General features: G+C 43.3%; 5 protein-coding genes and 1 non-coding gene across 28 annotated transcripts; 2 read left to right on the top strand and 4 right to left on the bottom strand.

The window, feature by feature from the left end:
* Positions 1-25,792: 25,792 nt before the first annotated feature.
* On the bottom strand, positions 25,793-25,988 carry LOC137379914 (U2 spliceosomal RNA). Its single transcript, XR_010976936.1, has one exon. It is a non-coding gene; the product is annotated as a U2 spliceosomal RNA (small nuclear RNA).
* A 37,197-nt stretch (positions 25,989-63,185) lies between these two features.
* ribc2 (RIB43A domain with coiled-coils 2) lies at positions 63,186-107,053 on the bottom strand. The gene is made up of 7 exons (XM_068051267.1): positions 106,731-107,053; positions 104,993-105,074; positions 90,405-90,749; positions 80,402-80,520; positions 77,910-78,137; positions 64,120-64,286; positions 63,186-63,490 (listed from the first exon to the last, which is right to left on the bottom strand). Exons 1-7 carry the CDS (start codon positions 106,845-106,847, stop codon positions 63,409-63,411), a joined length of 1,140 nt encoding a protein of 379 aa, XP_067907368.1. The 5' UTR covers positions 106,848-107,053; the 3' UTR covers positions 63,186-63,408.
* Positions 107,054-107,313: 260 nt separating this feature from the next.
* LOC137379655 (structural maintenance of chromosomes protein 1B-like) lies at positions 107,314-274,615 on the top strand. Of its 5 annotated transcripts, none has more exons than XM_068050805.1 (27): positions 107,314-107,422; positions 123,764-123,952; positions 126,120-126,232; positions 130,791-130,994; positions 140,038-140,276; positions 153,556-153,814; positions 167,285-167,425; positions 170,921-171,003; positions 173,911-174,118; positions 178,078-178,263; positions 179,007-179,186; positions 187,380-187,526; positions 187,731-187,868; positions 188,492-188,608; positions 189,682-189,788; positions 190,394-190,535; positions 192,328-192,473; positions 195,930-196,077; positions 204,802-204,819; positions 207,872-207,897; positions 212,316-212,394; positions 224,101-224,257; positions 224,975-225,129; positions 229,678-229,829; positions 250,250-250,319; positions 267,817-267,927; positions 272,370-274,615. In XM_068050805.1, exons 1-27 carry the CDS (start codon positions 107,314-107,316, stop codon positions 272,469-272,471), a joined length of 3,726 nt encoding a protein of 1,241 aa, XP_067906906.1. In that variant the 3' UTR covers positions 272,472-274,615. The 5 variants fall into 5 exon arrangements, with proteins under 5 accessions (XP_067906906.1, XP_067906907.1, XP_067906905.1 ...); XM_068050806.1 differs by lacking the exons at positions 204,802-204,819; positions 207,872-207,897 and adding exons at positions 196,944-196,963; positions 206,406-206,428 and having other exon boundaries at positions 212,324-212,394; XM_068050804.1 differs by lacking the exons at positions 204,802-204,819; positions 207,872-207,897 and adding exons at positions 196,944-196,963; positions 198,557-198,583.
* Positions 274,616-297,471: 22,856 nt separating this feature from the next.
* On the bottom strand, positions 297,472-415,119 carry LOC137379654 (protein FAM118A-like). Of its 5 annotated transcripts, none has more exons than XM_068050797.1 (10): positions 414,698-415,119; positions 398,165-398,212; positions 396,972-397,021; positions 390,140-390,392; positions 382,338-382,559; positions 378,476-378,604; positions 368,761-369,046; positions 335,312-335,347; positions 326,862-326,942; positions 297,472-301,497 (listed from the first exon to the last, which is right to left on the bottom strand). In XM_068050797.1, exons 3-10 carry the CDS (start codon positions 397,013-397,015, stop codon positions 301,475-301,477), a joined length of 1,074 nt encoding a protein of 357 aa, XP_067906898.1. In that variant the 5' UTR covers positions 397,016-397,021; positions 398,165-398,212; positions 414,698-415,119; the 3' UTR covers positions 297,472-301,474. The 5 variants fall into 5 exon arrangements, 4 of the variants coding, with proteins under 4 accessions (XP_067906898.1, XP_067906899.1, XP_067906902.1 ...); XR_010976878.1 differs by lacking the exon at positions 297,472-301,497 and adding an exon at positions 331,493-331,595 and having other exon boundaries at positions 326,878-326,942; XM_068050798.1 differs by lacking the exon at positions 335,312-335,347.
* A 22,065-nt stretch (positions 415,120-437,184) lies between these two features.
* LOC137379652 (ninjurin-2-like) lies at positions 437,185-792,102 on the bottom strand. Of its 5 annotated transcripts, none has more exons than XM_068050795.1 (4): positions 791,845-791,913; positions 664,924-664,978; positions 442,026-442,257; positions 437,185-441,053 (listed from the first exon to the last, which is right to left on the bottom strand). In XM_068050795.1, exons 3-4 carry the CDS (start codon positions 442,231-442,233, stop codon positions 440,917-440,919), a joined length of 345 nt encoding a protein of 114 aa, XP_067906896.1. In that variant the 5' UTR covers positions 442,234-442,257; positions 664,924-664,978; positions 791,845-791,913; the 3' UTR covers positions 437,185-440,916. The 5 variants fall into 5 exon arrangements, 4 of the variants coding, with proteins under 4 accessions (XP_067906896.1, XP_067906895.1, XP_067906894.1 ...); XM_068050794.1 differs by lacking the exon at positions 664,924-664,978 and adding an exon at positions 631,897-632,059 and having other exon boundaries at positions 791,845-791,901; XM_068050793.1 differs by lacking the exon at positions 664,924-664,978 and having other exon boundaries at positions 791,845-792,102.
* LOC137379651 (serine/threonine-protein kinase WNK1-like) lies at positions 683,441-958,756 on the top strand. Of its 11 annotated transcripts, none has more exons than XM_068050782.1 (30): positions 683,441-685,289; positions 745,766-745,938; positions 765,786-766,006; positions 767,133-767,290; positions 833,252-833,340; positions 834,569-834,788; positions 834,970-835,306; positions 841,845-842,014; positions 844,718-846,274; positions 846,715-846,819; positions 847,149-847,184; positions 848,851-848,997; positions 871,299-871,568; positions 874,212-874,276; positions 875,719-875,878; positions 876,024-876,140; positions 877,616-877,789; positions 881,863-881,920; positions 882,711-882,845; positions 889,557-890,962; positions 891,846-891,947; positions 917,580-917,675; positions 921,949-922,021; positions 922,921-923,078; positions 929,936-930,630; positions 935,885-936,087; positions 936,173-936,367; positions 948,641-948,682; positions 952,980-953,176; positions 957,024-958,756. In XM_068050782.1, the coding sequence occupies exons 1-30, from the start codon at positions 684,483-684,485 to the stop codon at positions 957,342-957,344; spliced, it is 8,487 nt and encodes a 2,828-aa protein (XP_067906883.1). In that variant the 5' UTR covers positions 683,441-684,482; the 3' UTR covers positions 957,345-958,756. The 11 variants fall into 11 exon arrangements, with proteins under 11 accessions (XP_067906883.1, XP_067906887.1, XP_067906882.1 ...); XM_068050786.1 differs by having other exon boundaries at positions 846,712-846,819; positions 936,239-936,367; XM_068050781.1 differs by having other exon boundaries at positions 846,712-846,819.
* Positions 958,757-980,169: the final 21,413 nt, after the last annotated feature.

The raw sequence follows: 980,169 nt of genomic DNA, 5'->3' as shown, positions 1-980,169 counted from the left end.
ATATTGAGAAAATATCGGTAAAAGTGGAGATGGTAGAGGTAATGTAAAAGCAAAATACTGCGGATGCTGGAAATCTGAAATAAAAAAAAGAAATGCTGGAACCCCTCAGCAGGTCTGGCAGCATCTGTGGAAAGAGAAGCAGAGTTAACGTTTCGGGTCAGTGACCCTTCTTCGGAACTAGCAAATATTAGAAATGTCAAAGGTTATGAGCAAGTGAGGCAGGGGTGGGGCAAGAGATAACAAAGGAGAAGGTGTAGATTGGACAAGGCCACATAGCTGACCAAAAGGTCATGGAGCAAAGGCAAACAATATGTTAATGGTGTGTTGAAAGACAAAGCATGAGTACAGATAGGGTGTTAACAGACTGAAGATTGAACAGCAGCAAGTACAAACATGAAAAAAACAGTGGGTAAGCAAACTGAACAAACTAAGATGAAATGAAATAAACAAAAAAAAAAAATTTTAATGTAAAAAAGAAAAAATAACTAAAAATAAAAGTAAAATGGGGGGCTGTCATGCTCTGAAATTATTGAACTCAATGTTCAGTCCGGCAGTCTGTAGTGTGCCTAATCGGTAAATGAGATGCTGTTCCTCGAGCTTGCGTTGATGTTCACTGGAACACTGCAGCAAGCCCAGGATAGAGATGTGAGCATGAGAGCGGGGGGAGTGTTGAAATGGCAAACAACCGGAAGCTCACGGTTCTGCTTGCGGACTGAGCGGAGGTGTTCCACAAAGCGGTCATCCAGTCTGCGCTTGGTCTCCCCAATGTAGAGGAGACCACATTGTGAGCAGCGAATACAGTATACTACATTGAAAGAAGTACAGGTAAATTGCTGCTTCACCTGAAAGGAGTGTTTGGGGCCTGGGATAGTGAGGAGAGAGGAGGTAAATGGGCAGGTATTACACCTCCAGCGATTGCAGGGAAAGGTGCCATGGGACGGGGACGAGATGGTGGGGGTAATGGAGGAGTGGACCAGGGTGTCGCGGAGGGAACGATCCCTTCGGAATGCTGACGGGGAAGGGAGGGCAAGATGCGTTTGGTAGTGGCATCACGCTGGAGGTGGTGTAAATGGCAGAGGATGATCATTTGGGTATGGAGGCTGATGGGGTGGAAAGTGAGGACAAGGGGAACCCTATCATGAATACGTTCAAGTTCCTAAAAGGCATACCTGGCTGGTAAAAAACCATGATCAGTGGCCTGTTCGGGTGATGGTGAAGGATAAGGATAAGGAAGGAGGTGCACCTGTTAACCGTACCTTCTTTAAGAAAATCCTTATTGATTGTTGTGGATTCCAAGCTGCAGACATCTTCTGCCTGCAGGACTTCCCCAGCAGTGAATATTTCAACGTGACGTTCAAGAACGTGGCAGGATGCATCAAGTTCCTGAAGGTGTTCAAGGAGAGGGGAAACCAGGCGCCGCTTTCGATCCTCACAATGGAGCCACTCTTCACGCTGCCGTCGCAACGTGACCGGGTGGTGACAATTCACCTCTAAAACCCCCATGTTCCTGTCGTGGATGAACTCACCTTCATCGCCAGGTACGTCGAGGTGGCCGGCAGCAGCACTGATGTCAAGGACCCATTTGGGATTTGGACCAGCAAGCGGCAGGTCAAGGTGACCTTGAAGGTCAATGCCAACGGAGCCATCATCCATCCTCCATCCAGCTTCGCTATCGGGGGAAGTCGAGGCTTCTTGGTCTATGAGTTGGCAAATCTGGTCACGTGGCAGCTAACTGAAGCACAGTCGTCTGCAAGAACAGCAAGAAGGAAGGCCATCAGACCAAGGACTGTAAACAGAATAAGTGCTGCAACATGTGTGGTGAGGCAGGCCACCTCTACAAAACCTGCCCCAAACGCTTCCTCAGTTAGGCTCAGGCAGCAAAGTCCAAGGAAAGGCCCGGAGAAGGAATGGTGAATGTGTCTGGTGCTGGGAGGGAGACAAGCAATCCTCTCTGCTGCGAGGAAAGTCTACCTGAGAAGGAGAAGACAGGGGAGGCAGCTGCAACAAGCGACCCAACACCTACCCCGTGCCCGGAAACCATTCTTCCACAGACAGAATCAATGGAGGAGGAGACAGCAGATGGACAAACTGGTCAGTGGCAAGTGGTACAAAGGAAAACCACAAAGAAAAAATCTTCAAAAAAGGAACAGGCCACCACCCAAACCAGTGGCAAGAGGAGGCTATCGTCTGAGACAGACTACAGCAGCTCCTCCTCATTGGATGAGGAAGGGCCGGACCGATGGCACCTGCAAAAGAAGCGGCAGTACTCAAAGGAGCTGGAAGATAAAGTCCCCCAGCTCCAGGGCACTGGAAGCTGTGATGGGCCCTGCACGCACCAAACCCAAAGCGCTGAACCCAGTGACATGCCCAGCGCACTCCAGCTCCAGGACACCGAGAGCAAAGAAGCATCTGGCACCCTCCAGCTCCGGGAAGCCAGGAGCAGTGATGTCTTCCAGGAGGAACAGAAGGGAAAGACACCAACAGCAGAGGACAGCCCAAGCCTTGCTGCCTACAAGAGCCCCCCTATGTCACGCCAGTGGAACAAACCCCCCATGAGAAACCAGGAGGGGTTTCTGAACCCAACGAATGTGAAACAGTTTGTGTACACTATGGGTATGCAGGAACATACCCAAGGACTGGGCCTAGCAAGGACAACTGGCGTGGGAAGCAACACCTAACTTTAAAATGGGTCGAAAGATTGCTTCGATTAACGTGCGTAGAATAAAATCCACTACGCGATGTGTTTCAACCTTGGACTACCTCGTCAAGGTCAAAGCCGACCTGCTGTTTCTGCAGGAGTGTGGAATACCGCACCTCAGCACCTTCAGGCAATGGTCGCGATGGTGGTCCCACGGGCCATCAATCTGGTCAGGGGGTAATGATTCCCATTCCTCTGGCCTGGGTATTCTGCTCCGGGGAGGCAACCTCATCATCTCCGAAGTTAAGGAGGTGGTAGGTGGCCGCATCCTCGTAACAGATGTAATGTACAACAATGCTCCGCTCTGGTTGATCAGTGTGTATGCCCCGGCTCAAGGCAGTGAGTGACTGACGGTCCTCCAGCAGCTCCCACTGCTACTGGCAACATCCAAACCGGTCATTCTAGGCGGTGACTTCAACTACATCATTAATGCAGCTGGACGATCCGGCAGGAACGACAGCAAAGCGGACACTACATCCAGATTCCTAATGGAAACAGTAAAAGGTGCTGAGCTGCACGACGTCTTCAGCAACCCTGCAGACGGAGCGCAGCGTAGATACACATGGTCAAGACCAGACGGGTCTGCCTGTTCCAGGATTGACTTCCTGTTTGTGTCCCGTTCTTTCACGGTCAGATCCACCAACGCCAAGCCAGTGTTCTTCTCCAACCATTGCCTCTTACTGGCCGACTGTCACTTTCAGGATGACCAGCGGGTTGGCAAGGGGACATGGAAGCTCAATGCTACACTGCTAACCCCAGAGAACGCTGAGGAACTCAAAAGGGATTACAAAAGTTGGAGAACCATGAAACCCCTCTTTGAGACACTGGTGGAAGGAAATCAAGGAGAACATCAAGAGGTTCTTTATCTTCAAAGGCATTCAGAGGGTGAGAGAGAGACAGAGAGAAATGTCCTGGCTCCAGAAAAGAATGCAAAATCTGCTCCGGCTGCAGTCAATGGGAGTCGAGGTCACGGAGGATCTCCAAGAGGTGAAGAGCCAGTAGGCCTCGCTGTTTGCCACGGAGGCCTGCAAGATCATCTTCTGATCCAGAGTCCGCTCCGTTGAGCAGGATGAGATGTGCTCGTATTACTTCTTCCAAAAGGTACACGGAGAGAGCTTTGTGATCAGCAGCCTGAAGGAAGAGGATGGCTCGGTAACGTCTTCGCAGTCCGACATACTAAGGATCAGCAAATCCTTTTATGCTGAGCTGTACAACGTGAAGCCCATGGACAGCACGGCTTCCCAGTCCTTCCTGTCATCTATCACGGAGGTCTTAGCATGAGGGAGAGACTGGACAAACAGCTAACTCTGGATGAGCTGACAAACGCCGTCAGGTCCTTCGAGACGAGCAAAACTCCCGGAAGCGATGGCTTACCGGTTGAGTTGTATTCGGCTCTGTGGGACTGGGTCGGCCCAGACCTGCAGGAAGTATACGAGAACATGCTTCTGGCCAGCAGCATGTCAGAATCCATGAGGAAAGGCATCATCACCCTCATCTACAAGCGGAAGGGGGAGAGGGCGGAAATCAGAAATTGGCGGCCCATCTCACTGCTTAATGTTGACTACAAGATTCTGTCCAAAGTCATGCCAGTCGGGTCAAGTCTCCTCTGGAGTTGGTGATTCACCCTGACCAGACCTGCACTGTACCCGGCAAAAAGATCTCCGATAGTCTCGTGCTATTCAGGGATACGATCACCTATGTATGCATCAGGAGGGTGGACATCTGCCTCATCAGCTTGGACCAGGAGAAGGCTTTTGACAGGATATCGCACACCTGCATGATGGACGTGCTTTCCAAAATGGGGTTTGGGAAGGGAATCTGCAATTGGATCAAACTGCTCTACATAAACGTCAGTAGCGCTGTCTCAATCAATGGGTGGGAATCAGAAAGTTTCCCGATCCAATCTGGAGTCAGACAGGGCTGTCCTCTCTCCCCTGTCTTGTTTGTTTGCTGTATCGAGCCTTTTGCCGAGTCCGTTAGGAAGGATGTGGGCATAAGAGGGGTGACAATCCCAGGCAGCGGAGGCACTCCGGTAAAAGCCTCCCTGTACATGGACGACGTCGCTGTCTTCTGCTCAGATCCACTGCCGTTCCCAGACTGATTGGCATCTGCGACCAGTTCCAACTGGCCTCGGGAGCCAAAGTTAACCACGGCAAGAGTGGGGCCAAGTTCTTTGGGAACTGTACGCAAACTCCAAGTGTCACGATGTGTTGAGGTTCTATCTGTCCCCGGTGTTGCGAAGGATGGGTCTGGTCACATTGCCGCGTAACGCTCTATCCTGTTGGACTGTGCCGTACCACCTATCCTTCGTGAAAAAGTTTCTGCGGGAAAACACCTTTGACTACCAATCCATCAGGCAGTGGACTGCACGGAATGTCCTCAAGACCCTACGGGAAAAGTCATTTGGCAGAATGCCTCATCACCAGAACTTTCAAACAAGCACCAAGACGTAGCTTGGCTGGTGGTGAGAAGGGCCCACCCCATCAGATCCTTCCTGCACACCTGGAGTCTCGCCCCCTCTGCATGCTGCCTTTGAGGTGGCTGTGGTGGGGAAGGGACAGTTGCCCACCTCCTTCTGGAATGTGTCTTTGCAAAGCAGGTGTGGAAAGAGATGCAGTGGTTTTTGCCGCGGTTCATCCCAAGCAGCTCTGTAACACAGGAGTCTGTGCTCTGTGGGCTGTTCCCAGGGACACGCACCGAGATAAACATCAACGGCTGTTGGAGGACCATCAATTTGGTGAAAGATGCTGTTTGGTCTGCTCGAAACATGCTGGTCTTCTCGTTGTCGACCGAGTATTGCAGACTGGCACATTCCAAGGTCCAGGACTACGTGTTGAGGGACACACTAAAGCTTGGGGTAGCTGCTGCAAAGGCTCAATGGGGAAAGACCACAGTGTTAGGTCCTCCCGCCAAAGTGAACTGAGGGGCTGGACCCATGGGAAACCCCTCGAGCTGTATACACCAAATATGGGTTTGATGTAAAATGTACATTGGATGTAAAATGGAACGTAAGGGTTGTGAGGCAACTCACTCCTGTATTGAAGAAAACTGATTTCCTTTGCACTTTTTGGAATGTCAACTTGGTGCTGCTTTGAACTGTGTTGTAATGTATATTTTTAACAGATTTTTATGAATAAAGTATATTTTTGGGAAAAAAATAGAGGTTTTCAAAATCATGAAAGGTTTTGATAGAGTAAATAAGGAGAAAATGTTTCCACTGGCAGGAGGGTTGGTAACCAGAATAAACAGATTCAATTGCCAGAAGAACCAGAGGGGAGATGAGGAGATTTTCTTTACACAGCGAATTGTTATGCACTACCTGAAAGGCTGGTGGATTCAATAGTAACTTTCAAAAAGGAGTTGAATGTGTTTGTACTTGAAAAGGAAAAAAGAATTGCAGGATTATGGGGGAAGAGGAGGGTAATGGAACTAATCGGATAGCTCTTTCAAAGAGCTGGCACAGACACAATGGGCTGAATGGCCTCCTTCAATAAAGATTCTATGATTCTAATAGACCAGAATACTTGTAAAGCCAAGAGTAAATTTAATGATTATGAAGAACAAGTGAGCTATTTCCCAGCTTTATTGTTCCTTGGTAAAATGCCAAGGCATTTAACCACTTTTCCGACTATGTAGTATGGTGCTGCCATGTCATTGATCACCACCTGTCCCATTCACTTAAGTACTGTCTGTTTTGACTCGATGGGGGAGAAATTCATTCACGTAACACCAGTCCTAGCAGTGCTAGACAGGCTTATGTTGATTCACTGGAGCAGGCAGCACCATAGGCCTGTGTAGCTTGTGAGGCATTCTTCAATGATATCAACATAAATCTGCAGAGTGCCAGAATGAATTTCTCCCCATCATCTCCTGAAGAATTACTTTCATCTATCGGCCAAAAGAGTAGAGTCCCCATGGCTGGAAATGAGCTGGGCTCACAGTATAAGGAAATGTTGAGCCCTTGAGAGTTTGTAGTACAATGGTAAAGTGTTTGTTGCATACAAATTGCTCACAGCTGTGAACAAACAGAATTATGACTGATTTCTCTTGCACCCCCAGAAGCAGGCTGGAGGTGGGAGGGTTGCATAAAATCAAGTGGGAGGCGGGGTGGGGGGTGCCGTTCCCATCACCTGCCTGCCACCACTGCCATTTTACCAGCAGCTGGGGAGGTAAATAACGGCCCACCCGCCCCAGCCCAATTGAGGCCCTTAAGTGGCCAATTAATGTCACTTTAGGGCCTCCTCCTCAGCCAGGCACTTCATCAGCTGAGATGACCACCTGTTAAAACCTGGCAGCCTCCTTGCAGTCCCAGGGAGGGGGGGGCGACCTGATGAGGTAACCTGTGAAGTGTGACCTACAGAGGCCCCCCAACCCCCACAGCAGCACAAGCTACCTCCACTTCAGCACCTCCCCTCATCCTTCTGATCAGCCCCCATCCCCCTCACCAGGGTCTAGCCAATTGTCCCCAGCAAGGCCCAAAGCCCCACTTACCTTTATCAGGACTGCAACAATGCTTCTGCTCATGGTGGGTCCAGTCCCAGCAGTGGCCACCACTCTCAGTGGCTCTGCTGGGACTGAAGAACTGCCAGCCCATTGATTGGCTGGCAGCTCTTGGAGGCAGGACTCCTACCTCAGAGGGGAAGATGTCCCACCCGAGGCCAAATAAGGGCATAGGCCACACAAAATTGCTGCCTGGCTTCCAGGCCCAGCAGATGCAGGCTCATCACCGACTTTTAAGCCAGCAGGCAGGGCCTCTGCTACCACGTAAAATTCCATCCCTTACCTCTAGAATAACTCACTGGGAATTTTCTTGTAGATTCTTCTGATAGGCTGTAGCTTTAGTGGACTACATGTGTATCCAGAGTTCTCACAGATCTAAAATGTTCCTCTCCAATGTTAAACAGATCCGAGCCAAATGGTGAAGAATAAAGCTAGATGTAGATCCTTTTCTTGATAGTCAGTTTATTCACAGAATGCAAAATTACATATCTCTGCCCCCACCACCACCACCCCTCCCCCTGCCCCCACCCCCACAGATTAAAGGTTTTGGGCAAGAGATGCAGGAGGGATTTGAGGAAGAACTTTTTTATGTGGTGTGTAGTAATGACCTGGAACTCACTGCCTACGAGGGTGGTGGAAGCAGAGATGATGAATGATTTCACAAGGCCAGGGGAAATAAACTTACAGGGCTATGGGGTTAAAACGAGGGAATGGGACTGATTGGATTGATCTACAGAGAGCTAGCATGGACTTGATGGGCCTAATGGCCTCCTTCTGTGTAGTAATGACTCTATGACCGCTCCAAAAAATTCAATCAATTTCGGCAGGCATAAACTGCCCTATACAAATCTATGCTGGCTCTCTCTGATTTATTGCAAGGGGAATGGAATATAAAAGTAGGGATGTTTTGCTGCAGTTGTGCAGGGTATTTGTGAGAACACATCTGGAGTACTGTGTACAATTTTGATCTCCTTACTTAAGAAAGGATATAATTGCATTGGAAACAGTTCAGAGAAGGTTCACGCGACTGATTTCTGGGATGAAGGGGTTATTTTATGAGGAAAGTTTGGACAGGTTGGGTCTGTATTCATTGGAGTGTAAAATGATGAGAGGCGATCTTATTGAAATATATAGGATCCTAAGGGGATTTGACAGGATGGATACTAAAAGGATGTTTCCCCTTATGGGACAGACTAGAAGCAGGGGACATAGTTTAAAAATAAGGAGTCTCCCATTTAAGACGGAGATGAGAAGAATTTTTTTCTCTGAGAGGGTTGTTAATCTGTGGAATTCTCTTCCATACAGAGCAGTGGAGGTATGATAATTGAATATTTTTAAGGCTGAGTAAGATAGATTCTTGATTGACAAGGGAGTCAAAGGTTATAGCAGGTAGATAGGAGAGTAGAGTTGAGGCCACATCAGATCAGCCATGATCTTATCCATTGGCGAAGCAGGCTCGAGGGACTGAATGGCCTACTCCTGCTCCTAATTTGTGTGCTTGTATGATCAGCTGAAAATTTTCAAAGTGATCAGTCACTCCACTCTTAATGATAGTTTCTAATAATTTCCCACCAAATGTGAGGCTAACTGATGTATAATTCCTGGTTTCCCTCTCTCACCTTTCTTCAATAGCAGAGTTACATGTGTACTTTTCAAATCTAAAGGAATGGTTCCTGACTCAAGAGAACTTTTGAAGATTATAGTTAGGGCATCTGCAATGTTCTCACCTACCTCCTTTAAAATCCTAGGATATAAACCAGCTGACCTAGGGACTTGTCACTCTTTAGTGCCATTATTCTTTTCATTACTGTTCTTCATGTAAATTTTGGTGAGTCCCCATCCCTGATTCAATATTAGTTTCCTTGGGGTATCCAGCATGCTGACCTTTTCCTCTACTTTAAATACTGACACCGAGTGATTCTTCAACGTGTTCACCATTTCCTTATTTTCATTGACAATGTCACCGTTATCTGTTGTCAAGGAGCCCATGTTGCTCCTGACCACCCTTTTTCCTAATGTAACTATTGTCATGCAGACCTCCAACTGCCAAGATGCGGCATATTAATTTTGTCATATGAACATTGATTTTAAACTGTTGCTGGAGTGAAGAAAGGACTTGTTAAAAAAAAATCACCAGACACTTGGCGGAAAAACATTTGCATACTAACAGATAGTTCTTGGAGAGACAAAGGACTATTCCCTGGTCCACTTAACCCAAAATGGACTGCGATCACCAGATATTGAAGGTGAGGAAGCTCAATTACAGGATGACTGCTAAGATGGCAGAATCCACAAACAGAAGTGGTCAAACCAGCTAGTCACATGACTAACCTGCTGAGCAACCTGGGGTTTTTTGAATTGTATCACAGAAAAAGGAGAAGGCTTATGAAAACTGAAGCTAGAGCAAGAAAGCATCTCTCTCTCTCTCTCGTTTACTCCCAAGCTACTGGACCCACGGAAGACACGTAAACCTCAAGAGAGGAAAGACTTCTACATCGGAACAAGTTGAAGCGTGAACTGGGCCCCAATTTATTGCAAGACTTACCAGCAACCAAAGAACCACTGAACTTAAAGGACTGTAACTACCAGATATTGCCTCAAACTTTTCCCCTTTATTCCTTCTACTTTTCTGTCTCTATCTGCGTGTGTGTTTATCGTGTATGCATGCTAGCGTGGTCGCATCACATATTCTTAGTCTTTAACCGGATTAGAGTTTAAGATTAATAAACTTCTACCTTGTTTAAATCTAAGAAAACCTGTCTGAATTGATTTATTTGCCTTACTATTGGAAAGTGGTGAACCCACTAAGTAGGAGCTAAATCACATTTTTTTAAAAATTAAACCCTGTTATGGTTAACCCAGACAAAGGCTGAGAGGAAACCCCTAGACCCCTCTCACCTAGTCGTAACAGAAATTTGGGTGCTTCCATCCTGGATTTGGCCCACAGACAAATGAGAAATTGGAAGTGGGAAGTCAAATTGATCCTAAACAAAAGAAAAATGATTTCAATACAGGTTTTCTTGTGGTTGTGTATGTTAGAATACTAACATGTCTGAGACTGAAGCTAGTAGCTCCCCAAGCCAGGGTGAAGTAACTAGGGACAAGTTAAAAGCACTGTCTATGGAGGAGTTGAGGAAAATGGCTGAGCAGTGTGGGATCACTGTACGTGGCAAAGCTAGGAAGTCTGAACTCCTAAGGCTAGTGGCCAACCATTTTTCCCTTAAATCTGAAGAAGCAGAAACAGGGTTAGAAGTAGACTCCGACAGGGTATTGCAAGCAAAGATACAAGTGAAAGCATGGCCAATGTGGAGGAGCGTAATAAAAACAAGAAATGCTGCAAACACTGAGCAGGTCTGGCAGCATCTGTGGAGAGAGAAGCAGAGTTAATGTTTCAGCTCAGTGACCCTTCTTCAGAAGGAGGAGGAGCGTAATTCAGGGCTGGGTACAGAATTGTTAAAACTTTCCCAACTGATCCCAAGATTCAATGAGGGAGACCTGGAAGCATTTTTTGTGTCTTTTGAAAAATTGGCAAGGCAGTTAAAGTGGCCAGCTGAGGCTTGGACTCTGTTGTTACAGAGTAAATTAGTAGGAAAGGCCCATGAGCTTTATTCCATGTTGTCAGATAAGAGTTCACCAAATTATGAACTGACAAAAAATGCTATCCTCGGGGCATATGAGTTAGTACCGGAAGCCTATCGTCAAATGTTTAGACCCCTCAAGAAGCAAGTTGATCAAACTTAGCTAGAATTTGAGAGAAATAAGCAGCTGAGGGTTCTTTAAGTACAGCTCAGCTATGTAAATCTCAGAGAAGTAATTTTGCTTGAGCAATTTAAAAACTCTCTCGCACTCTCCATAAAGACACATGCAGAGGAACAGAATGTTCATAGAGCCCGGCAAGCTGCAGTGCTGGCAGATGAGTTTGCTCTCATTTATAAGTCAGTTTCCCAGGGGAAAACCTTTCCCAATGACCCCCACAAATCCAAAAAGGACAGAGGGTGGGAAGGTGATAGAAGCCCAAGCAGTCCTGGGAGGAAAAGAAAAGCAGGAGACAAAGGGTGCCCTCCTCTAGCCAAAAAGGAAGGTGCTGTTAGTAGGAGTGAGACCCAGGGAACTGTGTGCTTCCATTGTAATAAAGCAGGGCATTTAAATGCTGACTGCTGGAAACTAAAGGGAAAATCTGTGGGGTTAATCAGGGCACACCCGCTCAGTGAAGAAGAGAACCTGATGGAAAGCACAGCAGAACAAGCTGTGGCTTTAACTGCAGTAAGATTGAGACCCATTTATGTAAAACAGAAGAATCAAAACAATTTCCTTTACAGGGTGGCTGGTTATTCCATGGAATTCTCTACCACAATGTGTTCTTGAAGTAGAGTCTATAAAATGTTTTAAGAGAGGATTATTTGCTTGCAAAAGAGGAATAGTAAGTGGTATGGGGTATAAGTAGGAATATAGAAATAGGCTAGGCAGAGGCTTATGTAACTTGTGGAGAATAACAGCAGTGTAAACTTGATGGGTTAAATGACCTGTTGCTGTTATGTAACATTTAATAACGGGCAATGGAATTACATCATGTGTAAATTTTGATCAGCACCATCAGCCTGTTGGCAATAATCTGGATCAATAATCAAATATAATGATAGAATGAATTCTGAACACTTTTCACTGATTAAATATAATGCTACCTTTGGTTTCAATTTTTAATGATGTCCTATTAGAATTAAAATCAGATCTTCATGGCTAGACTTTATTCTCCCGCCATCAAGAGGGCGGCAGGTGCACAAAATGGTGGCAGTCCCGCCTGTGATCCTAGCGACCACGATTATGTGGGGTGCAGCCATTTAGCGTAATGACAACGGCCGCACCACCCCCCCCCCCCCCAATCACATGGCAGGGGCGGCATTGGCGTGCTGTTAACAGCATTTCCTGATGTTGAATTGTAGAGTTCCACCTTCCTCCCCAACAGTCTCAACTTGCAGAGTTCCCTCCTTTCCACACAACAGTATCTACTTGCAGAGTTCCACCCTTCCTTGACAGCTGCAGATTGAGCTCAGTGGCAATACCTGTGTAATGAGTTCTTTATCTTGTCTGATGCAACATAAATGAGATGCGTGGAATCTAGTTCATTGAAAATCTCAAACAGGTTTATTAACAGCTAAACTAGTATGTACAGTACCGAGCAAACTATTTATAGAACCTTCCTCTAGGTGTTATAGTTGCAGAGTGACTCCTGCTTGTGGTTACATGACTACATCCTGGTACTTAGCTCATTAGCATACTGAGAACTTAAAGGGACATCACTCTTAAGGCAATCCTACAACATCCTCTTTCTTTCCAAACATTAGTCTTGTATGCTACAAGTAAAAACACATAAAATTAGATAACGTCAACATTCGTTATACGGGATATAGATTATAGCATTTACAAGTAAAGAGCTTAAGAGTCCATATATTGTTTTGGTGGTTTGACAACTCTTCCAGATCTGGTTATGGTATAATCTTCTGGAGAGGTGAATTTCACCCTTGGCTGTTTTGGGTTTGCAGACATGTTGTCAATGTGTTGGTTGTTGTCCTGTTGTTCCATCACACCCTCATCATCAGAGTATGTTCTTTTGAGGCCGCTGTGCGCAATTGGAGTATTGCACACTTATCTTAGTTGGCTTCAGTTCCTTCTCAACACCACTCTGCTAGATGTTGTAATCTCTTAGGACCTAGGCTCACTGCATACTTTGGATACCTCTGCAGGTAACCATGTTCTCATTGTGGGGTGTATGACCCTGACCTTTAGTCCTATGTGTAGCTGATGTAGTTCCACCCCTGTATGTCAGTCATACACCATCTTCATTCTTCCTTGTTTTTCGAGCAGTGTCTCCTGTATCTCAGAAAATTTGGACAGATGATGGCTTAGCAGAATCATTCTCACTTGTCTGCCGAACATGATCTCTGCTGGTGACCTGGTTATCATGCCAATACTGTTGGCTGCGCTTAGTGCTTGCTGGTGCTGTTGTCCAGCTACAATGACTTCATATTTCCTGCCATCTTCTAGCAGCGCATCAATACAGTGACCTTTCTTTTTCCCCAAGAGGTCTTTTTGAAATGCTTCAATGGGTTTTGAGACAATCACCAGCTCCATTAGTCACTCTGACAGCTCAGTCTCTGAAAAATCGCATTCATTGCCCTTGCTGTGGCATCTACTGATGAAATGATCTATTGATTCCTTTGGCTGTTGCCTGTAGGACATCAATTCCAGGCGGTGTAATTCTAAAATTTACTCTTAATCAGAGCTGATCTTCTAGCACTTTCCATATCTTTGTGGGATCTTTATAGTCCTCTTCAGATATGCCAGAGGTATTGATTCTGTATAATTCCTCATTTTGAACTGTTATTAGTATTTTCACAGCTGGTTTCTGTGGTTCTACAGTCGCTTGGTCTTTGAAGCATAACTGCATTCTTTGTTTGAAAAGTTTGAACACAGATAGGATATCAAAGGCCTTCCAGTTCATGCTGGGAAATCCATCTTTCTGCTGTTCTTTTGCTTTCGGCTCTATATTTAACCATGTTCAGTTCTGTGTGTGTCTGCAGCACTGTATTTATTATGGTTTTTCTATTTATAGTTTGAAAGTAGTTTTAAAACTTGTTCTATTCACTCTGCACTGTTTCCCCATGAAGAAATTCTCTGTTGTTTAGAAGAGTTGCGTGGATGGAGAGGGGCAGGTGTTTGACAGTGTTCTATGTTTATTTTGTTTTCAGCACTTAAGCCTGACTGTTTACACAGCTGTCCAATAGGCAGTTCAGTTGCCTTTTTTCCAGAGTTTGTTTATGTTCTACATGTTCGAGTGGTTTAATGATTTTTTTAAAACTTTGGCTGCGCGAATGGAGACTCTACTGTGATTGGGGGTTTTGTGCACTTTTGCTAATGGACGCCTCCTGTAATGGCGCAAACCTTGATCAGCCTGGGAGAGGAATTGGGTTTTCTCCATTTTTTGTTCTCTCCCACGGAGCCTTTGAAAATAAATCAATTTTTTAAGCACTTCAAAGCTTGTTTTTTAACTGGGGATTCCTCAACCATCGGCACAATGACTTACCCGATCGCAGGAATTTACTTGAAGCCTGTCATTCTGTGCTCTGTCTTCTACAGCTGGAAGTAAGTTATTTTTTCTTTCCACTGTTTGGGCCAGTATTTCTTTGGAACTTGCTCTCTTGCGGTTGTCGGCAGGGTCGTTTTCACATCTGTTTTACCCATGGTCTTCAAACTTAGACTTTGTCTTCTCACCACAGCTGCCATCATGTAATGAGTTCTTTATTTTATCTGAAGCAACATAACTGAGATGCGTGGAATCCAGTTCGTTGAAGATCTCAAATAGGTTTATTAACAGCTAAACTAGTATTTACATTTCAGAGCAAACTATTTACAAACCTTACGCGAGGTGTTACAGCTGCAGAGTAACTCTGGCTTGTGGTCACATGACTACATCCTGGTACTTAGCTCATTAGCATACTGAGATCTTAAAGGGACATCACTCTTAAGGTGATCACACAACGGTCTGATGTGAAAAGAAATTCCACAAGATAACAACAGATAAATTACCTAACCTTTGCTGGCACCAACGACTCTCACCTTGGTGGCACAGCTTTTCAAATATTGGAAAGTGAAGGCAAGTGAGTGTCGCACATCATGCACAAGATTGCGAACGCCTGATAGGATCACAGCAAATGAGATACAAATTCATGCAAGACAGTATGTAATAGATTTAAATCACATCACGGCGGAGGTGCCGCCACAGAACGTTAGCACCTCCAAGAAAATTGGAAACCACCATTATGGCGTCGGGTTCCATGGCAAATGACTCCACGTTGATTTTCTGGGCCCCTGCCAAAAACTTTCTAATGGAGCATAAAATCCAGCCCTTAATGTGACATAGCAAGGAAATGCTTTTCTACTTACTTTTGCATACAGAAGAGCAATCTCTTTGATAGCTGGTCTTTTGGATCAAGGCATTAATACACCATTCGTGGCATATCTGCAGTTTGTTTGATATTATATCTTGTTTCAAAATATGATAATTGTTAAATGAAAGGACAATTGTTAGAGGCCAGGAACTTTCTGGCTGTCTAATGTAGATTATACAAAGGTGGTAATGGTACAAAAGGTTTATCTGAGATTAACCAAATAGCTAATTGATCAACTCACTGGAGTGTTAAAACTCTAGAAAGGGGCTACCCCATTCCCAGGTGGTAAAGCCTTTATGTTACATTAACTTCACAGTGGCTCTTTCCAACAAAGATACAGGGCTGAATTTTCGTGTTGGGGCCAAATAACATGAGCCAGAATGATTTCCGGGTCACAAACCCACCCCCGGGGGGGAATGCAAACGATGCACAATATTCACAGGGGCAACACCTTATTTGAATGGTGACAGGTTTGATGTACAGTTAGCGGCTGCAAGGACGGGAACAACTGCAGGACTTCTAAAGAGCGAGCCTGATTTAAACAGACCACAGCAGCCATTACTGTGGCTGCTGTTTAAATGAACATTCTATCACTTTGACCATGTTCTGGAGAGCTGCAGGCCTGGAACATGGGGCAGGGCTGCTCTTACGTACATCGATGCAGAACTGGAGGCAATGTTGGAGGCCCTAAAGGAGAGGAGGGTGGTCCTGCTCCTGGAGGGTAGGAGGAGAAGACCACCCACACAAACAAAGCAGGCCTGGCAGGATATAACAGAGGTTGTGAGCGGCAGAAGCCTAACGTGTAGATCCTGGATCTGGTGCAGAAAACACTTTGATGACCTCATATGTTCTGGCAAGGTGAGGGTATGTCCTCCAAGTCCTTCTCATCCCTCTCCACTGCCCTCCTGATGCCCAGAGCTCTACCATTCCTGTGAAGGGTGTTGCCCCTCATTGCCACTGGGCCCAATATCTGAGAGCTATGCCCACATTGCAAGCTGCTGCCTACCTTGTGGTCAGCTGATCAAACAATTATTCTTAGCAGCCTTGTCCCCTGCTCTTCTGCGCTCGTGATGCCAGAAAGGCGATGACCCCTCCTCCTACACTGCCTGAACGCTGACTGCCCACTTTGCCCGACACCTGTGCAGCGCCAAGAACACCTGTCCATCAATGTCTGAGTTCCCCTCTGTGCCGTTGAAACTTTTATAGTTCCGGGGTAATTCTTTGGGATGGTCATGACTGGCCCCCCACTCAGTACCCATCTCCATTCACCTGGTCTGCCCCAAACAGCACGTGCAGCCCTTGCACCCCAGTAAGTCTCTCAACACCCCTCAACACCTCTCCCCACCCCTGTTCATGAGCTCCTAATAAGCTTTGCAAGCACTTTAATTGATGTTAATGGAGGATGTGGTGAGATTGCGATCCTGCCCTCCCCCCACCTGGTGAACATAGCAAGTGCTGGGAACGGCATCAGGAAACCAGCATGCCAGCCAGTGCCAGTAATTTCGGACCCTGTCCACCAAGTTCCTGAATTCAGCGGGGCCCAAAAATGAAGCCAACAGAGTCTAACAAATGTATCACGCATGTTGATGAAATTTGAATTTTCAGGTAGTGATACATTTGCTCTTACCTTTGTTGGAAAGAACTACTGTGTAGTTGATGTAACATAAGGCTTTGCCACTTGTGAATGGGGTAGCCCTTTTGTGGGGTTTTAACACTGCAGCTAATTAAGCAATTATCCATCCAGTTGGGATAGTCCAGGATAAACCTCTTGTACCATTACTTTATTTATATAAACCGCATTAGGTGCCTTCCTACAATGGTCTTTCCATCTAACGATAATCATGATTTGAATTAAGATAAAAAAAACTGTAGATAAGCCACTAATGGTATATTTTCCTTTAATGAAGAGTTCAGCTGAGGGATGAAAAAATAACATTTTGTTTTGATCCAAATGAACAGTTGGCAAATAGTTTGCTCATCTGTGTCCAAAAGTAAGTGGAAGATAATGTTTCCTTGCTTTGGCACATTAAAGATCTGACTATATTCTAATTTGTTATCGTTAAATATTGAAACCAAAGGTAACGTTATATTTAATCAGTGCAATCATTGTTTATTCTATCATAATATTAGCTTATTGATCTAAATTTTTGCAAATAGGCTGATTGTAAATTCTGACCAGCACAAAGGACGCAATTCCATTGCCCATCACTAAATGTTACATAACAGAAGCAGGTCATTCAACCCATCAAAGTTATGCTGCTGTTATTCTCCACAAGTTACACAAGACGCTGCCTAGTCACATGTTCCTACTCACACCCCATACCACTTAATATTCCTCTTTACAAGCAAATAATTCCCTTTTAAAACAAGAATTAGACTCTACTTCAAGAACACATTGTGGTAGAGAATTCCATGGTCTAACCAGTTCATCGATAAAGGAAATTATTTTAATTCTTCTGTTTTACGCAAACTTATAATGGAAGATGAACTAGCTACTCTTGTAACCCAAGTTGAAAGTTATTTGTTTTCCTTATGATTTGGTTTCTGGATAATGAGGACCGTCACAAACTTCAGTGATAATCAGTTGATCTTCATATTGCAGCTCATTCAAACAGAACAGAACTTAATTATTTTTTTCTGAAATGTCCAGCTGTTTGTACAGGGTTATTTGGCCAGATTGGAGCATAAAAAACCTAACTTAATTCAATGGCCTAACATGCTGGTGCTGCAGGAACTGTTGGTTATGCACAGATATTCCAGTCAAAGTTCTGCTCTTGAATGGGAAATGATCTGATACCCTGGAATTTTATGCTTTGACACGTGTGTATTTATCTGGACTAGACCGAATTAGTACAATTGCTTGGGAAACTATAGTGCAGAGCTAAAAGGTACAAATGATTAACCTTAAAGTTATTTTTCAAAATGCTGCAGATTAGTCAATGTTGTGAATATATATCCACAGTGAACTTTAAAAAATCAGTGCTACAGTATTACAATTCCATTGAACCACGCAACAAGAAGCGCCTAGTGAGGTACAAAACACTAATACACTTTTAGCAGCTAAATTTGATAATTGACTGGGAAAATGTGAAAGATAAAGAGAATAATTACATTTATTTTACCGGTATTCATTACTGGATTACTCACTATAGTATGGTATACACATTATCAAATGACTGAATTGCTGTATTTTTTTCCATGGAGGCTTATCTGTAGTATATTATTTGGACATAGGTAGATGCTGAGTTTTTTTTTTAGATGCTGAGTTGTTGAGTTAGACCATTTCCCACTCAAAGGTTCACAAGATGAATTAATATATTTTTAACTTTGTTGCAAGGGAATTTGGCTCCAGTCACCAGGTTTATGCATATCACAGTCAATGGCTTTAATCAACTCCTTATATATATATAATGTTGGGGCAGTCTTTCCTCCAAGTGGAGAACACTATAGGGTTAACAGTACACTGTTAACTTTCTGATGAAAGGTCACTGACCTGAAACGTTAACTCTGCTTCTCTCTCCACAGATGTTGCCAGACCTGCTGAGTATTTCCAGCATTTCTTGTTTTTATTAACTGTACAAGGTTCCACTAGCACAAATGCATATCAGGTTTTAACACACCAGGCCCAATTTAGTGTCCCAATCTTGCTTCTAGCAAATTGTAGCCATGCTCATTATTAGTATCAATACCAAAAAAAACAGACTAACTTGTCATTTATCTCATTGCTAGCCAGCAAAAACACAAAACTACTCCTTAGATGTCAATTCATTCCTTTACACAAATCTTCAATTTTATACACTTTAAAGCTATTTTATCTGTGCTGGAAGCTCTGCATCTCATCAATAATCCAGTGAGTCTAAATTTGTTTTCACAAGATCACATTGTAATTATAGGCGAGGAAAGCCATTTGCCCCATCTTAATTTATCTATCAAAAAACATCCTACAGTTGATGTATTCCAAAGGTTTTTCCTCTAAAACTCTATTCCATACACTGATCACCCTGTGTGAATGAATTCTTTCTGATATTAGTTCCCATTTGCCTTTTACTAGTTTGAACCCATGTTTCCTGGTTCCACTTTCAATTTAATATTCCAACTTTACTACTTTCCTTTAACGATATTATGCATCTCAAGATCACCACCATTTAAACATCTCTTTCTGGTCTGAAAAGTTCAGGTTTCTCCAGTCTTTCCCTGTAACGCTGATCTGTGACAGTGGGGATTGTGGCTATTCTCTGTGCTGCCTCCAGTACTGGAATGTCTGCTTTGTTTCTTGATGACCAGAGCTGGACACAGCAGTCAAGATATAATCATAACTTCCTCTCACTTACATTCCACTGTTTTGGTTGCATAGTTCTGCCTTGTGTTGACTTTGTTGATTGCTGCTTGGCAGTGGTTGGACATAAATCTATAACCCAGGTAACCCTTATATTCCATGCCATTATTAGCTAGATGCATAACTTCATACTTTCTTGCAATGCATGACAATTTTTCTTTCAAAAATATACTTTATTCACAGAATTTGTAAAGATACATTACAATACAATTCAAGTGTGGCAGTATATAAACTGCATTACAGAATAATTGGTTAAATACAGTACACTGCACACATTAGGGTGCCTCATTCCACCTAAAATGCAGATTGCATCTACATTTTCATTGCATTTAAACATTTTCGAATACATACAGCCCAAGGGATTTTACTATAGCTCCAGCCCCTCAGTGCACTATGGTGGGAGGACCCTAGACTGGGCTTTTTCCCATTGAGTGTTTCCTGGGGCTGCACAAAGATTCAATATGGCCCTCAGCACTTAATCCTGGATCTTGGAGTGCTCGTGGCTACATGGCCAGTCCCATCCTTCTCTACATATGGCAGGGTTGCTGAAGACATCATGCAGCTTTGTGTCTTTTTCTGCTTCAATCAGCTCCAGATCAAATTTGACCCAATTGGTGATGACCTTGGACAGAATTTTGTCATAGAATCAATTTCAATTGCCGGGGGGGGCGACACTTGATCTCGTCGCCTCTGGAGCGCAAGGCAGTTTTCAAAGAGAGGATGGGTGTGGGGGCAACAGGGATCCAGCTCACTTCCAATTAATGGCCCATTAAGCTCCTTGAGGAGCTTGTTAACGGGCCAGGGAAGGCGAGAGGCAATTTTCAAAGTTGAGATTGCTGAACCTGAACAGTCTAGTACACGTTAGTGCATAGCTGTCGGGTTCAAAGTGGGCAGAGATCAAAGTTTTTTTATTGATGATGAAAAATTTCTGAAGCTGGGGGATCTTGCACTGGATTGTGTGCTTTACCTTCCATTTGGCTGTTTGGCCACTTTTGTGTTTGTTGAGGCTGTTGGCCCTCTGAGGTGCTGCCTGCTCTCTTCTACAAGGCAGTGGCAGGCCCCATCATGGCTGCTGTCTGTCTGTCTTTGCCGCTCGCACTCTGCAGGCAGCTCTCGCCTCATGGTGATGCTCGGCGCCACTAACTGGGCACCGAACCCACCTCCAGCCCAATTAGTGCATTTACATTTTGTTACAAAAGTATTTCTGTTTTTTGTTAAATTTTGAGGACTTGTGCTTTAAAACTGAAAAAAGGATTCCCTAGATGGTGGACTTTGTGTTTTTTTAAAAAGGGGTCATCGTAAGGTCTTTTGGACTTGGTTGTAAATAACCCTTACTGGACGTCACCTGTCTTCAGATAATTACCCAGCAGGGGCTATTTGACTTATGGGAGATGTTTGCAGAGAAGTGACAGGTCAAGATTTATAGGGGTCAGGAGGTTTGACTCTTGAGATATTGTTTTGGTTTCACTTTGTACAGTGGGTTGGAATGTGGACAGTGTTTTGAAAAGAGTTGGAGAAAACCAGCCAAGAGAGCAGTCACCATCAGCACCCTCTTCCATCTCTGAGAATCAAGTGTAAGAAATAGAGAAACTGATTCTGCATTTCTCCTGAAAAGCCTGCCAGAAACCCCTAATGCCACATTTCTCCTGGAAAGCCTGCCAAACTGATCTTCAACATCATCTGAAAAGAACTGTTCTAGAAAGCTCCCAGTGAACAGCTATCTACGTGCATTTCGGACACCAAACCAAAAAGGGACAACTGACATCTTTCCATATCTTCTCTTTTATTCTTCAAGAATTAGCAAGTATTTGGCCAAAGTATTCTTTTTTGTCTTTTTTTTTGTAACAGAGCTCGAAAGAGAAAATTTCTATTTTTCTGTTAACAGGTGTGTGTGTGTCTTTGTGTGTGAGAGTCTCAGGTAAAAAGGGAACTTTCATATTTCAATCTGTGTGTTAATGCTTTGCTTCGTTACTGGTTAAGTCTTGTTTTATAATAAACTGATAATTTTGTTGTTTATTAAAGAAAGCTAATTGGTGTATTTTTTCTGGGGTAAAAATAGAGTCTATGATTGACCGTATAGGTTGTGACCTGTGGAGGAGTGGGACTGGAAAAAACAGTGCACTCCTCCCACCTCATTGGTAACAATTTAAAGTTAGCATTATGTGAGAGATGCATTTGCACAGGGTCAGGACCTGGAAATTATCTGAGCATTGGGTTCCCAACCCTGATTTGAAAATCCAGCCCATACAGTCATAACTGCAGAGACGGAAGCCATTCAGCTCATCAAGACCATGCCAACTCGTCTAAAACCTTTGAGATAGAGGATTGGAAGAAGTGGGAAATCCTACTGTCTGTAGCTTCATGACGTACAGCCCAGCATAAAAGGATCTGCTGCTAGGATGTTACCAAGCTGTCTTCTACCTTCAGGCTGCAGATCACAGAGCTGTCTCTGTTTACCTTTTGGAAGAAGAAATATGACCATGTCTCATTCTGCTGCACAGAGCAGACTGAATCAGAAGAGAATCTTGGAGGACTTTGAAGCAAAGAGTGATGCTTGCTGTCTCGTTACTTTCTAGAAATCCTCCCTGACATTGACCCTCCATCGACTGCAGCAAGAATAGATACTGCATTCTTTTCTGGAGTCGGGGCTTTTCCTGTTGTTTCTTTCTCACCTTCTGACCACCTTTGAAGATGAAGAACCTCTCAACGTCCACCTTGATCGCTTCCCACCAGTGCAGTGGGGAATCAAAGAAGGGTTTCATCAAACTTCGTAATTCCTTTTGAATTCCTAAATGTTTTCTGGAATCAATAGTTTCACCTTCAGCTTCCATATCCCCCTGCTTAACTTCTGGGCTTCCTGTAGGTGACAATCGGCCAGTAGGAGGCAGTAGTCAGAGAAGAACATAAGCATGACATTGGTGGATCTGATTGATTGTTTGGGCCACAAACAGGAAGTTTATCCTACAACAGACAGGTCCATCTGGTCTTTACCGGGTGTGTTTATGTGACGCTCTGTCCACAGGGTTGCTGAAAATGTCATGCAATGTGGCATCTTTTACCACTTCCATCAGGACTTTGGACATAGTGTTCAGTTTGCTGTCAGCTTTGCTGGAATGTCCAGCAGCATTGATAATGCAGTTGAAGTCACCACCTAGAATGACCAACCTGGATGTCGTCAGCAGCAGTAAGAGCTGCTGAAAGACAGCCAGTCACTCATTCTTTATAGCCACACATATGCATTGATCAGCTGGAGTGAAATGTTTTTGTACAGTACATCTGCTACAAGAAAGTAACCACCCTCATCTCCTTTACTTTGGTGATGATGAATTTACCTCTCCACAGCAGAATACCCATGCTGGAGGAACAGCAATTATTTTCTCCTGACCAGAATGATGATCTATGGCCTATGGGACCACATTGCAACCATTACCAGTATGTGCCTGGGGATGGTAGTCCGCACTCTAGCATGAAGAGCAGGTTGCCTTTGACCTGGGCAATGCATTCCAAGGTTGAAACACATTGCGTAATGGTTTTAATGTTACACACATTAATGAATGAAATCTTTAGAACCATTTAACTATGTGCCATTCAACAAAGAACTCAGTTTGTATATGCTGGTCCCAAACCTTGGGTCTATTCCTGCATACACGTAGTATGTGCGGACTGTTGTACTAACCAGATACCAGTCCTGGTCTCCCATGGGAGGGTTGTTCCACTGGGGTGACATCGGGGTAGCTTGTAAGAGTGGGGGGAGGCGTGGGCTCTCCTGAATTGGTGCTGATTTTTCCCTCTGTTCCTTGTCTAGGACTTCGCTGCTCCCGACTTCCCAGAGCTGCTGTGGGTTGGGTGCTTTGCTGCTTTTGGCTTCCCAGAGCGAGTAGATACTGGGTGCTTTGCTGCTCCCAGTGTTCTGTAGCTGGGTTACACTGGGCAGGCCGCTGCAGCTGCTGTTCTGGGAGCTGGCTTTCTGCGTCATTGTTTCGCTTGGTGTTTTGCCATTTATTTTGATGATGGTAGTGGCCCGTTTTGCCTCGTCCTTCATTGTCAGATATGCAGCAGTTGTTGCTGTCCTTCTGAAACAGAAACAATCTTTTGCCATTTGTCTCAGTACTGGTGGCAACTCTTACATTTCTCCAAGGTTTCCTCTTGTAAATTTTCTTCTTCACCACCTGCAAGTCCCCTGGTTGTCCCTCTGCTGGGCCTTCTTTTATTGATTTTATCTGCCTTGGGAGAGGCTCAGGGCTGAGTATTGGGGTTTGGCAGCTTGCTGCAACACCCTCTTCATGCTTCTTGTTCCTTTCTGTGTCCTCCTTTCTCATGTTTTTCTTCAAAGGGACTCTTGTGGGGAGATGACTGTTGGCCTTCTTTGAAATGCCTTGTTTCATTGTGCACCGCCTTGATCCTTGCCGCCTGCCCATAACTGAAGTTACGCTTTTGGGAGATCCTTTAGAGATGGCCAGCCTCACAACACAGGTTGTAGCACTTACTCTCCTTGTGCTAATTGGTCTGGTAACATTCCTGTTTGCAGTTGCCAGACATGCCAACTCACCGTCAAAATTCACTTCCTCTACCACTGGCTGTGTGTACCATCTACAAGAAGGACTGCAGCAACTGCCAAGGCTCCTTTGACAGCACTTTCCAAACCTACGGCCTTTACCACCTAGAAGAACGGGGCAGCAGATGCATGGAAACACCACCACCTGCAAGTTCCTCTCCAAGTCACGCACTATCCTGACTTGGAAATATATCACTGTTCTTTCACTGTTGCTGGGTGAAAATCCTGGAACTCCCTTCCTGACAGCACATTGGGTGTATCTGCACCACACAGACTGCAGCGGTTTAAGAAGGCGGCTCACTGCCACCTGTTCAAGGGCAATTAGGGATCGGCATTAAAAGCTGGCTTTGCCAACGATGCTCAAAAAAAACTCCTCAATGCAAAGCACTTTGAGATGTCTCCCCGCATAACGAATGCTGTGGAATTGCAAATTGTTGTTTATTGGTACTAAAAGAGCAATGCTACTGTACTGTTCATTATGTATCTATTTTTCTACTCATCCATTTGTTATATTAAATTATTTCAAGATATTACAAATAAAAATAATGATTAAAACTGATAATTGAATTCTTCACATTTTATGGGTGAGGAGAATATATATATAGTGATACACAAGGTATCACAATTGTGTGGGACAGGCTGGATGGACCAGAGGGTCTTTAGCTGTAGTTATTGTTCATATGTTTATATTAACTTAACTGCCATTATTACATTTTGAATAACTCAAGTTTGGAGGTGATAATAGTTACTCCACTGTAGATAAATGTATTTTAATGTATTAATACATTAAGCTTGGACATGTGAGTTAGGATTCATCCGATAAGGAGACAGCTGTTTAAACCAATAGTGCCTGTGGTGAGAGGACGGATCCTTCTTTAACATGTATGGGGATAACCAGTGAGATTTTAAAAAAAACTTTTGTAAAGTATTTTCAGATGCAGTAATATAGTTTTTGTAAAGAGCTCTGACCTGTTTGAGATTAAATAAGCCATTAATGAGGTTTATAAAATACCCATAATCTATATTGGCTTATGTTTGAAAAACTAACATCTCATGATTTTTATTCCAAATATCTTGATTCTTAAAAGCTTGTCTCTTGAGTTATGAGACAGCAGGGTTAGCATGTCTGCATTCCTGCAGAAGATTGCGCTGCAGTTGCCTACCACTTATCCAGAATTGCTGCAGATGCAACACACTTTGGGTTTCCCTGCCTACACTATGTACCATCAACTGCCTCTGGTAGCAAAGCTGGAAAGCTGGTTGAGGATGGGACCTTTGGCATCCACTTTTAGGGTCATGTTGATCTGCTACTTGCTGGCCCAAATTCTGAACAGATTGTTGACCTCAGTGCTGTTTTCAGCCACCGCCCGACCACCAATGTATCTGGCGAGGAAGGTCAGCACATCAATGACAGGAATGTGAAAGTTGTACACATGCACTGTGACTTCGCATGTGTAGAGTGAATTGAGGTTCCGCAGTCAGGATCAACAGTGGCGCTTCACTCACTTTTTCTTTAAATACCTGCAGAAACTTCAGACATCCAGTAACATTTTTAAATATTACATCAAAATATCCGCTGCTGGGGAAGTCCCACAAACAAATATCCACAGATTTGAATCTGCAACAGTCGAACTGAACCCTTTTCACAAAGAAGGTGAGGTCCACGGGTGTACCTTGTTCTGCATTCTCTATTGTCACCCTGACAGTTTTCCGCACCCCCTTCGCCTGGTGTACAGCTGTTGTTCTCTGCCATGCTGATGTGTTTCAGTTTGGTGTTAGGCAAAGCCAGCAGAGAGATCCACCAATCACAGAGAAGATACATGTCGTAAGGGCATTAGGCTGAAGCCAGCATTGAGATCCACCCAATTAGAAAAGAACAAAGACTCGGCACTCAAAACAAACTAATAAGAACAGATACTACTCTTGATCTTAGCCAAAAGACTGAGAAGTGAAGGACATTTGCCCATCTTGTGCCAATTCCCCAATCTATCTGAATCCAACTGCAATCGACTTCCATCCTCTAATGTCAGCAGGGCTTGAGTGGTCACAGAACAGAGTGTAACAGTTGGGAACTCAGTGCAGAGGGGAAAGGAAGTGCTGCTTTTTGCCTCCAGTACTTGTGGTGGTTTGTTTTGCAGGTAAATATTTAATTTAATCAAGTAAGTAGTTAGAAGACTAAAAACCATAATCGAATTCGATTAAATACATAGAGTAATTAAATATATAAATCAAACAGGGTTTTATTGGAATGGCAGAGGAGGTGGTATGCCACAACTGCAGCGTGTGAGAGTTCGTGGAGAGCAACGCAATCCCGGACAACCACATCTGCAGTAAGTGTCTGCATCTTGAGGAACAGCAGCTCAGAGTTATTGAGCTGGAGTCCAAGGTGCAGATACAGGGCATAAGGAAGGGGGAGTGTTACCTGGACACTTTGATCCAGGAGGCAGTCATACCCCTTAGGTCATGAAGTGGTGCAGGTCTGGTTAGTGATCAGGAACTAGATGGTGTGACTGCGAGCCAGGCAGGTAGGGCGACTCCAGGTGCAGTGCTGGAAGAGCCTTGGCCTTTGCCCTTATCCAACAGGTCTGTGATTTTTGCTGCCTTTGTGGATGAGGGCAAAATCTGCAGAGTGGATTAACAAAATGACCATGGCACAGTGATATAGAATGCTATTCAAGTGAATGGAGTGAAAAGGAATGTGTAGTAGTAGGAGACAGTACAATCGGGGGATAGATACTGTTCTCTGCAGCCATGACTGGGAGTTCAAATGTTGTGTTGCCTGTCCAATGTCTGGGTTTAGTACATCTCCTCACGGATGGAGAAGAACTTGGAGTGGAAGGGGAAGCATTCAGTTATTGTGGTCCATAAAGGAACTAACAAAATAGGAAGAGCTAGGAATGAGGTTCTGCTGAGAGAGTCTGAGGAGCTATGGTCCAAATTAAAACACAGAACCTCACAGATAATAATCACTGGATTGTTACCTGAGTTGCATGCAAATTGGCATAGAGATAAACAGTTTAGAAAGTTAAATAAAAGCAAAATACTGCGGATGCTGGAAATCTGAAATAGAAACAAGAAATGCTGGAATCACTCAGCAGGTCTGGCAGCATCTGTGGAAAGAGAAGCAGAGTTAACGTTCGGGTCAGTGACCCTTCATCGGTTCATCGGTTCCGATGAAGGGTCACTGACCCGAAACGTTAACTCTGCTTCTTTTTCCACAGATGCTGCCAGACCTGCTGAGTGATTCCAGCATTTCTTGTTTTTAGAAAGTTAAATGCTTGGCTGAAAGAGTGGTTTGGAAGGCAGGGGTTTCACTTGATGGGCCACTGACACCAGCAAGAGGCAGCTGTTCTGTTGGGATGGGCTTCACTTAAATCTCGTTGGGACCAGTGCCCTGGTGAAATAAATAACTAGGGTAGTAGACAGGGCTTTAAACTAATGAAGGGGAGATGAGAGGTTTCAGGAAAAGGTAAATTCAAAGACAATAAGAGAAATTGTCAACGTTGTGGAGCAGAGGGGCGATTTGGGTAAAATCAAGCAGAGTTGATCAGTAAGGGACAGAGAGCTTAACAAAGGTAATAGGGTCTTGGTGAGACCACAACTCGAGTACCCTGTACCGTTTTGGTCTCCTTACCTAATGAAGGATATACTTGCCTTGGTGGGAGTGCAACAAAGGTTCACTAAACTGATTCCTGGAAATGACAGAATTGTCCTATGAGGAGAGATGAGTAGATTAGGTTTATACTCCCTAGATTTTTGAAGAATGAGAGGTGATTTAATTGAAACAAGTAAAATTCTTAAAGGGCTTGACAGGGTAGATGTTGGAGGATGTTTCCCCTGTCTGGGGAATCTAGAAGTAGGGGTCACAGTCTCAGAATAAGGGGTTGGCCATTTAGGACTGAGATGAGGAGAAATATTTTCACTTAAAATGTTGTGATTTCTTTACCTCAGAGGTCCATGGATGCTCAGCTGTTGAGTATATTCAAGACAGTGATCGATAGATTTTTGGGAACTAAAGGAATTAAGAGCTACTGGAATAGTGTGGGAAAGTGAGGTTGAGGTATATAATCAGCCATGATCTTATTGAATGGCAGAGCTTGCTCGAAGGGCTAAATGGCCTACTCTTGCTCCTATTTCTTATGTTCCTGACTCTACCACACAATTTGGTTATATGTTGATGAATAAGAATAAAAATCAGAAGAGGTGTAAAACAGGCTATCACTCGTTTTACGTTATTATACAAAGTCAAAATTACCTCCAGAGAGAGATGGGTACCAAATTGAGAATTATTTAACTTTTTTGATGGGGTTATTATGTTATAAAGGTTATCTTTTCCAGTACATTTTCAAGTATATTAGATATTATTAATAATTCATCAAAACCCCCATATGAAAGGTCACAAACCTGAAATGTTGGGGGTTATTTTATGCTCTCTCCCGCGGTGGCATTGGGTAGTGGGGGGGAAGGGGTGGGGGGGCGGGCCTGGGTCTCAAATGGGTGCTCCACCGGCAGCAGCCACTGCCTCCACGGTGGCGCTGCTCAGTTAAAGAGCTGCTGATCTCTGACTGGCCGGCAGCTCTCAGAGGGCGGGACCTCCATCGCCAGGGTCCATGATCCTTTGGAGGACCCGCCACTGTCCAGTTAAGTGCCTAATTGTTACTTGATTCGGTGGGCCTCCCACAGAAGGGGCAAAGTGGGTTTCTCGGCGGAGCTTTAGCTGAAGGTCGAGACCCCTGTCGCCCAGATAAAATCCCGGCCGTTAACTCAGTTTCTCTCTCCACAGATGCTGCTAGACCTGCTGAGTGTTTCCAGTATTTTCTGTTTTTATTTCAGATTTCCAGTATCCACAGTATTTTGCTTTTGTATTGCAAACTGACACGTCATCAATACACGCACTGACCCACTATTACACTGTACCACCATACACATGCTGAAGCATCATTACATGCACTGTCTCATTATCATTAGACATGTTGACTTTTCACTACAAGTGCTGACCCACCATTCTACATACTAACTCATCAACATTAGACACTGGTAGCGATTTTTCAGGATTTACACAAATTCTCATTGCACTGCAGTGCAAGGAAGATCTACCTGCTACTTTCTCACAACAATGCCATTTTTCGATAAATTTCTCAGGTAACCACACTGAGAAATTTATTTTATTCTTAATTCAAATTCACTCCCTCATCCTGAACCTATGGTAACCACTTGCCATGGAATGCACTAAGTTCCCATGTGTCTCTTCCAAATTCTAACCTTGGTTTTCAGATATTGTAATGAAGTATGGAACTTTAGGGTTTAGAACTTTTTGTAAGTCAAGCAAACAGTTTAACCTGACTGTTATTTGTGTCAAAATATTTGAAAGACTTCTTTAAAACTAAGAGAAAAACATACAGAATACATGATTTACAAATACATGTTGCACTTACGGCAATTTATTTACTGCATTGTGGAATCCAGCTTGTTTATATCTCATGGCAGAAAAGAAAAAATAATAAGAGAAAACTCTAGAAATACACAACAGATTCATCAGTATCTGAAAAAAAAATTAACATTTTCTTTCGAGAAAAATTCTGGATAATAAAAAAATTGCAGTCACAACTGTCTTTTACTTGCAGTTATGACTTTGTGTCTGGCCCTTGTACTTTCAATAACTGGGGAAGGTCCATAGAAGTTGTTGAGTAAAGAATGCCTAGATTCTAACGACAGGCTGAGTTTGTTGTTCACCCCAGCCTCTGGCACAAATATTTGCTAACATGGCAGAGGGAGCTGCAGTCTCTAGTGAAGCGGGAAAAATATACCACTTTGGCTGGATCTTGCTGCTTTAATTTCCTATAGAAACATAGAAAATAGGAGCAGGAGTAGGCCATTCGGCCCTTCGAGCCTGCTCCGCCATTCATTATGATCATGGCTGATCATCCAACTCAGCATCCTGTTCCTGCTTTCGCCCCATACCCTTTGATCCCTTTAAACCCGAGAGCTATATCTAACTCCTTCTTGAAAACAATGTTTTGGCCTCAATTGCTTTCTGTGGTCACGAATTCCATAGGCTCACCACTCTCTGGGTGAAGAAATTTCTCCTCATCTCAATCCTGAAAGGTTTACCCCGTATCCTTAGACTATGGACTTCCCCACCATCGGGAACATACTTCCTGCATCTACCCTGTCAAGTCCTGTTAGAATTTTATAGGCTTCTATGAGATCCCCCCTCACTCTTCTGAACTCCAGCGAATATAATCCTAACCGACTCAATTTCTCCTCATACGTCAGTCCTGCCATTCTAGAAATCAGTCTGGTAAATTTCGCTGCACTCCCTCTATAGCAAGAACCTCCTTCCTCAAATAAGGAGACCAAAACTGCACACAATATTCCAGGTGTGGCCTCACCAAGGCCCTGTATAATTGCAGCAAGACATCCCTGCTCCTGTACTCGAATCCTCACACTATGAAGGTCAACATACCATTTGCCTTTTTTACCACCTGTTGGACCTGCATGCTTACCTTCAGCAACTGGCGTATGAGAACACCTAGGTCTCGCTGCATATTCCACGCTCTCAGTTTATAGCCGTTCAGATAATAATCTGCCTTCCTGTTTTTGCTACCCTCACATTTATCCACATTATACTGCATCTGCCCACTCACTCAACTTGTCCAAATCACCCTGAAGCCTCTCTGCATCCTCCTCACAACTCACCCTCCCACCTAGTTTTGTGTCATCTGCAAATTTGGAGATCTTGCATTTAGTTCCCTCAGCTAAATCATTAATATATATATTGTGAATAGCTGGGGTCCGAGCACCGATCCCTGCGGTATCCCATGAGTCACTGCCTGCCATTCGGAAAAAGAGCCATTTATCCCTACTCTTTGTTTCCTGTCTGCCAACCAATTTTCTATCCAATGCAATACACTACCCCCAATCCCATGCACTTTAATTTTACACGCTAATCTCTATGTGGGACTTTGTCGAAAGCCTTCTGAAAGTCCAAATAAACCACATCCACTGGCTCCCCCTCATCAACTCTGCTAGTTACATCCTCGAAGAATTCTAGTAAATTCGTCAAGCATGATTTCCCTTTTGTAAATCCATGTTGATTCTGCCTGATTCTACCACTGTTTTCCAAGTGCTCTGCTATAAAATCTTTGATAATGGACTCTAGAATTTTCTCCACTACCGACATCAGGCTGACTGGTCTAGAATTCCCTGCTTTCTCTCTACCTCCCTTTTTAAATAGTGAGGTTACATTAGCTTCCCTCCAATCTGTAGGAACTTTTCCAGAGTCAATAGAATCTTGGAAGATGACCACCAATGCATCCACTATTTCTAGGGCCACTTCCTTAAGTACTCTGGGATTATTACCATCAGGCCCTGGGGATTTATTGGCCTTCAATCCCATCAATTTCCCCAACACCATTTCTCTACTGAGACTGATTTCCTTCAGTTCCTCTCTCTCACTAAGCCCTGTGTTCCCCAACATTTCTGGTATGATATTTGTGTCCTCCTTTGTGAAGACAGAACCAAAGGATGCATTTAGTTGGTCAGCCATTTCTTTGTTCCCCATAATAAGTTCCCCTGTTCCTGACTGTAAGGGACCTAAATTTGTCTTCACCAATCTTTTTCTCTTCACATACCTATAGAAACTTTTACAGTCAGTTTTTATGTTCCCCGCAAGCTTGCTCTCGTACTCTATTTTCCCCTTCTTAATCAATCCCTTGGTCCTCCTTTGCTGAATTCTAAACTGCTCCCAATCCTCAGGTCTGTTATTTTTTCTGGTGAATTTATATGCTGCTTCCTTGGATTTAATGCTATCTCTAATTTCCCTTGTAAACCATGGTTTGGCTACCTTTCCCGTTTTACTTTTGCACCAGACAGGGATAAACAATTGTTGCAGTTCATCCATGCGCTCTTTAAATGTTTGCCATTGCCTATCCACCATCATCCCTTAAAGTAACGTTTCCCAATCTGTCATAGCCAACTCGCGCCTCATACCTTCGTAGTTTCCTTTACTAAGATTCAGGACCCTAGTCTCAGAATCATCTACGTCACTCTCCATATTGATGAAGAATTCTATCATATTATAGTCGCTCATCCCCAAGGGGTCTTGCACTACTCGATTGTCAATTATTCCTTTCTCATTACACAATACCCAGTCTAGGATGGCCTGTTCTCCAGTTGGTTCCTCAACGTATTGGTCCAGAAAACCATCCCATATACACTCCAAGAATTCCTCCTCTGCGGTATCGTGACTAATTTGATTTGCCCAATCTATATGCAGATTAAACTCACCCATAATTACAGATGTTCCTTTATCGCATGCGTCTCTAATTTCCTGTTTAATGCCATTCCCAACATCACCATTACAGTTTGGGGGTCTATATACAAACCCCACGAACGTATTTTGTCCCTTAGTGTTTTTCAGCTCTACCCATACAGATTCCACATTGTCAGAGCTAATATCTTTCTTCACTATTGCGTTAATTTCCTCTTTAACCAGCAATGCAACTCCACCGCCTTTTGCTTTTAGTCTGTCCTTTCTAAATACTGAATACCCCGGATGTTCATTTCCCATCCCTGGTCACCTTGCAGCCATGTCTCCGTAATCCCGACTATATCAGACCCGTTTACATCTATTTGAGCATTAATTCATAATTAATTCATATTGCGAATGCTCCATGCGTTAAGGCACAAAGCCTTAAGGCTTGTCTTTTTAACATTACTTGGCCCCTTCCCACTATTTTTCACTGTGGCCCTGTTTGATTCTGGCCCTAGATTTCTCTGCCTATCACTTTTCTTATTCCCCTTACTGTCTTTTGTTCTTGTCTTTGATCCCCCCTCCTCTGACTCCTTGCAAAGGTTCCCATCCCCCTGCCATTTTAGTTTAAACCTTCCCCAAGCACTCTAGCAAATACTCCCCCTCAGACATCAGTCCCGGTCCTGCCCAGGTGCAACCCATCCAGTTTGTACTAGTCCCACCTCCCCCAGAATCGGTCCCAATGTCCCAGGAATCTAAAACCCTCCCCTTCACACCATCTCTTCAGCCACGTATTTATCCGATATATCCTGCTATTTCTACTCTGACTAGCATGTGGCACTGGTAGTAATCCTGAGATCACTACCTTTGAGGTTCTACTTTTCAACTTACTTCCTAACTCACTATATTCTGCTTTTAGGACCTCAACCTTTTTTTTACCTACACCATTTGTACCAATGTGTACCACGACCACTGGCTGTTCACCCTCCCCCTTCAAAATGTCCTGTAACCACTCTGAGACATCCTTAACCTAGCACCAGGGAGGCAACATACCATCCTGGAGTCTCTTTTGCGGCCACAGAAACACCTATTTATTCCCCTTACAATTGAATTCCTGAATAACTATTGCATTCCCACACTTTTTACTCCTCCCCTGTGCAGCAGAGCCAACCGTAGTGCAACGAATTAGGCTGTTGCTGCTTTCACCTGAGAGGCCATTCGCCCCAACAGTATCCAACGCAGTTTATCTGTTTTGCAGGGGAATAGCCACAGGAGATTCCTGAACTGCCTGCCTAGTCCTCTTGCTGTGCATGGTGGTCACCCATTCCCTTCCTGCCTATGGAGTCTGAGCCTGTGGTGTGACCACCTCTCTATTCGTGCTATCCACGATACTCTCCGCCTTGTGGATGCTCCACAGTGTCCCCAGCTGCCGCTCCAGCTCCAAAACACAGGCTTCCAGGAACTGCAGCTGGAGACACTTCCTGCACACATGCTGGTCCCAGGCACTGGAAATGTTCCCAGCTTCCGACATGGAGCACGAGGGGCACACCATGGCTTTGAGCTCTCCTGCCATGACTTAACCCTTTAAATTGACCTTTTGCAAGATCTTAATGTAATCTTTTTTTTTCTTTTTGGGCCTCCTTATCTCGAGAGTGGAGGTGGTCAGTGGTTTGTGAAGCAGCGCCTGGAGTGGCTATAAAGGCCAATTCTGGACTGACAGGCTCTTCCACAGGTGCTGCAGAGAAATTTGTTTGTTGGGGCTGTTGCACAGTTGGCTCTCCCCTTGCGCCTCTGTCTTTTTTCCTGCCAACTACTAAGTCTCTTCGACTCGCCACAATTTAGCCCTGTCTTTATGGCTGCCCGCCAGCTCTGGCGAATGCTGGCAACTGACTCCCACGACTTGTGATCAATGTCACACGATTTCATGTCGCGTTTGCAGACGTCTTTATAACGGAGACATGGACGGCCGGTGGGTCTGATACCAGTGGCGAGCTCGCTGTACAATGTGTCTTTGGGGATCCTGCCATCTTCCATGCGGCTCACATGGCCAAGCCATCTCAAGCGCCGCTGACTCAGTAGTGTGTATAAGCTGGGGATGTTGGCCGCTTCAAGGACTTCTGTGTTGGAGATATAGTCCTGCCACCTGATGCCAAGTATTCTCCGAAGGCAGCGAAGATGGAATGAATTGAGATGTCGCTCTTGGCTGGCATACGTTGTCCAGGCCTCGCTGCCGTAGAGCAAGGTACTGAGGACACAGGCCTGATACACTCGGACTTTTGTGTTCCGTGTCAGTGCGCCATTTTCCCACACTCTCTTGGCCAGTCTGAACATAGCAGTGGAAGCCTTACCCATGCGCTTGTTGATTTCTGCATCTAGAGACAGGTTACTGGTGATAGTTGAGCCTAGGTAGGTGAACTCTTGAACCACTTCCAGAGCGTGGTCGCCAATATTGATGGATGGAGCATTTCTGACATCCTGCCCCATGATGTTCGTTTTCTTGAGGCTGATGGTTAGGCCAAATTCATTGCAGGCAGACGCAAACCTGTCGATGAGACTCTGCAGGCATTCTTCAGTAATGTAATAGCAATAGCGTAAAAGCAATTACGCTAGGGGCCTTCTTCCCTGGTCCTCATTACTACAGAACTCCCGAAAAAAACACTACTTACTATACATCCATCTGGTTCTCTAATGTCTTTTAGGGAAGGAAATCTGCTGTCCTTACCTGTTCTGGCCTACATGTGACTCCAGACCCACAGCAATGTGGTTGACTCTTACATGCCCTCTGAAATGGCCCAGCAAGCCGCACAGTTGTATCTAAACACTACGACGTCAATAAAAAGGAATTAAACTGGACGGACCACCCGGCATCGTCCTAGGCACTGGAAACGACAACTGCAAACCCAGCCCTGTCGACCCTGCAAAGTCCTCCCTACTAACATCTGGGGGCTTGTGCCAAAGTTGGGAGAGTTGTCCCACAGACTAGTCAAGCAACAGCCTGACATAGTCAAACTCACGGAATCATACCTGACAGACAATGTCCCAGACACTGCCATCACCATCCCTGGGTCTGTCCTGTCCCACCGGCAGGACAGACCCAGCAGAGGTGGCAGCACAGTGGTATACAGTAGGGAGGGAGTTGCCCTGGGAGTCCTCAACATCGACTCTGGACCCCATGAAGTCTCATGGCATCAGGTCAAACATGGACAAGGAAACCTCCTGTTGATTACCACCTATTGCCCTCCCTCAGCTGATGAGTCAGTACTCCTCCATGTTGAACAGCACTTAGAGGAAGCACTGAGGGTGGCAAGGGCACAGAATGTACTCTGGGTGGCTCACCAAGAGTGGCTCGGTAGCACCACTAATGACCGAGCTGGCCGAGTCCTAAAGGACATATCTGCTAGACTGGGTATGCGGCAGGTGGTGAGAGAACCAACAAGAGGGGAATACATACTTGACCTCGTCCTCACCAATCTGCCTGCCGCAGATGCATCTGTCCATGACAGTATTGGTAGAAGTGACCACCACACAGTCGTGGAGATGAAGTCCCGCCTTCACATTGAGGATACCTTCCTTCGTGTTGTGTGGCACTACCACCTTGCTAACTGGGATAGATTTCGAACAGATCTCGCAATGCAAAACTGGGTATCCATGAGGAGCTGTGGGCCATCAGCAGTAGCAGAATTGTACTCAACCACAATCTGTAACCTCATGGCCTGGCATATCCCCCACTCTACTGTTATCATCAAGCCAGGAGACCAACCCTGGTTCAATGAAGAGTGCAGGAGGGCATGCCAGGAGCAGCACCAGGCATACCTGAAAATGAGGTGTCAACCTGGTGAAGCTACAACACAGGATTATCTGCAAGCCAAACTGCGTAAGCAGCATGCAATAGACAGAGCTAAGCGATCCCATAACCAACGGATCAGATCTAAGCTCTGCAGTCCAGCCACATCCAGCCGTGAATGGTGGTGGACAATTAAACAATAACTGGAGGAGGTGGCTCCACAAATATCCCCATCCTCAATGATGGGGGAGCCCAGCAGATCAGTGCGAAAGATAAGGTTTAAGCATTTGCAACAATCTTCAGCCAGAAGTGCCGAGTTGATGATCCATCTCGGCCTCCTCCTGAAGGCCCGAGCATCACAGATGTCAGAACTTCAGCCAATTCGATTCACTCCGCGTGATATCAAGAAACGACTGAAGGCACTGGATACTGCAAAGGCTATGGACCCTGACAATATTCCAGCAACAGTACTGAAGACCTGTGCTCCAGAAGTCCAACCAGGCCAATTACCGCCCCATCAGCCTATTCTCAATCATTAGTAAAGTGATGGAAGGTGTCATCAACAGTGCCATCAAGCGGCACTTGCTTAGCAATAACCTGCTCAGTGACACTCAGTTTGGGTTCCGCCAGGGCCACTCAGCTCCTGACCTCATTACAGCCTTGGTTCAAACATGGACAAAAGAGCTGAACTCAAGAGGTGAGGTGAGACTGACGACCCTTGACATCAAGGCAGCATTTGACCGAGTATGGCATCAAGGAGCACTCGCAAAGCTGAGGTCAGTGGGAATCGGGGAAAACCCTCCGCTGGCTGGAGTCATACCTGGCGCAAAGGAAGATGGTTGTGGTTGTTGGAGGTCAATCATCTGAGCTCCAGGACATCACTGCAGGAGTTCCTCAGGGTACTGTCCTAGGCCCAACCATCGTCAGCTGCTTCATCAATGACCTTCCTTCAATCATAAGGTGAAAAGTGGGAATGTTCGCTGATGATTGCACAATGTTCAGCACCATTCGTGACTCCTCAGATACTGAAGCAGTCCGTGTAGAAATGCAGCAAGACTTGGACAATATCTAGGCTTGGGCTGATAAGTGGCAAGTAACATTCACGCCACACAGGTGCCAGGCAATGACCATCTCCAACAAGAGAGAATCTAACCATCTCCCCTTGACACTCAACTGCAATACCATCGCTGAATCCCCCACTATCAACATCCTAGGGGCTACCATTGACCAGAAACTGCACTGGAGTAGCCATATAAATGCCGTGGCTACAAGAGCAGGTCAGAGGTTAGGAATCCTGCGGCAAGAACTCACCTCCTGACTCCCCAAAGCCTGTCCATAAGGCACAAGTTAGGAGTGTGATTAAATACTCTCCACTTGCCTGGATGGGTGCAGCTCCAACAAGACTCAAGAAGGTCGACACCATCCAGGACAAAACAGCCGGCTTGATTGGCACCCCATCTACAAACATTCACTCCCTCCACCACCGACGCACAGTGGCAGTAGTGTGTACCATCTACAAGACACACTGCAGCAACGCACCAAGGCTCCTTAGACAGCACCTTCCAAACCCGTGACCTCTACCAACTAGAAAGACAAGGGCAGCAAATGCATGGGAAAACCACCACCTGCAAGTTCCCCTCCAAGTCACACACCATCCTGACCTGGAACTACATCGCCGTTCCTTCACTGTCGCTGGGTCAAAATCCTGGAACTCCCTTCCTAACAGCACTGTGGGTGTACCTACCCCACATGGACTGCAGCGGTTCAAGAAGGCAGCTCACCACCACCTTCTCAAGGGCAATTAGGAATGGGCAAAAAAGGCTGACCTGGCCAGCGACGCCCATATCCCATGAATGAATTTTTTAAAAATGAAAAAAAACTGTAAACCTTTCTTACCTTAGATATCTTCTTCTTCTTCTTCTTCTTCTTTGGCCTCGTTGTCTCGAGAGATAATGGGTCAGCGCCTGGAGGTGGTCAGTGGTTTGTGAAGCAGCGCCTGGAGTGGCTATAAAGGCCAATTCCAGAGTGACAGACGTTTCCACAGGTGCTGCAGATAAAATTGGTTGTTGGGGCTGTTCCACAGTTGGCTCTCCCCTTGCGCTTCTGTCTTTTTTCCTGCCAACTGCTAAGTCTCTTCAACGCACCACACTTAGGCCCCGCCTTTATGGCTGCCCGCCAGCTCTGGCAATCACTGGCAACTGACTCCCACGAATTGTGGTCAATGTCACAGGACTTCATGTCGCAATTGCGGACGTCTTTAAGGCGGAGACATGGATGGCTGGTTGGTCTGATACCAGTGACGAGCTCACTGTACAATGTGTCCTTGGGGATCCTGCCATCTTCCATGCGGCTCACATGGCCAAGCCATCTCAAGCACCGCTGGCTCAGTAGGGTGTATATGCTGGGGATGTTGGCCGCCTCCAGGACTTCTGTGTTGGAGATATGGTCCTGCCACCTGATGCCAAGGATTCTCCGGAGGCAGCGAAGATGGAATGAATTGAGACGTCACTCTTGGCTGACATGCATTGTCCAGGCCTCGCTGGCGTATAGCAAGGTACTGAGGACACAGGCTTGATACACTCGGACTTTTGTGTTCCGTGTCAGTGCGCCATTTTCCCACACTCTCTTGGCCAGTCTGGACATAGCAGTGGAAGACTTTCCCATGCGCTTGTTGATTTCTGCATTGAGAGACAGGTTACTGGTGATAGTTGAGCCTAGGTAGGTGAACTCTTAAACCGCTTCCAGAGCGTGGTTGCCGATATTGATGGATGGAGCATTTCTGACATCCTGTCCCAAGATGTTTGTTTTCGTGAGGCTGATGGTTAGGCCAAATTCATTGCAGGCAGCCGCAATCCTGTTGATGAGTCTCTGCAGACACTCTTCTGTGTGAGATGTTAATGCAGCATCGTCAGCAAAGAGGAGTTCCCTGATAAGGACTTTCCGTGCTTTGGTCTTCGCTCTTAGACGGGCAAGGTTGAACAACCTGCCACCTGATCTTGTGTGGAGGAAAATTCCTTCTTCTGAAGACTTGAACGCATGTGAAAGCAGCAGGGATAAGAAGATCCCAAACAGTGTAGATGAGAGAACACAGCCCTGTTTCACGCCACTCAGTATAGGAAAGGAGTCTGATGAGGCGCCGCTATGCTGAATTGTGCCTTTCATATTGTCATGGAATGAGGTGATGATATTTAGTAGCTTTGGTGGACATCCGATCTTTGCTAGTAGTCTGAAGAGACCACGTCTGCTGACAAGGTCAAAGGCTTTGGTGAGATCGATGAAAGCAACATAGAGGGGCATCTGTTGTTCATGGCATTTCTCCTGTAGCTGGTGAAGGGAGAACAGCATGTCAATGGTGGATCTCTCTGCTCGAAAGCCACACTGTGCCTCAGGATTGACACGCTCAACCAGCTTCTGCAGCCTGGTTAAAGCGACTCGAGCGAAGACTTTCCCCATTATGCTGAGCAGGAAGATTCCACGGTAGTTGTTGCAGTCACCGCGGTCACCCTTTTTCTTATAGAGGGTGATGATATTGGCATCGCGCATGTCCTGTGGTACTGCTCCCTCGTCCCAGCACAGGCAAAGCAGTTCGTAGAGTGCTGAAAGTATAGCAGGCTTAGCACTCTTGATTATTTCAGGGGTAATGCCGTCCTTCCCAGGGGCTTTTCTGCTGGCTAGAGAATCAATGGCATCACTGAGTTCCGATTTTGTTGGCTGTACGTCCAGCTCATCCATGACTGGCAGAGACTGGGCTTCATTGAAGGTAGTCTCAGTGACAAAATTTTCCCTGGAGTACAGTTCTAGGTAGTGCTCCACCCAGCGGTCCATTTGCTTGCGTTGGTCAGTGATTGTGTCCCCGATTTAGATTTGAGGGGGGCGATCTTCTTGATGGTTGGCCCAAAAGCTCTCTTAATGCCATCGTACATTTCTCTGATGTTTCCGGTGTCAGAGGCCAGCTGAATATGACTTCTTACCTTAGATACTTACCCAGTTATTCAGAGCTATTCCCCAACAGCAGTTCCTCACCAGCCAATCACCTTGCAGCTTTCCTGTGACCGTCACTGTTGTTTTTTTTTCTTTTTTTCAAAACTCCGACGTGCTGAGAGAGGTCCGACTGCTCTCCGCTACTGAAGGTATAGTTAGGGTCCTACCAAATTCACTGTCAAATTTATCAAATTTCACGATCACAGCATTTTACGAATCGGGAATTTCACAATTTCACATATTTATATTGTAAGTATCACGGTGTCACAACAAACCATGAAAATTATCTATTTAAAACATTAAAAAGTCAAGGGAAGTTTATGGTTTCAAATGATATTTATTGTGTACTCAAAAGCTATTGTAAAAAGCTGACAATAAATAGGTTACATTCTTTACTCACTAAAGTCAGTGTTAAAGTGAGCATGGAGCAACCATCAACTTTCTCTTTCTTCATTAACTGTCAGTAAGTGGCACTGAAGCATTGCCCTCTGTGTGAAACATTGCAACTTCTACAAAACAATATTTCACCATCGTCATGCAGAATTGGCTTCCAAATTCTTTCACTTGATGTGCTGCAGTAATGGTTGTGCCCATTTTTGATTTTCTCATTCTGGCATTCTCACTTATCTGCTAATACTTGAGATTGCTTCTCTCAAAACTGCACAGGAAACCCTCCCTCACCTACCAACCAGCGAGTTGACTCTTGTGTCAATCACTAAAACAAGTGATGTTCGCAACATGCCCAGCAAACAGTGAGGCGAGCCTTGTGAAAATGAATAAAATGCATGAAGTTTGCAAAATGGCTGATTTCACAGAGGACCTGAGATTTCACCGTCCGTGACACATTTTTCACGGCTGTAAATTTGGTAGGGCCCTACCTGTAGGCAGTGTCTGGCTTTTGATTACCACTTCCATTTGAAAATACAGAAGAAAATACAGAATTTATGGACTCATGCTTTCAAGCAAGTATCTTATCGTTCAGTGTCTGTATGCTGTTTTTAGAATATTTTCTAAAGATTCTCCTATGGCTGAGGGTTAACTGTAACATATGATGTGCAACCAGCCACACATCCGATGCAAATCCCAGGTTTGACCTCTGATTTGTGCTGGTTAGCTAGAGTGGTAATTGACTTCAGTGTCTCGAAATTGAGGAGGAGAATAAAAAACAGCCAACGTTTCTCTTCTTGAAAATCATCTTGTGAATGTCAAGTGAAGGCAATATCAGCCTCTGCTAAAACACTTCTGCACTGTTTTGTGTAGGCTAGTGGCATTCACTGCTCCCCCTCACACACAAGAAACAATGAGATACTTGTAGCATTGTACTCCAACATTAGCCTTCAAGAATGGAATTTATGTAGCATATTTCACACCTTCAATACATCCTGAAGGGCTTCACAGCCAAAGAAGTATTTTTGAAGTGTAGTCACTGTTGTAATGTAGGGAAATTCCATAGCCTATATTTCTTTCTTTCTTTTGGGCCTCCTTATCTCGAGAGACAATGGATACGCGCCTGGAGGTGGTCAGTGGTTTGTGAAGCAGCGCCTGGAGTGGCTATAAAGGCCAATTCTGGAGTGACAGGCTCTTCCACAGGTGCTGCAGAGAAATTTGTTTGTTGGGGCTGTTGCACAGTTGGCTCTCCCCTTGCGCCTCTGTCTTTTTTCCTGCCAACTACTAAGTCTCTTCGACTCGCCACAATTTAGCCCTGTCTTTATGGCTGCCCGCCAGCTCTGGCGAATGCTGGCAACTGACTCCCACGACTTGTGATCAATGTCACACGATTTCATGTCGCGTTTGCAGACGTCTTTATAACGGAGACATGGACGGCCGGTGGGTCTGATACCAGTGGCGAGCTTGCTGTACAATGTGTCTTTGGGGATCCTGCCATCTTCCATGCGGCTCACATGGCCAAGCCATCTCAAGCGCCGCTGACTCAGTAGTGTGTATAAGCTGGGGATGTTGGCCGCTTCAAGGACTTCTGTGTTGGAGATATAGTCCTGCCACCTGATGCCAAGTATTCTCCGAAGGCAGCGAAGATGGAATGAATTGAGACGTCGCTCTTGGCTGGCATACGTTGTCCAGGCCTCGCTGCCGTAGAGCAAGGTACTGAGGACACAGGCCTGATACACTCGGACTTTTGTGTTCCGTGTCAGTGCGCCATTTTCCCACACTCTCTTGGCCAGTCTGAACATAGCAGTGGAAGCCTTACCCATACGCTTGTTGATTTCTGCATCTAGAGACAGGTTACTGGTGATAGTTGAGCCTAGGTAGGTGAACTCTTGAACCACTTCCAGAGCGTGGTCGCCAATATTGATGGATGGAGCATTTCTGACATCCTGCCCCATGATGTTCGTTTTCTTGAGGCTGATGGTTAGGCCAAATTCATTGCACGCAGACGCAAACCTGTCGATGAGACTCTGCAGGCATTCTTCAGTGTGAGATGTTAAAGCAGCATCGTCAGCAAAGAGGAGTTCTCTGATGAGGACTTTCCGTACTTTGGACTTCGCTCTTAGACGGGCAAGGTTGAACAACCTGCCCCCTGATCTTGTGTGGAGGAAAATTCCTTCTTCAGAGGATTTGATCGCATGTGAAAGCAGCAGGGAGAAGAAAATCCCAAAAAGTGTGGGTGCGAGAACACAGCCCTGTTTCACACCACTCAGGATAGGAAAGGGCTCTGATGAGGAGCCACCATGTTGAATTGTGCCTTTCATATTGTCATGGAATGAGGTGATGATACTTAGTAGCTTTGGTGGACATCCGATCTTTTCTAGTAGTCTGAAGAGACCACGTCTGCTGACGAGGTCAAAGGCTTTGGTGAGATCAATGAAAGCAATGTAGAGGGGCATCTGTTGTTCACGGCATTTCTCCTGTATCTGACGAAGGGAGAACAGCATGTCAATAGTCGATCTCTCTGCACGAAAGCCACACTGTGCCTCAGGGTAGACGTAGAACATAGAACATAGAACATTACAGCGCAGTACAGGCCCTTCAGCCCTCGATGTTGCGCCGACCTATGAAACCATCTGACCTACACTATTCCATTTTCATCCATATGTCTATCCAATGACCACTTAAATGCCCTTAAAGTTGGCGAGTCTACTACTGTTGCAGGCAGGGCGTTCCACGCTCCTACTACTCTCTGTGTAAAGAAACTACCTCTGACATCTGTCCTATATCTATCACCCCTCAACTTAAAGCTATGTCCCCTCGTGTTTGCCATCACCATCCGAGGAAAAAGGCTCTCACTATCCACCCTGTCCAACCCTCTGATTATCTTATATGTCTCTATTAAGTCACCTCTTCTCCTCCTTCTCTCTAACGAAAACAACCTCAAGTCCCTCAGCCTTTCCTCGTAAGACCTTCCCTCCATACCAGGCAACATCCTAGTAAATCTCCTCTGCACCTTTTCCAAAGCTTCCACATCCTTCCTATAATGCGGTGACCAGAACTGCACGCAATACTCCAGGTGCGACCGCACCAGAGTTCTGTACAGCTGCAGCATGACCTCGTGGCTCCTAAACTCGATCCCCCTACTAATAAAAGCTAACACACCATATGCCTTCTTAACAGCTCTATTAACCTGGGTGGCAACTTTCAGGGATTTATGTACCCGGACACCAAGATCTCTCTGCTCATCTACACTACCAAGAATCTTCCCATTAGCCCAGTATTCTGCAATCCTGTTACTCCTTCCGAAGTGAATCACCTCACACTTCTCCGCATTAAACTCCATTTGCCATCTCTCAGCCCAGCTCTGCAGCCTATCTATGTCCCTCTGTAACCTACAACATCCTTCAGCACTATCCACAACTCCACCGACCTTCGTGTCATCCGCAAATTTACTTACCCACCCTTCTACACCCTCATCCAGGTCATTTATAAAAATGACAAACAGCAGTGGCCCCAAAACAGATCCTTGCGGTACACCACTAGAAACTATACTCCAGGATGAACATTAACCATCAACCACCACCCTCTGTCTTCTTTCAGCTAGCCAATTTCTGATCCAAAGCACGAATTCACCTCCAATCCCATACTTCTGTATTTTCTGCAATAGCCTACCATGGGGAACTTTATCAAACGCCTTACTGAAATCCATATAGACCACATCCACGGCTTTACCCTCATCCACCTGTTTGGTCACCTTGTCAAAAAACTCAATAAGGTTTGTGAGGCACGACCTACCCTTCACAAAACCGTGCTGACTATCTCTAATGAACTTATTCTTTTCAAGATGATTATAAATCCTATCTCTTATAACCTTTTCCAACATTTTACCCACAACCGAAGTAAGGCTCACAGGTCTATAATTACCAGGGCTGTCTCCACTCCCCTTCTTGAACAAGGGGACAACATTTGCTATCCTCCAGTCTTCCGGCACTATTCCTGTCGACAATGACGACATAAAAATCAAGGACAAAGGCTCTGCAATCTCCTCCCTGGCTTCCCAGAGAATCCTAGGATAAATCCCATCTGGCCCAGGGGACTTATCTATTTTCACACTTTCCAAAATTGCTAACACCTCCTCCTTGTGAACCTCAATCCCATCTAGCCTAGTAGTCTGTATCTCAGTATTCTCCTCGACAACATTTTCTTTCTCCACTGTAAATACTGACGAAAAATATTCATTTAACACTTCCCCTATCTCCTCCGATTCCACACACAACTTCCCACTACTATCCTTGATTGGCCCTAACCTATCTCTAGTCATTCTTTTATTCCTGATATACCTATAGAAAGCCTTAGGGTTTTCTTTGATCCTATCCGCCAATGACTTCTCGTGTCTTCTCCTTGCTCTTCTTATCTCTCCCTTTAGATCCTTCTTGGCTAGCTTGTAACTCTCAAGCGCCCTAACTGAGCCTTCACGTCTCATCCTAACATAAGCCTTCTTCTTCCTCTTGACAAGCTCTTCAACTTCTTTAGTAAACCACGGCTCCCTCGCTCAACAACTTCCTCCCTGCCTGACAGGTACATACTTATCAAGGACACGTAGTAGCTGCTCCTTGAATAAGCTCCACATTTCGATTGGGCCCATCCCCTGCAGTTTCCTTCCCCATCCTACGCATCCTAAATCTTGCCTAATCGCATCATAATTTCTTTTCCCCCAGCTATAATTCTTGCCCTGCTGTATATGCCTGTCCCTGCCCATCGCTAAGGTAAACCTAACCGAATTGTGATCACTATCACCAAAGTGCTCACCAACGTCTAAATCTAACACCTGGCCGGGTTCATTACCCAGTACCAAATCCAATGTGGCATCGCCCCTGGTTGGCCTGTCTACATACTGTGTCAGAAAACCCTCCTGCACACACTGGACAAAAACAGACCCATCTAAAGTACTCGAACTATAGTATTTCCAGTCAATATTTGGAAAGTTAAAGTCCACCATAACCACTACCCTGTTACTCTCGCTCCTGTCAAGAATCATCTTTGCTATCCTTTCCTCTACATCTCTGGAACTATTTGGAGGTCTATAGAAAACTCCCAACAGGGTGACCTCTCCTCTCCTGTTTCTAACCTCGGCCCAGACTACCTCAGTAGACGAGTCCTCAAACGTCCTTTCTGCCACTGTAATACTTTTCTTGATTAACAATGCCACACCCCCCCCTCTTTTACCATCTTCTCTGTTCTTACTGAAACATCTAAATCCCGGAACCCTCAACATCCATTCCTGTCCCTGCTCTACCCATGTCTCTGAAATGGCCACAACATCGAGATCCCAGGTACCAACCCATGCTGCAAGCTCACCCACCTTATTCCGGATGCTCCTGGCGTTGAAGTAGACACATTTTAAACCAAGCTCTTGCTTGCCAGTGCCCTCTTGTGTCCTTATAACCTTATCCCTGACCTCACTACTCTCAACATCCTGCACACTGGAACTACAATTTAGGTTCCCATCCCCCTGCTGAATTAGTTTAAACCCCCCCGAAGAGCACTAGCAAATCTCCCCCCCAGGATATTGGTACCCCTCTGGTTCAGGTGAAGACCATCCTGTTTGTAGAGGTCCCACCTACCCCAGAAAGAGCCCCAATTATCCAGGAAACCAAAACCCTCCCTCCTATACCATCCCTGCAGCCACGTGTTCAACTCCTCTCTCTCCCTATTCCTCACTTCGCTGGCACGTGGCACGGGCAACAACCCAGAGATAACAACTCTGTTTGTTCTCGCTCTGAGCTTCCACCCTAGCTCCCTGAATTTCTGCCTTAAATCCCCATCTGTCTTCCTACCTATGTCGTTGCACAGCAAGGTCTCACAAACAGCAATAGGTAAAGGACAATTAAGAATGGACAATAAATACTGGTCTTGCCAGTGGCACCTGCATCCCATGAATGAATAAAAAAATGACCAGGTGATTTCTTTTCGTGATGTTGGTTGACAGCTAAATTTTGAACAGGACACTGGAATAACTCATTCTAATAGTGCTATTGGATATTTTATGTCCGCCTTATAGGGCAGATAGGGACTTGGTTTAATGTCCCATCTGAAAAATGGCACCTCTGATGGTGCAAGCACTTCCTCAGTACTGGACTGAAATGTCAGGTTAGATGATGTGCTCAAGTCTTTGTCGTGGGACTTAAACCCATTTGTTTCATGTGAACTTTGTCAAGCATGGAATGCTTCACATACACCGCTGATTGCTCAATAGTCAATTTATTCCTTCAATGAAGATTAAAATCAATATTTAATACTTTGGAACTAGCCTAAACCTCCCGAGAACCTATCAAAGTTACAAATGATAATATCTTCTCAGCATGATGTGGCTGTTGGTGTCAATTTTTTATAGAGCTGTCTGCTCTGGACTCTTCAGACTTGAGCGCATGCATAATTACACAAAGATATACTCACAGATAATATTTGTGTTACTTTCTCTTCGTATTTTGAGTTGTTTGCATTCAACATAAATCAGCTTTCTCCAAATTTGGCTGGATCACTAAATCATTCTGGCAATAAGTAAATGAACTGAAAGAAGAAATTTGACTTGTTGAACCTGTTCAGTTGTACACTTCCTTTCCATGGAACTGAACACATGATGAAAAAGTAAAATCTGGGGTTGACTTAAGACAAAAGTGCTGGAGGATAGGGTGCCACAGGCGCCAGCTTGCTGGAGAGCACAACTACATACTAGTTCTGTTGTAGAGAGCTCAAATGCTCACTTCAAAGGCCCAGGCTACCGAAGAAGGCTGATGAGTACACACCAGGAAGTATTGGTGCACTGAGTTGCCTGACAGAGGCTTTGTGTGCAATGGTTCTTAGCATGGAGGAGTTCACCTCCAACCTGTGTTATGGCTTCGCTCAAAGCACGGAGACCATTCTGTCAATCATGGAGGGAGTGATCAGCTCCATGAAAACAGTGACACACTCGTAATGGAGTCCCTGCTCACAGTTCTGACCACTCACACAGCTGCCATGGAGGCCCAGATGGCTGTCACCTTGATTCTGGGGGCCAGTGTTGACAGGCTTTCAGAGCATTGCATCACTCCTGCACTATTATTATGCAGGGTCCTAGGCGTGCTGAGGCACATTCCCAGGAGCATGGACTTGGCTTTCTGAGAGAGATACCTGCTGTCCTCCTAGAAAGGAAGCATGCAAGCTTCCCCACCATCCCAGCTGCTAGTCCCCTTGTGATTGCCACAAAGCCAGCAGGGCCAGACTGCCCCAGCTCATGTCAAGATGCTGCAGGCTGCAGTCTGTCCTTCGAAGTCCAGTTTTACTCGAGGTCACCCACCATGGTCATCTGAAGTGTCCTCAATGGAAATCCAGCAACCTTCGACCTCTCAAGCTATAGCCATTAGTGACAGCACTTGTCGCCCAGTGGTCAGCTTGTGCCCTAATATCATGGTTGGAATAAAAGCAGAACAGAAGACTGGCACAGAATGAATGAATCATGACTGCTGCTAGGAAAGCAGGCACAGACCAGCATAATGTGCTGCCTGTAACTTGACTCGCACCAATTCCTGTTCACCCTGTGCTTGCTGGCCCTCCATTGGCTTCTGGTCAGCAATGCCTGAATTTCAAAATTCTCATCCTTATGTTCAAATCCCTTGCTATTTTTGTAACCTCCTCCAGCCCTACAATCCTCTGATAAAAATGGCACCTCTGATGGTGCAGCACTTCCTCAATATTGGACTGAAATGCTCCTGCAATTCTGGCCACTTGTGCATCCCTGATTTCCTTCACATGCTCCCCACACTAGCCCCACGTAATTGGCAGTCATGCCTTCAGCTGCCTAGGCCTTAATCTCTGGAATTACCTCACTTAACCTCTCTGCCTCTTTACCTCTCCTTCTTTAAGACGGTCCTTAAAACCTACTTCTTTAACTATGCTTTCGATTACCTGTCCTAATATATCCTTTTGTGTCTTGGTATTAAATTTTACCTGATAGTGCTCCTGTGGAGCTACTTGGCACACTTTTCAATGTTACAATCACTATATAAATACATGTTGTTGTTGCCTGTGGTCACAAACAAGCTTGACAGTGAGGAAGTGGAATCTCTTTCTGTTGAGAAAGATGCCAGGATGGCGATGTAAGTAAGCAAGGCAATGCGGGTGCAGTCTTTAGCACTTTCCTGTAAAATGAGCATGATGTCAACAAACCTTTAGGCCAATCAGTCCAACCCTATGCTGAATTCATACTATTTACAGCCACTCTGACTTCCCACTATGAATTACACATCGTCATTCTGACCTCATGCTGCCAGTTAGACACAACAAGGTTCCCCATGGACAGTTTAGATGTGTAAAATTAGCATGTTTCTTACGTTACAACAGTGACTACACTGTAGAAGTACTTCATTGGCTATAAAGCACCGTGTGATGTCATAGGGTAGTGAATGGCATTCGAGGTTTTTCTTTCTACTTCTAGATCTCTAGACAAGATGGCTCGTATTCTTGAACTTCATTCTTTGTTGACATCTTACTTTTTTATTTGAATGTCGCTCAATACAATTAAAAATAAAAATGCTTTCTTTTCCAGGAGCCAATAGTGCTGATTATCACACACGAAATGGCAGGAGTTTTGGCATCAACACCCAACATTCAGACACATCAAAGAGCATAGTGTCCTGGTTGGTTTATCTCAGCCGTCAATCATGGCAACAGTTTAGGAAGATGGTAGGTTGGACTTCTAGGCCTTACCTGTCAGTCATAAGGCCAGGGGAATAACCAAAGGACCCTAAGTATAGACTATTGTGTGGACATCCTGGATGGGACAAGACTTCAAACAACCTTCGAGGAACAACATTTAAAGTATCTCTAGATATTTGTAGTTTCAGCCTCAGGAAGATAAGAGGTTGCAGGTTTTCAATGAGAGGGAAAGAGGAGATATCTCTGAATGTCAGACAAGGACTTGAAGGATATAGGGCAGAATGTTAACCTATGGACCCACTCTTAGCAGGAGTGACCAGCAGCAGGTCAGGAACCCAAAGGATAGTGGAGCAGGATTTACCATGGCTCTTTAATTCAGCCACAGCATTAGCATCCCGTTTCCAGATTTTCAAACAATCGGTGGGGTGGATGTGATCGCAACGTGCACCTCGCCATTAAAGTTGCAATATTTAAAGGGACCTCAACAGGGGTCATAATTGATCTACTCTGTAATTGTCAGGACCACAGACAGGAGCATTACAGTGGGTTCTCAATCTGGGAATGCTGCCAATTGATTTTCATAGGCATCCCTGGAGGTAAAGCTTCAGCATTTAAGGGCCCGCAGAGAAATGTTACTTCTGGCGGATGAGAAGAGGTCAGCCTCTGAGAGCAAGCTGGCATGGCTGGAATTCACAGAGAAGGTCATAAGCAGGAGTGTGCTCCTGGGAACATGGATACAGTGCTGAGAGAGATTCAATGACCTCATCAGGGCAGGAAAGGTGGGTGGTATGCCACCTTCGTGTCAACTTCATCTCTCGGGCATACCCAGCCTTTTCCTGCACAACACTCCTCAGACCAACACACATTGCAGCTCCAGCCATTCCTCTCTCTCTTGGCACCTCCTCACATTCCCCATCTGAACAGCTGTCACGAACACTCACCCTCAGCTTGACATCTCACACCCATTCCTCACGGTCACTTTACCCAAATGTTGTCCTTCTATCCTCTCAACACATTTCTCACACTCATAACCCTCTTCTGTCTCTCCTTGCAGGAGAGAGTGCAGAACAGCAGGGATAGGCAGTGTTATATATTGTTACACAATCTGTAAAGTGCTAGAAAATAATAAGCTAGGAACGAATTGTTATGTGTAAGTGTTCCAGTGGGGCCACATTCATTGCTGCACTGGAGAAACATGTGACATGTAACAGGAAACCTGTCTCAAGCAGTCCCACACCAGGCAGCATGCTGGCTGAATGAATAAACAAAGACTTCAGCCTTTCCAAGTTTAAAGTGAGATTATTTCCAACATCTGGGAACCAGAAAACAACTAGAAGACATAACATGGTGGCAGTGAGTAAACCTAGAATGTTTTAAAAGAAATAGATGGGGGAATATTGACCCAATTAGTGCCAGAGAGAGAGAAAGAAAAACTGAGTGACTTGTACGAAAACGAAAAATGAAATGTCAAATGGGAACGGAATGAATGCACAGCTACAGCCCATAATGAATTGGGAAGCTGATGATGTCGTAGAGGCATTTGAGAAGTTTGAACAAAAGTGCAGATTGACATTCAGTAGTTTCCTAAAAGGCACTAGTGCAGAGGAGAGGGTCAGAGGGTCTCCTGTGGGGAGGAGATAAAGGATTACATTTATTTAACAGCTGGGACCTCAGTAAAGAGGACAGCAGAAACCCAGCCAAAATTTTTGAAAGTTTCAACACCCATCTCCGGTCAAAATCAAATAATCAGATATACAGATATGAATTTCAAGGCCTCAGACAGAAACTAGGTGAGCCGATTGACAACTTTGTAACAAAATTGAAAAATGCAGCTCGAAAATTTAAGTTAAAGGACACAGATGAAAGGCTGATAGATTAGCACATTTGGGGTGCTGCACATCCTGAAGTACAGAAAGCTCTAATTGGAAAGGACAAGCTCACAATATCGCAGGCTGTTGACACTGCCAGAGCACATGAAGCCACGAGCAGACAGATGAAAACACTGTCTACCCAAACAGCTGGCCTTCAGTTAAGCCGAGAGAAAGGCAGTAGGGTTGATGCAGTGAAACAACAATAAAAGAATGTACACCAAACAGAGGGAAAGGTGTGCAGGTGGTGTAGATGACCACATGAATTCCCAGACAGAATGAAATGTCCTGCATGTGGATCAATCTGCAGAGCTTGCGGAAAGACCAATCACTGGAAAAAGATGTGCAGAACAAGGCAAGAAGGTGGTGGACGAGGCACCAGAGCCAGAGTAACAGGGTAAATTAGTAGTGAAAGAAACCAAACGTCCATACCCTGGAAGAATACGATGGGTTTGAGAACATGATAGACATAGGAACAATTGCACGAAATGTCTGGATGTGACAGTTCCCAGAGAAAAGAAATTCACACGAACATTCAGATCAGAAAGAGGGTGAGCAATAAGCCCACAGTGATAAATCTGAAGGTGAAGATTGATACTGGAAGGCAGGGTAACATCATCCCGCTCAGACTTTGCCAGAAGACTGTTCCTGAAAATTTGGAGAAAAATGGTTATCCAAGGAAAGATGCTCTGAAACTGAACAACGTCATGCTAACAGCATATGGGGGAACTGAGATTTGACAGCTACCATATTCCAAATCAGAGGGACACACAAAGGAAAAGATGATAACTATATGTTCTACATTACTGAAACAGATGGTCCTGCTATCTTGGGATTGAGCAGTTGCGAAGAGGTGCAGATTATCTCAGTAAACCAAGAGGTGAAAGAAGCGACACAGAGGGTTGAAGACAGTGCACCCATTGAAAAGTGCCCTCTGATCAGAAGCAAAGAAAATCTGGTACGAATGTACCCAGAGTGTTTTGATGAGATGGTTGGATGCTTTGAAGATTGAGTATCACATCGCTATTGACCCAGCAATGAAACCAATGATTCATCCCCCATGTAAAGTACCAAAAGAACTAAAAGGAAAGCTTGAAAGAGAGCTCCAAGAAATGGAAGAAAAGAAGGTGATCGCCAGAGTCACAGAGCCTACAGATTGGGTAAATTCTATCGTGGTGAGAGAGAAGCCAAATGGACGGCTAAGAATTTGCCTAGATCCCAAAGATCTGAACCAAGCAATAAAGAGGGATCACTACCCTATTCCAACATTGGAAGAAATCACACTAGCACTGGCAGGGCAAAGGTTTCAGCAAGCTTGATGCCAGAAATGGCGACTGGAATGTGAAGCTAGCTGCAGAATCTTCACTGTTGACAACATTCTTGTCGTTTAAGAAGGGTAGCAAGGATAGTCCAGGAAATTATAGGCCGGTGAGCCTTACGTCAGTGGTAGGGAAATTATTAGAGAGGATTCTTCGGGACAGGATTTACTCCCATTTGGAAACAAATGAACTTATTAGCGAGAGGCAGCATGGTTTTGTGAAGGGGAGGTCGTGTCTCACTAACTTGAATGAGTTTTTTGAGGAAGTGCCGAAGATGATTGATGAAGGAAGGGCAGTGGATGTTGTCTATATGGACTTCAGTAAAGCCTTTGACAAAGTCCCTCATGACAGACTGGTAGAAAAGGTGAAGTGACACGGGATCAGAGGTGAGCTGGCAAGATGGATACAGAACTGGCTCAGTCATAGAAGACAGAGGGTAGCAGTGGAAGGGTGCTTTTCTGAATGGAGGGCTGTGACTAGTGGTGTTCCGCAGGGATCAGTGCTGGGACCTCTGCTGTTATAGTATATATAAATGATTTGTAGGAAAATGTAGCTGGTCTGATTAGTAAGTTTGCGGACAACACAAAGGTTGGTGGAGTTGCGGATAGTTTTTTTTTTGATTTTAGAGATACAGCACTGAAACAGGCCCTTCGGCCCACCGAGTCTGTGCCGACCATTAACCACCCATTTATACTAATCCTACACTAATCCCATATTCCTACCACATCCTCACCTGTCCCTATATTCCCCTACCACCTACCTATACTAGGGGCAATTGATATTGGCCAATTTACCTATCAACCCGCAAGTCTTTTGGCTGTGGGAGGAAACTGGAGCACCTGGAGGAAACCCACGCAGACACAGGGAGAACTTGCAAACTCCACACAGGCAGTACCCAGAATTGAACCCGGGTCGCTGGAGCTGTGAGGCTGCGGTGCTAACCACTGCGCCACTGTGCCGCCCGTAGTCATGAGGATTGTCAGAGGATACAGCAGGATATAGATCGGTTGGAGACTTGGGCGGAGAAATGGCAGATGGAGTTTAATCCGGACAAATGAGAGGTAATGCATTTTGGAAGATCTAATACAGGTGGGAAGTATACAGTAAATGGCAGAACCCTTAGGAGTATTGACAGGCGGAGAGATCTGGGCCTACAGGTCCACAGGTCACTGAAAGTGGCAACGCAGGTGGATAAGGTAGTCAAGAAGGCATACAGCATGCTTGCTTTCATCAGTCGGGGCATAGAGCATAAAAATTGGCATGTCATGCTGCAGCTGTACAGAACTTTAGTTAGGCCACACTTAGAATATTGCGTGCAATTCTGGTCGTCACAGTACCAGAAGGACGTGGAGGCTTTGGAGAGGGTACAGAAGAAGTTAATCAGGATGTTGCCTGGTCTGGAGGGCATTAGCTATGAGGAGAGGTTGGATAAACTCGGATTGTTTTCACTGGAACGACGGAGGTGGAGGGGCGACATGATAGAGGTTTGCAAAGTTATAAGCGGCATGGACAGAGTGGATAGTCAGAAGCTTTTTCCCAGGGTGGAACAGTCAGTAACTAGGGGACATAGGTTTAAGGTGTGAGGGGCAAAGTTTAGAGGGGATGTGCGAGGCAAGTTCTTTACACAGAGGGTGGTGAGTGCCTGGAACTTCTGCCGGGGGAGATGGTGGAAGCAGGTACGATAGCGACGTTTAGGAGGCATTTTGACAAATACATGAATAGGATGGGAATAGAGGGATATGGTCCCCAGAAGTGCAGAAGGTTTTAGTTTAGACAGGCATCAAGATCAGCGCAGGGTTGAAGGGCCAAATGGCCTGTTCCTGTGCTGTACTGTTCTTTGTTCTTTGTATTCAACGTGGATGGTACAAATTCCTCGTCTACCTTTTGGCCTCAAAGTGAACCAGGATGTGTTCCAACAGAAAGTAGACGAGACATACAGGGGATGCAAAGGAGCAGTTGGCATAGCAGATGATATCCAGATATATGGTGCAGATGGAAAAGATCATGACAACCATCTACATGAAGCCATGTAGAGAAACAGGAAAGCTGGGATTAAGCTAAAAGCAGACAAATGCATTGTGAAAGTGACAGAATGCCAGTTCTTTGAAATGGTCAACACACCTGACAGAGTCAAGCCGAGTCCTGAAAGAATCTCAGCCATCTCTGGGGATGGAAGCCCCAAGAGATAAGAGAGAGTTGAGAAGTTTCCTTGGCTTGATCCAATACATGAGCTCTTTCATTCCGCACATGTTGGAACATGCAGCAGATCTCTGGTAGCTGATGAAAGAAGATGAAGAGTACCAGTGGTCAGAGTCACATGACAGGAGTTTCAACATACTCAAAAAGGTAGTATGCAAGGAGACAAGTCTGTCATACTACAACAGAAAGAAACCTGTCACTCTGCAAGTAGATGCTTCCACAAAAGGACTGGGAGCAGCCCTGGTACAAGAGGGAAAGCCAATAGCATTTGCATCCAAAGCTCTAACATCAGCTGAGACAAGATATACCAACATAGAAAGGGAGCTTTTGGCAGTCATGTATGGATATCTCTATGGGAGAAAGTGCATAGCGGAGAGTGATCATCGTCCACTGGAGCAGATCTACAAGAAAAATCTATGTAAAGCACCAGCATGACTGCCGAGGTTACTCTTGAGGCTTCAGAGTTATGATTTCACTCTGAAATACAAGCCAGGAAGAGAAATGGTGCTGGCAGATACCCCATCTCGGCTGGCATCACAGGAGAAACACGAGATAGAAGATCTAAGTATAAAGATTCATCACCTATTGAATGTAACACCAACAAAACTTAGTCAAATTAGAGGTGAGACCAGCAAAGATGAGGAGTTACAGATGCTGTCTCAGCAAGTGATCCAGAGTTGGCCTGATAAGGTTCAGCAAACACAGCCAGCAAAACGTCAGTACTGGTCTATTAGGGATGACATCTCACTGGAAGATGGTGTTCTGCTGACCAGATCCAGAATAATCATACCCAAAACAATGCAGAAAGAACTTCTCCAAAAGATACATGAAGGCCGCATGGGAATGGAGAAGTGTAAACTCAGAGCCAGATCAGCTGTGTACTGGATAGACATATACAAAGACATTGAAAATATAGTGTCTACATGCAATCTGTGCCAGAAGTACAGAAACACATAGCGAAAAGAGATGATAGCTACTGAAGTACCACCCAGACCACTGCATACTGTAGGAGCCAATTTATATATACATAATCAAGAATGGTATCTCATAGTCGCAGACTACTAAAGTTCCCTTTTATCCGAAAGGTAAAAGACTTGAGAGCCACAACAATCATCTCAGTAATATGAGTTCTGTTCGCTGAGCAAGGGATTCCTGAAAGGTTAATATGTAACAATAGCACCCAATTCACATCCAGAGAATTTAAGGAATTCACTGACCAGATTCAACACCATCACCTCATCACCACACTACCCACGTGGACACGGGTTTATAGAAAGACACGTCCAGACGGTCAAAAGAACCCTAGTGAAATGCCAAGAGATGAAGGAAGACCCAAACATGACCTTGTCACTCCAATCTACACCTCTCAAGGCTGACATGAAATAACCAGCAGAGCTGTTGAATGGAAGAAGATATAAGACCACTCTGCCAAGCAAAATACATCCTTCAAGTGACCAGGAGGAAGCCAACAACTCACTGAAGCAAAGGTAAGAGGAGAGCAACACTTCAACAAGCATGCTAAATCCCTACCTGAGCTGTTGAAAGGACAAACTGTACATGTACAGGATCCAATCATGAAAACCTGGAGCCCAGCAAAAGTTGTTGGTGAAGTTGACACCCCAAGGTCACACATCCTTGAGACTGAAACCAGTAACCAAATGGGAAGGCGCAGAATCCATATTCAACCTGCACCTGAGCTGGAACAACAGAAAAGACCATCAACAACACTGGAAACATCACTATCCAGTGGGACAACATTAACAACATCACCAGCAAGTGATACAACATTGCCTGTGTAGAGTGCCAACTCACCACTGAGAGCAACAAATGGCAAATCTACAAGATGGTGGTGCAACATCTTACCACCCAAACGATACCATGAATATTTTTAGCAAAGAATACACGCTATAAAAGACTCTAAAAAGGGGTTCAGATTATTTCCAAAAGTCGGTTGATAATCTTCTTTAGTTTAAAGAAAAGTTAATGACTGGGACAGTTATATTGATATAGGGGCATTATGTTTTAAGGAAAGAGGGTTGTTATATATTGTTATACTATCTGTAAGGTGCTAGGAACCAATTAGCTAGGAACTAATTGTTATGTGTATGTGTTCTAGTGGGGCCACATTCCCGGCTGCACTGGAGAGTTATGTGATGTGTAACAGGAGACCAGTCTCAAGCAGTCCTACACCAGGCTGACTGAATGAACAAACAAAGACTCCAGCCTTTCCAAGTTTAAAGTGTGATTATTTCCAACATCTGGCAACCAGAAAACAACAGAACGTAACAGGCAGAGAACTGGACGTGGTCCTCCAGTCATCATTACCCTGACTGCTGTGGAGGAGGAGGTGATGGAGATCAGCAAAGTGGCAGAGTGCATGGCCATTGGAGATGGAAAGATGGAGATCACTCAGATATCGGGTGACAGAATTAGATATCACCGTCACATGGCACACAACAATCACTCATGTTAACGTGGTATCACCTGTAACTGAAATATGATCATCTGCTGACTTTGAATCCTTTCCCCTTGTCAGTTCTAATTCATGTCCTTCATGTCCTTCAACTGGAACATAACATGGTGCAAGAGGAGGCTGAGGAGTCTTCAGAGGAAGTCGCACACTCTGAGGAAGCACTGTCACTTGACTCATGCCCCCCCTCCATCAACGCAGATACACTCACCTTGGTGAGCAGAAGCAGGCCTGCAGACAGGAATTGCAGTAGACAGACCCCGTTGGAAGGCACAGGACATGCCAAGCTCTGCTCAGCTCGACATAGATGCTGAGCCTTAGGGTGGTCATCGATCAAGAGGATGATTCTGGAATATCAACAAAAAATGTGTGTGGTTCTGTCAGCATTTCCAGAGGCACTGTACATTATTGGAGAGAGATTGGAGGAGTTCATCTCGAGTATGAGTGCCATGATGTCTCAAGCCTTTGTGCTGACATCCACCTCCATGGAAAGAGTGGCCATCAAACGCAAAGGCAACCAAGTACATGCTGGCCCTCACCAGTGGTCTGCACACTCCTGGCTGGATTCTACGCTGAAGGCAGGGGTCCTGGCGATGGGTCAGAAGGCAGGGGGAAACCCCGCCCCAGCCCTATTTTGGCAACTTAAGGGCTTCAATTGGCCTCTGCGTGGGAAGGCTGTCTTTGGCCTTCCCCGCCCCAACAAAATTGAATGACATTGGGAAGGCAACAGGCACTCCCCCCACCCCCGCCTCACAGCCCGTCTCCCAAGGGCTGGGAAGCTTCAGCCCTCAGTCTCCAAGTTTAAATAGGATGGAGGACAGCCTCTGCTTGGCCATTCAGCTCCTCACTGACATGCAGCAACCGCTCTCCGGCTCTTAGCTGTCATGGAAATGCAGGTGGGCCATGTAAGGGAAGATGGAGGAAGAGCAGATGGATATGGGGATTCTGCTCAAGGCGCTCCCACTCCTCTCCCCTTGCCGCTGCCTACTCAGTCAGAGCCCCACCTGTTAACTCCTGTCCTGATGGCTGAGTCTGCCCTCATGGGCTCTAAAACACCACAGGATGTTACCCATGAGTATCTCAGTCATCAAAGCAGGGGAACGAGCAGCTTGCCTCTGCATCTGCTGAAGCCATGGGGATATCACACGTAGAAGTAATAGGAAAAAGATTTCATACTTTCATTAGGAAAATCATTTGGTGTATAAATGTGATCATAATGCCATTGAATGTCAAGCAGAAATGGTTAGATTCTCACTTGTTGTTGCTGGACATTGCCTGGTACTTGTGTGGCGCGAATGTTGCTTGCCACTTATCAGCCCAAGCCTGGATATTGTCCAGTTGTTGCTGCATTTCTACACGGACTGTTCAGTATCTGAGGAGTCGCGAATAGTGTTGAACATTGTGCATTCATCAGCGAACATCCCACTTCTGAACTTAGGATTCAGAGTGGTGCAGTGGTTAGCACTGCAGCCTCACAGCTCCAGCCACCCAGGTTCGGTTCTGGGTACTGCCTGTGTGGAGTTTGCAAGTTCTCCCTGTGACTGTGTGGGTTTCTGCCAGGTGCTCTGGTTTCCTTCCACAGCCAAAGACTTGCAGGTTGATAGGTAAATTGGCCATTGTAAATTGCCCCTAGTGTAGGTAGGTGGTAGGAGAATTGTGGGGATGTGGTAGGGAATATGGGATTAATGTAGGATTAATATAAATGGGTGGTTGATGATTGGCACAGACTCAGTGGGCTGAAGGGCCTGTTTCAGTGCTGTATCTCTCTATGATCGAAGAAAGGTCATTGATGAAGCAGCTGAAAATGGTTGGGCCTAGGACACTACCCTGAGGAACTCCTGCAGTGATGTCCTGGAGCTGAGATGATTGACCTCCAACAACCACAACCATCTTCCTTTGTGCTAGGTATGACTCTAACCAGTGGAGAGATTTCCCCCTAACTGCAGTTTTGCTAAGGCTCCTTGATGCCAAACTCAGGCTAATTCTGCCTTGATGTCAAGGGCAAACACTCTCACCCTACCTCTTGAGTTCAGCTCTTTTGTCCATGTTTGAACCAAGGCTGTAATGAGGTCTGGAGCTGAGTGGCTCTGGCGGAACCCAAACTGAGCGTCACTGAGCAGGTTATTGCTAAGCAAGTGCTGCTTGATAGCACTGTTGACGACACCTTCCGTCACTTTACTGATGATTGAGAATAGACTGATTGGGCGGTAATTGGCCAGGTTGGACTTGTCCTGCTTTTTGTGTACAGGACATTCCTGGGCAATTTTCCACATTGCCGCATAGATGCCTGTGTTGGAACAGCTTGGCTAGGGACGCAGCAAGTTCTGAAGCACAGGTCTTCAGTACTATTGCCAGAAGGTTGTCAGGGCCCATAGCTCTTGCAGTATCCAGTGCCTTCAGTCGTTTCTTGATATCACGCGGAGTGAATCGAATTGGCATCTGTGATGCTGGGGCCTTCAGGAGGAGGCCGAGAGGGATCATCATCTCAGCACTTCTGGCTGAATATTGTTGCAAATGCGTCAGCCTTATGTTTTGCGCAGATGTGCTGGGCTCCCCCATCATTGAGGATGGGGATATTTGTGGAGCCACCTCCTCCAGTTATTGTTTATGCACCATAAAATTTATTTCAAATCTCTATTGTCTAATCATCACCATTGTTGCCTCTTGCCTGAAAATCAGCCTTAAGGTAAATGGTATGACAGGAATAGAGTACTAGCAGTGGATGTTAGTGAAATGGAAGGATATTGACTGTGGGAATGTTTTGTGTTGGGGGTCAAGGACGGCGGAATCAACATTGGTAAGCTACATGGCTGCACTGCTTCTAGCTAGCTGAATCAAGCCTGTATGATGCCATCCCAGGCATCTCTGGCAGCTAGGTGTACAGCTGCAGGACCCTGGCCACATCAGGCTCCTCCTCCTCCTCTGAAGGTGCAGTGCAGTCATCACCTTTCTCCTTCTGCAGCTCCAGCCCTCTTTGCTGCTCCGTGTTGTTTAAGGCAGCACACACCACTCATTTGGGACATCCTTGCTGGTGCATACTGAAGGGTGCCCCCAGATCTGTCCAGGCACATAAATCACATCTTCACTAGCCCAAAAGCTTGTTCAATGATCATTCTTGTGCTCATGTGGCTTTTGTTGTATCTTTCTTATGCATCAGTGGTAGAGTTCCTTACAGGTGTCATCAGGCATGTCCTTAGAGCGCATCCCTTGTCTTTATGCAGCCGGCACTTTTTTCCTTCTTTAACACCCCCCCCCCCCTCGCTTCTGCGCCCCTTCAGGTTAAAATCCTCCCCATAGTGTCCCCTAAAAGGAGGGAAATCACTGCCGTGGTGTTTGGAATGTCACAATGATCAAAATAATCAGATTGAAGGGGATTAGCTTAACAGTCTGCTGTAGAGGAGCTCAGGCTGAACAGAGCAAAAGCCTAGAACTCAAAGAATATGAATCCCAGGTTGACTGAGGGTTCCCATGAGTCACAGGATGTAGAATGAAAACAAACAGCTGAAAATAACTAAGGGAGATGGGAGAGGTGCAGATGTGGTCCTTTGCAGACACAAAACAAGTAGAAGGTTCACTAGAAAGACAATACCTGGGCTTTGCATTCTTAGATTAAAGTTATACTGCACCAAGTGCTGCCGTGAGCACTTGCTAATGCTCTCAGTTGCAACTTTGACTGGCCTTCAGCATTTTTGTTGTTTCGAAGCAGAAAGTTGCTGGCTTGTACAAATTGCACTTACATTACTGTTGGTGCTACAAACGAGCTCACAAGACAGGAAAGGGTGGTGATTAACTGCATAAGGGAACCGATGAAGCAAACAGTAACATTCCTATCTAAGGAAGGAGTGTGAGAATACTGAGAAAATGTTCAGACTGCCTGAACATGTGTATAGGAACATAGGAACATTTAGTCCCTCAAGTCTGTTCCACCATTCAATGAGATCATGGCTGATCTGCGGCCTAATTCCATATGCCCCCCTTTGCCTATACCCCTTAATACCTTTGGCTAACAGAAATCTATCGATTTCAGTTTTAAACTCAACAACTTATTTATCAATTGCCCTTTGCAGAAAAGAGCTCCAAACTTTTACCACCCTTTCCGTGAAGGAATGTTTCCTAATTTCACTCCTGAAAGGCCTTGCTCTAATTTTTTGATTACGCCCTTAATCCTAGATTCCCCAACTAGCAGAAATAGTTTCTTCCAATCTACCCTATGTTCCCCTTAATATCTTAAAAAATTTGATCAAATCACTTAACCTTCTAAATTTCAGGGAATACAACCCTAGTTTGTTTAATCTCTCCTCGTAGCTTAACCCTTGGAATCCAGGTATCATTCTGATAAATTTGTGCTGCACTCTATCCAAGGCCAGTATATCCTTCCTAAGGTATGGTGCCCAGAACTGAACGCAGGTGTGGTTAACCAGGACTTTGTTTAGCTGAAGCATGACTTCTACCCCCCTTGTATTCTATTTCTCTAGATATAAAGGCCAGCATTCTATTAGCCTTTTTGATTATTTTAAGTACTTGTTCATGACATTTTAATGATGTGTACCTGGACCCCCAAGTCTCTTTGGACCTCCATTGTTTCTAGCATTTCATCATTCAGAAAGTACAGTTCTATTCATTTAAAGGTCCAAAATAGATGACCTCACATTTTCCCACACTGAAATCTATTTTCACCATTTTTCCCATTCACTTAATCTGTCAATATCTTTTTGCAATTTTACATTTCCACCTACACTGGTTACAATATTGCCTATCTTTGTGTTATTGGCAAATTTGGAAATGCAGCTTTCTATCCCAGCATCTAAGTTGTTAAAAATACAGTAAGTAGTTAAGGCCCCAACACAGATCCTTGCAGGGGCACCTCTACTCACATCCTGCCAATTACAGCACTTGCCCATTATCCCTACTGTCTCCTTCCGATCAACCTATTAATTAACCAAATCAATAATTTGCCTTTAATTCCATGAGCTTCAACTTTAGTTAACGAGGGACTTTATCAAATACCTTCTGGAAGTCCATATAAATAACATCCATAGGCATTCCCCTGTCCACTAATTTAGTCACCTCTTCAAAACATTCAATCAGATTCATCAGGTGTGACTGACCTTTTATAAATCCAAGCTGACTCTCTCTGATCAGCTGAAAATTTTCAATGTGTTCAGTTTCCTATCCTTAATTATAGACTCTAGCAATTTCCTGACAACACACTATGAGGACAAAATCTCTACTGGTACATTGCAACTTAAATTTGATGGGTGGAAACAGAGAGGAAGAAGGTCCTGTTACATATACAACAGATGTAGGCATTTGAAAAATACTGGTGAGACAAATGAAGGTGTGAATTTTGTATGTCGGAAGATGTTTGTCTTCTCTGACAAGAATCAGCTATTTTTTTCTTCCAGTTTATTAGATAAATATTGTATTGCTGGGTAATGGAATATGGGTGAATGGTCATCAATGTGTGTTATCTTAAGAAAGCAATCAAAGGAAAACTCTCAATTTTTAATACAATATTAAACAATTGAGTACTTTACTGATGGGTCATTCTCTTATTCTGAAGTGCAGTAGTGTTGCTTATACCTGTAACGTTCCAGACTTGGGGGACTTTTACACTCCTAAAATTTTCCACAGTGCACCACTACAGAAGAATTTCAGTATATGCCAGGCCCTCAATGGAAAATATGCAGACTGGCCACATGCCAGGGGTTTTATTACTCCTATGTATATTCCAAGATTCCTCAGTTTCTTGTTATTTTACAAGACTGATCACATTTTAAGAAGAAATTTCTTTTTTTTTTAAACCACAAAAATAGTGTGATGAAAAAATAAAAGATGTTATGATTGTTTCTGCTGGACTCATGATTAGTTTCATATCTTAGTGTACATCAACCATGTCAGGAACCAGTTAAAGCATTTTGATCCTAACCTGATGACCGCAGATTTCATTGTGAGGCAGTTAGTTGGAGGCAGCTGTTTATCATCATACAATCACTATGGTAAAATCACTGCCAACTTGCAGACCAGATTAGCAGTCTTTTTTTAAGGAGTTTTGATCCGCTGACACTTGTATCATGGAAAGTTTGATTTCCAAAAATGTAAGGGGATAGATGGATTTCTATTTTGCAGTATTAACAGTTTATTTTCAAACATTTTTAAAAGGACAAGTAAAAGAAAAAAAATTACAGTACCTCTTCAAATACTTTTCATTGCCTCTGTTTAATGACAGTGAAAAGCTGGAAAAAATTTTCAAAATCAAAGTGAAAATAAATTTAACACATAATAGTCTAGAAAACCATGTGAGTTTTCTTATGGTGGTTCTCTCAATAGGAAAGCATTATTCTTAATGAGAAAAAACCCCAAAGTATTTCCTTTAAACATATTGGGATCTGGCAAAAGATAACCTTGTCATCTATTTCAACGGCTGGTTGTGTTGAACTGATCAAAATATTTGCCAGTTGGTACATTCACGTAGACCTCATTTTTCAGAAACCTCTCCCTGTAAAAAAAAATGTATTAATCATTTCTTTCCATCATTGTGAGTCACTTATCTACTACACATACTTCTCCTCTTGCCCAAAGGGTTGATGGTTTGAACCAAGACTGGGATCAAAGCCACATTGTGATTGGTTGGTAACAGGGATGATTATAGTATGGCAAAACAGGCAATGTCATTTGTTTCTTTTCTCTCCATATCCAGATATGGCAGCCACAACTGGTCCACAGTTTTGAGATGGGGCAAATGCTTTTGTCAGGTTCTGTTTTGTTTACTTACTTTTATGTCAGTTTCTAAAAGTTATTTAGTTTCCTCTTTTTCCCACCCATGCCATGAATCTTCCCCAAAAGGTTGGAAATCTACTTGCACACAAGATGTTTGCAGATGTACCCAGCTATTCACCAATAAAATCTTTCCATCCTTGGTCTCTGTGGGAATGCCCTTGGCCTCCAAATGGAACTTTCCCAGGGCAGTATATTTCGATAAGGGAAATAAAAAAAGTAAACCCTTGTACTCTCACTACGTTAAGCAGCTTACTGAATTGTTGCCATTTACTTCCCTGTAAGTGGCAAATGTAAATTAAGTCAATATGTGGTTTCTCAAAATTTTAGGAGCAGATTTAAAGTACTCACCTTGCTTTATGATCCCTAGACAGCAGCATGTTCTGGCAGTCCATTTCCTTCCGGAGCTGCCGGTTTACTCGCTGCTGCTGTCGTTCAAGAAGCACAGCTGCCCGAGCATCATTGGCCCGTAGCCTTTCCCATTCTGCATTGCGCTGACGCTCTTCCTCCTCTAGTCTCTGTGTATAAACAAGGCAACATTTTTTTCAGTACTGTATTTCATAGTCATGCTCAGAACAGATCTTTGAATGTATTACAGTTTCTGGCATGGATAATCAACAGGGTTGAGCAAAATGAAAGACAGTAATTGGAACTCCCTTAGTTGTTCCGCATGTTGTATTTTGTGTGTATCAGCAAGCAGACTGTCAGCGTTAATAAGCTAAACTAGACAGCATTGAATCACAGGCACAAAAATATTGTTGTGTGCTTTTGGAGAACTCAGACCTGTTGAATTTCACAAATTATACAGCAGACATTGAATAAGATTAGTACCCTGAATGCATAAACATACACACACTGAGAGACACACACATGAGCCACCTCCAAGATGGAGTTTCACTGTTATAGTTCTAGGATTGTAGACGGTTTTATGTTGTTGTTTAAACTGCAGTTACTGTGAGTAGTCCTTGTCACCAACAATCTGGAAGTTGCATCTTTTTTGTACTCTGTCTCTGCAGAGTTGAACACTCAAAGGGCTAAGATACTGGATTTAACATATGAGCATACAAAAAAGACAGAAACAAAACAGCTGGTTCAATAAGTCTGTCCCATTCAGGCATGTTGTAACTGGTCAACCTGCCCCCAATTTCCCCCACCAAGTAGCAGCCATGCAATCTCCTAGGAGAGGAAAGAAAAAGAAAAAAAAAATCCAAGGCCAATTCAGGGAAAAAAATAAATTTTCAGAAATTGATCTCTGAACCCCAAAGGCTATCAAAACAATTCCCAGGGGATAATAATGAATTTGAGGTATTCAAGATTCATTATTCAAGATCCACTATATTTAGTATGCAGTGATATCAACTTCCTGCAAGAACTTTTCCAGCTCTCTTTTAAAAATGGGCAGCAAATATACATCCACTGCATGAGCTGGCAACCTATTTCAAAGCTCAATGACTCTTTGGGACAGAAAAATCTCCAGATGTGTAACCTAGTCCTATGCTTATGTAGTCTGTACACATGTTCTTTTATTCTCTCTAAATCATCTAATTCAAATATTCTGCCACATATGAACAATCAATTCCCTTTATCATTTAAACTACTTAAATTAAGTTTTCCCTACACTTTTCTAGAGTAAAAAGACACAGCTTCCTCAGCATATCATTATAGGCTTGGATTTTGAAAATGAGCACTAATCTAGTGGTCCTCCTCTGAACCTTTTCTAGGGCCACTATATCTCACACCATGGGAGGAATTTTATGGGGCCTGCAAGAGCAGAAATGATGGCAGATGGGGTGAGTTAATTAGGTGGGATGTGATATTTCAATTTCCCGACAGCAGGTTCCATTTTAGAGATTAAGTCAGCGGCAAGTTTGTGGCAGGTCAGGCCTCATGCCATCATGTGGTGGGTTCCAACTTTTCCTACATTTGCATACCATGAATACTCATTACATTATAATTATTTGAAATTAAGTCCTATCTGCCAGATTAAGTCAGCGGAGTATGGGAATTTTGTGGCCCCCGGTTCACATTTGTTTAAAGGTGGCGTGCACCGTCGGCTTTATGCAGTTGTGTCTGAGGTCAGTGGTTTTCTTTCTTGAACTCTTCGGCACAAGGAACGTTAACATTGGAATGGATGTATGGCACCAGGCTAGGGACTAGCAAGGACGATTCTTTTGGAGGGGGTTTGGAGAGGGTGGGGTCTTGGGTGCCTTGAGGTGCAGAGCAGGGAAGCCAGAGAGGGCAGAGATTTGGGTTTCAGGTGCCTCGAGGTGCGGTGGAGGGAATGGCCTAGCGTTCTGGGTGTGGAGTTGGCGGTGGTGGTTTTGGGGGAGAATCGATGTGGTTGGAACAGATAATGTAGGTGATGTGCATGATGGACCTATAAGAAGGGGTCACTTTGTCAATGTTGGGGTCCTGTGGGGCGAACTCAGAGTGCTGGTTGGCGGAGGAAACAGTCACAGTCTCAGCGGGCAGTGTGATGCAGTGGGGACAGGTACAGAGTCATGGTTGGGTATTGGAAGGAATCAGAGGGTGGGGCACAGGATTGGACAACTGCATTAAGTTGGAGGACTGGAGGATCTAGGGTGAAAGTGGTGATGGGTGTAGGCACAGGGGGGAAGAGATGGCATGTACACGTTGATAATGACACATTCCAGGATAATAGGGGAGGTTCACGGGTCATTAAGGGATGTTTCAAGGTAATGTTGGGTGGGTCAAGGGTGATGGGGGGAGGCAGGAAGATGGCAGGAGGAGGGTGGAAAGTGGAGGATCTTGCCTGGAATCTGATGCGCACCATTTTTCAAACTGAGATGATAAAACATGTGGGTATGCCAGGATTGCAGATCGAAGTGGGAAGAGGCCAGTGTTGGTTGGGTGGATTTGCGGTCGTGCACAATGTGGTCATTTGAGCTCCCTGGGACCAGCCTTCTGCATTTGTGAATCGCGAAGGCTTTCACTCTTTGAATGTTCAACTGGTTTGCAACCACAAGCGAAAAATCATGCAGGTCTGTGCTCGAAACCCAGGGAGCTATCATGATGCATACATTTGTGAAACTCACAATACCGGGGCCTTTTGATGCATCAGCCCAAGTTGACGGCTGGATCCTGGGTGACAAGGGTTATCCCCTTTGGACATGGTTGATGAGGGCGGCACAGTGGTTAGCACCGCAGCCTCACAGCTCCAGCGACCCGGGTTCAATTCTGATAACTGCCTGTGTGGAGTTTGCAAGTTCTCCCTGTGTCTGCGTGGGTTTCCTCCGGGTGCTCCGGTTTCCTCCCACATGCCAAAGACCTGCAGGATGATAGGTTTTTTGGCCATTATAAATTTCCCCTAGTATAGGTAGGTGGAAATATAGGGACAGGTGGGGATGTGGTAGGAATATGGAATTAGTGTAGGATTTAGTATAAATGGGTGGTTGATGGTCGGCACAGACTCGGTGGGCCGAAGGGCCTGTTTCAGTGCTGTACCTCTAAACTAAACTAAACTATGACACCAGTAAGGCATTCCCAAAGAGCAGCTGAAGAGCGATACAATCAAGCTCATGCCTCCACTAGAGCTATCACCAATCACACAATTGGCTTGCTGAAAATGTGCTTCAGCTGCCTTGCGGGGGGTGGGGGGGCTCTGCAGTACGGACCACAGAGGATCTCACAAATAGTTGCGTCTGCTGTGCACTACACAACCTGGCAATACAATGAGGACATATTTTGCTGGAAGAGGAACAGGAGGAGCAACATGCTTCCTCTGATGAGGATGATTTACATCAGCCTGAGGAAGAGGCCATCAATGTGAATGGATGTTAGGGCCATGGAGAGATGTGCATGGAACATGAGGGACAACCTTATATTTGGTTGTTTCAGCCAAGAGTGAGGCACCTACATGAATATCATTTCAACACCAGAACTATATTGCCTTCTTGGGATGTTGACCCACCTCTGCCAGCTTAACCAGTGCTCCAGTCTAAAAGCAGGCATCCTCTGCCATCTACAATTGCACAGGGAGTGGAGCTTTGTTGAACGCACTGGTTGTTGAATCTAGAATCTATGTCACACTTGGACATATGACTACCATCCAGCCATGATCACTCAATCAGAACCAGCTACACCATAATATCACTTTGAATGCACCTGCACCATCTAACATCTTCGAGTTGTGATTGAACTCGGACAAACTCCTTTGCAATGCATAGAATGGATGGCTTGTTGAGCCTACATATGAAGGCATGTCGCAACAACTGACGATTACAAAACTGCAAACTTCAACTAGCAATCAGTGAAGACCGAAGAGATGAAACTCAAAATTGAAACAAGAATGGCCATTTCCGTCACTCTTTTGTAAGCATCAAAGTGTGCCAACCATGAGGAGCTTCTTAACTGGGCAACTTTCAATGAATGATGAGAATGTATCAAATAAAAAGCAAATAAATGTATTGAGAAATATTTACATGTCTTCTAATGTCAATTTGATCACTTTCATGCTCATAATTCTTTAATTTTTCTCTTCCTACTACGATGTCTTGGTGCAACCCCGACATCAGCAGCTGAGGTAGAGGCAGTCTGTTCATTGCACTGCCCTGTTGCCCTGGATGACCATGGCGGGCGCCCTCTGGAGGTGTGGGACCTTGAGGGCTCCATCCTACTAGGGGTCTCCAGCACTGATGCAGGAGCATCCCCCTTGGGTTCACCTGCTGGAGATCATGGGGTCAATGTCATGGGGGACGAGGAGACACCACTTACCTGTCCTGAGAGGAAAGCCCCAGGGCAGCTGGCACGTGCTGTTCCTCCATCTGGGTGCACAATGGCACGTGATGGTAATGGGCACCCAGAGTGAGGTCCAGGTGCCTCGTGCCCCTCTCGCTTAGCCACTGCTGCACAGAGCCCATGGCTACGGCAAAGGAATGCAGGTCAGAGCGCATATGGGTCAAGTGCTCAACCTGATTCTCCATGGTGGTTGTCACCCACTCCAAGGAGGAAGCCATACACTCATATGCCTGGGACATGGCAGACGTCATGGCTTGCATGGACTCCTCCATCACTCGTGCAAAGCTACGCATGACCTCTTGCAATTCTGACATATGTTCTCCAAGCATTCGCTGCATTTCCAACAGACTTCTTGTGGCCTCGTCCAGAGGATCCTCATCATTGTGGAGCTCAGCAGGGGCCTGGTCCCCAGCAGACCTTCGACTGTTAGTGGACCTGGCTGAAACATGCTCACTCAGTTGCTGGGACGCGTCTGTGTCATGCCCACCAGATTAGGACCCTGACTCTACACACATATCTCCCACGGACCTTGTGGATGTAACTGCACTGGCAGAGGTTTCAGAAGAGGCAGGTGACGGTGCACCCTCTGGGGCACTGGCACCATCATTCCCAGAGGCAGTGTCAACATTTTGATGGTGTGCCATCATTGGGTTGTGGGCACCTGCAGTGGAGAACAGACAGAAGCACAAACAATATCATCACAGCATGAACTCATCATTTTTTCGTGCGATCATCCTGTGTGCGCATATGGCTTCAACAGTAAGGTTGGCACTACATTCTTACGCCTAGACGATCCAACCTTGCCATCCGCAATAGCTTGTCCTTCCTTCTCTCTGGCAATCTGGACTGCCTCCTCCTCTGCTGGGGTCAGGAGTTTCAGGTCAGGCACATCCCCCCCCTGTCTTTTTGCACTTACGTTCATTTGTGTGTGCTTGTCCTGCATGAGACAGTGCTTTAGTTAATGGCATGTCAAGTGACGCCGAACACCCCTTGGCTATATGCTTCGCCATCACTCATTCTGGCCTGTCAGTCGCATTCTGCATCCAAGTGCTACCAGACTTGCACATTCACTGGCCACAATTGCTATGTAGCACCAAGACTGATCATGCATTCACCCGCCTGGCATGAATGCCCACTGACAGGCATAAAGTTTAATGGACACCATGAGATACCATTTGTAAAGTTTCGGCCGCATCCCTTACCCTCACTAATCTGAGCAGGTCATTAACATGTTTCCGACACTGCACCCAGGTTCTCCGTTTCACCCCATGGTTTGACATCTCCTCTGCCACCTCTGTCCAGGCTGCCTTGGTCATGCATGAGGGTCTTCTGCTGCCATCTGCAGGGAAGAGGACCTCAAACCTTTCCCTGACAGCCTGGATGAGCACCTGCAGGGAGGCATCACTGAACCATGGGGCAGGTCTCTGCCTACTGCTGCCATTTTGATGGGAGTAATGGAACGTTGAGGACAAAAGCAAAGGGAGGTGGTGATGGTGTGGGAGAAGTGAAAAGATGGATGAGAGTGGATAAGAAATTAGAGTATTTTAGGTGAAAGAACCTAGAAATCTCTGCTTCCGAAAGACCATCTGCAGATGTTGATGATCCTCCATGAATGCAATGCAGACTGCTTTACAGCCCTGCTATAAATGGTGCTTAGTAGAATGAAGGCGGGTTCCACCAATGAAAAGTGTTCCCCACCACACAATCGCACATTTCTCCCGTGCCCGCTGCTGCAACTTTAATTTTAAATAATAATCGCGTGCGAGCCAGTAAAAAGGGAAGGAATTAAAGTGCCACCAGCTTCCAGTTCTGCAGTCAGTAAAGCTGCGAGATGGATAAAATCTTGCCCCATGTGAGGGGGACCAAAATTGGGCACAGTACTCTAGATGGGGCCTAACCTGTGTCTTGCACAATGACACTATGGTGCTCATAGTTTACTACTGGATTGTCCTAACTATACATTCTAATACGCGTGCAAAAGCAAAATACTGCCGAAACTGGAAATCTGAATTAAAAACAGAAAATATTGTATATACTCAGCAGCAATGTTTCCTCTAAGCTGCATGATTGCAAGGCCATGTAGCAACCCAAATGTTCCCCTGCAGGCTGCACACAAGTCAGCCCCTTAAAAGTTACCATGTGCGCACGGCTGCGCAGAAAAATTTAAAGGGGCTGAAATTTAAACAAATCGCTAGCGCAGTCCAAAATAACTTAGAGAGTAATTAGAGTGTGCAAGTTTGGCAGCATCTTTGAAGACAGCAACGGAGTTAACAAAACGTTAACCCTTATTAATAAATGCAAATCAGGACCCCATAGGAGCCTCACTAAAAAATATCAAATGGAATTAACTTTACAATTTTTCTCTGCACTCTCACCAGTACTACCTGCCTTTCTTGTTTTCTTGATAATCAAAATTGGACACAGCTTCCATGAGTGGTCTGACTGGAGAACTATAAAGTTTGATCATTACCTCTCCTGACTTCCACTTTACTATTTTCCCAACCAGTTCAACATCCTACACAAAAAGAAAATGCTGGAAATATTCAGCAGTTCTGGCAGCATCTGTGGAGACAGGAACAGTTAACGGGCTGAATTTTATTCAGCCGGTAGGGTTCCTGACTCGGCCTCGGCCATTTTGGGGAACCCTGGCTGCTTTTAATGGCGCTCAGGCAATTAACTGCCTGCACCAGGGTCGCCGTCCCTTTAAGGATGGGGATCCCGCTTCCAAAAGCTGGCGGCCAATCAGAGGGCCGGCAGCTCAGCAGCGTCACTGTGGGCATTGGCCACTACTGGTACTGCAGTAGGCTTGGGACCAGGAGCAGTTATGGAGCCTTGGAGAGGTGGTAAGTGGGGACAGGGACTCACCGGGACCAGTCAGGCAGGCCCCGGTGAGGAGTGGGGGGTTGTTGAGGGCAGGTGGGGGATGTTGGCACAGGGGTGGGGGTATGTTAGCACAGGGGTGGCCTTTGCCACCGGGGGCCCTTCGTGAGCCACAGATTGCTCAAACAGCATGGGTTACTGATCGGCCTCTTCACATGGTGGTGGCATCCCCCACCGCTATTAAATTGCCAGTGGTGGCAGGATGAGGTCCTTAAGTGGCAATTAATTGGCCACTGAAGGGCCTCAATTGGCCTCTAGATGGGAAGGCCATCCTCAGCCTTCCCTACTCTGACTAATTTGAATGGCGTTGGGAAGGCGACAAGCACTCCACCTGCCACATTCCCTCATAATTTTATGGCCCCCCCCGCCCCCCGCCACCCTGCCCATCCCTAGAGGGCTGATAAAATTCAGCCCATCATTTCAGGACTGCAAGTCAACAGTTCTGACAAATGATCATCAACCTGAAACATTAACTGTTTCGCTCTCCACAGATACAGACAGTTCAACATCCTGTTGACTGCTAACTGCTGCTCTGCATAATTTAGGCTGAATCTACTAAGTCTCCTAGGTCTCTCGGTTTCATTCAACTGCTAATTTTTCATATTATATCCAATTGATTCTATAACTTCTGAGCTACCATTTTCAATTCCACTGTCTCTCTTGATTCAGCATCATCTGTATAATTTGACCATTTTGCATTGATTTTCTGAGTTTAGGTTATTATGTAAATTAGAAACAGGATTGGTCCTCGTACTGAGGCTGGAGGCACCTCACTCAGTACTTCCAAAAAAGGAACAATCATGGTATCTTTAATTCTCTTAATCTTCCTACATATGGTAAAAGGCCCTCCTTAAGTTCAAATCTTACCAAGATAGAAATTACTTTGTGTATTTCCAATTGGTATAAATGCAACATATTTTAGATTATTTTATTGGATCATGAAGATTTTAAACCATAAATTAACATCACAGCACATTCAATTCAAAATTCTTGTTCCCTTTCTCATACTACAGTAATCTGGTAATTATATCACTGTGTACATAAGGTTCTCATTAGAATTCAACAGTTTTCACCCACTCTTCTGCATTCAGTTTTTCCACCTCTTCCTTTTACATTCCTCCCCTCTCCAAAAATAACAAAATTCACATACTGATTTAATTCAAATTATTGTGGTACAGGAAGGAGGGCACAAAGCTAAATCATAAATGTTTGTGGACACAATGTTGGTCAAAGACTTCAAAATGCAATCTGATGTAAATAAAAGATCAAAGATTTTTTTAAAGAAAAGACTCTTTATATTATATTGTTTAAGTGGATTTTTAACTAGTACAATGCCTAAAATGTTTTTTTTCCCAAAATGTTTACTGTGCGGCTGGCTGAAAGCAGCCTACCTCGGTGAGGGCTTGCAGCAAATCCACACCCTTGGCTAATGCAAATCTGTTACTCCAAATGTATTCGTCATACCTCTGTTTACATGGACTACTGTAAAGATTTTGAAGTCACAAATGCCATCCAGGTGATTGACAACTCAGTTATTTCTGACATTAAAATAAAAGCAAAATACTGTGGATGCTGGAAATCTGAAATAAAAACAGAAAGTGCTGGAAATACTCAGCAGGTCTGGCAGCATCTGTGGAGAGAGAAGCAGAGTTAACGTTTCTGTGACAGACCTGAAACGTTAACTCTGCTTCTCTCACCACAGATGCTGCCAGACCTGCTCAGTATTTCCAGCACTTTCTGTTTTTATTTCAGTTATTTCTATCACTTTTTTAAAAATCAGTCCATGGCCCTTAAAATTGTCCCATGAGGTACACACCAAGGAATAATCTCACAGTTGGTTGTGTCCTGAAGATGTGTCAGTTGCTTTTCTGATTTTGAGGATGCTGATATTTTTGAACCCCATTTTAATTGACAATATGATATAATTGCATTGAATGCCTTTTGATCTACTTTTGCATCAGTTTAACATCAAAAGGAAACAAAGGCATAGCTCAGAATGGTAGCATTTATTTTTAATTTCTCCTCTTCTTCTAGTTGTCCTGCTTCCCTATTTCTTGTCTTACTATATATGACTGTAAGCTAGCAAATGATTATAGGAGGTGTCAACTGTGCCTCTGTTGGTGGCACTCTTGCCTCTAAGTGAAAAGGTTGTGGGCTCAGGCCCTACTCCGGCACTTTAGCATCTACACCCGACTCTTCCAATGCTCTCCGTCACTTCAACAGTTTTCTGCCCCTCACTGTCTCTTATTCATCATGGATGCCCAATCCCTCTACACCTCCATCCCAAACCAGGATGGTCTGAGAGCACTCCGCTTCTTTCTTGAATGGAGGCCCAACCAGTCACCATCACCACCACCCTCCTCCACCTGGCTGAACTTATTCTTACATTGAACAACTTCTCCTTAAACTCCTAGCTAGGCCTGCTGTCGTGCCCAGTACAGACGTATCATATTCTTACTTTTAAGATACAAACTTTATTCAATGTGGACTCTTTGAAATTGACTTTCTCTTTAAGAAAGTGGGCAATGTATTGCAAGATGATTGCCAAAGGTCAGATGACCTGGCCTGTATATTCAAACTATCTTGAAAGGACAAAAGGATACATTCCAGACTAAGAGGTGCTGACTACACCCATCCTGAAACGATCAAGAGATACTCCTAAATTCAATGGATTTCTTCTGAGACGAAGAAGGTGTGAAGTGGGCACATCATAACAGAATGATACTCTTCCAGCAATTAATGGATGGCCATGGATTTCACATCCTGGCCAATTATGTGGTTACACCAGAAGAGACCATGTGTCAGGGACCCAGAAATGCTAATAAGATGAATTGTGACCTTAAAAGGTAACCCTCTGGAGAGAGAGAGATCAGAGCAACATCACAGAAAAGCAGTCGAGCCAGGGGCTGTGGAAAGATCAAGCCTAAACAAGAAGAAGTCCTGCTGCTAATTCTGCACTTCAGCTTGGTGCAGCAGAGAACTGAAAGTGACCACTAGTATAGACAGGGTGGATAGCAAGAAGCTTTTTCCCAGAGTGGGGGATTCAATTACTAGGGGTCACGAGTTCAAAGTGAGAGGGGAAAGTTTAGGGGGGATATGCGTGGAAAGTCCTTTACGCAGAGGGTGGTGGGTGCCTGGAACGCGTTGCCAGCGGAGGTGGTAGACGCGGGCACGATAGCGTCTTTTAAGATGTATCTAGACAGATACATGAATGGGCAGGAAGTAAAGAGATACAGACCCTTAGAAAATAGGCGACAGGTTTAGATGGAGGATCTGGATCGGCGCAGGCTTGGAGGGCCGAAGGGCCTGTTCCTGTGCTGTAATTTTCTTTGTTCTTTGTTCACCAGCTCCCGTTTGAAATCTTAACCGCCAGAAATCTAAACCGCCAGAAATCTACAACACCTCAATAAGTTTAAGACTACAAACACTCAGGCCTGCATCTTTAAAAGAGACTGTCCTACGTAGAAGATTCAATAGGTTTACCATAAACCACGAACACCTACCACCCCTTGAACTCTTACCCTTCACCTTCTAACTATCTTCTCTTGAGAGTGCATGCAAGAGTGAATGCGTACATGAGTAGTGTTGTGAACATTTCGGCGAATGAATATTGTTCAATAAATAGTTAATGTTCTGTTTTAAACCTACAAGAAAACCTATCTCTGTCTGTTTACTTGGCAAATAAAACACGCAGGAGCTAACTCATCATTATTAAACAAAACATGATTGCGGTCAGTTGGGAACCACCTACACCCCTTACCACCTGTCCGTAACACTGCCTTTTGTGAGATATGTGGAATATTCCTTGTTCCAGTCATACTCAGGCCCCCTCCCTCACCTCTTCTTCCAGTACATTGATGACTGTATCGGTTTCGCTTCATGCTCTTGCCCTGAACTGGTAAATTTCATTGACTTTGTTTCCAATTTCCACCCTTCTCTCACCTTCACATGGACCATCTCCAACCCTTCCTTTACCTTCCTTGGCTTCTCTGTCTTCATTTCTGGAGATAGACCATCAACTAATGTGCACTATATGCCCATGGATTCCCACAGCTACCTGGACTATACTTCCTCACCCCCCACTTCCTGCAAGGACTTGATTCTGTTCTCCCAGTTTCTCTGTCTCTGTCGTATCTGTTCAGACAATGCAATCTTCCATACTGGTGCTTCTGATATGTCCTCCTTTTCCCTCAACCAAGGATTCCTCCCCAAGGTGGTTGACAGGGCCCTTGACTGTGTCAGATTTATTTCATGCACTTCTGTTCTCACCTCTTCCCTTCCATCCCAGAACGATGATAGGGTTCCCCTTACCCTCATCTTCCACCCCATCAGCTTCTGTATTCAATGGATCATCCTCCACCACCTTCAGCATGATGCCACCACCAAACACATCTTCCCCTTCCCTTCCCTTTTCGCATTCCAAAGGGACCGTTCCCTTCACGACACCCTGGTTCACTCCTCAGTCACCACCAATACCTTCCCCCTCTCCTATGGCACCTTTCCATGCTAGTGCTGCAACACCTGCCCTTTTACCTCCTCACTTCTCACCATTCAGGATGTGAAACACTCCTTCCATGTGAAACAGTGATGTACTTCATTCAATTTAGCATACTGTTTTTGCCGCTCACAATATGGTCTCCTCTACATTGGGGAGACTTAATGCAGACTGGGTGACTGCTTTGTGCAACACCTCTGTTCAGTCCACAAGCGCGACCCCAAACTTCCTGTTGCTTGTCATTTCAGATCTCCACCTTGCTCCAACTTTGATCTTTCTGTCCATGGCCTGCTACAGTGTTCCAGTGAAGCTCAATGCAAGCTCCAGGAACAGCACCTTATTTTTCGACTGGGCACTTTGCAGCCTTCTGGACTCAACATTGAGTTAAATAATTTTCCACCGTAACCTCTGCCCCCAATTTTCCTTTCGTTGTGTTTTATTTGCTGGTTCATTTTTATTTCTCCCAATCTTGTTTCTTTCTTAATCCCTTTACCTTGTGTTTGGATGGCTGCTATTCTGCCTTTTACTTCTCATCTAGACATTTTTTTTTACTTGTCACACTACACTCCCCTTGGCTTTGTACCATGAAACCTTTTGTCATTTAATCTCTCCTGCCCTTCACCCTATCACAGACTTTCCCTTTTGTTCTTCTTTCCCCCATCCCCCTTTCACTTGCTCAAAACCTATGACATTTCTAATTTTTGCCAGTTCCAATGAAAGGTCATCGACCTGAAACTTTAACTCTGTTTTTCTCTCCACAGATGCTGCCTGACCTGCGGCGTATTTCCAGTATTTCCTGTTTTTGTCATAGAAACATTAAAGCTGACACTTCAGTGCACTACTGAGCGAATGCTGTGCTGTCGGAGGTGCTGTCTTTTGGATGAGATGTTAAACCAAGGCCCCATTTACCCTCTAAGATAGCTGTATAAAATCCTTGAGCACCATTTTGAAGAAAAACTGGTGGCCTAGCCAATATTTATATCTCAATCAAAATCACCAAAACACAATATCTGGTCATCATCACATTGCTCTTTGTGGGAACTTACTGTATGCAAATTAGCTGCTGCATTTCCTTCATTACAATAGCGGTAACACTTCAAAAGTACTTCTTCATTGCCTGTAAAGCACTTTGGGATGTCCAGTGGTTGTGAAAGGCGCTATATAAATGTAAGTCTTTCTTTTTTCTATATCAGTTTCATGTAAAATTTCTCATCACAGACACCTGTTCTAAATTAAAAGTATTACTACTGAGAACTGCAAGAGCTTTGAGCCTTTTTGAAAGGCACACTGTAATTTCCCAGTATGGTTAGGCTCCTCTTGATAGCAGATAGTCATAAAACAGGCCTGCATGCGGTAATGTATTTTCTGTCAGTTTTGGAGAGATCAAAATTGTATTGTGATGTTACATATTATTTACAGTGTATATATGAACGTAAATGGGGTTGTTGTTCACCCACTTCTAAGTTGATGCATAATATCATATTTTGGATTAAAGGGAGCCAGGGCTTGTCTACTGAAACACAATTTTGTGTTCAGCATGAACAGTATCTGGTGTGAGCTCAAATCATGACAATATTTTCTCAGAATATTTTACATCACAGAGATTCTAATAGCTCAGTGAATTAATACCATGTGGTACACCACTAAGCCATACATTCCAGAAAGGATATTGGTCCCCAATCTGTTCTAATTTAGCTGATCACAGCCAAGGTAATAGCGCAAACATGAGGATTGGTCTCAGTGACCTCAGGTTAGGGACGGTAGTAAAAATAATTAGAGGCCCCATTCCTAATCGCCATCCAGTGTTCATTGCTGTAAAGATTGCTTGTGTATATATAAGGATCAGGCAGAATTAGCTTCATAATCAAACAGCCTGTTGCCGCTATCTATCACACATGAAGAATGGTCAAGGCAATGGAAGGTTCCAATGCCAGTGGAAGTGTACAAAATATAAATATGTCAAGTTGTAGGGAACAGGGGCAAAATTGGAGACAGCTGATATTTGTACCTTTTTCTCCTGGACTTGTTGTTTCTGTTTGCGAGTGACTTCATCCAATTGATCTGGTGTCATTCCTTTCCAGCGATGAACAATGACTCGATTTGGTCCAAAAGCACTCATCGCCTGTTTTGGGTTTTCTGTTAATAAGTCACTGTGAAGCTGGTTTGCAATTTCAATTGAATTATCTTCCTGCTCTTGAAGTTTTTCAAGCTTACGTTTTGTAGTTGATTCAGTTGCCTGAACCACATCAAAATAAAATAATAAATTATTACCTCTCTAGAGTTTTTATCCCTCTGAGAAACATGGTAGAATCTAGAGGAAAAACGTCTTTTGATTTGTTGCCTCATTCTATCTACTGGAGGTACATTTAACTTTCAGCGATGTGAAATGGATATCAAATTAGCCAGCCATTATATACCAAGCCAGATATTCCTTTCCATTGAAGTCAATGGAAGGAAACATTGAAATAAAAGTAAAGTACTGCGGATGCTGGAAATCTGAAATAAAAACAGGAAGTGCTGGAAATACTGACAGGTCTGGCAGCATCTGCGGAGAGAGAAACAGAGTTAAGGTTTCAGGTCGATGACCTTTCATCAGTTCTGATGCTGCCAGACCTGCTGAGTATTTCCTGCACTTTCTGTTTTTATTTTAGGAAGGAAACATTGGACAGGATGTAAATTGGGTGACCAATTTGATCCACCCATTATACCTTTGCCAAAGTTAAAATTAGACCCTCTATTTAGGTCCTCTACTGTAAGGCAGATTTTCTCCTGCATGATTTCCAAGCCACCACCTCAAAACATGCTGGGGAAGAAATTGGTTCCTATCATACCTTTTTTTAAAACACAAAATTCACGTTTGAGGACACCAGTTCATGGTTGCAATCTCATTTGTCTGATTCACCCGGAAGTGAGTTCACCCCCAAATTGACCTCCAAGTTCCTGTGCTGCCCGCCTTAAACAGGCATTAGGCTGCTTCAATATGCTAATCTGGGATCTACTGCCTGTTCCAGGACGCTGCTGCTAAATTCAGCAGAAACTAGGGACTGCATGTGCTGCAGATGCTTCACTAACTTTTTCCCAGGTACCTTTAAAGGAACCACTGGAGCCACCTGCACAAACAGCAAGTTGTGTTTCTTAAACTCACCTTAATATGGAGCAGAAGAGCCGATTTTGAGAAGGCCCCTACCAGCGAATTGCTTTGGGATGTATAATTGACATATGAAGTTCTCTGGCATTATGAAGATAAAGCCCAACGCTCAATTTCAAGCAAGCCATTGAGTCAATGTCTGCAGGCCTGTGCACCAGACATGTGCACCTCACTTCACACAGATTTTTAGGTGCGAGGCCAATTTCCCAGCTGATTGTGGACTTGAAGTCCTCTATCTGGCAGTCTGCTCAAGAACTAACACTAGAAGCACCTGGTAAAATCAAGTTTAATCAAAATCGGGATTTAAATCTGAGAAACCATGGTGGCAATTTTAACTTTTCATAAAAGTGGAACGTGGGCAATATTGGATCGACAACCCATTGTTATACAGCTCTCCCAATCTTTCTTTCCATGGGTTGGAATCCAATACTTTGAGCAGTGCAGAAAAAATATTAGATTCAATTGTAGTAATTTAACAAACCTAATATCAGTTGAACAATATGAGCTCTATTTCCAAGTATTGGCCTGAGGTTTAAGTTTCAGTTCAGATGTGTGAGAATAAATAGGTATTCAGTCTGATACCTCAATCCCATGCACTTTAATCCCCTGCAATGCCAATTTTATTCTTAACTCTCTGGATTCCAATAATACCTTTGGTTCCAGTGGTATTCAACTGATTGTACTCAAAATGTGTGATTTTGAATATAATTCTATCCTATACTTTGTTTTCAGTCTATTTTCTTTTAGTCCATCTTTCCTTCCCTTATAGAATTTTGTTCATGTTCACTCCTATCTGAGAAAGACAATCCCTCATCCTTCAAACTACTACTCTATTTCTTCTACATTGGTAACTACTAAATTTATGAAAGCTCTTGCTAATGCTCAAAATTATCCGCCATTTTGTAAGCTCCGCCTTAATCCAAGGTTGCCAATATGACCACACACTGATCTTTCTTACAAATGTTATGCACTTATGGAACTTTGCCTTTGAATGTATGGGTGAATCATCTGACATTGACTTGACATCTCCAAAGCCTTTGTTAGGGTCTGGTATTGTGTACTTCTAAACAAAGTACAATCATATGAGCTCCCTCCAAAGTTACATTCATATCTAGGACCTTGCTTTCTCAAAATTAGAGTGAACCGGTGACTGATTGGACTATTAGCACTGAAGTGTAGTTGCAGCCACGTTTTCCCTTCCCTGTCAGCATGTGAAAGTGCATCTTATACAAGTGAGGTATTTTTATGAACAGGGAGGAGCATAGACATGTGAGTTATGCAAGACAAATGAGACTCTTACTGTTGATTTACTCTCTAACCAAAAGCAAATAGGGTGGGAATAAAAGTGAAACCTGTGCCCTATTAAAATCTTTTGTTGCGACATGAACAGCTCTCCTCGTGTCTTCTTCCATTTGTTGCAGTTCACAAGCTCTTTGATCCTGAGCTATCCTATACTTATCGTACAGTCTGTCTGAAAGAAGAACAGAGCAAAAATTATACAAAGTATGAACTTCGGAAGGCTTTTTTTTTAAAATTCAAGTTTTACTGTTTTATTTTCTGCTCAAGGGAACTGGTTACCAATGAATAAAAATAGCACATTTTTCTAATGTGGTGGCAGATCAGGTACATTACCCGTCATGGACGGAATAAAGCTCTTTGCTGTCCAAACAACATATCTTATATAAAACACAAGCACATGCCCTGTTACCTTGATGTAACAGTGCTTAATTTCTTAAATTCATTTCCATTCTTTGATAAGTCATAAAACTGAATCCACATCTCCTTGTCCAGGTAGGTGTGCAAAACACCATGGTACATCATGGGTCAGTTGTGGAATGCATACAGCAAGCAGGAAGCCTTGCCTGCTAGCCACACATATTGGGAAATCATGGGCAGGTTTCTCACAGGTTTTAATCTTTTGAAAGAAATGAACAAAAATCCTATGATTCTCTTCTGCAGTTCTCTAATTTGCGCAGCCAGTGGGTAAGACAGTCAATAGCATGCATTCAGAAAATCAACTCTACATGAAGAAGGGCAAGAAGTTATAAAGTTATAAAGCAAAGATATACTGGCATTGGAGGCAGTACAGTGATGGTTCGCTCGATTGCTTCCTAGGATGAGAGGGTTGATCTGTTATGAGAGGCTGAGTAAATTGGGCCAATTATCTTTGGAGTTTGGAAGAATGAGAGGTGATATCATTGAAACATACAAGATTCTGAAGGGGCTTGACAGGGTGGACACAGAGGTTATTTCCCCTGGCTGGGGAATCTAGAACATAGGGGCACAGTCTCAGGATAAGAGGCCTGATTTGAGATGGGGAGACATTTCTTAACTCAGAGGGTTGTGAATCTTTGGAATTATCCATTGCAGAGGATTGTGGATGCTCCACATTGAGTATATTTAAGTCTGAGATAGAAAGATTTTTGGTGTCTCAGGGAATCAAGGGATATGGGGAGCGGGTAGGAAGGTGGAGTTTGAACATGATTGAAATGACTTGGCGGAGCAGGCCCAAGCTGACGTATGGTCTACCCCCGCTCCTATTTTTTATGTTCTTAAGTTCCCCTGATGTCCTGGACCACATTTTCACCAAAAGCACATTCATTAGTCATTCATCTCATTGCTGTTTGTAGAATGGAACCAAAAACTGACAGGAAAAACTGTAATGGAACAATGGGTGGTCTTTAAGGAGGAGATGCTTCAGGTTCATGCTACGTACATTCCAACAAGAGTGAAAGGTCAGGGAACCAAAGCCAAGGCTCATTGGATGATGAGGGAGTTTCAGAATATGATGAAACAAAAAAGGTGTATACTGCATATCAGGAGAATTCTTTAACTGAGAATCAGGCCAACTACAACCAATTGAGAGGGGAAGTGAAGCGAAAAATAAGACTGGAAAAGAGAGAATATGAGAATAGAATGGTAGTCAACATAAAGGGAACCCAAAAACCTTCTACCAGCATGTAAATAATAAGCGGGTAGCAAGAGGTGGGTTTTATTAGAAACAAAGAGGGTGATATATGCTTGGAGGTACAGGGCAAGGCTAGAATAATAAATGAGTACTTTGCACTGATGTTTACTAAGTAAGAGAATTCTGAGAAAATATCAGTAGAAGTGAAGATGGTATAGGTAATGGATGGGGTGAAAATTGAGAGATTGGAGGTAATGGAAAGGCTGGTTAAGGTTTGAGTGGAAAGTCGCCTGGTCTGGATGGCTTGCATGCTGGGTGGAGATAGCTGAGGGGATTGCCATAATCTTCCAATCTTCCCTAGATATGGGGGAGGTGCCAGAGGATTGCAGAGTGGCAAATGTGACACCTTTATTCAAGAATGGGTGTAAGGACAGTCCTAGTAACTTACAGACTAGTCAGTTTAACATCAGTGGTGGGTAAGGTTTTAGAAACAATCAGCAAAAAAATCAACAGGCACTTGGAGAGGTTTGAGTTAATTAAGGAGAACCAGCATAGATTTGTAAAAGGCAGATCATGCTTGACTAATCTAATTGAATTTTTTGATGAAGTAACAGAAAAGCTTGATGAAGGGAATGCAATGGATGTTCCTTACATAGATTTTAAGAAAGTGTTTGAAAAAGTACCAAATAAAAGGCTGGTTAACAAAATTAAGGCTCCGGGAATAGAAGGGTTAGTATCAGCTTGGATAGAAAATTGGATAAAGGACAAAAGACAGCGAGTCGCAGTAAATGGTTATTTTTCTGACTGGAGGATGGTAGACAATGGTGTTCCCCAAGGGTTAATGCTAGGACCGCTGCATTTCAGATATGTGCAAATGATTGGGATATTGGAATACAGAGTAAAATTACAAAATTTGTCGATGATACCAACCTTGGAGGAGTGGCAAACAGTGAAAATTATACAAATCGACAACAGGGCATAGAGGGGCCAGCAGAATGGGCAGACAAGCGGCAAAAGGAATTTAATATAGAGAAGAGTGAGGTGATGCATTTTGGCAGCAGGGTTAGGGAGAGATAATATAGAGTTATAGGCACATTTCTAAAGAGTGTGCAGGGACAGAGGGTCGTGGGCGAGCATGTGCATAGACCTTTGAAGGTGGCAGGACACATTGAGAGAGAGGTTAATAAAGCATGTGCGATCTTGGACTTCATAAATAGAGGTATTGAGTACAAAAGCAGGGATGTAATGCAGAACTTTTATAAAGCTCTGATTAGGCCCCAACTACAGTATTGCATCCAGTTCTGTTCATCATACTTTAGGAAGGATGTGAGGGTCCTTGAAAGGGTACAGAGGCAATTTATCAGAATGGTTCCATACATGAGAATCAGCTATGAGAATCTCAGGGAAGTAGTTCTGTTAGAGGAATTTAAAAATTCTCTTCCACTTTCAATAAAGACCCATGTAAAGGAGCAGCAGGTCCAGAGAGCCAGGCAAATGGCTGTTCTGGCTGATGAGTTTGCTTTAATTTAGAAGTCAGTTTCCCAGGGGAGAACCTTTCCTAATCACCCCCACAAAGGGTGGGAAGGTGACATCTGCCCAGGCAGTTCTGGGAGAGAAAGGAAAGCAGGAGAGACAAGGGGCCCTCCTCCAGCCAAAAAGGAAGGTGCCGTGAGCAAGAGTGAGTCCCGGAGACCCGTGTGCTTCCATTGTAATAAAGCAGGGCAGTTAAAAGCTGACTGCTGGAAACTAAAGGGGAAACCAGTAGGGTTAATCAGGGCATACCGACTCAGTGAAGACAGGACCTTGATGGAAAGCACAGCAGAACAAGCTGTGGCTTTAACTGCAGCACGAGTGCAACCCAGGAAGCTTACTATGGCCAGTGCAGGAAAAGCTAATAGGAGTCCTAAAGTCTATCAGGGTTTTGTGTCTGAAGGAAAAGTAACCCCATGCCCCTCGAGTAGGGCCAGCAAGCACTTGGTAATTCTCAGGGCCACTAGATCCCTTTTACTGGGAAAAGGCCTGACCTTTCCCCAGAGAGTGCAGTGAACACCAAAATGGTGGTGAATGGTATTGGAGGGCAGTGTATGCCTGCATCTGGAGTGCGACCTAGTTTCGGGACCGGTGACAGTTGGGATTGTCCCTAATATGTCTGTGGATGGGGTTGACCTGCTCCTCGGTAATGATCTTGTGGGGGTGAAGGTGGTAGCCACCCGCCCCCCCCCCCCCCCCAGTAGTGAAATAAAGACCACAGGAGGTCAGAGTGACAGGGCATGGCAGGAGACGGTCTCCTGCAGTTTCCCTGAATTTGTAGTGGATCAGGCCATGATCAAATCAGCTCCTCCAGGGGAGACTGAATTAGCACTGCAGGCAGATGACCAGGTCTGTTTGGCTGAGACTTTCTTTGGAAAGTTAGGAGATCCAGGGAATTAATTAAATGGATTTTCCCTAGCTGAGTTTCAGCGAGCCGACCCAGTATTGCAAGAGTTAGCACACGCTGCCCAGTCTGAAAGTGAAGCAGAGGGAGTCCCTGATTGCTACTATTTAAAGAATGAGGTACTGATGAGGAAATTGAGTTCTCCTCAAAGACCTGAGAGCAAGGACTGAACAGTAGTTCACCAGTTAGTGGTGCCACAGAGGTACCGGAGAGAAATATTATCAAGGGCCCACGAGACAACAGTGGCTGTACATACTGGTATCCGAAAGACCAAAGCCCGCATAAGACAGCAGTTTGACTGGCCAAAATTCCACAAAGATGTGGTGGAGTACAGCAGGAGTTGTCACATGTGCCAGATTGAGGGGAAACCCCAACCTACAGTGAAACCTGCACCCCAAATCCATTACCGGTGTTAGGAGGACCCTCCAGCAGATGTCTGGTGAACTGTAAGGGACCCCCACCTAGAACAAAAGGGGACACAGGCAGGCACATGGCTGGCAAAAGTTTAGAAAGGGAAGGGGAAAAAGTGACCCAGAGGGCAGGTTAAAGGAAGTCTGGGAGGAATCCCGGATGAAAACCCTTGCTGTCCAGTCAGCCAACCCTGAAAAATTTGAAAAGTTAGACCCCACATCCTCCTATGTAAATGCAGACTCTAGAAGCACCCCACCAGAGTTGTTAACAGCATTTGCAGGAATGTGCAGAGAGAAAGAGAGACCTCTAGGGGGCACAGAAACCATGAGGGTGATGCCTCACCTAGTCAAAGTGCCACAGTGGAGTGAAGTAGAGTCTGCAAACATACCTGCAGGCAGGAATGTCGCAGAGAACAAAGGGGAAATTAACAAAGAATCTGCCCCCACTGTCAGAGGAAAAGGGAACCACCCATCCCCTGAAGTCAAAAACTTTTGCATGAATCAGCAAGGCACTGAAAGAGAGGTCAGGATAGACCTGCCCCCTACTAACTCTCCTGAAAAAAATGACCTCAACAGGAACAAAACCCTAAGCAGTCATGGCAATGGGTAAACTGAAGAAAAACTTCCCCAAAGAACCACATGGTTACTGGGATGCCAAAAAGGTGAAATTAAAGTAGCACTGGCACCCAGAAAAGACAATTTTAATTAGCTTTAAGATTTATGAATGAATGGGAATGAATGAGGGAAATGCATGGTTTTCTGTATGTCATATATTTTTCACTCAACTCTTTTAATGAAATGTGCCTCTTTTTTCAAATTGCATTTCATTCCCCTGGGTGGGGAGGTGTCATGCAGGCCTCCACCTGCCAAGAATGAGGCACTTCAATTTCGTCACATGGACACTAAATTTCAAATTGTTGCTGCAAAGAAGAGAAGGCCTGTTACAAGGAATTGCCAGGCCCCTGGCCGGAAAGACATTTTTGCATATCAACAGACAGTGTTGGAACAAAGGAGCTATCCCCTGCTCCCATACAATACACAGAAAAGACCTGGTCAAACCAGTCGGGCAAGTGACCACCCTGCTGGTCAACTTGGGGAGTTTTAAATTGTGGAGACAGTTTTTGAACTGACAGAAAGCTCTTGGCTCCTGGATTGAAAAAAGCCTCTCCTGTCAGCTCCCATCTCTTCCTCACCAGCTTCAGAATCCATTGAAGACACATGAACCCCAAGAGAGAAAAGTCTCCTACAGTGAACAAGGTTTAAGAAGAATACTGGGCCCCAACGAAAAGCAAGATCTACCTACAAGCAAGGACTCTATAGTGAGCTCGAAGACCTGTAACAAAAATACTCTTCAGATATTGCCTTAAACTTTTCCACTTCATTTCTTCTGCTCTTTTCTGTCCCTATCTGCATGTGTGTATGGCGTATGCATGCTAGCGTAAACGCATCGTGTATCCGTAGGTGTTAACCGAATTAGAGTTTAATTTTAAGTAAAATAAATATCACTTTTCTTCTTTAAACCTAAGAAAGCCTGTTTGTGCTTGTTTCTTTGCCTTATAATTGGAAAGCAGTGAACAAGGATTCACCAAGGGGGAGCTCAAAACACCATGTGTTTAAAAATAAAACCCAGTTACAGTAAGACCAGGTGAAGGCTGAGAGGGGCCTCTAGACACCTTTCTCACCTGGTTGTAATACCCACAAAAAGGCAGGCATAGCTAGTACCCATGTGGCTACACATAGCAACACCTTTTATTTGAAGGAAGTGAGTGGAGTTGAAGGAGAAGTTGTCGAATGTGAGAACAAGTTCAGCCAGATGGAGGAGGGTGTGGTGGATGGGAACCAGTTGGGCCTGCGTTCTAGGAAGAGGCGGGGTGCCCCCAGAGCATCTTGGTAGGGGATGAAGGTGTAGAGGGGTTGGACGTTCATGGTGAATTGGAGACAGTGAGGGCCAGGAAACTGGAAACCGTTGAACTGGCAGAGGGCATTGGAAGAGTCACGGATATAGGTGGGAGGAGACTGACATGGGAGTAAAAATAGAGTCAAGATAGAAAGAAATCAGTTCAGTGGGGCAAGAACAGGCTAAAACAATGGGTCTACCAGAGCAGTCTTGTTTGTGGATTTTGGGAAAGAGGTAGAAGTAGGCTGTTCAGTGTGTTACGAGAGTGTTTTCTATTTTTTGTAAAATATGTTTTTAAGGACTTATAGTTGAATTATGGACATTGATTCATTTGGAAGCTTGAAGAGATGCTGAACTTTGTGTCTTTTTAAAAGATGTCACCAGAAGGTTCCTGGACTTGGCTTGTAAGCAAGTGCTTACTGGAAGGCACCTGTTTTCAGCTAAAATAACCAGTAGGGAGCTTGTTGTTTTGACTTGGAGAAGATGCTTACAGACTAGTGACAGGTCAAGATTTACAGGGTTCAGGAGGCTTGGTCTTGTGACATTGTTTTGGTTTCGCTATGAACAGAGAGATGAAGTGTGAACTGTTTGGAAGACAGATGGTTTTTGCCTGTCAAGGAGACCCAGTCCATCTCTTTCTCTCCCTTTGAAAGATATCCTGTGTGTCCAGTTTGTCAGTCTCCTCTTTGCTCCTGTATTTGAAGAAACCCCACATATCAAACGTGTGGGAACTGAAACCCCTGTTGCTGCATTTCTCCTGTAAGGCCTATCTGAAGTCTCTGTAACTGCATTTCTTGGAAAGCCTACCCAAACTGATCTTTAACGTCATCTGAAAAGAACTGTTCTATGAAGATCCTAGTGACAGCCATCTATATGCACTTGGGGTGCCAAACTAAAACAAAGGACATCTTTCGATATCTTCTTTTTTTTCAAGAATTAGCAAGTATTTAATCCATGTGTTTTTTTTTGTCTTTTCTTTAATAATAGAGCTCTGAAACGCAAATCCCTTTATTTTTCCAGTTAACTGATGTATGTGTGTGTGAGTGTGAGGGGCTAAGGTAAAAAGGGAACTTTACTATTTCAAGCTGTGTGTCTATTCCTTACTTCATTACTGTTTAAGACTTGTTTTATAATAATCTGATAATTTTGTTGTTTATTAAAGAAACCTGGTTGGTGTGTTTTATTCTGGGGTAAAAATAGAGTCTATGATTGACCGTATCGGTAAGTGGGAAAAAAATTAAATATATGTTGTGACCCTAGAATGGAACTAGAATGAACAATGCACTCCTCCCGCCTCAGTCGTAACAAGTGTTGGGGAATTCTGAGGTGGGAGGTTGTGGAGGGAAGATCTCCAGAGGAAATGAGGTCAGTGACTGTCCTGGATACAAGGTCTTAATGTTCAGTAGTGGAGTCCTGGTCCAGGAAAAGTTAGGAGGAAGTGTCAGAGAGTCGGCGTTTGGCCTCTGCTAGTAGAGGTCGGTAACCCAGCCAACAATGACACCACCCATGCCAGCAGGTTTGATGATGATGTTAGGGTTGGAGCTGAGAGAACAGAGTGCTGAACGTTCAGAGGGAGATAGGTTAGAGCAAGTGAGGGGAGCAGAGAAATTGAAATGGCTGGTGCCATACTGGCAGTCCTCAATGAAAAGACTGAGGGCGGGTAAAAGGCCAGAGGGAGGGGTCCAGGTGGAAGGAGAATATTGGAGACAAGATGCTGCTGAGTGGGAGATGACTCCTGGCAAAGAAGTGGGTGCAGAGGCAGAGGCGACGAAAGAAGAGCTCAGGGTCATGCTGAGCTCGAAATTCATTGAGGTGGAGCGTAAGGGGATGAAGCTGAGGCCTTTGCGGAGGATAGATCATTCAGAGTCAAAAAGAGGAAGGACAGAGGGACAGAGGGCATCATGAATACATAGCAAGGGGTGAAATTCGAAGACGAGATAGGTCAGGGAGAAGGGGAAGAAGGATCCAGTGGGGTGTTGGTACACATGAGTTGTTGAAGCTTGCAATCCTTCACACCTGAAAGGAAGATAAAATGTTTTTGGTGAAAACACCAGATGAGGCAAAGGATGAAATGAAACAGTGGATCAGGACAGCTCTGAGAGAGGGTGAGTTGGTACTGCTCGAGAGAGAGGTCAAGAGTGTGCATGAGGCAGCGCATAGTGTTGAGAGTGGATTTTAGAATGCGGCGAGAACAACAGTTCGAGGAATGCTGAATGTCTAGGAGATATCTGTAATTGTGGATGGATCAGAAACACGAAGGGCAGAATTTTAGTTGGAATCCATGTGGAATAAGGTGGAGCCGGAGACAGTTGCTCAGGAAGGAGATGTGGCTGTGAAAGTGAGCTTTTGTAATAACCTGATCAACCACAAGAAGGGAGATAGCAAGCAATGAAGGTTAACAAGGTAGAAAAGGTAAATGGAAATTCCGTCAGAGAGAAGAGCAGAACTTCAAGGTGGGCATTCCTGGAAGAGAAGTGGCAGTGAATTAAACACAAATACAAAAGCAAATACTGCAGATGCTGGAAATCTGAAACAAAAACAGAAAATGCTGGAATTCCCCGGGTGGAGCAAAGCGTTACAAGGGGTCATAAATTTAAAGTGAAGGGTGGGAGATATAAGGGGGATGTCAGGGGAAGGTTCTTTACCCAGAGAGTGGTAGGGGCATGGAATGCCTTGCCTGGGGAAGTTGTTGAGTCAGAAACTTTAGGGACTTTCAAACGGCTTTTAGATAGGTATATGGATAAAGGAGAATGATGGGGTATAGATTAAATTGTCCTTGACAGAGGACAAAGGATCGGCACAACATCGTGGGCCGAAGGGCCTGTTCTGTGCTGTATTTTTCTATGTTCTATGTTCTATGTACTCAGCAGGTCAGGCAGCATCTATGGAGCGAAAAGCAGAGTTAACGTTTCAAGTTAGAAATGTAATACGTTTTGAGCAAGTGAAAGTGGCAAGGGAAGAAGAACAAAAGGAAAGGTCTAATAGGGCAGAGGGCAGGAGACATTAAATGACAAAAGGTTTTCATCAGTCTGGACTGGATTTGAAACCAGGACAGGTGCTAATCCATCTAATCTCCAAGCAATATTGTAATGCATTTGCAAGTGCAAGATAAAACAAAACACAAAGATGATTTCAGGACTGTTGGATGCAGGAAATTACTTGTTATGCATTGAGTTAGGTATATATCGTCTCCAAAACAATTTGTGCATATTCTCAATAATTCAAAGAAAATCTCGGTAGGCTGTGGATGTGTAGTTCAAATGCATTCTGTAAAAGTATTTTTAAATATTTACCTTTACTGATGTACTGGGCTGACAGTATAGCAAGACTTACGACATTCCCAAACTCAACAACTTGGAGGAGGATTGCAAAAGCAGAAAGTTGATCAATGACTAAAATCAATAATTTGGGAACCATTCTCTGCATGCTTTTCAACTGAGGAATTGTGTACATCTGGGAGTGAAGACTTAACAAATAGGAATGTGGGGGAAGGGAAATAATACTTTTTTTAAAAAGGGGGGCCAAGTAAATTATTAATTACTATGTGATAGTTTATTGTTGCAATATACTGGGATATAACTTTAAGTCTGTACAAGAGGCATTTCTCCACAGGAAGTGTCTAAGTAGCCTCTTGAACAATTAGTTATTTGTTACATGGCTGTCATATCTATCATGAGGTTGAGTTTTACTTTGTAATTCTACTCACTTGCAAACTTCTGGTCTTCTAAAGCATTCTTCAGGTCTTTTTGCTGGGCAAGTGACCACTCCCTGATTTGCTTCTGCTGACGTCTAATACGTTCTTCTTGTTGTAAGTCTTCCCCAGGAAGCTTTTGTATACTGGATACGGTGCAGCGAGGGTCAGTGTCTGAAATTCGGGCAGGAAAGTCCTTTTTTAAGGCCTGTGGATCATTCAGATCAAACTCACGATGCGTTTCAGGCTTCTGGTAGCATATACGGAATTCATCAATAGCCTTGTTTAAGTTTTTCACATCACGTTTGTGCCGTTCATCCAGGATGCACATTGCTTGGTCATGGCGAATCAAATCGTTAGCTGCAGCAAAATATGAAAGAAACATTGTGACATTGCATATACTTATTTTCTTTTTTGTCTGTTGCAGTGTGGAATAAAAGGGGAAGACACAGGACACAGATGGCACTTTTTGCCAATATGTTCAAAAAAATCTCCAATGGAAAATTTTAAAATTCAGTGATTTGATATCTGTACCATTTAAACAATCTTTAATTCAATACATTTCTTTTGGCCCGTATTAGTTTGAGGAGCTATATTAGTTTGAGGGACTATTAGTTTGAGGTGCTGTATTAATTCGTTTGAGGGCTGTATTGGTTTTGAGGGATGTATTACTTGAGATCTTGTATTAGTTTGATGTGCTGTATTAGTTTGATGTACTGCATTACAATTTGGATATTCTGAGCTAAATAGACTAGGAAGCACTTAGGTTCAATTACTAGCTTATACTAAATTAGTTAGGATCGTTCCCCCCGCGACACCCTGGTCCACTCCTCCATTACCCCCACCACCTCGTCCCCTTCCCATGGCACCTTCCCCTGCAATCGCAGGAGGTGTAATACCTGCCCATTTACCTCCTCTCTCCTCACTATCCCAGGCCCCAAACACTCCTTTCAGGTGAAGCAGCGATTTACTTGTACTTCTTTCAATGTAGTATACTGTATTTGCTGCTCACAATGTGGTCTCCTCTACATTGGGGAGACCAGACGCAGACTGGGTGACCGCTTTGCGGAACACCTCTGCTCAGCCCGTAAGCATGACCCCGAGCTTCCGGTTGCTTGCCATTTCAACACTCCTCCCTGCTCTCATGCTCACATCTCTGTCCTGGGATTGCTGCAGTGTTCCAGTGCACATCAACGCAAGCTCGAGGAACAGCATCTCATTTACCGATTAGGCACACTACAGCCTGCCGGACTGAACATTGAGTTCAATAATTTCAGAGTATGACAGGCCCCCCCATTCTACTTTTATTTTTAGTTCTTTTTTCTTTTTTTTGTGTTTATTTTATATTATTTCATTTCATCTTAGTTTGTTCAGTTTGCTTACCCATGGTTTTTTCATGTTTGTACTTGCAGCTGTTCAATTTTCAGTCCGTTAACACCCTATCTGTACAAAAGCTTTGTCTTTCAACACACCACTAACATATTGTTTGCCTTTGCTCCATGACCTTCTGGTCAGCTATTCTGTGACCTTGTCCAATCTACACCTTCTCCTTTGTTATCTCTTGCCCCACCCCCGCTTTACTTGCTTACAACCTTTCACATTTCTAATATTTGCCAGTTCTGAAGAAAGGTCATTAACCTGAAACGTTAACTCTGCTTCTCTCTCCACAGATGCTGCCAGACATGCTGAGTATTTCCAGCATTTCTTGTTTTTATTTCAGATTTCCAGCATCTGCAGTATTTTGCTTTTATTATACTAAATTAGTTACATTTGGCAGTTGGGTGCTACAATTAGCCTCATTGTTTATGGGCTACTGAGGGATCCCACATGGTAACTGACCAGTGGCTCTGCAGGAGCATATACATCAGCAGAAGTCAGATGGAGATTGGCTGTAATGACCCAAATTGAATAATCATTGAAACATTTTTTCTGGATTCAAATACAAAGGGCACTACTTGGTGAGGCATTACTAGATGAATGCTTGTGCGAGAAAACCTTTGTTCAATGTTACTGCTCAACTCCTCTACCCCTACTTATTTATAAACACTTCTGTGAACATTTTGGCTGTGAATTCCATCTCTGTAATGCTGCTACAGCCTGTCATGTCCTACAGCCAAGGTGGAGTGCCCTCCCAGCACTCTATTGCCTGCTTATCGTGTGGCATTGAATCTCTGATGTCCAATTATTTTGTTGCCTCTTTCAGACATTGTGAGCAGGTTTTTCCTGCAACAGGATTAACAGCATTGAGTGAAGGCAAATACTTGAAGGACATCCCCAGTTGGCAGCAAACAGCTGATCTAATAGCATTGTTCCAGTACTTCCTCTCTCTATCACAAGAGTATATGGAGTGTATGTAAAGGGTTGAATATGAGCAAGGCTTGTGTGGGGAGTTCCAAACAGAAGATCTAGATGGAAGAATTAAAGAAAATTGGACCATGATGGTTTTGTCACTTAATTGAGAAAGGCTGACCCCTTCCCTCCATTGCAACTGCAGCATAGAAGAGCTTGGAAGAATTTTAGGCCTTGATGATTATCCATATTGTCACAAATTAAGCACAATATTCAAAATTCATCAATGTGACAAAAAGTAATGAATCCAAATTCATTCTTCACAGGAAGTGTGATTGAATTGGCACTAACGACCACAAAAGGAAGCAGCTAAAGGTAGGGTTCTGTAAACCTTTCCTTGTCCTTGCATTGACATTTTATACAAGACACTTCAAAGTTTAGATGTGGTGCAACAATATTATTCACGTGGTGCCTACAGATAAGAAAGGCCATTTGACCCATCTTAAACTCATCCATCCATGGTTTTCTGACAGTTAAAGTAAGATGTGAATGAAGAGAAGCAGATAATGGGGGCCTTCAAAGAGGAGATGTTTGAGTACAGTCTAGGTACATTCCCACGATGGGTAAATAGAGGGCAACCAAAGCCAGAGCTCCCTGAATGACAATATGTTGGAAAGTTGGATGAACCAGAAAGAGTGGGCGTATGACAGGGGTCAGTTTGATGAACAGGGAATCAGGCCGAATATAAAAAGTACAGAGGCAAATTCAAAAAGTAAATAAGAGGGGGAAAGCAACAGTATGAGAATATGAGCAACAGGTAAAGCTAGCTGTTTCACGCTGCTACAATGCAGTAGTAACACGTGTGGTGTTCACCATTAACAGGATGCTGCCGTCAAGCCAAAAAGACATTCTGCCTATCAGACAAATGAGTAATGTGATATATGAATTTCAATGTCAGTGTCTTCTTCTTTTGGGCCTCCTTATCTCGAGAGACAATGGATACGCGCCTGGAGGTGGTCAGTGGTTTGTGAAGCAGCGCCTGGAGTGGCAATAAAGGCCAATTCCAGAGTGACAGGCTCTTCCACAGGTGCTGCAGAGAAATGTGTTTGTCGGGGCTGTTGCACAGTTGGCTCTCCCCTTGCGCCTCTGTCTTTTTTCCTGCCAACTACTAAGTCTCTTCGACTCGCCACATTTTTGCCCCGTCTTTATGGCTGCCCGCCAGCTCTGGCGAACGCTGGCAACTGACTCCCATGACTTGTGATCAATGTCACAGGATTTCATGTCGTGTTTGCAGACGTCTTTAAAGCGGAGCCATGGACGGCCGGTGGGTCTGATACCAGTGGCGAGCTCGCTGTACAATGTGTCTTTGGGGTTCCTGCCATCTTCCATGCGGCTCACATGACCAAGCCATCTCAAGCGCTGCTGACTCAGTAGTGTGTACAAGCTGGGGATGTTGGCCGCCTCGAGGACTTCTGTGTTGGAGATACGGTCCTGCCACCTGATGATAAGTATTCTACGGAGGCAGCGAAGATGGAATGAATTGAGACGTCGCTCTTGGCTGACATACGTTGTCCAGGCCTTGCTGCCATAGAGCAAGGTACTGAGGACACAGGCCTGATACACTCGGACTTTTGTGTTCCGTGTCAGTGCGCCATTTTCCCACACTCTCTTGGCCAGTCTGGACATAGCAGTGGAAGCCTTTCCCATGCGCTTGTTGATTTCTGCATCTAGAGACAGGTTACTGGTGATAGTTGAGCCTAGGTAGGTGAACTCTTGAACCACTTCCAGAGCGTGGTCGCCAATATTGATGGATGGAGCATTTCTGACATCCTGCCCCATGATGTTCGTTTTCTTGAGGCTGATGGTTAGGCCAAATTCATTGCAGGCAGCCGCAAACCTGTCGATGAGACTCTGCAGGCACTCTTCAGTGTGAGATGTTAAAGCAGCATCGTCAGCAAAGAGGAGTTCCCTGATGAGGATTTTCCGTACTTTGGACTTCGCTCTTAGACGGGCAAGGTTGAACAACCTGCCACCTGATCTTGTGTGGAGGAAAATTCCTTCTTCAGAGGACTTGAACGCATGTGAAAGCAGCAGGGAGAAGAAAATCCCAAACAGTGTGGGTGCAAGAACACAGCCCTGTTTTACACCACTCAGGATAGGAAAGGGCTCTGATGAGGAGCCACCATGTTGAATTGTGCCTTTCATATTGTCATAGAATGAGGTGATGATACTTAGTAGCTTTGGTGGGCATCCAATCTTTTCTAGTAGTCTGAAGAGACCACGTCTGCTGACGAGGTCAAAGGCTTTGGTGAGATCAATGAAAGCAATGTAGAGGGGCATCTGTTGTTCGCGGCATTTCTCCTGTATCTGACGAAGGGAGAACTGCATGTCAACAGTCGATCTCTCTGCACGAAAGCCACACTGTGCCTCAGGGTAGACGCGCTCGGCCAGCTTCTGGAGCCTGTTCAGAGCGACTCGAGCAAAGACTTTCCCCACTATGCTGAGCAGGGAGATTCCACGGTAGTTGTTGCAGTCACCGCGGTCACCTTTGTTTTTATAGAGGGTGATGATATTGGCATCGCACATGTCCTGGGGTACTGCTCCCTCGTCCCAGCACAGGCATAGCAGTTCATGTAGTGCTGAGAGTACAGCAGGCTTGGCACTCTTGATTATTTCAGGGGTAATGCTGTCCTTCCCAGGGGCTTTTCCGCTGGCTAGAGAATCAATGGCATCACTGAGTTCTGATTTGGTTGGCTGTATGTCCAGCTCATCCATGACTGGTAGAGGCTGGGCTGCATTGAGGGCAGTCTCAGTGACAGCATTCTCCCTGGAGTACAGTTCTAGGTAGTGCTCAACCCAGTGGTCCATTTGTTTGTGTTGGTCAGTGATTATGTCCCCTGATTTAAATTTGAGGGGGGCGATCTTCTTGATGGTTGGCCCAAGAGCTCTCTTCATGCCATCATACATTCCTCTGATGTTTCCGGTGTCTGAGGCCAGCTGAATATGACTGCATAGGTGTTGCCAGTAGTCGTTTGCGCAGCGCCTGGCTGTTCTTTGTGCAGTCCTTCTGGCTGCTTTAAGTGCTGCGGATGTTAAATCGCTGGGGGCTTTCTTGTAGTTCAACAGTGCAATGCGCTTAGCGGCTATGACAGGTTCCGGCTCTTCATTATGAGATTGAAACCAGTCTGCATTTCTCTTCGCACTTTTGCCGTAGGTGGTCAAAGCTGACTCATAGATGGCGTCTCTGATGTGGGCCCACTTGGTCTCAGCATCCCCTGTGGGAGTGTTTTGAAGGGCTGTTACAAGTGAATTTAGAAATTTTTGTAACAGCTGTGAGTGAGAAATTCTGCTAGTGTTGATGCACGGGTGGCCCTTCTGCTTGGAATGATGCAACTTCTTTAGTCTGAGTCTAACCTTGCTGCACACCAGGGAGTGGTCGGTGTCGCAGTCCGCACTGTGGAAGCTGCGTGTGATTTGAACACTGTTTAAGGCGGCTCGCCTTGTGACAATGAGGTCTAGCTGGTGCCAACGACGCGATCTTGGGTGCCTCTATGAAACCTGGTGACAGGGTTTAGTGTGAAAGAACGAGTTGGTGATGCAGAGGTTATGATAGGTACAGAACTCAAGCAGTCTCTGCCCGTTCTCATTCATCCTTCCAACGCCATAGCGCCCAAGGCAGGAGGGCCATGAGTCATGGTCGGCCCCAACCCTGGCATTAAAGTCCCCCAGCAGGAATAGGTGTTCGGTGTTGGGGATGCTGCTAATGATGTTATGGAGTTGCTCGTAGAACTGGTCTTTAGCTTCAGGTGGGGAGCAGAGTGTTGGAGCATAGATGCTGAGTAGGTGTACTGGACCAGAGGTGGTGAGCAGTCGGATGGACAGTATGCGTTCCGAGCCATTTGAGGGAGGCTCTATCATGCTGAGCAAGGAGTTTCTGATGGCGAAGCCCACTCCATGCTGTCTTGGTTCTTCAGGATCCCTGCCTTGCCAGAAGAAGGTGTAGTCTTGCTCTGCTGAAGATCCACTCGCGGGGAGGCGAGTCTCCTGAAGTGCTGCAATGTCTACATTGAGTCTACTGAGCTCGTTGTTAACGATGGCAGTCTTCCGAGAATCGTTGATTTGTGTAAGGTCTTCCGACAGGCCAGGACACATAGTTCTGACGTTCCAGCTTGCAAAGCGAAGGGCTGGTACCTTCTTTCCTTTCTTCGTGTTGTTTGGTGTGGTGCCTTTCGGGCAATGACCCTGAGCTCCAAGCACCCATTGAAGCAGGTGGACTGTGGCGGGACAGAACCTTATTGACTGGGGGCTGCCCGGTTTGAGGCGGGCGGTAGCTGTCCAGTGAGGTGCAATGACCTCTCCCACCGACAAAGGCAACCCGTGGCGCCCAGTTTCTACGCCAATTCATCTGGACTTATAACCCGTAACTGCTGCCTTCCGTGTTGTGTCAGGCGCTGTGAGGCAACTATGGAGTGACCTCTCCATGGCGTATGCCTGGGCAAGTTTATGGAGGTTGAGAGTTGCCCAGTCGTCAAAACCCCCCTCTCGGCCTTTCTGGTGGGGTCCAAAGGAGTGCAGTGCACGACGTTTGGCACCAGTATGGCTGCAGGAATTGCCGGAAACATGCCAAGGGTGACACATGACCGCCTACGGGGTTCCGCTCCGGATTTTCTGTTAGGGTTTACTCCCTTAGCCTTGGTCTCTCCCGAGATGCCCATAAGGCAGTGGGGTTGTTAGGGCCCCTACACAGGTGTAGGATGGTGCCGGTGGGAGGAGGAGATGCGAGGGGGAGGGGTGGAGGGGTGGAGGGAGGGGGGTGCGAGGGGGAGCTGGGAAGGGGACTGTAAGGGGGTGGGGGGGTGCAGGGGAAGGGGGTGCGGGGGGAAGATGGTGCGAGGGGGGGGGCGGGCTGGGACGGGGTTGTTGGGGGGTGAGCTGAGAGGGCGGAGCAGGGAAGGGGGGGGTGGGGGGGGAAGCGGGTGCAGGTAATAAGGTCCCTAGTGCCCACCATCGACGTCCGGAAAGCTCATCCACGTCCTTCGGGAGGTGAAGCATCTTTTGGCAGATTTACAGAGGTGATTACATTCGCTAAGGGTTTTTTTTTCAGTGGTTTAAATAAAGGCATGCAGCATTGCCGACAGTGCGCTACAGATGCTCTCCGAGCCATCTCCCGCGGGCGCTTTGAAGTTGCGGCCGGGGGGCCATTCGTGGATTTTTTGGGTGATCGGGGCACCTTTTCTCAAGACTTCTCTAGGGTCCTGCTGCTCCTTCTCAATGTCAGTGTAATGCTAGGTATATAGGCCGTACATACTGGTGGATCGTATCAAACAACATGTCCCTTCTGCTGTTCACAACAGGAAAGTTACGGGCCATACCCAACCAGCCCGTACCCGCAAAACTCAAAACACAGTGTCTGTGATTCTACGATTGGACAACATTTGCTAAACATTTCACAGCGTGCTAAGAATTATGCTGACAACCAATTTAAAATTGCCAGTAGGACATGCGCATTTGCGCATATTGGAAGCTACATATATTAATACACAGGGCCCTGCTCTTTGCAGACTTGTACAAATATTGTGCCTGTTTCAGCTGAACAAAATAAGTGACAGCCATTCATTGGTTCATTCCTCAGGGCAATGCTTTGAGCAATCAGAGTCAAGCTGCCTGGTTTAAATTTGAAACAAAACTTTGCAGTTAACTGTCAGTCACCGTAAACTGGTGTGTTCTCCATGGCAAAGCCTCTAACAATCAGAGTTCACTTGCCAACCAAGCAACACTCTCTTCTCATGCAGTATAAGTTGTTGTTTTCCCATACATTGGTTATTCTTGCGATTGTCCTGATGAGTGCAAGACGAAAAGCTTTGACATGTCTCTATTTTCAGCAATAATCTAGTTCTGTGCTACTAAACGACTATTAGTATGAGAATGGTATGGCAGATAACATAAAAGGGAATCCAGAGGACTCCTATAGGCATTTTAACAGTCAAAAAAACAGCTACAACACTGGCATCTATCAGGCAATGTGGAAAATTGCCCAAGTATGTCCTGTACACAAAAAGCAGGACAAACCCAACCCAGTCAACTACCGTCCTACCAGTCTACTCTCGATCATCAGCAAAGTGATGGAAAGGGTCATGAACAGTGCTATCAAGTGGCACTTGCTCAGAAATAACCTGCTCAGTGATGCTCAGTTTGGGTTCCGCAGGGCCACTCAGCTTCTGACCTCAATACAGCCTTGGTCTAAACATGGACAAAAGAGCTGAACTCCAGAGGTGAGGTGAGAGTGACTGCCCTTGACATCAAGGCAGCAGTTGACCAAGTATGACAACAAGGAGGCCTAGCAAAACTGGAGTCAATGGGAATTGAGGGAAAACTCTCCGCTGGTCGGAGTCATACCTAGCGCAAAGGAAGATGGTTGTGGTTGTTGGAGGTCAATCATCTCAGTCCAAGGATATCGCTACAGGTGTTCCTCAGGGTAGTGTCCTAGGCCCAACCGTCTTCAGCTGCTTCATCAACGACCTTCCCTCCATCATAAGGTCAGAAGTGGGGATGCTCGCTGATGTTGCACAACGTTCAGTACCATTTGCGACTCCTCAGATACTGAAGCAGCCCGTGTCCAGATGCAGCAAGACCTGAACATCCAGGCTTGGGTTGATAAGTGGCAAGTAACGTTCACGCCACACAAGTGCCAGGCAATGATCATCTCCAACAAGAGAAAATCTAACCATTTCCCCTTGATGTTCAATGGCATTACCATCGCTGAATCCCCCCCATTATCAACATCCTTGGGGTCATCATTGACAAACTGAACTAGACTAACCACATAAATTTTGTGGCTACAAGAGCAGGTCAGAGGCTGGAAATTCTGCAGTGAGTAACTAACCTCCTGACTCCCCAATACCTGTCCACCATCTACAAGGCACAAGTCAGGAACAAAAATGGAATACTCTCCACTTGCATGGATGGGTGCAGCTCCACCAACACTCAAGAAGCTTGACAGCATCGAGGACAAAGCAGCCCGCTTGATTGGCACCCCATCCACCACCTTCAATATTCACTCCCTTCACCACCGACGCACAGTGGTAGTAGTGTGTACCATCTACAAGATGCACTGCAGCAACTCACCAAGGTTCCTTCAACAGCACCTTCCAAACCTGCAACCTCTACCACCCAGAAGGACAAGGGCAGCAAATACATGGGAAAACCACCACCTGCAAGTTCCCCTCCAAGTCACACACCATCCTGCCTTGGAACTATATCGTCATTCCTTCATTGTTGCTGGGTCAAATCCTGTAACTCCCTTCCAACAGTACTGCTGGTGTACCTGCAGCCCAAGGACTGCAGCAGTTCAAGAAGGCAGCTCACCACTACCTTCTCAAGGGCAGTTAGGGATGGGCAATAAATGCTGGCCTAGCCAGCGATGCCCACATCCCATGAACGAATAAAAAAAGGGTTGTCAGAGGAGCAGTGGAGCTGATTAGGGATTAAAATGGAAATCTATTATATGGTGGCTGAAGTACTCAATGAGTACTTTGCATCTGTGTTTACCAGGGAAGACGACATTGCCAAAGCAACGGTAAACAAGGAGGTTATCAGGAAACTGAATGAGATAAAAATAGATGAAGAGAAGGTACTAAAATGACTGGTGATACTTAAAGTAGATCGATCAGCTCGTCTGGATCGGATCCAAATTAGGTTGCTGAGGAAAATAAGGGTAGAAATTGCAGAGGTGCTTGCCTCAATCTTCCAATCCTCGATACTGGGCTGGTGCCAAATGGCTGGAGAATTGCAAAGTTACACCCTTGTTCAAAAAAGTGGAGAAGGTTAAACCTGGCAATTGCTGTCAGTTTAACATTGATGGTGGGGAAGCTTTTCGAAACAAAAATCCAGGAAAAAATCAACAGCCGCTTGGAAAAAAAATGTGGGTGAATAAATGAAACTGGGAACAATTTGTTAAAGGCAAATCATAGATTAATCAAGAATAGTCAGCATGGATTTGTTAAGGGAAGATCGTGTCTGACTAATCTGATAGAATTTTTTGAAGAAGTAACAAGGAGGATTGATGAGGGTAGTGCAGTTGATGGGGTGTATGTGGATTTTAAGCAAGATTTTTGACAAGGTCCCACATGACAGACTGTTTAAATAAACAAAAGCCCATGGGATCCAGGGAAACGTAGCAAGCTGGATACAAAATTGGCTCAGTGGCAGGAAACAAAGGCTGTTTCCAGTGGCGTTCTGCAGGGCTCAGTACTGGGTCCCTTGCTTTTTGTGGTATATATTAATGATTTAGACGTAAATGTAGGGGGCACGATCAAGAAGTTTGCAGACAACACAAAAATTGGCTGTGTGGTTGATAGTGAGAAGGATAGCTGTAGACTGCAGGAAGATATCAATGGACTGGTCAGATGGGCAGAAAAGTGGCAAATGGAATTCAATTTGGAGAAGTGTGAGGTGATGCATTTGGGGAGGTCCAACAAGGCAAAGGAATTACACGATTAATGGGAGAATACTGAGAGGTGTAGAGGAAGTGAGGGACCTTGGAGTGAATGTCCACAGATCCCTGAAGATAGCAGGACAGGTCGATAAGGTGATTAAGAAGGCATATGGAATTCTTTCCTTTATTAGTCGAGGTATAGAATATAAGAGCAGAGAGGTTATACTGGAACTGTATAAAACATTAGTTAGGCCACAACTTGAGTACTGTGTGCATTTCTTGTTTTTATTTCAGATTTCCAGCATCTGGAGTATTTTGCTTTTATTTTAGTACTGTGTGCAGTTCTGGTCACCTCATTACATAAAGGATGTAATTGAACTGGAGAGGGTACAGAGGAGATTTATGAGGATGTTGCCAGGACTGGAAAAATGCAGCTATGAGGAAAGATTGGATAAGCTTGGGTTGTTCTTTTTGGAACGGAAGAGGCTGAGGGGAAATTTGATTGAGATGTACAAAATTGTGAGGGGCCTGGATAGAGTGGATAGGAAGGGCCTATTTACCTTAGCAGAGAGGTCAGTGACTAGGGGGCACAGATTTAAAGTGATTGGTAGAAAGATTAGCGGGGAGATGAAAAGATTTTTCACCCAGTAAGTGGTAGGGGTCTGCAACTCACTGCCTGTAAGGGTAGTAGAGGCAGAACCCCTCAACTCATTTGAAAGGTACCTGGATATGCATCTGAAGTGCTGTAACCTACAGGGCTGGTTTCCAAATGCTGGAAAGTGGGATTATGCTGGCTGGCTTGTTCTTCGGCCGGCGCAGACACGATGGGCGAAGTGGCCTCTTTCTGTGCCATTACCTTTCTATGATTAAAATCATATTTGACAACCTTGATTGAGATTTTTGATGAGGTAACAGAGAGGCTGGATGAGGGCAGTGCTGTTGATGTTAGGTACATGGACTTTCAAAAGATATTTGATAAAGTATCACATATTAAGCTTATTGAAAAAAATTGAAGCTCATGAGGTAAAAGGAACAGTAGCAGCATGGATAAAAAATTGGCTCAGGGACAGAAAATAGAGAAGTGTGGTGAATGGCAGTTCTTGAGATTGGAGAAAAGTAGACAGCGATGTTCCCCAGTGTTTAGTAATAGGACCACTGCTCTTTTTGACATGCATTAATGTTTTGGACTTACGGGTACAGGGCACAACTTCAAAATTTGTAGGTGACACGAAGAGGAAAATAGTAATAGACTTCAAGAGGACATAGACAGGCTGGTGGATTGGGCATGTCAGATGAAATTCAATGCAGAAAAGTATGAGGTGATACATTTTGGTAGGGAGAATGGGGAGAGACAATACAAGCTAAACGGTACAATTTTGTAGGGGGTACAAGAACAGAGAGACCTGGCACGTTTGTGCACAAATCTTTGAAGGCGGCAGGACAGGTTAACAAAGGAGTTGATAAAGCCTGTGGGATCCTGGGCTTTATTAGTAGAGGCATAGCATACAAAGTACAGGCAGTTATGCTAAACCTATATAAAACACTAGTTCGGACCCAGATGGGGTACCATGTTCCAATTATGGGCACCTCAATTTAGAAAGGACAAGAAGGTTATGGAGAGGGTACAGAAGAGATTTACTATAATGGTTCCAGGGATGAGGAATTATGAAGATAAACTGGAGAGGTTGGGGTTTAGTTTTAGTTTAGTTTAGAGATACAGCACTGAAACAGGCCCTTCGGCCCACCGAGTCTGTGCCGACCATCAACAACCCATTTATACTAATCCTACACTAATCCCATATTCCTATCACATCCCCACCTGTCCCTATATATTTCCCTACCACCTACCTATACTAGGGGCAATTTATAATGGCCAATTAACCTATCAACCTGCAAGTCTTTGGCATGTGGGAGGAAACCGGAGCACCCGGAGGAAACCCACGCAGACACAGGGAGAACTTGCAAACTCCGCACAGGCAGTACCCAGAATCGAACCCGGGTCCCTGGAGCTGTGAGGCTGTGGTGCTAACCACTGCGCCACTGTACCGCCCTTGTTGTTCTCCTTAGAGGGGCGAAGGCTAAGAGAAGATGTAATGGGGGCGTTTGAAATCATGACAGGTTTAGATTGAGTAAATGAAGGGAAATTGTTGCCAATTGCTGAAGAATCAATAACCACGAAGGCACAGACTTAGGTGATTGGCAAAAGAACCAGAGGTGACACAAGGAAAAGCTCTTTTACGCAACAAGTGATTAGGATTCGAAGTACATTGCCTGTTATGGTGGTGAATCTAGATTCAATACTAACCTCAGAAGAGAATTGGATAAATACTTGAAAGAGAAAAAATATGCAGGGAGATAGGGAAAGAGTAGGGGAGTGAGACTAACTGGATTTCTCTATGAAAGAATTGGTGCAGATTCGATGGTTCTCATAGCCTCCTTCTGTGCTGTACTATTCTATGATTCTATGAAATTCAACATGAACCACAGGTTGATAATGAGCTTCAAGATCCTAATTCCCTGTCTATGGCATACTCTATGCCCTCCTACCCTCCTAAGCCAGGATTTAAAAAGCTTCTTCCTCACAACAGAGTAACAGCTTGAAGATTTGGGGGATAGTTACCTGTTGCAACACTCCCTCATCTTATCGGTTGTCTTATCCTTTAAAAATTTACAGAAAGAATTACGTTTGGTTACCATGAGTTGTATTAAAACCCTGATGCCAGCTGTCAGACTATAATGAGTTTAATGATAACGATGCATGCACCAAAATTTTTTATTCTACACAAGGCATTTTGTGGGATAAAAGCATCTAAGGATGTGAGATTCAATAAGTGCAATTGTTTTGACCTGAATGATCTGTCTCATTATTTTTCTATAATTGAAGGACTAAGGCCTGAAATGCAGGAGCCTACAAATGTTGAACAAAGAACAAAGAGCAGTACAGCACAGGAACAGGCCATTCGGCCCTCCAAGCCTGCGCCGATCTTGATGCCTGCCGAAACTAACACCTTCGGCACTTCCGGGGCCCATATCCCTCTATTCCCTTCCTATTCATGTATTTGTCAAGATGTCTCTTAAACGTCACTATCGTATCTGCTTCCACCACCTCCCCTGGCAGCAAGAGTAGGGTAAATAAAATAGTAATTTTTAGGTGTTGCCATTTTAATGCCTATACAATGTATGAAGAAGGAAAACTGGGGAATCCAAGAGTTCCATAGTTTTGAAATCCTGTGAACCAATGTATTAGAGTAGGAAACAGTGAGGGGAATCTTGATTTCAACAGAATGGAGATGCAGGATTGCTGAGCATGTAGAATGGCATATTTGGAATTTAGAAGAAGTAAGAGAAGAAACCTAAAAGCAGGAATAGAATAGGATGGGTATAGAGGGATACGGACCCTGGAAGTGCAGAAGGTTTTAGTTTAGACAGGCATCAGGATCGGCGCAGGCTTGGAGGGCCGAATGGCCTGTTCCTGTGCTGTACTGTTCTTTGTTCTTTGAATGGCCATAGTAGTATTGATAAACTAAGATAGAAACAAAAATGTTTATGTCAGAGAAGTACGATGGAGAGAGACTGGAGGCTAACATTTAAAGAAGACTCTTTCTTATGTTCTAAGAAACTGATGCCAACCATACTTTGGATATTTTATCTGGATTCATCTCCTTTGGGAATTGTGTCTCAGAGATGATTTTTGTTTTACTTTAGGCTGTCAGCAACCATCAAAAAGAGGATCATTTCTGTACTTTATGGCCAGACACTTGCATGCATCTGAATAGAAAACTGATAGGAGGAGAAAGAAACAGAATTTTTGTGATCTAATCATCATTTTACTTACTGCCTTAAATCATTTTCCTATACATCAGGAGTTATTAGAACGTACCATAGGCTAAATGTTTTCTAGCCTCTGTCTCTTCCCGAATCTTCCTATCTTTGATTTGGCCATCCAATGCCTGTTGATCAATCTTTTAAAAAAACAGATGAGTATACATTTTAAAAATATTTATACAAAACAGATTAGTACACATTTTAAAGATATTTATACAAATTCCTTTCTGTCTGCTTGTCCAATGCTATCGTTCACATCCAATCGATACTTATAAAGCGATACTTAAATATATGTAATCAAATGCACTGTTTGCATTTATAATTTAAACTCCTGGAACTCCATCTCTAACAGCACAGTGGGTGTACTTACACCACATGGACTGCAGCAGTTAAGGCGGCTCACTACCACCTTCTCAAGGGCAAGTATGAATGGCCATTAAATACTAGGCTGCCATCAATGCCCACATCCCATGAACTAATAAAAAAACTATAATTTATGAACAAACATACAAATTAGGAACAGGAGTAGGCCACTTGGCCCTTCGACCCTGCTCCACCATTCAATAGGTTCATGGCTGAACTGATTACTCCACATTTCCACCTACCCCCGATAACTTTCCATCCCCTTTCTCATTGAGAATCTATCTACCTCTGCCTTAAAAATATTCAAAGACTCTGCTTCCACTGCCTTGTGAGGAAGAGAATTCCAAAGACTCATAACACTCTGAGAGAAAAAAATTCTCCTCATCTCTGTCTTAAATGGGTGACCCCTTATTTTTAAACAGTGACCCCTAGTTCTAGATTCTCCTGCAAGGGGAAACATCCTTTCCACATCAATCCTTTCAAGATCCCTCAGGATCTTATATGTTTCAATCAAGTCGCCTCTTACTCTTCTAAATTCCAGCGGATACAAGCCTAGCCTGTCCAATCTTTCCTTGTAAGACAGCCCGCCCATTCCAGGTATTAGTCTAGTAAACCTTCTCTGTACTGCCTCCCAAGTTTTTACATTATTCTTTAAATAAGGAGACCAGTACTGTACACAGTACTCCAGATGTGGTCTCACCAATGCCCTGTATAGCTGAAGCATAACCTCCCTACTTTCGTATTCAATTCCTCTCGCGATAAACGATAACATTCTATTAGTTTTCATAATTATGTGCTGCACCTGCATACTAACCTTTTGTGATTCATGCACTAGAACACCCAGATCCCTCTGCATCTCAGAGCTCTGCAATCTCTCACCATTTAGAGATAGTAAAGTAGAGGTAGTAAAGCCCAAAATACAACCCAAATCAGACCCAAAAAGAAGCATTTTGTTATTTTATCTTTTTAGTAGGATTTATTAATCCTTATGCAAGTTTTTCTTAAACTTATCTTAACCTTACACAGATCGATTTTGGCATTCTATTAAATGCCCGTTCTAATTTCAGAATGCTTGATGTACAATAAAACAGGTTTAACTAGTTACACTGATTATATTGTATTTGCAGCACATTTGGTCAGGAACATTTCTATTTCCTCAATATCCTGAGAATGGACAAAGTTTCAAATAGTTTGAGATGGAAACACATTTTCACATTCAAATATTAATTGGTGCTGACAATAAAAGTAGATTATGTTTTCTTTAATCTTCATATCACCATCTTCAAGTAAGTTATGTATATGCCTTATTTCCAAATGTCATTCCAAATTTCTTGTACCAAGTCACACACTAGTATAAACTCTGGATTAAAATCCACGATAAAATTATAGTATATGATATGAAGGAATACTGCTACACATTACACACTTACCCCAATTGTTCTGAGTCTAGCAGTAAAAATCCTATTCTGCCTCTGCAATTCCAAGTCTCTTCTCCACGCTATAACAGCAGCCTCTTTCAAATCAACCGGACCATCCAGCTTATGCATCTTTTAGAGTCTAGGTAGGTTTTGTTTCTTCTCACACATTCAAAGCGAACAAACCGCGATTTAATTTTATATAATTCAACATGAAAGAATGATCTTGAAATAGCAAACAAAACAGTGACAGGTAACCTGTCTGCAACAATATGAGTCGAGACAGTATTTGTCTATTTTACTCTCTTTCCCACTCCCCAGGTAAATTTTCCGGCCTCAAGAAGTAGATAAATAAAACAGTTGCTAGGCGACCAGTCAACAGACACGAGATCCCGGCGGTTATCGCGATATATCTATAGATATCGCGATATCTACTCTTGGCGGCAACTTGCGGCGCTGTCGCGAGTCTGGTGCCTGCCATCGTCGGTTGGAAGAGTCGCGTGAATAAGAAAGTTTGTGTGTTTTCACAGAAACATAGTTGTAATTGCTAACAAATATATAACAATAATAATCACCTCCGAAACACTAGACTTTCGGAATGGGCACCTTGCAGTTAATTGAAGTGGAAAATTTCAAGTCGTGGCGGGGTCGACAGTTGATCGGGCCCTTCATGCGGTTTAACTGCATCATCGGCCCGAATGGATCAGGTAAGAACCGACACACTCTCCCATATAACTCGTCCCTTTTCACTGATGCTTCCTGTGCCTCCTGCAATTGCAGTCATCGTACAGAGTATCACAGAATTCACAACTGTTAAAACACAGAAAGAGGCCATTCGGCCCGTCGTGACTGCCCCGCCTCTCCAGAAGAGCAATTTACCTCGTGCTATTCCCTCGCCTTCTCCTCGTAACCCTGCACATACTTCCTTTTCATATAACGATTCAATTCCGTCTGGTGTCAGCCTCGCAGGGAGAGATGCAACCGCATCCCCTGTCTTGCGGGCGATGAGGGATAAAATCTCCAGCTATCGGCCATGTAGCCAGAGCCGGAGAGCAGAGTTGAAGGGTCCACAGTATTTTAAGATTCGCTGTGCTGAGGCCAGTTACTGAATGATAAATGGCATTTTAGATTAAGATGGCTGAAACGAGGGGCACCTTGAGTAGATCTAGTAATCTGTTCCACGTTTTCCATCTGATGTGGCATTGATTAAATATCTCAAACAAGCCGATGTGCAAGGCCAAGACCAGCCTATCTGGGTCGGTAGAATCAGAGAAGGAGGCCATTCTACCCACCGTTCTGTGCCGGCTCTTTAAACAAGCTGTCCAATTTAACTCCACCAGATTATTCCTCATACTCTTATGGAATCTGATTTTTCGCATTCTCAGATATTGCATTTCAGATCCTAACAACCCACTTTGTGAACAAATGTCTCCTCATTTCCCATTCACTTATTTCGACTTTTTAAAATCTATGACCTTTGGTTACTGGCCCACTTGCAGAGGAAACAATTTCTCCCTACTTCCTGTTATCAAAACCTATTAAAATGTGGAATACACTTATTGGGTCTCCCTTTAGCCTTCTCTGCCCTAAGGTGAACAATGCCAACTTCCCCAATCTCTCCACATAACCAAAACCCCTCATCCCTGACATCAAGCCTCTGTACCCTTTCCAAGACCTTGACATCCTTCCTAAAGTGTGCTGCCCAGAATTGTACATAGTACCTCAGTTTGTGCCTAATCACAGATTTGTAAAGGTTTAGTGTGACTTTCTTGTTTTTGTATTCAAGGTCCCTATTTACAATACTAAGGTTCTTATATACATTCTTAACTGTCTTATCAACTTGCCCTGCCACCTTCAAAGATTTGTGAGATTGCACCCCCAGGTCCCTCTGCTCTTGCATCCCCCCTCAAAATACTACCATTTAGATTATACTGCCTCTCATGTTGTTCCTCTTGAAGTGCATCACTTTGCACCTACCTGCATTAAATTGCATCTGTCATGTGTCTGCCCATTTCACCAATCTGTCTGTGTCCTTCTGAATTCTGCTACTATCTTCATTATTTGCAATATTATCAAGTTGTGTATCATGTGCAAACATCAAAACGGTATGAACCTATGCCCGGGTCAAGGTCATTTATAGAAAAGCACTGGTTCTAGTAATACTGACACCTGGGGGAATACAGCATAGTTTTCTCCAGTCAGAAAAACATCTGTTTACTACTCTCTGCCCCCAATCCTGAGTGAATTATGTCCCCAATTTATTACTGCCCCTTTAATACAATGTGCTTCTATTTTTCAAATATGTCTGTTATGTCTCTACTTTATCAGATGCCTTCTGAAAGTCTGTATATATAACGTCTGCTGCACTACCTTCATTAACCATCTCGGGAAATGTCATCTGGAGGAAGGTGTCAGCTTTCGTATGCCTGCTGACAACACCCTTGACTTCACCATGCTATGACTAACAATGTGTGGAGTGTTTGATGAGACAGTTGAAGGAGCTTTATTCTATATCTGTTTCTATTTTCAGGTTTTATTAGGAGAAATTGTATAGCCAACATGCACCACTTTCCGGGGCTTTCCTAACATTCTTACTATTGTCTTGCTTTTGATCCTCAGCTAAAAGACTATTAAATCACACCTCTTCCATGGCCTTCACTCTTGGTATATGCTAACTTACTTCAACTCCAATCCAGAGAGTGGGTTTGATAACAAAATCTGTCCTTCCATGTGCAGTAGAGCAAGGATAGTTTTGAAACTGATCCATGTATCTAGAACTACACAAGGCTGTCTTTTATAATGACAGCCAGTACAGCATTGCTGATATGAACTGAGTTGTTAATGTTCTACCAATATCACTTGTTTCAACAGATTTGGCAAAATCACTCTTATAAAGTGGAGTCCTGAATATAAAATGGATTCTTTAATAAAAACGCTGCTCCTAGTGTTCCTAATAATTTGGAACATCTTGAGATTGTGAAAGGCTATATTCTTCGAGGCCTTGAGGTGGCTGTAGTGGGGAAGAGACTGTCGCCCACCTCCTGGAATGTACCTTCTGTAAAGAGGTGCAGTGGTTTTTGTTGAGCACCTCTGTGACGCAGAACTCGGTGCTGTATGGGCTGTTCCCAGTGATGCACAGCAAGGTAAACAACAACCACTGTTGGAGGACCATCAACCCGAAAGACGCACCTTAGTCTGCCCGAAACCTTTTTTTATTCATTTGTGGGATGTGGGCATTGCTGGCTAGGCCAACATTTATTGCCCATTTCTAATTGCCCTTGAAAAAGTGGTGGTGAGCTGCCTTCTTTAACAGCTGCAGTCCTTGGGGTTGTTACGAGGGTGCTGCTATTTTTTTGTAAAATATGTTTTTAAGGACATATAGTTGAATTATGGACATTGATTCGTCTGGAAGCTTGAAGAGATGCTGAACTTTGTTTTTTTTTAGAAGAAGTCACCAGAAGTTCCTGGCCTTGGCTTGTAAACAAGCCATTACTAGAAGGCACCTATTTTCAGATAAAATACAAACAGGGAGCTTGTTGTTTTGACATGGAGAAGATGTTTACAGAGAAGGACAGGACAAGATTTATAGAGGTCAGGAGGCTTGACTTCTGGAATGTTTTTGGTTTCACTTTGAATTAAAGGCCTGCTCAGGAAAAAGAACTTGACCCAAACCCAACAGAACCACATCGGACCCGAGCTCGACCCGGCCTGAGTCCCTCCATTTTAACCCGCGCCCAACCCGACCCGACCTACCTTCCCATTCTGAATCTGCAGGAAGCTGCAGCATGAGCGCGATGACATCATAGAGACGCTCACTGCACAGACTCAGTTTCCCTCCTTGACATCCCCGGACTTCCAGCTCAGGTAGGCCTTTCAACTTTTGACACTTACTAAACTCAATTTCACAGCAGAGCAAAATGTAATACTTACTGTGTGTGCCCGACCCGGACCCGGCCCAACCTGACCCGAGCCCGAAAGCTGGACCTGGAAGAGCAACCCGACTCAACATGAACCCGACACATGTCATTGGGTCCTGTCGAGTTTGGGTCGGGTAGCAGGCCTTTACTTCGAATTGTTAAAAAAGTTGGTTTTTGCCTGCCAAGGAATCCCAGCTCATCTCTTTCTCTTGGAAAAACATCCTGCATGTCCAGTGTGTCAGTCTCTTTCCTCCTGTATTTGAAGAAACTCTGTGTATCGAATATCTGGGAACTGAAACCCCTCTTGCCACATTTCTGTAAGATCTATCTGAAGCCCCTGTAGCTACATTTCTTGGAAACGCCTACCCATACTAATCTTCAACATCACTTGGAAAGAACAGTTCTAGGAAGAGCCCAGTGACAGCTGTCTATACGCAATTGGGATGCCAAACCAAAACAAAAGACAACTTTCCATATCATCTCTTTTTTTCTTCAAGAATGAGCAAGTATTCAGCCTCATTATTTTTGTCTTTCTAAGTAACAGAGCTCTAAAACAAAAAGTCCCTTTTATTTTTTCGGTTAATCGATGTATGTATGTATGTATTGTCAGAAAACCCTATATGCCAAAGGGGAAATATTAATTTCATCGGTTGTAACCTTACATTATACTTCTAATGGAAAAGTATTACAAGTAACTTTTTTTAAAAACTGGCAACTAAGATGGCCATTGCAATTTACATTTGAAACTGGAGCTGACAAGTCTCATTCCAGCCTAGCCAAAACAATGGGGTGCTCTCAGTGATTAAATTACCTAGAATGACCTTATCAACACAGTTGCCACAGCCATCTACACCCATTGACTTTGAAAGAGCCAACCCCCTCCAAGTGTGACTGGACAGCTTGAGGTGTAGCACCTTGAATCTCAGAGGAGATTGCAGAAAAACCTAATTAAAACAACAAAGAGGCTGATAGTGTCATGTGACTGCCTGCACAGCCCTGGAGAGATTGCAAGCTTTGTCACATAGAAAGCAGAGACAGTAACTGAAAAACCATCAACGAAGCAGGTCTCTCTGTCTCTACCCAGTAAATATCAAGAGAAGACCCGGCTGTAACTGGGAACCCCCCCCTCAAGCCTACGGACCGCCCAGCCAGGGGACAAGAATCAAACCCCTCCTTTGCTTTCAGGAGCCCAGAGAAAAGCAAGCCCACGATTGTGCATGTGGCCCAGCGAGGACTTCAGGACTACAATTTCAACTGAGGACTATGGGACTAATGTACCTTATTTAAATTCCATTTATTCCTGAATTTTATCTGACCACCAAATTTGTTTTCCGTGTTCAATCTATTTGTGTGTGTGAGAGTCTCGTGTGAATGTGTAACATATTTTTAGTAATTTTAACTGGGTTAGAGTGTTAAGAGTAATATACTTACCTCTTTCTTGTTTAAATTCAAGAAACCCTGTCTGGTTCTTTTGCAATTACATTAGAGGAACAGGAGCAAGTGCTCAGGGAGGTGGTAAGTTCAACCAGTGTGTTAAAAAAGGATAAACCCTGTTGTGGTCAAACCAGAGAAGGGATGGAAGGGGAGCCTGAGACCCCCTTTTTGCCTGGCCATAACAGTATATACGTGTGTGTGTGAAGGGCTAAGGTAAAAAGGGAACTGTTATACTTCAGTCAGTGTGTTTATGCTTTACTTCATTACTGGTTAAAACTTGTTTTATAATAAATTGATAATTTTGTTGCTTATTGAAGAAATCTGGTTGGTGTGTGTTTATTCTGGGATAAAAATAGAGTCTATGATTGACCACGTTGACTATATGTTGTGACCTGTGGAGAAGTGGAACTAGAATAAACAGTGCACTCCTTCTGCCTCGTCATAACATATAATTGGGGTCTCTTTGTGGGATAAATCCAACGCCAATGATGTACAATTGTAAGTTGGGTAATAATAATTGAAAAATAAAAATAAACAGGTTTTTTGTGCAGTAGATTAAAGTTTATTCTACCGGAATGTCTCTATTAGTTGCTGCGACGTTTCTGGGGATGGAGGATGTATCCCTGAGTGAATTGAGGAATTTAACCAAGGTTAAGCTAATAGCATTGGCAACAAAATTGGGGTTAGAGTTAAAACCAGGAGCCAAGAAAGCAGACATAATTGAAGTACTAACACAACATTTGCAATTGGAAGAAGAAGAAAGCACACCAGAGTGTAGTGCAGTTGAATTAGCTAAAATTCAGTTACAGATGAAGCAGCTTGAGCGAGAACAGGAAATGGAAAAACTTCAGCTTGACAAAGAAATAGAAATGAGAAAACTTGAGCAGGAAAAAGAACTGAAAAAACTTGAGCTTGAAAAAGAATTGAGAATGAAAAAACTTGAACTAGAATTTCAAAGAGAAAGAGAAGAAAGGGAATTTGTAGTTAAAAAGCTGGAACTAAGACAACAGGGTGGCCTTGACTTCAAGGCAAATTCTGGTGAGGAAAGATCTGACGCCAGCCCAGGATTCAGTGGAGAGCTGTTTAAACTTGTGCAAGCCCTCCCTAACTGTGAGGAAAGGGACATAGAGGTATTTTTCATTTCTTTTGTAAAGATAGCCAATCAGATGAAGTGGCTGAAGGAAAGCTGAACACCCCTTATGCAAAGCAGGTTGATAGACAGAGCTCACAAAGTTTATGCCATGCTTTCTGAGGAGGCTTCTGCAGATTGAGATTTCAAAAAAGGCTATTTTCGCTGCATATGAGTTAGTCCCTGAAGCGTACAGGCAGAAATTTCAGAATCTCTGGAGATTGTCTGGGCAGACTTATATAGAATTTGAGAGGGTGAAGCAAATTAATTTTGACCGTTGGATACGGGCACTAAAGACGGAAGCCACGTATGAGAACTTTAGGGAATTAATTCTTCTGGAAGAATTTAAAAATTCACTCTCTTCATTAGTAAGAACCCAGAGAGAACCAGAAGGTTTCAATGGCAAGACAGGCAGCAGAAATTGCTGATGATTATGAGCTTGTGTATAAGCCAAACCCTTTGTCCGTCACCCTCACAAATCCTAGAAGGATATAAGGTGGGAGGGTGAAAGGAAGGCGAGTAGCCGGGGACAAGAAGGGACAGCTGGGAACTTCCCGGGATAATCTCCTCAGGCCAGAAAGGAAGATGCTGAGGGTAGAAGTTAGTTTCACAAGCCTAAGTGTTACCATTGTCACAAGGTGGGACACCGTGCAGAATGCTGGAAGTTGCGGGGTAAACCCATGGGACTTATTGGGGTATACAAAACCAATGCAAAGAAAGGGGCCCTGACCAAGAGTACAGCTGATCAGGCTGTAGCTCTGACTGCAGCTGTAAGGCTAAGTACAAAAACCACTGTGAGTGCAGGGATTGTGAATAAGATACCTGAGAGTAATAGGGAATTTTCGTGAAAAGGAAAAGTAACTCCCTATCCCTCAAGTGAGGCAGGTAAACCTATAATTGTACTTAGGGATACAGGAATGACCCAAACTATTCTGCTGGGGAAAGGCACTACATTTCCACCTCTGCACACACTGAAGACTAAAGTTTTAGTGAATGGTATTGGCGGGGTATATATACCCGTACCTTTGCATCGGGTGCACTTGGAATGTGACCTAATGTCTGGAACGGTAACTTGGGGTTGTCCATGGTTTGCCAATAGACGGAGTTCACCTACTCCTGAAGAATGATTTGGCCATAGCGAAAGTAGTAGCTTCTCCAGTGGTCACAGGAAAACCAAGTGAAGTTAAAGAGAACAATTACAGGAAAAGGTTCCAGGAAATTTTCCTGCATGTGTAGTAACCCGAGCAATGGCTAAACAAGTTCTATTGTGAGAGGTAAAATTGGCACCACAGACAGGTAGTCAAATATCTGAAATTTTCTTTGGGGATTTGGATAATCTGAAGGAAACTTTATTTATTTATTTATTTAGAGATACAGCACTGAAACAGGCCCTTAGGCCAACCGAGTCTGTGCCGACCAACAACCACCCATTTATACTAATCCTACAGTAATCCCATATTCCTTACCACCTACCTACTCTAGGGGCAATTTACAACAGCCAATTTACCTATCACCTGCAAGTCTTTGGCAATGGGAGGAAACCGGAGCACCCGGCGAAAACCCACGCGGTCACAGAGAGAACTTGCAAACTCCGCACAGGCAGTACCCAGAATCGAACCCGGGTCGCTAACCACTGCGCCACTGTGCCGCCCTTTAATAATGTTTAATAAGTCTTCTCTGATCACGGCTCAGCAAGCTGATCCAGAGTTAATTCAAGTGGCACAATCAGCTCTAACAGAAGCTGAGGCAAAATGAGTTCCAGAAGGCTACTGTATTAAAGGTAGGATTCTGATGAGGAAGTGGAGACCTCCTCACAGACCTGCGGAGAAAGAATGGACAGTAGTTCATCAAATAGTGGTACCACCAAAATATCGCCGGGAACTATTCAGGATAGCGCATGAAATTCCTATGGTGGGACATGTGAGGATCCAGAAGACCAAATCATGTTTAAGTCGACATTTTTACTGGCCAGGTCTTTCCAAGGACGTGGTGCAGTTTTGTAAAACATGCCATACATGCCAGATTGTAGGAAAACTGCAACCTGCTATAAAACCGGCACCTCTAATTCCCACACTAGTTATTGGGGAACCATTTAGGAGGGTGTTGGTAAACAGTGTAGGACATTTACTGAAAACAAAAGCAGGGCACCAGTAGATTAGATTAGATTAGAGATACAGCACTGAAACAGGCCCTTCGGCCCACCGAGTCTGTGCCGAACATCAACCACCCATTTATACTAATCCTATATTCCTACCAAACATCCCCACCTGTCCCTACCACCGACCTATACTAGTGACAATTTATAATGGCCAATTTACCTATCAACCTGCAAGTCTTTTGGCTTGTGGGAGGAAACCGGAGCACCCGGAGAAAACCCACGCAGACACAGGGAGAACTTGCAAACTCCACACAGGCAGTACCCGGAATCGAACCCGGGTCCCTGGAGCTGTGAGGCTGCAGTGCTAACCACTGTGCCACTGTGCCGCCCTATATATATACTCACTATCATGGATACTCAGTTCCCAGAGGCAATTCCCTTGAGAACAATTTCTGCTAAGGTAGTGGCAGTGAAGTTAACCCAGTGCTTCACTAGATGTGGATTACCGATTGAGATTCAGTCGGATCAAGGTTCCAATTTTATGTCCAAAATATTTCAGAAAGTTATTGGTAATGTGGGTATAACAGTTAAAGTCTTCAGCATACCACCCACAGACACAAGGAGCTTTAGAAAGGCACCATCAGACCCTCAAAAGGATGATCAGGGAATATTGTCATGAATATCTCCATGATTGGGATAAAGGGATATAAAGAATTTAGAACAGAGGGATGAATCTTCTATGCTAGATAATGTATCTGTATTCCGGGAACCGCTTGCAAAGTGGCGCAGGAACACGTTAAAGCTTGCCACACAACTGAAGAAATGGGTAGACAAGCATGCTAAATACCCGAACATTTCAACCAGGGGATGAAGTATTGGTATTACTACCTTTACCGGGTGAACCGCTGAAAGCGTGGTTCAGTGGTCCGTATAAAGTGGTCAAGAGAATTGATAAGGTAAGTTACTTGATTTACACTCCAGATCGCCGATAAAAGAATCAGCTGTGCCACAACAATATTTTCGCCTGGAGGAGGATAAGCAAATACAGGTACGTCAGGTAGTAGGGACGGTGAAGAGTTAAAGGGATAGTGAGGATGAGGCAGAAGGTGGCCTAGACAATTCTCAGATTGAAGCTTCTACTATCCAGTTAGCTAATACTGAATTGCTAGGGAGATTGGACAATGTGCTTTCATATTTAGATGCAGAACAACGAGAAGACCTAACAAGGCTACTCACAGCATTTAAAAGAGTCTGTAGGGATAAGCCAGGACTTACAACCTTAGCCACACATGGTGTGGATGTAGGGGAATCCTTTCCTATAAAACAGTATCCTTACCACTTAATTCCAGAGAAACAGGCCCAGGTAAAAGCAGAAATCCAATACATGCTGGAAAACCACCTAGGAGAACCCAGTCAAAGCAGCTGGAGTTCGCCAGTAGTATTAGCACCTAAACTGGATGGTTCAAGTAGACTCTGTATTGACTACAGAAAAGGTAATGCAGTAACAAAGGCAGACCCCTACCCAATACGTTGCTTGGAAGACTGTATTGACAGAGCGCGCAGTGCCATGTTTCTTACAAAAATAGATTTGTTAAAGCGATACTGGCAAGTTCCTTTAGCACCCCGAGTTAAAGAAATAACGGCTTCTGTCACACTATACAATCTTTTCCAGTGTTGAGTAATGCTATTCAGGCTAGGGGATGCCCCAGCCACTTTTCAGAGATTAATGAACCAAGTGGTAGCCAGTGTTCATAACTCTGTGATTTACCTTGATGATGTGCTGGTCTATAGTGACACTTGGAAGAACCACTTGGAACAACTGGGGGGCTCTGTTTGGAAGGTTGCAGTCGATTGATTTGGTGATAAACCTTGTGGAAAAATTTAAAACCAGAATGCCAGACTGTTGCGATGGAGTTTACTATTACAACCTTATCACTTAAAGATTATTCACATTGCGGGCAAAAATAATGTTATTGCAGATGCTTTATCGAGAATCTAACCTTGTTTTGAGTTATCTAAATGCAACAATGGTACAAAGCAGAATTGTATTAACTACAGGTTAAAAAGTGAATGGGGCTGAGTGTGAAAATGTCTTTTGAAATGTTTTCATCTTCTGTTTTTTACACTTTGTAAGGAAACACATTTAAAAATGCGTTTCATTTCTCCAAAGGTGGAGTTTTTTTTATTCATTCATGGGATGTGTGTGTCGCTGGCTAGGCCAGCATTTATTACCCATCCCTAATTGCCCTTGAGAAGGTGGTGGTGAGCTGCCTTCTTGAACCACTGCAGTCCATTGGTAGGTACACCCACAGTGCTATTAGGAAGAGAGTTCCAGGATTTTGACCCAGCGATAGTGAAGGAATGGCGATATAGTTCCAAGTCAGGATGATGTGTGACTTGAAGGGGAACTTGTGGGTGGTAGTGTTCCCATGCATTTGCTGCCCTTGTCCTTCTAGTTGGTAGAGGTCGCGGGTTAGGAACGTGCTGTCTAAGGAGCATTGGTGCATTGCTGCAGTACATCTTCTAGATGGTACACACTGCTGCCACTGTGCGTCGGTGGTGGAGGAGGTGGATGTTTGTGGATGGGATGCCAATCAAGCGGGCTGCTTTATCTTGGATGGTGTTGAGCTTTTTGAGTGTTGTTGGAGCTGCACCCATCCAGGCAAGTGGAGAGTATTCCATCACACTCCTGACTTGTAGATGGTGGACAGGTATTGTGGAGTCAGGAGGTGAGTTACTCGCCACAGGATTCCTAGCCTCTGAACTGCTCTTGTAGCCACTGTATTTATATGGCTACTCCAGTTCAGTTTCTGGTCAGTGTTTCAGTTGTTAAGAGAGTGCTTCTATTTTTTGTAAAATACGTTTTTAAGGACTTATAGTTGAATAATGGACATTGATTCATTTGGAAGCTTGAAGAGATACTGAAATTTATTTTTTAAAAATTAGTCACCAGAAGGTTCCTGGACTTGGCTTACAAACAAGCACTTACTTCAAGACACCTGTTTTCAGATAAAATACCAGTAGGGAGCTTGTTGTTTTGACTTGGAGAAGATGTTTACAGAGAAGTGACAGGTAAAGAGTTGTAGAGGACAGGAGGCATGACTTCTGGAATGTTTTTGGTTTCACTTTGAATTGTTAAAAAAAGACAATTGGTTTTTCCCTGCCAAGAGGACCCAGCTCATCTATTTCTCTTGGAAAGAAACCCTACGTATCCAGTGTGTCAGTCTCCTCTTTCCTCCTGTGTTTGAAGAAACCCTGCGTATCGAATGTGTGGGAACCCCTGTTGCCGAATTTCTGCTGTAAGGCCTATTGAAGCCTCCAGCTGCATTTCTTGGAAATGCCTACCCACACTGATCTTCAACGTCTCCTGGAAAGAGCTGTTCTAGGAAGATCCCAGTGAGAGCCGTCGATACGCAATTGGGACACCAAACCAAAACAAAGGACATCTTTCCATATCTTCTCTTTTTTCCTTCAAAAATGAGCAAGTATTCAGCCTAAGATTCTTTTGTCTTTTTTTGAAACAGAGCTCTAAAACTAAAAATCACTTTTATTTTTCCGGTTAGCCGATGTATTTGTGTGTGTGTGAGGGGCTACGGTAAAAAGGGAACTGTTATAATTCAATCTGTGTGTTTATGCATGACTTCATTACTGGTTAAGACTTGTTTTGTAATAAAAACTTTTAATTTTGTTATTTATGAAAGAAACCTGGTTCGTGTGTTTTATTCAGGCATAGAAATAGAGTCGATGATTGACCGTATCGGTAAGTGGGAAAAATAATTAACTATATGTTGTGACCTGTGGAGAAAGGGTGTAGGTACACCAACAGTGCTGTTACGAAGGGAGTTCCAGGATTTTGACTCAGTGACAGTGAAGGAACGGCGATATAGTTCCAAGTCTGGATGGTGTGTGGATTGGAGAGAAATTTGCAGGTGGTGGTGCTCCCGCGCATCTGCTGCCCTTGTCCTTCTGGGTGGTAGAGGTGTCGGGTTTGGAAGGTGCTGTCTAAGGAACCTTGGTGAGTTGCTGCAGTGCATCTTGTAGATGGTACATACTGCTGCCACTGTGCATCAGTAGTGGAGGGAGTGAATGTTGATGGTGATGGATGTGGAACCAATCAAGCGGGCTGCTTTGTCTTGGATGGTTTCCAGCTTTTTGAGTGTTTTTTTTTATTTAGAGCTACAGCACTGAAACAGGCCCTTCGGCCCACCGAGTCTGTGCCGACCATCAACCACCCATTTATACTAATCCTACATTAATCCCATATTCCCTACCACATCCCCACAATTCTGCTACCACCTACCTACACTAGGGGCAATTTTTTTACAATGGCCAATTTACCTATCAGCCTGCAGGTCTTTGGCTGTTGTTGGAGCTGCAATGTCCAGGCATGTGAAGAGTATTCCATCACACTCGTGACTTGTACCTTGTAGATGGTGGATAGGTATTGGTGAGTCAGGAGGTGAGTTACCGCAGAATTTCCAGCCTCTGACTGACTCTTGTAGCCACAGCATTTATGTGGTCAGTCCAGTACAGTTTCTGGTCAATGGTAACCCCGAAGATGTTGCAAGTGGGGGATTCAGCGATGGTAATGCCATTAAACATCATGGGGAAATGGTTAGATTCTCTCTTGTTTAAGGTTGGCATTGCCTGGCACTTGTGTGGCATGAATGTTTCTTGCTGGTCTTCCAGCGCAAAGAGCTCTCAATGATTGAGTGTTGCAGACTGGCACATTCCAAGGTTCAGGACTAGGTGCTGGCGGATGCACTAAAGCTTGGGGCAGTCGCCACAGAGGCTCAATGGGGAAAGGCCACTGTGTAAGGCCCTCCCGCCATAGTATTTTGAGGGACTGGAACCTGTGTAAAACTTCTCGGGCTGTATGCACCAGAGAATATTTGATGTGAAACAGTGTACATTGTAAATATAAGCTGTAATGGCAAGTGTAGTGAGGCACCCCATGTACTGTATTGAAAGAAACTGATCTGTATGACACTTGTCAGGCAAACCCCCACCCCCCCCCCCCCCCCCACACCCCCCCGCACCTACCAAGACTGAGGCACACATTATTTTGCCACATGAACATTAAAACTTAAAATTGCAAGGCCTGACTGGAAGGCCATTTGTGTATTACTAGCAGTGTTGGAACAATGGGGACGCAATCGTTGCTTCCCCAATACACAGAAGAAGTGGTCAGACCAGTTTTAGTCACATGGCTATCTGGCTGTTGCAGCAAATTTGAACTTCCAACAAAAGATTTTTGAACTGAGACAAAGCTGTGTGCTCATGGAGTAAAGATCTCTCCTGGAACTGAAGCAAGAATTACCTCCTCTCGTGTCTGCCTGCTTCCATCTCTCCCATGGAACTGAATCTTGTGAAAACATGTGAAATGTAAAGAGATAAAAGTCTTCTACGTAAACAAGGTTTAAGTAGAACACTGGGCCCCGACGAAAGCAAGACTACTTACAAAAAGGACTAAACCTGAGCTCAAAAGCACCGTAACAAGATATTGCCTCAAACTGCTCCACCGTATCTTTTTTCTGTTCCTATCTGCATGTGTATATTGCATGGGCATGCTAGCATGGGTGTGTCGTATATCAATAGGCGTGAACCGTACTAGAGTTTAAGTTTCAAGTTTAATAACGTTTCATCTTCTTTAAACCTGAGAAAGCCTGTGTGAATTGATTTCTTTGTCTTATAATTGGAAAACTGAACAAGGATTCACAAATAGGGGAGCTCAAAACACTGTGTGTTTAAAGTTAAACCCTGTTACAATAAGACCAGGTGAAGACAGCAAAAGACACCTAGAAACATTTCTCACTGGTTGTTACAGAAATTTGGGTGCTTGCGTCCAGGATTTTACCCACAGACAAACGAGTGAAATTAGAAGTGGGAAGCCAACTTGTTCCCAATCAAAAAGAACAAATCAATACAGGTTTTCTTGTGGATATGTGTGATTGAATACTAACATGTCTGCAACTGAAGCTAGTAGCACTCCAAGCCAGGTTGAAGTAACTTTGGATAAGTTAAAAGCACTGTCTATGGAGGAGTTGAGGAAAATGGCTGAGCAGTGTGGGATCACTGTACGTGGCAAGACTAGGAAGTCTGAACTCCTAAGGCTAGTGGCCAACCATTTTTCCCTTGAATCTGAAGAAGCAGAAGCAGGGTTAGAAGCAGAGAAGGTACTGCTAGCAATGATACAATTGGAACAAAAGAAACTTGAATTAGAAGAGAGGGAGAAAGAAAAGGCCTTCTAAAAGGAACATGAAGAAAATGAAAGGTAGGAGAGAGAGAAAGAACATTTTTCTGGAAAGAATGCAAAGAAAAAGAGTTGAAGCAGCTTGAGTTAACTAGGAGGTGACAGAGTAACCCCAGTGAAAGCATGGCCAATATGGAGGAGCATGATTCAGGGTTGGGTACAAGATTACATAAACTCGCTCAATTAATTCCAAAATTCAATGAGGAAGATGTGGAAGAGTTTTTCATGTCCTTCGAGAAACTGGCAAGGCAGCTAAAATGGCCAGCTGAGACCTGGTCTCTTTTACTGCAAAGCAAGCTAGCCGGAAAAGCCCATGAGGTTTATTCCTTGTTGCCAGATGAGAGTTCATCAAATTATGAACTGACCAAAAATGCTATCCTTGGGGCATATAAATTAGTACCCTAAGTCTACCGCAAGGTTTAGAACCCTCAAAAAGCAAATTAATCAAACATCTGGAGCTTGAAAGAAGCAAGCAGCTGGCTTTTGACTAGTGGCTGAGGGCTTTAAAAATACAACTCAGCTATGAGACTCTCAGAGAAGTAATCCTGTTAGAGGAATTTATAAACTTTCTCCCATGCTCAATAAAAACCCATGTAGAGGAGCAGTGGGTCGGTTTCCCAGGGGAGGACCTTTCCTAATCACCCGCAGAAATCCGAAAAGGACAAAGGGTGGGAAGGTGATATCTTCCCAAGCAGTCCTGGAAGAGAAAGGAAAGCAGGAGACACGGGGCCCTCCTCCAACCAAAAAGGAAGGTGCTGTGAGCAAGAGTGAGACTCTGAGACCTGTGTGCTTCCATTGTAATAAAGCAGGGCATTTAAAAGCTGACTTCTGGAAACTAAAGGGGAAACCGGTAGGATTAATCGGGGCACACCCGCTCAGTGAAGACGAGGGCCCGATGGAAAACACGGAATGGGCTGTGGCTTTAACTGCAGTAAGGGTGAAACCCAGGAAGTTTACTACGGCCAGTGCAGGAAAAGTTAATAGGATTCCTGAAAGTTATCAGGGTTTTGTATTTGAAGAGAAAGTAACCACATATCCCTCGAGTGGGTCAAGAAAGCCAGTAGTGATTTTCAGAGACACGGGCCACCAGATCCCTTTTACTGGGAAAAGTCCTGACCTTCCCCCAGAGAGTGCAGTGAATGCCACAATGGTGGTAAATGGTATTGGAGGGCAGTATATGTCTGTACCTGTACACCGGGTGCACCTGGAGTGCGACCTAGTTTCGGGATTGGTGACTGTAGGGATTGTCACTAGTTTGCCTGTGGACGGGGTTGACCTCCTAGGTAATGATTTAGCAGGGGTGAAGGTGGTACCCCCCCCCCCCCAGTAGTGAAAGAAAGACCACATGTGGTCAGAGAGACAGGGCAGTGGCAGGAGACAGTCTCCTGCAGTTTCCCTGAATGTGTAATGGGTCAGGCAATGATTAGACCAGCTCCCCCAGAGGAGACTGCATTGGCACTGCAGGCAAATGACGATGAGGTCTGCCTGTCTGAGACTTTCTTTGGAAAGTTAGGAGACCCAGGGAGTGAATTAAATGGATTTTCCCTAGGTGAGGCTCAGCGTGCCGACCCAGTAAAACAAGAACAGACGGCCCAATCTGAAAGTGAAGCAGAGGGAGTCCCCAATTGCTACCTTTTAAAGAGTGGACTGTAGTTCAGTACGCGTGGGCGCGTCGTATATCCGTAGGCGTGAACTGTATTAGAGTTTAAATTTTAAAAATTTCATTTTTAAACCTGAGAAAGCCTGTGTGAATTCATTTCTTTGTCTTAAAATTAGAAAACTGTCAACAAGGATTCACAAAAAGGGGAGCTTAAAACAGTGTGTTTAAAATTAAACCCTGTTACAGTAAGACCAGTTGAAGACAGTAACAGACCCCTAGACACATTTCTCACCTGGTGGTAACACACTTTATATAATGTCAACTTGGAACTGTTATGTATTTTTACAAATTTTTTGAATAAACTATATTTTTGGAAAAAACGGCTATATCGATGCAAATTTTTATCGATCAAATTTCTAATAACCTTTTCAGTGGAAAGAGATAATTGAGTAATGATTTGCTTGCTGTCACAGTTGTATTTACTTTTAAAGATGTGCAAATAATGGCATATTCGATATGACCCTAAGGAGTATTGCTTTTGTGCTGTAATACCTGTCTTTTTAAAGTGAATATTTTAATAATTTACAAGATAGTTTTTTTTTCACTTTCACCAACAGGGAAATCCAATGTAATGGATGCTATCAGTTTTGTGATGGGCGAGAGAACTGCTAATCTCAGAGTGAAGCACATCAAGGATCTGATTCATGGTGCTCATATAGGGCATCCTGTGTCATCTACTGCAAGCGTCACCATGTTGTATGAAAAAGAAAATGGAGAGGAGCTATCATTTACCAGAGCTATTATTGGTAATGTTTGGGGGGGGGGGGGTGGGGGTGGTGGTGGTGGGTGGGATTCGTTATTTCTGATTGTAAGGCTTTCACATTACTGACTGTCGTATTGGTAGTATATCTTTTAGTTGCCAATTGTATTTCAGTAATTAGACCTGATGATGTTTATTGTATCAGTTGTATTTTTCGAGAGCCAACCCCTTTGGGTCAGCATGTTCCCCCTACTAATCAGCTATGTAGTGTAGGGGCTCCTGTTATTATTTTTGGGGTGTAAATGTATGCTGTAAAAAGACAGCGCAAAGCGAAGAAAATAAATTTCAAGTTAGAGCAATATATATCAAAACAGTGTGAGAGGATCAGTGTTTTTATAAATTTATGTTACTCCTCAAAATAACAGGGTTCAAAAACATTTATTGAAATTATAGAAATTAAGCAGTGATTATTGACAATTAAACATATACTTAACAGTGCACTTAGTGATAATTTGTGAATTCACTAGGAAATTCAAAACAGATCTCGAGTTCGCAGTTCTTTGTGGCCGGACCTGAAATGAATTGCAAAGTATCTCTTCTAACACTCGCTTTTTAAACTTTTTTTTCCCAATCTGCTTCTTAAGAATCCATGCATTTCTACTTTACCTAATCCACATTTATCATTCAACACTGATTTGATGGTCCTGGTTTGTTACCTGTCCTAATTTTCCAGATCTATAGAGCAGTGGCTCAGTTGGTAGCACTCACCTCTGGGTCAGAAGGTTGTAGATTTTAGATTTCGAGATACAGCACTGAAACCGGCCCTTCAGCCCACCGAGTCTGTGCCGACTATTAACCACCCATTTATACTAATCCTACACTAATCCCATATTCCTACCACATCCTCACCTGTCCCTATATTCCCCTACCACCTACCTATACTAGAGGCAATTTTTATAATGGCCAATTTACCTATCAACCTGCAAGTCTTTTGGCTGTGGGAGGAAACCGGAGCACCCGGAGGAAACCCACGCAGACACAGGGAGAACTTGCAAACTCCACACAGGCAGTACCCAGAATTGAACCCGGGTCGCTGGAGCTGTGAGGCTGCGGTGCTAACCACTGCGCCACTGTGCCGCCCCGGTGGGTTTACATTATACTTCAGAGATTGGAGCACAATAGATAGGCTCACAGTCAGCATACTACTGAGGGAGTGCTGCACTGTCACATGTGCCTTCTTTTGAAGATATTAAACCAAGGCATCATTTGCCCTCTTGGGTATAGGTAAAAGATCCCATGGCACTATTTCGAAGAGCAGGAGAATTTTGCCCAGTGTCTTGGCCAATATTTATCCATCAACCAACATCGCTAAAAAACAGATTATCTAGTCAATATCATGTTGCTGTTGTGGGAACTTGCTGTGGGCAAATTGGCTACCAAATTTCATACATTACAACAGTGACTACACTTCAAAGGTACTTCATTGATTGTAAAACACTTTGGGACATTCTGAAGTTGTGAAAGACTATGTAAATGCAAGTCTATCTCTCTTTTATAGTGTTTCTTAGGCAGATGCCTCTTCAAGGCTGGAGTTAACGAAGACAGCTTTCTTTAGCCACTATTGAATTCCTTGTCAGCTAAAGATTGCCTCCAGTCGTAAAGCTTTTAATTCCAACACACTAAATTGAACATTGAAACTCATTTAATAGGCAAAGCTAAAAGATAATATAAAGACACTTCAAGACAATTAACCCATTTCTTACAACACGACGTTAGCTTTTTGTTTCTGTCTACCTAAATAGATGCCAGCTGATTTTTTGCTAAAATATATAATGTACCTACATTGTCAGGCAGAGTAACAGTGAGGCCACTACAGTCGCACTAACATCCCTGCCATATGGAGAAAAGAAATTGACCTAGAAACCTGTGCTGGAAATGCTTGCATGTATTAGGCCAAGGACAGGATCAGTGTCAGGTACTGTGTTCCCATGGTAAAATAGCCTGTTGACATGGACTTTACATGCTTATACTTAGAGTATGGTACCAGTTTGGAAATGTGTGTCAAAACCAGAGTTGCCACTTTCAAGAAAGGAGCGAAGAAAAGCAGTTGGCAAAACTATCTTTGGGTTTCTTTGTATAGCAGGCCAGTATAATAGGCAAAATGAATTTATGAAAACTGAGCAGATGACAACTTCTTTTTCAATATTTGTCAGGGAATTCTTCGGAGTTTCGATTAAATGATCAAGTTATCAGTCGTGCGGAATACACAAATGAACTTGAGAAGATTGGCATTCTACTGAAAGGCAGAAACTGTCTGGTGTTTCAGGTAGTAAGGAAGAAAGTCTGTTTTTCATTTTTATGTTTGCTTATGGAATTCAAAGCAGACAAATGGCAACATAAGATAAAAGCAAAATACTGCAGATGCTGGAAATCTGAAATAAAAACAAAGTGCTGGAAATATTCAGCAGGTCTGGCAGCATTAGTGGAGAGAGAAACAGAGTTAACTTTTCAGGTCTATGATCTTTCATCAGAACTGGCAAAGGTTAGAGAAAGTAATAGGCTTTGAGCAAGTGAAAAGGGGGAAGGTGTGTGATAGGGCAGAGGGCAGGAGAGATTAAATGACAAAGATGTCATGGTCATAGAGTTATACAGCTCCTGTGTCCGCACCGGCCATCAAGCCCTATCTATTCTAATCCTATTTTCTAGCACTTGGCCCGTAGCCTTGTATGCAATGGTGTTTCAAGTGCTCATCTAAATACTACTTTAATGTTGTGAGGGTTCCTGCCTCTACCACCCCTTCAGACAGTATTTTGATTTAGATTTTTGATTTAGAGATACAGCACTGAAACAGGCCCTTCGGCCCACCGAGTCTGTGCCGACCATTATCCACCCATTCATACTAATCCTACACTAATCCCATATTCCTACCACATCCTCACCTGTCCCTATATTCCCCTACCAGCTACCTACACTAGGGGCAATTTATAATGGCCAATTTACCTATCAACCTGCAAGTCTTTTGGCTGTGGGAGGAAACCGGAGCACCTGGAGGAAACCCACGCAGACACAGGGAGAACTTGCAAACTCCACACAGGCAGTACCCAGAATTGAACCCGGGTCGCTGGGGCTGTGAGGCTGCGGTGCTAACCACTGCGCCACTGTGCCGTTCCAGATTTCCAGATTCCAACCACCCTCTGGGTGAAGCAAGTTTTCCTCAAATCCCCTCTAAACCTCCTGCCCCTTGCCTTAAATCTGTGCCCCTGGTTATTGACACCTCCACTGTGGGAAAAAGTTTCTTCCTATCTATACCCCTCATAATTTTGTATACCTCAATCAGGTCCCCCTTCAGCCTTCTCTGCTCTAAGGAAAACAACCCTAGCCTATCCGGTCTCTCTTCATAGCTGAAATGCTCCAGCCCAGGCAACATCCTGGTGAATCTCCTCTGCACCTTCTCCACTGCAATCACATCCTTCCTGTAGTGTGGCGACCAGAACTGTACACAGTACTCCAGCTGTGGCCTAACTAGCGTTTTATACTGCTCCATCATAACCTTCCTGCTCTTATATTCTATGTCTCGGCTAATAAATGCAAGTATCCCATATGCCTTTCAAACCACCTTATCTACCTGTGCTGCTGCCTTCAGTGATCTATGGACAAGTACACCAAGGTCCCTCTGACCCTCTATACTTCCTAGGGTCCTACCATCCATTGTATATTCCCTTGCCTTGTTAGTCCTCCCAAAATGCATTACCTCACACTTCACATGTCACGGAACAAAGGCAACGTGTGTGCTAATAATTGTATGAAAAGGCAGAGCATTAGTCCAGAGATAGTGTTAATGGCAGAATAATGAACAGCTCTGTCCAAAAGCAAAAACCTGAAAAACAAGTTTAAGACAGGCCCATGGTTTAAAAATGGAATAAAATAACATAAAATGAAAAAGGCAGTCATGTTTTGAAATTGTTGAACTCAATGTTGAATCCAGAAGGCTGTAGAGTACCAAATTGGATTTTGTAAATGGTGTGCGGCACTCGCGCGCCTTCAACTTTGCGACGGTTAAAAGCTGGCGGCACCGAGACGGGAGGCCTCAGTGCCACGACGGGGAGGTATCCGGACCATTGCAGCATAGAGTAAGTGGGGAGATGCTGCGACCATTGCTGTTCTGCTGCTGTGAGGTCTGCAAGGGATTGTGTGTATCGGGGGCTCTGCAGGAGTTTAGGTTGGATGGGGGTGGTACTAGTGGGTATCATAAATGCTGTGTTACTGTGTGTGGTGATTCACACTGCTGGCAAAGATGGTAGCCCCACAGTAACTTTTAGTCTTGAGGCACATCAGGCATTCTGCCAAGCAAATATTGATAAACATAGTTGCCAAGGCAGGCTCGTCTCTGCATCTGAAGCAATCCGAAGAGCCAGAACACCTTCCATGGGTCTCATACACTCTGTGTTTTTGGATCCCCGTGGCATGTTGAGGCACTTCTGATGGAGGCAGGCCCAAGAAACTGCTGTGCCTGACCCTGAAGCTCCACAATGAAAGAAGCAGCAGCCGGCCAGGCCCAGAAGGATCCACGTGCCAGAGTCTCTACGGGACTCGCATCACCTACCTCCAGATGTCCGAGCGATACTGTCAGTGAGGACTACGTCTCTCCAGGGAGGCCATCACCAACTTATGCAGTCTTCTGCAGGACGATTTGCGACCTCTGGGATTTGGGGGTCACCCTGTGTCAGTGGCCTTAAAGATTACCGTGACACTAAACTTCTACGCATCTGGATCTTTCCAGGGATCCACCAAGGGCATGTGTGGGGTCTCCCAGGCTGCAGCCCACCGCTACATCAAGGAGGTGACCGATGCCCTGATCAAGAGGGCTGGCGACTATTCGCGCTAACGGACTGACCCTTGCAGTCAAGCAGAGAGGGCCATCGGTTTCAGGGTTGTAGCTGGATTCTTACAGATGCAAGGTGTAATAGATTGCATGCATGTGACCATCAAGGCTCACACAGACCACCCAGCTGCATTCATCAACAGGAAGGGCTTCCATTCAATCAATGTTCAACTGGTCTGTAGCCGCCAAAAGTGGTTCCTGCAAGTGTGTGTCTGCTTCCCGGGAAGCAGCCACGATGCCTATGTACTTCGACAGTCTCAGGTGCCGCAGCTTTTCAGTCCCTCCGCTTGCCTCCAGGGATGGATTCTCGTGGACAAGGGCTACCCATTGAAGACATGGCCTCTGACACCTGTGAGGAGCGCTCGCAATACAATGAAGGAGAGGATCAACATTTGCCACGGCTCACCCGAGTGACCATGGAGCAAGCCATTGGGCCGCTGAAGATGAGGTTCTACTGCCTCGATTGATCTGGTGGAGTCCTGCAGTACGCCCTATCGAGGGTCCCGTGAATCATGGTGGTCTCCTGTGCTCTATCACGCTGGCAGCAGCACCCTCACCATATCGCACACCCTGTAGTGATGTTCAAACGCAGAATAGAGCATTGGAACATACCACTCTCCTTGGCTGAACGCAGGAGATCATTGACCCTTTTCCTGCACTGAACCCAGTTGCATCGGGTGACCTCACGGCTACTGATTTCCTCTGCAGTCTCCACCCAGGCTTATTTGTTTGGACGGGAGCACCTTTTCTTGCCATTGATGGGGAAGAGAACCTCCCGCCTTTCCCTTGCAGCCTGGAGGACAATCTGCAGGGAGGCATTACTGAAGCGTGGGGCCACCCTTGGTCTAACCTCTGCTATCGGCTCCACTCTTCCGAGGGGGATTGAGTGTTGTGGAAACAGTGCTGTGCCCCACAGTAAACTGACCTTCTATAGACTGCAAGGCAAGAGTGAATGTCGGGCTGGCAGGCTTTTAAAGATAGTGCCAGCACCTGATCAGCTGTTAGCTGACACCATAATTGGCGTCTTGCCTCCAGCCCCCGCCACATGATTGGGGGTGACTGGCGTCTCCATTATGTTAAATGGCCACCTGCCACGTAATCGCGGTGGCGCTGCTGCACACATGACACACGGAAACGATGCACTTGGGCTGATGTGCAGCTTTGGATAGCACATTATGGGCATACAATGTAAATTTACCATGGTTACGATGGAAAATATTGTTATGAGGAAAAGCTTGAGATACTAGGACAATTTCCATTGGAGCAGCGACTAAAAGAAAATTTAATCAAGGTTTTTAAATTACGAAGGGTTTTGATAGAGTTAATAGGAAACCTCTGGTTGAGAGGTTGTCAATTTATAATTGTCACTTGAGAGTGATAAGAGGTTGGAAAAGTTTTTGTATGTAATAGGTTATTGGAGCATGAAATCCTTTGCCACAGAAAGTAATTGAGTTGGATACCATTGCATCTTTTAAGAGAAATTTGGGGAAATATTTGAAGCAGAGAAAGATGCAGGGCTATGGGAAGGAAGTAGTATGATTAGTTTTGGATAGCTCTAACAAAGAACTGGCACAGCTACAGTAGGTGAATTGCCTCCTTCTGTGCTGTGGAAAAGAAACAATGTTAAGCCTTGAGATAATCAGGCCACTCTTGCTAGCTCAGTACACTCCAGCTTCTGGGAAAAAGTATAATGTAATGAAATAGTGAGTTAAAAACTAACCCAGGTGGTAAAGTGTAATAAGATTTCTGTGTTGGTATGGGGAAGGTATGCCACAGCAAAATATTTCACTAAAAGCAGTCATTGAAAGCATTTATTTTACAAGTCTGCTTCTCTTTTCACAGATGCTGCCAGACCTGCTGAGTGGTTCCAACATTTCTTGTTTTTATTTTAGATTTCCAGCATCCGCAGTATTTTGCTTTTATTTCACAAGTATTTTGTTGGATATTTGTATTATTCATTAATAGCCACAGTGAAGTTCTAACACAATATTTTATATTGTAGGGTGCTGTGGAAAACATAGCAATGAAGAAACCCAAAGAGAGAACTCAACTTTTTGAGCAAGTTAGCAACTCAGGGGAACTGTCCAATGAATATGACAAGAAGAAGAAAGAAATGATGAATGCAGAAGAAGAAGCTCGATTCAACTACAACAAAAAGAAAAATGTGGCAGTTGAGCGCAAACATGCAAAGCATGAGAAGGAAGAGGTAATTGAGAGTAACATTGACTATTTTTCTGTTTAAAAGTTAACAGCTTGTGCACAAATGTTCAGATATGGAAATAGTAACTTCCTGTTAGTTCAGAAGTTAATGTTGCATACAAAGCAGGAAGCTGCAGATTTAATTCCCAATCTGCTTAGTTAGCTGATCATAGCCAGGGTCATAGTAGGGGCATTGCAGTTGACTGAGGCGCCCTATGTAAGAGAATTGAAGATCAGCTGGATACTAGTTAGGCCACGGCTGGAGTATTGTGTGCAGTTCTGGTCACTGCACTATAGGAAAGATGGGATTGCACTAGAAAGGGTACAGAGAAGATTTATGAGGATATTGCCTGGACTGGAGAATTTTAGTTATGAAGAAAGATTGGATAGGCTAGGATTGTTTTCTTTGGAACAGAGGAGGCTGAGGGGAGACCTAATTGAAGTGTATAAAATTATGAGGGGTCTAGATAGAGTGGATAGGAAGACCCTAAGGCCCTATTCCCTTTGGTTGAGGGGTCCATACCCAGGGGACAAAGACTTATGGTAAGATGTAGGAGGTTTAGAGGGATTCGAGTGGAAATCTTATTACCCAGAGGCTGGTGGGGATCTGGAACTCACTGCCTGAAAGAATGGTAGAGGCAGAAACCCTCACAACCTGGGAACACCACCACCTGCAAGTTCCCCTTGACCTCGTCTTCACCAGTCTGCCTGCTGCAGATGCTTCTGTCCATGACTGTATTGTTAGGAGTGACCACCACACAGTCCTTGTGGAGACGAAGTCTCGCCTTCACATTGAGGATACCGTCCATCGTGTTGTGTGGCACTATCACCGTGTTAAATGGGATAGATTTCGAACAGATCTAGCAATGGGAAACTGGGCATCCATGAGGCGCTGTGGGCCATCAGCAGCAGCAGAATTGTACTCAACCACAATCTGTAACCTCATGGCCTGGCATATCCCCCACTCTACCATTACCATCAAGCCAGGAGACCAACCCTGGTTCAATGAAGAGTGCAGGAGGGCATGCCAGGAGCAGCACCAGACATACCTCAAAAAAATGAGGTGTCAACTTGGTGAAGCTACAACACAGGACTATCTGTGTGCCAAACTGCATAAGCAGCATGCAATAGACAGGGCTAAGCGATCCCATAACCAACGGATCAGACCTAAGCTCTGCGTTCCTGCCACATCCAGCCGTGAATGGTGGTGGACAATTAAACAACTAACTGGAGGAGGTGGCTCCACAAATATCCCCATCCTCAATGATGGCGGAGTCCAGCACATCAGTGCGAAAGATAAGGCTGAAGCATTTGCAACAATCTTCAGCCAGAAGTGCCGAGTTGATGATCCAACTCTGCCTCCTCCTGAAGTCCCCAGCATCACAGATGCCAGACTTCAGCCAATTCGATTCACTCCACGTGATATCAAGAAATGACTGAAGGCACTGAATACTGCAAAGGCTATGGACCCTGACAATATTCCAGCAACAGTACTGAAGACCTGTGCTCCAGAACGTGCTGCGCCCCTAGCCAAGCTGTTCCAGTACAGCTACAACACTGGCATCTACCCTGCAATGTGGAAAATTGCCCAGGTATGTCCTGTACACAAAAAGCAGGATAAGTCCAACCCAGCCAATTACCGCCCCATCAGCCTACTCTCAATCATTAGTCGAGTGATGGAAGGTGTCATCAACAGTGCCATCAAGCGACACTTGCTTAGCAATAACCTACTCAATGACGCTCAGTTTGGGTTCCGCCAGGGCCACTCAGCTCCTGCCCTCATTACAGCCTTGGTTCAAACATGGACAAAAGACCTGAACTCAAGAGGTGAGGTGAGAGTGACTGCCCTTGACATCAAGGCAGCATTTGACCGAGTATGGCATCAAGGAGCCCTAGCAAAACTGAGGTCAATGGGAATCAGGGGAAAAACCTTCTGCTGGCTGGAGTCATATCTAGTGCAAAGGAAGATGGTTGTGGTTGTTGGAGGTCAATCATCTGAGCTCCAAGGCATCACTGCAGGAGTTCCTCAGGGTAGTGTCCTCGGCTCAACCATCTTCAGCTGCTTCATCAATGACCTTCCTTCAATCATAAGGTCAGAAGTGGGGATGTTCGCGGATGATTGCACAATGTTCAGCACCATTCGTGATTCCTCAGATACTGAAGCAGTCCGTGTAGAAATGCAGCAAGACCTGGACTATATCCAGGCTTGGGCTGATAAGTGGCAAGTAACATTCACGCCACACAAGTGCCAGGCAATGACCATCTCCAACAAGAGAGAATTTAACCATCTCTCCTTGACATTCAACAGCATTACCATCGCTGAATGCCCCACTATCAACATCCTAGGGGTTACCATTGACCAGAAACTGAACTGGAGTCTTCTTCTTCTTTGACCTCCTTGTCTCGGGAGACAATGGGTAAGCGTCTAGAGGTGGTCAGTGGTTTGTGGAGCAGTGCCTGGAGTGGCTATAAAGGCCAATTCTAGAGTGACAGGCTCTTCCACAGGTGCTGCAGAAAAATTTGATTGTCGGGGCTGTTACACAGTTGGCTCTCCCCTTGCGCTTTTGTCTTTATTCCTGCCAACTGCTAAGTCTCTTCGACTCGCCGCACTTTAGCCCCGCCTTAATGACTGCCCGCCAGCTCTGGCGAACGCTGGCAACTGACTCCCACGACTTGTGATCAATGTCACAGGACTTCATGTCGCGTTTGCAGACGTCTTTGAAGCGGAGACATGGACGGCCGGTAGGTCTGATACCAGTGGCGAGCTCGCTGTACAATGTATCTTTGGGGATCCTGCCATCTTCCATGCGGCTCACATGGCCAAGCCATCTCAAGCGCCGCTGACTCAGTAGTGTGTATAAGCTGAGGATGTTGGCCGCCTCGAGGACTTCTGTGTTGGAGATATGGTCCTGCCACCTGATGCCAAGTATTTTCCGGAGGCAGCGAAGATGGAATGAATTGAGACGTCGCTCTTGGCTGACATACGTTGTCCAGGCCTCGCTGCCATAGAGCAAGGTACTGAGGACACAGGCTTGATACACTCGGACCTTTGTGTTCCGTGTCAGTGCGCCATTTTCCCACACTCTCTTGGCCAGTCTGGACATAGCAGTGGAAGCCTTTCCCATGCGCTTGTTGATTTCTGTATCTAGAGACAGGTTACTGGTGATAGTTGAGCCTAGGTAGGTGAACTCTTGAACCACTTCCAGAGCGTGGTCACCAATATTGATGGATGGAGCATTTCTGACGTCCTGCCCCATGATGTTCGTTTTCCTGAGGCTGATGGTTAGGCCAAATTCATTGCAGGCAGCCGCAAACCTGTCAATGAGACTCTGCAGGCACTCTTCTGTGTGAGATGTTAAAGCAGCATCGTCAGCAAAGAGGAGTTCCCTAATGAGGACTTTCCGTTCTTTGGACTTTGCTCTTAGACGTGCAAGGTTGAACAACCTGCCCCCAGGAAAACTCCTCCTTCAGAAGACCTGAACGCATGTGAAAGCAGCAACAAGAAGAAAATCCCAAAAAGTGTGGGTGCAAGAACACAGCCCTGTTTCACGCCACTCAGGATAGGAAAGGGGTCTGATGAGGTGCCGCCATGTTGAATTGTGCCTTTCATATTGTCATGGAATGAGGTGATGATACTTAGTAGCTTTGGTGGACATCCAATCTTTTCTAGTAGACTGAAGAGACCATGTCTGCTGACGAGGTCAAAGGCTTTGGTGAGGTCAATGAAAGCAATGTAGAGGGGCATCTGTTGTTCGCGGCATTTCTCCTGTATCTGACGAAGGGAGAACAGCATGTCAACGGTCGATCTCTCTGCACTGAAGCCACACTGTGCCTCAGGGTAGACGCGCTCAGCCAGCTTCTGGAGCCTGTTTAGAGCGACTCGAGCAAAGACTTTCCCCACTATGCTGAGTAGCCATATAAATACAGTGGAAACAAGAGCAGGTCAGAGGCTAGGAATCCTGAGGCGAGTAACTCACCTCCTGACTCCCCAAAGCCTGTCCACAATCTACAAGGCACAAGTCATGAGTGTGATGGAATACTCTCCACTTGCCTGGATGGGTGCAGCTCCAACAAGACTCAAGAAGGTCGACACCATCCAGGACAAAACAGCCGGCTTGATTGGCACCCCATTTACAAACATTCACTTCCTCCACTACCGACACACAGTGGCTGCAGTGTGTACCATCTCCAAGATGCACTGCAGCAATGCACCAAGGCTCCTTAGACAGCACCTTCCAAACCCGCGACCTCTACCAACTAGAAGGACAAGGGCAGCAAATACATGGGAACACCACCACCTGCAAGTTCCCCTCCAAGCCACACACCATCCTGACTTGGAACTATAACGTCGTTCCTTCACTGTCGCTGGGTCAAAATCCTGGAACTCCCTTCCTAACAGCACTGTGGGTATACCTTCCCCAAATGGACTGCAGCGGTTGAAGAAGGCAGCTCACCACCACCTTCTCAAGGTTAATTAGGGATGGGCAATAAATGCTGGTCTGGCCAGCACCGCCCACATCCCATGAATGAATAATAAAAAAAAAAGATATAGATCTGTTGTACTGAATGGCCCCTTTTTTGATGGAAATTCATTGTTGTCTGCTTCAAGCACAAAGATGATAATATGAGAGCATTCGGACCTTATCTAAATACTGTGCCAGCACCTGTCCTTTTGCAGCAACTAATTTCATGCCACCTACCTCACTAACAGTGACCTCAGATAAATGCTGGGGGAGAGAAGGCAGGAGAGAGGGAGGGAGTCAGTCGTGTCAGGAATCAACTGTTATGAATCTGCAGAGCTGGAATGAGCACACCCGCGGCTCCTAACTCTGGAGCAAGGTCTTTTAAATATATTTTTAATGCGCATTTAATTGGTAGCTGCTGAAGTATCCTGAGTGGGGAAGGCCCCAAAGCCTGCTCTGCTCATTGCAGACCAATTTCTGTAAAGGGACCTAAAACAGACGTTAGTCCTCTCTGTTAATATGTAAAGAACAAATGCCTGTTTTACATGGCCCCCAGGAATTCCTGTAAAATGGCCCGACCTAATCTGGGTCAGACATTTTTCAGGTGATTTTGGGGTGCAGGACTTTGATCCCTGAAATTGGGACAGTAATGTCCAATTCTACCCCACTGCATTATTTTAAAAGAAAAATCCAATCCTTTATGCTAAACTGACAGTTTAACATGAAATGAGCAATTACTTATACACATGCATTGCTCTCCAGAAACCCTGGCTGTTTTTAAACCATGTTCTTCTACCATGCTGGGTTCCTGACACACACTTCTTTTCTCCCATGTTGAGAGAATGCTTAAGCCCTGTTTTCCTCAGCTCCATGATAATAGCTTCTGCAATACTGGCTGCTTCTTATTTTCCTTGCTCAGATGAGTGCACTGACTTTTAATTTTGGGCCCCTGCGCTTTGAGAAGCAACGTTCTTGGCACTGCTCTGGCAAAGAAAGAGCAGCACAGAAAGGGCGGCACAGTGGCGCAGTGGTTAGCACCGCAGCCTCACAGCTCCAGCGACTTGGGTTCAATTCTGGGTACTGCCTGTGTGGAGTTTGCAAGTTTTCCCTGTGTTTGCGTGGGTTTCCTCCGGGTGCTCCGGTTTCCTCCCACATGCCAAAGACTTGCAGGTTGATAGGTAAATTGGCCATTATAAAATTGCCCCTAGTATAGGTAGGGAAATATAGGGACAGGTGGGGATGTGGTAGGAATATGGAATTAGTGTAGGATTAGTCTAAATGGGTGGTTGATGGTCGGCACAGACTCGGTGGGCCGAAGGGCCTGTTTCAGTGCTGTATCTCTAAATAAGTAACTAAAAAAATAAGAAATCGACTTCTCCAAGCCCGTGAAAGTTAAACAAATAAAACAAGCAGAGGAAAGAATGTAAGCAGCGATGATCAGAAGTGCTGCACTTTTCCTGATGGAAAGTGAATGCAAAATTATAATTATCCCTCCAGAAGACTTCCATAACCAACTGGGTAGATCCAGTTCAAATTTAAGGGGACCATAGATTTCTTCGCAAATTCCTGCATCTTTATAATCTTGAATGTACAGCAAGATGCCCACCCCTGTTTATGCGTGTGTGTGAAATGATCTCATGCATACTCCTGATGAGCATTTATTGTTTGCAATGGGAAAAAGTCATCTGGGCACCTTAGTCAAAGATGGTACAAGGCACAGAGAATAAGAATCAATATACTAAAAATGTGATTGAAAAATAATAGTGGAAGTTAAAAGATTTATTATATTGTTTTAAAACTACTTCAGCTACTGTTGAATGATGCCATTGAATCACAGAATAATACAGTGCAGAAGAGGCCCTTCGGCCCATCGAGTCTGCACCAATGCAATAAAGACACCTGACCTGTCTACCTAATCCCATTTGCCAGCACTTGGCCCATAGCCTTGAATGTTCTAACGTGCCAATGCTCATCCAGGTACTTCTCAAAGGGTGTGAGGCAACCCGCCTCTACCACCCTCCCAGGCAGTGCATTCCAGACGGTCACCACCCTCTGGGTAAAAAAGTTCTTCCTCAAATCCCCCTTAAACCTCCTGCCCCTCACCTTAAACTTGTGTCCCCTCATAACTGAATTGAGTTCCTGGTGTTAGTAACGCTGGACTTTATAATATGATCTTTTTAAAATTGTAATCTTTAATGCAGTATCCTCACACCAAGTCTGCCCGGAAACAAACCAGGGATCTTGGTTACCATACAAACAAGGAACCCACACCAAAGACCCTTTTGAAAGCAGAATGCAAGGTTGAAACACATGACAGACAATGGGTTTTGCTTTCTCAGACTCTCAGATCGTAAACAGGGAGCCAGGGACTCAATTTGCAAATGTGAGTTGCAATTGCTAACAACTAGAAACAAAGGAAGGCCCAGGTGGTTTTGAGATAGCCAGACCTATGGACTCTGAATATTGTAAAAGGAAAATGACTATTGACTTTTGATTCTGGATAAATTCGACAGACTTTCAGAAGTCTGAAGGTTGTAAGAAAGACCCATAGGCCAGCAGTGGCAGCCTCAAAAGAGACCGAGAGAAGACATCATCTCTCAAAACACTAATACAGCAAAAAGCTGCTGAAGCTTGAACCCATTTTGAAAGCTTAGGTTTGTGGAGGAAAAAGACCAACAGGGTCAGCAGAGATCGCCTTATTCACAGAAGTCCAGGTCAAAAGTGCTTGGAATAAGTGAGCGAAGAGGACATTGACTTTGAGAAGAACTGGGAGATCCAACCCATTGCAATTGGGAGAAGTTTGGGAACTTTAACTGCAAAAATATTGCCTCAATAAGGGCACTATAATGTATAAATGTGATGTGGGGTTTTCAAGTATTTTAATAAGTTAAAGATGTCATGCAGGCCCCCACCTGCCAAGAATGAGACACCTTAATTTCACCACATGAACATTGATTTTCAAACTGTTACTGGAGTAAAGATAGAACTTGTTTTTTTTTTAAAGAGAACACCAGACCCTTGACTGGAAAGACATTTGCAAAGTAACAGACAGTAGTTGGAGAGGACAAAGGGGCCACTCCCTGCTCCAATTTAATTCACAATGGACTTTTGATTACCAGACGTTGAGGGTGGGGAGGCTAGCATTCCAGGTTAACTGTTAAAGTAGCTGAATACACAAACAGACCTGGTCTGTTAGTCATGTGACTAACTGGCTGTTGGTGTTTTTAAAATTTGAACTTGCCACAGAGAATTTGAACTCAGAAAGCTGTTTGCTCCTGGACAGGAAAAGACCTCTCTCCTGTCTGCTCTCACCTCGCTCTCACCAACTTTGGAATTCATTGAAGACACAGGAACCCCTCTTACAGTGAACAAGGTTTAAGAAGAATACTGGGCCCCAACGAAAAGCAAGAATTACCTACAAGCAAGAACTACCTACAAAAGGACTACAGTGATCTCGAACCACAGTAACAAGGAACTCTTCTGATTGCCTCAAACCGCTCTCCTTATTTTTCTTCTCTTTTCTGTCTCTATTTGTATGTGCGTATCACGTACGTATGTTAGTGTGGGGCGCGGCGTGTATTCGTAGACGTTAACCGAATTAGAGTTTAAGTTTAATAAAATTTCACTTTTCTTCTTTAAACCTAAGAAAGCCCATTTATGCTCATTTCTTTGCCTTATAATTGGAAAGTGGTGAACAATGATTCACCAAGAGGGAGCTCAAAACACAGTGTGTTTAAAATGAAAACCCTGTTAAAATAAGACCAGGTGAAGGCTGAAAGAGTCCCCGAGTCACCTTTCTCACCAGGTCATAATAAAGGGAAATACCTTTCTCTATAATTTAGTATATTCGCTACTTCCAAAGTACAATTAAGTGAATGTTGAATTTTAGCTTAGTTTAGTTAAGTTTTAAAATGTGAATTCTTATTGTGTTTTTTTTTCAATTGGTCTGGTGAGTTCATATCTCGTGTTTTAATGCTAGCAGTTTCACTGAGGTCATAATACTGGATTTATTTGCTATTTTAATTGCCTACTGAGCAAGTGTGCTGTGAGTGCTCCACTCAGTAAAACCTTGTGGAACAGAAGAGGCTCGAAAAGATAAGTGCTTGCAGAAAAGTAATGTGGGCTCCTGCCAGCCTAGGCTCCAGCTGCTCTAAAATTGCAAACGTCCCCTCCCCAGTCCCAGACCAACATTTTACCCAGCCAGGTCAGCCTCAGAATCATCCCTTTTTGTGTTGGCCTGGAACCAGCATATCAGGAGGCTTGTTTGGTGCTGCAGACATTTGCATACGTTAATGAGACCCAGGCCTCCTGCTGGCACTGTTGGGCTTCCTGCTGGCACGCTCTGCTGGTCAGATGCTAGATAGTTAAAATCTACCCTCGTTATAAATGTTTGATGTCTAACCAAATGCATGACACTACATTACATAAAAATGTTTTGCTCTCATATGTCAGTTGTCTTGCTACTTTGCAGATATGTTTAGAGCTGAGTGTTAACATTGATGATTATTGTATTTTATTTTTGATATTTAATGGTGAATACATACAATCTTGCTAAATATTGCATTTTTCTTATGATTATACACTTAGGCAGATCGTTACCAAATGTTGATAGAAGAGCTGAAAGCAAGCAGGACTCAATTGCATCTCTTCCTTTTGTATTATAATGAGATGTTTATAGAAAATTTTAGCAATGATCTACAAGCAAACAATAAAGCTTTAAATAGTCAGAAAATAAGGCAGGCCACAGCAGAGGAAGAAGTGAGAGCCATGAAAAAAGAGTTGGGTAAACTGAACAGAGAGCTGCAGCAAATAGAGAAGGAGATAAAGTAAGTTGCTGTTGTACCTTAATGCAGTCAGAATATGCTTTTGAATATTGAGCTGCTAATCATAATTACTGCATGGATTTTTATAGAAAAAAATGGTTCTGAGATAGCAGACGCGTTTTTCATATGATAACTGACGATGTGACATTGGATCATGTGACTTCACCTGTTACTGGATTGACCTTATATAGGTTGGGTCCCTGTAGTTGAGATTCTTAGTTGTCGTTTTGCGCCAGTAGCTGTTATGTGAGGTTTCAAGAACCTGGAGGTCACCCATGAACAGGTGTAGAGGGGAAACCAAAGGCGGGGCTAAAGGGAAACTATTTTCTCCATCTCTCTCTGCAGCCGTCATATCCAGTCTCCATCTTTTCCCTGAGCCCTCGTTGCTTAGTGTCCCTCTCTCTTTGAGTACCCAGTTATCCCAACCCCCAACTCGTGAGTCTCCTGCAATTTTAGGCCCCTGACACCCACCTCCCGACCAGCAGTTCCTGACCCATGGAATGGGGAGTTCTTTGTTCAACATCCAAAGCAGCAAAGAAACCCTCTATCCTTGGGATAAAGCTGTGCAAACTGGCTAAAGAGCTCCATTCCAAAAACAGCCACTTCATGTTTATCTACAAGTCCCCTGTTTCAAGTTGCAAACGGATTCGCTGCATTGGAAGCTGTTTGTAATTAGCGAGTGTCCATGGTTTCAGGATACAACTTTCATTTATTACAAAATGTAAGTTATTTCAGACTGTCAATAAGTGTCATTTTTTTAGGGGTGTCCATTTGTACATCTTCATGTCAGTGCCACACCTATTGGAGACTGTACTATAACTCTCCTTGATAACTATCAAACAAAATGTTATTATTTACTTCGTCATGTTAATATTGTTGTAGCATTCTCAGTAACAACAAACTGCTTGTGATAAGTTTCCACCCTTTTTCTTCATTCCTTCTCCTTTCTCATGCATCAAGAATGAGACCACGTTTGGCAGCACATAAATGTAGTATAGCCATTTAAAGAGTATTTTGCTGACTAGCGAGCTTGGACCCATCAGCAAGAAACGTGGATAAGGAATTCAGGATATTGTGAGGGGAATTGGTTTTGTAGGAATCCTGCCCAATTTATAAACAACAGTCTTCAGTGCTCTCAGAAAATATATAAGAACTTAATTTACATATTAAAATTAACAAATTGGATGCTAGCATAATTTCACATTTTTTCACACCTAGTGTAATTTCACAAATTTTTCACTTGGAATGCTGTGAGGTTTCAGCAAATGAATTCTTAAAGGGATACCTGCTGAATTTTTCACAAGAACGTTATTGATCAACTTCAGAATGTTTGTTCCCTGCTAAGTCATGGGCTGGATTTTAAGAGATCGGTGGCGAGCTCAGGCGGGCAGCTTGCCAAAGAGCTGCCGTAATCCCCTGCGGAGCGGTTCATTTAAATAGCCGGGGTGGCCCGCTACCCCCAAACACACAAAGGGGGCGGGTTGTCTGTTGCCGGCAATGGCGTCAGCTGCCTATGCGCAGGCACTGGCGCCCTTTTTAAAGAGCCCTGCTGGCACATTTAAATTTTTAAAGAAGTAACCCCCTAAAATTAAATAAATAAAATTATAACTCCCCTTTCCCACCCCCCCCCCCCATAACAATTGCGTTAACTACTTTCCCTCCCCCCAAAAACACTTATCGTTTACATATAACCTCCCTCCCTCCCCAAACTGCACAAAGTTTAAGGTTCAACCCTTCCCACCATCCCCTACACCCAGGCGCTGTGTTTCCCCGGATGGGGATTTGAACGCCGCCAAGATCAGAGGTAAGTCTATTTAAATGTATTCATTTTATTAATTTGAATATGTTATTTGAGGTCCCGTCGCCCAGCAGTGGGGGTGTCTGCCACGGAGCTTCGCCACCGTTGGGAGGATCGGGCTGGGCCCTCCCGCCGTCTAGGTCCATGGCCAGCCTCATCCGGAGCCATCTTCAGGTCACCACCGCCCCCCCCCCCCCCCAGGCCCCGCCACCGCCACTGAACCCGACGCCTGTGGGTAAACAAAATCCGGCCCCATGACTGTTGTTTAATTATCACTCAGACAGTATCTTCGAATTCCCTACGTAGCACTATTGTGGGAGCAGAATGATCACAGCGACTGCAGTGCTTCAAGAGGAATGTCCACCATTACTTTGCTGGGCAATAAAGGATGGGCAATAATTACAGACTTGACTGTGTTGTCCACCTCTCCAGAACAAATCAAAGAAAAGCATGAGAAACTAATTAAGGTGCCTCTGGGAAAGTATACAACAATATGGTTAGTCATTCACATATCTTAGTAGTGCTCTTCAGGTTTGCTGTTTTGCATTCTTTTGGGGTAAAGGAGCCTTGGCTTGCACTAGTTACCTGCCAAAGCAAGGTCTGGTCACCTCTGTTTTTGGATGCGGGTGTATGCAGGTCCTAGTAGGTAGGCACAGAGCACCTTGTGTAGCCTGACATGCTTAGAATCTGCCTGTGGATCCTCCTTGTCTTCCAAACACATCAGAAAAACATTCCCTCCAAAAATTGAACAATTGGACCATGGCTATGGGAACCTGAGTTCCAGCAGAACAAATAACTGATTCTCTAGGAATGCTGAATGCTTTTAAACTGATGTCCTGAACACTGGAAAATAATGCATTGAGCATTCCCGCTACCAAATGAATATCAAAATGAAGTGATCTGTTTTAGCCAAGCATCTCATATGCCACTGGTTGCCAACCCTCGAATACTATACTGCAGTGTACAGTGGACATAGTTTCAATGTGTGGAATTCCTGCTCATTTCCACTATTGGCCATCAGATTTACACTGCTGAAATGGGCTGCTAACAGCCGAAAACCTAGCATGACATCTGGCAAAGATGGTCATTTATGTTTCCTGTATTTCTTTCATTCTTTCATTTCTTTCACTTCATTGCTCTTGACTATTTCAAGATCTGACTTTCTCATTTGGGGCTATGTTTTTTTTTCTCATCCTGTGACTAGAGAAAAATCTACTGCTTATAAATAGCACATCAGAATCCCAATTGTAACCTTCTGTTGGGAGTTGTGTGGGTGTGGGCTAGATATATAGACATCAGCGAGGCCCGTGAAATTTTAACTGCTGGGCCACATCCTCATAGACCCTATCAGTCTCCCATTGAACACAGCGGGAAACTGTAGCTGTCAGATAGTAGGAGGTCTTCACTGAGGACCCAAAGGGATGGTCCATGTCACTCAGGTGAGTGGTTTAGAGGGGGTCTCATGGTTAAAGTTAGAGAAGGGATGGCTTGGGCTTGGGCAGCTTGAGGTTTCTTTGAGGGTGGGGGGAAGCACTCCCACAAGGAAACTTAATTTTTCTTACAAAAATTAATTTACCTTTCTGGGCCTGTTTTGGGTCCAGCTCCTCTTGCCATCAGATTGGCCAGGAGAGGAAGTAACAATGCCTTCCTCTTGCAGATCTCCAGTTAAAACTGCAGTTAGGCCTTGATGATGTCCTCAGAGTTTGATCTGTATATTCGAAGAAGGATTCTATTGTCTTTTGATGGACCAGTTTCCACTGGCAGGGTTAAAATTGGCCCTTCGCGTCACACATATATGAATGTTATTCAGTGAGAATTCATTATTTTTGGAATCTTGTGTTTCCAGCTAAAGTTTAACATCAGGATTAGGCTGGGGCCTGGTGCATTTTAGAGCCCTTCCATCACACAGTGATTGCAATACTATATCAATAATAATATTCAGTTTTTGTCTGTTTAAGTTGTTCTGATTTGTTGGTGGGTAGATTGGGTCTGTGGTGCCTGCCTGCACCTGTGGGATGACGGTTGGTTAATTAGATATTTTAAAACTTGATTATGACATTCAGGTCCTGAATGTACCAAGTATAACAATTTATGCTGAATAGATGTAAATCTTGTTTGTCTTTGGGGAGAGTCAGCAACGGTGCAAACTACAGGGGATTAATGGTCTTTTCTGACAGCATATTCTGTCATGCAGCTACCAATTTTATAGGAAAGGCACACTTACTTGCTGAGTGCAAAAGCTGTAGAATTACTTCAGAGTAATGTGTATAACTGACAGAGGTGGAAAATGTTGTTTCAGTCTGCATTGTTTTGATTGGTCGGTGGGCTGATTTGGTGGGCGATGTCTGGTGCATGTGGGGCACGCGGAGGACTGGAGCACATGATACATGTGCAGCTGCCAACAGTTGGTGCTGTAGTATTGCGTCCAGTTCTGGGCGCCGCTCTTTAGGAAAGACGTGAGGGCATTGGAGAGAGTACCGAAAAGATTCATGAAAATGGTTCCGGGGTTGAGGAATTTCTGTTATGAAGATGGATTGGAGAAGTTAGGACTGTTTTCCTTGGAGAAGAGAAGGCTGAAATGTGATTTGAAATTATGAGGGGTCTGGACAGAGATAGAGAGAAACTGTTCCCCCTCATGGAAGGATGGAGAATGAGAGGTGACAGATTTAAAGTATTTGGTAGGTAAGATCTGGAATGCTCTGCCTGAGAGCGTAGTGGAGGCAGGTTCAATTGAAGCATTCAAAAGGGAATTAGACAGTTATATGAAAAGGAAGAATGTGCAGGGTTATGGGGAGAAGGCAGGAGACTGGAACTGTGGGAATTGTTCCTTTGGAGAGCCAGTGTGGACATGACCTCCCAGGGGAAAGCAGCAACAGCCAAGTTCGTGGCACTACAGAGGGCTCTGCTGCACAAAAGGGGAGGAAAAGGGGTGGAAGAGCTATAGTGATAGGAGATTCTATCGTAAGGGGTGCAGATAGGCGTTTCTGTGGCCACAAACGAGACTCCAGGATGGTGCTAGTGTCAAGGATGTCACGGAGTGGCTGCAGGACATTCTGAAGGGGGAGGGGGAGCAGTCAGAGGTCATGATACACATTGGTACCAATGACATAGATAGAAGGAGGGATGAGGTCCTGCAACTAGAATTTAGGGAGCTAGGTAGCAGATTAAAAAGGAGGACATCAGAGGTTGTAATCGCTGGATTACTCCCTCTGCCACATGCTAGCGAGTATAGGAATAATATCACTGGGTCTGTTTCTGGCTAAGGTGGGACCTGTACAAGTTGGACAGGTTGCACCTGAACCGGAATGGGACCAACATCCTTGCTGGGAGGCTTGCTAGTGCTTTTGGGGGAGTGGAGTGGGGGGGGGGGTGTTTAAACTAATTTGGCAGGGGGATGGGATACAGAGTGGAGGTACAGTAGGGGGTGATGCACAGCCAAATATAGAAGAGAAACTGAGTCAGTCTGGAAGGCACAGCAAATATAGACCTGTTAAGGCACAAGTGAAAAATGCAAGGCTGGTTTGTATATACTTTAATGCAAGGAATCTTACTAATAAGGCAGATGAATTGAGGGCATTGATTAACACTTGGGATTATGCTATTATTGCTATCACAGAGACATGGCTGAGGGAGGGGCAGGACTGGCAACTCAATATTCCAGGGTATAGAATCTTCAGGTGTGATAGGGGAGGGGATAAAAGAGGAGGTGGTATTGCACTGTTGATCAAAGAGTCAATTACTGCAGTAAGGAGGGATGATATCTTAGAAGGTTCCTCAAATGAGGCCATATGGGTAGAACTAAAGAACAAAAGGGGGCAAATCACTTGGCTGTGGCCTCCAAACAGTCAGGGAAAGATAGAGGAACAGATATGTAGGCAAATCGCAGAGAGGTGTAAAAATAATAGGGTAATAATAGTAGGAGATTGCAACTTACCTAATATCAACTGGGATAGTCTTAGTGCAAAAGACTTAAAGGGGGAAGAATTCTTAAAATGCATCCCGGAGAGCTTTTTGAGCCAGTATTTAGAAAGTCCTACAAGAGAAGGGGCAGTACTGGACCCAGTCGTAGGGAATGAAGCTGGACAAGTGGTAGAAGTATCAGTGAGGGAGCATTTCGGGGATAGTGACCATAACTCTGTAAGATTTAAGGTAGTTATGGAAAAGGACAAAGATGGGCCAGAAATAAAGGTACTGAATTGGGGGAAGGCCAATTTCAATTTGATAAAACAGGATCTGGCCAAAGTGGACTGGGAGCAGCTACTTGTAGGAAAATCTACATCAGGCCAGTGGGAGTCATTTAAAGAGGAAATAGTGAGGGTTCAGAGCCAGTATGTACCCGTTAAGGTGAAGGGTTGGACCAACAAGTCCGGGAACCCTGGATGTCAAGGGATATAGAGTATTGGATCAGGAAACAAAAAGGAGGCTTATGGCAGATTCAGAGCACTGAAAACAGCGGAGGCATTAGAGGAGTACAGAAAGTGTAGGGGGGTTACTTAAAAAAAGTAATTAGGAGAGCGAAGAGGGGACATGAAAAAACATTGGCGGTCAATATAAAGGAAAATCCTAAGGCGCTTTATAAGTATATTAAGGGCGAGGATAACCAGGGAAAGAGTAGGACCCATTAGGGACCAAAGTGGCAATCTGTGTGTGGAGCCGGAGGACATAGGTGATGTTTTAAATGATTACTTTTCATTTGTTTTCACTATGGAGAACGACGATATAGGTGTAGAGATCAGGGAGGGGATTTGCGATATACTTGAACATACTAACATTGAAAGGGAGGAAGTATTAGATGTTTTAGCGGGCTTAAAAGTGGATAAATCCCCAGGCCCAGATGAGATGTATCCCAGGCTGTTATGTGAGGCAAGGGAGGTGATAGCAGTGGCTCTGACACAAATTTTCAGATCTTTTCTGGCCACGGGAGAGGTGCCAGAGGACTGGAGGACAGTGAATGTGGTACCATTATTGAAGAAGGGTAGCAGGGATAGACCAGGTAATTACAGGCCGGTGAATCTAACATCAGTGGTTGGGAAACTATTGGAAAAAATTCTGAGGGACAGGATTAATCTCCACTTGGAGCGGCAGGGAATAATCAGGGATAGTCAGCACGGCTTTGTCAGGGGGAGATCGTGTCTAACTAACGATTGAATTTTTCGAGGAGGTGACTACATGTGTAGATGAGGGTAAGGCAGTTGATGTAGTCTATATGGACTTCAGTAAGGCTTTTGATAAGGTCCTGCATGGGAGATTGGTTAAGAAGGTAAGAGCCCATGGGATCCAGGGCAATTTGGCAAATTGGATCCAAAATTGGTTTAGTGGCAGGAAACAGAGGGTAATGGTCGAGGGTTGTTTTTGCGAGTGGAAGCCTGTGACCAGTGGTGTACCACAGGGATCGGTGCTGGGACCCCAGCGGTTTGTAGTGTACATTAATGATTTAGACGTGAATATAGGAGGTATGATAAGTAAGTTCGCAGATGACACAAAAATTGGTGTCGTTGTAAATAGTGAGGAGGAAAGCCTTAGATTACAGGACGATATAGATGGGCGGAGATGTGGCAAATGGAATTTAATCCTGAGAAGTGTGAGGTGATGCATTTTGGGAGGACTAACAAAGCAAGGGAATATACAATGGATGGTAGGGCCCTAGGAAGTACAGAAGGTCAGAGGGACCTTGGTGTACTTGTCCATACATCTCTGAAGGCAGCAGCACAGGTAGATAAGGTGGTTAGGAAGGCATATGGGATATTTGCCTTTATTAGCCGAGGTATAGAATATAAGAGCAGGGAGATTATGTTGGAGCAGTATAAAACGCTAGTTAGGCCACAGCTGGAGTACTGTTTACATTTCTGGGCATCACACTATAGGAAGGATGTGATTGCACTGGAGAGGGTGCAGAGGAGATTCACCAGGATGTTGCCAGGGCTGGAGCATTTCAGCTATGAAGAGAGACTGAAAAGTCTAGGGTTGTTTTCCTTCGAACAGAGAAGGATGAGGGGGGACATGATTGAGGTATACAAAATTATGAGGGGCATAGATAGGTTAGATAGGAAGAGACTTTTTCTCTAGCGGAGGGGTCAATAACCAGGGGGCATAGATTTAAGGTAAGGGTCAGGAGGTTTAGAGGGGATTTGAGGAAAAATTGTTTCACCCAGAGGGTGGTTAGAATCTGGAATACACTGCCTGAAGTGGTGGTAGAGGCAGGAACCCTCACAACATTTAAGTATTTAGATGAGCACTTGAAACGCCATAGCATACAAGGCTACGGGCCAAGTGCTGGAAAATGGGATTAGAATATATAGGTTCTTGTGGTCGGCACAGACACGATGGGTCGAAGGGCCTGTTTCTGTGCCGTATAACTCTATGACTCTATGATAGGCTGAATGACCTCCTTCTGCACTGTAAGGATTTTGTGATTCTGTGTATGCAAAGATGGATTCTATGTGCACGCGAAACGGTGTGGAATCTCCCTGACAGTTATAAGTGTTGATTGCTTTTTTTAAAGCTGGGGCAGAAATCCTCTCACCTCCCTCCGGTGGTCTTAATATACAATATCTAGGAGATGAGTATGTGCGGGCATGGGAGGGAGGCGATGGCATGGGAGGGGTAATTGAGATGATGGAATTAGTTACCCATACTAATTTGACTGAAACCTCAGGATCACTATGGTAATGGGGCAGGGTGGATATGGCATGAGAGGGTGCCATGGGAAGCCTGAAAAGGCATGGGAGGAGTGGCATACCAAAGGTGGAATGCCATGGGATGGGGATGACATAGGAAGGAGGAATGGCATGGGAGGATTGGAAGGGCGGTGATGGCATCCGAGGAGTAGAATGGCATGGGAGGAGTGGCATGCCAAGGGTAGAATGGCAAGGGATGGGGATGACATGGAAGGCTGGGGATGGCATGAGACGGGTGTAGGAGATGATTGAATTGGTTACGTATGCTAATTTGACTGAAATGTCAGGGTCAAAATTGGAAATGTGGTGGAATGGATATGGCATGAGAGTGATGCCATGGGAGGCATGGGGTGGCATGCCATGGGATGGGGATGACATAGGGAGGATATAGTATGGGTGGGCTGATATGGAATGGCATGGGATAAGTGGCATGCCAAGGTTGGAATGGCATGGGATAGAGATGGCATGGATGGGGTGGTATGGGAAGGTGGAATGGGATGGCATGGGAGGATGGGGATAGCATGGGTGGAGTGGCATGGAAGGAGGGAATGGGGAGGGAGGAGATGTCATCAGAATTGTGGCACAGGAAGGATGAAATCGCCAGGGATGGACAAGGCATGGGAAGGGTGGCATGGGAGGGAGAGGTGGCATGGGTAGGATGAAATGATAGAGGATGGTGGAGTCAGCGCATGGGGATGGCATTGGAGTATTGGCATCGAAAGGATGGAATGGCGTGAGATTGTGATAACATGGGAGGGGTGGCATAGGAAGAATGTGATGGAGTGGCATTGGAGGGAGGGCATGGCATGGGAAGGATGGAATGGGATCGGTATGGTGTGAGAGGAGTGGGAGTGAGGGGATGACCTCTAAGGGGTGGCATGGGAAGGATGGGATGGCATGAGAGGGATGGCATGGGGATAGCATCAGAGGGAGGGGTTGAGGGAATGATAGAATTGTTTAGGTATACTAATTTGACTGCAGGGTCAGCGTCAATATGGAAATGTGGGATTGGTATAGTGTTATGAAAGAGCCTCTGTTTGGTTAAATATATTTTTTGAGGATTAATTTTTGAAAGATTGGAGAAATGTTAAACTTTGGGGCTTTCAAAGAGGGTCATGTAAAGGCCACTTGACTTTGAAAAACTGTCCCTAGATAATACAAAGGAAATGTTTAATATGTCTTCTCTGATCACGGCTCAGTAAACTAATCCAGAGTTAAATAAAGTGGCACAATCAGCTCTAACAGAAGCTGAGGCAAAAGGAGTTCCAGAAGGCTATTATATTAAAAATGGGATTCTGGTGAGGAAGTGGAGACCTCCTCACAGACGAAGAATGGACAGTAGTTCATCAGATAGTGGTACTGCCAAAGTATCGCCGGGACTATTAATGATAGCATGTGAAATTCCTATAACGGGACATATGGGGATCCGGAAGACCAATTCACTTATAAGTCGACATTTTTACTGGCCAGGTCTTTTCAAGGACGTGGTGCAGTTTCATAAAACATGCCATACATGCCAGATTGTGGGAAAACCACCACCTGCCATAAAACCGGCACCTCTAATTCCCATACCAGTTTTTGGGGAACCATTTAGTAGGGTGTTGGTAGACTTTGTAGGCCCTTTACCGAAAACAAAAGAGGCTATGGCTACTTGTTTCCCAGAGGCCATTCCCTTGAGAACAATTTCTGCCAAGGTGGTAGGGAAGTTAACCCAGTTCTTCACTAGATATGGATTACCAATTGAGATTCAGTCAGATCAAGAATCCAATTTTATGTCTAAAATTTTTCAGAAAGTTATTGGTAATTTGGTTATAACACAGTTCAAGTCTTCAGCAAACCACCCACAGACACAAGGAGCTTTAGAAAGGTACCAACAGGCCCTCAAAATGATGATCAGGCATGCTGTCATGAATATCCCTATGTTTGGGATAAAGGGCTAGAATTTGTTTTGTTTGCTACTAAGGATTCACTTGATGAATCTACCAGATTTAGTCCTTTTGAATTAGTTTACGTACATGAGATAAGAGGTCCTCTAAAAATAATTTTTAAAAGGTTTTTAGAATAGAGGGACGAATCTTCTTTATTTATTTTAAGATACAGCACTGAAACAGGCCCTTTGGCCCACCAACAACCATCCATTTATACTAATCCTACATTAATCCCATATTCCCACCACATCCCCACCATTCTCCTACCACCTACCTACACTAGGGGCAATTTACAATGGCCAATTTACCTATTAACCTGCAAGTCTTTGGCTGTGGGAGGAAACCAGAGCACCCGGCAGAAACCCACGCAGTCACAGGGAGAACTTGCAAACTCCACACAGGCAGTACCCAAAACTGAACCCGGTCGCTGGAGCTGTGAGGCTGCGGTGCTAACCACTGCGCCACTATGCCGGATTATGTATCCGTGTTCCGGGAACAGCTCACAAGAGCTTGAAAAGTGGCTCAGGAACACCTTAAAGCTTGCAAAACAACTATGAAAAAATGGGCAGACAAGCATGCTAAGACCTGAACCTTTCAACCAGGGGGTGAAGTGTAAGTATTACTGTCTTTACAGGGTGAACCATTGAAAGCATCGTTCAGTAGTCCGTACAAAGTGGTCAAGAGAATTGGTAAGATAAATTATTTGACACCCCAGATTGCCGGAAAAAGAATTGGTTGTATGATATCAATATGTTCAAACAATATCATCGCCGGGAGGAGGATAAGCAAGCACAGATATGTCAGGCAGTAGGAACAGTGAAGGATGAAAGGGATAGTGAGGGGAGGCAGAAGGAGGCTTAGACAATTCTCAAATTGAACCTTCTCCTATCCGGTTAGCTAATACTGAATTGCTAGGGAGATTGGACACTATGCTTTCATATTTAGATGCAGAACAACAGGAAGATGTAGCAAGGCTACTCACAGCATTTAAAAGAGTCCATAGGGATAAGCCAGGATGTACAACCTTAGCCACACGTGATGTAGATACAGGAGAATCATTTCCTATAAAACAGCATCCTTATCACTTAAGTTCAGAGAAACGGTTCATCTAGACACTGTATAGACTACAGAAAAGGTAATGCTGTAACAAAGGCAGACTCCTACCCAATATCTCGCTTGGAAGACTGTATTGACAGAGTGGGCAATGCCACATTTCTTACAAATATAGATTTGTTAAAGCGATACTGGCAAGTTCCTTTAACACCCCAAGCTAAAGAAATATTGGCCTTTGTCACATCGGACGGTCTTTTCCGATGCTGAGTGATGCCATATGGGCTGGAGTATGCCCCAGCCACTTTTCAGAGACTAATGAACCAAGTGGTAGCCAGTGTTCCTAACTGTGTAGTTTATCTTGATGTGCTGGTCTACAGTGACCCTTGGAAGGAACACTTGGAACAACTGGGGTGGGGGGGGGGGGGGGTGCGCTCTCTGGAAGGTTGCAATCAGTTGATTTGGTGATAAACTTTGTGGAAAAATTCAAAAATCTGAATGCCAGACTATTATGATGGAGTTTACTATTACAACATTATCACTTAAAGATTATCCACATTACAGGACAAAATAATGTGATTGCAGATGCTTTATTTTCAAGCTAACTGCTTTGCGTTATCTAAGTGGTAGATGGTACAGAGCAGAACTGTGGCATGGGAAGGATGGAATGGCATGGGAGGGCTAGCCTGGGAAGGATGGAATGGCATGGGTGGAGTGGGAGAGATTGGATGGCATCAGAGGGGTGGCATTATATCAATGGAATGGCATGACATGGGGATGGCATGGGAGCTGTGGATAAGATGATGGCTAAGTATACTAAATTGACTGCAGGGTCAATATGGAAATGTGGGATCGGGATTGCATGGGAAGTTTGAATGGCATGGGAGGAATAGGTTGGCGTGGGAGGGAGGGGTGGCATTTTTTAAATTTGTTTGTGGGATGTGGGTGTTGCTGGATAGGCCAGCATTTATTGCCCATCCCTATTTGCCCTTGAACTGAGTGGCTTGCTAGGTCATTTCAGAGGGCATTTTAAAAGTCAATCACATTGCTGTGGGTCTGGAGTCACATGTAGGGCCAGACCAGGTAAGGACAGCAGATTTTATTCCCTAAAGGACATTTGTGAACGAGATGGGTTTTTACAACAATTAACAATGGTTTCATGGTTGCCAGCAGACTAGCTTTTTAATTCCCAGATTAATTGAATTCAAATTTCACCATCTGCCATGGTGGGAATCGAACCCATGTCCCTATAGCCTGGGTCTCTGAGTTACTAGTCCAGTGACATTACCACAATGCCACCACCTCCCCCATGGCATGTGAGGGGTGGATGAGATGATGGAATTGGTTAAGTATACCAATTTGACTAGGGTTAATATGTAAATGTGGGATGGGGATGGCCCAATCAGGGTGGAATTGCATGGGAGGGAGAAAATGGCATGGGAGGGGTGGCATGTGAATGCTGGAATGGGATGGGGACGGCATGGGAGAGTGGGGATGGTATCTTTGGTGGCATGCGTAGGATGGAATGGCTTGGGTGGGGTATCATGGGAAGGATGAAATGGCATGAGATGGAAATGGCATCTGGGGTGTCATGGTAAGGATGGAATGACATAGGGATGAGATGGCATGAGAGAGATGGGATTGCATGAGCGGAATGGCATGGGAAGGATGGAATGGGAGGGGTGGATGAGATGCAGGAATTGGTTAAATATACTAATTTGACTGCAAATGTTTTGCAGGTTTCTGTGAGTCACCAAGTAAAATTCAGTTTTTAGCCATGAAGTTATTAAATTAGCTAATTTTATTGACTTTTATTATCACATTACCAGAGTTCATGACTCTAATCTGAATGAAAAGCGACCCAGCTACATCAAAGCTAAGGAGAACACAAGGCACCACATGAAGAAGGTCGAAACAGCTAGGAAATCTCTGAAGAACAGTGAAAAGCAATACAGCGTCCACCAGCAAGAGGTCAAGGTCCTAGAGTCGGAGCTTGAAGATGTGAATAATGTGTGGAAAGCGTTTGAGGAAAAGGCACAAGCAGAACTTGGCAGCAGAGGTCATAGCATGGAACTGGAAGAGAGCCAGGTAAACAAAAAAAAGCGTCATTTGCCTTTCACTTTTTCTGTTATTTTCATTTTATGTTGTCAGTACCATTACTGTAACTTTTTCCATCAGACAGAATGGCCCTAACAGGCCTGCAGTATCAGGAATTGTGTCGGGATTGCACTTGCTGAGAACCTCGCCTGCTCACTGGTGAACTTTCTGGGGTCAAGTGGAGATTGGAGCTGCTCCATCAGGAATGCATCTTAGGCACCTGTCTTCCCCAATGTGCTGGAAAATCCAGTGACTGCTGTCGTGTCCAGGGGGTGGAGCGTTGTCTGAAATTAACATGGATATACCCCAATGACACCCTTTGCAAAAGGCTGGCACTTAAATCCTGTTTTTTAGGAGTCCAGGCCACAATCCTAGCCTGACGCCTCGGTGTGATCCACGAGTTATATTCAGCAGGCACACTAATCCTACAACTGCTAAATAAGAGGTTTGGAACATTGGAACTCCTAATGATAGGGGTTTCTGGCTTTGATGCTGCTAACTTTGCAAGGGAAAGTGGACTGTACAAGGCACAAGTCAGGAGTGTGATGAAATACTCTCCACTTGCCTGGATGAATGCAGTTCCAACAACACTCAAGAAGCTTGACATCATCCAGGACAAAGCAGCCCATTTGATTGGCACCCTATCCACCACCTTAAACATGCACTCCCTCCACCACTGGTGCACAGTGGCTGCAGTGTGTACCATCTACAAGATGCACTGCAGCAACTTGCCAAGCCGCCTTCGACAGTACTTTCCAAACCCGTGACCTCTACTACCTAGAAGGACAAGGGCAGCAGGCGCATGGGAACACCACTACCTCCAAGCCACACATATTCCTGACTTGGAACTATATCGCCATTCCTTCACTGTCACCAAGTCAAAAACCTGGAACTCCCTTCCTAACAGCACTGTGGGTATACCTACACCACATGGACTTCAGTGGTTCAAGATGGTAGCTCACCACCACCTTCTTGAGCATTTAGGGATGGGTAATAAATGCTGCTCTAGCTAGCAACGCCCACATCCCATAAACAAATAATTTTTTTTAAAGTCTCCAAAATGGCCTAGTTTCCTGCTGTTTAACCATACTTCTACCAGAGTGGCACTACTGTGCATTAGAAGAGAAGGGAATGAAGACTCTGTCTTCAGCCACTCCTAACTTATATTTCTTTTTGGTTCAAAAAACATGCCTTCAGAGATCTGTATCCTTGCCTTTGTCAGATAACTAAGTGGGGCAAATTACTCACCTATTACTGTTAGTCCTGAGGCAATCCATAATAGTTGCCTTCAGTGCACAATATGAAACTTAGTATGTGTATATATATGTTTGTATTTATATATATATATATATATATATATATATATTACATAAATGTATTTATATATTACTTATATAAAGTGTGTATACGTATAAAATATGTATATATGCATGTTTATATAGATCACACACATCATTACCTAAAATACCCACTAGTAGATTTCCCACAGCATTGGTCAAAATGAGTTAGAACGGGGGTGTTGTGCCACATGGGCTTATCAGGGACTCTGATTTATCCGCTTTGGGTGCAGTCTAGGTCTGACAGTAAATGGATTAAGTTTTAAGGTCTGTCACTACTCTGGAAAGGAGTACCAAAGTCTTGGAGCACTGAGAGAGTGGTCTGGGAACACTTGAGTTGCAACTGTTAGAAGAGTTTTGTTTTTTTTAATTGCAAGTTAGGAATTCTGTGTATTTTTGAAAGCTGGGAAAAGGGATTTTCTTTGAATACTGAATGCTGACACTTGGTGTTTGAAGTGTGCAGACTGCAAGACCTGTTTCCAAGCAACCATGAAGATTTATGACTGTCTAATATCTTGACTGTTGAAGCATTTAGTTTCACTTTTGGGTTGAGTTCAGTTGCTGCTAGAGACTTGCCAGGAAGACAGCCCAGACTCACTCTCTCTTGAAAATAATTCCTGTATCAAGTGAAATTCTAATTTCTTCATGAAGTTAAAAGAACTTTGAAGGATTTGCAAATCAAATGTATGGAAGCTAAATCCTTGTTGCTGTGTCTGCCTGGAGCGAGGAAGCCTTGTATTTTGGGTGTGACAGATTACTGTTGCCTCAGGTTTCTGAAGAATCTTTGCATTAAGCTGTGAATTTCTGCATCAAGCTGCCTTCTATGTTTGAATACGTTATGAATTGGCAGATGTCTTGCATTCTTTAAAAAGGGGGCTTTTGCATTGAGTGTGAGAACTGACAAGTGTTACTCACCCCTGATGGAAGACCTTGTGTGACGCCTGGTGCAAACGAATTGCCTTAAATGTCTACCCATCACAGACTGTTCATCAATCTCATCTGGAGAGACTTCGAGTGGCATCTGACTATTCGACTCTGGGACACGTCACCGATCCAGAAATATCGTACCAGACCATGACAACCAATCATTTTATTATTCCTCAGAAACAGTTGTAATTCAAAACATCCTTTTAAAACTGGTTAACCGTTGGTTTTTGATGAATGTATGTGTGCATGAGGGTTAGGAAGAATAAGTTATAAAATCTTATATATATATATATATATATATATATATATATATATATATATAGATTTATCTCATTATCATTTAAAAACTTGGTTTATTAATAACTAGTTATTTTGTTGTTTAAAGAAACCTGGTTGGTGTGCTTTACTCTGGGGGACAAATAGAATGTTTGATTTGGCTATTTTCAGATAGGTGGGAAACTTTATGAATATGCTGTGACCTGTGGAGTAGTGGGACTGAATTAACAGTGCATTGCTCCACCTTGGTCGTAACAGGGCATACAGGGACAAGTTGTGTCTGACTAACTTGATTGACTGTTTTGAGAAGGTAACAAAGAGGGTTGATAAGGATAGCGCGTTTGATGTGGTCTGCATGGAATTTACCAAGGCTTTTGACAAGGTCCCACAAGGGTTGGCCTGCTCAAGGACAGAGGAGGGAATCTATGCGTGGAGCCAGAGGAAATGGGCGAGGTACTATATGAGTACTTTGCATCAGTATTCACCAAAGAGAAGGACTTGGTGGATGATGAGTCTAGGGAAGGGAGTGTAGATAGTCTGGGTCACGTTGTTATCAAAAAGGAGGAGATTTTGGGCGTCTTGCGAAGCATTAAGGTAGATAAGTCCCCAGGGCCTGATGGGATCTACCCCAGAATACTGAGGGAGGCAAGGGAAGAAATTGCTGGGGCCTTGACAGAAATCATTGTATCCTCATTGGCTACAGGTGAGGTCCCAGAGATCTGGAGAATATCCAATGTTGTTCCTTTGTTTAAGAAGGGTAGCAAGGATAATCCAGGAAATTATAGGCCGGTGAGCCTTACGTCAGTGGTAGGGAAATTATTAGAGAGGATTCTTCGGGACAGGATTTACTCCCATTTGGAAACAAATGAACTTATTCGCGAGAGGCAGCATGGTTTTGTGAAGGGGAGGTCATGTCTCACTAACTTGATTGAGTTTTTTGAGGAAGTGACGAAGATGATTGATGAAGGAAGGGCAGTGGATGTTGTCTATATTGACTTCAGTAAAGCCTTTGACAAAGTCCCGCATGGCAGACTGGTACAAAAGGTGAAGTCACACGGGATCAGAGGTGAGCTGGCAAGATGGATACAGAACTGGCTTGATCATAGAAGACAGAGGGTAGCAGTGGAAGGGTGCTTTTCTGAATGGAGGGCTGTGACTAGTGGTGTTCCGCAGGGATCAGTGCTGGGACTTTGCTGTTTGTCTTATATATAAATGATTTGTAGGAAAATGTAGCTGGTCTGATTAGTAAGTTTGCGGATGACACAAAGGTTGGTGGAGTTGCGGATAGTGATGAGGATTGTCAGAGGATACAGCAGGATATAGATCGGTTGGAGACTTGGGCGGAGAAATGGCAGATGGAATTTAATCCGGACAAATGTGAGGTAAAGCATTTTGGAAGATCTAATACAGGTGGGAAGTATACAGTAAATGGCAGAACCCTTAGGAGTATTGACAGGCAGAGAGATCTGGGCGTACAGGTCCACAGGTCACTGAAAGTGGCAACGCAGGTGGATAAGGTAGTCAAGAAGGCATACGGCATGCTTGCCTTCATCGGTCGAGGCATAGAGTATAAAAATTGGCAAGTCATGCTGCAGCTGTACAGAACCTTAGTTAGGCCACACTTAGAATATTGCGTGCAATTCTGGTCGCCACACTACCAGAAGGATGTGGAAGCTTTGGAGAGGGTACAGAAGAGGTGTACCAGGATATTGCCTGGTCTGGAGGGTATTAGCTATGAGGAAAGGTTGGATAAACTCGGATTGTTTTCACTGGAACGACGGAGGTGGAAGGGCGACGTGATAGAGGTTTACAAAGTTATGAGCGGCATGGACAGAGTGGATAGTCAGAAGCTTTTTCCCAGGGTGGAAGAGTCAGTTCCTAGGGGACATAGGTTTAAGGTGCAAGGGGCAAAGTTTAGAGGGGATGTGCGAGGCAAGTTCTTTACACAGAGGGTGGTGAGTGCCTGGAACCTGCTGGCGGGGGAGGTGATGGAAGCAGGTACGATAGCGACGTTTAAGAGGCATCTTGACAAATACATGAATAGGGTGGGAATAGAGGGATATGGTCCCCGGAAGTGCAGAATGTTTTAGTTTAGACAGGCATCAAGATCAGCGCAGGCTTGGAAGGCCGAATGGCCTGTTCCTGTGCGGTACTGTTTTTTGTTCTTATGACAGACTGGTCAGAAAAGTAAAGCCCATGGGATCCAAGAGCAAGTTGCAATTTGGATCCAAAATTGGCTCAGTGGCAGGAAGCAAAGATTAATGGTCTATGGGAGTGTTTGTTACCGGAAGGCTGTTTCCAGTGGGGTTTTACAGGGCTCAGTACTAGGTCCCTTCCTTTTCGAGGTATATATCAATGATTTAGACTTAAATGTAGGGGGCATGAATAAGAAGTTTGTAGATGATTCAAGAATTGGTCGTGTGGTTGGTAGTGAAGAAGAAAGCTATAGACTGGAGGAAGATATCAATGGACTGGTCAAGTGGACTGAAAAGTGGCAAATGGAATTCAGTCTGGAGAAGTGTGTGATAATAGATTTGGGGAGGACAAACAAGGCAATGGAATACAATATAAATAGTACAATACTGAGAAGCGTAGAGGAACAGAGGGATCTTGGAGTGTATGTCTGCAGATCTCTGAAGGTAGCAGGAGAGAGATTAGGTGGTTAAGAAGGCATAGGGAATAATTTCCTTTATTTGTCGAGGCATAGAATATAAGAGCAGGGAGGTTATGCTAATCCATTTAGATTACAGCTAGATTACTGCATACAATTCTGATCACATTACAGGAAGGATATGATTGCACTAGAGAGGGTACAGAGGAGATTTAACAGGATGTTGCCAGAAATGGAGAATTTTAGCTATGAGCAAAGATTGGATAGGTTGGAATTGTTTTCTTTGGAACAGAGGAGGCTGAGGGGAGTTTTAATTGAGGTGTATAAAATTATGAGGGTCCTAGATAGAGTGGACAGGAAAAACCTAATTTCCTTAGCAGAGAGGTCAATAACCACGAGGCATAGTGCTAAGTAATTGGTAGAAGGATTAGAGGGGAGTTCAGGAGAATTGTTTTCACCCAGAGGGTGGTGGAGGTCTGGAACTCGCTGCCTGAAAGGGTGATAGAGACAGAAACCCTCATCGCATTTAAAAAGTAGTTGTATATGCACTTGAGCACTATAAGTGTCAAGAAAACTGTGGTCATGGGACAAGGTATTGCATCTGTGCCCTGATCACTCTAAGTAACACTCCACTGGAAGTGGTTAGCAAATTCTGCTACCTTGGGTCCATGGTGACAGTCAGTCTGTCCCTTGATGCAGAGCTCGATACACTCATCGGGAAAGCAGTTACCACCTTTGGCCGACTCACGAAATGCGCATGGGATAACACCAAGCTGACCCTTAGGACCAAGCTGATGGTTTATAAGGCCTGTGTTCTCAGCACCTTGCTGTATGGCTACAAGGAAAAAAATAGCTTAATAATTTCTATCATCGCTGTCTAAGGCTCATTATGGGGATAGCCTGGCAGGATAAAATCACAAATGCAGCAGTACTCTCAAAGGCAGAGCTCCCAAGTGTGTTGCTACTAATCAAACAGAGGTACCTTTGGTGGATCAGACACATCCGCCGGATGGAAAACGGTTGCGATCCCAAGGACTTTATGGTGAGGTAGCCGAGCCCAGACGACCAGTAGGGTGCCCAAAGTTCCGCTTCACGGATGCTTGCAAGTGTGACATGAAGGCCCTAAATGTCGACTACCTGGGAGTCATGCGCTGGTGAAAGAGGGAAATGGCGACACAAACTGTGGATTGGTGTGCACTATCACAATGACTACTTACTACAGCAGCTTGGTAACAGGTGCTAACGTAAAAAAAACAAGTTTACAGCGTCACTTGGCAGCTTCGTGTGTGGCAATTGTGGCAGAACCTGCCTTTACAGCCATCAGCAAAAGTGCACCAAGAGAAGACACCCCACCTATATAAAACGCTGTTTAGGCCACAGCTGGAGTACTTTGTGCAGATCTATCCACCGCACTATAGGAAAGATGTGAATGCACTAGAGAGGGAACAGAGGAGATTTGCGAGGATGTTGTCTGGGCTGGAGAATTTTAGTTATGAACACGATTGGATAAACTAGGGTTGTTTTCTTTGGAGCAGAGGAGGCTGAGGAGAGACCTAATTGAAGTGAATAAAATTATGAGGGGTGTAGATAGAGTGGATGGGAAGCCTCTATTCCTCTTGGTTGAGGGTTCCATAACCAGAGGCATAGATTCAGGGTAGGAGGTTTAGAGGGGATTCGAAGGGTATTTTTTTCACCCAGAGAGTGATAGGGTTCTGGAACTCACTGCCTGAAAGGGTGGTAGGGGCAGAAACCCTCACAACATTTAAAAAGTACTTAGATATATACAAGGCTATGGAACAAGAGCTGGAAAGTAGGATAAGGCTGGATGACGACATGTCGGCTGGTGCAGACACAATGGGCCTAGTAACCGCCTTCTGTAGATTTCTGAGGTAGGTATGCCATTACTGTCATTCCAATCTGTTAGATTACAAAGCAAGCCAATCCAACAGCAGTCAGGAGTACCATTTTGCATGGAATTCATTTCCTAAAGCATTGGGCTGGAATTTGCGATCGGGGTGAACAAGGGGTGCTCGCCATTTATTACACTTACATTGCCTGCAGACTATCGTGGTGCTTTGCACTGAAATTTGCTGTGAGTAAAAAGTTATTTTGGTGAGCGGCCTCCACAAGAGATCTGGATCTGTGTGTATCTCCTTAAATCAGTTTGAACAATTCCTGAGCAGCGCAGGAAGTATAAATTAGAATATTTAATTCAATGTCAAATCAGGTACAGAAAGTGAAATGAAGAGAGGGAAGGAAAGGTGGAATTACAGGAGATGAAAGACAGAGATGCATTACATCTTCGGATTCATGATGTTAGCTGAACCCTTTGATGGGTAGCATGTAAATTTGCCAAGCCTCTATGCTTCTGATGGTTACAGGATTTGAGATTTGTTACAAGAAAATGTGGGGGGAATTTTAATGAGGGTGAGTGTGTGGGGCTGAAATCCAGGAAAAATGCAAGTGCGTCTGGAAGCCAGCTTCTGCATTTCACTCCAGCACGTTGGACTGGATGCATGCTACTCCCTCGGGAGAGGTGGATTGTTAATTTCAATTTGTTATTTGCTCAATTAGAGTGATAGTATTGTAGGTTTTTCAGTTTACCTTTGGCTCCACGAGTTTCATAGACTTCTTGGAACTTAGCAGTGAAAGCAAGACGAGAATACAGCAGCAATTGAAGGGGCTAAATCCATGACGGAAATAAACCAATAGTACTGAGTAATCACACTTGCTTGCATGAAAGGGTATGTTTACTGTACTTGTACTGATAGGTTGCTTTGCACATTTTGGAGGTGTCCTCTACACTTTAGAGGTTCGGTGGTCTGACCTATCAGATCAGCATGGTTGGCACTGCGTTGTCTTTGGATCTCTCATGAGAACCAAGATGGCCATCAGGAGCAGCAATACCTGCACCAGCAGCAGCAGGATCTACACCAGCAACAGCCTGCTGCTCAGAGACCTGAAGCTCCACAGGAGAGAGGGGATCAGCAGAGAGGTGCAGCTTGCAGGAGTCCATACCTAGCATGCAAGGTTTATAGGCAGAGGATAAGTTTCCTGGATATGTCAGAACGTTGGTATCTGATGAAGCTCAGAATGGCGTGTCAGGTGGTGGCAGACATTTGCAGCCTGCTGGAACAAGACCTTCTGCCAACTAGAGCTGGTGACTATGCTTTACCAGTGGCTGTCTAAGTCACCACTGCCCTCAATTGTTTTGCCTCTGGATCCAGGGAGCTCCATGGCTCATCCAGTGACATTTTCAGGATCTCACAGTCAGCAGCAGCACAGCTGCATAAGACTGATTGCTTCTTTGCCAGGACCAGCAAATATGTGAACTTCACTCGCAGTGACATGAGTCAAAATGAGTGGGCACTCGGGTTTGCAGCTCTGACTGGCTTCCCACAGGTGCAGGCTGTCATTAACTGCACACGTGGCAATTAAGGCACTCATAGGTCACCCAGGGATGTTCATCAACTCTATCGGCCTCCATTCCATTAATGTGCAGCTGGTGTGCAACCACAAGAAGATCTTTACGCAGGTGTGCGCAAGATTCCTGGGCAGCTGCCATGGTGCTTTTATCTTCCAGCAGTCCATTCTCCCTGATCGCTTCACACCTTGAAGCAGAATTATCGGCTGGTTGCTTGGAGATAGGGGATATGCGCTTAAAATGTGACAGATGCTGCTTCTCAGAAAACTGAGGAATGAGGCCCAGGAGTGATACTATGAATACCATATGACCACCAGGTGTGTCATGGAAAAAACCATTGGCATGCTGAAGATCCACTTCAGATGCCTGGACAGATCTGGTGCGTCCATCAGTATGCACCAGCCAGAATGGTTGTGGTGTGCTGCACTCTGCACAACATTGCAGAGCAGTGAAGTTTGGACCTACAGGAGAAACAAGATGCAGAGCACAGAACATGTTCAGACGATTCTGAGAAGGAGGAGGAAGATGACGAGAGAAAATGAAGAAGCGGAATACAATGCCGAAAGTGCATCACCAGCACCGCACACAGGCTGCCCTCATTATTGCGATATTCACTTAGATTCCACCATTGCACCCATCTAACAATCAAATGCAGAAGCCCCCACCCCACCAATATCACTAACCCAAAGCAGTCCTGTAGACAACCAAGCCTCCCTTTCATATTCTTATGTCAATTTTCCATTCATCATCGTACACCAAAAAGGTCACTTTCCAGTCAGCAACCAAGAATAGGTAAGATGGGAAAGCGATGCAAAAGAATATTTATGAGGCTTGCACAAAACAGAAATGTAACATTTTAACAATGTGTAACACAACTTTGTGGATACCTTTGTGCAACTACAAATCTTTACTCTTCCTAGTACTTCTACATTTTGCAACCCTTGTGGCTTCTGCAGAGGGACAGGCAGGCTGCTCAGATTCCTGCTTTGACTGCTGAGATGTATTTGGTTTTTGGAGCCCATAAGATCCCTGCCAAAAACTGCTCCACCTGCAGCTCTCAGCCACTGGGACATGAGACAACATTTGGGTTACCGATTGGGGTGGGGAAGAGCCAACCGGTGAGAAGTGGAAGCACTTTGAGCCAAGTCCCCATTTCTATGCCCCCTTTTACGTCATCCCTCTCATGGCTGAACTACACTGTTCTGCTAGCAATGGGCTGGAGAGAACAGGTTGCCTCACATCAGTGGGGTGATGAACGGCCAAGGCTGGGATATCATTGATATAAAAACAAGAAATGCTGGAAATACTCAGCAGGTCTGGCAGCATCTGTGGAGAGAGAACCAGAGTTAACGTTTCAGGTCAGGATATCATTGATCCAATTTTTCCCATTAGGGAAGGCTTGCATGCACTTGTGGGATTGCCACATTTGATGGTCCTTGCAGGTGGCGACTCTTTCCATGGACGAAGACACCATTGCACAGGCCTCCGACATTATGCCACTCATACTTGAGGCAGTCTGTTCCAATCTCTCTGCAAGCTGGAACACCCACCAGTTCATTGCAAATTGTTTGCTGCTTTTTCAGAAGTATCCTGTTCATGGATGACTATTAGGGTACAGCATCTGCATCCAGCTGAGCAGAGCTTGGAGCCTCCTGAGCATTCTGACATGGACTCAGTGCTGTCCCTTTCTCCACCATCTGCTCTTGCTCACTTGTGATGTGTGGGTCAGCAGGTGAAAACTAAATATTTGCCTCACTGATCCCATTGAACTGAGTATCTGAGCCAGTGCATGGTATGCATGAATTCTGTGACAGTGCACCCTCAGAGTGAGTGTCCTCTGAGGAGTCTTCGTTGTCATTGGTCAGCGGGACCACCTCTTAACGTATTAAAGCCCTGTGGGAGATAGACATGAATGAATACTGTCGAGGTAAAAGTATTATGCACATGATCGTATTTCACTTGCTGTTGACCTGAAGTCACCTATCTCCGAACATCCGATCACCAGGCACACTGAGGCTCCGTTGATTTCCAGCACCACCACCCCTGCACTTGTTAGCTGTAAGATAGCTGGAGGGCCAGCTCCAGTTCTCTGACTGTCCCTTAGGTTCTATACTCTTTTCTGTAAGGACAAAAGGAAGAGACCTGTGCGAGAGAGTTATGACATGTTGAACGGATGGATGGATGGAGTGTGTTTGTTGATGATGACTGAGGAGAGGCATGACACTACAAAAGGATGAGGGTGAGCATCAGTTATGGTTGGAAAGACAGAGGGATGAGTGTACCTGCAAGGTAAATTGGTGCGATGACTGATGTGCTGCAATGGGCTTGAGAAGGCAGAGTGAGGGGGTTGGGGTGACATGCATGTCAGGATATAATAGAATGTATCATTGCTCTACCCTTTCCTGCCTGGCTCAGGCCATTGAATTATATGCTAATCATAGCACCACGTTACTACTGTTGACCTTGTGCCACCTCCAACCATACCTTCTTGGGGTCCCCAGCTAACTTCTTTCTCCCATTGCTAGGGAACAGTATGGGATATAAGAACATATGAAAAAGGGTCAGGAATAAGCCAGTTGGCCCCTCGAGCCTGCTCCACCATTCAATAAGATCATGGCTGATCTGATCGTGGCCTTATCTCCACTTTCCAGCTCCACCCATCCCTCCCCCAATAACGCTAGACTCCCTTGTAGATCAAAAATCTGTCTAACTCAGCCTTGATTATATTCAATGACCTAGCCTCCACTGCTCTCTGGGGAAGAGAATTCCAAAGATTAACAACCCTCTGAAGGAAGAAGTTCCTCCTCATCTCTGTCTTAAATGGGGACAGCTTATTTTAAACTGTGTCCCTAGTTCTGGATACCCCCATGAGGAAAAACATCTTCTCAGCATTTACCCTGTCAAGCCCCCTCAGCATCTTATATGTTTCAATAAGATCACCTCTCATTTTTCTAAACTCTGATGAGTACAGGCCCAATCTGCTCAACCTTTCTTCATAAGACAACATCATCATCTCAGGAATCAGCCAACTGAACCTTCTCTGAACTGCTTCCAATGTAAGTATATCCCTCCTTAAGTAAGGAGACAAAAACTGTACACAGTACTCTGGATGCGGTCTCACCAATGCCCTGTACAGTTGTAGCAAGACTTCCCTACTTTTATACTTTATTCCCTCTTGCAGTAAATGCCAACATTCCATTGGCATTCCTAATTACTTGCTATACCTGCATGCTAACTTTTTGTGATTCATATACAAGGACACAAAGGTCCCCCTGTACTGCTGCATTCTGCAGTGTCTTTCCATTTAAATAATATTCTGCTTTTCTATTTTTCCCACCAAAGTGGACAACCTCACATTTTACCACATTATATACGCCATCTGCCAAATTTTTGTCCATTTATTTAACCTATCTCTATCTCTTTGCAGACGCTTTTTGTCCTCCTCACAACATGACATACTGCTGCGCCAGGCAGCACATCCAGACAGGCCCTACTGAATCAAGTAGACTCCATTATGGAACTCTCTGTTCTTTAGCTCCCAACTCTGAACTCCTTCAAATTTTGCATGTTTAGAGTTTCCCTTTAAATGCTGGAGTTGATATTGTGTCATGCAAGTTGTCATCATGCCCACTGGCGCTAATTGGTCAGGAAACCAGGAAATCATTTTGTAGTGCAGTGGTTGAGTTAAAAAGCCACTGACAGGCACGCTGCACTGGCTTCTGGGGTGTTTGTGCGCTACCCGCCAGCCCCACCTCCCCTGACCCCGCCACTCCTAGCATGTCACAAACTTAAAATCCAGCCCAATTCTTCTTGATAAGTACATATACTTTTTGATAAAGGGTGCATAATTAGAAAATGCCTACTATCAGATCAGTGAACTGAGTCATGGCAGTCAGTTTTTGTGATTTACTTATATTTTCTTGGCATGTAGCATGGTTTTATCTGATGTTAAAGAATCTTGTAAACATATTGAAACAAATACTTTTCAGAACCCTTGAACTGATAGTATTGAGTGGTAGAAAACACTCAGTAATTTTTGATAATCTATTGCCATAATTATTAGAACAAAGAACAAAGAAAATTACAGCACAGGAACAGGCCCTTCGGCCCTCCAAGCCTACGCCGATCCAAATCCTCTATCTAAACCTGTCGCCCATTTTCTAAGGGTCTGTATCTCTTTACTTCCTGCCCATTCATGTATCTGTCTAGATACATCTTAAAAGACGCTATCATGCCCGCGTCTACCACCTCCGCTGGTAATGCGTTCCATGCACCCACCACCCTCTGCGTAAAGAACTTTCCACGCATACCCCCCCCTAAACTTTTCCCCTTTCACTTTGAACTCGTGACCCCTTGTAATTGAATCCCCCACTCTGGGAAAAAGCTTCTTGCTATCCACCCTGTCTATACCTCTCATGATTTTGTACACCTCAATCACCTCCGTCTTTCTAATGAAAATAATCCTAATCTACTCAACCTCTCTTCATAGCTAGCGCCCTCCATACCAGGCAACATCCTGGTGAACCTCCTCTGCACCCTCTCCAAAGCATCCACATCCTTTTGGTAATGTGGCGACCAGAACTGCACGCAGTATTCCAAATGTGGCCGAACCAAAGTCCTATACAACTGTAACATGACCTGCCAACTCTTGTACTCAATACCCTGTCCGATGAAGGAAAGCATGCCGTATGCCTTCTTGACCACTCTATTGACCTGCGTTGCCACCTTCAGGGAACAATGGACCTGAACACCCAAATCTCTCTGTACATCAGTTTTCCCCAGGACTTTTCCATTTACTGTATAGTTCACTCTTGAATTTTATCTTCCAAAATGCACCAGTATTGTTTTATTTACTTATTAAACTTGATTTTTATCTGGTTTTACAGATTCAGCAATATAAAGAACTGAAGGAATTGGTGAGGAAACAAGTGTCCGCAGTGGCCCAGATGCTGGAGAAGCTGCGACGGGAACAAAAGGCTGATCGGGACAAGCTGGAACTGGATCAAAGAAACTATAAAGATTTGGAAGTAATCAGCTAAAATTTGCACATAAAAGATACATCACCTAGTTTTGCCACTTAAATGCAGAAAGTAATCAATGCTCCAAACTAATTACTAAACAAAGAACAGTTCAGGTGCTGATTAATAGGATTAGTGCAAATTTGTCAAAAACTTCTATTAAATGACTAAACCTGGAAGTCATTTTTTAAATTTTGAATTGTGTTTCACTTCTGTTTCCTAACTTACTACTTATTTTTAAAAATTACATCTGCTCAGACTTACTCAGAACCATACCTTCTGTTGTGATTTTTTGTAGTACTTTTGTGACTTTTCCCCGACTATAAATTCCTATGTCCACATTAATAATGGAAAAGCTCTATGAAAGACTGACTCTGGTCTCTTGATTTTGCTATATTACCTTTACCCCATAAATTGTGCAAAATACTTGAAAATTTTTATCTGCCAATTCAAAACTTGTTGTTGATCTGAATCCTGGTCTGGATCCTTTCTGCAACCTGAAAACTGTCTGCAGCCCGAGTCAGATGCTGCTTTCCACCTGTGACTGTCACCTCTTTTCATTATAAATTCCTACGTCCAGATTTGTAATGGAAGGTGCATATGCAAACTTGTGTTCTAATTACACCTTCCTGCCATTGGTGGGGATGTAGCCAGCTCCTCAGTTTATACTGCAGGGAAACTGTTATGCACCGTCCAACTCAATTTGTCTGCTTCCAAACTGACATTAATGTTGCTGTAAGTAATGTCAAGTCAAGGTATTGTATAGAACAAAAGACAGAAAGTTTGAGTTTAAAATGGGCATTAAAATACATTTCTGTGTCCTTGTTCAATTAATCTCTGACTTCACTTGAAGATAGGACTGCCAAACCTCCCAGAACGGAGTACATATCTCCCAAGTATTGCTACTTGCAGCCCGGGCGATCTCAGTTTAAATTTTCCTCCTCTGGCCCAGTGACATCACTGCCAAGGGAGCTGGAATTGGCTGGTGTTTCAGGAACAATCGGGAGGTGGGATTCCGGGCAATTTAGGAATCGGGATAGCCCTGAGTATCGAGGCAAACTCACGAGTCAGGAAGCAGTGGGGTCGGGGTCGGGGGAATGCGAACCTCCGAAGTCAGGGGCAAGCTCAGAGAGAGGGAGACTGCAAAATTGGGGGCTTGGGGAAAGAGAAGAGATTGGAGGCTGAGGGAGGTTGGAGCGTATGCAGGAGGCAGAGAGGGAAACTGAGGAATGAATTGGGTGTGGGGATCAATATTTTCTCAGAGCTGAGAACAGCATCAACGTGGTGATTAGACATGACACCGAGAGAGGAGCAACCAGTAAAGGGGTGAGTGAAACCTGGGGACTTTATTGTGGGTAAATAGGGAGGGAGAACCAAGGAAGAAGGAAAGAACTCAGGGCAATCAGACCATAGGATACTGCACCATATTGAGACAAACAAGACTGTCATTTAAAAGGGAATAGGAGAAATGTTAAAAAAGGAGGAAATTAAAACGGTCTGGGAGGAATGGGGTTACAGGAGAGAGTGCCAGCAGCGGTTAGGGCACTAGGGGCCAAATGGCCTCCAGTGGTGTCATTTGTACCATTCTATTAAAATTCTCCTTTATTGAGACTGAGCCCAAGGAGTAGTTTAGACCTGTTGGTGCTGAGCTGAGTATAGGACAATGTGCCCTGTGAGAAGTGCCCAAATGTCACGTCCACAGCTTTTTGTGTGATTTCTCGGTTTGATTCAGATCATTCTGTACCAGCCTGTGTTGACATATGATCAACTCTAACTTGGGCTCCCAGTTCAGAATTTTCACCTTCACACAGAACTCAAGTCCAAGCAAATACAAGAGAGATGGGGTTTATTAAAAGTAGCATTGACAGGGGAGCCTTACTGGACATTGTGCTGGGGGTGGGGGGTGGGTGGGGTTCTGGCTTTGGTTTCAGGATGACAATCAGTGGGTTATACAATTACTTCTAGTTACAGGTAGGATATTGGGGTGTTATACCTATTATTACCACTTAAATATAGACTATCAGTGAGTTACTGTCTTATTGTTGGCTGAGGGAAATCTGGGTGTCACCAGTATTACTATTAGCTATCAATGCAATTTCAGTGAATTATTATTAGTTATTAGTGGAATCAAAGTTCCTCCCATCTCTGCTTCCCCCCTATGAATCGCAGCCATCTTTATCCGCACATGTCTCTTGATTTTTGGAAATTCTTGCAAAGCAGCTGCTGGCACAAAAGCAAGAGCAAAGATACTAAACTGCAAGGGACCTGACCTCAATAAGGTAAATGCAATAACATTTGCAGACGTAATGTGATCTGATAACACGTGATCAGATGTCGTGTGATTAAACCTCTAGGAATTCCTCTAACAAGAGTTGACAAAGATACCTGAAGATTACTCCTGGTCTTAATTCCCATGTGCAATGCCATAAGTTTAAAATTATCAGTAACAGAATGAGGAGAGAGGTTAGCAGAAATGTATTTACATTGATTGTTGCAGCATGGAATACTTTGTCATAGAGAGTAGTTGAGGCAGAGCCTATTGCATCTTTTAAGGGAAAATTGGATAAATGCTTGAAGCAAAGAAAAATACACAGCAATGGCGAGAGAGTTGGGTATTGCTTTAGCAAATAGCTGGCACAGGCACTATGGACTAAATGGCCTCCTGTCCTCTAAAACTACATGGTTTTCTGTTAATGTGTCAGCCTTGGCTCAGTGGTATTATTCTTGAGTCAGAAGATCATGGGTTCAAGTCCCATTCCAAGACTTGAGCAAGTAAGTCTAGGCTGGCACTTCAGTGCAGTATTGAAGGAGTGCTGTACTGTCAGAGGTGCAGTCTTTCATTTGAAATGTTAAACCTAGGCCCCATCGTTTCAGCTGGGTATTGAAATGACTCATGGCACTATTCATAGATCGGGGAGCTGTCCCAGTGTTCTGAGCAACATTCATCCCACAATCAACACTTAAAATAGATAGTCTGAACATTTATTTCATTGTTGTTTGTGGAACCTTGCTGTGTGCAAATTGGTTGTCATATACCCTACATTACAACAGTGACACTTCAAAAGTATTTCATAAGCTGTAAAATGCTTTGAAGTGTCCTGAAATCATGAGCTACGCTATAAAACTGCAAGATCTTTCTTAATAATTCAGTCATTTGTCAGTACAAGAATAATCAAGGCCACTAATTTACAGATTTCAGAAAATGCAAGTTCAATCTCCATAACACACAAGATCACTGCACAGTTGCTGTGTACAGTGGAAAATACTATTTTAGCGTTTATATATAATGATGGCAGCTCTGTTAGAGATTAGTGCTGGACAGAAATTAAGATTTTGATCTGGAGACTGAAAAGTAGAATTGAAAACAGTGATAAAGTTGAGAACTGGTCTCTGAAGCTACATTTACTTCCCAGGATTACTTTCACTTTACTTATCCATTTTCATCAAAATAAATTCAATATCAAATGATGAAAATATTAATGTATAGTCACTTTTTATTTTCAGATTCGAATTAAGCACACAGAACTGGAAATAGAAGATTATATGAAAAGAATAGAAAAGTTGGAAGAATATATTAATACTTGCAAGTAAGTCTTCAGCCATAAGAAATATAACTTATTTTCCTTGAGCAGTAGATCTTTTATCAAGTTAGTTCAAAGATTTATGTCACATGGAAATTCTAGGACTGATTGATTTCTGTTGCATAAATTATAGCATACTCCTGATATCTCAATGTCATCTTTTTCAGTACAAAATATTGGTATCCAATCATTTGAATTAAACAACATAATTAAGAAGGCAAGTTGGGAATTTGGTGCCAAGAAGCACCTGAATCATTAGATAATTTGAATTAAAAGGAGTAAACCGTCAACAAAAGCAAGACAGCAAGTGGTAATAGCTTAAATGATACGTCCAAATGAATCTCATAACCAAAATGAGGGGAAAAAATCATGTGTTGACTTTGGTGCCAAATTGAATCAGTGGGATTTACTGAATGCAGAAAAGAAGTACATGTCAAATTAAAGGTGCAAATAAAGAACAAGGCTTCATGAAGCTTGACTACTTACTTTCAATTGGTTCTGCCCTTGCAGAACTATTCACTAAATATTTGTGCCTCGTTTTAAAATGTAATGTTTTCTACCTCTTTACACCCCTCTGAATAACATAATTTCCCATTTAAGTAATTGGACTGAAGACTTGCTTCCCAGTCCACTACCAATGCTGCTGTTTTCAGTGAAGCAGTATGATCACTATTGCATACTCAGGGATGTTGTGAATTAGGTACTGGCTTTCCACTGAGGTCTTAGAGAGCATGAAGCATACTCCATTCGAGAATACAACCAGGAAGCAGTTCAGGCATTTGGGCCCTCCACACCAATTGTGCATTTTTCTTCTTCTTTGGCCTCCTTGTCTTGAGAGACAATGGGTAAGCGCTTGGAGGTGGTCAGTGGTTTGTGAAACAGCGCCTGGAGTGGATATAAAGGCCAATTCTAGAGTGACAGGCTTTTCCACAGGTGCTGCAGATAAAATTGGTTGTCAGGGCTGTTACACAATTGGCTCTCCCCTTGCGCTTCTGTCTTTTTTCCTGCCAACTGCTAAGTCTCTTCAACTCGCCACACTTTAGCCCCGCCTTTATGGCTGCCTGCCAGCTCTGGCGATCACTGGCAACTGACTCCCACGACTTGTGATCAATGTCACAGGACTTCATGTCGCGTTTGCAGACGTCTTTAAAGTGGAGACATGGTCAGCCGGTGGGTCTGATACCAGTACGAGCTCGCTGTACGATGTGTCCTTGGGGATCCTGCCATCTTCCATGCGGCTCACATGGCCAAGCCATCTCAAGCGCCGCTGGCTCAGTAGGGTGTATATGTTGGGGATGTTGGCCGCCTCAAGGACTTCTGTGTTGGAGATACGGTCCTGCCACCTGATGCCAAGGATTCTCTGAAGGCAGCGAAGATGGAATGAATTGAGAAGTCATTCTTGGCTCACATACGTTGTCCAGGCCTCGCTGCTGTAGAACAAGATACTGAGGACACAGGCTTGATACACTCGGACTTTTGTGTTCCGTGTCAGTGCGCCATTTTCCCACACTCTCTTGGCCAGTCTGGACATAGCAGTGGAAACCTTTCCCATGCGCTTGTTGATTTCTGCATCGAGAGACAGGTTACGTGATAGTTGAGCCTAGGTAGATGAACTCTTGAACCACTTCCAGAGTGTGGTCGCCGATATTGATGGATGGAGCATTTCTGACGTCCTGTCCCATGTTGTTCTTTTTCTTGAGGCTGACGGTTAGGCCAAATTCGTTGCAGGCAGCCGCAATCCTGTCAATGAGTCTCTGCAGACACTCTTCAGTGTGAGATGTTAATGCAGCATCGTCAGCAAAGAGGAGTTCCCTGATGAGAACTTTCCGTACTTTGGTCTTCACTCTTAGACGGGCAAGGTTGAAGAACCTGCCACCTGATCTTGTGTGGAGGAAAATTCCTTCTTCTGAAGACTTGAATGCATGTGAGAGCAGCAGGGAGAAGAAGATCCCAAACAGTGTAGGTGCGAGAACACAGCCCTGTTTCATGCCACTGAGGACAGGAAAGGGGTCTGATGAGGCGCCTCTATGCTGAATTGTGCCTTTCATATTGTCCTGGAATGAAGTGATGATACTTAGTAGCTTTGGTGGACATCTGATCTTTTCTAGTAGTCTGAAGAGACCACGTCTGCTGACTAGGTCAAAGGCTTTGGTGAGATCAATGAAAGCAACGTAGAGGGGCATCTGTTGTTCGCGGCATTTCTCCTGTAGCTGGCGAAGGGAGAACAGCATGTCAATGGTGGATCTCTCTGCTCGAAAGCTACACTGTGCCTCAGGGTAGACATGCTCAGCCAGCTTCTGGAGCCTGTTTCAAGCGACTCAAGAGAAGACTTTCCCCATTATGCTGAGCAGGGAGATTCCACGGTAGTTGTTGCTGTCACCGCGGTCACCCTTGTTCTTATAGAGGGTGATGATATTGACATCGCGCATGTCCTGTGGTACTGCTCCCTCGTCCCAGCACAGGCAATTGTGCATTAGGCTCATTAAACCCTGACTTTCATGTAGATGAGGAGAGATTACCCCTAAATCTGCATGGAGCAGCTAAACAGTACTCTAAAGTTCTCATATAAATGTATATTGCAAAGAAGGCTTCGTCCCTTAAGTTGGAAATATGCTTGTGAAGAATACGTTACAGTTTTCAGTGCATCAATTTGCCACTCACTATCCAACTGTTGTTGGACAAGGGAAGGCAGGGAAACTTCTTTCTGCTTCTTAAAGTTGTGTGTCTCTTCCATGCCTGATTATCCAACAAGCAATGTTTGTGTGCTGATTTGCAGGGATTTTTGGACATCCCTCTCTGTTTGCCAATTCTGGAGTAGGAAGAGAATCAGCAGACAATTTTTGCGCTTTAGACTCTCCATCAGTGCCAACCATATGAGACTAGCCATCTAAGTGTAACTATTTTCAAAACTAGGGCTTCGCTGACTGAACAGAAACAACGTGAAGAAGAACTGACTAATGAAATAGAGAGTGCTAAGCTACGTATTGGTGAAGTCAGTGAAAAACTGAATAAGGTGGCTGGTGAGTTACAGAATGCAGGGATTGATCACCGTGAAGGGCACCGGCAGCAGAAGAAAGCTGAGGTCCTTGAGAGTTTCAAGCGCCTGTACCCAGATTCTGTGGTAAGTAGGGACTTATATATTGACAATTTATAATTGCACTTTTACAGTTAAAATGATTTCAAATGTTAATATAGGTGTTTTGGTTTTTTTCCCTATTCTAATAAGACAAATTTAATCAGATTTGTTTCATTTCTGGATCAACTTGTGACAAAGCTTTCTCTGTTCATAATTTGGATTTTACGTTCTGTTACTGCAATTCTAGGTTTCAAGCACAGATTGCTGTGCCTTGAAAACCAGATGTTAAGATTTCCACATAGTAAAATTATTTCCTCTGATTTTTTTCTAATTTGTTCATGGGATGTGGGTGTCGCTGGCAAGGCCAGCATTTATTGCCCATCCCTAATTACCCTTGAGAAGGTGGTGGTGGTGAGCCGCCTTCTTGAACCACTGGAGACCGTGCGGTGTTGATACACCTATGTTGCTGTTATTTAGGGAATTCCAGGATTTTGACCCAGTGATGTAAAAGGATTCCGATATATTTCCAAGTCAGAATGATGCCTGAGTTGGACAGGGACTTGCAGGTGATGGCGTCCCCATCTGCCTGCTGCCCTTGTCCTTCTGGATGGTAGAGGTTGGGGGTTTGGAAGGTGCTGTTAAGAGGCCTTGGTGAGTTGCCGCAGAGCATCTTATAGTTGGCAGGCACCGTTCTGTTGAAAGAAGAGTGGCGTAATGAAACCCTTACCTGCCCACAGGCTTTGTTATTGACCCCCATCATAAATTGTGGGAGCAAGATAATTTTCATGATTGTGGTAGCTCATTAACATCTTTATAGGCACTTCAGCAGTGCCAGCCCTGATCTACCCTTGTAAGGTGGAACAACCCACTGCTGCTCTGCCTAAGGTGCCTGCAGACCCTTTTCTTCCTGCTACTGAGCCAATTTTGGATTCAACTTGCCACTTTCCCTTGGAAACCATGAGCGTTTAATTTTCTGAACAGTCTGCCATGTGAGACCTCATCAAAAGCCTTTCTAAAATCCATGTAGACAACATCAAACATACTCTGGTCATCAACCCTCCTTGTTACCTCCTCAGAAAATTCAATCAAGTTAATCAGACACAAGCTTCCCTTAACAAATCCATGCCGACTGTCCTTAATTAATCTGTGCCTTTCTAAATGCTGATTTATACTGTCTTTCAGAATTTTTTCCAGTAATTATCTCACCACCAGGATTAGGCTGACTGGTCTGTTCTTGGGCTATCCCGTACTTCCTTTTTAAACAATGGTATAATGTTAGCGGTCCTCTGGCACCGTGCCTCTAGCCAGAGAGGATTGGAAAATGACAGTCAGAGCTTCCGCTGTTTCTTCCCTTGCTTCCCTTAGCAGCCTGGGATACATTTCATCTGGGTCTGATGATTTATCCACTTAATATTTCCTCCCTCACTATGTTTATCCCACCAGGTATTTGACACTCACTCTCTTGTCCCCCTCTTTTGTGAAAATTGATGCAAAGTATTCATTAAGAACCATGCCTACATCTTCCACCTTCACACATAGGTTACCTTTTTGATCTCTAATTGGCCCTATTCTTTCCTTCGTTATCCTCTTGCTCTTTATGTATTTTTGGGTTTTCCTTGATTTAACTTGCCAATATTTTTACATGCCGTCTCTTTGCTTTCATAATTTCCTTTTTAATTTCACCCTTGCATTTTCTATACTCCTTTAAACTGTTGACCCATTTTGCTTCAAGATCAGTTATCTATGCCTAGTTAAAGTTTGAAATCTTTCAGGTACATGAATTCCACTATAAGGCTTTTTAAAGGTACAAGAGTAGAATTCCTGTGGTAGCTTAGGAAATATCCCTTGATGTGTACACAGGGCAAACAGAAGCATCGTCCACAGCTGTACCACTGGAAAATGTCTGGACCAAAAAAAGGAAGGGGGGCGCGGTCAGGAATGCAGATGAAATCCAGTTCTGCACAATTTCCAGTTGCTTGACCCAAAATCCATCCCAATTGTGCTTCGACCCACATTGGAATTTCAGGCCCGTTGGCTATTCCAAAGGCTTCAAAAAAATTTGAAAAGAGCTTTTAATGGTTGCCTCTAACTAAAATGGGAAGAAATTACAAGACTTAATGTCACCTTCACTGTATCTGCTATTGTGAAGTGACGTTTGTCATTTCAGAGTGTACTATTTTCAGCAGAGTTGGAAAGATTTCTGAAAATTACTAGAAAAGGTAAATTTCTACATATCTGAACCATGGCATGCAACTTTGGGCTGGATTTTATGGTCCTGTAGAAGGCGGGATTTTTGGTGGGGGTGGTGGTGCCAGAGAATCCATGCGGAACCGTCTGCCACGGAACCCGATGCTGTAATGCTAGTTCTCGATTTTGTTGGGAGGCGGCATGATCATATCTGTTACATACTGTTTTGCATACATTTGAATGTCATTCACTGCCATCCTGCCAGGCATTCACAATTTTGTGCTTGACATGTGGCACTCGAGTGCCTTCAGTTTCACGTCTTTGAAAAGCTGGTGCCACCAAGTCGAGAGCCCTCTGTGTCTCGAGAGGGTAGGTAACTTTACCAGTGTTATCTAGGGATATTGCTGCTAAGCTCAATGTGCAAGTGGGTTGTGTGTGGGGTGGGGAACTCCGCAAGTGAATTGTCTGTGAGTGGCTTTTGTTGGCGGGACAGTACAGAACACTTGTGTTGGTATGGTCATGATGGCTCACACTTTTTGAAAGGTAGTGAGACCAACATCAATCCATACCATACAGCTAATGTGGGCATTCGGCTGTACCAAAATTAAAACATTTCTTTGCCCAGATAGGTGAATCACTGAAGCTTGGCGCCACCGTTGATCGGACATCTGCCATTGTTAGAAGGCTGCCCAGGGGGTTGCTTGCAGATAACAAAACATTTTGAGGAGCACAGAATTGTAGCCTCCGGAAGCTGATGTTGAATTTACGCAGAGAGTAAATGCAGGACTGGCAGCCTTTTAAAGATGGCGCCAGCACCTGCTCCAACATCGGGTGACGCCATGATCAGTGTCACCAATGCCACCCCGTCATGTGATGGGGTGGGTGCGGTGGGGGGGGGTGGGGAAGGAGACGGTTGCCGTCCTTATGCGAAATGGTCGCCCTCCATGTAATCGTGGCAGCACAGCAGGTGGGACCACTGCCATTTTGCACACCCGCCACCGCTCCTGTCGGTGGGATAATAAAATTCAGCCCTTTGTGTGCCAGGAATGCATGTTGGAAATTTGAGCTGAGGTCAGTGGACACCACAGGATTTTGACATTCAATTGCTGGCCTCTGTGCCCAGAATCTTAATGTGCACTCTCGATTCTCACCAGGAGCACAAATTTGTAAAATCTAGGCTGAGTTGTCCGAACAACTATCTTATTACTATGAATTTCAGCTAGTCTGCAAAGAGAAAAGATAGGACGCCATTAAAGTGATCTCTCGCAGCAGCTGATAAAAAGATATAGGCTTATTGATTTTAATGATTCAAACCAATTTGGATGTCCACTTAACAGGAATCACAACCTAATATGCTTTATCTAGGCAATTTCCTTCCAGATATGTGTTGCCAATTATTGCCCTTGCTTGCTTTGCAGTTTCATTTACAAATCTTGCTGCATGTTATCATTTAGGGATACTGCTCTACTCAGTATTGAGGGAAGTTTTGCAGCAATAGAACACTCAGGCACACCTGGACATGAAACCAAAGATAGCCGGCAACTTAATTTTCAGGGAGCAAGTCAAAGGTTTCTGGAAAACAAATAGATTCGGGGAACTAGGACAGAACTTGTAAAGTTTGTTCCACAGTATAATCTGATGGAGAGAAGTCAATAAAGCTTGGGCATAAGACAACCAAAACTTCTTTGATTGAATTGTTTAAATGTGTTAATTTAGTATATTTATAAACTCAAAATCGAACAACTTGTGCCTATGATTTCATATATTTTGTCTATCGGTCATGAGAAAATAACAATTATCTACTCTTTGCTCCACAGTACGGAAGACTTGTGGATCTCTGCCATCCTATCCACAAGAAGTACCAGCTGGCTGTCACTAAAGTCTTTGGCAGATACATTAATGCCATTGTGGTTACTACAGAGAAAACAGCCAGGGATTGTATTCGATATCTGAAAGAAGAGCGAGCTGAGCCGGAGACTTTCTTGGCTCTAGATTATCTTGATGTAGGTTTGAAAACTTCACGTTAGAATAACACAGTGACTCTAGTTTTGTTCTCTCTACTGCCCTGGTTTTCAGTAGCTATCGGGCAGTATTGAGAAAAAAATTACAAGTCGGAATCAAGCAGTATTCAGTGCAGATCGCGATCCTTTGATGCCATTAGGACCCCAATGCCATCTTGCTGCAGTTAAGTGCTGAACCTACCCACTACACAGAGTGAAAAACAACCAGAACTAGTGTGTCTTATTGGGATCACCAGAAATAACTCTGGGACCAATAAAAAAAATAATTTATTTGTCACTTTTTGGACAGAATAAATTGATCTCCCTATGCCTTGCTGCTAATCCTCCACATTCAATAATGCTGTCACACTCTTTCTCCCCACCCCTATCCAAGATCAGTCTTTTCCTTAAATCCCTTGCTGCAGGCCTGTAGTCTACAGATGGCCTGCTAGATGTCTTGCTCTTACCCATCCTGAAACTGCAGACTGCCTGTCAGCACTCAGGACCTGAGGCTGCATCATCAAAATGCTTCTGACCTGACATCAGGTGGATGTTGCAATCGCTTAACCCACTGCCTGTCCAGTGTACACCAAAAATGAAAATCTCCTCCAGTGTGCCACAACTCATGCTGGGTAGTTATATTGACGTGTTTGAAAAAATTAGATACATTGGAAATAAATTTCTATGTAGAAAAACGTTAAGGACTTGCATGATGCCATATAACATTTTTTTTTAAATGATTACAGATAAAACCAATCAATGAACAGTTGCGAGAAATTAAAGGAGCCAAAATGATGATTGATGTTGTTCAAAGTGTATCGCCTCAACTGAAGAAAGTGGTACAGTTTGTTTGTGGTAATGGACTAGTATGTGAGAATCTGAAAGAAGCTAGACAGATTGCGTTTGAAGGACCAGAGAGGCTTAAAGTAAGCGAATTGTCTTTTCCTAAATTATAAATGCTGTGAATCAATTATACTGAACTTCAATAGCTACATTGCAGAGCCAGTGGGAGGTCAGCAAGTAAAATTAGCAAAAACAACTGTCCTTTTAAGTATCTTCTGAGTTGGATCAGCACCATTTTTTTGTTTTTGCAACGCTGTCAACATCAGTAACATTATTTGTGCAGATGTGCAAGGAATTACTTTCAGAAAGTACTACATGTTTTCATGTTTATTTTAAAGGCCATTTTAAAAAATGAATATTATGTGGATTTCTGTAGTGATGTGGTTACAAAATGTGGAGAAATTTTCCCAAGATACAAAGTGGAGCTGGCAACACAAACTCAGAGGACAGTATTTTATGCATCTCGTGATGTTTCTGACGGCGGAATCGGACATTGGTGGCAGTCTGCTCCTGCCCATTTAACTGGTTCCCACACGATTATAATAAAATTAAGAATTAAGTTCTGGCAGCGGACACCGGAGACACAAATGATTATGCGGCAGTGAAGGCTTTTCATTGGTGGAACCCGCCATCATAATGCAAAGTACCATTAACGGCACGGCTATAAATCATTCTACATTCTAATCATGGAGGATCGCTAGCTTGGCTGATTTTCTCCATGATACAGAGATTTCTATGTTCTTTCCCATCAATCATTCTAATTTCTTACCCACTCTCATCTGTTTTTCAACCTCTTTTATATCATCATCACTTCCCCTTTACTTATTTGTCATCACTCCATCAGCACCACCACCAGCAGAATGTCAGCCAGCAGGCAGAGATCAGCCCCACAGTTCAGTCCGAACAACTATCATTACTATGAATTTCAGCTAGTCTGCAAAGAGAAAAGATAGGACGCCACTAAAGTGATATCTGTCGCAGCAGCTGATAAAAATATACAGGCTTATTGATTTTAATGATTCAAACCAATTTGGATGTCCACTTAACAGGAATCACAACCTCAAGGTTCTTTACCTCCAGAAGATGCCCATCACCGGTCATCCAGGGCAAGGGGGCAGTGCAATGAGCAGATTGGCTCCACCTCAGCTGCTAATGTTGGGGTTGCACCAAGATGTAGTGGCCAGAAGAGAAAAGTTAAAGAATTATGAACATGAAGGTGGCACAGGTAGTCAAAGTGAAATTGTTACACATGTAAATATTTCCCAATACATTTATTTTCTTTATTATTTGATATATTATCGTCATTCATTGAAACTTATTGAGTAAAGAAGCAAAATGTAATGCACATCTCATGGCTGGCATGCTTTGATGCTTACAAAGGAGTGACTAACATGGCCATTCTTCTTTTGACTTTGAGGTTTGAGCCTTCAGTCTTCACTGACTGCTAGTTGTAGTTTGCAATTCTGTAACAGTCAGTCGTTGTGACATGCTTTCATATGTAGGCTGAGCAGGCCCTCCTTTCTATGACTTGCAAAGGAGTTTGAGTTCAATCACAACTTGGAGACGATATATGGTGCAGTTGCACTCAAAGTGATGGTGTAGCTGGTTCTGATTGAGTGGTCATGGCTGAATGATAGACATTTGTTCAAGTGTGCCGCAAGTTTTTTCTGATTCAATATTCAACAGCCAGTGCATTCAGCAAAGCTCCTCTCCCTGTGTAATTATAGATGGCAGAGAACACCTTTGAGATTGGAGCAATAGTTGAGCTGACTGGGTTAGGTCAACATCCCAGAAGGCAGTGTAGTTCTTGCATTGGTACTGTAGTCATGTAGGTACCTCACTTTTGGTTTAAACGTCCAAATATAAATTTGTTCCTGATGTTTCGTGCACATCTGTCAATGGCCCTGGCATCCATTAAAGGCTCATTCACATTACTGGGCTTCTCAGGCTGATCCAAATCATCCTCCTCTGAGGAGGTGAGGTGCTTCTCTTGTTCCACCTCCTGCAAAATATGTCCATGTTGCATTGCCAGGTTGTGTAGTGCACAGCAGCATATGACTATTCGTGAGACCCTTTGTGCTGCGTACTGCAGAGCGCCTCCTGACTGGTCAAGGCAGCGGAAGCGCATTTTCAGGTGCGCTTTAGGGATGCCTCACTGGTGTCATGAACCATGTCCAAAGGGGGTAACCCTTTTCACCCAGGATCCAATTGTCAGCTTGGACTGGTGCTTCAAAAATTCCTGTTAGTTGTGAGTTTCACCAAATGTATGCGTGGTACACCTCCCTGAGAAACCAGCACAGACCCGCATGATTTTTCGCTTGTAGTCACAAGCCAGTTGAACATTCAAAGAGTGAAAGCCTTTGCAATTCATAAATGCAGCTGTCTGGTCCGAAGGAGCTCTAATGGGCACATGAGTGTAGTCGATCAGACCGTGCACCATAGGGAAATGAGCGATGGTGTCAGAGGCCACTGACCTTGCTACCTGGCTGTTCACGTCTGCCACAACAATACGAACTTGGAGCAAGCGTAGACCATTTGACCCCTTGACACTGCTCCACCAGTGATAAAATCATGGCTGATATGAATGTGGCTTCAACTGCACTTTCCTGTCTGTCCTGCATAACACTGGGTACAAACATGACAACATAACTTGATACTGGAAAATAGATTAAATCGTTGGCACAACGGAATAGGGCATTGATCTTTTATGCACCTGTGAGTAGCAGCCTGTGAGATGTCGTCCGTTGAGCCCTCGAAAGCACCGCTTGCAAAATATTTTAAATGCCACAGTCACTTTCAGGGCAACTGGCATGGGGTTCCCACCAAAACCACATGGTTCCATGTCCTGCTGAGCGATCCCACAAATTTCAGTGACCATTTCACGTGACATCCTCAGTCGTCTCTGGCATTGCCTCTCCGACATCTGAAGGTAATTTGTCCTTGTTCTGAGTATGCGCTGACACACCATCGCATGTCTTCTATGATGCCTTCCCCGGAGGGCTTCATTCTGAGCAGCCTCTCCCTTTTGTTCTGGCTGCTGATGTCATTGCCGCATCAGCCGCTGAGCAGCTAGAGCCGTCCTCAGTTGCATCCTCCGCTCTTGTTCCTGAGGTAGCAAGAATACTGGGTGTGAGACCCATGTCATTGCAACTTTGAAATTGAATGAGACAGGCTTTAAACTTAAACCTTGTTTGCCTCCAATGCTGAACTATTGAACTCCTGAGCAGATAGGTTGTATGTGCCTCCCATTGTGCACAGCCGCAACTCCACCCACTCAACTCTGGCCTCCTGACACTTTGATCTGCAATCCATGTGATTTATTGTCTCATTTTGAAAAGTGGTGCGCATCAGATTTGAGGCAAGTTCTTGCACCTTCCACCCTCTTCCTGCCACCTTCCAGCCTGCTCCCATCACCCTTGACCCACCCAACATGACTTTGAACCTTTCCTTTGTGACTCTTGAAGCTCTCCCCATTACCCTAGACTGCATCATTATTCACATTTACATGCCATCTCTCCCCCAAGTGTACACCCGTTACCATCGATATGCCCACTTTCGCCCTAGATCCTCCAGTTCTCCACCTTATGTAGTCGCCCAATCAAGTGTCTCGCCCTACGATTCCTTCCAATGTCCAACCATGACTGTGGACCTGCCTCCCTTCCCCATTGAAACCCATTGCCCTCTGTGACTGACCATACCCTCCGCCAGCCAGCACCCTGAGTTTTCCCCACAGGACCTCATTGTTGGGCCTCATTTAGGCCCATCGTGCACCTCACATACATCATCTGCTCCAACCATACTCCGCCCCCAACACAGCCACTAACACCACCAATTCCACACCCTGAACGCTAGACCATTCCCTTCTCCACACCTCCAGGCACCCAATGCCCAACCCTCTGCCCTCCCTGGCTTTACTCCTCTGCAACTCCAGGCAACCGATGACACTTGCTCTGCCTTCCCCAGCTTCTCTCCTCCGCACCTCCAAGCACCCAATACCCCACCCTCTGCCCTCTCTGGCTTCTCTCCTCCACACCTCCAGGGACCTGATATCCCACCCCCCCAAAAGAATCACCCTTGCTGGTCCTGAGCCTGATGCCAAACATCCATTCCCATGTTGCCCTTCCTTGCGCTGAAGTATTCAAGAAAGAAAACTTCTGACCTGAGACACAACTGCACAAAGTCGACTAGTGCATGCCACCTTTAAACTAACGTGAACTGGGTGCCATAAGATTCCCACGCGCACTGATTTAATCTGGCAGCTAAGATTTAATTTCAAATAATTATAAGGTAATGAGTATTCATGGTATGCAAGTGTATGAACAATTGGAATCTGCCACAGGATGGCATAAGGTCTGGCCTGCCCCAAAACACCGCTAACTTAATCTCTAAAATTGATCCCGCCATCAGAAAATGGAAATATCACTTCCTGCCGAATTGGGGAGATGATAATATCACTGAGCTAGCAATCCTGGGAACATGGGTTCAGATCCCACCAGGAGTACTGGTGAAATTTAAATTCAATAATTAATAAAAAATCTGGAATTAAAAGCTAGTCTCAGTAATTGTACCAGCAAATTATCATCAATTGTCGTAAAAAAAGCATTTGGTTCTACTAATGTCCTTTAGGGAAGGAAATCTGCAGTCTTTACCTGGTCTGGCCTACATGTGACACCAGACCCACAGCAACGTGGTGGACTCTTAACTGCCCTCTGAAATGGCCTAGCAAATCACTGTTGTCAAGGGCAGTTAGGGATGGGCAATAAATGCTGGCTTTGCCAGCAACGCCCACATCCCTTGAAAGAATAAGAAAAAGTTACACCTTCCACCACAAAGCTACTCTAGCAGGCCTTATAAAATTCCCCCAACAGTGTGTGGTGTGGTTGGTGTCTGACAGGAATTTACTAGATTTGTATTGGTACAGCCACATGGTGAGGGGTTTGGGTGGTTCCCCCATTCGACTCCCACCTGACCACAGCAAGTGTGTTTTGTTATTTAACCCCTTTGTGTTTTATTCATCAAATAAATAGACAATGACAGGTTCTCTTGTCAGTTTAATGCTAGTTAGGCCACAGCTGGAATACTGTGTACAGTTCTGGTCACCGCACTACAGGAAGGATGTGATTGCACTGGAGAGGGTTCAGAGGAAATTCATCAGGATGTTGCCTGGGCTGGAGCATTTCAGCTATGAAGAGAGACTGGATAGGCTAGGGTTGTTTTCCTTAGAGCAGAGAAGGCTGAGGGGGGACCTGATTAAGGCATACAAAATTATGAGGGGCATTAATAGGATGAAACTTTTTCCCTTAGTGGAGGAATTAGTAACCAGCGAGCATAGATTTAAGGTAAGGGGCAGGAGGTTTAGAGGGGAATTGAGGAAAACTTTTTTCACCCAGAGGTAGGTTGGAATCTGGAACACACTACCTGAAGGGGTGGTAGAGGCAGGAATCCTCACAACATTTAAGAAGTATTTGGATGTGCACTTGAAACGCCATAGCATACAAGGCTATGGGCCAAGTGCTGGAAAATGGGATTAGAATAGATAGGTGCTTGATGGCCGGCACAGACGCAATGGGCCGAAGGGCCTGTTTCTGTGCTGTATAACTCTATGACTCTAATTATTTATTGATCAATACGCCTTATCCCGAAATTATCACAACTGCGTCCGCTCACTCGTTCATTCGCGCACAGGTGTGCTCAGACACATGCAAACACCTAAGATACAGATAGAGAGGAAAAGGAGTAAGTGGATTCAAGTTGGGGTAGGTTTCGGTGGGGTGGGGGGGAGTCAAGATAAACCTGTTGAATTCTCTTGGAAGTCAAGTTTTCATTGGTTTCAGGCCTGAGGTGTTTGTAGATTTCTTTGGTTGAAAGTTTCAGTTGAAGACAGTGGATCACTTCTAATTTGTGCTCTATAAAGAATAGATGTAAAATTCTACAGCAGTGCATGTCCCATCTGGTTTCTGGAAACAAGCTTCTTAGATGTTGCTTCTGGGTGTCTCTCTCTCTCTCTCTTTCTCTCTGGAGGCTGCCTTTTAAGGTAAAGATGTGTTACCTCTCGCCTCTGCTGGAAGTCAGGTAGTTTCTTCCTTGTAGTAGGAACATAGGAGCAGGAGTAGGCCACTCAGCCCATTGAGCCTGCTCTGCCATTCAGTACAATCATGGCTGATCATCCACTTGAATGTCTTTTTCCCACACTATGCCCATATCCCTTTATGTCATTTGTATTTAGAAATCTGTCAATCTCTACTTTAAACATACTCGATGACTGAGCTTCCACAGCCCTCTAGGGTAGAGAATTCCAAAGATTCACAACTCTCTGAGTAAAGAAGTTTCTCCTCATCTCTGTCATGAGTGGCTGCCCCCTTATTTTGAAATTGTGTCCCCTGGTTCTAGACTCTCCAACCAGGGGCAACATCTTACCTGCATCTACCCTGTCTATCCCTTTAAGTATTTTGTAGCTTTCAATGAGATCACCTTTCATTCTTCGAAACTCTGGAGAATACAGGCCCAGTTTCCCCAATCTCTCTTTATAGGACGGTCCCGCCATCCCGGGAACAAGTCTGGTGAACCTTCGTTGCACTCCCTCTATGGCAATAATATCCTTCCTAATGTAAGGGGACCAAAACTGCACACAGTACTCCAGGTGTGATCTAACCAAGGTTCTATACAATTGAAGCAAGACTTCTCTACTCCTATACGCAAATCCTCTTGCGATAAAGGCTAACATACCATTAGCCTTCTTAATTGCTTGCTGCACCTGCATGTTAGCTTTCAGTGACTTATTAACAAGGACACCCAGGTCCCTTTGCACATCTACGCTTTCTAATCTCTTACCATTTAAGAAATACTCTGCACATCTGTTCCTGCTACCAAAGTGGATAACCTTACATTTTTCCACATTATATTCCATCTGCCACATTCTTGCCCATTCACTAAGTCTGTCCAAATCCTCTTGAAGTGCTTTGCATCTTCCTCATGATACACATTCCCACCTAGTTTTGTGTCATCTGCGAGCTTGGAAATATTACATTTGGTCCCCCATCTAAATCATTGATATATATTGTGAACAGCTGGGGCCCAAGTACTGATCCTTGCAGTACCTTACTAGTCACAGCCTGCCAATGCGAGAATGACCCGTTTGTTCCTACTCTCTGTTTTCTACCTTTTAACCAATCCTTAACCCATGCCAGTATATTACCTCCTATCCCATGTGCTTTAATTTTGCTAATGAACCTCCTGTGGGGGACTTTATCAGAAGCCTTATGAAAATCCAAGTATACTATGCCCACCGACTCCCCTTTATCAATTCTGTTAGTAACATTCTCAAAAAACTCCCAACAGGTTCGTCAAACATGATTTCCCATTTTTAGATCCATGTTGACTATGCCCAATCAGATCATTATTATCCAAGTGACAATTTATCACATCCTTTAGAATAGATTCTAACATTTTCTCTACTACTGATGTAAGGCTAATAGGTCTGTAATTCCCTGTTTCCTCACTCCCTCCCTTCTTAATTAGTGGGGTGACATTTGCTACCTTCCAATCTGCAGGAACCATTCCAGAATCTGTAGAATTTTGGAAGATGATCACCAATGTATCCACTATCTACAGAGCTATCTCCACACTTTGGGATGTAGAATATCAGGTCCTGGGGACTTATCAACCTTCAGCCCCATTAATTTCTCCAATACAACTTTTTTATTAATACTAATTTCCTTCAATTCCTCATTCTCCCTAGTCCCTTGGATCTTTAATTCTGGGAGATTTTTTGTATCTTCCTCAGTGAAGACCGACATAAAGTAATCATTTAGCTTCTCTGCCATTTCACTATTCCCCATTATAAATTGACAGTGGCCTAGGATATATCTACTTCAAACTTTCTTTGTTTCAGAAGAATCCATTCAATTCAAAATTGTCTCTTGATGGGTTCAGAATGAGAATAATCCAGTTTTGATGTTTCCACTTCACACCTTTGTTTCAGAAGAACCCAGGATGGGTGCACTTGACACCTCTTAGCTTTGAAGATATTCTTTTGTCCCTGTCAGACATCTTGAATATATAAAGGCCAAGTCTTTTTAACCTTTGGTGACCATTTTGGGGCACATTGTTCACTTTTTAAAAGAAAGGCTCATTTTTTAAAAGACAGCCAATTTTTATAACTTTTTAATTTTAGTCCATAATTTTTCATCATCACACTTTTTGTACACGTGACAGTATACAAATGAATTTAACTATCATTTCACAGTAAATATGTAGTTACTATTTTTACAACATAGACAGTGGCATTGGATGGAACACTGTTCTTAAAGTCTGGTGTCATCTCTGGGGGTTCCAGTGATCTGAAGTTCAAAGCCAAGTGCTGGGATGAGAAAGAAATTAATCAGCTGAAAGAAATCAAGGAGAAACTGAGAAATGAACTCCGGGTGAGTTAAACTGACATTTGTTATCAGAATACTATACATTGTTCTTAAAGCTGCTTTAAATGTATTTATATTTGATGCACATGGATGTTAAAGCTGTGTTTAAATTTGTGTTTATTTGATGCATTTTTATAATCAGTGAGAGAGGTAATGACAACGCCAGCAGTACAGAATTGATATAGTAATGATTGTAACCCTAACCTACAGGAGTTAATAAAAGTGAATAGGAAAGAAGCTGAATTGAGGCAATTGCAAGCTCAAGCCAAGGGCACAGAAACCAGAATGAGATATTCCTTGAGTGATCTGGAGCAAACTAGGAAAAAACATCTGGCAAATCGCCACATGGTAAGGATACATTAAGAGATTACAGAATAATTATGGATGAGGAAAGTCATTCATCCCATTTTAACTCAACTAACCAAAAAGATCCTAAAGTTCCCCTACTGGCAGTTATTTCTTAAATAATTCTGGGGGTTTTCTCTCCACTGTATCTAGGTCTATCCTACACACTGATCATTTCTTCATGTAAAGAAGTATTCCCTGATATTGGACCTAAAATAAGTGCCTTGGGAAGTTTTTTTTTACATTAAAGGTGCTATCTACATTTAAGTTGTTGTTGTAAAATTACCTTTTACTCGTTTGAGCCCATGTTCACTTGTAGGCTGCAGGCAATCCTCTAATGAGCGAGACTGTCACTGGCGCAAAATGCCTTGGGGCAAGCCAATATTGAAGTGGGGACTTCAAACAGGCATTAAGCTACTTCTCAGTACATACAAATGGACTATCACCTGTTTCAAGAATGGATAAGATACACCATATTGGAGGCCCAATAGGCTATTTCGCACATAGAAAACAGGCTCTGCGCAGCTGAATTTGTGGGCCAAAATATCCTCTTTATTTGATGCAGTATGGTGAAATTATGCACTTCTGTATGATGGTAAATATCCTAACATATGCATTTTTTTAAGGAAAGGTCAAAACTAGAAAGTGGACTGACTAATCTGCAGTCCCAAATGGCTGTGGTGCGTTTGAGTATCGAGGATAGAGAGGAGAAAATGCAGAAGATTCAGCATCAAATGAACGAAGCAAGTACATTAAATGTGGCCCTAGATTATCCAATTATTTTAGAATGCATTTCATGCAAGGGTCCAAGACAGTGCTCCATAATGCAAACAGAAAAGAACCTATATACACTGCAATATATAAACAAAAATATTAATATTATTTACAAGGAATTGTGGAAAGACTAAATCATTATCTCAAAGATGACCTATAAAGGTAGACATGGTTATAGATAAATTCTATTTCAATCTACCTGTGTTTGTAAAATAAATCGAGCAGAGATTAATTGGCTATTTGGCCTAGAAGGGATTTGCTGTTTAAGCTATAATATGCTTCTGATATGTCCACACCTGAAATGGCATTTCTACAGATGCTGCTTGACTTTCTGAGTATTTCTGTAATTTTCTGTATTCATTTACAAGTTCCAGCATCTGCAGTTTTTTGCTGTTTTCCCTAGACTTGGAGTAGAAGGGAAAAACAGGCTAGGGTTCCCATTCTTAATTGATGTCCTCTGGACTCTTGGGGAAAATGTGTGCATGTTGGTGAGGACACAGTCTGGCTCGGCTGTGGTATAATAACTAAATACCCTGTCGAAATTAACTGTGTAGGCTCATACATGAAGAACGGGCACATGGGAGAGATACTAGAGGAACCATGTCCCGCAAGAGTCATGGGAGTAAGGGAGAAATAGGAAGAAAATTGGTAAGGGAAAAAATAACTATGCCATAAGTGATATACCTGTTAAGGGACAGTCACAAATCTAGTTTCAAGTGTCAATTGCCTTAATAATTAAGCCACCCTGGAGCCGATTTTCACTTTTGGTGTGGGGGTTGTAAACTGGCAGATGTGGATTAACTTTCTCATATAGACTTCACTGAAGTCAATCGAAAAGGAGGTTGGATGGTACGCATAATGAGTAGTCAATCTACAACTTCCAGTTCACCACCAATGCCAAAAGTGAAAAATTCCCCTTCCCCTCATGGTTTTGGGATAGTAGTCTTATCTCCAGTGGTGCACGACATTTACAGATCAAAGGGATGATGCTAGAAGAGAACAGTGTCTTCAGAATAACTAATTAGTATTCTATTCTAAACAGGTTGAAGATAGAGTGTTTGAAGACTTTTGTACCAAGATTGGTGTAGCAAATATTCGTGAGTATGAGGATGAGCATGTGAAGCAGCTGGAAGAAATAGATAAGAAAAGGTTATTCACTATCTGACTAATTTGCATGCATAATATACTTATCTAAAAAGGGGAAGTCTGTGCATCACGAGGCAACTGAACAATATGCATTTAATGTAGTTAGCATATAAAAATTTCTACTAGTAAAGTAATTTTAAATTTCATCTGCTAAATTGCACACTCTGAAGATGGCAGGCGTTTTTGCAAAGAACTAGATCTGATTTAGGACCACAAATAAAGAATTAGATTGAAGAATCATGATGTTTGATATATTCCTGGTCACAACACAATAGGGTAAATTTTCATCTACACATTTGGGTAGTAATCTGGCGGAGAGGATCGCCTGCCCATTGTAAAACCTGTCAGATTTTCATTCCGCTGGGATTAATGCAGTGAAAACCAGGAGGTTTCTAGACTAGTTGAGCGATCCGTTCCACCAGACCACCAGGCGGTCAACACAACAATTTGTCCCACTACATTACTGTGAGCATTTATCTACGTATTACAGTACTAGTGATCAGTCACTAGATTCTTCTGGAAGCTAGTGATCTTGTGTAAACTGATTTTTGTTGCAATTAATGTTTTAATTTTTACTGTATTGAAAGTATTTCCTCCCTACATTGCAGGTCAGAGTTTGAGAACCAGAAAACACGGCTGACGATCCAGCTAGAATATTCATATAGCCAAATTGAAGGGGATATCAAAAAAATCCAGAAGTGGAAGGAAACTATTAAAATAGATGAAGAAGAAATATTGAAATTGAAGAAGGTACTGAGTGGTTAAATGTATTTAGAAATTTGTATGAAAGTACATTTATTAACTTCCTCTAACGTTTTTAACATGATGAGGGCAGTGATTGTGTTCATATTTGAGTTCTATTAATACTGCAGAAGCATTGAATTTATCAAAGTTAAAAAGATAGTGATCTCAGAATATCTTTTGTAGATTAGCTGAAATTTTGATTGTTTTCCAGTTACTGACCCACATTTTTACTTCATCGTCAGTTAATTCACACACAAATCTCTGGAACGGATTTCTTTCTTTAGCTACAAAACAAGTTAAGCATTAAATTTATTTGGGTATTGCACTTGACATGAATCACAAAGTACAGATGCACTGACTCTGAAGTTTGCAGTCTGTGATGGATAGGTGTTCACTGCAATTTAACTGCAGCAGGTGTCACATAGGTCTTCAATCAGGGGTGTAGCAACAGGTTGGAGTTTTTGAAGCAGTAGAAGAATTCTTCAGATCTTAGGATTTATTAACACACAGGAGGCAGCAGGAATCTCACTGGATGCAGAAATTCTTCAGAGACAGGAGGCAACAAGAATCTGCCACCTTTCAAGTGCAGGCATCCTTTTCAAGAGATGCTAGTCTCCTTTACAGAGAAGGGTAGCACTTTTCTGGGTCTTCTCTCTTGCTGCAGGCAGGTCAAGCAAAGATTTCAAATACCTGCCCTTTGTCCAATTCACAGGCTTTTTTTGAAGCACATGTCCAAGATTTTAGTACAAAAAATAAAACCTTTTATGACAATGATCAGACGCTGCATGATGGCAAGTGTTCTCATGAAGTTGGCCACCACTTCCACACTGGAAAGGATGGACTCCAAGCTCTACGCAAACTCTGTCCTACATTGGAGCTGGACTCCTCTATGCTTTTTGACAATGATAGGCATTCTGGTTAGCCAGCCAATGCACCAAAAGTTTCTGTGTGCATGTCCATCAACAATTCTCTATATATCATCTCATCTGAGTAGAACTTAAATGCATCGTCGCCCTCCAAGGAGCTGGCACTCATGCTGTCCTTTCCCTCTGGCCTGACTGTAGCCCACTTGTGCCCAGTGACTCACCACATGCAGATCCTCTCTTATACTACCCTCTAAAGTTCGCACAGTGCCAGCATCTGAGCTAGTGACTGCAAGTGTCAGATTGTGTGACGGTATTTCTTCCTCGGTCTGTTCATCTAAGCCTCAGCCTCCCACCTCATTGCCTGGTCATGTGGCATTTCTTGGGTATCTGAAAGTATAAAGGCACAATGGCAGTGTTGAGGTGAGGAAAAAGGGGAAAGCAAGAGGTGCATGGTTACACTGTCTGCAGATTGTAAATCATAACAAATTGCAGGATATGGGTGAAGTGGGATTTGAGAATGTGCATTTTGCAGGAACATATCGTCATCCTGGATGATTTCAGCAAAGCCGTCCCAATGATGACCAGCGCCATCTTCCCCCACGTGGCTGTCCCTGCCTCCCGCTTCTTAGCTGTTGCTGCCACACCATATACTGAAAAAGAGAGAGAAGTGCTCAGTGCACGTGGTGCAATGTGTTTGGCTGATGTGCTAGCCACAGTTGAATAACTGGCATAGCTGAAATCAAGAACTTGAGGTGTCCGAGATCAAACCTGCATTCTGCCATTCTGGATTTGCATTTAGTGCTATAATTTGCTCTACCTTCATGATGTTTGAAGTCTAGATTGCTACTTGCATTTATTTCTTGATTCCCTCATTCGTGAATGGAAACTCCTCTCAGCTGATGTAAACTGCAGTTTTCTATTGTAAATCACAGGAGGAAATGCAGTTAATGAGGACAGTAGATGAAGCCATGGGGATACAGCGGGATCTCAATAACAAGCTGTTAATTAAAAAGACACAAGTCAAGGATGCACAAAAGGAACTTGATGAAGTTAGGAAGAAATTATCAAACATTAGCAGGTATGTTTTGTGCAAACTATCAAAGCACCACCAGACATTTTATTGTGAATAATCAAACCACTTTGAAAGTGCTGAACAAATATTTTACAGTTAAAACATACCTTTTTCTCATATTAACACATTAATTTATTTTTTAAATGTTGAAAGTTATTGATGGAACATTTGATGCAAGCCACAAATACAGCATGTGTTCTCTTGTCAGAATGAGTAATCATTAATATTTTGTGAATTACAGTGTTTGGTTTCCTCATACTAAGTTTCATTAAACATCGTCTTGTCAGATCACTGCACTCAACTAATTAATACAAGAATCTGCCTTTAATTATGAATTTTAACATAGAATCATAGAATGATGAAGGAGGGCATTCAGCCCATCATGACTGTGCCAGCTCTTTGAAAGAGCTGTTTAATTAATCGCACTCTCCTGCACTTTTTCCATAGCCCTGCCAATTTTTCAACTTCAAGTATTCATCCAGTTCCCTTTTAGAAAGTTATTATTGAAACTGGTTTCACACTACCCTTTTAGGGAGTGCATTCCAGATCATCATAACGCATTGCATAATTATTTTTCCTCATGTCGCCTCTGGTTCTTTAGCCTATTACCTTTAAATCTGTCACTGGGAACTGTTGCTCTTTATTTACTCTCATCAAATCCTTTCATGATTTTGAACATCTATGAAATCTCCCTTAACCCCCTCTGCTTCAAGGAGAACAACTCTCCATGCAACTAAAATCTTTCATCCCTGGTACCATTCTAGTGAATCTCTGCTGCATCCTTTCCTAAAATGTGATGCCCAAATTGGACACAATACTCCTACTGGAGCCTAACCAGTTTTTTATAAAGGTTTAGCATAACTTCCATGCTTTTGTACTCTGTGCCTCTATTTATGAAGCCAAGGATCCCATATCCCTTTCTAATAGCCTTCTCAACTTGTCCTGCCACCTTTGAAGACTTGTATATGTATATCCCCTGTTCTTGCACCCCTTTTAAAATTGCACTGTTTAGTTTGTAGTGCCTCTCCTCCAAAATGAATCATTTCACATTTCTCTTGTGTTAAATTTCATCTGCCATGTGTCTGCCCAATTCACCAGTCTGTGTCCTCCTGAAAGCTGTTACTGTCATCCTCACTGTTTATTATATTTACACGTTTTTGCCATGTATAAACTTTTAAATTATGTCCTGCATACTGAAGTCCAGGGCATTAATATATATCAACAAGATCAGTAGTCCCAACACTGACTCTGGAGGCACCACTGCATACTTCTCTGCAGTCTGAAAAACAACTGTTCACCACTACCCTCTCTACTTTCTGTCCATTAGGCAATTTTGGATCCATGGAGCTGGATTTTTCCGTAAGTGGAAGGGACTTCGCCACCAACGTAAAAGTCAGTGGCGAAGCCAATTCCGCCTAGTCCGGGGATCGGACCCGCATTTTGCAGGTCCCCAGGCTTTAATTGTCCCAAGGCGGGACATCCATCCGTGTGAGGGAAGAGGTTCTGCCTCAGTGAGCTGCCAGCCAATCAGCGGGCCAGCAGCTCTTAATTACAGCAACGCCACTGGGAGCGGTGGCCACTGCTGGGACTGCAGCCCAGCCAACGTCATGGAGCCAGGACTTCAGGTAAGTTGGGCTTGCCTCGCCTGCGGGAGTGGTGGAGGGGGGGGTGATCGGACGTGGCGGTGAGGCAAGGGTAGTCGTTTGGGGGGAGGGAGGATGGCGTCTTGGGTCCCGGAGGTGGGTTGGGAGGCGGGGGCGGCCCTCAGTTGGACACCCTGTGCCCGACTGCCATGGCACCCCCGCCCCCCCCCCCCCCCCCCACCAGCCTTTCATGTCCCCAGCATGCCTGCTTGCCAAGGGTAAAATACCCATGGGGGCGGGTGAGGGCCCTTATGTGGCCATTTAAGGGTCTTGATTGGCCTCGGGCAGGTGAGCCGATTTTCCCCCCCCCCCACTCCACCCGCTGTGAAGTTGGCTGGAGGTGGGAGCAGGGCGGGGAGGCCTCCTGGAGCCTCCCAATCAATTTAATGGCATCCCCACACCACCAACCAACCCGCTGGGGTGGCATAAAATTCAGCCCATGCAGTCACTGCCCCTTTACTCCCACAGGCTGCAATTTTGCTAACAAGCCAATATTGTGGAACTTTATCAAAAGCCTTTTGAAACTCCATATATGCCACGTGAATCATACTGCCCTCATCCACCCTCTTGTTACTTTATCAAAGAACTCAATCACGTTCGTCAAAACGATTTGCTTTTTACAAACCTGTGCTGGCTTTTATTTATTTACTCATATTTTTGCAAGTGCCAATTAATTTTGTCCCAGATTAAGATTCCCCACAACTGACATTAGGCTGAACGGCCTGTAGTTGCCAGGTTTATCCCGCTCCCCTTTTTTGAAAAGGGATGTAGTATTTGCAATCCTTCAGACCTCTGGCATCATATCTAAGGAAAATTGATTTTCTTTGGAACAGGAGAGGCTGAGGGGAGTTTCAATTGAGGTATATAAAATTATGAGGGTCCTCGATAGAATGAACAGGAAAAACCTGTTTTCCTTAGCAGAGAGGTCAATAACCAGGGGGCATAGCTCTAAAGTAATTGGTGGAAGGATTAGAGGGGAGTTGAGGTGAATTGTTTTCACTGCCCGAAAGCGTGATAGAGACAGAAACTCTCATCACATTTAAAAAGTAGTTGTATATGCACTTGAGTGTCACGAAAACTGCGGTCATGGGACAAGGTATTTTGTATCTGTCCCTGATCACATTAAGTAATACTCCACTGGAAGTGGTTAGCAAATTCTTCTATCTTGGGTCCATGGTGACAGACAATCTGTCTCTTGATGCAGAGCTCGATACACACATAGGGAAAACAGCTACTGCCTTAGACCGACTCGCAAAATGTGCATGAGATAAGACCAAGCTGATGGTTTATAAGGCCTGTGTTCTCAGCACCTTGCTGTATGGCTGTGAAACATGGACAACTTACAGCTACAAGGAAAAGAAGCTCAATAATTTCCATTGTCACTGTCTGTGGCGCATTATGGGTATATCCTGGCAGGACAAAATCACAAATGCAGCAGTCCTTTCAAAGGCAGAGCTCCCAAGTATATCAAACAGAAGGTTCTGAATTATCTACCACCAGAGCAACTCCAGGTTGTTTCCCTGTCAGTGATGATGCAAGAGTAGCCTAGATTCTGTTAATTTATTATGGCAGTATGTTTCAAGATGTGCTTAAACAAAAAGTACTCCCCTCTTCAAATTTTGTCTCTTTAAGAAGTTATATATTCCATCATACTAAGAATAGATTCAGCACATGGTCTCTCAGATAAGCGCAAACACCTTCATTTGTACAACAGTGCTTGAGTAGTAGATATCCCTTGTTTTATTTTGACACAATGGTAAAATCAATACTGCAAGCCAAAAAGTAAACAAAAAAATTACATTGTGTGGTTTGTGTCCAGGGAGCTAGCAAAACTTCAGAAGGAATACGTATCTGTGGAAACCTCTATAGAACAAAAAAGATTGGAGAGACACAATCTTCTACTTGCCTGCAAAGTCCAAGATGTACAGATTGAACTTCTCCAAGGCAAACTGGAAGAAATTAGTGAGGTAGATATTAACAGATTTTTTTTCCTGTTTCCTTTTCAGAATGTTCTGTGAATGTTTAGATATGAGTTGTTTCAGTTGGAGAGCCAAATAGTAGCAGGGAAGGAAAGCTCTGGCCGACACCTGCCTGTCACTAAGTACCTTGCAGGAGTAAAGTTCATAACTGGTACATCTCTTTGCAAAAGTCCATACGTGTGGAACTTGATTAAGCAGTTGATAAGAGTAAGCGTGCTTTGACTCACTACACTTAGTGGCAGACATGTCACAAATTGTACGATGTAGATCATTCGCTGTGCTGAAGGCAGGGGACCAGCACATAGCTGATGAGGAAACTCTGAAGATTCAGACAATAATGGTTGGTGTTACTGTCTAAGTTCTGTTAATGGATGTTAAATACCTAGTTGTTGAAGGTAATAGGGTGAACAGGTGTTAAGCGTTGATTATATGTACACCAGCCAAGAGCGACGTCTCAATTCATTCCATCTTCGCTGCCTTCGGAGAATACTTGGCATCAGGTGGCAGGACTATATCTCCAACACAGAAGTCCTTGAAGCGGCCAACACCCCCAGCTTATACACACTACTGAGTCAGCGGCGCTTGAGATGGCTTGGCCATGTGAGCCGCATGGAAGATGGCAGGATCCCCAAAGACACATTGTACAGCGAGCTCGCCACTGGTATCAGACCCACCGGCCGTCCATGTCTCCGCTATAAAGACGTCTGCAAACGCGGCATGAAATCGTGTGACATTGATCACAAGTCGTGGGAGTCAGTTGCCAGCATTCGCCAGAGCTGGCGGGCAGCCATAAAGACAGGGCTAAATTGTGGCGAGTCGAAGAGACTTAGTAGTTGGCAGGAAAAAAGACAGAGGCGCAAGGGGAGAGCCAACTGTGCAACAGCCCCGACAAACAAATTTCTCTGCAGCACCTGTGGAAGAGCCTGTCACTCCAGAATTGGCCTTTATAGCCACTCCAGGCGCTGCTTCACAAACCACTGACCACCTCCAGGCGCGTATCCATTGTCTCTCGAGATAAGGAGGCCAAAAGAATATGTACACCTGATTACAATTAACTAAAGAAGAGCCAGGCAGCACTGGCTGGGTGTTGTTAGGAGTGAAGAAGTAAGCTCCATGGCAAGCAATAAACAGTCTCCACCAAAGCATCCTAGTCTCAGTATCTTCTTCACAGACAGGCTTGGAAGTTTCTCTAACATTGGCAGCAGAGGATGGTTGCCTGAAAGTGAAGATTGGAAACTAAGATTTGTTTTCAGACAGGAAATTAGAATTGGAGTTTTTTTTTAGAAAGCTGTATTTGGAGTTTTTTTTGTTTTGAAAGATGACTGAAACCAGGTGTAAGGTGTTGGGATACGATTTTCCACTACTGTTTTGTGAAGCTGAATGTTACGATCAATAGAAGAATGAAGTTGATCTATGGACATGGGTTCTGCCGTTGCCAAAAAGGAAGCAAGAAATATCCCTTGCACTTGTGCTTCCCGCCAGAAGCAAGGTCAGGCGTGTTCTTGGAGCTAGAGGCTCATCATTTGGACGAGGAAGGTTTGGACAATCTCAATTTATGGATAGAAATTATATGAAAGATGACTTATTGAATGCCTATGAGGCATGGTCGGACTTTGATAAATTTAGAAAAGTGGATGGTTCTTCCATAGAATAATATTATGGAGTTTAACAGACTATATGCAAGGTTGCAGCAATTCTACTTTGGAAATTCCTAAATCAGTACTTGCCTTCAAATTGTTGGATTGTGCTAGGATATCGAACATGGATAGGCTCTTGGTATTAACCGGCATTAGATTCAAAGAAAGAGATACGCTTTTTGATCAGATGTCTGATGCCCTGAAAAAATTTGTGGGAAAATGTTCCTTTCCGGCTGCTTTCGTGGCGCAAATGGGCTCCTCAGCGGTGATGCCGCAGGTGGAAATGCTAGCAGCATTTTGAGACCATTCAAATATGGGGCCCAAATGCCAGTACAAAAGGAGAATCACAAACAAAGCAAATGAGGATAGAGATCCTTTTGGCAGTTATGGCAGAAGGATGAACCCCAGGAAAAACCAAGGGGTGATCAACAGGTGTTAACTGATGTGACTCAAAGTATATTATGCGTTGCATTGTCCAAAAAGGAATAAAAGGGTTTTCGAAAAGACACATGACATGGAAGGCGAGGATGATGCTACTGATAAGAGGACAACCAGCATTGTCCCATAGATGGTTCTGTCCAATGAAAGTACTTCTCGATGACACATATAAAGCTAAGGCCAGACTTGTAGCTTTGAGGAACGATTAGGCAACCAAGAATTTAAGGTAGACTCCCCAACAGCAGGAAAAGCATGTTTGAGGATTTTCCTAGCCCTTTTAGCAACACAATCATGAGAATGTATGTCCGTTGACATCAAAGCAGCATTTTTGCAAGGGGAGAAATTTCAACGGGAAGTATTTATAAAGCCACCAAAAGAAGCTGGAGATATAGAGAGGAAATTATGGAAGCTAAACAAGTGTGTTTATAGGCTAAACGATGCATCCAGGGTGTAGTATTTTTCAGTTAGGTCTGTCCTACTAAAAGCTGGTTGTATTCAGCTAAATGCGGGTCTGGCAATGTTTTATTGGTACCATGAAGAAAAACAAGCAGGTATTTTCTTGATGCACGTAGACTATTTTCTGTGGGGAGGATCTGCGACATTTGAGAAATTTGTGGTAGATAAAGTTATATAGGAATTTAATATTGGAAGTTGGGCTTCCGGAGCTTTTAAATATATAGGGTTGGACTTTAGGCAGACTAAGTTGGGAGTAATCCTAAATCAACAGTCTTACCTAGAGAATGTTAATAGGATCCCGATAAATCGGGCCAGATCCTCACAAAAGGAAGACTCTGCAACCAAGGAAGAAGGAGACCAGTTAAAGAGCTTAATTGGGCAATTAAACTGGTTGTGCACACAAACTAGGCCGGATGCTTGCTATGGTGTATTCGAATTGAGCACCATGCTAAAACGTGCTACGGTTGGGGAAGTGCTGAAAGCAAATAAGACATTGAAGAAATAGAGTTCAGACAAATGTACACTCATGTTTCCAGCCTTGGTGACGTTTCACACGCTAATCTTACCGATGTTTTTTCGAGTGCAGCAGGGTTCATTATATTTTTGTTGGGAAGAAATGACAAATGTTGTCCATTAGCCTGGGAATCTAAGAAAATAGGATAGTTAAAAAGCACTTTAGCTGCTGAGACACTTGCACTGATAGAAGCGATAGATATGGGTATGTATTTATCGAGTATTTTAAAGGAACTCCTATAAGGGGCAATCGGAGAAAGATTTTCCGATAGAATACTATATAGATAACCATTCTGTCTGGGACAATGTCCATCCGACAAAAGGTGTCATGAAAAAGAGTTTGAAGATTGATCTTGAGTACAAAAGAAATGTTGCAAAGAAATGTCCGAAATTAGATGGGTCAATGCAAGTCATCAATTGTCGGATAGTTTTACGAAGAGAGGCGTTTGTTCAAAGTAATTGTTGGATGTCCTCGAAGAAGGCCATTCTGTGTTATGAGTGAGGAAAACGTGGACATTTTTTAATGTTAAGGTGGCTTTGTAATTCTTTTAACAAGTTTCTATTTGTTTTTTTTTTAAAAGGGGAATATACAGTATGTTAATGGCTGGTGCTGTTGAAGGTTGATCGTATAGTAATTATATCATTATTTTGTCTCTCTTTTTCGTTTTGTATAGATGTATTTTATTAAAGAGGGAAATCTGTTAGCGTCTAATAAGTTCTGTTGATGGATGTTAAATACCTAGTAGTTGAAGGTAATAGGGTGAACAGGTGTTGAGTGAGAATTAGTTAATTGTACTAGATGTATATATAAAGAGCCAGCCAGCACTGGCTGGGTGATGTTAGGAGTGGAGAAATAAGCTCTGACAAGCAATAAACAGTCTCCACCAAAGCATCCTAGTCTCAGTGTCTTCTTCACAAAAAGGCTTGGATGTTTCTCTAACAGTTGGAAGTCATTACCTAGAGCTAAGTTTAAGAATAGGTACATAGATCCACTGTTCAATACCAACCACACTTGGTTTACAGACAGCTAATCAGCTGTTGTTTAATCTGCATACCTGGAGTTTTTCATTGGGGTATAGTTAGCATCCATGGTGTGGTCAGCAGGATTGTGGTAAATGCAGTCAACATTTTATGGTATTTTGTACTGTTCGGCGTGGTGTCCACCTAGTGTCATCTCAAACTTATTTGATCTTGGGATTGGGGGATGATGGTAAAGCCACATTCATACCCATTCTTTGTTGCCCTGACAAGGTATTGGTGGGCCCGTTCTTTGAATTGTTTAAATTGTCAGTTCCTAGGTCACTTAAAAGGGTATTAATAGTCAACCGTGTCCACCCCTGGAAGAAACCCTCTCCCAACTCATTTACAACTGCACTTTCAAAATACCAAATGTTCAGCCTTTGACGCTCATCCACCATGAGATTTCTGCAGCTATCTATCTGTTCAACCACACTCTTACCTGCACCTTTCATGGCCTAGTCCCTAGTGAAACCATTACTCTCTCTCACGCTGGCCATTCCCCTTCATAAGGCCCTCATCTCTGCTTCCTTAAGTTCAAGGGACACAAACATGAACAGATATGGCAGACAACTGGTTTAACCACTCACTGCCTGATATGGCTTTTGCTCCATCTGCCAAAGCTGCAAAGATAACCCCTGGCTTATTTTCTCTACTGCAAACAGTCATCTAAACCCTTCTCACTGTCTTCTCCATTTAACAAGCACGAGAAACTCATGGGCTTCTTTGTCACTAAGATTGGGACCATCTGATCAGCTGCCTGTGCTACTTCCCGCCCTTCCCCTAACCCACCAGGACAAACCTCACCTACTGTTCCCCCGCCTTAGCCCTGATCGCACATCTTACTCTACTTTCTCTCAGAACTCCCTTCATGAACTCTCCATACTCATCTTGTCCATGAGACCCACCTTTTTCATCAACCCACTAAACTGCTGACCACCTAACTTCCTTTTGTGGCTCCCAAGTTAGCTGATATTGTGAACAGTTCTCTTTTTCAGGTACTGTCGCCTCCCTCCTTCAAAATTGCTGTTATCACCCTTCTCCTCAAAAAAACAAAACTTGACCCCTCCATACTTGCAAATGTCTGCCCCATCTCCAACTTGCTGTTCCTCTCAAGTCCGTAGGTGCTGTTGCTCCCAAATCTGTGCCCATCTTACCTGGAATTCTATGTTTGAATCCCTACAAACAATACCAAAATGTCTCTCTCATCAAAGTCACAAATGACATCCCATGTGACTGTAATATAGGTAAAGAATTCCTCCTGGTCCTTCTCAACCTGTCTGCAGCCTTTGACAAGGTGACCACACCACACTGCTCCAATATCTCTCCACCATTGTCCAACTGGGTGGACTGCCCTGGTTCCATTCTTATCTATCCAGTTGTAGCCAGAGAATCACTTGGAATAAGCCAGTTCCCAGTTCTGCACTGTTACCTCTGGTGTCCCCCACGGATCTATCCTTGGCCCCCTCCTATCTCTCATCTACATTGTCATGCAGGCTCCCACCTACCAAGAATGAGACACATATATTTCACCACATAGACATTAAATTTGAAAATTCTTACTGGGAAGAAAACAAGGCCGTTGCCAAACCCCTGGCCGGAAAGACATTTTTTTCATACTAGCAGACAGTGTTGGAACCAAGGAACTAGTCCCTGCCCCAATGCACAGAAGAGACCTGGTCAAACCAGTCAGTCACGTGACCACCTGCTGGCCAACTAGGGGTGTTTAAATTGGAGAAACAGTGTTTTTTTTTAGAATTAGAATTAGAACATTACAGCGCAGTACAGGCCCTTCGGCCCTCGATGTTGCGCCGGCCTGTGAAACCATCTGACCTACACTATTCCATTTTCATCCATATGTCTATCCAATGACCACTCAAATGCCCTTAAGTTGGCGAGTCTACTACTGTTGCAGGCAGGGCGTTCCACGCCCCTACTACTCTCTGCGTAAAGAAACTACCTCTGACATCAGTCCTATATCTTTCACCCCTCAACTTAAAGCTATGTCCCCTCGTGTTTGCCATCATCATCCGAGGAAAAAGACTCTCACTATCCACCCTATCTAACCCTCTGATTATCTTGTATGTCTCTATTAAGTCCCCTCTCCTCCTCCTTCTCTCTAACGAAAACAACCCCAAGTCCCTCAGCCTTTCCTCGTAAGACCTTCCCTCCATACCAGACAACATCCGAGTAAATCTCCTCTGCACCCTTTCCAAAGCTTCCACATTCTTCCTGTAATGCGGTGACCAGAACTGCACGCAATACTCCAGGTGCGGCCTCACCAAAGTTTTGTACAGCTGCATCATGACCTCGTGGCTCCGAAATTCGATCCCCCTACTAATAAAAGCTAACACACCATATGCCTTCTTAACAGCCCTATTAACCTGGGTAGCAACTTTCAGGGATTTATGTACCTGGACACCAAGATCTCTCTGCTCATCTACACTACCAAGAATCTTCCCATTAGCCCAGTACTCTACATTGCTGTTACTCCTTCCAAAGTGAATCACCTCACACTTCTCCACATTAAACTCCATTTGCCATCTCTCAGCCCAGCTCTGCAGCCTATCTATGTCCCTCTGTACCCTACAACACCCTTCGACACTATCCACAACTCCACCAACCTTCGTGTCATCTGCAAGTTTACTAACCCACCCTTCTACACCCTCATCCAGGTCATTTATAAAAATGACAAACAGCAGTGGCCCCAAAACAGAACCTTGCGGTACACCACTAGTAACTAAACTCCAGGATGAACATTTGCCATCAACCACCACCCTCTGTCTTCTTTCAGCGAGCCAATTTCTGATCCAAAGCTCTAAATCACCTTCAACCCCGTAGTTTAGTTTAGTTTAGTTTAGAGATACAGCACTGAAACAGGCCCTTCGGCCCACCGAGTCTGTGCCGACCATCAACCACCCATTTATACTAATCCTACACTAATTCCATATTCCTACCACATGCCCACCTGTCCCCTATATTTCCCTCGCACCTACCTATACTGGGGGCAATTTATAATGGCCAATTTACCTATCAACCTGCAAGTCTTTGGCATGTGGGAGGAAACCGGAGCACCCGGAGGAAACCCACGCAGACACAGGGAGAACTTGCAAACTCCACACAGGCAGTGCCCAGAATTGAACCCGGGTCGCTGGAGCTGTGAGGCTGCGGTGCTAACCACTGCGCCACTGTGCCGCCCGTACTTCCGTATTTTCTGCAATAGCCTACAGTGGGGAACCTTATCAAACGCCTTACTGAAATCCATATACACATCCACGGCTTTACCCTCATCCACCTGTTTGGTCACCTTCTCGAAAAACTCAATAAGGTTTGTGAGGCACGACCTACCCTTCACAAAACCGTGCTGACTATCGCAAATGAACTTATTCTTTTCAAGATGATTATAAATCCTATCTCTTATAACCTTTTCCAACATTTTACCCACAACCGAAGTAAGGCTCACAGGTCTATAATTACCAGGGCTGTCTCTACTCCCCTTCTTGAACAAGGGGACAACATTTGCTATCCTCCAGTCTTCCGGCACTACTCCTGTCGACAATGACGACATAAAGATCAACAACAACGGCTCTGCAATCTCCTCCCTGGCTTCCCAGAGAATCCTAGGATAAATCCCATCTGGCCCAGGGGACTTATCTATTTTCACACTTTCCAAAATTGCTAACACCTCCTCCTTGTGAATCTCAATCCCATCTAGCCTAGTAGGCTGTATCTCAGTAATCTCGACAACATTTTCTTTCTCTACTGTAAATACTGGCGAAAAATATTCATTTAACGCTTCCCCTATCTCCTCTGATTCCACACACAACTTCCCACTACTATCCTTGATTGGCCCTGTTCTAACTCTAGTCATTCTTTTATTCCTGATATACCTATAGAAAGCCTTAGGGTTTTCTTTGATCCTATCCGCCAATGACTTCTCGTGTCCTCTCCTTGCTCTTCTTAGCCCTCCCTTTAGATCCTTCCTGGCTAGCTTGTAACTCTCAAGCGCCCTAACTGAGCCTTCACGTCTCATCCTAACATAAGCCGCCTTCTTCCTCTTGACAAGCGCTTCAACTTCTTTAGTAAACCACGGCTCCCTCGCTCGACAACTTCCTCCCTGCCTGACAGGTACATACTTATCAAGGACACGCATTAGCTGCTCCTTGAATAAGCTCCACATTTCATTTGTGCCCATCCCCTGCAGTTTCCTTCCCCATCCTACACATCCTAAATCTTGCCTAATCGCGTCATAATTTCCTTTCCCCCAGCTATAATTCTTGCCCTGCGGTATATACCTGTCCCTGCCCATCGCTAAGGTAAACCTAACCGAATTGTGATCACTATCGCCAAAGTGCTCACCTACATCTAAATCGAACACCTGGCCGGGTTCATTACCCAGTACCAAATCCAATGTGGCATCGCCCCTGGTTGGCCTGTCCACATACTGTGTCAGAAAACCCTCCTGCACACACTGGACAAAAACAGACCCATCTAAAGTACTCGAACTATAGTATTTCCAGTCAATATTTGGAAAGTTAAAGTCCCCCATAGCCACTACCCTGTTACTCTCGCTCCTGTCGAGAATCATCTTCGCTATCCTTTCCTCTACATCTCTGGAACTATTCGGAGGTCTATAGAAAATTCCCAACAGGGTGACCTCTCCTCTCCTGTTTCTAACCTCGGCCCATACTACCTCAGTAGACGAGTCCTCAAACGTCCTTTCTGCCGCTGTAATACTTTCCTTGATTAACAATGCCACACCCCCCCCCTCTTTTACCCTCTTCTCTGTTCTCACTGAAGCATCTAAATCCCGGAACCTGCAACATCCATTCCTGCCCCTGCTCTACCCATGTCTCCGAAATGGCCACAACATCAGGATCCCAGGTACCAACCCATGCTGCAAGCTCACCCACCTTATTCCGGATGCTCCTGGCGTTGAAGTAGACACACTTTAAACCAAGTTCTTGCTTGCCAGTGCCCTCTTGCGTCCCTGTAACCTTATCCCCTACCTCACTACTCTCAACAGCCTGTACACTGGAACTACAATTTAGGTTCCCATTCCCCTGCTGATTTAGTTTAAAGCCCCCCGAAGAGCACTAACAAATCTCCCCCCCAGGATATTGGTACCCCTCTGGTTCAGGTGAAGACCATCCTGTTTGTAGAGGTCCCACCTACCCCAGAAAGAGCCCCAATTATCCAGGAAACCAAAACCCTCCCTCCTACACCATCCCTGCAGCCACGTGTTCAACTCCTCTCTCTCCCTATTCCTCTCTTCGCTAGCACGTGGCATGGGCAACAACCCAGAGATAACAACTCTGTTTGTTCTTGCTCTAAGCTTCCACCCTAGCTCCCTGAATTTCTGCCTTAAATCCCCATCTCTCTTCCTACCTATGTCGTTGGTGCCTATGTGGACCACGACTTGGGGGTGCTCCCCCTCCCCCTTAAGGATCCCAAAAACACGATCCGAGACATCACGTACCCTGGCACCTGGGAGGCAACACACCAACCGTGAGTCTCTCTCGTTCCCACAGAACCTCCTATCTGTTCCCCTAACTATGGAGTCCCCAATGACTAATGCTCTGCTCCTCTTCCCCTTTCCCTTCTGAGCAACAGGGACAGACTCCGTGCCAGAGACCTGCACCCCATTGCTTACCCCTGGTAAGTTGTCCCCCACAACAGTATCCAAAACGGTATACCTGTTGTTGAGGGAAACGGCCACAGGGGATCCCTGCACTGCCTGCTGGTTCCCTCTCCTTCCCCTGACGGTAACCCATCTACCGACTTCTTTTACCTGAGGTGTGACTGCCTCCCTATAACTCCTGTCAATAATCCCCTCCGCCTCCCGAATGATCCGAAGTTCATCCAGCTCCAGTTCCCTAACGCGGTTCTCGAGGAGCTGGAGTTGGGTGCACTTCCCGCAGATGCAGTCAGCAGGGACACTCTTGGCGACCCTTACCTCCCACATTCTGCAGGAGGAACATACAACTGCCTTTACCTCCATTCCCACTATTCTAGATTCCCAACAAGTCTACTGAAAAACCAAACAGAAGACAGAAAGCTGTTTGCTGCTGGACTGACAAGACCTCTTGTGGCTGGCTTGCCACCACCTCTCCTCCTGTCTGCTCTCATCTCTCTCACCAGCTTCGGAAACCATTGAAGGCATATGAACCCCGACAGAGAAAAGTCTGCTATAGTGAACAAGGTTTAAGAAGAATACTGGGCCCTAATGAAAAGCAAGATCTACCTACAAGCAAGGTCTACAACGAGCTCTAAGCACAGTAACAAAAACCCCTCAAACCTCTTTATAATTGCCTCAAACCTCTCTATATTTTTCTTCTGCTCTTTTCTGTCTCTATTTGCATGTGTGTATTGCGTATGCATGCGAGCGTGGGGTGCGGCATGTATCCGTTAACTGAATTAGAGTTTAAGTTGAAGTAAATTTCACTTCTTTAAACCTAGGAAAGCCTGTTTGTGCTCATTTCTTCTTCTGCTCTAATTGAAAAGCGGTGAACAAGGATTCACCAAGGGGGAGCTCAAAACACTGTTTAAAAATTAAATCCTGTTACAGCAAGACCAGGTGAAGGCTGAAAGAGACCCCTGGACACCCTTCTCACCTGGTCGTAACAACATGTTGCTCCTTGACAACATCATCCAAAAATAGTGTCAAATTCCACATGTACATTGATGATATCTAGCTCTACCTCTCCACCACCTCACTTGATCCCTCCACTGTCTCTAAATTAACAGATTTCTTGTCAAAAATCCGATACTGGATGAGCAGAAATTTCGTACGACTAATATAGTGGGAGGTCTGAAGCTATATTTTTTGGTCCCCGCCACAAACTGTCCTAGCCTGTGACTCCATCCTTCTCGGGAATATCGGGATTGTAGGCGCAATCTGAAACGAGTAATTAAGAGCGCTAAAAGGGGTCATGAAATATCTTTAGCAAACAGGGTTAAGGAAAATCCCAAAGCCTTTTATTCATATATAAGGAGCAAGAGGGTAACCAGAGAAAGGATTGGCCCACTCAAGGACAAAGGAGGAAAGTTATGCGTGGAGTCAGAGAAAATGGGTGAGATTCTAAACGAGTACTTTGCATCGGTATTCACCGAGGAGAGGGACATGACGGATGTTGAGTTTAGGGACAGATGTTTGATTACTCTAGGTCAAGTCGGCATAAGGAGGGAGGAAGTGTTGGGTATTTTAAAAGGCATTAAGGTGGACAAGTCCCCAGGTCCGGATGGGATCTATCCCAGGTTACTGAGGGAAGCGAGAGAGGAAATAGCTGGGGCCTTAACCGATATCTTTGCAACATCCTTAAACACGGGTGAGGTCCCGGAGGACTGGAGAATTGCTAATGTTGTCCCCTTGTTTAAGAAGGGTAGCAGGGATAATCCAGGTAATTATAGACCGGTGAGCCTGACGTCAGTGGTAGGGAAGCTGCTGGAGAAGATACTGAGGGATAGGATCTATTCCCATTTGGAAGAAAATGGGCTTATCAGTGATAGGCAACATGGTTTTGTGCAGGGAAGGTCATGTCTTACCAACTTAATAGAATTCTTTGAGGAAGTGACAAAGTTGATTGATGAGGGAAGGGCTGTAGATGTCATATACATGGACTTCAGTAAGGCGTTTGATAAGGTAGGCTGATGGAGAAAGTGAAGGCGCATGGGGTCCAAGGTGTACTAGCTAGATGGATAAAGAACTGGCTGGGCAACAGGAGACAGAGAGTAGCAGTGGAAGGGAGTTTCTCAAAATGGAGACGTGTAACCAGTGGTGTTCCACAGGGATCCGTGCTGGGACCACTGTTGTTTGTGATATACATAAATGATTTGGAGGAAGGTATAGGTGGTCTGATTAGCAAGTTTGCAGACGACACTAAGATTGGTGGAGTAGCAGATAGTGAAGGGGACTGTCAGTGAATACAGCAGAATATAGATAGATTGGAGAGTTGGGCAGAGAAATGGCAGATGGAGTTCAATCAGGGCAAATGCGAGGTGATGCATTTTGGAAGATCCAATTCAAGAGTGAACTTTACAGTAAATGGAAAAGTCCTGGGGAAAATTGATGTCCAGAGAGATTTGGGTGTTCAGGTCCATTGTTCCCTGAAGGTGGCAACGCAGGTCAATAGAGTGGTCAAGAAGGCATACGGCATGCTTTCCTTCATCGGACGGGGTATTGAGTACAAGAGTTGGCAGGTCATGTTACAGTTGTATAGGACTTTGGTTCGGCCACACTTGGAATACTGCGTGCAGTTCTGGTCGCCACATTACCAAAAGGATGTGGATGCTTTGGAGAGGGTGCAGAGGAGGTTCACCAGGATGTTGCCTGGTATGGAGGGCGCTAGCTATGAAGAGAGGTTGAGTAGATTAGGATTATTTTCATTAGAAAGACGGAGGTTGAGGGGGGACCTGATTGAGGTGTACAAAATCATGAGAGGTATAGACAGGTTGGATAGCAAGAAGCTTTTTCCCAGAGTGGGGGATTCAATTACAAGGGGACACGAGTTCAAAGTGAGAGGGGAAAAGTTTAGGGGGGATATGCGTGGAAAGTTCTTTACACAGAGGGTGGTGGGTGCCTGGAACGCGTTGCCAGCGGAGGTGGTAGACGCGGGCACAATAGCGTCTTTTAAGATGTATCTAGACAGATACATGAATGGGCAGGAAGTAAAGAGATACAGACCCTTAGAAAATAGGCGACAGGTTTAGATAGAGGATCTGGATCGGCGTAGGCTTGGAGGGCCGAAGGGCCTGTTCCTGTGCTGTAATTTTCTTTGTTCTTTTTCTTTGTGGCAGTTGTCTGATGCTGCATTAGGCCATTCGCAACCTTGGTGTCATATTTGGCCTCAAAATGAGATTCTCATCACTTCTCCGTGGAATCACTAAAACTGGCTCCATATCGTTGTCTGGCTCTGTCCCTGCCTCAGCTCATCTGCTTCTGAAACCCTCATCCATGCCTATACCTCTAGACTTCACTATTCCAACACACTCCTGGCCAACATCCCACATTTTACCCTCTGTAAAATTGAGGTCATCCAAAACTCTGCTGCCCATGTCTTGATTCGCACGAAGTCTCCTTTCACCCATCACCCATGTACCCAAAAACTGATGTTGGCTTCTGGTTAAGGAATGCCTCAATTTTAAAATTCTCATTCTTGTTTTCAGATTCTTCTCAGGCCTTGCCCCTCCCTATCTCTGTAATCTCCAGCCCTACAACCCTCCAGGCTATCTGCTCTCCTCCAATTCTGGCTTCTTGAGCATCCCCGATTTTAATTGCTGCACCAAAGGTGGCCGTGCCTTCAGCTGCCAAAGTCCTTGCTCTGGAATTCCCTCCTAAACTTCACTGTCTCGCTACCTCTTTTTTTCTGCTTTAAGATGCTCTTTAAAACCTACCTCTTTGACTAAGTTTTTGGTCATCTGCCTTATGTGGCTCAGTGTCAAATTCTGTTTTAAAACGTTCCTCGAAGTGCCTTGGGATGTTTTACTACCTTTAAAGGTACTATAATACATGTTAGATGGAGTCGCATGTAGGCCACCTTTCATAGTTATTTTTAGTGAATTCAATTTCATGGCTTGCCATGATAGATGAACTATAGGTCTCTAACATAACCACACAGCTACCATATCCTGGACATGTCATTTTTAACAGTTAACATGGCCTGAAGATGTCATGCCTAACGATGGAGTCTTGGAGCCAGTGCAATCCTTTGAGGCCAACTCAGAAATTAAGTCTTCCAGTCTGATGAAAGGTCATTGATCTGAAATATTAATTCTGTTTCTCCATTCACAGATGCTGTCTGACCCACTGAACATTTCCAATGTTTTCTGTTTTTCCTTTCAGAAATTAAATATTCTGACCCAATCTTGATTAACCAGCCACCCTGGCACACTAATGGAACCTACATGGGTAGGTGTGTCACTGAGGGCTGAGATTCTTCCCCATTATGTTTAAATGGACCTTTCTTGTATGAACATAAGAAATAGGAGCAGGAGTAGACCACACGACCCCTCAAGCCTGCTCTACCATTCAGTACAATCATAGCATGTTTCTGCATTGTGTTAATGACAGCTGAAATTACTGCCTTCGCTATTATCTTATTACCTTAAGTGTGAGGCCACTGTGATCATCACAGTATATTTTTATGAAACCTTTTAAATGAATGATTGATAGAGCACAGGAATGTTTGGAAACTAGAAAAACCATTAAGTTCAACATGGCCATGCCCTTTTCATAGATTGACCCCATCTGCCTGCCCTTTGACGTGTCCAAGTCCGCTCGTGCTCCACCAATGCTCCTAGTTGTTTCTTGATTGCATTTATGCTGTTTGCTTTAATGGCCTTCCTTGGTTGTTTATTCCATGACTCTGTTAACATTTGGATGAAAACTAATTCTAGCTGCGTTCTCTGTTAGTCCAGACTGTCTTATTAGCTCATGACTCTGTGTATTTAAACTCTATCCTAGTGAAAAGCAGGAAAAAGCACACTAAACATGTGAAGGTTCCAGCTCTGTGTCTGTTTGATTATTCCACTGGCATCAAACATGAAAGTACACTTATGAAGACTAAAAACTTGCCTTAAAGAAACAAACTCATTACGGTGAAGCAGGAGAACTGTTGAGAGTTTAACTCTTTGTTTTGACTCAGCAATGTTCCAGACTTGTTTGTTAAATAGTGGGATGCAGGAATGTTTCATTTCAGCAGGAGTGCAGACTTGTGATCCTGAACCTTTCTCTCTCGACCTCTTATCACCATTCTTCACAAGGGCGTTTTAAGACTTAAATACTTTACTTGAAGTACTGTAAGAACAAAGTTGAGAGCAGGTGTGATTATGGCCCACCTGTTGCTCGTTCCACTTGAACCCTTGAGCCACAGATTATCTTGATATCCAAATCACCAGAGACTTCTCCAGCATCTCAGGGGTTCTCAATTTCTGGGGCTTCCCTGCTGTCTAGCTGGTACTCCGTGGCCCTTGGTAGCAGGATGCATACCCAAATTTCCTCTTGCTGGCACCGTTTCCCGCAGACCTTAGGCCACTGCCTCCGGCTCATTCTTCTCCTGGCCACGTTTCAGCCTGCTGCCCGTGGCTCTCTGGCTCCACCCCCGAGCCCACCAGAGAGACTGTTCCAGTTTCCAGGTGCTGAAAACTGCCTCAACCCAGCGCTGTCCACCACCACCCCCTGGCCCGGAGGTGCACACCCTGAGGAGAATGTCTGATGAAGTAGAAGCTGCTCCAAACTCCAAAGAAATGCTTGCTTATCAGTTCACAGCAGTTGACAAGACAGTGTGACTCTCCATCATGACTAGATCAATTCTATCCTTTTCTCTGCTAATTGCAAAAATTACTTCTGTCTCCATGCCCAAGACTTAAATCTACATTTAAAACCCAACTGTCAGTGCCCCATCGTCTTCCTCTCACTGTGTTCCAGCCATGGGGACAGTTGTGTCACTAACTTCTTGCCAGGCTGTGATTTCACAATAGGCCCGTCAATAAAACCAGATACTTCTCCTTCCCCCATCTTATGCTGTGTGAGTTTTTTGAAAACATCGCCAGTAGTTTTCAAAGTGAATGAGGTCATCCTGGCTAATTAGATTGGACTGAGACAATTGATACTCATTACACTTGTTTGGATCTGAGAGATTCCACAGACTGACCTGTCCATCTTTCATACATAAAGAAAGAACTTACATGTAAATAGCATATTTTGCAAACTTTGGGTATCCCAAAGCCTACAGTCTTTTGTTTTAAAGGAAAACCTGTATGAATTTGCTTTGTTTGAACCCATCCCAAAATCCTTTCTGTGATGAAACAAGTGATTAAAATCTCTAAATCTGCCATACCCATTTTGTGCTTGCTACAATAGTCGGTTTTCTCTTGAAGATGTATATCACGCTCTACATAGGCCATTTAAGGAAAGTACATAAGTTTGTTATGTTAATAGGTGTTTTGTAGAATTCTTTCTTTCTTTCTTATGTTGAGCAGTTTCTTATAGAAGTCATGATCAATGCGTGCTGTGTAAGTGTTACTAGAAAAAAAGCTACTGCCGTGCTATTACTAAAAAGTACCACAAAATAGGAAAAAAGTTGAGAGAACTGTTACCTTTCAGACATTGATAATGTTTAGGAAGTAAATTAGATTTTTATTACAGGTTTCAATGGAAGTTGAAAGCACCCAAGCCACAATTGGTGTCTTGGAACTGGAAGCTGCTTTTGAAATAGACTACAGCAGTTTACCAACAGATCTCAAAGTAAGGAATTTCCAACTATTTTAGATCTTATTTCAGAAACATAAGGTGAGAGATAAAAATATTTTCACAAGTGAAGGTGATTGGATAACTCATCATCACAAGCATGAGTGGATATGTTTGTTATATATCACAGCTGACCTGGACAATTATATTACATTTTATATTTAATTATTCAGCTGAGAACCACTAAATAGGATACTCTCCCTTTTTGTTAAATAGTAATGATATTGATGTTCTTCTATGAGAAAATCTTTGCATAACCATTTATATTAATAATATAAAATAAAAACAAGAAATGCTGGAACCACTCAGCAGGTCTGGCAGCATCTGTGGAAAGGGAAGCAGAGGTAACGTTTCGGGTCAGTGACCCTCCGATGAAGGGTCACTGACCCGAACCGTTAACTCTGCTTCTCTTTCCACAGATGCTGCCAGACCTGCTGAGTGGTTCCAGCACTTCTTGTTTTTATTTCAGATTTCCAGCATCCGCAGTATTTTGTTTTCATTTATATTAATATGCTGGTCCTGTGATTGGCCCAGGTTATGTTTTTTTTTGTCTTCTGACCGTTCCAGTGAACTAAAAATTCAAATAGGAACTGTTTCTGGAACCTGGGTCCAAATCTAGATGATACTGTTATGACCTGAAATCGCCTTTGTCTGCTGGCTATAGGAGCACAGTCTCAATGCTGTTCTTAGGAACAGGGTTTGCTCTAATTTGGCAACTGCTCAAACTAAAGTGTGGGAAATGAAAAACTGTGATGTTGATAGTAGGGCTGCTCTTCTGAGATAAGTGTTGGGGTTGAACCACACTGTGTAGGAAGGAGCTTTGTACCACATCTTGTTCTGCTATGTCTGATCTGAGAGTGCTTGATCTTGACATTGGGTGCCATTCCCTAACATCTACATCTTACCCTTGCCCTGCCCTTTATCTTGATGAGTGCAAAGAAAATTTATATTGGCTGTATTACAAATTGAGGGGTGATGTGGTCAACAAGGGAACTAAGGAAAATACTTCTTTATCATGACACTGAAGAATATCCTAAAGTAGTTTCAATATTTTGGAAGAAAAACATTGTAGATGGTCAATTTTTAATTATAACAATGGATTTGGGAAAGACTGTGGACAACACATGAAACGACTGAAGTGCTGCCAAAGATTATTGTGGTGTGGGTATAGTTCCACCATCTTCTGAGTTTTTGGGCTAACAAGAACCACCTCTAAGAGCTGCCGGTCAATCGGAAGGCCAGCAGTGCTTCAGCCTCAGTGCGAGTGGTGGTCACTGCTGGTACTACAGTCGTCAAAAATGAATACCAACCTCCCCACAAAGTAAGTAGAGTTGGGAGTCTCCAGAACCGATCAGACAGGCCTGGTGGGGGAGGGGGCAGCCCTTGCCACGGTGGTGGGGCGGGGGGTCCTCCACAGGCCACAGTGTGCCCGATCTGGAGGGCCCGTCCCTTCAACCCAGCACAGTCCACAGGGAGGTCACCAGGTTTTACTGTGCGGTTTTACTGGGGGGGGGGGGGGGACCCCAGCCAGTGGTAAAATGCCAACAGTGGCAGGAAGAAACCCTTAATTTGGCACTTAAGGGTCTCAATTGGCCTCGGGAAGGCCGTCCTCCACCTACCCCACCACTGAAAAAATTCCATGGCGCAGGAGGAAAATGGGCACTCCACCCCCTTCAATTTATGGTCCCCGCCTCCCAGTCCGTCCCCAGAGGGCCAGTGAAATTCAGGACCCCACCGTGCCAACAAAATTCAGCCCCTTGATTTCAGTTGCCGTGTTTTAGGAAATTTGAGTGGAAACAAGCCTCGGACACAGAAAATTCAGAAGAAGTCATTTTAATGCCACCTTCACATTTTGTCCAGTAACCTATTTCAGAGCAGCAGTGATGGAAATTTAGGAACAAATATTGCAGGTGTGTTTATGGCTGATAACAGGGAGATGGAACTGCTGTATTTCCCAGCAGTAATGCTTTACACAAGTTTAGCCAAAAATAATTGACTTCATTTGACAGATCATTTTTCAACATTTCTGCGACCTTTCTTCCCTCCCCTTTACTTTCCAAAGGTGCCATTCCCTCTTCAACCATCCTTACCAGTGCTCCTCTTCTTTGGGCATCTTTTCATTCAAGCACGGGTGAGGTAACACCCTGCCTATTCACCTCCTTCCACACCACTTTCCAAACACTCGTTTTGACTGGCAATTTGCATGTGTGGAGGTGGCAGAAATGGCAGCACATGAGCTGTTGAATGCAGAGGCTGATGGATGATGAGGACAACAGGAACCTATGAGTTCTGAGGGAGGGGAGGAGTCAAGGCAGAAGCACAGGAAATGGGAAATACTCATTCAAAGCTTTTGTCTACCACTGGAGGGGAATTATTGGCTAAGGAAAGCAACATAATTTTGAAAACTGTTGTGGAAGGTGGCATTAGAGCAGATGCAACGTTGATGGTGAAGCGAACAGAGTCCTCATAGGACGTGGGGTGGGAAGATGGATAATTCAGTATTGTTGGAGTCAAAGGGCTTGTAATAGATGCCACTGGAAAAATCCTAAGTAGGACTGGAACAATGGGTATTCAATATGTCCCACAGCTATGCAAGTTGCAAAGCGTTATCTTTTATCTGTATAGTGAGTGGAATACAAGGGGAACTTATTCAATTTTACAGCCTGCCAGGGAGGTGATAGATGGGGATGGTTGGGCCGGTGTTCGAGAAAGGGATGGAAGGCCCGGAGACATTCCTGATTAGGTGTAAATATTCCCTGAAAAAGAAAAAAAAATTGTTCTCAAGTTTGTTTAAGAATCACTTGGGAAAAAGTTGTCCAAGGCAGCAGAAGGACTTGGGCTCGGTGGATATTAGACTAGTTGCACACCTCAGAGAAGGAATTCTACTTGAATCCACACAAGGCATGCTCCAGACTAGACTACAATCCCACCAAATTTGAGCTACAGGGCATGATATATGCCCAACAGCCATCTCAAATTATGTCCCACTTAATGTCAAGGTCATGCCAGTGTTAAGACCAGGTGAGAAAGGTGTCGAGGGGTCTCTTTCAGCCTTCACCTAGTCTTATTGTAACAGGATTTAATTTTTAAACACAGTGTTTTGAGATCCCCCTTGGTGAATCCTTGTTCACCATTTTCCAATTATAAGGCAAAAAATGAACACAAACTGACCTCCTTAGGTTTAAAGAAGAAAAGTGAAATTTATTAAAACTTAAACTCTAATTCGGTTAACACCTATGGATACACGCCGCGCCCCATGCTAGTATGCATACGCGATAAACAAATGCAAATAGAGAAAGAAAAGAGCAGGAGAAAAAAGAGAGGTTTGAGGCAATATCAGAAGAGTTTCTTGTTACTGTGCTTCGAGCTCACTGTAGTCCTTTTGTAGGTAATTCTTGCTTTTTGCTGGGGCCCACCCAGTATTCTTCTTAAACCTTGTTCACTGTAGGAGACTTTTCTCTCTTGGTGTTCCTGTTTCTTCAAAGGATTCCAAAGCTGGTGAGAAAGAGATGAGAGCAGACAGGTGAGAGGTATTTTCCAGTCCAGGAGCAAACAGCTTTCTGAGTTTAAATTCTCTGTGGCAAGTTCAAATTAAAAAAACTCCAACATCCAGTTAGTCATGTGACTAAACTAGTCTGACCACGTCTGTTTGTGTATTCGGCCATCTTAGCAGTTAACCTGGAATGCTAGCCTCTCCACCTTCAACGTTTGGTAATCAAAAGTCCATTGTGCATTAAATTGGAGCAGTGAGTGGCCCCTTTGTCCTTTCCAAGCACTGTCTATTACTATGCAAATGTCTTTCCAGTCAGGGGCTTGGCAACTCCTTGTAATAGGCTGCCTTTTCTTCCCAGCAACAATTTTAAAATTTAATGCCCATGTGGCAAAATCTCTGTGCCTCATTTTTGGCAGGTTGGGGCCTGCATGACACTAGCTAATCACTGTCCTTCCCTGACAACGGTGCATCAACCCTGCTTTCCCTGATGATCCACATTTCCTTTCCTTCCTCCCTCAGTGCAGTTCCCCTCCTAAAATACACAGTTCCCCTGCTAAATTTCTGACAGCAAAGACCCCACACTTGCCCTACTGTAGAACTCCTGACAACACGCATCACAACAAACCAGTTATTGACAGAATGAGGGCAGGAGGGATTGAACATGAAATATCACTGTATGCTGACACCATACTACAACATGCAACCAGTTCAGCTGTCTCACTCCTCAGCATTTGCATCAGAGAATTTGGGTAACTGTCCTGTTACAAACACAACTACTCTAAAAAGAGGGCATGTTCCTTAAGCAGAACATCCCCACAAAAATATGGGAGTCCTATTCCTTCGTATTGTCATGGTTCAATTTTAGATGCATGTAACATTGGTGTCCGTGGAGCCCTATAACTCACCACCCTTTGCAAAGAAACTTCTCTCTTCCCAACTTGTGTTTGCTTTGACATAGTTAAATGGAATAACCTGCTCCTCCTGGTTGAGTGATGGCAATAGGATGAATCTCTTAGAGTCATAGAGTTATACAGCACAGAAACAGGCCCTTCGGCCCATTGTGTCTGTGCCGGCCATCAAGCACCTAACTATTCTAATCCCATTTTCCAGCACTTGGCCCATAGCCTTGTGTGCTATGGCATTTCAAATTCTCATCTAAATACTTCTTAAAAGTTGTAAGGGTTCCTGCCTCTACCACCCCTTCAGGCAGTGTATTCTAGATTCCAACCACCTTCTGGGTGACAATTTTTTCCTCCAATCCCCTCTAAACCTCCTGCCCCTTACCTTAAATCTATGCCCCCTGGGTATTGACCCCTCTGCTAAGGGAAAAAGTCTCTTCCTATCTAATCTATCAATGCCCCTCATAATTTTGTGTACCTCAATCATGTCACCCCTCATCCTCCTCTGTTCTAAGGAAAACAACCCTAGCCTTTTTAGTCCTATCTTCATAGCTGAAATGCTCCAGCCCAGGCAACATTCTGGTGAATCTCCTCTGCACCCTCTCCAGTGCAATCACATCCTTCCTATAGTGTGGTGCCCAGAAATGTACACCGTAATCCAGCTGTGGCCTAACTAGCGTTTTATACAGCTCAATCATAACCTCCCTGCTCTTATATTCTATGTCTCAGCTAATAAAGGCAAGTATCCCATATGCCTTCCTAACCACCTTATCTACCTGTGCTGCTGCCTTCAGTGATCTATGGACAAGTACACCAAGGTCCCTCTGACCTTCTGTACTTCCTAGGGTCCTACCATCCATTGTATATTCCCTTGCCTTGTTAATCTTCCCAAAATGCATCACCCCACACTTCGCAGGATTAAATTCTATTTGCCACAGCTCTGCCCATCTTACCAGCCCATCTATATCATCCTGTGATCTAAGGCTTTCCTCCTCATTATTTATGACACCACCAATTTTCCTGTCATCGGCAAACTTACTTATCATACCTCCTATATTCACGTCTAAATCATTAATGTACACGACAAACAGCAAGGGTCCCAGCACCAATCCCTGCGGTACACCACTGGTCACAGGCTTCCACTTGCAAAAACAACCCTTGACCATTACCCTCTGTTTCCTGCCACTAAACCAATTTTGGATCCAATTTGCCAAATTGCCCTGGATCCCATGGGCTTTTACCTTCTTAACCAATCTCCCATGCAGGACCTTATCAAAAGCCTTACTGAAGTCCATGTAGACTACATCAACTGCTTTATCCTCATCTACACATCTAGTCACCTCCTCAAAATTCAATCTAGTTAGTTAGACACGATCTCCCCCTGACAAAGCCGTGCTGACTAGCCTGTAATTACCTGGTCTACCCCTGCTACCCTTCTTGAATAATGGTACCACATTCACTGTCCTCCAGTCCTCTGGCACTTCTCCTGTGGCCAGAGAGGATCTGAAAATTTGTGTCAGAGCCCCTGCTATCACCTCCCTTGCCTCGCATAACAGCCTGGGATAGATTTCATCTGGGCATGGGGATTTATCCCCTTTTAAGCCTACTAAAATAGCTAATACTTCCTCCCTTTCAATGTTAATATGTTCAAGTATATTGCAGTACCCCTCCCTGATCTCTACACCTACACCGTCCTTCTCCACAGTGAAAACAGATGAAAAGTAATAATTTAAAACCTCACCTATGTCCTCCGGCTCCACACACAGATTGCCACTTCGGTCCCTAATGGGCCCTTCTCTTTCCCTGGTTATCCTCTTGCCCTTAAAATACTTAGAAAAAGCCTTAGGATTTTCCTTTATCTTGCCCACCAATGTTTTTTTATGCCCCCTCTTCGCTCTCCCAATTACTTTTTTAAGTAGCCCCCTACACTTTCTGTACTCCTCTAAGGCCTCCACTGTTTTCAGCACTCCGAATCTGCCATAAGCCTCCTTTTTGTTTCCTGATCCAATACTCTATATCCCTTGACATCCAGGATTCCCTGGACTTGATGGTCCTACCCTTCACTTTAACGGATACATGTTGGCTCTGAACCCTCACTATTTCCTCTTTAAATGACTCCCACTTGCCTGATGTAGACTTTCCTATAATTGGCTGCTCCCAGTCCACTTTGGCCAGATCCTGTTCAATCAAATTGAAATCGGCCTTCCACCAATTTAGTACCTTTATTTGCGGTTCGTCTTTGTCCTTTTCCATAACTACCTTAAATCTTAGAGTTATGGTCACTATCCCCGAAATGCTTCCCCACTGATAACTTCCATCACTTGTCCAGCTTCATTCCCTACGATTGGGTCCAGTACTGCCCCTTCTCTTGTAGGACTTTCTACATACTGGCTCAAAAAGCTCTCCGGGATGCATTTTAAGAATTCTTCCCCTTTTAAGCCTTTTGCACTAAGCCTATCGCAGTTGATATTGGGGAAGTTGAAAGCCCCTACTATTATTACCCTATTATTTTTACACCTCTCTGAGATTTGCCTATATATCTGCTCCTCTATCTCTCCCTGACTGTTTGGAGGCCTATAGTACACGCCCAGCCAAGTGATTGCCCCCCCCCCTTTTGTTCTTAAGTTCTACCCATATGGCCTTATTTGAGGAACCTTCTAAGATATCATCCCTCCTTACTGCAGTAATTGACTCCTTGATCAACAGCGTAATACCACCTCCTCTTTTATCCCCTCCCCTATCACGCCTGAAGATTCTATACCCTGGAATACTGAGTTGTCAGTCCTGCCCCTCCCTCAACCATGTCTCTGTTAAAGCAATAATATCATAATCCCATGTGCTAATCAATGCCATCAATTTATCTGCCATATTAGTAAGACTCCTTGCATTAAAGTAAATGCAATCCAGCCTTGCATTTTCCACATGTGCCTTAACAGGTCTATATTTGCTGTGCCTTCCAGACTGACTCAGTTTCCCTTCTGTATTTGGCTGTGCCTCACCCCCTACTGTACGCCCACTCTGTATCCCATCCCCCTGCCAAATTAGTTTAAACCCCACCCCCCCCCCCCCCCCGCCCCCATTGCACTAGCAAACCTCCCAGCAAGGATGTTGGTCCTGTTCCAGTTCAGGTGCAACACCTTCCCCATCTTGCCCCACCTTCTCTGGCCATTCTAAATGCTGCATTTCAGTACCAGCTGGACATTTCTGTGACCCCGAAAAGTCACATCTCCAAATGTCTTGAGTAGACAAGAGTGTCAAATATACTTCAGGTGCCTTCAGCTTCCAAAATGAGTGTAGAAACATGGCCTCCCAAACTTCACACACTCCTGCTACTCAACCCAGATTGTAGTGTCTGACCTTCATCCTGGCCTTCCAGCAAAACCCATGCGACAGAATGGACATCAGGACATAGCTAACAATCCCAATCCATTGCTTGCCATTTATATGGCTTCAGAAGAGGCCCACAAGTAGACAGAAGAACTCCAGCTCTCAGTCTGGAGGGAGAACTGCACACCTGCCTGAAAATCAAGCCAAATCTATCAGCAGCACAACTGGGTAAAAGGCTGGATTCAGCCTGGCATCAGAAAGGGATCACCAGAATTACAGCAGCTCCACCATGAGGGCCCTTCCACCAGTTAACCAACAAATTTTACCTTTCCCAGCATGACCAATACTGCTATTTCTAGATGAAACACTAGCTTCAGAACAGCAATGCAAACTAACCCTGAATCCCGGAACTCTTCCTCTAATTTCCAACAGTTCCCAGCAGATATGTCTCCACTCTGTATATCACCTTTAAGACCAAATATAGGACAAAAAAACTTGAAGGACTCCCAAGAACAAAATATGTCATCTGTTAAAGGAGGAGGAACAGCAAGAGCTATGGAGACAGATCCTTAACACCAGCACCTGCAGCAAAATGTAACTCAAGATCACATATTGCACGTACTACCCCAAACAAGCTCCATAAACTTTCCCTCAATATCGCATAACTGTCAGAAAAACTTTGGCCAGAATAGGGTAGGGTGTTGAACGAATACTTCACATCTGTCTTCACCCAAGCGAATGAGGATGCAGATATGGAACTGAGAGAGAGCGACTGTAAGGTTCTTGAGCAAATTGTCAAAGGGAGTGACAAGTTATTGGAGGTTTTGGCAGGCTTAAAAGTGGACAAATCTCCAGGTCCGGACGACTTGTGTCCCAGGATGCTGTGGGAGGCGAGGGTGGAGATTGCAGGGGCTCTGACCCAAATTTTTAATTCCTCTCTGGCCACAGGGGAGGTGCCAGAGGACTGGAGAACAGCTAATGTGGTCCCACTATTTAAGAAATGTTGTAGAGATAAGCCAGGGAAGTACAGACCAGTGAGTCTCACGTCAGTGGTAGGGAACCTATTGGAGAAAATTCTGAAGGAGAGAATCTATCTCCACTTGGAGAGGCAAAATTTGATTAGGAATAGTCAGCATGGCTTTGTCAGAGGGAGGTCATGCCTAACAAATTTGATTGAATTTTTTGAGCATGTGACCAGGTGTGTAGATGAGGATAGTGCAGTTGATGTAGTTTACATGGATTTCAGCAAAGCCTTTGACAAGGTCCCACATGGGAGACTTATCAAGAAAGCAAATGCACATGGGATACAGGGTAACTTGATAAGATGGATTCAAAATTGGCTTAGCTGTAGGAGACAGAGAGTGATGACAGACGGCTGTTTTAGTGACTGGAAGCCAGTGTCCAGTGGCATACCACAGGGATCTGTGCTAGGTCCCCTATTGTTTGTCATTTATATAAACGACATAGATGACTATGTGGGGGGTAGGATCAGTAAGTTCCCGGATGACACAAAGATTGGCCAAGTGGTTAACAGTGAGTTTGAGTGTCTTGGGTTACAGGAAGATATTGATGGGATGGTCAAATGGGCAGAAAAGTGGCAGATGGAATTTAACCCTGAAAAGTGTGAGGCGATACACTTTGGAAGGAGTAATATGACACGGAAGTATTCAATGAATGGCCTGACACTGGGAAGTTCCGAGGAACAAAGGGATCTTGGCGTGTTTGTCCATAGATCTCTGAAGGCACAGAAGGGCAGGTTAATAGGGTGGTGAAAAGGCATATGGGACACTTGCCTTTACCAATTGAGGCATAGATTACAAAAGCAGGGAGGTCATGTTGGAATAAAAACAAGAAATGCTGGAACCACTCAGCAGGTCTGGCAGCATCTGTGGAAAGAGAAGCAGAGTTAAAGTTTCGGGTCAGTGACCCTTCATCGGAACTGACAAATATTAGAAAAGTCACAGATTATAAGCAAGTGAGGTGGGGGTGGGGCAAGAGGTAACAAAGGAGGTCTAGATTGGATCAAGCCGCATAGCTGACCAAAAGGTCACGGAGCAAAGGCAAACAATATGTTAATGGTGTGTTGAAAGACAAAGCATTAGTACAAATTAGGTGTTAATACACTGAATATTGACAGCTGCTGTTCAATATTCAGTGTATTAACACCTAATTTGTACTAATGCTTTGTCTTTCAACACACTATTAACATATTGTTTGCCTTTGCTCTGTGACCTTTTGGTCAGCTATGCGGCTTGATCCAATCTAGACCTCCTTTGTTACCTCTTGCCCCACCCCCACCTCACTTGCTTATAACCTGTGACTTTTCTAATATTTGTCAGTTCCGATGAAGGGTCACTGACCCGAAACGTTAACTCTGCTTCTCTTTCCACAGATGCTGCCAGACCTGCTGAGTGGTTCCAGCATTTCTTGTTTTTATTTCAGATTTCCAGCATCCGCAGTATTTTGCTTTTATTTTAGAGGTCATGTTGGAGTTGTATAGAACTTTCGTAAGGCCACAGCTGGACTACTGTGTGCAATTTTGGTTGCCACATTATAGGAAGGATGTGATTGCACTGGAGGGGGTGCAGAGGCGATTCAACAGGATGTTGCCTGGGATGGAATATTTAAGCTATGAAGAGAGGTTGGATAGGCTTGGGTTGTTTTCGCTGGAGCAGAGAAGACTGAGGGGTGACCTGATCGAGGTGTACAAGATTATGAGGGGCATGGACAGGGTGGATAGGGAGCAGCTGTTCCCCTTAGTTGAAGGGTCAGTTACGAGGGGACACAAGTTTAAGGTGAGGGGCAGGAGGTTTAAGGGGGATTTGAGGAAGAACTTTTTTACCCAGAGGGTGGTGACGGTCTGGAATGCACTGCCTGGGAGGATGGTAGAGGTGGGTTGCCTCATGTCCTTTAAAAAGTACCTGGATGAGCACTTGGCACGTCATAACATTCAAGGCTATGGGCCAAGTGCTGGCAAATGGGATTAAGTAGACAGGTCAGGTGTCTTTAATGCATTGGTGCAGACTCGATGGGCCGAAGGGCCTCTTCTGCACTGTATTATTCTGTGAATAACACCCTGCTACACATATTCTGGACAACTCTCACATTCAGCAATTTTGGACAGCAGTCCACCGGACAACAAGGGTCATAGCTAGTCTTGCAAGTCTAGAGGACCCTAGAGTGCTTGCTGTGCCTACAAAATGGAGAACAAGGGTTACCCACAGTGTGAAGCGTACTACAAATCTCACTACCAGCTGGAAGCAAAGAATAGTCCAATCTCAGAATTCATATTTACACCACTGTATCGAGTTAGCCTTTTAAATAAAATACACAGAGTAAAACTCCATTCTAGAATTTACATAACTAATGTACAGTTCATTGTCAACTATTGTACATGTATGCTGTAAAATTTGGGTCAAATTGCATGTTCACTATAACAAAGAAAGTGGGTATTTGACAGTGGACAATCTGTTGGTTTTGCAGACTTAGGGTTTAACATTAATTTGTATTGTGTCAACTGTAATTATATAAGTATTGTGCCATTCTGTGCATGTATACTAAAGCAAAATACTGCAGATGCTGAAAATCTGAAATAAAAACAGAAAAAGTTGGAAAACTCAGCAGGTCTTGGCAGCATCTGTGGAGGGAGAAACAGAGTTAATGTTTCAGGTCAATGACCTGAACTCTGTTTCTCTCTCCACAGATGCTACCAGACCTGCTAAGTATTTCCAGCTTTTTCTGTTTCTATACATGTATGCACTTTCTTCTAAGAAATGTGAAGGCGCTCAACTCAGTTGTGGGGCTCTTAAGGTTTCCTAATCATCAGAACTGATATTCATAATCAACAATTCATGATGAATAACATACAAATTAAAGGCTTTCCAACACTCAATTGCTATATGATACTTGTGATGGGATGTCAGCCATATTGCAACCATTAAACTATTACGCAATGCTACATAAACTTTCATGATTTTTCTCCAGGGCCTCATATCCCTTAAGGATATTGAGATACAGGAAAATATACTACATAAGCTTTTGGAAGAGAAGGAGACGATTTTACATAGAACAGCTGTGCCAAATTTGAGAGCTATTGAAAAGCTGCAAAATGTGTGGGATAAGTTTCAAGACTCAGTATATGGTAAGTTCAGTGCTTTGAACTGATAATTTTGTTGACAGTAGGATTGCTGAATTTTTTTTCAACGTGAATGAAATTTTGCCTTTTCGGAAGTAGATATTTTTAACTTGAATGACAAATTTTATAACAGGGCCACTGATTTACAATGTTTGAATTTGTGAAGTTGCATTTTTATATGTGTTCTGGAATGGGGTATTTCCTGTTGTTTTCAGTATTCTGTGGAAAAATGTAAATTTGTGTGCCAGGCAGTTCTTGGTGTTTCATTGTGATGCTTTGGTTTAGTAGACTTGGACTTTAGAATTATTGCAGAAAGGGCCCTGAAATGTCTAACTACTGGATGGTGGTATTGAGTGATATTCTGCAATATGGTAATAGTGGGAATGTGACTAATGCTAGGCTGGGAATTCTGAGGTCTGAAAGCAGTGGGGGAGGGGAGGGGAGGGGGGGATGGGATCAACACAAACTGAAGCATATTGCAGAACCCCTACCAAGGCAGTGAAAACAGCCCTTTCAGACAACTTGGCGCAGGCTTTCACAGGACTAGCAATATTTGATCTTCAGCAAAATCATTGTCAACAAGCGAAGCCAGTCTTCTGTAACAGTATTTCTTCAGCCTTGAAATTGCTGTGAATAAGCATAATAGAAATCATCAGATAGTTTACAATTTTTCCATTACACTGTGGTCTGATTTTTTTTCATCTAGAATTTTTTTTTCTCTAGCATTTGATTCAAGCAGAAAGAAAGCTAGGATCTGCAGACAAGATTTTGAAAATGTCAAAAGAAGAAGATATGATTTGTTTAACCAGTGCTTTGAGCATGTCTCAGTGAAAATTGATCAGATCTACAAGATGATGTGCCAAAATACCAGTGCTCAGGTAAACAATATTCTTAAAATAGAGTTTTAGTATCATGATCCTTGTCTAAAAAAATAAAATTCGTCCAAAAAAGTTATCCTTTTATTTGTTTCACTACAGTTCATTTGTTTTGTGTAAACAGTGTATGTTGATTTCGTTTTTCTTGGGGTGAGGGGTTAGCTGGGACCCTAAAGTATATGTAAACATTTCAGAGTCTTCCATCAGAATGACTGAAAAATCTGCTCACATAGAATTTGTTTGCTGAAAACTACATGTACATTATTGCCGTGTATGAACTATTTTGTTACCCAATCTTGAAAGATTAATCTAAGGTTGGCTGAGTGAAGGTTCAGACACCCTGAGGTCTACTCAGGGGCACTGTTGGGAGTTTAACCAGCTAAAATTACACAACACTGATTAACTTCCCACTGTTAATCACAATGGACTACCTTAACTGTTAAGGCATTGGCTTGTGGGATTACCTAGAGTTGAGTGGGCAGGAGTTTGACAGGCCTACAGTTGCAGTTTCCATTAGTGAGCCAATTGAGCTGATTTAATAATAAGCAGTACCCTTGCAGCACTGCGGATCTTCTCAATTCAGATATCTTAAGTACTGCACCCCACAAACTTGATTTGATTCTGAATTTTCATGGTCAGGTGTGTCATCTTGGAGCCACCTCACCCCCAAAGAGAGCCCACTTACTCCTACCCCTTCCCCCAATGCTGGATAGAAAATGTGGATTTGATCCATTGCTATGTGGACAGCAACCACCAGGAGCTGCTCAGAAACAGCATGGTAGGCAGACCAACTTGTCGGAGCGTGTACACACACCATACCCCATTGAGCCATATCCCACTAGTTGGAGTTGTGAATCTTCAACAATGGTTGCTTACCTTTCTGCAGTTAAGTTACGATAGGATCAAGTCCTAAGAAAGCGAGATTTGATACCTGACAATCAGATGACATCTTCTAGAACTGTCACCCAAGTCATAGAGTTTTAACAATGCATGATGGGCATCTGCCTTCAGCATTGTAGAAGGACCCGCGTAGAGCAGTTTGCATCATGATAGCCACTTTGATTTTCTAGACATTCAAATCCAACGGGATGTACTGGGCTTACTCATCACCAGTTGTATAATAGGAACAGGAATTGGCCATTCAGCCACTCAAGCCTGCAATACCATTCAATTAGATCATGGCTGATCTAGGTTCTTGTGAGTGGCCATGTCAGAAATTTCATTTTTATGAAAAACATGAAATGAATATGACAAAAGTAGCATATTAATTATAATGTTGCTGCTGTTTGATCTCCGAAATGGAATCTGACTACATATAATTTTTCAAATAACGAAGATCCACTGTGTTTGGGCTGTTAGAAATTATTTTCATCACAAGTAAATAAAGTAAAACCCAAAAAGTTTGAAGATAATATTTAGTGGGGCAGCCTGAGTCTGCGAGCACAAGAAGTAGAGTATTTGCCTCCCCATCAAGCTACATATCATATCCCAGGACAACTTATTAATATATTCTTTTTGGAGTAAAGAGTAAAGAAAATACAGTGTTGAAATCAGAATCATGAGACAGCCTTGCCCTTTGAGGCGCCATGGAAGCTCACAAAGGTGGAAAAAATAGGGATATAAATCTACTTGAAAAAAATATTTAATTGGTATCTTCAGGGGACCTGGTATATAAGAGTTCTATCTGATCTGTTTGCTTAGTTCTTTATCACTTTTCGAGAACTACCAGCATGATACTTGTGAAATAATAGTCAGGAAACTTTCATCTGAACAGTGTTGGAATCAGGGTGTTGAGGTTCAGCATCTGTCTAACCATCAAACACCAACTGATACTTAACAATAGCAGATGGGAAATGACTAGATACGTTTGACTTGTACATGAGTATCCAATTGCACTAAGCTCAAGCAAATGACACTGCAAGGTATCTCCAGGGCAGTGTGTTGCATTCATTTCCACAAAGAATTACTGATAATGCTCATGTTAGAAAAAAATCTGTATATTTCCTGTGTATTTCATTGGCAGTGCTTTGCTATGTACTATCTAGTTTTAGCCACTTGATGTAAGTCATTTCTCAAAACCATTACATTTTGAAATTGAATAAAGCAATATAATCCAGTAAGAAGTTAGAGAACACAACAAAAAAAGCCATTCAGCCCATCACACCCACTGAATTAGTCCTGTCATGAACTCTGCTCACTTACTTACTCACCAGATAGAAGGCTGTGCAGTTTTTCCCTGCCCAAAAGGTAATTGAGTAAAAAATCCGGAACATGTATATGTAATTGATGCAGACATTGTAGTTAAAGAGGAGTGTGAAATATTCGATAAGATAAGCATAATGAGAGAGGAAGTGCGAGAGGGTCTGACATCCCTGAAAGTGGATAAATCGCCAGGACCAGATGTTTTGCATCCCAGGCTGTTAAAGGAAGTCAAGGAGGAAATAGCGGATGCGCTGAGGATCATCTTCAAATCCTCACTAGATACAGGCAAGGTACCCGATGATTGGAGGTCTGTGAATGTTGTACCATTGTTTAAAAAGGGTGTGAGGGATAAGCCAAGTAATTATAGGCCAGTCAGTCTGACCTCGGTGGTGGGTAAATTGTTAGTTTATTCTGTCCCTCAGAATAGATTCTGTCCCTCAGAATAGATTCTGTCACTTAGAAAGGCACAGATTAATCAGGGATAGTCAGCATGGATTTGTTAAGGGAAGGTCATGTCATACTAACTGTTTTTTGAGGAAGTAACCAGGAGGATTGATGAGGGTAGTGCAGTGGATGTGGTTCACATGGATTTTAGTAAGGCATTTGACAAGGTCCCACATGGCAGACTGGTCAGTAAAATGAAAGCCCATGGGATACAGGGGAGGGGGCAGGTTGGATCCAGAATTGGCTCAGTGACAGGAAACAAAGGGTAGTAGTCGACAGATGTTCTTGTGAATGGAAAGCATTTTCAGTGGTGTTCCACGGGGCTCAGTGTTGGGTCCCTTGCTGTTTGTGGTATATATTAATGATTTGGACTTAAATGTGGGAGGCATGATTGGGAAATTTGCTGATGACACAAAAATTGGTCTTGTAGTTCATAGTGTGGAGAAGAGTCATAGACTGCAGAATGGTTTGGTTAAGTGGGCAGAAAAGTGGCAAATGGAATTCAATCCTGAGAAGTGTGAGGTGATGCATTTAGGGAAGGCAAATAAAGCGCGGGAATATACAATAAACGGGAGGATATTGAGAGGGGTAGACCTTGGAGTGCATGTCCACAAGTCCCTGAAGGTGGCAGGACTAGATAGTGATGAAGAAGGCATATGGTTTGCTTTCCTTTATTGGCCGAGGTATAGAGTACAAAAGCAGGGATGTGATGCTGAAGCTGCATAGATCACTGGCAAGGCCACAGCTGGAGTATTGCGTGCAGTTCTGGTCACCACATTACAGAAAGGACATAATTGCTCTGGAGAGAGTGCAGAGGAGATTTACAAGAATGTTGCCAGGGCTTGAGGGTTACAACTATGAGGCAAGATTGGATAGGTTGGGGTTATTTTCCCTGGAATTGAGGAGGCTGAGGGGTGACTTGATTGAGGTGTACAAAATTATGAGGGGCCTATATAGAGTCGACAGAAAGGACCTGTTTCCCCTGGCGGAGAGGTCAGTTACCAGGGGACACAGATTTAAGGTGATTGGTAGAAGGATTCGAGGGGACATGAGCAGAAACATTTTCACCCAGAGGGTGGTGAGGGTCTGGCATTCACTGCCAGGAACGGTGGTGGAGGCAGAGACCCTCAATTCTTTTAAAAGGTACCCAGACATACACCTAAGGTGCTGTAACCTGCAGGGTTATGGGCCAGGTGCTGGAAGGTGGGATTAGTTTGGGTGTATAGCTTACTTGGCTGGCACGGACACAATGGGCTGAATGGCCTCCTTCTGTGTTGTATTTTTTCTATGTATCTAACCATACAACCTTTGTTGTTTATATTTGACTGCTGCAGTACCTCAGAAATGAAGAACAAGTATAACAATTGCTTTGTCTGATTTTGCTGTACTTTCTGCTGGTGAAATAAAGTAAAAAGAAAAAGCATTTAATAAGAAAACAAAATTAAACGTTGGAAATAATCAAAAGAAACAGAAGAAAAATATCAAAACTGGTGAATAGGACCAGAAGAAAGGCAGTGAATCAGATTGCCAGAATAATTGAGACTGATGTTAGTTAATTGAGTTTTTCACATTTACAAAAAATAATAATCGAATACCAATTGGACACCAGAAAATGATACTTCCCTCTTTAATAAAACTGCTATGAACTCTACAGCAAACTTTATTTCTTTTTTAAAGAAGTAATTGGGAGTAATTTCAAAGCCAGTGCTCTGTCCTCATGTGGTTTCACAACATGTGAATCACTAGTTTTGCTGTTAGTGCTGTACAAGGCTGTGGACACTTTAATAATGTAACCATTTGTAACCATTCCTGGATGTTCCTTATTTTTAGTTTCAATTCAAGAGATTTTCCCTTTAAGCATTTTATTGCAAAAAACTGTTAAAAAGAAATTCCTTTACTTACTAGGCATTCCTCAGTCCAGAGAACTCGGAAGAGCCTTACTTAGATGGCATTGGTTACAACTGTGTGGCTCCAGGGAAACGATTCATGCCTATGGATAACTTGTCAGGAGGAGAAAAGTCTGTAGCAGCATTGGCATTGCTTTTCGCTATTCACAGGTACAGTGATAATTTTCTAATTTATTTGTAATTTAAAACAAGGTGGTCTAGTATCCATTTGTAGTTAGGTCAATGAATGTACAAAGTACTTGTAGAACAGAAACAGGTCATTTCACCCAACAGGTCCATGCTGATGTTTGCTGTACATGCACCTCCTCCTAACCTCATTAACATATCTTTCTATTGCTTTCTCCCTCATGTGCTTATCTAGCTTCCTCTTGAATGCACCTATTCTATTTGCCTGTGGTCTACTCCTGTGGTACAAGTTCCACATTCTAACCACTCACTGGGTAAAGAGTTTCTCCTGAATTCCCTATTAGTGACAACATATTTATGGCTCCCAGTTCTGGTCTCGCCCACGAGTAGAAACATGTTTTCTACGTCTATCCTACCAAACTCTTTCATAATCTTGAAGACTTCTACCAGGCCATCCCTTAGTCTTTTCTAGAGAAAAGAGCCCCATCCTGTTCAATCTTGCCTGATGTTTATAACCTCTCACTTCTGAAATCATTTAAGTAAATCTTTTTTGCACCTTCTCACAGTATCACAGAATTGTTACAGCACAGAAGGTGGCCATTCGGCCCTTTGCATCTGCACCAGCTCTCCGAAAGAGCAATTCACCTAGTGCCATTTCCCTGCCTTTTCCCTGTAACCCTGCACATTCTTCCTTTTCATATAACAGTCTAATTCTCTTTTTAATGCTTCAGTTGAACCTGCCTCCACCACATTCTGATGCAGTGCAGTCCAGACCTTAACCACTCGCTATGTTAAAAAGTTTTTCCTCGTGTTGCTTTTGCTTCTCTTACTGAAAAAATAGAGATTTACTCTTTAGAGCTCTCGTACAAAAAAACAAAAAAAGAGTTATCCAAAATACTTGCTAACTCTTGAGAAAAAAAAGATATGACAAGTTGTCAGAAGTCCTTTTTGGTGTCCCAAATACGTATAGACGGCTGTCACTGGGATCTACCTAGAACTGTAATTGACAGGTGGTGTTGAAGATCAGTTTGGGCAGCTTTCCAGGGAAAATGCAGTAACAGGGATGGAAAACTGGCAGACTTTTTCAAAGAGCTGGAACAGACTGATCTGGCGTTTTGCTCCCTTGGCAAGTTTTCTGCAACTGTCTTTTCAAACCATTGTCCATATGCCAACTCATTATCCAAAGCGAAGCCAAAACCAATGTCACAAGAATCAAGCCTCCTTATCCCTATAAATCTTGACCTGTTACCTCTTTGTAAACATCTTTCCCCAAGTCAAAAATAACCCCTGCTGGGTAATTATTTGAAGTCAGGTGCCTTCCAGTAACTGTTTACAATCCAGACCTCTCAGTGACCCTTGTAAAAAAAAATAATAATTTATGGACTCCTTTTCAGTTTTAAACACACATCTTCAAAATTTAACAAAAAAATGGAAGCATTGGAACACTTATCCATTACTTTAAATCTGTGCCCTCTCGTTCTCAATTCTTTCACAAGTGGGAACAGTTTCCCCTTATCTAATCTGTCCAGACCCCTCATGATTTTGAGTACCTCTATCAAATCACCTCTCAGTCTTCAGCTATGAAGATAGTCTGGAAAAGAGAAGATCCTCATCCCTGGTACCATTCTTGTAAATCTTTTCTGTACTCTCTCTCCAGTGGCCTCACGTCTTTCCTAAAGTGCAGTGTCCAGAACTGGACGCAATACTCCAGCTGAGGCTGAACTAGGGTCTTAAACAAGTTCAACATAACTACCTTGCTCTTGTACTCTGTGCCCCTGTTAATAAAGCCTAGGATACCGTACACTTTATTAACCACTCTCTCAACGTGTCCTGCCACCTTCAATGACTTATGCACATATACACCGAGGTCTGTCTGCTTCTGCACCCCCTTTAGATATGTACCCTTTATATTGTCTTCGTACCAAAATGAATCACTTCACATTTCTCTACGTTGAACTTCATCTGCCACCTGTCCATCCATTCCACCAGCTTGTCTGTATCCTTTTACAGTTCTACACTATCCTCCTCACAGCTCACAATGCTTCCAAGTTTCGGGTCATCCGCAAACTTTGAAATTGTGCCCTGTACACAAGATCTAGGTCATTAACATATATATCGGGAAAAGCAAGGGCCCCAGCACTGACCCCTGGGAAACACCACTACAAAACTTCCTCCAGCTGACAAAACATCCATTGACCACTACTCTTTATTTCCTGTCACTCAGCCAATTCCGTATCCATGTTGCTACCATCCCTTTTATTCCATGAGCTATAACTTTGCTCGCAAGTCTATTGTGTAGCACTGTATCAAATGCCTTTTGAAAGTCCACATACACCACATCAACTGCATTGTCCTCATCAACCTTCTCTGTTACCTCCTCAAAAAAACTCCAGCAAGTTAGTTAAACATGAATTTTCCCTCAAGATATCCAAGCTGGCTTTCTTTAATTCACCTGCATTTGTCCATGTGACTATTAAATTTTTTCCCGAATTATTCTTTCTAGAAGTTTCCCCACCACCAAAGTTAAACTTACTGGCCTGTAGTTGCTGGGCTCATCTTTACGCCCTTTTTGAACAAGGGTGTAACGTTTGCAATTCTCCAGTCCTCTGGCACCACCCCCCCCCCCCCCCCCCCCCCGAGTCTAAGGAAGACTGAAAAATTATGTCCAGTGTCTCCATGATTTCCACCCTCACTTTCCTCAGTATCCATGGATACATCTTCTCCGGTCCTGGTGCTTTATCAACTTTAAGTACAGACAGCCTATCTAACACGTCCTTCTTGTCAATTTTAAACCTTTCTAGTGTTTGGATTACCTCTTCTTTCACCATTGCCTGGGTTGCATCTTGTTCCTTGGTAAAGACAGATGCAAAGTATTCATTTAATACCTCAGCTATACCCTCTACCTCCATGCGTTAGCCCCCTTCATGGTCCCTAATCAGCCCAACTCCTCATTTTACCCCCTTTTTTAATATTTATATGCTTATAGAAAACTTTGGGATTTCCTTTAATCTCAGCTGCCAGTCTCTTTTCATGCTCTCTCTTTCCTTCTCTTATTTGCTTTTTCACTTCCCCTATGGATCTTCTATATTCAGCCTGGCTATCAATAATATTTTCTACCTGGCATCTGTCATAAGCACACTTTCTTTTCTTTATCAATCTCTACTTCTTTTGCCATCCAGGAGGCTCTGGATTTGTTTACCCTAACCTTCCCCTTCGAGGGAACATAACTTGACTGTGCCCGAACTATCTCTTCTTTGAAAGTAGCCCATTGTTCAGCTACCGTTTTTTATGCCAACCTTTTGACTCCAATTTATTTGGCCCAGCTCCATTCTTATCCCATGGAAGTTGGCTTTCCCCCACTTAATTATTCTTACTCTGGATTGTTCTTTGTCCTTTTCCATAGTCAGCCTAAACCTTCTGATATAATGATCACTGTCCCCTAAACGATCTCCTACTGATACTTGGCCCACCTCATTCCCAAGAACCAGGTCTAGCAGTGCTTCCTTTCTCATTGGACTAGCAACATACTGCTGTAGAAAATTTTCCTGAACACACTCTAGGAGCTCTTGCCCCTCAATGCCCTTTACACTACTACTATCCCGGTCTATGTTTGGATAATTAAAGTCCCCCATTATAACTACCCGATAATTTTTGCACCTCTCTGTAATTTCCTTGCTAATTTGCTCCTCCACGTCCTTCCCACTAGTTGGTGGCCTATAGACAACACCGAACAATGAAACTGCACCTTTTTTGTTCCTTAGCTCTAGCCAAATTGATTCTGTCCTTGACTTCTCTGGGACATCCTGGGCTGGATTTTACCAGCCCCCTGATGTCAGGGGTCATGGTGGGGGGCTTGGAAAATACCTCCAGGAGAGGCCCACCGCAGGCCTCGACACCAGGAAGGCCCAGCACCACATTACAAGCGGCGGCCAGGCCGCATGGCAGCCCCCACCCCCCCCCGGCCACTTAGCATCGGAAACTTAATTTAAATATTTAAATAACTGTTACTTAATGAATAAGTACTTACTCATCACGACGGCCATCCCGCTCAGATGTTTAGTTTAGTTTAGAGATACAGCACTGAAACAGGCCCTTCAGCCCACCGAGTCTGTGCCGACCATCAACCACCCATTTATACTAATCCTACACTAATTCCATATTCCTACCACATCCCCACCTGTCCCTATATTTCCCTACCACCTACCTATACTAGGGGCAATTGCTAATGGTCAATTTACCTATCAACTTGCAAGTCTTTGGCATGTGGGAGGAAACCGGAGTACCCGGAGGAAACCCACGCAGACACAGGGAGAACTTGCAAACTCCACACAGGCAGTACTCAGAATTGAACCTGGGTCGCTGGAGCTGTGAGGCTGTGGTGCTAACCACTGTGCCGCCCACACTCCGGCCAGTTGCTGGAACTCCCGCGCCTTCAGACCTCCGTTCAGACATCCAAGACGTTACACTGGTGGGGAGTGGGGAGGAGTGAAGATTTCAGGGCTGGGGAATAGTGGGAGCAGAAAAAACTCTTGCTATTGGTTGAGAGGATGGTGGGAAGGGGTTGAAGGTCAACATTATGAAAGTTCGGGGGGAAGTTCAGGATCGGAAGAAAAGTTCTTTTGGGGAGGGAGAGCAATTAATAAGGTGATTAGTCATGGGGGGTGGGTTGGTGGGAGAGGAGATTGAAACGGTGAATACATTTTTATGTTTAATTTTCTCTTCCCTTTCACTTTAAATATTGAAATGATGTGGAAGGGCCTGAAGCCCTTTAAAAATGGCGCTGGCACCTGCATGGTGGCACTGGACACCGTTGCTGGGGACAGAGCACCCGCCCCCTCTACGTTCGCGGGGGCGAGAAGTCTGACCCCTCCATGTAAATGAGCTGCTGCGCTAAATATCGCAGCGACTCCACGGCGCACATCTTGCGCGTGCCGAGTTGGCGGCGAGCCGGAAAAATTCAGCCCCATTTTTCTAGTACTGCAATGCTCTTGTCAATACCGCCACCTCTCCCCCTTTTTTCCCTTTTCTATCTTTCCTGAATGCCTTGTATTTAGGAATATTCAGTACCCAGTCTTGCCTTTCTTTGAGTCAGGTCTCTGTTATCGCCACAACGTCATATTTCCTTATGTCATTCTGTGCCTGTAACTTGCCAATCTTTTAAACAATACTCTGTGCATTCACATACATGCACATTAAGCCTGATTTAGACTTCATTACTTTCTCCCTTATTCTGACCCGACCTAACAACTTATAGTCTTTACTCTTGTGCTATCTATCTCTCCCAGTATTTTGTGCACCTTAATATTCCTCTCTGATATTTCCTCCTGGTTCCCACATCCCTGCCAAGTTAGTTGAAGCACTCCCCAATAGCACTAGCAAATCATCCCGTAAGGAAATTTGTCCCAGCTCTGTTCAGGTGCAATCCGTCTGGCCTGTACAGGTCCCACCTTCTCCAGAACTTCTCCCAGGAATCTAAAGCCCTCCCTCCTGCACCATCTTTCCAGCCATGCATTCATCTGCACTTTCCTGTTTCTATACTCACTTGCTTGTGGTACTGGGAGTAATCTGGAGATTACTTTTGAGGTCCTGCTTGCTAATTTCTTACCGAGCTCACTAAACTCTTTCTGCAAGACCACATCCCTCTTTCTGCCTATGTCGTTGGTACTAATGTGGACCACGACTGCTGGCTGTTCACCCTCCCCTCTGAGTGCTCTGTAGCCTCCTTATTCTTTCTGACAAAATGTACTACCTCCCATTTATCTATATTGAAGTTCATTTGCCAATTACACAACCTTTCTGCAACTTTGTTAAAGTCTTACTGCATTTTATCATAGTCCTGCTCTGTATTAATTAATTACAACTCCCAATTTGGTATCATCTGCAAATTTTGTAAATTGTACTTCTGATTCCCGGATCCAGAGCCCTGCACGTCAGTGCAAAAGGCAAGGCTGTAGATGGTTGCGGAGTGGATGATGCATCTCGGCCTCTTCTGTGGTCTCCATTACAGATGCCAGTTTTCAACCAAATTGATTCACATCACATGATATCAAGAAATAACTGAGCGCATTAGATGCAGTAAAGGTTATGGGCTCCACTAACGACCTGGCTGTATTACTGAAGACTTGCGCTCCAGAACTAGAATCATAGAAAGTTTAAGGCACAGAGGGAGGCCACTTGGCCCAACGTGTCTGTACCGGCCGAAAAACAATCCACCTATTCCAATCCCACCTTCCAGCATTTGGTCCATAGCCCTGCAGATTACGGCACTTGAGGTGTATATCCAGATGCCTTTTCAATGAGTTAAGGGCTTCTGCCTCAACTACCCTTTCAGGCAGTGAGTGCCAGACCTCCACCATGCTCTGAGTGAAAAAGGTTTTCCTCATCTCCCCTCTAATTTTTCTATCAATCACTTTAAATCTATGCCCCCTCATCAGTGACACCTCTGCTAAGGTGAATAGACCCTTCACCTCCACTCTATCCAGGCCCCTCACAATTTTGCACATCTCCATCAAATCTGCCCTCAGCCTTCTCTGTTCCAAGGAGAACAACCCCAGCCTATCCAATTTTTTCTCAGAGCTGCATTTTTCCAGTTCTGGCAACATCCTCGTAAATCTCCTCTGTACCCTCTCTAGTGCAATTACATCTTTTCTGTAATGAGGTGACCAGAATTGCACACAGTACTCAGGTTATGGCATAACCAATGAGTTATACAGTTCCATGACAATATGAAAGGCACAATTCAGCATAGCGGCGCCTCATCAGACCCGTTTCCTATCCTGAGTGGCGTGAAACAGGGCTGTGTTCTCTCACCTACTGTTTGGGAACTTCTCCTCCCTGCTGCTTTCACATGCGTTCAAGTCTTCAGAAGAAGGAATTTTCCTCCATACAAGATCAGGTGGCAGGTTGCTCAACCTTGCCCGTCTAAGAGCGAAAACCAAAGTATGGAAAGTTCTCATCAGGGAACTGCTCTTTGCTGATGATGCTGCGTTAACAGCTCACACGGAAGAGTGTCTGCAGAGACTCATCGACAGGATTGCGGCTGCCTGCAACGAATTTGGCCTAACCACCAGCCTCAAGAAAACGAGCATCATGGGACAGGACATCAGAAATGCTCCATCCATCAATATCGGCGACCATGCTCTGGAAGTGGTTCAAGAGTTCACCTACCTAGGCTCAACTATCACCAGTAACCTGTCTCTCAATGCAGAAATCAACAAGCGCATGAGAAAGGCTTCCACTGCTATGTCCAGACTGACCAAGAGAGTGTGGGAAAATGGCTTACTGAGACGGAACACAAAAGTCCGAGTATATCAAGCCTGTGTCCTCAGTATCTTGTTCTACGGCAGCGAGGCCTGGACAACATATGTCAGCCAAGAGCGACGTCTCAATTCATTCCATCTTCGCTGCCTCCGGAGAATCCTTGGCATCAGGTGGCAGGACTGTATCTCCAATACAGAAGTCCTCGAGGCGGCCAACATCCCCAGCATATACACCCTACTGAGCCAACGGCGCTTGAGATGGCTTGGCCATGTGAGCCGCATGGAAGATGGCAGGATCCCCAAGGACACATTGTGCAGCGAGCTCGTCACTGGTATCAGACCCACCGGCCGTCCATGTCTCCACTTTAAAGACGTCTGCAAATGCGACATGAAGTGCTGTGACATTGATCACAAGTCGTGGGAGTCAGTTGCCAGTGATCGCCAGAGCTGGCGGGTAGCCAAAAAGGCAGGGCTAAAGTGTGGCGAGTTGAAGAGACTTAGCAGTTGGCAGGAAAAAAGACAGAAGCGCAAGGAGAGAGCCAACTGTGTAACAGCCCCGACAACCAATTTTATCTGCAGCACCTGTGGAAGAGCCTGTCACTCTAGAATTGGCCTTTATAGCCACTCCAGGCGCTGCTTCACAAACCACTAACGACCTCCAGGCGCTTACCCATTGTCTCTCGAGACAAGGAGGCCAAAGAAAAAGAAGATACAGTTCCAGCATAACCTCCCTGCTCTTATATTCTATACCTCGGCTAATAAGGAAAGGATTCCATATGCCTTCTTAACCACCTTATCGACATGTCCTGTTACCTTCAGGGATCTGTGGACATTCACTCCAAGGTCCTTCACTTCCTCTACACTTCTCAGTATTTTCCCATTTATCGTGTATTCCTTTGCCTGTTTGACCTCCCCAAATGCTTCACCTCACACTTGTCCAGGTTGAATTCCATTTGCCACTTTTCTGCCCACCTGACCAGACTATCAGTATCTTCCTGCAGCCTACAGCTATCCTCCTCACTATCTACCTCCCGGCCAAACTTCGTGTTGTCTGCAAACATCTTGATCGTGCCCCCTACATTTACTTCGTTAATGAGCACCACAAAAAGCAGGGGACCCAGTACTGAGCCCTGTGGAACGCCACTGGAAACAGCCCTCCTGGCGTTAAAACAGCTGTCAACAAGTACCCTTTCTTTCCTGCCACTGAGCCAATTTTGTATCCACCTTGTTGCATTTCCCTGGATCCCACGAGATTTTATTTTTTTAACCAGTCTGCATGCGAGGTCTTGCTAAAATCCATGTAGACCACATCAACTGCACTACCCTCATCTATCTTGCTTGTTACTTCTTCAAAAAATTCGATCAAGTTGCTCAAACAAGATCTTCTCTTAACAATTCCATGCTGACTATCCCCTTTCTAAGTGACAGTTTATCCTGTCTCTTAGAATAGATACCAATAATTCGCCCACTACTGAGGTTAGATTGACTGGCCTGTAATTATTTGGTCTATCCTTCACTCCCTTTTTAAACAGAGGTACGACGTTAGCAGTTCTCCAATCCTCCATCACCACACCTGTATCCAGTGAGGACTGGAAAATGATGGTCAGACCTTCTGCTATTTACTCTCTTGCTTCTTTTAACAGCCTGGGGTACATTTCATCTGGCCCTAGTGATTTATCAACTTTCAAGGATGCTAGTCCCATTAATACTTCCTTTCTCCCTATGTTTATCACATCCAATACGTCACACTCCTCCTCCTTAACTACAATATCTGCATTGTATCCCTCTTTTATGAAGATGGACGCAAAGTATTCATTAAGAATCATCCCAACATCTTCTGTCCCTACACATAGGTTACCTTTTTGGTCTTTCATGGGCCCTTCTCTCTCCTTAGTTATCCTCTTACTCTTAATGTATTGATAAAACATCTTTGGGTTGATTTTTCTTGCCAATATTCTTTCATGCCCTCTCTTAGCTTTCCTAATTTCCTTTTTGATTTCACCCCTCCATTTTCTATACTCCTCTCGGCTTTCTATAGTGTTGAGTTCTCGATGTGGACATAAGCTTTCCTTTTCTGCCTTATCTTACCCTGTAGGCTCCTTCACATCCATGGGGCTCTAGATTTGGCCGTCTCACCCTTTTTCTTTATGGTAACATGTTTACTCTGAACCCCATGAATGCCTCCCACTGTTCTGACACTGATTTCTGAACTAGACAAGCCAAGCTGTTCCAGTCATCAGCCAAGTGATGGAGCATGTTAATAGTGCTATCAAGTGGCACTTATCATTACCTGCTCACTGGTGCTTAGTTTGGCTTCTGCCAGGCCCGCTCAGTTCCAGATCTCATTACAGCCTTGATCCAAATACGAACAAAAGAGTTGAATTCCAGAGGTAACATGGGAGTGACTGCCCTTGACATCAAAGCAGCATTTGACTGAATGTGGTGTCAAGGAGCCATGGAGTCAAGTAGTCAAGGAATTGGGGGAAACCTCTCCACACCGGCTGGAGTCATACCTAGCACAAAGGAAGATGGTTGTGGTTATTGGAGGCCAATCATCTCTCCACCGGATATTGCTACAGGAGTTCCTCAGGGCAGTGTACTGAGCCCAACCATCTTCATCATCTTCATTAATGACCTTCCCTCCATCATAAGGTCAGAAGTGCGTATATTTGCTGATGATTTGCAGTGTTCAGCTCCAGTGAAGCAATCCATGCCAGCGTGCAGCAAGACCTGGACAACATTCAGGCTTGGGCTGATAAGTGGCAAGTAACATTCGTACCATACAAATGTAAGGCAATGAATGTCTCCAACAAGAGGGAATCTAGCCACCTCGTTGAAATTTAGCAGCATTACTGTCACTGAGCTCCCACCGTCAACATCCCGGAGGTCCCCATTGACCAGAAACTGAACTGGACCAGTCATATAAATACTGTGGCTACAAGAGCAAGTCAGAGGCTGGGAATTTTGCAGCTTGTAACTCAGCTCCCGACTCCCCAAAGCCTGTCCACCCTCTACAAGGCACAAGTCAGGAGTGTGATGGAATACTTTCCACTTCCCTGGAGTGCAGCTCCAACAACATTCAAGAAGCGCTACATCATCCAGGACAAAGTAGCCAGTTTAATTGGCACCTATCCACCACCTTAAACATACACTCCACCACCAGCGCACTGTAGCAACAGTGTGTACAATTTACAAGAATGTATCAAATCATCAAAGCTCCTTTCACACACCTTCCAAACTTGCGCCTCTACCACCTAGAAGAACAAGGGCAGCAGATGCATGGGAACATCACCATCTGCAAGTTCTCCAAGTCACGCACCATCCTGACTTGGAACCATATTGGCATTCCTTCATCATTGCTGGGTCAAAATTCTGGATCTCCCTTCCTAACAGCACAATGGGTGTACCTACACTACATGGACTGCAGCAGTTCAAGAAGGTGGCTCACTACCACGTTCTTAAGGACAATTACTGATGGGAAATACATGCTGCTTTTGCCACATCCTATGAATTAATTAAAAAAAAGTCTAAATCATGAACGTAAATGGTGAACCACAGTGGTTCCAGCACTGATCCTTGTGGAACACCACTTCACACCATTTGCCAATCTGGGTAACTAGCCTTAACCCCCTACTCTCTGATTTTGGTTTTGTATCAGCTTGCTATCCATTCTGCTATTTGTCCCCTGGCCTCACATATGCCAACCTTAGTGATGAATCTATTATATAGTATTTTTCAAAGTTTTCCTTTAGCCTAGAAGTTCAGTGAGTGGTTCAATCCCTGCGCCTTAAGGCTGAGGCCCAAGGCATCCCCAATATTGGGTTTCAAGCTTCATTTACATCGAAGGAAGAACAATGGGCACCTTGGAGATGAGGCATGAGTGAAGATCTGGCTGCAGCTGGTGTTGCAGCAGCTTTCAGGCAAGTGAGTCATTGGGAGGTGGGTGGCTCTTCTTTGAATGTAGTCACATTCAGGTAAAAAAAAATTTAAACTTGCCTTATTGGTTGCGGCTGACAGTGTGTTTTGAATGGTTTTTCTCCTCAGCATCCACTGAAACCCAGCCTAGTACTTCTGACGGACCTGGAAAGAGGGGAGGATGAGAACAATTAGCAGTGCAGCTGCAAGGGTAAGCAGCAGCAGATGTCAGATCTGGGGAGCAGTGCTTTTGGTATTGACTTGGTCAGCCATCTCTCCATTGCTGCTGCATTATTTGCCTAGGTATCCATCACCCATCATTTGGCAAGAGGGTCTCCTTCTTGCAGTTGACTTGCTCCACGGCACCATCCACATATCTGATGGTCCTGGCTGCAGTCTTCCACATAGTTGGAAATAACAACTCCAATATTCACCATACAAATGTGCACCATCCCTTTGAGATACAATTTGCTTTTAAATAGCAGCAACCCAGCCAGATTTCCTGTCCTCCCAATGGGAAAATTAACCATAGGGAGCATGAATAATGCTGACAGATCGCCCTGAATATTAAAATTAGGTCTCTTATCGACATTGTCAGGCAAGCCCCGCACTTGCCAAGAATGAGGAAAATTAATTTCACCACATGAACGTTGATGTTAAACTATTGATGGTGAAGAAAGAACTTGCTTTAAAAAAACAACTGGAGACTTTGGCTGGAGAGAGACATTAGCATATCAACAGACAAGTACTTCAAAGGACAAAGGAGCTGTTCCCTGCTCCAATTTAATCCACAATGGACTTTTGATTACCAGATGTTGAAGCATTCCAGGTTAACTACTAAGATGGCCGAATACACAAACCGACGTGGTCAGGCCAGTTTAGTCACATGACTAACTGTTGGAGATTTTGAATTTGAACTTCCAACGAGGAATTTGAACTCAGAAGGTTGTTAGCTCCTGGACTGAGAATACCTCTGTCCTGTCTTCTTTCATCTTGCTCTCACCAGCTTCGGAAACCACTGAAGACATGAACCCCAAGATAGAAAAGTCTCCTACAGAGAAACAAGGTTTGATAAGAATAGTGGGCCCCAACGAAAAGTAAGAGCTGTCTACAATCAAGGACTCTATGGAGAGGTGGAAACACAGAAATCGGAACAAGAAACCTCCTTTTAGAGACTACCTCAAACCTCTCCATTTTATTTTTCCAAGAACAAAGAACAGTACAGCACAGGAACAGGCCATTCGGCCCTCTAAGCCTGCGCCAATCTTGATGCCTGCCTAAACTAACACCTTCTGCACTTCCTGGGCCCATATCCCTCTATTCCCTTCCTATTCATGTATTTGTCAAGATGTCTCTTAAACGTCGCTATCGTATCTGCTTCCACCACTTCCCCTGGCAGCAAGTTCCAGGCACTCACCACCCTCTGTGTAAAAAAACTTGCCTCGCACATCCCCTCTAAACTTTGCCCCTCGCACCTTAAACCTATGTCCCCTAGTAACTGACTCTTCCACCCTGGGAAAAAGCTCTGACTATCCACTCTGTCCATGCCGCTCATAACTTTGTAAACCTCTATCATGTCGCCCCTCCACCTCCGTCGTTCCAGTGAAAACAATCCGAGTTTTTCCAACCTCTCCTCATAGCCAATGCGCTGCAGACCAGGCAACATCCTGGTACACCTCCTCTGTACCCTCTCCAAAGCCTCCACATCCTTCTGGTAGTGTGGCGACCAGAATTGCACGCAATATTCTAAGTGTGGCCTAACTAAGGTTCTGTACAGCTGCAACATGACTTGCCAATTTTTATACTCTGTGCCCCGACCGATGAAGGCAAGCATGCCGTATGCCTTCTTGACTACCTTATCCACCTGCGTTGCTATTTTCAGTGACCTGTGGACCTGTACGCCCAGATCTCTCTGTCTGTCAATACTCCTAAGGGTTCTGCCATTTACTGTATACCTCCCACCTGCATTAGTCCTTCCAAAATGCATTACCTCACATTTGTCCGGATTAAACTCCATCTGCCATTTCTCCGCCCAAGTCTCCAACCAATCTATATCCTGCTGTATCCTCTGACAATCCTCATCATTATCCGCAACTCCACCAACCTTTATGTCGTCCGCAAACTTACCAATCAGACCAGCTACATTTTCCTCCAAATCATTTATATATACTACAAACAGCAAAGGTCCCAGCACTGATCCCTTGCGGAACACCACTAGTCACATCCCTCCATTCAGAAAAACACCCATCCACTGATACCCTCTGTCTTCTATGACCGAGCCAGTTCTGTATCCATCTTGCCAGCTCACCTCTGATCCCGTGTGACTTCACCTTTTGTACCAGTCTGCCATGCGGGACTTTGTCAAAGGCTTTACTAAAGTCCATATAGATAACATCCACTGCCCTTCCTTCATCAATCATCTTCGTCACTTCCTCAAAAAACTTAATCAAATTAGTAATACACAACCTCCCCTTCACAAAACCATGCTGTCTCTCGCTAATAAGTTCGTTTGTTTCCAAATGGGAGTAAATCCTGTCCCGAATAATCCTCTCTAATAGTTTCCCTACCACTGACGTAAGGTTCTATAATTTCCTGGATTATCCTTGCCAGCCTTCTTAAACAAACGAACAACATTGGCTATTCTCCAGTCCTCTGGGACCTCACCTGTAGCCAATGAGGATGCAAAGATTTCTGTCAAGGCCCCAGCAATTTCTTCCCTTGCCTCCCTCAGTATTCTAGGGTAGATCCCACCAGGCCCTGGGGACTTATCTACCTTAATGCTTTGCAAGACACCCAACACCTCTTTTTTGATAATGAGATGACTGAGACTATCTGCACTCCCTTCCCTCGGCTCATCATAATTTCTTTGGTGAATACTGATGCAAAGTACTCATTTAGCACCTCGCCCATTTCCTTTGGCTCCACACATAGATTCCCATGTCTGTCCTTGAGTGGGCCAACCCTTTCCCTGGTTACCCTCTTGCTCTTTATATATGTATAAAAAGCCTTGGGATTCTCCTTAATCCTGTTTGCCAATGACTTTTCATGACCCCTTTTAGCCCTCCTAACTCCTTGCTTAAGTTCCTTCCTACTGTCTTTATATTCCTCAAGTGCTTCGTCTGTTCCTAGCCCTCCAGCCCTTCCAAATGCTTCCTTTTTCTTTTTGACTAGGCTCACAATATCCCGTGTTATCCAAGCTTCCCGAAACTTGCCAAACTTGTCTTTCTTCCTCACAGGAACATGCTGGTCCTGGATTCTAATCAGCTGACGTTTGAAAGACTCCCACATGTCAGATGTTGATTTACCCTCAAACAGCTGCCCCCAATCTAAATTCTTCAGTTCCTGCCTAATATTGTTATAATTAGCCTTCCCCCAATTTAGCATCTTCACCCGAGGACTACTCTTATCCTTATCCACAAGTACCTTAAAACTTATGGAATTATGGTCACTGTTCCCGAAATGCTCCCCCACTGAAACTTCGACCACCTGGATGGGCTCATTCCCCAATACCAGGTCCAGAATGGCCCCATCCCTAGTTGGACTATCTACATACTGTTTCAAGAAGCCCTCCTGGATGCTCCTCACAAATTCTGCCCCTTCCAAGCCCCTGGCACTAAGTGAGTCCCAGTCAATATAGGGGAAGTTAAAATCACCCACCACCACAACCCTGTTACCTTTACATCTTTCCAAAATCTGTCTACATATCTGCTCCTCTACCTCCCGCTGGCTGTTGGGAGGCCTGTAGTAAACCCCCAACATCGTGACTGCACCATTCCTATTCCTGAGCTCCACCCATATTGCCTTGCTGCATGACCCCTCTGAGGTGTCCTCCCGCAGTACAGCTGTGATATTCTCCTTAACCAGTAATGCAACTCCCCCACCCCTTTTACATCCCCCTCTATCCTGCCTGAAGCTTCTAAAGCCTGGAACTTTTAGCTGCCAATCCTGCCCTTCCCTCAACCAAGTCTCTGTAATAGCAACAACATCATATTTCCAAGTACTAATCCAAGCTCTAAGTTCATGTGCTTTACCTGTTATACTTCTCGCATTGAAACAAATGCACTTCAGACCACCAGTCCCGCTGTGCTCAGCAACATCTCCCTGCCTGCTCTTCCTCTTAATCCTACTGGCCTTATTTACTATGTCCTCCTTATTTATTTATTTCACTAGCTGTCCTACTGCTCTGGTTCCCATCCCCCTGCCACACTAGTTTAAACCCTCCCGAGTGACACTAGCAAACCTTGCAGCCAAGATATTAGTGCCCCTCCAGTTTAGATGCAACCCGTCCTTCTTGTACACGTCCCATCTGTCCCTGAAGAGAGCCCAATGGTCCAGATATCTGAAACCCTCCCTTCTACACCAGCTGCTCAGCCACATGTCTAACTGCACTATCTTCCTATTTCTAGCCTCACTGGCACGTGGCACAGGGAGTAATCCCGAGATTACAACCCGAGAGGTCCTGTCTTTTAACTTACTACCTAACTCCCTAAACTCCCCCTGCAGGACCTCATCACTCTTCCTGCCTATGTCATTGGTACCAATGTTTACCACAACCTCTGGCTGTTCACCCTCCCCCTTCAGAATGCCCCCTGTCCGTTCAGAGACATCTTTGACCCTGGCACCAGGGAGGCAACATACCATCCTGGAGTCTCTTTCACGTCCACAGAAGCGCCTATCTGTGCCCCTGACTATAGAGTCCCCTATAACTATTGCTCTTCTGCGCTTTGTCCCTCCCTGCTGAACAACAGTGCCAGCCGTGGTGCCACTGCTCTGGCTGCTGCTGTTTTCCCCTGATAGGCCATCCCCCCAACAGTATCCAAAACGGTATACTTGTTAGAGAGGGAGATAGCCACAGGGGATTCCTGCACTGACTGCCTGCCCCTTCTAGCGGTCACCCATCTATCTGCCTGCACCTTGGGTGTAACCACTTCTCTAAAACTCCTGTCTATGACGCTTTCCGCCACCTGCATGCTCCTAAGTGCATCCAGTTGCCGCTCCAACCGATCCATGCGGTCTGTGAGGAGCTGCAACTGGGTACACTTCCTGCAGATGTAGTCGCCCGGAACGCTGGAAGCGTCACGGACTTCCCACATCTCACAGGTGTAGCACTTTACCCCTCTAACTGTCATTTCTAGCACTAATTAGTTAATCAATATAAAATAAATAAATACTTACTAAATCCTTACTTAATTATGATACACTTAACTATATGGTCCCTAGTGCTAGATTTCTACAATAAATACTAAATGCTAACTAAATACAGTAATCTCCTCCCTCTGGTTTAGTTACTCTACTTATTAATTAGTTAATTAGTGTTTTAATCAATTTTTATCAGTTTTATTTTCAAACTCGGTACAGATTCCCCACCAGCCAATCAGGTCACAGCTTTCTTGTGACGTCACTTTTTCAGTTTTTTTTCCCCACCCGTGGTAACTTACCGCTCTGGAACTCCGCCCTGCGAGAATCCCCGAGGTAAGTCTTTTTATACTTACCGCTCTGGAACTCCGCCCTCCGAGTCTTCTCTTTTCTGTCCCTATTTGCATGTGTGTATCGCATGTGCATGCTAGTGTGGGCGCGTCATATATCCTTAGGCGTTGACCATATCAGAATTTAAGTTGAAGGTTTAATAAATTTCACTTTTTGTCTTTAAAGCTAAAGGAAACCTAGTGTGCTCATTTCTTTGCCTTATAATTGGAAAGCTGCAAACAAGGATTCACAAAGGGGGAGCTCAAAACACAGTGTGGTTAAAATTAAACCCTGTTGCAATAAGACCAAGTGAAGCCAGTAAAAGACCCCTAGCCACCTTTCTCAACCTGATTGTAACATCATCATCAGGTGGGCATAGTGGACACCCACTTTAAACTTTAAAATCACTTGCATAATCTTCCCAAGTGAATAGCATTGAACTACATATGCACAGAATGTGTAAATTCTGCAATTTTTCAATTTTCAATTTAAATGTTTGCTACTGCACCACACTACCAGTTATAATCGAAGAAATAATACTTGTAAAAAATTACAGGATTTGTATTTTCAAAATAAAAGTGAAAGGAACAGAGGGCTCACTGCATCCATACCAACATTTATGGTTCACGTGCAAGTTTATACAAGTACTTAACGAGTGCAGTGTTCATTTTCTCTGTTCACAACTCTATCCCCGAATAAACATTATTTTGGTTAAGTGGCTATCAAAAATGGATGCTACCTTGCCAGTTTTAACATAGAACAGTACAGCACAGTACAGGCCCTTCGGCCCACGATGTTGTGCCGACCCTTTAACCTACTCTAAGATCTAACTACCTACATACCCTTCATTCTACTATCATCCATGTACCTATCCAAGAGTCGCTTAAATGTCCCTAATGTATCTGCTTCTACTACCACCGCTGGCAGTGCATTCCACGCACCCACCACTCTCTGTGTAAAGAACCTACCTCTGACATCTCCCCTAAACCTTCCTCCAATCACCTTAAAATTATGCCCCCTATAGCTCTTTCCGCCCTGGGAAAAAGTCTCTGGCTATCCACTCTATCTATGCCTCTCATCATCTTGTACACCTCTATCAAGTCACCTCTCATCCTTCTTCGCTCCAATGAGAAAAGCCCTAGCTCCCTCAACCTTTCTTCATAAGACATGCCCTCCAGTCCAGGCAGCATCCTGGTAAATCTCCTCTGCACCCTCTCTAAAGCTTCCACATCCTTCCTATAATGAGGCGACCAGAACTGAACACAATATTCCAAGTGTGGTCAAACCAGGGCTTTATAGAGCTGCAGCATAACCTCACGGCTCTTAAACTCAATCCCCCTGTTAATGAAAGCCAACACCCCATACGCCTTCTTAACAACCCTATCAACTTGGGTGGCAACTTTGAGGGATCTATGGACGTGGACCCCAAGATCCCTCTGTTCCTCCACACTGCCAAGAATCCTGTCTTTAAGCCTGTATTCTGCATTCAAATTCGACCTTCCAAAATGAATCACTTCACACTTTTCCAGGTTGAACTCCATCTGCCACTTCTCAGCCCAGCTCTGCATCCTGTCAATTTTTTTTTAAGATTAGAGATACAGCACTGAAACAGGCCCTTCGGCCCACCGGGTCTGTGCCGACCATCAACCACCCATTTATACTAATCCTACACTAATCCCATATTCCTACCAAACATCCCCACCTGCCCCTGTATTTCCCTACCACCTACCTATACTAGTGACAATTTATAATGGCCAATTTACCCACCAACCTGCAAGTCTTTTGGCTTGTGGGAGGAAACCGGAGCACCCGGAGAAAACCCACGCAGACACAGGGAGAACTTGCAAACTCCACACAGGCAGTACCCAGAATCGAACCCAGGTCCCTGGAGCTGTGAGGCTGCGGTGCGAACCACTGCGCCACTGTGCCGCCCTAATGTCCTGTTGCAACCTACAACAGCCCTCCACACTATCCACAACTCCAGCAACCTTTGTGTCATCGGCAAACTTACTAACCCAGCCTTCCACTTCCTCATCCAAGTCATTTATAAAAATCACAAAGAGCAGAGGTCCCAGAACAGATCCCTGCGGAACACCACTGGTCACCGAGCTCCAGGCTGAATACTTTCCATCTACTACCACCCTCTGTCTTCTATGGGCCAGCCAATTCTGTATCCAGACAGCCAAATATCCCTGTATCCCATGCCTCCTTACTTTCTGAATGAGCCTACCATGGGGAACCTTATCAAACGCCTTGCTAAAATCCATATACACCACATCCACTGCTCTTCCTTCATCAATGTGTTTTGTCACATCCTCAAAGAATTCAATAAGGCTTGTGAGGCATGACCTGCCCCTCATAAAGCCATGCTGACTATCTCTAATCAAACTACGCTTTTCCAAATAATCATAAATCCTGTCTCTCAGAATCCTCTCCAATAATTTGCCCACCACCGACGTAAGACTGACTGGTCTGTAATTCCCAGGGTTATCCCTATTCCCTTTCTTGAACAAGGGAATAACACTTGCCACCCTCCAATCATCTGGTACTACTCCAGTGGACAGTGAGGACGCAAAGATCATCGCCAAAGGCGCGGCAATCTCTTCCCTCGCTTCCTGTAATAACCTTGGGTATATCCTGTCTGGCCCCGGGGACTTATCTATCCTCATGTCTTTCAAGATTTCCAGCACATCAACCTGTTCAAGCATATCAGCCTGTATCACGCTGTCCTCACAAACGACAAGGTCCCTCTCAAAGTGAATACTGAAGCAAAGTATTCATTAAGGACCTCCCCTACCTCCTCCGACTCCAGGCACAAGTTCCCTCCACTATCCCTGATCGGCCCTACCCTCACTCTGGCCATCCTCTTGTTCCTCACATAAGTGTAGAACGCCTTGGGATTTTCCTTAATCCTACCCGCCAAGACTTTTTCATGTCCCCTTCTAGTTCTCCTAAGTCCATTCTTCAGTTCCTTCCTGGCTACCTTGTAACCCTCTAGAGCCCTGTCTGATCCTTGCTTCCTCAACCTTAAGTAAGCTTCCTTCTTCCTCTTGACTAGCTGTTCCACATCTCTTGTCATCCAAGGTTCCTTCACCCTACCATCCCTTCCTTGCCTCATCGGGACAAACCTATCCAGCAGTCGCAGCAAGTGCTCCCTAAACAACCTCCACATTTCTGTCGTGCATTTCCCTGAGAACATCTGTTCCCAATTTAAGCTCCCCAGTTCCTGCCTAATAGCATTGTAATTCCCCCTCCCCCAATTAAATATTTTCCCATCCCGTCTGCTCCTATCCCTCTCCATGACTATAGTAAAGGTCAGGGAGTTGTGATCACTATCACCGAAATGCTCTCCCACCGAGAGATCTGCCACCTGGCCTGGTTCGTTGCCAAGCACCAAATCCAACATAGCCTCCCCTCTAGTCGGCCTATCTACATATTGAGTCAGGAAACCTTCCTGGACACTTTAATAAATTTAAACAGATCTGCTGTATAGTGGAAAAATGTTTAATGAGGAAATAGCTTTATAAAATAAATGCTGTTTACACCTATTTTCCCTTTATTATTTCCATGACACAAGTATTTTATAATGAAGTCCCTCTACTTGCCCTCTCTGCATCCTGAAAAGTCAATTTAAAAACAGATCACTTAATTTCACAACAACGCCATTCTGAGAGCGAAACTCTCAAATTACTTTGTCAGTTTCTACCGTTACAGCAGAATTGTTTTTGGTTGATCAAAGAAGATAAGTCAGTAACTTTTAAAAAAACATAACTCAAAAAACAAATTAGAATTTGTTCGTTTCAGTTACCGGCCTGCTCCTTTCTTTGTGCTCGATGAAGTTGATGCTGCTTTGGACAACACAAATATTGGAAAAGTAAGTATTATCTGCTGTGAGAGTGCATATCAATTACTGATATCAATTTGCCAAATAATTCATAGGTTTCCAGTTAAGCAAAGTTTATTTCTAGAGGACAGAATTGAGAAGTTGTGTTATACTTGTATCAAATCTTGGTGTGAAAGAGGGTGCAAAAAAGATTTACAACAATGATACCAGAAATGTGAAGTTACACGTATAAGGTAAGGGTGAACAGGCTAGGCCTCTTTTCTGCTGATAAGGCAGAGGAGTGACCTATTAGTCTTTAAAATTATGAAAGGTTTTGATAGAGTAGACAAAGATAGTGTGTTTCCACTTGTGGGAAAGAGTAAAACGAGAGGTCATCAATGTAAAATAGTCACCAAGAAATCAAACAGGAAATTTGGAACAAACCTCTTTACCCAAAGAGTGGTTTGAACCTGCTACTGCAGGGAGTGGATGAGGTGAATTGTATGGATGCATTTAAGTGGAGGCCAGATAAGCATGAGAGAGAAGGAAATAGAGGGTTAGATGAGGAAGGATGGGAGGAAGCTTGAGTGGAGCATACATGCAGTCATGGACTGGGTGGGCTGAATGGCCTGTTACTGTGCTGTATGTTCTATGAAAAACTGTAGTCATCGTACCAGTTAAAGTGATGTTCAGGTACAATAGGTTACTGGCCAAGGGTATGCAGAACAGTGTCATGTTTAAACATTTTATACTTCACTTTTAATTTTGTTCCAAAATGTGATAAAAGATGTTGGGGATTAAATTGGAATAATGCACCAAAACAGCTGCAGGAATTGTGATGCGTAATTAACCTGCGCCCGTTGACTCCGATGCAGACAGCAAATCAAATTTGTGCTGCCTGCTGTTTTAAATGATTGCTGGATGCAGCCAGCGCTCCCCATGCTGTTCACTGGCTGCATGCATCGGGTGCACCGATACCGCAAGTGCCGGCTAAAGTCAGCTTGCACTTCTTAAAGGGAAAGTGCATTGTGGTTTCTGGAGGTGATGAGAGTATTTTCAAGGCTGACCACAGTAGAGAGCATGCACCAAGGATTTCAGACACTGCATTGGAGATCTTGGTGAGAGAGGTTGAATGGAGGAGCGATGTCCTGTATCACAGGGCAGTCGGAAGAGATTCTGGCAGAGGTCAATGCCAGCAGTATAGCTGCAAGAACCTGGATGCAGTGCAGCAAGTAGTTTAATGATCTTGCACAACTTGACAAGGTCAGTGAGTTTATCTTCCAATCCCACATTGTACTAACGGCACCACTACCCTTATCCACTACACCCCATCACCAATCTACCAACAATTTCTATCAGTCAGGATTCAAACCTACCATCCATATACTTTACCTGACCCTCACAATTAGCAGTGTAAGTCTCACTCCCGCATCTCAACAGCTCACAAATATTGGCACCTATTCAACCATAACAGCCACATCACCCAAAGGTGATGCATGACTGTAACGACCAGGTGAGAAAGGTGTCGAGGGGTCTCTTTCAGCCTTCACCTGGTCTTATTGTAACAGGATTTAATTTTAAAACACACTGTGTTTTGAGCTCCCCCTTGGTGAATCCTTGTTCACCGCTTTCCAATTATAAGGCAAAGAAACCAGCACACCAGGTTTTCTCAGGTTTAAAGGAGAAAAATGAAATTTTATTAAACTTAAACTCCAATTCAGTTAACACTTACGAGTACATGCCACGCCCCACACTAGCATGCATACGTGATACGCACATGAAAATAGAGACAGAAAAGAGAAGAAAAATAGTGGAGAAGTTTAAGGCAATCTCTGAATAGGGTTACTGTACTTCGAGCCCACTGTAGAGTCCTTGATTGTAGATAGTCTTGCTTTTCGTTGGGGCCCAGTATTCTTCTTAAACCTTGGTCACTGTTGGAGACTTTTCTCTCTTGGGGTGCATGTATCTTCAATGGGTTTCCGAAGCAGGTGAGAGCAGACAGGGGAGAGGTCTTTTTCAGTCCAGGAGCAAACAGCTTTGAGTTTCAATTCTCTGTGTCAAGTTCAAATTTAAAAAACTCCCAACAGTTAGTCATGTGACTAAACTAGTCTGACCACTTCTGTTTGTGTATTCGGCCATCTTAACAGTTAACCTGGAATGCTAACCTCTTCACCTTAAACGTCTGGTAATCAAAAGTCTACTGTGGATTAAATTGAAACAGGGAATGGCCCCTTTGTCCTTTCTAAGCACTGTCTGTTACTTTGCCAATGTCTTTCCACTCAGGGGCTTGGCAACTCCTTGTAATAGGCCTTCCTTTCTTCCAATTTAATGTCCATGTGGTGAATATCCGTGGCTCATTCTTGGCAGGTGGAGGCCTGCATGACAATGACACTCTGGCACATTTCCCTTTTTCTTGCAGGTAGCAGGAATTAATGGGAGCAGGACACAGAGGCCTGCATGTTTTAATCCCCACGGAGGAGATGGTCATGGGAAGGGGCATCACTGAAGATATCCACATACCTAATCCTCCTCTTCTCATCCCACTTCTCCCTCATCCCTCAATCTCTTTTGAGTGAGAAGCACAGAGAGTGTAAGCATGCACTTCTTACTTTCTCCTCTTCCATCACCATAACCCAAACCTTGTCCCTTCATCATTCTAGCTACTCAAGAACTGGAACCTGCCCAGACAGTGGAGGAGAAGGAAGAAGAATAAAGCGAAGATGACAAGACACTGTCACTCAATAATGCAGTTGCAGCCATCAGTTCAAATCCTGACATTGTGCATATTTTAGAGATTAAGGTAAAGGAGGGATCCGCATGTGACACTGATCACAAATGCAGAGGATCCAGGGCAGGGGGAATGATAGCACAAATGCCACTAATTCCAGTTACAAAGGAATTTGATGGGACAGGCTAAGAAGAAGACAGAAGGGTGTTGTCACAATCAGATAAGGAGGGGTCGAAAGGCTCCCCTCTTGTCCCTCTCCATGTTTGATCGTAACAGGGTTTATTTCTTTTAAACTGAATATGCTTACCAATTCAGTGAATGTTTAACCCTTTTAGGTGATCACTAAAAAGAACCAATCGGACAGGTTTTCTTGAGTTTAAACCAAAGGTTAGTTTATCGTACTAAAAACCAAAACATGATCTAAATAAAATAATAAATTACACACACGCATATACACAAACACACAAATAGGTTACAGAGTGAAGAATAGATTGGTTGGTTTAGAGGCCAGAACAAATAGAAGAATATACAGTCTGTGGAGTCTGGTACTTCAGTAGTCTTCCAGCTGAACTCGTGGTCCTAGATTTTTTTTTTAGGTTTAGAGATACAGCACTGAAACAGGCCCTTCGGCCCACTGAGTCTGTGCCGACCATTAACCACCCATTTATACTAATCCTACACTAATCCCATATTCCTACCACATCCTCACCTGTCCCTATATTCCCTACCACCTACCTATACTAGGGACAATTTATAATGGCCAATTTACCTATCAACCTGCAAGGCTTTTGGCTGTGGGAGGAAACCGGAGCACCCGGAGGAAACCCACACAGACACAGGGAGAACTTGCAATCTCCACACAGGCAGTACCCAGAATTGAACCCGGGTCGCTGGAGCTGTGAGGCTGCGGTGCTAACCACTGTGCCACTGTGCCGCCTGAGGCTTCTGGCTGGGAGAGGTGGCCACCTGGTTCACGGCTTTCTTGGAGACAGTGATATAGATGGTTTTCTCCTCCGGGGTCTCTGTCTGCAGCAATGATAGACTTGGATGTTTTGCAGCCTGCAGGCAAGGTTCGAACTTACTGCGTTGCCTGGAGAGAGACAGACAGACAGTCCCCCACTTGGGTTCTGCAATGGTTAAAACTCAGATGCTTGTCTGCTGTAGCCAAAAGAAACTCCCAAGTTTTCACACAGATGGGGAGACTGTCACATGATTGTCCAGTGTATTCTCTCTTGTGCATCTTAATTACTTCAAGTTTTGAGAATTCTGGTCTCTCTCTCAGGCCCCATTGTTTCAGTGTTTACTCTTGAGGTTTGTCTCCACCAGTGTTCATGTTCCAAGTTGGCTTTGAATGTCTTGTTAGTGGAGGTAAAGCAGTAGCCAGTGCTCAGGTGGAAGATTAACCTTTCCACCTCAATACTTTGAAATGTAAAGTATTTCAATGCAAATTGCGGTGGCCATTTTAGCTGCTTTTTAAAAGTTTAACTTAGGTTTCCAACTGATGGATTAAAATAAATATAATTTGGCATAGCATGTTTTCATGACACTGTCCACACCACGCAGAATGAAATGTGCGACAGGAACATTTCATTATAAGGTTGTAGGTTAAAAATAAACTGTACACACACATTCATCCTCAAACACTCACTTCTCAATCTCACGGCCATAGCTATGCTCTGGTTTAATTTTCATCTGGGATAGTTCTGTGTTGAGTTAGCTTCTGGATAACGCGTCAGCTATCATTCTTTTCCTGCAGTGAGGGTAATTTTTAAGTGGTAGAGTTACAAAAGCCTCCATCGAAATAGCCTTGCATTTTGATTTTGAATTTTTCCACAAAGGTTAAAGGATTATGGTCTCCCTATATCCATTTTGGACTTGTACCTCAAATTGCTGGAGAGCAAGCAACATTCCCAGCATTTCCTTTTCCACAATGGAATACTTCTTGGTGTCAATTAAATTTTTTGGAAGAAGTACCCAGCTTGTCTCAATGCCTGACTCATCATCTTGGAGCAGGACAGTACCTACCTGTAGGTCACTAACATCAATTGCCACTTCAAATGGTTTATTAAAATTTGGAGCTGTGAGCACCAGTTCATTGGTTAAGGTAGCTTTTTGGCACCTCCTTTGCTCTTTTCTGCAGTAAGTCTGTCAGTGGGGCAGCTATAGTGCTGAAGTTTGGGACAAACTGAAACCCACATGCCCCCAGAAATCGCATTATTTCCCAGTTGGTCGTGGGGATGGGAAAATCTATCAGCGCCTGTACTTTTGCTGCTCTGGACAGCACTCGCCCCTGACCTACAAAATGCCCTAGGTAGGTTACTTGAACTTCAGTAAACACACATTTTGTAAGGTTTACCACTTGGTCAACTGACTATAACTTTCAGAAGAGAGCTTCTAATTGCTCTCGGTGGTCCCCCCAGGTCTCACTGTATACTAACAAATCATCCAAGTACGCAACACATTTGGGTAGGCCAGCCACTACCTGGTTTATCAGCCTTTGAAAAGTGGCTGGGCATTCCTTAATCCAAAGGGCATCACGTGGCATTGGAATAGGTATTCCACGATGACAAAAGCTGAGATCTCTTTGGCTCAGGTTGTTAAGGGAGCCTGCCAGTATCCTTTAAGCAAGTCTGTCTTGGTTATGTAGGTGGCATTTCCTACTCTATCAGTACAGTCTTCCAGGTGGGGAATTGGGTAGGAGTCAGCTCTGGCCACTGCATTAAACTTTCTGTAATCAAAGCAGAGCCATCAGGCTTGGGCACAAGCACATCTGGAGAACTCCAGCTGCTCTGGCTGGGCTCAATTAGCTTGTTTTCAAGCATATACTGAATTTCTTCCTGAATCTGGGTCAGTTTCCTGGGACCTAGGCGCTAGGAGTTTTGTTTTATGGGAGGCGTCTCTCCTACATCCACATCGTGTAGAGTTAGGGTTGTGCACCCTGGTTTGTCCCTGCAGATTTCTTTAAATACTGTGAGCAGCCTTGGTAGGGCTCCTCTTGTTATGCATTTAAATAGCAGAGTACAATGTCTGATGTTCCTAACATTTCAGTGTTGGCTAACTGGAGCGTTGAGGATTCGATTTGTGAATCCTCCAGGCCCTCCTCTAACTCTTCCTCACTGTCCTTTTCGTCCTCCTCTTTCCTGACTGCCTGACAGACCTGGCCGTGTTTTTCCCCTTCCCGGCTGTGATACTGTTTTAACATGTTAATGTGGCACGGCTTTTGTTTTTTTCTACAGTCTGGGGTGTCAATTAAATAGTTCACTCTGCCAATTCTCCTTACTACTCTATAGGGGCCATTCAACCGGGCTTTTAGGGGTTCACCCTCTATTCGGAGTAGTACTAACACATGGTCTCGAGCCGAAATGTTCTGGCCTTGGCATGTTTATCTGCCTGCCTTTTCATAGCAGTCTGGGAAGTTTTTAGGTGCTCCTGAGTCACTGCACAGGCTCTCGTGAGCCGCTTCAGAACATGGAGACGTAGTCTAACATGGAAGACTCATCCCTGTGTCCCAAAACCCTCTCCTTGATTAGTTGTAGAGGATCTTTCACCTCGTGTCCATAAACTAATTCAAAGGGACTAAAGCCAGTGGACTCATTGGGAGAGTCCCTGGTGGCAAATAGGAGAAATCCCAGCCCTTTGTCCCAGTCATGGGGGTACTGATCATTATCTTTAGGGTCTGGTGGTACCGTTCCAAAGCCCCTTGTGACTGCGGGTGGTAGGCTGAGGACTTTAACTGGGTTATGCCCAGATTGCCCATGACTTTTTGAAAGAGCCCAGACATGAAATTCATGCCCTGATCCGACTGGAACTCGGCAGGCAGCCCATATTGGGTAAATAATTGGGTTAGCCCCTCCACCACAATTTTGTCAGTGATAGTTCTTAGGGGAATGGCCTCTGGGAATCGGGCAGCCACATCCATAATGGTTAGAAGATATTAGTAGCCCCCTTTTGCTTTTGGCAGGGCCCCCACACAGTCCACCAGCAGTCTGCTGAAGGGTTCCCCAAAAGCTGATATGGGAATTAGGGGTGCAGCTTTTATTGCAGGTTGGGGCTTCCCCACAACCTGGCATGCGGGGCAAATTTTATAGAACTTCACCACATCTTTGTGGAGTTGTGGCCAGTCAAAATGCTGTCTTATATGGGCTTGGGTTTTTTTGTATACCACATGTCCAGTCATTGGAAGTTCAAGGGCTATTCTTAGTATTTCCTTATGGTACCCTGGGGGGCACCACTATCTGGTAAACCACTGTTCACTCTTCGTCCACAGGTCTGTGAAGAGGTCTCCATTTCTTCATCAGCACCTCATTCTTTAAATAGTAGCACTCTGGGACTCTTTCTGCTTCAGCTTCAGTTTGGGCAGTCTGTACAAAAATTTTTTTTTAACACTGGTCGACTTGCTGAGCCTCGATTAAAGAAGACCTGTTTAACACATCCTTTAGGTCCTCTAACTTCCCCAAGAAGGTTTCAGATAACCAGATAGTAGGTTCATCTGTCTGCAGTGCCAGTTCAGCCTCCTCTGACGGAACTTGCTTGGCCATGGACCAGGTTGCCACACAGTCATGGAAAATGCTGGCGTCCTTCTCCTGTAACTGCTGTCTCCCTGACCGACTTCTTTCTCTCTGAAACCCCTAGGGAAGCTACTACCTTTGCCCCCACCGGGTCATTACCCAGGAGCAGGTATACTAGGGACGATCCCCATGGTTACAGGTCCTGAAACCAGGTTGCACTCCAGGTGCACCCGATATTAAAGTATGGACGTATACTGTCCTCCGATACTGTTTATTAACACTCTAGCATTCAATGCACTCTCTGGGGGAAAAGGTCATGCCTTTTCTCAGCAGAAGGGTTTGCTGGCCTCACTTGAGGGGTATGGGGGTCACTTTTCCTTGGGACACAAAATCCTGGTAACTCTCAGGGATTTTGTTACGCTTTTGTGCACTCATAGTGGTATGTTTACTTGGTCTTACTGTCACAGTTAAAGCCACAGCCTGGTCTGCTGTGCTTTCCGTCAGGGCCCCTTTTCCTGCACTGGTCTGTTCTGCCCTGATTAATCCTACAGGCTTTCCCTGTAACTTCCAGCAGTTGGCTTGAAGGTGACCTGCCTGGTTACAATGGAAACGCACAGACTTTCAGGTGTCACTCTTGCTCTCGGCACCATCCTTTCTGGCCTGAGGAGGGCCCCCTGTGTGTCCAGCTTTCCCTTCTCTTCCACGGCTGTTTAGGTTCCTATCACCCTCCCACCTTTTATCCTTTTCAGGTTTTTAGAGGTGACTAGGGAAGGACTCTAGTGACTAGGTGACTTCGAGGAAGTTCTCCTGAACATAATCCAGAAATTTATTCCCCCCTGCCACCCCCTTTTCCCTTTACTCTAAAATTATCCCAATCGATATTTGGATAAAGTCCCCCAGTATCACCACTGTATAGTTTGTGCACATCTGTGACCTTCATGCAGATTTGCTCCTCTATATCTCTCTCTCACTACTTGAAGGCCTAAAGATCATACCCTCTTTGCTTCTCAACTCTAACAAAATGGATTCTGTCCTTGCCCCCTCAAGGACATCCCCTATTTCCAAGACTAGAATGTCTTCCCTAATCAGTACTGCCATCCCACCTCCCTTTTTTCCTTCTCCATCTTTTCTGAACACTATATGCTTGTACACTTGAACACTATATGCCCGCGAGTGGCTCTCTAGCAGAGCAAGACTACACCTTCTTCTGGCAGGGCAGGGATCCTGAAGAACCAAGACAGCATGGAGTGGGCTTCGCCATCAGAAACTCCTTGCTCAGCATGATAGAGCCTCCCTCAAATGGCTCGGAACGCATACTGTCCATCCGACTGCTCACCACCTCTGGTCCAGTACACCTACTCAGCATCTATGCTCCAACACTCTGTTCCGCACCTGAAGCTAAAGACCAGTTCTATGAACAACTCCATAACATCATTAGCAGCATCCCCAACACCGAACACCTATTCCTGCTGGGGGACTTTAATGCCAGGGTTGGGGCCGACCATGACTCATGGCCCTCCTGCCTTGGGCGCTATGGCGTTGGAAGGATGAATGAGAACGGGCAGAGACTGCTTGAGTTGTGTACCTATCATAACCTCTGCATCACCAACTCGTTCTTTCACACTAAACCCTGTCACCAGGTTTCATGGAGGCACCCAAGATCACGTCGTTGGCACCAGCTAGACCTCATTGTCACAAGGCGAGCCGCCTTAAACAGTGTTCAAATCACACGCAGCTTCCACAGTGCGGACTGCGACACCGACCACTCCCTGGTGTGCAGCAAGGTTAGACTCAGACCAAAGAAGTTGCATCATTCCAAGCAGAAGGGCCACCCGCGCATCAACACGAGCAGAATTTCTCACCCACAGCTGTTACAAAAATTTCTAAATTCACTTGTAACAGCCCTTCAAAACACTCCCACAGGGGATGCTGAGACCAAGTGGGCCCACATCAGAGACGCCATCTATGAGTCAGCTTTGACCACCTACGGCAAAAGTGCGAAGAGAAATGCAGACTGGTTTCAATCTCATAATGAAGAGCTGGAACCTGTCATAGCCGCTAAGCGCATTGCACTTTTGAACTACAAGAAAGCCCCCAGCGATTTAACATCCGCAGCACTTAAAGCAGCCAGAAGTACTGCACAAAGAACAGCTAGGCGTTGCGCAAACAACTACTGGCAACACCTATGCAGTCATATTCAGCTGGCCTCAGACACCGGAAACATCAGAGGAATGTATGATGGCATGAAGAGAGCTCTTGGGCCAACCATCAAGAAGATCACCCCCCTCAAATCTAAATCGGGGGACATAATCACTGACCAACGCAAACAGATGGACCGCTGGGTTGAGCACTACCTAGAACTGTACTCCAGGGAGAATGCTGTCACTGAGACTGCCCTCAATGCAGCCCAGCCTCTACCAGTCATGGATGAGCTGGACATACAGCCAACCAAATCGGAACTCAGTGATGCCATTGATTCCCTAGCCAGCGGAAAAGCCCCTGGGAAGGACAGCATTACCCCTGAAATAATCAAGAGTGCCAAGCCTGCTATACTCTCAGCACTACACGAACTGCTATGCCTGTGCTGGGACGAGGGAGCAGTACCCCAGGACATGCGCGATGCCAACATCATCACCCTCTATAAAAACAAAGGTGACCGCGGTGACTGCAACAACTACCGTGGAATCTCCCTGCTCAGCATAGTGGGGAAAGTCTTTGCTCGAGTCGCTCTGAACAGGCTCCAGAAGCTGGCCGAGCGTGTCTACCCTGAGGCACAGTGTGGCTTTCGTGCAGAGAGATCGACTATTGACATGCTGTTCTCCCTTCGTCAGATACAGGAGAAATGCCGTGAACAACAGATGCCCCTCTACATTGCTTTCATTGATCTCACCAAAGCCTTTGACCTCGTCAGCAGACGTGGTCTCTTCAGACTATTAGAAAAGATCGGATGTCCACCAAAGCTACTAAGTATCATCACCTCATTCCATGACAATATGAAAGGCACAATTCAACATGGTGGCTCCTCATCAGAGCCCTTTCCTATCCTGAGTGGTGTGAAACAGGGCTGTGTTCTCGCACCCACACTTTTTGGGATTTTCTTCTCCCTGCTGCTTTCACATGCGTTCAAATCCTCTGAAGAAGGAATTTTCCTCCACACAAGATCAGGGGGCAGGTTGTTCAACCTTGCCCGTCTAAGAGCGAAGTCCAAAGTACGGAAAGTCTCAGAGAACTCCTCTTTGCTGACGATGCTGCTTTAACATCTCACACTGAAGAATGCCTGCAGAGTCTCATCGACAGGTTTGCGTCTGCCTGCAATGAATTTGGCCTAACCATCAGCCTCAAGAAAACGAACATCATGGGGCAGGATGTCAGAAATGCTCCATCCATCAATATTGGCGACCACGCTCTGGAAGTGGTTCAAGAGTTCACCTACCTAGGCTCAACTATCACCAGTAACCTGTCTCTAGATGCAGAAATCAACAAGCGCATGGGTAAGGCTTCCACTGCTATGTCCAGACTGGCCAAGAGAGTGTGGGAAAATGGCGCACTGACACGGAACACAAAAGTCCGAGTGTATCAGGCCTGTGTCCTCAGTACCTTGCTCTACGGCAGCGAGGCCTGGACAACGTATGCCAGCCAAGAGCGACGTCTCAATTCATTCCATCTTCGCTGCCTTCGGAGAATACTTGGCATCAGGTGGCAGGACTATATCTCCAACACAGAAGTCCTTGAAGCGGCCAACACCCCCAGCTTATACACACTACTGAGTCAGCGGCGCTTGAGATGGCTTGGCCATGTGAGCCGCATGGAAGATGGCAGGATCCCCAAAGACACATTGTACAGCGAGCTCGCCACTGGTATCAGACCCACCGGCCGTCCATGTCTCCGTTATAAAGACGTCTGCAAACGCGACATGAAATCGTGTGACATTGATCACAAGTCGTGGGAGTCAGTTGCCAGCATTCGCCAGAGCTGGCGGGCAGCCATAAAGACAGGGCTAAATTGTGGCGAGTCGAAGAGACTTAGTAGTTGGCAGGAAAAAAGACAGAGGCGCAAGGGGAGAGCCAACTGTGCAACAGCCCCAACAAACAAATTTCTCTGCAGCACCTGTGGAAGAGCCTGTCACTCCAGAATTGGCCTTTATAGCCACTCCAGGCGCTGCTTCACAAACCACTGACCACCTCCAGGCGCGTATCCATTGTCTCTCGAGATAAGGAGGCCCAAAAGAAAGAATATGCTTGTATATTAAATGCCAGTCATCACCATTTTTAAGCCACGTTTCTGTTATTGGCACTACATCATATTCCTACTTGTGCTTGTAGCTCACCAATCTTATTCACCACACTTTGCACATTTACATACATGCATTGTAATCCTGTATTTGCATTCTCAAAGCCTTTCTCAGTTCACTCCCCTCTAATATGGAAAGGAGGTTTGGAGGGAATTTGGGGAGAAATTTTTTCACCCAGATGGTGGTTGAAATCTGGAACGCACTGCCTGAAGAGGTGGTAGAAGCAGGAACCCTCACAACATTTAAGAAATATTTAGATGAGCACTTGAAATGCCATAGCATACAAGGCTATGGGCCAAGTGCTGGAAAATGGGATTAGAATAGTTAGGTGCTTGATGGCCGGCACAGACACGATGGGCCGAAGGGCCTGTTTCTGTGCTGTATAACTCTGACTCTAACTCCCTTCTCTAGTACTGTCCAACACTCTCACATTATGCACCCTACTCCTCTTTTCTACTTTTGTATGCTGGTGCCCATCCCCCTGCCAATTTAGTTTGAACGCTCCCCAACCACACTAGTGAAACTCTCCAAGAGGACAGTGGTTTCAGTTCTGTTGAGGTGCAACCTGTCCCTTTTGAATAGGTGCCCTCTGCCCCAGAACTGGTCCCAATGCCCCAAGAATCTAAATCCCCCCCCCCCCCCCGCACCATATTTCAAGCCATGCATTGATCCTTCCTATCTTCCTATTTCTACTCTCACTAGCGCATGGTACTCGGAGCAGTCCAGAGATACCTTTGAGATCCTACTCTTTAACTTCCTCCCTAGCTGCTGAAAATCTGACTGTAGGACCTCAATACCTACCCTCTCTATGTCATTGGTACCAATGTGTACGACAACTTCTAGCTCACTCCCTTCCCCCTGCAGAATATCCTGCACCCTCTCCGTAATGTCCTTTACCCTGGCACCAGGGAGGCTACATACCATGCAGGACTCACAATGATAGTTACAGAAATGCCTGTCTGTCCCCCTGACTATGAGATCTCCGAGAACAACTGCATTTCTATGCTTTGCTGGTCCCTCCTGTACAGTCCCTTGCCCACTGGTGCCATGGTCTGGACTGCACTCCTTCAGGGTATTGTCACTCCCAGCAGTCTCCAATGCTGAGTACCAGTTTGAGCATGGCACACACACTGAAGACTCCTGCACCTCCTGCCTCTTCCAGATGGCCACCCACCAAGTATCCTGAACTCTTACTGCCTGTGGGGTGTAGCTTATATCTCCAGCAGCAGCCTGGAAGGGACCACGCACAAACATACAGAGCTACAGTCACCTCAACAGCCACAGTTAATGTGGTATTTGTCCTGCTGAGGTTGGAGTTGTGGCTCCAACAGTGAGCAGATTCCAGTCACTTCCTCTTTAGTGAAGTGCAGACATCTCGAGCATTGGTTGTTGCTGAAGTTCAATTAAGATACACTCAATTAAATACACTTTGTGGATATGGTCTCCTGCTGAGAGCCCTGCTTTCCATCCCCCAAGGAGATTATGCTGTTCTATGTGGCCTGTCTTCACTCTCTCAAGTCATACTACAGGGCCACCCATGTCTGCAAGCAACTATTTTCAGCACAAACCTTTAAGTTGCCAGAAAACAATTTCAGCAGCAGCCAGACCCCACTCACTGTGGACTATTCAAACTTTACGCAAGTCTGTGAAAGCTCCCCAAATCTATGGAATTACACCAACAGCCAGATGAAATAATCCAACAAGTAACCTGTAAGCAGTTGATAGTCCCTTTAAATAATGCCAGTGGGAATGTGCCATCATGCCGTTTAACATTGTGTTCAGCTGTGCAAAGTTAAGAGAGGATGTAGGCTGCAGTATGAAGCTCATATAGCAGTGCTATATCAAATCAGCATCACACACTGACTAACATCATGATCTGCCTCCTCTGCCTGGTACCAGCAGTCATTAGGCGCATGTGTGCAAACCTCTTTACGAATATAGCATCTGACGCACTTCCCATCAGAAGTGTGCACACACCTGGGAACCCATTCTCAACCCTTGAGACCTTGTAACTCCCAAAAAATGAGTGCGACAGAGCCCAATTTAGGCCTGTCCTCTTTAAGTGTTCCAATAGTCTTGAAGCACAAAACCAAGCCCAATAAGTTCCTCTTCACCACAGCATTGTTTGTAGATGATCTGCTTTAACGCTGGGTTATGCTGCCAAATAGCTCAGTAGCTCATGATGTCCCAGTTGAAGCTCTTCTTCAGTGGCAACTTACTTTATCCTTTGAAAGATAGCACCAGTAGAGTTCACTCTAGTTATAAGCAAAACTACAAAGAAAAGTGGCAGTGCCCAGCAACTATACAGTTAAAACATGGTATTGTGACCCTTTACCCAACTCTAAGCAAATGCTGGTATCAACAGGCAGTATTATTGCAGTGTAATAGGACATTATAGGCTATAGATGGTTGGGCCTAAGACACTACCCTGAGGAACTCCTACAGCGATGTCCTGGAGCTGAGATGATTAACCACTTCTTTTGTGCAATGTATGACTCCAACCAGTTGAAAGTTTTTCCCTTTATTCCCACTGACCTCAGTTTTGCTGGGGCTCTTGATGCTGGACTCGGTCAAATGTTGCCTTGATGTCAGGGGCACTCTCACCTCACCTCTGGAATTCAGCTCTTTTGTCCATGTTTGGACTGAAATTGTGATGCGGTCTAGAGCCAAGTGCCCCTACCGGAACCCAAACTGAGCACCAATAGCAGGTTATTGCTGAGTGTTGCTTGATAGCACTGCCAATGATACCTTCCATCACTTTGCTGATGATTGAGAGTAGACTGATAGAAACTTGGAAACTGGAGCAGGAGTAGGCCATTTGGCCCTGTGAGCCTGCACCGCCATTCAATACCATCATGGGTGATCGTCCAAACTCAATACCCTGTTCCTGCTTTCTCCCCGTATCCTTTGAATCCTTTAGCCCTAAGAACTATATCTAACTTTTTCTTGAATATATTTAATGATTTGGCCTCAACTGCTTTCTGTGGTAGAGAATTCCACAGGTTCACCACTCTCTGGGTAAAGAAATCCCTCCTCATCTCAGTCCTTAAATGGCTTACCCCTTATCCTTAGATTGTGACCCCTTGTCCTGGACTCCCCCGCCATCGGGAACATCCTTCTGCATCTAGTCTGTCCAGTCCTGTTAGAATTTTGTAGGTTTCTATGAGATCCCCTCTCATTCTTCTAAACTCCAGTGAATACAAGCCTAATCGACCCAATCTCTCTTCATACGTCAGTCCTGCCATCCCAGGAATCAGTCTGGTGAACCTATGTTGCACACCCTCCACAGCAAGAACATCCTTCCTCAGATAAGGAGACCAAAACTGCACATAATACTCCAGATGTGGTCTCACCAAGGCCTTGTATAATTGCAGCAAGACTTCCTTGCTCCTGTACTCGAATCTTCTCACTATGAAGGCCATCATACCATGATGGAGCGATAATTGGCAGGATTGGATTTATCTTGCTTTTTGTGGACAGGACATATCTGGGCACTTTTCCACATTATGGGGTAGATGCCAGTGTTGTAGCTGTACTGGAACAGCTTGGCTAGCGGCAGGGTTGGTTGTGGAGCCTAAGTCTTCAGTGCTACAGCCAGGATTCTGTGATGTTAGGGATCTCAGGAAGAGGCAAAGATACATGTGGCTGAAAATGGTTGCAAAGGTTTCAGCCTTGTTTTTTCTGATGTGCTGGGCTCCCCTGTCATTGAGGACAGGGCTCTTTGTGGAGCCTCCTCCTCTGGGTTATTTGTTTAAATGTCCACCACCATTCTTGACTGAATGTGACAGAACTACAGAGCTTTGATCTGATCCGTGAGTTGTGGGGTCCCTTTGCTGTCTATCACATGCTGCTTCCACTATTTAGTATGTATGTAGTCCTGTGTTGTCCCAATTGTGAGAGAGAGACAAGAATTTGTGTCCAGTTTACTCCAGCCTAGTATACTGCACCCACTGTTTATTCTGCAATCTTCGCTACCTTGGCGATACCAAATGTGTGTCCATAAATGCAGCTCAAACTCTTTATCCGTTACTTATTTTCAAATACCCTGTTCCACTCAGCACTCGATGTATCTTTTGGCCTTTTATGCTGTTTCAGTTAAGTTAAACACAAGTTCAAAGGACAGTACTTTATTTTGTAGTAGACAATTTGCAGCTTTGCTACCATAATAATTGACTGCAATAACTTTAGACCTTAATTTTAGCCCCCACTTTGTTTTCAGCAGGGAATGTTGGCAATGTGGAGGTGGCAGAAAACTTGGGGTGAAAATTCCCGACAGGAACATTACTGGTGAGGCAGTCTGCCCTTTGTTTCTCACTGTGTTTCCTCTCCTGGGCTGCTGGATTCTGAAACACTTTGCCAAATTTTTCTGTTACTAATTCAGAAACACCTTACATAGCCATGCCCAAATCCGCCACCACCACCCCTCCCCCTCAGCTATCCACATATTTGGTGGGACAGTTTGTGAGCAGCCTGCCCAGTACCTTCCAGGTGCCTGTGTGGTATCTTAAAAGGGAACATTGACTGTAATATGTCACCTTTAATACCTCTTTCAACTCTCCCTCAAAGCTTTTATTTTTTACCATCCTAAGACCCCCAAGCCCAATTAGATACTCTATTTGTCCCCAGACTAACGCACACCAACCAGGTTTCTTTAATCAACAACAAAATTAACCAATTATAAAACCAAGTCTTAACCAATAATGAAATAAATCTATATGAGTTGCAATATTAAAGCTCCTTATTTTTTCCCTAGTCCTCATGCACACGCACCTACATCCAAAAACCAATTAAGCAGGGGGAAAAAAAGGAATTTCGGTTTAGAGTGGTTTCATAGGAATAAAAAAAAAACTAGACTACCATGATCTGGAAGGAGGTTCTTCGGTTTGGTGAGGTGTCCCAAAGTCGAATAAGTGGATGCTGCTCAAAAGGTGTCAGTGCTCACATTCGATGCAAAAGTCCTTTTTTTAAAGATGCAAAATTTCTGCAAATTCAGGGTTTCTTCAAAAATGCAGGAGACAACAGTACCACTTCGTACAATCTTTTCTTTTCAAGAGCAAGGATTCTTTACAGAGAGGTAATACTTTGCTGGTGGTTCTTCTGATTTCGAGGCAGGTCAAAATCAAATTCCAATTGCCTGCTTTAGGCCAAACCCACTGGCTTCAAAACAGTTCAAAAATGAAACCAATCACATGCCAAGTCATAAATTCTGTCCTCACACAAAGGGTAGGTCTAAGGTCAACCCCCCTGCTGGTTTCCTTGAAAGTACCTAGTTTCCAGTATTTGTTTACTGATCAAAACCAGAAACCTCTCATTGACCCTGCCTTTCTTCCAAAAGCATTCATAAAGTTCAGCTATCTCCGGATGTCTCAATGTCCACTGAAATCCTTTTCAGTTTTTTAAAATGTAGAATTCCAAGTTTTAATACAAAAAATGGAAATCCTTGCAACAGGATTTTTTTTTAAAAAGTACTTGAATATGCAGTTGAGGTGGTGTAACTTACAGGGCTACAGATCAAGAGCTGGAAGATAGGAGTAGATTGGGTAACTTTTTTGACTGGCATAGACACGATGGGCCGAATGGCCTCTTTCTGTGCCATAAGTCTGTTTCTTTCTACGTACCAGATTTGGTTATTTGAAATGAATTTTGAAAGTAGGATTACAGGACATGCCTATAAAATACACTGCCAGCATCAGATTAGATGCAAAAATACCTTTTCTCAGCGAGTTGTCACTCCTAGAACAGGTTCCTGTGGATGTGCTAAGTTCGTAAGGAAAGAGAACATGGGAGGTGATGGTGGCACAGGAGAAGTTAGTTTACATCTGATAAATTCATAACTACCTTGGTGTTTGCTTTGATTGGGAAATTCGTCTGGACTTCATAAGACAGAGTTCCTTGAAATTCTCCACTGGCCTTTTTGACATTTTCAAAGAATTAGCAGTTGGATGGCGATTGCAGAAAGTTGCAGAGTTTCATAGACAGTCTCATTTTTTATTTTAAATGCTCATATGTTTTTGTGCTCAGGTTACAAATTACATCAGAGATCAATCCAGGAAGAACTTCCAAGTGATTGTGATCTCACTGAAAGAGGAATTCTATTCAAAGGCCGAGGCACTAATTGGAGTATACCCAGAGGTACTGTCCCAACCAGAAGCTTTACATTCCCGATATGACTTTCCAGCTATGACTTCGGAATGTATTTTTTGTGTTCTAATTTAAAGCTGCCAAATTTCTTTGAGTTTAGATGATTCATCACTTGTACTCGGGGGGTGGCAACTGCAGACGGAGATTTTCATGGGTTTCGCTAGACAGAAACGAGGCAGTTATGCCTCAGACGTCATAGGGGAAAAGACATGTAGTACCCCGTTTTTGATCTACCCAATGCCATCTGTAAAAGGGCCTACTGCTGGATAGCCTGTTTCAAGTGGTAAGCCCTTTTAGTGTGCAAATTAGGATCCTATTGCCATTTTGGGAGACCACTGGCCACATGCCCCTCCAGGACCTACCTATTGTCTTTGGGCTACCCAATATTGTGTCTCTTTGGTACCCATAGTATGCCAACGGCAATGGTAACAAAACCAGGCAGCCAGACAGCATGGTCAGCTGCCTGATGGTTAGAACAACCCCTCAGTATATTTGGGTATGGAAGATTTGATTGTAGTTATATAAGACTTATTTTCAACTTGTGTTTTGCAATCCCAACCTTACTCTCTCTCATGAATATGTAAAGTTACATTAAATATGCAAATATTAAAAATAAAATTGGAGGTGGGGCATTCAGACCTGACTGGACAAGAAGAAGCAAGATGGAGGAGCAGCTGGACAGTAGTCTCCATCTTTTCTGTTCATAAGTCAATAAAAAGCCCTCCAATTTCCCAATAACCCATTCCCAAAAGGATAGCTGCCCACCAGGAAAGTGATTTCATAATACCAGCCCACAGATGTAAAACATGTATATTTCTGAAGGCCAAAATTAGGTTTAATTTCCCTCTGTGCTAAGTGGACCAAAATAAGTGCTACCACTCATTTGTTAGTGAGAATATATTGTTATCTAAAGAGGGATAGAAGCAGAAGAGAGAGAAAAAGAAATTGCCAGAATAAGAGAGAAAACAAGGGAAAGAAAGAGGCCAGAGTGGAGACAGATTCAGAATAGTGGAACGAGGAGGATGCAGTGGCATGGTGGTAATATCACTGAAGTAGTAATCCAGGCCCAGCTCGTGCTCTGGGGACGTGGGTTCAAATCCCACCATGGCAGATCATGAAACCATTGACAATTGTTGTAAAAACCCATCTGGTTTCCTTTAGGGAAGGAAATCTGCCATCCTTACCTGGTCTTCCCTATGTGTGACTCCAGACTCACAGCAGTGTGGTTGACTCTTAAATGCTCTCTAAATGGCCGAGCGAGCCACTGAGTTCAAGGGCAATTAGAGATGGGCAGTAAATGCTGCCGTAACCAGCAATGCCCACATCCCATGAACAAAAAAAAGAGATGCAGGAGCAGTAGGAAGAATGAGGTAGGAAGAATGAGAAAGGAAGGAGAGCAAACAAACACAGTTTCAGGGATGAGGGCCTCACAGTCTCCCTTTTTATGTGCATTGGGAGATTTCATGTTTTGTACATAGATGGTATATCACCTAATTTTGTAGGATTATGAATTAGAGATGACTCTCTATTCTTTGTGTTTAGGACAGGTGCCCGACAATTTGGACTTCTCATTCCATAGATGATCCAGTTTTAATTTTAAAAGCAAAATACTGCAGATGCTGGAAATCTGAAACAAAAAAAAGTGCTGGAAATACTCAGCAGGTCTGGCAGCATCTGTGGAGAGAGAAGCAGAGTTAACATTTCTGGTCTGTGACCTTTCATCAGAACTGGCAAAGGTTAGAAAAGAATTAGGTTTTAAGCAAGTGAAGGGGTTCTAGTGAAAGGTCACAGACCTGAAATGTTAACTCTGCTTCTCTCTCCACAGATGCTGCCAGACCTGCTGAGTATTTCCAGCACTTTGTTTTTGTTTCCGTCTTTAATTTTACTTATTACAAAAGGAAACTGACTTCCACACTACCGCCACCCCCCACCAAGTGCTCGTGAGATGAGGCTTGGAATTTAAGTCGGATAGGCTAGGCTGCTTCTAAAATACATACTAAATTTCAGTGGAACTGGGGATCTGGCAGAAGACAAGCCATTCCCGAGTGATGCATGTATCCAAATGACAGATTGAAGACAAAACTTCTTCTGTCATATATATCAGAATGGCATCTGACTTAATTTAAGCTTGTAGAAAATGGGTAAGTTACCTGCATGGTTTGTCAAACTAGGATGGGGTTGTGTTCATGGGCTTCAACTATCTATAGACGTGCCTGAAATATCAGCTATCTCAGCTCCAACACAAATAGTTCCAACCTTTCAAAGAACAAAGAACAGTACAGCACAGGAACAGGCCATTCGGCCCTCCAAGCCTGCGCCGATCTTGATGCCTGCTTAAACTAACACCTTCTGCACTTCCGGGGCCCATATCCCTCTATTCCCTTCCTATTCATGTATTTGTCAAGATGTCTCTTAAACGTCGCTATCGTATCTGCTTCCACCACCTCCCCTGGCAGCAAGTTCCAGGCACTCACCACCCTCTGTGTAAAAAAACTTGCCTCGCACATCCCCTCTAAACTTTGCCCCTCGCACCTTAAACCTATGTCCCCTAGTAACTGACTCTTCCACCCTGGGAAAAAGCTTCTGACTATCCACTCTGTCCATGCCGCTCATAACTTTGTAAACCTCTATCATGTTGCCCCTCCACCTCCGTCGTTCCAGTGAAAACAATCCGAGTTTTTCCAACCTCTCCTCATAGCTAATGCCCTCCAGACCAGGCAACATCCTGGTAAACCTCCTCTGTACCCTCTCCAAAGCCTCCACGTCCTTCTGGTAGTGTGGCGACCAGAATTGCACACAATATTCTAAGTGTGGCCTAACTAAGGTTCTGTACAGCTGCAGCATGACTTGCCAATTTTTATACTCTATGCCTCGACCGATGAAGGCAAGCATGCCGTATGCCTTCTTGACTACCTTATCCACCTGCGTTGCCACTTTCAGTGACCTGTGGACCTGTACGCCCAGATCTCTCTGCCTGTCAATACTCCTAAGGGTTCTGCCATTTACTGTATACCTCCCACCTGCATTAGACCTTCCAAAATGCATTACCTCACATTTGTCCGGATTAAACTCCATCTGCCATTTCTCCGCCCAAGTCTCCAACCGATCTATATCCTGCTGTATCCTCTGACAATCCTCATCATTATCCGCAACTCCACCAACCTTTGTGTCGTCCGCAAACTTACTAATCAGACCAGCTACATTTTCCTCCAAATCATTTATATATACTACAAACAGCAAAGGTCCAAGCACTGATCCCTGCGGAACACTACTAGTCACATTCCTCCATTCAGAAAAACACCCATCCACTGATACCCTCTGTCTTCTATGACCGAGCCAGTTCTGTATCCATCTTGCCAGCTCACCTCTGATCCCGTGTGACTTCACCTTTTGTACCAGTCTGCCATGCGGGACTTTAGTAAAGCCTTTGACAAAGTCCATATAGATAACATCCACTGCCCTTCCTTCATCAATCATCGTCGTCACTTCCTCAAAAAACTCAATCAAATTAGTAAGACACGACCTCCCCTTCACAGAACCATGCTGTCTCTCGCTAATAAGTTCGTTTGTTTCCAAATGGGAGTAAATCCTGTCCCGAATAATCCTTTCTAATAGTTTCCCTACCACTGACGTAAGGCTCACCGGCCTATAATTTCCTGGATTATCCTTGCCACCCTTCTTAAACAAAGGCACAACATTGGCTATTCTCCAGTCCTCTGGGACCTCACCTGTACCCAATGAGGATACAAAGATTTCTGTCAAGGCCCCAGCAATTTCTTTCCTTGCCTCCCTCAGTATTCTAGGGTAGATCCCATCAGGCCCTGGGAACTTATGTACCTTAATGCTTTGCAAGACACCCAACACCACCTCCTTTTTGATAATGAGATGACTGAGACTATCTGCACTCCCTTCCCTAGGCTCATCATCCACCAAGTCCTTCTCTTTGGTGAATACTGATGCAAAGTATTCATTTACTCAGTTACCTCTCTTATTTCAGAGGACTCAAATGGAGGAGTATGTTGTTGCCCTTGAGCTGGTGAAAAGCAAGTTTAATCTGCATTTAATAACAACTGAATTTCCATTCCATGAAATTAGTGGCAGAGAAATTACAAAACATCACCTGGTTAAGTTTTCTATTAAAGTTGTCAAATCATGGCAAGTATGAAATGATTCATCGAAAATGATCTAATGGCTTGTTGGGGAGGGGGTGGTTGCGGGGGAAACACTAAACTGCCATCCACTATTGAAATCAATACCTTCAAATACAATATACTACTCTTAAAACAACTTGAATGTAAATATTCAGAAATTTAAATTAATCTTTCGTCAGTAGCAGTCTTACCTCATGTTGCAAAGCAGTGAAGATGCAACAGAATAAATGTCAACATTTTTCAACTTCCAGATTTGCTTAACTATTATAGTTTTTGTTACAGCAAGGAGAATGCATGTCCAGTCAACTGTTAACCTTCGATCTTACCCATTACCCTGAAAATACCAGAAGGGAAGAGACGCTGCAGCCAAGGCAGGAAGACTAATTGAACATACACTTCGGTTGAGTGTAAACATTTCAAATCACAGATGTTATCTGAATTGTTAAAGTAAACAGTTATGTTTTACCTGTTATCTAGAGCACTGTAGTTCTCTCTTTGTTAGCAAGTCTGTTAACACACTTTCCAAAAAACGTTTACATTCTGTTGAATAAGAAATTAATTGTTGTACTCCCATTCAGAACCATGTTTGGGTTGCTCAAAACAGAACAAATTTTAAATAGGAATACAAGAAACAAGGTGCCATTTATTGATCACATCTTTTCATCAAGCCCACAGTTGCTGCTTATTTAGGCTCTGTTTTTCTTCACTGGTTAATTGGATACATAAAAAATGAAAAACTAAGGAAACTGCAAATGGTCAGCCAATTTCAGAGCCGACTCTTATTCAAATCTTTATTAGATACACTTTCTCGGGGTGGGGGTGAGGGGGACATTATTTACAGAAAATGGCATAATTTGCAATTGCTTTCCAAACAAATAAAATTCCTATTCGACTGCTGGCTATCTCAGTCACACTATGACATTGTGATCGCAAAATCACATTTGTCTTGTGAAAATTCAATTCGGTGTAATACAATGTAGTGCAATAAAAACATAATGGGAGCCATAATAAAAGGTTTTAAGGATATATAAAATTACTGTGTTAAGTACTTAATATTGAAGTACTTCAGGATCAAGGAAAAGGATGAGGATAAAAGATGGACGGAGGGCAGAGTTATTACAATTTACTTAAGATGTGTAAAAGAAAAAATTATTCCTACCCAGTTTTACTTTGGATTTTCATTCCTCATGAGAGATTGCCATTTGTGTCTTCTCCATGCAGTAGGAAACTGCTTAGTTTACAAGGATACAGACTCTTACAAATCTGTGCATCACTATTTGGATTCAGTACTGGCCAAATGCACATCAGAACCCAACTGCTAATATTTTATAATGTTAGGCATCTCTCAGTCAACATCCAGGATTCCCAATGGGAGTCCTGAAATACCAAGAGTTGACATCAGAGCAATGCCATGGTACAATAGCAGACCAAAATTGATAGATCAATGCAAGTCATCAACACTTATGTACCATCTGTGGTATTGCACACATGGTAATTTTGTAGAAGAGGCTGAACTAAAGAAGGCAGTTTCTACCGCTTTGCTTGATTTCCAGTTTTTCCAAGTGTTTTTCATTTTGTTTCTTAAAGCTTGTTGTTTTTCTGTTCATGTATGTATGAATTAACTGAATATAGGTTTGTCTTTTTTATTTTGAATGTATTTTAAATATCTGCAGAACGTTAATTGTTTGTCCAGCTGTTGGTTATTTATTGTTACTAGTTTATTACTTGTTAAAACTACTTGTTTTTTCTTGTAGGCTTTTCTTGTAATATTTGAACTATGGTTAATGTTTTTTAAAAATGGCTGAAAAGTATGGGCCTCATTTTGTTTATTACATTGTACTAGAGAGGGGAAGAATACCCAACAATATAGATAAACCAGGGACCAGAAGATTGGGGGAAAATCAGGAGAGGGTATTACAGGGGTTGAAGATGTTAGAAGGAAGCATGGGGGAGGGAGGCACAATGAAGAAGAGTGAGCAGAAGGCCAGCAACAATTTGAGTGGATAGATGAGAAACAGCAGAAGTGGTTGACTGCTAGAGGCATAAAAGAGAAACGAATATTGAAAGTGTGCTAAGAAAATGTCAGGATATTGAGGGGCTGAAAGAGGAAGGCAAGAGAAAAGGGCTGTTGATGCAAAAGGGTGACAGGCAAGAAACTACAGATACACAGCAAGGGAGACAATAGAAAGAGAAGTGCAGCAGCAGACAGAGGTGTGAAGTAGGGACACTAGGGTAGGCAAGACAGCAACAATTAGCACTATTAGTAGTGGCCACTCCAGGCGCTGCTTCACAAACCACTGACCACCTCCAGGCGCGTATCCATTGTCTCTCGAGATAAGGAGGCCCAAAAGAAGTAGTGGTAGATGAGAATAGCAGGCAAAAGTGTGAGCTATTTTTTAAAAAATGCCAATTTCAAAAAATTATGGCCAGCAATGTTAACATTTGAGTTTAAATAGTAATTAAGCAGCGGTGGGGTAGAATTGGTTTTACTAACGCAATATTTTTCATTATCTGACATGATGAAAAGTTAACAGCATATGAAAAAAGTTTTACTTAATTTTTGATATTTTAATTTTATCAAAGTAAACGTTTAAAAATTAATTCATCTCTTTGCTCTCCTTGCCTGGAGGTGGTCAGTGGTTTGTGGAGCAGCGCTTGGAGTGGCTATAAAGGCCAATTCTAAAGTGACAGACTCTTCCAGAGGCGCTGCAGATAAAATTGGTTGTCGGGGCTGTTACACAGTTGGCTCTCTCCTTGCGCTTCTGTCTTTTTTCCTGCCAACAGCTAAGTTTCTTCGACTCGCCACTCTTTAGCCCCGCCTTTATGGCTGTCTGCCAGCTCTGGCGATCACTGGCAACTGACTCCCATGACTTGTGGTCAATGTCATAGGACTTCATGTCGCGTTTGCATATGTCTTTAAAGCGGCGACATGGACGGCCGGTGGGTCTGATACCAGTGACGAGCTCACTGTACAATGTGTCCTTGGGGATCCTGCCATCTTCCATGCGGCTCACATGGCCAAGCCATCTCAAGCACCACTGGCTCAGTAGGGTGTATATGCTGGGGATGTTGGCCGCCTCTAGGACTTCTGCGTTGGAGATACGGTCCTGTCACCTGATGCCAAGGATTCTCTGGAGGCAGTGAAGATGGAATGAATTGAGACGTTGCTTTTGGCTGACATACGTTTTCGAGGCCTCGCTGCCGTAGAGCAAGGTACTGAGGACGCAGGCTTGATACACTCATACTTTTGTGTTCTGTGTCAGTGCGCCATTTTCCCACACTCTCTTGGCCAGTCTGGACATAGCAGCGGACGAGTTCATCATTTAGTCATTTAATTTATACTAATGAGAAAAAGAGAAAACACAGTAATAGCACCACAGTTACCTAGTAAAATCTATGCCTTGGTGAAGTACATGACATGTTTGCCTCACACTGTAAATAGCTTCCATTTGAATTATTGTTGCTGCTGAACCTCTTGCTGTATACTGGTTTTCTCTAAGAACACCTCTATGTTCAGTGGATCTTTCAACTTTTCCCTCTCTGTACTGTAATTGATCGGACTGTGCATCATTATTAACAAACCATAACTAAGTCCACAATTTAAAAGATGCAAAACTAGCTATTAAAGCCATGAATTTTGGCTCCAAATCAGGGACTTCACACTTTACCCATATTCATCTGTCACAGAATGTATTGCATGAGATCAGAAGAAGGAACTCAACCCTTAATTTAGATGGGTCTGTTTTTGTCCAGTGTGTGCAGGAGGGTTTTCTGACACAGTATGTGGACAGGCCAACCAGGGGCGATGCCACATTGGATTTGGTACTGGGTAATGAACCTGGCCAGGTGTTCGATTTAGATGTAGGTGAGCACTTTGGCGATAGTGATCACAATTCGGTTAGGTTTACCTTAGCGATGGGCAGGGACAGGTATATACCGCAGGGCAAGAATTATAGCTGGGGGAAAGGAAATTATGACGCGATTAGGCAAGATTTAGGATGTGTAGGATGGGGAAGGAAACTGCAGGGGATGGGCACAAACGAAATGTGGAGCTTATTCAAGGAGCAGCTAATGCGTGTCCTTGATAAGTATGTACCTGTCAGGCAGGGAGGAAGTTGTCGAGCGAGGGAGCCGTGGTTTACTAAAGAAGTTGAAGCGCTTGTCAAGAGGAAGAGGGCGGCTTATGTTAGGATGAGACGTGAAGGCTCAGTTAGGGCGCTTGAGAGTTACAAGCTAGCCAGGAAGGATCTAAAGGGAGGGCTAAGAAGAGCAAGGAGAGGACACGAGAAGTCATTGGCGGATAGGATCAAAGAAAACCCTAAGGCTTTCTATAGGTATATCAGGAATAAACGAATGATAAGAGTTAGAACAGGGCCAATCAAGGATAGTAGTGGGAAGTTGTGTGCGGAATCAGAGGAGATAGGGGAAGCGTTAAATGAATATTTTTCGTCAGTATTTACAGTAGAAAAAGAAAATGTTGCCGAGGAGATTACTGAGATACAGCCTACTAGGCTAGATGGGATTGAGATTCACAAGGAGGAGGTGTTAGCAATTTTGGAAAGAGTGAAAATAGATAAGTCCCCTGGGCCAGATGGGATTTATCCTAGGATTCTCTGGGAAGCCAGGGAGGAGATTGCAGAGCCGTTGTTGTTGATCTTTATGTCGTCATTGTCGACAGGAGTAGTGCCGGAGGACTGGAGGATAGCAAATGTTGTCCCCTTGTTCAAGAAGGGGAGTAGAGACAGCCCTGGTAATTATAGACCTGTGAGCCTTACTTCGGTTGTGGGTAAAATGTTGGAAAAGGTTATAAGAGACAGGATTTATAATCATCTTGAAAAGAATAAGTTCATTTGCGATAGTCAGCACGGTTTTGTGAAAGGTAGGTCGTGCCTCACAAACCTTATTGAGTTTTTCGAGAAGGTGACCAAACAGGTGGATGAGGGTAAAGCCGTGGATGTGGTGTATATGGATTTCAGTAAGGCGTTTGATAAGGTTCCCCACGGTAGGCTATTGCAGAAAATACGGAAGTATGGGGTTGAAGGTGATTTAGAGCTTTGGATCAGAAATTGGCTAGCTGAAAGAAGACAGAGGGTGGTGGTTGATGGCAAATGTTCATCCTGGAGTTTAGTTACTAGTGGTGTACCGCAAGGTTCTGTTTTGGGGCCACTGCTGTTTGTCATTTTTATAAACGACCTGGATGAGGGTGTAGAAGGGTGGGTTAGTAAATTTGCGGATGACACGAAGGTCGGTGGAGTTGTGGATAGTGTCGAAGGGTGTTGTAGGGTACAGAGGGACATAGATAGGCTGCAGAGCTGGGCTGAGAGATGGCAAATGGAGTTTAATGCGGAGAAGTGTGAGGTGATTCACTTTGGAAGGAGTAACAGCAATGCAGAGTACTGGGCTAATGGGAAGATTCTTGGTAGTGTAGATGAGCAGAGAGATCTTGGTATCCAGGTACATAAATCCCTGAAAGTTGCTACCCAGGTTAATAGGGCTGTTAAAAAGGCATATGGTGTGTTAGCTTTTATTAGTAGGGGGATCGAGTTTCGAAGCCATGCGGTCATGATGCAGCTGTACAAAACTCTGGTGAGGCCGCACCTTGAGTATTGCGTGCAGTTCTGGTCACCGCATTATAGGAAGGATGTGGAAGCTTTGGAAAGGGTGCAGAGGAGATTTACTAGGATGTTGCCTGGTATGGAAGGAAGGTCTTACGAGGAAAGGCTGAGGGACTTGGGGTTGTTTTCGTTAGAGAGAAGGAGGAGGAGAGGTGACTTAATAGAGACATACAAGATAATCAGAGGGTTAGATAGGGTGGATAGTGAGAGTCTTTTTCCTCGGATGAGGATGGCAAACACGAGGGGACATAGCTTTAAGTTGAGGGGTGAAAGATATAGGACAGATGTCAGAGGTAGTTTCTTTACGCAGAGAGTAGTAGGGGCGTGGAACGCCCTGCCTGCAACAGTAGTAGACTCGCCAACTTTAAGGGCATTTAAGTGGTCATTGGATAGACATATGGATGTAAATGGAATAGTGTAGGTCAGATGATCGGCGCAACATCGATGGCCGAAGGGCCTGTACTGCGCTGTAATATTCTAATTCTAATTTCTCGTCTCCAGCCAAACTTTGACTCAGAAAATATCTTTCAATGTTTTAGTTTTCTCAAATAAACATTTAAAAATTAATCCTTCATTTAAACAAATGCAAGATCACGGTATGGTTGATTTAAAATGTTTTGGAAAACCAGGCAAATTATTCCAAGTACTTCTAATCCCAATCCCAACACCATTTACCTATTTTTTTCCCACCATCTTTTTCTTGTGGAAGATCTTGAATATAATTAAACCAATACTCATTATTTCATATAAATTTCATATTCTGTTTTATTGAAAAGCACTCATCTTTAGTCAGTGCCCAACTTTGTAATTTTTGACAGTACTGCAAACTTTACAAAGCAAACAGAAAGCCATTTTATAAGAAAATACATCTTTCTAAACGAGCACAATGCAGCACACCTGGGGTGAAAAATATGGAATTCTCTTCAGAAATCATGGTCAAATATCTGTATACAGTACAAAGTGTCATTAAATATGATTTCTTGTAATAGATATAATTAAACACAAAAATACATAATTTTGTTCATGGAATTAGAGTTCTGGAAGGATCTTCCTTTAAGAAAGTCTGTTTAGCTATCTTCAGCTATTGGAAGACTGAAGTTATTATGCATGCAGCAAGAACTTTGTACTCGGCCATTTTTGAGCTTTGAATCCTAAGTGTTAACTGTACATTCACAATTACTTTACATGCTTACTGGCACAGGAACAAGCAGGAATTTATTTTTTGCTCCATACTTGACACTAGAAGAATTTGTATCAACATGGCACGTACCATTGAATAGTTTGCTGAACCTCCATTGTAAAAAGAATTGTCAAAATTTGGGGCTCAATTTTTGATCATGTTGAGCCGAGTTCAGTGCATCCTCATTATCAACAGGGTAATTTCCACAGCAGCAGGCAACACAGTCAACACAGAAGGAGGTCTTCCTGAAGCAATTGTGCAGCATTCACCATTAATCTATAACAAACAATCTCAAGTGGTTTTAGGGTGGCACAAAATTAGTGAATATTAGTTACTGTCACTCGTTTGCCAGCCCAAAAGGAATTGAGTTTTCTCCCAGTAGGCAATTTCCTAAAAGGAAATCAAAGAAAGCAATCAGCCCTAACCAAGTCCGGTAACTTAAATGCAAAAACTCTGATTCCTTTATGATTCAGTTTTGCAGGGAGCTTCAAATGCTTTCTCAGAACAGTCATTACTGGATCTGAATTGAGTAGATTTTGTAAACAGCCCACTAAATTCAAATTAAGGAATACTTTTGAATTGGTCAATATCACAAGATTTGTTTAGTCTCTTGCACAAATATACCCTAGGAAAAAACAACAGCAAAAGAAAACATTTAATTCATCAGATCAAAATTAGTCTCACTGCTATCACCATCAGAAATAAGTTCAAAATACATTCTCCAGATCAAACCATGGACAAAATCAATAAATCTAACTACTGCTGGCTGTTTTTTTTTAAACCACAGTTTAAGTGGAGAAAAGACAAAAAAAAAACATACATACCCAGCATTGTGCTTCACTGAAATCAAGTGACCACAATGGAATTTCATCCATAAATGTCATTCTAAGATGATCATTAGATCCTTTCAACATGTAGTCCTGGGATGATTTTGACATTTGCAAAAACTTCCATATAACTGGTGTGGTTAAGATAAATTGTATATCTATTAAAGTAGTTTTAAAAATAAAGAGGAATTGACAAGATCAACTTTTTTTGGTACAAGTCGTGAGCCTTTGAGGAAGTGATTCAGGCAGAAGTAACAGCAAAAAAAAAAAATCGATTTTTTTGAAACAATTGAATTACTTGAGCTGTTACAAATCATGTTCCATGTTTGAAATGTTCTATTAAATCAAACATGCATATCATTTTCTTTTAAAATGGCTCCAACCACATAAGTGAAGATGTGGGTTAGCTCAAAAGGCCGCAGCAAATTTTTGGAGAATCTGAAAGCAGCCAATTTAACACTACTAATCAGTGGTTATGAAAAATTAATCATGTAGTATTAAAATAGAAAGTAATCCACAACGTTATCTGGTCATAACAAATATTTGAACTGTGTAATTCAACCCATCTGCAAAATACAAGTATGACACAGATCACTGATCCAAATATTTACAGAGGATGAAATGCAATGTTTTGTTGAGCAAAGTAGATAACTGCAGGGTTGTCCATCATCCAAAAGCAGACCTCTGGTAGACAAAATCCTTTTGCCTCGCACCATCATCCATTTTGTCATTTCATTTCTCCTGCCTTTCACCCTATTACAAACCTTCCATTTTGATCTTCCTGTCACTCTTCTTCTGTACTTGCTTAAAACCTGTTACACCTTTAACATTTTCCAGTTCCAATGAAAAGTCATCGACCTGAAACGTTAACTTCATTTCTCTCTCCACCAATGCTGCCTGACCTGAACATTTCTGTTTTTTTGTTTCAGTCTTACAGCATCCGCAGTATTTTGCTTTCCAATTGTATATTCTTTGCTATTTATCATGGGCATATATCAGAAGTTAATATCATGACATTTTCAGATACCTGCCCATGTAATAAAGACATCTCATAACTTCCCACATCTCCATCTTTTTCACCATACACACCTTTCCAATTACTTCTTGCATCAGCCACAGTTAAAAGTTTGTAATACTATCCATGGAGAGACTTGTTTCAAGTTTATAAGAGCAAAACACTGCAAATGCTGGAACTCTGAAATGCGAACAGAAAGTGCCAAAAATACTCAGCAGGTCTGGCAGCATCTGTGGAGAGAGAAACTGAGTTAATATTTCAGGTCTGTGACCTTTCATCAGAACTGGCAAAAGTTAGAAATGTAAAAGTTTTGAGCAAGTGAAAAGGTGGTGGTGGGGGGGGGGGGGAGAACAACTAAAGGGAAGGTCTGTGATAAGACAGAGCAGGAGAGATTAAATGACAGAAATGTCATGGAATAGAAGTCAAATGGAGTGCTAAATGGTTGTAGCAAAAGACAAAAGCATTTGTCCAGAGAGAGTGCTAATGGCAGAATAATGAACCGCTCTGCCCAAAAACAAAAACATGACAAACGAGTTTAACACGAGCACATGGTTAAAAAAAATAATAAATATTAAAATAATCAATAAAAAAATAAGGATCATGGTCATGGAAATTATCGAATTCAATGTTGAGTCCAGAACTCAACAGAAATGTGGGCATGAGAGCAGGGTGGCAAATTAAAATAGCGGGCAACTGGAAGTTTGGAGGCATGCTTGCAGACCGAGCAGAAGTTGTTTCAAGTTCATGCTTTTTAGCTTGAGGCAATGCGTTTGAAAGGCTGTAAAGTGCCTAATTGAATGCTGAGGTGCTGTTCCTTGAGCTTACGTTGAGCTTCATTGGAACACTACAACAGGCCGAGGACAGAAATGTGGGCGTGAGAGCAGGGTGGTGAATTAAAATAGCGGGCAACTGGAAGCTCGGAGGCATGCTTGCAGACCGAACAGAAGTTGTTTCAAGTTCATGCTGTTTAACTTGAGGCAATGAGTTTGCAAGTTTTTTTTTTTAGCCCCAACTGATTCTAGAGTCTGGATTACCAAGCAACACTAAATTTGATAAATGCAGTGCTTTCAATGCATTTCTACTAATCCTACCTTTACATCATCATAATGCCATAACAGAAGACCAGACTGCACAAGAAAAGATAACAAAAAATAGCTCACTAAAATTTAGGATGTCTGAAACTTGAACATCTAATATGGCCAAGATTCTACATCTTTGCCCTCAGCCATTTGTGCATGAAAAAATGATTTAAGAAGCATCTGTAGTGGGAGCAATAAAAGCTGATACATCAGTCCGGGTTTGTCTCAAATCTAAAATAAAGACTAAGTGCTGGAAATACTCAGCAGGTCTGGCAGCATCTGTGGAGAGAGATCATTTCAGGTCATTGACCTTTCATTAATTGAAAAAAGTTAGAAATGTAATAGGTTTTAAGGAGGTGAAATTGGGAAGGGCAGATCTGTGATCTGGTGGAAGACAGGAGAGATTAACTGACAGAAGAGTTGGTGGTGCAGGGGAAAAGGGAATGGCAATGGGATAAGTAAAAAAATAAAAAGATGTGCCTAGAGCAGATGTGAATGGTAGAATAATAAAGAGCTGCCAGCTGAAAGCAAATACAAAGAGAAAAACCAGGACAAGACCAAAACATTGCAAAGAAACTCAATGTTGAGTCCGGAAGGCTGTAAAGCACCGAACTGAATGATGAGGTGCTGTTCCTTGAGCTTACGTTGAGCTTCATTGGAACACTGCAGTAAGGCCGAGAACGGAGCTGTCAGTATGACAGAAAGGTGGGGAATTAAAATCACAGGTGAACAGCAGCTCGTGGTGACACTTGCAGACTGAACAGAGGTGGCTTGCAAAATAGTCGCCCAATCTGCATTTGACCTCCCCAGTGCAAAGCACACTGTATTGTAAGCAGTGAATACTAAATTGAAAGAAGTACACGCAAATCGTTGCTTCACCTGGAAGGAGTGTCTGGGGCCTTGGACAGCGAGGATAAAGGAGGTAAAAGGGCAGAAATTGCATCTCTTGCACTTGGATGGAAAGGTGCCATGGGAAGGGAAGGGGGTTTTGGGGGTGATTGAGGGGTGGACCTGGGTGTCACGGAGAGAACAATCCCTTTAGAATGCTGAAAGGAGAGGGGAGTCAAAGATATGTTTGGTGGAGGCATCACGCTGGAGGTGGTGGAAATGGCAGAGGGTGATCTATTGAATACGGAAACTGGTGGGGTGGGAAAGTGAGGACAAAGGGAACCCTATCGTGGTGTTCTGGGAGGGAGAGGAAGGAGTGAGACCAGAAGTACAGGAAATGGAATTAATTCAGTCAAGGGCCCCATCAACCACAGTGGGGGGGGGGGTGTGGGGGGAGGTGTTCCTCAGTTGAGGAACATAGGAACAGGAGTAGATCATTCAGCCCATTGAACCTGACCCACTATTCAATACGATCATGGCTAATCTTCCACTTCAATGCCTTTTTCCTACACTATCCTCATATCTCCCTATGTCATTTGTATTTAGAAGTCTGTCAATCTCTGCTTTAAACATACTCAAAAAGGAAGACATATGAAACACTGTTGTGGAAGGCTGCATCATCAGAACAGATGCAACGGATACGGAGAAACTGGGAGAATGGAATGCAGTCCTTAAAGGAAGCGGGGTGTGAGGAAGTGTGGTTGAGGTAGCTGTGGGAGTCAATGGACTTATAGTGAATATTTGTTTATAGCCTATTTTGCTCTTGTCTCAGGTGTTACCGATGCAGAATTGAGCTGATCACCTACAATCCAAGTTTTTCAGGGATTTAGCACCTGATAATACATCTGGGCTATATTAAACCATGGATAATCAGACACATGTTCAATAATGCTTAGACTGTTACTTGGCTACAGAGACCAACAGTTAACAGCTAAATCCAAACAGGCAAAACACTTTGTATATACAGTTTATTTACTTTGTGACTAACCAAAGCAGCATGCTTCCACTACTAGAGACAAATCAGCCAATCATAAATCCCAGAAAATGGAAATCTATTCAGGTTCCAAAGAAAATTGCTCCTGTGCCAGATATTTAGTGGTGCAACAAAACAATTATTATTGGAAAGGAACCCACCAAATCCAACAGTGTTCCAGCAAAATTTACTTCCTGTTTGTCAGAACAAGGAAACTATATTAAAGGATGTTGTAAGTTTGATCTCTTTGGACACTTTCATGTAGTTAAGAAGGGAAGATGCAAAGCTGAGTACAAAATTCTTTTCGCAGCATCTGCTGCGAAAAGAATTTTGTACTCAGCTTTGCATCTTCCCTTTTTAACTACATGAAAGTGTCCAAAGAGATCAAACTTACAACATCCGGCACACTACAGCCTGCCGGACTGAACATTGAGTTCAATAATTTCAGAGCATGACAGTCCCCCACTTTACTTTCATTTTTAGTCATTTATAGTTATTTTTTCTTCCTTTTTTTTGCATTCCTTTTTACATTTTTTACAATCTTTTTTTGCATTTATTTCATTTCATCTTAGTTTGTTCAGTTTGCTTACCCACTGTTTTTTTCAGGTTGTTTTTCTTCAGGTTTGCACTTGCTGATGTTCAATATTCAGTATATTCACACCTAATCTGTACTAATGCTTTGTCTTTCAACACACCATTAACATATTGTTTGCCTTTGCTCCGTGACCTTTTGGTCAGCTATGTGGCCTGGTCCAATCTGCACCTTCTCCTTTGTTATCTCTTGCCCAACCCCCACCTCACTTGTTTATAATCTGTGACTTTTCTAATATTTGTCAGTTCCGAAGAAGGGTCACTGACCCGAAACGTTAACTCTGCTTCTCTTTCTACAGATGCTGCCAGACCTGCTGAGTGAATCCAGCATTTCTTGTTTTTGTTTCAGATTTCCAGCATCCGCAGTATTTTGCTTTTACAAAATTCTTTTCATGGCTGAAAGGAATCCACCTCAGTAGGATTTAAGGTCATGATACAGATACAGGACACAAAACTGCCTTTAAAAAAAAGATCCACGACAGAGGTTCCTGACAAAATTACCACTTGTGTTGGAAATCACACAGGTCAAATGGGAAAATATTAATCTCATTGAATGAAACTCTGCTGGAGAACTTTTTACTGGACATTACAAATAATTTTTTAAAAAGAACTGAACAGCTAAAAAAATGGCCACGCACATTTGTATTTGAGTTGACAAAGGCTAGCTAAGAGACAGAAGTAAATAACCCAGTCTAGCTGGAACAATGGGGGTGCTCCGTGATTCAATCAGCGAGACTGGTTTTGTCAATAGTGGTGATTAAAAGATGTCGACACTCTTTGACTTTGAAAGAGCCAAAAAACCCTCCCCCACCAAGTATGTCTGAATAGCCTTGAACTTCAAAGATCCCTCCAGAAGTTGCTATTTCAAACAAAGAGGTGATCACATGGCATACCTGCTGGTGTAACACCGAGTGCCTCAGAGAGTGAAAGAGAAACTGGAACTGAACTCCAAGAAGAAAGCATCTCTCTCTCTAAAGCAAAGTCCCAGGGAAACCATGGTGGCAGCTACTAAGACTAAAGAGTACATATCTTTACCAATGACCACCAAGACGACAAATAAAACCTCTCTTTGCTCTTCTGGAACCAGAAGAGCAAGTCTGAAATTGTGCATGTGACCCCAGCGAGGACCCCAAGACTTTAACTTCAATTAAGGACATTACAACCCAGTATTTGAATTCCATTTATTACAAACTTTACTTCAACCTCCCAAGTCTTTCTTCCCCTCTGTATCTATTTGTGTGTTTGTGGGCCTCTCGTATGCATGCGAGCGTGGACACATCATGTATTTTGGTAATTTTAACCGGTTTAAAGTGATAAGGTTAACAAACTTCATCTTTCTTGTTTAAACTCAAGAAAACCTGTCTGATTGGTTCGTTTGTAATTATATTCAAGGAACAGTGAGCAAGGGCTCACTGAGGTGGTAAGCTAAAATCACTGTGTTTAAAAAGATAAACTCTATTATGGCCAAACCGGAGGAGGGGCGAGAGGGGAGCCTGAGACCCCTTCACCACCTGGTCGTAACACACTTCACACCAACAACTTCCATTTATATAGCACCTTTAACGTAGTAAAATGTACCAAGGTGCTTCTTAGGAGCATAATCAAACAAAAATTGGACACCAAGCCACATAAGGAGATATTGGGTCAGATGACAGAAAGTTTGGTCAAAGAGGTGGGTTTTAAGGAGTTTCTTAAAGGAGGAGAGAAAAGTAGAGAGGTGGAAAGGTTTAGAGAGGGAATTCCAGAGCTTAGGGTCTTGGCAGCTGAAGGCACAGCCATCAATGGTGCAGCGATTAAAATCAGGGATGCACAAGAGGCCAGAATTAGAAGTGTGTACAGACCTCAAAAGGGCTGTATGACTGGAGGAGGTTACAAAGAATGGGAGGGCTGAGGATGTGTTGTGATTTGAAAAGAAGGATCGGAATTATAAAATTGAGGTGTTGTCAGACCTAAAACCAGTTAGCACAAGGATGGTGGGTGAATGGTACTTGGTGTGAGTTAGGATATGGGCAGAGTTTTGGATGAACTCAAGTTTTTGGAAGGTGGAGGCTGGCCAGGAGAGCATTGTAATAGTTAAGTCAAGAGGTAACAAATGAATAGATAAAAGTTTCAGCAGGTGGCAGGGATGGAATTGGTCAATTTACAGAGGTGGAAATAGGTTGTCTGAGTGATGGCATGGATATGTGGTTGGAAGCTTATCTCAGGGCCTAACGTGACACCAAGGTTGCAAATTATCTGGTTTGGCCTCAGTTGGCCAGGGAGATGGGTGGAGTTGGTGACTAGGGAAAGGAATTTGTGGAAGGAACCGGAGACAATGGCTGATGGTGTGCCAGCATACAGCTCCATAGGACTGGCAAACCTAATGGCAGAAATTAACACCAAGCGTTTCTGCCCCTGCCACAATACTGAAATGGTTCTCAAAGTCACAAATGGTCTTCTACGTGAATGCAACAAACGTAAACTATCCTTCCTCATCCCTCTCGACATGTCTGCAGCCTTGGACACGGTTGATTACACCAATGCCTTGCCACTATCTTTCAGCTGGATGGGACTGCACTTGCCTGGTTCCATTCTTATCGATCAAATTGTAACCAGATTCTCACTTGCAATGGCTTCTCTTTCCACTCCCACACTGTTACCTCTGATGTCCCCAAGGATCTATCCTTGGGCCCCTCCTATTTCTCACATACTGTCCCTCGCTGATATCATTCGAAAACATAGCGTTAGTTTTCACGTGTGCTGACAACACCCAGTTCTACCTCACCACCAGCTCTCTTGACTCCTCTACTGCTGTTACATCAGACTGCTTATCTGACATCCAGTACTGGAGAACCAGAAATCTCTGAAAGACTGAAGCCATTGTTTTCGGTACCTGCTTCAAACTCCATTCACTAGCCACCGACTTCATCCCTCTCCTGAACAACTGAGACTAAACCAGACTGTTTGCAACCTCGGTGTCACATTTGACCCGGAGATGAGCTTCCAACCACATATCTGCGCCAACACTAAGACTGCCTAATTCCACCTCCATAACATTGCCCAACTTCGCCCCATCTCTGCTCACCTGCTGCTGAAACTCTCAGTCATGCCTTCAGTACCTCTAGACTTGACTATTCCAATGCAGCCCTGGCTGGTCTCCCACATTCTACCCTCCATAAACTGGAGGTCCAAAACCCTGCCGCCTTTGTCCTTACTCGCACCAAGTTCCATTCACCTACCACCCCTGTGCTCGCTGACCTACATTGGCTGCTGGTCAAGCAATGTCTTGACTTTAAAATTCTCATCATTTTTTTCAAATCTCTCCATGGCCTCATCCATCCCCATCTCTGTAATCTCCTCCAGCCTCACAATCCTCCAAGATATCTGCACTTATCTAATTCTGGCCCCTTGAGCATCCCCAATTTTAATTGCTCCACCATTGATGGCTATGCCTTCAGCTGCCTAAGCCCTGAACTCTGGAATCTCTCCCTAAATCTCTCCAACTCTCTTTCTTCCTTAAGACACTCAAAATCTTTTTGATCAAGCTTTTGGCCATGTTCCAAAATAGCTCCTTATGTGGCTTGGTTCCAATTTTGCTTTATAAGGCTGATGTGAATTGCCTTGAGATGATTTATTACATTAAAGGTGGTACATAAACAGAAGTTGTTATTGAGTTTGGGCATTATATATCAGCAAACTATTCAACTGTAAGGGATCTCGACAGTTTCACCCAGTTGGTACAAAATCATCCCCTTTCCACCAAAGCAATATAGCAGATTTCATTAGTATTTGTTATCCAAAAAAAGGCTAAAACAATTTATCACTCCACGGACCCAAGAACACTGATCCAGTTTGCTGAAAAGTTCCTGATTGGAGTTGCACATTGTTCAAGTGGAAACATGCAAAGGGTGGACTACAGATCCTCAATTGTGTGTGCTTTCCCCTGGTATAGGGATATTCAAAAAAAAGTCTTAAATTCTACTTAATTACATTGTTTAATTCTGTTTTCATACCTATTATTGCTTTTAAACTAAAATATTTCTGTGATAGCAGCTTATTTGTATCTACTGTGATTTTGCTCTTACCTAATGGCTTGTGAAAGCTGGTCAAACCAAGAAAATAATTTTGCAGAAAACAGCTTCTTTAATCCTATTTTTCTGAAAGTAAGATTTGTGTTCATGCAGCCAGCAGGTTGGTCTCTCCTCAGCCACACTGAAAACATCTAGAGTCAGCTTGGAGAGAGAGAGAGGGGGAGAGAGAAAAGAGAGGGGGAGAGAGAGAACAAAAAAAAGAGAGGGAGAGGAAAGATCACAGAAACATCACAGAAAAGCAGTGAAGCGAGGCGCTGTTGAAAGATCCACTCTAAACAAGACGAAGCCCTGCTGCTAATTCTACACTTCAACTTGGTGCACCAGCTGTTCACAATATAAATCAATGATTTGGATGTGGGGACCAAATGTAATATTACCAAGTGCGCAGATGACACAAAACTATGAATGTTTGTTATCAGGAAGATGCAAAGCAGCTTCAAGGGGATTTGGACAGACTTAGTGAGTGTGCAGGAATGTGGCAGATGGAACATAAATGTGAAAAAATGGGAGGTTATCCACTTTGGTAGGAGGAATAGATGTGCAGAGTATTTCTTAAATGTTAAGAAATTAGGAAGTATAGATATACAATGGGACCTGGGTGTCCTCGTCCATAAGTCACTGAAAGCCAACGTGCAGCAAGCAATTAAGAAGGCTAATGGTATGTTAGCCTTTATTGCAAGTCTTACTTCAATTGTATAGAATCTTGGTTAGACTGCACCTGGAGTACTGTGTGCAGTTTTGGTCCCCTTACCTTAGGAAGTATATTATTGCCATAGAGGGAGTGCAACGAAGGTTCACCAGACTTGTTCCCGGGATGGCGGGATTGTCCTATGAAGAGAGATTGGGGAAACTGGGCCTGTGTTCTCTCGAGCAGGGGTCCCCAAAGTATGGCCTGCGGGTCAAATGCGGCCCAATTAATTTTTCTGACCGGCCCCCCCGACAAATGCTTAAAAAAAACCAACCGCACAGATCAATTTAATAAGCATTAAGGTACTATGGAAATGGGTATAAATCTGACCATGCACAGTAGAAAAACTGCAAGCCCATGACGCATTGATGTCTCTCTACTCTCATTGGTTCAATTGTAAGGTGCCCAACTATTGAGGCCAGCCAAAGGCGAGTAGCGAATAGGCCTATTGAACAGAATGCATTGTAATGGTTCCCACTCTACATCTGACTTGAATATTTTTGTTGTCATACTTTTCAAGTACCACATCATTAAGCTATCTCGTCAAAGAAATGAAAGGTTGAGCAGAATGTCACAAATTTAATGAAAAGTGGTCAGACGAATATTTTTGTGTCCCTCACATAGATAAAATTATTTGCTTGATATGACAAGAAACCATTGTGGTTTACAAGGAATATAACATTAGAAGGCATTACGAGACAAAACACCAGGACAGGTTCTCTGAATAAACGGGTGAATGCAGGAAAAAAAAATTCGAGCAGTTGAAAAAAATCCCTCGCAGGCCAGCAAAACTTCTTCAAAAGGAAATTTGAGGAAAACGTTGCCTCTGTTAGAGCAGCAAACGATTGTCTCAGCTACTAGCAGCGGGCAGCAAGCCTTTTACAGAGGGAGAGTTTATCATGCAGTGCATGCTCCAAGTAGTCGAGGAAATATGCCCAGAAAAGCGAGATCTCTTTGAAGCGGCAAGTCGGTCAGCTAGCACAGTTACTAGAAGAGTAGAGGACTTAAATGACGACCTGTTGACATAATTACAAGGTTATGCCCAAACTTTTGATGTTTTTTCTATTGCTTTGGACGAGAGTAATGACATTGTTGACACAGCTCAGTTGCTTGTATTCATTCGTGGTATTTACGAATCATTCAACATTACTGAGGAACTGGCAGAGCTGCATAGTATGAAAGACACTACTACAGGGGCAGACATTTTTATGAACATCTGCAAAACACTCAAGCGTCTGGATTTAAAGTGGGAAAATCTGAAGTGTGTTACCACTGACAGGGCAAGGAACATGACGGGGAAAAATGCCTGGTTGGGTAGAATTAACAGCCACGTAGAATCAATGGGCATAGCAAAACCGATTGGATTACACTGCATTATCCATAAACAGTCGCTTTGTGGCAAGGCACTAGACTTCGATGAGGTTATGAAAGTCGTAGCGTCAACGGTAAATTTCATCCATTCTCATGCACTCAACCACAGACAATTCCAAAGTTATTTGGAAGAAATTGATGCACTTTACAACGATGTGCTCTACCACAGTGACATTCAGTGGCTCAGTCGCGGAAGAGCGCTCAAAAGATTTTTGGAGCTGCGCACCAAAATAGACACATTCATGACTGAAAGAGGTAGGCTTTTGAAAGAACTTTTTGATAGCCAGTGGCTACGGAAACTTGCTTTTCTAACCGATCTGACTCAGCACATAAATGATCTCAACATTAAGTTGCAGGGCAAAGGGAAGCTAATCTGCAATTTATATAGCTATGTGAAAGGGTTTGAAATGAAGCTGCAGCTACTTAGTAAAGTAAGCAGTTATCTGAGAGCAAACTCGATCATTTTCCAGCTTATTCAACTCTCAAAACAGAGCCAAACTCTGGGAACGGAATTTCCAAGGGACACGGCAGTGCAAAAAGGTTGCATTACTACAAGAGCAGTTTTCCGAGAGATTCCAAGATTTCCACCAACACGAAATGGAACTCATTGATCTCCAGACAAACAATGCTTTGAAGGACAAGTACAATGAAGGTGATTTGATTGCATTCTACAAGTGACAATTTTTCATGTCTGAAAAAAACTGCGCGGGGCTTCATTATTATGTTCAGCAGCACGTACATTTGTGAACAGACATTTTCATGGATGAGGATTGCCAAATCAAGGTTCAGATCAAGACTACCTGATGATCATCTGCACGCTGGAGTGTGCATTGCTGCCTCCAATATGACTCCAGATATTGGCCGCTTAGTGAGAAGCAAGCGCATAAATCATACTGAGGGTTTCAAAGAACGATTCCTCCATCAGGCCCGGGAAGGTTTGTTAATGGCCCTTTGGTAAAAAAAAGTTTGGGGACCCCTGCTCTAGAGTTTCAAAGAATGAGAGGTGATCTCATTGAAACCTACAAAATACTTAAAGGGATAGATGGGGTAGATGCAGCTAAGATGTTTCGCCTGGTTGGGGAGTCTAGAACCAGGCGGCACAACTTCAAAATAAGAGGGAAGCCACTTAGGACAGAGATGAGGAGAAATTTCTTTACTCAGAGGGTTATGAATCTTTGGAATTCTCTACCTGAGGGCTGTGGAAGCTGAGTCATTGTTTAAAGTAGAGATTGACAGATTTCTAAATACCAACGACATAAAGGGATATGGGGATAGTGTGGGAAAATGGTATTGAAGTGGATGATCGGCCATGATCGTATTGAATGGCGGAACAGGCTTGATGGGCTGAATGGCCTATTCCTGCTCCAATGCAGCAGAGAACTGAAGTGACCACCATCTCCAGTCTGAAATCTTAACCACCAGAAATTTACAACACCTCAACAAGTTCAAGACTACAAATACCCAGGCCTGCATCTTTAAAAGAGACTATCCTACTTAGAAGATTCAACAGATTTACCGTAAACCATGAACACCTACCAAATCTTGAAATCTTACCCTTTATCTTCTATCTCAAGAGTGCATGCGATGACTGCATGCGAGAGTGAATGCGTGCGTGAGTCGTGTTGCGAACTTTTCAGGGGAATGAATATTGTTTGATAGTTAATCTTCTGTTTTAAACCTAATACAAAACCTATCATTGTCTGTTTATTTTGCAAGTAAAACACTCAGGGGCTAACTCATCATCAGCTGGGAGGTTAACATTGGGAACCATCCATATCCCTTACCACCTAGCCGTAACAGCAGTGACTTCTACAAGCATGATGAGCAGCTGCAGAATAGCAGTGGGAAGGATGAACATTGATAATCTATTTGATGTAACTGTACAAGAACGCAATATCTACCCCTCTGCCACTGGAGCAAAATGACTGCTGTATAAATTATCTGCAAGATGTACCACAGCAACTTATCAAGCTTACTTCAATAGCCATCTCCCAACCCGGCAACCTCTACTGCAAAGAGCAAGAACAACTATGTCATCGGACTACCTCAAGTTCTACTTTAAGCTACACATTTGTGTCATCATTTTTTCATTATCACTAGGTCAAAATCCTGAAATTTCCTACCCGATTCTATTGTGGGAGTACCATTAGAAAGGTAAGAAACTTAGCCTCATCAGCATCCTGAGAACAAATCAAGAACTGAAAAACTCGTGTTGCCATTCAGTTTTGACCGGACAAGCAGTATAAAGTGTTACGGATTTTTCTAGTTTTGAGTCCATTCACCTACAATGCAGGGAATTAGTATATTCTATAAACACCTGCTTCCTATTCAAGCTTCAATATACAATAGTCCAGATGAGTGCATTCTTGAGGTGTATCCATTGGACTGAAATCCTGTTTCAACTGAGTCCTTAGCATTCTTTCCATTTACAGGGATTAATTTGCAATTGCTGGCTCACAAGTGTACAAATAAATTATAGATATTGAGGTTTGATATGAGATGGAGCAGTGAATCAGACTAGGGTCAATAGAATTCAACTTTAAAAAGGGAATATTTGTACTTCATTTTTTTTATTCGTTCGTGGGATATGGGCATCGCTGACAAGGCCAGCATTTATTGCCCATCCCTAATTGCCCTCAAGAAGGTGGTGGTGAGCTGCCTTCTTAAACTGCTGCAGTCCATATGGGGTAGGTACAGCAACAGTGCTGTTAGGAAGGGAGTTCCAGGATTTTGTCCTGGCAATACTGAAGGAACGGCGATATAGTTCCAAGTCAGGATGGTGTGTGGCTTGGAGGGGAACTTGCAGGTGGTGGTGTTTTTGTGCAACTGCTGCCCTTGCCCTTCTAGGTGGTAGAGGTCACGGGTTTGGATGGTGCTGTCAAAGGAGCCTTGGTGCATTGCACTTGTAGATGGTACACACTGCTGGCACTGCTTTTGGTGGTGAAGGGAGTGAATATTTGTGGATGGAGTGCCAATCAAGCAGGTTCCTTTGTCCTGGATAGTGTCGAGCTTCTTGAGGGTTATTGGAGCTACACCCATCCAGGCAAGTGGACAGTATTCCATAAAACTCCTGACTTGTGCCTTCTAGATGGTAGACAGGCTTTGGGGAGTCAGGAGGTGAGTTATTCACCGCAGGATTCCTACCCTTTGACCTACTCTTGTAACCACGGTATTTATATGACTACTCCTGTTCAGTTTCTGGTCAATGGTAACTCCCAGGATATTGATAGTGGGGGATTCAGTGATCGTAATGACATTGAATGTCAAGGGGAGATGGTTAGAATCTCTCTTGTTGGAGATGATCATTGCCTGGCACTTGTGTAGCGCGAATATTACTTGCCAGTTATCAGCCCAAGCCAGGCTATCATCCAGGTCTTGCTGCATCTGGACATGGGCTGCTTCAATATCTGAGGAATCAAATGGCACTGAACATTGTGCAAGAATCAGCGAACATCCTCACTTCTGATCTTATGATTGAGGAAGGTCATTGATAAAGCAGCTGAAGATGGTTGGGCCTAGGACACTACCCTGAGGAACTCCTGCAGTGATGTCTTGGAGCGGAGATGATTGACCTCCAACAACCACAACCATCTTCCTCTGCGCTAGGTATGACTCCAACCAGTGGAGTGTTTTCCCCCCGATTCCCATTGACTCCAGTTTTGCTAGGGCTCCTTGATGCCATACTTGTTCAAATGCTGCCTTGGTGTTAATGGCATTCACTCTCACCTCACCTGTGGAGTTCAGTTCTTTTGTCCATGTTCGGACCAAGGCTGTAATGAGGTCAGGAGCCGAGTGGCCCTGGCGGAACCCAAAGTGAGCGTCACCGAGCAGGTTATTGCTAAGCAAATGGTGCTTGATAACATCACTTTACTGATGATTACTGATGCGGCAGTAATTGGCTGGGTTGGATTTGTCTTGCTTTTTGTGTACAGGACATACCTGGGTAATTTTCCACATTGCCGGGTAGATGCCAGTGTTGTAGTTGTACTGGAACAGCTTGGCTAGGGGCACAGCTAGTTCTGGAGCACATATCTTCAGTACTATTGCCGGAATGTTGTCAGGGCCCATAGCCTTTGCAGTATCCAGTGCCTTCAGTTGTTTTTTGATATCACACGGAGTGAATCGAATTGGCTGAAGACTGGAATCTGTAATGCTGGGGACTTCAGGAGGAGACCAAGATGAATCATCCACTCAGCCATTCTGGCTGAAGACTGTTGCAAATGCTTCAGCCTTATCTTCTGCACTGATGTGCTGGGCTTCCCCATCAGTGAGAATGGGGATATTTGTACCGCCACCTCCTCCTGTCAGTTGTTTAATTGTCCACCACCATGCATGACTGGATGTGGCAGGACTGCAAAACTTGGATCTGATCCATTGGTTGCGGGATCGCTTAGCTCTGTCTATCGCATGTTGCTTACACTGTTTGGCATGCTAGTAGTCCTGGGTTGTAGCTTCACCAGGTTGACACCTCATTTTAAGATATGCCTGGTGCTGCTCCTGGCTTGCCCTCCTGCACTCTTCATTGAACCAGGGTTGATCCACCGGTTTGATGGTAATGGTAGAGTGGGGGATATGCCAGGCCATCAGGTTACAGATTGTAGTTGAATACAATTCTGCTGCTGGATGCCCAGTTTTCCATTGCTAGATCTGTTCTAAATCGATCCCATTTAGCATGGCGGTAGTGCCACACAACACGATGGAGGGTATTCTCAATATGAAGACGGGAGTTGGCGCTAGTCACTCCTACCAATACGGTATAATAAAAGCAAAATACTGCAGATGCTGGAAATCTGAAATAAAAACAAGAAATGCTGGAAATACTCAGCAGGTCCGGCAGCATCTGTGGAGAGAGAAGGAGAGTTAACATTTCGGGTCAGTGACCCTTCTTCGGAACTGTCCTACCAATACGGTCATGGACAGATGCATCTGCAGCAGGCATTTTGGTGAGGAAGAGGTCAAGGATGTTTTCTCACTTTGTTGGTTCCCTCACCATCTGCTGCAGACCCAGTCAAGCAGCTATGTCCTTTAAGACCCAGCCAGCTTGGTCAGTAGTGGTGCTACGGAGCCACGCTTGGTGATGGACATTGAAGTCCCCCACCCAGAGTACACTCTGTGCCCTTGCTACCCTCAGTGCTTTCTCCAAGTGATGTTCAACATGGAAGAGTACTGATTCATCAGCTGAGGTGGGGGAGAGGTAACCAGCCGGAAGTATCCTTGCCCATGTTTGACCTGATGCCATGAAACATCATGGGGTCCGGAGTCGATGTTGAGGACTCCCAGGGCAACTCCCTCCCAACCGTATACCACGGTGGTGCCACCTCTGCCGGGTCTGTCCTAGCAGTGGGACAGGACATACCCGGGGATAGTGATGGCGATGTCTGGGACAATGTCTGTAAGGTACAATTCCGTGAGTATGACTATGTCAGGCTGTTGCTTGATTAGTCTGTGGAGCAGCTCTCCTAACTTTGGCACAAGCCCCCAGATGTTAGTAAGGTCTTTGCAGCGTCAACAGGGCTGGGTTTGCCATGGTCATTTCCGGTGCCTAGGTCGATGCCGGGTGGGTCCATCCAGTTTCATTCCTTATTGACTTTGTAGAAGTTTGATACAACAGAGGGCATTTACGAGTCAACCCCATTGCTGTGGATCTGGAATCACATGTAGGCCACACCAAATAAGGACAGCGGATTTCCTTCCCTAAAGGCCATCATTAGATTAGCTTTTCATTTCAGATTTATTAATTGAATTCAATTGAATTAATTGAATTCAAATTCCACCTTCTGCCATGGTGGGATTCAAACCCATGCCCTCAGAGCAATACCCTGGGTCTTTGGGTTACTAGTCCAGTGACAATACCACTACACCACCTCCCCACATTGGTGATGGTATGGTGATGGTGTGGTATTTGAAATATTAATCTTAGCAATCAGTATTTTATAATACAGTCCATCCACAAGTACTACTTAAGTATTTTCCTCCCAAAATAGAGTCATAGAGTTATACAGCATGGAAACAGGCCCTTCGGCCCATCGTGTCTGTGCCGGCCATCAAGCACCTATCTATTCTAATCCCATTTTCCAGCACTTGGCCCGTAGCCTTGTATGCTATGGCGTTTCAAGTGCACATCTCAATACTTCTTAAATGTTGTGAGGGTTCCTGCCTCTACCACCCCTTCAGGTAGTGTGTTCCAGATTCCAACCACCCTCTGGGTGAAAAAAGTTTTCCTTAATTCCCCTCTAAACCTCCTGCCCCTTACCTTAAATCTATGCTTGCTGGTTACTGATTCCTCCGCTAAGGGAAAAAGTTTCATCCCATCAATGCCCCTCATAATTTTGTGTACCTCAATCAGGTCCCCCTAGCTTGATAATTGTTTTTCTCATGGAAAATTATATTACGTAACCTTTGGAACTGTCATTCAGACCCATATCTGTAAACTGTGTAAATAATTATGAATTGTGTTTTACCTTAATTATGCCAAGTTAGTCTCCCGTTTATGTTCATTTCCCCGAGGTCTGGAGATATTCAAAATAAAAAGTAATTTTTTTGCTGCTTTTTGGGTTCTATTTTCTTCCCAATTTGATGTTAAAAATAAAAACCTTAAAAGACCTCAAAAACTCCAGGCTTTTAAAAAATGAATAAAAATTGACTTTAAAAGGGTTTTAAGTTTCAAACAAGAAAAGCCCTCTTCTGAAAGGTCTTTACTTAGCAACTGCAATCAATAAGCATCATGCATCAACACTGTTTCACAAGTACAATCCAATTTTTAACTCTGCTGTAGGCAGATCAACATCCAACACAATCTTGTGTATAATGGACTGGATTTTGTGGCAGTAATGACAGCGCAACTGTCAGTGTTTGCTGTGTTACGACCAAGGCGGGAGGTGTGCACTGTTTATTCTAGTCCCACTTCTCCACAGGTCACAACATATATTCATATATTTAAATTATCCCACTTACCAATACAGTCAATCACGGACTCTATTTTTATCCCAGAATAAAACAAACCAACCAGGTTTCTTTAATAAACAACAAAATCAGTTTATTATAAAACAAGTCTTAACCAGTAATGAAGTAAAGCATAAACACACAGATTGAAATATTAGAGTTCCCTTTTTACTTTAGACCCACACACATTTACACCGGTTAAGCAGAAAAATAAAGGGATTTTTGTTTTTAGAACTCTATTACAGACAAAAAACAGACGGTCGTAATACTTGCTCATTCTTGAAGAAACAGCAATTGAGATATGTTGTGTTCCAAAACTGGCATACAGCCTGGCCTATGAATACACTGGGCTCTTTTAGAACAATTCTTTTCAGGCGACGTTGAGAATTAATTTAGCAGGCTTGTCTTCAAAGACAGGAGATGAGATGGATTGACAGTGAATTTCTCAGGGTTTTTTTTTTAAAGAGGTGTGTTAGAAAGCTGAGTTAGGTTGTGGTCTTCTCTCCTTCCTTGGAAGTTCTCTCCCTTTTTATACAGTTCAACCCCAACTCAAAACAATTCAATAGCGAAACCAGCAACAGCAGGTTAACCTTTTGACCTCCATCAATCTTGACCTGTCACTTCTTTGTAAACAACTTCTCCAGGTATCCAAAGTTCTCTTTTGTTTACTGAGCTGGAAGTCAGGTGGTTTCCCAAAAAGGCTGATTTCCTCACAAGACCTCTCGGCGACCCTTTTAAAAAAAATTTCCAGGGACTGGTTTTCTCAAAGTCAAGTGACCTTTACATGACCTCCTTTGAAAACCCCAACGTTTAACATTTCTTCAATCTTTCAAAAATGAATCCTCATAAAAATATATTTAAAACACAGAGGCACTTTCGTAACAGCTGTCATTACTCCAGTGAAACGGACAGCAATTTTGGAAGTCCATACATGTGCAGAATAACGCAGAATTCCAGAAGTTGCCATCAGGAATTCTACGCTTCTCCAGAGTGTGCACTGTTGAGATCCCCCCAGATTGCAATCAGTGGGAAATCTATGAATTGATGAGAACTTCCACTCTTATATTGTTAGTCTCGCTGTAAAAAGAGCTGAAAAACTTAACTTTGTTGAATGAGGTATAACTGAATTTTTAAACAATGTACTAACTTCATAATTACAGGCATAAACCCTCACTGGCTCTGAAAAGCTAATTTTATATATATGGCATGTCAAATTTAACCATTATGATAAAAACTTTTAAAATAATGTAACTTTTCAAAAATTGTCTAAGAAGCTAAATTAGCAATAATCTAAATCCAATCAATCATTTATTTTGCTCTCTGAAAATTTAAAAAGTGCTTCTGACTTCCTGGTTTATTGTCAGTGAGAGTACTTCAATGTGACTGGCTGCTTACCCTGCTGGTTGACATCTGCTGCACACCTGGAAATTCCCTTGACTTGGTGTCAGATTTAAACTGTCAGTAAAGGGAAAACTGCACCACAGAGATTGCTAGATCTTTGTGGGCAGTTTTCTTCAAGGTCAAAATCTGGGACTTTATCTACTAGTAGGTGACAGTTTCATCAGTGTTGTTGTCCAAATGAAGAAATGTCTTACTCAGAGCAAGTACAAAGAAACACCAAAATACTGCATTGCAAGCACTTCCAGATTCTAACTATCAGGAGAATGGAGGATATGCAGATTCTACCCACGAAGTACCAAGGTAAACTTCCTTTAACAAATGCATCAAAACATAATGTGATTCATTCTCACCTTCTGCTTTTAGCCCTCCAACACACTGTGAAACTCAATTAAAATGGAGAAAGAGCGACCTTGGATCAGTTTATCCTCAGCACATTCCAAAAATTTGTCTGGCCAGGAGGTGAAGTGAAGAGGGCCTTCCTCATCATGGATTCTTCAGCAATGTTCAAATGATCACAGGGAAGTATGGATAAGAAAGGACCTACAATCTCCCATCATGTTAGCCATTGTTAACTGTTCCTTAAATTATTCCAAGGCTTTTGCCTCTGCTATCCTACCCAAAAGTCTAATCAAGTGTGAAACTGTGTTAAGAAACTTACTGGTTATCCACCAACCGGTGACAAAGATTAATGCTGCAATTCAACGTTCACATTCCCCTTTGGACATTCGTTTACATAAAATTTTATTATGCAAATTGCCACACAACTCCAGCAATTAACAGTCAGCATTCTTGAACATTTTGCCCCACCAACCTACCTGCTCAATTAGCTCAGAATTTACCAATGGTCCATAAATGAAGCACTCAAATGTTTCTTTTAAAAGAGCAAAATCTCTTTGGGGAGCTGGTCAAGGTTATGTCAAAAGTTATGGTAATTCAGACACTCACGTACATGAAGAACCAGCCAGTCCATTCAGTAGGCAGAGCATCGTTTCAAGGGATCGTAGTTGCAATCAAAAGGCACATGGAAGCCCCTCTTTTAGGAGAATTATTTTCACAATCAGGGTATTTCAGACAACATTGCCATGCTCTCTGAAGCAAAGAAGTTTCTTCAATTTAAGCAATATAAAACGTGGCATGAAGGCCAGATGAACGGCAAGTTCTATCCCATTACTTTGACACCAAGATAATAGAACCAAACAAGGAATGATACCGTCACTGTGCAAAGGCAGTTCAGATTTATCAGCATCAGTACCTCATATTTCTGTCAGCACTTTTCTTAACTGTGAAGAACATTACAATAGATGATCAGAGGCATGAAAAAGGTACATCTTTACTAGTAGTCCCTCCATAGGACCTTTAACAGATCGGTTTAACAGTAGGTGAATTTAACAACTGTCAAAGGACAAATACTTAACTAGTCTCAAAAAAAATTACAGTGACCATGTTTTATCTGCCATAATTATTTCCTCTCTATGGAAAACAAGTACTATTTTGCTAACATTTGTAGAAACTTGGCTTCTTGTGTAAACAGAATCAACCATTCCAAACACACTTTGGAAGTGAAGCAATAGATATGAAATTCATTAAACTGCACTTCACACATTATCAGCTCTTAAACTGTGCAATTCCGTTCAGTACAAAAGATTAATATATGGGGGGCAAAATATCTGATACTTTTGTTATTACCTTCTTTATGCTTTTGATATGGTTCCTTCTCTGTTCAAAATTCCTCTTTGCAAATCTATCCATTCATCTCTTTCACTTTTGAATGCTTTGAGTTAGTTTAAAATTGAATATACAATTGCATCATATCAACTCAATCGCTTCTGTTAGCATCTGTGTTAGAGTTTAGATTTGGATCCAGAACAAGGTTTTTCCTACATTATAACAGTGACTACGCTTCAAAACTACTTCACTGATTGTAAAACACTTTGGGGCACATGGAGATCATGAAAGCCACTGTATAAATGAAAGTTTTTCTTTTTCTATTTTTCAATTAATTCAAGAGGGATGATCACATGGTTTCCTCCCCACAAAAATACATATTTGGATGACATTTATTTGCAATTGAAAAATGTTCTACATTCAAATAATAAGCAAGACCATACAAAAGGTCTGGTATTTTTCAATCCTTTATACACAATTTACAAGCTACTTCCCATTTTACAAGCTTACATGTTTATACTCTGGCAAGCAGGACAGAACAATGTGTCAGTTTTTTAAAAATCATATCCAATCTATTCTGCAATCAGCCAGAATATACAATTCAAATAGGGCAAGCTGCCTCCCTCCCACCTATTGATGGTAACCATAGATCTAGTATGGAGATGCTAATTTTCCCTCAATTATTCCGTATCACATTAAATGGATGATTTTCAGCTAAGAACAATGCATCTAACATTTATACATCTTAAAATAGTTATTTCAGTAAAAACATAAAAATTGAAACAAATATACACTATATCTGGATGTTTTCCCACCAAGTCCCACTTTGTAAAATAGCAGCAATGTTCAGACTTTGTTTCCCGAGGCACCACAATAAACAGTTAAGTCCATAAAGGCAGGAGAGCCACTGATTTGCATTTAATGGTTGTAACAACTGCTCAACAGTTACAAAGTACTGTTCTTATTCTAAGGAGTTACCAAATCAACTTGCGATGTAAATAAAGGTTTTCAGTCACTTTTCAGTGATCCAACGTCATGGACTGGGATATGGCACTTTGGTGAAGGTGCTTTACTTGGACAACTTATGGCCCTCCAAAATCTGCATCTGTAATGAAATTTAATTTTGAACATTTATTCCGTTATTCTGAAACTTTTGTTGAGTCTTCCTTTTCTTTTATATCTTATTTTCCTTCTCATCTAAGAGTCTCATTTTGCATTTTATTGCTCCTGCAGCTCAGTTCAGTTTTATTTGTTCTATCCATTTTATTGTTTATTTTCTTTAGTTACATCTTTTTTCAAGCTTCCTCAAGATCTCTGTAGGTAAATCCACCAACTGGTTTGCTAATAAGCGGTACAGACCAAAAAGGCTCCAGATTCGATCCTTGGTGTCAAGTGGTATTGAGACCACGTTTTTGATGACTATGTCGTGATTTCCCAAATCATATTAATGAAATCTGGGAAGATGTAGCATAATGTGCATTGAACTACATTATGGAATTCTGGAAAACCTGAAGGGTTTACACTGAATCCTGGAAAAGCAAAAGCAGGGGACATAGGTTTAAGGTGCGAGGGGCAAAGTTTAGAGGGGATGTGCGAGGCAGGTTCTGTACACAGAGGGTGGTGAGTGCCTGGAACTTGCCGGGGGAGGTGGTGGAAGCAGGTTTAAGAGGCATCTTGACAAATACATGAATAGGATGGGAATAGAGGGATACGGTCCCCGGAAGTGCAGAAGAACAAAGACAAAGAAAATTACAGCACAGGAACAGGCCCTTCGGCCCTCCAAGCCTGCGCCGATCCAGATCCTCTAGCTAAACAGGTCGCCTGTTTTCTAAGGGTCTGTATCTCTTTGCTTCCTGCCCATTCATGTATCTGTCTAGATACATCTTAAAAGACGCTATCGTGCCCGCGTCTACCACCTCCGCTGGCAACGCATTCCAGGCACCCACCACCCTCTGCGTAAAGAACTTTCCACGCATATCCCCCCTAAACTTTTCCCCTCTCACTTTGAACTCGTGACCCCTCGTAATTGAATCCCCCACTCTGGGAAAAAGCTTCTTGCTATCCACCCTGTCTATATCTCTCATGATTTTGTACACCTCAATCAGGGCCCCCCTCAACCTCCGTCTTTCTAATGAAAATAATCCTAATCTACTCAACCTCTCTTCATAGCTAGCGCCCTCCATACCAGGCAACATCCTGGTGAATCTCCTCTGCACCCTCTCCAAAGCATCTAAATCCTTTTGGTAATGTGGCGACCAGAACAGGTTTTAGTTTAGGCAGGCATCAAGATCGGCGCAGGCTTGGAGGGCCGAATGGCCTGTTCCTGTGCTGTACTGTTCTTTGTTCACAGACTTTTCAGACAAACCAACATATTTCCCCAAATAGCTTGAAGGGCAAAATGCGAACGGTAGCATAAGAACATAGGAAATAGGAGCAGAAGTATGCCATTCAGCCTGCTCTGCCATTCAACTAGCTCATGACTGATCTACCTCAACACTATTTTCCCACACTATCCACATATCCCTTGACGTCTTTAATATCTAAAAATCTATCGATTTCTGTCTTGAATATACTCAATGACTGAGATTTCCAAAGATTCACCACCCTCTGAGTGAAGAAATTTCACCTCATCTCAGTCCTAAATGGCCTACCTCTTATTCTGAAACTGTGTCCTCTGGTTCAATACCCCCCTCCAGCTAGAGGAAACACCCTTCCTGCATCTACCCAGTCACGCCCTTTAAGAATTTTGTATGCCTCATTGAGATCACCTCTCAATCTTCTAAACTCTGGAGAATATAGGCTCAGTGTCCTCAATCTCTCCTCATAGAACAATCTTGCCATCCCAGGGATCAGTCTGATGAACCTTTGCTGCACTCCCTCGTGAAAGTATATCCTTCCTTAGGTAAGGAGACCAAAATTGTACACAATACTCCGGGTGCAGCCTTACCAAGGCTCTATACAACTGCAGCAAGATTTCTTTACTCATGTAGCCAAATCCTCTCGCAATTAAGGCTAACATACTATTTACCTTTCTAATTGCTTGCTGTACCTGCATATTAGCTTTCAGTGACTTATGAACAAGGACATCCAAGTCCCTTTGGACAGCAACACTTCCCAATCTCTCACCATTTAAGAAATACTCTGCATTTCTGTTTTTCCTACCAAAGTGGATAACTTCACATTTTTCCACATCATATTCCATCTGCCATGTTCCTGCTCGCTTACTTAGCCTATCTAAATACCCTAGAAGCCTCTTTGCAACCTCCTCATAACTCACATTCTCACCTAGTTTGTGTCATCAGCAAATTTGGAAATATCACATTTGGTCCCCACATCCAAATCATTGAGATAATTTGTGAATAGCTGGGGCCAAGCACTGATCCTTGCAGTACCCGACTAGTCACAGCCTGCCAACCTGAGAATGACCCGTTACTTCCTATTCTGTTTTCCAATTCTCAATCCATGGCAGTATATTACCTCCAATCCCATGTGCTCTAATTTTGCTAACTAACCTTCTGTGTAGGACCTTATTAAAAGCTTTCTGAAAATGTGTAATGTTACTGGACTAGAAATCAGAAGCCCAGACTAACGTTCCAGAGACATGAATTCAAATCCTACCACAGCAGCTGGTGGAATCTGAATTCGATGAACTATTTAATCTGGAATAAAAAGCTAGTCTCAGTAATAATGACGGACTGTCGTCAACTAATGTCCTTCAGGGAAGGAAATTCAACCGAAAAGTTGAAGAGGAATAAAACTGGACAGACTACCCTGCATCAATCTAAGCACTGGAAATGACAAAGGCACACTCTGCCAGTCAATCCTGTAAAGTCCTTCTCACTAACATCTGGGAACTTGTGCCAAAATTGGGACACAGTCATTTTCACCAAATCACACCTTACAGCCAACCTCCCAGACTCCTCCATCACCCCGTGTATGTCCTGTCCCGCCAGCAGGACAGACTCACTAGAGGTGGCGACACAGTAGTATACATTCGGGAGGAGGTGCCCTTGGGAGTCCTCAACATTGACTCCAGACCCCGTGAAGTTTCATGGCATTAGGTCAAACATAGGCATGGAAACCTCCTGCTAATTACCACCTACCACCCTCCCTCAGCTGATGGATCAGTACTCCATGTTGAACACCACTTGGAAGAAGCACAGAGGATAGTAAGGGCACAGAATGTACTCTGGGTGGAGGACTTCAATATCCATCACCAAGAGTAGCTCGGTACCAGCACTGCTGACTGAGCTGGCTGGGTCCTAAAAGATATATCTGCCCAGACTGGGCCTGCAGCAGGTGGTGAGAGAACCAACAAGAGGGAAAACCCTACTTGAGCTTGCCTTCACCATTCTAACTCGCCCAGATGTATCTGTCCATGACAGCATTGGTAAGAGTGTCCACCGCAGAGTCCTTCACACCCTCCGTAGTATTATGTGGCACTACCACTGTGATAAATGAGATATATTCAGAACAGATCTAGCAGCTCATAATTGGGCATCCATGAGGCACTGTAGTCAATCAGCAGCAGCATAATTATGGTAGGGTTTGAAGTGTATTCAACCACAATCGTGCATCCTCATGGCCTGGCATATCCCTCATTCTGCCATTACAATCAAGCCAGGGGACCAACCCTGGTTCAGTGATGAGTGCAGGGGTGCACAATAATTAGATTAGATTAGATTAGATTAGAGATACAGCACTGAAACAGGCCCTTCGGCCCACCGAGTCTGTGCCGACCATCAACCACCCATTTATACTAATCCTACACTAATCCCATATTCCTACCAAACATCCCCACCTGTCCCTATATTTCCCTACCACCTACCTATACTAGTGACAATTTATAATGGCCAATTTACCTACCAACCTGCAAGTCTTTTGGCTTGTGGGAGGAAACCGGAGCACCCGGAGAAAACCCACGCAGACACAGGGAGAACTTGCAAACTCCACACAGGCAGTACCCAGAATCGAACCCGGGTCCCTGGAGCTGTGAGGCTGCAGTGCTAACCACTGCGCCACTGTGCCGCCCAATGTTCACTACCATTCATAACTCATCAGATACTGAAGCAGTTTGTGCCCACATGCAGCAAGACCTCGACAACATTCGGGTTTGGGCTGATAAGTGGCAACTGACATTCACACCACACGAGTGCCAGACAATGACCATCTCCAATAAGAGAGAACCTCACCACCTCCCCTTGACATCCAATGGCATTACCATCTATGAATCCCCCCATCATCAGCATCCTAGGAGTTATCATTGACCAGAAATTTAACTGGACCAACCATATAAATACTGTGGCTTCAAGAGCTGGTCAAAAGCTGGGAATTCTGCAGTAACTCACCTCCCGACTCCCCAAAGCCTGTCCACCTTCTCAAGGCACAAGTCAGGAGTGTGATGGAATACTCTCCATTTGCCTGGATGAGTGCAGCTCTAACAACCCTCAAGAAGCTCAACACCATCAAGAACAATGTACTCCATCACCTATGGCGCACAGGGACAACAGTATGTGCCCTCTACAAGATGAACTGCACCAACTCACCAAGGCTCCTTCGACAGCACCTTCCAACCCTATGATCTTTATCACCTAGAACAACAAGCGCAGTAGGCACATGGGAACACCACCACCTGCAAGATCCCCTCCACGTCACACACCATCCTGACTTGAAAAATATCGCCGTTCTTTCACTGTTGCTGGGTGAAAAACCCAGAATTCCCTCCCAAACAGCACTGTGGGTGTACATACACCACAGACTGCAGCAGTTTGAGAACGTAGCTCATAACCTTGAAACAGTAAATATGACAAGAGGGAGTGAAAAAAGCCACAGGTTACAAATACATTTTATTTCAGTAACACCATTCGCATCTGATATGCACAAATGTATGTGCATATTGCATTTTCCCATATCAGAAATCATTTCCACATGAGAGCGAGCAAAACCCTGACTAGTTCTGTTGAATCATAGTTTAATCATTTACATCAAATGACTGCACATAGAATTACATTGAGTCTAAAGCATGGCACAGGCTGCTCAGCCAAACTGGTCTGTGCTGACATTTATGCCCTGAACCGCCTACCGCCCTTCTTCGTCTAACCTTATCTGCATATCCTTCTATTTCTTTTCCCTTCATGCTTGTATTGAGTTTCACCTTATTCACTTCAACTATTCCTTGTGGTAGCACTTTCCACATTCTCACCACTATTTAAGTGAAGAAGTCTTTCTTGAATTTCCCATCAGATTTATTAGTGACCATCTTATATTTACTGTCCCTATTTGTGAGTTCCCCCACAATGCACTCTAGATTTACCCCATCAAGCTTTTTTCATAATCTTGAAGACCTCTATCAGGTCACCCCTCAGCCTAGATGGGTTTCTGGAGCAGCATGTTGAAGAACCAACTAGGGATCGCGCTATTTTAGATTTAGTATTATGTAATGAGAAAGGGCTAATTAATAACCTTGCTGTAAAGAAGCCTTTGGGAAATAGTGACCATAATATGATAGAATTTTACATTAAGTTTGAAAGAGATATAGTTCAGTCTGAAACTAGGGTCTTAAATCTGAACAAAGGCAACAATGAAGGTATGAAGGGTAAGTTGGCTATGGTGGATTGGGAAAATACACTAATAGATTTGACAGTAGACAGGCAATGGTTAGTATTTAAAGAGGTATTACATGGTCTACAACAAATATACATTCCGCTAAGACACAAAAACCCAACAGGAAAAATGAATCAACTGTGGCTAACAAAAAAAAGTTAACAATTGCATTAGATCAAAGAAAGTGGCTTATAAGATTGCCTGAAAAATTGGTAAGTCCGAGGATTGGGAGCAATTTAGAATCCAGCAAAGGATGACCAAGAAACAGATAAAGAAAGGGAAAAGAGAATATGAATGCAAGCTAGTGAGAAACATAAAGGCGGACTGTAAAAGCTTCTTTAGGTATGTGAAAAGGAAAAGATTAGCAGGAAAAATGTGGGTCCATGACAGGGAGAGACAGGAGAATATATAATGGAGAATAGGGAAATGGCAGAGAACCTAAACAATTCTGTGTGTTTGTCTTTGCAGAGGAAGGTACAGAAAATCTCCCAGAAATACCAGGGAACCAAGGGACTTTGGAAAATGAGAAACTGAAAGGAATTAGTATTAATAAAGAGGTAGTACTCTAATAATTAACTGGATTGAAGGTTGATAAATCCCTGGACCAGATGAGCTACATCCCAGAGGGTAGAAGGAGGTGGCTATGGAGACAGTGGATGCATTGGTGGTTATCTTTCAAAATTCTATAGATTCTGGAAAGGTTCCTGCAGACTGGAAAGTAACAAATGTAACCCCACTATTTAAGAAAGGAGGGAGAAAGAAAACAGGGAACTACAGACCTCTTTGTGTGACATCAGCAGTCGGAAAAATGTTAGAATCTATTATAAAGGATGTGATAACTAGACACTTAGAAAATAATGACATGATTGGGCAGAGTTAACATGGATTTATGAAAGGGAACCCATGTTTGGCAAACCTGTTGGGAGTTTGAGGAAGTTACCTGAAGCATAGATAAAGCAGAACCAGTGGATGTGGTGTATTGGATTTGCAGAAGGCTTTTGATAAAGGTCCAACAGAGGAGATTAGTAATCAAAATTAGAGTACATGGAATTGGGGTAATATACTGCTCTGGATGAGAATTGATTAACAGACAGAAAATACAGAGCAGGAATAACCAGGTCATTCTCAGGATGGCAGGCTGTCACTAGTTGGGTACTGCAAGGATCAGTGCTGGGCCCGCAGCTGTTCACAATCTATATAAATTATTTGGCTGTGGGGACCAAATGTAATAATTCCAAATTTGCTAATGACACAAAGAATATAAGTTGTGAGGAGGATTCAAGGAGGCTTCAAGGGGACCTGGACAGGCTAAGTGAATGGGCAAGAACAGGGCAGATGGAATATAATGTGAATAAGTTACCCACTTTGGTAGAAACAGATAGACAGAGTATTTCCTAAATGGTGCGAGGTTGGCAAGCGTTGCAGGAGTCACTAAAAGCTAGCATACAGGTGCAGAAGCAATTAGGATGGTAAATGGTATGTTGGCCTTCATCGCAAGGGTTTTTGAGTACAGGAGTAAAAAAGCCTTGCTGCAATTGTATAGAGCCTTGGTGAGACCGCACCTGGAGTATTGTGTACAATTTTGGTCTCCTCATCTAAGGAAGGATGTACTTGCCATGGAGGGAGTGCAAAGGAGGTTCACCAGATTATTCCCTGGGATTGGGAGATTTTCTTATGAGGAGAAATTGAGGAAATGGGGCATGTATTCTGTAGAGTTCCCTGAAACTTCAAAAATTCTTACAAGGCATGACAGGGTGGATATAGATTGTTTCCCATGGCTGGTGGGCCTAGAACCAGCGGCTACAGTCTCGGAATAAGGGACAGGCCACTTAAGACTGAGATGAGGAGGAATTTCTTCATTCAGAGGGTGGTGAATCTTTGGAATTTTCTACCCCAGAGGGTTGTGGATATTCAATCATTGAGCATGTTCAAGACAGAAATTGAGAGATACCTGGATACTAATGACATCAAGGGATATGGGCATAGTGCGGGAAAGTGGCATTGCGGTAGATGATCTGCCATGATCTAATTGAATGGCGGAGCAGGCTCAATGTGCTGAATGGCCTACTCCTAGATTCCTATGTTCTCTGTTCTAGAGAAAAGACCCCCAGCCTGTTCAGTGTTTCCTGCTACGCATATCCTCTTAGCTTTGGTATCATCTTTGTGTTTCTTTTTTGCACCTTCTCCAGTGCCACTATATTATTTTTATAAAATAAATAACATCTGCACAGTACTCCAAGTGTGGTCTAACCAAGGTTCGATACAGTTTAACATAACTTCCCTGATTTTCAATTCTAACCTCTGGAAATGAACTCCAGTACTTGGTTGGTTGTTCTATGGCCTTATTAACTTGTGTCGTAACTTTTCATGATTTGTGTTTCTGCATCCATAATTCCCTTGCACCTGCACCTCATTTAGACTCTTAGGGCTGGAGACGAGAACGGAGACGGGCGTGGGCACACAAAATAGCACAGACTGGCATTGGGCAGCGTGCCATTTACCTTCCCGACACCATGGAATTTAGTCCAGGACAGGGAAGGCTGAGGACAGCCGCTGCGTGGAGACACCGCCAGGTTAGAACCGGTGGCCTTCTAATCGGGCTTGGGGGATTGGTGGGGGTGGGCGGGGGGTTGGTGGAAAGAGAAGGTCCCACCTCTGGGGGGCAATCCATAGCCCATGGAGGGCACAAAGCCGCCACCCGCCCCCCCACCCCCAACCCCGATGCCGGGACATGCCTGACTGTGTCCCCGGCGACCCCGACCCCACCCCCATTTACCTGCATCCCAGGGTGGTCTCCATCTTCTTCACTGCAGGCCTCCTGCAGAAACAGCGTCACCGCTCCTGGTGGCGTTGTTGATACTGCTGAGCTGCCTGTCTGCCAACTTCCACCAGGGGTCCAACGGTGCCGAGGCAGGGTCGCTTGCTTACGCGTGCGCACCCACCACCCCCGCAACGACCACCCTCCAACTTTCCAGCCTACTGCCAGGACCCCTGTCGCCAGAATAAAATTCAGCCCTCATTATCCAAGCAGTATGTGGTCTCCTAATCTTCATACCAAAATGTTAACACCTCAACTTATCTATATTGAAATTCATTTGCAAACTACACACGCCCATTCTACAAAATTAATTTATTTTTTGCAGTGTTCCTCAGTGTATTAAATATACTCCCCAATTTGGTGTTGTCTGCAAATTTTGAAATTCACTTCAAAATTGACAGCCACAGCAGCAGAAACAAAAAAGAGAGACAGTGAATTTGAAATGTAACACCATGAGCGAATTTCTACAAATTTGCAAATCCCCACCACAGCGCTTCATTATTTGTGTGAAGATCGAATTACATTGTAGCCTTATAGTTAGAGCAAATAAGCAGTCAATAAACATATGTTATTAAATATATATATTATTAAAACTGCCTACTTGATAACTACTTCTAAAGTTGTAGCTTGGACACTCATTACAAGTAGTAGATAGCACATTTAGCGAGGTGGTCACACCGCAGGTAATGGCTGCACAGGTAGAAAAAGGATGGGTGACCACCAGGCAGGTAGTGCAGGAGTCCCCTCTGGCCATCCCACTGTCAAACAGATATACCGCTTTGGAAACTGTTGGGGGCGGGGGGAGATGGCCTCCCAGGTGAAAGTAGCAACAGGCAAGTTCGTGGCACCACAGATGGCTCTCCTGCACAGGAGGGGTGGAAAAGGAGTGGAAGAGCTATAGTGACAGGGGATTCTATCGTAAGGGGTAGGCATTTCTGTGGCCACAAACGTGACTCCGGGATGGTATGTTGCCTCCCTGGTACTAGGATCAAGGATGTCACGGAGCGGCTGCAGGACATTCTGAAGGGGGAGGGTGATCAGTCAGAGGTCGTGTACACATTGGTACCAACGACATAGGTAAAAAGAGGATAAGGTCCTGCAACAAGAATTTAGGGAGCAAGGTAGCAGACTAAAAAGCAGGACCTCAAAGGTTGTAATCTCTCGATTACTCCCAGTGCCACGTGCTAGTGAGTATAGGAATAGGAGGATAGAATAGATGAATGCGTGGCTGAAGACATGGTGCACGAGGGAGGGCTTTAGTTTCCTGGATCACTGGGTCTGTTTCTGGCAAAGGTGGGAACTGTACAAGTTGGACAGGTTGAACCTGAACTGGAACGGGACCAACATCCTGCTGTTGGGTGGGAGGGGTTTAAACTAATTTGGCAGGGGGATGGGATACAGAGTGGAGATTCAGCAGGGGGTGATGCACAGTCAAATGCAGAAGAGAGACTGAGTCAGTCTGGAAGGCAGAGCAAATATAGACCTGTTAAGGCACAAGTGAAAAATGCAAGGCTGGATTGCATTTATTTAAAGCAAGGAGTCTTACTAATGAGGCAGATGAAATGAGGGCGTTGATTAGCACATGGGAATATGATATTATTGTTATCACAGAGACATGGTTGAGGGAGGGGCAGGACTGGCAGCTCAATATTCCAGGGTATAAAATCTTCAGGCATGACAGGGGAGGGGACAAAAAAGGAAGTGGCAGTGCACTGTTGATCAAGGAGTCAATTACTGCAGTAAGGAGGGATGATATCTTAGAAGGTTCCTTAAATTAGGCCACATGGGTAGAACTTAAAAACAAAAAGGGGGCAAATCACTAGACTGGGAGTCTACTATAGGCCTCCAAACAGTTAGGGAGAGATAGAGAAGCAGATATGTAGGCAAATCTCAGAGAGGCGTAAAAATAATAGGGTAATAATAGTAGGGAATTTCAACTTCCCTAATATCAACTGGGATAGTCTTCGCTCGAGTCGCTTTAAACAGGCTCCAGAAGCTGGCTGAGTGTGTCTACCCTGAGGCACAGTGTGGCTTTCGAGCAGAGACATCCACCATTGACATGCTGTTCTCCCTTCGCCAGCTACAGGAGAAATGCCGTTATCAACAGATGCCCCTCTACGTTGCTTTCATTGATCTCACCAAAGCCTTTGACCTCGTCAGCAGACGTGGTCTCTTCAGACTACCAGCAAAGCTCGGATGTCCACCAAAGCTACTAAGTATCATCACCTCATTCCATGACAATATGAAAGGCACAATTCAGCATAGCGGCGCCTCATCAGATCCGTTTCCCATCCTGAGTGGCGTGAAACAGGGCTGTATTCTCGCACCTACACTGTTTGGGATCTTCTTCCCCCTGCTACTCTCACATGCGTTCAAGTCTTCTGAAGAAGGAATTTTCCTCCACACAACATCAGGTGGCAGGTTGTTCAACCTTGCCCGTCTAAGAGCGAAGACCAAAGTACAGAAAATCCTCATCAGGGAACTCCTCTTTGCTGACGATGCTGCATTAACATCCCACACAGAAGAGTGTCTGCAGAGACTCATCGACAGGATTGCAGCTGCCTGCAACGAATTTGGCCTAACCACCAGCCTCAAGAAAACGAGCATCATGGGACAGGACGTCAGAAATGCTCCATCCATCAATATTGGCGACCACGCTCTGGAAGTGGTTCAAGAGTTCACCTACCTAGGCTCAACTATCACCAGTAACCTGTCTCGCGATGCAGAAATCAACAAGCGCATGGGAAAGGCTTCCACTGCTATGTCCAGACTGGCCAAGAGAGTGTGGGAAAATGGCGCACTGACACGGAACACAAAAGTCCGAGTGTATCAAGCCTGTGTCTTCAGTACCTTGCTCTCCGGCAGCGAGGCCTGGACAACGTATGTCAGTCAGCCAAGAATGAAGTCTCAATTCATTCCATCTTCGCTGCCTCCGGAGAATTCTTGGCATCAGGTGGCAGGACCATATCGCCAACACAGAAGTCCTCGAGGCGGCCAACATCCCCAGCATATACACCCTACTGAGCCAATGGCGCTTGAGATGGCTTGGCCATGTGAGCCGCATAGAAGATGGCAGGATCCCCAAGGACACATTGTACAGCGAGCTCGTCACTGGTATCAGACCCACCGGCCGTCCATGTCTCCGCTTTAAAGACATCTGCAAACGTGACATGAAGTCCTGTGACATTGATCACAAGTCGTGGGAGTCAGTTGCCAGTGATCACCAGAGCTGGCAGGCAGCCATAAAGGCGGAACTAAAGTGTGGCGAGTCGAAGAGACTTAGCTGTTGGCAGGAAAAAAGACAGAAGCGCAAGGGGAGAGCCAACTGTATAACAGCCCCGACAACCAATTTTATCTGCAGTACCTGTGGAAGGGTCTGTCACTCTAGAATTGGCCTTTATAGCCACTCCAGGCGCTGCTTCACAAACCACTGACCACCTCCAGGCACTTACCCATTGTCTCTCGAGACAAGGAGGCCAAAGAGGAAGAAGAAGTCTTAGTGTAAAAGGCTTAAATGGGGCAGAATTCTTAAAATGCGTACAGGACAGCTTTTTGAGCCAGTATGTAGAAAGTCCTGCAAGAGAAGGGGCAGTACTGGACCTAATCCTAGGAAATGAAGCTGGACAAGTGGTAGAAGTGTCAGTGTGGGAACATTTCAGGGATAGTGACCATAACTCTAAGATTTAAGGTAGTTATGGAAAAGGTCAAAGATGGGCCGGAAATAATGGTACTGAATTGTGGGAAGGCTGATTTCAATATGATAAAACAGGATCTGGCCAAAGTGGACTGGGAGCAGCTACTTATAGGAAAGTCTACATCAGACCAGTGGGAGTCAAGGAGGAAATAATGAGGGTTAAGAGCCAACATGTACCCATTAAGGTGAAGGGTCGGACCAACAAGTCCAGGGAACCCTGGATGTCAAGGGATATGGATCAGGAAAAAAAAGGTTTATGGCAGATTCAGAGTGTTGAAAACAGCAGAGGTACTAGGAGTATAGAAAGTGTAGGAGGGTACTAAAAAAATGATTAGGAGAGTGAAGAGGGGACATGAAAAAACACTGGGGGGGCAAGATAAAAGAAAATCCTAAGGCCTTTTGTAAGCATATTAAGGGCAAGAGGATAACCAGGGAAAGAGTGGGGCCCATTAGGGACCGAAATGGCAATGTGTGCGTGGAGCCGGAGGACATAGGTGAGGTTTTAACTGATTACTTTTCATCTGTGTTCACTATGGAGAAGGACGATGTAGGTGTAGAGATCAGGGTGGGGGATTGTGATATACTTGAACATATTAGCGTTGAAGGAGAAAGTATTAGCTGTTTCAGAGGGCTTAAAAGTGGATAAATCCCCAGGCCCAGATGAGATGTATCCCAGGCTGTTGTGTGAGGCAAGGGAGGAAATTGCAGAGGCACTGACACAAATTTTCAAATCTTCCCTGGCCACAGGAGAGGTACCAGAGGACTGGAGGACAGCGAATGTGGTGCCATTATTCAAGAAGGGTAGCAGGGATAAACCAGGTAATTACAGGCCGGTGAGTCCAACATCAGTGTTAGGGAAACTATTGGAAAAAATTCTGAGGGACAGGATTAATCTCCACTTGGAGAGGCAGGGAATAATCAGGGATAGTCAGCATGGCTTTGTCAGGGGGAGACCATGTCTAACTTGAATTTTTTGGGGTGGTGACTAGATGTGTAGATGAGGGTAAAGCAGTTGATGTAGTCTACATGGACTTCAGTAAGGCTTTTGATAAAGTCCCGCATGGGAGATTGGTTAAGAAGGTAAGAGCCCATGGGATCCTGGGAAATTTTGCAAATTGGATCCAAAATTGGCTTAGTGTCAGGGGGTAGAGGAAATGGTCGAGAGTTGTTTTTGCGAGTGGAAGCCTGTGACCAGTGGTGTATCACAGGGATCGGTGCTGGGACCCTTGCTGTTTGTAGTGCACATTAATGATTTAGACGTGAACATAGGAGGCATGATCAGTAAGTTTGCAGATGACACGAAAATTGGTGGTGTCGTAAATAGTGAGGAGGAAAGCCTTAGATTACAGGAAGATATAGATGGGCTGGTAAGATGGGCGGAGCAGTGGCAAATGAAATTTAATCCTGAGAAGTGTGAGGTGATGCATTTTGGGAGGACTTAACAAGGCAAGGGAATATACAATGGACGGTAGGACCCTAGGAAGTACAGAAGGTCAGAGGGACCTTGGTGTACTTGTCCCTAGATCACTGAAGGCAGCAGCACAGGTAGATAAGGTGGTTAGGAAGGCACATGGGATACTTGCCTTGATCAGCCGAGGCACAGAACATAGGAGCAGGGAGGTTATGATGGAACTGTATAATGATGGAGCTGTATAAAACACTAGTTAGGCCACAGCTGGAGTACTGTGTACAGTTCTGGGCACCACACAATAGGAAGGATGTGACTGCACTGGAGAGGGTACAGAGGAGGTTCACCAGGATGTTGCCTGGGCTGGAGCATTTCAGCTATGAAGAAAGACTGAAAAGGCTAGTGTTGTTTTCCTTAAAGAAGGCTGAGGGGGGACATGATTGAAGTATACAAAATTATGAGGGGCATTGATAGGTTCGATAGGAAGAAACTTTTTCCTTTAGCAGATGGGTCAATAACCAGGGGGCATAGATTTAAGGTAAGGGGCAGGAGGTTTAGAGGGGATTTGAGGGAAAAAGTTTTCACCTAGAGGATAGTTGGAATCTGGAACACTCTTCCTGAAGAGGTGGTAGAGGCAGGATCCCTCACAACATCTAAGAAATATTTAGATGAGCACTTGAAACGCCATAGCATACAAGGCTACGGGTCAAGTGCTGGTAAATGGGATTAAAATAGTTAGGCACTTGATGGCTGGCATGGACCTGATGGGCCGAAGGGCCTGTTTCTGTGCTGTAAAACTCTATGACTCTAAGTACAGTACTCACTCGGTAATCAGAGAACAATTGTATCGCTCTGGGTCGAGGCAGAGTACTATAATTGCTGTAATATCTTATGTCCTCGCCACATTGCAAATACCACTGGATCAAGAAAGAACAAACCTATCACAGAAGCTATCTATAAGTGCACTGAGCAATACAATGAACAAAGTAAATCCGGCAACCCTCCGTCTAACACATTCAGTGCAGCTTTAACTACAGCTGTAAATATTTGATTATTTAACAATTGTCTTTAATTTCATTGAGTGAACTCACACTAACAAATTCAATCACCAATATTAAAGGAGCAGTTGAATAATTAAGTGGCAGCCTGGTGTCTAAGGAGACTGCAACTAAATCTTTAATAAAAAACAAAATGCTGGAAATACTCAGCAGGTCTGGCAGCATCAGCGGAGAAAGAAACAGAGTTAACATTTTAGGTTTCTGACCTAGAAAAATCATAGAAGGTTTAAGGCACAGAAGAGGCCACTTGGCCCATCGTGTCTGTGCCAGCCAAAAACGATACACCCATTCTAATCCCACCTTCCAGCATTTGGTCCGTAGCCCTGCAGATTACGGCACTTGAGATACATATCCAGAGTCCTTTTGAATGAGTTGAGGGTTTCTGCCTCAACTACCCTTTCAGGCAGTGAGTTCCAGACCCCCACCACCCTCTGGGTGAAAAAGTTTTTCCTCATCTCCCCTCTAATTTTTCTCCCAATCACTTTAAATCTATGCCCCCTAGTCACTGACCTCTCTGCTAAGGTAAATAGGCCCTTGCCCTCCACTCTATCCAGGCCCCTCAAAATTTTGTACATTTCAATCAGACCTCCCCTCAGTCTTCTCTGTTCCAAGGAGAACAACCCCAGCCTATCTAATCTTTCCTCATAGCTGCAATTTTCCAATCCTGGCAACATCCTTGTAAACCTCCTCTGTACCCTCTCTATGAAAATTACATCCTTTCTGTAATGAGGTGACCAGAATTGCACGCAGTACTCAAGCTGTGTGGCCTAACCAATGAGTTATACAATTCCAGCATAACCTCCCTGCTCTTATATTCTATACCTCGGATAATAAAGGAAAGGATTCCATATGCCTTCTTAACCACCTTATTGACCTGGCCTGCTACCTTCAGGGATCTGTGGACATTCACTCCAAGGTCGCTCACTTCCTCCACACTTCTTAGTATTTTCCCATTTATCATGTATTCCTTTGCCTTGTTTGACCTCCCCAAATGCATCACCTCACACTTCTCCAGGTTGAATTCCATTTGCCACTTTTCTGCCCATCTGACCAGACCATCAAAATCTTCCTGCAGCCTACAGCGATCATCCGCTGCAAATTTCTTGATCGTGCCCCCTACATTTACGTCCAAATTGTTAATATCTACCACAAAAAGCAGGGGACCCAGTACTGAGCCCTGCTGAACACCAGTGGAAACAGCCCTCGAGTTGCTAAAACACCCGTCAAAAATTATCCTTGGTTTCCTGCCACTGAGCCAATTTTGTATCCACCTTGTTGCATTTTCCTGGATCCCATGGGATTTTTTTTTTTTTAACCAGTCTGCCATGTGGGACCTTGTCAAAAGCCTTGCTAAAATCCATGTAGACCACATCAACTGCACTACCCTCATCTATCTTCCTTGTTACTTCTTCAAAAAATTCGATCAAGTTGGTCAAACAAGATCTTCCCTTAACAAATCCATGCTGACTATCCTTGATTAACCTGTGCCTTTCTAATTGACAGTTTATCCTGTCGCTCAGAATAGATTCCAATAATTTGCCCCTACTGAGGTTAGACTGACTGGCCTGTAATTATTTGGTCTTTCCCTCATTCCCTTTTTAAATAGAGATACAACGGTAGCAGTTCTCCAATCCTCCAGCACCACATCTGTATCCAGTGAGAACTGGAAAACGATGGTCAGTCATTCCACTATTTCCTCTCTTGCTTCTTTTAACAGCCTGGGTTACATTTTGTCCGGCCCTGGTAATTTATCAACTTTCAAGGTTGTGAATCCCATTAATACTTCCTCTCTCCCTATGTTTATCACATCCAATACTTCCCACCACTCCTCCTTAACTCCAATATCTGCATCATCCCCCTCTTTTGTGAAGACAGGCGCAAAGTATTCATTAAGAACAATACCAACATCTTCCACCCCTACACATAGGTGACCTTTTTGGTCTTTTATGGGCCCTACTCGCTCCTTAGCTTTCCTCTTACTCTTCATTTTTGATAAAACATCTTTGGTTTCACCTTGATTTTGCTTGTCAATATTTTTTCATGCACTCTTTGCTTTCCTAATTTCCTTTTTGATTTCACCCCTCCACTGTCTATGCTTCTCTTGGCTTTCTGTAGTGAGTTCTCGGTGTCGGACATAAGCTTTCCTTTTCTGCCTTATCTTACCCTGTAAGCTCCTGGACATCCATGGGGCTCTAGATTTGGTCATCTCACCCATTTCCTTTGCGGGAACATGTTTACTCAGAAGCCCCTGAATCTCCCCTCACTGCTCTGGCACTGATTTACCTTCAAGTAGCTGTTCCCAGTCCACTTTCGCTAAATCACTCCTCAGTTTAGTAGAATTCGCCTTGCCCCAATTGAGAACTCCAACTCCTGTTCTATCTCTATCCTTTTCCATAATTATGTTAAAACTGACTGAATTATGATCACTACCACCAAAATGCTCTCCCACTGCCACTCCTTCCACCTGCCCATCTTCATTCCCTGAAACGAAGTCTAAAACTGCGCCCTCTCTTGTTGGACTTGCTACATACTGGCCAAAAAAGTTCTCCTGAATGCACCTCAAGAACTCTGCTCCCTCAATTCCTTTCATACTAAAACTATCCCAGTTAATATTGGGGTAGTTAAAATCCCCTATTACTGCCCTATTGTTCTTGTACTTCTCAGAGATTTGCCTACATGTCTGCTCTTCTGTCTCCCTCTGACTGTTTGGGGGTCTATTGTACACTCCCAGCAGTGTGATTGCCCCTTTTTTGTTCTTTAGCTCAATCCATACAGCCGCATTTGATGAACCTTCCAGCATATCATCCCTCCTCACAGCTCTAATAGTTTCTTTGACCAAACTTGCTACTTCCCCTCCTTTCTTATCCCCTTCCCTATCGTGTCTGCAAATCCTATAACCAGGAACGTTGAGCTGCCATTCCTGTTCCTCCTTAAGCCATGTTTCTGTAATAGCTATGATATCACACTGTCACATGTCTATCTGTGCCCTCAGCTCATCTGCTTTACTTGCTATTGAAATAGATACCCTTGAGCACTGCAAAACATTTTTTCTTTTCTAACCTTTGTTTCTTCTGACTTCCAGACTCATCCATTAAATTTTCTGCCTTCCATTTTCATTTCAGATTTTGTCCCAAATGAGTCTACGCTCAGGTCCCCATCCCCCTACCAATCTAGTTTAAACCCTCCCCAATAGCACCAGCAAAACGTCCCGTAAGGAACTCAGTCCCAGCTCTGTTCAGGTGCAACCCGTCCTGCCTGTAAAAGTCCCATCTCCCCCAGATCCAGTCCAAATGTCCCAGGAATCTAAAGCCCTCCCTCCTGCACCATCTTTCCAGCCATGCATTCATCTATTTTATCCTTCTATTTCTATACTCACTTGCATGTGGCACTGAGAGTAATCCGGAGATGACTACTTTTGACTAATTTCTTACCTAGCTCCCTAAATTCTGACTGCAGGACCACATCTCTCTTTCTACCTACGTCGTTAGTCCCGATGTGTACCATGACTGCTAGCTGTTTACCCTCCCCCTTCAGGCTGCTCTGTAGCCGTTCAGTGACATCCTTGACCCTGGCACCAGGGAGGCAACACACCATCCTGGGATTCACGTCTGCGGCCACAGAAACGCCTGTCTGTTCCCGAGTACTGAATCACCTATCACGATGGCTCTTCCAGTCTGCCCTGCACCCCGCTGTGCAGCTGAGCCACCCGTGGTGCCATGGCCTTGGCTGCACTCCCCAGGTGAAGCATCACTTTCCTCAGCACTGAGAACTGAATACCTGTTGGAGAGTGAGATACACTCAGGGATCTCCTGCACTACCTGCCTGATTCTTTTTGACTGCCTGGTGGTCACCCATTCCCCCTCTCCCTGCATACTCTTAATTTGTGGAGTGACCACATCTATAAACATGCTATCCACGTAGTTCTCATCCTCATGAATGCACTGCAGTGACACCAGCTGCCGCTCAAGTTCCAAAATCAGAAGTTCAAGCTGCTGTAGTTGACAACACTTCCTGCACAAATGGTTATCCAAGATACAGGACGCATCCTGGAGCTCCCACATAGCACAGGCGGTGCACTCTCGAGCACCCTTGCCATTCCTTTATTTATGATTTGACCCTTTGCTACTGCTAAAATAAAAGAAACCTTACCATTGCTACAACACCTTAGAAATAATAAAACCTTACTAGTGCTGATAAATCCTACTAATAATCAAAACAGTTCAATAGTTAAAATACCCCTTGCTCAAAAATTACGCACCAGCTACTCACTTTTTCCTTATTGATACTTAATTTTCACTAATTTTTAATTTGCCAGTTGTTGAGATGCTATACCCAGCTATTTACACACCCACCCTATCAGTAGTGTACTAACCCAGCTATTTATACATGCAACCTAACAGAGGTTACTCACCAACCTTACAACTGTTCACCTTGCACCTTTCATCAGAACTGGCAAAGATTAGAAATGTAATAGGCTTTGAGCAAGTGAAAAGGGAAAGGGTGAAGAACAACAAAAAAAGCGTGTGATAGGTCAGAGAGCAGGAGAGATTAAATGACAAAAGTGTCACAGAACAAAGGCAAAGGGAGTGCTAACAGTTGTATGAAAAGACAAAGCATTGTCCAGAGAGTGTGTTAATGGCAGAATACAGAACAGCTCTGTCCAAAAGCAAAAACATGCAAAACGAGTTTAAAACAGGCCCATGGTTAAAAAATAAAATAAGGCAGTTATGCTCTGAAATTGCTGAACTCAATGTTGGGTCCAGAAGGCTATAGCATGCCTAATCGAAAGATAAGGTGCTGTTCCTCGAGTTTGCACAATGGAACCCTGCAGCAGGCTAAGGACAGAAATGATGGCATGGGAGCAGGGTGGTGAATTAAAACAGCAAACAACAGGAAACTCAGGGTCATGCTTGCGGACTGAGCGCAGGTGTTCCGCAAAGCGGTCGCCCAATCTGCATTTGGTTTCCCCAATGTAGAGGCGACCACATTGTGAGTGGTTAATACAGTACTAAATTGAAATAACAGGTAAATTGCTGCTTCACCTGGATGGAGTGTTTGGGGCCTTGGATAGTGAGAAGGTAAAAGGGCAGGAATTACACCTCCTGCGATTGCATGGGAAGGTGCCGTGGGAAGGGTATGAGGTGTTGGAGTTGATAGAGGAGTGAACCAGAGTGTCGTTGGGGGGGGGGGGGGTGGAAATGATCCCTTCAGAATGCTGACAGAGGAGGGGAAGGGGAAGATGTATTTGGCACTGGCATCACACTGGACATGGTGGAAACAGCAAGGAAATGATTTTTTGGATGTAGAGGCTGGTGGGGTGGAACGTGAGGACAAGGGGAACCCTGTCGCGGTTCTGGGAGGGAGGGGAAGGGGTGAGGGAAGAAGTGCAGGAAATGGGTCAGACACAGTTGAGGGCCCTGTCAACCACAGTGGGGAGGAATCCTCGGTTGAGGAAAAAGCGACACATATCAGAAGCGCTGTTGTCAAAGGTAGCATTGTCAGAACAGATGCGTCAGAGACGAAGATACTCAGAGAATGGAGTTCTTGTGGGGCAAGGTGTAAGAAAGTGCAGTCAAGGTAGCTGTGGGAGTTGGTGGGCTTATATTGAATATTAGTGGACAGCCTATCCCCAATGATGGAACAGAGAAGTCGAGGAAGGGAAGGGAAGTGTTGGAGATGGTCCATGTGAAGATGAAAGAAGGGTGAAAATTAGAAGCAAAGTTGATAAAGTTTTCCAGTTCAGGGTGGGAGCAGGAAACAACACCGAGACGGTCATTGATGTACCAGAAAAAGAGTTGGGGGACTAGGACTGGAATAAGGAATATTCGACATACCCCACAAAAAGACAGGCATAACTGGGATGCATGGTGTATCCACAGCAAAACCTTTTATTTTGAGGAAGTGAGTTGAGTTGAAGGAGAAGTTGTTCAAGGTGAGAACATGTTCAGCCAGGCAGAGAAGTGTGGTGGTAGATGGGGACTGGTTGGGCCTCTATTCAAGGAAGTAGCGGAGAGCCCCCAGACTGTCCTGGTGGGGGATGGGGGTATAGATAGATTGGACGTCCATAGCGCAGAGGCAGTGGTTATGGTCAGGTAATTTGAAATGGCATAGGGCGCCAGAAGATGTAGGTGGGAAGAGACTGGACCAGGGGAGAAAAAATAGAGTCAAGCTAAGAAGAAATAAGTTCCGTGGGACAGGAACAGGCTGAAATAAAGAATCTACCAGGGCAGTCAGAGAGAGATACAGCACTGAAACAGGCCCTTTGGCCCACCGAGTCCATGCCGACCATCAACCACCCATTTATACTTATCCTACATTAATCCCATGTCCCCTACCACATCCCTGCCTTCCCTCAATTCTCCTACTACCTACCTACACTAAGGGCAATTTACAATGGCCAATTTACCTATCAACCTGCAAGTCTTTGGCTGTGGGAGGAAACCGGAGCATCCGGAGGAAACCCATGTGGTCACAAGGAGAACTTGCAAACTCTGCACAGGCAGTACCCAGAACAGAACCCGGGTCGCTGGAGCTGTGAGGCTGCGGTGCTAACCACTGCGCCGCCCCAGTCCTGTTTGTGAATTTTGGGAAGGAGGTAAAAGTGGACTTTCCAGGGTTGCGGGACTATGAGGTGGGTAGCTGCAGAGGGAAGATCTCCAGAGGAGATGGGATGAGGTCAGTGACTGTTCTGGAGACAGTGGCTTGATGTTTGATGGTGGAGTCATGGTCCAGGGGAGGTAGGAAGCAGTGTCAGAGTTGGCGGTCAGCCTCTGCAAGGTAGAGCAACCAAATCTTTCACCACCAACCAATTCCTTACAACTTTGTGGGACAAAACTTGAATTTGGATCGATATGGGGAAGGTCATGTTTGATTATCTTGACTGAATTTTTTGAGGAGGTAACCAGGTATATTCCCTCTAAACTTTTTTTTTTTGAGTGCGCCAGTGATATATTTAAGTGCGCAGCTCTTTAATATTTTCTGCACGGCTGCACACAGGTGGTAATTTAAAGGAGCCAACTTGTGCGCAGCCTGTGTGGGGACTTTCAGATTGTTGCATGTCGCGCAGCCAAACAGCTTACAAGCAACATTGGTAACAAGGAGGGTTTATGAGGGTAATGCATTTGATGTAGTCAACATGGATTTTTACAAGGCCTATGACAAGGTCCTACATGGCAGACTGGTCAGAAAAGTAAAAATCCAAGGGAAACTGGCAAGTTGGATCCAACTTGGCTCAGTGCAGGAAGCAAAGAATAATTTTACAACTGTAGTTAAAGCTGCAGTGAATGTGTTGGACAGAGCGCCGACTGCACTCACAGGATTCACTTTGTTCATTGTATTATTCAATATACTTACAGTTACCTTCTGCAATAGGTTGGTCCTTTATCTAGTTGTATTGGGAATGAGACTAGGACTTGTTAGTTTTGAGCTACAGTATGACACAATTACAGTACTCAGTCTCCAGCCAAGTTTGCGACTGGAAGGCTGTATCCAGTAGGGTCCTGCAGGGCTCAGTACAAGGTCCCTTGCATTTTGTGGTATATATCAATGGGTTAAACTTAAATGTACATGGCATGATTAAGAAGTTAGCAGATGATACAAAAATTGGCCGCGTGGTTGAGTCAGGAAGAAAGCTGCAGACTGCAGGAAGATCAATGAACTGGTCAGGTGTGCAGAAAAGTGGCAAATGGAATTCAATCCAGAGAAGCGTGAGGTAACTCATTTGGGGAGGACAAACAAGGCAAGGGAATACAAAACAAATGGTAGGATACGGAGTGTGTACAGAAACAGAGGGACCTTGGAGTGCATGTACACAGATCTCTGAAGGTAGCAGGACAGGTAAATAAGGTGGTTAAGAAGACAGACGAGATACTTTGCTGAGGTGTAGAATTTAAGAGCAGGGAGGTTGTGCTAGAACTGTACAAAGCACCAGTTAGGCCACAGCTAGAGTACTGCATACAGTTCCGGTTGCTGCATTACAGGGAGGACATGATTGCACCAGAGAGGGTATAGAGGAGATTTCGGAGAATGTTGTCAGGAATGGAACATTTTACCTATGAGGAAAGATTAGTTAGGCCATGGTAGTTTTCTTGGTACAGAAGCTGAGGGGAGATTTAATTGAAGCGTATAAAATTATGAGAGACCTAGATAGAGCCAAAAAGGCAGGATCTATTTCCCTTAGCAGAAAGGTCAATAACCGGGGGCACTGATTTAAAGTAATTGACAGAGGATAGAGGAGAGTTGAGGATAAATTTCTTCACCCAAACTGTGGTGGGGATCTGAAACTGTGCCTGTAAGGGTGGTAGATGCAGACACCTTCATCGCATTTTAAAAAACACCTGAATTGCCGCAACCTACAGTGCTACGGACCAAGAATGGAAAGTAGGATTAGGCTGGATGGCACTTTCTTGGCTGGCATGGACACGATGGGCTAACTGGCTATTTTCTGTGCTATAAATTTTCTATGTTTTTATGATCTGTTACAGATGTGCCCACGCCCAGAACTCGCATCATTCTCTAGATTCTCTATCTCCCCTCAAGCACTCTCCGAGCTCAACTGGTCCATGGGATCAACCTCCTGCTCCCTTGACCCCATTTGCACTAAGCTGCTGACCACCAACTTCTATTCCTGGCTCCTATGTTAGCCAACATTGTTAATGGTTCTTTCTCCAGGTATTGCCTCCTCTCTTTCAAATCTGTTGTCATCACTCCCTTCTCAAAAATCCAACCCTTGATCCCTCTGTCCTTGGAAACTACCACCCCATCTCCAACCTTCCTTTCCTCTCCAAAGTTCTTGAACGTGTTGTTGTCTCCCAAATCCATGTTCATCTTTCCCTGAACTCCATGTTTTAACCCATCCAATCATATTTCCATCCCTGCCACAGTACTAAAACCGCTCTCATCAAAATCACAAATGATACCCGATGTGACTGTGACAAAGGTGAACTATCACTCCATGTCCTTCTTGACCTGCCTGCAGACTTTGACACAGTTGACCACATGACCCTCCTCCATTGCTCACTGACTGTCGTCTAGCTTGGTGGGACTGCACTCAGCTGGTTCCTATTTTTATTAACTTGGTTTTTCATGTTTGTGCTTTTGGACAGAGCTGTTCATTATTCTGTCATTAACACTCTCTCTGCACTAATGCTTTGTCTTTCACCACACCATTAGCACACTCCCTTTGTCTTTGCCCCACGACCTCATCAGTCAATCTCTCCTGCCTTCTGCCCTATTACACACCTTCCCTTGCCGCCGCCGCCCCCATCCCTGCTATACTTGCTTAAAACCCATTACATTTCTAACCTTTGCCAGTTCTGATGAAAGTTCACAGACCTGAAATGTTAACTCTGCTTCTCTCTCCACAGATGCTGCCAGACCAGCTGAGTATTTCCAGCATTTCCTGTTTTTATTTCAGATTTCCAGCATCCACAGTATTTTGCTTTTATTTACCCATTCCTATCTATCCAGTTGTAGCCAGAGAATCACCTGCAATGGTTTTTCTTCCCACTCCTGCACCTTTATGTCCTGCAAAGATTTATCCTTGGCCCCTTATTTCTCATCTACAATGCTGCACCTCGACGACATCACAAACACAGCACTTTATTTGCTCATGTGATGTGGGTGTTGTGGGCAAAGTACTAATTGCCCATAATTAATAGCCCTTTTGACCCAGCAACAGTAAAGAAACAGAGATCTATTTCCAAGTAAGGATGGTATGTAACTTAGAGGGGAACATGCAGGGGATGGTGTTCCCATGCGCCTGCTGCCCTTGTTGTTTTAGGGAGTGGAGGTCAGAGTTTGGAAGGTGCTGTCAAAGGAGCTTTGGTGAGTTGTTGCATTGCATCCTGTAGATGGTACTCACTGCTGCCATGGTGCACTGGTAATGCAGGGAGTGAATATTTAAGGTGGTGGATGGGATATCAACCAAGTGGGCTTTGTCCTGAATGGTGTTGAGCTTCTTAAGTGTTGTTGAAGCTGCACTCATCCAGGCAAGTGAAGACTATTCCATCACACTCCTAACGTGTGCCTTGTACATCACGTTTTGTGATGTTAAAAAGGACTTTATAAATACAATATGTTATATTGAGGTTTCAGGCCCTGACTTCATCATGTTATCCACTGAATCATCATTGCACATTTGGTTAAATAAATCAAAATCTGCCCTTGGCTATTAGGTCTTGTTGGAAATTAAAATTTTCCTTATTCACAACAATTTTTAAAAAATCAGATATTCAAGAGATGAGAAAACTAATATATACAAACTTAACAGAGACAAACAAATAATTAATACAGGTTTCCAAAGTGCCCATTAGGCATGGCATCTTATCTTCCTCTTTCAGGCAGGTTATGTTAGAGAAGTAAACGAAACATTTGTTCACATTTGCATAAATTCTAGCTTTGCAAATTTGATGCAAAATATAAGAGCATAAAATGCAACATTTGAAGTGAAAAATTTGTTCCAATTTGATGTGTGATGCGTCAATTTAAAAAACACCAGTGAAGCATTAACATGTGTCTCTACCACAAAGAAAGAGAGGGAGATTTATTTCCATGATTCTCAACACTGCTGAAGGTGCATCTTCAATATTAATTCCAAACCACCCTTCTCCGTCAGAGGCGTTGGTGGGTCGGGGGGGGGGGGGGGGGGGGGGTGGGCGGGGGGGGGAGTCGTAGCTGGAGAAGGGAAGAGAATGGGGATAAATTAAAAGAGAAGTAGTGATAGCCATGTTGTTCTCCGATGCCTGTTGGAATATTTGCTAGAGTAGGATTTGCTCCTTTGCTCTGCATCTAGTTTCACATATGCCCGGCAGAAACTGTATGCAGGATGGTGGTGGGGGCTAGGCAAAAATAACAAAAAAGGTTCTAAAATATTTTTGTTCTAATGTACCATTGGCTTTTCGGACCCTTTTTTGAGTTACATCGCCATTTTCTTCTTGCTTCCGCTTTCCACAATCCGAACAAGATGTTCCTGCAACAAATCAAGGTATAAATGGTCAATAACTATTGCACAATTACATCCAAGGAAAAGTTACAATACAAATGAATTCTAATTTATTTTATTATAGGCCCGTTACAACTTAGTTGTCATATTGTTAAGTATAACGGTGAAAAATGCATCCTGTAACATAACTACAAAGCATGAAGTTAGCTAAAGTTCTGTACAAGTCATGACATGTCAAGAAGCGATGGAAAGGGTTAATTCAGACTATGTAAAGACCCTTTATTTCAAAGGCATTAGACTGTGGATTATCCCAGGGAGGCTGTTAGCCTTTTAACTAGTAACGATTGTAAACATGTCTAGCCAGATAGCTATGAAACAGAACAAGTGCAATCTCGTTAAATTGTCATTGTTAACGAACAAACAAGGAAGCACGAATCTGCAGCCCCCCTGAATGACAATGGCCTTAACCAGTGTTACTACCGAGGTGGTAATGCAATGTTAATTCAGTCCCACTACTCCACAGGTCATAGCATATTAGTAAAGTTTCCCACCTGCTGGAAAATAGCCAAATTAAACACTATTTGTCCCCCAGAATAAAGAACACCAAAACAGGTTTCTTTAAAGAACAAAATAAACTATTTATTCATAAATTAAATCTTAAACAATGAGATCACTCTATATGTGAAAAGATTCTTTTAAAGCTTCTTATTCTTCCTAACCCACATGGACACATACACATATTCCAAAAAAAAGTGATTAACCGGTTTTAAAAGGATGTTTTGGTTTGCAACTGTTTCTTAGGAATAAAAAAATAATTCGGTTGTCACGTTCTGGTATGATATTTCCAGGTCAGTGATGTGTCCCAGATTCGAATAGTCTGATGCCACTCTAAGTCTCTCTCGGCGAGGTTATGAACAGTCTGTGATGGGTAGGCATTCACAGCACTTCGTCTGCAGCAGGTGTCACACAGACCTTTCAGCAAAGGGTGTAGCAACAGGTCTACTTGGGTTTTGCAATAGAAGCTTTCTTGAGCTTTCAGGATCTCCCAAAACATAAAAGAGGCAACAGGAATCACGCCTGAGGCAGAGTTTTTCAATAAGAATTTGCTACCTTTTAAAATGCAGGGCTTCCTCTCAGCAAAGGAGCCTTTCTCCACAGAGAGCGGCTACTCCCCTTTTCCTGGGTCTTTTCAACTCCAGGGTCTTTTTTCTCTCGTGAGGCAGACCACAGCCACCACCTCAAAATATAGAATTTCTTTTTAATGAGACGCAAGCCTTCTTTTTCCAGGGAGAGGTTTTTTTCTCTGGTCTGCAAAAAACAGGTCTCAGCCAGTTTGTTCTGCCTCCTGCCTGTCCAGCTTACTGGTCTCCATAATGCATAAATGAAATTGAAACACTGAACAATAAGTCATGTGACCAGTCAATTCCCTTGCTGTTGTTTGGAACTGGTGTCTTGCAGTCTGTCCCACTCAGTTCAAAACATCAAGTTTCAGCATTCAATGTTCATAGAAAATCCTTTTTCTCAGTCTTTTAAAAACACACAGAATTCTAAACTTTCAAATAAAAAAAAACTCGTAACACCAGGTTCACAGTACCATCATGGAAGGGCAGTTAGCTAATGACTGACCAATCAGATGGACAAAAACAGGGTTTTACCTAGTACGGCACAGAGCCAAACTGGGAATAGTATACAAAATAAGGATTTGTAAGATACTAAACGCGCATTATCAACAAGATGACAAAAGATAGACTTCAATCAAGAGACAAGGCACCCAGTTAACCGGAGGTTAAGGACCAATGTTCCATCGTGAACATAACTGCTGACCACTGCCCTTTGCTAAGCATCACGATTTTGTGCTTATTGCGGAAAACATAATAAAGTCTGTGAAATTTAGAAAGCACCCTTGTACCAGTGTGGTTTTGCAGCTAGTCTGAGCTGGAAGTCCCTTTTAGATCTGCTCTCCCAACTTAGTCTGCGATTGTAATTGACCTAAGTTTTACAATTAAAGCAAACCCCAGATCTTACACAAGGTCACTGATGATTATGCTTAAATTTGAAAGTAAAGCTGAAGTTTCTCCTCTCTCCAAATGATCCCATTACATGGGCATCCCATAGTTAATCCATAACAAAAATCAAGGGGCAAAAGGCTCAAAAGTCAGCGACTCAAGTAAATACCCTGCGTTTAAAAAGGAAAAACCCAGAACTTGAGGGAAAACTTCTTTCCTCTTCTCCCAAGTATTCTTAATTCCTACTTAAGGTTCTTGCATGGTTATCTTTTCAGAACATGTTTGTGCCTTCGGGTTGTGCAAATGTTATCACAAGGTGGTCAAATCCTGCACGGTTTATGAAGTGCGGCCAATTTTTCCTAAATAACCATTGTGATGTACCAGGCAGAAAAATAAATTTTGGGGAGAGTGGAAGGCACCAAAAGCCTCAGGAGATCCATTTTAAGTAGGAACATAGGAGCAGGAATAGGCCATCGAGCCTGCCCCACCATTCAATATGATCATGGTTGATCAACCACTTCAAAGGCTTTTCTCCCCCCACACTATCCTCATATCCCCATATGTCATTTGTATTTAGAAATCTGAATCTCTGCTTTAAACATGCTCAATGACTGAGCTTCCACAGCCTTCTGGGGTAGAGAATTCCAAAGAATCACAACCCTCTGAGTAAAGAAATTTCTCCTCATCTCTGTCCTAAGTGACTTCCCCCTTATTTTGAAATTGTGTCCCCTGGTTCTAGACTCCCCAACCAGGAGAAACATCTTATTGTCTATCCCTTTAAGTATTTTGTAGGTTTCAATGAGATCACCTCTCATTCTTCAAAACTCTGGAGAATACAGGCCCAGTTTCCCCAATCTCTCTTCATAGAACAGTCCCGCCATCCTGGGAACAAGTCTAGTGAACCTTCATTGCACTCCCTCCAGGGCAATAATATCCTTCCTAAGGCAAGGGGACCAAAAGTGCACACAGTACTCCAAGTGCAGTCTAAACAAGGTTCTACACAATTGGAGCAAGACTTCACTACTCCTGTACCCAAATCCTCTTGCAATAAAGGCGAACATACCATGAGCCTTCTTAATTGCTCAACGCACCTGCAAGTTCGCTTTCAGTGACTTATTGACGAGGACACCCAGGTCCCTTTGTACATCTACACTTCCTAATCTCTTACCATTTAAGAAATACTCTGCACATCTGTTCATCCTACCAAACTGGATAACCTCACATTTTTCCACATTATATTCCATCTGCCACGTTCTCGCCCATTCAATAAGTCTGTCCAAATCCCCTTGAAGCCGCTTTGCATCTTTCTCACAACACACATTCCCACCTAGTTTTGTGTCATCCGCAAACTTGGAAATACAACATTTGGTGCCCACATCCAAATCATTGATATATATTGGGAACAGCTGGGGCCTCGAGCACTGATCCCTGCAGTACCCGACCAGTCACAGCTTGCCAACGTGAGAATGGACCATTTATAAAGCACAGAAACAGGCCCTTTGGCCCAACATGTCCATGCCGGCCATCAAACACCTAACTATTCTGATCCCATTTTCCAGCACTTGGACCGTAGCCTTGTATGCTATGGCGTTTCAAGTGCTCACCTAAATACTTCTTAAATGTTGAGGGTCCCTACCTCTACCACCTCTTCAGGCAGTGCATTCCAGATTCCAACCACCCTCTGGGTGAATTTTTTTTCCTTAAATCCGCTCTAAACCTCCTGCCCCTTACATTAAATCTATTTAATTGACCGCTCTGTTAAGGGAAAAGGTTTCTTCCTATCTAACTTATCAATACCCCTGATAATTTTATATACCTCAATCATGTCCCCCCTCAGCCTTCTCTGCTCTAAGGAAAACAACCCTAGCCTTTTCAGTCTTTCTTCATAGCTGAAATGTTCCAGCCCAGGCAACATCCTGGTGAATCTCCTCTGCATCCTCTCCAGTACAGTCACATCCTTCCTATAGTGTGGTGACCAAAACTGTACATAGTACTCCAGCTGTGGCCTAACTAGCATTTCATACAGCTCCATCATAACCACTTATATTCTAAGTCTCAGCTGATAAAGGCAAGTATTCCATATGCCTTCCTAACCACCTTGTCTACCTGTGCTGCTGCCTTCACTGATCTATAGACAAGTAAACCAAGGTTCCTCTGACCCTCTGTACTGCCTAAGGTCCCACCATCCATTGTATATTCCCTTGCCTTGTTAGTCCTCCCAAAATGCATCAGCTCACACTTCTCAGGATTAAATTCCATTTGCCACTGCTCCGCTCATCTTACCAGCCCATCTATATTGTCTTGTAATCTAAGGCTTTCCTCCTCACTATTCACGACACTGCCAATTTTCCTGTCATCTGCGAACTTACTTATCACACCTTCTATATTCACGTCTAAATCATTAATGTACACTACATACAGCAAGGGTTCCAAAACCGATCCCTGCAGTACACCACTGGTCACAGGCTTCCATTCGCAAAAACAACCCTCAACCATTACCCTCTGCCTCCTGCCACTAAGCCAATTTTGGATCCAATTTGCCAAATTGTCCTGGATCCCATGGGCTCTTACCTTCTTAACCAATCTTCCATGCGGGACTTTATCAAAAGCCTTACTGAAGTCCATGTAGACTACATCAACTGCTTTACCCTCATCCACACATCTAGTCACCACCCTGAAAAATTCAATCAAGTTAGTTAGACACGATCTCCCTAGACAAAGGCATGCTGACTATCCCTGATTAATCCCTGCCTCTCCAAGTGGAGATTAATCCTGTTCCTCAGAAATTTTTCCAATATTTTCCCAACCACTGATGTTAGACTCACTGGCCTGTAATTACCTGGTTTATCCCTGAACAAACAAAGAACAGTACAGCACAGGAACAGGCCATTCGGCCCTCCAAGCCTGCGCCAATCTTGATGCCTGCCTAACCCAAAACCTTCTGCACTTCCGGGGTCCGTATCCCTCTATTCCCATTCTATTCATGTATTTGTCAAGATGCCTCTTAAACGTCTCTATGGTACCTGCTTCCACCACCTCCCCCGACAACAAGTTCCAGACACTCACCACCCTCTGTGTAAAGAACTTGCCTCGCACATCCCCTCTAAACTTTGCCCCTCTCACCTTAAAGCTATGTCCCCTAGTAACTGACTCTTCCACCCTGGGAAAAAGCTTCTGACTATCCACTCTGTCCATGCCGCTCATAACTTTGTAAACTTCTATCATGTCGCCCCTCCACCTCCGTCGTTCCAGTGAAAACAATCAGAGTTTATCCAACCTTTCCTCATAGCTAATGCCCTCCAGACCAGGCAACATACTGGTAAACCTCTTCTGTACCCTCTCCAAAGCCTCCAAGTCCTTCTGGTAGTGTGGCGACCAGAATTGCACACAATATTCTGAGTGTGGCCTAACTAAAGTTCTGTACAGCTGCAGCATGACTTGCCAATTTTTATACTCTATGCCCCGACCGATGAAGGCAAGCATGCCGTATGCCTTCTTGACTACGTTATCCACCTGCGTTACCACTTTGTGACCTGTGGACCTGTACGCCCAGATCTCTCTGCCTGTCAATACTCCTAAGGGTTCTGCCATTTACTGTATACTTCCCACCTGCATTAGACCTTCCAAAATGCATTACCTCACATTAAACTCCATCTGCCATTTCTCCGCCCAAGTCTCCAACCGATCTATATCCTGCTGTATCCTCTGACAATCCTCATCACTGTCCGCAACTCCACCAACCTTTGCGTCGTCTGCAAACTTACTAATCAGACCAGCTACATTTTCCTCCCTGCTATCCTTCTTGAATAATGCAGCACATTCGCTGTCCTCCAGTCCTCTGGTACCTCTCCTGTGGCCAGAGAGGATTTGAAAATTTGTGTCAGAACCCCTGCAATCTCCTCCCTTGCCTCACACAACAGCCTGGGATAAATCTCATCTATGCCTGGGGATTTATCCACTTTTAAGCCCTCTAAAACAGCTAATACTTCCTCCCTTTCAATGTTAATATGTTCAAGTAGATCACAATCCCCCTCCCTGATCTCTACATCTACTTCGTCCTTCTCCATAGTGAACACAGATGAGAAGTAATCATTTCAAACCTCCGGCTCCACACACACATTGCCATTTTGGTCCCTAATGGGCCCCACTCTTTCCCGGTTATCCTCTTGCCCTTAATACACTTATAAAAGGCCTTAGGATTTTCCTTTATATTGCCTTTCAGTGTTTTTTCATGCCCCCTCTTCACTCTCCTAATTACTTTTTTTTTTAAGTATCCCCCTACACTTTCTACACTCCTCTAGTGCCTCCGCTGTTTTCAGCACTCTGAATCTGCCATAAGCCTCCTTTTTATCCTGATCCAATTCTCCATATCCCCTGACATCCAGGGTTCCCTGGACTTGTTGGTCCTACTCTTCACCTTAATGGGTACATGCGGGCTCTGAACCCTCATTATTTCGTCTTTGAATGACTCCCACTGGTCTGATGTAGACTTTCCTACAAGTAGCTGCTCCCAGTCAACTTTGGCCAGATCCTGTTTTAGCATATTGAAATCAGCCTTCCTGCTATTCAGTACCTTTATTTCTGGCCTGTCTTTGTCCTTTTCCATAACTACCTTAAATCTTAGTTATGGTCACTATCCCTGAAATGCTCCCCCACGGACACTGCTACCACTTGTCCAGCTTCATTCCATAGGGTCAAAAGCCTTCTGAAAATCCAAGTAAATCACATCCACTGACTCCCCTTTATCAATTCTGTTAGTTACATCCTTAAAAAACTCCAACAGGTTCGTCAAACATGATTTCCCATTCATAAATCCAGGTTGACTGTGCCCAATCAGATTATTATCCAAGAGTCCATTTATCACATCCTTTAGAATAGATTTTTAGCATTTTCCCAACAATGATGTAAGGCTAACGTGTGTATCATTCCCTGTTTTCTCTCTCCCAGTGCAGTACTTCTTCCTATCCCTCAGTCAGTTTTGTAACGTTGCCAAAATTGTTCTGATCAACTGTCCTCTGCGAGCCACAACACTTCTAGTTGTTAATTCTCAATCAGCAAAATCTGCTTTGTGTATTTCAAAATATCTGTACAAATAAGAGGATATCAAAAGCAGCAATTGGTAACAAATTACATCAGTCATGTACAAGATATGCAACCATTGTGAAATGCATCAAGCAATAATAATCTCCCTAAGAGTAGTATGTCATTCACTGAAATCACATAGAATGCCCACAGCTTTTTCCTGTCTCTCTCTAACCCCCTCCAAAAAAAAAACCATAGACCAATGCACAGAATCTGAAACAATTTTGTTCGAACAGAGCCTCATATCTTAACTAATTCCAGATCAAACAACTCTGCATTTGTCTCAAAGACAATTTATTTCTGGGTCTTCATTGTAAATCAGTTAAGAGAAGCCAGCTTCTCTTATTGGAAAATACAGAAATTTTCCAATTTTGTCTCAAGTATATGGGACATTTCTATGTAAATAATCAACAGTTATATGGAAAATGAGTCATCCTGCAAATGAACATTTCAGACTGCATCTTGAATCTCAATTCCATCCACTTTCAGCAATCCCCTCACATTTTGAGCTCCCCACTTTCAATCTGAAGTTCTGCTCTGCATACAACATTTGTTTTTATTTAATTAATTTTGCTACAGAGGGGGCTCCTCTGAACTTTCCTATCTTGTTTCTTCCAAACTGCAGATATATTCCTACATAGATTCCGGCTCCCTATACTCCCATGGTGTTGAAATCGTAATATCTCATGCAATCTGCTATTAAGCTCACTCATTACAGGACCTCAATACTGAAAACATCATACCTCATTCTTTTATTCTACTTTCAGTCAATTAAAACACAAATCATGAAAAAACAAGACCAGATCATTTCTTCACTTTTTTTTTGACCTTGGTGGAATCCTGTGCTGTCAGCCTTGGCCCTTGCCCCTTGATCTTCAATTTAATAAAAAGCATAGTGGTGGAAATATTTTTATGGTAAATCACCACTCTCGCTATGGTTAAAATCTCTTCTTTACATTGACAGGAAGGGAACAAACACTTCACTGCAAATAACAATTTTAATGAAAGATTTTTCACTTTCACTGCATACAGTGTGTGATCAAGAATGAATACAAATTACATTCTAGTTGGAATAATTAAATTTTTCCCATTTATAATCCCCTCCACCCCAAGTTTTATATTTCAATGAAAGGGCCTGTCCTGCTTAATTCCATTTTAATTGCATAGCTGACTTGTAAATATATTATTTCAATCACTCTGGAGTTTAAGAAGACATCCCATTACCTCAATACATTATCTTAAGATTACAAGGCAGGCTGGGGAAGTGGCACGGGTAATGTGGGGTAGTGTAACGGCATGCTATCTTACCTAGTAATAAACTTGTACTATCTGCAAAGGAACCATCTGGAAAAAATAAAGAAAGCCATGTTAATTAACAAACAAACCAATTTTTGATGCAGGCATATGAAGCAATTTGTACAACATTCAAGTTGTGTGACACTACCACTGTGCTAAATGGGATAGATTTTGAACAGATCAATGCAAAACTGGGCATCCATGAAGCGTTGTGGGCCATCAGCAGCAGCAGAATTGTACTCAACCACAATCTGTAACCTCATGGCCCGGCTTATACCCCACTCTACCATTACCATCAAGCCAGGGGATTAATGCTGGTTCAATGAAGAGTGCAGGAGGGCATGCCAGGAGCAGCACCAGGCATACCTCAAAATGAGGGGTCAACCTGGCGAAGCTACAACCCAAGGCTACTTGTGTGCCAAACAGCATATGCAGCATGCAATAGACAGAGCTAAGCAATCCCACAACCAACAGATCAGATCTAAGCTCTGCAGTCCTGCCACATCCATTCGTGAATGGTGGTGGACAATTAAATAACTAACTGGAGGAGGTGATTCCACAAATATCCCCATCCTCAATGATGGGGGAGCCCAGCACATCAGTGCGAAAGATAAGGCTGAAGCATTTTATACAATCTTCAGCCAGAAGTGCCGCTTGGAGGATCCATCTTGGCCTCCTTCCAAAGTCCCCAACATCACAGACGCCTGTCGTCAGCCATTTCGATTCACTCCACGTGGTATCAAGAAAGGACTGAAGCCACTGGATACTGGAAAGGCTATGGGCCCTGACATTCCAGCAACAGTACTGAAGACCCATGCTCCAGAACTTGCTGCGCCCCTAGCCAAGTTGTTCCACTACAGCTACAACACTGGCATCTACCTGGCAATGTGAAAAATTGCCCAGTTATGTCCTGTGCACGAAAAGGACAAATCCAACCCAACCAATTACCACCACATCAGTCGACTCTCGATCATCTGTACAGTGATGGAAGATGTCATCGACAGTGCTATCAAACGGTACTTGCTTAGCAATAACCTCAGTGACGCTCACTTTGAGTTCTGAGAGAACCACTCAGCTCCTGACCTCATTACAGCCTTGGTTCAAACATGGACAAAAAAAAAAAGAGCTGAACTCCAGAGGTGAGGTGCGAGTGACTGCCCTTGACATCAATGTAACAGAGTAAGGCATCAAGGAGCCCTAGCAAAACTGGAGTCAATGGGAATCAGGCAGAACATTCTCCGCTGGTTGAAGTCATACCTAGCGCAACAGAAGATGGTTGTGGTTTTTGGAGGTCAATCATCTCAGCTCCAGGACATCACTGCAGGAGTTCCTCGGGGTAGTGTCCTAGGCCCAATCATCTTCAGCTGCTTCATCAACGACCTTCCTTCAATCATTAGTTCAGAATTGGGGATGTTTGCACAATGTTCAGTATCATTTGTGACTCCTCAGATACTGAAGCAGTCTGTATAGAAATGCAGCAAGACCAGGACAATATCCAGGCTTGGGCTGATAAGGCAAGTAACATTCATATCACACAAGTGCCAGGCAATGACTTCTCTCCTGTTGGAGATATCGAACCACCTCCCCTTGACGTTCAAAGGCATTACGATCGCTGAATCCCCCACGAACATCCTGGGGGTTACCATTGACCAGAAACTGGAGTAGCCATATAAATACCATGGCTACAAGAGCAGGTCAGAGGCTAGGAACAATGCGGAGAGTAACTCACCTTCTGACTCCCCAATGCCTGTCCACCATCTAAAAAGGCACAAATCAGAAGTGTGATGGTATACTCTCCACTTGCCTGGATGGGTGCAGTTCCAACAACACTCAAGAAGCTCGATACCTTCCAGGACAAAGCAGCCCATTTGATTGTTTGTAGATTGGGTGCCATTCACTCTCTTCACCACCAATGCATAGTTGCAGCATTGCGTACCATCTACAAGATGCGCTGCAGCAACGCACCAAGGCTGCTCAGACTGCACCTTCCAAACCTGCAACCACTACCAGCAAGAAGGACAAGGGCAGCAGTCACATGGGAACACCACCACCTGCATGTTCCCCTCCAAGCCACACACCATCCTGAATTGGAACTATAAATCACTGTTTCTTCACTATCGCTGGGTCAAAATCCTGGAACTCCCTTACCAACAGCACTGTGGGTGTACCTACCCCACATGGACAGCAGTGATTCAAGGAAAACAGCTCTTCTTGAATGGTATATAAATACACTTTCTCTAATCATAATGATTCAGTTCTCTTAACTATGCAACCACCAACATTTAGGTTCTGTTTGGCCAGAACCAAAACTATAACCCTATTCATGTTCATTCCACCCTTTGGACAGCTCTCGAGAGCAAAGCATTTGTTTAGTGCAAGATGCAGATTTTACTGAATCTCGGGTATCATCATAAAATGTAATATGAAAAGGTTGCTGCATAACTTCAGTACTTTCAACATCAGGTGAAGCCGTACATGCAGGGAACACCTGGTATTCCCATTAAGGGGTATGGTAGCAGAGGGGTTAGGCTACAGATCTAGTAGTCCAGTGGCCTGGATTAATGAGACAGAGATATGGGTTCAAATCCCACCATGGCACTTGGGGAATTTAAATCCAATTAATTAAATAAATCTGGATTAATATTAGTAATCACAACCATGAAACTACCAGCTTGTCATAAAAACCCACCTAGTTCACTAATGTCTTTTAGGAAAGGAAATCTGCTGTCCTTACCCAGTTTGATTCCCGACGACAGCAATTTGGTTGGCTCTTAACTGCCCTCTACAATGGCCTAGCAAGCCACACAGTTCTAGTCAAGAAGGCAGCTCACTGCCATCTTCTTAAGGACAAATAGGGATGGGCAATCAATGCTGGCCTTGCCATGAATAAATAAAATGCTACATTAAAAAGAGGTTAAAAGTTGTTTAAATACAATAGCCTTCATTTTCTGCTGTAAACTGTCCATTGTAGAACTATTAATTGGGCAGCAAGTTACAGATAATCTGGCCATAGTGCTTAACCAATTGTAAAACCATGAAACCAAGTTAAAAAAAAAATCTGGTACACTAATATCCTTTAGGGAAGGAAATCTACTGTTCTTACCCGGTCTGGCCTACATGGAACTCCAGACCCACAGCAATGTGGTTGACTCTTGCCTGCCCTCTGAAATGGCATGGCAAGCCACTCAATTGTATACAACTGCTACAAAAAAGACTAATAAAAAGTAAATCTGGACGGACCACTCAACATCGACCTAAGCACAGAAATGGCAAAGACAGACACAGCACAGTTAACCCTGCAAAGTCCTCACTAACATCTGGGAACTTGTGCTAAAATTAGGAGAGGTGCCCCACAGACTAGCCAAGGAACAGCCTGACATAGTCACTGTCACAGAATCATATTTATCAGCCAATATCCCAGACTCCTCCATCACCATCCCTGGGTAAGTCCTGCCCCACTGGACCCACACAGATCCACCAGAGGTGGCAGCACGATGGTAGACAGTCAGGAGGGAGTGGCCCTGGGAGACCTCCACATTGCCTCTGAACCCCATAAATTCTCATGGCATCAGGTCAAACATGGGCTAGAAAACCACCTGTCAATTACCACCTACTGTTCTCCTTCAGCTGTTGAATCAATACCATGCTCAATGTCACTTGGAAGAGACACTCAGGGTAGCAAGAGCACAGAATGTATCCTGGGTAGAGGACTTCAAAATCCATCAATAAAATGGATTATTTTTTTGCAAAACCACTGACCAAGCCTAAAGGATATAGCTGCCAGACTGGGCTTGCAGCAGGAGGTTGAAGAACCAACATGAGGCAACAACCTACTTTATCGCATCCTCAACAATCTACCTGTCGCAGATGCATCTATCCATGACAGTATTAGTAGGAGTGACCACAGAACAGTCCTTCTGGAATCCAATTCCCTTCTTCACACGGAGGACACGCTCCATTGTGTGGTGTGGCACTACCACTGTGCTAAATTGGACAGATTCAGGAGAGGTGACACGAGGTGAGAATAACTGCCCTTGACATCAAAGCAGCATTTGATTGACTGTGGCATCAAGAAGCCCGAGCAAAATTGATGTCAATGGGAATCAAGGAGAAAGCTCTCCAATGGTTAGATCATACCTAGCACAAAGGAAGATGGCTATAGTTGTTGGAGGCCTATCATCACAGCACCAGGACATCGCTGCAGGAGTTCCTCAGGGTAGTTAGCGTTCTAGGCCCAACCATCTTCAGTTGCTTCATCAATGACCTTCCCTACATCGTTAGGTCAGAAGTGAAGGATATTCGTTCATGATTGCACGGCATTCAGTACTATGCATGACTCCTCAGATACTGAAGCAGTCTATGCCTGCATGCAGCAAGACCTGAATAACATTCAGCTTTGGGCTGGTAAGTGGAAAGAAATATTCACGCTACACAAGTGCAGGAAATGACCATCTCCAACAGGAGAGAATCTAACCATGACCCCTTGACATTCAATGGCATGACCATCACTGAATTCCCCCACTAACATCATCATGGAGGCTACCATTAACCAGAAAGTTAACTGGACCCGCCATATAAATACAGTGGCTACAAGAAGTCAGGAGCTGGGAATTCTGCGGCAAGTAACTCACTCCCTGAAGCCTGTCCACCATCTACAAGGCACAAGTCAGGAGTGTGATGGAATACTCGCCACTTGCCTGGATGAGTTTAACTCCTACAACACTCAAGAAGCTCGACACCATCCAGGACAAAGCAGCCTGTTTGATCGGCACCCCATCTACCACCTTAAATACTCACTCCCTTCACCACTGATGCAAGGAGGTAGCAGTGTGTGCCATCTACAAGATGCACTGCAGCAACACACTAAGCCTCCTTCGACAGCACCTTCCAAATCCACGACCTCTACCACCTAGAGGACGAGGGCAGCAGACGCATGGGGACACTACCCACCTGCAAGTTCCCTCCCATAAGCCACACACCATCCTTACATGAAACTCGAAACCTATTCCTTCACTGTTGCTGAAGGGTCAAAAACCTGGAACCTCCTTCCTAGCAGCACTGTGGGTGTACCTGCACCACATGGACTGCAGCAGTTCAAGGTGACAGCTCACCACCAGCTTCTCAAAGGCAATTAGGGATGGGGAACCCGGCAACATTCACATCTCATGAATGAAAAAACGATGTAGCAGCTGAAAGCTGGGCCTCCATGAAGCTCTATGGATCAGCAGCATATGAACTGTATTCCACTGCAATCTGTAACTTCATAGCCCAGCATATCCCTCATTCTACCATTACCAGAAAGCAGTGGATCAACCCTGCTTCAACAGATGTGTAGTAGAGAATGTCAAGTGCAGCAGCAGGCCTACTGAAATATGAGGTACCAACCTCAAAGATGCAACACAGCATGCTAAACAGCAGAAGCAGCATGCCATAGACAGAGCAAAGCGATCCCACAACCAACGGATCAGATCAAAGTTCTGCAGTCCGACTACATCCAGTCGTGAATGGTGGTGGACAATTAAACAACTAACAGGGGGAGGAGGCTGCATGAGCACTTCCATCCTCAATGATGGGGGAACACAGAACAGGACATCAGTGCAAAAGACAAGGCTGAAACATTTACAACCAACTTCAGACAGAAGTGCTGAGCGGAGGATTCAACATCCCAGAATCCAGGCTTCAGCCAATTTGATACACTTCACATGATAAGAAAACAGCTGAGAACACTGGATTCAGTGAAGGCTATGAGCCCCAACAAAATTCCAGCTATAGTACTCAAGACTTGTGCTCCAAAACTAGCCATGCCTTTAGCCAAGCTGTTCCACAGAAACATAGAAAATAGGAGGAGTAGGCCATTCGGCCCTTCGGGCCTGCTCCACCATTGAAAAAAGATCATAGCTGGTCATCGAATTCAGTACCCTGCTCCCGCTTTCTCCCCATATCCCTTTGGTATTAAGAAATATATCTATCTCTTCCCTGAATACATTTAATGACTTGGCCTCCACTGCCTTCCGCAGTAGAGAATTCCACAGGTCCACCACCCTGACTAAAGAAATTTCTCCTCATCTCGATTCTAAATGGTATAACTTGTATCCTGAAACTGTGACCCTTGGTTCTGGACTCCCCAACCATCGGGAACATTCTCCCTGCATCTAGCCTGTCTCGTCCGGTTAGAATTTTATAGGTTTATATGAGATCCCCTCTCATTCTTCTAAACTCTAGTGAATATAGGCCTAGTCGACCCAATCTCCCCTCATACGTCAATCCTGCCATCCCAGGAATCAGCCTAATAAATCATCTTTGCATTCCCTCCATGGCAAGAACATCCTTCCTCAGATAAGGTGACCAAAACTACACACGATACTCCAGATGTGGTCTCACCAAGGCCCTGTATAACTGCAGTAAGACATCCTTTCTACTATACGCAAATCCTCTAGCAATTAAGGCCAACATACCATTCGCCTTCCTAACTGCTTGCTGCACCCGAATGCTTGCTTTCAGCGACTGGTGTACAAGGACACCCAGGTCTCGTTGCACCTCCCCCTTTCCCATTCTATCATCATTCAGATAAAAATCTGCCTTTCTGTTTTTACAACCACAGTGGATCACCTCACATTTATCCATGTTATACTGTATCTGCCATGTATTTGCCCACTCACCCAACTTGTCCAAAATCACATCGCAGCCTCTGTGCAAACTCCTCACAGCTCACATTCCACCCCCACCCCCAGCTTTGTGTCATCTGCAAACTTGGAAATGTTGCATTTCGCCCCCTCACCCAAGTCATTAATTTATATTGTGAATAGCTGGGGCCCAAGCACGGATCCCTGCGGTACCCCACTAGTCACTGCCTGCCCCCCAGGAAAAGACCCATTTATTCCTACTCTCTGGTGCCTGTCCGTCAACCAATTCTCAATCCATGCCAGTATATTACCCCCAATCCCATGTGCTTTAATTTTGCACACTAACCTCTGATGTGGGACCTTGTCAAAAGCCTCCTGAAAATCCAAATACACCACATCCACTGGTTCTCCCTTATCTATTCTACTAGTTACATCCTCAAAAAACTCCAGTAAATTTATTAAGCATCATTTCCTTTTCGTAAACCCATGCTGACTTTGCCCAATCCCATTTATGCTTTCTAGGTGTTCTGCTATCACATCCTTTATAATAGACTCTAGCATTTTCCCCACTACTGATACAAGGCTAACTGGTCTGTAATTCCCTGTTTTTTCTCTCCCTCCTTTTTTAAATAATGGGGTTACATTTGCCACCCTCCAATCTGTAGGAACTGCTCCAGAGTCTACAGAATTTTGGAAGATGACCACTACTATTTGCAGGGCCATTTCCTTTAGTAAAAGCAAAATACTGCGGATGCTGGAAATCTGAAATAAAAACAAGAAATGCTGGAATCACTCAGCAGGTCTGGCAGCATCTGTGGAAAGAGAAGCAGAGTTAACGTTTCGGGTCAGTGACCCTTCTTCGGAACTGACAAATATTAGAAAAATCACAGTTTATAAGCAAGTGAGGTGGGGGTGGGGCAAGAGATAACAAAGGAGAAGGTGCAGATTGGACCAGGCCACATAACTGACCAAAAGGTCACGGAGCAAAGGCAAACAATATGTTAATGGTGTGTTGAAAGACAAAGCATTAGTACAGATTAGGTGTAAATACACTGAATATTGAACAGCAGCAAGTGCAAACCTGAAAAAAAACAGTGGGTAAGCAAACTGAACAAACTAAGATGAAATTAAATAAATGCAAAAAAAGATTGTAAAAAATGTAAAAAAGAATTTTTTAAAAATGTTTAAAAAAAAAGGGAAGAAAAAATAACTAAAAATGAAAGTAAAATGGGGGGCTGTCATGCTCTGAAACTATTGAACTCAATGTTCAGTCCGGCAGGCTGTAGTGTGCCTAATCGGTAGATGAGATGCTGTTCCTCGAGCTTGCGTTGATGTTCACTGGAACACTGCAGCAATCCCAGGACAGAGATGTGAGCATGAGAGCAGGGGGGAGTGTTGAAATGGCAAGCAACCGGAAGCTCAGGGTCCTGCTTGCGGACTGAGCGGAGATGTTCCGCAAAGCGGTCACCCAGTCTGTGCTTGGTCTCCCCAATGTAGAGGAGACCACACTGTGAGCAGCGAATACAGTACAGTACATTGAAAGAAGTACAAGTAAATCGCTGCTTCACCTGAAAGGAGTGTTTGGGGCCTGGGATAGTGAGGAGAGAGGAGGTAAATGGGCAGGTATTACACCTCCTGCGATTGCAGGGGAAGGTGCCCTGGGACGGGAACGAGGTGGTGGGGTAATGGAGGAGTGGACCAGGGTGTCGCGGAGGGCGTTCTGTTCCATTCGCAAATCCTCAGATAATGAAGCAGTTCATGCCCACTTGCAGTAAGACCTGATCAACATTCAAGCTTGGGCTGACAAGTAGCAAGTAACATTTGCACCACATAAGAGCCAGGTAATGACCATCTCCAACAAGACGGAATCTCACCTCCTGACTCTCCAAAGTCTGTCCACTTTCTTTCTACAAGGCACAAGTCAGGAACATGAGGGAATACGCTTCACTTGCCTGGATGAGTCCAGCTCTGCTTTTCAATCCGATCCCCCTGGAACTGAACCCTCGTGCTTAGTTTGCTATTTTTATGCTTTTGCCGTCTAACATTTTTGTACATTCATACTTTCAACATTTGGGCATGCAGGACACCAGATTTAAATAGTCACGCAGGGTTTGAGGACTTTGAAGGGCAGGTAAGTAACTGAAATCCTTACTATTTTGTTTGCTCATTAATTATTTTTGCTGACATTGAGCTTCTCCTGAATCGTGCCAATTTCTCCAATTCTTTCCCTGTTCAAACACAATTGCTAGTAGCAACGAGTTTTCCAATAGGAATCCTCTTATCTGAGGTTTTGGAAGTGGACAAGGAAGGCTTACTCAAGAAGGTCAGACAGATCAGACTACACAAGATATTCTGTATCCACCCAACGGGGTACCAGCACCTAAACCTGAAAGCAGATGCAGCCAAATCTAATTTTAGCTGAGACAGCAGCAGTCATTTTAAGCTCACCCGTCATGTGGAAAACTCACAGGATCAGGTGGAACGCCGGTTTTACATTCAACTCAATATTACTCTCCATTGACATTAAGTTAAAGTCTTGGAGTCCTACTGGGCCTCAGTGCACAATTTCAAGCTTGCTTCTCTGGTACCAGAAGGCCAAAGACAGGCTTTGTCTGTAGTGTTGAAGTGTAGAAGCTACCACCATGGCTTTTCTGGGACTTTGCTGGAGCAAGAGACAGAGGCAGAAATTTTACTCCACCCCAGCAAGCCGGATGGTGGCAGGAGTGGGGAGGTGGTGTAAAATGGAGTGGGAGGCCTTCTCGACCCGCTCCCACCTCCGTCCCACTTTACATAGGGCGGAGGGACAACAACCAGCCCCCCGCCCCAGGCCATACATTTTGGAAGGACTAATGCAGTTAGGAGGTATACAGGCCAGGGGACTGTAAAATGCGGGTTGGAACCCGAGGTTAGGCGGAAACTGGTTCGCCACCGACTTTTACACCAGTGGCCAGATCCCGTCCGCCCGATGTAAAATCCAGCTAGGGAGGCGAGAGGGAGAGGGACCAGAATTGCACGCAATATTCTAAGTGTGGCCTAACTAAGGTTCTGGACAGCTGCAACATGACTTGCCTATTTTTATACTCTATGCCCCGACCGATGAAGGAAAGCATGCCGTATGGCTTCTTGACGACCTTATCCATCTGCGTTGCCACTTTCAGTGACCTGTGGACCTGTACACCCAGGTCTCTCTGTCTGTCAATACTCCTAAGGGTTCTGCCATTTACTGTATACCTCCCACCTGCATTAGTCCTTCCAAAATGCATTACCGCACATTTGTCCAGATTAAACTCCATCTGCCATTTCTCCACCCAAGTCTCCAACCGATCTATATCCTGCTGTATCCTCTGACAATCCTCATCATTATCCGCAACTCCACCAACCTTTGTGTCGTCCGCAAACTTACTAATCAAACCAGCTACATTTTCCTCCAAATCATTTATATATACTACAAATAGCAAAGGTCCCAGCACTGATTCCTGCGGAACACCACTAGTCACATCCCTCCATTCAGAAAAACACCCATCCACTGCTACCCTCTGTCTTCCATGACCGAGCCAGTTCTGTATCCATCTTGCCAGCTCACCTCTGATCCCGTGTGACTTCACCTTTTCTACCAGTCTGCCATGCGGGACCTTGTCAAAGGCTTTACTAAAGTCCATATAGATAATATCCACTGCCCTTCCTTCATCAATCACCTTTGTCACTTCCTCAAAAAACTCAATCAAATTAGTAAGACACGACCTCCCCTTCACAAAACCATGCTGTCTCTCGCTAATAAGTTTGTTTGTTTCCAAATGGGAGTAAATCCTGTCCCAAATAATCCTCTCGAATAGTTTCCCTACCACTGACGTAAGGCTCACCGGCCTATAATTTCCTGGATTATCCTTGCCATCCTTCTTAAACAAAGGAACAACATTGGCTATTTTCCAGTCCTCTGGGACCTCACCTGTAGCCAATGAGGATACAAAGATTTCTGTCAAGGCCCCAGCAATTTCTTCCCTTGCCTCCCTCAGTATTCTGGGGTAGATCCCATCAGGCCCTGGGGACTTATCTACCTTAATGCTTTGCAAGACACCCAACACCTCCTCCTTTTTGATAATGAGATGACTGAGACTATCTGCACTCCCTTCCCTAGGCTCATCATCCACCAAGTCCTTCTCTTTGGTGAATACTGATGCAAAGTACTCATTTAGCACCTCGCCCATTTCCTCTGGCTCCACACATAGATTCCCATCTCTGTCCTTGAGTGGGCCAACCCTTTCCCTGGTTACCCTCTTGCTCTTTATATATGTATAAAAAGCCTTGGGATTCTCCTTAATCCTGTTTGCCAATGACTTTTCATGACCCCTTTTAGCCCTCCTAACTCCTTGCTTAAGTTCCTTCCTACTGTCTTTATATTCCTCAAGTGCTTCCTCTGTTCCTAGCCTTCCAGCCCTTCCAAATGCTTCCTTTTTCTTTTTGACTAGGCTCACAATATCCCGTGTTATCCAAGGTTCCCGAAACTTGCCAAACTGGTCTTTCTTCCTCACAGGAACATGCTGGTCCTGGATTCTAATCAGCTGACGTTTGAAAGACTCCCACATGTCAGATGTTGATTTACCCTCAAACAGCTGCCCCCAATCTAAATTCTTCAGTTCCTGCCTAATATTGTTATAATTAGCCTTCCCCCAATTTAGCACCTTCACCCGAGGACTACTCTGATCCTTATCCACAAGTACCTTAAAACTTATGGAATTATGGTCACTGCTCCCGAAATGCTCCCCCACTGAAACTTCGACCACCTGGCCGGGCTCATTCCCCAATACCAGGTCCAGAATGGCCCCATCCCTAGTTGGACTATCTACATACTGTTTCAAGAAGCCCTCCTGGATGCTCCTCACAAATTCTGCCCCATCCAAGCTCCTAGCACTAAGTGAGTCCCAGTCAATATAGGAGAAGTTAAAATCACCCACCACCACAACACTGTTATCTTTACATCTTTCCAAAATCTGTCTACATATCTGCTCCTCTACCTCCCGCTGGCTGTTGGGAGGCCTGTAGTAAACCCCCAACATCGCGACTGCACCCTTCCTATTCCTGAGCTCTACCCATATTGCCTTGCTGCATGACCCCTCTGAGGTGTCCTCCCGCAGTACAGCTGTGATATTCTCCTTAACCAGTAATGCAACTCCCCCACCCCTTTTACATCCCCCTCTATCCTGCCTGAAGCTTCTAAAGCCTGGAACATTTAGCTGCCAATCCTGCCCTTCCCTCAACCAAGTCTCTGTATTAGCAACAACATCATATTTCCAAGTACTAATCCAAGCTCTAAATTCATCTACCTTACCTGTTATACTTCTCGCATTGAAACAAATGCACTTCAGACCACCAGTCCCACTGTGCTCAGCAACATCTCCCTGCCTGCTCTTCCTCTTAGTCCTACTGGCCTTATTTACTATGTCCTCCTCATTTATTTCACTAGCTGTCCTACTGCTCTGGTTCCCACCCCCCTGACACACTAGTTTAAACCCTCCGGAGTGACGCTAGCAAACCTTGCAGCCAGGATATTAGTGCCCCTCCAGTTTAGATGCAACCCGTCCTTCTTGTACAGGTCCCATCTGTCCCTGAAGAGAGCCCAATAGTCCAGATATCTGAAACCCTCCCTTCTACACCAGCTGCTCAGCCACGTGTTTAGCTGCACTATCTTCCTATTTCTAGCCTCACTGTCACGTGGCACAGGGAGTAATCCAGAGATTACAACCCTAGAGGTCCTGTTCTTTTAAACTTAATACCTAACTCCCTACACTCCCCCTGCAGGACCTCATCACTCTTCCTGCCTATGTCATTGGTACCGATGTGTACCACAACCTCTGGCTGTTCACCCTCCCCCTTCAGAATACCCCCTGTCCGTTCAGAGACATCCTTGACCCTGGCACCAGGGAGGCATCATACCATCCTGGAGTCTCTTTCAATCCACAGAAGCGCCTATCTGTGCCCCTGACTATATAGAGTCCCCTATAACTATTGCTCTTCTGCGCTTTGTCCCTCCCTGCTGAACAACAGTGCCAGCCGTGGTGCCACTGCTCTGGCTGCTGCTGTTTTCCCGATAGGACATCCCCCACAACAGTATCTAAAACGGTACACTTGTTAAAGAGGGGGATAGCCACAGGGGATTCCTGCACTGACTGCCTGCCCCTTCTAGCAGTCACCCATCTATCTGCCTGCACCTTGGGTGTAACCACTTCTCTAAAACTCCTGTCTACGACGCTTTCCGCCACCTGCATGCTACTAAGTGCATCCAGTTGCAGCTCCAACCGATCCATGCGGTCTGTGAGGAGCTGCACCTGGGTACAGTTCCTGCAGATGTAGTCGCCCGGAACGCTGGAAGCGTCACAGACTTCCCACATCTCACAGGTGAAGCACTTCACCCCTCTGTCATTTCTAGCACTAATTAGTTAATTAATTTAAAATGAATAAATACTTATTAAATCCTGACTAAACTATGAGAGGGAGCGCGACACAGAGAGAGAGACACAGAGAGAGAGAGAGAGAGAGAGACACAGAGAGAGAGAGAGAGAGAGAGAGACACACAGAGAGAGAGAGAGAGAGAGAGAGACACACAGAGAGAGAGAGAGAGAGAGAGAGACACACAGAGAGAGAGAGAGAGAGAGAGAGACACAGAGAGAGAGAGAGAGAGAGACACAGAGAGAGAGAGAGAGAGAGACACAGAGAGAGAGAGAGAGAGAGACACAGAGAGAGAGAGAGAGAGAGACACAGAGAGAGAGAGAGAGCGAGCGAGCGAGCGACGCGGAGAGAGCGAGCGAGCGAGCGACGCGGAGAGAGCGAGCGAGCGAGCGACGCGGACAGAGAGAGCGAGCGAGCGACGCGGACAGAGAGAGCGAGCGAGCGACGCGGACAGAGAGAGCGAGCGAGCGACGCGGACAGAGAGAGCGAGCGAGCGACGCGGACAGAGAGAGCGAGCGAGCGACGCGGACAGAGAGAGCGAGCGAGCGACGCGGAGAGAGAGAGCGAGCGAGCGACGCGGAGAGAGAGAGCGAGCGAGCGACGCGGAGAGAGAGAGCGCGACGCGGAGAGAGCGCGACGCGGAGAGAGAGAGCGCGACGCGGGGAGAGAGAGCGCGACGCGGGGAGAGAGAGCGCGACGCGGGGAGAGAGAGCGCGACGCGGGGAGAGAGAGCGCGACGCGGGGAGAGAGAGCGCGACGCGGGGAGAGAGAGCGCGACGCGGGGAGAGAGAGCGCGACGCGGGGAGAGAGAGCGCGACGCGGGGAGAGAGAGCGCGACGCGGGGAGAGAGAGCGCGACGCGGGGAGAGAGAGCGCGACGCGGGGAGAGAGAGCGCGACGCGGGGAGAGAGCGCGCGACGCGGGGAGAGAGAGCGCGACGCGGGGAGAGAGAGCGCGACGCGGGGAGAGAGAGCGCGACGCGGGGAGAGAGAGCGCGACGCGGGGAGAGAGAGCGCGACGCGTGGAGAGAGAGCGCGACGCGTGGAGAGAGAGCGCGACGCGTGGAGAGAGAGCGCGACGCGGGGAGAGAGAGCGCGACGCGTGGAGAGAGAGCGCGACGCGTGGAGAGAGAGCGCGACGCGTGGAGAGAGAGCGCGACGCGTGGAGAGAGAGCGCGACGCGTGGAGAGAGAGCGCGACGCGTGGAGAGAGAGCGCGACGCGTGGAGAGAGAGCGCGACGCGTGGAGAGAGAGCGCGACGCGTGGAGAGAGAGCGCGACGCGTGGAGAGAGAGCGCGACGCGTGGAGAGAGAGCGCGACGCGTGGAGAGAGAGCGCGACGCGTGGAGAGAGAGCGCGACGCGTGGAGAGAGAGCGCGACGCGTGGAGAGAGAGCGCGACGCGTGGAGAGAGAGCGCGACGCGTGGAGAGAGAGCGCGACGCGTGGAGAGAGAGCGCGACGCGTGGAGAGAGAGCGCGACGCGTGGAGAGAGAGCGCGACGCGTGGAGAGAGAGCGCGACGCGTGGAGAGAGAGCGCGACGCGTGGAGAGAGAGCGCGACGCGTGGAGAGAGAGCGCGACGCGTGGAGAGAGAGCGCGACGCGTGGAGAGAGAGCGCGACGCGTGGAGAGAGAGCGCGACGCGTGGAGAGAGAGCGCGACGCGTGGAGAGAGAGCGCGACGCGTGGAGAGAGAGCGCGACGCGTGGAGAGAGAGCGCGACGCGTGGAGAGAGAGCGCGACGCGTGGAGAGAGAGCGCGACGCGTGGAGAGAGAGCGCGACGCGTGGAGAGAGAGCGCGACGCGTGGAGAGAGAGCGCGACGCGTGGAGAGAGAGCGCGACGCGTGGAGAGAGAGCGCGACGCGTGGAGAGAGAGCGCGACGCGTGGAGAGAGAGCGCGACACGTGGAGAGAGAGCGCGAGACAGAGAGCGAGAGAGCGCGAGACAGAGAGCGAGAGAGCGCGAGACAGAGAGCGAGAGAGCGCGAGACAGAGAGCGAGAGAGCGCGAGACAGAGAGCGAGAGAGCGCGAGACAGAGAGCGAGAGAGCGCGAGACAGAGAGCGAGAGAGCGCGAGACAGAGAGCGAGAGAGCGCGAGACAGAGAGCGAGAGAGCGCGAGACAGAGAGCGAGAGAGCGCGAGACAGAGAGCGAGAGAGCGCGAGACAGAGAGCGAGAGACAGAGAAACAGAGAGCGAGAGACAGAGAAACAGAGAGCGAGAGACAGAGAAACAGAGAGCGAGAGACAGAGAAACAGAGAGCGAGAGACAGAGAAACAGAGAGCGAGAGACAGAGAAACAGAGAGCGAGAGACAGAGAAACAGAGAGCGAGAGACAGAGAAACAGAGAGCGAGAGACAGAGAAACAGAAACAGAGAGCGAGAGAGCGAGAGGACAGAGACAGAGAGAGAGAGAGAGAGAGAGAGAGAGAGAGAGAGAGAGAGAGAGAGAGAGAGAGAGAGATGACCAGTAGGGTGCCCAAAGCTCCGCTTCAAGGATGCTTGCAAGCGTGACATTAAGGCCCTAAATGTCGACTATCGCACTTGGGAGTCACTAACTGGCGAAAGAGGGAAATGGCGACATCTCCTGTGGGCTGCTGTGCACTCCCACAAACACCAGTTGCTACAGCAGCTTAGCAACAGGTGCCAACATCAAAAGAACTCAGCGTCACTTGGCAGCTTCACGTGCAGCACTTGTGGCAGAACCTGCCTCTCAAGGACTGGCCTTCACAGCCATCAGCAAAGGTGCACCAAGAGAAGACACCCCACCTAAATGGATTGTTTGCTATGTGTCCATCAACTTTCGTAGATGGAAGAATGCCCATCAGGAAAGGGGCCTCGTGGGAAGAATCACCATAATATGACAGAAGTTATATTGAGTTGGAAAGCGAGTTCAGTTAAATCCAAAACTAGGGTCTTAAATCTAAAGAAAGCAGACTACTAAGGTATGAGGCGCAAGGTGGCGAAGGTAGATTGGAAAACTACATTAAAAGATGACAGTAGACAAGCAACGGCTAACAGTGAAAAAATAATTTAAAAATTTGCAACAAATATACATTCCTCTAAGGCACAAAAACTTAGGAAAAATGGTCCAACTGTGGCTAACAAGAGGAGTTCAAGATAATATGGGAACAAAGGAAGAGGCTTATAAAGTTGCCAGAAAGAATTGTAAGCCCAAGGGTTAGGAGGATTTTAGAATTCAGCAAAGTAGGACCAAGAAATTGATAAGGAAAGAAAAAAAAGCGAATATAAGAGTAGACTAACAAAAGACATAAAAACAGACTGTAAACATTTTTAGTTACATAGATAGGAAGATATTAGTGAAAGTAAAATGTGGGCTCATTAGAGGCAGAGAAAGGAAAAATTATAAAGGGGAATAAGGAAATGGCAGAGACATTAAACATATACACTGCATCTGCCTTCATGGTGGAAGGCACAAAAATTCCAGAAATAATGGGGAACCAAGGGTCTAGCGAGGATGAGGAATTTAAAGAAATCAGTAAAAGTGATGTGGATGCTCAGTTGTTGAGAATACTCAAGGCAGAGGTTGATGAACTTCTGGGTACCAAGGGAATTAAGGAATATAGGGAGAGTGCAGGAAGGTGGAGTTGAGCTGAAATATAAGCCATGATATTATTGAATGGTGGTGCAGGCTTGAAGTGCCTTTCTGAAGTGACTTGTTCTTTCAAGTCCTGGGTGTCCAGCTCCCTTTAAAACTTCACTGTGAATTCTAACAGAAGGATATGCTGATAGGGTTCGGTGAAATCCAATGAGAGGAGGCTCATGTGGAGATAAACACTGGCCTAAACCAGTTGGGCTGTGTGACCCGTTTCTGTGCCGGAAATTCTTATATTCTATGCCTCAGTAAGTAACGGCAAGTATCCCATATGCCTAACCACCTTATCTACCTATACTGCTGCCATGAGTGATCTATGGAGGTACACCTCTGTACTTCCTAGGGTCCTACCACCCATTGTACATTCCCTTGCCTTGTTAGTCCATCCAAAATGCATCACCTCACACTTCTCAGGATTACATTCCATTTGTCACTGCTCTGCCCATCTTACCAGTCCATCTACATCGTCCTGTAACCTAAGGTTTTCCTCCTATCTACGACACCACCAATTTTCGTGTTATCTGCGAACTTACTGATCATACGTCCTATATTCATGTCTAAACAGCAAGGATCCCAACACCGATCCCTGCAGCACACCACTGGTCACAGGCTTCCAATCGCAAAAACCCTCGACCATTACCCTCTGCCTCCTGTCATTAAGCCAATTTTAGATCCAATTTGCCCTGGATCCCATGGGCTCTTACCTTCTTCACCAATCTTCCATGCGGGACCTTATGAAAGTCTTACTGAAGTCCATGTAGACTACATCAACTACTTTACCCTCATCTACATATCTCAGCACCTCCTCGAAAAATTCAATCAAGTTTGTTAGACATGATCTCCCCCTGACAAAGCCATGCTGACCATTCTTGATTAATCCTTGCCTTTCCAATTGGAGACTAATCCAGTCCCTCAGAATTTTTTCCAATAGTTTCCCAACCACTGATGTTAGACTCACCAGCCTGTAATTACCTGGTTTATCCCTGCTATCCTTCTTGAATAATGGTACCACATTCACTGTCCTCCAGTCCTCTGGCACCTCTCCTGTGGCCATAGAAGAAGATTTGAAAATTTGTGTCAGTGCCCCTGCTATCTCCTCCCTTGCCTCATAACAGTCTAGGATACATCTTATCTGGGCCTGCAGATTCATCCACTTTTAAGACTGCTAAAACCACTAATACCTCCTCCCTTTCAATGCTAATACGTTCGAGTATATCACAATCCCCCTCCCCAATCTCTACACCTACATCGTCCTTCTCCATAGTGAACACAGATGAAAAGTAATCATTGAAAACCTCACCTACGTCCTCGAGCTCTACAGAGATTGCCACTTTGGTCCCTAATGGGCTGACTCTTTCCCTGGTTATCCTCTTGCCCTTAATATTCTTAAGAAACGCATTGGGATTTTCCTTTATCTTGCCCACCAGTGTTTTTTCATGCCCCCTCTTCGCTCTCATTACTTTTTTTTTTAAGTACCTCCCTACACTTTCTACACTCCTCTAGGGCCTCCGCTGTTTTCAGCGCTCTGAATCTGCCATAAGCCTCCTTTCTTTCCCCCAATCCTCTACATCCCTTGACATCCAGGGTTCCCTGGACTTGATGGTCCTCCCCTTCACCTTTACGGGAACGTGATGGCTCTGGACTCAGTATTTCTTTTTTGAATGACTCCCACTGGTCTGATGTAGACTTTCCTACAAGTAACAGCTCCCTGTGTACTATGGCCAGATCCTGTTTTATCATATTGAAATCAGCCTTCCCCCAATCCAGTACCTTTATCTCCAGTCCATCTTTGTCCTTTTCCATAACTACCTTAAATTTTAGAGTTTTGGTCACTATCGCCGAAATGCTCCCCTACTGACACTTCTACCACTTGTCCAGCTTCATTCTCTAGGATTAAGTCCAGTAACGCCCCTTCCCTTGTAGGGCTTTCTATGTGCTGGCTCAAAAAGCTCTCCTGTATGCACTTTAAGAATTCCGCCCCCTTTAAGCCTTTTGCACTCAGACTATCCCAGCTAATACTGGGGAAGTTGAATTCCCCTATTATTTTTACACATCTGAGATTTGCCTACATATCTGTTCCTCTATCTCTTCCTGACTATCTGGAGGCCTGCAGTACACTCCGAGCAAAGTGATTGCCCCTTTCTGTTTTGAAGTTCTACCCATATGGCCTCATTTGAGGAACCTAAGATATCATCCATTCTTATTGCAGTAATTGATTCCTTAATCAATAGTGCAATGCCACCTCCTCTTTTACACCCCACCCTGTCACGCCTGAAGATTCTATATCCTGGAATATTGAGCTGCCAGTTCTGTCCCTTACTCAACCATGTCTCTGTGATAGCAATATCATATTCCCATGTGTTGATCAACGCCCTCAATTCATCTGCCTTACTTGCAAGACTCCTTGCGTTAAAATAAATGCAATCCAGCTTTGCATTATTCGCTTTTGCCTCAACAGGTCTATATTTGCTCTGCCTTCCAGACTGACTCAGTTTCTCTTCCATATTTGGCTATGCATCACCCCCTACTGTACCTCCACTCTGTATCCTATCCCCCTGCCAAATTAGTTTAAACCCCCAACAGCACTAGCAAACCTCCAGTAAGGATGTTGGTCCTGTTCTGGTTCAGGTTCAACCCGTCCAACTTGTACAGGTCCCACCTTCGCCAGAAACAGACCCAGTGATCCAGGAAACTAAAGCCCTCCCTCCTGCACTATGTCTTCAGCCACGCATTCATCTGCTCTATCCTCCTATTCCTATACTCACTAGCACGTGGCATCGGGAGTAATCCAGAGATTACAACCTTTGAGACCCTACTTTTTAATCTGCAACCTAGCTCCCTAAATTCTTATTGCAGAACCTTATCCCTCTTTCTACCTATGTCATTGGTACCAATGTGAACCACGACCTCGGACTGTTCACCCTCCCCCTTCAGAATGTCCTGCAGCTGTTATGTGACATCCTTGACCCGAGCACCAGGGAGGCAACATACCATCCTGGAGTTACGTTTGCAGCCACAGAAATACCTATATGTACCCCTTATGATAGAATCTCCTATCACTATAGCTCTCCCACTCCTTTTCCTTCCCTCCTGTGCAGCTGAGCCACCCGTGGTGTCACAGACTTGGTTCTTGCTGCATTCCACTGAGAAGAGTTATGGCGGGAAGCATTTCTTCACACAAAGGGTAGTGGAAATCTGCCAAGATGCTGCAGTCTGCAGCTGGACTCTCAAGGACTACAGCTGCTTAAGACTGCCCACCCAATGTTCTTATTGGAAGCTCAGCAGCCTCCCACCTCCCAAGTTGCAGCCACTGGGATAGATAAACAAGCACACAAGGCAGGCACTAAGGGTTTGGATCATAATTATTTCAATGAACCATCAGATAGAACGGAACAGAGTTGTTTGAAACATTTGTCTTGTTCTAGATTTGGTGTTGGCGTTTATAATTGTAGTGAAGTGAGCAAAGACCCACTAGGCTGAAGTGAAGAAAACAAAAATCAGATGCTGGTAGTAAGCACAGTAGTAAGGTTTCAAGACTGTTAGTGTACTGGAGATGGGAGGGATGGTTCAGGAGAAGCATTCTTGAGATGCTCAGAACTCTAGAAGCACTTGTGCGCAATGTCTCTCTTGCTCATCATCCTCATGATGCACAGGCTCCTCTTCCTGCTGTACAGATTGCTGCCCAAGTGATGGTCAGGGCTGGTCGCTCATGATGAGCAAGTAATGTAGCACACGACTACAAATCTGGTTACCCACTCAGGGCTGTGCTGCAAAACTGCTCAACAGTCCAGACAACAGAAGCATTGATCAGAGCAGATGAATGGTTTGTTCCATGACATTTCTGGTGGTATCGTGGCTGTTATTGTAGGCCAGCTCTGCAGCTTTGCCTGGGTCTCTGACAGGACTTATTACCAGTCTGCAACCTGACAGCATGCTAGAATAAAGGTTGTGGAATACTGGCACATGATGCCTATGGTCATAAACTAGCTGTACAGTGAGCTAGTAGAATCCCTTTTAATTGGGATTCTGGCCACATTGCTATGGGTCTGGAGTCACAGGTGGGCTAGACCGGGTAAGGACGGCAGACTTCCTTCCCTAAAGGACATGAATGAACCAGATGTGTTTTTACAACAATTGACAATGGATTCAGGATCACCATTAGACTAGAATTTAATTCGAAATTTATTAATTGAATTCAAATTTCACCATCTGCCATGGCGGAATTTGAACCCATGTCCCCACAGCATTAACCTGGGGCTCTGGGTTACTAGTCTAATGACATTATCACTATGCCATCGCCTCCCCATATATCTTGGAATTTAGTAAAGACAGTAAAATAGGCAGGCGTAATACAATGGAGAAACTGGGCGCCACGGGTTGCCTTTGTCGGTGGGAGAGGTCATCGCACCTCACTGGACAGCGACCGCCCACCTCAAACCGGGCAGCCCCCGGTCAATAAGGTTCTGTCCCGCCACAGTCCACCTGCTTCAATGGGTGCTTGGAGCTCAGGGTCATTGCCCGAAAGGTGGACTGAAACACTGCACCAAACAACACGAAAAAAGGAAAGAAGGTACCAGCCCTTCGCTTTGCAAGCTGGAACATCAGAACTATGTGTCCTGGCCTGTCGGAAGATCTTACACAAATCAACGATTCTCGGAAGACTCCCATCATTAACAACAAGCTCAGTAGACTCAATGTAGACATTGCAGCACTTCAGGAAACACGCCTCCCCGCGAGTGGATCTCCAGCAGAGCAAGACTACACCTTCTTCTGGCAGGGCAGGGATCCTGAAGAACCAAGACAGCACGGAGTGGGCTTCGCCATCAGAAACTCCTTGCTCAGCATGATAGAGCCTCCCTCAAATGGCTCGGAACGCAAACTGTCCATCTGACTGCTCACCACCTCTCAGTACACCTACTCAGCATCTATGCTCCAACATTCTGCTCCCCACCTGAAGCTAAAGATCAGTTCTACGAGGAACTCCATAACATCATTAGCAGCATCCCCAACACCGAACACCTATTCCTGCTGGGGGACTTTAATGCCAGGGTTGGGGCCGACCGTGACTCATGGCCCTCCTGCCTTGGGCGCTATGGCGTTGGAAGGATGAATGAGAACGGGCAGAGACTGCTTGTGTTGTGTACCTATCATAACCTCTGCATCACCAACTCGTTCTTTCACACTAAACCCTGGTCACCAGGTTTCATGGAGGCACCCAAGATCGCGTCGTTGGCACCAGCTAGACCTCATTGTCACAAGGCGAGCCGCCTTAAAGTGCTCAAATCACACGCAGCTTCCACAGTGCGGACTGCGACACCGACCACTCCCTGGTGTGCAGCAAGGTTAGACTCAGACCAAAGAAGTTGCATCATTCCAAGCAGAAGGTCCACCCGCGCATCAACACGAGCAGAATTTCTCATCCACAGCTGTTACAAAAATTTCTAAATTCACTTCAAAACACTCCCACAGGGGATGCTGAGACCAAGTGGGCCCACATCAGAGACGCCATCTATGAGTCAGCTTTGACCACCTACGGCAAAAGTGCGAAGAGAAATGCAGACTGGTTTCAATCTCATAATGAAGAGCTGGAACCTGTCATAGCCGCTAAGCGCATTGCACTTTTGAACTACAAGAAAGCCCCCAGCGAGGTAACATCCATAGCACTTAAAGCAGCCAGAAGCACTGCACAAAGAACAGCCAGGCGCTGCGCAAACGACTACTGGCAACACCTATGCAGTCATATTCAGCTGGCCTCAGACACCAGAAACATCAGAGGAATGTATGATGGCATTAAGAGAGCTCTTGGGCCAACCATCAAGATCGCTCCCCGCCCCAAATATAAATCAGGGGACATAATCACTGACCAACGCAAACAAATGGACCACTGGGTTGAGCACTACCTAGAACTGTACACCAGGGAGAATGTTGTCACTGAGACTGCCCTCAATGCAGCCCAGCCTCTACCAGTCATGGATGAGCTGGACATACGGCCAACAAAATCGGAACTCAGTGATGCCATTGATTCTCTAGCCAGCGGAAAAGACCCTGGGAAGGACAGCATTACCCCTGAAATAATCAAGAGTGCCAAGCCTGCTATACTCTCAGCACTAGATGAACTGCTATGCCTGTGCTGGGACAAGGGAGCAGTACCTCAGGACATGCGCGATGCCAATATCATCACCCTCTATAAAAACAAAGGTGACCGCAGTGACTGCAACAACTACCGTGGAATCTCCCTGCTCAGCATAGTGGGGAAAGTCTTTGCTCGAGTCGCTCTAAACAGGCTCCAGAAGCTGGCCGAGTGCGTCTACCCTGAGGCACAGTGTGGCTTTCGTGCAGAGAGATCGACCGTTGACATGCTGTTCTCTCTTCACCAGCTACAGGAGAAATGCCGCAAACAAGAGATGCCCCTCTACGTTGCTTTCATTGATCTCACCAAAGCCTTTGACCTCGTCAGCAGACGTGGTCACTTCAGAATACTGGAAAAGATTGGATGTCCACCAAAGCTACCAAGTATCATCACCTCATTCCATGACAATATGAAAGGCACAATTCAACATGGTGGCTCCTCATCAGACCCCTTTCCTATCCTGAGTGGCGTGAAACAGGGCTGTGTTCTCGCACCCACACTTTTTGGGATTTTCTTCTCCCTGCTGCTTTCACATGCGTTCAAATCCTCTGAAGAAGGAATTTTCCTCCACACAAGATCAGGGGGCAGGTTGTTCAACCTTGCCCGTCGAAGAGCGAAGTCCAAAGTACGGAAAGTCCTCATCAGGGAACTCCTCTTTGCTGACGATGCTGCTTTAACATCTCACACTGAAGAGTGCCTGCAGAGTCTCATCGACAGGTTTGCGGCTACCTGCAATGAATTTGGCCTAACCATCAGCCTCAAGAAAACGAACATCATGGGACAGGATGTCAGAAATGCTCCATCCATCAATATTGGCGACCACGCTCTGGAAGTGGTTCAAGAGTTCACCTACCTAGGCTCAACTGTCACCAGTAACCTGTCTCTCGATGCAGAAATCAACAAGCGCATGGGAAAGGCTTCCACTGCTATGTCCACACTGGCCAAGAGAGTGTGGGAAAATGGCGCACTGACACGGAACACAAAAGTCCGAGTGTATCAAGCTTGTGTCCTCAGTATCTTGCTCTATGGCAGCGAGGCCTGGACAATGTATGTCAGCCAAGAGCGACGTCTCAATTCATTCCATCTTCACTGCCTCCGGAGAATACTTGGCATCAGGTGGCAGGACCGCATCTCCAACACAGTAGTCCTCGAGGCATCCAACATCCCCAGCATATACACACTACTGAGTCAGCGGCGCTTGAGATGGCTTGGCCATGTGAGCCGCATGGAAGATGGCAGGATCCCCAAAGACACATTGTACAGGGAGCCCGCCACTGGTATCAGACCCACCGGCCGTCCATGTCTCCGCTTTAAAGACGTCTGCAAACGCGACATGAAGTCCTGTGACATTGATCACAAGTCGTGGGAGTCAGTTGCCAGTGTTCGCCAGAGCTGGCGGGCAGCCATAAAGGCAGGGCTAAAGTGTGACGAGTCGAAGAGACTTAGCAGTTGGCAGGAAAAAAGACAAAGGCACAAGGGGAGAGCCAACTGTGCAACAGCCCCAACAAACAAATTTTTCTGCAGCACCTGTGGAAGAGCCTGTCACTCTAGAATTGGCCTTTATAGCCACTCCAGGCGCTGCTCCACACACCACTGACCACCTCCAGGCGCTTGTCTCTCGAGATAAGGAGGCCAAAGAAGAAAGAATACAATGGAACACCCTATATTTGATTATGTCTTGGGCATTGACACAGATACAATAATAGCAGCTTGTCAGAGCAAATTCAACAGCACTTCTCATCACATATTTAGGCAATTGCTCCCAAAGCAGTCCTTTTGCTTGCTCTTTCTTTCTTGTAAGTCTAAAAATTATGTCGTGATGACTTACCAATGGCAAGCATACTGTAAAATCGGGTTTTTTATTAATGCGATATAAACTTCGAAGAACAAAAATCTCTAAATTGTTTGCAGTAACACCAAAATCCCCATGTCTAATTTGTCGTCTGGGTGAGCGAGTAGGGAAAACATTTCTCATGAATACAGATGATTGGATCCTAAAGATTTGAAATCTGATTCCTTGAAGAGTTGTCACTTTCACGATTCCATAAAACAATGACATTCTCACAAAGAGGCAGATTGCAGAATGAAAATTAACTTGCCAAAAGGGACTTTGGTGTGCTTGTCCATAGATCACTGAAGGTCGATAAAGGTGGTTGGGAAGGCATTTGGGATACTTGCCTTTATTAGCCGAGGCATAGAATATAAGAGCAGGGATGTTATGATGGAGCTGTATAAAACGCTGGTTAGGCCACAGCTAGAGTACTGTGTACAGTTCTGGTCACCACATGAGAGGAAGGATGTGATTGCAATGAAGAGGGTGCAGAGCAGATTCTCCAGGATGTTGCCTGGGCTGGAGCATTTCAGTTATGAAGACAGACTGGATAGGCTGGGGTTGTTTTCCTTGGATCGGAGAAGGGTGAGTGGGGACCTGATTGAGGTATACAAAATTATGAGGGGCATTGATAGGATAGATAGGAAGAAACTTTTTCCCTTAGCAGAGAGGTCAATAACTAGGGGGCTAGATTGAAGGTAAGGGGCAGAAGGTTTAGAGGGGAGTTGAGGAGAAATTTTTTCACCCAGAGGGTGGTTGGAATCTAGAACACACTGCCTGAAGAGGTGGTAGAGGCAGGAACACTCACGACATTCAAGAAGTATTTAGATGAATACCTGAAATGCCATAACATACAAGGATACGGGCAAAGTGCAGGGAAATAGGATTAGTTAGGGTGGGTGCTCGATGGTCGGCGCAGGCCGTTGGGCCGAAGGGCCTGTTTCTGTTCTGTAAAACTCCATGACTCTATGACTACTTTTGCTCGTGTCATAGTTTTGGTTGAACGGCGTAGTATTTTGAAAAAAGGTGACGTTTCCTTTCAAGAAAACCCTGATCACCATCTTAGCTGTCCCTAAATCATCCATAATTTACTTTTGTGATCTAAATCTATATTATCTACAATAAACAGTGGCTGTTTTTCTTCTGCTTCTGCATTTACCAGCTCTGATCTTAGAACCATTGAAGGAAAGGGGTGGAAAAATCACAGTTGGCAAGCAGTGACTCAAAAATACAATAACTTATAGGTCAAAAGCGTACTTCACGGTCTTACTGTGGTGTCACGTCCACATTGGGCAATTAGCTATCACAGCTGATTGATTCATATTCAATTCTGTCCCATTTCAGTTAAAATATCTTTTATCTTCTTGGCTCATATGCAGATAGATTAATTGAGATATAGATTTACCAACTATAGTCAAGTTTGTGCAAATTACTTAAACGTGTTAAGTGTTATGCATACAGAAAGTATGTACTATACACAAGATCTGTAATGTATGACTATCTATTCTCCTGTGGTGTTGCTCTTAGAGTTGGAGAATACACTGTTGTAATGTTCTATATTATGCTCAACATGGCCACTGATACATGGTGTTAACCGTCAAGTACTGTTTTTCTTACTTGGTAATCTGTTTTATTTTACTGGTGTTTAGGAATTAAGTTCCTCTACCCTATGTTATTTTGTGAAACTCTTAAGTTAGTGGCCTTTATATAACTCCTTTACCTGTACATTCAATTTTCATCCCTTACTATTTTGAAGCTGAGAATATACAGCAAGGTGTGCAACAACAAAATCTTGTGTTTATGTAGCACCTTCAATGTAATAAAATGTCCCAAGGTGCTTCACAGCAACATTATAAAACAAAATTTGCCACCAATCCACAGAAGGCAATATTAGAACAGAAGACCAAAATCTTAGTCAAAGTGACAGGTTTTAAGTACCGTGTTAAATGAGAAAAGAGAGGTGAATAGGCTTAGGGAGGGAACTGCAGAGATAGGGGCCAAGGCAGACGAAGGCAAGGCCGCCAATGGTGGAGTGATTAAAAATCAGAGATCCTCAAAGAAGCCGGAATTGGAACACAGATATGAGGCTTAAAGGGCTGAAGGTGATTACAGATGTAGGGACGGATGAGGCTATGGAGGAATTTGAAAACAATGATAGGAATTTTAAAATCAAGGCATTGCTTAATTGGGAGCCAGCATAGGTCAGTGAGCACAGGGTTAGAATTAGAATTAGAATATTACAGCGCAGTACAGGCCCTTCGGCCCTCGATGTTGCGCCGAGCTGTGAAACCATCTGACCTACACTATTCCATTTTCATCCATGTGTCTATCCAATGTCCACTTAAATGCCCTTAAAGTTGGCGAATCTACTACTGCTGCAGGCAGGGCATTCCACGCCCTTACTACTCTCTGAGTAAAGAAACTACCTCTCACATCTGTCCTATATCTATCACCCCTCAACTTGAAGCTATGTTCCCTCGTGTTTGCCATCACCATCCGAGGAAAAAGACGCTCACTATCCACCCTATCTAACCCTCTGATTATCTTATATGTCTCTATTAAGTCACCTCTCCTCCTCCTTCTCTCCAACGAAAACAACCTCAAGTCCCTCAGCCTTTCCTCGTAAGACCTTCCCTCCATACCAGGCAACATCCTAGTAAATCTCCTCTGCACCCTTTCCATAGCTTCCACATCCTTTCTATAATGCGGTGACCAGAACTGCACGCAATACTCCAGCTGCGGTCTCACCAGAGTCTTGTACAGCTGCAGCATGACCTCGTGGCTCCGAAACTCGACCCCCCTACTAATAAAAGCTAACACACTATATGCCTTCTTGACAGCCCTATTAACCTGGTTAGCAACCTTCAGTGATTTATGCACCTGGACACCAAGATCTCTCTGCTCATCTACACTAACAAGAATCTTCCCATTAGCCCAGTACTCTGCATTCCTGTTACTCCTTCCAAAGTGAATCACCTCACACTTTTCCGCATTAAACTCCATTTGCCATCTCTCAGCCCAGCTCTGCAGCCTATCTATGTCTCTCTGTACCCTACAACATCCTTAGGCACTATCCACAACTCCACCGACCTTAGTGTCATCTGCAAATTTACTAACCCACCCTTCTACACCCTCTTCCAGGTCATTTATAAAAATGACAAACAGCAATGGCCCCAAAACAGATCCTTGCGGTACACCACTAGTAACTAAACTCCAGGATGAACATTTGCCATCAACCACCACCCTCTGTCTTCTTTCAGCTAGCCAATTTCTGATCCAAAGCTCTAAATCACCTTCAACCCCATACTTCCGTATTTTCTGCAATAGCCTACCGTGGGGAACCTTATCAAACGCCTTACTGAAATCCATATACACCACATCCACTGCTTTACCCTCATCCACCTGTTTGGTCACCTTCTCGAAAAACTCAATAAGGTTTGTGAGGCACGACCTACCCGTCACAAAACCGTGCTGACTATCTCTAATGTACTTATTCTTTTCAAGATGATTATAAATCCTGTCTCTTATAACCTTTTCCAACATTTTACCCACAACCAAAGTGAGGCTCACAGGTCTATAATTACCAGGGCTGATGGGTGAATGGGACTTGGAGAGAGTTAGGACACAGGCAGCAGTATTTTGGATGACCTCCAGTTTAGAGGTTAGAACATGGGAAATTGGCCAGGAATGTGTTAGAATGGTCAAATCTGGAGGTAAGAGAGACAGGGATAAAGTTTTCAGCAGCAGATGAGCTGAAGTAGGGGCAGAGAGGGAAGTGTTAGAGAGATGGAAATAGCCAGCCTTGGTGGTGGTGCGGATATGTAGTCAGAAACTCAAATATGTCACCAAGGTTGCCAACAGTCTGGTTCAACTTCAGACAGTTGTCAGGGAGAGGGGGTTGGAGTCAGTGGTAAGGGAACAGAGTTTGTGCCGGGGACCAAAGATATTGCAATGGCAAGATTCACCATTGGTGGCAGATATCTGGTATTTAGTGATACTTAACTGTGGGTGTGTTTAGCTGCATTGTGGGTGGTCCTGGGATTCGCTGGCAGTGGAGTAATTTTTACAAATATATATGGTTCTCTTGCAGCACTATCAACATTACCCATATCATTTATTGCTCATCCCCATTTGCTCTGAGGTGGTGGTGGTTGGCCATCTTTAATTTCTGAAATCTTTGTGGTGATGGCACTCCTACAGTTATTCTAGGCTTTAATAACACGGGATGATGCTGCTGTTTGGCAGAGCTGGAGTAAAGAGCATAAGAAATAGGGGCAGGAGTAGGCCATTTGGCCCCTCAAGCCAGCCCCGCCATTCAATAAGATCATGGCTGATCTGCCCCAGACCTCAGCTCCTCTTTCGCGCCAGCTCCTCATAGCCCTCAACTCCCTGATATTTCAAAAACCTATCTAACTCCTCGTTAAATACTTTCTTGGTCTTCGAACATGACAGCATTGCAGTGTTGGATGCTGGGATTTGGCAATACGTGGATAGGGGAGGGGAAAATCCTTCTGATCCTGTCTGTCAAGAGGGGACTTGACTTGGACGTGACCGCATCAGGGAGTGAGGTTCCACGTAGAACTGGTTTGTAATTTTGAAGAGATTGCTGCAAAGATTAAACTCAGCGCTTTGTTGGTTTCTGGACACGTTGGGCAAGAAACTTGCTTGTGTCTCCCACACTTTTCAGATGCAGAGGACTTCAATATGCCCGGTAGGAAGCATGTGCTCATCGTGAACCAGAAAATATGCTCACCATACTGGATTGAGCTGTTCCATAGGCACACGCCAGAATTATTCAAAGCAATGTCTAAAATATTTTGAGATATTGGGCAGCCTCGGTGTCTGACTTGCTGCATGTTAGTGCCACAAGTTGTTGGGCTGGTTTAACTGGCAGGAAGAACTTTGCACCAACTCTGTTTCAAGGGATCATCCACTACTTACAGGTTAATTGCTGGTTTGTTATTTGAGGCTGCTGATCGATCTGTCTGTATTTTTTCTGAGTGTCATCCATGGCTCAGTTGGTAGCACTCTTGCCTTTGAGTCACAAGGTTCCAGGATCAAAGCCCACTCCAGGGCTTCAGCACAAACAAAATCAAGGCCGACACTTCAGTTCAGTACTGAGGGAGTGCTGAACTGTCTGAGATGCTGTTTTTCGGATGAAATGTTAAACTGAGCCCCCATCAGCCTCCTTGGGTAGATGCAAAAGATCCTGTGGCATGATTTCAAAGAAGAGCAGGGGAGTTATCCATGGTGTCCCGGCCAATATTCATTCCTCAATCAATATCACAAAAACAAATAATCTGGTCATTATCACACCACTGTTTGTGGAAGTTTGCTGTGTGGAAATCGGCTGCTGCATTTCCTACATTACACTTCAAAACTATTTCATTGGCCTGCTACCTGAATCAGAAAACTTAGTTTTGACTGCTGAGGAGGTTTTCCTGCTTCACTTTTTTTTTTAATTAACTTCAGGCCTGTTTGACTGCAGGCCTGGTTGGTCTGGTAGGGATGCCTCTGGTGCTGGAGGAGGAGGAGGAGGGCAAGCGGTGAAGAAAACAGCACTGCTTGTGGTTGTCAAAGTCACTGTGCCACTTAACTTTTATGGCACGGGCTTCTTTCAGGTTGCAGCAGGTGACATCAGCAACATCTCAGTCTTCAATCCATTGTTGTAACAGTGGTCATTGAAGCTCTCTACACTAGGAAAAACAGCTATATTACAGTGGATGGAGTGAAGCAGGACGAGAAAACGGTTTTGCCCACATGGCAGGCATTCCCAGAGTGCAAGGTGCCATAAAACACATGCTCATTGCCTTGCATTCCCCCTATAACCTGCTAGACTGGATCTGCGGCAGGTGGTGAGGGAATCAACAAGAGGGAAAAAACAAACTTGACCTCGTCCTCACCAGTTTACCTGTCGCAGATGCATCTGGCCATGACAGTATTGGTAGGAGTGATCACCGCGCAGTCTTTGTGGAGATGAAATCCCGTCTTCACATTGAGGATACCCTCCATCATGTTGTGTGGCACTACCACTGTGCTAAATGGGATAGATTTCGAACAGATCTAGCAACTCAACTGGGCATCCATGAGGTGCTGTGAGCCATCAGCAGCAGCAGAACTGTATTCAACCACAATCTGTAGCCTCATGGCCCAGCATATCCCCACTCTACCATTACCATCAAGCCAGGGGACCAACCCTGGTTCAAAGAAGAGTGCAGGAGGGCATGCCAGGAGCAGCACCAGGTATACCTAAAAATGAAGTGTCAGCCTGGTGAAGCAACACAGGACCACTTGCATGCCAAATAGTGAAATCAGCTTGCAATAGACAGAGCTAAGCGATCCCACAACCAACGAATCAGATCTAAGCTCTGCAGTCCTGCCACATCCAGCTGTGAATGGTGGTGAGCAATTAAACAACTGACTGGAGAAGGCTACACAAATATCCCCATCCCCAACGATGAGGGAGCCCAGAACATTAGTGCAAAAGACAAGGCTGAAGCACTTGTATCCATCTTCAGCCAGAAGTGCGGAGTGGATAATCCATCACGGCCTCCTCCAGAGGTCCCCAACATCGCAGATGCCTGTCTTCAGCCAATCTGATTCACTCCATGTGATATCAAGGAACGAGTGAAGGCACTGGATACTGCAAAGGCTATGGGCCCTGACAACACTCCAGCAATAGTACTGAAAACTTGTGCTCCAGAACTAGCCATGCCCCTAGCCAAGCTGTTCCAGTACAGCCACAACACTGGCACCTACCATTTAAACCCTCCTTCTCTGCCCTCTCCACCCTCACCTCCAGCAACAGGAAGGACTCATAGATGACTTTGTCACCAAGATTGAAACTATCCATTCATGTTTTCCTTAGAGAAGAGAAGGCTGAAGGGGGACCTGATTGAGGTAGACAAAATTATGAGGGGCATTGATTGGATTCATAGGAAGAAACTTTTTTCCTTAGCAGAGGGATCAATAACCAGGGGGCATAGATTTAAGGTAAGGGGCAGGAAGTTTAGAGGGAATTGAGGAAAACTTTTTTCATCCAGAGGGTGTTTGGAATCTGAAACACACTACCTGAAGGGGTGGTAAAGGCAGGAACCCTCACAACATCTAAGAAGTATTTAGATAAGCACTTGAAATGCCATAGCACACAAGGCTACGGGCCAAGTGCTGGAAAATGGGATTAAAATAGATAGGTGCGTGATGGCCAGCACAGACACAATGGGTCAAAGGGCCTGTTTCTGTGCTGTATAACTCTAATGACTCAAATGCAGAAAATTGCCCGGGTATGTCCTGTGCACAAAAAGCAGAACAAATCCAAACTGGTCAATTACTGCCCCATCAGTCTACTTTGATCATCAGCAAAGTGATGGAAGGGGTTATCAACAGTGCTATCAAGCAGCACTTTCTTAGCAATAACCTGCGCACTGACACTCACATTGGGGATCCACCAGGGCCACTCAGCTCCTGAACTCATTACAGCCTTGGTCCAAACATGGACAAAGAGCTGAACTCCAGAGGTGAGGTGAGAGTGACTGCCCTTGACATCAAGGCAGCATTTGACTGAGTACTGCATCAAGGAGACCTAGCAAAACTGGAATCAATGGGAATTGGGGGGAAACTTTCCACTGGCTGGAGTCATACCTAGCACAAAGAAAGATGGCTGTGGTTGTTGGAGGTCAATCATTTCAGTCCCAGGCATTACTGCAGGAGTTCCTCAGGGCAGTGTCCTAGGCCCATCCATCTTCAACTGCTTCATCAATGACCTTCCTTCAATCATAAAGGTCAGAAGAGGGATGTTTGCTGATGATTGCACAAAGTTCAGCACCATTCACGACTCCTCAGATACTGAAGCAGCCAGTGTCTATATGCAGCAAGACCTGGACAACATCCAGGCTTGGGCTGATGACTGGCAAGTAACATTCGCGCCACACAAGTGACAGGCAACGACTATCTGAAACAAGAGAGAATCTCCCCTTGACATTCAATGGCATTAGCATCACTGAATCCCCCACTATCAACATCCTTGGGGTCACCATTGGCCAGAAACTGAACTGGACCCACCACATAAATGCTGTGGCTACAAGAGCAGGTCAGAGGCTAGGAATTCTGCAGGGAGTCACTCACCTCCTGTCTCCCCAATGTCTGTCCATCATCTAAAAGGCACAAATCAGGAGTGTGATGGAATACTCTCCACTTGCCTGGATGGGTGCTGCTCCAACAACACTCAAGAAGCTCGACACCATCCAGAACAAAGCAGCCCACTTGATTGGCATCCCATCCAACACCATCAAGATTTACTTCCTCCACCACCGATGCACAATGGCAGTGTGTACCATATACAAGATGCACTGAAGCAACTAACCAAGGCTCCTTCAACAGCACCTTCCAAACCCATGACCTCTACCACCTAGAAAGACAAGGGCAGCAAACACACGGGAACACCACCACCTGCATGTTCCCCTCCAAGCCGCACACCATCCTGACTTGCAACTATAATCGCCATTCCTTCACTGTCGCTGGGTCAAAATCCTGGAACACCCCTCCTAATAGCACTGCGGGTGTACCTATACCCCAAGCACTGCAGCGGTTCAAGAAGACAGCTCACCACCACTTTCTCAAAGGCAATTAGGGATGGAAATAAATGCTGGCCTAGCCAGTGACATCCCACGAATGAATAAAAAAAAACTATGCACACTTTGAAACATTGTTCTATAAAAATTGTAGCATCTATCTATAGCCTCAAAAGAGATTTACGGCTTAAAGCTACATTCAATATGAAACAGAATTACTGTATGAGAACTCAACACCAATAACAGATGACTTACCTGGGCTTCTCTGCCTGCAAATCTGTGCCACCAAATCATGGAAATACTGAGGCATACATTCAAATCGGTCTCCATAGGATACTATTTTAATCCCATGCAGCAGCATCTCTGCCTGCAACTTAAAGAAATGATCATGGCTTTCCTTTCGCACCAGCATGAAGTGTTCCAGGTCCACTTTGTCCTGAACAGAATACAGAAATAGTGCCTGGAAGATCTGATCGCGAAGAGTTTCTCCACAGCCCAAAAACACGAAGGACTTGGTACGGTACAAGTCCTGAAATTCCTCCTATCAAGAAAGAAAAATCCCAAACATATTAATTATTGCTTCAGGGATTCCTCAAGAGGATGGTTCCCCTGAAGTATGTAATGGATAAATATCAGTTATATGCACTGGATGTCATTAGGTGATCTGATTGTTCAGGACTACAATAAAACCAGAAGACAATTATTTCATGCTGTGCATAAACATGGTCACAAAGTTCAATAAAGGTCAGCACTTAAAAAGTCCACATAAAAAACTACATTGGAAGTATTTCAGGCCATTTTCATTGTTATTCTTCTGCCATACTGCTTTCTCGATTCTATACCAAAATTATCAATTGTCATTATCAGTGCCTAGCTTTTAACCAGAGGTGAGCTGAAATGGCTTTTACTTCAGAAAAAACTGTCTCAAAAATATACTTCAAAAGGTAAACCAATTAAATGTTGCAGGATATCCAAAAACTAAAGTACCAAAGTCCTGTTTTAGCAAAACTATGAAGTTAGTGTGTGGTGGGGGGGGCGGAGTTTTGGCACAGTACCTTTCAAAATACCCCATTTTATCAAAAAGTTACGAAAATCAGATTTTGCTTTTTATTCCCCACACTATGCAATTTGATTGCCAGCATGCTGACGCTCAAATTCAGTCTTCCTCTCTCCTCGGCCACCTTAGTGACATCACTAATGAGACATTATTTCAGTTCTGCCAGAGAGCATCACCCCAGAGCCTTGGTAATCTCCTATAGACAAATTTGATTCTCAGGATCCTGCGATTTTCCAGGCAGTAAGGACTGGAAGTTTCGGATAATAAAAAGAGTCCAACGCATAACCAATTTCCAGAAGGGAGCCCCCCGACAGGAACAAATGTAGGTTCAGTATCTTCAATCATCACCATGTTTTTTTTAAAATAAATATACACTGGATATTCTCTCAAGTGCAGTGGACCTTCTATCCTTTATGATTTGAAATTAGCTCACAATCTAGTTAAACAATAGACTAAAAATCCCTTCCCTTTCTATATATACAGACTATTGAAATTTCACAAGTGCAACCATTTGAATTCTCTTTACAGATGGCATACTGAAACAGTACTTTATTGAGGTGAAGCACAGCTTAAGACCATTAACTGGTTTGTTTCTCTAAAATACATAAATGAACAGTAAAAAGTTTCCACAGCAAGGATATGTATTTACTTCACTTCCTTAGGTTCTGAAAATAAGATGCAAATTTTTTCTTTCAATGGAGGCTCACCATCTGCCAAAACTAAGCCTTCTCAGAACTGTAAAGTGCAGACAGCTTCTTGCTTCTGTCTGTCGAATCCTAAATAGGCCACTCTGTGGCTGGATGAGGCGAACAGAATTGGAGAGAGAGTGAGAAAGAACAAGATAGAAAAACTGTATGTCCTTAGAATTGTGTGGACAATGCATCCATCATTATTTTATAAACCCAAAACAGGCTATTTCACCAATGCTGAATGGACACGTCTTTATTAATGAGTTAAGATACTTATCAAACAATGCGGCCATGAAAGCTAACTGATCCCTAGGTCTTCACATTGTCCACAGCTACAGCAACTTGTGCAAGTAGACAGCAATATATGCCATCATATCTAAGGTTAAGCTGCTATGACACGCCTCTGAGAAACTTTGGATGACATTTAGTCCCTTACGTGCTGATCCTAGCAACACTATTAGAAGTTCAAAATTCAATTCAGGTCACACAAGCAAAAATTCAATTTTCCAAAGCCACATGTTTCATAGCATTAAAAATAAAAACTGAAAAAACCCAGAACAAATTTTTAGTAGTCAACTAAATTGGCTTCTCTGAAGTGAAGCAGAACCTCCGTACACAAACTAGCAAACAGCTTGTCTCCATCAGAAAATGTCACCAAAAAAGACTACTTTGGAGATGCCATCCCTTTATGAAACACTAAGCACAGAGGTATCACATGAATTACTTCATCTGCTGATTTCCAGCTTCATTTTGAGGCCAGCAGCCCAGAGAAGGCAGCAGTGAGATCTGGGGATTAACAGATTATTGAAGAAAAACTAATGAGCACCATCAGTAAATATGGTCAATATTAACAATTTGAACAAATAGTACATAGTTTCAAGGCACACTACATCAGAAAAAGAGCAAGATGGCTGTTGTCCAGGGTGACCTTCAATCAAAAGAACAAGAAAGATTACTTAGCGATGGAGTCTACCATTCTTCTTCATTCAACTGTTACAAACCAGAAAAAGTACTGAACTAAGATACAAAATTTAAAGTGGGCCTTTGAAGACCTACAGGACTGCCTGGAACATTGGCATTATAAGTGGCTCCATCAAGACAGTAATACCTCCAGATGATTGCTTTGCAAAGGTGTCCTAAGGCAATATTAGCACAGGAAATAGCAGCAACATAAATCAAATAAGTCCTTAAAATGTCGAGGAAAAGGTCTCTAGAATGACCATGTACTCAATACCTTGAATTGCTTCAAACCAGCAATACATAAAGCATAATCCGAGTCATAGCTCCAAAAGCACACCATACTCATTCATATGCATCCTGCCTTTCAACAATAGAAGGTCTCATATCAGAATTTAAAATAGGGCAAAGGCACATCACTGCAAGATTCCCATGCTTTAACTTTACCTGGAGATTTCATCCTGTTAGGAAGTAGTACAAGGAATACACTTCATGCTTAAATGGCAAGGTATTGCAAAGTGGTAAGACAATATGCAAAACCCATTTCCTGAAGAAGCAATAAAAAAGCTGCATGAACAAATGAAGTTCTTTCATTTTGTTTAAATATTACATTAACCCACTGCGCACTACAACAACAGATTCTTTTCCACACAAGAACCGTGAAGTCAAGGAGAAAAAGACCAAGGTCACAAGGTTCAAATCCATAGCACCTCTAGAGCAGGTGCTGTGGAAGCTGGAGGCCCTCAAAATGGCAGGCGCAATGCTTCTGGCACGGTGCCCCATGCTCGGAAGGGTGAGAGTGCAAGCATGTTATGCGTGCATCAGAAGCATGCAGAGTGGGCTGATCATCACATCAGAGCCTCTCAGGCTAATCTGACAGAGTTCTGCAAACTTGAACTGCGCAGGTCCAGTTAACAATCTCTTCTGAAGACTCACAACTGAACGTACAGCCAGCCACCATCACATGTCGCACCTCTCTACCACGTGCTATTTAAACGGCCAACCATCAAACTTGCAGGTGATGTGCTTTGGACTTAGTTTCACTCTTGTTAAGTTTGTGGAAGTACTGCAGTGTGTTTTTGGAGGAGTTCTGGATTTGGAAGGAAGTGCTGCTGCATCCTGGCAGACAGGGAGGTTAGGAGCTTTGTGAGCTGTCCACAGAAAAGCTGCCACTGTTATGGGGGCTGTAGTTGCAGTCCCTTTGGGTCTGCAACATAACAGGGAAATGGAGCTGAGGCTGCAGATGGGGAAGTTTGCACAGGGGTAGGATGAGGAGTGCCCTCTTAGCAAAAGTGCTGCAATAAAAGCCACCAAGAAAGAAAAACTTTTCCATAACAATCTTATCCAACATAACCAATAATACACACAAAAATAAACTATTCACCCTTGTGCATTCCCTTAGTGCCTGTCTTGTGAGTGCTTATGCCAGGCTTGGTGCTCTTATGCAGTGCTGATCCAGTGGCTCAGCACAGTTGGTAGAATGCTGCTGACTTCCACTGGGGAAGACTGCAGATGGCCTTGTCGCCCTCAAGCAGCTCTGGGCCTTGAAGGTCCAGCTTTCCACTGTACTCTCTCTTGCAGGTGGCCTATAACCACAGGGTGAATGGCAGAAGCGGAGGGGACAGGCACGCCTGTATCAGCTAAGTGCACTGGAGGACAGACTGTGCGCCACGTCATAGGGTGACTGCAGTTTGAGCTGGCTGGCTCGGAGGCAGCAACGGCACTGGCAGAGTGGCACTTGTGGGAATATGAATGCAGTCATTGGCTGTGCACCATGGAGCCACTGGCATTCCTCGGGGTGGCGCCTCAGCAATTCTAGTAATCTGTTGGGAGGATAGATAGCTGGACTGCTGCATGAGCCTGCATTTCCCTTTGAGTACTGAGTTTCACAGTCACAATAGCAGGAATGAGCCTGCAAGACATAACCTCAGTCTGAACTTCCTCAAGCAGCACAAAGAGACTGGATGGCTTTCGTCTGTGCTGCAATGGAAGTTGAGACTGCAGCCACCTGACACTGCATCACGGGCAGGTTCCCAAGTGCTATCATAGAGTTGGCAACCACTTCCACACTGGAAAGGATGGGCTCCAGGTTCTCTGCGAAGCCCTGTGCCTAGTCTGAGCCGGACTCCTCCATGCTCAACGGTGACAACACACTGGTCAGCTAATACACTGAGCATCTCGGTTTGCGTGCTCATCAGCATTCACTTGTAGGCTGCCCCATTGACTTCCTCATCCCAATCCCCTGTAGCAGAACTCATCTGCAACCTCATCCTCCAGCAAACTGGCCATCAAACTGTCCTACCCCGCTAGCCTGGCAACAGCCCACCCTTGCCCAGTGACTCACCACCTGCCAATCCGGACTCTATACTACCCTTTAAGGTATGCACAGTGCCAGTAACAAAACTGGTGGTTGCGAGCATCTTCATTGGAGGTGTGGTGCAGCTCTTGCTCTTCCTCATGGGGTTGCAATGGCTGGCCAAACTGTAGTTTTTGTGTATCTGAAAACATAAATGCAGGGAGGGTTGGGGTGGAAAGCAAGATGGTCACATCATCTGTACTTTACACTTCATGCTAAATAGCAGGATATGAGCAAGGTGTAATTTGAGAAGGGCCATAAGGCAGAAGCATTCCATCATCCTGAATGGTCTTGGCAGTGCTGGATGGAACAGCCTGTGCCACAGGTGGCTCATGATGCAGAGCACAGTCTCCTCCAGCAGACTTAGGTGATACAGGCGTGACTCCTCTGCTCCCTGCTGTTATGGGCCTCCTTGTCCTACAAGAGAGAGGAATTCTCTCTGTGATTGTGTTGCACTATGGATGATGTTCCTGCTGGAGGTACGTGGAGGCTGCGGGAAATGGATGTGAGGCTAACATTATTTGAAGGCTTATGAGGGTGAGGTGGAGCATCTGAATGTTAGGCTGCAGTCCTGACTGCTTTTGGGTGAGTGATGTGGATGCAGTACATGGAGTAGCATGAGGGGTTGATGGTGGTGTGGATAGGAAATGTCATTCAAAGATGCACTCACAAACCTTGACCATTCAAGTGAGGTCATTAACTGCTTACATTACTACTGTCAGGTCCTGAGGGCCAGACTCGAGGAACTGATCTCCCCGGCCACCTGGGCCCATTCACTTCTCTGTTCCTTGAGGGCCTCCCAGCCCCCTGCAGAAACATAGAACAAAGAACAAAGAACAAAGATAATTACAGCACAGGAACAGGCCCTTCGGCCCTCCAAGCCTGCGCCGATCCAGATCCTCTCTCTAAACATGTCGCCTATTTTCTAAGCTTCTGTATCTCTTTTCTTCCTGCCCATTCATGTATCTGTCCAGATACATCTTAAAAGACTCCATCGTGCCCGCATCTACCACCTCCGCTGGCAATGCGTTCCAGGTGCCCACCACCCTCTGCGTAAAGAACTTTCCACGCATATCCCCCCTAAACTTTTCCCCTTCATGGCCCCTCTCCTCCTGCCAACCTCCTGGACTAAGCCTCCAGTGCTGCATCCGAAAACCTGGGATTCCTTTCTCATGCCTGTTGTTCTATTTCGTGTCCTCCTTAAAGCCACTTGAACCACAGGCAGCCAGCAACAGCTTCCTTGTAATGAGTGCAGCTCCCCTTTAAGAGGGGCAGGCTGCCTGAAACTCATGCTATCCACACTGCTGGGCCCCCTGTTGAGCAATCAGCAAGCCAGCTGTGCGGGTCGTGCTTGGCTTAACACTACAACCATGGAAAATGAGAAGCAAGTACCAAGTTTGTGTGTTGTCTGCCTCAACAGGATTAGACCAATCGCGAATTGCAATCCACGTGCCTAAAAACGGGAACAATCCCATTTTTAGCAATAACCGTTCAGTACAAATGAAACACAATTGTTGGCAAAATTGAAGAATGAGGCTCAAGGCATACCCTATCCACATGCTTAAACAATGCAGAGAGCCAGCACTTAGCATGCAAAGAAATCAGTTGGCAAAGTGACAGTTTTAATTGAATGAAACAGCCCTAACTACGCTGCAGATGTGTTAATCTTTCGTGTGCAAACTCGGTTCATAGATTTTTGTCATTGAAATGTAAATCTGAAAATGCTGAAAACACTCAGCAGGACAGGCAATATCTGTGAAGAGAGAAAGAGAGAAAAATGTTTCAGGTTAATGACCTTTCGTCAGAAATGCAAGTCATCAAAAGGTCAATGACCTGACATGTTAGCACTGTTTCCCGTTGTTTTTCTCTCCACAGATGCTGCTGGTCTTGACGAATATTTCCAGCATTTTCAGTTTTCACTTCAGATTTCCAGTTTTCACAATACTTCGCTTTGGTATGAAAATCAGATGGGTTCTATAAAGGGTGTGCAATTCACCTCGCCAAATTCCCACTTAGGCAGTTAGGACAAAAATCTACTGTGTTTTCAAAGACTGATCAGGTTACTGAGCTGAAAAAAACAAACAACAAACGTCATTGTTCCAATGAACTCAGTGATCATGGGACGGCACAGTGGCCTCACAGCTCCAGTGAGCCGGGGTCAGTTCTGGGTACTGCCTGTGCGGAGTTTGCAAGTTCTCCCTGTGACCGCATGGGTTTCCACCGGGTGCTCCGGTTTCCTCCCACAGCCAAAGACTTGCAGGTTGATCGGTAAGTTGGCCATTGTAAATTGCCCCTAGTGTAGGTAGGTGGTAGGGGAATGGTGGGGATTTTCTTTGGCCTCCTTATCTCGAGAGACAATGGGTGAGCGCCTGGAGGTGGTCAGTGGTGTGTGGAGCAGTGCCTGGAGTGGCTATAAAGGCCAATTCTAGAGTGATAGGCTCTTCCACAGGTGCTGCAGAAAAATGTGTTTGTCGGGGCTGTTACACAGTTGGCTCTCCCCTTGCGCTTGTCTTTTTTCCTGCCAACTGCTAAGTCTCTTCGACTCGCCACACTTTAGCCCCGCCTTTATGGTTTTATGGTGGGGATATGGTAGGGAATATGGTATGGAATTAATGTAGGATTAGTATAAATGGGTGGTTGTTGGTCAGAACAGACTCGGTGGGCCGAAGGGCCTGTTTCAGTGCTGTATCTCTAAATAAAAATAAAATAAATAATCTCCAAGGTGAAAGACATCAAATGCATTTATTTAACCCCGAAGTAGCTATACAGTTAATTTGGTCAAACTAAAGCTGATCAGTTCAGAGTCACGCTGTCCCTAACCAATACAAAAGCAAATTCAAATCCAATTCACTCCCCTTGATATCAAGAAATGTGTGAAGACACTGGATACAGCAAAGGTGAACAGCCCTAACAACATCACAGCTGTAGTACTGAAGACTACCATGCCACTAGCCAAGCTGTTCCAATGCAGCTACAACACTGGCATCTACCTGACAATGCAGAAAATTGCCCAGGTACACCTTGTCCACAAAAAGCAGGACAAAACCAATCTGACCAATTACCACCCCATCAGTCTACTCTCATTCATCAGCAAAGTGTTGGAAGGCATCACTGGCAGTGCTATGAAGTGGCACTTACTCAGCAATAATGTGCTCAGTTTGGGTTTTGCCAGGGCCACTCAGCTCCAGACCTCATTACACTATTGATCCAAACATGGACAAAACAGCTTAATTCCAGAGGTGAAAATGAGAGTGATTGCCCTCGACATTAGGAAGCCCTAGCAAAATTGAAATCAATGGGAATCAATGGAAAAGCTCTCCACTGGTTGGACTCATACCTAGCACAAAGGGAGATAGTTGTTGATGTTGGAAGCCAATTATGTCAATGCCAGGACATCACTGCAGGAGTTCCTTAGGGTAGTCTCCTATGCTCAACCGTCTTCAGTTGCTTCATCAATGACCTTCCCTCCATCAGTAAGGTTAGAAGTGGGAATGTAGACTGATGATTGCACAGTGTTCGGTTCCATTTGCAACTCCACAGTTGCTGAAGCAGCCCGTTCTTGCAAGCAGCAAGAACTGGACAACATTCAGGTTTGGGCTGATAAGTAGGAAGTAACATTTATGCCACACAAGTGCCAGGCAATGACCATCTCCAACAAGAGAGAATCTAACCATCTCCTCGTGACTCAAGAACATTACCATCGCTGAATCCCACACCATCAACATTGTGGGGTTTACCATTGACCAGAAACTTAACTGGACTAGCCATATAAATACCGCAGCTACAAGAGCAGGTCAGAGGCTGGGAATTCTGTGGCGCATAACTTACATCTGAATCCCCAAAGCTTGTCCACCATCTACAAGGCACAAGTCAGGAGTGTGATGGAATATTCTCCACTTGCCTGGATGTGTGCAGCTACAACAACACACAAGAAGTTTGACATCATCCAGGAGAAAGCAGGCTACTGGATCGGCACCCCATCCACCACCGGCACACAGTGGCTGCAGCGTGCACCATCTACAGGATGTGCTGTAGCAACTCCCCAAGGCTCCTTCGACAGCACGTTCCAAGCACGCAACCACTACCACCAAGAACAAGGTCAGCAGGTGCATGGCAACGCCACAACCTCCAAGCCACACACCATCCTGACTTAGAACAGCGATGTAGTTCTTTCACTATAGCTGGGTAAAAAGTTGGAACTCCATCCTTGTGGCACTCACATCTCATGAACGAATAAAAAAAATACTTGCTGAATGCAAGCTAGACACCAAGAAATGAGCAGTCTGTACTGATTCATCATAGGAACTGGTACACTGCAATAAACTACAAAAAGGATGGTGTATTTTGTCCATTTTTTAATTGTGTGAATAATTTTATTTGAAAATAAACCTGGAACATCAGTTTAGCTTGTAAAAGTGGTCTAAAGATGTGAAATTATACATCATCCAGATTGGCAGATGATGAAATGGGCATCCTACATATTGCCACAAGTAATTTACTGCTATTAAGTTAGTTATTAGTTCTGAGTTCTACTAATCCAAATACAGCAAAAGATTTTTAAAAATTAAATTGGCTTCGGTTATGATGTTGGTATTAAGGAAACCATCAGAAAATATGTTGAAAAAAAATTTAACCTGTAACAAGAATCACAAATTGATACTTTGTAAGTTAATTGTGCATGAGGCACATTGCACATATACCCTTCCCATTTGTATTCATCAAGGTAACATACTGAAGCTATCTGCCACACTGAGTATTACTTCCCTATCTCTGAACCCAAGCCTGGCCATTGCTTGCTTTTATTTTTGACATTATCATCAACACTTGTTTGTTGAATTGTTTCATTGTTCATTTTGTACTTCTTTGAAAACTTTTAAGTGTTAGTTTAAAGAAGTTAAAATCAATGCCTACCATCAAATCTTGATCATACATTACATCCTTGTATCCTGATGGGTCCAACACCAGACCACAGGGATCTGTGAATAGTCCATGTATATGAAGGACACTGTATTTTTGTAGACCTCTGGTCCACTGAACAACCTACAAAAGCACAAAGAGTCTGCAAATTAAATCAATAAGCAGAAGATCACTGACTAAAGTTTCCTTCATAATTGACAATTTCAAAAGTTGAAAAGCTCTTGAACATCCTAAGGACATAAGGTGCTATATAAACACAAAGGTACAAAATTGGGATCGGTACCGCCTGCTCTTTGGAACCAAAATGGTGTCCGACGGCAATGCACTTTTCTGCCTCAAATCACACCAGACGCCATTTTAATGAGGGTGTTAGCAGGCATACAGCTAACTTACGCTGGAAGTATGCAGAGCAGGCAGATCATGATGTCAATTAGCTTGCAATATTGATTTGACCACAGCAGTGCCATTTTAGAGCTCAACACTCCAGCCTCTCTTAAACTCAGAGCTGAACACGTGCTAAAAAGCAGCAAACAACAGTGCTGGATCATCAACTACTTAGGTTAGTTGATGGTTGATTTCTTCTGGCTATTGCTACAATTGTATATATGTTTGCTGATTTCCACAGTTCTTTCAAGTTGAAAAAGTCGACAGAGTGGTGTGGCAGATGCTGAAGGACTTTTTCCTAACTTCAAGGCTGCCGCAAACCAGTTGCTCCCAGACACGGATGCACCAGTAGGCACTCCCCTTGGAATACAGCATGACCGGAAAAATGAGCAAAGGCTATGCAAAGCAGGACAAGCTGCTAGGAGGAGGAACAGGAAGGGGAGAAGGGCTCTCAGCAGGAGGCCATATCCACCCAGAGTGTTCAGGGGGCAATTATCCACCCTAAAGCTCATGAGGAACAGTGTGAGAGACACAAGTGCACTTCAATAAGGACATCTTCACTGAAATCTGCCACCTGCTGCAGCCATGACTGTAAACTCAGAAGAGGACATGAAGCACATTGCCAACGGCTGTGAAGCTGATCGTGGCGATGAACCTTTGTGCATCTGAATCCCTCCAGGCTGGAGCTGAAGATATTTGCAAAATCTCGCAGTTTGTTATTGCATAAGGGAGGTCATTGAGGTGCTCTATTCAAATAGCGCTAACTACATTACATTCACTCTTGCCAGAAACCAGCAGGCAGAGCGGACAGATGGCTTTGCTAGGACTGCAGGCTTCCCCATAGTGTAGGGTGCTACTGATTGCATGCACATCACTTTTCAGATACCACATGTCAATTGTGCCAAATAACAGAACCAAAAGGGATTCCATCCCTCAATGTCCAGCTGGTGTGCGACCAAAGGCAGTGAATCATGCAAGTCAAAGCCCGGTATCCTAGCAGCAGTAACGGTGACTTAATTCTGGGGCAGTCCATTGCGATATATGCATTTCAGCCACCATGGCAAACCAATGGGTGGCTACTAGGCGACAAGGGCTAACTGCTGATGACATGAACCATAACTCTGGTGTGCAACCCACACAGGTGCGCAGCATACATACAATGAAAGTCATGCTGCCTTACATAATGTGAAACAGCAGACCACTGATGCGCTGAAAAACACTTCCACAGCCTAGATTGCTCTGGAGAGTCCCTGCAGTACTCAGCAGGGTGGGCGTCAAAATCTGTGTTGGTCTGCAGCCTACTGCACAACCTTGCTACTGCTATACAGCCATCAGCTGAGGATCTGGAGCAGGAGGAAGAGAAAGAGGAGGGGAGAAGGAAACTTAGGCAGTCTCTTACTGGCCAGCCTGTCTGTGAAGAACTAACTGAGTGAGATACCAGTAATTGCAGTCCAAATTCCCCATTTGCCAACAGTCCCACACATTGACTTTTACAGCATCCACTTGGCCACAATGCAAAAATAAAGTCACCAAACCAATTTTATAAATGCTGTCATATTATATTGTATAGAAATGTAAACTAATCACCTTTGTGCATTCCCTTAGTGCTTCATGGCTGGCTAACTTTTGGTGGAGAAGACTGCAGTTGGCCTTGGAGGTCGAACTCAAACAGCTTTGGGCCTAGAAGGCCCAACCACTTTGGCATGAGCGGCAGCAGTCTGAGCTGGCTGGCAGGCAACAGCAAGGGCAATGATGGGGTAGGAGGACCAAAGCTGCCTTCCTGAGAGGACAGCCGGTCCATGTTCCATATGACCAATGCCAATCCCTCTGGGCAACACCCCACAGCAATCCTAGTCATCTGTTGGAGGACAGATTGCTGGACTGCGCTCACACCCAGCAAGCCACTTGGTATGCTGTAATCCACAACCATGATGGCAGCAGTGTCAGCTTGACCTTGCATGACAGCAGTTTGAGCTTCCACTGCAGTAATCAGACATTGAGTGGCTGATGCTTGTGCTGCAATGGAAGCTGCGACATCAGCTATCAGACGCTGCGTCATGGCTGGGTCAACAAGTGCATGAACAGAGTTGGCCACCACTTCCATGCTGGAAAGGATAGGCTCCAAACTCTGTACAAAGCCCTGTGCCAAGTTGGTGCTGGACTCCTCCATGCTCCTCGACGCTGAATGCAGGCTTTCTGGGAGGCTTCCCAATGCACTAAGCAGTTTGTCGTGTATAGCCATCAGTATTCTTCTATAGGCTTGCCCATCTAAGTGCTCATCGGAGTCATCTGAAATGGATCCAGTGTGCCAGCTCAGACATATGCCACTTCACCCTCCGAAAAGCTGGCAACTGTTCTATCCTTGCCCTCTGCCCTTGCTGCAGTGCACTTATACCTGGGTGTCTGACCACATGCAGATCCCGCTTCGAATCTAACCTTTAAGATGTGCGCAGTGTCAGTATCTGAACTGGTGGCGGTGAGTGTGGAACCAAGTGACAGTACTGTGTCTTTATCATCATGATCTTGTTTGTGTGGATTAATGAATGACCTCACAGTGAAGGCACCCCTAGGCAGCAGTGATCAGAATATGATTGAATTCTATATTCAGTTTGAGGGAGAGAAGAGTGGGTCGAAGACTAGTACTTTAAACTTAAATAAGGGAAATTATAAGGGCATGAAAGCAGAGCTAGCTAAAGTGAACTGGCAAGTTAGGTTAAGGGATAGGTCACTAGAAATACAGTGGCAGGCATTTAAGGGGATATTTCAGAATATACAAAATAGATACATTCCAATGAGAAAGAAAAATTCCAAGGGGAGGACCCACCATCCATGGTTAACTATAAAAGTTAAAGATAGTATCAAACTTAAAGAAAAAGCATATAATTGCACAAAGATGGGTGGCAGGTCAGAAGATTGAACAGATTATTAAAAACAGCAAGAATTACAAAGATTGATAAGGAGGGAAAAATTAGAGTACAGAGAAAGTTAGCTAGAATTATAAAAACTGATAGTAAGAGTTTCTATAGATAATATTTTTAAAAAGAGTTCAAGACTCCACTATCCACATCCTGACCTGTATTAAATGCAGTTGAGCCATCACCACTTACCTTGCCAGTCTCCACTGACTCCCCTTTCTTCCACACATTAATTTTAAAATCCAGGTTGTTTACAAATCCCAGTGGTTTTGTTCCACCCTACCTCTCAAGTATCCTCAGCCCTGATTCCTAGTTCACATCCTTTAGTCTTCTAACTCTAGCCTCCATCCACTTTACAGTCAAAGCACAGACTTCAGCCATCATGGCCATGTACTCGGGATTCTCTTCCTAAAACCTTTCCTATTGTTACATCTTTAAAAACCTCTTCAGAATCTTGGAACACATTTTAGGTCACTTCCTGTAGCTCCCACTGTAAGATACATCTAAAATGATACTATGGCTTGCAAAGAGAATCCCAGCATTTTCATTTTACAAACCTTGTCCTTGCACTTTAAATCTATAGATTCCATAGGTTTGCCTTGCTGTTGACCAAAGATCTCAAGCAGGTTATCATAGTTTGTGGTGAGAACCATTGTTCCCCGATCCATAAGTTGGAGGATAGCATCCAAGAGCATAGGATTCTGAATTTGACAGTTAAGGTTATCAAACACCTCCATCAGACAATCCTGGAAGAAATTTGGCTTTGTATCTCCAGTGCGCTATAAAGAAAATAGAAAAAATTAATACTACTGGAAACGGAGTCGAAGTACACTGCATCAATGCTTGCAAATGATGAGTGGTTGTTTATTTTGTATGGGGCAGAAAAGAGTAAGAACTAATTTCAAAGAGTCATCTTCAAGTATTTACTTTTAAAAATCACAGGAACTTGGTCATCTAATTTTATATGGTAATGTACAGAATAAATTGTTGTGCAACCAAGAGCTAATAAATACAGCAAGTCAGTTAACAATAATTTAGACATTTCACAAGTTAATAACATACCAACAAGAAACCCAAATATGTGGGAGCAAGGAAAGGTTAGCCTACCCAGGCTGCTCAATGTATTTAGGTCCTTTGTCAGAACCTTCATCAATCACTTAATCTCACCCATGAACTTAATGGCATGCCTGTCCTTTACTGGGCCAAGATTATGCTCAATTTCCTCTTACGTGCTACTAATTCATTATGATAGCACTCCATGTCAGTGTCACTGTATAATACATCCAGGAGACATTTGCAGCTCACCTCACCTTTTTCATAAGTTAACCACAGCAGACTCCATATGCTTCTAGGATTCTAATTCAAAGACTGTCTGATTATTGGATGTCGGCAAAGCTGGAGCTCAATACGGTTTCCTCCCCTCCAGAAAAAGAGGGCAGAATAATGCTATTAGAATGCAGAGCTATTCTGACCTCCACTGAACAAATTAAAATGAAGTACCAAAATAGAACTATTGGTTCTAGATTTTCACTCTTTATTGGAAATGTGTCTCCATTTAGACATCACCCACAGAATTACAGATGTCTACAGCACAAAACAAGGCCATTTAGTCCATTGAATCTATTGCTAAAGCAATTCAAAATTCATCTTACCTTCTCCCCTGAAGGAAGACAATGGGTTAACTACTGCTGGCTGAGCTGGTGCCTGCAAATTGTATTGATCTGTGTTGATCACACCTTCCTGGAAGAGTGCTAAAGTCATTAAGTCACAAACCAGATCAAGAATGTGCTGTCAAAACTGGTGGAGATGTGTATGCGACAAAGGACAGTATAAATATCAGCTTGGCTTTCAGCTCAGGGCTGAAGATCTGCAGACAGATACGAAGCGGAGCCTAGTCAGCCTGTTCAAACCTACATCACTGATACAGTGACTACACGGGAGCAGTTGTCAGTATACACTTTAGTGACAAGAAAAAAGCTAGCTAGAAACAGGGACTCGCGAGGGGAATTAATGGGTAACTGTAAGTTCTGAATTAATGTTTCATAAATACTACTGTGAGTTAACCACAGTCAGCATATTGAGTAGTTCCTTGCTTTGCTCAGATACATATTCACTGTAAATCTAGGGTCACTGACTTAGTGGGGGAGAGTGGGGAAAAAAAACGTTGGTAGCAAAACTCCCTACACCCCACAGCCTTCCTCAACTTCAAATTTTTTCTAATCTTCCCTAAATGCCTCAACTACTCCTTGTGACAAAACATTTCATGATCCTAGAACCAACTGCAGAAAGAAATTTCTCCTAACCAGTCTCCTCATATAAGTTGAACATGCAAAAAACAGTGCCCAGTACTCTAACTGGCCTAACCAATGATTTGTATACTTGAACCTCAGTCTCTCTGTTCATTGACATCCTTCAGGATTGTTCCATTCAATTACTACTCTCCTTTCTTACTATTCTTTTCAAGATGTGTTACCATACATTTATCCGCATTAAAATGTTAACCTTTCCATGTACTTTACAATTTGCCTCGTTGGTTTGCTAAACAGCTTACTTTTGTGTCAGAAGCAAATTTCAAGGTTATCTACCCTATACTCAAGTCCAAACTGTCTACACATATACACAAAGAACAAAACTGAACCCAGCACTAACTTGTAGGATACACGACTTCCAATCCTTCTCCAATCTGAACACCATACTCTATTTTCCAACAGTCAATTAACTTTCCATGCACAGTGCAACATTTTTTCTTCTTCTACAATAAAAGCAAAATACTGCGGATTCTGGAAATCTGAAATAAAAACAAAAAGTGCTAGAAATACTCAGCAAGCCCAGCATCATCTGTGGAGACCTGCTGAGTATTTCCAGTACTGTTTTTATTTCTTCTTCTACTATGTGCTTGAATTTTACTAAAAAGAGAGTTTCTTGTGAGGTACCATATCTCACATCTTCTGAAAATCCATACATATTACAGCTAATGTGTTTTCCTCAACAGCCACCTCTTCAAACAACTTTAAGTTTATCAAACATGACTTGCCTCTAAAATCTGTACTAGATATCCTTGATTTGCCATGCATTCCATTAATCATTAGTAGCCTTCCCCATAGTGACTTTTAACTATTGCTCCTTTATGTTTTTTCTTATAGTTTGTACAGGTTAAAATATTTCCTTTAATTATTTTCGATACCTAAAATCAATCGGTCTCCTCCAATCCCTTACGAGAGATGAGATTTTGCCTTGGAGCTCAATAAACAAAATTCACCTTTACTTATCTTTCATAATTTTTTCCATTAATTAAAGCTTTTCTGAACTACAGTTCTCAAAAATTAACATAGCATGCGCAGTGTTTCCAAACTTGCAGTAGTAATTTGTTTTACTTACCTACATTTTTTTAAACCTTTGTTTCAGTGCCATATATAGAGATGATTCAGGTAACTTTTAATTAACTACTGCATGCAGATGTGACCCCCACCATTGATCCACATTATGCAGCATCACCCATTTATTGATAGTTTATAGCACCAATGTGCATTGCCATACATTTTTTCAGTTTTAAATGGTATCTGCCAGTCACCCATTTCAGACTCTGTACAGCCTTCGTATTTTATCTAGTTGCTCAAAATTTCAGAAGTTTTAATTTAACATTTTTCTATAAAGGTTTGTGATAAAACAAAAATCTATTGTATGTATTGTGTTCTTCCGATTTGCTGGAGTACAATGTCATGGGAAGTCAACAAAAAAGGTCAGTATAAATCTTATATCTGCATGTATTTCCTGTCTACTTCCTGTGTCATTTTTGCCACACTTCTTTGAAAAATGTTTTTCTAGAATCCTTTTGGAGGAGTAATCAGGGATGTTTTGGTTCAGTAGTAGCACTCTCACCACTGAATCAGATGATTGTAGACCTAGGCCCCATTTTAGGGCTTCAGCAAATAATTCAAACTGACACTTCAACACAGCACTGAGGGAATGTTGCATTGTCAGAGATGTTATCATTCAGATCGGATGTTAAATCAAGGCTCATTGAGGCTTAAAGAACCCACAGCATGCGTCAAAAAACAAATCTTTAAATACCTGTAGATGCTAGATCAATTCAGGAACAAGGAGAATGTGCAGGGTCAATGGTGGGTTTTTGAGGATGGGGTGATGATGGAGGAAACAGACAGTAACTGAGGAGAGTAACAATATCAGCTAACGGGGGGCAGGCGGTATCATGGGCTAGATAAATTCAGGAATGACATGAGGGAAGATAGGAGAGAAACTAGGCAAAGATGCAAGAAAAACAGAAAATACTGGAAATACTCAGCAGGTCTGGTGGCATCTGTGGAGAGAGAATCAGTTAATGTTTCAGGTTGATGACCTTTCATCAGAACTGAGAAAAGCTAGAAATGTAATAGGTTATAAGCAAGTGAAAGGGGGGAGGTTGGAAAAAGAGACAAAAGGAAGGTCTGTGATAGGGTGGAAGCCAGAAGAGATTAAATGACAAAAGAGCTGAGGTGCAGGGCCAAAGGGAGTGGTAATGGGACAAGTAAAGAAACAAAAGACATATCTAGTGGAGGTGTGAATGGCAAAATGTTGAACACTCCTGTCTGAAAGCAAAAACAAGAGTAAAACCAAAATCTACAAAGAAAATGGAAACAAAATGGGGGCAGAGATTACGGTCTGAAATTGTTGAACTCAATGTTGAGCCTGGAAGGCTGTAGAGTGCCTAATCAAAAGATGAGGTGCTGTTCCTCGAGCTTGCATTGAGCTTCAATGGAATACTGAAGGAGGCAGAGGACAAAAGAGGTCAGCATGAGAGAAAGGTGCAGAATTAAAATGACAGGCGACTGGAAGCTTGGGGCCATGCTTGTGGACTCCAGGTAGGTGTTCCGCAAAAGTGGTCAGCCAATCGGTGTCTGGTCTCCCCAAAGTAGAGCAGGCAGCATTGTGAGCAAATACAGTATACTACATTGAAAGTACATATAAATCACTGTTTCACCTGAAAGGAGTGTTTGGGCCTTGGATGGTGAGGAGCTAGGAAGTAAAGCGGCAGGTGCTGCATCTCCTGAACTTGCATGGGAAGGGGTTGGGGGGGTGGGGGGAGGTTGGTTGGAGGTGATTGAGCTGACCAGGATGTCACGGAAGGAACCATCCCTTTGGAACGCTGGAAGGGGAAGATGTGTTGGGTGGTGGCATCACACTGGAGGTGGCGGAAATGGCAGAGGATGATCCATTGTAAACAGAGGCTGGTGGGGTGGAAGGTGAGGACAAGGGGAACCCTATCATGGCTCTGGGAGAAAGGAGAAGGGGTGAGAGCAGAAGTGCAGGAAATGGTTCGGACACAATCGAAAGTCAAGTCAACCGCTGTGGGGGGAATATTTGGTTGAGGGAAAAGGAAGATATTTCAGAAGTGCTGGTATGGAAGGTTGCATTATCACAACATATACGAAAGAGACGGAGAAACTAGGAGAATGGAATGAAATCCTTACAGGAAGCAGCATGTCAGGAGGTGTAGTCCAGGCAGCTGTGGGAGTCAATGCATTTATAGTGAATATTCGTTGATTGTCTCCATTTCTGGTGATGGACAGAGAAGCTGAGGAAGGAAAGCGAAGAGTCAGACAAGGACCAAGTGAAGGTGAGAGAAGCATGGAAATTAGAAGCAAAGTTAATGAAATTTTCCAGTTCAGGACAAGAGCAGGAAAAGGCACCGATACAGTCATCAATGTACCAGAAAAAAAAAGCAGGGGGCCCCGGGTAGGACTGGAACAAGGAATGTTCTACATAATCCCACAAAAAGGCAGGCATAGCTAGGACTCATGAGGTACCCATAGCAACACCTTTTATTTGGAGGAAGTGATTGGAATTAAAAAAGCTGTTCAACGTGAGCACAAGTTCAACCAGGAGGAAGAGGTTCGTGATGGATGGAGACTGTTTGGGCCCCCATTCAAGGGAAAAACTGAGATCCCTCAGACCATCCTGGTGGAGGATGAAGGTGTAGAGAGATTGGACATCCATGGTGAACAGACGACAGTCAGGGCTAAGAAAGTGGAAACTACTAAAGTGACGGAGGACATCGGAAGAGTCACAGATGTAGGTAGGAAAAGAGTGGACAAGGAGAGAAACCAAAAAGTCAAGATAGGAAAAAAAAATCAGTTCGGCAGGGCAGGAAAAGGCTGAAACAATAGGTCTACCAGAGCAATCTAGGGAAGGAGGTAGAAGCGGGCTATTGACAGACCTGGAGATGATGGCTTGATGTTCAGTGGTGAGGTCACGGTCCAGGTGAAGGTAGAAAGAAGTGCCGGAGAGTTGGCGTTCGGCCTCTCATTACAAAAATCTAGTTCACAGTTTGTATTCATATTTTAGAGATCACTTTTAGTTTGGGGGAAATTAAATGTGTAGGTGTTAAGATAAATTAAATCCTGGAATTTAAAAAGGTTGCAGGATCACGCAAAAGTATTTTGTGTCAAAGATCTTTCCATGTGTACTCACTAAGAAAGAGTTATAGAGGTCAGAGCTATAAAAAGTAGGTCGATTTGTTTAGCTGGAGAACGGTAGCCAGCACATTTGAAAAGAATTGCCCTGTCGTTGTTCGCTGTACAAATTATTCATGTGAGCATCCAAAATCAGAGAGATGTTTTGGAGTTGGAGGTAATTAGTTTAAATTGCTATCTGGGACATCCATGTTGCTATGGGGTTAGATGATGCAGGGAGATGGCTTTTGGTCAGGCGTTTTATCTCTGTGCTTGCTCACAGACAGGCAGTTAGTTTTTGGAGTCAGTTGGCTTGGAAAGCAGCTGGACTCAGGAGCAGGAAGGCCATCAAGCTGGAAAATTCAGATGCATGAGGTGTTGAAGGAGAGCTGGAGGGTTGCCTAGCCAAATGCTAGAGGGAGAATCCACAGGAAATCTCAGTTTCTAAGCTATATCCCGAGGTAAGGAAGATCGAAGTGAATTCCTAAGAGCTACGGTGCACTTTGGATTGATCCCGGGAGAAGTGAATGAACTGTCAAGATCCTTAAAGTATAGGGAAATCTTGGGGTGGAAGTAAAAGTCCAACGGGAGTCCGAGATTGAGAGTTTAGTGTATATGACTTCATGTTTTGGTAAGATTTGAAGTTTAAAATATAAATGATTTTAAATTGTAGTGTTAAGTTAAAGTGCTTACTTTGTTTAACTCCTGTACAATAAAGTTTATTTGTTTAAAATGTGAAATCTTGTGCCATAATTCTCTCAGTAATAACTGAGAGTTCAAATTTCTTTTTAAAAAGGTTACTGGTCTCTAACGGGATCTTAACACTCTGAAATGTTCTGGGCTTGGTCAGGATGGAACCTTAAAGCGAGTTTGGTAGGCTGGGGAAGGGAAAGAAGTTGCAGAGACAAATAGAGTCATTGAGTTATACAACACAGAAACAGGCCCTTTGGGCCATCAAGCACCTATCTATTTTAATCCCATTTTCCAGCACTTGGCCCATAGCCTTGTATGCTATGGCGTTTCAACTGCTCATCTAAATACTTCTTAAATGTTGTGATGGTGCCTGCCTCTACCACCACCTCAGGCAGTGAGTACCAGATTCCAACCACCCACTGGGTGAAATAAGTTTTCCTCAATTCCCCTCTAAACCTCCTACCCCTTACCTTAAATCTATGCCCCCTAGTTATTGATCCCTCTGCTAAGGGAAAAAGTTTCTTCCTATCAATCCCCCTCATAATTTTGTATACCTCAATCAGATCCCCTCTCAGCCTTCTCTGATCGAAGGAAAACATGAATGGATAGTTTCAATCTTAGTGACAAAGTCATCTATGAGCCCCTCATATTGCTGGAGGTGAGAGTGAAGAGGGCAGAGAAGGAGGATTTAAGAATAGGGTTTGTAGTGAGGAAAAAAGTCAAGGGCTATCTTTGCATTCCAGGATATTTCTCGAGTAGTGAGCAGCACTAAGCAACAAAATAAAAAAAAAAAAGAGATTGTATGATGAATGCTGTGGCGAATGGGTGCAGTTCTGAGTTTATGACAAAGGCACACAAGTGCTTGACTGTACTATACCAAAATGCATAATCCGGACACTGGACAAGAAAACTGTCTCAACTACTTCACTCCCCATCATACCTTGATCAGCACAAAATTCATTAAAAAAGGACGACGAATTGAAATTTAAATGCATTTAGTCATTGTAGCTTAGTTTTTCTCAAGTAGTTTTTCTTCTGGTTTCAGAACCTTTTGAAACTAACTTTTTTAAAACAATGTCTGAAGCACTGAAACTCTTTGGTTTATTCTTTTCCTCAAACACCAAATATGTAAATACAAGTTGTGCATTTAAGCTTACAGGCATTTTTCTGAAACATGTGAACGTTTTACTCTGCAGCTCAACACAATTATGACTTACAGGTGACATTTTCCGGATTAGATCATGGGCAAGCACAAGAAGATCACGATCTTCTGTTACTTTGTGACGGAACTCCACAATATCGGAAGGATGAAGCACCTCTAGATCTTCAGCTGCATTTATTACCGCTTCAATACAACTTCGCCATGAGCACAGTGCAGGTATATGTGGAGCAACAGCAGCACTCACTCCTGTTCCAATCACCAACAGCAATTCACAAGGCTCTTTTCTGGTCAGACTTTTCAGGAACTTTCTTCAGAGTGTAGGAAATAAAGAAAATTAGACGAAAACAATGTCCATAATGTTTCTTCATTCTCTGAAGCTCAACATATAGAAATAAATATTCTGTCACCCACTGCAAGAAACTATTTGAGCCACTGTCCTTTTAAAAATGTGATCAGCTGTAAGTAACAACCTCATTCTAACCATTGCTTCAATTTTCTGTTTGCATGAAGAATAAACAGAAACCTCTGTGCATTACTCTTCCCAGTTTATCTAATGGGATGTTCCACTTTTATTATAGACCTGTTGGAAACCCCGCTGTAGACAGCACATTTTCAAATCAACAGCTTTGGTACAAATAAACAAGAATTTTTTTTAGTCTCATTGAGGAATTTAAACATTAATTAATTTGATACTGAAGGCCACATTAAAAACAGAAGAGTATGTTATTATACTGTTGCTGTATTAGCCCTCATTTCTAGACGTTTAATGATTAATACTGCTAATGAAGGTCTTATTTGCATTCTAACATTATCTGCAAATTTGGGAAAATTGAAGCAACTGATGTTTAAGGTTTAGAAGGGTTATGGTGCAAAAAATTGCTTCGGCCATTGAGTACACTTGGTACATTTTAAGGCTACTTTGATACAATATTTTAAAAGCCAATGAAAAAGTACATCGCCACAGTGTCAACTTTACTTATGTAAATTCAGGCATTCTGTGTTAACAGCAACAATTACACAGCAGCCTTAACATTGAAAGCATTCAAAGATGCTCCACCAACAGCAGTTGGGAATATTACTGAGCCAAGAGCAGACAGAGAAGGAAATTAATATATTTCTAATTTATTGAGCAGGATTTCAGTTGTTGTGGACAATCGTTAAAATGCTGAGTTCTGGAAACATTCTTTAAAAAAGGTTGAGAGACAAAAGGCTCTACTACCAATGGTGGGGCAAATGGATGTGAGGGGAGCAGAAGGGAGGAATTAACAAAAGGCCACAATCAGCAGCGAAGCATTGAGGAGGAGTGATAGGGATGTACGAGTTTGCAGGGATTGACTGGAGCATGGCAATAGAGGAATTTGTGGACCTGGCTGAGGATATTCAATTTGATACATTTAGAGACAAGGGTTGGTGGAGGTCAGTAAGGATGATGCGAGACTTAGGGCTGAATTTTATTAGCACACCACACATCATGGCAGCACGCTTTGAAGTTGGCAGCCTTCAGGCGCGGAACCACCGCCACTGAACCCCCGCGATATTTCGCATGGGGGCTCATTTAAATGGAGGGGGTGGAGTGGCCACCCCCAATGACGTAGAGGAGGCGGCTGCTCTGTCCCCGTCAATAGCATCCGGCGCCAGCGCGCAGACATTAGCGCCATTTTTAAAGGGCTTCAAGCCCTTAGCAATTTTTAAAGAGGTACTATTGTTCATTTTTTAAATAAAATGATGAAAAGCTGGAGGTCCTTTCCCAACGCCCCCCCCCCCCACAATGTTTTTTTTATTGGCCAATTTGACGAACATGAACTTTATTCCCACCCTGAACTTTCCACCCCAACCTCATCACATTTGCCCTTCAACCCCTTCCTACCAACCACAGCCAATAAAAATTGTTTTCCCCGCTCTCCCCACCAGTGCCTTGCCTTGGAACTCCGAATGGAGTTGCGGTGGACAGCCATAATATTAGCGTGGGATGGCCGCTGGGACCAGGCAAGTTGATTTGCATTTTTTTTAAATTGCAATATTTAAATGAAGGCACCGCCCCAAGCAGCCGGAGTTTTGGGGGGGGCGGGGGGCGGGGGGTGGGCACACTGAGGCCTCACCACCGCTGGTAAAATGTGGCAGGGCCTGCTCAGCATCAGGGGTCATGGCGGGCCACTCCCGCAAGTATTTACAGGCCTCCGCCATGACCCCCAACGTCAAGGGGCTGGTAAAATTTAGCCCTTAATGTGGGACAAAACACTAGTGGTGGTTTCGTAGAATAGGAGTAACAGTACAAAGTGTTTCTGTGGGTACCCGCATCTCCCGTGACACTGACTCCAGCCTCTCAGTTAGATACCTGCTCAGGCTGACCTAGACCATGCAGAACTCTGATATTCGGTTCAACCCAGAGCTGAAAGCTGAACTCCATCACCAAAGCCACTTATTTCCACGTCTAAAGTGTTGCCTGCTTCTGCCACTACCCCATTGCTGCAGAATTGCTTTGCTACCTCTAGATCCAAGCTTGTTCAAATTCAGCCATCCAAAAACATCCTTACACTGTCTGCTCTCCCATCACCCCTGTCATTGCTGGCCTACTTTAGCTCCTTGCCCTCCAAAATTTAAGATCTCCATTTTCAAAATCACAAGATAATTGTGGAGGAGAAAGGCATTCATCCCATCTTAATTCATCCATCCTTTAAGACCATTTACCCCTGACCCAACATCACTAAAACAGATCATCTGAACATTTTCACATTGCTGTTTGTAGGACCTTGCTGTGCATAATTGGCTGCCATGTTTCGTACAATTGTGACTGCACTTCAAAAGTACTTCACTGACTGCAAAGCTGGAGACATCCTGGAGGTAGTGAAAAGTACTATATAAAGCATGTCTTTTATTTCTCTATTAAGGGGCCTCTAACATACATATATTAAATACTGCTATTTTCTAACATGTTCAGCAGGATTTCAGTTTTTATCATGTACCACAGAACAATGTAATTGTACACAATATCCACGCAGTTCTCTGCTGAGCTGGCAGACAGCTGTCGATTTTAACAAGCTTCACATGATGCATGTATAGTTAATTCCAAACTGAACTGCGAAAACGAACCCAGTAATCAATTTCTGGATTTCACATTACATATGTTAAAGACAGGGTTGTACTGAAGGTGAAGAATTGCAAAATTGTTAAGGATGACATGATTAAAATCTAGCCCTCTTAATTCAAAGTGACTTGAAATAGTTATTTTGTGCTTTTCATAATCTCAGGGCATCCCAAAACAATTTACAGCCAATTAAATGTTTCTAAACTGTCGTAATATAAGAAACACGACAGCCTATTTGCACACAGTAAGGTTCCACAAAGAGAAATATGATAATAACCAAATCATCTGTTTTTAGTAATTTGGCTGAAGCATAAATCTGGCCAAAACACTGGGGGGAGCTCCCCTGCTCTTCTGTGAAATAGTGCAAGGGGATTATTTATGGTCACCTGAGAGGACAGATGGGGTCTCAGTTTAATGACTCATCCAAAAGATGGCACCTCTGACAGTGCAGCACTCCCTCAGTCTTCTCTCAACTGCCAGCCTAGATTATGTGCTCTAGTCTACAGAATGGGTTTTAAACCCACAACTTGTATTTACATAGCGCCTTTAGCATATTAAAATGACCCAAGGTGCTTCACAGGAGCATTATCAAACAAAACTTGGCATCATGCCACATAACGAGATATTAGGACAGGAGATCAAAAGCTTGGTCAACCAGGAAATTGTGAAGGAGCATCTTAAAGGAGGAGAGAGAGGGAGAGCGCTGGGGAGTTTAGGGAAAATATTCCAGAGTTTAGGGCCTTGGCAGCTGAAAGCACGGCCACCACTGGTGGAGCAATGGGATGATCAAGAGGCTAGAATTTGAGGGTTGTAGGGCTAGAGGAGATTACAGAGAGAGAGGCGAGGTCATGGAGGGATTTGAAAACAAGGATAAGAATTTAAAAATAGAGGCATTTATTTAGCGGGAGTCAATGTAGATCAGCAAGCACAGGGGTGATAGCTGAATGGGACTTTGTGTAAGTTAGGACACAGGAGGCAAAGGTTTGAAATAACCAAGTTTACAGAAGGTTAAAAATGGGAATTGACCAGGAGTGTGTTGGAAGACTCAAAAGTTGATAGTGCCACTGCATGAGCCACAGTTAAATTTTAAATTCCTACTAGAATATGCTACTTATATTGCTTAATTTAAATGACTTGTACATTTTAAAAGGGCAACCAAAAAACGGTAAGAAATAGGTTTGTAAGCTACTTAACATAATCAATGCCATCACTTAAAATTGATTTCCAATAACCCTGTAACTAATGGCAAAAACAAAAAGGTTTGCAGATGACACAAAGATTGGCCATGTGGTAGATAGCAAGGAGGATAGCTGTAGGCTGCAGGAAGATATTAATGGTCTGGTCAGATGGGCAGAAAAGTGGCAAATGGAATTTAATCCGGAGAAGTGTGAGATGATGCATTTGGGGACGTCAAACAAAGCAAAAGAATACACGATTAATGGGAAAATACTGAGAAGTGTAGAGGAAGTGAGCGACCTTCGAGTGAATGTCCACAAATCCCTGAAGGTAGCAGGACAGGTTGATAAGGTGGTGAAAATGGCATATTCTTTCCATTATTAGCCGAGGTATAGAATATAACAGGGAGGTTATGCTGAAACTGTATAACGCATTGGTTAGGCCACAACTTAAGTACTGTGTGCAGTTCTGGTCACCTCATTACAGAAAGGATGTAATTGCACTAAAGAGGATACAGAGGAGATTTACAAGAATGTTGCCAGGATTGGAAAGATGCAGCTATGAGGAAAGATTGGATAGGCTGGGGTTGTTCTCCTTGGAACAGAGAAGGCTGAGGGGAGATCTGATTGAAATGTACAAAATTTTGAAGGGCCTGGATAGAGTGGAGGTGAAGGGCCTATTCACCTTCGCTGAGAAGTCAGTGACGAGGGTGCATAGATTTAAAATGATTAATTTTTCTACCAGAGGGGAGATGAGGAAATCATTTTTCATTCAGAGGGTGGTGGGGGTCTGGAACTCACTGCCTGAAAAGGTTGTTGAGGCAGAGACCCTCAACTCATTCAAAAAGAATTGGGATATGCACTTCAAGTGCCGTAATCTGCAGAGCTACAGACCAAATGCTGGAAGGTGGGATTAGAATGGGTGGATTGTTTCTCGGCCGGCACAGACACGATGGGCCAAGTGGCCTCTTTCTGTGCCTTAAACTTTGTATGATTCTAATGGAAGATTGTGCTCTCCTCTCCACTAACCCGCAATCCAAACATCTGCCTAGGGGCATTTCATATAAAAGCCCAGAGTAATTCATAAAACAATTTTAACTATTTGTCCTATTTACTGCTGGAGCTAAGGGATAATTTTCCAAAGCCATGACACTGATAAGCAGTCTCTTGAATCAGAAATTGTAGCATGTACTGCACATAAATATTTGACCATTTAAAGTGAATGGTTAGAAAAATTGTGGACAGCGCGCACACATATTTCAGATATGTGCTTTCAGCAGGGATGGGAGAGGGCATATAAATAATTCATATTAAAAAGTACACAACCACATTTATTTCCATATCCTCGCACTCAAAGGCAGGAATAAAAAGCAAGCTGTTAGCTCCAACCTCTCAGTAATTTGACAAAAGTTCTGGAAAATCTGTTGACATCAATAATTAATTTGGAATGTGCACCAAACTTGTTTTGCTCTCCTGGATGACATTATGGCATACTTCAAGAAATGAACAAATCTAACTTAATGAGCCAAAACTTCTACACCAAGGAGCCAAGATTTCAAATTTTCACTTTGTGCCAATTATAACAAACAATGGAAATCTTACCAAATGATCAAATAATACAAAAATCAATAAGTTTCCCATATCTCTCCCCACTGAAGCTGTGTCCAAGAGTTCAATATCATCTTTCATTTTTTTTATTCTTTCATGGGATGCGCACATCGCTGGCAAGGCCATCCCCAATTGCCCTTGACAACTTAGTGGCTTGTTCGGCCATTTCAGAGGGCAGTTAAGAATTGCCTACATTGCTGCAGGTCTGGAGTCACATGTAGGCCAGACCAGTAATGAAGGCAGATTTGCTTCCCCAAAAGGACATTCGTGAACGAGATGGGTTTTTACAACAATCGATGATAGTTTTACGGCACCATTACAGAGATTAGCTTTCAATTCCAGATTTTTAATTATTTGAATTTAAATTCCACCAGCTGCTGTGGTGGTATTTGAACCCATGTCCTCAGGGCATTGCCTGGGCCTCTGGATTACTAGTTCTGTGACATTACCAATATGCCACCGCCTCCCCACATAACGCTAAGAATTCACCTCAAAAATTAAATCTGCATCAAGTCTCCGGTCATACACTTGAACACTGTACCCATATCAGAGAAGGTGTTAGTAACACCTCTCACACACTCCAGCACCTATACAATAAAAGCCTGTCATTTGATAAATGACCCTCTTTTATATTTTGCCTTCAATCTCTTTCAGTTTGTCATAGAGCCACAGAATGCATTCTTACCTCTGTCAATGTTATGTATAGTGCTACGGTCATCACTCCTAAAAACGTTTTTGTCACATTCTTCCCAAACTGCAAATTTGTTGAAATTAAAATGTATTTTGCTGTTTCCTAATCCACCTCATTACTATGCAACTCCTTGATCTTCTACAGGTTTATAAAATCTAAATTTGGCATCATCTGATCATTACATTCTTGTTCTCTTGCCTTTTAAACCTTAGTAATGCCCTGCACTTTAGGACTCTACTACTTCATATAAGCGTATCAATTTTAAAAATCTCTTTTGGATCAGTCCTTACACCATCTATCATATTTATTTCCACTGTTGGTTATTTACCTGGACTTCTGCTCAAGGCTTCTAGAAGGATTAACTAAATCCATGTGTACCTGAAAAACAAGAACGATCAATGCCAAGTCAACACACTTATCAGTCTGACAAAACCTAAATACTGTAGATGCTGGAAATCTGAAATAAAAACAGAAAATGCTGGAAATACTCAGCAGGTCAGGCAGCATCTGTCGAGAGAGAGAAAAAGAGTTAATGTTTCAGGGCAATGACCTTTCATCAGAACTGGGAAAAGTTAGAAATGGAATAGGTCTTAAGCAAGTGAAAGGGTGGAAGCGTAGAAAAAAAAAGGGAAGGTCTGTGATAGGGTGGAAGACAGGAGAGGTGAAATGACCAAAGAGTGTCAACACAAAAAAAAAAGAGTTGTCAGCCCTTTTGTCATTTAGACTCTCCTGTCTTTAAAGTTACTGTCTTCAGGTTCTGTTAAGATTTCAAGTTTAAAGTATAAGTGATTTCATATTGTAATGTTGTTGGTTTTGCTTTGCTTAACTCTTGTACAGTAAAGCCTTTTAGTTTAAAACGTGAAATCTTGTCGCATAATTCTTTCAGTAATAACTGGGAGTTTGAATTTCTTTTTTAAAAAGTTACTGGCTCTAACGGGATCGTAACAATTCCTTGCAGAGTGGTGTCTCAGAGCACTTAAAATGACAGGAAAACTTGGCTTCATGTAGATCTATTAAATTCAATTTTGCTTTGCTGTTATTTCTGCTGCGGTCAATTCATTTTAGACAGTAACTCCTCCAGTTTACTTATCTTTTCTAGCATTTTCATTTTTCCCCCAAAGCCTATCCCAGTATTCTTTATTTCTGCACAAATAATATCCATGAGAGCATCTGCACACTGTTTCGCCTCGTTTTTTTTTTCTATGCATCTATATCTTCTGCCTTTTAAGGATTCCCAGTAACTAAACTTCAAATTCTGTTTGATTGGTCACTTTCCTTTCATTCCACCCACCCCCCCCCTCCCACCCCATCTAGTCAACTGGAACAATGTAATGCTCCATAGGGAACTCCAGAGTTCTACCTGTACTCACATCTCTACATTGATGTTAATCCAGGGGTGGACATATATAGCAAATTATTACGTTCTGGAGCAAAAGGATTGAGACAAAAATTTTGTAAGTCCACCTTCACATGCTATTCACTTGGAAAAAAAATCATGATAGTAATAGGCATAAAACTCACTTTTTCCTTTGTACATGTGTCAGTGGCTCACCGTTTGTCTCTATTCACCTGTGTGAAATTCAAAAGAGAATTATGGATGAAGAAAGTCATTCGTGCCATCTTGATTCATCTATCCAGAAAGATCCTAACATCATGCGAGTGTATCATTAGACAATACTTGAATGCTTCAAGTATTTGACTTCTCCACTCCATCAGGAAGTTTATTCCACATGTTGATCATGCTTTGTGTGAAGAATTTACTAACAATGGTCTCAAAAGTATGCTTCTCTAGTTTGAACCATTTAATCAGTTTCTGAATCCAGCGCATTTATGTAAATTAGAAACAGTATCGGTTTCGCACTGAAGAACCGAGGTGCCTCGCTCAGTACTCCCCCCTCTGACCCCCTCATACAGAATACTTGCTCTTTGCTACCCTTTACCTATTTTTTCAATCCGTTCCTGTGGTTAACACTGAATCCCCTCAGCACTAAGTATAATTAACAGCTATGTATGGAACTTTGTCAAAAGCTCTTTGTAAAGTTGAGGTACACTACATCAGATAGCTGACTGCATTCCAATCCACCTTCTCAAAGAAGTTGGTCAAGCAGGATCTTCCTTTTCATATTCATACCAATTGCTGTTAACAAGGTTATTGTTATACAGGATATCAAGTTTTCTCCCAATAAATCAATTTCACTATTTTACATGGAATGGAAGTAAACCAATAGGTCTCTGTTTATCTGTGTCTGCTTTGTCACACTTTTGGAATATGGATACTGCATCAGTCCATTTCCAAACTTTTGGTGTCTCTCATGTCTACTGATGCCCTTACAACACTTATGCCACAGAATCTTTTTCTAGCCCTTTTCAGCACTCTGGGATAAATAGTAAATGTCTCTGGGGATTTGTTTTGAGCCTGATTCACCTGTCTAGGATTTCCAAACAACAAAGTCATTGACTTTACTTAGGAGATTTTTGTTAGAACAGGGCATATTGCTCGTCTTCCTTGTGACTACTAGGAGCAGTCATTCAAATATTTATGCTCATGCAAAATAATTCAGGATTAAATCTAATAAATATTGATAGTCAATGAACTATTTAAGACCACTCCTCCTATATTCCAATTCTCCCAGCTTGTGCAGTATCGGAAGATAATTTGATGTATACTCACATCCTTTCAATGTTTTAATTATCCCCACCATCATGGATGCCAATTCTGTTCACTCCAAGTACAATTTTGCAGGTAGGTGTATTGAATACTAAAGGATATGGGTTCAGACAACACCCCAGTTGTCGTGTTGAAGATCTATGAATCAGAGCAAGCCACCCATCCCAGTCAAGCTGTTCCAGTGCAGCTGTGACAAGGTCATCTACCCAATAATATAGACTTTCCAAGAATGGCCTATCCAGAAAAAAAAAAGGATAAATCTTAGCAAGGCCAATCATCACCAATCGGATACCTTCCGACCACTGGCAAAATGATATAAAGAGACACTAAGCAACACCTACTTACCAACAATCTGTTCAGTGACATCAGGTCAGATTGCACCAGAACCACTAAGCTCCAGATGGCTCAGTTTGAATTCAGACAAGGATGCAAATGCTGAATACCAGAGGAAAGGCAAGACTAACTGCCCTGAACATCAAGATAATAGTCAGCTAAGTATGGTATCAATGAGCTATAGCAAAATTGAGGTCAATGAGGGCAGTGGGGAAACGCTCCATAGCTGAAGACACATCTGAGACAGGAAAATGATTCCTGGGGGGAAAAAATGACCTCAGCATCTTCAGCTGCTTCCTCAATGACCTTCCTCTGTCAAAAGGCCAGTAATGGGGCTATTCATTAGCACCTCTACAGCATTCAACTCCATGCATGACTCTTCCAATAATGAAGCAACTCATGACAGCTGGGTTCAGACGGACACATGATGGATAACACTGATACCACACAAGTGCCAGGCAATGACCAATCAACTCCCACTAACCTTCAGTGGCACCACCAGTGCCAAGTTCCAGCAACCAGAAGTTTAAATAGATCAGCTATCTGAACACTATGGCTACAACAGCAATGCTGAGGTTGTGTATTCTATGACACGTAACTCAACCCCTGACCCATCAAAGCTTTATCATCTACAAAATTCAAGTCAAGAATGCTCACACTCACCTGGATGTTGCAATACTCAAGAAGCTCACTACCTTACAAAACAAAGCAGTCTGCAGATTGATAGTCCTGCCTCATGACTCAATGTACAGCCCCTCTACCACAGGCACATGTGACAGCAGTATGTATAATTACTGCAACAGCTCACTAAATCCCGCAACAGAGAAGGACAAGGGCAGCAAATTAAAGTGAACACCATCACTTCCAAATTCACTTCCAAGTGATACACCATTCTGGCCTATTGCTGTTCCTTCATCATTACTGGGCCAAATATCCTGAAATTCACCATCTAAAACCACCACCAATGGCAGCAGTACCACCACCACCACAAGGACTGCAGCAGTTCTCTGAGGAATGAGGGATGGGCAATAAATGCAGCTATGCCAACATCCTGAAAACAAATAACAGAAATAGCCGGCAACACGATCTGCTAGATGTAAAAGTAGAAAAATGGGGTGCCGTGTGTATTTCGGCACAGAAAAACAGAAAAAGAGGATGGAGAAAAATGTACTGCAATGGGCAGGTACACTTTGTGAAGCTCAATACACCACAGCCAAAACATTTCAGTTGACAGCCCCTTATCAGCGATACTAACATTCCTCAGCATATTCCCATGTTTAGCAATCCACATCTGCTATACACAGTGCATGCAAAATTAAGGCATGTTTTAATCTGTAAATCCCAGTGTAATTCACAACATATTCCCACATGCAGCAATCCAGATCTGCTACACCATGCTTGCAAAAATAAGGCTTATTTTGATCTATAGATCAGAGAACATCTGGAGCTACAGAGAAGCCCAGGCTGAACACTCGTGAGCTGACATGAAGTGTCTAGTGTGTGTTCTGGTAATCAGCCTGTTCCTCATCTCCTTTCCCACTTCTGTCTTGTCCCAGTCCTTGAAGAGTGGAGAATCGGGTATCAAGCTATGCGGTCAGGAGTTCATCCGAGCCGTGATCTATACCAGTGGGGGGGTCTCGCTGGAAGAGGCTTCTCGATAACCAAAACGGTCCCTTGCAGACCTCAGCTGATAAAGACTACTTCAAGGAGATGGACAGCATGAGGGAGGTTAGAGTCCCTCTCGGGGTTAGAGTCCCCAGAAGTTTGAGGGAGGTTAGAGTCCCCCTCGGGGTTCGAGGCCCCATCTGAATGTTTTAGTGAAATTTCAAGTGAGTAAAAACAAGTTACTGTGTCTTTTGATTCGAATGTGTGAATGTTGGAAGCTTCCATGAATGTGGGATGTGCAGCTTGTGTTCTGTAGAACCGAACCGACTGTCATTAACTCTTTGTTGTCTGGCCTTAATGATGAAATAATGAGTCTGTTACTTTTTCTATTTTTACAGGTGTATATTTTGTGGGAACCTGGAGTCATGTTTTGGTTGTGAATTAGTTGAACCGTGTGTGTTCCTTGACATCGGGACAGGGAATTTGAAAGAGATTTGGTATTTTGAATTCATAACCCATTACAGGAATCAATTTTCTAACTTGTTTGGAATTGAATGAGTGTGAAAAGTGATTGTTGAGTGTATTCATTTCAATTTAAGATTGTGCATCCAGTAATGGGATATAAAATTGAATTATATTTTAAGTTAAAGTTTTAATTTTATTTTAAAAGTTGGTTTTGCAACTGTGAAGAGACAATGAACAATTTTGTAAGAGATAAGCTTCAGCCTTGAAGGTCTGAAGATGTTTGGCAGAAATCCAATTTGAAGTTTAAAACACTGCGTTAATTGGAGTTCCAGTTTCAAATCTGTTCTTGTTTTTTTGGAGTTTAAATTAAAGACATGTTTTACTGACTGCATTTAAGTAGCAAATGACAGGAATTGGATATTGGTTTAAGGGAGAGAAGGAAAAACAAAGGAGATATAGGAAAGATTCTGTCTGTTTAAAGTTTATTTAAGAAGCTGGTGTTAAATCTTTTGTTATAAGAATGTTAAATAACTTCTTCTTTAGCTATTGGTTTTATTACAGGCATTTGAAAAGGCGCCTGAAGAAAGAAGAAAAATGACGTAATTTACCATCTTATAAAAAAGCATGTGCTATTCTGTTCTGTGTGCAGTTGTGTTAAGTATTATAAATTAATAAGTCTGATTAGAAACCTCTTACAAAAGATACTAAAAATTTGGAAACAATTGGAGTTTAATCTAAAATGCTGTCTTTCCTGATGGAGATGCTTTCCTTTGATGTTGATAATATTACAAATGATTTTGTTGTTTTCAAACCCTAAGGATACCAAAAGGATTGGAAAAAAGATTAAAATGGAGTGTAGTTCTTTTCAATCAGAAAAAGTTATGTAAAGTGACGCAGCTGAGAATGTTTTGCTCCGCCCCCTTGGAGACAGACAAATAAATTAACTCTGCTGCAGCATTGCTGAGAGTAAAATTTATATATAATGGACATTATTAAATCTTAAATTTCTAAATTGACAGACAGAATTGGACAAATTAACCCATTGGGCTCAGGGGCAGAGCCACAATGGATTCTTTGTGTTTTTTTTTTAAGCAGGTGACGGCAGGTTCCAAGGCCACATGAGAACTGATGCCACAGCAAGAAATCCAGCAGCTTTAAGAATTTAAAAACTTAATTGCAGACATCAAATGTCAGAGCATCTTTATCAATGTAACAAATGCAATATCACCAAGTCTGGGCATAAGAAATTTGGATCAATAAACACAATTTAATTGATATGAGTAGTCATTTAAAGCACTCAAAGGGAAATTTATCTGATATTTAAGAGGACAATCAAAGTTTTAGAAAATAAAAAACAAAACAGTCTAAGTGGTTTGCTGTGTTGGATATTAGCAATGGGTTCTGGTCCATACTGCTGGCACAAGAGTGTCAATATAAATTTGCATTTACGTTCCAGGGACAACAGGACGTGTCTCCCCCAGGGATTTCATAATAGTCCATCAATATTCCACCAGCGGTTGGCAAAAGGGTTAAATCCTTTCTCCCAATCAGAATGTTTGATCCAATATGTGGATGACCTACTGGAGGACCTCCTTCAACTCCTTTGGAAGGTTGGAGTGAAAGTTAACCCAAAAAAGGCACAGATATTGAAAGAAGAGGTTTATTATTTGGGAATAGTGATAACACAGGGAAAGCATGAGACAGAGCAGATGAGAGTACAGAAAATCCTCAAACTCCCCTTACCACAAGATACTAAGGCTCTGAGATCATTTTTGGGCCTCGTTGGGTATCGCAGGAACCTGACTGATTGATTTGCCTTAAAGCCAGCCCCTTTATATAATCTCCTGAAAAAAACTACTATGTGCCTGGCGGACAATTTAATCTGCTGAGTATTTCCAGCATTTGTTGTTTTTGTTTTGGATTTCCAGCATCTGCAGTATTTTGCTTTTATTTTAGAGGACAATTTAATCTACCAGGTGTGTCAGGTTTTGACAGCAAAGGCCCTCCAGGGACCTTTTGTGTCAAAATCATTGGGGGGTGTACAAGGGAAGGAGCCAGCAATCAAACCAGCTCTCAAAATTTATTAAATGGACAACAAGCTCCAATCACCACAGTTAACCCCACATCCAAATTACTAACAAGTAAGGTTACGACCCAGCAGCCACAAGTGATTGGTCCCCCTTGCCCTGCCTTGACTGCAGGACCAGAAAATGGACTTGCGATAATAAAAACTAATAAAATTGTATATGATAATATAAAGCTCGAGTCGGTACCGGTAATATTGAATATCTCAGATATCCAGCTACCTGACTGGTGCCCTGAGAAGACCCGAGAGTTGTACAAGATATTACTGTAACAGTCTTGCTAAGACAAGAATTTGGTGATGAGGGAATAATAAAGGGAAAGAGACGTAAACATAGTTTAGTGAATGACGCAGCCACAGTCTTTAATACAGGAACTTCAATTGTCAATACTATAGATTTGGAAAATGTGGACCAGAAGGTTAGAACTCTTAGTCAGCTAATAAAGGATATTTTGAAAAAGGAACAAAATGCACAGAAGTGGTGTAGCTAAAGTAGGAAAGGATCTGATGAATACGGTGACAGGAAGGGTGATGAGACTGCCAAGGTATGTCGTAGCAGGTAGTGAGGAAGTAGGACCCATGAGAGAAAGGGTTAAAGATTTGTGAAGGAGCTGTGCAGGCAAATGTATGAGCTGAGGCAGGAGATTCTATAGAAACAGACATGAAAGAGGAACAGACAAAGGTGCCTGTTGTGGGAGACAAAGTAATGGTAAAGGGAAGGGCCGATGGAAACACTGGTCCCAACTGAAGGTATATAAAGATACCAGTTGGAGGACTTAGCTAGTCACATGAATGATAAAATTACCAGGTGCCAACTCAGAAAACGTAAGGTATGGAAAGGTCAGGAGCTATGAGTATTGAAGTAGTGTTGGGAATACCTGTAATTCCGAGAGATAAGTTAGGGATGCAATTATATGAAGTAGAAAATATAGGGGTGATAAGGGGAAAAGATTACATAAAATACTATGATATTTTACCCTACGTTATGGAAATTGGAAAAGAGGTGGTTGGAACAACATTGTCTGAGTGTAGTCTGGAAAACCAGGTGGTCATATGTCCTCATCCTAGATATATGTAGACTAGGAAAGCATTGTCAGAGTTAACCCATGTGGCCTATATGGGAAAGGGGAGATATTGTTTAACCACCACAGCGAAGGAGTACCAGTATGGACATAACCGGACTTGTCCGTTGAGCAACAGTACATTTTGTTACAACCCACAAATACCAATCAGAGTAGGGAAGATGGAGTTGGTAGATATACATAAACGAAAGACAGAAACAAAACCTGTGACAGAAAGTATTAAGGAGGGTTTGACAGATTACCACCGGGAATATGAATATACTATTCAGCTATTGCCCACACGCTTGGGTAAAGAGAGAAAGCAGCAAGAAGCCATTGCTGTAGTGCACTACAACCCAGAACAACGGTCGAAGAAGCTACAAGATGAGATGGACGAGATAAACAATTCTACCTGGTGGGAGGACTTATGGAACTGGGGGTCAAACGTGCAGATACACCCCTGGTTTAGAATTATCTCCCATGTCCTGATAGTGGTTTTGGGTATCATGGTGCTATATGTGACATACTTAAGAAATTAATTAGGCAATGTGAGAGGATGTATGAACACAGGATGGACAGCTACCCGAAAGGCAATCAGTATTCGAACTGGCTCTATAAAAGATAGACAATTAGTTATGCCACACAAGGGTGATTGTATAACCTATTCGTATATACTTAAAATGAATTAATGAATGATCAACATGCTCTAAGAATGAAATTGCGGCTGTATTATGTTCACACAATTGATTGATTATGTAATGGTGATGATTTAATTTCTCACGGGTATGATCAGGATGGCGCAGATGTGGTTTGCACCAGAATTTTCCATCATGGCAGGGAGGGTTGCCGCACAGTGCCTGCTCTGCCAACGCCATAACCTGGGAAAGACACCTTCAGTGACTGCAGCGGTGGGCCCACAGCCGTGGGGCCCTTTTGTGCATTCACAAATGGACTTTATACAAATGCCTAAATGTATGGGATACAGCTATGTGTTGCTATTACTGTAGCCAAGTTACTGTTACATGAATATGTGCCTAGGTTTGGAATCCCTGAAATCATATCTAGCGACAACGGCCCTTGACTTCTTGCGGGCGGCACAAGGCGGGGGACTGTGCAGCTATTAATGAGACATGTTGCTTCTACTTTAACGAGGATCAGAGGATTGAGACGGATGTACATTCCATTCAGGACCAGATGCGCCTCCTCCACTCAGTGGCTCAGGAAAAGCCCTTTGACTGGTGGGGGTGGCTTCCCGACATCGGCGGGTGATTTGGGAACCTTTTCAGAACTTCTCAAATACCTTGTCGTGGGTCTTGCCCTGCTCATCATCCTGTAGATTGTCATCCAACGCTTCCTCTGTTGCATCCGCTCCGTTTGCCGGTCACAGAACCTCCAGGGTCCTGGTGACAGTCCAACAACCCATCTCCTCCCTCTCCTCAGGAACCAGGACCCCACTAAGAATGAAGCCCAGCGACTAGCAGACATAGAACTTGAGTGAGGACTGGGGATTGCCCTTTCAGGACAAAAGGGGGGAAATGTGGAATCTAGGGTGAGCCATCCTAGGACAAGGGGTGTGGGTTTGGCTAGTCATCATGTTTATACATTAACTGTTCCTTAGGATTGTACTAGGCATGGGAGTTGAGACAAGATGAGTGTTGCTGAAATAGAATGTACTTTTCTGTCTCGCGCTGTGGACTGCAGTATCCGCTGCAAGGCCAATGGTGAGATAGATATGTAAATGAAGGATTGAAATAATGCTGTATCCCATTCGTTTAGGGCAAATGCTCAACTGCAGTAGCATTGGTGTCTTTGAATGCAAATTAAGGATTGAAATTATTATTGTAAGACTACTGGTTACAGAATACTAGAAGTGCCACTGTTTTGCGGAAACTCTTTAGAACAATACAGTGAGCCCCACTGTGGGCCGCGCGTGGCTGTTCTCCTTGTGCACAAGTCAATAAAAGTCGGTTGCGAGTATTCCCCGTGCCAAGTCTGTTTATTTTACACCAGTGCAATTTGTTATTTCTTGGGAAATCTGAGATTTACAAGCATATAAGCTACTGGACTTCCTACTATGAAGTACACAACATAGGCAGTGAGGCCTTAGGCGAATGCTTTCTCTGTAGCATTCCATGTAGGATCATGTCAACTTTTCTAGGAGAAAGAATGCAGAAAAATAATTCTCCCTTGGCAAAGTGGTATTTTTTAGCATGGCTCTACTTCAAACAGCAAGAGATGTTGTCCAGATATCACTCATCACCTTCTTTCCTTTTATGCTGGCATTGTTGTTGTCACTTGGAAACAATGCTCCATTGTAATTATCCACTCAACGCAACAGTGAAGGTTTCTAGTGTAGGTTCTATCATATGTCTCATTTCCTACAACAAAAATCAGTCCTCTGCACTGGCACAGCTTGCCACTGGGACAGTTACCTGGCTATCCTAAAGTTCCGCCATTGATTTAGCCTCCTTCCAGAGTTGCCAGATCCTGATGTCACGGGTTGAGTGTAGGGTTGTGTTCCTAAGTATGATTTATATCCCCTTTCCTAACTATCAATCACAAGGCTAACTCCAAAAAGAAAATAAATTATCACTAACAAATTTAACTTTGCACAAAACGCCACCACATTTTTCCAATTTCAGCTCCAGCTGTGTGCAATGCCATTGAAGCCACTCCCATAATGACACTTGAAACTTGAATCCAAACACCTGAGATTCAAAACAATATCTGTCAGGGTGACTACTCCTCTGACTTGGCCTTGACTCGGCACCTCTTCAAGAAGGAACAGAATCTCATAATACAGGCAGCTGTATAGGTGTTGTGGGTGGAAATCCACATCAGAACAATCAATCAATCAGTACTATTGAGATTTTCCTCTCTTTTTCCAGAACTGCAGCTGACATTAGACGTCAGTCACTTTGGGACAGGGTGGGGAGGTGTAGGTGGCAGTGAACAGTACTGTGTCATGTGATTTCAAATCAAGTTTTTTGTTACTAAACATTAAAAGGCAATAACACCAACCCCCACCCACCCCGACCCCAGTATCCATTATGAAGCTGGCACACACTTTGGAGCTCAGATGACAGTAATAAACTTTCTGTACATTGCTTGTGTAATTTATTATAGCTAAACCATTTGAAGGGTTGTTGTTTTAACATATGCCAAGACATTGGTTGTCTTACACTGTTTCACACAGAAATACGAAGGGGGTTAGGCTGCAAAATATATCCTCCTCAAAATAGTGTGCATGACATTTCTATGCAATACCCACTTAAGTAATTATCATTGTATTAAAATTTCATGTCCGTACAAATTTGGATTGTATCTGGAGACAGCATATAAGCTACAGTGAATTATTATAGGATTGTCACTATTAGAGGAAGGGAAATATGAATTGTAGATAACAAATTACACATGAGAACAGTAGCAGGCTATGTTGTGGGAATAGTAATCCAGAGGCCTGGACTAATGATCCAGAAACAGGAGTTCAAATTACATCCCCTTCCCCCACATCCCAGTCACATGGCAACTGGGGAATTTAAATTCAGCTAATCTGGAATAAAATTAGAATTAGAATTAGAACATTACAGCGCAGTACAGGCCCTTCGGCCCTCGATGTTGCGCCAACCTGTGAAACCATCTGACCTACACTATTCCATTTTCATCCATATGTCTATCCAATGACCACTTAAATGCCCTTAAAGTTGGCGAATCTACTACTGCTGCAGGCAGGGCGTTCCACGCCCTTACTACTCTCTGAGTAAAGAAACTACTTCTCACATCTGTCCTATATCTATCACCCCTCAACTTGAAGCTATGTCCCCTCGTGTTTGCCATCACCATCCGAGGAAAAAGACGCTCACTATCCACCCTATCTAACCCTCTGATTATCTTATATGTCTCTATTAAGTCACCTCTAACGAAAACAACCTCAAGTCCCTCAGCCTTTCCTCGTAAGACCTTCCCTCCATACCAGGCAACATCCTAGTAAATCTCCTCTGCACCCTTTCCATAGCTTCCACATCCTTCCTATAATGCGGTGACCAGAACTGCACGCCATACTCCAGGTGCGGTCTCACCAGAGTTTTGTACAGCTGCAGCATGACCTCGTGGGTCCAAAACTCGATCCCCCTACTAATAAAAGCTAACACACCATATGCCTTCTTAACAGCCCTATTAACCTGGGTAGCAACTTTCAGGGATTTATGCACCTGGACACCAAGATCTCTCTGTTCATCTACACTACCAAGAATCTTCCCATTAGCCCAGTACTCTGCATTCCCGTTACTCCTTCCAAAGTGTATCACCTCACACTTTTCCGCATTAAACTCCATTTGCCATCTCTCAGCCCAGCTCTGCAGCCTATCTATGTCCCTCTGTACCCTACAACATCCTTCAGCACTATCCACAACTCCACCGACCTTTGTGTCATCTGCAAATTTACTAACCCACCCTTCTACACCCTCTTCCAGGTCATTTATAAAAATGACAAACAGCAATGGCCCCAAAACAGATCCTTGCGGTACACCACTAGTAACTAAACTCCAGGATGAACATTTGCCATCAACCACCACCCTCTGTCTTCTTTCAGCTAGCCAATTTCTGATCCAAAGCTCTAAATCACCTTCAACCCCATACTTCCGTATTTTCTGCAATAGCCTACCGTGGGGAACCTTATCAAACGCCTTACTGAAATCCATATACACCACATCCACGGCTTTACCCTCATCCACCTGTTTGGTCACCTTCTCGAAAAACTCAATAAGGTTTGTGAGGCACGACCTACCCGTCACAAAACCGTGCTGACTATCGCAAATGAACTTATTCTTTTCAAGATGATTATAAATCCTGTCTCTTATAAACTTTTCCAACATTTTACCCACAACCGAAGTAAGGCTCACAGGTCTATAATTACCAGGGCTGTCTCTACTCCCCTTCTTGAACAAGGGGACAACATTTGCTTTCCTCCAGTCTTCCGGCACTATTCCTGTCGACAATGACGACATAAAGATCAAGGACAAAGGCTCTGCAATCTCCTCCCTGGCTTCCCAGAGAATCCTAGGATAAATCCCATCTGGCCCAGGGGACTTATCTATTTTCACACTTTCCAAAATTGATAACACCTCCTCCTTGTGAACCTCAATCCCATCTAGTCTAGTAGCCTGAATCTCAGTATTCTCCTCAACAACATTTTCTTTCTCTACTGTAAATACTGACGCAAAATATTCATTTAACACTTCCCCTATCTCCTCTGATTCCACACACAACTTCCCACTACAATCCTTGATTGGCCCTAATCTAACTCTAGTCATTCTTTTATTCCTGATATACCTATAGAAAGCCTTAGGGTTTTCTCTGATCCTATCCGCCAATGACTTCTCGTGTCCTCTCCTTGCTCTTCTTAGCTCTCCCTTTAGATCCTTCCTGGCTAGCTTGTAGCTCTCAAACGCCCTAACGGAGCCTTCACGTCTCATTCTAACATAAGCCTTCTTCTTCCTCTTGACAAGCGCTTCAACTTCTTTAGTAAACCACGTCTCCCTCGCTTGACAACTTCCTCCCTGCCTCACAGGTACATACTTATCAAGTAAAAAGCTAGTGGTATCAGTAATGGTGACCATGCAACTACCAGATTGTCATAAAAACCCATCTGGTTCACTAAGGTCCTTTAGGGAAGGTAATCTGCCATCCTTACTTTGGTGTTGTATTGCGCTATGACTCTTACCCAGTCTAGCCTACATGTGACTCCAGACCCACAGCAATATGGTTGACTCTTAACCGCTCTCTGAAATGGCTTAGCAAGCCTTTCAGTTCACCACCACCTTCTCAAGGGCAATTAGGGATGGGCAATAAATGCTGGCTTTGCCAAGATGCCCACATCCTGTGACTGAATAAAACAATAAGCATATTCACTCATGATAGCATATTGATTTTAAGTACAGTCTTTCCTATTGTAGAATTTGTAAGGGGAATAGATAGGCGTTTCTGTGGTCGCAAAAGAGACTCCAGGATGGTATGTTGCCTCCTGGTGCTAGGTTAAGGATGTCTCAGAGTGGTTACAGGACATTTTGAAGGGGGAGGGTGAACAGCCAGTGGTCGTGGTACACATTGGTACAAATGGTGTAGGTAAAAAAAAGGTTGAGGTCCTAAAAGCAGAATATAGTGAGTTAGGAAGTAAGTTGAAAAGTAGAACCTCAAAGGTAGTGATCTCAGGATTACTACCAGTGCCACATGCTAGTCAGAGTAGAAATAGCAGGATATATCGGATAAATACGTGGCTGAAGAGATGGTGTGAAGGGGAGGGTTTTAGATTCCTGGGACATTGGGACCGATTCTGGGGGAGGTGGGACTAGTACAAACTGGATGGGTTGCACCTGGGCAGGACCGGGACTGATGTCCTAGGGGGAGTATTTGCTAGAGTGCTTGGGGAAGGTTTAAACTAAAATGGCAGGGGGATGGGAACCTTTGCAAGGAGTCAGAGGAGGGGGGATCAAAGACAAGAACAAAAGACAGTAAGGGGAATAAGAAAAGTGATAGGCAGAGAAATCAAGGGCCAGAATCAAACAGGGCCACAGTGAAAAATAGTGGGAAGGGGCCAAGTAATGTTAAAAAGATAAGCCTTAAGGCTTTGGGCCTTAACGCGCAGAGCATTCACAATTAAGTGGATGAATTAATCGCGCAAATAGATGTAAACGGGTATGATATAGTCAGGATTACAGAGACATAGCTGCAAGGTGACCAGGGATAGGAAATGAACATCCAGGGTATTTAGGAAGGACAGACAAAAAGCAAAAAGCAAAAAGCAGCGGAGTTCCATTGCTAGTTAAAGAGGAAATTAACGCAATAGTGAAGAAAGATATTAGCTCTGATGATGTTGGGTAGAGCTGAGAAACACTAAGGGGCAAAAAACATGAGTGGGGGTTGTATATAGACCCCCCAAACTGTTGTGGTGATGTTGGGAATTGCATTAAACAGGAAATTAGACGCATGCAATAAAGGAACATCTGTAATTATGGGTGACGTTAATCTGCATATAGATTGGGCAAATCAAATCAGTCACAATATCGCAGAGGAAGAATTCTTGGAGTGTATATGGGATGGTTTTCTGGACTAATAGGTTGAAGAACCAACTACAGAACAGGCCATCCGAGACTGTGTATTCTTTAATGAGAAAGGAATAATTGACAATCTAGTTGTGCGAGACCCCTTGGGGATGAGAGACCATAATATGATAGAATTCTTCATCAAAGATGAAGAGTGACATAGTTGATTCTGAGACTAGGGTCCTGAATCTTAGTAAAGGAAACTACGAAGGTTTGAGGCGCGAGTTGGCTATGATGGATTGGGAAACGTTACTTAAAGGGACGACGGTGGAAAGGCAATGGCAAACATTCAAAGAGTGCATGGATGAATTGCAACAAGTGTTGGCACAAAAGGAAAACGGGAAAGATAGCCAAACCTTTGGCTTACAAAAGAAATTATAGATAGCATTAGATCCAAGGAAAAGGCATATAAATTCACCAGAAAAACAACAGACCTGAGGATTGGGAGCAGTTTAGAATTCAGCAAAGGAGGACCAAGGGATTGATTAAGAAGGGGAAAATAGAGTACGAGAGCAAGCTTGCGGGGAACATAAAAACTGACTGTAAAAGTTTCTATATGTATGTGAAGAGAAAAAGATTGAAGACAAATGTAGGTCCCTTACAGTCAGAAACAGGGGAATTTATTATGGGGAACAAAGAAATGGCTGACCAACTAAATGCATACTTTGGTTCTGTCTTCACAAAGCAGGACACAAATATCATACCAGAAATGTTGGGGAACACAGGGCTTAGTGAGAGAGAAGAACTGAAGGAAATCAGTCTTAGTAGAGAAATGGTGTTGGGGAAATTGATGGGATTGAAGGCCGATAAATCCCCAGGGCCTGATGGTATGTATCCCAGAGTATTTAAGGAAGTGGCCCTGGAAATAGTGGATGCATTGCTGGTCATCTTCCAAGATTCTATAGACTCTGGCACAGTTCCTACAGATTGGAGGGGAGCTAATGTAACCCCACTATTTAAAAAGGGAGGTAGAGAGAAAGCAGGGAATTATAGACCAGTCAGCCTGACGTCGGTAGTGGGGAAAATTCTAGAGTCCATTATCAAAGATTTTATAGCAGAGCACTTGGAGAACAGTGTTAGAATCGGACAGAGTCAGCATGGATTTACAAAAGGGAAATCATGCTTGACAAATCTACTAGAATTCTTTGAGGATGTAACTAGCAGAGTTGATGAGGGGCAGCCAGTGGATATGGTTTATTTGGACTTTCAGAAGGCTTTCAATAAAGTCCCACCTTAGAGATTAGTGTGTAAAATTAAAGTGCATGGGATTGAGGGTAGTGTATTGCACTGGATAGAAAATTGGTTGGCAGACAGGAAACAAAGAGTAGGGATAAATAGTTCTTTTTCCAAATGGCAGGCAGTGATTAGTGGGGTAGCTAGGACCCCAGCTATTCACAATATATATCAATGATTTAGATGAGGGAACTAAATGTAATATCTCCAAATTTGCAGATGACACAAAACTGGGTGGGAGGGTGAGTTGTGAGGAGGACGCAGAGAGGCTTCAGGGTGATTTGGACAAGTTGAGTGAGTGGGCAAATTCATGGCAGATGCAGTGTAAGGTGGATAAATGTGAGGTTATCCACTTTGGTAGCAAAAACAGGAAGGCAGATTATCTGAACTGCTATAAACTGAGAGAGGGGAATATGCAACGAGACCCGTGTGTTCTCGTACACCAGTCGCTGAAGGTAAGCACACAGGTCCAACAGGCAGTAAAAAAGGCAAATTGTATGTTGGCCTTCATAGCGAGTGCAGCAGCGGGGATGTCTTTCTGCAGTTATACAGGGTCTTGGTGAGGCCACACCTGGAATATTGTGTGCAGTTTTGGTCTCCTTATCTGAAGAAGGATGTTCTTGCCATAGAGGGAGTGCAGCAAAGGTTTGCCAGACTGATTCCTGGGATGGTGGGACTGACGTACGAGGAGAGATTGAGTCGGTTAGGATTATATTCGCTGGATTCAGAAGAGTGAGGGAGGATCTCATAGAAACCTATAAAATTCTAACAGAACTTGACAGGGTAGATGCAGGAAGGATGTTCCCGATGGTGCGAGAGTCCAGAACCAGGGGTCATAGTCTAAGGATACGGGTAAACCTTTCAGGACTGAGATGAGGAGAAAGTTCTTCACTCAGAGTGGTGAACCTGTGGAATTCGCTACCACAGAAAGCAGTTGAGGCCAAAACATTGTATGTCTTCAAGAAGGAGTTAGATATACCTCGGGTTTAAAGGGATCAAAGAATATGGGGCAAAAGCGGGAACAGGTTACTGAGCTGGATGATCAGCCATGATCATAATGAATGGTGGAGCAGGCTCGAAGGGCCTACTCCTGCACCCATTTTCTATGTTTCTAACCCTCCTCACAATACTGAAGAGCATTTCATTCAATAAGAGTACAGAACAGGAATACATACTAATTGATGGGGAACAACTTTCCCACACGAGCTGTCAAGGGCAGATGCATTGAAAAGACGTTTACTTAAAGAAAGGCAAAACATTGAAATAATCTGGAGGGAATGAATTCATTGTACATTAAAGTCAACTAAAAACTTTAAGAACTAGTAAAATATCAATCAGCTCAGAGCATTTAAAATGACACATTTTGAACGTTACTACAGCCAAATCGTTTATAACTGGAAAGCAACATCTCAAGACAGAATTGTCCATCAGCACATGGTAAAGAGGTCTCCGATCTAAATGCAATTTGATTTTTTTTTTGCATGTCAAAAAATATAAAATTTTTACCTGCAATTTCTTCCTCCACCCACAAGGAATTATTAGTGTAAACTCAGACGGGAGGAGGCGGTTGAGAAAGGAGTTGTAAAGCCCTGTCCTTCCCTTTCCCTATTTCTCCCCAAGATAAACGACCAAATGTATTGCCAACTAAAACAAAAGTAACAAGAAAAATTGTGTTCCTGTTTTTTGCTCTAAAGTCCATATGAATGTCCGGTGTTATGTTTATGGGCCGGCTGTTATCTCCCCACTGCTCTGCCCTCCTGCGCAGCTCGAGCGCCAGCGGTTACTTCCCCCAAGCGCGAGCTCCAGGACACGAGCAAGCGAACATCACTTGTCGCGCGAGCCTTTTTTCAAATTATTCCCAATTCTTTTCAGTTAAATCGCCCCACGACCCAACGAGTGCTCACCCAAACCCCCTTGTCCGCCTAAAATCCTCCTCGGCGCGCAGAAATAAATGGAACCAAAACAAAGGTTCCGTTTCTCCTGCCAACCTTTCAGAGAAGGCTAAGGTTGGATTGAAGTTGGCACAATTGTCATTATCTTCAGATTTAAAATATTACGTAGCCCGTAAAAGAGAAAATATTTTTGGTTGAAGTAGTTACAAAATGCCACAAATAAAGTGTCAAAAATCAAAATTCTTAAGAAGGCCTTACCCAGTTATTCCTGGAAGATAAATCTAATGTCTTCAACATTCACATCACCCTTCAGTAAATAGAATGGCGTGTATAAATGACAACAAAAAAACTGACCATTCAGCCCAACTAGATCTGTTGATGTTTGCCAGCAGTGATCCTAATCCCAAATAAAAACAAAAAATGCTAGAAATACTCAGCAGGTCTGGCAGCATCTGTGAAGAGAGAAGCAGAGTTAACGTTTCAGGGCAGTGACCCTTCAGAACTAGTAGAGGCCAGAAATGTAATAGGTTTTAAGCAAATAAAGCAGGGGTGGGGCAAGAGATAACCAGAGAGAAGGTATTGACAGGACAAGGTCACAGAGAATAATTGACCAGAAGGTTGTGGAGCAAAGGCAAATGGTGCACTGAAAGACAAAGCGTTAGCGCAGAGAGGGTGTTAATTGACAGAAAAATAGAACAACCTGGCCAAAAGCACAAACATGACAAAAAAAAAGCAGTGGGTAGGCACATGGTAAAAAAAAATGAATGATGAAATAAAATAAACAAATAAAAAAGAAAAAGGGGACTTGTCATGCTTTGAAATTATTGAACTCAATGTTCAGTCCGGCAGGCTGTAGCGTGTCTAATTGGTAAATGAGATGCTGTTCTTCGAGCTTGCATTGATGTTCACTGGAACACTGCAGCAATCCCAGGACAGATATGTGGGCATGAGAGCAGGGGAGTGTGTTGAAATGGCCAGCAACCGGAAGCTCAAGGTCATGCTTTCGGACTGAGCAGAGCTGTTCCGCAAAGCAGTCACCCAATCTGTGTTTGGTCTAACCAGTGTAGAGGAGACCACATTGTGAGCAGTGAATACAGTATACTAAATTGAAAGAAGTACAAGTAAATCGCTGCTTCACCTTCATCCTAATTCCATATGCTTGTCTCCTTCCCCTATTCCTTTATTCTCATTTCTGATGTTAACATTGCCTATATTTCGATCAACAATTCCGCAGCCTCTGTGTAAAATTTCGCCCGCCTTCAAATTGCACTTTTGCGTACTTTTAAAGAAAGACTTGCATTTATATAGTGTCTTTCATGACCACTGGACGTCCCAAAGCACATTACAGCCCTGGGACTCAGGCCCAGAACTGCAAGTTCCCACCAGCAGTGGCAGTGGGCAGTTTGATCAGTTCATTCTTCCTACCAAAGTGTATCACTTCGCTTGTTTCTACATTAAATTTCATCTGTCATGTGTCTGACATTTCATCACTCTCTCCATGCCCTTCTTAAGTCTGTCACTATCTGCCTCAATGTTTACAATATTTCCAAGTTTCATATCACAAAGTATTAGAAAGTACATCTAGCACAGCCCAACAGGTCCATGCCAGTGCTGATCTTCCCCATGAGCCTCCATTCCTCATCAATATATCCTTCTATTCCTTTCTCCCTCATACACTTATCTAGCTTCCCCTTAATGCAGCTATGCTATTCACTTCAATTACTTCTTGTGGTAGTAAGTTCCACATTCTAACCACTCTCTGAATGAAGAAGTTTCTCCTGAATTCCCTATTTGATTTAGTCATAGACATAGAGTGATACAGCACTGAAACAGGCTCTTCGGCCCACCGACCATCAACAACCCATTTATACTAATCCTACATTAATCCCATATTCCCTACCACATCCCCATCTTCCCTCAATTCTCCTACTACCTACCTACACTAGGGGCAATTTACAATGGCCAATTTACCTATCAACCTGCAAGTCTTTGGCTGTGGGAGGAAACTGGAGCACCCGGCAGAAACCCACACAGTCACAGGGAGAACTTGCAAACTCTGCACAGGCAGTACCCAGAACTGAACCTGGGTCACTGGAGCCGTGAGGCTGCAGTGCTAACCACCACACCACTGTGCCGCCCATAGTGACTATCTTATATTCATGGCATCTATTTTTGGTCTCAAGCACAGGTAGAAACATCTTCTCTATGCCTACCCTGTCAAACCCTTTCATAAACCTAAAGACATCTATCTTGTCATCCTCGGTTCTCTTTACTAGAGAAAAGAGCCCCAACTTGTTCAATTTTTTGTGATAGGTATAATCTCTCAATTCTGATACCATTCTAGTAAATCTTTTTTGCACCTTCTCCAGTGCTTCTATGGTCTTTTTATGATATGGAGACAAGAACTATTCACAGTAGTTCAAGTGTGGTCCAACCAGGATTCTATACAAGTTTAACATAACCACTCTTCTTTTCAATTCTATCCCTCTAGAAATGAACCCCAGTGCTTTGTTTGCTTTTTTTTAATGGCCTTATTAACCTGCATCACTACTTTTGGTGATTTATGTTTCTGTACTCCCATATCTCTCTGTTCCTCTACCCCAGGGGTGTCCAAACGTTTTTTGTGGGGGAGCCACATTACAATTTTAGTCCTACCTAGGGAGCCAGGGAGAAAATTTTGGAAAGATAATGGCATTAAAAATTTATCTTACTATTAATCAAAGAAACAATAAATGTGCATTTTTGTGAAGAAGCTTTAAATGAGAAGACTAATTTATTGACTTACTTTCTCATCACTATGTTGAACAGTGATTTAGTGACATACCTGGCTTTGTTTTTGCTTGCATAAGTATTCTGTCTCTGCATTTGAGGTAGTGATGTGGAGGATTCTGGATGCATGTTCATCTGTCAAGAGTGATGCTGATATCTTTCTCTCCACTGTCTCCCCCCTCTCTGTGTCTCTGTGCCTCTCCCCCTTCTCTCTGTGTGGCACTCTCCCCTCTCTGTGTCTCACCCCCACCCTCTCTCTGCGTCTCTCCCCCACCCTCTCTCTGCATCTCCCTCCCCCCCCACCCCCCCGGCATCTCTCTCCGCTCGTCTGTTTCTCTTCCACTCCGTCTCTCTCCCCCTCTCTCTCTCACCCACTCTCTCTGTCTCGCTCCCCACTTACGCTCTGTCTCACTCCCCACTCACGCTTTGTCTCGGCTCCACCCCTCTGTCTCTCTTTCCTCCCTTTCTGTGTCTCTCTGCCACTGTCTCTCTCCCCCCTCTCTCTCTCTCTGTCTCCCGCCCTTCTCTCTCTCCACTGCCTCTCTGTCTCTCACCCCCGTCTCTCTCCTTCCCTCTCTCTGTCTCTCCCCCCTCTCTCTGTCTCTCTCCTCCCCTCCGTCTCTCTCCCCTTCTTTCTCTCTCCCCTTCCCTCTGTCTCTCCCCCATCTCTTTCCCCATCTCTCTGTCTCTCTCTCTCCCCTCCTTCTCTCTGTCTCTCCCCCTCGCTATCTCTCCCCCTCTCTCACCCCACTCTTTCTGTCTCTCTCCCCCCTCTCTGTCTCTCTCTCCCCCCCTGTGTCCCTCTGCCCCTTCTCTCTCTCTCTCCCCCCTCTGTCTTTCTCTCCCCCCATCTGTCTGTCTCTCTCCCCCTCTCAGTCTCTCCCCCTCTCTGTCTCTCATCCCACTCTTTCTCTGTCTCACTCCCCCCTCTGTCTCTTGCCCCCACTCTGTCTCTCTCCCTCTCTCTCTATGATTCTCCCTCCCTCTCAGTCTCTCTCCCCACTCTCTGTCTCTCAACTGTTTCATAGGAGATCACTGAAGGCAGTAGCACAGGTAGATAAGGTGGTTAGGAAGGCACACGGGATACTTGCCTGAGGCACAGAATATAAGAGCAGAGAGGTTATGATGGAACTGTATAAACGCTGGTTAGGCCACAGTTGGAGTACTGTGTATAGTTCTGGTCGCCACACTATAGGAAGGATGTGATTGCAATGGAGAGGGTGCAGAGGAGATTCACCAGGATGTTGCCTGGGCTGGAGCATTTCAGTTATGAAAACAGACTAAATAGACTGGGGTTGTTTTATTATATTATATATTTTTATTTAGAGATACAGCACTGAAACAGGCCCTTCGGCCCACCGAGTCTGTGCCAACCAACAACCACCCATTTATACTAACCTTACAGTAATCCCATATTCCCTACCTACACTAGGGGCAATTTACAATGGCCAATTTACCTATCACCTGCAAGTCTTTGGCTGTGGGAGAAAACCAGAGCACCTGGCGAAAACCCACACGGTCACAAGGAGAACTTGTTTTCCTTGGAGCGGAGAAGGCTAAGGGGGGACCTGATTGAGGTATACAAAATTATGAGGGGCATTGATAGGATAGATAGGAAGAAACATTTTCCTTTAGTGGAGAGGTCAATAACTAGGGGGGCACAGATTTAAGGTAAAGGGCAGGAGGTTTAGAGGGGAGTTGAGGAGGAATTTTTTCACCCAGAGGGTGGTTGGAATCTGGAACACACTGCCTGAAAGGTGGAGCAGGAACACACACGACATTCAAGAAATATTTAGATGAGCACTTGAAACGCCATAACATACAAGGCTACGGGCCAAGTGTGGGGAAATGGGATTAGCTAGGACGGGTGCTTGATGGTCGGCGCAGGTGCGTTGGGCCAAAGGGCCTGTTTCTGTGCTGTAAAGCTCTATGACTCTATGACTCTGTGTCCAGCTGTCCCCTCTCTCTGTGTCTCTCCCCCTTCTCTGTGTCCCTCCCCCCCCTCCTTCTGTGCCTCTCACCCCTCTCTCTGTCCCCCTTCACCTCCTCTCTCAGACTCTCTCCCCACCGTCTCCCTCCCAGCTCTCTCCCTCTCACCCCACTCTTTCTCTGCCTCTCTCCCCCCTCCATGTCCATCGCCCCCACTCTGTCTCTCACCCACTGTCTCTCTCTGACTCTCCCCACCATCCCACCCCCCACCCCCCTGTCCTCTGTCTCTCCCCTCTCTCTGTTTCTCTCCACCCCTCTCTCGGTGACTCTGTCTCCCCCCCTCCTCTCTATCCCCCCTCCTCTCTAACTCCCCCCTTCCTATCGCTCCCCATCTCTCTCCCTCTCTCTCTCTGTCTCTCCCCCCCACCCCCCGTGTGTCTCTCCCCGTCTCTCTGTCTCACTCCACTCTCTGTGTCTCGCTTCGCCCCTCTGCCTCCCTTTCCCCCTTTCTCTGTCCCTCTCCCTCCGTCTCTCTCCCCCCTCTCTATGTCTCTCTCCTCCCCTCTCTCTGTCTCTCTCCTCCTTCACACTCTCTCTCCCCCCTCACCCCACTCTTTCTCTGTCTCCCTCCTCCCTCTCTCTGTCTCTCTACCCCCCTGTCTCTCTACCTCCCTCTCTGTTTCTCTCTCCCGCCTCTGTCTCTCTCCCCCCCCCCCCGTTTCTCTCCCCCCATCTCTCTCTGTCTCTCTCCCCCATCCCTCTCTGTCTCTCTGCCTCCCCCCATCTCTCTCCCCGCCTCTGTCTCTCTCCCCTCCTCTCTCTGTCTCTCTCTAGCTCTCTCCCCCTCTCTCTGTCTATCTCCCCTCCTCTCTCTGTCTCTCTCCCCCCATCACTCTCTCTCCTCACATCACTCTCTCTCCCCCCTCTCTCACTGTCTCCCCCCTCCCCCTCCCTCTCGCTCTCTCTCTCTCCCCATCTCTCTCCCCCCCCCCCTTTCTGTCTCTCTCCCCTATCTCTCGCTATCTCTCCCTCCCTCTCTCACCCCACTCTTTCTCTGACTCTCTGCCCACTCTCTTTGTCCCTCTACCCCCCTCTCTCTGTCTCTGTCCCCACCTCTCTCTGTCTCTCTCCCCCCATCACTCTCTCTCCCCACATCACTCTCTCTCCCTCCATCTCTCTTCCCCCACCCCCATCTCTCTCACCCCTCTCTCAGTCTATCTCCCCTCCTCTCTGATTCTTCCCCCCCATCACTCTCTCCCCTCCACTCTTTCTCTGTCTCGCTCCCTTCTCTCTGTCTCTCGCCCCTACTCTGTCTCGCCCCCTGTCTCTCTGTGACTCTCCCCCCTCCCCTCGCCCTCTGTCTCTCTCCCCTCGCTCTCTCTCTCCCTCTCTCGGTGATTCTCTATCTCCCCCCCTTCCTCTCTATTCCCCCCCTCTGTCACCCCCCCCTCTATCTCCCCTTCTCCTATCTCTCTCCCTCAACCTATCTCTCTCCCTCCATCCTCTCTAACTGTCTCTCTCCACCCTCTCCCTGTGTCCCTCTCACCTCTCTCTCTCTGTCTCTCTCCCCCACTCTGTGTCTTTCTCCCCAACTGTGTCTTTCCCGCCCCCTCTGTGTCTTCCCCCCCACCCCGTGTCTCACCCCTCCCCTCTGTGTCTCTCCCCCCGCCGTGTCTCTCCCCCCCATGTCTCTCTACCCCCTCCTCTCTGTGTCTCTCTCCCCCCCGCCATTCCCCTGCCACTCCTTTCTGTGTCTCTCGCCCCCCCCCTTCCTCTCTGTGTCTGTCTCGCCCCCTCCTCTCTGTTTCTCTCCCCCTCCTCTCTGTGTCTCTCACCTTTCCCCCACTCCTCTCTGTCTCCCTCCCCCACCACTCCTTTCTGTGTCTCTCGCCCCCCCTCTTCTCTGTGTCTGTCTTGCCCCCTCCTCTTGTTTCTCTCCCCCTCCTCTCTGTGTCTCTCCCCCCCACTCCATGTCTCTCTCCCCACCTCTGCGTCTCTCTCCCTCCCTCTCTGTGTCTCTCTTCCCCCCTCCTCTCTATGTGTCTGTCCCTCCCCCACTCTCTGTGTGTCTCTCCCACCCCCTCTGTGTCTCTCCCCTTCCCCCTCTCCGTGTCTCTCTCCTCCCCCCGTGTCTCTCTCCCTCTCTCTCCCTCCCTCTCTCTCCCTCCCTCTCTCTCCCTCCTTCTCTCTTGCCCTCACTCCCTCCCTTTCTCTCCCTCCCTCTCTATCCCTCCCTCTCTCAGCCTCTCTCTGTCCCTCCCTCCCTTTCTTCCTCCCTCTCTCCCTCCCTCTCTCCTCCTTCTCAATTCCTCCCCCTCCCATCCTCTTCCTCCCCCCCAACTCCCCCTCACTCCCCCCTTCCCCTTCCTCCCACCCTCCCCTCCCCTCTACCCTCCTCCCCTCTACCGTCTCCCCCTCTCCACCCTCCCTCCCCCTCCCACCACTGCCTCCTCCCCATCCTCCCCCTCCCTCCCCCCAACAGCCCTACCCCCTCCCTGCCTCCCCGTACCTCCCTCCCCCTCACCCTGCCTCCCTCCACCTCCCCCCTCCTACCTCCCACCCCCCCAACCTACCTCCCTCCCCCTTCCCCACTTCCCCTCCCACCTTCCCCCACCTTCCCTCCCCACCTCCCCTCCCCTCACTGCCCCTTCCCCCACTCCCTAACCCTAACCCCACTCCCCCTCCCCCACTCCCCCTCCCTCCCTGTTCCCAGCTTCCTATCCCCCTCCCCTCCACTGCCCCCTCCCCCCACCCCTGTCACCCACTCCCTAACCCTAACGCCCCTCCCCCACTCCCCCTCCCTCCCTGTTCCCCTCTTCCCATCCCCTCTACCCCCTACCCCTCACCCCCTCCCCTTCCCCTCCCCCTCCCCTTCCTCCCTCCTCCCCCACTCCATAACCCTAACCCTAACCCCCTCCCCCAGTCCCCCTCTCTATTACATAGGCTACCTTGCTGCAATTTGCCATCAGTGTAATTTCCACTTCGGAATTATTCTCCATTATTTGGCTGTTTAATCTAAATGTGTTTCCCTATTTACTGCTTTAGATGTGTATTGTCACCACACAGCTCCTTCAGTCTGTAGAATCAGGCAGTCCTAATTGTAGATTTGCCTTTGATTGTTGCCGACATTGCATTGAGATCGTGTCACATTTTATTGAATTTCAACTTTAACCATCAAATACATTTAACAATGGAAGCACAGGCCGGTATCAACTCTTTTACTGACAGTACAACATAACACATATGCTGTGTCACAATTCTGATACTGCAATGCCCCATATTCCCTCTTAAATGCCAAGTGACCAAAATTCACAAACCAAAAGGTGCTTAATCTCCCCTCATATGAGGTGTACTTCTGTTGAAGGCAAGTTGGCAGAAATCAGTTTAGTTTGTGCCTTAGTGATGGAGAAGCCCACCATTGATTAATAGGGTCTGTTGAGCAGTGTAAGTGTAAAACAGTTCAGTGACTGTTAAATTGAGCAAGTAAGCACCAGAACCACCCGTGCTGCTAGGCTACACGGAGTTGTATTTTTATTTTCTGTGCTATTATTTCTATTGGAATTTTCTATGTCCTTGCTGTTTTGGTTAATTTTGAGAAAAGCTCTATTTAGCATACTTTTGTTTATGTCTGTTGTTCTTGGCCAGATCGTGGTTTCACACAACAATCCAACTATGTTCCGTTGCACCTAATCTAAATTGCCCTCACCTTAACAATCTGTTATGGAACCTGTTTTTAGAACGGAAGATATAGAAAACTGCACCATAACAACGAAAGATAAAATCCCTGGGATCCAGGGAAATGCAGCAAGGTGGATACAAAATTGGCTCAGTGGCAGGAAACAAAGGTTAATTGTTGATGGCTGTTTTAGCAACTGGAGGGCTGTTTCCAGTGGCGTTCCACAGGGCTCAGTACTGGGTCCCCTGCTTTTTGTGGTGTATATTAATGATTTGGACGGAAAGGTAGGGGGCACGATCAAGAAGTTTGTGGACGACATAAGGGTTAGCATTGTGGTAGATAGCGAGGAGGATATCTGAAGGCTGCAGGAAGATATTGATGGTCTGGTCAGATGGGCAGAAAAGTGGCAAATGGAATTCAAACTTGGAGAAGTGTGAGGTGAATACATTTGGGGAGGTCAACCAAGGCAAAGGAATACACAATTAATGGGAAAATACTGAGAAGTGTAGAGGAGTGAGGGACCTTGGAGTGAATGTCCACAGAGCCCTGAAGGTAGCAGGACAGGTCAATAAGATGGTTAAGAAGGCATATGGAATCCTTTCCTTTATTAGCCAAGGGATAGAATACAAGAGGAGGGAGGTTATGCTGGAACTGTATAACTCATTGGTTAGGCCATAACTTGAGTACTGTGTGCAATTCTGGTCGCCTCATTACAGAAAGGATGCAATTTTCATAGAGAGGGTACAGAGGAGATTTACGAGGATGTTGCCTGGACTGGAAACTGCAGCTATGAAGAAAGATTGGATAGGCTGGGGTTGTTCTCCTTGGAACAGAGGAGGCTGAGGGGCGATCTGATTGAAATGTACAAAACTTTGAGGGGTCGGATAGAGTGGAGGTGAAGGGTCTATTCACCTTAGCAGAGAGGTCAGTGGCAAGGGGGCATAGATTTAAAGTGATTGGTAGAAAGATTACAGGGGAGATGAGGAAAAACTTTTTCACCCAGAGGGTGGTGGGGGTCTGGAACTCACTGCCTGAAAGGGTGGTTGAGGCAGAGACCCTGAACTCATTCAAGAGGAGTCTGGATACGCACCTCAAGTGCCATGAGCTGCAGGGCTACGGACCAAATTCTGGAAGGTGGGATTAGAATAGGTGGATCGTTTTTCAGCCGGCACAGACATGATGGGCTAAATGGCCTCTTTCTGTGCTTTAAACTTTCTAAAGTCTCAGTAGACTATACAAACAACTTTGTTCCTGAGTGTCTTTTTTTTTTTACCCAATACAAATGACCAGCTAATCTATTTAAGTGGTGTTGGTTGAGGGATAAATCTTGGCCAGAACCAATATTCCCTCGAACCTGCGTGGCCACATCTGAAAGTTCCCATGCAGGCCACGCAGAAGTCGGACCCTTAAAGTTACTGCGGTATGCGGTCATTAAACAAATTGGCCACGCACGACAAAAAAATTTAGAAGGTACATTGTCCGGGACACCAGGAGAACTTGAATGTTCTTCATCATATGGTGTCATGGGATCTTTTACATCTACCTGAGACCAGACTGACCTCCAGTTAATGTCCCAGCATTCTGAAAGACAGCATTCTAGAAATTCGATCATGCCCACAAATGGGCATATAGGGATAGGGTGCACACAACGTATACCTGTTAGTGTTGTCCCAGATAGCAAGTAATATTCGTGCTGCTTCTTGTTATCATGACTCAGGCATGCAACCATTGCTCCCCATGTAATTCATTGGCTACATGCTGTTTGGGGGGCTGAATATTGGGCATCTCTAATGCTACTCAAAGGCAGTCAGCACCTATTAAAAGGGAGGCGAGACAGCCCTCCCCAACTAAACTTGCCATTCCTCTCACTCCCTTTGTCCTTTAATTGATGGCTATGCCTTCAACTGTCTATGCCCATCATACTTACCTGGCAGGGGAGAGACCATGATCAGAGGACTTTGATCCTGTTCCAGGTAGGTTTTTGAGTAAAATGACTGCAACCAATTCTAAGGCTCCAGGCCAGGGAGTGCGTAACACTGTTCGGGTGGTGGTGAAGGGTAATGAAAGAGGTGCACCAGTAGGCCATACCTTCTTCATTAAGAAAATCCTTATTGATTGTTGTGGATTCCAAGCTGCAGACATCTTCTGCCTGCAAGACTTCCCCAGCAGTGGATATTTTGATGTGACGTTCAAGAATATGGTGGGATGCATCAAGTTCCTGAAGGTGTTCAAGGAGAGGGGAAACCAGGCACCGCTGTCTATCCTCACAGTGGAGCCACTCTTCACACTGCCGTTGCAACGCAACCGGGTGGTGACAATCCACCTCTACAACCCCCATGTTCCTGTCATGGATGTAGTCACCTTCCTTGCCAGGTACGTCAAGGGGGACGGCAGCTGTACTGATGTCAAGGACCCTTTTGGGATTTGGACCAGCAAGCGGCAGGTCAAGATGACCTTGAAGGTCAATGCCAACGGAGCCATCATCCATTCCCCTCCAACTTCGCTATCAGGGGAAGTCGAGGCTTCTTGGTCTAGGGGCAGCCCAGAGTTTGTCGTACCTGTGGCAAATCTGGTCATATGGCGGCCAACTGCAGCACAGTCGTCTGCAAGAACTGCAAGAAGGAAGGCCATCAGACCAAGGACTGTAAACAGAGTAAGTGCTGCAATCTGTGCGGTGGGGCAGGCCACCTCTACAAAACCTGCCGCAAAAGGCACAGGCGGCAAGATCCAAGGAAAGGCCGGGAGAAGGAACAGTGAATGCATCTGGTGCTGGGAGGGAGACAAGCAATCCTCCCCGCAGCGAGGAAAGTCTATCTGAGAAAGAGAAGAAAGGGAAGGCAGCTACAACCAGTGACCCAACACCTACCCCATGCCTGGAAACTCCTCCTCTACAGACAGAATCAATGGAGGAGGAGGCAGCAGATGGACAAACTGATCAGTGGCAAGTGGTAAAAAGGAAAACAACAAAGAAGAAGCCTCCAAAAAAGGAACTGGTCTCCACCCAAACCAGTGGCAAGAGGAGGCTACCATCTGAGACAGACTACAGAAGTTCCTCCTCATTGGACGAGGAAGGGCCAGAAAGATGGCATTTACAAAAGAAGCAGCAGAACCCAAAGAAGCTGGAAGAGCAAGCCCCCCAGCTCCAGGGCACTGGAAGCTGTGACAGGCCCAGCGCGCCCCAACCTCAAAGAGCTGAATCCAGCGAGAGGCCCAGCGCACCCCAGCTCTGGGAGACCGAGAGCAGCGAAGCATCTGGCACATTCCAGCTCTGGGAAGCCGGGAGCAGTGATGTCTTCGAGGAGGGACAGAGGGGAAAAACACCACCAGCAGAGGACAGCCCAAGTCTTGCTGTCTACAAGACCACCCCCCCTCCCCCCACCCCCCCCCCCCCCCCCCCCGTCACCCCAGGAGAACAAAACCCTCATGAGTAACCAAGAGGGGTTTCTGAGCCCAACGAATGTGAAGCAGCTTGTGTACACTATGGGTATGTAAGAACATACCCAAGGACTGGGACTAGCAAGGACACCTGGTGTGGTAAGCAACACCCAACTTTAAAATGGGTATAAAGATTGCTTTGATTAACGTGTGTAGCGTTAAATCCACTACGCAATGTGTTTCGACCTTGGACTACCTCATCAAGGTCAAAGCCGACCTGCTGTTTCTGCGGGACAGTGGAATCCCGCACCTCAGCACTTACAGGCAACGGTCGTGATGGTGGTCCCATGGACCATCGATCTGGTCCGAGAGAAATGATTCCCGTTCCTCCGGCCTGGGTATTCTGCTGCAGGGAGGCAACCTCACCATCTCCGAAGTTAAGGAGGTGGTGGGCGGTCACCTCCTCATAGCAGATGTAATGTATAACAATGCAGCGCTCTGGTTAATCAACGTGTACACCCTGGTTCAATGCAGCATGCGACTGACTGTCCTCCAGCAGCTCCCACTGCTGCTGGCGACATTCAGGCCGGTTATTCTTGGCGGTGACTTCAACTGCATCATTGTTGCAACTGGACAATCCGGCAATGACGATGGCAAACTGGACACTCCTAATGGAAACAGTAAAAGATGCCAAGCTGCATGACGTCTTCAGCAAACCTGCAGATGGAGCGCAGCATAGATACACCTGGTCAAGTCTGCCCGTTCCAGGATGGACTTCCTGTTTGTATCCCAGTCAGATCCCTCGACGTCAAGCCAGCATTCTTCTCTGACCATTGCCTCTTACTGACCGATTGTCACTTACAGGACGGCCAGCAGGTTGGCAGGGGGACATGGAAGCTGAATGTTACACTGCTAACCCCAGAGAACATTGAGGAACTCAAAAGGGATTACAAAAGTTGGAGAACCGTGAAACCCCACTTTGACTCTCCGGTGCACTGATGGGAAGCGATCAAGGCGAACATCAAGAGGTTCTTTATCTTCAAAGGTGTTCAGAGGGCAAGAGAGGGGGAAATGTCCCAACTCCAGAAAAGAATGCAAAATCTGCTCCGGCTGCAGTCAATGGGGGTCAAGGTCAAGGAGGATCTCCAAGAGGTGAAGAGCCAGCAGGCCTCATCTTTGCCACAGAGGCCTCCAAGATCATCTTCCGGTCCAGAGTCCGCTCCGTTGAGCAGGATGAGATGTGCTCACATTTCTTTTTTCAAATGGTCCACACAGACCAGTGATCTGCAGCCTGAAGGAAGAGGATGGCTCAGTAACGTCTTCGCAGTCCAACATACTAAGGATCAGCAAATCCTTTTCTGCTGGGCTGTACAAGTGAAGCCCATGGACAGCATGGCCTCCCAGTCCTTCCTGTCATCTATCACGGAGGTCTTAGATGACAGCATGCGGGAGAGTCTGGACAAACCGCTAACTCTGGATGAGCTGACAAAGGCCATCAGGTCCTTCGAGACGAGTAGAACTCCCAGAAGCGACGGCTTACCGGTTGAGTTGTATTCGGCTCTGTGGGACTGGGACGGCCCGGACCTTCTGGAAGTATACGATTGTATGCTTCTGTCTGGCAGCATGTCAGAATCCATGAGGAAGGGCATCATCACCCTCATCTACAAGCGGAAGGGGGAGAGGGTGGAAATCAGAAATTGGCGGCCCATCTCACTACTGAATGTAGACTACAAGATTCTGTCCAAAGTCATCGCTGGTCAGGTCAAGTCTGCTCTGGAGTTGGTGATTCACCCTGACCAGACCTGTACTGTACCCGGCAGGAAGATCTCTGATAGTCTCGCGCTACTCAGGGATATGATCACCTGTGTACAGTACGGGGGGGCGGGAGGGTGGTGGACACCTGCCTCATCAGCTTGGACCAGGAGAAGGCTTTTGGCAAGATATCACACACATACATGATGGACGTGCTCTCCAAAATGGGGTTTGGGGAGGGAATCCGCAATTGGATCAAACTGCTCTACACAAACATCAGTAGCGCAGTCTCAATCAATGGGTGCAAATCAGAAAGTTTCCCGTTCAAATCTGGAGTCAGACAGGGCTGACCTCTCTCCTGCCTTGTTTGTTTGCTGTATCGAGCCTTTTGCTGAGTCCATTAGGAAGGATGCAGGCTGGTGGTGAGAAGGGAGCTCCCCGTCAGATCCTTCCTGCATGCCCAGAATCTCACCCCCTCCGCACACTGCCCACCTCCTTCTTAAATGTGCCTTTGCAAAGCAGGTGTGGAAAGAGATGCAGTGGTTTTTGTCAAGGTTCATCCCAAGCAGCTCTGTAACACAGGAATCTATGTTGTATGGGCTGTTCCCAGGGACGCACACTGAGATAAACGTCAAATGCTGCTGGAGGACCATCAAATCGGTGAACAAAGTGATTCCTGACAACGCACCGGCCTGCTGACATCGTCAGAGTGCGCCAAGCTCACACAAGCGCAGCTATATCTTGCCAGGACTTAGTGGCGCATGCGCGGGATGATGTCATCGCTTTTCCACGCCAGGTCCATCTTTGCGCATGCACGATAAAGCGTCATCGGATATCCAGCCCCCCACTCGGCTGGAGGAAGCGGCTGAATTGGGAGACTATGAGGCTGCAGCTTGATCCCTGTCACTCGCTCCCGCCCCACTCGCCGCTCTCCCCCGTCAGCTGCTCGCTCCAAACCTCGCTGCTCTCCCCCCCACCTCCCCTGACCGCTTGTTGTTCACTTCGTTCCACCCCACTCTCTGGCCACTCGCTCCCCGCTTCCCCACCACCCCCACCACCCCCCCCGGCTCCTCCGTCGCCCCGTCTCCCCTTGCGGCCTGCCTTGGCCTCAAGTGGCCAAGAGGAGGGAAGCAGCGCGGCCTAGAGCTAGTGGCTGGAGGGGGTGGGGCGGGGAAGTGGGAGCCAGAGAACGGGTTGGTGCGAGCGGGGCACAATTGGCAGGGAAGTGGCGGGGTGGGGGGGGAGCAGCGAGGTCTAGGGGGAGCAGCGAGGTCTGGGGGGAGCAGCGAGGTCTGGAGCAAGCAGCTAAGGGGGGGAAGTGGCCAGTGGAGAGGAGGGGGAGAAAGCGAGTTGCCGAGGAGGAGAGCAGCCAGTGAGGTGGGAGCTAGTAGCTGCGTTCGGGTGAAATCAGCCCTGGTTAGTCATATAAACAAATCACAACAATGAATTGGCAGCACATTTTATACTCTGCCCAATTTTCTTTCCCATTGATCAGGGTGCCAATTCACTATTTTCCAATGGAAATTCAATCATAAAATTCCTTTTGTATTTAATAGGGTTACTGGAATATTAAATGGAACTGAGGATTACAGTTAGTATCCAAGAACTACATAGTAGAATATTACTGGGCTTCCATCCAACTTAATGTAAAGTTAGTTTGCTAGAACGATCTAACCATAAGCATTTCCTGTGATAAATTGAGCAGCGCCATCTTTAATCCTTGAAGCTGCCTGAATGCCGCAGATACTGATGTTCCAGTTGAAGAGCCTGCATTTGCGCATGTGCAAGTACTGCTCCACCTAGTAGCTGTGTTGTCAGAAAACGCAGCCTTTGGTGAAAGATGCTCTTTGGTCTGCCCAAAACATGCTGGTCTTCCAGTGCAAAGAGTTGTCCACAACTGAGTGTTGCAGACTGGTACAGTCCAAGGTCCAGGACTACGTGTTGAGGGACACACTAAAGCTTGGAGCAGCCACTGCAAAGGCTCAATGGGGAAAGACCACTGTGTAAGGTCCTTCTGCCATAGCGAACCGAGGGGCTGGACCCATGGAAAACCCCTCGGGCTGTATACACCACATATGGTTTTGCTGTAAAATGTACATTAGATGTAAAATGAGGCAACTCACTCCTGTATTGAAGAAAACTGATTTCATTTGCACTTTCTGGAATGTCAACTTGGTGCTGCTTTGAACTGTTTGTAATGTATTATTTTTACAGCTTTTTCTGAATAAAATATATTTTTGAGAGAAAAAAATTGTGTGCCCCTCATATCGTGGTGTAGCGGTATTGTCACTGGACTAGTAACCCAGAGACCCAGGGTATTCCCTTGGGGACATGGGTTCGTATCCCACCATGGCAGAAGGTGGAATTTGAATTCAATTAATAAAACAATCTGGAATTAAAATTTGCTGTCCTTACCTGGTCTGGCCTACATGTGACTCCAGACCCACAGCAATGTGGTTGACTCTTAAAATGCCCTCTGAAATGGCCTAGCAAGCCACTCAGTTATACCTAACTGCTAAAAAATTGATAAGGAATGAAACTGGCCAGACCATCTAGCATTGATCTAGGCACCGGAAACGACAATGGCAAACCCAGCCCCAGTCGAAGTACTTCTTACAAACATCTGGGGCCTGTGCCAAAGTTGGGAAAGCTGGCCCACAGACTAGTCAAACAACAGCCTGACATAGTAATACTCACCAAATCATACCTTACAGACAATGTCCCAGACACTGCCATCACCATCCCCGGGTATGTCCTGTACCACCGCGGCAGGACAGACCCAGCAGAAATGGCGGCACAGTGGTATACAGCCAGGAGGGAGTTGCTCTGGGAGTCCTCAACATCGACTCTGGACCCCATGAAGTCTTATGGCATCAGGTCAAACTTGGGCAAGGAAACCTCCTGCTGATTACCACCTACCTCCCTCCCCCCTCATCTGATGAAGCATTGCTCCTCCATGTTGAGCACTTCTTGGAGGAAGCACTGAGGGTGGCAAGGGCGGAGAATGTGCATGGGGTGGGGACTTTCAATGTCCATCACCAAGAGTGGCTCAGTAGCAACTCTCGTGACCAAGCTGGCTGAGTCCTAAAGGAAATAGCTGCTAGACTGGGTCTGCGGCAGGTGGTGAGTGAACCAACAAGAGGGAAAAACATACTTGACCTCATTCTCACCAACCTGCCTGCCACCGATGCATCTGTCCATGACAGTATTGGTAGAAATGACCACCGCACAGTCCTTGTGGAGACAAAGTCCCATCTTCACATTGAGGATACCCTCCATCGTGTTGTGTGGCACTACCACTGTGCTAAATGGGATAGATTTCGAACAGATCTAGCAATGCAAAACTGGGCATCCAACAGGCGCTGTGACCATCAGCAGCAGCGGAATTGTACTCAACCACAATCTGTAACCTCATGGTCTGGCATATCCCCCACTCTACCATTACCATCAAGACGAGAGATCAACCCTGGTTCAATGAAGAGTGCAGGAGGGCAAGCCAGGTGCAGCACCAGGCATACCTCAAAATGAGGTGTCAACCTGGTGAAGCTACAAGCCAGGACTACTATGCCAGACAGCATAAGCAGCATGCGATAGATACAGCTAAGCAAATCCCACAACCAACGGATCAGATCTAAGCTCTGTAGTCCTGCACATCCAGTCGTGAATGGTGGTGGACAATTAAACAACTAACAGGAGGTGGTGCCTCCACAAATTACCCATCCTCAATGATGGGGGAGCTCAACACATCAAAAAATAAGGTTGAAGCATTTGCAATAATCTTCAGCCAGAAGTGCCAAGTGGAGGATCCATCTCGGCCTCCTCCTGAAGTCCCCAGCATCACAGCCAATTTGATTTACTCCATGTGATATCAAAAAACAGCTGAAGGCGCTGGATACTGCAAAGGCTATAGGCCCTGACAACATTCTGGCAATAGTACTGAAGACCTGTGCTCCAGAACTTGCCATGCCCCTAGCCAAGCTGTTCCAGTACAGCTACAACACTGACATCTACCCAGCAATATGGAAAATTGCCCAGGTATGTACACAAAAAGTAGGACAAATCCAACCGAGCCAATTACCGCCCCGTCAGTCGACTCTCGATCATCAGTGAAGTGATGGAAGGTGTCATTGATAGTGCTATCAAGCAGCACGTGCTTAGCAATAACCTGCTCAGTGCGTTTAGTTAGTGTTCCACCAGGGCCACACAGCTCCTGACATCATTACAGCCTTGGTTCAAACATGGACAAAAGAGCTGAACTCCAGAGGTGAGGTGAGAGTGACTGCCCTTGACATTAAGGCAGTATTTGACCAACTATGTCATCAAGGAGCCCCAGCAAAACTGGAGTCAATGGGAATCAAAGGGAATATTCTCCATTAGTTGGAATCAAACCTACCGCAAAGGAAGATGGTTATGGTTGGTGGAGGTCAATCATCTGAGCTCCAGGACATCACTGCAGGAGTTCCTCAGGGTAGTGTCCTAGGCCCAACCATCTTCAGCTGCTTCTTCAATGACCTTCCTCCAATCATAAGATCGGAAGTGGGGATGTTTGCTGATGATTGCACAATGTTCAGTGCCATTAGCAACCTCAGATACTGAAGCAGTCCGTGTAGAAATGCAGTGAGACCTGAACAATATCCAGGCTTGGGCTGATAAATGGCAAGTAGCATTCGCGCCACACAAGTGCCAGGCAATGACCATCTCCAACAAGAGTGAATCTAGCCATCTCCCCTTGACATTCAACGGCATTACGATCGCTGAATCCCCCACTATCGACATCCTGGGGATCACCATTGACCAGAAACTGAACTGGAGTAGCCATATAAATACCGTGGCTACAAGAGCAGGTCAGAGGCTTGGAATCCTGTGGCGAGTAACTCACCTCTTGACTCCCCAAATCCTTTCCACCGTCTACAAGGCACAAGTCAGGTGTGTGATGGAATACTCTCCACTTGTCTGGATGTGTGCAGCTCCAACAACATTCAAGAAGCTCAACACCATCCAGGACAAAGCAGCCCGCTTGATTGGCACCCTGTCCACAAACATTCACTCCCTCCACCACCAATGCACAGTGGCAGCTGTGTGTACCATCTACAAGATGCACTGCAGCAACGCACTGAGGCTACTCAGGCAGCACCTTCCAAACCCACAACCTCTACCACCTAGAATGCCAAGGGCAGCAGATGTGTGGGAACACTACCACCTGCAAGTTCCCCTCCAAGCCACACACCATCCTGACTTGGAACTATATCGCCATTCCTTCACTGTCGCTGGGTCAAAATCCTGGAACTCCCTTCCTAACAGCACTGTGGGTGTACCTACCCCACATGGACTGCAGCAGTTCACCACCTTCTTAAGGGCAGTTAGGGATGGGCAATAAATGCTGGCCTGGCCAGCAATGCCCACATCCCATGAAATGAATAAAAAACATACTGGAATACCTTCCCTAGCCCCACTGCCATGACCCTTAGTCAGTTGCATTTTTGAATATGGATCTTTTAAAATTTATTCTCAGGATGATTATTTTCCCATTTCCAGTCATCCTGAGAAGGCATTGGTGGGCCTTCTCCTGGAAGCACTACAGCCGTTGTTGTGCTCCTACATTGGTCCTGAGTAGAGAACTCCAAGGTATTTACCCAGCAATGATGAAAAACAATGATAAATGCCATCTTCCCTTGACCTTCAATGGCATCATCGGTTTTGATTTCCCCACCATCAACACACAAACATACAAATTAGGAGCAGGAGTCGGCCACTCAGCCCCTCAAGCCTGCTCTGCCATTCAATAAGATCACGACTGATTTGATTGTAACCTTGACTCCACATTCCTGCCTACCTCCGATAACCTCTCACCCCCTTGCTTATCAAGAATCTATCTCCCTCTGCCTTAAAAATATTCAAAGACTCTGCTTCCACTGCTTTTTGAGGAAGAGAGTTCTGGAAGTTGAGGGGAGGGTGGAGGTGGCGGAGTGGGAGGTGGTGGGGTCCACCACTGACCAGAAGCTGAACTGGACCAGCCATATAAACACTGAGGCTATAAAAACAGGACAGAGGGTGTATATTCTGCAATGAGTGGCTCACCTCCTGACCCCACCCCCCCCAAAGCCCGTGTATATTCTGCAATGAGTGGCTCACCTCCTGACCCCACCCCCCCAAAGCCATCTGTAAGCCTCGAGTCAGGCCGATGTTGGAACACTCATCACTCACCTAGCTCAATTATTACGTCATAGAGTATTCGAGACTGAAATGTGTCCTGCAGCCAGGTGATGGCTATTTTCCACATTAGATCTTACAAAAAATTAAATAAGAATTTATGCAGAATTGCTTTAGTCCCAATTACTAAACCAACTCCAATACTGGTTTGTTAATTATATATTCATTTACACCATCAGGAATAGCCTTTATGGAATGTTCACCTTAAGGACATGTTAACATTGAATACGAACTGGCACATCAGTAATGATATCTTTCTGAGTTCCATCCAATTCCAAAAAACACTTTTCAATACATTCTGATATCTGAAGGTCAGAGACAATTGGGTGGACAGATTTAACTAAGACGATATGCTTCTTATCCAGATTTAATTTGGGATGTGATAACAACAGTTTGTCATCAAGTACCCTGTTATTGGCTGCTGAAGTGGCAGCAACTGTAATTTAATTCAGTGGAAGACTGAAATCCTTTGTTCACATTCTGTTGGGCCTCTTATCTCTGCTACAAAAAACAGATAAGACCAGCGGTGGGGGGAACTGATAAGGCCGGGGGAAAACACATCAAGAACAATGCAATCTGGCCAACTGATCTCTCAGACCATAGGATAGAATATAAATCAAAATTTTTAATCTCTGGAATCAAATATACCTTTATTTACACCCAGCCCAGTGGTCAGTCAGTTCTCTGAAGTTCTGTGCAAGTCTGACTCTGGAGGCTGTTCACATCAGAGATTCTGAGCGCAATACCTTCAATATTGGTCTGTGTTATGCTTTCGTACAAAATGAAGCCAGACTCACGGGGCTGGATTTTAAGAGCCGCACGATGGCAAGCTCAAAAAATAGCAGGCCACACACCGAAGAGCCGCTGCGATCTCCCGCACAGTGGTTCATTTAAATAGCCAGGGTGGCCCGCCTCCCCGAATCACATGGAGGGAGCGGGCTGTTCATTGCCAGCAATGACGTCAGTTGCCTGTGCACAGGCACTGGCGACATTTTTAAAGGGCAGCCAGCCCTCCCAGCAAATTTGAATTTTGAAAGTAAACACCCCCCAAAATTTACAAAATAAAATTGTAATGCCCCTTTCCAACCTCCAAATAAAAATTACAGTAAGTATTTGCCCTTTCCCTGCAAAACACGTACCTTTTAATTCTGATCTTCCCCCTCCCCACAGACTGCACAAAGTTGAAAGTTCACCCCCTTCCCGCCATCCCCTACACTGATAATGCTAATTTGACCCCGTTTTCCTTGTCGCCAATGAGAGGATCAGGCCAGGCCCTTCCGTCGTCAAGCTCCGCGGCGGGCCTCTGCCGCAAACCATCTTCTAGCCCACCCCTTTCCCCCCGTCCCCCCTGCCACGGAGCCCGATGTCATAGGCTTGGTAAAATCCAGCCCATGGACAGTAGTATTGAAGCTCAGTTGAAGAGAAACTTTTGGGGTAGTCTGCCCTATGCTGTTTTGAAATTGATACTATCCTGAAAACTACCCTTGTGACAGGTGTGCCTTATTTGCTATGGCAACCAAATTGAGCTCAGCGGGTAGATTTTCCAATGAGGGCGTATTTTACTCCTGACTGGTTAGAAATGAAACCAAAGTTCACCTAAACTTATAGCCAATTTTCCATTGACAGCTTACAATTATAAGCAGACTTAACAACATTAAATTTGCTATACCCTATAACATATAAATATCCCAAGGTGCTTCCCAAATAAATGTATGGAAAAATATCCTGAACCATGAAGGTAGAAATTAGGAGGCATGATTGAAACCTTGGTTAAAGTGTTGGATTTTCAGAAAATTTGTAAAGGTGAAAAGAAAGGTGGTGAGGCAGAGAGGTTGAGGGAGCAGGTTCTGTTGAGAAAAAATGCTTCTTTTTCCTGTCGTGAGTCAAGGTACAGTGATTATTTCTACACAATATCTGTGAATTGCAGGGAAAAATAAAAGGACAAAAGCAGATAACCCATTTGCTCAGATATTGTCCTAATTGTCTTCATGGACCCAATAATGCACACATGACAATTTTAGACACTGGGCTTGGGTAAACATTGAATTTGACCTTGAAACTATGGAACAACATCTAGAAACGTTACGTCGGCGGAGTGGGAGCAGATCTGAGGAAATTACTGGCCAATACTGTTGTCAGTCCTGTGCCTGAAAGTCCAGTCGGGTGCTTGAGGGGATGAATCTGATGGGTGAAGTCATAAATCTTGACTGATTTGTGAGCATCCAAGGACAAACACAATGAAGACAACAATTAATCTCAAATTATTTTATTGGTAAAAGCTTTATTAAAATTCTTCAATTGAGTAATATGCAGCTGTTAAAGAGGTATATATAACAACCTGTTTAACAGCAACAGGTAAAAATTCTAGTATAAAATACAACAATACCACAATGAGAATATAAAAACGGTTAGGATACACTTCCAGTTATTTAAAAGACAATATATTAATACTAATTGGTGAATCTAGAAATCATGCACTGCATCGGAATACCATTTTGTGCAATTTAACAGTTACAAAAAGTTACAAGACTTTTCCTTTCCTATGAAATGGTCTTTTGACACTGTTGGTATATCCAGGAGCTGTACACCCAGAAATGCTGGTCAGATGTGAGATTCTGAATAAACAAATACTGTTTCACCAAAACAACATCACTCTCCTTCAAGTATCAATCCTCCACCACCAAAACAACTGATGCCACTTTCAAACACCAATTTATCCTTCATTTATGCTACATGTGTCTTGTCAACCAGTTTTCTCATTGTTATGAAACCACTTCTTGTTTTGTTTCTTTGTAACATTTTAAAAAGATTTGCATTCTGGCTGGGTTTTTTGTGAGGAATGCAGGTTCTGGGGAATCAAACATTTTGCACTTTAGGTGTCAATTAACAGCATGCTTAAATTTCCAGAACAGCATAAGTCAGTTGCAGGATAAAGCTTCTTCCAATTTGCCTGCAAAATGTCCTTTAACCTCAACTCAAAGGGCAGGATTTTCGGACCCCGCCGAGTCGGGAACAGAGGCGGGCAGGGCCTGAAAATTAGGAGGCTGGCCGGCATGCCAATTTCCCAACCCCGTTCCCGACGTTGGCCAACGTGAGTTCAAGGCTTGACAAGGCTGCCCACCCCTAAGAGGTGGGCAGGCAATTAGGCTCGTTAAGAGTCTTGTAAAGGGTAGATGATGGAGGCCAACTGGGGTTTTCCCCAGTTTCCCGATGTGACGAGGGGCAGGTTAACTGCCTGGAGGCGGGCACCCAGTAGCAAGCCGGCATGCCAACGTTCCAGGCAAGGCTGGAGGCCCTCCTTGCCTGCCTGGGTGGTGCTGCAGCCAAAGGCTGCCCCCTGTAGAGGGGCTCCCACCACTCCCCCTCCACCAACAGTGGTGGCCTAGCTGCTTTCCATACTTTCTAATTTTTTTAAAATGTGGCTTAGAGGGCACCTTTCTGGTGAAGCGACCTCCCAGTTTCTTACTATCTACTGCTGCCAGCTGCTCCTCTGAAGCTGGAAGGCCTCTGAATGGCCCTCCAGTTTCAAGAGCTCATCCGCCACCCTTAATTGGGCAGCGAACCCATCAATTAAGAGGCTGCCCTGGGACCCAGAAACAGTCACGTCTCCTGTTTACTGCCCCAAACGAAAATTCAGCCCAAAGGGTTTATTCTTGGGAGCCTGGACATTTTTCTGGTTTGTATGGCTCAAAGTCACCAAGGCCTCAAATTCAAATCCAAACATCGAATGACAGCCAGATTTCAGTTTCCCTAAAGAGAGGGGAATAATGTCAGTTAAATCTGAGGGATGGAGTTAGTGATCGAGGATTAAAGTGTTCATTGGGCAGTCTGCAGGCCAAATCCAGCTTCCAACCCCAGCTTTTCCTCAATGCTCAAAGCAGGTTTCGACTATGTTGCGTTTTATTGGCAGCCAAAACTAACTACATTGAAATAGGCTTTATGCATTTTATAAGGTAAGTGAGGCGAAGCGTACATTACAGATACAGTCCTTTAAAAACTCCCCTGGCCTGGAGAATGGAAATTCACCTGATTGGTGCATTTAGATCAATAAGGGAGCAGCCTTTTTGCACCAATCGGTACTCTAACCTGGCACGTATAAAGACCTAACTTTGAAATTTCCCAGTTTTCAAGCTTTGATAAGAGGAAGGCTTGGAGTGAGAGGGAGAAATTAATTTTTCAATTTTCATTTATTTTTAGGAGCATGGAACTTTTTCCATTTTTGTGTCAGGGGTCTGGCTTTTTGTGTGAGCAATGTCATGTTTTTGCATATAAGGCTCTTGCAATTTTTATGTAGGGGACATTGGTTTTATCCTTTTTGCCTATGGGAGTCTTAATTTTTGCATGCAGGAGGTGCCACTTTTTACGTATGGGCAGCTACACCACTTCTTTCCCTATGGAGTCCTGCAAGTTTTGTGCATGGAGGTTGGATTTTTGGGTGAGGAAAAAAATTGTTGCAAAAAGGGGAGGGGTACCAGAAATTGGGGCCAAAATTTACCTGCCCCTTAGCAATGGGCTGGGAGGCAGGAAGGCTGGCAAAATAGCATGGGAAGGCTTTAGAGGGGGGGGGCGGGTATACTTGCTGCCATGCCATTTTGCCAGCTGTGGGAAAGCTGGCAGACGTGCTGCCTGCCAGGAGGCCAATTGAACCACTTAAGTGGCCAGTTATGAGCCTCTTCTCACTACGTGGGCATTTTGCCAGCAGTGGGGAGGCCCATCGCCACAAGGGGAGACCATGCAGTGGAACCTGGCAGCCTCCCAGTGGGCTCCAGGGAGAGGGGCAGGGCCCTCACTTTTTGGGCACTCCATGGCCCACAGAGAGACTGCCCAGTGACAATGGCCTCCCCCACGATGGGGGGCAGTTTAACTGCCTGGAGGCAGGCACCCAGCAGCAGGCTGGAGTCCAGCACTCCAGGCAAGCCTGTTAGCTCTCCCTACCTGCCTGGGTGTGGGTGCAGCCAAAGGCCACCCTGTAGAGGGATTCCCCCGCCCACACTGGTGGCCTGCCTGCTTTCATTACTTCTTATTTGAATTTTTAAAAAAGTCAGTGGGAGAGTACCTTCTCCAGCCTGCCACTCCTCTCAAGTTGGAAGGCCTCTGATCGGCCTTTCAGCTTCAAGAGACCATCTGCCGCCCTTATTTGGACAGGGAACTTGTCTCCATGCCAATTAAGGGCATACCCCCTGGTCAAAATCCCAGGTCAGTGACTGTTTCCCCCAGTGATGGGTTTGAGACCCAGAAACAGACCTGTTCCCAACCTCCAAAGCTAAAATTCTGCCTCAAAGCTTCTTGGACTTACACGGTCAAGGTCAGGACAGTTTGTTGCCCACCTCATCCTCTGCCTATATGACTGCCGCCTAAGTTAAAATCAGGCTTTAATAGGTTCATCTGAAATTCTTTTATCTATTATTCTAGTGGAGGTATTGACATATCAAAAATAGGCAATAGTCAGAATTTTAGCAACAAATAAACAAACATATATTGTGTGATATACACCAGATTCAGGAGTGAAATCTCAATAATTATTAGGATGTTAGTTTAGCCATCATCCAGATTCATTCTAAGCACATTTGGGTAGGAAGTGGAACATCTATGTTGCCTTTTAACAACACACCTTGATCTGTATTGCTGTGCAAACACTGGTACATGTTTCAGTTTTGTCCAAAACCAATGTAAGCAAAAGATGTTAATAGTAAGCAAGCTGAACAGAAAAAGACATAGATCGACCTCGTGTCAAAAGATTAGTGTGAACCAAGTAAATGTTAGTTTCAAGCGATGAGCCTCCAGTATCCCTCTGCCTAATACAATGAAAGCTTAGGCATTAATAAATATTAATACTGTGCCGGTGCAGTAGTAAGCCAGGAAGCCTAAGATCGTGAGTATTTGCTTAACAAGGCAATGACCAGCGTCCTTTTAAAGTAGCCATACATCTTTGTCTAATAAGCCAGTCCCATGTGGGACACATCCAATTGAAATACAGAAGTTATTAGTGATAAGTGAATTACAAAAAAACAGACACAAAGTCTGGAATACTTTTGTCAGAATGCTGTTATCATCTTGGAGATTCTTAAAATGCTGCACCTCAATTTTGCCTGTACAATGGGGACTTGGGATTCTTGAGGCCATCAAGAGTCTCTCTTCTGCGCCCCAAGTGCAGTGATGAATACGTTCATGAGGAGAGTGGCCCCCACGAGAAAAATGGCAATTTTGTTCCACAAGTTCAACTTTTTCTGGTTGTCAACTTCATTCACATCAGTTTTCGCTGCACAAAAATCAGCAGCATTAAGACATGAATCAAATTTTTGGCTAAAAATACTAACTCTTGCCATAACCATTTATTACACACATAACTTATAATGTAGCACATACTACATAGATCTACGTCATTGAGTGAGAATCGTAATATAAATCACCATTTCTAATTTGCCAAACCTTTATTGCAATGTATCAGTTCAGAAACAGAAAAACCCTATATTTGCCTCTGTCACTGATTAAGCTGCATGAAATGCTTTATTTACCCTCAATGTAAACAGACATCTGGCTTCCAAATTCCAAAGACATCAACCTGGAGAGGGTCCATTGTGCAGGGTATCTTAAGATAAAAGCTTGTTATCACTCCTCTTTCATGAAGTAGTAATGAACGAGGGCACATTAATAAAGGATTGCCTGGTATGATGTTCTTTTTATTCTATAATAGTATAGGTTTGGAATTAATTCCAGAAAATGGTGAAGACCAATGGACCGATTTTAACTTTTGGCACAAAATGGATGGTCAGCATGTGAAGTGCATCTGCCACCTGCCCATGGTTACTGTTGTGAGGCCCAAAACATTTTGCATGCTTCTAACAAGCTGCATGTGCAAACTAGCACCCAAGTGGAGCTTGTCAGTTGGGGAGGGTGGAAAATCATCCAGCTCCTACTCAGAGTCAGCTGACAGTCAAGGTCTCTGGAGGCACTAGCAATTTGCTACAATAACTATCATGAGGGCCAAAGCCCCATTTTGGATGAACTTTGGGCCACCAGCTCTGGCACCAGAAAACAGGCCTAAAACAATTTTGAGGATGATGATGCTGGATTATGTAACTGCTCAATCGCCATGAAGTTAATAGCTCCATCTCTGCTGATAATATTGCAGGATCCTCACACAGTAAGGCTTGGTAAACTCAGGTAGTTCTTTAATGAGATTATCAGCTGTCAGTATATGGAAACAAATAAAAGAAATAGATTTACTTACCAATAAAAACAAGCAGGAGAAAGATAACAACCTGAAGTGTGAGTGAGAAACAAATCAGGACAATAAGAGCAATGTAGTAATTAAATTTTGGCCCTTGGTCGATAACTGTGAACAGCTGTGTTGCATTAGACATGAGTAAGGCAGCATCCAGCATGCCCTCTGCCATGCTCTTTATTGTGGCATAGTGGTTGAAGTTGAGTGAAGACATCAGTCTTGTAATAGTATTTTCACCCTATGGAACATAAATTTAAAAAAAAGGTTATGTTAGGCAAATTATCTTTAAACAATGAAACAGCCCAGTGACCAGAGTGATTCTCTGGACTAGAAATTGGTCCACACAGCACCTGTTCTTCAGGACCAGGAGCAGGGTCATCGGGGGTTAGGGCCAAGACAAAATAATGCATCTTTTACCCACGCAGTTTGAGGCCTCTTTTCCAGTACTAGTTGTCTCTGAGGCAGCTGGCGCCAGCCAAAACTAGGCCTATGGGTCACCAGCTAGACCCAATCTACCACTAAAGCACCATAGCAACAGCCAACAGCAGATCACATCACAACTCAGTAACCCTTCCACCTGTGCGGGTATAGCAACCCACATTAACTTAAAAATACTACACACGTGCATTAAGGAAAACCAGCAATTACACAGTATATTATTATAGAATCATAGAATGGTTGCAGCATAAAGGAGGCTACTTGGCCCATTGAGTCCACGTCATGTCTCTGCAAGAGCAATTCAGCTAGTCCCACTCCCCTGCCCTTTTCCCGTAACCCTGCAAATTTTTTAATCTTCAGCTGCTTATCCAATTCCTTTTTGAAAGCCACAGTTGAATCTGCCTCCACCACACTCTCAGGCAGTGCATTTCAGAGCCTAACAACTCGCTGCATAAAAGATTGTTTTCTCATGTTGCCTTTGGTTCTTTTGTTAATCACCTTAAATCGGTGGCTTCTGATTCGCAATCCCTCCACCAAAGGGAACAGTTTCTCTCTATCTACTCTGTCAAGGCCCCTCATGATTTTGAATGCCTCTCTCAAATCTCCCCTCAACCTTCTCTTCTCTGTGGAGAACAACCCCAGTGTAATGTCTCCTGGTTGCCATAAGATAGAAATAATCACACTTTAAACTTGGAAATGCTGGAGCTCTTTATTCTATTCAGCTTCCATGCTGCCTGGTAGGAACTGCTTTTGACCAGTGTCGTGGTATGCGTCACATGACTCCACTGCAGCAGTGAATCTGGCACATTGGAATACACTTACACATGAGAATTAGTTCCTAGCTCTTTACAAATGATATAACAATATATAACACCCAACTTCTCCAATCTATCTTCGTAACTGAAGTCCCTTATCCTTGAAACAATTCTATTAAATCTTTTCTGCACCCTCTCTAAAGCTTTCACATCCTTCCTAAAATGCAGTGCTCAGAATTGGATACAGTACTCCAGTAGAGACCAAACCAGTGTTTTATAACAATTCATCATAACTTCCTTTCTTTTGTACTCTATGCCTTGATTTATAAAGCCCTGGATCCCATATGCCTTTTCAAACACTCTAAACCTGCCCCGCCACATTCAACTATTTGTCTACATATACTGCCAGGTCCTTCTGTTCCTGCAGCCCCTTTATTATTATACCCTGTAGTTTATATTGCCTCTCCTTGTTCTTCCTACAGAAATGTATCACTTCACACTTCTCTGCATTAAATTTCATCTGCCACATGTCTGCCCATTCCACCAGCCTGTGTCCTTTTGAAGTCTATCACTATCCTCCTCACAATTCACAATACTTCCAAGTTTTGCGTCATCTGCAAATTTTGAAATTTTGCCCTGTACACCCAAGTCTAATTCATTAATGTACATCAGGAAAAGCAGTGGTTGGAGAACTGACACCTGGGGAACACAACTGCACACCTTCCTCTGGTTCAAAAAACAATCGTTTACCACTACTCTCTGTTTTCTGTCACTCAGCCAACTTAGCCAAATTACAACAGGGAATGATTTAACCCAAGTGGGTACTGAGTTTGTGCAGTTTTCCAGGGTTCTTGCAGCCCTTCAGCAAAGTTATGATGGATGAGCGGAAGAACCCCTTTGAAAAGTTACCCCTCCGGTACCAACACTGGCACAATGACTCAAATGGTCTCCTTTGCTATAAGTTCTAAGATTTTATGTAAGAAAGAAAGAGGAAAGAAGAAAGGACTTGTATTTATCTAGCACCATATTATATCTTCAGGACATCCCAAAGCACTCCACAACTGAACTACTTTTCACATACAGTTATGTCGCCCAGCAATTCAATCTATCAGTATAAAATCAGTATGCCTGTCAGTACTTCCTACCTGCCACACTTTGGATGTCACAATTCCTGTGGCATAATCTGGCACTATACTTTGTTAATTGGCTGAAAATTAGGCAATAAAACACACCTGAACGCGTTCCAAAGTGGAAAATTCAAATATGCAGTTTATTCAAACATTTTCTAAACTGTTAGTGGGGGTTACTATGGATGAGAAATGGAGTCAGGAGGGGAAATGAAGCAAGGTAATGGTAGCCTGCGAAGGGTAACTGCAGCCAGTGAAGAGTTGAGTGGAAGGTAATGGAAACCAGTGATGGGTTAAAATGGTAAATGAAGCTGGTGGGGTGGGAGTGGTGGGGAACAGTATGGAAGAGGGTCAAAATCATGTTCATGGGGTTGGGGAGGGCGGAGCGAGCTGAACTGTTGCTGCAGGTGGGGAAGGAGGTTGAAATCTTGCTCCCGGTGTGGGAAGGGGATTCAGGGATGAATTTGTGTTCCATAGCATGGGGCTCAGAATCAAAATCTTGTTCATGGGGTGCAAGGGAGCTGAATTCTTGCTCCTCGGGGAGAAGGAGGTTGAAATCTTGCTCACCTGTGTGGGAAGGGGATTAAGAGACAAACTCTTGCTCAGTGGAGGGGGGCAGGGACAGGTGAGTGGTTCACAATAAAAATCTTGTTTGGTGGCAGGTGTGAGAGCTGGCAATGCAATGGAAGTATGCAACATTAAGTCTGTTGTCCAACTTCAGTATCTTCAAAGTGCGAGGATCTGTGGAGAAGAGCGTTGCCTATTGTAGAGTCCAAAGTGGGCCGCCTTAGAAGTAACCGTCATGCTACATGTCTTGGATGGAGGGGAGGGGAGATCATTCTTCGAAGACTCAATCAGATGTGATGTAAATATATGTGTGTCAGGAAAGTGCAACAGGAAACGTTACTGAATAGGATCATTTTACATAATATAAATATGTATATAAGCTAGACTCAGTTTGGGTTCACCACTCGGCTCCAGGCCACATTACAGCCAAACATGGACAAAAGAGCTGAATTGCTGAGATAAAGTGAGAATGAATGCCCTTGACATCAAGGCAGCATCTGACCAAGTGTGACATCAGGAGCCCTTGTAAAATTGATATCAATGGAAAGCAGGGAAAACGCTCCACTGATTGGATTCATGCCTAGCAAAAAGGAAGATGGTTGTGGTTGCTGAAGGCCTCTCATCTCAGCCTCAGTACATTGCTGCAGGAATTCCTCAGGGTAGTGTGCTGAGCCCAGCCACTTTCAGCTGCTTCATCAATGACCTCTCCATCATAAGATCAGAAGTGGGGATGTTTGCTGATGATTGCAGAGAGTCAGTTCCATTCGCAACTCCTCAGATAATGAAGCAGTCCGTGCCCACTAGCAGCTAGACCTCGACAGCAGGCAGACATCATCTGATAAGTGACATGTAACATATGCGCCACACAAGTGCCAGGAAGTAACCATCTCCACAAGAGAATGTCTGACCTCCCCTTCTCATTCAATGGTATTACCACTATCAAATCCCCCACCATCAACATCTTCGGGTTCACCTTTGACCAGGAACTTAACTGGACCAGCCACTTAAATACTGTGGCTACAAGTGTAGGTCAGAGGCTGGATATTCTGTGACAAGTGGCTCACCTCCTGACTCCCCAAAGCCCATCGACAATCTACAAGACACAAGTCTGGAGTGTAATGGAATACTCTGCACTTGCCTGGATGAGTGCAGCTCCAACAACGCTCAAGAAGCTCAACACCATCCAGAACAAAGCAGCCTGCTTGATTGGCACCCCATTCACAACCTTAAGCACTAACTCCCTCCACTACCAACACACAGTGGCAGCAACAACAACAACTTCTAGTAAGAATACATCCCCAGGCTCTTCACAGAGGCATATAAAACAAGATATGACACTGAACCACATTAGGAGATATTAGGGCAGATGAGCAAAAGCTTAGTCAAAGATGTAGGTTTTCAAGGAGTCTCTTAAAGGAGGAGAGCAAGGTCGCGAGATGGAGAGATCTAGAGAGGGAATTCCAGAGTTTAGATCTTAGGCAACTGAAGGCACCACCACCAATGATGGAGTGATTAAAATTGGGGATGTTCAAGATGCTGGAATTAGAGGAGCACAGATATCTCTGAGGGTTGTAGGGCTGGAGGAGACTACAGAGATAGGGACGGGGTGAGGCCATGGACAGATTTGAAAACAAGGATGAGAATTTTAAAATTGAGGCATTGCTTAACTGGGAGCCACTGCAGTTCAGCAAGCACAGAGGTGATAGGTGAATGGGATTTGGTGCAGGTTAGGACACGGGCAGCAGAGTTTTGGATGACCTCATGTTTACAGCAGGTAGAATCAGGGAGGCTTGCTAGGAGTGCATTGGAATAATCAAGTCTGGCGGTTACAAAGGCATGGCTGAGGGTTTCAGCAACAAAAGAGCTGAGACAAGGGTGGAGTCAGACGATATTATGGAGGTGGAAATAGGTGGTCTTATTGATGCCACGGCTATATGGTTGAAAGCTCATCTTGGGGGCAAATGTGACACCGAGATTGTGAACACTGATTCTATCTCAGACAGTTGACAGGGAAAGGGATGGAGCCAGTAGCTAGGGAATGGAGTTTCTGGCGAGGACCGACAACCAAGGCCCAAAGCAATGTTTACCATCTACAAGATGCACTGCAGCAACTCACCAAAGCTTCTTCGGCAGCACCCCCAAAACCTGCAACCTCTACCACTTAGCAGGACAAGGTCAGCAGGTGCATGGGAACACCACCACCTCCAAGTTCTCCTTCAAGTCACGCACCATTCTGACTTGGAAATATGTCACTGTCCTCTATTGTCACTGGGTCACAATCCTGGAAGACTGTAACTTATAGCACTGTAGAAGCACCTTTACCACATGAACTTCAGTGGTTCAAGAATGTGGTTCACCAACATCTTCTCAAGGGCAATTAGAGATGCGGAATTAATGCTGGTCTTGCCAGCAATGATGACATCCCATGAATGAATAAAAAAAACTGATATAAACTAGCTGAATCCCGTAACTCAATTACAGGTATCCGTTATATTTTAATTAAACTATCTGAATTATCACAATTAGAGTATTGTATGTATCAGATGAATCCATTCTTCCCAGTATATTATTTGTTCCACACTTTTTTTTCTCATTGTGAACTGACAGCTTTTAAAGTGAGTTTGGATACTTATTTGAGAACAGAAGTATTTTCAATTTTGCATTCAATGACCGCTTTGAGTTCTCCAGGTCAGGCTACAGCATGTGACAGGTGCAATTCACCTCTGGCTGAAATCTACCTTCAGCCTTACCTGAAAAAAGCCCCCCTTTACTTTACCAGTGGGACATTGTGCATTTTTCAGAACAAAAATAAAAAGCATCAGGAAGTGGAAAGACACCTTTCTAGAAACGTCACGTTTTTCTGCTGCTTCTGTCTTTGAAGATCTGTCTGTCCACTGGTTGCCTGTGGCTACAGAAGCTAGGCACCACTTGTAATATTTCCAGAAGTTAATGGGGGATGAATAATTATGGAAATATTTTTACAAACAATTTATCTACAGTCTCCCTGCTTGTTAATAAACACTAATAGTAACTCCTGAGCTTTCTGACAATGGTTTTATTTAGCTGAGAGCTTAAAGGTCACAATGTTTTTGAAGTATTTACCAGCAAGTAGATAGTGATGATATGACATCAACAGAGGACCATGCTTTTTATATGTTACATTCCTTTTATGACATCTCTCCGTTCAACATCCTTTCAGTTTCTGTGACTGAGAATTGTCCGTTTAGTACCAATTAATGCTGAACTGTGAACTGATATCAACTTCAAAACATAAAGATTCACCTTATTTGAGAAGCACATAAGCCACCTCCCTCCCAAAACTAAAATGCTCTTCATAATCTTACATTTTTGTGTAGTTACATGTTATTTTGTTACAGATACCGAAAAATACATTTATCTGATTCTGCTTGCAGGAATGGGCAAGGTTTATCAGCTTGCTTCTGCTGAAGTGCTATTTCAGGAATGTGAAATTCACATCAGTTAATCTGAAATAACTCAAGAATAATAGATAAAAAGAAAAACTCTGAATACTGAAAATCAGGAATAAAAACATAAAATACTGGAAATGCACAGTCATTTAGTCAGTATTCATTTGAATTGAATGTAACATTTTCATCGGATTCTCATCCGAGACTTTAACATGTTGGTTTTCTTGCAGATAGTAAATTGAACTACTATTTCAGGCATTTACTGTTTTTATTTTAGAGAGCAAAATTCTGTTTTTCATTGGGAATGCAATGCATATAAGATGCCATTTAAAAAAAATTAACAAAGAAAAATGAATCTGCTACATTCTAATCCCATTGCTTCCATTTCAGCTGAAATGACAAACACATCAATAATCTTATCATGCCAGCTGCGGTTTCATGTGGTGCTAGAGGATGGTATAAGTCTGCAGGCAGCTGGAGATATGCAATGATATGTCTAGATTCAAAATACTGGCACTCTGCAAGGCAGAAACAACTATTTTGGTTCAAACTTGAAATACATTCTTTTTCTTCTTGATTGTATTTGCTCATTTCCCCAAACATTTCTCTGTTTCATTCCTGAAGGTGTTTGACTCTTTGCTGGGTACATTTCCACACTGCTGGGTGCCTTTCAATGCCCTGGACAAGTGCATTATGTATGAACCTTGGTTGGCCAGACTGCTGCGAGACAACTTTGGCTACAATCCATAGAATGACAATGTATGAATGTGGGCACTGACTGTTCCCAGTGAATTTTCCACAAAGGCCCCACAACCAAGCCCAGACCTGTCCTCACATGATGTTCACACATTCGTACTTTGAGCAGGGGTTATTAGACAGCATTCAAGAGTTGGAACACTGGATGACTTTCCAGTGTCTGACCTAGAGACCAACTGCAGTGACCCTCATTTCGCCCTGGCTGAGCTAGGCTAACTCAGCTTAGGCCAAGAATCAAACCTGGAGGCTTCCTGGTGCTACAGAGGAATCATCATAGTCCTCACATGACATTATAAAAACTTGTCACTTTTCTTCCTCTAAATAACCTAAAGCAAATGGTATTGAGAAACTGGCATGTACCCGACAATGTGAAAAATTGCCCAGGTATGTCCTGTCCACTATAAGCAGGGCAAATCCAATCCAGCCAATTACCACCCCATCAGTCTACTCAATCAATAGCAAAGTGATGGAAGGTGTCGTTGGCAGTGCTATCAAGTGACACTCAGCAACAACCTGCTAACTGATGCTCAGTTTAGGATCTGCCAGGGCCACTCAGCTCTAGTCCTCATTACAGCCTTAGTCCAAACATGGACAAAAAAGCTGTTTGTCCTTGACATCAAGACAGCACTTAATCCAATGTGGCACCAAGGAGCCCTAGCAAAATTGAAGTCAATGGGAATCAGGGGTAAAACTCTACTGGTTGGAGTCATACCTAGCACAAAGGAAGATGTTTATGCCTGTTGGAAGCCAATCATCTCAGCCTCAGGACATTGCTGCAGGGGTTCCTCAGGGTAGTGTCCTAGGCCCAAATATCTTCAACTGCTTCATCAATGACCTTCCCTCCAACATAAGGTCAGAAGTGGGGATATTCATTGATGATTACACAGTGTTCTGTACCATCTGCAACTCCTCAGACACTGAAGCAGTCTGTACCCGCCTGCAGCAAGACCTGGACAACATTTAGGCTTGTGCGCCGCACAAATGACCAGCTCCAACAAGAGAGAATCTAACCTTACCTCTAATCTTACACGGATGGTAGTATTGTGCAAATCTTACTGGACTAGAAATCCAGAGACCCAGACTAATGCTCCAGAGAAATGAGTTCAAATCCCACCACAGCAGCTAGGGGGATTTAAATTCAATTAATTAATAAATCTGGAATAAAATTAATAATAATCCTGAAACTACCGGATCGTCATAAAAACTCATTTGGCTCATTAATGTCCTTCAGGGGAGGAAGTCTGCCATCCTTACCGGTCTGGCCTACATGTGAATCCAGACCCACAGCAATGTGGTTGACTCTTAAATGCCCTCTGAAATGGCCTAGCAAGCCACTCAGCTCAAGGGCAATTAGGGATGGGCAATAAATTCTGGCCTTGCCAGTGTCACTCACTTCCCAAGAAAATTTTTTTTTAAATGAGGAGGAAGAGCTGCAGCCTTCCACTTCTGCTGAACCAGCCACTTCGTCATCCATGCCATTATACACCCTTTCTCTCATCTCCCAGACAAATCAAGCTGGGGATGTAGGTAGTTTTAGTGAGGAAATTTTAATGGGCAATGCACTAAACAAATGCATGCCACAGAAGTCAGAGCTGAACATGGAATCTGACAGCGGGGAGTGGAGGCTCTGCAGATGTCAGTCCCTGTCTCCTGAGTCTGCCACATGCAGTTTGTGACCAGCCTAAGTTATGATACGGATGAGACTTCTTTTGATGGTGGTAGACTTTTTCCAGAAAGTAATTCTATATGCTGTTTGACATAATCCAGACCTAATCTAACCAACAGTACTGTACTTGCTGGTCGTGTTTCAGTGGAGAATGACTCAGGGTTAAGAAAGGCAGACACTGGGATGGATTTCCAGCAATGACCGCTAGATGGCACTGGATACATCAAAACGAGAAAGAAAATGTTTCATTTATGAACGTAATTCCACAAATGTTTGCTAAGTGTACTAAAGCTTCCTTTAGTCCCAATTATAGGAAACAAGTTAAGATTTGATATAAACTATTTTTATAAGACTATATGATTTTACTCATCAGGGCCAAAGCACAAATATATTTAAATCCTAGGATCGGACTGAGGAAGCAAAGTAATTAACGTAAAGAATTCAGAACAGTCTTTACTGTGACCATCACAATAAGCGTTGCTTGGCATACAAAACAGAAGCACTTGCCCTGGGTGATCAATGCAACACCAGTGGTTTCTAAAAGTGGTATTGTTTTGTGGCACTGCCATGTAAATTTTAACTTGTCAGTGATGAACAGATTTTATTGCACACAAAAAATTACGCTGACGCAATGGCACATTAACCTGGATTTTGCAGTAATAATTCTGGTGATGCGAATGGCGCTCACCACTATTATGGAGTAAATTGGACAGCAATTTCTGGAATGGACATGCAGTTAAAAATCCAGAAGTTGCTGCTCAGTTTGCCTTGCTCCTTCACAATCTGCGCTATGACAATATCTCCCCAACAGACTCTTATTGGAAGGGTGTGAATTTGATGTACGTACCCATAGTTACCGACTAAACATGCTGGAAAAACGACTGGTTGGGACACTCAAGTGTAACTGAATTTTTACTGCCAAATAACATCTCTGGTTCTCTAAATTTATAAGTGTGGAGTCTCATTCCTTCAGAACGTATTTTGTTGGGGAATTTAAAAAATACCTTTTTTTAGTTTTTCCTTCTGTGGCTTTAATCACTTTCTCTTAATCCCATCTTTCCTTTTTATTTCACCTTCTGTACATGATTTTACAATTAATTAAATATTCTAATTTATACTTCCTGGTTTAGACTCTGCCTGTCTCAGTGAGGATTCAATCTGATTGATTGACATGCTGTTGCTTGCCCTGTTCACACTCGCCACAGACCCCCTGTAGAGGTCACCATGCTGGATCAGACAACTGGGGCTTAATTTTCACCACGGAGGCGGGAAGTAGGAGCTGGATCTGTTTTCAGATCAGAAACCTGCCTCTGTGGGAAACTGATTAAAGTTCAGATTTTCACAGTGGTGACCCTTAATTATTATGGAGACAGGTTTCCTGTCCACCTAGAGCCAGTGGGGGTGGGAATGGATGTGGATAAGATGAAGTGTGAAACTTATTTACATACCCCACAGCAGTCTTCACTGAGGCTGCCAGTTGTCCTGAGGGAGAGATCTGCGGTTTGTGCCAAACCCTTCCACTTAACTCAAGGGAAGCAAGATGTCACCGGGGACCCAGAGACCTGGCACCCAGGGGAGGGCAGACTTTCGCTTCATTGATGCTCACCTGGATCTAATGCTGGAGGCCGTGAGGGAGAGGACAGACGTCCTCTTCCCAGAGGGTGGCAGGAGGAGGCCACCTCATTGTGCAGCAGGGCACCTCTCTGTTCAGTGTCATCTCCCTCCACCTCATCTTCATCCTCCTCCTCTCTTACCTCTAGCTCCTGCTCCTCCCCCAGTGAGCTGTCTCCTTCCAGGGCCTCACCGTTCTCAAGATCCACACCCATCTGGAGGGCCATGTTATGGAGAGTGCAGCAGATTACCACAATAACCAAGAGCCTTGCAGGAGGTTATTGGATGGCACCACCCAACTGGTCTAGACACTGGAATTGCATCTTCAGAAGCCTAATGGCCTGAGCAATGGTTTTCCTGCTGAGCAGGTGGCATTGGTTATAGCACCTCTGTCTGGGAGTCCCATAGAGGGCTCAGTAGCCATCTGTTCAAGGGGTTTTCCTTGTCCCCTAGGATCTATCCATGCACTTTGGGAGTTGGAGTGAAGATCTGAGGTAGCCTGGACTGGTGGAGGATGAAGAAGTCATGCCAGCTGCCAGGAAAGCAAGCGCACACATGGAGGAAGCTCTTGTTGTGGTCATAGACCAGTTGAATGTTGAGGGAATGGAAGCCCTTCCTGTTGATGGATCTCACTGGCTGGTTGCCTTGATGACCATATGGGTGCATTCAGTGATGCCTTGTACCTGGGGGAATCCAGAGATGGAGGCACAATCCAATGCCCTTTGTCACTGCAAGGCTGTGTCCATCATCAAATGAATGGGCTGTCCAACTCTGGCAAAGAGGGCATCATTGACCAGCAAGATGCCACCAAGATCCCCAGCTGATCCTTGAAAGGAACTAGAAGTGAAGAAGTTCAAGGCCACAATGTCTTTGAAGACTACTGGCAGGGCATGGGGATCAGTTCTACAAGGTGTGAGGTCTTCGGCAATGAGGACACAGATGTCAGTGACCATCTGCCTGAAGAGGTCTCAGTCATCTCCAGATAGGTCCATCTTCAGGGGTAGATCCTCTGTTGAAAGTATGGCCTTTGTTGCCTTCCTGTCCCTCTTTCCTCTCCCATGCCCTCCTGATGCCCAGGGTTCTGCCCTTCCTGTGGAGGGTGTTGCTCCTCATCACCACTGAGCCCAAAATCTGACAGTCATGCTCCCAATGGCAGCTACAGCCTTCCTTTTAGACAGGTGGCCCTCCTATTGTAATTAGGAACATAGGAGCAGGAGTAGGCCATTCAGCCTATCGAGCCTGCCCCACCATTCAATATGATCATGGCTGATCATCCACTTCAATGCCTTTTTCCCACACTATCCTCATATTCCCTGATGTCATTTGTATTTAGAAATCTCTGCTTTAAACATACTCAATGACTGAGCTTCTACAGCCCTCTGGGGTAGAGAATTCCAAAGATTCACAACCCTCTGAGTAAAGAAATTTCTCCTCATCTCTGTCCTAAGTGGCTTCCCCCTTATTTTAAAATTGTGTCCCCTGGTTCTAGACTCCCCAACCAGGGGAAACATGTTACCTGCATCTACCCTGTCTATCCCTTTAAGAAGTTTGTAGGTTTCAATGAGATCACCTCTCATTCTTCGATACTCTAGAGAATACAGGCCCAGTTTCCCCAATCTCTCTTCATAGGACAGTCCCAACATCCCGGGAACAAGTCATTGCACTCTCTCCATGGCGATAATATCCTTCCTAAGTTAAGGGGACCAAAAAATGCACACAGTACTCCAGGTGCAGTCTAAACAAGGTTCCATATAATTGAAGCAAGACTTCACTACTCCTGTACTCAAATCCTCTTTTGATAAAGGCTAACATACCATTAGCCTTCTTAATTGCTTACTGCACCTGCATGTTAGCTTTCAGTGACTTATTGACAAGGACTCCCAGGTCCCTTTGTACATCTACACTTTCTAATCTCTTATCATTTAAGAAATACTTTGCATATCTGTTCCTCCTACCAAAGTGGATAACTTCACATTTTTCCACATTATATTCCATCTGCCACAGTTTTTTTTATTCATTCATGGGATGTGGGCGACGCTGGCCAGGCCAGCAATTATTGCCCATCCCTAATTGCCCTTGAGAAGGTGGTGGTGAGCTGCCTTCTTGAACCGCTGCAGTCCATTTGGGGTAGGTATACCCACAGTGCTGTTAGGAAGGGAGTTCCAGGATTTTGACCCAGCAACAGTGAAGGAACGGCGATATAGTTCCAAGTCAGGATGGTGTGTGGCTTGGAGGGGAACTTGCAGGTGGTGGTGTTCCCATGTATTTGCTGCCCTTGTCCTTCTAGTTGGTAGAGGTCGCGGGTTTGGAAGGTGCTGTCTAAGGAGCCTTGGTGCATTGCTGCAGTGCATCTTGTAGATGGTACACACTGCTGCCACTGTGCGTCGGTGTTGGATGGAGTGAATGTTTGTAGATGGGGTGCTAATCTAGCGGGCTGCTTTGTCCTGGATGGTGTCAAGCTTCTTGAGTGTTGTTGGAGCTGCACCCATCCAGGCAACTGGAAAGTATTCCATCACATTCCTGACTTGTGCCTTGTAGATGGGGGACAGGCTTTGGGAGTCAGGAGGTGAGTTACTCGCCTCAGGATTCCTAGCCTCTGACCTGCTCTTGTAGCCACGGTATTTATATGGCTACTCCAGTTCAGTTTCTTGTCAATGGTAGCCCCTAGGATGTTGATAGTGGGGGATTCAGCGATGGTAATGCTGTTGAATGTCAAGGGGAGATGGTTAGATTCTCTCTTGTTGGAGATGGTCATTGCCTGGCACTTGTGTGGCGCGAATGTTACTTGCCACTTATCAGCCCAAGCCTGGATATTGTCCAGGTCTTGCTGCATTTCTACACGGACTGCTTCAGTATCTGGGGAGTCACGAATGGTGCTGAACATTGTGCAATCATCCGCGAACATCCCCACTTCTGATCTTATGATTGAAGGAAGGTCATTGATGAAGCAGCTGAAGATAGTTGGGACTAGGACACTACCCTGAGGAACTCCTGCAGTGATGTCCTGGAGCTCAGATGATTGACCTCCAACAACCACAACCATCTTCCTTTGCGCTAGGTATGACTCCAGCCAGCGGAGGGTTTTCCCCCTGATTCCCATTAACCTTAGTTTTGCTAGGGCTCCTTGCTGCCATACGCGGTCAAATGCTGCTTTGATGTCAAGGGTAGTCACTCTCACCTCACCTCTTGAGTGTCCATGTTTGAACCAAGGCTGTAATGATGTCAGGAGCTGAGTGGCCCTGGCGGAACTTAAGCTGAGCGTCACTGAGCAGGTTGATGGCACTGTTGATGACACCTTCCATCACTTTACTGATGATAGAGAGTCGGCTGATGGGGCGGTAATTGGCCGGGTTGGATTTGTCCTGCTTTTTGTGTACAGGATATACCTGGGCAATTTTCCACATTGCAGGGTAGATGCCAGTGTTGTAGCTGTACTGGAACAGCTTGGCTAGGGGCACGGCAAGTTCTGGAGCACAGGCCTTCAGTACTATTGCAGGAATATTGTCATAGCTTTTGCAGTATCCAGTGCCTTCAGTCGTTTTTTGATATCACACGGAGTGAATCGAATTGGCTGAAGACTGGCATCTGTGATGCTGGGGACTTCAGGAGGAGGCTGAGATGGATCATCAACTCGGCACTTCTGGCTGAAGATTGTTGCAAATGCTTCAGCCTTATCTTTCACACTGATGTGCTGGACTCCCCCATCATTGAGGATGGGGATATTTGTGGAGCCACCTCCTCCAGTTAGTTGTTTAATTGTCCACCACCATTCACGACTGGATGTGGCAGGACTGCAGAGCTTAGATCTGATCCGTTGGTTATGGGATCGCTGAGCTCTGTCTATCGCATGCTGCTTACACAGTTTGGCATGCAGATAGTCCTGTGTTGTAGCTTCACCAGATTGACACCTCATTTTGAGGTATGCCTGGTGCTGCTCCTGGCATGCCCTTCTGCACTCTTCATTGAACCAGGGTTGGTCTCCTGGCTTGATGGTAATGGTAGAGTGGGGGATATGCCGAGCCATGAGGTTACAGATTGTGGTTGAGTACAATTCTGCTGCTGCTGATGGCCCACATTTGCCACCCTCAGTGCTTCCTCCAAGTGGTGTTCAACATGGTGGAGTACTGATTCATCAGCTGAGGGAGGGCGGTAGGTGGTAATCAGTAGGAGGTTACCTTGCCCATGTTTGACCTGATGCCATGAGACTTCATGGGGTTCGGAGTCGATGTTGAGGACTCCCAGGGCAACTCCCTTCCTACTGTATACCACTGTGCCACCACCTCTGTTGGGTCTGTCCTGCCGGTGGGACAGGACATACCCAGGGATAGTGATTGCAGTGTCTGGGACATTGTCTGTAAGGTATGATTCCGTGAGTATGACTATGTCAGGCTGTTGCTTGACTAGTCTGTGGGACAGCTCTCCCAACTTTGGCACAAGCCCCCAGATGTTAATAAGGAGGACATTTGCAGGGTCGACAGGGCTGTGTTTGCCTTTGTTGTTTCCGGTGCCTAGGTCGATGCTGGGTGGTCCGTCCAGTTTCATTCGTTTTTATTAACTTCGTAGCGGTTAGGTACAACTGAGTGGCTTGCTAGGCCATTTCAGAGGGCATGTAAGAGTTAACCACATTGCTGTGGGTCTGGAGTCACATGTCGGCCCGACCAGGTATGGACAGCAGATTTCCTTCCCCAAAGGACATTAGTGAATCAGATGGGTTTTTACAACAATCGACAATGGTTTCATGGCCATCATTAGACTCGCTTTTAATTCCAGATTTATTAATTAAATTCAAATTCCACCTTCTGCTGTGATGGGATTCGAACCCATGTCCCCAGAGAAATACCCTGGGTCTCTGGGTTACTAGTCCAGTGATTATACCATTACGCCACCGCCTACCCTTTATTCTTGCCCGTTCACTAAGTCTTTCCAAATCCCCTCGAAGCCGCTTTGCATCTTTCTCACAACACACATTCTCACCTAGTTTTGTGTCATCCACTAACTTGGAAATACTACATTTGGTCCCCACATCCAAATCATTGATATATATTGGGAACAGCTGGGGCCCAAGCACTGATCCCTGCGGTACCCCACTAGTCACAGCCTGCCAACGTGAGAATGACCCGTTTATTCCTACTCTCTGCTTTCTGCCTGTTAACCAATCCTTAATCCATGCCAGTATATTATCTCCTATCCCATGTGCTTTAATTTTGCTAACCAACCTTCTGGGGGGACTTTATCAGAAGCCTACTGAAAATCCAAGTATACCACGTCCACCGACTCCCCTTTATCAGTTCTGTTGGTAACATCCTCAAAAAACTCCAACATGTTTGTCAAACATAATTTCCCATTCATAAATCCATGTTGACTATGCTCAATCAGATCATTATTATCTAAGTGTCCATTTATCACATCTTTTAGAATAGATTCTAGCATTTTCCCAATGACTAATGTAAGGCTAACAGGTCTGTAATTCCCTGTTTTCTCTTTCCCTCCCTTCTTAAATAGTGGAGTGACATTTGCGACCTTCCAATCTGCCAGAACCGCTCCGGAACCTATAGAATTTTAGAAGATGATCACCAATGCATTCACTATCTCCATAGCCACCTCTTTCAACATTCTGGGATGTAGAATATCAGGTCCTGGGGACTTATCAACCTTCAGCCCCATTAACTTCTCCAATACAACCTTCTTACTAGTACTAATTTCCTTCAATTCCTCATTCCCCCTAATCCCTTGGATCTCTAATTCTGGGAGATTTTTTGTATCTTCCTCAGTGAAGACAGAGACAAAGTAATCATTTAGCTTCTCTGCCATTTCTCTATTCCCCATTATAAATTCTGCTAACTCTGCTTGTAATGGACCCACATTTGCCTTCTCCAAACATTTCCTTTTTGTGTATCTATAGAAGCTTTTACAGTCCGTTTTTATATTTTCTGCTAGGTTACATTCATATTCTATTCTTCCTTTCTTTATTAGTTTCTTTGTCCTCCTTTGCTGTATTCTAAAATCCTCCCAATCCTCAGGTTTACTACTGGCTCTGGCAACTTTATAGGCCTTTTCTTTTAATCTTCTCCAATCCTTAACTTGCTTTGTTATCCACAGTTGACTGCCTTTACTTTTGGGGTTTTTGTGCCTTGAAGGAATGTATAGTTGCTGTAAACTATGTAATATTTCTTTAAAGACTATCCATTGCCTATGTACTGTCATACCTTTTAATGTATTTTCCCAATCCATCTCAGGCAATTTGCCCCTCATACCTTCATAATTTCCATTGTTCAAATTTAACATCCTGGCTTCAGATTGAAATACCTCACTTTCAAACATAATGTAAAATTCTATCATATTATGGTCACTCATCCCTAAAGGTGCTTTTACAACAAGATTATTAACTAGCCCTTTCTTATCACATAAAACTAAATCTAAAATAGCCTGTTCTCTCGTCGGTTCTTCAACAAACTGCTCTGGAAAATCATCCCTAACACACTCCAGAAACTCGTCCTCCACAAGCATTAGTGCTTATTAGGTTTACCCAGTCTATATGCAGATTGAAGTCACCATGATTACTGTATTACTCATTCCACTTGCTTCTCTGAGCTCCTGATTAATACCATACCCCACACTACCACTAGTATTTGGTGGCCTATAAACAGCTCCTACCAATGTTTGCTGTCCCTTGCTGTTTCTCTGCTCCACCCAAACAGATTCTACATTTTGTTCTTCCGATCTGAGATCCTCCCTTACCAATGTACTGATCCCATTCCTTATTATCAGTGCAACACCACCTCCTTTTCCTTTTTGCATGTCCTTTCTAAATGTTGAGTAATTGACAGCCTTGCCCCCTGCTCTTCTGCTCCAACAATGTCAGGGGGTTGATGACCCCATTTAATGCCCGAGCACTGAGTGCCCACTCTCCTTGCCACCTGTGCAGTGCCAAGGACACCTACTTACCCACTTTGCTCTGCTGACCCTCTTATGGTGCCGGGGTGATACCCTGAGGCAGCCTTGACTGGCTCCTCACTATGTACTCAGCTCCTCTCAGTTGTTCAGAAACTGACAACTTCTCAGACCCATTTGCCCCATTAAATATTCCACCCTCCCCCTTCCACAAGCTCTTCATGAGCCTTTTCACAAGTTTAACTGCCCTTAATTGAGAGGAAAGCAGGATTTCTGTCCCTCCTTCCCCTGCCCTGGTGATTATTGCAAGTGCCAGGATAAGAGCCTTGAAATTGGCATGCCGCCTGGAGCCAATATTTTTTGGGTCCTCCCTGCCTCTGCTCCCGAATTCAGGGGGCCTTGAAAATTTTACCCCCTAATGACTGGCCATTGTATTCGGGTCCAACCACACAGCATCAGGGAGTGGCCATTCTGATGCATGACATGTTCAAACATTCAACTGTGAGGAGAGAGTAAGCAGAGGCTGAAAACTTACACACAAAAAAATATTTAGGGGTATTCACCTCGAAATCACTCGCTCCTCAGACGTGGAGACATTGTTGGAGTCATGCCAACAGGCCCTGCCACCTCACCACCGCCCCCCCCCCACCCCCGCGCAAAGTCAGACATAGATGTGCACTGTGTAGCAACATCAGAAAAAAAGGTAATTTAGGATATTGTCCTTTATGTCTAGCACTTCAATCCAAGTCAAAACTCATTTACCTTCAGTCAAAGTATAAATCTCCTAAAGCTTTGTAATATCATCCTTATTACATAAGCATTTCAATTCTAATGATGATATGACAATTACTGAATATAAATGCCCCTTCTTTTACCCAGAATAGCTGTTGACAATGTTGGCTGTTTGACAAATGGATTATGGAAACAATCCTGTATTAGCTCTAGCAACACATACTCCACCTGATAAAGTTTGAAAGGCAACAGAATATGTTGAAATTCACCATGAATAAATGAAACTGCGGTCAATCACAGGAGCCTCAAGGTATTCACTCTCAATAGTTTATACTACTCCAAGGGCACATAGAACCAGGGCTATATCCAAACAGCTGTAATGAACTAGGCTCCAAAATATACTTCAGTCACATTCTTAATCCAATCAATCACATTTTATTATTTCTGGCAATGCATTTTTAAAAACAACTTGTATTTTTTTATTAAATGGATCTTTGCTTCTCAATTTACGTCATGTTCCTGAAGTTCAACTGGTACCACTTCACAAGGCTGATTATTCATAATGTCACGTGCACATTCCCTCTCTTGCTGCTTGCTTTTCTCATCCAGTTTATGCCCTTTAATACAGTGTATTGTCTTTCAGCTGAGGAGCATCAAGTTTTATGTAATTCTGCTCTTGTTATTTACAGTCACACAGAAGATTCTGGAGAGAGTCTGGAATATATTTGGTGCAATTTTTCTCTCGGAGCAGGGTAGTAGAGCAGAAGTTATGCAACATTAAACAGAGAAAAATGGACACCCAAAAACAGTTATGGGGTTGGAATCTAAAGGGGTTCAGATGGTTTATAGATAGGATCGTCGACACTTGGAAGGCATTAGAAGGCTGTAATCTAGATCACAAGTTCAGATGATGTCATAAAGTGAAAAAGCTTGAGTGGTTTATGGCATTAACTGAATCCTAAGATTAAAAGTACATCAAAAAATTGACGTTCAATATTTGTCTCTGCTTTGGAGCTGACTTTGTGCCGGCAGCAGTTAGCAGTGCGCGTAATGATCACGAGAGCCCATCACAGATTCATGGTGCCTTTGTGTGAGTACCATTCGGGTCCCAAAGAGTGGGTCTTGCACAGATGGCTTCAAGCCAAATGTAAATATACTGGGCTTCACTAAGACTCATAAAAGATACATCTTTGTGTCCATTGACCAATTTACATTTTGTCTCACAGCCAGCCTGGCAAGGTGCACTCTTTGGGATACCAGCAGTAATCGCACAAAAGCATTATGAAACTGGAGGTCACTCAGTCATCAGCCACACCATGAACCACTGAACACGGTGCAACTAGCACCAGTAATGTGAGATGCTATCTGTTCAGAATTAATGATTGTTAATAATTGATCTGTGTCATGCAGTAAATGATTCAGGATGATTATCTGAACAGTTTCTGTGCAGTAACTGGAGTCACAATGCTAAATTTCAGGGGGAAGTTGCATACGTACAACCTCAACAAACAGACAAAGCTCTAGCAGCTTTAAAAAAGTTTGCATTGTCCTTAAAAGTTGACTGTTCAAACTTAGCCCTAAATATATGCCTAAGGACCTGTGAAAAGAAAGAAATGGTTCAATGGGTCAAGGGCATTTCATAACGTAAGCCGAAGATTCAGTCACTATTCTTCTTTGGCCTCCTTGTCTCGAGAGACAATGGGTAAGCGCCTAGAGGTGGTCAGTGCTGTCAGTCGCTGTGAGGCAACTATGGAGTGACCTCTCCACGGCGCATGCCTGGGCGAATGTCTGGAGGTTGAGAGTTGCCCAAGCGTCAAAACCCCCCTCTCGGCCTTTCTGGTGGGGTCCAAAGGAGTGCAGAGCACGACGTTTGGCACCGGTATGGCTGCAGGAACTGCCGGAAACATGCCAAAGGTGACACATGACCGCCTACGGGGTTCCACTCCGGATTTTCTGTTAGGGTTTACTCCCTTAGCCGTGGTCTCTCCCGAGACGATGGATAAAGAACTGGCTGGGCAACAGGAGACAGAGAGTAGCAGTAGAAGGGAGTTTCTCAAAATGGAGACGTGTGACCAGTGGTGTTCCACAGGGATCCGTGCTGGGACCACTGTTGTTTGTGATATACATAAAGGATTTGGAGGAAAGTATAGGTGGTCTGATTAGCAAGTTTGCAGACGACACTAAGATTGGTGGAGTAGCAGATAGTGAAGGGGACTGTCAGAGAATACAGCAGAATATAGATAGATTGGAGAATTGGGCAGAGAAATGGCAGATGGAATTCAATCAGGGCAAATGCGAGGTGATGCATTTTGGAAGATCCAATTCAAGAGTGAACTATACAGTAAATGGAAAAGTCCTGGGGAAAATTGATGTACAGAGAGATTTGGGTGTTCAGGTCCATTGTTCCCTGAAGGTGGCAACGCAGGTCAATAGAGTGGTCAAGAAGGCATACGGCATGCTTTCCTTCATCGGACGGGGTATTGAGTACAAGAGTTGGCAGGTCATGTTACAGTTGTATAGGACTTTGGTTCGGCCACATTTGGAATACTGCGTGCAGTTCTGGTCGCCACATTACCAAAAGGATGTGGATGCTTTGGAGAGGGTGCAGAGGAGGTTCACCAGGATGTTGCCTGGTATGGAGGGCGCTAGCTATGAAGAGAGGTTGAGTAGATTAGGATTATTTTCATTAGAAAGACGGAGGTTGAGGGGGGACCTGATTGAGGTGTACAAAATCATGAGAGGTATAGACAGGGTGACTAGCAAGAGGCTTTTTCCCCCAGAGTGGGGGATTCAATAGAGGACACAAGTTCAAAGTGAAAGGGGAAAAGTTTAGGGGGGATATGCATGGAAAGTTCTTTACGCAGAGGGTGGTTCAGTCACTATTACTGCAGGGGAAAGGCCTCAAGTACACAAAAGCTCAATTTGCAGCAATGCTGAATTTAGAAATTACTGAAAAGTAATTGTGAGTAAAGGCAAGAAATTTATTTTCTAAAGGAAATATAAAATGCTTGCCCCCACTACCACTTCCCTCCCCACCCCCTGCCACCCCCTCCCACCCCCACCACCTCACCCTACCATCAAGATGCTGAAAATTTGGGTCAACATTCCAATCGGTTGGAGTCTATTGTAATTTTTCCACTCCAGCCAGAAGTAATTTAACATGGAAATGTAGATAGTTTAAACATTTAAATCAATTAGTTGTGCATACATCAATACAGGACTCAGTTCCTTTCATCAGCAATCTAACCCAGACACAGCAAGTTAATTTGTGAAATGAAATCTTTTATAACAAACACCTATAATAATCCAAACTCGAAGTGCATTCCATATGAACAAGACAGAACTGGCTACTTATTGTACTGCTCAGACCCCTTGGCAGCCCAGAGCCAGGCAGGCGGGGGTCATCTGAAATGACACTATCACGGTTTGACTATTTTAAACAATTTTCATTTTTAGATAGCTTCAGAATGTCTAAGAAAGACTCAATATCATCTAAACTAAACCTTAGAAATGACTTATGATAATAGGTTTCTTCAAAGCATTAAATAGCCCCTTTTCCATGCTGATGTGCATGGCAACATGTTTTAAAGTTTTAAAAACAATATGAGGCTAGTAATTACTGTTTTTGTATAAGTCGACAAATGCTTAATACATTGATATGACATTCCTCTGTCTGCTATTTTAATAGGGGCATTAGCCATTTAAAATAAATGGGGTAACCTCTCCATTAAAGTAGCTGACAGAGGAATGCCACACGAATCATAGAAATTTTAAGGCATGGAAAGAGGCCACTTGGCTCATCGTGTCTGTGCTGGCCAAAAAACGATTCACCTATTCTAATACCACCTTCCAGCAGTTGGTCTGTAGCCCTGCAGATTACGGCACTAGAGGTGCATATCCGGACTCCTTTTGAATGAGTTGAGGGTCTCTGCCTCAACTATCCTTTCAGGCAGTGAATTCCAGACCCCCACCACCCTCTGGATTTTCCTCATCTCCCCTCTACTTTTTCTACCAATCACTTTAAACCTATGCCCCCTCGTCACTGACCTCTCTGCTAAGGTGAATAGACCCTTCACCTCCACTCTATCCGACCCCTCAAAGTTTTGTACATTTCAATCAGATCTCCCCTCAGCCTTCCCTGTTCCAAGGACAACAACCCCAGCCTATCCAATCTTTCCTCATAGCTGCAGTTTTCAGTCCTGGCAACATCCTCGTAAATCTCCTCTGTACCCTGTCTAGTGCAATTACAACCTTTCTGTAATGAGATGACCAGAACTGCACACAGTGCTCATGTTGTGGCCTAACAAATGTTTTATACAGTTCCAGCATAACCTCCCTGCTCTTATATTCTATACCTCGGATAATAAAGGAAAGGATTCCATATGCCTTCTTAACCACCTTATCGACCTGTTCTGCTACCTTCAGGGATCTGTGGACATTCACTCCAAGGTCGCTCACTTCCTCTACACTTCTCAGTATTTTCCCATTTATCGTGTATTCCTTTGCCTTGTTTGACCTCCCCAAATGCATCACCTCACACTTCTCCGGGTTGAATTCCATTTGCCACTTTTGTGCCCATCTAACCAGACCATCAATATCTTCCTGCAGCCTACAGATATCCTCCTCGCTATCTACCACAAGGCCAATCTTTGTGTCGTCTGCAAATTTCTTGATCGTGCCCCCTACATTTCCGTCCCAATCATTAATATATACCACAAAAAGCAGGGGACCCAGTACTGAGCTCTGCAGAGCGCCACTGGAAACAGCCCTCCAGTTGCTAAAACACCCATCAACAATTACCCTTTGTTTCCTGCCACTGAGCCAATTTTGTATCCACCTTGCTGCATTTTCCTGGATCCCGATTGGATTTTATCTTTTTAACCAGTCTGCCATGTGAGACCTTGTCAAAAGCCTTGCTAAAATCCAAGTAGACCACATCAATTGCACTACTTCCTTGTTATTTCTTCAAAAAATTTAATCAAGATGGTCAAACAAGATCTTCCCTTAACAAATCCACGCTGACTCTCCTTGATTAACCTGTGCCTTTCTAAGTGGCAGTTTATCCTGTCTCTCAGAATAGATTGCAATAATTTTCCCACTACTGAGGTTAGATTGACTGGTCTGTAATTATTCGATCTATCCTTCACTCCTTTTTTAAAGAGAGGTACAACGTTAGCAGTTCTCCAATCTTCCAGCACCACACCTGTATCCAGTGAGGACTGGAAAATGAATATGTCAAGCATTTCTAGCTATTACGGCAACAGTAATTTATAGTCTGTATAGTTTTTGACCCTGCAAGGAAGTTTTGTTTTAAACATAAAATAAAAGTCATTATACACAAACTTTTTTTTTTAAAAGCTATAACTCAAAAAAGTGGTTTGCAAGAACAAATGTGAGGAGTAAACCTTGGTAACAATGTTATGAGTGAGTAAACAACTTTCAAAGTTACAGAACATAACCAGATACTGCAATTCGCTATCAGAGATGTACACTACAGTAAACTTTTAAAGATGGGAATCCATTTTTTAATTAAATAAAGCTCATCTCCACTCCAAACCTACTCCCCATTGTATTTGCAAAGCCTGGGAATTTTGTAAGTGCAGTGATAGTAATGACAAAGTAAAACAAAATAATTCTTTCACTTCAGGGAATAGACCCCTTTTTTTAATAAAGTGGCTGCAGCCCGTATGGAAGCAAATGAATCCGCACATAAGAGACATCCTCTTTAAGGAAAATTAAGAGTTTTTAAAATTGCACTTTGGAAGCTTGTTTGTTATATATTATTTATTCATGGTCAAACATTAAATAAAACATTCTCACAAACCATCAGCTTATCTTTTGACATCTCTGCTTCACGTTTTTGTACACTGATCGGATAAAATGACATCTCACTGTTTAGTTCCAACAGCCTTCAGTCTAACATTCTAATTAACTGATTGGAGGTTGTGAGTACCGACCAATCCGAAAGACAACAGCAGATTTTTCTTGTGAAATATTGGTCCAGATTTTGCAGTGATAATGACCACAAAACTGTCAACGTTCACCATCATTATGCCACTGAAATTAACAGCAATTTTGGGAGTCTGCACAGGCGCAGAATAATCCAGTAATCCAGAAATTGCTGCCAGTGATTCTACACTTCTCCAGAGAGTGCGCTGTTGAAGTCCCCAGACTGCATTTCCTAAGCCATCAGTGAATTGACAAAATCTTCCACTTTTAGGCTGTTAGTCTTGCTGTAAAAACCCTTTAAAAATTTACACCTTGTTGAATGAGGTGTAACTGGGTTTTTAATGGCATACTTACCTCATAATTACTGCTGAACAACCTCAATTCTCTGAGCAACTCATTTTATATTTGTAGAATGTCAAATTTCTCCATCATGATAAAAAAAAGTTTGTCATAATGGTGTCATGCACAAATAATGCAATGGCAAATTAGCATAATGGCAAAGATAAGGACAATTTATACTTGCATAATGCCTTTAAATAGGGAAACATTACAAAGTGCTTGACAAAGAAAGACATAACAGATGTTGAGAGGAGAGTCAGAGACTCTACCCAAGTCGCAGCTGAAGTAGATTTTGCTGAGGCTATTGAAAGTGGGGAGATATGTGGCAAAAAGGTAGTTCAAGAATGCTGGGCAAGATGACTGGGGCTCTGCCACCAACTGTAGTGCAGAGGCGTCAGTAACACATAGAAGGCGAGAGTCAGAGAAATGGAAGTACAAGTAAAGCTGGAGAAAATTGGAGAAGTCAAGGCCTACTGACAAGTTTGAAATGAAAGTGCTGGACAGCCAGCACAGGCCAATAAGGAAAATGGTGACAGGTGAGCTGGACTTAACGTGGAATAAGATGCGGCCAGCTGAGTTTAAAATGGGAAATAGAAGTGAGTAGTCTCAATACGTTGGACCAAGTGTGCAGTTTGAAACTGAACTCAAAGAGGACTCTGGGCTTGTACATTCTTATGCTGAGCTGCAGCAAACAGTCACGATGGGGTGGAATCTGAGGCTGAACTGTGAAGTTTCTGACAAGGGCCAGAGGATTACTTCTGCCTTGCTGACGCTAAGCCAGAGAAAGTTCTGGCACATCCAGGACTTGGATGTTGGCCAAGCAATTAGACAGCACAGCATCAGCCCTCCAATTTATGTCACAATGCCATGGGTTCGCAAACAAATAACCAAAAAAATTGCCAAACACATTTTCACATGACAGGTCTGGGTTTATTTTAACATACCAGAGGACTGCTGCACTGCTAAAGTCCAGAATCAATGGTGACTTATCAAAACATATCTGTAGGAGGAAAATGACTACACAGTTACAATGCCCCTGGAATAGCACCAGGATAATCTATATTCTATAGGAATTGAAAGTGAAACTTTGCAGGTAATGTAAAAGAAATCTCAGCTTCCAACATATATAGCTGCAATACAGTCTTCTCCATTGGCCTGTCACACAAAAAACATGAGCAACGTCTTGTTTCCAGGTACGCAATGCAATCTTTTTTGATGCGAACATTAACAACTCAAGCAGTACCAGCAAGCATAATTTTTACTTTTTATGCAAAACAAAAATCCTAGAGCAGGTCAATATTATAAACTATTGATTTAGGCTGTTGTCTTCCAGGTTTCCTGCCCACCTTCCTCTGACTACTTCCACCCAGCCTTCCTTTTTTAAGCAATAATGATTTCTAAGTTGGTCATGTATTACAGTATGGCTGTGTTTCTGGCTTTTTGGTGCCTCTGAGTTTTATGTTGCAGCCCCTTGGCTGGAAGTGAAATAAAACTCTGTTTGTATTTAAGTCAAGTTGACTTCTTGCTGAGACGACGCTAATATCTGAACGAACACACAGTTTCCTGATTCTCTGCCCATAATGTACTTTCTGTGGATGTGTGGTAAAAACATACACATTCGCAAGAATCCTCAATGTAACTCATTCTTCCAGTATTTCATAAATATTTCAATTTGAGGCCTCTCATCTTTCAGTGAATGTTGCTCTAGAATCTATTAAAATAAGCTTTTGCTGGAAGTAAAATCAGTAAAACTTCAATTATTTGATGGCTACGCCTACTTAAACATTATATGTGTTTACAAAATCCTTACTATAAAACAGATTATTTCATTTTGCTTATGGCTCTCCCTCTAACTTTGCCTGGGTTGCCATTTTGGAACTAGATTTCCCATTATGCATTTAGAGAAGCAGCATACTAACCTGTACTTAACAACTTTCCATCTTTCTCACCTTGGGCAAGTACCTGACCTGTGAGATCATGATTCCCAGGCCTTCCATTTTAGGATTGAGACTTGAGGCATGCATGGATTATGGTGTGATTCCTGCTATATCTCCATGGAGGCAGGCCTATCTCAACATTCCTAATGAGATTGAAAGACCTGCATTAAAACCACGAGCACCAGTACTATGCCTGAGATTCAGTCCTCAGCTTTTGGTGAGAGCCACTCTGCACATGTCCACAAAACCCCAACAGACTTAACCAAAATGCTGCTTTAAATAAGTTGTTTGTAAAATGAAGAAATATCACATGAACTACCTGCTCAACAACGATCCTTAATCCAAATGATAACTATATCTTTTTTTACTGCATTTTTCTTCCTTTTTGGGATGTTTTTTACCTTCCTCCACAGCCCACATGTCACCTGTTGCCACATCTGGTTCAAAATTGGGTCTGGTACTGCCCAATGTTAGGGCATAACTGGTGATGTTTGTGGAACAAAATGGCATCAGGGACACGCACACACACACTTTTAGGGTGAGTCACACCAGACGCCATATTGATAAGGGTATTAGCATGCGTACGGTGGACAGCCACCAGAAGTATGCAGAGCAGGCAAATCGAAATATCAATCAGTGTGCAATGTTGGTTTGATGCCAGTGCTGCTATTTTGGACCTTAATGCTCCAGCTAACTTCTCCCTTAACCTCACAATGCTGAACATATGTTCAGAAGCAGGAAGGAGCCCCAACCAGCGCTATTTAAGGGGATCATCAACTGCTTACAGGTTAGTTGGTGTAATACCTGCATTGCAATCAACAGGCATGGATTAATCACGCATCACGATCCCCACATCTGTTTTCAGGAGCTATCCAATTTAACCCCACAAAGAGTACAATCATACAACCTTCAGGGCAATTTTAATTATTTTATACAAACAGCTTTCCTACATTACAACAGTAACTACACTTCAAAAGTACTTCATTGACTTTAAAGCACTCTGGGATGTCCAGTGCTCACTACATAAACGTAAGTCTTTCTTTTACAGGATGATCATTGCTTGTCATTGTGGAATTCACTGAATACAACAAAATAACAAATATGTATAGGAGGCATGAAATCTGAGGGAATTGGCACCCATGTGTACAACATGGGCTCATTCCTGTTCATACCAAGTTCACAGTCTCCCATACACAACTATGGGAAATCCAGACTGAAGGAAGGAAAAAAAAAACAAGTGGAATCAACATCATTCTGCCAATACATGCTCTCAGCAGATGCAACATTGACAGATGCAGCTTGGTTCACAAGGAATAGACTGATCAAATCCTGCTAACCATTTGCAACTATTAGGAATGTGCACACATCTGGATAGCATAGTTTTGAATCCAGCTATATAAAGCTCACTGAATTCACAAAGTATGATGACATAACACTGTTACTGATTCCCAGGATCATTTGCAGATCATTTTGTAAGGCTCACTCACTGCCACAGTGTAGAATGTAAACTGTCCCGGATAGATTATGAATATAATGTGTGAAAATAGCATACTGTGAGCATAATGCACAATGACATGTTCTAAGAAACAACAAAAAAACAATTGTTATAAAGTATTTTTTTAAATAAACAAATGACAGTGTTCCTTCAGATGTCTGAAATGTCATCAAAAACAAAGCCAATTTTTATATCAACAGTTGAACAAAGAGATTTGTTTGGGCAACAAACTTGGCATCCAAGCATTCACGTGCATTACTAGGTTATTTAAATATCCTGGCAAGCAGTTCCCCGAATACAGATTATCATCTGAAATGTATGGTTACTGAATCTGCATTCTATATGAAGGAAAACTACCAGCTTGATTCCCCATTCAGGAAATTAATCAATAAGCAACTCAGTGCCTCGGCTGCAGAAAAGCAGATCACTACATTAGAAAATTAAACATTTATATTAGTACTACCTGTTATTTCCCATAAGACAACTGGTACAACTTGCACTATCACAGACTGTCCTCATTGTTTTTATTGAATTTCCTGGGACATTTAACAGGACGTTTGCATTACAGCAGTCAGAGAACATCTTTAGGTTTTGAGGGTAGAAGCTCACAACTGATGCTACAGGCCCTAATTCAATGCCTTCAACATTGCACAAAAGGTGCAAATGGTACACCCCAAATCTGGGGCCATTGATGTTTACAGACAATTGGGCCATCCAGTCTGCCATAGCTCTTTGCTGGAGAAATCAAAAATTAATCCTAGTGCCCTATTCTCTACCCACTGTCTTCTCACTCTAAAACTTATCCAATTTTCTCTTAAAAACGCTAAGATTTCTGTCTCAACTACTCCCTCTGGCAAATCATTCCATGTTCCAACAAAACTACTGCAACAGATAATATGTAAAGGAATTTCTCTCAATAAACTCTCCTTGCTCTATTAGTAATAATTTTAAATTGGTGGCCCCTTGTCACAGACTCCCCAACCAAAGGAAACAGTCTTTCCCTATTCACTCTCGATCCCATGACATCATGAGGGTATGACTGCTACTTTAACAATGGGCCCGAGAGGGGAAAGTGGCTTTCCAATGAGGTCAACCTAGTAAGAAGAGACTTCACAGCCAGAAGGGCCCAAAGCGTAAAGTCTTTTTAACATATTTTTACTTTCTTTGTGGAGCCCAGGGATGCAGGACTGATCCTCCAGGCCCCACAAGGTAAGTTTAGGCATCCACTGCACTGGGCGACTTGCCCACTCCAATTTCAAGACTCAACCAAAAGCCCTTTCCCCACGATTTACCTGAGTGTTGCAGACCGTTTCTTTGGTCCCTGGCGGGAGCCTCCTGCCACCTTAAATTATGCTCTCGCCCGCTGGCAAGCTGCCACTTCCTGCCACTATTACTTTAGTCAAACACAACTTGTTTTCAACAAATCTGTGTTGGGTGTCCTTGATTAACCTATGTATTTCCAAATGCTAACCAATTTCATCTTGAAGTACAGATTCGAAGAGTTTGCCCACTATCTATCCCTAATTACGGGACACAATATTGAAATCATGTTAATAGAAACAAGACAGAAATTAATATTGTTTTAAGGGCTACAGTACTGGCCTGTAGTTCAGAATGTTTGGAACAAATGTTAGAAATAGATACAGACGAATAAATTCAAAGTTGTCAGTCATGCACCGATTTGTTATTTCTCAATACTCCTCTGGCTTCGTGAGTTGAGTGAGACAAATTGAAGAATTTTTGAAACCTAAATTTTGAAATATTCCCTAGAACAAAAATATCAAAAACTAGAAATATTTTTTGCATTTTATTGAATATCACATGTTCAAATTTTAATAACTGAGTTATAGTTGGTCATCAAATATTTGTAGCTGGTTGGTAAATAGCCAATTGCAACAGATAGTTGGTGGTTCCAAGTCAGATCTGAGAAGACTCCTGGCTACGCTGGTCAAATCCAACCATTTGGGTTTCAAGAAATCCTGATCAGATAATATGGAATGGAATAAAAATAGGGCTGAAGTTCTGATAACCATCAGTCAATGGAATCCGAAGAGAAATGTTACAACTGGGAATTTTTCCCAATTCTTTTTACTTGTGCTCAATACAAACATCAACTTGAACAGGCAGGCCTGGGCTATTGAAGCTTGGCCTTGCGTCTGAAATATCTAGATAGTATTGCCACAGAGCAACAAAGAATCATTGGGGTATATACTAGAAATAATACAACCTACCTACTGCCTCTCCAAGCCAATAGAAAATACCACTCTGTCAGACTGTGGCAAAAAACTATGAATCAGGTTTATTAAGTATTATATAAACATAAGAATATTTCAGCAAATCAACATTAAAAAATTGTCCTCAATCTAACTTCACACGATTTGTCCCAAAACAAGAAAATGTGCCAACTTTCTTGTAATTCTTTTAAGCAACTTGACCATGAGTCAGCGATGAAATATTTTATAAAAGAATCTAACAGAGTTTCTATTAGCCACAACCTGTATCGTGGCCCAGCAAATTAGGTAAACTACACAGCATGGCTATATGTCTCTTTCTGTGAACAAGAAGACGTAAAAGTCCCCTTCACGATTTATCAAAACCGACAATCAGAAAAAGTTGCAAGCAAAGAATGTTAAAATGATCAGAGTTCAGTGGGCATTGTATCAGTTTGACTGTATCCATCTCAGTGTTAATCCATTGATGGGTAGATCTCATTGAAGGCAGTACAATAAAAACTATGTTACATTAGTGGCAGTATTATGGGATTTGACTCAACTACATGCAGGAAAATCTTCAAATAGCAAATGCAGCAGAGAAACCGCATGAGGCACCTGCGTAGGACATGTAATATCCTCAGATACAGCACGACCTCTGATATAATGTACAATGTTTACCACTCCCTCTCAAAAACCATCTCAGATACTTCTCTAAATGTTGCCCAATCGTTCCCAAGGATATGAACATTTAATATTGCATTATGAGAAAAATAGGTAAAAAATAAGTTTCCCATAGATATCTAATGTAATTAGGTATGCAACCCAAGTTAGTGTAACCCAACCAACAGCCACAGCAGAAGTGCATTCTAGAAATAATAATATTCCACTCCACAGGAATTTGTAACCAAGAACGATCAGTTAACAGGAATTAAATACCACTGGTGCAGATAGACAACTTCCAGTCACAAATATTTACAGGAAATATGCTTCAAGTAAAATTAAGTCAATGTTATTAGTTTTTTTCCATAGTAGTTTCTGGTGTGCTCACTTTTGTGAAATGTTTTTTCGTTCCATTAAAATGTTTGTAAAATAGAAATTCTTACATACAAATCAAACCCAGATAGTAGGAGTCACAATGATCATAAAAAAGCGAGTCCAGCATTGTTTTTATTTTAAAACTTTCTGCTGGTGAGGTCATCACAATGGTCACCTTAAAGTGTGTTTTACCTTCTCACACACGTATTTTATCATAAAATCATAACGTTTCACCAAGTACTTAAAACAACACATCATCTCTTTTATAGGCTATTAAATTCCATCATGCACCTTCTTGCCTATAATGAACCTTCCTCATTAAATGTATCAAATCAGCCTCATTGAACATTGCAAAGAAAATAAACCTTGTTGAAGCCATTCATGTGGTGAGTGCTAATATGCCGAGATCTTGGCTTTAAGCATCAGAACAGGAGGGGGGAAGGTGTTCAGAGCAGAGATTTGGCATTTCCTCATAAGCAAGAAAATTTTCAGGACAAATCCAGTTTACCAACTCTTGCATACCTCCTGACAATTCAAAAGTGGCACTAAGTTGTTCATACATGCTAGGGAAAACTGCTCTCCCCTCCAACATCCCCCGAAAAGAATAAACTAAAAGTAAGGCAGAAATAAAGAACTGAATCCACAATCATGGGATTTTTCTTTTTCAGCCTGAGGCTGTATTTTAGAAGGCTTTTCTCTGTTTCCCCTTTCCCCATTGCACAGCACTATTTGGGAGGGAGTTCCAGCATTTTGACCCAGTGAGAATGAAGGAATAGTGATATATTTTCAAGTCAGGATGGTGCATGACTTAGCAGGGAACTTGTAGATGGTGGCGCTCCCACACGCCTGCTGTCATCCTTCTAGATGGTAGATGTCGGGGTTTGAAAGGTGTTGTCAAAGAAGCCTTGGCAAGTTGCTGCAGTGCATCTTGTTGATGGTATACATTGCAGCTACAGTGCTGGTGGTGGAGGGAATGAATTTTTAAAGGGCTGCCAGTCAAGTGGGCTGCTTTGTCCTGGATGCTTGAGTGTAGTAGGAGGTGCACTCATCCAAGCAAGTAGAGAATATTCAATCGCACTCCTGACTTAAGACTTGTAGCCGGTGGAAAGGTTCTGGAGAGTCAGGAGCTGAGTTACTCACTGCAGAATACGTAGCCTCTGACCTGTTCTTGTGACCACAGTATTTATGTGGCTTGTCCAGTTAAATTCCTGGTCAATGGGGACCACCACCATCCACCCACCCCCAACGATGTTGATGATGAGTGATTCAGTAATAGGGGTAATCCCATTGAAAATCAAGGGGAAGTGATTGGACTGCTTCATTACCTAAGGAGCTGTGAAAGGAATGGAACACTGTGCAATCAGTGAACATACTCACTTCTGACCTGGAGGGAAGGTCATTGATAAAGCAGCTGAAGGTGATTGGGCCTGGTACACTACCCTGAGTAACTCCTGCAGAAATTGCCAGAGGCTTAGATGATTGGCTTCCAACAGTCACAACCATCTTCCTTTGTGCTATGTGTGACTTTGGTGAAGAGTTTTACCCCGATTCACATTGACTTCAATTTTACCAGGGCTCCTTGATGCCACACTTGGTCAAATGCTGTATTGCTATCAAGGGCAGCCACTCTCACCTTAACATTGGAATTCAACTCCTTTGTATATGCTTGAACTAAGGCTGTAATGAGAGCTGTCATGAGTTTCTTTGTGTTATCTTAAGCAACACAATGAGGTATGTGGATTCCAGTTCCTTGAAGATCTCTAGAAGGTTTATTAACAGCTAAACTAATACACACAATACAGAGAAAACTATATACAGAACCTTTGTCCAGGATGTTACAGTGCAGAGCTTCTAGTCATATGACTACATCCTGGTACTTAGCTCATTAGCACACTGAGTTCTTAAAGGGTCATCACTCTTAAAGTGATCATACAAGAAGGGCTCGAGCCAAGTTCCTAGCAGAACCCAAACTGAGCATTGATGAGCAGGTTGTTAGTGAATAAGCGTCGTTTGATAGCACTATCGATGGCACCTTCCATTATCAGCATCATTTAGGCTGTGCTCAGCCACTGTAGGATGTAACTCTCTCATGCCTTTTCCAGTTATCTCTATCGTTTGCTGTTCTCGCCCATGTTGTTCCTATGTATGATATTGTCATCTCTCCATCTTCTTCTCAGTCTCCCCTTTCTTCTTTTTCCAGTTCTTGGCTGCCACTCCATTAGCCTTTTTGTCCACCTGTTATTATTTTTTTGACAACATGCCCAGCCCATCTCCATTTGGCATCTTTTATCTTCCAAATGATGTTCTTAACTCTGGTTTTCTGGCATATTTCATTGCACCTGATTTTATTATGAACGGAGATGTCTAACATTAGCCTTTCCGTTGCTGTCTGAGCTGGACACAGTTTTTGTTCGATATATTTTGTAGTTGTTCATGATTCCGCCCCATATGTTATGAAAGGTAGCACACAATAATCATACTCCTTCCTCCTTAAAACCAGTGGTATTTTCTTGTCCTTTGGCGTCACTTTTTCCTATTTAGTTTAACTGCTTCAGCATATTCAATTTTCTGAGATACGGTTTTGTGTGATATTCTCCTGAATAGGGTGGCACAGTGGCGCAGTGGTTAGCGCCGCAGCTTCACAGCTCCAGCGACCCGTGTTCAATTCCAGGTACTGTCTGTGTGGAGTTTGCAAGTTCTCCCTGTGTCTGCGTGGGTTTCCTCCGGGTGCTCCGGTTTCCTCCCACAAGCCAAAGACTTGCAGGTTGATAGGTAAATTGGCCATTAGCAATTGCCCCTAGTATAGGTAGGTGGTAGGGAAATATAGGAACAGGTGGGGAGATGTGGTAGGACTATGGAATTAGTGTAGGATTAGTATAAATGGGTGGTTGATGGTCGGCACAAACTCGGTGGGCCGAAGGGCCTGTTTCAGTGCTGTATCTCTAAACTAAAACTAAACCTTACATCTTACATTAATTGCATCCATTTTGTTGTCCTTATTGGTTTCTTGACTGGTTGTGTTGCTTGGTGGTGCAATTTTTGCACCTTATTACATTATCATTGTAATGATTTTATTACATCTTGTGTCAAGGTCCACCTCTTCGACTTCTAGACCATCAAATCTATTTTTGAGTCTGAGTTGGAATTCCTTCCTCTGTTCTCTAAGCTTGAAGGGATTTACTTGCTTTTTTTCTTGTTGGTGAATTTCAGTCAAGCTAGTTTTTTTATTGATGCTCAGCATTGCTCTTATCATCCTGTGGTCACAGGCAATATCCACCTTGGTGATGACTTCACTGTTTTCCTCTGTTTCCCTTTCACTACTCAATATAAAATCAATGTGATTCTTGAAAGTTCCATTTGGACTTTCCCATGTCCAATATAGTTTTTTGTTTTTCTTGAAATATGTGTTTGTGATAACAAGTCCATGCTGAGCTGCAAATGCAAACAACGTTTCTTGTCTTTTATTTCTTTCTCCAACTCCAAATTTTCCTATAATTGATTCTTCTACTGGTTTGGATTTTCCTATCTTAGCATTGAAATCTCCCAAGACAAATGTACACCTTGATTTCTGTTCTGCTATTGCTTTTTATCACTTTGCTGATGTTTGAGAGTAGACTGATGGGGCAGAAATTGGATGGATTGGATTTGTCCTGCTTTTTGTGGACAGGACATACCTGGGCAATCTACCATATTGTTGGCTAGATGCCAGACTTGTATTAGTACTGCAACAGTTACAATTTTGGGCCCCCTGCTGATTGATGTAGCCAATGAACAGCATAGTTAGCACTGGCTGCACATAGCAATCATTCTAATGAGCAGGCAGCACAAAGTTGGCGCGCTGCTTGTATTTTCATCAACCGGCAGAAGTTAATTGTGCATCATCATCCTCCCAACGGCTTTTGGAGGCTGTCCAATTTAGCCCCCTGTAACTTTGAGCTAGGCCCTGCAATACTGTTGTGGAGCCGGTAAGTTTTTTGAGTACTTTGCTCCTCATTCGCTATTTACCAGAGGAAAGTTACTTTTGTACAACAGCAGTTAAATTGAAACGGCAGACAGGTGCAGTAGATCAGATCAAATCTAGAGGAGTATAACAAAACCAGCTTCTGCCTGCAGCCACATCTGGAGTTCAGCATTTGAAAGAACATGAACTAAATCAGATCTCAATAATCAAAAACAAGCAGAAAAAGCAATTAAAAATAAAAAGTTCAGGTCTGCATTAGAGGGAATTTAACATAAATTTCCGGGTGTCAACTACGGTGTTTAAAGGATGGACAGAAATAAAGCAGAGTTAGAAAAAGAACAAGGTAGGGAAATTAACAAAATTCCTGCACTTGGAAGTACACCCTTCTCCTGTTCCACAACCACATTCAGCATCCAATGTTTGCACCAGGTTTATGACAGAACCTCCTATCTGCTATGTCTTTGGTAAAATGAGTGAGTGAGGAGGACAAGAGATTTGCTCAGAATGCTGAAGTATTTTTCATATTCCATGGGGACATTCTTCTGAATCTCTGGCAGTTACAAATATTCAGTTTTCAGGTTGAATTTCAGTCCTAGTTTGTGGTTAGACATTGGAGAGAGACAGTAAGCCCAGTAAGTGCCTTGTTTATTCTGGCTCAGAGAACAAAAACAAAGAACAATTTAGAATATTTGTTCAGATGCCAGAGTAGATTTCTGCATAGCACATTTCTAGTAGCGTTACATCCTATTTAGGATAGAGTTTGAGGGGGATTCTGGAACATTTCGGGAAACAGCCCTCAAGAGCAATGAATCATTTTTTTGCAGTGACATAAGAACATAAGAGCCTTTAGAAAGAGGAAAAGGTCATTTTTTAATAGATCAATACTCATTTCATGTCTTCTGCATTTACACATCATCATCAACCCTCCAGAAACATGCAGTTGTGTTTTTAATACATTTATATTGCTTGTTTTAGTGACCTTCCTCATGAATTTATTTCATAACTCTAATTCCTTTGGGTAAAAAGTTCTGCCTAATTTTCCCTTTTACTCCTAACTGCCTAATTTTTTAACTCATGCCCTCTGGCATTTGAACCCTTTGAACAATGTGCCTTGATAGCTTTTATTAATACCTTTCATAACCTTGAAGATTTAAATTAATCAATTTAAAAGTATCTCATTTGTGTTACGACTGAGGTGGAAGGAGTGCATTGTTTTTCTAGCTCCACTTCTCCACAGGTCACAACATATATTTACATTTTTTCCCCAGTTACCGATATAGTCAATCATAGTCTTTTTTTATCCCAAAATAAAATACACTAACCAGGTTTCTTTAATAAACAAGAAAATTATCAGTTTATTATAAAACAAGTCTTAACCAGTAATGAAGCAAAGCATTAACACACAGATTAAAATATGAAAGTTCCCTTTTTACCTTGGCACCTCACATACACATGCACACATACATTGGTTAAACAAAAAAAGAGAGATTTTCTTTTTAGAGCTCTATTAGAAAAAATAGGCAAAAAGAATACTTTCACCGAATACTTGCTAATTCTTGAAGAAAAAAAGAGAAATATGAAGAGATGTCAGGTGTCTTTTTTTCAGGTTTGGCATCCCAAATATGCATAGACAGCTGTCACTGGCATCTTCCTAGAACAGTTCTTTTCAGGTGACACTGAAGATCAGTTTGGGCAGACTTTCCAGGAGAAATGCAGCAACAGAGGTTTCAGCCTGTTTCTTATACTTGCTTCACAGGACATAAAGAGATGGAAAAACTGGCAGGCTTTTTCAGAGAGCTGGAACAGGCTGAGTTGGGGGTTGTTCTTGGCACATTGATTCTTTATCTCCTTTTCAAAACTCTATCCATACCCCAACTGCCTGTCCAAAGTGAAACCAAAAACATCTCAGGAGTCAAGCCTCCTGACCCCGATAAATTTTGACCTGTCACTTCTCTATAAACATTTTCCTCAAATCAAAAAAGCCCACTGCTGGGTATTTATCTGAAAATGGGTGCCTTCAAGTAACTGTTGTTTACAAGCCAAGTCCAACAGACCTTCTGATGACCTCTTTTTAAAAAGTCACAAAGTCCAGCATCTGTGGAATCCTTTTCTCAGTTTGAAAACACAAGTTCTCAAAATTTAACAAAAAAATGGAAGCACTCGTAACATTTGTCAAAGCAAACAATCCCAATTTCTTCACTTTGCATCAAAACCTAAACATCCAATTTTATTGGGGTCATTTACTTAAAAAGTTCAATAAAAAGTGTACTTCTGTGCTTTGAATTTCAATCATTTTTCATTTTTGGCAAAGTAAAATGAAATGTCATACTGTAGGTTAATAGAACTTTATGGGCATTGTACACTGGATGTAAATATGGTGAGATATTCAGACATTCTACCACATGCAGTGAAATGAGAATGGCTAAACCAAAGCGGAAGTCTCCAAAGGGAATTACTGATGGTGATAGAGAGAGTGCTGGGAGAGGGTTGGGCCAGAATTGGTGTATGTTGCATTGCGAGCTTCCTCAAGCTACTTAAGAAAGAAAAACACAAAAGGGTATAATTTACCCTGCACATTGGTGAAAAAATGGCACATGTGACCTTTTTAATCGCAATTAGATACACGACAGTGTGAACAGGATCTAGGCTACAGATCAATTCATCTGATTCTGCAAGGTTGGGTATTTTCCAGGCTGTAATGTATCTTTTCATTATCTAAGCAGCTGAATCTGATTGATAAAATGCTTAAAAGGTGCAAACTCATCACCTTTGTTGCATCTGGATGGTCAGCACTCCTGGAGTGCCTGCAGTATATAGAACAATTTTGTCTGACAATTGGCTAATGACTGATTCTTTTAAGGTTTGTATAAGCCCCAGTGCCAAGAGGAGTTTATGCAAGTAATTGTTGAGTTTCCTCTGATTCTAGGACGAATTCCATTATTACTGCAGAAAGGTCCAATGGAAGCAAAAATTGTGCAGCAACAGAGGACATTTATTTATAAATCACAAAATAGTTGTAAATATATTCTGCCCCACATATTTTCTCATAGTTATTTTTCTCAGTCAAGTCACCAGTTAAGATCCCACATAGAATGAACACACTTCCATGGAGGGAGAGAAATTTGAAGGGCAAGGGAGCAGTTTACAAAAAATGAGAAAGGATGAGTTGATTTTTTTGAGGCCAATCGTTCCAACAAATCTCTGTATCGTTGAATTCCCCAACTTAATTACCTGAGGGAGGTCAACTTGTAACAGATGAACTTGTAAGGTGATGTTCAATGTTTAGAGTTTTCTCTTTTTTATAGTGAAGGATGTCAATGCTGAGAACTTTCAGAATTAATCAATTCAGCTCAGATCAGATTCAGGTTAGAACCCCCTTTGCTCTGCAATGTGTCTGAAGATGCTTGCAATCACAGTTTCTGAATTTTTAGATGGATTTTAACCCCCTCCACCTGACAGAAAATGGAGCGAACCAAAGTGCTTTCATGCCACTTCGGTGTCTCTGGATAAAATATCTGCTGTCCTCATTGGAAATGGAAGTGATTGCAAGAGGAAACTGAGGCCAGAGCATTGAACGGATGCCATCAGTGTGGTCACTACAAAAATAAGTATCTGTTGATAACATTTTAATATGTGTTATTAATAGTAATTGGGGCAAAGAATGAGCTCCTCAACGGTTAATGCACTGTGGTTATGTCATCCAAGCTTGTAAATCTTGCATCTTAACTCAAGCTCCTTTTGAGTTGGTTTAAAATAAATTAGATGAAAAATAAATTGATTCTCTGGCATTCATTCTAAACTATGTGAAATGTACACAATCTTTTCAGAACTATTTAAAACAAACAGGTCTGGGGATTTGAGATGCCGATGACACAGAAACATGGCAGCATTCCATTTGTTCCTTTAGAGTTGAGGCTATTTTCCAATTTATTGGAAATTAACACTGAAAGGGTAAGGGGAGATTCAGTGGCATTCCACATCCCAGACGTAATAACCTGTAACCCACCCAAGTGGCCATCACTGCTTCAACGCATGTTGCCTGATAACCATGGCCAAACAAGTGAATTGACAGAAACACAAGCACACAGCATTGGTCAAGCAACAAGCAGCAAGATGCAAGAAATGCTCAGCAGGTTGAATGTCATTTATGAAGAGAATAGATGAATTGGGCATTTCAGGTATGAACACTTTTGTCAAAACATATTAGAGATAAACAGAATTAAAAAAGGAAGAGAACAATTGAGGGGGAAAAACACACAAACAAAAAAAAGAAACAGAATGACCTTTAAGTGCTTAATTGGAAAAAAATGGATGGTTAAATAGCACAAGTGAGAGAACAGGGGGTATAATGGAAAAAAATCAAAGAAATCCTGGATGATCTCTAAGCAACATCATCAGGCGTATGATTACATACAGTAAATACATAAAATACAATATATGCAAACAATGTTAGTTTTTTGTAATCCATCATAGATTATCACACAACAGGGTAGATTTTAGCCTGGACAACCTGACATGAATGGGACAGTAGAGGAGTTGAAAAATCTGTGCAGAGCTTATTGCCCTGTTCATGTCAGTGCTCAGAAAAAGGTCCACTGCTTGGTGGCCGGACTGCCCGTGTGTTTTAGCCAATAGGCCCCTAATGTATAAATCGGGGTTCTATAATGAACTGGTAAATGGCAGTAATTCACTATTTAAAGTGTGGACAATTGCAGGAACTGAATCTAACAGCAAGACTACCTTCCTACTCCACAGCCCTTTGGACAAGGATATGTTTCTGCATGTATCCTGGTGTCTAAAAGGATTCCAATTTATATATTGAACCTGTGTTTTCCTCCCTCTTACATATGGTCCAACCAGCTAAACATTGAAATTTGACAATAGCCTTCAACCTAATATACATTAATAACTATTTATCTTGGCCAGGTGCTGGCTTAAGGCATGAAGCAGCTAAACCATACATCGTAGACCAAATACTTAGCAAAATAAAGGTGCCAAATTTCCTGCAAGAAACCAGGTTGTGCAACTCATATATAAAGTAACTGTTTCAGCAAAGCTATATCTAACAGTGGGTTAATGTGTCCTCTCAGGGTAGGGGCTGCTAATTAGAGCCATATTCAGCAAAGTTTCCATGTTGGATGCATTTTTTCACAAAGTTTCAGTCTGCAGATGATAGAGTTACAGTATTTTCCCAAAAACGGTATTTTGATGCTTCAATGAACCTCTATGAAATTACCAAAGGAGCTTTGTGTCATAATGCTGATTGACTTAAGGACCCTTCTAAACTGAAAGTATCGCTGGAATGTTCACTTGTAGCATTTTCAGCAGCAAGGTCTACTTTTTAAGTACGTTTATAAATCATGGCCTTTTTGTGTACTGGACCATTGCCTATTACATGATGGGATAGTTCAGTTTAGATGCTGGGACCTGATTCCAGTCTAATGGAATTGCCAATGTCAGGCAAGAAATAAAATCAATCAAATAAATGTTCTTGAAGGTACAGCAATACTCAATCAAAGATGGCAGTCAAATTTTTATTTGTGGTTTTTAAACACACATAATTAGGCACTAGAAACTGACATCACAAAAATGGCATTTGTCACAAAACAATATTACATTGCTTGGAGTGTGACATCAGCATGATGAGCACCTACTTTCAAGCTTTTTTCTGCCTCAAACTTAACCATCAGTAAAAATGTTTTACTATGAGAAATAAATAGACCTTTGAAGAGCAGAGCCACAACACAGCAACTGAAGGTGCATTCTCTGATGCCTTGATTGCATTGCAAAAATGAAGAGACAACCAAGGAGTGGAGCGTTTTTGTACCTAATTGGGGGGTGGGGGGGGGGTGGAGTTTCAACAGATTCATTGCAAACAATATGTTTCAGAGTGGCTGGTAAACCATCTCCCAGGCCACAATTATTTTTAAGTGATGCATTCTGAGCAATTGCATGCTTAAATGAAAATAAATTGCTGAAACATTAGTGATTTGATGCCTAGGTTCTGCTCAAACAATTATTTAAAAAAAATTTTTTTATACAGTTATACAGTATTGGCTTGTTCTCCAGAACAAGTTGTTGAACCAGAAGTCTGAGCAGCTGGGCTGTTCAGTATTTTTACTAAAGTTAAGCTTTATAAAATTACATCTCCATGGAAATACTAGTATTATCTTTGTTAGAATGTACACGTCCCACTTTTTATTTCTGTCGGAATTTTAATCTGTAATTACTGCACTACTCCCACCCACATATAATCATATAGCAGTTTTACTCTTTAAAGTGCTTGCCTTAAAGTAATCCCTATATCCATTGGATTGTAACATTTTCATAGATGTGTCCGTCAACTTGTTCTTTTGTCATTCAGCAGCAGTGTTAACTTGTAGCCTGAATCACTGAGGAATAAAGCAATTTCCCTCAGGCATTTTGTTCTTAGTATGAAAAGTATCATCCAATTTTTGAACAACTGTTATTCACCTGTAAAAGTAATCAGCAGGTAAACTGATTCCTCTGACATTGGTAATATGTTACAGTGAAAGGGAAAGGGTATATGGTGGGATGACAACATCATTCAACCTTTTTTTTCAGATTGAGGAAATTCACCAAGCCCTTATTTCAATTGAAATTTGTTTTAAAAAAATGGACTCAGACTTCAGTTGAGTGTTCAAATAGATAATGGAATGCAGGGATGGAGGGAAGCTTGTTGGAACTCAGTGTCCATGTCGTCAGACAGGCAACCTCCCCTAACTCTTCTTGCCAGTGGGCAGGTGCTGAACAGAGGCCACACAGAGGAAGATGGAGTTGTGACTGCTCCTCATGCAGGTATTGATCTCTCATTCATCTGCTTTCTTCTTAGCAGGTTCAACATCAGTCATATGTGCATTGTGATTAACTGACAACTGACACAACTACATACATCTTACCTTATTGTAACAGACAACATCTTGTATCTTGAGGACTACATTTTCATCTCCTTATAAGCTTTCATCATAAACTGCAATAATTTGCATTTGTATAATGACATTAACATAGCACAAGATGCTTCACAGAAGTGAGAACAGATGCTGAATAAAGTAGAAGATTTAGTGGAAATGAATGATAATATGGTCAGAGGTAGGTTTTGAGAAAGAAAGACTAGCATTTATTTAGCTCCTTTCACATCCTCAGGACATTCCAAAGTACTTCACAGTCAGTGAAATACTTTTGAAGTGAAGTCACTGTTGTACAGTAGGAAACACTGCAGCCAATGTAATAATGACAGACAATCTGTCTTAGTAATGTTGGTTGAGGGATAAATATTGGCTAGACACCTAAGAAAACTCTCCTGCTCTTCTCCAAAATAGTGCCATGGGATGCTTTACATCCATTTGAGAGGACATACATGTTTACTGTCTCTGCCAAAGATAGCACCTCTGTCACTGTAGCACAGCCTCAGTACTGCACTGAAGTGTCACCCTAGATTTTGGGCGCAAATGTCTGGAATGGAAATTGAAACAACAATCTTCTGACTCAGAAACAAGAGTGCAGCCCTGAGCCACAGCTGATACTGACAGAGTCAGAAAGCTTTTGAAGGTGGCCAGAGAACTCCAGAGCACCAAGTAAATCTGGCTGCATACTATGCAACCAAAGGTGGATCAGAGGAAGGACAAGGGTGATAGGGAGCAGGACTTAGTGTGAGATTGCGAGAAATAAAGTTTTGGACAAGTTGGAGTATGGTGAACCTTGACAGCCTGGAGAAATCAAGCTTTGATGTGATAAAGTAATGAATGAGGGTTTCAACAGTGGTGGGGGGGGGGGGGGGGGAGGTGAATAAAGGGAAGAAATTACTAATTTTGCAGACAGAAAGAGTCCTGGGGATAAAAGTATTTAGTGTTTGAAGCTCATCTTGGGATCAAATAGTGCACCAAGGAGGTGGACTTCAGGTGTAGTCTAAGCAAGCACTTGAATTATGAGATGGAATCAGGGAATGCAGATTTTCTGGCATGAATTGAATTGGCTTCAGATTTGTTGATGTTAAGTTGGAGAAAATGTTCACTCATCCATGACTTGATGTCTGACATGAAGACTGATACCACAGCAGTGGCCATGAGTCAGTGGTGGTACCAACTCTGCAAATGATGTCTTCAGCATAGAAATGAAAGCTGACTCAAATTCTATAGATGATGTTTCTGAGGAGTAGCATGCAGACAAATAGTGGGGGGGAGAGAAAGAAACTTGATGACTCCCAAGATGATAGTATGAGGGCAGGAAGAGCACCTATTTCAGAAGAACATAAGTCATATGGCCCCTCAGGTCTGCTCTGCCATTCAATAAGATCATGGCTGATCTTTGACAAATCTACTTTACCGCTCGATAGCCATATCCCTTGATTCCCTGAAAGTCCAAAAATCTATCAAACTCAGCCTTGAATATACTGAATGCCTGAGTGGCCACAGCCTCTGGGATAGAGAATTGCAAAGACTGACATTGCTCTGAGTGAAGATGTTTCTCCTCATCTAAGTTCAAAATGGCCGACCCCTTCTCCTGAGACTATACTCCCTTGTTCCAGCCTCTCCTGCAATGGAAATAGCCTCTTAGCATCTACCCTGTCAAGCTGTTTCAGCATTTTATATGTTTCAATGAGATCGCCTCTCATTCTTCTAAACTCCAACAGTATGGGCCCATTCTACTCAATCTCTCCTCATAGGACAACCCGTTCAGCCCAGGAATCAATATAGTGAAACTTTGTTACATCCCCTCTGAGGTAATATCTCCTCTTCTGATGAAGGGTCACTGACCTGAAACTTTAACTCTGCTTCTCTCTCCACAGATGCTGCCAGACCTGCTGAGTATTTCCAGCATTTCTTGTTTTTATTTCAGATTTTCAGCATCTGCAGTATTTTGCTTTTATATTAATATCTCCTTCCTTAGTTATGGAAACTAAAACTGTGCACAGTACTTCAGATTTGGTCTCACCAAAACCCTATACCATTGCAGCAAAACAACCTTATTCTTATACTCTAAACATCTCACAATAAAGACCAACATACCATTTGCCTTTCTAATTGCTTGTTGTTTGTTACCTTTCTGTATTTCTTGTACAAGGACACCCAAATCCATCTGAACACCAGCATTTAATAGTTTCACACCATTTAAAAAGTATTCTGTTTTCTACTCTTACTACCAAAATGAATAACCTCACATTTCCCCACATTATACTCCATTTGTTATCCTCTTAACCTTTCACTTAACCTATCTATATCCCTTTGCAGAACGTTTTTGTCCTTCTCACAGATTACTTTCCCACCTAGCTTTGTATCATCAGCAAACTTAAATATATTATACATCGCTCCTAAGTCATTAATATAGCTTGTAAATAGCTAAGGCCCTAGACCTTGTGGCACCCCACATATAACAGCCTATCAACCCAAAAATTACACGTTTTTTCCTAATCTCTGTTTTCTGTCCTTTAGCCAATTCTCTATCCATGCTAATATATTACCTCCAGCTCCACGAGCCCTTATCTTCTGCAACAAGCTTTCATGTGGCAGGAAATGTACAGGCTGCATTGAAACAAGTAAGAGAGAAATCAAGCAAGGGGAGTGCCACAGAAGAGAGGTGGTGGATAATGATGAACTGGTCAACCATGGTAAGGTCAGCAAGAACAAGGTGTTGTCCATGAATTTGACTTAGATAGTTTTGGGGCTTTTTAAAATTATTTCTCAGGACGTGGGTTTTGCTCGCAAGACTAGCATTTGTTGCCCATTCTTAATTGCCCTTGTGAAGGTCGTGGTAAGTCACCTTCTTGATAACTGAGTGGCTTTTTGGGCCATTTCGGAGGGTAGTTAAGAGTCAATCACTTTGCTTACTTTCCCAACTAACTTTGTACAGACCAGACTGAGTAAAGACACAGATTTCCTTCCCTAAAGGATATTAATGAACCAGATGGATTCTTACAACAATCCAGGAGTTACATAGTCATCATTACTGTTGCTTCCTTCTTAATTCCAGATTTATTTAATTAACTGAATTTAAATCCCTCAGCTGTCATGATGGGATTTGAACTCAATCTCTGGATCATTTATCTAACCTTTAGGATTACTAGTCCAGTAATGTAACCACTATGCTACCACTCCTGTTGAGGCAATAGGCAGGCTGTTAGCTGAACTGGTAATAAACATCTAACACCAAATTCAAGTGATGTGGTACCTCACAAACCAATTATGCTTTTTATCTAAATGTATGGACAAAAACTTAACCAACTAAACTTTGAAAGAAGGTTAACAATAACCTGAGAAACGAGACATGCTGTCGAAGCTTTTCGTCTTGCACTCATCAGGACAGATGCAAGTATGCCAAATTTCAAAGGGTGCAACAATTTATACTGCATGAAAAAAGGGTGCTGATTGGTTGGCAAGTCAACTCTAATTGGTCAAAGCGTTGCCACAGAGAATGCACCAGGGACTATTGTCCCCCATGCTTTTGTTTAATTCAAAAAAGGCACAATGCCTGGGCATGTTCCTTTTGCCAGGTCCCTGCCTATGAATATATGTATGAATATATACATATGCATCTGTCCTCTGCAGGCAAAAGGAACATGTTCAGGTGGCTGTGGCAGCTGCCGGTACTGCAAGCTGCGGCTGGCTGTAGAAAAACAACTCTCTTAAAAATACCCAGCTCACAGACAAAAAAAAACAAGCTGTGCAAACAGAAAGCAGCTGTGGTATCGCACTCTTAAAGGGGCAGGCCTGCAGTAAACAAATCTGTCTAAACAAAAAAAGTGTGCCTGTGAAAAAGAAAACATGTAAAAAGTCCTATATTTATAAAAAGCAGGATCATTAAGACAATCCAGTTATAGATTGGAAGGTGTTGGGCATGGCGGCTGAATTTAAACTGTTTTGACAGTGAATGGAACTGTGTTTCCTGGACCAAGAAGTGAGCGAACCAGAGAAACAAGCTATTAAGATTGCACTGGGCAACGAGGGCCTGCAATGGATCAATACATCAGGATTGTCAGCTGAGGATCAGAAGCACCCTAGCAAGCTATGGACATCCTGGAGCAGCAACTCAAGGTGAAGGTAAATTTCTGGGTACATAGGCTTGAGCTTATAATGTACTGGCAAAGGCAAGATGAGTCCATCCAGTTTGTTGCAAGGTGCCGAGACAAAGCTCAACATTGTGACTTTGCTGATATCTAATTGTCAGAACAGGTTATAAAGCTAGTAATCACATCTACCTCACCAGAGGCCTTTCAAAAAGACCTGCTAGAAAAGAAGAATGAGCACACCATTGATGCACTACTTAATGATAGAAGGAAATTTGAAGCCATCATGGCTGGGTGCCAATAGTTACAAGAATTGGGGGTAGCTACTACAATTGGTATGGTAACCAAGGCTCAGGGGTCTGCTAGGCCTTGTGGCAAATGTGGTCTGACTCACCCAATTCTCAATTGCCTGGTGTACCAGGACCTATGCAAAGCTAGTGGCATACGAAGACATTGGGCAAAGTAGTGCAGAATGCCGGGCTCAGATACTGCACACGTGAATGGTGGCAGATCACATGCTAAGAACGTCTGCAAGAAAGGATGGCAAACGCCACAACAGGTATGCCAACACACAACAAAAGCCCAAGCAGGTACATCGGGTCAGCAGAGAGACAGATTGTCAGGAGGACATGGTAGAAGAGTGCACTCGTATGAACAGTGAGCAAACATTCCACATGCTCAATTTGGATCACCATGTCAATTACGTATTCGCCATGATTGGGATTATATGTCCACAGAAGAGTGACAAGCATAAGCTCAGAGTAAAAATCGACTCTGGAGCAAGTGCAAATATTCTGCCCATCCGTATACTGAAGGACATGTACTTAAAGAAATTGGACTCTGTGGTACAGCCCACCACATCGAGGCTGACAGCCTACAATGGTTCTCCAATCAAGTGCACTGGAATGATAACCTTATAGTGCAGCTATGGGAGCTCCGAATTACTACCACAAATGTTTTATATTGTAGGCACAACTGGACCAGCTATCGCAGGACTTCTACTATGCTGAGATTTACAAATTGTCACAATACATGAGGTCAGTTATGCACCGAAGATAATAGGAAATACCCAGGTCGAGCGTATCGGGTCGGTCCATGTAAAGGATGGCGCAAAGACTGGGAGTCTTGACAGGAAGAGATGATATGACCGGGAGTCTCTCTTCAGGCTTCAATTCATTGCAGCAAGTACCTGGAGGCCAGAGGGATTGATTGGTAATGTTGTCAGTCATTATTTTTCTAAGCTTTCCAAACAAAGAAAGATGAAGACATCGTATGACAGGCAAGCAAGACCAGAATTAGCTTGATTGCGAGTAAGACAGAGGTCAGGGTCCTCAATTATGCATTGGGAACTTGGTGTACTGCAGAGGTTGCTAGGATATGCGACCAGCCCATATCATACTTGGTCCAGACACCCAATGGTGCAATTCTCAGACGGTACTGAAGTCAACTCAGAGAGCTGTACAACAACACTGTATGTGACTACCCTGTGGCATCATGGACATGTTCAAAGACCAAGTCTGAAGATGAACATACAGAGGCTACAAGCACAGAGGAAGAGCAATCCAACCAGAGTTCTAAGACACCAGCGTCTCAAAGGAGTCATCAAGATGAACTCAGCTCTGGGATAAGGTTTACAATAACAAGATTGGGTGAATAAGCAAACCTCCGCTATGTTTGAGAGATTGTTAAATTTATTCACTTGTAAATAACATTTTGTTTTAATCATGTACAGCTAGTCTGAACCGCAACATCATTGTTTATTGTATGCATGTTTTCATCTTTGGAAAAAAGGGGGATGTTGTGGGATGACCTTAAGAGCAGACCACCTTAAGAAGCTGTAAGTGAAGGTCACCGGAGGAAGTGCTGTCAATTTACACATGACCAGGGGGTTGTAGATGTTGCCTGACAGAGTGAGATGTGTTTAGATGTGGCTCATGCAGTAACTGCATGTATATTTATATATATATGTTCTAGTTAAAGTATAATAAAACCCCACATTTTCTTTGGATATTACTTGTAGTCCTGTGAGTCTTACAATAGTTCACATATCAAAGGAACGTAATATTACAAATGACACCACTGAGGTTTTCTGTACCTCAGCTAAACTAATTCCTGGAGGGATGCAATAATGTTCTTCCAAGATAGCAGAATTACTTCTCTTTCAGAATGAGCCTTATCATGTCATCTCAACCCAGCATGAAGGTCAAAAGTAATCAACAATAGAACTCCAGTTCAGCTCCTGGCAGAACATCTTTGACTCTGAAATTGTGCTGAATGATGCTGTCTTAGCTCTTCAGGTTCACCTTCAAAACAAAAAACACACACATAGGTCAGGATTTTCCTTCCAGGGATGGGAAACAGGAGTCAGGACCATTTCTGGGTCCCAAACTTTCCTCTGGGGAGAGGTGGGAAACAGTCAACGTCCCTGAGTTTCAAGGGGGCGCCCCCTTAACTCACCTGGAGACGAGTTTGGTGGCCAATTAACGCCCACGAGAGTGGGAACAGAGGCGGAACTGTTCAAATGCAGGCCCTATATAAACAGGCCACGGCAGTCATTCCTGTGGCTGCCATTTCACTGCTTTACCAGGGCAGGGCAGCCCCTTGATTCGCTGATGTGGATTTGGAGGTCCTCTTGGAGGCTGTAAGGGAGAGGAAAGAGGAGGCTGGCAGGAGGAGGCTACCCACCCAGACTAAGTAGGCCTGGATGGAGATAGCTGACACAGTTATCAGAAGGAATTTGGTGCGCAAAAATTGGACCCAGTGTCGGAAGAGGTTTAATGACCTGATACACTCTAGCAAGGTGAGTGCAACCCCCAACCTTCAGGACAGGCACTGGGTATTCACCTTCCAGCAGACACACCAGCTGAGGAGCCTCAGGGCACATGCTGCTCCTGAACATGGCTGGAGTATGTGCCAAGGATACCTACTGACCCCCTAGAATGGCTCAGAGCCATAGTGCGTCTGCGGACCTACCAGCATTGAAACATGCAACTTCTAATGAATTTTAGCAGCTGGCATTGGCCATAGAGGCCAACAGTGCCTTATCTCTCTCTTTTGTCCTTGCAGGAGAAATGGGCTCTTAATACCCAGGAGAGGGCCCAGATAGGAGAAGGGGCTCCATACCTTCATGTTATTACCACCATGAAGGAGAGAGACATGGACACTGCCAAGGTCACGGACAACGAGGATGTCAGGCATGGTGAGATGGACAACCATGCTGGAGATAATTAGAAAGTACAATGCGTTCATTACGAGGGCGTATTGCGCTCCACCCTGTCCGACAGCAGACCGAACACTGAGTTGTATTGGGAAGACTCGGCACTTCAGAGGCTTCTGCTTTCCAAGGCTAGTTCTCAGAATCTCCTCTTGTGTCTCCCATTGGTTCTGACATCAAGGAAATGAGACCAACTCCAGAACGTCATCCAGCCAAGTGCAGCAGCAGCAAAGCTCAGAAGCACTGTATTCTGTTTTTCTTAATAATAAACTTGTGTTTTGTGTAAACGTTTTTATGTGAATATCGCAAGGAATTGTCAAACTTTTGGACCATTGCCAAGTCTGCAAGTTAGATTCCCTTTTGGCTGTCATCTGTGATACTTCCAAACTGGTCAAAGTTATAATGGTGTGACTGCATGATGACATCATTAACATTATGTTGTCAGAATGATATGTAACAGGAAATTCCAGAAGAAGCAGTTCCTTCCAAATGTTATGGAAAAATTATCAAAAGGAAAAAAAAGAAATCTTCATTTTAAACTCAAGAGGACCAGTGTAAATATGATGAACTGTGGCAGTATTGGCTGCCACCATTGATTACTGGCTCACAATGCTGCATGCAAACACAATCTAAACTTCCCTCGAGATACAATTTCAGCTGGTAACTTCTAATGTGCACAACTAATAGAATAAAAGGTTTTCAGCTACTTCTCTAGCCAACAACAGCTCTGTCACTAATACTGCTCAGGACATTCTATAAGAGAAACAACTCACTGGGCCTCTTGGTCTGTTCAAAGAAACATTCATGTAACTTCACATGTCAAAAAAAGTTTGGCTTTTTAAAAAAATGAAATAACCTGTTTCTTGTTTTTCACAAAGCTTGCATGCAAGTTAGAACTGGTCTAAAGAATGTTCAGACAATGCAATCAGTCAATACCTCCAGGATATTAATCGAAGATACTTAAGCTGACAAGTTGCATTTTGTGGATGTGAATTCCAAGTCCACAAATTTATTATAAGTAGGGTTCTGCTGAACATTTCATCATCTGTGTTTGTAACTAATTTTCAATCCTATTTTAATCAGTTAATACTCCAGCTCCTTAAAAAAGTTTAAGTGTTTTCGACAAGACTCTACTTCACATAATGGAGAAAAATTCTTCTAACCACTCATCTTGTTTCCCTACATTACATTCCTTACATTACAACAGTGACCACACTTCAAAAGTAATTCTGTGGCTGTGAAGTGCCTTGGGACTTTCTGAGGTCATGAAAGGTACTATATAAATTCAAGTCATTTCCTTTCCTTTGCTTGAATCTTGCTATTGTTATGCTCGCGACCTCCCAATCTGCAATAATGAACCAAACAATACAGGTTGTATCTATCAGGTATCCTAAGTAACAGAGTTACTTATCATTAAAACATTGAAATAATGGATGGCCAATGTGAACAATGAGACAAAAATATAATTGAGATCCACATCCTCCATGATGTGTCTGAATAACCCACCAGCACTCACTTTCTGGGCTTACAAAAAGAATGGCCACATGGACTGGAGGGTTGTGACCACCCATGAAACTGCACTACAGTGAGACTGAGCATCTTCAAAAGAACATCCTCTGTACGTCTACTTTGTCAATCCCCTTAATCATCTTATATACCTCAATTCGATCTCTTCTCATTCTTCTAAACTCTAGAGAGTAAAGGCCTAAACTGCTCAATCTCTCTTCATAAGACAAACCCCTCATCCCTGGAATCAATCTAGCGAACCTCCTCTGAACTGCCTCCAATGCAATTACATGCCTCCTCAAGTAAGGGGACCAAAACTGTACGCAATACTCCATGTGCGGTCTCACTAATGCCTTGTACAGTTGCAGTAACACTTCCCTACTTTTATATTCTATTCCTTTAGCAATAAATGCCAAAATTCCATTTGCCTTCCTTATTACCTGCTGTACCTGCATACTAGCTTTCTGCGATTTATGCACGAGGACACCCAGATCCCTCCGCACCGAAGCACTCTGAAGTTTCTCTCCATTTAGATAATAATTTGCCTTTCTATTCTTCCAACCAAAATAGATAACCTCACACTTATCCACGTTAAACTCCATCTGCCAAATTTTGGTCCATTCACCTCACCTATCCATATCCATTTCGAAATTTCTTATTTCTTTATTGCAACTTACTATCCCACCTATTTTAGTGTCATCTGCAAATTTGGCTATAGTACCTTCTATACCTGCATCCAAGCCATTGATATAGACTGTAAATAGTTGGGGCCCAAGGACTGAACCCTGTGGCACCCCACTAGTTACATCTTGCCAACCAGAAAAAGACCCATTTATCGCGACTCTCTGTTTTCTGTTGGTTACCTCTATCCAAGCTAATAAATTGCCCCTAACCCCATGTGATCTTACCTTGTGTATTAACCTTTTGTGCGGCACCTTATCAAATACCTTCTGGAAGTCCAGATATACTACATCTACAGGATCCCCATTATCTACTTTGCTTTTCACAGCTTTGAAGAACTCTAAGCAAATTAGTCAAACACGATTTACCCTTCATAAAACCATGCGGACTCTGATGGACTGCGTTTTGACTTTCTAAATGTCCTGTTATTACTTCCTTAATAATGGATTCTAACAATTTCCCAATGACAGATGTTAAATTAACTGGTCTATAGTTTCCTACATTCTGCCTCCCTCCCTTTTTGAATAAGGGCGTTATATTAGCTTTTTTCCAATCCACTGAAACCTTTCCCGCATCCAGGGAATTTTGGAATATTATAACCAATGGATCCACTATCTCCACTGCCACTTCCTTTAAGACCCTAGGATGTAGGCCATCAGATCCTGGGGACTTGGCTGCCTTCAATCCTAATAGTTTGCTCAGTATTTTTTCCCCAGTGATGATGATTTTTCTAAGTTCCTCTCTTTCTATAACATCTGCATTACCTGTTACTATTGGGATGGTACTAGTGTCCCTCACATGAAAACTGAGGCAAAAACTGATTTAGTGTCTCTGCCATTTCTGTGTTCCCCTCTATTAACTCCCCAGACTCATCCGCCAAGGGACCAACATTCACTTTAACTACTCTCTTAACTTTTATATATTTATAGAAGCTTTTACTATCCATTTTTATATTTTGCGCTAGTTTTCTTTCATAATTTACTTTTGCTTTTTTAATGAATATTTTAGTAACCCTTTGTTGATCTTTAAAAGTTTCCCAATCTTCCAGCCTGCCACTGACCTTTGCAATATGGTATGCCTTAGTTTTTGTCTTTATGTTATCCTTAACTTCTTGCTCAGCCATGGATGCTTTTCCCCCCCTCTTAGAATCTTTCTTCCTCTCTGGAATATATTTTAGTTGGGAGGAATTGAAAATCTCCTTAAACATCTGCCACTGCTCATCAACTGTCCTACCTTTTAGTCTTCCTGCCCAGTCCACTAGGACCAAATCTGTCCCCATGCCTATGTAATTACCTTTGTTTATTGACAGCAAACCATATTATTTTCAACTATACAATTGATAACACCAATCGAAAGTGAAGCTGACAAAAAGAGAAAGGCAGCAGAATGTCATCACCACCAGAAAATAGTCAACTGATTCATAAGCGAGTGTAAAAAGGGAATTATTCTGCAGTACTAAAGCAAATTTATAAGGACATTAAAATTTGAGAACAAATGACATTTCAACACAGCTGACAAAGGATTAACATGTTCTTAAGAATATCAGCCAAATGAGAAACACATAGGAAATGCTTTCTACGAACATTAGGGTATTTAATGAGCAAACAAAATGGTGAAGACGGCAGTATTCTACTTCAGGAATACAACTTGAAAGCTCAAAGACTGAATTCATGGCAAAAGTTACAGGAAAGCAGCCTGAAAATAGAATAAAAGCCTTCCTCTTTCCACAGTCTCCACTGAATGATACCACCTTGGCTGCAGCCAGTGAAACATACAAGGTTGTACAATTTCTAAGAATTGGCTCAAGTAACCGCAACTTGCATAAACATTGGCCATCCTGCTGACTGATTTTGTTTTTCCACCTTTATAAAGGTGAAGCATCAGTTCTAGTTCTCCGAAAACACTATCAGATATTTCCTACAGATTGTGAGTTTTAATTTTATTCTTTCGGACCAAGAAATGGGTGGAAACATTTGAATCATATTTTGATCCATGCTCATGAATACAACAGCTCCACTTGAATGAGACTAGCAGACCCCATTAGCCCAGAATAGCCATTTCCAGACAGCGTCCTTTGTTTGAAAACTGTTAGTTTAGTGAAGCCTGCTTATACCCTGCGTACAATGCACACACTCCTCCTAGTCTTGTTTTACGTACCCTGCAATTTCCCAGTTATATTGCATGTATGGTAGAGTTCAGTATGATCTTTCGCACTGTTTGCTTTGTGCCAAATGTGCATTATAATCCTGGTGATTGGCAGTTCTGGTGTCAGTAGCAGGGCCGAGTTGAAGAGGCATGGCCTCATATAACCAGTGCAGCACAACCTCGGCAGTATTAACTGCAACTCATGTGGAATCAACTTTGTAAAACTTATTTGAGTTGATATAATATTTAGCCAGTCTGAGAAAATAGTAGAAAGGAGACAACTCTCTAATTGGCTCCAATATCAGATGTTTCACTGGGTTTAGAGTCATGTGAGTCGGTAACATTATAACTATAGCAAAATACTGTGGATGCTGAAAATCTGAAATAAAGGTTCTGGCAAAAGGCCATCGACCTGAAACTTTTAACTCTTGTTCCTTCCCCCACAGGTGCTAACTGACTGCAGAGTATTTCCAGCATTTTCTGCTTGAGTTCTGACAAAAGGTCATTGACCTGAAAAAGTGGGTGGAATTTTCTCGAGACATTCATCCCACTGTCGGGATGGAAAGTGGGATCCTACACTCTGCAGGTGGGCAGCATTTTACCAGCGTGGCCTCTTAATTGGCCACCACTGGGACTGATGTCCAATTGAGGATGGCATCCCACCTCCCAGAGCTGCTGGCCCAATCATAGGGCCAGCAGATCGGCAGCCTTGGCAGTTTCACTATTAGAGATGGCTGCTGCTGAGACAGTAGGGAGAAGATGGGGGCACCTCCATGCAGAGGCATCCTTCAAGCCCAGATAAGATTTTTTTTTAAACTGTGCCGCGACCAGGCAGGCAGGCAGGCCCCTGTGTTCAGGAGGTCCTTCTTCCAGCAATGGCGCCATAGCCGCAGTGGCGGCCATTGCCACTGGGTGGACCCTCTGTGGGCCATGGAGCAGCCATAAAGGAGGCCCATCCCTGGGAGCCCACTAGGAGGCCCCCAGGGATTACCTTGCGGTCTCCCCATGCAGTGGTGGCCCCTCCTGATACCGGTAAAATATAAGCGGGAGCGGCAAGTGGCTAATAATAGGTCACTTAATTGGTTTAATTGGCTGCTCAGTGGGTGGCCATGCCGTTGAGGTTCCCGGTGCTGCTAATATCCCTTGGGGCTGGGAAGATGTTGGGCTCCCCTCCCGAAACCTTCCATTGCCATTTTATCAGCCCTCCCACCTCCCATGCGGCCTCCAAACAGCTAGTAAAATTCAGCCCATTAACTCTGTTTCTCTCTTCACAGATGCCTGGCCCAATGAGTATTTCCTGCATTTTCTGTTTATATTCAACTTTATGGCTGCCCACTCATGCTGCCCTCACTAACGTTCCCACAGGAACAAAAATCATTGGCAAGCTACTTACAGGTCATTGATGGGATACTTACAACAATTAATAGAACACATGTTGTTAGCTATTTCCATCTCTCTTATGTGTTTGTATATATATATATATATATATAAAATAGATATAAAATCTGTTCTCAAGTAAATGTTCCTCTTTTCCTCTTCAAGAGGAATTAACTCTATCGGTACAATTCCACAGCCACTGGGTACTGTTCAATACTTTGTCCAATATTTAGGTGTGTGCCTTGACCCAGTGAATGTATTCCAGCTGTTCACCAGTGGGCTCATCACAGTGAAGCCAAACCTTACCTCACTTCCTCTCTCATTAAAGTTGACGAGATAACATTCAGGATCAAAAATGCATCCTGCTATTCCAACTGAGATCAGCTTACATAGTGCAGACCAGGGATAGAACCTGGAGACTTCCTAGACCGTGAGGCTCAACTACTGAAAAATTATCATGAAAGTCAGGAAGGAGATATTGTTGATCACCACTCAATCGAATGCCTGAAAAAAGCTGGGGGGACCGAAACCCAATATGATTCACCCACTTCCGGCTTTTACCAGAACACATTCCCAGGTGAGCTGGAAATCCCCATGCAACTATCAGGTCATTGACTTAAATATGCAAATAATGGATTTAATATGGATTCAACTCAAAATTCTGGCTTTAACAGCCAGTGCATGGGTTTCCTGAGCTGTGGTCAACTCGCCAGGGTCAACAAGGTGAGAGCACAGCGGGCAGCCATTGAGCAATGAAACTGATGACTTCAAAATTGTTTAAATAGTGAAACTGACTCATTGCAGCACTGCCTATGGAAAGCCTTGTGCTTGACCAGGTCAAAGTCTTCACCTCTGGTTCCTTCCAGGGATCTGCTGGTGTCATCTGCAGGATTCCAGAATCTACTGCCCAGAAGTACGTCTCCCAGTTGACCAATACCATGTTTGCAAAGTCCGCCACTCATGTACACTTTGCTACTGTCAAGGCCAGTCAGACACACAGTGCGTTCACATTTGCTGCAGTGGCTGCATTACCACAGGTGCAGGGAGTCACTGACTGCGTACGTGTGGCAATCAAGACGACCTCAGAGCAGCCTGGAATACTTATCAATTGGAAAGGATTCCAATCCTTTGATATTCAGCTCATAAATGACCACCAGAAGGTTATCATGCATGTCTGTGAAAGATATCCAGGAAGCTGCCATGATTCCTTCATTCTCCAACAGTCACACCCCCACAAGTGTTCAAGCCTCTAAACGGCGAGTGGGTGGCTCCTTATAGACAAGGGCTACATGGCTGATGACTCCTGTGAGGAGCCCTACCACTGATGTAGGGGAGAGTTACAAGAGCCAAATCACCACAAGGGCAATCATTGAGCAAGGCATTGGGTTGCTGATGATGCGATTCAGATGTCCTGCCAGGTCTGGAGGTGCCCTTCAGTGTCCAACAGCAAGGGTCTCCAGAATGGTAGTGATCTGCGTCTTGCACAGTTTGGCATCTTCTAGGTAGGAAGAGGAGGAGAAAGAAGAGGAGGAGGAGCAGGAGGAGCAAGAAGCAGAAGAGCCAGATAAGCACATAAAAATATAAGAAATAGGAGCAGGACTAGACCATTTGGCCCTCGAGTCTGCTTCACCATTCAATATGATACTGGGTGATATTCTGCCTCAACTCCACTTTCCTGCCCGCTTTCGATATTGCTTGATTCCCTGAGAGACCAAAGATCTGTCTATCTAAGACTTAAATATATTCAACAATGGCGCATCTACAAACCTCTGGGCTAGAGAATTCCAAAGATTCACAACCCTCTAAATGAAGAAATTTCTCATCGTCTCAGTCTTAAATGATCGGCCCCTTATCCTGAGACTGAACCTCATGTTCTAGATTCCCAGCTGGGGGAAACAATTCTCAGTGTCTACCCTGTCAAACACCTTCAGAATCTTCCGAAGAAGGGTCACTGACCCGAAACGTTAACTCTGCTTCTCTTTCCACAGATGCTGCCAGACCTGCTGAGTGATTCCAGCATTTCTTGTTTTTGTACCTTCAGAATCTTGTATGTTTCAATGAGATCACCTCTCATTCTTCTGAACTCTAGAGAGTATAGGCCCAATATAATCAGCCTCTCATCATGGGATATCTCATCTCATGCTAGGAACCAATCTAGAACCTTCGCTGTACCACCCCTAAGGCAAGTATATCTTACCTTAAATATGGAGACTAAACATGCACACAGTACTCATGGTGTGGTCTCACCAAAGCCCTATATAATTGTAGCAAGACTTCCTTATTCTTGCACTCCAATCCCCTTGCAATTAAGGCCAGCATGCCATGTCTGACCCATATGTCACACTTCTGCCCTCACCCCTTTCCCTCCCTCCCAGAACCACGAGGGGGTTCTCTTTGTCCTCACTTTCTACCCCACCAGCTTACACATCCAAAGGATCATTCTCTGCCATTTGCATCATCTCCAGCATGATGTCACCACCAAGCACATAATCCCCTTCCTTCCCTTATCAGCATTCTGAAGGGATCGTTCCCTCCACAACACCCTGGTCCACTCCGCCTTTACCCCCGACACCTCGTCCCCTTTCCACGGCACCTTCCCATTCAATCTCAGGAGGTGTAATACCTGCCCTTTTACCTCCTCTCTCCTCACCATCCAAGGCCACAAACACTCCTTCCAAGTGAAGCAACAATTTACTTGTACTTCTTTAATACTGTATTCGCATCTCACAATGCGATTGTCTCTACATTGGGGAAACTAAACGTAGATTGGGTGAACGCTTTGCGGAACACCTCCGCTCAATCCACATGCATGACCCCAAGCTTCCAGTTGCTTGCCATTTCAATTCACCACCCCGCTCCCATGCCAACACTTCTGTCCTTGGCCTGCTGCAGTGTTCCAGTGAACATCAATGCAAGCTCGAGGAACAGCACCTCATCGTCCAATTAGGCACTTCTGGACTCAACATTGAGTTCAACAATTTCAGAGCATGACTGGCTTTTAAAAAATTTTTTTAACTATGTGCCTGTCTAAAACTTGTTTTTCACATTTGCGCTTTTCGACAGAGCTGTTCATTATTCTGCCATTAACACTCTCTCTGGAGTAATGCTTTGTCTTTTACTACAACTATTAGCACTCCCTTTGACTTTGTTCCATGGCATCTCTCCTGCCCTCTGCCCTATCACACACTTTCCTATTTGTTCTCCCTCCTCCACCACCCCCACCCCCCCAATTTCACTTGCTCAAAACCTACTACATTTCTAACCTTTTCCAGTTCTGATGAAACATTAACTCTTTTTCTCTCTCCACAGATGCTGACAGACCTGCTGAGTATTTCCAGCACTTTCCATTTTCATTCCAACATGCCATTTGCCTTCCTAATTGCTTGCTGTACCTGTATGATAACTTTCTGTGTTAGGAACATAGGAGTAGGAGTAGGCCATTAAGCCCATCGAGCTTGCTCTGCCATTCAATTAGATAATGGCTGATCATTTACCTCAACGCCACTTTCCCACGTGGTCTCCATAGATTCACCAAAGATTCCAAAGATTCACCACTCTCTGAGTGAAGAAATTTCTCATCTCAGTTTTAAATGGCCTACCCCTTATTCTGAGACTATTTCCCCTGGTTCTAGATTCACCAGCCAGGGGAAACATCCTATCTATATCCATCCTGTCACGACCTGTAGAATTTTGTAAGTTTCAATGAAATCACCCCTCATTCTTTGAAATTCTAGAGAATACAGGCTGACTTTCCTTAATCCCTCCTCATAAGACAATCCCACCATCCCAGGGATTAGTCTGGTGAACCTCTGTTGCACTCCTTCTATTGCAAGTATATCCTTCCTTAGATGAGGAGACCAAAATTGTGCACAATACTCCAGGTGCAGCCTCACCACGGCTCTACACAATTGTAGAAAGACTTCTTTACTCCTGTACTCAAAACAACTTGCGATGAAGGCCGACATACCATTTGCCTTCCTAATTGCTATTTGCTCCTGCATATTAGCTTTTAGTGACTCATGAACAAGGACACCCAGGTCCCTTTGGATATCAACACTTCCCAACCTCTCACCATTTAAGAAATACTCTGCCTTTCTGTTTTTTTCTACCAAAGTGGATCACTTCAAACTTATTCACATTATATTTCATCTGTCATGTTCTTGCCCATTCACTTAGGCTATCCAAGTCCCTTTGAAGCCTCTTTGAATCCTCCTCACAACTCACATTCCCATCTAGTTTTGTGTCATCAGAAAATTTGGAAATATTACATTCGGTCCCCACATCCAAATCATTTATACAGATTGTGAACAGCTGTGGCCCCAGCACTGATCCTTGCGGTACCCCACTAGTAACAGCCTGCCATCCTGAGAATGACCCGTTTATTCCTACTCTCTGTTTTCTGTCTGTTAACCAATTCTCAATCTATACCAGTATATTACTCACAGTCCCATGTGCTCTAATTTTATTTACTAACCTCCTGTGTGGGACCTTATCAATAGCCTTCTGAAAATCCAAGTTCACCACATCCACTGGTTCTCCTTTATCTACGCTACAAGTAACATCCTCAAAAAACTCCAACAGGTCTGTCAAACATGATTTCCCTTTTATAAATCCATGTTGACTCTGCCCAATCATATCATTATTTTCTAAATGTCCAGTTATCACATTCTTTAGAATAGATTCTAACATTTTCCCTACTACTGACGTCAAACTAACAGGTCTGTAGTTTTCCGTTTTCTCTCTCCCTCCTTTCTTAAATAGTGGGGTTACATTTGCTAATTTCCAGTCTGCAGGAAACTTTCCATAATCTATAGAATTTTGTAAGATATCCATCAATGCATCCACTATCTCTATAACCACCTCCTTCAACGTTCTGGGATGTAGCTCATCTGGTCCAGGGGATTTATCAGCCTTCAATCTAGTTAATTTTTCAAGTTCTAGCTCTTTATTAATACTAAAGTAACGGTGACAAAGGGGTCTTGGGTTCCCTCTTAGCCTTCACCTGGTCTTACCGCAATAGGGTTTAATTTTAAACACACCATTTTTTTTTAGCTCCCCCTTAGTGAATCCTTGTTCACTAACTTCCAATTATAAGGCAAAGAAACAAGCCAAACAGGTTTTCTTAGATTTAAAGAAAAATGGTTGAACTTTATTAAACTTAAACTCTAATTCTGTTAACGCCTACGGATATGCAATGCACCCACGCCAGCATGTATACACGATATACACATGCAGATAGAGACAGAAAAGAGCAGAAGAAATAAAGTGGAAAAGTTTGAGGCAATATCTGAAGATGGTTTTGGTTACTATTCTTTGAGCTCGCTGTAGAGTCCTTGATTGTAGGTAGGTCTTGCTTTTTGTTGGGGCCCAGTATTCTTCTTAAACCTTGTTCAACGTAGGATACTTTTCTCTCTTGTGGTTCATATGACCTCAGTGGGTCCAAAGGCTTGTGAGAAAGTGATGGGAGCAGACAGGAGAGGTCTTCTCACTCCAGGAGCAAACAGTCTTATTGAGCTCAAAAACTCTGTGACTAGTTCAAAAAACCCTGGACCAGCCAGTTAATCATATGACCAGCTGGTTTAACCAGTCCTGGCTTTTGTGGATTGTACCACCTTAGCAGTCCCTGGAATGCTCTTCCTTACACCTTCAATGTCTGGTGATCAAAATCCATTGTGAGTTGAATGTGGCAGGGAATGGTCCTTTTGCGTCCACAAGTACTGTCTGTTAGTATGCAAATATTTTTCATCTAAGTGTCTGGAAGTCCTTGTAACAGGCCTTCTCTTCTTCCCAGCAAGTTTAAAATCAATGTTCATATGACAAAATTAATATGCCTCATTCTTGGCAGGTGGGGGCTTGCATGACACTAATACCTTTCAGTTCCTTATTTTCACAAGTCCCTCAGTTCCCTAGTATTTCTGGGAGATTTTCTGTATCTTCCTCCATGAGACAGACACAAAGTAATTGTTTTGTTTTTCTGCCATTTCCCTATTCTCCATTATAAGTTCTTCTGTCTCGACCTGTAATGGACCCACATTTGTCCTTGCTAATATTTTCCTTATGACATACCTAAAGAAGCTTTTACAGTCCACCTTTATGTTTCTCACTAGCTTGCATTCATATTCTCTTTTTCCTTTCTTTATCAGTTTCTTGGTCATCCTTTGCTGGATTCTAAATTGCTCCCAATCCTTGGGCGTACCACTTTTTCTGGCAACCTTCTAAGCCACTTCTTTTGATCTAATGCAATCTTTAACTTTTTTTGTTAACCAGAACTGCACACAGTGCTCAAGTTGTGGTCTAACCAATGATTTATACAGTTCTAGCATAACATCCCTGCTCTTATATTCTATACCTCGGCTAATAAAGGAAAGGATTCCATTTGCCTTCTTAACCACCTTATCGACCTGTGTACCCTTTGCATAGTGGATACGCAGGCCCCCTCCCAATCACGTGGCTTTTAAAAAATACATGAGGATGAGAATTTTAAATTTGAGAAACTGGGTAGTTGGGAGGAAGCATAGTCCAGTGAGGACAGAGTTTTAGATGACCTGAGGTTTACGGAGGGTGGAGAACACCATCAACTATCTTCCTAATCTGTTCTCAAATGGAACCATAGAATGTTTACAGCACAGAAGGAGGCCATTCAGATGTTGAGCCTACACCAGTTCTCTGCAAGAGCAATTTAGTTTGTCCCACTCCCCCACCCTTTCCCTGTAACCCTGCAATTTTTTTCCCATCAGAAGCTTAACCAATTCCCTTTGAAAGCATGATTGAATCTGCCTCCAGCACACTCTCAGGCAATGCATTCCAGATCCTAAACACTCGCTGCCTAAAAAAGTTTTCCCCCATGTCACCTTTGCTTCTTCTGCCAATTGCTTTAAATCAGTGTCCTCTGGTTCTCAATCCTTCTGCCAATGGGAACAGTTTCTTTCTATATACTCTGTCTAGAGCCAACATGGTTTTAAACACCTCTATCAAATGTTTGAAATAATATATACTCTGGTAATCACCACTTGCCAATAAGCCTGAACATCTCTTCTTTGAATAGAATTCAGTAAGATATGGTGAGGAAAACACGCTGTTCATTCGTTGCTCCACCTGAAAATGGAGATGCTCTGTCTCCTTACCCGGGGATGCTTTCTTCTTTAAATAGAAGCTGTAGCATTTAAGAGCTGCTTAGCTGTATCTGTGCGCTTTCCCATGCTGACTGTGAGATCCTGCAGGTAGGCCTGATCTGGGCAAGGTGCTCATCATAGATAGTTAACAAGGCCACTCAAGGAAAATCCCACAATTAGTGTGTTGTTGCAGGTTCTAAACCCATTGCTGTATGGTTTTGTGGCTGTAGCACACTTAATTGAAAAATTCACCCTCGACAGTAGGACAAGGTACGAGAGAGCCAACAACACCATTGAACTGTATCCAACCTAATCCCACAGTTCATGACCAATCAGTCACACTGTCATACAAACAAAGGATGCCAGTCGGTTGGGTTTATAAAGCAGCAGCAATGCTTCTGAAGGCAAACACACTCCTGAAACTGAGCTGGGATCAGAATCTCAGTGTTCTTTAATAGGGTTTGTTTCAGGCTGTTGGGGAAATAATGAGTGATCATGAAAAGTAAGCAACTACACAAAGACTGATGCAGTACAAAAGCGAGTAGCCATGACCCCTTGAACGTGCTTCAGTAAGACAGTGACAGACTAAATGGATCTTCAACACTTTGGTTGCTTCTGTTGCACGGTGGCAGGCTTGTAAGTTAACATTTCAGGTCACAACATAACATCTCTAAATGCAGCACACTTTAATTGTGCTGTATGAATTCAACACTTCTTTCCACCTTGAGGTTGTTTTCCTGCTCTGTTCCTTTTCTATTATTTTCTTACTGCTCCTTCCCACAACCCAGCTGAAAGGGTGATTTATATTTGTCTGGCAACCCACCTCTGCCAAGGTGAGTTTCCTCCCTCCAGGTCACATACTCTCCCTCTGTTAACAGCCCAGCTGAGATCAAGACTTCACAGCACACTCTATGTCCACAATACAGTTTGTTGGGATGCAACTAAGATACCTGTTCACCATGATATGTTCAGTGAAAATTTAAAACATAGCCAACTCTGCTCAAATAAATACCTAAGTTTATAACAGTATTACAGTCTGTCTATTGTTACTTCTGTACGTATAAGGGTGTTTGATGAGAGCAGGATTGTGATCCCACCCATAAGTTCATTTAAAAATAGGGAGCCTAACTCTTAATAAAAACAAAATGAAATGAAACAAGAATAATTGAGAACTCATAAACAAAGGGTACACTCAGTGGGTCAATCAGAAGCAAGAGTCAAAAGATAGAAAATTAGGGTACCCTTACACGACAAGTTTAGCATCAGTGTGAGATGTATTACACTGTGCGCAGTTTTGGACCCTTTACCTGGTTGGGGATGTTGAGACCCTAAAAGGGTCCAGAGGAGGGCCACCAAAATAATACTTAGTCCTTGGACTCTTAGTTAACAGTCTAAGCTGAGGAAAATACTGTTTTTCTCACTGGAGCAATGTAGACTTCCAGCTGACATATTCTGCTCAGGTTGACAGGTTATTTGAACAAGACAGGGGAGGAGGAAGGAACATTTATACAAAACACAAAAAAAAATGAATTGGATTAGATGTCAGCAGAGGCAGACTGGCCATATGGGAAATCAAGAGATTTTCTCAGTGCCCCCATGAATGTTTCTGTAGCGCTATATTAACAGTGCCCCACCTTTTTTGTGACATCCTTGAATTCCTGAAAGTTATGCTGAACCTTTACAAAGATCTGGTTAGGCCCCAACTGGAGTATAACATCCATTGCTGGTGACCACACTTTAGGAAGGATGTGAAGGTCCTTGAGAGGATGCAGAGGAGATTTACCAGAATGGTTCCAGGGATGGGGGATTTTAGCTACAAGGTTAGGTTGGAAAAGTTGGAGATGTTCTCCTTGGAGCAAATGAAATTGAAGGGAGAACTGATAGAGGTGTACAAGATTGTGACAGGCTTAGGTAAGTTAGACAAGGAAAAACATTAATAAATGGTACAAGGACTAGGGGACACAGTTTGAAAGTTTGGGCAAGAGATGCGGGGAATGTAAGGAAGAACTTTTTTTACACAGCGGGTGGTAATGACCTGGAACTCGCTCCCCACAAGGATGATGGAAGTGGAGACAATCAATGATTTCAAAAGGAAATTGAATGGCCACTTGAAGGAAATTAAGTTGCAGGGCTACGGGGATCGAGCAGGGAAGTGGGACACATGAATTTCTCCACAGAGAGCCGGCATGGACTCGATGGGCTGAATGGCCACCTTCTGTGCTGTAAATAACTCTGACTCTGATATATGTTAGTATGGATTCACTACAGGCCTTCTAAAGGGAGCTGGACCTGTTGTTGAGAAGAGATCTCTAGTTCACAGAAACATAGAATCAAAAAGCACAGAAGGAGGGCATTAAGCCCATTGTGTCTCTGCCAGCTCTTTGAAAGAGGTATCCAATTAGTTCCACTCCCCCATGCTTTTTCTCTTGCCAATTTTTCCTTTTCAAGTATATAGCCAATTCCCTTCTCGCTGTAGAAGATACGTCAGTATTCGCCGCAATTAGTGGTATGGGTTACAGCAGTCTCCTGGAGTTTGATTGCTCTTGCAGGTCAGAGAGAAATTTTCAAGAGTTTGTTCCTAAATTACCCTATGGTTTTTTTTCCTTTTTTTTTGTTCTTCTGAGGAGTGATCAGAAACGGGAACGTTGATTATTCTCCTTCCCAGTCCAGAGATATTGAAGCGAATTGTCATGCCCAAATGCCACCCTCCAGCTAAATTTTACTAATTTGGCACATACTACGGATTGAATCTCATCAAATTTACTTTAGAGCTCAGAGCAGCCTCCTAGAGTCTATAAACATATTGGAAAAGTCATTTTCCCCCATCCTTTCCCATGATTTTCTCTCCCACTCTGCAATATCCCAAAATCTGAGACCATTCCCTGAAATTTATTTCTCAGTAATTCTTTTCTCTTACTTCATACCTCTGATATCCCATGTCTGTTATTCCTCTGATATCCTATATCTTATGAGCTTTATACCAGTGCTCCAATTAAGCAATACTCCTCATACCCAGTTGTCTGTTTCTAATCCCTGTCTTACCCCAGGTACAAAGCCAAAAATTTAAAAACAGTATAAGTATTAAATAATTTCAAAACTAAGGATAAATTATCACAAAGAAAATAGAATGCTTTTAGAAGGAATGATTAATGTAGACAGGCACTAAATGTCTCAATTTGCATAAATATACTGTTACTAAGGAAGGCTAGTTCTGTTGTTACGAGAGGTGACTGATCTGTCGACTGTCAAGGAATAATGATTAGATACCAAAGGAGATTTGGCATCTTCTCATCATCTTTAGGTTGGGCTAGGGAGAACAAATGTGGGATTATTTTTCTCCACTATGTTTCCTATGTAAACATTTAATAAAATCAGACATTTAAAATATTGTTAGTGCAATTCCTGTTTTTGCAACTATTTCTGCATAATTCAGTAGTTCTGTGCTGTAATGACTTGCTTGATTTTGGTATATTATGTGAAGAGTTTGAGTTTTAAAAGCATACTGCCTTCATAGAATTTAGCCAAACCAGACCTGGCCACTGAAACACTTCTGTTTGGTGGCTAATGCTTTGGGGACCACAGTATAAATATTGAACCATTGCTGTTTGTGGAACATTGCTATGTGCAAATTGGCTGACGTATTTGCTACATTACAACAGTGACTACATTTCAAAAAAGTACTTAATCGACTGCAGTGATTTGGGATGTCCTGAGGTCGTGAAAGGTGCTATATAAATATAAGTCTTTCTTTTCTTTCACTTGGAGCAGAAAATCCTCTTTCCTCTCTGACTCCACCCCCCCCCCCCGCCCTTTAACAATTAATGCATTTTTGATAATTAAAGAGCTAGTTTTTGTGGCAAAATGGAAGAAACATGTTCATTTAGGGTGCAAAAAAGTGGTGCATTCTTTGGCAAATTGATCTCTTCACTAGCATTTCAGAATAAGATTTGCTTGACCAGTTCAACTCAGAGCTTTACAAGATGCTGTGTGAGGAAGAACTTCACTGTTACTTATATCAATTGGCATTTTATTGTGTTTTAAATCATTTACTATTGATTTTCTCTAAATTGCGAATGAAATAGCACTGCATTACTTTTGGGACAGATGTATAGATGACTCTATCTGTATATACTGTGGTTAGTGGAAATTAGTGTGTAAACAGGTACTCTATTATATTTTGAAAGCTGACACTGTTTTAACACTGAAAGAGTTAATAATGTTGAAGCGTTCCAGATTGGACAGTGAAAGCACCAGTAACCATGCTGCTGTTCTTGATTAAAGTGCCTGTGGTGCTTTGATATGCTGATGTATATATGGGAAGATCAAAAAGATAATTGGGAGCTGCAAAAGGGTATTATTAAAAACAATGCTGTAATACCATGAAGAGAGTTGTATTTTTCAGCACTGATTCATGACTGACCCCTGAGGTGGAGGTTGGGCACCAATAGCAGTTTTCAATTACCAAAGCACCTCTCGATGAATAGATGTTTTTACAACTCATCCTGTTCAATAATTATAGTGACAGAAATGATTTGGATATTCGAGAAAATGTTACGACTGAGGTGGGAGGAGTGCACTGTTTATTCTCGTTCCGCTTCTCCACGGGTCATAACATATATTTAATTTTTTTCCCAATTACCGATAAGGTCAATCATAGACTCTATTTTTATTCCAGAATAAAACACATCAACCAGGTTTCTTCAATAAAAAACACAATTATCAGTTTATTATAAAAACAAGTCTTAATCAGTAATGAAGTAAAGCATAAACACACAGTTTGAAATATTCAAGTTTCCTTTTTACCTTAGCCCATCACACTCACACACTCATACACATATACACCGGTTAACCGGAAAAATAAAAGGGATTTTTGTTTAGAGCTCTGTTACAGCCAAAAAACACTTGGGCTGAATACTTGCTCATTCTTAAAGAAACAGCAGATGAGATATGTTGTGTTCCAAAACTGGCATACAGTCTGGCCTCCAAGTACACGTAGGTGGGTCACTGGGATCTTTTAGAACAGTTCTTTTCAGGCAGCCTTGAGAATTAATTTAGCCAGCTTTTCTTCAAAGACAGGAGACGAGATGGGTTGACAAAGTGGACTTCTCAGGGTTTTTTACAAAGGTGTTGGAAAGCTGAGCTGGGTTGTGGTCTTCTCTCCTTCCTTGGGAATTCCAATCTCTCCTTGGAAGTTTTCGTCTTCTTCTGCAGGCTTTTTAAAGAGATGGAACAGGCTGGGCTGAGCAGGAGTTCTGTCCTTAAGTTTTATTTTTTTAAACTCCTACCCCTTTTAAACAGTTCACTCCTAACTCCAAACAATTCAAAAGTCAAACTGGAAACAGAAAGTCCACCTTCTGACCTGTCACGTCTCTGCACACACCTTTCCCCAGTTAGCAGGGTTTCTGTTCTGTTTTTAACTTGAGTCATGTGACAACCAGTAACTGTTGTCCTCTTGATGACCTTCCTGAAAACAAAACTGGTCCAATATTTCTTCAGTTTGACTATGAATTCTCAAAAAAATGTTTTTAATTAAAAACAGAAGCACTTTCATAACAAAAGCAATTTAATTTGCGTTTTTATCTCTTTTCTTTATTGAACCTATCTCTACTTCATAAACCTTTCTCGAACTAAAAGCAGGAGGAGTTGACCTTTTTGGTTCCCTGCCGCTGTCCTACCAGAAAAAGCAATAGAAACAATGGATGATCACCATGCAATATCTTTCGCTTAGTGAGGTGGATAAAGTGCCTAGACTCTGTTCTCTGGCAATTCTCGTAAAATGGCTGAGATCAAGAATTCACAGTGAATGGAAATTCATAGCTCCTCCATGGCCTATGACCCATTTTCATTCTTGTTGGGCTTGTAGCTCTTAGTATCTGGCCATATTAGGCTCCTTATCCAGGGTAGGACAAGATAAGGTGACTTGTTCCACCCCCTCTACCAATGCTGCACAAATGGGCAATAAGGGGAATGCCACAGCAGCATATGTTGATAATCCTTTCCAGCTCCTCACTGCTTGTTACTGCATCCAATGCCATTAACCAACTAGAGAACTAACTATTTGAGGGAACCAGAAGGGTTGCAATATTGCATTACAGTGCACCTGCTGAGCTGTGGTGTCTGTAACATTGTGGGATTTTAAGTATCAGTTTAAATTGGAATAAAGCACTAACAATAATACCCAGCTCCAACAAAGAATCACAGAATCATAGAATTGTTACAATGCAGGAGGAGGCCATTCGGCCCATCGTGTCCACACCAGCTCTCCGAAAGAGCAATTTACTCAGTTCCATTCCCCCGCCTTCTCCCCTGAACCCTGCACATTCTGCCTTTTCATACAACAGTCTAATTCCCTCTTCAATGCTTCAAGTGAACCTGCCTCCACCACACTCTCAGGCAGTGCATTCCAGACCTTAACCACTCTCTGCATGAAAAAGCCTTTCCTCATGTCACTTTTGCTTCTCTGACCAAATACTTTCAGTCTGTGCCCTCTCATTCTCAATCCTTTCACGAGTGGGAACAGTTTCTCTCTATCTATTCTGTCCGGACCCCTCATGATTTTGAATACCTCTATCAAATCACCTCTCAGCCTTCTCTTCAGAACTAAGTTCTCCAATCTATCTTCATAACCGAAATTCCTCAACCCTGGAACCATTCTCGTGAATCTTTTTTGCACTCTCTCCAATGCCCTCACATCTTTCCTAAACTGTGGCGCACAGAACTGGATGCTATACACCAGCTGAGGCCGAACGAGTGTCATAGAGTCACAGAGTCATAGAGTTATACAGCACAGAAACAGGCCCTTCGGCCCATCGTGTCTGTGCTAGCCATCAAGCACCTAACTATTCTAATACCATTTTCCAGCACTTGGCTCGTAGCCTTGTATGCTATGGCGTTTCAAGTGCTCATCTAAATACTTCCTAAATGTTGTGAGGGTTCCTGCCTCTCCCACCTCTTCAGGCAGTGCATTCCAGATTCCAACCACCCTCTGAGTGAAAATTTTTTTCCTCAAATCCCCTCAAAACCTCCTGCCCCTTTCCTTAAATTTATGCCCCCTGGTTATTGACCCCTCCACTAAGGGAAAAAGTTTCTTCCTATCTAACCTATCAATGCCCCTCATAATTTTGCATACCTGAATCATGTCCCCCCCTCAGCCTTCTCTGCTCTCAGGAAAACAACCCTAGCCTTTTCAGTCTCTCTTCATAGCTGAAACGCTCCAGCCCAGGCAACATCCTGCTGAATCTCCTCTGCACCCTCTCCAGTGCAATCACATCCTTCCTATAGTGTGGTGCCCAGAACTGTACACAGTACTCCATCTGTGGCCTAACCAGCATTTTATACAGCTTCAACGTAACCTCCCTGCTCTTACATTCTATGCCTCGGCTAATAAAGGCAAGTATCCCATATGCCTTCCTAACCACCTTGTCTACCTGTGCTGCTGCCTTCAGTGATCTAGGGACAAGTACACCAAGGTCCCTCTGACCCTCTGTACTTCCTAGGGTCCTACCATCCATTGTATATTCCCTTGCCTTGTTAGTCCTCCCAAAATGCATCACCTCACACTTCTCAGGATTAAATTCCATTTGCCACTGCTCTGCCCATCTTACTAGCCCATCTATATCATCCTGTAATCTAAGGCTTTCCTCCTCACTACTTACAACACCACCAATTTTCGTGTCATCTGCGAACTTACTGATCAGACCTCCTATATTCACGTCTAAATCATTAATGTACACTACAAACAGCAAGGGTCCCAGCACCGATCCCTGCAGTACACCACTGGTCACAGGCTTCGACTTGCAAAACAACCCTTGACCGTCACCCTCTGCCTCCTGCCACTAAACCAATTTTGGATCCAATTTGCCAAATTGCCCAGGATCCCATGGGCTCTTACCTTCTTAACCAATCTCCCATGCGGGACCTTATCAAAAGCCTTACAGAAGTCCATGTAGACTACATCAACTGCTTTACCCTCATCTACACATCTAGTTACCGCCTCGAAAAATTCAATCAAGTTAGTTAGACATGATCTCCCCCTGACAAAGCCATGCTGACTATCCTTGATTAATCCCTGTCTCTCCAAGTGGAGATTAACCCTGTCCCTCAGAATTTTTTCCAATAGTTTCACAACCACTGATGTTAGACTCACCGGCCTGTAATTACCTGGTTTATCCCTGCTACCCTTCTTGAATAATGGTACCATATTCGCTGTCCTCCATCCTGTTGTACCTTTCCTGTGACCAGAGAGGATTTAAAAATTTGTGTCAGAGCCCCTGCTATCTCCTCCCTTGCCTCACATAACAGCCTGGGATACAACTCATCTGGGCCTGGGGATTTATCCACTTTTAAGTCGGGTCACTGACCCGAAACGTTAACTCTGCTTCTCTTTCCACAGATGCTGCCAGACCTGCTGAGTGAATCCAGCATTTCTTGTTTTTGTTTCAGATTTCCAGCATCCGCAGTATTTTGCTTCCTTTTTATTCCTTCTCCAATCCTCTATATCCCTTGACATCCAGGGTTCCCTGGACTTGTTGGTCTTACCCTTCATCTGAATGGGTACATGTTGGCTCTGAACTCTCACTATTTCCTCTTTGAATGACTCCCACTGGTCTGATGTAGACTTTCCTACAAGTAGCTGCTCCCAGTCCACTTCGGCCAGATCCCGTTTTATCATATTGAAATCGACCTGCCCCCAATTCAGTACTTTTATTTCCGGTCCGTCTTTGTCCTTTTCCATAACTACCTTAAATCTTACAGAGTTATGGTCACTATCCCCGAAATGCCCCCCCACTGACACTTCTACCACTTGTCCTGCTTCATTCCCGAGGATTGCCCTTTCTCTTGTAGGACTTTCTACGTACTGGCGCAAAAAGCTCTCCTGTATGCATTTTAAGAATTCTGCTCCGTTTAAGCCTTTTGCACTAGGACTATCCCAGCTGACATTGGGGAAGTTGAAATCCCCTACTACTATCATCTCTCCCTGACTGTTTGGAGGCCTGTGGTACACTCCCAGCCAAGTGATTGCCCCCTTTCTGTTTTTAAGTTCTACCCATATGTCCTCATTTGAGGAGCCTTCTAAGATATCATCCCTCCTTACTGCAGTAATTGACTCCTTGATCAACAGTGCAATGCCACCTCTTCTTTTATCCCCTCCCCTATCACGCCTGTAGATTCTATACCCTGGAATATTGAGCTCCCAGTCCTGCCCCTCCCTCAACCATGTCTCTGTGATAGCAATAATACCATATTCCCATGTGCTAATCAACGCCCTCAATTCATCTGCCTTACTAGTAAGATTCCTTGCATTAAAATAGATGCAATCCAGCCTTGCATTATTCACTTTAGTTTAGTTTAGTTTAGAGATACAGCACTGAAACAGGCCCTTCGGCCCACCGAGTCTGTGCCGACCATCAACCACCCATTTATACTAATCCTACACTAATCCCACATTACTACCACTTGTGCCTTAACAGGTCTATATTTGTTCTGCTTTGCAGACTGACTCAGTTTCTCTTCTATATTTGACTGTGCATCACCTCCTACTGTACCTCCACTCTGTATCCCATCCCCCTGCCAAATTAGTTTAAATCCCACCACCATCCCCCCCCACCAACACTAGCAAACCTCCCAGCAAGGATGTTGGTCCCGTTACGGTTCAGGTGCAACCCATCCACCTTGTACAGGTCCCACCTTTGCCAGAAACAGACGCAGTGATCCAGGAAACTAAAGCCCTCCCTCCTGCACCATCTCCTCAGCCACGCATTCATTTGCTCTATCCTCCTATTCCTATACTCACTAACACGTGACACCGGGAGTAATCCAGCGATTACAACCTTTGAGGTCCTGCTTTTTAGTCTGCTACCTAGCTCCCTAAATTCTTGTTGCAGGACCTCATCACTCTTTCTACCTATGTCGTTGGTACCAATGCGTACCATGACCTCAGACTGTTCACCCTCCCCCTTCAGAATGTCCTGCAGCTGCTCCGTGACATCCTTGACCCTAGCACCAAGGAGGCAACATACCATCCTAGAGTCACATTTGCGGCCACAGAAACGCCTATCTGTACCCCTTACGATAGAATCCCCTATCACTATAGCTCTCCCATTTCTTTTGCTCCCCTCCTGTGCAGCTGAGCCACCTGTGGTGCACAGACTTGGCTCTTGCTGCATTCCCCTGAGAAGCTATCTCCCCTAACATTATCCAAAGTGGAAAATCTGTTCGAGAGGGAGATGGGCCCAGGGGACTCCTGCGCTATCTGCCTAGTTCTTCTACTCTGCCTGGCGGTCATCCATTCCCTTACTGCCTGAGCAATCTTTACCTGCGGTGTGACCACCTCACTGTACGTCCTATGCACGATGATCTAAGCCTCGCGGATGCTCCACAGTGTCTCCAGCTGCCACTCCAGATCCGAGATATGGATTTCGAGTAGCTGCAGCTGGAGACACTTCCTGCACACGTGTTCGCCCTGGACACTGGAATTGTCCCTGACTTCCCACATTGCACAGGAGGAGCACTCCACATTGCCAAGCTGCCCTGTCATTACTTACCCTTAATTTATCCCCTTAAATTACCCAAAAATTAGATTATTTACACTAGGGACCTTGATTCACCCCAAAAAACACTACCTACTATATTAAAAAAAAACTGTAGACCTTTCCTTTTACTTTTAGTTACTTACCCAGCTATTTAGAGTTATTCCCTAACAGCAGTTACTCATTAACCAATCACCTTGTAGCTTTCCTGTGACGTCACTGCTCACTTTGTTTCCAAACTCCGGCGCACCTGGACTGCTCTCTGCTTCGTTCCCGGAGGTAAGTGTCTTATACAAGTTCAACATAACTTCCTTGCTCTTGTACTCTATACCCCTATTAATAAAACCTAGGATACTGTATGCTTTATTAACTGCTCTCTCAACCTGTCCTGCCACCTTCAATGATCTAGGCACATATACACCCAGGTCCCTCTGCTCCTGCACCACCTTTAGAATTGTACCTTTTATTTTATAAAAGCAAAATACTGCGGATGCTGGAAATCTGAAATAAAAACAAGAAATGCTGGAATCACTCAGCAGGTCTGGCAGCATCTGTGGAAAGAGAAGCAGAGTTAACGTTTCGGGTCAGTGACCCTTCTTCGGAACTGACAAATATTAGAAAAGTCACAGATTATAAACAAGTGAGGTGGGGGTGGGGCAAGAGATAACAAAGGAGAAGGTGCAGATTGGACCAGGCCACATAGCTGACCAAAAGGTCACGGAGCAAAGGCAAACAATATGTTAATGGTGTGTTGAAAGACAAAGCATTAGTACAGACTAGGTGTAAATACACTGAATATTGAACAGCAGCAAGTGCAAACCTGAAAAAAAACCTGAAAAAAACAGTGGGTAAGCAAACTGAACAAACTAAGATGAAATTAAATAAATGCAAAAAAAGATTGTAAAAAATTTAAAAAAGAATGTAAAAAAAAAAGCAAGAAAAAATAACTAAAAATGAAAGTAAAATGGGGGGCTGTCATGCTCTGAAATTATTGAACTCAATGTTCAGTCCGGCAGGCTGTAGTGTGCCTAATCAGTAGATGAGATGCTGTTCCTCGAGCTTGCGTTGATGTTCACTGGAACACTGCAGCAATCCCAGGACAGAGATGTGAGCATGAGAGCAGGGGGGAGTGTTGAAATGGCAAGCAACCGGAAGCTCAGGGTCCTGCTTGCGGACTGAGCAGAGATGTTCCGCAAAGCGGTCACCCAGTCTGCGCTTGGTCTCCCCAATGTAGAGGAGACCACACTGTGAGCAGCGCATACAGTATACTACATTGAAAGAAGTACAAGTAAATCGCTGCTTCACCTGAAAGGAGTGTTTGGGGCCTGGGATAGTGAGGAGAGAGGAGGTAAATGGGCTGGTATTACACCTCCTGCGATTGCAGGGGAAGGTGCCCTGGGACGGGGACGAGGTGGTGGGGGTAATGGAGGAGTGGACCAGGGTGTCGCGGAGGGAACGATCCCTTCGGAATGCTGACAGGGGAAGGGAGGGGAAGATGCGACTGGTAGTGGCATCACGCTGGAGGTGGCGAAAATGGCGGAGGATGATCCTTTGGATATGGAGGCTGGTGGGATGAAAAGTGAGGACAAGGGGAACTTTGTCACGGTTCTGGGAGGGAGGGGAAGGGGTGAGGGTAGAGGTGCGGGGAATGGGTCGGACACGGCTGAGGGCCCTGTCAACCACAGTGGGGGGAAATCCTCGGTTGAGGAAAAAGGTCATATCAGAAGCACCGTCATGGAAGGTAGCATCATCAGAGCAGATGCGTCGGAGACGGAGAAACTGGGAGAATGGAATGGAGTCCTTACAGGAGGTAGGGTGTGAAGAAGTGTAGTCGAGGTAGCTGTGGGAGTCGGTGGGCTTATAATGGATATTGGTAGACAACCTATCCCTAGAGATGGAGACAGAGAAGTCGAGGAAGGGAAGGGAAGTGTCAGAGATGGACCATGTAAAGGTGAGAGAAGGGTGGAAATTGGAAGCAAAGTTGATAAAGTTTTCTAGTTCGGGGCGGGAGCAGGAAACGGCACCAATACAGTCATCAATGTACCGGCAAAAGAGTTGGGGGAGGGGGCCTGAGTAGGACTGGAACAAAGAATGCTCGACATATCCCACAAGAAGACAGGCATAACTAGGACCCATGCGGGTACCCATAGCGACACCTTTTACTTTTACTTTTTACTCCTTTTGGAGTTCTACACTATCCTCCTCACAGTTCACAATGCTTCCAAGTTTCGTATCATCTGCAAACTTTGAAATTGTGCCCTGTACACCAAGGTCTCGGTCATTAATATATATCAGGAAAAGCAAGGGTCCCAACAGTGACCCCTGGGGAAGTCCACTACAAAACTTCCTCCAGCCCACGAAACATCCATTAACCACTACTCTTTGTTTCCTGTCACTCCCCCAATTCCATATCCATGTTGCTACTGTCCCTTTTATTCCACGAGCTATAACTTTCCTTACAAGTCTGTTGTGTGGCACTGTATCAAATGCCTTTTGAAAGTCCATGTACACCACATCAAAAGCATTTCCCTCATCAACTCTCTCTGTTACCTCCTCAAAAAACTCCAGCAAGTTAGTTAAACATGATTGTCCCTTAAGAGATCCAAGCTGGCTTTCCTTAATTAACCAGCATTTGTCCATGTGACTATTAATTTTGTCCCAAATTATTTTTTCTAGAAGTTTCCCCACCACTGAAGTTACCCTGACTGGCCTGTAGTTGCTGGGCTTATCTTTACATTCTTTTTTGAACAAGGGTGTAACGTTTGCAATTCTCCAGTCCTCTGGCACCACCCGAGTCTAAGGAAGACTGAAAAATTATGGCCAGTGCCTCTGCGATTTCCAACATCACTTCCCTCAGTATCCTTGGATGCATCCCATCCGGTCTTGATGCCTTATCCACTTTAAGTACAGATAGCCTATCTAATACATCATCTTTATCAATTTTAAACCCTTCTAGTGTCTGACTTACCTCCTGTTTCACCATTGCCTGGGTTGCATCTTGTTCCTTGGTCAAGACAGATGCAAAGTATTCATTTAATACTTCAGCTATGCCCTTTGCCTCCATGTGTAAATCCCCTTTATGGTGCCTAATCAGCCCCACTCCTCCTTTTACCATCCTTCTACTATTTATATGCCTGTAGAAAAATTTGGAATTTCCTTTAATGCTAGCTGCCAGTCTCTTTTCATGCTCTCTCTTTGCTTCTCTTATTTGCTTTTTTACCTCCCTTCTGGACCTTCTATATTCAGCCTTTGTCTCAATCGCGTTTTCTACCTGCCATCTGTCATAAGCACACTTTTTCTTCTTTATCTTAATCTCTACCACTTTCGTCATCCAGGGAGCTCTGGATTTGTTTTCCCTACCTTTCCCCTTCGAGGGAACATACCTTGACTGTGCCTGAACTATCTCTACTTTGAAGGTAGCCCATTGTTCAGCTACTGGCTTTCCTGCCAGCTTTTGACTCCAATTTATTCATCTCAGCTCCATTCTTACCCCATTGAAGTTGGCTTTCCCCCACTTAATTATTCTTACTCTGGATTGTTCTTTGTCCTTTTCCATAATCAGCATAAACCTTACAATACAATGATCACTGTCCCCTAAATGCTCTCCTACTGATACTTGATCCACTTGGCCCACCTCATTCCCAAGAAATAGGTCTAGCAGTGCCTCCTTTCTCGTTGGAGTCACAACATACTGCTGTAAAAAATAAATTCCTGAACACACTCTAGAAATCTAACCTCTACAAATTAAAATATGTATTTCAAAATGATTTGTTAATTATATGTCAACAAATTATGTAATGTATGTATTATACTAATTAAATAATGTGGAATATATACCGACTGGTATGAAAAAGTACCAATATTCACTATAAGTCCACTGACTCCCACAGCTACTTTACACTTCCTCATACCCCAATTCTTGTCAGGACTCTATTCTATTTTCCCAGTTTCGCCATCTTCATCGCGTCTGTTCTGATGGTGGAACCTTTCATACTAGCTTTCCTGATATGTCTTCCTTTTTCCCAAACTGAGGATTCCCCCTTACCCCTGGTTGACAGGGCACTCGACCGTGTCCATTCCATTTCACACACTTCTGCTCTCACCCCTTGCCCACCTTCCCAGCACCACAAAAGGGTTGCCCTTCTCCACACCTTCCACCCCAACAGTAGTCTCATCTACAAGGGAGAAACCAAACGCTTTTGCGGAACACATCCGTTCAGTCCGCAAGCATGAGCTCAAGATTCTAGTCGTCTGTCATATTAATGGTACTCCTACTCTGACCTTTCTGTTCTCAGCCTCCTACACTGTTCCAATGAAACTCAATGCAAGCTCGAGGAACAACACCTCATCTTTCTACTGGGAACTTTACAGCGCCTTCCGGTCTCAACATTGAGTTCATCTTTTGGTTCTTTCCTTGTTCCATCACCAACCCCTTTGGCCTTGCACCATGACCCTTTTGTCATTTAATCTCTCCAGCCTGCCACCCTTTACAGGCCTTCACTTTTGTTTTTCTTCCCACCCTCGCCCCTTTTACTTGCTCAAAATCTATTGCATTTCTATCTTTTCCCAGTTCTGATGGAAGGTCGTGAACCTGAAATGTTAACTCTATTTCTCTCTCCACAGATGCTGCAAGACATGCTGAGTATTTCCAGCATTTTCTGTTTTAATTAAAAAATATTTACTGTCTTATTAATAATAAGACCATTTATAATACATACTCATACTTAAACTTCTACTTCGTTCTGTTTCACTTATCCACTGCTTCACTGATGATTTTATTTTATGTTTGTTGTCTTCCTTGAGGTAGCTTGTGCTCAATTTTTGCAAACTTCAGTCTTCTTGCTGTAAGTTGGCTGAATCATTGAATCTTGATCACCTCCAAGGACTTAAGTGGGAGAGTAAAAATCTTGTTCCTTCTAATTGTTCAGAAAAGCAACTTCCTCCTAACTTTCACATAGCCAACAACCACCAAACCCTCTAATGGATAGCATAGTCTGGTACTGAACAAATAACTCAGTGGTCATGAATTCAAATCCCACAATAACAAATGGTGAAAATGAATTCAATAAATCTGATAATTTGTAGGGTGCCGTGCTGTGGTGGTGCTCTGCCCAAGGGCAGGTCCTCTACTCTTTTTTTCTTCACCCAGGAGATTCACTAAGGAAGTGGATATTTTGAAGTGGCTCCCTGTTGCCTTCCTCAGACCGGAACAGGAATTGAACCTGCACTGTTGTTTGAACCACATGCTAGCCATCTAGCCAACTGAGCTACTCAGTCCCCAATTTGTAGGGTAACCCTCCCCCAAAAAAATGATCATGAAACTACAGTATTGACAACATAAAAAGCCAACTGATTCATTAATGGCCCGTATTTTGAGGTGGTCAAAACTGTCAGTGTTTGCCACCATTAGGCTGCTGAAGCTGACAGCAACATGCACGGAAAAGTGTAGAAATTGCTTTCAGTGATTCTATGCTTCTCCAGAAGATGCACTGTTGAGCCACTTCCAGACTGCAATCAATGAGAAATCAATTGAACGAACAAGAACTTCCAATTTTACGCCATTAGTCTCACTGTAAAAACCCTTGAAAAACTTAGGCTTTGTTGAATGAGGTGTAAGTGGGTTTTTAACAGCATACTAACTTCATAATTACTGCTAATCACCCTCACTGGCCCTGAGAAGCTAATTTTATATTTGTGGAATGTTGAATTTCTCCATAATTATAAAAAAATACCACATATTTTAAAAAGAGTAGAGGACCTGCCCTCTTTTATTAAAGAAGTTCGTTTATCTTAATTTTAGTGTCCATCTTAATTCAATCATTATCATTTATTTCACTATCTTAAAATTTAAATTAAAAGTGAACAGCTCAGTGCTTTTTAACTTGTTGGTTTGTTGTTTGTGTGAATTCTTTTATGTGAGTGGTTGCTTACTTGTTTGCTGACATCACTGCTGCTGCATGCCAAGACATCCCTTTGACTTAACACCAGATTTAAACAGCTGTCAGGAAAGGGGAAAACCATGCCATAAAAATCACTAGATCTTTATGGGCAGCTTTCTTCGAGGTCAGCGGCCAGCGCTTTTGCTTTGCTGCTGACCACAAAATCTGGGCCTATGTCTTTCAGGGAAGGAAACCTGCCATCCCTACTAAGACTGCCCTACAGGTGACTCTAGTCCACTCTACATTGTTGTCTCGTAATGCCCCAAAAGTGGCTAAGTGAACCATTCAATTAACAAAACTGAGGATGGGCAATAAATGCAGGCTTTGCTAGTGTTGTTGTATGATTGCTTTAAGAGTGATGTCCCTTTAAGAACTCAGTATGATAATGAGCTAAATACCAGGATGTAGTCATGTGACTAGAAGTAATGGTCTCTCTGCACTGTAACACCTTGGACACACGTTCTGTATATCAATTTAACTGTAAATAAACCTTCTAGAGATCTTCAAAGTAAAGGCTGGCTACCCGACCCAAACCCAACAACATGTGTCAGGTTTGGGTCAGGTCGTACTTCCCGGTCCAGCATTTGGGGTCGGGTCGGGTTGGGTCTGGCTGGGTCAGACACGCTCCATTACGATCTCAGGTAAGTGACTCCACTGTGAATGTACTTTTTGGACTTGAAAGGTTGTTTTGTTACAGTTATTTTAAGCTTGTGCAGATCAGCAACAAAGTGAAAAACGGAAGGTAAGTTAACTGGTGGTCGGGTCGGGCACGGGAAAAAATGAAAGGATTCGGGCCGGGTCAGGCTCGGGGTCAGATGTTGTTCTGTCGGGCTCAGGTCAGGTTTAATTTGCAGACCCAAGTCGGTCTTTACTTCAAGGAACTGAAATCCACATACCTTATTGTGTTGCTTAAGGTAACACAAAGAAACTCATGACAAGTGTCACCCAAATCCCAAGAAGGAAAAAACCTTTGACAGTTTAACTGTTAGCCCTATATCTACTGACATTCTTTGCCTTGCCATATTCATTGAGCTCAAATAGAATTTCCCCATCTCCTCCATTGCCAAACACTTCCTTTCCATTCAACCACTTACCACTCTATTTGACTTTCTATAAAGTCCAAATTTGCCCAGATTTTGAATAGTGTTCCAATATGTGGAAGGTGGCTCACTCTATACCTCTCTCACACTGCTAAAATGTATAAGAAAAAGTTTATTGTCTGTTTGCTAATCCTTTGCTCACTTCTCGTCTCCAACCTCCCTTTCTCCATCACAATTTTTCTGGTCTTTATTTTGCCACCTGCAGCCAGAAAACTCAATAAGATCATCACATTAACTGTACAACATATACTTTTACTGGTGACAATATTTAGATTTATTTCGAAGCATCTCAGAAAGTGGTTCGGGTAATGGTTATAAGTTGGTCTGAGTGCAAAAGCTCCAAATGGTCATTCCTCGAAATTTGAAATAATTCAGCATTTTTCAAAATGTCAACCAAAACAAGCAGATTGCTCAGCTCATTGATCTTAGCTTCGTTGGTAGTCGGAGCATTACAACGGAGCTCAACTTTCAGGGGTGAGGGTTAGAAAAATCAACACTTGCTTTTCAAAATAGTGTTGCAGTGAGAAGAGTGAGGGAAAAATAAACAAACATTAAATGCACCAGAAGCAGTTTAACCTCAATTTTTAATTTTCTGTACTCCTGAAAGTACCAACTTACACTGGGGTACAGTGCCATTGGCACTTGCTGAGTGAGCTGAGACAGTGAATGCTTGTGTATGATATGGAACTGGGGTAAGGGCAGGATCGGGCTTGCCAGTGATGCCCTTCATACTCAAAATCTCAATGTTTTAGCTTGCTTACAAAGGATGTCCGTATCCATGGAATGTACTCCAATATAAACCAGAACCTTCAGTTCAGGAGTAAACAAGGTTGAGGGTGAGAATGAACACCTCTTCTGTCACATGTAATTCTTTCTGTCTTTTCCTCTGTCTTTTTATCTGTTCTACAATTGACATCCCTAAGCTTTAGCACTACTTTGAAAAGCAAGAGTTAAACATGGAGGTGAAACTTTAGTAAATTCTTCATCATTGATAAGCAACTTGTCAAATGCTTAATTCACAACTGGAAAACTGCTGTTAGTTTCAATCATGGCTCTGGGCTGCCTGTCACTCACACTTACAAGTCTGCTTCAGCAGCCCTGAGTCTAGACATATTTTGAAGCAGCCAGCCATTCCTATTATGGGGGTGAAGATGAAAAAAAGCCTCCACTCAAGATACGAAGGCAGTCATGGAAAATTCTTCAGCCCATACAGTTCTAATAGCCGAATCACAGGAGCAGGAGGATATGCAATGCCGCGAAGAAGTGAGGAGTAGATAAAAATAAAATCTCATTTATTTCGTTCATTTTTTTTCTTAAATAAAAATTGCTGATATGGCTCAGAATAAGCAAGCTGCCTGGCTTTGTGTTTCACAGCAGAACAAAACAGCAAACAAAATTCTTATTGTGTTCTCTGATTCAGGCATTTTTGCAGCTATTTCAGATTCATTAGAAAAGTTTAGCATTTTTTTCTCGCCCTGTCTTTCTCTTTGCTTACTGGCTGATCCCTGTGTTTACAGCCATGTACTGTGTTTGTGAATCAAGCCTTTGTTCTCTTTAGTTCCTGACAGAGCTCTCTTGTGCTGTCGCCCTCCAACTAGACAGAAGAATTGCTGATTATAAAGGATTCAAATCCAAAAGGTCCTGTTGCTGTTTGAAAGCAAATTGTGTCGTGAGCAACCAAAATGATGTAGTCTTACAGCTCTGAGCAAACTAAATAAAACAAACATTGAAACTGTGCATTTATCACAGTGACAACCTGTGGCAGGCCAGGCACAGTCCTCGGGATGATCAATTATCTTTCTTTTCTCATGGAAAACCCATTGTTGTCGATCTCTGCATCAGTGCCCAGTATCTATACTGTCAAATGCATAAACATGATGAGACTCATCTCCCAGTGTTTTGACTCATTTTCTTTCAATATTCTCCCTTGCACTTCCATCCTGAAGCACTGACTCTCGCTGGGGTACATTTCTGTATTTGTGCCCACTGCTCTCAAGTACCTTTCACAAGTAACTGGTGTGAGTATGAACAGGAGGCCTTGGTGGAGTAATCAATGAGTAATCAGCCCCTGTCCTCACTCTATGCTCACAAGTCCAATCCAATATTCATGAGTCCAATCCTGTCCTCACCCAATATTCGCACACATTCATTTCCCAACCAGGTTCTTCCTGCAGAAATATTGAGCAGTGACCCTAGCAGATTTTATTCAGCTGGGATGCTATGCCTGCCTAAACTGGCTTCTAGATCCGTGCGCATGAAGTTGATCTTATCTGTGGATAAAAAGAATATGTCTTTGTTAAATGTGTAATCTTTGTTTTGTTTGTTTACTAACATATGATGCAGTGATGTTAAACACATTGCAACATTGTTGTATTACTTGCATGCAATGTCATTGTGATAAAAATGACGTGGCTCCTCCCTCCCTCCCCAAGATAAAGGTTTGGGGACAGGCTGGGCACATCCCCTTGATGTGACTAGTATCCAGATATCTATCGATTTCTGTCTTGAACATGCTCAATGATTGAACTTCCACAGCCCTCTGGGATAGAGAATTCCAAAGATTTACCACCCTATGAGTGAAGAAATTCCTCTTCATCTCAGTTTTAAATGGCCTACCCCTTATTCTGAGACTATTTCCCCGGTTCTAGATTCACCAGCCAGGGGAAACATCCTATCTACATCCACCCTGTCAAACCTCATAAGAATTTTGTAAGGTTCAATGAGATCACCTCTCATTCTTCGAAATTATAGAGAATACAGGCCCAGTTTCCTCAATCTCGCCTCATAAGACAATTCCACAATCCCAGGGATTAGTCTGGTGAACCACCATTACACTCCCTCTATTGCAAGTAAATCCTTCCTTAGATGAGGAGACCAAAACTGTACACAACACTCCAGGTGAGGTCTCACCAAGGCTCTATACAATTGCAGCAAGACATCTTTACTCCTGTACTCAAGACCACTTGCGATGAAGGCCAACATACCATTTACCATGCTAATTGCTTGCTGCACCCGCATACTCGTTTTTAGTGACTCATGAACAAGGACACCCAGGTACCTTTGGTGACCCAACCTCTCACCATTTAAGAAATACTCTTCCTTTCTGTTTTTTCTACCCAATTGGATCACTTCACACTTATTCACATTGTATTCCATTTGCCATGTTCTTGCCCATTCACTTAGCTTGTCCAGGTCCCCTTGAAGCCCCCTTGAATCCTCCTCACAACTTACATTCCCAGCTAGTTTTGTGTCATCAGCAAATTTGAAAATATTACATTCGGTCCCCACATCCAAATCATTTATATAGATTGTGAACAGCTGTGGCCCCAGCACTGATCCTTGCGGTATTCCACTAGTAACAGCCTGCTATCCTGAGAATGACCCGTTTATTCCTACTCTCTACTTTCTGTCTGTTAACCAATTCTCAATCTATACCAGTATATTACCCACAATCACATGTACTCTAATTTTGTTTACTAACCTCCTGTGTGGGACCTTATCAAAAACCTGCTGAAAATCCAAATACAGCACATCCACAGGTTCTCCTTTATCTATGCTACAAGTAACATCCTCAAAAAACTCCATGTCAGACATGATTTCCCTTTCACAAATCCATGTTGACTCTGCACTGCCCTATACACCAAGCTCCATGAGTTTTTCACGGCCTGCTGGGAACAGGGCAGGATTCCACGGGATCTTTGTGATGCCATTATCATCACCTTGTACAAAAACAAAGGAGAAAAATCAGACTGCTCCAACTACTATGGGATCACCCTCCTTTCTATTGTTGGGAAGATCCTGGCTAGAATACTTCGAAACAGACATGTGCCTACTATTGCGGAAGAAAACCTCCCAGAGAGCCAGTGTGGTTTCAGAGCAAACAGAGGCATCACAGACATGGTATTTGCACTCAGACAATTACAAGAAAAGTATCGTGAGCAAAGGCCTGTACGTCATTTTCGTGGACCTCACCAAGGCATTCGACACTGTGAGTAGAGATGGACTTTGGAAAATCCTTGAAAAACTTGGATGCCCATCCAGGTTCCTGGCCATGGTGAAGCAGTTTCATGAAAATCAGTACTGACAAGTCAAGCAAAACAGTGACCTTTCAAGTCCCTTCCGTATCTCCAGTGGCGTGAAGCAGGGATGTGTACTGGCCCCGACCCTATGCACCATCTTTTTCAGCATGATGCTTCAGCAGGCAACGGAAGACCTTAAGGAGGGAGTTTACATAAGCTTCCAGACTGAGGGAGGCCTTTTCAACCTCGGGTGTCTTCAGGCTCACACAATCTTGGAGAAACAGAGTGAATGTGTTAGGTCTGTGACCTTTCATCTGACCAGAAGAGTTTAGAGTAGTTTTGGAAAAGCTCAAGGAAAAATCAAATGTGATAATATTCAACTGGAAAAGAGCAAATTTCGGTGAGTTGAAAGGTGATATGACCAGGTGGATTGGAATCAAAGACTGGCAGGCAAATTAACAACAGGAGGCCTTCAAAGAAGCGATAGTTTGTGTACAACTGGAATACGTTCCCACAAGGGGGAGAGTAAGGACATCCAAGGCTAGAGTGCTCTGGATGACTAAAGATATAGAGGATAAAATGAAACAGAAAAAGGCAACTTATGATATATGTCAGGTTCATAATTCAGTAAAGCTGAATACAGAGAATGCAGAGGAGAACTGAAAAAGGAAATTAAGGGGGCAAAGAGAGTGTATGAGAATAAATTAGAGGTAACATGAAAGAGAAATCCAAAAGTCTTTTATAAAAGTATAAATAGTAAAAGATTAGTCAAAGAAAGGGAGGGGCTGAATAAAATTTATGTAGTGAGTTGTTATGATCTGTAATGCATTGCTTGAAAAGGTCGTGGAAGCAGATTCAATAGTAACTTTCAAAAGGGAATTCAATAAATACTTGAAGGGGTAAAACTTGTAGTGGAGTGGGACAAATTGGATAGCTTTCAAAGAGCTGACACAGGCACAATTGGCTAAGTAGCCTCCTACTGTGCCGAATTGGTCTGATTTTATGGTCTGTGCCTGGGACTGTTGTAGATTAATACATGATGATTCGTTGCCATGATTAGTCAACAACTCAGTGCTGATTTTTCATCTAACAGGATGATAGAACCATGGTCTATTTTCATCTAGAAATTCCAATGTTCCTACATATCTAGTACAATACCCATGGGTAAAATTAATAACAATACTTTTTTTGTAAACAAGATGTCAGTAAAGTTGGGAGAGATGATTCCAGAAGCTTACTCCACAGCACCATCTAGTGGCTACAGTCTTCAACAATATCAACATTGGGAGCCATTAACACAGGAAATTCCCATTATCGTTAAATTCATGGGCAGCTTCAATCTGAAATAATGATATAAAATCATGAGCAAAGATTGTGACACAAAAACTAATGTTTGTATTCAGGAGGTGTGTGCATACACAAGATTTTTAATATATTACTTGTTGATCCCTCAAGGCAGTGCACGCAAAGCATTTAGACCAAGTGTCGCCGTCAGTTGCAACGTGGTTAGAAAGTGGAGGATAATTGGACCAGGACATATAGATGATTTTAAAGTGACACATTTTCCCCTTATTTTTATAGCATACTTCTACAGTTATATACCAAAACTTAAGCTGAGTGGAGCATTGGAGTTTCTCTGCTATACAGCGAAGGATTTGGGGTAGGGCATCACTAATGGTGGGAGGATGTAACTACAGCATGACAAGTTTACATTGGCAGTTACCATTTAAAAGCTAACAATAATTGAAAAAAGATGACAAAAAAGTGTGACAAAAACATGAGAGCAGGAAATAATTCACAGATGTGAGATTTTGATATATAGGTTTAAAAGTATCAGCATGTGAACTATCATGAATAGAAAGCAAATTCACTGAATTTAATAAAAGTTTAAAGCACACCTAAGTCTGGTTTGAAATTTTGTTTCCATTGCACTATGATACCTTGAATAGATGCCAATGTTCATAATTCACCATTTCCATTCTCAATGTCACTGGACTGAGATTTCAAGTGGAATTTCATAGGCCTCCTGTGACTAAGATGAGTGAGGAACACTGTTACGTGGGCAGATGTTTTATTTTATAACACTTAAGATTATGGGACCACTCAGTAGATTATAAAGCTTGCTGCTTTTGTCTCAAGGCTTTAAAACAATACTTTGTGTGAAGAACCTAATTACTATGTAGCACTGTGCAGGTATTAAGTTTGTTTTCTGATCAGACACTGCAACATACCAAATGCTTTTGCTAAGAATATACAAGGACTTGTTGTGCTTGGCTTTTGAGAGCTAGGGCAAGAAGTTGGGCTCAATAGTGCCTGTTATTTGAGCACCATAAGTGTCTTTAGAGTTCTAAAATTGCGTATGTGGCGCATACACAAACTTGAGTGAATTGCACCGGACACCATATTGGTAAGGATGTACTCGCTGAAATCTGCCACCAGCTGCAGCCATAACTGCAACCTCAGAGCAGGCCAAGGACCACATTCCCAGTAGCTGTGAAGGTGACCTTGGCAATAAGCTTTTATGCCTGGCTTCTTCCAGGCTGGAGCTGGAGATATTTGCAACATTTTGCTCTTTGACATCCACTGTTGCATAAGGGAGGTTACTGAGGCTCCCCATTCAAAGACAGTTGGCTACATTTCATTCTCTCTTGCCAGAGACAAGCAAGCGGAGTGAGCACATGGCTTAACTAGGATTGCAGGCTTCCTCTGGTGCAGTGTGCCATTGACTGCACATACATCACTTTGTGGACACCATTTATCAACTCTGCCCTACACTGGAACTGAAATGGATTCCACTCCCACAACGTCTAGCTGGTGTGTGACCATAGGCAATGAATCATGCAAGCCAATATCCGGTATCCTCGCAGCAGCCATGATGCCTTCATTCTGCAGCCATCTGCATTTGAGCCACCATGACAAACCAAGCCTTTAAGAAGTGCAGTCTAGTTTTAAATAGTGAAGGCTGGCTTTAAGTGGTGCTAGCCACTCACACTATTGGCCCCTGCGGGTGCACCCAGTCAATGAACAGCACAGTTAGCACTGGCTGGACGCAAAGATCATTCAAGTGAGCAGGCAGCACAAAGTTAACATACTGCCTGCATTCCAATCTACAGGTAGGGGTTAATCGCGCATCACAATACCCATGCCCGATTTCAAGCTCTATAGAATTTAGCCCCCAAAGTCATTTGAAAGTGATGCATAACTTAATTGGCAGAGATCACAAGCTCTAATAATGTAATTGCACACTAATTGCCAATGGCAATATGTGCAGTCACAGGAGAAGTTATAAAGCACATAAATCTCTTAAACTGATTAATATGCTTTGAACTGTGTAAGGTCCACAGTATATGCGACTGTAGATCCCATTGTAACCTATAATGTACTATGGCCCAAAGCTGCTGTGCAAGCTTTTCACATTTCAATAAAGCTTCCCACTTTCCCAAATGGTTCAGTTGGGAAAAGCACTGTTTCATGTAGAATTGTTTGACTGACCTCAGCTAGGGGAGTGACAGGAGCACTATAATGAGCCTCATGGCACTGGCCTCAAAAGGAGTAACATCAACTATGGATTGTTCTCCCTGTGACCGCGTGGGTTTCCGCCGGGTGCTCTGGTTTCCTCCCACAGCCAAAGACTTGCAGATTGATAGGTAAATTGGCCATTGTAAATTGCCCCTAGTGTAGATAGGTGGTGGGGATGTAGTAGGGAATATGGGATTAATGTAGGATTAGTATAAATGTAGGATTAGTATAAATGGGGCCAAGAGAGTGTGGGAAAATGGCGCACTGACACGGAACACAAAAGTCCGAGTGTATCAGGCCTGTGTCCTCAGTACCTTGCTCTACGGCAGCGAGGCCTGGACAACGTATGCCAGCCAAGAGCGACGTCTCAATTCATTCCATCTTCGCTGCCTTCGGAGAATACTTCGCATCAGGTGGCAGGACTATATCTCCAACACAAAAGTCCTTGAAGCGGCCAACACCCCCAGCTTATACACACTACTGAGTCAGCGGCGCTTGAGATGGCTTGGCCATGTGAGCCGCATGGAAGATGGCAGGATCCCCAAAGACACATTGTACAGCGAGCTCGCCACTGGTATCAGACCCACCGGCCGTCCATGTCTCCGCTATAAAGATGTCTGCAAACGCGACATGAAATCGTGTGACATTGATCACAAGTCGTGGGAGTCAGTTGCCAGCATTCGCCAGAGCTGGCGGGCAGCCATAAAGACAGGGCTAAATTGTGGCGAGTCGAAGAGACTTAGTAGTTGGCAGGAAAAAAGACAGAGGCACAAGGGGAGAGCCAACTGTGCAACAGCCCCGACAAACAAATTTCTCTGCAGCACCTGTGGAAGAGCCTGTCACTCCAGAATTGGCCTTTATAGCCACTCCAGGCACTGCTTCACAAACCACTGACCACCTCCAGGCGCGTATCCATTGTCTCTCGAGATAAGGAGGCCCAAAAGAAGTATAAATGGGTGGTTGTTGGTCAGCACAGACTCAGTGGGCCGAAAGGCCTGTTTCAGTGCTGTATCTCTAAATAAATAAATAAATACTCCTGATCACTTTCTTGTGACTCCTGCTGGGAAGAGCCGCTAAATTGGCATCAGGTGATCCAGGATCATATTCACCTGGGATGCCAACTGAGGTCCAATAGCCTACTGATGGATGTGTAGGGAATTTCCTCAGGGGTTTGCCCGATTGGCCTCGGTACCTTTGGCAGAAGATCAGCAGAAACCCTGTTTACATTCCTGTCTGGTGTTTCCACCAATTTTCCATCCAAGTTAGGAGGAAATTCTCGGCAGCACTGTTTAAACCAACACATGAGGAAAGCCTAGTGATGTCAGTGGAACTCTACTTGTTGATGCATTCAGGAGAAGAGGGGGAAGGAAGAAGAAAAAAATGAGAGGGCAAGGGTAATTACCAATCTGCACCAAATATAAACATTCAACTGGAAACCTTATGCATAAAAAGGACTTTTACAGCCATCCACAAAGATACTGACATTCCTGCTAATGAGTTGGCATGTATGATACAAAAAGCATCACCCTCTGGTTTACCCCAAATTCAAAGTGTCTCAGTGCATGACCTTCTTCATCTTTGTTTTGTGATTTTTCATTTTTCATTAAATAAAAAATCTTCAGCAATGTGATATTGCACAACAACAGAGCAAAAGACAGCCATGTTGATAATATCCTTCTCAGAAGCTACTATGAGAATCAGAAACAGTGACATCCCCTGTATAAAAGTAAATGCAGTGTTGCAAGGGGGATTACTCACATGTAATTTACAGTGCAATCCCTTCTGAACGCTACAGTCAGCTAACATCACTAATACTGTTAAAAATTGTCATTCGGGGACGTAACATGCTATAGATAGAAAAAAACTTACATTTATGTAGCACCTTATTACATTTCAGAACCTCTAAAGTACTTCACACATTAATGGGGAAATTTTAATCCCCAAGAACAAGTGAGTTGGGAGTGGGTGTTGGGTTAAAATTTTTAATTTTCAGAGTGGGAGTGCAACCCAGCGTCAAGGTTGCCCACTTCTGGGATTAACGTGCATTTGGATGATTGGGTGAAAACGTACACAGTGAAGTCAGGGATTTAATTATTGAGCAGATATTTATTATCGTAATTAATGTCCTTGGAAATGTTAATGAGGTCTTTGAAAATTGTTTTCAATTTGGCTCTGAATTTTATTTCAACAGTACTGGTTTTCTGGTGCTTGGGAAACTGACCAGGGAAAAAGAGGTGCATTGGAGCAGCAGTTCGAGTGGGTATTTAAACTGGTCATTGAAGTGGTTCATGTAGAGGTCAAGAAGAGGTTCATGTAGATCCGCTTTCATACTTAGGCAGTCCAACATCCTAGATGTTTTTGTTCCAAGACCACCTCGGGCTGGTTCATAGGAGACTATGAACCCCATCTATGAGGCTGAGAAGCACTACAGCCAGAGCCACATAACCACCAGGTGTGATGTCGAGCAAGTCATTGGAATGTTGAAGATGTGCTTCATATGGCTAGATCCTTCAGCAGAATGATCGTGGGGTGCTATGTCCTGCAGACCCACTCATTTGACTTTCAGATTTTGCCAATGCAATGTCACCACAACCACTCTCCTCCACATCCCCAACATTCAGAAGTCATCTTCATATTAATGCCGTGCCAATGAGTAGCATTGTGCAGTTGCTATGTCCTGGATAAATTAATCCCAATTTTATCGCACAACAATTTCCCATAAGCAGCAATTTGATGAATGACCATTAAATCTTGTTTTAGTGATGCTCAATGAGGAAGTAATGTTGGCCAAAACATCAGGAAATCTCCATGTTTCTCTCTGAATATTACCCTGGAATCTTCGACATCCACCTGACTGCAGCAGGCAGATGGAGTGTAACATCTTATCTGAAGGTGGCACCTCCAACAATGCAGCATTCTCTCAGCACTGCACTAAAGTGCCAGCCTAAATTATTTAAATCCCAATGAACCTGAGTAGCAACAACAACAGCAAATTGCATTTTTATAGCGCCTTTAAGGTAGAAAAATGTCCCAATGACATTTCGCAGAAGCAAACCTTCTGATTGAGGTGGGAGAGCTACTTGCTCTTTGATGGTTCCATCTCACGGCACAGGCACTGACTACATTATTACTGAACTGACCTGCAAAAGGTATACAAAGCACCAGGGATGATTTCTCTTCAATTTTCTCCCTTCCTTCCCTTCTGAAGAAGGAAAATATTTAATATCTGCATTGTTTCTCATCCCAAACAGTCCACCCAAGAGAGATAATAAGCACAAATCACAAGACCTGTCATTTTATGGCACACTGCATATGTAAACATCAATGCAATGGGCTTAAGCTGCTTCCAAGATGCCTCACCTTTTAAAAATATGAAGCTTCCCCTTTGATGAGATATCTTCAGGTAGTTAAACAATTAGGAGTTAGAAAGGATAAGTTGTAATGGAGTAATTAGCTGGAAGCAATTTGCACGTTCAATGCAGTCAGTGAGGCAGTAAGCTACCATTAATGCTTTGATGTCTGTCTGAACTGTAATTACACACCCCTACTTGTGGGTGTGGCCATACTGTTAATCTTTTTGAAGGCACTGGTTTATGCAACACATAATCTGAAAGACTTTGTACTTCCTGAGAACAGTGATTAAAGTTTTTTCATAGCCATTTAAATTTGTCAGGGAGTATACACAATCAGAGCATTGCATCCAGAACTGAAGACTTTGATTTAGCAACTACATTTCTCCATAAATATCAATGTGTTTTGGAAATTTGTGTTTATCAGATTGACTAATGTCAGTGTTGGGAATGGAACCTTTTTCCATTTTGGACACCCTGGGCGGAATTTCAAATCACAGGTTGGAACCCCAATGTCGCGATGACATTCGGGTCCCGACCCCACATCGATGTGGAAACGCGCAAATGTCGCAATTTTTAATCAGCAAAAGCTTAATTGGCCGGCAATCGATTTCGTCGTCCAATTAGTGGCAGTGGACGTGGGAAGAAGGCAAGACAGAGGCAGCAGTGAGCTCGATTTAAAGGGCAGGTGGCAGCCATTGCTGAGGCTGCTGTTCATCCAAAAAATGGAAGCTGAACCAGAGCAGAGGGCAGTGGGCAGGGAGTGCCGCTGTGCCAGGACAGCCGCCCGTTTTGTTGATGACCATTGGAGGACTACATGCAGGAGCATTCTCTTCCCTGCCAGCAGCAACAGAAGACCCACAAGACAAAGGGTATGGCTGGAGGTAGCACACGAGGTCAGCAGCACAGGAGTGGTGAGGAGAAACTGGGTGCAGTGCCGGAAATGCTTCGATGACCTTCTCAGGTCTGGAAAGGTGAGTGCCAAGCGAGACCCAGATGGTATGCCTCCCAGTCAGCTGTCATCAGAGCACAGAACAGTGGGGTATACTGAGGGTGCTTAGATTTCTCCTGGCCATGGGAGAGTAGTGTGCTCAGCAGCCTTGCTGACCCATGGGCATAGGTCAGAACCCCAGTGCTGCTGGTCAGGAGGCTGCAGTGCGGATTTCAATATCGTGCGAAGCTGCAAGTGGACGGAGAGGGAGGCGTTGTTCTTCACCTTCCAGGCCAAAAGGGAGTTGAATGATTGGGGGAATGAGAGGGCATGCCTGGATGGTGGGGTGCCCCAGCTCACGGTACTGAAACAATTCAAGGAGCAGGCCCTTGATGGGGCCAGAGTGTCTGGTCACAGGGCTGCTGGGGACAAAGAAGCAGGAGTCTGCCGCAGACAGGGTGAAGACATCCCAACATCTCCAAGTTCAGGGGATGCATGGCAATGCTCTCCATGCAACCAGCTGTTAATACATAAGCTGCCATCTCATTGTTTTAAGCATCAGAGGCATCTGTTGACTGCGCCGATCTCTCAACACCATCTTGTCTCAAGACCAGCTGCAAAGGGGCAGGAGTCCACATTCCAAGAACATGTTCCCAAGTAGTCAGAAGAGGAGGAGACCTCGGAGTCTGCACCATCACATCTTACCAGTGCACCCTCCACCAACCAGACAGCTGCACCTCAGTGGATCCTTGCGCGTTATTAGAGATGGTGGCACAGGGTGAAGCACACGTCACTTCAGAGCGGGAGGATTTGGGGGAGGCAGAGCTGGCTGTGGCAGTATCCCTTGGAGGATGGTGGACAGGCACAGCCCTGCTCAGCAGAGTGGAGATGCAGTGCCTCGGGAGTCATGAAACAGGTGGGTCTACCTGGAGAACCAGCGTGAGATATGTGCCCACATGTCAGAGTTACCTGAGGCTCTGCGGAGTCATGGAATGAGAATGGAGGAGTCCATTCATCTCCTATGATCCACAATGTCTCAGTGCTTTGAATGCGTGAACTCCTCCATTGAGAGAGTGGCCAATCTCTTGGAGAGCCATATGCGGCATTACTCAGAGTGGATGCAGGAACAGCGCACTGACATGCACAGGATGCATGCCAGACTAAGCAGCATTGATCAGTCAGTGGCGCAAAGAAGAGAAGCATGGAGTGGATGCCAGCTGCGCTGTAGCTGGTGGTGCCCACCAGCAATCAAGGGCGCCATGAAAGGGTTGAGAAGGCGACAGATGAGGGGGTGACCCCTCACGAGGCTCCGTCATCATCAGCCATCTCCATGTCCCTCCGACAGACAAAGTATCTGACAGAGGCTGCCCCCACAGTGTTGCAGATGCAGCAGCCTTTGGGGGGTGCATCTACCAAAAGATAAAACTGGCAAAGAAAAGTTGAACGCAGAAATAAATCACCAAAAAGAAAAATCCCTCAGTGACTGAAACATACTGGGGTGGAAATTCATCTTTGATGGTAGCATATATTTTTATTCTCCCTGCCTGATATTTGGTTCTATTGAAGTCACTGGGACTGAATTTCAAATATTAGGCAGCCAAAGTGAAATCACCCATTGGGTGATACCACCCCAGATTAACTTCTACCTCAGAATCTTTGATGAATTTGCATCTTCAGAGCAAAAATATCTGACTGATAGCAGTTTATGAATTTAGCCATGGTTTAGGGTTCTGTAGATTTCTCCAAATCTACTTGATAACCTTCAGAGTTGAAAACAGCAATAGCTCAATGGTGTAGCCCTGCGTAGCATTAATACTCAGCATTACAGTGCAATTACACAGCTTTGATCTGTCACCAACAGGCTTTCACCAGCTCAATTGTTTTTTAATAAATTTGGATATAAACCTGAAATTTCAACATCCTGAAAATGCCACTTTCTTGATGCTGCTAATAATGTGCAGGCAGCAGAAGTGCTGCAGAAGCAGGAGTGTGAGATTGTCATGCAGCACAGAAATTTAACAAGTTAGAATAATGCACACCATTGTGCTTTGTTTCAGCTGGGTGCTGCTCAGCACAGCTGAGCCTTCTCTTCTAATTTCACTCACCACATGAACAGCTGAGACAGAGCCTAAAGCCAAAACCCGTAGTATGATAGAGGTTCACAGCACAGAAGGAGGCTACTGAGCCCATCATTTTGTTGTAGGCCAAAGAAGCTGCTGCCAACTCAACATGCCAGGAGAGCTGTCTAAAAAATATCAGTCCATGAGAGAAGGGTGGCACAGTAGCACTTCAGTTTTGCATCTCCCAGCTCCTCATGATGCACTACTTTAGTTCAACTGACTCAACGTCCCTACTTCTCAAATTCTCCCAAGTTTTGCTATTTAACCATCAGTCCCTCTCTCTATCTAAAATATATCTGGCCCCAAGGCACTGCCAATTCTAAAAGACGTCTCCATGTTCTACTGCAGCCACTGCCCTCACTCCTTTCCTGCCACCAGAATCAGAACCTGAAACTTCTCCTGTTACTGAACTGATGATCTTGTTTTGATTCAGGAAATGAGAAGTTTGCTGCCTTTCTGTTGTGGTTGTAGATATCATTCTGCACATGAAAGGAAAGAGAGGCAACAGAAAGAAATGGTCTCTTTTACTTCAGCATTTACAGTCAACAGTCTCTTTTTTTTATTCTTTCATGGGATGTGGGTGTCGCTGTCAAGATCAGCATTTGTTGCCCAACCCTAATTGCCCTTTACAACTGTGTGATTTGCTAGGTTATTTCAGAAGGCAGTTAAGAGTCAACCACATTGTTCTGGGGCTGGAGTCATATGTCAGCCAGACCAGGTAAGGATGGGAGATTTCCTTCCCTAAAAGACATTAGTGAACCAGATATGTTTTTACAACAATTGATAGTTTCATGGCACTATTACTGAGACTAGATTTCAATTCCAGATTTTTTTCATTGTTAATTGAACTTATTAATTAGCTGAATCAGCAGGGCATTGTCGATCGTTCATCTCAATAGACACAAAATCATTACAATAAATACATCAACAAGAGTTTAAGTAGGTCACAGGTAAATAAGAAAGTGGTAGGAAGGTTAGAATGAGAATATCCGGCTCACTCATTCAGGCCAGACTGCAGGACAAACAATCTGTGACGCCTCAACATGAATTTCTTTGCAACACGGTTGTCTGTATTTCAGAACATTTAATACAAGATGGTTCCTGCGACTAAACGACAGAGCAAACAACATCAACTTTCAAAAGAAAAGATTTAATTCACATTTGAAAGACTTTTCAAAGAACTGTGCTGAAGGTAAGCTTTATGAACAACAACAACAATTTAGATTTGTGCAGGTCCTTGAATGTAGCCAAATGACCCAAGGCACTTCAGTGTTTAGGATTCAATCTAAGAGGAGAAAGAGGGGAATCAGGGAAGCAACCAAAATATGATTGAAGAGACAACTTTTTAAATCCACCTTAAAACCTAAGAGAGATGAAGGAAGATACAACAGTTTTGGGAGAGATGTACAGAATATGGGGATAAGATGGCTGAAGGCTTTTCACCATTGGCAGACTGAAGGGACAAGAATGCACAATAGACTGGGGATGGAAGAATGGAAGGTGGAGACAAGGATGTAGCTCTGTAGAAGTTTGCAGAGCCAGGGAGCAGCAAGGGCAACAATGTGGATTTTGAAATCCATGTGCTAAGGGATGGGTTGTTATTGGGGGTCAAATGGTCAAGGTTGATAGTAGATGTGTACCACGTGGCATCCCATTTGTTTTCTTTTGTTCCTTGGATATGGGTGACATTATATCCTAAGGACACTAACAGTCAATCATATTAATTGGGTGGGATTAGAGTCACGTAAACCAGACAAGGTAGGAATGCCAGTTTCCTTTCCTTGAAATGAACCAGTTGGGTATTTATGACAATTAGGCAGCTTTCATGTTATTTTTTGCTGGTGGCAGCCACAAATCAACAGATTTATTGAATTCAACTTCACAATTTTCCATGGTGGGCTTTGATTTTATGGCCACTGAGCTACTGGTTCAGCACCATATACTGCCATACCCATTAGCTGGTTCAATGTTGCTTGATGTGAGTGTGATGAAGAACTGCTTCTTTGAAGAATTGGAACAAATAAAATTTTTGCTGCCGCACTGAGTTGCCCCAGGTGTGGGCAGTGGGAAAGGGATGGGGGTGCCGTAGACCTCATGCAACTTTTTATGGTTACTCCCTCTCTCTTCACAGTAGATTTTCTGCCGCTTGTTGATATTAGCAAAAAATCTAGCAGCATGCTCACGCTGACCTTTTCAACAGCATCACAAAGATTTGCTGAGGACTAATCCTGCCAATCTCCTTCCCATCCCACTCACCCAACCCACTGTTACCTCCTTGAACTCTGCCAGCATATCAATAGTCACAGCCCCACTCCATGTTTACCTCTAGAATATGTGTTCACTCATGAACAAGGCCCTTGCCATTTATGTCCTTCTTGTGGATGATTTGATTGACATCATGGGGGTTTTGGGTCAGGACCCCGAAATTGAGGTCAAATGGGGTTGACAACACCACACTGGGCTGGATTTTCTTCTCCCACTGGCGGGTGAAAAAATGGTGGCCCGTGTGCTGCCATGCCGCTACGATCTTCCTCAAGGCGGTCCAGGATAATGAGCCAATTGGGCCACCCACCCCTCCCCACTAATCTCATGGAGGGAGCAGGCTGTCCAACGCTGGCAATGGCGTTTGCTGCCTGTGTGCAGGCACTAGCGACGTTTTTAAAGGGCAGCCAGCACTGCTGGGTCATTTAAATTTTTAAAGGGCTACCCCCGCAATGCACCACCGATAAATCTATCACCCTTCCACCTCCACAATAACAATTATATTCAACATTTGCCCTCTCCACTCCCCAAAAGACTTACCATCAACACTTGACCTTTCCACCCCTCTCCCCCCCGCACCCCCATAAATCAATCAAAGTGCAGAGGTCTTCCCTTCCCACCCTCTCTTACGCTAGTAATTTGCATTAGAGCCCGTTTCCACACACCACCACCGCACCCCCCCACCACTGCACTAAAAATCATAAATTTCCCCCTTCTCCACCACGGTGGTGCCTGCTTTCCCTGGACAGGAAAGCATGTGAGTGCCGGCCGCTGTTTGGATGATTGCAGCCCAAAGGTAAGATCACTGTTGATTTCATTTAAATGTATTCATTTCATTAATTTAAATATGTTAATCTGGGTCCCGTCTCCCAGCGGCAGGGGGGTGCCGCCACAGACCCTCGCCACCACTGGAAAGATCTGGCCTGGCACTCCCGGTGTCGGGCTCCGTAGTGGGCTCCTGCCGGAACAGTTTTCCAGCCAACCCCTCCCTGGAGCTCAGTAAAATCCCAGTCACAGTGTGGGAAACAGTCACCCAGAAGTGATTTTCCCTGAATTGCCAATTAGTGGTCAGAAGGCGGATTTGCCGTCCAATTCAGGACAGCGAGTGGGCTGTTGAAGCTAGAGGGCAATTGGAGGCCCTCCAGCTTGGAAGGAGCAGCAGCCTTCCTTTTCAGGTAAGAGAGAGAGGGCACCTCCATCTTGAAGCACCAACGTTCTAAATGTTTAAATAAGAAATGGAATCAGCAGCCATACCACCATTGTGGAGGGGAAACCCACCCAGGACAGCCTGTAGCCTCCTGGAAAATGGCCCAAGGGTGGGATGGTGCCAGAAAATCATGCCAGTTGGTGGCGCAAATATTTGTGCCCACCTGCCTCCATACTTGCATCCATCTGGGGGCGAAAATCCTGCCCCATGGCTTTGGCGGAAACTCACGGAAGCCTGCTCACCTGGCTATACTTCCCATCACCTGCCCGACCCAGATTGCAGTGGTGGTGGTGTGGGCCTCATTACCAAATCTTGCCTTGGACTTTGCCCCTACTCCTCTGGAACTTTCTAAATCTCTGAGCACCTTACCTTGTTCCACCTTGTCACCTCCCCGTTAAAATCCTCATTGCATGCCACCACACCAAACCACACCCTGCGTTTGTCGCCAAGATATCGTTATTCCTTTTCTCCCTCAGCCTCTACAAAGAGCGACTCCTCATTTTCCATGATTTCAATCACCAAATGAACTCACCTTGCCCTCTCTACTCTGAGTTCACTGCCCTCGTGTCCTCCCTTAACCTCATTCTCCATATAAACACTCCTACCCACATTCAAGGCCGCCTCCTCAACCTCGTCATCTTATGTGGTCTCTCACATTTTAATCACACAAGACAGGGCTATCTCTGATCACTTCCTTGTATCCCTTACCACTAACATTTTTCTTCCCCTTTTTATCCCTCCATCTGCCTCTGGAAAAACACTCCTTCTCCAAGTCACTTAGAGCAGCATTTTCAAAATTGCTCTCCGTTTGCCACAATATTTCTTCAGCTGTCAATCTGCTCAACTAATCCCTCACCGCTCCCTTTCATCCCCATTAAAACATTTACTCTCTCCCACCCTGGTAGATCCCCAACTTTGCTCTCTCAAGTTCAAGAGGCACAGACTTGAGTACTTTGGGAAAACAATTGGTTTCACCAGAGGAGGAGAGAAAATAGGGCAAATACATAATTTGTCTTAGAAGGGATTTTTTTGCCTTGTGCAGAACTATTTTAAAATAAAATGAATTATTTTGCTGACTAATGTGCTCAAGAAAATTTAGCAATTTTTATTTTTGGAGTTTTTTTCACAACTACCTTGAGATTACACCACCTTCTTGCTCAGCAGACATGTGCTTTCTGAGGTCGTAAAATAGAATTTCTGATTGACTAGGAGCCGCAAGATCATTTATAAGTATAACTTATTTTAAAATAAGTTGGCTGGAGCTGTTTCTGTGCTGTATATTTTATGTTATGCCATGTAAAAAAAGTTCTAAACATTTACGTTAGTGGAACCATGTCACATGACAAAACTTCCAATCATCACACGAGTCAATATGGTGTCAAGAAAGCAAACAACATGACTTTTGCAAGGGAGGAAAAATCCTTTGTTCTTTGAAAGCTCACAGTTACAAAATCTCCCTCTAAGTGATGATTGAAAGTGATCTTTACAATAGCTGTTTAGTGCTTGGCACTCTGCTCGGTGCCTTCCTTTTGTTTGTTTGGACAAAAAAGTTCTCTCGCTCCAGGCACTTACTTAGAGGAGGGGATCAATTTTCACTTACCCTTTTATCGACCAGTCGCCATAATTAATTAATTAGATAATTAGTTACATTCAATGAACAACTATACACTTTCCCCTTTTTAACTGGGGCCTCAGAACATAGACCAAAGTATCTTGTAATAACAAGTTCATGATATACAATAACTGTATATTTACTATTGTACTTGATAATTTTTAAGATATGTACATACTTATAGGGCTATGGGGAAAGAAGAGGGGATTGGACTAATTGGATAGCTGTTTCAAAGAGCCAGCACCAGCATGATAGGCTGAATGGACGTCTTCTGTGCTTTTTGATTCTATGATTCTATAATGAGGAAGGTTATACTTTCAAATCGAAAATCTAGCAAAGAGAAGGCTGAAGTCTTTAAAATTATGAAGATGTTTGACAGAGTAGACAGAGACAAGATGTTTTCGTTTGTGGGTGAGTACAAAACATGGGGTCATAAATATAAGATAGCCATTAATAAATCCAATAAGTAATTTTGCAAAAACACCTTTATCCAGAGAGTGGTTAGAATGTGAAACTCACTACAACATGGAGAAGTTGAGTCAAATAGCATAGATGCATTTAAGGGGAAGCTGGATAAGTTCATGAGGGAGAAAGGAACAGAAGGATATGCTGATAAGGTTTGATAATTTCGGGTGGGAAGAGGCTCAAATGGAGCAGCAACACCGGCATAGAGCAGTTGGGAAAAATGACCTGTTTCTGAAATAAGAACAGAAGATACTGGAAATACTCAGCAGGTCCGGCAGCATCTGTGGAGAGAGAAACAGAGTTAACGTTTCAGGCCAATGACCCTTCATGAGAACTGAGACAAACAGAAATCCCGTCATGTGAGTAGAGCAGAACCTCTTCAAGGTTGGCATTCCTGGAAGAGAAGTGGCAGTGAATTAAACATTAATACGAGCAAAGTACTGCTAATGATGGAAGTCTGAAATAAAAATAGAAAATGCTGGAAATATGCAGCAGCTTTGGCACAGTCTGTAGAGAGAGAAACAAAGTTAACAGGGTAGATTTTCGGCCCCTACTGGGGCCCGGATCAGAGGTGAGTGGGAGCTAAAAATAGCCCCGCCAGTCTGCATGCCGGTTCCCCAGCTCCATCCCACCTCTGGGCCATTTTTGCGGAGGTGGGTAGCCAATCAGGCTCATTAAGAGCCTAATTGAGGTCAATTAAAGGAGGAGACTGGACTTTTCAGTTGGCCTCTAGGTTTGTGCAAGCAGCAGGCCCAGTTTAGATGCCTGCAGGCAGGCACCTGGCGGCAGGTCAGGGGTGGGGGGTTACCAGCGCACTGGGTGCCCGCACTCCAGACAGGTCTAGAGGCGTTCCCTGCCTGCCTGGGTGTAGGAACAGCCACAGCTGCCCTGTAGAGGGATTCCCCCCACCATCCCCCCAATAGCAGTGGTGGCCTGATTGTTGAATCTATTTTTCAATTAAAGATTTTAAGAAGTTGGAGAGTGGGCACCTCCATCTTAAAACCCTCTCTTTATTATTGACTTTACATTGCAGCCTTCTGCTCCTTTCAAACTGCAAGGCCTCTGATTGGCCCTGCAGCTTTGAGAGCCCACCTACTGTTCTTAATTGGACGGCAAACCAGCCCTCTGGTCATTAATTGGCCACCCCAGGAAAAATCACAGTTGAGTAATTACCCCCCACCGCATCCCAGGTCCAGCATCACCCTTCCCTGCCCAGGGCAGATTCGGAACCTGGAAACAGTCCCAACCTCTGTTTCCTGCCCCCGGAGGGAAAATGCAGCCCAACGTTTCAGGTCAATGGCCTGTTTCTCTGCTGTGCATACTATGTAATATGTAATGAAACACTGGAACACACAGTTGACTAGAATCCTTACAACTGCCATGATTTACTTGCACATCATTACAATACCTGGAGCACTATGTGATGCTGTACATTTCATTACTTGTTATGAAAAAGCAAACCAGAAAATCTCAGACTTGATTGCAGTCTGTGCTGAGTTAGCTGACCTCAGCCATAGCCGTATTTGCACAAGTGACTACAGCACCCTGGGATAGGAAAATAAAAAGCTTAGTCAGGGTTTCCTCTCCCTTATCACTCTCCCATGACTCTGCTGAGACTTCAGGAGCAATTTTCAACTCTGATGCAAATCAGGTGGATAGTGGGCAGGTCATCTACTACACTTGCCTAATGGCAAGAACAAGAGGCCTAATCCACTTTCATAGCTGGGCCTCAGCTACGTAGTTTTGTTGAGTACTGGCAATTTGCTGGCACTGACGGATAGCTAAAAAATCAGGGAATCTGCCAGATCCTCCAGTGATCCAAGGTGGAAGTGTGTGCTTCAAGTGGTGGCGGGGAGATGAGGTACGGCATTTAAAAAGGAGGGTCTTGAAGGAGGTGGAGGAGTTTACAGAGAGAGGGAGGTGTTTGACTACTGACAGATGAGTGTTTTCAATTTGATTCTTTGGGGAACGGGGAGGAAACATAGGTCAGTGAGGGAAGGATGATGAGAAAGCGGAACAGGAGGCAGTGGCTTAATGATATTGTCACTGGACTACTAACCCAGAGACCCAGGGTATTGCTCTGGGGACATGGGTTCGAATTCCACCATAGCAGGTGGAACTTGAATTCATTTAATAATTCTAGAATTAAAAAATGCTAGTTGAAACCATTGTCAACTGTAGTAAAAACCCATCTGGATCACTAATGTCCTTTAGGGAAGGAAATCTGCCATCCTTACCTTGTCTGGCCTACATGTGACTCCAGACCCACAGCAATGTAGTTGACTCTTAAATGCCCTCTGAAATGGCCTAGCAAGCCACTCAGTTGTATTAAAAACTGCAACAATGTCAATAACTGACCACCCGGCATCGACCTAGGCACTGGAAACGACAATGGCAAACCCAGCTCTGTCGACTCTGCAAAGTCCTCCTTACTAACATTTGGGGGCTTGTGCCAAAGTTGGGAGAGTTGTCCCACAGACTAGTCAAGCAACAGCCTGACATAGTAATACTCACGGAATGGTACCTTATGGACAATGTCCCAGACACCGCCATCACCATCCCCGGGTATGTCCTGTCCCCCCGGCATGACAGACCCAGCAGAAATGGCGGCACAGTGGTATACAGTCAGGAGAGAGTTGCCTCGGGAGTTTTCAACATCGACTCTGGACCCCATGAAGTCTCATGGCATCAGGTCAAACTTGGGCAAGGAAACCCGCTGCTGATTACCACCTACCGCCCTCCCTCAGAAGATGAATCAGTACTCCTCCATGTTGAACAGCACTTGGAGGAAGCACTGAGGGTGGCAAGGGCACAGAATGTATTCTGGCTGGGGGACTTCAATGTCCATCACCAAGAGTGGCTTAGTAGCACCACTACTGACTGAGCTGGCCTAGTCCTAAAGGACATAGCTGCTTGACTGGGTCTGTGGCAGGTGGTGAGGGAACCAACAAGAGGGAAAAACATATTTAATCTCATCTTCACCAATCTGCCTGTCACAGATACAATTGTCCATGACAGTATTGGTAGGCATGACCACCGCACAGTCCTTGTGGAGGCCAAGTCCCGCCTTCACATTGAGGATACCCACCACTGTGTTGTGTGGCACTACCACCATGCTAAATGGGATAGATTTCGAACGGATCTTGCAACTCAAAACCGGGCATCCACGAGGTGCTGTGGGCCATCAGCAGCAGCAGAACTGTACTCGACCACAATCTGTAACCTAATGCCCGGCATATCCGCAACTCTACCATTACCATCAAGTCAGGAGACCAACCCTGGTTCAATGAAGAGTGCAGGAGGGCATGCCAGGAGCAGCAGCAGGCATATCTCAAAATGAGGTGTCAACCTGGTGAAGCTACAACACAGGACTACGTGCGTGCCAAACTGCATAAGCAGCATGCAATAGACAGAGCTAAGTGATCCCACAACCAACAGATCAGATCTAAGCTCTGCAGTCCTGCTACATCCAGTCGTGAATGGTGGTGGACAATTAAACAAATAACAGGAGGAGGATGCTCCACAAATATCCCCATCCTCAATGATGGGGGAGCCCAGCACATCAGTGCAAAAGATAGGGCTGAAGCATTTGCAATAACCTTCAGCCAGAAGTGCCAAGTGGATGATCCATCACAGCCTCCTCCTGAAGTCCCCAGCATCACAGATTCCAGTCTTCAGGCAATTCGATGCACTCCACGTGATATCAAGAAACGACTGAAGGCGCTGGATACTGCAAATGCTATAGTCCCTGACAACATTCCAGCAATAGTACTGAAGATCTATGCTCCAGAACTTGCCATGCCCCTAACCAAGCTGTTCCAGTACAGCTACAACACTGGCATCTAACCGGCAATGTGGAAAATTGCCCAGGTATATCCTGTACACAAAAAGCAGGACAAATCCAACCCAGCCAATTACCACCCCATCAGTCTACTCTCGATCATCAGTAAAGTGATGGAAGGTGTCGTCGACAGTGCTAACAAGCAGCATTTGCTTAGCAATAACCTGCTCAGTGACGCTCAGTTTGGGTTCCGCCAGGCCCATTCAGCTTCTGACCTCATTACAGCTTTGGTTCAAACATGGACAAAAGAGCTGAACTCAAGAAGTGAGGTGAGAGTGACTGCCCTTGACATCAAGGCAGCATTTGGCCGAGTATGGCATCAAGGAGCCCTAGCAAAACTGGAGTCAATGGGAATTAGGGGGAACACTCTCCGTTAGTTGGAGCCATACCCAGCACAAAGAAAGATGGTTGTGATTGTTGGAGGTCAATCATCTGAGCTCCAGGACATCACTGCAGGAGTTCCTCAGGGTAGTGTCCTAGGTCCAACCATCTTCAGCTGCTTCATCAATGACATTCTTTCAATCATAAGGTCAGAAGTGGGGATGTTCGCTGATGATTGCACAATGTTCAGCACCATTCGCGACTCCTCAGATACTGAAGCAGTCCGTGTAGAAATGCAGCAAGACCTGGACAATATCCAGGCTTGGGCTGATGAGTGGCAAGTAACATTCGCGCCACACAAGTGACAGGCAATGACCATCTCCAACAAGAGAGAATCTAGCCATCACCCCTTGACATTCAACGGCATTACAATCACTGAATTCCCCCACTATCAAAATCCTGTGGGTCATCATTGACCAGAAACTGAACTGGAGTAGCCATATAAATACCATGGCTAAAGGAACAGGTCAGAGGCTATGAATCCTGCAGCGAGTAATTCCCCTCCTGACTCCCCAAAGCCTGTCCACCATCTACAAGGCACAAGTCAGGAGTGTGATGGAATACTCTCCACTTGCCTGGATGGGTGCAGCTCCAACAACACTCAAGAAGCTCGACGCCATCCAGGACAAAGCAGCCCGCTTGATTGACACCCCGTTCACAAACATTCACTCCCTCCACTACCGACGCACTGTGGCAGCAGTGTGTACCATTCATAAGATGCACTTCAGCAACGCACCAAGGCTACTCAGGCAGCACTTCCAAACCCGTGACCTCTACCACCTAGAAAGACAAGGGCAGCAGACACGTGGGAACAGCACCACCTGCAAGTTCCCCTCCAAGCCACACACCATCCTGACTTGGAATTATATCACCGATCCTTCACTGTTGCTGGGTCAAAATCATGGAACTCCCTTCCTAATAGCACTGTGGGTGTACCTATCCCACATGGACTGCAGCAGTTCAAGAAGGCAGCTCACCACCACCTTCTCATGGGCAATTAGGGATGGGCAATAAATGCTGTCCTGGCCAGCGATGCCCACATCCCATGAAATGAATTTTAAAAACTTGCCCTTCTTAGCATCTGGCCTTTAGCCAGTGGTGAGTGAAGTTTTCAAATGGTGTAGGTAAAAAGTTAAGATAGACGAGAGAGTGATGTTAGACTTAATTGTGCAGAGCATCACCTGACTGGTATGAAAGCCAAAGCAAGTTGGGCACATCAGCAGTAGGCACTCACAACTTGCATAAGACGCAAGTTAAATGCAAAGTAAAGCTCTTTCCACTCCCCCTCAACAGTGTGCATAACCTAAATCTCAAGCAGCATCCTCTATTGTAACAGGGCGATTATGACCTGTCTGAGTGAGGCTTATAATTTACTGCCAATTATGGGACGGCTTAAGCTGTTGACTTGTCCACTAGGAATTTGGGCTGCCCATCGTTTCTTTTATTGCTGTTTACAAAGTTATTCTAAGCTCTACAATATATTTATTTCTATTTATACTTATGGCATAAACAGAAAATGTTCTATTTGATTGCTTGCAGAGGAACCTGATCTCTTGTTCCGGGACTCAGTTGAGTCGAAAGCCACAAAGAAATTGTGAACTCAATAAGGACTGCCTGCTCCATGCCAGAGCCCATCCTGAGTAAATGTGGTCAGGTTGTGAGTACATTTTGAAAACCAAGACTGGATGTGTTGTGAGCACCTCATCAATCATTATCAGTCATTATAGTCTTCACAGAGTCATAGCAGAGCAGTGTACAAAACTTTTTCCTCTGCACCCCTTCCTCTCTCACAGTTTTGTTGTCTAAAACTCTTTTCCTTGTACTTATGAGTTCAGATGCAAAATTAACTATCATTTTCGGAATCAGGGTTGGTGGAATATATATTGGGTTGTAGGAAATCTTTAAGTTGCCTGTTGATAACCCAGTATAATATCCAAGACTTTCTGTTACCCCCAGCGGTCAAACACCAAGTTCAGATTTATCTGATATCTGTCCTCCGTGTTGTTTATCTCTGCCTGCATCTGTTTCTATTCCACCTATAACAATATCTACCTGCAAAAGTTGAAAAACATTATATCCGTGTACACTTCATCTCAGTTTCCATTATAAATTCCTACATCCACATTTCTCACGGGAACTCCCATACTGTAATTACACCATCCGACCAGTGGTGTCACAGTAGGACCTCAGTTTTGCATCTCCCAGCTCTTCATGCTGTAAACTGGCTCGACTTCCCTACTTCTCAAATTGTCCCAAGTTTTGTTATTTAACCATCAATTTCTCCATCCATCTGAAATATATCTGGCCCCAAGGCAGTGACAATTCTAAAAGTCCCCCCCATGCTGCTACAGCCACTGCCCTCACTGCCACCAGTATCAGAACCTGAAACTTCTCCTATTACTGAAATGATGAAGATCTTGTTTTGATTCAGAAAATGAGGAGTTTGCCCCCTTTCCTGCTGTGAATGTAGATGTCATTCTGCAGATGAAAGGAAGGAGAGGCAGCAGCGACAGAAAGGAATGGTCTCTTTTACTGTCAGCATTTACAGTCAACAGTGTTTCTTGTCAATCATTCATCTCAATGGACACAAAATCATTAAAACAAATACATCAAAAAGTTTAAGTAGGTCACAGGTAGATAGGAAAGGTCAGAAAATAAACTGGCTAACTGTACCATTTGGGTATAGGTATAGCACCCATTCAGATCAGACTGCAAGACAAACTCTAAAGTTTCAACATGAATATCTTCAGCGTTTTCACTATTCCATTCGCCACAGCCATCTTAGTCATCTTACCCCCATATTCTGGACTCTCTCACCAAACTGTTCCACCTTGCTTCATCCCTCTTAACGTTCAAAGGCGACCTTAAAACCTACCTCTTCAATCGTCTTTTGATTGCCTCCCCAATGCCCCTCCTCTTCCTGCTCAGATCTAAACCTAAACACTGAAGTCTCTCTGGCCATTTGGCTACATTAAACACATGGCCTATATTTAAGTTTTTTTCTGTTCATAAAACTTGCCTTCGGCACAGTCCATTGAAAAGCTTTTAGATGGGAATTTAATTTTGTTTTATAAAGATGGCGCTGTAAGGTCTGGGGTTTGGTTGCAAACACCATCTTGTATCAAGCGTTCTTATATTTGCATGCACTCCTGAATTGAACCACCTGACTTCTTGTCACATTTTTGTCATACCTTTTGTGTCAACCTTTACCCATTTGTAATGTGATTTGCCTATGTAATGTTTTCAAGTTATAATTGCACCATTAGCCTACTTGGTGGTTGTGTGTCTTGTCTATGAGCATCTTCACAGAGCCTCGCTGAAGAATTTCAGAGGCACAGTTGCCATCTTGTTAAATTCCCAGTTCAGCTTTGTTTTGAATGTTTTGATTTTATTCTTGTCCTTATTAGCAGTATTAAACTTAAATTATGTTATCTCTTCACTCTGCGTAGGGTTTCAGCTTTAGGCTGGATAGATCATAATTGAATTTTAAATCTAAATCTTACTTTTTCATTGTATCCTCTTCTTACAGTGTTTCTCCCAAACCATTGACTGAGAATCCATTTAACTGTCAATATGCCTTGCAGTATTAGAGCTTTAAAAATCCCATAATATAGACTGTTTTTCTACGACTGTGCTTAAATGCATATAAAATATCTGAATTAATGAATTAATCTTGTGCACTATTTTGGCTTGAAGTAGACTTGTCCACAGCCACTGTCTCTGGTGTGATGCACTGTGGACATTGGACCTATTACCCCAATGGCACAGAGTCAAATTGATCCAATAGACCCAACCCACACTAATGGGAGATGGTCATTCATAGCTGAATTGTCCAGACATAAAGTAAAATTGAACTCTTGCAAAGGATTTAATGTTAAAGTTTGTAAACAGCCTGCTAACCACTTATCAACAACAATCAACCCCACCACATTATCAACTGCCTTCTGAAAATCCCAATGCACATCATCTACTGCATTCCATTTATCCATCCAGTCAATACTTCAAAAAAACTCAATCACTTTGTCAAACACAACTCACCATTAACTATATGTGCCTTTCACAAACTCGTGTATTCCTAAATGCTTACTAATTTTTATCGAATTATCAATTCTGAAAGTTTGCCCCTAACTGATGTTAACCTAAATAATTTGCAGTTACTCTAGTTTATCCTTCTCTCCTTTCTTGAACAAATGTGCTAACTTCATCAGCTATTCTCCAGTCCCATTGCACTAATTGCAGATTTAAGGTGGATTGAGAAATTGTGGTCAGAACCTCCATCAGCTGATCTCAGACTTCTTTCAGCAGGCCAGACTGCATTCCATCAGGGCCTGATGTCCTAATGACCTTGAGTTCCACTTACTTTGCTTTTAGAACCAATTCCTTTTATTACAGTTATTTCTAACAACTTTTCCATGTCCTCTAGTACACCCACACTCTAACTTACACCATCATTTGTAAGAACTGATGCAAAATATTTTATTTAATATCTCTGCCATACTTTCATCCTCCACGATTGGACTCTGATTTAATTGATGAATTGTCCTACCCTCTCTTGAAATATTCTTTCCATTTTTATATGCTTATAAAAGCCCTTATTATTTCATTTTATATTATCTGTTATATAATAATCATAATATGACCACCTCCAGGCGCGTATCCATTGTCTCTCGAGATAAGGAGGCCCAAAGAAGAATATAAATAGTAGCAGGTGCTTTGGATAACACTACAAAACCCAACTAGGTAATTGAATGTAGCACTAAATGAATGGAAACAGACAATTTTTCCCTTCAGTTATTCCCACATATAGGATATAATTACTTGAAAAATCTGCCTCAGCGAATAAAACTATCCCAGGAACATTCCACGCAGCTGCAACAGGAATAAGGTAGAAAGCCTAGACATCAAACAGATACATAAAGCTGGAAAATTATGGAAAACTTGCTTTTACTGTTGCATAACTACCACGCACAGTTAAACATTGTTTTGCTCTCTGCACTGCAACTTCTTTAACGGTCACGTTAACACTAATACAACCGACTGCAGTACTATGGGTAGTACTAATCATTTAAGTAACAAATGACCCAAATATAGTCATGCTATCACAGAATCACTGAATTGTTACAGTGCAGGAGGAGGCCATTCAGTCCATTGTGTCCGCACCGGCTCTCCGAAAGAGCAATTCACTTAGTGCCATTCACCAGCCTTCTACCCGTAACCCTGCACAGTATTCCTTCTCATATAATTGTCTAATTCCCTTTTGAATGCTTCAATTGAACCTGCCTCCACCACACTCTCAGGCAGTGCATTCCAGATGTTAACAACTCGCTGCGTGAAAATTTTTTTTCTCATGTCACTTTTGCTTCTCTTACCGATTACTTTAAATCTGTGCCCTCTTATTCTCGATCCTTTCATGAGTGGGAATAGTTTATCTCTATCTACTCTGTCCAGCCCCCTCATGATTTTGAATACCTCTATCAAATCACCTCTCAGCCTTCTCTTCTCCAAAGAAAACAGTCCTAACTTCTCCAATCTGTCTTCATAACTGAAGTTCCTCATCCCTGGAATCATTCTCGTGAATCTTTTGTGCACTCTCTCCAGTGCCCTCACGTCTTTCCTAAAGTGCAACACTCAGAACTGGACGCAATACTTCAGTTGAGGCCGAGCAAGTGACTTATATAAGTTCAACATAACGACCTTGCTCTTGTACTCTATGCTCCTATTAATAAAGCCCAGGATACTGTATCCTTTATTAATTGCTCTCTCAACCTGTCCTGCCATCTTCAATGACTTATACACCCAGGTCCCTCTGCTCCTGCACCCACTTTAGAATTGTAGCCTTTATTCTATATTGTCTCTCCATGTTCTTCCTACCAAAATGAATCACTTCACATTTCTCTACATTGAACTTCATCTGTCACCTGTCGGCCCATTCTACCAACTTGTCTATGTCCTTTTGGATTTCTACACTATCCTCCTCACAGTTCACAATGCTTCCAAGTTTCATATCATCTGCAAACTTTGAAATTGTGCCCTGTACACCAAGGTCCAGGTCATTCACCTTCTTCTTCTTCTTTGGCCTCCTTGTCTCGAGAGACAATGGCTAAGTGCCTGGAGGTGGTCAGTGGTTTGTGAAGCAGTGCCTGGAGTGGCTATAAAGGCCAGTTCCAGAGTGACAGTCTCTTCCATAGGTGCTGCAGAAAAAATTGATTGTCGGGGCAGTTACACAGTTGGCTCTCCCCTTGCGCTTCTGTCTTTTTTCCTGCCAACAGCTAAGTCTCTTTGACTCGCCACACTTTAGCCCCACCTTTATGGCTGCCCTCCAGCTCTGGCGACCACTGGCAACTGACTCCCATGACTTGTGATCAATGTCACAGGACGTCATGTCGCGCTTGCAGACATCTTTAAAGCGGAGACATGGACGGCCGGTGGGTCTGATACCAGTGACGAGCTCGCTGTACAGTGTGTCCTTGGGGATCCTGCCATCTTCCATGTGGCTCACATGGCCAAGCCATCTCAAGCGCCGCTGGCTGAGTAGTGTGTATATGCTGGGGATGTTGGCTGCCTCGAGGACTTCTGTATTGGAGATACGGTCCTGCCACCTGATGCCAAGCATTCTCCGGAGGCAGCAAAGTTGGATTGAATTGAGACGTCGCTCTTGGCTGACATACGTTGTCCAGGCCTCGCTGCCATAGACCAAGGTACTGAGGACACAAGCTTGATACACTCGGACTTTTGTGTTCCGTGTCAGTGCGCCATTTTCCCACACTCTCTTGGCCAGTCTGGACATAGCAGTGGAAGCTTTTCCCATGCGCTTGTTGATTTCTGCATCAAGAGACAGGTTACTGGTGATAGTTGAGCCTAGGTAGTTGAACTCTTGAACCACTTCCAGAGAGTGGTTGCTGATATTGATGGATGGAGCATTTCTGACGTCCTGTCCCATAATGTTGCAGGCATCCGCAATCCTGTCGATGAGTCTCTGCAGACACTCTTCAGTGTGAGATGTTAATGCAGCATCGTCAGCAAAGAGGAGTTCCCTGATGAGGACTTTCCGTACTTTGGTCTTCGCTCTTAGACGGGCAAGGTTGAACAACCTGCCACCTGATCTTGTGTGGAGGAAAATGCCTTCTTCTGAAGACTTGAACGCATGTGAGAGCAGCAGGGAGAAGAAGATCCCAAACAGTATAGGTGCGAGAGCACAGCCCTGTTTCACACCACTCAGGATAGGAAAGGGGTCTGATGGGGCACTGCTATGCAGAATTGTGCCTTTCATATTGTCATGAAATGAGGTGATGATACTTAGTAACTTTGGTGGACATCCAATCTTTTCTAGTAGTCTGAAGAGACCACGTCTGCTGACAAGGTCAAAGGCTTTGGTGAGATCAATGAAAGCAACGTAGAGGGGCATCTGTTGTTAACGGCATTTCTCCCGTGGCTGGCGAAGGGAGAACAGCATGCCAATGGTGGATCTCTCTGCACGAAAGCCACACTGTGCCTCAAGTTAGACATGCTTGCTCAGCCATCTTCTGGAGCCTGTTTAAAGTGACTCGAGCGAAGACGTTCCCCACTATGCTGAGCAGGGAGATTCCATGGTAGTTGTTGCAGTTACCGCGGTCACCCTTGTTCTTATAGAGGGTGATGATATTGGCATCGCGCATGTCCTGTGGTACTGCTCCCTCGTCCCAGCACAGGCAAAGCAGTTCGTAGAGTGCTGAAAGTATAGCAGGCTTGGCACTCTTGATTATTTCAGGGGTAACGCCGTCCTTCCCAGGGGCTTTTCCGCTGGCTAGAGAATCACATTTATCAGGAAAAGCAAGGGTCCCAACAGTGATCCCTGGGGAACTCCGCTACAAACCTTCCTCCAGCCTGAGAAACATTCATTAACCACTACTCTTTGTTTCCTGTCACTCAGCCAATTCCGTATCCACGTTGCTACCGTCCCTTTTATTCCATGAGCTATAAGTTTCCTTACGAGTCTGTTGTGTGGTACTGTATCAAACACCTTTTGAAAGTCCATGTACACCATATCAACTGCACTGCCCTCATCAACCCTCTCTGTTACCTTCTCAAAAACCTCCAGCAAGCTAGTTAAACATGATTTTCCCTTAAGAACTCCATGCTGACTTTCTTTAATTCACCCACATTTGTCCATTGGATTATTAATTTTGCCCTGAATTATTCTTTCTAGAAGTTTCCCCACCACTGCAGTTAACTTGACTGGCTTGTAGTTGCTGGGCTTATCTTTACACCTTTTTTTGAACAAGGGTGTAACGTTTGCAATTCTCCAATCCTCTGGCACCATCCCCAAGTCTAAGGAAGACTGAAAAGTGCCTCTGCGATTTCCACCCTCACTTCCCTTGGATGCATCTCATCCAGTCCTGGTGTTTTATCCACTTTAAATACAGATAGCATATTTAATATGCCCTCCTTATCAATTTTAAACCTATGTTATGCTATGTTGGAAGAAACTCAGTCACACTGAAAGAACAGGTTAGAAAACAACACTATGGCCGCCATGTTATTTATTTCATTTAGAGATACAGCACTGAAACAGGCCCTTCGGCCCACCGAGTCTGTGCCGACCAACAACCACCCATTTATACTAACCCAACAGTAATCCCATATTCCCTATCACCTACCTACACTAGGGGCAATTTATGATGGCCAATTTACCTATCACCTGCAAGTCTTTGGCTGTGGGAGGAAACAGGAGCACCCAGCGAAAACCCACGCGGTCACAGGGAAAACTTGCAAACTCCGCACAGGCAGTACCCAGAATCGAACCCGGGTCCCTGGAGCTGTGAGGCTGTGGTGCTAACCACTGCGCCACTGTGCCGCCCCACTGAGCATAAGCAACAAAGCGAACATGAATGGAACAGGAAGACATAACTTCATGCAATAGTTAAACCATACGTTCTTGTTATAACCCAATGCAGAATTACTGTTAGGTGGCTTATGATAATTTATGAGCACAGTACGCAACAATTGGTAGGGAATGAAAAGAAGTTGTTTAACAGAATTAAATGAAACATAATCTTTCCCCTAACTAGGGAATAAGCGATGTTTTCATTAAGAGTACCTTCCCTTAAGTGACAATTTTTCTAAAATCCTGGCATCACAACACTACCCAAACAAAGAAGAGTCGAGTAATGGACTTGAAATTTGCCTTGCCCTCCTACTTGTTCCGTGAGTGACTTCCCTGCATGTCTGGTCACATCCTATTTTCCCTAATTGTAAGCAGACAGGCTCTGACTTGGCTGAGTTCCTGCTGAGGCTGGTGACATTACCCATGGTATTGTTCAGACACAATATCACATTGATTTTTAGCATTTGTCTTTATTAAAATTAAGAAATAAAAGACAGGGTGCTAAAAATTCATTCACAGAGCACTGCTTCAATGCAGTGCTGCGTAGACTAGGTCGATTCCCTGGGGGCAGACAGTGCCACTGGCTGATACCTGTGAGGCCCACACTGGTTTCTTCAATGACATCAACGAGGAAAACTGTATGTGCCATGCAGGTATCGGCCCAGAGTATTCTGTTACTATGTTCGCCTCTAAGCTGTTCTTCATTGGTTTTCTTCAGACAAATATTACAATATTCCAGTGACCTTATCTCAGCTTCAGTAACCATACGCACAGTATAAAAGCCATTATGAACTGTTGTGATACAGTAGAGCCTCTTGATCAGGTGGAAGAGGTAGAGAGGCAGAGAGGTTTCGTGAGGGAAATCCAGAGCTCAGTGCCTAGGCAGCTGAAGGCACGACTGCCACTGATGGGGATGCACAAGAGACCAGAATTGGAGGAGCACAGAGATCTCAGAGGGTCATAAGATTGGAGGAGGTTACAGAGATAGGGAGGGATGGGGCCATGGAGCGATCTGAAAACAAGAATGAGAATTTTATAATTAAGCCATTGCCGGCATGGGAACACCAGTTTGCTAATGGGCATAATTTTTAAGCAAGCTATTCTAGTGATTTTTCCGTTCTCACATTGGTTCTGTTGCCCTTGCCATTTCAAATTGGCACAGTAACTTGTCCCAGGACAGTGGACTGAAATTAACAAATGATTGACAACTGAGTCAGGGAGGCTGGGGTGAACTTGGAGGTTGGGAGGCCAGCAAGAGCACAGAGATGAGGAGGTTGGGGGCAGTGTCGGGGATGGGAAGCTAGGTAGAGCATGGAATTGGGGAACGTGCAATGCTGGAAAGACTGGTGAGAGCACCAAGATAGGGAGGCTGGGGATAAGGTGGAGTTGAGAGGTTGAGGAGGGTATGGAGAGTGTAGGCCAGAGAAATGGAGAGATTGGGAAAAGCAGGGAGTCAGAGGTAGTGAAGATTGAAGAGTCAGGCATATTAGGAAGAGCACAGAGTCAGGAAGACTGGGTAGAGCATCAAGATGGAGAGAGTGTGGAACAGGGGAAACTGAAGAGAACAAAGGCTTAGAGAGGCTGAGAATAGAAATGGGTAAGATGGTCGGCTTGCAGTGCATTTTGCAGGGGCTAGCCAAACCTAGTAAAAAAACTGATAAATCAGAGCCTCTATTATAACAGGTTTTCTTACAATTCATTCAAAAAGCTTATCAGTTTGTTGCTGTGATCTGAAGTTTTGGACGGTAATGTTTTATTCTTTCAAACAATCTATTCACTTATGAGGTATTTATTTAGGTGGCTTCGCTGTGATATATTTTAGACCTTTACACTGCAAGACTTTGCCATTATGCTATCCCTTCTGCTCGCTCCTGCTGCTGTTCATGTGACCTCTCACTCTTCCACTTTTGGATAAAATTCTTATTTGTACAAATATTCAACTCAGATTCAAAACTAAATGCATGGAGTCTGAAATAAATGTAAAAATATGTATAGAACGTCAGCAATGCTATGAATCACTGCTTGCACAACAGACCTCTGGTGCATCTCTTCCACTGCAAAATTTCCTAAGGCAACCCCGGCCCAATTTTCATCCCTTCTGCTGGGCAGTAATGTGATTAAAATAGCAGCACAGCACTTATTGCCCTGTTCCCGCCAACGTCTGGGTCACCACCATTTTGGATGGGGCCTTGAAACTGGTGCCCCAGGCGCCCTCCAGAAACACGTGAGGGCCTCATTAGCTCAAGTAACTGGGGGTCACACAAGAAACAGGAGCAGGAGTAGACCATATGCCCGTTGAGCCTGCTCTGCCATTCAGTACAATCATTGCTGATTTTTGGGCTTCAGCTCCACTTTCCCACTCGCTCTCCAAATCCCTCGATTCCCTGAGAGACCAAAGATCTGTCTATCCCAGCCTTAGATGTTTTCAACGATGGAGCATCCACAACCCTCTGGGATAGAGAATTCCAAAGATTCACAACTCTTTGAGCAAAGTAATTTCTTCTCATCTCAGTCCTAAATGAGCAGCCCCTTAACCTGAGATTGTGCCCCCATGTTTTAGATTCCCGACCAGCGAAAATAATGTCTCAGCATCTACCCTATCAAGCCCCTTCAATATCTTGTATGTTTCAATTAGATCACCTCTCATTCTTCTAAACTCCAGAGACTATAGGCCCAATTTACTCAGCTTGTCATCATCGGACAAACCTTTCATCCCAGGCACCAATTTAGTAAACCTTTGCTGTACCATGGCCAATGCAAGTATATGGAGACCAAAACTACCCACAGTATTCCAAATGTGGTCTCAACAAAGCCCTGTACAATTGTAGCAAGACCTCTTTATTCCTGTACTCCAATCCTCTTCCAATAAAGACCAACATGTCATTTACCTTCCTAATTGCCTGCATGCTAACTTTCTGCGTTCCTTGTACAAGCACAGTCATGTCTCTCTGAACTTCAACATTTACAAGTTTCACACCTTTCAAAAAATATTCTCCTTTTCTTTTCTTCCTATCAAAGTGAATAACTTCACACTTCCCCTCATTATACTCCATCTACCATCTTGTTGCCCACTCACTTAACCTGTCTATATCTCTTTGCAGCCTCTCTGTGTCCTCCCCAGAGTTTACCTTTCCACCTAGTTTTGTATCGTCAGCAAACTTAGATACATTACTCTGTCTCTTCATCTAAGTCATTAAAACATATTCTAAATAGCTGATCCTTGTGGCACTCCACTAGTAACAGCTTGCCAACTTGAAAATGCCCCATTTATTCCCACTCTTTGCTTCCTGTCCGTTAACTAATCCTCTATTCATGCTAATATGTTACCCCCCAACTCTATGAGCCCTTATCCTGCCTATTAACCTTTTGTGTGGCACCTTATTGAATTTGTTATGGCCAGGTGGTAAGGGGCATGGGTGGTTCTCACTGTTGACCTCCTACCTGACTGCAGCAAGTGTTTTTGTAATTAGGGTTTGAACCCCATTTGTTTTATTTGTCAAATAAACAAACAGCGACAGGTTTCTTGTAGGTTTAAAACAGAAAATTAACTATTTATTGAGTAATATTAATTCCCAAAATTGTTGCAACCACAACCACATACGCATTCACTCACGCATACACACACACACAAGAAAAGATAGAGAGGAAAAGAGGTAAGTGGTTTGAAGTGAGGTAGGTTTTCAGGGTTCATGGTAAACCTGTTGAATTTACTCAGAGGTCAATTTCTCTTTTAAAGTTGTAGGCTTGGGTTGTTTGTAGATTTCTCTGGTAGTTGAAACCTCAAACTGGAGACGGGTTCACTTTCAGTTCTCTGCTGCACAAGTTGAAGTGTAGAATTCAAAGAAGGGCACCTTCTTTGGCTTTTCCTGGATTTTTCCCAGCTCTCAGCTGGACAGGCTTTTGTGCTGTTTATTCTGATTTCTCTTTCTCCAGAGAGCTATTTTTTACGGTCACAAATTTCTCACATGATGCCTCTGTTGGGATACGTAGATTCCCCCTTCCTGTGGTGACCGACAATGGCCCAGGATGTGGCTACTTCACACCTTTTTTGTTTCAGAAGAACCCATTCAATTCAAAAATGTCTCTTGATGGATTCAGGATGGGTGTAATTGATACCTCTTAGCTTGGAATGTATCCTTTTGTCCTTCCCAGACAGTAAGACAGTTTGAATATACAGGGCCAGGTCATCTGACCTTCAGTGGCCATTTTGCAGCACATTGTCCACTTTTAAGGGAAAAGTCAAATTTTTTATAACTCTTTAGTTTGAGTTCTGTATTTCAATCACTGCACGTCACGTGAGCATAATAAATGCCTTTTGGAAATCCAGCTATACTACATCTACTGGTTTCCCTTTATCTACTCTACTAGTTACATCCTCAAAAAACTCTAATAAATTTGTCAAACAGGATTTCACTTTCATAAAACTATATTGACTTGTTCTAATCATACTATTCTTTTCTAAGTGCATTGCTAAGACTTCCTTGATAATAAATTCCAGCATTTTCCCAATGACCGATGTCGGGCTAACTGGCCAGTACGTCCCTGTTTTTTTTCTTCCTCCTTTCTTGAATAGCAGTGCTAAATTTGCAACTTCCAATCCGATGAGACCATTCCCAAATCTAAGAAATCTTGGAAAATCATAGCTCGTACATTCACTATCTCTGCACTTACCTCTTTTCGAACCCTAGGATGTCGTCTTGTGACGTTAATAGTTTGCAAGGATGGAGGGGTCGAGAGTTTTTTTGTGGGAGGGGGTGATGATGACACATTTGAAAGAGAGGACAACAGTACATGAGGAGAGAAAACCGTTAATAATATCAACTAACATGGCAACCAGGAAGGGTAGCTAAGTGGTCAGTAGTTGAGGGGAATAAGGTCAAGAAGGCAGGAGGTGGGTCGCATGACAGCATGGAATAGATCAGAACCTAGGTTTGTGGGGTATCTTAGCTGAATTTGTGAGATCTGTGCTCGAGCCATTGAGTCCTGATGCATGAGATTCCCACAGGCAGCGCTTACCCCAAAATAAATCTGATTGATATCCTAATTACCACTGGGACAAACCAGCATCAAAGTCCTTCCTGGCCACTGATTTTAGCAAAGTTTACTTTAGGGCAGCCTGGGGCACAGGCATGTCACTTAACCTGGTATAAAAGCAGCTACAGTCTTACCACAAATAAAGCAATAAGTCTTCCCACTGCACTGTACGTTGTATTTGAGTGTCAGCACACTGCACCACTGTAATTCCACTAATTATCCTATCCACATCACCACATGATTCAAATAGTGGGCAGCAAAATTACTCATTGGGGGTCATTTTAATTTAACTCCGGTGGAATACTGGCTTTATACCCAACCAATATTACTCTCCATTCACTTCAACTGCCAGAATTTGGTTAAATCAAATTTGCCCTCATCATGTCTGTAGGTGAATTAAAACCTTTTAAAAATTGGCTTCATTCTCTGTGGGAATAAAAAAAATTGTTTGATTTGAACCAAAACCTTTATTTAAGTAATAGCAAGCAGACAGACTGGGACCCATGTTTTTAGTTCAGAAATGAACCATTTCATGATTGTATATTCATTCACAGATAATTATTCATGAAAAGCTTTTAATTCCTATCATTTCTATGGGCTTATCTACTGAACAATGTATCCCTTTGTCTCCTACTCAGCCATGATTCAGTAACACAGGGCCTGTTGATTCAGCAGTCTCCCATTCTAGCACCATGTTGTGAAAGACTGATCCACAAATGAAGTTGAAGTAATCAAAGCATCTCATTTTTCAGTGGTGGCACCTGCAATTTTTTCTCAGTCAACAATTTATATTAAGAAGCTAGTTCTGTTAAAGACATATAACTTCACTCCAATTCAGTTAAAGATAGCAAACATGGTCCATTCTAGCTCAGCCGGCCAACCCTACTGTAATAAGGTGGAATGAGTTGGAAATGGCAGCGCAAAGGAAACTCTAAACAGTGTCTAACTTGTGCAATGCCTCATCTGATGATGACTTGATAAGAGCATAAAGGAATGAAATGAGAAAAGCCTATCTCACCCAGGATAGAACCCATTCCTTCCAAACGATCACATACAATTTGATTTGTCACAGACTCTTTCCCAACTTAATGTTATGATGCAGGTAATAAGCACATACAAAACTTTCAAGATAATAACATTTCTGCAAATCCCAAAGGTAATAGTGAAATACCAAACAATTCGATGGGGCAGAGGGCAGGGGACGTAAAGTCAGCAGAACTGTATGTTTCAACAAGATGACATCATATGCCAGTGGTGCAGTGGAGAGCTTTGATTTGAATAATTGCTCTGCAAGTGAATAATGAGAAGCTTTTTATGTTGTCTGAATCAACATACATGAGTGGAGTTCAGTTGATTGAGAATCTCAAACAGGTTTATTAAACAGCTAACAAGTATATACAGAGCAGAGCTAACCATTTACAGGACCTGCCTCTTGGAGGTACAGTTACAGAGTGACTCTGGCTCTGAGTCACATGACTGCATCCTGGTACTTGGCTCATTAGCATACAAAGATCTTAAAGGGACATCACTCTTAAAGGCAATCACACAACAAACAAAGATATTTGCCAAGAATGTTTTATAAAGAGTATGCCTTTTTAATATTGGTCTATCTTTCTGGAAAAGGAAAACAGAAAGGGTAATGAAGAGAGATAGTAGCAGGCAAAAATACCATTCGTTCGTTGGTGACATCTTCTTCCCAGAGGGTTGACTGCTATGAATCTCCACCTCTGTCTGTCCTGTTCTGTCCTTACACATTCTGCATAGGTCAACTGCATCCAGTCCATTAAATCTGTCATCCATTTTCTTCTCTGCTTCCTTCTTCTACATTTTCCATTGATCGTTCCTTTCAATAATTGTCTCTGTCTACCATCTGCTCTAATGATGTGACTGAAGTATTGCATCTTTCACTGTTTGATGTTATGCACTAATTTCCTCTTTTCTACACCCATTTCCAGCACTTCCTCATTAGTCTTTCTGTTTGTGTAAGATATGCGGAGCATCCTCCGATATGTCCACATCTTGAATTCAACTTATCAATAGTCTCTTTATTTGTTGTCCCTGTCTCCGAGGCATATAACATAGATGACAAAATGTAGCATCTCAGCATTCTTTTCCTAAGATTCAGGGTCAGTTTCTTCGATGTTAACAAGTCCTTCATTCTGACAAAGCTGGTCTTGGTTATCTCAATTCCCCTTTGGAACTCACGGTAAGATCTCCCATCATCTGTGATAAGCTGCCCAAAGTATGTAACCTTTTCACTTGTTCCAGGACTTGTCCATTTACTTCAATTTACACTTCCAGGGTTAGGTCCCTGCTTATCACCATTGTCATGGTTTTGTTCACATTCATTCTTAATTCATATTCTATACTCTTTGCAATCACTTTGTTCACAATTGCCTGTAGGGCCTCTTCTGACTCTGCAATCAGTGCAGAGTCATCTGTGTATCTCAAGTTGTTAATGTTCAACCCACCAATATTGCAACCTGGTAGATGTTCTACATCTCTGAAGATAGTTTCAGTGTAGAGGTTGAACAATTTTGGGGACATAACACAACCCTGATGCAAAAATACCACTGGGTATCAAATCGGAAATAGGAAGATAAAATGGAAATGAGAAAGGGAGGGATGGGTAGAGAACAGGAGTTGAGAGTTCAGGGCTAAGCTGAGGAAAAGAAAAGAAAAAAAAGGAGAGGTGAAGCGAACTGGCCATAGCTTGGGTATTATTATTTTGGGATGAATGCAGGGCTCAGGGCTTGGTGGGATAATAGCAGAAAATTAAGACAATGTAGAGTGGAACCAGCAACTATTTTGACTGATTTCCAGTAGTTATTTCAGCTTTTGCTGTGCTCAGCTTCTTAGTTTGAACAGATTGCTGTTTCCATCACCTGAGCACATCCACCCAAATTGAACTTCATTGAATCCGGCTAGTTTTGCAGGTTGTGCTAATTTAAAGATGTAGCCAAAAGGCAGGGAGGGAGGGTTAGCATCTTGTGTTCAGTGCCCTTGGTTCTGTGCCTTGGGTTTTGGACTCGCTTGAAAGAAGTTGTGTGTTACTGCATCCCTTTCTAGACAAAACTGAATTTTACCCCATTTCTGTGAGAAACAAAATAACCTACACACAAACACACACACACACTTTGTAAAACAGATCCTGTCCAATATCCCAAAAGCTACTGTCATCAAAGGGACAAATGCTATTCATGTAGCATTAAAGCAGGGAAATGATATCATTGTCTTGTTGTGTAAATGCTTTTCCCCATTTCAGACAGAAGCTTCCCACACCTGCTCTTGCCTGCCATGCACAAAACAGATAGAGACTCAAGGTTCTACTCTATTTTCCTGTCTGTAATGCCTCAGGAACTTGCACACACTGGAAGTTATGGATAGGGAAACAGATCCCATTGAATCCAGTAAGGCTACAGAGCTTGTATTATCCTGTGGGGAGAGGGGAAGCTACTTCAAGATGGGAAGGGCCTTTGAAACCCCAATGTTCCCACTCAGAAGGTGGGCAGCACAGAGATACATCCTGAAATCTCATCCAGAGAGCTCCTCAATGGACATTTCATAAGAAGAGTTCTGGTTGTTTTGAATTTTGTGCAGAAGCCATTACTTGTATGCTGCTACTTTGAAGTCTCCAGTCTCTTATACAACTGCCAATCCCTCCACAGTGACAGAAGCAATTTACTCATCAGACAAGACCAGTTTCACTGGGTCTAAGTACGCCTGCACACAGTACAGGGCAATAATTGCTGTATTCATGGGTTGCCACAAAATGTAAAGTGCTGAGAAATACCAGGTTTTCGTTATACTTAAAAAAAAGATTTGCCACACAATCAGATTAAATGAAGCTTTGCTTTGGGCATGCTTTTCCACTGAGGAGCAGCAGTGCTTAATACACCATGGAGCTACAGTGAGGCACGTGCTGTTGCTATGGTGCTGAGATTCGATGTGTTATCCCCATGCACCCTCAGGGACATGTATGAAACTGACTGTGGAGCCAGTTCCACAGGTTAGAATGTGTTTAAATAGCAAAGAACGGAAAACATCTGGAACTGCTCTGAAAACTTTTCTTCCTGTTTTATTTTTTCAGTGCACACGAGGTGGACCCCGTGCAGCTTCCTTCAGTTTTTTTCTGTTTTTAAACTCTGGTCAGCCAGTTCCCTATTTGCCTTTATTTAATCCACTGACAGCACATTATCAGAGGTTGGGCTCAGAATAGCCACGTGGTGTTTTCCTGGCTGTGCAAAACATCAGCTCCTATTTTAACAACCATATCATTCAAAACAAGCTTTGCAGCAGTTCACATGTGCCCCACTGCACTGTCACATGGCAGCTGTGCATTTGTTTACTGTTTTTTTTTGCAATTCTCCCCATGCCTTCCCCCACCCCATAGAATGTCAACTTTCAATCAACAAACACACAGCACGTTTGGAGCGGTTTAACAGAATCACGGTCAGTGGCGGAACTGATGTCATTTCAAGTTTCCATACTGGGGCATTTACATGTTTGATTAGATATTTCGAGGAATGTTTCATAAAATAGAGTTAAAGAACCAGGAGATGGGCCACTGTCGAAAGGCCATCATCTTCCTGGGAAAGGTGTTAGGCAAATCTTTTGTTTTGTTTAATTGATTTATGTTGAAATGAATTAATCAAATGCATCCATGCCACTTGCGATTGAAGAAAATGAAATTGAGCTGTTCCCCAATCGAAACCAGAAGTTTGCCAAACACTTGGTGCCCCTTTAGGATGATCAAATACAAAGAATGTGCACTGAAACAGCTGCAAGATGGTTTGTGTTGGATGATCTGACCAGCCAGTTCATCAGGCTACTGAGTTCTTCTGGAAGTTCAATAATTTGGAATCATCAGGATCTTCCATGCAGAGATTCCTATAATTCAGCCAGGACATCAGGACGAAGCATTAAAAGGAATCCAGGCAGCTCCTTCCCACAGAAAGAGAAGGAAAAAATAGTCACCTTAGGAAAAATAAAAGCCACCACAAAATAAACATTCTGAACCAAATTTATAAATCAAACCATGCCACATTGCATACAAATGTCAACTAATCACCCTTATGCATTCCCTTAATGCCTGCCTTCGTGTGCCTTTGCCTGTCCTTGTGTCCCTCATATTGCTACCCATGTGGCTGCAGCTGGTGGCATTTCAGTAGGGAGACTGAGGATGACCTTACAAGACAATCTCAAGTAGCTCTGGGACTAAAGGTCCTGGCTTCACCATGGCTTGGGTGGCAGTAGCCAGGACTGACTGGCTGATAAGCAACAGCAAAAGCACCGGTGGAATGGCAGTGGTGGGAGGAAAACTGCTATCACCCTGAGAGAGGATAACAGGCTCATGCTGCATGGTGCCACTGCCACTCCCTCAGGATGGCACCTCAGCAATCCTAGCAATGTGCCGCAGGACAGATTGCTGGACTGCTGTGACCTGCTGCAACCCCCTTTGAACACTGGTATCCACAGCTATGATGGCAGCAAACTGAATGTGCATGCGAGTGGTCTGAGCTTCCACTGCAGCATTCAGACATTGGGTGGCTGTTGCTTGTCCTGCAATGGAAGCTGAGACATCAGCCATCATGATTGGGTCTGCAAGTGTGCTAATGGAGTTGGCCACCAGTTCCACGCTGGAAGGGATAGGCTCCAAGCTTTGCAAAGAGCCCTGTGACCACATTAGTGCTAGAATCTCCCAGGCTCCTTCACAGTGACCAAGCCTTTCTGGCAGATGTGTCAATTCCCCAAGCATTTCAATGTGCATCTCCATCAGCCTTCTACTGTACCCTGTCCTATTGAAGCCCTCATCTGAGTCCTCTGCAGCAGAGTTTGTGTGTGGCATCGCCCTCCAGCGAGCTTAACATTGGCGGGTAGATGCCAGTGTTGTAGCTGTACTGGAACAGCTTGGCTAGGGGTGTGGCTAGTTCTGGAACATAGGTCTTCAGTGCTATTGCCGGAATGTTATCGGGGCCTATAGCTTGAACTCATGTTAGCCTCACACAACTCTGTGCCCCCTGCTCTGATGTACAGCTACACATTTAGTGTGGGCTGTACATTACAATCAATGAAATTAACAGAGAGCGCAAAGTTTGCCTGCTGCCTGCATTGGAAGCAATGGACACAGGGTGACCATGCATCACAATCCTCTCACCCGTTTTTGAGGGGCTAATGAATTTTGCAGCCAAGGTGTTTGAAATGGGAAAGTAGTTCATTTCCTCAGCACTATTCACTCACTCTCATCTTGATCAGCACAAAAGTGAACCAAATAATATACATTTCAAATACAACTTAGTCAGACAATGAAAAGGAAAATGATACAGAGATAAGAGTAGGGGGGAAAAAAGGGGAAAATATGAAGCAATTGCATTGCTTGAACTGGGAAAGAAAATCCCAAATCCCTATTCTCATCTTTAACAAGAGGGCAAAAAAGAAAAGACTGAGTCTTTCTTTCTACTGAATTGTGTTGGATAATCCTGAAACTCTAAGCTTTATGTTGACGAGTGCATTAGACTTAAACTATGTTTCTTCTGGGCAAAGTGCGTCATTGAACACCAATGCAGTGCACCATGCACAGGGGATAAATCACTTGCTGCCTCCTCCAGATGTCCTCCTAGCAGCTAGTTACAAGCAGCACCTGGGAACAGTTTATTCTCTTCCCTAAAGAATGGAACATTGGAAAGAAATATCCAGAAAAGAAAGGAAAGGGAATGGTAATGTACAGAGCATAAGTTTTTGGCAGTGCAATTTGTGTAATGACATGAAATCATTTAAGTGGGAAAGCCACAATCATTCTGTGAATTGCCTTAGCCTTGACACACTCTACCGACACTTCCTTTGCTCAACTCTTTCTTGCAATATAAACATAAACCAATGCATTTCCATTACAACATTCAAATTTCCTGGTGTCTCTCCCGCCATTTCCTGACTGACTCAATACATTGTATAACTGCTCCAAACATCTGTTCTGTTGTCTTTTATTTTAAAATACTGATGCACGATTTTTTTCCGTTTAAAAAAAAACGAGTAGGTATAATAGTTGGCAGAAGTGATAATGAGTAAATACAGATGATTCCTGTTATGAACATCGGTTAAAGTACTGGTAGCAGCAATGAAACAACTGTCACAGGATTTCACTCCAATATGACCAGGGACTGACCATTTGGTAATGAAAGTACAGTAAAGCCGTGCATGGAGTTTTACATGGGGTTTAATCTTAGCACAATGGTAACACTCTTGCCTGAGTCCAATGGTTGTGGATTTAAGCCACACTACAGAGGTTTGAGCACTTAATCTAGCCGAGCACTTAATCTAGCCTAACACTTCAGTGCAGCACTGAGGGTGTGCTGCACTGTCAGAGATGCAGCCTTTTGAGACAGGCAGCAAACCAAGGCCCCATCTGCTCTCTCGGGTGGATGTAAAAGATTCCATGGCATGATTCAAAGAAAGAACAGAATTTTCTTGGTGTCCTGAACAATATTTATCTTTCAGCCATGTTTCAAGAAGGCAGCTCACCACCACCTTCTCAAGGGCAATTTGGGATGGGCAATATAATGTTGGCCGTGCTCACATCCTAAGAATGAATAAACAAAGCCAACATCACTAAAACAGATTATCTGGTCATTCAGCTCATTTCTGTTTCTGGGCCTTGTTGCATGCAAATTGGCTGCCATGTTTCTGTGCATTACAATGGTGTCTGCCCTTTAAAAATGCTTAATAGGCTTGTGAAGTGCTTTGAGTCTGAAATTATGAAGCTTGCTATATAAATGCAAGTTCTTTCTTGTGGAAAATATAAGAGCATTGCGCATTATAGACTAGAATGTGACAGCAGTGTAAAAGTCCATGGGGGCTATATTAGTTAGCCTCCAAAAACAGATGCAGGGATCACAATGTGCGATTAACACCCCACCCATTGAGTGGAATTCGGGCAGCTCAGAAACTTTGTTTGAAGATGACAGTATCCTTATACCTAATCCTCTTTCTTATGTCCTATTTCTCTCTCATTCCTAACTCTCTTCTGACTGATAGGCTGCTGATGGTGAAAGAATGCGCTTCTTACTTTATCCTCTCCCCTCACCACAACCTAATCCTCGTCCCTTTTTCATTTCAGATACCAAGAACTGCAACCTGCCCAGGCAATGGTGGAAGAGCAGGAAGGCAGTGAGGATGAAAATGCTCCATCTCTAGATTTCACACTCCCAACCATCACTCAGATCCTGACACAGTTCATAATTTAGAAGATAGTATAGAGGTGGGATCTGCATGTGGTGAGACACCAGGCACAAGTCCGCTGCAGCTAGGACAGGAGGAAAGGAGAGCACAAATTTGCCAGCGGTCAAGGTCACACACTAGTTCTGCTGCAGGGAACTTAGGTGAGGACTTTTATGGGCCAGGCTACAGAAAAAGGCTGATGGGTGTAGATACTAAAATTATTAGTGCATTGGGAAGTCATGGCTGAATCTCTGCCTCAGCTCCACTTTCCCGGAGGCTCCCCATATCCCTTGATTCCCTGAGAGACCAAATATCTGTCTATCTCAGCCTTGAATACACTCAATGATGGAGCATCCACAACTCTCTGGGGTAGAAAATTCTAAAGATTCACAACTCTCTGAATGAAGAAATTTCTCCTCATCTCAGTCCTAAATGATGAACCTCTTATCCTGAGACTGTGCCCCTGTGTACTAGATTCCCCAGCCAGGGGGAGAAAAAAAACCTCTTTGTGTGTACTCTATCAAGCCCCTTCGGAATCTTGTATGTTTCTATGAGATCACCTCTCATTCTTTTAAACTCCAGAGGGTATAGGCCCAATTTACTCAGCCTCCCATCATAGGACAATCCTCTCATCTCAGGAACCAATCTACTGAACCTGTGCTGTACCACCTCCAATGCAAGTTTATCCTTCCTTAGATATGGAGACCAAAACTACACTTGGTATTCCAGTTGTGGTTTCATCAAAGCCCTGTACAATTGTAGCAAGACTTCCTTATTCTTGTATTCCAATCCTCTTCCAATAATGGCCAACATGTTAGTTGCCTTCCTAATTGCGTGCTGTACCTGCATGATAACTTACTGTGTTCCTTGTACAAGTACACCCAAGTCTCTCTGAACGTCAACATTTAGAAGTTTCATGCCTTTTAAAAAACATTCTGCTTTTCTATTCTTACTACCAAAGAGAACATTTCCCCACATTATATGCCATCTGCTACCTTCTTGCCCACCCCCTTAACCTGTCTATATCACTTTGCAGCCTCTCTGTCTCCTCCTCACAGCTTACATTTCCACTTAGCTTTGTATCATCAGCAAACTTAGGTACATTACTCTCAGTCTCTTCATCTAAGTCATTAATATAGATTGTAAATAGCTGAGGCCCCAGCATTGATCCTTGCGGCACTCCACTAGTTACAGCCTGCCAACTTGAAGATGCCTGTTTATCCTTACTCTCTGCTTCCTATCCGTTAACCAATCCTCCATCCATGCTAATCTATTACCCCAAATCCATGAGCCCGTATCTTGTGTAATAACCTTTTGTGTGTCACCTTGTTGAATGCCTTTTGGAAATCCAATTATACTGCATCCACTGGCTCTCCTTTATCTACCCTACTAGTTACATCCTCAAAAACTCAGAGAAATTTGTCAAATACAATTCCCTTTCGTAAAACCATGTTGACTCTGTCTGATCATACTATGATTTTCTAATTGCATTGTTAGGACTTCCTTAATAATAGATTCTATCATTTTCCCGCTGGCTCAGGCAAACTAGCCTTGCGAGGCAAGGGGCATTGATTGGGGGGGGTCGGTGAAGTGGGGGGGAGAGTGTTGTGCGACAGTGGCGATTGGAATTTTGGAGACAGCCCTCCATGGGGCAGAGGGTGCCCAATCAGGAGGGCCCCCCACCAGCCCGCAAGAAGGCCGCCAGCTTTTACCTGGCAGTATCTTTGGGGCCTTTGCCGTCCACCTGCCGAGGGTAATATACCCACGGCGGTGGGAGGAGGCCCTTAAGTGACAGCTAATTGGCCATTTAAGGGCATTGATTGTCCTGGGGCAGGAGGGCCGTTTCTCGCCTCTGCCGCCCTGCATAAAATTGCAGCGGGGTTGGGAACGGCCCTCCCCTGCCTCCCACTCAACTTTACGCCCTCCCCCCCCACTCCCTCCACAGCCACAAGCCCGCTCGTTGTGGGGGGGGGGGGGGGGGTGGGTGTAAAATTCTGGCCCTTGCTTCTTTTCCTACCACGGAAGAGCAATACAGCTTATGTGTTCCTTTATTATGGCACGCACTTTGTCCCAAGTTTCAACTATGACTCGGCTGCAGCTCTTCCCGGTCTTGAGATGAGAGAAAAGGCTGCGCACTGAGTGATGAATTTAGACCAATCAGGAAGCAGCCTTTTGTACCAAACACTCTAGGATAGTTCAAAGACCTCAAGCCGAAGCTTTAATGAGGGGGAGAAGAGGATCTGTCCCCAATTCCAAAACGGTGGACAACCCTGTGTTAAAGGATTCAGATTGCACCAAAACTTTGGAAGTGAATTAGAAAACATTTGCCATTTTAATTTGTTGATTTGTACAGTATGTAAGTGATTAACCATTGATTCATGAAGAAGCAAAATATAATCCTCAGTTTTTTTAAAAATGGAATCTTATAAAAATTAAGAGACAAGGCAATTGGACAGGGTTTACATCCATGATTCCCCAGTTGGCAGGTTTATCACCTCATATGCCATTATTAGAGGTGTCCAGCACTTACACACAAAGAGAAGGGGAAGTTGAGAAAGAGAATCATAGTGGGTTTTATTTATGTACTTATAAAACTGTTAGGGAGAAGTTCTGGTTGTTGGGAATATGTTGCCTGCCTTTTATCAGTCAAGAAATTGTCCCAACATAGGGAGAGTAGAAGTGGAGAAAAAATGTGAAAAATTGGGTTACAAACTAATGGTAATGGCTATAGCCTTGTTTCAAGCTTGACCAAAAGGACATATGAAATAGGAGCAGAAGTAGGCCATACGGCCCCTCGAGCCTGCTCCGCCATTCAATAAGATCTTGGCAGATCTTCTGCAACAATTCCACTTACCCACCCTATCTCCAGATGCCTTGATTCTCTTTGTGTCCAAAAATCTATCAATCTCAGTCTTGAATATACTCAATGACTGAGCCTTCACAGCACTCTTGGGTACGGAATTTCAAAGATTAATAAAACTCTGAGTGAAGAAATTTCTCATATCAGTCCTAAAAGGCCAACACTTAATCCTGAGAGTGTGACTTCTAATTCTGGACTCTACAGCCAGGGGAAACAGCCTCTCAGCATCTGCCCTATCAAGCCCTCTCATTTTATACATTTCAAATGGATCACCTCATATTCTTCTAAACTCCAGAGAATATAGGCCCAGTCTACTCGATAGATTGAGTTTTCATACTTCTCATTGAACTCATTAGAGCATGCACCACAAAAGAAAGACTCCCAAGTGTCATTGAAGACAGTCAGATCTGTTTCTAACATTAGGCATTATCTGATAATATAGCTGCTCAGCTTAACAATGTACATCTTACTCTGTGACTAACAGCACTGTTGGTGTGCCTACACCCCAAGGACTGCAGCGGTTCAAGAAGGCAGCTCACTACCACCTTCTCCAGGGCAATCTGGGATAGGCAATAAATACTGGCCTAGCCAGCGACACCCACATCGCACGAATGAATAAAAAAAATTATGTTCGTACAGTTACAGGGCAAACTTTGAACCTGCTCCTCACTGTGAGCTACGACTTCAAGGGTCACGCGTACTTAAGTTTTTTGGTGGGTTACCTGTGGTGTTACTGCTGTCACCTGGGTTGTGCTGGGGAGGAAAATGGCCACAATGTAGCGTTGCTGGCAACTGGAAAAAAAAAATTCTTTTAGCTGCCCATAGTTGGCGAGAAATCATTAAATATAGTCCCGATTTTGCTGTAGCAGGACATCAGATAGACTACCCCTGCACTGCTCAACTCAAACAAAAAGTGCTTACTAAGTTGCTGAAAGTGCAAAGTGATGCCTGCACAGTGAGGGAAAAGGGACATCCGGGACCTTGAGTGAACAGGGCAAACAATAGGGTATCTCCTAAACCAATGAAATTTAAGGATTAGGAAGTTAACAGTGGAAGGACAGAGAAAGAGGGCAAATTACAGGGGCTGAATTCAATGTCAAATCAGGTGCAGAAAGAAAAATTAAAGTGAGGGAAAGAAAGAATGGATCAAGAGACTGAAAGGAAAAGCACTTAAAAATTACATTTAAAATTTGACATTTTTAAAATCTCTTAAAACAACTCACAACCCACCTCCACCTTTTTAATAGTTAATTTTAATCAAAAGAAGTTGATTGTCAGTCATTAACATTTATCACATCGTTAAAAGGGTACTTAGACTTGTAATTACTAGGATTAAATGTTTGTAGCAGGTTTATTTTGTATTTACTGCATAAATACAGTAACATCACAAAATTCAGTGAAGGGCAATGGTGAGGGAGACAATGAAATATTGTTTTTACAAAGCTAATGGCGAAGTGGTGCAACTTGACAGTAACTTTTGAACATTCACATTTAACTGTGAATCTGTCCCTGACCTGAAGTTGTTGTACCATTTATGTATAAATAACAGTGAGCACCATTAGTCTCACCAATATTTTGGCAGCAAAATCTGGCCCTTTTTTCAAAATCTCTCCTTGCCAAGTCAATAAATTGACTGTACTTGAGAAGACAACCGTTCAATTTTTAAAACCCCTTCTGCCACTTTCGCAACTCTGGATACTGCGAACGTTATGGTGTTTCTGATAACTAGCATTGCTGATGCTCATTAACATTTTATTTGAATACACTTGACAAAATATGAGCAGACATATTGTTGTCATTTCTGGTAGATTTACCTGGAGTGCCAGCAGAATGTCTCGACCACATTTCCCTCTCTCAAAAGCTGTGGCCACGGCCCAAAATCTGATGTAGTGGTGTGGAAAATTCAACCAACCTGTCCAATTAGAGATAACCATGACCAAATCATTGCAGCGATGGACACTGAATTGGACAGTATGACGGTGAATGGTATGTTATCATCAATTTTGAGAAAGCACATGAAAAACATTGGAAATAAAGGTTGACTATGAAGTTGGCCATCTATCACTACATTGTAAGGTTATTAAGTTAGAACATTCAATTCCATGGGAATTGCAGCCAAAGAACCCAGAGTACTCCAGTGATGAAGATGGCTAGAAAATCCTTGGGAAGTGTTGGAATTTTCATTTATAAACTTTGAAGGAACATAGTAGGAAATTCTCAGGATGCAGCGAAAACAGCGGTCCACAGCGGTCCCAATATGATGCAATGCTCATTTGCTTTCTGAAACACAGATTTGCATTAGGATTTAGAAAATCTGTGATTTGCTTGTTGGTAGTACAGTACAATTTAGGAATTACTGCCACTATTAAGACCTAATTGGTGAAAAATCCATCCTTGCCTCCTGTTATGACCAGGTGAGGAGGGGTCTAGGGGGTCCCTCTCAGCCTTTGTCTGGGTTAACCATAACCGGGTTTAATTTTTAGAAAAACACTGTGTTTTAGCTCACCCTTAGTGAATCCTTGTTCACCGCATACCAATTGTAAGGCAAAGAAATCAATTCAGATGGGTTTTCTTTGATTTTAAACAAGAAAGGTAGAAGTTTATTAATCTTAAACTCTAATCCGGTTACCGACTACGAATGTGCGATGCAACCACGCTAGCATGCATATGTGATAAACACACACGCAGATAGAGACAGAAAAGTAGAAAAGAATAAAGGGGAAAAGTTTGAGGCAATAGATGGGTTTCTATTTTTACTGTCCTTTGGGTTTGCTGTGAAGTCTTTGGTTGCCAGTCAGACTTGCAATTGGTTGGGGCCCAGTGCACAGTTCGACTTGTTTCGAGGTTGGCGTCTTTTCTCGAGGTTTGATCCTGTCTTCCGTGAGTCCGGTGGCTTGGGAGAAAGCGAGAGAGAGAAAGGCTTCCTTGCTCCAGCTTCAGTTTCAACAGTCCTCTGTCTTTCTCTGTGAACAATTCAAAAAACCCCAGGTTGCCCAGCAGGTTAGTCATGTGACTAGCTGGTTTAACCACTTCCGTTTGTGGATTCTGCCATTTTAGCAGTCATCCTGGAATGTGAGCGTCCTCACCTTCAGTGTCTGGTGATCACAGCCCATTTTGGGTTAAGTAGACCAGGGAATAGTGCTTTATCTCCCTAAGCACTGTCTGTTAGTTTGCAAATGTTTTTCCAGCCAAATGTCTGGTGATTTTTTTTTAAACAAGTCCTTTCTTCACTCCAGCAACAGTTTAAACTCAATGTTCATATGACAAAATTAATATGCCTCATCCTCAGCAGGTGGGGATCTGCATGACACTCCAATATGTTCAAAAACACCCAAGTTCTTACTTTTTTGAAATAAACATTTGCCAGGTCATGTTGCAACAGCACTGAGTGCTATGACACTAACACTCAGAGGCATGCGTAGGTTCAAGCCCTTTTCTGTTCTTTTCCTGATTTGAGCCATACAGAGTGTGATGATGCTAAGCAGAGGCTGCAGTGTCTGCTTGAAGGGGACAGGGAAAAATCAGAAGAGAAGCTTGATGTCTGCAGTCTCCAGTGCCTCCTGGTGGTCAGCTACAGAGACCACTGGCAGCAGGCTTGAAACAGGATATTCACCCACCCTCGCAGACACAAAAATATCTCAGACAGTCCATGATATTTTACACAGAAGGAACACAACAGAAAATATATATGTTGAGAAACAAAAATCAACACAGGTATGATTGGCCAAATGGTTTCCTTCTGTACTGAAATTTCTGAGATAATTTCTACAGAATTATTATATAAAAGTTACAGCTATTTAAAAAAATACAGCAACAGCTGTAAAGAGTTTCCATTTGAGATCAGAGACTGCAGTCTGGCTGTTACAGATTACCAATGTGGTAAATGGGACCATTTGGATGAACACTTCATAGATTTGGAAAGGTTAAATATTTTGCTGGGCCATCAATCTACTACTTAAATGCATGATCTGAGCAACCATGAAAGGAAAGTCTAATAATTAACATTTCCACAAGCTGGACCAAGAAAAAAATTGACTTTCTGGTCCATTTTCTTTCCATTTTCAACTATGCATTTTGGTTTCGCTCAAGATGACCAATTTTTACTTTTTGCAATTACTCTCAGCAAGCTCTCCCCAGTCACATGCACCTCATGAAGTGCATTCTCATTGCCCAGTGACATACCTTAATCCTAACCATAGAAAAAATGCCTTGCCACAGTTCGACATTTTCAGTACCAGCAATTCTTACAGCCCCTTAAAATGAGATTAACAATAATCAATCATGACAATCTGTTAAACTGTGCTGTGGACACATGGTAGAGGATGGGGCCTGCTCCAAGCACATTTCACTTACATCTTACAGCAGTGAGTAGAGAGAAAAGACTTTCTTCACATCTGTGTGGGGTGGTATAAACTTTAAATTCTTTTTTCAAAAATTGTCCCCTCCTTGAGCCACTTACGAGGTATACAAGGTATAATCCCATTTGGTCCTAACAGGTCTCCATTACATCACCCAATATATGAATGCAGTGAGTGTCAGCAAGATTTTCAATCAAAAGCAGAAGTACAACTGAATCCAGGCCTGTTCTTGCCTAATGTGTACAAACAGGCAGTGTTTGACATGCGGGAGTCCATGCCGAGAAAATGATACCAAACACTACCTACTTAATTTAGTGTCTGAGAAGGGAGATAATCCCCCAGCAGCTTGGAGGCTCCTCCCTACCTTTAACTCACCTCTCACTTGCAGAAAATAAACCTTAATTCATGTTAATGACTGTAAATTATGAATGGGTGAAGAGAGGGGCATGATGGTGAGGGAACAGTGCACTGATAACAAAGTCCCTGTACCGTTACTACATGTAACCAGCATGTGGGCAGCATGTCCTATGTGGGTTTACAGTTTATACACATATTGATGGCAGTTCTTACTTGTGACTGAGTCCTTTGGCAGAGACAAAGAGTTATTGGGCAGTGAGGCCATCCTCAGGCATGTAGCCAGAGCCACCACTGATCAGAAGCTGCAGATCCACACAGGGCCCTGACGAGTTGCATGAGGACGCACAGCGCTAATGCTGTCCCTGTCCACAATCACTTTCCAGCAGTGGTCACTGGGTAGTAATCAGAAGGCTGAGTTCTGGCTAATTTTCCTTCCTCAGCTCACATTTTCTATGACTAACTGAAGTACTCTTGACATCCGGCTGAGATTTGAATAAGCTTTTTCCATACAAAACCTTTTATTTTCAATATTATTGGCCATTGTTTCAAGCTATATAATTGGCCTCTTTCCTGAAACCAGATGGTGAAGCACTCATTTTTTTTCAAATCAGTAAGTCGATTAATTTACCAACTACAAATTGGGTTCAGAAATTCAACATTCAACATAAATGCTGCATTCACCAAAACCAGTCACTGGCACAAACCATCTCTAGGACCTACTGTCAAGTTGCAAATCAGTCATAGTCTGGGGCTGAGTGGACATACTTTGGGAAACCACTGGTTTACAATGGCATTAAAGCAAATTATTTCAAATATTGTGTAGTCTCAACCATCAAATGATGTAGGACATATATCAATGCTACTTCTTTGTTTGCAGGTAACAATGAACTTCATTTTACAGCATTAATAGTTTGCAGCTGTAGGAATAGTTCAACTGGATCTGTTTTGATACTTTAGTGTAAATTCTGCAATACTGAAGAAATTATTCCACCAAAAACTGAATAAAACATAGACAAAAACTAGGAAAATCTGAATTTTGCCACCTAGATTATATTAAAAATACGATGTATTGCTTGCTGTAATGCCAAATAACAGACAAATCACAAATTCGTCCATTGCTATTGATGGGATCTTGTGTGAAAAATTGCTGCCACATTTCCCTACATTACAACAGTGACTAAGGGGGAGGGGAACATTACTTGAAAACGTGCAAAAAATTGATATCACAATAGCATTTCCTTTATCCAAGAGAAATTTTCAAAGCAACCAGAGCCTGGAACCAAAGCTGTCTGAGAACATGCCAGAAGAACAGCTGTGCTAGGGGAATTGTTAGGATTGCACCAAGTTTTTACAGCATCTCACATAATTGTTAAAATATACAACAGGAATGGTCTGTATGAAGAGATGTTAGAGGGATCAATGACTTTAGGTTTTAAGCCGTTGATGAGTTGTTTTTCTGTTGTATGTGGGACAATTGTTGACTGACTGTAACATATGGCACTATCTAAGGAACTCTGTCACCAGTTTTATGAGCTTCACTGTGATAACATAGTGGCAGCAGCTTTAAATGGGGATATCAGTAGCAAGTACCATCTCACTATTTTAATATTTAGTGGTCATGAAAATGTTGCTGTGTGTGGTGAACATAGAAAGTGTAGATGTAGCAATGGAACACGTGGACTTGCTTTTGCTGAGACATTCACTTACAACATGGTTCTATTATCACTGCAGAAGGAATGAGCAGCATTGGAACAATTGGAAGAGTGGTTGAAATTCCCATGCTAGCTCCCATGCTAGCTGACCTTGTTAATGGCTCCTTCTCCTCTCCCACCATTTACCGAACACCCATCTCCTCCAAACACCCATCTGTTCTCTCCAACTTCCATCTGAACTCCAATCAGCCTTTCCTGTCTAAGTTCCCAATCATGTTGTCACCTAACATTTCCATGCCCACCTCTCTCAAAACATCATTTGAATTCCTCCATCCTTCTCGTACCACCATCACAACCATCATCTAAGGCATGAACTACATTATGTGACTGTAACCGTGGCCCAGTATTCCTCTTTACCCTCCTGTATGTTTCCACACCATTCTCTTCCATCATTTCTCCTATGCCATGAAGCTCCCTAGGTCTAACCTTGCATTGTTCTATTTCCACTTACCATAATGCAGGCCATGCAGTTCAAACAATGGCTTCTCTTCCTATCCTGCACCGTCATGCCTGCTATTCCCCAAGGATCCCTACTCTTCCTCTCTTTTTCCTCATCTACATGTTGCCCCTAGGTGACATCATCTGCAGGAACAGGGTCAGATTCTATATGTATATACATAGTTTCTATATGTAACTGACCCCAACTTTGCCTCTTCAGCACCATATTTAATCCCATGGCCATCTATGTACTGTCCAACATTGTCTTGGATGAGACACAACTCCTCAAGAAGGACAAGGCCATCAGTTTCACCCCAACCATAAATTCCACTTCCTGCAACCATTTTTCTCCTTGACCACTCGTTCAGGCTGAACAGGATCATTTGAATTCTTGGTGCTCTGTTTGATCTAGAGCTAAGCATCAACCCCATGTCCTACCCACCATCACGACCACTTATTTCCATTTCAGAACATTGCCTACTTCCTTCCCTCTGCTACTGTAACCCTTATCCATGCTTTTGTTACCACAAGTCTCGAATGTCCTCCTTGTTGACATTTCATACTACGATCTCCATTAACTCCCAACTTATCATCCCAACTCCTCCAAACTACAGATCCAATTTTTCATAAAAGACCACCACACTGAATCATCAATCTTCCACTTGTGTTACTGTGGGATATTGGGAGAACCTTCATGGAAATTCCAGACACATGATATCAAACTGACCATGAACAACACCACAGGAGATTGACCAGTTAAATTTGAAGTCACCTTCAAATCCAGAATATGGTAGTCCCATGGTTACGGTGCTGGAATAGCAACCCAGATGGCATGAGTGTAAATCTCAGAAATCTGGAAACACATTTGGCAAATATGATGATTTGTGGGCTAGCACGAGAAGTTGTTCATTAAATTTGCTAGACTTTTGTAAAAAGACAACTGATTCACTAATGTCCTTTGGGGAATGGAACTTTCCATCCATACCTGGTCTGGCCTACAGTACTATAGTCCACAGTAAATATGCTCTTTGCGTAACTAAACCTTGCTGCCTGGTTGAGTGACAAACCTGGCCACCTTAATCCTCTTCCCTCCGCTACTCCACACATTCCCAACTCCAGTACTCTATGAAGTAAAGTAAAAAGAAAACTGTTAGAGGCAAAGCCAAAAAAGGGGAAAGGAAAGTGAAAAGTGGGTCAGGGAGACACAAAAAGAGAGGAAAGACAAATAAAAATGAGAGGAAGGAGAGATAAAAGTGAGGGAAGAGAGAGAGACAAAAGTAGAAAAGGAAGAAAAAGGGAAAGAGAAAAACACACACGTGAAGGAAAACAAGAAAAACAGTTGGGAGGGAAGATACTGAAATACGGGGAAGAGAGAAAAACAGAAATGAAGGAGAAGTAAAGCAAAATTGAAGAAAACAGAAGTGAAGAAAAGAAACGCTTTTCATGAAGATTTATGACTACTCGCATCCTGAGCAAAAGTGGGCCCATCCCAAAGGGCTTCAGAATTTATTGTCAAGGATGACAATTAGCTTCAGTGAGTTTTTAATAAAGGCATGTGGGTTGGCCTGTACTGACCCTCCCATCCTGTTTGCAGTTATCATACAGTGTAGGATAAAGAGAATGTAAATTTAAATAAGTGAGAGAAAATGTGAGAGCATCTAAAAGACTGAGTATGTAAGAGTGAAAGTGTTTGATCAAGATAAAGGATATGAGAGACTGAGAATGAATGTGAGTTGACTGATCCCACAATTCTTCAAGTTTTAAACATTTTATCCTTGTCTTTAAATTCTGCCATAGTCTCACCCATCCTACTTTCATATCCTGCTCTGGCCCTATATCCCACAAAGTCTCCATTCCTCTAACTCAGGTCTCTTGTGCATCACCTCTCCCTTCACCCTACCATTAGCAGCAGTCTTCAGTTGCCTGTGTCTTACTTGCTGAGTTTCATTCCCTAAGCCCCACCTTTCCACATCTCTCTCATCTGAAAACCCCCCAAAAATCCATCGCTTCGACCAAGGTTTTGATCACCTTCCTAATCTCTCCTTTCGTACCTCCTTTTCCCATACACTTTCTATGAAGCACCAGGGTACATTTTCTACACTAAAGGCATGTAAATGACAACAGTTGTTGTGAGAAAGGATATGTGTGACAGAAAGAATGTGTGTGTGTGAGAGAGAGAGAAAAAGTGTGTGGGACGGTGAACAGAATGAGAAAATAAGCATGCTTGAGAAACACAAAATGAAAAAGAAAAGCAGAAAGTGAGTGAAAATGTAGGAGTAGGTTATAGCCACCAAGCCAGCAAGTAACTGAAATTCTTTATTATGACCTAGGATCAACATTTTTCCTCCACACACACAATTGAAAACATACCATGGACATTGCAGAAAACAATTTAAATGATTCCATGTTTTTTTTTCTGCTGCATTCATACTGAACAGGAAAACCGCACAAAAGAATTACAGAAGAAAAATGTCTGGTATGTATTAAGGCAGTGACACACTCTTGGGTTGGATGAAATTCATTACTGCTCCAGTTCCACATAATTTATGATTTAATCCAAATTCCTAGAATGTGCTTTGGCATAGTAAAATGTGCCAGCCATCATTCATTTTCCACATAAAATTCTTGTAACTCTCTCAAAACTAACCAAAATGGTTTTCTTGTGTTATTTAGCCATGCTCAGTGGAGATCTTCAAAGAAACAAACCATTTTCATAGCTTTAACAAAGAGATTGACAATTTAAGAAATGTAATACACCACAGCCACAAAACTTCCACCACTCATTTTATTGCTTTACCAAAATAAACCCTTCAAATAGAACAAACTATGTTGAGAGAGATTTTTTTCAGTCTTCCGTCAGGTGACTATACCTCTATTAATTTGATGTTCGGAGTAGATGCAGTGTAGAACGGAGCCATGGAGATTATACATAAGTCCCAGGTTTGATCACTGGTCAGTGGTAAATCAGCTGCTCTCACACTTTTCATCTTACTGTGGCACTACAGCTGACCTCAGTGAGAAGATAAAGAGCACATTCACTTCCTGTCCTTAATGTTGGTAGGAATATTCCATGCAGGCTACGGTGTACAGTTTTGTTCAAAAGGAACTAGACCATTAGTGCTTAACTTGGTCAGAGAGATAATTGGCATGCCAGAAGATTGTCAGGAACTGAAGATAGCTGATAGCAGAGGCTACTCTGTTCCTGGACTCTGCAAACTCCCACAGTTAAGGGAAGACTCAGGAGTCCACCAACACACAAGACAGTCAAAAAATTTGGTTTTTAGTGCCAGTATTTTCAGCACTGTGGGTGCTGTTTCAGGCCCAAAATGGCTTCCACACCGTGCATGTATACGTCTACTGCTGGTTGATTTGACAACATTTTGTTAAGGGCACCAGCATAGATCAGGGAGCAAACACTGGACATATGCAAAGTAGAAAGATTGTGACATCAAAATATAATGCTGATTTGACACCAGCAGTGTCATTTTCATCCTAAATGCTCCAACTAATGCCCTCTCTTAACCTCACACAGTTGAACATGTGTTCAGCAGCAGGAAGAATTCCCCACTAGCACTATTTAAAGGGATCATCAATTATAGAGTCATAAAGTTACACAACACAGAAACAGGCCCTTTGGCCCATCGTGCCCACGCCAGCCATCAAGCATCTAACTATTCTAATCCCATTTTCCAGCACTTGACCCGTAGCCTTGTATGCTATGGCATTTCAAGTGCTCAACTAAATACTTCTTAAATGTTGTGAGGGTTCCTGCCTCTACCATCCCCTCAGGCAGTGTGTTCCAGATTCCAACCACCCTCTGGGTGAAAATTACTTTCAGATTAGTTGCTGATTGATTTCTACTGGCTGCTGCTGAGTTACTAGAAATATTAGGTGTTTTTTTTTACAGCTATTTGAACTTGTTGAAGTTGCCAGGGAGTGGTGTGGCAGGTGGTGAAGCAGGGATAGGCATCGACATGTTGCACCACGGACATTTGACAAAATTATTGGCTTAGCTACAGACATGGGGGCAATTAATCTGTATATAAAGTGTTTAGCCAATCTAATGCCATCAAAACATGGTCCAATTTAAAACACATTTCTCCCTATAAATAAAGTAGTTAAGCATCAATGGAGAGCAGCACAATTGTATTAGCTAGAAAGCAAGCAAAATAGTATGCCAATGCAATTTACTTTTATTGACAGAATAGAGCTAGCTACATTATGTCACGGGGCGGTAGATGGACCTTATCAGATAATCTCTGTGTATTTATACTGTGTCAGGAGTGCAAATTCATCCAATAAACAATGAAACTCAAGGAGAGGATTGTTATTGTGGTCATCAAAGGTGAGGCAGTATAAAAATCAGCAATAGGAAGAAAGACCATTTCTCACACTGCTGTTGTCACAAGACAATTTAGCCCGTGATGGTTTCTATTTGTGCAACTTCTCCACCTGCTTCTAATTTGCATATGAAGACAGGGTAGCCAACAAAAGGCCAGTGATCTCCAAATCAGGAGAATTTTATAAGGTGAAGCAGATAGCACTTCAGAAGAGCCCTGTAAAACAGGAAAGCAGAGTGGGACAGGAAGGAACAAAGAGACTAACGGTAGGTAGCCAAGACTAGTTTATTCATCCTGACAGGCTATTAAATCTGCTCCTGGATTCTAAAATACAGAAACAACAGAATCTCTCATGGACAAAATGTCACTTGCTCACCAAAGCTAATGCAAAATTAGATAAACACAATTACAAATAAAGAGCTCCCTTCAGTTCCTCCAATAAAGCAATTCTCTTAAATTCACTTATGTCTCTCAGTCTATCACTGTTGATTCTGATTCAGCTCTGACAAGATAATTTTTAACAAAATGCTTCGCTGCAAAAAGTTGAGCAATTGTTACCGCATGTATTGTTCAGTTACAAAATGTGTAGTCACTATCTGTAAGATTGTACTCCAAACTAACCAATTTGTGTCTAAGCCAAATCTATTACCTGTTAGCAAAGGTGCACTTTTAACATAATGTAATTATATGATACCGACAACTTTCAAATGACATTGGCCACTCGGGCTATCTGCCCTCAAACTGGATAGTAAATGATGCACATTGCAGTTACTGATCTTTGATACACTGGTAAAACTTGCCCTTTAATCCAATTCACAGCAAAAAAAATCAATTAATGACTGTATCTAACATGGTTGCGGAAACATCATAAATTTTTACTATGTCTTGCCTGACAGTTTTTAAAACTACAAATGCGCATAGATTTTGTTAAGGAATCATAGACAGTTTATCATAGATTAAGGTTTATTGAAGCTGTCTGTTACATTGTATTTACCAACCATTGTATATAGGTCAGGAACATCCTGTTTTTGCCAGTATTACTCGGCATCATTACACCATACTCTTGTATTCATGAGGAACTTACAATGCTGACTTCTGGAGATTCCTTGGAGATTCTTGCCTGTTTTCCCCTCAATACAAGTTCTGGAACAGTGCAGTGGAATTGTGACATTTATATAGAAATAACAGTCCAGCAACTTTCAACGTCACTGACCTTGTGTCCCAGGTGAAAGTAATGCGTGCCAGACCACAGAAATTGAGACATTCCCTAAGTGACTTTTTCCATTTCAAAATTGGATTACATAACACAACCCTTTAATCTTGCGTTTTAAAATAACCTCGCTACTAGGTTATTTTAAAACACAAGGTGAATGGTTTGAAGCAGAGGTGTCCAATCTTTTCGTGTGGGGGGCCACATTACAATTTTTGTCTTACATAGGGGGCTGGTGAGACAATTTCAGAAAAACAAAGGCATTAAAAATTTATCTTACTGTTAATCAAAACAACAAATGTACATTTTTGTCAAAAAGTTTTAAATGAGAAGACTAATTTATTGACTTAATTTCTTGTCACTGTGTTGGACACTGATTTAGTGAGATATCTGGCATTTTTTGATTGCACAAGTAGTCAGTGTTTGCCCGCTACTTGTTGTAGCGATATGGAGTATTCCGGATAGATGTCGATCTGTCATGAGTGATCTTGATTGCTCTCTCTCCCTCCTCTCTCTCTGTCTGTCTGTCTCTCTCTCCCCCTCCCTCTCTGTGTCACTCTCTCTGTGTCATTCCCTCCCCTCTGTGTCATCTCCCCTCTCCGTGTTGTCCTCCCCTCTCTGCCCCCTCTCTCTCTCTGCATCCCTGTCTCTCTCCCTTTCCCCCCTCCCTGACTGCCCCCCTCCCTGTCCCTTCTCTCTCTCTTTGCCTCTCTCTCTCTCTCTCCCTGTCTCCCCCTCTCTTTCTGTCTCTCTCTCTCTCTCTCTCCCTGTCCCTCTTTCTCTCTCTCCTTGATCCCCCCCCCCGATCCCTTTCTCTCTCTCCCTGATCCCTCTCTCTCACTCTCCCTGCCCCCCCTCTCTGTTCCCTCTCTCTCTGTCCCCCTCCCTCTCTCTCCCTGTCCCCCCTCCCTCTCTCCACACCTCTCTCTCCCTGACCCCCCTCTCTGTCTCTCTCTCATCCCACTCTCTCTCTCTCTCGCCCTGTCGCCCCACACTCTCTGACAGTTGAAGAGAGTGGGAACTCTCAGAGGAGCAGCTTCATGGTTTAAAAAAAATCGGAACCCGCTGGAAAACTTGTCTGAATTGAAAGTGCTGTCTTTGCTCTAAGCACCTGTCAGCTGTGAAACGGACACTTGCAATTTTTTTTTAAGCTGGTATGAAGACGCCACAGGGAAACTTCTCATCCCTGAAATTACCAATCACAGACCTCAAAATTTTTACCATGGACACTGGTGTCCGTGTACAGTCACGTTGCTGACCCCCGTGGTGAAGGCCTTGGTTCTGACTTCAACTATTCTGCTCAGACCACTTGCTCCCAGACTTGGGTGCAGACGTTTTTATCCCCCCCACCACCCCCCCACAAAGCCTGCAACATAACAGGGAGAATAAGCAGAGGCAATGCAGAGCAGGACAAACGGCTTGAAGAGGGAGGAGGAGGAGGGAGAGAAGGGCCCGCAGCGAGAGGCTATATCCACCCAGTGTCTTCAGGGAGCAACTCTCCTATCTCAACCTCAGCGAGGAATAGATGCATCTGCTTCACCCAGTAGGTGCTCACTGAAATCTGCCACCTGTTGCAGCTGCAACTGCAGACTCAGAGTACAGCAAGGACAACATTGCCAGTGGCTGTGACCGTGGCCGTGAAACATTATGTGTCAGTTCCTTCTAGGCTGGAGTTGAAGATATTTGCAGCATCACCCAGTTTGCCATTAATTGTCATGTAAGGAAGGTCACTGACGCTCTATATTCCAAGAGAGTTGAATGCATTTCATTCTGTCTTGCCAGAGAGAAGCAGGCAGAGCAAGCATGCAGTTTTGCCGGGATTGCAGGTTTCCCCATGGTACAGGGTGCCATTGACTGCACACACATCACTTTGCAGGCGCTGCATGTAAATTCTGAGATGTACCACAACTGTAAGGGATTCCACTCCCACAATGAGCAGCTGATGTGCGACCATGCTGAGTGCATCATGCAGATCAATCCCCGGTATCCTGGTAGCAATCCTGATACCTTCATTCTGCGACAGTCTGCTGTACCATCTGCATTTGAGCCATCACAACAAACCAGGCTGTCCACTGACCACATGGCTCATGACTCTGGTGAGCAACCCACCCACATGTGGGCAACATGCAGATAATTAAAGCCATGGTGCCACACAAATTGTAATCGAAAAGACCTTTGCAGTGCTTAAGCAATGCTTCCGCTGTCTGCACTGCTCTGCAGTTCTCATCAGTGTCACAATTCATTGTGATCAGCTGTATCCTGTACAACCTCATCATCATGAGGTCACAGCCTGTGCCACCAGGTAAACAGCAGGCAGCGAAGGAGGAAGAGGAGGAGGAGAAAGGGAGGAGATAACCAACGCATACCCTTTCTGGCAGGGCTGTCGTGATCAGCTCATCTAACTGTGGTACTAGTGAATGCAAATTCAATTCCCTATTCAACAACTTTACCTTCCCTCTGTTACTGATCATCACAGTGCCCTCTTAGCCACAATGCTGATATAAAAGCCACCACAAAACAGACATTCATCAACTTTATCAATTGAACCATCCAATATTCCATAAAAATGTCAACTAATCACCCTTGTGCATTCCATATGCCTTTGCCTATCCTAGCGCTGCTATGCAATGCTAGCCCAGTGGCTGCACCATGGCTGGTGGAAGGCTGCTGACCTTCAGTGGGGAAGATTGCAAGCGGCATTGCAGGTTACCCTTGTGTAGCTCCTGCTGTAGAAGACCAGGCTTCGAACTACACCACTTTAGCATGGGCGGCAGCAGTCTGGGCTGGCCGACATACAACAGCAAGGGCACTGGCGGAGTGGAAGAGGTGGGAGAGCGAGTTCTGTCAACCTGAGATAGGACAACAGGTTCATGCTCCACAAAGCTACTGCCACACAACAGGGCAGCACCTCAGCAATCCCAGCAATGTGTCTGAGGACAGATTGCTGGGCTGCTGTGAGACCCTGCAAGCCTCTTTGGACACTGGTTGCTGCAGCTCTGATGGCAGCAGTCTGAGCTTGCATGTTTTCAGTCTGACCTTCCACTGCAGCACCCAGACTTTGAATGGCTTCTGCTTGTGCTGTAACGGAAGCTGAGACATTGGTCATCAGACACTGCATTGTGGCTGGATCCACAAATGCACTGATGGATTTGGCCGCCACTTCCAGGCAGGAAATGATGGGCTTCAAGCTCTGCACAAAATCCTATGACAGGTTGGTGCTGGTCTCTCCATGCACCTTGATAGTGATCCCATGCTTTTTGGCAAGACTGCACCAAGTATTTCTGTGTGCGTGCCCACCAGGCTTCTTCTGTAGGCCGCCCCATCAAAGTCCTCATCTGAATCCCCTGCAGTAAAATTCTAGAACTAGGGGGCACAGTTTCAAAATAAGGGGTCTCCCTGTTAAGACAGAGAGATGGAGGAATTATTTCTCTCAGGGAGTCGTTAATCTTTGGAATTCTTTTCCCCAGACAGCAGTGGAGGCTGGGTCATTGAATATGTTCAAGGCTGAGTTAGACAGAGTTTTGATCTACAAGGGAGTGAAGGGTTATGGGGAGCCAGCAGGAAAGTGGAGTTAAGGCTACAATCAGATCAGCCATGATCTTATTGAATGGCAGAGCAGGCTCGAAGGGCCGAATGGCCTACTCCTGCTCCTATTTCTTATGATCTTATGAAACACGTGTGCAACCTCACCCTCCAGTGAACTGGAGCCTACTCCCCTTCAGGGTTCATCTTGGCTGCAGGCCACTCGTGCCCAGTGTCTCACCATGATCAGATCCTGCCTTTGAGCTATCCTCCAAGGTACACACAGTGTCAATATCTGATGGCGGGTGTGAGTGTGACAGCGAGTTTCTTTCTCATCAGTGTCTTCCTGCTTTTCCACCTCCTTCTCTTCCACCACTGCCTGGCCAGGTTGTAGTTCCTGGGTATCTAAAAGAAGAAAAGCACAAGGACAGTGGTGAGGAGAGGCGTGGGAAAAGCAAGAGGTGCATGCTTACACCATCTCCAACTTGTAAATCAGAAGAGATTCTGGGATGAGGGGGAAGTCAAACATGAGAACAAGGCTTAGATCTGAGCCCACTGTCATCTTCAATTGTTTCAGTGCTGCCGCTGACCATGGCCTGAGCCATTGTTACTCCAATGATAGTGAGCATCACCTCCTCCATGGCTGTAAAAATATGCAGGCACGCGTATCCCCTACCATTTGGTTCCTCTGCCTCCAATTACGCACCATTTTGTCTACAAAAGAGCGGGAAGTGTGTCAGTGAGTGTGATGCAATCTGTTTAGGTGATGTGGCTACCATGGTTGAATACCTGGCAGTATGTGCAAGCTGTGAGATGTGGGTGTGAGGCTTCCAACATTACAAAGTGTGCGAGGGTGATGTGAAGCTATGAATATCAGGTATAAGCTGTGATTGATAGAAATAGTTGGTAGGTGAGTGATGGAGGTGTGGTGCATTGAGCAGTGTCTGAGCCCAGTGGGGCAGTGGGTGGGATATGACTTTTAAAGGTGCATTTACTGACCTAGAGGTGAGGTCATTGAACCCATTTGCGCACTGCATCCAGGTTTCTCAGGCTACACTCCTGGCATTGTCCACCACAACTGTCTGCTCCTATTGTCTTGTGAGACTTTGTCATGAGGGCCTCCTGGCCCCTCTGGAGAGGTGACATCTCTCTTCCTCTGCACATCCTCAATCAAAGCCTCCAGTGTAGCATCAGAAAATCTTGAAACCCGCTCTCTGCCATCATTAAATGTTCTTCTAGCTCACACTCTCTATTGTAAACAGCTCCAACTACAATCACTTCATCTTTAAGAGATGCAGGCTGGCTTTAAGTAATGCAGTTTAGCTTTAAGTGGTACTAGCTTCTCACAATTTTGTGCCCCCTGCTGAGGTATGCAGCCACTCATCAGTGCACTTAGTGCTGCCTGCATTGGAAGCAACATTTTCCAATTCTGAGGCCAACAACTTGATAGTACTTTCTTATAGCAAAATATCCAAAATCACTTCATCATTTGGGGTTGCATTAAAACAGGAGGTGGAGAATTCAAGCAGATAACCAAAGATACTGGTGAAGAGGTAGGTTTTATAGCGACATTTGAAGATTGGAACGAAGCAAAGCAAATGAGATTTGAAAAGCTAGTGTGGGGAAAGATAGCCAAAAGCTTTGTCATCAATTAAGCAGCGCAGGGGGAGAGAAATACATATGCAGAGTAGAACTGCCTCTTCAATGTCTTTTTCTCACAGCTGGACTTAGTGAATCCAATGACTTTGCCGATAGCTATGTAAGACCTGTGCATTGGAAGCCAGCCCCCATTAAACCCAATATAAAGGCAGCTGCAAAGAGTTGAATCAGAGCTCACAGTCCTGTTCCTTAACTCCATATAGTAAGACTTTTAAGTTGATGGTTTAAAAGTAGTGACCCAAAAGAGAAGTGTCTGCACAATCAACGACTTGCCCTTCTGCCAAACAGTGCTCATCAATTTTGAAAGTCTACCTAAACAGGTTGGGGGGAGGCTTTAGTTGAACATATCATTCAATGACCATAGCTGCACAGTGCAGATCTCCCTTTGTACTTCACTAGAAGATCAGTCTAAACTGCTTTTGTATTTGGTTTAAGGGGGTGGGAGGATTGCCACCTCCTGATACATGTATTATAGTGCTCAGCCAGTGGCAACTTCAACATTAGCTTGTCAGATCTGCAAAGGTTGGTGCCTCGGAAGAGCTGGTAAGATTATTTCTTAGCTTTAACAAATCTGGGAAAATAATTTTGGGGTGTTGCACATTGCCACGCCAAATTGCTTTGTTGAAAGATAATTTTCTTTAATCCACTGACTAGAGATCTGAATTTATATTTTTTGAAGAAATTTAAGAGAGAACAGATGAAGGATGACTTTGCTGGCAGCTTAGGATAGCCGTCTAGTTTGCAACACTACATTGCAAGGCCTGTGCAGTGGAGACACAATGGCTGCTCATCCCAGCAAGAACCAAGAACCAAGACCCAGGAAGTTTTCTTTGCAAGAAGAGAAACACTGCTACCATGTTTGAATGACTGGGTGACTGTCATGTGACAAGCCCCCCAACCCCAATCTGTGGTTTTAAGCTTGTGTTTTTGTGCAGCAGAGAGAAGTTTCTGGACTCTGACACGTGTGGACCCAAGTGGGAGTCCCTCTCTCTCCATTTCAGCTTATAATTAGATTAGATTAGATTAGAGATACAGCACTGAAACAGGCCCTTCGGCCCACCGAGTCTGTGCCGAACATCAACCACCCATTTATACTAATCCTGCACTAATCCCATATTCCTACCAAACATCCCCACCTGTCCCTATATTTCCCTACCACCTACCTATACTAGTGACAATTTATAATGGCCAATTTACCTATCAACCTGCAAGTCTTTTGGCTTACTTCGAACTCTGCCTGATGACTGACCACCTTTGCACACTCCGGCTCCAATCAGAAACCCTGTTGGAAGAAATCATCTGCATCACTGTCTCCAAGTGACCCACAAACCTGTCGTTTACCTCTTCAAGCTAAAAGCCTCAGGACTGCTGAATTCAGCTAGAAGCCAGCCGAATCACCAAACACCACAGACTGTAGACCCTTTTTTTATGGACTCCAACTCGGCCAATCTACCTTTCCCCACTCCGTAACCTATTTGTGTGCGTGTAAACCTCACGTGTATGTGTGTGAGTGAAAGTTGGCATGTAGTTTATTATTTTTATAAGTTCGGTTTAGGTACAATAAAGTCAACCTCTTTCATTGTTAAACTCAAGAAAACCTGTCCGATTGGTTCTTGTTGTGATCATAGCAAGTAAGTAATCAAACACCTACTGAATTGGCCAGTACATCCACTTTAAAAATTAAACCCGTTGTGGTCAAACAAGGAGAGGGAAAAGAGGGAAGCCCTTCAACCTCTCCTCACATGAGCGTAACAACATACAGGAGATGATGCAGCACCCCATTAAACCCTTTATTAAACCAATTGAAGTCGCTGTGTCCAAGTGTGGCAATGAGGCTTGTATCCATGTCAATATGGCTGACAGGTAAGAGTACTATGAGTTCAAACCTTGCTGATATTTGCAAAAAGATTACTCAAATCCCAGGGGCTTTTATTTGTCCCACCTATATGATGTGCTTGTAGTTTACCATTTTGCTAATCCAGCTGGCCAGGTCATACAATTCCTGACCTCAATTGCCAGCTTCAGGTAAACTTCATACTCATTGTCTTACTTAGAAAATTATTTTAGTGTGTGGGATTGTCACATTTCTGGATTTTTGATTACCTAACCTAAGAGGAATTTTGGATTAAAATGTCACTATTAGGTTAAATTTAACTTGCAATGAATTAAAATAACAGACAACCATATGTTGGGAACACAAATTAAATCCAGTCAAAGTGCCTGACCGGAATGATGTTTCATGCATGCCATATCACTTTGAGACAACAAAGGTTTATTAAAACCATTCCAGTAAGCATTCACACATGTTGGAATAGCTTCATTCATGTAAGTCAGAAGGGTTGGCTGCCCAGAGTCCAGAACTAAGAGCATATCGGCAAGTTTAAGTGACAATTTGATGAGTCAATCCCAAGGCACAAAGATCTGGTGGATGGTCAGAGGAGAAGCCTTTGGCTTCCTCACCAGAACACACACTAAGGTTAGAACACATGGACAGACATGAGGAAAAAAACATTAAATTTTCCACAAAGTTCTCTAATTCTCAGGAGAAAATAGTTGAACCTAATTTTTCATAACATCTCATACTTACACAATTGCAGTAAACATGATGCTTGCTGGTGAAGACTCAGCTGATTCTTTTTCTCTCTATTCCCATTAAGCTCTGCCACCACAGAAAAATTCATCCATCCCCCCAACCCCCCACCCCCAGCAGTGGTGCTGCCAACTGCTTCAGATCATTTTCCTGAGCCACAATAGTGTTTGACCAAAGTATTGGATGGACAAACAAGTCAGAAGTGATCTCTTCCGTATCAGAAAAAAATGTTGTTCTTATATAAAGATAGTTCCCTAATTTTCTCCTTTCTTTTATTGTAGATGGTGACTCATGCAGGGAAGTAGTTGCTGAGGTAAAGACAGCTGTTAAATACCTATCCAGTAGGTCATTCCTTATGTGACAGCCTTGATAGTGAGTGTCAGGAGAATATTCAACCATGGGTGGAAGAGGAGGGGAGAAGATCACCCTAGTTCAGTGCTCATCTTATTGTCACACGCAGGTGCTTTCCGGTAGAGCAGGGTTGTCCAACCTTTTTGGGCGGAGGGCCGGATTACAATTTTTACACGGCCCGGGGTGGGGGCGGGGGAGCGGTGAGCAAATTTCAAAAGATAAAGACATAAAAAATTTATCACTAATATAAACAACAACAAATGTGCATTTTTGTGAAGAAGCTTTAAATGAGAAGACAAATTGACTTACTTTCTTGTCACTATATTGAAAACTGATTTAGTGACATACCTGGCATTGTTCTTGCTTTAATAAAAAAAGACAGAGGCGCAAGGGGAGAGCCAACTGTGCAACAGCCCCAACAAACAAATTTCTCTGCAGCACCTGTGGAAGAGCCTGTCACTCCAAAATTGGCCTTTATAGCCACTCCAGGCGCTGCTTCACAAACCACTGACCACCTCCAGGCGCGTATCCATTGTCTCTCGAGATAAGGAGGCCCAAAAGAAGAATATTGAAAACTGATTTAGTGACATACCTGGCATTGTTCTTGCTTTAATAAGTAGTCAATTTCTGCCCGCACACAATGTAGTGACGCAGAGTATTCTGGATAGATGTTCACCTTTCAGGAGAGACCTTGATCTCTGTCCCCCCTCTCCCCGCACTCTGTGTGTATGTGTGTGTGTCTTGTTCTCTCTTCCCTCCCTCCTCCCCTCTAGGACTAGGGGGCACAGATTGAAAGTTTTGTGCAAAAGATGCAAGGGGAATATGAGGAAGCACTTTTTTTACACAGCAGGTGGTAATGACCTGGAACTCGCTGCCCACAAGGATGGTGGAAATGGAGACAATCAATGACTTCAAGAGGCTACCTGATAGAAATAGACATGCAGGGCTATGGGAATTGTGCCAGGGAGTGGGACTGACTGCATAGTTCCGTGGAGAGCCGGCATGGACTCGATGGACAGAATTACCTCCTTCTGCACCGCAAGTAAATGGCTCTGACTCTCCCCGCCCCTCCCCACTCTCTCTGTTCTCACCTCCTCCCCGCCTTTTTGTTCCCCTCCTCTCTTTCTCTCCCACAGCAGCAGAGAGTGGAACGCTCTTTTAAAGTTATTTTAAAAGTCAGTTCTTTTAAAAAAGATCGTTGTCAGTTTCACAGGTGACAGCTGTTGACATCAGGAACAGCCGTTTCCCAATAGACTCCGGGTTTTCTGGCCAGCTTTTTAAACTCTACCGCTGGGTAGAGTCATTAGGGAGCACTCAAAACAAAAATTTTGGATTCTCTCTCAGCCCTGTAGCACGAGGATCAACTTTAGCAGCTAACATTTGCCTGAGCTGAGACCAGCAAACACAGCAGAGACTGGGATATTGCTGCTCTGTACTGTGAGACTGTCTGGTTTATCACACTCCTTTCCTTCTGATCATCAACATGGTATTAACTATCTCTCCGTCCTGCTGGAGGAGCATGATTGTATTTAGCAGCCAATTGAAGGAAGGAAATAGCTCAAAACCGATCAATGATTGAATGTGGTGATGTGCTGGAGCTGTACATGGTAGTATCACATGTCATTGTGTACCTCAGTTCAGTCATATTGTTGCAGGGAAGTGCCAAGTAATTGTCAGGTGCTTCCCTACAGGAAGGGCAACCATAAGGCAAATCGTTCTCAAGTCTCTTATTCGATTGTTAAGGGCTGGTCTGAGAGTTTGACATAAGCCTGGGAGCTTATTTTTGTCTCACCCTCTCAAACTGCTTGAGTAGTGCTCTCTTAATTTGGATTCTAGGGCACTAGTGTATTTGAGCCAGCTCCCTGCATTTATGCTGTTGGATCAGGTTTTCCTTAGACCAGCAGTAGAGTTACATGTCCAATTTTAACTGAGTCTATCAGTTTTCTAACAGACAGCCCATAAATGTAGTGAACTAACTCAAAAGTGGTGGGCTTATAATGGATAATAGTAGACAACCTATCCCCAGAGATGGAGACAGAGAAGTCGAGGAAGGGAAGGGAAGTGTCAGAGATGGACCATGTAAAGGTGAGAGAAGGGTGGAAATTGGAAGCAAAGTTGATAAAGTTTTCCAGTTCAGGGCGGGAGCATTCCATTCTCCCAGTTTCTCCGTCTCCGACGCATCTGCTCTGATGATGCCACCTTCCATGACGGTGCTTCTGATCTGACCTTTTTCTTCAACCGAGGATTCCCCCCCACTGTTGTTGACAGGGCCCTCAACCATGTCCGGCCCATTTCCCGCACCTCTACCCTCGCCCCTTCCCCTCCCTCCCAGAACCGTGACAGGGTACCCCTTGTCCTCACTTTCCACCCCATCAGCCTCCATATCCAAAGGATCATCCTCCGCCATTTCCGTCACCTCCAGCGTGATGCCACTACCAAACGCATCTTCCCCTCCCTTCCCCTGTCAGCATTCCGAAGGGATCATTCCCTCCGCGACACCCTGGTCCACTCCTCCATTACCCCCACAACCGCGTCCCTGTCCCATGGCACCATCCCCTGCAATCGCAGGAGGTGTAATACCTGCCCATTTACCTCCTCTCTCCTCACTATCCCAGGCCCCAAACATTCCTTTCAGGTGAAGCAGTGATTTACTTGTACTTCTTTCAATGTAGTATACTGTATTCGCTGCTCACAATGTGGTCTCCTCTACATTGGGGAGACCAAACGCAGACTGGGTGACCGCTTTGCGGAACACCTCCGCTCAGTCCATAAGCAGGACCCTGAGCTTCCGGTTGCTTGCCATTTCAACACTCCCCCCCCACCCCGCTCTCATGCTCACATCTCTATCCTGGGCTTGCTGCAGTGTTCCAGTGAATATCAATGCAAACTCGAGGCACAGCATCTCATTTTCCGATTAGGCACACTACAGCCTGCTGGATTGAACATTGAGTTCAATAATTTCAGAGCATGACGGGCCCCCCATTTTACTTTTATTTTTAGTTATTTTTTATTTTTTATTTTTTACAGTTTTTACAATTTTTTTTTCTTTTGTTTATTTCATTTCACTGTAGTTTGTTCAGTTTGCTTACCCACCGTTTTTTTTCATGTTTGTGCTTGCTGCTGCTCAATCTTCAGTTCGTTAGCACCCTATCTGTACTAATGCTTTTTCTTTCAACACACCATTAACATATTGTTTGCCTTTGCTCCATGGCCTCTTGGTCAGCTATGAGGCCTTGTCCAATCTACACCTTCTCCTTTGTTATCTCTTGCCCCACCCCCGGCTCACTTGCTTATAACCTTTGACATTTCTAATATTTGCTCCGAAGAAGGGTCACTGACCCGAAACATTAACTCTGCTTCTCTTTCCACAGATGCTGCCAGAGCTGCTGAGTGGTTTCTTGTTTTTATTTCAGATTTCCAGCATCCGCAGTATTTTGCTTTTATCAAAAGGTATCAGGCTGCCTGTATCCAAATTGCAAGCCCAAAATAAAAGACCCGCCACGCCAGGCAAAGATGTGTGGTGCAGAGACACTCAATTGTGGAAAGAGACAGGATGTGTTATTTCACTAAGAAAATAAATGAAGCACAGGGCACTCTCTATCTGAAAGTTCTTCTTTAAAATCATCACTTTCTCTGTTGGCCTTCATTGTGACATATTTGAATGCTGAATAAAATTCCTGAACTCTGATCTCTCACTGGCATGCTACCTTCCCACATGCTGTTATTTCAGAATTCTGACTCGTAGCTCCCGAGAAAGCATTAAGGGATCCCACTGTTCTCAAGAACTATTTATGAGTTTACACGTGCTGGAATGTGCGACTTTAGATTACACAGCATTGGGATCCCAATGTAAACATCAGTCTCATCAGACTGCCCTATATCAATACAGATGTATAAAAATATAAAAAACCTCTCCATGCTAAAAAACAGAATTAATTCTTTGACATTTTTGAAGCTAAATCTCCTGTTTTTGTCTCCATGTTCTACCTTTTGACGGTTGTGCCACTTTAAAAAATCTTTTAAAAGATCTTTGGCAAGATTTAAAAAATGTTTTGCATCCGCCAGTAAAGCTCATCATTTTATAGGTTTCATACATAATCAGCTGGTCTTCATGCTTTCTGTTCAACTAGCAAAGGGAGGTAAGTGCTGGCAATTAAATATTTCAATTTTTTGTATCCAGTGTCAGAATCAAGCATTCCAAGATCAGAGTTTCGCAGGTGAGATGCTGAGTTAAGCTCAATACAAATGCAAAATACTGCACATGCTGCAAATCTGAAATAAAAACAGAAAATGCTGGCAATACTCAGTGGGTCTGGCAGCATCTGTGGAGAGGGATACAGCATTATCGTTTCAGATCAGCGACCTGTTGGAATCAGAAAACATTAGAGATGTAACAGCTTTTATGCGAGTACCAAGGCTGGGAAAGGAGGGAGGGGATGAAAGAACAAAAGTAAGATCTGTGATAGGGTAGAAGACAAGAGTGATTAAATATCAAAAGGGATGATAATGCAAGGCAAAAGGCAACAGTAATGGGATAAACAACAAAATATAGGTCTAGAGGAGCTGTAAATGGCAACAGCAGAATCATTACCAGCACCTGCTGTCTGAAAAGATGGGTGCAGTGATTATGATGGCTCGTCTCGACCTATGTTTTGTTTCTTTACTTGTCCCCTTACCATCCGTTTTGCCATTTAATCTCTTCTGCCTTCCACCCTATCACAGACCTTCCTTTTTCTTCTTTCCTCCCCTTCTCCCCTTTCCTTGCCTCTATGCTTGCTTAAAATCAGTTACATCTAGAACATTTTCCAGTTGACAAAAGGTCACTGACCTAAAACCTTAACTCTGTTTCTCTCTCCACTGATGCTGCCTGTCCTGCTTAGTATTTTCTGTATTTTCTGTTGTTATTTAATTGCTCTACATTCTGTTCCCAACGCAACCTTAGCAGAGGAGCTTCCTAATGCAGCAATGTTCCATTTCCATTTACCACACCCCTATCAGTGTAAGCTATTTCAGACATTTCAGGACAGCATCTGTTTTTTGCCATTTAATCATGAATTATTGCGAGCTCTATGCTATAGTCTCTTGCTCAAGACTGGATTGAGATGATCCTGAATTTGTTTTATTTGGGCCCTTACAGCTGGCAGAAAGAAGAGAATTTCATCCCCTCAGTCTAGATGGAATTTGAACCCTGGGTCCCCGAAGAGAAAGAATAGTATTCGAATGCAACATGACACCCAACCCACAGTTTTTTTAATACTGGTGCATTTTGAGTGGAGGCAGTGCCTGATGGATTTGCAAAGATTAATTGCACACATTGTAGAACAGGAGGCACAAGCTAGCAGTCAACAGGGCACTGAAGAGACGTGAAGCAATACATAGCAGAAGGATCCAGCTGTTCTTCTTATATGTTAGTTATGCTCACAATTACGAATGGTGTTGATTTCATTGCATAGACGCAACTGCATCATAAACCTCATAAAATATGCAATCTGATTTTTGTAAATATTCACGTAGCAGGAGTAAACAAATTAAGATTTCGGAATTCAAAGGGAATGGATAAAATGATTTGAGCAGCTTTCGGTTTCTCTTTATTTCACAGAAATATTCACTTAAATGGCAGTGACTATTTCCAAGTATTAAGGTTTCTGATCAACTTTCTCCCCTTTTAGTCCCTCCTTTCCTGAAGTCCTGAAAATGCTGGGGTACAGATTAAATGGCAAAACCTTCCAAAAAAGGTTAGGGGGTGGTGGGGTGGAAAATAGTAGGGAGCAGTCACTGAACCCTCCATAGCCCTAGTCCTGAGGCCAATCATAGCCCCTCACTGCTACTCTGGCTGAGACTGCTGGATCAGCATAAGAAAGGGACCAAATCTGTGAGGTTCCTCATACATACAGATCATCCGGTAGTGCATTCATCTAATGAGCCATCAGAGGAACTGCAGAACTTCCTCATCTCAAGAGGTTTTCTTACCCCCTTTCCCACCTACAGTCTTCCCAGTTGGAGAGAAGAGATCTGGCCATCGTTTGCTGCAGCAGAGCATCCAGTAGCATCTGCTGTTGGTTCAACTTGTCCTTGCAAGTTTAGGTTTTAAATTTTTGTGGGGCACGTTGCTGACAGTGCAAGCTGATAACGTCACAGTGAGGAAAACAAGGCATCTGGGACCTGCGTGAAAAGGGAAAGAAACTGTATCTCCTTAAACAATTAGATGGAAGGATTGCAAAATTAACAGAGCAAGAACTAAGAAGGAAATGTAAATTAGAATGGGTGAATTCAATGGCAAACCAGCTGCAGAAGGGAAATAAAAAGAGAATGAAAGAAAGATTGGATTAAGAGACAGAGGAAAGAAAGAGACAGAAATTTTTTTTTAAACTATTAAATCCTGAAGGTTCCACACTAGTAAGTTAATTTTCAGTGCCAGAAATTGTTTGGCAGCAATCAAGTTGTTAAAATGGTACTTAGACTGGATTGGGCAAGACTAAACTTCCTGCAGCAACGTTAGTTCATATTTACTGCGCAAATACAGCAACTTTACACAATGCAGATGCCATTTTAGTGAAGCTAACTGTAGAGCAACCAAACTCAAGATAGCAACATTTGGATTTTTGAATTTAACCGTGCATTTGCCCCTCATCTGAAGTTTCTGCACCATTTGTGCATAAATAACAGGAAGAGCCATTAGCCTCACTGTTATTTTGACAGGAAAATCTGGGCAATGAGCAGACTGCTTCCACCCACACTCATCCAAATACAGCTCTGAAACCCACAGGTTTGTTTTTCAGAGATCTAAAACCAACACGAGCACATGCGTGCATGGAATTCTCCCCTGTTACACTAAATTAAATAAGCCTCATTTTCATTAAAATATTAAATGTGGACAAATGCAGCTTTCATTTCATGTATCCAAACAGCATTGGAAACAAATCTGGTGCCATATTAGTTCAAGCACTGTAGAGGCGTCCCTGGCAACTGCCTAAAACAGGCTTTAGGCCCCCTTCCATATGCAAATGAAGGGCCAATTCCTGTTTTATGGCCCCTCTCCTAAATTGGCTGGTGCTGAGCAGAGCAGGCGCTATGCTGGTTGAATCTTCAGTGGTCTCAGCGGCTAAGAGGCAGCCACCAACAAAAGAGTAAGTAATTTTTTTTTTAAGTTTGACATGGAGCCTGGAAGAGCTCCGACTCTACTCCTAAAGACCTCTTCCAGCCTGCAATCTGCCCACCTCCTGTTCTCCTTCCTCTCTGGGACTGACCTGAGGTATTCTACCAAAGCGGTAAGCGGCCCAAAATTGATCCTTTTCAAATGGGTGAGCTGCAGCTCACCCAATTTATTGAAATGAAGCATGAGATCCAATTTTGGGTGAGCTTCCGTTGGGATGTGAGCTGTCTGCATGCAGTTGGCTGTGTGCCCAGAAGTGGATTATAACCTTTTGCTACCCCAGTGGGTTTATTAATTTCAACTCTGAAACCTGATCTCAAACTCAACCCAGAAAGAAGTGATGAAAGTATTTTGTCTCTGCTGGCTGCAAGGGTTCTATTGGAAATTGTCTGGGCAGTTCCGACTGGGTGCACATCTCTACCACAAATATTACTATTATTGAGCACAAATCAACAGTGTTGCTTCATGAGGCTATAGGGACAGTGATCATTTGTATTTATCCATGATCATTCCCCATAAGGACAACCTCCAATTTAAATCATGACAACTGAAGGGCAAGAAATTCCTTCAAACTGTTGGTCTCTCAAATTTAATAGTGCCCTTTCATGCTGAAATAGATGTGCCACCTTCCCTAGCTGAAGAGCAAGAGGAGAGGGAATAACTTAGTCAATATTATAAAGCTGGATGTGAATGAATGGAATGCCTAAGATACATGAAACAGTAAATCTGCCAATTGCCATAGCTGAAGTGGTCCCAGGTTATATTGTCAGTATCATTGCTCTAATGGCTGTTGTTCTAAAGATCAGGTTAAGATTTTTTGTTAGAATAAATAATATGAAGAGTTAATCTGCATCTGGCCTGAGAGTCACAGTCAACAAGTGTGAGATATTGCAGTCCCAGTCTGACACTCTTTCCTTGAAAGGGCAAAAATCAATTCAGTAAAACCCAGATGATGATATTTATGGCTAATTCCATCAGTTGCTAGTGTGTCTGAATTTTTACAGTTGTCATTTTCCATCTTGTAAAATTCAGTGAGAGATTGTGGAAATCAAGACAACACAGTCTTGCTGATCTTTATAACCTGCAGTGATTTATAGGGACAATAATCTACAATTTGCTGCATTTCAGCACAACATGTATGTTCTCAAAGAGAACTTTGTACCACAATTCTTACTGCAATATTTTGAATGCTTGAGATCTGGTAGAATAGAGTGTAGAAGTAGTAATTTACACAGTTGATAGCGATCCATGTCAGCCAGGAAACAGATGTACACATAAGGATGAAGTCATGGTGGCTAAATTTGTAAGAGGCTAAACTTGATCATGTTGACACACTATTTTCTGCTAAAACCAACTGCTCATTCTTAAAGAAAATTGCAACTGTCGGTATTGGTTATGATTGCAAAAGATAACAGAGATTCCAAATATGTTTGAAAAGAAACTTATGTACTCATTTTGAAGAATGAAATGCATTACAATTCAGGAGATAGTGGACCCATAATTTGTGGGGCCAGGGAGGCAGGGCCCCAATGCCAACTATTTAAACAACCCCATTTGTTAATTGTAAATCAATTGTATTTAATTATATGCCGGAGGAGGGTGCTGATTGGATTCTCACTTGAGCACATATAAAGAGACACTTATTGAAATTATGGTGTGGTTGAGTTAGGAGATGTATGTGCTTGTAATGTTTCATTCTCAAAATAAATGTTAGATTGAGTAAAGATCAGCTCCAGTACTATCCTTCACCAACTGGCTTTCTGGATTATAACACCATTCTTGTGATATGGGACAGGATCAATGTCTTTCTTTGCTGCCTGGTGAACGGTAGTCCAGCTCTGCTGCATTTTTGGTAGAAGAACACGAACTCCAAGTTTCCAAGCAATAAAAATGAATGAATGAATGTTGCTCATAAAGAACAAGGTTTGATTGATCTGACCCCGCCCAAAAACACACCAACATTGTAGCTGGCATTATGGAAGGATGAACAAAAAAAAGAGAAAAAAAGAATACATTTTCTTGTCCCCCATCCTGTGAATGACACTCACAAATGGAGAATTTTCTCAGCAGGTAAATATACCACCTGATGGTATCAAGACATACTGGAAACAGTCCAAAATCCAATCCCAGAAGTCTGATGTTCTTAACCAGGTCACAGTGCGGACACTACAACTAATCTCAGTATTACAAGGCCAGACGGCTGGAGAAAAGACAAAGGGATAGAAACTGCCTCGCGGACTATGGAGGCCTTGTGACACTTTTGTGGTGTTCCCCGTGCCACTGGCCACTTCCTGCATGGCAGTCTGCCAGGATAATGGCGAAAGCAAGGGATGCATCTGTGTCCACTGCATGGGTCTGATTCAGCGCTATGCTGACGTCACACAGTCCAACTGGCTGATATGACGCCAAGATCCCAAATTTGGGCAATGAACGTTCAGACAGCATCTGCAATACTTATTCAAGAAAAAACAAGTTTGAAGCTGCAAGATGAGCCCTGCAGTATTCTTAGTTAAAGGGTGTGTGAAGGCGAGGTGGAGTATGTGGATATTAGGCACGTGTCCTGAGTGCCAGGGACTGCTGCTGGGTGAGTGATGGGGGTGTGGTACACTGAGCAGCATGGGAACTAGTATTGTGGTGGGTAGGAGATTTCATGTGAAGATGCATTCACTGACATTGCCAACCATGTGAGGTCATTAGTTTTCTTGTGAAACTACTGCCAAATCCTTGGGTCCAGACTCTAGGAGTTGACCTCCCATTCCCTTCTGAGACTGGTTCTTGAAGGTCTCCTGAACCCCCATGAACCCATGGCTTCTCTCCTCCTGCCCACTGCCACCACTAATGCTTCCAGTGCCGCATTCGTTGCTATCGATCCCTCTGTGTGATCTAGTGTTCATTTTGCAATAATTTACATTGCAGCAATATTTTTGTGCAGCTTCCTTTTAACATACAGCTTGCCTTTAAGAATAGCAGGCTGACTGCAAACAACGCAGCCAGGCCCTCCTACATGTTGCCCACCTCGATCTGAACAGACATGAGTAGGTTGCAAATCGCAACACCCGCACCCAAAAAACGAGGCTGACCAATTTCCAGCCCAAACACTTTTGGTCTACCTGATACAAATTGTCTGTGTGTGTGTGTGTGTGAATGTGAGATGAGCACGGTATTGGAATCATGGTGGAATAGCTCACCAATACTCATTGTGTATGCACAAAAAAGAAAAGCGACTTTGGGGGAACAGCACTGCCTGCACCCATGGAACTGTACCCAGAAAGAGTCACTGCTTGAAAAGAGAGATGCGAAAGAAAGTGGGGTGGGGGGGGGGGTGAAATTAAGAGGTTGTGAATGTTTTAGTAGATTTTAAAAATGTCAATTTAATTCACCTGCCTTCTCAGTCCTTCTGCTATTTATTTTCCAATTCTTAAATCACACTGATTAAGGAGATGCCGTATTGGTTGCTGTGTTCACTCAGGTCCCAGATGTCCTCTTTCCCTCAATGTGCTGTTATCAGCTCGTACTTGCAGCAACTTAAGTGGGCAATAAATTTTGAACTGAAGGGCAAGTTTAACTAACAGCAGACCCCATTAGATGTGCTGCTACAAAAATGTTTACTTTTTGTGTCAAAAAGGTTGATTGGCAGTCATTAACATTTGTCATGTTGTTAAAAAGGTACTTACACTTAATTAATTAGCAGACCAGAACATTATACGTAGGAACATAGGAACAGGAGTAGACCATTCAGCCTGTCGAGCCTGCTCCTCCATTCAATTAGATCATGGCTGATCATCTACCTCAATGCCACTTTCCTGCGCTCTCCCCATATCCCTTGATGTCATTAGTATGCAGATATCTATCGCTTTCTGTCTTGAACATGCTCAATGATTGAGCTTCCACAGCCCTCTGGGGTAGAGAATTCCAAAGATTCACCACCCTCTGAGTAAAGAAATTCCTCCTCATTTCAGTCTTAAATCCCTTATTCCGAGACTATGTCCCCTGGTTCTAGACTCACTAGCCAGGGGAATCATGCTATCTACAGCCACCCTGTCGAATCCTGTAATAATTTTTAAAGTTTCAATGAGATCACCTCTCATTCTTCGAAACTCTAGAGAATACAGGCCCAGTTTCCTCAATCTCTCCTCATAGGACTGTCCTGCCATCCCAGGGATTAGTCTGATGAACCTCTGTTGCAATCTGTCAATGGCAAGTAAATCCTTCCTTAGACGAGGAGACCAAAACTGTACACAATACTCCAGGTGCAGTCTCACCAAGACTCTATACAATTGCAGCAAGACTTCTTTACTGCTGTACTGAAAATTCCTTGCGATGAAGGCTATCATACCATTTGCCTTCCTAATTGCTTGCTGCACCTGCATGCTAGCTTTTAGTGACTCATGAACAAGGACACCCAGGTCCCTTTGGACATCAACACTTCCCAACCTCTCACCATTTAAGAAATACTCTGGCTTTCTGTTTTTTTCTGCCAAAGTGAATAACTTCACACTTATTCACATTATATTTCATCTCCCATGTTCTTGCCCATTCACTTAGCCTGTCCTTGAAGCCTCTTTGCATCCTGCTCACAACTTACATTACCACCTAGTTTTGTGTCATCAGCAAATTTGGAAATATTACATTTGGTCCCCACATCCAAATCATTTATATAGATTGTGAACAGCTGTGGCCCCAGCACTGATCCTTGTGATACCCCACTTGTAACAGCCTGCCATCCTGAGAATGACCTATATAATCCTACTCTCTGCTTTCTGTTAGCCAATTCTCGATCCATATCAGCATATTACCCCAATCCCATGTGCTCCAGTTTTGTTCACTAACCTCCTGTATGGGACCTTATCAAATTTTGGGATGAGTTTAATGGGCAATTAATGTGGAAATGCAACAACTTCAGGAGAATCACAGAGATGGTAAGCACATGATGCTGATTTTACAAAGCTAACGGTGGAATAGTGCAAATCAGTTAGTGACTCACAGGGTTTCTCTTCCTCACCACAAGTTGCTAACCGATTTGCACATCAATATCACCTTGTGTTGTTCAGCCACCATTATTTTGTTCAGCAACATCGGCCCATTGTGCTTTGCAACTTTGTTTTACCCCCAGTCTTTCTGCTTTCATGTATTCCCTCTTTACTCCTATTTCTCATAACCCCCATAGCAAAACTAATTACCAGGCAGCCAATCTGTGCATTTTAAAATACAGGTATTATGGGAGAAATGGATGCGCTGCGTGTTTTTTTCATCCAGGGCCAGTGAAAATAATCATATCAGATTTGTCTACCACCAAGTTAGATAAAAATAATTTTCACAGCAAGTTCACATTTCCCTTGATTTCTCTCTCACTCCACCATTCTCTATTTTTTTGGATGCTCCAAATCAGATGAGCAGCTTGTTAATGAACTCAAATTCCTGTTGACTTAACAGCATTTCAAATCTACAAAACATACCTTTTCACTGACCAGCCTGAGGGTGTGTGGAAGGACTGGTTTCTGTTTACACACTTGCCACTATTTACACTTTGTTGTCAAGGGTTTGTTGCTTGAAGGAACGTCTGTTGACAAATTCTGTGTTGCAGGTTTGGTCCTTTGTTTTTTTTAATTCGTTCATGAGATGTGGGCATCGCTGGCTAGGACAGCATTTATCGCCCATCCCTAATTGCCCTTGTGAAGGTGGTGGTGAGCTGCCTTCTTGAACCACTGCAGTCCATGTGGGGTAGGTACACCCACAGTGCTGTTGGGAAGGGATTTTGTGCTGCTAATCCAACACCAAGCTGGGCAATGTCAAGTCAGACAGGTATAGATGGAGTCTATTGTGATTTCACAATCACAGGCCTCACTCTTAAAACCTTCCCTTGAATAAACAGGTTTTAAGTCACAGTGAAAAATTCAGATTACTTACTCACTTGACCAACAGTTGAATAAATGCAGCTGGGCTTTGTGATCTGGGAAAGAATTTTGAATTGCGTAAGTGGAAATGTAGCAATCATTACAATTGCAGCATTTGAAATTGCAGATTGTTTTGTAAACATGAATAAAGCAGAAAAAAAGTTGATGAAAAACCTTAGGTGGATTGGTATCTTTCAATGCTCGTGAATCTTATTTTACAGTTGAATAAGGTAGCTACAATCAAGTGATTTTTTTCCATGGAAGTAATGGTTGAGTACTATTTGGAGGTCAGCTTATGCACCCTTGATTAAGCAAAGCTCTTGAGAACTGAGGATTAATTTAAAACATTTTAAAAATATATTTGACTTACAGAAATGTGGGAAGAACACAAAAGTGAATGCCCTCTCAAAAAAAAGTAAAATAGCACAGTTCAACTACTGTTCTTTGTTGGCTCTGGCTCTACCATTTAGTTCTTGAGCCAATTCAACATGGGGTTCATTTTAAAACTTCACTCTACCCACTACATCTCCCTTCTCTCCACAAGCACATCTGTCCCCCATTCCTCCCACCTCCTTGCAATTGGCACATTAGCACCCCCACGATGGGCACTTCATTCCACCTACCATCGGCACATCAGCTCCCCCTCCCATGTGATTGACACGTCAACCCACTCCCCACCACCCCAAGCCCCCATGATCTCTCCTTCCTTCCCCTCTGGTCCCCGGCTGCCGTCATCGACTGCCAATTGTCAAGAGGGAAACAGAGAAAATTCTAATAAGGTCCTGCCATTAAATTCGGTATGTCGTCTACTTTCCCTGTATTTCCAGGTTTCCTGCCTGCTAAAGTCACCTCCGTTCCTTTCTCATAAATATCGGTGCCATAGTTTCTCAGTTTCCCCTCACTCACCCTCTCATTTAACTCACTCCTCTAAAAGACCACCTACCTAAACATTACAAGCAGTAAACTTGACAGACAGCATCAGATAATTTTATCAGAAATCTGTTTACCAGTCATTATCAAATGAGCTTTGGAATCATAAATAATGACCTTGTGCAGCATTTTATCAACAAGCTTCTCACCACCACCATGCATACTTTAAGCTCCCACAGTTTCTTTTTATACATTTCATAGGATGTGGGCATCGCTGGCTATGCCCGCATTTATTGCCCATCCCTCATTGCCCTTGAGAAAGTTGTGGTGAGCTGTCTCTTGAACCGTTGCAGTCCATGGGGTTTAGGTACACCAACAGTGCTGTTAGGAATTTTGACCCAGGACAGTGAAGGAATGGCGATATAGCTCCAAGTCAGGATGGTGTGTGGCTTGGAGGGGAACTTGCAGGTGGTGGTGCTCCCACGTATCTGCTCCCACGTATCTGCTACCCTTAGAACCATAGAACCACTGAAAACCTATGGCACAGAAGGAGGCCATTCAGCCCATTGTGTCCATGTTGGCTGAAAAAACTAGCCACCTTCCAGCACCTGGTCCATAGCCTTGCAGGTTACAGTACTTCAGGTGCATGTCCAGGTACCTTTTAAAAGAATTGAGGGTATCTGCCTCCACCACCATTGCTGGCAGTGAATTCCACACCCACCACCCTCTGGGTGAAAAAGTTTTTCCTTGTGTCCCCTCTAATCCTTCGACCAATCACCTTAAATCTATGCCCCCTGGTAATTGACCTCTCCGCTAGGGGAAACAGGTGCTTCCTGTCTACTCTAGCTAGGTCCCTCATAATTTTTTACACCTCTATTAAGTCACCCCTCAGCCTCCTCTGTTCTAAGGAAATCAATCCGAGCCTATCCAATCTTTCCTCATCGCTGCAACTTGCGAGACCTGGCAACATTCTTGTAAATCTCCTCTGCACTCTCTCCAAAGCAATTATGTCCTTTCTGTAATGTGGTGACCAGAACTGTTCGCAATACTCCAACTGTGGCCTAACCTGTGTTTTATACAGTTCCAGCATTAAATCCCTACTTTTGAATTCTATACCTCAGCCAATAAAGGAAAGCATTCCATATGCCTTCTTCACCACTCTATCTACCTGTCCTGCAACTTTCAGGGACCTGTGGACATGCACTCCAAGGTCTCTCACTTCTTCTACCCCTCTCAATATCTTCCCGTTTATTGTGTATTCCCTCGCTTTATTTGCCCTTCCCAAATGCATTAACCTCAACATTATCTGGATTGAATTCCATTTGTCACTTTTCCGCCCACTCAACCAAACCATTGATATCTTTCTAGAGTCTATGGCTATCCTCTTCACTGTCAACTACATGGCTAACTTTTGTGTCATCAGCAAATTTCCCAATCATGCCTCCCACATTTAAGTCCAAATCATTGATATATACCACAAACAGCAAGGAACCGAACACTGAACCGTGTAGAACGCCACTAGAAACAGCTTTCCATTCACAAAAACATCCATCGACTACTACCTTTTGTTTCTTTCAGCTTATTTGGATGAGAGTGGGGGCTGCAGGGTGGATGAGCAACCTGACCATGGCACCTGGTACAGGAAGCCATTCAAGTGGAGGAAGTAAAAAGGAATGTAGTGATAGTAGGGGACAGTATAGGTAGGGGGATTGACACTGTTTTCTGCAGCAAAGAGCGAGAGAACAGACGGCTGTGTTGCCTGCCCAGTGCTAGGATTCAGGACATCTGCACAGGGCTGGAGAGGAACTTACAGTGGGAGGGGGAGGATCCAGTCGTCGTGGCCCATGTAGGTACCAACGACATAAGCAGGACAAGGAAAGGTCCTGCATAGTCAGTATGAGGAACTAGGTGCCAAATTAAGAAGCAGAACCTCAAAGGTAATAATCTCTGCATTATTACCTGAGCCACGTGCAAATTGGCAGAAGGCAAGTAAGATTCGAGAAATTAATGCTAGCTCAAAGACTGGGTGTGGTGGAAGTGGGTTCCAGTTCGTGGGGCACTGACACCAGTAAGGAGAAAGTGGTGGCTGTACCGTTGGGACGGTCTACACCTGAACCATGCTGGGGCCGGTGTTCTAGCGAGCCAGATAACTAGGAAAGTAGAGAGGGTTTTATACTGAATAGTGGGGGCAAGGGATCAAATTTAGGAAGACATGGTAAATCAAGGAGTAGAGACAAGGCAAGAGAGAAAGGTATTAATATAGGAAATGATAAACAGACGATGACAGGAAGGGACAGAGCATACAAATCTAAGAGTAAATCAACAGATAAGACTAAAGGTTACAAAAATAATAAAAGGACAAAACTAAAGGCTCTGTATCTGAATGCACGTAGCATTCGAAACAAAACAGATGAACTGAGTGCGCAAATAGAAATAAATAAATACGATCAGATAGCTATTACAGAGACATGGCTGCAGGATGACCTAGATTGGGACCTGAATATTAAAGGGCATTCAGGAAGGACAGGAAGCTAGGAAAAGGTGGAGGGGTAGCTGTGTTAATTAATGATGATATTAGCGCAATAGAGAGGGATGACCTAAGTTCAGGAAACCAGGATGTAGAAGCAGTTTGAGTAGAGATGAGAAATCATAAAGGCAAGAAGTCACTTGTGGGAGTAGTGTACAGGCCACCTAACATTAACCAGAATGTAGGATCAGGTGTAAAGGAAGAAATAATGGCAGCTTGTCAGAAAGGTACAGCGATAATTTTGGGGGATTTTAACTTACATATAGACCGGAAAAATCATATGGCCAGAGGTAGCCTAGATGAGGAGTACATAGAATACTTTCGGGATAATTTTTTGGAACAATACATTCTGGAGCCAACCAGAAAGCAGCCTATACTAGACCTGGTATTGTGCAACGAGATAGGATTCATTAATGACCTCATGGTTAAGGTGCCCCTAGGTAGCAGCAATCACAATATGATTGAATTTTGCATTCAGTTTGTGGGAGAGAAGATTGGGTCCAAGACTATTATTTTAAACTTAAATAAGGGCAATTATGAGGGCATGAAAGCAGAGCTAGCTAAAGTGAACTGGCAAATTAGGTTAAGAGATAGGTCAATAGAGATGCAGTGGCAGACATTTAAGGGGATATTTCAGAATACACAGAATAGATACATTTCAATGAGCAAGAAAGATTCCAAGGGTGGGACCTGCCATCCATGGTTAACTAAAACAGTTAAAGATAGTATCAAACTTGAAGAAAAAGCCTATAATTGCACAAAGATGGGAGGCAGGTCAGAAGATTGGACAGAATATAAAAAACAGCAAAGAATGACTAAAAGATTGATAAGGAAGGTAAAATTAGATTATGAGAGAAAGCTAGCTACAAATATAAAGACAGATAGTATGAGTTTCGATAGATATTTTTTAAAAAGAGATAATAATGAGCGTGTTGGTCCTATAAAAAGTGAGTCTGGGGATTAATAATGGATAATAAGGAGATAGCAGATGAATTGAACAGATATTTTGCAGCGGTCTTCACTATTGAGGATACAAGTAACATCCCAGTATTAGCTGTAAATCAGGAAATGGAAGGGAGGGAGGAACTCAAGAAAATTACAATCACCAGGGAAGTGGTACTAAACAAATTGTTGGAGCTGCGGGCTGAGAAGTCCCTGGGTCCGAATGGACTTCATCCTTGGGTCTTAAAAGAAGTGGCTAGTGACATAGTTAATGCGCTATTTTTAATTTTCCAAAATTCCCTAGATTAGAGGAAAGTTCCGTTAGATTGGAAAATAGTGAATGTAACTCCTTTATTCAAAAAGAGAGGGAGACAGAAAGCAGGAAACTACAGGCCAGTTAGCTTAACATCTGTCTTAGGGAAAATGTTGGAAGCTATTATTAAAGACATTATAGCAGGGCATTCAGAAAAATTCAAGATAATCAGGCAGAGTCAACATGGTTTTGTGAAAGGGAAATCATGTTTAATCAATTTTATTGGAGTTCTTTGAGGGAGTTACATGTACTGCAGATAAAGGGGTGGATGTATTGTACTTAGATTTCCAGAAGGTATTTGATAAGGTGCCACATGAAAGGTTATTGCAGAAAATAAAAGCTCATGGTATATGGGGTAACATATTGGCATGGATAGAAGATTGGCTTGCTAACAGGAAACAGAGAGTAGGCATAAATGGGTCATCTTTTGGTTGGCAAGATGTAACGAGTGGTGTGCCACAGGGATCTGTGCTGGGGTCTCAACTTTTTACAATTTATATAAATGACTTAGATGAAGGGACCAAGGTATTGTTGCTAAATTTGCTGATGACACAAAGATAGGTAGGAAAGTAACTTGTGAAGAGGACATAAGGGGGCTACAAAGGGTTAGAGATAGGTTAAGTGAGTGGACAAAGACCTGACAAATGGAGTATAATGTGGGAAATTGTGAAATTGTCCACTTTGGCAGGAAGAATAAAAAAGAAGCATATTATCTAAATAGTGAGCGATTGCAAAGCTCTGAGATGCAGAGAGATCTGGGTATCCTAGTGCATGAATCGCAAAAGGTTAGTATGCAGGTACAGCACATTATTAGGAAAGCTAAAAGAATGTTATTGTTTATCGTGAGGAGAATTGAATAGTAAAGTAGGCAGGTTATGCTTCAGCTATACAGGGCATTTGGAATACTGTGTACAGTACTGGTCTCCTTATTTAAGGAAGGATGTAAATGAGTTGGCGGCAGTACAGAGAAGGTTTACTAGACTAATACCTGGAATGGGTGGGCTGTCTTACAAGGAAAGATTGGGCAGGCTAGGCTTGTATCCGCTGGAATTTAGAAGAGTAAGAGGCGGCTTGATTGAAACATATAAGATCCTGAGGGGTCTTGACTGGGTGGATGTGGAAAGGATGTTTCCCCTTGTGGGAGAATCTAGATCTAGGGGTCACTGTTTAAAAATAAGGGGTCGCCCGTTTACATAACAACATAAAAAATAGGACCAGGAGGCAGCCATTCGGCCCTTCAAGCCTGCCCCACCATTCAATAAGATCATGGTTGATCTGCCCCAAACCTCAACTCCTCTTTTGTGCCAGCTCCTCATAGCCCTCAACTCTCCAATATTTCAAAAATCTATCTACCTCCTCTTTAAATACTCTCAGTGATCTAGCCTCCACAACTCTCTGGGGTAGAGAATTCCGGACATTCACTACTCTCAGACAGAAGAAATTCCTTTGCATATCAGTTTGAAATGAGGGTCCCCTCATTCTGTAACTATGTCCCCTAGTTCAAGATTCCCCCACTAGTAGAAACATCTTCGCAACATCTACCCTGTCAAGCCCCCTCAGAATCTTGTACGTTTCAATAAAATCAACCCTCATTCTTCTAAACTCTAATGAATAAAGGCCTACCTATTTAGCCATTCTTGATAAGTCAACCCCTTCATCCCAGGAATCAACCTAGTGAATCTATTTTGAACTGCGTCCAATGCCACTATATCCTTTCTTAAATACAGGGACCAAAACTGTGCACAGTACTCCAGGTGCGTCCTTGCCAACACCCTGTACAGATGTAACAAGACTTCCCTATTTTTAAACTCCAACCCCCTAGCAATAAAGGCCAAAATTCCATTTGCCTTCTTAATTACTTGCTGCACCTGCATGCTAACCTATTGTGCTTCATGCACAAGAACACCCAGATCCCTCTGTGCTGCACTTTTTTGAAGTCTCTCTCAATTTAAATAATAATCTGCCTTTTGATTCTTCCTACCAAAGTGCATGACCTCACACTTACCTACATTAAACTCCATTTGCCAAGTTTTTGCCCACTCACTCAATCTATCTATATCCCCTTGCAGATTCCTTATGTCCTCATAACAACATGCCCTCCCACCTATTTTTGTGTCATCAGCAAATCTGGATATATTACACTCTGCCCCCTCCTCCAAGTCATTAATATAGATAGTAAATAATTGAGGCCCTAGAACTGATCCTTGTGGCACTCCACGGGTTATGTCTTTCCAACCTGAAAAAGACTCATTAATCCCGTTTCTCTGTCTTTGTAAGTTAACCAATCCTCAATCCATGCTAATACATTGGGCTGAATTTTACCTTGGGCGGACGTGAATTCGCCACTGACGTGAAAGTCGGTGTCGAACCCGCTTCCGTCTAGCCTGGGGATCCATCCCGTATTTTACGGGTCCCCAGGCTTTAATTGGCCTGAGGCGGGACTTCCACCCACTTGAGGGAGGAGGTCCCGCCTCAATGAGCTGCTGGCCAATCAGAGGGTTGGCAGCTCTTAGTCCCAGCAGTGCCACCGGGAGCAGTGGCCACAGCTGGGACTGCAGCCCAGCCGACGCCATGGACCCTGGAGAGTGAGTGAGTTGGGCATGCCTCACCAGGGGGATTGGTCCTTCCTTGGTGAGGCTAGAGTGGTAGTTTGGGGGCGGGAGGAGATGTCTTGGGTCCCGTGGGTGGGTTGGAAGGTGGGGGCGGCCCTCAATCGGGCACCCTGTGCCAGACTGCCATGCCCCCCTCCCCGGGGGGGCGGGAAGGCTGGCAGCTATCACTGGGCGGCCATTCACGTCCCCAGCACGCCCGCTTGCCACGGGTAAAATACCCTTGGAGGCGGGCATGGGCCCTTAAGTGGCCGTTAAGTGGCCACTTAACGGCCTTGATTGGCCTTGGGCGGGCAGGCCGTTTTCCCCCCACGCCCAACCATCATAAAGTCGACCGGAGGCAGGAGCGGGGTGGGTAGGCCTCCCGCTCAATTTTACAACGCCCTCATGCGACCAACTGACCCGCTGGGGCGGCATAAAATTCAGCCCATTATCCGTGAGCTCCTATCTTGTGCAATAATCTTTTATGTGGCACCTTATAGAATGCCTTCTAGAAATCTAAATACACTACATCTACCAGTTCCCCTTGATCAACTCTGCTTGTTATATCCTCAAAGAATTCTAACAAATTTGTCAAACTTGGTTTCTATTTCACAAAACCATGTTGACTCTGTTTGATTGCGTTAAGCTTTTCTAAATGTCCCGCTATTTCTTCCTTAATAATAGACTCTAGCATTTTCCCAACGACTGATGTTAGGCTGGCTGGCCTATAGTTTCCTGCTTTTTGTCTCCCTCCCTTCTTGAACAGGGGCATCATATTAGCGGTTTTCCAATCCGTTAGGACCCTCCTGGAATCCAGTGAGTTCAGGAATATTCCGACCAATGCCTCCACTATCTCTGCAGTCACTTCCTTTAAAACCCTTGGGTGTAGGCCTTTAGTCCCATTAGTTTGTCAAATACTTTGTCCCTTGTGATAGAGACTGTTACAAGATCTTTCCTCCCATTAGCTCCTTGCTTATCTGATATCTGTGGGATGTTTATAGTGTCCTCCACTGTGAAGACAGAGATGAGGAGAAATTTTTTCTCTCAGAGGGTCGTGAGTCTTTGGAATTCTCTTCCTCAAAAGGCAGTGGAAGCAGAGTCTTTGAATATTTCTAAGGCAGAGGTAGATAGATTCTTGATAAACAAGGAGCTGGAAGGTTATCAGAGGTAGGTAGAAATGTGGAGTAATCAGTACAGCCATTAACTTATTGGATGGCGGAGCAGGCTCAAAGGGCCGAGTGGCTACCCCTGCTCCTAATTCCTATGTTTGTATATTTCGTGGCCCTGAGCCAATTCTGGATCCAACCTGCCACATTCCCCTATATCCCATGGGCTTTCATTTTACTGACCAGTCTGCCATGAGGGACCTTGTCAAATGCCTTACAAAAATCCATGTAGACCACATCCACTGCACTACCCTCATCAATCCTTCTTGTTACTTCCTCATAAAACTCAGTTAAGTTAGTAAGATAAGACCTTCCCTCAACAAATCCATGCTGACTATCCCTGATTAATCTGTGCCTTTCTAAGTGGCAGTTTATCCTGTCCCACAGAATAGATTCTAACAATTTACCCACCACAGAGGTCAGACTGACCGGCCTATAACTATTTGGCCTATCCCTCGCACCCTTTTAAAACAATGGTACAACGTTCGCAGACCTCCAATTGTCTGGTACCTCTTCTGTATCTAGTGAGGATTTGAAGATGATCCTCAGCGCATTCGCTATTTCCTCCCTGGCTTCCTTTAACAACCTGGGAGGCAATCCATCCGGCCCTGGTGATTAATCCAATTTCAAGGACGTCAGACTCTCCAGTATTTCTTCTCTCATTATGCTTATCGTATCTAATATTTCACACTCCACCTCTTAAACTACAATATCTACATCATCCCTCTCCTTTGTGAAGACTGAGACAAAAAACTCATTAAGAACACTGCCCACATCTTCTACATCCACGCATAAGTTCCCTTGTTCTCTGATAGGCCCTACCCTTTCCTTAGTTATCCTCTTGTTCTAAATGTACTGATAAAACATCTTTGGGTTTTCCTTGATTTTACCGGCCAATATTTTTTCATGTCCTCTCTTTGCTTTTCTAATTTCCTTTTTTATTTCACCCTGCACTTTCTATACTCCTCTAGGCTTTCTAAAATATAAAGATTTTTGTAAACGTCATAAGCTTTCTTTTTCTGCTTTAACTTACCCTGCAAGCTTCTAGATTATCAGGGGGCTCTAGATTTGGCAGCACCACCCTTTATCTTTGTGAGGACATGCCTACACTGTGCCTGTAGTATCTCGCTTTTGAATGCCTCCCGCTGGTTTGTCACTGATTTTCCTTCAAGTAGCTGTATCCAGTCCACTTACGCCAGGCCACCTCTCAGTTTCTTAAAATTTGCCTTCCCCCAATTTAGAACTTTTACTCCTGTTTTATCTTTGCCCTTTTCCATGATTATGCTAAAACTTACTGTATTATGGTCACTATCTCCAAAATGGTTACCCACTGTTACTTCCTCCACTTGCCCAGCTTCATTACTGAAGACTAAATCAAAAATTGCGTCCCCTCTCATTGGGCCTGTTACGTGCTGGCTAAAAAAGTTCTCTTGAGAGCAGTTCAAGAACTTTGTCCCCTCAGTGCCCTTCATACTGTTTGTATCCCAGTTGATATTGGGGTAGTTGAAATCCCCAACTATTATTGCCCTATAGTTTTTACACTCAGAGATTTGCCTACATATTTGTTCTTCTATCTCCCTCTCACTATTTGGGGGTCTATAGTACACTCCTAGTAGTGTGGCTGCCCCTTTTTAATTTCTGAGCTCCACCCATATGGCCTCATCTGATGAATCATTTAGCATATCCTCCCTCCTCAAAGCTGCTACTGATTCCTTAACTAATAATGCTACACCCCTCCTTTTTATCCCCCTCTCTATCACGCCTGAAAACTCTATATCCAGGATGTTGAGTTGCCATTCTTGCCCCTCTTTAAGCCAAGTTTCCGTTATAGCAACAATATCATGTTGCCATGTGTCTAACTGTGCCGTCAGCTCATCAGCTTTATTTACTTTACTCCTTGTATTTAAATAAATACCCTTTAACACTGCCAAATTCCTGTACTGCACACTTTTTAACCTTTGCTTCTTCTGTCTGTCAGAGTCACTCACTAATTTTCTGCCTCCTGTTCCCTGCCTGCCCTGAAATTGTCCTATCTAAGACTGCGCTCAGGTCCCCATCCCCTTGCCAAGCTAGTTTAAACCATCCCCAAAAGCACTAGCAAACCTTCCTGCAAGGATATTCGTCCCGGTCCTGTTCAGGTGCAGACTGTCCAGCTTGTACAGTTCTCACCTTCCTCAGAACCAGTCCCAATGCCCCAGAAATCTGAAGGCCTCCCTCCTGCATCATCTCTCCAGCCACGCATTCATCTGGTGTATTCTCCTATTTCTATACTCACTAGCACGTGGCCTTCGGAGTAATCCGGAGATTACTATCTTTGAGGTCCTGCTTGCTAATCTCATTCCTAACTCCCTAAACTCAGCCTGCAGGACGTCATCTTTCTTTCTTCCTATATCATTGGTACCAATGTGGACCACGACCTCTGGCTGTGCACCTTTGCCCTCCAGAATGCCCTGTAGCCACTCAGTGATAGCCATGACCATTGCACCAGGGAGGCAAAATACCAACCTAGAATCACGTCTGCAACCACAGAAACACCTATCTCTTCCCCTCACTATAGGATCCCCTATCACTATTGCTCTCTTGTCCCTTCTCCTCCCTCCCTGCACAGCTGAGCCACCCGTGGTGCTCTGGTCATGACTCTCGTTGCAGTCTCCAGAGGAACGCTCTCTCCCATCAGTACGCAGAACTGAATACTGGTTAGAAAGTGGGATGCCCTCAAGGGACTCCTGCACTACCTGCCTTGAGCTTCTTGTCTGTCTGGCAGCCACCCAGTCTCTCTCTGCCTGTGCTCTGTTAACCTCCTGAAATGTGCTATCCACGTCGTTCTCTGCCTTTCGGATGCACTACAGTGACTCCAGCCGCCGCTTGAGAAACCCGGAACTCCAGCTTCTGCAGCCAGTGACACTTGCTGCGGATGTGTTTGTCAAGGACACATGGTCCTTCTAGGTGGTAGAGGTTGCGGGTTTGGAAGGTGCTGTCGAAGGAGCCTTGGTGAGTTTCTGCAGTGTATCTTGTAGATGGTACACACTGCTGCCATTGTGCCTCGGCGGTGGAGGGAGTGAATGTTGAATGCGGTAGATGGGGTGTCAATCAAGCAGGCTACTTTGTCCTGGATAATGTCGAGCTTCTTGAGTGTTGTTGGGCTGCACCCATCCAGGCAAGTGAACCACAGAATCGTTACAGTGCTGAAGGAGGCCTTTCAGCCCATTGTGTCCACACTGGCTCTCTGAAAGAGCAATTCACTCAGTTCCATTCCCTGCCTTCTCCCTGTAACCCTGCACATTTTTCCTTTTCATATAACTGTCTAATTCCCTTTTGAATACTTCACTGGAACCTGCCTCCACCACGTTTTTTATTTTTATTTTTATTTTTTATTTAGAGATACAGCACTGAAACAGGCCCTTCGGCCCACCAAGTGTGTGCCGACCAACAACCACCCATTTATACTAACCCTACAGTAATCCCATATTCTCTACCACCTACCTACACTAGGGGCAATTTACAATGACCAATTTACCTATCAACCTGCAAGTCTTTGGCTGTGGGAGGAAACCGGAGCACCCGGCCAAAACCCACACGGTCACAGGGAGAACTTGCAAACTCCGCACAGGCAGTACCCAGAATCGAACCCGGGTCCCTGGAGCTGTGAGGCTGCGGTGCTAACCACTGCGCCACTGTCCCACAGCTCGGGCAGGGCATTCCAGATCTTAACCACTTGCTGTGTGAAAAAGTTTTTTCTCGTGTCACTTTGCTTCTGTTACCAAATACTTAAAATCTGTGCCCTCTCGTTCTCGATCCTTTCATGAGTGGGAACAATTTCTCTCTATCTATTCTGTCCAGACCCCTCATGATTTTGAATACTTCTATCAAATCACCTCTCAGCCTTCTCCAAAGAAAACACTCCTAACTTCTCCAATCTATCATCATAACTGAAATTCCTCATCCCTGAAACCATTCTCGTGAATCTTTTCTGTACTCCCTCCAATGCCCTCACGTCTTTCCTAAAGTGCGGCGCCCAGAACTGGACGGAATACTCCAGCTGCAGCTGAACTAGTGTCTTATGCAAGGTTAACATTACTTCCTTGCTCTTGTTCTCTATGCCCCTATTAATAAAGCCCAAGATACTGTAAGTGGAGAGTATTCCATCACACTCCTGACTTGCACCTTGTAGATGGTGGACAGGCACTGGGGAGTCAGGAGGTGAGTTACTCGTCGCAGAATTCCCAGCCTCTGACTGCTCTTCTAGCCACTGCATTTATGTGGCTGGTCCAGTTCAGTTTTTGGTCAATGGTGAGCCCCAGGATGTTGATAGTGGGGGATTCAGTGATGTTGATGCCATTGAATGTCCAGGGGTGATGGTTAGATTCTCTCTTGTTTTAGATGGTCATTGTCAGGCACTTGTGTGGCGCGAATGTTACTTGCCACTTATCAGCCCGTACCTGGATGTTGTCCAGGTCTTGCTGCATATGGACACGGGCTGCTTCAGCATCTGAGGAGTCGGGAATGGTGCTGAACATTGTGCAATCAATAGTGAACATCCCCACTTCTGACTTTATGTTTGAAGGAAGGTCATTGATGAAGCAGCTGAAGATGGTTGGGCTGAGCACACAACCCTGTAAAACTCCTGCAATGATGTCCTGGAGCTGAGATGATTGACCTCCAACAACCACAACCATCTTCCTTTGTGCTAGATATAACTCCAACCAGCGGAGAATTTTCCCTCTGATTCCCATTGACCTCAGTTTTTGCTAGGGCTCCTTGATGCCATACTTGGTCAAATGCTGCCTTGATGTCAACGACAGGCACTCTCACCTCTGGAATTCAGCTCTTTCGTCCATGTTTGGACCAAGGCTGTAATGAGGTCAGGAGCTGAGTGTTCCTGGCGGTACCCAAACTGAGTGTCAGTGACAGGTTATTGCTGCTTGATAGGACTGTCAACGACACCTTCTATCACTTTGCTCATGATCGGGAGTAGACTGCTGGAGCAGTAATTGGCCGGGTTGGATTTTTCCTGCTTTTTGTGCACAGGACATAACTGGGCAATGTTCCACATTGCCGGGTAGATGCCAGTGTTGTAGCTATACTGGAACAGCTTGGCTAGGGGTGTGGCTAGTTCTGGAGCACAGGTCTTCAGTACTATTGCCGGAATGTTGTCAGGGCCCATAGCCTTTGCAGTATCCAGTGCCTTCAGTCATTTCTTGATATCACGTGAAGTGAATCGGATTAGCTGAAGACTGGCATCAGTGATGCTGGGACCTCAGGAGGAGGCTGAGATGGTTCATCCACTCGGCATTTCTGGCTGAAGATGGATGCAAATGCTTCAGCCTTGGCTTTTGCACTGATGTGTTGGACTCCCCCATCATTGAGGATGGGGATGTTTGTGGAGCCACCTCCTCCTCCTGTCAGTTGTTTATTGGTCCACCACCAGATTGATGTTATAGTGCGTTTTTAAATTCATTCCTGTGATATGGACATCGCATTTGTTACCCATCCCTTGTTGCCTTTGAGAAGGTGGTGCTGGGGCGTCTTCTTGAACCGCTGCGGTCCATATGGTGAAGGTATTCCCACAATGCAGAAATACAGCCTGTGGGGAAAATGCCTTGTTGAGACTGGCCTTGTGCATGGAATTCACAATCAGACTTCTGGACAGATCAACTCACATTGATAACCCAAAAATTTTGCAAATGAGTGACGATCCAATCCAAACAGCTATGAGCAGCAACATCCATGAGTTTGGTTGATGTTACTTCTAATTTGCCCTATCAAGTGGTAGGGCAGCCATGGAAAGACAGATGTTATCCCAAATGAGCTATTAAGATAGGTGACTGAAAACTTCATCCATTCAGGACCATGCAGCCCGCTTGTGATGGAATACTCTCCACTTTCCTCGATGAGTGCAGCTCCAACAACACTCAAGAAGCAGCCCGCTTGATTGGCACCCCCTCCACCACCTTCAACATTCACTCCCTCCACCACCAACGCATAGTGGCAGCAGTGTGTACCATCTACAAGATGCACTGCAGCAACTCACCAAGACTCCTTCGACAGCACCTACCAAACCCGTGACCTCTACCAGCTAGTAGGATAAGGGCAGCGGATGTATGGGAACACCAGCACCTGCAAGTTCCCCTCCAAGCCACACATCATCCTGACTTGCAACTATATCGCCATTCCTTCACTGTTGCTGGGTCAAAATCCTAGAACTGCCTTCCTAACAGCACTGTGGGTGTACGAACATCCCACGGACTGCAGCGGTTCAAGAAGGCAGCTCACCACCATCTTCTCAAGGGCAATTAGGGATATGCAATAAATGCTGGCCCAGTCAGCAAAGCCCACATCTCACAAATGAATTTTTTTTAAAGTGGGTTTTGAGTGGCATCTTAAAGGAGGAGAGAGAGATGGAGAGCTTTAGGGAGGGAATTCCAGAACTTGGGGCCTAAACGGCTCAAGGCATGGCCGCTGATTTTGGGCAAAGGTATGTACAAAGAACCCAGAATTTGAGGCACACCTGACAAGAAAAAATAAACTGGGCTGGAGGAGGTTTCAGAGTTAGGGAAGGATTTGACCATGGAGGAATTTGAAAATGAGTCAAGGCGTTGGTGGACCAGGAATCAATGTACATCAGCAACCACCACGGTGGTGGGTTAACAGAACTTGATATGAGTTAGGAAACAGGAAGCAGAGGGTTGGATGAGCTCAAGTTTACTGAGGGTGGTAAATGATAGGTCAGCCAGGAAAACATTGGAATGGTCCAGTCTGTAGGTAACAAAAGCATGGATGAGGGACCTTGAAAGTCACTGTACAGCATGAAATTGCAGCGAAGAACCATCGCTTAAAAAAGGAATATGCAAATATCCTGAATCCCGCACGCAAGAAATAATTTCTAAACAGTTCTAGTAACAAACATGTTCCTAACCATCACTTCACTGTGCTATTCTAGCCTGTTTAAAATGACTACCACAACAGAGGTTAATATAAATCAAATGGCTGTTTCTGTTACTGTGAGATATAAAATCCCCTGTCTCAGTTTTCGATAAGACTCACAAGTTAATAGCTATAAAGTGTGAGTCATCCAGATATCCTGATAAGAGCTAATCTAAAACAGGGAGACTCAATCACATACATACATTCACACCTTGCTTGCTGCAGGAGAAAGAACTAATTGATAAAACTGTTTTCAAAGGGAAGTACCAAAAGTATATGAAACAAAGTTTGCTGTGCATATGAAGTCATAAAGTATTAGCATTTAAACACCTCATAACACAATCAGCAGGGAGAGGGGAAAAAGTTCAAAGGTTTTAGTTTTACAAATACATTTTCTCAATAATTGCATTTAGGGAAATCAAGGATGGAGATTTATTGTGCAAGATTTTTTATCCTTTCATGGGATGAGCATCGCTGGCAAGGCAAGCATTTGTTGTCCATCCCTAATTGACCTTGAGAATGTGGTGGTAAGCTGCCTTCTTGAATTGCTGGAGTCCATCTTGTGGAGGTACACCCACAGTGCTGTTAGGAAGGGAGTTCCAGGTTTTGGATTCAGCAACAGTGAAGGAACGATGATGTAGTTCCAAGTCAGGGTGTTGTGTGACTGGAGGGGAATTTGCAGGTGATGGTCTTCCCATGTGTATGGTGCCCTTGTCCTTCTAAGTGGTAGAGGTCACTGATTTGGAAGGTGCTGTCGAAGGAGGCTTGGCACGTTGCTGCTATGCATTTGTATCTGGTACACACTGCTGCCACTGTGCACTAGTGGCAGAGGGAGTGAATGTTGAGCATGATGGATTGGGTGTCGATCAAGCAGGCTGCTTTGTCCTGGATGGTGTTGAGCAATGAAGAGATGATGGATTGCTTTGGAGAGTCAGGAGGTGAGTTATTTGCCGCAGAATTCCCAGCCTCTAACCTGCTCTTGTAGCCTTAGTATATATTATGGCTGGTCGAGTTAAGTTTCTGGTCAATGGTGACCCCCCAGGATGTTGCTACTGGGGGATTCAACGATGGTAATGCCATTGAATGTCAAGGGGAGATAGTTAGATTCTCTCTTGTTGGAGATGGTCATTGCCAGGCACTGGTGTGGCGTGAATGCTACTTACCACTTATCAGACCAAGCCTGGATGTTTTCCAGGTCTTGCTGCATATGAACACGGACTGCTTCAGTATCTGAGGAGTCACAATGATGCTGAACTGTGCAATCACCAGCCAACATCCCCACTTTATTTTTTTAATTTTATTTAGAGATACAGCACTGAAACAGGCCCTTCGGCCCACCGAGTCTGTGCTGACCATCAACCACCCATTTTATACTAACCCTACACTAATCCCATATTCCTACCACATCCCCACCTGTCCCTATATTTCCCTACCACCTACCTATACTAGGGGCAATTTATAATGGCCAATTTACCTACCACTTCTGAACTTATGATGGAGGGAAGGTCATGGATAAAGCAGGTGAAGATGGTTGGGCCTAGGTCAATACCCTGAGGAACTCCTGCAGCAATGCCCTGGGGCTTAGATGATTGCCTTCCAACAACCACAACCACCTTCCTTTGTGACTCTAACCAGCAGAGAGTTTTTCCACGATTCCCACTGACTTCAATTTTGCTAGCGCTCCTTGACGCCATACTCAGTCAAATGATGCCTTGATGTCAAGGGCAGTCAGTCTCACCTCACCAACATGGTAGTTATATCAAAGCTGTTTCCAAAACAAGAGATGGGTAGTCATAGAGTCATACAGTTATACAACACAGAAATAGGCCATTCGGCCCACCGTGTCTGCACCGGCCATCAAGCCTATCTATTCTAATCCCATTTTCCAGCACTTGGCCCTTGGCCTTGTATGCTATGGCATTTCAAGTGCTCATCTAAATACTTCTTAAAAGTTGTGAGGATTCCTGCCTCTACCTCCCCTTCAGGCAGTGTGTTCCAGATTCCAACCACCCACTGGGTGAAAAAGTTTTTCCTCAAATCCTCTCTAAACCTCCTGCTCCTTACCTTAAATCTATGCCCCCTGATTATTGACACCTCTACTAAGAGAAAAAGTTTCTTCCTATCTACCCTGTCTATGCTCCTCTTAATTTTGTATACCTCAATCAAGTCCCCCCTCAGCCTTCTCTGCTCTAAGGAAAACAACCCTAGCCTATCCAGTCTCTCTTCATAGCTGAAATGCTCCAGCCTAGGCAACATCCTGGTGAACCTCCTCTGCACCCTCTCCAGTGTAATCACAGCCTTCCTCACCACCTTATCTACCTGTGCTGCTGCCTTCAGTGATCTATGGATAAGTACTTCCTATGGTCCTACCATCCATTGTATATTCCCTTGCCTTGTTAGTCCTCCCAAAATGCATCACCTCAGACTTCTCAGGATTAAATTCCACTTGCCACTGCTCTGCCCATCTTACCAGCCCATCTATATCATCCTGTAATCTAAGGCTTTCCTCCTCACTATTTATGACAGTACCAATTTTCATGTCATCTGCGAACTTACTGATCATACCTCCTATATTCACATCTAAATCATTAATGTGCACTACAAACAGCAAGGGTCCCAGCACCGATCCCTGCGGTACACCACTGGTCACAGATTTCCAATTGCAAAAATAACACTCGACCATCACCCTCTGCCTCCTGCCAATAAGCCAATTTTGGATCCAATTTGCCAAATTGCCCAGGATCCCATGGGCTCTTACCTTCTTCACCAATCTCCCATGTGGGACCTTATCAAAAGCCTTACAGAAGTCCGTATAGACTACATCAACTGCTTTACCGTCATCTACACATCTAGTCACCGCCTCGAAAAATTCAATCAAGTTTGTTAGACACGATCTCCCCCTGACAAAAACATGCTGACTATCCCTGATTAATCTCTGCCTCTCCAAGTGGAGATTAATCCTGTCCCTCAGAACTTTTTCCAATAGTTTCCCTACCACTGATGTTAGACTCACTGGCCTGCTACCCTCCTTGAATAATGCACCACATTCGCTGTCCTCCAGTCCCCTGGCACTTCTCCTATGTCCAGAAAGGATTTGAAAATTTGTGTCAGAGCCCCTGCAATCTCCTCTCTTGCTTCACATAGTAACAACTAAATTTTTTCTTGAAGGGCTAAAACTGTGAAACAGTCCAAAAAGGAATTTACTGCTTTAAAAAAAAAATGCAGTGAATTTGTGTTTAGAATGGTGAAAATCATCACTGAGATTCCAAATGCCTGCTCCATTTCATGATGAGAAAACCAAAGCTTAATTTGGATTGGGACACTTTTCCATGAATAACGAGGAGGGCAGGAGAGAGGAGTACAAAAGCCACATTACCTATATTGCTTGCATGTAAAAGCTACTCTGTGTCAACTCAGTTTAGAATGAAATGGAAATAAAGGAAATACTCAAAAAAAGCTACGTTCATTCTTTCCGAGCCCTACCAGCAGCATGGTGTAGTTTACATGTGGCTCTGTTGCATTCTGCAGATTACTGTACCTGAGATTTAACATAATATAGAGGCAATGTTGTGGCGTTGCATATTGATATTGCCATTAGTCATGTCATGGAGTTCCACAACATGGATTCATGCCCACAATTTGTAGTTGTACAAGCTGTTATCAATGAGGATTGTGTTGCATCATCAGCAGAAGGTGATAAACAAAGCAGACAGATTAAATGGAGAAGAGGATGTATCTCAGTCATTATGCACATTGAAAATGAAGCAAAATATTAAATAGAACATCTGCAGAATGTCCCTCATTTTCGCCTTCCATGAGATAATTTTACCTGGCATGGGTGGGAAGGAGCATGATCTTAAAAGAAGCTATAAAGAACAAAAGAAATCAACAAATAAAATCCATACACTCGTGCAATGAATTTGCAACCAAACTTATGAAATTAAGAACACGGTAGCAGAAGCTGCAGCATGGATTGAGGCCCTTCAGCCTGTTCCACCTCTACCAGCTCTTCAACTGGAATTACCCGCTCTACTCCCATTCCCAACACTTATCCTATATCCTTTTATCTTCTCCTTTTCAATATATATCTAATTCCCTTTCAAATGGCATTATAATCCATAGCATAATAATCTATTAATCCTCTGTGAAAATATTTCTTCTAATTTGCTCTTTCATTCTGCTAGTGATAATGCTCAATCTGTGTTGCCATGTTACTGATTGACAACACATGGAAATTTTTTTTTAATGATTCACTCTCTCAAAACTGTCCATAATTTTGAAAGCCTCCATTAGATTCCTGCCCAAACCTCTCTATTCCAGTTTTTAAAAAACCCTCATTTTTCAGAACTTAAGTCTTAATATAAACTCTTTTTCCTGGAATCATTCCAGTGAACCACCATGGTATCCTTTCCATGGCTCAAATATTCTTCCTCTAAGTTTATCAGAAATAAGCCATACTTTGTCTTGATTAAAGGCTATACATGCTTCATATATACCTGACTAACACTCTGAATGTAAATACTGAAACCAGCAACATCACCTCTGAGAAGATATAGCAGAGCTCCTTACCTCTGTTGACAAAAGCAAGAAAGGTTGATATCCCTGTCACAAAAATGATTGCTCTGTGCTTTCAGCTTTTCCCTCCTTAGGATAGTAATAATCCACCTTTAAAGGAACACCAGAGATTTGGCGCCTGGGTGGAATATGGGTGATCGTGAATTGGCAGCCTGCTTTACACCTCAATAGAAAAGAAAATCGGGCAAGGTGCAAAAACAGGTTGTTGATTTGCTCAGATCTGTTTTCACCTGGCAATAAAAGGTAAAATTAGCTCCATATAATTCTTCAGCCCATCACAGAGCAGCACTGACAGTGATTATAGAGAAAGGGATGTTCCAAAACTATCCATGCTACTGACTAATGATCATGGTGGTTAAAGACAATAACAATAGTTGAAAGTATTTATTCCTTCCCCTGTTCATACCCATGCCAATCTTTCAAAATAGCAATAAATCCCAAAATAAAGAAAAAGAACTTGCATTCATATAATGCCTTTCACCTCAGGATATCCCAAACAGCTTTACAACCAATGAAGTACTTTTCGAAGTGTAGCCACTGTTGTAGGAAACATGACAGCCAATATGTGCACAGCAAGGTCCCACAAACAGCAACAGCAAGTACACGATTTATATGGTATATGTGAACCAATCCAAGGTTATCATAATCCACTTTAATTACTATACTGTCTTGGACATACTCATTCCATGTAAATATAATTTACACATATCCTCAGTTATATAATACAGTGAAATACATAGCTGCACTGATAGTGAAAAGAGAGAAATCGGAACACATAAGCCCAAACAGCAAAACAAAACAATGGAACCAAATCTTCTGGGGGTTGGGGGTTGGGGGGTGGGCGGTGGTGGAACACGGTGTTTGGAGGGAAGAAGATGTAATATTCCTGTTCTTAAATGTTAGCACAGTTTAGTCATTTGTGAAATTTTGTTAAGTGCATTCTGTCTGCAATTGTAGGAAGGAGGAAGCATGTGATGTTTCCATTTTTCTTTCAATAATCGCATCGCATTAAAAAGGTGATGTAAGGAAGTACTCTGAATGTATTTTTATATAATCACCCAGTGCCTACACCCCCAGACAAAGGGTTTAAAAAAAGAGTTATTGAGTGATGAGTTTTTGTAGCAGACATATTAAACGTGGAAAATATCATCCACGCACTTTGATGAGGTAACAAGATTTTCCATGAGTCTCTAAAACTATACAGTTTGCAAACCTCCATTTACTGGATTTCACAATCTGACTGAATGAAAGCACAGTATATTTTCACTGTGCTCGCCATAGCAATGATTTCTTCCCTGCACTGTGCCGCACAAATCATAAACTTGTTCTTTGTAAACATGTTTACAAGTTTGTTCCACATAGTGCAAAGGGAAATTTTTTCCAGTAAGAGACAGTTCCAAATGTACATTACGGTGGGGTTGCTTTGCTTCACCTCAGCAGAGAGGGAGGAAGAGAAAATGGAAGAGGGCTGATTGTGTATCTTAATCCAGTGCCAAGTGCTGTAGTTGGATCAAGGGGAGATGGGATGAGGGAAGAAGAAAGAAAACATTGAAAACAGCCAGTAAGGTATATTTTCATTCCATCACTCTTTGTTGGATTTGCACCATGACGCCAGAACTGAAATAGCAAAGATTAACCAACTGCTCTATTCCTCTAATAGCACAGACCCTAAAATTCCACAGGATCATTTGCCCTGATGATGTATTGCAACAATGAAACTTCCACCCACTGATCCACCCAAATGTAGAATAGAAATTCAGTTCATTTGCCTTCCCACTGGCACTGGTGGAGCGCAACTCTGGTGAAACATGGGAGTACTATGCCTGTGAAACGGTTGAAAATTAAAGGTGCAATCTAACATGGCTAATGAGTCCAATGTGCAAACCCCAAACACTACCACATGTGAGGCAGGTGGTGTTTGAAGCGTTGGATAAGCAAGTTGCTTGAGGGAGGCTATGTACTCCTTCCACTGCCTGGATTTGGCTTCTGCGCCTTCCCCCCGAAATTTCGCAAGCTTTTCGGTACCTTCCCGAATGCACCTTCTCTACTTTGAGCTGTCAAGGAACAGGGACTCCCACGAGTTGGATATCTTCAGTGTTACGACCAGGTGAGAAAGGTGTCTAGGGGTCCCTCTCAGCCTTCACCTGGTCTTTCTGTAACAGGGTATAATTTTAAACACACTGTGTTTTGAGGTCCCGTTTGGTGAATCCTTGTTCACCGCTTTCCAATTATAAGGCAAAGAAATGAGCACAAACAGGCTTTCTTAGGTTTAAAGAAGAAAAGTGAAATATATTAAACTTAAACTTAAAACTCTAATTTGGTTAAGGCCTACGGATACACACCGCGTCCACGCTAGCATGCATATACGCACATACAAAGAGGGACAGAAAAGAGCAGAAGAAAAAATAAAGTGGAAAGGTTTGAGGCTATATCTGAAGAGTTGTTAAGGTTCTTCGAGCTCACTGTAGAATCCTTGCCTGCAGATAATTCTTGCTTTTTGTTGGGGCCCAGTATTCTTCTTAAACCTTGTTCACCGTAGGAGACTTTTCTCTCTTCGGGTTCATGTGTCTTCAATGGACTCTGAGGCTGGTGAGAAAGACATGGGAGCAGACAGGAGGTGAGGAGGTCTGCTTCAGTCCAGGAGCCAAGAGCTTTCTGACTTCAAACACTGTTTCTCCAATTTAAAACTCTCAGTTCAAAACTCTGCAACAGTTAGTCATGTGACTAAACTGGTCTGACCACGTCTGTTCTGTGTGTTGGGGAGCAGGGACTGGTTCCTTTGTTCCAACGCTGTCAGCTAGTATGCAAAAATGTCTTTCTGGCTAGGGGCCTGACAATTCCTTGTAACAGGCCATCTTTTCTTCCCAGCAACAATTTGAAGTTTAATGTCCATGTGGCGAAATGAATGTGCCTCATTCTTGGCAGGTGGGGGCCTGCATGACATCAGGAATGCCATGAGAACATCCCTAAAGCATTTCCTCTGTCCTGCTGGGAGTCTTTTCCTGCGGTGAATCTCAGAGTAGAGCAGTTGCTTCAGGAGCCTGGCGTCAGGAATGTGAGTGACATAGCCTGCCCAGTGCTGGTTTTGGGTGATTAACACCTCGTTGCTGGGAATGTTGGCTGGGAGAGAATGCTGACATTAAACTACCTATCCTGTCAAGGAATGTGAAGGATTTTGCAGAGACAGCATTGGTGGTATTTCTGCAGTGTCTTGAGATGCTTGCTATAGATTGTTCCAGTCTCTGAAGCACATAGGAGGGATCACTGCTGCCCGGTACACCATGACCTTAGTCCCAGGTTTGAGGTCCTGTTCCTCAAATATTCTCTTCCTCAGTCGGCCGAAGACAGAGCTGGCACATTGAAGCTGGTGGTGGACTTCATCATCAATGTCTGCTTTCATTGAGTGGAGACTCCCGAGATATGGAAAATGGTAAATGTTTTTCAGGGTCTCACTGTGGATCCTGATAAATGGAGGATGATATTATGCTATGGGAATGGAATGAAAGAGGACCTTATTTTTCCAGATGTTTAAAGTAAGGCCCATCCTCTCGTATGCTTTAGTGAAGGAGTCAACGATAACTTGGAGCTTAGTCTCCGAGTGAGCGCATACACAAGCGTCATCCGCGTACTAAAGCTCAATGACTGAGTTTGGAGCAACTTTGTTTTGGCATGGAGGCAACGGAGGTTGAATTATTTCCCGTCCGTCCTAAAGGTTATCTTTACTCCCTTGGGCAGCTTGCTGGAGGTAAGGTGAGGATTTCATGTTGTAAACCCTCCAATAGATTTTTTAAAATTTGTTTCATGGGATGTGGGCGTTGCTGGCCAGGCCAGCATTTATTGCCCATCCCTAATTGCCCTTGAGAAGATGGTGGTGAGCTGCCTTCTTGAACCCCTGCAGTCCATGTGAGGTAGTTACACCCACAGTGCTATTAAGAAGGGAGTTCCAGGATTTTGACCCAACGACAGTGAAGGAACAGCTATATAATTCCAAGTCAGGATGGTGTGTGGCTTGGAGGGGAACCTGCAGGTGCTGGTGTTCCCATGCATCTGCTGCCTTTGTCCTTCTAGGAGGTACAGGTCATGTGTTTGGAAGGTGCTGCCTGAGTGGCCTTGGTGCGATGCTTTGATGAAGCACACCCTTCTCATGCAGGGCTCTTCACTGAGATTTTCCTAAGGTCTATGTAGTCAGTAAATTATTTTGCGGGAGGTGAGGGGATGCAGAGTAATATATTGTTAGGTGCATTCTCTCCAAATGGTGTCTTACTCCCCTTTCTTCCCTCCTGTACTACACCTTCTCCTCTATTAAAACAGAAAACAAGAGAATCTCATAACTGTGCGTAAGAACTTTTTATTGTGGATGGGTTAGAGGAAACAGAGAGAGATATGCAGTTGGTTTCACGTGCCAGCTACCTTTGTCTGGGTGCAACCAAAAAAACAGCTCCGAAATCTCTCTTGTAACTCAAGTTTTTCAAAGCTTCTCCAGACACCAAAGTAAAGCACTTCCACCAATATTAGTTAACACTGGCAACAGATAGGCCTTTTGATTCTAAGATACTATTGATGCATTGGGCCAAATGTCATGTATTTTGGCCATTCCCACACCCGTCATCCTATTAGTAATACATTAAATTACCTGCAGCATCACTGTGCACACTTGGAAGGTACAAGAGTCAAAATGAAATGCTGGCATAGCTAATACAGAGTAGAAATGGGTCCCACTCCAAAATGCACTCCACAAAAATTGCTGGTATATTTTACTTAGCTTATCATGGTCTACATTATCTAGCCTATAGAAGCTGTTGGCTTTGCTAATAGTGTGTCCTGTTGTCTCTACCTGTTCTTTATGTCAAGTGTTAGTCCCAATTGAGAAGAAAACAATCAGCCTATGCCAAATCTTGAGGAAAAAAACTAGGACAAAAACCCTTCTATTCAATGATTCAGATCGACAGTGCAGCTAACTGATTTGGTGTGGATTCTAAGCACCATTTTTTAAACTACTGCTCTGACACTACTATTTCATTAGTCTTTTTGAACTTGCTAGATGTTTAATCAAACCCTTGTTGAAAGATGTAGAGAGCATGAGGGGCCTGGCCTTCTGGTTGCAGAACCCTGAGAGTGAGGTCTCAACAAAGAACATTAGCATCAAGGCTACTTTCAGTTGGTGGAAGTCAACATTGTTTGAAAAATTGATGTTTAGGGTACACCACCTAAGCAATGGGTCTCAAAGCACTAACTGCAAGAGAAGTTGCTCAGCTTCTTAGAAAAAAGAATCTCCTTCATGTTTGTGTAAAATATTTGCAAAACAGTCCTTTAACTTCCCATTAGCAATACTGTCTTGAGTGGAAGTAGGGCTTCCATAATGCTCAAAGTAGGGAACATTTTTGTATTATGCCTTTTTGATATGACTTTTGATAAGCAAAATACTGAGAGTCAAAGATTGCTATATCCAGAGAAGTGTTTATTTGTCTCTGTCAGAAGGACAACTAAATCTCTCCTAATTCATCCGTGTTGCAGTAAGTCATCTGCCCTCTATGGTTTTACTTATTGCAGTATTACTGCACTCAGAAATTAATTGTGTCAGATAAATTGTATGCCAGGTTTGGACCCTTTGACGTATTTGCTGAAGAAGGGAAGTAGGCAAATTCTACACTGACCCACTGGGGGTCATCTTGAAAGGAAGGCAGTTTAACATTTGCACCATGTAAAGCTTCTTTGTCATAAAAGCATTGCCTTCACAACGCATCCTCAGTTCAGTGTTCAAATTCAGCTTTCAAGTCAGTTTTAATTTCTACAACTGGCATTTATCGGGATTTTCCAAGCATAGGCAGTAAAATGGCAAAGTGGCATCTGCATTTTCCTAATTGGCGGTGAGCCTTATCAAGTACACAGGGCTTCAGTCAGAACCACTCCTAACTGTGTCACCATCATTGGGAGAGAGAAACTGAGCCAGGCTATGGCTATGAAAGGCTATTGCAGCTTAAGTAGCCATAAATACAGCAAGTCACTTAGAAGCAAGAGATAGAGTGACTGAGGCAGTATTAAAGAAAGCAACAGCAGCACCGGAGCACTGACTGCTGCATTACCTGAAACGGATAACAAATTCACAAGATGTATTTTGATGTAAAAACACATTGTGAATGGTATAACTTTAAGTCATTGCTTTTTAGTCTACAGAATGTCTAAATCTGTGCATTCTTTGCAAAGGAGAGACAGGTACACAACCAGAGACAAAAGACTGCCACAGGTGGAGGAATGGCAATTATTAGGCCTCTCAGCAAAAGGAGTAATCTCTGCAACTGCTTGGCAGACATATCACGAAGCCTGAGGAGATGGAGCTGCAGGAGAACTATAAGGTTCAGGTTGGTAATGGGAAATATCCTTACACAGCTGTGTGTTTTGGCTCTCTGTCGGCTTTCCGATGACTTGAAGGACTTCCTGCTATTGCTCAGTCATATATTCTGATTTGCAAATCAGAGACCACTTTCCTAAAATGAATGTCCCTTGTGGCCATCATAGGTGCTGCACCTCCAGAGGGACCCTTGCTCCATTGGATTCACCCAATCCATCATGCGACTACTTAATCAAGCAGGAAACCAAATAAATCCACAGGGATTTATCGGGCAGAGGGCTTTACTGTGTCAGAGGGGATATCATGGGTGAATCACAGAGCACCAGTGAGCAGGAGAAGCTTGGAGGTAATTATGAGCAAATCGCTGTCACTCCCCAGAAGAGGCAGAGATGACCACCCTCAGCTGAGGAACCCAATGACCAAGATTTCAGGGGTTCAGTCTTTAAAAGGTTAATGACTGAGGAGCATAGGTCTCATGTGCAGGCAGTGGAGATAGTGTTCTCTCACATGGTGCAGATGGTGCAAAAGTTGGAACAATCCACACCTGCAGCTGCATCCCAATGCGGGTCATATGGCATGCCACGTGTATCAGTCCCTGAGATCACTGCAGCTTCAAGGTATCAGGAAAAGGCTGGAAGTATCAAGCTGCATATAAGTTTAGTTCTGTCGTCACTGTCACAGCCGCAGATGAGGCTGTGCCCCTGGTGAGAGGAGGTTGCAAGTCAGGTTCCAGCAGCTGGCACATCTCCATGACAGTATCAGGAAGAAAACACAGCCTTCTTAAGACACTGCCTTTAAGAAAAATCAAGATAGGTCCTCTGTGCTCTGCAGAACCTGTCGAACCTGTGGCTCAGATGCCTGCATGTTGGCTGTTGCCTGTGTGCATGCTGCCATACTTTCCTGGTTCCCATCCTTTCTTCCTCTATATCCTCATTGTCCTCTTCCTCAAAACACAGAAACAATGGAATTAGCAGAGGGAAATCCATTACATCCTTAAAATTGCTCCCTTAAAATTCTCAGCAGGTTTCACAAAGCGCTTTTAAGTACTCTTCATCAGAAGTTTCCTTGATTCTCCAGCGCATCCTGCCGCTTCTGAGTGGTATGAAAGAGAATCCAGCCTCAGTGATCTGAGATGGTTGGGAGCTGTGCAGTGGCTCACTGCATTTGGTGTAGTGCTAATACTTGATCACTATAACTTAATGTCCAAGAGAAGGCCAGCATGATTTGGGCTGTAGTGTGAAGTGGTCAGTTTTTAAAAGGGAAGGAGTTTCCACATTCATGGTATTGTGAGGAAAAATATGTGCTCTTGGCCAAACTACAGCTAGACTATCTGTTCTGGATGAGTAGAAAAGAAGTTGGAGTTTTAGCATCATTGCAGTCAGTGAGCGATTTGAATTTTTGTGTATATCCAGCTATGCAGTTTACAGGAGACAGACTGGGGCTGGAAAATGGAGCTAAACTTGTGTAGGATCAGCACAGTTGGCTGCATTGAATATTGGCAGCATTGGGCAGTGGCAGAGGCTTGATTAGCGTGAACAAGATTAAGCAATCAGCCTGATGTCACTGGGTTGCATGTACACCTGTAGCCTACATTATTAACTCTAAGTACAACAGATGCAGGTGGAGTGGTAGCAAATCATCACAGATTATTATAGGGATCCTGTACAGTGTGAACCGGGCAGAACTGGTTGAGGTTCACCGTGCTGAGAGGGTTTGTGAAGGGGAGCAAAAGGCATTAACCTTGCAGCACAGTATTTGAGAATATGTTATCGGTTAATCAGGGCACTTGATGTAATACGATGAGGGTCAATAAGTAGTTGACAAAGTAGCCTTACCTGCTCAAAGGCCGGTGCAGGAGGTCATATAATTAGTGCAGTAACTGAGAGCAGAGTGAGTTCCTTGGCGGGAGAGTTGCTCAAGCAACACAGCAGTTGTGGCGACAAGGACAGAAGGTTCCAGAGTCCAGGCAAAGATTTCAGCCTACATGAGGCAGTTTACCTAAAGGGCAAACACAGACACCAGGACACCGACTTAGCAATGTGCACAGCCCACGTTACATGGTACACAAGGCTATGATTATTATAAATTATTCCACAAGTTCTGTGAAGTGCTTGAGGTGGGGTGAAGTCATGTCAAAGGGAAAACATTCGTATTATTTATTTTTACAATAGGCCAAGCTGACGGTAGACAATCTAACATGAATTAAAATTTGACTTGAACTTAGTTACAACTCGGAGGTGGTGGCATAGTGGTATTGTCACTTAACTAGTAACCCAGCAACCTAGGATATTTCTCTGGGATATGGGTTCGAATCCCACCACAGCAGAAGTTTGAATTTGAATTCAATTAATAAATCTGGAATTAAAAGCTAGTCTAATAATGGCCATGAAACCATTGTCGATTGTTGTAAAAACCCAGGCTTACCAATGTCTTTGAGGGAAGGAGCTCTGGTGTTCTTACCTAGTCTGGCCTACATGTGACTCCAGACCCAGAGCAATGTGGTTGACTCTTAAATGCCCTCTGAAATGGCCTAGCAAGCCACTCAGTTCTTTCAAACCACTACAAAGTCAATAAGGAATGAAACCAGATGGACCGCCCAGTGTCGACCTAGGCACCGGAAACGACAAAGGCAAACCCAGCCCTGTCAACCCTGCAAAGTTCTCCTTACTAACATCTGGGGGCTTGTGCCAAAGTTGGGAGAGCTGTCCCACAGACTAGTCAAGCAACAGCCTGACACAGAAATACTCTCCAAATCATACCTTACAGACAACGTCCCAGACACCGCCATCACCATCCCCGGGTATGTCCTGTCCCACCGGCAGGACAGGACCAGCAGAGGTGGTGGCACAGTGGTATAAAGTCGGATGGGAGTTACCCTGGGAGTCCTCAACATTGACTCCGGACCCCATGAAGTCTCATGGCATCAGGTCAAACATGGGCAAGGTAACCTCCTGCTGGTTACCACCTACCACCACCACTGCACCCCCCCACCCCCCAAGCTGATGAAGCAGTGCTCCTCCATGTTGCGAAGCACTGAGGGTGGCAAGGGTGCAGAATGGGGTACTTCAGTGTCCATCACCAAGAGTGGCTCGGGAGCACCACTACTGACCGAGCTGGCTGAGTCCTAAAGGACATAGCTGCTAGACTGGGCCTGTGGCAGGTGGTGCGGGAACCAACAAGAGAGAAAAATATACTTGACCTTGTCCTCACCGATCTGCCTGCTGCAGATGCTTCTGTCCATGACAGTATTGTTAGGAGTGAACACCGCACAGTCCTTGTGGAAACAAAGTCTTGTCTTCATTTTGAGGATACCCTCCATCGTGTTGTGTGGCACTACCACCATGCTAAATTGGATAGAATTCAAACAGATCTAGCAATGGAAAACTGGGCATCCATGAGGCGCTGTGTGCCATCAGCAGCAGCAGAATTGTACTCAACCACAATCTGTGACATCATGGCCTGGCATAACCCCTATGATTACCATCAAGCCAGGAGACCAATTCTGGTTCAATGAGGAGTGCAGGAGGGCATGCCAGGAGCAGCACCAGGCATACCTCAAAATGAGGTGTAAACATGGTGAAGCTACAACCCAGGACTACTTGCGTGCCAAACAGCGTAAGCAGCTTGCGATAGACAAAGCTAAGCGATCCCATAATCAACAGATCAGATCTAAGCTCCGTAGTCCTGCCACATCCAGTCGTGAATGGTGTGGACAATTAAACAACTAACTGGAGGAGGTGGCTCCACAAATATCCCCATCCTCAATGATGGGGGAGCCCAGGACATCAGTGCAAAAGATTAGGCTGACGCATTTGCAACAATCTTCAGCCAGAAATGCCAAGTGGATGATTCATCTCAGCCTCCTCCTAAAGTCCCCAGCATCACAGATGCCAGACTTCAGCCAATTTGATTCACTTCGCGTGATATCAAGAACGACTGAAGGCACTGGATACTGCAAAGGCTCTGGGCCCTGACAATATTCCGGTAATAGTACTGAAGACCTGTGCTCCAGAACTAGCCACACTCCTAGCCAAGCTGTTCCAGTACAGCTACAACACTGGCATCTACCCGGCAATGTGAAAAATTGTTCAGGTACGTCTTGTACATAAAAAGCAGGACAAGTCCAAGCCGGTCAATTACTGCCCCATCAGTCCACTCTCAATCATCAGTAAAGTGATGGAAGGGGTCATTGTCAGTGCTTTCAAGTAGCATTTGCTTAGCAATAACCTGCTCAGTGATGCTCAGTTTGGGTTCTGCCAGAGCCACACAGCTCCTGACCTCATTGCAGCCTTGGTTCAAACATGGACAAAACAGCTGAACTCATGAGGTGAGGTGAGTGTGACTGCCCTTGACATCAAGCCAGCATTTGACCGAGTATGGCATCAAGGGGCCCTTGCAAAACTGGAGTCAATAGGAATCAGGGGGAAAACTCTCCAGTGGTTGGAGTCATACCTAGTGCAAAGGACGATGGTTGTGGCTGTTGGAGGTCAATCATCTCAACTCCAGGACATCACTGCAGGAGTTCCTCAGGGTAGTGTCCTGGGCCCAACCATCTTCAGCTACTTCATCAATGACCTTCCTTCAATCATAAGATCAGAAGTGGGGATTTTCGCTGATGATTGCACAATGTTCAGCAGCATTTGTGACTCCTCAGATACTGAAGCTGTGCGTGTAGAAATGCAGCAAGACCTGGACAATATCCAGGCTTGGGTTGATAAGTGGCAAGTAACATTCACGCCACACAAGTGCCAGGCAATGACCAACTCCAACAAGAGAGAATCTAACCATCTCCCCTTGACATTCAATGGCATTACCATCGCTGAATCCCCCTCTAGCAACATCCTGGGGTTACCATTGACCAGAAACTGAACTGTAGTAGCCATATAAATACCATGGCTACATGAGCAGGTCAGAGGCTAGGAATCCCGCAGTGCATAACTCACCTCCTGACTCCTCAAAGCCTGTCTGCCATCTACAAGGCACAAGTCAGGAATGTGATAGAATACTCTCCACTAGCCTGGATGGGTGCAGCTCCAACAACACTCAAGAAGCTTGACAACATCCAGGACAAAGCAACCCACTTGATTGGCACCCCATGTACAGACATTCACTCCATCCACCACCGACGCACAGTGGGAGCATTGTGCACCATTTACAAGATGCACTGCAGTAACACACCAAGGCTGCTTGGATAGCACCTTCCAAACCCGCAACCTCTAACACCTAGAAGGACAAGGGCAGCAGTTGCATGGGAACACCACCACCTGCAAGTTTCCCTCCAAGCCACACATCATCCTGACTTACAACTATATCACCATTCCTTCACTGTCGCTGGGTCAAAATCCTGGAACTCCTTTCCTAACAGTACTGTGGGTGTACCTACCCCACATGGATTGCAGCGGTTCAAGAAGGCAGCTCACCACCACCTTCTCAAGGGCAATTAGGGATAGGCAATAAATACTGGCCCAGCCAGCAATGCCCAAGTCCCGTGAACGAATGAAAAAAAACTAGTTAACCTTTTCCCGGATTTAGACTGTCAGCTAGGGGATCTCATGCATTTGCAAGGTTCAGTATTTTCCATTAGCTGCGTGGTTCACTGGTCTCTTAGAAAGACTAAAGGACACATCATCAGCTCACACTATCACTCATCATGAAGTGTTCTGGAATTTTCTCGATCTTTGGACAGGAGAGCCATATAAAGTTGTGGGGAATTGTTTTCTTCTTACATTTCCAATTCAGCAGTAAATAGGGGTGTTTCAAAAGCTGGGCATCAAGGGAAAGGCCGAGAGAAATCTAGGTCTGGAGCCCAATTATTGATCACATCCATTGGGCTGATCCGCATAAAGGTGAACAGACTGTGGCAGAGAGGGACTGTGGTCTTTTTACAAAACCTTTTTGTTTCTTTCATATCAACCTAAATCTTTGTTTCTGATCTCTGTGGTAAGCCTTTTCTATCATAGAATTACGGCTATAGATTTCAGGCCATGAACTTCTGGATTAGCAGGAGACATTAGGTATTTTTCCTTTACATCATTGAGTCTTCCCACAGCAGACACAATTCTCCAAACAGAAGAATGGGCAGATGACCTGTTGCCAGACTGTGGGGTACGTGTGTGTATGATATTACAGATCTGTGTCTTGCCATGTCTATAGCAGAGAAAAGTTCCCTAAAATTAAAACAACATTCTAAAATAAAAACCTGGCAAGAAAATAATCAAAAATTCTTTAAAACTCTACATTCTAAACAAACTTTACAAAGCAAGACAGTAGGGTTCCCTAATAATAGAAGCACCTCTAAATGTAGGGCAAAACTATACAGGCCATTGAGGTCTCGAGCCTAATCCTCAGTTCATGTTAATTGAGTTGGGATGCTATAACTGGTTTCAGTGGTAAACAAAATAAATCAGTGACTTCTACTGGAAAAAAGCACATGTGTGAACATTTGGTAAGGACAGGATCAGGGTCAGATGGAATGCTCCCCTCTTAATCAAATAGCCTGTCGAGGCTCCCTGCAAAGGCTCACACTTACATGAGGTACTAATGGGTTGCTGGCAACTGTGAAACTGTATCATATCATGAGCCAGCACTTTCAGGACAGGAAGTTAGAGCAGGAAAAGGAACCGAAGTATAAAATGCAAGATGACTTGTGAAGAAGGCTTTGTTTCCTAAAAATGGGCAAGTTATATTTTTTTCCTTTATATTTCCTCTCTCCATGTCTTCACAAGAGAAGGATAATCGTGCAATCAAGATTGGCGATAGAGCACCTGCTTCCAGACCTGTCAATGCTGATCTGAAAAAACAGCAAGAAGGTGCAACAGTGGCCTGGGATACTGTTTCCCCTCCATGTGGGTAAATACTGCTAGCTATATCCCATACAAATAAGACAAAGATTAAGAACCCACTCTGTGGGGAAAACATATATCATATCACTGTATATCTTGTACCATGTCACTCACCAGACTTTTAAGCAATTTAGTGGGTGGGCTATACAAAATGGGGAAAATCCTGATAGTGGAGTAAAAGAACTAAAGCTAAATGCCTGTCAGCAAGGATCATTTCTTTTCAGAACCAATAAAGATCCTAATAGAGAAATAATTGTTCATCTGATTTTTCTATCTGTACTGCTAACCTTACCCTGGGCAGGTTTGTCATGTCTCACTTGTTTTGAGTGAAATTCACTGATTTTGGTTTAAAAACAAAACTTATTTTGACATAATTCAACATAAAAATGAATACAGTTCCATGTTTTCTTCTGTGAGGCTTAAACAGTACAAGGAGAAATCCAGGCCAGAAATAGGAGAGATAATTTGTGAAATATACAACTCCCTTGTAATTGCATGATTACGTCATTTAACACTGAACATTTGTTGAAAAGGGTTTCTGATTCCAGTTCTCTGTGGCTTCCTGAATAATTTGGGAACAATCTTAGTTTACTATCCCATTTAAACTTTTTATTTTTCTCCTCTATCCATTTACCCTCCCCCTCCACCCCATCACATCCATAGGCGTGAGCAGCACAGAACTACCAAAGTCCAAGGTGACCTTTTCCCAGACCTCTCCCAATGGGGATATGCAGATCTGTTAATCTAATTGAATGGAAAGTGCAGTACTGTAAAAACTTCTGGGATTTACTGATGACATAAACAACAAACAAAAACAACAGTAGCATGAATCATGTGTCAGCTGCTGCCAAACATAGAACCAGACTCTGAAGCACAAGATTCTGATCTGTATTTAAACACAAATAGTATTTTATTTTGTTTTGTACAAATTCCAAATCCCCAGAAAAACAATGTACAAAACAATAAATTAAACAACTCAAACACCAGAATTTATATTCAAAATAATTTAAAGGGGCACTATTTTCGTGAAAATGTATTTGTCAAACCTCCTTTTTCTTCATTCTTTCCATTTTGTATTGCGCACCTACAAGAGAGCCAAAATACTGGGAAAAAAAGAGTGCAGTGACATGCTGATACACATGCAGTGATACAACATCGATTTTTAGCAGTGATCCCCAAGTGAGTCCCCAATTTCAGTCATGCTGTTCTGGGAGGATAGTAACCAGATGCTTGCCACACTGGGGGAAGGGGCAGGAGAGTGAAGAACAAGCTTCAAACATGTGCCCAAATGACTCTTCGCTGGTCTCGTGGCTTTATTTGTAGATATAGAGACAAAATATAAAAATAATATCCAGAAGTAACTTCTCTATACGAATTAATTTCTTTATCTGCATTCATTAACTGTCCATAGAAATTTGTCAAATTACTAATATAGGTCACTGGGCTGCTCCAGCACAGCTGCTTTACCAAAATATGAATCGTGAAACAATTGCGGAATCTACCATTTAACGTTAAATTAGAAATTTACGGAGTATCGGAACTTTATATGTAAGATGGGCGTATTTGAAAGTCGAAAGGGTCTTCCAGATATCAAAGGGTTGACTTGAGTTTGAGGTTTGACACTAACTATGCTGTATATAGCATTACTAAAAGGAGTAAAGCCAAAGCCAGATAAACAGCAGAGGGGAAGAGCAGAGCAGAGCAGAGCAGATAAACAGAAGGGAGGCGAGAAAGGGAGGGGGGAAAAGGAGAGAAGATCGAGTGAAGAGGGGAGAGGAGAATGAAGCCTCACTGCCGATCCGATTTTTAAAACTCGCTGTATAAATTGTGATCGCTAAGATTTTTTAGTGAGTGAACACGTTTTTCTTGTAATGTTAATGTAGAAGTCATCAGTGGGCGAACTACTAGGCTCAAAACTGTTCAGGCGGCTAGAATTAGCCTTTATAAAACTCAGCCTGCTGAGCCGGACAAGTTGTGTTACTCTTCCTGTGATAATGTCTGGAATATTCATTTTGAACATCAATCAACAGAAACAGGAAGATAAAAGAAGGAATCTCTGTAACTGTTGGATTAATAAAAGAGGTCATGAGGACAAGGTACAATCAAATCATTTGAAATCCGGCAAATTTGTGCTTTACAGCGCAGCAAATCTGCTGTGATTTTGTTTGAAATATATTTTTACACTAAACAAAGTAAATTTAAAAATGTGGTACCACCAGTGGGAGATTTTCCTGCACCTGTGCATTTAGCAGGTAAAAGAAGTGATGGAAGAATATTTAACATTTGGATTAGGTGTGGAATAAAACAAAAGTGGTTTGTTTCAAAGACCTCGGGCCAGAAATGAGGATTGTTTGCGCCCATTTTCTGGGTGTATCGAGTGCCCTTTGCGTCCCAAAATGTTGTCTGCAACATACGCGCACAATTTTGGAGTGAAGCATGTTGGTGCCACCTTGGGAAGGATGTTAGTGCACATGCAGTGTACAGTTGTTGGAAGTATGCAGAGCAGGCAGATCATGGAGTCAATCAGCACTCAATGCTGATTTGACACCAGCGGTACCGTGTTGGAGCTTAAAGCTCCAGCCAATGACCTCTCTTAACTTCGCAAGTCTGATCACCTGTTCAGCAGCAGGGAGGAGGCTCTCAACCAGTGCTATTTAAAGGGGTCATGGACTATACTTATAGGTTGATTTCTTCTGACTGTTGCTTCGATTCTACAAATGTTTGGTGCTTTCTATAGTTGTTTCAAGTTGCAGACGTCTACAGGGAGTAATGTAGCAGGTGCTGAATGAGATTTTGCTGACTTCAGGGATTCTGCACAAACCAGTTGCTCCCAAACATGAAATACAACATGGAATGAACAGAAAGCATGGACAGCAGGACAAGCTGCTGGAAGAGAGAGGAGGAGGAGGGAGAGAAAGTTCTCAGCATGAGGCCATAGCTGCCCAGGGTGTTTAGGGAGCAATTTTCCAACCTAAACCTCAGCGAGGAACAATGTGTGAGATATCTGCACTTCATCAAGGAGGTCCTCACTGAAATATGCCACATGCTGCAGCCACAACTGAAACCTCATGGCAGGACAAGTATCCTATTGCCAGTGGCTGTGAAGATGACTGTAGTGAAGAACTTTTTTGTGCCTGGCTCCTTCTGGGCTGGAGCTAGAGATATTTGCTATATATCAGTTTGTCATCCTGAGGTTCCCTATTCAATGACAGCTAATTACATTTCATTCCCTCTTGCCAGAGAGAATCAGACAGAGTGAGCATGCAGCTTTACTACGATTGCAGGGTGCCATTGGCTACACGCACATCACTTCTGGGCACCAATTGTCAAATCTGCCTTATACTGGAACCAAAAGGGATTCCACTCCCTCAATGTCCAGCTGGTGTATTACCATAGGTAGTGAATCTTGTGGGTCAATGCCTGATACCCTGGCAGCAGTCACTATGCATTCATTCTGTGGCAGCCCTCTGTGCTGGCTGTATTTCAACAATCACGGCAAACACATGAGTGGCAACTGGGTGACAAGGGCTATCTGCTGACCAGATGGCTGACGGCTCAGGTGTGCAGCCAATGCACACATGCACAGCATACATGCGATGTAAGCCATGCTGCCATATGAAATGTGATGGAGTGCACTATTGACGTGCTGAAACAACTTTTCCACTCTGGAGCAGCCTGCCAGTATTCAGCAGGATGAGTGTCAAGATTCGTGGTGGTCTGCTGTATGCTGCACAACTTTGCCATCATGATGAGACAGCTCTTGACCAGCTATACAGAGAGCAGCTGAGGAGCAGGAGCATGAGGAGGAGCAGGAATAGGTAGAGAAGATGAAACTTAGACAGACCTTTTCTGGCTCGGCTGTCTGTGAAGAACTCATCCAAGTGCAATACCAATAACCACAACCACAATTCCCCACTCATCAACAGCCCCGCATCTTAAATTGCCTCTGTCACTGACTATCACAGCCTCCACTTGTCCACTATGCAAAAATAAAAGCTACCACAAAATAAACATTTTAAACCAAATTTATACATTAAACCATGCCATATAGCATTAAAAGTCAACTAATTACTCATGCATTCCTTTGTGCCTGTCTTCTATGTGTTCTTGCCTGTCCTAGTGCTCCTACGAAGTGTGACTCCAGTAGCAGCAGCATAGCTGGTATAAGGCAGATGATTTCCAATTGAGAAAACTGCAGATGACCTTGGAGAATGACTTCAAACAGTTCTGGGCCTAGGAGGCCCAACTGCGGACTGCACCATCCCAGCATAGGCAGTAACATCCCAGCACAGGCTGGCTGGTTGACAAGCAACAGCAAAGGTAATTGTGGAATAACAGAGGTGGGAGGACAAATGCTATCTTCTGGAAGAAGGACAGCAAGTTTGTGTTCCATGGAAGTACTGTCATTTCCCTGGGGTGGCACTTCAGGGATCCTAGTAATCTGTTGGGGAACAAATTGTTGGACTGCTCTGACACTCTGTAAGCCCATTTGCAAAACCATGCTGGCAGCAGTTTGAGCTTGCATGGCAGCACTCAAGACATGGGTGGCTGCAGCTTGCCCTGCAATGGAAGCTGCGACATTGGCCATCAGATGATGGCTGCATCATGATTGGGTACACGAGTGTGTGAACGGAGTTGGCCTCCATTTCCATGATGGAAAGGCTGAGCTCTGAATTCTGCACAAAGTCCTGTGCCAAGTTGGTTCTGGACTCCTCCATTCTCCTTGACATTGACCACAGGCATTCTAGCAGGCTTCTCAATCCATCAAGCATTTTGTTGTTTATACACTTCAGCCTTCTTCTCTTGACTGCCCCATCGAAGTTCTCACCTGAGTCCTCTACAGCAGAACTCATGTGCAGCCTCGACCTCCAGCGAGTTGGCACCTGCACTATCCTTATCCCCTGCCCTGGCTGCAGCGCACTCATGCCTGATGTCTCACCACTTGCAAATCCCATCTCTATGCTATCTTCTAAATTGCGCAGTGTCAGTATCTGAGGTAGAGGCTGCCAGTGTGAAATTGAATGACAGATCCTCTTCTTCATCACTGACTTCTTGCTGTTCCTCCACTGTCTGGTCAGGCTGCCCTTCTTGTGTATCTGTAAGGAGAAAAGCACAAGAGAAAGGTGGTGATAGGGAGACTAGGGTTGGGGGTGCAGTAGTGAAAAGAGGTGCATGCTTACACCATTTGCAGCTTGTAAATTGTAAAGTGTGGGATGAGGGTGAGGTGGGATGCGAGAAGGAAGATTAGATATGAGAATACCATCATCTTCGATGATCTCAACCCCGCCGCTGGCCACTGCCTCAGCAATGGGCGTCCCAATAATGGCCAGCACCATCTACTCCATGGGGCTTAGGACATGCAAGCGCATCTCTCCTCCTCAGGTTAGTTGCTGCTGCCTCTGGTTGTGCGCCACCTTGCCCTGTAAGAGGTGGAAGTGTGTCAGTGAGTGTTGTGGAATCTATTTGGGTGATGTGGCATTCGTGGTTGAAAAGCAGGCAGCATGTGAACTCTGTGAGATATGTGTGTGAAGCTTGCAGCAGTGCTAAGTGTGAGATGTGATATCAGGTATCAGTTCTAATTGATAGAGATTGTTGGTGGGAGTGTGTTACGACCAGGTGAGAAAGGTATCTAGGGGTCTCTTTCAGCCTTCACTTGGTCTTTAATTCTTAAACACACATTGTTTTGATCTCCCCCTTGGTGAATCATTGTTCACCGCTTTCCAATTATAAGGCAAAGAAATGAACGCAAACAGGCTTTCTTAGGTTTAAAGAAGAAAAGTGAAATTTATTAAAACTTAATCTCTAATTCAGTTAACGCCTACAGATACACACCGTGCCCAGCTAGCATGCATACACAATACACACATGAAAATAGAGACACAAAAGAAATGAAAAAATAAAGTACAGGTTTGAGGCAATCTCTGAAGAGGTGTTTTTGTTACTGTGCTTCGAGCTCGCTGTAGTCCTTGATTGTCGGTAGTCTTGTTTTTCGTTGGGGCCCAGTATTCTTCTTAAACCTTGTTCATTGTAGGAGACTTTTCTTTCTTGGCTTTCTTGTATCTTCAATGGGTCTTCAGTTCCGTGAAAAAGAGATGGAGGCAGACAGGAGAGGCTGCACCGAGCCAGCCACAAGAGGTCTTTTCAGTCCAGGAGCAAACAGCTTTCTGAGTTCAAATTCTGTTTTCCAATTTAAAACTCTCCTAGTTGGCCAGCAGGTGGTCACGTGACCGACTGGTTTGACCAGGTCTCTTCTGTGTATTGGAGCAGGGACTGGTTCCTTTGTTCCAACACTGTCCGCCAGTATGAAACAAAAATGTCTTTCCAGCCAGGGGCTTGGCAACCCCTTGTAATAGGCTTTCTTTTCTTCCCAGAAACAATTTTAAAATTTAATGTCCAAGTGGTGAAATATATGTGACTCATTCTTGGCAGGTGGGGGCCTGAATGACAAGTGTGATATGGGCGTTCATGAATTGAGCAGTGTCTGAGACTACTGATACAGTTGCCTCGGATATGGCATTTGAAGATGTATTCACCAACCCTGACCACTCGTGTGAGGTCATTGAACTTCTTGCGGCACTGCATTCAGGTCATCAGGGTCAATGCCTCCTGGCATTGCCGGCCATGGCTATTTGTTCCCACTGCCTTTTTCTGATGTGTCTGGATTTGATGCATCGGGAAGGCCTCCTAGTCCCTTGCAGATAGATAACATCTCTCCTCCTTTCCAAACTCCTTCATCAGGGTCTCCAGTGCAGCATCCAGGAACCTTAGAGCCTGTGCTCTCCCATGTTGTGCCAATCTTAAATGTTTCCCAGATCAGAGTCACTTCCAGCATGACTGCCATCACCTGCTCCAGCCATAGGTCTCCACCTTTCAAAAGGTGCAGACTAACATTTTGCAGGGCAAAACTGGCTTTAACTGGTGCTAGCCAGTCCCTGTACTGGCCCCCTGCTGATGTATCCAGCCAATGAACAGCGCTATTAGCACTGGATGGATACTGAAATCATAGAAATAACCAGGCAGCACCAAGTTGACGTGCTGCCTACATTGCAATCAACGGGTGCAGGGTAAATCCGATTCACCATCTCCAAGCTTGTTTTTAGGTGCTATCGAATTTAGCCCCCAGTCAATGCTGGCATCATTTATCTGGAGCTGCCTGTGCTCCACATTAGGTCTATCAACTCTGCAAGAAGCGAATAAAACTGATAAAGTATTTTGGGACAGAATTATATGGGCTTTGCTCCAACATAATCTTGATACTTGGTTGTTGAATTTTTATAAAGCTTTTTTTGTTATTTCTATCTTTGATGACTCCTGCCTCAATAACAACTTGAATTCTTCATTGCAGGGACTTGTCCTTTCCTTAATGCTTTGCTCTTGTCCCTTTTGCTTTCTCTCTTATAGTTTATCTTAGAAAATGAGGTCTGTCTGTTGCTTATGGGCACATAGAAGAAATTAGAGTGTAAAATGGAAAATGACTGAGTCAATTTGAACAAATTTATTAAGACCACAGTAAAAATCCCTAATAGGTAGAGGATATGTAAATTAGGGTGTTCCTTTATAACACTCTTAAACAGGGGGTCTCACTTCCCTCTAGCTGTGTCATTAACCCCTTCACAACCGCCTCACAATCACCAAGCTTCTTATCTCTCTCCTCAAGCTCCTGACTGAGTTTTACTGCCTCGGTCACATACCTCCTATTCTGCTGCTGTTGTGCCATCAACCAAACTGTTGTTTCATCTACAACGGGACCCTTGTGCAACCCCATCTACCGGTTCACCCCCCCACCCCTCCAGAATGACCTGTACCCACCTCCATTTTAAAGGAAACTTCCCTGCCACACATTCCATGATAAGCCCATCCAAAGTCTGTTTTGCCATTTCTTTATCTTTCGGGGTCCCTTCATGGTCGGCAGAATCTCCTAAACGGGGGTCTCACCTCTCTCTAAGGTCCTGACCCCGTATTAGGTATCAATGACACGAAACAAACTGTGGATACAATTTCCACTTTATGTGGAAAACCTTTATTAACCCACTAAGCAATTGTATATACACTTACAACACCAGTTGCTTAGTTAGACCCGCGTACAGGAGCTTGTTCCCGGGTGGTCAGTCCATTGAACAAATTCTTCTGCACGACATCCCGTGATTGACCATATCACACTTCCCGGCTGCAACAATAATGTCCTTGTGGGCTGTGGCTTTATACCCCTTTCAGACCCTGGTCCCTTAACCTATAAGGTAATGTCTCGAATTGGGTCATCCGATTGGGTTTCAGTGCCTTATCAGTCCCACCATAGCTTTGCAAGACCACCTGCATGTGGTTATTTCCTGCTCTCAGCAAGGGGAGGGGGGTCTTAGGTGAATACCAGCAACGGATGTGATAACTGTATCTTGATAAGGCAGGAAGAAAACCATTCACACATATTCCGAGAGGCCATTGTCTACAAGAGTTGTTGTAGGCAGAGTGTCTGATGTTGTAATAGTCTGGGCCACCATTTTAATTACATGTCCTGACGTGTGTGTGTGTGTGTGTGTGTGTGTGTGTCCCTGTTCAGTTAAACTGTCTTTATTTTTTAAAAGTCCAATATGAGCCCCAGCGATGATGTCTTCATTCGGAATTCTTCTCCCTTCGTCCCAATTTCCTCTGCACTCCATGTTCCTACCACCCGGTGAGCTCCACACGCTGGTCCACACCACAACTGGTTACATTTTACTTATAAACAGAAATGCAAGATTAAAAATGCCTCACAGCACAACAGAAATACAAGCGATATTAAAATGCCTTACACCTTTGTGTTACGGCCAATATTCCATGAAGTTCTGCAGTGAAGATATCTTACACCAGATCCCTGCCCATTTTCACGTTTGTTCTGATTTTCAGCCCCACTTCTGTCAGTCAACCTAGCCCATATACATGTGGATGAATTTAAGTAAGACAATAATGATGGAAGGTTGTCATATGCATGACCACACCACAATTATCACCTCAGCAATGCTGGAAGCTGTCCATATCAATATACAACAGGCACCCAATGTTACTGGGTAATGGGATTTTTTAAAAAGTGTTCTTTTGACCGTAGCAGACAATATAATCCAGAGCAGCATGGAAACAAGTACCCTGAAATGTGCAATTTCACCCCATTAGTTGAGACATCTGGAGAATGATAATTGTAGCAATGCTGCCTGCTACCTTACCCTTTAAGCTGTCACAAGCACCAGAAATTTAAATCTGCCTCACCTATTCACCTGTCTATATGTTCTTAAGATTCTTTTCATAATTAACAATGCTTTCTTTTTATGTCATCGACAAATGTTGACATTCTGCCCACGAAACCCGAGTTCAAATCATTTAAGAGCAATGGCCCCAACACTGATCGCTGGGAGTAAAACCACTGTTTATATCCTTCCAGTCTGAAAATCAATCATCTGTGTTTTCTGATCATTAGCCAAATTCCTATCCCTGCTGCCACATTCTGTTTAACACTATGTGTCTTACATTTATCAACAAGCCTCCTCTACAACATCCAAACAATGAAATTTTGAAAATCCTATACAGGACATCTATTGCATTTCCTTTATCAGTACACTCCAATATCTCCACAAAAACTCCATTAAATTTGTCAGACATAACTAGTATTTTATAAATCCATGCTGGCTGTTCTTAATTAACCAACAATTTTTTCAGTACTTGGGTGATCCTGCATTATGGCCCCTGGAAGCTAACCCACTATGAATGTTAAGCTGAATGATCTATCATAACCCAGTTTGTTACTTGCTCCTTTTTTGAACAAAAGTTTGCAATCCTCTGTCTGCCTAAGCTACTAACCTGTCTTTGTACTCATGAAGTGCTAATCACAGTTACCTGTGTTTTGGCACAACTTCTATGTCCAAGGATATTTGAAAGACTTCCCTCAGCATTCTAGAATGCAAACCCCCATCAGGGCCTGGTTCTGTTTCTAATTTTGAGTTCAATACTACTTCCTTATCTATAGTTATCCTATCTGATTGCACCATTTCCTCATCTTGTACCCTTTCCTTTCCACCATCACACTCTTCTGTTAAAACTGGGGCAAAGTACTTCATCAAAGTACATTCCTTCATCCTCCATAAGCTGATTTCTTTTTTTAAATCTCTAATTGGTCCTACCTTTTGAAACTAACTTTTAACAACATGTTTATACCATTTAACCAGGCCAAATACAATATGTTGAGAGGGTAACTGAAGAGGAAGTACAACTGTCAAAGACAGAATATGAGAATAGAATGGCAGGTAATATAAAAGGGAACCCAAAAATCTTCTACCGGCATGTAAATAGTAAGAGGTGGGGTGGTGGCCTATTAGGGACAAAGAGGGTGATTTATGCTCCCAGGCACAAGGCAAGGCTAGAATACTTAATGAGTGCTTTGTATTGGTGTTTACTAAGAAAGAGGATGTCGATAAAGTATCGGTAGAAGCAGATATAGTAGAGGTAATGGATGGGGTGAAAATTGGTAGAGTCGATAAGTCACCTGGTCCAGATTGTTTGCATCCCAGTTTGATAAAGTATGGAGATAGTTGAAGGGCTTGCCATAATCTTCTAATCTTCTCTAGATATGGGTGAAGTGCCAGAAGATGGAAAGTGGCGAATGTGACACCCTTATTCAAGAAAGTGTGTAAGGACATTCCTAGTAACTACAGTGCTGGGTAAGGTTTTAGAAACAGTAATCAGGAAATAAAATCAACAGGCATTTGGAGAGGTTTGAGTTAATTAGGGAGAGCCAGCATGGATTTGTGAAAGGCAGATCATGCTTGACTTATCTAATTGATTTTTTTTGATGAAAGGAAAGCAAAGGATGTTATCTATATGGATTTTAAGAAAGCCTTTGACAAAGTGCCACATAAAAGGCTGGTTAACAAACTTGAGGTTCATGGAATAGAAGGGTCAGTGTCAGCTTGGATAAAAAAATTGGCGCAAGGACAGAAAATAGCGAGTCGCGTTAAGTGGTTGTTTTTCAGACTGGAGGATGAAGACCGAGATGTTCCCCAAGGGTCAGTCTAGGACCACTGCTTTTTTGATATATACAAATGACTTGGATATTGGAATACTGAATAAAATTTCAAAATTTGTTGATGATACCAAACTTGGAGGTGTGGCAGACAGTGAGGATGATATCAATCAACTGCAAAAGGACAGAGAGGCTAGCAGAACGGGCAGACATGTGACAGATGAAATTTAATATAGAGAAATGTGAGGTGATGCATTTTGGCAAATGGAATAGGGAGAAGCAATAGACTAAATGGTACAGTTCCAAAGAGTGTACAGGGATAGAGGGACCAGAGGGTTCATGTTTATAGATCTTTGAAGGTGGCAGGACATATCGATAAAGTAAAGCAAAAGAGATCTTTAGCTTCATAAATAGAGGTATTGAGTATAAAAGCAGGGAAGTTATGCTGAAACTTTATAAATCTCTGGTTAGGCCACAACTAGAGTATTGCGTCCTGTTCTGGTGACCACACTTTAGGAAAGATGTGAGGGTCCTTGAGAGGGTGCAGAGGAGATTTACCAGAATGATTCCAGGGATGAGGGATTTTAGCTACAAGGTCAGGTTGAAGAAGCTCGGGTATTTCTCCTTGGAGCAAAGCAGATTTGATAGAGATGTACAAGATTATAACAGGTTTGGGTAAGGTAGAAAAAGAAAAGCTGTTCCCACTAGCCGATGGTACAAGGACTAAGGGACACAGATTTAAGATTTTGGGCAAGAGATGCAGAGGAATGTGAGGAAGAACTTGTTTACGCAGCGAGTGGTAATGACCTGGAACTCGCTACCTACAAGAGTGGTGGAAGCGGAGATGGAGAATAATTTCAAAATGAAATTGGATGGGCACTTGAGAGAAATAAACTTAAAGGGCTACGGGTATAGAGCCGGGGAATGGGACTGACTGGATTGCTCTACAGAGAGACAGCATGGACTCAGTGGGCCAAATGGCCTCTTTCTGTGCCATTCTGACTCTATGACTGTGACTCTAATTACCTGCTAGCCTCTCATACAGCCCCATTACATTTTGAGATTTTTTACTAATTAGCCAAGGGGGAATTGCAGCAACAACAGCTTGATTTCCTATTCTAAACTAAATTCAGCACATAAATCCACACAACACACAATATATCTGGAAAGCCTATGTGACCCAGGAGCCAGTATCAGACAAGTTCCCTGATAGAGTGGTGTTTCTCACATATCATATCAATTTGAGACAATCAGGTTTGTTACTATATTTCAATTGCATTCATATACAAGAAAATGAAATGGTCTCACTCATTCGAGCACAGAAGGGAATAGTTGCCAAGGGCCCTCACCCGGCAGAGTAGTAGTAACTTTGATGGAAGCACAACTGCCCAATATAGATACAAAGAGCAGGGGGTCCATCAAAATAAATCTGATACGGCCAATCTGCAGTGAAAATAATAAAGGATTTAGTGTAGTGTTATGATCCTGTAGTTTTCTTTTCTGGGAAGTATGTGGTGTGTCTTTAAGGCTGGAAAGGGATCAGTACTGCTTTAAGGCAGCAAGCTCCAGGGACTGAATCAAAGAATGCATACTTGTTGCCGTAGGATACAGCCATACGGAGAACAAGGACAAAGATACAATGTTGCCGATTGACGTTTGAAACTAGCTGAAAAGACTGGCTTTTGAGACACAATTAACAGACACAGACAGACAGCTGGACCAACATGAACAGAACAGAGATCTCTGATAATTTAAACTGAAGGAAGAGAAGTTAGACTGTGACAATCTTTTATCCCTCAAAAATTCTAAAGCCAAACTGATTAATTGAAAAGTGTTTGCGAGTAGTTGATCTACAGTGGTCATCGCTGGATGAACAAGAAAGTTGAAGCTTCGAATGTCTGATTTTTTTTTTATTCCCATTGGACAGCTGCGAGGACCTCAAGCAACCTTGGACAGTTCCACATTTGAAGATTCCACTTCGGCAGGAGCGTAAATCTGCATGGACTTGATTGTATTTACTTTTTTAAAAAATGTTGTTTATATCTTAGTAGTGTTTAAGAATTTAGTTTTTCTAATTAAACAGTTAATTTGTTGATCTAAAGACATCTGATTTGGTTTGCCTCATTCGGGGGTTAATAGATGGTTTAATTTGGCTGTGGTGTTCTTTAATTTGCAAAGTTTAAAGTGATATGTTAGGTGATCTGTGGAGTGATGGGACTGAATTGACAGTGCATTGCTCCCACCGCAATCAGAATCATATATTTTGATTGGGGGCTTTGACTTGAGCCGTTGGTCGTAACAGTGGAAACAGACACAGGAGCGGACTCAGTTTTCTAAGGTTAGAAATAACTAGATTCAAAGGTTTTGCTAGTCTGTCAGCTGTCAGCCTATTAACATGAGGAATATTATAAAATAAATTGGCACTCATTGAAAACGTATTCTATTCCTTCATCTATCCATATAAAATAAATCAGTTTGTTGGTTTACTTTTGGCCTCATCTCACTGGAGTGAGCATCAGTTTACTTTCCAGAAGGCTGGAGAAATACACATGGGGACACAGCATCCAGTTCACACATGAGGGGTTTCATTGTATGACTACATATTGGGCAGAGAAGTTAAACCCCTGATCATAGGGGTCTGCTTTCAGGAGAGCTATTGAATCTGAACCTTGGAGAATATCTATTACAGACCCAAAATTTGTAATCTCTCTCATAACCTTTCTAAACTCCTTTATATCTGAATTAAATTTGTTGGGTTTTCTCCATTTAAATACCCTTATCTTTTTATTCATTGGTTTTTGAAAACATGAATAGATATTTATTTCAAAATATTCAAGTGAACCTCACATGTTCTTCGGAGGTTGACTCATTGTTGAAATGTACAGAGTTAAGCAGGTTCTGAAGATGTGTGACTTGCATCATTCTGTACAATTAGTGAGCAACCTACACATTCCCAGCAGAGCTGTGAAAGTAGCAGTGTACAGTGATTTTTCAATGTCAGGGCAAAGACTAACCCCTGCGCCTCCAGTACCAGCTATATTTAGCCACTGTGAGACAGTACCGTTCTACTGCTGTCAACACTCTAAATGATGAGGGTAACTTCCACCTGTGAAAAGTCAAGGGGAGAGATTAAAGGGAAGAATGGGTAACCAGAGATAGCACACCAGGCCCAGAAACCTAAAACCTCCTCGTAAAAAAAAAATCAGTAGAGAATGTTTGTAACGATTTTTTTCACTTTCTTTCCCCCTTACCTTCAAACACACAAAAGCAGCAGTCAAAATATGAGCGATGAATCTTTTCTCTTAAAAATAAAGCATGCTTTTATTAAGCATCAAGTTCCTTTCCATTTATTAGCAATTTTAAATACTTATTAAATTGCAACAAGCATTGGATTGCATACAAACTTCTTCACCCCCTAAGACAGGACCACATGACATTACAGTGAATATTTTCTTTCCCAACACTGCTTCAAGATGCCTGGAGCATGCTCATGAATGATTCTGGTAGTTGCATGCACATTCTATATCTTTTCTGTTGTATTTCACAGCTGCCACAATGATATCTTGGTTTCAGCTGCTATCCATCCAATATGTCTTCTCCTTCAAATGGCCAATACACAGAAGATAGTCTTAAAATGAATGACTGCTGCCTAAAAAGCAGGCATTGACCTGCATGATCCTGTATTGTTGGTGACCGAGCACCTACACTTGAATGGAATAAAGGCTCTTGCAGCTCATGAAAACATGGCATTGTGAATAATGCCACAGATGGCCACGTGTGCCATCAATAAATATCCTGGATGTAGAAAAACTGCTCCATCCTCTCATTCTGCTGTCAGTTTTCTAGAGGAAAAAAATGTTTGTTTTCCCAGGTGAACAACGCATCAGAGACATGCTAGATTGACTGATGTTTCATTTGATGGCATGGAATAAGCCGGAGGCACAGAACTAGAGGACTGTGGTGACCTTAAATCCATAGCCTCCTGGTGTTGGAGTTTGTCAGAAGAACATGTTCCAGCAGACGCACTGCTTCCCTGGTGAATCTGCTGAAACAGTTCTCCCGCAGATGTTCCAAGTAGATGTATGCACTTTTGTGTGCACTGTAATGGCTGGTGCAGATAGTTAGCCCCTGGTGTATTAAGTGAACCTGCCCAGTATTTCTCTTTTCATCCTCTTCTTTCACCTCTCAAAAGGTGCCAAAATAATTCCCATATCTAGATTTTTAAATGTATCAAAAGCGTTCCTATTAAAATCACCAAAAGGTACATCAACAAAAATACAGCAAAAAAACTCCATCACAAATCCAACTCTTAAAAGTTCAAAGTTAAATTTCCTAATCAAAATTGCTGTTCTCTGAGCCGATACAGTGCACTAAGGACAAGCAGCTAAAACCATCCGAAGGCACTGTTCTAACCGAGGGCTGGTGGATGTCAGGCAATCCCTGCACTCCACAAAGAAGGCATTCGCCTACTTGAACCTCCACAAGACATACTCCAGGCCCAACTACTTCCTTAAGCAATCTCAATACGCCAAGCTGAGATAAAAAAGGTCCATCTCCAACCGTGTGCAATTTAACTCAAACTGAGCCTAACCAATCAACCCCTCCTTCTCGACATGAGCACCTCAACTCTTTCATCCTTGGCAACCTGGAGTTCTTGTCATACTGCCAAGCTCAGCTCACCTGCTGCATTGCTGAGAATAAAGACCCCATACATCCCTCACACTACTGTGGGAAACCACCAAAGTCCTTAGCGGTCACTTCATCACCATCATCACTGCCAAGAAGCATAAAGGCCTGCAAACCCAGAAAGACCTGGAACAAAAGGTAAAGGAGTTAGAATTGCAACACAGGTGACACCAAATATAGCACAGAAAGAAGGGAACTAAATAGCCTCTTACCAATGAGTGCCGAAATGCTCCTCCAATATACCAAAGCCAAAATATTATAAACCGGAATGATAAAGCAAGGAAGTACCTCATATACACCCTTCAGCAACAAATGCATATCAAGATGACTATCAATCAAGTGAGTTGATGATAACCTCACCTCCGAACCGACTAAAACAGAGAGCTGGCAAGTGCCTCCAAGTGCCAGGCCACACCACAAGAAATTGCACAATATCTATACAACCTCTTTCTCTCACCTGTGAAAGAAAACACAGTTGCTTGGTTCCCTAATCTCAGCCACCAAACTCCAGCTGGTGATAAAAAGCCTCCAAAAAAATGAATACCAAGGCCTGAGGGGTTCTGCAAGGTCCTACATTCTGGAACTCATTGTGCCCTATTGAAACTCCGACACTGTGTTGAAGACAAAAACCCTCCCAGACACACTCAGGCTAAATTATAATCAATCTGCCGACTGCAACTGGACAATATGTTGCAAGTCACCCAGTGTCTCTTCAACAATCAGCTTTTGACTTGATTAAACAGAAGCTTAGATAAGACTCCATGGTTTAAACTCTCAGAATCTTGTCTTGAAATAAATTAGAAGTTCTGAAAAGTAAAGACCTGGCTTTGGAACCTGCAGGCATGTGAGAAATTGCAGTCACTTAAGCCAACAGATGAGGCTGCACTAAACCAGTGCCAGAAAATGTCCTACTTTCCAGTAGGGTACCAAGGTCCCTTCAAAACTGAGTTCCACAGAACAGAAAACCATAATCACAAATCCATCTGCATCAGCACAAGAAAGAGTTAGCCTCTTGTTTGTGCAAAAGAAGAAACCTCTGATAAGAGATATGGCTTCTAGATGGTTTCAATAGGTTATTGGTTTTAGCTTTGTGGGGAAAGAGTCAAATACTGGCACTGCAAACGTAGGTCCTCGCTGCCACTGGAACTGCACTTTCCCTTTTGATACGGACAAAGGCAGAATTACTCATTGCTAAATTGCAACAGAATGCGACTTGCAATTATATTTTCCCTTTTAGTAGCTGAGTGGCATAACAGGTTATCACACTGGCCTACGAACATACGTACAAACATACGAATTAGGAGCAGTAGTAGGCCACTCACCCCCTCGGGCCTGCTCCATCATTCAATAAGTTCATGGCTGAACTGATTTCTCCACATTACCACCTACTCCCGATAACCTTCCACCCCCTTGCTCATCAAGAATCTATCTACCTCTGCCTTAAACACATTCAAAGATTCTGCTTCCATTGCCTTTTGAGGAAGAGAGTTCCAAAGACTCACGACCCTCAGAGAAAAAATTTCTCCTCATCTCTGTCTTAAATGGGCAACACCTTATTTTTAAACCTCTAGTTCCAGATTCTCCCACAAGGAAAACATCCTTTCCACATCCACCCTGTCAAGACCCTTCAGGATCTTATATGTTTCAATCAAGTTGCCTCTTACTCTTCTAAATTCCAGCAGATACAAGCCTAGCCTGTCCAATCTATTCCTTGTAAGATAGCCTGCCCATTCCAGGCATCAGTCTAGTAAACCTTCTTTGAACTGCTTTCAACGCATTTACATCCTTCCTTAAATAAGGAGACCAGTACTGTACACAGTACTCCAGATGTGGTCTCACCAATGCCCTTTATAACTGAAGCATAACCTCCCTACTTTTCTATTCAATTCCCCTTGCGATAAGTGATAACATTCTATTAGCTTTCCTAATTACATGCTGTACCTGCATTCTAAACTTTTGTGATTCATGCACTAGGACACCCAGATCCCTCTGCATCTCAGAGCTCTGCAATCTCTCACCATTTAGATAATATGCTTCTTTGTTATTCTTCCTGCCAAAATGGACAACTTCGCATTTTCCCACATTATATTCTATCTGCCAGATTTTTGCCCACTCACTTAACCTATCTATATCCCTTTGTAGCTTCCTTATGTCCTCTTCACAACCCACATTTCTACCTATCTTTGCGTCATCAGCAAATTTAGCAACCATACCTTCGGTCCCTTCAACTAAGTCATTTATATAAATTGTAAAAAGTTGAGGCCCCAGTACAGATCCCTGTGGCACACGACTCGTTACATCTTGCCAACCAGAAAATGACCCATTTATACCTACTCTCTGTTTCCTGTTAGCTAGCCAATCTTCTATCCATGCCAATATGTTATCCCCTACGCCATGAGCTTTTATTTTTTGCAATAACCTTTGATGTTGTACCTGTCACTACAAGCACATACATTTGAATCCAAGAGACTGATATAATTAAATCAGCCTTTGCCAACTGTAAGAGACACACATGAAATGCATTTGAGCCAGTCTCAACACACCTCTTACTACTCACAAATTCACAGTAAAAATCTGATGTGGAAACTGGAAACATCCAAGTTGGTACAGCAGGGATACCTTTCCGCCATTTGCAGGCATGAATACTTTCATTTTTGACACATTATTGGCATGATGAAGAGGGAGCTTTACTCCATTTCTGAACTGACAATGGAGTGCTGTATAATGATAATGGGCACTAAGGCTAAAGAATATTCCATTGTCTACCATCCCTCACATTGACCAGAACTATCCTCCAGTGAAGCAATTTTTTTTTCAAATACTCATCAAAATACAATGGATATGTCTACCAGAATCTTTAACGTTAACTGCTGCTGCATCTACTCATGTTTTGAACTTAGGTATTCTCTTATAACACCACACGCTCTCTTCTCCCCATTTACTACCCTTATTCACTCTCATGAGGCCTTGTGCCTCTTGTAGCTAAACAGAAGCGTGAGCAGCCTGTTTCAAGCCCTCCACCAGTGTGACTGTTGGCCAGCTGCTAGAGAAACCAACTGGAGATTCCCTCCCAATCTTACTCCTTCTGATGAAAAGCAAGGATCCCACACAGTACTGCTCCACATAACATGCCCAGTATTGGTAAATCAGAAATTAATAGGGTCAAAAACCCATCTGCCAATCTGTCAGGCAAAGCACTACTACTCCAGTGTTGATATTCCAACATGCAAAGCCAACAGGTTTGTATGATCATCTATGTTCTTCCGGAAAGCTAGAAAACAGCACATACAAGACTTTGTTAAGAGTCATAGTGGTGTAAGAGGCTAGATAACAATTCTGGAATCAATCAGTTCCACTGGAGGAATGTTTAGATGGGAGGAGGGTGAAGATGAGGGAGCACTTGGTAGGTGTAAAAAGAAAACAATTTGCCACTTGTAAAATGAGAAAATGCCACTGACGCTCTGATTGCAGAGGAATCATTGCTTAAATGATGCACTGAAAAGATGAAACCTGTATTACAAAAATGCAGTTCTTGTTTAGGTGAGATCATGAAGGCTTTTTCAACATTTTCAACGACAGCAACACTGTACTGAGTTGTGTTCTAGTCAGGATGCTGTCAGCAGCAGCCTGGTTAAATAAATAAGGCATCCAATGCTGGAGTCTGTATGTCTCCTCTTTCCTTCTTTTCTCCCCCTCCTTCCATGTAGTTTCTTAGCTCAAACAAAGCTTGCTTGTACTGTATTCTAAAGCTTTAATTCTCAACAATTTGCACTGTAAAAACAAAATCAATAGTTCTAACAAAATTAGATTCCATTTAATGTGATGGATGCAGAGAATTCATCCTGTTTCAGACCATCAGAACCTCTAAAGTATAGATTTTTAATCGAATCTCATAGCTACTCCAGCATAATAATATTCAAAAATAGCTTCTGAATGATTTTCTGTGATCTCCATGTTTTTGTATTAGAAGGAGGTGGGGAATATAGTATCCAGTTTCATATGCAAACACCTGCTTCAAAAATGGGTGAATCACAAATGCTTTTGCTGATTGTATCTTCTAACACTTGCCAAATAAAGTCCACCCAGGTGATAGAAATTATTAATATTAATCACCAGATTACCAATGCCTATACTTAGTACATTAAATTTTTAATTATTATAGATTTCTGTAGTGACTGTCCCAGCAAGGATTCTGAGAGCAAGACTTTCAGTTGTATTTCATCCTGAACACATGATTTGCATCAGGATTCTACGAGATTGTTTGTTCTTGTGCTTACATTGAATGACAGTTTTTATAAGTTCTGCAGGTTCCTTTTTTAATCTTCCATTACATCTTCATTGTTCACCCAAAGATCTGCTATCCGAGATCCTTTGCACACAGTCAAGTTTCAGTTCACAGGAAACACACACTCACCTATGGAAGCTGACTCTGCATTGAGCATATTTAAAAATTATCTGTAGACAGTTTGAATCAGTGTTTAAAATTATATATCAATTTATATTAGTTCAATTAGAAGTTAACGTTTTAGAGCATTCAAAAAGCTCACAATAACTCACATTTATATAGAACTGTTAACATTGGAAAATGCCACATGTGCTTCACAGAGGAGAAAAGAACAGAAGACAAGCCTAGTGGTCGACCTAGGAGCAATGTCAGAAAGATTTGTCAAACAGATGGTTTTGTAAAGGCTTTTGAAAAGAACAGTAGGGAGGTCGAGAGGTGGAAGGGTTTGCAGAAGGAGTTGCAAGACTAAAATTGAGAGGGATGAAGGCTGTGCCCAAATAATGGAGCTGAGGAATAGGGGAGATGCATATCAGGCCTTCTAATATCTCCTTCTTCAGCTCAGTATTCATTTCTATGAAGCATCTTGGAACATTTTTTCTGTATTAAAGGTGCAATAGAACTGAAAGTTGTTTTTGAGACCAAAGTCAGAAGACCAGATGGCACAGATGAGAACATAACACTGGAGAAAATTGCAAAAGTAAGATGTAATGAGATCCATGAGGGATTTATAGATGAAGGAGATTTTGAATTCAATGCAGTACAAAAAGCCAGCAAGGATGAGGTGATTAGCAAGCAAGGCTAAGTGTGTGGTGTGGTATGATTAGCAGAGGTTTATTTTATTCTTCCATGGGATGTGGGCATCACTAGCAAGGCCAGCATTTTATACCCATTCCTAATTGCCCTTGACAACTGAGAGGTTAGCTAGTCCATTTCAGAGGGCAGTTAAGAGTCAACCATATTATTGTGGGTCTGAAATCCCATGTAGGTCAGACCAGGTAAGGACATCAAATTTCCTTACCCAAAGGACATTAGTGACCCAGATGGGTTTTTATGACAATTGATAGTTTCATAGCTAGTTTTCAATTCCATATTTTTATTCATTAAGTGAATTTAAATTCTACTAGCTGCTGTAGTGTGATTTGAACCTGTGTCCCCAGGGCAGCCTCTGGATTGCTAGTTCAATGACATTACCACTACACCACCATCTCCCCATGAGAGTTGATGGTAACTGAAAATCAGGAGGCCAGCAAAGAGGACTTTGGTGAAATTGTGTCACGAGATCATTAGTGCGAGAACATTTGAACATAAGTACATACGAATTAGGAGCAGGAGTAGGCCATTTGGCCCCTCGAACCTACTCCGCCATTTGATAAGATCATGGCTGATCTGATTGTGGCCTCAAATCTACTTTCCAGTCTACTCCCTATATCCTTTGACTCCCTTGTCAATCAAGAATCTATCTAAAATAAAAGCAAAATACTGCAGATGCTGGAAATCTGAAATAAAAACAAGAAATGCTGGAAATACTCAACAGGTCTGGCAGCATCTGTGGAGCGAGAAGCAGAGTTAACGTTTCAGGTCAATGACCCTTCATCTCACGCAGCCTTAAAAATATTCAACAACCCTGCATCCACTGCTCTCTAGGGAAGAGTAAGAGTTTCATGACATTGGGCATAAGATAGGGGTAGAAGTGGTAATGTTGCAAACATGAAACTAAACAGTCTTAGTGCTGAGTAAGATATCAAATTTGAAGCTCAACTGTGGGGTAAGACATAACACAAAGCCTGTGCACAACCTGGTTCAACTGAGCAAGTAGCTAGAGAGGAGGGAGTCAGTGGTGAGGTTAAAAAGTTTCAGCTTTCCAATATGCAATTAGACAAAATTCTGTCCCATTCATCAGACAGGCAGTCAATAGAAGTGTTGGAGATGTACAGCTGGATGCCATCAGCAGACATATAGAAGGTAAAGACATTCCTGACAAAGGATAATGTCACCAAAGAGTAACATATGAATATAGGAAGAGGAAGTGAACAAAGATGGGGAAATGTGGCAGTGATCAGGCAGGTCTGGGATGGGGGTGAGTGTGTCGATAATCCATTGCCATAGATATACTTTATATTAAATGGGTAAAATTTGCATATGTGGTATATATGAAATCACTACACCCTTGCATATATTGAGTAATGGAGCATTCAATTTTACTAGATCTGTGATCTACTGTTTATTACGAGATGATGTGTTAGCATTCTTGGTCTGTTAATGGCCAACAGAGGTGGTCAAATTTGGACCAAGATAATGTCAGCTCTAACTTTTTCATCTTCCCTTCTTGTGGGGGAAACACCGACCCAACAGGACAGCTGAGGTCATGTACTCTAAGCCTGATGATAATATATCTCGATCGAGTGAACGTTTGAAAAAATAATGCTTTTTATTGATTGTTATCCTGTAGGGGAGATTTAAACTGTAATGCCATTGACTTTAATAGCCACAGGAATTAATGCTGTATTAATCTTCTTGAAAGTTGTCATCTGAAAGTGGACTATTCATAGAGACATCATAAATTAGCTGTGATACCCCAAAGACACAGTTATGTCTTGACACCCTACCATCTGTCCTTATCAGTCTAAGATAGAGACTATAATTGTGACATAAAAGCATCAATTGATTGCTTGAGGCTTTCTAATGCACCTGCCAGCCTGCCGTCTCCCACACATAAGATACTTAAGCAGGAGCCAAATCTGAACTGAGGCATATTATTTAAATCACCCTTAATAAGTACCACCATGATCCAGAGAGTTGCTATATATTATGTGTAACGCTACACACTGACAATGACATTCTGACTTCCAAACCATTTTAACTTGCAAAGAATAATAAAATAAAGTCAGTACATCTGTCAAAGATGCAGAATTTTTTGGATTTTGTTTTATTTATCCAGCTGCCTGCTGGCAAGATACAGATTGGGTTGCAGACTTCTACATGACTGCAGTCAGTACCATTATGAGCTGGACAAGGGGAGGTGTGGTTTCAAGGAAAAGAGTATGAAATATACTTCACTAGCACAAACTAATGCTTATCAAGTGAAAATTAAAAGCTAGAGACAGAATTGAGAAAAAGTTAGTTAGCTGTCCCATTGGTTCAGTACATATGTGACCTCACCAAACAGGTGCAGGAATCACATGCTCTCACAGGACAGTGTAATCCTATACATCACAGGCTTCAACCTGGAGACCACAAAGGGTCTTGAAGGCAATACCGCATTCTGTTTATACCTTGCAACATCTTAACCCAGCTGTGGAGAACCTCCCTTTTTCGAGTCATATTATCCAGACAACTGCTTTCTGACTATTTGAGCAGTTTGTATGTGCGTACCCAGAGTTTGTAATTGAATCTGACAAATGCCTCCCCATCCCTTTTCATTTTCACATTCAGATTGCAACACAAGACTCAAGAGATTATAATTGTCATTCACACGGTCATTTTTATATCATTTTGTTTTAATGACTTAATGATATTGCAAATATCATGATATCAGCATGCTGTATGAAACAGGATTATGTGGCCAGGTTACAGGTGTAGTTAATTTAAATGGATCTATTTATTGGGTAGTCACACCCTTATTACATGTATAATTATGGAACTAATAATATTCTACACTCTCTGAAAAATAGGAAGCCAAAACATCCTATTGTTTACAGCATTTAGTAAGAAAAATTCATTCCAACAATCAAATGCAAATCTGAAAATAGCAATATTCCAAGGATGACATCAAGAGGCAGTAACACCCTGAGCACAGACTGTGCAGGTTATAAACAGGTAGATCAGTGCATTTGAAATTAATTTATATTGGAAACAAAGCTCTTGAAGCTGTTTCTCAATTCTAGGCAATGTTCCTACTGTCGATATGCTTTGTTGTTTTTGTTGACAAAAGCCATAAACAGTGAGGCTTCCCCTGAGATGGGGAGGTTATGCACCTGTCAGTGATCACAAAATAACTTTATTCATTAGTACAAAGCTGAGCATAACATTTCAGCTGTTCAGTCCAATGGCAACCAACATACACAGGCTATTCTCCCCTCCCCCTCACCTCTAACCTCAAGCCACTTTGCACAAATGCTTCCGTTGAGGACAGCGCGAAAAATCAGAACTGCGGTTGAAACCTTTTATTTGGTAATGCACTGTATGTCTGGCAATGCAAACACTATATTGTTTTCTTCAGTTTGCTCTTGACTTTGGAGGTGCTGTCAGTAACAAATTGTTAAGTATGAGAATTGTATTCATCTCGTCCTTCCCATTAAGTTAAACATCTAGCACCTCAATCACAAAATTTACATATTTTGATAGAATTGTTTCCACTTTGTAACCATCGTTTTTCTGACAATACTTCCGAAGAACCAATTATTTTCACATTTTAATGTAGATTCTCAACTATGGTCAGTTTGTAAAAACTACAAGGTTTGTTTTACAGATTAGATGTTGTTATTCGTGGACTCGCCTGGGGATCTACAACAACAAATTATATTTATATAGCACCTTTAACATAATAAAATGTCCCAAGGCACTTCACAGGAGCATTATAAAACAAAATATGACACCGAGCCACATAAAGTCAGAGGACCAAAAGCTTGGTCAAAAAGGTAGGATTAAGGACTGTCTTAAAAGGAGGAAAGTGAGGTGGAGGTGGAAAGATGTAGGGAGGATATTCCAAAGCTTAGGGCCTAGGCAACTGAAGGCACGGCCACCAATGGTGCAGCGATAAAATTGGGGATGCACAAGAGGCCAGAAACAGAGGAGCACAGGCATCTCGGAGGTTTGTGGGGCTGGAGGAGATTATAGAGATAGGGAGGAACAAGGCCATGGACATATTTGAAAACAAGGATGAGAATTTTAGAATCAAGACGCTGCTTAATGGGGAGCCAGTGTAAGTCAGCGAGCACAGGGGTGATAGGGGAACAGGACTTGGCGCGAGTTAAGACACGAGCAGAAGAGGTTTGGATGACCTCAACTTTATGGAGGGTAGAATATGGGAGAACTGCCAGGAGTGCTTTGGAATATTAAAGTCTAGAGGTAACAAAGGCATGAATGAGGGTTTCAGTAGCAGATGAGCTGAAACAGGGGCAAAGTTGGATGAATGTTACAGAGGTGGAAATAGGCAGTTTTAGTCATGGCACGAATATGAGGTCGGAAGCTCGTTTTGGGGTCAAATGTGACACCAAGGTTGCAAACAGACTGACATAATCTTGGCATGTTGCCAGGGAGAGGGATGGAGTTGCTATCTAGGGAACGGAGTTTGCAGCGGGGACGGAAAACAATGGCTTCAGTCTTCCCAGTATTTAATTGAAGGAAATTTCTACTCATCCAATACTAGATGTTGGATAAGCAGTCTGATAATTTAGCAACAGTGAAGAAATTGAGAGAGGTGGTGGTGAGGTAGAGCTGAGTGTCATCAGCATACATGTGAAAACTGACACAGTGCTTTTGGATGATGTTGCCAAGGGGCATCATGTAGATGAGAAATATGAGGGGGCCAAGGATAGATCCCTGGGTGACACCAGAGGTAATGGTGCGGGAATGGGAAGAGAAGCCATTGCAAGTGATTCTCTGGTTATGATTAGATAGATAAGAATGGAACCAGGTGAGAGCAGTCTCACCCAACTGGACGACAGTGGAGAGGCAGTATAAGAGGATGGTATGGTCAACCATTTCAAAGGCTGCAGATAGGTTGAGAAGGACAAGGAGGTAATGTTTACCTTTGTCGCAGTCACATAGGATGTCATTTGTGACATTGATAAGAACTGTTTCGGTACTGTGGCAGGACAAAAACCTGATTCGAGGGATTCAAACATGGAGTTCTGGGAAAGATATGAACAGATTTGGGAGGCCAAAACACGTTCAAGGACTTAGGGGAGGAGAGGGAGGTTGGAGATGGGATAGTAGATGGAGTCAAGGGTTGTTTTTTTTGAAGTGAGGGGTAATGATAGCAGATTTAAAAGAGAGAGGGACAACACCTGAAGAGGTGTTGTGAAACCATTCACAATATCAGCTAACTACTGCATTAGCCAATCAACATCTTGAACAATGGAATGTGGTGGTGGGTGTTACCAAATAAGATGTAATTTCTTCAAAAAAACTAAAGAGAAAATCACAAAAGAATTGATTATAGAGGCAATTATTGATTTTATTGGCCCCTCAAGGGTGTTCAGGCTGGACACAGTCCTTCAGAACCATATTGAAACTAAGCAAAAGGGGCTTTAATCTTTCTTGTCTTTCCCCAGTGACAGAAAAGTGCCAATGCAGTTTAATCCTGTGGCAAATAAAACAGTTACCAAACAGTTCGCTGTCATTGTTTAGAACTCCAGGCATATACTAGAAGGACTTCTCTGCCCACCTAAGTGATCCAGTGAGGTGGATTTGTGGCAAAAAGGGGAAATGGTTACATTTCGGGCTCCAGACCACCAATCTATCACTGAGTATAATGGCAATCTATTCATAGCAGGCACATACTATTGTAAAGCAACTCGCATGAGGACCTGGATGAAGTAATTGCTGTCAAGAAACCAGATAAGTGACACTGGTCTTGAATGCCTAGGACGTCAAGGTGGTTAGCATGTTGCCAGCTGCATTGTGTAGTTGTTCCACTACACAGTGTAGTTATTCCACTACACTGATAAGAAAGTCAGGAAGTTAGTACCAGCTGCTCAAAGAGATTACCCAGACAGCACATGCTCATATTTAAAGGGCTTGGTACCTATGATGATTGTGTTGCAGAGAAGCAAGCAGCTACTTCACGCCTCTAACTGTCAGAACCACTGTTCTATGATGTGATTAAAAGGATAGTGGTCACACACTCATACATTTTATGGTGAGATGCACTGCTGTGTTGATGGTACTTACTGTCTGTCTTGTGAGGCAAACTCACACATGTCTGTTGTTGAATAATCCAATTTAGGCATATTGGCCAGTAGTTGGGGGAGGGAGGTGAAAGAGAAGGAGATAAGTGGGGTCTCTTGGGTCAAGGTGACTCCAAGATGACAAGCGGAGATAGAAGTTTATAACTAATTCAAATCAATGTGGCAGGCTCACTAGTTTGATATCTGAGTCAAGTGGGTCTGCAATACACCAGAGAATTGCTGATGCTTGATCAGTTCAGTAATGGAACCTGGAGGTGAAGATTTGTCATTCGAACCTGGGATTCTTTCCATTTGACTCCAGTAAACCCTGCAAGTTGTTCTAAAATCCTGGAAAAATATCGCTGTTAGTCCAACGAAATGGGTATGCTTATGGGAAGAACACAAATTATTGGACTGAACTATATAACAAAATGCCTAAGCAGTAACATTACATAGCATGCACAACATGCACCAAGGTAAAATCCAGAGATGTACATTTCTATTGACAGCCTGTCAAAATGTTATCACAGATTATTAAGCTCAGCATTCAAAACACTTTCTCAAATAAAGATTGTTCATTACAATAACACCTTCCATTTTACATTATTTCATGGCAAAGTCCTGTTGGAAAATGAAATGCCAAACCATGCAGTGTGTCCGAAAGCTCTTGTGAATTACTATTGCATGGTGAAGCGTATAGGAATTTCTCACGTGTTACCCAGTTTGGTAAGTATCTCTCTAGACTCTCTTCAAACTGCTCACTTTAAGAGAATTGGCAAGCCATAAGCTTGGAAACTTTTTTGGAAAATGTTAATTGAATTCCCATGATATATATATTTTTAAATAAACTGCAGATTTTCAAATGATCATGGGGCAGCCGCCTTAAACTAGTCAGGCTTTCCAGCTTCTATCATACCGGATGATCAGTATAATAGTGCTCTCATCGTTTCTGACCTTGCACAACAGTTAAGGATAAATAATTGGGTTGCAAAACTTAAAACTTGGACTCTGGACCCAAGGTTTAGTCACATTTTTGGTAAGCCAAATATAACAGGAGAGCTTTTATCCTTTGAGACATCTATATCCTACGTGGATCATTTCACATTTGAGACAGCAACAAAAGGGGTGTCCAAGCAGTGCATTAAAAATGTTTCTGCTATGTAGGGACACTTCACCTGATTCACAAAAGAACTTTCTTTGATTCAGTGGGATCTGTTACTTTCATTCCTCCTAGGCAAAAGAAAAGAAATAATTTTGAATTACTGTAGGAAAAAAGAGGGCTTTATGTCACGCAGAAGCCACTACCAAACTGTTAAACAATATGTTAAAAGGGTTAACATTAATTATTTGTCCATTTAAAATAAATTCCATAGGATAAATATAGCAATTCAAAAATCCATTGTAAAGAGAGATTTCAGACAGGCATCATTGTCACAACTACTTGTGTGTATATACCTTTAAGATAGAAAAATGTTGCAATGTGCTTCACAGAGATGCAAGAAAAATGGATATCAAGCTAAAGGGTGGATAGGGAGAATAACAATAAGCTTGGTCAAAGAGGTAGATGTAAAGGAAGGCCTTAAAAGGAAGAGAGGAAGGTGCAAAGGTGAAGAAGTTTAAGGAAACCTGGCTAGGGGGATTTAAACAGGAATTTGTGGGAAACATGGGCAAAGATCAGGGAGGCAACAGCTGATTTGAGGATCGAGGAGAGGAAAGGGGGCTGTAAATGGGATGTTATTTAGCAGGGACAGAGGGGTCAAGGGTACTTTTTTTAAGGAGAAAAACATAATTGATTCAATTAACCATCAAAGCAACAACATTGGCAGGCAATGCTATTGGCAAGTGTGTGATTTTACATTAAAAGAAATGACAACCTAATATTTCAGGACTGTCTGGTGATCTTCAGTGTTCTAAACACTGTACCTGATGGTGAAAAGAACTCAGATAATTAATCTCACCTAATTTATCACCAGAACTTGCTGTAAGAATTCTAGACTCAAGTTATTTTGTTTTAAACATTCAACTAATTTCATATATGATGTAAGCTTGATTAATATATTACCAAACTTTGCTTTTGTATTTTTACATAAATAAATCTGGAAAAGTAATCTTAGGGATGTCTTATTTTTCTGTCTAATATGCTGGAAATCTCATGTATTGTTCTTTAAATAATTTATGAGGGTTTGAGGTACATCTGAACTGTACCAATTCCTGCATGGCAGCGTATAAGGACGCAAAGGTTTTGGTTCATAAAACTCTGTTTGCTTATGGAAAGTTGGGTCTAGTCCTGCGTGTAACGTGGATTTAGCGAATTAGGTACCTCAGATGTATCACCATCAAACTACTGTATGGTTCCTTTCAGCCACCACTGGAACGGTTTTTCTTTCGCATTAACATCACCGTTAGATGCAAAACTCCGTCAAATGCTTTGCAATATGATGGCACGAGGAAAATGCACGTGAACCACGCCAGGAGAAATTCCAGCAGCAGCCCCAGGGCCAATGAAACCCAATTTTGTTTGTCCTTGGCTCTGGTGCACAGCCGAATTCTCCTAAAACCAGTCTCAGCTTGATGCAGAAATAATGTGCTAGAGAGCATCACCTGACTGACAGTTTCACAACATACAGACCCGAAGACCGCACTTTAAACCACATTATACAAAGACTGATGGCAACGCTCCGTTTAGCAAAGTAGGGGGAAAAGATCACCAGAGGCAATAAAACTCTCCACAAATGCCCTTCGTTCCCAGATATCGACTATCATGGATTTGTCAAGTTCCGAATTTCTTCTGTTTGGTGGGAATCAACATTAACGGAAGACTCGTTTCACTTCTTGAAACCTCCCTGCTATGCCAACTATGAAATACTTTGTTTGAAGTGTTATAAAGTGTTTAAAGAGGTGAATGTGCACCCACACACATAATGAAGGTAATAATAACTGTCAGTTCTAACACCTGATATTTCAAAGCTTTCATTACCAGTTCCTTTGGAATTTAATCTCAAATTTAAATCGATTTAGTCATAACTTCACATGGTGGCAAATTCCCACGCCTAAACTAAAGGCACTGATGGATAGCACTTGACAGGATAAGGGCCAACGTGCCCAAACTACTCGGGGGATGACTTCAATTACAGAATCACAGAATAATACAGTGCAGAAGAGGCCCTTCGGCCCATCGATTCTGCACCAATGCATTAAAACACCTGACCTGTCTACCTAATCCCATTTGCCAGCACTTGGCCCATAGCCTTGAATGTTATGACGTGCCAAGTGCTCATCCAGGTACTTTTTAAAGGATGTGAGGCAACCTGCCTCTACCACCCTCCCAGGCAGGGCATTCCAGACTGTCACCACCCTCTGGGTAAAAAAGTTCTTCCTCAAATTCCCCTTAAACCTCCCGACCCTCACCTTAAACTTGTGACCCCTTGTAACTGACCCTTCAACTAAGGGGAACAGCTGCTCCCTATTCACCCTGTCCATGCCCCTCATAATCTTGTACACCTCGATCAGGTCACCCCTCAATCTTCTCTGCTCCAGTGAAAACAACCCAAGCCTATCCAACCTCTCTTCATAGCTTAAATGTTCCATCCCAGGCAACATCCTGGTGAATCGCCTCACACCCCCTCCAATGCAATCACATCCTTCCTATAATGTGGCAACCAAAATTGCACACAGTACTCCAGCTGTTCTGCACAACTCCAACATGACCTCCCTGCTTTTGTAATCAATGCCTCAATTGATAAAGGCAAGTGTCCCATATGCCTTTTTCACCACCCTATTAACCTGCCCTTCTGCCTTCAGAGATCTATGGACAAACACGCCAAGGTCCCTTTGTTCCTCGGAACTTCCCAGTGTCAGGCCATTCATTGAATACTTCCGTGTCACATTACTCCTTCCAAAGTGTATCACCTCACACTTTTCAGCGTTAAATTCCATCTGCCACTTTTCTGCCCATTTGACCATCCCGTCTATATCTTCCTGTAACCTAAGACACTCCACCTCACTGTTAACCACTCGGCCAATCTTTGTGTCATCCGGGAACTTACTGATCCTACCCCCCACATAGTCATCTATGTCGTTTATATAAATGACAAACAATAGGAGACCCAGCACAGATCCCTGTGGTACGCCACCGGACACTGGCTTCCAGTCACTAAAACAGCCGTCTGTCATCACTCTCTGTCTCCTACAGCTAAGCCAATTTTGAATCCACCTTCTCAAGTTACCTTGTATCCCATGTGCATTTGCTTTCTTGACAAGTCTCCCATGTGGGACCTTGTCAAAGGCTTTGCTGAAATCCATGTAAACTACATCAACTGCACTATCCTCATCTACACACCTGGTCACATGCTCAAAAAATTCAATCAAATTTGTTCGGCATGACCTCCCTCTGACACAGCTATGCTGACTGTTCCTAATCAAATTTTGCCTCTCCAAGTGGAGATAGATTCTCTCCTTCAGAATTTTCTCCAATAGACTCACTGGTCTGTAGTTCCCTGGCTTATCTACAACAGTTCCCTGGCTTATCTCTACAACTTAATCATGCTATCATCATAGTCAATGCTGTTCTTTTCGTTAGCGGTGAGAAAGCTGCAGCTAAATGCAGTCAGACCCAAACAATGTCAGGGAAAATTAATGGAGCGTGGCGAAGTGCAAATGAAATGATTTTATTGACATTATCCGCTCGTCTTCTGAGGTTCTTTAGAACTTGGGAAAAGGAAAAATTCACAATCACAGTTAAGACCACCAAATACTCCTTCAACGATCTTACCACATATACTGACAATAAATATCATATTGAGGTAAGGAGGAATTATTGCCACGTAGTCAAACCATAACCCCGTGAAAGTGGGAAACTGGAAATCTAACGCAGCCGCGGTTCACATCGCCCCCGGTTCCCCCTCACACCCGGGCAGCCAGCGGGCGCTCCTCGACAGGAGGAGAGAATGGCGGAGGCCTGCAAATTACATAACTGAGACTTTCACATCTGTGATAAATTCAACAGTGGCAGAGGGTAGATCGAAAGGGTAAACAAGTACATGAAATAAAAGTGTGCCGAGTAGTTACTCACGGTGCGCTCACGGGACCCAACTGTCGAAGTGCTCATGGTTTCTTTCGGATGTTAATTGTTTTTTTCTCCCCCCTCCCTTCTTGTGATCGGTCAGCGGCTCTGGGACTGAATTCCGTTAGATGTATCTGACATTCGAGGTGGTGCGTGAAGAACCGGCTACTGAACAAGTGTCTTTGTGATTGATGTAATAGGATCCAGTGTCAATAGGGGGCGATTCTTGGGAGGGAAGAGGAGGGGCGGGGGTCACATAGTAATAAGTACAATTTTTTTGACAAAGAAGCCTTGGTTTATAAGATGTTTTATTGAAATAAATCTATATCAAACATCACAAGATTAATTCCGGTGTAATGATTGCAACGTGCTTTCGAAACATCTGCAGGTCAATACTGTTAATATTATGATTTAACTTGAATACGTTTCCTTTTTGTGTATGATGTGGGTGTTATTAGTTGTGCCCCTCTAAAATTGGGTCACTTTTGCTAGATTTATTTTATTTGGGCTTATGACACCGCCTCCGCCCCCGCAGTGTCCTTAAGGTTCAGTTAAAATAGTTAAAAACATCTGCCTCCACCATAAAGTTCTGTAGGCTGGAGTAATGTTTCCCAGTGTTTCTGTAGCTTTCATGCTGCCCATCCAGGGTGTGACTCGAACCGCCGGTCGTGTCCACCAAACCAATCCGGCCAACATTTAACACAATTTGCGTCCAAATGCACTCTCACTTAACTTGCACGGAGCATTATCACAAGAAATAACACACGACTCTTCTACTTCACTAAACGAAGACAATGCCAATCACTTCTTTTTCCAATTTTCTCCCATTATCTCTGAAAGCGCTGACTGGCTGGAGTACAGTTCCATACACAGCAGCTACAGTCTGGTATCTTACAGAAAGTGCTCTTGCTGCTACGTAGTATGTACTCAACAGGCTCTTCAACCACTGGAGCATTACAAAAACCATGTATATAGCGCCTTTAACATAGTAAAGTGCCCGAGGTGCTTCACAGCAGCATTATCAGATAAAATTGACACCGAGCCACATAAGAAGATATTGGAGCAGATGATCACAAGCTTGAAAGAAAGACCTGCATTTCTGTACTGCCTTTCAGGACCACAGGACCTCTCAAACTGCTTTACAGCAATGAAGTACTTTTGAAGTGTCCTCACCATTGCAATTAAGGAAATGTCATAGCCAATTTGCACACAGCAATATGATTAAGACCAGATAATCTGCTTTTGTGATAATTGAGAGATGAATATTGACCAAGGATAGCTGCCCAACTCTTCAAAGTAGTACCATGGGACTTTTTACATCCACCTGAGAGGACAGATGGGCTCCGAGTTTAACATTCAATCTGAAAGGTAGCACCTCCAATAGTACAGCAGCATTCCTTCAATGTTGCACTGGGTTATCAACCTAGAATTTTGTGTTTAAAACCTGGTGTACGATTTGAACCCACAACCTTTTACTTCAGGAGTAAGAGTGTTAACAACTGAACCACAGCTGTAAATTAGCCAAAGTGGTAGATTTAAAGGATCAATTTTAAAGGAGGAAGGAGAAGTAGTGTGTCAGAGAGGGAATTTGGGAAGAAATTCCAGGGGATTTGCAAAAGGCCAGAATTGGAGGAGCACAGATATCTCAGAGGGTTGTGGGGTTGGGGGAGATTACAGAGATGGCGGGGGGGGGGGGGGGCAGCATGAGGCCATGGAGGGATTTGAAACAAGGATGAGAATTTTAAAATCCATGTATTGCTTAACTGGGTGCTAATGTAAGTCAGCAAGCACAGGGGTGATGTGGTGCAAGTCATAACATGAGTTGCAGAGTTTAAGTTTATAGAGGGTGGAAGATGGGAGGCTGGCCATGAGTGCATTGAAATAGTCAAGTCTAGCGGTAACAAAGGCAAGGATGAGGGCTTAAGCAGTGGATGTGCTGAGGCAGGGTAGGAGCAGGGCAATGTTACAGAGGTAAAAATAGTTGATGTTAGTGATGCCATGGTTATGTGGTAAGAAACTCAACTTGGAGTCAAATATGACACCAAGATTGCAAACAGTCTGTTTCAGCTTCAGACAATTGCCAGGGAGAGGGATGGAGTCCATGGTTAGAGAATGGAGTTTGTGGCAGGGACTGAAGGCAATTACAGAACAGCCTAAACTTGTCTTATCCAATAGGGACAATGCAATTTACACTCCATAGCGACAGAGATAGATAGGAAGCTTGGCTGAATTCCCAATGCTGTAGCTGAGATCAGGTAGCACAGCACACAGGGTTAAACTTGCAACTTTCAGGTCTGTATGACTAATGTATTTACAGTGAGCAGTATCTATCCACTATCCACCAGAAGGCTCACCAGACACTAAGATGCTACCTTTTTATCCCATCCATTTGCAAACAGATAAAGTTAAATATAAATAATTTGTAACTTTATCTGTAATTCAAAGCTGTCAGTGGATGTAGAACTGTAAGAAGAGCTAGAGATATAGTCAGTGTAAATTTGCTGGGGATTTCAGATAGTTTCATTTATTTGGAAATTAAGTTTACGTAAACTGTAAACCAAATATTTAAATGGTTAAGCTGCAGTACTCCAATTTAAATTTCTATCCCAAAAGTGCTATTTTACACCTGCATCAAAAAAACATCATTTTCAGAGGGTTCTACATTAGTTGCTAAGTGGCTGTTTTCAACACCACCCAGGAGAGTGCAATGGTCTGAGCTATTTACCATGTACATTTTCCTGAATCTCGAAGAAGGGACAGCATGAGTCACCAATTGCTGGAAAAAAAAACTTGCATTTATATAGCATTCTATCACATCTGTCAGAAATATCATAAAACACTTCAATACCATACTTCAGCTTGTATCATACTTCAGCCGGAAGGCAGAGTTAGTCTAGGGCATGTGCTTCAAAGCATCCTATTACATCTGTGAGGGACAATATAGGTTACTGCCTTCTAAAACTTATAAATATTGTCTAATTAGGCAGCAGGGAGGAAGTTCAAGCAGGTCACATCTGATTAAGATGTAATTAAGCCCACCTGCCTAAGCTAGATCCAACTAATGTGGTACAATGAATATCATAGAATTTTTTGAAATAATTGAGAAGGTATTTAAGTTAAAAGCACTGAAAGTTAACACAGACTGAATAGCATATGTTGTAGAATGTTGAAGTAAAATTTGTGGGACATGGCTCCAGTAATGAAAGATGTAACGTATTGCAGAGGATCCACAGGACTGCAAAAGGGGAAAGGTTGTACTTACAGTTACAAATGAGACAGACCTTTATTGAAAAGCAAGTTGGAGAAGAAGCTATGTAATAATAGCTTCATAAACAACAGCATAGAATTAAAAGGTGATGGTCCTGCTTGACAAATCTCTTTGATTTCTTTAGGGATATCATGAATAACATAGATAATAGAAATCCCTACATTATTTGCACTTTCAGAAGGCATGTAGACATATGGACATATTAATTACACTGAAGTCCAAGGGAACCTAGGGTTTAATGTAGTTCTGAATAAGAAAATTAATTTTAAAAAAGGAAACAGAGTACTTATGAGATGCCTAACCTGAGACTGGGGGAGGTACTTGGACCTTTGTTTTTTTAATCTACGAAAATGACCTGCTGCAAAAACAATTGTAATTTTGTTAAATTTGCAGGCTACATCAGAATAGGAAGAGCTGGGGGAGGATCAGAGGGTACATTTAAAATTGTGCAAATGAATTTAGTTCTGTTATGTTCAGGGTTGAACAAATGACAAATTCAATTTAATATAGACAAATGTGAAATATTACATATTGAAGGAAAGATCATTATTACAGGGGAAAGAGTTCTGGAAGTAACAATAGATGGAATACTTTCAATGTTGAGAAAATGTAGTTAAGAAATTCTAAAAGCAAAAAGAAATCTGGGCTAAATAACCAAAACGTTCTGCAGTGGTTCTGCTAAGATTTTATCCTGTACTGGTCAGACCTCACTTGGAGTATTATATGCAATATCTGCCAAGTGGGAAGACTCACAACCCCAATGACAGTTCTACCTCTTCATGTCCCAATCCTGACCTGGAGTTCTAAGTGGAACCTACATCTGCTCCTATTGGTGAGATACACCTTGTCTCCGCACTGATCATTTACCAACTGAACTAATTCACAATTTAGCGGCCCCTGTCGATGGCCATTTAGGGAGGTGGTGGTGAGTCCTGGTGAATCTGCAAAGGTTATGGACGGAGTTCAGTAGAACTGGCATGGATTTTCAGATGCTAAAGATTTATTTCTATTTAATTAGCCACATTTCTTAATCTTGAAACTTTTGATTTTAACAGTCTCTGATTTTGCAGAATTGCTTCAATAATTCTTTATAATTTCCTTTTGCTTTACCCTTTCTAGAAAGCATTCAAAACACCTTCTTGGAGTCTTGTGAGAACACGCATGGAAACACTCACATATCCTGAACCTCCTGAATCTTCTCATAAAACTTTATTGGGGTGGAGAAAACACCATTCATTTTATGTCAGGAATACTATTAACCAATTAAGAGGACTGATTCTATCACATGGATCCCTTACAAGCAGTTATTCATCTGGACAGATATCAATCAGTCTATGATTCCAGATGTCAGTTAGTTTGATGAAGGCTACATTGCCCCTTGCTAGTGCTCATGCCATGACCAGCACACTGGGGCCCTAATCCCAATTGTTTGCAAGGTTCTTCCTGCTCACTTGCAACACACATAACACTTTATTCAGCTCACTATTCTACAACCTTGAAAGGTCTCATTCAGACTGCACCCATCATCAAATTATCTTCATTGACCTTCTGATAACTACAGGATGAATAGGCCATTTGTTAGTATTTTGTTTTTCAAAATTCAAGAATTAACCATTTGTTGCACAGAAAGTGTACAGTATAGTTTAGAATGTCCAACTTTCCATTCTTTTTATGCAATTTCAGGGGATAAAGTCAGGTCATGACAACTAAGCACAATTCTTGAGATGCTTTGTACACTTATAATCTAACCAACAGTTCTTACAGGACATAAATCCAGAGCAGGAACCCTGTTTCACCTTCCTTACTACTTGCAGTGTAGAGATTAACTAACATTTATCAAACCAGAGACCAAACCAAAGATGTTTCTGGTCTATATAGCTCATAGGTACTGAGTTGGTTGGGATGCCCTGAAGATTTGTTACTTTAACTGAACAAGGTAGAGAATAAATGGGATTCACAATGTGAGACAAGGTCTCACTTCATAAATAAAATGAAGACAAATAGGTAATCCTACTACTCAAAATAGTGAGTAAGAAACAGTATGAAATTAAAACATTTTTCAAACATCTAAACGTGCTACGAGAATGTAGACGCAACTGTAGTGTTCCAATGAAGCTCAACATAAGTTTGAGGAACAGCACCTCATCTTTGATTAGGCACTTTACAGCCTTCTGGACTCAACATTGAGCTCAACTATTTCAAATTGTAACCTCTATCCCCATTTTGTTTCCTTTTTCTTTGCTGGTTTTAGTTTTTATCTATTGTTATTTTTTTGCTTTTGGACAGCAGCTGTTCATGATTCAGCCATTCACATCTCTTCTAGACACATCTTTTGTTTCTTTATTTTTACCATTAACACTCCCTTTGGCCTTACACCGTCAACCAATTTGTCATTTAATCTCTCCTGCCTTCTATCACTGACCCTCCCTTTTGTTCTTTTTCCCACCCTCCTTCCTTTCACTTGTTTAAAACCTTTAACATCTCCAACTTTTCACAGTTCTGATGAGGGGTCATCACGTGAGAAGTTAACTCTGTTTCTGTTGCCAGTGATGCTGCCAGGCCTACTGAGTATTTCCATTACTTTCTCTTTTTATTTGTGGATGTAACTTTAGCTGACTTGGCAGTCTGAGAACAAACAACAGGAAAAATAAAGACATTTTACTCCCTAAAGGAAAATAGTGATATTTGGTTATGTCTTGCCATTATTAATGTATTGTATTAAAACTAGGGTGCACTGAAAGTGAATGGGTTAGGGTGTGTTTTCAGTGCTCTGCGGAAGAAAAGGAACCAAGGAAAGCTTTATCAAAGAGTAGATTTGTTTGGGGATCAAAGTATATCACACATATAGAATCATAGAATGGTTAAAGCACAGAAGGAGGCCATTTGACCTGTCATGTTTGTGCTGCCTCTTAGCAAGAGCAACTCACCTAGTCCCACTCCCTGCCTAATACCCGTAGCCCTGCAATTTTTTTCCCTTCAGTTAATTATCCAATTCTCTATTGAAGGCCTGTCTTGAATCTGCCTCCACCACACTCTCAGGCAGTGCTTTCCAGATCCTAACCACTTGCTGCATAAAAAAGTTTTTCCTCATGTCGCCGTTAATATTGGATTTAATATTTGTGATTATGACACTGTTTTTGTGGATTGGGAGGTGCTGGCGACATGAAAGGTTCTGTATAAATTCAAGTTATTTATTTCTTAGTGACTTCTTTCAAGTGAGACCCCAGTGGAAGGACTAACTATGCTGGCTAGCTGCTGGATCTCAGTATGGTGCACTTGGGATTAAAGTAGAACTGTACATCTTATTGCTGGTTCCTAAGATGGTCTCACAACTGCTTCGACCTTATTTACTGTTGAGGTCCGTGAGACGGCTTAACTATCTCAATATAGGATAATCTTTGCATAGAATTGCATAGAATTTACAGCACAGGAACATGCCACTCAGTCCAATAGGACTATGCTGGTGATGATACGTGAATGAGCCTCCTCCCACACCAATTACCTCTTCCCATTTTGCTCACCCTAGTGTCCCTCTATTCCCATCTCCCTCCTGTATGCATCAGGCCTCCACTTAAACATGTTAATACTATTTGCTTCAACAACTCCATGTGGCAACGAGTTCTATATTCTCTCCAAGAAATTCCTCCTAAATTCTTTATATGATCTGTGAATGGCTATCACATATTTACATCCCCTTGTTCTGCACTCACTCAAGTGGAAACAGTTTCTCTATATTCACCCAAGCAAACACATATAGCAGCTTTCCTCTTAGTCTTCTGATTTCTAGAGAAAAGTGCTCCAGCCCACTTAATCTTTCCAGATAGTTGCATCCTGTCAATTCTGGTAATGCTTGTAAATCTTTTCTGTATTTTCTCTAGTGCTTCAATCGCCTTCCTGAAGTATAGAGACCAGAACTGGGCACAGTATGCAAAATCTGGTTTAACCAAGGTTCTATATAAATTTAACATCACCTCCCTACTTTTGTATTCTATTCATTTCAAAATGTACTTCATTTGCAATTTTTATGGCTGTATCAACTTGTGATGCTACTTTTAGTGATTTATGTATCTGCATTTCCAAATCTTTTTTCTCCTCTACGTCATTTAGTTTTTTTATCTTCCAAGGATAAGTAACCACCTATTCCTCCTACCAAAATGAGCCACCTTAAAATTTGCTATATGGATTACCCCCTGAGCCTGCTCCATTATCTTTGCCATTTCTGAAGCTGTTTAGTCTGGGGAATGTAACAGGAAGTAAAAAAAAAAAGAGATTTGCATTTATGTAGCGCCTTTCACAACCTCAGGGTGTCCCAAAGCACTTTACAGTCAGTGAAGTACTTCTGTAGTCCTTATTGTAATGTAGGAACCGTGGCAGCCAATTTGCACAGAGCAAGCTCCCACAAACATAAATGTGATAACCAACCATAAAATCTATTTTTTAGTGATATAGGACGAGGGAGAAATATCAACAGGACAACTCTGCTGCTTTTCTTCACAGTAGTGCCATGGGATCTTTTACATCCACCGGAGAGGGCAGACGGGACCTTGATTTAACATCTCATCCAAAAGACAGGACCTCTAATGAGGTAGCACTCCCTCAGTAATGCATTTGAGTGTCAATCTAGATTTTGTACTCTAGTATCTAGTGTGGAAAGTGTACCCACAACCTTCTGACAGAAAAGTAAGAGTGCCTTATCATAATCCTCTTCAGACATGCATGGTCTCCAGTCCTCTGACTCTGGCTTCTTGTCCCTCCACTTCATTTCAATTGTTGCATACTTTTTTGGAACATCATTTCCTAAACCCCTTTGCTAGTCACTGCTTCAAAATAATTCTCAAAACCCATGTTTTCTGTGTTAAAATTGCTATATAAATGCAAATGGTTGTTACAATAAATCTTCATTTTCATCCACAAAACTCCAAGTGACTGTTTAACAGGGTACAACAGTTGTTTTCAAATTACCAGTAACTAAAATTACAGCAGAAAATGTTGATTTCAAGCATTTCTTGACATTATCCGAATTAATCTTATAGCAGTATCTTATTTGTGTTGTTGAACAAGTTAGCACAGTCTGGTGGTCTGCCTAAATATTGCCTCCAATTGATATGTTTATAATGGTGCACAATAGTGTGATGATCCAGCAAACCCATCCATGGTTAGATTTTGCTTAGATCAATTTCAAAGGCAGCACAATATAAAAATAGAAGCTTTTTAATTAGAGGGTTAGTAGTACAAACTGAACAGTTCGACTTAATATACTAAATTGGAGTTTGAATTCATTATAAATAAAAGCATTTGTAAGATTTATTAAGTCACCTAAAAACTAAGCCGATCAACACATATGGTATTAATGAGGCAAAAACTTTCTACAGAAACTGTAGCAACTTAAACTAACTGTAATGTTTTGCTGCAAGATGGTGGATGGTCTTTTGCCACACTCTACAAAGGAAGTATGTCGCTCACGCATACTGCATTAGTCTGTTCAGCTTTTTGTTTTTCCTTCCTTTAGAACAATGACCTTTTTTTTTATCATTGTTATTGTACAGTGTTTGTGATTCAACACTGAGTTCTCATTCTTGCTGAGTTTCCTTGTGACACTTCGAGCAAAGCTCACATGGGACATTGTAATGGTTGCTGTGAATAAATAGCACAAGCTTTTTCTCCCTGATTCACACATAATCACACCTCTAAAGGTGTAACAGCATTTACGATCATTATATTATGGAAGTTAACAACCAGCTCAAATTGAAAACCACAATATTTAATAATTGATTTATTCAACTGCTCTGAAGAGGAACAAAATAGCACAAGCTATCTGTTTTAAAACATCCCCATAACAAAAATATATTTTTTGTCTGTCTGAGATTATTGATTTAAATCCTTATTACTACAATCACCAGATAGAGGGTTACATTGTTAGGTCTCCCAAATCTGTGCCCACCTTTTCCATAAATTCCTGCTTGAATCTCCATAATCAGGTTTCTGCCCCAACACAACATCATAACAGGCCTAGTCATAGCGACAAATTACATCCTCTGTGAATGTGACTGTGTGCCTTATCCGTCTTCATCTTGCTTGACCCCTCCGCAGACTTTGGCATGGACACCTCCCTTCCAACATGTCTCTTCTATTATGCAGCTCAGTGGGTCTGTTGTCACTTGGGTTCCATCTTACCAATCCAATCATAGCCAGTGCATCTCCAACAATGGCTCTCTTCCTACCAGCACACCACTATCTCTGGAATCCCCCAAGGAGGGTATATCTTTGGCCCTTTCCGCTTCCTCATTTACATGCTGGCCCATGATGACCTCATTCATAGATATGAGGGCAGCAACCACATACATGCTGACAACACCTAGCAGTCTCTCCACCACTTGTCTTGATCCCTCCACTTCCTCTGTGTTGTCTGACTACTTGTCTGATATCCAGCCTTGGATGAACCACCATTTCCTCCGGTTAAACAGACAAGACCAAAGCCATTTTGTCTTTTATTGTCGTCATAAACACTGTACCCTTGCATTCAATTCCATTCCTCTTTCTATCCATTATCTCAGCCTGAACTAGACTGCTCATTACATTGCTGTCCAACTTGACCCTAAACTGAGGTTCTGAACCAATATCCACTCCATCACAAAGACTGCAAACTTCCACCTCTTTAACATTGTCTGCCTCCGTCCCACCTCAGTTCATCTGCTGATGAAACCTGCATCCATGTATCTGTCACCTCCAGATTCAACTATTCCATTGCTTTCCTGGCTGACCTTCCCTCCTCCATGCTCTGTAAACTTCAGCTCATTCTGCTGCCTGTAACCTACCCTGCACCAAATCCCGCTAATCCAATCCTGTCATCACTGACCTATATTGGCTGCTAGTTCCACAAAGCCTCTCTTCAGAACCTTGTCCATCCTTATCTTTGTAACCTCTTCCAGCCCTACAACTCCCCTCCCCAAACTTTTTACTCCACTGACTGTGGCCTCTTGAGCATTCTTCCCAGTCCCCCTTCATCCCACCATTGATGACCATGTCTTCGGTCACCTTGGCCCCACACTGTGGACTTACCTCCATAGTCCCTCTATCTGTCCAGTTGCATATCCTCCTTTAAGACCCTCCTTAAAACCCACTTCTCTGACCAAGCTGTTGGTCACCCTACTTAATATCTACTTCTTTGGCATGGTGTCATTATACTTGCGTGAAGTACACTGGGATTTTTTTCTATGTTAAAGGCACTCTATAAATGAAAGTTGTTGTTTCTTCCAGGTATATTTTGTTCACGTAGGCAAAAGTCAATTAATGTGTACCTGGGTCTTATTTCCTGTTAAAGGGGAAATGAATGTGCCAGTGCCAATTGAATGTAGACTCATTGGTATCCATCTTTTGGCAACTAAATTCTTACAGCAGCAATTCAATCTAATTTATTTTAAAAGATTGTTGGTTGCGAGTGTCACACTATGTTAAACTGTTTAGTGCCTGCATCATCTTCTCCTCCTTTAAGACTATTCTTAGAACCCATCTTTTCATCATCTCTCCTTCTGTGGCTTGCCTTCCATTTTCTCATGCCCTTGTGAAGCATATTGAGATTTATTTTCTATGTTAAAAGCAAGATATAACTCCAAGTTATGGTTGATATATCCTCACAGGATCTTGATACAGGAGATGGTGGTTTTGATTGATAACTGTGTTTGAGACCTATGAAAAGTTCACTGATTGGATTTAGTCATTTTTGATGGAGACCAATGTGACCACAGGGTTATACTGGGCTGTCTGTACTTAGCTCTTCAATCAGTGTACAGTCTGATGCCAGCAGAGGGACTGTGCCAAGTCGATAACTCGATGGCAGCATGTTGCCAGATAAGAAGTTAACACCTATTTTGTGGCATCTAGTTGTATTGAAAGATAGTTTGCTGTAAGCATCTCTATTGTTTTGCGATATATCAAAGAGATTAGAAAAGTTTATAATTACTGTAATGTGTAGATCTAGATTATCATTCATTTTAAATGGGTTAGCATCAGTTTTATGATAAGAAAATCAGGCCCCATTGTTTCAAACTGAATACTATTTTATACTAGCAGAACCAACAATACATTGTGGTCAAATTAGTATACTTAACCAATCCCATCATCGCTTCCACCCCTCCCATGCGATCCCATCCGTCCCATGCCATCCCTATCCCAAGTCATTCCATTCTTCCCATGCCACCCTCCCTGCCCCCCCAATGTATCCCTTCCCTCTCACTCCTGCTAGGTCATTCCAATCAAATGCCATTCCATCCTTCCCATCCCTTCCCTCCCCTCCAACGCTACCCCCATCCATGCCATTCCAACCTTCCCATCCCCCCATGCTGCCCTCCCCTTATGCCCTTCTCCCCATGCTGTCCCCGCCTCCCATGTAGCTCTCTTCCCATGCCATTCCCCCCGCCAATCCTTCCAGCCAGGGTAATTTTGTTGTTGAGCTTCCCTTAATTTCTGCTGTTCATTTTCTCCACCAACCCCTACCACCCCACCCTGCTGCCGCTGCCAACAATGCACGTGGGGAGCACGGATGACTGGAGCGTGTGATGCACATGCAGCTGCCAATTGTTGGCAAGCACCAATTGTGCACCAGACTCTGCCCACCAAATCAACCCACCAACCTACCTGAAAATGTGGACGAACAAAAACAGATATTTGTTTATTATAAATAAATTGTCTGTTTGCTTATAGCCTGAGCCTCGGTCACTGGAATGTATATTCAATCAATCTACAAATAACGATGATAATCACACTGTAGTCCGTGATATATTCCAATAAGTCAGTGTACAGTGGCAAAGGTTCTCTGTTTGATCCTCGTTATTGTTTATCTAGATATTGGGCAGCTAAAGGCACATTTCAGATCATAGGGGACCTGAGGGCAACTTACTGGCGTGACCAGTGATGCTGAACTCATGAAATATCTAGCATGAATCCTAAAAACATAACTATTTCTAATCTGCACTGAAATAATAAACATAAGAAAATATTATCTATTTTGTTTACTTATAAAATACATTGAAGTAACAAATGTGGTTTAGGATAACTCCATTTTAAAAGTCAGTTTTGTGCTTTTCAAGGCAAGAAATTCCATGCTGGGCTTTAGGACATTTTTCCTGTTTTTGCACCCAGTGTCCAAACCAAGTGTTTCTAGGTCAGGTAAACAATGGGTCAGATACCAAGTAATGCCCTCTCTGCTCTACCCCATCAACATGTCTTCACTCCAACCTCAGAAATGTGCCCAATACTGCATTGATGTAAACTCCTCCTCTCCCCATTTCCTAACCATCCACTTGGGCTTTTTGAGCTAACTTGCCAATAAAGAGCTAATTTGTTTTGCTTTATGTTTGATTTGCCCAGTTCTAGTTTTGCATGGCAGCTTGAAAAACAAAATTAAATGGCAACAGCCTGTTGATATCCATTCTATGACCTCTGGTGATAAGGAGTGAATAGAAGATATTCCTCCAGAGAATGACTTTAGTGAGCAGTGGTTCACAAGATGCTCCATGGTTTGGATAGCCTTTCCACAGCCACACATTGGGCTACATTTGAACTTCCAGTTGTACTTTGTTTACATTCTTGAAACATGTCCAAGCAATTTCTTTTTTGGATCTTCTGTGTAAATGTTATTTCTTATCCAAGACATGGTCTTATTATAACATTCTTGATTCTTTACATCCTAGATACTCCAAGTATACCTCTCATCCAACTTATCTCTGCTGTTAGTACCTTCTGATTGACAGCACTCATCCCTATAATCATATGAGGATACCTAATACTTCCTAAATTCTTAGCATTGTTTTTAACTAAAATATATTTAACCTTTCAGGTACTACTTAATCTTCCAAAAGCAGCAGAAGTTAATCCAATCATTCTTTTGATGTCTTTTTCACAACTCCCAATCTCTGCTACCAACCAAGTTATTGAACTTCGCCATCTGTGTAACTGTATTAACTCCAATTGTACTCTGTGCATCTTCTTAATGTCTCCCAAATGACATGGCCTTTGTCTTAACAACCTTCTTCTGAAATATAGAGTTATAAAATGAGTTGGTGCCAGGCAGTATACTTATGGGGGGCTTCTGACCTCAACTGAGCCTCCTGAGATAGACCAAGTGAAGACTTGCACTTTGCTGTAGATTCATGTGTTTTCAGATGCCTAAAGTATTGGCCTGGCAGGAGGCCACTAATGCATCTCTTTGACTGGGAGATTTATGAGAGGGGCACAATTAGCTGAAACAATATAGTGGATTTATTTTTTTAAAGTCCCATTGTTTCCAATGTAATGCCTTGGTCATACATTTACACAGTACACACCCTGAGTGCATGACCATCTTCAAAGCTGGCTCTAGCATTGCTGTTGGTCACTGTAACCATTCAATCAAATTAAACCAGGAAATAAGCATAGTCGGAGAAAAATGAATGAGAAAGACGAGTTTTCACCAGCATTTAAACACATTTTAATTTCTTCCACTGTGATTGTGCAATACCAACTACGGTGGTTGTAATGGGACCTAGTAGGTCCCTGGTATCAAACAGAAATTGGAATAAAGAATTCTGATCAATTGTACGTACCCAACATGCTGTAACCATCAAAATAAAAGTAAAATACTGCGGATGCTGGAAATCTGAAATAAAAACAAGAAATGCTGGAACCACTCAGCAGGTCTGGCAGCATCTGTGGAAAGAGAAGCAGAGTTAACGTTTCGGGTCAGTGACCCTTCTTCGGAACTGTAACCATTCTTATTCTCTTTCCAGATGCTATAACCCGCGGTGTATTGCCAGCATTCTGTTTTCATTTGAGACTTTTATTTGTTATTCGAATGATAAACTAAGCCCACTTACAAAGGTTTTATTTGGGGAGGTAGACCATCCAGGGGAGATTCTCAATAGCGCGGCATCACGCAACGATGTGATTTATGTAATTTGAATCCTGTGCATTTAAGGAAAAATGGGGAGGGGGAAAATTATTGTATATTTAAATAAAGATAAGATAATATCTTCCCTGCAAAAATCAAGGCTGAAAAATGAATGACTGAGGATTTATAAAGAAACCTTACCCCCTCCCTTGCCCGCCCGGACTCATCCTTTTCCGTCCCCCTATTGTCCGAATCACGTGCTGGGCTCAACGTTCTTGCAGCTCGTTCGACGCAAAATGGGAGGAATAAATAAACGCCAACCAACTGAAAAGTCCTCGCTGCATGTTGGGAACTGTAGTTCTCCTTTTTTGCGTAGTTCAAATTGAGTAGCGTACCGACGCCATCAATTGAAAAGTAAAAACTACGTTTCCCAGATGGCTGTGCGGTGGGCGTCGCGCATGTGAATTGGCTGTCTTGAGCTCGAGCGCTCAGCTTCTCGGTAAGTCCCAGTCAGTGAGCGAAAGGCAGTGTTCCGCCATTTATAGTTGGGAGGTAGAGCGTTTTGTATCTCGGAGCTGATCGACCGCTTAATTGCCTACCCTTCGCTCCCCCCCCCCCCCCCCCCTCTATGCGGGGGGTCTGGGCTCGTATTCATGTTAGTTGTCCAGAGCGGAAAAGAGTTGGTGATTGTTTTCTTGAAAAATCAATTCCAGTGTGAGAGAGGAAGAGAAGAAGCCGGGATGTTACGTATGTAGACGGGACTGCAGTGAGAGTCTTTCCCCGGGCAGATCGACCTTACCCTGTGGTTTTCTATTGTTGTTGCTTCCAGGCCTACTCCATCTGGCAATCCGGATTTTTGTTGCTTATTTGAATTTTGCTTTTTTATAAAAAAAAACCCAAAGGTATCGCATCCATTTTGAAAGCTTGAAAGAGCAGAGCCTTATGGCCATCGACGGAACAGTTGTGGCGCTGTACATTATTGGTGTTTAAAAAAACGACTCAACATATTCCCGTCACTGTGGAATTGTTCTGCTATTGAGGAAACAGACGCTAGCTACATCGCTGTGAAACGGATTGTTGCGTTGATTGCCTTTTTTTAAATATAATTTTTTTTGGAGAAAGGAACTATTTTGGCGCTCATTGTTGGACTTTTCGTTTAAAATTTCTTTCTCCCTTTTTTGAGAAATGAAGACTGGATGAAAGCTGTTCAGAGTTTTTAATTAAGGATGGATGGATCACATCAGATGGTCCATGTTTATCTCGCTGCATCGCAACTGATTGAGTTGAACTATATTGTGTGTCTCCTTATTTTTTATAAAGGAACGCCTCTATTCCAAGGACCCGACCCTTTGTACAAAAGAAGTATGGAATTAATTTGACTCTTAAAAGAATCGGTTTGCATTTGTCTATTCGTAGTTGGTACTCTTGTATTTTTTGCATATCACTCAGTCGCTTGACTTTGGTCTCGCGTTGAAATCTTGTCTCACCATTGCATTTTTTTTGTTTTGAAAGCCTGTTGGGAATCGAGTTTTTTGTGGCAATGTCGGAAAGCGCAGACAATATTGGGTCTTTATTGCGCCCCCCTAAAAATGGTACCAATTCCACTTCGGATACGACAATAGGGGAACGTTTCGGAGTAAGTTTGAGAAAAAAGGAAGAGTTCAAGGCCCTAAAGAGGCGGAGACATACTATGGACAAGGATAGCAAAGCAGAGCACCAACGTTTTATCAGGAGGAGTGTGATCTGCGATTCCAACGTGACAGCGTTGGACCATCTGCCCAGTAAGACATGCATTATCGTTTCTCCACCCGAATCCGATAGTGCAGCTATATTGAGCAGTATCACCAATAATAACGAAGCACCGCCTCCAGTACAAGCAACGGCTGTTGATTCTGTCACTGCTGCGGTTCCTGTATTTGCCGAAGAAAAATGCGAAAAGTGCATTGATGGCAGTACGAAAGACGGAAGTACAGTCGCGGGAGTTGGCGATGAACCACCTAGGGCCCCAGTCCGTTCACTCGATGGTTGCAATCATGCAGGGAGTACAACCGGCAGCAGCATTGTCAGCAAAGACAGAAAAAAACAAAAAACTGTCCCGATCAGAGAGGAAGCCGAGTTGAAAGTCAGCGAAGATGACATTGCAGAGAGCCGAGAAGCGGAGGAGGCAAGAAATTTGGAGAGGAAGGCGCAGGAGGATAATGAAGAAATAGAGACTAAGGCTGTGGCAACTTCCCCTGATGGGAGATTTCTGAAGTTTGATATAGAAATTGGGAGAGGATCTTTCAAAACAGTCTATAAAGGTCTAGACACAGAAACGACAGTGGAAGTAGCTTGGTGTGAATTACAGGTAAGTTTCATGCTTCTGTTGCAGATTGTATTTGCATTTATAGGAAGATTGGCTGCTTTGTTTAAATTCTTCCCTGTTGTATCAGCGCTGACTGGGCCTTTAGAAGGGAAATGACATTTATCGCAAACTTAAACTGGGATCTGGCAATTGATACTTGACAAATAGAGGCATAGTTTAAAAAGTAAACTGGCCTTGCAGATTTTTTATTTTTGAAGCGGGTATTGAATTTACATTCAATTAAAAGCTATTTGTTTTTTTTCTGATTTCCATTTATATTTTTGCCCTTGTTCAGATTTAGTTTTGGTAATGACCTTCTGGTATTTGCTTCAATGAGGATTGGCAGATTTGACCATGTTTGGTGCATCACATTGGATGTCTGCATAAGAGCAATTCTAATAGGGATTATTCTATAATCTGAATTGATCTAACATGGGGTACCGAGGCCAGTGGATTTCTACCACCACCACAACTGAAATCAGCTAACTTGGGGTAGACTGGATGTTTAGGCTCAGAACTTATTAATTTTATAAGTGAGTTTTTAATAGAGTCCAAAATGAATACTTCAATAAACATTTGTTACTGTATGGTTTGTTGCCACCATGCAGCATTAATGCTGCATCTATGCCAGGGTTTGTGTTGTGTGCCTTGTTCATGTGTATAATTTGTGTATTTCTGGGTTATTAATGTATAGTGGTGAGAAATTGCAAAAAGTGTCATTGAAGTAATTTTTCTTTGTTTGAAAAGCCATAAGGTAATGACCAGATATTTGGTTTGACGTGTTGGTTGAGGAAAAAATATTGGCCAGGACACTGGGAAGAACTTCCTCATTCTTCAAATAGTGCCATGGGATCTTTTACGACCACCTTAGGACAGTCGAGGCTTCAATTTAACATCTTGTCGAAAAGACAATATCTCCCAAAAGCGTGGCACTCTGTCAATACTGCACTGAGGTGTTAGCCTGGATTATGCGCTCAAGTCTCTAGAGTGGTACTTGAACCCATAACCTTCTGACTCATATTTACGAGGAAGTAGTGGGGAAGGCCAAAAATGCCAGAAGAACCTGACGAGACTGGGTACATGGAGGTCCACTCAAACTCTATGGCAGGACCTAGTTACCATTTTTTCATCTGTTGCATGCTCATCAGCTGACCAAATTGATATCCTTACTATAATAAAAGCAAAATACTGCGGATGCTGGAAATCTGAAACATAAACAAGAAATGCTGGAATCACTCAGCAGGTCTGGCAGCATCTGTGGAAAGAGAAGCAGAGTTAACGTTTCGGGTCAGTGACCCGAAACGTTAACTCCTGCTTTGATATCCTTACTGGTGGCTTGGTGGTAACACCCACAGCAGAATGTTTGCTGATTGGGGCTGTGAGGAAGAGGGATGCAAATTACTAAGGACTTTTTTTTGCACTACATTAATTGTGTATTCTTTTCTTGACTGTAACATTGAAAATGAATACAGTGTAATTTACAGGATGCTGCATAATTAAATTAATCTTATCCTTCAGTGTGCTTAAGTATTTTGATGCAGTCCGGGTGAAAAATCAGTCCTAGAATATTGGATGGCAATTTAGAGGTATTGGAAATATCAAAATGGGTACGATGTTTCAAAGTAAGGCCACTGTAGATTTTACACAAAAATGTGTTCTACCTCACCGCCACCTCTCTCAACTGCTCCACTGTTACATTATCAGATGGCTTCTCTGACATCCAGTATTGGGTGAGTAGAAATTTCCTCCAATTAATTATTGGGAAGACTGCCATTGTTTTCGGTCCCTGCTGCAAACTCCATTCCCTAGCTACCGACTCCTTTGCTCTCCCTGGCAACTGTCTGAGACAAAAGCAGACTATTTGCAATTTTGGTGTCATATTTGACCCAGAGATGAGCCTCTGACCACATCTGCATCATTGCTGAGACTGCCAATTTCCACCTCCATAACATTGTATGACCTCCCCCCCCCCCCCCCCCCCCCGCCAGCTGATCTGCTGAAATTCTTATCCATGCCTTGACTCTCGCGTTCTACTCTCCGTAAACTTCAGGTCATCCAAAACTCTGCTGCCCATGCCCTAACTCACGTCAAGTCCCATTCATCTATCACTCCTGTGTTCGCTGACCTACACTGACCCCTGGTGAAGCAATGCTTTGATTTTTAAGTTCTTGTTTTCAAATCCCTCTGTTGCCTTTCCCCTCCCTTTCTCTGTAATCTCCTCCAGCTCCACAACCCTTCCAAAAGTCTAATTCTGGACTTTTGAGCATCCCGGATTTTTTTTTTCTAATTGCTCCCCCCATTGATGGCTGTGTCTTTGGCTGCCTACGCAATAAGCTTTGGAATTCACTCCCTAAACCCCTCCAACACTCTACCGCTCTTTCTTCCCTTTTAAGACGCTCCTTAAAACCTATCTTTTTGGCCAGCTGCCCTAATATCATCATCATGTGGCTGGGCTTTAATGCTCCTGTGAAGCACCTTGGGACATATATTTACATAATAAACATAATAAAAATTGTTTAAATCCTTGAAGGGAAGTGTACATTTTCTAAACTAAATCTTCAAGGAGTAGTTATATAAGCATCAGTTGATTTCCCATAGTGTTGCCTGTGGTCAGTCAGAGGTTGTTGTTGGACTTTGTGAAAATGTGGTGAGGGACATTAACTGACTGACCACTATCCACTTAGTTCAATCAGATTAAGTGGATAATGGTGAAGTGCTTTTCGATGGCTCCAGTTTCTCAGGAACCAAATAATGAACATCGAACTATTGTCTGCTGTAGCCACACTTAAAATGTGAACTGCATATTAGTGGATCCCCAACGGTGTTTCTGATAATAATTCAGTGATGGGTTGTTTTAAGGATAGGAACGTTATGGCATGTGATGCACATTACATTATGTTGCTCCATCCTTTTAAGGCCGCCAAGTCTCATTGCCGTTAAATGAACACTAGTTGAGTTCATGGAGTTTAATTGCTGTGTAGCTACTGATCAACACTTCAGTTTTTTTTTTAAAGACAATTAAGTATCTACAGACATTTTGACTACTTTTTCTTTTCTTGGAAACTTTCATGGTACATTACAAAAACACATTTATAGTATTGTATAGAAATTTGAGTTGGATGTGAAAGTGTGACAGGAAACCCAGAACTTATAAAATACCAGCACTATGATTACTGCTTTTTTGGAGAGGGCGGCACAGTGGCGCAGTGGTTAGCACCGCAGCCTCACAGCTCCAGGGACCCGGGTTCGATTCCGGGTACAGCCTGTGTGGAGTTTGCAAGTTCTCCCTGTGTCTGCGTGGGTTTTCTCCGGGTGCTCCGGTTTCCTCCCACAAGCCAAAATACTTGCAGGTTGATAGGTAAATTGGCCATTATAAATTGTCACTAGTATAGGTAGGTGGTAGGGAAATATAGGAATAGGTGGGGATGTATGGTAGGAATAGGTGGGGATGTTTGGTAGGAATATGGGATTAGTATAGGATTAGTATAAATGGGTGGTTGATGTTCGGCACAGACTCGGTGGGCCGAAGGGCCTGTTTCAGTGCTGTATCTCTAATCTAATCTAATCTTGTGATACTCTGCTCTTTGAATATAATGTAGTGAAGGAAAGGTTAGCCAGTGGTAAGCCTTTTCTGGAGGTGAACGAATGAAAGGTATTAATGTCACAAGGGTGTACCTTTGTATTGTGCAGTCACTGTAGTTTTGAGTTGTCTGTTTGTTCCAGTCTGTCTTTCAAGTGTATACATTGTATGCAAAATATTTATATTAAAAGCCAGTGTTGGGTGTAATTTTCAGCATGGTTTAAGCTACCAACCACTAATTTAGACGTGTCATTTTCCTTGAGGTAGCCATTGAAATATTGACTGCCACCTATTTGAAACCTAGCTGCCACCCATTGGCCAATGTGACCTCTAACAAGCTTTAACAATTCTGTATTTCCTGTTTTTTTTTTAAACCACGTGGCAGTAATCTTTCTCTTCCCCTACCCTCAAATCCCTTACTTTCTGATGGCTGCCTTTCACATGGCTTCTTCAGGGGAAAAGGAAGACCTGTTCTATTATGTGTTTGGAGGTGTACAAGAGCAGTCTGGCTAATTAGTGTTTGTTTCGATTCCTTTTCAAGAAATAACAAGTCTCCCTTCTAGGCATTAATTGCCATTCTCCATAGTGAGTTAAATTCTTTGGTGCTGTATCACCTGTGGATTTTAACTGTTTTGAATTATCAGCTTTTAATTTTGAATGGTGGTGTAGTGGTAATGTCACTGGGCTAGTAATTCAGTGGCCCAGGCTAATGCCTTGGGGACACTGGTTCAAATCCCACCATGGCAGCTGGTGGAATGAATTAATAAAAATCAAATTAAAAAAAAAAAAATCTGGAATTGAAAGCTAATTTCAGTCACAGTGCCATGAAGCTATCATCGCTTGTCATTAAAAATCTATCTGGTTCACTAATATTCTTTTTAGGGAAGGAAATCTGCCCTTCTTGCCTAATCTGGCCTTCATGTGACTGCAAACCTACAGCAATGTGGCTGACTCTTACCTGCCCTCAAAATGTCCTAGCAAGCCACTCAGTTACCTTCTCAAGGGCAATTAGGGATGGGTAACAATTGCTGGCCTTGCCAGCGACAGTCACATCCCATGAGACAAAAAATTGGTGAAAATATTAGGACATGCTGATTTATTGCTTGGACTAGTGATTTATTTTTATGCCAGTGACCAAATGGAAGAGGTATGTATTGCACTAGAAGACATCTGGACTGCTCAGATTAGCTGAGGAATTGCAAATGAATTTTAACATTCATCTTACTGCATGTCTTCGAACTGAGATGCAACTCCTGTAGTTAGGATGCTGATGAGCGGTTACATTGACCTAATACTGTACATGTATTGGAAAAGCAATTTAGTGCTGTAATGGGACAGATTAACTAGTGTGCCACTGAGGTTTATGGATCACTGTTTCTATGTCCGGGATTTTGCAGTCAGCGGTGAAGCGGCGTTGTTTGCCGCTGACTGCGCCGAGAAATATGAACTTAACTGATTCGTTGACTGTAGCGACAACTTCTACTTCTTCCTGCAGCATGGTCCACCAACTAAATAGTCTGCAAGTAGGGTGGCCGTTTGTCTGGTTTTCAGTTGGTCTGTCCCCTGTCTGATACTGGACGTCTTAATATGCAGTGTTTTTGTTTTGAAACCCTTTTTGTTTTTTCTACCTCCCCTCCCCCGTAGCCGACGAGCTTGATGTGTGTGATTCTCACCATGACTGATGAATCCCTGGGCTCAGGTTTAGTCCCCGTACTGCTGCCATCCAGCTCTGAGCCGGAGAGAAGCTCCACCCAGCACAAGCCCCTCCCCAGTTTATATCACAGGCAGCGGAGTAAAGAGTCAGCCTCTTGATCCTAAGGGTCTCTGTCCTGAGAGACAGACAGACAGCATGGGGAGTTGGCAGGGGCGTGTCCGGTAATCTTGAGCTCTCAGTGACCACCCTATCTGTGAGACCTAGCAGTGTGGCACATTGCTGATGAAGCCATGCCTCTAATTACATCACATGCTGAAGGCATGCCCTTCGAGGTCAGTCTTCAGCTCAAAGGCAGGTGAGTGTTTGTTTCTAAGATGATTTTAAATAGTTTTAAGCACTTTAAACACTTTAAAAAAAAAAAACTGTTATAAATGTTCAAATACTGAGGGGGAGAAATTGGGGCAGACAGAAACTGAGACGGGCATGGGACTTGGAGAGAGAAAGAAAGCGACGCACGTGCTCACGCCAGACACCGAGAGAGACACAAACCCTGGACACAAACAAAGCTAGAGAGGGAGAGACTGAAACACCAGATCCAGAGAGACCCTAGACACTGAGAGGGAAAGACCCAGAGACATGAGAGGGGAGCTGCTTTTACTAAATCTTTTCTGTGGAAGAAAGAAAGAGCATTTCATTTCTTCATTCTCGCCATTATCAATATTTTAAGATCTAAACTGTGATGGGTTTCCAATACCGGATGTCTGTCCAGACGGAACCAACTCGTGCAACGTTTTTTATTTATCCTTTACTGACAATTGTATTGTAATACATCTCGGTTACTGATTTGGCACTGGGACTTCTCGGAGGTGGCTGCAGTGGGTTTTATTTTAACACAGGCACTGCTTCTAAGCTTAGAACCAGCTTGGCACGAGAATATCAGACTCACAGTGCGACTGGGTGTAAACCAAAGACAAACCATTGAGAAATACATTTGTTTTTTCCCTCAGGTCCCTGTCAATATAGAGCTGGGATTGGCAGAAGTAATCAAAAGCAGCTAGTATCTCATCTGTTAACCCACACACTCGGCATCAGCTCTGAGTCCTTTACACTTAAAGCATCTACAACCGCTGGGGTGGTGGGAAAATATTTTAGGAAAAAGTTTGGTGAAGAATCGAGCCTTCGGGTTCAGAAAGTCTCCTGGTATAACACGGGAGTTAGAATCAGGATTATTTGTGTTGAGCTAGTCAGGAGGCAGTTGTATAAAATTGTATGAGTGCATCCAGAATATTTAATTTTAAAGGTAGTTTGACATCAGCTATGTTTGTCTTTTACAACAGAGTTTACTACATTGCAAAAGCTCCTTTCAATGCATTAAAAAAAAAACTGAGTGTTAAACTTCAAAAAGAAAAGTCCTCAGAATTGGGAGGTTTGCATTTTAAAAGATATCACTGTTTGGAAATACTCATTTAAATGTATTTGTGGAGAAGTGTTTTAGGTTAAGGGTCTCATTAATTTATAGTGCGGAGTTTCCTGAGCAGACTCTGCGCCTGCCAATATCAGTTTTTAAAAAAGCGTTAAAATCATATTGTAACTTGTGGGCAATCACCCCCAAATTGTTGAATTACAGGTCCCTGCCACTTTACAGAGTTTATAAGACTCTGCAGACTTTTCATCATCGTATGCTCCTCCGGAGCCCATTCAGGCAGACTGCAATTTCTGGTTTTCGGCGCAGGTGTGCGTGCTGGAAGTTGCGGTGTTGTTGAGGCCCTCAGTAGTGGCAAATATCTCAGCGTCACCGCTATTGAAAGAAAATCTGTCTGTGTTTTGGGTGTCTCGAGCACGTGTATACGGTTACAGACGGCTCGGGTAAGATTTGGAAGGAGGTCGCAAATCATTATATTTAAAGAATTCAAGCTAAATTTGAAGTGTTTGGTTTGTCTAACCTTTTTTTGTGATTTTTTTTTTGTCTGCTGCTGTGGTGTGGAGAAGTTTGTTATAAAATGATACCGCAGGGAACACGTTAGTGTGGTCAATGAGGTTGCATCACATAATTGAGTTAGTATGTAAACCAGCATAGATTGTAAAGGATCTTGGTGAAAATCACCACTAATGAAAGCAGTCCAGGTTTGTTTATAAACAATATATTTTGATGTACAGAATTTCACTGTTAGATTTTAAAAAATTGTACTTTGCAACAGAATTTTAAAGACGTGAAATTCTTGGCCAAGAAAAATTCAACCGCCTGTGGTCTGATGTGATACTGATTTTGGAAGAATTTGGAAACTTAAATGAAATTTCTCTGTTTAGAAATGTGCTCTGAAAATTGCAGCAATCTTCTTGGTGTGAGTGCTTTGGAAATATTTTCACTGTTCTCAATTCCATGCTTATGAATTCACATACTTGTTGAGAAATACTTTTGTTGTGTAGCCACAACAGCTGCATTGCTTAAACTAAGTTTTTAAATAATGCTGCCACGATCCCCCAAGACAAGAATATTTAGCTTTGAATGTCCTGAAAATATGTAATAACCCTACTATTTTCCCCGACTGCCCTTGTTTGTAAGTGGATGAGAAACATTTGTAGGTGAATAGTACTTATTGATATGTGGAGCAGAAATGAGCAAAGTTAGTAAATCTGCTTTAATCTATTGCGTAGATCCCTTGAATATAAGTTGAAATATGTCAGGGCACCTGTCGCATTTTGGAATTTTTTGCATATTTGGCCAAAGAAAATTTGTGGAAATTCAGCAGAGGTTGAGTTCACATACAGCTTTGGGAATGTATTTTAGAATTTAGCGCATAGGAATTGTACCTAGGCAAACTAGCTTGTCACATGGCATTTTCCCTCTATCATGTTGGCTTGAAACAGAGGAAATTCATTAAAAAATCATTGCTATATATTTGCAGACATGTTAGAACGTCTGCCTATTCATTCAGCACAGCAGGGAATTGTCTGATCCGGTGCCACAGGAGGAAGTTCCCTGATCCAGTTTGGTAGGGTTTGTCAGCTCAACAGACCAGTCCCCAGACATGAAGTGCTGTGGATGGGCCACCAAGGAAGCTTCTAGCTTCCTGTCCAACTAAAGGTAAGTTAGAAACTGAATGGAGAGATTGGAAAAAAACTATTCGTCAGAAAAGTGTATTTAGCACACTGTGTGGCATGCATTATTGTTTTGTTATAGGGAGAATTATAGAATGGGTGACATTCACTGTTTTGCTCTCCATTCACATTATTTGTGAAATAAACTAGCCTGGTCTTCTCACGAGGGTATTCGTCAGTCTGTTGTCTGGAAAATTGGAGATACATGTGAGATTGTACTATCCATTTCAAATAACAAAAGATTTTCATTATTATAATCCCTGGGTCATGTTTCCATATGACTAGATATTGGACAGAAAAGGTAAATCCCTCCTCATAAGGCACTTGGGGCCTGCTTACTGGCGAGACTAATGAAGTTGAACCCAAAAGAACAGCAAGTGTAGGCCTGATATTCAGTTTTGGTCACAAGACCCAAGAGAAACATTCAAATGGTGTAGAGAACAGCTGTGAAATTTTAGCATCAAAGGATTGAACTTTGAGGAAATATGGAAGATACAACAGTTCTGAAACCTTAAAAACACTGTCATCTTTTTCAAGAAAAAAATTATACAAGATAATATATTAAAAAGCACTCTTGCAAGGGAGGCCATACTTTATTCAAAGAATGATCAATATTTGGAACAGTCCTTGGGTAGGATAGTGGAGGAGAAAATGAGATTTGTGTGATGTGGGAGGAATGTGCTTGTATTCTAGATGGAGGTTAAAATGGATCAGATGGTCTCCCTGTTTGATTATGTTGCAATGTAAGTAAAATGCTGTTTTTGTGAAATGGCATTACTACAACCTTTCATAAAAGCAACCTTGAGGTTTTTGGTAAAGTGCTCATAAAAGTTCATGTCTGCCCCTTGTGCACTAAGCACAGCCAGTTAATAAGATTGCTTTACTGAGGGTGCTATTAAAAACGCTTCAGCCACTTAAATACAATGATAACTTGACTATAGTTCTTGTGCAATTGAAGTTCTGTGATCATCAGATCCATCAGTCCAGTGTCCAACATGGGACTAAATAAGCTTGCATCTTGTTCCCACACTATTTTCTGCTGTTAGAACAGTAGTGATGTAAGAGATAGCTTCAGTGTGATTTTTGTTGATGGTGTGGTGTATAAGGCAAGCAGATAAGAATATTTTTTGATTCAATCAGCCCAGAACTGGCAGAAACATGACCCCTGCAGTATGATGCATTCAAGCTGAGTTATGTGCTCTGAATTAGTGGCAGCTTAAACAAAACCCATGTCACTAGTTTGATTCTGGTCCAAGTTTAAGTTGGTCAGGAGGTTGTAAATTACTCTGCTACAGTGCCTCACAAAGTATAGTCATTTCAGTTCGGTATTGTCCATGAAAAGGAAAAGTTTTTAGTTCACCTGTCTCTTCAAATTCCCTGGTTTGCTAAACCTTGATCGCATGTTTCAGTAAATCAATGACTTTGTACTTGTGCTTTGTTTAGGATGGGTTTTATATTATGGAGTTTTGAGTTAAAGGTGTGGTTTGTAAAAGAATCGTATTTCAGTTTCAATTGGTCCTCATCATACACAATTAAAGGAAAAAAAACAGTATCAGTAAGTGGGTGCCTTGATCTAACAATATGGTGGTGGTGGGGGGGGGGGGGCGAAGAGATGAGTTTTGACAGTCTTGGGTGGCAGGGTGGAGGGTTGGGGTTTTGGGGTGCCAGGAAAATAGGAGTCAAACTATTGGTCTCTATCAAAACATCAGGCCTTAATCTACCCCTTTGTGCCTTTAGGTACCCATTACTACTTTAGCTATCAACCAATTCATGTCTTTATTTTCCTGCCTTACAGCAGTTACATGTAACTTCTGCTTGCATTCATGATTGAAAAATCATGAGCTGGAGGGCTTCAATTTCCTGATGTACATTCCAGGTCTCTGCCAGGAGCATAAAGGAGGAAATTTAGTGCACTACCAGTGAGTTTTCTGATTTACAGTCTTAAAAATCCATAAAACTAAACAATTACTTCAATGTTTCAACATTCATAATTTAATCAAGTTTTAAAACCTCAAGTCTAAAAGTGGTACAGAAAAGATTTTCGAACTAACTTTTCAAATAGCAATAAACAGTAATCCATTTTCTACAAATCTTTTGTTTTCTAAGCATCAACCACCAAACCATAATCCCAGGTGTTGTCTGTTCATATAAATTTAAATAAATGGTCAACTTGCCTCAAATAAAGCTTTGACTATTTAATCTCTAGTTTCTTTCAATCTTTTTGAAAAAGCAAAGAAACTTTCAATTTCTCAGGATGATTAGAGATACTGTGCAACCGTCATCTTTGCATAGATTGCATGCTGGAAATTCTGAAAACTTGAGTGTGCTCATTGTACAGATGTGGTTTAATGTTCTCCAACTGCTGAGATAAAAGTATCGAAATGAAGCTTGTATTTTTGAATTTTTATTGTTAACGGTTGATGTAAAAAGTGATAAAGGAAAAACTAAGTTTAAGGACTGAGTGCACATATGCAACAGAAAGAGACATAGGTGTATCTATTTTTTAAAAAAGTGTGTGTGGCACACTCTTAACAAAAACCTTAATATTGCTATAACAATTCTGAGGTACTTTTTTAAAAAAGCATTGCAACTGCCCATGTAAACATTCGGTGTGCGAATGATTGCAACCTGTTTTAACATGGCGCAAGTTTTGGCCATTATTTGCCCCCATGCAGTCTTCAAACTCTGAAAACCATTCTCTTTTCTCCTTTTCCCCACTGCCCCCTCAGCAACTGTATTTTTGGATATCTTTCCACATTTAAAACCCATTTTTCACATGACAAAAGGGCATGATATTGTTTGCAAGTTTACCACAAGCATTTATGACTGGATTAGTCCAATTTTGAGCTCGGGGCTATACACCTTACTTGTTTTCCCTGGTGGTTTAGTAGCTGTCCTCGGGCCTTGCATTTGGTTATCCTGACCTGCGACCTTGGATACAGTCATTAGCACTCACTAATTTCTGACCATTCTCCTGGATCCCTCTTCCTCCCTTTACCACTATTTATACACCACCTTTTTGACTGGACCTCATGCTCCAAGGACCTATCTTTGAAATCATAAGCTATTACTCAACTAAATAAAATAAACAATCTCTCTTCAAAGCAGTTAAACCCATTATTCTGTACAGATATATATCGTAGTACATGTTCAAGTACTGTAGCAAATATTCTTTCTCAGCCTTGCTCCACAGTGTTTACTTCTGTCGCTCATTCGTGCACTGCTGTTCACTTCTACTTGTTTACCTTGCCCAAGTTGTGTCTCTACTCTACTCTTCCTTCCCCCTCCAAGTGCTTTTCTTCCTTACGTTTTCTTTTCTGCTGCAAAAGTTAGAAGCAGAGGTTGGTGTTTTGTAGCGATGGGATCAGTATTACTCATTTGGCCCGTTGCTGGAATCCAGGCTAGTTGATGAAAAGCTAAATTGTGTACGACAGTCCTCCCATTCATACATTTAGGGTAAAATTAAATTAATCAAACTAACTGCACACACAACAAGTTGCATTCATATAGTGTCCTAAATGCAGTAGAATATCCTAAGGTGCTTCACAGGAATGAATTTTGAACAAAATGTGCCACCAGACCACTTGAGGGACTATTAGGACAGATGACCAAAAGATTGGTCAGAGGTACATTTTAAGGACCATCTTAAAGGAGGAGAGTGAGGTGGCGAGGTTTAAGGAGGGCGTTCCAGAGCTTGGGGCTTAGGTAGGTGAAGGCGTAGCTGCCACTGGTGAAGGGAAGAAAATTGGTGGCGTGTAGGAGACCAGAAGTGTTGTGCGTGGCCTCTTCATTTAAGTGTGCAGGTCCTTGAAATTTTTTTGCGTAGTTGTGTATGGGCAGTAACCTGAAGAGGCTGACTTGTGCGCGGTCTGTGAGAAAACCTCTGGGTTGTTGTGCTGCAGCGTAGCTTAGAGGGAATGTTGATTGTAGGGCTGGAGGAGGTTACAGAAGTAGGGAGGGTTAAGGCGTGAAGTAATGTGAAAACGAGCATGAGACTTGTACAGTCAAGGTATTGCCGGACCAAGAGCCACAGTAAATCAGTGAGCAAGGGCAAATTGGACTTGATGCAAGTTAGGGCATTGCAGAGTTTTGGGTGAGCTTAAGTTTACGCAGGGTGCAAGGTGGGAAGCAAGGCAGGAGAGCATTGGAATAGTTGAGTATAGAGGTAACAAGGGCACAAATTATGGTTTCAGCAAACAAACCAGTCAAGACTATGGCAGGTCAATTCCACAGTTGCGAAGTAAAACCATGATCTGTCAGCACTTGTTTCCAAAGAATCTTTGTCCATAATCATTTTTATTCCATATGTCAAGAATAGTTGGAGTTTTAATTATTTACACATCAACTTGGGTTTGGTTCAGTAAGTTGTTAACCATCCATAATGTGTACTCTGAAATTTCTTTTGTAGTGTAATCTTGATTAAGGCTGATAGATTGAGTAAAATGGTTGCATTTTGTAAAGGGTATATATGACAACTGTCTACTTGGGACTTTGTAAATTCTGAAGTTAAGCTGAGACATGGCCATAAATTGAGCATCTGTGTTCATATGGATTACTTTAGTTTAGTTCAGAGATACAACACTGAAACAGGCCCTTCGGCCCACCGAGTCTGTGCCGACCATCAACCACCCATTTATACTTATCCTACACTAATTCCATATTCCTACCACATCCCCACCTGTACTTATATTTTCCCTACCACCTACCTATACTAGGGGCAATTTCTAATGGTCAATTTATCTATCAACCAGCAAGTTTTTGGCATGTGGGAGGAAACCGGAGCACCCGGAGGAAACCCACGCAAACACAGGGAGAACTTGCAAACTCCACACAGGCAGTACCCGGAATTGAACCCGGGTCGCTGGAGCTGTGAGGCTGCGGTGCTAACCACTGTGCCGCCCTTGTATACTGAGTACAAAACTTTCAATTTAAGATCCATTTTACTAACATAGTAGGCCTCAAAGATCATGTATTGTGCTTGATCTTGCTTCTGCTCTCATTTAAGTGGACCATAGAGGTAGCCTTTCTCCACCTCATTGCTGACATACTCAGGAAAAGTGCTACATGTGCCTGACTATGACCTGAAAATTATTATTTCAGACGCATTCATGTTTTGAGGAACTTGGACAGGTAATGAGTCATGATGTGGAGCTCGCCTGTTGCACTTGGCTCAAATTGGTGGGAGGTTGGAGACTGGCGGATGACTTCCCCAACGCTCATCTGGTAGCTTTTTTAGGTAGTTATGGTAGATAGACAATTGGCTGTCTATTGTAAATGCAGACTGTAAGCTTTAAATAAGCAGAACATGGCTTCCGAGCTCTCTCATGAGGAAAGAACTTCTTGGAGGTGATGGAGAAATTTGAGAGCCCACTTTCCCCTTTAAGCATGCTTTTAGATCTGTAAGTACGCAGATATCTCTGTGTTCATTTATCCCCATCTCTTAAACACTTGAACACCAAAATTCCCCTCTGCATTTATCACAAATCCTTGCAACTTGCTTCCAAGTCTTGAGTGCTGCATGACCATCAGTGGCTCCAGACCTTAGTAGTCACTCCCCCCAATGCTCTGAGCCAGCCTGCTGCTCCAAAATTCCACCATCCACCATCCACCACCCATTGCTGTTTGATCTCAAACCTCATTGCCAGTGCGCTCTCACCCTGCACTTTTTTCTCCTTTCAACTCGACTCTGACCAAAATTGCCAAATTTGAGATTCTTCTAGTATTCTACACTCACTAGCCCTCCTTCCCCATCTCGGTGCTCTCACATCTGGATCATGTTCCCAGCAATCACAGACCCTGAGATCCAAGGATTGTTCAATGAGGAGAGGTTGAGGAGACTGGGCCTGTATTTTCTGGAGGTTAGAATGAGAGATGATCTCATTAAAGGTACAAAATTCTTACAGGGCTCAACAGGTAGGTGCAGGAAGGATGTTTCCCCTGGCTGGGGTGTCTAGAACCAGGGCACAGTCGCAAAATAAGAGTTAGGCCATTGAGGACTGAGATGAGGAGGAATTTCATCACTCAGAAGGTGATGAATCTGGAATTCTGTACCCTGGAGGGCTGTGGAGGCCTCAGTTATTGATTATGTTCAAGACAGATCGCTAGATTTCTTAGATAGTCAAGACATCAAGGGGTATGGGAATAGTGCAGGAAAATGGCATTAAGATAGAAGATCAGCCATGATTTAGTTGAATGGTGGAGCAGGCTCAAGGGGCCAGATGGCCTACTCCTGCTCCCTTTCCTATGTTCCAATGACCTTCCCAGCACCCCTTTTCACCTCCAACATCTGTCCGACTGCTTTCATACCTCTGGACCAAGTTCCCACCACAAACTATCTAATCGCACCATTTCCTCTACTGCTGCAACCTGAAACATCTTCCACTATGCCCTGCATATTTTTAAAAAATGCATAAAAGTAACATATTTGAATAAACGCCTGTGATTTATAATTTCCATGAACGATATCATGTTATTTGGTACTTTGGTAATTCAATACTCAGTTTCACTAAATCATCATAAATCAGTGGTCCTGATATGGTTATCTAGTATGGAACAGCATATGCTTTTGTCTCGACATGCGCAAGGCCACAGAAGATTTGCTATTAAGTCTTGCATATGGTGCATTCTTCCAGTAAATGTAACTCTTTTCCCCTGCCATTTTCGTGTCCGGCTGCAAAAGAAAATAGATCAGAACTGAAATGGTAGCGAACTACCAACGGGCATCAATTTCAAAAATGTGCAGAAACAGCCAAATCTAAATGACCAGTCAGAAGATCCCACGAGTAAAAAATGGCAAGGTGAACCAATTAAGCTTATAAGTAAAATTCCTTGGTGTAGCACTTTATCATCTAACACACAAAAAATTTTGAACAAAATATAAACATAAAAAGATAAAGTATTTCAGAATAAATGAATTTTATCCACAATGTATTTTTTGTCTTTATTGTCTTTTTAGATAACATTTTTACTACAAAGCCTCAGCCGGTCTCCAAAAGCCTTTGCTTCCAGTTGATAGTTTCACCCCCGGCTATCTCTTTAGCCTCAGGGAGATGACTTATCAACAGTTAGCGCAATCCTTTACAAAGTAGCAGTAGGATCTTCTCACAATCGTTTAACAAGATTTCTGACTTTCTTCCAAGTGATTCCAAAATACATCTCAGCGTTTTATTTATTCTTCAGGTAATGTTTAAACTTTTGCTATTGCTGCATTTAAACTGCTTATGTTATATTTCAGAAAGCTAGATAAATAGCAGTTGGCTCTTCTGATCTTTCTAAAGCAAAGAATTGATTTTTTTTTCTTCTTGGGTAATCCACCGTGCTTTCTTTTGGCTTGGTGTGTATGTGTTTCTTCAGTGCAACAAACATTCAGAAAACAGTTCATGGCCAGGTGGGTGATGGCATAGCTGGTTTCCACTGTTCACCTCTCAATTGACCACAGACAGTGGTTTTTGTTCAGATTAGTGTTTCAGCCCCTGTGTTTTGTTTGCCAGATGAATAGAATGTGACAGGTTTTCTCACCGGTTTAAAAACTGGAGGTTAAATATTTATTAAACAATACTTGAAATGTTTGCAACACCACCCACATACGCATTCGCTCTCATGGACTCTCGAGGATAGAAGGGAAAGGGTAGTAGAGATGTTAAGAGTTCAAGGTATAAAAGTATGTTTCAGGAAAACTTGTGGGAGCTTCTCAGAAGGTGAGTTTTAAAGTTGGAGGCATATTTGCTGGGTTGCTGAAGACATCTGGTGGTTCATTTCAGTTTTGAAGACAGTGCTGATGTCTTAATTCAGTTTTTGCAGGTGGAGGAGTGGTTTTTAAAAGGCATTCTCTTTTGTAGTTGACTTTCAGCTTGTCTCAGCAGGGTTCAAATGTTAGCTAGAACTTCTCGCTCTCGCACTGAAATTCAAGGTAGCCTTTGATGTTGACTGTGTGGTTAGAGAGAGACTGACTAACTTGCTGACTTGATGGCTGAGTTGGAAAGACCTCTGCTGCTGCTTTTGTAGTTAGCATTTAATGATTTAAAAAGACAAACATGGCTGCCCTGACCATGTGACTTCTGACTGTTCCTTTTCCAAATATGGTGATGGTCTTAGGTTGATTAGCCACATACTGGTTTGTTGTTAGACATTAATCCTGAGGGGTTGTGGGGGATGGTGAGGGGGAGGAAGGAGGTTAAGACAATCACCACCTTTGTTTCAGAAAGAATGTCTCTTGATGGTTTCAGGATGGGTGTAGTTGACACCTCTTAGTCTGGAATGTATCCTTTTGCCCTTTCGAGACACTGAGGCAGTTTTTGAAAACACAGGCCAGGTCATCTGACCTTTTGGCCATCTTTGCTGCGCATGGTCCACTCTTTAAAGGAAAAGTCAATTTCAAAGAGTCCGTCCACATTGAACGACGTTTGTATCTTAAAAGTTCAGAATATGATATGTCTTTACTGGGCATAACAAGTTACATTGTGAAATATGGGGCTTGAGGCATTTGACAGTATGATGTGTGTGCTTTTTAAAAAGTTGTTCAGGCAGATGGCCAGCAACAGACCAGACCAGGGCCTGATTGGACTGCACAGTGTATATCTCCTACCTCGGTACTGCCAGAGCAGTGGCTGTGCTAGTGTTCTTGCATCCAAGAATGTTCCATGCCTTGGTGCACTCAGACTCTGCTCTGTATCCCACCTGAGATCCAATAAGTTTTTTTTCCCCCAACACCCACTCCCCTGGCCTGTTCCTAGCAATGATATTACCACCTTTTGCTGATATGCCTTGGGACCCTTAGCAGCCTATTCTGACAGATACTGCTAACTCCCCTGAAGTTTGCAGAGCTTGAATCACAGGTACCTCTACTCTTCCAGTCCCTGAAGTCCTCTGCTCACAGTACTGATGGAACCTGGGAACTGCTGCTCCCAACTGCTACCGTACCTCGCTAAACACCACATTCTACCCCCCCAGTGGTGCCAAATCCTGCGATCTTCCTATACAATGCTGCCATAATGCAGAAGACCCCCAATACTGTCAAAGCCCTAGAACCCCTGCCAATGCTGATAAATTGCATAACCCCTATGACTGTTGCTAAACTGCACATAGCTCCAGTCTATTTGTTACCTATCCTCTATACCTTTTTGAACTTCAGAATAGTTTAAAAAAACTAGGTAGAGTTCAGTTTAATAGATTGGGCAAGACCAGAGGCTGTGAATATAAGTTGGGCAAGGGAAGAGCTAGGTTAGAAGTTGGACAGTCCATTTTCCCTAGAAGATAATAGATCTTTAGGACATGTTGTTGGATTGTATGATGAGTGGGGACTCTGAGCAAACATTCAAAACAGATTCCAGAACCAATTTCTGGTTGGGGCGGCGATTGTTTTTTATAGAAAGTACGTGTCATCTTTTTAGCAGAGAAGGATCAGTTTTCATTTTAATATTGGAAATTTAGCCAGAAACCAAATCTAACATGAATTTTCTATTTCTTACTTTCCCCCACTCCTCGACAGACATGTATGCTGAGCATTCTCACTGAGACATTTGACTTCTTTGGCCTCCACTGGTGTGACTGGCAAAAGTGAAAAACAATTGTAGGTGAATCTTAATTGTTTTCTTTTTCCTTTCACTCTCCCAACCAAAAAATGTCTCTCCTTCTCTAGTATTGTATGTTCCCCTCTAATTTAATTTCTTTCCTCCCTTTCACCAAGAAAAATATCTTCACTTTCCTCTTTTTCTGAACTGTACTCCTGTGGAATCACTTTCGAGAATGTTAATTGCCTTGCAGTTGCCATTCTTCATATCACCAAGATATCAAACATTTGCAAGTTGTTCAACTGTTGGATTTTACAGCAAACTTGGTTCCAATAATCTTCATATTTCTAACTGGTTAATTTCCCATATCCATTTGAAAATGGATACTTGGCAGCTACTTTTCATAAATGCAGGAGAAGCTGATTTATTTTAGTGCTTTTATAGAATTCTGTAAATGCAACGATTCTCAAAATAAACTAGAAGAATTGCATTATGGTGATTGTTGTGCTTTCGGTTTTTATGGGTTGAGGAGCTAGCTGCCAGTTGAAATATACTTAGTCGTTGGTTATATTAAAGTTCACCCTGAAGTGGGAGAACCTGTTTGTGGGGACTGTAGCTCCAGTGTGTTCAGAGTTGTTTTCCAGCTCAAGTGATATTTACTCTTCCCACTTTCTAATCCTCAGTCTGTCAGTACCATTCAATAATTTATCAAACATAAAACAAGCCTCTTGTGAACTAACTGAAACGTTAATGACTAAAGTATCATAATTGCATAAAGGCACAAATCAGCAAAAAATTTTGGAAAGTTTCTTGTTCGAAACTGGTGATTATTCTCCTTTGCAGGATGTACAGTTGGATAGAAGACACTTTTATGCTATATGGCTTTTATTTTTATAAAATAATTTTACTATAATGGTAAAAGAATCCGCAGCTCTATTTTGAAGAAGAGCAGGGGATTTATCCCTCAATCAACGTCACGAAAACAGTGTGATTATCACATTGCGGTTTGTGGGAGCTTGTTGTATACAAATTTGCTGCAGCGTTTTCTACATTACAGCAGTGACTGCTCTCCAAAATTTACTTCTTTGGCTGCAAAGTGCTTTGGGACATCCTGTGATTGTAGGTGATATGTTAGTGCCAGTCTTTCTGATCAGGCCTGCAAGGGCAAATAACAGATTAAGATAAGTAAAAAGTTAATCTTAGAAGTTTGATCTAAGTTTGAACAATTATGTATTAAAAGGTTAGCTGAAAAAGACAATTCAAACGGCCAACCTGAATTTCTAGAATAAGTCTAACACAATGTCGGGAGCTGTATGGGAATACTCTGACATAAGAACATAAGAAGTAGGAGTTGGCCATTCAGCCCCGCCATTCACTAAGATCATGACTGATCTGTCCCAGGCCTCAACTCCTCTTTTGGGCCTGCTCCGCATAACCCTCGACTCGGAGATTTCAAAAATCTATCTGCCTCCTCCTTAAATACATTTAGTGACCTAGCCTCCACAACTCTCTCAGGTAGAGAATTCCAGAGATTCATCACTCTCTGAGAGAAGAAATTCCTTCGCATCTCAGTTTTAAATATGTGACCCCTTGTTCTGTCACTCTGTCCCCTAGTTTGAGATTCCCCCACCAGTGAAAACATATCCTCAACATCTACCCTGTCAAGCACCCTTAGAATCTTTTATGTTTCAATAAGATCACCTCATTCTTCTAACCTCCAATGAATATTGGCTTAACCTGTTTAGCCGTTCTCGATAAGACAACCCCTTCATCCCAGGAATCAGCCTAGTGAACCTTTTCTGAACTGCCTCCAAAGCTAGTATATCCTTCCTTAAATACAGGGACCAAAACTGTATGCAGTACTCCAGGTGTGGCCTCACCAACACCCTCTACAGTTATAACAAGACTTCCCCATTTTTAAACTCTAACCCCCTCGCAATAAAGGCCAAAATTCCATTTGCCTTCCTAATTACTTGCTGCACCTGCATGCTAACTTTGTGTTTCATGTACAAGAACACCCAGATCCCTCTGTACTGCAGTATTTTGTAGTCTTTCTCCATCTAAATCTTTTTATTCTTCCTACCAAAGTGGATGACCTCGCACTTTCCCGCATTGAACTAGATGCTGTCCTGTGAAATCTGATCCCTGTGTAACTTTTTAAAATGTGTTCATTTATGGGATGAGTGTGTTGCTGGCAAGGCAAACATTTTTTGCTTTTCCCTAATTGCCCTCCAGAAGGTGTTGGTGAGTTGCCTTCTCGAACTGCTGCAGTTCATGTGGTGTAAGTACACCCACAGTGCCACTGAGAAAAGAGTTCAGGATTTTGATCTGGTGACAGTGAAGGAACGGTGATATAGCTCCAGGTCAGGATGATGATTGGCTTGGAGGGGAACTTGAAGGTGGTGTGTTCCCATTCATCTGCTGCACTTGTCCTTCGAGGTAGAAGTGGTGGGTTTGAAAGATACTGTCGAAGGAGCATTAGCTCCTGCTGCGCATTTTGTAGGTGATGCACATTGCTGTCACCATGTACCCATGGTGGATGGGTGCCGATCAAGCAGCAGTTTTGTCCTGGGCGGTGGTGAGCTTCTTGAGTGTCGTTGGAGTTGCACTCATCCAGGCAAGTGTAGAGTATTCCATCACGCTCCTGACTTGTGCCTTGTAGATGGTGGACAGGCTTTGGGGAGTCAGGAGGTGAGTTACTCGCTGCAGAATTCCCAGCCTCTGATCTGATCTTGTAATCACAGTATTTATATGGCTGTTCCATTAATGTTTCTGTCAAAGTAACCCCAAAGATGTTAGGAGATTCAGCACTAGTATTGTCACTGAATGTCAAGGGCGGATGGTTAGGTCCTCTTTTTTGTTGGAGATGGCCATTGCCTGGCACTTAAGTGGCAACTAACGTTCACATCAGCCCAAGCATGAATGTTATCTGGGTCTTGCTGCATGGGGGCACTGACTGCATCAGTACCTGAGGGGTTATGAATGGTACTGAACACCCTGCAATCATCAAACATCCCCATTTCTAAATTTATGATGGAAGGGAAGGTCATTGAAGCAGCTGACGATCATTGGGCCTAGGACACTACCCTGAGGAACTCCTGCAGCGATGTCTTGAGGCTGAGATGTTTGGCCTTCAGCAACCATAACCATCTTCTTTGTGTAAGGTTTAACTCCAACCAGAGGAGAGTTTCCCCCTGATTCTCATTGACTTCAATTTTGTTCAGGCTCCTTGATGCTACTCAGTCAAATGTTTCTTGATTTCAAGGGCAGTCACTCTCACTTTACTGGAATTTAGCTCTTCAGTCCACATTTGGACCAAAACTGTAATGAGGTTTGGAGATGAGTGGCCCTTTCGGAATTGTTACGACCAGGTGAGCAATGTTTAGGGGTCTTTTGCTATGTTTACCTGGTGATCTTGTAGTAAGGTTTTTTTGTGAATCCTTGTTCACTGTTTCTAATTATAAGGCAAGGAAACGAGCTCAAACAGGCTTTCTTTGGTTGAAAACAGAAAGAGGAAATTTATTAAGGCTGCACCTGCTGACAACGCAACCACTAAGTGCCGCTGCACTGGCACGTGCGCAAATGCAGCCTGTTCAACTAAAATGTCACTGTCAGCGACGTTCAGGCAGCTGCCAGGACTAAAGATGGCACTGCTCAAATAATCTCACAAAGGCAACGTAAACACATGGCAGCACACAATTGCCGGAGAGAGCGGCCGGGGGTGGGGGGTGGGTGGAGGAGGAGAGCACACCTGCCACCATCGAGCTGTTCGGCCGCTCTCTTCCCCCTTTTTACCCCGCTCTCTCCCAGCTTGCTCTCTCTCCCGTGTTGAGCGATGACGTCATCTGCGCATGCGTGAACCAGTCCTGACAATGCGGAATGCACGCATGCGCAGAGAGCAGGAGCCCGTTGGCGCAGTCGGATGACGTTAGCGGCCGGCTGCGTTGTCAAGAATCACAAAGTAAGTTTAAGGTTTAATAAATCAAATACGGTTCATGCCTACGGATATACGACGCGCTCACGCTGGCATGCACGCATGATACAAACATGCAAAAATAGAGACCGAAAAGAGCAGAAGAAAAGATAAGTAGAACAGTTTGAGGCACGATTTTGTTGTTTCTCGAGCTCGCTGTAGTCCTTGATTGAAGCTAAGGTTCATTCATTGTGGCCCAGTAATCCTCTTAAAACTTTGTTCGCGTTGCAAACGCTTTGCTCTTTGAGTTTCATGTGTTTTCACAAGATTCAGTTCTGTGTCAAGAGATGAAGCAAGCAGACAGGCAGGAGAGGAGATTTTCTCAGTCCATGAGCACATGGCGTTGTCTGTTCTCAAAAACCTTTGTTGCAAGTTCAAATTAGAAAAAAAAAACTCCCAAGTCCTCAACCTCCTTGGTTGGAAGTTCAAATTCAAAAACGCCAGCCAGTCAGTCATGTGTCCAATACTGGTCTGACCACTTCTGTGTATTGGAGAAGCAACTGCTAGATCCCCATTGTTTCAACGTTGTCTGTTACCATGGAAATGTCTTTCCGGTCAGGGCTTGCAGTTTTACGTTTTGCTGTTCATGTGGTGAAATAATGTGTTCCTCAGTCTTGGGGTTTGCCTGACAGAACCTAAACTGAGCATCAGCAAGCAGGTTATTGCTGAGTAAGTGCCGCTTGATAGCACTGTTGACAACACCTTCCATCACTTTGCTGCTGATCGAGAGCAGATTGGTGAGATAATTGGCCGGAATGGATTTGTCCTGCTTTTTGTGGGCACGCAATTGGGCAATTTTCCAAATTTGTATAGTAAATACCAGTGTTGTAGCTGTACTGGAACAGTTTGGCTGGGGGCGCAGCTATTTATGGAGCATGTGTTCAGTACTACAGCCAGGATATAGTCGAGCCCATAACCTTGCTGTATCCAGTGCATTCAGCCATTGCTTTATCACACGGGATGAATTAAGTTGGCTGAAGACTGGCATCTGTGATGCTGGGGACCTCAGGAGGAGGCCAAGATGGATCATCCACTGAGCACTTCTGGGTGAAGATGGTTGCAAATGCTTCAGTCTTGTCTTTTGCATTGATGTACTGGACTCCCCATTCATTGAGGATGGGAATGCTTGCAGAGCCTCTTCTCCGGTTTGTCGTTCAATTGTCCCCCACCATTCACAACTGGATGTGGCAGGACTACAGAGCCTTGTTCTGATCCATTGACTGTGGAATCGCTTGGCTCAGTTTATCGCATGCTACTTCTGTTAAGCATGCATGTAGTCTAATGTTGTAGCTTCACCAGGTTGGCCTGTATTTTTAGAAGATATGCCTGATATTGCTCCTGGCATGCTCTCCTACACTCATTGAACCAGGGTTGATCATTTGCCTAATGATGATGCTGGAGTAAGGGATATGCTGGGCCATGAGGTTATAAATTGTGGTTGAATACAATTCTGCTATTGATGGCCTATAGCGCCTCATGGATGCTCAGTTTTGAGCTGCTACATCTGTTGGGAATCTATTGCATTTAGCACGGTGGTGGTGCCATGCAACACATACTGAGTTAATGGAAAGATGGGACTTCTTCAGAAGGACTGAGGGGTGGTCACTCCTACCAATATTGACATGGACAGATACATCTGCAATGGGTAGATTGCTGAGGATAATATCAAGTAGGTTTTTCCCTCTTGGTTTCTTGATCTGCAGGCCTCTGCTGCACAGGGGAGGAGTGAAAATTGTGGGAATGCAATAGGTATAGGGGATTCAATTGTAAGGGGAATAGATGAGCGTTTCTGTGGCCACAAAAGAGACTCCAGGATGGTATGTTGCCTCCCTGGTGCTAGGGTCAAGGATGTCTCAGGGCAGTTACAGGACATTCTGAAGGGGGAGGGTGAACAGCCAATGGTCGTGGTACACATTGGTACAAACGACATAGGTTAAAAAAAAAGGATGAGGTCCTAAAAACAGAATATAGGGAGCTAGGAAGTAAGTTGAAAAGCAGGACCTCAAAGGTAGTGATCTCAGGATTACTACCAGTGCCACGTGCTAGTCAGAGTAGAAATAGCGAGAGAAGGGGGGATGAAAGACGAGAACAAAAGACAGTAAGGGGAATAAGAAAAGTGATAGGCAGAGAAATCAAGGGCCAGAATCAAACAGGGCCACAATGAAAAATAGTGGGAAGGGGGCAAGTAATGTGAAAAAGACAAGCCTTAAGGCTTTGTGCCTTAATGCGCGGAGCATTCGCAATAAATTGGATGAATTAATCGTGCAAATAGATGTAAACGGGTATGATAGAGTCGGGATTACGGAAACATGACTGCAAGGTGACCAGGGATGGGAAATTAACATCCGAGGTATTCAGTATTTAGGAAGGACAGACAAAAAGCAAAAGGCGGTGGAGTTGCATTGCTGGTTAAAGAGGAAATTAACGCAATAGTGAGGAAAGATATTAGCTCTGACGATGTGGAATCTGTATGGGTAGAGCTGAGAAACACTAAGGGGCAAAAAATGTTAGTGGGGGTTGTATATAGACCCCCAAACTGTAGTGGTGATGTTGGGAATGGCAATAAACAGGAAATTAGATACTCGTGCGATAAAGGAACATCTGTAATTATGGGTGACGTTAATCTGCATATAGATTGGGCAAATCAAATTAGTCTCAATACCGCAGAGGAGGAATTCTTGGAGTGTATATGGGATGGTTTTGTGGACCAATACGTTGAGGAACCAACTACAGAACAGGCCATCCTAGACTGGGTATTGTTTAATGAGAAAGGAATAATTGACAATCGAGTGGTGCGAGACTCCTTGGGGATGAGCGACCATAATATGATAAAATTCTTCATCAAGATGGAGAGTGACCTAGTTGATTCTGAGACTAGGGTCCTGAATCTTAGTAAAGGAAACTACGAAGGTATGAGGGGCAAGTTGGCCATGACGGATTGGGAAATGTTACGTAAAGGGATGATGGTGGATAGGCAATGGCAAACATTTAAAGAGTGCATGAATGAACTGCAACAATTGTTTATCCCTGTCTGGCGCAAAAGTAAAATGGGAAAAGTAGCCAAACCATGGCTTACAAGGGAAATTAGAGATAGCATTAGATCCAAGGAAGAGGCATATAAATCTGCCAGACAAAACAGACCTAAGGATTGGGAGCAGTTTAGAATTCAGCAAAGGGCGACTAAGGGATTGATTAAAAATGGGAAAATAAGAGTATGAGAGCAAGCTTGCAGGGAGCATAAAAACTGACTGTAAAAGTTTCTATAGGTATGTGAAGAGAAGAAGATTGAAGACAAATGTAGGTCCCTTACAGTCAGAAACGGGAATTTATTATGGGGAATAAAGAAATGGCTGACCAACTAAATGCATACCTCGGTTCTGCCTTCACAAAGGTGGACTCAAATATCATACCAAAAATGTTGGGGAACACGGGGCTTAGTGAGAGGGAGGAACTGAAGGAAATCGGTATTAGTAGAGAAATGGTGTTGGGGAAATTGATGGGATTGAGGCCGATAAATCCCCAGGGCCTGATGGTACGCGTCCCAGAGTACTTAAGGAAGTGGCCCTAGAAATAGTGGATAAATTGGTGGTCATCTTACAAGATTCTATAGACTCTGGAACAGTTCCTACAGATTGGAGGGTAGCTAATGTAACCCCACTATTTAAAAAGGGAGGTAGAGAGAAAGCAGGGAATTATAGACCAGTCAGCCTGACGTCGGTAGTGGGGAAAATTCTAGAGTCCATTATCAAAGATTTTATAGCAGAGCACTTGGAAAACAGTGGTAGATTCAGGCAGTCAGCATGGATTTACGAAAGGGAAATCATGTTTGATAAATCTACGAGAATTCTTCGAGGATGTAACTAGTAGAATTGATGAGGGGGAGCCAGTGGATGTGGTTTGTTTGGATTTTCAGAAGGCTTTCGACAAAGTACCACATAAGAGATTAGCGTGTAAAATTAAAGCGCATGGGATTGGGGGTAGCGTTTTGCGATGGATAGAAAATTGGTTGGCAGACAGGAAACAAAGAGTAGGAATAAACGGGTCTTTTTCTGAATGGCAGGCAGTGACCAGTGGGTCACTGCAGGGATCGGTGCTAGGCCCCCAGCTATTCACAATATATAATGATTTAGAAGAGGGAACTAAACGTAATATCTTCAAATTTGTAGATGACACAAAACTGGGTGGGAGGGTGAGTTGTGAGGAGGATGCAGAGAGGCTTCAGGGTGATTTGGACAAGTTGAGTGATTGGGCAAATGCATGGCAGATGCAGTATAATGTGGATAAATGTGAGGTTATCCACTTTGGTAGCAAAAACAGGAAGGCAGATTATAATCTGAATAGCTATAAACTGAGAGCGGGGAATATGCAGCGAGACCTGGGTGTTCTTGTACACCAGTCACTGAAGGTAAGCATGCAGGCGCAACAGGCGGTAAAAAAGGCAAATGGTATGTTGGCCTTCATAGCGAGAGGATTCGAGTACAGGAGCTGGGATGTCTTGCTGCAATTATACAGGGCCTTGGTGAGGCCACACCTGGAATATTGTGTGCAGTTTTGGTCTCCTTATCTGAGGAAGGATGCTCTTGCTATAGAGGGAGTGCAGCGAAGGTTTACCAGACTGATTCCTGGGATGGTGGGACTGACGTATGAGGAGAGATTGAGTCGGTGAGGATTATATTTGCTGGAGTTCAGAAGAGTGAGGGGGATCTCGTAGAAACCTATAAAATTCTAACAGGACTTGACAGGGTAGATGCAGGAAGGATGTTCCCAATGGTGGGGGAGTCCAGAACCAGGGGTCATAGTCTAAAGATATGGGGTAAACCTTTCAGGACTGAGGAGGAGAAATTTCTTCACCCAGAGAATGGTGAGCCTGTGGAATTCACTACCACAGAAAGCAGTTGAGGCCAAAACATTGTATGTTTTCAAGAAGGAGTTCAATATAGTTCTTGGGTCTAAAGGGATCAAAGGGTATGGGGCGAAAGCGGGAACAGGTTACTGAGTTGGATGGTCAGCCATGATCATAATGAATGGCGCAGCAGGCTCGAAGGGCCGAATGGCCTACTCCTGTTCCTATTTTCTATGTTTCTATGTTAGTCACGCAGATAAGTCCTTCAGGATTTGGCCGACCTGGTCAGTCAAGGTGCTACCAAGCTATTGATGGGCGTTCAAGTCCCCTACCCAGAGTACATTCTGTGCCCTTGTTAGTCTCAGTGCTTCTTCCAAGTGGTGTTCAACATGGAGCACTATTTCATCAGCTGAAGGAGAATAGTCGGTGATAATTAGCAGTAAGTTTCTCTGCCTATGTTTGACCTGATGCGTTGAGACCTCATGAGATCCAGAGTCAATGTTGCAGACTCCCAGGTAAAGGCCTGCTCAGGTAGGGAAAAAGAACCCGCCTGGAACCACAGCAGACCTGAGCCCGAGCCCAACTCTACCCGATCCGCACCCGACCAACCCTTTACTTACCTTCGGATTCTGAACCTCCAGGAAGCTGCAGCGCATGCGTGATGACGTCACAGTGACGTCACTCGCTCACTGCGCAGACTCAGTTTCATCCCAGACTGCCAGCTCGGGTAAGTTTTAATTTTAATTTCAATACTTACCAGCAGAGCATTTAACTGTGTGTGTCTGGCCCGACCCCGAAAGCCGGATCTGGAAGATGGGCCCGACCCGACCCGAACCCGACAGGTTGTCGGGCCCCGTAGGGTTTGGGTCGGGTAGCAGGCCTTTACTCCCAGGGGCACTCCTTTCCAATTTTTTACTACCGTGCTGCCATCTCTGGCCAGATATATAGGATGGGACATACCCAGGGATTGAAATTGAGGAGTCTAATATTGGCTGTAAGGTGCAGTTCGGTGAGTACGACTGTCAGGCTGTTGCTTGAGTTGTCTGGAACAGCTCTTCCAATTTTAGCCCAAATCACAGTTGTTAGTGAGGAGGACTTTGCAGGGTAGACTGGGAAAGGTATGCCTTTGTCGTTTCCAGTGCCTAGATCAATGCCAGGTATCATAGAGCCATAGAAAAATTACAGCACAGAAGGAGGCCATTCAGCCCATTGTGTGTGTGCTGGCCGAAAACAAAACTAGCTGCCCAACCTAATCCCACCTTCCAGCAGCTGGTCCGTAGCCTTGCAGGTGACAGTACTTCAGGTGCATGTCCAGGTACCTTTTAAAAGACTTGAGGGTTTCTGCCTCCACCACCATTCCTGGCAGTGAATTCCAGACACCCATGAGCCTCTGGCTGAAAAAGCTTTTCCTCATGTCTCCTCTAATCTTTCTACCAATCACCTTATATCTGTGCCTCCTTGCAATTGACCTCTCTGCTAGGGGAAACAGGTCCTTCCTATCTGCTCTATCTAGGCCCCCCCATAATTTTGTGCATCTCAATTAGGTCACCCCTCAGCCTCCTGGTCTAAGGAAAACAACCCTAGCCTATCCAATCTTTCCTCATAGCTTCAATTTTCAAGCCCTGGCAACATTCTTGTAAATCTCCTCTGCACTCTCTCCAGAGCAATTGTGTCCTTCCTGTAACGTGGTGACCAGAACTGTACGCAATACACCAGCTGTGACCTAACCCACGTTTTATACAGTTCCAGCATTACATCTGTTTTGTATTCTATACCTCAGCCAATAAAGGAAAGCATTCCATTTGCCGCCTTCACTCTATCTACCTGTTCCGCAACCTTCAGGGACCTGTGGACATGCACTCCAAGGTTTCTCACTTCGTCTACCCCTCTCAATATCCTTCTGTTTATTGTGTACTTCCTTGCTTTATTGGCCCTCCCCAAATGCATTACCTCACACTTCTGCAGATTGAATTCTATTTGCCACTTTTCTGCCCATGCAACCAATCATTGATATCATTCTAGAGTCTACAGCTATCCTCTTCACTATCAACTACATGGCCAATTTTTGTGTCATCGGCAAATTTCCCAGTCATGCCTCCCACATGTAAGTCCAAATCATTAAGATATACCACAAACAGCAAGGGACCCAACATGGAGCCCTGTGGAATGCCACTGGAAACCGCTTTCCATTCACAAAAACATCAGTTGACTACTATCCTTTGTTTCCTGTCACTGAGTTAATTCTGGATCCAATCTGCCAAATTCCCCTGTATCCCATGGGCTTTCATTTTTCTAACCAGTCTGCCATGCGGGACCTTGTCAAGTACCTTTACTAAAATCCGTGTAGACCCCATCCACTGCACTACCCTCATCAATCTTCCTTGTTACTTTCTCAAAAAACTCAATCAAGTTAGCGAGACATGACTTTCCTTTAACAAATCCATACTGACCATCCCTGATTAATGCATTACCTTTCTAAGTGGCAGTTTATCCTGGGTCTCAGAATTGATTCTAATAATTTACCCTCGCATCTTTTTTAAACAATGGTACAACGTTCGCAGACCTCCATTCCTCTGGCACCTCGCCCGTATCCAGTGAGGATTTGAAGATGTTCCTCAGCGCATCTGCTATTCCCTCCCTAGCTTCCTTTAACAACCTGGGACGCAATCCATGTGACCCTGGAAGTTTATCCACTTTCAAGGATGTCAGACCCTCTGGTACTTCCCCTCTCATTATGCTTATCGTACCTAATATTTCACATTTCTCCTCTCCTACTACAATGTCTGCATCATCCCTCTCCTTTGTGAAGACAGAGACAAAACACTCATTAAGAACCCTGCCCACATCTTCTGCATCCACGCATAAGTTCCATCTCTGATGGGCCTTACCCTTGCTTTAGTTATCCTCTTGCTCTCAATGTACTGATAAAACATTTTCGGGTTTTCCTTGATTTTACCTGCCAATAATTTTTCATGTCCTCTCTTTGCTTTTCTAATTTCCTTTTTTACTTCACCCCCTTGCACTTTCTATACTCCTCTAGACTTTCTAAAGTATAAAGATTTTTGTGACCGTCATAAGCTTTTTCTGCTTTAACTTACCCTGTAAGCTTCTAGATAACCACGGGGCTGTAGATTTGGCCGTACTACCCTTTATCTTTGTGGGGACATGCTTACACTGTGCCTGTGGAATCATTCTTTTTCAACTTTTCTGTAGTGGTTCTAGGTGCTTCCTAGGCCATTTCATGAGCTAGTTAAAAGTCAATCATGTGACCATGAATCTGGAGTCACATGTAGGCCAGACCAGGTAAGGACAGCAGATTTCCTCCCCTAAAGGTCAATCTGGTAGTTTAATAATCATTACTGATTCTAGCTTTTTATTCCAGATTTCTAAATGAACTGAAATGACCTGCTAGTGCTGAAGCATCGCTTGTTGCTACCCTGGTTGAGATCAAGTATCACTGTTCTGATTTGGAAGATTTCTGACCTCTGAGTACGACACCACATAGGAAAATGTACTATGCAGAAAGCTTTCAACAACATATATTTTAGAATTGATTTATAAAAACTTGCCATTTGCATTCATTCGGCTTCACCTAGTGCAATATTTGAACACTGATGCAAGTTAATAGCATCAGGTACATTATGGTCTACGTTGCTCACCTTGAACTGCATTTCAAATCCAAGTATGGAGCACAGTTTACTTGCCTTGAGTATGGTCAGTTTAAAACAGATTATCGAAGGCGAAGGAGTGCACTTATTGAATGAAAATGTATAAAAGTGGGATATGCCACCATCGCAAAGCACCTGATACATTACCAGTCTGCAGCATCAGTGTTCTACATATTTTGGTATTTGTCAGCTTGGTTCACTTGGTATAACTATTGCATGAGTCCATTCCAGAACTTGAACAGGTCATCTGGGCCAGTGGTTATTAAAAGTTTTTGGTTGATAGTCCCCTTTTCAAATAAGTTAGTAATCACAGACCCTTCGTCTAAATTATAAGATGATATAATAGTCAATACCTGGGCGAAGTTGTATTTTGGCGTCCTTTCTTTGCGTTTCAGTTGCATGTAAGAGTTAAATATTTAAAAGGCAGAGTTTGCTGACAACACAACCACTAGTTGATGCAGTACTGGCACTTGTGCAAATGCAGGCTCTTACACTGAAACGTCACTGACGTTTCAGGCAGTTGCCAGTCATAAAGATGGTGCTGCTCAATTTATCACAAAAAATTCAACCTGAAAATCCCCTCAATGGTTGCCATTGTCGCCTCCATCCACACCCAACAGTCTCCCAATCCCTCCTCTTTGTTGCTCCCTCCTGCAACTGTCTTCTTGCCGCTTGCTCCCCGCTGCCTTCCCTTAGCCACACGCTCTGATCTGGCCGCTCGCTCACTCCCTGCTTCCCCTGCCCCCTCCAGTCGCTTGCTGCAGGCCACACCGCTTCCCTCCTCTCGGCCACTTGCTTCCACGTTTGATCGTTCACCACCGAGCTGCCTGAAGAAGCAAGGAGGGCCGTGAAGGGTGACAGGGCAATGTGGGAGCAAGTGCCCAAGAGGAGGGAAGTGTGCGCGGCCTGGAGCGAGCATCTGGGGGGGGTTGGGGGATGTAGGGGGAGATGGTGGAAGCGGGAAGCGAGTGCCCAGAGAGTGGGTGAGGGGAACCAGGAGCGGGGAACGATTGATCCAGGGGTTGGGGGGAGAAAGCGTCAATGGCGGGAGCAAGTGGCTGAGGGGGGTGAAGCGGGGAGGCCTGGAGCGAGTGGCCGAGGGGGGGAGAGCGGCTGGTGGGGCGGGCGCGAGTTTCTGAGGGGGGGAAATGGGTGGGGGGAGCGACTGGCTGATGGAAGCCAGTGGGGAGCGAGTGGTCGAGGGGGGTGAAGCAGCGATTGAAGCAGGAATGGTGGGAGGGAACAGGGTATGGGTGAATGGAGACAGTTATTGAGGGGTGAAGACGTCATTGCGTTGTGATGTCATGTGCGCGCAGGCGTGCATTCATATTGGCAAGCTGGCAAATGTTCGCATGCATTGATGACGTCCGCGATTGCTCTGCGCATGCTCTACGTTGTCAGGAGTCACTTGCATTAAAAACACTCTCCTCTGGAAAAATTTGGAAATTTCGTGGTAACTGTGGGTTTACCTGGCAATCTCACTGGCGCTGTCAGCACTCCTCCATGTGTGCTCTCCTCCAAAGTGAGACAGCCAGATGCTCTGCTGTCCGTGTGGTGGCTGTACTCTGTTCCCTGCTCGAGCCAAGCTTCTGGTTGCCATTTATTTGTGTGTTGCTTGACTATTTTGTGGACCCCCTGGGAAGTCTCTGAACCCCAGTTTCAGAAATGCTGATAGCAAGATCAGGTGGCAGGTTGTTCAGCCTTGCCCGTCTAAGAGCGAAGACCAAAGTAATGAAAGTCCTCATCAGGGAACTCCTCTTGGCTGACGATGCTGCGTTAACATCTCACACTGAAGAGTGTCTGCAGAGTCTCATCGACAGGTTTGTAGCTGCCTGCAATGAATTTGGCCTAACCATCAGCCTCAAGAAAACGAACATCATGGGGCAGGACGTCAGAAATGCTCCATCCATCAATATCGGCGACCACGCTCTGGAAGTGGCTCAAGAGTTCACCTACCTAGGCTGAACTGTCACCAGTAACCTGTCTCTCGATGCAGAAATCAACAAGCGCATGGGAAAGGCTTCCACTGCTATGTCCAGACTGGCCAAGAGAGTGTGGGAAAATGGCGCACTGACACGGAACACAAAAGTCCGAGTGTATCAAGCCTGTGTCCTCAGTACCTTGCTCTACGGCAGCGAGGCCTGGACAACGTATGTCAGCCAAGAGTGACATCTCAATTCATTCCATCTTTGCTGCCTCCGGAGTATACTTGGCATCAGGTGGCAGGACCGTATCTCCAACACAGAAGTCCTCGAGGCGGCCAACATCCCCAGCTTATACACACTACTGAGTCAGCGGTGCTTGAGATGGCTTGGCCATGTGAGCCGCATGGAAGATGGCAGGATCCCCAAAGACACATTGTACAGCGAACTCGCCACTGGTATCAGACTCACCAGCCGTCCATGTCTCCGCTTTAAAGATGTCTGCAAACGCGACATGAAGTCCTGTGACATTGATCACAAGTCGTGGGAGTCAGTTGCCAGTGATCGCCAGAGCTGGCGGGCGGCCATAAAGGCGGGGCTAAAGTGTGGTGAGTCGAAGAGACTTAGCAGTTGGGAGGAAAAAAGACAGAAGCGCAAGGGGAGAGCCAACTGTGTAACAGCCCTGACAACCAATTTTATCTGCAGCACCTGTGGAAGAGCCTGTCACTCTAGAATTGGCCTTTATAGCCACTCCAGGCGCTGCTCCACAAACCACTGACCACCTCCAGGCGCTTATCCATTGTCTCCTGAGACGAGGAGGCCAAAGAAGAAGAAGAAGAAGATATAGACTAACACAACAGTGCTGTACTTGGAGAGTGATGTGTTTTTGGAGGTGCCATCTCTTAGATGAAATGTTAAGGTAGACTTCAAAAAAAAATCCATGGAGTTCTGGCAAGTGTTCCTCCTTCAAACAGAATCACCAGAAAGCTGCTATTTTGTTAATAGCTCATTTGCTGTTTGTGGTTTTTTTTGTGTACACAGATTGGTGCTGTACTTGACCATTAACAATAATAAATATACTTAAAGCAATTTATTGGGTGTGAAGCACTTTGATATGTCCTGCAGATGTAATGCATTCTACATACATACTTGTTCTTCCTTGCAATTTGGAAACACCATTTTTATCAAACTGATTTATCTGAAACCTATTACTGGGGTAAGAGCAGATAGGCGAAGAAGGAACCTGCTTTGTGCACAGTCACGTGCATGTTACTACTAATTTAGTCGAAGAAGGCATTTCAATTTAAAAATCTTACATTCTGAACTTGTGGCAGTCGATTGCATTCAGTTCTAGTCACCACACCTTTTAGGAAGGATGTGTGGGCCCTTGAGAGGGGACAGAGGAGATTTACCAGAATGGTGAGGTCCCGGAGGACTGGAGAATTGCTAATGTTGTCCCCTTGTTTAAGAAGGGTAGCAGGGATAATCCAGGTAATTATAGACCGGTGAGCCTGACGTCAGTGGTAGGGAAGCTGCTGGAGAAGATACTGAGGGATAGGATCTATTCCCATCTGGAAGAAAATGGGCTTATCAGTGATAGGCAACATGGTTTTGTGCAGGGAAGGTCATGTCTTACCAACTTAATAGAATTCTTTGAGGAAGTGACAAAGTTGATTGATGAGGGAAGGGCTGTAGATGTCGTATACATGGACTTCAGTAAGGCGTTTGATAAGGTTCCCCATGGTAGGCTGATGGAGAAAGTGAAGGCGCATGGGGTCCAAGGTGTACTAGCTAGATGGATAAAGAACTGGCTAGGCAACAGGAGACAGAGAGTAGCAGTGGAAGGGAGTTTCTCAAAATGGAGACGTGTGACCAGTGGTGTTCCACAGGGATCTGTGCTGGGACCACTGTTGTTTGTGATATACATAAATGATTTGGAGGAAAGTATAGGTGGTCTGATTAGCAAGTTTGCAGACGACACTAAGATTGGTGGAGTAGCAGATAGTGAAGGGGACTGTCAGAGAATACAGCAGAATATAGATAGATTGGAGAGTTGGGCAGAGAAATGGCAGATGGAGTTCAATCAGGGCAAATGCGAGGTGATGCATTTTGGAAGATCCAATTCAAGAGTGAACTATACAGTAAATGGAAAAGTCCTGGGGAAAATTGATGTCCAGAGAGATTTGGGTGTTCAGGTCCATTGTTCCCTGAAGGTGGCAACGCAGGTCAATAGAGTGGTCAAGAAGGCATACGGCATGCTTTCCTTCATTGGACGGGGTATTGAGTACAAGAGTTGGCAGGTCATGTTACAGTTGTATAGGACTTTGGTTCGGCCACATTTGGAATACTGCGTGCAGTTCTGGTCGCCACATTACCAAAAGGATGTGGATGCTTTGGAGAGAGTACAGAGGAGGTTCACCAGGATGTTGCCTGGTATGGAGGGCGCTAGCTATGAAGAGAGGTTGAGTAGATTAGGATTATTTTCATTAGAAAGACGGAGGTTGAGGGGGGACCTGATTGAGGTGTACAAAATCATGAGAGGTATAGACAGGGTGGATAGCAAGAAGCTTTTTCCCAGAATGGGGGATTCAATTACGAGGGGTCACGAGTTCAAAGTGAGAGGGGAAAAGTTTAGGGGGGATATGCGTGGAAAGTTATTTACGCAGAGGGTGGTGGGTGCCTGGAACGCATTGCCAGCGGAGGTGGTAGACGCGGGCACGATAGCGTCTTTTAAAATGTATCTAGACAGATACATGAATGGGCAGGAAGTAAAGAGATACAGACCCTTAGAAAATAGGCGACAGGTTTAGATAGAGGATTTGGATCGGCGTAGGCTTGGATGGCCGAAGGGCCTGTTCCTGTGCTGTAATTTTCTTTGTTCTTTGTTCCCGGGATGGGGAATTTTAGTTGCAAGGTTAGGTTGGAAAAACTGGGGTTGTTCTCCCTGGAGCAAAAGAGATTGAAGGGAGATTTCATAGAAGTGTACAAGATTATGACAGGCTTGGATAAGTTAGACAAGGGAAAAACTGTTCTTGTTAACTGATAGTGCAAGGACTAGGGGACATAGATTGAAGGTGTTGGGCTAGAGATGCAGGGGGAATGTGAGGAAGAATTTTAATGACCTGGAACTGGCTGCCCACGAGGGTGGTGGAAGTGGAAAAGATCAATGATTTCAATAGGAAATTGGATGGTCACTTGAAGGAAATAAATTTGCTGAGCTATGGAGATTGAGAGGGGGAGTGGGACTGATTGGATTGCTCCATGGAGAGTCAGCATGGACTTGATGGGCTGAATGACCTCCTATGCCGTAAATGACTCTGATTCCAAAATCTTCTGCTTTCCCATCTCCTCTGCTGGTTTTCTCCCAAAGTTTTAATTTTTGAAACTGTAGCTGTGGCAGTTTCTTTCCTACTCCACACCTCCCCCATCTGGCTTCAAAACTGCATTACCAGCAAAACTGTGGCAAAGTTTTATATAATTTAAAGTGAAAATTTTATATCCAGGCATACTGCCTGCTTTGCCTTTCTAGTTCTAAAGTCATCTGCATACAAAGTTTCACTGCCAGCTCACTAATGCCTTTTCTATGCTTTTTTGACTTGATACTATGCAATTTGTATTCATATAAATGTCCTGGGTATTGTATATTTCTGTTGTATTTCTTCTTTCTCCATCTTTTGTGGTCAGGTTTCTTTTTGAAGAACTCCAAATCTAAACGTTAACATACCTTTGTTAGTCAGCAGATGTTGAACTTTTTAAAGAATATTTCCATATTGGGCTAAAAAGAAATTTTAATTGTCAAATCGACAATAACATTTTATTTCGTGATCAGGGTTTGTTTGAAAAAACAGAGTTTGTAATTAACATCTTTAATTTTTTTTAATTTATTCACGGGATGTGGGTGATGTTGGCTAAGCCAGCATTTATTGCCCATCACTAATTGCCCTTGAGAAGGTGGTGGTGAGCTGCCTCCTTGAACTGCTGCAGTCCATGTGGGGTAGGTACACCAACAGTGCTATTAGGAAGGGAGTTCCAGGATTTTGACTCAATGGCGATTTAGTTCCAAGTCAGGATGGTGTGTGGCTTGGAGGGGAACTTGCAGGTTGTGGCGTTCCCCTGCATCTGTCGCCCTTGTCCTTCTAGGTGGTAGAGGTCGCGGGTTTGGAAGGTGCTATCTAAGGAGCCTTGGTGCATTGCTGCAGTGCATCTTGTAGATGGTACACACTGCTGCCACTATGCATCGGTGGTGGAGGGAGTGAATGTTTATGGATGGGGTGTCAATCAAGCGGGCTGTTTTGTCCTGGACGGTGTCGAGTTTCTTGAGTGTTGTTGGCGCTGCACTAATCCAGACAAGTGGAGAGTATTCCATCACACTCCTGACGTGCCTTGTAGATGGTAGACAGGCTTTGGGGAGTCGGGAGGTGAGTTACTCGCTATGTACTATGTGTTTCCAGATGTCCGAGCTCAGTGAATTATACAGAAATGCTCAAATTATTATATAGAAATGAAACGCATGCTTTTTTTTTATAAGAACTGCATAGAATGAGAAGTGAAGGGTTGCAGAAAAATGAATGCAGGAAGGGATTTCTGTGGGGTTCTCCAAACTCACTGCAAATTTACCAGGAACCCTGCAGAAACTCTGGGTGTATGTTTAAACTGCTCAAACAGCTGGTGAATGTTCAGATCTCGAATTTTATTACTGGGAAGGATAACTGCTGAAGATTTCTTTTGAGGTTCTCCTGATCAGTCACTGTAACTTTGGCAGAAGCACCCCCAATTGACACGCGAGTGGAGTTTCTGCCAAAGTTTCAGCAACTGATTGGGATAACTATGGAAATTTTTTTTTTGCCTCGCCCTTATCCCAGTGGGCTGAGATATGACTGCAGCACAGACCAATGCTCAAACCTAGGATTGTCTTTGGCTGTCTGGCTCAGTTGCTGAGTGAACATGACAAAGTCCTGAGTCACGTTTGGAGAGGTGGTCATTTCTGTTCAAGCTGGCTGTGTACCATGCAGTATTTCTACTTGAGTGGTCCAAAAGTGAGTGACTTTTAACTGTATGGTTAGTGTTGGATATGAGTTTGCACCTGGTGAATTCCACACCAGTTGGGCTGGAGAATAATTTGAGCAGTGTTTGGGTGCTTCCCCAGAGTAAATTATCCCAAACATTTCCTCACGTTCTAACTTTCCTGTTGTGGCTAATTTTATAGCTTCAGGAGCCGTATCTGCTCTTTAATCAAATAAATTGTAATTTGAAGTATTGGTTTCAAAGGTATTGCATGGAGTTGAGGGATTTAAAAAAAAAGTTATTTCTCTGTATAAATTCCTGTTTGAGGTCCTCCAGCTGAGCTACAGTACTGCCTGGAAGAGAAACCTGTGGAAATGAGATCCTTGTTGCAAAGGTTAAGGGGAAGTTTTTCCCTCACTTCTTTCTTCCCTCAGTTCATTGTTGACATGGCTTCAGTATTGGCAGATTTTATGTAATTGCTGAGCAGAAATAGAAATGGCAGGTACCCTTGAAATAGAACCCAGAACCTCTGTACAACTGGATCACCTGTCAAGTGGGCAGTTTTAAAAAAAATTATTTGTTCTCAGCCTCCAAGACAAAAAACTTGCCTTTGACAGCCTCAAGGTGTCCCAAAGTGCTTTACAACCAGTGAGTTACTTTTTTGAAATGTAGTCCCTGTTGTTTTGTAGGTAAACATGGCAGCCCGTTTGCAGGTGGCAAGGTGTCACAAACTGCAGTGAGATAAATGACCAGTCGTTCTGTTTTGGTTGAGGGATAAATGTTGGTTAGTACACTCAGAGCCAAAATAAAAGCAAAATACTCTGGGTGCTGGGAATCTGAAATAAAAACAAAGTGCTGGAAATACTCAGCAGCTGGACATCTAATCTCTCTATACCTCCATCCCCCACCCAGGACATCTGAGGGCTCTCCGCTACTTCTTTGAACAGAGGCCCGACCAGTCCCCATCCACTGCCACACTCCTCTGCCTGGCTGAACTTGTTCTCACTTTGAACAACTTCTCCTTCAACTCCACTCACTTCCTCCAAATAACAAGTGTTGATATGGGTACCCGCATGGGTCCCAGTTATGTCTGTCTCTTTTGTGGGGTATGTCAAACATTCTTCCTTCCAGTACTTCTCAGGCCCCCTCCCCCAACTCTCTTTCCGGTACTTTGATGACTGTATTGGTGCCGTTTCCTGCTCCTGCCCTGAACTGGAAAATTTCTTCAACTTTGCTTCCAATTTCCATCTTTCTCTCACCTTCACGTGGTCCATCTCTGACATTTTCCTTCTGTTCCTTGACTACTTTGTCTCCATCGCTGGGGATAGGCTGTCCACTAATCTTACTGTAAGTCCACCGTGTCAATAACCAGGGGGCATAGATTTAAGGTAAGGGGAGGAGGTTGAGAGGGGATTTGAAGAAAAAAATTTTCACCCAGAGGGTGGTTGGAATCTGGAACACATTGCCTGAAGGGGTGGTCGAGGCAGGAACCCTCACACATTTAACCAGTATTTAGATGAGCACTTGAAATGCCATAGCATACAAGACTATGGGCCAAGTGCTGGAAATTGGGATTAGAATAGATAGGTGCTTGATAGCCAGGACGGACATGGTGGGCCGAAGGGTCTGTTTCTGTGCTGTATGACTGGCTCCCACAGCTACTTCGACTACACTTCCTCACACCCTGCCTCGTGAAACAACTCCAATCCATTCTCCCAGTTTTTCCATCTCCGACGTTCTGCTGATGCTACCTTTGACAACAGCTCTGCTCTTATATGTCTTCCTTTTCTCCTGAACTGAGGATTTTTCCTCCGCCCCCACCCCCCACCCCCCCCACTTGGTTGACAGGGCCCTCAACCATGTCTGACCCATTTCCCACACTTCTGCCCTCACCTCTTTCCCTCCCTCTCAGAACTGCGCCAGGGTTCCCATTGTCATCACTTTCTACCCCCACCAGCCTCCACACCTTCCACCATTTCTGCCACTTCCAGCGTGATGCCACCGCCAAACACTTTTTCCACCTCCCTTCCCATGTCAGCATTCCGAAGGAATTCTTCCCTCCACAACACCCTGGTCCACTCCTCCATCGCCCCGACACCTTGTCCCCTTCCCATGGCACCTTCCCATGCAATCACAAGAGGTGTAATACCTGTCCTTTTACCTCCTCTCTCCTCACCATCCAAAGCCCCAAACACTCATTTACTTGTACTTTCAATTTAGTACACTGTATTCACCGCTTACAATACAGTCTTCTCTACACTGGGGAGACCAAACACAGCTTGGGTGACCGCTTTGCAGAACCGCTCAGTCCGCAAGCATGACCCCAAGTTTCCGACTTCCTTGCCGTTTTAATTCACTGACCTGCTCCCATGCCAGCATTTCTGTCCTTGACCTGTTGCAATGTTCCATTGTACCTCAATGGAAGCTCAAGGAGCAGCACCTCATCTTGCAATTAGCCTTCTGGGCTCAACATTGAGTTCAACAATTTCAGAGCATGACTGCCTTTTTAAAAAATTTTACTTTTTAACCATGGGTCTGTCTTAAACTAGTTTTTCAGGTTTTTGCTTTTGGTCAGAGCTGTTTATTATTCTGCCATTAACACTCTTTGGATTAATGCTTTGTCTTTTGGTACAACTATTAGCACTCCCTTTGCCTTTGTTACATGACATTTTTGTCATCTAATCTCTTGCCCACTGCCCCATCATTGACCTTCCCTTTTGTTCTTCCCCCTCCCCCTTTTCACTTGCACAAAACTTTGGCAGTTCTGATGAAAGATCACAGACTTGAAACGTTAACTCTATTTCTCTATCCACAGATGCTGCCTGACCTAAGTATTTTCACCACTTTCTGTTTTTATTGCACTCAGAAGTCCCCTGATCTTTATATATTGCCATGGAATCTTTAAAACCCACAAGAATGGGGAGACAGGACCTTGGTTTAAAGTCTCATCTGAAAGACAGCAATTCTGACAATGCAGCACTCCCTCAGTTCAGTATGGTACAATTGTAAACCCAGATTATATACACAAGTTCTGCAATGGAGTTTGAGCATATGACCTAACAGATGAGAATATTATCATTGTCATCCTGATGCTCTGCTTTGTATTCTCCACAGAACTGCAAAAATTAAAATTCTAGGAATTCTAATTGGCGTAGATGCAACTAGCTTTTTGGGTGTGAACTGTCAGTAGCTTTAAGCTAATGGTCAGCTTTCCTTTTTTTAGTTTGACCCCTCTGTTTGCCAAGTGAATGCTGTAATTTAAAATTGGACAACAATGTTTCTGCACTAATTTTAACTCTTCCAATGGCTCGACCATTGAAGTTTCAATAGCCTCAAACTTGACAGTTTTAATCCTGTGATTGTATCAATAACAGTTAATAGCCTGAAATCGATGCAGGAAAATTTTAGCTTCTACCTTAATGTGGCAGTAGGACAAAACTAATTAGTTTCCATATTGCCTTAGGCAAAGTAATCTCTCTTTGGTGACTGATCAGGGCTTACTAAATTAATAAATTAAGAATGGGAGATACAGGAAAGATGGATGGTTTTTTTTAACTGTTATAGTAGTTAACATTGGTTTTTAAACCCAAGCTTGGCCTGTCTCAAGTGCTTAACAGCAACTTCCATTTCTATAAGCACCTTCAACATGAAAAAGTCTCCAGGCATTCACTGAACAAACTTATGGAGAGAATAATCGGGTTTCAAACAACATATCCACTTCCTACACAAACTACAGTTGTGGTCTTAATCTTGAACAGCAGTAGAGGCTCAATCAGTTAAGGCTTATCTTTACCTTAATTCCATTTACCTGCCGTTAATGCATATTCCTTGATACCCTTGTTATTAAAATCTATTGATCAGTCTAGAAAATTTCACCTTGACCTGGCATCCACAGCCTTCTGCGATATAATTCAGCATTGCATTTTGTACTGTGGCTGTGTTCACATTAGGGACTGATAATATGGAAATGCATTTCATTTAGCTTTAAGTAGTCTAAAATCATTTGTCTAGATTCAGACCCAGGCTCAAAGTACAAGGATAGCATGTTGGTTGGTACTTAGTTAGGCACACTTGGGAGTGAAATGTTAATTGAAGGATAACTATGCCATACCCATCACTTGCTTCTCCTTCCCCTCCCCTCTCTCCACCCCTCCCCTCTCTCCACCGCCCCCCCCCCCCCCCCGCCTCCCCGGCCTTACTCCGGTGTGGAGGGGCAAAGGGGCCTAATGGTAGAAATAGACAAATCATTAAAGGTACCAATGCAGGTTAATGAAGACTAAAATGCAAACAAAGTAGGAGGATGATACCAGAACAGAGATTATAGGTATGGGACACGTTTGAACGGGCTGGTATGCTTATCTCTAGAAAAGAGAAGGCTGAGGGCTGAGCTAATAGAGGGATTGGAAATTATGAAGTGATTTGATGGAATAAATGTGGAGAAGATGTTTCCACTTGTGAGGTTGGGAGATCTAATACTAGGTGTACTAAATAAAACAGGAATATTGATGAATCCAATCAGGAATTCAGCAGAAACTTATTTCCCAATATGTGGTTAGAATGTGGAACTTGCTAGCAGTCTGTTTAATGTTATTTAGATAACTTGCTATTCAATCTGCTACTTGTCCCTGTTTGATCTTTGTGTTGAAGTGAATAGTATAGATGGATTTAAAGGGAAGCTGGATAAGCACATGATGGAGAAAGGAATATAAAGATATTCTGAAGGTGTTTGATGAACTAGATTCAGAAGAGGATCATGTGCAGCATAACCACTGGCAGGAAGCATATAGGCCGAATGGCCTGTTTCTGTGCTGCAAATTCTATGTAGCTTTAAAGGTAGAGCTCGGCCATTCAGGAGAGATGTCAGGAAGTACTTCTTCACGGAGGTTAGTGGAAATGTGTACTTCACAACTCCCAAAAAGATGCTGAGGTTGTTAGGCTGAGTTATTAACTGATATGTAACCAATGTGGATAAATGAAGTTCAGATCCAGACTAGCCATGATCTAAATGAATGATGGAACAGGTTTGAGGGGCTGAATGGCCTACGCCTGATCCTGTGTTCCTTAAAAGTTGCTTGGAGTTAATGTTAGAAATGTAGTACAGTGCCTCCCACTGTCGCATCTTCTAAATCTGCACCACACATTTTTATCAACTTGAGCTACTTTCTGTTCCAAAAGCAAACTGCTGTGGATCCTGGAAATCTGAAATGGAATCAGAAAATGCTGAGTATTTCCAGCATTTTCTTTTTTCATGTTTTGCCTTCGTCTTTCCATGAAACAGTGGGCTATCCGAACAATTATTTTCAGTAAAGAATTCCCTTTTTTAAAGAAACAGTTATATAATCCATTGAGCTGTCTTTCATCTGTGAGGTGAGTGACTGCCCTTGACATCAAGGCAGCATTTGACTGTGCATGGCATCAAGGAGCCTAGCAAAACTAGAGTCAGGGGAAAGCTCTCTAATTGGAGTCATATCTAGCACAAAGGAAGATGGTTGTGGTTGTTGGAGATAGATTATCTCAGTCCCAGGACATCACTACAGGAGTACTTCAGGGTAGTGTCCTAGGCCCAACTATCTTCAGCTGCTTCATCAATGACCTTCCCTCCATCAGAAGGTCAGAAGTGGGGATGTTCGCTGATGATTGCACAATGTTCAGCAACATTCGCGACGACTCAGATGCTGAAGCAGTCCGTGTCCAGATGCAGCAAGACCTGGACAACATCCAGGCTTGGGCTGATAAGTAGCAAGTAACATTTGTGCCACACAAGTGCCAGGCAGTGCCCATCCCCAACAAGGGAGAATCTAACCATCTCCCCATGACATTTAATGGCATTGCCATCACTAAATACCCCACTATCAACATCCTGGAGATTACCATTGACCAGAAACTGAACTGGACCAGCCACATAAAAACTTTGGCTACAAGAGCAGGTCAGATGCTGGGAATTCTGCAGCGAGTAACCCAACTCATGACTTCCCAATGGCTGTCCACCATCTACAAGGCAGAAGTCAACAATGCTCGGGAAGCTCCACACCATCCAGGACAAAGCAGCCTGCTTAATTGGCACCCCATCCACCACCTTCAGCATTCACTCCCTTCACCACCAACACACAGTGGCAGCAGTGTGTACCATCTACAAGATGCACTGCAGCAACTCACGAAGGCTCCATTGACAGCACCTTCCAAACCCATGACTCTACCACCTAGAAGGACAAGTGCAGCAGATGCATGGGAACACCACCACCTGTAAGTTACCCTCCAAGCCACATATCATCCTGACTTGGAACTATATCACCGTTACTTCACTGTCGCTGGGTCAAAATCCTGGAACTCCCTTCCTAATAGCACTGTTGTTGTACATGTTCAAGAAGGCAGCTCACCACCACCTTCTCAAGGGCAATTGGGAATGGGCAATAAATGCTGGCCTAGCTTGCGACGCCCACATCCCACGAACGGATTTAAGAAAAATATCATGACTGATCATCAATCTCAACTCCACCTTCCTGAGCTATCCCCATGTCAATTAATTCCTTTAGTCAAAAATCTATCAATCTCTGTCTTAAATATCATCTCCTCCTCCTTCCCCCTTCTCCTCCCTTCCCCAGGGAATGATGATGACTTTCTTTCACTCCAGGGTTGTGGGTCATTAGGTGACTGAATAGTCCAATTCTGGATCTGCATACTGTGCTGCAGGTGGTGTTTGATGAGGCGAGCGAATGGGATGCTCGAATTTCTGAATCCTCCTTCCACCGTTTGCATTTGGTCACTGCCTGGGCATGTCGACTTTGTTCGGACTGGCTGGCACCTTCGTGGATGCTTCTCCATTTTGGGCTGTCTTGGGCAAGAGATTCCAATGAATCAGTGGAGATGTCACATTTTTTCAGGGAGGCTTTAAGGACATCCTTGCAGCTTTTTCTCTGCCCTCCTGGTAGCCTCTTGCCGTGACTGAGCTTGGACTAGAAAGCTTGTTTTGGGAATCTTGTCTCAGGCATGCAGACGATGTGGCCCGCCCAACATAACTGACTAGCCATGACCAGTGTCTCTATGACTGCTGGACCAACTATCACCTAATCCGAGCTACTATCTCCATAAACCCAGTTCAAAAAAGGCAGCGGCAGCAGAAGCACTGCTGCAGAAAAATCAGTGTCGATATCAAGGACTCTGCAAAGAAAGACCTACTCAGGCAGCGTCTTACAAGCAACTTGGCAACGCTCAATGAACACGAACCACAAAATGTCCACAATGCCTGGTCTGCCCTCAAAGCTACCATAATCACCACTTGCGAAGATACTTTTGGTTTCTCGACCAGGAAACATCAAGACTGGTTTGACGAGAGCAACCAGGAGATCCAGGAGCTACTAAATCGCAAGCACAAGGCGTTCCTGAACTGGAAGCATCACCAAAATTCAAGGGTGGGGTGGGCGGGGGGGGGGGGGGGGGGGGGGCGGGGAAATAAGCAGGTATACGGACAATTGAAGGCCGAAGTTCAGCAAAAAAACAGTGACCGCAAGAACAGCTGGTGGGCTGAAAGAGCCCAGGAATTAGTGACTCGCTGACAGCCACGACATGCATGGATTCTTCAACGCAGTCAAGACCATTTATGGCCCAAGTACCCAAGGACCTACCCCACTCTCACATATACTGTTGCAAACAAGTGAGGAAGGGTCGAAGGGTTTCCACTTTTTCCCCCTCAGTTCTTAAAGTGGATGCACTGGCCAATTCATTTGGTGTTTGTTTGGTTCCTGCTATGATCATCTTCTCTTTCCCCCCCCCCCCCCCCCACACACACACAGGTTTGCACAGACACAAACAGGTTACAGAGTGGGGAAAGGTAGATTGGTTGAGTTGGAGTTCACAGAATAAAGGGGTATAAAGTTTGTGGCTTTTGGTGATTTGGCTGTTTTCTAGCTGAATTCGGTGGTCTTGAGCCGTTTAGTTTGAAGAGGTTGATGACTAGTTCGGTGGGTCTCTTGGAGACAGCGATGCAGATGATTTCCTCCAACGCGGTTTCTGATTGCAGCGGGTGTATGCAAAGGTGGTCAGGCAACAGGCAGAGTTTGAAGCTTGTGGGCTGAAATGGAGACCCTAATTTGGGTCAGAGTCCAGTAGCTTCTCCTCTCCTGCAGAGAAAACACCAGCTTAAAACCACAGATGGGGAAGGACTTGTCACATGACAGTCACTCAGTGATTCAAACATAGCAGTTAGCAGTATTTCTTCTTGCACAAAGAAAAAGAACAAGCAGTTCTTTAACTTCCTGGGTCTTGGTTCTTGCTGGGATATGAGCAGAGATTTCATCTCTCTCCTCACAAGCCTTGCAATATCGGATACAGTATTGCAAATTAGGTCACCATCTTAAGCTGCTAGCAAATTTACCTATCTGTCTTTTTTTTAAATGTTTTTAAAAATATATAAAAATTTCAGATCTCCAGTCAGTGGATTAAAGAAAATTATCATTCAACAAAGCAAGTTGGCGTGACAGTACTCAATGTCTGAGCAACCACTGTTCTCTGGGGGTGGAGAATTCTAAGGATTTACAATCCTTTGAATGAAGAAATTTCTTCTTAGTCCTAAATGGCTGGCCCCATATTCTGAAACTCTGACCCCATGTTCCAGATTCCACATTTCAGGCCTGTGACCTTTCATCAAAACTGGCCAAAGTTAGAAAAGAATTAGGTTTTAAGCAAGTGAAGGGGCACGGGTGGGGGAGAGAAAAAAGGGGAAGGTGTTTGATAGGGCAGGAGAGCTTGAATAACAAAGCTGTCCTAGGACAAACGCAAAGTGTGTGTTATTGCTTGTGGTGAACGAAAAGCATTAGTCCAGAGAGAAGGTTAATGGCAGAATAATCAGCTCTGACTACATGAAAAGCAGGCACATGGTTAAAAAATAAAATATTAAACAAAAGGCTAGTCATTGAATCACAGAATAATACAGTGCAGAAGAGGCCCTTCGGCCCATCGAGTCTGCACCGATGCGTTAAAACACCTGACTTGTCTACCTAATCCCATTTGCTAGCACTTGGCCCATAGCCTTGAATGTTATGACGTGCCAAGTGCTCATCTAGGTACTTTTTAAAGGATGTGAGGCAACCTGCCTCTACCACCCTCCCAGGCAGGGCATTCCAGACCGTCACCACCCTCTGGGTTAAAAAAAGTTCTTACTCAAGTCCCCCTTAAACCTCCCGCCCCTCACCTTAAACTTGTGACCCCTCGTAACTGACCCTTCAACTAAGGGGAACAGCTGCTCCCTATCCACTCTGCCCATGCCCCTCATAATCTTGTACACCCCTCAGTCTTCTCTGCTTCGGTGAAAACAACCCAAGCCTATCCAACCTCTCTTCATAGCTTAAATGTTCCATCCCAGGCAACATCCTGGTGAATCGCCTCTGCACCCCATCCAATGCAATCACATCCTTCCTATAATGTGGCGACCAGAATTGCACACAGTACTCCAGCTGTGGCCTTACCAATGTTCTGTACAACTCCAACATGACCTCCCTGCTTTTGTAATCAATGCCTCAATTGATAAAGGCAAGTGTCCCATATGCCTTTTTCACCACCCTATTAACCTGCCCTTCTGCCTTCAGAGATCTATGGACAAACACGCCAAGGTCCCTTTGTTCCTCGGAACTTCCCAGTGTCAGGCCATTCATTGAATACTTCCGTGTCACGTTACTCCTTCCAAAGTGCATCACCTCACACTTTTCAGCGGTAAATTCCATCTGCCACTTTTCTGCCCATTTGACCATCCCGTCTATATCTTCCTGTAACCTAAGGCACTCCACCTCACTGTTAACCACTCGGCCAATCTTTGTGTCATCCGTGAACCTACTGCCTACCCCCCACATAGTCATCTATGTCGTTTATATAAATGACAAACCATAGGGTACCCAGCACAGATTCCTGTGGTATGCCACTGGACACTGGCTGCCAGTCACTAAAACAGCCGTCTGTTATCACTCTCTCTCTCTCTCTCTCCTACAGCTAAGCCAATTTTGAATCCACCTTATCAAGTTACCCTGTATCCCATGTGCATTTGCTTTCTTGACAAGTCTCCCATGTGGGACCTTGTCAAAGGCTTTGCTGAAATCCATGTAAACTACATCAACTGCACTACCCTCATCTACACAGCTGGTCACATGCTCAAAATATTCAATCAAATTTGTTAGGCATGACCTCCCTCTGACACAGCCATGCTGACTATTCCTAATCAAATTTTGCCTCTCCAAGTGGAGATAGATTCTCTCCTTCAGAATTTTCTCCAATAGTTTCCCTACTACTGACATGAGACTCACTGGTCTGTAGTTCCCTGGCTTATCTCTGCAACCTTTCTTAAATAGTGGTACCACATTAGCTGTTCTCCAGTCCTCTGGCACCTCCCCTGTGGCCCGAGAGGAATTAAAAATTGGGGTCAGAGCCCCTGCAATCTCCACCCTCGCCTCACACAGCATCTTGGGACACAAATCGTCCGGACCTGGAGATTTGTCCACTTTTAAGCCTTCCAAAACCTCCAATATCTTGTCACTCCCTATGACAATTTGCTCAAGAACCTCACAGTCTCTCTCTCTGAGTTCCCTATCTACATCCTCACTCTCGGGTGAAGACAGATGTGAAGTATTCATTCAACACCCTACCAATGTCCTCTGGCTGCACCCACAGATTTCCCCCTTGGTCCCTAATGGGTCATGCTCTGAAGTTACTCAACTCGATGTTCAGTCTGCAGGACTGTAGAGTGCCTAATCGAAAGGTCAGGTGTTGCTCCTCGACCTTGCGTTGATGTTCACTTGAACAGGCCAAAGACTGAAATGTTGGCATGAGAGCAGCGGTTGAAATGGCAAGCAACCAGAAACTCAAGGTCATGCTTTCGGACTGGGCGGAGGTGTTCCCCAAAGCGGTCGCCCAATCTGTGTTCGGTCTCCCCAACGTAGAGGAGACTGCATTCTCCCGGTTTCTCCGTCTCCGACGCATCTGCTCTGATGCAACCTTCTATAACAGTGCTTCAGATATGCTTTCCTTTTTCCTCAACCAAGGGTTTCCCTTCACCGCCCCCCGCACACTTCTACCCTCATCCCTTCCCCTCCCTTCAAGAACCACGACAGGGTTCCCCTTGTCCTCACTTTCCACCCCACTGGACTCCACATCCAGAGGATCATCCTCTGCGATTTCCACCATCACCAGCATGATGCCACCACCAAATGCATCGTCTCTCCTGTCAGCATTCCAAAGTGATCATTCCCTCCACGACACCCTGGTCCATTCCTCCATTACGCCCGACACCTTGTCCCCTTCCCACGCAATCACAGGAGGTGTAATACCTGCCCTTTTACTTCCTCTCTCCTCACTATCCAAGGCCCCAAGCACTCCTTTCAGGTGAAGCAACGATTTACTTGTACTTTCAATTTCGTATACTGTATTCGCTGCTTACAATGTCGTCTCCTCTGCGTTGGGGAGACCAAACGCAGGTTGGTTGACCGCTTTTGTGGAACACCTCCGCTCAGTCCGCAAGCATGACTCCCCAGCTTCCGGTTGCTTGCCATTTCAACACCCCCCCCCGCCGCCCCCTCATGCCAACATTTCTGTCTTTGGCCTGCTCCAGTGTTCTAGTGAATATCAATGCAAGCTCGAGGAACAGCACCTGATCTTTCGATTAGGCACTCTACAGCCTTGCAGACTGAACATTGAGTTCAATAACTTCAGAGCATGACTGGCCTTTTTTTTAAAAGTTTATTTTTTAACCATGTGCCTGCTTTTCATGTCATCAGAGCTGCTCATTATTCTGCTGTTAACACTCTCCCTGGACTAATGCTTTTCTTTCACCAAAGCATTAACACACTCTTTGCCTTTGTGCCAGGACAGCTTTGTTCTTAATCTCTCCTGCCCTCTGCCCTATCAAACACCTTCCCCTTTGTTCTTTTCCCCAACCCCCTCCCCTTCACTTAAAACCTAATTCTTTTCTAATGTTGGCCAGTTCTGATGAAAGGTCACAGACCTGAAACGTTAACTTTGCTTTGCTCTCCACAGATGCTGCCAGACCTGCTTCCAGCACTTTTTGTTGTTTCAGATTTCCAGCATCTGCAGTATTTTGCTTTTATATTAGAGACCTTTTTATATGTTTCAATTAGATCACCATCATTCTTGTAAACTCCAGGGAATGCAGTGCTAGTCTAATCAATCTCTCCCCATAAGACAATTCCCTTATCCCAGGAACCAATCAAGTGAACTTCTGTAGTATTCCTCTTGGGCAAATCTGTCCTTCCTTTGGTAAGGAGACCAAAACTGCGCACAGTACTCCAGGTGTAGTCTCATCAATGCCCTGTATAATTAGAGTCATAGTCATTTACAGCATATAGAAGGTGGACATTCGGCCCATTAAGTCCATGCCGGCTCTCCTTGGAGCAATCCAGTCAGTCCCGCTCTCCTGCTTGATCCCTGTAGCCTTGCAAGTTTATTTCCTTTAAGTGCCCATCCAATTTCCATTTGAAATCATTTTCTCCACTTCCACCACCCTCATGGGCAGCGAGTTCGGGGCATCACCACTCACTGTTTTTTAAAAAAAAAGTTCTGTCTCTCCTTCCTCATTATCCCTGCTTCTCTTGCCCAACGCCTTCAATCTGTGTCTCCTAGTCCTTGAAAAATCAGTTAATGGGAACAGTTTAGTTAATCCAAGCCTGTCATAATCTTGTACATCTCTATCAAATCTCCCCTCAATCTCCTTTTCTCCAGGGAGAACAACCCTAGCTTTTTCAACCTAACCTTGTAACTAAAATCCCCCATCCCTGGAACCATTCTGGTAAATCTCCTCTGCCCCCTCTCAAGGACCCTCACATCTATCCCAAAGTGTGGTGACCAGAACTGGATACAATACTCTAGTTGGGGCCGAGCTAGAGATTTATAAAGGTTTAGCATAACTTCCCTGCTTTTGTACTCAATGCCACTATTTATGAAGCCCAAGATCCCATATGCTTTGCTGATTATTCTTCCAGTATGTCCTGCCACCTTCAAAGGTTGATGCACATGCACTCTCAACTCTCTGTTCCTGCACACTTTAGAACTGCACCATTAAGTCTATATTGCCTCACCCTATCCCTTCTGCCAAAATGCATCATCTCTCTCTTGTCTGTATTAAATTCCATCTGCCACTTGCCTATCTATGTCCTGTTTCAGGCAGTTCGTGTCATCCTTGCTGTTTGCCTCACCTCCCAAGTTTGGTATCGTCAAGTTTTGAATTTCTACTCTGTATTCCAAGATCCACGTCATTTATATATAGCAAAAAAGGGATCAAGGGATATGGGGAGAAAGTGGGAACAGGGTGCTTAATTAGATCATCAGCCATGATCTTTTTTGAATGGCGGAGCAGGCCTGAAGGGCTGAATGGCCTACTCCTGCTCCTATTTTCTATGTTTCTATATTAAAAAAAAAAGCAGTGCTCCTAGCACTGACCCTTGTGGAACACCACTGTCTACCATCGTCCAGTCTGAAAAACAACCATACACCACAACTGGCTGTTTTCTGTCCATGAGCTAATTTTTTATCCCATTGGACACTGCCACTCCTATTCCACGAGTCTTAATTTTGTTAACCAGCCTTTTAGGTGGTACCTTATCAAACACTCTTTAAAATCCATCTCAACAACATCTGCTACATTCCCTTCATCAACCTTCTCTGTTACTTCATCAAAAGATTCAGTTAGATTAGTCAAGCATGATCTGCCTTTTACAAATCTTTGCTGGCTCTCCTTTAATTAACTCAAACCTCTCTAAGTGCATGTTCTCCCCGCCCCCGATTGTTTATAAAACCTTACCCACCATTGATAAACTAACTTGCCTGTAGTTGCTAGGACTGTCCTTATACCCTTTCTTGAATAAGGCATTGGCCACTCTGCAGACCTCCGGCTCCTCACTGTATCTGTGGAAGATTAGAAGATTATGGCAAGCCTTTCCATTATCTCCGCCCCCACTTTCTTTAGCAGCCTGGGAAGTAAGTCATCCAGATCAGGTGACTTATCTAACCTAAGCATAGCTGGCCTTTCCAGTACCATCACCGCTCTCAATTTTTACCCTATCCATTGCCTCCATTCTCTTCACTTCTACTGATATTTTGTCAGATTCTTCCTTAGTAAACGCTGATACAAAGTTTTCATGAAGTATTCTAGCCTGCCCTGTGCATCTAAGCATATATTATCCTCCTTGTCCTTAATAGGCCCCACTTCACCTTTGACTATCTGCTTACTATTTACATGCTGCTAGAAGATTTATGGGTTCCCTTTTATGTTGACTGCCATTCTATTCTCATATTCTGTCTTCACCAGTCTTATTTTCCTCTTCACCTCTCTCTCAATTTATTGTATTTGGCCTGATTCTCCCTTGAAGAATTCGCCTGGCATGCATCCTACACCCTCTTCTTTGCTTCTTCATAATTTCTATCTCCCTCGGCATCCAAGGAGCCCTGTTTTTGGTTCTACAACATTTTGCCCTTATTGGAATGTATCTAGCCTGTATCTGAAGCCTGTTTTCCTTTAAAGACAATGCATTGTTCTGTTAGTTTTTCCTGTCAGTCTTTGGTTCCATTTTATCCTGGCTAGATCTCTTCTCATCACATTGAAATTAGTCGTCTTCCAGTCTCGCTGTTCTACAGCTACGACTACGTGAGAAAGGTGTCGAGGGATCTTTTACTGTCTTCACCTGGTCTTATTGTAACAGGGTTTAATTTTTTTTAACAATGTTTTTGAGCTCCCCCTCGGTGAATCCTTGTTCACCGCTTTCCAGTTATAAGGCAAAGAATGAGCATGCCAGGTTTTCTTGGGTTTAAAGAAGAAAAGTGAAATTTATTAAAACTTAAACTCAAATATGGTTAGCGTCTACGGATACACGCCGCACCCCATGCTAGCATGCATACGCGATACACACGTGCAAGTAGGGACAGAAAAGAGCGGAAGAAAAAATAAAGTGGAGAGGTTTGAAGCGATATCAGAAGTGTTTCTTGTTTACTGTGCTTGGAGCTCACTGTAGTCTCTTTGTAAGTAGTCTTGCTTTTCGTTGGGGCCCAGTGTTCTTCTTGAACCTTGTTCGCTGTAGCAAACCTTTCTCTCTTGGGATTCATGTGTCTTCAATGGTACTTCAATTCTGTGAGAAAGAGATGGGAGCAGACAGGAGAGAAGTCTTTTCCAGTCCAAGAGCAAAGAGCTTTCTGAGTTTTAAAACTCTGTGGCAAGTTCAAATTCAAACAGCCAGGTAGTCATGTGACTAAACTGGTCTGACTCGGTCTTCTGTGTGTTGGAGAAGCAGTGCTGTTCCACCTTGTATCATTCCTTGCTTTTCTGCATTACGAGTCTAAACCTTATGATTTGATATCACTCTTATGCAAGTGCTCTCCCACAGACACTTGCTCCACTTGGCCCAGTGCATTTCCCAGCACCTGATCCAGCAATGTCTCCTTTCTAGTTGGGCCGAGAACATACTGATCAAGGAAGTGCTCCTGGACACATTCCAGAAATTCCTTCCCCCTGCTCTTTTCTCTTTACTCTAAAATTATCCCAATCAATATTTAGGTAATTGAAGTCCCCCTAATATCACCATTCTACAGTTCTTGCACATCCCAGATTTACTCCTTAATATCTCTCACTATTTGGAAGCATTTAGAATACCCTGAGGTGCGTGAGGATACCCTTTTTGCTTCTCAACTCCAACCAAATGGGTTCTGTACTTGTCCTCTCAAGGATGTACGTTCCCTCTTTACAACACTACAAGGTCTTCCCTAATCAGTATTGCCACCCCACCTCCCTTTTGTCCTTCTCTATCTTTTCTGAACATTTTATATCTTTGTATATTAAGCTCCCAGGCCTCACTGTTTTTAAGCCACATTTCTGTTATTGCCTCTGCATCTTATTCCCAGACTGCTATTTGTGCTTGTCGCTCACCAACCTTATTCACTAGGCTTTGTACATTATACATACATGCATAATAATCCTGTCTTGCATTCCTCGTAGCCCTTCTCAGTCTGCTCCTATCTAATATGGTACTACTACTTTCTCTGGTACTGTCCAACACACTCACATTATGCACCTTATTCCTCTTTTCTACTTCTATCTGCTAGTGCCCACTGCCACCCCCCCCCCCCCCACGCCAATTTAGTTTAAACCCTCCCCAACCACACTATTAAACCTTCCCGTGAGGACATTGGTCCCAGTCCTCTTGAGGTGCAACCTGTCCCTTTTGACCCAGAACTGATCCCAATACCCCAAGAATCTGAACCCTTCTTTTCACCAGGCTTCAAGCCATGTATTGATTGATCCTATCTTCCTATTTCTGCTCTCGCTAGTGCATGGCATTGGGAGTAATCCAGAGATTACTATCCCTGAGGTCCTACTTTTTAGTTTCCTCCCTAGCTCCTGAAAATCTGACTGTAGGACCACAATTATGTCATTTTTACCACACCTTCTGACTCGCTCCTCTCCCCCTGCAGAATATACTGCACCCTTTTCATGATATCCTTTAACCTGGCACCAGGGCGGCAACACTCCATGCAGGACTCACAATGACGATTGTGGAAATGCTGTCTGTACCCCTCACTATGGAATCTCCTATAATAACTGAATTTCTACAGTTTGCTGCTCTCTCCTGTGCAGTCCCTTGCCAATTGGTGTTATGGTCTGGACTGCACTCCTTCAGGGTATTGTCACACTCAGCAGTCTCCAATGCTGAGTACTGGTTTGAGTGGCGCACACCGTGAAGACTCCTGCACTTCCTGCCTCTTCAAAGTCTTCCATTGGGCCACCCACCCACCTACCCAGTATCCTGAACTCTTACAGTTTGTGGGGTGACCACCTCCTGGAAAGCATGATCCAGGAATCTCTCCTGCTCCCTGATGCTCCGTATTGACTCCCGCTAACCCTCAAGATTGGAAATCTTCGGCTCAAGCTGAAACGGATAGAGACACTTCCTGCATTTGTTGCGTAAGTCACGTGAAATGGCCAGAAGTTCTTACATGGTGCAGGAATTGCAAACACCGGGTCGCAGCTGCCCATCCACAATCTTAAAAAAAAAAAGCTCTGTTCCCTCTTTTTAGAATCTATTTGGTATCTTGTTTAAACTAATAATTTTAATTAATGCTTCTGGATCTACTCTATGCTGCTACTCACTGTTAGACTCATGCTGATTGATAATTTCCTGGTTCAAAGAGGAATAGAGAAATACTCACCAATCACTTACCCGCTTTCCTGTGATGCCACTCCTTGATTTTTTTTTTCCCCTTGGTTTCCTCTTGCAGTGCGTGCTCGTTGTCTGCTTTTAGCCCGCTGTGCCCTTGGACTTTCTGCGCTGTGATTGCAGTGCTCTTGCACTCTCCGCCACTGCTTTATCCCTGCCGTGCTCTCTGCCCTACCATGCTGTTCTCACTGTGCGCTTTCGCCGCCTCTGCCACTGCTTTTATTGCTGCATACTCTTGCCCTCTCTGCCACTGCTTTTATCCCCGCTGTGTAATTGTAGTAAGTTTTCTTTACTTTTGTACTTCAAAAGCTCACCTCTCATACGCCTTTCTAATTGCTTGCTGTGCCTGCGTGCTAACTTTATGATTCGTGTATAAGGACACCCAGGTCTCTTGATGCAAGCATTTCCCAGTTTCTCTCCATTCAAAACAATTCTGCTTTTTTAAATTTTTCCTACCAAAGTGGATAATTTCACAATTTGCCACATTGCATTCCATCTGCCACGTTCTTGCCCAGTCACCCAACCCGTCTGTATCCCTCTGCAGCATCTTTGTGTCGTCCTCACTGCTTACTTTCTCACCTAATTTTGTAACATATCCAAGTTTGTTGATAAATACATTCAGTCCTCTCATCTAAGTCATTAATATAGATTGGAAATAGCTGAGGTCCAAGCAAGTCCTGATCGTTGCGGTACCTTGCATGCCAAACTGAAAATGTCCCTTTTTATTCCTACTGTTTTCTGTCCATTAACCAATCTTCGATCTATGCTAATATAGAAACATAGAAGAAACATAGAAAATAGGAGCAGGAGTAGGCCGTTCGGCCCTTCAGGCCTGCTCCGCCATTCAAAAAAGATCATGGCTGATCGGCTAATTCAGTACCCTGTTCCCACATTCTCCGCGTATCCCTTGATCCCTTTGGCATTAAGAAATATATCTATCGCCTTCTTGAATATATTTAATGACTTGGCCTCCACTGCCTTCTGCAGTAGAGAATTCCACAGGTTCACCACTCTCCGAGTGAAGAAATTTTTCCTCATCTCGGTTCTAAATGGCATACCCCGTATCCTGAGACTGTGACACCTGGTTCTGAACTCCCCACCTATTGGGAACATCCTCCCTACATCTAGCCTGTCTAGTCCTGTTAGAATTTTATAGCTTTCTATGAGATCCCCCCTCATTCTTCTAAACTCCAGTGAATATAGGCCGAGTTGACCCAATCTCTCCTCGTACGTCAATCCTGCCATCCCAGAAATCAGCCTAGTAAAACTTCTTTGCACTCCCTCCATGGCAAGAACATCCTTCCTCAGATAAGGTGACCAAAACTGTACACAATACTCCAGATGTGGTCTCACCAAGGCCCTGTATAACTGCAGTAAGACATCCTTGCTCCTGTACTCATATCCTGTTGCAATGAAGGCCAGAATACCACTCGCCTTCCTAATTACTTGCTGCACGTGTACACCAGTTGCTGAAAGCAAGTATTCAAGGACAGCCAGGTTTTGTTGCACCTCCCCCTTTCCCAATCTATCACCATTCATATAATCTGCCTTTCTGTTTTTACAACTAAAGTGGATAACCTCACATTTATCCACGTTGTACTGCATCTGCCATGCATTTGCCCACTCACCCAACTTGTCCAAATCACATTGGAGCCTCATTGCATCCTCCTCACAGCTCACCATTCCCCACCAGCTTTGTGTCGTTTCCAAACTTGAAAATGTTACATTTAGTTCCCTCACCCAAGTTATTAATATATAGTGTGAATAGCTGGGGCCCAAGCACTGATCCCTGCGGTACCCCACTAGTCACTGCCTGCCACCCGGAAAAAGACCTGTTTATTCCTACTCTCTGTTTCCTGTCTGTCAACCAATTCTCAATCCATGCCAGTATATCACCCCCAATCCCCTGTGCTTTAATTTTGCACACTAACCTCTTATGTGGGACCTTATCAAAAGCCTTCTGAAAATCCCTTGTCTATTCTACTAGTTACATCCTCAAAAAACTCCAGTAGATTTATTAAGCATGATTTCTCTTTCGTAAACCCATGCTGACTTTGCCCAATCCCACTTATGCTTTCTAGGTGTTCTGCTATCACATCTTTTATAATAGACTCTAGCATTTTCCCCACTACTAATGTAAGGCTAACTGGTCTGTAATTCCCTGTTTTTTCTCTCTCTCCTTTTTTAAATAGTGGGGTTCCATTTGCCACTCTCCAATCTAGAGTCTATAAAATTTTGGAAGATGACCACCAATGCACCCACTATTTCCAGGGCTTCTTCCTTTAGTACTCTGGAATTGAGATTATCAAGCCCTGGGGATTTGTCAGCCTTTAACCCCATTAATTTCCCGAGCACTCTTTTTTTGCTAATACTGATTTCCTTCGGTTCCTCCCTCTCGTTAGACCTTTAGTTGCCTAACATTTCTGGGAGGTTATTTGTGTCCTGCTTTGTGAAGACAACCAAAGTATGTGTTTAATTGGTCTGCCATTTCTTTGTTCCCCGTTGTAATTTCCCCCATTTCTGACGGTAAGGGGCCTACATTTGCCTTCACTAATCTTTTTCTCTTCACATATTTATAGTATGTAATATATTACACCCAATCCCTTGAGTCTTAATTTTGTGTAATAACCTCTTGCGTGGCACCTTATCAAATGCTTTTTGAAAATCCCAAAACACTACATCCACTGGTTCCCCTTTATCCATCTTACTAGTTACATCTTCAAAAAAAACCAGCAGATTTGTCAAGTATGATTTCTCTTTCATAAATCTGTGTCGACTCTTGTATTATGATTTTCTAAGTGCCCTGTTATACATCCTTAATAGATTCCAGCATCTTTGCTTGCTACTGATGTTAGGCTGATAGATTTGTAGTTTCCCATTATCTCTCTTGCTCCTTTCTTAAATAGCAGGGTTATATTTGCTACCTTAGAATCCTTGAAAACTGTTCTTGAATCTAAAGAATTTTGGGGGGAAACACATTTCTGCTAACTATCCAACATTGCCAAAGCCACTGGCTTGTTGACAGCGCCAGCTATTGTGCATCCTTTTCGGGACAGTCTTTCGGTAAACCTACTACAACTACTTTGCCTTTCAACTTCCAGCACTGATTTTATATGCCCTCTTTTAACATTTTGGTCCTTTTTGACCCAACCCTAGTCTTCTGACTATCTTTTTTTTTTACCACTGAGGATTGCCTGTATCCTCTCATTCTTTTCTCTCACTAAAACTGAACCTCCTCATTATCCACCCTCCTATCTTTCCAACTTCTTTGAAAGTTTCCAAACTGGGGCCTGTAACTATTGCTTTTGTGGGCCAATTCATAATCATCTGCCATTTCTGTGGTATTCCTTATTTTATGTTATTTCAGGTGGGACCTTTATTCTGGAAGAGATGCTGTTTTTAAGTTCTCCATTAGGATGACTTCCCTAAGGCTTTCAAAGTCATGCTTAATTTTCAGGAACCTATACCATCGATCAATATCATTTCCTTCTCCCTAGCTAATTCCATAAATGTCTGGCCCTGCTTTTTTTCCAAGTTCCTGAATTTTTGCCCGAAGCATCTGGTACCAACTCATAAGCATTGAGAACTGCAGTTGTATGCACATCAGAATCACCTGACTGTTCCTCCGAAAGTGTTGAATATACCTCTAACGCTTTTCCCACTAACGTACTTTGCAATAAAATCGTCCAACTTTCTTTTGGCCATTGCAACTTCATTTCAATTTTTTCCAATGACATAAAATACATTTCAACTCCTTCCTCATTGAATTTAGGCACAAAGTGAATATTTCTTGCTGAATCAAAACCAGGCGTTAAATCTGATTCATCCTCAAGCCTTCCTGCTGCTCCCTGTCTACGTAATCTAAGCTTTTCCTTATCCACTTCAAATTTCCTGGCTTTACTTTCTCTCTGTACTCTTCCTTTCTTTTCTCTTTTGAGTACAAGCTTTCTCATTTCAAGTTGTAATTCTCTTTCTCTCCTTTTCTTCCTTTTCTAATCTCAGCTTCTCTAACGCAAATTTGGCTAATTCCATGTGAACACAATAGTGGAAACATCCTCTTCTTTTACCAGCTTCAAGAAATGAACTAATTCTTGGATTATTTCTGCTTTCCTAGCCCCTGGGCCATACCACCGTGTGCCGTTAACTGCTGCAATATGAGAGTCAGATCTCTCTCAACAAATTCTTGTACATTAATGGTACTCATGTTGATTTCCCACTAAACCCATCCAAAGTAAATGTGAAATCTTGTTTGTTTAAACTCCGGAAAATTCCAGCGAACATGTTTTACGGCCTCTGAATTTGTATCCCGGACCCGATCCCCCATTTGTTATGACCTCAGTGAGACCATTAACTTTAAAATACAAGATATGAACCCCCAGACCAATTTGGAGAATTACATGACTAGATTTCACTTCTTAAAACCGTTATTACAACAACTAACCTAAAAGAAATCCCTATTAACTGAATAGTACTTGTAAGTAGCTGATACCCTCAAATTACGAAGAAAGGTATTTTCTTCACTTATCAAAACACTTGAAAACCTCACACCACACTTGTACCTTACAGTCATCTTTGGTGACATCTTTGTGGTTAAAAGTCCCAAACTCCTCCCAGTTGCAATGGGTTGGATCTCCCAGACCTTTCTCAAAGCCATTGTCCTCTTCGCTCACTTCTCCGAGCACTTCCAATTTGGATATCCGTGAATTAGGTGATCCTGTTGGTCTTTTCCTTTCCCGCAGACTTCAACTTAAAAAGAAGCAGTTTCAAGTCTTCGCAGCCTTTCGCTGTATTTGTCTTCTCTGAGAGCAGGTGTTCCCTCTGTCTCCCTTGAGACTGCCACTACTGGTAGTTTTCCTTTCCTACTGCCTGCTCTAAGGCTGTCACCACTGGCTTGCTTGCTCCTTTCAGAAAAGCTGTTTAATTTTATATGGAATCAAAAGTCAGTAGCTCATTGTCCTTTTCCAATATGCAAAATCCAGAAGTCTGCTTTCAGCAGAGCCACCTGGGCCTTCCATTGTTTCCAGGTGTTAGCAGCTACCATGCATATTTGCGTTCTCAGAATCACTAATTCCTTGTTTACGATCCGAAAGTCTGGTCGGATGTTGTACCCCTGTAGTCCATGTTTCTTCAAAAAAAAAAGTCTTTGATCTGTGATCTCCGTCCTGATAACCCAAGATTTATGTCTTGTCTTTAGGCAGAGTTAATGTGAGGTCATCTGACTCCATCTTAAACTTTTAAAAATTATAGTTTTTGAAACAATCATATTACAAAGTCCAGCGTTTGCAACAATACTCCTTGAAACCTACCTCTTTGACCAAGATTTTGGTCGTTGGCCCCAATATTTTATGTAACTCTGTCAAATTTTGTTGATAACGCTCTTGCGAAGTGCCTTGTCATTCTGCTACATTACAGGTGCTATATAATGACCAGTTGTTGTAAATGGTAAATTGTGAACAGATATTGTAAGATTTATGCACAGGAAGTTTGTGTCCTACGCAATATTTTCAATAATTTACTTTTAATCGCACCTCACCGCTATTAAATTTAAGGTCTCTATACTTTGAAACATACCTAGACTGCGATTGCATGCTTCAGTCTCTGCTGAAGCTACTTCATAACTGGCAACTAGGAAATATACACAAGTGGTCTGAGGTGACTGCTCTTCTTCCATTCATCCCTATATGTTGATGGAAATATTTGTCAATAATTAGTTAAGGTGAACTTTTATAAGGAATATAAATGCATACCCAAGTTCCACTACCATAACTTTGGTTCATGCTGAAGTTTATTCAGTCTGGAACTGTTTGAACAATTACATAGTATGTTTGTAGTAATGTCCATTTGTTCTGTATTAATGAGTAAATTTACTCATAAGCATGAGGGACTTCATAATGAATCTATCCTTGAAGAACAAGATGCAGCATTTTTTAGCATGTTAACAGTAGAAATGTTATATGTAAACATTGTGTTTTTATCTGCAGGCAAATTCAACTGATTTGCTTTCATTACTGCTGTTCTATTGTTAACAGGATCGAAAGTTGTCCAAGTCAGAAAGGCAAAGGTTTAAAGAAGAAGCTGAAATGTTGAAGGGCCTGCAGCATCCAAACATAGTGAGATTTTACGACTCTTGGGAATCGATCTTAAAGGGAAAGAAGTGTATAGTATTGGTGACAGAATTGATGACATCGGGTACTCTGAAAACGTAAGTGAAGTGTATCTATATATTTTAAACTTAGTTATGTATTACTTCTCCCATTCTCACATTTCAAGTACTTTGTTTTTTGATACAGGCTGTGCATCATTTTGTCTTTATTAAAGCTGTTAAGTATCTTGATTTCAAAACTGGAAATGCACAGCACACTAATCAACATCTGAAATCTTTTGGGATGAAGGATCTCACAAAACATTGGCCTATGTTTCTCATGTTGACTGATTTTAATGCGCATCTCTAATTCTCTCTTCTTGGTTTAGCTCTCCAGTGTTCATTTTTCCCTGTGTCTCCATATTTTAATAAATTTATGTAAGTTTTCTAAAGGAAGTTAGGAAAAAAATACTTGCTTGAACATGAAACTTTATATTGAATAACTGTCGGATGGATAATTGCTGTCTCTTTTAAATGAGTCGGTTGCCTTAAGTGGGCCATGTTGTATATGCATTGGAAATGCAGTAACAAAGTATACACCTAAAATCCTTCAGACTGTTCTCATCACGTTCTATTGAGACATATTCACATAATTTATTATCTAAGGATCAAGTCTCATAATTTTGTTTTGGGAAAGCTGCTATCCCAGGGGTGTCCAACCTTTTCATGCGAGGGGCCACATTACAAATTTTGTCCTACATAGAGGGCTGGTGAGCAAACTTTGGAAGGACAAGGGCATTAGAAATGTATTTTACTATTAATCAAAAAGAAATGTGCATTATTGTGAAATAAAAACAAAGTGCTGGAAGTACTCTGCAGGTCAGGTAGCATCTGTGGAGAGAGAAGCAGAGTTAACGTTTCACGTCTGTGACCTTTCATCAGGCAGTTCTGATGAAAGGTCACAGACCTGAAATATCAACTGCTTCTCTTTCCACAGATGCTGCCAGACCTGCTGAGTATTTCCAGCACTTTGTTTCCATTTCAGATTTCCAGCCTCTGCAGTATTTTGCTTTTATTGCATTATTGTGAACAAGCTTTAAATGAGAAGACTAATTCATTAACTTAGTTTTTCATCACTAGGTTGAAAATTAATTCAGTCAGACACCTGGCATTGTCTTAACTTGCACAAATAGTCACTGTCTGCCTGCACACTTCATGCAGTGACCTGGAGTAGTCCGGCTAGATGTCCATTTGTCAGGAGTGATCTTTATCGCCTCTCCCTCCCTCCCTGCCCGCCCCCCCCACCACCCCCACCCCGGGCCTAGGCCCCAAGCCTCAGCCTCACTTTAATCAGTATGCTGTCGGTTCTTCAGGCTGACTGTGTCTACCATCTCTGTCATGACCCGCTCTGCTCATTATCATCCAGGGTCACGCTGCTGTGCCGCAGCCAATTTTTAAAAAATTCATTCATTGGATGTGGATGTTGCTGGCCAGGCCAGCATTTATGGCCCATCCCTAATTGCTCTTGAGAAGGTGGTGGTGAGCTGCCACGCAGCAGGCCTTCCCTTACTCCGCCCCTTCCGGGAGTGCTCCCCAGCCAATTAGGGCATGGCATCTAGCGTTCTATTTTCTTTGAAATGGTTTTTTTAAAGGTAATTATCCCGAAATCGACTCCTAAGAACGACCGACCTATTCCGCGCCAATAAGTACCGTTCACTTGGTGTTTTTAAAAAAATTTTGAACCATTAACCGGAAGGGCTTGGCCTGGTGGATGCGGTGCTCTCTGGGAGTTGTTGTTTTGGATTACGGTTCCGTCCATAAGGCCTGGGGAGCAGGGGACTACATTTCCCAGTAGGCATTTGCTTACCAAAAGCAGGGGCAGCAGATTCCAGGACAGTGAACCGCAGTTCAGTGCTCACCCGTTGTCAGTCACAGAAAGCTTGGATGGGCTTGAAGAAGTTTCTCATCCCTGAAGCTGAAAGCAAAAGGCCAAGGGCAAAAACTGCTCAGCGAGGAGGAACGACCGGGTACAGTTTACATCTGTGAGCTGGATGGAAACCTTTGGCGGGCCAGATTCTGTCCCATAGGCCGTATGTTGGATAATTCTGAGCTATTCCATCTAAATGGGATGTAATGCGGACCTAAATTGGATGTTACACAGTTAGTCCCCGGGTTGCTGCAGTGAAAAGGAGCTTTTTGCCCTAACAAACATCAGTTGTAAGTACTGGAGTATTTGCTTGGAGAAATGCAACAAAAATGCAAAGATTGAGTATTTTTAAAAACAGCTATGATAAAGAATTTGCAAGAAAACTAATTTCAACACTTAAGAAGTCGTTTTACTTGCTTTACGGTTCTCACTTTATCTTTGGAAGAGCATATTTGAATCATATAAAGGGCTGACTAATTCAATTGTCTGAATTTATATATTTTGATTTTTGCTGGAAAAATTTCTTTATTTAAAAAAAGCTTTCAAGAAGCATTTTCAGCACAAACTATATCCAACAAATCTTTTCTATTGTCAAAGAATCATAATTCATAGTGAAGGGCATTGTTGGCTGCCATCTTGGACTCAAATAGACTGTTCAGTCTCGAGTCCTGTTGGATCCTAAGTCTCGTTTGTCTTGTCCATCGTCTCCATCATAAAATCACTTGCTTCGATTTCTGTAATCTTGCCCACCTATCCCGTCTGCTGCTGAAACCCTTATTTATGCCTGTCAGACTTGAGTACTCCGGTGCTGTGCTTCCAACTCTGGCTTGTCCAAAACCTGCTTGTATCCCATCACACACAAAGTTCTGCTCACCCTTATCCCCACTGACTTAGAACATAAGAAATAGGAGCAGGAGAAGGCCACATGGCCCCTTGAGCCTGATGTGCCATTCAGCAAGGTCATGGCTGAACTTCTACATGAGCTTCACTTTCCTACTTTATACCCTATCCCTTGATTCTCTTTTGGTGCCCAATACTCCATTGATTTCAGTTTTGAATATACTCATTGAGCATCCACAGTTCTCTTGAATAGAAAATGCTAAAGATTCAGAACCCTCTGAATGGAGGAATGTTTCCTCATCTCAGTCGTAAATGGCTGACCCCCTTTTCTGAGATCATGACCCCCAGTTCTAGACTTTCAAGCCAGGGAAACAACATCTAACCTGTCAAGTCCTTTAAGAGTTTTGTACGTTTCAATGAGATCACATCTCATTCTTCTTAACTCCATTTGATGCAATCTTTCCTCAAAGAACAGTCCTCTCATTGCAGGAATCTGTCCAGTGAACTTTCATTGAACTGCCTCGAAGGCAATTGTATCCTTCCTTGGGTAAGGAGAGCAGAGCTGTACACTGTACTCCAGGTGTGGTCCTGCCACAAAGTCCGATTTAATTGCAGCATGACTTGCTTACTGTTATACTCCAGCCCCTTTGCAAGAAAGGCTTACATATCTTTTGCCTTCCTAATTGCTTGCTGTACCTGCATGCTAACTTTCATGTACAAGGACCCCCAAAATCTCATTGAATACCAACATTTACTACACTCTCCTTTTTATTAAAAAAAAATCTGCTTTTCCATTCTTCCTGCTGAAGTGGATAATTTCACTCTTCCTCACATGCTCCAACTGCAGCCATCTAGCCCAATCCCCATCTAAAACCTTTTGCAGCCTTTATTGCATCTTCCTCAAAGCTTACTTTCGCACCTTTGTAAAGTCACTAAACTTGGATATATTGCACTCTGTCCCTTCATCTAAGTCCTATGAAAATTAAATAGCTGCAACCCAAGCATGGATCCCACCAGTTACACATTGCCGACCTGTTTATTCCTACTGTTTTCTGTCTGTTAGTCAATCCTCAATCCATCCTGTGTTACCCCTGTCCCATGAGCCCTTCTCTTATGTAACAGCCCCTTGTGTGACATCTTATTGAATGCCTTCTGAAAATCCAGATGTACTGCATCCAATGATACCTCTTTATCCTGCTAATTATATCCTCAAAACTCCAATGGATTTCTCAAACACAATTTCCCTTTCATAATATGTTGACTATCCTAAAAGTGATTTTTACAAATGTTTTCGTCACCAGATCCACTCTAGAATTCCTTTACAAGCTTTCTCTATTTCCTCTCCTCCTTTTAAGACATTCCTTTAAACCAGAATCCGCTACCATTTGGTCAATGCTTCTAGTCGCGCTCTGGTTCATTTATAAAAAAAAAAATTCTTTTGTGGGATGTGAACACCACTAGCAAGGCTAGCATTTGTAGTCCATCCCTAATTGCCCTTGAGAAGGTGGTGGTGGTGGTGAGCTGCCCCCTTGAACCACTACAGTCCATCTGGTATAGGTGCACCCACAGTGCTGTTAGGGAGGGAGTTCCAGGATTTTGATCCAGCGACAGTGAATAATGGTAGAGGTCGCAAATTTCGAAGGTGCTGTCGATGGAGGTCTGGTGAGTTGCTGCAGTGCATCTTGCAGATGGTACTTGCTGTGCGCTGGTGGTGGAGGGAGTGAATGTTGAAGGTGGTGGATGGGGTGCTAATCAAGCAGGCTGCTTTGTCCTAGATGCTCTTGAGTTTGAGTGTTGTTGGAGCTGCACTCATCCAGGCAAGTGGAGAGTATTCCATCACACTCCTGACTTGTGCCTTGTAGATGGTGGACAGGCTTTGGGGAGTCAGGCAGTGAGTTAATCGCCTCAGAATTCCCAATCTCTGTCCTCTTGTAGGTGCAGTATTTATATGGCTGGTCCAGTTAGGTTTCTGGTCATTGTAACCCCCAGGGTGTTGTGGGTGGGAGATTCAGAGATGGCAATGCCATTGACTGTAAAGGGGAAATGGTTAGATTCTCTCTTGTTGGAGATGGTCACTGCCTGGCACTGTGTGGCATGAATGTTACTTGCCACTTATCAGCCCAAGTCTGAATGTTGTCCAGTTCTTGCTACATGTGGACATGGACTGCTTCAGTGTCTGAGGAGTCACGAATGGTGCTGAACTCTGCAATCAGCGAACATCCCCACTTCTGACCTTTATGATGGAGGGAAGGTCGTTGATGAAGCAGCTGAAGATGGTTGGGCCAAGGACACTACCCCGAGGAACTCCTGCAGCAGTGTGTTGGGGCTTAGATGTTTAGCCTCGAACAGCCACAGCCTACTTTGTTTGCATTAGGTATGACTCCAACTATGGAGAGTTTTCCTCCTGTTACCCATGGACTTCAGTTTTGCTAGGGCTCTTTGATGCCACACTTGGTTAAATGCTGCCTTGATGTCCAGGGCAGTCACTCACTTCACTTCTTGAATTCAGCTGTTTTGTCCATTTCTGGACCAAGTCTGTAATGAGGTTTGGAGCCAAGTGGCCCTGACGGCAGCCAAATTAAGCATCAGTAAACAGATTGTTGCTGTGTAAGTGCTGCTTGATAGCATTGTCAATGACACTTTCCGTCATTTTGCTGCTGATTGAGAGTAGACTGATGGGGCCGTAATTGACAGGATTGGATTTGTCCTGCTTTTCATTGATGGGACATACCTGAGCAATTTTCCACGTTGGGTAGATGCCAGTGTTGTGGCTTTACTAGAGCAGCGTGGCTAGGGGTGCAGCCAAGTTCTGGAGTACTAGTCTTAAGTACTACTGCTGGGATTTTGTCGGGGGCCACAGACTTTGCAGTATCGTTGACCCCATGTCTGTGAAGCACCTTGGAAATTTTTTAATGTTAAAAGTGCCATTGCACTTGTAAGAGTTTGTGGTTGGTGTACATTGTGTCATTTGTGTGACTGCTCTTGTAGAGATGTTGAATGCAACTATAGATTTGCTAAACATCAAAGTCAGTTAGAATTAGGAAGACAAAGAAAAAATGAAACTTAATACTGAGTAATATAAATTATTTCAGTTGGAAAAATGTATCAAATAAATGGATTGAATTAACTAAGCAAAAGCTGGAAAAAGATCTGGGAGCAGTAAGAGATATCCCACTGTTCACAACACAGGCAATATGGTGAAGTAATTTTTGAAAAAGAAGTCAATAGAAAGCCAGGATGTTTGTTTGAAAAAGAATAAAAGTTCTCCTAGAGCAGTTGAGATGAAAAGGGCAAAAGTGCAAATACTGGAAATACTCAAATATCCATCAGCATCTGATGAGCTAAGGGTGTAGACCCTTTGTTAATTTTGGTGGGTCTATACCTGAAACTAACCTGTCCATTGCCTTTTCAGGTGCTGATGAATATACTCTACAGATTTTTTTTTCCTGTTATTCCAGAAGTTGTTAAGGTATTACACAGTACACTGGCCAGACCACACTTAGAATGCAGTGCCATAGAAAAAGGTATGGATGCATGCAAAGGGAGTGAGCTCTTGGGGAAGATGAAGGAAGCTCAAGCTTTACAGTCGAGAAAGCAATTGGTGACATCCTGATTGAGGTAAATTTAAAAGTAACTAATGTAGATCCAGTATATTGTTTCAAAGTGAACAAAAAAAGATGCAATGGAAATAAGTGAGAAGTAAATTTGAAATGTGTGCCTGGGAGAACCTAATTATTCGAGGATAAATGTTTGGAATCATCTGCTGTGTATAGTAGTTAAAACAAAAAGATCATGGGTGTTCAAATTATTTGGTGCTAAGCTAGAAAAGTTGGGATATTCAAAGGATTAGCTTCAGTGGACGAATGATCGTTTCTTATCCTGTCTTTCCTTTTGCTTGCTTTCCTTGTGTTCATTTCCTAACTGGTGGTGCTTTAATGTTCTGAATAGAGCTATAAGTAAATTTTGATTTTTGGCTGCATTTTCACTTCATGGCTGTGAGGCCTCCCAGCCTCATTGGGAGGAAGAATTTAACACCAATGGGTACCAGCAGCACCATGAACATGATCACATTACACTCCTAAGTGGAAATGCTGGTCTTGATACAAGTAGATGGTTTCTATGTTTTGGAAGAAAGAAAGGGATTTATTGAGATTTGTGTTAGTAATATTGAAAGATTCTGATAGCTGCATATTTTATTTTTGAGTGTTTATCTGTTAATTTCAGGTATTTCGGGTGTATGAGTTTTAAAAGAATTTATTTTAAATTTGATGAAAATGAATTTTTTCTTGCATTTACTGATGCACATTAAAGCAGTTGGGCTAATGCTGTTTTCCTACACCTTTTGTATTTTGGAAGTTGTAGGTAATTCTTTCACATGTCCTGAGCAAGGTTAGAGCAATGGAAAATTCACATTATTAATCTTCAGATCGGATCTGAAATAGGATAGTTGTTTGAGTATCTGAGAATGGAGTTATGTCCTCACACTTCCATCTTGCATGTACAGCTGGGTTGGTTTGTCAAAATGTGTTTAAAGCCATTTAACGATGGATAGAAATGGGTATTATATCCAAGGTTTTTCTTTCTGAACTGGCTGCAGGAACGATCACAGAGATGAATGCATGTCGAATGCAGTGCACCAGTTTTATTAAGAGATATGTGTTCAGTGTGGCCAGATAATCACTTGCAATGTCGTCTTTTTCCACTCTCGCACTGTTCCCTTTGGAATGTCCTGAGGATCTATTCTTTGCATCCTCCTATTTCCCATCTTCATGTGTGTACACTGACGATACCGAACTCACCATCTCTCTTGACCCTTTCACTGCCTCTGATTTGTCACTCTGCTTGTCTGGCAGCATTAATAGTGTGCAAGCCGCTGAGGCTAGAGGTTGCAAAAATCGTAAAAAAACAGAACTAATGGCTCTATATTTGTGTGTAGCATTCGTAACAAAACAAATGAATTGATAGCTCAAATAGAAATAAATATGTATGATCGGATAGCCATTACAGAGACATGGCTGCGAGGTGACAAAGACTGGGACCTGAATATTCAAGGGTACATGACCTTTTGGAAGGACAGGAAACTAGGAAAATGTGGAGGGGTCGCTCTGTTAATTAAGGGTGACATTAGTACGATAGGGAGAGGTGACCTTGGTTCTAAAAATCAAGGTGGTGTTACGACTGAGGCAAGAGGAGTGCACTGTTTGTTCTAGTTCCACTTCTGCCCAGGTCACGACATATATTTAAATTTTTTCCACTTACTGATACGGTCAATCATATACTCTTTTTCCCAGAATAAAACACACTAACCAGGTTTGTTTATTAAACAACAAAATTATCAGTATTATAAAACAAGTCTTAACCAGTAATGAAGTAAAGCATAAACACACAGATTGAAATTTAAGTTCCCTTTTTACTGTAGCCCCTCACACACATACACTGGTTAACCTGAAAAATAAAAGTGATTTTTGTTCTGAGCTTGGCACAGATATAACAAAAAACTGGACTGAATACTTGCTCATTTTTGAAGAAAACAGCAGATGAGGTATGTCATGTTCCAAAACTGGCATACAGTCTGGCCTCAGAGTACACGTAGATGGGTCACTGGGATCTTTTAGAACAGTTCTTTTCAGGCAGCGTTGAGAATTAATTTAGCAGGCTTTTCTTGAAGCATTCAGCAGAATGTGGTCTCTTCCTTCGTGACACTTCTTTGTTAGCAGGAGCTAACTTTATTTCATTCCAGAAGGTAAACACTGACACTACAACCAAAAGCTTGTGAGTTTTCTGTTCTCTCAGTTGCGCGCTGCTGCTCCCGGGCTTGTCCTGTCACGCGCTACGTGACCGTCACTTCTCTGTATGCATCTTCCCCAGTTACCAGGGTTTCTGTTCTGTTTTTAACTTGAGTTATGTGACAACCAGTCAACGCTATTGCCAAACTAGTTCTTTCAGTGTCCTCTTCATGACACTCTTGGAAAAAAAACTGGTCCACCATTTCTTCAGTTTGACTATGAATTCCTCAAATATTTTTAACAAAGAAACAGAAGCACTTTCATAATAATGTAGAATCCATTTGGGTAGAGATAAGAAATAGTAAAGGTAAGAAGTCACTTGTGGGAGTAGTTTATCGGCCCCCTAACAGTAACCACACTGTAGGATGGGGTATACAGGAAGAAATAATAAAGGCTTGTGAGAAAGGTACGGTGATAATCATGGGTGATTTTAATCTACAGATAGATTAGACAAATCAGATTGGCTAAGGTAGCGTGGCAGATGAGTTCATGGAGTGTTTTCAGGACAGTTTCTTAGGGCAGCACATTTAGAGCCAACCAGAGAGCGGGCTACTCTAGATCTAGTAATGTGTAACGAGACAGGATTAATTAAGGACCTCGTAGTAAAGGCGCCCCTAGGTAGCAGTGATCACAACATGATTGAACTTTACATTCAGTTTGAAGGTGAGAAGAATGGATCTAAGACTAGTGCTGTAAATTTAAATAAAGGTAATTGAGTGTTTAAGGACAGAGCTGGCTAAAGTAAACTGGGAAATTAGGTGAAGGGATAGGACAGTAGAGATGCAGCAGCAAACATTTGAAATATTTCATAACACTCAGCAAAGGTACATTCCAATGAGAGAGAAACTCTAGGGGAAGGACACACCATTTGTGGCTAATGAAGGAAGTTAAAGATGGCATCAATTTGAAAGAAAAAGCGTACAATTCAGCAAAGAGTAGTGGCAGGTCAGAAAATTGGACAGAATATTTAAAAAACAGCAAAGAATGACAAAAGGAATAATGAGAGAGAAATTAGAGTACGAGAGAAAGCTAGCTAGAAATATAAAAATGGATGGTAAGAGTTTCTACAAGTATTAAAAATGGAAACGAGTAAGTTGAGTGTTAGTCCTCTAAAGAGAGAGTCTGTGGAATTAATAATGGAAAATAAGGAAATGGTGGAGTACGTGAACAGAATTTTTGCATCTGTCTTCACTGTAAAGGATACAAATAAGATCCCAGAAATAATTGTGAATCAAGAGTTGAAAGGGAGGGAGGAACTTAAAGCAATTATCATTAGGGAATGGGTACTGAGAAAATTATCAGAACTAAAAGCCAAGTTCCCAGGTCTTGATGGACTTCATCCTCGGGTCTTAAAAGAAGTGGCTGCTGAGATAGTGAATGCATCGGTTTTAATTCTTACCTTCCGGGAGCGGAGAGGACCGGAGCGGACCTGTGGGGAAAACGCCGGGAGCGGAGCCTAGAAATCGACCCCGAGGATCGAGCCCAGTCTCTTACCTTCCGGGAGCGGAGCTCTTCCAGCGCGCCGGAGTTTTGAAAAAAAGCAAACAGTGAGATCAGAGGAGTGCTGCAAGGTGATTGGTTGGTGAGTAGCAGCTGTTAGACTATATTAAAATAAGGGGAAAGTTTGTTTTTGTTGGAAATAAAATCTTTGATAAGGTGAGTACTACTAAAGTGTTTTTTTTTAAGGACTTTAGATTGAAGAGGGTAGAACAAGGCCCCTAGTATAATTAGTATTTTTTAATTAAGGGAGCAACTAATTAACCTAAGGGTAAGTCATGGCAGGAGAGCTCAGCCCCATGATATGCTCTTGCTGCGCGATGTGGGAAATCGGGGACGCTTCCAGTGTCCCTGGTGACCATGTGTGCAGGAAGTATATCCATCTGCAGCTACTGGCCACCTGCATTACGGAGCTGGAGCTGCGGGTGGATTCACTGTGGAGCATCCACGATGCTGAGGATGTCGTGGATAGCATGTTTAGTGAGGTGGTCACACCGCAGGTAATGGCTGCACAGGCAGAAAAGAGATGGGTGACCACCAGACGGTGTAGTAGGCGCAGGCAGGTAGTGCAGGAGTCCCCTGTGGCCATCCCCCTCTCAAACAGATATACCAATTTGGATACAGTTGGGGGATGACCTCCCAGGGGAAAGCAGCAACAGTCAAGTTTGTGGCACCATGGAGGGCTCTGCTGCACAGCAGGGGAGGAAAAGGGCTGGAAGAGCTACAGTGATAGGTGATTCTATCCTAAGGCTGCAGATAGGCGTTTCTGTGGCCACAAACGAGACTCCAGGATGGTATGTTGCCTCCCTGGTGCTTGGGTCAAGGATGTCTCGGAGCGACTGCAGGATATTCTGAAAGGGGAGGGTGAGCAACCAGAGGTTGTGGTCCATATTGGTACTAATGACATAGGCAGGAAGAGAGATGAGGTCCTGTAAGGTGAATATAGGGAGTTAGGCAGAAGATTAAAAAGCAGGACCTCTAGGGTTGTAATCTCAGGATTGCTCCCTGTGCCACATGCTATGAATAGGAGGATTAGGCAAATGAATGCGTGGCTGAAGAGCTGGTGTAGGCGGGAGGGCTTCAGCTACTTGGATCATTGGGATCTCTTCTGGTGCAGAGGTGACCTGTACAAGAAGGACGGGTTGCATCTAAACTGGAGGGGGACCAATATTCTTGCGGGGAGGTTTGCTAGTACTACTTGGGAGGGTTTAAATAGTCTTGCAGTGAGGTGGGACCCAAAGTAGTAGTCTCTCAGATGAGATAGTTTAGACAAATGTAGAGGTGCAAACAAGCAAGTCCAGTAGGCAGGTCAGGCAGGGGCAAGACAGGGAGCGTGGAAGGTCTGGTAGGCTAAACTGCATTTACTTTAATGCAAGAAGCCTTACAGGTAAGGCAGATGAACTCAGCATGGATCGGTACATGGGATTGTGATATTATAGCTATTACGGAAACGTGTTTGAGGGATGGGCAGGACTGGCAGCTCAATGTTCTGGGGTACCGATCTGTCCGGCGTGACAGAGGTGGAGGTAAGAGAGATGGGGGGAGTTGCACTATTGATTAGGGAGGACATCACGGCAGTACTTAGAGAGGATATCTCGGGGGGAAAATGTCCAGCGAGGCCATATGGGTAGAACTTAGAAATAAGAAAGGGGTGATCACTTCGATGGGGTTATACTATAGGCCCCCCAATAGTCAGAGGGAAGTGGAGGAGCGTATATGTAGGGAAATCTCAGATAGGTGTCGGAATTGTAGGGTTGTAATAGTAGGTGATTTTAACTTCCCTAATATTGACTGGGACTGCCTTAGTGCTAAGGGATCAGATGGGGAAGAATTTAAGTGTGTCCAGGATAGTTTTCTGAAGCAGTATGTGGATGGCCCTACTAGAGAAGGGGCTACACTCGACCTCCTCTTAGGAAATGAGGCTGGGAAATGATGTGTCAGTGGGGGAGCACTTTGAAACCAGTGACCATAACTCTATTCGCTTCAAGATAGTTATGGAAAAGGATAGGACTGGTCCTCAGGTTGAAGTCCTAAATTGGGGGAAGGCTAATTTCGATGGCATCAGACAGGAACTCTGAAAAGTTGAATGGGAGAGGCTGTTTACAGGTAAAGGGACGTCTGGCAAGTGGGAGGCTTTTAAAAGTGAGATAGGAAGAGTTCAGGGCCGGCATGTTCCTGTTAGATGGAAGGGCAAGGCTGGCAAGTTTAGGGAATCTTGGTTGACCAGGGATATTGAGGGTCTGGTCAAGGCAAAGAAGGAGGCACATGTCAGGTATAGGCAGCTGAGATGGAGCGAGTCCCTCGAGGAGTATAGGGGATGTAGGACTACACTTAAGGAAATTAGGAGGGCGAAAAGGGGCCATGAGATTTCCCTGGCAGATAAGATAAAGGAGAACCCTAAAAAATTCTATAAGTATATTAAGAGTAGCTAGGGTGAGAGTAGGTACCCTTAAGGATCAGTGTGGCAATCTATGTGTGGAGCCACGGGAAATGGGCGAGGTCTTAAATGAATATTTCTCGTCCGTAGCTACCGTGGAGAAGGTCATGGAAGCTAGTGAGTTCAAGGGAGGGAACAGCGATATCCTGGAGCATATCGACATTACAAAGGAGGAGGTGTTGGAGGTTTTGAAGCACATTAAGGTGGATAAATCCCCAGGGTCTGACCAGGTGTATCCTAGGAGGCTATGGGAAGCAAAGGAGGAGATTGCTGGGGCCCTGGCAGAGATTTTTTTTATCATCGTTAGACACGGGTGAGGTACCGGAAGACTGGAGGATAGCTAATGTTGTGCCTTTATTTAAGAAGGGCAGCAGGAATAAGCCAGGGAACTATAGGCCAGTGAGCCTTACATCAGTGGTGGGAAAGTTATTGGAAGGGATTCTGAGAGACAGGATTTATATGCAACTGGAAAGGCATGGTCTGATTAGAGATAGATCATCATGGCTTTGTGCGTGGGAAATCATGTCTCATGAATTTGATTAAGTTTTTTGAGGAGGTGACCAAGAGGTTTGACAAGTGCAGGGTTATGACGTTGTCTACATGGACTTTAGCTAGGCCTTTGACAAGGGCCCGCATGGTAGGCTGGTCCAGAAGGTTTGAACACATGGGATCCAGGGTAAGCTAGCAAATTGGCTCCAAAATTGGCTTGGTGATGGGAGGCAGAGGGTGGTAGTGGAGGGTTGTTTTTCAGATTGGAGGCTGGTGACCAGTGGTGTCCCGCAGGGATTGGTGCTGGGCCCTCTGTTGTTTGTCATATATATTAATGACTTGGATGTGAATGTAAGGGGCATGATTAGTAAGTTTGCAGATGACACCAAAATTGGTGGTATAGTGGACAGTGAAGAAGGTTGTCTAAGGTTACAACAGGATATAGATCAACTGGGAAAGTGGGCAAGGGATTGGCAAATGGAATTTAACACAGACAAGTGCGAAGTGACGCATTTTGGGAAGTTAAACCAGGGCAGGACACATACAGTGAATGGCAGGGCCCTGGGGAGTTTTGTTGAGCAGACAGACCTTGGGGTGCAAATACATAGTTCCCTGAAAGTGGTAACACAGGTAGACAGGGTGGTGAAGAAGGCGTATGGCATGCTTGCCTTCATCGGCCGAGGCATTGAGTACAAGAGTTGGGACGTCCTGTTACAGTTGTACATAACGTTGGTTAGGCCGCATTTGGAGTACTGTGTGCAGTTCTGGTCGCTGCACTACAGGAAAGATGTGATTAAGCTAGAGAGGGTGCAGAAAAGATTCACAAGGATGTTGCCTGGTTTGGAGGGCTTGAGTTATAAAGAGAGATTGGATAGGCTGGGTCTGTTTTCCCTGGAGCGAAGGAGGCTGAGAGGGGACATGATAGAGGTATATAAAATTATGAGAGGCATAGATAGGGTAGATAGCCAGAGTCTGTTTCCCATGATAGGGGTGACTAAAACTAGAGGGCATAGATTTAAGATGAGAGGGAGGAGGCTTAAAAGGGATCTAAGGAGTAAATTTTTCACACACAGAATAGTGGGTATCTGGAATGAGCTGCCTGAGGGGGTGGTGGAGGCAGGAACAGTAGCGACATTTAAGAGGCATTTGGACAGGTACTTAAATGAGCAAGGCATAGAGAGATATGGAATTAATGCAGGCGGGTGGGATTAGTATAGATAGGCATTATGGTCGGCATGGACGCGGTGGGCTGTCGGCCCTGTTTCTATGCTGTACGACTCTATGACTCTAATTTTTCCAAAATCCCTGGATTCTGGCAAGGTCCGATCAGGTTGGAAGATAGCAAATGTAATTCCGCTATTCAAGAAAAGAGGAAGACCGAAAGCAGGAAACTAAAGGCTTAACATCTTGTCATAGGGAAAATGCTGGAATCTATTATTAAGGAGGTTATAGCAGGTCATTTAGGAAATCTCAATGCAATCAGGCCGAATCAACAGGGTTTTGTGAAAGGGAAATTGTGTTTGACTAATTTATTAGAGTTCTTTGAGGAAGTAACAAGCAACATGGATAAAGGGGAACCTGTGGATGTGGTGCACTTAGATTTCCAGAAGGTACTTGACAAGGTGCCACATCGAAGTTTACTAAATAAAATAAGAGCCCGTGGTATAGGGGGTAACATTGGCATGGATAAAAGATTGGCTAGCTAACAGGAAATAGAAAGTAGGCAAAAATGGGTTGTTTTCAGGTTGGCAAGCTGTAACTAGTGGAGTGCTGCAGGGATCTATGCTGGGGCCTCAACTATTTACAATCAATATCAATGGCTTGTATGAAGGGACAGAATGAATGGTTGCTAAATTTGCTGATGACGTACAGATAGGTAGGAGAGTAAATTGTGAAGCGGACATAAGGAGTCTGCAAAGGGATGTAGATAGGTTAAGTGAGTGGGCAAAGATTTGGCAGATGGAGCCTGATGTGGGAAAGTGTGAACTTGTCCATTTTGGCCAAAAAATTAGAAAATCTATATATTTAAATGAGGAGAGATTGCAGAACTCTGAGATGTAGAGGGACCAGGGTGTCCTAGCACACTAATCGCAAAATATAAGTATGCAAGTACAGCAAGTGATTAAGAAGGCAAGTGCAATGTTGTCATTTATTGCAAGGGGAACTGAATATAAAAGTAGAGGTGTTTTGCTGCAGTTGTACAGGGCATTCGTGAGACCACATCTAGAGTACTGTGTACAGTTTTGGTCTCCTTACTTGAAAGGCTATAATTGCATTGGAAGCAGATCACTCGCCTGATTCCTGGGATGAGAGGGTTATCTTATGAGGAAAGGTTGGGCAGGTTGGGTCTGTATTCATTGGAGTTCAGAAGGATGAGAGGTGATCTTATTGAAACGTATAAGATCCCAAGGGGACACGACAGGGTGGATGTTGAAAGGATGTTTCTCCTTGCGGGAGGAACTAAAACTAAGGGGCACAGTTTAAAGATAAGGGATCTCCCATTTTAAGACCGAGATGAGGAGAAATTTTTTCTTTGCGGGTTGTGAGTCTGTAGAACACTCTTCCCCAGAGAGTGATGGAGGCAGGGTCGTTGAATGTTTTTCAGGCACAGTTAGACAGATTCTTGGCAAACAGGGGAGTCAAAGGGTATTGGGGGTAGGCAGGAAAGTGGAGTTGAGTCCACAAACAGATCAGCCATGATCTTGTCGAATGGCGGAGCAGGTTTGAGGGGCCGAAAAGCCTACTCCTGCTCCTAGTTCATATGTTTGTACTGGATTAGTAGAAATTTCCTTCCGTAAATATTAGGAAGACCAAAGCAATTGTTTTCGGTCTCCATCAAAAACTCTGCTCTTTAGCCACCCGCTTTTGGACATCTGTCCTAATATCTCCTTATGTGACTCCGTGTCAAATTTTGTTAGTGCTCATGTGAAGTGTTTTGTGATGGTTTACTATATTGAAAGTCCTATATACAAGTTGTTGCTAAGGTTGTTTCAAATTTCAGGTTTTGAGTTGAAGAGCCCAGAACTAACATACTAAAGCTAAATACTTCATTCAGAAAATAATCTCAGCAGAATCTAAGTCTCATTTAAATCTGTCAATTTACGTTGGAAAACCCCTCATGCTCTGCTGCATTCATGTCTAACAGGTATTGCTACAAAATATGATGGAAAAAATGACCTTCATTGCCAGCTGGCAGAGTTTTCAATTTGTTTTGAAATGGAATCTTGTGACCAATCAAATGTTTTAGTATGACTGTGTTGATGTAGCATCCTTACAGACTTCAAAGAAAAATGTAGAATAACCTTTTAAACAGATGAATCCCATCAATAAAAATGAGAATACGAAACATTTTCAGTTGGCACTTTCATCCAAGTTTCTTGCACAATGCTTAGTGTGAGCTATAACACAGTTATGCGTTGGTACATAGAATCCCATTTGAGAAGTAGGACAGTACACGGTATCTTAACTGGTATGGTAAGAATAATAATATAGGATATCTAACTATGGCTCATGTTTCCTAACAGTACTGGTTTAGAACTTCAGATTGAAACAGGTGATCAATTGGGGAAAACTAATCGAATAAATTTGCATTTATATGGCGCCTTTCACATCTCCAGGACATCCCAAAAGATTTTGCAACTAATGAAGTACTTTGTGAAGTGAAGGTACTGTTGTAAGTTAGGAAAACATGGCAGGCAACTTGGGTACAGCAAGCGCTAAAATAAAAGCAAAATACTGCAGATGCTGGAAGTCTGAAATAAAAACAAATGCTAGAAATACACAGCAAGTCTGGCAGCACCTGTGGAGAGAGAAGCAGAGTTAACGTTTCAGGTCAGTGACCCTTCTTCAGAACTGACAAATATTAGAAATGTGAAAGGTTTTAAGCATGTAAAACGGGGAGTGCGGCAAGAGATAACAAAACAGAAGGTGTTGATAGGACAAGGTCATGGAACAAAGGCAAACGGTATGTTAATGGCATGCTGAAAGACAAAGCATTAGTACAGAGAGGGTGTGAATTGACTGTAACGCACAAAGCACTCCAAGCACAAACATTAAATTTTTTTTTAAAAACAGCAACAGTGGGTAGGCACAGTAGAAACAAACTAACCAAACTAAAAAAAATAAACTAAAATAAAATAACCAAATAAAGAAAAAAAGAAAAAATAACTAAACATAAAAAGCAGGGAGGGGCCCGTCATGCTCTGAAATTATTGAATTCAATGTTCAATCCAGCAGGCTGTAGTGTGCCTAATTGGTAAATGAGATTCTGTTCCTCGAGCTAGCGTTGATGTTCGCTGGAACACTGCAGCAATCCCAGGACAGAGGCGTGAGCATGAGAGCGGGGGCGGAGGGTGCGTTGAAATGGCCATGAACCGGAAGCTCGGTCGTGCTTACGGACTGAGCAGAGGTGTTCCGCAAAGCCGTCACCCAATCTGCATTTGCTCTCCCCAGTGTAGAGGAGACCGCATTGTGAGCACCGAATATAGTATACTACATTGAAAGAAGTACAAGTAAATCACTGCTTCACTTGAAAGGAGTGTTTGGGGCCTTGGATAGTGAGGAGAGAGGAGGTAAATGAGCAGGTATTACACCTCCTGCGATTACAGGGGAAGGTACTGTGGGAAGGGGATGAGGTGGTGGGGTAATGGAGGAGTGGACAAGGCTGTCACGGAGGGAACGATCCCTTCGGAATACTGACACCAAATGCATTTTCCCCTCCCTTCCCCTGTCGGCATTCTGAAGGGATCGTTCCCTCCGCGACACCCTCGTCCACTCCTCCATTACCCCCACCACCTCATCACCTTCCCACAGCACCTTCCCCTGCAAGCGCAGGAGGTGTAATACCTGCCCATTTACCTCCTCTCTCCTCACTATCCCAGGCCCCAAACACTCCTTTCAGGTGATGTAGTGATTTACTTGTACTCCTTTCAATGTAGTATACTATATTCGGTGCTCACAATGCGGTCTCCTCTACACTGGGGAGAGCAAACGCAGATTGGGTGTCGGCTTTGCGGAACACCTCCGCTCAGTCTGTAAGCATGACCCCGAGCTTCCGGTTCATGGCCATTTCAACGCACCCACTCCCTGCTCTCATGCTCACATCTCTGTCCTGGGATTGCTGCAGTGTTCCAGCGAACATCAGCGTGAGCTCGAGGAACAGCATTTCATTTACTGATTAGGCACGCTACAGCCTGCCGGACTGAACATTGAGTTCAATCATTTCAGAGCATGACGAGGCCCCCCCTTTTCATGTTTTTTTTTTTCTTTTTAATTTGGTTATTTTATTTTAGTTTGTTTCTACTGTGCTTACCCACTGTTTCTGTTTTTAAAAAAAATGTTATAATGTTTGTACTTGGAGTGCTTTGTGCTTTACATTCAATTTGCACCCTCTCCGTACTAACGCTTTGTCTTTCAGCATGCCATTAACAGACTGTTTGCCTTGTTCCATGACCTTCTCGTCGGTTATATTCTGTGACCTTGTCCTATCAACACCTTCTCTTTGGTTATCTCTTGCCCCAGCCCCCGCTTTACTTGCTTAAAATCTTTTACATTTCTAATCTTTTTCAGTTCTGAAGAAGGGTCACTGACCTGAAACGTTAACTCTGCTTCTCTCTCCACAGATGCTGCCAGACCTGCTGAGTATTTCCAGCATTTCTTGTTTATATTTGGCTAAAACAATGTTCCCTACAAAGCAAGGAGACAAACAGAACTTGTGTAATGGTGCTTAAACCCACAATCTTCTGCCCTGGGGTAAGAGTGCTCAGGCTGACACTTATTGATGAACAATTCCCAAGGACTTAATTAAAAATTGACATCGTTGGTGAAACATCTTGTGTGTTACATTGAATTACATATATATGCATCCATTGTTCTCCATATTTCCCTTAATATAAAATTGTTGGGGGCAGAATAGCATAGTGGGTTAAAGCTTTACTTTTTCACTTCTGGATTTGAATCTATCCCAGAAGTTGAGAGAAATTTTTTTTTTTAGAGATAGAGCACTGAAACAGGCCCTTCGGCCCACCGAGTCTGTGCCGACCATCAACCACCCATTTATACTAATCCTACACTAATTCCATATTCCTACCACATCCCCACTTGTCCCTATATTTCCCTACCACCTACCTATACTAGGGGCAATTTATAATGGCCGATTTACCTACCAACCTGCAAGTCTTTGGCATGTGGGAGGAAACCGGAGCACCCGGAGGAAACCCATGCAGACACAGGGAGAACCTGCAAACTCCACACAGGCAGTACCCAGAATTGAACCCGGGTCGCTGGAGCTGTGAGGCTGCGGTGCTAACCACTGCGCCACTGTGCCGCCCCATTATATTGACTTAATGAATGCTATGATTTATTTGGGCAGATGGGGGGAGAGTAAACTTTCATTGGAGCTCTGTTCAAAGCCTTGACTGAAAGAAATGTGAAAATTGTTCCATTCACTTAGTTCAAACAAATTTCATATTAAAGCACTCTCAGATCATGTTTAACTGAACAAGTTAAGTTCAGTAGTCGTCCTTAAGGTTTCTTCATGCAATTGCTAATGGTGCGAAATGGTTAAGTTTTGTGAGCCCTTATACGTAAGAAATTATGGACTACTGAAACTCATTTTAACCCTGAAATCCAACAGTGTGTTCTGGGATGGAGTTAAATCCAGAAATGAAAAAGCAGGGTTTTAAACCACTTTGCCACCCAGTGCCCCATCATCTGGGAAAATTGCTAACATTGAAAGAGTGGTTTGGAACCAATTCCATTTTTGCCTTTAAAACTTGCTGTGCAAGTGCTTGTCCACACATTGATGGGCTCAGATAACATCCTATGTATTTAATGAACACCCCATCAAAATACTGTTTTGTTGGTAAACCATTTGGTCTGGAGCTTTTTTTTCTAACTTTTACAAGAACAGAATTGTCAGAACTTGGATAGCTGGTCAGTTCATTTAGAATAGCTTTTTCTTGTGATATCAATGTCTTAATCTTTGTTTCAGTTATTTGAAGAGGTTTAAAGTAATGAAGATCAAGGTGCTTCGAAGCTGGTGTCGTCAAATCTTGAAGGGTCTTCATTTTCTTCATACTCGTACGCCACCCATCATCCACCGAGATTTGAAATGTGACAACATCTTCATTACAGGTCCTACTGGATCAGTTAAAGTTGGGGACCTTGGCCTTGCTACGCTAAAAAGGGCATCATTTGCAAAAAGTGTAATAGGTAAGTTAATTGTCATTAAGTGAAGTTTGCTTTGTGAGCTGTTGGTTTTGGAAGATTGAAGTAGAAATCTTTTTGCAGATATGACTTTGAAATAGAGGAGGGTACTTTATCGGATTGAACAAAGCTGCAAGATTGTGGCCTACTTTGCTGTGCTGTAATCATCTTTCTAATTTTTGTTAAAGATAGTTTCAGAATATCTGAAACTACAAACAGGGTCTCATGTTTTTTTGGGTCTGGTTGTCCTGCTGAGCCCTCTATACTCAATTTTCTGTATTCTAAGTATTTTCAACTGTAGGACGTCTACTTTTCCCAGCTGCAGTAGACCTAACCGTACTGCAGTTGAACGGTAAGTGCTATAGATAAAGGCTGTGGTGAGTTGCCTTTCTGATGATTTGAAGATCAAAATTATTGAACATTTCAACATCATGATTAATTATATGGCAGTTTTCATTTGCAAGGCAACTTGGTTACTGATATAGGGTGTAAGAAACATAGTTGGTCAGAAACTAGCCATGGTCCAGTTTAATTTAGTTTTTTTTTCTTAGCAAACCCATCAACTAGGTTTTATTTCTGTCTGTAAAAACACTGACTTGTAAATGAAACTGAAAACTCTGAACCTTTTTTAATGTTTTAATAATTTTAATTTTGTTGTAATTTACAAAGTAAGTTAGATGCCCAAGATGTTTGAAGCAGTTATGAGTTTTGGAATATTAGTGGAATGTCAAAAACAAGGTGCACCGGAGCTGATCCTCCATTTTTCCATTTTTTTAAGTTGGAACAATAAAAGGTTGAAGTTGCATTTAACAGTTATGGATATGGTGTGTTTCCACTACGAAGAACATTTAAAATTTGAGTTTTTTTCTGGGTAAACTGTTTAGTATTAGTGATTGCAGGAATACTCGTTCAATTGCAAATGGTTAATTAGGTCAACTCTGTGCTGTACACCATATAGAATGCCTTGCAGAAGAAAACTTAAGTTGGTAGCTTGCTTAGTAACTGAGAAGGGCTCTCCTTCGCCTCCGCTTTGTCTTCCCCCACAGGTCATCGTCCTCCATCGGTGAGTACCGACAGCCTCTACTCACTCTGAGACAGTCTGTTAGAGTCTGAAACGTTCTTTTAATTTAAGGTACCCCTGAGTTCATGGCTCCTGAGATGTACGAAGAAAAATATGACGAGTCTGTTGATGTTTACGCTTTTGGGATGTGCATGCTAGAGATGGCAACTTCAGAATATCCATACTCGGAATGCCAGAATGCGGCTCAGATCTATCGTAGAGTAACCAGTGTAAGTACACACGAGGTTTGTGGTACTTCGGCTACCTCTAACTGCAGTGCTACATTTCAAGTTCTCAAAAAAAAAAAGCTTTTGTGCAGTGTGGGGCGAGCAATAGTTGACATTTGAATGCAGTAATATCATTTCTAGCAACACTGCTGAATTGTTCGTGGCACAGGAATCACTGGGGGAACAACTGGCCTCTGATTATTTTAGTATTCCGCTCTGCTGTTGAGCCTCCATAAAGAAGCACATTTGAAATAGATGCATTCTGAAATAATTAAAGTGCTTCACATGGTGAGTTTCTGATCTCGAGTGTTATTTTTAAGTGGTGATGCTGAACCAGAGTTAAATATTTTGATATAAAAAGAAAGGAAAACAGACCAAGTTGCACTAATGTACCTTCTTGTGACCAGAAAAAAACCTGATGGCGAGTTGCCTGGGTATTTTCTGAATTGGGAAATGATGTTGGCAATGAAGGAAGGAAAGAAAAACAATCACAATCCTGAAAGAAAATTCATTTTTTTATCCCCTGTATTTTAAAAGTATAATCCTGGGGAATTGTGAACATTTTCTGTGCAAAAACAATACTCTTGAGAGTGTTCTTGCAAATGCGGTCTGTTTTGCATAGCTAATATACAAGAATACAACTTCTGTATCTACTTTGTCGATCACTTTATCACCTCCAGTCTTGACGATTTCAATGCTTTTCTGGCAAGATTTCCACCTTCCACCCTTTGTAACCTTCAGCTTGTCCAAAATGTTGCTTGTATCCTATCCTGCACCAAATCCCACTCTTAAATCACCTGTGTCCCTGTCATCGCAAATTTAAAATTCTCATTTTTTGTTTAATTCTGGGCAAGCAATTCGATTTTGAGAGTTTACTGCTGGGCACATTAGGTTAAGATGACAGATATGGTGTTAAACTGCCCCCGTAGCTTTTGATTTAAAAAAAAATAATGCAGAATTGTTTGGAAATTTACTGATGTGGTCAAGAACAATTAAAGTAGAATTTTCTACAGCGAATCAGACCAATTATGGTAGTTTTTATCCAATATGGTTTCATTCTAATAACTACAAGTCCCTCTCATGCAAATATTGTAGGGTATTGTCAGTAAGTTATTTGCATGACATGACTGGATAAAATGACCACTTTGATTCATTTCATTTAGCAGGATTTTTTAAAATGCTGTTTCCTTTACTGCATTATCAATCTTTTAGAGATTAGTTTTTCATTAATTACATTTTGGTAAATTAGAACTGTATTTTGTGACCTTCAGTTGTGTTTGACAAAGAACAAAACAAAATGTTTGCTACTGCCGTCTTTACTGCTGTTCAGTGTTGCTTTTGTAGATTTTTTTTTTCTCTAGTTTTATTTAGTTGGTACTAGTTAAAGTACTCAGCTTCTGGACAAAGTTTTCAAGGCACAATATTCAAATCAATATTTGTGACTTAATGTCCTAATTCCTGGCCACTTTGGACTAGTGGGTAAGTTGAAGAGACATGTAAGTAAATAATTGTTCTTTAGTGCTACAGTATCATCTTCAACGCTGTCATCCTTGTTGGCAATCTACAGGTCCCACGTGGTCAGGACAAACACCATTGATTTGTTTTCTCAATAGAGTGTTATTGGATGGCTTTCTTCACCTATGAAAAATACCCCCCCAGTGTGTTGTTTTCTGTGGAGAGGTGGTACATACTTGTAAGCAAAAATAAGAGCAAATGGTTGTAATCAACAATGGAAGATGAAACACATTTGCTTAAAATAAACTTTGGGCTTCTGTGGTGCTAATTTCTCCTTGGCTAGGAGTGTTGCGCAAGAGACCTTAACAGGAGGAGAAAAACATGTTTCAAACGAGTTTTAAATAAATAAACAAATTTCTTCCAAGTTAATTCCTTTTTAGGAATGCAAGTCAGAAGGTCTTGATTCAGTTCCATAGTTTTAAAAAGTTTTTAATTTTCATTGCTATGCAAAATGTATGGTTGAACGTTTCCCTTGTTTTTATTTAGTGCAGTTGTAAACGTGTTCAAATGTGTGTTTAGGATTTTGCTTAGAGCGGCAATCTTGCACCTTGTTTCTACTTTATTGTACGAGGCATTGTATAAAACGGAAACACTATTCAAGATATGAACTTAGAAGATTTAACAAAGTCTAAACAGTGGCATCAATGCTAAATGAATGTTGCACTAGTATTTGCAACTTGCAGTTTGAAGATTGTTCAAATACTAGTGTTGAATCCATCACAGAATGCAGGTCTTGGCCTGGAATTTACAGTAAGAATAATGGAAAGGCTATCAGCATTTGCCATTGCCACGGAGTAAATCGGACAAGTGTTCTCACATGCAGTAAAGCAGAAAATTTGGAAGTTGCTGTCCAATTTATCCTGCTCCTCCACAAGCTTTGCTACATCGGTACCTTGCCAATAGACTTGAGGTTGAAATACAAGCACTAGATACTCACCAAACACACCAGAAGTTGGGGCTTGTCCATTCAAGTAATTTTTAATGGCGTGATAGGTCTTTAAATACTGTCAAACAACCTTCCTGATACTGAAAATTAACCTTTTTATAGGTACGGAGTCTCATCCCTTCAGATTTTAATTATTTAACTTTGTCTCTTTTATCTCTCAATCCCATCTTTCCCTCTATTTTGTTTCTTTCCATGATTTTATTTATTTGAAATTGAATTAAATGCCCTAACTTAAACTTCCTGGTTTAGCCTGTGTCTCAGTGAGGTTTCTTCAATCATATCATAGAATCATAGAATGATGCATTGTACAAGGGGACCATTCAGCCCTTTGTGCCTGAGTTGGCTCTTAGATAAACTATCAAATTATTCCCACTTCCCTGCACTTTCCCCATAGCCCTGTAGTTTATTTCCCCTCCAGCTATTTGCCAAGTAGATCAGCCATGATCATATTGAATGGCAGAGTGGGCTCGAAGTGCTGAATGCCCTTCTACTCCTGTTATCTGTTTTGAATGCTGGTATTAAATCTGCTTCCACCACCTTTTTAGACGGGGCATTCTAGATCACAAATTGCATGCTGTTTTTGGTTCTTTTGCCAATCACCTTAAATCTGACCTCTGGTTACTGACCCTTCTGCCACTGGAAAACAGTAAATAAAGAGAAACTATCAAAACTCTTCATGATGTCGAACACTTCTATCCAATCTCCTTTTCTCCTTCTCTGATGTAAGATGAGCACTCTCAGCTTCTGCAGTATCTCACTCCTGATAAATTACTCAATTTTTTAATTTCATTAATGGGATGTGGACATGGCTGGCGAGGACATCATTTATTGCCCATCCCTAATTGCCCTTGAGAAGGTGGTGGTGAGCTGCGCCTTGAACTGCTGCAGTCCGTGTGGGGTAGGTACACCCACAGTGCTGTTAGGAAGGAAGTTCCAGGATTTTGACCCAGCGACAGTGAAGGATTGGCGATATAGTTCCAAGTCAGGATGGTGTGTGACTTGGAGGGGAATGTGCAGATGATCCCATGTATCTGCTGCCCTTGTCTTTCTAGGTGGTAGAGGTCATGGGTTTGGAAGGTGCTGTTGAAGGAGTCTTTGTGCGTTGCTGCAGTGCGTACACACTGCTGCCACTGTGTGTTGGTGGTGGTCAGTAATTTTGCACCCCCTTCAAGGACTTCATATGCTTCCTAAATTGTGGTGAATAGAATACTCCAGCTGAGGCCTTACAATGGTTTAGCCTAACTTCTTTGGTTTTGTCCTCTTTCTCTATTAATAGTCAAGGATCGCATATGCTCTTTTAACAGTCTTCTCAACTTCTCCTGGCCCTTTCAAAGATTTATGTCCATACAGCCCCCAAGTATCTCTGTTCCTGTATCCTCTTTTTAAATTAGTTAACGTTGTGCCTCATTTTTCCTACCAAAATATATTGCTTCAAACTTCTGCTTTAAATTTCATCTTCCATGTGGCTGCCCATTTTACCAGTCTCTCTTCTTGAAGATTGTTACAATCTGCCTTATTTTTGACTACATTTCTGAATGTTGTATCACCTACAAACTTTGGAATTATGCCCTGTATAGCCAAGTCCAGGCCATTAATATATATTGAAAAAGCAGTGTCCTAATACCAGACCATCCAGTCTGATCCCTACTCTCTCCTCCCTGTTCCTGAGCCAATTTTGTATCCCTGCTGTCACCGTTCCTTTAATCCCATCAGTTTGAATTTTGCCAACCAGTCTATTATGTGGTACTTTGTCAGTGCCTTTTGAAAGTTCATATGCGCCACATGAACTGCACTTTCCTCATCAACACTGTTAGTTTATCCAAGAGCTCGATCAAATTTGTCAACCACAATCAAGTTCATGATGACTTTCATTTATTAGCCCATACATTTTTTAAATGCCAATAAATTTTGTCCTGAATTATTGTCCGTTTCGTCACAAACGACAGGCTGAATGGTCTACAGATGCTGCATTTATCCCCCTCTTTTAAATAGAGGTAAAATTTTCTATTCTCCAGTCCCCTGATATCCCCATATCCATGAACGATAAGCAGATTGTGGCCAGAACCTCTGCAATTTCCACCTTTTGTTTTGCTCAGTAACCTAGAGTGCATCCCATCTGGACAAGGTGACTTTTCTACTTTGAGGACAGCCACCCTTTTTAAGTACCTCCTCTTATATCTGTGATCCTATCCGATATTGTTATTACCTCCTCCTTTACTGCCACATTTGCAGCATCCTCTTCTGTAGTTGAAGGCAAATGCAAAGTACTCGTTTAGTACCTCTGCCTCCACAGGAAGATCTTTTTTGGTCAATAATCTTCCCTCCCCTTCCTTTTTGACTAATAAAAAAAAATCCTGGTTCTCTCTCATTTTAGCTGCTAATCTATTCTCATACTCTTTCTTTGCCCCTCTTATTCCCTTTTTTAAAACAACTGTAGTTTCTATATCTGGCTTGGTTCTCTACTGTATTATGAAGCTTACAATTGTCATGAGCCTCTTTTTTTTTTGTGTCTCATAATTTAACCTCCATCTCATTAGTTATCCAGGGAGCTTTAGCTTTGGATGCCTTTCCCTTCCCTTCCTACTCTTACCTTAGGAAGTCTACTCTTTACCTTAACCAGTTCCTCTTTGAAGGCTTCCCATTGTTCCGTTAGGGCTTTGCCTACCAATGTTGGATTCCAATCCACCTGGGCCAGATCCCTCACTGAAGTTAGCTCTCCCATGGTTGTGTTTTTATGCACGCCTTATCCTTTTCCCTAACATTTCTAAAGCTGATATTATGGTCACTGTTACTCTAATGCACGCTCTCTGAAACATGCTCCACTTGTCCCACTTCATTCCCCAGAACTGTATCCAGCACTGCTTCCTTCCTCGGGCTAGAAATACACTGTTATGGACGGAAGGAGCCACGATGAAATAAGCAGTGAAATGAAAGAATTATGAATTTTGAAAAGTCTACTGTTAAACAAAACCACAAGAACATGGGCGCTTGTACTACAGTCAAAATGGAGTAGTGGTCACGTGACCCCTCCTGTACTGGAAATCAGCAAACCTGTCTGAAATAGCTCTGGGTAGAACCCCATTGAAATTGAAAAGAACACATGCATATTAATGACTCTTAACAACATGAATGAACTAGCACAGGGTTCTGGAGACAGATGGACTTATAATCCAAGCCAAAATTGAATAGGTGTGAAATGGCACTGTTAATAGAATGGTCCCCATTCAGACATCAATCAGTAGCCATGGTCTCCACATCCTGGTTCATTGTGTGGTCACACCAGGGGAGAGGACCATTTGTCTCATAACAGAAACTCTAATGTGATGGATTTTACTTTTTAAAAAGTAGCCCTCTGGAGCGAGAGGGGAGATCAAGCCAACACCTTTGGAAAGCAGTCTAGTTAGAGGCTATACCAGAAATCCATCCGAACAAGGAAGGAGCCCTGCTGCTGATTCTACACTTCAACTTGCTGCAGCTGAGAACTTAGTAACAATCACCTCCAGTTTGAAGTCTTAACCACCAGAAATCTGCGACACCTCAACAGGTTCAAGACTATGAACACCCAGGCTGCACTTTTTAAATGAGACTTTCCACCTAAGACGATTCAACAAGTTTACTGTAAACCACGAACGCTTACCTCACTTTGAAATTTAAGCTACCTACCTTTTTCTCTCTATCTATTCTCGCATGCATGTGTGTGTATGGGGGAAGGGGGTGGTGAGGTTACGACCATTTCGGAAATTGTATAAACATAAATAGTTGGCCTTTTTTAAACTGAGAAAACCTGTCATTTGTCTGCTTATTTGACCCTTGAAAAAAACACTCGGGAACTAACTCACCATTTTTAACAAAACTCTATTGAAGTCAGTTGGGAGGTGAACAGTGGGAACCATCCACACCCCTTTCCACCTTGTTCATAACATTGATCAAGGAAATTCTTCAGTGCACTTTTCAGGAATACCTCCCATCTTTGCCCTTCATACTGGTGCTATTTCAGTCTATATTAGGGTAATTGAAGTCCTCTATTATCGCTTCTTTGTAGTTCTTTCATATTTCTGCAACTTGCCTGCATATTTGCACCTCTATTTTCTACTGTTTTAATCGCCTACGATACACTCTCTCTAATGTAATAGCTGTTCTGTTCCGTAATTCTAACTAAATGGACTGTCATTGACCCCTCAACTAAATCTTGCCTTTCCAGTGCTACAATAGATGCTACGATCAGTAGTGTTACCCACCACCATAACCCCCACATTTTTTTTTCCTTCCCTATCTTTCCTGAATACCTTTGCAGGAAATCTGATTAGTTGAGAAATACACTGTTGCTTGCGCTGTTCACACAGCTCCCGGAGTTCCTGTAGAGGGTGCTGCTTCAGACGCCCAATGACTAAATTACTGCTTTAAAAAGTCCACCATAAATCTGTCGACAGCTGTAAGCATAATGAGCAGCAAGTGCCATTTGTTCACCACTGACTGTAAAATCCGGGCCATTGCGTGTTTCAATTTGCAATGATAATTAATAAAATAGCACAATAGTTAAATTGTTAGTTTTTATTGAGGTACTTGGTTGCAGGTGTAAATACCATGTAAGCATGTTCTTCCTGAAAGAAGGCAGCAAGAATCTCCAAATTGAGATTCATGACCATGATCTAAGGTTCATCAACATGCTGGTGTTTTGAGTTTAGTCGTTTTGTAGTACAGAACTTGAGTATTGCTGAAAATAGAGACATGTTGTCGAAGCCTTTCCTCTTGCACTGATCAGGGCAATCCACAAGAATACCAATGTAAAGGAAAACAACTTTATACTGTATGAGAAGAGTGTGCTGAGTGGTTACATATGAACATACGAATTAGGAGCAGGAGTAGGCCACTCGGCCCTTCGAGCCTGCTTTGCCATTCACTAAGTTCATGGCTGAACTGATTACTCCACATTTCCACCTACCCCCGATAACCTTCCATCCCCTTGCTTATCAAGAGTCGATCTATCCCTGCCTTAAACATATTCAAAGCCTCTGCTTCCACCGCCTTTTGAGGAAGAGAATTCCAAAAACTCATGACCCTCAGAGAAAATTTCTCCTCATCTCTGTCTTAAATGGGCAACGCCTTATTTTTAAACAGTGACCCTTAGTTCTAGATTCTCCCACAAGGGGGAACATCCTTTCCACATCCACCTGTCAAGACCTCTCAGGATTTTATATGTTTCAATCAAGTTGCCTCTTACTCTTCTAAATGCCAGCGGATACAAGCCTAGCCTGTCCAATCTTTCCTCATAAGACAGCCCGTCCAATCTAGGTATTCGCCTAGTAAACCTTCTCTGTACTGCCTCCAACGCATTTACATCCTTCCTTAAATAAGGAGACCAGTACTGTACACAGTACTGCAGATGTGGTCTCACCAATGCCCTGTATAGCTGAAGCATAACCTCCCTACTTTTGTATTCAATTCCCCTTGCGATAAGTGATAACATTCTATTAGCTTTCCTAATTACGTGTTGTACCTGCATATTAACCTTTTGCGATTCATACACTAGGACATCCAGATCCCTCTGCATCTCAGAGCTCTGAACTCTCTCACCATTTAGATAATATGCTTTTTTTTATTCTTCCTGTCAAAGTGGACAATTTCAGACATTCCCACATTATACTCCATTTGCCAGGTCTTTGCCCTCTCACTTAACCTATCAAATCCCTTTGTAGCCCCCTTATGTCCTCTTTACAAGTTACTTTTCTGCCTATCTTTGTGTCATCAGCAAATTTAGCAACCATTCCTTTGGTCCCTTCATCTAAGTCATTTATATAAATTATAAAAAGTTGCGGCCCCAGCACAGATCCCTGTGGCACACCGCTTGTTAAATTTTGCCAACCAGAAAATGACCCATTTATGCCTACTCTCTGTTACCTGTTAGCTAACCAATCTTCTATCCATGCCAATATGTCACCCCCTAACCATGAGCTTTTATTTTCTGCAGTAACCTTTGATGTGGCACCTTGTCAAATGCCTTCTGGAAATCTAAGTACAGTACATACACTGGTTCCCCTTTATCCACAGCACATGTAACTCCCTCAAAGAACTCAATAAATTGGTTAAACATGATTTCCCTTTCACAAAACCATGTTGACTTTGCCTGATTACTTAGAATTTTTCTAAATGCTCTGTTATAACAAATAAAAGCTTCTAACATTTCCCGTAAGACAGATGTTATGCTGACTGGCCTGTAGTTTCCTGCTTTCTGTCTCCCTTTTTAAATAAAGGAGTTACATTCACTCTTTTCTAATCCAACGGAACCTACTAACGCATCAACTGTCTCACGAGCCACCTCTTTGAACACCCTAGGATGAATTCCATCAGGACCCGGGGACTTGTCAGCCCGTAGCTCCAACAATTTGTTCAGTACCACTTCACTGGTGATTGTAATTTTCTTGAGTTCCTTCCTCCCATTTCCTGACTTACAGCTAATACAGGGATGTTACTTATATCCTCAATAGTGAAGACTGATGCAAAATATCTGTTTAATTCATCTGCCATCTCCTTATCCATTATTAATTCCCCACACTCACTTTAGGACCAACACTCACTTTGTTAACTCTTTTCTTTTTAAAATATCTATAGACACTCTTACTATCTGTTTTTATATTTCTTGCTAGCTTTCATACTCCTAATTTTACCTTCCTTATAATCTTTGTCATTCTTTGCTGTTCTTTATATTCTATCCAATCTTCTGACCTGCTTCCCATCTTTGTGCAATTATAGGCTTTTTCTTTAAGTTTGATACTATCTTTAACTGTTTTAGTTAATCACAGATGGCGGGTCCCACCCTTGGAATTTTTCTTTCTCATTGAAATGTATTCTGAAATATCCCCTTAAATGTCTGCCACTGCATCTCTATTGACCTATCCCTTAACCTAATTTGCCAGTTCACTTTAGCTAGCTCTGCTTTCATGCCCTCATAATTGCCCTTATTTAAGTTTAAAATACTGGTCTTGGACTCACTCTTTCCCTCAAACTGAATGTAAAATTCAATCATATTATGATCGTTGCTACCTGGGGGAACCTTAACCATGAGGTCATTAATGAATCCTATCTCATTGCACAATACCAGGTCTAGTATAGGCTGATCTCTGGCTCCAGAACGTATTGTTCCAAGACATTATCCTGAAAACATTCTACATAATCCTCATCTATGCTACCTCTTCCCATCTTATTTTTCCTGTCCATAGGTAGGTTAAAATCCCGCATAATTGTCGCTGTACCTTTCTGACAAGCTGCCGTTATTTCTTCCTTTATACCCCATCCTACAGTGTGGTTAATGTTAGGTGGCCTGTACACCACTCCCACAAGTGACTTCTTGCCTTTATGATTGCTCATCTCTACCCAAACTGCTTCTACATCCTAGTCTCCTGAACTTAGGTCATCCCTCTCTATTGCGCTAATATCATCATTAATTGACAGAACTACTCCTCCTTTTCCAGCTTTCTGTCCTTCCTAAATGCCATGTACCCTTCAAAATATTCAGGTCCCAATCTATGTCATCCTGCAGCCATCTCTCAGTTCATGTGTTTTGTTTCGAATGCTACGTGCATTCAGATACAGAGCCTTTAGTTTTGTCCTTTTATTATTTTTGTAACCTCGAGCCTTATCTGTTGATTTACTCTTAGATTTGTACGCTCTGTCCCTTCCTGTCACAGTCTGTTTCATTTCCCATATTAGTACCTTTCTCTTGCCTTGTCTCTACTCCTTGATTTACCATATCTTTCCAAATTTGATCCTTTGCCCTCACTGTTCAGTTTAAAACCCTCTCTACTTCCTTAGTTATGCGGCTCGCTAGAACACCGGCCCCAGCACGGTTCAGGTGTAGACCGTCCCAACGGTACAGTCTCCACTTTCCCCATTACTGGTGCCAGTACCCCACGAACCAGAACCCACTTCTAACGCACCAATCTTTGAGCAACGTATTTATTTCTCTAATCTTATTTGCCCTATACCAATTTGCACGTGGCTCAGGTAATCGGAGATTATTACCTTTTTGAGGTTCTGCTTCTTAATTTGGTGCCTAGTTCCTCATCTGACTATGCAGAACCTCTTTCCTTGAGCTGCCTTTGTCGTTGGTACCTACATGGACCACGACGACTGGATCATCCTCCTCCCACTGTAAGTTCATCTCCAGCCCTGAGCAGATGTCTTGAACCCTGGGACCGGGCAGGCAACACAACCATCAGTTCCCCTAACTATATTGTCCCCTACTACCACTACATTCCTTTTTGCTCCCTCCACTTGAATGGCTTCCTGTACCATGGTGCCATCGTCAGGTCGCTCATCCACCCTGCAGCTCCCACTGTCATCCAAACAAGCTGAAAGAACCTCAAACCTGTTGGACAATCAGGCTGAGGCTCCTGCACTCATGCCCCCTTACCTGCCTCAGCTGCAGCCACACTCACCTGTCCCTGACCACTGACTGACTAAGTCAGAAGACCCTATCCTAAGGAGTGTGACCATCTCCTGGTACAAAATGTCCAGGTAACTTTCCCCCTCCCTGATGTGTCGCATTGTCTGCAGCTCGACCTCCGGTTCAATGACTCTGTGCTGAAGCTCTTTGAGCTGCAAACACACACTGCAGACGTGTTTGCCCTGGATCACGCTGGCATCCAGGAGCTTCCACATGCTGCAGCAGTGACACATCACCTGTCCTGCCATCCTTAATGTATTTTAATTAATTACTTAATTATTTTATTCAATTATTTTATTTTCCTTTTTTTATATCTTTTATTAAGGTTGACAAGTGAACTCTGTCAGAGGTGTTGCCATGGAGAATGCACCAGTTTATGGTGACTGACCGTTAACTATCGAGCTTTGTTTGAAATTTAAACCAGGCAGCTTGATTCTAATTGGTCAAGGCATTGCCCTGAGGAATGAACCAGCGAATGGCTGTCACTTATTTTGTTTAGCTGAAACAGGCGCAATACGTGTACATGTTCTTTCTGTCTGCAAAGAACAGGGCCCTGTGTATTAATATATGTAGTTAACAGTACGTGCAAATGAGCCACACTGCAAGCCCGACTGACTATCTTAAATTGGTTGTTAGTGTAATTCTTAGCGCACTGAGGATTATTTAGCAAATGTTGATTTTCAATGCCGTTATGATGCCGTACATCCGAAAGACTGGCAGATCGTATCAAAGACATGTCCCTTGTGCTGTTTGCATCGGGCAAGGTACAGGCCGTACCCGACCAGCCCGTGCTTGCAAAACTCAAAACAGTGTCCAACGTTAGATGTGATTCTGCGATTGGGCAAAATTTGCTAAATAATCTTCAGTGTGCTAAGATTTACGCTGCCAACCAATTTAAGATTGCCAGTAGGGCTCGCAGTGTGGTACGTTTGCATGTACTGAAAGCTACGTATATTAATACACAGGGCCCTGTTCTTTGTAGACAGAAAGAACATGTACAAACATTGCGCCGGTTTCAGCTGAACAAAATAAGTGACAGCCATTCGCTGGTTCATTGGTCAAGGCACTGCCCTGAGGAACCAGTCAAGCTACCTGGTTTAAATTTCAAACGAAGCTTGGCTGTTAACTATCAGTCATCATAAACTGGTGCATTCGCCACGCCTCTGCCAATCAGAAATAAAGACAAGAAATGCTGGTAATATTCAGCAGGTCTGGCAGCATCTGTGGAGAGAGAAGCAGAGTTAACGTTTCAGGTCAGTGACGCTTCTTCAGAACTGGCAAATATTAGAAATGTGAAAGATTATAAACGAGTAAAGCAGGGGTGGGGCAAGAGATAACAAAGGAGAAGGTGTAGATAAGATAAGGTCACAGAATAGCTGACCAGAAGGTCATGGAGCAAAGGCAAACAATCTATTAATGGTGTGTTGAAAGACAAAGCATTAGTACAGCTAGGATGTTAACAGACTGAAAATTGAACAGCCGCAAGTACAAACATGAAAAAAAAAGTGGATAAGCAAACTGAACAAACAAAGATGAAATGAAATAAAATAAACACAAAAAATATATAAAAAAGAAAAAGTAACTGACAAAAGTAAAATGGGGGGCCTGTCATGCTCTGATATTGAACTCAATGTTCAGTCTGGCAGGCTGTAGTGTGCCTAATCGGTAAATGGGATGCTGTTCCTCGAGGTTGCATTGATGTTCACTGGAACACTGCAGCAATCCCAGGACAGAGATGTGGGCATGAGAGCAGGGGGGAGTGTTGAAATGGCTAGCAACCGGAAGTTCGGGGTCATGCTTTCGGACTGAGCGGAGGTGTTCCGCAAAGCGGTCACCCAGTCTGCGTTTGGTCTCCTCAATGTAGAGGAGACCACATTGTGAGCAGTGAATACAGTATACTACATTGAAAGAAATACCAGTAAATCACTGCTTCACCTGAAAGGAGTGTTTGGGGCCTGGGATAGTGAGGATAGTGCTTCCAGTTGCTTGCCATTTCAACACTCCCCCCCGCTTTCGCGCTCACATCTCTGTCCTGGGATTGCTGCAGTGTTCCAGCGGACATCAATGCAAGCTCGAGGAACAGCATCTCATTTACCAATTAGGCACACTACAGCCTGCCGGACTGAACATTGAGTTCAATAATTTCACAGCATGACAGGCCTCCCCATTTTACTCTCATTTTTAGTTAATTTTTCTTTTTTTGTGTTTATTTTATTTCATTTCATCTTAGTTTGTTTAGTTTGCTTATCCACTATTTTTTTTTTTCATGTTTGTACTTGTGGCTGTTCAATCTTCAGTCTGTTAACACCCTATCTGTACTAATGCTTTGTCTTTCATCACACCATTAACATATCGTTTGCCTTTGCTCCATCACCTTCTGGTCAGCTATTCTGTGACCTTGTCCAATCTACACCTTCTCCTTTGTTATCTCTTGCTCCACCCCCGCTTTACTTGTTTATAACCTTTCACATTTCTAATTTGCCAGTTCTGAAGGGTCACTGACCTGAAACATTAACTGTGTTTCTATTTCCACAGATGGCTGCCAGACCTGTTGAGTATTTCCAGCATTTAGAGTCATAGTTATACAGCACGGAAACAGGCCCTTCGGCCCATTGTGTCTGTGCTGGCCATCAAGCACCAATCTATTCTAATCCCATTTTCCAGCTTTTGGCCCGGAGGGCATTTCATGTGCACATCCAAATACTTAAACGTTGAGGGTTCCTGCCTCTACCACCCCTTCAGGTAGTGTGTTCCAGATTCCAACCACCCTCTGGGTGAAAAAAGTTTTTCTCAATTCCCCTCTAAACCTCCTGCCCCTTACTTTAAATCTATGCCCCCGGTTATTGATCCCTCCGCTAAGGGAAAAAGTTTCATCCTATCAATGCCCCATATAATTTTGTATACCTCAATCAGGTCCCCCCTCAGCCCTCTTTGCTCTAAGGAAAACAACCCTAGCCTATCCAGTCTCTCTCCATAGCTGAAATGCTCCAGCCCAAGCAATGTCCTGATGAATTTCCTCCACACCCCCTCCAGTGCAACCACATCCTTCCTATAGTGCGGTGACCAGAACTGCACACAGCACTCCAACTGTGGCCCAACTAGCAATAAACCGACAAGAGAACCTGTCACTGTCTATTTATTTGCTAATTAAAACACAAAGGGGTTAATTAACAAAATAACAAATAACAAAACACACTTGCTGCGGTCAAGTGGGAGTTGAATGCGAGAACCACCCAAACCCCTCACCACGTGGCTGTAACAACACAAATCTAGTAAATTCCTGTCAGACACCAACCACACCACACACTGTTGGGGGAATTTTATCGGGCCTGCAAGAGTAGCTTTTGTGGTGGAAGGTGCAACTTTTTCTTATTCTTTCTTGGGATGTGTGCGTTGCTGGCAAAGCCAGCATTTGTTGCCCAACCCTAATTGCCCTTGACAACTGAGTGACTTACTAGGCCATTTCAGAGGGCAGTTAAGAGTCAACCACGTTGCTGTGGGTCTGGTTCTTGTTTTTATTTCTGATTTCCAGCAACCGCAGTATTTTGCTTTTATTTTTGTTGTTTTCCCGTACATTGGTATTCTTGCGGATTGTCCTGTTGAGTGCAAAACAAAAATCTTTGACATGTCTCTGTTTTCAGCAATACTCATGTTTTGAGTTTCTTCTCCACTCAGCTCAAATTGTCCTCGCTTCCTGGAGTGAAACATTGCATTTTCTGTCCAGCTTCATCAGTTTTCCTCTTCACAGTTGCCTCGTCACCTTGTTTAGCACCTCTCCTTCTGCCTGCCCATTTAACTCTCCCTCCTGTAATTTCCCGATTACTTTTATCTGCTATTGTTCCTTTAAAATGGCTATTCTGTCCTTCCACATGAAGTCGTAAAGGCCTGTTGAATCTCCCTGCACCCAGTCATGTTTGGGGGTGAGGGTGGGGGGTGGTGGGCCACAATTTGACTTTTTCTTGACTTTTCTGCCGCCAATCCACTTGCCTGTTTATCTAACCTGTGAGGTGCTATTGTTGCCGTTTGCTTGTTTAAGATGTGAGAGAGGGAAAGAAAGATATCACAAAGGACAAGGGATTCCATAAAGGGGAGGAGAAGGGGAACAGAAGTTAAGACTAGTAAGGAAGGAGAGTGTCATTATTCCACCGTTCTTTTGGCTTCTGGGCATTACTTTGTTCCACTAATGGTCAACCTGAAGTCCATTCATCTGCTACATTCTTAAAATTGCCTTTTTGAGCTTGCTGGTCTCACCTTCCGAATTTGGACCGCACTACTGGTTCCCTTGGCAGTTTTAGTGGATCCCTAGGATGCAGGTGAAGAGGTGAATGGGATGGGAAAATGGCTGGAAATTAGCTTGAGAAGTTGGAAGGAAGAGATGATTGGGATTGGAGGGTGACGTAGTTAGGGTTGCTGCTGAGAGTCAACAATGAATGCTATGATGGTGCAGGAGGGGTAGAGGGAGACTGAGCTTGTTCAGGAGGGACTCCAAGCTGGATTCACCTTCCTTTCTTGCCAGCTCCTGAACTCAATTCCACTTGTTTGGTGCCTTGGGCTGTGCCCTACTTATCCCTCTGCTCCTGAGATGGAATTAATCCTGGCTTTTCAATATATTACTCTGTTCTTGTATTGCGTTATTGACCTATTCTCGACGACTCTACTACTAACCTTGTACAGCCTCCATTTCCCTGATCAACTTCTCTATTGGTTTATGGATCAACCTTCAGTTGCTCCACAACCTTGCTGTGCTCCTTTGACATCTCTTGATTTTACCTTTGCTTCTCTGCCGGTTGCCAGCTAAACCTTTGCTTTTCTATTTGCCCAGCACTGGATTCATTCCATTATTGTCTGCTGCCAAGTGCTTCCTTCCATCTTTAATTGGGACCTCCTTTCATTGGTCTGGATATCTCCTCATTTATCTGCAGTTGCCAGGCCTAGTTTCTCCCAGTAGTTGAAACATTTAGGTTCTTTCTGTAACCTTTTGCAAGCACCCGTTTGGTGCTGTTTTGGGCCAGAGTTCCCCAGGTCCTGCTTTCATTCCCACCCATTCTGGTTCTAATTTTTCTTTTACTACTCATGCAGCCATCCTTGTCCTTTTTTCACCCTCCCGCCCACTGTAGTATCTGTTGCTGGCTTTCTTTGCAGCAGCCCCAATTCTCTTTCCCTTTATTTCACTGTGAAGCTCTGGGTGCTGGTAAGCAGTTAGGACTTTGAATGAGACAGGAGGGATTGAACAGCAAGAGGCCCTCAAAAGGATCAGTAGATGCCTGAGGAGTAGGGCGATAGGCCAAGGTTTGTCTGTCTGACTGACAGGATTAGTTGATTGATTCAGGTTGAGACTCTTGCCTCCCTCTCCATCCGCCAGACTCTCAACACCGTCCCATCCCTGTTCCCCCCACCCCCCCCCCCCCCGGGTCAATCTGCCAAACTCTCTTTTTCTCCCCCCCCCACCCCCAACCCTGTCGATCTGCCAGACACTCACCACCCCCACCCCGTCCATCTGCCAGACTCTCACCACCCGCCCAGCTCTCCCACTGACTGCCTGACTCTTCTGCCCCATGCACCAAAGTTACTGTTACAGATCTAGGTTTCCATTTCAACTGGGATTATTAATTTTTAACTTTCGTCAGGCATTGTTTTCATTACTTCCAAATCCAGTGCTATCACCCCTTCTTCCCTGCCCATAAAAAGTAACCTGCCCCCAACCCATTCATTCTCTCTAATTACCACTGCATCTCTACCTTCTATTTCTGCCCTAAGGTACTCTGTCACCTCCCTACTTCATAACATTTCTCCCAAATTGTCTGTTGGGTCTTTCTTGGACACCTCTTTTCCTCATTTGTATGCTGTCCCTCAAATGAGACATTCACAGTCATTGGAATTCCATGTGTATGCTGTTGCTGTCTAGTTCTTTATCCTTGTCTCAACCTGTCGGACATCAAGAACGCCTAAGATCTCCTGGTGCATAACAAACTCCACTTCCTTGATAATTTCATTTCCTCTCCTGACCCCATCTCAGTCAGGCTAAACAAGACTGTGTGAAATCCAGGTGTTGAATTTGGCCAAGTTTCAAACCCCAAATGTTGTCCAGTGCTATGATTGCTTATTTCTAATCTCCTCTAGACTTGACTTTCCCTCCTAGACAATTAGGCTTATTAACTTCTCAGCTGTGCATCGCTACCTTCCTTCACCCATCATTGAGCTGCCTAGTCCCTGTTGTATGGCGTACCGACCTCTACCTTGCAGAAGCTCAACGCCAACTCACAGACACCTCTTCCTACCTCCCTCTGGACCATGACCCCACCACCGAACATCAAGCCACCGTCCATAGGACTGTCACTGACCTCATCTCCTCTGGAGATCTTCCCTCTACAGCTTCCAACCTCATAGTCCCACAACCCCGGACAGCCCGCTTCTACCTCCTTCTCAAAATCCACAAACGGGACTGTCCCGGCAGACCCATTGTGTCAGCCTGCTCCTGCCCCACTGAACTTATTTCTTCCTATCTAGACTCTATCTTTTCTCCGCTGGTCCAGTCTCTTCCCACCTACATCCGTGACTCTTCTGACGCTCTACGTCATTTTGACAATTTCCAGTTTCCTGGTCCCAACCGCCGCCTCTTCACTATGGACGTCCAATCGCTCTACACCTCCATCCCCCACCAGGATGGTTTGAGGGCTCTCCGCTTCTTCCTGGAACAGAGGCCCAACCAGTCCCCATCCACCACCACCCTCCTCCGCCTGGCTGAACTTGTTCTCACATTGAACAACTTCTCCTTCAACTCCACGCACTTCCTTCAAGTAAAAGGTGTCGCTATGGGTACCCGCATGGGTCCTAGTTATGCCTGTCTTTTTGTGGGATATGTCGAGCATTCTTTATTCCAGTCCTACTCAGGCCCCCTCCCCCAACTCTTTTTCCGGTACATTGATGACTGTATCGGTGCCGTTTCCTGCTCCCGCCCCGAACTAGAAAACTTTATCAACTTTGCTTCCAATTTCCACCCTTCTCTCACCTTTACATGGTCCATCTCTGACACTTCCCTTCCCTTCCTCGACTTCTCTGTCTCCATCTCTGGGGATAGGTTGTCTACCAATATCCATTATAAGCCCACCGACTCCCACAGCTACCTCGACTACACTTCTTCACACCCTACCTCCTGTAAGGACTCCATTCCATTCTCCCAGTTTCTCCGTCTCCAACGCATCTGCTCTGATGATGCGAGCTTCCATGACGGTGCTTCTGATATGACCTCCTTTTTTCCTCAACCGAGGATTTCCCCCCACTGTGGTTGACAGGGCCCTCAACCGTGTCCGACCCATTCCCCGCACCTCTACCCTCACCCCTCCCTCCCAGAACCGTGACATGGTTCCCCTTGTCCTCACTTTTCATCCCACCAGCCTCCATATCCAAAGGATCATCCTCCGCCATTTTCGCCACCTCCAGCGTGATGCCACTACCAGTCGCATCTTCCCCTCCCTTCCCCTGTCAGCATTCCGAAGGGATCGTTCTCTCCGCGACACCCTGGTCCACTCCTCCATTACCCCCACCATCTCGTCCCCGTCCCAGGGCACCTTCCCCTGCAATCGCAGGAGGTGTAATACCTGCCCATTTACTTCCTCTCTCCTCACTATCCCAGGCCCCAAACACTCCTTTCAGGTGAAGCAGCGATTTACTTGTACTTCTTTCAATGTACTGTACTGTATTCGCTGCTCACAGTGTGGTCTCCTCTACATTGGGGAGACCAAGCACAGACTGGGTGACCGCTTTGCGGAACATCTCCGCTCAGTCCGCAAGCAGGACCCTGAGCTTCCGGTTGCTTGCCATTTCAACACTCCCCCCTGCTCATGCTCACATCTCTGTCCTGGGATTGCTGCAGTGTTCCAGTGAACATCAACGCAAGCTCGAGGAACAGCATCTCATCTACCGATTAGGCACACTTCAGCCTGCCGGACTGAACATTGAGTTCAATAGTTTCAGAGCATGACAGCCCCCCATTTTACTTTCATTTTTAGTTATTTTTTCTTCCTTTTTTTTTTACATTTTTTACAATCTTTTTTTTGCATTTATTTCATTTCATAGTTTGTTCAGTTTGCTTACCCACTGTTTTTTTCAGGTTTTTTTTTCAGGTTTGCACTTGCTGCTGTTCAATATTCAGTGTATTTACACCTAATCTGTACTAATGCTTTGTCTTTCAACACACCATTAACATATTGTTTGCCTTTGCTCCGTGACCTTTTGGTCAGCCATGTGGCCTGGTCCAATCTGCACCTTCTCCTTTGTTATCTCTTGCCCCACCCCCACCTCACTTGCTTATAATCTGTGACTTTTCTAATATTTGTCAGTTCCGAAGAAGGGTCACTGACCCGAAACGTTAACTCTGCTTCTCTTTCCACAGATGCTGCCAGACCTGCTGAGTGATTCCAGCATTTCTTGTTTTTGTTCCTGTTAACTAGCTGTGCCTCCTTGTTCCACATGGGGGAGTACTTCGTCTGGTAATTTAGTTCTCGGGATGAGATGCAAAAGTTCAGGAACATTAAATTCGATGTGGTTTTTTTGAAAAAAAAAGGCAGTCTATCATCCAGCTGCTGCCAAGTCGAGAAATGTAGGTAGAAAGGTGGACTGGATAAATATTTTTAAGGCAGTCCTTTGTTCCTCAAGGCTTTAAAAGAGGCGATGGTTCGGGTTCAGTCCATTAGAGGGAAGTTAGGATAAACCAGCCAGAGCTCCCTGGATGATGAAAGAGTTAGTGAGATGAAGCAGAAAAGGGGTGTGTTTCACGCGTCTCAAGTTGATAATACAAATGAGAACAAGCTGAATATAGAAAATTCAGAAGGGAAATGAAAAAAGAAATAAAAGCAGCAGAGAAAATATTAAGAGATGGGCAGTCAACATAAAAAGGAATCCAAACGACTGCTGTGGGCATATACAATAAAAACTTGGTCATTCGGCACTTTGCCACCCAGCAGGCTCTATTGTCCGGAATTTCCAAAATCTCCCTAAAGTAGTCTCGATTGTAGTAACCAGAATCCATCTGGCACCTCCAGTCATCTCCTAAATCTCTCCTGGGCTGATTTTTCCCAAGTGCAGTCAGTTGGTCTCTGTATTAGTTGGTGATCCTGCTGATCTTCGTCTTAGTGGCGCTGCATTTGTACATCATCTACTTTGTGTTTAATCATTTCTCTTAAAATTAAAACTATTGTATTGCCTTGGTAAGCACAATGCTTGATTAACCGGAATTTTATGTTATCTGACACCTCTCTGGCTCGGCAAATGCCAGAGAACAAAGCTTTTACTGTAAGTAGTGAAAGGGGGTAAAAAGAGGAGTGGGGCCGATTAGGGATGAAAAAGGAGAGATACGCATGGAGGCAGAAAGTGAGTACTTTGCATCTGCCTTTACCAAGCACTAAGGTGCTGACAGTCATAGTGAAAGAGGAGGAAGTTGCGACACTAGATGAGCTAAAAATTAAGAGGAGCTATTAGATAGGTTGGCTGTACTTAAAGTTGATAAGTCACCAGGACCAGATCAGATGCATCTGAGAATGCTAAGGATGGAAATTGTGGAGGCACTGGCCATAATCTTCCAATCAAGCTTAGATGCAGAGGTGGTGTCAGAGGACTGGAGAATTGCAAATTATACACCCTTGTTTAAAAAATGATGTATGGATAAGCCCAGCAACTCACAGGTCAGTCAGTTTAACCTTGGTGGTTAGAAATGAAAATGTGGGACAAAAAATAATCACTTGGACAAATATGGATTAATTAAGGATGGCCAACACTGATTTATAAGGGTAATTGTGTTTAACCAAGTTGATTGAGTTTTTTGATGAGGTAACAGAAAGTTGATCAGGGTAATGCAGATGATGTGTACACTGACTTCCGAAAGACATTTGATAAAGTACCATATAACAGCAAAGTGAAAGCCTATGGAATAAAAGAGACAGTGACAGCATGGATATCAAGTTAACTGAATGACAGGAAACAGAGTAGTGGTGAACAGTTGTTTTTTCCAGACTAAAGGAAGGTATTTTCCTTTGATTCTTTCATGGGATGTGAACGTCACTGGCAAGGTCAACATTTGTTTCCCATCCCTAATAATCCTTCTGTAGGTGGTGGTGAGCCACCTTCTTGAACCACTGCAGCCCATGTGGTGTAGGTACACCCTTAGTGCTGTTCGGAAGGGAGTTCCAGGTTTTTGACCCAGTGGCAGTGAAGAACTATAGTGGCATTCCACGGGATTGATATAAGGACCACTGCTTTTCTTGATCTATTTCAATGATCTATACTTGGGGCACAATTTATAAATTTGCAGATGATACAAAACTTGGAAGTATAGTGAACTGTGAGGAGGGTAGTGGTAGTGTTATGAGTGCTTCTATATTTTTAACTTTTTATTGAGGACTCATGTATTTTAGAACTGGACATTGGTTTATTTTGGGAAAAGTGAAAAGACTCCTTGGATGGGTTTTTACCAAGGTCACTGAGAGGTCTGGCTTTGAAATCAGACAATTACTGGAAGGATCAAGGAGTGCTTAAAAACAGTTACTGGAAGGCACCAGTCTTCAAATAATTACCCAGCAGGTGTTGTTTTTGACTTGGGGCAGATGTTTACAGAGAAGTAACAAGTCAAGATATATAGGGGTCAGGAGGCTTGACTTCTGAAATATTTTTGGTTTCACTTTGAATTGTTGCAAAAGGCCATCGGGGATGAACAGCAGTTTGAAAAGGAGTAAAGAATCAGCTTGTCAGAAGAACAAACCACTCCAACCCAGTGTGTTCCAGCTCTTTAGGGAAAAAAAAACTGCTAGTTTTCCATCTCTCAAGAAGCTGAGCAACAAGTGTAAGAAGCAAACTGAAACTGTTGCTGCATTTCTGCCTTAAGGCCAGTTTGAAACTTCTGTTGCATTTCCTGGGAAGCCTGCCCAAACGGATCTTCAACGTCACCTTAACAGAACTGTTCTAGGAAGATCCCAGTGACAGCCGTCTATACGCATTTGGGACGCCAAACCAAAACAAAGGACACCTTTCCATATCTTCTTTCTTTCTTCGAGAATGAGCAAGTATTCAGCCCAAGTGTTTTTTTTTTGTAATAAGAGCTCTAAAACCCTTTCTTTTTCTGGTTTGTTTGTGTGTGTTAAAAAGGGAACTTTTATATTTCAATCTGTGTGTTTGCTTTGCTTCATTTCTGGTTAAAACCTGTTTTATAATCTGGTAATTTTGTTGGTTAAAGAAATCTGGTTGGTGTGTTTTATTCTGGGGTAAAAATAGTCTGTGATTGAACGTATCGCTAAGTGGGAAAAATTTTTTATATGCTGTGACCTGTGGAGAAGTGGAACTGAAATAAACAGTGTACTCCTCCTGCCTCAATCGTAACAATAGACTTCAAGAAGACATAGACAGGTGGAATGGGTGGACATGTGGCAGATGAATTTTAATGCAGAGAAGTGTGAAATTATTAGAATGATGAAAGGCAATATAACATTAAAGAAATGCAATTCTAAACGGGGTGCAAGAGCAAAGGGACTTGGGGGTATATGTGCACAAATCAGTGAAGGTGCCAGGGCAGATTCAGAAAACTGTTAAGGCATGCAGGATCCTGGACTTTATGAACAGAGGCAGATAGTACAAAAGCAAGGATGCTAACAAGAACCTTAGTAAAAGACTGATTCTGCATCAACTGGAATATTGTGTACAGGTCTGGGCACCGCACTTCAGGAAGGATGTGAAGATGTTGGAGAGGCTGCAGAAATGATTTGCAAGCATGTTTCCAAGGATGAGAGGCTTCAGTTACAAGAATAAATTGGAGAAGCTGAGGCTATGGTCCTTAGAGAAGAGAATGGGTCTGGACAGAGTAGTTGGGGAGAAACTGTTTCCATTGGCAAAAGGGCTGAGAGCCAGAGGACACTGATATAAGATGAATGACAAAAGAATCAAAGGTGATATGAGAAACATTTTTACACAGCGACTGAATAGGATCGGAAATGCACTGTGAGAGTGTGGTGGAGGCAGATTCAGTTGTGGCTTTCAAAGGGTAATGATTAATTATCTGAAGAGGAGTAATTTGCAGGGCTCTGGGTCAATGGCAGGGGAGTGAGACTAGGTGAGTTGCTCTTAGAGAACCGGCATAGACATAACGGGCTGAATGGTTGCCTCACTGTGCACATTCGATCATTCTTGGAAAGGTAAAGCAATAGTTGCCTTTCCCATAACATTAAGAGTACCCATGAATCGAATAGAAGAAGTTAATTGTTTTTATCCATACTAAGAACATAAGATACATTTTCTGGTTGTAGTTTTTTTATTTGGGTTTCCAGCTTTCGCCATTCCGTGATGAAGATGTACAGGAGTAGTTACAGACTCCTTCTAATTTTCCTTCCCTGCAACACTATTCTGGTCTCCATGCAATAAAAAGGACATGGAAGCACTGTAGAAAGTGTGTGAACGATTTACTAGGATGGTACCAGAACTGAGAGATAACAGCTGTTGGGAACGACTTAAGAGTTAAGGCTCTTTTCTTTAGAAAAGAGAAGAATTAAAGGAAACCTGGTAGAGGACTTTAAAAAAAATTATGAATGGGTTGGACAGAGTAAATATGGGGAGAATGTTTCCACTAATGGGAAAATCGAAAACTAGAGCCATAAATACAAGATGGTTGCTAATCAATCCAATGGAGAAATAAGGGGGAATTTCTTTACTGTGGTTAAAATATCAAACTTGCTACCACATGAGGCAAATAGCTTGAATTCCTTCAAAAGGAAATTAGATGAATACGAGAGAAAAGGGAATATAAAGATGTGCTGAGCTGCAGTGGATGGACTCTGAGGACTTGTATGCAGTACAAACACCAGTCAGACGAGTTGGGCCAAGTGGCCTGTTTCTGAGCTGTATATTCTCTACTTATTTTAAATTGATCATGGGCATCATCAGTCTTGTTAGCAGTTATGTGGTTTGAATTTGTTTTGAGTCAGTTATTGGAGAAAATTTTTTTTGAAAAAGTTTCGAAGATCCTCAAGCCTTCCAAAAACTAATGATTTGATTTTCCTTCGTAAAAGTTATTGAAACATTAAGATGTTAAATGCACTTAGATATTTTAATTCCCTGTAAGAGCTCCCAGTTTCTCCTGTTGGATTAGTGAAAAATGCTGACTGGGACTTGAGGTTTCTTGTTCACCACCACCTTTCCCAGTCAACAAACACGCAAGGAAGTAAATAATATCACTTAAGTACTTACATGCAGCTCCTACTAGCTTTGACGGAATTATAGCAGGCTTTAAAGTGATGTGTGTTTGGAAAGTTTCTAAGCTTTTTTTAAACCCCTTTCTTCTGCCTGGTATATTGCCTGCAATTGAGGCAATAGGCTTCCACCAACAGCCCTTATAAATAAGCATTGGGACGTGACTAGCTGTAACCGTTCATTGATTTTTGCCTTCCCTGTGCACCCAACCTACATCCTACATTTTCTACATTTTTGTAGCCTTTTCTATGTGTTTCAGACTAACAAAAAAGTGAAATGGGGTGACCCTGCTTCTCTCCCACTCTGGCCCAAAGCATTAGCGCATTAATTCAGGACAGTTATTCCATATTTTGTATCTTGAACAGCAGTTTTCATCATTGCAAATCCAGTCATGGATTAAAACACTGGTACAACTTCCAAACTTACCTCCTGAATTTTTTGCTGATTACTTGCCAGGTTCATTTTCTCAATCATAAATTCCATGGTCCTCTGAATCCACAACAGTACTGCACAAAAGTCTGAGTGGTGTTACCACAATCTTTCACCTGGTATTTTTGCGTGGGTTGAATTTTCAAAAAGCAGTGTGATCTGTTTAGTAGAAAGCAGCTTTATGTTCTATTGCCTCCCCTTAACTTTTTGACTGTAGTGCAATGCATGAATGCAGTAGACCTTGATCCAAATGCAGGTTGAATTGTTTTGAGCCTGGAGGGGGTAGAGAGGTGCGTAAGAATGTTCAGAAGTCACTGCTAAACTTAACCATAGTTTACTTAGCTGTTTGCACGCAGTTACATTAAATGTGCACAAGCTGTGAAATTACTTGTTCAGGTAGCTGTAGTTAGTTTAGTGCTGTGTATATCCTAATCTAATTATTAAGAGCCTTTTAAGTGAAAGATTGAGTTTTGTAATCAAACCATTATAAATTTTGTACTAATATAGGAACAAGTATGGACCATTGGGCTTGTTCTGCCATTCATGACTGTACAGATCAGCTGAGATTTAAAGTCCATTTATCTGCTTTGCTCCTTACCCCTTGATACACTAAGCTAAAAAAAAATTCAATTGAACTAACATACACAGCTTTTTGGGGGAAGAGTGTTCCAGAGTTCCACTAGCCTTGGTGTGATCTCACTCCTTACTTTTTCCATACTCTTAGCCCTAATTTTAAGATTATGCCATCTTGTAGCTTGCATCAGTAGATACAAGTTGGAATAAAGAGTATCTTCCTCATTCTCCAAAAATTTGAAAGTTTTCCTTTTCCAAAAAATTTGGAAGCAAGTTTAAGTTTGAAAGCTCTGAGCTTTATTACAGTTTTTTTTAGTTAAAATATTGTTCCTTTACTATCATGAACTGTTAAGACAACACTTTTTTTTTATTCGTTCATGGGATGTGGGTGTCGCTGGCTCGGCCAGCATTTATTGCCCATCCCTAATTGTCCTCGAGTAGGTGGTGAGCTGCAGTCCTTGGGGTGTAGGTACACCAACAGTGCTGTTAGGAAGGGATTTCCAGGATTTTGCCCCTGCAACAATGGAGGAATGGCAATTATAGTTCCAAGTCAGGATAGTGTGTGGCTTGGAGGGGCACTTGCAAGCGGTGGTGTTCCCATTCATTTGCTGCCCTTGTCCTAGGTGGAAGAGGTCGTGGGTTTGCAAGGTGCTGTCGAAGGAACCATGGTGAGTTGCTAAGTGCATCTTGCAATGGTACACACTGCTGCCACTGTGCTTTGGTGTCGAAGGGAGTGAATGTTTAAGGTGGTGCATGGGGTGCCCATCAAGTGGGCTGTTTTGTCCTGGATGGTGTTGAGCTTCTTGAAGGTTGTTGCAGCTGCACCCATCTAGGCAAGTAGAGAGTATTCCTTCACACTCCTGACTTGTGCCTTCCAGTTGGTGGACATGCATTGGGGAGTCAGAAAGTGAATTCCTCATTTCCAGAATTCCCAGCCTCTGACCTGCTCTTGTAACCGCAGTATTTATGTGGCTGGTCCAGTTCAGTTTCTGGTCCATGGTAACACCCAAGGTGTTGATAGTGGAGGATTCAGCAATGGTAATGCCATTGAACCTCAAGGGGAGATGGTTAGATTCTCTCGTTGGAAATTGTCATTGCTTGGCACTTCTGTGGCGCGAATGTTACTTGCCACTTATCAGCCCAAGGCTGGATATTGTACAGGTCTTGCTGCATCTGGACACAGGCTGCTTCAGTATCTGCGGAGTTGTGAATGGTACTGAATATTGTGCAATCATCAGCAAACATCCCAATTTCTGACCCAATGATGGAGGGGAGGAGGTCATTGATGAAGCAGCTGATGATGCCATATGTCACCACCCTGTCTACCTGTGTTGCCACTTTCAGGGAACTATGTACTTGCACCAGGCCTGGTGGTCTAGGGCAGTACTCTGAGCAACTCCTGCAGTTATGTCCTGGGACTGAGATGATTGACCTCCAACAACCACAACCATCTTTCTTTGTGCTAGGTATGACGGCACAGTGGTTAGCATCGCAGCCTCACAGCTCCAGCGTCCCGGGTTCGGTTCTGGGTACTGCCTGTGCAGAGTTTGCAAGTTCTCCCTGTGACTGCCAGGGTGAGGGTGAGCTAGCAAATTGGCTACAAAATTGGCTTGGTGATGGGAGGCAGAGGGTGGTAGTGGAAGGTTGTTTTTCAGACTGGAGGCCGGTGACCAGTGGTGTGCCACAGGGATCGGTGCTGGGCCATCTGTTTGTCATATATATTAATGACTTGGATGTGAATGTGAGGGGCATGATTAGTAAGTTTGCAGATGACAACAAAATTGGTGGTATAGTGGACAGTGAAGAAGGTTGTCCATGGTTACAACAGGATATAGATCAACTGGGAAAGTAGGCAAGGGATTGGCAAATGGAATTTAACACAGTCAAGTGTGAAGTGACGCATTTTGGGAAGTTAAACCAGGGCAGGACACATACAGTGAATGGCAGGGCCCTGGGGAGTTTTGTTGAGCAGACAGACCTTGGGGTGCAAATACATAGTTCCCTGAAAGTGGTAACACAGGTAGACAGGGTGGTGAAGAAGGCGTATGGCATGCTTGCCTTCATCGGCTGAGGCATTGAGTACAAGAGTTGGGACGTCCTGTTACAGTTGTACATAACGTTGGTTAGGCCGCATTTGGAGTACTGTGTGCAGTTCTGGTCGCCGCACTACAGGAAAGATGTGATTAAGCTAGAGAGGGTGCAGAAAAGATTCACAAGGATGTTGCCTGGTTTGGAGGGCTTGAGTTATAAAGAGAGATTGGATAGGCTGGGTCTGTTTTCCCTGGAGCGAAGGAGGCTGAGAGGGGACATGATAGAGGTATATAAAATTATGAGAGGCATAGATAGGGTAGATAGCCAGAGTCTGTTTCCCATGATAGGGGTGACTAAAACTAGAGGGCATAGATTTAAGGTGCGAGGGAGGAGGTTTAAAGGGGAACAAAGGGGTAAATTTTTCACACAAAGAATAGTGGGTATCTGGAATGAGGTGGTGGAGGCAGGAACAGTAGCAACATTTAGGAGGCATCTGGACAGGTACTTGAATGAGCGAGGCATAGAGAGATATGGAATTAATGCAGGCAGGTGGGATTAGTATAGATAGGCATTATGGTCAGCATGGACGCGGTGGGCTGAAGGGCCTGTTTCTATGCTGTACAATTGTATGACTGCGTGGGTTTCCTCCGGGTGCTCCGGTTTCCTCCCACTTGCCAAAGACTTGTGGGTTGATAGGTAAATTGGCTATTGTGAAAAATTGCCCCTAGTGTGTGTAGGTAGGTGGTAGGAGAATTGAGGGAAGGTGGGGATGTGAGAGGAAAAATGGGATTAATGTAGGATTAGTATAAATGGGTGATTGATGGTTGGTGCTGACCCGAAGGGCCTGTTTCAGTGCTTATCTCTCTGACTCTAACCAGTGGAGAGTTTTCTCCTGATTCCCATTGACTATAGTTTTGCTAGGGCTCATTGATGCCGTACTCAGTCAAATGCTGCTTTGATGTCAAGGGCAGTCACTCTCAGCTCACCTCTGGAGTTCAGCTTCAGTGAATAACGCACTTCTTTGTTCAAAAACAAAGTTTTATCATAAATCTATTTCTTCACAGTCTTGGACTCTTTCATCTAGGTGGAAGCTGAGTTTGAATTTGCTTCTGTTTGGCTGCTGTCCAAGGCAGTCATGGTAGACCACCCTCTGTTTCATGTGAAAATATAGTTAAAACATTTTTCTCAATCATTTTTCTGGGAGAAGAGTGCATATTTTTATACTGAAGTTAGGAGACTGCAACAATTGTTTTGAGTTTTGCAGTAATCCTTTGTTTTTTAGTAGCTTATTTAAAGGCTATAAATCGGCATATTCGCTAAGTGAACTCGCAAATTAAGGTAGTGTCACGCTCATGCATGCATTATGAAGTATATAATAAACTTATCAAACAAATTCAAATGGACACTTTTCCTGAAAAACAGGAAGTCGAAAGGTCAGGTGACCTTATCCTGTACTACCAATGCACATGGAAACTGCAAGAACCCTGCGTCAATCTTCAGCCTTAGAGAAGGCATTAAAATGTAAATAGTCCATTCTGTGTTTATGACTCTTCAAAAAATTGGGTTAACAATGGCATGGCAGACTGATGTCTGCAAATTCAAATGAATGGGTGTGAAAAAAAACTCCACATAAATGGTGTCTGTTGGTGGGGCTATTGTTAAACAGTGGGGTCTCTGTGTCACCCAGCCTCATTCTATTTTGATAAAGGAGGACAATGGTAAAGAGAAACCATGGGCACTTGACAAAAACCAGGGGTCCGATAAGTAGCTTACTTAATACAAGTATGTGCTGGGCAAACCAAAGACAGAGCCAGCGAGAGAGAGAGAGATTTCATTTTCTCCTGCGGAAGAAGGACCTTGCCTAAGAACACAATCTTTAAACTACAAGTGGGCAGTGACTGGAAGTGGGCTTGAACTCCATACCTGAGAAATCGTACCAAGGTTTTTGACGTTGAACTGTGACTGAGATACAACAAAACTAAGTCTGCAAAAACACATTCGCCCTCCTGAAACCTTCCAAGTTTTGTTTGCAGTGAACCAGAAGAAAACAAAACAGACCCACGTCGTTTTTAAATCTCTCCCCCCCCCCCCCCCCAAGGAAAATAGCAAGGTTGACAGTGAACTCTTTTTTTTAAAAAAAAACTATCCGACCTAAATGCATGTTATCTTTTAATCTCTATCTTTTTATTTGTGTGCGTGTGTCTGTCTCTGTGAGTGTGGGTGAAGTTGCAAATATTTTTGTGTGTTTAATAAACATTTTTCTTTCTTTAATCCTATGAGAAAACCTGTCATTTTTCTGTTCGTTGACCATTAAAATGCTCGGGTTAAAACATGTTTCTAGCAAAAACGCTGTCTTTGGTCAGTTGAGAGATAAAAAAGGGTAATGATTCCCCACCTGCTCGTAACAATCGGAGCAGAGAGTTTGCAACCATTGACGATAGGAGCAACAGTGGTAGGAGGGTGTTTAACAGCATAAATGTTCAGGGTAGTCTTGACACCTGATTCAAAAGGGTCAAAGGTGTGATTTGAGTCCCATTCTCCTAGCACCCTCCACTAAGGCTCCCTAATACTGCCGGAACTAAGTAACCGCTAAAACATATCAACAGATTTGGCCCTCGCTCTTCCCCACTCTGATCCCAAGATACGCTTTCTATGCTCAGAAACCCTCATGACCACATCTTTGGAGCTGCCGCATGCAGAATTGCCCCTGGACCCTGGAACCTTCCTTCCCAGGCTACGAGATTCAAGGACCTGGTTCATTGTTTTCAGCGCCTTACCATCAGATATATATTAAAAGGCTGGGATTGGCTTGCACTTACTGTTTAACACAATTCCTGTTACAACTTCTTTTTCACACCTGGGTGTTACATATCTTAGTTAAAAGTATACTTAGCTTTCAGTTCGCCCAATGCATTTTGGTGGTGCTGCTGCATTCATGAGCTATCTCCTAGTTTTGTTCCTCTCGGTAGTCGGTTTTTAAAAAAAAAAGCATTTAAATTTTGTCACTCACCAGCCTTCCCGCACTGTTCCGCTTGCGCACCTTGTTTGAGCCACACTCCTCCCGCTTCAAGAAACTGTATGCTAGTCATCATGCGGGAAGTGCTTTTTTAAAACAATAACTTTGAGGCTGGTGGGGAAGCAGAGGGCAGAGGTGAGTGATTGGGGGAGGAGAGATCTCGGCAGTGAGTAGGATGCAGAGTGAGAAGGTGGTGTGAAGGGGCAGTGTAGATGCAAGGGAGTGATGAGTACAGTGATAACAGGAGGTTGGGTGGGTGCTGATGGAAGGTGACTAGGACTGAGGGGCGAGGGTACAAACGTTGAAACATAGGAAATTTACTGTACGGGAGGAGGCCATTTGCCCCACCATGTTTGTGCTGGCCGAACAAGACCTATACAGTGTAATCCCACTTTCTAGCTCTTGGTCTGTAGCCCTGTATGTTACTTGAATGCACACTTGAAGTGCTATATTTTAAATGTGGTAAGGGTTTCTACCTTTACCACCTTTTCAGGCAGTGAGGTCCAGACCCATATCACCCTTGGGGTGAAATTTTTTTTCGAGTCGCCTCTAATCCTTTTACCAGTTTGAATCTATGACCCCTGGTTATTGACTTCTCCGCTAAGGGAAATAGTTTCTTCCTATCGACTCTATCTAGGCCCCTCATAATTTTGTGCACCTGAATTAAATCTTCCAACCCCCCCGCCCCAGCTTCCTTTGTTGCAAAGAAAACAACCCCAGCCTATTCAATTTTTTCTCATCACTAAAATTCTCCTGTCCTGATGACATCCTTGTCAATCTCCTTTGTACCTTCTCTGATGCGACACAGTGGCGCAGTGGTTAGCACCGCAACCTCACAGCTCCAGGGACCCGCGTTCGATTCTGGGTACTGCCTGTGCGGAGTTTGCAAGTTCTCCCTGAGACCGCGTGGGTTTTCGCCGGGTGCTCCGGTTTCCTCCCACAGCCAAAGACTTGCAGGTTGATAGGTAAATTGGCCATTGTAAATTGCTCCTCGTGTAGGTAGGTGGTAGGGAATATGGGATTACTGTAGAGTTAGTATAAATGGGTGGTTGTTGGTCGGCACACACTCGGTGGGCCGAAGGGCCTGTTTCAGTGCTGTATCTCTAAATAAATAAAATCCTTTCTGTAATGCGGTGACCAGAACTGTGCCACAGTGCTTTAGCTGTGACCTATCTAGTATTTTATACAGTTCTAGTGTAACCTCCCTACACATGCTGTGCCTTGGCTAATCAAGGTAAGAATTCTGTATGTTATCTTATCCTGTCCTATCTTCAGGGATCTGTGGACATGCACTCCAGGATCCCTTTGTTCCTCCTCATTTCTCAGTATCCTACCATTTGTTGTGTATTCCCTTGCCGTGTTTGCCATCTCTAAATGCATTACCCAACATATCTCTGGATTGAATTCTATTTGCCACTTTTCTGCCTACCTGACCAGTCCTTTGATAGGAAGAAAGATTGCAAGATATCAATCACATGGCCAACTTTAGTATCTACAGATTTTTAAATTGTGCCCCCTACATTTAAGTTTAAATCATTGATTCACAATATGCAAAGCAAGGGACCTCGTACTGAGCCCTGTGGAACTGCACTAAAAACAGCAGTTGACCATACCCCTTTGCTTTCTGCTACTGAACCAATTTTAGATCCAACTTTCCATCTTCCCTTGGACCCCATGGGCTCTTACTTTTCTGACCAAACTGTCATGCGGGACCTTGCTAAAATCCATGTAGACTACATCATATATGCTGCCCTCATCGACCCTCCTTGTTACTTCTCAAAAAATTCGATCAGGTTAGTCAGACACGACCTTCCCTTTCCAAATCCATGCTGATTGTCCTTGATTAATCTGTGTCTTTCTAAATTATGATTTATATTGCCCACCACTAAGGTTAGGCTGATTGGCCTCTAATTACTCAGGCTATCCCTTCCTCTTTTTTAAACATTTAAATGTTAGCAGTCCTCCAACACCATGCTTGTAGTCAGACAGCATTGGAAAATGGTTAGAGTCTCCACTATTATGCACCTCATCACCTGGGATAGATTTCATATGGGCCTTGTTGTTTATCTGTTTTCAAAAGATACTAAACCCCTGAATATTTTGTGTCTGTTTATCCCATCTAATATTTTGCACTCCAATGTCAGCATTGTCCCCCTCTACTGTGAAGATAGATGCAAAGTTTTCATTAAGAACCATGCCCACATCTTCTGCCTCCACACACAAGTTAACATTTTGGTCTTTAACTGGCACTACTCCTTCCATATCCTCTTACTCTTTATGTATTTATAAAAGCATCTTTGGGTTTTCCTTGATTTCACTTGCAGATATTTTTCATATCCTTTCTTTGCTTTCCTCATTGCCTTCTTAATTTCACTCTTGCACCCTCTATACTGAATTATGCTAACTGCCACCAAAATGCTGTCCTACCAGTAACCCTTCCACCTGACCAGCTTCATTCCCTAAAACAAGGTTCAGAATTGCTCCTTTTCTTCTTGGGCTTATTAAGATATGCGTTGGCTTAAAAACTGTTGTCCTGAATCGATATTAAGAATTCAATGCCCTCTATACATTTTAAAGTAATTTTAGCCCAGTTAATAGGATAGTTAAAATCCTCTGCTATTACTGCCCAATTGATTTTGCAAGTATCAGCAATTTGCCTGATTATTTGCTCTCCTAGGTGCCTCGACTATTTGTGGGTCTGCAGTATACTCCCAGCAGTGTGATTGTCCCTTTTGTGTTCCTCAGTTCAATCTTTCTAGCATATTGTCCCCCTTCAAACAGCTGTAATTGTTTCTTCAACCAAGATTGCAACCTTTCCTTTTTTTTTTATCCCCCTCTATATAATCTGAAAACGCTGTAACTAGGAATGTTGAGCTATCAAAAGCCAAGTTTCAATAATCGCTATAATTCCAAGTATTTGTCTGTGCCCTTTGCTCACAAGTGGTGAGATAGTAAGACTTGCAGCAAGTAGTCTTGAAGTTCCATCTCTTCACTGATTTCTGGTGGTGCCTGTACCCTGGTCAAATAACACCCACCCATCACGTACCTGCATCTGGAAAACATTCCCTGTGATTCTTGGCGGTTCTGTGCCATGCCTCCCACTACTTCTCACATGAAAGTAGAGGAAGCGGCAGAAGTTGAAAATAATGTGGAAGGTGAGGGAGAGGGAAGCAGCAGATTGAGAAAGGGGGCAAAAGAAAGATATAACGAGAAAAGAGAGCCAGCAACATGATGGCTGACTCAGGAGGACAGAGGGAAGATGAGAGACAGTAAAGCAGCAACACAGATGTCAGAGACCAGTAAAAGAAGATCATAAGCTCTTTATGCTGAGAGCTCTGCCTCAGAAGATCCACTAATACTATACAAATAAAATTCTTTGCCCAGTGCATCCAGAGGTCATACTTGGTTACAAATGCAAAACATGTTGAGTGCCTCTGAGCTGCTCCCTGAAATTGACCATATTCCAATGTGCAAAGTTCCCTAACCAAACAACAATTAAATGTGTGTCACTATAGGCTGTATTAAGGTGAGCAATTGGAGTTAGTGGCTAAAGGGAGCTGCGGAATTTTACATTGTGCATTACATAGCATAATGCAATTCTTCAATCATTGTAAAACCGAGTATCATGCAATATGCTCTGCGGCGTTATGGGAGATTGTGTGTACTTTTGCAAAAATGTTTGATATTAGCTTTTGAGTAATATATTTGGTGAACACATCTGACATTTGTATCTAAGTTTATTTTGAAAGAGGTTTTAGTGTACAATCAATTTTATTGAAATGAACTATCAAAAGCACTTGAATCAAGAATTTGATTACATGGTCGCGATAAGGAGTGTTTTGTTCTGGCTATTTTGTAACTCTCTTGACTTTTTGGAGAACATCAGTAACCAAAATATGTCCAGTGAACATGTACATTCGACTTCATTTAATAGTCATCGTTTAGCCAGTTCAGTTCAAGGTCAGAAACATTAGTTAGAAATTTCAGCGCAATTATTTTCTCCATTTAATTGGCAGTAGAACCAATGGTACAGATTTCCTTGATGGAGAAGTGGTGCCAGTATATAATTTTATATTTATAACTATGAAATCTGTTACTCTTCTGGTTAACTTGTTAAAGGAGCATTCCTTCTTGGCTTCACTTCGAAAGAATTTGAGTTTAAATCTGTTCATGTGCTGTCCACATTGCCTGCCACCCTCTAGGGGTCCAGCAGTAATCTTTGTGTTCTTTCAAGCCTTTATTTCTTATGCTGTGTAAATGTTTTTTCATCCAGATTGCGAAAAGGTCATCGAGTATAAATGTGCGTGAACCATCTTTGGTTGATTTTCATCTCCTTCCTCTTGCCCCCTCCCAAACCTCTGGAACAAAGCCAAAGTTTTAATTTATTTATATATAACTTGTCGACATAGAAAAATGATGACTTAGAATCATAGGATGATTACAGCACAGAAGGAGGCTACTCAGCCTGTCACGTCTGTGCTGGCCCCCTGCAAAATCAACTACGCTATTCCCACTCTCTCACCCTTTCTCTCTAGCGCTGCAAATGTTTTCTGTTTAGATGGCTAACCAATTCCCTTTTGAATGCCTGTTTGTTCTAGTCGTCTTGCGACTTGGGGATTTTCATTATCGTTTATAACAGGGAACAGGGTACTGAGTTTGGGCGATCAGCCATGATCGTATTGAATGGCAGTGTAGGCTCAACGGGCCGAATGGCCTACTCATATTTTCTATGTTTCTATTAGTTACAGCAGAGTTTAACAAATACCACAGGAAAAACTTCCATATGTGGTAGAAAATTCGATTTTTTTGTGTACTCCCTGTGGCTTGAATATAAGGTCATTTGCTAATCATTAATTTTGTGTTGTGGATTAACTGATCTGGTTATTGATTTCGCTTTCAACCAAGGTTTTTGAAGTTTAAATAGATTATCTGTCAAATGCTGATTCATTGCAAAACCAGGTTTACGTATGAGGAGATTAAGGTGATAAATTTAATGACTTTGGTCCTAAAAGGGCAATTTTACGTGAGATTTTTTGCATTTTCTCAGAAATGGCTTCAGGTGGGTACAGTTCTGTGCCATGAGGAACAGCTTTATAAGTAATAAAGTGAAATGCTTCACAAGTTAACAGCAGGCCACAGAGAAAATGTGCTGTTTTAAATCTTTTTTTTCCAAACAAGCTAATGGAAGAACAGGTTACAGTAAAGTACAGCCATTACTCTGATACTTTTAGAAAGATATGCTTTCTTGAAGGTGACCAGTGCATGATTAAAATACAAACCTTCTGTTAGACCTGGATGTATTCTCAATCAGGAGTTCTCGACCTTTTTTCCTTCTGAGGCCCCCTTCCCATGTTAGAAAATTTCCGTAGACCACTCCCCTCCCCCGCCATAACACACATTTTTTCTGTATAAGAATTAGTCATAGTCAAAGAGTCATAGTTATACAGCACAGAAACCGGCCCTTCGGCCCATCACGTCCGTGCCGGCCAGCAAGCACCTAACTATTCTAATCCCATTTTTCAGCACTTGGCCTGTACCCTTGTATGTTATGGCGTTTTAGGTGCTCATCTAAATACTACTTAAATGTTGAGGGTTCCTGCCTCTACCACTACCTCAGGCAATGCGTACCAGATTCCAACCACCCTCTGGGTGAATTTTTTTTCCCTCAAATCCCCTGTAAACCTCCTGCCCCTTAACTTAAATCTATGCCCCCTGGTTATTGAACCCTCCGCTAAGGGAAAAAGTTTCTTACTATCTAACCTATCAATGCCCCTCATAATTTTGTACACTTCAATCATGTCCCCCCTCAACCTTCTCTGCTCGAAGGAAAACAACCCTAGCCTTTTCAATCTCTCTTCATAGCTGAAATGCTCCAGCCCAGGCAACATGCTGGTGAATCTCCTCTGCACCTTCTCCAGTGCAGTCACATCCTTCCTATAGTGTGGTAACCAGAACTGTACACAGTACTCCAGCTGTGGCCTAACTAGCGTTTTATACAGCTCCATCATAACCCCCCTGTTCTTCTATTCTGTGCCTCGGCTGATAAAGGCAAGTATCCCATGTGCTTTGCTAACCACCTTATCGACCTGTGCTGCTGTCTTCAGTGATCTATGGACAGGAAACCAAGGTCCCTCTGACCTTCTGTACTTCCTAGGGTCCTACCATCCTTTGTATATTCCCTTCCCTTGTTAGTCTTCCCAAACTGCATCATCTCACACTTCTCCGGGTTAAATTCCATTTGCCACTGCTCTGCCCATCTTACCAGCCCATCTATATCATCTTGTAATCTAAGGCTTTCCTTCTCACTGTTTACGACACCACCAATTTTCATGTCATCTGCGAACTTGCTTATCATGCCTCCTATATTCTAAATCATTAATGTACACTACAAACAGCAAGAGTCCCAGCACCGATCCCTAAGGTACACCACTGGTCGCAGGCTTCCACTCGCAAAAACAACACTCGACCATTACCTTCTGCCTCCTGCCACTCGGTCAATTTTGGATCCAATTTGCCAAATTGTCCTGGATTCAATGGGCTCTTACTTTCTTAACCAATCTCCCATGCGGTACCTTATCAAAAGCCTTACTGAAGTCCATGTAGACTACATCAACTGCTTTACCCTCATCTACACATCCAGTCGCTGCCTTGAAAATTTCAATCAAGTTAGTTAGACACGATCTCCCCCTGACCGCGCTGTGCTGACGATCCCTGATTAATCCGTGCCACTCCAAGTGGAAATTAATCCTGTCCCTCAGAATTTTTTCTAATAGTTTCCCTACCACTGACGTTAGACTCACTGGCCTGTAATTGCCTAGTTTATCCCTGCTACCCTTCTTGAATAATGGCACCACATTTGCAGTCCTCCAGAGCGGATTTGAAAATTTGTGTCAGAACCACTGATATCTCCTCCCTGCCTCGCATAACAGCCTGGGATACATCTCATCTAGGGATTTATACATTTTTAAGCCTGCTAAAACAGCTAATACTTGTTTTTTATTCATTCATGGGATGTGGGCGTCACTGGCTATGGCAGCTTTTATTGCCCATCCCTAATTGCCCTTGAGAAGGTGGTGGTGAGCTGCCTTCTTGAACCGCTGCAGTCCATGTGAGGTAGGTACACCCACAGTGCTGTTAGGAAGGGAGTTCCAGGATTTCGACCCAGCGACAGTGAAGGAACGGCGATACAGTCCCAAGTCAAGATGGTGTGTGACTTGGACGGAAACTTGCAAGTGGTGATGTTCCCATGCATCTGCTGCTCTTGTCCTTCAAGGTGGTAGAGGTTGCGGGTTTGGAAGGCGCTGTCTAAGGAGCCTTGGTGCGTTGCTGCAGTGCATCTTGTAGATGGTACACACTGCTGCCACTGTGCGTCGGTGGTGGAGGGAGTGAATGGTTGTGCATGGTGTGCCAATCAAGCGGGCTGCTTTGTTCTGGATGGTGTCGAGCTTCTTGAGTGTTATTGGAGCTGCACCCATCCAGGCAAGTGGAGAGTATTCCATCACACTCCTGACTTGTGCCTTGTAGATGGTGGACAGCTTTTGGGGAGTCGGGAGGTGAGTTACTCGCCACAGGATTCCTAGCCTCTGACTTGTTCTTGTAGCCACAGTATTTATATGGCTACTCCAGTTCAGTTTCTGGTCAATGGTAGCCCCTAAGATGTTGGTAGTGGGGGATTCAGCGATGGTAGTGCCATTGAATGTCAAGGGGAGATGGTTAGATTCTCTCTTGTTGGAGATGGTCATTGCCTGGCACTTGTGTGACGCAAATGTTACTTGCCACTTATCAGCCCAAGCCTGGATATTGTCCAGGTCTTGCTGCATTTCTACACGGACTGATTCAGTATTTGAGGAATCGCGAATGGTGCTGAACATTGTGCAATCATCAGTGAACATCCCCACTTCTGACCTTATGATAGAAGGAAGGTCATTGATGAAGCAACTGAAGATGGTTGGGCCTAGGACAGCACCCTGAGGAACTCCTGCAGTGATATCCTGGAGCTCAGATGATTGACTTCCAACAACCACAGCCATCTACCTTTGCGCTAGGTATGACTCCAATTAGCAGAGGGTTTTCCCCCTGATTCCCATTGACTCCAGTTTTGCTAGGGCTCCTTGATGCCATACTTGGTCAAATGCTGCCTTGATGTCCAGGGCAGTCACTCTCACCTTACCTCTTGAGTTCAGCTCTTTCGTCCATGTTTGAACCAAGGCTGTAATGAGGTCAGGAGCTGAGTGGTCCTGGTGGAACCCAAACTGAGCGTCACTGAGCAGGTTATGCTAAGCAAGTGCTGCTTGATGGCACTGTTGATGACACCTTCCATCACTTTACTTATGATTGAGAGTAGACTGGGGCGGTAATTGGCTGGGTTGGACTTGTCCTGCTTTTTGTGTACAGGACATATCTGGGCAATTTTCCACATTGCCGGGTAGATGCCAGTGTTGTAGCTATACTGGAACAGCTTGGCTAGGGGTGTGGCAAGTTCTGGAGCACAGGTCTTCAGTACTATTGCCGGAATATTGTCAGGACCCATAGCCTTTGCAGTATCCAGTGCCTTCAGTCGTTTCTTGATATCACGTGAAGTGAATCGAATTGGCTGAAGTCTGGCATCTGTAATGCTGGGGACTTCAGGAGGGGGCCGAGATGGATCATCAACTCGGTACTTCTGGCTGAAGATTGCGGCAAATGTGCTTCTGCCTTATCTTTTGCACTGATGTGCTGGGCTCCCCCATCATTAAGGATGGGGATATTTGTGGAGCCACCTCCTCCAGTTAGTTGTTTAATTGTCCACACCATTCACGACTGGATGTGGCAGGACTGCCGAGCTTAGATCTGATCCGTTGGTTATGGGATCGCTTTACTCTGTCTATTGCATGCTGCTTATGCAGTTTGGCACTCGAGTAGTTCTGGGTTGTAGCTTCACCAGGTTGATACCTCATTTTGAGGTATGCCTGGTGCTGCTCCTGGCATGCCCTCTTGCACTGTTCATTGAACCAGGGTTGGTCTCCTGGCCTGATGGTAATGGTAGAGTGGGGGATATGCTGGGCCATGAGGTTACAGATTGTGGTTGAGTACAATTCTGCTGCTGTTGATGGCCCACAGCGCCTCATGGATACCCAGTTTTGCATTGCTGGATCTGTTCGAAATCTATCCCATTTAGCACGGTGATAGTGCCACACAACACGATGGACGGTATCCTCAATGTGAAGGCGGGACTTCGTCTCCACAAGGACTGTGCAGTGGTCACTCCTACCTATACATTCATGGACAGAAGCATCTGTGGCAGGCAGATTGGTGAGGACAAGGTCAAGTCTGTTTTTCCCTCGTGTTGGTTCCCCGCCACCTGCCACAGACCCAATCTAACAGCTATGTCCTTTAGGACTCGGCCAGCTCGGTCAGTAGTGGTGCTACTGAGCCACTCTTGGCGATGGACATTGAAGTCCCCCACCCAGAGTACATTTTGTGCCCTTGCCATCCTCAGTGCTTCCTCAAAGTGGTGTTCAACATGGAGGAATACTGATTCATCAGCTGAGGGAGGGCGGTAGGAGGTTACCTTACCCATGTTTGACCTGATGCCATGAGACTTCATTGGGTCCGGAGTCGATGTTGAGGACTCCCAGGGCAACTCCCTCCCTACTGTAGACCACTGTCCCGCCACCTCTGCTGGGTCTGTTCTGCCAGTGGGACAGGACATACCCAGGGATAGTGATTGCAGTGTCTGGGGCATTGTCTGTAAGGTATGATTCCGTGAGTATGACTATGTCAGGTTGTTGCTTGACTAGTCTGTGGGACAGCTCTCCCAACTTTGGCACAAGCTCCCAGATGTTAGTAAGGAGGACTTTGCAGGGTCGACAGGGCTGGGTTTGCCATTGTCGTTTCCGGTGCCTAGGTCGATGCCGGGTGGTCCGTCCGGTTTCATTCCTTTTTATTGACTTTGTGGCGGTTAGGTACAACTGAGTGGCTTGCTGGGCCATTTCAGAGGGCATGTAAGAGTTAACCACATTGCTGTGGGCCTGGAGTCACATGTAGGCCAGACCAGGTAAGGACAGCAGATTTCCTTCCTTAAAGGACATTAATGAACCAGTTGGGTTTTTACAACAATAGACAATGGTTTCATGGCCATCATTAGACTAGCTTTTAATTCCAGATTTATTAATCAAATTCAAATTCCACCTTCTGCTGTTGTGGGATTCGAAACCATGTCTCCAGATCAATACCCTGGGTCTCTGGGTTACTAGTCCAGTGATACCACTACGCCACCACGTCCCTTTCAATGCTAATATGTTCAAGTATATCACAATCCCCCTCCCTGATCTCTACACCTTCATCGTCCTTCATTTAAAACCTCGCCTACATTCTCTGGCTCCACACACTTTGGTCCCTAATGGGCCCCGCTCTTTCTCTGGTTATCCTCTTGCCCTTAATATACTTACAAAACGCCTTAGGATTTTCCTTTATCTTGCCCGCCAGTGTTTTTTCATGTCCCCTCTTCGCCCTCCTAATTACTTTTTTTTAGTACCCCCTACACTTTCTATACTCCTCTAGTGCCTCCGCTGTTTTCAGTGCTCCGAATTTGCCATAAGCAACTAAACATTTTTTATTTATTGTTGCTTTTGTTTTACTTAATGTGAAACTTGTTGCCCAGCTGAGGGATATGGGCACCAAATCGAAGCTTGGGTGAGGGTAATGGCTGCCAGGTAGAGGCTTGGGTGAGATGTGTAGAGATGTGTAGATGCGAGCCACCTTCTGCCTGTCCGAGCGACAAAGCTCAGGTACTTGCTGTTGGCTGAATCGAATGGCCGTGGCACTGAACCAGAGGTTTAAAAATTCGTTAGAGAGGGAGGCGTTTGTGAATTGTGCTACACTTGGTCTTTACATGTTCTCTGATTATTTTTGGCAGACTTTTTGAAACTTTCTCACGGTCACCCAGTTGAAAACCTCTGTCCTATCCCACATCTCATCCTGCTCATTGACCTACATTGGCTGCTGGCATTGCATTGCCTCAGATTTAAAATTCTCATCCTTGTACTTAAATCCTTTCTTGGCTTTTCTGTTCCCATTTCTAACATTCTCCACCTTTGCAACCCACCATGTTCCTCCAACTCTGACCTCTTGAATATCCTTGCCCTCTTCACCCCACCATTTACGGAGATGGGTGAAAGAATAGATCTGTGGATAGGGAGTGGGGTAGCGATGTATGTTGGGCTATAAAGTGATTTAAACATGCGAGTGAGAATTTTAGATGAGATGTTTGGGGTCCAGGAGCCAATATAAATCATTGAGGGCTGTTGATGGGAGAGCAAGAGTAGGTGTGGAAGACGATAAAGACAGCAGTACAGTCTGTGGATGCTTGAACAATGATAATACTGGTTCGCTAACAGTGCAAAATCACTCTCCCTGATTGTATATTATGAAGATGTCGGAAAGTAGCATGTTGGACTTTGAGGGTGGTTCCCAGTCTGTGTCCCTGGACTATTTTGATTAGTCAGTTTAAAGAGTGCGTCACATTTTGTTGTTCTGAACCTGTGGGATGACAGTTGGATTAGTAGACATTCGGTTGCTGAGTGCATTCACTAACAATTTTTGTGATTTTTCTGATGCAAGGCACCAGGAGTAAGGTGTAAGGTCCTTTTGTTTACAACTAGATGTGAGTCTAATTTGGCTGTAATCTCAGCCATGCAAATAGTTTCAGGGAAGTGGCTGCTAGCTACAATTTTTAAAACTCCTCACTAGTTTGTGGAACCCTGCTGTGAACAAGAGTTGTAACTTTGATTTGATTGGTGAAGCCTTGTGCATGTGGGGTGCGCAGAGAACTGGATTACGTGACGTACGTGCGGCTGCCAACAGTTGGTGTGTCACTATCCCCATGCAAAGCTGGAGTCTGTCTCTCTGAAGTGGTGCGAATTCTCCCTGACAGTTATGAAGGTCAGTTGTTTTTCAAGCTGGGGTGGGCCCAACCCGTGCCCCCGCCCCCCTCCCCCACAATTGAGGAGTGAAGCTGAGATCCTGTTCCACTTGTGAGTTAGAGCTGCCATGTGTTTAGTTTGGGCATAACTGATCCTATTAAATTTGAATTTGATTTTCAAGTCAGCTGAGGAACTGCTGCTTGGGGGGGGCGGGGCAGGTGAGGGAAGGAGTGGGGGGGACACGGTCAGAGTCAAATTGGACTGTTGTGGATGGGAATGGCATGGGATGGAGGGAATCGCATCAGGGTGACATTGGAAGGATGTGGGATGGGGAAGGCATGGCAAGGAGGGAACGGCTTGGAAAGGATGGTGTTGAATGTGCAGGAGGGGTGGCATGGGAGGTGGAGGGATGGCATCTGATGGGGAGGGCATGGGAGGGAAGGGATGAGATGACAGAAGTTGTTTAATTATACTAATTTGACCGCAAATGTTTTGCTAGTCTCTGCTCGTTCGACGTGAAATAACATCTCCCCAGTGTTAGGACTGAGGCGGGAGGAGTGCACTGTCATTTTTAGTTTTACTTCTCTACAGGTCACAACATGTATTTAAATGTTTACCCAGGTACCGAGGCGGTCAATCATATACTCTACTTTTTATTCCAGCAGAAAATACACCAGCCAGGTTTCTTTAAAAACAACAAAATTATCAGTTTCTTATAAAACAATGCTTAACCAGTGTTGAAGCAAAGCATTAACAGAGTGAAATATGAAAGTTCTGTTTTTTCGTAGTTGCGCGCTCTCGCGCATGCGTGCACACACACACACACTCTGAAAGAAATAGAAATTTTCTTTTTAGAGCTCTGTTACAAAAAATAATACTTTGGCCAAATACTTTCTAATTCTTGAAGAAAAAAAGAGATGTCAGTTGTATTTGTTTGATTTGGTGTCCCAAATACGCATAGACGACTGTCATTGGGATCTTTCTTTGGAACAATTCATTCAGGCGGCATCGAGGACTTATCTGGCAGGTTTTTCCAGCGTCTCAGGAGAAATGTGGCAACGGGTTTCAAGCAGTCCTTTCAGAACGAATGTAGCATCAATTTCTCTCTCTCTCTCTTATACTCTGATCTAAGAGCTTCTCAAAGAGATGGAAAAGCCTGAGCTGGGGTGACTGCTTTCCTGGCTGGTTTTTAAAACTCCAACTGACTGTCCAAAGTAAAACCAAAACAATATCTTGCCCCCTGACCTCTCTAAATCTTGATCTGTCACTTCTCTGTAAACATCTTCTCCAAGTCAAAAAGCTCCTGCTGGATATTTATCTGAAGACAGGTGACTTCCAGTACATGTTTGCAAACAAGACCCCTCAGTCCTTTCAGTGACTCCAGTGAAAAAAACATGGAATTCTTTTCAGTTTTCCCAAAAATTACACAAATCCTCAAAATTTAACAAAAAATGTAAGTACTTGCATAACACCAGCTTTAACTGTTATTTTGTTTTGGGCTAATTTAAAGAAACTATGTTGTTTGCAATGAAACAATGGGGTGGGAGAAAAAAAAATGGCCATCGCAACAAGGAACAAAGAGGCGGCCTTTGAACAGTGACACAACCGATGCCCTGGTAAGAAGGAAGAAATAGAAAACGGCAACAACGTAAAGGCGAGAAGGGCTTGGATTACTGAGTTGTGAGGCTGAAAGAAAGGACAGGAGACAGCGAGGGGCCCACTGGCTGGCCTGGTTTGCTTTTGCACTGCCTACCTGCCTACCTCATTCACTCACTCTGATCTCCTCGGGACTCAAAACTCCTCATTCCTCTCGTAGGCCCCCTTGCACATTCAGCTCTCTGCCCCAGCCTTATTCCACTCCAGTGATGTTGTGTGCAGTGCGTACCATAACTTTCAGAAGCACTGCTTTGCACAGTTGGTCAACTGTTGCCGATTCCTTTTGATCTTCCTCCGCCGCCCCCCAACCCCCCCAAGATATGTGAACTGTGTTTTTATCCAGCAAACCTCTATCTGAAAGGAAGTGCCTTTATGATTTGAATTAAACTTCAGAAGTACTTCAAAAATCAAAAAATGTAGTTTTGAAAGTCATTATAAAGAGATTTAGGCAAAGTGCACAAGGCCCACATCCTGCACGTTTGTTATTCTTAGTCAACTCCTTGAACCCCTCTTGTGGGCCCTGGGGCAACTGTGAACCCCTGGTTGCGAACCCCTACTCTAGATTCTACATTAAAATTGTGGCACTGATGGTTTGATAGCGGACAGTGGCATCTTCAGGACTTCTCTCTTCTTAAAAGGACCTTCAATTGGGGTAAGATTTGGAGTGTCCAAAAATAAAGATTTCGAGGCAGAGGTAACTTTTTCAATTCTCTCATCTTGGTTATGTCGGTGCAGTTGGGGGGGGTGGGGGGTTAAAGTCATTTTTATTTTTTCCTGTTACAGGATTACTTAAAAATATAATGTAAGTGATTCATTTTGACCAGTTGTGCAATTGTGTGAGTATGATGATGAACAGTATGTCTGGTGGTTATTAGTAACAACATTAATATTTTAACCTGTCCATAATAAAAGAATGAATGAACTTGGTGCCTTTCAGGATATCCAAAAGTGAATTGCAGCCAATGGAGTAATGACATAATGTAGGAAAAAGTAGTAGCTTATTTGTGCACAACCTGGTTCCACAAAAATTGTTGCAATAAAACCAGATCATTTGCTTTTTCAGCTGAGGGTTAAAAGTTGTCACTCAATACTGTCAAGACTGAGGTCATCTTGTTTGTTTCTGCCAGAACCTGCATACCTCAGATTGTATTTTTCCCCTTCCCAGCTGCTTGTTCAGTGTGAGCTCAGCAGTGTGCAGTTATAGTGTCATACTCAATTCAAATTTCACACCCAGTTTGTCGCCAGAAATGCCTCACTATATCTGTGATGTATTTCGCACAGGAAACACATACATGTACAAAATATATCTGATGTGAGAGTAGTTGCCTGAATGCATAAGTACTAGTAATGCACAAAATTATTGTTTTAAATGTAATTGTTTTTCAATAATATTAATACCAATATACTAAACAAGCTTTCTAGCAACACTGCATCATAAATGGTAAAGGGAAGTTTGATTGTAAATCTGATCAATCAGGTTTCGGAATAAATGAATGCAACAAGAAAAAACTGAAAAGCAGTTGATAAAGGCATTGATATTAAGAGGGGAAGCTGAACAACCTTTTCAGTCAACTGGTTGATGCCTTGGTGGCTTGTTCATTTGATGTCTCTCGTTTCTCTTATTTTCTTTACTTTGCTTTTGGATAACAGCTGTTCAGGATCATTCCATTCGCACCTTCTCTAGATGCATCTTTTGTTTACTTATACCAATACCACTCCCTTTGGCCTTGCACCATGAAACCTTCTGTCATTTAATCTCTCTTGCACTCCAACCTAACACAGGCCTTTCCTTTCATTCTTCCCACCCTCCTCCCTTTCACTTGCTAAAAGCCAATTAATATTTCAAACTTTTCCCAGTTCTGATGAAAGGTCACAGACCTGAACGTTCACTGTTTTTTCTCTTCATAGGTGCTGACAAACCCGCTGAGTATTTCCAGCATTTTCTGTTTTTATTCCAAGTAGATCCATCACTGGCATCCTTCTCACTCTGTTCCAGATAACCCTACAACCCAATTCTTGAAGGGATAGGGTGGTCCTAGATGGACAAAGATGGCAAGTTTATCATTGTTATGTTGGTGAGCTGCAGAATTTGAAACATTTAGGGTGCCATTTTCCTCGGGTTCTTTCAGCGGTAAAAAGTCTGAAGTGGCCAAGTGGGGTCTTGAGCTGCAACACCATTTCAGCCCATCTTTAGCACAAAACACCATCTTGGTAGAGGAGTTTAAGCACTGCACCCCAAGCATGATTGGTCTGATGACCAATAGAATTGGCTCCTAACACTGATCAAAGATGCTGTACATAATTTTGCTGGTTGTAATCAGTGACCTTCCCTATGGTGGCCAGCTGAAAAGCAGCAAAGAAATTGTTGGTGAGGATTGCAAGCACTACTTAAAGCCACGCTCAGTCAGCTTTCAATGTTCACTTACTGCTGGAGATTGACTGACTATGTTGCATTTGAAGAGGACCTTTGATGCACATCAGGAAACTTTCTGGGATACTTCAAGACTTCAACACTTCAGGGAAATAAACAAGCAGGGTTATGGGAGTAGAGCACAGGAATGGGACTGATTGAATTGCTCTACAGGGAACTGGCATGGACTCAATGGGCCAAATAGCCCCCTTCTGTGCTGTAATGACTCTAGGAACATAGCAAATAGGAGCAGGAGTAGGCCATTCGGTCCCTCAAACCTGTTCTGACATTCAATTAGACGATGGCTGATCTTCTACCTCAACACCATTTTCCCTGCACTATCCCCATATCTCTTGATATCTTTAATATCTAGAAATCTGTTGATCTCTGCCTTGAATATACTCAATAACTCAACCTCCACAGCCCTCTGGGGTAGCGAATTCCAAAGATTCACCAACCTAGTGGGTGAAGAGAATCTCCTCAACTCAGTCCTAAATGGCCTACCTCTTATTCTGAGACTGTGCCCCCTGGTTCTAGACCCCTGCTCCCCAGTCAGGAGAAACATCCAGCATCTGACCTGTGGAGTCCTTTAAGAATTTTGTATGCTTCACTGAGATCACCTCTCATTCTTGACTCGAGAACACAGGCCCAGTCTCCTCAATCTCTCATAGGAGAATCCTGCCATTCCAGGGATCAGTCTGGTGAACCTTTGTTGCTCTCCCTCTGTGGGAAGTATATCCTTCCTTAGGTAGGAAACCAAAGGTATACTCCAGGTGCATTCTCACCAAGACTCTATACAATTGCAGCAAGACTTCTTTACTCTTGTACTCAAATTCTCCTGCAATACAGGCCAAAGGGGGTGGAAGGTTATCGGGGGTAGGTGGAAATGTGGAGTAATCAGTTCAGCCATGAAATTATGGAATGGCGGAGCAGGCTCGAGGGGTCATGTGGCCTACTCCTGCTCCTAATTCGTATGTTACATACCATTTGCTTCCTAATTGCTACATCTGCTTGTTAACTTAGTGACTTATGAACAAGGACACCCAGGTCCCTTTGGCCATCAACACTTCCCAATCTCTCTCCATTTAAGAAATACTCTGCATTTCTGTTTTTCCTACCAAAGTGGATAACTTCACATTTTTCTGCATTATATTCCATCTGCCATGTTCTTTCCCACTCACTTAGCCTGTCTAAATCCCCACGAAGCCTCTTTGCATCCTTCTCACAACTCGCGTCCCACCTAGTTTTGTGTCGTCAGCAAACTTGGAAATATTAGTTGTAAACTATGTATTAATTCTTTAAATGCTAGCCATTGTCTTCTACTTTCTTAGACTGGGAAACTACATTAAAAGCTATCGCAGCCAATTTGCCCCTCATACCTTTGTAGTTTCCTTTGTTTAGATTTAAGACCTAGTTTTGGATTGAACTACGTCATTTTCAAACTTAATGTAAAATTCTGTCATGTTATGGTCACTCTTCCCTTGAGGCTCCTTTACAAGATTACTAATTAGCCTTTTCTCATTGCACAATACTTGGCTTAAAATAGCCCGTTCTCGTTGATTCCTCAACATTCTGTTATAGAAAACCATCTCGTATACATTCCAGGAATTCGTTCTCCACAGCATTAGTGCTATTTGGGTTTGCCCAGTCTATATGTAGATTGACGTCCCCCATGATTACTGTATTACCCTTGTTACATGCACTTCAAATTTCTTGATTCTCTAACCTTATATTGGAGATTTCCCACACTGATCGTCATCTGTGTGTGTTGTTCATCTGGGTTACGCCTTAATCCACTATAAACAAAAAAGTTTGCTCCTTAACAGTGATGGCAGTGTTGTTTAAAATCAGACAGGGTTCTAGCTACTAACATTAAGCAAAATGACAGGCAGGAAAGCCAAGCTGGTCGATCAAGCCTTCCCTAAGACTCATGGTTGAAGCATCATGACTAAACACTTCCTTCTTCACTCCCCCATTGCAGCCATATAATCTCCTTGGAGAGGCAAAAAAGGAAAACCCAGGCCAGTAAGTTAAGCTGTACTCTGGAAAATTCCTCTCTGACCCCCTCACACTATCAAAGCTGGTCCAGGAGATCACTTGGACCAAGTGTGAAATGTTGTGATCTCTACCCCAGTCGAGAATCGGCTCCAGATGGGTATTCAGTGAGGCCTGCCAGAAAATGTACATGGACATTGGGTGAGAATCAGATCAGGCCCTTTATATTTCAATAGTCAGTCAACACGTGTTATCTTGCCTTAAATATGCACAATGGCTACTTGTTTGAGATAGCAGAGATTCTGCTGTTAGCGCCCATGGAACAGTACCCTACAACAGTTCAGTAGCTTTGGGATCGAAGTGGATGAAAATAATTGTGCTCATGCTTTGCCACATCTCCTGGTAAACTGGAAGGTTAGATTGAGGTATAATTTCTTATTTCGCTTTCTTATTTCTCTGTCACAGAACTTGTTAAATGGAATAAAGCATTTTTCCTACTGAGGTCATTTATTTTCGCCAGGTGTTTTTATTGTTCACTTTAGTCATGGAACAAGCAAGTTTGTACCAGGAATAATCAAGATTAAACCGGTTGCTCTACAACCATTAAAGGATCATAGAGATTTAAATTTATTTGGCTCTCCAGTCAGTTTGAACAATCACAAAAACCCTTCCACTGAGAATTATTTTAATACCTTTCCTCTTCAGTGGTGAGAAATTATTATGGATCATCTCTCTTTAGTTCTTTTAAAAACAAAATGCTTTTGAGGGAACTTTTTATTGAAGAATGTACTCAAAATTTGATCTTGCTTTTATTGAAAGATTGCAGGACAAACATAGCCTGCAGGAAGTGTTACGCAGTTCAGTTGCCCATGAAATCTGGTCATATGACTAAACAACCTTAAAGGAGGTGTAGCGGATAGTACTTGGCATTTGGCTGGGTAAGCTGTAGATTTGTTTTGCTTCCAGTTGCAAAGGAAGGGCGGTGGATTGACGGGACAAGTTTTTAAAATTTATTTATTTTATTGGGGTGGGGGGGCATAAAAGATCTTAGTGTTAGCAATCTGGAAACTGGGGAGCCACTGACTTGTCACATATTGCCTTTATGTAGTCTCTTGCCAAAATGCCCTCTATGACTGGTTAGACTTTATTGTGAATTCTCAGATGGATTCTGAGAATAGAGAGCGATCCCCAGTATTTTTTATTATTAATTCCCACTGTTGTTGCTGCTCCCATCAGAACGACCATGTCCATGTTAACGAGGTGAGTGGTTACATTCTTGAAATTTAATTGGTAGTGCTTTTCTTATAAATGTGGCTTTTAATGTCATTTTTCACTGATTTTTTTCTCATTGGCAATAGCTTAAAAACTGTGAAAGGTTTAAAAAAAAAAAAATTGTCTTGCCTTGCAAGATAGTTTGAGTTCAAACATTTGTTTGGTTCATAGTTGTACTTTTCGGAGAAAAGCTGATCCTACCAGTACATGCTTGATGGTAAACTCTGAAGAGGCATAAAAACACAAAGTGCTGGAAATACTCAGGTTGAGCAACATCTGTGGAGAGAGAGACTCTTACAGGTCTGTTTCAGGCAAGGCTACAGACCAGGTGCTGGAAGATGGGATGAGATTGGGTGGCCAGTTTTTTTTCAGCTGGCGCAGACACAATGGGCTGAATGGCCTCTTTCTGTGCCATAAAAAGGAAAAGAGTAAGTAAAGTGAGTGTTGGTCCTTTAGAGAGTGAGAAGGAAGAGTTCATAGTAGATAATAAGGAAATGGCGGATGAAATGAACAAATATTTTGCTTCTGTCTTCGCTATAGAGGATACCAAAAAATTCCAGTAATAGCAGTAAATCAGGAGCTGGAAGGAAAAGAGGAACTTGGTGAAATTACAATCACTAGGGAGGCAGTGCTGAGCAAACTGATGGAACTGTAGGCTGATAAGTCCCAGAGTCCTGATGGACTTCATCCTAGGATCTTAAAAGAAGTGGCTAATGAGGTAGTAGATGCGTTGGTGTTAATTTTTCAAAATTCGCTAGATTCTGGAAAGGTCCCATTAGACTGGAAAATAGCAAATATAACCCTTCTATTCAAGAAGTGGGGGGAGGCAGAAAACCAGTAACTGTAGGCCAGTTAGCTTGACATCTGTCGTGGGGAAGGTGTTAGAATCAATCATTAAGGAGGCTATAGCTGGGCACTTAGAAAAACTCAAGGTAATCAGGAATAGTCAGCCTGGTTTTGTGAAGGGGAAATCCTGTTTAACCAACTTATTGGAATTCTTTGAAGGAGTAATGTGCAGTGGATAAAGGGGAGCCCGTTGATGTTCTATACTTGGATTTCCAGAAGGCATTTGACAAGGTGCCACATAAAAAGTTATTGCGCAAAGTAGGAGCTCATGGTGTAGTGGGTAACATATTGGTATGGATAGAAGATTGGCTGGCTGGCAGAAAACAGAGTATGCATACATGGGTCCTTGTCTGGCAGGATGTGACGTGTGGTGTCCTGCAGGGGTCTGTGCTGGGGCCTCAACTTTTTACTGTTTATATCAATGACCTAGATGAGGGGAGCAATGGCATGGTAGCTAAATTTGCTGATGACATAAAGATAGGTAGGAAAGTATGTTGTGAAGAGGACATTAGGGAGCTCGCAGACTGATTTAGATGGGTTGAATGAGTGGGCAAAAATCTAGCAAATGGAGTACAATGTGGAAAAATGTGAAGTTGTTTACTTTGGCAGAAAGAATAAAAAAGCAGAGTATTACTTTAAACAGAGAGCGACTGCAGAACTCAGGTGCATGAGTCACAGAAAGTTAGTATACAGGTACAGCAAGAAATAAAGAAGGGTAATGGAATGCTATCCTTATGAGAGGAATTGAAAATAAAAGTAAGGATGTTATGCTTCAGTTATGCAGGGCATTGAGACTTATTCTCGAATACTGTGTGCAGTTTTGGTCTCCTTATTTAAGGCAGGATGTGAATGCGTTGGAAACGGTTCAGAGGAGGTTTACTAGATTGATACCTGGAATGAGTGAGTTATCTTATGAGGGAAGGTTGGACAGACTGGGCTTGTTTTCACTGGCGTTTAGAAGAGTGAGGGGAGACTTGATTTAAGTCTAAGATCCTGAATGGTCTTGACAAGGTGGATGTGGAAAGGATGTTTCCTCTTGTGGGGGAGTTGAAACCTAGGGGGCACTGTTTTAAAATTAGGGGTCGCCCTTTTAGGACAGGGATGAGGAGAAATTTTTCTGAGGGTTGTGCTACTTTGGAACTCTGTGCCTCAGAAGGTGGTGGAGGCAGGGTCATTGAACAATTTGAAGGCGGGGTAGATAGATTCTTGTTAGGCAAGGGCATCAAAGGTTATTGGGGGCAGATGAGAGTGTGGAATTCGAGAGACAAACAGATCAGCCATGATCTTATTGAATAGCGGAGCAGGCTCGAGGGGCCAAATGGCCTGCGTCTGCTCCGACTTCGTATGTTCGTAACCTTTCTATGGTCTGAAACTCTGACCCCACCCACCCATCACCCTGACTCAAAGATTTTGGAAGAAAAATAACTCCAGATTTCTAAATATTGCTGAGTTTAATAGGCCTACTTGCACTCAAAAAAAAATTTTTCTTTCAGATAACAGCGAAGTAATGGTACAGTATGAATAAGATGGGAGGGAGATTTGTGTGCATTTGAGACATCCTTATTTGCAACAGGACAAAAAAATTCTCTTGCCACCTTTTTTAACCAAAGTTCTAATTTGCAGATGAGAGAAAGAAGTTTTAGAATTGGCATTGTTCGTTTGTTTTGGAAAGTAAAACTACTTTTTAGAAAACTACTAAATTATGGAAAGATGTAGGAGCAACAGGGTGGTGGTGATAGGAGATTTTAATTTTCCCAACATTGACTGGGATTCGCTTAATGTTAGAGGTCCAGATGGAGCAGAATTTGTAAGGAGCATCCAGGAGGGTTTTCTAGAGCAGTATGTAAATAGTCCAACTCGGGAAGGGGCCATACTGGACCTGGTGTTGGGGAATGAGCCCGGCCAGGTTGTTGAAGTTTCAGTAGGGGACTACTTTGGGAATAGTGATCACAATTCCGTAAGCTTTAAAATACTCATGGACAAAGACGAGAGTGGTCCTAAAGGAAGAGTGCTAAATTGGGGGAAGGCCAACTATACCAAAATTCGGCAGGAGCTGGGAAATGTAGATTGGGAGCAGCTGTTTGAAGGTAAATCCACATGTGATATGTGGGAGGCTTTTAAAGAGAGGTTGATTAGCGTGCAGGAGAGACATGTTCCTGTGAAAATGAGGGATAGAAATGGCAAGATTAGGGAACCATGGATGACAGGTGAAATTGTGAGACTAGCTAAGAGGAAAAAGGAAGCATACATAAGGTCTAGGCGGCTGATGAAAGACGAAGCTTTGAAAGAATATCGGGAATGTAGGACCAATCTGAAACGAGGAATTAAGAGGGCTAAAAGGGGTCATGAAATATCTTTAGCAAACAGGGTTAAGGAAAATCCCAAAGCCTTTTATTCATATATAAGGAGAAAGAGGGTATCTAGAGAAAGGATTGGCCCACTAAAGGACAAAGGAGGAATGTTATGCTTGGACTCAGAGAAAATGGGTGAGATTCTAAACGAGTACTTTGCATCGGTATTCACCGAGGAGAGGGACATGACGGATGTTGAGGTTAGGAACAGATGTTTGATTACTCTAGGTCAAGTCGGCATAAGGAGGGAGGAAGTGTTGGGTATTCTAAAGGGCATTAAGGTGGACAAGTCCCCAGGTCCGGATGGGATCTATCCCAGGTTACTGAGGGAAGCGAGAGAGGAAATAGCTGGGGCCTTAACAGATATCTTTGCAGCATCCTTAAACACGGGTGAGGTCCCGGAGGACTGGAGAATTGCTAATGTTTTCCCCTTGTTTAAGAAGGGTAGCAGGGATAATCCAGGTAATTATAGACCGGTGAGCCTGACGTCAGTGGCAGGGAAGCTGCTGGAGAAGATACTGAGGGATAGGATCTATTCCCATTTGGAAGAAAATGGGCTCATCAGTGATAGGCAACATGGTTTTGTGCAGGGAAGGTCATGTCTTACCAACTTAATAGAATTCTTTGAGGAAGTGACAAAGTTGATTGATGAGGGAAGGGCTGTCGATGTCATATACATGGACTTCAGTAAGGCGTTTGATAAGGTTCCCCATGGCAGGCTGATGGAGAAAGTGAAGGCGCTTGGGGTCCAAGGTGTACTAGCTAGATGGATAAAGAACTGGCTGGGCAACAGGAGACAGAGAGTAGCAGTAGAAGGGAGTTTCTCAAAATGGAGACGTGTGACCAGTGGTGTTCCACAGGGATCCGTGCTGGGACCACTGTTGTTTGTGATATACATTAATGATTTGGAGGAAAGTATAGGTGGACTGATTAGCAAGTTTGCAGACGACACTAAGATTGGTGGAGTAGCAGATAGTGAAGGGGACTGTCAGAGAATACAGCAGAATATAGATAGATTGGAGAGTTGGGCAGAGAAATGGCAGATGGAGTTCAATCAGGGCAAATGCGAGGTGATGCATTTTGGAAGATCCAATTCAAGAGTGAACTATACAGTAAATGGAAAAGTCCTGGGGAAAATTGATGTCCAGAGAGATTTGGGTGTTCAGGTCCACTGTTCCCTGAAGGTGGCAACGCAGGTAAATAGAGTGGTCAAGAAGGCATACGGCATGCTTTCCTTCATCGGACGGGGCATTGAGTACAAGAGTTGGCAGGTCATGTTACAGTTGTATAGGACTTTGGTTCGGCCACATTTGGAATACTGCGTACAGTTCTGGTCGCCACATTATCAAAAGGATGTGGATGCTTTGGAGAGGGTGCAGAGGAGGTTCACCAGGATGTTGCCTGGTATGGAGGGCGCTAGCTATGAAGAGAGGTTGAGTAGATTAGGATTATTTTCATTAGAAAGACTGAGGTTGAGGGGGGATGTGATTGAGGTGTACAAAATCATGAGAGGTATAGACAGGGTGGATAGCAAGAAGCTTTTTCCCAGAGTGGGGGTTTCAATTACTAGAGGACACGAGTTCAAAGTGAAAGGGGAAAAGTTTAGGGGGGATATGCGTGGAAAGTTCTTTACGCAGAGGGTGGTGGGCACCTGGAACGCATTGCCAGCGGAGGTGGTAGATGCAGGCACGATGGAGTCTTTTAAGATGTATCTAGACAGATACATGAATGGGCAGGAAGAAAAGAGATACAGAAGCTTAGAAAATAGGCGACATGTTTAGAGAGAGGATCTGGATCGGCGCAGGCTTGGAGGGCCGAAGGGCCTGTTCCTGTGCTGTAAGTATCTTTGTTTGTTCTACTTTGTTGGTCTAAATTCAGATAAGTCCAGTTTAAAAGACTCCATTTACACCTTTCTAAAAACCAAATCTGAAGAATTGTGATTAACTTGTAGATTAATTTCCTTTTCTTTTATCTATTGAATGTTGAGGTTTTTCATTGTTTTGGCTAGTTGGGAAAACTGTGTTGGAGATGTGATATTTGCTTCAGGCGTACTGCGTTGACTTGTATTTCTGCAGCTTGGAAGCTCCCATTTTTAAAAATCTTTTATGGGATGTGAGCATCGCTGGCACGGCCAGCATTTGTTGCCCGTCCCTAATTGCCCTTGAGAAGGTGATGGTGAGCCACCACCTGAATCGCTGCAGTCCATCTGATGGTGGTACACCCACAGTGATGTTAGGAAGCGAGTTCCAGGTTTTTGAACCAGCGACAGTGAAGGAATGGTGATATATTTCCAAGTCAGGATGGTGTGTGGCTTGGGAACTTGTAGGTGGTGGTGTTCCCATTCGTCCGCTGCCCTTGTCCTTCTCGGTGAAAAAGGTCCAGCGTTTGGAAGGTGCTGTTGAAGGAAGTATGGTGAGTTGCTGCAATGTATCTTGTAGATGGTATGCACTTTTGCCACTGTGCGTTGGTGGTGGAGGGAGTGAATATTTAAGGTGGTGCATGGGGTGCTGATCAAACAGGCTGCTTTGCCTTGGATGGTGTCGAGCTTCTTGAGTGTTGGATGGGCACCCATCCAGGCAAATGGAGAGTATTCTCTCGCATTCCTGACCTGTGCTTTGTAGATGGTGGACAGGCATTGGGGAGTCAGGAGATGAGTTACTCGCGCAGAATTCCCAGTCTCTGATCTGCTCTTGTAGCCACAGTATTTATGTGGCTGGTCCAGTTCAGTTTCTGGTCCATGGTAATCCCCAGGATGTTGGTGGGGGTTCAGCAATGGTAATGCTGTTGAATGTCATGGGGAGATGGTGCGATTCTATCTTGTTGGAGATGGTCATTGCCTGGCACTTGTGTGGTGCGAATGTTACTTGCCACTTGTCAGCCGAAGCCTAAATATTGTCCAGGTTTTGCCGCATATGGACACTGACTGCTTCAGTATCTGAGGAGTCGCAAATGGTACTGAACATTGTGCTATCATCAGCAAACATCCCCACTTCTGACCTTATGATGGAGAGAAGGTCATTGTTGAAGCAGCTGAAGATGGTTGGGGCTAGGACACTACCTTGAGGAACCCGTGCAGCGATCTCCTGGGACTGAGATGATTGACCAACAACAACCATCTTTGTGCTAGGTATGACTCCAATCACTGGAGACTTTCTGATTCCCACTGACTTCAACTTTGCAGGGGCTCCTTGATGTCAACTGCTGCCTTGATGTCAAGGGAAATCACTCTCACCTCACTTTGAATTCCGCTTTTTTGTTCATGTTTGGACCAAGACTGTAATGAGGTTTGGAGCCGAGTGGCCCTGGCGGAACCCAAACTGGGCATCAGTGAGTAGGTTATTGCTGTGTAAGTGCCACTTGATGGCATTGTTGATGACATCTTCCATCACTTTGCTATTGATTTGAGAGTAGACTGATCGGGGCGGTAATTGGCCAGATTGGATTTGTCCTGCTTTTTGTGCATAGGACATACCTGGGCAATTTTCCATGTTGTCTGGTAGATGCCAGTGTTACTGGATACTGGAACAGCTTGGCTAGGGTGCGGCTAGTTATGGAGCACAAGTCTTCAGTCCTGCAGCTGGAATGTTGTCAAGACCCATAGACTTTGCAGTATCCAGTGCCTTCAGCTGTTTCTTGATGTCGTGGAGTGAATTGAATTGGCTGAAGACTAGCATCTGTGATGCTGGAGACTCCAGGCAGAAGCCGAGATGGTTCATCCACTCGACACTTCTGGCTGAAGACTGTTGCAAATGCTTCAGCTTTGTCTTTTGCACTGACGTGCTGGGCTTCCCCCATCATTGAGGATGGGATTGCTTGTGGAGCTGCCTCTTCCGGTTAGTGGTTTAATTGTCCACCACCATTCACGACTGGATATGGCACGACTGCAAAGCTTTGATCTGATCCATTGGTTGTGGAATCATTTAGCTTTATTGCATGCTGCTTAGCATGCATGTAATCATGTGTCATACTTCACCAGGCTGACACCTCATTTTTAGATGCACTTGGTGCTACTCCTGGCATGCTCTCCTGCACTCCTCATTGAACCAGGGTTGGTCCCCTGGCTTGATGATAGAGTGAGGGGTATGCTGTGCCATGAGATTACTGATTGTGGTTGAGTACAATTTTGCTGATTTTTGCGTCTCATGGATGTCTAGTTTTGAGCCGCTACATCTGTTCTAAGTCTATCCCATTTAGCACGGTGCTAGTGCCACACAACACGAAGGAGGGTGTCCTCTGTGTGAAGTTGGAACTTGGTTTCCACGAGGACTGTGTGGTGGTCACTCCTGCCAATACTGTCATGGATAGATGCATCTGTGACAGGTAGATTGGCGAGGGCGAGCAGGTTTTTCCCTCTTGGTTCCCTCACCACTTGCCGCAGGCCCAGTCGAGCAGCTATGTCATTCAGGACTCTGCCTGCTTGGTCAGTAATGATGCTACGAAGTTACCCTTGGTGATGCGCTTTGATGTTTTCCCATCCTATTGACTTTTGCACCAGTATCATTTGCACTTCCAGTTCATAATTACGTTTAAAAAAAAATATTAAAAATTCTTACTTCAGGTGTGGTAGCACAGTGATAATGGTACTGGATTAGCCGCCCAGAGTTGGACAGCTCAAATCTCTCCATGGCAAGTTGTGAAACTTAATTCAATAAAAGGATAATTTGTGGAAGTAGAAAAAAAAATGAAAGCTTCTGGATTGTGTCAATGCCCAATTCATTTCCTAATGTTCTAAGAGAAGGATTTGCATTCTGTGCTTGGTCTGGCCAACATGTGACTTGAGTCTCACATTGTGGTTGGCTTTAACAGCAACAATAACTTGTATTTATATAGTGATTTTAGCATAATAAAATGTCCCAAAGCACTTCACAGAAGTACTATAGAATAAAATCTGACATCCAGCAAGTGATGACCTGGAACCACCCTACCTTTGAGGGTGGTGGAAGTGGCGATGATCTGTGATTTCAAAAGGAAATTGGATGGGCGCTGGGGGGAAATAAACTTGCAGCGCTACGGGCTGGAGCACAGGAATGGGACTGACTGGATTACTCGACAGGGAGCCGGCATGGACTTGATGAGCAGAATGGTCTCTTGTGTCGTAATGACTGTGTAAACTTGTTATGCTGCAATATAGCAGCTCAGTTTATAGCAGTCCTGTCTCTAGCACTTTCACCTCCTTGGTCAGGAGGTTGTGGATTGAAATTGCAATTTGCACTCAGACTTCAGCAGATAATCTAAACTCTTAGTACGCCATTGGACTAAGAGGAATGCTGCACTATTTGAGATACTGTCTTTCAGATCAGACGTTAAACTGAGACCCCATGTGCTGCTTCAGATGAACATAAAAGACCCTGATCCAGTAGTCGAATAAGAGCAGAGGTGTTGACCTGGCCAATATATCTTCCTCGACCAATATTACGGAAACAGAGTATCTGATCATTATCTTGCTGTCTCCTCCTGAGGTCGCAGACATGCTCTATATATTCAAGTTCGTTCTTTTCTTCCTTTTCCACTTACTTAAATTGTACTGCCATGAAACTCATGATTTAAGCAACACTTACTCTGCTTCCAAAATTGTTTTGCTTGTTAACTAGAAATAATATCAAATCAAAATATTATCATGAAGGGCAAAATATAAAGCATCAAAATGGGAAGTAACCTTGTTTCTATTTCCTCGACTAAATTGTGTGGACATTTGGTTCCATTGCTGGAAGCTGCAGGCCTTCTGTCGTGTTGCTGAGCCTTGCTTATGAGAAATGCAACACAAGTGCTTGCATGTTCACAAGCAACCAGGTCAGTTTTCCTGGTGCATCTGTTGGTGTTTTGGAAGCGTCTACAGCTGTACCCTGTGGAGGTAGCAAATAAAAGGTGCCTTTCCTTCAAAACTTTTTCCTGATATAGGAAAATTAGGATTTTGTTTGTCTCCAAACACATTACCATTTTCCTCATTTATTTCCCCTCTTCCCTTGTATTGAAGTTATTGATTTCTGCTAAGGTGTGTTTCTTTTGGCACATGACCCATGAAAATAACACATCACAGATGTTCTATTTCTAGGCATCAGGCTATATGTAAGGGGCATTACATTAAAGCTGTGCCCTTCCTGCTCCCCCTCCCCACATAGACATTCTTCTTCTTCTTTGTAAGAAGATACAGTGACTTGTATAATCATGAACTAAATAGTCCATACTTTAACCGAGAGATTATTTGGTTAGCCTGAACTTATTGCAAAGTTATTCATTTTTGTTGTGAAGTTGGGAAAGCTGCAAAGTAATTGGATTGCTGCCCAATGATATTGCATAGTTATCACAGCACGTACTTAAGATTGGAATGATATAAACCTACCAGCACTGGTGCAAAACTTGACATATTTGTGGAGTTTCCTTGGGTGTACACAGCTTCCATTTTTCTGTCTGTGTACCAAGGGGCTTGAAATTGATGTGATTGTGTATGATATACAACATAGCACAGAAAGACATCTGGTTCATCTTGTCTGTGCCAGCTCTTTGAAAGATCAAGCCAAGAAGTCCCATTCTTCTCACCCTCCACCCCCCCCCCCCTCCGCCCTTAGCCCACAGCCCTGCAAATTTTCCCCTTCAAGTATTAAATTCTCCTTTGAAAATTACTATTTAATCTGCTTCCTTTGTCCTTTTCAGGTGGCGCATTCCAGATCACAACACGGCGCAGTGGTTAGCACCGCAGCCTCACAGCTCCAGCGACCCGGGTTCAATTCTGGGTACTGCCTGTGTGGAGTTTGCAAGTTCTCCCTGTGTCTATGTGGGTTTTCTCCGGGTGCTCCGGTTTCCTCCCACAGCCAAAAGACTTGCAGGTTGGTAGGTAAATTGGCCATTATAAATTGCCCCTAGTATAGGTAGGTGGTAGGGAAATATAAGTACAGGTGGGGATGTGGTAGGAATATGGGATTCGTGTAGGATTAGTATAAATGGGTGGTTGATGGTCGGCACAGACTCGGTGGGCCGAAGGGCCTGTTTCAGTGCTGTATCTCTTAAAAAAAAAACTCATTGTGTTTTTTTAAAAAACCTCATCTCATCTCTCATTTATTTCGCCAATTACCTTAAATCTTTGTCCTCTGGTTATTAGCCCTCCTGCCACAGGAAATTGTTTCAAAAGTTGTCATGATTTTGAACGCCTCTATTAAATCTCCCCTTAACCTTCTGTGCTCTAAGGAGAACAATCCCAGCTGACATAGGAACTGAAATTCATCATGTTATGATCGCTGTCGCCCAAAGGCTCCTTTACCATGTTATTGATTAATCCTGCCTCATTGCACATTACCAGGTCTAGGATAGCCTGCTCCCTAGTTGGTTCTAGAACATACTGCTCTAAGAAATTGTCCCCAATACACTTTATGAACTAATTCTCCAGGCCACCTTTGCCAATCTGATTTGCCCAATCTACATGTAGATTAAACTCACCCATGAATATTGCAGTAACTTTCTTACATGCCCCATTTATTTCTTCCTGTATATTCTGTCCCACAGTGTAGCAACTGTTGGGTCTATAAACAACTCCCACAAGTGCCCTCTTACCATTTTCTATTCCTTATTTCTCCCCAAACTGATTCTACACTTTGCTGTTCCGAGCTAAGGTCATCTTTTGCAACTGTACTAATGACATCCTTAATAAAGCTACCCCACCACCTTTTCCTAGCTTCCTGTCTTTACCCTTGAATACTCAGGTCCTACCAACCGCATCTCTGTACTGGCTATCAGGTCATACATATTTATTTCTATCTGTGCTAACAACTCATCCATTTTGTTACAAACACTGCATGCTTTCAGACACAGAGCCTTTAACTCTCTTTTTACGATTTCTGCAATCTTTGGCCTTATCTGCTGGTGCAGTCTTATGGTTGTACGCTCCGTCCCTTCCTGCCGCGCTTAGGTTTTCATTGCCCAAATCACTACCCTGCTCTATTACCTCGTCGTTTCCCTTTGATTTACCACTTTTCTCCCATAATCCCTTCCCTCCCACTATTTAGTTTAAAGCCCTCTCTACCGCCCTAATTATACAACTCGCCAGAACTCCGGTCCCCGCGCTGCTCTGGTGAAGACTGTCCTGGTGGTACAGCTCCCACTTTCCCCATGAATCGAAACCCATTTCTCCCACACCAGTCTTTCAGCCATGCATCCACTTCTCTAGTCTTATTTACTCCACGCCAATTTGCTCGTGGCTCAGGTAATGATCTAGAGATTATTACCTTTTGAAGTTCTGCTTTTTAGTTTAGCCCCAGCTGCTCATAGTCCTTATGCAGAATTTCTTTCCTAGTCCTATCTATGTTGTTGGTGCCCACGTGGACCACGACAACTGGATCCTTCCCCTCCCACTGCAGGTTCCTGTCCAGCCCTGAGCAGATGTCCTGAACCCTGGCACTGGGCAGGCAACACCAGACCAGGGCCATCTGGATTCTCGTTCTTGGCTGCAGAGAACTGTATCTATCCCCCTGACTATACTATCTCCTACTACCACCACATTCCTATTTACTCCCCCTGCTTGAATGGCTTCCTGTACCACGGTGCCATGGTCAGTTTGCTCATCCACCTTGCAGCCCTTGCTCTCATCCATACAAGCTCAAACCTGTTGGACAATTGCAAGGGCTGAGCCTCCTCCACATCTGCCTACTCGATTCCCTTAGCTGCCTCACTCCCAGTCACACCTCCCCACCCCTTCCCTGTCCCTGACCACTGACTAAATCAGTAGACACTATCCTAAGGGATGTGACTGCCTTCTGGAACAAAGTGTCGAGGTAACTCTGCCCCCTTCCAGATGCATCACAGTGTCTGTAGCTCGGCCTCCAGCTCATCTACTCTGATCCGAAGCTCCTCGAGCCATAGCCACTTACTGCAGACCTGGTTGTTGTGGATCACATTGGTGTCCATGAGCTCCCACGTACTGCAGTTGCAACACATCACTTGCCCTGTCATCCTGATTGTGTTTTAAATAACTAATTTTTTTCTTAATTTTCTTACTTAATGCTTTTCTTCACCAGCACTCAATGTACTAATTTCAACCTAGGTAATACAATAAACCTTGCTGCCTAAAAATAAAGCATAACAGTAGACTCACCAGCTTCTTCCCTTCTGCTTGTGTGTCTTAATTAATTAGAAGGCTAGTTGAATTTTAATTCTATTTTACATCTTCCTAATTCCCAGTTATTAACACACACCCTAACAGCAGTGCACTAATCTAGCTATTTGCAGTTACTCACCAACCAATCACTTTACAGCTTTCCTGTGATGTCACTGTCTCAAGGTTGCCTTCTATTTCATGGAAACAACTTGCGTTTTCTATAGCTACTTGAAGCATGAAAAAGGAACACCTCTTTCCCTCTCTGCGCCGAATTTCCATATGAACCACATTCCCACCTTCAGACTCTGACTGCATCTCACTCGGGCATAGTCTTCTCTTCGTGCGCCCCTTATTGCTAGACATTCATCCTTGTTTGTTACTGTGACTCTTGGCTGAGAGGGAAGTGGTGATGAAATGACATTCTATATAGGTTTCTTTTTCATTATTTATTCTTGGGTTGTGAGCATCCCTGGCATGGCCAGCATTTATTGTCCATCCTTAATTGCCCTGAGAAGGTGGTGTGACTCACCTGTGAACAGCTGCAGTCCATGTGGTGTAGGTGCACCCACAGTGCTGTGAGGGAGGGAGTTCCAAGATTTTTGGCTCAGCGACAGTGAAGGAATGGTGGTACAGTTACAGGTCAGGATGTTGTGTGATTTGGAGGGGAACTCACAAGTGGTATGGGACTGGAAGATGCTGTTGAAGGAGCCTTGACGACTTGCTGCAATGCATCTTGTAGATGGTACATACTGCTGCCACTGTGCACTGGTGGTGGAGGGAGTGAATATTTAAAGTAGTAAATAGTATGCCAACCAAGTGGGCTGCTTTGTCCTGGTGGTGTCGGGGCTTCTGGAGTGTCGCTGGCGCTGCACTCATCCAGGCAAGTGTTCTATTGTACTCGGTGTCAGTGAGTTCATTTCAGTAACTTTTTTTTTTTAACGCTTAATTATACATTCAATGAATTCTCATTGCACTTGGCATAGTGGAGAAGGTGATCACTAAATTAGTTTTGAAATACATTTTATAAGGAAAAGCAGTGAAATGCACTGTTGCTTGCATGGAAAGGTTTACTGATCTTTTAGGGGCCATGTCACCTGCATATCCAGTAGAAGGTGATGCTTTTCTGATGGTTCTAAAGGCATAATAAGGAACAAGAATGTCTGTCCTGTGCTATTAATGAACTGGAATGATGGTGTTGACATCTTTCCTCTGTCCCTGCCTGAGTGCATTTACTGTTGAAAAATTTGATCTTGACTGGAACATAAATGCACTTAACACAGGATCAAAATTGTATCAATGCCCATATGTCTTAAAGAATTTTTTTTTACAAGACTAGGTACCATTAGTGTTTGGTCTTTATGGAATAGATTAGAATTTCCTTATCATGATATTCCTACACTTATTAGCCCAAAGTGTTCATAGAAATGTTTAATTCACAAAATATTCGGCTTATGAAATGTAATTGATTAGTTCAACCATACTTCAAAGATATGCAGTGCACTGGTAGATGCTACTACAAAAGAAGTAAAAATATAATTAATATTCAGAATGCAGATTTTTTTTTTTACTGGTATCAAATTAAAGACATCTCCCACTGTATTACTAAGATGTATAAATGAGACATCTCAGTATCTATTCCCAGAGTGTGCTGAGTTAGCTGAACTTAACAGGGACTGTAGTTAGCTGCTACAATTTACTTAAACATTCTCTGGGCTAGGGAGAAGTTATTTTTGCAATAATTCTTGCACCTACTCACAATTCGGTTATCCCGTAGCAGAGAAGTGTATGTGAGTATCTGATGAGAACAGAATCAATCTTTGCTGAGAGTGTTTCTTTTACTGCCTTTCAGCCCAGCTCCTCTCCTCTTCACTTAGTCCCTGAACACAGGTACTGATTTGATGTCCAGGTTTCTTTGCTGTCTTGCTACTTCTGATCCGCCTCTATGTTGTTCCTTTAATCTCCACCATGTTGGAAATGTCCAGCCAACCCAGACTGCTTGCCTCCTCTCTTGAACCACCTTTGTTGCTTGTTCCCAGCACTAATCTGCAAACCAGTAATTTTTTAAAAGTGTGTTTTAGCACCATAATTTCTTTAATTCAAGAAGCACTTTTAAAAACAATGTTTTCATTCACTGACTATTGCTAGGAGCCAGCTTGAAAAGTGGACTGTGGAGAATAAAATAATGAATTTTGGCTGCAATTCTAACGTACTGCCACACTTTTCTTCAGCTGGACTTGAATTCCAGCCTCAGCCTGAGCTCCTGCTCTTCTACACTTCCTGACCCTTTCCTGCAGCATAACTTCTGATTCACCATGACAATCTAATAAAAGTAATAGGGTGTCAGAAGGCAGGGAGTCGTGGCATAGTTTTTAAGAGGAAGATTTGGTTTTAAAGGAGATGGAGTTGAGTCCAAAGTTAACAGATGGAAGGAGAAAGCTGGAGAGTTGGGTTGAATGATATAAAATATTAGGTGTGGAATGAGGAACTGCATTGTCCTGGATGTTGAGCTTCTGGAATAGTGTTGTGGTTGCACCCATCTAGGCGGATGAAGATTCCATTCCACTCCTGTCTTGAACCTTCTCTATCATGGCTTTGAAAGTTTAGGAGGTGAGCCACTTTTTAAGAGTACCCAGCCTTCTTACTCTCGTAGCCATTCTATTGATATAGGATTCATTTAAACTTCTGGTCAATGTGCTAGAACTGGGTAGGGGTCTGGTACCAGCATGTGATAAAATTGTGCAGTGAGATCCTGAGACCTGTCAGTTGTGGGGTGGGGAGATGCAGTAGAGATGAGGACTTTGGGGGCTTAGGGCCAGCTACTACGGCAGAGGGTCCTGGGACATAACAAAATTGGGGAGCTGGATCCCAGGATTGGGAAATTTGGTGATCTTTAAGCATGGTATGAGGGGAGAGAACCAGAGTGTGAACCCTGTCCTGCTGTAATGGCATTTAAGAAGGAATTGGGTACAAACCTTAAGAAAAACATAAATAAGTAATGAGGAAAAAGCAGCAGATTGAGATAATAAACAAAAACTCCCGTTTGGAGCCAATACTGATAAGATGGGCCAAATGGCCTCTCAGTGCTGACATGCCATTTTTAATCAGGCAGTCCAGAAATGTTCGTTTGGTTCTCAAAACAATTTCAAACTCTCATCCAGTAGAACAAGCCCTACCATGAAGCTTTTAAAATTGCCACACTTACCATCTTTGTGACCTGAGTAAGAATTACAGTTAAATGTAATTTGTGTAAATAAGACCTCCCTTGAGCTAACAGTGAATAAGCTTCTCATCCATTCGTCTGGGCTGGATTTGAATCCCTGCCATACAGCCTGGAGTATGCTATCACCTGTTTAGTGATGCTATATAATACCATCTTGTTGAGTTATACTAAAAAGTATTGTAAAACCATTTGTACAACAGTATTTCATTCACAAAAAGAACAAAATCTTGTATTTTGATGCATATTAATGTATTTATCCTAATAATTAAAAAAAATAATTCTGGTAAAATGAGAAGGGATACAGCTCCCTCAGATTTCCAGCATCTGCAGTATTTTACTTTTATCCCTTGGAAGTAGAATGCGTCACATTTATCCATGTACTGTATGCATCCCTTATCTGTCCAGCCCCCTAATACGTTACGTATTTTTTTTCTAATATACACTATAAGTTACATGGCACTGATGCGAAACTTGTGTGCATGTATCCTCAAGTGTTCATTTTTTCTGAGTTAGGTGCAGTTTTCCTACTACAGATATGAGGTTAACTATAATGGCCTTGCTTATCCTTAACATTTTTCAACAGGGATATAATATTAATCGCCCTCCATTCCTTTGGTACAATTCTAGTTTTCCCCCTGTCCTGCCCAATTTTATTTTTATTATTGAGGTACCAACCAATGGAAATATACTTCAAACAACAAGTATTACCATTATTGGCAAAGTTACTCTTGCCTGACATTTCGATGTTTTACATGCAAAGGGGTTAAGGGAACAGTTTTGTAGTAATTATCAAACTGGAAGGCGTTGGTCATTTTGTTTTAGAAAAATATTTTGGAAGAACACGTTTGGTAAAGTCAGCATTGGCAAGAGAAAGCTGGGTTAATATTTTTGGTTAAATCAGTTGCAGTGAAGGTTCACACCCAAAGGTTAATCCACATTTCTGTTCAAGATGCTGCCTTGATCTGACATGCATTTCAAACAGCTTGTATTTTTATTTCAGATTTATTACAGATTGTATTTAATGTTTTATTTCATTTTTTTCTTAGGGGGTGAAGCCAGCCAGCTTTGACAAGGTAGCGATCCCTGAAGTTAAAGAAATAATCGAAGGGTGTATCCGCCAGAACAAAGATGAACGGTGAATGTCTTGACAGTTGCTCTTGAAGCAGTGTGGGATTTAAAAGTTGAATTGCACTACTGAGTGTTGTAATTGTGTATAAGTTAGTGTTCTGAAGAGATGGTAGTTATTTTCTGGAAGCAGTTATGTATTGCCAGACAAAAATTACTGGAATTCACAGGTCACAAAGTTAGGTTCAGATAAGGTCAGAAGCTGTGTTTAGTGTGTACTTCAGTGCAGTTCAAATTCTGTTGTGTGAAATTTGTTTGCCACCCCACCAGTGGTGTTTGTATTCAGGCAGAACAACACGCAGCACAGTCGATAACTGTAACTTAGCCATGAGAATTAACTCACTTCTGGAGCAATCTTGACAGTGTTCCTCGGGACGTTCCAAACTGAACTGTGGTGCTCCTTATAAAAGGGGGGATTGGCACGGTGGGTTGTAAAATCTGAAAGTGGATCAAACCGTGTTGTAACAGAAAACAAGAAATATAGGTATAGAGGTCCAAGAGCGAGTAACTTTCAATTGGGACATAGTGGTTGACTTGGGACGAAGAGGGAGAAGAAAGGATTGTCTTTTGACAGTTGAGAAGTACATTGGTGTTGAAAGTGAAGAAATCCCCATAACTTAGATCATTATCCCCTGCCCCCCCCCCCCCCCCCCGCCCCCAATTAAGGTGAAGACATTGGAATACAATGGATCTTAAGGAGGAAAAGTATAGATGCGGAGCAGAAATTCCAGATAATTTGTATAAGGCAGTTGTGAAGGTAATGTTTAAAACTTTATTATTTGGGAAACGGAATTAGATACTGGCATTTGATCTCAAGGATTTGGATTTAATTCCAACCCTGTCATGGGATGAAAGTCTCCTTTTGTCTGCTAGTTCTAAGGGTCATATGTGACATGAAAATGGGCAACCTCAACTTTATGGGCAGGGAACTAGAGCACAGTGGTCCATTATTTGTTACTGATTGGCAATATCATTCGAGAGACCGCAGGATTATTGGTGTTGGAAATTATAAGTGTCATTGGTGCAGAAAAGACTCCTATTCTACAGCTGGAGTGAAGGCATGTGGCCAGAGGGAGTTGTACTCTGTATCAGGTTGTGCTGTATCTGATCTGCCTTTACTTGATGTTGATGCTGACTGCTTGAAACAGAAAGAGTTCTATTTCCCCAGCACCAACATTAATTAGTTTAATAAGTACAACAAAAATGTATTCATATTTTGTATTCAAATTCATTTGTAGGTATGCAATCAAGGACCTTTTGAGTCATGCCTTCTTTCAGGAAGATACTGGTGTTCGTGTAGAGTTAGCAGAAGAGGATGATGGAGAAAAACTTGCAATTAAGCTTTGGCTACGAATTGAAGATATTAAGAAGCTTAAAGGAAAATATAAGGATAATGAAGCCATAGAATTCTCATTTGACTTGGAAAGAGACGTTCCGGAGGATGTGGCTCAGGAAATGGTAAGTCATTGCCTTAATTATAAACCGAGATTCCATTCCTGTGCAAGTTGAGTGACTTGGACAAGAGAAGCATACCAAAAACAAATTTATCTTCAATCTTTTCTTCTGTCTTAATTTTCTCTGAATTGAAAATATGATAACATTGCAATGTTTACATTGTGTGGTATTGTGCTTTATTTAGGTGGAATCTGGATTTGTATCTGAAGGAGATCACAAAACGATGGCAAAAGCCATCAAAGATCGTGTATCTCTGATCAAACGGAAGCGAGAGCAGCGTCAGTTGGTTAGAGAAAAACAAGAGAAGCTGGAGGAGCAGAAGAAGCATGATCAGCTGCAGCAGCAGAAAGCTCAGCAAGGAGCCAGTATCTCTCAAACTGGAGGGAGCCATCCTTCCCAGTTACCCACCACAGCAGTTCCTTCTGCCCTTCCTGCAACCCTCCCAACCCAAGTTGAGCCTGAAGAGCCTGAAGCAGATCAGCATCGATTGCAGTACCAGCCAGCTGGCAATTCTGTTACATGTATGTTGTTTCTGTTAAATTTTGGCAACAACTCACTGAACGAAACTCTACCTCAGTTTAAAAAATGGGCAGTATTGAGAAATCTGTCTTCTAATGTTGAATTTTATTTCCCTGAGGAGAGAAATGTCACTTTCTCTGCCAGGTAATATCATTAATGAATTTGCTCAGAAAGTTGGCTGCAAATAAAAACAGAAAATGCTCGAAATACTCAGCAGATCTGGTAGCATCTGTGGAGAAAGGAACAGTAAATGTTTCAGGTTGATCCTTCATCAGAACTGAGAGTACTTAGAGATGTAATAATTTTTAAGCAAGGCAGGGAAAGGAGGGGCAGAAAGAACAAAACAGAAGGTCTGTGAAAGGGTGGATTGAATGCCGAAAGGGTTGCAAGGTAAAAGGAAATGGTAATGGAATAAGTAAAGAAAAAGATATGTCTTGAGGAGGTGTAAATGGGAAAAGCAGAATCATCAACAGCTGCCGTCCAAAAAAAACCCCAGAGAAGATAAAGAAATGGGGGTAGAGATTATGACCTGAAATTGTTGAACTCTGAGTCTGAAAGGCTGTGAGGTGCCTAGTCAAAAGATGAGGCGCTGTTCCTCGAGCAAGTTTATGCCTTTTCCCATGTGGAGGATAACTCCTGATCTGTTTTCTTATCCAAGAGAGGCAATGACGGTGAGAGATATTTAGCTAGTGGGTGGCAGAAGAGGGATATTGAAAGAGACATTATGTTCAGTGAACTTTGTAGAACTTTTATGTGGTGTAATCATCTAAAGGTACTAACATTTAAGAAATCACTTGCTTTTTTTACCTCTCTTCCAGTCTATTACAAAGTTTTGTTCTGAACTGTTCCTTTTCATGAATCTTGAATAATGTCCACACATAGAAGAAAAGATTTCATATCCAAAACTTTTTTTAATCTATGCTGCAAAAGAGTGAAGTTTTATTGCATAGATTTTTCAAGAACTGTTTTTTTTTTTAACACTTGATAATTGAATTTTTAATCTACCGTTTGGAAAATTGTTAATGCCATTTTGTTGGTTGGTGAGCATTTTATTGTTAATGCTTTAGTATCTCTCACAAGAAGAGATTCTTGTCCTGCCTAACACTGATACATAAAAATTCTGTCAAATTCTGTCAAATCATCCACCTCCCATTTACACCACCTCTCTTCCCACAGAAGAGTAATGGTAAAGAAGTCTCCTCCTAAAGATTTTCAGAAGGATCTCTTCACTATGCAAGCCACAGCAAGTGTTTCACACTATATGCACTTTCTGCAAATGATAACACTACTCTTTCTATTTATTCCACTTGCCCCTCCCTTCACACACACAAAAATTCTGGTACGAGTTCCCAAGATCCCAGCACCAAGTGGAATTGGACTTTGTATCTTTTCCATTTGCTATTGACTGACGCACCTGAACCCAATGTGAGAAAACAACTCAGCTGCTCTGAGAGACAGAATTATACTCTGAATGTCCGCAGTGAGATGAGACTATTCTCAACGTTTCTAAACTTAATGTTTGCATTCCTAACTTGCATGTGGCCTCACAACTGCGACTCTATTGCCCAGATTTACAATGTTGGTTTTCTTTAGACTGAACTGATAAGTGGATTTTATAAAGACTGAACTGGAGGTGTGCTGTTGCAATCAGTATTTCAGGTTTAGCCATTAGCATAGCTATAGGTGCAAATTTGGACATGTGTAGGGTGTGCACTACTACTGAAAGTATAAAATTGCATGTACATAAGTGAAACTTAAAGGGATGGGGACAATTAAAATGGAGTGTTAGAATAGACATGAATTCTAAAAGCTTTTGGGAAGGTTTAGAAAGCATCTCCTTCCATTTTTCAGTTTGTTGAAGCTGAAGGAGGAGGGAATTAAGAAATGGAGACAGAAGTAAAAGGACAGGAAACCCAAGTTGCAGACTTGCACCTGCTGGAGAATGCCAGAGCAAATCTGCATACAACATTTGTTTGGCTGCTTAAGTGAAGGTGGTATTGCATAAAATGGTTGTGAGGCGCATTGGCCCCAGTGCCACTCAATTCAACCTTATGGATTTGCATCAGAGCATGTCTGGGCGAACGTGGATGCAAGATCTATGCTGTTGCTGGACATTACTGCTGCTAGATGTGCCAGCTCTATGCTGGATGGCAGTTGCAGATATGTTTGCATCATATGGCACAACTTTGTATCTCACATTATGATGATCTGTATCCTGTAAAGCTATCTCCACTTGCCAGATAGGTTTCAGATATATGACTGACTGTTTCTCTTAATTTATTTGTCTTTTATCACTTGGGTTCTCATGAGCCTTTGTACCCAACTTCAGAAGCGCCACAGTGAAAATTAAAGGATTAAAACTGGCACAAAGGCTACACCCAATGGCTTAGTGAGTTTACTTAGTAAACAGCTGAGTATTTAGTCTAGAAAGGTTCCAGGCTTGATCCCCAGTCGTTGAGTAATTTCAGCAGTGACAGTGGTATGGAGCACAACTGTATTAAGAAGGAAGCAGTGGGAAGAAAACCTTGGTGTCCTGTTTGCCCTTTTTGGAAGTACAGGTGGGGTTCTTGGATGAGGACAGGGCTGTTCTCTTTACCAGAGCGTGTTTCAAATTTGGAGTTTGCTATGACATGGAGTAGTTGAGGCAAATAGCATAGATGCAGTTCAGGAGAAGTTATATAACTAAGTGAGAGAAAGGAATAGAAGGTTATGCTGATCGGGTTAGAGCTGTTGGATATCCACTGTGAATAAGGCACCAGCGATTTTCTCCTAAATCAGTTTGGTTCTGCCAGGGCCACTCGGCTCCTGACCGCATTACAGCCTTGGTCCAAACATTGGCAAAAGAGCTGAACTCGAGGTGAGATGAGAGTAATTGCCCTGGATGTCAAGGCAGCATTTGACCAAGTGTGGCATCAAGAATCCTTAGCCAAACTGAAATCAATGGGAATCAAGAGGTAACGTCTCCATTGGTTGGAGTCATACCTAGCACAAAGGAAGATGGTTGTGGTTGTTGGAGGCCGATCATCTTACACCCAGGACATCGCTGCAGGAGTTCCTCATGGTAGTGTCCTAGGCCAAACCATCTTCAGCTGCTTCATCAATGACCGTCCTTCCATCATAAGGTTAGAAGTGGGGATATTCGCTGATGATGGTCAGTACCATTCGCAACTCCTCAGATGCTGAAACAGTTTGTATCCATTTGCAGCAAGACCTGGACAACATTCAGGCTTGGGTTGATAAGTGGCAAGTAACATTTTCACCACACGTGTGCTTGGCAATGATGATCTCCAATAAGAGAGAATCTAACCATCTCTCCATGACATTCAACGGCATTACCATTGCTTAATTCCCCACTATCAACATCCTCAGGGTTCCCATTGACCGGAAACTGAACTGGAGTAGCCACGTAAATACTGTGGCTACAAAAGCAGGTCAGAGACTGGGAATTCTGTTGCAAGTAACCTACCTCCTGACTCCCCAAAGCCTGGCCACCATCTACAAGGCACAAGTCAGGAGTGCGATGGAATACTCGCCACTTGCCAGGATGAGTGCGGCTCCAATAACACTTTGGAATCTTGACACCATCCAGGACTAAGCAGCCTGCTTGATTGGCACCCCACCCACCACATTCAACCTTCACTCCCTTAACCACTGACGCACAGTGGCAGCAGTGTGTACCATCTACAAGATGCATTGCAGCAACTCGCTATGCCTTCTTCGACAGCACCTTCCAAACCCACGACCTCTTCCACCTAGAAGGACAAAGACAGCAGATGCATGGAACGCCATCACCTGCAAGTTCCCCTCCAAGTCACACACCGTCCTGACTTGGAAATATGTCGCCGTTCCTCCACTGTTGCAGGATCAAAATCCTGGAACTCCCTCCTTAACAGCACTGTGGGTGTACTGCACCAGATGGATTGCAGCAATTCAAGAAGGCGGCTCACCACCACCTTCTCAAGGGCAATGAGGGGTGGGTAACAAATGCTGGCCTAGCCAGCGCTGTCCTCATCCCATGAAAAAATTGAAACAAGAGATCACTTGATATAAGGAATTTAAGAATATTAGAAAATGGCAAGCAGAACATCCTTGCCCCGCAAATTAACAAGTTAAACTCAGGCCTATTTTTGGCAGTCTTTTGCTGTCCTTTTTCATTCAACTCTGATGTTCCCAGGATTCATATACCCATCCCTCCTTACCAAAGCTAAGAAAAATTCACTTTGGACAGACTTTAGAGTTCTATAGCCATGGTAAAGCCCTGATTTAAATAGCCTGTAGTAAACTTCGAGTTTGTTTTCATTTGCAGTTAACCCATTAAAGAAAGTCAATCATGGGCAAATTTGTCAGCTCCTGCCAGAAGTTGGAAAAAGGTTCCTGCAAATGAATGACTTTGTGCCAAGCCTACTATTTAACTCAAACATCATGAAGCACAGATTAGTACATATGCATCTGTGATAGTCAAGGATAGTGCCCAGCCTAATCTAGATATTTTTATTAAAGCTATTAAACCATTCAAACAATTTTCATGGATATTGTTATGTGTACAAGGAATCCTGTTATGCAGTAGGGATGATTGAGAATTCCATTGTTCCCTGTCAATCCTTAACCAAGTTTCTGGAGCTACCTTTGAGTACTTCTTGGAGCTTGTTTCCCATCACCTTGATGGGCTTCAGGCATGTGAATAAATCCTGAAGTCTTCAGCGTAGTACACAGTGCATGTAAGTATTTTCAAATAAAGGTAGACTTTTTGGGTCATGTGGCTGTACCCCAGGGCTTAAATAAACCTCTCACTGTGTGCAGGAAATGACTATGAACAAGCAGCCTATTTCTTCCAACTTTTTTCAAAAGTGATTTAGTGTCACTTTTGCCCTTGACAATGGTAGAAATGCTAATTGTCAATTTGCATGTAGCAGTAAGTGAGATCCTATTGCTGGACCTAATGAGTCAATAGCTGGTACTTTTGTTGATAGATTTTTAAAATTCAGATTGATCGTTTTCCTTGTGACAGACTAGAGGATATGGTGACTGGTGATTTCTTTCCGAATAGATTTAGAAACTGCTCTTATCTCAAAACTTGAAGTAATAGACCGGAAAAATTGAGTGCCAACTGATTACTTTGTAGTCTCGAGGCATTTGCATCTGGACAACTGGCTTATTAGAGTAGCTTCCTAGGGTGTCCTAGATATCTGACCAAGGTACTGTGCTTTTTAGTGAGACTGATTTGTCCTATAAATCCAGAACCAGTCCAGGATCTGCTGTTAGGAGTCTGGATCCTGACAATTAAAGGTGAACCTTATTTACTGATGGAGTGCTTTATTGTTCTACAGTTGATTGCAGTTCAAATCTCAGACTGAGTCCAATTCATTCTACTTGAATTTTGCTATGTGACGATCTCTTCGGAAGCCAAAGAGATTTATTATTATTACTATTCTGAGAAGTCAACATCATTGAGAGGTGACAGATACCTTAAAATGCCCTGAGGAAACGTTTGCTATGGACTGTAGCTGCAAATAGTCCCATCTTTTTCCTGACTGGCAACCTTCCTCGGATACACAGCTGAAAGAAATGCAGACTCAATCACAAAGATATGGTGATGTAAACATGCTCCACTTGATTTGTTTCATCATAGAATTTATCTGTAGCAAATTGGTTGCTGGCTCAACTTATCCCTGTGCTGTGTAGAGGAACTTGGAGGATAAAACGTCCAACAATTAATTTCTATGTAAGGTAGGAACATTGGAGCAGGAGTAGGCCATTCAGCTCATCCAGCCTGCTCCGTCATTCAATTAGATCATAGCTGATATCTATCTCAATGCCACTTTCCCGTGCTGTCCCCATATCCCTTGATGTCATTAGTATCCAGATATCTATCAATTTCTGTCTTGAACATGCTCAATGATTGAGCTTCCACAGCCCTCTGGGATAGAAAATTCCAAAGATTCGCCACCCTATGAGTGAAGAAATTCCTCCTCATCTCTATCTTAAATGGCCTACCCCTTAAAATGAGACTATGTCCCCTGGTTCTAGACTCACCAGCAAGGGGAAACATCCTATCTACATTCACCCTATAAAGGGTATAGTTTTGTAGGTATTTGAGTCATTATTCCAGTGGTTTTGGTTTAAATCCCTAGAAATAATGCAATAACTGGCTTCAAGTTCATTTGAAGTCCAGTGTTACAGGCAATTGGGAAGGACTGGACATTCTTTTAACCCTGTTTTAGCCTGAGATGAAGCTATGTGCTGAAAAGGATGCTAGCACATTAAAACTGAAGGTCGGTGCACTCTGCTCGTTGATGAGTACTATTAGATTTCAGTTATTAGTGGTTTGTAAATTTTAGTTCTGTTGTTGCCTTAATTTCTAATCAGATGTTCAGATCCAAAGCTGCATGCTAACCCAGACAGTGAATCTTTTGTGGTTTCACTAGTTAGTGATGCTATAAAATAAAGAGAAATGCTAATTGATTAAAACTATGTGTATATTTTTACAGTATAACATTTTGGATATTAAATTTTTATACAAAACTTGTTCTTTTTGTTTAGCTGATGGCACATTTGACAGTGGCCAGAGTACATCTGGATTTTCAGATTCCCATGGTAGTCAAACTGTTTCCTATGGTTCTGCTCAAGAACAGCATATTTCATCTAGCCAGACGCCTCCAAATGCCCAGTCAGCATCACAGCAGCTTGGTGGCCATCAGCAGCCTACAGGAGTAAGTACACTGGGCTGGATGCCCCTTCATAAACAGTATTTGTAAATCCCTGAGACTGACTCGGGAAGCTTTTTGAGAAACCTTTATTCATTAAGTATCTATAATATATGTTTGAAGAATCCTGGTCTTTCCTTGAATATAAAACTTAATAATAAGACCCTTGATATCAGGACATTGATTTTTAAAAATATATTATCTCACTCCTTCGGTAACCTATCTTGATTTGTATGTTGTAATTTTAAAATACAACTAAAAGTTTTGTTAAATTAGAAATTGCTTTAAATAATTGACACTATCAGTTTATAAACTGGCAAAGATACCTTTGAGTATTTTTCTTCAATTTGTGTCTGACATGAAATTGTTTTTTCACATTCGTTATTAGAGTTTATTGTAGTTTATTTCTCATTATTTGCTGCATTATTTTTGAGGTTGAAACTTGCTCACTAGCACCAAAGGCACCAGTAGTAACTTCCAGAGGTAAAATACTCTCTGTAGTAATTGTGATATTTGTTCAAAATCCTTAGAATAAGGTTGTAGGGTTTTGACCAATTCTCTATCAGGCCATGGTACATTTACAATAGGTATTGCAAGATGGATATTTTTGCAAGACGTAAGGTGCCTATAGGTCTGCTGGAGTTGAGCTTTATTTCATCGCTGAAAATATTACATGCTTCTGACATGTTGAATGGTTTTAATGCATTATAGACTAATGCACGTGACATTTTATTGATATCAATCCTGCTCCTGCATAAACCTTTTCATGCATCCTCATGCAAATTGCAATCCACCCTGTAACCCTTTCATTTTTTATTTTGAAATGCACCTTTATTGGTAGTCAGAGTTTGCAGGCTGCCTGCAGTACCTCATTCTTCTATCCAAGAAGTGTACATTGGATTTTTTTCTCTCCTTTTGAGCACTCTTGGATACAGTCTGATGCTGACCAGTAGTAAACTTAACAGGTAACATCTGCAGGATCAATTTTGGGCTATCTGGTTGAGACTTGCATAGTGCTACTTCTAACCAGTTAATCTGAACCCAGTAGACTCGATATATTCTACGCAGCTAAACGTTTTGCAGATAAATGGGCTTCAAGTTCTAGTCAACTCATTCTTCACTTCTTCAAGTTGAAGGAAATGTGCATCATCATGTAATAGTGTAAAGCACCCCATTTCATTTCCTTCTAGCGCGCTTAAAATGCCATAATGAACACTCTCTCAAACAACTTGGTACGTCTTGTGTGTGTACATGTTGACATCCAGTTTACTGTGGGTCAGTTGATAAGTGTTATTTATTCCTTTCTTTATTTTTTCTTTAGCTTCGACGAGGTCGTAGCATGTCTCTATGTGTTCCCCACCTTTCCACCATCCCTGATTCACCCTACATTCCTAGACAATCCTTCACTCCACCACCGGTTCTCTCTGCACCTCTCTCCCCCCATGTTCGGACTATCCCTGAAGAAACCTTTGCAGATAAACTGTCAAAAGCACTGGAAAGCGTCCTGCCTATGCACTCGGCTCCTCCACGCAAACTGCGCCGCTCCAGCCTTCCGTGTATTAGTTTCAATCCTGTATGTTGTATGTGACTCATGAGGATAAGTTGACATTAAATACAAACTATTCTGGGTACCAAGTTTTACAATTAAGATGAGATTTAATGTAGGTTTTAGTAGCTTTGACTTTCGGCTTCCAATTCAGCTTTTTTGTAGTGCAGAGTTATGATAAAATCATCAGTGCAAAGGTACATTTTGATTTCATTTAGTTATTAAATGGTGTATCCATATGGGAAGTAATTAAAACAGGAAAAAATATAACCATGTAAAATGTTGAGTTTTGCTAGTTCTATTTATACGAGATACCTGGAGCAACTCTGTTTACTTCAGGAGTTATCCACTTCTTGAAATAAGCAGCATTACTGCAACATACTATCTTTTTATTTCAGATCCTGAGCAAAGTCAGCCTAAAATTTAGAGAATAGCATTCTAATTGCAAGTAGGAAATATTTCAATTTAATCTGGAGCCATATATTTATTTTTATTTTCAAAACTTTTGTGGTCAAATAATTGATTGGTAAAAATACAGCTTAAGTAGACATGATGTCTGAAATGTAATTTTTTGAAAGCCATTTGTTGCTAATTTGTAATAAAGATAGAATTTTGGCCTAATCCAAAAGCACTGTTGTCATTTTTGGCCTAAATGAATATGATTCACCTGGCAGCATACAAAGCTTGTTGGCAGAATATGTCAACCCGATGACCATTTTTAATGCCTTTATACAAGGTTCTACAGATGCTATTAGACATTGAGAAAAGCTCATAATTATATGGTCTTTTTATCCTGTAAAGTAGGATGAAAAAGTTCAATCGGTTATCCTCTTAATGCAAGGCATGCATAAGCTGGATCAGATCATTAATATATAGTACTTTTGGAGGTCAGGTTTTAGATGTGAACTTGCAAGAAAAAAATCCCTTCCACATTCAATGCCTTTAAGATGGTATTTAATTGCTACATCTTAATGTAAAACTTGTGCCCACAGCTGTGTTTAATGCATTCATTCAGTTCTTTTAAATGTCCTGTGTGTTTGTCTGACACTTTTGCTGTTGTTCTGTAATGTAATTTAGTGTAATTCAAGCAAAAAGCTCATTTTGTGATGCATTTTTCATTTTCTCGACTCTGATTTGAGATTTTTGTCTTCATGTTAAAACAGCCCCCATCAGTAGTGCATCCTTGTGGGGGAGTTCCATCACGGCCAGAGACCGTTTCATATCCATCTATTCCTGAAAGACCATTTTCTTTATCTCCACCACCAAGTTTTTCTCTGAAAATTGCTAATTCTCAACGCCGCAGAAGTACTTCCATCCTGGAAGCCCACACTCACCATTTTCAGCCGATACTGAGGACTGTTGGCCAGAATGTTCTTTCTGCTGGTGATTTTTCAAATCTGAATGCTGAAAGCTCAACCATTAAGGGCTTGGTTACTCATAGATCTGCCAGTGAACCAATCCACATTGAAGGTCAGATGCAACCAGAACAAATTCATGCCTTTATTGAAAACAAATCAAGATTGGGTCAGTTTGAGGAAAGTCCACTTGTGTGTCATCCATCAAGGTATCCATGTTTGCAGTTACAGCAAACTTCGCAGGATCCATTTAAGGCTGTAACTTACAACAACTTTCCAGCTTGTGCACTTCCTTTGCATCAAATTCCGACAGAAGTAAACCTGCAGCAGCAGCAGTTTTATTCCCAGCCATTGAGTTATGAGGAATCCCTGAGTGGTCAAAATATTTTGCCCTGCCCAGTACAAAACCTGCTGGGTCATATGCCTCAAATGGTGCAGATGGCTTCTCATACAGTACCAGCTCAAGTTTCAAACTTACCTTCTCATCTTCAGCTGCCACAGGACATGATACAAAACCTTGGACAACATTGGAAGATTGGAGAGCCGCAGACAGTATTTCCGCTGACAACTAAAGTATTTTTGCCCATACAGGAAGATAAAGATGCTCAAAATGTACCTGCATCGGCAGGTATTTTCACAAGAAATGGTGTTGGGGGTGTGAATACAATGCTAACTGTTCAGCATTTGACTGTCCCTCAGTCTGCACCAGCTATTCTTACACAGATAAATGAAGGCAGAACTGGGTCAATGTTTGAATTTCAAGTACCCCCTGTGCAGGTGGAAAGTAATGGCATCCACATTCCTGTTCCACCATTTACTCAGAGAATTTACAGAAGTCGGCGAGGTTCAATGGATCTAAGCTTAGAGGACAATCAAGGGACTGGAATATACAATAGGCTTCAGCCAGTGACTGAAGAACAGGTGGCTTATTTCAGTTCTGACATGGTCGTACTGCCAGGTGACTTCCTGCGAAGCAGACAGCCAATGTCAGAAGAGGTTCCTCAGAATCTTAGTCCACAGCGTTCAAGTGACTCTGGTCAGTCGACTTCCTCAGAGACCAGGGAGTTCCAGTCACCACCTCCTTTGGGTTCCATGGCACCATACTCCAGTTTATCATTGTATTGTGAGCAACAGCAGGTTTTGCCAGAGCATGGCACGCCTTATGAAGCATTGCAAGGTGTGCCTGTTTCACTAGCTGTGCAACCATCCATGTTAATGCAGATCAACACTGAGCCCTTTCTGACAGCTTCAGGGACAGCTGGCTTGTATCTTCAAGTTGTGGAAGGATCTTGGCCCCATCCTGTTTCCTCCCAGCAGAACTTGCCACTGGATCACAGTTCTGCAGATGGGCAGAGTCTACCTTTGGTACTTGAGTTTCAGATGTTCATGCCTTTTGCCGAAGTCTATTTAATATTTTATAAGGCAAATCTGATCACAAAAAATGCATAGCAGCCTGCAAATTAGAAATAATTTCTATTGCTCCTCAACCTGCACACGTTAGTCATTTTATTTGGAGTAAAAGTTTCTAATTTAGGCGCTGCAGGTCCAGTAGTTTTTTAAATTATTCAGTTCATTCAATTAAATATTGCAATTTTAGAAAGCTATTTGTATGTTTTGAGCTTAATCAGTGAGGAGGGATATCTTGCCATATTCAGCAATAATTTCTCCCATTTAAAATTCCATGAAAATTTATTTAAACCTAATTAATTGATTTAATCACTCTGATTTTGTGTATACTACTATAAACAGCTGATCAGAAGTATCTGTACCATGAATTCATTCTATCATGTCTGAATATCAAGCAGGTCCAAATGCAGAGCCAGCCACCACCTACCAGTCTTCCTCTGGGTGTGACATCTCAGCTGGCACCTGTGCAACCTCCACCAGGATCCATCCAGCAGACAAACAAGGTAATAATCAGTTTCTACAAGAAGTGGTTTTAATAAACTTGCAATTGGGTCTTGTACTAGGGACAACTGTTCAGGAAATCTGGTGGTAGACTGGCAAATTGCTAGAGTGGTGTTGGTAACAAAAAAACCTTTTTGATTTTCATAGCTGTGTACTAACTCGGAAATTTCAGGAGTCACGCACCTGGTGAGAATTTGGTTGTCTGGCTTTTCGCTTTATTCTTTCTGAAATATTTCTCCAGGCTTCTCCAACTTTAGTTTGCTGTTAGATTGATAGGACTGTCTTTCAGCTGGTACTGTATCTCATACTTTGTTATGTTTGTTTCTTGTAGTTTGGCAGTTTCTACACCCCAACGTATCTTCCACAGGTAGAGAATTTCATTCTTCTTTAATCTTTTTTTCCCCCCTTTTTCTGTTGTGTATGCATAGTTATCACCACGCTTGAGTTTGTGCTAAGCAGCACAGAATCAATGCTTAAAGTTTGATTTCTTTTCTTTGTGTAAGAAATAACAAGCTTGTTTCTTTGTTTAAAAAAATTGTGTTTATTGTGCCAAGAATCTAAGTCGGTTCAGAATGCAGCATGCCTATTTGTTGCAAGACGGACTTTATTTAGACCAAATGGTGGTAATTTACTGACATTTTCTAGGTAAGTACATTAACTTACACTATGAAATTTCCTCATAACCTTGTGCAACTTAATTCATAAAGTCTGATTAGAGTGGCCTGTGCCCTGCAAAGCTGGAACATTGGCCTGGAATTTGAGGGGTTTTTGACGGGAAACTCAGTATGCTGACTGCCACTTCAGGATTTAGCACAAGCACATGTGAAAACAGAAATGCTGAAGTTGCAGTTTGTCATTCACTGCTCTGCCACTTTGTGGATCCACACCCCCGCCCCCCAACAGCCAGCAATCAGTTTATCTGATGAGTACTTTCGCCTTTCTGTTCTCTTGTCACTTAGAAACCTTATTTAAAAATATTAAATCTTTTTCAATGAGGGTGTAACTGTGACTGGGTTTTTAACATCGATCTAAGTAATGACTACTGCTGAACAACTGATCTGCCCCTGAAAAAACTTCATGCTTGGGGAATGTTAAATATCTCTCATGAATAATTACTAGATTTTTAAAAACTAGATTCTTCTTTAAAGTTTGTATATGATATTTCAGCTTCTACCTTAAACTCATATGCATGTCCCAATCTCTCTCTCACTTTCTGCAAACTTTTTAAGTGATTTGTTTAGTGTTTTTCATTTACTCGTTGGCTGTCTGAAAATTATTTAATGTGATTGGCTGCTTGGACAGCTTGATAGCATCACTGCAGCTCGTTGGTGGGAATTCCAATTATAAAAAAAGGCCAGAATCAGTTACACGTCGAGCAAGTTGAAGCTCTTGTCAGAGAGATTGCTAAATCTCTCAGTAAAGCTTTTCTTTGAGATCAGCAGTGAACACCCTTGCTTCATCACTGACTGCAAAATCCGGGCCAATAACACTCTCCACAGTTGCAAAGGAGAACTAAATAAAATACAATTTGTGCTCTGTGATAGGGATTGGAGCAGGCTGACGAGAACATTTTGATGTTGGACTTATTTCACAACCATGACCCGCTGTATGTCATTCTCAAATTTTGACTCTGCTGTCAGGGAGACTAAGATCGGGGAATGTCTTCATAGTTGAAAAATATTAAGGGCAGTTTATCCAGGCTAGTGTTACATGCATTTTAGCTTGATAAAGGAAAGGTTGCCTGACTGCCTCATTGCAAGGCTACTGGTAAGTGGTCCAGATGATCTTTGGGCATCTCAGTAATTTTGTTCTAAAGACTAGATGTGGGCTGTGGGTGAAAAGAGGGGCATTTGAGAGGTTATTTTAAAAAAAAAATACACAAGATAATTAAATTCTTGATTATATTTTGAACAACTTTTATCGGTTTAGTTAAATAAAAACTATTTAAAAGGTTTTCAATCCAGTTACAGTGTGCACTGAGCAAAGCTTACTTGCAGATATAATACCGCATTTTTCTCTTTCTCCTTCCTCAGACAGTACAGCAGCAGCCCGTGCCATATTCACTTCCACAGATGATATCTAGTGGCTCAGTTCCAGGTCAAGTAGTTTCTCAACCTCAGACCCTGTCCACAAATCAGAACCAAATACATGCTACTCAGCAGGGTCCTACTTCAACACAGGTACACCACTGAGTTACTGAAGCATGCTTTCTTTCCTCTTTGACTAGATTAAGCTATATTTTCTGATCCTGTGTATTGTGTTAGTCAGATTGTTAGAATGGCCCATGTATCTATGAATAAGTAGTGCAAATTGCTCTTCACTATTTGAAGATGTTTTGAATTAGTTGGACTTTTTATTTAACTGCCAGTAACTTCAGAGAATTGGTCTGATTTTGTTTATTTCAACATTAGTGAGGGATTAAAACATAGTTATAGTTATGAAGAGAATCAAACATCAGTAGATTTACTGCTGAAATAGTAAACCAATACCTGAAACACAGTTTTTGATTTTGTTTAATTTTACCATATTTAATGAATTGAGAGCTGATTTAATATCAGAAAATATAGTCTGATCTATTTGCCGGAGTATAAACTGTTCTTACATTGACTTGTGAAATGTTACTGGACCATTCATGCAAAATAGCAAAGCAAAGGATGTTTGATCCAGGTTTTATGAAAAAAGGAGTTTGGAGACAAAAACTACCTTTCAGAAAGATTTTTCTGCATGGATTACTCCACAACCTAGTCCATGTCTGTCTACGTGGTAGCTATCCATCAAGGTTCTTTGTACTCTTCTACTCCCATTTTGAGAGATATATTCTGCGATAGTATAGAACGCCATCAGTAGCCTGACTTGGAACTGACTGTTTATTTTCAATAGCAGTAAGCATGTTTGAGTTAGCGCTAACGCAGGGACCATTAACCTTGTGTTTGATAAGTAGGTATTTTACTGCCTGTAGCAATGGCCATTTGTAAAATCATAGAATAGTGCACTGCAGAGGGAGGCCATTTAGCCCATCAAGTCTGTGCAGCTCTTTCAAACAGCAAAGAGCCCTGCTCTTTCCCCATTTCCCTAAAATTTGTTCTCCAAGCATTAATTGAATTCCGTTTTGAAAGCTGCAGTTGTATCTGTTTACACCACCCCATCAGACATTGCATTCCAAATCCTCACCACTCGTTTTTTAAAAACAGAAAAATCCTTATGTTTCCTCTGGTTCTTCTGCCAATCATCTTAAATCTGTGCCCTCTGGTTATTGATGCTTCAGGCATTGGAAATAGTTTCTCTATATTTGCTGTATCTAAACCCTTAATGATCTTAAAGCACTTTGATCAAATCTCCTCTTAGTCTCATCTGTTCTAAGGAGAACAATCCCAGTTCCTCCATTCTGTCTACGTAAGGGGAGGCGGTGGTGTAGTGGTCATGTCACTGGACTAGTAATTCAGAGGCCCAGGCGAGTGCTGTGGGGACATGGGTTCGAATCCCACCATGGCAGATGGTAAAGTTTGAATTCAATTAATAAATCTGGAATTAAAAGGCTACTCCAATGGTGACCGTGAAACCATTGTCAATTGTTGTAAAAACCCATCTGGTTCACTAATGTCCTTTAGGGAAGAAAATCTGCTGTCCTTACCTGGTCTAGCCTGCATGTGACTCCAGACCCACAGCAATGTGGTTGACTCTTAACTGCCGTCTGAAATGGCCTAGCAAGCCGCTCAGTTCAAGGACAATTAGAGATGGGCAATAAAGGCTGGCTGAGCCAGCGACGCCCACATCCCACGAAGGAATAAAAAAAGTGACGCAGCGGCCCACTGACTTCATCAGAGTGCACCAAACTGCGCACATGCACAGTACATCTCGCCAGGACTTTGTGGTGCATGTGCGGGATGAGGTCATCACGCAGCTCAAACGTCATTGTGTACCCGCGCCAGGTCCATCTTTGCGCCTGCGCAATATAACGTCATCCGCTATCTAGCCCCTCACTTGGCTGGAGGAAGCGGCTGAATGGGAGATTTTGAGGCTGGAGCTCTCTTTTCCCCTCCACCTCTCAGCTGCTCGCTCCAGACCTCGCTGCTCCCCTCCACTCCCTGATTGTTCCTCGCTTTGTGCCACTCCGCTGTCCGGCCGCTGGCCCCCCCCCCCCCCCCCCCCCAAGCTGCTAGCTCTAGGCAGCGCTGCTTCCCTTCTCTTGGCCACTCGCTCCTGCGCCGCCCGTCACCCCTTCTTTGGTCGGCGTGTAGAGACTGATGCAACGTGGAAGCGAGTGGGGGGAAGCAGCGCAGTCCAGTGCTCGTGGGTGGGGGAATGCCGGCTGGGGGACGAGCAACTGACCGGAGAGCGGGGTGGTGCGAATAGGGAACAATCGGCCAGGGAAATGAGTTGGAGCAGGAAGGTCTGTGGGTGGGGGCGGGGGGGGGGCGGCCGGTAGGGAGGATAGGGAGAAAGCGAGTTGCCAAGGGGGGAGAGTGGCCTGTGGTGCGGGAGCTCGTCGCTGCGTTTTGGTAAAATCAGTCCTGGTCAGTCATATAAACGAATCACAATAACAAATTGGCAGCACATTTTAGACTTTGCCCGATTTTCTTCTCCATCTATCGTGGTGCCAATTCACTATCTTCCAATGGAAATTCAATCATAAAATTCCTTTTGCATTTAATAGCATTACTGGAATATTAACTGGATCTGAGGATTAGAGTTAGTATCCTATAATTACATAGCATATTTATGGGCAACCATCCAACTTAATGTAAGGTTAGTTTGCTAGAACGATCTAACCATGAACATTTCCTGTGATAAATTGAGCAGCGCCATCTTTAATCCTGGTAGCTGCCTGAACGTCGCAGACAGTGATGTTCCAGCTGAAGAGCCTGCATTTGCGCATGTGTAAGCACTGCACCACCTAGTGGTTGCATTGTCAGCAAACGCAGCCATAAACAAAAATTATAATCTCTCATCTCTGAAACCATCCTGGTAAATCTCTTCTGTACCCTCTCCAAAGCCTTCGCGTCCTTCCTAAATTGCAGTGCCCAGAATTGGACACAGTGCACCAGCTGAGGCGAACTGGTATTTTATAGATGTAGCATAACATCCTGGCTTTTGTACTCTATGCCTCTATATATAAAGTCCAGGATCCCACACTGCTTGATTAACCTGTCCTGCCACCTTCAAAGATTTTTACACAATCACCCCAAGGTTTCTTTCTCCTTGCACCCTGAAAACTGTATTGTGTCATCTCATTCTTCCCACCAAAATATATCACCTCACTTCTCTGCATTGAATTTCACCTGCATGTGTCCAACCATTCCAGCAGCCTGTCTTTGTTCTCTTGAAATCTGTTATTATCTTCCTTACCGTTTACTGCACTTCCAAGTTTCATGTCAGCTACAGATTTCAAAATTGTGTCCTGTACCCCCAAGTCATGAACATTTTTCAGTAATGGCAGTAGTCCTAATACTGATCCCTGGGTCACACCGTGGTATGCCTCCTTTCAGTCTAGAAAACAGCCATTCACCACACCTCTATTCTAATTTGGTCAATCTGTATTCATGATGGTTTTGTGCCTTTTATCCCATGGGTTTCCATTTTGCTAACAAGCCTAATGTATAGTACTTGAGCAGTATCTCTTGAAGGTCTGTATACACAACAACTGCACTGCTCATATCCACTTCCTCCTTTACCTCATCAAAAAAGAATCAATCAAGTTAGCCAAACACTATTTTCTCTTAACAAATTTGTGCTTCTTTTCCTTTATTACTGCATATTTATCCAAATGGCTGCTAATTTTTTCCCTTTATCTGAGTTCTTCAGTGACAACCTGTGCACTGTATGGTTGGGTCTGGTTAGTCAGCTACTTAAAGTAGCAGAAACAGCTCCTGATTGAGTTTTCACTTCTGCTTGCTGGCACTCCTGTCCTGCCTAATCTGGGGAGGACTCTGTCTTCTTTTATCTGGTTCTAACCAGTGTCAGTTTCCCCAGAACCCTGAAGTTGTTTTTCTAGCTTTTGGCCGGGATTTCACAATGGGTGGATGGGAGCTGGCCATCGACTGAAAAGCTGGTGGCGAACCTGCTTCTGCCTCGCCTGGGGATCCGACCCGCATTTTATGGGTCCCCAGGCTTTAATTATTCCGAAGCGGGACTTCCATCTGCTTGAGGGTGTAAGTCTTGCCTCATTGGACTGCCGACCAGTCAGTGGGCTGGCAGCTCTTAGTCCCCAGCAGCGCTACCGGGAGCAGTGGCCACCGCTGGGACTGCAGCCCAATCGACTGCAAAGGAAGATATGGAGCGGGGAAGTCCAGGTAATTTTTGGTCGCCTCGCCGGGTGGGGGGGGCGGGGAGAAGGGGGTCGTGTTGGGTCTTGACGTGGTTGGGGCAGTGGGGGCGGCCCTCCATCAGACAAAGCCCCCCCCCCCACCCCCGAGATGATCGGAAGCCTCCTGCTTTTCCCAGCTCCAGGACGCCCACTTGCCATGCGTAAAATCCGTATGGAGGCGGACAAAGGCCCTTAAGTTGGCCTGGGGCGGGTGGGCCGTTTTTTGCACCCTCTCCGCCCTACGTAAAGGGGGGGCAGAGGTGGGAGAGGTTCGGGAAAGCATCCCGGAGCCTCCCGCTCCATTTTACGCCCCCCCCCCCCCACCACCATCTGGCTCGTTGTGGTGTCGGAAAATTCTGGCCTTTTGTTTAGGTTCTAGTGTTCGTTTCAGTTAAAAAAAAAAATAGCTTTGCAGCCACGGTTTCCATCACAAGCTCCCTTTTTTGGAATAAGGGCACAACATTTGCAATCTTCCGGTCCTCTGGCACCATCCCTCTATCTAAGGAGGATTGAAAGATTGTGGCCAACACCTATGCAATTCCCTCAAAAATCTAAGGGCATCCCGTCTAGACCAGGTGACTTATCTGCTTTAGGTACTGCCAGCCTTTCTGGTACCTCTTGATCTATTTGTATCTCATCCAGTATCCCAACAACCTCTTTGTTTATTGTATCTTTGGCCGTGTCCTCTTCCTTGGTATTTACCGATGCATAGTCATTTTGTACGTCAACCATGCCTTCTACCTCGACTGATGGATCTCCAATTTGGTCCTTTAATTGTCCCCCTACCCCTCTGACAACCCTTTATAGAAAACCTTTGGATTCCCTTTTATGTTAGTCACCAGTCAATTCCTTTACGGCCTCTTTTCCCCTCTAACTTCCTTTTTCACTTCTTTGTACTTTTTATACTCAACCTGATTCTTCCTTATATTATAATGTTGACAGCTATCATACACCCCATTTCTGCTTCATCTCACACTGTCTAACTCCTAATGTCATCCGGGATGCTCTGGCTTTGATTGACCTCATTTTCCCCTTTGTGGGAATGTACTAGATTGTACCTGAACTATCTGCTCTTCAAAAGCTGATGTTCGGTCTCCTTATTGAAGGAAGGATGTAAATGCATTGGAGGCAGTTCAGAGGAGGTTTACTAGATTGAGACCTCGAATGACTGGTTGTCTTATGAAGAAAGGTTGGACAGACTGGGCTTGTTTTCACTGGAATTTAGAAGAGTGAGGGGAAGTTTGATTGAAGTTTGAGATCCTGAACGGTCTTGACAAGGTGGATGTGGAGAGGAGGTTTCCTCTTGTGGGTGAGTCCAGAATAGGGGGCACTGTTTTAAAATTAGGAGTCACCCTTTTAGGACCGAGATGAGGAGAAATTTTTTCTGTGTTGTGTCACTTTGGAACTTTCTGCCTCAGAAGGTGGTGGAGTGGGGAAATTGAATATTTTTAAGGCGGAGGTAGATAGATTCTTGTTGGGCAAGGGAATCGAAGGTTATCGGGGGTAGATGGGAGTGTGGAATTCAAGACGCAAACAGATCAGCCATGATCTTATTGAATGGCGGAGCATGCTTGAGGGGCCGAATGGCCTACTTCTATTCTGAATTCATATGTTCGTAAAAGCCACCCATTGATCCATGCCACCAGTCTATGACTCCAGTTTACCCTAGCCAGATCACTCCTACATTTGCTAAAATTAACCCTCTTCTAGTTAAAAATTTTATTCTAGATTTTCCTTCTCCATAACTAATCTAAACATCATGATACTACAATCACTGTTCCTGAGATGCTCTCGCACTGTGACATTCTCCCCTGACTCACATCATTCCCCAGGACTAAATCCAGCAGCGCCTCCTTCCTTGTTGGGCAGGAAACACACCATCAAGAATGTTCTCCTGAACGTCCTTTAGAAGTTCCCCCCTTACTCTGCCCTAAACACAATCACTGTCCCATTGAATATTGGAGTAGTTCAAATGTCCTATTAGTACTACTCTATAGTAGAAAAGAAAATGCATGACCCTAAAGGAGGCCATTCAGCACATTGTGTTTGTGCTCTTGAAGTAGACATCCAAGTACTTTTTAAATGTGGTGAGAACTTCTGCCTCTACCACCCTTTCAAGCAGTGAGTTCCAGGTCCAGGTTCCTCTGGGTGAACAAATGTTTCCTCGTCTCCTCTCTAATCCTTCTACCAATTACTTTAAATCTATGTATGCTGGTTTTTAACCTTCTGCTAAGGTAAATAGGTTTTTCCTATTTACTCTATCTAAGCCCTGAGTCAAGCTGTTTGAGTACAGCTACAACACTGGCATTTACTGCTCAATGTGGAAAATTGCCCAGGTATGTTCTATCCACAAAAAGTAGGACAAATCCAATCCAGCCAAATACCACCCCATCAATCTACTCTAAATCATCAGCAAAGGTAATAAGAAGGTGTCATCAACAGTGCTATCAAGCAGCACTTAAACAGCAGTAACTACTCAACAATGCTCAATTTGGGTTCTGCCAGGGTCACTCAGCTCCAGAGCTCATTACAGCCTTGATCCAAACATGAACAAAAGAGCTGAATTCAAGAGATGAAGTGAGAGTGATTGCCCTTGATATCAAGGCAGCATTTGATTGACAGCACACTCAAGGAGCCCTAGCAACGCAGAAGTTGATGGGAATCGGGGGAAAGCTCCCCACTGGTGGGAATCACACCTAACACAAAGGAAGATGGTTGTGCTTGTTGAAGGCCAAACATCTCAGCCCCAGGACATTGCTGCAGGAGTTCCTCAAGGTAATGTCCTAGGCCCAACCATCTACAGCTCCTTCTTCAATGACCTTCCCTCCATCGTAAGGTTGGAAGTGGGGATGTTTGCTGATGATTGCACAGTGCTCCGTACCATTTGCGACTCCTCAGTTACTGAAGCAGTCCGTGTCCATACACAGCAAGACCTGGACAACATTCAGGCCTGGGCTGATAAGTGACAAGTCACATTCACACCAAGTGCCAGACAATGACTGTCTCCAACAGAACAGAATCTAACCATCTCCCCTTGACATTCAAAGGCATTACCATCATTGAATCCCCCACCATCAATATTCTGGGGATTACCATTGACCAGAAACTTAACTGGATTGGCCATATAAATACAGTGGCTACAAGAGCAGGTCAGAGGCTGAGAATTCTGCAGCGAGTAACTCACCTGACTTCCCAAAGCCTCTCCACCATCTACAAGACTCAAGGGAGGAGCGTGTTGGAATACTCTCCATTTTCTTGGATGAGTGTAGCTCCAATAACACTCCAGAAGCTTGACACCATTCAGGATAAAGCGACCCACATGATCAGAACCCCATGCACCACCTTAAACATTCACTCCCTCCACCACTGGCGCACAGTGGCAGCAGTGTGTACCATGTACAAGGTGCACTGCAGTAACTCATCAAACCTTCTTTGATAGCAACTTCCAAATGTGTGACCTCTGCCATCAAGAAGGACAAGGGCAGGAGTTGCATGGGAACACCACCACCACCTGCAAGTTCCCCTCCAGGCCACACCTGATCCTGTCTTAGCACTATATCACCGTTACTTTGCTGTCACTGGGTCAAAAACCTGGAACTCTCTTCCTAACAGCACTGTTTATATACCTACACTAGATGGACTGCAGCAGTTCAAGAAGCCAGTTCACCATCTTCTCAAGGGTAATTAGGGATGGGTAGCAAATGCTGACCTTTCCAGCGGCACTCGTATCCAATGAAAGAAGAAAAGAAAAATTTCAATTAAGTCACCCCTCAGTCTCCCCTTTTCCAAGGCAAACAACCCTAGCCTTTCTAATCTTTCCTCATAGGTAGTGTTTTCCAATCCTGGCAACAAACTCACAAATCTCCTTTCCATCCTCTCCATTGCAGTCACATTTTTCCTGTAATGTGGTACTGACTCAAGCTGTGGTCTGACTTGTGTATACAGTTCTAACATAACCTTCCTGCTTTATATTCTGTGCCTCAATTAATAAAGTTTGCCATATGCCGCCTTCACCACCTTATAGACCTGTCCTGCCATCTTTTAAGGATCTATGGACATGCACTCCAAGGTCCCTTAGTTCCTCCATACTACTCAGTAACCTCCTGTTAATTGTGTATTCCCTTGCCTTGTTGCATCTCCCAAAATGCATTACCTCACATTTCTGCAGATTGATTTCCATTTTCTACTTTTCTGCCCAACTGACCAGACCATCTACATCTTTCCGCAATCTAAAGCTTTCCTCCTCACTGTCAACCACACACAGTTTTTTATATCATCTGCAAACTTCTTCAGTTCATGCACCTCTCTGTAATTTCCCTGCATATTTGCTCCTCTATTTCCTCCACTATTTGGTCGCCCATAAAATACACCAAGTAGTGTACTAGCTCCTCTGTTGTGCCTCAGTTGCAACCAGATGGATTCTGTCTTTGACTCCTCAAAGTCATTCTCTCTTTTTAGCTCTTTAATATTTTTCTGAATCAAAACTGCCTGTCTCTTCCCCAGCTATTGAATCTTCACTTACTGCTGCATTCGTGCAGTTCTTTGCCTCATGAGGTGTTGTCACCCTTGCTGGTATTCATTGCTTGAATAGCAATTTGAGTGTGCCACATACCTCAAGAATTCCTACATTGCCTGCCTCTTCCTACCCTTCCACTTAGCCACCTCCTTGCTACTCTGAACTGTGGGGTGAGGACTTCTTTGAACCTGCGATCCAGAAAACATTGAACCATCTGCATATCCTGTCGTGAATCCAGCTGCTACTCAAGCTCAGAAACCCTCAGTCTGAGTTGGAGCAGCTGGAGACATACGAAATGTCCTTGAGTTCCACTGTGGCAGAGGAATTGCAGGCTACAGATCACAGCTGTCCCTCCATTCTAATTAGAAGCTTTTTAAAAAAAATTCCTTGGGTATAAGATAATTAAATAATTACTGTTAACTATGTCTGAACTATTCTAATGTGTTAAATTGTAATGTTGCTGTTCTATTTACGCCTCGAAGAAAATTAAGCAATGACTAATTTATTTACTCAAGCGTAATGAGAACCCCTGATCACGAAAAGCACTTGAATCTAGATATTTAACCTAGATACTTACCTTAGAGTCCTCGGGTTCTGTGGCTCCACTGCTTTTGAGATGGGTGTGAGAACAGTCTTCCTTCTCTCCACCGAATTCCTACTATTAGCAAATTCTCAATTTCCACTCTGCGATCCACTCCAATCGCGATTCACGGAGTTGTCTTCAGCTGGAAATTTAAGTTATTTCCCCAGTGTAAATTTTACAGCTTTGAGTTTATTGTTGCTGACTTCTATCTGACCATGTCTTGTAGGTATGTTGATTGGGTTGTAATTTGTTCTTCAGATAGAGTCATAGAGTTATACAGCACAGAAGCAGGCCCTTTGGCCCATGGTGTCTGTGCTGGCCATCAAGTACCTATCTATTCTAATCCCATTTTCCAGCACTTGGCCCATAGCCTTGTATGGTATGACATTTCAAGTGCACATCTAATTACTACTTAAATGTTGAGGGTTCCTGCCTCTACCACCCCTTCAGGTAGTGTGCTCCAGATTCCAACCACCCTCTGGGTGAAAAAAGTTTTCCTCAATTCCCCTTTAAACGTCCTGCCCCTTACCTTAAATCTGTGCCCCCTGGTTACTGAACCCTCCGCTGAGGGATAACATTTATTCCTATCAATCCCCCTCATAATTTTGTATACCTCAATCAGGTCCCCCCTCAGCCTTCTCTGCTCAAAGGAAAACAACCCTAGACTATCCAGTCTCTCTTCATAGCTGAAATGCTCCAGCCCAGGCAACATCCTGGTGAATCTCCTCTGCACCTTCTCCAGTGCAATCACATCCTTCCTATAGTGTGGTGCCCAGAACTCTACACAGTACTCCAAATGAGATATGGCAGCTCCTTCCTTTTGTTTTGCTAGGTTTAATTTAGAAAAGCTTTTTGCAATATCTTGGGCATGAGACCCACTCATTTATTGTACTTGAAAACTTAAAGTTTGGCATTTGGAGTGTTCATTCTCATTCTCAAGAGATTGGAGAATTAAGTACAAAAACGTTAACTTATTTCTGGTTTGTCAAATGTCTGACACATGGAAACCCATTACCTGTTTGAGTCTGTAGACCAAGCTAATGAGAAAGGAGTTTGTTTACCCGATAGGCTGTTAAACATGCTCTGTTGAAAGGGACACACTTCATTTGCCAAAGTCCAGAGAGCTTGGGTACAGGTGGCAGAGCCAAGATTTAAGAATCCTCAAGCATACACAGAAGACTGTTAGAATTTAGTCCCCTGAAACTATGCAATGTGCCTGCGTAGACCACTGGCCAACTTCCTACTCTAACAACAATGACTGTACCCATTAGGACACAGGTTTGCAGGGATAGCTTCAGCTGAATCCCACCTGGAAACTAAGTAGTTGCTTGACTATACTTGCAAAAAGATAAAAGGTATGAGGTGTGATGCAAGCTTAGGATTTAAAAACCTTATTTAAAAATGCAACTCTAACACTAAACATGAGTCAGCATTGTTGATAACTAACCAGTCAGATGATGAGCATACCCCTCTAGGTACCAGTAGTGCGCATAGTCAGGCATCTACTTTATTTCCAGGTCTGTCAGTTTCTACTTTTATGCATTCTGCCACATAGGCCTCAATTTCTGGAATTTCCTCCCTAAACCCCACCACCTCACTGCCCTCCTTTTAAAACGCTCCTTAAAACCTACTTCTTTGACCCATCACTTGTCCTATTATCTCTTAATGTGGTACGGTGTTAAATTGTTGAGTAGTGCTCGTATGAGGGTCCATGGGATGTTTTATAAAGATACTATATAAATTCAAGTTGTTTTAAACCACATTTTTAAGCGTGTATGAGAACTAAATTGTGCTTCAGTTTTAAAAAATTTAAAATCCATCTTTAAAACCATTTTCTTTCCTTTCTGCAAAGAAGCTACTGGCTGTAATTTGTTCATCTCTAACTGCACCATGTCCAACATAATCATACCTGCGACGTAGACGTGGTGGGCCGGATGGTGGCCTCTGTGCTGTAAATTTTTCCATGTTTATACATTTTCTGATCAATTCTGACACAATTGAAGTGTTTAACAGAAAATATAAAAAATCAAGGAACTATAATTGCGATTTTCTAATTAAAATGACTTCAACAAAAGTGCCTGTCAACTGAGACAAAACTTGAAGCAATTTAATATGTGCAATTTCCTCTACCTGAAGTTGAAAATTATTCAAAATGTCAAAACAATACAATAAACAAATAGCTAATATTATAAAATTGGGGTGAACAAGGCTGTATAGAGGCCCTGCCGTATGATTCAATTAATTCGCAATTGTTAGGGTTTACTTCAAATTGTTATTTTTCTTTAAACAGGTGTACATATCCAAGGTGCACATTTAATGGTATTTGCACTTAAAAGTAAACAATTCCACAGCTTTAACATTGTACATAGACAAACATTTTTGTAAATTTGAAGCCTTGTTTGCAATAGTTTTTTGAATAAACTAATTTTAAATTTAATCTTGATATTGTTGGCTGGGAAAAATGTGGTTATTTTACTTAAGTCCTGTAAACTCCCTCAAAACTGATCATGCCACACTTAACATCAATGCTGGGAACAGTTCAGTACATTTTTCTTTTAAAGGGGTAAGGAACATTGTGTATTTTTTCAATAACTGAATTCAGCAGGCAAATAAAATGTTTTGCCGACCATCCCTGCCAAGCTGATGTACCAGGAAACTTTCTTCTAGCGCTAAGTTCTCCTATTGTATAGTGGTATGGTAAGGAGTCTCCCTATGAAATAATTCATATTTGGGGACTGAGTGCAGAGGGAGAATGTAGAAAGAATATTAATGATGTAGTTTCCTGTCAGTTATCCTGATCAACATCTGGCATTATGGAACCGATCTCTGTTGTAGTATAAATTGATACATTGCCTCTCCAGGAAAGTATAGTAATACTAGTCATTGTCCTATGGCATTGCATGAGTGTAATTAGAACCAAGAATAGTGTGCAGATGAAGTGGAGTTAATGGGTGAAGGATAATTGGACCAAGGCGTGCACATAATTCAGTCTCCATTTTAATATCGTATTTTCTGTGCTCCACATTTATAATGGAAACTGCTCCTGCAAACCTGTAATCACCACCCCCACCCCCACCCAGTAGTGGAGTTTCACTGCAGAGACATTCAATACACTGAGAATATCATTACAGTGAGGTAAGTTTACATAAGCAATTAGAATTGTAAGTGTGAGCAGAGCAATTTCTAATGGAAGAAGTTGACGAGAAGTGCATGCAAACTTAAGATGCTAATACCCAGATGTCAAGACTCAGTGCACATATTAGTCAAGGAGATGATTAGAGGGAGAAGGGGACAATACAGGGATTCAGTGGGTAGTTCAGGGAAGTTTAGTGGATAGGTTATTTTCCAATCCCCTTCTCTCAACTCCAGCTCCCTCCTCTCCCATCCCACCTTTCTGTCTTCCACCAATTCAAGGTGTACTTGAACAGCACTGTGCCTTCAATCCCAGGTCCCAGAATTCAAATTTGAGTTGTAAATTGGATAATGCTATTTTACAAGTAGAGTTGAAGTGCACCATTAAAGGCCATGAAGAATGCCTGCTGCTTTGCATCTGACTTCTGCTGTCGTTTACGTAGGATTGCTGACCTTAAAACAGAACACAAGCAAAAAAAAAAAAAGTCTGGTCTGTTAAGTGCAGTTTTTTTAAAGTTCGTGCTTCCATGTGATTGTAGCACTTTGGCAGAAATATCTTTGGCAGATGTGACCATTGCTTTGTCAAATTGAATTATAATGTTGAATTTTGGTTTGCATGCTTTTTTAAAAAAAAAACTACAGCTTTACTTTAGTTCAAAAGTCCTTGTATTCATAATCTGTCATTAGAGTATTCCATACATAAGGATACTGCTTTTCATTTTAATGTAATACTTTTTTTCTTTGCATACGTCTCTGCATCTTGGTTGCTTGCATGTTTAGCAGTTCTGGGCTAGTGGTGTGAGTACTCTAGCTCACCAAGCTGTGATCATCTGCAGTTAGTCTTCCAGGGTGCACAGGTGTGTCTGCTTCAGGTTTTTTAAAATTCATTCATGGGATGTGGGCGACGCTGGCTAGGCCAGCATTTATTGCCCATCCCTAATTGCCCTTGAGAAGGTGATGGTGAGCTGCTTTCTTGAACCGTAGGTACACCCACAATGCTGTTAGGAAGGGAGTTGCAGGATTTTGATCCAGTGACAGTAAAGGAAGGGCGATATAGTTCCAAGTCAGGATGGTGTGTGACTTGGAGAGGAACTTGCAGGTGGTGGTGTTCCCACCCATTCGATACCCTTGTCTTTCTAGTTGGTAGAGGTTGCGGGTTTGGAAGGTGCTGTCTAAAGAGCCGGTGTGTTGCTGCAGTGCATCTTGTAGATGGTACACACTGCTGCCACTGTGCGTCAGTGGTGGAGGGAGTGAATGTATGTGGAGGGGGAGCCAATCAAGTGGGCTGCTTTGTCCTGGATGGTGTCGAGCTTCTTGAGTGTTGTTGGAGCTGTCCCCATCCAAGCAAGTGGAGAGTATTCCATAACACTCCTGACTTGTGCCTTGTAGATGGTGGACAGGCACTGGGGAGACAGGAGGTGAGTTACTCGCCGCAGGATTCCTAGCCTCTGACCTGCTCTTGTAGCCAACGGTATTTATGTGGCTACTCCAATTCAGTTTCTGGTCAATGGTAACCCCTAGGATGTTGATAGTGGGGGATTCAGTGATGGTAATGTCATTGAATGTCAAGGGGAGATGGTTAGATTCTCTCTTGTTGGAAATAGTCATTGCCTGGCACTTCTGTGTGTGAATGTTACTTGCCACTTATCAGCCCAAGCCTGGATATTATCCAGGTCTTGTTGCATTTCTACATGGACCACTTCAGTATCTGAGGAGTCGCGAATGGTGCTGAACATTGTGCAATCATCAGCAAACATCCCCACTTCTAACCTTATGATTGAAGGAATGTCATTGATGAAGCAGCTGAATATGGTTGGGCCTAGGACAGTACCCTGAGGAACTCCTGCAGTGATGTCCTGGAGCTCAGATGATTGACCTCCAACAACCACAACCATCTTCCTTTAGGCTAGGTATGACTCCAACCAGCGGAGAGTTTTCTCCCTGATGCCCATTGACTCCAGTTTTGCTAGGGCTCCTTGATGTCATACTTGATCAAATGCTGGCTTGATGTCAAGGGCAGTCACTTTCGCTTCACCTCTGGAGTTCAGCTCTTTTGACCATGGTTGAACCAAGGCTGTAATGAGGTCAGGAGCTGAGTGGTCCTGGCGGAACCCAAACTGAGCGTCACTGAGCAGGTTATTGCTAAGCAAGTGCTGCTTGACAGCACTGTCGATGACACCTTCCATCACTTTACTGATGATTGCGAGTAGACTGATGAGGCAGTTATTGGCCGGGTTGGATTTGTCCTGCTTTTTGTGTACAGGACATACCTGGGCAATTTTCTACATTGCCGGGTTGATGCCAGTGTTGTAGCTGTAATGGAACAGCTTGACTAGAGGCGCGGCAAGTTCTGGAGTACAGGTCTTCAGCGCTATTTCTGGAATATTGTCAGGGCCCATAGCTTTTGCAGTATCCAGTGCCTTCAGTCATTTCTTGATAATCATCCGGAGTGAATTGAATTGGCTGAAGTCTGGCATCTGTGATGCTGGGGACTTCAAGAGGAGGCCGAGATGGAACATCAACTCGGCACTTCTGGCTGAAGATTGTTGCAAATGTGCTTCAGCCTTGTCTTTCGCACTGATGTGCTGAGCTCCCCCATCATTGAGGGTGGGGATATTGGTGGAACCTCCTCCTCCAGTTAGTTGTTTAATTGTCCACCACCATTCACGGCTGGATGTGGCAGGACTGCAGAGCTTAGATCTGATCTGTTGGTTATGGGATCGCTTAGCTCTGTCTGTTGCATGCTGCTTACTCTGTTTGGCACGCAAGTCATCCTGTGTTGCAGCTTCACCAGGTTGACACCATATTTTGAGGTATGCCTGGTGCTGCCCCTAGCATGCCCTCCTGCATCTTCATTGAACCAGGGTTGGCCTCCTGGCTTAATGGTAACAGTAGAGTGGGGAATATGCCGGGCTATGAGGTTACTGCTTGTGGTTGAGTACAATTTTGCTGCTGCTGATGGCCCACAGTGCCTCATGGATGCCCAGTTTTACATTGCTAGATCTGTTTGAAATCTATCCCACATAGCACGGTGGTAGTGCCACACAAAACGATGGAGGGTTCCTTCAGAGTGAAGGCGGGACTATGTCTCCACAAGGACTGTGCGGTGGTCACTCCTACCAATACTGTCATGGGCAGATGCATCTGCGGCAGGCAGATTGGTGAGGATGAGTTCAGCTATGTTATTCCCTCACCACCTGCCTCATATCCAGTCTAGCAGCTATGTCCTTTAGGACTCGGCCAGCTCGGTCAGTAGTGGTGCTTCCGAGCCCCTCTTGGTGATGGACGTTGAAGTCCCCCACCCAGAGTACGTTCTGCGCTTTTGCCACCCTCAGTGCTTCCTCCAAGTGGTGATCAACGTGCAGTACTGATTCATCAGCTGAGGGAGCGCGGTAGGTGGTAATAAGCAGGAGGTATCTTTGTCCATGTTTGACCTGATGCCATGAGACTTCATGGGGTCCAGAGTCAATGTTAAGGACTCCCAGGGCCACTCCCTCCCGACTTATACCACTGTGCCGCCACCTCTGCTGGGTCTGTCTTGCCGATGGGACAGGACATGGTGATGGCAGTGTCTGAGATATTGTCTGTAAGGTATGATTCCGTGAGTATGACTGTCAGACTGTTGCTTGACGAGTCTGTGGGACAGCTCTCCCAACTTTGGCACAAGCTCCAGATGTTAGTAAGGAGGACTTTGCAGGGCTGAGTTTGCAGTTGTTTCCGGTGCTAGGTCGCTGCCAGGTGTTCCGTCCGGTTTCATTGACTTTGAAGTGGTTAGATACAACTGAGTGGCTTGCTAGGCCATTTCAGAGTCAACTCTTGCTATGGGTCTGGAGTCACATGTAGGTCAGACCAGGTGAGGACAGCAGATTTCCTTCCCTAAAGGACATTAGTGAACCAGAAGGGTTTTTACAACAATCAACAATGGTTTCATGGCCATCATTAGGTTAGCTTTTAATTCCAGATTTATTAATTGAATTCAAGTTCTACCTTCTGCTGTGGTGGGATTTGAACCCATGTCCCCAGAGAAATACTAGTCCAATGACAATACCACTACCCCACCACAGCTGTGCCTGCCATTTCATAAATAAATAGGTTAAGACAAATCTATTTATAAAGATGACTATTTTCCTTCTTCATGAAGACTACCTATCAGAAGTGGTGTGTAAGAATTTTTTGTCAGCCAACAGTAGATACCCTCCACAACCTTGAGTAAGTTACTGGTCACTTCCATCTCTCGATACGTGCTCTGTGCATCTTACTGATGAAAGATGATTCTGATGACAATCATTCCATTGGGACTTTGAGTCTAACAAGCAAAATCACATTGAATGCATAATATTGTAATCTATGTTTTTGAAATTACTGATTTAAAACATCAAAAAATCAGAAATCTTAAAGCTAATGAAGTATTCTGAGAAGCTCCCCATAATCAAACAAAACATGTTATTCTCATCAGGAGCTTTTATTTTTTGTTAAATCCTACATACACAGTTGCACTAGGAAACATTCATTATGTGCATATTTGCTTTTTCGGTGAATCGTGTCTCTTAGCTGAATTTATATAAAATTTAGCTTTTAAATGTTTTAAGTGCTGAGTAAGCACCAAATTTAGTGAGACTGAAAAACTGCTTAAGAAATATCAAGGTGGGATATACATCAAAAGGAAGCAACAAGAGAATGTTCTGTGGTAACTGATTTGTCCAATATGATTGAACTTAATTGAAGTTATGAACAACTTTGGTTATTTGATAAATGTTGAATCTATTGAGCCTTTTGTGAAATTTTTAACCAGCTAACAGTTCTTGTCCTGCTCAAAGTAAGAAATGTCTGCAACTCAGTTAATAGATTGGAAAATGCAAATTCTTCTGACTTCCCTTTTTGTAGAAAACACTTTTTTTTTTCAAGCCTGTCTTCATAATTTCCTCTTGGTGTTTTAGCGCGTCTTCATTTCAACCTTCTCTTCACTCTGGTCTTCTGGGGTGCAAAAAACTGCATGCACTATCCAACCATGACCTAAGCAATGTCTTGGACGAATTCAATATCCCTTCATTGTTTTGATATCCAATGGCCCTCTGTATACAACACAGAATTCCATTTGCCATTTTATGATCTTTTCAACCTTTTTGGGTGTTCTCACATAGTTTTTTTTTCTCCCTCAAAATGTGATTCTTAAGCGTTTCTCTGGATTGAACTGTCTCTACTACCTATTTTCCCATTTTGGTAACGTAACATCCTCCAGCAATCTCCTGCATTCCCAGCCGGTAGCCATTCCTCCAATTTGTTATCAGCAAACTTCAGTTTTATTCCTGTTGTACACAAGTTCAAATGATTTATATAAGTGGATAACACAATTTGTCTCAGAACAAACTTGAGTATGCAACTCACGTTTCTGCAATCAGAAAAACATTTAACTTATGCCAGCTCTTTGATTTCTGGCTCCAAACCATTTTTGATCAGTTGACTAGATGTCCTTTTCATAATTTTTTGTGACCTGTTATCAAATGCCACATAAAAGTTCATTTGTATAATAGCCACCCAATGCCTTTATCCTATGCACTGCAATTTCAGCTAAACTAGTCAAACACAACTTGCCTTTCACAAATTGCTGCTGTTTATTCCTGATTCGACCATGCCTTTTTAAATGTTCATTAATTCCATCCTGTATTATGGGTGATACACATTTACCAACCACAAAGACCTATGATTTTCTAGCGTATAGCATTCCTATTTTTGAATTGTATATGTAGCATTTAATACCTTCCAAGCCTTGGGCACAATCTTTGATTTTCCAAAAATCTTTGGAAACTTAATTGGTGCCTCCATTATTTTTGCCCCAATCTCTCTCCGTATTCTGAGATGTGATTGTTCACTTTTATCACCAAAATGATTTCTTATCAATGTCGGGATTAATTTGGAATGGAAACATTGTAAAATCCTAGTTCACAGTTATAAAGAATTCACAATTTCAGGGTGTAGTGGCATATTCTATACATGTGTAAATATGAGAGGCTTTTGAGGAAACCAGCTGAAGTCCACAAGATATAGCTATTCAAGGTTTGTCACAGGAAGGGTGAGTGATGCTCTTTATGCTTATGACTGGATTCATATTTGCTCACCTATCTGCTGAGAATACAGGCTGTGAGTCATCGTTTATACATAATTGAAGATATTTGACAACTTGACTATATGTGGGGTAAAAGACAATTTTCATGATAACGGTTTAAAAAAATATGGTGCCTAGGAAAAAGTGGGTTTTTATATAGCAAAAATAATTAACCATACTAACATTTTATTCGTTAAGTAATGCATTGTGATTTTACAACAGCCCAACATCATCAATTGTGGTAATTGTTCATTTCGGTAGTGGGAAACATTACCAAGTTACCGAGCTTAAAGCCAAAAACAAGTGGCTTGATCATGTTTTATTGCACAATATTGAGTTACAGGTAGGTGGATAAAAGGCAACCCCTACATTTAATGGCACATACAATCAATCCATGGTTCTTACATCTTGCACATGCAATAACGTTTTAACCATAGAATCGTTACAGCACAGCACAGAAGGAGGCCACTCAGCCTGTCAAGTCCATGCTGGCTCTGTTCAAGAGCAATTTAGTTAGTCTCACTCTCCTGCCCTTTCCACCTTGGCTCTGCAAATATTCTCTCTTCAAGTGCTTATCCAATTCCCTTTTGAAAGCCATGATTGAATCTGCCTCCGCACCATTTCAGGTAGTGCATTCCAAATCCTAGCCAATGGCTGCATGTAAGTTTTTCTTCCTGTCGCCATTGGTTCTTTTGCCACACACCTTAAATCTCTGTCCTCTGATTCTCGATCCTTCCATCAATGGGAACAATTTTTTTCTTTGTACTCTGTCTAGACCCCTCATGATTTTGAACACCTCTATCACATCTTCTCTCAACCTTCAAAGGAGAACAACCCGATCTGCTTCAATCTATGCATGTAACTGAAATTGATCATCTCTGGAACCATTCTTGTAAATCTTTTCTGCACCCTCTCTAAAGCCATCATATCCTTGCTAAAGTGCGGTGCCCGGAATTGGACACACTGCTCCTGTTGAGGCTAAACCAGTTTCATAAGGGTTCTTCATAACTTACTTGTTTTTGTACTCTATTTAAAAAGCCCAGGGTCCTATATTGCTTTTTAACCACTTTCTCAGCCTGTCCTGCCACCTTTAACGATTTGTGCACATATGCCCCCAGGTTTCTCTGTTCCTGCACCCCTTTTGGAATTGTACCCTTCATCTTATATTGCCGCTCCTCGTTCTTGGTGCCAAGAGCTGTCCTGCCATTCCTTAACTTTACAGACTATTTATTATAAGTAGAATAGCTTACAAGTTACTCACCAACTAGTTCTTTCCACTGCACCGAAGTAAGAACCAAATATAGGAAGGTTAAAGAAGTAGAAAAGTGGAGCACCTTCTCCCCCTGCATCGAACTCGTCACTCAGCAAACTTGAATCTCCACACTCCGCTTGCAATCTGTACACCATTTGCAGGCTGCGCCCAGACCTCTGTATTTATACCTTTTGAAGCTGAAACTGCAGCAACCAGATTTGACTGGTCAGCTACTTAACTAATCAGCTACACTGCAATAGAGCCTGTTAATCCGTGCCGAAGACTGTAAGAAACTTACTTGACTTTCTTAACCCTACTTTATCTAGAGGGTAAATCCCAGTTAAATGCAAACTGCAGACCAGAATTTTATAAAGATAACAACACTTAAAATCCCCGCTCATCAAACTCGAATCTCCACACTCAGCTTGCAATTTGCACACCATCCCTCGTGCTCTGTCTGTCCCTCTCTCGCGCGCTCTGTCTGTCCCCCCTCTCGCGCTCATACGAATTAGGAGTAGGCCACTTGACCCCTCGAACCTGCTCCACCTTTTCAATATGATCATGGCTGATCTGATTGTAATGAGAGGTCCAAAGACTCACGACCCTCAGAGAAAAAAAATTTTCATCTCTGTCTTAAATGGGCAACCCCTTATTTTTCATCAGTGACAGCTAGTTTTAGATTCACCCACGGGGGGAAACATCCTTTTCACATCCACCCTATCAAGACCCCTCAGGATCTTGTATGTTTTAATCAAATCGCCCCATACTCTTCTAAACTCCATGGGATATAAGCCTAGCTCATCCAACCTTTCCTCCTAAGGCAACCCGCGCATTCCAGGTATTAGTCTAGTAAACCTTCTCTGAACTGCTTCCAACACATTTACATATCTCCTTAAATAAGGAGACCGATACTGTACACAGTACTCTGGATGTGGTCTCACCAATGCCCTGTATAACTGAAGAATAACCTTCCTACTTTTGTATTGAATTCCCCTCACAAATTATAACATTCTATTAGCTTTCCTAATTACTTGCTGTACCTGCATACTAACCTTTTGCGATTCATGCACTAGGAAAGCCAGATCCCTCTGCATCTCAGAGCTTTGCAATCTCTCACCATTTAGATAATATGCTTTTTTATTCCTTTTTTATTTTATTTTTGCTCCAAGCATCTACATATGTACACTGTATACCTGAATTATATCTAACTGCATTTCCTCTTGGGCTAAATCCACATAATGCCTTACTATTTCTTACTGGTGCTATTGCTCTCTCTCAATCCTTTGTGCATCTTGTTTCTGCTTTCTAATGCTACATCCTGGTTCCCATCCCTCTGCCAAATTAGTTTAAATCCTCTACCACAGCACTAGCAAACTTTCCCACAAGGACCATGATATTTTTATTTATCAAAATTGAATTACATAATGTAGGAGATCCACACCATGAAATCCTGTACTCATCAGAATTATTGGAAAAAAACATTTTAATAATCCCTTACAATTAAGCATCTGTCATGGAAAAGTAAAGATGCAGCGCCTGAGCAACACGCTATAACTTTTCCCATTAAAATGCAACTATGTCAATATTATCAAATAATAGAATTGAACCTAAAGTACGTGCACAGGGTTTGGAAATCTCTCCCTCGCAGTTGAGCTGTCCTTTCTTTTGGAAAAGTTCTGACTTTGCAACTTGAGAAATTTATATTGAGTTCTGTGTTCCTTTTGCATCATGCCAACAGTTATTATTTGATAGCGTGGCCTGTCATCAGTCAACTTCATTTTACAGTAGATACATGTTTGTGCAGTCTGGGTTTTATGTGTCTTAATTTAGTTTTTAGTTTTAGTTTTTCCCTGAATATTTCCTCTGATTTTTAACAGTGAAGGTTTCTGACTCGAGCACCACCATCAGTAACATTTTACATTGTTCTAAGTTTTCTTTTTTGGTTTATTGGGGAGGTGGGAACAAATTTATAGGCTTTAGATGACTCAAAATAGGAACAAAAGCTAGCCGAAGAAGCAAGTGTAGCTTCTGTTCTTGAAATACATGTTGATCTGTTGATTTGTATACAGTCAAGGAAAGAAACCTGCGAAACAGCGAAGTTAGGAGTACATGACAGTCTTGGGAAAAGTGGTTACAATGGGGAAAATCCTACCATAAAAGAACATTTAAGAAACAAAATTGAAGAAAAATCTGATTTGTAATTGTCTGTCTGACTCAGATGACTTGAATGCTACATTTGTATAATTTAAAGTTTGGGTAGCAATGAACTTATTTGTGACAAACTTATATAATACTAAAACACAGTTACTTAAGCTTTACACCAAGAGAAGAAAACATTGCAGTGAGGGGGAATCAGATTTGTGCTGGCAATGTAAATCAGTGAAGTGGGAAATACATTTTTTTACTTCAAATCCATGAGGAATGAAAAAGAAGATTTCAAGCTGTGGAAATCAGTTACAGGCTTCAGAGTTGTTTTAAAGAGCTGGTTGTATGTAGATTTTTTTTTACAACAAGAAAAAGGAATATTGCGCTCTTGCATATTATACAATGCTCATACTTGTTCTGATCATTTGCTTTAATTTCTTTTACAGAATTACTCCACCCAGTTGCCAGGTGTTGCTCCTAGTCCTGTAAAGTCTTCTGTGGGTGTTCAGTCCACTGTAGTCTCACCACTACTTCCAGTTTCTACAGATGTTGCATCTCAGGCTGTTACACAAGCATCGTATCATGTTGGTCTTGCTGCAGGCATGGTACAATCCTATATTGAATCTACAGCAACTGGACAAACAAGAGCACTCCAGCCTGGTGCTTCCACTATTCAGAACCAGATAGGACAATTACAGACACCGGCATCCCAAGAGGTATTTATGCTTAAGCATACCATTATTAAGAAAATAGAAAGCATTCTACTTGGAAGCAAGCTTTATCCCTTTCCTACCTGAATTTAACTTTGTTTTCTGAGAGTAAATACATCTATTATATATCTGAATATCAGATTTTGCTTCATTTTTGTGGATGAAATATTGTTGTACCAGTGATTTTACGATATTTTTTGTTTTGTGGCTCAACGGAAGAGTATTATGCAGCTTCATTGCACACCCTATAATCGTATACTTCATTGAAAAAGGTGTTTGAGAGAGCAAAAAATAGGTTGACAAATGGTTCCTTCACTCTAATTTATTGTTTTATACCTGCTGCATTTTTAAATCCAAGAATGTCTCTGAGGGAAACGAAGGAAGATAGAATGTGGTGAAGGGGGCCTTAGACCTGCCACTACTGCACTTACCCACTCCCAAAAGTGAGGGCAGTGGCTGGAGAGTTAATTGTGAGGTGAGTGACAGCAGAGCAAGGATTGAGCAGGTTGTTCAAAAGGAAGAGATGAGGTAATGATGGAGGGATGCTGGGAAAGGGTAGTAGGAAAGTGATGGGGTAGGGGCTGCAATGGGAGGGAGAGGGTAGGGAGCAGGCAAGTGGTGTGAACGGAGCTACTGGGAGCCATATTTTCCCCAGAAAAACTAATCCCAAATGCAGTCTGCAGACTTAGTGGCTTCTTTCCCCTCCACACCACGCCACCTTGCACCCAAAAAATCAAGAGAAAAGAAACAATAAAGAAGAGTTGAGTATAGGAAGAGAAAAGGCAACACGAAGAGAGCAACCATTTTATTTGACTTGCTGTGTGCATTGGAAGTTGACTACCAACAAGAAATCTTATGTATGCATGTACTTGATGTCCCCAACTTCACCTCCGGTATCACCTTTTTATCAAGCCTTTTTACATATTTCAATGCTATATGTTATATAGTTGGATTTCCTGAAGTAAATAGTTGCCTGCAACAATGTGGGTACAGATGTTCTGCCGCTGCATGACACCTTATTCTGAGACTAAACCACATCTCCAAATCACTGCTTGAAAAAAAAATGCTATTTCAAAACTTCATGTGCAGCTCTGTTTCTGCTTCAAAAATGTTTTTGTTGCCACATCTGGCCCATTATTCCAGTTTACTGGCACTATGTAGGCAATTGGGGGAAAGAAATCATAATTCTATCAGTTGTTGACTGGGCATATCTTTACATTTCAAAAGATAAATATTTTGTCATGTTGGGCCCACTTTTCTAGCCCTATGTTAGCTCTGTGTTTAATGGCACCATCAGGGCCACTCCAGTTTCCTGTTTAGTTAGCTGCTCGTAATATTGATTGCTGGTTGAACAGATCTCTCATTTGAATATCTGAAAATTAATTTTTTTTGTTGCCCTGTTGAGCTAGTTTTCCCAGCCATGTTTCTGCTGCTTGTCCACTCCAAATCCCTGCTTCCCATTAATATATAGGAACATAGGAGCAGGAGTAGGCCGTTTGGCACTTTGAGCTTTCTCCGTCATTTGCTAAAATAATATATCTATTTAAAATCTATTTTTCACCAACTGACAGTGTGTAATGGCACTGGCCATTTACTGGTGTAAAATGCGATCACTTATTTATAATGGCCACAGAATAATGAACAAAGTTATTGAATTCAATCCTCAAAGTACCATTTAAAAAAAAAAATCATAGAAATCTGTTTAAAAATGCATTTTGATGCAGTGCCATTGTTATGTCCTACATAATATAAAGACTATTAAAATTGATTTTCTCCCTTCTCAGCCATTTTGTTAAAGGTAAATGGTGGTGAAGTTTTAAGTCTCTTTTATATACTCTGTGATACTGAATTATTTTTGATGCTGTCCCCCCCAGCAGATGACACTGACCCAAAATAGAAATGCTTAGCTAACTTAGATAATCTTCTGCTGCTTATGTTCCACTACTGTCTGTTTCTCCCAGCCAACATTATTCCCTGAAGCTAATATTACAGTGGACAAGGAGTAAGAATTCCCACACTGTTCTTGATAAATCAACCTTGTTGCTGCATGCAGTGATTTTTCTATACCACCATAGTCAGTTACATCACAGACCATTGCCGCCACCTTCCAGGATATTCTCCATCTGCCAATATAGCATATCCCCTTCTGGCAGCCGTGACCATAGAGGTTTTAATGGAAGGAAGCAGCCCTTCAAAACTTTGTTACGGTTTTGAGATGGTTGGAAGCAGTATCAGACAAACCAGTAAGTTTTAATTATTACACATTATTCTGCAGATGTTATTGTGCATGAATTATGTAGCCACACTAAGGCCATTGCTATTGAGACATCTATTCTGCCACCCACCCTAAGCTGAGGAAGTTTCCAAGTTTTACCCCCTTCCTCTTCCTTTCCTTCCACTTCCCTCTCCTTTGCAGATATTCAGGTTGTTAAACAAATCATGAAGTAAGCTGCTTTGCTTCCATTTGTTTGAGCAGTAGCATAGGGCTCATGAAAGGCAAAAACTGAACATGTGGAGGAAAGTTATTGCAGTGGAATTTGTGATGGAGAAGCAACAGTAAGACTGTAATATTATTAGGAAGAAAATGTTCATCCTTGTTCAGTTTGCTTTTGGATTTCTATGGTCACTAAAACTGATCTTTGTTTTTAGGTGACCCAGGCTCCTCAACAGGCATTGCCTGCAGAACAATTACAATTATGCTCATCTGTGGACAGGTGATGATTTTAAAAAATTTTTGAAGAAAAAAAGTCAACTTTGATTCCCCGGACAAACAGTGCATTTTCTTTGAGCTTTGTACACTGCCCATATATCTATGCAGAATTAGTTTGTGGCTTTATATTAGTCTGTGACACATTCCAACTGTGTATATAAAGCACAACTCATTTTGTATATAACTGTGTTATTTGATAGTGTTGTGTATAAATGTGAAGCTAAGACCTTGGCAGGTCCAAGGTAGTTGCCTGCTTCCGACATGTCCATTTTCCCAATTTTTTTTTGAATTGGTACAACGTTACTGTGTTAATTAAGTTTAGAAGATTTCATTTGAATGGTACGTACAACCTGCAAATTGAACTGTCAGAGGATGGCTTATCTGTGCATGTGGCCTGTGAGACTGAGAGGCAAAGGTAGATTGAACCACCTGGAAATACTCAGTTGAGTGTTTCCAGCATTTTCTGTTAATTCACATTTCCATATTTGCGGTATTTTACTTTTTGTAAGGCTGAGCCATCAGTGTTCTTCGTGAAATGGAATCTACCATTTCACGATGTAGTGCAGGTGGGGTCAAGAAATTTCAAAGGGACAGAGACAGACTGAGTGGGCGAAACTGTGAAAAATTGACTTCAACGTAGGTAAGTGTGATCCAAGAAAGAAAATTGTAGTAGTTTCGAAATGGTGAGAAACTTGGACCTGTGGAGGAGCAAACGGAGTTGGGTGTCCATGTACACAAATCTTTTAAAATCTAGTGGACAGGTACTGAAAGCAATTAAAGCTAATGGAATGTTAACCTTAATCTTGAGAGGGCTGGAATACTAAGGGAAGGAGAATATGGTTCAGTTGTATAAAGCTTTGGTCAGACCCCATCTGGAGTACTATGTTCAGTTCTGTGCATGCAACACAGGAAAGATGTATTGGTCTTGCTTCCTGTGAAGCTACTTGGTGGGTGTTACTACAGCAATCCAGTAGTAAAATCCAACTCTCGAATCTCCATTCTGCCAAGAAAATTAATACCTTTAAAAAATGTTAAGAAATTAACACTATGTATGAAAAAGGGGGAGTACTTATAAGAGTAACCCCTCTAGATTTTCTTGCATCCTTCATTAATTTCTAGATTTATTTAACCACAAACCGTTTAAAGTTGAAAAGGAAAAACTACAAATAATTGGAATCTGAAATTCAAGCAGAAATTTCTAGAAATGTGGTGCAAATCAACATGTGGAGAAAGTTGTTAAGTTAAAGTTTTAGGTGTGGATCCTTTATCAGAACATGATCAATTCTGATGAAAGGTCTACACCTAAGTTAATCAAAGTTTTATTTTTTCAGATGCTGAAATATTCAGCAATACTGTGTATGAAAAACATTTTCTACTTTAAATCCTTAATACTTGCAAAAATTATGTGTTTGAAGGTGTTATATCTAACTGTTTTGTGATTTCCAGTGCTCACTCAGATGTCGCTTCTGGGATGAGTGATGGAAATGAAGGCCTTCCAGCAAGTGGGAGACACGAAGGGAGATCAGCAAAGCGACATTATCGTAAATCTGTGAGGAGTCGTTCACGTCATGAAAAATCATCGAGACCAAAGCTACGAATTCTTAATGTAAGCATCCATTGTTTTAGGTAGTTATGTTGAAAGTAAAGAATTTGGAGATTTGGTGAAGGCCAGAAGGCAACACCAAATTTTTCAGCCTGTTTAGTTTTTGCCCAAGTTCAATACACAACACAGCATTGCACTTTGTTTTTAGGTTTCAAACAAAGGAGACCGGGTTGTAGAATGCCAGTTGGAAACACACAATCGAAAAATGGTTACTTTTAAATTTGACTTGGATGGTGATAATCCAGTAGAGATAGCAGTTATAATGGTGAGTAAAAATTAATAAAATTGCTTGAGAAATTTAAAGCGTGCTGTTGAATAATGTGCATTATTTGTGGTGGGAAGTAAGTTAAAGTCACAAGTACAAATTTAAATGAAGTTCACAATGTTTATTAGAATGGTCATAGGGATGAGGGACTTTAGTTTATGTGGCGAAGCTGGGGTTGTTCTCCTTTAGAGCAGAGAAGGTTAAGAAGAGATTTGAGGTGTTCAAAATTTTAAACTCTTTTCATGGAGCAAATAATGAGAAACTTTTTCCTTTGGCAGATTTAAGTGATGGTAAAAGAACAAAGGACGACATGACATTATTTTATGTAGTGCATTGTTATGATCTGGAATGCACTGCCTGATAGGGTGGTGGAGGCATATCAAATTGTAACTTTCTAAACAGAAGTAGATAAATACTTGGGGAAAAAGTCAAGGGCTATGAGGAGAGAAGGGGTGGGGGGCTAATTGGCTAGCAGTACCAAAGAGCCACCCTCGGCATAATGGGCCAAATGGCCACCACCTGTTCTATGATGTTTATAACTAACCTAAGTATGATTTGGTCTACACTGGGGAGACCAAATGCAGATTGGGTGACCGCTTTGCAGAACACCTCCGCTAGGTCCGAAAGCATGACCCCAAGCTTCCGGTTGCTGGCCACTTCTACACACTCCCCTGCTGTCATGCCCATATCTCTGTCCTGGGATTGCTGCAGTGTTCCAATGAACATCAATGCAAGCTCGAGGAACAGCATCTCATTTACCCATTCAGCACGCTCCAGCCTGCCGGACTGAACATTGAATTTAGTAATTTCAGAGCATGAACGGGCCACCCTTTTTATTTTTCATTATTTTTTCTCTTTTTCTTTTTATTTTAGTTTGTTTCTACTGTGCCTACCCACCGTTTTTTTTCATGTTTGTGCTTTGGGCCAGGGCTGTTCACTTTTCTGTCAATTATCACCCTCTCTGCACTAACGCTTTGTCTTTCGCCACACCATGAACATACTGTTTGCCTTTGTTCCATGACCTTCTGGTCAGTTATTCTCTGTGACCTTGTCCTTTCAACACCTCTTTTGTTATCTCTTGCTCCACCCCCACTTTATGTGCTTAAACCTATTACATTTCTAATATTTGCCAGTTCTGATGAAGCGTCACTGACCTGAAACATTAACTCTGCTTCTCTCTCCACAGATGCTGCCAGACCAGCTGAGTATTTCCAGCATTTTTTGTTTTTGTTTCAGATTTCCAGCATCTGCAGTATTTTGCTTTTATTATGATTTGCTCTACTTAGCTGAAATTGCTATGTTCACTTTTTACATTGCCTATATGCAATTAGGAGAGTGAACTGCTCTTGATTGTGTTCCCTAAAATGCCAGATCAGTGAGACCTTTTAATAAACATTTGCACCGTTAATGCCAAAGGATGCATAATTGAATGAGGCATGAGTTGTCAGAATTATCTGAAGTCTTCTCCAATGCAGGTTCAAAACGAGTTTATCCTGGAGACTGAGAGGGAATCGTTCATTGACCAAGTTAGGGAAATTATTGAGAAAGCTGATGAAATGCTGAGTGAAGATCCAAGTGGAGAGCCAGAAGGTGATCAAGGATTGGAGACTGTAAAAGCCCAAGTAGCTGATTGCTTTAATCAAGCACAGGTATGCTGTGGATTGTTTTACTACTTATTGGAAAATAGTTAGTTTTAACAAGCAATATGGATCTGTCTATGGGGCCTCATTGTTTGCATTTGGAACCTTGAGAACTGTTTAATTGAGAATTATAATGCCCCACGTTGATATTGACTTGACCATGAGATGACATCACACCAGTCTGTCCAAATAAACCACAAATGTATTCCCATTTACGCCAGGTCCTTGCAGATCTCGAGTGTGTGTAGATTTGGTATCTGTGATTAGAATATGTGCAAAAATGGCCCAAGCAAACATTTGCCATTTGATTTTACAAATATTACCTATTCAATTTGCACGAACTGAATCTCTGCCTCTCCCACTGCCTCCTTTCTTCCCCCCCCCCCCCCCCCCCCCATAAACCTTTACAAGTCATTGGACTAGAATTTACTGTAGCCAGTGAATGAGCAGTAGACCTGCTTTGCCTATCTAATTTCTATGACCTTATCCACTGGAAGTTAGCAATTCAAATCTGGGACCTGTGTGAACAGGATGAGCAATCTCCTTAACCAATCAGATTGAAGCTTTAATGAACTGTGCAGAGCCTGAACCAACAAGTGTAAGCTTGGATAGTGAATTTAATGTCCAATCAGGTACTGGAAGCAAAACGGAGAGAGAAAGAAAGATTGGATTGAGAGAGAGAAAAATAGTGACAAATTAAAAAAAAAAGTAAGTTTCTTTTAAATCTCCAATGTCAATTAAAATCTAAAGGAAGCAACTCAACACTTGTGAAAGTGTATTTTCAATGTCGGTGCTTGTTTGGCAGTAATTAATACTTAAAATACTGTTATAAAGAGTACTTAGACTGAAATGGACAAGTCTTAACGTTTTGTGGATAGTTTAATCTGCATCTATTATGCAAGTACGGGAACTTCAGGACGATCAACATATTTCAATGAACGAGACAGTGAAATAGCATTTTCGCACGGCTTACAGAGGAGCAGCACATCTGTGCTCACCTGAAATTGCTATCAGATTTGCACATAAATAACAGTTAGGGAGATGAGCTTCATGGTCACAGATTTGAAATAATTGGCAAAAGAACCAGAGGGAGATGTGAATTTTTTTTATGCAGTGAGTTATAATCTGGAATGCGTGGTGGAAGCAGCTTCAGATGTAGCTTTCAAAAGGAAATTGGAAAATTCCATTTGAAAAGGAAACATTTGGGGGCTGTGGAAGAAGAATGAGATAGTGAAAGTAATTAAACAGGTCTTTTCAAAGAACCAACACAAACAGGTGTGCTGTACGATATCTCTTGCCCCACTGTCCCCCTTGCTGTAATTTCTGTCATGCTGGCATTGATTTTTCTCTCCACCCTGATTATAATCCCCTATTTCTTGCTCTCGCTCGTGCTCTTCCTCCCTGAACTACTTCTCCCCCAACCCTCCCAGAAAGTGAACAAACTGGTTTATTTTAAATGAAATATGTGACTAAGCACAATGCAGTTATTCAGAGTTTTACCTATTTCCTGTGGTTCTTGAAAACATTTTTAAAAATTGTCAAATTTTGCCATTGTTCTTGACCTCCCTTATCTACTCATCTCAGCCCCAGGATATCGCTGCAGGAGTTCCTCAGGTACTGAAGCTGTTCATGCCCGTATGCAGCAAGAGCTGGACAACATTCAGGTTTGGGCTGATAAGTGGCAAGTAACATTCGTGCCACACAAATTGCCAAGCAATGATCATCTCCAACAAGATAGAATCCAGCCATCTGCCCTTGACACTCAATGGTACTACCACTGCTGAATCTCCCACCATCAGCATCCTTGGGGTTACCATTGACCAGAAATTTAACTGGACCAGCCATATAAATACTGTGGCTGCAAGAGCAGATCAGAGGCTGGGAATTCTATGGTGAGTAACTTGCTTCCTGATTCCCCAAAGCCTGCCCACCATCTACAAGGCAGAGGCCAGGAGTGTGATGGAATACTCTCCACTAGCCTGCATGAGTGCAGCACCAACACTCAAGAAGCTCGACACAATCAAAGGCAAAGCAACCTGTTTGGACGGCACCCCATCCACCACCTTAAACATTCACTCACTCCACCACCAGTGCACCGTGGCAGTAGTGCGTACCTATACAAGATGCACTGCAGCAACATGCCAAGCCTCTTTCTACAGCACTTTACAAATCCGCAACCTCTACCACCTAGAAGAACAAGGGCAGCAGGCACATGGGAACACCACCACCTGCAAGTTCCCCTCCAAGTCGCACACTAGCCTGACCTGGAACTATATCACCATTCCTTCACTGTCGCTGGGTCAAAAATCTGGAAATCCCTAACAGCACTGAGGGTGTACCTACACCACGTGAACTGTAGTGGTTCAAGAAGGTGGCTCACCACCGCCTTCTCAAAGACTATTAAGGATGGGCAACAATCGCTGGCTTTGCCAGCGATGCTCACATCCCAGGAGCAAATAAAAAACGTTACTTGTTAGACTGACACTCAGTTAAAGAATGATTTCTCTGTGCTGCTTGCTCTTGTACTTCCAAACACAAACCAGCTCCAAAACTATATTTTTCCCTCCAGGGAGAGGAAAGTAAAAGCACAATCATTGTACTCCTCCAGCTTGCACTTTCATGGTGTGGCTAGTTGAGCTGCTAATCAAAGTATCAGCTTCCCTATCTCGCTTTGGTGTGGCGGTCATGGGAGCCATATTGCCTGTTTCAGCTCAGTAAATTGAAGCCATTCTAACATTGCAAATATCTCTAGGAGGTGGTGGGTATGCAATTGTTTTCATTTAGTTCCCTAATCTGCTTCCTGAATAACTTGTGTGTCCCTGGAAATTAACCTCATGAAACCATATTTCATGTAATTTACAACATACGTAAACTGAGAAATCCCTTCTTTAGTGACCGTCCCACTTCCTCTAATGCTCCTCTTATTCATGGTGCGCAATACCAAGGGATTTCTGTTAATATAGCTAGGGTTATGGAGAATGAACCACCTATTCAAAGAATTGTAAAATCCATGTTTCAGGTAGATTCATTTTTCAAAGCTTTTTCAAAATGTTAGAAAGTACTGTATATCATATTGAAAATCTTGCATTTTCTGTCACACTAGTCATTCTCCCCCATTTTAAATTCCTGTTTCTACATGCCTGACTTGAACTATATCACCGTTCCTTCACTGTTGCTGGGTCAAAAACCTGGAAAACCTAACAGCATTTTGGGTGTACAAGGGCATTTGTTAGACTGGCACTCAATTGAAGACAATGTGTCTCTAAATTTGCCACGTTGTAATTATACCCTGCTATCAGTGCTGGTGCTGTGGCGGCTCAGTTTTATAACTCATTTTCTCATCCTGTACTGCAGAGAAATGTCTATGCTTCAACAAACTCTACTTCTCTGCTTCCTGAATTGTTTAAGGTTTGACATTTATTGGTAAATAATATAAAATTGAAGTATATAAATAAGGACAGTGTGTATAACATTAAAGTAGTGGCTGAGTTACTTCTGTGAACCTGAATTCATTCTTCCTTGCCTTCAGTTATTATGTAACGTTGATGTCACCTTTTTCCATTATGAATTCCTATGTCCACATTTCCACTTTCATTGTCACACAATTGTGTGCTGTAGCCATAGATGGCTTCTCTGATCAAATTTCAGAACTGTTTCTCACAACTATTTCAACATCTTAATTTCTGTGTGGTAAGTTGTAAACTTCAGTCTTTCAAATTCTGTTTTGAATTTTCTATATTACATCAATTTCACTTTTCCTACTTTCTACCCTCTCATCTTCACTCTCGTGGTCTGTATTTTTGACTATTTAAGCCTTGTTGCCCTTCCCACACCTTTGAGCTCTCATTAGTTCCAGCATTGCTAGTCTCTTCTGACCTGTTCAGTTTGCAACTTGCTGACTTCTATATTAGTCTGCCCATTTCCCATTACACTCCCATTTTCTAGGTTTCTCCACTGTCATCTTTCTCTGTGCCACCTACTGACCTTAATGGGCCTTGGCATCTGCCTCACAGAAAGGAGAATTACTAGTAACTCATTAAACAAATGCAGTTTCACTGATACATAATATATTTCCTGTTCAGAAAGCAGAAGGCATGTACAAACAAGAAGAACCCCTAATATCAGCACCCATTCAGTTAGGTAAGTGACATTGTTTCTTGTCTGAAAGAATTTTGAGAAATATTTCATCAAGTTTAGGTAAACTTGATAACTTTGTGCTAATTGTTCGTTAATAGTCCAAGATGGACATAATCTTCCATCAACTGACTGTTATGCTTTGTGACATTGCTGTTAGTGTAAAAGAAAGTTTCTCAGTGGATCAGAACTTAACTGCTTTCAAGAACTTCATAGTATGTGTTAACTTCTTAAAAAAGCAATTTGCAGACTAATCTAATGTTGGGATTCCAATGAACGTTATCAACTGATAAACCATTGTTCTGTCACTTTTTACATCACCTGAGCTTCAGTGATGTACTATTGACATGAAATACCCTTTCAACTATTCAACAAAGTGATCCCACTGCACACCTTGCTTCTAAGTTAATATTCTTAATCAGGCTTTTCCCCCTTCGTTCTCTGTCCCACATTTCTCTTGTCTTCCCCCATCTCATCTACAAAACAAATGCTGTGGTGTGCATCCCTGGTTTAGCTGTGGATCCATGCTGATACCAGGCAGATTATTCAAAAGAAAATTACATATTCAAGTACAATTTGTTGTTTTTGAATCCTAAAGCAGTGGGAAAATGCAGTCATGTGTGCTTTTTTTGACTAATCAGATGTCAGAACAGAAGGCTTAATGATAATTGGAAGTGAGTGCAAGACTGATGTAAATCTATCTTCCAGTTAAGTAAATGCTGCCAAAAAGATGAATTGTAATGTAGAATGTTGGAATTGTTCTGAAATTGCATTAACATTTTATTTATTGTTGTAGGTTCACAGGCAGGCTCTGCAATGCAGGTGGTCCATTCTGCTGGTAGACGGTTTATTGTGAGTCCTGTCCCTGAGAGCCGATTACGAGAACCAACTTTAAGTGTGGGTGTCACTTCAATTAAAGAAATTCCAACAGGTATAGTCTTTGCGATCTGGATTGCAGTATTTTTCCCTTTCTTATTGCTTGGTATAAAATAAGTTGTAAGATAATCTAGGTAGAAGTTACTGCAACAGTTCAATTCACCTTAAGCAAATGCAAAATTGCATTCAGAGACCTATGATCATACATCCTTCTCTGAAGATGGACATTGTAGAAGGGAGTAGTATCCATTCTGAGAAATCACACTAACCTATTAACTTTCAAAACTTTCATTACTTTTACTTTTTCTAAAATGCCCATTTGAGTTGAAGCTATCTAAGCAATAACAGCATGCATTGTCCATAGATGCAAAAAAACAAAATCTTAGAAGAAAAGGCTGCTTAAAGAAAACAAGGTATCTTAGATTGACACTGTTTGCAAGTCATAGTAGATAGTATTTGTATGGATTTCATCACCCAGGAAAATCTGTAGCATAAGTGGTGTACCATAAAGACAATACCTACAAGATAGTACATTTTCAACTTGGAGCTAGAGAAATAGATAATGAGGAAATGTTAAAAGGAAGGGGATGGATAGGGACTCAGCAATGGTAGTGCGTTTAGTAAAATGACTTGAGTATATGGACCCTAAATGTAAAAAAACACAAGGATTGCTGCAGAGCTGAAAGGTGAAGATTCAATTTAATGTTCTGGTGTATAGTTACAATGTTTGGGAAAGAAGAGATAGTCAAGAAAATAATGACTAGCAATCTGATGTGAAAACAAAGCTGCATTCATTAATAATTGGGAAAACTTAGAACAAGAAGGACTGGTATAGAGGAAATGGGCTGCACCTAAAGAAAGCAGTTGAAGATTGTAAGTGCAAGGGAAAAAAAACTCCCAAATGTGAGGGATCTTGGGTTTGAAGAATTTGGAGAGGTGTACATAAACCAGAAAACAGGAAAAGCCAAAACCTGGAGGTCATAAATGGAAGCATTAGAAATTAGATGTCAGAACTGGAGGGGCTTGTGGCATTAGGGAGCTATGATCTTGTATGAATATCATGACTAAATCCAGAGGATTGAATCAGGAATCTAGTGGTCCAAAAAATCAGGAAAGTGGACAGAAAAAGAGATAGTATAGCCTTTATGCCAGGAACCTGGGAAGTAAATGAAATGATTCTATGGGATGGGAAAGCTGCCAAAAGGTACTACTCTGGTTGGTTATCTCTCAAGTAAAATACCGCAAGTTAACACTATGCTGCCTGCAATCAGGTCAGCACGAGGAGATACCATAAGATCTATGGAGAGATCAGGAAAGGATATGGAAGAATAGAGGATTTATTTTAATAAGAGATAATTTAATAATCATCCCTTAATCTTCTATACAAGAGATTGCAAGCCTAATCTATACACAGTGGTTAGCACCGCAGCCTCACAGCTCCAGGGACCTGGGTTCGATTCTGGGTACTGCCTGTGCGGAGTTTGCAAGTTCTCCCTGTGACCGCGTGGGTTTTCGCCGGGTGCTCCGGTTTCCTCCCACAGCCAAAGACTTGCAGATTGATAGGTAAATTGGCCATTGTAAATTGCCCCTAGTGTAGGTAGGTGGTAGGGAATATGGGATTACTGTAGGGTTAGTATAAATGGGTGGTTGTTGGTCGGCACAGACTCGGTGGGCCGAAGGGCCTGTTTCAGTGCTGTATCTCTAAATAAATAAAATAAATCAATAAATGATTTAACACTTAGCCCTAGTATCATTCTGTGGAATCTGCACTGCACTGCACTCCCTCCCAGGCCACTCCTTCCTGAAGTGTGATGTACAGAACTGAATAAATACTCTAAATGGGGTCTAACCAGACCTTTATAACAATGCAACATAATTTTCACTTCTTTGTATTCCAGCCACCTGAGCTAATGACCAACATAGAGATAAAATTAATTGACGTTTAGAAAAGTATGAGCTAATAAACGAAAGTCAGTAGGGATTCATTAAAGACAAATAATGTTTTATTAACTGAATCGTGTTCTTGGATGAAGAAAAAGAAGGTTGACAAGGGTAGTGTGGTTGCTGTTGTGTATATGGACTTTCAAAAGGCATTTAACAAATATCACATAATTGGCTTTAATTTTGCTAACAAGTCTGAGATTAAAGGGAGAATGGCAGCAATGATATAAAATTGGCTATGGGACAGGAAATAGAGAGCAATGGAGAATGGTCCTCTTTCAGACTAGAGGGAAGTATGCAGTGATGTTCCCCAGGAGTCTCTATTTTTTGATATACAAGGGGGAGATGGTGGCGTAGTGGTAATGTCGCTGGACTAGTAATCCAGAGGCCTAGGCTAATGCTCTGGGGACATGGGTTCGAATCCCACCATGATGATGGTGAAATTTGAATTAAATTAATAAAATCTGAAATTAAAAGCTAGTCTAATGGTGACTATGAAACCATTGTCGATTGTTGTAAAAACCCATCTGGTTCACTAATTCCTTTTGGGAAGGAAATCTGCCGTCCTTAGCTGGTCTGGCCTAGATGTGACTCCAGACCCAATGCAATGTGGTTGACTCTTAAAAGTCACCCAGTTGTATCAATCCGCTATGAAGTCTAAGAAAAGAATTGAAACCGGACGGACTACCCAGCATCGACCTATGCACTGGAAATTACAATGGCAAACCCAGCCCTGTCGACCCTACAAAGTCTTGCTTACGAACATTTGGGGGCTTGTGCCAAAATTGGGAGAGCTGTCCCACTGACTAGTCAAGCAGCAGCCTGACATAGTCATACTCATGGAATCATACCTTACAGACAATGATTGTACAGACACCACCATCACCATCCCTAAGTATGTACAGTGGGGTACAGTCGAGAGAGAATTGCCCTGAGGGTCCTCAACATTGACTTCAGACCCCATGAAGTCTCATGGCATCAGGTCAAAAGTGGGCAAGGAAACCTGCCGATTACCACTTACTGCCCCCCTACCCTCTTTCGGCTGATGAATCAGTGATTCTCCATGTTGAGCACCTGAGGGTAGCAAGGGCACAGGATGTACTCTGAGTGTGGGACTTCAATGTCCATCACCAAGAATGGCTCGGTAGCACCACTGCTGACCGAGCTGGCAGAGTCCTGAAGGACATAGTTGCTAGATTGGGTCTGTGGCAGGTGGTGAGGAAACCAACCAGAGGGAAAAACGTACTTGACCTCGTCCTCACCAGTCTTCCTGTTGCACATGCAGCTGTCATTGACGGTATTTGTAGGAGTGACCACTGCACAATCCATTTAGCAACAAAGTTCCGTCTTCACATTGAGGGTTCCCTCCAATATGTTGTGTGGCATTACCACTGTTCTAAATGGGATAGGTTTCAAGCAGATCTAGCATCTCAAACTGGGCATCCATGAGACACTGTGGGCCAGCAGCAGCAGAATTGTATTCAACCACAATCTGTAACCTCATGGCCTGGCATTTCCCCCACTCTACCATTACCATCCAGTCAGGGGACGAACTCTGATTCAATGAAGAGTGCAGGAGGGCATACCTAAAAATGAGGTGTCACCCTGGTGAAGCTACAATGCAGGACTACTTGCATGCCAAAGGGCAGAAGCAGCAAGTGATAGACCGGGCTAAGCGATCCCACAACCAACGGATCAGGTCAAAGCTCTGCAGTCCTGCCAGGTCCAGTCGTGAATGGTGGTAGACAGTTAAACAACTATATAGGAGGAGGCTCCGCGAATATCCCCATCCTCAATGATGGGGAGCCCATCACATCGGTGCAAAAGACAACGCTGAAGCATTTGCATCCATCTTTAGCCAGAAGTGCCGAGTAGATGATCCATCTCTGCCTCCTCCTGAACTCCCCAGCATCACAGATGCCTGTCTTCAGCCAATCCGATTCACTCCACGTGATATCAAGAAATGGCTGAAGGCACTGGAGACTGCAAAGGCTAAGAACCCTGATAACATTCCGGCAATAGTGCTGAAGACTTGTGCTCCAGAACTATCTGCGTCCCTCGCCAAGCTGTTCCAGAACAGCTACAACACTGGCTTCTACCCGGCAATGTGGAAAATTGCTCAGGTATGTCCTGTCCACAAAAAGTAGGACAAATCCAACCCAGCAAATTACCACCCTATCAGTCTACTCCCGACCATCAGCAAAGTGAAGGAAGGGTTGTTAATAGTACTATCAAGCAGCGCTTGCTGAGCAATAACCTGCTCAGTGACTCTCAGTTTGGGTTCCGCCAGGGCCACTCAGCTTCTGACCTCATTACAACCTTGGTCCATATATGACAAAAGAGCTGAACCCCAGAGGTGAGGTGAGAGTGACTGCCCTTAACACAAAGGAAGATGGTTGTGGTTGTTGGAGGTCAATCATCTCAGTGCCAGGACATCACTTCAGGAGCTCCTCGGCATAGTGCCCTAGGCCCAACTATCTTCAGCTGCTTCATCAATCACCTTCTCTCCATCATAAGGTCAGAAGTGGGGATGTTTGCTGATGATTGCACAATGTTTAGCACCATTAGTGACTCCTCAGATACTGAAGCAGCCCGCTTCCAGATGCAGCAAGACCTGGACAACATCCAGGCTTGGGCTGATGAGTGGCAAGTAACATTTGTGCCACACCATTGCCAGGCAGTGACCATCTCAATCAAGAGAGAATCCAACCATCTCCCCTTGGATGTTCAATGGCATTACCATCACTGAATCCCCCACTGTCAACATCCTGGGGATTACCATTGACCAGAAACTGAACTGGACCAGCCACATAAGTACTGTGGCTACAAGAGCAGGTCAGAGGTTGGGAATTCTGCAGCAAGTAACTCACCTGTCTCCTCAATGCCTGTCTACCATCTACACGGCACAAGCCAGGAGTTTGATGGAATACTGCCCACTAACCTGGATGGGTGCAGCTGCAACAACGCTCAAGAAGCTCAACACCATCCAGGATAAAGCAGCCCGCTTGATTGGCACCCTTTCCCCACCTTCAACATTCACTCCCTTCACGGATGCACAGTGGCAGCAGTGTGTACCATCTACAAGGTACCATCTGCAGCAACTCACCAAGGCTCCTTCGGCAGCACCTTCCAAACCCGCAACCTGTACCACCTAGAAGGACAAGGGCAGCAGATGCATGGGAACACCACCACCTCCAAGCCACACACCATTCTGACTTGGAACTATATTGCTGTTCCTTCATTGTCGCTTGGTCAAAATCCTGGAATTCCCTTCCTAACAGCACTGTTGGTTACCTACACCACATGGACTGCAGTGGTTCAAGAAGGCAGCTCGCCATCACCTCAAGGGATGGGCAATAAATGCTGGCCTTGCCATGACACCCACACCCCAGGAACAAAAAAAAATGCAGAGCATGATTGCATAGTTTGCAGATGATATGAAACTTGGAAATGTAAGAACACAAAATAAGAACTAGGAGCAGGAGTAGGCCATAAGGCCCTTCAAGCCTACTCTCATTCAATATCATCATAGCTGATCTTCTATCTCAACTCTGCTTTCCCACCTGTTTCCCATATCTCTTTATTTCCTGAGACGCCTTAAATATATTCAGCTATGGAGCATCCACAACCCTTCGAGTGAAGAAATTTCTCCTCATCTCAGTCCTAAATGATTGTTCCCATATTCTGAGGCTGTGCCCCCATTTCTAGATTCCCCAGCCAGGTGAAACAACCTCTGTGTCTACCCTGTCAAGCCCCTTCAGAATCTTGAATGTTTCAATGAGTTCATCTCTCATTCTTCTAAACTTGAGATTATTGGCCCAATTTACTCGGCCTCTAATCATTGGACAACCCTTACATCCCAGGAACCAATCTAGTGAACCTCTGCTGTCGCGTCCCTAAGGCCAGTATATCTTTCCCTAGATATTGAGACCAAAACTGCGCACAGTAGCCCAGGTGTTTTCTCACCAAAGCCCTGCACAATCGTAGCAATATTTCATTATTCTTGTACTCCAATCCCTTGCAGTAAAGGTCAACATGCCATTTACCTTCATAATTGCTTGCTGTACCTGCATGCTAACTTTGTGCTCCTTCTAAGAGTACACCCAAGTCCCCTGAACATCAGCATTGAAAGGCTTCACTCCTTTTTAAAAAAAAAATTAGCTTTCTATTCTTAGTACCAAATTAAATAACCTCTCAGTTCCCCACGTTATACTCCATTTGCCGTCCTGTTGTAAACATTGTGATGGATAGTAAGACATAGACTGGTGAAATGGTCAGACACATGGCAAATTAAATTTATCAGCCAAGTGATGCATTTTGGTAGGAAGAATGAGGAGAGGTAATATGAACTAAATAGTACAGTTTTAAAGGGGACACGGGAGCAAAAACTTGGGGGTGTACATACACAGATCTTTAAATGTGGCAGGACAAGTTGAGAAGACTGTTAGAAAAGCATCCTTGGCTTTATTAATGGAAGAATAGTGTACAAAAGCAACATTAATAACATGCTCAAAAAATTCAAGTACGTTTGTTAGACATGACTTACAAGAGCAACAGTGCACAGTGAATAGAAGTGACCGTTGTTACATGATTTAAATGCAAAGAATATTACTATTAAGATTATTTGTTTACATGCTGTACTTTAAATACCCCACCACTACTGATAATACAAGAAGTTCTTCCACCAATGCAGGTATTAACTGGTGTTGAAAACTGCTTTTTTTTTTAAAATTGTGGAAAGATTTGAAGTAATTGTTTTTGGTTCAAGGTCTGCTGTTGGCATGTGTTATTTGTTCTAATTGAGATTTTCTTCATTCTTTTACAGTTGTTTCCCATAGTCACAATTTAAATCTTTCACACTCAGCTTCCTCAGTGAGTTTGCAACAGGCCTTTTCAGATTTAAAGCACAAACCATTTCAAGAAGGTCCTAATACTGCTCCTCCAGTCTTCAATCAAACTATAGCACCATTTACTATGGTACATCCAGAAATGACCAGTATTGGACAAGGAATTCATACGCAAACAGTGGTGTCATCCTCAGCTCCAGCTAGTCTAATGACTGCAAGTTCTGCATCTCAAGCCATGATGCAGAGTATTCAATCGCAACCAGCTGAGCTGTTAAGTAGTGAAACCATGGCTGGTGTGATTGGCCCTAGTTCCATTTTGCTTCCTCCAACCTCTCAGCCAGCTCAGCAGTCAGTTAGTGGCCCTGCTGCTAGTGTTAGTGTTCCAAATTGTGTATCTCCACCTCAGACCTCCCAGCCAAGTCAGCAACTAATTGGTGGCACTGTCACAAGCGTTTCAGTTCCTAGTTCGATATCACCACCACTAACATCACATGTAGTTCAACATTTGATTGAAGGAGCTGCAATCGGTGTAGGGCCTTCAACTTCTGTTTCCCCATCTTCCACTGAAGCTGCGATATTGCAAACCCCTCAACACCTTAATGGTGGAACTGTAGTCAGCCTGGCAGAAACGTCAGCTTCACTGAGCTTGTCACAGGGCCAGAAAGAGACTTTGTATAGTGCAACCCAGGCAGAAATCCAGCAGATGGGTGGTAATGGTATGACACTGGCAGTCTCCACATCACCACCATTACTACAACCTGTTTGTGGCATTCAAACTCCTGTGGTTCGAACAGTTACTGCTCAAAATGCCACCCTACCTCAGACAGTGGGCATTTCTGTTCCCCTGGCAACCCAACCTGGCGCAGGACCTGCACAACCTGTTTGCAGTATTCCTTCTGTTCAACAAACACTGATTCACAATCGGCCTCAAACAGCTTTTCTTCCAAATCAACCCCATGTTCATTACTCTGAAGTGGATATAGATTTGAACTTCAAAGGCACTGGCATTGATGATATCAAAACCTTGGATGAAAAGCTTCGATCATTGTTCAGTGAACATGGTGCTGCAGGCTGTACTCACATTTCAGCATCTTCAGAGATGGGGTTGGTTACAGAATCTACCACTGTTGATAGTTTGCTCATTTCAGGAAAAGCATCTGCTGTCCCAGGGACTTCAGCAACAGTCACTGTCGCATCTTATCCAGTAACGGCCACAGGGTCTGCCGTACCTCCTTCCAGTCTACCTCTTGGCCCTACAGGACTTTCGCTAACTATCCAGCAGCCTTTGACGCCTGCGAGTTATGCAGCATCCTTACCCAGTGTTGTCCCAACTGCAGGACAGCCAGGGACGCCACCATCCAAACCACCACTTGGTAGATTGCCGGTAAGTTACCCGAGTTTTATGAAACTAAGTGCATAATTTAATAGTGTAAGTGCGAGAATGCAAAAACAGAGAACTGCATAAATGATAGTTCAGTTTCTTTCAGGTGTGAATTAGTACAGAAATTTAATGTTCAGGACTAACTGCAGTACCAGTCCAACTTGCCCAAATCTCCTTGTTTGTTTTGTTTTTGTTATCTCGCATCCTCATTCTCATCTAATTGAGTTGCATTCAGTAAGGTAGCCACATATACGTTTTTCTTCGTGTCATGCAGCATTCTGTAATACAAGATGGCCATGGTTCCCATTGCCAAATCTTTGCCATTGCTGCCTTTAAACCGACTGAGAAAATGTATGAGAGGTGCAGGGTTTCTCATTGTCTGATTTTCTTTCATTTTAAGGCTCTTTGAACTATTAGAATAGGAGCGCTTCATGGAAGAAGCACATATCTTCCAAATCCTTTCACCAAATCCCATCTTACAATTAAAGTTCCAGCTGCCATGCATGTGTTTTGATCAAGTTGACTTTTTGTATGATCAGTTATTTCTCATGATCAAGATTAATTCAACAAAGCTGTTGACATCATGAACCTGTAGAAATGCACTGTGCAAAGGAAGATTGTTTTGCTGTTAATGGAGTTTGTGATTAAGTACAGAAGCTACTGTATAGCTATCAAAACTGTAGACTAGCGCATATTTTGCGAACGTTTTGCTTTGCTTATTTGAATTTTTTTATTTGAATATCAGGATTTATTATGGAATGCTATTTTTTTCTCTAAAATTGGAGTATGCTGCATTATTGAGAATATCGTTGAAGACCTAAATTTGCTAAGTCATTAACTCTAAGCCTTGGTTGATGCAATTGCTCTTCCCGTTCATTACTTGTAGGTGCAACAGCTAAGCACGGAAGCTCTTGATCAACAATTAAAACAGGCTCTCACTCCACCCACTGAGCAGTTGCCACCTTTTCCAGGACCTTCACTAACCCAGGTGCAATAATATTACCCAGTGTGCTCTTTGTGAAGTCATTACTCTGTGTGCCATGTCCACTGCATGTGATTGACCTCTTCATTGCAAATTATCTGCTGCATGTTCTGTGTCTTGCTTATTAACTTTTGCATTGTCATCATTGTATGCAGTACAAGCTAAACACTTCAATGCGCAACACCCAAGGTTTGGATAAATTGTCCCCTTTGTCTATTCCTTTTGTTCACCAGATATTGATGAGCATATGACAGATGAGTCTTTGTACAAGCACATGTTCTATTCCAATGAACATTTCTATTCACAGAATGCCCTTTAACATGGATGCAGCACTCTGTGATTTTGCAGTGCTCAATCAATAATGATGTAGGTTAGGTTGTTTGAAACTAGGTAAATTAACCATCGTTCAGTATTAATTCAGCCAGTAACCAGCACCTGCTGTAATAGTTTACACTGAAAACATTAAAGCTACTGTTATTTTCTACACAAATCCATGTCTGGTGGATTCTGCAGAAAATATTCTGGTGTACACAAGATATAGGCAGTTCTGGATTTTACAGAAAAATTTTCTTCCAGTAGAATATTGTGGTGCATCACTTCTGGCAGTGCTCCAAATATGATGCCATGACGTTGGAAGCAGAGTCCACACCAATTTCTTGATTTTTTTTTTAAACCACACGGGTTCCACCTGCAAGTAGACTTCATCCCACTGAAGCTTCCTGTACTGATCCGTATTGTCCTTTCCCTGCCATCAGTTACCACTGCATGTATTTTCAATACTCCTCCATGCCTCCGTAACTTGGCCGTCTCTGTGTCCATTCATATGCACACTTTAGTTTCCACTCCAGATCTGAGATCACTACTTCTTTCTCCCTTTTATTTTTGCCCTTCTTGGGCCCTGCTGTCCTCCTTCATCTAACCATGACATCTTTCATCTACTGCTTGGGTATTTTGCCTACCCTTATCCCTACTCCAACCCATCCCCACTGTTCAGTTTACACTCTCTCATGTTGTTATCCCAAGGTTGAATTCCCTCTTTGAATGATGGAATAGAACGAATTGCTAGCTTGTTCAATGAGCCCAGAATTGGTTTTGTAAGAGCCGCAAAGCCAATTCCCCCATTCTATATTATCACTGACCATCTAACCCAACTTGTTAGTCAGTGCTCAATCTCTTCAACTGCCACTCTGTCCTTCTTGTGCTGGCATACATTCCAGAATGCTCACATACTGCAAATTAGAATTTTGCAATCCATAACTCAATTTGAATGATGGTATCAACATCCTGGCTTGCTGGACAAATAGGCCACAGGCAAGGATTCCTTCATAGCCTCACCTTTTCACCATTATCTCTACCATAACCATGGTTTCTTCCCTGCTACTTTTTCATTCTCCTGAACACCTTGCCATTTTCCATCTCTGACATTTCATTTAAAATCTTCATTGTTTAAAAAACATAGAACTTGCATTTATATGGTGCCTTTCACAATGTCAGGATGTCCCAAAGCACTTTACAGCCAATAAAATTCTTTTGAAGTGTAGTCACTGTTATGTAGGAAGTACGACAGACATTTGATGTTGCCATAGCAGGATCACAGCAACAGCAATGTGATAATGACCAGATAATTTTTTTTAGTGATATTGGTTGAGGGATAAATATTGGCCAGGACACCAGGGAGAACTCCCAAAATAGTGCCATGAGATTCTTTACTTAACTGAGAGGGCAGACGCTGCCTCGGTTTAATGTCTTGTTGGAAAGACAAGACAACCCTCACCCCAACCCTCATGCTGACTTCCTCCTGGACAAGTCTTCTCTTCTTTCTCACCTTTGCCCCTGCACTTAACAATGACTCATCTTCAGTGCTTTCCATCTTCACCCTAGGCCCCCCTTCTCTGAATTCATCTTGTTCTTGTCCTCCCTCAATCTCAACCTTTATATAAGCTCTCTTAATCTTATCCCTGATCACTCCCTTAATCTGGTTATATCTTGTAGCCTCTCTAGTCCCGTGTTCTCAATTTCTGATGTGGCTATTTCTGACCACTTCATTGTCTCCCTTGCTACTCCCATCTCTCTACTCTCCTATGATTTCACAACTTTCGCAATGTCCTTTTGGAAAACCATCCTCTTGGACCCTTACAACCTCAGTTTCAAATTCCCACTTCCATGTTCTGCTAATGAGACAAGGTGGACCAGGACCAGCTGTTCCACCTTGTCCGGAACTGTAGAACCAGAGGACATGATGTGCTTGAAGAGAGAGGGAGGTTTAAAATGAATCTGCGGAAACACTATTTCAGTGAGCAAGTGATCAGTCTATGGAACGGACTCCTGAGGGAGACAGTGGAAGCAGTTAATATTGATTCATTCAAATGCAAATTAGATCTCTTTCAGAAATTAACATTTTGTAATACAGTCTCTGAGCAATTTGAGACATGACGTGTAAGTGCAGCATGTTTGGGAGGGAATGGTAACTTTGGACCTATGGTTCCCTAAACTTTCCACTACTGAGGGTTTCCTTGTGTCATTTCTAGGTCTGTTGTAGACTAATTGATAACGATTGATTGCTATGATTCATCAACAATTTGGTTATCATGAATCGTGCTGCTACCAGGATGGTAGAAAGCGAACTAGATTGCACTTAATCTTTTTTTCTTGTAGAAATTCATGTTTTTAGGTAACTCTTTTTTGTTGTTGTTGATTTTAGTTGCTTTTTGCACCCCTCTTGCATCCTCCACTCCTGCACCATCACTGAACACCAAGTACAAAGAGCTTAATCATCACCAAAATGGAGATCAACTTTGGAGCTGTCTCCACTGCATCCTCTCCCTGCCCCCCCCCCTCCCCCCCCTTATCCATTGCCCCAAAATTCCCTGTTTTCCACCCACTGTAGCACTGGACCCTGGACCCCTCCTTCCCACTATCCCTCTGCACTCTGGAGGTTGATCTCATTTTGTGAAACCAACCTGCTGCTGCCTCAGTGCCTTTCTCAACCAATTCCTGATTGCCCAACTCCTTTTCCTTGTCCAATTCTAGCAGACGTCGTCAGTAGTTCTATATCCTGAAATCTTGTCACCCCTTCTCAAAAATAATACCCAGCTACCCTCAGCCCTCTGTCCTTTGTAATTACCACCCACCTGAGTTTTCAGTTCCTCTCTACGATTTCTGAACAAATCGTTGCATCCCAGCTCCATATTTATCTCTCCAGTAACTCCTTGCTTGAGTCTCCCTTGAGTTTAGCTTCAGCCTTTCTCAGTGCCAAAGTTGCAGAACATCCTCTGTCACTGTTAACATGGTGTTTCACCCCTCTTTAACACTCGGGCATCAATCAAAATGATTGACTGCACCAGCCTCCCCCAACATCTCTCTTTTGTCATCAAGCTTCATGGAACAGCCTTTGTATGGCTTCATTCCTACATATTCAAAGTAGCCAGTGAATTTCCAAGAATGGCTTCTTTGCTTCTATTTTCAGTCTTGGAAATTCCCCAAAAATCTATAATGATTTTCCCCCTCCTCTATCTTATTTTTTGTCTCCACCCACCCCCTGCCCCCCCCAAGACATCATCTGCAGCCATGGGATCAGCTTCCACTTGTAATGCTGAGGTCGCTCAGATGTACCTCTCCATCCCCCTCAACCCTCATTGTGTTGGGCTGCTTGTTTAGGATCCAAGCTTGGCTGAGTCACATCTTCCTCCAGATTAATGCTAGGAAGGACAAAACTATCATCTTTTCCCTGCCTCAGATTTTGCTACCTTGCCACAATTCCATTTCTCCAGCCACTGTCAAATTTAACCAGATGTTTTTGCAAGCTTGGGATCCTTTTTAAACCAGGACTTGGTTTCTGATCCCACATGCTCGGCACCAAAAAGCCACCTACTTCCACGGCAGCAAATTTTCCCACCTTGGCCCCTACTTCCAGCAAAGACTACAACTTTTACTTGCTGGAGTTCCATAAATTGTCAAGTTAGCTTTTTTTACCTCTGCCTTATCCTTGCTGGCCGAGATTGACTCCTCATCCCTCCATGCATTACAAAATGCCAGAATCAGCGCACTCCCCACAATTGCTGGGCAGTGGGATATAGGTCTGAACTTATTGCAGGGATCAAGCGGGTGATAACATTTGAAGGATGTAAAGTCAAGGATGATCACTTCAAATGTTATCACCCGCTTGATCCCTGCAATAAGTTCAGACCTATATCCCACTGCCCAGCAATTGTGGGGAGTGCGCTGATTCTGGCATTTTGTGCATTCTGTTTTGTTTTCCCCCCCCCCCCCCCCCCTCCACCCAAGCCCCAGACCCTGACTGATCCCACCATTAACAACAGATCCTTCAGCCACCTTGGTCTACTTCCTGGTATTCCTTTCATAAACCTATCTACCTCCCTTTTTCACTTTTTAATAAAAATTACATATATTCAACCAAGCCTTCGGACCCCATTTCCTAACCCATTTTCCTTGCACAGATCTGTGAAACACAAATTAACTGTTAACCTAGCTGAACCAGTAATGGGAAATAAGCACACTGTGCCATGTGGGAGCTCCAGGATGCCCGTTCGTGTGTCTGAAGTGTCATCAGCTGGAGGAGCTTGAGCTCCAGGTTTTGGAGGAGCAGCTGGTGTCAACTGCGGTGCATCCATAAGGCTGAGAGCTACGTGGATAGCGTACTAATGGAGATGCTCACACTGCAGCTTAAGGGTGTCCAGGCAGAGAAGAATTGAGTGATCATCAGACAGTTGAGGAGGATTCGGCAGGTAGTGCAGGTTCCCCTGAGTGCAACTTGCTCTCCAACTCAGTTCTGAATACTGGTGAGGGTGATTTTCCTCTGGGAAGCACAACCAGAGCTGTCTATGGCACCACAGGTGGCTCAGTTGTGTGGGGGAGGAGGAAATTTGGGAAAGCAATAACGATAGGGGATTCTATTAAGTGAATAAGCAGATGTTTCTGTGGCCATTGACTTAATTCCAGGATGGTATGTTGCCTCCCTAGTGCCAGGATCCAGGATGTCACGGGGCGACTGCAGAATACTCTGAGGGGTGAGAGTAAACAGCAGAGGTTGGTCCATATCTGTACCAACAGCATAGATAGAAAGAGGGATGAGGTGACAGATTTTAAGGATCCAGTAAAGAGACCAAGAAGCAGGACCTCAAAGGTCGTAATCTCCGGACTGTGCCTGCTGCTATGCGCTAGTGAGCATTGAAATAGGATTGTGCAGATGAATGTTTGGCTGGGAGAGATGGTGCAGGAGGGAGGGCTTTAGACTGGACAGGTTACACTCAGTGGGGCTGGGACCAATGTCCTGGCAGGGTGGTTTGCTGATTCTGTAGGAGAAGGTTTAAACCAATTTGGCAGGGTGGTGGGGAGGGGGGAGGGTGGGAACCAGGATGTAGCATTAGAAAGGAGAAACAAGGTGCCACAAAGGATTGGGAGAGACAGATGGCACTAGAGTAAAAAAATAATAAGGTATTACGTGGGGCCAGACTAAGGGAATACAGTAAGATCTAATTTAGGTTTACAGTGTATGTATGTAAACGCACGAAGCATAGTAAATAAAGTTGGTGAGCTGCAGGCGCAAATGGACATATTGGATTATGGTGTGGCGATAATGGAGACCTGGCTTAAAAAAGGGAAGGACTGGGTACTAAATATTCCTGGATACAATGTGTTCAGGAAAGATCGGGAAGGAACAGAAGGTGAAGTGGCAGTGTGATGAGCTTTTTTTTAAAAAACACTCCGGCTTATTGTTCGTTTTGACCCGCAAATTACAAGGGAACAACTTGACTCACTCAAAAGGTTGTGAAACTTAATGGGGTTATGGTTTGTTTGTACCCATGATTACAGATTTAACGCAGGCATCGATTTAAAACGACTACAGAAAAATTAAAATGATTACCGAAAATTATTATAAATTTAACAAGTTGAGAAAAAAATTTTAAAAACTGCTTTGCTACTCAGCTCCCAGCAACTAACTGCTTCACCAGTATCTAGCATCAGAATGCTCAAATATGTTACCAGTAATTAATCACACAATCACTCGTTCTGGTGCCTGTTAGGATCATGCTTGTTGACTGCAGTAAAAGTCGCTGATGTGTTCAACTTTTTTTTTTAACCCCTTTTCAGGGATGGACCTGGGTTACTATATTTAGAAACTACTGTTTGCACCTCCATAGCGACTGGATCCTTGCCGGGAGGTTTGCTGGTGCTGTTGGGCTGGGTTTAAACTAGTTTGGCAGGGGGATGGGAACCTGAGGGTAGTCTTATATGGGGCAAAATCAGAAATAGAAGGCAGAAAATAGTGAGTGAGTCTGGAAGGCAGAGGAAATAAAGGATAGAAAATTTTAAAAAAACGTTTGGCAGTGCTCACGGGTATATACGTCAATGCAAGGAGTATAGCAAATAAAGCAATCGAGCTGAGGGTACAGATAGACACGTGACAGTATGATATTATAGCTCTTTCAGAAACCTACCTTAAAGAGGGACAGCTCGACGTTCCTGGTTACAGGGTTTTCAGATGAGATAGAGAGGGGAATAAAAAGGAAGAGGGGTGGCAATTTTGGTTTGAGAAATAATTACAGTTGTGAGGAGGATGTTAGAAGGATCATCAATTGAGGCAATGTGGATTGAACTTAGGAACAAAAAAAGGGGCAGTCAAACTACTGGGAGTGTATTATAGACCCTAGAACAGTCAGCTGGATATCGAAGAGCAAATATGTAGGCAAATTTCTGAGAAGTGCGTAAACAATAAGGCAGTAATAGGGGATTTTTACTACCCCAATATTAACTGGGATAGTTTTAGTGTGACAGGAATAGAGGGAACAGAATTCTTAAAGTGCATTCAGGAGAACTTTTTTGGCCAGTTTGTAGCAAGTCCAACAAGAGAGGGTACAGTTCTGAATTTGTTAGGCAGGTGGAAGGAGTGTCAGTGGCAGAGCATTTTGGTGGTAGTGATAATTCAGTTAGTTTTAGCATAATTATGGAAAAGGACAGAGAACAGGAGTTCAAGTCCTAAATCGGGGTAAGGCTAATTTTACTAAGCTGAGGAGGGATTTCGTAAAAGTGGACTGGAAACAGCTACTTGAAGGTAAATTAGTATCAGAGGCATTCAAAGAGGAGATTCAGGGGGTTCAGAGTAAACCTATTCCCACAAAGAAAAAGGAAGGGACAGCCAAATCTAGAGCCCCCTGGATGCCAAGGACCTTGCAGGGTATGATGATGCAGAAAAGGAAAGCTTATGTCGGACACAGAGAACTCAATACTACAGAAAGTAGAGAGGAGTATAGAAAGTGGAGGGGTGAAATCAAAAAGGAAATTAAGAAAGCAAAGAGGGCATGAAAGAATATTAGAAAATTAAATCACCGTGAACCCAAAGATGTTTTTTTTTAATACATTAAGAGTAAGAATTCCACTAAGCAAAGAGTAGGGCCCATAAAAGACCAAACCTATTTGTAGAGGTGGAAGATGTGGGTATGGGTCTTAAGAATACTTTGTGTCTGTCTTCAGAAAAGAGGGGAATGATGCAGGCCATTGTAGTTCAGGAGGAGGAGTGTGAAGTATTGGATGTGATTAAACATAGGGAGAGAGGAAGTATTAAGGGGATTAGCATCCTTGAAAGTGGATAAATCACCAGGGCTGGATGAAATGTACCCCAGGCTGTTAAAAGAAGCAAGAGAGGAAATAATGGAAAGTCTGACCATCATTTTCCAGCCCTCACTGGATACAGGTGTGGTGCCAGAGGATTGGAGGTCTGCTAACATTGTACCTATGTTTAAAAAGGGAGCGAGGGATACTCAGAATAATTACAAGCCAGTCAGTCAAACCTCGGTAGTGGGCAAATTATTGGAATCAATTCTGAGAGACAGGATAAACTGTCACTTAGAAAGGCATGGATTAATCAAGGGATAGTCAGCATGGAACAAAAACAAGAAATGCTGGAATCACTCAGCAGGTCTGGCAGCATCTGTGGAAAGAAGCAGAGTTAACGTTTCGGGTCAGTGACCCTTCTTCAATAGTCAGCATGGATTTGTTAACGGAAGATTGTGTCTGACTAACTTGATTTGAATTTTTTGAGGAGGTAACAAGAAAGATTGATGAGGGTAGTGCAGTTGATGTGGTCTACATGGATTTTAGCAAGGCTTTTGACAAGGTCCCACATGGCAGACTGGTTTAAAAAAAAAACACGGGATCCAGGGGATTGTATCAAGCTGGATACAAAATTGGCTCTGGCAGGAGACAAAGGGCAGTTGTTGATGGGTGTTTTTGCGAGTGAAAGGCTGTTTCCAGTGGGGTTCTGCAGGGCTCAGTACTAGGTCCCCTGCTTTTTGTGATGTATATTAACAGTTTGGACATAAATGTAGGGGGAATGATCAAAAACTTTGCAGGCGACACAAAAATTGGCCACATGGTTGATAGTGAGGAGGATAGCTGTAGGCTGCAGGAAGAGATCAATGGACTAGTCAAGTGGGCAGAAAAGTTGCAAATGGAGTTTAACACAGAGAAGTGAGGTGATGCATTTGGGGAGGTCAAACAAGGCAAAAGAATAGACTGTAGTATAAGGGTTTGAATGTTTGGGACAGTGTGCGCAACACCTCCCACTGTGATATCAGAGATCACATGTAAGGGACTCGAGAGAGAGAGAGAGAGAGAGAAGAAGCATCGTGCCAGCAGAGGGTTCGACAAGCTTAAGTGAAAGTGTAGAAAGTTCCTATAATGTAATAAATGAGTTATTGTTTAAACTAACCAAAGCCTCAGAAATCTTTGCAAGCCAGACCAACCAAGCATCTAACATGCTGACAGCAATATATAACTCGGTGGCAACGGTGAACAATGGTTGTCCTTGCAATGCAACACCCAGAACACCCAGGGTCCAGAAACCAGGTGAATCGGTAGATGCATTTATTAATGACCTTTTATAGGCTAGTGGAAGGATGCGAATATGGAGACCCAAAATCAGAATTGATAGATTATAGCTGGTATTGCTGATGAATCCCGATCAAATTTATTGCAGTCTAAAGAAGACATCACCCGAGAAAAAGAAATACAGCTGGTGAGCAGAATAGAGCAATCCTGAGAGGTGAAGAAAAACCTTGGGTCAGGAAACCTCCAATGACCATACAGTTCCTTATGCCCAGGACTGTAAAAGAAGCACCAGAAAAGAAGCTATGTTTGCGAAGGAAGGTGCAAGGCGCCATAAAACCCTGCCAGTACTGTGGCGCCAAAATGACCCACAGGCACGAACAATGTCCTGTAAACAAAGCAGAATGCTTTCATTTTAAGAAAGCCTCAGAAATCTTTGCAAGCCAGACCAACCAAGCATCTAACATGCTGACAGCAATATATAACTCTGTGGCAATGGTGAACATTGGTGGTCCTTGCAATGCAACACCCAGAAAATTTTTGAAGAAAATTACTTAACTGCAAAAGTTGGCCATTTCGGGAAGATGCGCCAAAGTGAAACCTCTATTTTAAAAAGTTATAAAGAAAAGTTCTTCATGAGTAGAGCTATTAATGAGTTGAACAATCTCCTCCTGAAGGAAATCAAAAAACCTTCTTGGTGAGATGAATGACCCGAATCATGCATTCTGGACTGTAGATATATATATGTCAACGGACATATCACCATCTTTAAACCAGACACTGGAGCAAGTGTTACAGTTTTATCAGACTATGAACCATGGTTATCAATGCATTGTCTGCAACCAACAGACACTCAGTTACAAGGTCCAGGAGGGATTGAACTGAAAGTCAAGGGAAAGCTACAGGCAACACTCCAGTACAAGGGAAAGCAGATCTTGGAAATACTATATTCTACAGAATCAAGAATTTTCTCTTAAGCAGAAGAGCTTGTATAGGTCTTCATTTTATCAAGAAAATGGAAGAAATTAAGCAGCAAAAATCCAGGAGTCACTTCTAAAAAGACTTTCTGAAATTATTTACTGGTCTGGTAAGACTTAAGACAGAATACACCATCCCGTTGACAAAAGGTGCAAAATTGTTATGTCTTTTTACGCCTAGGAAGACACCACACCTACGAACAAAGCAAGTTCAACTTCAGGTAGAAGAGATGACCAGGATGGGAGTCATTTCTCCTGTCAACAAGCCAACAGAGTGGTGCTCGGGAATGGTTCCAGTTCCTAAACCTAACGGCACTCTTCATATTTGTGTAGACTTAACTCAGCTTAATAAGGCTGTCACAAGAGAAATCCATCTGATGTTCTCCAGTGAACAAAAGCTTGGTGAAACTATCCAAAAGTGTTCACAAAGCCGGATGCGAATAGTGGCTTTTGGCAAGTTCCTTTGGACGAAAAATCAAGGTTACTGACCACATTCATCGTTCTGGTCGGAAGATTTTGTTTTAATTGTATACCATTTGCACCTGAAATACTCCGAAGAACTATGTTGAACATTCTACAGGACCTTAAAGGAGTAATATGCCAGATGGACGACATCTTAGTCCACGTTGACTCTGTCAAAGAACATGACCTGAGGGTTAGAGCGGTTTTGAATTGCCTACAGGAATAAAGTCTGACATTTAAAAGTGTGAATTCTCAAACGTCTATTCATTTTGTTGGGCACATTGTTAGTAGCAAGGGAATAATGGCAGACTTACAAAAGATGAGAACCATTAGTGAATTCCTAACTTCTCTTCCTGTCCAAGATCTTCAACGATTCCTTGGAATGGTTAATCAACTGGCAAAATTTCTGCCCAATCTAGCGCAAGTTACTGAGCCCCTAAGACAGCTCTTAAAGGAAGCTCAAGCGTGGTGTTGGGAATGCACATCAGGAACAAGGGATCAAGGAAATGCTCATTTCACGAGATAGCTTAGCGCATTACAGCCCCTCAACTACTGACCATAATTGTGGCAAGCGCCTCTTCTACAGGGTTGGGGGCAGTCCTTTTCCAAGAACAGCCAGGTGAATGTCATAGACCAGTTTATTATGCATCTCGAGCATTGTCTGAGACTGAGACAAGACACGCCGTCATAAAGAAAAAGGCTGTCACAGTCACTGCTTGTGAAAAGTTTTCAGATTATATCAGTGGCTTAAATGTTGTCATAGAGACAGACTACAAACCCCGAGTTTCCTTACTTGATGAAAAGGAACTCGCTGGAATGCCTCCCGAGAATCCAGAGATTCCGGTTGAGCTTAATGAGATTCACGTATGAAATGGTATATGTACAGGGCAAATTGCAAACTTCAGCAGATGCATTGTCCAGAGCTACTGTTGACCATCCTGCAGGATGTTAATTTCATTAATGAAATTGTCATAGACACAGTTCACTGCATCACAATGGCTGGCAAATTCACAAAAGCTCCAAGAAATTAGTCATACTCAGATGAAAGATGAGGAATGCATCTGTATATGCCAATATTGCACACAAGGTTGGCCACAGCAACGTCCAGTGGAATGTTAATGAAAATCTACTTCGAGTGCAGAAAGCACTTTACTGTTGTGGATGATTTGTCCTATATGACGAGAGACTGGTGATTCCAGTCCCACTCCAGACAGATATCTCAGAAAAAATACATCAGGGCCACATGGGTATCACGAAATGCAGAGCACGGGTTCTGACAAGAACAGGGAGAGTTGTGAAGCCTCCTGACAGATTAAATCTGTGATGTCAGAGATTTGGGAGATGGGGTAGTATGTAAATTGAATGCATGTAGAAAAATTATATATGGACAAAGACTTTGGGGGGGGGGGGGGGGGAGGGTGGAGATGTAGTATAATAGTTTGAAACGGACGGTGTGAGTAACAAATCCCACTGTGATGATGTCTGAGATCACGTGTAAGCGACCCGCGAGAGAGAAGCATAATGCCAGCAGGGTTAGACCTGCTTAAGTGCAAGTGTATATAGTTTCTGTAATGTAATAAATGAGTTATTGTTCAAACTAACCAAAGCCTCAGAAATCTATGCAAACCAGACCAACCTAGCATCTAACATGCTGATTCTTCTTTTCTTTCTTCTTCTTCTTCTTTGGCCTCCTTGTCTCAAGAGACAATGGGTAAGTGCCTGGAGGTGGTCAGTGGTTTGTGAAGCAGTGTGTGGAGTGGCTATAAAGGCCAATTCTAGGGTGAAGGCTCTTCCACAGGTGCTGCAGATAAAACTGGTTGTCGGGGCTGTTAAACAGTTGGCTCTCCCCTTGCGCTTCTGTCCTTTTTCCTGCCAACTGCTAAGTCTCTTCGACTTGCCACACTTTAGCCCTGCCTTTATGGCTGCCCGCCAGCTCTGGCGATCACTGGCAACTGACTCCCACGACTTGTGATCAATGTCACAGGACGTCATGTCGTGTTTGCAAACGTCTTTATAACGGAGACATGGACGGCCGGTGGGTCTGATACCAGTGACGAGCTCGCTGTACAATGTGTCCTTGGGGATCCTGCCATCTTCCATGCGGCTCACATGGCCAAGCCATCTCAAGCGCCGCTGGCTCAGTAGGGTGTATATGCTGGGGATGTTGGCCACCTCGAGGACTTCTGTGTTGGAGATACGGCCCTGCCACCTGATGCCAAGGATTCTCCGGAGGCAGCGAAGATGGAATGAATTGAGACGTCGCTCTTGGCTGACGTACGTTGTCCAGGCCTCGCTGCCGTAGAGCAAGGTACTGAGGACACAGGCTTGATACACTTGGACTTTTGTGTTCCGTGTCAGTGCGCCATTTTCCCACACTCTTTTGGCCAGTCTGGACATAGCAGTGGAAGCCTTTCCCATGCGCTTGTTGATTTCTGCATCGAGAGACAGGTTTCTGGTGATAGTTGAGCCTAGGTAGGTGAACTCTTGAACCACTTCCAGAGCGTGGTCGCCGATATTGATGGACAGAGCATTTCTGACTTCCTGTCCCATGATGTTCGTTTTCTTGAGGCTGATGGTTAGGCCAAATTCATGGCAGGCAGCCGCAATCCTGTCGATGAGTCTCTGCAGACATTCTTCAGTGTGAGATGTTAATGCAGCATCATCAGCAAAGAGGAGTTCCCTGATGAGGACTTTCCGTACTTTGGTCTTTGCTCTTCGATGGGCAAGGTTGAACAACCTGCCACCTGATCTTGTGTGGAGGAAAATTCCTTCTTCTGAAGACTTGAACGCATGTGAGAGCAGCAGGGAGAAGAAGATCCCAAACCGTGTAGGTGCAATAACACCGTCCTGTTTCACACCATTAAGGATAGGAAAGGGGTCTGATGAGGCGCCGCTATGCTGAATTGTGCCGTTCATATTGTCATGGAATGAGGTGATGATACTTAGTAGCTTTGGTGGGCATCCAATCTTTTCTAGTAGTCTGAAGAGACCATGTCTGCTGACAAGGTCAAAGGCTTTGGTGAGATCAATGAAAGCAGCGTAGAGGGACATCTGTTGTTCACGGCATTTCTCCTGTAGCTGGCGAAGGGAGAACAGCATGTCAATGGTGGATCTCTCTGCTCGAAAGCCACAATGTGCCTCAGGGTAAATACGCTCAGCCAGCTTCTGGAGCTTGTTTAATGCGACTCGAGTGAAAACTTTCCCCACTATGCTCAGCAGGGAGATTCCATGGTAGTTGTTGCAGTCACCGTGGTCACCCTTGTTCTTATAGAGGGCAATGATATTGGCATCGCACATGTCTTGTGGTACTGCTCCCTCGTCCCAGCACAGGCAAAGCAGTTCGTAGAGTGCTGAAAGTATAGCAGGCTTGGCACTCTTAATTATTTCAGGGGTAATGCCGTCCTTCCCAGGGGCTTTTCCACTGGCTAGAGAATCAATGGCAGCACTGAGTTCCGATTTTGTTGGCTGTACGTCCAGCTCATCCATTAGCGGCAGAGACTGGGCTGCATTGAGGGCGGTATCAGTGACAACATTTTCCCTGGAGTACAGTTCTAGGTAGTGCTCCACCCAGCGGTCCATTTGCTTGCGTTGGTCTTTGATTGTGTCCCCTGATTTAGATTTGAGGGGGGACGATTTTCTTGATGGTTGGCCGAAAAGCTCTCTTAATGCCATCATACATTCCTCTGATGTTTCCAGTGTCGGAGGCCAGCTGAATATGACTGCATAGGTGTTGCCAGTAGTCATTTGCGCAGCGCCTGGCTGTTCTTTTAAAGCAGCCAGAAGCACTGCACAGTGCTGCAGATGTTAACTCGCTGGGGGCTTTCTTGTAGTTCAGCAGTGCAATGCGCTTAGCGGATATGACCGGTTCCAGCTCTTCAAAGTGAGATTGAAACCAGTCTGCATTCTGCTTCACACGTTTGCCATAGGTGGTCTTTGCTGAGTCATAGATGGTGTCCCTGATGTGGGCCCACTTGGTCTCTGTATCCCCTGTAGGAGTGTTTTGAAGGGCTTTTTCAAGTGAATTTAGAAACTTATGTAACAGCTTTGGTAAGAAATTCTGTTAGTGTTGCGCGGGCGGCTCTTCTGCTTGGAGTGATGCAGTTTCTTTGGTTTGAGTCTAACCTTGCTGCACACCAGGGAGTGGACGGTGTCGCAGTCCGCACTGTGGAAGCTGCGTGTGATTTGAACGCTTTTTAAAGAGGCTCACCTTGTGACGATGAGGCCCAGCTGGTGCCAACGATGTGATTTTGGGTGCCTCCAAGAAACCTGGTGACAGGATTTAGTATGAAAGAACAAGTTGGTGATGCAGAGGTTATGATAGGTACACAACTCAAGCAGTCTCTGTCCATTCTCATTCATCCTTCCAATGCCATAGCACCCAATGCAGGAGGGCCATGAGTCATGGTCGGTCCCAACCCTGGCATTAAAGTCCCCCAGCAGGAGCAGATGTTCGGTATTGGGTATGCTACTAATGATATTATGGAGTTCCTCATAGAACTGGTCTTTAGCTTCAAGTGGGGAGTAGAGTGTTGGAGCATAGCTGCTGAGTAGATGTAGTGGACCAGAGGTGCTGAGCACTCGGATGGACATTATGCGTTTCGAGCCATTTGAGGGTGGCTTTATCATGCGGAGCAAAGAGTTTGATGGCGAAGCCCAATCCATGCTGTCTTGGTTCTTCAGGATCCCTACCCTGCCAGAAGAAGGTGTAGTCTTGTTTCTTCGAGATCTGCTCGCAGGGAGGCGTGTCTCCTGAAGTGCTGCAATGTCCACATTGAGTCTACTGAGCTCGTTGTTAATGATGGCGGTCTTCCGAGAATCATTGATTTGTGTAAGGTCTTCCGACAGGCTAGAACACAGTTCTGACGTTGCAGCTTGCAAAACAAAGGGCTGGTACCTTCTTTCCTTTTTTGGTCGTGCTGTTTGGTGCGGTGTTGCAGTCCACTTTTTGGGCAATGACTCTGAGCTCCAAGCACCCATTGAAGCAGGTGGACTGTGGCGGGACATAACCTTACTGACCGGGGGCTGCCCGTTTTGAGGCTGGCGGTAGCTGTCCAGTGAGATGCAATGACCTCTCCCACCGACAAAGGCAACCCGTGGCACCCAATCTCTCCGCCAATTGAGCTGGACTTATAACCCTTAACTGCTGCCTTCTGTGTTGTTTTGGTCGCTGTGAGGCGACTATAAAGTGACCTCTCCATGGCGCATGCCTGGGCGGATATACGGAGGTTGTGAGTTGCCCAAGCGTCAAAACCCCCTTCTTTGCCTTCCTGGTGGGGTCCAAAGGAGTGCAGAGCACAATGTTTGGCACCGGTATGGCTGCAGGAACTGCCGGAAACATGCCAAAGGTGACACGTGACCGTTTTCGGATTTTCTATTAGGGTTTACTCCCTTAGCCTTGGTCTCTCCCGAGATGCCCACAAGGCAGTGGGGTTGTTTGGGCCCCTGCTCAGGGATAGGTGGATGCCGGTGGGGGGAGGGGTTGCTGATAGCAATATACAAAATACACAATAAATGGGAGGATACTGAGAGGTCTAGAGGAAGTGAGGGACCTTGGAGTGCATGTCCACAGATGCCTGAAGGTAGCAGGACAGGTCGATAAGGTGGTTAAGACGCATATGGATTCCTTTCTTTTATTAGCTGAGGCAGAGAATAGGGAGGTTATGCTGGAATTATATAAAACATTAGTTAGGCGACAACTTGAGTACTGTGTGCAGTTCTGGTTAGCTCATTACAGAAAGGATGTAATTGCACTAGAGAGGGTATAGAGGAGATTTACAAGGATGTTTCCAAGACTGGAAAATTGCAGCTATGAGGAAAGATTGCATCGATTGGGGTGGTTGTTCTTGGAACAGATGAAGCTGAGGGGACGTTTGGTTGAGATTGTGAGGGCCCTGTATAGAGTGGATGGGAAGGGCCTATTTACGTTAGTAGAGAGATCAGTGATGAGGGGGCATAGATTTAAAATGATTGGTCGGGGGAGATGAGCAACTGTGTGGAGTTTGCAAGTTCTCCCTGTGTCTGCGTGGGTTTCCTCCGGGTGCTCCGGTTTCCTCCCACAAGCCAAAAGACTTGCTGGTTGGTAGGTAAATTGGCCATTATAAATTGCCCCTAGTATAGGTAGGTGGTAGGGAAATATAGGGACAGGTGGGGATGTGATAGGAATATGGAATTAGTGTAGGATTAGTATAAATGGGTGGTTGATGGTCGGCACAGACTCGGTGGGCTGAAGGGCCTGTTTCAGTGCTTTATCTCTAAACTAAACAAATAAACTTTTTTTTTACCCAGAAGGTGATGGGGGTCTAGAACTCACTGCCTGAAAGGGTGATAGAGGCAGAAAACCTCATCTGTGCACCTGAAGTGTTGTAACCTGCAGGGCTATGGCACTTATGCTGGAAAGTGGGATTAGGCTAGGTGGCTTTGTTTTTCAGCTGGTGCAGACACGATGGGCCAAGTGGCTTCTTTCTGTGCTGTAAACTTTCTATGATTTTATATTGATGGGCCATACCGTCCTATGAAGCTTCTCTTAAAATCACAATGCCAAATTATATTCTGAGCTCATTGTTTAAACCATAACATTTGAATATGCGTAGAAGGTTTTTTTCAGCTATCTTTAAGTAGTTTTCTATCCCATGAAGCCCCTTGTAGTCACCCTTCCAGATAAAGATGTTTGTAGAATTTACTAGAATACAAGGCTCCATCTCATCTAAGTTGGACAATCTCCAAGGTCTGTTGCAATACCAATGTCTCCTCTTCACCTGCCCTATGTTTCTTTCTGATAGCATATTTTAGTTTCACTGCCTTAGCACAGCTCAGCAAGTCTAAAATTTGTCAATTTGCTTTTCTTTACAGATTCCCCCTCAAGTGTCTAGTGTGACTTGTCATACTATGACAATTTTAACAGTTGTTGCTTTTCGGCTTTTCCCATCAGTGATAATCTTGATGTATCTCGGCTGTAGTAATGTTTGTTCTAGATTGGTTAATGTCCCTTTTAAGCTTTGCTAAATATTCCAGGCAGGAGCAGAATGTTAAGACCAAAATTAATAACTTATTTGAGCAAGTTGAATGTTAAGTACATTATTTCCAAGACTATGGTAGTGACATGCTCTAATAATATCCATCAAGCATACTATTCAGCTACCTCTACCCGACTGTGGCCCTGATGTCTCTGATAGTGGCCAGACTATCAAATGCAGTTCTCTTTAAAAAGTTCACAGGCAAGGATAAAAACATCTCCAAGAGAAAGCTATCAATTTATTAGTCTCATTTATACTTCCCTGTCTTTGACTAGTATGTTCTGGACTTCTTGAAAATTCTGTACTATATTAACATAACAGTTTGAATTTGGATTCTGCCAATGTTGTGCTGGCCCTTTCCCAAAATGCTTTTATTAGCTCTCGCATCAGCTGGAGTTAATATTAGAGGCACCATCTCATGATGCACATCAGGGTAAAATATCATCCAAGTCTGAACTTTCACTAATCCATTTAACTTGCTATGGTAGCTGAACCGTGTACCAAGGGGCTGCCCTTTTATGCGGTCCCTTGTTCAGGGGGGTCAAACACACCCACCCTCACATAGTTTCGTACCATTATCTGGCTCCCCACTAACCATTCCTGTGGCTTACTAGGAAAACGTTTGGTTGGATTGCACCCGGGTGATTTTTCTAAGTCCCATTTCTTGGTTAGATTTTCCCCTCTCTATCCTTTATCCCAAGTAGGTCATCCCATTAGTTAATATTCTATCTCGTGAGCCCTGGAAGAACTATCAGCCAATACACGATTCTCCTAATACCTTTGAAACAAGAGTCATTTATCCCCAAGCAGTCCCAGTATTAACATTTTGTTCTTTTAGATGACTTTTTGTTTTCTCAAATGTAACCTGCTGAATTGTGCCTGACATTTTTTCATTTCAAAATTATCCCAAATTCAAATAGTGGTGTTGGGTTTTTTCCTCCAAAAGAATTTTACGTTTTCTTGATGCCCAGGAACCACCTAGACTGCTTTTCATTAGGTTTTTTTAATGAAAATTTGATAATCCCTTTAAATTTCAGGTAATTTTCCCTTTGAGTGTTTGAAATAGCAAATTCAAATCTCAAAACAGTGATGCCTAGGCTTGGTGGTTTTACATGATGTTTTATGTTAAAAACAGAAGGTTTTGCAACTAGTTTAGCAGTCACCTCCATATCTTCCCTTCTGGAGCACTTAGTCTCGGAAGATTAAAAAATGGCCTGAATGGGTTAAAACCAAGTCTTTGAAAGGCAATGTCGTTAGTCCAAATCGTCACCATGCATGACATTTGATGTCTGCAGATAAGTTCTGAAGAAAAACTACTGGATTTCTTGCTGTGGTATCAGTAGTCCTTTGGCCCTGGAAGCCATCATCACAGGTTTAAAAAAAAACAATTCACTGTGGCTTTGCCCAAGAGACCAATGAGTTAATTTATCCAATCATATTTGTCAATTTAGAAACTTAAAATTTAATAATGCCTATTATATACATTTACAGTCTTTTCTTCAACTCCCCCATATTTTACCCTTGGGGATTGAAAACAACAAAAATCATTAGTAACATTATCAACTTCAAAGGAAAAACAATCTCATCAGGGAAGGCAGCATTTTAGATTAAACTCTAATTGTTTCCAAACATTTTGACTTTTTTAAAAGAGGTTTTCAACCCAAGATTTTCTTGGTAAACCAAGATGATTAAGCAGCCAGAATCACCTTAAAGTATCGCAAATTCCGGTTCACATGATTAAACATTTAAGAAATTCAAAACCGCCAACGTTGTATGTGGAAACCTTAAGTCAGGATCTTAAGCCCTCCCGCACATTCTATCATCACAGCCAGAATTTCACTGTGGTCCCAATTAAATTAGAGTTTTCTCAACTTAACAGGTTAGTTAACCTTAAAACTTTCAAATTAATTCAAACCAACACTTATTAACTAAACAGAACAGAATAGCACACGCTTCAAAAATAACATATAAGTTACATCATTTTCCTATGTTTCAGACGCCTTTAAAGAAAATTACAATCACCAGGGAAGTGGTACTGAACAAACTGTTGGAGCTGTGGGCTGATAAGTCCCCGGGTCCTGATGGACTTCATCCTAGGCTGTGAAAAGAAGTGGCTCGTGAGATAGTTGATGCGTTAGTTTTAATTTTCCAAAATTCCCTGGATTCAGGGAAGGTTCTGTTAGGTTGGAAAATAACAACTGTAACTCCTTTATTCAAAAAGGGAGGGAGACAGAAAGCAGGAAACTACAGGCCAGTTAGCTTAACATCTATCTCAGGGAAAATGTTAGCTGTTATTAAAGACGTTATAGCAGGGCATTTACAAAAATTCAAGGTAATCAGGCAGAGTCAACATGGTTTTGTGAAAGGGAAATCATGTTTAACCAATTTATTGGCGTTCTTTGAGTGAGTTACATGTGCTGTGGATAAAGGGGAACTGGTGGATGTATTGTACTTAGATTTCCAGAAGGCATTTGATAAGGTGCCACATCAAAGGTATTGTGGAAAATAAGGGGGTAACATATTGGCATGGATAGAAGATTGGTTAGCTAACGGGGAACAGAGTAGGCGTAAATGGGTCATTTTTTGGTTGGCAAGATGTAACGAGTGGTGTGCCACAGGGATCTGTGCTGGGGCCTCAACTTTTTACAAATATTTAAATAAATGACTTAGATGAAGGGATTGAAGGTATGGTTTCTAAATTTGCTGATGAGACAAAGATAGGTGGGAAACTTGTGAAAAGGACATCAGGGGGCTACAAAGGGATATAATAAAGGTTAAGTGAGTGGGCAAAGACCTGGCAAATGGAGTATAATGTGGGAAAGTGGGAAATTGTCCACTTAGGCAGGAAGAATAAAAAAGCATATTATCTAAATGGTGAGAGATTGCAGAGCTCTGAAATGCAGAGAGATCTGGGTGTCCTACAAAAGGTTAGTATACAGGTACAGCACGTAATTAGGAAAGCTAATAGAATATTATTGTTTATCGCGAAGTTGAATACGAAAGTAGGGAGGTTATGCTTCAGCTGTATAGGACATTGGTGAGACCACACCTGGAATACTGTGTACAGTACTGGTTTCCTTATTTAAGGAAGGATGTAAAAACTTTGGAGTTAGTACAGAGAAGGTTTACTAGGCTAATACCTGGAATGGGCGGGCTGTCTTATGAGGAAAGATTGGACAGGCTAGGCTTGTATCGGCTGGAATTTAGAGGAGTAAGAGGTAACTTGATTGAAACATACGAGATCCTGAGGGGTCTTGACAGGTTGGATGTGGAAAGGATGCTTCCCCTTGTAGGAGCATCTAGAACTAGGGGTAACTGTTTAAAAATAAGGGGTTGCCCATTTAAGACAGAGATGAGGAGAATTTTTTCTCAGAGTCACAAGTCTTTGGAATTCTCTTCCTCAAAAGGCAGTGGAAGCAGAGTCTTTGAATATTTTTAAGGCAGAGATGGATAGATTCTTGATAACCTTGCACCCCTTTGCTTATCGGGGGTAGGTGGAAATGTGGAGTAATCAGTTCAGCCATGAACTTACTGAATGGCGGAGCAGGCTCAAAGGGCCGAGTGGCCTACTCCTGCTCCTAATTTGTATGTACTTATGTTCCAAATGACTGTAATAAAACTAAAGAAAAAGTTAACTTCCACAGTTAAATAAAACCTTCAGGGTGGAGCTCATCACAGCTTGTGAGCTCTGAAACATTCACTCCAGTGTTTTAAAGAGACAACACTGCAACCTTGCAGTCTTTTAACAGTAGTGAAGGAGACAGAATCTTTCCCATATCTCTCATACTTATACTTTTTCACCCTTAAACCAATTTTCAATTCCTGAAGTTTGCTACTTAACCACATTTGAAAAAAAAATCACTAAGACTTGTCTTTAATTTAAACTGCAAAAAAGCGATTAGTTATTTTTTGTTGGAAAAAAGCTCCAGTTCAATTCAAGCAAAGTGTCTTGAAAATTTCAAATTGGACTTCTGCCAGACGTCTTCAAAGTTGATGCTCATCTCTTTTAAAACAAACTCTTCGGTGCCTTTCACAGTTGCAAAGCTAAATTTTAGACTAAAATAAAACCCACAACAGCATCTTAGATAGAATTCAGTTTTTATATCCCAATTCTGCATGCACAATCTTAAATTGAAATGAGCTGACTCAACAATCTCATTCATACTTTCGTACTTCAATGCAATTTAGAAATATTGATTCCTGTAAATTTAGATTTTCAGCTGGCTCAAAACCAAAACATGACTGAAGTTTCTCAAAACATGTATTTATACATAGAGAGGACGAGTAACAAACTTATGCTCCCAACATTAAAGACAAGACTACAAATGGTTAATGACTTTTATCACTGCAAAGAAGAGCATAGGCAGCTTCCCACCACACTCATGCACATCCACAGAAAACAAAATCCAGTTGCGTTTCCCTTAAAAACAGAACATGACACCTATTCCCTTACAGCAGTTTTAACTTTTGCTGTGAGTCTTTTTAACTTATTTCTTTTCCCTAAACATAGGGCTTTCTTAAAAGCCACTCTTTTACAACATTTGAATGCTGTCACTCCACATCCTCCAGGACAATCTTTTTTCCTTTCATGTCCTGTAACTTCAACTCTCCTCGCTCACACTTCTCTAACTACCTAATTAACCACTGCCTCTCGATCTCTAGCTTTTGTCTTCTTGTTCCTCAATTTCTTTTCTTAACCTGATCTTTTCATATTCATCATCTTTAAACTGCTTCTGGTAGGCCAAAAACCAAACAGCGTTTTTAATATACCAGGCAGCGGATTGTATCTTGCATGCATTGTTCTGCTTCACACACCAGGCTATTTTTACTTAGAAACATTCAAATCCAGCCCTCATTTAAAGATAACTTTCCCTCTATATACTTAATTAATAGTTCATCCCCTTTAAATTTGAGTGTTTTTTTTATGCAGGGCTCACTTAGGGACGCTATTCTGTAAGCCCTTTTGATTTAAAACACTCATTCAAGCTTATCGTTCATTTTGACCCACGAATTACGAGTAAACGAATTGATGACTCACTCAAAAGGTTGTTGCGACCAGGTGAGAAAGGGGTCTCGGGGTCCCTCTCAACCTTCACCTGGTCTTAGCGTAACAGGGTTTAATTTTTTAACACTCTTTTTAGCTCCCGCTTGCTGAATCCTTGTTCACCGCTTTCCAATTATAAGGCAAAGAAACCAGCCCAAACAGGTTTCCTTAGGTTTAAAGAAGAAAAATTGAAACTTATTAAACTTGAACATAAACTCCAATTTGGTTGACACCTACGGATACACCATGTGCCCACGCGAGCATGCATATGCGATACACACATGCAAATAGAGACAGAAAAGAGCAGAAGAAAAATAAAGTGGAAAAGTTTGAGGCAGTATCTGAAAAGTCTTTGTTGCAGTTCGTCGAGCTCACTGTAGAGTCCTTGATTGTAGGTAGATCTTGCTTTTTGTTGGGGCCCAGTATTCTTAAACCTTGTTCGCTGTAGGAGACTTTTCTCTCTTGGGGTTCATTTGTCTTCAGTGGATTCAGAGGCTTGTGATAAAGAGATGGAGCAGACAGGAGAGATCTTCTCAGTACAGGAGCAAACAGACACACTCCGTTCAAACTGTACGTACGATTCAGAAAAACCCAGGTTGCCAAGTAGGTTAGTCATGTGAATAACTGCTCTGACCACTTCTTGGATTGTATCACCTTAGCAGTGTCTGGAATGCTCCTCTTACACGCGATACCTGGTGATCAAGGTTCATTGTGTGTTGAATGTGTCAGCTAATGGTCCTTTGTCCTTCCGATCACTGTCTGTTAATATGCAAATGTCTTTTCCAGCCACGGCTGATCTGTTTAACAAGTCCTTTCTTCACTCCAGTAACAGTTTAAAATTAATGTTCAGGACAAAATTAATGTGCCTCATTCTTGGCAGGTGGGGGCCTGCAAGACGAGGTTGTTATACTTAATGGGGTTCTGGTTTATTTGTCCCCATGATTACCGATTTAAAATGGGCACAGATTAAAATGAATACAGAAAAGTTAAAATAACTAAGATTTAACAAGTTGAGCGAGGAGAAAAAAAAATTTAAAATGGCTGTTACTCTGTTCCCAGCAAATAAATACTTCACCAATATCTAGCATCAGAATGCTCGAATATTAGCATTAGCAAGTGTTAGAACCAAGGTGGGAGGAGTGCACTGTCTTTTCTGGTTCCACTTCTCCACAGGTCACAACATATATTTAAATGTTTACCCAGTTACCGGTGAGGTCAATCATGGACTCTACTCTTTATCCCAGAATGGAATACACCAACCAGGTTTCTTTAATAAACAACAAAGTTATCAGTTTATTATAAAACAAGACTTAACCAGTAATGAAGCAAAACATTAACTGAGTGAAATATGAAAGTTCCCTTTTTACCGTAGCCATTCATTCATAGATATACACACACTGGTTAACCGAAAAATAGAGATTTTCTCTTTAGAGCTCTGTTACAAAAAAAGACAAAAAAGAATACTTTGGCCAAATACTTGCTAATTCTTGAAGGAAAAAAAAGATATGGAAAGATATCAGGTGTCCCTTTTTTGGTTTGGCGTCCCAAATATACGTAGACAGCTGTCACAGGGATCTTTTGAGAACAGTTCTTTTCAGGCGACGTTTGAGGATCAGTTTAGCAGGTTTTTCAGGGGAAATGCGGCATTAGAGGTTTCTGGCAGACCTTTCAGGAGGAATTCAGCATCGATTTCTCTTGCATTCACTTCAAAGAGCTTCTCAAAGAAGTGGAAAAACTGACAGGCTTTTCATAGAGATAGAAGAAGGTGCTGATGGTGACTGCTTTCTTGGCTGGTTTTCTCCAACTGCCTTCAAAACAGTTCACATTCCACACACTGTCCAAAGCAAACTCAAAACAAGATCTCGAGAGTCAAGCCTCCTGACTCTTATAATCTTGACCTGTCACTTCTCTATCAACATCTCCACCCAAGTCAAAAAGCCCCTGCTGAGTATTTTTTTTGAAGACAGGTGACTTCCAGTAAGGGTTCTTTACAAACCAAGTCGGAAAGACCTTCCATTGAACTCTTTTTAATAACCCCAGTGAAAAAAGCATCCATGGAATCCTTTTCACTTTTCCCAAATAAAACTATGTCCATAATTTTAAAATACATGAGTCTTCAAAAGAAAAACTTAACAAAATTTATAGAAATACTGTCATAACACCAGTAATTAGTCTCTCAATCACCTGCAGTGGCCAGCTGCTGTTGATTGCAGATTCTCCTGCTGCTGCCGTTTGGGATCCTGCTCGTTGACTGCAGTAAAAGTCTCCGATGTGCTCAATCTTTTTTTTTTATACCCCTTTTCAGGGGAGGGAGCTGGATTACTATATTGACAGGCTATACTGCCCTATGAAGCTTCTCCTAAAATGGGGATAAACAGGCCAGTCAGTTTAACCTTGGTAGTATGAAAGCTTTTAGAAACGATAATCTTGGAAGAAATTAACAGTCACTTGGACTAATGTAGATTAATTAAGGAAAGCCAGCACAGATTTGGTAAAGGTTTAAATGAGATTTGTCAGCTTGATTGAGTTTTTTGGTGAGTTAATAGAGAGGGTTGATGAGGGTAATGCAGTTGATGCGATCTATATTGAGTTCCGACAGGTGTTTGATAAAGTGCCATGTAATAGGTTTGCCAGCAAAGTTGAAGTCTGTGGAATAAAAGGGGACAGTAGCAGCATGGATACAAAGTTGGCCAAGTGACAAGTAACAGTAAACAGAGACTGCATTCAATCAGACATTGGAAATGTAGATTAATTTAGAAAGTAAAATGGTATGTGTGTATGTTGGTTAGATTCTTCAGACTACCTCTTTTTAAATTTTCTCCTAGGGCCACAAACTACTTCTGACCAAGAGGGCAGATGGGCTGATAGATAAGAGGCTATTTATTGCCAATGAGCTGCCCACTAGGAACTACATGATTAAAACAGAGGAATACCTCCTCTGACCTCTTTATATCCCTCCAACCTCCTTTCTTGTTTGTGCAGGTGGCCAAGATGATTGCTTTAAGCTTCAATCAGCACACTTAAAAAAAGGAGGCACTATTGACCACATTTGGTTTGTGTAATGGTACTCCAAAGTTAATACTTTGAACTTTTGTATTTGGGCGGTTTTTTGGTGAGCTTTGCAATATGTTTGATTCGTATCGCAGGGGAAGTTGTATCTTTAGCTGCAGTAACTTTTCAGTTGAAATATTAATGAGGATTGGAAATGAGCTTCTGTCTTTGGGTAAGAAGTGCAGGCTATAGATTGACGTGTGAATTCGAGGCTAAGTAACTTGGAAAAACTTCTGTTGTCCTTCAGTCACAACAGCCATTGGACACTTTGGATGCCCAATTGAGACGAGCCCTGAGTCCAGAGACTGTGATGAATGTACCAGTTCCTATCACATCAGTGCAGGTGAGTGTCGAGGTGTTATACAACCAACTTTTCAAGATCTAGTAGTGTGGTTTGAATTCCTGACTTTGTTCGAGGGAGTTTAGCCAAGTTAGAGGTAAATTTGGGTCACCTCAGTGAAAGAATATTGGGAGTGTTTAACTTTTAAACTCATTGAATAATATCAAATTGGTTTTGCCTGCTGTTCAGTTTCCAAAGCAGCAAGTCACTTGGAGAACTTGTTGGAACAGAAATGTTCTTATTAGCTTTTTGTTTTTACACATTCATGGAATGTGAGCACCATTGCCAAGGCCAGCATTTATTGCCTATCCCTAATTGCCCTCGAGAAGGTGGTGGTGAACTGCCTGTGCATTGTACGTTGTACGGTACATTTGAAGAAACAATTTATAGCAGGGGTAGCTTTGTCATTGGGGTAGCTTTGGCAGGCTCATATAGGTCTCTGCTGTCTATTGAACTGGTTGATAGAATACTTATGCCATGAAAATCTAAAACTGTGCAGTGAAAAGAGAAATTTCACATCAGCTAAGTAGTGGTTTGCACTAGGATTACTCTGCAGTGGAGTCTGTTGAACTGTGGGGCAAACTCGGGCACGCAGATTGTTACTTTGGAATAGGTGCTTCAGGTTTAATTGAATAAGTAAATTTGCATTGGTTTGGGTCTTGATTGCTTGAATTGTTGACACCACCTTAGTTTTGTCAAATATCATGTGAATACCATGTGTTATGAGCGTGGTAGGAGGAGTGTACTGTCTTTTCTAGTTCCACTTCTCCACAGGTCACGAAATATATATTTTTAAATGTTTATCCAGCTACAGATGCAGTCGATCATATACTCTATTCTTTATCCCAGAATAAAATATAACAACCAGATTTCTTTAAGAAAATTTTCAGTTTATTATAAAACAAGACTTAACCTGCAATGAAGCAAGGCATTAACACACTGACTGAAATAAGAAAATTCCCCACACACACAAAAAAGTACAGAAATTCTCACCGCAGAGATCTTTTACAAAGAAAAAGAATACTTTGGCCAAACACTTGCTAATTCTTGAAGGAAAAAGAGAAGATATGGAGAGATGTCCGTTGTCCCTTTTTGGTCTGAGGTCCCAAAGACGTGTAGACGGTTGTCATTGGGGTCTTTCTAGAGCAGTTCTTTTCAGACGACATTGAGGATCAGTTAGGCAGGCTTTCAGGGAGAAGTGCAGCATCAGGAGTTTCTGGCAGGCTTCATCAGTTTCTCCATTTTTTACACTTGACTTTCAGGAAGTTCTCAAAGAGATGGAATAGCTGATGGTGGCTGCTCTCTTGGCTGGTTTTCTCCAACTGTCTTCAAAACAGTTCACACCCCAACACACTGTCCAAAGCGAAACCAAAAACAATATCTCAAGAGTCAACTGTCCTGACCCCTATGAATCTTGACCTGTCACTCCTCTGTAAAAAAATCTTCGCCGGGTCACCAAGCTTTCTGTTGTCTGTTGCTTAAAGCACATGACTTCCAGCAAGGCTATTTTTAAACAACATCTCAGTGTCCTTTCAATGAACTGTCAACAACAAAGCAAAGTCCACAGTCCAAAGACTGAAATCCTCAGTCTTCCAATGAATCCATCTTCACAATTTAAATATAAATCCTCAAAAACATATACTTAAAAAATATACAATCACTTTCATAACACACGTGACACTAGTCTTTGGGACGTATGGCCTTTATACCTAGATTCACACTGGCATTGAAATTCATATATCACATTACTCATTTCTGTGATAGGCAGGACGTCTTTTTGGCTTGATGGCAGAAAAGACTGGCGGATCATCCCAAAGACTGGCGGATCGTATCAAACAACATGTCCCTTCCGCTCTTCGCAATGGGCAAGGTACAGGCTGTACTCAACCAGCCCGGACTTGCAAAACTCAAAACACAATGTCCAACATTAGATGTGATTCTGCGATTGGACGACATTTGCTAAATAATCCACAGTGTGCTAAGAATTACGCTGACAACCAATTTAAGATTGTCAATAGGGCTCACAGTGTGGCACATTTGTGTGTACTGGAAGCTACATATGTTAATACACAGGGCTCTGTTCTTCACAGACAAAAAGAACATGTACACACATTGCGCCTGTTTCAGCTGAACAAAATAAGTGACAGCCATTCACTGGTTCATTCCTCAAGGCAGTGCCTTGACCAAAGTCAAGCTGCCTGGTTTAAATTTCAAACAAAACTTGACAGTTAACTGTCTGTCACAGTAAACTGATGCATTCTCCATGGCAACGCCTCTACCAATCAGAGGTCACTTGCCAACCAATCAGCACACTCTTCTCATGCAGTATAAGTTGTTGTTTTCCCTGACATTGGTTATTCTTGTGTATTGTCCTCTTGAGTGTAAGACGAAAAGCTTCGACAACATGTCTATTTTCAGCAATTCTCAAGTTCTGTACCACCAAATGACAATCTATAGATTGTTACCTTTGAGGTTCTGCTTTTCTATTCCCCTGACTATACTGTCCCCCGACCACTACCACTTCCTGTTCACTCCCCCCACTTGAATGGCATCCTGTACCACAGTGCTGTGTCAGTTTGCTCATTCACCCTGCAGCCTTTGCCTTAATCCACACAGACAGCTCGAACCTTGTACCTGTTGGATAAAGGCAAGGGCTGAGGCTCCTGCAGCACTCCACATGGTCATAGAGTCATAAGCACAGAAACAGGCCCTTCAGCCCAGCGTGTCCGTGCCGACCATCAGGCACCAGCTATTCTAATCCCATTTTCCAGCACTTGGCCCGTATCCTTGTATGCTATGGCGTTTCAAGTGCTCATCTAAATACTAAAATGTTGTGAGGGTTGCTGCCTCTACCATCCCTTCAGGCAGTGTGTTCTAGATTTCAGCCACCCTCTGGGTGAAAATATTTTTCCTCAAATCCCCTCTAAACCTCCTGCCCCTTTCCTTAAATCTATGCCCCCGGTTATTGACCCCTCCGCTAAGGGAAAATGTTTCTTCCTATCTGCCCTCTCTATTCCCCTCATAATTTTGTATACCTCAATCAGGTCCCCCCTCAGCTGCCTTTGCTCTAAGGAAAACAACCCTAGCCTATCCAGTCTCACTTCATAGCTGAAATGCTCCAGTCCAAGCAACATGCTGGTGAATCTCCTCTGCACCCTCTCCGGTGTAATCACATCCTTCCTATAGTGTGGTGCCCAGAACTCTACACAGTACTCCAGCTGTGGACGAACTAGCGTTTTATACAGCTCCATCATAACCTCCCTGCTCTTGTATTCTGTGCCTCAGCTAGTAAAGGCAAGTATCCCATATGCCTTCCTAACCACCTTATCTACCTCTGCTGCTGCCTTCAGTGATCTATGGACAAGTACACCAAGGTCCTTCTGCCTCTCTGTACTTCCTAGGGTCCGACCACCCATTGTATATTCCCTTCCCTTGTTAGTCCTACCAAAATGCATCAGCTCACACTTCTCAGGATTAGATTCCAATTGCCACTGTTCTGCCCATCTTACCAGCCCATCTATATCGTCCTGTAATCTAAGGCTTTCCTCCTCACTGTCTACAACATCACCAATTCCCACTCTCGCCAAATTCTGAACTTGCACTCTGTTTACGATGCAATCCATTTGCGACCACTTTGTGACCAATCTTCTTTAGCTTTTGCCAGCACTTGTATGCAATTGGCTCCAGTCTCATTAACTTTTCTGGTTGTCTATTAGAACTGAACCTGATGGTGTTCAGCTTCAATTTTCTGTTCGACACTAAATTTGAAAGCCTGCAACCGGTCCAAAGGTAAGACACCTCCAAAGCATTGCTCACTTGTGTTCCTATCTCACTTCACCACTACCGATGCTCTTTTTCACATCTTTATCACCTCAAATATTGTTTTGTCAAATCCACCTCTACCCTTAATCCAATCCAGAATTCTGTGTCCGAGTACATAGGTGCATATCCATAACTGTCCTTGACACCAAGCTCAACTGGCTCTGTGGTGCAAAATAAAAGATTACTTGAACAACACAAAAATGCTGTGATCCAAATGGGATGCAAACTTTAGCCATGGCGGAAGCTTGATAATGTGCACACTTGTGACTCCAATGTGTTTTGTCCCATATGTTAGTCCTTTCGTGATGATGCTCCAAAGCAGCACAAAATTAAATATTCTGCAAATTACTGCAACTTAATTGGGAATGTGTGTTGAATAAGTAAATTAGTACAAATCAAACACCCTAATCCTCTTGTGTTTTCATTAAACTGATCCTTTTTTCTGTTTTCGCAGGGTCTGGTTCCAGTGAATGGGTCGACGGTGCCTGTTGGACAGAGCTATACAACAACTAGCCTGCCTGATGAAGGTAAAGAATTTATTGAAATAAGCTAGATACTGCAGCACTCCTTGCAGGCAAACAAGTCTTGTGGTCTTCTGCAATGTTGTAATGGATTACTGCCACTCATCAAAGAAAAATCTTGACAGCTGAATATAATAGGATCTTTGAGTAGTGATCATGAATTCACTGCTACTGAGTGAAAGGTGTGTAATGAATGATTAGAGTACATAATAAGACGTTTTGTACTAAGCGAAATGTGGCTTGAATTTTTTTTTTCATTGCATGTGCAGCTATTAATGGAACTTAAGATCCTTATATGAATTTTGGGGGAAAAAAGTCATGTGGATTTTCAATGGATTGGTAGAGTTTTATTTAAATATTGGTACACTACAACAATTCATCCAAGCGCATTCCTGGCTGACTAGGGCTGATAAAGGCAATTGTTAATTTTTCCATAATTGTAATTTAAACAACTTGGAAAAACAAATCAAATTCTTTTTCAATTAGTTATAGTGTGATGTTCTGGACTTCAATTGCATTAAGCTCAGAGAAAGTGTCATTCCTCATTGTACTTGGAGTTCACTTTAAAAAAAAATGTACTTGGCATTTGAAGCAAACTGTCTCCGATTATTTCTCCTGATAATCAGCCACCTTGACTGTTGGAACTACCTGATTATCACCTATGTTATGCTGACAGTTCAAAAATTTAAACATTTTATTTGATAGCTGTCAGACACACAGACCTACACAGGGTCGATTTCCTCATTTAATTTTTGTTCAAGTAAACCAGTCCAATTTTGAATGCTGACTTGTAGAGCTAACATTTTGAATATACTCAACCATGTGATCTGAATCTAGTTTTAAGATAATCTAATTTATAAATATATTTCTCCAGTGTTTTTTTTTCTCCCTTTTTCCCACTCCAGGTCATGTACCACAGCTAGGTGACAGTATGACTACTACAGCACAGCCAGATTTGCCTTCTGAGGCAGTGTCACAGTCTCAAGAGGAAGGTGTCATAGCATCAAACACAACTGCAATTACTGGTATTGGAAGTGGAGTAGTTAAAATGGGACGTTTTCAGGTAAGAATTCAGTTTTGCAAACTAGAGATGAAATAAAGACTTGCATTTAATTCACGCTTTTCACGACCACAGGACATTCCTGAGTGTTTTACAGTCAGTTAAGTATTTTTGAAGTGTAATTGCTTTTGTTTGGCCATAGTCTGTTATAAGTTTGACTGTAAATCTCTGGCATGCTGCTTCATGATGGGTGTAGTTTTTTTTTTACCAGCTCATTGATTTGAACTTTATCCTCCGATAATGTTGAACAGTTAGTGCCATCATCAAAAACCCTGTAAGCATTTGCCACATATCTTTAAACACCCGATTTGTTTTCTTTCTGTCTTCCAGTTCCATTTGGGGGCTAAATGACACAAGTGTTTTGTTTAAATAGTTAGGGAAGCAAAACAAAGAGCAATTTGACTCACTGTTAAACTCCATAACCCCTCCAGCCCTCAATCATTTTCCTTCCTACGGGCTGATATTGCCCCTGAGCAATGCTTATATGCTTTCTGGGAGCAGGTGAAAAGGAGGAGATAGTGGGCCTGATTTTGTGCTTATAATGATGGCAATATTGTCAGCATCTGATGTCTTTACTCCTCTGATACTGACAGCAACTTCTGGAATCTGCATGACCGTAGTTAAATGTGGAAATCTAGAAGTTGCTGCCAGTGATCTAAACTTCCCATAGGGTGCACTGTTTAACTCGCACCCCCCACCCCCACCCCCAGACAGCGATCAAATAGAAATCTCTGAACTGAAGAAATCATCCCTTTTTACACCATTATAGACTCGATGTTAAAAGACTTGAAAAAGTTACACCTTGTTGCATGAGGTGTAAATGGGTTTTTAATGCTGTACTAAGTTCATAATTACTGCTGCAGAACCCCTCTGGCCCCTAGAAAATTAACTATTTGTGGAATGTCAGATTTCTCCATTATGATAAAATAAAGTTTGTTTGATATTCCAGCTTCTACCTTAATCCATGCGTATGCCCCAATCATTTATTTCGCTCTCTAAAACTTAATTCATAGTGAAGAATATCATTGCATTTTACTTCCTGGTTCGCAGTTTGTGTGACTACTTCAATGTGATTGGCTGCTTACCCTGCTTGATAACTTCATTTTTGCTGGACAGTTGGAGATCCCTTTCACTTGTCGCCAGATTCAAACTAACGACGAGAAAGGGGAAATCTATGCCGCAGAGTTCACTAGACCAGCCATGGAAAAAATATTGGGCGGAAAATGTGGAATTATACTTGAAAAATAAATAAAACCAAAACAAAATTATTATGTAAACCGTGGCGCGGAGTCAACTCCCCCTTGTCCCCTTTATTCCCTATACCCACTTGATCCTGGCCGTCACGTGGGACGAGGTCCTCTTAATTCAGGCTCAGGCTGGGTGTTTGGGATATCAGGTTACAGGAGAGCCACCCTCCAGCTTAATCCACAGCTACAGTTAATGGCTTAGTACAAAGAGGAGGAAACTCTGTCCTTTAACTATCAATTTACTTTATTCACGTTGTTGTACAATGTAAGAACAAGGCTTATACACTTAATTAGACAAAAGCATGCAACTCCAACTGAGTTATGCAGTTAATAAAACTAGCTAGAATTCATAAGCACACCCGTTAGGTTCCTCTGACCTTTCCCTGACCGAGTCACAGAAAACTAAGGATAATACCCGAAAAAGGGAGAGTTAACGCTGGCCAGGCGTTCTGTTCTCTCTTTTACATCGTCGCCGCGTTGCTCACGCAGGGTCTTCCACTTCCACGATGGTTGATCTCCGGAGTCTTCGCTGGCTCTATGCCCAAAAAGCTCTATTCTTATCCTCCCTCTTATCTCTCCAAATCTGAGCTGTGTCTTTCCGGTTGGTTTAAGCCTGCTAACCTAATTCACATCTTCTCCTAATTGGCCCAGGCCCAAAGACCCCGGTATCACACCGTGTCCAAATAAGGCTCTGTTCCTGTGATCGCTCCTTTGTCTTGTCTCACAAAGTAATTAGTTCAAACTGGTTTTTACCAGCACAGGCCAGTGTCCGAGCTCCAGGTTACTACAGGTCAAACAATCCCAGCAGTTTGTAACTGATTCTGTAATTCTTGCAGCCCCTGGCCAACAGTTTAAAAATTACTGATGGAATGTGAATGTTAAATTTTTCATATTGACCAACTTAGTGATTTATCCCTGTTGTCTATTACTCTCCTTATTTTGCTCCCTGGTAGGACTTGGAGTGGTTTATGAATGTGAGCATAAAACCAGATGCAATGCATGTAAAATAAAAAAAACCCGTCACATTCCACTCCTCCAAAAAATGTGCACACAAGTTTGGGTACATAAATGCCATGGATCAGATAGTAATATTCTTGTCTCTGAGTCAAAACGTTGTTGGTTCACTTCAGGATTTCAGCATAGAAATCGAAGCTGATACTACAATGCAGTACTGCTGCACTGTCAGATGTGCCATCCTTCGGATGAGATGATAAACGGAGACCCCTCTGCCCCCTCAGGTTGACATAGAAGATCCATCCAATGGCCCTATTTCAAGGAAGAGCAGGGGAGTTATCCCCAGTGTCCTGGCCAATATTTCTCCCTCAATCAACATCACAAAAACAGATTATCTGGTCATTATCACATTGCTTTTTGTGGGAATTTGTTGTGTGCAGGTTGGCTGCAATGTTTACTGCATTATAACAGTGACTACAGTTCAAAAGTACTTCATTGGCTGTAAAGTGCTTTGGGATGTCCTGTGGTCATGAAAGGTGCTTGATAAATGCAATTCTTTATGTATGTACACATATATAAAGGATATAAAAGCAATAGGAAAGGTGAAGCATAAATTCAGTAGTATGTCGCCAGTTTTACGGTTATTAAGAGATTTGAATACTAGTGCATTTTTCATGACTTTTGATGGTTATGGAATATCTTGATGGAGATCTTTTAAGAATATGAAGGATGATAAGATAATTGGTGACCAGTTGTTTTCATTGGTGGTTGAGACAGTAACGAACATAAATTTGCAAAGGTGTGTTAGGCAAATTTTGTTAACACAGACTGGTTAGAATGTAGAATTCTCTGTCTCAGACCCTTGAAGTAGTGTGTTCAAATTCTTGTAAAGAGAATTAGATGTATTTATTTACAAAGAGGCATATTAAAGGTTACGAGGAACAATCAGGGGAGTAGAATTAGATTGCGTGCCTGGTGGAAAAAAACACCTGTGCAAACTTAATCAGTGAATGGCTTGTTGAGTGCTCTAACAAAACAGTTGAGCAATCACACCCAAGAGGGAAAGGCTAGGTGGCACTTGTTTTTACTGGGGGACAAAAATGTGAATCCATGTTGCCTGAAATGAATATCTGCACTGCTTTCCAAAGATGAAGCTGAAGAAGATGGTCCATGGGATTTTGCTGCTTTCCTGCAGCAAAGGGTGCAGGAAGCATACCAGTGAATCTTACAAATGTTCTTGGAGTAGATTGCATCTTTCAAAACCAACAATCTTTTATGCTAAATTGCCATTGACCAGTATTATTAAAGGTAACTAATATGATTACCTTGGTAGAACATTGATCACACATCTTCACAAGCAGTGTACCCTGAAATTAATTTAACCTGCTTTATAATGTGCTCTTTGGTTACTGCCAAAACAGCTCACTGTAGTAAGGATCACCAAAATCATATCCTGTATTTAGAACACAGCCTACAGACACCAGACAATGTACATGCTCCAGATTGACAGCAGAAGTCCATATGATGGTGCTTTTTCTCTGGTTTTCACAACTATCTTGTGCTCAAGGTAGCTCATAGGGAGGACTTCAATCTGTGATGGTTAGCATGCCATCTGATCTAAATGCACTTAATTTGTACCAGTAAATTACCTTGGTAAATGTGTTATTTTTGAGATGGGAACTGAGTTGAGAGGCTTTGCGTGCCACTACCATGACGTAGGAAATGTTGCCATAGCAATTTACAATGATAAATGTTGATGGAAACGCATGATGAAAAATAACAACAGGAAATACATGCCTCACCTAAGATTTTTAGCTTTGCAATAGATGATTAAAGAACTTGGGTTTGTGCAGTTCCTGTCTTTGCCATGAGACTTCTTATTGCTATTTGTCTACTTTTTCCATTGTAAATTTCTATGGCCCCTTTACAAAATCAGGCCCCTGGGTTATGCAATCTTGCCATCGGGTTCCCAAAGTTGTCCCAAAATGCTTTACAGTTTATTTTTTCAATTGCCATTTTTCCCCCTCAGTAATCAAAATAAGGGCTTAAACAAAATAAGTTCAAAACTTAAGTTATTTCACAAGAATATGATTGCATTGATCCATTTAAATGTCGTTTGTATTGAGTCTGGCCTTGAACTTGATATTTTTGCCCAGACCTGTGAGCTGAATTAGGATTGTGCTGTCTGAGCATGTGCACTGTACACTGTACTTTTCCAGTATGCTTCAACTAGCTGTTGAGTAGCATTTCTTCAAGTAATTTTGAAAAACAAGACCACAAATTTCAAAAATATGAGCTAAAAGTTCCTTCCTGGTTGAGAAAGTTGGGGGAAATTGCACTGCCAATTGCCAACCAGTTGTAGCTTTTGTTTTCTGTTCTATGAACTTCAAAAATTGTATTAAGCTAGGAGGATAGATTAAAAAAAAGACGGGAGGCAGATGGACAATTGTGAGGGTAGGTGTAAAAGGTAAAGTCATGTGGGAGAAAGAAGCAGGGCAATTAGGGAGGGGGGATGGAGGGAGTAGGTAGAGTGAGAGGGGGAAATGGACTGAAATAGAGAAGGGATTAGAGTGGAAAGCAAGGTGGGAGGAATAGGTCGATAAAGAGAGGGAGTAACGAGGACGGAGCTAATTTCAGCTTGACTAGTTGCCGTTATAAATGCGGACGTAATAATTTAGAATGGAAATATAAAAATAACAATAGAACTTGATTTTAAACAGGGGTGAAATTACACTGTACATACTGGTCCAATTATTTACCCCAGCCTCAAACATCAATTTACCAGAAGGCAATACTTGGTCCTGAACTTTCCATTTGCAACACCATAGGAGATTGACTCATACTGTATTAAAAACCTTAAATTTATGTGCACTTGCTATCAATTTTTCCATTGTAAATTACAGTTCTCACATTTATAATGTAAACATGTTTTAATTATAACCACCCCCATCCCCTCCCCATTGGAGCCACTATATTGCCACATTCATGGGAGGATGTAATTTAAATATGATAATTTTGCACAGGCATTTTCATTATAATGAATGTAAGAATTTATAATGGAAATATAAAAATAAAAAATGTATGACTTCAAAATGGGGGCTTAATTCAATTGAAGAAGTACCGTGCTGTGGATAAAGGGGATCCGGTGGATGTACTGTACTGAGATTTCCAGAAGGCATTTGAATAAGGTGCCACATCAAAGGTTATTGCAGAAAATAAAAGCTCATGGATAGAGGATTGGTTAGCAAACAGTAGACATAAATGGGTTATTGGTTGGCAAGATGTAACGAGTGGTGTGCCACAAGGATCTGTGCTGGGGCCTCAACTTTTTACAATTTATATAAATGATTTAGATGAAGGGACCGAAGGTATGGTTGCTACATTTGCTGATGAAACAAAGATAGGAAAGTAAGTTGTGAAGAGGACATAAGGGGACGACAAAGGGATATAGATAGATTAAGTGATTGGGCAAAGATCTGGCAAATGGACTACAATGTGGGAAAATGTGAAATTGTCCATTTTGGCAGGAAGAATAACAAAGAAGCATATTATCTAAATGGTGAGAGACTGCAGAGCTCTGAGATGCAGAGGGATCTGGGTGTCCTAGTGCATGAATCGCAAAAGGTTAATATGCAGGTACGGCAAATAATTAGAAAAGCTAATATAATGTTGTTTATTGTGAGGGGAATTGATTACAAAGGTAGGGAGGTTATGCTTCAGTTATACAGGGCATTGGTGAGACCACATCTGGAGTACTGTGTACAGTATTGGTCTCCTTATTTAAGGAAGTATGTAAATGCATTTGAAGCTGTTCAGAGAAGGTTTACTAGACTAATACCTGGAATGGGCGGGTTGTCTTATGAGGAAAGGTTGGACAGGCTAGGCTTATATCCACTGGAGTTTAGAAGAGTGACGACTTGATTGAAACAGATAAGATCCTGAGGGGCTTTGACAGAGTGGATGTGGAAAGGATGTTTCCCCTTGTGGAAGAATCTAGAACAAGGAGTCACTGTTTAAAAATAAGGGCTCACCCATTTAAGACAGAGATGAGAAATGTTTTTCTCGGAGTGTCGTGAGCCCTTGGCATTCTCTTCCTCAAAAGGCGGTGGAAGCAGAGTCTTCGAATATTTTTAAGGCAGTGGTAGGTAGATTCTTGATGAGCAAGGGGGGTGAAAGTTTATCGGGGGTAGGCGGGAATGTGGAGTTGAGGTTACAATAAGATCAGCCATGATGTTGAATGGCAGAGTAGGCTCGAGAGGCTGAGTGGTCTACTCCTGCTCCTAATTCGTATGCTTGCATGTTTTGATATATGGTTGACCAGATTGATTACATCTTAGTTTAAAATTTTCTGAAATGTTTTATATTTTTTCTGTATAATGAAGATAATCAAGACGGTCTCCAGTTAGTTAAATTTGTTAAAGTAACTCCTCCTCCTGTCTTGCTGGCCTCCTGTATGTCGATTAGATCTGCCTACATATAGCACACTTTTCATTGTCTGCTTTCTTGTATTTAACAGATCTGTATTTGGAATAATTTTGAACTCTAGCCCAACAATAGGGTATGCATTTGACTGCTTGTGTCTTGCAGTTCTTTCTTTCTTGAGCCAAACCTCAATGAATTTTTGTTTGGGGAACCACTAAGTAACTTCTTTCCTTGTAGGTTTCTGTTGCAACAGATGATGCCTTATATCAAGAAGCATATGATAAACGGGAAGAGAGTAAGCAGAAACATATCTCAGATGAGTCTTCCTTTTCTGGAAGCAGCCCTGAAAGTACAGTCGTAAAACCTTCTGAACGTGACAGTCATGAAGACGTGGTGGATAGTGCATCAGTAACTCAAAGAAAGAACAGTGAATCTCTACCAAACCAAGAACAAGAGCCAGCCCTGCAGGCAAAAATAGGACGATTCCAGGTCACTACAAGACGAGACACTGTTGGCCGCTTTTCAGTGGCAAGGACGCAAGATGAAGTTACTTATGAAGCTGGCAAGGGAAGCTGTCCTTCTGTTCCTATGAGTACTGCTCCATTAACAGCACTTTCATCTGTACCAGTGGATCTCTATAGAGCTTCAGACCAAATTTTATCACCAAAAGAATCAGTTGGGTCCGAACAATATCTGCATGTGAATGGACCAGTTCTGCCAGAGACTGGACAGCAGCCCTATTCAAAGGAACTGGATCAAATACAGGTTGATAGTGCAGGGAGTCCAGTTTCCCCTCACTTGCTGGAATCCAAGGGTACCACCATTGTACAGAACCTTACCAACTCATTTAATTCCTCCTACATGAGTAGTGATAATGATTCAGAAATTGAAGATGAAGATATGAGGAAAGAGCTGCACAGATTGAGAGACAAGTAGGTGCCGGGTTACTTTTCTCGAGATCTAGTTATAAAATTTGTCTGATGTGTTCATGTATATTGACATAGGTAATCCAGTTTCCAACAGTAAAGTGAAATTCTGTAATAGCAATGATCTTTGAATAGTCAGCTGTCTAATCGAGCATGGAATGTATTCAGGTCTTGAAAATCTAAGGCTTATGTTTCACTCCATACATAAAAGTACTGAAAATCAATTTTAGTATATGTTTTGTTTTAAAGGAGTTTTCTGTTTTTTCCTTTGAACAAATTATGCTGGGTTACAGTTCAAGTAGCAATAAATAACTAATTTTCATAATTTGCTACGGGCGAGGACATCATAGTTGTCCAATCTTGTCCCCAATTCACAAAGATACAATTATAACCAGCATTGAGTGACAATTCAGAATGATTTTCTCTCTCTAGCTTAGGGGCTATGCCTTCAATTGCTATGTCCCTACTGCTGCTTCACTTAAGATAAGCAAACAGCACTCGCAGATTAAACCTAGTCTGTACAGCTCAGTACCACAGCCAGTAAAGCATCACTTGGTCATTCTAAATGGTTTTTTTTACTACAGGAATCTGACATTTGTCCCACTGAATGGTCAATTCATTCTGTAGTCTTACTCTTGAGCAGTCACTTAGCAGTAGTATTGTGGCATTGAGTGTATAATCGTATGTTTTATTCTAAAGCTGCCAATGATTTAATGTGCAAATATATGGCGGTAATTTAATGTTAAAAACAGTTTTTCACTCCCTTGTAAATGTATCACCTGATCTGATGCTATGATGTATGGACTACGTTGGTCTCTAAAGTGCATTAAATTTAGCTGATCTTGGCAGGGACAACGGCAAGCACTTTGTGATTGATTACAGTGCACCTGGGTTAGGGAAGAAAATAATCGTTTTCATGTGGTCATAAGTGTGTCTTCATGAATATCGGGTATGGACAGGATCAGGCTTAACTGTGACCGCACCCCCCCCCCCCCCCCCCAAGCAGCATCTTCGGATTGACCACTTTTTGTTGCTGATACATGTAGGGCCATAAACTAGGATGTCTTTGAGAGAGGGTAAACCGAGAGAAATAAAACTCAATCCATCTGCACTGCTAAATATTGGTTGTATTTAAATATGTACTTTTTTGTGCTTTTCTGGAGTTAAATACTCCAAGAAGATTTTTACTGCGACAATTTGACAAATTGTAAGTAACCAATTGCAATAATGTGGTTAAACAGCAGAACAGAAGCCCCTAGAGCTTCTTCCAACGTTCTGTCAGTTCATGGCAATCTCTAGCTCAAGTCCATTTACCCACCTTTGCTGCATTGATGCCCTTGCCAAACAAAAATCTATCAATCTGTTTTCAATATTTCAAATGATTTCAGCATCCGTAGCCATTGCAGGGTTGGGTTGGGGAGGGAGGTGTATGAGCTCCAGATTTCTACTACCCTTTTTGTGAAAATATGCTTCTTAATTTCACTAATAACTGGCCTAGCTCTAATTTTAAGATATCGCCTTGTTCTGGGTTTTCCCCACTGTTTAAAATGCGCAGTCGCTTACATTGGCCAAAACTTGACTATTAGCCATTTCTATTAATCTCAAAGTTGCTGATTATAGCTGTGCTTACTCCCTTGTGATATTGTATGGGTGAAGTACACATGAAAAACTGCTGTATATTTTTTGTACTATATGCATATTTAACAAAAAACACCATGCGCAATAATCACAGAAATTTAATGCTTTATGCCCAATGTTTGGTGAATGAGTTGAAATTTGTGTTTTTCTCTCCTCACTTAATTTTGCTGAGCTTCTCTACCTTGTAATAGCTTGTTTCTGAATGACAGAATCTGGTCATCCAGTTTCCTGAAGACTGCTGCCAGTGTGAGATTGGAGTTGCAGATCTTTGGATCCTTGGTCAGGCCTTGGGGTCAGTCAGTAAGGAGGTTCATTCGGGTAGCAGTTGTAAAAGGGATAATAAAAGCAAAATACTGCGAATGCTAGAAAGCTGAAATAAAAACAAAGTGCTGGAAATACACAGGTCTGGCAGTATCTGTGGAAAGTGAAACAGAGTAAACATTTCAGGTCTGTGACCTTTCATCACACTGGCAAAGGTTAGCAATGTAATAGGCATTGAGCAAGTGAAAAGGTGGCCAGGGGGAGGTAAAAAGGACAAAAGGGAAGGTCTGCAATAGGTCAGAGGGCACAAGAGATTAACTGACAAAGGTGTCGTGGAACAAAAGGCAAAGGGAATAGTAATAGATGTAGTAAAAGTCAAACTCTGTCCAGAGAGAGTGCTAATGGCAGAATAATGAACTGCCCTGTTCGAAAGCAAAAACATGAAAAACAAGTTTCAGACTTATTTTTGTTTTGGCACATGGTAAAAAAACAATCAAAATGGCAGTCATGATTTGAAGTTGTTGAACCCAATGTTGAATCCAGAGGTCTGTAGAGTGCCTAATCAGAAGATGAGGTACTGTTCCTTGAGCTTGCATTGAGCTTCACCGGAACACTGCAGCTGGCCAAGAACAGAAATTTGGACGTGAGAGCAGGGTGGTGAATTAAAATGGCAAGCAACCGGAAGCTCAGGGTCATGCTTGCAGACTGAGTGGAGGTGTTACATAAAGTGGTCACCCAAGCTGTGTTTGTTGTCTCCAATGTAGAGGAGACCGCATTGTGAGCAGCAAATACAGAATGCTAAATTAAAAGAGGTACAAGTAAATCACTGCTTCACCTGTAAGGAGTCTTTAAGGCCTTGGATGGTGAGGTGAGAGAGGAGGTAAAAGGGCAGATGTTACATCTGCTGTGACTGCATGGGAAGGTGCTGTGGGAAGTGGGCAAGGTGTCAGGGATGATGGAGGAGTGGAGCAGGGTGTCGCTGAGGGAATGGTCCCTTTGGACTGCTGACAGAATGCTCCCAGAAATGCGACAGGGTTCCCCTTCTCACTTCCCACCCCACCAGACACCACATCCAAAAGATCATCCTCTGCCATTTCCAGCACCTCCAGTGTGTTGCCACCACCAAAGACAACTTCCTCTCCCCTCCCCGTCAGCATTCCAAAGGGGCCGTTTGCTCCGCAACAGCCTGGTCCACTCCTCCATCACCCCTGACACCTCGTCCCCTTCCCGTGGCACCTTCCCTTGCAGTTGGAGCAGGGTTTTTTTTACCTCTTTTACCTCCTCTCGCCTCACCATCCAAGGCATCAAACATTCCTTCCAGGTGAAGCAGCGATTTCCTTCTACTTTCAACTTACTATATTCACTGCTCACATATGGTCTCCTCGACATTGGGAAGACCATACACAGTTTGGGTGACCGTTCTGCACAACACCGCTGCTCAGTCTGCAAGCATGACGCTGAGCTTCCGGTTACTTGCCATTTTAATTCACCACCCTGCTCTCTCTCCCGCATTTCTGTCCTCAGCCTGCTGCAGTGTTCCAGTGAAGCTCAACATAAGCTCAAGGAACAGTACCCCATCTTCTGATTAAGCACTCTACAGCCCTCGACTGAACATTGGGTTCAACAACTTCAGACCATGACTGCCATTTTGATTACAAAGTGACTCCTGACAACGCAGTGGCCCACTGACATTATCTGAGTGCCCCAGGCTGCGCACATGCGCAGCTACATCTTGCCAGGACTAAGTGGCGCATGCGCGGGATGACGTCATCGCACAGCGCCAACGTTACTGTGTATCTGTACCTGGTCCATCTTTGCGCAGACGCGATAAAGCGTCATCAGGTATCCAGCCCCCCACTCGGCTGGAGGAAGCGGCTGAATGGGAGACTTTGAGGCTGGAGCTCAATACCCGCCACGCTCTCCCGCCATACTGACCGCTCCCCCCCACCCCCCCGCAACTTGCTCCAGGCTTCGAGTATCCTCCCCTCAGCCGTTCGTTCCAGACCTCACTGCTGCCCCCCACTCCCCTAGAAGGTTGTTCCTCGCTTCGCGCCACCCCGCTCTCCAGCCGCTTGCTCGCTCCCCGCTTCCCTGCCCCCTCCTCCAGCTGCTAGCTCTAGGCCGCGCCACGACCGGGGTGGGGAGCGAGTTAACGGCAGGAGAGAGGGGTGGCGTGAGCAGGGAACAATCGGCCAGGGAAGTGGAGGGGAGCAGCGAGGTCTGGAGCGAGCGGCTGAGGAGGGGAAGTAGCCAGTGGGGAGGAGGGGGAGAAAGCAAGTTGCTGAGGGGGAGAGTGGCCAGTGGGGTGGGAGCTAGTAGCTGCGTTCAAGTGAAATCAGTCTTGTCAGTCATATAAATGAATCACAATAACAAATTGGCAGCACATTTATACCCTGCCCGATTTTCTTTTCCAATTCACTATCTTCCAATGGAAATTCAATCATAAAATTCCTTTTGTATTAAATAGGATTACTGGAATATTAAATGGATCTGAGGATTACAGTTAGTATCCTATAACTACATAGCATATTACTGGGCTTCCGTCCAACTTAATGTAAGGTTAGTTTGCTAGAACGATCTAGCCATAAGCATTTCCTGTCATGAATTGAGTAGTGCCATATTTAATCCTGGCAGCTGCCTGAACATCTCATACACTGATCCAGTTGAAGAACCTGCATTTGTGCATGTGCAAGTACTACGCCACCTAGTAGTTGTGTTGTCAGCATACGCAGCCTTTTGACTTTTTTTTAACCATGTGCCAGTCTTAAACTTGTTTTTCATGTTTTTGCTTTCGGACAGGGCAGTTTTTCCACCATTAACACTCTCTGGACAAATGCTTTGTCTTTTACTACAGCTGTTACTAATCTCTTTGTCTTTTATTCCATGACATCTTTGTCATTTAATCTCTCCTGCCCTCTGCCTTATTGCAGACCCTTTTGTTCTTCTTCCCTCCCCTCTTCACTTGTTCAAAGCCTATTACATTTCTTACCTTCGTCAGTTTTGATGAAAGGTCACAGAGCTGAAATGCGAACTCTGTTTCTCCCTCCACAGATGCTGCCAGACGTGCTGTGTATTTCCAGCATTTACTGTTTTTATTTTAGTTGTAACGGGGAGTTGTGATGCTATTCAGTGACAACATTTTTGTAGTGCTTGCCATCCTGTATAACGGACAAACACCTTCACATGAAAGGTGCCTGCTATATTTGATGGCCACTGAGCATATATATGTGTGTGTGTATATTATATATACCCTTTCGCAATCTTTATCATTTTAGTCCAAATACCATAATATTTGTAGTGTGTAAAACAGACATTTACCTTTCTCCAAATAGTAGACTTATCCCAAACTGATCTGTTTCAGACATTTGAAAGAGATTCAGGAGTTGCAATCACGGCAGAAGCAGGAGATTGAGGAACTCTATATCAAATTGGGTAAGGCACCACCAGCTGTAATAATTCCACCTGCAGCACCCCTGTCCGGACGTCGCAGAAGACCCACCAAAGGGAAAAGCAGCAAATCTAGTCGGAGCAGTTCCCAAGGACAGAAGAGTCCTTTACCTTCTGGTAAGTAATGACTAGCATCCATTGTGTTAGCTTTTTGTACTGAGGTGTTTTCTGTTGATATCATGTAGCTGCATTCTATTTGCAGGGCCTTTAACTGCTCAGAATATTGGTTCAGTTTTAACAACGCAGCAGATGCTTTTGCCACCGCCAGGTACTCATGAATTCACTGTTCCTGGACAAGGTCAGTTGCTGAAACCATCACCATCCAGTGAAAATTTGTACTCTGCTTACACCAGTGAAGGGGTGATTTCTGGACTAAGTGTTTCTGGTACTGGACAAGGTAAGAATCTTGCTAATAATGTTAAATTTCTGGGTTGCAAATTCTGTCTTATTTTACAATTGCTACCTCAGTTCTAGGTGTAAGTATGCAAGGTTAACACATGCATAGTTGCTTGGAAGGCACATTTTTTGTCTGTGATCATTGATTTTGAGTGAAAATCCATACAGCTGATCAGTGGTGGAAGTGCATTGCCGTCCTGCACTGTCTTACTCTGATACCTCTCCATCCACACCAGTCAAAATGATGAACCGGATAAAAGTGCCATCAACAAAGCACATAAACAGCGATTACTACTGGCATTCAGTAAAATCCTATCCCAAGGAGGGTTTCACTGCCTCCAGTGATCTTACCATTCGAAGTAACGTTGCCATGCAGGCTATCAATGACTTAAAAGTCTCCTCTTCAAACCTCATTTCTGTGCTCTGCACAAACTTTGGACGACAGTTTGCTGTACTGTTTGGAAAGTACACAAATGCCCATGACTCCTTCCTTCAGTTTTGCCAATAAAGCTGCCCTAATTCTGTGCTTTATAAAGTAAACCTGAGAAGTTTTTGTGTGTCGGTCTCTCTTTCTCTCTCTCGGTCTCTCTCTCGGTCGCTCTCTCGCTCGCTCGCTCGCCACGTCGGTCCCTCGCTCGCTCGCCACGTCGGTCCCTCGCTCGCTCGCCACGTCGGTCCCTCGCTCGCTCGCCACGTCGGTCCCTCTCTCGCTCGCCACGTCGGTCCCTCTCTCGCTCGCCACGTCGGTCCCTCTCTCGCTCGCCACGTCGGTCCCGCTCTCGCTCGCCACGCCGGTCCCGCTCTCGCTCGCCACGCCGGTCCCGCTCTCGCTCGCCACGCCGGTCCCGCTCTCGCTCGCCACGCCGGTCCCGCTCTCGCTCGCCACGTCGGTCCCGCTCTCGCTCGCCACGTCGGTCCCGCTCTCGCTCGCCACGTCGGTCCCGCTCTCGCTCGCCACGTCGGTCCCGCTCTCGCTCGCCACGTCGGTCCCGCTCTCGCTCGCCACGTCGGTCCCGCTCTCGCTCGCCACGTCGGTCCCGCTCTCGCTCGCCACGTCGGTCCCGCTCTCGCTCGCCACGTCGGTCCCCCTCTCGCTCGCCACGTCGGTCCCCCTCTCGCTCGCCACGTCGGTCCCCCTCTCGCTCGCCACGTCGGTCCCCCTCTCGCTCGCCACGTCGGTCCCCCTCTCGCTCGCCACGTCGGTCCCCCTCTCGCTCGCCACGTCGGTCCCCCTCTCGCTCGCCACGTCGGTCCCCCTCTCGCTCGCCACGTCGGTCCCCCTCTCGCTCGCCACGTCGGTCCCCCTCTCGCTCGCCACGTCGGTCCCCCTCTCGCTCGCCACGTCGGTCCCCCTCTCGCTCGCCACGTCGGTCCCCCTCTCGCTCGCCACGTCGGTCCCCCTCTCGCTCGCCACGTCGGTCCCCCTCTCGCTCGCCACGTCGGTCCCCCTCTCGCTCGCCACGTCGGTCCCCCTCTCGCTCGCCACGTCGGTCCCCCTCTCGCTCGCCACGTCGGTCCCCCTCTCGCTCGCCACGTCGGTCCCCCTCTCGCTCGCCACGTCGGTCCCCCTCTCGCTCGCCACGTCGGTCCCCCTCTCGCTCGCCACGTCGGTCCCCCTCTCGCTCGCCACGTCGGTCCCCCTCTCGCTCGCCACGTCGGTCCCCCTCTCGCTCGCCACGTCGGTCCCCCTCTCGCTCGCGCTCTCTCTCCCGCTCGCAGAAAGCTATATTTTAGCTCGTAAGTAGACAGTGTGTCAGAATTTTCTTGATTTTCCAATTAACTGGGCTAGTTTGGGGATTAGAGTACAGATTGTCAGCAGTAGCCCTTACCTTTATTCCCCGTTAGGGAAGCTGGGATCCTTCTCTGAGCAGAGAAGGTTAAGAGGAGATTTAATAGATGTGTCCAAAATTGAGGGGTTTTTGATAAGACTAAATAAGTGGAAACTAGTTTCAGTGATATGTGGCTGGCTTGGTGGGTACGTAGATTTAAGATACCTGTTGGAAGAGCCAGAAGGGAGATGAGAGTGTTTTTTTTATGCAGCAAGTCATAATCTGGAATGCACTGTTTGAACGGTGGTGGAACTAAATTCAAAGTAAATTTCAAAAGGAAGTTGGATATATAGTTCAAAAGGATATATTTTAAGGGCTGTGGGAATGAGCCAGCACAGCCTCTTTGGGCTGAATGGCCTCTTTCTGCAGTGTAAGGTTCTATGATTTTAGTTCTGATTAAAATAGAGTAAGTAGGAGGATTGTGATCAAGAGGTGAGAGAATAACCCAGCTGTCAAGCTTATTCTTGTATCTATCAGGAGTGTGGAAGAGTTGCAACAAATGATTTGGTACATCACAACTCGTGACAAATTCTGTAAATTTCTCCACTTAGATGTGTGTAGCACATTTTGCTGCCCTAATATCCCAACTTTGTATAAGTCTGGGAAGGAGTGAAAAGACCAGTATCCGAGCAGTAGCAAACAGCTTAACCAAATAACAAGAGTTTCCTTTTAAAATAACTTCTGTTGAGCTGCTGTTTGTATTTTAACTGGAACTTGGAGGAATTGTCATTCCCAGTATTTAACTGGTTTTCTGCAACTCCAGTGCAATATTGAATGAGTCTTAGAGGCCATGCACATCAGCGGTTTTTTACTTGTCCTTATCCTGACCCATGAAATGTGGACATCATATCCTGTTGATGAAAAGAAAAAAAATGCAAATAAAAATCTGAGATAGAGGTAACAAACATTGATGTACCCATTTTCATCAGCATCTGTAAAGAAAAAGGAAAAGTTTATGTTTCAGATATATAGCTCCTTTGTAAGAACTAAAAGTTCTATGTTTAAAACGCTAACCTGTCTTGGTTGCTTGTTTCCCACTTTGAACTTGCAGGGCCAAATGGCTTTAGCACTGATATGTTGATAACAGAGTTTGGCCTTCAGTGTAGTTGCAGTTTGACCTGTATAGTATGTACACATCTCTAGTTATCTGTTCAGAACACACATTGCATATTACAGCAGAGTGGTTGTTGTGTATCAGGATTTTTAAACCATTCTTCCTCACAAAGGATTTGGTAAGTTGGTGGAAAAACTTCTAATTGTTTATAATCTTAAAAGTTTTATTTTAAAAAGGTACCTAAAAATACTGGTTAATGTGCTGAATACAAGTTGTTTTCCTCAGAGACTAAAATGATGAGCAATTTGTCAGCTTGTCCAGGTAATCGAAAAATACCTCACATGCATTGTGTGGGAAAGTCATTTGTTCACAGGCAAGGATCGAAGCGAGAGGCAAGCTTTTTGAAAGAGCAAGGCTGCAAGGGTGTTTTGGTTTATTCAAAAAAGCTGTGAGGCCTTTTGCTCAGACGAAGAGGTCAGAAATGCTGAAGGATAGTTAGAAGGTGTCAGCTGTGGCTCAGTTGGTAGCACATTCGCCTGAATCAGAAGGTTGTGGGTTCAAGTTCCACTTCAGGACTTGAGCGTGAAAATCAAGCCTGACGCTCCAATGCAGTACTGAGGGAGTGCCGTTATTTGAATGAGACGTTAAACCAAGGCTCCGTTTGCCCTTCAGGTAGACATAAAAGACCCCATGGCACTATTTCGAATAAGCGCAGGGGAGTTATACCCAGTGTCCTGGCCAATATTTATCCCTCAATCAACATCACAAAAACAAATTATCTGGTTATATTGCTGTTTGTAGGAGCTAAGAGTGTGCAAATTGGCTTCCATTACAACGGTCACTACGTTTCAAAAAGTACTTATTTGGCTGTAAGTCACTTTGAGACTTCTGGTGGTCATGAAAGGCATTGTATAAAATGCAAATTTATCTTAGCCATCTTGCTTAAGTCAAATAAGTCGATCCATTGGTTTGTTGTTTTATATTATGCAAATGCGTTGTAGGGATTTAATTGAGAGTTTATCTTAATGGCTCTTCTGTATGTTCATATTATGGAAATAGAACAGCTTATTTATTCATTCAGGCATTGTTTCACCAACTGTGTACATGGTATGCTTTTGGGGAGGTTGAAGAAGGATTTGTGCAAACGAAACTAATATCCACTCCAGATCACAAGGGGATGCTTTTGTTGTATCCCTGGGTTATACTATCCTACAAGTAGATGTAGGTCAGTGTAAGTCGACTCGCATTTAAAAAAAAAAATCAGGTAGGTGCAACTGACACCAGTGCACTCGAAGGTACCTACAGCAAACTAATTTGTCGCATTACATCTACCAAGTCAGTAGACACTAGTAAGTGTGTGTATGAATGCATCCATATATATTCACATGTCTGTAACACCTACATACAAAATTTGTCCAACAGGGAAGATGCCATTTATTGGTTGTGCTAGGAAATAGCTTCAAAAGAGTGTTTGTTTCATTGTAGTTTTGTCTTCATATGCTGGCTACTTTCATTTTCAGTTTTTGTGAATTGTCTTGTAATTCAATTTGTAGAACAAGTTAAGTGATACTTTGATTCAGTTAGCACTGGTGTATTTTTAAAATCTTTGAGCGATGCAGGTGTATGTTCCTGCATTTGTGCATGTATATGAATATATACACATTTTAATTGGTATTATTTGATATGCTTTAAAAAAAAAATACATTTTAAGCTTAAGTTGCCTATACCTCCCCCCCACCTCTGCTGTAATAAAAGAACTTCATGTTTTGCACAGATAACAGGGTACTTCCTTTATTTCTGTTTGAACAAATATGTATTTTGGAAGTTTAACTATCTCCTGGTCCAATTCTAAACTTTGTTTTCTGTCTCCGAACATTCCATTTCCACAAACTGATGGTATCTTTATTTCTGGTTTATGCAGGCCAGATGTCTGGACAAGTGAAAAACAGCTCAGTCATTGCCTCACAAAGTTAAAAATGTCACAAACAAGCTGGTGATTGTAACTGTCGTCAACTAATTTTTTTTCCCATTTGAGTATTTTGTGTGTGAATGCCCAACAGTCTTTCTATACAGTAGAGATCCCAGTGTTTTATGGTTGTATTTGTTGAAAATTTCTGCTAGCTATAAAATCAGAACTGTCATTATTGGTTATGGTGATTTCTCTACAGGGAGTTCAGACTGTGATGGATGATAGCTTTAAGCAGTTGCTCTACACACGCAGGTGTTGGCAGAAACCTGGAAACAGATTGTTCATATTTGCAGCAGGGAATAGTGTATAGTATTGGATACTTGAAAAGAACTAAAATTTGAGGTGAAGAAAGTTATCACATCCAGTTTAAAGACATTGAAGGAAAATATTTTTGCAGCTGTTAAATGTTTCAGTATTAATCTTAGCCTTTAAATTATTAAATGGTGAAAATAATCAGACCAGATTGAACTTGATAGTTTGATCAAAAGAATCTGAAGCAAGATTAGTACGTATTGGGGATGATTGGTTAAAATAATTTCCTATAATCAGCATCACATTTGCCAGAGCAGCAACAAAAATCTTGTAAACACTTCTTACTCATTTTAAAAAGATGCTTGGAACAAATCTGCATGTAGCCTGGGTGTGCTTACAAACTAGTTACTGCTTCACTAAATTGCTCTTGGATGAGAGAGGTTTTGTATTTGATGTGAAGTACTCCCTCAGCTCTGAAAGAACTAATATTCTGACTCTAGTTGTCTGTTTTCCTCCTTTTCTGTTTCTGTTACTGTCACAGGCTCAGCAACGTTTCACTGTGCGTCAGAGCAAGTGACTTTTAAACTTGGCGGCAGAAGGACAAGGTTTCTGAGTACGCCCTGTCTGGCTCTTTGTGTGTAACACTTTTATTCTTTTCTCATCTGCCTTTTTCTTCCTCTTACCCTGCATAAAGCTTTGCTGCTATCTGTCCATAATCTGTTCATAAATTTTCAGAATTTCAGTCACCTATTCGAAGTTTTCCCATGGGGCAGCATGATAAATTCAAAAATTCAAGAAAAACAAGTATATACTGTGATTTGACTAATCTCTGGTGAAGTTTGGAAAGCGAAGCAGAATATATTATGAAAGTGATCTTGACACAAAAGGTTCCCAACACCCAACCATGATTGTATATGCATGCCTATATGTTAGTGCACACATCACTTGAACCTCTTTAGGGAGTTAAGTATTGGAATCTAAATTTCATATTTTTTGACCAATTACATGAGGTTTTATAAAATTAAAAGTCTGTTTCTCGCGAAAAATTGTATCTTGAGGTATTTATTTTCCCCTTTTGTGTGATGTACTTCATTTATCTTACAGCCCTGCTTTCAGAGGCACTTTTGCAAATAAATAATGTGGTGTCTATGCCCCTTGAAGAAACCCTACCTTCATTCCTAATCTTTCGCATCAGTGTGTCAACAGCAGCAAATATGAATGGCTGTCACGTACAGAGATTTCTGTTGGAGCCTCTGTTTTATTCTGGCTGCATGCGGGCTGAGTGCATAGTCGACTGGCACAAACTTGCAATGTCGTTTTCACAATGTTGGGCTGGACAGATCACCATCTGACATTGTTGAACATCCATAGCCATGATGAAAAAGTTCCTAACATGAGCAGAAAAAATCAGAAATTATCTTGAATGGGAGAAAGCTCAGGACACATAATTGCATCATATTGCAGTTATGAGGGAAGTATTTCCTTAGTAACTTTACCCCTTTACATGCAAGTTGTGCAAAAGTAACTTAATTGCCCATATAAGTAAGTATTGCATTCTCTTTAAAATTAGGAAAATTTAATAGCCTAAAAATGGCAGCTTTTTTTGTGACGTTTTAATTCATCATATTTCCATCCTTGCCCTTTGATTGTTTATTCTGTCCATTATTCAGTACACTGTGGAATGTACAACTTCACAGCTACAAGTGCATTCCAGCATTTCTGTGCACCTGAACACTAGCAGTTTATCAGTTAACTCAGACTTCAACTTGAGTTTGGTCAATTTCTGTATGACTCGGTTAAGTCTCTTTGCAGTCCTTCAATTGAGTTATAAATTTATGCGATTGGTCTAGAGGTTGATATTTAAACCATCGGTGCAGGATAACATGCAGTAATACCTGCTTATTATAGTCATTACTATTTCCGGTGGCCCTTACTTCATTATTTATTAATTAATTCATTATTGAATGGTGTTGACTCTTGGAAGCAGGTCTGTATTGCAAGTTCATGGGCATTGGAAAATTGTCAGTTAGTAAAAGAATAGAAATATTTAACTTTTTTCACTAAAAATACCCCATTCAGGAGCTGTGGTCCTAACATCTAAAATGCACCACATACCAGAATTTTTAAACATTCTAAACCTTTTGAAGTAAAGATTCCCTTCACTGATCCCTGAATTACTAAGGTCTTCCCTCCCCACCTCCCTCCTCATAGCATCTTAACCACCATTTCATGGTAGTAGGTAACCTTTCGGCAATGGTAGGTCACTATTTCCATTCCTGTCCTGAAACTTTTAATAGGGGAATTAAGCCATTTTTTTTTAATATTCCATGCATTGCATGGCACCTTTTATTTAAATGATTTTCTGACAAGTTTGTTTGTATTTGTTATAAGTTAGAAACATGGATGTATGAGTACAGAAAAAGCCCCCTTGTCCTTTATTCATGCCAGGTTTTCTGTTTTACCGTTAACAGAATCTGAAATCTTTCAAACTACAGTATGCAGTTTTTTGTTCTAATTGCAAAAACTGGAAATCATCATTTTAATGAGTACATCTGTGTTTGGGCATTCCATCTGCCAGTAGTCAATCTGGTTAAGTAAAAAGTAATTGAGGTTTTAAAGAAATTATTCTAGATATTTATGCCACAGTTCTGGTTTTGGAACTGTGGTATACTACTATGAATGTTCTGCTTTCTCTCATCTCTCAGGACTATTTTCATTACAAAAATGGCAATACTTAATTGTATTAAAGCATCCAAGACACTCAATTATAAGCTTGTGCCCTTTTACCAATCCAGCCCACCATGAAGTGTCACCAAGCTTTTGCCAAAACAGTTCAGCACCAGCTCCTGTGGCTTCCAATCCCTTTTTAATAATTCTTTAGTCTTACAGCAGAGTAATCATCAAATTGTTCTCAACCTGTGTAGTCCTTTTCCTCTTTTTCCTTCCCTCTTCTTCCAGCCTCAGTTACCACTCAACAAATACATACTGCTGCAGTATCTTCCTTTATCTAACCAAGCCAATGAGAATTTCAAGTGGCTTGAATACTTTGATGTAATGTGTTTATCTGAGGAAAAGACGAGAAAGAGTTGGTTGACGCCACCTTAGATAGCAATCTAGGTTGTAGTCAAAATGCTCGCGGTTATTTTGAAGCAATGCGATGCTTCCATGTGGTTGCCTTAAGAACCAACTTTCTAGGTAGGTTTTTTTTTGTAAACCTCTTTCCTGTCATTTTCCTGCACTATAGATTTCCTGGGTGAGATTGAGTTAGAGTGTAAGTCTCGGGCATCTGCCAGTGGCATTCTGAAGCGGGCCACTGATAGCTGCATCAAAGTGGTTCCGAGTGGCTTTCCCTTCAACTTTACATGCCACTGGAGAGGTACATCGTCTCTGCTTGCCACCCTTTCCAACAAGTTCACATTTGGAACTAGGAAATTGTTGCACAGTTGTTGCACAAATACATAAGTATGATTTAGGTATATATTGCAGCTGTGGAGTGGTAAAGTAGGTTCATGTGTTGAGGGAGATGGGCAAAGGGGAAGAAGACTAGGATCAACAGTTTGAGTTCTCTGGCCAGCGAGTTGTCCTGAAAGTCAGCACTTAAATTTTTTTTTGAGCTAAGGATTGCTGTTAAATCCTTATCAATTGCCATTTAGTCATTAATCTCTAAATTAAGTGCCATAATAAAAGGTTGTAATTGTACTTAAAATAACTGAAATTATGCTGTAGCATATGTCCATGATAAACTCACTAAGTTTCAATATTCCTGCATTGCAAAAAAAAAAGGGTAACAGTATGTACACCTGATGAGAATTGACTTTACTGCTTGACTTGGTTTGTGGTGGAATGTTCCAGTTATCATCCTGATTTGCCAAAACACTTGAATCCCACAGGCTGGTATGGATGCAGGTCCAGTGGACTTTATCTCTGCTAATCCTAGTGCATGTCATTTTAAATGTTCAGCAAAAGCAGCATGGCTTCCTACGAGTTTACATCTCATGGAAGTTGTTTGATTACAGCTTTCTGACTGTCTTGGTCTCAATTTTCCACTGTCTAGCAGCTCTGTGTAAGTAATTTCATATTATAAGCTTGTGCTGTGGTTATTGAAGCTTAAACAGGGAACATCTTGGATTTTAAATGTTTTCACTTTATAATTGTACATAAAAGACTGCCTTTACCTTTTTCTTTAAAACTATTGAACTTGAAAATTGCAGCTATGAGGAAAGATTGGATAGGCTAGGGTTGTTTTCCTTAGAACAGAGGAGACTGAGGGGTGACTTAATTGAGGAGTACAAAATCATGGGAGGCCGAGATAGAGTAGACTGGAAGGACCTGTTTCCCCTAGTAGAGAGGTTAATTACCAGGGGGCACAGATTTAAGGTGATTGGTAGAAGGATTAGAGGGGACATGAGGAAAACCTTTTTCACCCAGGCACTGGTGGGTGTCAGGAATTCACTGCCCGAATCGGTGATGGAGACAGAAACCCTCAACTCATTTAAAAGGTATCTGGACCTGCAGCTGAAGTGCTGTAACTGGCAAGGCAACGGACCAGGTGCTGGAAGGTGGAATTAGATTGGGCAGCTAATTTTTTCAGCCGGCGCAGACACGATGGGCTGAATGGCCTCTTTCTGTGCCGTAACCCTTATATGGTTCTATAGTAGGCAAATTCATTTTGCAGCACCATTACAATGCCAATGTCATCAAAATGACTACTTTTACAAAAAATGTTTCACTCAACATAGAGTATAATTGACTCTTGCAGATTAAACATATATTTGTAAACCATTCTCTGCTGCATGAGAGAGATTGATTAAGAAATTACTTTTGCATTTTTTCTTTTTTATTAGAAACATTCAACTTTTAGTTTCTGATTGCACTCGCAGATTGTTACTGTTGAGTTTGTCAGTTTTTATAATTAGGAATGCCAGATTAGGAAATACTTTAAAATGTATGTCTTAAAACTTATTTTCCAGCTATAGTGTTGTTTGGCACAGCAAACCTTTAAGTTGTTTGTCTCTATTGGTCAAAATACAATTGCCATGGTTTGAAAGTTTACCTGTGCTTTAAGAATTTGTCATTGGAGTTTCTTTGATACAAAATGTCACTTTTACATGCCCTGTGTTGGCTTATCAGCAAAGTCTGACGGCGCACAACTTTAGAGTCCATTGTGCAGACACTAACCTGACTGCTGAACAAAATTGGCAGTGGCTTTTTAAAATCTGAAGTTGTACTTTCTATCCCGTATGTCATTTTTCAGCTGAGTGAGCAGGTGGATGATTTGGTCCTGGACCTCCGCTAATACAGAAATAAATACAAGAAATGCTGGAAATGCTCAGCAGGTCTGGCAGCATCTGTGGAGAGAGAAGCAGAGTTAACGTTTCAGGTCAGTGACCCTTCTTCAGAATTCTGAAGAAGCGTCACAGACCTGAGACGTTAACTCTGCTTTTCTCTCCACAGATGCTGCCAGACCTGCTGAGCATTTCCAGCATTTCTTGTATTTATTTCAGATTTCTAGCATCTGCAGTATTTTGCTTTTATTTTACTCTGCTAATACTGCTCTGCTGTCCTGCTTTTTTCATGGGCAATGCCGCAGGAGACCCACTAATTTAAATGTATCCATCTCAAGCACATGCACACACTGATTCTCTCTCCTGAGCGTGCATGCTTTCTCTCTCTCTCTCTCTCTCTCTCTCACTCTCTCTCACTCACTCACTCACTCACTCACTCACTCACTCACACTCTCACTCACTCACTCACACACGCACACGCTCACTCACTCTCTCACTCACTCACTCACTCACTCACTCGTTATCTCTGTCTCTTTTGCACACGCTAAAGGCCTGCTCGGGTCTGCAAATGAGACCCGCCCGAGTCCTTCCAATTTTTTCTGTGCCTGATCCAACCATCAGTTAACTTACCTTCCGTTTTTCACTTTGTCCCTTACCTGCACAAACTTAAAATAACTAACAGAACCACCTTTAAAGTCCAAAAAGTACATTTATTAGAGTCACTTACCTGAGATGGTGATAGACTGTGTCCGATCCGACCCGAGCCCGAATGCCGGACCCGGAAGTGCGACCCGACCCGAACCCGACACATGTCGTTGGATTTGGGTAGCAGGCCTTTAGCATTATATGCATTGAAATACAATGTGAAAATTTAATTGCCCTCATTATAACCGGGAAGTCTTATTAATTTTTGCCTATTTGTGACAATGGCCCCTCATTCAAAGATCTTCTGGGTAAAAAGCTATTATGAGCCTAGTATTTTTTTTTTTACTGTATCCCCTGCTGTCAGGGAAGTGGAGGAGTTGAACTTCTTATTTAAACAGGAACACTTTTAAGCAGTGATGAGATCTTAATTTCAGCAAACATAATATTGAATTATTTAAATTGACCTGCATACATATTCAGATGTTGTTCCTGGTGTTACTAAACATGCATGACCATAATCCCAGGACTAGAAAATATACAGCACAGGAAGAAGGACAAATTAACTCTGGTCCAGGTCACTTGTGCGCAGATCTGGAAATGGGACTGTACCTTTACTGCATTATGTATTAAGAATAATAAGTTCCTTCCTGATCACACTGCCTCAACCCCCACCAAAATTTGTCCAACCTTTATTCACTTTGCTGGTCCATTACAACACTTAAGCAGAGATGGAGAGAAAAATATCATCCTCTCCATAAAGATTTATGTGATCTGACCATTGCATGGTGCTGCAGAGCAATTGTGTTCCAGAGGACATGTAGATATTTGAATAACCTGGAAATAAGAAACCAGTGTATGTATCTTAAATCATGATTTGGAAAAACTAGAACAGGAGGTAAAATTGGTTTTTAAAATAAATTTGAAAAATGCTTTTGGCTCCCTGTGTACTGCTCCAAGTTTGTAAATATTAACTAGTTACAGCTCAAGTGATTCAATAACATTTTGGAATAGGTTCTGAGAATGAAGTATACTTGTTTCTTCACAAAAATTAGTCAGTGGTGGTAAAGTCCCCACTTAGTGAATTTTGCACTCATGTGCTAAAGGATAATGGTTTACTTCCTCTTTTTTGGTTTTACTGTAGCGCAGTCCCATATGAGGTCACACTAATCAATTCAGTTGATATTAATGTACTTCTATTCTGTATGTTTCTCTTCTCCAAGCACTTTTCTTTATTCTTTAGGGAAGTTGGTGAAAAAAGTCTGCCCATGCAACCAACTGTGTAGTAATTATCTTTTTTGAACATTTTACTTGCAAAGCATGTGACACTAGTATAATTCTTGCGTCTGATTTTAGCACATAGGCTTCTCTGATTTTTTTTGAGGTTTCTACAACACTCTATGTGGGAGGATGAGCAGTTTTGCAGAAACTACATTCTTTTTTGCACTTGATCAGAAGCAGTGTTAGAAATTAACTTTTATGATCTAGCTGCATGCTTTGTGTTGCTGCAGGATATGCACACTACAAAAAATTGTAATAGAACAATATAAAGTAGAACTTCTGAATTGGAAGAGCTTCAATGGCGTGAGACATGACCTAACCACAGTAAAACGGAACCAAAGATTAACAGGAAAATTAATGAAACAATGGGTGAGCTTTAAGGAGGGGTGTTACAGGCTAGGTACATTCCCACAAAGGTGAAAGGTAAGCCAAGGCTGCTTGGATAACGAGACAGATGGAGAATGTGATGAAACAAAACAAAGGGTATATGATGTATGTCAGGTGAATTCTTCATACGAGAACTAGGCCAAATACAATATGTTGAGATGGGAATTGAAGAGGAAAATAAGACTGGCAGAGAGAGAATATGGCAGTTAGTATAAAAGGGAACCCAAAAATCTTCTACCAGCATGTAAATAGGTGGGTAGTAACAGGTGGGGTGGGGCCTATTGGGGATCAAGAAGATGTATATTAAGAGGCGCAGGTCAAGGCTAAAATACTAAACAAGTACCTTGTATCAGTGTTTACTGACAAAGAGGATTCTAACAAAATAGCGATAGAAGCAAAGCTGGTGGAGGTAATGGGTAGGGTGAAAATTAATAGGAAGGATGTACTGGAAAGGCTGGCTGTGCTTAGAGTGGCTAAGTCGCCTGGTCTGGATGGCTTGAAGCTCAGGTTGCTAAAGGAAGTTGGTGTGGAGATAGTGGAACGGCTTGCCATAATCTTCCAATAGTCCCTAAGTATGGGAGAGGTGCTAGAGGATTGGAGAGTGGCAAAAGTGACACCCTTATTTAAGAAAGGTTGTAAGGAAGTTTCTAGTAACTACAAGCTGGTCAGTTTAACATCACTGGTGGGTAAGGTTTTAGAAGCAATAATCAAGGAAAAGCTCAACAGGCACTGGGAAAGGTTTGAGTTAATTAAGGAGAGGCAGCATGGATTTGTGAAACACCAATCATGCTTGACTAATCTAATTTATTTTTTTTGATGAAGTAACAGAGAAGGTTAATGAAGGAAAAGCAATGGATATTGTCTAGCGACTTTAAGAAAACATTGGACAAAAATACTGCATAAAAGGCTGATTAACAAAATTGAGGCTCATGGAATAGGAGGGTCAGCGTCAGCTTGGATAAAAAAAACTGACGAGGACAGAAAACAGCGAGTTATGGTAAATGGTTATTTTTCAGACTAGACAATGGTAGACAGTGGTGTTCCCCAAGGTTCAGTGCTAAGACCATTGCTTTTTTGACTTGGATATTGGAATAGAGTAAAATCTCAAAATTTGTCAATGATACCAAACCTGGAGATGTGGCAGACAGTGAGGATGATATCAATCGACTGCAACAGGACATAGGCTAGCAGAATGGACAGACAGGTGGCAGATGGAATTTAATAGAGAAGTGTGAAGTCATGCATTTTGTTCAGAAGGGATAGGGAGAGGAAATATAAATGTAATGATCGTTTGGTAGTACAGAACCCATGTAATGCTGAAAATAGAGACGTTGTCAAAGCTTTTTGTCTTGCATTCAGAACAATACGCAAGAATAACCAACGTAAGGGAAAACAACAATTTATACTGTACGAGAAGAGAGTGCTGATTGGTTGGCAAGTGAACTCTGATAAAGGCGTTGCCATGGAGACTGCACCAGTTTATGGTGACTGGCAGTTAACTGCCAAGCTTTGTTTGAAATTTAAACCAGGTAGCTTGACTTGGTTTAAATTTCAAACAAAGCTTGGCAGTTAATGGTCAGTCACCATAAACTGGTGCATTTTCCTTGGCAATGCCTTTACTAATCAGAGTTCACTTGCCAACCAATCAGCACTCTCTTCTCGTACAGTATAAATTGTTGTTTTCCCTTACGTTGGTTATTCTTGCATATTGTTCTGATGAGTGCAAGACAAAAAGCTTTGACAACGTCTCTATTTTCAGCAATACATAAATTTAATGGCACAGTTCTAAAGAGTGTGCAGGGGCAGAGGGACCTGGGGATTCATGTGCATAGATCTTTGAAGGTGGCAGGACATATTGAGAGAGTAGTTAGCAGAGCATATGAGATCTTGGGCTTCGTAAATGTAGGTATTGAGTACAAAAGCAGGAGAGTTATGCTGAACCTTTAGTTGTAGCCCAACCGGAGATTTATAGAGTATTGTGTCCTGTTCTAGTCACCACATCTCGGGAAGGATGTGTGTGTCCTTGACAGGATGCAGAGGAGATTTACCAGAATTATTCCAGGGATGAGGGATTTTAGCTACAAGATTAGGTTGGAGAAGCTGGGGTTGTTCTCCTTGGATTAAAGGAGATTGAGGGGAGGTTTGATAGAGGTGTAAAAGATTGACAGATTTAGATAAGGGAGACAAAAGCTGTTCCTATTAGCTGATGGTACAAGGACTAGGCAACACAGATTTAAGGTTTTGGGAAGAGATGCACGGAGGATGTGAGGAAGAACATTTTTACGCAGCGAATGGTAATGACTTGGAACTCGCTGCCTGTGAGGGTGGTGAAAGTGGAGACGATCAATGATTTCAAATGGAAAATTGGATGGGCATTTGAGGGAAATAAACTTGCAGGGCTAAGTGGGTAGAGCGAGGAATGGGACTGATTGCATTGCTTTACAGAGAGCCAGCAGGGACTCGATGGGCTGAATGGCCTCTTGGGCCGTAATGACTCTATGTATGACTCCAAGAATTGTATATGTAGATAGGAAATCATGGAATGAAAAGCTAGAATTTAAACACTTTTTTAATCTTTCAAGGCTTGGTTGCAAGGCATTCTCTGCCTCCTTCATAGAATTGTTGCACTTCAAGGGAAAGTTCGATAAATACATGAATGAGAAAGAAACTGAAGAATATGCTTATAGGGTTAGATATAGTTTTGTGGGAAGAAGTTCGTGTGGAGCACAAATATCGGCATGGACTATTTGGGACAAATGGTCTGTTTCTGTGCTGTAAATTCTATGTAATGTAGACATTCAGTGCTCGTCTCCTGGAAAAAGCTCAAGTGTAAATGCTTGATGGACCCTGGGGCCCAGACTTGGGACTGCATGTTCAAAGACTGCTGCTTTCCTGAAAGGGTTGGTGCATTTGTACCATAGATCCACTTTTGGTTCCAAAGATATTTTAGTAACCAGAAGGTATTTGTAATTCCTTGGTTACAGCAAATGTAATTAAAGCCAACAGTGCACGAGCTTGAGAGTAAAATATATTCAATGCCACCGACAGCAAAGCAGAAAACCAAAATAGTTAAGTCCACACAGCACAGTCATTTCACTAGGGTATGAAACACACACAGTCATAATTAAAGTATCCCATTAACTGTGCATCAAAGTTATGGAATTCCACCCCCCAATTCTTCAATTATCAGAGATCACAGAACCTATGATGCTAAAATTAGATGTAAAGGTAGCTTTGTTTTTTGCATGTGCTAAGAGCCGATTAAAAATAATGTGAATGGGTTTCGTGATTTCTGTAGTGATGTTCTGTAGATGCAATGCATGTACAAATGCAACTTGGCTTTAACACATCTTTGAAGTCCGTAATACAGTAAATGAAGACTGCATGAAGCCTTTATTAAATGGCTCAAACTAATTTGCTTTCTTGTATAGTGTACAGTGAATATTTTCTACAACAGTCTTGCACCATACAAAATGCATGTTGGTGAGATGCATGTTATGAATATGACATGGCAAATTTGCTCTGTTCAGTGCCTCTATTCTACAGCTGTTCTAGACTCATTGAATGACCTTTTCAAGATATTTATTAAAAATTGACACCTCCCTCTGAGTCAATCCAGCAACAGTTTATATAGCGCCTTCAATGTAGAGAAATATCTCAAGACAATTAAATTTAGTAATTTCAGATGAAGAGTAACAATACAATAAGGGCTTTCCTTTACTCTTAAATCATAGATTCTAGTAACTTTTTGTGTTTGCCATTTATCAAGAGTAAGTATAAAGTAGTCATAAAAAGAAGTAATCTTCAAGTCGGGTCCAAATATCACTAAAATCATGAGTTACAATGCTTTTCTTATATTGATGTCAAATGCTGTCAAATCTGTAATCAACTTATTTGCTTCTCTATTTCCCCAGGGACAACCAGCACAAATGCAGTGAGTGGAGTTGGGCAGGTGGGTCAGCAACAACAGCCAGCATTAACGAGTAGAAAAGGCACCTTCACAGATGATTTGCATAAGTTAGTAGACAATTGGGCTCGAGATGCAATGAACCTCTCTCAGAACAAGCGTGGCATGAAGCAACAGGGTCAACCAGGCCAGCATTATTCTGAAGTAAGTAGGAGCCTGCCTCTTCATGGCTTAGAATATTTTAAATGTATTTAAATAGCCCCGCTAGGTCAAATGTTGAGTATTTGACTGCTAACCAGGACTACCAGCTGCTAGAAATTACTTTAATCTTTTGTTTTGAGTCTTAAGATGAGTTTTCAATTGAATAAAAATGTTCAGCTTTGTGCCTCTGAGTGGCATCATGAAGCATTTGAAACAAAACAGATGAACTGAGAGCACAAATAGAAATAAATAAGTACGATCTGATAGTCATTACAGAGACATGGCTGCAGAAAGACCTGAATATTGAAGGGGACATGGCATTTAGGAAGGACAGGAAGCTGGGAAAAGGTGGAGGGGTAGCTCTGTTAATTAATAATGATATTAGCGCAATAGAGAGGGATGACCTAAGTTCAGGAGACCAGGGTAGAGATGAGAAATCATAAAGACAAGAAGTCACTTGTAGGAGTAGTGTACAGGCCACCTAACATTAACCACACTGTAGGAAGTGGTATAAAGGAAGAAATAATGGCAGCTTGTCAGAAAGGTACAGCGATAATTATGGGGGATTTTAACCAACCTATAGACTGGAAAAATCTGATGAGCAGAGGTAGCCTAGATGAGGAGTACATAGAATGTTTTCGGGATAATTTTTTGGAACAATACTTTCTGGAGCCAACCAGAGAGCAGGCTATACTAGACCTGGTATTGTGCAACAAGATAGCATTAATTAATGACCTCATAGTTAAGGCACCCCTTTATTCAAAAAGGGAGGGAGACAGAAAGTAGGAAACTACAGGCCAGTTAGCTTAACATCTGTCTTAGGAAAAATGTTAGAAGCTATTATTAAAGACGTTATAACAGGGCATTTAGAAAAATTCAAGGTAATCAGGCAGAGTCAACATGGTTTTGTGAAATGGAAACCATGTTTAACCAATTTATTGGCGTTCTTTGAGTGAGTTACATGTGCTGTGGATAAAGGGGAACTGGTGGATGTATTGTACTTAGATTTGCAGAAGGCATTTGATAAGGTGCCACATCAAAGGTATTTCTGGAAATAAAAGCTCATGGTGTAGTGGGTAACATATTGGCTTGGATAGAAGATTGGCTAGCTAACAGGAAACAGAGAGTAGGCACAAATTGGTCATTTTCTGGTTGGCAAGATGTAACGAGTGGTGTGCCACAGGGATCTGTGCTGGAGCCTCAACTTTTTACAATTTATATGAATTACTTAGACGAAGAGACCGAAGGTTTAGTTGCTAAATTTGCTTATGACATAAATATAGGTAGGAAAGTAACTTGTGAAGAGGACATAGGGGAGCTACAAAGGGATTTGATAGGTTAAGTGAGTGGGCAAAGACCTGGTAAATGGAGTATAATGTGGGAAAGTGGGAAATTGTCCACTTTGGCAGGAAAAATAAAAAAGCATATTATCTAAATGGTGAGAGATTGCAAAGCTCTGAGATGCAGAGGGATTTGGGTGTACTAGTGCATGTATCGCAGAAGGTTAGTATGCAGGTACGGCAAATAATTAGGAAAGCTAATAGAATGTTATTGTTTATCACGAGGGGAATTGAATACAAAAGTAGGGAGGTTATGCTTCAGCATTGGTGAGACCACATCTGGAGTGCTGTGTACAGTACTGGTCTCCTTATTTAAGGAAGGATATAAATGCATTGGAGGTAGTACAGAGAAGATTTACTAAACTAACACCTGGAATGGGCCGGCTGTCTTACGAGGAAAGATTGGACAGGCTAGGCTTGTATCTGCTGAAATTTAGAAGAGTAAGAGGCGACTTGATTGAAACATATAAGATCCTGAGAGGTCTTGACAGGGTGGATGTGGAAAGGAGTGTTTCCCCTTGTGGGAGAATCTAGAACTAGGGGTCACTGTTTAAAAATAAGGGGTCGCCCATTTAAGACTGAGATGAGGAGAAATGTTTTCTCTGAGGGTTGTGAGTCTTTGGAATTCTCTTCCTCAAAAGGCGGTAGAAGCAGAGACTTTGAATATTTTTAAGGCAGAGGTAGATAGATTCTTGATGAGCAACGGGGTGGAAGGTTATCGGGGGTAGGTGAAAATGTGGAGCAGTCAGTTCAGCCATGATCTTATCGAATGGTGGAGCAGGCTCGAGGGGCCGAGTGGCCTACTCCTGCTCCTAATTCATATGTTTGTAATCTCTACCATGAACTACCCATCTAAAATACCTATTCTAAAATAAAACAAAAGACTGTATAGCACCTTATCACATTTCAGAAACTTCATTAAGCACAATGCATAAAATTTTGAATTACTTTCTTTTGAAGAGGAGTGACTATTATGTAGCAAATATGGTCGCATTTTGAGTACAGCAAGATCCCACAGACAGCATTAAAGATCCATGACCAGTTAATCTGTTTCTATTGTGTAGTTTGCTTGCAGTGGCTTCTCTTCCCACTCCTGCACAGTTACCTCTGGTGCCCCCCAAGGATCTATCCTTGACTCCCTATTTCTCATCTACATGCTGTCCCTCGGCAAAATTATCCGAAAGCACAGCGTTAGTTTTCACATGTACACTGACAACACCCAGCTCTATCTCCCTACCACCTCTCTCACTGTTGCTAAATTATCAGACTGCTAATCTGATATCCAGTACTGGATGAACAGAAATTTCCTCCAATTAAATAGTGAGACAGCTGAAACCATTGTGTTTGGGCCCCGCTCCAAACTCTATTGCGTAGCTACCAACTCCATCCCACATTCTATCTCCCACATTCTACAACAGTCTGATAATAAACCAGTCTGTTCACAACCTTAGTGTCACATTTGACCCCAAGATGAGCTTCTGATGTCACTGTCACTAAGACTACCTATTTCTACCTCTCTAACATCGCCCCACTTTGCCCCCATCTCAGCTCATCTGCTGCCGAAACCCTCATTCATGCCTTCATTACCTGTCGCACTCCTGGCTGGTCTCCCACATTGTACTGTCCGTAAACTTGAGGTCATCCAAATCTCTGCTGGTTTCTTAACTCGCGCCAAGTCCCGTCCACCTATCATCCCAGTGCTCGCTGAGCTACATTGGCTCCCGATCAAGCAACGCCTTGATTTTAAAATACTCATCCTTGTTTTCAAATCCCTTCATGGCCTCGCCCCTCCCTATCTGTGTAATCTCCTCCAGCCCCACAACCCTCAGATATCTGAGCTCATCTAATTCTGGCTTCTTGAGCATCCCGATTTTAATCAGTCTACTGCTGGTGACTGTGGCTTCAGTTGCCTGAGCCCTAAACTGTAGAATCCCCTCCCCAAACCTTTCTGTGCCTCCTGCTTTGCTTTCCTCCTTTAAGACACTCTTTAAAACCTACCTCTTTGACCAAGCTTTGTCACCTGACCCAATCTCTCCTTATGAGGCTTGGTGTCATTTTGTTTTGTAATGCTCCTGTGAAGTGTCTTGGGGCATTTTGTTAAGTTAAAGGCACTATAAGTTTTTGTTGAGATTGGAATGTTTGCCAGGTGCCTGTTCTGCAAATAGTGCCATTGGGTCTTCAACATCTCTGCCTTCTTCTGTTTGGAATTGTGTAGTATTAGAGGCAGTATAGAGGAATGTTTTTTTAACAGAACCTACAGGCAAATATCCAGTTCATACACCTTATGAAGGCCTCATTAAGCATTCATAATTCAGGTGAAAGTGTTTCCTTCACAGTGAAGAGGCTGAGAATTTTTATCCTTTTAACTGTCAGTTACAACTACTTATCAGAATTATTCTTTGAGGGGTAAAAGGGAGATAACTTATGATGGAAAGCTTCTATTATTTCTTGGTGTCATTGGCAGTCCTATTCCTATAGGATTAATGCTGTTTGTTTATAAAATTTTACAGACAATGCCAAGGAAGTATTCAGCACCAGGTCAACTTTGTGTCTCCATGACAAACTCCGTGGGGGGCCCTTCTATTTCTGCTGCCTCAGTTGGTTCTTTGGGCCCTTTCAGCAAGACTCCTCTCTGCCAGTATGGTTATCCTGGAGCGCCTTATGGTGCCCAGTGGACTGGAGCACCTCCCCAGCAGCAACCAGGCATTATGCCACCAACACCAGGCCTTCAGTTTCAAGCAGTCGGCACTACTTCACTACAGAGCTTTCCCTTGGGCACTTTGCAGAAATCTGTCAGCAATCCTTCTGGATCCAATCTTAGGACAACGTAGATGCACAGTTCGAGTTCAGGATATGTGTGATCAATAGACTGAGTGGAATTCAAGGTTTAATGGCCTCTGCTGATATTGCTGGGGATAGGTCATGGAGCTTTAAAACATACAAATGACTGACACTGCTTTTATAAACACAGCATCATTTGAGAGCTATTTTACTAGTTCTGTTTCAAACGGCATTCTGTGCGGACATATATTTACCCATCAGTTTTTGATGTTCAAACACTGTGATATATAAATGTTGTTGGACAACAGTAGTTAAAAGTGGATTTAGAGGGTTTAAAGTTTAAAAAAAAAACAAAAAAACTAAAGCTAGCTATAATCCATACTTATCAGAGACACTTTAACTTCCTTTGTTACTTCATTGTATTAGGTAAATAAATGTGAATGTAAAATTGTATAAATGTACTTGAATACCTGTTTTCCCAGTATGCTTGCTGGATTCATAGTGCCTTGTATTGTGCTTCTGACTTGTCTGCAGGAAAGCACTTAGTGTCCCCAACAGAGAAAATAAAGAGGAAGAGAGCAAGTGAAAGGTGGAGTTGTGGTAAAGTGGATAGTTCATACTTGTTCTTTAACAGAGCTGATGTCATTCACAGTGACCGAAATACGTCCATTCTGTAAATCTGTTCCAGTCTTTTGTCCTTTCCTTCCGAGTGTTAGCCTTTTAATTACTTAAAATATGGAGTCGTTTAAGGCCAACATATTGATGGTTAAAATTTTTCCCTGTAGATTCAGGGTCTGTATTTTCCAGGATATTCAGTAAGTGCTGTTGCTTCCAGGAATACTTTGGAACTGTCAACGTGGTTAAGTTAGACTATGTCAAAGTCATTAAGTCTAAAATATTAAATAATAGTTGTTAACCCTATAAAGAATGCTGGTACATATTAAAAGCAGCATTCCCTGTAGGACCAGAACATTTTTCATCTTCCTTCATGAAATACTGAATCTGTGGAAGAAAATTAGATTCTGCATTGCATCTACCATTAATATTTTTGAATGTAATTTATAGTTGCAGTTCATTGACCATCATTTTTTTTATTTACTTCATTAACCCTGCTGCAATTTGCTTTGTAGTTGGAGGTGGTCGCCATTAAAATAACTTGTGAACCAGCAGAGGAAATGTTCTGAACCTGGATGTATGAGAAATATGAAAAATTATGTAGCAGACCTAGTAAACAAGTTTCAGGAAGGCCTTTCTGACATTCCACCCAGGTTTTTCCCTACTCTATCAATCTGATACACAAGTGAACAGAAATTCTAAACTTTGCTGTCCATATTTTATATCCAGTAGTAACCATATTTAGAAAAAGTACATGAAATTAAAACATTTTTAAGACTGCATTGATTTATAAGATTTGTAACTGAAAAGGAACGCTGATTTAAAAAATCTTTGCGATAAATTGTTTCCTGGAAGAACAACTACTTAAATTTGAGATTGTGCCTTCTTCCCCTGCCCCCCAAAAAGAATATGTCCCCTTGTCTGTTTCACATTTCCTACCAAACTACACAAGTTTAATTTTTGTTCTGCTGGGTTATTTGCAGAAAAGTAACTGGTAAAGAACTGGTTGAGGGAATATTTTTGCAGTTTTTACTGATGTAGAGAATAAAATGACAAATATAACAACATTTGGATGTGAAGGTTGTTTTTTTTTAAAAAAGTTTCAGTTCTCTGACTTTATCAAAGAACTGTTAAAACCCTGCATATATTGTTGCAAAATGCAGGTCAGCACTTTATTTTGTTTTGTTTTTAAGTAAAATTGAGGAAGGTTGCACCATTTATTAAAAAATAATTTTCAATATGAATGAATGGTTAGTTCTGCTGTAACTGTTGCAACAATTCATGGAACTGAAGAATTTCTACTGCAGCATTCATTGTAGACTGTTGCTAATATGTGAGCATAAAACCATATTGAATGGAGTTGGGAAGCTTAGAAGTTGAAGTTGTAGAAGTAGACATACTATAGCAAATTATTCCAAAAGCTCTTGTTTGAAATGCGCAATCTCTTAAAAGCATGCATTGAAAGAGGAATTCCCGTGTACAAATTATCTGTTGTGAAGAACACTTCTGTCTTTCACAAGGCTTTGTTTAAAAAGAAAAACTTCGGACAGAATTATTGTGTAATTTTATTGATGGTTGAAAGTGTAATGGGATTTTCTGTGTGACCTGCTGGGGTTTTACTTTTGCTTTAGGCAGATAGGCATGATAATGAAAAGCTTTTATTTCTTTCTGTCTTGCTTCCCTTTTTAATAAAATTTGAACTGGTACGGGGACCTTTTCAGCAGCTGCTTTCACTATACCTTCTGCTTCACAATGTTGTTCTGTTGTGGATTCCTTTCTTTAAAACAAATGAAAAATTGAAGAAGAGAAAGCAAGTACTGCAATCAGTATTACTCCTTAGACTGCAATAAACTCTGAAAAGTCCACATGCATTGCTTTTTTTTTAGTAGAAAGTAGCTTTTTAGATCTTAGTTGGGTTACGTGACCTCAGAAAAACCCTAGATGTTCTGTGAAATTTATCTCATTTGCATGAGGTTAAGGAGAAAGCTCAAGAATGCTTAAGTTTCTCAGTGCTCAGTTTCTTATTTCTCCACCCACTCTTCTCTTCAAAACTGTAGTCTATGTGGAGGTGGATGTGGAATGATATGCAATAATTAGTGCTGGGATTTTTGTTGGAGATATGCTGTTAGTTTACTTAATATTTGTTTTTGGTTCCTATTTAAGAACAGGCCGACAGTTAGAATTTCAGTATATGTATGCTATTCTTGTGTGTTAGGATGCATAATTTTATGCCATTGATATATTCTGCATTGTATTGCTCTGTAGTTGAGAATTGACATCATCCAACAACTAAAGCAAACAGCAGCTGGTCTCGATTTATTTTAGACAAGGATGCAGCACACAGTTCTTCTCCCCTCTCTATCTTGTTTCAGGCTTTTTAATTTCGTACAAAAAGCTGAATCCATTTGCCATTTCCCTTCTGTGGAAAGCAATTAAAAATGTACAAATGTTATAAATGCTACTGACTGGTGTTAAATTATTTTATGTGATACTCTTGATACCTTTTTTCTCCACAAATTGCAATCTTGAAATGACTGACTCTTCTGTTGCTCTGAAGTTCAGTGTCTGTCCTGGAGATCTCCTTTCATTATTTAACATTATACACTGTAAAGAAATGTGGGGATTATTTGCAACATGAATTGTATGTTTGCACTAAATAAGGGTGTTGAGCTACATGTAAGATTGCGCTTTGCGCTGAAATTTGTTACTTTGTAGATTATTAATTGAAATCATTCAAATAAAAATGATTAAAATTGCAACACAAATTTGTCTGTTTGTCACACAAATAAAAGTCTATCCAGCCTGGATGACCTCAGCTTCGTTTTTAATTTAGTTCTGGAGGCCTTTGTGGAGGGTTCAGTGCCAATGATTAGAGAACTACAGTAGTCAACATGTGTGGAGGACCAATACCTAATCAGCACAAGTGAAAGTCAATTTACGAACTCATTGAGCACCTGTAAGTCTTGTTACTGATGGCATTTGGTGTTGTTGCTAATGGAATATTTTACTTTGCGTTGAATTTGTTCAAAAAAATGTGAGCCCTGTCCAAAACAATCCCAATTCACAAGATTAATTGTGCATGACAAAGCCCATTCAACCCACTTTGTTCATCCATCCAGAAAGTTCTTAGTCCCCCTATGGATGCTTCCAGTTGTTAAATGTTTCCAGGTTTTCCACCTCCACAACTATCTTGAAGTCTATTCCATGTATTTATTACTTCCTGTGCAGTATAATTTCCTGTTACTTACCCTAAATTCACTTTTTACTAGTTTTCTTATTGAAAGTAATCCAAATTTAAATATTGCTGAAACAGAGAGACATGCTGTTGAAGTTTTTTTCTTGCATTTATCAGAACAGATACAAGAATGCCAAATTTCAAAAGGAGCAATTTATACTGCATTAGAAAAGAGTGCTGATTGGTTGGCAAGTCAACTCTGGTTGAGGCATTGCCATGGAGAATGCACCAAGGAACTATTGCCCCTATGCTTTTTAATTCAAAAAAAAGGTGCAATGCCGACACATGTTCCTTTTGCCTGCAGAGGACAGGTCCCTGCATATGAATATATGTAGTTTCTAGTAAGCTTAACTGAGCCATATTGCAAGCCTGACTGATCGTAAATTGGATGTTAGTGTAATTCTTAGCACTTAGTGAACAATCCCAAGTGTGCTGTCCAAATGTGGAATCACATCTAACGTTAGACATTGTGTTCTGAGTTTTGCAAGTAGGAGCTGGTTGAGTACAGTCAGTACTCTGCCTATTGTGAACAGCTGAAGTGACGTGCTGTTTGATGTGATCCACCAGTCGTTGGGACGTACAGCCTATGTACCTGGTATCGCACTGGAATTCATATACCACATTACTCATTTATGTGGTAGGCAAAATGTCTTTTTGGCTTGGCAGCAGATGGAACTAGATATAATACTTAAGTCATGGTCTGGCCATAGCACCATGCCGTTTGATTACAATTTCCTCTGACTTGGAGGAATTATAAAATAGTTCAGCACATCTAGCGCATAGAGCCTGTGCCGGCGCTTTTGAAGAGCAACCATTTAGTTCCACTCCCCTGTTCTTTCCTCATATCCCTGTAATTTTTTATCCTTCAAGTATTTATCCAAATTCCTTTTGAAAGTTACTATTGACTCTTTCACCACCCTTGTGATTTGTTTGTTCATGTAGTTCAACATTTTCTCGATATATTTAGTGTGAAGCCGACTAAGGTCTTTAGGTCTCTTTCAGCCGCTGTTCCAGCACCACTTATGCAGTATGTATGTTAGGTATCTTTTCTTCCAGTGCACAATATTTTACACTTATTTGCATTAATTTTCAGCTGCCATTGTTCTACCCACTTGTATAATCTGACCAACTAAATTCTGTAATTTTTGAGTTGCTGCTTGTGATTCCATTGCCCCTCCTAGTTTGCTATTGCCTGCAAATCTGTGCACTTTGTGTTGATTTTCTGAATCTAGGTCATTTATGTAAATTAGCAATAGTCCTAGCAATGGTATCTGAAACACCCCATTTGGTATTTCTCCCCCACCCCTCAGTCAGTCAGAGGCAAGGGCTAGCACAATTCTGGGGGTTAGGTTATATTTCCTGTTACTGACTGAGCAATACAAAATTTCTGAACTACATCAAACATGTGGACATAGTTGAGACTACAGGTGACATCCATATGAAAACAACAGACTGAAAAAGACCAGCTGGTCAATTAAGCCTGACCCATACCACAGAATCATAGAAGATTTACACAGAAAGAGGCCACTTGGCCCATGTCTGCTAGCCGAAAAAGTTCCACCCATTCTAGTCCCACCTTCCAGCATTTGGTCCATAGCCCTGTGGATTACAGCACTTGAGGTGGCTATCCAGACTACTTTTGAATGAGTTGAGGGTTTCTGCCTTAAGTACCCTTTCAGGCAGTGCAACTTATGCACACCATTCCCATCTGCCCCCACCAGCAAGCCAAATGAGAGGTGAAAAGCAGAAAATACTAGATGAATTTTGGGGGAAGACCTCAGGAACTGGTCCAGCTTCCTTTTGAATGTTTGCAGTGAATCTGCATGAACTAGTAACGTGTTCCGTAGGTGAACGACTCTTCTGTGAAAAGAAATACTTCATGATATTTAACCTAATTCTGTGCTTACATAACTTATACTCGTGTCTCTTGGTCTTCCCTAATTCAAATAATTTGAATAGCCTATTCTTAAGGACCAAATTTAATCCTTTCATTATTTTTAAGGCCTTAGTCAAATTTCCTCAAACCTCAAAGTCTCAGTTTCCTCGAGTTAAAGGCCCAAGCTTGCTAAGCTTATTGAGATAACTTTGGGCCTTTAAATCAGTTATCAATCTAGTAGCTTCCTCTGATCCTTTTTCCAGGCCTCCTCATCAACATGAGACCCAAACTAGACACCATAATCTAAATGCAGCCTAACTAAGTTCTTACATAAGGACAGTTTAAACTATTCCAGTCATGCCCAAATTACTGATCAACTGTTGCAAAAGATTTGATTAGAAGATTGAAAGTGGCTTATACAGTGTTATAGACACAGCTAAGTGATCCCACAACCAACAGAACAGAAATGTTCTGCAGCCCTGCCACATCCAATCATGAATGGAGATAGACAATTAAACAACTAATTGGAAGAGAAGGCTCCAAAAACATCCCCATCCTCAATGATGGAGGAACTTAGCAAGTCAATGCAAAAGATGGGGATCAAGCATCTGCAATCAACTTCAGCCAGAAGTGCTTAGGGGATGATCCATTTCAGCCGCCTCTTGAGGTCCTTACCATCACAGATGACAGTCTTCAGACAATTTGATTCACTCCACATGATGTCAAGAAACAGCTGAAGGCACTGGATACAGTAAAGGCTATGAGCCCTGATAACATCCTGGCTGTAGTACTGAAGACTTATGCTCCAGAACTAAATGCACCCTTAAAGTTGTTCCATTGCAGCCACAACACTGGCATTTACCAAACAATGTGGAAACTTGTCCATGTATGTCCTGTCCACAAAAACCAGGTCAAATCCAACCCAGCTGATCACTGACGCATCAGTCTACTCAATCATTAGCGAAGCGATGGAAGGTGTTGGCACAGTGGGATCAAGCAGCACTTACTCAGCAATAACCTGCTCATCAATGCTCAGTTTGGTTTCTGCCAGGGCCACTCGGCTCCTGATCTAATTCCAGCCTTGGTCTAAACACGGACGAAAGAGCTGAACTCAAGATGTGAGGTGAGAATGGCTGCCTTTGACATCAATGCAGCATTTGACTAAGTCATCCAGGAGCCCGCGCAAAATTGAAGTCAATGGAAAACGGGAAAAACTCTCCACTAGTTGGAGCCATAACTTGCACAAAGGAAGATGGTTGTGGTTGTTGGAGGTCCATCATCTCAGCCCCAGGACATCGCTGCAGGAGTTCCTCAGGGCAATGTCCTAGACCCAACCAGCTTCAGCTGCTTCATCAATGACCTTCCCTCCATTATAAGATCAGCAGTCCGTGCCCACATGCAGCAAGACCTGTACAACATTTAGGCTTGGGCTGATAAGTGGCAAGTAACATTCATGCCACACAGTGCCAGGCAATGGCCATTTCCAATAAGAGACAATCGAACCATCTTTCTTTGACATTCAATGGCATTACCATCACTGAATACCCCGCCATCAACATCCTGGGGATTACCATTGACCAGAAACTTAAACTGGACCAGCCATATAAATATTGTGGCTACAAGAGCAGGTCAGAGGCTGGGAGCTCTGTGGCAAGTAACTCACCTACTGACTTCCCAAAGCCTGCCCACCATCTACAGGGTGTCTACAAGATGTCAGGAGTGTAATGGAATACCCTCCACTTGCCTGGATGAGTGCAGCTCCAACAACACTCAAGAATCTCAACACCATTGAAGACAAAGCAGCCCTCTTGATCGGCACCACATTCACCACTGAGGCAGTGGCAGCAGTGTGTCCCATATATAAGATGCACTGCAGCAACTCGCCAAGGCTGCTTTGACAGTACCTTCAAAACCCGCAATCTCTACCACCTAGAAGGACAAGGGCAGCATGGGAACACCACCACCTGCGAGTTGCCCTTCAAACCACACACCATCCTGACTTGGAACTATATCACTGCTCCTTCACTGTTATGTGGTCAAATTCCTGGAACTCCCTTCTCAGCGGCAGTATGGGAGTACTTGCATCATATGGACTGCAGCGGTTCAAGAAGGCAGCTCATCACCATCTCTCAAGGTCAATTAGGGATGGGCAATAAATGCTAGCCTTGCCAGCGATGCTCATGTGCAAGAATGAATTTTTAAAAAGATTGATTGTGTATTATGGAAGTACTTCCATTTTTCAAAATGTTTTGAGGACTTGTGTTTGAAGATTGTGGAGATGGATTCATTTGGGACTGAAGAGATTACATAGATGCTGAACTTTTTTTTTTAAAAAGTTTACTGGAAGGACTTAGGCTTTCTGTTTAAAAACAACACTAACTGGATGTCACATGTCTTAAACTAAATAAACAACAGAAGCCTTGGTGACTAGGGGGAGTTGGTTACAGAGAAGTGACATGTCAAGATTTATGGTTGTCAAGAGTTGGTTTTCTTTTGGATTGTTTTGAGTCAGCTGGATGTCAGCCTGCTGAGAGAGAAGCCAACAGCTCATCCTTTCTTCAGAAGCCAGTGTGATAGCTGAAACCCCTGATGCTGCATTTCTCCTGGAAAGTCTGCCAGCCTAATTCATGATATCGCCTAAAGAGAACTGCTCCAAAAAGATCCCACTGATGGCGGTCTATGCGTATTTGGGATGTCAGAAAAGGGACAACAGCTATCATTCCATATCTTATCCTTTTCCTTCAAGAATTAACAAGTACTTGGCCAAAGTATTTTTTTCCTTAACCGGTGTGTGTTGGGCTAATTTTAAAGGGAACTTTCATATTGCATACTGTGTTAATGCTTTGCATCTTTATTGAATACATCTTGTTTTATAATAAATTGATAATTTTGTTTATTAAAGAAACCTGGCTGGTGGATTTTTTTCTGAAATAAAAATGGCCATATTGGTCACTGGGTAAACATTTAGATATATGTTGTGACCTGTTGAGAAGTGGACTAGCGAAAGACTTCTCCTGCCTTGCTTGTAACAATATGTCAATAAGCAATAAAAAAATTATTTGACAGGATTATGTGAATTCTTGCATACATAAGCAGATGATTATGTATTCCATTTGCAATACCTGGGGCAAGAAAACAAAACACTTACACTAGATGCTGCCTTACTTCTCTGATTAATGCCAGTGACTTGTAGCACTTGTAACAGGCAACAGCTAAAGGGATGCACATTGAAGTTTTATTGGCAATGTTAAAACTGCTTCTGGCTTGCAGAAGATTATTCTGTGAAGTATTTAATTAATTTTGAAAGTGGGTCAATCAGAAAATAGCATTGGTTATTTCAAAATTATCATTGCTGCAGTTAAAATACTACATATAAATGTATCTGTTCATCTGTATTTAATCCAATTGTTTTTAGACCAGTAATAACCTTAAAAACTAGTAAACCTCCCGTGGTGGTGGTCAAGATAAACTGGACGCATAGTGTCTTTGTTATCTGACTATTGCATTTGTGTTAATTGTTCTCTCTTGTCTTCTGCTTTTCTTTATTGTCTGTTCCTCCTTTTTTTTGCTTCTCTCTCTGTTCCCTCTCTTTGCTTTCAGGTTGTGGATTGCATATCTTGGTAGGGAGGGAATTCCATAGCTCAGGGCCCAGAGGGCTGAAGGCATGGCTGCCAATATTGGTGTGAAGAAAATCAGGGATGTGTAAGAGGCTAGCACTAAAGTTCTATGTTATAGGGCTGGAGGACGTTACAGAGATAGGGGTAATTCCAAGGAGGAATTTGAAAACAAAGATGAGAATTTGAATTTTGAGGTATTGCTGGACTGATGAGGTTTTCAAGCTTGAAACGAAATGACTGAGAAGAGTATGCTATTGAAAAGGTAGATTCAGTAAATTAGTTCAAACTACACTATGAGTAGGGTAGAGACTAGGTTTGAAATAGTAAAAGGCAAATTTAGGTATGATGTCAGGAAGTTCTTAACACACAATGGTCAACACAGGAAATCCACAGGGATAGTGGAGGCAAAAACCCTGTAAGTATACAAGAAACAATTGGAATGCAGTGATGGAAATATATTTGTGGAAGAATGAGCTAAGATGGGTCGAATGGCCCATCTTGTGACATTGCTTCACAGTTTGTGGTGGCTCACACTAAATTGTGCACAGCAGCAGACTATGTGATTATGGATCAGCTGCTGTTCTGTATGAGAGAGGTGGATGAAGAGTGAAATTCAGCCATTAGGAAAACCAGGATTCATAACATAAGGTTAGAAATGGGGATGTTTGCTGATTGCACAGCGTTCAGTGCTATTCGTAACTCCTCCGATACTGAAGCAATCCGTGCCTGCATGCAGCAATACCTGGACAACATTCACCCTTGCGCTGATAAATGGCAAGTAACATTTGCATACACAAGTGCCAGGCAATGAGCATCTCCAACAAGAGAGAATCTAACCATCTCCTCTTGACATTCAATGGCACTACCATTGCTGAATTCCCCTACTATCAACATCCTGGGAATTGCCATTGACCAGAAACTGAACTGGACCAGCCTTATAAAAACTGTGGCTGCAAGAGCAGGTCAGAGGCTGGGAATTCTGAGACAAGTAACTCAGCACCTGACTCCCCAAAGCCTGTCCATCTACAAGGCACAGGTCAGGAGTGGGATGGAATACTCTCCACCTGCCAGCATGAGTGCAGCTGCAACAACACTCAAGAAACGTGACACCATCCAAGACAAAGCAGTCTGCTTGATCAGCACCCTATCCACCACCTTATACATTCACTTCCTCCACCACTGGTGCACAGTGGCAGCAATGTGTACCATCTACAAGATGCACTGCAGCAACTCGCCAAGGCTCCTTCGACAGCACTTTCCAAACCTGCGACCTCTACCACCTAGAACGACAAGGGCAGCATGGGAACACCACCACCTGCAAGTTCCCCTCTAAGCCATATTGACTTGGAACTATATTGCCACTCCTTCACTGTTACTGGGTCAAAATCCTGAAACTTCCTCCCTTACCTCATTGTGGGGTGTGCCTACACCACATGGGCTGCAGTAATTCAATAAGGTGGCTCACCACCGCCTTCTCAAGAGCAACTAGGGATGGACAATAAATGCTGTCCTTGCCGGCAATGCCCACATCCTGAGAATGAAATTTAAAAAATTCGGTCATCATTGTACAGAACGTGAAAGTTACGACATCTCAGCTATGTCGGCTAGCCCCAGAAATGCAACTACATTCCTCAACATTTTTTTCACTGAATCTAATACTAGGCTGAAGAATGCTATTCTGAATAATTACCATCTTAGAAGTGTATTTGGAGAGCTGAAACTAGAATACTTATTGACAATAATATTCAATCAAAAGACTTTTGAGTAGGGGACAAAATGTAATCATTTCATCTGATGGGTATATTCAACCGTATAGGACATCAACTGGAGTGGAGCATGGGTAGTTCTAGGCCTTTATCCCATTCTCTTGCATCACTAAGAAATACCACTGAAAACATCATTCCTGATCCCATTTAGATACACCATTCCAATTGAGAAAGATAATTTATGAGCGGCTTGCACAGAATGCTTCCCAAAAACTGTTTAGTATGGCTAGAGTGGTATATAAGGCATATAAGAGAGTGGAGAGTGAGGATAAAAGGAGTGCTATGAGAGCAGAAAATCACAGGGGAGAGTGAAGATAGAAAGAGAATCGCCGTAAGAGTCACAGGGAAACGGACAAAAACAAAGAAAATGTCTGAAAAGTGACATCATAGCCAACAGGGAGGAATAAAAGCTAAATGTTTGGTTTGTTTATTTACAATTCCATAATTAACTATATTAGGAGTTAAGGCACTACTAAACTAAAATATATATTATACATAGCACAAAAGGTAAAACTAAATTTCAGGTAAACTAACAGTAATTCAGCTAAATGATGGGACGGTCAAGACCTGTTCTGTGTTCATCCAGTGCCATGTGGAAACTCAGGATACTTGATATGTCCTGGCTCATGTGCCCTGGATCACACGTTCCAGAAGGTGTTCACACCGCAACCACAGAGTGTTCAGGAGGATAGTAAGTGGGTGGTCTTTTGGCATGGTAGAAAGAGGCAGGCAGTGCACAAAACCCTCAAACCAATTTTCAGTCGTGGGGTGACCACCTCAAATGAGTGTAGTCTAGAACAACTCACATCACTCTAGGGCAAATGACTGCATGGGGGGGACAGTGGTGGAGGTACACAGTCACGTGGAAATGCAGTGGTCATTTTAAAAGTGTCTAACCCTCCAACTGTGAGTCACCTGACTTTAAATCACTGAGAATGACTTGAAAAATATTATATTCAACCATTTACTGGTTTCATTCATGTACACTTGTCAGTTTCTTAGCAATTATTTTTAATATGTAAATTTTTTTTTAAACCTACGTAGTAGTGCCTGTGTGCCTAAGAAACCAAGTGTAATTTGAAGACACCCCCCCCCCCCCCCCCACCTCGTATGGCAGCATATGGGCGTGATTGACAGAAACTCGCTCTGGGCAGGTTCTGTATGTTATGCTGACTTCAGATGAAATGATTTTTAAAGCAGCTTTGAAGAGCTCAGAAACTCAATTTGCACTTCATGTAGCTTGCACTTAAAATTACCTGATCTTTTGTGCTGGTTTGGCCGATTTCACCTGTATTGCACTGATAAAACCAGTGGAAACTCTACCCCAAGATGCATAGAGAACTGGGAGAGACAAATATCATTAGAATAAGGAGTAATCAGACAGGGTAGCGAGGGAATAAATGGAGGGTTGGTGAGAGGTGATTGGGGGCAGTATTGATTGAAGATACTGCTACGGCCCTAAAGCCATGATGTGCTAAGGATTCAAAGACAGAATCTATTTGGTTAAAGAGCAGAAAATGAGCTGTTACGCTGGTGGGTGTATACTATATACAGGTCACCAAATAGGTGGAAGGCAATGGAGGAGCAAATTTCAAAAAGCCGAAAAACAACATTATAGTGACAAAGAGGGACTTCAATTATCCTGATATAGACTGGGGGAAAACTGTGTAGAGAGCAAAGAAGGGAGGAAGTGCTAAAAAGTGCACAGGAGAACTTTCTTGATCAGTATGTTTCTAGTCCAATGAAGAAGGAAGCAGTGTTAAATCTAGTTCTCGGGAATGAAGTGATGCAGCCTCAGTAACGGCCACCACTAGCAGTGGCATTGCTGAAGCTGCCGACCCCAGCAGCTCTTGGGGGCAGATCATTGTCCTTAATGGGCCACCGGCAAAATGCTGCCCCAGGGTCCCACCACCTGCCGGAGCGGGGTCAGCTCCTCCTTTTGGCCCCAGAGGGTGGACTTGACCACCAGCACAAAGATTGAGCCCAATGATTTCTAGTTCTAGACTCACCAGCCAGATTCCAACAACCCTCTGAGTGAAGAAATTTCTCCCCATCTGATGCTTTACTCTGGAGATAACGGGCTGAATTTTCCTGACCCATTGGAGATGGGCTGGCAATATGGTGGGGGAAAGCATTGGGGTGGGAGCCCATCGTCTTCCTGCCGCCATGGCATATTGCATGGAGAGCGAACCAAGACGGCGCAGCAACCAGCTGGCCAGCGAATTGAGCCACTTCCCACCCCTGAAAGCATTTTACCCATGTCCAGAGTCCCCGCTGCTGCCTGGCCCCAGCTTCCCCCAACCAAATTTACCATTCTTCAAGGGTGCCTTGCTATTTAGGCATCCTCTCTCATGTGGTGCAGGCTCAGCAATGGCCACTGCTAGCAGTGGCATTGCTGAAGCTGCCGACTCTGGCAGCTTTTGGGGGTGGGTCGCTGTTCTCAATGGGCCACCAGCAAAATGCTTCGTCAGGGTCTTGCTGCCTGCCAGAGCAGGGTCAGCTCCTATTTTTGGCCCCAGAGGGTGGACTTGACCATCAACGAAAAGATTCAGCCCAATGACTTCTAGTTTTAGACTCTCCAGCCAGGGGAAAAAGCCCTTCAGCATTTACCTGGTCAAAACATCTAAGAAGTGTGTGCATTTCAATTAGCTCATCTATCATTCTTCTAAAGTCCAGAGAGTATAGGCCCATTCTATCAATCTCTCCTCAAAGGACAACCTTCTCATTCTAGGAATCAATATAGTGAACCTGCATTGCACTCCTTCTAAGGCAAGTATACCATTACTTAGATAAAATTTAGAGTAGTTATGGACAAGGACATGGAAAAGCCAAAGGTGAAGGTACTCAACTGAAAGATGGTTATTTTCAGTGAGTTGAAAATGGGTTTAGCACAGTGGATTGAAAAGTAATTGGTACTTAAAAGTGTAAAAGAGCAATGGGAGGTCTTCAAGGAGATAGTACAGGAACAGACTTGACATTATCCGATGAGGGAAAGGGACCTCCAAAGCTAGAGCTCCCCAGATGAATGTGTTATTACTCAGCATGGTAGAATCCATTAGTCTTAAATTACAGCTTGTCCCAATAAGTGAGAGATTATGGGCAGGATCAGTTGCAAATCAGTGGGCTGAAATGATATGCATGCTTGTGAAGTGCTATTGTTAGCTCACTACGATATGAACCCCCTGCAACAGCACATAGAAAGGCTAGCAGAATCGGCAAACAAGTGACTGATGGAATTTAATACAGACAAGTGTGAGGTGCTGCATTTTGGCAGAAGGATTAGGGAGAGGCAATATATACTTAATGGCACAGTTCTATAGAGTGTGGAGGGACAGAAGGACCTGGGGGGGGGGGGGGGGGGGGGTGCATGTGTATCAATCTTTGAAGGTGGCAGGACATATGGAGACAGTAGTTAGCAAAGCATATAGGATCTTGGGTTTCATAAATAGAGGTATTGAGTACAATAGCAGGGATGTTATGCAAAACCTTTATAAAGCTCTGATTAGAACCCAACTGGAGTATTGTATCCAGTTCTCGTCACCACACTTCAAGAAGGATGCAAGGGTCCTTGAGAGGGTGCAGAGGAGATTTACCAGAAAGGTTCCATACATACATGAGGGATTTTAGCTACAAGATTAGGTTGGAGATACTGGGGTGGTTCTCCTTGGAGCAAAGGAGATTCTGAGGAGATTTGATAGAGGTATACAAGATTATGACATGTTTAGCGGAGGTAAACAAGGAAAAACTGTTCCCATTAGCTGATGGTACAAGGACTAAGGGATACAGATTTAAGGTTTTGGGCAAGAGATACAAGGGGGAATGTGAGGAAGAACTTGTTTACACAGTAAGTGTTAATGACCAGGAACTTGCTGCCTATGAGGGTAGTGGAAGCGGAGACGATGAATGATTTCAGAAGGAAATTGGATGGGCACATGAAGGAAATAAACTTGCAGGGCCATGGGGACAGAGTGACAGGATTGCTGTAGGGAGAGCCGGCGTAGACCTGAAGGACCGAATGGCCTCCTTCTGTGCTGTAAATGACTGGCTCTAATCTTGCTGTTGCATTCAATTGCATAGCAAGAGTCACTACAATTCTATGGGAAATTATGTGGGACATCTTGGGAAACATGGGAAGTGCTACATAAATGCAAGTTCTTTCCATCAAAGCACCCCTCCCTCAGCAATCTCTGAATGAGACTGACAGTTCAGTGCCACTATAATTTGAGTGTGGGAAAGTTTTGCACCACGGAATTATAATCATAAAGAACTATGTGCCCAAACTACAGGGTGGCACAGTGGCGCAGTGGTTAGCACCGCAGCCTCACAGCTCCAGCGACCCGGGTTCAATTCTGGGTACTGCCTGTGTGGAGTTTGCAAGTTCTCCCTGTGTCCGCGTGGGTTTCCTCCGGGTGCTCCGGTTTCCTCCCACAGCCAAAGACTTGCAGGTTGATAGGTAAATTGGCCATTATAAATTGCCCCTAGTGTAGGTAGGTGGTAGGGAAATATAGGGACAGGTGGGGATGTGGTAGGAATATGGAATTAGTGTAGGATTAGTATAAAATGGGTGGTTGATGGTCGGCACAGACTCGGTGGGCCGAAGGGTCTGTTTCAGTGCTGTATCTCTATAAACTAAAACTAAACTAAAATCCATGTAGGATCCTTCAAGTAAGCAGAGAGAACAGACTTTCTTTTCATCAGACAGAAACAAAAGCTAAATGCTGTAAATGTGAAACAAAAACAGAAAATGCTGGAGATACTCAGTAGGTCAGGCAGCATCTGTGGAAAGAAAAGCAGAGTTAACGTTTCAGGTCGATGACGTTTCATCAAAACTGACAAAGGTTAGACATAATAGGTTTTTGAGCAAAATGAAAGAGGGGATGGGGAAGAAGAGCAAAAGGGAAGGTCTGTGATAAGGTGGAGGGTAGGAGACATTAAATGACAAAAGGTTTCATGGTACAAAGCAAAGTAAGGAAACAAATGTGTACAGATGAGGTGTTGATGGCAGTATAGCAGCCGTTTGAAGGGATTAAGAAAGAAGCAAGGTAGGGGGTGGGGGAACAAACCAACAAAAACAAGATAGGAAAAGCAAAAAAAGGGGCAAAATAATTGAACTGAATGTTGAGTCTGGAAGGCTGTAAAGTGCCCAGTCAAAAGATGAGGTGCTGTACCTCAAGCTTGCGTGGAGCTTCATTGGAAATCTGTAACAGGGCAAAGACAGATAGGTCAGAATGGGAGCAAGGTGGAGAATTAAAATGACAAGCGATGGGAAGCTTGGGGTCTGCTTGCAGACTGAACTGAATGGGTTCTGCAAAGTGGTCACCCAGTCTGCATTTAGTCTTCCCAATGTAGAGGAGACCACATTGCGAGTAGCAAATACAGTATACTGCTTCGGGCCCTTAACGGTGGGAAGGGAGGAGTAAAAGGGCAGGTGTTGCATCTCCTGCACGTGAATGGAAAGGTGCTGTAGAAAAGGGGGATGTGTTGGGGGTAACTAAGGAATGGACCAGGTTGTTGCAGAGGGAACAGTCCTTTCAGAATGCTGAAAGGACAGGAGAGGGGACGATGTGCTTGGTGTAGTATCACGCTGGCGGTGGCGGAAATGGCAGAGGATGATCCATTGAATGTGGAGGCTGGTGGGGTGGAAGGTGAGGATAAGGGGAACCCTAACATGGTTCTGGAAGGGGTGAGAGCAAAAATGAATGAAATAGATCGGACATGGTCCAGGGCCCAGTCAACCACTGTGGGGGAAATTCTTGGTTGAGGAAAAAGAGATATTGGAAGAGCCAGTATGGAAGGTTGCATCATCGGAACAGATGTGACGGAGATGGAGAAACTGGGAAAATGGAATCAAATTTTTGCAGGAAGTGGGATGTGAGGAAGTGTCGTTCAGGTAGCTGTGGGAGTCCGTGGGTTTATGGTGAATATTGGTTGACTGGCTCCATTTCTGGGGATAGACTGAGAAATCGAGAAAGGGAAGGGAAGAATCGGAGATGGCTCATGTGAAGGTGAGAGAAGGGTGGAATTTGGAAACAAAGTCGATGACATTTTTCAGTTCAGGGAGAGAGCAGGAAGCAGCACCGATACAGTCATTACTGGACTGGAATAAGAGGTGAGGGAGGGGCCTGAGTAGGACTGGAACAAGGAATGTTCCACACATCCCACAAAAAAAGCAGGCATAGCTAGACCCATGCGGGTACCAATAGCAACACCTTTTATTTGAATGCAGTGAGTGGAATTGAAGGAGACGTTGTTCAATGTGAGAGGAGGGTGGTGGTGGGTGAGAACTTGTTCTAGGAAGAGGCAGGGAGCTCTCAGACCAACCTGATGGGGGAAAGGAGGTGTCGAAGGGTTGGATGTCCATGGTGAATAGGAGACAGGAATTGTTGAACTGGCAGAGGGCATTGGAAGAGTCACGGATGTAGGTGGGAGAAGACTGACAAGGGAAGTGAAAGTAGAGTTGAGATAGAAAGAAATTATTTCAGATTGGCAGGAACAGGCGGAAACAATGGGTCTACCAGGACAGTCTTGTTTGTGGATTTTGCAAAGGAGGTATAAGTGGGCTGTACAGTGTTGGGGAATTATAAGGTTGGAGGCCATGGGGGGAAGATTTCCAGAGAGGGTGAGGTCAATGACGGTCCTAGATACAAGGGCTTGATGTTCAGTAGTGGGGTCCTGGTCCAACGGTAGGTAGGAGGAAGTGTAAGAGAGTTGGCATTATGCCTTTGCTAGTAGAGGTTGGTACGCCAGCCCAACAATGACACCACCCATGCCAGCAAGTTTGATGACGATGTTAGGGTTGGAGCTGAGAGAACAGAGTGCTGAAAGTTCAGAGGGAGATAGTTTAGAGTAAGTGAGAGGAGCAGAGGAATTGAGTTGGCTGATGTCACACCAGAAGTACTCAATGTACAGAGTGTGGGAGGGTAAAAGGCAAGAGGGAGGGGTCCAGGTGGAAGGACGCTATTGGAGAAAAGTAAAAGGGGCTGCTGAGCGGGAAATGACTCCTGGCCAAAGAAGTGTGTGTGGAGGTGTAGGCAACGGAAGAAGAGCTCAGGGTCATGCCGAGCTCGAAATTCATTGAGGTGGGGGCGTAAGGGCATGAAGCTGAGGCCTTTGCTGAGGACAGATCGTTCAGAGTCAGGAAGAGGAAGAACAGATGGTATCATGAATACATGGCAAAGGGGTGAGATTCGATGAAGAGTTGGGGTCAGGGGGAATGGGAAGAAGGATCCAGTGGGGTGTTGGTACCCATGAGTTGTTGAAGCTTGCAATCCTTCACACCTGAAAGGGAGATAAAATGTTTTTTGTGAAAACACCAGATGAGGCAAAGGATGAAATGAAACAGTGGATCAGGACAGCTCTGAGAGTGAGTGAGTAAGTACTGCTTGAGAGAGAGGTGTATGTGGCAGCGCATAGTGTTGAGAGTGGATTTTAGAATGCGGCGAGAACAACAGTTCGAGGAATGCTGAATGTCTAGGAGATATCTGTAATTGTGGGTGGATCAGAAACACGAAGGGCAGAATTTTAGTTGGAATCCATGTGGAATAAGGTGGAGCCGGAGACAGTTGCTCAGGAAGGAGATGTGGCTGTGAAAGTGAGCTTTGGTAATAACCTGATCAACCACAAGAAGGGAGATAGCAAGCAATGAAGGTTAACATGGTAGAAAAGGTAAATGGAAATTCCGTCAGAGAGAAGAGCAGAACTTCAAGGTGGGCATTCCTGGAAGAGAAGTGGCAGTGAATTAAACACAAATACAAAAGCAAATACTGCAGATGCTGGAAATCTGAAACAAAAACAGAAAATGCTGGAATTACTCAGCAGGTCAGGCAGCATCTATGGAGCGAAAAGCAGAGTTAACGTTTCAAGTTAGAAATGTAATAGGTTTTGAGCAAGTGAAAGTGGCAAGGGAAGAAGAACAAAAGGAAAGGTCAAATAGGGCAGAGGGCAGGAGACATTAAATGACAAAAGGTTTCATCAGTTTGGACTGGATTTGAAACCAGGACAGGTGCTAATCCATCTAATCTCCAAGCAATATTGTAATGCATTTGCAAGTGCAAGATGGAACAAAACACAAAGATGATGATTTCAGGACTGTTGGACGCAATAAATTCTTGTTATGCATTGAGTTAGGTATATATCGTCTCCAAAACAATTTGTGCATATTCTCAATAATTAAAAAAATTCTCAGAAGGCTGTGGATGTGTAGTTCAAATGCATTCTGTAAAAGTATTTTTAAATATTTGCATTTACTGATGTACTGGGGGGACAGTATAATAAGACTTATTGCATTCCCAAACTCAACAACTTGGAGGAGGATTGCAAAAGCAAAGAGTTGATCAATGACTAAAATTCATGATCTGGGACGTGAGGGTCCTTCAAAGGGTGCAGAGGAGATTTACCAGAATGCTTCCAGGGTTGGGGGATTTTAGTTACAAGGTGAGGTTGGAAAAGCTGGGGTTATTCTCTTTAGAGAAAGGAGATTGAGGGGAGATAGGACAGAGGTGTACAAGATTATGATGACTTATATAAGTTAGACAAGGAAAAACTGTTCCCATTAACTAATGGTACAAGGACTAGGGTATAGAATGGTACACTGATAGAAAGTTTTGGGCAAGAGATACGGGGGGAATATGAGGAAGAACTTTTTTTTACACAGCAGGTGCTAATGACCTGGAACTTGCTGCCTACAAGTGTGGTGGAAGCAGAGAAAATCGATGACTTCAAAAGGAAATTGGATGGACTTGAAGGAAATAAACTTGCAGGGCTATGGGGATTGCGCAGGGGAGTGGGACTGATTGGATAGCTCCTTGGAGAGCTGGCATGGACTTGATGGGCTGAATGGCACTGTCCTGTGTCATAAATGACTCGATGACAAAAGAAATTGAGATTAAAATGAAATAAAAGAGACTTGTGATCATGTCAGGTCAATAAAATGGTAGATAATTAAACTGAATACAGAGTGTAGAGGAGAACTGAAAAAGGAAATGAGGGATAAAGACAATGTATGAGAATGGATTAATGGGTGACATAAAAGGGAACACTCAAGTCTTTTATAAACATATAAAGAGTAAAAAGGTAGTCAAAGATTAAGGGCCTCCAGGGAAATTTTCTTGTAGCGGCAGAGGGCATGGTTGAGGTACTTAATGAGTACTTTGCATGTTTTATTAAAGAAGAGGATGCTATCAATGTTACCTTAAAGGAGTTAGAGAATTGGATAGGATAAAAATAAAGAGGATCTACTTAAAACAGTTGGCAGTGCTCAAAGTTGAAATGTCATCCGATGTAGGTGCAATGCATCCCATGTTGCTGAGGGAAGATGGAAACAACAGAGGCTTTGGCCACAATCTTTCAATTCTCATTGTATATGAGAGTGTGCCATAGGACCAGAGGGTTGCAGCTGTTACGCCGATGTTAAAAAAAAGGGGAGGGAGATAAACCAGCTAACTACAAGCCAATCAGCCTAATGTTGGTGGTGGGGAAACTTCATTGAGACCATAATCCAGGATAAAATTGTCACTTGGAAGAAAAATGACAGCCAACATGGATTTATGATGTCAAATAACTAAACTTTTTCCAGGCAAGTCCCATGATCATCATAAATTCTGTTTCGTCACAACAAAAAAAGCTCTCAAGTCAAACCCCCTACTATGTTTACTTGAAATCACGTTTTCCAGTTTAAAAACTTGTTTACTGGTCAACCTTTTGTTGAACTTCCTTAAAAAAAAACACCTAAAGTTCAGCCTCTTCAGTTTTAAAATATAGATTCCAGATGAATCAGTGACCACAATTCAACTATAATTTCTTAAAACATATTTTACATAGAAAAACAGAAGCACTCACATAAACACCTCCGCCCTTAGAGAAATGAAACACCATTTTTGAATGCGTTTCATTACAATGTATAAAAACAGAAGTTGAAAACATTTTAAAACACATTTTCCACACTCATGCTTTACTTGTAGTTAATACAATTTTGCTTTGTACCATGTTTACTCATATATCTCAAACAAAGTTAGATTCATGACAATGGGTGGCACAGTGGTTAGCACCACAGCCTCACAGCTCCAGTGACCCAGATTCAGTTCTGGGTACTGCCTATGCGGAGTTTGCAAGTTCCCCGTGACTGTGTGGGATTCTGCTGGGAAGGTGGGGATGTAGGATAAGTATAAATGGGTGGTTGATGGTTGGCACAGACTCGAAGGGCCTGTTTCAGTGCTGTATCTCTTCATGACTATGACAAAGCATCTGCAATAACATTATTTTTTTCCCCCCGAAACATGGGCAATCTTTAAGTGATAGGGGTGCAACAGTAAACTCCATCGGAATATTCTGGCATTCTGGGTTTTAAATTTTGCCACAAAGGTTAGTGGGTTATGATCAGTATAGACCAGTATCTCTCTGTAGTCATGGCGGATTTCAAAAGCAATAATAGACCTAATGTTTCTTTTTCCACAGTGGAATGTATTTTTTGGTGTCGATTTAGATTTTTGAAATGTATCCCACTGGTCTTTCCATGCTTGATTCATCATCTTGTAACAAGACTGCACCGACCCACCAGATCATTAGCATCAATCGCTACCTTGAAAGGCTTAGTGAAATTTGGAGCAGCCAACACTGGTTCATTAGTCAAAATGGCCTTCAGCATTTCAAAAGATGCCTCGCACTCTCCTGCCCACAGTACCTTGGTTTTCTTTTTCTGTAGCAAATCTGTTAGTGAAGCAGCTAACAGTGCTGAAATTTGGTACAAACTTTCTGTAGAAACCACACATCCCAAAAACTTCATGATTTCTCACTTAGTCTTAGGGGTAGGGAACTCGACCAATACTTGTACTTACGGCGTTCTTGGCAACACTTGTCCTTGCCCTACTATATGCCCAAGGTAGGTCACTCTCGCTCTTGTGAATTCACTTTTGGTCAGGTTTACCACTAAATCAGTAATTTTTTAAAAACAGAATTTCTAGCTGTTTCAAGTGTTCCTGTATACCAACACATCAAGATAAACTACACAGTTAGGAACATTGGCTACCACATGATTTATTAGTCTCTGAAAGGTTGCCAGGGCAATTTTTAGCCCGAGTGGTATCACGTGGCACTGGTAAAGATCATCTGGTGTGACAAAAGCTGATATTTCTTTAGCTCGAAGTGTTAAAGGAACTTGCCAGTATCCCTTTAACAAATCTACCTTTGTAAGAAACATGGCACTGCCCACTCTGTCAATACAGTCTTCCAAGCAAGGGATTGGGTAGGAGTCTGCCTTTGTTACTGCATTAACTTTTCTGTAGTCTATGTAAAGTCTGATTGAACCATCAGGTTTAGGCAATAATACTATTGGTGCACTCCAGCTACTTTGACTGGGTTCAATTAAGTGGTTTTCCAGCTTGTATTGGATTTCTGCTTTTACTTGGGCCTGTTTGGACATAAGCAGTGAGGATGCTGTTTTATTGGAACAGATTCCCTTACATCCACATCATGTATGGCTAAGGTTGTACATCCTGGCTTAACCCTACAGACTCTTTTAAATGATGTCAGTAGCCTTGTTAGATCTTCTCGTTGTTCTGGATCTGAAATGAAAGCATCGTGTCCAATCTTCCTAACAATTCAGTATGAGATAACTGGTTAGTAGGAGGTTCAATTTGAGAATTGTCTAGGCCTCCTTCTGCCTCATCCTCATTATCCCTTTCATTCTTAACTGTCCCTACTACCTGACATACCTGTGCTTACCTATCCTCCTCCTGGCCATAATATTATTTTCACATATTGATATGACAC

The sequence above is a fragment of the Heterodontus francisci genome, chromosome 18, assembly GCF_036365525.1.
Source record: "Heterodontus francisci isolate sHetFra1 chromosome 18, sHetFra1.hap1, whole genome shotgun sequence".
Classification (NCBI taxonomy): Eukaryota; Metazoa; Chordata; class Chondrichthyes; order Heterodontiformes; family Heterodontidae; genus Heterodontus; species Heterodontus francisci.
This window is presented reverse-complemented; position numbering and strand designations above follow the sequence as displayed.

Bases quoted from the DNA above. Each gene is read 5' to 3' on its own strand.
- LOC137379655 (XM_068050804.1), top strand. From the start codon at position 107,314: ATGGGCACCTTGCAGTTAATTGAAGTGGAAAATTTCAAGTCGTGGCGG. The intron at 167,426-170,920 runs GTAATCAGCTAA...TTTTATTTTCAG, and splicing joins GAAACTATAAAGATTTGGAA to ATTCGAATTAAGCACACAGA. The intron at 250,320-267,816 runs GTAAGTATTATC...TTTTGTGCTCAG, and splicing joins ACAACACAAATATTGGAAAA to GTTACAAATTACATCAGAGA.
- LOC137379651 (XM_068050781.1), top strand. From the start codon at position 684,483: ATGTCGGAAAGCGCAGACAATATTGGGTCTTTATTGCGCCCCCCTAAA. The intron at 745,939-765,785 runs GTAAGTGAAGTG...TCTTTGTTTCAG, and splicing joins ACATCGGGTACTCTGAAAAC to TTATTTGAAGAGGTTTAAAG. The intron at 936,368-948,640 runs GTAAGAATCTTG...TTTATTCTTTAG, and splicing joins TGTTTCTGGTACTGGACAAG to GGAAGTTGGTGAAAAAAGTC.
- LOC137379652 (XM_068050793.1), bottom strand. From the start codon at position 791,901: ATGGAATTTATGATTGAGAAAATGAACCTGGCAAGTAATCAGCAAAAA. The intron at 442,258-791,844 runs GTAAGTTTGGAA...TATGTTCCATAG, and splicing joins ATCAGCAAAAAATTCAGGAG to GGTGAAAATACTATTACAAG. The intron at 441,054-442,025 runs GTAAGTAAATCT...ATTTTTGTGCAG, and splicing joins TCTCCTGCTTGTTTTTATTG to CGAAAACTGATGTGAATGAA.
- ribc2 (XM_068051267.1), bottom strand. From the start codon at position 106,847: ATGCATAAGCTGGATGGTCCGGTTGATTTGAAAGAGGCTGCTGTTATA. The intron at 105,075-106,730 runs GTAAGTGTGTAA...TTTTTTTAAAAG, and splicing joins CTAGACTCAGAACAATTGGG to ATTGATCAACAGGCATTGGA. The intron at 63,491-64,119 runs GTGAGTACTTTA...TTTTTTTTACAG, and splicing joins TCTAGGGATCATAAAGCAAG to GGAGAGGTTTCTGAAAAATG.
- LOC137379654 (XM_068050797.1), bottom strand. From the start codon at position 397,015: ATGGATTTAGTTAATCCTTCTAGAAGCCTTGAGCAGAAGTCCAG. The intron at 378,605-382,337 runs GTTTGTAAAATG...GTGCTTTTGTAG, and splicing joins ATTTAAAGTGCAAGGACAAG to GTTGTTCAGTGGACCAGAGG. The intron at 326,943-335,311 runs GTAAGATAGCAT...GATTTGTTGCAG, and splicing joins TAGTACAAGTTTATTACTAG to GAACATCTTGTTCGGATTGT.